At 44.7% G+C, this 978,102-nt stretch overlaps 17 protein-coding genes, 1 long non-coding RNA gene, 1 other non-coding gene and 1 pseudogene across 55 annotated transcripts; 7 read left to right on the top strand and 13 right to left on the bottom strand.

Moving 5' to 3' along the window:
• The first annotated feature begins 3,133 nt into the window (after positions 1 to 3,133).
• Positions 3,134 to 47,882, top strand: LOC115832935 (serine palmitoyltransferase 1-like). Of its 5 annotated transcripts, none has more exons than XM_030804968.1 (8): positions 3,134 to 3,392; positions 7,081 to 7,170; positions 12,495 to 12,602; positions 15,145 to 15,240; positions 15,590 to 15,686; positions 16,810 to 16,864; positions 24,365 to 24,482; positions 39,633 to 40,060. In XM_030804968.1, the coding sequence occupies exons 1-8, from the start codon at positions 3,342 to 3,344 to the stop codon at positions 39,792 to 39,794; spliced, it is 777 nt and encodes a 258-aa protein (XP_030660828.1). In that variant the 5' UTR covers positions 3,134 to 3,341; the 3' UTR covers positions 39,795 to 40,060. The 5 variants fall into 5 exon arrangements, with proteins under 5 accessions (XP_030660828.1, XP_030660937.1, XP_030661016.1 ...); XM_030805077.1 differs by lacking the exon at positions 39,633 to 40,060 and adding an exon at positions 43,011 to 43,722 and having other exon boundaries at positions 3,138 to 3,392; XM_030805156.1 differs by having other exon boundaries at positions 3,138 to 3,392; positions 39,640 to 39,764.
• Positions 15,623 to 47,802, bottom strand: PRSS47 (serine protease 47). Of its 4 annotated transcripts, none has more exons than XM_030804821.1 (7): positions 47,711 to 47,802; positions 45,278 to 45,393; positions 43,735 to 43,761; positions 42,763 to 42,925; positions 41,011 to 41,288; positions 37,810 to 37,976; positions 15,623 to 15,694 (listed from the first exon to the last, which is right to left on the bottom strand). In XM_030804821.1, exons 2-7 carry the CDS (start codon positions 45,390 to 45,392, stop codon positions 15,638 to 15,640), a joined length of 807 nt encoding a protein of 268 aa, XP_030660681.1. In that variant the 5' UTR covers position 45,393; positions 47,711 to 47,802; the 3' UTR covers positions 15,623 to 15,637. The 4 variants fall into 4 exon arrangements, with proteins under 4 accessions (XP_030660681.1, XP_030660747.1, XP_030660612.1 ...); XM_030804887.1 differs by lacking the exon at positions 15,623 to 15,694 and adding an exon at positions 18,505 to 18,716; XM_030804752.1 differs by lacking the exon at positions 15,623 to 15,694 and adding an exon at positions 25,839 to 26,236.
• On the bottom strand, positions 46,824 to 127,739 carry IARS1 (isoleucyl-tRNA synthetase 1). 4 transcript variants are annotated; one of them, XM_030804530.1, is made up of 36 exons: positions 127,610 to 127,739; positions 123,324 to 123,449; positions 121,826 to 121,982; positions 121,494 to 121,613; positions 119,918 to 120,000; positions 119,093 to 119,210; positions 114,100 to 114,247; positions 111,548 to 111,635; positions 111,215 to 111,275; positions 107,719 to 107,814; positions 104,449 to 104,571; positions 103,904 to 103,995; positions 102,805 to 102,903; positions 101,102 to 101,228; positions 97,823 to 97,896; positions 97,273 to 97,467; positions 95,252 to 95,338; positions 92,489 to 92,572; positions 91,207 to 91,351; positions 90,061 to 90,181; positions 86,741 to 86,832; positions 85,204 to 85,281; positions 84,112 to 84,233; positions 83,585 to 83,687; positions 83,257 to 83,340; positions 80,767 to 80,941; positions 78,449 to 78,561; positions 76,691 to 76,786; positions 75,629 to 75,805; positions 74,332 to 74,437; positions 74,118 to 74,156; positions 59,904 to 60,029; positions 55,619 to 55,762; positions 54,853 to 55,005; positions 49,200 to 49,245; positions 46,824 to 47,939 (listed from the first exon to the last, which is right to left on the bottom strand). In XM_030804530.1, the coding sequence occupies exons 2-36, from the start codon at positions 123,440 to 123,442 to the stop codon at positions 47,792 to 47,794; spliced, it is 3,939 nt and encodes a 1,312-aa protein (XP_030660390.1). In that variant the 5' UTR covers positions 123,443 to 123,449; positions 127,610 to 127,739; the 3' UTR covers positions 46,824 to 47,791. The 4 variants fall into 4 exon arrangements, 3 of the variants coding, with proteins under 3 accessions (XP_030660390.1, XP_030660426.1, XP_003260531.2); XM_030804566.1 differs by lacking the exon at positions 74,118 to 74,156; XM_003260483.4 differs by lacking the exons at positions 46,824 to 47,939; positions 74,118 to 74,156 and having other exon boundaries at positions 48,694 to 49,245.
• On the bottom strand, positions 126,470 to 126,602 carry LOC115836091. The gene has a single exon (XR_004031090.1). It is a non-coding gene; the product is annotated as a small nucleolar RNA SNORA84 (small nucleolar RNA).
• A 4,049-nt stretch (positions 127,740 to 131,788) lies between the features above and the next one.
• Positions 131,789 to 160,679, bottom strand: NOL8 (nucleolar protein 8). Of its 4 annotated transcripts, none has more exons than XM_030804409.1 (17): positions 160,495 to 160,679; positions 159,189 to 159,374; positions 158,615 to 158,677; positions 156,851 to 156,929; positions 154,398 to 154,533; positions 153,796 to 153,864; positions 149,465 to 151,339; positions 146,373 to 146,486; positions 145,780 to 145,902; positions 145,398 to 145,488; positions 141,780 to 141,918; positions 140,685 to 140,762; positions 136,484 to 136,755; positions 134,508 to 134,634; positions 133,198 to 133,268; positions 132,569 to 132,648; positions 131,789 to 132,193 (listed from the first exon to the last, which is right to left on the bottom strand). In XM_030804409.1, exons 2-17 carry the CDS (start codon positions 159,325 to 159,327, stop codon positions 132,143 to 132,145), a joined length of 3,507 nt encoding a protein of 1,168 aa, XP_030660269.1. In that variant the 5' UTR covers positions 159,328 to 159,374; positions 160,495 to 160,679; the 3' UTR covers positions 131,789 to 132,142. The 4 variants fall into 4 exon arrangements, with proteins under 4 accessions (XP_030660269.1, XP_030660184.1, XP_030660198.1 ...); XM_030804324.1 differs by having other exon boundaries at positions 131,796 to 132,193; positions 132,569 to 132,651; XM_030804338.1 differs by having other exon boundaries at positions 131,796 to 132,193; positions 132,569 to 132,651; positions 160,507 to 160,679.
• A 162-nt stretch (positions 160,680 to 160,841) lies between these two features.
• Positions 160,842 to 456,510, top strand: CENPP (centromere protein P). Its single transcript, XM_003260490.4, has 8 exons — positions 160,842 to 161,293; positions 167,706 to 167,887; positions 173,591 to 173,679; positions 180,676 to 180,764; positions 224,149 to 224,245; positions 447,319 to 447,398; positions 448,509 to 448,600; positions 449,010 to 456,510. Exons 1-8 carry the CDS (start codon positions 161,187 to 161,189, stop codon positions 449,138 to 449,140), a joined length of 867 nt encoding a protein of 288 aa, XP_003260538.1. The 5' UTR covers positions 160,842 to 161,186; the 3' UTR covers positions 449,141 to 456,510.
• OGN (osteoglycin) lies at positions 228,336 to 248,940 on the bottom strand. Of its 2 annotated transcripts, none has more exons than XM_030804311.1 (7): positions 248,737 to 248,940; positions 247,469 to 248,002; positions 245,313 to 245,406; positions 237,285 to 237,443; positions 234,215 to 234,417; positions 230,583 to 230,678; positions 228,336 to 230,172 (listed from the first exon to the last, which is right to left on the bottom strand). In XM_030804311.1, the coding sequence occupies exons 2-7, from the start codon at positions 247,640 to 247,642 to the stop codon at positions 230,002 to 230,004; spliced, it is 897 nt and encodes a 298-aa protein (XP_030660171.1). In that variant the 5' UTR covers positions 247,643 to 248,002; positions 248,737 to 248,940; the 3' UTR covers positions 228,336 to 230,001. The 2 variants fall into 2 exon arrangements, with proteins under 2 accessions (XP_030660171.1, XP_003260541.1); XM_003260493.2 differs by having other exon boundaries at positions 247,469 to 247,717; positions 248,737 to 248,937.
• On the bottom strand, positions 258,470 to 269,148 carry OMD (osteomodulin). Its single transcript, XM_003260496.3, has 3 exons — positions 268,791 to 269,148; positions 260,559 to 261,517; positions 258,470 to 259,701 (listed from the first exon to the last, which is right to left on the bottom strand). Exons 2-3 carry the CDS (start codon positions 261,496 to 261,498, stop codon positions 259,370 to 259,372), a joined length of 1,272 nt encoding a protein of 423 aa, XP_003260544.1. The 5' UTR covers positions 261,499 to 261,517; positions 268,791 to 269,148; the 3' UTR covers positions 258,470 to 259,369.
• ASPN (asporin) lies at positions 297,514 to 324,399 on the bottom strand. Of its 2 annotated transcripts, XM_003260491.4 has the most exons (8): positions 324,186 to 324,399; positions 316,201 to 316,492; positions 312,237 to 312,349; positions 307,686 to 307,899; positions 306,245 to 306,355; positions 301,837 to 301,930; positions 301,006 to 301,144; positions 297,519 to 298,798 (listed from the first exon to the last, which is right to left on the bottom strand). In XM_003260491.4, exons 2-8 carry the CDS (start codon positions 316,460 to 316,462, stop codon positions 298,601 to 298,603), a joined length of 1,131 nt encoding a protein of 376 aa, XP_003260539.1. In that variant the 5' UTR covers positions 316,463 to 316,492; positions 324,186 to 324,399; the 3' UTR covers positions 297,519 to 298,600. The 2 variants fall into 2 exon arrangements, with proteins under 2 accessions (XP_003260540.1, XP_003260539.1); XM_003260492.4 differs by lacking the exons at positions 301,006 to 301,144; positions 301,837 to 301,930 and having other exon boundaries at positions 297,514 to 298,798.
• On the bottom strand, positions 339,288 to 380,994 carry ECM2 (extracellular matrix protein 2). The gene is made up of 10 exons (XM_003260488.2): positions 380,812 to 380,994; positions 366,616 to 366,934; positions 361,739 to 361,927; positions 358,684 to 359,193; positions 356,115 to 356,230; positions 353,995 to 354,130; positions 349,339 to 349,496; positions 346,319 to 346,458; positions 344,540 to 344,866; positions 339,288 to 340,460 (listed from the first exon to the last, which is right to left on the bottom strand). The coding sequence occupies exons 2-10, from the start codon at positions 366,905 to 366,907 to the stop codon at positions 340,292 to 340,294; spliced, it is 2,037 nt and encodes a 678-aa protein (XP_003260536.1). The 5' UTR covers positions 366,908 to 366,934; positions 380,812 to 380,994; the 3' UTR covers positions 339,288 to 340,291.
• IPPK (inositol-pentakisphosphate 2-kinase) lies at positions 450,450 to 512,882 on the bottom strand. Of its 2 annotated transcripts, none has more exons than XM_003260486.3 (13): positions 512,531 to 512,882; positions 501,237 to 501,284; positions 499,059 to 499,154; positions 495,171 to 495,237; positions 492,058 to 492,179; positions 490,669 to 490,758; positions 485,075 to 485,133; positions 483,051 to 483,123; positions 480,329 to 480,608; positions 477,488 to 477,638; positions 476,711 to 476,813; positions 455,472 to 455,551; positions 450,450 to 452,048 (listed from the first exon to the last, which is right to left on the bottom strand). In XM_003260486.3, the coding sequence occupies exons 1-13, from the start codon at positions 512,870 to 512,872 to the stop codon at positions 451,823 to 451,825; spliced, it is 1,737 nt and encodes a 578-aa protein (XP_003260534.1). In that variant the 5' UTR covers positions 512,873 to 512,882; the 3' UTR covers positions 450,450 to 451,822. The 2 variants fall into 2 exon arrangements, with proteins under 2 accessions (XP_003260534.1, XP_030659819.1); XM_030803959.1 differs by having other exon boundaries at positions 501,237 to 501,287; positions 512,531 to 512,689.
• A 47,581-nt stretch (positions 512,883 to 560,463) lies between these two features.
• BICD2 (BICD cargo adaptor 2) lies at positions 560,464 to 615,530 on the bottom strand. 2 transcript variants are annotated; one of them, XM_030803711.1, is made up of 8 exons: positions 615,201 to 615,530; positions 578,098 to 578,310; positions 571,768 to 571,920; positions 569,402 to 569,857; positions 567,638 to 568,681; positions 566,899 to 567,050; positions 564,353 to 564,563; positions 560,464 to 562,561 (listed from the first exon to the last, which is right to left on the bottom strand). In XM_030803711.1, the coding sequence occupies exons 1-8, from the start codon at positions 615,438 to 615,440 to the stop codon at positions 562,556 to 562,558; spliced, it is 2,475 nt and encodes an 824-aa protein (XP_030659571.1). In that variant the 5' UTR covers positions 615,441 to 615,530; the 3' UTR covers positions 560,464 to 562,555. The 2 variants fall into 2 exon arrangements, with proteins under 2 accessions (XP_030659571.1, XP_030659536.1); XM_030803676.1 differs by having other exon boundaries at positions 560,464 to 564,563.
• Positions 615,531 to 658,787: 43,257 nt separating this feature from the next.
• Positions 658,788 to 662,456, top strand: LOC100594682. The gene has a single exon (XM_030803620.1). The coding sequence runs from the start codon at positions 660,864 to 660,866 to the stop codon at positions 661,395 to 661,397; it is 534 nt and encodes a 177-aa protein (XP_030659480.1). The 5' UTR covers positions 658,788 to 660,863; the 3' UTR covers positions 661,398 to 662,456.
• A 7,282-nt stretch (positions 662,457 to 669,738) lies between these two features.
• On the top strand, positions 669,739 to 702,808 carry ZNF484 (zinc finger protein 484). 3 transcript variants are annotated; one of them, XM_003282332.4, is made up of 5 exons: positions 669,739 to 670,511; positions 673,309 to 673,353; positions 694,231 to 694,357; positions 694,646 to 694,738; positions 700,326 to 702,808. In XM_003282332.4, exons 2-5 carry the CDS (start codon positions 673,339 to 673,341, stop codon positions 702,647 to 702,649), a joined length of 2,559 nt encoding a protein of 852 aa, XP_003282380.2. In that variant the 5' UTR covers positions 669,739 to 670,511; positions 673,309 to 673,338; the 3' UTR covers positions 702,650 to 702,808. The 3 variants fall into 3 exon arrangements, with proteins under 3 accessions (XP_003282380.2, XP_030659401.1, XP_030659301.1); XM_030803541.1 differs by having other exon boundaries at positions 669,739 to 670,384; positions 700,326 to 702,805; XM_030803441.1 differs by lacking the exon at positions 669,739 to 670,511 and having other exon boundaries at positions 672,522 to 673,353; positions 700,326 to 702,805.
• A 29,628-nt stretch (positions 702,809 to 732,436) lies between these two features.
• Positions 732,437 to 853,122, top strand: FGD3 (FYVE, RhoGEF and PH domain containing 3). 9 transcript variants are annotated; one of them, XM_030803090.1, is made up of 22 exons: positions 732,437 to 732,455; positions 742,055 to 742,215; positions 744,223 to 744,359; positions 747,730 to 747,837; positions 764,246 to 764,347; positions 791,755 to 791,922; positions 792,724 to 793,225; positions 819,313 to 819,402; positions 820,390 to 820,526; positions 822,420 to 822,576; positions 826,687 to 826,825; positions 827,580 to 827,638; positions 829,944 to 830,090; positions 831,949 to 832,041; positions 834,616 to 834,695; positions 836,318 to 836,348; positions 836,812 to 836,919; positions 838,823 to 838,885; positions 846,334 to 846,456; positions 849,601 to 849,741; positions 851,427 to 851,567; positions 852,224 to 853,122. In XM_030803090.1, the coding sequence occupies exons 7-22, from the start codon at positions 792,773 to 792,775 to the stop codon at positions 852,473 to 852,475; spliced, it is 2,214 nt and encodes a 737-aa protein (XP_030658950.1). In that variant the 5' UTR covers positions 732,437 to 732,455; positions 742,055 to 742,215; positions 744,223 to 744,359; positions 747,730 to 747,837; positions 764,246 to 764,347; positions 791,755 to 791,922; positions 792,724 to 792,772; the 3' UTR covers positions 852,476 to 853,122. The 9 variants fall into 9 exon arrangements, with proteins under 9 accessions (XP_030658950.1, XP_030658914.1, XP_030658996.1 ...); XM_030803054.1 differs by lacking the exon at positions 764,246 to 764,347; XM_030803284.1 differs by lacking the exons at positions 732,437 to 732,455; positions 742,055 to 742,215; positions 744,223 to 744,359; positions 747,730 to 747,837; positions 764,246 to 764,347 and adding exons at positions 771,804 to 772,255; positions 772,833 to 772,969.
• On the bottom strand, positions 734,444 to 734,540 carry LOC115836087 (annotated as a pseudogene).
• Positions 824,055 to 831,152, bottom strand: LOC115832431. The gene is made up of 3 exons (XR_004027929.1): positions 831,135 to 831,152; positions 829,287 to 830,588; positions 824,055 to 826,878 (listed from the first exon to the last, which is right to left on the bottom strand). It is a non-coding gene; the product is annotated as an uncharacterized LOC115832431 (long non-coding RNA).
• Positions 853,123 to 875,006: 21,884 nt separating the features above from the next.
• Positions 875,007 to 900,798, top strand: SUSD3 (sushi domain containing 3). 4 transcript variants are annotated; one of them, XM_003260501.3, is made up of 5 exons: positions 875,007 to 875,143; positions 892,045 to 892,233; positions 894,089 to 894,236; positions 895,169 to 895,300; positions 900,207 to 900,798. In XM_003260501.3, exons 1-5 carry the CDS (start codon positions 875,056 to 875,058, stop codon positions 900,415 to 900,417), a joined length of 768 nt encoding a protein of 255 aa, XP_003260549.2. In that variant the 5' UTR covers positions 875,007 to 875,055; the 3' UTR covers positions 900,418 to 900,798. The 4 variants fall into 4 exon arrangements, with proteins under 4 accessions (XP_003260549.2, XP_030658808.1, XP_030658760.1 ...); XM_030802948.1 differs by lacking the exon at positions 875,007 to 875,143 and adding an exon at positions 880,824 to 880,859; XM_030802900.1 differs by lacking the exon at positions 875,007 to 875,143 and adding an exon at positions 885,326 to 885,439.
• A 6,675-nt stretch (positions 900,799 to 907,473) lies between these two features.
• Positions 907,474 to 925,263, top strand: CARD19 (caspase recruitment domain family member 19). 6 transcript variants are annotated; one of them, XM_003260503.3, is made up of 6 exons: positions 907,474 to 907,697; positions 919,324 to 919,466; positions 922,367 to 922,520; positions 923,864 to 923,923; positions 924,199 to 924,270; positions 924,972 to 925,263. In XM_003260503.3, the coding sequence occupies exons 1-6, from the start codon at positions 907,691 to 907,693 to the stop codon at positions 925,085 to 925,087; spliced, it is 552 nt and encodes a 183-aa protein (XP_003260551.1). In that variant the 5' UTR covers positions 907,474 to 907,690; the 3' UTR covers positions 925,088 to 925,263. The 6 variants fall into 6 exon arrangements, 2 of the variants coding, with proteins under 2 accessions (XP_003260551.1, XP_012356249.1); XR_001114306.2 differs by having other exon boundaries at positions 907,508 to 907,697; positions 919,324 to 919,477; XR_004027784.1 differs by having other exon boundaries at positions 923,864 to 924,270.
• A 7,724-nt stretch (positions 925,264 to 932,987) lies between these two features.
• Positions 932,988 to 946,328, bottom strand: NINJ1 (ninjurin 1). Of its 2 annotated transcripts, none has more exons than XM_030802482.1 (4): positions 945,873 to 946,328; positions 938,083 to 938,311; positions 936,576 to 936,739; positions 932,988 to 933,754 (listed from the first exon to the last, which is right to left on the bottom strand). In XM_030802482.1, the coding sequence occupies exons 1-3, from the start codon at positions 945,945 to 945,947 to the stop codon at positions 936,585 to 936,587; spliced, it is 459 nt and encodes a 152-aa protein (XP_030658342.1). In that variant the 5' UTR covers positions 945,948 to 946,328; the 3' UTR covers positions 932,988 to 933,754; positions 936,576 to 936,584. The 2 variants fall into 2 exon arrangements, with proteins under 2 accessions (XP_030658342.1, XP_003260552.1); XM_003260504.4 differs by having other exon boundaries at positions 932,988 to 933,723.
• Positions 946,329 to 978,102: the final 31,774 nt, after the last annotated feature.

Below are 978,102 nucleotides of genomic sequence, written 5' to 3'. Positions count from 1 at the left end.
CTGCTGCCGTTTGGTGGAGTGTTCTATAAATGTCAAGTCTTTTTGGTTGATGGTGTTTTCGGGTTCTTCTATCTTGGTGATTTTCTGTCTAGTTCTTCTATCAGTTGTTGAAGGATAGTGAAGCTTCCAACTGTAATTGTGGGTTTGTCTATCTCAGTTTTATCAGCGGTTGCATCTCAAATTTTTTAGCTTTTTTGTTTAGTGCATATTTAAGATTACTGAGTTTTCTTGATGAATTGACCCTTTTGGCATTTCATAATGTTCTTCTCTGTTTCTGGATAATTTCCACTTTTTGTGTATGTGCTGCCAAAGCAAGAACACTTACTGATAATTTTCTTTCTTCCAAGTTTACTTTGTCAGATACCCTTTTTTATTGTTTTTATATTTACATAGTTTATTGGGGTATATATCTGTATTATTTTTTAGCTATCCTATTTTATTATATTTGTAGTGAAGTTTCTTACAGACCAGCAATAATAGTTGGGTTCATGTTATTTAATTTATTCTACCTGCCTGTCTTAAATAATATATTTTGTACATTTACATTTAATGTAATTATTGATATAGCAGAGTTTGAGTCTGTTAAAACAAAGTCTGCCATTTCGCTTTTTGTTTCTTGTTTGTTCACTTCTACTTTGTGTTTCTCTATTTCTCTTTCTGCCTTTCTGTGGGCTAATTGAACATGTTATTAGAATTTACTGTTTCTTTGTATTAGCTTTTTTTAGTCATTTACTCTGAGTGTTACATTACACATACATTATAATAGACTCTGGTGTCATCATTGTACCAATTTCAGGTGTAGAAAACTTTTACCTTCCTTTACATTGCTTATTTGCCTCGTTTACATTACAACTGTTTTTAAATATTTTCCTGTACATACAGTGAGAACCACATCAGTGTTGTAATTTTTGCTTTAACTGTCCAAAATAATTTAGAAAACTCCAGAGGAGAAAAAAGCCTAGTGTATTTGCCCATATTTTTTACTTACTGTGCTCCTTCCTCCTTCCCGATAATTTAACAGTCTTCTTTTATGGCTTTTTTTCCTGTTTAGAGGGCTTCCTTTGGCCATTTCTTTAGGGCAGGTCTGCTAGTGACAAATATTCTTCATTTTTTCTTAACTGAGAATGTCTGATTTCACCTTCATTCCTAAAGGATATTTTTGCTGGTTATAGGATTCTGGGTTGACAGTTATTTTCTTTCAGCATTAGAAACACATTGTGATGGTTTTTTTCTGGTGTCTGGTTTCTGATGAAAAACCTCCCGTCATTCAAATTGTTTTTCTCTACGTATGAGGTGTCATTTTTTCTCTGGCTGCTTTCAAGATTTTTTTTGTCGTTTGTTTTCAGAAGTTATCTGTGATGTGCCTTGGCAACTACTTGTTTGCATTTGCCCGTATAGATTTTGCTCAGCTTCTTTAATCTGTAGATTTAAACCACTTGACAAATTTGGGAAGTTTTTAGCCATTATTTATTTGAATACCTTTTTAGCTCCCCGCCTCTTTCTCTTCTTCTGGAATTCCAATGACACAAATGTTAATGTCTTTTATTATAATCCCATGGGGTCCCTGAGACTCTGTTCATTTCTTTCTAGTCTATTTTCTTTCTGTTGTGCTCAGTGAATAATTTCTTTTTTCTTTTTTCTTCTTTTTTTTTTTTTTTGAGACAGAGTCTCGCTCTGTCACCCAGGCTGGAGTGCAGTGGCGCGATGTTGACTCACTGCAAGCTCCGCCTCTCGGGTTCACACCATTCTCCTGCCTCAGCCCTCAGCCTCCTGAGTAACTGGGACTATAGGCACCCACCACCACGCCCAGCTAATTTTTTTTTTTTTTTTTTTTAGTAGAGATGGGGTTTCACCATGTCAGCCAGGATGGTCTCGATCTCCTGACCTCGTGATCCACCCGCCTCAGCCTCCCAAAGTGCTGGGATTACAGGCGTGGGCCACTGTGCCTGGCTGTCAGTGAATAACTTCTATTGCTTGTCTCAGTTCACTGATCCTTCCTCTGCTCCATTCTACTGCTGAACCCATCCACTAAGCTTCTTATTTTAGTAATTTGGTTTTTCAGTTCTGATATCTCTGTAGGACTCTTGTTTGTATCTTCCATTTCATCACTGAGGCTTTTTATTATTATTTCATTTGCTTCAGGTGTCTTCATGGTGGCTCATGAAAATACTTTTTATCGTGGCTACTCCAAAATTATTGTAAGATAATCTTGATATCTCTGTCATCTCACTGTTGGCATTTGTTGTTTCATTCTACTTGATATCTTCTGGTTCTTGATATAAGGGATATTTGATGGAAACCTAGACACTTTCATATTATGCTGCTGTAGTCCATGTCTAGTTTAAGCCATCTCTTTTATTTGGCTTTCTCTGACATGGTTCCAACAGGGGAAGGGGCTGGGGGACTGCTGCCTCATACTGCCAGGAGGAGGAACAATCAGGGGCCCTACTCGGCCTCCACTGACATCACTGGGGTTTCTTTGTTGCTGCTGGGTGATGTAATAGTCCTGACTCTCCACTCGCCCTCCTATGACACTGCCCAGGAGGAGATGGGGAGGGTGCCCACTACTCCCAAGTGCAGGTGGAAGTTAGGACTCTCCATGTGTTCTTTGCTGACACCACAGTGGGGGTGGAGGGGGTCCACTTGTTACCAACTGATAGGAATAAAAGGCTCAGCTTCCTACTTGGCCTTCCCTGACACCACCTTAGGAGGGGTGTCGCCTCGTTACAGCCTCTCGAGGGTCAAAGTCTAGGTTCCCTGCTCAGCCTTTGCTGGCATGGATGGGGCTGGGTACCCCTCATTTTTTTCTGTGGTGTTTGGCTACAGTAGAATAGTCATTATCTAAAAGTTTTCTGTCTAGCCGGGCTACCAGTATTACTTCTCAGGGCAAAATAATGGCAGAGTAATGTGGCAGTCAAATCAGAGATGCCACTGATGGTGAGGCACACCAGTATTTTATGTTTCTTAGAAAAGTATGTGAATAAACTGATATGTCATCCATAGTAAGACGCATGCTGATTTCAGAGAGATTAATATATAGTGAGAGTGTGCTTCTTGGAATAGATTAAATATGGTAGTTACGTGAAAAGGACTCATGGATGAAGAGCAAACGATGATATTTAAATATTCAAACATGTTTTATTTATTTGCTATGCTCATGTTAACAATCAGTGATTAGTCAGCTTACAAAAACAAGCATTCCTTTTTGAGAATGTTGACAAGACCCTTGAAACCCAATTTGGTGGATCTCTTTTCCTTGCAGAGATAGAGCTGCCTGCTTTGCTATTCAGAAAGGATTACAGGCATCCCGTAGTGACATTAAGTTATTTAAGCATAATGACATGGCTGACCTCGAGCGACTACTAAAAGAACAAGAGATCGAAGATCAAAAGGTATGATTCTTTTGAAGAAAATTACACAGTTCTTTGTACTTTCTAACCAGTTAAATTATATATGAAATGGTAATTTGTCATGAAAACTTGCCTGTGGGTCACATTTGGATATTAAGATGTTCCTGCTTATTAAATGTACTTCGTGTCAGAGAGCCAAGTCTGATTGTAATTGCCTTGTCATTGCTGTAATTACATATAGCAAATTGGAGGGAGGTAATCCAAGCAGCTTTCTAAGAGATCAAGAGAGGCTGTAAAACAGTATGTGCTTAGTGAGGCGGGGAGATGTCTACTCATAGCTGGGCATAAGGACACCAAAACTTACTAGGCCTTTAATGGCATGTACCTAGTGAATTCAGAATAGGCTTATTCATTCCAGAATAAATCATGTATCAATTACATGAGGAAAGAATGGCAGCAAGCTTATTATATTAATATATGAACAAAGGGAAGCCCTTTCTCCCCACCCCACCTGTATCCTGCTCTGAGTAGCAGCTGCTGCCTGTGGGAAATGACTGCCCCTAACGTGGTCTCCATCCAGCTTGCAGCCCTGTTTTCAGCTCTTTCCTCTCAAGAACCTAACATAACCCCAGGTGATGGTGGTTTGGAAGTAGCTCCTTGGTGTTCTGATTAGAGTGAAACAGAGGAAGTGTGTTCAGAGCATCCTCGTTAAAATTATAATTTATTTTCCCCTGATGACATGGGTAAGTAAAGTAGCTCAGGTCTGTGTTCTGAGCAGGGCACCATGATGTGTGTGTCTTCATCTCAGACACAGTTTCAAGTGGACTTTGCCAGTGCAACTCATTCATAACTAGAATAAATGATAAAAATGCTCATCACATTTCTTAATTTTGTGTATTTTGTGTTAATTTTCAGTTTTCCAAATATTTGCATTATTCATTTAGGATTCTGTCATCTTTGTTTAGGTGTCAGCCTAAGTGCATCACTTCATGAATATACATATTCTCATGATGACTCTGCATGATCTTGCCATTTTATACTAAATCTGCTGTAGGCTAACGTTTCACATTTACACAATTTAGAAAAAATCTATAGGCAAAATCTGAAAACAGCCCATTCCACTGGTTAATTTATTTCTACAAAGTATAAAAAGATGTTTCTTATGATGATGCAGTAATAGAAAGCTAGTCTGTATTCAGTAATAGAACTGCAGTCTGCTGCCATTTGTTTTGCCAAGTTAGTGTTGTATAAATTTGGAAAACATCAGATTCATGTTTTGTATGTGCTCTTTTTCTCCAAGGTCTGTAAGCCTTAGAACTTTTTTTTAAATGAGCAACAAGAAGTAAAATTAAATATCTTGAAATTTATTTCCGCTTTATAATTTTTACTTTTTTACTAATTTATATTTTTCTTGCTGAGAGCAGGCTTTCTAAGTAACTGTACATTTTGGTTTTTAGAAATATTCATTTTCAGTTTCATTTTCACATAAATAATCTGGTCGTTAACACTTTGAATGTTTTCTTTGTCCATTTCCCAAGTGCTATGGTTCATGAATTGTTTTTATCCGCTTTCCTACAGGGTTCCCATAATGGTCAGTGGATATGAACAGTAGTTCATAAAAGGAATACACATAACTATGAAGAAGGGAAAAATAGCCTGGCCTCACTAATAATTAAGGAAATTAGGCTAGGAGTTTTGCCTGTTAAATTAGGGCACGTTTTTAATAGTAATAGTCAGTGCCAACACAGGTGTGGTGAGACAAAGAGTGTTCCTGTGACACTGGAAAGAGTTTAAATTGGCACTGCCTTTCTAGAAGGCAAATGGGCAGATACATTCCAGGATCGAAGTAATTCCATGCCCTTTGACCCATTCCTGTGGTGCCGTCTTTAAAAACTTACGAGAAATGATGTCACATATTGAAGGATATTCATATTGTGATACGGAAAAGCAAATGAGGGAAACAACTAAATCCAACATTAGGGAAATAAGTAGTTTATGGTATAGTCACAGGCAGAACGTCTCCGTTAAAATCATGTAATCCGAAATAATTTAGAAATGCTCATAGCATAATGTTTTTAAACTCAGGTCCTAAAACTACAGTAAAATCCTGATCCTGAACAAAATAATTTATATGTTTATACAAGAAAGACAAAAATTATCACCATGTGGTATGATTAGCTAATTTATTTAATTGTTTTTTGTACTTTTCCATTTCCCAAGAATCCTACATTGAATATTTCTAAATCTGAGAAAATGTTTTTCCTTAAAGACAGGCAGAGGTAGCATGCCCTGTGTAGAAATTAGGGTGGCATCTCTTCATCAATCACTTCTAACATATTGCTAGCTCCCCAGCTTTGAGTTGTGAGTTGACAGAGTAAAGATGATTGAGCAACGTCAGTGATGTATACTTTTTATTCCTCAACGAACTTTTTTTTTTTTAGTGCTACTGCTGTGGGTTGTAAAATGCCCCTTAAAGCATTGCTCTGATACTTGCTAATTCTGATCATTTCTAATTGTCCATTGGAGCAGAAGCTTAGAGGCAAGAAACCTCTGAGTAAGAAGGGAATGGCAAACTCTATCTGTGGATCTCAGTATTTTTTGTAGTCCCACACACCTGAACCATGTACAGTTTCATACACGTGAGGGACTTATTAGTGACTTGCTCTGAGCAGAGTGTGTGAAGGTGTGTGTTTTTTGAAAAGAAGATCTCTGCCGGGCGCGGTGGCTGAAACCTATAATCCCAGCAGTTTGAGAGGCCGAGGTCAGTAATCAAGAGGTCAGGAGTTCAAGACCAGCCTGGCCAACATGGTGAAACCCCATCTCTACTAAAAATACAAAAATTAGCTGGGCGTGGTGGCGGGTGCCTGTAATCCCAGCTACTCAGGAGGTGCTTGAACCCTGGAGGCGGAGGTTGCAGTGAGCAGAGATGGCGCCACTGCACTCCCACCTGGGTGACAGTGACACTCTGTCTCAAAAAAAAAAGAAAAGGAGACCTCTCTACCCCACCACCTGGGAACATCATTGGACAAGCTCATAGTCAAATTTTGCTTGATCCGATAATAGATCAGTGGGGAGTGAGGAGAGAACAGGGTTGCCCCTTTTTTTGGGAGGTGAAGGAAAACGGTTTGAGTTTTTTAACTTTTTGTTATGGAAAAATGCCAACATACAAGAAGGAAACACAGTGGTATAGTGAAGCCCCCTGTACCCTTCTCCCAGCTTTGTTATCAGCATTACATCATTCTTGTGCCATCTGTTCCTCACCCCGTCTTCATGATGATGACCTTCATTATAGTTGTTTTGGGTAAAATCGACAGACATTGAACCACATGAATGCAACCATACAATTTTGACCAGTGATTATACCCATGTAACCCAGGAATGTCAGCCCCATTATGATGTAAAACATTCCCATTTCTTTAGAAAGTCCCTTAGGCCCCTTCCCAGTTGGAGGTTTGGAGGGTTTTGTTTGTGTTTTAATATTCTCAGAGTGCCTAATTAGTTCGTGTGTGTGGGGGGTCACCTAGCTAATGCTGTGAGCTGAAAAACATGTCTGAGAGAAGCTAGCACTGTTGTTCATCTCAAAATAACCCATCACAAACACTGAGCTTTCAATTCATTCAGAATATTTTTTAGGAATAAATCTTGAAAGGTGAAAGTGCTGGGGAATATGTAACAGATCTTGTCTTTAGAGTTACTGAAATGTAAGATGTCTGCTTTTTCTCCTTTAAAGAATCCTCGCAAGGCTCGTGTAACTCGGCGTTTCATTGTAGTCGAAGGATTGTATATGAATACTGGAACTATTTGTCCTCTTCCAGAATTGGTAAGCAACCATGTTCAGCCGTAATTTTAATATTTGGACTATTTGACAGATGTGCCTTTTGTTTATGACCGCTTTTAGTGTATAACGTCTGCGTTGCTTTGCACGTTAGGCCTCATAAGCGTATTTTGCTCAGATCAGGGAAAAAGAACAACACTGAATGCCAGTGCTGGGCTTCAAAGAGTAATCAAGACTGCTCTGTCGCCCAGGCTGGAGTGCAGTGGTGTGAACACAGCTCACTGCAGCCTTACCCTCCTGGGCTGAAGTGATCCTTCCACCTTAGCTTTCTGAGTTAGCTGGGACTACAGGCACTTGCCACCACACCTGGCTGATTTTTCCCTTTTTTGTGGAGTAGGGGTCTCACTGCGTTACCCAGGCTGTTCTCAAACTCTTGGGCTCAAGCGATCCTCCTGCCTCAGCCTGCCAAAGTGCTGGTATTACAGGTATGAGCCACCACACCTGGCCAAAACTTAGCTTTAGCTTCCTCCCCGCCCCCCCCCCCCCCCCCCCACCGAGACAGAGTCTTGCCCTGTCGCCAGGCTGGAGTGCAGTGGCGCCATCTTGGCTCACTGCAACCTCCGCCCCCAGGTTCAAGCAGTTCTCCTGCCTCAGCCTCCCCAGTAGCTGGAACTATAGGCGTGTGCAACCACCCCCAGCTAATTTTTGTATTTTTAGTAGAGATGGAGTTTCACCATGTCGGCTAGGATGGTCTCAATCTCTCGACCTCGTGATCCGCCCGCCTGGGCCTCCCAAAATGCTGGGATTACAGGCATGAGCCCCTGCGTCGGCCATACGTAGCTTTTAAGATCCAGCTTTATTTAGGTGAAATCAACGTATAAAATACACCTACTTTAAGGGTAAAGTTTGATAAGTTTTGACAGATGTATACACATCTCTGTCACCACAGCCATCACCACCACAGTCAAGATACATAACGTTTTTATGTAAGACAATGTTTGCCCAGAAAGCAAACTTTATCCAGAAAGCTTCCTGATGCCTCTTGGTAGTGAGTACCCATGTTGGCCCCAGACAGCCATTAATCTACTTTCTATTCCTGTAGATTAGTTTTACCTTTTGTAGAATTGCATATGAATGAAAGCATAGCTTGCTTTTTTGTTTTTTTGTTTTTTGTTTGAGATGGAGTTTCACTTTCGTTGCCCAGGCTGGAGTGCAATGGCACGATCTCGGCTCACCACAACCTCTGGCTCCTGGGTTCAAGCGATTCTCCTGCCTCAGCCTCCCAGGTAGCTGGGATTACAAGCATGTGCCACCACACCCGGCTAATTTTGTATTTTTAGTAGAGACGAGGTTTCTCCATGTTGGTCAGGCTGGTCTTGAACTCCCGACCTCAGGTGATCCGCCCTCCTTGGCCTCCCAAAGTGCTGGGATTCCAGGTGTGAGCCACCACACACGGCCAAAACTTAGCTTTTTAATAGTGAAAGCAACATAACTGTTTTTAGAAACCATGACCATTGAGATTTCCTTTACTGAGGTGAAATTCACATAACACAAAATTAGCCAATTTAAATTGTACAGGACAGTGACATTTGTTACATTTACCATGTGTGCAACCATCAACTCTAGGTCAAAAACCTTTTCATGACTCGCAAAGAAGACCTCAAACCCATTAAACAGTCACTCCCCATTTTCTTCTCCCCCTAGCTCCCAGCAACCACCAATCTGCTTTCTATCTCTATGGATTTACCTTTTCTGGTTATTTCCTATAAATGGCATCATATAATATATGACCTTTTCTTTCTGGCTTCATTCACTTAATGTTTTTAAGGTTCATTAACATTGTATACCATGTATCAGTATTTCATACCTTTTTAATGCTAAGTTATGGTCCATTGCATGGATAATACCACGTTTTGTTTTATATATTCATCCACAGATGGATATTTGGGTTCTTTCTACCTTTTTGCTATTGCGAATAGTGCTGTTGTGAACATTTGTGTACAGGTATTTGTTTGAATTCCTGTTTTCAGTTCTTTTATGTATATATCTAGCAGGGTAATTGCTGGATTATATGGTAATTCTGTGTTTAACTTAATAAGGAACTGACATACTGTTTTCCACAGTGATTGTACCATTTTACATTCCCGTCAGCTATGTACCAGGGTTGCAGTTTCTCTACATCTTTGTCAGCACTTACATTTTCTAGGGTTTTTTGTTGGTTTGTTTAGCCTCCCCAGTGAGCATGCGGTAGTATCTCACTGTCGTTTTGATCTGTGTTTCCCAAATGGCTGATGATGCCTCTTTTCTTGTTTGTTTGTTTGTTTGGCCGTGCGTATATCTTTGGAGACATATCTATTCAGGTGCTTTGCCCATTTTTTAAATTGGGTTGTTTGTCTTTCTGTTTTTAAAAGAATTCCTTGTATATTCTGGATACTAGATGTTTATCAGATACATGATTTACAAATATTTTCTCCTATTTTGTGGGGGTTTGATTCATTTATTTGATACTGTCCTTTGACACACAGTTTTAAAAAATTTTGATGATGTCCAATTTATGTGTTTTGTCATTGCTTGTGCTTTTGTGTTTTATTTTAAAATCTTTGTTTAATCTGGCCGGGCGTGGTGGCTCACGCCTGTAATCCCAGCACTTTGGGAGGCCGAGGCGGGTGAATCATTTGAGGTCAGGAGTTCGAGACCAGCCTGGCCAACATGGTAAAACCCCATCTCTACTAAAAATACAAAAAATTAGCCGGGTGTGGTGGTACACGCCTGTGATCCCAGCTACTCGGGAGGCTGAGGCAGGAGAATTGCTTGAACCCAGGATGTGGAGGTTGCAGTGAGCCGAGATCACGCCAGTGCGCTCCAGCCTGGGCAACAGAGCGAGACTCCATCTCAAAAAAAAAAAAAAAAAAATCTTTGTTTAATCCAGAATTATCAAGATTTACTGCTATGTTTCCCCCTAAGAGTTTATAGTTTTCAATCTTACATTTAGGTCTGTAGTTCATTTCAGTTCATTTTTGCATATGCGATGATGAAGAGGTCCGGTTTTATTCTTTCACAAGTGGTTATCCAGTTTTGCCTGCATCATTTGTTGAATGTTTCCCCCTTGACTGGTCTTGGCACCCTTGTTGAAATTAATTGACCATAGATGTATGGGTTGATTTCTAGACTCTATTCTGTTTCATTCTTCTATATATCTGTCCTTACACCAGTACCACACTGTGTCAATTATTGTAGCTTTGTAGTGAGTTTTGAAATGAGGACATGTGAGTTCAACTTTGTTCTTTTTCAAAATTATTTTAGCTATTTGGGGTCTCTTGAAATTCCATTTGAATTTTAGGATTAGCTTTTCCATTTCCGTAAAAAGTATTGTTGGGATTTTGGTGGGGATTGCATTGAATATGTAGTCACTTTGGGAAGTATTACCATCTTAATGATATTAAGTCTTCCAGTCCATGAACTTGGGATTTTTCCATCTATTTAGATATTTCCTTCAGCAATGTTTTGTGGTTTTTAGTATACACGTCCTGCACCTCTTTGGTTAAATTTATCACTAAGTGTTTGATTTTTTTATTCTACTATAAATGGAATTGTTTCCTTAATTTCCTTTTTAGATTGTTTACTGCTAGTTTATAGAAATACAACAGATACTTGTGTATTGCTTTTGCATAAGGTAACTTCTGCTGAATTTGTTAGCTCAAATAGCTCTTTTGTGGATCTTATTCTATGTATAAGATTACACCATCTGTGAATAGAGATAATTTTACTTGTTTCTTTTCAATTTGGATGCCTTTTATCTTTCTTGCCTGATTGCCCTGGCTAGGACCTCGACTACAGTGTTGACTAGAGGTGGCGAAAATGAGCATCTTTGTCTTGTTCCTGATCTTAAAAGGAAAGCTTTCAGTCTTCTACCATTGCGTGTGATGTTAGCTGTGAGTTTTTTGTAATAACCTTTTATCAGGTTGAGGAGGTTCCTTCCCATTTTTAATTTATTGAGTGTTTTATCGTGAGAGGTTCTTGGATTTTGTCAATTTTTTTCCTGCATTTATTGGGATGGTCATGTGGGGTTTTTCCCCCTACATTCTTCTAATGTGTATGTAATACATATTTGATTTTTCCATGTTGAACCACCCTTGCATTCGGCCATTGAGATTTTAATCTAGGAGTCTATTAATTTAATAAGGATTCAAAATAAGGGTTCCAGATGTTATTTTTAAGTGTTTTCACTATTTCTGAGGAAATCTAAATATATTTTAAGTATCAATAGAAGAGACGTATTTGTTTTCTTCTTTCTGTTTTTGTAAGAGTGTCAGCGGTTGATAGAATAATGGGAGGGAGGTGGTGAACCAGAAGGTACTAGGACGTATATCATAGGGCTACAGTAATGAAGCAGTGCTGATGGACAGATACGAAACTAAAGATGAAGTATAGGAACAGCTCAAGTGTAGATAAGCACTGAAGCTGGGCATGGTGGCTCACACCTTTAATCCCAACACTTTGGGTGGCGGAGGTAGGAGAATCACTGGAGCCCAGGAGGTCAAGGCTGCAGTGAGCCATGATCCTGCCACTGCACTCCAGCCTGGGTGGCAGAGCAAGACTCTGTCTCAAAAAAAAAAAAAAAAAATCAGTATTGTGCTGTCTGTTGTTAAGTTGAATCATCTTAGACCATCTAAAGGACAGTTGATTCTCATCATTCACCCTACTTACATTCTATAAAGTTGCCATGAACCCTGGAATAAGAAATACTAAACTATTGCTGCTAGGGCAAATAATAGGGTTAGGTTCCTCTGAGCCTCTGGTTACAACATTTTCATCAACCAGTTGACACAAAACTTGCTTTATGTGTATTTTTGTTTAAAGGTGTCTTATTTAATGTCTGTTGATTCATTGCACAACAACTCATGCCTGAACAAAGCTTCTCTAACACACAAATTTTCTCCATAAGGGACATCACAGCACTAGGAGTAACAGACGGCACTTTAGCATGACACTTGGGGGCCACTCTAAATAGCAAAATCACCAACAAAAAGCACAGAAGTCCAAAAAAGTGGCAATAAATAGGCCATGAAAAGGGTACTTGTTCACAGGATCAGAGCTGAAACAGTTGCCTGTTCACCCTCACCTGGGAAAACACGTGTCAGGTAATTCAAATTCTTCACTGCTCTGCACATGCACATATCTGTGATGACAGGAAAAAAGTATTGATTTGGAGGTTGCAAATAAATTTTAATAAGTAGATGAATTTGCACATATAGAATTCACAAGTATTGAGAGTCAGCTGTACATACTTTTTAATCTTAATTTTTTTCTTCATAATATGTTCTATATGGTGCTAATCATTAGTATTTTAACCTTTATATAACACTTAGGTTAAGTTAAAATACAAATACAAAGCAAGAATCTTCCTGGAGGAAAGCCTTTCATTTGGAGTCCTAGGAGAGCATGGCCGAGGAGTCACTGAACACTATGGAATCAATGTAAGTTCCCCTTTTTTAAGAACGTTTCCCCTCTTATAGGAGACATGTAGTTCCATTCTGCTAGGCATATATTTTTATAGGCACAAGACAGCGCTCCTTATCAGTTTGAAGGGTCACGAAACTTTGGTGTCTGTCACCTCAGTGAGCCCAGGATGAGTCTAGTCAGCCAGACCAGGGAACCCCATCTTCCTTCTGAACTTATAAACTCGGAGTGGGTAGTCATGGTTTGTGCTCTGTTTGCAAAGTTGCATTTGAATTGGCTTTTAGTGTCTCTTCTCTAGAAATGGTTAAATTTTGCCTTCCAATTATTTCTTAAAATCATTAGGAATTTCCTGAGTAGTCTTTTCAGAAGTATTCATGATGGCAGAGAAAGGATACTGTTTCTAGTATTTAAAAATCTGTATTCTATATAATGTGTTTGTGGGAGGTAGATACAGTTATGCGTGTGTGTGTGTGTGTGTGTGTGTGTGAGTGTGTGTCAGAAACACCACTGGCATGCATTCAGCAAAACCTCTTAAAGTCCCAAACAGACTGAGGTGTCATGCTTCCTTTTCTGAGGGAAAGGGACCCAGACTGCCTGCAGTGCCTAGTGGGTTTTGCTCCTGGAGCCTGAGGGCAGAGGAAGTCAGCCAGTCTTGAACAGCTGTCTTACCAACCACCACGGGAAGAGTTACAGAAAGCTTTTTCTCCAAAACATGTGCATAAGAGCTGTGCAACCTATGTTACAGAGTTGAACTATAAAACGTAAAATTGCCTTACATTATCAACATCCCGCTACCATATAGTCCCAGAGAAAAATGTAGAGCAGAGTGAATATCCCGGGAGGTTGGATGGAAGCACCTCCTCCAAGGCAGACTGACATTCAGCAGTTACATGCACCGAGGAGGTAAATGGAAGGATAAATGGAAGTGTAATTCAAGCAGATTTAGCAGTACACTACAGCCTTTTTTAAGGTATGAAAATTTTTATGGAGGAAAAAACTCGAACTTCACTGTTGTAGTTTTGTGAATGCTTCCAGCAGTTGTCACTGAGGAAATACTCAGAAGCGCCTGAGAGTAGAGAGCAGAATGTACGGGCTTTATTTGGATCCTGATTCAAACAAATGCTGTTAAAAGAAAATTTGGTGAGACAATCAGAGATATTTGAACACCAAATATTTGAATATATTTAACATCAAATTTAAATTTAACATTTAAAAGTTGTTAACGTCTTAAGTGTGATACTAGTTTTGTGATTATGTTTTGAGAGAGTTTTTATCTTTTAGAAATACACAGTGAAATGTTTATAGATGAAACCCCGTGAAGTCTGGGACTCACTACAAAGAAATGATGAGGGTGGTAGGGGATATAGGTGAAGCAACGTTGTCCTTGAGTTGATAGTGTTTGAATCTGGGTGATGGGGATTCTTTGTTCTGTTCTACTTTGTTCAGGCTTGAAATTTTTCGTAATGAAAGGTTTGGCCGGGCGCGGTGGCTCACGCCTGTAATCCCAGCACTTTGGGAGGCTGAGGCGGGCGGATCACGAGGTCAGGAGATGGAGACCATCCTGGCTAACACGGTGAAACCCCGTCTCTACTAAAAAAATACAAAAAAATTAGACGGGCGCGGTGGCGGGCGCCTGTAGTCCCAGCTACTCGGGAGGCTGAGGCAGGAAAATGGCGTGTACCTGGGAGGCGGAGCTTGCAGTGAGCCGAGATAGCGCCACTGCACTCCGGCCTGGGCAAAAGAGCGAGATTCTGTCTCAAACAAAAAAAAAAAAAAGAAAGGTTTAAAAATGCTTTTTAAAAAGAGCAGGAGTGCAGAGTTTCTCAAAACTCCGCTGGATCTATGAAACACTAAGGAAAACACTAGCTGTGTTCTGACAATCCATTAACATGGCCATCAGTAAATAATGATTGAATGCCTACTGTGTGCCCAGAATGGAACTTGGTGCTGAGGGCTGGACCCAAAGATGAGGACCGAAGGAGTTCTGAGTGGTCAGAAAGATGTAGGACTCAAAGCCCATTAGGTCATTAGAGCACATTAGGTTCTTCTGCTGTCCAGTTGGTCAAAGATTCCATCGCCATGACGTTTGGATAAATTGACTTATGAAATGCTGAGAGGCAAACTGAATACAAGAATAAAGTGCTCAAAACTTCGATAGACTCGTTTTTATTTATCTCAGTGCATCCCATGAGGAAGACCAGCTAGACCACTGTTTTAGCGAGGAAATATTCTTATTTTGTACCTGTGACTACTTTTAATATCGAACAGCTCTGGGTTTTATCTTCTTATAATTTATTTGTCTTTGCTGTGAGTTAATTTGTCATGTATAATGAAATGGTAAAACTGTATAAAATGAGGCAGTTTCAGAGATGGGCCATGAAACTCCGGTTCATTCAGCGATAGATGTTATATGGTTTATTTTTTATTTTCATGTAGATAGGTAGTTTGAATCCAGATATTAACAGACAGTTTAATGCTGTTAAATTTTGTCTCTAGGCTTGAAGTTGGCCTTTTTTTCTTTAAACTGTGGAATAACTGTCACTCCTCCTTTTCCGGCAGATTGATGATATTGATCTTATCAGTGCCAACATGGAGAATGCACTTGCTTCTATTGGAGGTTTCTGCTGTGGCAGGTCTTTTGTAATTGACCATCAGGTGGGTTCTTTTTAAAAACAGGAGCTAAAACGGAAACTAATTTCTCCATTGGTCACCTCAAAATATAACTTCGAAATACGACATTTTACTTAGTTTATCACACAATTTTTATTTAAATGTCAATTTTTAAAGAATCACTCAAAATATTTCTATGTAGAAATGATCTCTCATTTAACAAAAAGTCTTGTTTCTGTTACACGTATAATGTTTATTTATGGCTGGGTCTTACCCCCGCCACCACATGTACACACTGTTCAGTAGTTGTTCTAGAGAACCGATGCCTTTCAAATGTTTACCTAGAAAGGACGGAGAATGTGTATATGTCTTCAACTCATTTGTTTCTTCTCAGCGACTTTCCGGCCAGGGATACTGCTTTTCAGCCTCGTTACCTCCCCTGTTAGCTGCTGCAGCAATTGAGGCCCTCAACATCATGGAAGAGAATCCAGGTATAACCCTTTAAAAACCCAAGAAATCAAAGAGATTTTAGGTTACGTTAGTTGTGTTACTGATTTACTTACTGGAGAAATTATTTGCCAGACAAAACTGGTTTGCAGTTACATTATATGGCATTCGTAGGAAGAACGGCAGTGAAGAAGCTATTCCCGCCCCAAGGACTTGGGGTCAGAGCTTTTCTCCTGTGCTTGGAGCCGGAGCCAGAGCCAAAACAAAGCAAGGCTAGCTCAGATAATGGGTGGAGATGCTGGGAGGAGGAGGGGCTCTCAGCCAGTTCTAGGCCTAAACGTTCCATTGGTGTAAATAAGCCAGTCTTTATTTGGTTAATAGTTTTTTGAGAAATCAGCTGAAGCATGCTGCTTTTTTATCTGTGTAATTTTATAAATATTGTGAGTTTTCGCCTTTAGCCTTTGAATCATCAGTTGGTACTGAGGCCAAGCCGGGTTTACCAGCAAAGAACTTACTCGGTGGGAAAAATAAAAAGTCTACTGAGAATTTAAAATGTGGCCTTTGGCTACGGCAGTGCCACCTTTGCCAAGCTTAAAACGGAAAGGGAGCAGCAGGCCCTACCCGGTACAGTATTTCTGAATCTTCATCAGTGATACTGATTCAGAGAACCGGAAAATGTGTGTCTCCGTGCTCATTCATATGCTTGCTTCTCAGATGGCCTGGCACTCCTACCTTCTGATCAGATACTTTAGTTTTGGGATTTTCCTTGAATAAAAAAGGAAAATATCAAGAAAAGATTGTAAAAATTACTTTACTGTAGTTGATTTTTTACCAAATTGTTTAGGATAAAGAAATAAGCAATAAATTTGTACCCTTTGATTCTTAGCCAGATTAGGATCTTGATGAGAACAGGAGGGATTGATTGCTCTTGAAAGCATCATTCCAGGTTTGTTGAAAGTGGGATAGTGAGGTGAGAAGGGGCCGGTTAGCACGCACCAGAGACAAAGCTTGGGCCTTCAGGGGGGTTTGGGTTCCTGGCTCTGTTAGTATGTAGAAGGATTTGTAGCATTTTAAATTGATGAACTTGATCTGGGTCTTCAAAAATATTTTTAGGTTAGTACTATCATACGTTTCAAATAGACTCTCAAATGTATTTTTTTCATCTAGGGATTTTTGCAGTGTTGAAGGAAAAGTGCGGACAAATTCATAAAGCTTTACAAGGGTGAGTTTTCTGTATTTTCAACCAACATAAAGTTTATCTGCCCCACACTTAACAACTAATGGAAAGTTTTAAATTTATAGGCTTGGGTCAGTTTGACCAAATGGCAACTAAGAAACCAAAAACTTAGTTCGCTCACATTGGTTTATTTGTATAAAACCAGATCATCTGTTTTAAAGAATCTTGACTTTGTTTTTCTGAAAATGAAACAAACTCATTAATAAAATATTACAGCAGTACAGAAGATAGAAAGATGAAAATAACAACCCAACATCTTACCACCAGAAATAACCAGGGTAAACACTGAAGCATCTCTCCATGTCTGCACACACAGGGATGCCATTATATATTATGTAATTAGATGACTGGGTTCATACCATCTGTGTTACTTTTTAATAAATTACTAAGTTTTAACACAAGAAAAAGAAACAAGTGAAATTTTATCAGTGTTTCTTTTTTTTTTCTTTTTTTAAACTACACAAGAGTCACTCTTTAAGATTCCTCTGTAGTTTAAAAAAAAAAAAAAAGATCGAGGTTGGTGATATCTCCAGGCACATTTCTGGTCTCATAGAAAGTGATTTCACATTGCCCAGGGTCTTTCTTTTTGCCTTTCCTAAGGTGAAACATGCTTTCTTGATCATGAAAGTCCTATCTCTGTTCCAGATACGGAAACTGGAGACTTAACTGAAAGAAAAGGACAATTGATAAATGAGTACATCAGAGCTGTTCCAGATAAAGAAGGGGCAGAGACAATTAAAGTTCTGGGTGTGTCTGTGTGATAGTAACAGCAGTTCTTGCATGATTTATGGTAGAGAGATATATTTGTATTGGTTCCAGTTCCATTGGTTTGTGAAGGATTAATACGCCAACACAGCCTAGCATATTGGAGTCACTGGAAATTCATCAGCGCTAGCCTTACATGCCCTTCACTCTGTGGTGTTAACCTGCCTTTTTCTAAGCCCAATCTCCACTTACCCCAGCTCTATCACACATTTTCTTTCCAAAATTCCTAATCCTGTCTTCACTCCCCTCACTTTTAGCTAACAGCCTGGCCTTATGCTGTCACTTGGGACTCTGTCATATTTCCTGACAAATCTACACACCTGTGGGTATCTGAACCAGTCTTCCCTCCTGTAGGCCAATAAATGTTGCTCCAACTACCACAGGCCCTTTTTTAAGGACTGAGTGCCTTTGCTTGTCCCTGCTACTTTGTCATCAGCCTGTCCCCTTTCTTGTGTCATTTGATTAGCAGTCACATCCACTTTAAATTCCTCTTGCCTGTCACCCGACGTTTCCCTCTGCAACTCCCCATGTCTTTGCTCCTCTCAGTAGCTATCATCTCCACGTCTTCACTTACACTGGCAGTTCTGAGACCTGGCTTCTGCTACTGCCCTTCGCCTGGACTGTTTTTGTGGAGGTCTCCACTGACTGCTGAATCCAGTGGACCATCTTCAGAGCTCATCTTCTTGATGTCCCCATAGTTTTCAGCACAGGTGACCACTCTTTCCTTCTTTGGACTCTGCTACACTGCACGCCTGGATTTCCTTTTACATCTTTGAATGGCTCCATCTCGGTCTCCTCTGAAGGCTTTCTTTCAACACCTTGCTCTTCAAGGCTTTGTCTGTGCTTCTCTTGTTACCTTCTTGAAGAATTGCCTTCTTCCACACCTGGAGCTCCACACTGTTTCATGACACCTGTATGTAGACAGCTCCCAGCTTCGTATCTCCACCCTGGACCACTGCAGCTGCAGGTCTCACACCCAGTTGCCTACTCAGTATCCACAGTTGGAAGACTCCATGGCACCTCATAGTAAACACGCATTCAGAGGGGTCTCAGGGGCAAACCGTGCTGGTATCTAGATGGTTACAGAAAACAGTAAACAAAATAACAAAGAGGCCAATGTGACAGGAGGGAAGGAGTGGGAAATCTGGTGGAAGATGAGGGCTGGGTCATGGGCCATCCGCACACAGGGACTTGTGAGCCGTGATGAGGGCGTTGGCACACGGAGGAAGCCTTGGCGTGGTTTTGAGCAAAAAAGTGAAACAGCCTATCTGATACCCTAGCAAAATTACTTCTGCATGGTGTGAAAAAATACATCGAACAGCAGTAAGAACAGAAGTAGGGAGACCAGTTAGGAGATTGACGCAGGTGAAGGGTGATGGTGACTCTGACCATGTTGGGAGCCATGACGTGCGAAGTGTCTGGATTCTGGGTATCTTCTGAAGGGAGAGCACACTGGATCTAGCAGAAGTTCATATGCAGGGTGAGTGAGAAAGAGAAGACTCCAGGTAGAGCTTAGGGGGTTTGGTCAGAGTAAATAGGTAGAGTTGCTGATGAGTGAGAGGGACACAACTGTGGAGAAATACTTTCTGGGGAAGGTCAGCAGTGGTTATGTTAAGCCCAAAGTGCCCATCAGACATGGAGTGCAGAGCAGCAGCTGGATATACAAGTGTGAAGTGTGAGGGAGAGTACTGAGCTAGAGATAAATTTTTGAGTCTTGGGGTATGGCTATTATATGAAGCATTTCAGTGTGAAGAGGTCAGAAACTAGCGAAGACTAGTCCGAGAAAGAGTGGCCAGTGAGGAAGAGGCAGGCTAGGAGAGCCTAGAGTCCTGGAAACCAGGGAAGAAATTGCTTATGTAGGAGGTCAGCCTGTGACATGCCACTGCTGACAGGCCAGACCAGATAACAGAACACTGATCCTTTGACTTCGTCATGTAGAGGTATTATGACTTGGTGAGTAGTTTCAGGGGAGTGTGGGGTAAAATGCCTGGCTGAAGGAGGTTCCAGACAGGTGGACACGGCCTAGATGACTGTTTTGAGGAGTTTTTCTCTGAAGAGGAACTGAGAAACAAGATTGTGGCTGGAGAAAGAAATTGGTCAGGAGAAGACTATTTCAGTTTAAGATTACTGAGATCAATTTCTGAATAACATCTGGCTAAGTATAAAACATCCTTTCTCCTACCGGTTGGCCGTACTCTATCCTATACCAGGTTCCCATTTGTACCTAGATGTGTTTCTAAACTCTCTCTTCCATTCCATTGGTATATTTGCTCATTCCTCAGACTCTTGATTTTGTCTGTTTTTGTCACTGTTTTGGAATACAGGTTTATCACTGGTGTCTGTTTTCATCACTGTTTTGGCATACGGGTTTCTCCAAAATTACTGCTAGACTCTTCATTGGAACTGCATTAAATTTTCTGATGAATGTGGAAGGAAATGTCATCCATGAACATGAGCTCTCTATTTAAATCTCCCTTTGTGTCCTTTAATGGAATTCCTATAAAGCCCTTGTACCTTTATGGAACCTTTAAAGGGAATTTTCAGACATCCTATAGATTTTGTTGCCGTTATGAATGGGGTTGTCTTTTCTGTTATATTTTCTACTTGATTATTGCTGATTCATAAGAACATTATTATTTTCTCTAAACTGACCTTATATCCAGGAGTCTTTCTAAACTCTTAGTATTTCCAGTAGTTGTTTCATTCTGTTATGATGATGTGCATGGAAGTCCTGTTGTCTGCAGTAATGGTGTTCTGTCTTTCCTTCCTAATGCTTTTACATCTTAGTTCATTTTCTTATTTTATTGCTTTGGTCTGAGTCCCTAAGCTGTATTGAACAGTGGCAATAATAGCAAACATTCTTTCCTTATTCCCAGTATAGAAGCACTTCTTCATTAAGTATAAAACATCATGCTGTGGGTTTTTGGGGAGTAGCTTTTACGAATTATTCCTAGTTTTGTTTTGTTTTGTGGTTTTTTTAAGAGACAGGATTGTGCTATGTTGCCCAGGCCGGAGTGCAGTGGCTATTCACAGATTTAGTCGACACACTATAGCCTCAAACTCCTGGACTCAAGCAATCCTCCTGCCTTCACCTCCCAACTAGTTGGGACTACAGGCGCGTACCACTGCACCTGGCTACATGATTCCTAAATTTGAAGGCCTTTTTTTAAAATCATAAATAGATGTTGAACTTTATTCATTTTTTTTTTTTTACATCTATTAAGGTAAGTCATAAATTTGTTTTATGGCTGAATTACATTGAAATATTTTGTGATGTTACACCATCCTTGCATTCTTGAGAAAACCGTTACTTCATTATAATATCTTTTTCTACACTGTTAGATTTATTTAGCTAATATTTTAATTTGACTTTTTATATCTATGTTTAAAATTTAAATGGATCTATAACCCTGTACCAACTTTACGTAACATAGGAGTCAGCGTTAGGGTAGCTTCAGTAGATGATGTAGCTATTTTCCACTCTTTCTGCTTCATGGAAGCACTGAGTAAAACAAGGCTTGATCGTTTCTTCAAAAGTTGAGAGTAGGTCTCCCACTTTACGGCCATCTGGGCTTGGGGCCTTTGGTTTGGGAATAGTTGTTGATTCTCTCTCATATATCTATGTTATTTTAACTTTTTATTTATATAAATCTGGTTATGTGTGTTTTCATCATAGTGTGTTTTCTTATCTTTATGCACTGTCTCATTGCACTGTGTTCTTACTCTTCTTGAGCTTCTTACATTTAGCTTTTGGTTTTATTGCTTAGTTTCCAATAAATATATTAAAGATAAATATTTTCAAAGGCAGTATCTTCAATGTTTAGTTCGGAATAATTTTTTTGTTCAATTTTTCTCTAATTTCTCACTTCTCTCATCTCTGAGATTGAGTTTGGGAGAGGAAGGAAACCAACATCGTATGCTGGTTTGCCTCTGTTTTCATCGTAATAGAGATAGTTATTGGTGTCAGGTTCTCCCTGTAGACTGTAAGCACACAGTGGAGACCGTGGCTACCTTGGTGATTGCTCTGTCCCTGGGAGCTAGCCCAGTGCTCCTTTATCCACTGGGATAAGATGATATGTTTGGCAAAGTCTCTTGTTAAAGAGTAGTGTAATAGACTCTGAAACACGGCTTCTCTGAACTCAAGCTACAACTCTGTCCATTTGGTTTTAATTAAACTCATCTGACATTCAGCATCTAGGCAACCAGAGACAGGGCATTTTGTTTAATTCCTTCTCTCACCAGCATGTGAGATGAGACCATTTGATTAAAAAGCACAAGTTAGATTTGGACCTCAGGTGCCCTGTATTTCTTTTCTTTTCTTTTTTTTTTTTCTTTCTCTTTTGAGACAGAGTCTTGCTCTGTCACTCAGGCTGGAGCACAGTGGCACGATCTCAGCTCACTGCAACCTCCACCTCCCAGATTCAAGCGATTTTCCTGTCTCAGCCTCCTGAGTAGCTGGGATTACAGGCACGTGCCACCACACCTGGCTAATTTTTGTATTTTTAGTAGAGACGGGGTTTCACCATGTTGGTCAGGCTGATCTTGAACTCCTGACCTCGTGATCCCCCCAACCTTGGCATCCCAAAGTACTGGGATTATAGGTGTGAGCCATCACGCCTTGTATTTCTTGAGGAAAATTGAGGCCATTCGATTCATATGAAATGCTATTTGGGAGGCAGTTTTTTTGTTGTTTTTGTTTTTTGTTTTTTGTTTTTGTTTTTGAGACAAGAGTCTTGCTTTTGTTGCCCAGGCTGGAGTGCAGTGGCGTGATCTCAGCTCACTGCAACCTCTACCTCCCAGGTTCAAGTGATTATACTACCTGAGCCTCCCGAGTAGCTGGGATTACAGGTGCCCACCACCACACCTGGCTAATTTTTATGTTTTTAGTAGAGACAGGGTTTCACCATGTTCGCCAGGTTGGTCTCGAACTCCTGACCTCAGGTGATCTACCTGCCTTGGCCTCCCAAAGTGCTGGGATTACAGGCGTGAGCCACCACACCTGACTGAAAGCAATTTTTTAATACTGTGAGAATACATGACCTGTAAAAAAAGAAAAGATACTTGATATAGGCGTTTAACATGGTCAGAATTTACACAGGAAATGGGTTTTCAAAGTGTATTGCTTAGTTTCTACATTAGTAAAGAACTAATCTAGAAGGTTCCCCCACATTCCACATGCCCAAGATTCCATGATTCAGACCTGTAGCCTGCTTTATTGACAGATCTAGCATGATGTATTATATTTAAAGAAAGGAGACACTAATTAATAATGTTCCAAGGCCAGGTCAGATGAGTTTCCAGAATTCACATTATTGTACACGCAGTAGTCATTCTGTAAAGGCTTGTTGAGTCCTAAACTGGGAAGATTCAGTTGTGCTACCTAGTACTTTTTATTGTCATTTCATTCTGAGGGAAAAACAAATCGTTTTGGGTGAAACAAACTAAATGAAAGGAATCTAAAATGTTTAGCTCAGTGTCAAATAGACATATATCACATTTGTGTCCTAGGAGGTAGGTCAAAAATCAAATAATATTTGTTGTTATAGGATAAAATAGACTTTAAATGAACCTGACTAGATAGTAGCCGAGATCGTGCCACTGCCCTCCAGCCAGGCTGAGCGACAGAGCGAGATGCCATCTCAAAAATAATGATAATAATAGTAATATGGCATAGCATCTCATGGCAGCTGTAGTAAAAATACAGGATTAAATTTAATTTAATTTAAAAATACAGGATTTGGCCCCTAAAGATCTATCTTTCTCCCTGAGAAGCTACAGATTTTTGTGCTGTTAATCCTAAGTAAAAAGAAAATAATTTTAATCCAAGTAAAATCTAAAACTTAACATGCAAATAAGGACATTTTTCTATCGAAACATACTGCTGTTAGTCAAAATATAATGTATGTTTGGTATTTGTTGGGTTTTTCTTTGAGACAGAGTTTTGCTCTGTCACCCAAGCTGGAGTGTAGTGGCACAATCTCAGCTCACTGCAACCTTGACCTCCTGAGTTCAAGCGATCCTCCCACCTGAGCTTCCCAAGTAGCTGGGACTACAGGCACAAGCCACCACACTCGGCCAGTTTTTTTTGTTTGTTTGTTTTTGTTTTTGCTGTATTTGTAGAGATGGGGTATAATACTGTTAATGTCAGAAATCATCCCTGTAATTTATGAGAGACAAAATAAAAACTAAAGACATAGATAATAAGCAAGGAATCATAATATAAACTGTAGTGAGTAGCTTGTGAAGGATCCAGACAGTATGGAAAAATAGCAAATGGTGGAGCAGAGCCTTCCCTAAAGTGGGTGATGAAGAAGGCCCCAGCAGCAGGCAGTGCTGGAGCTGGGCCCCGGCACGTGCAGCCAGCACAGGGAAGAACAAACATCGGGGGTGAGGGAGCACATGGCAAGGGAATGACAGGCCACGGTGGGGCCCGGAGGGCCTGTAAGGAGGCACAGACTCCCTGGTGGGAGGCTGGGGCCACGAGAGCCGGTCCTGCACTCAGGAAGCCACATCACAGGCAGACTTTTTTAGATGAGGAAGCACTGCCCAGAGTGCCTCGTTTCCCTTTCTTTGTTGGAATTGGAACGATGCTTCCCGTCAGTCGCAAGCTTCTGTACGTTCACTGTGCCTTGACATTGCGGACTTCTAACATTATTTCCCCGTGAGCGATCTTCGAGCCTGGAAGGGACTTACGGCTGTGTGTGTGTTTCCCTTCTTCAGCATTTCTGGATTAAAAGTGGTGGGGGAGTCCCTTTCTCCAGCCTTTCACCTACAACTGGAAGAGAGCACTGGGTCTCGCGAGCAAGATGTCAGACTGCTTCAGGAAATTGTAGATCAAGTAAGTATCCACTGACTTGAGGCAGTCCCCCAACACCACTTCTGCCCTTGCCCCAAGCAGTTTTTTAATGTTAATTTTTAAGAAAAGTCTCTTTGCCCTGAGAGAGAAGAGGGTAGAAAGGAAGATGCTGGTGACCCGCTCTTGACATGGAATCCTAATCTTCCAGGTCCTTCCTAGCTTCTGGCCATGGTAACAGGCAGCAGGCCCTCCCGTTGGGTCAATATGTGGCTCCCTCCAAAGACACTCTTGTTTTGTACCACTTTGCATTTAAGTATACTTGGCCTCTGCTGAAAAATTAGCCTTGCAGAAAACTCACTTGCTCACCATTTTACAAAGCCAGGCTTTCCTCTGTGTAGTTGGGGGAGGCATTGTGTGTGGGCATCGCACACATTCCTGGACGGCTGGCTGTCCCCGCAGCACAGCTCAGGGACAGTCCACTCACAGTCACCCTGAAGTCAGGATGCTCTTGTAAACGGAAAGGAAGACCACTTTTTATAACATGCCTAATTTGGGGAGATTTATTTAAATTTATTTATCTTCCAAAAGTTATTTTACTAATTGTCTAAGAAGCACGTCACCAGGGAAAACCGCTTGCCCCTTTTCATCCAGTAGCACTGCCCCTCCAGAGTGCTTGCTGCCCTGGGCACGCGGGTTTACAGTGGTTCAGAGCCAACAGAAGTTTCTTTAAAAGGGGGAGGAAGGGCCGGGCGCGGTGGCTCACGCCTGTAATCCCAGCACTTTGGGAGGCCGAGGCGGGCGGATCACGAGGTCGGGAGATGGAGACCATCCTGGCTAACACGGTGAAACCCCGTCTCTACTAAAAATACAAAAAATTAGCCGGGCGCGGTGGTGGGCGCCTGTAGTCCCAGCTACTCGGGAGGCTGAGGCAGGAGAATGGCGTGAACCCGGGAGGCGGAGCTTGCAGTGAGCCGAGATCGCGCCACTGCACTCTGGCCTGGGCGAAAGAGCAAGACTCCGTCTCAAAAAAAAAAAACACACACACACACACACACAAAAAGGGGGAGTGGGGAGGAAGAGCAGCGGAGTAACCTGGGCAGGAAGGACTCAGGAGGGGCACTGGGATGCCACCCACCCCGCACCCCTCTTCCAAGTCCTGGGATGCTGGACATCTGCTTTCAGAAGAATCTGGACTTTTATGTGGGCTGCTGCTGCTGCTTTGAGAAAAATCTAACATATACCTAGTATGTATTTGAGAATGAAAATGGGCATGATTCTGCTTCCTTGTCCAGAGGCTGTAGCTATGTACGATGCTACTAGGTTTCTGGGGTCATAATGGCAGCTACCACCCATCACGTGCCTTTCCTAGGCGAAGCCCTGTCCTGAGCCTCGTCTGCCTAGACAGCCTCTCAGTCAGGCTCTTCTAGGCCACATGGCTGTGCAGTATACAGACCGGGTGTGCAGGCAGCCTCTGCTGCCTAGCTGGCTTCAGCTGTCCTATGTCCCAAATGTTTGAGCCACATAATCTGGAATAACAGATTTGTGGAGAACTTCATAAAATTTGTGGCCTTCTAGAGTCAATTACATTAAAAAATAAATAAAAAGCCCCAGGATCTGAGCTTCCTAAGGAAACATGTCAGATTATGAATGATCAGGCTGGAGCTACTTACCTTGTGAGGTGAGGAGATGCAGCTGATGTCCCCTCAGGCACAACTCTGTGGACATGAAGACTCTCTCGACAGGGAAAAACATCCCACTGCCTGCTTTACTGCCTCATTGTTTGTATTGTAACGTTCCTTAAATACAGACAAACACAAATATATAAAATATGATAAGATCCTGATAAAGCATTGCTAGTGGAAAATTAAATGGCATTGAATGCTTACATTTGAAAAAAGAAAGGTCTAAAATCAATAATATACACCTTCACATAATGAAACCTCCCCAAAAAAGAGCAAAATAAAACAATACCATGAAGAAGGAAGAAAATAATAAAACACTATAACCAAGAATTTTTTCCAGAAATGTAATGCTAGTTCAATACTCAAAAATTATCAGTGTAATCCAGTATATTAACAATTTAAAGAAGAAAACAAAAATGGTCACATCAATTAATGCAGAAAAAGCATTTGGCAAAATTCAACATGGCTTATGTTAAAAATTTTTAGCAGACTAAAAATAGAAGTTCACAACTTCAACCTAATAAAGAACACCTACAAAAAACTAAAAGCTAACACCATGCTTAGTGGTGAAAGAATTAATGCTTTTCTTCTAAGTTCCAAAATGAGGCCAGAATGTCCCTTCTCATCTTCTTTTCAATTTAGCACTGTAGGTCCTAACCAGTGCAGTACGAAAAGAAACGGAAATAAAGACATACAGATTAGAAAAGAAGAAATGTTACCATTAATATTCATGGATGACATGATTGCCTATACAGAAAATATCAAGGAATCTGCAAGAAAACTCTTAGTAAATGATGATATATTACTTTATCAAAGTCTAAGGATACAAGAGCAATACACAATCATATTTCCAAATACTAACAATGAAAAACTTGAAACAAAAATTAAAAACAATGTCATACACAATAGTTCCCCCAAATTGAAATATTTTGGATGTAAATTTTTTAATAGAGTGTGATAAAAGCAAGATAATTCTAATGAAAGGAACCAAACAAGACCTAAAGAAGTGGAGAGACATACTACTTTCATAGATTGGAAGACTCAGTATAGTAAAACATCAACTCCCAACAAAATTTGTTTTTTTCAATATTATTCCAAAATGTGTATGAAAAGGTAAAGAAACTAGAATAGCTAAAACAATTTTGGGAAAACAGAATAAAGTTGGAAGATATTAAGACTTTCCACAAAGCTATAGCATAAGACAGTGTGGTACTGGTGGAAGAACAGATAAATGGTTCAATGTGAACAGGGTAAAAGAGTGCAGAAACAGACACATACAAAAACAAAAGTCTGATAATTTACAAGCGTAGAAAAGCACTATAATGGAAAAAGGAATTGTATTTCTAACAAACACGTAAGTTAACTAAAAATGAATCATAGATTTAAATGTACACTTTAGTACACTTTTAGTACCTTTTAGTTCCCTTTTTTTGGTTGAAAGTGAGACAGGATGTACTGGGCGAAAGGAACAGAGGTAAAGAGGTCTTTTGTGTAAGGCTCTGTGTTTATCTGGCTGGTAGTTAGACTGTCTTTACTGTTTGGTGTTGCTGTAGGTGTCAGAGGCAAAGTGTACTTTGGTGTCCTTGTTAGTATCTCCCCTCTTGTCTTTGAGTTTCCCTACAGACTCCTTCTTAAATAAGTGCGGAGACAGTCAATTCCTGCCATTATAATTCCCTTATTACACAAAAGTCCCACTGATGTGGTGGTGAGGCGCTTATGTGGGAGAGGAAATGTTCTATAGTCCTGTAATTAGGTTCCAGGCACAGTGCACAGTGAGCCTATGCTCCTAGGCTGTGATCTGCACATGTGTTTCTCAGTAGCGTGTGTCCCTGGTGGGACAGGAAGACACAGGGAACTGAAGTTTGACACTTCTCTTTCCCCAAGTCAGTCAGGCTCTGATAAAACCTCAATACATTAGGCTCTGGTAAAAATAGTTTCTCTTAAGGATAGGCTTTTGCAAAGTAGAACTAATGTTCTGCTCTTACTTCAAAATGGTTGCTTTTCCCATCGTCCTGCCAAAATCAGGAGGGGATTTTTCTCAGATCTATACCCTGAGAATCTGGTAAGGCTACTGAAGGTAAAACTCCTGAAAGTTGGGGCTCTCCTAAGACTGGACATGGAGTTTTTAACGGTCAAACTCATCCACATTGAACCTTCAGCACTTTGTCAATTACAGTTTAGGTTTTCCTACCCTGGGATTGGCTCCAATGGCCATCTTTTACATCTGAGCTTCCCTTCAGATCAACTGTGATTCTCTGTATCTGCCTGTCTCCAGATTTGAGGATAGTAATCTGCCCTGTGACCTCAATTCTCTGAGAGATCTAAGAAGAGTTGTTGATTTTCAGTTTGTTCGGCTTTTTTTTCTTGTTTTGAGAATGGGAGTGATGACTTCCAAGCTTCTTATACTCTAGACTGGAAACTGGAAGTCTTTAATTAATCTTGGTTCATTTCATTTCACTCCCATAGCTTGTCTGGGGATGACTTTGGCAACAAAAGCAGCAATCCATGCCAGTGCACCATCTGGGAGAACAGGGGGTCCCTGACGATGACTCTAGGGCCCCTCCATGCCCTACTCCAGTTTCTCTCTTCAGGAGTGGATATCTGAGGCTCACTTTGGGGACAGGTCAGAGTAAGCCTCCCTCAGGTGTCTGAGGCTTGGATAAAAGATATCTTGGGTGCAGTCTGTGGATGTGGAAAGAACAGTGTTTGAGCTCTCTCAAGAGAGATCTGAGTTTGCATTTCTGTTCCATTACATACTACCTATGATATCTTTAAAAAGCCACTCAACCCTAGCTGGGTATGGTGGCTCACGCCTGTATTCCCAGCACTTTGGGAGGCTGAGGCGGGCGGATCATGAGGTCAGGAGAGCGAGACCATCCTGGCTAACATGGTGAAACCCCGTCTATACTAAAAATACAAAAAATTAGCCAGGCGTGGTGGCGGGCACCTGTAGTCCCAGCTACTCGGGAGGCTGAGGCAGGAGAATGGTGTGAACCCGGGAGGTGGAGCTTGCAGTGAGCAGAGATCGCGCCACTGCACTCCAGCCTGGGCGACAGAGTGAGACTCCATCTCAAAAAAAAAAAAAAAAAAAAAAAGCAAAAAAAAGCTACTCAACCCTAATAGGCTGCAGTTTATCTTTAAAAATAAACTCAACCAGGATAAGGATACTGAGCACTTACGTTGGTTTCAAGTAACAGGGAAACTAACTGTGCGGGAACTGAGATTTGTTTGATGTGTCATGTGGACTAGGTATGTATCCCCACCCTTTGGTTTAGAGGCCTGAGAGCATCCGGGAGGACAGGAAATCACCTAACCCCTGGCATAAGGTGTATAACAGGCAGGCCCTCAGGACACAGCCAGCCTGTGGCTGCCACAAAAGAGAATAGTGGCTCTGGGGACAGTGGAGTGGCTAATACTCTAAACAGAACTGCCCAAGCTCCCCTGACCTTGTGGAGAACATGCATGGAGCACATGCTGTCTTGGTAACTCACTGACCTCTCAAGAGTCCTGAGCAGCCCTGCTCTGAGACCCCATAACTGAGCTTACCACCAGGGGAGGGAACACTTTCTGTGGAGACCGCTGAGCTCTAAGGCTGGACACTAGTAGTGGACATATTACTAGGCATAGCAGTACCTCAGTGGCGGAGCTCTGGTCAGAGGCAGGGACTGCTGGAAATACCCCTACAGGAGTGGATACTGGGAAGACACTTTCTTCAGGCCTCACAATATTATTTTGGGGTGAGAATTCCTGCATGAGTAGTAGAGGGTTTAAGCCAGTGAGGTCCTGGTGTTGACATGCATGTGAGTGCATCTGTGCCCCTTGCCTGCGAGGGTACAGGAAATGTGGCCAATACCAAGACTGGGGACGATGTGCACTGAACCTTTTGGATGGCGCCTTGTCCATACGGACATGTGCTAAATGGGAGCTCTCCTGTTTTCTCGTGGTCTCTGAAGGCTGGGGGTAGGCTGTGCTGAGAGGCCTTTAGGAGTCCTGCTGGCTGCACAGGGCTGTGTCCAGCAGGCTTGCAGGAAGGATGGCCCAGAACACTATTTTGAGGCTTATTGCTGGGGCGCTAAATCCTGCGTCAGCTAAGTAGATAAGGTCATACCAGGCTCTACCAGCTGGAGGAGTGCAGACTTCTTTGGGCAGGGTTGGCCAAGGGCCTTAGACAGGAGGGAGCATGTTTATGCAGGATTGGGGGCTTTGGGGATGGGCAGTGGGTCAGGTGCCTGCAGACTTGGGGAAAGCAGGGCCTATGGGGACAGGTGAGGAGGGGCAGGAATTGTCCTTAGGCGCAGAGCTCTGATCTGAGCATGGCTGACCTAAACCTCAGGTTTTGGCCTGGCCATCAGGACCCTCCTCCATCTGCTTCTGTCAGTCTTTCCCAGACCCTCATGTTTTGAAAGCACTCTAGCTGCAGGCTGGAACCCTCTTCTCATGGCTGGGATCCTGTTCCCCAATCCTGCTCCATTACTTTGTGCACCAGCCACTTCCCTTTTTCCGTCTCCACTGGGAGTCGAACCTCCTTCCTCCATGCCCCAGGAGCACTGTTCCTCTACTTCAGAGAAGCCCTTGCTCCCTGGCACTGTGGACACCAGGTGTAGTTTCAGCTCCTCTGAAAGCCTGGGTGCTTCCTGTGGCAGGAGCAATGTTGAGTGCAGACTGATCCTGCTCCCTGCCAGCTGGTGGCCTCAGCTCCCTCAGCACCCCTAGTATCCCCCCTACCCCTGCTTTCCTCCTAGGAGCCCACTGTTGAGATTCTCTCTGTGAGGTCCCAGGTTCCTGCCCTGGGAGTCAGACAATGAATCCTATGGAAAGGGCAAGCACTAAGGAGCAGGAGGGGCCTGGGAGGGCCGTGCGGGGTGGAGGAAGAGCAGATGACTCTCTTATTGGGTTTGGTTTTGTGTTGCCCAAGCTTGGTTTGGGGAATGGCAGTTGATAGGCAGAAAAGCCAGGATTAGGAACCATTTAGAGGGACAGTGGGCTAGGGGGAGGGAGGGTCCAGCATGGACACCTAGGCCTGAGCAGAGAGAAGGGGTCGAGGGGCTCTGTGGTCATCACAGGGTCTGCCATGGGGCCCTGAGGGTAAGTGGCAGCAGGAGCCAGGTCTGTGGCAGCACAAGGGCTGCGCAGGGCCCAGGCAGGCCAGCAGCCCTCAGAGGCTTGGGTGGAGAGCCGGTGTGAGGAACCATCGTGGGGTCAAAAAGAGGAGTGAGCCTCATGATTTCGTCGATCCAGTTGGTGAAGTAGGTGACCCTGGTGAAGATGCTGGGGTAGGCAGGATGCCGGCAGTCCAGGCCCCAGCTGGCCAGCCCCACCAGGACCCAGGCACTGGGGAGGTAACAGACTAGAGGCCCCCCGGAATCACCCTGAGGACAAAGAAAGAGGAGTTAGCTTTGGGGGATGAGTGTGTCTGAGACACCAGGTGGCAAGGTCAGACGCTCTGTGCCTCTGCTCTCTGAGTCAGGGTCCTGCTGCAGACCCACCAGATAGAAATCTCCAGGCATCAAGCTCCTCAGCTGACCCTCAGAGTGGACAATCATGGATCTGAATCTATCAACACGTGAACCCACCCTCTGCCCTCTACACCCAGAACAACGCACTGCTTGAAGCCTAGAGGGGACAGCTGTATGTACAGGGCCTGAGAGGGGCTGGGCCTGCTAGCAAAGCACAGCCAGCTGAAACCTCTCTGCAGAGCACAGCTCTTGTGAACCCTAAGCTGCAGCAGAAAATCCCCTCTGGGGGCCCCTTCCTTGTTTGTTCATTTGGGCCTTTGGTTTTCTCTCAACTTTTTGGTAAAGTATCTTTAGAAAGTGCCCATGCCCAGCCCCTGTGGAGACAGCCCACATCACTACGGAAGCAGGCAGGGGTCTCCAGAAAGTTGCTGGGATTTACTGGAGTCCTGAAATGCTGTCAGGGTGGGATCATGCAGTTGAAAGCTCCCTATATCATGGGCCAAAAAGTGAGACCCAAAGAAAGGGTGTCAGCCGGGCACGGTAGCCCACGCCTGTAATCACAGCACTTTGAGAGGCCGAGACAGGTGGATCACAAGGTCCAGAGATGGATACAATCCTGGCCAACATGGTGAAACCCTGTCTCTACTAAAAATAAAAAAATTAGCTGGGTGTGGTGGTGTGTGCCTGTACTCCCAGCTACTCGGGAGGCTGAGGCAGGAGAATCGCTTGAACCCGGGAGGCGGAGGTTCCAGTGAGCCAAGATCATGCCACTATACTCTAGCCTGGCAACAGAGCAAGACTCCATCAAAAAAAAAAAAAAAAAGGGGCAAGAAGGAAGGAAGGGAGGAAGGGAAAAAAGAAATGGTCTCATCTTCAGGGTGGTGGGAGGCAGGGCCCACAGCCGGCTCTTCCACCCACTAGTCCAGGGTGCACCTGGGGCATCCAGTGTAGGCACTGCTCTTGGGAAACACGGGGAAAAGACAAACCTCCTCCCCCATGGTGCTTAGATAAATAAGCCAACTTACCTATGGAAGCGGGGGGACATTTCATATCCATGGATCACAAAAAGCTTTCCTGACCTTACACTCAGAATAGGAAACAGAACCTACCTCTGCGAGGTCCAGAAGAGAGGGCCCAGTTGGTGCAAACCAGGAGAGGACGGGGCAAGCCTTGTGGGAGGGAGCGAGGGGGCAGAGGGAGGTCCCAGAGCCACAGAGGGGCAGCTTGGAGAACTGTATGCTGGAGGGTGGGGGACACGTGACCTGTTTAAACCATCAGTCTGGTGCTGTGTAGAGAAAGAACAGTTGCTGAGCACCAGGCAGGCAGCTACAGGAGGGAAGAAATGGTCAGATTTGGGATGGTATTTTGAAGGGGGAGCCAAAGGACTTGTGGATTCTGGCCTTTTCTCACCAACCAGGGAAAAGGTGTGGAGACAAAAGGAAGAAGGCTGAGAACTCGGCTCCGGGGTCTCCAGCACTGACAGGCTGGAAGGGCCCAGCCCCTCAGGCCCTGTACATACAGCTGTCCCCTCTAGGCTTCAAGCAGTGTGTTGTCCTGGGTGTGGAGGGCAGAGGGTGGGTCCATGTGTGATAGATACAGATCCATAATTGTCCACTTTGAGAGCCAGCTCAGGAGCTTGATACCTGGAGATTTCTATCTGGTGGGTCTGCAGCAGGACCCTGACTCAGACAGTGGAGGCACAGAGCATCCGACCTTGCCACCTGGTGTCTCAGACACACTCATCGCCCAAAGCTAACTCCTCTTTCTTTGTCCTCAGGGTGATTCTGGGGGGCCTCTAGTCTGCTGTCTCCTCAGAGGCAGCTGGTAGCAAAAAGTGGGAGTGGAGCGGCCGGGGCCTGGCACCAGGAGCTGAGTGTGAGATGCTGCTGATGCATCAAAGGAGCAGTGACTCTGGCAAGGCAGAGGCTGTGGACAAAGTGGCTCTGGTGGCATGAGAGGGACAAGCCTGGATTGGGTGATTCAGTGCAGTCAGCCCTGGGAGGAGTCTTCAGGAAAGAAAGGTGGAGAAATGGGGCAGTAGCTGGAGGAGATTGTTGCCATGCCTTGATGTGGGAGGCATGAGAGGGAGAGCAGGGGACACAGGAGCAGGGGAAAGGCCCTAGCGACCCGGTGCTCAAGGATGGGCTGGCCCAGGGTGAGCCATCGGGGCAAGGGGGAGAGACTGGGCAGATCAGGGTGGGCAGATGTGGGGCCAAGAAGAGTGAGCTTCTCATTGCTTCATCTTCTCAGTTTGATGAGAAGCAAGACAGCACACTGAGAGGGAGCGGCCTGGGCTGGGGGAGTGGAGGCCAGAGGAGAGAGAAGGGGTGACATTGTTCGGTCACTAAAGAATGCTCCCAAAGACATCCATATCCTCATCCCTGGAACCTGTGAATGTGTTATCTTACATGGCATAGGGGACTTTGCAGCTGGAGTTGAGTGGAGACTCTTGAGATGGGAGATTACTCTGGAGTATCTCAGAAGGCCCAATGTCATCACAAAGTTCTTTATAAGGGAAGGCAGGATGCAGGAGGGTCAGAGTCAGAGGAGGAGATATGACAACAGACACAGAGGTCACACTGATAGCTTTGAAGATGGAGAAAGAGGCCACGAGCCCAGGAGTGCGGGCGGCCTCTAGAAATTGGAAAAGGAAATTGAATCTCCTCCTCTAGAGCCTCCAGAAAAAACCCAGCCCTGCTGACACATTGATTTTGGACTGTTGCGCTCTAGAACTGCAAGATAATAGACATCTGTGGTCTCAGCAACCCAGTTTGTAGGGATTTACTCCTGCAGCCCTGGCAAATTCATGCTTGGGATCTTCTTGGGAGTGGAAAGTGCTTTCGCTGTCTCAGATCTGCCCCTCAGTGCTTCCCTACTTGGAGTGCCCACCCAGCTTGCTTGAGGGCAAGAGGAGGACTGGCCCTCCGGGCAGTGGTCCCTGACTACTCCAGGCCTCAGTGATCCATGCAGATGAACCACCTGCTTGCTAATGTCACGCTTGATTCTGGGCCAGTCTGGGAGAGACAGGAAGGACTCCAAGGGTCTCTTGGCGCTGACCCTTGGGAGCTCTGAGTAGATAGAGGAAGTCCCAACATTAATGTACCCCATGCAAACTAGGCTGTGGTTTGCACTATGGAGACAGAGGAAGCCACGTATAACTGGTGGGCCTGGTGGTAGATCCCACAGTGAGTGAAAGGGCAGGTCTAAGATAGGCCCAGAAGAATGAGTATAACTCATAGAGGAAAACAGACAAGGCCAGGAACATGGAAGCCAACACTTATTAAGTACCTGCTTAATGCCAGGCTACATTTTCTACAGGAACCTTATGAAGTGGAGGCTGTTAGCAAGCCCACTGCACGGGTGAGAAAACTTAGCTAAGGTCACAGCACATGCAAGTGACAGAGTGAAGACTGCAACCAGCTCTGTCCTGCCCGCAGTCTAAGCACTGAGTCACCCTGCAGCTCTGTCTCTCCTCAAAGCTGTTTTTGCGTGCTCCATGCAGGGAAGAGAAGAGAGCCATGGGGTAGAGGTGGGGACTACAGCAGATGGCTCAGCAGGAGATGAATCCAGATAGAATCTCACAGACAGGCAGTGGTGGCTGAAAGACTCAGGAGATGTCCACCTCAGTGGTGTCCTCGGCCTGGGCAAGGAACTAGAGAGGCAGGGCTGAGGGCACTGTGGGATGTCCAGCAGGCAGGCAAAGTGTGCTAGCCTTGAGGCTCCAGGGGCATGGCCTTCGCAAGAGAGGCTCGTGGAGAACAAGGCTAGAAGGGAGCTGGACTAAGGACTTGTTGGCTGAGCCCCACCAGGGCTGGGCATTGGGCAGGCTCCCTGCTCCCCATGGGATACAGATGACTCTGTGAGGAGAAGGGGCCAGGCCACAGTCAGAAAGGAGGAACAATAAAGTATGTGGACGTGGACAGGAAACCAAGAAGTCTGGAGCTGGCTCCCGCTGGGCAGGCAGATGGGCCGAGCTCCCTCCCACTACTCAGCTAGCTTGCTGGGCAATATTGAAAACAGTGCTGCCAATGAGCCCCTCCCATGGGCCAGGGGGATTCAGGGCTCAGACTAGGGGGCAGGAGAGACCTGGTGCTAGTTTTCAATCTATCATTTTGCTAGCATTGTGGCCTTAGTGAAACATATTCATTTCCAAAGGCTTGCCATAACACATTGACACCATCTTGATGGCTTAGAAGCAACAGAAATGTATTCTCTCAGTTCTGGAGGCCACAAGTCTGAAATCAGCATGCTTCCAGGGACACACTACCTCCAAAGGCTCTAGGGGAGGATCCTACCATGGCTGTTCCAGCTTCTGGCAGGACAGGCATTCCTAGGCTTGTGGTGGCATCCCTCCCCTCTCCACATCTGTCTGCACATGGCCATCTTCTCCATGTGTGTCTCTATGGCCTCTCCCCCTCTTTTAAGGACACCAGTCATTGAATTTAGGACCCACCCTAAATCCAGGATGGGTTCATCTTGAGATTCTTAGCTAATTGCATCCGTAAAGATCCTATTTCCAAGGCCGGGCGCGGTGGCTCACGCTTGTAATCCCAGCACTTTGGGAGGCCGAGGCGGGCGGATCACGAGGTCAGGAGATCGAGACCACGGTGAAACCCCGTCTCTACTAAAAATACAAAAAAAATTAGCCGGGCGTCATGGCAGGCGCCTGTAGTCCCAGCTACTCGGAGAGGCTGAGGCAGGAGAATGGCATGAACCCGGGAGGCGGAGCTTGCAGTGAGCCGAGATTGCGCCACTGCACTCCAGCCTGGGTGACAGAGCAAGACTCCGTCTCAAAAAAAAAAAAAATCCTATTTCCAAATAAGGCCACGCTCTGAGGTTCCAAGTGGACGCCATCCTTTCAACCACCTCATGGAGGCGGCCTTGGAATCCTGACATAGCTGATGAGGACCCAGGCTCAGAAGGCGAAGAGAACATCCCAGGTCACAGGGCAGGCACATGTGGTGAAGCAATGCCTCTCATTCCAGGGTCCCAGCACTTTCCTCTCTGCCCCACAGTGGTGTCTATGCAGAAGCTCAGCCCACAGATGTCAGCTTAAGAGGCTACAACCTGTGGAAGAGGTTGTGGAGGCAGGGTTGGCCTTGGAGTCACAACACCTGGGCCCAGGTTGTACTGCCTCACTTAGGCTAGCCACTTTTCCTCTCTGGGCCTCAATTTCCCCACCTATAAGATGGGACATTACAGAAAGTTGAAAAGGATCTTCACAATCCATGTATCTTACAATGAACTTATGTCCAGAATATATAAAGAGCTCCTAGAAGAAAAAGATAGACAACCCAACAGAAAAATGAGAGGAGAAAAAGAACTTGAAGGGAAACTTCATAGAAGATAATCCAATAATAATAAACATACAAAAAATTTTAAGCCAAAAACCACTACACACTCACCAAAATGGCCAAAATCAGAAAAGTTGAAAAGGAATAAATGTTGGTGAAAAAAGCTCTCATCCTCTGCTAGAGGGGAGGCTGTTTGCTATCCTCTGCCAAAGCTGAACACACAGACACATCTTTTTATCTAGCAATTCTACTCATAGGATTCTATGTAATAAAATATATTCATCTGTGCCCCAAAGACAAATACAAACATGTACATAGCATAGCTACTCACAATACCTCCAACTTGGAAACTACTCAAATACTTATCCAATGTAGAATTCAATTCACACAATAGCACACTGTAGAGCAATGAAGAACACACCATAACAACGTGTAATAGTATGGACGAATCTCAGAAATACACTGTTAGGACACAAGAGAGTGCTGACTGTAAATTCCACTTACAGGAAGTTCAGAATCTAAGGTGTTAAAAGTGAAGGTGCTGGTTACCCTTGGGCATTAGTGATAAGAAGGAGGCACATGGGTGCTTCTCGGGTGCTAGTAACATGTGTCAGTGTAGGAAAGTTCATCAAACTATATACTCATTAATTATGTACTCTTGTGTATATATATAAAATGCTTTAATAAAAAGTTTAAAATATATTTAAAAATGCTGTTTGAAGATCCTTCCAACCGATGTTCCAGCTGGGATGGGCTGGGCAAGGGGCTAGTCTAGGGGAGACTTCTGAAGGATGGAGCCCAGGAGAACACTCAGAGGAGAGGAAACAGGAAGTCCAGGGGACTCCACAGAGAGAGCAGAGGCAACACAGAGACCCATCACAAGGGAAACTGAGGTGAAGAGAATATGCAAAGGAAGAGAGGAAATGACCGTACTCACTTTGCAGATGGACTTTCCTGTCGAGAAGTCCCCCACACACAGCATCTCCTCATGCACAGCGTAGGTCTTGCCTTTGCCAGTTCTTTGCCCATATAAGGTATTACAGAGTGTGTTCTCAATGAGGTCCACCTTGCCCTCCTGGAGATAGAAGGGTGGTGACAGTTGCACTGCAGAGATAAGGGGGAGGTCAGTGACATGCCTTGTAGGTTAACTAAGAAAGCTCAGGCTACTCTGAGCCCCTACTCTGCCTGACTGCTAACCACAACCCCCCAAACATAGGTTTTCTCAGAACTGCCGAGCTTTAAATGCTGCTTCACTCTGCTACCCATCCTTGATAAGCTTCTCTTCATTTTCTCAAACCTTTGCATATAGTCATCCTATTCCCTCTACCTCTCTCATAGCAAAAGATCACACCTCTCTTATTCTACAAGGGGCAAATCCCACCAACACATGACTCATTTATTGGAACTTAGCAACTATTCACTGACCAACTTACTCTTTCATGAACCATCCCATCCATTCCCCCTCCATCTATCACTAACCTTTCTTCTCCACCCATCATCCCATCCACTCACTCACCCATTCCTCCATCTACCTATCTTCCCACATCTGCCCATTCATCCACTCACTTTCCATACATTTGCCCATCCATCCATCCTTGCATCCATCTCGCCATCGAGCCCTCCATCACTCACCCACCTATCCTCCATCTACCTGTCTTCCCACATCTGCCCATTCATCCACTCACTTTCCATACATTTGCCCATCCATCCATCCTTGCATCCATCTCGCCATCGAGCCCTCCATCACTCACCCACCTATCCTCCTCTCCACCTATTGACACAACCACCCACTCCATCCATCCACCCCTCACCAGTCCTCCTATCTACACATCTATCCAAACATCCATCTACCAACTCAAATATCCATCAATCCATCCATCCATCCACTTATCCTTCCATCCATGCAGTCACCCATCCTTCTAGCCATCCATTATCCATCCATTTATCCATCCATCCATCATCCATTTACTAACACAATCACTGACCTATTTGCTCATCTATTCAGCTATCCTGGTGCTTTTACATGCTAATGATATAGATAATTTTTAGTAGAAAGTGACAGATTATATGAAATGATAAATTAAATATTTTAGATTAAGTGATATGAAGAAAAAACAGGAAGATGTGATAGAGGGGGTTGCCTATTTTAGCTCACATGATTAAGTAAAACCGAGAAAAAAAAACTGAATAGTAAATGTAAAGAAGTGACTCATGCAAAGATTAGAATGACAAGCAAGCTAAGGAAAAAAAAAAAAATAGCAGCTAAACGCCCCGAGATAGAAATAGCCTTCAGATGTTCAAGGAGTACCCAGGAGGCCCAAGAAGATGGGGTGGGGTATGTGAAGCCTGCAGTAAAAGATGGGGTATGTAATGGCTGCAGTGAAAAACGAAGAATGGAAAGGGTGCATTGGAAGGTGGGATATGTCATGACTGGAGCAGGAGATGGGGGATGTGAAGGGTGCAGTGGGAGGTGGGGGATGTGAAGGGCGCAGTAGAGGTGGGGGATGTGAAGGGTGCAGTGGGAGGTGGGGGATGTGAAGGGCGCAGTAGAGGTGGGGGATGTGAAGGGTGAGGTGGGAGGTGGGGGATGTGAAGTGGGGGTGGGAGGTGGGGGATGTAAAGGGTGCTGGGATTGCAGGCGTGAGCCACCACGCCTGGCCAGGTGTCTGGATTTCATTCTGCACAAATGAGAAGTTACTGTAGATATTGAACAGGGAAGTGACATGACTAATATTTAAAGTAACACTCATCCACATGGAGCCTACAGTGGGGGCACAGAAGAATGGAAGCTGGGTGACCAGTTCTGAAGCTACAGGCAAGAAATGCTGGTCTATCAGTGTCATGCAGCATGGTGGTACCAGCCCAGGAGCGCCGGTTGGGATATTAAAACAAGTATATGTTGCCTCTACCCTCAAGGCATAACCAGTTGTGTGTGTGAATGCTGGGGGCCAGCCAGCAGATGATCAGGGAGAACCCCCTCCATCTAGTAGTCAAAGGCCATGGATGCTAGCAGAGCCCCACTCACTGAAGACATATTCTGTCAAAAATACGTACAGCACCTCTGCTGAGAAATACTAACCCTACACATAATGAAATATATGTTCTTCCTTTTCCCCTTAACATCATACCATAAGCATTTCCCTAAACTGTAAACACTCCTTTCTTCAATAAACACTCTTGTGTATAAATCTTTGCCTACACTTCTTTTCTATTCATCTAACAATGAAAACACACACAGCTCTCTCCTCTGTTATTCAGTCACATAACAAGACTGAAGTAGGTGAATGACCCAGGTTAGGATAAGAGCAACGTGAAGATCAGAGAGGGTCAACAGTTCTACGTCGCAATCATTCTGACTGGATCATGCAGCCTCAGAATGCAGAGCCACCATTTGTTTCCTCTCCACTCTTTCCAAGCACCTTCCCAAGCAAGGGACGATCCAAGTGTTTAGTGGTGACCTAGAATGGGCCAGCCCCCAAGCATGTCTTTGGAGTTCAGTCGAGTCATCTCAGACCCATGGCTGATTAAAACCCTAAAAGAGTGGCTCACGCTTGTAATCCCAGCACTTTGGGAGGCCAAGGTGGGCAGATCACCTGAGGTCAGGAGTTCAAGACCAGCCTGACCAACATGGAGAAACCCTGTCTCTACTAAAAATACAAAATTAGTCGGGCATGGTAGTGCATGCCTGTAATACCAGCTACTTGAGAGGCTGAGGCGGGAGAATTGTTTGAAACTGGGACGCAGAGGTTGCAGTGAGCTGAGATGATGCCACTGTACTCCAGCCTAGGTGACAGAGTGAGACTGTGTCTCAAAAAATTAATAAGTAAATAAACAAATAAAACCTTAAAATGAAAAGCCATGAAGACTCAAAAGAACCCAGATTCTGGATTCTCAAAAGTTAAAGATTCCCAGACTTTCAGAGCCTGAGACTCAGGGGACTCTAAAGCTATGGGATCACACACTTTCAGAACTAGAAGGGCCCCAGCATGGTGGTCCTCACCTTACCGGTCATGAAAATGAGGCACAGAGGGCCAAGTCCAGTGGCTTCTTTGCCTGGCTAAGCCATCCTTCCTTCTTCCCCTCTGCCTCCCTCTCCTTCCCCTCCCTCATCCTCCCGCCTCTCCCACACCCCTCTCACGGTCTTCGGTGAGCATTCCCCAGCCGGTTATCCAACAGGACACGTTACAGGGCAGGTGCATGTCCCGGGATGGGAGGCAGACAGGGACAATGTAGGAAGTGAACTTCACAGGCAGGTGCAGCTGCAACATGGCAATGTCACTCCCAAAGGGGTGGAGCTTCTCAAAGTCTGGATGGGTGATGATCTGGTGCACAGACATCTTCTGGGTGTGCTGGGTTTGATGATACAGTTGGGTGTTTCCCAACAGAACCTGATAGTTCTCCGGGGCCTGGGATTTGCTGGAGGAGGAAGGGCCCATTTTTACCAACCTCTGGGAGTGCGGGGCAGCACTCTCTTTTTACATTCGCATGTAACTGCCCACACACCTCTGGGTCCTTCTCCCCTGACATGATTCCAGGCAGCTTTGTATCCCCCTTTCTGACAGGAGCTCTTCTTTTTTCTTGAGGCTAATGGATATTCTACTCACAACCTCAGGACATATGGCTTCCCCAGCACACCTTTGAATCAGAGGAACAGAGAATCCTAGTGCCAGGAAAGTCCTTGACAGAGTCATCAAATCGAGCCCTTTTATTTTACACAAGAGGAGCTCTGGCTTAATTCTGGCTCCAGCCTGACCCTTCCGAAGGCTACCTATGACCCGCTTCCTGGCCTAACCACCTTTCCTGCCCTCCCCAAGGGTGTCTTCCCCACTGTTGTAAGCACTCATAAAGGATTTGTTCAATGCCCAGATGAGTGCATGAAACTGATGCTCTCCTTGATCCTGAACACAAGTGATGAAACTTCTGACCTTTGTGCTTTGTTCACATGGGTCAGCCACCAGGAAACCCCTTGCCACACTCCCCATACCAAAGCCTCCCCCCTGGCAAGCACCTGCAGCTCCTCATCCTCCCTCAAGACTGCAGCATCTCTCTGGATGCCCCTGCCTTGGGTCAGCTCTTCTCACTCACTCTGGGCTGTCTCTCCTGCATCCTACTTGTTGGAGCTTGTGCCTCGCCTTCCCATAGAGACACCTTCACTTGGGGTCTTGTCACACTCTGTGCCATAGAAGGTCTTGGGTGGTGTGACACCCAGGAGATGCTCACAGCGCCCAGTTGGAATCTCAAAGCCACTAAGTGCCCAAGCTGACTCCAGACCTGGACTGTGATGCCGTCCTCTCCCTCTGAGTCCCTCCATGACTGTTCAGAAGCTGGGCACTGAGTCAGGTTCAGGAGGGCCAGAGGAGTAGCACCCCTGACTGTCCACGTCATTCTCCAGGGTCAGGGGGCCCCACTCTTCCCACTCATGCATGCAGCCTGGCACAGCTCCTTCCAGGCATAGTTTTACAGAAAAAAAGCATCGCCTGGCTGCTGGCTACCTGCAGAGTCCCCAGTCCCTGCCTGGAGTCTGACTCACAGGAGCGTGGTGGACACTGAAGAGAAGCCCTGCAGGTGGCCAGCACAGACACTGCCAATGCTCTCACACATGTCTGGGTTGAGCAGACATAGGGGCCAGGGAACTCCCTGCCAGAGCTGAGGATGAAGGATGAGGAGGTTCTGGGCAGATGGAGGGGCAGTGGGTGGAGAATGGGGAGGACAGTCCTGGTGGAGGGGACTGCGGGTCAAAGGCAGGCACCACATCAGTTTGGTGGCAGCAGACTTCCCCAGAGCAAAGCCCAGAGAAGAAAGGCATAACCCCCCCAGCCCCCTAACCCTCATCCCTTGCATCTTCCTCCCCATCAGCCCCTCTGCTGGGGCCCAGGGAAGGAGGACTCACTTGAGAAAGCAGTGGGCCGTCGACACCAGCCAGCGGGAGTTGATAAGGACAGCTCCACAGAGGTGCGAGCCCCGGTAGAGCAGGCTGGCCTGCCATGGCCACTGGCCCGCTGCTGCGTCCCGGCCACCATAGATCTTCCCCACCACGTTAGGCTTCCCACACACTGTAGAGACACCCCGGTCGACCTGTTAGAGACACTAGTGGTGCCCATGAATGCCACCCCAGTGAGGCCTCTGCTCTCTTCATAGATGGGAAAACCAAGGCCAAAGAATAGGTGACCTGGCCAAAATGACGGAGGGCTACTCCAGCATCTGCCTTCTATGGCCACTACCAGGACCAGATGACAGAATACAACTGAGCAGGCTCTGTGGGAATGAGGGCCCAGGGGTCTGGCAGGCAGGGCAAGGCTGACCCAGGGTGGCCACAGCAGCTCATCCGGACTTGCCAAGGACTGGTGGACTGGAATCCAGCCCTAGGACTTTATTTCCCTCCATCAGAACACCTGTATGCCTACTTTGCAGGTCAAAGAACTGAAGGTCTCAGGGGTGTCCAAGTGGCTGTGCCACCCCCCCCGCACCTCACCCCATTATCCCAGGGAGAGAGATTCTCAGGCAGGAGTCTGTTGTGCTGTGTGACTTGGGGAAACTTGCTCCCTCTCTCTGATTCCTGATCTCCTATTTTTAGAAGGTGAGGGGGTGGGGCTGATGTGGACATCCTTGGTGCTGAGACTCACAGCTGGGAGGGGGAGCTGCAGGCCTGGACCCCTGAGAGGCAGTGTCCTGATCCCTGGCCTACCCTTCCAGGCCTCAAGAAGGGGACATGAGACCCCAGGGCCCACCCCACTCCCGGGGCCCAGCAGCAGTCCTGGTGCCGTCTCCCTCCACCCAGCCCCAGCACCAGGCCCTGGCGCCCCGTCCAGTTCCGTGGACCCCACACCCAGTCCTGGGACCGAGAGCGGGAAGCCTGACCCACCTTGCTTGATGTCCTCTCTGGAGCCACCTGGTTGGAAGGGGAGGAGAGAGAGACAACGGATTCGGGTGACTTCCGGCCCTGGCACCAGGCCCAGAGCCCCGCCCTTCTCCCCACCCCCTCTAGCCTGCAGTTCCCCCATCTCTCCGTGACGCCTGCCTCTCCCGGACACTCCTTACCCCACCCGGTGCCGAGCCCTCGACCCCGTGCCCCCGTGGCCCAGTGGAGCCCTCAAATGCCCCCTGCCCCCTGCCCTCTGCCTCCGAGGCCGGCTCAGCCCCACACTCTCTGCTTCAAACGGACCTTGGCCCTGCTGCGCGCCCGAGCTCTCTCTGGCCACCCCCGAGCTCTCTCTGGCCTCCCCCGGAGCCTGCGAGGGGCTGGGGACGCGGCACTGTGGGGCAGGGGCGGCCTCCGGGCTCAGGAGCAGCAGCGGCAGCAGAGACCAGAGCAGGGGCCCCGGCTGGGCTCTGGTCCGCGTTGACCCCACACCCATCGCCTGACGGGAGGACAGAAGGAAGGGGAACTGGAGCCGACCCTGACCCCCGAAACGGGCGGTGACTCCCGGCCCGGACTCCTGGGAAACAGGTCCTGACCTCGCCCTCACCCCAGCCCCAGACAGGCGCTGAACCCAGTCCCTAACCCCGTCCCAAGACAGGCCCTGACCCTGACCCCGCCCTGACCCTCCCCATGTCTGACCCCTGAGACCCAGGAAGCAGTTTTTTGCCAAAGAATTCCTTAGGCAGCGGCAGGTTCCAGAACAAAGGAGAGGGTGAAAGCTGCGGGGGAGCCTGTCTATCCTTCTCTCCACTAGGGAGACAATTCATAATCTCCAAAATGCATCTCCTTTCTGGGACCTCTTTATCTCTGCACCTTGAAAGCTGTCATCTCTCCAGGTGTTCTGGGCTCCGGTTGCCCTTTTTTTTTTTTTTTTGAGGCGGAGTCTCGCTGTTGCCCAGGCTGGAGTGCAGTGGCGCGATCTCAGCTCACTGCAAGCTCCGCCTCCCGGGTTTACGCCATTCTCCTGCCTCAGCCTCTCCGAGTAGCTGGGACTACAGGCGCCCACCACCACGCCCGGCTAATTTTTTGTATTTTTAGTAGAGACGGGGTTTCACTGTGGTCTCGATCTCCTGACCTCGTGATCCGCCCGCCTCGGCCTCCCAAAGGGCTGGGATTACAAGCGTGAGCCACCGCCCCCGGCTGCCAGTTGCCTTTTCTAGATAGGTGAGGAAGACGTAGAGAACTCGGGCCAAGACTTGTCAAGAGTTTCCAAGGGCAATTTGGGAAGAAGATGAGAGGAGGACATGAACATCTGTTCCCAGCTGGCTCATTGACTCACCTCTGTAATCTTAGCACTTTGGGAAGACAAGACAGGCAGTTCACCTTGCAGCCAGGAAGGACTTCAGCCTGGGCAACATAGCAAGACCCCCCCTCCCCCACCCCGCCACCCACAATCTCAACAAATAAAATAAAATAAAATAAAAATAAAATAAAATAAAACATCTGTCCCTAGGTGGAAGAGGCTTGGTATTTCTCTTAGGAATACCTGTTTCCATAACTGTGGAGATGACACCAGTCCCCAGGTCTGAGTTGGCAGCACAGCTCCACTGCACAACTGTGCGCGCTGAGAGCAGTTTCAATGTCCACCCTCCTGGAGCCATGCTGCTCAGAAGAAATATTACGTGAGCCACATATGTAACCTTAAATTTTACAGTAACAACATTCAACTACAAAGAAATAGGTGAAATTGATTTTAATAGTACATTTTATTTTACCCAGTATGTCAAAAAATTATTGTTTCAACAATAATGCAGTTAAAAATCATTGAGATAGTTCACATTGTTTTCCATGGTAAATCTCCAAAATCTGGTGTGTCATGTTGTCTAATCACGGCACAACTCAATTCGGCCTCGCCATTTTCAGGTGCACAATCATCGTGTGTGGCCCACGGCTGCTGTCCTGGACAGCACAGGACAAGTGAACACAAACGCCCTCCCTGCCCTTCTCCTCCCACACCTGCTAGCCTGTAAGAGGAGGAAGCAGCCCTTCCTGGGTTCAGTGTGGTGGTTCATGGTGGCTGAGACAGGCCAGAATCCCAGGGCTGCTCTGAGGGAAGGAGCTCAGTCTGGGCTCTGGCCTCCTCTCTTGAAGAAATGGAGATGTGACAAGGCGTGGTGGCTCATGCCTGTAATCCCAGCACTTTGGGAGACTCCATCTCAAAAAAAAAAAAGAAAAAAAATAAATGGAGATGGGCTCAGCACTTTGGGAGGCTGCGGCAGGAGGATCACTTGAGCCCAAGAGTTCAAAACCACTCTGGGGAAGATAGTGAGACTTTGGGTCTACAAAAACAAAAAAGCAAAACAAAACAAAACATTAGTCAGATATGGTGGCACATGCCTGTAGTCCCAGCTGCTAGGAAGGCTGAGGTGGGAAGACTACTTGAGCCCCAGGGGTTGAGACTGCAGTGAGCTGTGATCATGCCACTGTACTCCAGCCTGGGTGACAGAGGAGACGGTGTTTCAAAAATAGAAAAAAGAAAAGAAAAGGGACTGGGGGAGATTGTGAAGACTAATACACATGAGGACTTACAGTAGGACTTGGCCCAGAGTAAAGAGCAAAATACACCAGCCCTTGTGCTCCACACGGCCTTTTTGTTTGTTTTTGAGACAAGGTCTCCTCTGTTGCCCATGCTAGAGTGCAATGGCATGATCTCAGCTCACTGCAACCTCTGCCTTCTGGGTTCAAGCAATTCTCCTGCCTCAGCCTCCCAAGTAGCTGGGACTACAGACACCCACCACCATGCCCGGCTAATTTTTTGTATTTTAATAGAGACGAGGTTTCACCATGTTGCCCGGGGTGGTCTCGAACTCCTGAGCTCAGGCAATCCACCCACCTTGGCCTCCCAAAGTGCTGGGATTACAGGCATGCGCCACTGTACCGGACGGACCTCCACACAGTCTTGTTTTGTCTCACCAAGCCAACGGCTAGAGTTGCCCCCAAAATGGTGGCAGGGGAATTCCCAGAAGGGAGTGCCCCAAACCATCCCAAGATGGGGTCAGTTGGGATTCCAAAGAAAAGCACTAACACCAGGGTGATTAGTCCAAAACATTTATTAGAGGAACCTGTGTACAGAGGCTGCAGCAGTACGTTTGAGGGACAGCAAGAGACAAGGAGCTTCTCCCTAGGTACGTCTGCAGCAAGGGGACTGGAGTTTATGGATGTCAGGGTTGAAGGAATTTATCTCAAGGCCAGAGTCAGTTTCTTTCTGTGTTTTAGGCAAACAACCTAGATATCTCTATCAATGCTGAGGCCCAGCTTTGGGTTCAAACCTGCAGGGAAAAACCTGTAGCTGGCTGCATCATAGAGTGGTCAAGGCGCTCTGTGATCTTTGGTCAAGAATGTTAGGGGGCCAGGCGTAGTGGCTCATGCCTGTAATCCCAGCACTTTCGGAGGCCGAGACAGGCGGATCATTATGCTACATGGGAATGCCTTTGTTTAACCTGGGGATCTTGAATCATACTGAATAGCCTTGATAGTATGATTCATGGCTGGGGTGGGACAAATCTATATAGCCTTATGGTGTGGGGGGGTACAACACATCAGAAATACCAACAATGTGATTTAGGGTGGAGGTTTTGGGTTATGCATGATCAGCTGACCTAGAGACTGCGATTAACCACATGGACAATCAATCATGGATATGTAAAGCAGCCTCAATAAACACTCTGGGTTCCAAGGCTTGGGTGAGCTTCCCTGGCTGGCAATACTCTGTGCGTACTGTCACACACTGATGCCAGTAGAGTAATGCTTTCTGACTTCAGAGAGACAGGACAAGAGCTGTGTTTGGTACTTCTCCCAAGCTCTGCCCTCTTCTCTTCCTTTGGCTGATTTTGATCTTTAACATTTCCCTGTCGTTAACTGTAACCACGAATACAATAGCTTTCATTGAGTTCTGAATCATTCTAGCAAATTATCTAACCTGAGGGTTGGTTTTAGGAATCCTCCAGGCTTACAAGTACTCGTCTTCCATTCACTCCGACTTCTACCAACCAGTCACTTTTTACCTTCCAGATGCCAACTGTGGGGGGAAGAGTTGCTTAGCAACGTGGAAATGGGAGAAGCTATAAGGCTTCCCAGTGTTCATGCGATCGTCCCTATTTCTGTGCCTCTTCCACCTTTCATCCCAGAGGTAACTGGTGCTGTGAATTCTGAAATGTAAGTAAGTTTATTAGTTTCTCCATTGATTTAGAACTGGGGTTTCCTGGGTCTACCAAGTTAGTTAACACCGTCTATCTGCTTTCCAATTCCCCAAGTTCTGTTTGTTTCCTCTATTTTCTCCAACTTGGGGGTTTTTGTGTGAATACATCTGTTGTAGCAGCCATAGGGATGTATCATTCAGATCTCCCTTCAAAAGAATCTGACGTGACGAGTGTAGTTGGTACTTTCAGATCCATCAAGGCATTTGTGCGAAGGCCACGCTCCCCTTGGTCTCCTCCCAGACACTGACTTGAGGAAGTCAGAGAAACAAAGCCAGGCTATTTCTGCCCAATTCTGAACTCTACTAAAAGGAATCCTTGCCTGAGAACTCTCCATTGGCCTGATCAAGACTTCGTCTTACAGAATTGCACTGCAGTCTAAGTTTTTGCTAATCAATCTTCGTTTTCTCTTTTTACAGGTGTCAGACCCACACTGCAGTCTGAAGGCTCTCTCGACCTACGCTTGCTCCATCTCCCATTTATCCTCCATTTATGTTTCCTCTAATAAATTCTTGCACATCTAACTTTGTCGTGTCATCTCCTTCTCGGAGGACTCAAATTATCACCCAGGATTTTGGAAAGAAGTTTTATTAGATGTCTAGCCCACTGTCTTAATACAGAAACCACCATGAAGTTTTTATGTTCTTCAAAGATTACACATTTCAAGTTTCATTTATCTATGGGAGAATGAGTTACTTTCAACACATTTATATCTGAGTTTCTTTATTGTTCTGATTTTACTGAAACTTAAAATACTCCATCAAATTATCCAGGAAAATCCAGGTGGCAGAAATATATAATACATCCATTTAGGAATCAAGAGGTCTCAAATAAATTTTAAAAGGCCAGAAAATGATATATATATACTATGCCATTTAAATCACTTCTACCTTCTGTACTTAAGAACTCAAGTATAGAAGTAAACTGTGGGCTGAGATAACATTGTAACCTGCTCCCAACATGACCGCATAGGTGTCTAAGGTTAAGTGTGAAGATTACTGTGAGGTCTCAAGTTACTTGCCTAATCAATCCCATTTGAATTTCAATCCAAGCAGCATATTTTACACGCACCTGAAGGAAATATCTTGTGTTCACGTGTGTGTCTATGTGCACGTATGTGTAGGGGATGGGTGTAACCAGGGAAAGGCTGACTGAACAACATTGAAAAGTGCATGCTAGGAGTCTGCTGTTGTTGGTAATACAGAAACATACACAGTCTTCATATTCAAAGTCTTCACGGGGATGTCTTCTGTAATTTCTAGAACGGAAAGAAAAAGTTGAAAAAAAATCAGTATTTTACCTATTGGGGGTGAATATTTTAAAAAATGTTAACTGCTTGTGTAGTAAGGAATTTGGCCTTATCCTAAGAGTTCTGCCCTTTGTCCCAGCTCCTGAGGGGAACCTCTAAATCCTTGGAATTTCCTAGTAGGAGTCTTTGTTTCTCATGGTGGGTATGTTCACCAAACCTGATAGTTGTTGCTAATGAGACGATTCAGGGTAGCGCTGGCTACAACAGAAAGACCAAGTATATGATTTAGGATGGGGACTTTGGGTCACATGGTATATCAGCTGAGAAAGACAGCAATCATGCCTACAGAACGAAAACTCAACAGAAACTGGACACCAAGGCTCGAGTGAGCTTCCCTGGTTGGTAATATAGTCTCTGTGTTGTCAGATGTAAGGGATGAGAGGAAGAAACATTATCCATGACTCTAGGGTCTCTCTCTCTAGCTCACTCTCGCTGGTTCTAATGTGTATCCTTTTCCCTACCCTAATTCAAACCATGAGTGTAATACCTTTCAGTGAGTCTGAGTCCTCCTAGCAGGTTACTGAACCTGAGGGTGGTTTAGTAAAATCCCTGGAACTTGCAGTTGGTGCCACCAGTGATAGGGGTCTTGTGTGGATGCTTTCCTGAGTAGAACCCTCACTCCTTGCAGGTGGAGTTAGATTTTGGGCAAACTCCTGGAGCCTTCTGGAGGACTATGCCATCACTTCACAGTTTGGCTAACTCTGGGTACTGCCAAGATGGTTATCTTTTCTCATACACAGATACTTCCTATATCTACAAAAAAAGCCTAGAAACTGTGCCAACTCAGTATCCCAGATATGTGGTTTCAAAATATGATTCTCTATAATCTGAAGAACAGCTATTTTCTAGGTCTGGAGAAGTAAAAGTACATAATAAGCCTAGGACATGTTGCTATGTGAGAAAGCAAGAATTTACCAAAGGATCATGTTAAAGAATACAGGATCCAATATGGCCAATGATGAAAACTCTTTGAGCATCCAAAAATATAACCCAAATGCAATTGATTAAAATATACTGAATATACAACTCAAAAAAAAAAAAAAAAAAAAAAATTTAAAGTTATCTGCCTACTGTGGAGCATTTTGCTTCTAGCCAGATCTGAATTTAAAGCAAACAGATGAGCTTTCTTTAAAAATAGCTCTTGTCCTACCTAGCAGGCAATCCTAGATGTGAGAATACTCTCAAAGCTACTTCCTTAATAGATAATTACAGGACCTGGAGATGATGTTTAGAGTTTAGTGGAGCAAGCAAGAAGACATCTAAGGGTTTCTAAAATGGTCAACATTTTGTGGCTCTTCTAATTTACCAAGTTATTGATACTTTATGCAAGACAATTCTGAGAGAAAAGGCATAATGAAAACAAAGCTATAGATACTAGATTCGAAAGATACTGAATTAGAAAAAGTTCCAACTTTGTGGTAATCTTAGGTAAATCACTAAACATTTAAAAGCTCTCACCTACTAAACTTTTGCCTAGCTAATGTCACAGAGTAAAGAGAATACAGAAAGGCAGCATAGGTTAAGAATGGTTATGTGAATTGCAGGTAGTATTATAAATACATAATTCACACAGACATGATTCTACCCCTGACCAGGTTCAATCATGCCACTGCATTTACTTGCAGGAACAAGTGAGAGATAAATGTCATCTTCAGCAACACTGCACAACAGTACTTGGTGACCAATGGATTTGAGGGACAAGAAAAGAGTTAAGAATTATCTCTAAAGTTTTATATAAGCTTATCAAAATAGAAAGCTACATTATTAGATGATCTTTACTACCATACCACAACGAAAGAGTCAAGTGTGTTCGAGGGAGAGTGAAAAAAGCCTTTGATAGAGTGAAAGACTCATGGACAGAATTAGCAAGACAGGGAAGGCCCAGAGCAGGAAGGATCTTGTGTGGAAGGGAAGATTCTGAAGCATAAGAGAATAGGGAGCTTTGGGGGCTCTAAGCAAGAGAACAAAATCGAGGCAGGAATGTTCATGAAGATAGCTCTGGTGGAAGAGTACAGACTGCAGACTGGTGACTTTGATGGATGATAAGCCCGAAACTATATGAGAGGGAAAACGACAAAGGAGAGTCACTGAAAATAAACCCAAGGAGGGAAGGAGGAACCCAAGAAGAAATACAGCTTTAGTATTTAACATCATGACAGAAAATTTAAAAGTATGATATGCAACTAAATTTAAAAAAATAGCTGCACAGGAAGAAAATGGGAGAATTCCACAGAGGCCAAAAATAATGACTCCCATGGAGTCTGGTGGTTTAATGTTTTTGGTTGGCACTAAAGAGCTAGGAAAGCAGGGAAAGAAAAGCCTCCGGTACATACAAACTGGAAAGTCCAACAAATCTCTGCTGAAGAAACTGGAACTTCAAATAAGAAACCCATAGCAAAAGGGTTAATTTGAGTAAGTTCCTTCGCCACAAGAGAAAAAGTGAAGAGAATGTAATCGGTTAATAATGGCCTTCCAAAGATATGCCCAGGTTCTAAATTCCCAGGAGCTGTGAATGTAACTTTATTTGGAAAAAGAGGAAACAGAAGAGAAGGAGGCAATGTGACCACGGAGTCAGAGACTGAAGTGATGTGGCGGCCACAAGTCAAGGGATGCCTGGCGCCACCAGAAGCTAGTAGTAGTAAATAACGAATTCTCCCACAGAGCCTTCAGAGAGACTGTGGCCTTTCTGACACCCTAATTTCAGTGTCTGGCCTCCAGAGCTGTGAGAGAATAAACCTGCTGACTTGAGCCATCCCATTTGTGGAAATTTGTTGCAGCAGCCACAGAAACCAATACAGAGAGAATCACCTCACTTAGCTTTGTTTTGGGGTAGGGATAGACAGATCCTGTCTCCATCACAACTCCTGGCCTTTGTGTATGACTGGGAATGTCATAGCTTTTTTTTTTTTTTTTTTTTTTTTTTTTTTGAGACAGAGTTTAACTCTTGTTGCCCAGGCTGGAGTGCAGTGGTGCAATCTCAGCTCACTGCAACCTCTGCCTCCCAGGTTCAAGAGATTCTCCTGCCTCTGCCTCCCAAGTAGCTGGGATCACAGGCATGCGCCACCACGTCCAGCTAATTTTAGTAGAGATGGGGTTTCACCATATTGGCCAGGCTGGTCTTGAACTCTGCCCACCTCAGCCTCCCAAAGTGCTGAGATTACAGGAGTGAGCCACCACGCCTACCCAGTCACAGCTTTCTTAACATTCTCCCTATGGTCCAAAATGATCTAGTTTAAAGTGTGTCTGGGTTGACAGTGTCTCCAAGGAACTAGACATATGCTTCTTAAAACTAGGCTTCAAAAGAAACATAACAACAAGCACAGCAGATGGGCAATGTAAACAGAAAGATGGAAACTCTAAGAAAGAATAGAATGGGCTGGGTGTGGTGGCTCACCGCTGTAATCCCAGCACTTTGGGAGGCGCAAGTGGGTGGATCACCTGAGGTTAGGAGTTCGAGACCAGCCTGGCCAACATGGTGAAACCCTGTCTCTACTAAAATTACAAAAATTATCTGCGCATGGTGGCACATGCCTGTAATTCCAGCTACTTGGGAGGCTGAGGCAGGAGAATCGCTTGAACCCAGGAGATGGAAGTTGCAATGAGCTGGGATATTGTGCCACTGCACTCCAGCCTGGGCAACAACAGTGAAACTCTGTCTCAAAAAAAAAAAAAAAAAAAAAAAAAAGAAAGAATAGAATGAAATGGTAGAAATTAGGCAGGGTGTGCTGGTTCACACTTATAATCCCAACGCTTTGGGAGGCCAAGGTGGGAGGATCACTTGAAGGCAGGAATTCAAGACCAGCCTCGACCTTATAGTGAGGCCCTGTCTCTACAAAAAAAATTTAAAATTAGCTGGGCATGGTGGTGCGGGCCTGTAGTCCTAGCTAGGGAGGCTGACGTGGGAGGATCGCTGGAGCCCAGGAATTTGAGGCTGCAGTGAGCTGTGACTGAGCTATTGCACTGCAGCCTGCGTGACAGAACAAGACCAAGTCTCAAAAAAAAAAAAAAAAAAATCAAAACACTGTAATAGAAATAAAGACTGCCTTATACCAAAAAATGTACACCTAGGGAAATCATAAACTGCAGAAAGTAAAAGACAAGGGAAAATCTTCAAGGAAGCAGAGAAAAGAAGAACCTTACCTGCAGAGGAACAAGGGTAAGATAAAAAAGTCAAAATTATCCAGAATGTAGTATATAAGGACAAAAGGAGGGAAAATAGGAAAAGAGAATAAGAGGTAGGATAGAGTGAGAAAGTCCATCTAAAATATGTCTAAACAAGGTGTTAGAAGGAGAGAATACCAGAGAGAATGAATAAGAGGTAAGTTGGACAAGGTAATGTCTGGAAATTTCCAAAAGTGCCGAAAGACACAAATACTGATGCATGCAGAAAGCCCAATAAATCCCAGGCTATCAGGTGTTACAAATAAAAGGATAGGATGGTAAAAGTTTTGAGTTGAGATGTCAAGAATGGGTATAAACAGAAAAAAACAGATCCCACAAAGGGAAGCTGTCTGGGGAAGTGGTTGCAGTGGCAGCAATATTAAAGTGAACATGTCTGATGTGTAGCAGGATTACAGAACAAAACTCAGAGGGTAGGGTGAGGATGTCAACAGAGAAGTTGACAGAGCAGCCACAGAAGCTGAAATCTCAGAAGTGAATAGTGTTAAGTGGGAGAACGGGAGGAGGAGAAAATACACTGCCTGACACCAGCAAGTAAGTGCAAGTCGCCATCCTTAATTTCTATTTTCTAGATAATAGAATGTGGAATATGTCAACTGATGACCTAGCTCTTCACAGTGTTACGTGTCTCAAGGAGAAAATGCAGGTAAGCATGTTTTATAAACTGTAAAGGGAGGTATAATGTCAGCTGTAAGTTTCCTTCAGGTTATTTTACAACCCTGTGACAATTTTGACTTTTGGGGGAAAGAACAATTTTAGGGTCAGCAAATATGCTGATTTACCTAGAAGCATGTATTTTTAATAACACGCCAATGTAGTTTTTAGATTTAGCAAAAAGTAATTATCTTTCTAATTGCTATTTAAAAATTGTATTATTGACCGGGCACCATGGCTCACGCCTGTAATCCCAGCACTTTGGGAGGCCGAGGCGGGCGGATCACCTGAGGTCAGGAGTTTGAGACCAGCCTGGCCAACATGGTGAAACCCTGTCTCTACTAAAAATACAAAAATGAGCCAGGCATGGTGGCAGGCGCCTGTAGTCCCAGCTACCTGGGAGGCTGAGGCAGGAGAATCCTTGTTCCTGGGTTGAAGCCCCGGGCCTGAACCCAGGAGGCGGAGGTTGCAGTAAGCCAAGATCGTGCCACTGCACTCCAGCCTGGGAGACAAAGTGAGACTCAGTCTCAAAAAACAACAACAACAACAAAAAAAAAAAGAAAAGAAAAGAAAAGAAAATTATATTATGGTAAATTTCTGGGGAAAGAATAACAAAACAGGATAACAACAGTACTATCTTACACGTATATGCTACAAATGGTTAATGGCATCAAAATCTACTTTCAACAAAAATAAAAAACTTACGGTCCACAATCTCCTTACCTTGTGTTTGGGTCTCATTCAGAAACAGCTTTAGCTTCCTGCTCCGAAGGCCAAACACCTTGGCTGCTTCATACAGAAGACCTTGGTGGGTGAGTCCATTCTGCCCAAGTGGGTTTTCAAGCAGGAGAGTGCCCACTGTCCCCATTAAACACTCTGTGGAAGGAAGAACAAACTGGATTAAATCTCGAGAGTTCACCCTCTATCTCCAAGAGAGGTGGCCACCGCTGACAGCTCTAACAGGCAGTGCTGAGGCCAGCAGTGGGTCCAGGAGCATGAGTGTGACCGCTGGAGATGTAGTCCATGCAGAAACAGCTCTGAACATTCCATAGAGGTGAAGGGGAAGAGGAAAAAGAAAAAAAAAAAAACTTATATAAAAGCCGAGGAGCTTGGGGAGCAGATACTCAGTATACAGTCAAAAATCACTATCAGTCTAGTCTGTTGATTAAGGCATGGAGGTATACAAGTTTTCACAACATTTTTCCCCAGAAAAGAAAAGTAAAATTCGAGATTAAAATGTTTTGGCACTCAAACAATTTAGTTGTAATTTTTACCTAACCAATTTTTTCATTTCCTAACCATGCCAGATGGATGAGGGTCTCTATAACACACCAAAAGAAAAGCCTGTGGTTGCTCCCCAAAGTAGCGTGAGAGCCCACACTTTAAAGCAATACTTTGAAGCCGACTAGAAATATATACATATTTGAATATTAAAGACAACCTCAATGCCCAGCACCCCACAGTCTGCCTGCTGTGAGGAGGCACATACCTTGTGGCTCTGCATTCAGGAGCTGTAGGTTGATATACTGACAAAGAAGAGTACTAGAACTGTTGATCAGAGGGGGAGCCGATCCCGCAGTCACACAAAGTGTTTTTCCACTAAGACTCAGTAAGTCAGATTGGTTTTGTATTTCTAAAAATAACAACAACAATTCTTTCAGGGTTAACGAACAGTTCAAAACTGAAGTCATTCAATTTTTCCTATTTAACTATCATGTATCTTTTTACGATAATGCTTTCCACTTAATTTCTGTTTATCAAAAGACATTGCCTTTTCTATAAAACCAGGCTTTAATGACATGTAATGGTAGGAAATCTTAATATTGCAAAACAAACATCATAATATTCTTAATCTGAAATATAGGGCAAATTGTTTTCTCTATTTTAGTATTTTCTCTGTATAATACAGCTCCTCTTAAAATTTCCTCCTATATCAGAATCTCAAGCTTCACCATGAAAAACTTGCATTAAAAAATGCTAATTACAGTCAGAAGATGTTATCTGACTCAGGAGCAGATGTGAAAAAAAGCATGATACACAGAACATATGCAGTGTAATTTCATTTAGAGAACATTAAATGTTGCTTGGGGATGCATGCACAGGCAGATGACTGGTAATGGTTGTGATACAGGACAAGCCCACAGGGCAGCCTCCAAATATTGAGTGGAAATGGTAGGTATGAGACTAAGCTGGGGCACTGGCTCAGGGAACAAGGAACCTGCTGCACCAGTGGCTAGATGCTCATGCTCAGCCTAGGCCCACATGGTCTTTTCTGTCAACCACAGGTGTGGCCTTGTAGGAAGTCTTCCAGGACTGGCTGGCAGAGAAAGAAAACATTTTAGGGCTTGCCGTGTAGGGCTTTACTGCACAATACGCTGTGTCATCCAAAGTAGACAATTACAGTCTTAACGGCCCTGTTCTGACTCTGGGTAGCCTTGAAGAATAGTGATGGGTGGAAATCCTCCCAATGGGCACAGCTTCATTCAGTGCAGCCGCCTGGTCATTTTGCTCAGCAGAAATAGCTAGGAGTAGATCTACACTGATTCATGGACACTGGCCAATAGCTGGACTAAACGAGAACAGCCAGGGACTCAAAGAACAGAATTAGAAAACTGGTGACAAGGAAGTTAGGGCAAGAGGTATGTGGACAGATCTCTACAAATGGGCAGACTATGAATGAGGATCTAAAAATGGGTGAGACTGGGCACAGTGGCTCACACCTGTAATCCCATCACTCTGGGAGGCAGAAAGGGGAGGACTGCTTGAGGCCAGGAGATTGAGCCTGGGCAATACAGCAAGACCTCCGCTCTACAAAAAAGAAAAGAATTAGCCAGGCATGGTGGCGTGTGTCTGTACTCCTAGTTACTTTGGAGGCTGAGGCAGGAGGATTGCTTGAGCCCAGAAGTTTGAGGTTACACTGAACTATGATTGAGCCACTGCACTCCAGCCTGAGTGGTAAGAGTGAGACACTGTCTCCAAAGAAAAAAAAAAATCAGTGGACATGATCTGTTCTGCCGCCAGCCACTTCTGCCCTTGCCCAATGGACTGATGAACAAAGGAGCCACCCAGGCTGGGAGGAAGAATAACCACGGGCTCCACAACATTACTTCCACTCCCTAAGGCTGATTTTGCTACAGTTGCTACTGCATGTCCCACCTACCAACAACGGGAACCACTACTTGAGCTTTCAATATAGTGTTATTGCCAGGAAAGACGAGCCAGACTCCCGATGGCAGCTTGGTTGTACTGCACTGTTTCCATTATGGGAAAAGGCAGTGCTTTGGTCTTACTGGAACACACACTCCTTTTGGACATGGATTTGCCACTGTCACCCATAATGCTTCTGGCAAACCCACCATCCATGGAGGTAGAGAATGTCTTATTCACCAACATAGCATTCCACATAGCATTGCCTCTGACCAGAGAACTCATTTTTCAGCAAATGAAGTGTGGCATTATGTATTAATATATATTAGCCAATTCTTATTTTTCCACTCTCTTATTTCCTTACCATATAACATGAAATATTTTAACAGGTTAACCTTGTACCTCAGTGAAGTTAAAGAACAGCAAAAGGGGGAGGTATGGCTCAGCTAGAAGAGAAATCAACATCACCCAAAGAAGTATAAGGTAACTTTCTATCTCGTTTTGGGTAACCAAGTTAGCATCTTTGAAGCAGTACAAGAAAGAGTTAAAAGTGTGATTTTTTTTTTTTTAAATCTATTAGGGTCTTTATTTGGAAGTTAAATATGGTTTAAAGAGCCACGTATAGATGTCAAGATCACAATGGGGTGAACTATGGTGGTTTCATCCTGTGTCAATGCAGCTAAGCTAAAACTATTTCCCAGGTTCTCTGTCTGACCTGGTTCTGGGTAATGGCTTGATCACAGAGAAATCTACACAGGATTTAGAAGGTAGAAGTTTAGTAATAGTCATTATGCTAAACAGGCTAACATGGGGCCTGTGCCCTTGGCTTTCTCAGGTTGCTGTGGATTTGCCGACTTATTGGGTTAAGTGGGACAGTGAGCAGCCCACGCTCCTGCCTCTGCTCTTCCAACTTCCAGGCCAGGAATGTGTGCAACTCTCTGGAAGTGTACCAGCAGTTTCTTCTGCAAGATACCTGACTGTCAGTATCAGATGGGGTCAGAGAGACGTGCACTCCAGCCTGTTTTTGCTTTTTTCCACTTCTCATCCTACCGTGACTTTAGGCAGATATCCAGCTTTCCACTGACTTACCCACCACCTTGGTGGAACCCGGTTAGAGATTTTTCTGAGACCTCTAACTTGCTACCTTCTTATAGACCTTTACTTGGTTTCTCCCACATTGCTTTTGCTTCTCCTATCCAACCTTTAATGGATACAATAGCAAAGAGTTTTCCAGTAGTTCCAACAATTCTTAATCCAGCAGTGAATGAGAGTTCCTATTATGCAATATTCCTGACAACATTTGCGTCTGCCAGATTCTTCTAGTTTTTGCCAATCTGGTGGCAGTTAATAGTACCTCACTGTGGTACTATCTTGCAAGTTCCTGATTACCATTAAGATGCACCAGTTGTTCCTTAGTTGGCCATTTGCATTTCTTTTAAGTTATTTAAAAGTTTCTGAAAATGAGCATTCAGATTCATAAAATGAGTATTAGTTTTCTGGGGCTGCCATAGTAAAGTCCCACAAACTGCAGGGGGCTAGGGAATAAAAATAAAAGAAATTTACTGTCTCAAAGTTCTGGAGGTCAGAAGTCCAAAATTAAAGTGTTGGCAGATGTGCTCCCTCTGAAATCTGTAGGCGAATCCTTTTTTGCCTCTTCCTAGCTTCTGGAGGCTCCTGGCAATCTTGGTTGTTTCTTGGCTTGCAGCTGTGTGTAACTCCAATCTCTGCCTTCGTCACCACATGGCATTTTCTCCATGTGTTTCTATGTCTTCACATGGCCACCTTCTTATAAGGACAACAGTCATACTGGATTAGGGGCCCACACTACTCCAGTATGACCTCATCCTAACTATTTACATCTGCGATAATCCTATTTCCACAGGTCACATTTAGAGATACAAGGGGTTAGGACGTAATCTTTTTTTTCAGAGGTCACAATTCAATACGTAACAGTGGGAGAATGCATCTATAATTCTTTAAAAAATTTTCAGGTTTGCTTTATTGAGAATCCAGACTTAGTGAGATCCAGGCATTGTGTTTAATAAAGTTAAAACTCATGGTTGGGTGTGGTAGCTCACACCTGGAATCTCGGCACTTTGGGAGGCCAAAGCAGGGGGATTGCTTAAGGCCCTGGGTTCAAGACCAGACTGGGCAATATACTGACTTGGTCTCTCCAAAAAAAATTAAATAAAATTAGCCAAGCATGGTGGTGCATGCCTGTAGTCCCAGTTACTTGGGAGGTCAAGGCAGGAGGATTACTTGAGCCCAGGAGGCCGAGGGTGTAGTGAGCCATGACTGCATCACTGTACTCCAGCATGGGTGACGGAGTGAGACCCTGTCTCAAAAACAAAAACAACCTCACAAGAGAGGACTCTGACGCCTGAAGTCCACCAGCTAGCTAACAGGTGAGAGGGAAGGATTAGAACCATTAAGCCCAGGGTTTTCAGTCACATCACACAATGAGGAGGCATGAATAGACACTGCAGGCCGGCACTGCTGAAGAGTTGGGCCCTGACTCAAGAGTTAGGACAAATGCAAAAGTTGTATAGTACAACTGACAGCAAATTAAGACCTTCACCAATCCATCTTGAGTCAAAGGACATAGGTTCCTCTCAGTTTCCACATACCTGTTTCATCATGGAAGACAGCCAGCTCTGTATTTTTCACACCAAAAATGCTAGTGACAACACTCTTCAGCTTTAAAAGGTCCAACCTATTGTCACCTTTTGGATTTTCCAGGAGCAATACTCCACCTAAAAAGCCACAAAAATAACACCTCAATCAGACAAAACTAAAAAGAAAATGTTACATTTGGAGGAAAACGGATACAAAGTGGTTCAAGCCCTATTTTTTTTCCTTTTCCCCCAACTATACACTATATATATGTGTATATATAGCTTATTATATATATATATATATAAAAGCATACCAAGGATGGATATATATATGTGTATATACATATATAGTGTATATGCAATATATACACTACACACACACACATATATATATATCTCCATCCTTGTCATGTGTTTTGGCAATCCTTGGTAGATATGGTCCAGGGCACAGAACTCTACCAGGCAATCTGTTCTTGCCTTTTTCTAGATTTAAACCTTTGTATTCATGATTCTTATTTATGATTCTCATTTTTCATCTTGTGCCGTATGTATATCCCCACAGGTCACGATGGTTAAAAATACTATCTGACCCCTGATGTTGATTTATTCTGCACCTTAGATTCATGTACGGATATTTACTTTATTAATATATTTGAACATTTTGAGTTAATTGTAGAGCCAAATGCACATAGTGAGATACCACGGGCCCTTTACCAAGTTTCCATTAATGGTGACATTTTACAAAACTACAGTATATACCACAACCAGCATACTGACACTGATGCAATCCACTGATCCTATTTAGATTGCCTCAGTTTTACTTCTACTCATTGGGGCATGTGTACATGTGGGTATGTTTAGTTCTATGCAATTTTATCACTCGTGTAAAATCCTGTACCCATCGCCATCATTAAGATAGACAGTAGTTCTGCCACCACGAGAATCCTCGTGTTGCCTTTTAATATCCATACCCAATTCCCTTCCAGGCCCATTCCCTCCTTAACCCTTGGCAAACAACAGTCTCCATTTCTGGCCGGGCGCAGTGGCTCACGCTTGTAATCCCAGCACTTTGGGAGGCCGAGGCGGGTGGATCATGAGGTCAGGAGATCGAGACCACGGTGAAACCCCGTCTCTACTAAAAATACAAAAAAAAAAAAATTAGCCGGGCGTGGTGGCGGGCGCCTGTAGTCCCAGCTACTCAGAGAGGCTGAGGCAGGAGAATGGCGTGAACCCGGGAGGCGGAGCTTGCAGTGAGCCGAGATTGCACCACTGCACTCCAGCCTGGGCGACAGAGTGAGACTCCATCTCAAAAAAACAAACAAACAAACAAAAAAACAGTCTCCATTTCTATAATTTTATCATTTAAAACATGTTATGTAAATGCAAATCATACAGTATGGAACTTTTTGGGACTTTTTTTAGTTGGCAACAATTTCTTTCTTTTTTTTTTTTTTGAGATGGAGTTTAGCTTTGTCGCTCAGGCTAGAATGCAGTAGCGCGATTTCGGCTCACTGCAACCTCCGCCTCCGGGATTCAAGAGATTCTCGTGTTTCAACCTCACAAGTAGCTGGGATTACAAGCACCCAACACCACACCTGGCTAATTTTTGTATTTTTTCAGTAGAGACGGGGTTTCACCATGTTGGCCGGGCTGGTCTCAAACTCCTGACCTCAGGTGATCTGCCTGCCTCGGCCTCCCAAAGTGCTGGGATTACAGGCATGAGCAACTGTGCCTGGCCTCAGTTGGCATAAATTTCTAAGGATTAAAATAAGTTGCTGTGCTAACTGATAGTTGTTCCTTTTTATTACTGTGTAATGTTCTATGATATGGATGTACCACAGTTTGTTTAGCCATTTATCTGCTGAAGAATATCTGGGTTGTCTATAGTTTGGTGCTATTATGAATATAAGTACTATATACATTCATGTGGCAGTGAACATAGTTTTCAGTTCTCCAGGATAAACACCTAGGAGTGCAATGCTGAGTCATTATAGAAAGCACATACTTAGTTTTCTGATACTGCCGAACTATTTTCCAGAGTGGTCATACCATTCTATATTCTCACTAGCAATGTATGAGATGCAGCATTTGGTGCTGTTACTACTTGCAATTTTAGTCATTCTGATAGCTGTGTATTAAGACCTCAATGTGATTTCAACTTGGATTTTCCTAATGGCTAATGATGTTAAATATTGTCATGGACATTTCTGTCATTTGTATATTCCTTTGGTAAATGTCTGTTCATATCTCTACTCTATTTTCTAACTGTATTTTTCTTTACTGTTGAGATTTAAAAGACCTTTATATATTCTAGATATGTCTTTTGTCAAATATGTTGTTTTATAAAGATTTTCTCCCAGTCTGTAGCTTGTCTTTCATCCTTTTATAGGATGTTCAAAGCAAAACCTAAATTTTCATTTAGTTCAATGTATCACTTTTCCCTTTTAAGGACAGTGTTTTGTGTCAAGGCTTTAAAACTCTTTGTTTAATGTTTAAATGAAAAATCTTAAGACTTTTCCAAAAATACTAGTAGAGCACTTTGGCCACCTAAGCAAGTAACCTTAATTTATTCCATCTGCTGGGAACATACTTTTGATCCAGCTATTGTTTCATAAACTAGTGTGTTCTATATTATAGTACCTAGCACATGGCTACAGTTTTCAAATGAAAGCTAAGAAATCTGCTTATCTGTATGTTTATACATGCCTGTGCATGTAGGTATGTTATGTATATGTGTTTTTTTCTTTTTTTTCTTTTTTTCTTTTTTTTGAGACAGAGTTTTGCTCTTGTTGCCCAGGCTGGAGTGCAATGGCATGATCTTGGCTCACCGCAACCTCCACTTCCCAGGTTCAAGCGATTCTCCTGCTTCAGCCTCTCGAGTAGTTGGGATTACAGACATGTGTCACCATGCCCAGCTAATTTTGTATTTTTTTTTTTTTTTTTAGTAGACATGGAGTTTCTCCATGTTAGTCAGGCTGGTCTTGAACTCCTGACCTCAGGAGATCCGCCTGCATTGGCCTCCAAAAGTGCTGAGATTATAGGTGTGAGCCACCGCACCCAGCCATGAATTGTTTTTCTACCTCCAGATGGTATGGCCAAAAATTAATTCATAAAAGATTTCTATTTAACTGATATAAAGAAAAATAAGCATTTCACATAAATTAAGTACTCTCTCAGCAATATAGAAACCAACACAAATGCTTTGCAAGTTCACGTGACTTGGGTAAGAATATATAATGCAGATATACAACTTTTAAATCCTACCAGGATTTACTATCAAATAAGTTTATGTTACCTACACTAGATATTTATAATTATAGAACTATGAGTTCAACCTATGAATAATGTGCAAGTGGGTGCCAGTATCCATTACTTCACGTTTTTCGAGTGCAGCAATAAAACAAAAAACCTCATCTATTAAACTTTTTAGGATTCTTGTTTTTGTGAAGACTGCCGAATATGCACATGCTGTAAAAGTAGCTAACAGAGAAATAACTTGATGATAGCTAGCTTTGTTTGTGTTATGTCTACTCGAAAATAGCTCCCCATTGGTAATGTACACCCTTGGGGTTTTGTTAATTTAAATGATGAATATTCATTGGGTATGTAGATATTTTCCAAATAAAATACTGAAGCATTAATAGCAGAACATAAATTATACTACAAGGAAGCATATGTTTCTACAAATTTGATTCATAGATTTGCCAATCTATAGAATGCTGATGTGACAGTTATAACAAGAATAAGAGAAATGACCCTGTATGTGAGGAAAAGACATGGTTTTGGTAAGGTGAAGCTATGAAGTATGAAGGATGTGTGTTCGTTAAGACAGAAAGACTAACTTTTGCCCCATAGTAGAATGACTTGTTTCACAGTAAGAGGAAGGAAGAATTTAATCCAAAACAGAACGGATATAAGAAAGTTGTAGTATGTTTGTGGAAGAGGAATCTTGGAAAAGGAATTTTATGTGTGGTCAACCTGGCTAAGTTCTGAATGAATTTATTTATGTTATCAAATTAATAAGGCTTAATAATACCAGAACTTTGGGAGGCTGAGGTAGGAGGATTGCTTGAGTCCAGGAGTTCAAGACCAGCCTGGGCAGTGTAGTGAGACACTGTCTCTACAGAAAAGAAAACAGAGAAACAGAGTCCTCTCTATTAAAACTGCTCAGGTCTTTTTATAACTGTGTAACTTTCTATATTTGCCTTTGAATACTTTTAATTATCACTCTGGTTAAACAGGTGACTGTAGTTTCAGTGACCTGCAATCCTATTAATCAAGTGTTTTAAGCCTTTGATATTTTTTACTAGTCTTCCCAAAAGACTAAACTTAAGTCTTTCTGACCTCCAGCTAACTTTGGGAGCTTCCAGAGGCCCCCTGAAATATCTCAAGAGAATTTCCTTTCATTATGAAGAGAAACAGTAAACAAGTTAGACTTATCTGACTATGTTAGATCTGCATGGGAGGCACTGTCAAATAAGAAATGATGTTTAACCTTCTTTAACTTGTACAAATAATGTGTTCCAGAAATTGTGTGAAATTCCTAGAAATCTGACAGACCTGGTCTAATGTTATCAGTCACAATTCTAGTTACCTTAAAATGCTGTATACCACAGAAATAACTAAACTTCCTTGTCAATTGCAACATTATTATAATGAACTCTCATCAGATATTTAACCATGGCCATTTAAAGTCTTGTCATCCAACAATAGTTAACTGTTTTACTCTAGTACTTTCCTGAAAACTATGGTAAGCAACTGTGAATCTAAAGTGTTTCATCTTTGAGGAGATGCAATGGAAAGGACTCTGACAAGTACCGGTTTCTGATGTTAAGATCACACCACTGGACTGGGTAAGAATTCCCATAACTCTTGTGAAGTAATTAACTAATTCATGATGCCGTCACAATGGCAATGACATTTTAACCTGAGTTTTGGAGGACACACTCAAACCACAGCAGGATAGAAGAGACATGTTTATTATATTGAATCTTCTAATCCATACACATGTCTCTCCACTTACTTAGATTTTGTCTGATTTTTTTCATCACTATTTTGGAGTTTTCAGTATACAAGTCCTAACATGTTTTATTAGGTTTACATCTGAATATTTTTTTGGAGACAAGGTCTCACTGTGTAGCCCAGGCTGGAGTATAGTGGCATGATTATGGCTCACTGCAGCCTCCATCTCTTAGGCTCAAGCAACCCTCTGACCTCAGCCTCCCAAGTAGCTGGGACTAAAGGCGAACACCACCACACTTGCCTAGTTTTTTATTTCTTGTAGAGATGGGGGTCTCACTTTGTGGCCCAGGCTGGTCTCAAACTCCCGGGCTAAAGTAATCCTCCCTCCTAAGCCTCCCAAAGTGCTGGGAATACATGCGTGAACCACCACACCTGGCCTAGCATCTTTTTTTAAGTGACTGTAAATGATATCACATTTTTAATTCCATTGCCCACTTGTTCATTGCTAGTATAGACTGCTAGTATGAAATAAAATTCATTATTGTATGTTTATCTTACATCCTGTGACTCAAAAGTTTTTTTCTTTTTTATAAGCAATATGATTTTTATTCAATTACTTTGGAAACCCAATTAATGCTTGAATCCAAACGGTACAGAAAAAGGCCAAACATTTACAAATAACAGATTTAGCGATGATTTATATGGTTTTTTCCCTCATAAAATGAATGCTTTCAGCAGGACAGTAAATTGCAAAACAAATCATATTAAGGCAGACGACCAAGCTGTGGCTGCATTTAAAGCTATTCCTAGGAAAATAATCTTGGAGTTGAGAGCTCTTCTTCCCAGGTGTCTGGTCAACTGACCCAGGAATGGCCAGTCCTGGAGTTGGTAGATGGGAAAATAGGCCCTACCTCTCTTATCACTGCTCATGCTGCTGGCCCTCTGTACAAGAACACTGTTCTTGTTTACATTACTGATGCACACCACTGACCATCAGATTCCTTCTACAGGGTAACCTGAGACAGCTAGGATGTTGGCAGTGATGGACCAGCTCAATGCCATACAACATCACTGAAGCTGCAAAGCAGTTCAGGGAACCATGTACTGTCTGAGGCATCATCATAGGTCTAAATAAACACACAACCATCATGGGAGCAGCTGGCGTGGGAAGATCAGTATGGTGATCCCAGGCCACATCTTAAAATCAGGCAATATGAGCTTTTTTTTTTTTTTTGAGATGGAGTTTCGTTCCTGTTGCCCAAACTAGAGTGCAATGGCGCAATCTTGGCTCACTGCAACCTCCGCTTCCCAGGTTCAAGTGATTCTCCTGCCTCAGCCTCCTGAGTAGCTGGGACTACAGGTGACCACCATCACGCCTAATTCTTTATATTTTTTGACAGGGTTTCACCATGTTGGCCAGGCTGGTCTTGAACTCCGGACCTCAGGTGATCTGCCCACCTCAGCTCCCCAAGTGGGATTACAGGCGTGAGCCACCAAGCCTGGCTTATTTTTTCAGGTGTTTGTATGTAAATTCCTTATGATTTTCTACAAAGTCAGCTTTATTCCTTTCTTTATCTGCATGACTTTTATTTCCTTTTCTTGCCATGGTCCACTGACTAGAACTTCCAGTACAATGTCGAATATGAGTTGTGATTGCCTTGTTTCTGATTTTAGGTAGAAAGAATTCAGGCTTTCCCCATTAGGTGTAATGGTAGCTGTAGGATTTTTGCAAAATGCTCATTATCCAGTCTACGAAGGTCTCATCTCTTCCTATTTTTGTGAGGATTTTCATCATGAATGGGTGTTGAATTTGATCAAATGCTTTTTCTGAATCAACTGCTATAGTCACGTAATCTTTTAGTCTGACAATACGATAATTACATTGATTTTTTTTTTTTTTTTTTTTTTTTTTTTTTTGAGATGGAGTCTCACTCTGCCGCCCAGGCTGGAGTGCAGTGGTGCGATCTCAGCTCACCGCAACCTCTACCTCCCAGGTTCAAGCAATTCTCCTGCCTCAGCCTCCTGAGTAGCTGTGATTACAGGCACGCGCCACCACACCCGGCTAACTTTTGTATTTTTAGTAGAGATGAGGTTTCACCATGTTGGTCAGGCTGGTCTTGAACTCCTGACCTTGTGATCCGCCCGCCTCAGCCTCCCAAAGTGCTGGGATTACAGGCGTGAGCCACCTTGCCCGGCCTACACTGATTTTTAAATATTGAATCAGTCTTGCATCCCTGGAATAAATCCCACTTGGAGATGGTGCGTAACTCTTTGTATATATATAGCTGAATTCTATTTAATAATTTCTTGGGAAGAATTTTACATTTATATTCATGCAGAATATCTGTTTTCTATCTTATTTTTTTTCTTTTTTGAGACAGAGTCTCGCTGTTGTTGGCCTGGGCTGGAGTGCAATGGCACGATCTCAGCTCACTGCAACCTCTGCCTCCCAGGTTACAGCAATTCTCCTGCCTCAGTCTCCAGAGTAGGCTGAGATTACAGGCACCCACCACCAGGCTTGGCTAATTTTTGTATTTTTAGTAGAGATGATGTTTCACCATGTTGGCCAGGCTGGTCTCCAACTCCTGACCTCAGGTGATCCACCCGCCTTGGCCTCCCGAAGTGCTGAGATTACAGGCATAAGCCACCGTGCCTAGCCTATCTTTTTTCTTTTTTTTTTTGAGACGGAGTCTCGCTCTGTCGCCCAGGCTGGAGTGCAGTGGCGCAATCTCGGCTCACTGCAAGCTCCGCCTCCCGGGTTCACGCCATTCTCCTGCCTCAGCCTCTCCGAGTAGCTGGGACTACAGGCGCCCGCCACCACGCCCGGCTAATTTTTTGTATTTTTAGTAGAGACGGGGTTTCACCGTGGTCTCGATCTCCTGACCTCGTGATCCACCCGCCTCGGCCTCCCAAAGTGCTGGGATTACAAGCGTGAGCCACCGCGCCCTGCCGCCTATCTTTTTTCTTAATGTTGTCTTTATCTGGTTTTGGTAGCAGGTTAATAACCACATAAAATGAGTGAAATGTTCCTTCCTCTTCTACTTTCTGAAGAGTCTGTGTAGAACTGGTGTTAATTCTGTAAGAATTCTCCAGTGAAACTGGGCCTGGAGATTAGTTCAGAGATTTTAAATTACAAATTCAGCTCCTTAATAATTATAGGGCCATTAATACTGCCCAAGGTAATTTATAGATTCAATGCCTTCCCCATCAAGCTACCAATGACTTTCTTCACAGAATTGGAAAAAACTACTTTAAAGTTCATATGGAACCAAAAAAGAGCCCGCATCGCCAAGTCAATCCTAAGCCAAAAGAACAAAGCTGGAGGCATCACGCTACCTGACTTCAAACTATACTACAAGGCTACAGTAACCAAAACAGCATGGTACTGGTACCACAACAGAGACATAGATCAATGGAACAGAACAGAGCCCTCAGAAATGATGCCGCATAGCTACAACTATCTGATCTTTGACAAACCTGACAAAAACAAGAAATGGGGAAAGGATTCCCTATTTAATAAATGGTGCTGGGAAAACTGGCTAGCCATATGTAGAAAGCTGCAACTGGATCCCTTCCTTACACCTTATACAAAAATTAATTCAAGATGGATTAAAGACTTATATGTTAGACCTAAAACCATTAAAATCCTACAAGAAAACCTAGGCAATACCATTCAGGACATAGGCGTGGGCAAGGACTTCATGTCTAAAACACCAAAAGCAATGGCAACAAAAGCCAAAATCGACAAATGGGATCTCATTAAACTAAAGAGCTTCTGCACAGCAAAAGAAACTATCATCAGAATGAACAGGCAACCTACAGAATGGGAGAAAATTTTTGCAACCTACTCATCTGACAAAGGGCTAATATCCAGAATCTATAATGAACTCAAACAAATTTACAAGAAAAAAACAAACAACCCCATCAAAAAGTGGGCAGAGGACATGAACAGACACTTCTCAAAAGAAGACATTTATGCAGCCAGAAAACACATGAAGAAATGCTCATCATCACTGGCCATCAGAGAAATGCAAATCAAAACCACAGTGAGATACCATCTCACACCAGTTAGAATGGCCATCATTAAAAAATCAGGAAACAACAGGTGCTGGAAAGGATGTGGAGAAATAGGAACACTTTTACACTGTTGGTGGGACTGTAAACTAGTTCAACCATTGTGGAAGTCAGTGTGGCGATTCCTCAGGGATCTAGAACTAGAAATACCATTTGACCCAGCCATCCCATTACTGGGTATATACCCAAAGGACTATAAATCATGCTGCTATAAAGACACATGCACACGTATGTTTATTGCGGCACTATTCACAATAGCAAAGAGTTGGAACCAACCCAAATGTCCAACAACGATAGACTGGATTAAGAAAATGTGGCACATATACACCATGGAATACTATGCAGCCATAAAAAATGATGAGTTCGTGTCCTTTGTAGGGACATGGATGAAACTGGAAAACATCATTCTCAGTAAACTATCGCAAGGACAAAAAACCAAACACTGCATGTTCTCTCTCATAGGTGGGAATTGAACAATGAGAACTCATGGACACAGGAAGGGGAACATCACACTCTGGGGACTGTTGTGGGGTGGGGGGAGGGGGGAGGGACAGCATTAGGAGATACACCTAATGCTAAATGACGAGTTAATGGGTGCAGGAAATCAACATGGCACATGGATACATATGTAACAAACCTGCACATTGTGCACATGTACCCTAAAACCCTAAAGTATAAAAAAAAAAAAAAAAAAAAAAAAATTAAAAAAAAAAATAATAATAATTATAGGGCCATTAAAATTACCTGTTTCATATTGTGTGAGTTGTAGTAGTTTGTGTTTTTTAGAAACAGGGTTCACTTCAGGCCAGGAACAGTGGCTTATACCTGTAATCCCAGCATTTTGGGAGGCCAAAGAGGGCCAGACCACTTGAGGCCAGGAGTTTGAGACCAGACTGGCCAACAGGGTGAAACCCCATCTCTACAAAAAAATACAAAAATTCATCGGGCGTGGTGTGGCACACCTGTAATCCCAGCTACTCGGGAGGCTGAGGCACGAGAATCGCTTGAACCCAAGAGGTGGAGGTTGCAGTGACCTGAGTTGGCATCACTGCACTCCAGCCTGGGCGACAGGCTTCCAAGCTGTCAAACTTACATATAGAGATTTATTCATAGTATTTGCGTTTTTGATTTTGGCAATCTGTATCGATAATTCTTTTTATTCCTGATATGCAACTGTGTCTTCTTTTTATTAGTCTCACTAGAGTTTTATTAATTTTGCTGAATTTTTTAGTAAGAACCAGATTTTTGTATCATTAATTTTCTCTATCGTTCTTGTTTTCAATTGCACTGATTTCTTCTGTTTTTCCGTCTTCTTACTTTGCATTTATTCTGCTTTTTTTCCTATCTAGTTTCTTGAGTTTAAACCTTAGGTTATGACTTAAAACCATCTTGCTTTCAGTTTTTAGTGCAACAGATTTCCGTCTCAGGACTGCTTTAGCCACATTCCACATATTTTGATGTCGTATGTTCCTTTACACTCAGTCCTATGTTTCTTTTCCTCTTGAGACTTCTTCCTTAATCATGGATAATTTAAAAGCATGTTGTTTATTTTTAAGAGTGTGGAGATTTTCCTTTTATTATTATATTACTAATTAATAGTTTGATTCTACTGTGGTCAAAGAGCACACTCTGGTTTCAACTGTATTAATTGGTTGAGGTTTGTTTTATGACCCAGGTTGTAATGTATCTTAGCAAAGTTCTGTGAGAGCTCAAAAATAATTTATATTCTATTTTTGGGTGAGGTGTTCTAACTGGTCTATTGATTACTGAAAAAGGTACTTTGAAGTCTCCAACTATAGTTGTAGATTTGTCTATTTCTCCTTTAATGTCTGTATCTTTTTATTTCATGTATTTTGTAACTCTCTTGTTTGATGCATATAAATTTAGGATCCCTCTGTTTTCTTTGTGTATTGACACTTCTATCGTTATTTAATGCCCCTGGTAATTTTCTTTGCTCTGAAGTCTGTTTCATCTAATACAAACATGACCATTCCTGCTTCTTTTGATTAATGTTTGCATAGTATATATTTTTCTACCCTTTTACTTTCAACTCACCTGTATCATTGTATTAGAAGTTTCTTATAGACAGCATATACTTGGCTAATGTGTTTTTAACAATATGCCAATCTTTTATTTGTTCTGCTTGTTTTTTTGAGACAGAGTCTCACTCTGTCACCCAGTCTGGAGTACAGGAGCGCGATCTTGGCTCACTGCAACCTCCGCCTCCCGGGTTCAAGCGATTCTCCTGTCTCAGCCTCCTGAGTAGCTGAGACTATAGGCGCCCGCCACCACGCCTGGCTAATTTTTGTATTTTTAGTAGAGGTGGGGTTTCATTATGTTGGCCAGGCTGGTCTCGAACTCTTGAGCTCAGATGATCTGCCTGCCTCGGCCTTCCAGTGTTGGGATTACAGGCGTGAGCCACTGTGCCTGGCATATTTGTTCTGATGTTCTCTCCTAGCTTCTTGTGGGTTACTGATATAGTTTGGATATTTGTCTCCTCCAACTCTCATGTTGAAATGTGATCCTCAATGTGGGAAAGTGGGGCTTAGTGGGAGGTGTTTGGGTCACTGGGGCTGATCCCTCATGAATGGCTTGGTACCCTTGTTGCAGTAATGAGTGAGTTCTCACTCTGTTCGTTCATGCGATAGCTGGTTGTTTAAAAGAGCCTGGCTTCTATCTTGCTCCCTCTCATCATCATGTGATACACTTGCTCCCACTTCATCTTCTGTAAAGCAGAGTAAAAGCTTCTTGAGGCCCTCAACAGAAGCAGATGCTTGTGCCATGCTTCTCATACAGCCTGCAGAGCTGTGAGCCAAATAAACCTTTTTCTTTATAAACTAGCCAGCCTCAGGTATTCCTTTTTTTTTTTTTTTTTTTTTTGAGACGGAGTCTTGCTCTGTCACCCAGGCTGGAGTGCAGTGGCGCAATCTCGGCTCACTGCAAGCTCCGCCTCCCGGGTTCACGCCATTCTCCTGCCTCAGCCTCTCTGAGTAGCTGGGACTACAGGCGCCCGCCACCACGCCCGGCTAATTTTTTTTTTTTTTGTATTTTTAGTAGAGACGGGGTTTCACCGTGGTCTCGATCTCCTGACCTCGTGATCCGCCCGCCTCGGCCTCCCAAAGTGCTGGGATTACAAGCATGAGCCACCACGCCCGGCCAGGTATTCCTTTATAGCAATGAAAAATGGACTAATACAGTTACTTAAAACATATTTTAGAGTTCCATTTTTATTTTTCTAGGGTTTTATATGTATCCTGTGGTATAGTCTTTTCTTAGTGGTAACTCCAAGTAGTACCTAACATAAACATAACTTCCTAAGGTCCACTGGTGTCAGTATTTTACCAGTTTGTGACAAATGTAGAAACCTTGTCTCCTTTGTAATTGTCTTAACTATTATTTCTTGTTGAGTAAGTCCTCAATGTTGCTGGTAGGTTCGTGGAAACTGTGACTTTAAGCAGAATCATGTACTGTATAATAAACCAACTTTACCACAGGAGTTAAGTTCCCATGACACACAGTACATCACTTCACTTAAAGTCACAGGACCCAAGAACTCACTGATGATGTTGAGGCCTTAGTGTATATACACGGAGAACCACATCGAACAATGATATAGTGCTTGCTGGACCCATGAGAGTAATGAAAGTCTATTGAATTACCCTCCATTTTGATTTTCCATTTTTCTTTTTTCCTTCCTGATGTTTCTGGATTCTCTCTTTATTTCCTTTCTGTGGTAAGAACATCCTTCAGCTACTCTTAGGACTGGTCTGCTGGGAAATAATTCTTTTAGTTTTCTTTCATTTGAGAATGTCTTTATTTTCCCATCATCCTGAAGGGTATTTCTGATTGATACAGAATTCTTGGTAGATAATACTTATCTTTCAGCACTTGAAAAATGCTGCCTTTTCATTTTCTGGCCTCTGTAGTTCCTGATGAAAAATCCAGTATCATTTGAATTGTTCTTCCCCTGTAAGTTAGGTGTTATATCTTTTTCACTGCACACAAGGCATTTTTTTGTCTTCGGTTTTCAAAAGTTTTTATGATATATGTAGATGTGGATTCTTTTGGGTTTATCCTGTTTGGGTTTCATGCATACCTTAACTGACAGTGCAGGAGTTGCTCGTGGTGTGTGGCCTCATTGCTGCCATGCATTTGTAAATGGGAGGGATGCCTTGTTATTGCCCAGAAAGGATGGAAATCTAGGCTTTCCCTGTGGCCTCCACTGATGCCACCGGGCAGAGGGGCTCATTACTGCCCCCCACTAGGATGAAAGTCCCAGCTTCCTACTTTGTCTTCTTTGATACCCCTGTGACAGGGGAGGGGTCTTCAGCTTGGCAAGGGTGAAGTCCAGGCTCCCCACTTGGCCTTTGCTGATGTGGGTGGTGGTGGGGCCATAGTTTTTTCTATGGTGTCTGGCTAGAGTAGAGCAGTTACTGTTTCAAAATTTTCTGTCTTGCTAGGTTGCCCATCTCTTGATCCTTTGTCATGGGAGCAGAATTTTTGTTGAGGCTTTCTTTGGTCTGTACTTGACATTTCCAGGTTGCCAGCTTCTTAAGTTCCAAGTTTGGGTATACAAGGCAGAAAAGAAAACCCAGAACTTACTACTTTTAGGTCACTTGGTTACAAGGTCCTTAGGTGGTCTGCTTTCTTCCTTACATCTTTGAGAGTCTTCCTATGCTTGTTTTTATACGTAATATCCAGGGTGTTTAGATGTATTTAGCAGGAGGAATAGGGAAAACTATCTGCTTCATGCTTCCACAAGCATAAGTCCAATCATTTACTTTAGTGGGTTCATTTTTCTTTTCTTTTTTTTTTTTTTTGGTGAGACAGTCTTGCTTTGTCACCCAGGCTGGAGTGCAATGGTGTGATCTCAGCTCACTGTAATCTCCACCTCCTGGGTTCAAGAAATTCTCATGCCTCAGCCTCCTGAGTAGCTGGGATTACAGGTACCTGCCACCATGCCTGGCTAATTTTTGTATTTTTAGTAGAGACGGGGTTTCACCATGTTTATCAGGTCTTGAACTCCTGACCTCAAGTAATCCACCAGCCTCGGCCTTCTAAAGTGCTGGTATTACAGGTGTGAGCTACTGTGCCTGGCCTTTTTTTTTTTTTTTTTTTTTTAATTGAGGCAGGATCTTATTATGTTGGCCAGGTTAGTCTTGAACTCTTGGCCTCAAGCAATCCTCTCACCTTGGCTTCCAAAAGCGGTAGGATTACAGGCATGATCCACTGCATCTCGCCCAGTGAATGCATTTTGATGACAAGAAGAAAAAGTTACCTATTAAATATAATTAAATAATTCTTCCAATTCTTTTAAAAACATCCATAAGTTTTTTTGGTTGTTTTTTCACATCCATAAGTATAACTAAAAAAAAGTCATACAAATCATGGAATTTACTCTTACCTTGTTCACTGCCATTTGCACAAATGTTAAGATTGACATATGCACAAGCAGGACCGGGAAGGGAAGATCCTCTCGTGAGTGTAATTTCCAGTTCAGATCCCTTCAACTGAGCACATGAGAACATATGACTGAGTAACTGTGGCACCTGACTGCAATGTGCCACACCATCGTGTAACACAGTGACTTCTCAGTAACAACAAGAGCTGTATACAATTGATAACATATTTAATCTCATTACTCAAAGTATCAAAAGCTACAATTTATATCCCATTTTTCTTCTCTTCTTATCCTGGTTTCTTAAAAATATATGCTCACTTAGAAAAAGTCAAATAATTACACAATATGCAAAATACAAAATGAAACTACACTGCAACTCGCCTCACTGAAAAAATAAACAGCCACCGTCAGCCCCTCCTTGTCTTGTCCTACTTGTCTCATAGAATGAGACAGGAGAAAACGATTAAATAAGTGACTGAGATATATTTTAAATGATCAACTTCTTTTTTTTTTGAGACAAGGTCTTGCTCTGTCGCCCAGGCTGGAGTGCAGTGATGCCATCTCGGCTCACTGCAACCTCCACCTCCTGTGTTCAAGTGATTCTTCTGCCTCAGCCTCCCGAGTAGCTGGGATTACAGGCATGCACCACCATGCCCAGCTAATTTTCGTATTTTTAGTAGAGATGGGGTTTCACCAGCCCAGGCTGGTCTCGCACTCTTGACCTCAAGCAATCTGCTCGCCTTGGCCTCCCAAAGTGCTGGGATTACAGGTGCGAGCCACTGTGCCCAGTCTAAATGATCTACTTCTAAGTTATAAGCCAATATCTTCCCTACCTTAATATCATACTTTCATAAGTATATCTAAAATTCCTAGATGTAACAACAGAAATGCTACTGTAATCTTTCTTTTTTGGTACTGTACTTTTATGGAGAACCCACTACCAGAAGAGTTAAATGTTTTTCAAGCAAATTGCCATTTGCTTTTAATGATAATTACCAGAATCCACACACTGCCTTTTCTAATTTTAGAAAAAACAGGCCAATTTATTTCCGGGCAAAGCTCATGTACCCTCCTGGCTACCTTCCTCAAGAGAATTGTTGTGAAAACAGTTCCATCTTCCCTCCCTGCTCCATCTTTTCTGGGCTTCCACTCTCTGACTCTACCCACTACTGTCCAGAGCAATACTTCAAGACTGAGTGCTGTGCCAATCTCTACTGTGGGACACAGTATCAACACGTGAGTACACAAAGTCAAACCTAATCTGAAACCCTTTAGCAGTTCAATGGAACTCAGGACTCACCTGTGTTTTTTCTTGAATAAGGATTTTATCTGATGGAGAAACTGGATATGGTTTCAAGGGAGCCTTTATGGTGGCAAATATGAACTCTGTGTGGCTTTCAATAACATTATTCAGATATGTTCCTTCAGACTTCGCTTTATAGTACACTGTGATTTCATCAGTTGGAACCAGACTGCACTGAAAACACACACACAAAAATTTAAAAGGGAAGTACATTCTATTAATCAGAACTGAAGGAAGGTACTGTTGAACAAGGGCTACGGATCCCATGCTGAATCATCACAGAAGGGCAGTCACCCTTCCCTCCCTGCTGGGTGATCTGTAAGACTAACTGCACTCAGTACATGATTAGCCTTGTGTCCTTTTCACCACTCTTTGGGGGATAGGGCATGTTTCTTTTCCTAGAACAATCAGTACCTCATGAATGTTGAAACCAAGAAATTACTTAGAACTCATTTACAAAGCTCTGAACTGATTCAGAGGTCACAAGCACCCACTTATCTGCTGGAACAACCTCCTCAGACCCTAAACTGTCTGGGAAGAAAGATGTATGGTAGCTGTCACTGCCCTCTACAGGGCAAGAAATTCTTGATTCTCTCACTAGCAGGGGCTTTGCAGCCCCTCTGCTCTCCAGGATGAGCTCTGTGCATATTCCTCAGCTCTCTAATAAGGAAAAACTACCCAACTCTGTCCAAATCTGGGAACCTCCCCTAAGCTAGAAGCCTGTCTATGCTGACTGCACCTCTGCCCTTCTGCAAAGATACTATCATCTCTGATTACCTTCTGCCCCAGTCACAGGGGATATTTTGTAGAAGGCCAACGGAGCTAAAAAAAAGGATGGGAAAAGGCACAAGCTGGCTGAAAGCTACAACCTGGGAGTGAACACGTGGGGAGAGGAAGAGGAGTGACTTTCCTGCAGAATACATTCCAAATGGACTATAGATTAGTGATTGTTATGCATTGATCACTATGGTTTATATGACCTGCCTCTCCTATCTTCTCCCAACAACCAAAACAAACAAAAAGCCAAAACAGTAGCTTATTCTTAACTGACAAACTAACCTTTTTGCGAAGTTTCTGTATGCGATTGATGACTTCCCGAGCCATTCCTTCATCTACCATTGACTGGTCAGGAGTGACATCTAAGAGGACCAAAGCCTGTGGGAATGAACAGTGCATACCATGACAATCAAATAAGGAGAAATACTTCTTCCCAACTCAGCAAAATGTTATTTAAATCTGGAGAGTCTATAATGCAGCACTATTTTTTCACACAAATGAGCAAAAGCAATAAAATTAATCTAGTTTACCATTCAGGTACTTCTTCATAATCAGCTAGTCCTCTGTCTCTGGAGAAAGGTGTGCAGGTTTTTGTTTCTTGTTTTTTTTGTAGGGTGCTGCTCACAGGACATGCCCTGGGACCACCTCTTATCAGAGTCCCTCACATGACTTTGCTTTTTGGCCATCTAAGAAATAATATCAACTCTTCTAATAAGTAAGATCAATAATCATGAAGCCCTTGGAGCAGCACAGCTTTTCAGGCCACAACAAGTGGATCAAAGGCCTCAGCACAGTCAACTCCAAGTGACTTTGCTATACCATGACCCCTGTGATCTTCAGGTTTGTCAGAACGACTCAAGACAAATTCTACAATGGACCACAAAACTTTCTGTGACTTAAACTGCCATATTTTTGCTAAGGTTAATGTTTCTTCTATCTCATCTATTCTGAAGGTTGCTGATTATGATGTAGCAATAATGACACTTTCGCTTGTTACACAGCATGTTGCAGAGTAAAATACACTCTACAAAAGACTTGTACGTTAGGCATCATCTCATTTACCTTTGAGTAAACAGAGAAGTTAAGAAATGACTCACTTCACAAAGGCATCAGAGGTAATGAAATGGATGATAAACTCAAAATTCTAGTCAGTGCAGGGCCACTACAACATGTAAGCCATGTCAAGAAACTCAGAAGCATCACATGATGACACTTTTGTAAGTGTGGACAACTTTTCAGGCCCCTAAAATCTGCTGTAATGAGGAAGAACTGCCCACTGTCAGTGTTTAGAAACCTCCTCTCTGCCTTCCACTGCCTTCTTTCCCAGCTACGATACCTCTGACTCCTTGCCACTGTCTTCCCATGTAGAGTTCTGTACACATCTAACTTAAGCGCCTGGGTAAAGGACTGAGGAGGTCGACCTTCCTTTCATGGAGGTGCTGCTCTACCTTCCCCCGCACATGGTATCCTAAGCACAGAGGGACTCCTGCAATATCCCCAAACCCACATGCGAGATCTTACAACTATGCTGACTGGGGATGTCTGGTCAGGACTGCAAAGATATAGTCTCTTCTCCAACATGGCAAAAAATATTGATCCTGGAATCTAAAACAGTTTGTATATTCTCTTAAAGGAGTGTTCCCTGACCACTTTCACCCTATACCCATTTTTGGATAGGAGCCCTCTATGTACCTATTTCTACCAGATAACTTATCAGGTAGAATACTAAGAACTGGCTTAATTTCAGGTGTCCTTGACTGACTCGTTCCTTGAAGGGTTCATTTTTGTGCAACCCCACACTTGGGACAATTACTCACATGTAGAAATCACAAAAATGCTTATTTATGTATTCATTAAACAAATGCATATGTTAAGGGCATAATAATATATTAGTTTAATAAAGCCAATCTAAACCAAGCAACTGGTTTATTTTACCCTGAGACAAGCTGTCAACATTATCAGGAAAGGCATAGGCAAATACTTTCTCCTCTTATGCTCTCATCTCTTGGTAAAGAAATGTTCTAGGAAACAGAAAAATACCTGAGCGTCTGAGTGTGCTTCAAATTGCGCAGTCCCACCTGTGGCCTGATCAAAGGTGTACATGAGGCGGATGTCTTCATCGTGCAATTCATGGCCTTCCACAACAATGGTCCCTGTGGAGAAGCAGCTACACTGTTAATCAGCTTCCCCTCCTCTTCAAGCTGCCCCACTACCCGTGTATTATGCCCCTTCTTGATTAAAATTTCACAACAACAAAGCCACAGAGGCTTCAGGAGATCATCTCCCTCTGACTCATGTCATGGTTGTAGCCAAGACATGACAAACTTTCTTTAGATTACACTATGCTACCTTGAAGACAGTTAAGTCATGACCAGTATCTACTGTTTTATATAAACTCTCAGGTCCAAAGACATGACAAAGCTAAGGGAAGGCACCAAGAGGCAACAAATGCTCACCATAAACACAGAGCAGCAGGATACAATGAAGAAAATACAGTCCTTAGAAAGAAAGTGAACTTAGGTCCACTATTTGCTGGTTGTATGACATGGTGTTCTGCTACCTGCTGAGCAAGGTGTGGTGAGGCTAAAATGAGACGGGCAGTGTGTAATACTGAGCATCATGCCTGTTCAGGGAAGGCAGAAATGTGCACAGCTGCTGATGATAACAACCCCGCTGATAGGGACGCCCACTGTCGTCACTGATGATCACCTTCTTGGGCTCTGAGCACCAGGGTGTCATTTTTATGTTTACTTTGTCTCTTTGTTTTCCATCAGTGCAGAACAATCCACTCAGAAACTAGGCTTTCAATTTCAAACAAGGTTTATCTCAGGAATTTTTTTTTTTTTTTTTAGACAAAGTCTCGCTTTGTCGCCCAGGCTGGAGTGCAGCGGCGCGATCTCGGCTCGCTGCAAGCTCTGCCTCCTGGGTTCACGCCATTCCCCGGCCTCAGTCTCCCGAGTGGCTGGGACTACAGGCATCCGCCACCACACTCGGCTAATTTTGTGCGTGTGTGTGTGTTTTCAGCAGAGACGGGGTTTCACTGAGTTAGCCAGGACAGTCTCGATCTCCTGATTTTGTGATCTGTCCGCCTCGGCCTCCCAAAATGCTGGGATTACAGGCGTGAGCCACCACGCCCGGCCATCTCATGAATTTTTGATGCTTTGGCTATCTGGTGAACAATTTTGATTTGTGGCTTGAAGGCTCGTAACACTTTGTTATTTTAATATTTTGAGTTGATTAGTAATTAGTAATAACTTGAGGTTTAGCTGCTAATGTCTTATGTTTTATTAATTCTATCTAAATATTATGAATCCTCAAATCTCTCTTCTCAAGACATCTCCCAGCTTATGGTTTTCAACTTCAGAGGAAGCCGTAACAATAAACAGCTTGTGCCCCAGGATAGTTACAGGATGTCAGACAGCCACACTCAGACCATGTATGATTCTAATCATGGCAGAGCTGCAAATTTCTGGGCACCCTGAAATGCTCTGTATAGGGGTGGCAAGATAGGGCTGATTCCCCTTTCCTAATCCCATCATTTGGTTAGGTACCCCCACACATTTTTATATTACCCTACACTTTCCCTTTATAACACTTATCAAAACCATAATTATTTTCCCAAATCTTCACTATCAGCAAGCACCATGAAAGTAAGGACAAAATCATCCTAGGCACCAGGGATCCTCCCACCTCAGCCTCCAGAGTAACTGGGATGGCAGGCGCATACCACCACACCTGGCTAAGTGTGGTGGTATGCGCCTATAGTGATCTCAAGTGATCTATCTATCTGGGCCTCCCAAAGTGCTGGGATTACAGATGTGAGCCACTGTGCCCAGGTATTTTCTTTCTAAACTGTAAGAATTATTTACAAGCATTTTTATCAACAGGAAAAAAAGTTTTATTTAAGAAAAGGATGGCCAGGCACGGTGGCGCACACCTGTAATCCCAGCAATTTCGGGGGCCAAAGGCGGGTGGATCACCTGAGGTCAGGAGTTAGAGACCAGCCTGGCCAACATGGTGAAACCCTGTTTCTACTAAAAATACAAAAATTAGCCAGGCGTGGTAGTACGTGCCTGTAATCCCAGCTACTTGGGAGGCTGAGGCAGGAGAATCACTTGAACCTGGGAGGCAGAAGTTGCAGTGAGCCGAGATCATGCCACTGCACTCCAGGCTGGATGACAGAGTGAGACTCTGTCAAGAAGAGAGAAGAGAGAAAAGAGGAGAAAGAAAAAGGGAAGGGGAAGGGGAAGGGAAGGAAAGGAAAGGAAAGGATGTGATATTAAAAGTCAAACAGTAGCCTAAAAAATATCCCTCAGCCTGAGGACATGAATGGTGCCCTCGTCTGTGTAGACACCTACCAGTCTTCTGGAACTGCTCCAGCTCCTCACTGCTCAACTGCTTGATGGACGTCATCACTGCCTTAAAGGCTCCCTTCAGACGCTTCCCCAGGACCATGTGATCTGGTTCTGCCCTTAGCCGAATGCCATACTTGTTTTTATCTGTAGACAATGTAACTTTTCGAACATTCAGTTCCTACAGTTAGTGCACAAGAGGAAACAAAAATAAGAAATGAAAACATATGTTCACACAAAAACGTTATGTCCACAGCAGCATTATTCCTAACTGCCAGAAAGCAAGAACACCTCAAGTGTCCATCAATCATGAATGGATAAACAAAACGCAGCATACACATGCAATAGAGTATTTGGCAATATGAAGGACCGAAGCACTCATACATGCTACAACATAAATTAATGTGAAACATTATGCTAGGTGAAATATGCCAGACATAAAGGTTACAAATAGTATGATTCCACTTATATGAAATGTCCAGAGAAGGCAAATCCTGAGACAGCAAATAGGTTCGTGGATGCCAGGAAATGGTCAGATATTGAGGGGAAAACGGTGTGTGAATACTAATGAATACTGGGTTTCTTTCTGGGATGATGAAAATGTTCTAAAACTATGGTGATGGTTGTACCATTCTATAAATATGCTTAAAAACCAGTGACTTGTATGGTAAGAAGAAAATGTTTGTTATGAAGATCTATCAAGACAGTTGAGCATAACAGAAAAAGGACTCCAGAACCAGAAATATAAACTTCATCCCTCAGAGGTAACTTTTGTGTAAGCAATTGCAGAGCACCACAAGGTTAACTATAAACTAAGCAGAAGATCAGTTAAACAGAACACGTCAGGCTTCAGTCATGCTACTGAGGATTACTGATGCGGCAGGGATGGTGATGGCACAGTAGCGGATGGGAAAATGATAACAGCTTGAAGCAAATAATACAGAATGTTTAGTTTTGCCATTATATTTACCTACATTAATTAATCACATTTTAAGTGAAGTAGTTAACTTCCAAATTTTTCAGCTGGGTGTGGTGGCGCAAACCTGTAATCCTAGCACTTCGGGAGGCAGAAGTGGGAGGATCACTTGAGCTCAGGAGTTAAGAGACCAGCCTGGGCAACATGGCGAAACCCCATCTCTACAAAAGCCCATACTTCTATGCCTAATCTCCGCCACTTGGGAGGCTGAGGTGGGAGGATTGCCCGAGCCCAGGAGATGGAGGCTGTAATGAGCCAAGATCACATCACTGCACTCCAGCCTGGGTGACAGAGCGAGACCCTGTCTCAAAAAAAAAAAAAAAAAAAAAAAATTTTCTATTTTATGCATAGCCACAGGTACTAATTTCAGAATTTACAGTCTAACTTTTGGTTTCTAATATTTCTCTGGAACTTTCAAGCAACTGAAAACCAAATATAGAAATTAACATTTTCTATAATAATGATTTTAAATATCACCTGTGAAAAGAATAAACAATGAAATTTTAAAAAATATTTGTTTTCTATCATCACAAAGATGAGGTAAAACATATTTGTTTTTAAAGCATCATGGAATAAAGATGTTTTAAAATATCATGGAATAAAAATGTTTAGGAAGACAACTGACACTATAAACTTTGACCGCAAAACTCCACTTCTGGAATCTATCCAATATCCATACACTGATATATGCAAATATGTACACACAAAGCTTTTGTTTGTAATCAGAAACCTAAATTTCAAACAATAGGAGAGTAATTCAATAAATCATGAAGCAGCCAGGAAGTGAGACTCCAGGGAGAGATGGGGTGGAGAGAGGCTCGCTATGCTAATGCTTCGACTTTTTACATGCGAGGGTACTTGTCACTTGCATAATTTGGAGGGACAAAGTTTCTTTGGTAGTTATCAAAAAGTACTTCAGAAGGCCAGGCACAGTGGCTCATGCCTGTAATCCCAGCACTTTGGGAGGCCGAGGCGGGCAGATCACTTGAGGTCAGGAGTTTGAGACTAGCCTGGCCAACATGATGAAACCCATTCTCTACTAAAAATACAAAAGTTAGCTGGGCATGGTGGTGGGTGCCTGTAATCCTAGCTACTTGGGAGGCTGAGACAGGAGAGTCGCTTGAACCCAGGAGGTGGAGGTTGTGGTAAGGCACCACTGCACTCCAGCCTGGGTGACAGAGTGAGAGACTGTCGAAAGAAAAGAAACAAAAGTAAAGTAAGGGAAAAGGAAAAGGAAAGGACAGAACAGAAAAGAACAGAACAGAACAGAACTTCAGGGAAGTGAATGAAGACGACAGATGATAGGTAAAGAAATTCATTGATCTTGAAATACTTTTAAAAGAATTACAACAAATTTATGTTGATTCCAAACACAGTGTAAAATATCATGGATTATTAAATTTGTTATGACTATATTAACAAAAATAAATTATACAGTCAATATGTACTTTGAGGATTATTCATCAAAATAATGTTCTAAGTCTATCTGTACCAAAAAACAGACAAATCATCTACCTTACCTCAATGATATACTTCTCCAAAGACTTGATATCTTTAAGAGCTTCTGGATCTTGATGGATAACCACAATTTCTTTCAAAGGATACTAGGAGGAAAAGGGAGGGGAAAGTTCACTCAGCAGCCAGTCCTCTATAACTGCAGAAAAATGGAATATTAAATGTTTATTTGAATCTCAAGCTCTAGTCAGGCTGGACTAGTACTAAGTCATTCACACCCTCACTGCAGAAAAGGAAAAAGGCCATTGGTGGAAGCTCTCTATATTAAGAAAGCATTCCAAAGACTTAATTATTTAGGTCTGTGCCATGTAAAATAGAAGCACAATTTCAAACCTTTATGGGAATAGTTTTTCGGTCTCTGATCACTCTTCCAAGTTCAATCACAGACTGCATCTGAGAGACTGCACTCTCTGTTTTCTTGTCAATCAATTCTTCTCTGAGTGGTAGAGGTAGGAATACGAAAGAGTTTAGATTTAAGAGGAGAAAACTGAAAGCACTAGGCATGCATAAGCAAGGAAGAGGGTCCGGCCAGAGAAGTGTGGCTAGGCCCTCCTGGTGAAGCACCAGGGGAAGGGCAGCACAGTGCCTGCCGCTCAGCACCCGACACCTCCCCAAGGAGCCCCCATGGGGCATGCCCACACCCCACCTGCCGCAGCTCTACAAAGGGGTTCCACACCAAGCATCCTTGCTACCGTGTACCAAAGTGGGCCCCATCCTGCAGCCTGAGGAGTTCATGTCAGCTGGGGTGGGAGGCCAGGCACAGATGGAGCTGGAGCAGGGAAATGCCTCCTCTTCCCCACATGCTTGAGCAACTCTCCCCTCCTTGGCACAGGTGAGGCTTATTTCTATTTGAGTCCTACCGAACACGGGGCAGCATGAGGTAGTGGATGCTGAGTGTGTCCTTGTCCTGAACAGAAACAGGGTCAATCAGCACCTTTAGATTCTGGTACATCAATTCAGTGAGAAAAGGTGTGTAGGGAGCCTGTATGAAGACACAGGACATCATGTCAGTCATATGCAGTCATCAACAACTGATCTCATTTATACTGAGAAACAACTAAACATGTTAGAGAATGACGCAGTAATATGCACCAAAATGGGCATGAGGTTACAAAACATGCCCTGTGAATGAGAAATGGCCTCATATCCCTGAAGCATAGCTGCAGGACTGTAGCTAGAAAAACCCAAAGCGCCTCTAGAATTCTGAAGGATGTCTAAAATAGAAACAGGAGCACCTAATGATGTATCAGCCAAGTCAATATGCACAGAGGACTGACTGTCCCAAACCTCAGAAACCTCATCTGTAAACTGGGGAAAACACCCCCTGCTTCACAGGATGAAGGTGATGAGATCAGGCATGGAGAGCACCAGGCACAGCACCTTGTACAAAGCAGATTTTCCTTCGGTTAAAGAATAAATAGGAGCCTTATAACATATGCAGTAAAGGAAACAGGATAGAAAGAATTAAAGTTGGAGCCGTTCCACTTTTATATTATTTAACTAATATCTGAACTGGTAGGAACCTATATCTAACAATTACTTGCACGTTTTCCTCTCAATGCTAAGTTAAAGTATTTTTTGTGATATATATATTTACTCAGACACGTATTAGCTGAAGAACCTCCCCATTACTCAAAATTATGGCAATCCACATTAAGATGAGGTATGTCTTACTTTGAACTGTAGATCCTCGTTCTAGAGCCAAGGGCTCTGAAATATATTGTACTGCCAGAGATTGTTAGAAAGAATCTAGTATTTCTTAGTCCTTACTTAACATGTATAAGCTAACAAGATTTCTGAAAAGGAACCAGAGCTATAAGGTGTTATAAAACTTCTATTTCTATTTCTGGCAGAATAATACAGAATAGATATAAATGGAGGATGCTGCAGCAAGTAGGTGCCAAAGGCAGCCCATAGGCCAAAGGGTACTAAAAAGAAGCCAATCATCTTACCATAAGTCTGCAAAGAGAAAGCAGAACACTAAACAAGGTTTCCAGGGCCATGACACAATCCTCCATCCCATTTTCACCCTAATGAGTAAAAAGGGAACATAAACATTAAACTGCTAAAATAAGTGTTTACCATTAAAAAAGTAAGTTTATTAAAAAGAGGCAATCTTCAAAGAGCATGCAGCATACAGACAGGACACGAGACAGAGAAAGGAGAAAGGGCCACGACCACAGGCCATCCACAGTCGGTGCCATCAGGGTGGCCCTGCAGGTGAGTGCAGGAGGCCTGGCCAGGATGTGCACCTGCTGTCCCACTGACTATCCCCACCTGAGGCGAGCTGATAGGGAAGTAGAGCCTAACTGCAGGACCCAAAGGCTGAAGGTAGAATTGATCTACCCACAACAGACAGAAACAGTTGCTAACCGAAAACTTTAAAGTACCTTTAAATAAGATTTCTTATGTTAAAAAAGTATATACTGTATATTAAAAAAATGCCAATTCATTGTAGGAAAAACAAAGATAATGAAAAAATTTAAATCATAATTAAGTTATCCAGAGACAACTACTGTAAGCATCTTAGCATATGTCCTTCTAGATATGTGTGTGTGAGATACATCTGCACAAAAATGAAATTACAGTTGTGTTGCAGGCTTTTATTATTAATGCCTTTTAAGACATGACTGGCCAGGCGCGGTGGTTCATACCTGTAATACCAGTGCTTTGAGAGGCTGAGGCCGGTGGATCACCTGAGGTCAGGAGTTTGAGACCAGCCTGGCCAACATGGTGAAACCCTGTCTCTGCTAAAAATATAAAAATTGGCCAGGCGTGGAGGCGCACACTTGTAACCCAGCTACTCGGGAGGTTGAGGCAGGAGAATCGCTTGAACCCCAGAGGCAGAGGTTGTAGTGAGCCGAGATCATGCCACTGCACTCCAGCCTGGGTGATAAGAGTGAAACTCCGTCTCAAAAAAAAAAAGACATGACTAATGGGTAGTGGGAGCCTTCATTGGGCCTGCGGTAAAGAGACTTCCCTCTCTCTATTATGCATCATTGTTATTTATGTACCTGGCTTAAGTCCTGAGACCAGGACCTATGCTCTGCTCATCCTAAACTCCCAACAGCTACAGAGGAGTTCTGTCCACAGTAAATAGTATCTGACTCCCTTGTGGAGGAAGGAAGTATCCCTCTCAATATTAAAGCCATATCTGCCAATATTTTTATAAAATATATGCATGATTTTATTTTGAATTTTAAGAGGTCTGCTCAGTGTAGTCCTGTTTGTGCCTTGACATTCTCCCTCCAATATGACATGTACATAATTGTGTTATGAAAATAATGCAAAATGACTTTGAGAACTTATAAATCCCTATCCCTCAAATGACAAATATAGTTAAAATGCAATGTAAAAGGAAAAGAAAAACAAAGCTTCAAAAACTGAGAGCAATTGAAAACGTTCCTCTCCCTTCTGGCTATTCTCATATTTCTTCTACTTTCAAACTTCATACATTTTTTGCTTTTCCCAACAGCAGTCTGCACTTACCTTTAATCTTCTGCGGTTCATTCTAACATACCAATTGGTCAGAATATCTACAAACTTGACCAGGCGAGGCACCACAGTATAAAGCCTATAAGCTAAAAGTAAGACAAGTCAATCAGGCAGCAAGTGGGTTACCAGGCATCTGGGGTGGGGAGAGGGCTGGATACAACAAAGAAGAGGCAGCTCCTTCCATGCAAGGGCCTCCACTTACTAAGGAGAAAAGAACCAAAATGAAGTAATCACGTAATGACCGTTTGTTGAGGATGTGCTACATGGCAGTCAGAGTGTTTAGGGGTGCACACAAAAAAATCACCATGTGAGCCACGTGCAAATTCCCATTGGTCAGTGAGAAAAGCCAAAAACTCCAGTATGTGTGGATCAAAGTCCAAGGCTGTCCACTACACAACTGTAGGAAGTGCGGTTTACACGGAGTTGTGCAATTTGACAGCATCAACAACGCCCAACTTCTTTCCATTGTATTATACTGTACTTCAACTAAAAGACAAAAAGCACAAATCAGATGCTAAGAGGCACAGCATAGGCCAGTGATTCTCAAACAAAAGCAATTTTGCCCCGTGGGAAACATTTGTCAATGTCTGGAGAAACATTTTGCTTGTCACAACTTGGAGGGTAGCATGGTGCTACTGGAATCTAATGGGTAGACCCAGAGATGCTGCTCAGTTATAATGCACAGCACAGCCCCACCACAGAGGATGATCTGGCCCAAACTGTCCATAGTGCTGCAGTTAAGAAACTCTGGCACAGGCTATGAATAATAGAACTGGCCTTCTAAACATTAAAACAGTCGAGTAAAAACAGCATCAGAGGTAGTGAAGGTCTTGAGGAATTAGGAGGATTTGAAGGGTTCCCTGAGAAACTCAGATCAAGTAGGAAAGAAAGGGTGTTTAGCCAATTGTCTGAGGCAAGGCTTATTTTACGGATTCTCATTCACCTCCCCTTTAATTAATACTCTTTTTTACATAAAAACAAACACCAAAAACAGAAGAATAAGACCAATACTTAGAAACAAATACAATTTATATAATGAAAAGAGTCCAGGGAGTGTTAATGAGGCTTCTGGTCTAAGCTAAGAGATGAGAAGTTGCAATGGGCAGAGCTGCTCTCTGCTGCTTTTCACAAAGACCAGAACTCAGGGGCCAGTGGGCTGAGCCCCAGGCCAGAGTCATTAGCTGGTCACACTTTCTTCGACAGGTGATTTCAGTAACTGAGACCTGTCTAAATGATTTCTAGGGTTCACGGCACTTTTTACCTTCCAGGAAGCTCAGGTTTTCCATGTTCTGGTTTCAACTCTGAGGGAGTAAATGAACCCAAATGAACCCCACATACAATGAATAAACATACAACACACAGGGGCAGCAGCAGCAGCCACCACCCAGGCCACCACCACCCTGTGAGGCAGGTCCTCTCACACCCACAGTGCTGCTGAGGGAGTGGAGGAGATGAAGCTGACAGGCCGGCAGAACCGGGACTTAAACATGACCCACAAAACGTGGCTGCCGATCTCTAGTTTCCAGGCAGACCAGGCTCCAGCCAGGATGCACACTCTCCAGACCCAGCTTCACAGGAGGTCATGGCAGCTGGTGCCTAAATACTGAAGGGGGTCCAGGCAACAATCCCCACGTTTCCCACCCACTCGTATCACTCAGGAGGGAAAAGCGGACACAGGTGTGAGCATGTCTGGGGAGAGTGTGCTGGGCTCCCAGTGCTGCCCTCGCCAAGGCAGCAATCAGCCTCACACTCACTTCCATCTTCATCTATGTCTATCTGAGCAACAGCTGGACTGTCGTGATCCTTCTACATGTTTAACAAGGTGGACAAATCCTGTAGCAGTCCTTCTGTGCTAAGTGGGGCAGCACCGCCTACTCCAGGGAGCAGCACGTGCCCATATCTAGGCTAATGGTGAATCCCAGGTCTGTGGCGGCCGCTGCTCCTGCCCAACAGCAGCAGGAACCACAGAGCCCTGTGAGGGTGGATTTGCCTTGCCCTCTTTTGCCCTCACTGTGACCCAGGGCCTCTGCCCACCCACTTTAGCTGATTGTCTAAGGTGTCCTAGATTTCTCACCTGGACCTACGGTTGTGACTATCTCAAACCTTAAGGAAGCCAACATAATGTACTTTTTGAATCTCTGTAAAATTACCCAACAAACTCACTGTTGTTAGTTAACAGAAATACAGCAAAAGGTCCATTTCATTATTGCTCTTCTGACTTTTCTAATTTTTCTGGAAAAGAGGGGGACTATTTAGTAATGAAAATAGACCTAAGAATAAGTTATAAATGCATTAATAACAAGTATTATTTATTGAGTACCTATCATCTGCCAGCTACTTTATGTAAATCATCTCTACTTAAGCCTTACAAACACTACTGGGTATTCTGCAGATAAAGAAACTGAAGGTCAAGATAGACTGAATAAGAGTGGCATCTGATGGCACAATGGGGTGATTACAGTCAACAATAATTTCTTGTACATTTAAAAACAACTAAAAGGGTATAACTAGGATATCTGCAACACAAAGATATGATAAATGCTTGAGGTGATGGATATCCCATTTACCCTGATATGATTATCACACACTGCATGCCTATATAAAAATATCTCCTGTACCCCATAAATATATACATCTACTATGTACCCATAAAAAAAAAAAAAAGGAAATTGATGGTCAGACTTCAGGCAACTCTCTGGATTGGGAACAAGTGGTAGAGTTGGGCTCTGAACCCACGGCTATCCAGCTCTAAAGCTCTTCTGTGGAGCGTTGAGACCACAAGGACACCCCCTAAAGACAGAATTCCCCAGGGCTGTTCTTTTTTTTTTTTTTTAAGATGGAGTTTCGCTCTTATTTCCCAGGCAGTGGTGCAATCTCGACTCACTGCAGCCTCTGCCTCCCAGGTTCAAGCAATTCTCCTGCCTCAGTCTCCTGAGTAGCTGGGATTACAGGCGCCCGCCTCCATGGCCAGCTAACTTTTTTTTTTTTTCCAAATATATTTTTAGTAGATACAGGGTTTCGCCATGTCGGCCAGGCTGGTCTCGAACTCCCGACCTAAGGTGACCTGCCTGCCTCGGCCTCCCAAAATGCTGGGGATTACAGGCGTGAACCACCATACCAGGCCAGAAGTCCCCACGTCCTTGAAACAAAGATATCACGACAATTAACAAGCCTTAACAAAACTATATGAGAGGTAAAAGGAAACAATTATTTAATTTTCTGTATCTCTCAATATTTCCACTATTAAATATCAAAATGGCAGTTACAAAGAGAATAGTCCTTATTCCTGGGAGGACAGACCAAGAGAGACTCACCTGCCATTTCAGTCTCAAAGAAGCCAATGAGAGACTGCATGAAGGACAGGATCCACCGGTCTGTAATGTTGGGGCTTTCTCTAACTGTGTTCTCATTGTAGAGAAACTCTATTTCTTCCTCCTAGGAATGAACAATTAATGAAACACTTGCACACTTGGGGAGAAAGTTACTACGAGGAAATAAACTTAAACAAAAACAAAAAGAAAAAATCCCAGACCCTACTGGCAATGTGAATTTCTGATTTTCAGCAATATTTTCAAGATAAGCACGAATGTGGGACATTAAGTCCTCAGTTAATTAATTATGTTTTGGGGTAAACTGAAGACATTTTAGGAAAACATTACTTCTCTGCACCAAACAGTAATTATGAATTGAGAGATATTCTAAAATCTTGTCAGAAAGTGTAGGATTTAGTTACTTTAAACCTCAGGAAGGAAGGACAGTAAAACTGTCTAGGATTGAATGATTGTCCACAAACTGAAAATGAGTACTGGGAAATAATTTCCATGCTAAGGCTGTTCATTTTACTCAGAAAGTTCTATCCCACTCTTTCTGCTTTGCAAAATCCTCCTTGATCTTAAGTCCTTGCTCCACAAACAGAACTCATGTCCTGCGTTGTTTCTCTGGCAGCACCACAACCAGGCTAGCAGGGCAGTGATAATGTGACTCTTCCTCTGGGTTTAAGCCCCTGATCATGGAGTCTGTGTCTTGCTGGTATGTTCAGATGGGCCCTGGCTGTGGGGAGCTTTGACCCCGCCTGTATTCCTGAGTCTCGCACCAGTGGAGGCCTGCAGAGTGCACCTGCCCAAGGACTGTTGGCCCTACTTGGCAGAGAACCACATGCAGGACAGGCGGCAGGGCTGCAGAGAGGAGGAATGCTGGGAGCCTGGGGAAGATGACTGCCCTTCTCAATTCCTGGGGAAAGGCTACTCTGAGAGCCTCAGGTGAACATGATGTGTCCTCATTAGCAGAACAACCAGAGCTCAAGGGGAGCAGAAGTAAGTCACCTGCCTGCTGGAGTGGGATAACAAGAGTTCATTTTTCCAACCAGCTTTTTGAACTGCTCAGAGCTCCACCTCACAGCTTGGTGAAGGCAGCGCCGTGGAGACACGGCAGGCACACATGCAGCCCCCTACAGCCCATACCTTCTGGAGCCTCAGAACGTTCTGGATTAAGAAGCGATAGGCATTGTACCATGGGAGCAGTACATCCTTAAGGACGTCCCGCACCCCCTCCTCTTTAAAGCGGAGGTTTTCTGCTCTCACCACAGGGGAGTTAATCAGATATAATCTGGAAGAGGGAGAAAAATTAGACAGAAAAGGTACTTAGTAAACCAATTATTACTACTCGACATATTGAGAGAGCAAGATGAAAATCAGTCCTATTTTCTACAAAAGGGGGAAACTATGAATACTTTTTGAGTGGTCAATTTAAAACTCACAAAACTCACTCTCACTTTCTGTAAGAGATCTAGCAAATTATATAGAATCTGACACCAAAATATGGCACCGTATAGCACAGAAATGCATCTTATGCCACTCTCACTGCAGGACCAATGGGGTACACCAGCACTAAGAGAAAGGCTGGCCTGATCCTCGTCAAGAGCCACTGTGTCCTTCCCATGGACATGACCTGCATCTGCTGCTTGCAGAGAGAGGGACTCACAGGGAAGAGCCTTCACAGAGCAGAGTCTTGACATCCGGCGGGCAGAGGTTAGGGATGCTGCTAAACATCCTATAAAGAACCAGCACCACAAAGAATTGCCCAGCCCAAATCGCCAGCAGTGCCAAGGGTGAGTCTAAGAGACAGTGGAGAGTGGGGGAGAGCCCCACTAATGGCTCCTGGGCAACACAGGTACTATGTGAAGGTGCTGAGTCACAGGCCTGGGCACTGGTCTCATGCCTAGGACATAGAGACGCTGAACAAGATCGCTAGGTACCTTTCAAATTGAACACTGTGTGGTTTCATGATTACAGCTACCTCAAGCAGAGGCTCAAATTTCTCCAAAAACTTTTCAATATGAGTTTTTTTATTACCTCTAGCATAGATATATCTCACATGGCTCTGTAAGTACAAAATTAAAATAAATGATGAAAGAGAATTCTAATACCAACAAGACAGGGAACCTAGAAAGGAAGTAAGGCAGAGGCAATCAGCATCTAGCCTGGAGAGAACTTGGGACAGCTCAACAACATCCAACACAGGTCCTCTTCCTCAAACAGACCTCTAGGTTTAAAAATGCCTATATTATTTAGAAAACTATTTTGGGGGTTTAAAATCAACAACCATACCAATATAACATCCAAATAACAGAGATACGTTGCTAAAAATCTAACTATAAACCAAATCTAAGAATAGTGACTAATTGTATAGGAGATGCTTACATAAAAAAACTAGATACACACAATGCAAAGCACTGGTTTGTACCTGAGGGCATCAGCACCATACTTCTGGATGACAGAAACTGGATCTGGATAATTCTTTTTCCGTTTGCTCATTTTTTGGCCATCACTTGTAAAACAAAAGGGAGATGCCAATTAAGTAAGTCAATACCACAGATGATCTTGTTTTAAGGATACAAATCATTTGCAAACAGGAATACACAAAAGGAAATGGGAAGGAGTAACTTAGACAGAAGTTAGTGCTAATAGGCCGGGCGCGGTGGCTCACGCCTGTCATCCCAGCACTTTGGGAGGCTGAAGCAGGCAGATAACCTGAGGTCAGGAGTTCAAGACCAGCCTGGCCAAAATGGTGAAACCCTGTCTCTACTAAAAATGCAAAAATTAGCTGGGCGTGGTGGCACACACTTGTAATCCCCACTACTGGGGAGGCTGGGGCAGGAGAATTGCCTGAACCTGGGAGGCAGAGATTGAAGTGAGCCAAGATTGTGCCACTGCACTCTAGCCTGGGCAGCAGAGCAAGACTCTGTCTCAAAAAAGAAAAAAACAAACAAACAAACAGTGTTAAGGTACAATGGTAAGATATTTTGTTAATATTTGCAAACTTCTTTTTGAATATCATAGTAAGTCCATGAGGAAGCTTCAGGGTAGACTGAAGAAGAAAGATGTGTCAGAATATATCCCAGAGAAATGAAAACTTACATTATCATAAAAACCTATAACCAATTGTTCACAACAGCTTTATTCACAATTGCCAAACGTTAGAAGCAACCCAGATGTCCTTCAAGAGGTGGATGATCAAACAAACCATGGCATACCCATAATACGGAATGCTATTTATCCATGCAAAGGAATGAACTATTGGTATGTGCAGTCATCTGAAATCTCAATGGAATTATGTGGACTTAAAAAAAGCCAGCTGGGTGCGGTGGCTCATGCCTGTAATACTAGCACTTTGGGAGGCCGAGGCAGGTGGATCGCCTCAGCTGAGGAGCTCGAGACCAGCCTGCCAACATGGTGAAACCCTGTCTCTACCAAAAATACAAAATATTAGCTGGGTGTGGTGGTTCATGCCTGTGGTCCCAGCTACTCAGGAGGCTGAGATGGGAGAATCGCTTGAGCCCAGGAGGTGGAGGCTGCAGTGAGCCAAGATCATGCCACTGCACTCCAGCCTAGGTGACAGAGTGAGACTCTGTCTCAAAAAAAAAAGAAAAAAAAAAGCCAATTCCCCCAAGTTAGTTACTGTATAATTCTATTTATATAACATTCTGGAAACGACAAAATTACAGAGACGGAGAAAAAACCAGTGGTTGCCAGGGATTGGGGATGACAGTGGGAAGGCAGGAGGGGAAGGCAATGCAGGAAGGGAGCCTTTGATGTTGAATTCATTCAGTACTTTGACTGTGCTGCTGGATACAGGATCCTACACATGTGATAGCTGTATACATGTAAATGCATATAAGCAAATAAGTATATGTAAAACTAGGGAAATCTGAATAAGATTGGTGGGCTATATCAATATCCTGGTTGTGATATATACTGTAGTTTTGCAAAATGTGACCACTGGGGGAAACTGGGCAAAGAATTTAAGGGATCTCTATTATTTTTCACGACTGCATGCAAATCTACAATGATCTCAATACACTTTTCCCTTTTTTTTTTTTTTTTTTTTGAGATGGAGCCTCACTCTATCACCCAGGCTGGAGTGCAGTGGCATGATCCTGGCTCACTCCAACCTCTGCCTCCCAGGTTCAAGTGATTCTTGTGCCTCAGCCTCCCAAGTAGCTGGGGTTACAGATGTGTGCCACTGCACCCACTAATTTTGTATTTTTAGTAGAGACGGGGGTTTTATCAAGTTGGCCAGGCTGGTCTCCAACTCCTGACCTCAGGTGATCCGCCCACTATGGCCTCCCAAAGTGCTGGGATTACACGCATGAGCCATGGCACCCAGCCCTCAATACAATTTTCAATTAAAAAAAAAAAAAGAAAAAAAAAAAGTAGCACACATACTACAGAGGCAGACTGCCTGGGTTCAAAATTTGCATTTACCACTCATTTGCTGTGTGTCCTTTGGCAAGTTACTTTTTCCTGTCTCTCAGATTCCTCAAAGGTCACAATGGGATTACAGGACCCATCTCAAATGGTTCTGGGGATTAAATGAGTTCAAATGTGAAAATGCACATAGTGGGGCCTGGCAAAAAATAAGGATGCACAAAATATTAGGTGACATCCTCTTCCTCCTCACACAGCATATAAAGTAGGATTTCTGTGTGGGTAAATATTTCATTTTAAAATTTTCATTTATGTTTATTTTTATTCTTAATGACTAGGGTAATAAAGTAAAGGAAAAATGAGACTTCCTTATAATAGCAAAAAGTGGGAAATAATGTCCATTGGGAGGAAGTTTCAGATGAGGGGAAGAATGGGATCTGGTGGCAGAGTACCTGGGTCAAGCCTAGTGTGGCTATCACTAGCTTTGATCCTGGGCACCTGTGGTCTCTAGAACCCATAGCTTCCTCATGTGTTAAAAAAAGGACAACAAAATCTACATGAAAGGACTGATATACAGATTAAATAAGATCTATAAGCAAAAGTATTTCATAAAATGCTAAGTTTAGTAAATGCTATTTTATTACTAGTAATATCACTAGTAGCATTATGTTACTAGTAGTAGCACAATCTGAAAGCCCTCTCCTTCCTCCTCCTCCATCAGGCTTAAGCTCTCACACACTCCTTCCTGAGAAACAGTGGAGACAAAGCTACACCCGTCACTACAACAAAGTTGACCTACCTTGCCAGGACGAGCCCATTCACAATTACGTTCTTGAAAGGCGGTTGTCCAAAGAGGGCCGTGGCCAGCACCAGCAGGGTATAAAACCTGAAAAAAAAACCCAAACAGTTCAATAAAAATAGAAATGAAGTCCAAGCATAAGAAAGAAACTGTATTTATTCATTGAACTGATTTTCTATTTTTGGTAAGTCACACTTCTTGATAATCACTTAAAGCAATGATTCTTAATCCTGGTTACTGGAGACCAACCAAATTACTGTCTATGATTTGAAAAAAACATCCAAATAAAGGTCTGGAGTGAATTACTGACCATTTCTCTGTTACCAGGTCTCCCAGGAAGTCTGTGTGGAGAGCCACATGGCAGCACTGGGTGGCCTCTCAGGACCACCCAGAAGCACCTAGCTGAAAATGAGGGATGGGTGCTGAATTTGGCACAAGATCATATGGAAAAGACAATTTGATGACAAAAGATGCAAAATGCACTCTCACCCAAAAGTGATAAGGCAGACTAGAAAATGCTTTTATTCTGTAAAATGTTGTGTACTCATTTATGTGCTAACTAGCTTGTTCCCCAAATGAACTCATATCCCTGACCACTGTCCTGGGGGTGATGCTCCCCTGCCTCTCTGACCCAGTCCTGCACTCTGAGAACATCAAGGGACATGAGCTGAGGAGACCAGACCCCATGGTTAACATAAACACTGATCCAGATATCCCTCCCAGTTCTGAAGGAGAGTTGGCAGGAGCCCTGGTGCCCAGGAGAGGCCGCCCAGGCCTCAAGGATGGAGAAGGAGGCAGGCAGCAAGGACATGGGATCCACATGAGGACTGCTACCAGCTAACAGACTTTGCTACTCCTCAAAGGAACGAGCTCATTGGTAAGGCATCTAGCCCTTTCTGAAAACAGAATTTGTTCTGGGTAGATATTCCTATAGATAAAAAGGACTGGAATCTGAAGACAGCACATACCAGAACATGAAGACTTTAATTCAATGATTACCTAAAGCTGTCAAAGAGAGGAAATGACACCAACAATTCCTTAAACACACCCCTGCAGAAATATTACTATGAATGTATAATTAAAACGTGGGCTGGGCGCAATGGCTCACGCCTGTAATCCCAGCACTTTGGGAGGCTGAGACGGGCGGGTCACTTGAGGTCAGGAGTTCGAGACCAGCCTGGCCAACATGGTGAAACCTAGTCTCTACTAAAACTACAAAAATTAGCTGGGCGTGGTGGTGCATGCCTGTAGACCCAGCTACTTGGGAGGGTGAGGCAGAAGAATTGCTTGAACCCAGGAGGCGAAGGATGCAGTGAGCCGAGATCACACCACTGCACTCCAGCCTGGGCAGCAGAGTGCAAGACTCTGTCTCAAAAAATAAAAATAAAAATAAATAAATAAAACCTGGGCCAGCAAAGCCCATCCATGGAAAGAAAGTAATTCACCTTTTTCCAATTAAGGAACTATTTTACATAAGGCACCAGATAAAAATCAATGCCCAAATCCTCTCCTATATGTGTATTTTTAAAAATCTGGATTTTTTTAGAATGTTGATTTATAAGGCTAGCCTCAATATCTGAGCACATTGCCAACTATCTCTCAAATGTCTAGCACCTAACCTACTGTCTTTTATGCCAATACTTTTATGTCAATACAATGAGTATTGGCATAAAATCAAATGTAATCAAATCATTACATTTGAGTAAATGATCTGATGTGAGTAAGCTAAGAACACATAATGGTTTTTATCATTTAAACGTCCAGTATAACATATATATTCCAAAACGCCAGTGAGATAATTCAAATTGTAAAACTACAGCCCTATTGTAGTGGGAGATTCCTACTCAAAAGGCACTTTAATTTCCGTGCTTGGTGGTGGCGGGGAGAGGGCAGGAATGTAGCCTGTCTTATTTGCCACAATCTCTCCATCACCCAGTAGATAAATGGCAGTGACTTAGTAAAATACTCCCTAAATAAAATAAAATCAATAAAACACGTGATGAAAGAACCAGTGGGCATACCATCCTCTGGTTTGGTCGATGCCCTCGGCAATGAAGTCTGCAGGAAAAGCATCCTCAAACTCCCTCTTGTTTTCAAACGGGTAATGAACCTGGGCATAGGGCATGCTGCCACTCTCAAACCAACAGTCAAACACTTCAGAGATGCGGTGCAAGGATCCCTTCCCACAGCGTGAAGGAATGGTCAGGTGGTCAACACTAACAAACAGAAAAGTAGTCATTTTATTAACTGTAAGCATAACAGAACTTGCAGTTTAATTGCTAATAGGAAACACAAAACCCTGAAAAGATACTATACACATTTGCAAACAGAAATATCAGCAATTCTCAAAGGCTTCCAGAGAGCACCACGAATCCTCCATCTGAAAGGTTATGCACCATTCACCTCACATTTCACAGGGACAGAGGCCACAATACTGCAGTATGACATGAGTCATCAACAAAGTAATTCATCAAGCTAGTCACTTCCATGTGTGGCTCTGTAATCCGCTAGAGACCAGCTCTTAATAGGAGAATGATAAAACTGAAGTGAATCGAACATTTAGAAACTGACCTCTCTCTGTGGAGATCTGAGATCTTTGCTCCTGACAGTTCTTCAAGTTCTGCCACTGACCCAACGCATACCACCTGTCAAAAACAAAGTTCAACAGCAGGAGCTCCTTAGAGCCAAACAGAGCATACTGAGTTAATTTATATAGCATGCATGTTTAGTTTGAGAGACTGATAATTTTCTTTTTCCTTTTTTGAGATAGGGTCTCACTCCCACTGCCCAGGCTGGAGTGCAGTGGCGCAATCACAGCTCACTGCACCCTCAGCTTCCTGGGCTCAGGTGATCCTCTCACCTCAGCCTCCCAAGTAGCTGGGGCTACAGGCAGGCGCCACCTCACCCAGCTAATTTTTTGTATTTTTAGTAAACACAGGGTTTTGCCATGCTGCCCAGGCCGGTCTCAAACTCTTGGACTTGAGCTATCAGCCAGCCTCAGCCTCCCAAAGTCCTGCGATTACAGGCGTGAGCCACCCAGCCTGAGACTCATGATTTAAAGGCACATTAACACACCAATCTGGGCCGAAGGATAGTATTCGCTAATGTGGCTTCTCTCATGAAAGACACAGCTCAGTCTTAGTCTCTGAAGAGGCCAGGGTTGACACTGCTCCTGTTTCCACCCCAGTATCAAAGGGAGTCCCTACCTCGAGAGAATCTTAAACATTCATAGGCATACTCTCAATGGGTATTAAGGGTTTATTATGTGCAAATCGTCAAAGTAACCGGCATAAGTGAAACATCTTAGATTATTTCTCTAAGGCATTTTAGTTTCCTCCTGGCACCTGAATCTGGCTCATTAATCTAGAATCTTCCCAAGAAAAAGCTAGAGCTAAATTATAGTCATACAGTGCTTAATGGCAGGAATACATTCGGAGAAATGCATTGTTAGGGTGATTTCCTTAGGCAAACATCACAGTACACTTACATAAACCTAGATGGGCCAGGCGCGGTGGCTCACGCTTGTAATCATGGCACTTTGGGGGGCCGAGGCGGGTGGATCACGAGGTCAGGAAATCGAGACCACGGTGAAACCCTGTCTCTACTAAAAATGCAAAAAATTAGCTGGGAGTGGTGGCGGGCGCCTGTAGTCCCAGCTACTCGGAGACGCTGAGGCAGAATGGTGTGACCCCGGGAGGCGGAGCTTGCAGTGAGCCGAGATCGCGCCATTGCACTCCAGCCTGGGTGACACAGCGAGACTCGTCTCAAAAAAAAAAAAAAAACCTAGATGGGATGGCCTAAAACACACCTAGGCTATATGGTGGAGCCTATTACTTCTAAGCTACAAACCTGTACAGCATGTGGCTGTACCGAATTCTGCAGGCAACTGTAACACAATGGCAAATGCTCTGGTTTTCATATGGTTTGTCCCCAGCAAATCTCATGTTGAAACTTAATCCCCAGTGTGGCAGTATTGACAGATGGAGCCCAGTGGGAGGCATCTGGGTCATAGGATGGATCCCTCGTGAACAAATGCTCTCCTTCTGCAGTGAGTTAGTTCTCACTCTGTTAGCTCCTGTGAGAGCTGACTGTTGAAAAGAGCCTGCCCCCATCCCACCGTCCCTGTTTCTTCTCTTGCCATGTGATCTCTGATTACTCTGGCTCCTGTCCAGCCTTCCATCATAAGTGGATGCAGCCTGAGGTCCTCCCCAGATGCAGATGTCTAGTCTTGAACTTTCCAGTCATCCAGAATCATAAGCCAAATAAACTATTTTTCTTTATAAATTATCCAGCCTCAGGTATTCCTTTGTAGCTAAACAGACTAAAACGGAAGTATTTGAGTTTCTAAACATTAATAAACACAGAAAAGGCACAGTAACCACATGGTATCATAATCTTGTGGGACCACTGTCGTATATGTGGTCTGTCACTGACTGAATGACATTATGGGCGCATGACTATATTGTGCTTGGACCCGATTAAAGCAATCAGACAAAGCCACAGGATGCTAGGATTATATCCAGGTGAAGAGCTGAGAGATGGGGCTGGCTGGGGCACTCATCTGACAAGGGCCACACCAGTAGGAACTGCTGTGGGTTCTCACCCAGGGAGCTTCTGTACCTAGTGAACACTGGTGGTCTCTTTCTCTGCCCTTCCTGTGCAGTCCTGAAAAGTCCTCTGATTCAGCTACTTCACTGTTGCCTTTCAGGTCCCTATGGGAGATTCACCAAGGTCCCCAGGGTGCTGCTGCTCATCACTGCAACAATGCTGTCACCTTTGGACAGAAGGCCAAACACAGAGATCTATCTGTATAGTAAGTCCTCGCCTAATGTCACTGAGAGGTCCCAGTAGCTGGGACTAACTGGCGTGCACCACCATGCCTAGCTAATTTAACAAACGTTTTTGTAGAGATGGCACCTCATTATGTTGCCTAGGCTGGTCTCAAATATCTGGCCTCAAGTGATCTTCCTGCCTTGGCCTCCCTAAGTGCTGCGATTACATGTGGGAGCCATCACACCCGGCCTAAAGTCACAGTTATCAAGAACCTCTGTATGACATTAAGTGAGGACACAGTATATCCACATACATCTATATATCCACACACATCCTCTTCTTCATCTGATCTTAGAAGTTAAAGGTCTATAATGCTTTGGTAAATTTCTTTTCAAGTTTTCTTTTTTCATCATCTATAAAGTCAGTTTAACCATAAGCTAATAGTATACCTTAATGTAGGGGGAAGAAAAGATATCGGGGAAACACACACACACAAAAACATTTCAAGTGTGTATTTCCCTGAGAAAACTGTATCCTTTTATTTTTACAGAGGAAAGTTTTATTTATTTATTTATTTTTTTTTTTTTTTTTGAGACGGAGTCTCGCTCTGTCGCCCAGGCTGGAGTGCAGTGGCGCAATCTCGGCTCACTGCAAGCTCCGCCTCCTGGGTTCATGCCATTCTCCTGCCTCAGCCTCTCCGAGTAGCTGGGACTACAGGTGCCCGCCACCACGCCTGGCTAATTTTTTGTATTTTTAGTAGAGACGGGGTTTCACCGTGGTCTCGATCTCCTGACCTCGTGATCTGCCCGCCTCAGCCTCCCAAGGTGCTGGGATTACAAGCGTGAGCCACTGCGCCCGGCCGGAAAGTTTTATAAATTGTATTTAATTCAAGGAAAAAAGTTAAAAACCCCAGAAACAGATTGTCTTATGTCATGATTCTAGAAAGGAATAAAGAGGAAAAAAAGATGAAATAAGGGGCAAAGGAAAAAAAAACCCTATTCTTTTAAACCACATTCAGATTTCATGAACAAAATGCTTTAGCAAAAATCAACACAAGGAAATACTGCCCCGCCTCACCTCCTCAAAGTCATCGCTGACCCACAGTGGGATGGGGGTGCCCCAGTATCTGTTTCTGGAAATTGTCCAGTCACGTGCATCTTTCAGCCAATTTCCAAATCGTTTTTCTCGTACCAACTCTGGGACCCTGCAATAAACAGATCACATAACCAATCACATAAGAACATTAGCAATTCAAATATGGAAAAATTCAACATGTAAATAATATCCACAGGATATTATTTGTATAACGCTTTGTGGACCAGACACTCTGGAAACGTGGCGCTCACTGCAAAGAGAATGTCTTCTAAATGGACAGCATAGCACACCCAACAGTTTGTGCTGCCATCAATGACCTACATCCAATAGATTACCCCCCACAGTACACAGGCCTCCCATGTCCTCCTCCTCAACTGCAGTATGGCTGCCACATACCTCTAACCAGTCACCTTAACTCTAGCCAGCCTCATCCCATACAACTCTAGTCTTCACATTATCCTCACCATAGCAGTTTTACTGAACTCATTAAGCAAAGGCCAACAGGCCAGGGGATTGGTAGCTACTCTAGCAGCCCTCTCTATAGTCTCCTCTCTGGTCATCCTTGGTCTTGAATTTCAGGCTCTGGCAATGAGGCAAGTTCCCTAGAATCCTTCTCACTTAACTGGCTTTGCCCACGCCTGCCCTCTGCCACGCAGCCTTCCTCCCCTCTGCATCCATCCTCTTGCATCCCTCCCACTCCCAGGACTCTTTATTCCTTGAGGTTCAGCTTTGCAGAAATCCTTTTCAAGCACAAGGCTGAGTCAGGGTAGGCTACCAGACCTCCCCTTCTTCTCTTGGGCACTGCAGTTACTGCCCTATACTTCAAAGATCAGTTTATATGCTTGCACACCCTCGAGACTATCTTACTAATACTCTATATCTAGTATCGTACACATTAGGGGAACTAACTAGCTTACTAGCTCTAAAAATGAAAAGCTGTCTTTTGAGAAATCAAAACCACTCTACTAAGAAATATTAGAAAGCTACAGTTTATAACTATTTCCTTTGCTGCCCTGAGATTCTCCCCATTCTCCTAAACTCAAATACAGTTTTCTAGAGTCTAGTTGGGTCTTTGTGAGAAGTAAGAGTGGTGATTACCTTTCAAACTTGTAGTGAAAAACATTCATCTGAAATACACAGGTTCAAGCCTTGTTTCATTTTGTACCCAGAGGCTGAAATGATACCTCTTGGGCTATCAACTGCAGGACACATATCAGCTACAGAAAGCAAACGCTTCTGTGCTTAGAGCTTATCCATACAGCCAAGCACAGGGTACATCATCCACTGCAGGACTGACAAGAAAGTACAAATGGCTTTTGCAGGTATATCTGAAAATAATGTTTACTCTGAAAATGACTATTATTGAAGGCTAGCAAACTCTGGCAGTACAGCCATATTTTACCAAGGTCATTTCATTCCATAAATCGAATAAATGGTGGTTTATCATTTCCAATGAGTTTAAAAAGAAAAATACTCCCTTACATACTTTATCACAAGAAGGATGTTACTTCTGTTCTGTAACATTATTTGAATTATTTTGTGCTCCTAAACACACAGAAGAAAAGATAGCTATTATAATATACAATAAAAGATGGTTATTAAAATTATAACTTGGGGGAAGTGTAAATGATACTTACTAACCACATGACAAAAGACACTATGAAGAAACACATCTTACTGCTCACCAGTAGCACAGGTCATTGTTCCTTAGGAGCTGGTCCACCATGTTCTCCACTCGCACAAACCAGCTGGGCACTGCTTTGTAAATCAGAGGAGTGTCTGATCTGGGGAAGCAGAAACACACACATAGCTGCTCAGGTTGAGACTAGTAGGCACTAGGGTAAGACTGACTTTTCATGTCTTATTGACAGCGTCATCACTTACTTGGCCTTCTGCTAATATTCATTTTTATTATAGATAAAAACATCTATGACTTCAAAATTGGTCATATCTTTCCACAATAGTAAGAAAGGCAAAAACTAATACAAGAACAAGACTAGAAAAAAATAGTTCTGTTAGTGACAATTATCTAAGAAACAATGTCAACTTCAACTTCAGCACAGAAGAGGCAATGTGGAAACCAAACACGATGCAACTGAGCATTTCATTTTCACCCATAGTTTTATAGCATGCTCTTATATTAAAAGTTAAAATCACATTAAATTTTTCAATAAACTCTATTACAAAATTTTAGAGATGCTTCTCATCCTAAAAAAAATGTGGCCACAATACAAAACAGATTTGTACAGGTCTATTTTTCTCTCACAGTTCCTTAGGAAAGCAACATTTTTAGCCATTCATAAAACTGTCCTAGACCAGGCACTGTGGCTCATGCCTGTAATCTCAGCACTTTGGGACGACAAGGTGGGAGGATTATTTGAACCCAGTAGTTTGAGACCAGCCTGGACAACATGGCAAAACCTCATTTCTATAAGAAATGCAAAAATGAGCCGGGTGTGATGGTGCCACCTATATAGTTCCAGCTACTCCAGAAGCTGAGGTAGGAGGATTGCTTAAGCTGGTGAGGCGGAGGGTGCAGTGAGCTGTGATTGCGCCACTGCATTCCAGCCTGGGCGTCAGAGTGAGACCCTGTCTCAAAACAACAACGAAAACAAACAAAAAACCCAATCTCCTAAAAATGAAATAAGAAGGCGGCTTCCCAAACCAACTCTAAAGGATACAAGTGAGATGAACACCACAAATAAGATGGAATGGGCACATATAGTAAGTGTAAGCCCAGACGATGGAAGCTCTAGCTACAACACAGTCTTTGTTTCTTCTGACCTCCAGCAAAAAGGGTAGCTGTGAGTGAAGGTGGTGGCAACCAGAAGTCGGCCTTGTTCCTTCAAAGTCCTGATGATACTTTTGTCAGCATCCTATTAAAAAAAATTAAAATTTAGCCATTAAAACATACTATAATACTTAGGAACAATATATTACTAGAATCTGATACCTTGTTATGAATAAAAGGCACAAATAACAAATATTATTAATTATTTTTAGTCACTAACTTTAAGTAATTTTCAAGTACATTCCACAACATTTAAGGTCATAAAGTTTTTCGATCTGAAATGATTACCCCAAGGTCACAAAGGTGCTTCATGAGGCATAAACTGGAGTTTTTCTGATCTCTCCCCGTGAAATTTCAGCATGCTTCCTCTAAACATATGAGACCCTCTGAACGTAACTGATAACATCTATATTTATGGATTTTATGTGATGACAAAACTAAATAAAAACTTCCTAGAAGAATTACAATACAATTATAAATGATGATAGAGACTAATCAGAAGTAACAGACACCCTTCTATGCTATATGGATTACAGACCTTTACATACTGTCCTGCAAAATCTGTCACCTCTGCTGTGAAGCAGCCTGAAGCATCCACAGGGCAAACGGGGAGTGAGTCTTTCCGAATAATGTTAAAGTCCATACAGACCCGATAGTCATCCTGAGAAAAGGCAAAAGGGAGGGAAGAATAAAACAGTCTATGTATGGGTGTGAGCATGATATAACAGATTCCCAAGATAATTGTTCTATATTGTAACATATACATGTCATCAACTTTGTCCTGTAAACTGAAGGTAACTCAAGACCATTCGGAGAATCAGACCCACACAGTTGGATAGGAGTTAGATCATCCAGCCCAGTCTTCTCAAATGTTATTTCCCAGACCTCCATATGTAGCAGAGTATCCACTAAATGAGAAGATAGACGACATACATCAATTTTTTTAAGTGAAAGGAATTCAGAAAGTAAATGAATAAAGAATGGCTATTTCATAAGCAGATCAGCCACACAGGAATGTTTTAAAACTAAATCTAACTTGATTTATAACAGCAGCACACACATCTGAAAAACCAAAATACACACAAGTATTAGGCATGGCCTGTTAGTATTACATGATGCTTAATGTACATTTGGATTTGCACCCTCTCAAGGAAGACCCCAAAGGATGGCAACACTGATCCTTTGAAAAGTATTTACTTTTCAAACAAGCAAACTGGGCCTCAATTGGCATTGCTTATACCATGATACTTCAGGAAGATATTCTGAAGACTGTTTACAATAATTAAAGCAAATGCTTAGCAAAGTGCTATGTGAGACAGTATTCTGAGCACTTTACACATGCTCACTTAAACCTCACAATGCTCTTAAACAAAGTGGCATGAAAAACAAACAAACAAAACACCTCGCCATGATCCTGCAAAGAAGGCAGACAGATGTTCTAGGTTTTCACCAGGTGCTCCCCTCACATAAACTAGCAATCATTCCTATTTTACAGGTAGGAAAGTCAAGGTACCAAGAAGTAACTCAGCTATGAAGCAGCAATGCTAGGATTCAAAACCAAACAGCTTGGCTCCAGAGTCTATAGTCTTCATCACTGTTTTATGATGCCTAAATATAAAATTAAAGAGACTGCCTTATGTTGGTAAACCACACTCTGGGTTGACTCCAAGACAAGCTGGAAAGCTGACATGCTTCCACCTGGATCTGTGTTCACCTCTCCCTGTGCTGAGGCTGACTGGTGTGGTGTCATGTGGGTGGACAGGAAAAGCCCCTAAATGCAGCAATTTGAACCACTGAGTGTGGAGCAAGTAACTTTACCCAGTGCATTAAGCTAAGAGCAGCATTCCTGAATGCATCCAGAACCAGTGATGTTCAACATGATGACACACAAGTGTACAGACTCTGCGGAGATCAAACACTACCCTTGCCTGGTGAAGAAAAGTGCAACGGAAGGCCTCTCAGAAAATGTTTACCAAGGCCGGGTACAGTGGCTCACGCCTGTAATCCCAGCACTTCAGGAGGCCGAGGCGGTCAGATCACCTGAGGTCAGAAGTTCGAGACCAGCCTGGCCAACATGGTGAAACCCCGTCTCTACTAAATATACAAAAAATAAGCCAGGCATGGTGGCAGGTACCTATAATCCCAGCTACTTGGCAGGCTGAGGCAGGAGAAACGCTTGTACCTGGGAGGCGGAGGTTGCAGTGAACCAAGATTGCACCATTGCACTACAGCCTGGGCAACAAAGGGAGACTCTGTCTCAAACAAACAAACAAACAAAAAAAGTTTACCAAATGGTGTTAAAGGCTATAGTTTAAAGAATGAATCTTCTATAACATTAACATGCACAGCATTCAGAATAGAGATATAACTCTAGAGTTAATGACAAACACCCACAATTAAAAAAGAAAAAGAAAACCTCAGGAGGCTGAGGCAGGAGAATCGCTTGAACCCAGGAGACAGAGATTGCAGTGAGTGGAGATCCTGCCACTGCACTCCAGCCTGGGTGACAGAGCGAGACTCCATCTCAAACAAACAAATAAAAAACCCTAAGCTACAATTCAAAACCAAGAAGTTACCTTTTTATTATCTACTAACAGTGGGGTAACCATACCAGTTAATTGACCCTAAAATGATAATGAACAATATTTGACTAGTTCCTAAAACTCTTAAGTAGTATTATCAAGAATGCTTCCTTCCATCAAAATGGACCAGGTATTAGGTGATTATTAAGGAATTGCTGACTTTATTGGATACTTATACTGAAAATAAAAGTCCCTATCAGTCAGAGATGCAGCTAGAATTACTTATACACGAAAGACATGAGGTTGAGGGTTTGCTTTTAAATCCTCCAGCCAAAATAAAAAAGTGTGCTACTGTACAGAGGAAGAAAACAAGAGAGATTACCAAAAACTGAGATTTAATGCAGCTGGATGATGTGAAAAAAATAATTATAATATTTTCTTTTGTGTATGTTTCAAGATTTCCATAATAAAAATTCAAGTGATGGTTACACTAAAAGCCCAGATTTTACTAATATACAACATATCAATGTAAAAAAAATTGCACCTGTACCCTCTACATCTATAAAAGTAAAAAAATCCCAGAGATTAAGCATGAAAGCAAAATGGCAGATGAGAGCAGACTACTGTCACTGCCTTTTAGAACAAAGTCACATTTCGAATCCCTCTCACTGACAAAACAATCAAGCCTAGAGGAATGTGTATGTAGGTGCTACACCATGCTACAGAGGAGGCAAAAGAAGTCCAGAAAGGCCAGGAAACTTACCCAGGAACTGCCCGTTAGTGGCAGTGCCATGATTTAAAGTGAGAGGTGGTTTACTGTAAAGCATGTGCCTTTATGTTATTCTGTTTTTATTCATACACAAATTACATGAAAATGAATGTGTTTTTAGAAAACTTATTCTGGTCAAAATATAAAATTAACTGTAGAGTACTGTTTTGAGGGGAGAGGTCAGATTCCCCCTTCTGAACATTTAATTAAGAACACAGCAGAGGTGATGGGAATGGTCTGTATCTTGGTGGCTGAGGCACCTGCACGTCTCTAGATGCCTGTCAAAACTCATAGAACTGAACACCAAAAAGAGTTTACTGGATTTGGCCCACTCTTTCCAGAAATCAGCTTAGGATAAAAGGGAATTACAGATGCAAATTTTACAAGCCATCTTGCAGGCAGTGAGCCAGAAAAGAGGCCAACCTGGTAACCCAACATGATGAGACACATGACTCCGCATCTACGAAAAGTGGCTACCGACATACTCAAATACATTTGCCAGACTTATGCTACTCACAGCACCGAAGTAAGGAGCTTGGTGGACAACCCCTGTGCCTTCCTCTTCCTTCACATAGTCGTCAACAAGCACAGTGAAAGCACCATTCTCTTTACACTGGAAAGAAAGGACAGCAGGCTTCAGGGATGAAACATTACTGTGTTACAATGTTAACTTTCTAACAGTTTTTCCTAAGCACCTGAAAATGCTTTTAATGGGTAATATTATTTTCAGAAATAGAAAAGAAAGAATAATGCAAGCTGGGAAGAAATATGCTAATTCAATACATTTTTCCCATAAATAAAAAGTTACCACTCATAAATGAAATAAATACCTGGAGAATGGCAGATAAAAATTTCTAATTTCCTTGGTTACAAACTGATATTTTTCATTAGTTGTCCCTCCCCAAACTTTTTGCTCCCAGTATGCAGTTTAGGATACAGTCTCAGAAAGCATGCTCCCTAAATTGTTCACTTCCTGGTACATTTTCAATCACTGCATATGTTTTGCTTCTCTTTCTCCTTTTGACTCAGCTCAAGTTATTCAGTCATAAAGGCAAATCTTGAAAGGAACAGGTGGGAGCCACGAGTAGTAAGTTCTACTTACAGGTACTCCACCACCTTAATACTCAGGGGAAATGTGTTCAATTTCATTTCTTTGCAACAGCAATATCATCATGTTAATACATATAATGCTTACAGATCTACTCTTTCTACTTTCATCTTTTTACATTTCTTTCCACAAACCCTTGTTTCTGCCAAACTGGCCCTTTGATGTCCTTCCTTTTTGCATTGGTAAAACGTACTTTCACAAATGATTTTCACATTTAACTCCTATAATTCTGTGAGCAAGCTATTAGTATTCCCATGTTTTAAAAATATTCTGGCTGTATTTGCATTTCACAGATGAGCAAACTCAGAACAAAGATTAAATTTAGTCTTATCCAAATCACACAACTAGCAATGATGAAGCCAGGACATGGAACAGGTCTTCTGGTTGCAAATGCAATGTTATTTTCAATTACATCACAGCACTCGGTTTCTTTGGAACTTAAAACTAAACTTGAAAAATAATCATAAAATTTTAATTGTTGTAACCTAAATCATCTTCAAACATTTTAGAAGTCATGGTATGATAGGTGCTGAAACTTCGATAGTTTAAACAGAAAGACAGAATACATGGGTCCTTAGAATTACGTGTATACTTAGTTACATGTTCTATACTTAGAAGCAGTATAGACAAAGTCACTGCATCTTGTCTCTCAGGGTCTACTTTGGGCCTACCCAGGCCATGGCTGGGCTGCTTTCACCTGGGTCAGTAGATACCAACCACCAGGAGTGGCAGTGCTGCTCCACAGGCAGTGTCCACTGACTCAGCTTCCCTTGATATTTCACAACAGGTATATTTCAGTGAACATCAGATGATTCTGTCCTGGGTCAAATGATTTATAGTACTTGCCAAAAGTCACCAAAGGTTTCAGGTAGTTTAAGAAGCTTATTTAATGAGTAGGTGTTACTCAACTTAATATGTACCAAGTGCATATTCCAGATAGACCTCTACTTAACCTGAAGTTCCTGTCTAGTGTATCCATGTGCATTTTTTCAGGGGGTTGAGTTTTTGGGTTCTCAATAGGTTTTGTGATTCAGAAAGGTGAAGAGTCACTGATCCAGTGGAAGAGATTTTAGATAACAAAAAAAATACAACATAAAGTATGTTAAGCTACATGATAGGAGAATGGAATGAAGTAATGACATTTTTCCAAGAGAGAAACCAAAGATGCATTTCAGAAAACTTTCAGATGACATCTGAGTTCAGACTTGAAGGATGAGTTAACTCAGCAGATATCAACATAAGAAAAAGATAAAGACTTTTAAAATGGTAGGAAAACTTAATTTAAAAAAGGCAGGGAAGCAGGAAAGGGAAGAGCCAGTTTGACTGAATAAAGGATATGACTGAAGTAATGTGGGAGGATGTGGTCAGGAAGCAGGTCTGCCACACACCGACTGGGGAGGGCACATCCCGAATGCTGGGAAGTAACTAACGCCTGTAGGGAGGAATGGGATGAGGGCAGAGCATATGGAAATCCACTGGGCAGCAACGTGGGAGGAGGAAGAAGGCTATTACGTAGGCAACGAGAAATGTGGGAAAACACTCAAGAGGCACAAAAGTGAAGAGGCAGGTAACAGACACACTGTGGATAGGGCCGAAACCACAGAGGTCTCCTGAATCAACCAGACTCTCCCCACATGGAACAGAAACAACAGAGGGTTCAGTGAACATTTTCTTCTGGGATAGGATGTAAGTGATATGTCCAGTTGATTATTATTTCCACATAACCATAAGGCCAGGTCTGCTCATTATCTCATTTCAAGACCTTTAAATAAGGATGGAGGAATTCCTCTTTGACATTATTCTTTCGGTGAGAGAGTGTCGGAGTGGGGACAACAGGGTTTGCAACTGTACCTGTGGATTCTCCATTGTCAGAAAATGAAACCACATAAAACAACTTTATGACTCTGAAGAAACTAAGATGCTAAATGTATGAGCTCTGTCGTGGTGCCTACATTTAAAACACCTCCATGATTAACCTCCTTGAAATAAAATTGTGTTTACCTTCACACACGATGTTTTACTGTGATTACTATTGAAACTTTGTCAAAACAAACAAACAAAAACCTCAATAAATACCCTGGGTGATATGTAGACTACATATAATAAAAATAAACACCTAAAAACCCAATCAAATGTAAAGTGATTCCTCATACAATTTGAGAAAAATACTCAAATAAAAAATCCCAGCTTGGCCGGGCACTGTGGCTCACGCCTGTAATCCCAGCACTTTGAGAGGCCAATGCAGGTGGATCACGAGGTCAGGAGTTTAAGACCAGCCTGGCCAAGATGGTGAAACCCCGTCTCTAATAAAAACTACAAAAATTACAGCATGCCTGTAATCCCAGCTGCTCGGGAGGCTGAGGCAGGAGAATCGCTTGAACCTGGGGGGCAGAGGTTGCAGTCAGCCAAGATCGCACCATTGCACTCCAGCCTGGGCAACAGAGCAAGACTCTATCTCAAAAACAACAACAACAAAAAATCCCAGCCAGGTGCAGTGGCTCATGCTTGTAATCCCAGGAGTTCAAGACCAGCCTGGGCAGCATAGCGAGATTCTGTCTCTACAAAAAATTTAAAACTTAGCCAGGTGTGGTGGTGTGTGCCAATAGTCCCAGCTACTTGGGATGGGGCGGGGGAATCACTTGAGCCCAAGAGGTCGAGGTTGCAGTCAGCCGTGATTGTGCCACTGCACTCCAGCCCAGGGGACAGACGAGACCCTGTTTAAAAAAACAAAAAATCCTCTAAAACAAGAAAGCAACACAAACAATTTAATTTTGTTGGCACTAAAGCAGACTTTCTGGATTCAGGTACACTCATAAAAGTAATGTCAATTCCACTTCTCACAACACTCCAGCTATCAAATAATCAGATTGTGGAGAGTGTCCACAGTAGTGGTCCCTAAGCTTACCTTCACGAAATAGTCAAACAGGGGCCTGTACTTCTTGCCTTTGAGACAGGCACCAGGAAATCTAAAAAAGGAGAAAGGCAAACTCACAATTAGATTAAAATCAAATATGAGGCTGCAGCCACATCAAGCTACCACTCCCCTCTGGTTTACTGGCTTCTTAGCCCTAGCCATTAATGCTGTAATGTGTGATTGCAAAGTACTTAGTATACTATTAGTACTTAAAACTAAATCTGAATAATGCAAGCTTTTGAATAAAGTTTCTTTCTTTTTAAAACTAAAGACACACACACAGACACATGCACACAAACACAGAGCAACTATTTGAATATTCACCTTTCAAGGATCTCGTAGTCACTCTCCAATTTATAGAGGGCTGACAATCTGGCTTCCATTAAAATGAGTAATCTTCCTCTGGCAACATCTATGAGAAAAAGGAAAAACATGGACTTGGGTTATATTCTGAACTTGGCTGATTCTAAAGACATGCATCAAGCATACTTTTTCCCTGAGGAGCTCCTCTACCATGTGCCTCTAGTGTACCCAGTACTCACAGACAAATACTGCAAAGAACACTATATGGTATACTGCTTCCCAAACATGAAAATGACAAAAACATCAAATGCATGTAGGCAGTTGGTAGTTATTATTTATCGCTCAGATATACCCATTTTAAGTAAATCTTTATTTTTTCCTTCATAGGGTAAACGAGTCAATGTTTAAAAATAACATTGACAAAGTAGCTCACAAATTGAGTGCCACATATTATCACCCCCTCTCAGACATTCTCGTTTGGGTGTCTATTGATCCGGATATTTTTCTATGTATATACTAACAAACATATAAGTAAATGTGTAAGTTCTTTTTATTTTTCTAATTGAGGTAATATTCTATCTGGTTTTGTAGCTTTTCACTTCATAAACTGTCAACATCCTTCCAAGTATTAGCACATACAGACTTTTCTCATCCCTTTAAAGAGCTCTATGGGGCTCCATTTTATAGAGGTACGAGTTATTTCTAACGAATTGACAGACACTTAAATTGCTTTCAAATTTTCACTACTATGAACACTGGGATGATAAATGTCCTTGATGTATCTGTGCACCCTTATTGTAAGTGTTTCTGGAGGATACCTGGGGCATCCTAGGAAAAGAAAAGCTGGAGCAAATGTAAGAACAGTTAAAACTTTGATACTGAAAATCTAGGCCAATTTAAACTCTCATCCTAAGTTATGATATTACACATCTGAGATTTACTAGAGCCTATGTCATATATTTAGTTCACTATAAGAAAAATGAGTATCTATGGGTCATTGTAAAAGCCTTTGCAATTTATTGAAAAACTGCTATGAATAAGGCTGCCACTCCCTAGCTCTGACCTCATAGGAACTTCATTGTAAGTGGAGCCCACATTTTCTGATAAAGCTCAGATACAAAGTCTGGAAAGCACAAGAGTTATACACAGGTAGATGGGTGATGTGTTTCGAGATCTCAGTCGGGTGGCTGATGAGATTGTCAAGCTCACCATAGAATGCCCAGTGACCCAACAGTGACACAGGGAAATTGTGCAGATGGGACTGTCCTTGCTCCAGAGAAACAACTGCAGACAGGCCTCTTTGTGGCCAACAGGTCTTTCCAGTAGGTCAACTCTTAGTCCTATTTGCTCCCAGGAAAGAACAATAAAAAACTCCCTCTGTACCTTTTTACTGATACCCAATCTTTCACCATTCCTTTCTCAATATTTTTCCCTTGCCAGCACAAGCTATTGTTCAATCAACTTGACTGTTTTAATACAACTATTTTAAAAAATCATGGTAACCATTCTTACACAGCATTAAATACATCTACAATGTTGTGTAATCATTACAATTATCAATACCCCAACCTTTTCATTTTCCTATACTGAAACTCTGTACTCATTAAACAATAACTCCCCCTTCCCTCCCAGCCTCTGTCAACCACCATTCTACTAGTCTTTGCTCTCTGAATTTCATTTCTCGATACCTCATATAAATAGAATCATGTAGTGTCTTGTCGTTTGGTGACTGGCTCATTTTAATTAGCATAATGTCCTCCAGGTTCATTCAAGGCATAGCCTGTATCAGAATTTCCTTCCTTTTTTAGGCTGAATAATATTCCATTGTATGTAAATACCCTATTTGGTTTATTCATTTATCCAATGATAGACACTTGGGTTGCTTATATCTTTTGACTATTGTGAATAATGCTACTATGAACATGGGTGTACAAATAACTGTTCAAGACTGCTTTCAATTTTTTGGAGAAAACACTCAGAAGTGAAATTGCTGGGCCATAGTGTAATTCCGTTCAGCTTTTTGAAGAAATGTCACTGCCTTCCACAGGAGCTGCGCCATAGCTTTTTTCCTGGCAATGAGTTTTTCTCTTTTTCTTTTACTGCCACAATACTACCAAACCTGAAGGTATATTTGTTCACAAGGTACCAATCTTCTTTTTAAATCTTGGAAAGGCCCTCGTTGAGACTGGTAACTCTCTACCAGGGGACATTTGAAAGGCAAAAAGTTCTCAAGTTCTGGTGCCAATTACTAGTAACGACATGATGCCACATCGCTGAATCTTAGATTCATCATCTGTCACAGGGGCATGGTATGGAAAAACGTACTGAAATTATAACTGGAAATTATAAGAAAATTTTATGTTCTACTTTTTATATCTCTGTGCTATTTTAATTGTTGTGTTACTTTTCAATTAGAAATGAAAACAAATGTTTAAAGTTATTTTTCTACTTAAGTCAGATTCTTTTCAAATAATTATATTCTTCATGCAAAAAAGAAAGGTAAGCTTTCCTATTTTCCAAAATAAAAAATTATCTTATCCATATTAATCATAAGTAACCAGCCTCCCATTTACCTTTAATTTTCACATATTGCATTTCTGGATTAACACAGACAGCAAGGTTACTAGGTAGAGTCCAGGGAGTGGTTGTCCAAGCAACTAAAGATATAGTTTCATCTTCTTCCAAAGGGAAAGTTACAAATACTGAAGGATCTTGAACATCCTGAAATAAGTTGAGGTAAAGTATTGTTTTACAAATCCACAATGACAGACACCTAAGAAAAAGGAACTGATCCTAAAGAGGAATAAAACAAATCGTCAGGTTAAACCTAAGAAACCACTTACCAGACTTACAAAAAGAAAACAGCAAGAAATTACAAGTAAAAAAAATTTTTAAATACTTTAAAAAATGTTTTAATCACCACCTTAGTAGTCACAAAAATAAGTCTTTTGACACCTGGTGACTTTTTTTTTTTTTTTTTAGATGGAGTCTCACTCTGTCACTAGGCTGGAGTACTGTGGTACAATCTTGGCTCACTGCAGCCCCTGCCTCCTGGGTTCAAGTGATTCCCAAGTAGCTGGGATTACAGGTGTATGCCACCACACGTGGCTAATTTTTGTATTTTTAGTAGAGATAGGGTTATTCCATGTTGGTCAGGCTGGTCTCAAACTCCTGACCTCAGGTGATCCTCCCACCTCAGCCTCCCAAAGTTCTGGGATTACAGGCATGAGTCACCGTGCCTGGCCTCTGGTAACCTTTTAAAGTAATGTCTAAGTAGGAACATATGATGGAGGTTTCAGTATTATGATCATCTATTTTGTAAGTCCATGAAGAGTTAGATCAAAAAGATAACTGTTCTGGAATATGGTTATCTTTTTGCCCAAAATACCAAAAAGATCCTACTAAAGCAACACATACTTGAAATTGTAATAGACCCATAAAAATTCAGCTCATTAAATAAGAACAAGATTGTCTCCAACTTTACGGCTATGTTTCAATACAAAAATATCTAGGATTTAAAAATAAATAGCTCTAAGGTAGGAAAAAAAAAATCAATCCCCAACAAAAACCAACTGCAATTTAAATAAAATGACACGAGAGCTGTTAGTCACATGTAAAATATCAGACAAACCTGAAATAAGAAACACTACTATTGGCCTGTACCTCCTCAAATATGTCAGTATAATGAAGCATAAAGAGACTAAAGAGCTCTTTAAGATTAAAGAAGGCTGGAGACATACCACTGCATGAAGCACACAATGTAGGTCTTTTTTCTTTTTCTTTCCTTCTTTTTTTTTGTTAACTATAAAGGACACTGCTGGGACAAGCAGAACCCAATAAGATCTACACATGAGGTAATATAGCATCAATGTTAATTTTCTAACTCCAGTTATTTCAAACAATGTTACTGATCTTAGGAAATACATAGTTTTTAGAGGAAAAGGGCCATAATGCCTGCAACTTACTCTCAAAGGGTACAGTGCCCCACTCCCACAAAAAGACAGAAGGATAAAGCAAATGTGGTAAAAGGTTAACAATTAGGCAATCTAGTTGAAGGATATAAAGAACTCTCTACTTTTCTGTGAGTTTGAAACTACATCAAAATTAATTTTTTCTTTTCTTTTTTTTTTGAGATGGAATCTCACTCTGTCACCCGGGCTGGAGTGCAGTGACGTGATCTCAGCTCACTGCAACCCCCACCTCCTGGGTTCAAGCATTCTCCTGCCTCAGTTTCCTGAATAGCTGGGACTACAGGTGTGCACCACCATGCCCAGCTAATTTTTGTAAAAAATTAAAATTTTTTAGGCAGGGCACGGTGACTCATGCCTATCATCTTGGCACTTTGGGAGGCCAAGGCAGGAGGATCGCACAAGCTCTGGAGTTTGAGACCAGCTGGGGCAATATGGTGAGATCCCATCTCTACAAAGATAAAAAAATTATCTGGGCATGGTGATGCACGTCTGTGGTCCCAGCTGCTCAGGAGGGTGAGGCTGGAGGATCACTTGAACCCAGGAGGTCAAGGCTACAGTGAGCTGTGTTTGCACCATTGCATTCCAGCCTAGGTGACAGACTGAAATCCCTTCTCTAAAAATAAATAAAAGTTTTAAGCCAATACATATATATGTATATACACATATATACATACACATATATATATATACACACATATATACATACACATATATATATATATTTTTTTTTTTGAGACAGAGTCTAACTCTGTCACCCAGGCTGGACTGCAGTAGCACACTTTCGGCTCACTGCAGCCTCAACTTCCTGGGCTCACGTCATTCTCTTACTTCAGCCTGCAGAGTAGTTGGAACTAAAGGTTCACGCCACCATGCCCAGCTAATTTTTGTAATTTTAGCAGACATGGGGTTTTGTCATATTGCCCAGGCTGTTCTCCAACTACTGGACTCAAGCAATCCACCCAACTCGGCCTCCAAAAGTGCGGGGATTTTAGGTGTGAGCCACTGTGCTTGGTCAGGTCAAAAAAAATTTAAAAACCCTTGGTTAACAATCAATACACAGACCGCCTAGAATAGAGGTCAGCAAACTATGGCCCCGGGCCAAATCTGGCTCATCACTTGTTTTCATGCAGTGGGTGAGTTAAGAATGGTGACAAAATTAAGAACACTTTGCCTGAAAAGCCTAAAATATTTAATTTGCAGAAGTTTCCCAACTCCAGTATTAGAACTAAACATTAAGTATACTCTGTGACTCACCTGGGCGTGGTGGCTTACGCCTGTAAAAATACCAGCACTTTGGGAGGCCGAGGCAGGTGGATCAACTGAGGTAAGGAGTTCAAGACCAGCCTGGCCAAGATGGCGAAACCCTGTCTCTACTAAAAATACAAAACTTAGCTGGGCGTGCTGGCGGGCACCTGTAATCCCAGCTACTCGGGAGGCTGAGGCAGGTGAACTGCTTGAACCTGGGAGGAGGTTGCAGTGAGCCGAGGTCACACCACTGTACTTCAGCCTGGGCATCAGAGTGAGACTCTGTCTCAAAAAAATAAAAATTAAAACAAAGTATACTCTGACTCGATAATTCCACTACTTGTTATATAACCAACTGAAACGTGTACAAGACCTAAAAGACAACAGTCACCATGTGTTTAAGTCTTGGTAGATCCTGATTAAAAAAATAAAATAAAATAAAATAAAATGTAACCCCTTGGGAAATGATTAATTAGAAGTATGAACTGATGATGTTTAGGAATTAAATAATTCAAGAATATTAAACTAAAAAGTATTAAAGGTGGCTGGGTGCAGTGGCTAACATCTGTAATCTCAGCACTTTGGGAGGCCAAGGCGGGTGGACTGCTTGAGCCCAAGAGTTCAAGACCAGCCCAGGCAACATGGCGAAACCATCTCTACAGAAACACATAAATTAGCCAGGTATGGTGGTATGTTCCTAGTCCCAGCTACTCAGGGGGCTGAAGGGGGAGATCACTTGAGCCTGGGAGGTCAAGGCTGTGATTAGCCGAGATAGTGCCACTGCACTCTAGCCTGGGTGACATAGTGAGACCCTATCTCAAAACAACAACAACAACAAAAAGGTAACTGCTGATGACTTTTTAAGGTGTGACAACAAATGCTAATATGGCAATGTTTAAAGAAGATAAACATTATTTATGAAAGATCTATACTGGATTATTTCTTGATGAAATAATATGATACCTGGAATTTGTTTCAAAATTGGAAGTAAAGTGGGAAAGAATATGTGTATGAATGAGGCAAGATTAGCCAGTCATTGGTTGCTGGGGGCCTTAATGGGCTTACAGAAATTAATTATACCATTCTGTCTACTTTTGCATGTCCCTGAAACTGTCCACATTCAAGTGTTTTAAAAAACAACCAAACAGGCTGGGCGCAGTGGCTCACACCTGTAATTCCAGCACTTTGGGAGGCCAAGGTGGGTGGATCACAAGGTCAGGAGTTCAAGACCAGCCTGGCCAAGATGGTGAAACCCTGTCTCTACTAAAAATGTGTGGTGGTGGGCACCTGTAATCCCAGCTACTCCAGAGGCTGAGGCAAAGAACTACTTGAATCCGGTAGGTGGAGGCTGCAGTGAGCCAAGATCGCGCCACTGCACTCTAGGCTGGGCGACAGAGCAAGAATCCGTCTCAAACAAACAAACAAACAAAAACCAAATATAGCAATATATTAAGATTTGACAAACGTAAGCCTTGGAAACCTTGTGTTTACTGTATTATTCTCTACATTGTTAAGTGCTTAAAATATTTTACTAAAAAAATACAAACATGAGCACAATCAGAGTTGGTAAGGAGATAATAGAAATCATCATACCTGCCTTACAAGGATTTACAAAGATCAATCAAACAGGATATGTGAAAGCATTCTATAAAGAAAAAGTGCTTTGAAAGGCAAATTTTACTAATGTAATCTTCAAACCTAGGCCATGAAACAAGAATTCCAAACAAGTCAATATCCTTTAAAAACAGACGGTCAGAGAAACTCTCAAAACTGTAAACAACTCAGTACACACACGAGAAGAGATGATTCACATTTCAGAAGACTCACTAATATATAATATCTGTCTAGATATGGTATAGCAGTACACTCTGTAAACATCAAACATGTCTAAACACCTCAATCATAGCAACAACTGATTCTATTTCATCAGAGGAAAAATAGTATCATTTTGCATCTCAAATTAATTTTTTTCCAAATACCGTTAACAAATAAATGGTATCATGAGGTCCCAGATAAGGCATAAAATTACCCAACCCTTAAGAAACGATGACTACAGGAAGTATGTCAAAGCTGGACTTGTGAATCCAACAGAGAGGCACAAAAATATGGTCAAAACAAGCAAAACCTATCACGTCATAAATCCAATGTGGAAAGAAAATCCCCCATCTTAACAGAGCCTTAGTATACTAACTGGCAATATTTCCAGCAGTCAGTAAGAAGTGGTCAAAGTGACTGATGTCGTGGGCAACATTCCACACTGGGTCTACTTGGGAATACCTACTGTGATCATAACTATGCAACTTCCACCTACAGAACTCAATGCTGAATAATGTCTCTACATTTCACATACCTTATAATTCTGGTGTGACTCGAAGTTGGAAAGTGGAGTGTTACATGCGGTAGAGAAGGGCATGACTTTCACACCTCTATAAACAAGGCCTTTATCATAGAGCTGTTTGAAGACCCACCTGGTAAGAGATGGAGTTTTACAATTACAGAACCAAAATTCTACTTCTGAAAATACAAACATTTATGCCATTTTCTTTTTAGAGTTTCTGTCTGCCAAATAAGTGGAAAAACAACGTCTTTCATTGGGAGACTGGCTGGTAAATTATAACAGATCAACATAGTAAGACATCAGGCAGACATTAAAATGCTAATAACTACTGATACTGAATGATGTTTAAGACATAATGTTGATTAAGAGAAGCAACTGGCAGGCTGGGTGCAGTGGCTCACGTCTGTAATCCTAGCACTTTGAGAGACCGAGGTGGATGGATCACCTAGGTCAGAAGTTCGAAACCACCCTGGCCAACAAGGTGAAACCCCATCTCTACTAAAAATACAAAAAGTAGCCAAGCATGGTGGCGGGCACCTGTAATCCCAGCTACTCGGGAGGCTGAAGCAGGAGAATCGCTTGAACCTGAGAGGCGGAGGTTGCAGTGAGCCAAGACTGCACCACTGCCCTCCAGCCTGGGCAACTGAGCGAGACTCAGTCTCAAAAAAATAAAAATAAATGTCCTACATTCAAAAACAAACCTGTTCCCAAAGATTTTCAGAGAAATAACTATGGACTCAAAAATAAACTGATTCATGCTAGTGCATTTTTCCAATAATCAATACAAGAGAATATTTATAGAATATTTATCATATTTACAATTTTAAATAAACCTACCAGACAGATTCCATGAATTCTGGATACAGAGTTTTATAGTCATTGTCAAAGTCAATCCATCGGCCAAGTCTGCTAACAGTAGACTTTAAAATATTAATATTAGAACAGTATTAGACAATGATATTTATAATTGTACATCAACGTGTGTTTATTTCTACTGTCACCACATATAAAATTCTGGGAAAACAGAATAATCAATGGTAGAGGTAAATCTATACTGCCAACAACATACTATGTAAGGTTAAGAACCAGTTTTCTTGGCATTCATCCTACATGCACAGAATGTTATTTACAAGTATAAATATTCATTTATAAAAGTCTACCAAATCCACCACTTGGCAAATATCACAGGTATAATTATTACTGGCAAAAACCATCCACGGATGTTAAAATTAATAAGTGAATGTATGACAAGAAAAAGAATATTTGGAAAGAATCTCCCCACAAAATACTTATTAATTACAAAGGAAAAACTACAACTTTACAAAGCAGAAAGCTGACAGCACTTTAACCAAGTGAATAAAGTTATCACCATCAATGAGACATATAGCAACAGCACAGGCCACCTGATATGATGCACTGAGAAGGGCATAGCATCACTTCTGTGGCATTATCACCAAAAATGCATAATCTAAATTAAATCAGGAAACCTCAGACATTGAGAGACATTCTAGAAAATGGCTGCTCTGCAATCTTCAAAAGTGAGAAGGCCATGAAAGACAAAGGACTAAATAAATGTTCCATACTTAAGAAGACTAAAAAGACATGACAACTAAATGCAATATGTGATTGGTCAGAAATAAAAATTAATGGGGCAACTGCTTTTGAAAATTCTATTAATATTCTAATAATATTATTACTGAAGATGTTAGCAGCTGGGAAAGATGAATGAAGGATATGGGGGAACCCATCATACTACCTTTTCAATTGTTTAATAAGTCAAATTATTTCAAAATGAAAAGTTAAAAAAATTGAAAAAAGTATTTGAGAAAAAAAAGAAAAGGCCGGCCGGGCGCGGTGGCTCACGCTTGTAATCCCAGCACTTTGGGAGGCCGAGGCGGGCGGATCAGGAGGTCAGGAGATCGAGACCACGGTGAAACCCCGTCTCTACTAAAAATACAAAAAATTAGCCGGGCGTGGTGGCGGGCGCCTGTAGTCCCAGCTACTCGGAGAGGCTGAGGCAGGAGAATGGCGTGAACCCGGGAGGCGGAGCTTGCAGTGAGCCGAGATTGCGCCACTGCACTCCAGCCTGGGCGACAGAGCGAGACTCCGTCTTAAAAAAAAAAAAAAAAAAAAAAAAGAAAAGGCCTATATATCCATGTTATACTTATCAGAATTTTTCCCTATTGGTGATCATGCAAGAAAGTTAGACCAATTAAGCACACAGAAGTCAGAAAAGAGATGGTTCAGTTTAAGTTAACAGTTAACAGTTTAAGTAATAGGGTTGAAGGTGGAAGCTAACACTTTTTCTACAAAAAATAAATTAATAAAAAAAGCACAAGGGACCATAAACCATTTCAATGCCCATTTAATAACTACATTTGCTATTCATTCTACTGAAAAAAACCCAACATACCTTCCACTCAGCAGAATATCTCATCACAATTGCTCGGCACTGATTGTTATACTCTGTAATCCCCATTCTGGCCACATCCTCTGGTCCTCTGATTCCCAGTGTCTTATCAATTTCATATTCCTGAAAATTTGTGATAAGATTGTTACCACGCTGCCCTATGAAAACAACTGCAACTATGCAACTCTAGAAAACAAAACAAATCAAACTACAAATATTATAGAAATGAAGTAGGTCTGACAGTCAACATTCATCATACTTGAACGTATCATATGACGAAATCTAATGCTTATAAAAAAAATCAGAAAATTATAAAGCTGGATACTCAAACATACCACAGGTAAGCCATGGCAATCCCATCCAAATCTTCTGTCAACATGAAACCCACTCTGGTGAGCATATCTTGTAACTATATCTTTAATTGTACCCGCAAGTATATGTCCATAGTGAGGCAGTCCAGTTGCAAAAGGAGGACCATCGTAGAAGGTAAATCTAAGAGGTAATAAAAATATATCAAGCCATTTAAAAACAGCCAAAATTTAAATCATTTTTCTATAGATAGCTCTTGTCATAGTGGAGTCTTTAGGAAGGAGAAAAGCAGGAAGATCAGGAAACTGACAGACATAATTGATTTGATATTTACTGGTGGTCCTGCCTTCAGAAAGGCTACAGTTGTGGTAGAGCTGCAGAGACCTCCATTTGATCATCCATTTTTCATTTATTAGTTCCATGACATAAGGCAAGTTATTTATCCTGATCTTGAGTTATCTCATTAGTAAAATAGGGCAATAAACCCCTATCTCATAGTTTTTGACCAGAGGAGACATATAATGAAAACACTGGGCCCGGAGCGGTGGCTCACGCCTGTAATCCCAGCACTTTGGGAGGCCGAGGCGGGCGGATCACGAGGTCAGGAGATCGAGATCTATCCTGGCTAACACGGTGAAACCCCGTCTCTACTAAAAAATATTAAAAAAAAGATTAGCCGGGCGATGTGGCGGGCGCCTGTAGTCCCAGCTACTCGGGAGGCTGAGACAGGAGAATGGCGTGAACCCCAGGGGGCGGAGCCTGCAGTGAGCCGAAATCTCGCCACTGCACTCCAGCCTGGGCGACAGCGAGACTCTGGCTCAAAAAAAAAAAAAAAAAGAAAACACTGGGTAAAGGACTGGTCTTTTAGGTAAATAAGGACTAAAGGCAGGTAGTACTATAGTAGCCTTCTATGGGATACTTAGGTATAAGTGCCTAAACGAGGGTGGTGATGAAGGTAAAGGTGGAAAGAGGGTGACACAGAGGATGACATATAAATTTTACTCAGATGACCTTTTAAAGAAACAAAATTTACCCTAATAATTGAGAACTCATTCATTCAATGTATAACTACTACTGAGTACCCACTATATAGAGAGCTGGGGGATTCTGTGAATAGAAAGATTAATAAAGAGTATCTGCTTTAGGCTGTGCGTGATGGCTCACACTTGTAATCCCAGCACTTTGAGAGGCCAAGGCGGGTGGATCACTTGAGGTCAGGAGTCTGAGACCAGCCTGGGCAACATGGTGAAAGCCCGTCTCTACTGAAACACAAAAATTAGCCGGTGTGATGGCGGGCACCTGTAATCCCAGCTACTCGGGAGGCTGAGGCAGGAGAATCACTTGCATCTGGGAGGCAGAAGTAGCAGTGAGCAGAGATTGCACCACTGCCCTCCAGCCTGGGTGACAGAGCGAGACTCCATCTCAAAAAAAAAAAAAAAAAAAAAGAGTATCTGCTTTAATGGAATTCAGTCTAAGAAATGACTATTCTTAAGGATTTTCCTTTAACCTAAAAAATTCACATACTTTGGTTTATGTTTTGATTGCTTTAAGCATTCCTGAAAACAATTAAATTCAGTCCAAAACTCCAAGATTTTCTCTTCTTCAGCAGGAAAATTTATGTTTTCTGGAACTTGTTGAACCATTTTGTTGCTGCAAAAGAAATCAAATTTATTACTGTCAAAAGAGAAATCTAGGAATAACAGAGTACCATATTATTAGTGTATATGACACTATCCATACTTTTAAAAAATTAGCTTTATTGATGTACAATTTACATAGTGTAATGTAAAAAGTGTACAATTCAGTGGCTTTTTAGTATATTTACAAGGTAGTACAACTAGTAATACCTAATTTCAAAATGTTTTCAACCTCCCCTCCCCACCAAAACACCCTAAAACCATTAGCAGTCACTCCCCATTCTTTCTTCTTCATAGCCAGTGGCAACGATTTATCTTCTTTCTGTCCCTGCAGATTAACCTATTCTGGACATTTCATATAAATGGGAAAATTTATATGAATCATCTATATGTAGCCTATTGCATCTGGTTTCCTTTCTCTAGCATGTTTTCAAGGCTCATCCATGATGTAATATGTATTCATACTTCATTACTTTTGATAGCTGAATAGTATTCCATTTCATGAATATGCCACATTTTGTTTATCCATTCATCATTTCTTGGATACCTGCATTGTTTCCACTTTTTGATTATTGTGAATAACGCTGCTATGAACATTCACGTACAAAATTTTGTGTGGATCTATGATGTTTTCATTTCTCTTGGGTTTGTAGCTAGAAGTAGAATTTCTGGGTCACATGATAATTCTGTATTTAACTTTTTGAGAAAATGCCAAAATTTTTCCAAGGTGACTGTACTATTTTACATTTCCTCAGCAGTGAATGAGGATTCTAATTTCTTCAGATCCTACCCAACACATCTTGTTGTCCATCTTTGAATTACAGTCATTCTAGGAGACGTTAAGTAGTATCTTGTGGTTTTGATTTGCATTTCCCTAAGGACTAATGATGCTGAGCATCTTTCTATGTGCTTATTGGCCATTTGCGTATCCACTTTGGATAGATATTTATTTATCCTTTGCCTATTTTCTAATTGGGCTCTTTTTGTGGTTGGATTTTAAGGGTTATGTTTACATTCTGGATACAAATCCTTTAACAGATATATGATTTATAAAAAATTTCTCCTGTTCTGTGGGCCGTCTTTTTATTTTCTTGATGGCATTTTCTGAAGCACAAAGATTTTTCATTTTAACGATGCCCAATTTGTCTATTTTTGGTTTTGCTACTTGAGCTTTTGGTGTCATCAATAAACCATTACCTAAACAAGGTTACAGATTTTTTGCTTACGTTTAGGCCACAAATAATTTTGAGTTATTTTTGTATATGGTGTGAGGGAGGGGTACATGGCTATTATTTAATATTCAGTAATGGTAGACAATGTTTCCAAAAGTAAGCAAGAAAATCTTGGAAATTCTATCTAGTGGTGCAAAAAAACTCATTAATAATCTGAAGAAAAAGATCTCAAAGTAGCTAAGAATTTTCTTACCTACACTCACATGACACAAATCAGTTCTCTTGAAGCAACTTCATCTTCTCTTTGAGGAAAACTGGTAAAACTTTAAAAATCTTAAAGCTAAAAAGATGAGAATCTCACATTCGAATATAGATTCCAATTTTCCATTTTACCCTTTTTATTGCTTATTCATGATTTTTATGAAGGATGAGCCCTATACCTTTCTGGTTTAGTCCCTAGTGAGAGAAGTCTTAAAGTGTCTTTTTAAATGTTTTGCTACTAACCTCATGCAGAGACACTTGATCAATCTGTGACTTAAGTATCTAGTGAGCCACCCTTGAGACCTTTCCTTCTCAAAGTCTATTTATATTTACTTAACAATTCTAACAAGGTGGGTGATGAGCTTTCCAAGTCAGTATCAGATTAGAAGGGAATAGAACTGCTAATAAGAGAACAGAGAAGACAAAAAATCTTAAGTACTCAAGAACCGCAACAGTCCAGGGTAATCAACTCTACAGGAAAAGACACCTACATACCTCAAACAGTTTTGAAGCATCAAAAGCATCATGGTTTAAGCAAGTTATTGATTCAAGTCATCATAAAAAAAAGTCTGTGACAAGTAGTATCTTTCATTTTCTTTTACCCTCACTAATTTTTCCGATGTGTGAGTGCCTCTGAGTTTCATTTAAGAAAAAACAGGGCAAGAACAGTTGGGCTGTTTAACTAACTGAAATAGCTATTTCTGATCACAGTATGCCATTAAAAGGTATTAAACAGAAGTTTTAAGACATTTTAGATCTTCAACTCTTATTATAACCTCTAGCCTTTCAAGGACCAAAATAAGTGTGCATTTACTGATTTACTTAGGTTCATTGGGTACCTTATCAGAGGCCAACTGAAACTTATGGGATTGTTATCTGAAGACTAACAGACCTTTAGATACCAACACATTCTAATCTCTTCAAGGCTGGTCCTACTATGGCCCGCATCTACGGGAGCTTATTAGAGATGCAGACTTACCAGCCTCACCTTGCACCTAGGAGTCAGAACCTGCATTTTAACAAGATCCCTAGGGGATAAGCATTCACATCAAAGTCTGAACATAACCACTCTTGCACTGTTCTAACAATTATTCAGGAATATCTATCTGAATTTTTGTTTTTGAGAAAATAAGATTTAAGCTTTCTGAGAAGAGGACCATTACTTTTTTTTTTTTTTTTTTTCGAGGCAGTGTCTCACTCTGTCACCTAGGCTGGAGTGCAGTGGCACAATCACGGCTCACCGCAGCCTTGACCTCCCTGGGTTCAGGTGTTCCTCCCAGCTTAGCCCCCCAAGTAGCTAGGACTACAGGTGTGCACCACCACACTCAGCTTTTTTTTTTTGGTGGGGAGGGGGTGGTTTGTAGAGACAGGGTTTTGCCGTGTTGCCCTGGCTGGTCTTCAACTCCTAGGCTAAAGCGATCCTCTTGCCCTGGCCTCCCAAAGGGCTGGGATTACAGGCGTGAGCCACTATGCCTGGCCAGCTCATTCAGCTTTTACTGTGTTTTTTAGGGAGTCTCTACTTTCCCCAAAGATTAAGAATCACTGCACTATTACGTCAAGCATAAAGACTCTGTTAACAGCATTGACTGTTCAGGAAGAATCATGTACCAGTGACCGGGCTATGGCGGCTGCTGAGGAGAAGCAGCCTCCATGCATAAATCACAGGATTGCTATGGCCCATCGAATCCACTGGAGAGCTGTACGTGCACAACAGCATCCATCAACCACAGGGCAGGGGACAGAGCAGGTTAACCTTGCACAACAACCTTGTTGTGCAGAGGGATGCCATCCCCTTTGCTTCCTCTTATTATAATCCAGGCCCTTGACTCTTCTCTGCTCCACAACTTCTTCAGGTCACCTTAACCTCAACTTCCTGTTCAGCAATTTCGAGACCACCCTCCTTGGTATTAACTACATATTATTCACATTACTTCATATTATTTTGCCTCAATATATTTTGGAAACACACACTAAAACCATGTTTTGTTTAAAATTTCATAATTCTTTCCATAATTGCTTCCCTTTTTAACTACCGTATTAGTGGTTCCAATATTCTTCATTACTTAGGCATGACATTTTTGAGTCACCCCTGACACTACTCAGAAGATATACACATCCAATCAATCAAGTCATGTGGATCCTACCTATAAGTCTATTTCTGTTCCCCCTTTTCATTCTCCTCTACATCCATTTCTGTTTCTCCTTTTATTCTCAGGTCTTCATAATCCATTAAGTCAAATGTAACCTGAAAGTGGGACTATCTCAAACGTTTCCTCAATTTAGTTATATATTATTAACACAGACTCCATAGGTATACTCATGCAAATGTACAAAATGTGTATACAATGACATTCACCGAATAATTGTTTCTCCAGGCAAATAACTGAAAACAATTTAAATATTCATGGTGACTGAAGTAAATTACGGTAAATCAATAAGTATCATGTAGCCATTAAAGGTAATAAATTAAGACATATAAAAACAAGTATTGCCTATACATAAAGTCACAGCTATACCAATTTATACTATGTATATCATTCTCAAAAGATTTTACTCATTTCAAACACTACCTCATTCAAAAAGGCGACCATAAATTCCTAAGACTGGAAACGAACGAACGGCAAGCCCTGAGGAAACACGTTCTTCTAAAAATTAAATCTCGTTCTACTGTTTCGGGGTTGTAACGCGTGCGTGACCCTCGTCTTTGAGGGCCGGATCCTGCAGGGAAGAAAGGGCGTACCTGAGGAGCCCCGCGTGCCTCGACAGCCTCGCGGGCCAGCAAGCCTAAAAGCAAGCTGCAATCCGGCGCACGGAGGTGATGCAACGCGCTGAAAATGCGGGATCCAGGGAAGGAGGCAGGCTCCGCACCGGCCAATCAGTGCGCGCTGCTTGATACCTGCCAACAAGCCAGGCGCCGATTGGGTCACGCCGGACATGATTGCGCCCACTGGTCCGGATGGTGCGACAGTGGTGCTTGCTGGTTTTGCGCCTCCATGTGGAAAACGAACCAACGCTGAGCGCGGCGCTGTGCGTGCTGCTGGTATTCGTTCCAGTAGTGTAGACCGAGGTCTCACTCGAATTGTGGGCACCTCGGGTAGGTGACAGCCCACTGGGAAGGGGCGCCGAGGTCGGGGCTCATGTTCTTCGTCTTGTTTGCTTTTGTCAGTATTTATCTGACTGGACACTTCGTACCTAAAATTCCTATCGACAAACAGCAACTTCCGGAGAGGTGGCTTTAATAATTATACTTTTGGGCCCTGAGCCGCCGACCCCAAAGCTGCTTCTCCTCTCATAAATGGCTACGTGAAACGATAATAACAAAAGGGAAGGAAGGGCCTGACAACCAGGTTTAAAAGTTTGATTGTATTTTGCTTAAAATGTTTCCGGTAATGAAAACATTGCATAAACGATTTTTTTTCTTTTTTTGAGAAGCGGTCTCATTCTGTCGCCCAGGCTGGAGTGCAGTGGCACGGTCATGGCTTACTGCAGCTTCAACCTCCCCGGATCAGATGATCCTCGCACCTCATCCCTGGCCAAGTAGCAGGGACTACAGGCTAGCGGCACCACGCCCGGCTAATTTTTGTATTTTCTGTGGCAACGGGGTCTTGCTATGTTGCCTAGGCTGCTCTCAAACTCGTGGGCTCAAGCGATCTGCCTGCCTTAGCCTCCCTAAGTGTTGGGATTACAGGCATGAGTCACTGCACCCGGCCTGCATACTTATTATCATTGCTGTAAGTCGGCTTGGTACCTTACTGATCTTCTGGTTAAAATCTGGAGCCTTGCAAAGGGCAGTAGGCCTCGGGCTTTGGCCCCAGAGCCTCTAAAGGAAATTCTGGATCTTGCCAAATTGGGAGTAGTTCCGTAGCTGCCTGTTGTATCCGTTAGAGGGCTATAAAGAATTTATTTGGCCTAGAATAGGTAGAATGCAGTTTCTTTTTTTTTTTTTTTTTTTTTTTTTCTTTTTTTTTGAGACGGAGTCTCGCGCTCTCACCCAGGCTGGAGTGCAGTGGCGCAATCTCGGCTCGCTGCAAGCTCCGCCTCCTGGGTTCACGCCATTCTCCTGCCTCAGCCTCTCCGAGTAGCTGGGACTACAGGCGCCCGCCACCACGCCCGGCTAATTTTTTGTATTTTTAGTAGAGACGGGGTTTCACCGTGGTCTCGATCTCCTGACCTCGTGATCCACCCGCCTCGGCCTCCCAAAGTGCTGGGATTACAAGCGTGAGCCACCGCGCCCGGCCCTGCAGTTTCTTATTAAGTTTAGGAACATTTTGAGTCTGTTCAGCATATATTTAACTTTACTTACCGTCTTGGCCCTGTGGGAAGGATTAAAGTGATTTCATGTCCTCCATCACGGGTAACTCAGTGTTCTGACTATACTCACATAACGTACATAATTTAATAGCTGCAAATCTTAATTAACTGAAAGTATTTGGAATGTGTTTGAAGTTTTCACATTCCTCATGTTGCCACCTTGTTCAGTTCATTTTTGTCACCTATCCGGAGAGCCCAGATTAGAGCCAGACAGAGGGCTCCTGGACAAAGGTGAGGTAGACCAAGTCTAATTATTTAAAAATTTGATTGAGAAACATTTATATTAACAGTACTGTTGTGTTGGAAATAATGCTCAAAATCCTAAGGAAATTGAACATTCAAACAGGATTTTCAGCAAAGCAATTTTACTTCTGCGCAGAGGGGTGCTTCTCCTTTCCTTGGCCAGTCACCATGAGAGCACACCAGAACAAAGGGGCACGAGAGCCTTCATCCCTGACGCAAACCCTGCCCCTGTACCCTTTCTCCATTGGCCGGAGTTGGGCCTCACAATCTAAACTAACCACGGTTGGCTAAACATTTTAACTTTCTTTAGATAAGGTGGGCACGTAAGAGAGAGGGGAAAGGGGGAAGGGCTGTCTGTAATGAGCTAGAGAGCTAGTCCTCTCTCCGGATAAGGAATACGAGCTGGTACTGATAACGCCTGATACTGTGGCCTGTCTAGGCATGTAACAAAGGCAGAAAGGAAGGAAAGAGGAGAAAAAGGGAAGAGGGGGGTACTGTGAATTAAAGAAGAAAGTATTGATCAGGCTATTTGGAGAGAAACCTCATCATGTCCCACAGTTGGAAGGTATGGGAAGACTAAGTCTAGAAAAAGTTAAGCAAATGAAAAAATTGCAGCAAATAAGTTAACTGTAGTCAAAATATATTACTTGGACTGAAGAGGTGAATAATTTTTTCAGCTTTTCAGAATATGTAGTGTTTGGAAGTGAAAAACCAAGAAATCAGAGCATAAGCATGTTAGGTAGAAACATGGAGATAAATACTAGAGAAATTAAATTGCTGAAGGTGGTTTCATCTGGGGAGCAGGAACTAGGGGGTGGGCAAGGCTACTTGATGTTACTTATTTGTCTGCTTGTGAAGCATGTGCCGGATTTAAATTATGGCCATACATTCTGACACTCCTCCCACTGAGAAGTGAGGATCTGTGTCCCCTCCCTTTCAGTCTGGTTGGGCTGCGTGTCAGTTTAAACCCGTAGAATACAGTGAAGTGACTGAGCCGGTTTCTGGGCCAGGCCTTAAGAGACAGGCAGCATCTGCTTCCTGCCTCTGAGAACACTTGCTCCTAGAGCTTTGTTGCTATGCTGTAAGGAAGCCCATGAACAGGCACTGAGTGGGCCATCTTAGAAGCAGATCCTGTAGCCCTAGCTGAACCACCCCAATGAAAGCACACAGAGCACAGATCAGCAGTCCCTAGTGAGTCTTGACCAAATTTTTGTATTTGTGCATAAAATAAATGATTGTTACTGAGATGATTTGCTATGCAGCAATAGAAAATAAGGTATCAATGTGATCTACATCAAGAGAAGGGAGAAAGTGTGAATTATTTATCCTGCTGGTTAGTTGTCCGCACTCTCCTTGAAGTCTGAAGTTTTGGAAACCTAGGAATCCAGGATGACTCTTCAAGTTATTTAGTTCCTTGGACCGTTACTGAAAAAACATACAGAGCATAAGCCCTAGGGTCATAATGGTTAACACACCAGATGAAATCCCAACAGTTAAGAGTTTATATTCAGCATAGGTAAATCAATAAATACTAATTTTAGGTACACACATCATGGCTCAATGATAGTCCCTTGGAACTATGTAATACTATTTTTTTTTTTTTTTTTTTTTTTTTTAAGATGGAGTCTCACTCTGTCACCCAGGCTGGAGTGCAGTGGCGTGATCTCAGCACTGCAACCTCTGCCTCCTGGGTTCAAGTGATTCTCCTGTCTCAGCCTCCCAAGGAGCTGGGATTACAGGTGTGAGCCACCACACACAGCTAATTTTTCTATTTTTAGTGGAGACGGGGTTTCACCATGTTGGCCAGGCTGGTCTTGAAATCCTGACCTCCTCGTGATCCGCCTGCCTTGGCCTCCCAAAGTACTGAGATTACAGGTGTGAGCCACCATGCCCGGCCTATGTAATACTATTTCATACAGAGCCCATTTTGATAGGAGACATATGTCTTGAAATCTAGGCAGGTTGGTTTATTTAATGTAATGTTAAATCTGTTTCCCTATTTGGGCTCAGGGTCCTGACTCCTAATTGTGACTACCTGTCTTTCAGACACTTGGTATTTTTCATAAGCTTTTAGTCTAACTAGAATTTTGGGATTGGCGTGCATCTGGATGTTGTTCCTTAATTCCTAGAGGCCAATGACAAGGTAACTGTATTTGGCTTCCTCTCCTGGTCTTCACAGAACTCTTATATGATGTTGGTCTGAAATGTCCTATATTTCAGTTAGCTATTCACCAAAACACAAGTATAAAACTCAATGTTGACTTGTAATTAATCAGTTTAAACAAAAATGACAAAATGGAAGGTGTATTTGACATAATCAGAAATAAACATTTCAAATAGCCTATAATTCACACAAAGCCTAGGCTGGAAAATACAAGTGTTTTGACTCATTTATTAAAAAAAGCTTCATGTAAACCTTGCATGAGAAGATGTCCATTAGTTACATAGAGGGCAAAGAGATTATATACAAAAAGTATTTTCAAGGACTATCTTGTTCTTCCTTTATAAGAAGTTTAATTTAATTTTCGAAGTAATTACTTAGGAAGAAATGCAGAGGAGTTCCACAGAAAAAGATGCCAACCAGAATGATATTCCATCAGCCAGATTTTTAAAATTCCTTCACTCTGAAATTTCTTCTTTGTCAGCGAAAACTGTTTTCTGGGTCAGTTTCCTTAGGTGAGCCTTGTTCACATTCAGTATCAAAACCAACTGACATTTATTATTTTGGTTTCATTTTCCTTTTTGCGTCTTTATGTTTCTTTCGACAATCCTAGGGAAAAAAAAAGACTTTGTTAACAATAAACAAATTGTTTTTAAGATGTTCAGTAGATGGAAGTAAAACTTAGGCTATTCTCACTGTCAGGGCTGTGGAAACCTATTTTGAAAGTGCTCTTTTAAAATGAAGAGGGGGTATTGGCATTTTTGGCATTAACTGTTTATAATGGGAACTATAATTCAGTCTTTAAAAATCTGATGCTTTCGTGTTACTTAATAGGCTTGGCTGGACTCTGGGACCAGTCACTCAATTGAGCCAGTCTGCAGTCTCCTCACCTATACCACTCATGAGTTCCCTTCCAGCACCGTAATTCTAGATAGGTAACAACATGTCTATTTTAGGAAATAATATGGAGAAACAATTACTCACCATACGCAGGTTGGTTGTTCTGGCCTCCCAAGAGTTCCTGCTCATATTACTTCCTACTCCTCTCCAGAATAAGTCAGAACCTACTAGGGGAAAAAGAAGAAAGATGAGGCAGCAAACTACTACTAAAATTGTTAATATTTTAAGTGTTGGCATTATCAAGTTCTCCAATACCAGTTAAGATCATTCTTTTCCCTCAGTTTCTACCTATTTTCAAAAATTAGTATTTTTTCTTTCCAAATGAAAAATATATAGTATTGCTTTTACTGTTTATATATATCATTTACTATTATGTAACTTTGTTTATGCTAGGCTTTAAGAAATGAGCTCACCAACAGCCTGAGTTTTCACATGGAATTTATGGCATTAAAACTTAGGGGTTTTATATGCCTAACATCTAAGGAAGCCCTTGGAACAAAACAAGCCTTTGTTGATGAGAATGAGTGGGCAAAGAAAGTGGTGAGTGGGGACATCTCAGACCTTGACAGCTTTACCAGTTAACATTCATCAGTGTGAACAAATGGGGTTAAACCACATGACATTACCAACAGTCAAAATTCCTGGATGTGAATTACTGTAGCTGTACTATTACCTGTTCTATGTATGTAATTTGATGAAAAAAATGGACTGACCTTGAAGTCTTTCATCATTCTTAGAGAAAAAGAAAAATCTAGTGGTCTCTTTCTCAAGTAATGATGCTTCTCTGAAAAGAAAGAGGACAAAGGAGAGAAAAAAATAGGTATTGGTTGGTTTAATTTCCATATTTAAGAAGAAATATTTACATTCAAAACATAAATACACTATTTCTGTTTTTTTTTTTTTTTTTGAGACGGAGTCTCGCTCTGTCGCCCAGGCTGGAGTGCAGTGGCGCAATCTCGGCTCGCTGCAAGCTCCGCCTCCCGGGTTCACGCGATTCTCCTGCCTCAGCCTCTCCGAGTAGCTGGGACTACAGGCGCCCGCCACCACGCCCGGGTAATTTTTTTGTATTTTTAGTAGAGACGGGGTTTCACCGTGGTCTCGATCTCCTGACCTCGGGATCCGTCCGCCTCGGCCTCCCAAAGTGCTGGGATTACAAACGTGAGCCACCGCGCCCGGCCAAATACACTATTTCTTAAATATATCTTTTATTTTTTTCATTTCCCTCTAGAATCCAGGTGAGCGAGACTCTTAAATATATCTTTGTATTTTGCACATTTTGCCCTGAGTTAAAACAACCCTCCCTCTAACATTCTTCTATCAGAAGCTTTGATAATGAAGACTTGTTTAAGTAGAACCTCTATCTTTCCTGTGTTGATTGCTGATACTCTCACTCCCACCATTGCTACCCCATTTGCCAGTGCCTCCCATGGGTAGGCACCCAGTCAACTGCAGCATCCTGTTTCCAGACCAGTGACTTCACTGTCAGGTCACCTTCCCTCTTCTATGCACAAACTATCTTCCCCTTAGTGCTATCCAAGTCTCATGGAAAAGGAAACACACTCTCCATTATAAAAAGGCTAGAGAACACTCTAACGAAACTGAGATGGCCAGGCGCAGTGGCTCACGCCTGTAATCCTAGCACTTTGGGAGGCCAAGGTGGGCGGATTACTTGAGGACAGGAGTTCGAAACCAGCCTGGCCAACATGGTGAAACCTCGTCTCTACTAAAAATACAAAAATTAGCCAGGTGTGGTGGCACATGCCTGTAATCCCAGCTACTTGGGAGGCTGGGACAGGAGAATCGCTTGAATCCGGGAGGCGGAGGTTGCAGTGAGCCGAGATCATGCCATTGCACTACAGCCTGGGCGACAGAGCAACAACACTCCATCTCAAAAAAAAAAAAAAAAAAAAGAAGCTAAGACAATTTAGTTGTCATGTGAAGAGAAGCTAAAATATTTCTAAAGTATGTCTAATTCAGATTTTACAAATTATGAACTATGCCTGCAAAGAAACAAATTGTTTACCCAGGACTGGACTTTCTGTGATCTGTTTCTTCAGTAACATCTTCCTCTTCTGAACTGCTGTCTTGTAAACGAGGGTCTTCCTGCCAGACAATCTTTCCAGGCTTCACTGTTTCAACTCTGTAAGTCTCTACATTGTTACGACAACAAAAGATGATGGGATTGTAACTCCACAGCCAAGTATTTCTGAACACATTCATTTGATTACTTTTACCACGTAGACATATCTAAAGTTCCAATATGTTAGTCATTAATTTAAAATAGTATCAAAAAAATAGGTAGTATCATCTTTTTAGATTTTTCAAATATTTTCAGAAGCCACTATGATAATTTTGGCATTGCTAGAATGATCTGATAAGGACAGCAGTAATATAAAAAAGGTTTAAAAAATAAAGGTTTAGGCCGGGCGCGGTGGCTCACACTTGTAATCCCAGCACTTTGGGAGGCCGAGGCGGGCGGATCACGAGGTCAGGAGATCGAGACCACGGTGAAACCCCGTCTCTACTAAAAATACAAAAAATTAGCCGGGCGTGGTGGCGGGCGCCTGTAGTCCCAGCTACTCGGAGAGGCTGAGGCAGGAGAATGGCGTGAACCCGGGAGGCGGAGCTTGCAGTGAGCCGAGATCGCGCCACTGCACTCCAGCCTGGGCGACAGAGCGAGACTCCGTCTCAAAAAAAAAAAAAAAAAAAAAAGGTTTATAAATGAGCTATATAATTTTTAAAAATGACACCTAAAATAACCATGGCATCTGTGCTTGCATGAGAAGCCTAAAATATAATATGATACAGGGAAATCAGGTTTCCCTCTTGTCTATTTATAAATGAGAAAAGGAATATATCTTTACATTTTCAATACCCAAAACTTTTTGCTAGAACTGCTGAAAAAACTACTGCTATAAGATCAGGACAATCACCTCACAAGTCTTCAAAATTTCCCAAGTACTTAAAAAACATCTTTCAAGTTGCTGGTGTCTTTAGGACTCATTTCAAGGTCAATTTCTCACATTTTGCTCTCAAAGTTAGAAAAATTATAGTTACTATTTACATCATGCCAACTCTACTCAACAGTTGACATAGACAAGAAAATGAAGTCTTATTTGCAATACTTTTTGAACAACTACTAGATTGTTATACTTCCGTTTAAAGTACCATGGAGTTGGTATTATCTGCTAGTGAACCGAGATTGCACCACTGCACTCCAGCCTGGGTGACAGAGACTCTGTCTCCAAAAAAAAAAAATTAATAAAAATTTTAATCTACCAAACACATGTATGCTATTTTAACTGCTGATCTTTAAAGTAGAATCATTGTAGTTAGGTATGTGTGTATTCTTCTGTATAGGTATTACTTGCTGTTACAGTGGGAACTTCCAGAAAGCTTGAACCCTGGGTGAGGAACAGGTCAGGTGTTTTTTAACCTGTGGCCCATGTTGGCCTTTAGAAGTAAACCTCTTGAAATGAAATGCAAAACTGTATGTACTAGTGTTTATACTTCTAAGTTCTGGCAAATCTTCCAGGATAAACTGTGCAATAACTGGCATATTGATGACATGGCATATTGATGACATGACCATGGTAAACCAAAGTTACCTATATCTTCTTTTATCTTATCATATATAGCACTAGTTTTCCCTAAGTCATAGCATCTTCAGCTTCATTTAAGATACAAAGCTCTTTAACTATATGATTTACTATACTTCTTCTTGACTTTTTACTTAACAGAAAAGATGCTGTACGTTATTCTCTGGCTTCCCTTCATATGGCAGCTAGTAGGGGTTTGCTTCCTTAAATGCAAAAATAGTTTCTTTCACAGCTTCAGGAACATCGTGTTTATGCTCCTGTGACACTACATCTCAAATCATCTAGGTAGAACAAAGAGTCCTTTCTTCAGCTAACATGAAATCTGTTACACTTAATGCAGATTCAATCAATTAAGTTGAAACTGAATAAAATCAAAAAGTATGGGAAAAAAGAAAAGTACCTTCCTTTATGTCTTTAGTGTCTGAATCAAAAAAAGAGAACGTGAACCCGCTGGGCTGCTCAGCGCCACTGGTCAGAGCTGCAGAGTCCTGGATTTCCTCAAGTTTCTCTTTACCACAGTCCTCATTCCAGGATGTGCCCTCTTCCTTTTCACTGGTGTATTTTGTAGTTTGGAATATTTCTTTCAAATCCATAGCAATATTATAATACATTTCTTTAGACACCTCAGGTAGTTTCTCAGCTTCCTCCCTTTTCTTTTTTCGTTTTGCTTTACTGAAATGACATATGTAGACATGTGCATCACAAAGAAACAAGTTTTGGAAAATTTCCAGAAATCAAGAAAAGAAAAAATCTTGGACAACTTTAATTCTATCCTTTCAACAACCAGGATATAAAACTCTACTTATAAATAGAGAAATAAAATAAGTAAAACTCTACATATAAAACTCTACTAATAGAAGCAAAATCTTGACCAATAAGCTTTAACACAAATCTCAAACAGCTGCATGAATCATATTCTATCATTCTCTGAACTACATTTCAGAAATTATGCCTAAACTATACACCTAGGTATAAGTAAGGAAATCATTTAGCTTCACTAGGCCTCAGTTTCCTCATAGGCAAAATGAAAACTGTAAGCCACATGACTCCTAAGATACTGGGAATTTTACTAGTAACTGGTAAAATTGTAAATCAGTTGTAGAAATTAATTATAAATATGTAGAGTCTCTTTTGAAATGAAATTTTTATGTTACCATAAATCTGCTCTATATTTAGGAATGAATATGCTTTTCTCTTTGATCTGGGACAAAAAGTTACATGGCAATTTCCAATACTGAATTTTGAGCTAAGAAAATATTAAAATCCTTTTTCCTCGAAGACCAGGCCAAAGTTTGTAATGTACTACCTAAAATAATAAGTGAACAGGATATCCTAAATAACCATTCTTAGTGGTAGAGACCATCTCAAAGAGAGAAACTTAGTATTTTGATAAATAAACCAACCTGATTAGGTTTTAAGACAGATATGCCTCTTAGGAAACCAAGCTCTATAAAAAATGGTAGGCAGTTCCAAGTGATTATCATTTAACCACTACTTGGTGGCTTTAAAATTTGTCCAAAAACTCTTTGTTACTTCTTCCTTCAAGGGGTAGAAGTTAATTCCCTCATCCCTTGAGTGTGAGCTGGACTTAGTGACTCTTTTAATGGACAGAGTAAGCCAAATGGGATGACGTATAACTTCTGGACTAAGATCACAGCAAAAGCCAGAAGGACCTGGAAAAAACTGTTAGTGGAAACCATACGGCCTTTGAGAAGGTTGCAGGTAAGGGCTTAAGAGAAAAATAAGGTAAATCCTATTGGAAACTGGAGAAGAGGGAATCCTTGTTACATGGTGGTAGAAAGTTTAGCAACACTGTCAACTGCATTGTGTGTACTGTCGAAAATGGAAAATATACCTAATTAGCTGGATGATCTAGCTAAGGAGATGTCCAGGGAAGTGTTAAAGGTATATTCTGGTTTCATCTTACTGATCACAGTGAAGTAAGAGAGGAGAGAATGAAACTAAAGGGAGGAATATATTTTTTTTTAAAGGGAGCCAGGAATTCATGGTTTTGAGGACTCCTAATCTCCAGAAGGCAAATGACATGAAATTTAAGAAAGGGCTTCTAAGCAGAGATCAACTCTATGACAGCCTCAGAAAAACATGATCTAACGAAGGGGTTGGCAAACTATGGTCCGTGGGCCAAGTCCAGGCTACTGCCTACTTATGTCTGAACTGCAAGTTAAGAAATTTTTTTTATCATTTGAAATGATAGGGGGAAAAACAAACATCATTTCATTACATGAAAAAATTATATGAAATGAAAATTTCAGTGTCCTTTAATAGTTTTATTGGCACACAGCCTTGCTCATTTGTTTACATATTGTCTATAGCTGCTTTTGTTTTACAAAGGTAGAGTGGACTCATCACAGCAGAGATGGTCTGGCCTGCAAAGCCTTATCTATTTACTATCTCGCCTGTCACAGAAAAAGTTATAGACCTCGGTCTAAAAATAAAAGAAAAAGACCCTAAAAAGAGATAAGAAGCTTCCAACAATGTTACCCAGGAACAGTGGTGCACACCTGTAGTTCCAGCTATGTGGGAGGCTGAGGTGGGAGGATCACTTGAGCCCAGGAGTTCAAGGCTACAGTGAGCTATGATTGTGCCACTGCACTCCAGCCAGGTGACAGAGCAAGACCCTGTCTCTAAGATTATACAAAAAAGAAAATAAACTTCAACTGTTCAAACAATAGGGCTTCTATGGAGGTTAGAGGCATTATCTCTCAGCAGTTTCAGTAGAAGCCCAAGGTTAAAAAAACAACAAAAAAGGCTTATCTCAAAATGATTTGTGTGACTTTCATCTAACAGAGTGAATTCCAAGAAGATTCACAGATAACCAATGAAGATTTTAAGAGAATTATATTATCAGAAATACCACTAGACTGGACTGGTAGGTACAGGAACACTTCAAAATGAACAGACTTTTGGACTCCCAAATTTCTATAAGCAAAAACAGGTTGAGAAAACTACTCAGCTGTAAACCTATGCCAGCACTTATGAAAAGAGAAGGATGATCCAGAAAGCCAAGTCAACGGTCAGGAAGAATTATTCCTAGGCCCTCAGTTCTAATCAAAGACCTTCCAACATTTGTCTGTCTAGATTTCAGAGTTACTATGGACATGTGACTCCTTTGTGCCTGTTTTCTTTCGTTGAACAGTACCTATAGTGGTTATCCAATGCCTGTTCCACCACTCTGTACTGGAGGAAGGGTAGATAACTTGCTTTTTAGTTCATAGGTCTTTTTATCAAACAGAACTGCACTCAAGGTACTGTACTCAAGGAATAACAAAGAAGCCTCATCTGTACCTAGATCTGATCTGAATGATGATATCCTGGAGTTTGAGCTGATGTAAAGGGATGAGACTTCTTAGGGGTATAGGGAGGGGGTAAACATATCCATATTTGTTCAATACAGATTATCTGAAATAACACACAAATATCCTACATTGGAGGGAATATTAATATTACTTCTACTTTAGTCTAAAATGTGATTCTTTTTAAAAGAATCCTTTAATTTTGGAACAATTTTAGGTTTACAGAAAGTTACGAAAATAGAGTTCCTAAATAGCCTTCACTTTGTTTTCCCTAATGTAATTATGTATGTATGTAACTATGTAATTGTATGTAACTAGGATGTAATTGTCAAAATTAGAAGATTAACATTGGTAGATTACCACTAACTAAACTCAGACATTGTTTTGATTTCACCAGTTTCTCCACAAATTGTCCTTTTTGTTTCAAGATTCAGTTCAGGATACCACATTGCCTTTTGTGATTTTCGTGGCTATTAGCAGTTGGAAAATAAAGGATTTAAACCAAGCTGTTACTGGTTGCTCCATATAGTCACCATATTTATCCAACTGACTGCGCATCTATAGGAAACAGAAGCTCCTACCACACTAGATGGTTGAATGGTTGCCCCCCCAAAAGCTATGTCCATGTCCTAATTCCTGAAACATGTGAATGTTAACATTATTTAGATAAGGGGTCTTGCAGAGATACTAAGTTAAGGGTCCTGAGATGAGGAGACCATCCAGGATTATCCAAGCGGGCCCTGAATGCTATCACAAGTGTCCTTACAAGAGGCACAAAGAGGACAGACAGAAAAGAAGGGGCCGTGTGAAGATAGAGGCAGAAATGGGAGTAATGTAGTCTCAAGCAAAGGAACACCAAAGGATTGGTGGCAGTCACTAGAAACTAGGAGAGGCATGAAACGGCTTTGTTTCCCTGAACCTCTAGAAGGAACATAGCCCGTTCACTATCTTAATTTGGGACTTCTAGGTTCCAGAACTGTAAAGAAATAATTTTTGTGATTTTAAGTAAGTTTGTGGTAGCCACAGAAGTCACAAGAAACTAATACAAATAAAAGGCATCATACTAGAGTAGGAGTACATATCATTTATAGATTCCTCTGTCAAAAGGTAAGACCTCCTCCACCACATCAATAATTCCTTTCTAACTCTACCTGCACTACCCCTACCCCACCAATCTTAATACAGTGGGACCAATGAGTACGGTATTAGTTCCTACCTACATTTTTAATTGTCTGAAATGAGATTAATTTACACGATCCTATTGCTAAAAGAAGTAGCTCTATTTACCTTTCTTTTGGTTTATCATCTCTTTTTCTTTCGTAAGTGGCATGGTCTTGCTTCGTTGGATCATAATGTATGATGTCCCTATGTAAAAAAAGGAGGGGAGGTTGGAAGAGATAAAAACAGAACACTAATACAAAAAGTAAGTAGCAAATTATAATTCAGCACTAGGAAGATTCTAATTTTGCAGCAAGAAGAAGCCATATGACATCAAATAAGGTAACTAGGATCTTACTAGAAATCATATATACATATATTTTTCTTGGAGACGGAGTCTCGCTGCGTTGCCCAGGCTGGAGTGCAATGGCATGATCTTGGCTCACTGCAACCTCTGCCTCCCAAGTTCAAGCGATTCTCTTGCCTCAGCCTCCTAAGTAGCTGGGATTACAGGCATGTGCCACCATGCCCGGCTAATTTTTATGTTTTTAGTAGAGACGGGGTTTCACCATGTTGGCTGGGCTGATCTCCAACTCCTGATCTCAGGTGATCCGCCCACCTCGGCCTCCCAAAGTGCTAGGATTACAGGTGTGAGCCACCGCGCCCAGCCGAAAAAATATTTTAAACTACCTTACTTTTGAGATTTCCTGGATTTTTTTTAGCTTTTAAAATGATTTTAAACATACTAAAATACATACAGATAAAATTATATACTATCTGGGATTTGCATAAAACATTTCATTGTGTAAAGTAGGGGTTGGATAAAGGTAGAGAAGAGAACACTGGTCACATGTTGGTGACTGTAAAAGCTAGGTGATGGGGTACAGGGCTTTCATTAGTCTCTCTAAATTGCATGCCTGAAAATTTCCATAACAGTTACATTTATATAAATAGTTTTACAGTTACTATTTAAACTGTTTCCCAATTGTTTCACTAATGAAAGCGATGCTGCTATGACATCTAAGTGTATAAATACAGAAATAATTTAAGATTAGTTCCTTGAAGTGAATCACTGGGTCAAAGGCAAGCATATTTTTAAGGGTCTGATACATATTGCCAGCTGCCTCCCCAGGCCATTAAAAGAGGCCTAGTTTTAAATTGAGTTCAAGAAGACATTTATGGCAAAGGATGATATGGTAGAATGGGATGGAACATAAAACATACTTAAATTTCTTAGCAGCTACTGATCCTTTGTTTGTAGAATTGCTTAAGTTGATTTGCAAAACACTTTGTACAACATTCAGGGCCTTCTTTTTTTCTTCAGCAAGCTCTTCTTCCTCAGCAGTTTTCTTTTCATTTACCTCTTTGAGGGAAAGGGATAATTAATAATCTCTTGGAAAACACAGCCTGAGAAGTCTCAATCATCAAATATTTACCAAGTACCTAAACATGTACAAAATCCATTAAGACAGGAAGAAGAAAAGTTTAACCTCATTTCACTAACCTCCATATCCCAAGACCCTCAGCCATAGCAAACTCAGAAAGTCTGTGTGACCAGACAATGAAAAGTCCTACTTCTGTTCCTAATTATGAAACAGTCTGAATTTAATGGCTTTGAGTACCAAGTCTAAAACTTTTAAGGTAAAGATTGACAAATGTAATAGAGCAAGATACTAATAACTACAGTGATTATAGACTGATTTTTTTAACATTCTAAACATAATCTAAATTATGTAAATCTAAAAATGATAAAAACAGTGAAAAATGGTAATGGTATATCTGACAATATAAGATATTAGTGGATAGTTGTTTCAGTCTTTGATTCAATAACAAGTATTATGGGAAAAAAACCATATGCCCTACACATACTAAGGCATCATGGACTTTTACAAGCTACTATCCTCAACTACTACAGACAGACAAAATATCACAGAATAAAGTTAAACAGCTAGTTTGGATTACAGAAATACAAAAGTAGTCTAAGCCCGTATGACTCTTTCAACTTACTGCAGGATATAAATAACAAACTAACAGAAACTAGAATAAAATGCTGATTTAAGTACTCTACAGGGATGCCCCCAAAGTTTCTAAGGGTTCAAAGGAAGTTGAGATAGTGTTTAACTGAATCAAAAGATGCTTTATAAACTAGGTAGAGTTATGAGGTAGGAAAGATAAAGTTGAATCCCTAGAGGTGGTAGGAAAGCATGCTAGGTGTTGGAAACAAAACAAACACATATATTGAAATAATAAAGTACAAAAAGTTTACACTGCATTAGGTTGAAACATGGAACTGCTAATTTCAACAACTTTTGACTATCAAAAACATCAATTTAATTTTTAATCTAATAACCATTAGGGAAGTAGAATATAATGCTGAAAAAGGCTCAAGGTGATATAGGCTGGCTGTGCTGCTTACTTGAGACAAAACGTTGTGCCTCGAAATTTGGGAAGGGGTCAGGTGCAGTGGCTCCATGCCTATAATCTCAGCACTTTGGGAAGCTGAGGCAGGAGGATCACTTGAGGCCAGGAGTTTGAGACCCGCCTAGGCAACACAGCGAGACCCTGTCTCTATGAAAATACAAAAATTATCTGGACATGGTGGCACGAGCCTGTAGTACTAGCTACTAGAGAGACTGAGTTTGAGGTTACAGTAAGCTATGACTGCGCCACTGCACTCCAGCCTAAGGAACACAGTGAGATCCTGTCTCCAAAAAAATAAAAATAAAATGTTGAGAAGGAAAGAAAAAAACAACAACAGAGATTCTAAGAATGGACACGTCATCAACACAGACAGGTTAAGAAGAGCTGGTTTGGACTTGCTGAGTTTTAACACAAACTTAGGAAAGCCTGTGGAAAATATCCAACAGGCACTGAAGACCAGTTGGGAGCTCACCAGAACAGCAAGGAAGAAAGAAGATCCAAATTTGAAAAATACTCATGTGCACATGAAGGCTAAAGCTATAAGGACTTACAGAACCCTGGGAAGAACCCATATTTGGAGGCAAAAGAAAAATTAGGAATCAAGAGTTAAGAAAACCAGGAAGTTATGATGCAATTGGAAGTAAAGTGAACATTTTAAGAAGGGATGATCAACAGTGACATATGCTCTATGTTAGCTGAAGAGGATGTCATTGGAGACAATGCCACTGCACTTGGTGAACAAGTTGTTTATGGCTTTGAGGGAACACACACCCAAAGAGTTGTAAAGAAACAGACAAAATTGGCAGAAGTTAAGAAAATAACCACTCTATGTACCTTCTAAATGAAGGTTATTCTCCAGGTTCTGTTCATTCTTGTGTTTTCAACATGGAGTTTTGAGTGAGAAAGTCAAGTAGAATACAATGCTGGAAAGGGCTCAAGGTGATGGAGGCTGGCTGTGTTGCTTCTTGCAGGATAGACAAACATTGTGCTTTCAAAACTTGGAAAAGGTCCAGCTACAGTGGCTCATGCCTGTAATCTCACCACTGAAACAGAATTTGGGAGGACCCTAGAGAATTCTTTTTAAACCTCTCTAAACCTTGGTTTCCTGAAACAGTCCAACACTATTAATAATCACCTCAAAGAATTGGGAAGATCAAATCACAGATTGTTTTCAGTAAAAAGCCAACTGCTACTGAATTAGATGTAATTTACTTTTTCACTTCAAATTTAGAACTGAAAGAGAGATGGAGTAGAAACTTGAAAACTGGCATGGTTAGAGGAATGGCTTTTTTGGGACCAAAAGACCTAACTATGTCTGTAGAAAAAGTAAGAAGCTAGAAGGGGAAGAATGAAAATGCAAGTGATGAAAGGGGTAATAGGAAGTAGGAATGGTGAGGATTAAAATGCAGATTAGATTAATTCAGGAAGGAGAAAAAAAAAGAAGGGCAGAGAAGTTCTGAGATTAGGAGAGGGAATTAGGGAGCTCATTCAAGCCAGTAAGGTGTTTTTAAAAGGGTAAGAGGAGAAGGTCCTGTAGAAAAAGACTGGAAGTACTGCTGTGAAAAATGCTACAGTAAGTGAAAAGAAGTAGAATTAGGATGCTTCTGATAGCATCAATACTCTTAGATACATTCAAATAGGGATACATTCAAGTAGAATGGCATTCAGTGATACACAGCTTTAAAAAATAATCTGCACCAGGTATGCACACTGGAGGACGACGAACACTCTTCCTTTTATTTATTTATTATTTATTTATTTATTTATTTTTTTTTTGAGACAGAGTCTCGCTCTGTCACCCAGGCTGGAGTGCAGTGGCGCAATCTCGGCTCACTGTAAGCTCCGCCTCCCGGGTTCACGCCATTCTCCTGCCTCAGCCTCTCCGAGTAGCTGGGACTACAGGCGCCCGCCACCACGCCTGGCTAATTTTTTTTTGTATTTTTAGTAGAGACGGGGTTTCACCGTGGTCTCGATCTCCTGACCTCATGATCCGCCCGCCTTGGCCTCCCAAAGTGCTGGGATTACAAGCGTGAGCCACCGCGCCCGGCCCACTCTTCCTTTTAGAAAGCCAGGAGTGACTTAACCATCTTCCATGGCTTCACCCAGAACCTGCTGATCAACTGACACAGGCTGCCAGGTAGGAAACTCAACTTCTTCTCATGCCAAGGACGGGATAGAGGAAAATGGTACCTTTGGTGGATGTTATTTTTTCCTTTCCTTTCTGCACCGCTAAGTAATTAAATTTTCCTAAATTACTATGTACAAACAAACTTAGTATTAACTGTACATTTGATTATAAACTCCTCAATCCAATGTCTTGGGATGGAGAGTTTCTTCATGTGTTAAACAAAGGAGGTATACTAGGTGATTTCTCAGTGTCCCCAGATATGACATCAGGACTCTGGACAATGAAGCATTTACCTTCCTGTTCCTCTTCACTGTCAGTTTCTAGAAATCGAGAGTCCATACGGAATCTGTCATCAGTGCCAAAGTGCGACTGTAAATCCATGAGCTACACAGACAGAAAACATACATAATTGATAGCCACATTCCCAAGAAATTGCTTCTGACAAAGACTGTCAATGTACACCTCCCCACACACTGAAATTCACTACATTAAGATGTTTGCCTACCTCCATCTACTTATGAACCAATCAGAGAGGATCACAGAAGACTCACTCTCCAAATAAACACCCCGACGCTATAACGTAGGTTAAGGTCTGCCTGCATTTACCCAGATTTAAGGACTATGTCAAAAAATAAGGACATGCTGCAAGTTTAATTATTTTCAGTCTTCACTAACCTTCTGTCCAGCTCTGCCCTCAAACTGAGGTTTAATTTTGAACCTATTACTGTCATCTTCAGAATCAGATTCCTCATCATCACTGCTATCAAACAGCTTCCCTGATGTTTTACCCATAGACTCCTGTGAAGAAACATAACATTTATTAATAGCAGAGGCAAACAAGCAGCATTTCCCTTCATAATGTAATCTTCTCCCTCACATTGAAAGCCAATAACCCAGACTCATCTACCAGGAATGAGTAAATGGCGGGTCAGGTGGAAATTCCTGACTCAGTGAAATCTAACTGGCCTCTGGGATCACTAATCCAGAGGCTCCCCAGTGAAGCCTGGATTTGGGGAGGTAGTTATTACATGCAAGAACAGTTTTTGTAGTGTTTCACTAATATTGATGTCATGCTGCAGATGTTACGGAGAATATAGGTTCATATATAAAAATCTCCAAGACCCCTGTAGTCTCAACATGCAGTGACCTGGCAAGCCCTGGGTCTCACTGGGGCTCTCAGGAGGGTTTTATGTTGAGATTGCCAGTTGTTTGTGGTGTGGATCTGCAGAAGTAGATGAATGTCCACAGAGACATCCTGAACTTCTTACTTTCACCCATTCCTCTCCTGGATGGCTCTGCTCCTGAGTCGTTGTCTCCTCTGTTTCACATTCACTGTCAGAACCGAAGATGATGTGCGTTGGCTTATCCTCTGGATGACCATCCTAGGGAGGCCATCGAAAGCATTGCATCTTAAAAAGATTTATGATGAAGACTCCAAAAGCAATTGCAACAAAATCCAAAATTGACAAGTGGGATCTAATTAAACTAAAGAGCTTCTACACAGCAAAAGAAACTATCAACAAAGTAAACAGACAACGTACAGAATGGGAGAAAATATTTGCAAACTATGCATCTAACAAAGGTCTAATACCCAGAATCTATAAGGAACTTAAACAAATCAACAAGCAAAAAACAAACAACCCTAGTGAAAAATGGGCAAAGGACACAGCAGACACTTCTCAAAAGACAAACACGTGGCCAACAAGCATACAAAAAAAATGCTCAACATCACTGATCGTTAAAGAGGAATGCAAATCAAAACCACAATGAGATACCATCTCACACCAGTCAGAATGGCTATTACTAAAAAGTCAAAATATAACAGATGCTGGCAAGGTTGCAGAGAAAGGGGAATGCTTATATACTGCTGGTGGGAATGTAAATTCATTCACCCACAGTGGAAAGCAGTTTGGCGATTTCTCAAAGAACTTAAAACTATCATTTGACCTACAACCCCATTTGTGGATATTTGCCCAAAGGAATATAAATCATTCTCTCATAAAGACACATGCACGCATGTTTATTGGAGTACTATTCATAATAGCAAAGATACGAAATCAACCTAGATGCCCATCAATGGTGGACTGGATAAAGAAAATGTGGTACACATGCCCCATGGAATACTACGCAGTCATAAAAAAGAATGCAATCATGTCCCTTGCAGCCACATTGATGGTGCTGGAGGCTACTATCCTAAACAAATTAAGACAGGAACAGAAAACCAAATACTGCATGTTCTAACTTATAAGTGGGAGCTAAATGTTGAGTACACATGGGGGAGCAATAGGCCAGGTACACTGGTTGACACCTGAAATCCCAGCACTTTGGGAGGCCACGGCAGGCTGATTGCTTGAGCTTAGGAGTTCGAGACCTGCCTAGGTGACATGGTGAAACCCCATCTCTACAAAAATACAAAAATTAGCTGGGCATGGTGGCACATGACTATAGTCCCAGCTACTCAGCAGGCTGAGGTGGGAGAATTGCTTGAGCCTGGGAGATGGAGGTTGCAGTGAGCTGAGATCATACCACTGCACTCCAGGGTGACAGAGTGAGACCCTGTTAAAAAAAAAAAAAAAGGGAACAATCAACACTGGGGTCTACTTGAGGGCGCAGGGTGGGAGGAGAGTAAGGATTGAAAAGCCACCTATTGGGCCGGGCACAGTGGCTCACGCCTGTAATCCCAACATTTTGGGGGGCCAAGACAGGCAGATCACCTGAGGTCAGGAATTTGAGACCAGCCTGGCCAACATGGTGAAACCCCATCTCTACCACAAATATAAAAATTAGCTGGGCGTGGTGGCAGGTGCCTGTAATCCTAGCTACTCAGGAGGCTGAGGCAGGAGAATTGCTTGAGCCCAGGAGGCAGAGATTGCAGCAAGCCGAGATCACACCATTGTACTCCAGCCTGGGCAACAAGAGCGAAACTACATCTCAAAAAAAAAAAGCAAAGAAAAACCACCTATTGGGTACTATGCTGATTATCTGGGTGACAAAATAATCTGTACACCGAACCTCCAAGACACGCAGCTTACCCGTGTAATAAACCTGCACATATACCCCCAGAACCTAAAATAAATATTGGAAGAAAAAAAAAAGCATTGCATCTTAAAACAACCCAATCTCAAACTGAACATGTCTAAACCTATCACTCCCTTCCCCTGCCAAGTCTACTTCCTGTCCTTTTTCCTTATCTAGTGAATGCCATCACCATCTGTTTATTTGCGCAAGACAGAAACTTACAATTCCTCTTTCTATCGCTATACAGTTATCACCAAGTCCTATCAATTAAACTTCTCGGTATCAATTCAGTCAATCTATTCCCATTGCTGTTATGGTTTTGACTTTCCACCTCCCCAAAGGCTCTCCTTGGTTACAGACGGACCCGTTCGACTGGTTTTCATCATAGTCTGAAGGATCTCTCCCAAACAGAGGTTGACAAACTTTCTCTGTAAAAGGCCAGAGTAAATATGTTAGGCTTTGCAGGCCACATATGGTCTTTGTTCTGTATTCAAAAACTATTTTTAGCTTGAAGGTTGTACATAAATAGGTCATGGGCTGGATGGCCTTTGAGGTGTAGTTTGTCAACTCCTGTTCCAAAATAGACACAATTAATCTTCTCTCCCTTGCTTAAAATTCTTCACTCTCTTTTCATTTTATGAACAAAATCAAACCACTAGCCTCATTTCTTGCCATCTCATGCTGTATAAGTTTTAGTTACACTAATTGAAAACATTCACCCTTGTATAAACTGTTCCTTTTTCCTAGAATGAAAGCCTTTCTGCTCCCTTCCCACCCTTTCACCTGCACCTGACCAATTCCCACAAATCTTTTCCTACCACTCGGCTCAGACTACAGAAGCTCCCAACTGACTTGGTGTGTCTCCTGCGTGCTGCCAGGGCACAGGGGCACAACCCCCTCCTGGCCCTCTGTAACTGAACTGTGACTGTCAGCATGCCACACCATGAGCCAAAAACTGTATGAAAGGCAAGATCACCATCCTCATACTAGAAATCTAGCACTTACCATAAAGGTGTACTTAACAATTGTTAGAAGAATGAACAAAAGCCCATTACAGTAAATCTTGGCAAGACTTGGCAAGGTATAAATCACTTGACAAGTGATTTATATGTAAATTCAGACACATTTGAATACATAACTATAACAGGTATAGCTTCTAAATGAAAGAAAATTATAAAGAAATTTTCAGATAAACCAGATGAAAAAGCTAACTCAAGAACCAAAACATGAAATTGGTGAACACCAAGACGATCAGCTCTATGGAGGCACACCTAACTTCATGGGAAAGAAAAGCTGGACTTTCTGAGTTCTTGTTAAATCCATACATTGAAAATATACTCACCAAATTTGCCAGAGCATTATGCACCAGCTTCTTCTGCACTTCTTTTGCTTTTCGCCTCGCTTCCAAGGCTGCCAAACGCTTCTCATTGTCTTCAGCATGCTTATCTTTAGCACTCAGATCTGACGAATTACTAATAGAAAGTGAGAAATCAGTTTTGATTTCCCGAGTGTCCTTGGATGAGACCTTTGGTGATTTCTCGAGAGATGTGAGGCTGCTTGAATCAGACCTCTCTTCCTCTGAAGCTTCTGTCTTTGTGGTACTATGGCAGCTGTCTTTGTTAAAGCCTATGTTGTGAGTCTTTGCACTAAGACTTAAGGACTTTTTACCTTCTAACAGCCTAGAAATAGGATTCTTACTTCTCTTTTCAGAACTGCTAAGGGACACTGCCTTCCGATCCTGGCTCTCAAAAGTGGTCTGTCTTTTTTGAGGCTGAATATAGTTTGGGCCATTCGCCTTCTTTGCATGTTGGCATGGAGTCACTTCACCTGATGAGCCATTAACATATGGGGACCCATCTTCCATGGATATGACACTGGGACCCTCATGTTTCATGAAATTCTGATCTTTATTAATATTGTTAGAGGCAACACTGTCTTTCAAGGATTTTTTCGTTGACTCCTTTTCATATAGACAGCCTATTCCCTTGAAAGCCTGAAATTTTGGCTTTAAATTGTTTTCCTTTGGTTTCCGTTTGCCACAGGTGTTCTCCTCTCCTTCTAACAGGGAAGCCACAATCTCCTCAGGATGAATACACTGTCGGCCTCTGCGGGGACCAGTGGGAGTCTTGGGGCTCTTGGAGCCTCTGTCAGACTTGCATTGGGTAGTGGTTTCTGGCCCATCACTCTCAGTATCTTCATTTGGAACCTTCAGATCACTGCCAGCCAATTGTTCCAAATCAGCTAAAGTGAGATTCACACGAAGGCAGTTTTTCATCATGGCATTATACTCCTCGCCTCCTTCAGAGTCAGCTAATTCTGATGCAGAATCAGCATCTTCACTGCTACTGGAGTGAGAGGGAAATTTACAACTAAGAGACTTTAATCTATGACCGAGGGCTGACTCTACATTGCTTTTTCTTTTTCGTAGTTTAATACAGTGATCAGAAAGCTCACATTTTTCTCTATTTTTGAAAGAAGTTTTCTTTGTAGATTTTTCCATTTGTGAAAATTCTGTACTGTTTTTGACCTTAGCAACATTTTTTTTCATTGCAATGATTTCATCTGTATCTCCTGAGTCATACTCACAATCATTTCTCATATCATCATCACTATCATGGCAAGAGACATTATTTTTGACACCTAAACCTATTAAAGAATGCAGTTTGTGAACGCCTGATTTGAAATCATCCCTTACAACTTCAAAAGGATCATTTTCAGATTCATTTATTGAGGGTTGTGTAGTTCTCTGTAAGTTTTCCCCTTTCGCAATCATCATTCTCAATTCATCTTCAGAATCAGTATCATCATCAGAAACGCTATTTCTCTTCTTGGCAGTTTCCAAGCCAGAAGTCTTAAAAGGTAGATTTTTAAGCTTCTGAGTATCAGAAACAGGTACAGGAGATGATTTAGAAGGAGTAATGGAATCACAAGTTATTTTTTGTGCAGCCTGTTGCTGTGTTAAGGGTGGTTTCTCTATTACCCTTCTGGGGCTTGTACTCATGGCCAAAGACCCAGCGGAACTCTCATCCTTCTGCACTTTTATTATCTTCTTGGGAGGGCCATGAAAGTCGGAGAACTCTCCTCGCCGTTTCTTACTCATAGGGTCATTCCCTCCTCCTAATTCCCAAGTCAGGCTGGATATAGGAATGGTGTTTGAGAAATCCACCCCTATCTTCTTCAGGTTGTGGCAGTATTTTGAGGGATCATATTTGATGACGTTACGCAAGTCAAGAAACAAAACTAAAGCACTTGGTTTTAGGAAAACTCATCAGTCTTTGACACAAAAAATATTGCTTAATCTCAAATAAGTCATTTTCCCTCCCTTTCAGTTTCCTGTAAAAGAAAATGAGGACTTAACTAGGTTATCATTCAGCGTCTAAGAAATTGAGCTTTCTATGACATTTTCTTAGTTAAAGTCTAGTACCACCACTATTAGTTGGCAGAAATTACTCGGACTGTAGATAGATATTATAGCAAACCTATTCAGATTATATTATAGGTACACAGGTCTCAGGGTTATTTTCTGTAAATCACAGAAATCCAACCATCGAGCTGATACAGTAAAGCAAAGTTCTGGGTTCAGGAGAACCCAGAGGACATGGCCACATGTATGTCCTTTACTCTCAAACTCTTGTGGCTATGTCTGTCTTCTCAGTTCTTACTCATCCTAACTCTGATTCTCCTAGCTCAATAACGTCCACTTCACATGAACTCACTTTCTGCAATATTTTTAGGTCTTTATTAGAAAGCTGGCCTGGGCACAGTGGCTCATGCCTGTAATCCCAGCACTTTGGGAGGCCGAGGTGGGCAGATTACATGAGCCCAGGAGTTCGAGATCAGCCTGGGAAACACGGTGAGAACCCGTCTTAAAAATAAAAATTAAAAATTAAAAAAAAATAATAAATCTTTACCAGGCCTATGTTGACATTATCCAGGAAAGATTCTAGTTAACATCGATGTGTTGTAATGATGGCTGTCATTTGCTGATTCCCTAAAGCATATGAATAGGCAAGTATTAAGGTGCTTTAAGCTATCACTCTTTTTTGTTTTGAGACAGGGTCTCACTGCTACCCAGGCTGGAGTGCCATGGCATGATCATGGCTCAATACAGCTTCAACCTTCCAGGCTCAAGTGATCCTCCCAACTCAGCCTCCCCAGTAGCAGGGACCACAGGCATGTGCCACCAGGCCCAGCCTGATTTTTCTTTTATTAGTATTTTTTGTAGAGTTACAGTCTCACTATGTTGCCTAGACTGGTCTCAAACACCTGGGCTCAAGTGATCCTCCAGTGGCCTCCCAAAGTGCTGGGATTACAGGTGTGAGCCACTGCACCCCACCTTAAGCGATTACTCTTGAAAGTCCCTTTTTTCAATAACTACTTATATGTGCCAGTTATATGTGAGGTATGCCAAAAAGTGTCTATTGTCTCTACTGTCCTTCAATATCTTCCTCTTTGCCATCAGCGGCTGCCATTGGTGGAAAGCTGGAAAGTAGAAAATAAGAAATCAGTACTTTCCTAACTTTGAGCCACTTGCAGGGAGGGCAGAGGTCACAGCTATGTCCGGTGCAACTAGGGCCTGGATTCAGGTAGTAGTTGTTTCAGTGGCACAGTAGCTGTGAGCTCAGAGGACACACGTTTTTGCTTCTCCAGTCCCAGTGGGGTAGTGGTTTACTGCAGTTGTCAATCAGTGGGGAATCTGACCTTTGGCTTTTGCTCCTCCAGCACTTGTTTAACTAACTGCATATATTATATTCCCTCTGTTTCAAATACCTGCTACTGTTTCCCTTACTGACTGACACCAGGGTTACAAGCTAAAGAATACATCAAGACGGTCGGGCGCAGTGGCTCATGCCTGTAATCCTAGCACTTTGGGAGGCCAAGGTGGGCAGATCACAAGGTCAGGGGATCAAGACCATCCTGGCCAACATGGTGAAACCCCGTCTCTAGTAAAAATACAAAAAAATTAGCCAGGCGTGGTGGCACACACCTGTAGTCCCAGCTACTTGGGAGGCTGAGGCAGGGGAATTGCTTGAACGCGGGAGGCAGACGCTGCAGTGAGCCGAGATCGTGCCACTGCACTCTAGCCTGGGGACAGAGCGACTCTGTCTCAAAAAGAGAAAAAAAAAACAATACATCAAGACACACTGCTCAGAATTCCATGATACCAGGTCTTCAAGGTCTTAGACAATGTGACCTCACTGAACAGGCATTAGAATTTGCTCACACTCTGCTCCAAACTATTTCTCAACCCACCATCCTCCTGCTTGTCCACATATTTTTATCTACTATTGGTATTCCCAGGACTACTTCCCATCACTTCTATTAATTCAAAACCTACCTCAATTCTAAAGCCTTCTTTAATGATGGTCTCTGGGTTTCTCACTCCTCTTTAGCTCCTTCAGCAATGGCTTTGAATCCATGTATGACAATATGAATAAATTAATAAACCAACCTGCTTCTTTGGCACTCATCATTTGAATTACTTAATTGTATAAAACCTCAATCCATTTTCTCATGCTCTAATTGTTTCATACATGTAGGTGAGTACCAAGAAACTGGGAACATGCAAACAAACACGTAAAGATTCACTGATAAGAGACAGTGAAATGCTAAAGGTATTTTACAAGTATCCATCACTGTGGTAAATAATTACTTTGAGAGGCCAAAGGATATTTTACGTTTATGTTGATTTTTAAGGTGAAGAACAGGTAAGACTCTTCCAAATTTGCTCACAACCCAATTCTAAAAGAAAAAAAAGAATTTATTTACTATATGTGACACAAATGGAAAAGATTTAATAACAATATTAGGTAAATACAACAAAAAAATCAGTGGGCTATGATTACTGTTGGGTTTAGTTTTCTGACAATGAAGTAAGAGTTACCAAAGAGAAAAATTGTGAGAGGGAAGAAAAAAAAAGGAAGATTTGGAGGAGCTGTCAATCCCAAGTAAACCATGTAGGGTGGTTTACAAAAAACACTGGCTGCTAATTTGAACAGGCAAATTTGGGACCTGCCTATATTCCTGGCTACCTGTGTCCCTTGAAAGTCCACCTCTGCTTGAGTTTTGATTTCTTTCTCTGTAAAATGATGGAGAACTATGCTTACCTAAGAGTTGTAAATGCACCTTGAAAATTATAAAGACCTATCTATGTTAACTGCCTCCAAGAAAGGGGAAAAGAGGAACTGGTTTTAGACATGACACCCACAATCACGTGATCTCAGGCATCAGTTCCCAAGACCATGTAATTGGCTCAGGCTACAGAGGAGACTCACCTTATGCCCTGGCACTTCTGTCCCTGGCACTGCTTTCATATGGAAATCCACTCCTCCTGTCTTTTCTAACAAGTTGGTGTTACCTGTTGTTGATTCTTCTTTCTCAGCTTTTGCTGCTTCTCTCTCTTGGGCCAATCTGAATCAAAAAGAAAATACAAATAAAAGAGTCAAAATAATCAGCCACGTAAAATGATTATTTCACTTTAGGTGTGCCTAAATGAGCACTATAAAGTAAACAGCTTTGTAGTATTAAAAACCAAAATAAAACAAAACTGCTTTGTTAGTAGCATAATAGCTTATCTACTTATCTGAACATACAATATGTTTTTATTATAGAATACTGGAAGACAGAACCGTTAAGAAAACAAAACATATTCCTTGTCCCTCATCTTGTTGTTAATATTTTGCCTCCTTAACTTCATCTTTGTTCTATATGTAAATATACATATTTTATAATGTAATCCAAATATCATAAGCACAGTTGGGTACACTTATTTATCAACTTATACATTCTTTGAAAATATCACTATGATTGCTGTACAACATGCCTTTCCATCAATCTACTGTAGTGTATTGACCAGTCCCTTACCACCAGCAACTAAGCTATAGGGTTGGACAGCAGTGACAAGCTGTGCTGTCAGGGCTGTCCCACCAGAGCATGAGGGTTCTTTTCCTAGCCCACCCACTACACTAGTCAGTCTCCTGAATCCCTGACATGCACACTTACACCTGTGCTCTGCTCCAGTGGTTGTCCCAGTTCCCCTTTAAGGAAGACCAAGACCATGGATTGCAAGTTTTCTCAATTTTCCCCTTTCAATTTATATACGTTTGGCATTTTATGTTATCTTCTCTCCATTCACTCTTCCCCATGACAAAGGTATCTTTCGGAGCCCAATTTGTTAGGTCTTCATTATCTGTATCCTCCTAATGAAGAGAATGCCACCTTTTCTGATTCAAATCACCACCACCTTCTTCAGGCCTGGACAACTGCACAGAAGCAGTCCTCACTGGCCTCTTTGCCTCTAGTCTGTCTCCTTTATGTCCCAGAACAACCATCAGACCCATGCTTCTCAGGCATATCCACGCAGATACTCCAAGCAGCAGCACTGTGTGATCAACCTGCTCAGCATGGGGCTCCAGTGCCTGCACACAGTAGGCTGGCAACTGCTGCTGGAATGAAAGGTATATAACCACCCTGTTCACAGTCTGAGGCTTCAGCTGAAGAACAAAATTAAATTCTCACCTTTTTCATAAGGGCAGTCCCCCAAAACATGCCTCAAAGTAGGTTGCTTGCCACTTGTTTTAGAATATATCTGTTCTTGTTACATTTCATTGGTCTGGAACAAGCTTATCAACTCTCCTGGTCATTCTATCTGTATATTTTTTTTTTTTTTTTGCGGCAAGAGTTTCACTCCTGTTGCCCAGGCTGGAGTGCAATGGCACAATGTAGGCTCACTGCACCCTCCGCCTCCCAGGTTCAAGTGATTCTCCTGCCTCGACCTCCCAAGTAGCTGGGATTACAGGCGCCCACGACCACACCCAGCTAATTTTTGTATTTTTAGTAGAGACAGGGTTTCACCACTTTAGCCAGGCTGCTCTTGAACTCCTGACCTCAGGTGATCCACCCGCCTCAGCCTCCCAAAGTGCTGGGATTACAGGCGTGAGCCACCGTGCCCGGCCTCTATCTGTATATTCTTAAATTGTTTCCTAGTTTGAAAACTCCCCAACTAACAATACCTTTTCTTCCTGAAAATACCTTTAGGATTTTAAAAGCTCTAATAGTTTTCATAATACATTGTCTTGCTCTTAAATCACTTGCATAATCACTCTTATGCCTGTCATACAGTGATCTCCTATTTCCTTTATATTTTTTTATGACACTAGCATTAACAGTCAAAATCAACATATGCAATTTAGTAGTCTACTAAAATTTAAATGCAGACAATGCTAAGATTCAGCAACTCCATTTTCTGACATAAACTGAGAGAAACACCTGCATATACATAGGATACATGCTCCAGGATCATCTATGACCATGAAAAAGTAGAAACAGTCATCAGTGGGAAGGGACCACTACACTGTGGTATAACCATTTTCTGAAATAGTACTAACAACTGTTATAAAGGGAGAAGATCTACATTGCCACAAAAGGGTGTGTTAACAAAGAGAAAATAAGTACATATATGCTTTTATAGCTCATTAACAAAGAGAAAATAAGTACATATATACTTTTATAGCTTATTATATACGTATGTAAATGCACGAAATTATCCTTTTTGTTCGTCTGGGGTGAAGGGGATTCAGAGTTGAAAGGGATTTTAGCTCTACTTATAATGTTTGAATTTGTTAAGAATATAGTACTATATTACTTGATAATTTGAAATAAGTAAATGTATAAAACCACTTACAATATTAAAAAAATAGGGCTTAAATCCATGTGGAGCAAAACTTACCTGTGCAAAAAGCTTTCTTTTGCTAGTTGAATTTGTAATGTTCCACCTTTCCATTTTGTTTTATTTAAAACAGACATACCTATAAAGTAAAGAATTATTACTCAAGTACATGGCAATGCAAAAATATATTTCAGCTTGTGCTTCTTCTAATTATTTAGTATCAAGAAAAGTAGGCTTGTTTATCACAAAGAGACCCCGGGGAAGTGGAAGAAAAGAAATGAGACCTGGAGAGAGGGAGCCTAGGCTCTTGTTTCATCTTGACAACTTACCAAGAGTCTTTACACTCCCTATCTCGCAGTGTTACTAGATTGGAATGAGGCAAAATGTGTAAAAAGTAAAGCAAAACTTACTTGCAATTTGTTTATAAACAAATGTCAGGAACCTCTGAATAACTGATATTTAATGTATATTTTATTGTTATTTCCTATAACTATAAAACATTTATTTCCTGTAACTATAAAACAATCATCTTTTCAGGTGAATCAGACGACACTCTGGAATCCTACAGCACCTTAATTTTATTTATCACCTCATACTAATTATCACTGTAGAACTTGTAGATGAGTGACTGAACTGTTTGAATTACTATGCCCTAGTAATTGATTTCTCTGAGCATCTGCCGTCAGCTGCCTTAATAATACCATTAACAGAATTTTGTAGGTGGTAGATACTATACTAAGTACAAATGTATCTTTTCTTTTTGAGACAGAGTGTCCCTCTGTTGCCCAGGCTGGAGTGCAGTGGCACTATCTTGGCTCACTGCAACCTCTGCCTCCCCTGTGATTCTCCTGCCTCAGCCTCCCAAGTAGCTGGGATTACAGGTGCCTGCCACCACACCCAGCTAACTTTTGTATTTTTAGTAAAGATGGGGTTTTACCGTGTTGGCCAGGCTGGTCTCAAATTCCTGACCTCAAGTGATCCACCTGCCTTAGCCTCCCAAAGTATTGCAAATGTATCATTTAATTTAATTCTCACAGAAATATTATGAGGCAAGCAATATCTTTTGTCATTCATCACATAAGCAAACTTGGGCTGAGAAGTTTAAGTAACTTGCCACAGTTCACAAAGCCTAGTTGATGTATTCTTAACCACAACTTCACATTTGTCACATATATTCCTCAATGTAAAATAGAATAAAGCAATCTTTTTGCAAATGAAATTACAAAAGACTGATTGCCCTCTTCCTCTATTAGCATGTTCCCTTTACTTATTTTCCCTGTCTTTTTTCACTTTTTGGCCTCCAAATAACTAGAATATGTTACTGTGTCAGTGGCAGTATGGATTATCTCCCATCCTTCATTAAAGGCCACTGTTTGCCCTTGACTTTACTAAACTTATCAACAAGAGATTTCACAATTTCAAGGATATGGTCTTACAAGGGTGTATTGTAAAGCCCCCTCAAGAGTGTTTAGTGACAAGGATTAGCTGCCAAAGAAATAATCAGACTGAGGGGGAATGTGGCATGATATTCAGGGGGATGTATGTAACAGGCAGTTTCTATGAAAGTTTGGTCCCTTGTCCAAAATATTTGAGAATAGCAGTTTTAAGTAAACCCACCAGCAAAGTGCTACCATGTCCGCTGATGCCAAATGGAATGGACCTAAACCTGCTGAGTTATATGATACTGGAATTCGCTTGATCACTGCTGTCCCTCTGGATAACGTAAAAAATGGCTGTGGAGGTTTAGATTTAGAACCAAAGTTATTCCAAGTTACAGAGTGATACAAACTGGCAAATAGTATAGAAAATATATGATGATCTTACATTTTTTCAGGTCCGCTTCTGCTACACTGATGTTGATATATGCAAAAACTTTCTGTGGGTTTCCTAAAAAAAAAAAAAAAAAAAATTTATTTAAATTCTTATCCAGAGAGCAATGTAAAAATGGTTGTTTCCAAATTAAAAAAAAAATTAGTTCTTGAAAACTTATTACTTAAAAGATAAACCTTATTTTTTTTTATTGGCTATAAAAATAAGCATAATTATAAAAATATTCCAAAAAACAGGAAGAAAATGTCCAGTACTCAGTTAAGGAAACATTTTGATTGTATGCTAGTGATAGTCTACTTAATGGGACACTTAATCCATGTTAGAAAATTCTAGTTCTCAAAACTGGAAGTTAATATGTTTCTGAAATCAGAAGTTTTAGAATTTAGAATTTTTTCTTATTTCAGAAACAAATTCCGGTCAAGTTCTACATCACACATTATACCTCCAAAACATCACTTAAAACTTTTGGTGTTCAGAGCTAACATTTATCTTGGGGCTGTTTTATTTTCTAGCACTCAACCTCAGTTATGTCTGCCTATAACTACCCAGTGAAGGACCATAAATTTACCTTGGTCATCTTTCCGTGTGATGATCTCCACATCCGAAACTTCTCCAAATCTGCTGAACTGATTTTGTAGGTCTGCCTCAGAAATGTTCTGGCTAAGGCCACCCACATAAAGGCGCTTCGTTTCTCTTTTCACTTTCATGAAGGCTGGGCATATACTTGGTGTGTTTTAGTGGGAAAAGTAATTTTCTGTATACAGAGAAGAGTTCTTTCCCTTAGTTCTTCGAAAATCTAACAAAACAACTACTTCCTCTGAACCTTCTGTATCAAATCCGTCTCCTGGATCTGTATTTCACTTCCTATTGTATTACTTCCAAATTTTAGTCTTGGAGGTTTTGCCCAAGCCCTACATCCACATTTTTCATGAACGCACTTTGGAACAGCAATCCCATACCCATATAGACACAGGTACAGACAGAGTTTTTTTCCTCCAAATGGCCATAATATTACACTCTATCCCTCTTAATTTTATGTATTCACGTTTTTAGATGTTTTTCCTTGATTCATTCATACATTCATTTACTCATTTACTGTCTTTAACAAAGTCTGACAGAAACAGGATGTGGCAGGTAACGCACTAAAAGATAAAAAGAGCTAGCCTACCTCTTCCTAATTGTCTCCGCCCCCAACCTACCCACCCCAGCTTTCTTCCTCCTAGAAGACCCAAACAAGTGAAGAGAGGCTAGGAGCTCCTGGAGCTCCTTATAGTCACAAAAGAATAAAACAAATGGCACAATATTATGTCACAATAAAAATGCTGCAAAGTGGGGTTCAGACACAAAGATCAAGGGATATAGCGAATACAGACTTGTGTTTTTGCTATGTGCCTGCATTGTACAAAGTAGTTTGCAGGTTTCCCATTTTTCAGGAGAGCCGAAGAGGTTAAGTCACTTTCCCAATGCCATACCGAAAATTAGTGAATCCAGGATTACAATGCAGGTCTACCTTCAGAACTTGGAATTCTTAACACTACACTATGAAGATTCCTGGATCACAGCGGACTCAGGAAAACTTTTCCAGAGGTACTAGGGCCCATCATAGTATCTCTCATTTCGTTTAGTACCCGACAGGCGCTCAGCTCTCGCCCTGCCCTTCCCCAAGAGCTGACAGACTCTTTCCAAACGAGACTCCCAACCAGCGTCCACCACATGGCGTGTATTCTGGGTAGAACTTCGGCCTATCTCTTCCTGATAGTCTCCGCCCCCAGCCTACCCACTGCAGCCTTCTTTCTCTGAGAAGACCCAGAGAAGTGAAGAGAGAAGCTAGGAAACGGCCCTGTGACTTCTCATGCCCAAAACCCACTCCTCACCACGTCGTTCACCTAAAGCCAGCGCCGCTGCAGCCCCTAACTTCTGGTCACATGTCCCAACGGAGCATCCTCTCTTCCTTCCTACTCGATTTCCAATCCAGCCTCCTAAGGTTCCGTTACCACAATTCAGTTCCCAAGAGCTTTTAATTTCCTTTCCCGTCCTCCCAGCTTCCCTGATGCCCCCATCACCTCCCCCTCAACGACCGCAAAAGAGCCCAAACCAAAATCCCCTAGTTTCTATTGAACACTATCGCTGTGTGTACCAACTCCTGGACTAGGTCGACCTAAGAGAGGAAGTAGAGGAAAAAAATAAAGAAGCGCTCCCCTCCACGTGATCCCAGCCCTGCCTCTTTAGTGACGCACGAGGCCGGGCGGCTCCAAGGCTGCCGGCTGGGGTGAGCAGCGGAGCGCTTGGGCTTGGAGTAGCAAAGAACGCGCTCTCCCGAGAAAGTATAGCCACGGCTTAGACAGCCAGGGAAACGTATGCGGGGACGCGGAGGACCCAGGCTCTCGTGCAAGCGCGGAGTTGGACGTGCAGTGCTGCTGGGGTCACGCGGGGCTCTCACGCCTCCCCTCCGCGTGAGCTCCAGGATGGTCCGCGCCGGGATCGCGCGCGAGGCTTGAAGCGCCGGTGAAGCGCGCAGGTCGGAGTGACGGCTGCGCTACCGCCTGGCTCCGGTCCGCAACGCGCCATGGACGCAGAGCTGGCAGAGGTGCGCGCCTTGCAAGCTGAGATCGCGGCCCTGCGGCGAGCGTGTGAAGACCCACCGGCGCCCTGGGAAGAGAAGTCCCGAGTCCAGTACGTGACCCCCCAAATCCCCCAGGGCCCGCTGGCCAGGGTTCCCGGGCCAGGCGGGTGAATCTCCACAGACATCCTCGGTCTCCTACTCCCAGCCCTAGAATGTGGGCATGAACTGGCATTGATTCTGTCATGACGATGGCCTAGAGTTGGGAGCAGCGCGTACGGCGCCCTGCTGTAAACGCATTGCAGGATATTTACTCGTTTAATTGCAGTCGTCTGTGTGCATGACTGACAAGGAGGAAGTCTTGACTATATCCCTAGCTAGATAATTCCGCCTCCAGTATGCAGGGGTATCTCTAGTTGGGATTTAATAACTCCGTTTGGTTTCATGGCATTTGTTTTGATGGGTCAGCTAACCATCTCAAGTGATAATGACTTTGTGTTTACGATGACATAAAAATTCCTTTGAAAAATAACTTCGGTAATAAAGTAAGTTGATATAAAGAAAAGTAGTTAATACAGACTGCAGGAGAATTTGACATTCCTCTGAGGTAGGTGCTACTGTTAGCCCTGTTTTATAGTTGAAGAAACTGAGGCTCAGAGAAGTTAGGTAGCTTGTCCAAGATTCCAGAGAAAGAAATTGTCAGAGATGGATTGGGACACAAAAATTTTACTCCAAAGTCTGGGCACTTTTGGTTTATTGAAGGAGAGGGAGAGAAAAGCTCTGCAACCGTAATTATGTATCATCATCTCAAACATAGAAGTCTCTCGAAAACATAAACTATCTTCAATTTTTGAGTCAAGACTAATTTGACATAGGTGCAGAAAGAATGAGATTTTTCCTGAGCTAACTGAAGAATTGGTAGAAAATGGGAAGGAGGAGATCTACAGAAAATGTCTGCGTGCGGTCGTGAAAGTAGAGGAAGCTGTGACTGGTAAAAGGGAGAGGAAAAAGGTGTGCTCCTCCACTAATGAGAGTAAATGTATTAAAGACCCTTGCTATTTTAGGTGTGCTCCACAGATGGGACGCTTTAGCATTACCTGGCGGTTTGTTAGAGCGACGTCCTGACATACTGAATCAGAATCTGCATTTAAAAAAGATACCCTGCCCTAACAGGATTTGTGCGCACACTTGAAAGTTTAAGAACCGGGGAAAAATAGTTTCTTCACTGGCCACAAGATTTCATTAGTCCCCATAGTAGTGTCAACTGAAAAATCATGAGATCTGCGAATTTAGAGAGACTATTTCTTAAAAAGGGTTACAGCCTGCAAACTGGCCATCCTGGCAGGCTGGGAAGCATAGTCTCAGGCAAAGCAGAAAGGCCCACACTTTGGAGGAGGAGGGGTTGGGACAGGGATTTATGCTGGATGAGTGGGCTAGGTATACATACTCAACAAGTTAAAGGAGGGGCTATGAATATTCACGAAGGGAGATGTGCTCACGTGTACTGAATAAAAATGCGTATTACATGCATTCCTTGTTCATTTGCGGAAGCTGACTTAACATTTAAATGCATTACAATTAGGCCCTGTACGTCAAAAGTTGAAGGAGGGGAGCAAAGGTACTTAAGTACCAGGCTTTGTAAACCTGTTAGAACAAGTCCATGGTTGTTGATCTTATCAAAAGAAAATTTTTGAAATCATTCTCTTGTCCTATCAAAGCCTGTGGAACGGGGGAATCAGTTAGCATCTGGTAGTGGATGAACTGCAATTATTTCAATATTGCTTATCTGGAGGCCAGTGCTTGTTTAGCCACTAGTGAAAAAAATATTGTGGCAGTTAGAACATAGTTCATTCTTTTAAATGTAGGGGGTATGTGACTTAACCCGTGCCTAGCATGGCCTTAGGTCTTGTTTATAATTTGGTATCTTATTGCCACAGAGTCTGTTCTGCAACTCTTACGATCTCTATTTTAACATTAATGCTGGTCAGTTGTGTCTACATCCCAAATAGGAAGGGATATAACAAGGTGTGTCTGACCTCCCATCCTGTCATGGTTAAGAACTGAGTTTTTAAGGTTTCTTTGGGGTCCCCTTGACCAAGAGGGAGTCGGTTCAGGTGATTGTGGGGGTGGGGTAGGATTTTATTTTCAGTTCTTAGTAGATTATTTATATAATCTGGGACTTCTCAGTGGTTAAATTGGAAAGTCAGAAGAGTCCAGATTGTGGGAGACATTAAATGTCAGTCCAGGGTGTTTGGATTTAATCGTGAGGTTTCTTTTCACTATAGTGGAGGAGGAGGATTGGGACCTATGTATCAAGCTATTTTTTTTAAGTGATTATAAGTGGTTGGATGGATTGGAGGTAGGAAAATTGGAGCTAAATTATTCAGCTATATCCATATGTCCACACTGTGGAGACAAATTGCCTGCTTTCAAATCCTGTCTCTGCTATTGGCTGAATGATCTTGGTTAAGTGAGCTCTCCCTTTCTGTGCTTCAGTTTCCTCCATGGTAAAATTATACCCAAGTTTTTGGGTTGCTGTGAGGACTAATTGAGTTAATATATGTAGTTCATTTAGAAGAGTACTTGCCTTATAATAGTAACTAACACTCATTAGTAGACCATTGACCTTTAAACTCATGTACAGATTCATTTTAAAGGAAAAAAAATTCTTGCAAGCTCGTAATTCTGACAAAAAATTTTTATGTTATGAAGACAGACTTACAAATAATAAAACCACAAAGTGAATAAATTCAAACAAATCCAAAATAGCTCAAACTAACATCATTAGTTGAAATACACAAATATTTTGCTCAAACTAAATAGCTGCTATGAATAAGAATATGCAGATTTTCTTTCTGTGGCAAAATATACGTAAGATTTACTATTTTAACCATTTTTAAGTGTTCAGCTCAATGGCATTAAACACATGCACATTGTTTTACAGCCATCACCACTGTCCATCTTCAGAACTTTTTCATCCCCCCAAAACTGAAACACCATACCTATTAAACGCGAACTCCCTACTAGCCACTCTGACAACTGCACGTTCTTTTTTGAGTTCTGCATATCCAGCCTTTAATGATGACTTGGTTCTCTTACCACTTTGCTCTATTGGAAATACCTTGAAATTTTCATTCATAGCTTGCTGTGACATTTGGTGTTCACTTGTCAGAAACTCATTTATATTTATGGCTTTTTTTTTTTTTTTTTTTTTTTTTTGAGACGGAGTTTCGCTCTTGTTGCCCAGGCTGGAGTGTGGTGGTGCAACCTCAGCTCACTGCAACCTCCGCCCCCTGGGTTCAAGCGAGTCTCCTGCCTCAGCCTCCCGAGTAACTGGGATTACAGGCACCCGCCACCATGCCCAGCTAATTTTTTGTATTTTTAGTAGAGACGGGGTGTCGCCATGTTGGGCAGGCTGGTCCCAAACTCCTGACCTCAGGTGATCTGCCCACCTCGGCATCCCAAAGTTCTGGGATTACATGAGCCACCGTGCCCGGCCACTCATCATTTATATATGAAGATTGTCTCTGTTCTTTTTTCTTTTTCTTTTTCTTTTTTGTCTTGTTTTTTGAGACAGGGTCTCACTCTGTTGCCCAGGCTGAAGTGCAGTGGCATGATTATGACTCACTGCAACCTTCACCCACCTCCCATGCTCAAGCAATCATCCTGCCTCAGTGACCCTCCACCAGCCAAGTAGTTGGGACTGAAGGCACTATGCCCAGATAATTTTTTTTTGTTTTTTTGTGTGTATTTTTTGGTAGACATGGGGTTTTGCCATGTTGTCCAGACTGGTCTCGAACTCCCGGGCTGCCTTAGCCTCCCAAAGTGCTGGGATTACAGGAGTGAGTTGCTGTGCCCAATCTGTTCTTTTTTCCTTTACTTCTATATTTAATGTAATTTGTAGGGGTATCAGTCTATGATGGCAAATGCAAAAGAGGCTGTGGTAGTTTCATGATACAGAATATACTTACATTAATATTTTAAATTAGCATTAAAACAAAATTTGAAACAAATTTTACAGAATTTATTAAGTCTTGTATTCTCAGTGTGAAGAATATAGAGTTAGATTATTCTGTGTAGAGATGGTATAAGGTCATAAGAGCATTGGTTAATGTAGTAGAATTAGAAATACAAAAGGAAGAATAGTTATGTGAGGGAGCAGAAAGGATGGCAGTAAGTCCAGATGTCAGGCAAGTGAAGGAGCCAAGGATAACTTACAATGTATAGAGCCTGACATACTAAGGGAAATATTTTATTATTAACATATGTAGGGTAATTTAGAGGAAAAGCAGATTCCAAGAGAAACCATTTGGTGAGCTATCAACCTAGATCTACCTTGCAGGAAGAAGAGATATATGGTTAGAGGTATGTTTTTAGAGTTACTGGCATAGAGGAGCTAAGGCTAATCATTTAGTGTTCCTGCAGAATGAAAGAATACATATTTAGGATAGCAGAAGTAAGAGTGTTAGGGTTTTCCTCTAATGTTGGAGACAAGAAGCCGACCCAAGATAGCAAATGAGAATTGGGATAATTATGCCCAAGAATCCAAGGAAGGGATGTTTTAAGCTGACAGGAAAAGTCAACAGTGTAGAATGTAGTAGAGTGTTTAAAGGAAATAATGGATGACAAAAAATAAAAATAAAATAACATCTAATGCAATTATTAGCTAAAATTTCTTTTTTTAAAAAAGTTTAAGTTTTTTCTTTTTTCTTTTTTTTTTTTTTTTTTTTTTTTGTTGTTGTTGTTGTTGAGACAGTCTTACTTTGTTGCCCAGGCTGGAATACAGTGGCATGATCTTGGCTCACTGCAACCTCTGCCTCCCATACTCAAGCAATTCTCCTGCCTCAGCCTCCTGGGTAGCCAGGGTTACAGGCGACCGCCACCACGCCAGGCTAATTTTGTGTATTTTTAGTAGAGAAGGGGTTTCACCATGTTGACCAGGCTGGTCTCGAACTCCTGACCTGAAGTGATCCACCTGCCTTGGCCTCCCAGAGTGCTGGGATTACAGGCGTGAGCCACTGCACCAGGCCAACTAAAATTTCATTCTTTTTCTCAAGGAAAATATATTTATATGTTCTCAATGAAAAATGTCTGGCCATAGTGATGTTTAAAGAGATTTGCTATTTCTTTTTCTGATAAATCTCTTTCTTACTATAAAACGTTCTGTGGTGTTTACTTTTAGAAATTAAAGTTAGCTAATTGATTTTATTTTTTAATTTCTTTTTTTTTTTTTTTTTTGAGACATAGTCTCGCTCTGTGGCCCAGGCTGGAGTACAGTTGCGCAATCTCTGCTCACTGCAAGCTCCGCCTCCCAGGTTCACACCATTCTCCTGCCTCAGCCTTCTGAGTAGCTGGGACTACAGGTGCCTGCCACTACGCCTGGCTAATTTTTTGTATATGTAGTAGACATGGGGTTTCACCGTGTTAGCCAGGATGGTCTTGATCTCCTGACCTCGTGATCCACCTGCCTCAGCCTCCCAAAGTGCTGGGATTACAGTCGTGAGCCACTGCGCCTGGCCTATTTTTTAATTTCAAGACATCTTTTAAAATAATTTGAGAGGTGGCCGGGCGCGGTGGCTCACGCTTGTAATCCCAGCACTTTGGGAGGCCGAGGTGGGCGGATCACGAGGTCAGGAGATCCAGACCATGGTGAAACCCCGTCTCTACTAAAAATACAAAAAAATTAGCCGGGCGTGGTGGCGGGCGCCTGTAGTCCCAGCTACTCGGAGAGGCTGAGGCAGGAGAATGGCGTGAACCCGGGAGGCGGAGCTTGCAGTGAGCCGAGATTGCGCCACTGCACTCCAGCCTGGGCGACAGAGCGAGACTCCGTCTCAAAAAAAAAAAAAATAATAATAATAATAATAATAATAATTTGAGAGTTATATCAGACATTTAGGCTGGAATTTCATGGGTCGGAACTCACATTGTAATTTTGCAAAGTACTCCTGTTACAATTTATTTGAAAGGTGTTTCTAATATGTGGAAATTTGGAAGTATAATTTGGTTACACATGTTTTTTGTTGAAATTAAAGATTGTGGGCTGGGCATGGTGGATCATACCTGTAATCCAATATGCTGGGAGACTGAGGCGGGAGGATTGCTTGAAGTCAGGAGTTTAAGACCAGCCTGGGTAATAAAGCCAGACCTTGTCTCTGTGAAAAGGAAAAAGAAATTAGCTAGGCACAGTGGCACACCTGTGGTCCCAGCTACTCGGGAGGATCCTTTGAGCCTGGGAGTTCAAGGCTGCAGTGCACTATGATTACACCACTGCACTCCAGCCTGGGTGACAGTGTGAGACCCTCATCTCTTAAAAAGAAGAAGAAAAAAAAAAGATGCGGTGTTAGTAACCACACTGGTTTTGAGAAAATTCTTTTTAATTTTTTAATTTTTTTTATTTTAATGGGGGAAGGTGACTTAATAGGAAGAGAGTAAGAGGGACAAAATGGGAATGCTTTGAGGAAAATGGGGGTATTAGATGAAACGTGTTAGTAATTGGAGTGATTATTTTTGATATTTGCCTTTTAGAAAATCTTTTCAAGCCATACACCAATTCAATTTGGAAGGATGGAAGTCTTCAAAAGATCTGAAAAATCAGCTTGGACATTTAGAATCAGAACTTTCATTTCTAAGTACGCTTACTGGCATCAATATAAGAAATCACTCGAAGCAGACAGAAGACCTAACAAGCACTGAGATGACAGAAAAGAGTAAGCATTTTTTTTTAATCTAAACATAGTACTGAAGCTTACCTTATTATGCATAAGAAATTGGTTGTCATAATATTGAATTAAAATTCTACAAGGTAAGTATTTGAAAGTATGGTTGTGGTAAATTTGTTTACTCACATATCTTTTGAACATCATGGTGTTCAAAAAGCTGCCTGGGCCGGGCCCCGTGACCATGCCTATAATCCCAGCTTTTAGGAGGCCGAGGCATGCAGATCACCTGACGTCAGGAGTTTGAGACAAGCCTGGCCAACATGGTGAAACTGTCTCTACTAAAAATACAAAAATTAGTTGGATGTGTTGGTGGGCACTTGTAATCTTAGCTACTTGGGAGGCTGAGCCAGGAGAATCATTTGAACTCGGGAGGTGGAAGTTGCAGTGAGCTGAGATTGCGCCATTGCACTCCACCCCGGGGGACGGAGCAAGACTTCATTAAAAAAAAAAAAAAGCTGCCTGAGGTAAATATTAAAGAACAGACACAGTTTCTTTTCTTTCTTTCTTTTTTTTTTTTTTTTTACCTTCTCCTTCCTGATGGACAAGAACAGACACAGTTTCTATCATTAAGTACCTTAATAGTCAAGTAAATAGTAATAAGTGAATAATGATTATAAGAACAACAGCACAATTAATTTATACATCTTAGGAGTTATTCAGCACTGACATGAAAGCTGCCAAGATAAATGTTTAGCAGCTGGACCTTTTGCTGGAAGGAAGGTTTCTGGTCCCAATGACTAGATCTTATTGCCAAAGATCTGTGATGCACTAAGAGATAAAGGGAAGCTACTGCAGCTGTGCAGCTGGATGTCAAGAACTTTGGTTGGTCAAGAATAACATTCCCAAAAGCAGAAATCATTTTTAGTGTACTTCCTGACTTTTCCACTGAAAATTACCCTCATGACAGGGGAGAGGGTCTTGGGCAGCCACTGCAGGGAGACCGAATTACATATAGAAACAGAGTGATGGAATTTGGAGACTTAAATTGCTTGAAAGGAAGAGATGGAATGCAGAGAGAATAGAGAATGAGGATAGACCAGGTATAAGACTTTTACTAGCTTAAAAGTTGCAGCATGAAGATTAGGCGTAGAGTCTTGACAAAGCTAATGTGGTCTGGGAGATTTCAGACAGGGACATCACAAGAGTTGAAATGCTTTTTTTCTGTGAGTAATATGTGCTCATTTTAGCAAACTTGGAAAAACATAGAAATTATGAAGAAGAAATACCATTTTAAAGCAGAAATCTAAGTAGTTGTAGGAATTTCTTGAAATTAATTCTAAGTAATTTAGCAAGAGTAATGGTACTGGAAGAGAAATATCTTGTTTTTTATTTTTTTGTTCTTTTTCCTTTGTTTTTTGTTTGTTTGTTTTGTTTTTTTTGAGATGGAGTTTTGCACTGTCACCCAGGCTGGAGTGCAGTGGCGTAATCAAAGAGCTTTTTGAAGTCATTATCGTTTTCCATAGCTATTAGTTGGGCAGACACAGTTTCTGTGGTGTGTTAATGAATGTAGCTGAAGCTAGGTAATCAAATGATCTTGATTTCCTTCAAAATAATCATGTGTGAAGAATGTAGACTTTATTGCAGCTATGCTTTTATTTCTCCATACATTTTCAGAACTCTTCTTTTGGGGCCAGGCGTGGTGGCTCACGCTTGTAATCCCAGCACTTTGGGAGGCCGAGGCGGGCGGATCACGAGGTCAGGAGATCGAGACCACGGTGAAACCCTGTCTCTACTAAAAATACAAAAAATTAGCCGGGCGTGGTGGCGGGCGCCTGTAGTCCCAGCTACTCGGAGAGGCTGAGGCAGGAGAATGGCATGAACCCGGGAGGCGGAGCTTGCAGTGAGCCGAGATTGCGCCACTGCACTTCAGCCTGGGCGACAGAGCAAGACTCCGTCTCAAAAAAAAAAAAAAAATACAAAAAATTAGCCAGGCGTGGTGGCAGGCCCCCGTAGTCCCAGCTACTCGGGTGGCTGAGGCAGGAGAATGGCGTGAACCCGGGAGGCGGAGCTTGCAGTGAACCGAGATGGCGACACTGCACTCCACTCCAGCCTAGGGGACAGAGCGAGACTCCATCTCAAAATTAAAAAAAAAAAAAAGAACTCTTCTTTTGGAATTTCCTTTAGTGCCTATGATGATTCTTTTAAATTCTCCATTTTGATTCTGTAAGAGTTGGTTTACAAACTAAGTAATGGAATTTGGAGTCCAAAATTAAGTGTTACTGCAAAGTAATGAGAGTAGGTTTTTTTTAAATTTTTATTTATTTATTTATTTATTTATTTTTTTTTGAGACAGAGTCTTCCTCTGTCGCCCAGGCTGGAGTGCAGTGGTGCAATCTCAGCTCACTGCAGCCTCCATCTTCTGGGTTCAAGCAATTCTCCTGCCTCAGCCTCCCGCGTAGCTGGGACTACAGGCGTGCGCTGCCATGCCCGGCTAATTTTTGTATTTTTAGTAGAGACGGGGTTTCACAACGTTGGCCAGGATGATCTTGATCTCCTGACCTCGTGATCCGCCTGCCCCGGTCTCCCAAAGTGCTGGGATTACAGGTGTGAGCCACTGCGCCTGGCCAAGAGTAGTATTTTAATTTATAATTTTTATTCTTGTCTTTTGATTAGCTTTAAATGTATGTTGTTAAAAATGTGTAGATGGGCTTGATATATATGGATTGATTGTTTTGAAGGACTAATCCTCTTCTGCTGTCTGTGAACTTTGTTAAAAATACACCCTTACTCATTATTTAAAAATAAAAATCAGGCCAGGTGCAGTGGCTCATGCCTGTAATCCCAGCACTTTGGGAGGCCTACGTGGGAGGGTCACTTGAGGTCAGGAGTTTAAGACCAGCCTGGCTAACATGGTAAAACCCCATCTCTACTAAAAATACAAAAATTAGCTAGGTATGGTGGAGCGTTCCTGTAGTCCCAGCTGCTCAGGAGGCTGAGGCAGGACAATGGCTTGAAGCTGGGAGGCGGAGGTTGCAGTGAGCTGAGATTGCACCACTGCGCTTCAGCCTTGGTGACAGTGAGACGCTGTCTCAAAAAAAAACAAAAAACAAAAACAAAAAAAAGGCCAGTTGCGGTGGCTCACGCCTGTAGTCCCAGCACTTTGGGAAGCCGAGGTGGGCAAATCACTTGAGGTCAGGAGTTCGAGACCAGCCCGGCCAACATGGTGAAGCCTGTCTCTACCAAAAACACAAAAATTAGCAGGGTGTGGTGGGACATGCCTATAGTACCAGCTGCTCAGGAGGCAGAGGTTGCAGTGAGTGGAGATGGTGCCGCCGCACTCCAGCCTGGGCGACAGAATGAGACTCCATCTCAAAAATAAAATAAAATAAAATAAAATAAAAATCAGTGTGTTCAAGTTAAAAAGTACCGAACTGAAAATTTATCATGCTATATATTTATATGCAATTTATGTATGCTTAGTGTTCATCCATAAAGAAAAAATAAAGCCTGGACTTAAAGAAAAAATAAAGCCTGGAGAGTGGACAGATTAGTAAGTCTCTCTGGGTCTGATTTCTTATGTGCAAAATAAAGTGGTTGCTGTAGATTATTTCCAGGATTCCATCTGCATTTTTTCTTTACCGCATTTTTGGCACATTTATTTCTATGGACAAAGCCCAAGGTCATCTAGATTTTCTCCTATATTCTAGGAGTTTTATAGTTTTGTATTTTATATTTAGATCTGTGATAAATTTTCAGTTAATTTTTGTGAAAGGTATAAAGTCAGTGTCTAGATTCTTTTTTTTTTTTTGCATGTGGATGTTCATTTGTTCCAGCACCTTTTGTTAAAAAGACTATTCTTTCTCCATTGAACTGCCTTTGCTCCTTTGTCAAAGATCAGTTGACTATATCTGTGTGAGTGTATTTCTAGACTTTCTCTTCTGTTCTATTGACCTATTTGTATACTCTTTCACTAATACCATACTGTCTTGATTACTGTAGCTTTATAGTAAGTCTCTAAATCAAGTCGTTTAAGTTCTCAAACTTTATTTTTCTTGAAGTTTATTCTGGCTCTTCTGAGTTTTTGCCTTTCCATATAAACTTGATAATCATTTTGTTGATATCCAGAAAGTAACTTGCTGGAATTTTGATTGGATTGCATTGAATGTACAGATCAAAGTTGGGAAGAACTGACATCTTAACCATAGTGAGTCTTCCATAGCCATTTGTTTAAACAATTCCACATCTAATCCATGATTAAGCATTGCATCGATCTGTTATGTCTCTTTAGTCTCCTTAATCTGGTCATCCTTCTCTGTCTCTTACGGCATAGACATATTTGAAGACCACTTGTATTATAGATTGTTGTTCAATCTCATTTTTTTCTGATAGTTTCCTCTTGATGACATTCCTGTGGCAATTTTGGCAGGAAAACTATGAAAGCGATGTTTTGTTCTTACCAGTACATCTAATTAGGAGGCAAATTATGTCAATTTGTACCATTCTGTCTTTTTTTTCCTAACTACTTATTGAACAAATCTTTAACCAGTTTTCCTGTTTTAAACCCCAGGTTCACCTCCCATAAAGGTACTTTGTGCTGCTGATTCATAATACCCATCTCGTGTTCTGCTATGTAAATGAACTTGCTTCTGGGTTTTCCTCATTTGCTGGCTTAGGTTTCAGTTTTCCTGGCTCTACCAGGTCACTTTCACTTGTCCATGTGCTATCTAGTGCATCCATCTGATTTCCAGCTTCCCAAATCAGATTGCTCTTATCGTCCCTGTTCCCTTTATCCTTGTAGAATCATGCCCTTCTAAAAGTAACATCATTAGCATTTACTAGATGACTACGTAAAGTCAGGATAGTGCTTACTTACCTCTTGGGGGTGGGGTATAGCCTGGGAAAGGATATGAGGAAACCTTATAAGTTCTATAAAATTCCTGTAGCATGATCTGAGTAGTAGTTACCTGGACAACCACGTGTAAAAAGAAATATTGAGCTGTAGACTTAAGAACAGGGCATTTTATGCATTCAAATGTATGCATGTTATATCTCAAAAATATCATTGTCATTTTAGTGAAGTTTTGAGAGATGGCAGAGGTGAACGCATGGATTCAATTTACTGCCTTTAAGAACTAGATAGTGTTGAAAAAATAAAAACCATTGAACAGTTAACATGATTCAAATTTGTCTAGGGTTATACTAGTACATTTCTACTACTTACCATAACTTTTGGTATAGTTGAAAACTTGGCCGGGCACGGTGGCTTATGCCAGTAATCCCGGCACTTTGGGAGGCCGAGGTGGGTGGATCACCTGAGGTCAGGAGTTTGACACCAGCCTGACCAGTGTGGTGAAACCCTGTCTCTACTAAAAATACAAAAATTAGCCAGGCGTGGTGGCGCACACCTGTAATCCCAGCTACTCGGGAGGTTGAGGCAGGAGAATTGCTTGAACCCAGGAGGTGGAGGTTGCAGCGAGTCGAGATCACACCATTGCACTCCAGCCTGGGCAACAAGAGCGAAACTCCGTCTGGAAAAAAAAAAAGAAAACTAGAACACAAGTTATCATTAATTTTATTTTGCAAAGATAATCAATTTGGCGTACGTTCTTCCAGAGTTTTTCAATGTAATTGCTAATGCACACTTTCACACATATACCCACATGTATTGTAGATATTCACACAAAATTAAATAATACGCATTTGAAGAAAATGGTTATTTGCAAACAAAATATTTGTTTTTCTGGTTTACAGGTATAAGAAAAGTTCTACAGAGACACAGATTATCAGGAAATTGCCACATGGTTACATTTCAACTTGAATTTCAGATTCTGGAAATTCAGGTAAATTAAGAAGCATGTTGTGATAACAGAGATACTTCTGCTATGAGATAAACAATTCCCACACCCCAGCCTTCAACAGTGGTGGAGCTGAAGAGGAGTTCATGAGCCAGGGCCCCCATTCATAGCACATTTGTGCAAAGTGGTACATTTTCAAAATTTCAGGTGTTAACAGCCCAGCAACTGCATATGGTAGGGTTGTTGTGAAAGCCATAGGTGCTTTATTGAAGGACAGGTAGCAAGATGCTCCTAGGCTTCCAGTGCAATTCCATGAGGTTGTGGGAATAGTCCTGGGTGTCATCAGTAGTTAGGTGATATGCCAGCCATCTAATATCTATTAGTTATCTGTTGCTGCTTAACCAATCTCCATAATATTTAGCATCTTAAAACAACCCAAAATAGGCCAAACATGGTGGCTCACACCTGTAGTCTCAGCATTTTGCAGGGCCAAGGCAGGAGGATTGCTTGAGCCCAGGAGTTTGAGACCAGCCTGGGCAATGTGGTGAGACCCTATCTCTACAAAAAAATAAAAAATTAGCCAGGCGTGGTGGTGCGTACCTGTGCTCCCAGCTAGCCCGGAGGCTGAGGTGGAAGGATTGCTTGAGCCTAGGAGGTCGAGGCTACAGTGAGCTGTGATTGTGCCACTGTACTCGAGCCTGGGTAGCAGAGTGAGACTCTGTCACACACACAAAAAAACCACCAAAAATACAATTATCCCTCAGTATCTGTGAGGGATTGGTTCCAGGACTCCCTGTAGTACCAAAATCCACGGATGCTCAAGTCCCTTAAATAAAATGGTATAGTATTTGCCTATAATGTACACACATCCTCCTTTATACTTTAAATCATTTCTAGATTACTTCTAATACCCAATACAATGTAAATGCTATGAAACAGTTACTAAGGTATATTATTTAGGGAATCATGAGAAAAACAACTTGTACATGTTCAGTACAGATGCAACCATCTGCATCTGTAGATTTTTTTTTTTTTTCAAATATTTTTGGTCTGCAGTTGGTCAATCTATGGATGTGGAACCACAGATAGGGAGGGCTGACTATATTTATTAATTATCTCACCTATTTTGTGTGGGTCAGGAATTTTGGAGCCACTCAGTTGGGTGTCCTTGCGCAGGGCCTCTCATGAGGTTGTGGTCATCTGGGACCACAGCCATTTGAATGCTCCTTGGGGCTGGATGATCTTGTACATTGTACTGAACCGCTGAGACACAACAAAGGGAGGAAGATCCCTTTGGCTAAGACCTTCACATAATATCACGAAGCAGGAAAGTGAAAGCAGACAGAATGATACTAAGTAGCCCCACTGGCCAGGGTGCAGCAGAACAGGGCTCAGCCACCTTCAAAGGCTGACTCCAAGAAAAGTTGAAAGCCGGAGAAAGCAGTTGAAAGAGGAGAAAGCAGTTTCAACCAGTTGGTTTTGCCAGTTGGGCCAACAGGGAGTGTGTGCAAAGAGGAGGAACAGAACAGGGAAGGGCTGTCAGGCTGCGTTGGCCTCAGCTCATCAGATAACTAAACTGGTGTAGAGTAGTTGTTGTAACTGAGTTCTATGGACAAGCTGCCTGCTTATATTCAGGGTCATGTGCCAGGATTCCTTATCCTTTTTATCAGTGTCCTTAGCCACAAAAACAGTCCCAAGTTTCCCATTTTGTATGAGACAGGAGTTGGTTATGGAGTCAGGACTTTTCCTTCTTCTGTGTCAGATAGCCACTCCCTAACTAGTCCCAAGGATTTGGTACAGTTACCTGGGTTTGGAAGTTTTGCTTCTCTTTGCAATCCAAGTCTCCATTTGCTATTACTGGCTCTGGCAGGCTGAGGATGGGCTAGGGGTTGTCTAGACCCCCTCATTTGATGGCAAAGCTCCCAGCTTGTACTCAGAGTATCACTCTCACACTGCCAAAGTGACCAAGAAAAGGTGCAGTGTAGCATTGCCAAGGCCATTTGAGCAGGATACAAAACACATTTCAGCATGTTCAGTGTGTCAGGGGCATGGGTGGTAAGTGGCTCTAGGGGACTGACATTGTTCCCATATGGGCACCAGGCCTTGGGGATGTACAAGGTCACCAAGGAGATATCACATGACCACAAAGATCATTTGCTGAAGACTCAAGCGGAGAATGGACCCAAATGGATTGGTATCATTTAGGCTGGACAACCTGTGCCACCATCCCAGGCTTTTCCTTTAGGTGGCTTAGGGACTTCTGGATGTTGTCCCTTTGTAAAAGGTTTCATAGTCTGACTGACTATATTTTCCTTCTTTGTGGCTGATGTGAACTTGACCTGAGAGTGGTAATCTACTGAATGCTCTTCTGTATGCTGGCATCCATTAATGGGCCAGGCCTGCAACCCATGGCAGGATGGTGGAATCATAATCCTGTGGTCCACTTCCATCTCCGAAAACATCTACACTCTTGTATATATGTCCAGGAAACTGCTCAGGGGAATCCTAGCAGCCTTGGGGTCTTGCAGGCTTTTTCTACTGTAAGAGTTTATCTCTTTCACAGTTGCCTCATAGGTTATGTGGAGAGAAGCTCCGTTGTGGGCAGAATTAGTCTTGTCCTTGAGAGGCTTGTCCACAAATCCAAGTGAAAAGGGAAAGATTATCCTCTGACATTGAGGTGAATGAGCTTCTTAGTGGAGCTGTACCTTCCAGGATGGGCTGTACCCTAAGATTGATTGGTATGCTCCTTAGTGGGGCTATGGCCTGAGACATAACATAGGCTATAATATCCAACATAGACTACAATATCTTCACTTTATTTAAGTTGCATACTTCAGTCACCTTAAACCTCTGATGGAAAGTATCAAATAGTAATTTGATGCCTTCCTGAGTCAGAAAAGGATGAGGTCATGGTGTAGAAGACATTTCTGATAATGTGATATGCTCCTGAAGAATGACTGCTGCCTGACCAGAGTCATTCCTAGCATGAACTACCGCATGGTTTGGCCTGCTGGGCCTGGGCAGCCACCCCAGGGCAGCACAGACAGGACAGAAGCCAGACAGTGGATGTCCTGCCACTTAGGTCCTGCAGCCCCTGCTGCTCTGGCCACACTCTGCCTCCTAACAGACAGTGTTGGCACTGACCCAGAACTCAACAGTATTTTAAGCCAATATTCTCATCCTCTTGCCATGAAAGCATGATTGAAAATTTTGTGACCACTTGGTAATGGCCTGACATTATACTGTTAGCTCACATACTGAATGAATTAGAATCAGTTGAGCTGGGCCTGACAGAAAACTTAAAGGTAAAACTTTAAAAAAAGTATTTTTAAGGTACTTAAAAATAAAGGTATAATAGAGTAATTTCACTATTACTTAAGTAAACTTGTAAGTTTTCAAGGGCTAATATGGTAGTTTTATCATAATCAGGTTCTACCATCGGCCACACATGGCTTCAAGTCATGGCGCAATGATCATATTAGCATTCCATATATCAGGAAGAAGTTGGGCAAAGAAAGGCTCACCTATTCTTTTAAAAGACACTTTCTGGAAGTTGTACACTCATCATTTTCACTTATATTCTATTGGCCAACAAGTTCATGCAAAGGATGCCGGGAATTTAGTCTTCCTTATGCTTGGCCATATGGCCAGTGAAAAACTGGGGCAAGAAAAAAGCATAAATAGAGGGGACTACTAGCAGTTTCTGTCCTATATGCTTTAGGGGATGCAGGGGGAAAAAAAAATCTAAGGAGAGGAACTGTTGATATCTTCTTTGAAAGACATAGAACCTAGTAATTGCTGAGTCTCTAAAGAGACGTGAGTTGTCATTGTTTAAGTTTTAAAGTATGTATGTGTTTTGGGACTGATTGGTTTTACTAACAAAGTGCTACAGAAAGAGTGTGTTCTCCCTGGCTGTGTTAAGAACTCTCAGTTCTCTCTGAGCCTTTTAGATTTTATGATTCTTCTTGAAGACCAGGACTGGTAAACAAGGTGTTGGAAGAAATTACAGACAGCTGTGGACTCAACAGGGTTTTTGGAATCAGTTGTGTGCGAGGCACCAAGAGTTCTTACATGGGGAGGGAAAAACAAAGGACTATCTCATTTCTCTTTATTGCTTACAATTCTGATAAAACAACTTGATGAAAAGTTTTCAAAATTTTTATTATTTAATGGTAAATTCTAGCATATTCTATACCAACTTGTGTATGTATGCCTTTAGAAACATATCTAGTAGAATTGCTGGGTCAAAGGAAACTTATAAATTCTGATTGATAGTGGCAAATTGCCTTCTAAAATAGTTTTACCATTTTACGTACTGAGCACATTTTTACTGTGAAGACTGATAGAAAAAGAAATGACACAGCAACTTCGTGTGTTCTAAAACATTTTTTAAAAATAAAATTTCCACTAGAGGGAGAGGTTTAGCTATCCAAAAATTAAAAAGTAATCTAAATAGTAAAACCCTCAATTTACAGAATATTGTTGTAATAAAGTTATATTAATATAATATTTGAACTAAACATGACCTCAAATCACGTTAATAGAATGTTAGAACAAAGTGATGACTTATAGTTTGTCTAGGTCAACCCTATTATTTTATAAGTAAATGGATCCAGAGAGTTTGAATGATTACCCATGTTGGTGCAGCTATTGCTGTCCAAGATGGTTGGAACATAGGGCTCTGTTGGCCAGATTTACTTTCTGGTGTTCTTAGTACTACATTTGTGAAGAGTTGTAAGGCCATCAGAATTAACATTTATCAGCCTTCCATAATCCAAGCAATATAGATTGGTAGGAGTTTGTGGGGAAAGTGGCAGGTTAAGTATGTTTCCATAGCTTCTGTCCCAATGAAATGAACAAAATTATTCAAAAAATAAGCAATTTTTTTAAATGAAAGAGAATACAATTCCATTATCATAGGCTCCAAAGAAAATCTGTTTGATATTAATGACATTTGATTCTAAACACTGAAATCCAATACAGGGTGCTTCATGAGAGGTTTAGAAGTTTTACAAAGTTAGGCTGGCCACATTGGCTCACGCCTATAATCCCAGCACTGAGGGAAGCCAAGGCAGGAGGATAGCTTGAGCCCAGGAATTAAAGGCCAGCCTGGGCAACATAGCGAGACCCTGTCTCTAAAAAAAAATTAGCCAGGCTTGGTTGCTTACGTATATAGTCCTAGCCACTTGGGAGGCTGAGACAGGAGGATTGCTTGAGCCCACAAATTCAAGGTCACAAAGAACTGTGATTGAACCACTGCATTCCAGCCTGGGCAATAGAGCAAAACCCTGTCTCAGAAAAAAAAAAACAAAAGAAAAAAAAAAGGACCAACTTAATGGCACCTTTTTCCTAAAGATCTCTACCCATAATCCTTCAGTTGTAGAGGAGAATGAGAACTGTGGGCTTAAGTGGACCATAGTAGAAAGGAATGTGGTGCTGAGACTCATGTAGGGGCTTTGAGGTCAGATTGTTTATAAGGTCTCTTCCCTTATTTACCAGCTGGGGAGAATTGACCTAGTTAGCAGTACCACAAGCAGGGGAGAGATGGAAAAACAATATTTTGAAGTCAGCTTTTGAGTTGTTAAACAGGATTCTGTAACCCAACAAAAAATTTTTTTTGCCTATCGTAAGGGGTGAAAAAGCTGAAATCTAACATGTATCTACACATACCTGACCAAGAGATCAGATGTGTTCCTGAGATTTTTGCTTTCCTTTTCCTTTCTTTCCTTTTTTTTCTGGTAACAGTTCTATTGAGATATAATTCACATACCATATCACTTACCAGTTTAAAGTGTACAGTTCAATACTTTTTTTAAAGATATAATTTATTTGGAATCCAAGCTTTGTTTCAGGAGTTTATTATTTATTATTATTATTATTATTATTGTTACTCTTTTTGAGACTCTCACTCTGTTGCGCAGGCTGGAGTGCAGTGGCACGATCTTGGCTCACTGCAACCTCTGCCTTCCAGGCTCAAGCGATTCTCCTGCCTCAGCCTCCCGAGTAGCTGGGATTACAGGCGCCCGCCACGACGCCTAGCTAATTTTTTGTATTTTTAGTAGAGACGGGGTTTCACCATGTTGGTCAGGATGGTCTCCAACTCCTGACCTCAGGTGATTCGCCCACCTCTGCCTCCGAAAGTGCTGGGATTACAGGCGTGAGCCACCGCGCCCGGCCAGTCTTTGCTCATTTTATAGGTAAAAAATGGCATCTTATCGGCCAGGCGCGGTGGCTCCTGCCTGTAATCCCAGCACTTCAGGAGGCAGAGACGGGGGGATCACGAGGTCAAGAGATTGAGACAGCCCGGCACGGTGGCTCACGCCTGTAATCCCAGCACTTTGGGAGGCTGAGGCGGGTGGATCACGAGGTCAGGAGATCGAGACCATTCTGGCTAACACGGTGAAACCCTATCTCTACTAAAAAATACAAAAAAAGTAACCAGGCGTGGTGGCGGGCGCCTGTAGTCCCAGCTACTCGGGAGACTGAGGCGGGAGAATGTTGTGAACCCGAGAGGCGGAGTTTGCAGCGAGCCGAGATCGCGCCACCGCACTCCAGCCTGGGCGACAGAGCGAGACTCCGTCTCAAAACAAAAACAAAAAACAAACAACAAAGAGATTGAGACCATCCTGGCCGACGTGGTGAAACCCCGTCTCTACTAAAAATACAAAAATTAGCCGGGCGTGGTGGCGGGCACCTGTAGTCCTAGCTCCCCCGCTTTGGGGAGGCTGAGGCAGAAGAATCGCTTGAATCCAAGAGGCAGAGGTTGCAGTGAGCTGAGATCGCGCCGCTGCACTCCAGCCTGGCGACAGAGCAAGACTCCATCTCCAAAAAAACAAAACAAAAAAAAAGCATCTTATCTTATTGTTTTAATTTACAGTTATTATTAGTGAGATTGAACTTCCTTTTTTGTTTTTGTTTTGTTTTTGTCTTGATTACTCTTTCCTTTTATTTGGTGGCATTTCATTTTGCATATTTCAAAAGTATTTTTGTCTTTTTGAAGTTTACCGTGCTTTGATACAGAAATTTTTATCTTTATTTTAGAATAAGGAGAGATTATCTTCTGCTGTTACTGACCTCAACATAATAATGGAGCCCACAGGATGCTCAGAATTAAGTGAATTTGTGTCTAGGTAAGCTATTTTACAAACTTACTTTTTTAGAGAAAAAAAGTAAATTTACAGTTTACAGTTTTAAGTTTACCTTTTCCTCTTCTTAGTAAGTAAATAGGCCTTCTCTGAAAGTATAACACCACTGTTGTGGCTTATATTTAAGCCCATATTCTCTATATCTATCATTCTTTCATTTAGTTTATATTTATTGCACATTCACTATGTGCTGGGTATTAAAATTAAAATGTGAGCCAAAAAAAGATGCAATCCTCAGTCCTCATGGAATTGACAGTCTAGTGGAGAAGTCAGATATTAATCAAATAATGGCAGAAGTAAATATAAAATTATGGCTATATTAAATGCTACAAAGGAGAGTTACATAGTGCTGTTGAAATATATATCAAGAATTTTTGTTTTTTATTATTTTTGTATTTTGTTTTTAAATTAGAGATGAGGTCTCACTATATTGCCCAGGCTGGTCTCAAACTCCTAGGCTCAAGCAGTCCTCCTGCCTTAGCCCCCCAAAGTGTTTATCAGGAATTTGACTAGCAGAGAGAACATGAAATCATTTCCTGAAACTTGAGCTGACATCTGAAAAATGAGTAAGTGTGAACTAACAAAGAGGGAATAACTTTGCTGAGCACTTTGCCAGCAGGGAGCATGGTGTTTGTGAGTAATTGACACAGGGCCACAGTGACAGGTGGAGGCAAGAGCCTAGGAGAATGGTGTAAGATGAGGTTAGGAAATTAAGTAAGGTCCATACTACTGGGAATTTGGTATAAAGAGTTTTATCACGGTCCCAGGACCAAGTGAAACGATTGAAAAGTTTTGAGCAGGGCCTGAGGAAAGCAAAAGTGTGGCATCCTAGAAAGAATTATTCTGGATGCTATGGGGAAATGGAATGAAGGGGTGCAATCATTGATACAAGCGAGTCAATGACTAGTCTTTTAAAACAGTTCAGGCAAGAGAAGTTTGTAGTTTGGGCTGAAATGATGGTACTTAGCTAGATGTATTTGGGAGATAATTAGGAAGCAAAAATGAGTGGGCATGGGATTGCTTGAGTAAAAGGGATTAGAGGTGATTCACAGGGGATAACTCTTTGATTATGGTGGTCCCTTCTGCTGCTAAGGGAAGGTTGGAAGAGGACAATTGTCAGATGAGATTATGACTTTATTTTGGACATATGGGACTTGAGTGCCTTTGAAAACACCAAAATAAAAATGAGAAAGAGGCAGCACAGAAGAGGTGGGGGTGGGAGATATAGAACACTGGAATTATCTTCTATTGGGTAGGAATTAAAGCCTTGAGCAGGAATGAGATTGCCTATGAAGGAATATAGAGTGGAACTAGAAAAGGCCCTAGAACTGAGCCTTGAGGAATTCTAAAATATACTGGCTGAATAGAAGGGAAGGATCCTGCAAAGGAATTAGAAAAGGAACTGTTTGAGAGGTAGGGAGAATACCAAGAATGTGTTGTGTCATGGCAGAGATCACATATTTCCTTTTCTTCAGACTATGGTTTGGAGGTAGCATCTGCTATTTGGAAATTACAAAAGGGAGAGTAGTGAGCTATCTCTCTTGCTGTAATAATGAGCATATTATAGTTACTTAATAAATATTTAATCTCAGCTTTTTGGGCAATTTTTTAGACTGGGTTCCCATTTTGTGGAGAGTGGTATTTTAGAAAGGGTGCTGAACACAGGTGAGAGGACCTGGATTTTAGTCCAGATTCAATTACCTTGTGTAAGTTACTTCTCTTTTTGGAGTTTCTTTCTTCTTTATCTCTGCTGTTACGCAATTTAAATGCTATATGCCTAACTACGAATTTATTTTTAGTTTTTCATTATAGATCTGTAGTTTTTCAGACAGGATTGGTATCTTTTTTTTTTTTTTTTTTTTGAGACGGAGTCTCACTCTGTTGCCCAGGCTGGAGTGCAGTGTAGCAATCTCGGCTCACTGCAAGCTCCGCCTCCCGGGTTCACGCCATTCTCCTGCCTCAGCCTCTCCAAGTAGCTGGGACTACAGGCACCCGCCACCACGCCCGGCTAATTTTTTGTATTTTTTAGTAGAGACGGGGTTTCACCATGGTCTCGATTTCCTGACCTCGTGATCCGCCCGCCTCGGCCTCCCAAAGTGCTGGGATTACAAGCGTGAGCCACCGCGCCCGGCCAGGATTGGTATCTTCAGGTTTTGAAAAATTTTTAGTCATTATTTTATTGACTCTTGCTTCTACCTTGATCTTCCCTTATCACAGTCTACCTTCACTTTAAATAGTAAGCATTTCACATGTACTATAAGAACAACAGTATACTTTCCTTTTATATTCCCTCAACCATTGTATTATTATTTTCATACAATTGTCATACACTTTTACATGTTCCAAGTGTCTCAGGGAATTGTTACTATTTTTGCCTTAGACTGTCAATTATTTTTTAAAGCAATTAAAAATAAGACAAAACTTGTTTTGTTTTGTTTTTTGAGACGGAGTGTTACTCGGTCATCCACGCTAGAGTGGAATGGCATGATCCTGGCTCACTGCAACCTCCACCTCTCAAGTTCAAGCAATTCTCCTGCCTCAGCTTCCCAAGTAGCTGGGATTACAGGCATCCAGCCACCATGTCCAGCTAATTTTCCTTCTTTTTTTTTTTTTTTTTTGCATTTTTGGTAGAGACAGGGTTTCACCACGTTGGCCAGGCTGGTCTTGAACTCCCGACCTCAAATGATCCACCCACCACGGCCTCCCAAAGTACCAGGATTACAAGCATGAGCCACCGTGCCTGGCTGGCAAAACGTGTTTTTGTATATCTATCTTCATTTTTTCTTTTTTTTTTTTTTTTTATTACTATACTTTAGGTTTTAGGGTACATGTGCACAATGTGCAGCTTTGTTACATATGTATCCATGTGCCATGTTGGTTTGCTGCACCCGTTAACTCGTCATTTAGCATTAGGTATATCTCCTAATGCTGTCCCTCCCCCCTCCCCCCACCCCAGAACAGTCCCCAGAGTGTGATGTTCCCCTTCCTGTGTCCATGAGTTCTCATTGTTCAATTCCCACCTTTGAGTGAGAACATGCGGTGTTTGGTTTTTTGTCCTTGCGATAGTTTACTGAGAATGATGGTTTCCAGTTTCATCCATGTCCCTACAAAGGACATGAACTCATCATTTTTTATGGCTGCATAGTATTCCATGGTGTATAGGTGCCACATTTTCTTAATCCAGTCTATCGTTGTTGGACATTTGGGTTGGTTCCAAGTCTCTGCTATTGTGAATAGTGCCACAATAAACATATGTGTGCATGTGTCTTTACAGCAGCATGATTTATAGTCCTTTGGGTATATACCCAGTAATGGGATGGCTGGGTCAAATGGTATTTCTAGTTCTAGATCCCTGAGGAATCGCCACACTGACTTCCACAATGGTTGAACTAGTTTACAGTCCCACCAACAGTGTAAAAGTGTTCCTATTTCTCCCCATCCTCTCCAGCACCTGTTGTTTCCTGACTTTTTAATGATGGCCATTCTAACTGGTGTGAGATGATATCTCGTTGTGGTTTTGATTTGCATTTCTCTGATGGCCAGTGATGATGAGCATTTTTTCATGTGTTTTTTGGCTGCATAAATGTCTTCTTTTGAGAAGTGTCTGTTCATGTCCTTCGCCCACTTTTTGATGGGGTTGTTTGTTTTTTTCTTGTAAATTTGTTTGAATTCATTGTAGCTTCTGGATATTAGCCCTTTGTCAGATGAGTAGGTTGCAAAAATTTTCTCCCATTTTGTAGGTTGCCTGTTCACTCTGATGGTAGTTTCTTTTGCTGTGCAGAAGCTCTTTAGTTTAATTAGATCCCATTTGTCAATTTTCGCTTTTGTTGCCATTGCTTTTGGTGTTTAAGACATGAAGTCCTTGCCCATGCCTATGTCCTGAATGGTATTGCCTGGTTTTCTTCTAGGGTTTTTATGGTTTTAGGTCTAACATGTAAGTCTTTAATCCATCTTGAATTAATTTTCGTATAAGGCGTAAGGAAGGGATCCAGTTTCAGCTTTCTACATATGGCTAGCCAGTTTTCCCAGCACCATTTATTAAATAGGGAATCATTTCCTCATTTCTTGTTTTTGTCAGGTTTGTCAAAGATTAGATAGTTGTAGATATGTGGCATTATTTCTAAGGGCTCTGTTCTGTTCCATTGATCTATATCTCTGTTTTGGTACCAGTACCATGCTGTTTTGGTTACTGTAGCCTTGTAGTGTAGTTTGAAGTCAGGTAGCATGATGCCTCCAGCTTTGTTCTTTTGGCTTAGGATTGACTTGGCGATGTGGGCTCTTTTTTGGTTCCATATGAACTTTAAAGTAGTTTTTTCCAATTCTGTGAAGAAAGTCATTGGTAGCTTCATGGGGATGGCATTGAATCTATAAATTACCTTGGGCAGTATGGCCATTTTCACCATATTGATTCTTCCAACCCATAATCATGGAATGTTCTTCCATTTGTTTGTATCCTCTTTTATTTCATTGAGCAGTGGTTTGTAGTTCTCCTTGAAGGGGTCCTTCACTACCCTTGTAAGTTGGATTCCTAGGTATTTTATTCTCTTTGAAGCAATTGTGAATGGGAGATCACTCATGATTTGGTGCTCTGTTTGTGATTGGTGTATAAGAATGCTTGTGATTTTTGCACATTGATTTTGTATCCTGAGACTTTGCTGAAGTTGCTTATCAGCTTAAGGAGATTTTGGGCTGAGACAGTGGGGTTTTCTAGATATACAGTCATGTCATCTGCAAACAGGGACAATTTGACTTCCTCTTTTCCTAATTGAATACCCTTTATTTCCTTCTCCTGCCTGATTGCCCTGGCCAGAACTTCCAACACTATGTTGAATAGGAGTGGTGAGAGAGGGCATCCCTGTCTTGTGCCAGTTTTCAAAGGGAATGCTTCCAGTTTTTGCCCATTCAGTATGATATTGGCTGTGGGTTTGTCATAGATAGCTCTTACTGTTTTGAGATACATCCCATCAACACCTAATTTATTGAGAGTTTTTATCATGAAGTGTTGTTGAATTTTGTCAAAGGCCTTTTCTGCATCTATTGAGATAATCATGTGGTTTTTGTCTTTGGTTCTGTTTATATGCTGGATTACATTTATTGATTTGCGTATGTTGAACCAGCCTTGCATCCCAGGGATGAAGCCCACTTGATCATGGTGGATAAGCTTTTTGATATGCTGCTGGATTTGGTTTGCCAGTATTTTATTGAGGATTTTTGCATCAATGTTCATCAAGGATATTGGTCTAAAATTGTCTTTTTTTGGTTGTGTCTCTGCCAGGCTTTGGTATCAGGATGATGCTGGCCTCATAAAATGAGTTAGGGAGGATTCCCTCTTTTTCTATTGATTGGAATAGTTTCAGAAGGAATGGTACTAGTTCCTCCTTGTACCTCTGGTAGAATTCAGCTGTGAATCCATCTGGTCCTGGACTCTTTTTGGTTGGTAAGCTATTGATTATTGCCACAATTTCAGCGCTTGTTATTGGTCTATTCAGAGATTCAACCTCTTCCTGGTTTAGTCTGGGGAGGGTGTATGTGTCCAAGAATTTATCCATTTCTTCTAGATTTTCTAGTTTATTTGCGTAGAGGTGTTTGTAGTATTCTCTGATGGTAGATTGTATTTCTGTGGGATCGGTGGTGATATCCCCTTTTTCATTTTTTATTGCATCTATTTGATTCTTCTCTCTTTTCTTCTTTATTAGTCTTGCTAGCGGTCTATCAATTTTGTTGATCTTTTCCTAAAACCAGCTACTGGATTCATTAATTTTTTTGAAGAGTTTTTTGTGTCTCTAGTTCCTTTAGTTCTGCTCTGATTTTAGTTATTTCTAGCCTTCTGCTAGCTTTTGAATGTGTTTGCTCTTGCTTTTCTAGTTCTTTTAATTGTGATGTTAGGGTGTCAATTTTGGATCTTTCCTGCTTTCTCTTGTGGGCATTTAGTGCTATAAATTTCCCTCTACACACTGCTTTGAATGTGTCCCAGAGATTCTGGTATGTTGTGTCTTTGTTCTCGTTAGTTTCAAAGAACATCTTTATTTCTGCCTTCATTTCATTATGTACCTAGTAGTCATTCAGGAGCAGGTTGTTCAGTTTCCATGTAGTTGAGCGGTTTTGAGTGAGTTTCTTAATCCTGAGTTCTAGTTTGATTGCACTGTGGTCTGAGAGACAGTTTGTTAAATTTCTGTTCTTTTACTTTTGCTGAGAAGAGCTTTACTTCCAACTGTGTGGTCAATTTTGGAATAGGTGTGGTGTGGTGCTGAAAAGAATGTATATTCTGTTGATTTGGGGTGGAGAGTTCTGTAGATGTCTATTAGGTCTACTTTGTGCAGAGCTGAGTTCAATTCCTGGATATCCTTGTTAACTTTCTGTCTCGTTGATCTGTCTAATGTTGACAGTGGGGTGTTAAAATCTCCCATTATTATTGTGTGAGAGTTTAAGTCCCTTTGTAGGTCACTCAGGACTTGCTTTATGAATCTGGGTGCTCCTGTGTTGGGTGCATATATATTTAGGATAGTTAGCTCTTCTTGTTGAATTGATCCCTTTACCATTATGTAATGGCCGCCTTTGTCTCTTTTGATCTTTGTTGGTTTAAAGTCTGTTTTATCAGAGACTAGGATTGCAACCCCTGCCTTTTCTTGTTTTCCATTTGCTTGATAGATCTTCCTCCATCCCTTTATTTTGAGTCTATGTGTGTCTCTGCACGTGAGATGGGTTTCCTGAATACAGCACACTGATGGGTCTTGACTCCTTATCCAATTTACCAGTCTGTGTCTTTTAATTAGAGCATTTAGCCCATTTCCATTTAAAGGTAATATTGTTATGTGTGAATTTGATCCTGTCATTATGATGTTAGTTGGTTATTTTGCTCGTTAGTTGATGCAGTTTCTTCCTAGCCTCGATGGTCTTTACAATTTGGCATGTTTTTGCAGTGACTGGTACCGGTTGTTCCTTTCCATGTTTAGTGCTTCCTTCAGGAGCTCTCTTAGGGTAGGCCTGGTGGTGACAAAATCACTCAGCATTTGCTTGTCTGTAAAGTATTTTATTTCTCCTTCGCTTACGAAGCTTAGTTTGGCTGGATATGAAATTCTGGGTTGAAAATTCTTTTCTTTAAGAATGTTGAATATCGGCCCCCACTCTCTTCTGGCTTGTGGAGTTTCTGCCAAGAGATCAGCTGTTAGTCTGATGGGCTTCCCATTGTGGGTAACCCGACCTTTCTCTCTGGCTGCCCTTAACATTTTTTCCCTCATTTCAACTTTGGTGAATCTGACAATTATGTGTCTTGGAGTTGCTCTTCTCGGGGAGTATCTTTGTGACGTTCTCTGTATTTCCTGAATCTGAATGTTTGCCTGCCTCGCTAGATTGGGGAAGTTCTCCTTGATAATATCTTGCAGAGTGTTTTCCAACTTGGTTCCATTCTCCCCGTCACTTTCAGGTACACCAATCAGACGTAGGTTTGGTCTTTTCACATAGTCCCATATTTCTTGGAGCCTTTGTTCATTTCTTTTTATTCTTTTTTCTCTAAACTTCCCTTGTCGCTTCATTTCATTCATTTCATCTTCCATCACTAATACCGTTTCTTCCAGTTGATCGCGTCGGCTACTGAGGCTTCTGCAATCTTCGCGTAGTTCTCGAAACTTGGCTTTCAGCTCCATCACCTCCTTTAAGCCCTTCTCTGCATTGGTTATTCTAGTTATCCATTTGTCTAATTTTTTTTCAAAGTTTTTAACTTCTTTGCTATTGTTTTGAATTTCCTCCCGTAGCTCAGAGTAGTTTGATCGTCTGAAGCCTTCGTCTCTCAACTCGTCAAAGTCATTCTCCGTCCAGCTTTGTTCCGTTGCTGGTGAGGAACTGCGTTCCTTTGGAGGAGGAGAGGTGCTCTGCTTTTTAGAGTTTCCAGTTTTTCTGCTCTGTTTTTTCCCCATCTTTGTGGTTTTATCTACTTTTGGTCTTTGATGATGGTGATGTACAGATGGGTTTTTGGTGTGGATGTCCTTTCAGTTTGTTAGTTTTCCTTCTACCGGACAGAACCCTCAGCTGCAGGTCTGTTGGAGTTTGCTAGAGGTCCCCTCCAGACCCTGTTTGGCTGGGTGTCAGCAGCAGTAGCTGCAGAACAGCGGATTTTCGTGAGACCGCAAATTCAGCTGTCTGATAGTTCCTCTGGAAGTTTTGTCTCAGAGGAGTACCCGGCCGAGTGAGGTGTCAGTCTGTCCCTACTGGTGGGTGCCTCCCAGTTAGGCTGCTCGGGGGTCAGGGACCCACTTTAGGAGGCAGTCTGCCTGTTCTCAGATCTCCAATTGCGTGCTGGGAGAACCACTACTCTCTTCAAAGCTGTCAGTCAGACAGGGACATTTATGTCTATAGAGGTTCCTGCTGACTTTTTATTTGTCTGTGCCGTGCCCCCAGAGGTGGAGCCTACAGAGGCAGGCAGGCCTCCTTGAGCTGTGGTGGGCTCCACCCAGTTCGAGCTTCCTGGCTGCTTTGTTTACCTAAGCAAGCCTGGGCAATGGCGGGCGCCCCTCCCCCAGCCTCGCTGCATCCTTGCAGTTTGATCATAGACTGCTGTGCTAGCAATCAGCAAGATTCCGTGGGCATAGGACCCTTCGAGCCAGGTGCGGGACACAATCTCCTGGTGTGCCGTTTTCCAAGCCCGTTGGAAAAGCGCAGTATTCGGGTGGGACTGACCCGATTTTCCAGGTGCTGTCTGTTACCCCTTTCTTTGACTAGGAAAGGGAACTCCCTGACCCCTTGTGCTTCCCGAGTGAGGCAATGCCTAGTCCTGCTTCGGCTCGCGCACAGTGCGCTGCACTGACTGTCCTGCACCCACTGTTTGGCACTCCCTAGTGAGATGAACCCAGTACCTCAAATGGAAATGCAGAAATCACCCATCTTCTGTGTTGCTCACGTTGGGAGCTGTAGACCGGAGCTGTTCCTATTCGGCCATCTTCTCATTTTTTCATTTCCAACATTCTTCATTTCTTTATGTTGATTCAGATTTCTAACTGCTATGCTCCTTCTTCCTTAAGAACTTCCTTTAACTTTTTTTTTTTTTTTTTGAGACGGAATTTCACTCTTTTTGCCCAGGTTGGAGTGCAATGGCACGATCTCAGCTCACTGCAACCTCCGCCTCACGGGTTCAAGTGAATTTCCTGCCTCAGCCTCCCAAGTAGCTGGGACTACAGGTGTATACCACCACACCTGACTAATTTTGTATTTTTAGTAGAGACGGGGTTTCACCATGTTGGTCAGGCCCTGGTCTCAAACTCCTGACCTCAGGTGATCCACCCGCCTTGGCCTCCCAAAGTGCTGGGATTACAGGTGTGAGCCACCGCACCCAACCCTTTAGCATTTCTTACTGTGCTGGTCTGTTGTCCGTAATATCTCTCAGCTTTTGTTTCTCTGGAAAGGTCTTAATTTTGTCTTCATTTTTTGAAAGATATTTTTGCTGGCCATAGAATTCTGAGTAGACAGGTTTTTAAAAAATATATATCCTTAAACATACTCTTTCATAATCTAGATTGCATAGGTGTGACAAAAATCTGCGACGATTGTTTTCTTTATTTTTCTGTATTAGTGTGTCTTGTGTGTGTGCTTGGGGCAGCCTTAAATCTTTCTCTAAATTTTGTGTTACTGTAGTTTGTGCTATGTCTAGGGTATATTTGTGTGAAAATTATCAACCATGTCTTTTAAAGTATTTATTTTGCCCTGTGTCACTCTAACGACACATATGTTAGACTATTTGACATATTGTCCCAGCATTTGGATGCTCTGTTCTATTTCTTTCATGCCTTTTTTTCTTTTTGTTTCAGTTTGGATAATTTCTATTAACCTATCTGCAACTTTGCAGAGTCTTTCCTCTGTTGCAGTACTGTCTGCCAGTGGGCCCATTTAAGGAGTTCTTTATCTAGCTTGTAATGCTTTTTATTTCTTGTGTTTTCATATTCCCTTGTATGGATGTACCAGAGTTTCTTTATTCATTTACCCATTGAAGGATGTCTGGGTTATTTTCAGTTTTGGGTGAATATAGCATTTTTTTTTTTTTTTTTTTTTTTGAGATGGAGTCTCGCCCTGTCACCAGGCTGGAGTGCTGTGGTGTGATATCAGCTCACTGCAACCTCTGACTCCCTGGTTCAAGTGATTCTCCTGCCTCAGCCTCCCGAGTAGCTGGGATTATAGGCACGCACCACAACACCCAACTAATTTTTGTATTTTTAGGAGAGACGGGGTTTCACCATATTGGCCAGGATGGTCTCGATCTCCTGACCTAGTGATCCGCCCACCTTAGCCTCCCAAAGTGCTGGGATTACGGGCGTGAGCCACCATGCCGGGCCTATGTATACATTTATGTAGCATATTATAGCGTATAATATAGCATATTATCTTTATATATATGTATATGTATACACACACATACACATGCATTCATGCTGCTACAAACATTCATATGCTATAAATATGTATATTACACACACAAACGTACATGTATATGCTGCTGTGAACATTCACTAGAGGTTTTTGTGTGAATATAAGTTTTCTTTTCTCTAGGGTACATAACCAGAAGTGGAATTGCTGAGTCATATAAGAGTGTGTTTAAATTTATAACAAACTGCCAAACCGTTTTCCAGAATGACCATACTGTTTTGTATTCCCACCAATAATGTGTGAGAAGGTCTGTTAATATTTTTGTGAATTAATTTTGTGATGGTCACCTACTTTTAGATGTAATAGTCCCAGGAATTTATTGTTAGAATAAAATTTTGGAATTTTTATCCTAAATTTCTCTTAATGTTCACTTTATACTTGAGAAGGAGACATTTCGAGTTATTTTTGTTTCCTGACTACTTTAGTTGAAATTGAAATGGGTTACTGCCAACATTTTATGAAAGAAATCCACGACATCTGTTTTACATTTAGTGAAGTTTGGACTTTGCTTAGGAAAAATAGATAAATTACAGTCATTCTTACAGCTGTGAAAGCCAACACCCATACCCACACACAAAATTTCTTTCTATATGGAAAACTCTTATGTGCTGTTGTACAGTATCCTTTATGAAGATGCAAATGGAAGAATGAAGGATTTGTGAATTTTTTAAAGTTCATTGTGAAAGAACAGTCTTTTCTTCTGTGTGTGTGTGTTTAAACTTGAGTCATCATAGCTTTTAAGATTATTTTCATGGCTTACTCCCTCATCACATGATTAAGAGTTTATTTTTTTGCTCACTTGTTTGATGGAGAACGAAATATCATGTCACTGTGGCCTTTAAGCGCGAATGAACTAATTTCTCCTCTTTGTATGCCCATACTCTTTGGAAAACAATTTTTTTCAGATGTTTAAATAATTTTTTAATAGTTATTAGACTGACTTTTAACACATAATCTCCAGTGTTCCCTATCAAGTACATGCTTATGCAGCTTTGTGTTAATTCAGCTATTATTTTATGTTCTTTGTTTTCAGTGAATCTACTTGGTTTTTTTGTTCACTATTGCCCAGGCTGGTCTCAAACTCCTAGGCTCAAGCAGTCCTCCTGCCTTAGCCTCCCAAAGTGTTTATCAGGAATTTGACTAGCAGACAGAACATGAAATCATTTCCTGAAACTTGAGCTGACATCTGAAAAATGAGTAGGTGTAAACTAACACCTACTAACATCCTTTCTTGCCTTCTTTTAGATTATTTAACTTGTTTTCCTATTTTTTTATTGTGTCAAAATACTTACAAAATCTACCAACTCAACCATGTTAAAGAGTACACTTCAATAATAGTAAATACATTCATTATGTTGTACAACCATCACCACTCTCTGTCAACATAACTCTTTCCTCTTTTAAAACAGAAACTTTGGCCGGGCATGGTGGCTCACGCCTATAATCCCAGCACTTTGGGAGGCTGAGGCGGGCAGATCACGAGGTCAGGAGTTCAAATCCAGCATGGTGAAACCCTGTCTCTACTAACAATACAAAAATTAGCTGGGCATGGTGGTGCGTGACTTTAGTCCCAGCTACTTGGGAGGCTGAGGCAGGAGAATTGGTTGAACCTGGGAGGCAGAGGTTGTGGTGAGCCGAGAGCGCCACTGCACTCCAGCCTGGGTGACAGAGTGAGACTGTCTCAAAAAAAAAAAAAAAAAAAAACCCAGAAACTTTGTACCCATAAACAATAACTCCCACTTCTTCCTTCTCCTCATCCACCATTCTACTTTTTGTCTGTGTGATTTTGATTAATACTAGGTATTAATCTAAGTACTTCATATAAGTAGAATCATATAGTATTTGCCTTTTTTCTTTAGATGGAGTCTTGCTCTGTCGTCCAGGCTGGAGTGCAGTGGCATGATCTCGGCTCACTCTAACCTCCACCTCCTCAGCGATTCTCCTGCCTCAGCCTCCCAAGTAGCTGGGATTACAGGCACCTGCCACCACGCCCAGCTAATTTTTATATTTTTAGTAGAATATAAAAGACAGGGTTCTCCATGTTGGCCAGGCTGGTCTTGAATTCCTGACCTCAGGTGATTTAGCCATCTCAGCCTCCCAAAGTGCTGGGATTACAGGCGTGAGCCACTGTGCCTGGCCAGTATTTGCCTTTTTTGACTGGCTTATTAACCTGAGTGTAATGTTGTCAAGGTTCATCCATGTGGCATAAGTCAGAATTTCTTTTTCTTTTTCTTTTCCTTTTTTTTTTTTTTTTTTAAGCACCACACAAGCTTTATTTGCACCATCTATATAAGATAGTCTTGGCCATGCGCGGTGGCTCATACCTGCAATCTCAGCACGTTGTGAGGCCAAGGTGGGTAGATCACCTGAGGTCAGGAGTTGGAGACAAGCCTGGCCAACATGGAGAACCCTGTCTGTACTAAAAATACAAAAATTAGCTGAGTGTGGTGGTGGGCGCCTGTATCCCCAGCCACTCGGGAGGCTGAGGCACAAAAATCACTTGAACCGGGGAGGTGGAGGTTGCAGTGAACCAAGATTGTGCCACTGCACTCCTCTAGGTGACAGAGCAAGCCACCATCTGAAAAAACAAAACCAAAACCAAAAAAACCTAAGATAGTTCTGTGAATCTGTCCCATTGAGAGAATACAGGACCTTTTCTCTCAAGCCTGTTGCTTAAAGCCTGTGTGTGTGTGTGTGTGTGTGTGTGTGTGTGTGTGTGTGTGTGTACATATATATATATATAAAGGGGAGTTTATTAAATATTAACTCACATGATCACAGGGTCCCATAATAGGCCGTCTGCAGGCTGAGGAGCAAGGAGAGCCAGCCTGAGTTCCAAAACTGAAAAACTTGGGAGTCCGGTGTTCAAGGGCAGGAAGCATCCACCACAGGAGAAAAATGTAGGCTGGGAGGCTAGGCCAGTCTAACCTTTTCATGTGTTTCTGTCTGCTTTATATTCACTGGCTGCTGATTAGATAGTGCCCATCCAGATGAAGGGTGAGTCTGCCTTCTCCAGCCCACTGTCTCAAATGTTAATCTCCTTTGGCAATACCCTTACAGACGTACCCAGGATTAATACTTTGTATCCTTCAATCCAATCTAGTTGACACTTAGTATTAAACATGACAAGTCCACCCCTTGTCAACTTGAACCCATACACATCTCCTAAGATCATACATAATCGCCGGGCACGGTGGCTAACGCTTGTAATCCCAGCACTTTGGGAGGCCGAGGCGGGCGGATCATGAGGTCAGCAGATCGAGACCACGGTGAAACCCTGTCTCTACTAAAAATACAAAAAAAAAATTAGCCAGGCGTGGTGGCAGGCGCCTGTAGTCCCAGCTACTCGGAGAGGCTGAGGCAGGAGAATGGTGTGAACCCGGGAGGCGGAGCTTGCAGTGAGCAGAGATCGCGCCACTGCACTCCAGCCTGGGAGACAGAGCAAGACTCCGTCTCAAAAAAAAAAAAAAAGATCATACATAATCTTCAAATAAAGACAATAATAATCATAATTATGCCTAACATAATACAACTATCCTTCATAAAACCAGAAACTCACCAATCCCCAACCCAAATACTATTACATAAAGTTAACAATACTTAAATGCTGATATGAAGTCAATAAATCATATGTCACATGATAAAGGAAAAAGGAAATAATATGAAGATACTTTCTTAGTACAAGTGTATATATGCACAAACATGTTTTTAATGAAAGAAGAAGGAAGTATTCATGACAATTACAGTCCCCGTTTCTGCAGCTGGTCACATGGTCATAGCTGGTATTGATGACTACCTTCTTCTACTACGCATTATGTATTCCCTTTGCGTTCAGCAAGCACTTCAGGGGGTCGTGTTTTTTTCCTGATGGAGTGACCCAAACCTTCATTCCTGAAGGGTCTGGCCATTTGTAGTCCTGTTTGGATTGGGCTGTTGTAGTTTCCCGTTAACCTTACTTACAGGGTTTGGTAATACTAAGAGAAGCCCTAATGGATCGCCGCTATTTCATGCATACTCTTCCTTACCTCCATTGTGAAGTAGTAGAATGATTTTTCTTGATAGTCTGGGTCAGTCACCCCAGCCAACACTGTAACTCCCTTCTTAGCCTGTTGACTTAAATGTAGGAGGAGCCCAAAGTGTCCAGGTGGCAATCTTAACTTCCAGTTTAATGGGATCTTTGTTGTGTCTCCTGGTGGCAGCATTCCTCCCTCTGGAACTAAGACCTCTAGGCCAGCAGAATGTAATGTCGCAGGAACAGGAAGCAAAAATTTTGCCAGTAGATCACTAGGGGTGTTGGTGAGTGGTGCCACTTCAACTTCCACCCCTTGATTCCTGGACCCATGAATCTTGGCTATGGAAGAAACAGTACCATATATTGGATGCTAATTCAGAGCATACACAGCCTTCTGGAGAGCTTTGCCCCAGCCTTGCAAAGTATTGTCACTTATTTGGCATTGTAATTGTGACTTCAAAAGGCCATTCTACTGTTCTGTCAATCCAGCTGCTTCAGGATGACTAGGAACATGGTAAGACCAGTGAATTCCATGAGCATGAGCCCACTGCTGCACTTCTTTAGCCGTAAAGTGAGTGCCTTCACCAGAGGCAATGCTGTATGGCATACTGAGATGGTGGATAAGGCATTCCGTGAGTCCACGATGGTAGTCTTGGCAGAAGCATTGCGTGCAGTATAGGCAAACCCATATCCAGAGTAAGTGTCTATTCCAGTGAGGACAAACCTCTGCCCTTTCCATTATGGAATAGGCCCAATATAATCAACCTGTCACCAGGTAGCTAGCTGATCACCCCAAGGAATGGTGCCATATCGGGGGCTCAGTATTGGTCTCTGCTGCTGGCAAATTGGCCTTGTCAGCCTTGGTGAGTGGAAGTCCTTGTTGCTGAGCCATGTGTATCCTCCATCCCTGCCACCATGGCCACTTTACTTTGTTCATGGGCCCATTGAGCAATGATAGGGGTGGCTGGGGAAAGAGGCTGAGTGATGGATTATCCTGTCCACTTGATTATCCATCCTATCCACTTAAAAATGCTAAAGGAAGGGGTCTCACTGTGTTGCCCAGGCTGGTCTTGAACTCCTGGACTCTTGCTATCCTCCTGCCTTGTCCTCCCAAAGTTCTGGGATTACGGGCATGAGCCACCACACATGTCCTTGCAATTTCATTTTATGCCACTTTAACTTAAAAAAAGTTTAAAAGACCTGTGTTTCTTTAGAGCTCTGTCCCCTATTGGGGGAACCCACCCCCAGTATTTCAACATAGGTTCTTTCTATTTTCCATAAGTGTCAGCTGGCTGAGAAATAAAGAGAAAGAGTAAAAAGAGAGGAATTTTACAGCTGGGCTGCCAGGGGTGACGTCACATATCGGTAGGACTGTAATGCCTGCCTGAGTCTCAGACCAGCAACTTTTTATTAAGGGTTTCAAAAGGGGAGGGGGTATAAGAACAGGGAGTAGTTCCAAGTCTTTGCTATTGTGAATAGTGCTGCAACAAACATATGTGTGCATGTGTCTTTATAACAGCATGATTTATAGTCCTTTGGGTATATACCCAGTAATGGGATGGCTGGGTCAAATGGTAAAAACATCATTCTCAGTAAACTATAGCAAGGACAAAAAACCAAACACTGCATGTTCTCACTCATAGGTGGGAATTGAACAATGAGAACTCATGGACACAGGAAGGGGAACATCACACTCCGGGGACTGTTGTGGGTTGAGGGGAGCGGGGAGGGACAGCATTAGGAGATATACCTAATGCTAAATGACGAGTTAATGGGTGCAGCAAACCAACATGGCACATGGATACATATGTAACAAACCTGCACATTGTGCACGTGTACCCTAAAACCTAAAGTATAGTAAAAAAAAAAAAAAAAAAAAAAAAAAGAACAGGGAGTAGGTACAAAGATCACATGCTTCCAAGGGCAAAAAGCAGAACTACTAATAAGGGTCCAAAAAGATCACAAGGCGAAGGGCAAAAGCAGAACTACTGATAAGCGTCCATGTTCAACGGTGCACATATTGTCTTGATAAACATCTTAAACAACAGAAAACAGGGTTTGAGAGCAGAGCACCGGTCTGGCCACAAATTTACCAGGGCAGAGTTTTTCCCCACCCTAGTAAGCCTGAGGGTACTGCAGGAGACCAGGGCATATCTCAGTCCTTATCTCAACTGCATAAGACAGACATTCCCAGAGCGGCTGTTTATAGACCTCCCCCAAGGAATGCATTCCTTTCCCAGGATATTAACATTAATATTCCTTGCTAGGAAAAGAATTTAGCGATATCTCTCCTACTTGCACGTCTGTTTTTTTTTTCCAAGTAATTCAGTCACTACTTTAATACCACACTCTACATAAAACAAATACATTAAATGCCAAGCTGGCAGAGCCCCCCAGTATGCACTACAACTGCAAAAATAACGACATGGAAGGTTTCTTTTTGAAGGTTGAATTATTTGAGAGAAAATTAAACCATTTCTTTTAGACCAATCTAGCTGAGCAAATAAGACTTCTGTAAAGATTTAGGAGTCTATAGCACAAGAAACGCAGCATATTCATTTGCTATGGCTTCTACTCTTCGAATTTTACACTGGAGACCTAAAAAAAGAATAGCTTAAGTTAACATAGTCCATTATGAGACATTTCATATGCATAAATTCTCAATATTTCATAAATACTGTAACTATGAAAAAATCATTCATGCCTTAGATTTAGCAAATGGACCCTTGTGGAATATTGCCTTTCTCAACCTGAGCAAACATAAGTTAAATATTTATAAAACAAAATATACTGAAACTATTTCAATTCTTGTAGGGGTAGAATAGATTTAAAGGAATCAGCCTGAACTTAGGAGTCTTCTGTGTATTAATAGTGAATATGCATATGTAAAAACTCTCTACAGAAATATTAAAATGGATAGTTTCTAAATTTTCATCTCATCAGAACATATAAACACAGGAGTTAGTCAATGATTTTACTAACTGATATTGTCAGTCAATATTGATTAGTTTGGTATTTAAAAATATATGGAAGTAAACTAAAAATAACTACTGCTTAGAAAACCTCGGCTGATATGTGGAAGGATTAGATAATTGGAACACTACAGAAAGGAGCAAAATGAAGAGTAGAATTCTCTCTCACTCAGCTAACCCCATCTCTTTCTCCAAAGGCAGCCACTACTCAATTTTACACCTGTTTCCTTCTGGAAAGGGTGAGAAAAAGATTTATTAATGTAGCAACAACTTGCATGTCTGTTTATAGGCTCTCTGCAAGAAGAAAAATGTGGCTCTTTTTGCCCGACCCTGCAGGCAGTCAGACCTTATGGTTGTCTTCCCTTGTTCCCTAAAAATTGCTGTTATTCTGTTCTTTTTCAAGGTGAACTGATTTCATATTATTCAAACACACGTTTTACAATCAATTTGTACAGTTAACACAATTGTCACAGTGGTCCTGAGGTGTCATACATCCTCAGCTTATGAAGATAGCAGGATTAAGAGATTGAAGTAAAGACAGGCATAAGAAATTATAAAAGTATTATTTGGGAACTGATAAATGTCCATTTTAAAATGAAATCTTCACAATTTATGTTCCTCTGCCGCAGCTCCAGCCAGTCCCTCCATTCGGGGTCCCTGACTTCCCACAACAGTCCCCAGCCTTTTGAATTATTGATGTTACGAACTTGTATATTTCTATGTTGTGCACCCCAAAATGTCAACTAATAATTCTTTAAAATGCATTGGTTTTTTAAATTACATAGAAAATAATGTGGAATCACAAATGAAAATTACATTAATACTAGCTTTTAGTCTAATTTTTAAAGAATGTATTAGTCTGTAAAATCATATAGGAAACAAAAAGTAGTCACAAACTATTGTTGCAAAAATACTAGCTTTTTATAATTTCACGTGTATTTACCTTTACTGAGTCTTTTTTTTGTTCTTTTTTTAAACTTTTTTTTTCTTTTGCCTTTTTCCATGTGTTCTAAGAGTCTATTTCTTAATATGTCTTCAGGTTACTGTCTAGTGTCCTTTCTTTCACTCTACGGAATTCTCTTGACCATTTCTGACAGAGAAAGTTTAATGATAACCAACTCCCTCAGCTTTTGTTTACCTGAGAATGTCTTAATTTCTCCTGCACTTTTAAAATTTTTTGTTCTATTTTTCTTTTCTCCAGCCACATCCCTTTGATCATCTCCCTCATTATTATTATTATTATTATTATTATTATTATTATTATTATTATTATTTTGAGATGGAATTTCACTCTTGTTGCCCAGGCTGGAGTTCAATGGTGCGATCTCGGCTCACCGCAACCTCTGCCTCCCAGGTTCAAGTGATTCTCCTGCCTCAGCCTCCCAAGTAGCTGGGATTACAGGCATGCGCTACCACTCCTGGCTCATTTTTTTTGTATTTTTATTAGAGATGGTGTTTCTCCATGTTGGTTAGGCTTATCTCCAACTCCTGACCTCAGGTGATCCTGCCTTGGCCTCCCAAAGTACTGGGATTACAGGTGTGAGCCACCGCACCCAGCCACTATCTCCCTCACTTTTTAAGGACAGTTTTGCAGAATAGAAAATTCTTGGTTGACAGATTTTTTTTTTCTTTTAGCACTTTGAATATATCAGTTCACTGACTTCTGGCCTCCATACTTTCTGATGAAAAATCTGCTGATCATTTTATTGAACGTCCTTTGTATGTGACCAGTCGCTTTTCTCTTGCTGCTTTCAAGATATACTCTCTTTGTCTTTGTCTTTTGACAGCTTGATTATAATGTTTCTCTATGTGGATCTCTTAGTTCATCTTGGAGTTCTTTGAGTCTCTTGGATGTTTTATATTCATATCTTTCATCAAATTTGGGACGTTTTAACACTTTATTCTGTCTGCTTCTTCCTCTCTTTTTTTTTTCTGGGACTCCTACAGTGCAGAAGTTGATATTTTGTTCTCTTGACATGTCCCATAGTTTCCTTACATTCTTTTTTTTCTTTTTTTTGAAATGGAGTTTCCCTCTGTTGCCCAGGCTAGAGTACAGTGGCGCAATCTCGGCTCACTGCAACCTCCACCTTGTGGGTTCAAGCAATTCTCCTGCCTCAGCCTCCCGAGTAGCTGGGATTACAGGTGCCTTCCGCCATACTCAGCTAATTTTTTGTATTTTTAGTAGAGATGAGGTTTCACCATGTTGGTGTGGCTGGTCTTGAACTCCTGACCTCAAGTGATCCACCCACCTCGGCCTCCCAAAGTGCTAGGATTATAGGCATGAGCCACCACGCTCAGCTAGTTTCCTTACATTCTGTTCACTTTTCCTCATTCTTTTTTCTTTTTATTTCTCAGACTTGACAATTTCTATTGTCAAGTATTATTTATGTTACAAGTTTGGTGATTTTTGGTGATTTTTCTTTCTGCCTACTCAAATCTGCCTTTGAATTCCTGTAGTGAATTTTTCATTTTAATTATTGTACTTTTCACTTCCAGAATTTCTTTTGGTTTTCTTTTAGGTTTCTTTCTTTGTATTGATATTTCTATTGTGTTCATATATCATTTTCTTAACTTTCTCCAGATCTTTCTTTAGCATTTTTAAGATGGTGGTTGTAAAGTCTGTGTGGTAGATCTACCATCGGTTTTTTTTTCAGGGATGGTGTCTATTCATTTATTTTTTTCATTTTACTAGGCCATTCTTTTGTATTTCTTTTTTCTTTCTTTCTTTTTTTTTTTTTTTTTTGAGACGGAGTTTCACTCTTGTTGCCCAGGCTGAAGTGCAATGGCATGATCTGGGTGCACTGCAACCTCTGCCTCCCGGGTTCAAGCGATTCTCCTGCCTCAGCCTCCCAAGTAGCTGGGATTAAAGGCATGCGCCACCACGCCCAGCTAATTTTGTATTTTTAGTAGAGAGGGGGTTTCTCCATGTTGGTCAGGCTGGTCTTGAACTCCCGACCTCAGGTGATCTGCCTGCCTTGGCCTCCCAAAATGTTGGGATTACAGGCATGAGCCACCGTGCCCAGCCTTCTTTTCTATTTCTTTGTATCCCTTGTGTTTTGTTGTTGTTGTTGTTGAAAAGGGCTCATTTGAACCTAATAATGTGGTAACCCCCAAAGTCAGATTCTCCCTCTTCCCCAGGGTTTACAGGCTTTTTTGTTATTGTTATTATTTATTTTATTTATTTATTTATTCATATTTTCGTAGGCCATCTCTGTGCCAGGGATTAACCCGAGGTATAAACTTAAGGTCTTCTCAGTTTGTTTCTGGGCCTGAAGCTTTCCATGGGTATGTGCAGTCTCTTACAGAATCTCCCCTTATATGCAATTATTTGTCAATGTCCTAGTCTTGATTGTCTGGCTCTTAGAAAGGGGAAATGAAGAAAATGAAGGTGGGAAAAAGGAGCTCTGGCCTTTTAAGTCCCCTGGAAATCACTTCAACTGGAGGAAGCAGGGTTTTCAAAAGTGTGGAGATGTGTAACTACAATGGCTGCCTGACTCTGTCTACACTTCCATGATAAGAAGCAGCAGTGAACAAAACGCAGATCCCTTATGGCTGGAGGACAGGGTTTTTTTTTTTTTTTTTTTTCTTGCTCTGGCCTCTATAAGCTGTGTGTAAGCTGCTCTGGTTATACTCACATGACTGCCTGCCAGGGAGGTGGGGGTGAAGAAATGGGTAGCTGCTGCTATTCTAAGAGCTGAAATTTGCTAAAATTAATCACAATTTACCATCCAAGCCCTTCTCCAAGCATTTGCCTGGATGTTGCCAGCCTTCATTAGACTCAGAGTTTCCAAATGGTTGTATCAAACAGATTCTGCCAGTGAAATTGTTATATAAGTGGAGAGATGGAATTCTGGTACTTCCTATTCTGTCATCTTCTCAAAACCCTCTCCTTTAAATATATTTTAATATCTCTTTTAATTTATTTCATTCACGTTTTGGCTATATTTGTATTATTCTTTATTGGTTGCTGTAGGGATTGTAACATACATAACCTAACTTTTAACAGTCTATTTAGATTTGATACTTTACCACTGCAATTATAGTCTTGTAGTCCTATAACCACATGGATCACTTCCCCGCCCTGCTTCATGTGGTAGTTTTCACGTGAATTATATTCACATGTATGTGCTGAAAAACTCCATTAGTCCAGTCTGGGCAACAAAGGAAGACCCTATCTCTACAAAAACAACAACAAAATTAGCTTATTGTGGTGGGGTGCACTTGTAGTCCCAGCTACTTGGTAGGCTGAGGTAGGAGAATTACTTAAGCCCAGGAGTTCGACAGTGCAGTGAGCCATGATTATGCTATTGCACTTTAGCCTGGGAGACTGAGACCCTCTCTGAAAATATAATAATGATAATAATAAAACTCCATTGGATAACATTATAATGTTTTACTTCAACCTTCGTACATACTTTAAATAACTTAAGAAAAGGCTAATAGTTTGTCATATTTATCCAGATTTTTATTTTTTATTTTATTTTTATTTATTTATTTTATTTTATTTTTTGAGATGGAGTCTTGCTGTCGCCCAGGCTGGAGTGCAGTGGCGTAATCTCAGCTCACTGCAAGCTCCGCCTCCCGGGTTCACGCAGTTCTTCTGCCTCAGCCTCCCGAGTAGCCGGGACTACAGGCGCCCTCCACCACGCCCAGCTAATTTTTTTTGTATTTTTTAGTAGAGACAGGGTTTCACCGTGTTAGCCAGGATGGTCTCGATCTCCTGACCTCGTGATCCGCCTGCCTCGGCCTCCCAGAGTGCTGGGATTACAGGCGTGAGCCCCTGTGCCCGGCCATATTTATCTAGATTTTTAATGTTTCTGCTGCTGTTCTTGTTATGGAGCCTTTTTAGGACATGTTGCATATATCATGGCTCATTTCCCATGAATACTTAAGTGTGTATTTTTATTATTTTACTTTATTTATTTATTTATTTTTTTGAGATGGAGTTGCACTCTGTTGCCCAGGCTGGAGTGCAGTGGCAAGATCTTGGCTCACTGCAACCTCTGCCTCCCAGGCTCAAGTGATCTCCAGCCTCAGCCTCCCTAGTAGCTGGGACTACAGGCACGTGCCACCACACCTGGCTAATTTTTGTATTGTTAGCAGAGACGGGCTTTCGCCATATTGGCCAAGCTGGTCTTGAACCCCTGACCTCAAGTGATCCCTGCACCTCGGCCTCCCAAAGTGATGGGATTACAGGCATGAGCCACCGTACCTGGCCTTATTTTATTTTATTTTATTTTATTTTATTTTTAGATGGAGTCTTGCTCTGTCACCCATGCTGGAGTGCAGTGGCACAATCTCGGCTCATTGCAACCTCCGCTCCCCAGGTTCAAGTGATTCTCCTGCCTCAGCCTCCTGAGTAGCTGGGATTGCAGGCGTGCACCACCACGCACAGCTAATTTTTTGTATTTTTAGTAGAGATGGGGTTTCACCATGCTGGCCAGGCTGGTCTTGAACTCCTGACCTCAAGTGATCCGCCCACCTTGGTCTCCCAAATTGCTAGGATTACAGGCATGAGCCACCGCACCCGGCTCAAGTGTGCAGTTTTAAGTTTAGAGATATTCCCTTATATAATTACAGTGCAGTGATCAACTTCATAAATTGGCATTGATATGATACTTTTATCTAATATGCTTTCCATATGCCAGTTTTCTTAGTTGATCTCGTAATATCTTATATTGCGTTTTCTTTCTCCTTGAACCTGGGGAGTGGAGGTTGCAGTGAGCTGACATTGTGCCACTGCACTCCAGCCTGGGTGACAGAGCAAGACTCCATCGTAAGATAAGATAAGATAAGATAAGATAAATTCGAGTATTGCATTTAGTTGTCATGTCTCTTTAGTTTCCTTTAATCTGGAGTTATTCCCTAGCCTTTCTTTGCCATGTTTCACTTTGTCATCTTTTTAAAAAGCTCTTCCTGCAACCATCCTGAGCAACAGAGCAAGGCTCTATCTCTTCAAAAAGTTTAAAAAAAAAAAAAATTAGCCTGGCATAGTGGTGCATGCCTATAGTTGTAGCTACCTGAGGGGCTGAGGCAAGAGTATCATTTGAGGCTGCAGTGAGCTATGATGAAGCTACTGCATTCCAGCCTGGGCCACAGGGCAAGACTTGTCTCTAAAAAAAAGAAGTTCTTTCCACTTTTTTTGTTTCTTTTTCTTTCTACTTTTTTCCCCCAATAAAATGTTTCTTATTTTGTCTTTGATCATCTATTGTGATCAGTTGATGCTGTGCCTTCTTAGGCAAAATCTGCATAGGTGATATTTTGTCCTTCTCAGCATAGCTGTCCCTCATAGGTGATACTAAGTTTTTCACTCAATGAAACTGTTGTATTTCTCCACTATATGATAACTAATTTTTTCTCCTTTGGCTCCAATATGCAATCTGTGGGGACACACCTGATGACCATGCAATTACTACTCTTTATTAATATTTCTTCCTCAATTTAGCATCTATGATGGTTCTTACCTTATCTACTCTCTACTATGATGTTTGCAAAATGATGATTTTTCAACTCTAGCACTTCCTCTACATTTCTCAGTAGGCATTTGGCATTATGCTTAAGAAATAGATCACCATTCTCTATGTATGTGTATGTATCCATATTTATAATATGTATGGATTCATTCATTTCTTTTTTTTTTCCAACGATTTATAATTTCTTACTCTTCTTTATTTTGGTGCTCAAAGTATCCCGGATTTGATCAGAGGGAATCTCTTTAAGCTGGCTCCTGAATCCATGTGTTAATTCCTTATTATATTTTTGAGTACTTCCTCATATTCTGTCATTAAAAGATTTTCCAGGCTCACCATAGACCTGTCCTGCCCTAGGTGTAGATTCAGCAATTTATCTGAGGAACCAGAGTTTCTTTTTGTGGGAAATGGTATTAGAGACTGAGATCTGACACTAGGTCTGTTCATTGCTATTGGAGTGTCTTTGCTTCTTGGTTCTTTCAACAAACAGTACTAGAAAATATGTATTTATACATATATACACACACACACACACACAAACCTGTAATATAAGAAATCATGATTCATATAATATTCATGTGCACAGTCATGTGCCGCATAACTACTTTTTGATCAGTGACAGACTGCATATACAAAGGTAGTCTCATGATTACATTACTGTATTTTACTGTACCTTTCCTATGTTTAGATATGTTAAATGCACAAATACTTAACATTGTTTTACAATTGCCTACAGTATTTAGTACAGTAATGCTGTATAGGTTTATAGCCTGGGAGCAATAGGCCATACCATATAGCCTAGGTTTGCAGTAGGCTGTACCATTTAGTTTTGTGTAAGTACACTGTATGATGTTCCTATAGTGAAGAAATCATCTGACAATGCATTTATCAGAATGTATCCCTGTTGTTAAGCTACACATGACTGTATTTACAAAATCATGAGTGTACACCAAGGCCTCCAGTTCTACTCTAGCTTATCCCCAGTTTATAGTATTTATGTGTTTATATACATAGTATCATTTCACATTCCTATGTCCTTTCTTCCATATTGAGAAACTTGGCTCCTAGAAATATCAACAAAATTATTCATTTGCTCAATCCTATTGGATTTTTTTTTTTTTTTGGTTTGTTTTTTTTGAGATGAGGTGTCACTCCATCGCCCAGGCTGGAGTGCAGTGGTGCAAACTCGGCTCACTGCAACCTCCGCCTCTCAGGCTTAAGTGATCCTCCCACCTCAGCCTCCTGAATAGCTGGAACCACAGGCATGAACCACCACGCCCAGCTAATTTTTTGTATTTTTGGTAGAGATGGGTTTTTGCCATGTTGCCCAGGCTGGTCTTGAACTCCTGGGTTCAGGCGATCCATCCACTTTGGCATCCCAGAGTGCTGGGATTATAGGCATGAGCCACTGTACTCAGCCAATCTTATTGTTTTTTGTAGTGAAGGCCTGCTTTTTTTTTTTTCAATTAGAAAAAAATTTTTTTTTTTAGAAATGGGGGTCTCACTATGTGACCCAGGCTGGTCTCACACTCCTGGGCTCAAGCAGTCATCTTGCCTTGGCTTCCCAAAGTGCTGGGATGACAAATGTGAGCCACTGTGCCTGGCCTGATATTCTGCTTTTAATGGAATTTTTAGCTTTTTCTATGATTTTGGTCTTAAAAGTCTTTATTTCATTTTTGGTTTTGAAAGACATCATTCTGGGTATAGAATCCTTGGTTGACTGTTTTGGTTCTTTGGGTTTTGTCTCCTGAATACTTTAGAGGCATTTGTCTGTTGTCTTATGGCTTAACAGTAAATTTGCTGTGATTCTTCTTTGGATGGAACTGGTTGTTGTGTTGGATACACAACTCTATTCATTTGGCCAAAATCATAAAATTAAAAAAAGAGTGAATTTGACTGTATGTAAATTTTTAAATAAATAAATACATATATGTTAAAAGCATATTATGTACTTTGCATTGTATTAGTCTCTAAGAATACAATGATGAACAAGATAATTTTCAGTTTTATGAAGTTTACAACCTAGTGTATGCACAAAACCAATGATACATGGTAATTGGTGGTAGAGCACATGCTATAGGAATATAAATGCATACAATGTCTACTCTAAGGGAGAGGGAGGGATAGTATTAGCCCCAGGTAACCTAGGAGAGTGCCTTGTACATGGTTGGTGTTCAAACAGTTCTTGAGTGAATCGTCTAACAAACCACTTGAAAATATAAGACCTGAAGTTAAGCAGAGATTAGACAGACAAGTCACTAGTATTTCTTCATGTATCCAGCAGTTACGTGTTGCCTATTCTGCAGCCAAGCATTGTCGTTGTACTTAATATGTAGCAGTGAACAAAAGAAAAACCCATCTTCATAAACTCAAGAGATTTATTTTCTAGTAGGGGAAACAGGCAATAAACAAAACAGATATGTAAAATAAATAATATATTAGATATTGATAAGTGGTGGGGAGAAAATAAACTAGGATGGGCTGCACAGGAGGAGGGAAGGTATCCATTTTTAAATAGCTTGATTGGGGAAGGCCTTATTGAGAATGTGACATAGGAGTACATGGAGGAGGTTGCCTGGCCTAATCATATCAGTTGGTTATCAACCCTAGGTACTCTCTAAAAATGTATCAAAAATGTATCAAATTATGCCTTGTATTATAACTACTCTTTTTTTTTTTTTTTTTTTGAGACAGAGTCTTGTGCTCTCACTCATGCTGGAGTTCAGGGGCATGATCTTGGCTCACTACAACCTCCACCTCCTGGGTTCAAGCGATTCTCCTGCCTCAGCCTCCTGAGCAGCTGGGATTACAGGCGTCCACCACCACGCCTTGCTAATTTTTGTATTCTTAGTAGAGATGGGGTTTCACCACGTTGGCCAGGTTGGTCTCAAACTCGTGACCTTAGGTGATCCACCCGTCTCGGCCTCACAAAGTGCTGGGATTCTAGGCGTGAGCCACTGTGCCCAGCCTATAACTATTCTTATCCTCATGTAAATTATAAATTTGTGATAATAAGGACAATGTACCTTTATGTATTTCATTTCTTTCTTTTTTTTTCTTAAACTAATGACTAACAGTATTGAATTAGAAAAGGTGTTTAATCTCTGTGGAGTTATCTGCAAAATGAAAGAACTGGAAATAATTATTTCCAGGGTTCACCGGGCGCGGTGGCTCATGCCTGTAATCCCAGCACTTTGGGAGTCCAAGGCGGGCGGATCACGAGGTCAGGAGATTGAGACCATCCTGGCTAACATGGTGAAACCCCGTCTCTACTAAAAATACAAAAAATTAGCCAGGCACAGTGGCGGGCACCTGTAGTCCCAGCTACTCAGTAGTTTGAGGCAGGAGAATGGTGTGAACCTGGGAGGCAGAGCTGGCAGTGAGCCAAGACAGCGCCACTGCAGTCCAGCCTGGGTGACAGAGCGAGACTCCATCTCAAAAAAAAAAAAAAAATTATTTCCAGGGTTCTGTCTCATTCTAAAAACTTATAAATTTATGAATTAAAGAATAAAATATGTCTGAGAAATGATAGAATTTGCTGGAATTGGAATGATAGAGCTGTAGAAGAACATCCACAACTTAGATCTCTTCTTTATAACATGAGATGATTACCAGTACTTGGGGAATCCTTCTCAGCGAAACCAGATATACAAAACACTGTTTCTTTGGGCCACCCTCTAGACATAAAATTACTTCATTTTACAGATTACTTATTGTTTGGTATTACTTGTGGCACAGATTCCTAAACTCCTTTAGTAAGTATATATGCCCACCACTATTTACAGATCACTCAACTGATCTAGTTAAGAGTCCTCAATAATGAATTTTATGTGCCAGATGCTTTCTTCAGTATCCGTGGTCTTTTTCTTTTTAAAAAGGCATTATTTTTAAAATAAAACACAGAAAAGTCTAAAAAATTATACCTGGAAGGGATTTGGGAAGAAATTATTCCTCTGATTAATCATTGTATAGGTAAGCTGAATGATTATTACACACACGTGCTCATTTTTTCAAACATCTGAGGCTGTTTTGAGGACATTGTTTGAGAGGATCACGATTCAGTTAGTTCAGTACTGACTTCCCCAAGAGCTCTCATGGAGTTACTGCAGGTTGGACATCCATAATCTGAAATCCAAACTCCTCTAAAATCTGAAATTTTTTGATTGCTGACGTGATACCTTAAGTGGAAAATTCCACACCTGACTTGCGTTTGCAGTCAAAACGCACGTGTACAATGCAGTTCATTCAACATCCTCAAGGGAAAAAGACCTAGCTCCCTTCAGCTGCGGTAGCAGCATGCCTTCATAACAGAACAAGAAATCATGTCAGATTCTAAAATCAAAGCTAGATTAATAAGACAAAAATTGTTGTTAATGAGGCAGATAACTGTGGAGGAAACGTTTATTTTATTTTCATGTATTCATTTATTTTTTGAGACAGAGTCTCACTCTGTCTCCCAGGCTGGAGTGCGGTGGCACAGTCTCGGCTCACTGCAACCTCCACCTCTCGGGTTCAAGCAATGCTCCTGCCTCAGCCTCCCGAGTAGCTGGAATTACAGGCGCACGCCACCACACCCAGCTTATTTTTGTATTTTTAGTAGAGACAGGGTTTTGCCATGTTGGGCAGGCTGGTCTCGAACTCTTGGTCTCAGGTGATCTGCTCGCCTCAGCCTCCCAGAGTACTGGGATTACAGGCGTGAGCCACCGTGCCTGGCCTTTGGAGGAAACATTTACAAATGGCTCTACAGGAGCCATCCAGCAGAATGCCTCCTTATCCCTAGAGAACCCATTTCTTGGTCCCACAATTGCTTCTTATGTTTCTTCTCACCTGAAAAAAATAAAATACAGTATACAGTAACATTTTATTTTATTTTATTTATTTTTTGAGATGGAGTTTCACTCTTGTTGCTCATGTTGGAGTGCAATGGTGCGATCTTGGCTCACTGCAACCTCCGCCTCCTGGGTTCAAGCGATTCTTCTGCCTCAGCCTCCAGAGTAGCTGGGATTACAGGTGCCCGCCATCACGCCCAGCTAATTTTTGTATTTTTAGTAGAGATGGGGTTTCACCACATTGGACAGTCTGTTCAAACTCCTGACCTCAGGCAATTCACCCGCCTTTGCCTCCCAAAGCACTGGGATTACAGGCGTGAGCCACCGTACCTGGCCTATAGTAACATTTTAATCAAAACACAGCATCATAGGTGGAGACTGAAAGCCTACCATTGTCAGTTGTTGCTTTTTTTTAAAAGCTGGCAAACTGGTATTTTGGTGATACTACACTGCATACATTATTTTTTCACTATTTAATGACATGTCCTGTTTTTCACTGTTAAGTTCTTATGTGTGAATAAGTTAAGAAAATTATTGCTTATTGGTATCATAAATTCTGAATCAGGAATGATGATGATGCTATATAGCCATAGATCATCCACATGGGTGGCTGAGATAGTGACATCTTTGTTTTCTCATGGATCATTGTACACAAACTTTGTTTCACATATAAAATTATTTAAAATATTGTATAAAATTACCTTCAAGACCTGGACACTGTCCCCAAGATATCTCATTATATGCATGCAAATATTTCAAAATCTGAAAAAAATTCAAAATCTGAAACGCTTCTGGTACCAATCATTTTTGGATAAGGGATACTCAGCCTATATTCTAGCTTCTAATAATTTTATCAAAATTAGCTTCAAAGCAGCTTCATGGGGCCATTTATTCAATGACCAAGAGCTGCACCAAATTAATCACCTTCATAAAAATATCACTATAGCTGCTGTGAAGACCAATTTCATGAGGTCTCTCTGGGAAGCAGTCCCAATGAGTTCATCATCTGTTACAGGACCTTTTGAGTGACCAAATATGGAGAAACTAAATCTCACCTCTGGTATTTATATATTGTAGATAGTTTTTTTTGGCTACTGACAGGAATCAGCAGCTTATATTTGACATATATCTGTGTTCATATACACTGCATGGTTAATATTTAAAAGTTAAGAATCAATGGCCCAGATGCAGTGGTTCATGCCTGTAATCCTAATGGTTTGGGAGGCTGAGATGGGAGGATCGCTTGAGCCCAGGAGTTCATGACCAGTGTTGGCAACATAGTGAGACCCTGTCTCTACAAAAAAATAAATTGAAAAACATTTGCCAGGTCTGCCTGCCTGTAGTTGTAGCTGCTCAGGAGGCTGACATGGGAGGGTCACTTGAGCTCAGGAGCTCCAGGTTACAGTGAGTTACGATCATGCCACTGCACTCCAGGCTAGGTGACAGAGCAACACACTATCTCTAAAAATAAATAAATGGGAGCCTATTGTAATAGCTTTTATTATTATTAACTAATAATATAGTGAGGCTAACAGATAAAGAGACAATTGCCATTAAAAATGTAGTTACAGTTCACAAGAGGGAGAGGCCCACCACACCATAGGGGCCACATGAGGAGCACTGGGGTCAGTCAAGAGACAAATAAGAAAGGGGAAATCTATGAGCAAGAGCTTTTATTGTGGTTTCCGTGGGAAGGAATGGTTGAGGCAGCATAAGCCAGCTTAAGCTTGGCTTGTTTGAATAATTTCGGTGAGCTCTGGGTCAGAGGACCTGTCCCTAGTTAACTCTCTTGTATATGGCCCTGGGGTGATTACAGCAGGTGGATAGTGGAGAGAACTGGTAAAGGAGGTGGTTGGAGGTGTGGATTCTGGGTTGGTTGTTTTTGCATTTGAAAAACTCACTCAAGGGCAAATTGTTGATTAGAGATTGGCTAGGATTGCACTGAATTGGTAGATTGCTTTAGACAATATGGTCATTTTAACAGTATTAATTCTTCAAAGCAATGAGCATGGGATGTGAATGAGATGGCACATTTGTTATTGGTGTATAGAAACACTACTGATTTTTGTACATTGATTTTGTCCTGCAACTTAACTAAATTCATTTATCAAATCTAAGAGTTTCTTGGTAGAGTCTAGGTTTCTCTAGATATAAGATCATTTAAGCAAAAAGAGACAATTTCACCTTCTTTTCCAATTGGGATGCCTTTTATTTCTTTCCTTTGCCTGATTGCTGTGGCTAGGACTTCTGGTCATATGTTGAATAGGAGTGGTAGAAGTCTTATTCTAGTTTCTAGAGGAAAGGCTTTCAACTTTCAGTATGATGTTAGCTTGGGTTTTTTGTATGTAGCCTGTATTATTTTGAGATATATGCCCTCCATGCTTAGTTTGTTGAGTGTTTGAATCCTGGGAGGATGTTGAATTTTATCAAATGCTTTTTCTGCATCAATTGAGATTATATGTTTTTTTCCCTATATCTTGTAGATGTGATATATTACATTTATTGATTTGTACATGTTGAATCATCCTTGCATCTTTGGTATAAATTACATCTGATCGTGGTATATTATCTTTCTGATGTGCTTTTGGGTTTGGTTTGCTAGTTACTTTGTTGAAGATTTTGCATCTGTGTTCATCAGGAATATGGGCCTGTAGTTTTCTTCTGTGTGTGTGTGTGTCCTTAACTCGTTTTAGTATCAGGGTAATGCTGGCCTCTCGTAGTGAGTTAGGGAGAATTCCCTCCTCTTCGATGATTTAGGAATAGTTTCAGGAGGATAAATATTAGTTCTTCTATGTATGTTTGATAGAATTCAGCTGTTACTCCTTCTGGTCCTGGTCTTTTCTATGTTAGACTTTTTATTGTTTTTTTGTTTTTTTGAGATGGAATGTCACTCTGTCTCCCAGGCTGCAGTGCAGTAGTGGCGTGATCTTGGCTCACTGCAACCTCCACTTTCCGGGTTCAAGTGATTCTACTGCCTCAGCCTCCCAAGTAGCTGGGAATACAGTGGCGCACCACCATTCCCGGCTAATTTTTGTATTTTTTATAGAGATGTACTTTCACCATGTTGGCCAAGCTGGTCTTGAACTCCTGACCTCAGGTGATCCACCTGCCTCAGCCTCCCAAAGTGCTGGGATCACAGGCGTGAGCCACCACACCCAACCTAGGAGACTTCTTATTGATTCAATCTCATTACTCATTATGTTCAAGTTTTCTATTTATTTCTGATTCAATCTTGGTATGTTGTATGTTTCCATTTCCTCTAGGTTTTACAGCTTGTCATTATAAGTTGTTGATAATAGTCTCTCATCTTTTTTATTTCTGTGGTCTCATTTGTATTGTCTCCATTTTCATTTAAATTGTTTGGGTCTTTTCTTGGTTAGTCTAGTGATTTGTCAATTTTGTTTATCTTTTCAAATAACCAACTTTTTGTTTTGTTGGTCCTTTGCATTATTTATTTATTTATTTTTTCACTCTCTATTTCATTTAGTTCTGCTTTGACCTTTTGTAATTCTTTTCTTCTGCTAATTTTCTGTTTGGTTTGTTGTTGCTGTGTTCCTTGAGGTGCATTGTCAGATTTATAGTTTATAACTTTTTACCTTCTGGATGTCAGCATTTATTGCTATAAATTTCCCTCCTAGCACCATTTTTGCTGTATCTCACTGATTTTCGTATGGTGTTTCCATTTTTACTTATTTCTTTTTTTTTTTTTTTTTTTTTGAGATGGAGTCTTGCTCTGTCGCCCAGGCTGAAGTGCAGTGGCTCGGTCTCGGCTCACTGCAAGCTCCGCCTCCCGGGTTCACGCCATTCTCCTGCCTCAGCCTCCAGAGTAGCTGGGACTACAGGCGCCCGCCACCACGCCCGGCTAACTTTTTTGTGTTTTTAGTAGAGACGGGGTTTCACCGTGTTAGCCAGGATGGTCTCGATCTCCTGACCTCGTGATCCGCCCGCCTCAGCCTCCCAAAGTGCTGCGATTACAGGTGTGAGCCACCGCGCCTGGCCCATTTTTACTTATTTCAAGACATTTTTTTTATTTCTATCTTAATTGTTTTGTTGACCCAGTGATCATTCAGGAACATGTTTTTTAATTTCCGTGTATGTGTATAGCTTCCAGGGTTCCTTTTGGTGTTGATTTCTAGTTGTATTCCAGTGTGTTCTGAGAAGACACATGCTATGATTTTGATTTTTAAAAATGTTGAGACTTGTTTTGTGTCCTAACATGTAGTCTGTCCTGTAGAATGTTCTACGTTCTGATGAAAAGAATGTATATTCTGCAGTTGTTGGATAGAATGTTCTGTAAATGTCTGTTAGGTCCATTTGGTCTTAAGTCCAATTTAAATCCAATGTTTTTTGTTTGTTTGTTTTCTTTCCAGATGATCTGTCTAATGCTGTGAATGGGGTATTGATGTCCCTCATTATTATTGTGTTGCAATCTAGTTCTCTGTTTATATTTGATAATATTTGCTTTATGAATCTGGATGCTCCTATATTGGGTGTATATATGTATTTAGAATTGTTACATATTTTTTCTGAAATGACTCCTTTATCACTATATAATGACCTTTTTTTTTTTTTTTTTTCTTTTTGAGACAGAGTCTCTCTCTGTTGCCCAGGCTGGAGTGCAGTAGCTTGATCCTGGCTCACTGCAAGCTTCATCTCCCAGGTTCAAGTGATGCTCCTGCCTCAGCTTCCCGAGACTCATGCTACTGTACTCCAGCCTGGGCAACAGAGTGAGACTCCATCTAAAAAAAAAAAACAAAAAAAGTGCTGGGATTACAGATGTAAGTCACCGTGCCAGCCATCTTTTTTTTTTTTTAACTGTTCTTGACTTAAAGTTCATTTTAGCTGATATAAGTATAGCCACCACTTGCTTTTGGATTTTGTTTGCATGGAATATCTTTTTCCATCCCTTTAATTGCAGTCTATATTTGTCTTTAGTGTTAAAGTGAGTTTCTTGTAAGCAGTGTCTAGGTGGATAATATGTTTGAATCCATTCAACCTTTCTATATCTTTTAAGAAGAGAATTTAATCTGTTTATGTTCCAGTTTATTATTGATATGTGAGGCTTTGTTCCTGTCATACTGTTGTTTTCTGTTGTTTTATATATTCTTTGTTCCTGTCTTTTTCTCTTACAGTTTGTCATTGTGGTTTGGTAGATTTTTGTAGTGATACTGTTTGAATTATTTTCTTGCTTTGTATGTTTTCTTTACCAGTGAGTTTTACACTTTCATGTGATTTCATGATGGTAAATGTCATCCTTTCGCCTCCAAGTTTAGGACTTCCTTGAGCATTTCTTCTAGGGATGGTCTAGTGGTAATGAATTCTTTTAGCATTTGTGTTGGGATGACTTTATTTCTCTTTCATTTATGCATGAGAATTTAATTGACTACATTTAGTTGCCAGTTATTTTCTTCACACACTGAATATATCATTCCATTCTCTTCTGGCCTGTGAGTTTTCTCCTGAGAAATCCACTGTTAGTCTGATTGAGGTTTTTTCTTTTTCTTTTTTTTTTTTTTTTGATAGGTGACTAGACTCCTTTCTCTTGCTGTTTATAGGATTTGCTCTTTAAATATGACTTTAGACAGTCTGATTGTAATGTGCTGTGAGGAAGATCTTTTTGCATTGCATTTGCTTTGAGGTCGTTGAACATTTTGTTTCTGAATGTCTAAATCTTTTGATAGACTTGGGAAGTTTTCATCTGTTATTTTATTAAATAAGTTTCCTAATCCTTTGTTTCTTTGCCCTTGAGTATGCTGCTAATTTGTAAATTTGGTCACTTCATGTTGTCCCAAATGTCACAAAGCCTTTTTTGTTTTTTAATTTGGCCAGGCACAGTGGCTCATGCCTATAATCCTAACACTTTGGGAGGCTGAGATGGGAGGATCGCTTGAGGCTAGGAGTTTGAGACCAGCCTCTTTAACATCGTGAGACCCCATGTCTTTTTATTTAAAAATATATATATATTTCTGACTGGGCTATACCAACATACCTGTTTTCAGGTTTTGAGATTCTTTCTTCTGCCTGATCTGGTTTATTGTTGAAGCTTTCAAATGTATTTTATATTTCCTTCAGTGATTTCTTCAGTTCCAGAATTTGTTTTGTTCTTTTAAAAATATCGATCTCTTTGATAAATTTATCATTCATATCCTGAATTATTTTCCTGATTTCTTTGTATTGTTTTTCTGAATTCTCTTGTATCTCACTGAGCTTCTTTAAAAATTAATGTTTTGGGCCAGGCGCAGTGGCTCACGCTTGTAATCCCAGCACTTTGGGAGGCCGAGGTGGGTGGATCACGAGGTCAGGAGATCGAAACCACGGTGAAACCCCGTCTCTACTAAAAATACAAAAAAAAAAATTAGCTGGGCGTGGTGGCGGGCGCCTGTAGTCCCAGCTACTCGGGAGGCTGAGGCAGGAGAATGGCGTGAACCTGGGAGGCGGAGCCTGCAGTGAGCCGAGATTGCGCCACTGCACTCCAGACTGGGCAACAGAGCGAGACTCCGTCTCAAAAAAAAAAAAACAAAAAAATTAATGTTTTGAGGCCGGGCATGGTGGCTCACGCCTGTAACCCCAGCACTTTGGGAGCCCGAGGTGGGTGGATCATGAGGTCAAGAGATCAAGACCATCCTGGCCAACATGGTGAAACCCCGTCTCTACTAAAAATACAAAATTTAGCTGGGCATGGTGGTGCGTGCCTGTACTCCCAGCTACTCAGAAGGCTGAGGCAGGAGAACCGCTTGAACCCAGGAGGCAGAGGTTGCAATGAGCTGAGATCATGCCACTGCACTCCAGCCTGGTGACAGAGCGAGACTGCATCTCAAAAAAAAAAAAAAAAAAAAAAAATCAATGTTTTTTTTTATCTGAGATTTCTGAAATTTCTTTTTGACTGTCTATTGCTAAATAATTATTGTGTTTCTTTGTAGGTGTCCTGTTTTCTTGCTTTTCATGTACCTGTTCCCTTATGTTGATATCTGCACATATGCTGTAGCAGGCACTTCTTTTTTGGCATTTGCTTTTATAAGGGAGGACTTCTTTCCTGCAAATGTATCTGTGGTGCTGGCTTGGTCTACCCCCAGTTGCTGGATTGCTACTGGCTTGCTTTCCTGTTCCAGCAGTGACAAAAAAAAAAAAAAAAAATTATTCTGCCAATCTCTGCCATTTGATGGTGAGTTTAATCCGTTTACATTTAAACCAATTCCTGATAAGGAAATATTTACTTCTGCTATTTTGCTATTTGCTCTGTGTGTGTGTCTGTGTGTGTGTGTGTGTGTGTGTGTGTGTGTGTATGTGAACCCCTCCTGGGTTCAAGTGATTCTCCTGCCTCAGCCTCCTGAGCAGCTGGGATTATAGGCATGCGCCACCACACCCAGCTAATTTTTGTATTTTTAGTAGAGACGGGATTTCTCCATGTTGGTCAGGCTGGTCTTGAACTCTCAAACTCAGGTGGTCTGCCCACCTCGGCCTCCCAGTCTTTAGTTATTTTCTTACTGGTTACCTTGAGAATTACAGGTAATACCTTAAACTTATAACAACCTAGTTTAAATTAATATTAAACTAGATTGGTATTAATAATACCTTTAATAATTTGCAAAAACTCTGCTTTTTTAAATTTTTTTTTGCACACAAAACATTTTCTAAAAATACATACAAACAAAAAAATGCATATCAAACATATTAGGAAGGTTGCACATGGGAAGACGGGGAATAGAAATGGGGGGTGGGAATTAAAGAAAATAAATGAGAGAGGGACTTTGTATGGATCAATGATAATAACTCAATCCTCTATGTCTTTGACAAAGAGGAAGGAGAAGGAAGAGGAAGAAAAAGAAAGTGGGATAAAGGATCAGAAAGGGAGGAAAACAGAAAAAATTAGAGTGTGACTCCAGTGTAGACCTGTTTTGTTGTTGCTGGGTTGGTTGGTTGGTTTGTCTGTTGTATTTTTCATATGTTTCGCCATGTTGGCCAGGCTGGTCTCGAACTCCTAGCCTCAAGTGATCAACCCGCCTTGGCCTCCCAGAGTGCTGGGACTACAGGCGTGAGCCACCATGTCCAGCCCCCACATTGCGTCTGGCCTCCGTGGTAGACCTCCTAGATGGGGCGGCCGGGCAGAGGCACTCCTCACATCCCAGATGGGGCGGCCGGGCAGAGGCGCTCCTCACTTCCCAGATGGGGCGGCCGGGCAGAGGCACTCCTCACATCCCAGACAATGGGCGGCTGGGCAGAGGTGCTCCTCACATCCCAGACAGGGCGGCCGGGCAGAGGTGCTCCTCACATCCCAGATGGGGCGGCCGGGCAGAGGCGCTCCTCACTTCCCAGACAATGGGCGGCGGGGCAGAGGCACTCCTCACTTCCCAGACGATGGGCGGCGGGGCAGAGGCACTCCTCACTTCCCAGACAGGGCGGCCGGGCAGAGACACTCCTCACTTCTTCCCAGATGGGGCAGCCAGGCAGAGGCGCTCCTCACTTCCCAGACGGGGCGGCCAGGCAGAGGCGCTCCTCACTTCCTAGACGGGGTGGCGGCCTGGCAGAGGCGCTCCTCACTTCTTCCCAGACGGGGCAGCCGGGCAGAGGCGCTCTTCACTTCCCAGACGGGGCGGCCGGGCAGAGGTGCTCTCACTTCTTCCCAGACGGGGCGGCCGGGCAGAGGCGCCCCTCACTTCCCAGATGGAGTGGCCGGGCAGAGACGCCCCTCACTTCCTAGACGGAGTGGCGGCCGGGCAGAGGCGCTCCTCACTTCCCAGACGGGGCGGCCAGGCAGAGGCGCTCCTCACTTCCCAGATGGGGCGGCCGGGCAGAGACGCTCCTCACTTCCTAGACTGGGCGGCGGCCGGGCAGAGGCGCTCCTCACCTCACAGACGGAGCGGCCGGGCAGAGGCGCACCTCACATCCCAGACAATGGGTGGCCAGGCAGAGACGCTCCTCACCTCCCAGACGGGGCGGCGGCCGGGCAGAGGCTGCAATCCTAGCACCCTGGGAGGCCAAGGCAGGCGGCTGGGAGGCAGAGGCTGCAGCGAGCCAAGACCACGCCACCCACTCCAGCCCCACCCGCACCTGCACCCGGAGGCCAAGGCAGGGCTGCAGCGAGCCAAGACCATGCCACCGCACTCCAGCCCGGGCAACACCCAGCACCGAGTGAGCGAGACTCCGTCTGCAGTCCCAGCACCTCAGGAGGCCCAGGCGGGCAGACCGCTGGAGGTCAGGAGCCGGAGACCAGCCTGGCCAAAATGGCGAAACCCCGCCTCCAGCCAAAGGACACAAACCAGGCAGGGGTGGTGGCGCGTGCCCACAATCCCAGGCAGCCCGCAGGCCGATGCAGGAGAATCTCGGTAGCCGGAGGCAGGGAGTCTGCAGGGAGCCGACTACACTCCAGCCTGGGCAACAGAGGGAAGAAAAGAGAAAGGAAGAAAGAAAGAAAGGGAAAGAAGGAAGGAAGAAGGAAGGAGGGAAAGAAGGAAGGAGGGAGGGAAGGAAGGAGGGAGGGAGGGAAGGAGGGAGGGAGGGAAGGAGGGAAGGAAGGAAGGAAACTGCTTCTTATATGTATGTTTCTCCCCCTTATGTTGTGATTGTCACAGATTACATCTTTCTACATTGTTTGGCCATTAACATAGATTTGTAATTTTTGTTTTATGCATTTGTCTTTAAATCATATGCGAAAAAGAGGGCTTATTAATCAAAATACAGTGATACTTTCTTCATTACTTACCTATGTAACCATTGTTCATTATTTCTGTATATGGTTTTCAGTTACTGTTCAGTGTTTTTTCCTTTTAGCCTGAAGAATTCCCATGAGCATTTTTTTGTAGGTCAAGTCTACAAGTAACAGACCTCAGCTTTCTTTAATCCAGGAATGTCTTAATTTCTATTGCATTTGTGAGAGAGTTTTGCTGGATATCAGTCTCAGGATTCTCTCTCTTTGGAGTTCAACAGATTTACTATAATGTGTCTTGATGTGGATCTCTTTGAGTTTATCCTATTTGCAGTTTATGCACTTCTTGGTTGTGTATATTAACTTTTTCATCCAGAGGGATTTGACTATTATTTCTCAAGATATAATTTCAGCTCCCTTTTCTTTCAGCTTTCCTTCTTTGACTTTCATTATGTATATGTTAGTAATTTTTTGGGTGTCCCACACGTCTCTTAGGCTCCGTTTATTTTTCTTCATTCTTTTTTCTTTCTTAGACTGGATAATTTCACTTGACCTATATTCATTTTTACTGATTTTTTTTTTTTTTTTTTTTTTTTGGAAATGGAGTCTCACTCTGTTGCCCAGGCTGGAGCTCAGTGCCGCGATCTCAGTTCACTGCAACCTCTGCCTCTTGGGTTCAAGGGATTCTCCTGCCTCAGCCTCCCAAGTAGCTGGGATTACAGGCACACACCACCAAACCTGGCTAATTTTTGTGGTTTTTTTAATAGAGACGGGGTTTCACCACATTGGCTAGGCTGGTCTCCTAGCCTTGTGATCCGCCCACCTCGGCCTCCTAAAGTGCTGGGATTACAGGCGTAAGACGCCGCGCCCGGCCGTTTTTACTGATTCTTATGCCCGCTCCAATCTGCTGTTGAGCCCCTTTAGTGAATTTTTAATTTCATTTGTTGTACTTTTCAGTTCTAAAATTTCTATTTCTTTTGTAAAAATTTCTCTCTTTATTGCCATTTCCTGTTTGTTGCATACTTTGTTTTCTTGAGTTCTCTAAACATATTTAAGACAGTTGATTTAAAGTTATAGCCTAGTAATTCCCCTAGTCATTCAACAGGATAAGTTTCTGTTAATTTCTTTTTTTTTTTCCTATGACTGGGCCATATTTTCTTGTTTGTTTGCATGCTTAGTTTTTTGTTATTGTCATTAAATACTGTACATTTTGAATATTGTGATGAGCAAAAAGGAAAAAAATAAGAAAAAAAAGATATCTTCTCCAGGTATATGCATTTTGTTTCTGTATGGGGACACTACTTCAGTGCTTAGCCAGGTCTTTCACAACCCTGCCTTAGTCCTATCCTTAGCCTAGAGATTAGCCAGAGGTTGAAGTTATGCTCCCCTCAGATCTCTTCTAAGCATGCATTCTGCCCTGAGCATTCAAGTGGCTTTCTAGTTCCCTGGTATACTTGAGCACTTTTTCCAAGACTTTATTCCCCAAAGATTCTCATTCCCTACCTTTTCTTTCCTTGGCTTTCAGCATATCTGTTGTTTGTCTCAACTGTTCTTTTGCCCTACACAGCAGCGACTTGTTAATTTGCCTTTTAGTCTTTTTGAAAAACATCCCGTGTAGCTATGTCTTCATGGTGAAGCAGCATTGTTGTCTGGGGTAATACCCAAGGTTCATTGTCCCACAGCCACGGAAAACCAGGACATAAACACACCACTGTGAAGTTAAGAGTGGATGTTTAATAGGTGAAAGAAGGAGAGGAGCTGTCTGCACAGAGAGGGGTCACGGAGAAAATGGGTTGCCGCTTCCGCAGTCAAATGCAGGTTTTACAGATGAGCTTGAGGAGGCAGTGTCTGATTTACATAGGGCCCAAAAAATTGGTCGGACCAGGTGCCACTTGCATAGGATGTGAAGAAGCTGGCTACCCCACCCTGATCTTTTATTATGCAGATGGTTCTCTACCGGGCCAGCGCCATGTTGCCTGCTTTTTTACCGTACACGTGGTGACAAAGAAAAGGGAAGATGGAGACCGGGTGCAGTGGCTCACGCCTGTAATCCCAGCACTTTGGGAGGCCGAGGTGGGCAGATCACCTGAGGTCAGGAGTTCGAGACCAGCCTGGCCAATATGGTGAAACCCTGTCTCTACTAAAAATACACAAAAAAATTAGCCAGGCATCATGGCGCACGCCTGTAATCCCAGCTGCTTGGGAGGCTGAGGCGGGAGAATCACTTGAACCCAGGAAGCGGAGGTTTTGGTGAGCCATGATTGCAGCACTGCACCCCAGAGTGAGACTTTGTCTCAAAAAAAAAAAAAAAAAAAAAAAGAAAAGGGAAGATGCAGCCTCCTTGTTTAACATACTTGGCTTCCAGGTATCCCTTTTCTATTGCAGAGCATTTACCTGTGCAAACTTCTAGCTTGCTTATCTATGTTTGCAGCTCTATTTTTCAGGCTGCTCTTTGTTAGAAAAGAAATTATTTGGGAGCTGCTTTTTATTAAAAGGGAAGCCTTGCTGAGGGCTCCTTAACCCTCACTATCTACCTAATTTCTTTCTAGCTCCGGTACCAATTGCAAGAAAGTTCTGACTTAGCTGAAATGCAGTCAGACCCCTTGAATCAAAACAATTCCTTAGGAATGAGGTCTCTTTTACTTGGGAACCAAGTCAAGACAAACAATTCCTTGAGAACAAGATCCCTTTGACTGTTGTCGGGATTAGGTTCTCAGGCTAGTAAAGTAGCATGCTATCTTTAAGACCGCTACTGTGGCCAGGTAGGGAGTGTGGCAAGGGTGTGTTACAGTACTACAAAACGCTCTTACCCTTTTTCAGTTGCCCTTTTTCTGATTAAGTGTTTTCTCAGTTGTAAGCTTTTTACTCTCTTCCCAAATTCCAGTAAAAGTGATTCTGACAGCTATGCAGTAGTTTTCAATGTTTCTAAGACAGGATGACCCCTAGCACTTCCTATTTTGCCTTTTTTTTTTTGTTCTTATTGATGCATTTCTAATTCAAAAGCACACCCTAGCCCACTTTAGTCTGTAGTTCAATATCCTATTGTGGTCTGTCCCACTTATGTACTATCCCGAGGCCAATGTGAATTCTGGAAATTATTCTACACTATAATTTAGTTTTCAGTATTTTTTTCTGTGTAGATTCTGGTTCGTTTTATGTAGGGGTTATTTAGGACTTCATAAACAGATGTAAAAGATTCTTGTCTGAAGGCTCCTCTTCTCTGATTCTCCCTTATCTCTTCTTGGGATGACTTAAGTGCAGGATGTGGAAAGTTAACAGAGCACCCCACTGTGTGTGCAGCTGCCATGCTGGTCGAGATCAGAAATGACATCCTTTCTTTGCTTATGTTTGCTTGGTGTCAGGTGGGGCTAGCTGACAAAGCTTCCTCTCTCAGTCTTTCCGATAGCAGTACCTGATTGGGAGGTGAGGACTCTGCTTTGCCTGCTTTTCTTATTGTTGGCAGTGATGGTTGACAGGCTTCACACCTCAGCCTCTGTGGCTAAAGTGCCTGATTAGGAGTGAAAGGGGCACAGCTCCTCTTTGGCATTAGGGTTCCCTTCTGCCGGGCCTGTTTCTTCTGATTTTGCATGATCTCCTTTGGTTAGAGGGAATGGTCTTTCCTGGGGCCTTTTGGGTTGTTGTTGTTAATGTACCCTTTGGTAATTCTGGGTTGCAGTTTGCTCCTGTGTACAGACTGGGATATACAGGAGGCAAAAATAAATCCTAAGGAATTCATTTCCAGGTCCTCCCTTGATTCCTGAAGACTCTACCTGTCCTGCTTTCTTCTTTCCACATTTCAGAGTTTCTGATATTTGCTTTATGTACTGTGTTCATGGTTTTAAATTATAGTTAATGGAAGCATTGGGGTGGAATATGCTTACTCTATCATGACTGTTACAGGAACTCAACTCCCGCAATCATTTATCAAATGAATGATTAAATGATACATGGTTCTTGCCTTCCAGTTACTTGTGGTGTATGTGACTTACATTATTAACATAGATGTACTATTAAGAGAATTAAGACTCATTCCTGTGACAGTTCTCATAGGCAAAGAAATGAGATTATTTCTAGCTGTTAGGGAATAGGATATGTGGTGTGGTGGTGTGGTAATTGTGCTGACAGTGGTTCTCTGTCACCAACTGGATGTCCTGCAGCTCAGTTCAGTTCTCACACTAACAGACCCCACAAGTTATAGGCAGAGGTCTCCACAAAGAGTGCCTCCACTTCACACTCCAGCTGCAAGTATCAAGGTCCACCTGCAGTTAGGACCAACTGGCCATAAATTCTGGAGTTCCCACAAATCTCTCAGGTTTAATAATGTGCTAGAACCACTCAGAACCACTCACAGAACATACTGAAAACACTATACTTATAATTAGCATTTTATTATGAAGGATACAACCCAGACACAGCCAAATGGAAGTAATACATAGACGAAGGTCTGGGGGTTGGGGAGACAGAGATTCCTTGTGGAATCCAGGCACATTATCCTCCCAGCACATCAGTGTATTCACCAACCAGGAAGCTCTGCTATGCTCCCGGTTAGCCCTCAAATGATGTGTCTGGTGATGTTTGATGTGTTTTCCTGGTGAACAGCCTCCAGTCTGCAATACGTGGAAGCCACTATGAGACAACTCATTAGCATAACAAAGACACATCTGTTACTCAGGAAGTTCCAAGGGTTTTAAAGCGCTGTGCCAGAAACTGGCACTTACATACTGTCTGTTCTTCATTATTCTTTATTGTATTATAGTCATCAAATAAAATTTCAGAGAATGTGGCATTTGAGTGATTTAAATAATACATAGACTTAAATGTTTGAAAATGGGGAAAGGGGTATTCTAGGCTGAGAAAGTAGCATTAGCAGTCACAGCAGAGGAAAACACACACACAAGTGCAGGAATTGATATGTAGAACTACATCAAGTTTTTGGTTTTAGTGTAGGACACATGAAAAGGAAAAATAAGAAAGCTAGATTGGGTCTATCATTTAATGATATTTATTAATCAGAGAATCATTTATTCCTACAGAGCAGAAGAGAGAAAAGATCTGTTCATGTTTTTCCGAAGCCTGCATTTTTTTGTGGAGTGGTTTGAATATCGTAAGCGCACGTTTAAACATTTCAAGGTAAAGTCCGAAGTCTTTGAATTTAAACATATATGGAAAACAAAGCTGATATTAATTGGGGATTCATCCATAACATCCTTTTCTTAAAAGCTTTCAAGCAGTAGAAAATATTCTCATTGACTTGTGGAATTTGCAATTATTTGGAATAACTGGAGGAGGATTACTTCTGTACAAATCAGTGAACAATTTATATTGTGGAATGTCTTGAAAGAAGTGTGGTTATATTCAAATTTATTTAAAATGCACATTTTGGAAAAACATTCTTTCAAGAGTATTTGAAGTAAAACAACAAATGTTAATAAAGAATATCATCACAGCAGGCTTATCATGTAATGGTATACTGCTAACTTCCTGAGCCAGACTCTGTTTCCAGCTTCTCAATTGTACATTTCAAGTTTAAATACCAAAGCCTGATTCTTGTGAAGTAATGCTTCCTAAAGCCTGATATGGGTACTTTAAAGTACTTCCTTTTATTCCCTTTGTTTTTGGGCATAACTGAAATTAAGTTTGGTTGCATCGTAATACCTCAGGTTCTACTCATTTGGATAGCATCAAATTATTGACAGCATTAATCCACACAGAAACCAGTTCTGAAAGTCAACTTAAATAATATTTCAAGGTTCAGATTCTCTCAAAAGCCTAACCAGGTCATGACTATTGTTTTTAGGACTTGTACTAACTCTCCTTTATTTGGGGTTCTATTGTTTTTTATTATTATTTATTCTATATGGTTGAGCTAATAAGATCTGTCAGGCCTAGGATTTTTTTCCACAAAGAAACATGGGCAGTTCTGTACTATAGTACCTTGAGGCATTCTCATGATTTTGTTATATTTGATCATAGGTAGTCTTATGCCAGAAAAGTTAAATATTTCTGCTTCACAAGTGTTATAATACACTAATGACCGGGGAGTGTGCTGGCAGTTATGGTAATAGATGAATCACTTAATGTTGCTGTTTCGTTATGCATTTGAATGGATGATGGAAAATGGGAGCACTAGTCTCCATTTCCAAAGCTGATTTGACTCTACGTGCTTTCAGGCAGGTATGAAGTATAATTGGTGTATTTTTCCTGTGGAGGGTAAAGAGCTTCTAGGAGCTGGTCTTTGCTAGTTATAACATTACTAGGGTAGAAAAAACCAGTCACATTGTTCTGTAACCATCACCAATATCCACATTGTTTTGTAACTGTCACCACTATCCTTCTCCAGAAGTTTTTCATCATCCCAAACTGAAACATACCCATTAAACATTAACTCCTCATTCCTGCCTTCTCTTAGCGCTTGCTACCACTGTTGTGTTTTCTGTTTCTATGAATTTGACTATTCTAGGTACCTCATATATGTGGAGTGTCTTTTCACTTAGCATAATGTCCTCAAAGTTTCTCCATGTCGTAGCATGTGTCAGATTTCTTTTTTTTTTTTTTTTTTTTTTTTGAGACAGGGTCTCACTCTGTCGCCGAGGCTGGAGTCCAGTGGTGCAGTCACAGCTCATGGCAGCTTTGACTGTCCCTGGCTCAGGTGATCCTCCCACCTCAGCCTCCCAAGTAGCTGAGACTACAGGCGCACGCCACCATGTCAGCTAATTTATGTATTTTTTGTAGAGATGCAGTTTCGCCATGTTGCCCATGCTGGTCTCAAACTACTGGGCTCAAGCAATTGACCTATCTTGGCCTCCCAAGCCCAGTGCCCTCCCCCTGCCTTTTTATTAAGGCTGGATCATATATTCCATTAAATGTATATACATTTTGCTTATCCATTCTTTGGCTGATGGGCACTGGTTGTTTTTACTTTTGGGCTATTGTGAATAATCCTGCTGTGAACATTAGTGTACTGATATCTGTTTGCACCCCTTTCAATTCTTTTAAGTGTAATTATATACCTGGAAATAGAATTGCTGGATCATATGGTAATTCTATGTTTAATTATTTGAAGAACCGCGTACTCTTTTCCACAGCGCTTGTACCATTTTACACCAGCAAAGCACAAGTACTTCAATTTCTCTACAACTACTTTAATACTTGTTATTTTCTGCTTTTTTTTTTTTTTTTTTTTTTGGCTATAGCCAACCTAATGGGTAGGAAGTGATATCTCACTGTGGTTTTGATTTACATCCTCCTAATGGTTAGTGATGTTAAATGTATTTTTATGTGCTGGTTGTCGATTTGTATATCTTTGAGGAAATGTCTGTGCAAGTCCTTAGCCCATTTTTGAATTGGGTTGTTTTTTGTTGTTGAATTGTAGAGTTTATATATTCTAGATATTAATTTCCTCTTAAATATATGATTTCAAAATACTTTCTCTAGGTTGTCTTTTGACTCTTGATAGTGTCCTTTGATGAGCAGAAATTTTTGATTTTTAAAATTTATTTTTATTTAATTTTTAATTGACTAATAGTAATTTTACATATTCGTAGGGTACATAGTGATGTTTCAATACATATAATGTATAGTGATCAGATCAGGGTAATTAGCATTTCCATCAGCTTAAACATTTATCATTTCTTTGTGTTGGGAACCATCAGTATCTTCTAGCTACTTGAAGCTATATATTATCGTTAATTATAGTCATCTTACAATGATATAGAACTTATTCCTCCTATCTAGCTGTAATTTTGTATCCTTCAACAAATCTCTCCCAAAAGTTTTAAATTTTGATGGAGACCAGTTTATCTATTTTTTCTTTTTTACCTGTGTTTTTGGTGACAAATCCAAGTAATTACATGCCAAATTCAATGTCATAAAGGTTTTCCTCTATATTTTCTCTAAGAATTTTATAATTTAACCCTTAAGTTTAGGTCTTTTAGTTCGTTTTTTAATATTACATAAGGTAGGTATCCAACTTCATTCTTTTGTATATGAATATCCAGTTTTCCCAGCACCATTGTTGAAGAGACTGGTGTTCTCCACTGAATGGTCTTTGTACTTTTGTTGAAAAGTATCTGACCCTATTTGGAAGGGTTTATTTCTGGGCTGTTTAGTTTATTCTATTCGTCTATATGTCTGTACTTATGCTAGTACCACACTGTTTTCTTTTTTTGTTTTTAGACAGAGTCTTGCTCTGTCGCCTAGGCTGGAGTGCAGTGGTGCGATCTCGGCTCACTGCAACCTCCGCCTCCTGGTCAAGCGATTCTCCTGCCTCAGCCTCCCAGTAGCTGGGATTACAGGCACCTGCCACCACACCCGGCTAATTTTTTGGAATTTTTAGTAGAGACAGAGTTTAACCATGTTGGCCAGGCTGCTCTCGAACTCCTGACCTCAAGTGATCCACCCGCCTCAGCCTCACAAAGTGCTGGGATTACAGGTGTGAGCCATTGCGCCCAGCCACACACTGTTTTCATTACTGTATCTTTGTTGTAAATGTTGAAGTTAGGAAATGTGAGTCTTCTATCTTTATTCATATTTTCGAGATTCTTCTGTTTATTTGGGGGTCTCTTGAAGTTCCATTTTATTTCGGTGAATGCATCATTGAGATTTTGATGGCAACTGTGTTCAGTCTGCATATCATATTGGATAGTATTGTTGTCTTAAAACGTTAAATCTTACCATCCATAAACACAAGACATCTTTCCATTTATGTATGTCTTTAGTTTTTTTCAGGAATGTTAGTAAGAAGTAAATTATTTAAAAATTTAAAGCCTCTTTAATTATTAGTGTCAAGAATGAAACATTGTGAATATAATGGAGACAGCATATTTTTTACTTTCTCTAATTATTTCGTCTGATATCTTCTGGATCTTGGTGGTATAATTTGTATTGTTTATTTTGTTTTATTTGTGATTTAAGGTTGTGTATATGAAGGTGTAAGGTATGCATGTTCATATCCTCTTATCTAGAAATCCCCAAATTATTTCTTTAATTCTGGAATTCATACCTTTTACCAATGTTCTTTCTCCCTTCTCATTATCTTATCTAAAACTACTGACTTTTGAATTTTTTCTTAATTTGAGAGTTATTTTATGGTGTTTTGCTCCATAAGTTTTATCATAAAAATAATATAGGAATACATTATTTTTCTGAAAACTAGAAAGATGACAGGCATTCAAGATTATGATAGTTTAAAGATTCAATTTTTCCAAATAAAACAGAACCCTTCTATTTAGATGGATTTTATTTTGCAATATTTATTGTATATTCAATTCAAATGTGCTCACTATTGTGCTAGGCAATTGAAAGTATAAAGTATAAAGCTGCATTTTGCGCTCTCAGTGAGGTTTAAGTCAGGGAAATGAGGCATGCACACAAAATAACGAGAAAGTAGTATAATAGTTGTGATCATTAGTTATCAAAATAAGTGAATGAGCTAATAATCATTGTTAGAATAATAATTGTGGTCTTAGATCTCAGATGCTTTAATGAAAAATGTTATCTTGAGGTCAACTTTGACAAATGGGGAGATAATTAAAAAACATCTGACATTCTAGGTAGGGAACAAAACAGAAGCAAATGCTTAAAAATGGGAATAAGTACATATTCTGTACACAGAGACAACTTGATTTCAATACATACTTTATGGTGGAAATAATGTTTGTACTTTTATTTACACAGTCCAGACTCATGTTTCTAAAACACTGATAATTTTGTGTTTAACTTCAATGTAATGTGTAGACTAATACTTTTAGTAGGGTACAAGCGAGAGGAATGTTATTTTAGAAACTTTACTCTGGCAGCACTGAGTCATCATAAACTATTACTCTCAGATAGAAGATTTGATTCTTGCAGTTAGCCATGTCAGTTTATCATGAGTAATCAGAAAGTGTTACTCAGAAGCTTTATTGTGAATATTCAGTTTGTTACAGTGAACATGGATGTGTATGGGTGGGAAGGTAGTGTGCATTAGCACCACAGAATATTCTGTTTTCATCTTATGTTTTAACTAATTTATTGATGAGATTCTCATTTCTATAGTATAAAAGGAAAATATTTTGCAGTTATCTCATATTTGAAAGACTTTGCCCTAGAGAACTTTATGGTTACCCTCTCAGAAATGGATGAACTTTTCATTATTTCTTATAAGCATATTGGTTTTGGCCTGCTTGACTTTAAAACTTTTTTTGGTAGACTTAGAATGTTAATATTTAGATAAAGAAAATATTTTACTGAAGACATTACCAGAAAGTAAAATAACTTGAACATTTCTGTATTAGCTCTTTATCAGAGAATAACATTTATTTTATTTGGAAAGTTTTCCTAAATATGAGACTATCTGCTATTTCTCAGACTAAGTGAAAATTTAATAAAATAGCTGCCTTGATAGGAGGAAAACAAAGTTCTTACTTTATAAGGAATAATGTATGAATCATAAAAGAAGAATGAACGATCATGGGAAACATTTAGCTTTTCAAAGTTTTTGGAACATGTACCTTAAATGCTTTTGGGATCCAGTAAAGGCCAGGAAAGACAAAGAGTTGAAAGTTTCTTGGATTTATCCTCTTACTTACATCATTAGTAATAGGAATAATGCATCTCAAATTTAGGTATTTATATAAAAACATGATTTTTAAATGGTAGTCTAGTATAAACTAGGATTTTGTAATGCTGTTTAAATATTTTCATATCACTTTGTTTCGAACGTAGACATTCAGTCTTACTTTTTACTTATTATATGTAAGATTTTGAACATCCTTGCTTAAAATATCAAATTCTTTCAAAATGGGATACAAAGTTAATATTAAACCAATACTTAAGTTCCTTTACACATTGTTGAGACAGACTATTAGTGTAGGTGTACTTTCATTTATATGTCGTACTGATAGAGGTTAAAAGTATGACCCTATCGGCAATCTTTTTAAGCAAATAAAACTGTTTGGATGCTTTCCCAGGACGATTGGATTGCCCTCCAGGCGTATCTCTTCAATGCGGTCCCGGATGTAACTGGTGTCATTAGCCTTGCAGAATGTGTCATCTGTAATTGAAGCTATGTTGTTAAACTGAAAAAAAAGAGGAAAAAATTGTTCAGAAATCTGAAATCAACCTTACATATGCTATATAATGGGTAGAGGAAACCTAAGTCAGAGGTCTGAGTGCCCCCTCACTTCAAATCCTTGTGTCAAATTAATTAGGAAATACTCAAATGTACACCTGGAGACAAATACAATCAAGAGCAGACTTCACACCTACTGTGCTGGTCTACTTTTTATGCTCTGGATGGAATCTGGACTTCTGGGAAGAAAGTTCATGAGCCTAGTTATTAATCTTTTTGATAGGCAGGCATTTAGTTATCACACTACTACAGTGATCTAACCAAAATTTGTATGTGAATAAGTGAGGTTCCCAATGAGTCACAAGATTTTGACTCATAGGTAATTAGAGTCAGATATTGTGAAAGGAACCATCATACCTGAAGATGAATTACACGTAGACTTTCTGGTAAATTAAGAGGCACGGATTCCAGGGCATTATGGTCCAAGTAGAGGAAGGTGAGGTTATTTAGTTTCTGTAAGGAAAATTTCGTGTGAGTGTTATTGAGGTTTTGTACATTCTTTCACAGGATTCAAGCAATATATATGTGCATATGAGTATATGTCTATACATACCGACTTGCATATTGATATAAATACATCAATTGTATCAATTGTTCATATGATAGTTTCTTGTTTGGGTTTTTTTTCTGACTTCAAGTGTAGTGTATTTTGATCCTTTATGATGGCCAGTGGAGCTCTGCCGCATACCCCACATTTCTGTCCATTCATCTGGTCTCTGAATATCCAGCTGTAATGCCAACTTCTGGTACTCTTTGTGTTTGATAGGAGCTAATGAGGTGAGTCCCTACGTGGGATTGAATTTTGACCCTGGTGCTGCCGTAACCTCTCCTGTACCTCTGGAGTTTCCCATCTCAGTTCCACCAATTTCTAGCTAAGTGGTTACTTCTTAGAAATGTGTGTGCTTGTATTTTTTTAGTAGAGACGGGGTTTCACTGTGTTAGCCAGGATGGTATCAATCTGAACTCGTGATCTGCCCGCCTCAGCCTCCCAAAGTGCTGGGATTACAGGTGTGAGCCACCGTGCTCGGCCTAAAAAAATACAAAAAATTAGACAGGCGTGGTGGTGGGTGCCTGTAGTCCCAGCTCCTCAGGAGGTTGAGGCAGGGGAATGCTGTGAACCCAGGAGGCGGAGCTTGCAGTGAGCTGAGATCGCACCACTGTGCTACAGCCTGGGCGACAGAGCGAGACTCATCTCAAAAAGAAAAAAAAAAAAAAGAAATGTGTGTGCTTGGCTGGGCATGGTGGCTCACACCTGTAATCCCAGTACTTTGAGAGGTCAATGCGGGTGGATCACTTGAGGTCAGGAGTTCGAGACCAGCCTGGCCAACATGGTGAAACCCCCATTTCTACTAAAAATACAAAAATTAACCGGGGTGGTAGTGCATGCCTATAATCCCAGCTACTAGGGAGCCTGAGTGAGGCAGGAGAATTGCTTGAACCCAGGGGGTGGAGGTTGCAGTGAGCCGAGATTGTGCCACTGCACTCCAGCCTGGGCCACAGAACGAGACTCCATCTCAAGAAAAAAAAAAATGTGTGCTTAGCAAGATGTTTCCCAAAGTAGTTCAGTAAACAGTTAGCTTGGTGCAGGTTTTTTCCCTAAGGACTTAATGTTGGATTTTTCTTCATGATCAGTAACCCATTATTGTGTATAATTGTAATTTCCCCTGACATTACTCTTTTACCTTATCTTCAATATGCATCCTGTGCTAGATTTTGCTAATTCTTTTCTGTGTTGCTATTTTAATACTTTCTTAAGCACCCTACCCTTCTACCATATGGGCATCAAGCTCTTGTCTTCCCAGTGAGTCTCATTTACATGAGTTAGAATAACCTAATTCTACTAGTGACTGTAGCGGCTTAGGACATTAAACAAAGCTACAGGGCAGCTGAGTTTATTGTTTTCTTTTCTTTTTTTTTTTAGAGATGGAGTCTCGCTCTGTTGCCCAGGCTGTAGTGCAGTGGCACGATCTTAGCTCACTGCAACCTCTGCCTCCCAGGTTCAAGCAATTCTCCTGCCTCAGCCTCCCGAGTAGCTGGGACTACAGATGCCCACCACCACGCCCAGCTAATTTTTTGTATTTTAGTAGAGACAGGGTTTTACCATGTTGCCTGGCTGGTCTGGAACTCCTGAGCTCAGTCCGCCTGCCTCAGCCTCCCAAATCCCCTAGGATTACAGGCATGAGCCACTGCGTCTGGCCGAGTTTATTATTTTCATACTGACTTGTCATAAATCCCTTCTGTAATTCCTGTCTAAACCCCAGAATATTCAAATGTTCTTTTTGTGAAATGTTGATCAGCTCCTTTTTTTTTTTTTGAAACTGAGTCTTGCTCTGTGGCCCAGGCTGGAGTGCAGTGGTGCAATCTCAGCCACTCACTGCAACCTCTGCCTCCCAGGTTCAAGCAATTCTCGTGCCTCAGCCTCCCGAGCAGCTGGGACTACAGGCGCCCATCACCACGCCTAGCTAATTTTTGTATTTTTAGTAGAGACGGAGTTTCACCATGTTGGCCAGGCTGGTCCTGACCTCCTGACCTCAAGTGATTCGCCTGCCTCAGCCTCCTAAAGTGCTGGGATTATAGGCGTGAGCCACTGAACCTGTCCTGATCAGCTTTTATAGGTCTGTAACATGTCTGTTATTCAAAGAGTGACCAACTCAAATTAATGTTTTCAAATTACAACTTTAAAACAAAAAAAAGGCCAGGCATGGTGGCTCACGCCTGTAATCCTAGCACTTTGGGAGGCCGAGGTGGGCAGATCACCTGAGGTCAGGATTTCGAGACCAGCCTGGCCAACGCCCGTCTCTACTAAAAGTACAGAAATTAGCCAGGTGTGGTGGTGTGTGCCTGTAGTCCCAGCTATTTGGGAGGCTGAGGCAGGAGAATTGCTTGAACCTGGGAGGCAGAGGTTGCAGTAAGCCAAGATTGCGCCACTGCACTCCAGCCTGGGTGACAGAGCAAGACTCCATCTCAAAAAAAAAAAACAAAAAACAGGTGTATCTGCTTTTAAAAAGTCATCTAAGAGTCTCTTAACTTCTGAGTTCCTTATAAGAAACATCAGATGAACTCTGATGTAACTTTAAAATATCCCTTAAAGTTGAAAAAAGATACCTTAATTGTAATGAAAAATGAAAAAATGGACTATTTCTACACTTTCTAACAGATTGTACATTTTTTGACAGAATTTACCTGTGTGTGATTATCATAAACTTTATGATAATGAATATTTGATAGTTTCCAAAGGTACCTTTAGAAGCAAGAAACCTTGCCTTTTGAATGAGATTATGTCTGTTACCAGCAGTGGCATGATCATCATTTTATCTGGGGAATGATTACATCAGAGCTATGGAAATCCTGGGCTAAAGTGATTACTTCTGTAGACCATGCATTTTGAGACAAATTGTCTACCTAAACTGAAGTAGATTACTTTCCCTTTTTCCTACAGAATATTTGCTTGAATTGTTAAGAAATGTATTTAATTCTTACTACATATAAAATTTTATATTACATGCTTTCATGAAATTCAAAGGAAAATCTCCCTATAGAATTTCACAGTCTAATATTTTTAAATATTAAAAGTTAAATTCAGTATTTACTTTTGGATCTTTTTTTTTGTGGTATTTATAATTTGCTAACATTGTAAGGAAAAAGAAACACAGGAAATGTCCCATTTTGAGCTTTCGTAGACTGTAAGTGCCATGAGAGGGCCAACCATGTCTGCCTAAATAAATATTTGCTGTGTGAACAAGTGAAATAATGAGAAACAAAATAGTCCCATGAAATAAAATAAAGGTTATGTATTTTAACTGAGATATGGGCATAAGATAGGCTGAATGAGCCTAATAGGATGGTTATTTATTATGTAAATAATGTCTTCATTTATTAAATCAAAATAGTTTTTAAGTGTAATCAAAATACAATTCTAGACCAAAGTTGCTCTTTTATCTATCATCTTATCACTCATACTATGCTTAGTTTTACTATAAAATACTTACTTTGAATGCGTTTGCTTTGATTCCCCTACTCTTGATTTTGTTGTATTTTGCATTAAATAAAGTGAGCTTGGGAGGAAGAACTGGAAGTTTTAGTAGTTGATTTTCAGCAAGTGAAAGTTCTTCTAACAGAGAAAGTTTTGAAAAAGTACCATCTTCTATATCTTCTATCAAATTTCCTGTAAAATCGAGTCTTCTTAAGTTAGCTAGACGGAAAAAATATAAAAAACAACTACATAAGTAAAATTCTTATTGTATGGACTGAAGAAAAGCATTTGTTTAACAGATCACTCAAGCATCTTTCATTTTTAGTGCCTGATAGACTGTCTACAATTCATAGCCCAGTAAAGTTTTGTGCAATGATCACTGAACACCTCTTTGTGCCTGAAATTGATTCCCTTTCTGACTGGAGTCCTAGAATCTCAGGTTTGAAATTGATCTTAAAATTAATCGAGTCTTTTCATCTTTCTCTGTTCAAATTCCTCAAGATGGTCAGGCAGTTTGAAAGAAATTCTTGTTGCAAATCATGGAAAGGAAGCATTACATTTGATTGGAATCATGTAATATTTTTTGACTTTTTTGCTGGCATGTTGCGTTGTGATTCTGAGTATGTTATCTTAATCTCTCTATGCCTTACCACTTAACAACAACAAAGACAAAGATGTTCCCTGATTTGTTAGAGTGACACAGATTGAGAGAGAAATTCAGTGTGTGTGTGTGTGCGTACTTGTGTGTGCATCACTTATATCTGGGATAATTAGGAAATACAATTGCTTCTTATTCACAGGAATCATGTTCTGTAAAATTACCACAAGTGCTGAATTTGTAAATACTGAACCATTATTCCTAGGAGAAATACAGGGTTATGTTCCTGTGAGCCTCTGGTCACACATTTCCATCAACTATTAGTACATAACTTTATGTGTTTTTGCTTAAGGACACTTGGCTTAATATATATTGTTGAATCATTAATATTGCACTATAACTCATGCCTGAACAAACCTTATCTAACATATTTTCCCTGTAGGCATGTCACAGTCTTTTTGTGCTTGGGGATGTTAGATGTCACTTCAGCACCATGTGTTGGGTCATGTTAAACAGCAAAATCAGGCCAAGTGCGGTGGCTCACACCTGTAATCCCAGCACTTTGGGAGGCCGAGTTGGGCAGATCACAAGGTCAGGAGGTCAAGACCATCCTGGCTAACACGGTGAAACCCCGTCTCTACTAAAAATACAAAAAAAAAAAAAAAATTAGCTGGGCGTGGTGGCGGACGCCTGTAGTCCCAGCTACTCGGGAGGCTGAGGCAGGAGAATGGCATGAACCTGGGAGGCAGAGCTTGCAGTGAGCCAAGATCGCGCCACTGCACTCCAGCCTGGGCGACAGAGTAAGACTCCATCTCAAAAAATAAATAAATTAAATTAAGTTAAATTACAATAAAAAAAAGTAACCAGGTGTGGTAGCACATGCCTGTAGTCTCAGCTACTCGGGAGACTGAGGGACAAGAATCCCTTGAACCCAGGAGGCAGAGGCTGCAGTGAGCCGAGATCATACCACTGCACTTCAGCCTGGGCGACAGAGCGAGACCCTGTCTCAAATAAAACCCAAAAAAACCAAAAATCAATAAACAGCAAAATCATAAACACAAAGCACAAAAATGTGAAAAACATGTCATTAAATAGACTGTGAACAGGGCATTTATTTACAGTATGAGAACTGGAACCAGAAGACAGTGTTACCTTGTTCAACTCAGATGGGAATGTGCATGTCAAGTAATTCAATTTTTTTGCCACTCTGAGCATGTCTGAGAATGACCATGAAAGCACCATGTGTATTAATTTTGGGGTTATAAATAAATTTTAGCAAGTGGGTATTCACAAATATGGAGTCCACAAATAACAAGGATCAACTATACTTCAATCCACATTTGGGAGCTATCAGTGGCAGCATGAATCTGGTTATGGTTAATCTCATAAATGTGTAGTGGGGCCAGTATGCATTTCTTGGTATGATTTTTTTCAGAACTCTTGACAATATTAGGAGTCTACAAAACTGACAAGAAATTAGTGATCTAGGAATGGGATTTGGTACTGCAGAAATGGAGGATTCTGATGTGCTTATGGCAACACTCTAATTGAGTTAAGGTTTGCTAGAAGTTCAAGATTGATAATGACTGGTAAGGAATTAAATACCACTGTTCTCAACACTATTTCCATATTAGAATCATCCAAGGAGTTTGTTTTTAATGATGTTGCTTGGGCCCTACCCCAGATCTGAATTACAACCCCTGGGAGGTAGGACCTAGTATCAGTATTTAAAAAATACTTCCCTGCTGGGTGCGGTGGCTCACGCCTGTAATCCCAGCACTTTGGGAGGCCGAGGCGGGCGGATCACAAGGTCAGGAGTTCGAGACCAGCCTGGCCAACATGGTGAAACCCCGTCTCTACTAAAAATACAAATATTAGCCAGGTGTGGTGGCGCGCACCTCAGCTACTTGAGAGGCTGAGACAGGAGAACCACTTAAACCTGGGAGACAGAGGTTGCAGTGAGCCAAGATCACGCCACTGTACTCCAGCCTGGGCGACAGAGCAAGACTCCATCTCGGGGTGGGGGAGGGGGGGAGAAGAAAAAAACAAAACACTTCCCAAGATATTTTTAATATGCAGCCAGGTTTAAGAGCCATTAGTTAAAGTAAGAAAAAGCAGTTTCTGTGTTTTTATAGTGCAGGTAGAAAATAAAACATTGTGGTTGGAGAAGCATCCCAGTTGTATTGGTGTTGCTCAGTGTCTGAAGCAAGGGATCTTGAAGTATCGGAGTTGAGAAGATACAGTTGCCCATATGTTAGATGGGCTGTCACCATGGACAGTGAAGTCACCAGTAAAGAAAGATCACAGGATCTAAGTGGAAAGATGATTCACCAACAAATGAATGGACTTTCGTGAAACATGTTAGATATTTATGTACTTCAAGTGACAAACCTATATGTGATAGGCAGCAACTGTATAGAAACTTGTGTTTATATGAGTTAAATACTAATACGAGTTAATACTAATATCATATTTCAGCTTAACTTACGTATGTCTGCAAAATCTTTGGCAGTCAGCTTTTTAATTTTGTTGAATCGTGCGTAAAGATAGGCTGATTCCTTTGGCAAGGGTGGTACAGCATCAATGTCAACTTCTTCACAGTATACAGAGCCACTTAAACAAACACAGAGCAGACACGTGGGCATTTCTAAATTGGGAAATAAAATCATAAAAATATGAACAATAGCTCGAAAATATTTCGCCTCTAGTAGTAAAATTATTGCTATTATGAATGCTGTTTCTAATTTGAAGAGATGTTTTACAGAATCATAAGAAAGATAGTCATGGTAACTCGTTACCTATATTGTGCTTGATAATTCACCAGAATGTTGTTTGAGAATCTCTTTTTATTTTGTTTTACTGGTGATTGCTTAATTGTTGAATTGATTGACAGTTACATTTCCTTATTTGAAAACCAAAAAAATTTACGAAGCAGGAGTTAAGGTAAACATGAGCTTGATTTATTAAGTTTGATGTGTGAGAAACATATTTCAGATTGGTGACAGTAGCTAGACTTTAGTAACCACTAGTTAAGTAAGGAAGCCATTAACTTGAAAATTAGAGTAATCGTAGGCACTGTTTGGATCCCTTAGCACCCCAAGTCATTTATTACATTTACTTGTCATACCTCTGGGAACATTCCTTAGTCTTTGTTTTTTATACCTTTTCCTGTTTTTGAAAAGTGTAGAGCTTTTTTTGTTTGTTTAGTTTTATTTTTCAGGGCATTTATTCTGCAGAATGCCTTTCAGTTGGCAGAGGTTTCTCATTTTTGGCAGGAGTACCATGGATCCTCAGTGCTGTGTGTCCAAAAGCACATGATATCTGTTTATGCCATTCCTGATAATATCTTTGGTCACTTGGTTCAAGTAGTATGTGCCATGTTTCTCACTGAGTAAAGTTAATGTTTTTCACTTCATAATTAATAAGTAATTCTGGAGAAGTACTTTGAGAATCTAAATGTCTGATGTGACATTGTACTTTCATATACTAGTTTTAGCATCCATTGATGATTCTTACTTGAATCATTTGTGACTAACCAAATAGTGATTTTCTAATTCCATCATTCCTTCTACAGTTGTTAGTTAGCACTCTTTTCTTATTTTTTATATCAATATGAACTTGTTTTATATATTTTGATATATTTTATTATTTATTTACTTACTTATTTTTGAGACAGAGCCTTGCCCTGTTGCTCAGGCTGGAGTGTGGTGGTGTGATCTTGGCTCATTGCAACCTCCACCTCCCCAGTTCAAGCGATTCTTTTGCCTCAGCCTCCTGAGTAGCTGGGATTACTGGAGTATGCCACCACACATGGCTTTTTTTTTTTTTTTTTTTTTTTTTTTTTAATTTTTAGTATAGACAAGGTTTCACCATGTTGGCCAGGCTGGTCTCGAACATGACCTCAAGTGATCTGCCTGCCTCGGTCTCCCAAAATGCTGGGATTACAGACATGAGCCACCACACCTGACCTATTTTGATATATTTTAAATATATTAAATAAACATGTCAAATTTTATTTTTTTTTCTTTTTTTTGGGATGAAGTCTCGCTTTGTCACCCGGGTTGGAGTGCAGTGGTGCAATCTCGGTTCACTGCAGTCTCCACCTCCCAGGTTCAAGCAATTCTCCTGCCTCAGCCTCCCAAGTATCCAGGATTACAGGCATGTGCCACCATGCCCGGCTAATTTTTTTGTATTTTTAGTAGAGACTGGGTTTCACCATGTTGGCCAGGCTGCTTTTGAACTCCTGACCTCAGGTGATCTGCCCACCTCGGCCTCCCAAAGTGCTAAGATTAGAGGTGTGAGCCACAACGCCCGGCCTATTTTTTGAAATTTTAATTGATATTTTCATATCAATATGAATTGTGTCCCATGAGTCATAATCCGTGTTTATTTTAATAATCAAATTGTCACAGATTAGGCAGTGAGTGCCCTCTCAAGCTTTTTTTTCCTGCTACAGCTTTTTGTGGTTAGTTGACTTACAATTAATTGCACGTATTTAAATCATACAACATATACGATTTTTACATATGTATACCCCCATGAAACGTTCACTTCAAGTGAGTTAATTAACATACCTGTCACTCCAAAAAGTTTTCTCCTGCCCTTTGGTAATCTCTCCCTCCCACTCTTGTCCTCAAGCAATGGCTGACCTGCTTTTGGTCAGTATACATTAGTTTGCATTTAGGAGAATTTTATATTTAAAGAATCATGTAGTATCTACTCCCGTTTCTGGCTTCTTTTACTCAGCATTATTGTTTTGATTTTCAATCTTTATCAGTAGTTCATTCTTCTTTATTACTCAGTAGTATTCAATTGTCTCAATATATACTATTTACATTGTCATTTCATATGGACATTGGGTTGTTTCCAGGTTTTCACTATTTCAAAGAAATTTATGTGTAAGTTTATGTGGACTTAATGCTCTCATTTCTCTTGGGTAAGTACCTAAGGAGTGGAATGGCTGGGTGTTATTATAAATGTATGCTTTATCTTTTGAAGAAAGTGTCAAACTGTTTTCCAAAGGACTGTGCCATTTTACATTCCTACCAGCAGCATGTGAGAGTTCCAGCTGCTCCACATCCTTGCCAACATTTGGTATGGTCAGTCTTTTTAATTTTAGCAATTGAAATGTAGGGCATGTTATAGTATCTCATTGTGTTTTAATTTGCATTCTCTGATAACTAATGATGTTAGCATCTTTTCATGTGCTCGTTTGGCATCCATATATTTTCTTTGATGACTTGTCTTTTTTTTTTCCTCTTACTAGTTTTCCTTTTGGAAGTGAAACATTTTAAATTTTAATGAAGAACAGTTCGTTCCTTGATAATTCATGGTTTCTGTGTTGTATTTAAGAAATGTTTGCTGACCGCCAAGATTCGACACTTTGTTTTCTTCTAGAAGTTGTATAGTTTAAGATCTTAACCTTTAGGTATGGGATATACTTTGGGCTAATTTTTATATGTGGTGCCAGGAAGGGTTAAGATTCTTTTTTGAAAAATTTTCCTACAGTTGTCTGGTTCTTTCAGCACCGTTTTTTAAAAGGATTATTCTTTCCCCATTGAATTGTGTTGTCACATTGTCAAGAACTAGTTGGTTACTTCATGTTAGCCTGTTTCTGGATTTTATTTTGTTCTGTTGACCCACTTTAACATTTTTATGCCAATACTGCAGTGTCTTGATTCCTGTACCTTTATAATAGCCTTGTTAGTGTAAATCCTGCAACTTTGTTCTTCTTCAATGTTGTTTAGACTATTCTAGGTCCTTTATATTTTTATATATATTTTAGAATCAGCTTGTTAATTAAATGAAAAAAACCTATTAGGATTTTGATTGGGATTGTGTTGAATCTCTAAATTTGGGGAAAACTGACATCTTAATGATATTGAGTCTTCTAGACCTTGAACATAATACATTTCTCCTTATATATAGGTCTTCTTCAATTTCTCTTAACAGCATTATTTAGATTTCAGTGTACAGGTCTTACATACCTTTATTTTTTTTTTTTGAGACAAGATCTCACACTGTCACCCAGGGTGGGGTACAGTCACATGATCATGGTTCACTGCAAACCTCGACCTCCCGGGCTCAAGCAATCCTCCTGCCTCAGCCTCTCAAGTAACTGGGACTACAGGTTTGTGCCACCACACCTGGCTTTTTCTTGGTTAAATTTTTTGTAGAGACGTAGTGTCACTATGTTGCCCAAGCTGGTCTCAAACTCCTGAGGTTAAGCAGTCCTCTCGCCTCGGCTTTCCCGTAAACATCTTTTATATCTATTTCTTTCATATATTTTGATGGATTTAAAAACATTTTGTCGGGAGACTGGGTGCAGTGGCTCACGTATGTAATCTCAGCACTTTTAGAGGCTGAGGCGGGTGGATCATTTGAGTCTAGGAGTTTGAGACCAACCTGGGCAACGTGGTGAAACCTCATCTCTACAAAAAAATACAAAAATTAGCCAGGTGTGGTGGCACGTTCATGTAGTCCCAACTACTTGGGAGGCTGAGGCAGGGGGATTGCTGGAGCCCAGGAGGTCAAGATTGCAGTGAGCCATGATCATGCCACTATACTCTAGCGTGGGTAACAGCGAGAACCTGTCAAAAAAAAAAAAATTCCCCCATTATTCTTTGAGAACTTCCTTATTTTCTAACATAGCAAGATGTCCCAAACTAACCTTGCGTTTTTCCTTCCCCAACCCTGAAATCAGCTATCTCTTCAGAAAGCATTGGGGTTTTTTTTGGTTTGTTAATTTGTTTTTGAGACAGAGTCTCACCCTGTCACCCAGGCTAGAGTGCAGTGGTGCCATCTCGTCTCACTGCAGCTCTGCCTCCTGAGTCCAAGTGATGCTCCTGCCTCAGCCTCCCAAGTAGCTGGGATTACAGACGTGTGCCACCATGCCCAGCTATGTTTTTTGTATTTTTAGTAGAGACGGGGTTTCACCATGTTGGCCAGGTTTGTCTCAAATTCGTAATTTCAGGTGGTCCACCCGCCTCGGCCTCCCAAAGTGCTGATATTACAGGCATGAGTCACCATACCTGGCCAGCATTGGTTTATTTTAGTGGAGAATGGTATTAGAAACCAAGATGTAGATGCTGGGTGTGCTCATTGCCATTGAGATCATGTTGCTTCTAGGCTCTTTCAGCAGAGAGAGCTAGGAGATAAATGTGTGTGTTTATTTGTCTCTTTCTCCACAGATAATACACATACACGCAACATATATGGATATAAACATATATACATGCATATGTATACCATATACTCATATGTATACATACACACACAGAGATAAACAGAGATAAACATTTCTATATTTCTGTATCTCTTTATATACACAAACCCTGAGTTAATACTAATATCTTCTATTCCAAACCAACTCCACAGTGTTCTTTCTAGCCTTCTACCTTTCCATATTTGTAATGTTTCTCTGACAGTGAGGAACCTGGCTCTCGTTATTTACAGTATATTTACTTAGTTCTGGCACACATATTAAGTAGTTCCAATATTGCTAAGTCATAACACTGTGCATAACAAACCTACTCACTGGAACTTCGTATTTGTTTGTAGTTCTTTTTTGTCCTTAGCCTGAAGGTATATAGGAAAATGCTGTGTTTAACAGTTACTTAAATTAGAGTTTTTTCTTCCTTTGGTGAGTTATTAATTTGAAGTACAATTAAGTTTATGTTTTTATGTTTGTATTCCAATTTGGATTCTTTTTACCTTATTCTTGTTGATTTCATTTATATACGTATTTGGTTTTTTGACTATACGAAATAGCATTGTTCTAAAAATTAAATCTACATTAAAAAGTGTATACGCAGGAACTGCCATCCCCCTCCCCCAATTTCTTTTTAGCCTGTATTTATTTTCACAGAAATAAGCAGATACATATACATTTTCTTATATCCTTTTCTTTCTTACATGAAAGACAGCATATTATAGATATTCTTTTGCACTTTGGTTTTTTTTCCACATAGTGTATCCTGGAAATCACTCCATGTTAGTTCTTAGAGATCTTCCTCTTTAATTTTTACAACTGCGTAGTATTCTCTTCTGTTGGATTTACCATTGTTTATTCAACTACTCTTCAGTGTTTGGGCAGTTAAATTATTTCTGATATTTTGCAATTGCATGCAATGCTTTAGTGATTTTGCATTTGTATTTTATTTTGGAGTACATCATCAAGGTAAATTTCTCAAAGTTGGCTGGGAGCGGCGGCTCACGCCTGTAATACCAGCACTTTGGGAGGTCGAGGCACTTGAGGTCAGGAGTTCAAGACTAGCCTGACCAACATGGTGAAACCTGTCTCTACTAAAAATACAAAAATTAGCCTGGCGTGGTGGCGTGTGCCTGTAATCCCAGCTACTTGGGAGGCTGAGGCAGGAGAATTGCTTGAGCCCAAATGGCAGAGGTTGCAGTGAGCCAAGATTGTACTGCTGCACCCCAGCCTGAGAGCGAGACTCTGTCTCAAAAAAAAAAGTTCCTCAAAGTTGGTTCTTATGTCAAAAAGTAAATGCATTTTTTATTTTGTTAGATATTGCCAAGTTCCTGTCCAAAAGCATTGTGTTGATTTGCCTTCCTACTGCCGTGTATGAGTGTCTTACCCCATAGCCTTGCTCATGGAATATATTAATGTGTTGTCATACTTCAATGTTTTTCAGTCAGATAGGTTAAAAATGGTATCTCAATGTAATTTTAATTTATGTGTCTCTGTGTGAGATTGAACATTTATTTGGGTCAAATCGTTTAAATCATCTTGTGAACTGTCATTTTTCCAGTGGATTTTTGGTTAATCTCTTTTCCTCGATTTTTAAGAGTGCTTTATAAATTAGAGTTACTAGTTGTTTATTTTTAGTTATATTATCTGTTAGCTCTTTATCTAGTGATATTATTTATCTGTAGTATATGTTACAAATATTTTTCCCAGTTTTTAATTGCCTTTGACTTTGCCACAGGTATTTTTAGGGTCAAATTTTTTGTTCTTTTCTATTGTTGTCTCTGGATTTTGAGGCACCCGGCACCCAGATTCTTTTCTAGTACTTGTATGATTTCATTTTATACATTCAGATTGCTAATCTATTTGGAGTTTATTTTTTGTGTAAGGTATGGACCTAAATGTACCCCTCTTCAAATGGCTATTTCTCCCAGCACCATTTTTTAAAAAGACCATTTTTGCTTCAGTGATTTGGGTTGGTACCTTTAGTATGTACTAAATTTTCATGTGTATTTTTGTCTGTTTCTGGATTTTCTATTCTATTTCATTGATCTTTTTGTCTATTCATATACCAGTATCACACTTTTTAAAGTACAGAGTTTTATAATATATTTTAATGTGTAGTACATCTGATTCCTACATATACTTGTTATTGTTCATTGTTTCCCTTGTTATTTGTTATATGTTGTTCCGTATGAATTCTAGAATCTGTTTTTCCAGCTTTATAAAAAAAATTTATTGGTAATTTTAGTTGGATTGTTTAAAATTTATAAATTTAGAAAGAACTGACATCTTTATGATTTTGAGTCATTCCATCCAAGAACAAGGGATGTCTTTTGTTTTTTGTTTTTTTGTTTTTTTTGTTTTTTTTTTTTTGAGGCAAAGTCTCACTCTGTCGCCCAGGCTGGAGTGCAGTGGCATGACCTCGGCTCACCGCAACCTCCACCTCCCGGGTTCAAGCAATTCTCTGCCTCAGCTTCCCAAGTAGCTGGGATTACAGGCACCTGCCACCACGCCTGGCTAATTTTTTATGTTTTTAGTAGAGACAGGGTTTCACCATCTTGACCAGGCTGGTCTTGAACTCCTGACCTCGTGATCTACCCACCTCAGCCTCCCAAAGTACTGGGATTACAGGCGTGAGCCACCACACCCAGCCTGGGATGTCTTTAAATTTATTCAAATCTATTTTTACTATCATACTTCTTGTTTTTTAAGCTTTATTTTCTGTTATGGTTCATTTTTATTTTATTGTAGAAATATAGAAATTAATATGTGGTTTTTGTCATGTTTTCATGTGAAATAATGTTCTGTGATAAAGTAAGAGTAAACCAAGTACACAGGAATTATTAAGTAGGACTTGTAATTTGTTATTTCATGACAAGTTTTCTGTTTTAATTGAAATGTACGTGATAATTATTGATGTATATGTGTGTTTCTGTTCTGTGAGTTTCTTAAAGGCAATAATTATATTTACCGTATACTGAGGCTGTACATTGTATTTTGCAAATAATACGTGTTTAAGTATTTCTCAAATAGATTTTATATGGACAGAAACCACACTTTGTGGAGGCTAAGCTTGCCTAAGCTTTGGTTGTTCTCATAAGTTCTTGCTCCACATTTCTCACTCATAATGTGGGATGGCAAATGGCATGCACTCCCAGTATACCTGTTTGATTTTATCATTGGAAATAAAATTCCACTGTTTGTATTTACTGTATCTTGAGTCAGTTTTTGATTACCACAAGGAATAAAGTCCATTATAGCTATTTTTAAAAGATCCATTTAAAAAAATATTTAGGTGATACTTACCATCATTTTCTTTCTTGGGAGGTAATGGTGTTATTGCCTCATCTTTTTGTAATTGAAGACTTTTCTCATTGGGTATTATCACAGTTTCTTTTTCCTATTGGAAAAATAAAAGTTTGTTACCTAACTTCATTAAGTCTGTGTTTGACTGTAAAACGGAGGGATCACAGACACCTTCTCGTAGTTACAATTAGTGGCATTTCTTTTTTGCTCCATTAGGCTTTCATACATATTTCCATTTTATCATCTATTAAATTACAATGTAAGTATTTTTTTAGCTTGTTTTTATTCTAGACTATGAGCTCCTTGAGTAAAAGAACTGGGTGTTTTTATTTTTATATCGCCAGTAGCTATACTCAGTGCTTAATAAATGTTGAACATCCTGAAATTCCAAATGAAAGCTAGGTGAGAATTCCCTGAATTGGAATGAAAGTTTTTCTGAGGTGTAACTATTCCTCAGGGGTCTTGTCTGAACTGAGTTTCTCATTCAGATTCTACCATTTTGAGTAAGACTAGAGCTCCAGCCATGTCACAAGTATAAACTACCGATTAAGGTCTTTAGGTCTCTTCTTGGGGTGACCCTTTAATTACCTATATCCCTCCATTAAGCCCTGGCTCTTGGAGCCCTTTTATTCCAGCTTACCTTACCTACCCTGCTCGGGCCACTGGTGTAGGCCATTAATTCTGGGGAAATTGGAGTAGATATAATTTAGATCCTGTCTTTCCTGTTCTTGGAGAGTACGTTTTCTGCCATTAGATTACAGTGTATTGTGTGGTGTCCTATTCTTTCTGTCCTTTGTAAGCATGTTCCATTTTAGTCTCGGTCTTGACTCCTGACTCTGCCCTTCACCTTCATTATCCCATCTGTGTGGTGGTTGAACTTCCTCCCTCTACTCTGTGTTTGCACATCAAGTCCTGTTGAATTCTACTCCACTCCACAAATATCTTAGACCCTGCATTTATATTAAGATAGAGAAGCTTCTAAAGCCCTGTAAAGAGAAAAGCAGAGAGAAAAATCATCTCTAAACTCTTTAGGGATCGGGGAATCTTGAAAGTGTTTTTAATAGATTCAAATCATCCAAGTGAGCCAATAGCCTATGTTATGATGGGACTTTTTTTTTCTTTAACTTGAAGCTATAATTAGTAATACCTATCCTTTGTGTCTTAGTGATGGGCAAAAATAATGCTATCATATTAAAAGCATTAACTGAAAGAAAGAAACTGTTGTGTTAACATTTGTTCATCGTGTACCCCTGCAAAAAAGAAAAAAGAAAGTAGCAATTGTAACTGGTCAATCTTATAAGTCTTTATCCTCCAATTTATAGTGGAGAAGAACTTCTGAAACAATCAGTATTGTTATATATTTGGCTGAATTTCTCATTTTCCAGTATGTATGTGTATGTGTATTATCATACATAGTGCGCAACAGATACTTATGTGCTGTGTTAACTTTTTCCTTACCCAGCATTCATTTCTGTGTGCCAAGAAAACCACAAGTAATTACTTTGCCCATAAAGGTGGGGAATGAATGATGTGGTATAACGTCACCCTTGCAGTGTTAACTCAATGACAGTTACAGTTACTTGGTACCAATTGATAGAGGGTCTAAACTGTTAAAATTGATTTAAAAAGAAAGTCCTATATTGAGTAGGTTTTTGGTACTATATGTAGATGGCGTATATAAATTATTGTGGAATGCTATTGATATCAAAATAACCAGTACTCTTCTATTTATTTTCTTAAAATTGTTTTCTATAATAATAACCTTAAGCTGATAATTCATCTTTATTTCTCCAAATACACATTTCTGCTAATTTATTTTTGAGGCAACACAACATTGCAAGTATAGGGCATTGTGTAATATTACTTAATATATAAATTGCAACTGGTCAGGGATCATCTTAAAGTCTAGTTTTCTTTAAGTTTTATTTTTTGGTTACTATAGATACTGTTTGGTTACCATAGGTACCATTTATTAATTTGAAAAGCATACATATTCTAAAAATATAATCTTAGGGACAATTATTATGAATTCGTTTGAATCATTTAAAGTGATTTTTCCCTTCCCCTTACCTTATCAGACACATTCAGGAAAAACAAAAACATGCATTTAAATGGGCAGTATTTTAGAAGCTAAATTTAAAGTAGAAATAAAGTACCTTAATATTTTTTCCATCCAGGTATTTATCCTCATAATCTTGGCTAAATATGGATTCTTCAAAATTATCTGTTCCATAATCATAGATAATGCGTGAGTCCTGCTGAGTTGGTGGTGCTGGCTTTATCAGAGGCACAAACAGTAACAGGAGAAGTGTAGACTTCAGAGTCTTCATTTTAGCAAAAATCAAGGTGACTGGAAGTTAATAAACTAGTGGTCTGCTGACTGTGGGACAAAACTCTCTTTTTCCCTGGAAATAAAAATTCAGACCATCGAAGCAATATTTAAAAGCTTAGAGGATGTTTTGGCAGGGTGTGCGCAGTAAGGGCCAGAGAACAGTATTTAACCCTTAGTGATCTTTAATTAGATGCTAGCAGTTTTTACGTATCAGTGAACATTCTGAAAAATAGTTTTGGAAAATAGTTTTACTTCTTCTCTATCAGAAATTCAAGAAAGATTGATAATTTTAAGTTTCTTAATAATTAAGTGCCTTCAACAGACATACTAATATTTAATTGAAATATTCTTAGGATACCTGTAGTATAAATAGTTAAAATAAAGTCCCAAGATCCTGTCTCATGTGAGTTAAAAATATCATATTTCCACTGAGCTACTTTATAAGAACTCTTGATTTATATTGGTATGAACAGAAACAGCTTCCAAGAAAAGTTTTAAAACTTAAATTTAACATTATGAAAAATAGTCATTAACACCTTTAAGTGGTACAGAATATAGGAAAAGCCATAAGTTTTTAATTTTCTTAGTTTTGTAATTTTAATAGGTGATCACAATTTTTAGTTAATAGTATTGTATTTTTAATTTAAACTATGAAAACTGAAAGAATAGTATTGCAGGCTGGAGGAAATACCGAACTTTAATCAAAGAACTTTGAGGAATGTAATAGAAAGGATTCCTTTAGGCTCATCAATGGATTTTCTCTGGTGGGTATACATTTCAGACTTTTTCTTAAGTAGCTTCAAACAGAATCACTCAGAGTTGCTGATGCTGCATTATAGATGCCAGTTTGTCAAAAATCCAGAGGTTGAAAATGAAGAATATAATGGATTTGTGACTTTTGCAGCACCCTATTCTTGCCTGCATGGATGTTAAATTTATGCGATGATATACATAAATACTTCTTAAAAATTAATTGTTTGAGGTAACTGAAACTTAAACCAGAGATGGCCTTTACATTTATTAAGACTATTAGATGAGTCAGTCGCACTTTAACAAACAATATTTAAAATAATATATGAAAAGTAAGCCTACCGTTGTAGCTGTTTTGAAGTTTTTTGTGGTTTTCCTCAATAGATGTTCATGTCTGTGCATTAGCCCCAAGTGGAAGGGTGAATGAGAAAAGCTATGGCTTGATTTCAAACTGCTGAGTAAAATTTCAGGGCCCAGCAGCTTTAAGAACAGTTTCCATGTGGTAGAGATCTTTGCCAGCATTCTTTCTCTAGGGTGAAATGCAGTGTGTTGTACTAGAGAACTGTGCTTAAGATATTTGTTGTAACTGCTACGCTCAGTCTGCTTCAACTAATTGACTATAAACTTGTGTCATTTTATTATTGTGTAATAAACATTCATGTTTTGATGAATATTAGTTTATGAAAAACGATACAGTTATAAAGTCATCTTTTTCATTTTGGTGATTTCCCAGGAGATTAAACAATCTGCTTTTTGAATGAAATAGAACACCAAATGAAAACATAGTCCATGTTGTTAATTTTATGAGGATTAAAAATACTGCCCTAATACCATAATTAATATATAGCCAGTATAATATATATTTCCAGTGTAAAAATTAGTTTTAGCATAAATTATTTTATAGTTTTGTCATTTGGGTTTTTTTCTCCCCTTTATTTTAGTTACATATAAGAAAAACTGCTGCATATAAAAGTAAATTTGATTTATAGTTTTTGAGGTTGATAGTGAAAGATACTTTTGTTTGCTGAATGAAGGAAACTTTATAAAATTACTTTAATATTGAAATTGGGTTTTAAAAGTTAAAGTGGTATTGTAGATACCATACAAGCAACTTTGAAGATTTTTTTAAAGAGTCACTTTAAAAAAATTCCTCCTTGGTGCTTTTACCAATCAAATTAACTTTTCTCCTTTAAGCTAAAAATTTAACAAATATGGATATATATTTTATTAAAATAGAAAATGAAAGAATACCAATTTGTTTTCTTTTCCAGTCAATTGTTTTAGAACCTTTCAAATCAAAGCTTAAATAAACTAAGACTTGAATACTGAAGTTTTTATCTGAATGTGAATTATCTTAAATTTAGTTGTGATATTGTCTGGCTTGAGTTGATATAAATTGTTGGTTTTATGGCTTCAAGGATACAATAAAACTTTTTAAAGACTTTAAAATATATAATAATGAAACAACAGACATTGATTTGTTTTGTATTGTGTGGCAAGTTAACAAGATATTGAGAAGTAAGCTGGATAGATATCATATGTCTAAATTTAGAGAATCTTAGAGATTCATAGTTTCATTAATGGTACACTTTGATGCTTTGTACTACAGAAAATTATTTTGTGAAGAACAACTTTCCTTGAAAAGTTATGACCTGTGAATACAATGTTACTAGCATTCACTCATTTAGTAAAAGTTTATTGAGCGCCAGTTCTGTGCCAGGACTTCAGACATGTAAACTCAGATAAGCAAACTTCAGTTTTTTCCCTCAAGGAACATTTATAGCCTCTAAGTCAGCAGGAAAAGCAGCAAACAAGCAACTAGAATACATGGTAGGGCTTGCTACACAGAAATATGCAGAGTTCTGTGATAACCTGGGAGAAGCCACAAACTGACTGGGGGTCACGGAGACTGTACCCAAGCTGACTTCTATAGAGAGGATAGGAGAGGAGGGTAAGTGCAGGTGATGAGGTATTCTAGGCAAGGGGAGCAGATGGGGGTAGATCATTTAGAAAATTTATAATTTGTTTTGCATACTGCTGGAGCTTGGAGGGAGAGAGATAAGAAGTCAAGGGGATGGACCATATTAAGAGATGCGACTAGATGGGGAATAGAGGTTGGATTAAAGAAAGTATTTTATATCCTGCTAAAGTATTTGGGCTTTAGTCTGTAGTCAGTGAGAGACCATGTAGAGATTTTTAAGCCAGTGATGGCTTAAATATGATCCTGCGTTTGCATTTTAGAAACATTCCTCTAATGTTGCATTGCTGAAGAATACCACTGTTCATCTATTGTAGTGGTTATCTATTACTGTGTAAAAAACTACCACAAAGGAATGGCTTAGTTAAAATAACACACATTTATTATCTCACAGTTTCTGTGGGTCAGGAATTTGGCATGTCTTTGCTTGATTGTCTGCTTCAGGATCTGCATTTGAAGTGCATCTGGCACTGCAGCCTCACTTCAGGGGTTGAGTAGGGAAGGATCCAGTTCTAAGCCCATGTGGTTATTGGCAGCATTCAGTTCCTTGCAGAATTTGAAACTGTGGACCTAAGTTTCTTGCTAGCTGTTGACTGATGGCCTCCCTCAGTTCCTTGCCATGTGACTTCCTCAAAAGGGCAGCTCACAACATTGTAGCCTGCTTCTTCACAGCTAGAGAAGGAAATAGTCTTCTGGCAAGATGGGCATTACCCGCACTTCTGATAACAACAGCAATTTCAGGGGATTCCTAGAACCACTCTTATTACGTTTGATAATTCCCTAGAAGAACTCTCAGAACTCACTGAAGACCATTATACTCATGATTATGGTTTATATAGAAAAAGGATACACCCTAAAATCAGCCAAAGGGAGAGATGCACAGGGACAGTGTCTAGAAGGCTCCAAACTTGAAACTTCCATTGTTGTCTGGATGTGTTGCCTTACGTTGATATGTGGCAGTGTATGTGGGGTATTGCCAACCAGGCAAGCTTATTCTCAGCGTTCAGAGTTTTTATTGGGGCTTTATTAATAGGCTTGATTGATTGATTGATTGAATTCAGCCTCCTGGTCCACTGATACTGCATAACCCTAATCCCTTATCCTACATCACATGGTTGGTCTTCCTGGCATAGCCACCTCTAACTTAAGACTATCAGGTGTGGCTGATCTCACCCTAAACAAAAAGACTCCTATCAGAAATGACATAGATCACCTCTCAGAAGCCAAGGTAAAGCCCAGACCTCTCTTTAGGCAAAGCCAAAATCTTTACTACACAGTACTCAATAAAAAATGCTTGAAACTGAGGTGATTTTCTATTCCAGAAAGAAATGAATGCTGATAGAAAGCTATTTAGCTTTTACTCTACAGGAGTAAAAGATGAAAGCTGTCTCATGCTCAAGAGCAGGCGTTGTATCCAAAGATGAAACAGTCTTCTTTGTGGAATTCTTTTTATGCAGGCAAGGTCTTGCTCTTTCACCCAAGCTGGAGTACAGTGGCATGATCATGACTCTCTGCAGCCTCAACTTCGTGGGCCCAAATGATCCTCCCACTTCAACCTTCTGAGTAGCTGGGACTACAGGCATGCACCACCATGCCTGGCTAATTAAAAAAAATTAAAAAAATTGTAGAGATGGGGTCCTCTTATGTTACCCAGGCTGGTCTCAAACTTTTGGCCTAAAGTGACCCACATTGGCCTCTGTGGAGTTCTTTTAGGTGACCCTATTGTATTGTCTTTGGTGCCTTATAGGGGTTTTATTTCCTCAAAAGTGTACCCTTGGTCTGTTGGCAACCAAAAAAATGTGTTGAATGGAATGGAGTTTTGGAAACAAGAGTTTCCAGGGAAAAAGTATTTTTGGGAAGTGGCTTAATTCTGATAGAGACCATATAACCTCCAAGAGGATTAGCTTTCAATGAATGCTACAAACTGGAAGAGTCTTTTCCCCATCTTCATCTTCATTCTCTAACTTTGTAGGAAATAGTTTGGTTTAGGAGTCAGAACACCTGAGTTCTAGTTTTTGTGTGTTTGTTTGTTTGTTTGTTTGTTTTTGAGACGGAGTCTTGCTCTGTCTCCAGGCTGGAGTGCAGTGGCGCGATCTCAGCTCACTGCAACCTCCGCCTCCCGGGTTCAAGCAATTCTCCTGCCTCAGCCTCCTGAGTAGCTGGGACTACAGGCACGCGCCACCACTCCCAGCTAATTTTTATGTTTTCAGTAGAGACAGGGTTTCACCATGTTAGCCAGGATGGTCTCGATCTCTTGATCTCGTGATTTGCCCACCTCGGCCTTCCAAAGTGCTGGGATTACAGGTGTGAGCCACTGCACCCAGATGAGTTCTAGTTTGATTCTTCATGAACCTTGCCCTGATCTTGGCAAGTTCTTTAACGTTTTGGGCCACAGTTTTTTTATCTATTGAACTTTTATCTATTGAATCGGGTTACTACAGAGTTCCTCAGCCTCTGCACTATTGACATTTTGGACCTGATAATTCTCTGTTGTGGGGGCTGTCCTGTGTGCACTGAAGGATGTTTAGCAGCACCTCTGCCTTCTACCCACTAGATGCTAGTAGTTGCACCCCACCCCCACCCCTACTTTGTGATGACCAAAAATGTCTCCAGACATTGCCAGCTGTCCACTGATGGGTGGGGGTCGGGGAAGCAAAATCATTTCTATTGATAACTGCTGAGTTACTAGATACACATAGACCCTTTTTAATCCAGCATTCTGGATTTTGTGGAAAGTCTGTGGTTTGAATCTCTGTCTTAAATCTCATACTTATGCTTGAAGCCTAATTGTTTGTTCCAACAAGAAATATGAGAACCCATGTATTTTACTTCCCAGACTAAAGGGTCAAATTTATATGGAGAGGAATTATGACTCAATGTAAGGAAGAGCTCATGGTAAAATTGTATTTTATTTGTTAATTTAGTTTTTCTCAGTAGTACATAAATCTCTGTATAGTGAATTCATAACCTAAACAAGTAAAGTGATGCAAGATGTGTCCATGATGTTATGATATTTACAACTAGGCAGATTTATAACTTGGAATAGTTATATCTATTTAGGAAATTGGAACATATAAGAAACTTCAGATGTTTAGCCATTATGATTTAATTTTGTTTCCAGCTGCTATTATGCTTTATTTCCAAGATGTAGAAGAAATGGATTTAGAATCAGGAAACCAGGGTTTTAGGTCTAGCCATCCTTGGGGACATATGAATTCTTAAAACAGAAAAATTATATAGAACATACAAGGTTTATTTCTTCTATTTTCTTTTTTACCTCATGGAGCTGGTTAAGTGTGTTATATAATATGCATACATCTGTATTTTAGTTTAGTGCTCCCAAGCTTGAGAAATCGAGTGAAAATGTGTAGTGTTTCAGGTAATACTTAAACACTGGCTAAACATTCTCAGTCAGTATTATCATGAACAAATTTATGAAGTATCCTTCTTAAAATTCCCTTTCTAAAAGTTAAATGTATGTTCATTATGCATTTACATTTGTTAATTAAACTTGGGTTTATGGTGCAACTTGGACTTATTTGTTAATAGTTACAGTTTAGCCTATTAGCTAACATAACTAAATACTTGGTAGTATAATGAGAAAAATAATAAATGAATTTTCACATTTTTATTTCTTGCTATAAATATCAAATTAACTGGTTTAGTCTGTAGCTCTGATAGGTAACTGTGCAGTCTTGATGTACTATTTGAAGAAAATACTTTATTCTTCATTGTCTCCCAGGGAATGCATTGAGGTTTTTCTTTGTTTTGTTTTGTTTTTTGTTTGTTTGCTTGTTTTGAGACGGAGTCTCGCTCAGTCACCCAGGCTGGAGCTCAGTGGTTCAATCTCGGCTCACTGCAACCTCTGCCTCCTGGGTTCAAGCAACTCTCCTGCCTCAGCCTTCCAAGTAGCTGGGACTACAGGTGCGTACCACTGTGCCTGGCTAATTTTTTGTATTTTTGGTAGAGACAGGGTTTCACCATGTTAGCCAGGGTGGTCTCAATCTCCTGACCTCATGATCTACCCACCTCGGCCTCCCAAAGTGCTGGGATTATAGGTGTGAGCCACCGTGCCCAGCCTCATTGTTTTGTTTTTAATGAGAAGTACTTAAGCAGGTTTGAGTTAAGGCATTTTCAAGTACCAAAAAAATGATTGTTAATCTGTCTCCTCGTTGGGCCCTGAGCTAGAGGACGTGGGATGCATTTACTTATGTGCACTTTTAGAGGGAGGAGCCAGAGCAGAGTTGAACTGTTCTTGCTAATAAACAGGAGGAGTTTGACCACACTCTGGGGCAGGGAAGCCAGCAACTGAGTGCCTTGTGAGGGAGTGGAGGGAACCCTGCCATCCTAACCCTGGTGGGCCATCCAGATGGTGCTTTGAAAAGCTGCAGTGTCCAATAGTGGTTGTCAAGTTGTGAGATATATGATTTAAGCACCCTAATGAAACCCTTAGTAGTCTCTCTTGTCCACTATCTTTTGTATGAGTAAAATGTTGGAAGGAATCCAAAGAGATGCTTACTCTGTTTTGTGTGCCAGGAAAAACAGTGTGAGCACCCAGGAGTGTGCAGCATCTGGATCTGTGGGCTGCTGGGCCAGATGTGCTACAGTGAGCCTTACTGTTTACTTGATACCTCCAACTCATGTGCACTTTATATGCTTTATTATATCAATTATTTATCTTTATCCTTATGACAATCATATGGAAACCATCTTTTTTTTAAAACAAAGAAAGAGACACTTAAACTAAATAACTCACTCAAAGTCACCTAGCTTAAAAGTGTCATGTCAGGCTTTATACCCACATAGCTCTTATATCAGATTCCTTTTTTTTTTCTTTTGAGACAGAGTCTCGCTCTGTCTCCCAGGCTGGAGTGCAGTGGTGCAATCTCGGCTCACTGCAAGCTCTGCCTCCCCGGTTCACACCATTCTCCTGCCTCAGCCTCCTGAGTGAGTAGCTGGGACTACAGGTGCCCGCCACCACGCCTATCTAATTTTTTGTATTTTTAGCAGAGACGGGGTTTCACTGTGTTAGCCAGGATGGTCTCAATCTCCTGACCTCATGATCTGCCCTCCTCGGCCACCCAAAGAGCTGGGATTACAGGTGTGAGCCACCACACCCAGCCAGATTCCTTGTTTTGAATTGCTAAATTTGTTTTTGTTTTTGTTTTTTGAAACAGGATCTCACTGTGACACCCAGGCTGGTGTGCAGTGGCATGATATCATTCCACTGCAACGTCTACTTGCTAGGCTCAGATGATCCTCCCACCTCATCCTCCCAAGTAGCTGGGACTACAGGCATGCACCACCATGCCCAGTTAATTTTTCTACTTTTAGTAGAGACAGAGTTTCACCATGTTGCCCAGGCTGGTCTAGAACTCCTGGGCTCAAACGATCAGCCCACCTCAGCCTCCCAAAGTGCTGGTATTACAGGTGTAAGCCACCATGCCAGGCCAGAATTGCTAAATTTGAATTGCAATTTTATTATTTGCTAAGGCTGTTCTTTGAGAATTAAAATGTATTTTCTTTTATTCATTTAGGAGGAGATACAAATTGAAACTCCAGAGCTCTGAAAAAGGAAGGGTTTTCAATCTTTTAAACTGTGCAAGAAGTGAAACAAGTAATTACCGTGTCTTTATATTAACCCCAGTCAGGAGCTTGTTCTCTCTACTTTTGCCAGTCAGTTCCTGCCACACATTAACTTTTTCCTGGGAGCCTTCAACTACTTCTCCAGGTCCTCACCAGATGTGAAAGTTATGGTATCTGTGCTTATACAGTTTTTCATAGTCACTGCCACTTTAGCATTTTATTTCTTCCTTGTGTTAGAGTGAGTTGTTTGATCTTCTCTTTATTAAATTCTTCAAATAACTGTTTTATTAAGTCACATTCAATACAATTTATCCTTTTAAAGTATATAATTTAATTTATTTTTTTATTTTTTTATTTTTTTTTAGAGACGGGGTCTCACTCTATTGCCAGGCTGGAGTGCAGAGGCGTAATCATGGCTCACTGCAACCTTGGTCTCCGGGGCTCAAGCAATCTTTCTGCTTCAGCCTCTCGAATAGCTAAGACTGCAGGCATGTACCACCATGCCTGGCTAATTTTTAATTTTTTTGTAGAGACAGGGTTTCACTGTGTTGCCTCGGCCAGTCTTGAACTTCTGGCCTCAAGCAATTCTCCCACCTCGGTCTCCCAGAGCACTAGGATTACAGATATGAGCCGCTGTACCCAGCCTAAAGTATACAATTTAATAGTACTTAGTGTTTTTGCATTTGTACAACCATCACCACAGTCAATTTTGGAACATTTTCATTACTCCAAAAAAGAAACCATATACCCATTAGCAGTTGCTTCTCACTTTCCCCCATTCCCATGATCCCCAGCTCTAGGCAACCAATAGTCTTTGTCTCCATAGATTTCCCAGTTCTGGAAATTTCATAAAGATGGAATCATACAATTTGTGTCTTTTTATGACTGACTTCTTTCACTGAGCATAATGTTTTCAAGGTTATCCATGTTGTAGTGTATGTCAGTACTTCATTACTTTTTATTGCTGAATAATATTCCACTGTATGGATATATCACATTTTGTGTATCCATTGATGGACATTTGCGTGGTTTCTACCTTTGGATATGGCTGAATAATATTCCACTAAATGGATATACCACATTTTGTTTATCCATTGATGGGCATGTGGGTGGTCTCTACCTTGTGGATAATGCTGCTGTGGACATATATATGCAAATTTTGGTGTGAACATGTGTGTTCAGTTCTATTGGGTGTATAGTTACGAATGGAATCGCTGGGTTATATGTAACCTATTTTTTTTTTTTTTTTAAGATGGACTTTTGCTCTTGTTGCCCAGGCTGGAGTGCAATGGCATGGTCTTGGCTCACCACAACCTCCACCTCCTGGGTTTAGGCACTTCTCCTGCCTCAGCCTCCCAAGTAGCCGGGATTACAGGCATGTGCCACCATGCCTGGCTAATTATTTTGTATTTTTAGTAGAGATGGGGTTTCTCCATGTTGGTCAGGCTAGTCTCAAACTCCCGACCTCAGGTGATCCACCTACCTTGGCCTTCCAAAGTGCTAGGATTACAGGCATGAGCCACCGCGCCCGACCATATGTAACTAACTTTTTAAAGAACTTCCATACTGCTTTCCTAAGCAGCTGCAGTATTTACACTCCTTCCAAAGGTGTATGAAGGCTCCAATTTTCCACATCTTGCCAACACTTGTTATTTGTCTGCCTTTTGATTTCAGCTATCCTAGTGAGCACATAGTAGTATCTCATTTATTTGCATTTCCCTAATGGCTCATAAATTTTAAATTGCTCTAGGTTAGAAATTGTCTTATCTTTGTTTTCTAAAACACCCATAGTATTTTCCACATATTAACTCATAATGTTTGAATTTATATCCTGTATTTAAAAATTACAAGAAAAGGGAGGTGGGCCTTAAGATTTTTTTTTTTTTTTTTTTTTTTACCTCTGTTGAAAATGTGCTTTGCCCATATTGTGGCATCATAGTTGCACATTGTACTTTGTTTATTGATCCCCTATTGCCAAGCCCTATATAAGAAAGGACTGGATGAATGTTGATTAGACGAGTGAATGGAGTTTTCTTCATATTCATCCTGGATTCTTGAGGTTGTCCCTGAGAACAGGTGGGTGTTCTGGTTCTGATAATACTAATAATCTCCTCAAAGATATAAAGAGCATTAAGGACTTCACTTTAAACTGGTATTTCCAGAAAAAAAGACTTGCAAGCTTGAAAACTATTTCTGAAGTATAGTTTGACTTGTCTGTCTGTTGCATATTGTCAGAATTGTTATCATTTGTATAGGCAGCCCTAGATTGGTATTTGTCCCTTATCTGAGAAATTCTATGAAACATTAGCATGGTATATCAAGAGAGTGCATCACAGCAGTTAGATAATCATCATTGTAAGGCACACTTACAATACTTAAAAATAATACATTAACAGAAAAGTGATTTTTAAGGTTTTAAAGAAGATGTTAAAACCTGTCATTCAAATTATAAAGGAAATGTATTCAATGGTAGCTTATGTAGATATTGGCTGATAAGCATAAAGTGTTTAATATTATCATTAGAACTTTATTTTGCCAACACTAATTTAATCTTGTAAACAAAGCAGTTATTTCTTTGCAAATCATTTTGTAGCAAAGAGGCCTTTCTATGGTTGTATTTTTACAAAAACATTTATCCCAGTTAAAATGGAATACAATAACATTGTTTTGGATAGTTGCTGAAATGTGCTAAAATACAAATTGCAATGAGATAGTTTGGTGTTTTTTAGTTGTCCAAATACAGCTTTATAATTTTGTTGTTTTGGTATTCTGAGGCAAAAAGATTAGTTAATTTTGTGAATCTGTATGTCTTGGGTCCTTAGTAACTGGATGGCCTCTTACAAATCAAAAATATCATTCTATGCGCTATGTGGTGAGCTAGGGGGATAGATGTCATAATGATGAGATCACAAATACCAGTGTGAAAGCTTTTCTGAAGAAGAGGTCAGAGAAAATGGTCTATTCCTTAAATGAATGCTTGTTACATTAATATGCCCTCCTGTCATTTAAATATTGTCCTCAGAGTAATCAAAAAGGTCATGGCCTGTGGGTCTTTACTGCTAATGCTACTTCCTTCCTCATTTTTAGAAAAATTACTGTTAATAGAAATGATACACTCACTTTCTTTAACATGATATTTCTGTATTTAAAAAGAGCATAAGAAACCATTAACATTTAATTTATGATTCCCACTTGTCATTCTAATTTATATTTTTAAAGATTTACATTATTTTGAGTAAGTTCTAATCCTATGAAATGATGCAGATGTCACCAACAACTTAAATTCAATTCTGATCTTATACTAATACATAATTCTAAATATATTACTTTGAGTAATACATGTTTACTTAGATTTACTATATTAAGTATAGGTTTTGTGAAGTCGTAAGTGTATACCTATATAGTTTCTTGCTATTCTTGATTTTCATAATAATGAGGGTCAAAGTGCCCTTCTGCTCCTTCTTGTTCTGGGCTCTCATGAGCGTTGTCAGGATCATTGTGATCTTCACTTTCATCATCATCATCATCATCTTGAAATCTCCTGAAAACTTGTGTCTTTAGTTGTATTGTTTGACCATTAGTGCTTCTTTGTTCACCATAATAAATAGTGTGTATATGAGGGAAGCAGAAGAAGATGTATGAGCTTATTGGTTCTTTTAGTTTATTTTGGTCCACACGAATGTATGTTAAATGGTGGTAATGTAGTGGGTCAATAGAAGGACACATCACTGAAAGATTCATCTCTGAAAGAAATAAATTAAAAATTAATCTTGCATTATAGTATAATCCATAGTTATAGCCATAATTCTATGTTAGGTTTTATGTTGTATGGGATATACTTCTGTTAATTAAAATACTTATAAGTTGAATTAGGTTTCTTTTTTTATATTAATCAAATAATAAGAAAATTAAATTATAAATGAGTTTTATATTAACAAAATATATATGGCTTCATTGGCTTTTCTGATTAATAAATTCCTAGTAGAACAATCTCAAAAAAATTATCTACAATTGCACTACTTAGGATACTCATATTTCTTCATATACTTTATGATTTCTCTCATATATATATATATATATAAAATTATTATTTTTTTTTAAGACAGAGTTTTGCTCTGTCACCCAGGCCAGAAAGCAGTGGCATGATCTCAGCTCACTGCAACCTCCGATTCCTGGGTTCAAGCAACTCTCATGCCTCGGTCTCCCAAGTAGCTGGGAGTACAGGCACACGCCACCATGCCTGGCTAATTTTTCTATTTTTGGTAGAGATGGGACTTCACTATATTGACCAGGCTGGTCTCGAACTCCTGGCCTCAAGTGATCCACCCCACCCGCCTTGGCCTCCCAAAGTGCTCTGATTACAGGCATGAGCCAGTGCGCTCAGCCTATTTCTCAATATTTAAGGCAATAAAATTTAATAGAAAGGACTATAAACTGAATAGCACACATTTCTCTGGGGCAGATTTCTGCCATTCCCTTAAGCAACTTCAAAACAACCATTTTCAGCAATGTCTAAAGCATAGCTTATTGAATATTTTTTTCTTTAAAAGATCAGAATTCCATTCTTTCTCTCTTTAAAACACAATAAAAGTCTACATACTTTCTATTTCATTATTTTGTAGGTATAGGTGTTCCAAATTTCTTGGAATATAGAATGTTTGCTTCAATTTGTTGTGTCCAACACTGAGTTCTACAATGTTGGGAAGATTAAAAATATTATATGGGATGTCTTGTAGTTTGTTGTGTGACATTCTTAGAGTATGAAGTTTTGGAAGTTTGTCGAAGTATTTTTCAGGTATAGAAGAAATTGAATTATTTTCTAAAGACAGATACATAAGTGAAGAAGGCAAACCAGGAGGCATTGATTCTAATCTGTTATTGCAGAGGTTGAGCTGCATTAGTTTTTCCATTTTGGCAAAGATTTTGTCTTTTAGCAGAAAATCATGAAGATAATTATAACAGAGATCAAGCATGGTCAAGTTTACTAGCCCATCCATGGCATTTGTCTGCAGTTTGGAGATTTCATTGTAACCAAGAAGGAGTCTTTCCAGAGATTTAGGAAGAGGAAATGGAAATTCTTCTAAATTGTTATGCTCTAGATGAAGTTGTAGTAGATTTGGAAGCTTAGCAAACACACCATAATCAATCTTTTGAGATTTAATTTTGTTGTGGCTGAGGTTAATTTCTTTAAGATCAGTTGCATTGATGAATGAATTTGCAGTCACAGCCTCAATTTCATTGAACTGAAGGTAGAGTTGCTGAATGTGCATCGGAATATTTGGGATAGTCTTGAGTTTGCGATTATCACAGTACATTGATGATGGAAAGTTAGTTGGACAGAAGCATTCACTGACACAGCCTAAAGTATACTGATGAAAAGGAACTCTGTAGTCTACATTTTCACGAAATGGGAATCCTGTTTGGTAATCATCATCTGGCTCTTGGTCGTAGTCTTCATCCCACTGATAAGTTTCATATTGGCAATGTACTTTGACTCCAAAAAAGAAGAAAATAACATATATTGGACTTAAAAAACCCATCTTCTTCTTTTTTTTTTTCCTATTGCAAGGAGAAAAGGAAACATTGTGGAGAAAGTGAGTAAACTCAGAATATGCTTTATATAAATTGTCAGTTATATGAAATGTATTATACCTATGTCTATATATAAAAGAATATCCAGAAAGAATGGGCAGTGCTCAAACCAAAATTTTTTTCTTTCTTTTTTTGTGACAGTGTCTCCTCTGTCACCCAGGCTGGAGTGCAGTGGCACGATCTCGGCTCACTGCAACTTCTGCCTCCCAGGCTCCCAGGTTCAAGCGATTCTCATGCCTCAGCCTCCTGAGTAGCTGGGACTTCAGGTGCATGCCACTATGCCCAGCTTATTTTTGTATTTTTTAGTAGGGGCAAGGTTTCATTGTGTTGCCCAGGCTGGTCTCAAACTCCTGACCTCAAGGGATCCTCTGGCCTCGGCCTCCCAAAGTGCTGGGATTACAGGTGTGAGCCACCACGCCTGGCCTCAAACCAAAATTAATGTTTAAGTACAAATGAAGTGAGATTTTTTTTCTTTTTTCTTTTTCTTTTTCTTTTCTTTTCTTTTTTTTTTTTTTTTTGAGATGGAGTCTTGCCTTGTCACCCAGGGTAGAGTGTAGTGGCACAGTCTTGGCTCACTGCAACCTCCGCCTCCCTGGTTGAAGTGATTGTCCTGCCTCAGCCTCCCGAGTATCTGGGACTACAGGCGTGTGCCACCACGCTTGGCTAATTTTTGTATTGTTAGTAGAGACAGGGTTTCTCCATCTTGGCCAGGCTGGTCTCTAACTCCTGACCTCGGGTGATCCACTCACCTCAGCCTCTCAAAGTGCTGGGATTACAGGCGTGAGCCACTGCGCCTGGCTGAGATTTTTTTTTTTTTTTTTTAAGTCGCATATTACACTGAACTTGAGTCAAAAGTCTGGTATACTAGACTTTCGACTAAGTAACCATCTTTTAAGAGTCCCCGTTTTGGCCGGGCGCGGTGGCTCAAGCCTGTAATCCCAGCACTTTGGGAGGCCGAGGCGCGCGGATCACGAGGTCAGGAGATCGAGACCATCCTGGCTAACACAGTGAAACCCCGTCTCTACTAAAAATACAAAAAATTAGCCGGGCGAGATGGCGGGCGCCTGTAGTCCCAGCTACTCAGGAGGCTGAGGCAGGAGAATGGCGTGAACCCCGGGGGGGCGGAGCCTGCAGTGAGCCGAGATCGCGCCACTGCACTCCAGCCTGGGCGACGGGGAGACTCTGTCTCAAAAAAAAAAAAAAAAAGAGTCCCCGTTTATCTTGCTTACTAGGGTATAGTTCTATGATGATAGCTTGTCATCACTCAACTACAGTCTGATCCCTCCACTATAAATGCTGGGTGTTCTTTGGAATTACCTGATCCTTTAATGTTGGTCACTGCCTGGGGGAGGAAAGACCTTTATTTTAGTTAGAGAGCTTTTGCCTGGAAGATTCTACGACTTCTATTTGCTGATACCTTTTTCTGCCGTTCAGAAGAACATGAAATGCTCCCTTTTATGTGATAACTTCAGATATTTAGAAATAGTATTCATGTTTCCTTTTAATATTTTCTCTCCAAAACTAATAGCACCATCAAATTTTCCTCATGAAGCAGTTTCCAGAATCCAATTATTTAGTCTCCGACTCTGCTTGAATAACTACTTTAAATCCTAAAGACGTACAATGTTTACATTCTACAAAGTTCAAGTGTCTTTACATTTTTCTTCCTAGCTTCCTTTTTCCATTAATATATTTAAGTTTTAGATATAAAAATATTATTAAAAACACACTGTCCCTGTCTACCAGGTGTTTAAAGTCTTGTGGAGAATCAAATACGCATGCACTAGAATGCAGGAGGAGGATATTGTGTGGAGCAGAATTGCAAGGGGGCACACTTCACAATGAACACTCAGTGCTGAAACTTGAAGTTCTAGGGAAGGGTCAATTATGTCCCAGATGAGAAGCCTGAAACCTGTATTTCATTTCTGTCAACATATCTGCCTCTTGCCTCATCAATAAAATAAGAATTGCAATTATAGCTGAATTATATACCTTGGCTGCTTATCCTGTATGTTGCCTTGTGTCTTTTTTTTTTTTTTTTTTTTTTTTTTGAGACGGAGTCTTGCTCTGTTGCCCAGGCTGGGGTGCAGTGGTGCGATCTTGGCTCACTGCAGCCACCACCTCCTGGGTTTAAGCAATTCTCCTGCCTCAGCCTCCCCAGTAGTTGGGATTACAGGCGTACTCCACCACACCCAGCTAATATTTGTATTTTTAGTGGAGATGGAGTTTCACCATGTTGACCAGGTTGCTCTCGAACTCCTGACCTCATGATCCACCCACCTCATGATCCATCCACCTCATGATCCACCCTCCCAAAGTGCTGGGATTATGGGCGTGAGCCACTGCACCCAGCCTCCTTGTGTCATATCTTGCCTGCTTATCCCAACTGGTCATCGTTAGCATTGTATGAGCTATGCATGTACAAGTACTTTGCATGTTGAAAACTGCTATCCAGATGAAATGAATGTATTATTTAGGAAAAAGGTTTTAAAAAATCCTACCTCTTTTATTCTGAGACCTTTCTACTTTTCCCATCCAGGGTTTCATGAGAGAATGAGTTTCCTAACAAATCGTTGCATATAATGAAATGACTTATCTCCTATTCATCTAGAATGGTTCTAGCTATTTTTCATCATTGGTATAATTGAGAGAATAGTTACTTAAGTTATTTTCTTTGACAGAACCCCATTTGAGAAAGGTTAAGAAACATCTCAATTTCTTCTTCTTTTCTTGTCAGAAATTATAAATGTATACTTGTAACTATTGTGTGTATTTGGGATTTGAAGTAGTTATTCAGGTAGAGTCAGAGACCCTCGAGCTCTTTTCCTGCAGTGATACTTCCCTTCATTCTTCCTCACCATTTGCTCCCGTGTACGTGCACCCTGGGTTTTGTCTTTGCTATTACTGGAACCCTTCATACTCTCCATTTTGAGTATTCCACACTCAGACCACTAGCTCTGTAGTAACTCCAGCTGCAATAATTCTTCAATTCAGTGGAACCTCAGCTGTATTGATTCTACTATTTTTCACTGTCCCTCATCCATACCTCCCAACATTGTCAGTTCCTTCTTACCAACTTAGACCCCATAGTTCATCACTATCGTTGCTCTTTTGCACATGCCCTAAACTTTCTGGCTCCTTCAATCTGCCAAACTCCAACTCTGGTTACTCCAATTCTCCACCTACTCACAGCCCATCACAGCTGAATGTAACTAAAGAAAAACAGGAGCATGGTGACTGGTCTCACTCTTAATTCAAGACCACTAACCTCAAGTGCTGTCCTGCTGCATTTCCTTAGACCATCCTCTTTCCCTCTCTTCTACGCTACTGTTTTGTAACTTTCCTCTCTCAAGCCTCTAATACCTCATTCCCCATTATTGTTTTTGGGTGATGACCTTGCTTCTTTTTTTTAAGTCAAGAAAATAGGATCAAGATATCATTTATTTCTATTTTCTTATATGTATCCCTACCTACAAGAAAATGCTGAAATAGCAATGGTTTGGGTTTTGTTTTGTTTTTTAACAATATGTGCTTTTGAAACTCATGATGTTTCTTTGTGCAACTCTATATTACATCCATTTTTCTTTCTTTTCTGTGAGATTCGTGGAAGATGTCGCATTTGACCTAGACTTTGAAGGAGTGTTGAGGTTCTCATAGAGGGAAGTGGGGAAGAAGATCTCTGGCTAGGAAAAGATGAGCAAAAACATAGAAGCAACAGATGGTGATGTGGTTGGTTAACTCTTGAAGGAGCAAAATAAGACTATTAAATCCAGATCTGAAGGGATTAGCCTAACTTTTTTTTTCTGAGACAGAGTCTTGCTCTGTCACCCAGGCTGGAGCGCAGTGGTGCACTCTTGGCTCACCCTCCATCTCCTGGGCTCAAGTGACTCTCTTGCTTCAGCCTCCCGAGTAGCTGGGATTACAGATGCGTGCCACCACACCTGGCTAATTTTTAAATTTTTTGTAGAGACAGGGTTTTGCCATGTTGCTCAGGCTGGTCATGAACTTCGGGGCTCAACCAGTCTGCCCCCCTCAGCCTCCCAGAGTGCTGGGATTACAGGCATGAGCCACCACACATGGCCTTGGAGGGCCTAAATTCTAACCTAAGGAATTTGCACTCTGGGAATGAATGCCTAATTTAATGAATTAACATATTTGGGCTGTGATTTCACCCTACAGTCAGTGTTTGTGGGTGAAAAAGTGGAGAATCTTGGAAGGAGGTAGATTTAAGGAGTTACAGTATCATACCAAAGGGCAGTGTTCAGAGCAGGCTCTCCTTGCTGGGCTGGAAACTAGCAGTGGATCTGCTTGGAAATGCTTATTCACCTACTGTACTCTACTACTTTCCTGTATGTAAACATGCTTAGTGAAGCACTTTACAAATATTAGTAGTTAGTTTGATTGGGTTACATCAGTTTACAGTTGTCTTGAATTATTTCTAGTGGTGAGGCACTATGCTAAGTTGGTGGAGAATACAGAAATGAAGAAGACATGAAGCCATAGTCCCTTCTGTAAAGAGCAAACAGCTTAGTGGAGGAGACAGATAAAACAAAGTGAACCCTAATCTAAGGCAGAGGGTAATATCGTTTATAGCAGAGATAGGCAATGCTGTGGGGCCAGTGGCTTACCTCAGCTTTACAGAGACAGGAAAGTCTTTTGTAGACATCATTTGACCCAGACTTTGGGAGATTAATAGGAATGAATATAGAATATTATATACATTTTATACTCATTTATGATATTTTATGTATAATTTTATAATATTTTATTGTACTCATTATAGTATAACATATTAACTTTTTTTTTTGGAGATAAGAGTCTCGCGCTGTCACCCAGGCTGGAGTGCAGTGGCACAATCTCGGCTCACTGCAACCTCCGCTTCCCAGGCTCAAGTGATTCTTGTGCCTCAGCCTCCTGAGTAGCTGGGATTACAGGCATGCATCACCACGACTGGCTACATTTTTTTGTATTTTTAGTTAAGACGGGATTTTGCCATGTTGGCCAGCCTGGTCTCGAACTCCTGACCTCAGGTGATCCGCCCACCTCAGCCTCCCAAAATGCTGAGATTACAGATGTGAGCCACCGCGCCTGGCTGAAAACTCAGCTTGAATTTTATCCTTTTGTTGAGAACATTAGCTAATCATCAGTTAGCAACCTTACATTTGAGAATTAGAGTCTGTTGTTCAACAACTATGAAAAATTGTTGGGAAAAAAGAAGGCCTTGAATCAAGACATCATGACCGGGGCGTCTCTGAAAATAAAGAGGTTCTTTTTTTTTTTGAGACGGAGTCTTGGTCTGTCGCCCAGGCTGGAGTGCAGTGGCGCAATCTCGGCTCACTGCAAGCTCCACCTCCCGGGTTCACGCCATTCTCCTGCCTCAGCCTCTCCGAGTAGCTGGGACTACAGGCGTCCGCCACCACGCCCGGCTAATTTTTTGTATTTTTAGTAGAGACGGGGTTTCACCGTGGTCTCGATCTCCTGACCTCGTGATCCACCCGCCTCGGCCTCCCAAGTGCTGGGATTACAAGCGTGAGCCACCGCGCCCAGCCAATAAAGAGGTTCTTAATGTTGTCTGCTTTCTGTCTTTGTGAGCACCTAAGAAGAAAGTCTTCCCTTGAGGAACAATTTCTCTTCTAAACCTGAACTTATCTTAAACATCGTTGTCCTCCTCCCTCCACGTTCCTAACCATGTAGTACAATCTTGTCCCACTCCCTTTGATTAAGTGCAGTTTTCTGGCTTGAAATCCATCCTGTTTTCATCTATATGCTCATTATTTTCTATGCCTCTTGCTCTTTACCCAGGATAATTTCCCCTGTTAAAACAATCTCTTATTTTATCCAAATTTTTCATTCCCCAACTAATCTCTTCTCAGTCATTTGCTAAGCATATTTTTGTTACTTCTACTTTTCATACTCTACAATGTATGCCTTGTTCTCTATAGGATAACTCACAGCAATATTATATAATCATTGTTGATCATCTCATTTCCTAATATCTTTTAATAGAATCTAATACAATGCAGTGTTATAAGTGCTTAAAGATGTGTTGAATGAATGATTAAGTTAATAAGTTATAGGTTAAGGCTTGCTAGCAAATGCATCTCTCTACTAATGTTGATTATTCCTAGGCATTTATTTCCCTGTGATAATTTCTTCAAATGAACATATTCATGAGAGCTTGACTATTCCTTTTCCTATTGAATATTTCTTCATCACAATATACTGTATTCCTCACTTTCCTAGTACATTGTGTAGTAGGAAAAGAACAAATGTGAAAAAGAATGTTTGGAGCAAAGTAATATATATATATTACCAGTTTTCAATGTGAATTTTTCATATTATAGCAATAAAACCATCTGTGTCATAACATTTCTCTTACTTGGAGAAAAGCACTCGTGTGTTCATCAAGAAAAGTTTCTACTGAAATTACTAATGAGGTATAATTTACTTGTTCAGGAAAAGTTTAAAGTAAAATCCTCAACATTTTATTATGTTAAAGACAATTGTTTTTATTTGTATGACATAGAAACTAGCATATAAGAAAGCGAATATTAGCATATAATTTAGATTTTTCCAAAAAAATTCTAAATTTTAATTTTATAAAATTATTTTGCTATTAAAAATGCAATTACCTCAATTATTTTTACCCATAATACATTTAAATTGTAATTAACTAAAACCCAAAGTAACTAGATCCTTCAATAGACTAGATAGAGCATCTGTATTTTCCCTTTGAGAAAGAAGTGAATGAAAAGAAAAACATTCTATATCAGGGATTTAGTCAGTAGAGAAATTTGGAGAAAATCTTGAGTGAAATTTGTACAAATGCCCATCAACCCCCCAACCGGAATCACTAGCATTGCTCAGCTGTATGCCTCAAAGGCATTAGCTGGTTCTTTGTTACTTATAATTCATAGAGAAAAAGAGACCTAAGGAAGAGAAAGAGATTGATTCCTTTAACCTGAGAATCTCTCCTTTCATTCAAAGTAAAAAAAAACTAAACAAAGATTTTTTATTGGGTAAATCTTAAATGAGAAAGTTAAACTCATTATACTACTTTATTTGAACATTTTGCCTAATCAAAAGTTTAATGTAACTTTTTTACCAGATTTTGCTTCCAAAAATTGTGCTTTTATAATAAATGCAGTCTATTTTAATATTAAACAAATCCAATATACTTTTTAAATTTTAACAGTAGGAATACATTCTTAAAAAATTGAAAATTATTTTATTATCATACCTGTTCAATTTGCTTTAGTTTTCAGGGGTTGATGAATTTGTAAATCCTTTAAATGAATCAGAAATTCCTAAATTCTTTAACTGAGTCTCTTAAAAATCCACAGTAACTCTGTGTCCAGACAGAGCTGTCTCTTGAATTACTGTAGCAATTTAAGCGAATACAATCTTCTTGGAAAACACTTGGGTTGAATTAAAATTATGTATTTCTTTTCATTACATGAAACTTTGTGGATTCAAATTAAGATGCTTGTGTTCTTGGTCAGATTTATGTGGCTTACTTCTTTCTTTTCCTCTTAATTTTGGTTTGAGGTGTGGCAAGAATTTCCTCTAATGTGAAAGGCAAACAAAACTAAATGAAACAGCATGTACTGATTACTGTTTTTATTTTCATTTTCATGCCAAAGAATTCTTCAAATTAAGGCCCACTGTGACAGGGAACTCCAGCGTCTCAGCAACTTAAGGTGGAACTCAAAATTTATTTTTTAATTTTTTGAGATGGAGTCTTGCTTTGCTGCCCAGGCCAGAGTACAGTGGTGCAACCTCGGCTCACCGCAACCTCCACCTCCCGGGTTCAAGCAATTCTCCTGTCTCAGCCTCCCGAGTAGCTGGGATTACAGGCATGAGCCACCACGCCTGGCTAATTTTTTGTATTTTAGTAGAGATGGGGTTTCACCATGTTGGCCAGGCTGATCTTGAACTCCTGACCTCAGGTGATCCTCCCACCTCCACCTCCCAAATTCCTGGGATTACAGGCATGAGCCACCACGCCTGGCCTGGAACTCAAAATTTCTTGAGTCCCTTGGTTGTTCAACACCTAGGTTCACATCAGTACTTCTATTTGTTAAAACAAGGAATCAGGATTAGAAACATAACATTTCTCATTGTTTATTTTTAAAATGCACTCAATTGTCATTGCTTACACAGATTAAGTATATGACTTTTCTATACAAAGGCTTACATCTTCATTTTTATCAGCTATTTCATTTCTCATCTTTTTGGCAGATGTACCCACTAGAATGACTTCTAATATCCTTTCAGATAAAATTAGTTGGTTGCACTCCAAAGGTGTATCTCCGATTTGCCTGTTTTTAGTATTGCACAAAATAATTTTGTAGTATTGAATAAAATGGAATGAAAAGCTTATGTCTCTCAATAGCTATTGCCTTTATTTTGTAGATTTAGAAAATTTCTTCATTTCATAGAGCTATCCTGAGTAGTAACAGTTAACTGTTTTTAATGTTTAATTTTTACACTGTTTTCATATTCTAAACAGAGAGTTGACTTGTGTCTTTTGGCAGTGGACTCGGAGTTCATTTTTGGGGGGATTTCTTTTAAGCTTTTACAAACTAATAAAGTGAATCCTGGAGTTCATTTTGTTTCCTCAAAAAAGTGCTTTCCATTAGCTTTTTACAAAGAACTCACAAGATTTATTTTGTTAAACTTTGCATTAAGAAAAGTATACAGTGTTTCAAGTGATGCTTTGGCAGTTGTAAAAATCTAGTCTATTATTTGAGACATTGGTATGAAAAACGTGGCAGACCACATTTGAGCCAAGATTCCATCTTGTTACTGATCTTTTCCATATGTTTTCTGTTAGTGTCTTTGTTCTTAAAACTCAGGCTTTCACTAAGGAAAAGAGAGCAAATCTGTGTACTTTTTTCAAAAATTGTTTTATAGGCCTTCACGGTCCTTTTGGAAGATTAAGTGAAAATCAGCAGCCTAATGTTTATATAACTTCTCATTAACTCTGTGATTTGGATTTACGACATTGATTATGTTATTCGTGTTTTTAACAAATGTGAAAAAAATATATCAGTAGATAACTAGAGCAGACAGAATAAAAATGTCTATAAAATTTAAACTGATTGGCAATGTCTAGGAGGTTTAAGGTGGCGAGGGATGGGAATGCGGGGAGGTGGTGGTTAGTTAGAGTCAGGCCTTAAAGGAAAAAATAGGGGATGTGAGTTTGTAATAGTTCACTGTTTTAGTTAAGTGGTTATAATTGTAGCAATTGGGGAGAAAAGGAGTTGAATTGTTGAAAAGTGTAAATTATATGCTATGATTATACTTTGATTGAAATAGATTCAGTATCTCAAAGCTGAGTGACACAGGACTGGCTAGGAAAGGCCCTCCTGAGACCTGCTTAATTAACATAATAAGCATTACAATTTTCTGCTCATTTGTTCCACTTTATTTACTGGGCACCTACTTTGTGCAGATTTTAGGTGCTTGGGACTCAGCAGTGAAAGTCTCTGTTGTTATAGAGAGGGAAAACAGAAAATAAACATAAATAAGCATAAAATGCAGAATATAAACAATGTAGAGTGCGATGGAAGAGAATAATGCAAGGTAAAAGGATAAAAATGAATGAGGCATGAGGGTATGGGTCAACAGTTCAGGCACCACTGTATGTGGGGACTGGAATGGAACAATTAAGTTGTTGTATGGCAGATGGTGAGAGCCAGGTGTCTCACTGTTGGAGTGGAAGTTACAAATAAATAAGAGAGGTGAGGTGGTGACAGTGATTCATGTGATAATAGATTAAAGTTGAAGACATCAGTATGAACTCATATTTAGCTTAATATAGATATAGCTGGTTAAAAGGGAAATGTAATTATGTTATATATACATAGTACACACATAGACCTCCTTGCTCTGTTGGCTGAGAGATCCTACAAGCAGGAGCACTTTAAGCAGCAACAACCACAAAGCCCAGATCTTGGTTTCTAACATCATTTTCCAGTAAAAGGAACCCGGGCTGCTCCTTGGAGAAATAGCTGATTCCAGGAGGACTGGAGCAAGGAAAGTAGGAGATGGGCCTGGAGCATTGTACAGTACCAGAAAAAGGGCACTCAGCAAAGAAAGGGATCTGGGGAGTCTCTGTTCTTCCACTCAGTTTTGCTGTGAACCTAAAACTGCTATAAAAAATAAAGTCTATTAATCTTTTTTGTTGTTGTTGAGACAGAGTCTGGCTCTGTCGCCAAGGCTGGAGCGCAATGGCGCCGTCTCGGCTCACTGCAGCCTCCACCTCCTGGGTTCAAGCGATTCTCCTGCCTCAGCCTCCTGACTAGTTGGGATTACAGGTGTGCACCACCACACCCAGCTAATTTTTGTATTTTTAGTAGAGCCGGGGTTTCACCATGTTGGCCAGCCTGGTCTTGAACTCCTGACTTCAGGTGATCCGCCTGCCTCAGCCTCCCAAAGTGCTGGGATTACAGGCGTGAGCCACCGCAGCTGGCTATTAATCTTTATTTATTATTTATTTATTTATCTATTTATTTTTGAGACGGAGTTCCACTCTTGTTGCCCAGGCTGGAGTGCAATGGTGTGATCTCAGCTCACTGCACCCTCCACCTCCCGGGTTCAAGCAATTCTTCTGCCTCGGCCTCCCAAGTAGCTGGTATTACAGGCATGTGCCGCCACGTCTGGCTAATTTTGTGTTTTCAGTAGAGTCGGGATTTTTCCATATTGGTCAGGCAGGTCTTGAACTCCTGACCTCAGGCAGTACACCCGCCTCAGCCTCCCAAAGTGCTGGGATTACAGGCGTGAGCCACCATGCCCTGACTATTAATTAATCTTTTAAAAAGGGCAGGCAGACACTATTTTAAGTAGTTTAGATATTCAGAACTAAATATGGTGATGGAGTAAGCCAAGTTGGTATCAGAGTGGTGACAGGCCAGCTTGGCTGATGCCTAGTGGTCTAGGAGGAGGGAGTAAGTGGTACTCTCATAGGTAGCCAGTGTCAGCAGGGTCAAGGCAGACATATGCCTGGAAGTAACCACCTCTCAGCTTTCTAAATGGAATCAAGTTCGTAAGGCAGATAATGACACTTAGCTGATGAACTACTTCTATCAGAAAGGCCACTTGGGCAGCCCTATAGAAACAGTCCAAACATTAATTGCAGTCAGTCTCTTGGTCTGTCTGCTCCCCGGGGGCTATGAGGAGCAGAGGCTCCTGAATTCATGGCCCATACTCACAAGCTTTCTTGGCCGTCATCATTCACATTTTCTGTAAATGGTGCCCCCATCCCAACCCTGACCACTCTCTTGTGTAAGCCAGAAGTTTGGGAGTCCTTTAAATTAGTGCCTTCTCAAGTGTGGCAGGAGGTCCATCATCATCAGAATTACCAGAGCTGCTTATTAAAAATTCAGGTTCCAGCATCTTTATACTCAAGATCTACAAAATCAACCTCTGAGCATGGGCCCAGGAACTTCCATTTTAAACAAGTGTCCCAGGTCCCACCAAACCTTGAGAACCACTGATGTAAATACTTCTCCCTGACTTTCAAATTGAATCTGTTGGTGAATCTTCTGTGTTCCACACCCAAATATCTTTTTGATCTGTCTGTGTCTCATACCATGACTGCCATCATCTCAAACCCAGGTGTTCTGGGTAGGGTCTTGACTATGTTCACACATCTCCTTCTCCAAGCAATTTTCTTCTTGTCTGCATAAAAATCAGACTGCACACTGTGTCTACTTAAACTTCCTTGTTTCTACTTGTTACTTGTTTCTACTTGTTACTTCCAGTGATGCTTTATTAAAAAAAAGTAAATTCCAAACCATTGATCTTCAAGATTGGGGATGATCTGACCTTGGCCTACCACTTGCTCATTCTTGGAATGTTCAGTTTGCACCACTGCTGGTTTCTGCTCTGTACCCACACTGGCTTCTTTTTTTTTTTTTTTTTTGAGACGGAGTCTTGCTCTGTCCCCCAGGCTGGAGTGCAGTGGCGCGATCTCGGCTCACTGCAAGCTCCGCCTCCCGGGGTCACGCCATTCTCCTGCCTCAGCCTCCCGAGTAGCTGGGACTACAGGCGCCCGCCAACACGCCCGGCTAATTTTTTTGTATTTTTAGTAGAGACGGGGTTTCACCCTGTCAGCCAGGATGGTCTCGATCTCCTGACCTCGTGATCCGCCCGCCTCGGCCTCCCAAAGTGCTGGGATTACAGGCTTGAGCCACCGCGCCCGGCCCACTGGCTTCTTTTTGAGCCTCACATTGCCATGTTTCTGTCTTATTATGACCTTTGAAGGAGCTTCTCTGTCTCTTGAGGATGCTAGGCCTCTGTACCTCTCAATCTTGTTGTTAGCTAAATCTTATCTTTAAGACATCAACTTATGCCAGTTGCAATTAATTATGAATGTAATTATTTGTCTGCTTTCTCCTTTCTGACAAGACTCTTTTATGAGCTACCATGTCCCCAAACTGTCAATAGTGGGTGCTCAATAAATATTGTTTGAATGAATGAATGAATGCACAGTACCCTCCAATGTGCATCTTCTTCTCCATTTTCTGAATATGTTTCTACTTTCCTGACTGTTGGAGGAAAGATGCCTCCAGACAATGGCCTCTGTACCAATTCAGGGGAATAACCTTACTGTCACCTCCCAGACCTTACCTGGTGAACTCATCAGCAGGCCGCATAATGGCCTGTATGTGAAACAAACTTTTATTAACATAAAAGCATGAATACAGAAACACTGAAAACAGAAGACAATCAGTGAATACTTGGCTAAAGTCTACAGAACATAGAGAAGGTAAAGAACAAATGACTGTTATCCTTAACTCAGCATCTGAATCACCTGAATATAATCTTGTCATTTTCATGCCAAGTGCAGTGGCTCACTCCTGTAATCCCAGCACCTTGGGAGGCTGAGGAGGGCGGATTACCTGAGGTCAGGAGTTCCAGACTAGTCTGGCCAACATGGTGAAACCTTGTCTGTACTAAAAATACAAAAATTAGCTGGGCGTGGTGGTAGGCGCTTATAATCCCAGCTACTCGGGAGGCTGAGGCAGGAGAATTCCTTGAACCCAGGAGGCGGAGGTTGCAGTGAGCCGAGATCGCACCATTGCACTCCAGCCTGGGTGACAAGAAGGAAACTCCGTCTCAAAATAATCATTATCATCATCATCTTGTCATTTTCTTGTGAATCCTTCCAGAGATATTTTGTACATATAGAAGCAAATAGATATATTTAGAAATCATTATTTCTCAAAAAGCATTCTTGCATGAAATTGGAGATGTTTCTAATCTTTTCCTAATGTAAACAATGGTACAGCTAATAAACTTTTATAAGAGACTGCATATGTGTGCTAGTGTGTCTGAGGGGTCAATCCTCAGGCACAGATGTGATTGTCCGCCTCAGAGGCCCTTCCAAGTGGCACTCCCAGCTGTTAAATCCTCCGCATACCATTTTATCAGGTTTTAATCTTTCAGTGATCTGGTGGGTTAAAATGGTATCTTATAGTTGAGTTCTTATTTCTCTTACTATGGATCTGGTTGAATATCTCTTATATTTTACATCCCTGTATGCTGCGTTTTCTGGAACTGCTTGTATCTTTTATTTCTATTGTATTGTAGGTCTTTTGCTTAATGACTTTTAGGGGTTTTTTATGTATAAGGGAAATTATGTGCTATGACTTATAACTATTATTTTCCAATTTGTAATTTGCTTTTGATTGTTTTGCCATGAAGACTTTTTGTTACATCATTGGGTGTATCCGTCTCTTCTCTTTTTTTTTTTTTTTTTTTTTAGGATGAAGTCGTTCAAGTGATTCTTCTGCCTCAGTCGCCCGAGTAGCTGGGATTACAGGCACCCACAACTACACCTGGCTAATTTTTGTATTGTAGTAGAGACAGGGTTTCATCATGTTGGCCACGCTAGTCTCGAACTCCTGACCTCAGGTGATCTGCCCACTTCGGCCTCCCAAAGTTCTGGGATTACAGGTGTGAGCCACCATGCTCGGCCAAGTTTATCCATCTCTTCTTAACAGCCTCCTGGCTTTTGTGTTATAGTTACTTCTGCATTCGCAGAAAAATTCTTCCTGATTTCCACTGTTCATTTTAGGACTATTATGGTTTCTTTTGTTGTTGTTGTTGTTGTTTTATTTTTGTTTATTTTTTGTTGAGATGGAGTCTCGGTCTGTCACCAGGCTGGAGTGCAGTGGCACGATCTCGGCTCACTGCAACCTCCACCTCCTGGGTTCAAGCAATTCTCCTGCCTCAGCCTCCCAAGTAGCTGGGACTACAGGTGCACACCACCACTCCCAGCTAATTTTTGTATTTTTAGTAGAGACAGGGTTTCACCATGTTGGCCAGGATGGTCTCGATCTCTTAACCTCATGATCTGCCCGCTTCAGCCTCCCAAAGTGCTGGGATTACAGGCATGAGCCACTGCGCCTGGTCAGTTTCTTTATTTTTAAATTTAAAAAATTTTTTTGCGTTTGAAAATCTGGTATGTTTGGTGTTTACAGTGCTTGTTAAGTATGATATGTGATCCCACTGAATTTGTTGCTGGCGTTAATTGAATAGTCCACCTTTCCCCTATCAAATTTGAAATGAGACTGTTTCCATACGCTAGATTTCTTTAACTATTGAAGGCATTTCTCAACGTTATATTATTTCCCTTTGACATGCCTGTCGATTGATGCACTGTTGGCATTTGATGTGGATAAGGGTATGTTTGTTTAGATCTCATTAATACTTGATACTTGATATTCTCTACCTTTTTCCAATTTGATAAGTATTCAGTGGCATTACAGTGTGATTTTAACTTCCATTGGCCTGCCTATTAAAGAGATTGAACATCTTTTCAAATGTTTTTCAGCCATTTGGATTTTCTCTTCTGATGTATGCCTGTTGATGTTTTTTACTCGTTTTTCTTTTCTTTTCTTTTTTTTTTTTTTTTTCTGAGACAGAGTCTAGCTCTGTTTCCCAGGCTGGGGTGCAGTGGCATGATGTTGGCTCACTGCAACCTCTGCCTCCCAGGTTCAAGCAATTCGTCTGCCTCAGCCTCCCGAGTAGCTGAGATTACAGGCGCCCGCCACCACGCCCGGCTAATTTTTGTATTTTTAGTAGAGATCGGGTTTCACCACATTGGCCAGGCTGATCTCAAACTCCTGACCTCATGATCTGCCCACCTCAGCCTCCCGAAGTGCTGGGATTGCAGTCGTTAGCCACCACGCCTGGCCTTTACTCATTGTTCTACTATGTAATTTTTTTAAATTGATTTTTACAAGTTCATTATATCTCATAGATACTAACCTCTTGCTAGTTATACCTATGACTCTGTGTTACAGTTTTTCAGTTGATTCTCTTGAATTTTTTAGGCACATGTGGATCACATGAAAATGGTAATTTTGGCCGGGCTCAGTGGCTCACGCCTGTAATCCCATCACTTTGGGAAGCTGAGGCGGTTGGATCACCTGAGGTCAGGAGTTCGAGACCAGCCTGGCCAACATGGCAAAACCTGGTCTCTACTAAAAATATAAAAATTAGCTGGGCGTGGTGATGGGCGCATGTAATCCCAGCTACTCAGGAGGCTGAGGCAGGAGAATCGCTTGAACCTGGGAAGCAGAGGTTGCAGTGAGTCAAGATGGCGCCATTGCACTCCAGCCTCGGCGACAAGAGCGAAACTCCATCTCAAAAAAAAAAGGAAAAAAGAAAATGGTAATTTGACCTTCTCTTTAATTGCTTTTAAGGGACTAGCTCTTTGTTTGAAGGACATTTTGTAAATCTTTAGTATCTAGACAGCTGGACTATTTATTGTTTGGTCTTTCTCCAGTTAGCTCCTATAAACCACATGAGATGAAAGTACGTTTGAAATCAATAAGCCATGTGACAACAAAACTAGCAAATGTCGTAGAATCCTCACCAAATAAGGAAGATTGGGTATAAAAGCCAGCACACAACCAATCACAGGCTACAAAAGAAGCAAGAGAGCACCCATAGGCATGGGGAGCAGCCAGTACTCCTCCCTCACAGAAGCAAAGTCCCAAAATTATATACACGATTAAAAAATGATTTTCTACATAATTAATTCAAAGTTTCTTCTATAATGACTGGTACTAAGTACAAAGTACTTAGTTCTTAGCATTTAGCACTTTTAGAAATCACATTTTCAGGACTAGGAAAGGGTGGAAAGATGCATTTTACTTGGTGAAATCATTGGGAAATATTTTTGTTGTTGAGGAGGTGCATATAGAAGTAGACCCTTTAATTTCGGGAATACATAATCCATCGTATTAGTTAATTGGAGGAAAGGGCACGAAAAAGATAAAAAAAAAATTTGGATTTGAATCTTTCATGGTATTGATTTATTTTTTCTTCTTTGACTAAATAAAAAACATACCCTGAGATACCAGAAAGCAAAAAGGCATTTGGGGAGTGCCTTAGTTCATCTTTTGCTACTATAGCAGAATACCACGCACTGAATAATTAATAATGAACAGGAATTTATTTCCTCACAGTTCTGGTGTTATTGGGAAGTCCAAGATCAAGGCACCCAGCATTTGGCAAGGGACTTCTTGCTGGGTTAAAGAGAGCAAGAGGTAGTGATTCCATTCCTGTAATAACAGCATCAGATAACCTAAATACTTCTTAAAGTTCCCGCCTCTTAATACTGTTATGATGGCAGTTAGTTTTCATCATGATTTTTGGAGGAGACAAACATTAAAACCATAACAAGGAAGGAGGAGTAAATTCCTCCCACAATCAGTTTTCTGTTTGACTGGTACTTGGTACAGACAATGAGTCTCCCTAATTACATTTGATTTTTTGTAAGGCAGCCTCATACCTTTTTTTCTTCTCTAACGTGGGGAAAAGGTACATTAGGCAGAAAGATTACGTTCTACAAGTTAATAAGGGATTATATAATTTGAGATACATTTATAAAACATTATTATTTATAAAACATCTGGAATGTTTTATAAATGGTTGCTATGAGAACAATGAAAATTTAATTACAAAAATGTACCCTAGGCTGGGTGTGGTAGCTCACGGCCTGTAATCCCAGCACTTTGGGAGGCCGAAGCAGGCAGATCACTTGAGGTCAGAAGTTCGAGACCAGCGTGACCAACATGGCAAAACCCCATCTCTACTAAAACTACAAAAAGTAGCTGGGCACAGTGGTGCATGCCTGTAATCCCAGCTACTCGGGAGGCTAAGGCAGGAGAATCGCTTGAACCCGGGAGGCAGAGGTTGTAGTGAGCCAAGATCGCGCCATTGCACTCCAGCCTGGGTGACAGAGCAAGACTTCATCTAAAAAATATATATATATACATTTTTTTAAACATCAACTGTTTAAAATACACTTATACCTTGTGCTTACCTTCCTTTAAATATTATTCCCAAAGCACACTAATTCTAGCTTAGCCAAGATTGAAGTCAGCATACAAAAATCCATTGTATTTCTATATACTAGAATAAATAAATGGAGACCGGGCGTGGTGGCTCACGCCTGTAATCCCAACACTTTGGGAGGCCGAGGTCAGTGGATCACAAGGTCAGGAGTTCCAGACCAGCCTGGCCAATATGGTGAAACCCCATCTCTACTAAAAATACAAAAATTCGCTGGGCGTGGTGGTGCGCACCTGTAGTCCCAGCCACTCGGGAGGCTGAGGCAGAAGAATCACTTGAACCCAGTAGACCAAGGTTGCAGTGAGCTGAGATTGTGCCCCTGCACTTCAGCCTGGGCGACTGGGCGAGACTCTGTCTCAAAAAAAAAAAAAAAAAGAATGAATAATTGGAGATCGACATATTTAGTTAACATCTAATAAGATTTGTGTAAGAATTGCATGCTGAAAACTGCAAACATTGAGGAAGATCTAAATAAATGTAAGTATTGGCAAAAGGATAGACACATGAGCAGTGGAATAGAGAAAGTTCAGATATAAGCTTACAAATTTCTGATTATTTTTGCCAAAGGCAAGTCAATGGAGAAGGGATCATTTTTTTTAACAAATATTGGGAGAAAATCTCATTCAGAAAAGTAAAACTTTAAAAAAAAGAAATTGTTAAATTTGGAGGAAAACATCCAGAGATGCAAGATGATTCAAACTTTAATTTTTAAAAAAGTTTTCTGGGCCAGTTGGGGTGGCTCACACCTGTAATCCCAGCACTCTGGGAGCCTGAAGCGAGCAGATCACCTTAGGTCAGGAGTTCAAGAAGTTCAAGACCAGCCAGGCCGACATGGCAAAACCCTATCTCTATTAAAAATACAAAAATTAGTGGGGTGTGGTGGTGCACGCCTGTAATCCCAACTACTCAGAAGGCTGAGGCAGGAGAATTGCTTGAACCTGGGAGGTGGAGATTGCATTGAGCCAAGATCATGCCACTGCACTCCAGCCTGGACAACAGAGCGAGACTCCATCTCAAAAATAAAATAAAAAGTATACTGTACACTGTGTACAACATTAGATGATTTTTGGCAATGCTTGGTAGACATAGTCCAGGGATGAAACTCTTATCAGGCAATCTATGGTCATCTTTTTCAAGATTCAGATGTTTGTCTTTATCACCCTTATTTTTCATTTTATTTATAAATCCTCAAGGTTCAGAGTGATTAAAAATACTGTCTGACCATTTTATAAAACCATTCTCAAGTGGGCCCTGGTGTTGATTTCTCCTATTACCTTAGATTCTACTGCAATCATTTACTTTTTAATTAAAAATGTTATTTCAATTTCATTATTGAGTCACATGCAGTTATGAGAACTAATACAGAAAGAAACCATGTACCCTTTACCCAGTTTCCCCTAATGATAACATCTTGCAAAACTATGGTACAGTATTACAATGAGGATATTGAGGTTGAGATAGTAGAATTACAGAACATTTTTATCCCTGCAAGAGTTTCACATGTTGCCCTTTTATAGGTACATAAATCTCATGCCCTTCCCCCTTCATCTTCAGCCCCTAGCAAAAACTAATCTTTTCTCAATTTTTACAGTTTTGTTATTTCAGGAATGTTACAGAAATGGAATCATACAGTATATAACCTTTTGGAAATGTGTCACTAAACATAATTATCTGGGGATTTATTTGAGGTGCTGCATGTATCACTGGTTTATTCCTTTTTATTACTGAGTGATATTCCACGAAATGGATGTACCGTAGTTGGTTTAACTGTCCACTGAAAAACCATCTGGGCTGCCTCCAGTATGGGCTAATGCTAATAAAGTTGTTCTAAACATTCATGTACACGTTTTTGTGTCAACATGAGTCTTCATTTCTATGGAGTACATGCCCAGAGTACAATTGCTGGGTCGTATGGTAAGTGCATGTTTAGTTTTTAAAAACCTGCCAAACTATTTTCCAGAACAGCTGTACCATTTTACATTCCCACGAACAGTGTATGAGTGATTCAGTTTCTTGACATCCTCACTAGCATTTGATGTTTTAACACATTTTTATTTTAGCCATTCTAATAGGTATGTAGTGATATATTACTGTGGTTTTAATTTGCATTTCCCAAATAGCTAATGATGTTCAGAATCTTTTCATGTGCTTATTTGCTATCTGTGTATTCTCTTTAGTGAAATGTCTGTTCATGTCCTTTGCCCATTTTCCCATTGAATTGTTTATTTGCTGTTGAGTTTTATGAGTTCTAGATACTAGAACAAGGAGTACCTTCGTAGGATACGTAGTTTGCAAAGATTTTCTCCATTCTATTGCATGCCTTTTCATCTTCTTTTCAGCATCTTTCACAGAGCAAAAGTTTTAAATTTTGGTGAAGTCCAGTTTATTGATTCTTTTTTTCTTTTATAGATCATGCTTTTGGTGTCATATCTAAGAACTCTTTACAAAGTCCTAGCTCTCAAAGATTTTCATCTGTGTTATTTTCTAAAAGTATAGCTTGACATTTTACTTTTATGATTCATTTCGAGTTAATTTTTATATAGGGTTTGAAAGGATTTTTTGCTTATGGATATTCAATTACTCTAGTACCATTTGTTTAAAAGACTGTCTTTCCTTCAGTAATTGCTTTGGTGCCTATGTCAAAAATCAATTGTCTGCACTTAATGCTATTTCTGGCTTTTCTTTTTCAGTTCTATTTATTTATACATCTGACTTCCTGACAACACCGCCTAGTCTTGTTTACTATAGTTATAGCGTAAGTCTTGAAATCAAGTAGAATGATTTTTCTCACTGTATTCTTTTTTCAGAATTGTTTTGGCTATTCTAGTTCCTTTGCCTTTCCACATAAATTTTAGAATGATCTTGTCTATATCTATAAGAAATCTGCTGGGTGCGGTGGCTCACACTTGTAATCCCAGCACTTTGGGAGGCCAAGGCAGGCGGATCACTTGAGGACAGGAGTTCGAGACCAGCCTGGCCAACATGGTGAAACCCCATCTCTACTAAAAATACAAAAAAATTAGCTGGGCATGGTGGCAGGTGCCTGCAATCCCAGCTACTTAGGAGGCTGAGGCAGGAGAATCGCTCAAAGCCAGGGGGCGGAGATTGCAGTGAGCAGAGCTCACACCATTGCAATCCAGCCTGGACAACAAGAGCAAAACTCTGTCTCAAAAATAAATAAATAAATCTTGCTGGGATTTTGGTAGGAATTACATTAAAACTATTTATCAATTTGCCTTTTTTAAATTGGGTTTTTGTCTTATTACACTGTGTAAGGGTTCTTTATATATTCTGGATATAAGTCCTTTATCAAATATATATAGCTTGTAATATTTTTCTTCTAGTGTATGATTAGTCTTTTCTCTTTCTTTTTTCTTTTTTTTTGGACAGAGTCTCGCTATGTTGCCCAGGCTGGAGTGTAGTAGTAGGTTCTTGGTTCACTGAAGCTTCCACCTCCTGGGCTCAAGTAATCCTCCCACCTCAGCCTCCCGAGTAGCTGAGACCACAGGCATATGCCACCACACCCAGCTAATTTTTGTATTGTTTGTAGAGACAGGGTTTCGCCATGTTGCCCAAGCTGATCTCGAATTCCTGGGCTTAAGCAATCCACTCTGCTTCCCAAGGTGTTGGCATTACAGGCATGAGCCATTGTGCCCAGGCTTTTCATCTTCTTAATAGCCTTTTGATACATAAATATTAACTTTGTAAAGTCCAATTTATAAATTATTTTTCAGAGACACTGTCTCACTTTGTTGCCCAGGCTGGAGTGCAGTGGTGCAATCACAACTTACTGCAACTTTAACCTCCCATGCTCAAGTGATCCTCCCACCTCAGCCTCCAGTGATCCTCCCTCCTCAGCATCTCGAGTAGCTGAGACCACAGGCATGTGCCTCCACACCTGGCTAATTTTTTTATTGTTTGTAGAGATGAGGTCTCCCTGTGTTGCCCAGGCTGGTCTTGAACTCCTAGGCTCAAGCAATCTTCCCACCTCAGCTTCCCATAGTGCTGGGATTACAGATGTCAGCCACTGCACTGGGACCAATTTATGAATTTTTATCTTTCATTATTCATGCTTTTGGTGTCAAGTCTAAGAACTCTTTGCCTAAGGTCTTAAATATTTTTTCCTGTTTCTTCCAGAAGTTTTATAAGTTTTGTCTCTTATATTTAGGTCTATGATCTGTTTTGATTTAATTTTTGTGTGTGGTGTGAGGTTAGGATCTAAGCTCATTTTTTTGCATGTGAATATCCAATTGTCTCAGCACGGTTTGTTGAAAGGACAATTATTTCTCCATTGTGTTGTCTTAATATCTTTGTCAAAAATTAGTTAACCATAAATGTGCAGGTTTGTTTCTGATCCTCAGTTCTGTTCTATTGATCTATATATCTGCCTTATATCAGTCTCATGCTCTCCTAATAAGGGTAGTTTTACATTAAGTTCTGCCATTGGGGAGTATACATCCTCTAATTTTGTTGTTCTTTTTCCAAATTGTTTTCGCTGTTGTAAGTCCTTTGCATTTTCAGATAATTTTTGAGATTGGTGTATCTACATCTACCATTATAAGATTTCATAATGATTGAGTGCTTAGTATTTAAACATTGCATTTAAACTGCTTCATTTTTGACTGGGTGTGGTGGTTCTTGCCTGGAATCCTAGCACTTTGGGAGGCCAAGGCAGGTGGATCACCTGAGGTGAGGAGTTCGAGGCCGGCCTGGCCAACATGGTGAAACCCCGTCACTACTAAAAATACAAAAATTAACCGGGCATGGTGGCATGTGCCTGTAATCCCAGCTGCTTGGGAGGCTGAGGCAGGAGAATCTCCTGAACCTGGGAGGCAGAGGTTGCAAAGCTCAGGTTGCATTACTGCACTCCAGCCTGTGTGACAGGGTAAGACTCCATCTCAGTCAGTAAATCATTCAATCAATAAACTGCTTCATTTGTTACTGCTACATGGTATGGCCTTAGTAAATGCTTGGTGCTGTTCTTTTGTTCTTATTAAGATTTTCCAATACGGGGAAGTGACTTAGATTCTTTTGCATATGAAGCACAATTCTGTTTGTCCATTTTCAAGTATTTCATCTTTTTGTTTTCCTAAGTATTTTTATTAGTCAGATTGTGTGTTATTATTTTTGCTTCTAGTTAGAAGTTATTGTCTAAATTTTAAAAATAGAATAATAGTGGTTTAAGACTATTTTAAAGTAGACCTGGCTTTCATGTCTTTATTTTCAGACTTCTATAGCTTATTAGAATAAGACTGCCCTCCCATGGTGAAAATTAGGTAATTTTTTTCAGTAAATTTAATGGGCTTATTTTTGGAAAAAATAATTTAAAAAATATATATATTTTAAATATGTGGGAAATAAGCAATAAGCTATTCTATGTTTCCAAATAAACAGAGATTGTAGAATCCTCCCCAGCCTCTGCTAGCTATAGAGTCACAGTGGCTGACCAGCATGGGAGGCCCTGGCCACAGCTTTTCATGAGTTGGTGGTCTTAAGTCACCTGTCTCTCTGGAGAATCAGTTTTATAATCTTAAAATGAAGAGGTTTCAATGAGGCTGCTCCACATCTAAACTTGTGTGGCTCCTTTGGCTTTCTATGCCACCTTCTTTTTGTCTTCCTATTATTTTATGGGATATCGCTTTATATTTAGTCCTCTTTCTCAATCCCATGTTAAAATTCTTGGAATACCCTTGAGTCTTATTGGTCTGATCCCCTCTATATTTTCTGTAGAATTATGTAATATTACTACAAGTACCATTTGGGTGAAAGGAACTCTTTGATCTTCAAAGTACTGAAATGATTGTAACTATGGATAAGAGTGGTGAATATAGAGACCTAGGAACCAGAATTTCTGTTACTTATGTTTATTCAAGTTAATATTTACAGTGGCCTTCCCTTATCCACAGTTTTGCTTTCCCCCATTTGAGTTACCCATGGTCAACCATGGTCCAAAAATATTAAATGGAAAATTCCAGAAAGAAATAATTCATAATTGCATGCTATTTTGAGTAGCCTGACGAAGTCCTGTGCTGTCCAGCTCTGTCTAGCCCAGGACATGAATCATCCCTTTGTGCAACATATCCACACTATATACACTCACCTCCCGTTAGTCACTTAGGGTTATCAGATCACCTGTCATGGTATCCCAGTGCTTATGTTGTAGTAAACCTTATGTCAAAGAGAATCTATAATGGGGTGCCCAATCTTTTGGCTTCCCTGGGCCACATTGGAAGAATAAGAATTGTCATGGGCCACACATAAAACACACTAACACTAGTGATAGCTGATGTGTTAAAATAAATAAATAAATAAATAAATAAATAAATAAATAAATCACAAAAAAACTCATCATGTTTTAAGAAAGCTTACGAATTTATGTTGGGCCACATTCAAAGCCATCCTGGGCTACAGTGGGCCATGGCTGTGGGCTGGACAAGCTTGATCTATAAAGTGCTTCCCTTAAGTGAAAAGGCAGTGAAAGTTCTCAACTTAATAAGGAAAGAAAAAGAATGGTATGGTGAGAGTGCTAACATCTGTAGTAAGACCAAATCTCCTATCTGTAAAATTGTGAAGAAGGAAAAAGAAACTAGTTTAGTTTCCTGTTGCACCTCAAACTGCGAAAGTTATGACCACAATTAATGCATGATAATTATTTAGTTAAGAGGGAAAAGGCATTAAATCTGTGAGTGGAAGACGTGAACAGAAATGTGTTTTGGCTGACAATAATCAGGTTTTGTACTTGCTGTGGTTTCAGGCATCTACAGGGGATGTCTTGAAACATATCCCCCCATGGTAAAACCGAGACTATTGTTCAGTAAGTCCTCACTTAACATCGTCAGTGGGTTCTTTGAAACTGCGACTTTAAGTGAAATGACATATAATGAAACCAATTTTACCATAGGCTAATTGTTATCAAACAAGTGTTAAGTTCCTATGGCATATTTCTGGTTATAAAATCATCACCAAACTTCCTAATAAAGACCCAAAACACTTCTAATATTAAACATTGAAATAAATGTGAACTATCTGTATGTTTAAGAAAACGTTAATAAAAAACAAGTGCATGAATTTTTATCTTTTATTAGTCATACTTTTGGATGTTACATGGTATGTAACTACAGTGTTAAAATTAATCAAGCTACATATTTATCATCTATGTACTTTTCTATACATATATTAAATGTCAATACAAAGTTTATAAGAAGTTGACAATATGGATTCAACTACTAATTTATAGGAAATGCAGACAGAGGAATATGTTAAAGTACACCACAAGTACGCAATCAGCAAAATCTAGACTGTGGGAAATGCCTGTGAGGGAAACAACTTGGTTTCTCCATCAAATAAAATGTAAGGAATTAAAAAAGGGATGAAGGGGAAATGTATAGGTTAAAAAAGACTTAAAAGGTATATTGGCCGGGTGCGGTGGCTCACACCTGTAATTCCCACACTTTGGGAGGCTGAGGCAGGTGGATCACTTGAGCCCAGGAGTTCAAGACCAGCCTGAGCAACATAACAAGACTCCACCTCTACAGAAAATACAAAAATTTAGCCTGGCATGATAGCGCATGCCTGTAGTCCCAGCTACTCAGGAGGCTGAGGCACGAGAATCACTTGAACCGTGGAGGTGGAGGTTGCAGTGAGCCGAGATCGCGCCACTGCACTCCAGCCTCGGTGCCAGAGTGAGACAATTAGGAAACAAAGCAAAACAAAACAAAGACTTAAAAGATATATCAACTTATGACATCTGTATGGGCCTTATTTGGATACTGACTCAACAGACAAATGAGTTTAAAAATTGTGGAACAGTTGGCAAGTTGAACATTTGCTGGGTTTGATGATAGTAAGGAAATATTGTCAATTATTTTTTGGTATGGTAATTGTATTGTAGTTAACATTTTAAAAAGTAGAGAGAGGTATTCTTTCTAAGGCCAAAATAACCCCTACACCAAAATTTGACAAGGGCATCACAAGAAAATAAAATTGCAGGCCAGTAAACACACAAATAGTAAATAAAACATTGTAAGTTAAAATTTAGATATATATAAAAACAAGGCCGGGCACAGTGGTGCACACCTGTAATCCCAGAACTGTGGGAGGCCAAGGCAGGCAAATCTGCTGAGGTCAGGAGTTCGAGACCAGCCTGACCAACATGGAGAAACCCTGTCTCTACTAAAAATAAAAAAATTAGCCAAGCGTCGTGGCGCATGCCTATAATCCCAGCCACTTGGGAGGCTGATGCAGGAGAATCAGTTGAATCCGGGAGGTGGAGGTTGCAGTGAGCCGAGGTCACGCCGTTGCACTCCAGCCTGGACAACAAGAGTGAAACTCTGTCTCAAAAAAAAAAAAAAAAAGAAAAGAAAAAAATAAAAGATACTCCATTATGATCAAGTGGGATTTGTATCAGGAAATCTAAATTGGTTTGAAAAAGCCCAGTGTGATTCATAATATTAACAGAATAAAGGACAATTATATGAACATCTTAGTAAATAAAAAACATTTGATATGGTCAGGCACAGTGGCTCACGCCTGTAATCCCAGCACTTTGGGAAGCCGAGGCAGGCAGATCACGAGGTCAGGAGATCGAGACCATCCTGGCTAAAACAATGAAACCCCGTCTCTACTAAAAATACAAAAAAAAAAAATTAGCCAGGCATGGTGGCGGGTGCCTATAGTACCAGCTGCTCAGGAGGCTGAGGCAAGAGAATGGCGTGAACCTGGGAGGCGGAGCTTGCGGTGAGCCGACATCGCGCCGCTGCATTCTAGCCTAGGTGACAGTGTGAGACTCCTTCTCAAAAAAAAAAAAAAAAAAAAAAAAAAAAAAAAAAAAAAAAAAAAAAAAAAAACACTTGATACAATTAAATACACCATTATCATGATGAAAATTTTTAGGAAGATGACTTAATTTGATAGCGGGTATCTACAAAAATATCTGCCACTAATATAACATGAGGAAATACTCAACTCTCTTCTCCCCCAAAATTGAGAACAAGGCAAGAATATCTACTTTCATCACTCCTATTCAGGTTTATACTGGAGCTCCTAGCAGTGAGATACAGAAAAGAAGAAATAAAAGGTACAAAAGTAGGGAAAAAAGGAATAAAAACTAACTTTAACTACAGTAGACATAATTGTATTTTTGAAATCCCAAAAGAATATACAAGCAAACTATTAGAATTATTAAGTCTAATTCTAATCAGTCTAATCAGAATTCAGCAAGACTGCTGATTATAATTTCAATATAAAAATATCAATTTTTACCATATATTACCAATACATAATTGGAAAACAGAACTTTAAAAGATCATTTATAATAGCATCTGAGCTATCAGTAACCTGGGGTAACTAAAAAAAATGTGTAAGACTTTTATCAGAATACTACAAAACAATGCCAAGAAGGAAATTGAAGAATAGCTAGCTTGTTAATTGAAAGACTCAGTATTGCTAAGATGCCAGTTCTCTCCAAAATGATCAGAGATTCACTGCAATCTCAATAATAATCTCAGCTTGGTTTTTGTGTGATTTTACGTGCTAATTCTGAAATTAATATGGAAATGCAAAGGACCTAGAATAACCAAGACAATCCTGAGATAAAACAACAAAGAGGACTTAGTGTGTTACAAAGTTTTTTTTATTTGTTTTTTTTGTTTGTTTGTTTGTTTTTTGAGACGGAGTTTTGCTCTGTCCCCCAGGCTGGAGTGCAGTGGCACAATCTGGGCTCACTGAGACCTCCACCTCCCTGGTTCAAGCAATTCCCCTGCCTCAGCCTCCCAAGTAGCTGGAATTACGGGTGCACACCACCACGCCCGGCTAATTTTTTTGTGTTTTTAGTAGAGATGGGGTTTCACCATTTTGGCCAGGCTGGTCTCAAACTCCTGACCACAGGCAGTCCACCCACTTCGGCCTCCCAAAGTGCTGGGATTACAGGCATGAACCACCGTGCCCGGCCACAAAATCTTAAGGTATAGACCTATGGGATAAAAATTCAGGCTTAGAAATAGACATTGAACTCAGAAATAAACTCGACATATATGATTGCTTGATTTATGATACATATACACTGCAAGTCAGTGGGGATAAGATCTTTTCAATAAATAAATTATAAATTTTCCTAGCTAGTCCTATATTACTCAGCTTTGAGATACTGAATTTATTTTAATCAAATTATAATCATAGCATATAATTTACATTTCATACAGTGAGTATGAAATGAGGTGCCTCACTGTGGTGTGATTTTCCATTTCCCTGATGATTAGTGATGCTATCTTTTCATGTGTTTATTTGGCCATTTCTTTGGAGAAATGTCAGTTTAGATCCTTCAGCCATTTTTAACTTGGGGTTTTTAAGTGTTGAGTGGTAGGAATTTTATCCTAGATACAAGTCCCTTATTGATATATATGATTTGCAAAATTCTTCCATTCTATGAGCTTTTTTTTTTTTTCACTTTCTTGATCATGTCTTTTGATGGACAAAACGTTTTAATTTTGGTGATGTCTAATTTATGCCTTTTTTGCTTGTGATTTTGGTGTCACATCTAAGAAATCATTGCATAATCCAAACTCATAAGTATGTATGTCTGTTTTACGAGTTTGATAGTGTTAGCTCTTATGCTTATATCTCTGTCCCATGTTAAGCTCTGCATATGGTGTGTTGTAAATGTATTGTCCCAGCACCATTTGTTCACTATTAAAGTAATGTTGGGGGTGCCTGTGGGCGAGTGCCTGCAGGCAAAGCAGCATGAGGGAGGCTGCAGTGGGGAGAGGGCGTGTGCAAGCTGATGCATGTCAGCAGTGGCCTCTCTGCTGGAGCACTCTGCTAGTTAGGTGAGCTCCGCCACCACAGGAGCTGACACGGGCCCCTAGGAGGTACCTGGCAGCTGTACTGCAAGCAGGTGTGGCCAGGCAGGGGCCCCTGGAGAGACCAACAGACCAAACAGGGTCCAGTCGGACCAGCCCTGTCTCATGGAGTTCAGGTCCAGCAGTTCCCCTAGGGCCAACATCTCCTATGGGAGCAAGTTGAGCCTAGGGGGGTGGGCGTCCCTGTTCATGCTCCACTGCAGATGCTTCTGCACTAAACCCTCTGGGCTCCACACCAGCTGGAGTTCTGTGCCTACCACTTCTCTAAGTAGTTTTCTCTGCCTACTTAAATGTTCAAGGTGGTCACCAGAGGCCTCTAGTGAGAGTGGGTTGCTCCTTGTCTGTTCAGTCACCCCTTCTTCAAGCGTCGTTGGGGTCCAGTAATGAGTCCCCGTGCGCGGTAGCCCCATGCAGGGTTCCCAGCTTCCTTCCCCTTGAGCCTAGCATCTGTGTCTTCCCTCATCCGCTCTTAATGCCTTCCCTCTGAAGATCTGCTGGGAGTGAGCCAGTCTTCCTAATGTCGTGGTCCCTCCATTGGAGATGTTCTCCCTGGCTGCATCTAGTTGTCCATCTTGGAGCCTGACAAGCGTGTTTTAAAATTGACTGTAGTGATGGTTGTACAACCTTGAGTATAAAATTCAATGAATTGTGTACTTTAAAGGATTGAATTGTATGGTATATTAATTGTACCTCAATAAAGCTGTTGTTGGCCGGGCATGGTAGCTCACACCTGTAATCTCAACACTTTGGGAGGCCAACATGGGCCAGTCACCTGAGGTCAGGAGTTCAAGACCAGCCTGGCCAACATGGTGAAACCCTATCTCTACTAAAAATACAAAAATTAGCTGGGCATGGTGGCGGACACCTGTAATCCCAGCTACTTGAGAGGCTGAGCAGGATAATCACTTGAACCTGAGAGGTGGAGGTTGCAGTGAGCCGAGTTACACCACTGCACTCCAGCCTGGACAACAGAGCAAGACAATGTCTCAAAAAAAAAAAAAAAAAAACTGTTATTAAGATAATAATAGGGATGGAAGTATATGTGAAATGATTGGTTATAAATTAATCATTTTTGAAACTGAGTGAGAAGTACACAGAAGTTTATTATATTATTCTTTCTACTTTTGCTTCTGTTGTAAATTCTCCTTGGTAAAAAGGTAAAGAATAAAAGTTGCTAGCACTGTAAATGTAAAGAAAAAAAAGGTCTCCATCACTGGAAGTCTTAATACCAGGACTTTATACAAATGATTGTGCCTTGACTGTAAAGCCAAGGAATGGCATGTGCTTTTGTGCCTTAGCCTGAGTTGTCCCAGTGTTTCTGCCTCTTTAGGCCCTCTATAATTTCATTTTTTTTCTATATTCGGGTTCATTTTAAAGCAGCTCTTTGATTTTTTATTGTTTCTCCAAGAGAGATATAACTGCTTGAAATGTTTTCTTAGTTATAGCACTGGTCAGAGGTGATTGGGAAAATCGGTTTCAGAGCTCCTCAGAGCCTATGATAGAAACTATAATGAATGCCTCCAATAATAAATAATAAAAGTGCATTGGGGAAAAATGCCATTTGCCCCTACCTCTGTGTAATGTAGAATATACCAGTGTATCTCTAAATAGTAACTGTAGTCTGTTGTAGAGCTATAAGGTAAGGTGAGCTACTGGAGTGAAAGAAGATATAGCAGATAAAAACACATTGTGTTCCTAAGGTGTGAATAAATTTTTTTTCTTTTCCTTCACTAATAAGCTTCATTCAGAAAAATATATTGAACCAAGGCAGCATGTTAGCTTTGGGGAGGGGGAGAGAGGATGCAAAGATGACTAACACACAGTCCTTGCAACCAAGATGTCTAAAATCCTCTGGAGAATATGAAAGAACAGACCAAGCTGGGCAACAGAGTGGGACTCTGTCTCTTAAAAAAAAAAAGAAAGAAAAAAGAAAAGAAAAACAGAAAGAGAGAGAGGGAGGGAGAGAAAGAGAAAAAAAGGAATGAAGAGAAGGAAGGAAGAAGGGAGGGCTGGAAGAATAGTCAACTATTTATTCATCTCAGCTCAGTAAATCAGCACTTTACGTAAGATAAAGTAAACAGAGTAGCTACCTGTGGGGACATCTGGCCTTCTAAATGTTTTGAAACAAAGGAATGAGTTTCTTGCATGATTCAGCTTCGAGCTTAGCTTTTCCTCTTTAACATAGTGGAGCGGACCCCAGACTTTTTGGCACCAGGGACCAGTTTTGTGGAATACAATTTTTCCACAGACAGGCATGAGGGAGGAGGGAATGGTTTCAGGGTGATTCAATCGCATTACATTTATTGTGTACTTTGTTTCTATTATTATTACATTGTAATATATAATGAAATAATTATACAGATCACCATAATGTATAATCAGTAGGAACCCTGAGCTTCTTTTCCTGCAACTAGATGATCCCACCTGGGGGTGATGGGAGACAGTGACAGGTCATCAGACAGTAGATTCTCATAAGGAGCATACAACCTAGATCCCTCACATGTGCGGTTCATAATAGAGTTTGCGCTCCTATGAGAATCTAATGTCACTGCTGATTTGACAGGAGATGGAGCTCAGGCAGTAACACAAGCAGTGGGAAGTGGCTGTAAATACAGATGAAGCTTCACTCGTTTGCCCACCTTTCACCTCCTGCTGTGTATTCCAGTTCGTACCAGTTGTGGTCCATGACCCTAGGGTTATAGACCCCTGGCATAGTGAATTTGGGGTCCTGAGACCTTCTTTTCTTTTCACATATTCCAATAAGAATGTGATTGTGATACAGTGACTGAGGATAAAAAGGAAGGAATGGATGTAAGAAGCATGAGAAGGTAGGGCAGGACTTGGCACCTGGTTGTCCGTAGAGAGATGCGGGAAGGTTAGAAATCAGCTGAGCAACTCCTAGAAGTTTAGAACCTGCACAGCTGGGAGGAAGAACAGAGTCAATAGGGACCTTATGAGTTCGAAGGAAATGGTTTATGATGTTCATTTTGATTGAGTTTTATGCTATCAGATGTTTAAATTTGCTTCTGAAAGTTTGCTACTTATGAATGAGGTGAGTGTTTGAGATGTGGATTTTGAAGGACTCACCCTAAAGGTAATGATTACAATGGATTAAATTGTTAGGGAATAAAGAGAAGAGACCAAATGAAGGATATTGGGGAACACTAGCCACTAAAGGACAACCAGAAAAGCATAATGTGTGTTAGCAAAGTTGTAACCGCCCGACGGTTTCTTCCAGCCCGCTGCACAAATGAAGACTACAGCATTGTAGTAAAGAAAGAGTTTAATAGACACAAGGCTGGCCACACCATGTGGGAGATGGAGTTAGTACTCAAATCATCTTGTGGGTTAGGGATTTTTCTTTTTCTTTTTCTTTTTTTTTTTTTTTTTTTTTTTTTTTTTTTGAGACAGAGTCTTGCTCTGTCACCCGGGAGGCTGGTGTGCAGTGGCATGATCTCTGCTCACTGCAGCCTCCGCCTCCCAGGTTCAATCCTATGATTTCATCTCTAGGGGGGTGTAAGCTGTTCTCCTGTGGGCTGAATTGCTTCTGGATGGGGCCACAGGAATGAGATTGGAAGGTCCAGGTGAAGCCGTAGGTGTCAGCCATGCAAAAAAAAACCTGAAAACATATCTCAAAAAGCCAGTCTACAATAGTTATATTATTTGCAGGAATGGCTGACAATCTATGTCTACACCTTAGCAGAATCAGGCTCCTCTCTTCCCCCAGTTCATGGCCTTTCATTAGCTTTACAAAATAAGTTGAGTTTTGGGCAAGGTCTATTATCATTTAAACTATAGCCTAAATGTCTTCCAAAGTTAGCTCAGCCCAATAGCACAGTGATAATTTAAGGAAAGGGAAGATGGAGGGTGGGTTAGCTCAGATCCTTTTTACTGTCATAATTTTCTCATTGATATATTTGGAAAGGCGATTTCAAAGTGAACAGAGATTTTCAAGAAAAATAGTGTATCATCATAGTTAAAAGCATGGAGCTAGACTGCTGTATTCAAATCCCAGATCTGCCATGAGTGATTTAATTTCCTTAGCTCCTACACCTAAAAAAACAGATATAGCCAGGTGTGGTGGCTCACGCCTGTAATCCCAGCACTTTGGGAGGCCAAGGTGGGTGGATCACGAGGTCAGGAGATCAAGACCATCCTGGCTAACACGGTGAAACCCCATCTCTACTAAAAATACAAAAAATTAGCCGGGTGTGGTGGCAGGCGCCTGTAGTCCCAGCTACTCAGGAGGCTGAGGCAGGAGAATGGCGTGAACCCAGGAGGCAGAGCTTGCGGTGAGCCGAGACTGTGCCACTGCACTCTAGCTTGGGTGATGAGCGAGACTCTGTCTCCAAAAAAAAAAAAAAAATACCAGTTATAAGTAAAAGTACCTCATAGGGTTATTGTGAGGATTAAAAGTAAGGCATTTAGAAGAATGTCTGAAAATGTTCTTTAAACACCAGTGATAATGGTTTGGATCTGTGTCCCCACCCAAATCTCATGTCAAATTTTAATCCCCAGTGTTGGAGGTGGGGCCTGGTGGGAGGTGATTGGATCATGGGGGTGGATTTTCCCCTTGGAGCAGTTCTCGTGATAGTGAGTTCTCATGAGATCTGGTCGTTTAAAAGTGTGTGGCACCTCCCTTTTCTCCAGCCAAGTGAAATGCTGCTCCCCCTTTTCCTTCGGCCATCATTGGAAGCTTCCTGAGGCCTCCCCAGAAGCAGACTCCGCCATGCTTCCTATACAGCCTGCAGAACCATGAGCCAATTAAACATTGTTTCTTTATAAATTACCCAGTGTCAGGTATTTCTTTATAGCAGTGCGAGAATGGACTAATAAAATCAGTTATTATTGGCCAGGCGTGGTAGCTCACACTTGTAATCCCAGCACTTTGGGAGGCCGAGGTGGGCGGATCACGAGGTCAGGAGATCGAGACCACGGTGAAACCCCGTCTCTACTAAAAAAAAAAAAAAATACAAAAAATTAGCCAGGCGTGGTGGTAGGTGCCTGTAGTCCCAGCTACTCAGGAGGCTGAGGCAGGAGAATGGCGTGAACCGGGGAGGCGGAGCTTGCAGTGAGCTGAGATTGCGCCACTGCACTCCAGCCTGGGCGACAGTGAGACTCCGTCTCAAAAAAATAATAATAAAATAAAATAAAATCAGTTATTATTGTTTAATATTATTTGTATAAGATAATTTTGGGAAAATAGATTAAGGAGAATTGTTAGGTCAGCCACAACAGATTAAGGTCCATGTGAATAGAAATGTAATACAGACTGAGGTAAGGCAATTCTTTCAAAAAGTGATGGAATTGTGAATGAAAGAGAAATAGTATGGTAGCTTAAGGGAGAACAACATTGAAATTTTTTTTAAAAAGCTTTTGGAATGCTGGATGTGGTGGCTCACGCCTGTAATCCCATCTACTCTGGAGTCTGAGGCAGGAAGATCACTTAAGCTCAAGGGTTTGAGACCAGCCTGGACAGTTTGTGGAGAGCCATCATCTCAGAAAAAAAAAAAAGTTTTTGTTTTAATGACTTCTAAATACCTCATAATACTTAAAGAAAATCACTTCAGTAATTTAGTCCTTCATAAACCCAGTAAATAGTAAGTCACTTGTTTTCAATGTTTAATGGATTTTTCCAGTGGGTAATATTTTGTATTCACCAAAAAATGTGTTTTTGGCAGTAAATGTTAATGCAGTTTTGGTTGTTTATGATTTTTATTAGTGATTTGTTTTTTGCAAACTTAAAACCAAAAATGGCTAACAGCTGGAAGATGGAAAATACAAACATAAACCTCAGTGAATTAATTGCGGGGATTTCAAGAATCATTTTCCAGTATTTTAAAATTTTGGTTTTGTCTTTTCTTTTTATAAAAAGATTAACTTAGCTAATTTAAGCTCCACTATTCAGATCATAGATAAATCTGTTTTTTATTCTAACCTTGGTATTTACCTTATGATTTTAATGATTAATTTCAAGATGTTGGTTTTTTCCAATGTCAATAAACATTTTTTGCTTTTACATATGTTCTTATAAGTGCCATGATATCACAATTTTTTGTTACATTCTAGAAAAATTTATTTTGTTTATTAAAATAATTGAAACTTTAGAATATTTTAATTTTTGAGTGATTATTATAGTATTGTTTTATCTTTAAGGACTTCATGATCTTTTATTTTTCTTTGTAAGTGTTTATGGTTTACAAAGCATTGCATATATATTTTTATCATTTATTCTTCATAGCAACCTTGTTCAGTGTCGTCACCCCTACCCTTTATAGGTGAGGAAGCAGGCTCAAAGAGGTGGTAACTTACCCAAGACTATAAATGGAACTGGATTTCCAAGTCAAAGTTCTGCAACCCTGGGCACTACTGGTTCTAGCACTACTGGTGGTTAACCTTTATTATTAAAATCATACTATCATCCTCCCTCTACTCATACCATGGTCTTCCCTCTTTTTTTGCTCAAAAAAGTAGCAGTTTTGTTCTAGGTTTCCAGATATGTCATTTTAGAAATTGACTAACTTTCCTGTGAAGCCGTTGTTTGCAACCTGCTGAGATTTTGCCCTACCTTCCACCACTCCCCGCAGGGACATTTGTCAGTTTCTGGAGAAATTGTTGATTGTCAAAACCGTAGAGGTAGAGGGGAGGCTGGGCGCAGTGGCTCATGCCTGTAATCCTAACACTTTAGGAGGCTAAGGCTTGGAGGATTACTTGAAGCCAGGAGTTCAATATCAGCCTGGGCAACAAAGTGAGACCTTGTCTCCACAAAAAATTAGCTGAGCACAGTGGTATGCAGCTGTAGTCCCAGCTACTTGGAAGCCTGAAGCAGGAGGATTGCTTGAGCCTAGGAGTTTGTGGCTACAGTAAGCTATGATCACACTGCTGCACTGCAGCCTGGGCAATAGAGCAAGACTCTGTCTCTTAACAAAATAAAAAACAAACAAAAACCTGTGGGGGGCAGGGGATGCAGGTGTTACTGCCATCTAGTGTGTAGAGACCAGGGCGCAACTAAAAGATGTACAGGGCAGCCCCTGCCACAAAGAATGACCTGGCCCAAAATGTCAAGGGAGCCAAAGTTGAGTAACTCCACTGTGAAGAATAAGACTTTATTTACCCATTCTTAACCTCGAAATCCTAAACCCTCCATCTCTTGTGTATCTGTAATGTGGTTCTTTCCCCCTCACCACCAAGTTATTTAAAATCTTGTTTTTGAGGTAGTTTAATATAAAGGTGATTATCTTTCATAGCATAGGAATTACATGGTGTATTGTTATTATTATATGTATTAATAACATGTATTATTGTTATTAAGAATTTACATTAGGCCAGGCTCAGTGGCTCACGCCTGTAATCCCAGCACTTTGGGAGGCAGAGGCAGGCGGATCACGAGGTCAGGAGTTCGAGACTAGCCTGGCCAACATGGTGAAACCCCGTCTCTACTAAAGATACAAAAAATTAGCTGGGCATGGTGGCATGTGCCTGTAATCCCAGCTACTTGGGAGGCTGGAGCAGGAGAATCGCTTGAACCCGGGAGGCGGAGGTTGCAGTGAGCCGAGATCAGGCCACTGCACTCCATCCAGCATGGGCTACAGGGCGAGATTCCATCTCAAAACAAAACAAAAAGTAATAATAATTAACATTAATATTGCTCTAAACATGTTATATATAGATTAGAGTTTTCTGAAGAATAGTTTATGTTGCTGGGTGGGCGAAGAAAAATAAGATCAAATATTTTATTTCAAACCAATATTTTTAATGAAAATTTCCCTGTTTTCTGATTTTACTTACGTTGAATGCCAATAAGAAATACATAAAGAACTCTGAGCATTTATATAGAACTTTCAGTTTCTGTCTGTCTAATTTGCTGCTCTGCTTATTCAATTATACTAGATGTGTTTCTCAGAGTTATCCAGTCCATACGTATTTGAAGAGACAATTTGGTGTAGAATTGTTAGTGTCCAGGCTCTTCCAAGCAAGGTCTTCCAAAGGGATATCTCAAAATTATTCCATAGAGTTGAAGTGGCAATGTTACGTAGCCTAACTATTTTCATGCCATTAAAAGCTTATAATAGCTGATCATTAAAATGCGAGTTACAGATTTTATGTAAACACTACACATTTTTACAGAGATTTTTAAATCAGGTAATAATTAAAAAAAAAAAAAAAGCATATGCTATAGCCCCAAACCAGCTCTTATGAGTAGCATCTATCAAGTGGGTAATGAACATTTACTGAAGGCTTTATTTTAAGAAATTAGTTTTAAACATAAAGACGGGCTCTAAGACATGATAAGGTAATTTCAATAAGATTATATCAAATCATACTTCAAGATGATTAAAAATATTACAGTACTGCCCAAGTTACTAAAGAATAAGAATAGTATAATGTACTCTTCACATTACCATCTTTGTTAATTCTGTTTTTCTAACAGCAAATGAAAGAGCACAAATTTTGCTAAGTCAAGCATTCCATTTACAGTACAGTTCTTTTTAAAATATGCTTGATAACAAAGTGTTAAATACTGAATATCTTACTTTTTTGTTATGAAGAAAGGAATGGTCAAGCATGAGATTTATGTAAGATCATTTGTATGCAAAAAGAAACTGCAATAGATGCCTGTTTCTCTCAACCCTTATGTATCAATAGTTTGGCAAAATTCTGTTGAAATTTCTTGTCATAAAATAAGTCAGTGGACTTACCACTTGAGAATAGATATTTGCTTGTATATATAATACTACCATTATGAATAGAGTTCAAGTATTCCAAATGTAGGGATTTTTGAATCTTATATTAAATGGACATTACCAATTACTAATTATTACATTCCAAAGTTCCCAAGCTGAACACTCATTCTGCTCAAAACACAACGAAATGTTGCAGGTTGCATTTCCCAGTATTTCACCGGGTTGTTGAATAAACTTATTGCACTGTATAAAGATTTCTTCATCTTTGGCACTGTTGGACAGAAGTCATTTACTCCCACTCTTGCAATTGAATTAGAATGAAGGAAGATTATCTGTTGTAGTAGGAAAAAAGAAAGGATTAAAAATACCCAGTAAATGTAAACGGAAGATACTCTGTAGTCACCGTTTGTTTGTGGGTTTATTCATCTGTTTATTTTACATTGGCTTGAATGTATTTTCAGATAAAGTAGATGTACTCACTTATGCATGTTAAATACCTATTATAAAAACTCAAGCTCATGTGTTGTACACAAAAGTGTTGGGGAAGGACTCCTGCCAAGGCCCAGAGCATACTGCCTGGTCACATGGGTCGCTGTCTCTCTCTCTCTCCAGATGGATAGATAGATACATACATATGTACATACATACATATATACATACATACATGCGTAATGTTTACTTTTATATACATACATATTTTTAAGTATACATACTTATGTGTATATATGTGGTTACTTCAGTGCCATATTTACAATAATGCATTTAAAACATTAGAAATGATCAGAAGAATGAAATTTAATGCTCTAAGAATTAGGCTCACAATTTGATTGTGAAGAATTATTAGCTGGCATTTTCCGTGACCAAAGGAGAATTTTTATAAGTTGTTTTATAGAAAGATCTATCAACATCTTAAATGCATAATTGTAATATAGCATCAATAGTTGAAATCACTTGATCTTATGTACACCAGTGGACAAGTCACAATTTTACAGGCTGTGTACATGTCTTTTTAAATTAAATTCTTACTCAAAAAGTATGGTAGATGGAGGAGCTCTCCTTCATTCCCTTTAAACAGCCCTTCTAATTTCTTCTTTGGCCTTTTTGGTAACAGTGAGATTTCTGGGAAACAAAAGCAATCTACTTAACTGACAGCATTTTGGTGTGCTGAAGAGCAGAAGTCTTTTGCTAGGCAAAGTGGGATATCCTCCCTGGCTGTTGTTACCTCTAGATTCTGCCTTTATGCCTTAGTAAGACTGATATGAGACCAATCATGAAAATTCTAGGCATTGCTAAAATATTTAAGTTTGGTGTTCAGTCTCCCAGCTGCTCAATATAAGTGCAAGGTATAATTTACCATAGTACTGATCCCACTGGGAATGAAAACCTGCAACCTGCTGGACATCAGTGTGTTTACTTTGTGGACATTCATTGAAATATATGCTTATGACTTGTGTTCTTCTGTTTGTGTTATAATTCTATTCATTTAATTAATGCTAGCAAGAGTATAGGTAGATTTAAGAGAGACCAGAAGCTGGAAGCAGACTTGTGGAGCAAATTAAGCAGAAATGACATCAGGGATGGGGCAGCTTGAGAGAGGACAGACTCAAGTTGTAGTCACTGGCTAAACAGACATCCAAATGCAGCATTTGGAAAAGTCAAAGCAAAAGCTGTCATCTTGAGATTAGCACCTGCCTATATTACATTCATTTTGATGGTTTGTATCTCAAAGGAGTACGGTGAACGAAACTTGTTTAAAGATACATCGGAAAGAAATAGAGAAGAGGCAAAGTGGCTTGATGCCCAGTTTTGTTCTCAAGCTCCTTGGAAGATGAAAACTTTTGTTCTTGGGAAGATCTAAATCTTTATTAGATTCTCCAAGGAATCTGTGACCCCTTCCAGCCAGTTAAGAGTTGTCAAATAGAAGGAAAAGATTTCTAATAATAAATAACAACAAACGACAAAATGAGAACTCATGATGCTCCAGATGGTGACTTTAAATTTGTTATATACTGTATTCTGGTTGGAATGTTTAAAAAAAACATGTACATGTCTATCCTAGCACCACACTGAAAGCGAAAATACCAGGAGCCTCATCCTCTTGCTCTTCTTTGAGAAATGTTTCCAGATCAAAAGGACACGTGACCCTGCTCCATGTCCTCCTGACTAGTCCTGCCTCTGCATAGCCACCCCTGCCCTAAAATCTGAAATTAACTGTGCCAGCAGCTTTGCCACAATGTCCTCAGCAGTTTCAACAGAAGAAACCAAAAGATGGAAATGGATCCTGAGCTTTCTTGTGAGGTCGATGTAGAAACCATTCTCCTAAAGCTCTCCTACTTCTTAAAACACCTCATGCAACCTGGAGAGTCATTATGTTTGAATCACCCTTGTTGCTTACTTGGTCTTTGCTTGAGGTATGCTAAAGTGTGTTATAAAAACTGAAGAAAAGTACCAATATCTCTTTGCTTGAGGTATGCTAAAGTGTGTTATAAAAACTGAAGAAAAGTACCAATATCTACTGAACACAAGTAGAATGTTTTACCTGGAGGTATTTCAACTCTGGTAATCCTGAAGGGATTTTTTTTAGTTTATTGTTTTCCAAATGTATTTCTCTCACACGTGGTATGTTAGCAAGACTCCCATTTTCGATATCTGTGATTTTGTTGTTTCCCAGGCCCAGCCTAAAAATGATATAAAATGCATCAAGTCTTACACAGATGGTTAGGTGTGATAGAGTTAGCTGAAAACACCACAAACTAGTTAGAATATAAGCCTGTCCTATTTATACATATGTTCAAAGATATTTCATGACTTTATTTAATAACCTATTTCAGTATTTAACAACTATCTCCCAGTTTTGTCAGAAAATTCTTTAACCTAAATTTAACAAAAGGGAAATTTGAAAAGTTATTTTCTTCTTTTCACTTGATTTGCCCCTATCAGCAGAGGGGGTAATAATGGTGGTTCTTTTTTTTTTTTTTTGAGATGGAGTCTCGCTTTGTTGCCCAGGCTGGAGTGCAGTGGCACAGTCTCGGCTCACTGCAACCTCAGCCTCCCAAGTAGCTGGGATTACAGGTGCCCTCCACCATGCCTGGCTAATTTTTGTATTTTTTAGTAGAGATGGGGTTTTACCATGTTGGCCAGGCTGGTCTTGAACTCCTGACCTCGGGATCTGCCCGCCTTGGCCTCCCAAAGTGCTGGGATTACAGGAGTGAGCCACCACACCTGGCCAGTGGTGGTTCTTTCTAGTTTTCTCTTCACACTTTCCATTTGCAACAGCAACTAGCTAAGAACAGACAGTGATCTCTACCAGGGTCCCCGTGCACATTCTCCAGGAGGTATCATTCTAAGTTAAAATTTTGGGAAGGTTTACCTTTGTAGTTCTTTGTATCGTTTAAAATCCTCAAGTTCCACTGTTGAAATTTTATTATAATCTAAGTGAAGCTCCAATAAAGTTGGTGGTAAGCCTAATAAGAAGAGAAAGATATATGTTAAGTCAAGTATAACTAAGCCCCATTGACTATTTGTTTACTTTTCAAGTTTCAGATTATGGATTTAGGCAACTTTTTAGGCAGTTACTCTTTTTTTTTTTTTTTTTTGAGACAGTTTCACTCTTGTTGCCCAGACTGGAGTGCAGTGCCGTGATATCAGCTTACTGCAACCTCCATCTCCTAGGTTCAAGCAGTTCTTCTGCCTCAGCCTCCTGAGTAGCTGAGATTACAGGTACGCACCACCATACCTGGCTAATTTTTTGTACTTTTTAGTAGAGATGGGGTTTCACCATGTTGACCAGGCTGGTTTCAAACTCCTGACCTCAGGTGATCCACCCACCTCGGCCTCCCAAAGTGCTGGGATTACAGGTGTGAGCCACCACACCCAGCCTGGTACCTACTTTTTATTAACTTCTTATTATGGTAAAATTGTAACCATTCATAAAAATAGCAACTAGTATTATGAACCACCATGCTCAGCTTCAACAGTTATCTCCATTTTTCCTATCTTATCTACTCTATTAGTTATTTATTGATTTGTTTATCTGTTTTTATTTTGCCACATTTCTTTTGCTGGAGTATTTAAAGTCAAATCTTACACATAATGTCATTTCATCTGTAAATTCTTTAACTAGATGTCTCTAACTGATAAGGTCATCTTGTTTTTTGTTTTTTAACATAATCACCCTGTTAATATCACATCTAACAAGATTAATAAATTCTTTACTGTCATCTAATATAGTAAAGTTTCTCCAATTGTCTCAAATACATCATTTTACAGTTGATTTGTTCAAGTTAGGATTAAAGGAAGTTTATAGAATGCATTTGGTTCTTATCGCTCTTGAAATCTCTTAATGTACAACATACTCCCTCCTTTGTTCTCCCTCTTCTATTGATTTATTTCCATATTAATTTGTTTGAGACACTCCTTTTGTGGATTTGGCTGACAGCTTCCATGTGATATCATTTATCAGGATCCTTTAACTTCTTCCTATGCCCTGTTAGTCAGATGCAGAGATGCATTCAGATAAAAGTAAATCAGTCTTTCACCTGAGGGTCTTAGCATTCATGCACGATTGTTGCCTAGATCCATTCTGTCATTAGGAATTGGAAAATGGTGACTTCTGATGTCATTCTTGATGGATTTATTAGCTGGAATTCTTCTCTAAAGAATTTTCTTTCATTAATATTTAGTTACTTTGTAAGATTGTTTTTATAGAAAAGGCAGCAAAACTTGATTCTTTCAAGTAATGAATTCATGCAATGCCCAGAGGTGACCAGTTAAGGTTTTTTGTGGTTTTTTTTTAAACACCATTATAAACATGGATTTTTACTCTATTTGATATGTTCAGGTCATTGCAGTATTTATTCTTTCTTTTCTTTTTTTTTTTTGTGGCAGGGTCTCACTCTGTCACCCAGGCTGGAGTGTAGTAGCACAGTCTTGGCTCACTGTAGCCTCCGCCTCCCAGGTTCAACTGATTCTCTTGCCTCAGCCTCCCAAGTAGCTGGGACTACAAGCCTGCACCACCATGCCCAGCTAAGTTTTGCATTTTTGGTAGAGATGAAGTTTCACCATGTTAGCCAGACTGGTCTTGAACTCCTGACCCCAAGCGATCCGCCTACCTTGGCCTCCCAAAATGCTGGGATTACAGGCATGAGCCACTGCTCCTGGCTCTATTCTTTCAATTAGCAGTAGTTTTTATGTAAACTAAGTGTATCTGTAGTACCCCCACACATGGCAGGTGCCCAGTGAATAATCTTTCCTTCTCTTCTCAACGGGGCATATCCTGACCCCCACTCTCCCCAAATGAACTGAAGCTGGAATGAAAGGGACTGACCAGAAGATTCCATCAAACCTCATTTTGTTAGCCCTATATACAAAGTATTTGTCAACCCAAGTATCTGGTTAGCTAGCTGGAAAATGCTTTCCTTTTTTCAACTCTTGATGAAATATTTCCTTTCTGTATTAGCAATAAAGACTGATGAAGATAATTGAAACATCCTTATGAATAGCAATAATAGTTTTCATGACTGAGTTTATTTTGATAACAGAATCTATTTTGAATTTTAAAATAAACTAGGGGGCAAAAAAATAATTCTTGTAAACTGAGAAGGTTCTAATTTCTTGAATTTTGATTAATTGAGCTTAATTGTATTTATGGAATGATTATATGGACCCTCCAGTATGTAAGTTAAAGGTTCTGTCCTCAAAGACATTATTTGCTAATTTAGAGCAGATCCATCATACATACAAAAATCACTAGAAAAATAGCTGGTGCAATGTGCCAGCCTATTCTGGAATAGGTTGTAGAAAATTGGAAGAGAAAAATCTCTGGGAGAGGACTTGTAGAAGTTGAGGGAACTGTTGTGTCCCTTAGGAAATGAGAAAGGTGGGTAACCAGAGAGAAGAGTGAAGTGTAGCCTCTAGGATAAACGAGCAGAGGTGTGAATTTGGCAGAAGCTCAGTAACTGCTGACAAATTAGCACACTTTTGTACCAGAATTTCTGTTTCCACCCTGTCTTCAAACAGGTCTCCCCTCTTCCCCACATAATACTATGCTGTAGAACTTCCTGAACGAATAGGAAAGAAGACATTTTCTTCCCGTCCGCATGATAACTTGTTGGGTCTGGTTCGGACCCTCAGGATATCTGCATCCTTTCATCTTGCCACAGGGGGTAATACTGACTGGATTATGCAGGCAGTCAGCTTTTACAGGTTAGTGAATTCTGAATGTCAAAGGGATTTGAAGGAATAGTTATTTAAGTTGAGAGATTTGATTCCAATTTAAATTTCTAAAGATTCCTTTTGGCTTTGAAAGAATCTTGAAAACTTCATGAGAAGTTAAACCTTTACTTTTAAGATACACTTTGAAATTTAAACAGAATTTTGCAGTGTAGGAAAGACTTTTGGTGTGAACATAAAGAATGGCCATGCCAGGAGATGTGGCCTGGAACAGCAGCTCCCTCCTCCAGCCCTGTAGGCTGCCCTCCTCTCTTCCCTCTACCTTCCTCTTTTCCTTGTTTTCACTCTCCTTTACTGGATGTTAGCTTCCAGCATATGAAAGGGATTTTATATGTTTAACTTATTGGGTAGCATTTGCATTTTTTGTTGTTTTTCTAAAATGGGAAGGTAAATGTAACATTTTTGGTTTCTTATAGAAAAACATCTACCTCCTTTAAAGCTAGACTGAGGTGTTTTTTTGGATTTATATAGTTCTGAATTAAACTGTTGTTTTCCTGGATAGAAAAATTATCTTTCCTCTTTTACTTTAGATGATCTTTGGGTGACCTAAGTGAAAGGTCACCTCTTGATTAATAATAACAGCTTTAAATTATCCGTATATGTTTGTTTTATTGATCTTCTGGATCAGGTGAGTAGATTAGAGGGGGTCATGATGGAGTTGCTGCTTTAACTCATGGATACTGAAAGACGGAGCTGTTGGAAAGTAAAAATATGTTGTTAATCATAGGGGTTATTTTTGGCCCAGTTAGTCATCAAAGCAAAGAGAGCATGTGCCCTTGTTGGGAATAAGGAAAGCAAGACTTTGAGCAAGAGTTCCAAGAAAGGCAATCCTATGCAGCTAATCATCAGACAGGGAGCTTGGAAGTAATGGGTTAGAACACTGGTCATCTGGCAGACTTAAGGAGCATTCTACTTGAGGTGCTAGCCTTGGGTCACACAAAGCCATGATAAAGAGCACAGTGCTCATCTTGGTAATGATTATGTCACAGGTGGTCACTTCTTACGTGCTGGATGTTGTTCCCAAACCCTTCTGTGTATTGGCCCATTAATCTTTACAGTACACCTGGGAAGAAGCTGGGTACAAAATGCCTTGCCTTGAATGGCATGTCCATTCCTGCCAGAGCCAGGGGCTGCTCAGTCTGGGCTCATAGGCTCCACCTCAAACTGTGGCTAAATGCCTGGGGACAGGGTCTCTTGCCCCATCTATCTTTCTCTGCTTTCTTCTGTATAGAGTTCACCACCTCTAACAGGTACTGCACAGAATGACAGGTATAAATGAGTAAATGTCAGGAAAGAGAAGGAAAATTAATAGTTCATTGCTTCTTAATGTTTATTCTTAGTGGAGTAAAAAAATTGTGGCTTAATTCTGTCAGGAAAAAAAGCACTACATATGGCATTTTATCTGTGTGTAGACTACATTGACCAGATTTACTGGTGCAAGGATTTCTAGTTGCAGTGTATACTGCACAGTTTACAATACTAGACTGAATCGTTATTGAAAGGTGACAACTTTAAAATACCATATCTTAGATAAAGTAAATACAAACCTTTAGGAACTGAGGTCAGTTTTGCTTCTGCAATTCTGATATGGAACACCGTCACCCCTTCAAATGCCCCTGGCTCTATCCCATTATTATCAAGAGGGTTTGCACTCATTTCTGTCAGGGGAGAATGACATGACTTAGCACACATAGGTTGTATATAAAGGAAACTCACAGTGCAGAGAGACACATCCCAAGAATGAATATCCCAAGAAGCGTGAGCTTCGTCCTTTAGGCTCATTTTCACTCGGTATATCTGCTTCTGTCTATCTACTGTCCTTTCTGTCAGCATCAGAAAAATACTGCTTTGTATTATGTAAACTGGAATATATGAGAAGTTCACTATTATTCACTTTCAATTACCATATCAGTGACATTTTCACTCTCCTCCAACCATGAGCACAATTAAGGTTTTGTTATTGTAATAGTGCATCAAAAAAGATCATCCTTCATATAATCCAAAATGTTTACGTTTTTCTGTGTACATTTTTGTGTCTTAAACTTTTTTTAAATTGTAAGTCAATTAGAAATTGTTGTTTGGTTAGCAGAAATATAACTTTGAAGAAATGCCAGTAAGTGAGGCCAGGCACTTGGTTGAATTAAATGAATAAATGAATTAGTATCTTGGTTATGAATTTTGAATGGATATTATATGGAGATGGCATGGTTATATGATGGGTGTCAGAAATAAAATCAGGTAGAGTTTTAAATATGAGACAAAAAATTCCTCACATCGATAATCTTAAAGCAGATAAACAAATGTTAGGTGCACATTCCAAATAATATCCGAACTAATTTTATGTATTATATTTGAGTAGCTTATGCAATACATTAAAAATACTACCTTTAAATTAAATAATAAGTTATATTTTATTAGGGTCTGGTCAGAAACAGAAACCATGCTAAGTGTTTCAAAGGAGGTTCTTTTTTTTTATTTTTTGAGATGGAGTTTCACTCTGTCACCCAGGCTGGAGTGCAGTGGCGCAATCTCGGCTCACTGCAACCTCCGTCTCCTGGGTTCAAGCAATTCTCCTGCCTAAGCCTCCCAAGTAGCTGAAATTACAGGCGCCTGTCACCACACCCGGCTAATTTTTGTATTTTTAGTAGAGATGGGGTTTTACCATGTTGGCCAGGCTAGTCTCAAACTCCTGACCTCAGGAGATCCGCCCGCCTTGGCCTCCCAAAGTGCTGGGATTACAAGCGTGAGCCACCAGGCCTGGCCTCAAAGAAGGTTCTTGAGGGAGAGAGAGACAGTATTACAAAGATCATATTTTCTTTAAGTGCTAAAAATTTTGTTGGACATTTTAATTGGTTTATAAATGGCTTATCTAGGCAAAGATTATTCAAAAATTAATTTTGGAAATTATTCTTAATAGTGACGATAAAGTGTTCTACATCTGCTTGTTTGTTATAATTTCAAGATGTCCCATTCATTTGAAAAACTTACCCAAAACGTGTAAAGCATTCATTCCTTTGAATGTGTCCTTTTGTATTTTCTTAACTTTATTTTCATGAATTCTGAGTTCTGCTAATGATTTGGGAAGATTAAGTGGTATTTCAGTTAGTTGATTGTGGGACAGATACAGCCTTCGCAACTTCTTTGTGGTGAGAAAGGCTTTTGGGTGAATCTTTGTTAGCTTGTTGTTGTTCAGGATCAGACCCTTGATCAAGCATAGAAAGTTACACAATATTAGGAAGTGGATTTGATTTACCAGTATTCTACAGTGATTAGCCAATCATGGAAATCAGTACAATTTATATCATTGGTGTACTAGATCACCCATGTAAAAACTTTCCCAGCCCAATCTAAGCTTTAAAAAAAATTTTACTACTGAGTTAGAAAGGTGCAGAGCTATAATAATTAATGTTGTGCCATTGGTTTAGATAGAAGTGCATCTTTTTAATCTTTGAATAGATAATACATTCATATGGTTAAGCCTTCAACCTCTACTCAGCCTCCTATTTCCCTTCAGGGAAGTGACCAACGATATTATCTTTATCTTATCTTAAAATCTATTTACTCTACAAAACTATGTTTAGTGCACACCAAATATACTTTTGCATGATTTTGTCTACTTTGAAAACCTCACTTCTTTCATATTTACTAATGTTTACCATTTCTCCCAGAACAGAGGCCTGTAAGGAAAAAACTCCTACAGTGTGCCCTCAGTATTCTGGCATATTTTAGATATTGGGGATATAGTAATGGATCCTGAGAAATGACTCAATCTCTTATCAGTTTTTTGGATATCTCTCAGGGCAATAAGACAGCATCCTCCAGATGGGGTCTAATAACTCCAGAGAGTAAAAAGAGCTCGTACCAGTGTGAGTGTGCTCTATGCACAAGTCTTTTGCAACATGTCCAAGGGTACATGGCTGCTTGGGTGACCAGCCATCTCAGTCTACCCAGATCATGAGATTATGGGATATGGGGATTTCAGAACCAAAACTGGGAACGTCCTAGGCAAACTGGGACATGTTGGTAACTCTGATAACGATGTTCATTGCAAAATGAACGTAGCTCAGTTCTTTACTTATTGCCAGATTGTTCAAAGAGAATTTTCTGTGTTTACCAAGAATGATGACAGGCCACTAAGCATCTTCAGGACCTTTTTGTCCCTCTTTACCAATCCAGGTCATCTGATTTTCTCAAGGAGCAGCTCTAGATTCATTCATTTTATGATTTTGTTCTCAAATTCATTTCACAAAAATCTCCCTTTGTTTAATATGCCTCACTGGTATTACTCATATTGTTGTTTTTCCATGGCAGAAATACACATTTTGGTTGCTGAGTAAACTCCTTTTATCTGCACGTTTCCTCATCTCACTCTTGGCCCTTTGTGCTTTCCTTTTCTCACCCTCTGGAAATTCCAGATATATCACTATTGCTAAACGTTTCACCAAGAAAGCCTAGGAGAAGAGGTGAAACTACATTTTGTTACCAACTGGTAAAATATCCTCGTTTCTGAGTGTGTGATGCCAACTAAAAGTATCTTCTCTTTTCGTTTGGTTACACTGAAAAATGAGGTGAGGGGAATTTAACAACTTGGTGGATCATCAAGATGGTTTGTGAATCCTCTCTTGATTCCATGAGGTAAATTTAGCAGGAATTATCACTCTCCTTTTAATGATGAGGAAATGCGTAAAGTGAAGAAAGGTGACTTGCCTATGCCACCCAACAAATGAGGGTTAGAGAGGCCCCACCACTGTGCTTCAGTGAGATCCAAGCCTAGTGCATTGGGCTTTTATTAGTTTGTTTTTCCTAATTAAAACATGCAGTTGTTGGAACTGCATAAAAGGAAGGAAGTCATACAAAACTGTGTAAGAGGTTTTGTGCAGCACTAGTAAGAGCTGCGCCACACGGTGGACTGCCTGCCCTGCACGGTGAGCTGGCTGAGTGATCCAGTTAAACTGCACTCTCAGTGCCAGCTTGGTTATCACAGAGCTTCCAATTCATCATTAACAAACAGTGTAAGGACAGAAGATGAGAAGAGCGTAGCCATTCAGTAGTAGGACAGTGATTCATGCCACATGTGTCTAATAATGGCTGGAAGTGAGCTGGGAGGGCTGTGAGTGTGTTCAGTGATTTTGCTCTGACTGTATCATCCTTCGTGTAAGAACCCAAGTGCCAAACAAGCAGCTAAAACATAACACAGAGAATTTGTAGAATGTCTAAAAAATAGTTTGATTCTCTTAAAAGACAGGTACCATATAAGGTGATATTATAATTATATAAATGTTTTGTAATTATGTGGTATACCCACAATTCAAGTATAAAGCATGTACTTTAAAAAGTGATTTACATCAGTACTCCTGGTCAGTCTGCTAATAGTAGCTTGGCAGTAATACTACTTAGCAGCTGGGGGCTTTCCCACCATTGGTCTACACCTGACATGCATTTCTCAAAGAAAATCAAGTAGGTCTAAGAAAGCTCCTGATACCTTTTAGTTTGTCATTTCCCTGTGAATAACAAGAATACATATGGACTAAGTCCCTGGAATGCTCCTAAAATGTAATAAAATAATGATATGACAAATTTAAAACTTTCATAGCCCCAGTATTAAATATGCCATTAGTTATTATTCTTGTGGTTATCTAAGCTGAAAAGGGGTTGAAGAAGTGGTAAACGCATCAACAGGCTATATTTCCAACTTCTGATGGTAGAATAATGGCCTTGCCATTCTCCAAAAGATTCTGTGGCCTAAAGTTAGTGCAGTGGACTGGGTGGATCCTCAGTGGAATCCATTGTGTCATTTCTGACGGTCTTAATGTTTTAGTGAGACCTAACTTATAAATATATGCTCTTCCAGTTGCTCTTTTATATTGATAACAGAGCCTTACCAGATCTGAGCTGCCTGCACACTTTGAAAGTGAAAAGAGCAGACAAGGTGCTGGCTACCTGACCGTGCAGTGTGAGAGCTGGATTTTGTAGGGAGGCTTGATGCAAGGATTGAGCATCCCTCAGTCTCCCTTAAGTATGATCAGCATGCATGTCCTCGATCCCACGGTGACAGGGAGGAAGGGATGGGCCAGCAGGGTCCACTGCACTGACCCAGGGTGACAGGGAGGCATGGTGACCCCACATCTCTCAGACACAGGAACAGGCCAGGCCTGCATGGTAGCAAGGGGCTAGTATGGTTATGGTATTTTCTACCCTGTTCTGTTAGTTTTATGTTACCTAGAGATGACAGACTTTAAATTTGTTTTCTCCAGCACAGCCTGAGAGTGTTGGGAAATGGCCTGGAGGGCCGGGCGCGGTGGCTCACGCTTGTAATCCCAGCACTTTGGGAGGCCGAGGCGGGTGGATCACGAGGTCAGGAGATCGAGACCACGGTGAAACCCCATCTCTACTAAAAATACAAAAAATTAGCCGGGCGTGGTGGCGGGCGCCTGTAGTCCCAGCTACTTGGAGAGGCTGAGGCAGGAGAATGGCGTGAACCCAGGAGGCGGAGCTTGCAGTGAGCCGAGATCGCGCCACTGCACTCCAGCCTGGGTGACAGAGCAAGACTCCATCTCAAAAAAAAAAAAAAAAAACAAGAGAGAAATGGCCTGGAATAGCCAGGCCTGGCTTACCACCTCAGATGATACAGAACCAGACCTCTTCCTCTAACACCACGCTGGAGTCAGCGAGGCAGGAGCTGTGCTGAGGGGAGGCGGTGGCAGGGGGAAATGAGGCGCTCCTCCAAACCCAATTTCAGACTAAATCAGAAATTTTACTTACTAAAATCTAGAGACTTCAAAATGATATTTTTGGTTTGTTTTTGTTTTGAGACAGGGTCTTACTGTGTCACCCACCCTGGCTAAGACCACATGCACCACCACCATGCCAACTAATTTTATATTTTTTATAGAGGTGGAGTCTTGTTATGTTGCCCAGGCTGATCTCGAACTCTTGGGCTCAAGTGATCCGCCCGCCTCAGCCTCCCAAAGGATTATAGGCATGAGCCACCACACCCAGCCCAACATGTTAAACGTGGAAGTAGTAATCTTTTAAATCCTAGAATATTAAAATGATACTAATATAGTAAAGAAAAAATTCTTTTCCTCTTTAAAGATCCAATAAAGAAGCCATACATGTATATATTAATCAATCAGATATATTCTGTGTGCTGCTGTTAGAGATTTGTGGTGTCTTAACACGTTTGGGTAGAGATTTCTTACACTGTTTGCTAATGATTGCTATAAGTAATTGTTTTCTTGTTCATTTTAATGTATAGTGACTGTTACTACCTGAATAGATTGTAAGCTTATTTGAGGACCATTAAACTCGGCCTACTGCGTTTTACATGGCTATTATTTAATAAACATCCATTGAATTAGACTATTAATTGAATGAAATCTGTAATTTTTAATTGACTAGAACTCTGTTGAATGCAGGGATTTTTGTCATTCTTTGCATACAGAAAAGTAAGACTTGTTTATACTAAGTATAATTAATCATTATAGTAAAGATAGAGTTTTCACTTAAATCTTTGAAAGTATGAGGATATATTCTTACATAAAGTGAAGTGAGTCCTTTAAAATCATTTTCTTTGATTTCCTTAATTTTATTGTTTTGAAGATCAAGCATTCGAGTATCAAATGGAATGTTGGTTGGGACTGAGGTCAAACCTTAGAAAGAAACAAACATATTATATAATAGAGAACCATGCTGAAGATGAGATTACTAATATGGTAGAAATATACATTTTTTAAAACCCATGATTATCATCAAGTTACAGATGACTTAACAGTCATAACAGATGACAAAAAAAACATTGCTTTGGGGGAAGACCTCAGGACCTTTTTGAGTAACTTATTAGTTTTTACAAGGTGTCTAGATTGGTATAGCTGTCACTACCCATCCCCTCTAAGGTGGAATAAAAGGAGATAAATTGGAGCGGCCTTGGTGGCTGTGAGAAGGTGACCAACCACTGAGGTGCAGCTTCTGTTGATGTACCTTTGGCTGAGGAATATTAGCTTTCTTTGCAAATTTTCAGGCTGCTACAGTGCTAAATTGGAGCATGTGGGTCTTGATAATTTTTCTTTCTTTTTTTTTTTTTTTTGCGACAGAGTCTCACTCTGTTGCCCAGGCTGGAGTGCAGTGCCATGATCTCAGCTCACTGCAACCTCAGCCTCCTGGGTTCAAGCAGTTCTCCTGCCTCAGCCTCCTGAGTAGCTGGGATTACAGGCGTGTGCCACCACGCCTGGCTAATTTTTGTATTTTTAGTAGAGACGGGGTTTCCCCATGTTGGTCAGGCTGGTCTCAGACTCCTGACCTCGTGATTCACCTGACTGGGCCTCCCAAAGTGCTGGGATTACAATCATGAGCCACCGCACCCAGCCAGGTCTTGATCATTTTAAGAAGCCTTAGATAGTTGTGTTTAGAAAATAGAAAAATTAGATTTTTTTTCATGTATATTACCAAAAACTTTACCACCCATTTCCTTTAAGTAATTAACTTCTCTAATTAGTTGTAAATTCTTTGATTTCCACATACTGATTCATATATTATTATTATTATTTTTATTTTTATTATTTTTATTTTTTTACCTTGAGACAGTCTTGCTCTGTCGCCCTGGCTGGAGTGCACTGGCGCCATCTCGGCTTACTGCAACCTCCACCTCCTGGGTTCTAGTGATTCTTCTGCCTTAGCCTCCCGAGTAGCTAGGATGTGTACCACCATGCCTGGTTAATTGTTGTATTTTTAGTAGACACAGCGTTTTGCCATGTTGGCCAGACTAGTCTCGAACTCCTGGACTCAAGCAATCTGCCTGCCTTGGCCTAGATGTCAGTACACTTTTGATAGAACCGTCCTCACTCCTGAAGTGTAGTCATACATTTAATAGCCAAAAATTGAAGAATTGAAAATCTAGTATTTGAATATCAACATTCTATCCTACAGCTTCATGTACTTTTCCTTTCTATACTTTAAAATTGGCCAGGCATGGTGGCTTATGCCTATAATCCTAGCACTTTGGGAGGCCAAGGTGGGTGGATCACTTAAGGTCAGGAGTTGTTAGACCAGCCTGGTCAACATGGTGAAACCCTGTCTCTACTAAAAATACAAAAATTAGCTGGGCATTGTTAAACGTACCTGTAGTCCCAGCTACTTGGGAGGCTGAGGCAGGAGAATCGCTTGAACCCAGGAGGCAGAGGTTGCAGTGAGCCAAGATAGTGCCACTGCACTCCAGCCTGGGTGACAGAGTGAGACTCTGTCTCAAAAATAAAAATAAAAAATAGGCCAGGCGCGGTGGCTCACGCCTATAATCCCAGCACTTTCGGAGGCCGAGTCGGGTGGATCGTGAGGTCAGGAGATCAAGACCATCCTGGCCAACATGGTGAAACCTCGTCTCTACTAAAAATATAAAAATTAGCCAGGCATGGTTGTGTGCGCCTATAATCCCAGCTACTCAGGAGGCTGAAGCAGGAGAATCGCATGAACCCAGGAGACCGAAGTTGCAGTGAGCCGAGATCGCGCCATTGTACTCCAGCCTGGGTGACAGAGCAAGACTCTGTCTCAACAAAATAATAATAATAAAATAAAATTGACACTTTCTTAAGAAATTTAACCCCATATAGGAAGAAGAAGGGGGGTAACTTGATGAATTAGCAAGGTAGAGGGGTAGTTTTTTTGTTAGAATAGATTAATTTTGCCATTTTTATGAACACAGGATATTAGTTTTAGAAAATGAAGTGGAAGTCTTATAGGAAGCTGGAGGTTCTGCAGAAGGGATCCTCCTGGTAGCACAGATTTTGACAAACCTACTCCTGCCCTGCCCCTGTTAAAACTGAAGTTCTGAAGAGTTTCATCTCCTGAGGGAGGAAGAGTGATAAGTGCCCAGACCCTTTTTATGGTCATGTTTTGGGGGAGGTAGGGTGGGTGCAGCAGCATGCTGATGGCATGTCTGACTGTCACAGATATCCTTAGGTGGATTTTGTTTACTAGAGTTTTTTCAAAGCTAAATGTTTGGGAGACTGTGTGATGGGAACACCAGCTTCCTGCCATGAGGTAGCTTGGGCTTCTCAGGTCTTTGGTGACAAGTGTGTTCTGGAGTAGTTTTATGCAATGTCTCATCCAGGGTCTTCATGTTGGAAGCATATGACTGCTCTGCCATGGCACATATGGAGGCCAGCACGTAGGGGTGGTCTGCACTAAAGATAAATGTGTCCTTATTCACCATCTTACCCAGAACTAACCCAGTTTACATCTGGTGGAGTCATAGCAGATACACATATTTTTATCTGGAATTTTGACTTACAAAGTGCTTTAACATGCACCCACTCTGCAAACTGTTGGTAGGTAACGTTTTTTCTTGTCTGAGATGCAGTTTAGTACAATAGTATGTTCTCATATTCCCTAACTAACCTCTTCTCGCACCCAGCATCTGTCTCAGCTTCTGCATTTCTTGTTCCTGCTGCTGTTTCCACAGTCATTCTACATGAACAAGTTTTCTCAGACAGTACTTGCATCTTAATCTCTTTCTCATGAGAATTCCATAGGTAAAGCTGAAGACCCATTTTTTTCCTAGCCTATTTCATTAGACTTTACTAGTAAGTCTAGCTCGTATTAGTCTCCCCTTTTTCTGAATGCTTTTTGGTTGCCTCTCATTTTGTCATATAATGACAAACTTCATTAAGGTCTCTAGAGTAGATTATTATAAGCTTTAACTCTTGCCGTGAATGCTATGGCAGTAGGAAGCAAGTCTAATGCTTTTCAAGACATCTGCTCATACAGACTCATGAGGTGACCCTGATGGGCCACCAGCCCCTGAGTGGGAGTTGTGTGCCAGACCTTGGCCTCCATAGTGGGCCCAGTCTCAGCTGTTCCCCTCTTGGAAATAGCTGAGGGCAACAACTCTTGATAAGCATTCCCATCACATCCCCTCCCTGAACGGGGCATGGGTGTGCTCTTGAGTTCTCCTTCATTAGAAGTATTAAAGAAATAAAATACTCAGCAAAAAATTATAAATTTTAAAAAGACTTTATCCACTTTTTTCTTAGGCAGTTTTAAACCCAAATTGCTAAAAAGCAAATAAAGCATTATCTTTAAAAGGTCTACATTAGAGATTTCACAAGCTTTCTATAACTCATTTCATTGTTCTAGACACACAGCTTATTTTGTTATCATGGAGTTTTACTGAAAAGTACAGTCTCAACCTGCTAACACCCTGAGATAGACCTGCACGTAATGTCCATTCTCTCTGAAGGGAATTAAAATTAAATGCTTTGATTTAACTGGGGAAGAGAAGGAAATGTTCTATGTACAACATTCCCTTAGTTTTCCTCTGATTTTCTTAATTTTAAAAATAAGTTTGGATGTACTTTGGGGTTTGCTGTACTTTCCACCTAAAAACTTAAATGAAAAAAATCTTGTACACTCAATGAGATTATTTTTGAAATTTCGGTGAGACTTTTTCTATCCTTTAAATTGTCAAAATAGCATTACTGTTCTTCAAAACAAAATTGACTTATATTCTTACCTAAATCTGAGCAATGTACAACTCGTGAATAGCACTGACATCCAAATGGACACATTGGAAACAGATCAAATGGAAAAAAAGAGCTTCTTGGCTCTCTTGTTGGAAAAAGAGAGTTGTCCTCGTCATCATCATCATCATCATCGTCATCATCTGTGTCTTCCATATCCTTCAGCATCATATTCTTCAATGCGATGTGTGAAGGGCTAAAGAAGGGTTTGGCAGAGCACAAAGCCAGGAATAATAGGAGCACATACTCCTTCATGGTGTCTTAGTGTAGAAGACCAGTCTAGGACTAAACAGACATTGGATATTAAGTTTAAATGGATATAATTCCTGCATATATACATTTCTCAGTTCTGGCAAGAATGCAATGAAATGGCATTTTAATCCATTGCTTAGCTAATGTGAGAGTAAATTTATAAAGATTTTGGAAAGCAATTCAGCAGTGTGCATTGGAAACTCTAAAAATATCTCTGTTTTTCAGATAGTAATTCTACTTTTTAGAATCTAGTCTCAGGAAACATTTTTTTTTTTTTTTCTTGAGACGGAGTCTCGCTTTTTCACCCAGGCTGGAGTGCAGTGGCTCAATCTCAGCTCACTGCAAGCTCCGCCTCCTGGGTTCACGCCATTCTCCTGCCTCAGCCTCTCCGGGTAGCTGGGACTACAGGCACCCGCCACCACGCCCGGCTAATTTTTTGTATTTTTAGTAGAGACGGGGTTTCACCGTGGTCTCGATCTCCTGACCTCGTGATCCACCCGCCTCGGCCTCCCAAAGTGTTGGGATTACAAGCATGAGCCATCGCGCCCGGCTCAGGAAACATTTCTAATGCACAAAGATGCACAAAGATGTTCATCACAGAATTATAATAGCAGAAATATTTGAGACAATTATATAATAGTTAAAGGGGAATAGTAAAATAAAAGAGTATAATTATTCCATGAAATATTTTGGAACCCACAAAATGCTTGCAAAGACATTTTAAAATATGGGATATTATCTTTTGTGAAATAAAAAAAAGCAAATATAAAAAATCCATAAACTACATAATTACAAACACTCAGAAACAAACAAAAACAAACCTGGCAGGAATATACCTGATAGATGATAAACTCTGGGCACTAGAACCATAGATGACTTGTGTTTTCCTTTTTCCTTTAACTTTCATAATGAGCAATGAGTATTACCTTTATAATGAAAAAGCTAATAAACATTTTAAAAACAGAGACAGATTATCTTACCTAACTCTGTATTCCCAAAATCTTTCTATTGCCTGAATGTATTCAGTGTCCCTGAAGGAGGAATGTCTTCATTGTCTCCTTAGACAACATCTGGAATTTTTCCTTAACTGATTTCTCTCCACCTTTCCCAACCTCACTCTCATAGTTGGTCACTTTTTCCACAATTGGTATCTTTTTCCTTCTAATCTGTTCCATTGTCTAATATTTGATCCAAACTGTCTGATGTCCAGACTATTCTTTCTTACTCATCTTTCCACTGAGTTCTGTTTGTTTTGGTTTTGGGGGGCCATGTTGTTTTCAGTTGCATTTTTAAAATGCACACAAAACAGAACTATACAAATGAGAACCTTCAGAGCATAGATTTATTGCCATATTTACATATCCTAATTTTTAAATTATTACCTGTGAAATGTGTATATTCTTTGAAAATTTCAAAAATTAAAAACATCAGGAAATTATTAAAAATAGATGCATCCTAGAGATGCTCATTGGTGAAGCTGAGACCTGGCAGGAGGGCATCCACTCACCACCACAGCAGAGGGCTCCTCAGACCCTAATAGTCCACCAGGCTACAGTCACCTAAATAGTCCACCAGGCCTGCCATTGCCCGAGTTCCAGAGAGCAGCTGAGCTGCAAAAGACTTCTCTAGTCAGCCAGGATTGGCCCAGCCTCAGGAAGACCTACCCCTCTAAATCCCAACTGGTTATAATTTCCCAGAACCAAAAAATCAGCTTTAACATCTCTCCATGGGCCTGCTTTTTCCTGGATTTAAAAATCAAGAATGAATTCATTAGCTTAATAAATATCTTCATTTATATATGGTATGTCTTTTTAAATCACCAGACGAGGGCTAGAATGTCCTACTGTCATTAGTTATTAACCTGATAATTATTTAATTTCTCATATGCTCCAAAAATCTAAATGGTTGCAAGAACATTTGCCCACTGGGTAGCTGGATGGCACTGGTCAGGTATGTGTGATATTCCTGTGATAATCCACACTAACTTATGCTAGGAAGGAGGTTACAGGACAGATCTGAGAATGGCAAGAGTTTTTTATATTTTAATAATCCTATCCTGATTCCCATTTCAAAACTAGCCCTAGCCTCCCATCTGTACACTACTTTGTGGAGGTGTTAATTTAGATGTTATTCTAGACTCATCCTTCATAGGAAATGAGGCATAAAGAGCTTAAGTGACTTGCCCAAAGTCACCTACCAAATATAAATGGAGCCAGAGCTAGAGCTCATGTGTCCCAACTCCCTGTTCTGTGCTGCCTTCTGCTCCAGCTCATGTGGGGGGACTCAGTTGTTTTATCCAGAAATCTCGTGGCTTCATGGGCATACTCTGTCATTTCTTCTAATCTAACCAGTATACAAATTCCTGTTCTGTACACATCTGTACATAAAGAAGCACATGTGTAGCTTGGATTGGAAGGTAGAGAATAGAATGATTGTGTGATCAGATTTGTGTAGTACTGGGTGAGAGATCGTGCTGGCAACACAGGGTTCAGTGGCTTCTGTTGGACAGCCCCAGGTAGAAATCACCAACTGTGGCTGACTACTGTTCTGTAGCAGGCATGGGGTGTCCCTGCTGGCAGGCAGGTTGATGTTTCATATTCCAGTCATCCTGGGAATCCTGTATGGGGTCCTGGTAAAGGTTACTAGGGGTTTCCTTTTCAATATCACTTTGTCCCTGGCACATTGTCTCTGTGCCTAGGCTGTCTGTCTTAACTTTGACTCATTATGTGTTTTGACTTAGGGCTGTTGTGTGGCTTCTGACTCCTTAAGGTTTAGTGCCCAGCTTTGCCTCCACCTTCAAAATAGTCATTCCCTAGAAAATTCAGCTCTTGGTCCTTAGCTAAATCAAAGTTGGCTCCTGATTCCAGTTTATTCTGTAACATTCTTGCATTACAGCTCTATCTTCTAGGTGCATAGCTGCCCTTGACCTTGTCTGACCTTGGCAACAAGGAGCTATAGAATTATAATGTCATTTAAGGTCCTGTTTCTGGCTTTCTTCGAGGCTGCTGGAGTTATTCAGTGGGCATTTACCAAGCACCCACTGTAACCCAGGCGGTGTCACTCGTCAGAGTGCTGAATCTCTTAAAGTAGAGCACACCTTCCTCCCCATCCTCTTCTCTCCCACACTTCCCTACTCAAAAATAAAAAACCCACAACTCCTAATCAACTACTGTCAGGTATACAAGATCATAAAGTTAACACTTGAATGTCAGGTACATTAATAGAAAAACTAAAAAATAAAATGCCTAGATTAGTAAATAGACAATGTAAACTGTATATACTGTGACCTATGGGGTAGGAATAGGGGTGTAGGGCTTTAACACTGGATGTGTGGTACCCAGAGCTTTGAAAGTAAAATTCTTCACCGTGTCTGTCTATGCATAATCCTGAACTAAAGACCAATAGAACTAAAGACATTTAGTTTGAGACCAATAGAACTAAAGACATTTATAAAAACATATATTCACATGAAAAAAAGATTGAAGTAGAATATACAAACCTGGTAAGAGGGATAATGGGATTATAAGCAAAGCATTTTTTTTTCTTCCCATGCATAGTTTTTTAATTATGTTGCTTTTAAAATATTTTAAATGGCAGTCCGCCAACAGAATTTTCTTTGCTTTATTTCTGCATATACTGCTGTCTTTTCCTACCACTTTTGGTAGGAATTGGTATAATCAAAGGTTTCCCATACACACTGTTCTCATCTATCTCTACCCAAAAGTCAAACAATAGCACCTACTTGGGAAATTGTTTTGGGGTTCACAATTTCTTGAGGCTTAATCCTATTCGTTCTGGTCAATGGGAAATGAAGATTTTGGTAAGGTTATTTTTTAAGTTGGTTGATTGTGCTTTTTTGTTTGTTTTGTTTGTTTGAGATGGAGTCTCACTTTGTCGCCCAGGCTGGAGTACAGTTGCACCATCTTGGCTCACTGCAACCTCCACATCCCAGGTTCAAGTGATCCTCCCATCTCAGCCTTCCAAGTAGCTGGGATTACAGGCATGTGCCATCATGCCTGGCAATTTTTTATATTTTGTAGAGATGGGGTTTCACCATGTTGGCCAGGCAGGTCTTGAACTCCTGACCTTAAGCGATCCACCCATCTTGGCCTCCCAAAGTGTGCCACTGTGTGAGCCACTGCACCCAGCATGATTGTTTTAGTTTAAGTTTTTTCCCATAGAATCTTTGAACCAAATGGACTTTAGATTCCCAGTCTGGACCGGAAAAACCTATTTAACAGATAATATATCCAAAATGCAGAAACAAAAAAATTATGGAACTTTAAAAAAAAAGTAAAACACCAGGAATGTGTTAGAGATCCAGAGTGGGGTGCCAAGAACACATCGTGGTGTTCCTTGTGGCCTGGCAGCGGGAGCAAGGACTGGCCTCAGCTCCTTTGCACACCACATAATGGTTTCCCAGATGCCTTCAGCCTCGTGCCACCGTCAAGAGAGGCTTCGCCAGTACTGAGTTGAGGTTCAGGGTGAGGAACGGGATCAGGTATGAGGAGCAGAACTGAGAGTTGAGAGGAGAAGGAGAAGGCACACAGGGCAGGGAAGGCAGGGAGCAGAACAGTAGTGGGCCTGCTTTTTTCCACATCCCTGCCTCAGGGCTGCTGACCAGCCAGCCCCCCAGTGGCATCTGGAGAAGCATCAGCCGGGGCCGCTTCCTTTGTTTCTCCTCTTTCTTGGACTGATAAGTTACAGGAGACCTTCCCTGCCTTTAATCAAAACTGAGGTAAAATGAAAATATGAAATGGAGACTTCTGCCTGCAAATTTTAGGCAGTAGCATTATCTGTAGTTGTTGGGAAGCATTCTAGTTGCTGAGCAGTGGAGGCAGCCACTTTTATATAGTAGTTAGGCCCTTTCCTGGAGAATAAGAGATGGAGACCTTTGAAACAGGAGTTCCTCCTGGTGGTGAAGGTTCCAGAACATTCTGGAACAGGGAGCATATCCACCCTGCTTGAATAGCTCCAGGGATAGGATACTACCTCAAGGCAGCATCTTCCACAGTTGTCCATCCATGGCTGTTAGGAAAGTCTTTATATGGAAACTCAAAAATGCCTTCTGGAAAATTCATTTCTCTCTGCTAGTTCTGTCTTCTGTTAGCCTTTTACAGTTAATCTAATCTTTTGCATTTGCGTATCCTGGTTGCTTGCAAAGAAAAAAGTCAGGCCAACCTTGATTCCATGAGGAATTCATTATTTACACTCTTTACCTGAGTCTCTTGCTGGGTCTCTTCCACCACTTTGTTAATAAGTACAATTAAGTATAGGTCCTAAACCTCCCCCAGTTCAGTGTGCAACTGTTTACCAATAGGAAAATAATGGAATGTCTAGGAGGGAACCCTAGATAGCAGTATTTTTTTCTTATTATTCAGAAAGAATGTAGAGAATATTATATGTCATTTAAAATGATATGACTTTTGGCTGTTTTATTTTGAGTTTATTAATGAGGCACAACCTCTGTTTTATTAGTTTTGGCAGTATTCAGGTTATTCTGTTTTTAAACCCTTTAAAAATATTAAATCTTCTTCTCAGGAATACTCAATATTTCCCTGATTTAGACCAGTTTTGCCAGTGTTTTCCACTCATGGAAAGCTTTGGATTTTGGTTTCAAGTCTCTCTTAATCAGAGTACTATTTGGAGTATTCTTCCAGTACTACTGCTATTACTAATAAATCATAGCAGCCTAAAGCTAAGAGAGGCCTTTGAGACTTTCCCCCCATGGCCCTCTTTTACTGAGAAAAAGCTGAGGCAATGAGCGTCCAGAACTGGCTGGAGGTGGTGGAGCTGAGGGCTGGCCTCCTCACCGCTTATTGGTTGTGCTTTGCATTAGACTGCATGTCCTCCTAAATGGATTTTAATCTCATAGTTACTTCCAGACAGTAAACAGACTTTCCTCTGGAAAAGCCTAGGTAAGGAGGTTTGGCCAAGCTCTTAAAAGAGTTCATAACATATGGACTGGAAATATAGCTTAAGAAGCACATAAGCTTTCTTGTTTCCATTTAACTGGTCTACAAACTTAGAATGGAAAATTTATCTAAGTGAAATGGTATTTCCTCTCAGACATTATTATTAGGTAAATAAGTCACTGTGCTTTTAAATCCCATGTTTAAAGGCCTGCTTGGCAACTTTTCCCCTTGGTTTAAACATGCCTATCAGTTCACAGGTACCGGCGTAGCAGATTTCAGCATATAAATGTGATTTAACATACTCCATATATTTCACAGAAGGAATGCAAACCAAATTCATATGTAATCAAGGCACCACCTTGTAAGCTAACAAATGAGTTAAAAGTCCAAGCATGCTTTTGGAAACTTATTCACAGTACCATTTGTTCATGGATACTGAGAAAGATAGCACTTTCCTTAAAAAGTAGTTTATTTTACCTTAGAAGTATAACTAGCATTCTGACGAAGCATTCTGGCTGTTCTTCCTTTTATACTAATTTTGCCCTTCATTAATTTCTCCACATGTCTAGCAACCAAGCTACTGTCTTAATAAACAAAATCTGCTCCCTCTCCATTTTTGTAATGTTTCCCACAGTGCCTCAAGACTTGTGCTTGTAAAGTTAATCGTTTTTGTCTCAAACCTCAGATCAGTTATCAGAGTATTTGTTTTTAATTGAGTAGTTAGTTGTAACAGAAGACTATATATCCTCTGTTCTTTCCACTACTACACTATACTCCTTAATGCCAAAAAACAAACTAAAAACATCAGGATCCTTTTATGTGTGTGGGCTTGTGCTTGATTTTTCTTTCTTTTTTTCTTTCTTTCTTTTAACAACTTGATTCTTGGATTTAAACAACTTTATTTTTAGGGAAATACAACCCACTTAGGTTCTTTATGACTCAGTCCCTACACCATGTGGCCACTGTTTCTTGGGTGCCACACCTCTGAATAGATTAACATGAAAGAATGCTGTGTGCTATTTAGATTACTAAGGAGTAGAATATTGAATACATTGCTTAAATTTTTTAGTCTAAAATTTAATCAGAAATTTACTTTGGGAGTGGACAAAGGAAATCTTTGAAAGTGTTAAATTCTGACTGTATACATGCTGTGAAAATTTCCTAATCTTTCATATTGAATATAGTGCTAGCTAAACTATTGCTGATAAGTATTCTTTCTTGGAATTGTATAGATTTACGTTTGAACTTTTTAGTGCCATTTCATTATAATAAGGAAGACATTTATCAAGGAAAATATGAATATTCAAATGTATAAGTAAAAATGACATTTCAGTAATTCACACATTTTAAATACACATTAGAAAATATTTTAAATACACATTAGAAAATATTTTAAATATTGAAAAATATATTTACTGTTTCATTTAATATAGCTATGATATCCCCAAACTTCATGATCATTATTATAGTAATGTTATTTTCCTAGATAAACATACAAGATATTTATTTAGATGACTTTTAAAATCAATCATGTTAACATTTATGGTAAGGCATGATGACAGGTTTTCACTTAGCTGAAAAAAAAGTCACAAAATTATATTTAAAATAAATTCATTATAGATAAGACATAAAACTAGAATAATTTTAGGTACAGATTTAGGTTTGTATTTAAATGCTGATTTTTAAGAAATTATAGAGATAAACTTTGGACTTTATCATATTATTTATAAGCATTATTAATAACATTAATGTCTCCTTAGTATTGACTGTAAAGTATACATTGATACATGTAAGATAGACATGAAACATACCTGTCAGAAGAGAGTAGTCCTCCTAAAAGTAGAAGTTATCCACCATGTACTACTTATCTATAATGTAAATGTTCTCAGACACTGTGTAGGAAGAAAAGATGAGGAGGTATTACATTTAAAAGAAAAAAAACACCCTTCAACACAGTCCTGGTGTGGCTGCACCCTGGGTGATACTGGAATAAACTGCTCCCACAGATTAGTCCATGTTAGTACTGAGGAGCAAGATTAAAACTTGTTACTGCTCATGTGTTTTCCATCACTGTTTGTATCGTAGCCAAGACTTCTAGCTAAACTCTAGACGTCTACTGGAAGATTCTGAAGAAGAAAAAAAAAGAAAGTTTAATAATGCATGGCAACTGGCCATTGAAAGTGCAGTCGGAGTCATTCAAGAAATACCTAGTTTTAAAAATATAAGATTCTTAAGTGAATGAATATTTGTAAATTACAATTTCAAAAATTACTCAACCTGTATAGACTAATAAAATATTTATCAATCTGAATAAAGGATACCAACGTTACTGAAGTATATACCCAAACTTCAGATGTACCTGAGAAAGAACCATGCCTTTTTTTTCTTCTAATGACTGTAGCTACTGCATTATGCATACTTCTCCAGACTTTTCTTTTTTTTTTTTTTTTTTAAGCTTTTAGCACTGCTATAGGCATGTCAGGGAAACTATGGACGAGGCTCCATGAACTGCTCCCTGGATTCAACATATGTGATATAACACAGGCACACATGCATGTCCAAGTAACACCCTCTTAGGATGCATACAACTTTCCCTTTTCAAGAGAATATTAGCTATGGCTGCACTGACATTTAGGGAGACTTAGAGCAGGGAAGATGCTATTCCCTGAAAAGAAATCATTATTTGTACCCCTTTTTCCACTCATCCCCAAGAGATTGCCCAATTCTACATCAACTAAGACCTTCAAGAGAGGACAGTTTTCTTTTTTTTTTTTTGAGACAGAGTCTCACTCTGTCACCCAGGCTGGAGTGCGGTGGCGCCATCTCAGCTTACTGCAAGCTCTGCCTCCCGGGTTCACGCCATTCTCCTGCTGCAGACTCCTGAGTAGCTGGGACTGCAGGCGCCCGCCACCACGCCCGGCTAATTTTTTGGTTTTTTAGTAGAGATGGTGTTTCATTGTGTTAGCCAGGATGGTCTCGATCTCCTGACCTTGTGATCTGCCCGCCTCAGCCTCCCAAAGTGCTGGGATTACAGGTGTGAGCCACTGCGCCCGGCCTGAGAGGACAGTTTTCTAACCCTAGTGGCCAAGATTCACTGTTGTAAGTGACCCCAATGGCTCTTCCCAACTGTTGTATAGGTTTGCAGGCCAGCAAAGAGCTTTTCCAGTGGGTTAGAAGACTTGTTCTCTCCTGTCATCAAGAATCTGACCATCGTTTGTTCCCTCTCTCCAGAGAAATGGCACACATTGTGTTAAGCAAGGCAGCTACAGTCCTAAAGAATACATATGCCTCAGATGCGCATAGCAGCTGGCTATGTGTTCATCCTCCCCTCACTTAAATAAAGTACTCCTCCTTGGACCTCTAGGCTGACAGTTCCAGGCAGCTCGTTAGTCCCATTAGTGGCCCTCAGTGTAGCTCAGGCTCCATCCTTGCCCTGCAGCACCTTAGGGAACGACGGCCCTCCTGTTTGGTTTAGAATGCTCATATTCTCATTTATTCAAGTATATTTTAGTTGCAAATGTATCTGTTAACTGGATGAATTGGGAACATAATGAAAATATGAATTGGATTTTTAAAATCTTTGTATCCCGAGCATCCAGTGTTTGCCTAAATTCCTTCAGAACACAGTCATAAACAGGAAGCCCTTGGGTCAAATTCAGTTTGTCCTCACAATGTTTTGTTTCTGAACTGTTTATTGAAGTGTATGTTACAAAAAAAAAAATATCATAATGGTACAACTCAATTAATTTTTACAAAATGACCCCAATCAAGAAATCCCAGCCTCATACTCCATTCTCATACATCCAGAATCCTTCCTTATACTCCTCAAGTCACAGCCTGAGTTCAGCACCACAGGTTATTTCCTGAACTTTATATAAATGGAATCATACTGTGCATTCTCTTTTGCATCTGGCTTTTTTCATTCAGTGACATGCTTTTGAGATCCATTCGTGTCATTGTGATACACAGTAGTTCTTTCTTGTCACTGTATAGTATTCTCATATATGAATAAGCCACAAATTGTTTATATATTCAACTAGATTAATTACCTTTTGGAGAGGTACTATGAACGTTCCTCAATCTGTCATTTGGGGGTCATGTGTATGTATTTTTGTTAGGTGAACTTGCTGTATTTAAAAATAAGATTTCAACTTCTCTTTAAAAATTAGGTTTTGCCAGTCCGTGATTTCTGGTTTTGCATGGCAGCTGTTGTCTCTGGGACATGTGTTTTTCTCTTCTGTACTCACAGGATGTTGTCCACGTCACCCACCCAAGCCACTCCTCAGTCGAGTTGCCTGCATGGCCTTTCTGGGTGCAGTTTTGCCACCCATATCTAGAGAGATGGGAGGCAGTTCCTGTAAGATTGTGTTTCTAAAGATATGTTACAGCTACTTTTCCTTCTCCCCACCATGAGACTTAAGCTAGTCTTCCTCTGATATTTTGCTTCGATCTTTGGTCAGAGGGCCTAGGGAAAGAAATAGGCCCTGGAATAAGATGCTGGGGTTAGGGGTAGTATATTTGGCTTATTCACTCTGTTCTGCAGATAATGTGGTAGAGGTGCAGGCCTCGGCACAACCCTCCACCGTCTTGGGGCTGTGGCATGGAAAGCTTTGCCTCACCTTTGCCAGAGATGGTGCAGCAGGCATGAACATGCCATCTGGGAAGAAACTGGAGTTTATCCCCACCCTTTTCCAGGTTATCATTCCAAATGAAACAGTGAAATACTCTCAAGTATTGTGAAGAGAAAAGTCTTCCATTTTTGTTTCCTAAAGGGGTCCTATGGAGGGGACCTAGTTCTTTTCTCCATGCTTGTTTGTTGTTTTTTTTATTGTTTTATTTTTGCCTCATTGAGCCTTGGTCTAAATATTGAAGAACTAGTTGCATTATAACAGTATATTTAGGAATCACAAGTAATTTACATTATGTTGCAAACACAAAGATAAATTACAAAACTGAAAAAGTAATATTCTCAGTACTGACAGTTTATGAATAAAAATATTGATTGCCATAAAAGGAACTTTAATGCAAATTTATTTTCCTTTGGCTTTATATATGCTAACGATTGTGAAAATAAAAATAAATTGCCTAATCTAAGCTCTCATATGATTTCTCACACCCTTTCCAGAACTTCTCCTGGTCTAGACATGGACAGCTGTAGTCAAAGTCCAAACACAAATAAGAACAGGGGAGGACCTTGGAAACTGTCTCATGCAAATAAAAGATTGATTGATTGACAGAGTCTCACTGTGTCACCCATGCTGGAATGCAGTGGTACAATCATACCTCAAACTCCTGGGCTAAAGCAATCCTCCCACCTCGGCCCCCCAAAGTGCTGAGATTACAGGTGGGAACCACCCGCACACAGCCCAAATGAAAAGGTTTGATAGGTGAGGCAGGAGCTATAGGAGCAGCATGTGTCAGGAGTATATTGTGGGGCACACACACCTGCCAAAAAGTAGGCAGTTTGAATTTTCTGATGTTCTTTTGCCAGTCTCTGGTGTCCTTCACATTCTAAATGAATTGGAATAGATTGTACAATGTTCTCTTACAGTAGTAGCTACAAGAAAGGCCGTCCACCAATCCATTCATTCAACAAATAGTGTCAGTGCTATGGAGAGAAGCAGGATAGGGGTGGGGGTGTCAGGGGTGCCCTCCCTGTCAGGTGACAGTCACAAGACCTGAGGGCTGTGAGGGAGTTAGCCGTGCCATGCAAACACCCACTTTAAGAATGTTCTAGGCCACTGAATCCTAGGATGTAAATACGCATAACATAGGGTTTTTTGTATAGTAGATGCTTAAAAAAGCTTCTGTGAAGGGATAAATGATTAAGATTTCATGGGTTTTAATGTTCAAGTGTCCCTCATGGTGGACTAGGCACTTCTGTTTCTAATGAATTTATTTTATACTGTAGGTTGTGACCCAGGGGCAGTATTCAACCTGCAGATTATTTGGAGCATATAGTATTTTTAAAAACCAAGACATTTGATATCGAAGTCCAAATTTACAATGTATTTTGAAAAATATGAGCTGGAAAAACTGACCCTGACGTCCTATGTAGCAGCAATTTGCTGAGCACATAGGCCCTCCATGGTTCTCTGCTGCCCTGACCTCCTCTTACCCTCTCCTCACAGCTCTTCTGTTGCAGGGACTGGCTTCTGCTGTGTCATGTGGCTGAGCTCACTCTGTCATCCTACTTGAAATTTCTAGTTCTGAAAAATGAATTATAATAAATTGTCACTAAATGTTCATTCCATTGAATTTATGAAAAATGAAGGACTTATACAACTTTGTTTATTATATTTTGCATGTGTCAATTTTTTTTTTTTTTTTTTTTTTTTTGAGACGGAGTCTCGCTCTGTCGCCCAGGCTGGAGGGCAGTGGCATAATCTCAGCTCACTGCAACCTCTGCCTCCTGGGTTTAAGCAATTCTCCTGCCTCAGCCTCCTGAGTAGCTGGGATTACAGGTGCAGGCCACCATGCCTGGCTAATTTTTGTATTTTTAGTAGAGACGGGGTTTTGCCGTGTTGGCCGGGCTGGTCTCGAGCTCCTGACCTCAGGTGATCTGCTCGCCTCGGCCTCCCAAAGTGCTAGGATTACAGGCGTGTGCCACCGCACCTAGCTGTGTCAAATATTTTTAATGAATGTCTGAAGTCAGTTCGCTTTGAGGAATCTGTGCAAGTAATGGTTTTGTTTTAAATAAATTTCTTACCTCTTTCCACTGAGCAGACCCGAGAGCAGTGAGCACATCTGATTTCCAGATCTGTGTTTCTAAATACTGTTTCCCACTAAGGGAACCAGGACTCCTTGGAGAAATGGCCCATAACAGGTCTGGGCCAGAGAAGTAAAGGTGTCTGAAAAAGTTTTCTTATACCAAGAAATGTGAAAGTTTGCAGAGTTTACCAAGGACTCAGAAAAGGAACACAGAGGCCACCACGAAGGGACAGTTTGAGCATCTCAAAAAGAATAAAAACAGTGGATTATAACACATATGATACTAAATCCTTTTTATAATAACAGAGAAAAGAGGGTTAAAAGGATCAGAGTTTTTCCTTACAGAAGAATGTCAACTAATGAATGCAGAAGGAATAACAGAAAATCACCACAGTGAAGCCTCCAATATAATAACTGATTTAAGGAAAGATAATCAAGGGAAGCTAAAACAATTAAGTCAGCGTCGGCAACACAGTGAGATCCTGTCTCTACAAAAAATAAAATAGACCAGACATGGTGGCACACACCTATATATGGTGGCACACACCTATAGTCCCAGCTACTGGGGAGGCTGAGGTGGGAGAATCCTTTGAGGCTGGGAGGTCGAAGCTTTAGCAATCATACCACTGCACTCCAGCCTGGGTGACAAAGCCAGACCCTATCTCAAAAAATAAATAAACATATAAAACCATTAAGTGAAAGTTTGCTCGATAGCAAGAAACTGTACTTTGAGTACCCATACAACCATTATGTTTTTCACTTTCAGTACAGCATTCAGTAAATTACTTGAGCTAGTCAGCGCTTTATTATAAAATCGGCTTTGTGTTAGATGATTTTGCCAACTGAAGAATAATATAGTATTCTGAGCACACGTATATAGCTTAGGCCGAGCTATGACATTAGATAAAGTTTAGGTGTATTAAATGCGTTTTGACCTATGATATTTTCAACTTATGGTGGGTTTATCAGAATGTAACCCATCATAAGTCAGGGAGCATCTGTATTATTCATTGGTGAATATAAGTGAAGGGTATGTAGATGCTCATTGTGAACTTAAACTTTTCTGCGGCCTTGAAAATATTACCACATAAAGGGGGAATAAATGCTAAATAATTAGAGCAGATAAGGCAGTTTGCCTTAAATTAACTTTAACTCTTTGATTTATCCTTCACTCTAGTGAAATATTTACTGCCAAATTTATTTTAAGTTAACAGGGATTCTTAACTTGGGTATATGAATACTTAGAGAATTTGTGGAAAGACTTTATGAGTCTTTTGATACATGCCAAGTGTTTTTATATATGTATTTTTCCGCATAGAGGATCCATTATAGCTTTCACCATATTTTCAAAGGGTTAAGAACTGCTGCCCTAGAATAGATTTACAGTTTATAATGTATTCTTTATTCTGAGTGTCACAATACTAGTTAAATTCACTTTCCAAGTGATTCACATATAAATTTGATATTTGTGAATGTAATTCCCAGTTTAGGCAAAACAATGAACCTTCAGCAGATTACAACTTATAAAAAGATTTGCTTATATCAGTTGATAGTTTAATGTAAGTTTATTTGACCACAGAGATTCTGTTACTTAGAAACACACCAGGACATTTTAATAACATGATGTATTCCTTTTCTTTTCCAAACTAATACGTATTTAGTGTAATCACATGTTATTTTTAATACAGTCCTGCTTTCCCTTGCGTGGAGTCACATTCTTCACATTTTATACAAAGGAAAAAATATGCTAGACTAAGTTTTGATTTTATCCATTTTCATATAGAAAAGGGAACATAACTTCACAGAAGAAATGGTCATGCCTTTATGATTTAGTTGTATCACCACTAAAAATTTACTTACTGAGTTTAGAACATTTATTCCTTTGCAAATAACAGTATGTGACAGACTGAATTCCAACCGGGCTTACAGTCTCAAATGCTCATGTTCACCTTGTAATAAAAGACATGTCATAAGCTGAAGCCTTATTTAAGACATGTAGAATCAAACATGGACTAATTCAGGATTACACAGTTTGCAGTAGATTTTCCTCTGAAAACCTTTTACAAATGCCTCTGATTCTGTTGGACTAGTTTCAATTGAGCTGATGGTCATAGGGCCAGAAATGAATAGGACAGGAACAAACTTGCTAGGGAAGCCTCTGCCCAAAGTTTGCTACGTGGGCTACAGATGGAAAGGCCTGGGTTTGCCAGTGCAGACTGTCTTGCTATACCGTTGGTGACTCATTCAGGGTTATTTCTAAGGGAAGAATTCATTTATAGGACAGGCTCATTGATCAGATACTTCTCTAGTTTGGCTGACTGTTTTAAATACAATTTTCCCCCTTTTTAGGTATTATAAGTAATCACAGTGAATCACACAGATCAAACTTAATTTGCTTTCCTATGGTCAGGATTTTTTTTTTTTAAATCTTATGATGACATGTCATTTACACTCTTTGAGTTCCAGTTTCCTCACCCGCTCCCTCAACCTGGAGATCCTGCTCAGATGTTTGTGTATACCGTGGTTCACTCTGTTCCGTGCCATGGATGTGATCATATAGTAACACAGTAGAAAAGCAGTCAAACTCAGATTTTGTTGTTAATTTCCCACCTACTCCTCAGGAAAGCCACGCTGTTGCCAAGGCTGCAGGGTCCCCGCTGGACCCCCACTGGCCCACAGAGTCCAAGGGGTTTACTGCTGGCCCTTTACAGAGCATGTGTGCAGAGCCCTGTCTTAGTGTACTAGACCCACTCCTTTTTCCACTATATTTCATACCAATCTAAGAAATCAGTTATTTTAAATAATTAATATTCACCATACTCAGAGGCCTGGAAGCCTTGAGCAAGTTAAGTAACTTCCTGCTCACCAGTTTCCTGTAGTCTGTCCCTGGAAACATTGACACTCACCTTTATTATGTCTACTCTGTGCCCAGCACCTCCACAGGATATCAACTTGTTTAGTCTTCCCATCAGCCCTGGGAGGCAGATGTTTTTGTGCCCGAAGAAACTAGAACTGTAAGTAACTTGGCCAGGTCCATGGCTAGTACTGATTCTAGTTCAGAGCCAAGATACTCATTATTGTTTTTTTAACTACAAGAGATGAATCTCCATGTTTCACAGACTTTGGGGGCTTAAGGCCCGTAATGGTCATTTGGTGTTAAGTTAGAGCTGGGCAGAAACTTCTTTTCGTGGGCACTTTTAATATTTTTGAATTTTAAGTCTATCAAGGATCTGAATTTACGTTCAACCATGGATAGATAAATAGTTCAGTCATCTGTCAGTCTGTAAATGTTTCTGCCATGAGGACATTTTCTATCCTTTTTCTAAATAAGGGAAAGAGGTGGAATCAATATCATAAAGGGTTTTACTCCGCCCTTTGAAGTTTCACTTCAACAGCAGAATTTGAGTATTTCATTCTTTTAAGTCAGCATCTTAGGAACATAGTAATTTATGGTATGTTTAAATGATGGCTTTGGAAGGCATAGTCAGTGTTGCTATTATGCAGAGCAATCAGATTGATTACTAAGTATTACCAGTTGTCAAAGCATAACTTAATTGTTTAAAAAATATACTTAGCTTTCTGAGGTCCTTGTCAGAAATGTTAATAACATAAATGATTCCCTTTTACTTTTGTAACCCTGTATAAATCTTTTTCTGCTCAGTTTCTAAGTTTTTCTGTGAAAATCCTTAAATTTTGCAGGTTCCTTTCTTTTCTATTTAGAAGTAATGTCAACTTTGGATAATATCAACTCTTTGGGTAATATAACTCCTAAGCTGAACCAGTTTTGACTGGGAGATAAAGGAGATAGAACTCTTTATTCAAGAGCCATTTTAGTACCTACTTTGCACAAAATTCAGGGGTTTAAGAAATGAGTTGTCTCTGTTCTGTTAAATTTTACAGTCTTTTTGGAGAAACGAGTTATACCCCTCAACCCAGCTACTGTACAACACCCATATACACAAAAAAGTAATCAATACCTAACTAATAATTCCAGATAATCATTATATAGGACCTAACTAATAACACTGGAGAGATAATCACTACAGACCTACCTAATAATACCAGATCTGTCCTGGGCAGCGGCACAGGCACTGAATAGTGGGGGTTTTGTGGGGCTGGGGGTCTTGAGGAGCTAGGCTTTTAAGTGCAGTTCATCCTGTGCTTGGAAGCTGGCTCTGTAAGGTGAAAGGCTCAAGTCAGATGGAGACTGCAGTGAACTTGGCTTCTGTGTCCCTCCCTTGAAGTTGAGGGCCGGTGCCCATCAGAGATTGGCCCAACTGCCCTTCTCTTTTAGGCCCCTTCAGGTATATGTCCTTGCCTGTGCATTCAGCTTTGACCCCATACCTTCCTGTCTTTACTGTCCTCTTCTTGTCTTGCCTGACCCCCATGGTGACACTCCAAGTTCAGCATTCTCTCACAGATGGCCCCTGGCTCTCAACTCCTCAGCAGCATTGAGAATCAGAGCAGTTTCTTCTTTAGTCCCTTCTTTTCTGTGTGCCCCTTATCTGACAAGATAACTATTCACTGAATTCCTTTTGGTGTCTCTCGTATCTGTGCTGTGAAGGCTCTCTCTTTCTAGATTTTTGCAGTGAGTAATCCTTTTTTCTTTCTTAAACTACTGCTTTCATGGAACACTTCTTGCTTCAGCATTTTTCAGTGGTATGCTGCATTTCTCATCGCCTTGAATCTGGACTAATTCCTGGCCTGAGGAGCCCTTGTCTTGCCTCTCCTTTCCTGCCATAGTGAGGCTAGACTCCTGACCAATGAGCCCAGACGTGAGTCCCTCCATCTGCTTCCCTCACTGATTCACATTCCTGTTTCAAGGTCCATTGATCTTTCTCCTCTGAACTACGTGTATGTGTTGTATAGTTTAGTGTTAATTATATCCTGTATTATATCATAGTCATCTTTTGTTACTCCCCACCTAAATTAGTCAAATTAGAGAAACCGTTTTTGCCTGAAGCACTATGCTTAACACAAATATGCTGCCAAAAATTTGGGGTTTTATCTTTTAGCTATGTACCTGTAATTTGTGGATTGAATTTTCATATACTTACGCTGAGTCTAAAATAATCTTAAAACAAACATTGTCATAATTTGTTAACATTTCCAAGTCAATTTAAAGATTTATACTACATATTATTAAACAGTTACTGGAATAATTATGTGTGAGTGGGAATAATCATCTTGATGACCGCTGGAGGTGTCCATGACAACTAGAGGACACTGTGCATATTTCAACTGTACAACACTGTGGGTAGTTTTTTTTTTTTGTTTTAATGAAAGCAGTCATCTTAAGGAGTAATTAACTTTGACTTAATGAGAATGGCTTCTAAGGAGATGTACGTGGAGCCATTTGATGATGCCATTTGAAGGAGAGGTGGTTTTGAGTATCTTCCTCCCCTCGTTGGCAACACCTGCCATACCACATGCCCTATACCCTCCGGTTGAGCATCAGCCACCCAGGTTCGGACCTTTTATTAGGCAGCCTGCCACTCTTGGGTCCCCTAGACTTTCTATCCAAATTCTAAGGGAGAGACAGCTTGGTTCAGCAGGAGGAGCACCAGCCTCAGAGTCAGAAGATGCAGGGGAAGTCCAGACTCAGCCACATATTCCCTGTTGTTCTCATGTGCCACCTGCCCTCGCTGAGCCCCAGCGTCATCACCTGCCCTGCAGGGAGGTTGGTGAGCTTGCAGCACTGTGCTCGTTCCTACAGAAGCTTGTTGACTAGCCATTTAAGGCAGTCAGGGGCCCAGCAGTCTGCTCAGGGCTAATCTCACCCCACTGCACTGGTGCTCAGAAGGAAAAACAGGCAGCCTCTTCCTAAGGCCAAGCCTCTTCAGCCTAGATGCTCCAGGAATGTAGGTGGAGCTGGAGAAAGGGAAGAGAAGGCTGCATGTTCTTGATGGATTTTAAAACCTAGTGTGCCGTTTAGATAGTACCTAGTTTGTTGATTGTAAGAAGAAAAGGGGGATGGGAGTCAACACTTTCTGATGAGAGCAAAGCTGCTTTGTTTGAAGAGAGAGGTCTGTTCACTTCCTTATCAGTGACATGAAACCCCTGATGAACCCTGTCTGAAAACCACTGATCTGTCCCAAACATGTTATTTTATAATTGAATCAAATGAATCCCAAAGAAGTAAAATGACTGCATAATTATTGGAGAACAAGATGGGCTCCCAAGTCTCTTGGTTCCTGGTGTAGTTATATCCTTATACCAGGTTCTGTATGTCTTTCACTAAATAATTTCTTTAGTGCTGCTTATAATATTCTTATTGATAATAAGCCAAATCTCAAAATTATGCTGTTCCTTATATATATATGCAAAAACAAGACACACCATTAATATTTTTAGACCATGGCTAGACCAGGACTTCTTTAGTGTATATGTGTGTTAGTAATTATAGTGTAATTTTTGAAGCCAAACAGAACATCTGTTTTTTAGTACATTATATTGTGAAGAGTATTTGCTATAAGGACATTTATCACTTTTTTATGGAATTAAAACTTCCCATCCAGAACATCATGAAATTTCAGGGCTGAACAAGTTCCATGCTAGCCATATTTTTAAAATTATAAAATCAGTAGAAGTAAGTACAACTTCCACTTAAGAAAAAAGCTTCAATCGGTCATTCTGATTTTCATTTTTCTTTGGGATTCTGCTGCCAGAGCAGAGTTGAGAAGAGACATGCACAGCAAGCCCACAGTGTGTCTGCTCCACAGGCACGGGTCTGAATCTGCTGTTACTCCAGGCCGTTGAGGGTGGCTGTAGTCTCCTGGCGGCCCTCAGGCCCCAGTGTGCTCATCGCATTGTCACCCATTTTTCTGACTGCACAGCACTTGCCTGCTTACTTAATTGTCTGCTTGATTTCCTGCTTATTGCCTCTACCAGAGAGGAAAGGCCGCATCTGATCTGTTTGTCACTGTCTCTAGAACAGCATCTGAAACACAGCTGAATAAAGTCAGAGTAAGAAATGAATAAATGAATGGTTCAGTATCTGACTCTGTGTCATCCCAAGATGCTAGTTCTGCTGATTCACCTTATTCAGTTTGAGCCCCCTTTAATACTAATTTTGTTTACAGCTTAGATTGCCTTAAACTATTTATGTCAATGCGTTTATAGTCATACATCAAGAAGTATTGCACAAGGGTTCTTGTTAAATGGATGTGTAACCTTATCTTCTTGTTTTTACCTGTCTCTTAAATTCAACTTGGCCAATTTAAAATTAGTAATGTTCTTTCATTCCTAAACTGATTACGAAGCTCAACTTTTGTTCCATAAAATTCTGTTTTTCTTCCTAACAACCTTCTTTAAGTCACTGACCTTTGAGTCTAACAGTCACCTTCATATTATTATTGTTGTTCATGTTATAATCTCTGAATCCTGTCTATGAAGAAAGTAGGCTTAGAAGTAACATTATGGAATAAGTCTGGCCTGGTGCAGTGACTCATGCCTATAATCCCAGCACTTTGGGAGGCCAAGGCGGTCTTACCACAAGGTCAAGAGATCGAGGCCATCCTGGCCAACATGGTAAAACCCCGTCTCTACTAAAAATACAAAAATTAGCCGGGCGTGGTGGTGCATGCCTATAGTCTCAGCTACTCAGGAGGCTGAAGCAGGAGAATTGCTTGAACCCAGGAGGCAGAGGTTGCAGTGAGCCGAGATTGCACCACTGCACTCCAGCCTGGCGACAGAGCGACACTCTGTCTTAAAAAAAAAAAAAAAAAAAAAGTCAGGTAGCGTGATGCCTCCAGCTTTGTTCTTTTGGCTTAGGATTGACTTGGCGATGCGGGCTCTTTTTTGGTTCCGTATGAACTTTAAAGTAGTTTTTTCCAATTCTGTGAAGAAAGTCATTGGTAACTTGATGAGGATGGCATTGAATCTATAAATTACCTTGGGCGGTGTGGCCATTTTCACGATATTCATTCTTCCTACCCATGAGCATGGAATGTTCTTCCATTTGTTTGTATCCTCTTTTATTTCATTGAGCAGTGGTTTATAGTTCTCCTTGAAGAGGTCCTTCACATCCCTTGTAAGTTGGATTCCTAGGTATTTTATTCTCTTTGAAGCAGTTGTGAATGGGAGTTCACTCATGATTTGGCTCTCTGTTTGTCTGTTATTGGTGTATAAGAATGCTTGTGATTTTTGCACATTGATTTTGTATCAAGTCAATCCTAAGCCAAAAGAACAAAGCTGGAGGCATCATGCTACCTGACTTCAAACTATACTACAAGGCTACAGTAACCAAAACAGCATGGTACTGGTACCAAAACAGAGATATAGATCAATGGAACAGAACAGAGCCCTCAGAAATAATGCCGCATATCTACAACCATCTGATCTTTGACAAACCTGACAAAAACAAGAAATGAGGAAACGATTCCCTATTTAATAAATGGTGCTGGGAAAACTGGCTAGCCATATGTAGAAAGCTGAAACTGGATCCCTTCCTTACACCTTATACAAAAACTAATTCAAGATGGATTAAAGACTTATATGTTAGACCTAAAACCATAAAAACCCTAGAAGAAAACCTAGGCAATACCATTGAGGACATAGGCATGGGCAAGGACTTCATGTCTAAAACACCAAAAGCAATGGCAACAAAAGCCAAAATTGACAAATGGGATCTAATTAATTAAACTAAAGAGCTTCTGCACAGCAAAAGAAACTGCCATCAGCGTGAACAGGCAACCTACAAAATGGGAGAAAATTTTTGCAACCTACTCATCTGACAAAGGGCTAATATCCAGAATCTACAATGAACTCAAACAAATTTACAAGAAAAAAAAACAACCCCATCAAAAAGTGGGTGAAGGATATGAATAGATACTTCTCAAAAGAAGACATTTATGCAGCCAAAAAACACATGAAAAGATGCTCATCATCACTGGCCATCAGAGAAATGCAAATCAAAACCACAGTGAGATACCATCTCACACCAGTTAGAATGACCATCATTAAAAAGTCAGGAAACAACAGGTGCTGGAGAGGATGTGGAGAAATAGGAACACTTTTACACTGTTGGTGGGACTGTAAACTAGTTCAACCATTGTGGAAGTCAGTGTGGTGATTCCTCAGGGATCTAGAACTAGAAATACCGTTTGACCCAGCCATTCCATTACTGGGTATATACCCAAAGGATTATAAATCATGCTGCTATGAAGACATATGCACACGTATGTTTATTGCAGCACTATTCACAATAGCAAAGACTTGGAACCAACCCAAATGTCCAACAATGATAGACTGGATTAAGAAAATGTGGCACATATACACCACGGAATACTATGCAGCCATAAAAAAGGATGAGTTCATGTCCTTTGTAGGGACATGGATGAAACTGGAAACCATCATTCTCAGTAAACTATTGCAAGGACAAAAAACCAAACACCACATGTTCTCACTCATAGGTGGGAATTGAACAATGGAGAACTCATGGACACAGGAAGGGGAACATCACACTCTGGGGACTGTTGTGGGGTGGGGGGAGGGGGGAGGGATAGCATTAGGAGATATACCTAATGCTAAATGACGAGTTAATGGGTGCAACACACCAATATGGCACATGGATACATATGTAACAAACCTGCACATTGTGCACATGTATCCTAAAACTTAAAGTATAATAATAATAAAATTTTAAAAAAAAAAGGCAGAAAAAAAAAAACTTGTCTCTCAAGATTGGTTCAGCCAAGAAAAAAAGAAGGAAGGAAGGAAATAAAGGAATGTTTTAACCATTAATGTTATGAATGTTGTCTTTCATAAAATCTGTAGAAAATAAACAAATTACTAAAAAGTAAAAAAAAAAAAAACCATGGAATAAGTCAAACTTTTCACACTTATGAAACTGAAAGTCACCCATGAAATTGTCAATCGTGGTTGGCTATGCTGGTTCCTCTCAGTTTTATATGAGATAATAACTGCATTCATCATCCATACCATACTTTCCAAAATGCTTTACATTCTTTTCTGGTTCTTATAATAGCTTTGTGAAATGGGGATGGAAGGTTCCTAGAGTGGTGGAAGAACTATTAAATGATTAAATAACTAAAGCTTAAAAAATTAGAGAAACCTATGCAATGAGGCCAACACTGGCACTTAAGTTCCTAGCCAAGACATAAAACTGAGAATAACAAAAGAAGTCAGCATAGTTTCTATATGTGTCTTATAAATTACTTTAGCAATACAAAGATAAAAGATCATTATGTTAAAAAATTTTAATATATGGTTTTGGTAGGGCCAATACATAGTAAAGACATAGCTTTATTTCAATTGAACTGAATAAAGTGATATATTTCAGTAAATTAAGGCAAAGGAGATAGATGCTGTGACCAGTGGTGCAAAATTTTTCAAAAATTTATACATTAGATTTACCTTTACAAGGTTATAGTCAAGAATAATTAATTTGTATTTTAAGCAAACTCTACTGCTTTTCAAAAAAATGTTTTAATCTTGAGTGAAGAATAGTGAGGGTAATCTTAATATGCTGTTTAACTTTAAAAAATAATTTTAGAATTATAGAAAAGTTTCAAAAATATAATAGAACTTATGCACACCCTTCTGCCAGCTTTCCTTAATGTTAACAATGTACATAACCATAATATGATTTTCAAAACCAGGAAATTAACATTACAGTAGTGTTTTAATTTTACCATGTAATTAATGGAAGAAATGAAAGCTACCCCAATACTCAGTTATATTTATACCAGTAATTATAGCACAGGGCCTTACAAGAAATTAACAAATTATTGTTTTAACAGAATAATAACATTTATTCATAAATTCTGCCTGCTTTTTTTGTTGTCATTATGCTTCTTAATCTTGAACCAAAAGATACATAATTTTTAAAGGGACTTACAGAGTTCTCAGCTAACACCAGTACTCAAGTTGATTATAAAGGCTGTGTTTATTTTGTTCCAGACTCTTCTGGTCTAACTCAGTGTGTGTAATATCCTATTCTAGTGAGATGGCCTCTTTCTAGAGGTGGGAAACTGAGAGATTTTACCTTTACTATTAATAAAACTCCTAGAGACTACACCTTTTAGGTATATTTTGGTTGTTCATCTGTGTATTAGTGAATCAGGTGGACTAGCATATAATGATACTGAGTGTAACAGGAGGATTATGTCTCTCTTATTAATGACAAATGCAGCTACTACAAATACATGAATAAAGTTTATAAACAGCAAAGGAAAACTTGGAATTACTTGATGTTTTGTGGTTTAAGAACAATACTTGAATATGATCTTATGCATGAAAATGTGTAAGATGGTATTTCTCTAATTTTAATATAATTGTTTTCAAGATGAAGATGTTCCAGATTTGAGTCATCATCCTCTTCAGCATTGCAAATTTCTTCTGGAAGAATGTTCCTAAGGAAAAATAGACATGCAAGTCATGCATGGTCCAAGTAATAATCTGCCTTCATTTAGGAGTTAAGTTTAACATTTGTTAAAAAAATTTTGCTCTTAAAATAAAGTTGGATCCTTATATTATAGACCAGAATAAATTCCAACTATGTCAAAGATCCAAATGTGAAAGATGAAGCCATAGAAGCACCAGAACAGACTGTGGTCACACCCCCTGACTCGGGAGATTCTTCCTATATGTGATTTGAAAACCAGAAGCACTGAATGAAAAGATTTAAAATTTACTGCCAGTTTTAAAAAGAAAGTGCAAAGTTAAACAACATGACAAAGAAGGAGAAGGTAACTTATATCGCAGATACAAAGGCTTCCTAAGAATCTAGGAGGAAAATGGAAAATGCTCAATTTCATTCATAAGAAAAATGTAAATTGAAACTTTACTGGCATACCACTTTTTATTTATAAGGTTTGCAAAAAAAAAAAAAAAAAAACCCAAAAGCTCATTAACATATTCTAATAGTGAGCCTGGACCCATTAAATACCTCTGAAGGGAATGCAAAATGGTGCACCCTCTCTAGAGAGGAATTTGGTGATATCTAGCAAAATTACATATGCACTTTACCCTTTGCACTCTGCATTCCCACTCCTAGGATTTTATCCCAAAGTTAAACTGGAAAAAAACAAAATGACATTTATACAAACTTATCTTTTGTGGCATTATGTTTAGTAGTAAGAGTGGAAACACATGTCTATCAATATGGAAGCGATTGAATAAAATATAGTATATCCGCATAATATTCAGTTGTGAAAAGGAATGAAGAAATTCTCTACATACTGATGGGGAGTGATATACTGATACTTTTAAAAAGTAAAGGGTAGGCTGGGCATGGTGGCTCACACCTGTCATCCCAGCACTTTGGGAGGCCAAGTGGATCACCTGAGGTCAAGAGTTCAAGACCAGCCTGACCAACATGGAGAAACCCCATCTCTACTGAAAATAAAAAATTAGCTGGGCATGGTGGCATATCCTTATACTCCCAGCTACTTGGGAGACTGAGGCAAGAGAATCGCTTGAACTTGGGAGGTGGAGGTTGCAGTGAGCTGAGATCACGCCATTGCACTCCTGCCTGGGCGACAAGAGCAAAACTCTGTCTCAAAAAAAAAAAAAAGAAAAGAAAAAAGAAAAAAAGCAAAGGGTAAAAAAAATACAAATACCCCATAAGGTTTGGTTTTTTTGACCCATCCAAATCTCATGTTGAAATTTGATCCCCAGTGTTGGAGGTGGTGCTTAATGGGAGGTGTTTGGGTCATGGGGGCAGGTCACTCATGAATAGATTAATATCCTCTCTAGGATCAGGGGAGTGAGTAAGTTCTTCTTCTATTAATTCCCATAAGAGCTGGTTGTTAAAAAAAAAAAAAAAAAAAAGTCTGGCACCTCCCCATTCTTTTTTGCCTCCTCTCTTGCCATGTAATCTCTACACACTCCATCTCCCCTTCCACCATGAGTGGAAGCAGCCTGAAGGCCCTCACCAGATGCAGATGCCAGTGTCGTGCTACTTGCACAGCCTGAAGAACCATGAGCCAAATAAACCTTTTCTCTTTTTAAATTACCCAGCCTTTGGCATGATTTTATAGCATCAGAATTGGACTAAGACATATATAGAGAGAAAACTGCCCTTTTGTGTAATAACTTGTATAATAATTATGGATGAGGATGAGGAAATATGTATATGTATGTAGGCTTTTGTTTGCAAAAATAAATACTGGAAGGATAAACTAGAAATTTAAAAATTTAACCTATGGGAAGGATCATATAGTGTATAAAAGACAATCATAGAAGTAAGACTTCTCTTAATTCAACTTCTTATACAGTTTTGACTTTGGAATTATAAATATTTAATACAGTCAAAAATAATATTAATTCAAAAAGAAAAAAGCAATTTCTAAAAACCAAAAATAAACTAAATAACATGTCTGAATATTAAGTTGTTGACATATTACAGAGGAAACCACTGTATTTCAGCTGTACATCTTTAGTGGAACTTATTCTAAAGACAAATAGAGCTACTAAAAAATAATAAACTTAAAGCTTTTATTATTAGCAGTAATAATGTCATTTTTGAAATAATTGTTTACATATTGTAAGATCATCCAAGTTAATATTGTTGGGAACCTAGATTTTCAGTGTAAGAGAAACAAGTTTTAATAAAAGAAATTAATATTCAATTATGTTAAATTTGATTTGGGAATGTCAGTCTGAACTTACTTTCTTTTCAAAATACGGAATTTCCTGGCAGTCCACTGAAAGGCCCCAAAACAATAGCAACACAATTGAAAGGACCACGTCTGGTTCCCACTTGGGGCTTCTCAATACTATGCCCCAAAGAAAGAGGCCAGGCTCTTTGGAGGAAGGTCTTCAGTAGGGAATGCAGAAAGTAAGCCTGAGGCCCATGTGTGCCCAAAAGCAAGTAAGCAGACACAAGAGCCAGTTTGAATGGCGACCATTGTCCAGATGACTGCAATTGATTGAAACATAACTGCTTACATGAAAGCCTAAGTGTATATTGATTCACCAGAAAAAGAGAGAACCCTAAAACAAAATAAAGCAAAAACATTTAGGCTCCAACTTCTTACTCCCACTGGTGGTTTGAAGGAAAGAACTGAGCTTTTTTCTTGCCTTTCAAAGTGACAAAGCAGCCCTAGTTGATGAGCAAAAAATTTTTTACAGAGGAATTCCAGCTAATAAGCATGAGAAGCATGGCAAAAATAGAAATTCATCATTTTGTTACCCCTGATGAAATAAGAATTCAAACAACATTCATCTGTGAGTGAAACCATTGGTTCAATGATGGAGGAGTAAATTTGTCTTAGGAGATACCAGGCTGTGACCACCTCAATCCACTGATCAATTTTAGAATCACAAAAGGTGGGACAAACATTAGATGCCTTCTGATGCAATGCAGTATGAAGCATATGGCACAACCTGTGAAGTATTTTTGCCAACAAATTTTGAAACTGAATTTTACAAAGCCCTCCCAAACCCCCATCTCTTCCTCCAGTACCTTTAAAAACACGAACTTTTCTGTGTTTTTGTTTTGTTTTTGTAGGCATTTAGTTTATTTGGACTTTTAGAGAAGGGGAAAGGCTAACAGACATAATTCTCAGGGACAGAACAACAAGGTTATTGTCTCCCTCACTGCCAACGATAAAGACCTTACTAACAAAATATTCTGGATTAATTCTCAAGACACATGCCATCTAGGCAGGAGTGATGATTCAGTATATAAGCTGAACACATGCAGAAAAATGTATTCCCAAAAGTAGAGAAAGTGAGTCTCAATAAATGTATTCAGAAATCTGACTTCAGAAAAATCTAGATAGAAGCAGTTTTAATTTTACCATATATTTAGGTTTTATGCTCTATAGATTAGTTTTATTTTTTTACACATGGAGGTGGGAGTAGTAACATAATCTATTGCTTTGAAGACGCATTTGAACCTGTCTCTAAAATTCTAAGTGTTATATATAATAATCGTTAATTTTTCGTTGTTGTTTTTTTTTTGAGATGGAGTCTCACTCTGTCACCCAGGCTGGAGTGCAGTGGCACAATCCTGGCTCACTGCAACCTCTGCCTCCCAGGTTCAAACAATTCTCCCACCTCAGCCTCCCAAGTAGCTGGCATTACAGACACGCACCACCATGCCCTACTAATTTTTGTATTTTTAGTAGAAATGAGGTTTCACCATGTTGTCCAGGCTGGCCTCGAACTCTTGAACTCAGGTGATCTACCCGCCTTGGCGTCCCAAAGTGCTGGAATTACAGGCGTGAGCCACTGCACGTGGCCAAAAGACGTTTTAACTATGGAAATTTATAAACGTGCAAAAGTAGGAAAAACTTGTAATGAATCCTCACATACCTGTCATCCACTTTCAGTAATTACTAACATTTGCCAATCTTGTTTAATCCAGCCCCTTAGCACCATTTTTTTTTCCTTAACGTAAATCCCAGATATCATGTCACAGTTGTTTTATCATACATTTTGCCAACCAAAATTTAAACAGATACTTGAAAAAGCCAAAATTTACCGTATCTTGTTGTTGTTCAGCCTCAGAAAATGTAGTGCTTTCATTTCTTGTATCCCAGGTGGTATAGATTTTAAGTCATTGTGATCCAGAAATAATTCTCTCAGGGAATGATATGCCCCATAGAAAGAGACGCGGTCCATGCCATCATCAGCAAGTTTGTTAAATGACAGGTACAAGTATTCCAGGCCTGGTTCCATGTGGCCAAACACATAGCCAGGGATCCGTTCAATCTGGTTCCCAAGGAGTACGAGGTGCAGCAAGGACTTGGGTAGATAGGAGGGAACGTGATAGAGCTTGTTGTAGGAGAGATCAATGGATTCTAGATTTCTGCAGCAAAGAAAAAAGTACACAGGGTAGGGACATCAGGATGGTGATCATCAGCTCTAAATTTTGATAAAGCCAGTCTTGATACTGGTCCATTTTCCTATAAGCACCCAGTTTGTAGTGATGATTCCAAATAGGAACTTTTCCAGGTACAGCCAGCCCTAGTCTCTTGCACCAAGGTGCATGTCCTTACCGGTGTGCCATACTGCCTCCCAGCTATGTGAGTCCATGCAAGAGGAGCATCAAAGACTAGGAGGGAAAAACTCATATCCCTAGAGGCAATACTGAGGCCCAAAGACTAAAATATTTGTAAGGTTGATGTGTTGAATCCAAAATGAAATCCCATGAATCCCAGCATACATCTAAATGCCTATCTGTAAAGTTGTCTCTGGTTCCAGCAAGGAAGTTTGGTTTGTTTGGCTTGTTTTGGTTCCCCTTCCCCTACATTTTCATTCCACATTTGATTTGGTGACCTGGCACACCTGAGACTTGAGGTGAGCCTGAGGGATCTAGAAAATGCTGTTAATCATCTAGAAGATCTGGGAAGTGTGGTGAACTCACTGGCTTGTTTTAGGAGCCCCACCTGAGTCCCCTGAGGCTTCTGCCCCACACCCTCTTTTCACCTGATGAAGACTCCTCTGCCCACAGTGGACTCAGTGCCACATGCTGCTGAGCCCAGTTGGCCTCTCCATCCTGCTTCTGAATGACACGTGTCCCAGGCTGTGCTACTTAGGCACATAGTTCCAGGACACGCAATCCCAGATCCCAGTTGTCTGCTGGATTTGCTGCAGGGCTTGCTTCTGACTCCCTCCCCCTTCACTGAGAGCTACAGCCAGAGGCTGCTGATTCTTGTCCAGGAAGACAGAGTCTAGTTTTGGCCTCCACTGTTAGGCCAAGCATTCTTCAGTCTATTTTGTAAGAGTTGAGGTGAAGAAATAGTTTGGAGAATAGAAGGCTGTGTAGTGTAGGAGAACAGGCCTGGGCTCTGGAGCCTGGTGCTTCCACCTAATGATGAGGAGAAGGAGTATGGCAGATTTCTTTCTCACTGTGTGCAGGGGATTATCTCATTCAAACCTCCTGACAACCTGTGAAGTAGACAGAGCTAGAAGTGGCATTTGACCACTAGTGGGCAGACCTCGAAGTCAGACAGCTGGGGCTCAGTTCTTGCTAGCTCAGCACTTGGCATATGATATGGTGTCCAGTATGCAGTATGGTGACAACAACAGTAGTTACCACAATAATCCTAACACCAGTCATGCAATGCACAGGTTGGAAACTGCATGAAGTAGCCCACTTTGGGGATAGGGTAAGGGTTCACTAAGAAACAATTCTGTCTCCGAGCCCTTCAGTATCGTCACCTCCCTCACTTAACCCATTCCCAGTTTTCATACTCTGTTTAATAATAGCGAGAGGAAGAAATAGTTCAATAAAATTTAAATTGTAGCATGTACTTACTCTTGATTTATCCAGGCTAAAGGAGCAATCCTATTTTCTTCAATTTTGTTATAACGTAGTACAATGACATTGATCTTTCTGGTATGATTGAAACAAATTTCAGTTATTTCTTCAATTTGGTTATTTTCTAGGTATAATTCCTATAATTAAGAGAAAAGACTATTATTTTTCCTTTGTGTTAGTTGATATGTTCAATTTCATGGAGACTAAAATAGTGACATAGACTATTATGATTAGTATTATCTAAAGAGTCTTTTACTGCTCTTTCAAGTAAGCTCATATTTTTAAGTTGTCTTTTTTTTTTTTGAGACAGGGTCTCACTTTGTCGCACAGGATGGAGTGCAGTGGCACAAACACGGCTCACTGCAGCCTTGACCTCCCAGGCTCAAGTGACCCTACCACCTCAGTCCCACAAGTGACTGAGACTACAGGTATGCACCACCAAGCCTGGCTAATTTTTGTATTTTTTGTAGAGACAGGGTCTCACCATGTTGCTCAGGCTGGTCTCGAACTCCTAAGCTCAAGTGATCTACCCGCCTCGGCCTCCCAAAGTGCTGGAATTACAGGAAAGTTGTCAAATTTTATAACTAATTAGTAAAATAAAACACACTGTCATGGTTATGGAATCAAGTGAATTTTATTTAAAATGTATTAGCCATAATATGTTGCAAGAAATGGCATACCATAATAATTATACAAGGCTGTCTACTGTATAATACTTATTCACATAAATTATCTCATTTGGGCTTAAAAACTCTGAAAAGTAGACAGAAATTATTATCACTACTTACCAGTGGAGTTAAGTTGGGCCTGGAGAGACAGGGAGGCTCACCCGTGGTTACGTGACTAATGCTGAGAGGGGCTTGTCCTAGCTGAGCCTCCAGCTGCCAGGCTGCCTGTTTCCTACTATTTCATGTGGTCTATAATATTTTAGGCTCATGTTTTTAGATTTGCTTTTGTTATAATTAATTTAATTAAAGTTAATTAAGAGCCTTAATTTACAACCAAGGAGAAGTTTTCTAGAACTGTTAATAAGTTTTTAATAGCTAGCTGCCTTCAAGTTAAGTTTAGTTGGCATTAGAGGGAGTTTTTCACTAAAGGATCTGCATTATAAAAATTCTCCTTGTTCTCTTGTTAGAATTCAGAGGTAAAACTGGCATATATCTTTAGTGTCACCTTCTATTCCACCTGTGAGAATTTCCCTCTTTGTTAATTTTGGTATTTGTTAGAAATTAATAAAGCAATTTTCAACTTTTTGCTTTTACCTGCATATGTATTTAGGAGGTGAGCTAGATCAGTAAGAGACTAGTTAAATAAATCCTGGCACACCTGTCCATATGTTGAAAACTCTGCAGCTGTAGGAAAGAATGACATGAGACAGCCTTGAGGCTGCATGGCTAAGTGAGGCAGGTGTACAGCAGTGGCTTTAGAAGGATTTGTAGTGTGTGCCATGCATTTGCGCGCTTGTATGCCCAGTGCTTTCCAGACTGGTAGGAGTGGATCCCTTTGGAGAGAGAGAGAGATGCCAGTATGGGAAGCTCAGGCTCGGAGTGGGGCACATTGCTTTTTTGTATTATCCTCATTGTGTATGTATGTGTTTTAACATGTGTATGCATTATCTATTTAAATTTTAAATTTTTAATTATTAATTTCTGGCCCTGCCCCACAAAGAATCTGACTTAGCATGTCTGGGATAGGTCCAAGAGTCTGTATTTCTTAAGAACCCAGGAGATTCTGATGGAAAGCCAGGTACTGATAAATGTCAGTGTTACATAACTCCGTCGCTTAATCTGGAAATAGGAAGAAGAGGAAGGGTGGTAGCCATGACAGCCACATAAGGTCACAATTGATGACCCTCTTTTCTGGCTTGCTGGGGCTGCAGCCGGAGGATGCTCCATCCCGACTTCTGGCTGGATGATCATGTGGTATAGGAGAAACGGAGCTTAGTGAGGAAACCTGGGTTCCCACAGGGTCTGCCAGTATGTATAGACTCTCTGGACCTCAGTGTTCTTTTTGGCAGGCAGGGTGGGGTGTGGTTTGTAGAGACAGAGTCTCTCTGTGTTGCCCAGGCTGGAGTGTAGTGGTATGATCCTAGCTTACTGCAGCCTCAAACTCCTGGGCTCAAGTGATCCTCCACCTCAGCCTCCTGAGCAGCTACGACTACAGGTGTGCACCATCACGCCTGGCTAATTTTTTTTTAATACATTTTTTAGAGACAGGGTCTCACTATGTTGCCCAGGCTACTCTCAAACTCCTGGCCTCAAGCCATCTTCCTGCCTCAGCCTCCCAGAGTACTGGGATTACTGGCGTGAGCCACTGCACGGTCCACCTCAGTGTTTTTAATGCAGGAAATGAGAGGTGTTGACATTCATCAGCCAAAGACCCCCAGGAGCACATCCTGCAGCAAGGAGACCACACATCTGGGGACCTGTGGGGCATCTCTAGAGGATAATGAAGCAAGGCTGGCGTTTGGGGCCTGGAGTTAGTCACAGGACAGTTTTGGTAGGAATTGGGTCAAAACTTGTAAGCTACAGAGTTGCTGTAACAGTCAGAGACCTTTTTTGTACAACACTTGTATCCATGCAAGTTACTGTTAGGTCAGAGTGTCTGTGGTTTTGCCTGGAATTTGTGAGTGGACACTCTGTTATGGTTAATACCTGTTTGAGCTTCTGTGATAAGCCTCACATTCTGGATTGGGACAGTTTACACTGTCTTGAGAGTCAGAGTACCTCATGGAAGTTGTGGTTTCATTTAAATTCTCAATTCCTTTCTCCTATTTCCCCCAGCAGCTATCAGAAATACCATTTTTCACTTTATCAGGTGTCTCTACTAGTAATTATAATTTCGATTCAGAATTTTGTATTGCTTGAAGAAAAAACAATGCTTAATTTATAGGAAATTATGTATACAGCATGAAACTAGAGTTTAATTTACATCACAATAGTCTTAAAATATATTTTGTTGTAGTATACCATATTTCAAATATAATACATTTAAAACACTAAAAAAAATATTGTTACCTCAATAGAACCAGGAAGACCCTGCGGTATAATTCTAAATTTATTTTTTCCCAGACGCAAGTAGGCTAGGCTCTTCAAAGGTTTGAAAGCTAAAGGATTGACATTGGCTTCACTGAGATTGTTTCCTTCCAATTCTAAGGTGACCAATTGATTTAAGTCTATAAAAAATAAAAGTATTAGAATATTAGGATAATTGAAAAACCATGCAAATTTTTGTAGCCTTTTGAAATGTCATATGAAATGGCCAGTTTATTTGGAGGGCAAATACAGTTTTTTTTAAACCTTTGTATCCTCCTATAAAGCCTTTTCCTAAGTACTTTGTACATCCCAGATACTCAATTCAACCAGGACTAAATGCATGGTCCAGTAGTGAGGCAGATCCGAAAAAAATCATTGAAATGCTAGGTGCTAACAATATGTGTAAGGAACAGAAGCAAGAGAGAACAGAGGGAGGAAGATAGGAAACAGAGGCAGAGGAGTTTCCATAGAAATTGTAGTGGCTGAACAGGGATTTGGAATTCAGGTAGGAAAGGAATAGAAAGTTGTGGACAGTCACTGGAAACATTGCAAAGACATAGATGTATGAAGTGGCAGCATAATAGGCAATGGGGTGGGTGGAAGTTTAATGCAATGAATGATTTCTTTTTTAGGACACAGAAAAGAATACTTTCCCTGGCTCACCCTCAGTCTCTGAACAAGGGAGTGAGAAGTAAACTAGAGCAGTGAATTCCCATCATAGTTACTCACTTCTTGGCACGGACTGCAGCCAAATGGAAGCTTTGAAAGACTGATGATCAAAAATTCTCCACGCATTCAGATTGAACTAGCAAGAAAGGCCTTTATACAAACAAGTTTTTTCTACTTTGTTTCTACTAGTCTCAGGAGTGGTATGATCCAGGTCAAATGGAAGTTCCGTGCTGCAAAACGGACAGCTCAGCAATGATAATACCCAAAGGCATCTGAGTCAGAGGCTCAGGGTGTGGCCCAAATTCCCAGATTAGGGGATGTTTTCTATTCAACCCCCTTCATGGGCATTGCACCGCATGCCATGTGGGACTCAGTTCTGCTCTTAGGCAACAGCAAAGACGGTTGCATCAGGAATAGAAATAATAAATGCTGGAAGATTGAAAGAAGAAAAAGCAGTGTAGATGTGAGTGGTATGAAAGTGCCAGGCTGGCCAGGCATGGTGGCTCAAGCCTGTAATCCCAGCACTTTGGGAGGCCGAGGCAGGCGGATCACGAGGTCAGGAGGTCGAGACCATCCTGGCTAACACGGTGAAACCCCGTCTCTACTAAAAATACAAAAAATTAGCCGGGCGTGGTGGCGGGTGCCTGTAGTCCCAGCTACTCGGGAGGCTGAGGCAGGAGAATGGCGTGAACCTGGGAGGCGGAGCTTGCAGTGAGCTGAGATCGCGCCACTGCACTCCAGCCTGGGGGACAGAGCAAGACTCCGTCTCAAAAAAAAAAAAAAAAAAAAAAAAAAGAAAGTGCCAAGCTCCTACAGACAGAAAGAGATAGAAGTAGGAGGAACTTCCAAGCTGAAATAGCCAGCTGAGCACATGTAGGTGAAAGACCATGTGGGTTTGCTCAGTGGGAGAGGAGACTAGCCCTGGAGTGGCTGTGCACAGTGAAGTGAAGGTTGGTGCTCAGAGAGAAGTACACTGGGAGGGCCTTTTTTTACATTTTTAAATTTTATTTTATTTTATTTTATTTAGAGACAGAGTCTCGCTCTGTCACCCAGGCTGGAGTGCAATAGCATGGTCTTGGCTCACTGCAACCTCTGCCTCCCGGGTTCAAGCAATTCTCCTGCCTCAGCCTCCCAAGTAGCTGGCATTGCAGGCCCCCGCCACCACACTCAGCTAATTCTAGGAGGGCCTTTGCACCCTGGACAACAACGTCTGGCTCTCATTCTCTAGGCAGCAAGATGGGGATGGCAGGACAAGGGCCACATTTTACAAAGGTTAACCTGGTGGTGGTGCTTAGGATTAATGGAAGTGCTGAGCAACAGGAAGTAGCCAAGCCAGCCAGTAAATTGTGATAAGTGGTTATATTTCCTCATATTCTCTTTAATTTCCAAAACTAAAGGTACTGAGAACCTGACATCTTTCTCTAGTACATAGGTGAAGTTCTGAAATGCAGTGGAAGTTTTTCATTGAAAAATAGATAACAGAAATGAACTAATGGCCATTACATGACTAAGAGAAAAAGAGAGAAACAGTGCAAATTCAGGACACTGTGTTTTCTTTTGCAATTATTCTCTGGTATATATAGGAAGTAGGAGGTAACAGGAAATAGGATAGAGCTAGAGAACGTTTCTTGTAGGTGAGACTTGAGGTAGATGTTGAAAGAATTCATGGACAGGAAACAGGAAGTCTTCCATGGTGGGTGGTACCATGACAGGCTGTGGACATGGCAGGTGCCTCGCTGTTCCTGGCAGGCAGCATCATATGATCATCCACTGGAGCAGCCTCCAGGGCCCCTGGTTTGGTTGTTTCAGTCATTAGTGACAACAAAAATGGTTTTAAAGCATGCCTGGGTTTCCTCCGCTGTCCCTCCCTCTACCTTTCACACCTCTCTCTCAATTGTAAGTCCTTCCCTTTCTCCATAACACATGTGCACATCTCAGGTGGACTCTGCTCCTGCTGCAGATGAATTCCCTGCCCTTCAGCAAGGTGTGTGCAGCCCCTTGTGCTGCTCGTTGCCTTTCCTTCACCTTCACCGTGCCTGCTTGCAGCTCCCACAGTATCCCAAATTGTCTCATTTATTTGCACCTTTGTGCTGTTTTCTCTCCCTGGAGTGCCTTCCTTCCCACTCTCTGGAGCTATAATCTGAAAGGTCATGAGTGAGGAGCCGCCCCAAGAGAGATGACGGGAGAGCAGTGGGCCACCTGCTTCCACACAGAAGCAGGGTGGCCTCACAGCACTCCTGGCAGCCAGCCTGACCTCCACAGCATCAGGACTCCCAGCCAGGGGGAGCCCAGCCCCCGAGGGGCCGGTACTGCAGTAGCTCTCTTAGAACTGAGCCCACCTAGGGAGTGCAGCAGGGGTATCTGAGCCGGAGGACAGAAAGCACTGCCGGCATGGGGCCAAGGCTCCTCGGGTGCTCGGACTGTGGAGAAAAGTGGGCTAAGAAAGGCAGGCAGGCAGCCCATTCACCCCGGCTTCCTGTCAACACTCTGGGAATCTAGAAGCATTTGTGAGTGAGGGAGAAGAGTACTCTGGAAGGCAGTTCCAGGGGTGTGTGAAAGCACCTTCACAATCAGGAGTGCATGTTTTATAACGTCTCGTTTTGATAACCCAACTAAAAGTGTGACTGACATATAGTTCATATACAGCCTGTTAGTACAGTTGTTCTAAATTGCTGACACCCTTTGGTCTTCAGCAGTTAGAAACTGAATTTCTAATGTCTTTCCCATTTGGCAGTCTGCATCGAAATTTGTGTTTATTAATGTTTTTCTGTGTGTCCTGAAATCCGTCTGGAAATTGAGTATTTTCATAACTAATCCTCAGATTTGGCAATTCTCATTATTATTGTTCTTTTCTTAATACCAGAAGTGTTTTGTTCCTGTGAAGTTCTTTGGGAGTTACAGGAAATAATTGAACTGTTTTATTCCTTTAAAGGCTTTGTTTAATAAATAACATAATAAATATGTTTCAAAGCAAGTAAACAGACAGTGTTGAGCACTGTACCTCAAGAGCTATACTAGACTATTAGGAAGATAAAAAGAAAAGGTAGGCAGTCCTTGTCTCAAAAAAGTACACAGTATAATCAAAGGCATTAGCTAGAATTCATGAAAAGTAAAATGTGATAAAGCCTCTTCTATACAGAGTCACAATATGACAACTTCAGCTGTCTAACACAGTCCAGAAACAAGCAGAAGAGGGGCCAGTTCCAGCAATGTCGAGTGCACAGAACATGGGGCACGCTCACTAAAGGCTGTCAGAAAGCTAGGTCACGGTGGGAGCCTCGCATCCACATGCTGTGGGGTGTGGAGTTAGCAGGACTTCAGTGACATACAAGTACAGAAGTTCCAGCCCAAGCCCTCTCAGGCAGAAAATTGCCAAAGTCAAAGTTAATACCATGAAGAGCATGTGCTTTCTTTGTAGGACAGCATCTCAGCTGCATATGCAGTGCCTGTTTATTCATATTTCATGCATAATTCCCACTAGGTTCCAGCACATGATAAATTAAAATAGCAAGGTGTATGGAGGCAGCAAGAGTTGTGGGTGGGGTCTGTTGACTATCAGAGTGATAAAGGAGATCCAATCAACAAACCATGGCACTGGTTAGTCGCTACGAAGAACCGACAAAATTGTCGATCCATAACACAAAACACACGGCAGTGCGGGGAATATTTAGTGTAATTCTTCACATATTTTGGATTTGTAGTAAATTTATTGTCTTGTGAATAATAAGAACCTGGAATCATTGAGAAACAATGTTATTCATGGGTAGGGTACAAAGACAATAGGCAGTTTAAAATTCATTTTACATTTTACCAGTCAATAGTTAAAAGAAGTTTTATCAACTCAAATGGTTAAGTGACCTAAAAATATTTACTATTTATTCATTTGGCAATACTGTAAATAAAATTTCTACAAGACTATATAAGAGAGATTATAAGGAAGCATATCATTGAAAAACAAATACTAAATACCTGATAAACTTTCTTCATCAATAGCCTGAAGATTGTTCTCATTGATTTTAAGTTCTTCTAATGTAGATGGCAATTGTGAAGGAATCTGTATCAAATTATTTCCATCCATATTCAAACGCATTAACTTCTTCAGAAGCTTAAAAAGCAAATCTCAAAGTTACTTTTTTATCTAGTCACAGCTGTGCAGTCACATTTCACATAATGGTCGTGACTAAAAGTCTCACAAACCTATCCTTCCTTAGGCTTAGACAGTAATGTCCAGGCCACACAGCAAACCCCATATTCCCCCTGCCCGGTTGATATTGATCCTGGTAATAGCATTGATTCTCAGGGATTTTCAACAGACTACATTTGATTATTTTGTAGCTTACTCACCACGTTTATATTGCAGCTTTAGAAAGTGAGAGAAAGCTGCCATAACTACTGGATTGGTCATTCTTGCTAGATCTTAGGTTTCCACCTTTACAGCAATAGACAGAAATTTTATGAAATCATGCAGTAATCTGAAGCTGTCATGGATGCTAACAATTAAGATAACAATCAATCCTTTAAACATTCTTGTAAACCTCAGTTTTTTATCTACTCCAGAAAGGTCATAAAATAACACTAATTACTGTGGAAATTTTTCAAAACCAAGGACTACAGATATCACAAGCTATTCCAATATGGCATCCAGTTGACTGTCTGGTAAAGTGTCTTTTTCACATTTGTATTGTGTGTTCATTGGTCAAACCTAGCCTGTACCACCACAAGTGGGGAACTGTGGTTGGGTAGGTTTTAGTAAAGTCCCATGGAATGATTCACTTCTCCAGTGATCATATTCAAATTTCAACAGTTTTGGAATGGGACACAGAATTCCAAAGCAAGAAAAGGAGGTAATCTCTTACAGTGTTTTTCTCTTGGTCAAATAGGAAAAGGACCCCCTAATGCTAGCCATTTTCTAGGAGAAGGATGGATAGCATGAAGTACATCTGGGATGGGAGTGTAGAACCCTCTTATCTGCCAGCCTAGACTCCAGAAAAGAAACAGGAACTAAGAATAGAAGAGGCCAGTGATTTGTCTGAAGAGTGGGTGGAAGACCCGGAAGACTGTCCAAGGGAGTAACAGTTTCACTTAGTGGGATATAGTGTGCTTTATTTTTGGCTTTTCAAACACACACATTTATGAGTTTTTGTTTACAAACATAAACCCCTTCTCTCTTGGCTCTGAAATTCCTTGAATTATCTCTTCTTTTCTCCTTTTTGTTTTTTGAGACAGGGTCTTCCTCTGTTGCCCAGGCTGGAGTGCAATGGCACGATCTTGGCTCACTGCAACCTCCGCCTCCCAAATTCAAGCGATTCTCCTGCCTTAGCCTCCCGAGTAGCTGGAACTATAGGCGCGTGCCACCACGCTTAGCTAATTTTTTGTATTTTTAATAGAGACAGGGTTTCACCATGTTGGCCAGGCTGGTCTCAAACTCCTGACCTTGTGATCTGCCCATCTTGGCCTCCCAAAGTGCTGGGATCACAGGCGTGAGCCACTGTGCCCGGCCTGTTTTTTTTTTTTTTTTTTGAATATATAATTAGTCCAATCTGTATCTTTCAAAGCTTTATTCTATGCTGTTTCCTGTTCTCTCTCTTTCCCTCTTCTTTCCCAAGCTATCCCTAATTTTTATCTGAGCCTATTTGTTTTTCCAGAACCCCCTTCTGCCAAAGTATCCTCCATCAGGTTTTGTTCATTGCACACACAAAAAAAGGAAGCAGTGTCTTGCTGGCCTGAAAAATGTTAATAGAGGTTCCAGATAGGCTCAATTTATTTCCAGAAAATACTTCATATGCTAAGAGACCAGATTTTAGCATGTTTTCAGTTACTTGGGGAGAAACTACTCCATAAATTAAAATCATTACTTTTGTCACTGATGCTATTGTTGGTGTCCTTATGGCAAAGCTGAAAGTATGTAAAATAGTAAACTATATTCAAGAGAAAACTTGAATCTAATTTAGGGACATCAGAGAGGAAACTTTCTTAGAAGAAGACTACCAATTAGGAGCATTTTCCTTTTCCTCCCTTCCCCATCTCCAACCAATGCAAGTCATAGTGAAACCATTCGTCCAGATAGACAAATCAGAGCATGTATTTACCTTGAATGCTTTTGGACCTATGCCTGAAGAAGTGATATTATTTTTGCTCAGATCAAGCCTTTCCAAGTTTGGTAATCCATTAAATGCTTCATCTGGGATGGAGGCGATGGAATTGCCTAGGACACACAGCGGTTATGTTTTAGGCATGTGTGCATATACATACATGTACACACATGTATGGGCATGTGTGCATAGATATCAAGAGAGCTTTGTCTGGAGGAGAAAGCAATACTCAGAACAAGGACAGAATATATATTATACAACCAAAGCATGTTCAGAAAAGTAACAGGCTGGAAATAAATGGTTTAACATAGTTGACATTTTCTTCAAGCTGTAAGTATATCATGGTTTAGATGAAGATGCTTAACAGAGCCAGAATGTGGTCTGCTGGAGAGTACTGGTAACATTGTACATTTACAAGAAAGGTGTGGAAGGTTACACAGAAACTGATTTTTATTCTTCATATTTTCCCATAGCCATTTTCTTGGACTAGAAACATGCCTCTGTTTTTGTCCATGAATGCTCATGCAAATCACTCACCTCCTCTGAGCCTGTCTCCATCTCTGCATAAGAAGCTTGGGGAGATCATCTCCCAGACTCTCTCAGATCTAATGTTATGCCTCTATGGCTTCAATCTGCAAAGGTTCCTGTATGCTTTAATTTTATGGGTTTTTGTTTTAACATTTAGTTAAGTTCAGTAGTCGATTTTTAAACCCAGAAAGTGAGCATACCAGTAGTACATACCATAAAAGTCACATGGTGACCTTCTTATAAAACCATAACAGTATAGCTCAGTGTGGGTCATTTATCTTTTCCAAGACTTTAGACTTTCACAAATTTGGTTTTCTTAGGGCAGAGCATACCTGATGTACAGGCCACAGGAGGAAGGGACTTTGCTGAGCATGAGAGGAGTTCCTTAGGTGATGATATGAAAGTAGGATGAAATCCTTTGTCAGAGAGGCCATGGAAGCTTCTATTATGTTTGACACTGGCAGTGCGCTGTCACAGATGGCCATCCCTGCACAAATGTGTTGACCTTTTCAGCTCTCCTCACCCCAGCATCTCCAGGGCCACCCCTGGTATGGGGGCCTCATTACCCAGATGAATGCTCCTGCTGCTCCCAGCACCCAAAGTGTCCCCACCAGCCAGCCTCTCACACCTGGTCCTGCTGTTCTTCCACTCAGAGCCCTCCCTAGTGGTCCTATGGAAACATGGGAAAAAGGTCTAGATGACCACATTCCCACTAGAATGTCAAAAATGAGGGGAAAAAACAACTGACAGTACCAAGTGCTGGCAGGCTGCAGAGAGGCAGGAGCTCCCCAGCACGCAGGTGGGAAAGGAACAGCCACCTTAGAGAGCTGTCGGGCATTTTCTTATAAACTTAAACATGTATTTACCATATCCGCAGTCCCACTCCTGGGCATTGCCCTAGAGAAATGAACACTTAGGTCCACACAAACATCTGTACGTGGTTGTTTGTAGCAACTTTACACATAATCACCCGAAACTGGAAACAACTCAGATGAAACCTTGCCCCATCCACATAATGGAACACTACTTGGCAGAAGAGAGGAATGAACTACTGATACACAAAACAAAATGGGTGGCTTTCAAAAACATTGGAAGCCAGACTGAAAGGGCTATGTATTGTATGATTCCATTTATGTGGCACTCTGGGCTGTAGAGACAGAAAACAGATCAGTGTTCTGTGGTGGCCAGTGACTGGTGGAGGGGGAAACAAGGAATTTTGGGGAGTGATAGAATGTCCTATAGCTCAGTTTTGGTGGTGGTTACATGACTGTGTGTTTGTCAAAACTCAGAACTATATACTAAAAATAAGTTTTACTACATATAAATTATACCTCATTAAAGCTGATTTTTAAGAAACATCAGTAGGAAATCATCATTTGATTTGGAGGAGTTTGCTTTATACCTAACTGCTATTCTGCAGTAAAGAGCTATCTCTTCTGCAAAGTTTATATATTTGAAGATTATGAAATTAGTCTATTCAGGATCAATTTTTAGGATGAAATTAAAATACAATCTTCATAGACCAATGAGAATCGTTCACTTTTTTTTTTTTTTTTTAAGAGACAGGATCTCTCTCTGTTGCCTAGACTGGTCTCAAACTAGGCTGAAGCCATTCCCCCACCTCAGCCTCCCGAGTAGCTGGGACTACAAGTGTATACAACTGCACGTGGCTAAGAGTCATTTACTTTTTTTTTTTCTTTGAGATAGAGTCTCACTCAAGTGCCCCGGCTAGAAAACAGTGGCTTAATCTCAGCTCACTGCAACCTCCGCCTCCTGGATTCAAACGATTCTCCTGCTTCAGCCTTCTGAGTAGCTGGAATTATAGGTGTGCCCCACCACGTCCGCCTAATTTTTGTATTTTTGGTAGAGATGGGGTTTCACCATATTGTCCAGGCTGGTCTCGAACCCCTGACCTCAGGTGATCTGGCCACCTCAGCCTCTCAAAGTGCTGATATTACAGGCGTGAGCCACTGTGCCCAGCTGCTAAGAGTCATTTACTTTTAAAGCACAAAATAAAGCAGAAGTCAACATCTCTTACCAGTGAGCTCCAGACTTGTTATCTGTGGTGCTGTCAGCGGTGGTATCTGGGTAAGCATGGCGTTGATGCAGCTGATGGTCCTGTAGGACAGAGAGCACCCGCTTGGCAGGCGCAGTGTGCCTCTGGGAGGAGCAGGAAGCGGGGATCGAGAGGGCATTCGGAACATATCTCCTCTTACCGGGTCCTCCTCGTCCTCCTCATCCTCCTCACCCTCCTCACCCTCCTCCTCCTCATCCTCATCCTCCTCCTCCCTTCCTTGGCGTTGTTGCTGGTGTGCCAGCCTCCTCTCCTCTCCAGGCCTCTGCTTTCTGTCTCCTCCTCTGCTGTCCCCCTCACTGTAAAGTTGCCCCTGATTTCTAGATTCAGGGGTCTCTCTCTTTTGCTCTGTATCTTCTTCTTTCACTTCTTCATCCTCCTCAGATTGAAGTGCTTCTTTTCTTACTATTTGGTCCATTCCCACCTGAGGAGGTGGCAGTTGCTTATGAAGTAAATTGGTAGGTTCTCTTTGTTCTGAAGAATCACCAGAAAATTCATTTCTATCATTTAATGCTATACCACTGAGTAGAGAATAGGAGACTAATGACCACGCAAGGATGAGGTAGCAGAGATAAGTTGATGATATTAATAAAAGAAAAAATCATAATGAAAATGAGGTTAGTAAATATTATTCCCTCCAAGTATTTGAGTGCAACTTAAAGATGAAATGCACCTTGAAATTTTTGCTTAAAAAGTTTTAATAGACACTTTATTTCTATTTTGTAAGATCTGTTACAGACATTTTATTCACCTGTGGGCCTTAATACTAATTTTTATATTAAATAACTTAATGCTTATTTTTGCTAACATATGCTACCTGGTGACTAAGGAGGGAATAATATTGCCACATGAGGCAAAATGGTAAGCAATCCTGTTGTGAGATTGTGTTATAATCAGATGTGATACCTTTATAATAGATACTGTTCTGTTCACTGGAGCTATTGCTAATGTGAGAATTTGAAGACTGTTTACCAGACATTAAAAAAGTGGAACAGGTGTATATTTTACTTGCTTATAGCAGTGAACCCAACTTTTGTTTATAGATTTGTCATTATTTTTGTCCATGGCATCATAATGTCATCCTCTGAAATTCAGAATTATAGAGAGAAAGTTTTCTGCCTTCTCTCTCCAAGACTCGATACTTAAATCATCTTTACTACCTGAGACTTACAAATGACATTCTGGACTTAAGTGATGTTGCTTTAACTTAGACATATGCACAGGAGTGCTGTTTATACTTCCAGGATGGTGGGAGTAGAATAAATGATAGTAGACAGTTAATCTACATTTATATTTAGCTGTAAAATCTTTGGCAGAAAGTGGGGAAGACAAGACAAAGACTAGATTCAAATTCACTCTCTGGGTAAACAGTTCTAGGAAGAACTGATTTCACAGTGCATAATATCTTTTCCCCCCCGAGACAGAGTCTTGCTCTGTCGCCTAGGCTGGAATGCAGTGGCATGATCTCGGCTCACTGCACCCTCCGCCTCCCTGGTTCAAGCGATTCTTCTGCCTCAGCCTCCCAAGTAGCTGGGATTACAGGCACCCCGCCACCATGCCAGGCTAATTTTTCTATTTTTAGTAGAGATGGGGTTTCACCGTGTTGACCAGGCTGGTCTCGAACACCTGACCTTGTGATCCTCCCGCCTCAGCCTCCCAAAGTGCTGGGATTACAGGTGTGACCTACCGTGTCCAGCCAGAGTGCATACATTTTCTTCCATCAAGATTTAAAAATTTACTTAATCATCTGCCTACCTTTATTTAACACTATATATAAACTACTCCCAAAAAGAACTCAGGAAATATAATTATTTGGAGAAATTACTTGAGATATCAATTCAGTATGTATTATAAAGTCTGTGAATTATTTTTTCACATCTCTAGCAAAACATGCAGAAGAAGAATAGGAAAAAGTTAGTAAAAGGAAACTAAAGCTATCATATTGAAACATTTAAAATCCTTCCTGTATATCCAAGTTTATTTTTCCAAAATAACTACATTTCAAGAATACTCCAAGTCTTCTGAAAAAATTTCTTGAGAATTTGTGACTCTTACTTTGTAAACCTTGTATTTATTTCACTCCAAGGAATCCATTTCATTGAACACTTTTTTCCTAACTCTTTTTAAACATTAGTGAAATATTTGGTAGTATATAGCAAAATACAATTTCTAAATAGTCAAAAGTTTTTCCTGGCAAGGAGACTTTTGTGGACACCTACCCTGTGATCATCTGTGTGTATGGGAGCAATCTACCTTGGTTATAGACAAGTCCCTATCCCTTCCCAGCCAATTATTTAACAAGTATTTATTTGCTTATTTTCATAAGGTGTTGGTTAGGCTTTTCTCAGAGGAGACTGGGCCTCCCTCCCAAGGGTTCTTCATTCAGTCAGGTATAAGCCTCATTGGAGAAGGGGTCCATGAGCAGCCAACAAAACCCGCGCTGTGATCTCCTGCACACAGAAGTGCCACATGAGAAAATCATGCTTCAGGCTACACTTCTGCATTTTCCTGGGATTATCCGAGCAGTGATGTGGGTTCCTGTGCTGCCTTTGAGTGGTTGGGTATGGCCAGAGGGTTGGGGCTTTGTTCTCTTTAGATGCAAATCACTCTTCCTTTGTTTACCCTGGCTTCAAGGTGATAAAGCCACGTTTGCGTTGGATTAAGTGGGATAATGCACATATAGACCAAAGCAGAGCCCTTAACTCAATAAGAATTCAGGATCTGTTAGTTGTAGAAATTCTGTTACCAGATCTCTAAAGCTGAGAGTCAAATGTGGAATGTAATCTCATCCAAGTTTACTGAATCTGATAGAGCTAGAACTACAAAGCCACAGTCTATTATTTATATCCCCTACCATACAGTTTTCCAGATATTTTCTATGTTAATCAGCATTTTGCCAATATTTTAAGTACTCAGATGACTAATGTATTGCAATTTTAATCTAAAATTAGTAACAACAAAAAAATGGAAGTTAAAGATTAATCACACACTGATATTTTGCTTAACTAAATCTCTGTACCAGTAGCTGAGCAGACCGGGCAGCATTCCCCTTCAGGTATAACTGTTTGGGGGCACCTCTGGGGATGGCACATGGTTTTATCACAAAGCACTCTTCCGTCTGAGCAGAGGCAGGTAGTGCAGGGCTCAGGCGACCACACAGCTTTGTTGTACATGGTTATGCCCTTTACCAAACAGTGTCCCTTCTTTCCTAGAAAAAAACAAAAGCACAAATTTAAATTTCTTATGTGATTATCAGCAACTGTGAATGGAAGTAAACACAATGTGAAGTCAAACTGCTCTAACCACACAAGAATAGAATTCTATGTGCATTCATGTATAGGGTAAAAAATGTCGTATAGACATAAGAAATGCTGAAATGCTTTTCACAAGCTCTTCTCTCAGCCCTTTCACGTAGGCTCTAAGAGTGAACTCCTCATGGTAACTTGGGGCCGAACTGTGCTTCCATTTTGTATCCATCAGGATAGATTAAATTATACAACATCAACAAACAATCCCCAAATCTCAATTATTTTTCATTTATACTTTGTGTTTAATGTGGGGACACAGGGGCTCAGCTCATCATATTCACTCAGGATTCATCTATAAGCAGGCTGTCCTGATCACTGCGGTAGTGAGAATGTGAGGTTACAAATCACACATGAGCTCTAAAAGTGTCTAATTATACTGACCAAAGCAAATTGTATGGCCACACCAGACTTCCCAAGCCGCCAGCCAATCCAGTTCCATCATGTGACCAGAGAGCTAAGCTAGCACTAATGATGAGCTCACAGCCCACCCTTGATGTGCATATGGGAACAGGTGAAACCAGACAGCATGCTTCCATGATGCTTCTCAATGAGACACTGAGCTATCTCTTTTATGGTTTATTATGCTATTGAAATATGATTCACATACTGTAATATTCACCCTTTTAAAGTGTATAATACTGTCTGGGCACGGTGGCTTATGCCTGTAATCCCAGCACTTTGGGAGGCTGAGGTAACTTGAGACCAAGAGTTTGAGACCAGCCTGGGCAACATGGTGAAACCCCATCTCCTCTAAAAATACAAAAATTAGCCGAGTGTGGTGGCACATGGCTGAAGTCCCAGCTACTCAGAAAGCTGAGGCATGAGAATCGCTTGAACCCAGGAGGTGGAGGTTGCAGTGAGCCAAGATCGTTCCACTGCACTCCAGCCTGGGCGACAGAGCAAGACTGTCTCTAAATAAATAAATAAATAAACAAAGTGCACGATGCAGTGCATATATTCATTTCCCTACATACAAGATTGTAGATATGTGGATAAGTGTATCAGCTAAGCAGGCCATTAGAAAGCTGAGGAGAATATTAGAGGGGATGTTTTTCTTCCAACCCTGGTGTCATTCCAGATAACTTTCCTCCATCTGAGCCACTGCCCCAAGTTCCACCCCCAAATGAGCCTCTCACATTAGTCCCCTCCTTTCCCTGACCACTAACTCAGCCCAATTCAGGCCCTACCCATCTCTCATTTGGATACTTGCAATAGGCTAATCCCACCTACCCAATTCCTCCTCTGAACAAAAATACACAGATGAGTTTCTTCCAGGTTATCAAAAGCACTACACCCTATGAAGATTTCCATGGCCTTTTTTTTGCAGAAATGGAAAAGCTGATCCTTAAATTCATGTGGAACTATGGGGGATCCCAAATAACCAAAGCAATCTTGAGAAAAAAGAACAAAGTTGGAGATCTCACACTTCCAGATTTCAAAAAGCTCACTATAAAGATTCGATAATCAGCTTTTGGCAGTGTGATAGTAATATAAGGATAGACGTATAGGCCAATGGGACATTGAAAGTCAGACATACATCTATGAACAATTGATCTTCAAGAAGGGCGTCAAGACCATTCAGTGGAGGAAAGAACAATCTTCAACAACTGGTGCTGGGACAACACCAGTAAGAGAATGAAGCTGAATTCCTAACTTTCACCAAATACAAACATTAGCTCAGAATGGATCAAAGACCTAATATATCTTATATTTAGACCTTTGCTCTAAATATAAGAGCTAAGGCTACAACACTCTTAGAAAAATCCATAGGGGAAAATCTTTATGACCTTATATTTGGCAGTGGATTCTTAGATATGACACCTAAAGAAAAAGATTAATTAGACTTTATCAAAATTAAAAATTTGGTGCATCAAAGGACATTGTTAAGAAAGTGAAAGGATGGTGTACACAATGGGAGAGAATATGTGAAATTATATATCTGATAAGGTCCTGATATCCAGAATATTCATAAAGAACTCTTACAACTCAACTACAGAAAGGCAATGCAATTAAAAAATGGGCAAAACTTGCCCAATACAGTGGCTCTCGCCTGTAATTCCAGCACTTTGGGAGGCCAAGGAGGGAAGATTTCTTGGGGCCAGGAATTTGAGACCGGCCTGGACAACATAATGGGATGCTGTCTCTACAAAAAGAGTTAAAAAGTTAGCCAGTGTGATGGTGCATTCTTGTAGTCCCAGCTACTTGGGAGGCTGAGGCAGAGCATCACTGAAGCCCAGAAGTTCAAGACTGCAGTGAGCTATGATTGTACCACTGTATTCCAGCCTGGGCAGCAGAGCAAGACCCCATCTCTTAAAAGAAGAAAGAAATAGGCATAGGGGTTGAATAGATATTTCTCCAAGGAAGATATGCAGATAGACAACATGCACATAAAAATATGCTTAACATCATTAGTTGTTAGGGAAATGCAAATCAAAAGCACAATGAGATACTACTTCATACAAGAACAGCTATAATTAAAAATAAATAACAATTGTTGGCAGGAATGTAGAGAAACTAGAGTCCTCTTCCATTGCTGGTGGGTATATAACAGCATAGCCACTTTGGAAAACATTTGGCAGTTCATCAATAAATTAAATATAGAATTACCAAATGGCCCAACAGTTCCCCTCCTAAGTATATACCCAAAAGAATTGAAAACAGGTGTTGAAAGAAAACTTATATTAATGTTCATAGCTGTGTTATTCATGATAGCCAAAAGCTGGAAATAGCCCAGATGTTCATCAACTGGTAAACAATATGGATAAACAAATATGGTATAGCTGTACAATGGAATATTATTCAGCCATAAAAAGGAATGAAGTTCTGATACAGGCTAATCACAGATGAACTTTAAAAACATTATATTAAGTAAAGATGTCAGATACACAAGGCCACATATTATGTGATTCCATTTACATGAAACTTCCAGAATAGGCAAATTCATAGAGACAGAGAGAACAGATTAGTGGTTGCCAAGGGCTGGGAGTGGGGAGAAATGAGGAGTTTAGTTACAGAGTTTCCTTTTGGTGGGACGAAAATGTGCAGAAACAAGATAGTGGTGATGGTTGCACAATATTGTGAATGTACTAAATGCTATTGAATTGTACACTTTAAAATGGATGAAATGGTAAATTTTGTGTTATGTGTGAGGATACAATTAAAAAGTACTGTAAGATCACTGGAAAATATTTTCGGACAATTTGGAAATAGTATATATCTTCTGTATTTTTATGCATACCACCATTTAGTACATATAAAAACATTTTTTTAAACAAGTTTGCGATCACATTATGAATACTTCTTTTTCGGCCTTTTCGTTTTCCATTATTATAGCTTAGCTATCTTTCCACTTTAAAAAAATTGACCTCATCATTCTTTAGCAGTTATGAGTACATTATTATTACAATTTTTTTAAGTTGATTTCTCTTCCTTTCTTTTCCCAATCATGTTGTAAGTGTGGCCTAAATTGCCTATTTTCAGGATAATTGTATATTATTTCTGTTAAATTCATGGAAATAATTAATGAAGAAGCATTTGGCTGTATTGAGACAATATATGAAATACTGGCCACAGAACATTATATGGTGATATTTTCTGTTATTCTTTTGAAAGTTTTATTTAATGGTAATATGTCTATAATATACTTTTTCCTTCCAAATTTGGAAAAATGTAAACCATTTAATACTAGTTTTTAAAAATGCCTAATTGAAATCTTTGGCAGAATTTTTAGTCTTTTAAATCTTTAAAAAGTCAGTGGTTTAACCTATATAAAATGAATTCAGTGGCTTTAATTCTATTTGTGGTTGAAAATTTTTGGTTGAAAATATGTAATAGCCATATGTTCACAGAATCATCTGAATAATTTATTTCTGTATTCTAGATGATCTATTGTTATAAATGGAAAGGTAGTTTATAAATGTTTATGTATATTATCTATGTTAGGATTACAACTATTTAAAATATATGCATAGTAAACATACTGGAAAGAAACCACAATAACTATGATTTTGTAAATATAGTGGTAGGATAAGTAATTTTTGTCTAATAATTATAAATATGTTCCTTAAGTTGTTTTTGGGTTTTTTGGGTTTTTTTTGTTTTGTTTTGTTTTTAATCTCGAGATGGAGTCTTGCTCTGTCGCCCAGGCTGGAGTGCAGTGGCGTGATCTCTGCTCACTGCAACCTCCACCTCCCAGGTTCGAGCAATTCTCGTGCCTCAGCCTCCCGAGTAGCTGGGATCACAGGCACATGCCACCATACCCGGCTAATATTTTGTATTTTTAGTAGAGACGGGGTTTTTTCAACATGTTGGCCAGGCTGGTCGTAAACTCCTGACCGCATGATCTGCCCACCTCGGCCTCCCAAAGTGCTGGGATTACAGGTGTGAGCCACCGCACATGGCCCTATTTTTTAAATTATTTTAAAATGTATGTTTGTAGATTAAACCAAAAAGTAATATAATAATCTGGGTTTTTCTTTAGAAAATTATCTTCATGGAGATGTTCTCCCTCTCTCCCTTTCTCCTCTTTCCCCATACCATCTCTCACCCTCCTCCCTCTTTCTGTCTCTCTTTCATAGTGTTCTCTTACCTGGTAACACATTATAACTTGATTCTACTCCAGGAAAACTTGAAAAGGATTCAAACTTTTCCTCCATGCTATAATCAAAGTTAACAATAGGGAATCTTGCTACTGGTGTAAAAACTGTTGTTTGTGGAATTCCAAGCTGTCTGTTTGATCTGTGCTTGTGTGAGGTTGAACTTTTCCTCAACCTTCTGTGGTAGATCTTCCTCCTTTGCTTCCTAGGAATTTCTTCATTTTGTCCAAAGTCAGTTTGAAAAATGATAAGCAGAAAAAAACAAAACAAAACTGCAATCTTCATGTTTGATTTTTTTCCACCAGCCAATTTCTAGAATGAAACAATATTTCAAAGTTAGTGGTGACTAAATTTTTACCTCTGAAAATTGGGTTATATATTTGCTTGTATGCCTCAGTAGGCAAGTCTTTGAGAAATTACACTTATGATATATGGACTGTATGCTATAGTATTATTGCCAAATCATAATTTGGAATTCTTCTATCAGAATCAAAAAACTTTTTTTTTTTTTTTTTTTTAAATAGAGACGGGGTCTTGCTCCATCGCCCAGGCTGGAGTGCAGTGGTTCAGTCATGACTCACTGCAGCCTTGAACTCCTGGGCTCAAGCAGTCCTCTTGCATTGGCCTCCCAAAGTGCTGGGGTTACAGCATGAGTCACCATTCCTGGCCAGAACTTTTTTGTATCTTACCTTTATCTTTAGACCAGGAATTAGAAACCTTTTTCTATAAAGGGCCAGATAGTAAATATTTGAGGCATCATAGGCTACACCTTCTCTGTCATAACTATTCAGCTCTGTCATTGTAGCATGAAAGCAGCCACAGACAATATGTTGGGGACCAGCCTCAACACCACCCATAGGGTACCCAAAGCCCAGTGGCGACAAAGGAAGAGAAGAGACAGGTTAAGAGTTCATAAAGATGGGAGCCGGGGGGCCAGTTGCAAAATGGAGGCTGCACAAGGCCCAGAGTTCTGGTCTCCACATGATTTATTGAGTACAATCACGTAGATCTAAGAAGCAGATGTTTAGGGCGAAACAGTGAAAGGGAGGCAGTATGTCATAGGCGTAATCTATAGCAATATCGGTTTAAATGAATCTCCTTTGTGCTTAAACAGCATATCTTTAACTTATTGGAGAGTAGCTAGTAGGAGCGGGCTTAACTAGGAGCCTGTACGTCTGTCCACATTTCAATGTTTCAGAGGAGTGTCTTTCTCCTTGAGCACAGTGTTTATAGATAAGAGAGCAGGTTGCACTCAGAGCATGGGAACATAATGGCGATAAGAAGGCTTTCCTCCTCAGAGGCCTCTTGTGGCTTTCCACAACTTATTGTCCCATATTTTTATGGCCAGTTTATGCAGGCACTCCATAAGCCTTTTTCCCAACAACAATATGTAAACAAATGAGCATGGATATGTTCCAGGGAAACTCTCATTACCAGTAAAGGTGGTGGATCAGACATGGCCCCCTCTCTGGGCCCTACTGTTCTGCAGGTTTTCAAAGATTACTTGGGAGATTTCTCTCCACCTGTTTGCTAAGACTTTCTGTGACTGATGTAATCCACAACCCATTTTCCCAGCCGTTTTCTGTTTTGTGCTTTTATTCTCTAGCTTTATAATTGTCTGGGGGGAAGGGCGTGATGGTACCATATAAAAATAACAGTCAATAGCATCAGTTATAAGGAGGTAAGAGTCAGGAAGAGTAACTCTTTAATTAGCTGGTCTCAGGGTTTTTTTTTTGTTTTGTTTTGTTTTTGTTTTTGTTTTTGAGATGGAGTCTCGCTCTGTCGCCCAGGCTGGAGTGCAGTGGCGCAGTCTTGGCTCACTGCAAGCTCCGCCTCCCGGGTTCCCGCCATTCTCCTGCCTCAGCCTCTCCGCGTAGCTGGGACTACAGGCGCCCGCCATCACGTCCGGCTAATTTTTTGTATTTTTAGTAGAGACGGGGTTTCACCGTGGTCTCGATCTCCTGACCTCGTGATCCGCCCGCCTCGGCCTCCCAAAGTGCTGGGATTACAGGCGTGAGCCACCACGCCCGGCCTTGGTCTCAGGGTTAATATAGGGCTTGCACATGGTAAAGCTGAAAAACATTTAAGAAATGAATATTTAGGCACTCTTGGTACAGTAGTAGCATTATGGTCAGACAGACTGGCGCAATCCCTGTGAAGTCTGGTGGCCAGGGACAAGAGAAACCTCCACCAAGGTGTTGCAGCAGCTGTCATCAAAGGATTCACTCAGCCAATCCCTCTCAGCCTAAAGTTAGTCCTACAAAGGAAGGTTGGCAGTTTTGACTGCCTCTCAGAATTCTACAGCTGAGAAACACATACACACACACACACACACCCCCCTATACCCCTTGCTGCTTTCCTCCTGCTCCCTCCTCAGGTCCACTCACTGTCAGTGTTCCCTGAGATGAAAAGCCTTCTTTACACAGCCAGTATGGAGGAGAAACTAAAACCCCAGGGATCATAAGAACCCAGATCACAACAGATTTGCCACTGTTATCTTTTTAATGGGAATTTAAAGTATTTGGTGATTCTAGAAGGTTTAAGTAACTAACTTGCTCAGTGATGAAATTTATTTCAATTCTCACAGGCATACCTTGGTCTACTTCACCAACCAGAACAAATCTGTGATAGGAAGGAATGGTAAAACATTCAAGGTGATGTTACATACAGAGATTAATACCCTAAACTGCAAAGGAGAGACATTGAAAGATTAAGGGATAAGAAGTGGCCATAGACTGCTAACCCAGTCATCTTGTTGGAACCTTAGAAAATACCTGAGAGGCCAGGCACTGTGGCTCATGCCTGTAATCCCAGCCCTATAGGAGGCCAAAACCAAGGTGGGAGGATTGCTTGAGGCCAGGAGTTTAAGACCAGAGTAAGGAACAAAGCAAGACCTTGTCTCAACTAAAACATAAAACATTAGCTGGGCATGGTGGTGCATGTCTGTAGTCTTAGCTACTCAGGAGGCTGAGGCAGGAGGCTCACTTGAGCCCAGAAGTTCAAGGTTGCAGTGAGCAATGATTGCAGTACTGTACTCCAGCCTGGGTAACAGAGTGAGACTCTGTCTCAAACAAACAAACAAAAAAAACCTGAGAGACCCTGCAAGCATTTGACTCAATCTTTCTGTCTGACCATTTGACCAAAGAAAGTACAGTCATGCACCACATAATGACTTTTTTGTCAGTGACAGATTGCATATACCATGATGGTCCCCTAAGATTATAATGGAGCTGAAAATCTCTTATTGCCTAGAGATGTCACAGCATCATAGCATAACGCATTACTCACATGTTTGTGGTGATGCTGTTATAAACAAACCTACTGCACTGCTAGTCGTATAAAAATACAGCACAGGCTGGGCACGGTGGCTCAAGCCTATAATCCCAGCACTTTGGGAGGCCAAGGTGGGTGGATCACCTGAGGTCAGGAGTTTGAGACCAGCCTGCCCAACATGGTGAAACCCTGTCTCTACTGAAAATATAAAATTAGCTGGGTGTAGTGGTGCACGCCTGTAATCCCAGCAACTCGGGGGACTGAGACAGAAGAATCGCTTAAACCCGGGAGGCAGAGGTTGCACTGAGTAGATAGGACTACAGGCATGCACCACCATGCCCGGAGTGCAGAGATTCCGTCTCCAAAAACAAAAAAAAAAAGCACATACAATTATGTACAGTACATAATACTTTAATATACAACTATATTACTGGTTTACATATTTACTATAGTTTTTATCATTGTTTTAGAGTACATGCCTTCTACCTATTTTAAAAAAAAGCGTTAACTGTGCAATAGCCTGAGGTGGTTCCTTCAGGAGGTATTTCAGAAGAAGGCATTCTTATCATGAGTGTTATTACCCATGAAGACCTTCCAGTGGGACATGATGTGGAGGTGGAAGACAGTAATATTGATGATTCAGACCCGATGCAGGCCTAGACTAATGCATGTTTGTCTCAGTTTTTAACAAAAATGTTTGAAAAGTTATAAAAATAGAAAAAAGGTTATAAAATTATGCTATAAAGAAAGAAAATATTTTTGTACAACTGTACAATGTATTTGTGTTTTAAGCCAAGTGTTATTAAAAAGAATTTTTTTAAATTCTTGAAACAAATGAAGATGAAAACACAGCACACCAAAACCTATGGGATACCAGCACTTTGGGAGGCCGAGGCGGCCGGATCACGAGGTCAGGAGATCGAGACCATCCTGGCTAACACGGTGAAACCCCGTCTCTACTAAAAATACAAAAAATTAGCCGGGCGAGGTGGTGGGCGCCTGTAGTCCCAGCTACGCAGGAGGCTGAGGCAGGAGAATGGCGTGAACCCCAGGGGACGGAGCCTGCAGTGAGCCGAGATCGCGCCACTGCACTCCAGCCTGGGTGAAAGAGCGAGACTCCTTCTCAAAAAAAAAAAAAAAAAAAAAAAAAAAAAAAAAAAAAAAAAAAAACCTATGGGATACAGCAAAAGCAGTACTAAGAGGGAAGTTTACAGCAATAAACACCTACATCAACAAGTAGAAACTAACTTCATATAAACAACCTAATAATGCATTGTAAAGAACTAGAAAAGCAAGAGCAAACCAAACCCAAAATTAGTGGAAAAAAAGAAATGATAAAGATCAGAACAGAAACCAAAAAAACTATAGAAAAGATGAATGAAATGAAAAGTTTTCTGAAACGATTAAAAAAATCAAGAAGCCTTTAAACAAAGAAAAAAAAGAGAGGAATGCTATTACAGAAGAGTCAAAGTTTTTTTTAAAAATAAAAAGCATATAAAGTTAAATTATAATAAGCTAAGGCTAATTTATTATTGAAGAAATAAAACTTTTTTATAAATTTAGTAGAGTCTTAGTGTACAGTGTTTATAAAATCTACAGTAGTGTATAGTAATGTCCTAGGCCTTCATACTCACTCACTGACTCACCAGAGTGACTTCCAGTCCTCCAAGTGCCATTCATGGTAAGTACCCTATATAGTGTACCATTTTTTTAATTCTTTTAGACCATATTCTTACCATACCTTTCCTATATTTAGATATGTTTATTTTTTATTTATTTAGAGACAGGGTCTGGCTCTGCCACCCAGGCTGGAGTGCAGTGGCACCATCGCAGCTCACTGCAACCTCCACTTCCTGGGCTCAAGCCAGTCTCACACCTCAGCCTCCTGAGTAGCTGGAACTACAGGCGCATGCCACCATGCCCAGCTGATTTTTAAATTTTTTTGTAGAGACAGGATTTCACTATGTTGCCCAAGCAGGTCTCAAACTCCTGAGCTCAAGTGATTCACCCACCTCAGCCTCACAAAGTGCTAGGATTACAGGCATGAGCCCCCACACCTGGCTTTAGATATGTTTAGATACACAAATACCATTCTGTTCCAGTTGCCTACAGTTTTCAGTAGTTATGGGCTGTACAGGTTTGTAGCCTAGGAGCAATAGGCTCTACCATATAGCCTAGGCGTATAGTAGGTTGTCCCATCTAGGTTCGTGTAAGTACACTTTATGATGTACGACAACAAAATCATCTAACATCACATTTCTCAGAATGTATCCTTGTCGCTAAGTGACATATGACTGTAATTTGTTGATATCCAGATTCTTAGAAATCTGCTTCAAAACCTAAAACAAGCTATGGGAAATTCCAAGGGTATCTAAACTGAAAACCATGAGCATGAGCTCAGGGTAATGCATGCCTTCCTCAAGCCACAGTGTCTACCACCCAAATGTTTAGGAAATGCAGGGTGATCAGTGCTAAGTCTTGGCAAATATTGTGATTGTTTCTTAGTAGAAACCTGTAATGGTAGTAGCAAACATGGCTGCCATCCTGGGTCCTTGGCCTAGGTACAAATGTCACTAACTGACCTATTTTTGACATTCTGCATACAGTATATCACCTGAAGGCCAAGAAAATGAGCATGGTTTTGTGGAGATCACCTTCCCTGTATTGCCATAACAACATTCCTACTAGTTTGACAACTAGTAACCAGAGTGGCTCCATGAAGTGGAATGATACTCTAGGAAGCGACCATCATGTAACTTCAGACTTTTGGAGAGTCTGTGAAGTTACATCATGGTTGCTTCCTAGAGAATCATTCAGCCATTACACCAGTATTATGACAAAACTTACCAAATCTGACTCCCAGCCAACATGGAGTAATAGGGACCACGTATACCTTCCCACCTAAAACAACTTAAAAATAGAACAATATATATGAAGCATTTTCCAAACATTAAACAAAGAGCAGTCCAGGCCAGTGATCCCTGAAAGGGGATGCAAATCAAATGCCCGGAGAGACCTGTGATTGACCTGCTTACTCCCTTCAGGGAGTTGCAGGGAGGGGAACACAGGCAGAGTCCAGCAGTCTCCATGAGTTGAAAAGATACAGCTGGAAATCTGAGGACACCAAAGAGACTAGTGTTCCTAGGGCAGAGTACAGAGAGGTGAGAGCTAACCCAGAGAAACCCTTCCAGAGATGTGAAGTCTTCCACTGAGTACTGGATAGCACATGTACGTAAGTAAACTATTAATACTTGAGACTGGGAAAATAACCTAAAGGACAAAGGGGGGAAAAAAAAAAACAGGTCTCTGGAGCTTAAAAAAGACCAGGAAGAGTTTGTGTTCCACCAGTCAGAGTGGAAAACCTTACAATTCACAGGGCATCTGGTAGAGTACTCAGAAGAGCATTAGCTCAGTAGAGGAAAATAATTAGCCCTAGGCTAAAGGCTGCTGTGATCCCATTTAATAAAGCTTAAAAGCAAGCCTTTCTGAAAGAATTAAACGGTGTACAATAACTTGACAGTGTCTCAGAGAACCCAACAAATGTTTTAGGATCCAATGTAAATTTACCAGGTACATAAACAGGAAAAGTTGACCCATAATGGGAAAAATCAGTTTATTGAAACCAATTCAGAGATGACAGTGCTGATATACTAATTAAGTAGGTGTTTAAAGATCATTATACCTATATTCTATATGTTCAAGAAGTTAGAGGAAAGATTAACCATGTAATGTAGAAACATAGAAGATATTTTTTAAAAACCCAAAGCAAACTTTTAAAGATGAAAACTACAATGTGAGAGAAAAATACGTGACAAGGGATGAATAGCAGATTAGACATTACCAAAAATAATTGGTGAACTTGTTTTCAAAAACTGCAAAAAGAAATAGACAAATCCACAATTATCTTCCAAAATTTCAACACTTCAATCCCAAATATTAGTTTCAAAAATAGCAGACAGATTACAAATTAAAATGAGATGCCTCTACATACCTATTAAATGTCTAAAACCCAAAACACTGACAACACCCAGTGCTGGTGAGTGTGTGGAGCAACTGTAAGTCTCATTCAGTGCTGGTGGGAATGCAAAATGGTACAGCCACTTTGGAAGACACTTTGGCAGTTCTTATAAAACTTAACATACTCTTGCCATACAACCCAGCAATCGTGCCCCTTGGTATTTACCCAAATAAGATGAAAATCTGTGTCCACACAAAAACCTGCACACAGATATGTATAGCAGCTTTATTCATAATTGCCAAAACTTAGAAGCAACCAACATGTTCTTCAATAGGTGAATGGAAAAAAAACTATGGTATATTCAGACAATGGAATATTATTCAACACCAAAAAGAAATGAGCCATCAAGCCATGAAAAAACATGGAGGAACCTTAAATGCATATAATATATAACTAAATGAAATAAGCCAACCTGAGATGGCATATGTATGATTTCAACTCTATGACATTCTAGAAAGGGCAAAACTATGCAAGCTGTAAAAGAATAGTGGATTTGGGGTGGGGAGGGATGAATAGGTGGAACACAGAGGATTCTTAGGGCAGTGAAACTCTTCTGATACAGTATAGTCAGCCCTTTATATTACAGGTCCTGCATCTGTGGATTCAACCAACCATGAGCGAAAAATGTAGTTTGGCCTATGTAGCATTTGTGCTGAACATATGCAGACTTTTTTATTCTTGTCATTGTCCCCTAAATGATACAGTATAACAACTACTTACATAGCCTATACAGTGTATTAGGTGTAAGTAATCTAGAGATTATTTAAAGTATACAGGAGGATATGTGTGTATTATATGCAAATACTACACCGTTTTATATAAGGAACTTGAGCAGCCCCAGATTTTGGTGTCCTTGAGGGATCCTGGAACCAGTCCCCCAAGGATACCAAGGGACGACAGTACTATAAAGGTGGGTACATGTCATTAAAAATTTGTCAAAACCCAAGAATACAGAGTAACAAGAGTGAACCCTAATGTAAACTATGGACATTGGGTGATAATGATATGTCAGCATAGATTTATCCATGGTGTGAGATTTTTTTTTTTTTTTTTGAGACGGAGTCTCGCTGTGTCACCCAAGTACCCAGGCTGGAGTGCAGTGGCGCGATCTCGGCTCACTGCAAGCTCCACCTCCCGGAGTCACGCCATTCTCCTGCCTCAGCCTCTCCGAGTAGCTGGGACTACAGGCGCCCGCCACCACGCCCGGCTAATTTTTTGTATTTTTAGTAGAGACAGGGTTTCACCGTGGTCTCGATCTCCTGACCTCGTGATCCACCTGCCTTGGCCTCCCAAAGTGCTGGGATTACAAGCGTGAGCCACCGCACCCGGCCATGGTGTGAGATTTTGATAGTGGGGGAAAAACACATATGAGAACTCTGTACTTTCCACTCAGTTTGCTCTGAATCTAAAACTGCTCTGAAAAAAGTCTGTTAAAAAAATTAGTAGTCATTTTATGCCAATAAAAAGTAATTAATATTTTTTAATTAGTAGACAGAGAATATCAATAAGGATTTTAAAGACTTTAATACTATTAACCTATTTGTCCAAATTGTCCTAATAATTTGCCTTGTTTGTCCTAATGATTGTAGATATGTACAAATTTAGTCGTTATATCTTTCTGGTGCATTTATCATTAGGTAGATACTTTCAGTGTCTCTGGGAGTGCTTTTGCTGTAAGATCTACTTTGTCTAATATTAATGTAGCTGCATTTTTTTTTCTTTTTTGACTTTTTAGATTCAGGAGGGTTGTATGCAGGTTTGTTAACTGAGTATATTGTGTGGTACTGAAGTTTGGGATATGAATGATCCCATCACCCAGGTACTGAGCATAGTACCCAACAGTTTTTCAATCCTTGTTCTTCTCCCTGCCTTCCTCCCGTGTCTATTGTTGCCATCTTTATTTCCATGAGTACCCAATGTTTAGCTCCTACTTATAAGGGAGAACATGTGGTCTTTGGTTTTCTGCTCTTGCATGTAGTTGCTTTCTTTTGGTTAATGTCTGCCTTTCTATATTTTTATATTTTCAGTATACTTCATATTAGTGGCATATTGTGGAGTTTTTTAATGCAGTTTAACAAATTTTGTCTTTAAATTGGAACATTTAGGCTGTTTATATTTAATGTAAAATTTAATATATTTGAGTTGAAATATACTTTCTTTTTGCTTTTTATTTGTCCTACATGTTCTATGTTCCTTTTTCTGTTTTCTTTCTTTTTAATTGGTTGCTTGGTTTTTATGATTTTATGATTTCATTAGTAATTATACACTTTTTACCATTCTCTTCTTTGTAGAGATTACCACATACATCCTTGACTTATCAAAGTCTTAATATAAATTAGTACCTTTACCTCTTCCTGGACAATACAAGAACCAGGATGAACTTCAACTCCATTTACCCTATCCCAGTATATATTCTGTTTCAGTTCTGTGTTTTAATTATATATGTATTTTTAAACCCTCAAAAGATTATTTTTATTTTGTCAAAGTTTATTTAAATCAGATTTTTCATCCTCATCACTATTAACGTTTTGCGCCAGATAATTCTTTTTTTGTGGGGAGATGCCCTGTATATTATAGGCTATTTATCAGCAATCCATGGCCTCTACTCACTAGATGCCATTAGTACCTTCCTCCTAGTTGTGACAACCAAAAATGTTTCCAGGCATTACCAAATGTAACCTGCCCCTCAGTTGAGAACCACTTGTTTAGATTTACCTAAACATTTATCATTTTATTTTCCTTCGTTCCTTCCTATATCTCCATTCTTCTATTAGGATTATTTTCTTCTTGACTGAAGAACACCTTCTAGTAATTCCTTTTGTGCAGATGTGTTGATCAGTTCTTTTTGTTTACCTGAAAGGATGTATTTGTTAGATATACATTCTGGGGTTGACAAGTGTTTTCTTTCAGCGTTTTGAAGATACAGTTGATTTTTTCCCCCCACACTTTCATTTGCTTCCTAGCTTCCAGTATTTTATTGTTGCCTTCTTCCCACCTACTTTTTCTTTTTTTATTTAATTTTAATTTTAATTTTTTTTTTTTTTTTTTGAGATGAGGTCTCACTATGTTGCCTGGGCTGGCCTTGAACTCCCTAGGCTAAAGCGATCCACCTGGCTCAACCTTTCAAGTGGCTGGGACTACAGGCGTGAACTACCACACCCGGCTCAAAGATACAATTTCTATGTCTTCTTTTTTCCATTGTTTGTTTTGAGAAATCATCTCTCAATCTAATTTTTTCGTCTTTAAAAGTAATTTTTTTTCTCTCGCTGTTTTTAAGATGTTCTCATTGTCTTTGGTTTTCAGCTGTTTCACTCTGTGTACCAAGATATAATTTTCTTGTTTTTATCCTATTTGGCACTTCTTGAATTTGTGGCCTGATGTTGTTCATCACATTTGGAAACTTCTCAGCCCTTAACTATACAAATAGTACATTCTCTTTTCCCTTTTTTCATTCTTTCTGTAACTACAGGTACTTGCATATTGGCTTTCTCATTGTGTCTTTAATGTCACTTTCCCCTCATTTGTATTTTTTGTTTGTCTATCACTTCAATGATTCATCCTGGTTATTTTCTGAACTGATCTTCCAGTTCATTGATACTCTCTTCATCTGTGATTTATCTGCTATTAAATCTATCCATTGACTTCCTTGTTCTTTTATTGTATTTTCTAGTTTTCAAGTTTTCAGTATGTTCTTTTTGTTTCCAATTCTTTGTTAAAAATTTTAATCTCATCTTTTATTTTTTTAAACATATTAAAAATATTTGTTTTAAAGTCTGTGTCTGAAGACTAGGTTTTCTGGATCCTCTATGTGTCTATTTTGGTTGTCTCTTATTTCTTTAGGTTTTTAGCCATGTTTTGTCTCTTCATATACCTGATGACCTTTGATGGAGTGCCAGATATTGTATATGAAAATACTTGAGGATTTGCGTCTGTTTCAGGCATAAGGTTAAGTACCTTATGAATAGAATATTGAGTGATTTGAAGCTGGGCTTCACCATATCCAATTAATAATTATGCTTTGGGCTGGGTGCGGTGGCTCACGTCTGTAATCACAGCACTTTGGGAGGCCAAGGTGGGCAGATCACAAGGTCAGGAGTTCGAGAACAGCCTGGCCAATATAGTGAAACCCCGTCTCTATTAAAAATACAAAAAAAATTAGCTGGGTGTGGTGGCATGCGCCTGTAGTCCCAGATACTCAGGAGGCTGAAGCAGGAGAATCACTTGAACCCGGGAGGTGGAGGTTGCAGTGAGCCGAGATCACACCACTGCACTCCAGCCTGGGCGATAGAGCGAGACTCTGTCTCAAAAATATATATATATATATGCTTTGGGTCCACTTCACTTCTCCTACCACCCCCCACTGCTTGCTTGCCTCCATTTTGTTTGTTTGTTTGTTTCTCTCTGTCTTCCTGAGGCTGTTTTAAAGCTCTACTAATCTTCTCAACCACCTCTTCTGGAATCCAGATGCTTCTAGAAGAAAAACTGTTCTAAACCTCTCTGGGTTTCAGTCCTATCCCAAATATTGGCCCTGTTGTTTTTCTCACCCTTTCTAGTTATTCTCAGCAGGTCTAATGATCTGACTTGCCTTGTCTGCCATTATCAGAAGGAGAAGCTCCCTCAGATTCCTTTTATTTCTTGCAGAAATATATCCTCTTTTTCTCAGAGAATGTTGTAAGTTGTAAAATTTTGTGCTCTTATTAAAGATCTGAAAATATTGTTGTTTAATTGGAAACAGAATTACGGTTTCAAAATCATTCTAATCATTTTTCTTTAATACCTTATAGATATTTGTCCATTATTTCTTATATTTAGTGTTGCTGATGAGAAATTTGACTTGAATCTGATTCTCATCTCTTTGTAAGAAATTTTTTTTTCTTTCTATAGAAATTTTTTTCAAATTTTCAACATATCTTTGATATTTGGAAGTTTTACCTTGGTAAAAGAATGGAATGTACCTTGGTATAGGTTGTTATTGCTGTTTAATGTATCCTTCTTGGGATCTTTTAAACTAAAAACTTTTCTTTCCTATACAAGCTCTCTTCACTCTGTTTTCTCCCATGACTGTTCAAGGGTACATTTTCCCTCTTTAAATTCATTTCCATCTTCTGTTTGTCTGTGAAGGACTCCTCAGAGTGTCTGTCCCACCAGGAGCTCCCCTTTTTATTTCCTAGTGTAGCTGTATATTTGTGTATTTATTGGTTTTTAATATATCTTGTATTATTTCAAGGGATTTGGTGAGAGGGGAAGAGGGCACAAGGTCAGCTCAGTTTTCCCTCTTGAATCTCAGTACTTCTTTTTATAACTTCATCTGCCAGAATCATCTTCCTCTAGTCAGGTTTCACTTAGTTCATAGTCTGACTTGCCACATCACCTTTGTTCAACAAATGTCAGTCTCTAAAGTATCTTCATGCCAGCATACAAAGCTTTCTTCAGTATATATATACATTAATTGCCACAGTCATTTGAAAACCATTACTGTAGGTCATTGAAATGACCTATATTTCATAGGTCATTTCAACAACCTTTTTAACAACCTTTTGCAATCTACTTTAGTTTTAGAAAAATTAGCATGCAGCATGTAAAGAAGGACCAAATCCATTAGCTGATTGGCACCTGAAATCATAAAAGTCAATTCAGAGAGCAAAGTAGTATGTTGGAAAGGAATAACAACAACAGCAGGGGAAAGCAATATGAAAACCTGAACTGAGAGACAAAGTGAAACTAGAATTTGCTGAGTGGCAGGGCAAGTGGACTCCGATGGATATCATAAGTGCTCTGCAATGCATGAAATGTATACATTGAAATTTTCTTGCTTTAACAATTGTATGTGCAGACCCTCCATCCTGTTGTGAGGGATCAAGGCCTAGACCTCGAGGCTCTAGAGTTAAACTCTCATGAGGGTCTCAGGCATCCTGCTGTCCTGAGCCTCCTGAAAGCACTCACTTATGGGGGCATTGCCTGATTGAGTGCTTAGGAGTGAATGTGCCAGCTGTGGCCAGGCTGAGCACACCCCCTCTCCCAGGATCCTCATTCTGGAAACTACCTCTCTTTCTTTTTTTCCCCCAAATTGACTCACTTTTACTTACCCAGAAATCTAAATATATAGGCACAGAAATAAATTTACAGAGCTATTTTAATTTTGACAAAATCAGTATCTAAACAGTCTCACTACAGTGTTTAAATACATTTTAGGAAATGGTCTCTCAATACTAATTTTACTATTAATGCTTAGGCCTTCATTATTTTCATTGATATGATATACAGAATTTTGCTTTGCACTTAATATTTGCTTTCATAAACAACTTTGTAACTGAGTGTTTGCCTCCTAGAGGTAAATTTTCTGGGATTCCAATCATAGTATCATTTTTATCAAGTAATTTTTTTCCTTCTAGCACTTACTGTGTTTATCCCAACATTAAATATTATATAAACCTTAATTAACTTATTTTTCTTCATTTAAAATTTCTCACCAGTTGTCTTAAGTAAACTTTAAAAATATTAATTTAGAATTTTAAAATTCTACATGAAGTCATGAGATGTCTATTATCTCTTTTCACTTCATTCAACAGATTTAAAATGAAAAATATTTTGAATTATTTATATTCTTTTAGGACTTAAAAATTAAGAATAATATTTTCAAACCAATTTATACTTCTATTGAACACATAATTCCACCTAAACATATAAAAATAATTTAATACTAAGTATACAAGGTCTGAAATACTTGGGAAGTACATCGTGAAAAAAACAAACAGAATAATGCATACTTTGAACTTTAAAAATCTATTAGTAACGAGCTAAGTTACTCAAGAGTTAAACATATTTGCGAAATAAAATACCCAAATATTAAAACCATTCCACATGCTAAGTAGAAACTTAAATTTTAAAACTTTTTTACCTGGATATCTAAACTAAGTAGGCTTTGCTTGGTGTCATTTAAGTCTCCAGCTGAAAATGAAACAAAATCAGAGCTTTCTTTAAAAACAAAGAAAGGACAGAAGGGAATGTTGAAAAGTATTTGCTGAACTTCTTAGTAAAATCTAAAATAACTGCCTCCCTTGGGGATAAATGCCTTTCAGTTCTTTGTGCAGAAAATCAGCCAAGAAAGTAACCAGGGAAAATGGTTACCAAGGGAAATATTTTTTTTAATCATAAGAAAAGTAGAAAACAGCAGTGGGTGTGGGGGAAGAGCATTTTGTTTGTAGGCTGAAAAGGCAGAGTTGGAAACATAAAAATGAGCTTTATTAAGAAATCTGTGGTTTTCATAGACTATTCGCATTAAAAATGTTAAAGTTTATACTAGCCAGCATGATGTCACTTGAGCTTTATCAGATTATAGGGATGGTATTCTCATCAGCTAAAGGCTGTGTATATCTGGAATCTATTTTAAATTGGATTAATAATATTTAACTCATCTGCCCGCCCACCTCGATCTCACACACAATATTAACAAAACAACAACAACAAAAAAAATGGTTACGTATTAATGTCAGTGGAAATTATGTAACTTCTAACCATGAAATAATAGAAAATGTGAAAGGGAGCTGTGTGGCTCCTAATTACCTGTTATGCTGGCAAATTAGTTGTGTACTTTGGCCTCAGTTTCTTTATCTGCAAATGAGAAGTTAGAGACAGATAAGGATTCCAAGCACAACCCTGCTGTTTATGAGGGACCTTGAGTAAGTTACTTAAGGTTTTTGACCAAAGTTTACTCTTCTGTAAAACCAGGGTGATACCTTTCAAATTTTTCTGAAAATAAAAGAAATAACATAAATGAAGGTCCTAACTCAGTGCCTGTCCTAGACTAGGTAATTTTGGAACTATTTTTTAAATTCTTTTTTTTTTTTTTTTTGAGATGGAGTTTTTGCTCTGTTGCCCAGGCTAGAGTGCAATGTCGTGATCTCGGTTCACTGAAACCTCCGCCTCCTAGGTTCAAGGGATTCTCCTGCCTCAGCTTCCCGAGTTGGTGGGATTAAAGGTACCCGCCACCACGCCAGATTAATTTTTGCATTTTTTTTTAGTAGAGATGGGGTTTCACCATGTTGGCCAGGCTGGTCTCGAACTCTTGACCTCATGTGATCCATCCACCTCGGCCTCCCAAAGTGCTGGGATTACAGGCATGAGCCACTGCACCCAGCCTTAAATTCTTATATCGTTATTTCAGGGGTCTAAATCATTTGGCAAATAGGAGCTAAATATTTGTTTAAATGATGTGGTTAGACTGAATCAGGATTTGTAAAATGACCTAGATAGACTGAATCAAGATAAGGGACTAAATACATAAGCCACTCAACTTCCTAAAAATAAGGAAAATGATATTTATTTTTAAAAATGTAAAACTGGCTGAGTGCAGTGGCTCACACCGGTAATCCCAGCACTTTGGGAGGCTGAGACAGGTGGATCACCTGAGGTTAGGAGTTTGAGATCAGCCTGGCCAACATGTGAAACCCCGTCTCTACTAACAGTACAAAAATTAGCCGAGCATGGTGGCACATGCCTGTAGTCCCAGCTACTCAGGAGGCTGAGGTAGGAGAATCACTTGAACCCAGGAGGCGGAGGTTGCAGTGAGCCAAGATTGCGCCATTGCACTCCAGCCTGGGCGACAGAGCGAGACTACATCTCAAAAAAAAAAAAAAGAAAAGAAAAGAAAAGAAAAAGATGAGTATAAATGAGCAAATACCATTAAACAGGCAGTTCATAGAAGAGGAAATGTCAGTGGTCAATAAAACAGAAGAAGAAGATTTCTCAACCTCAGTAACAATCAAGAAAAGTAAATTAAAACAGGAAGGTTATTTTTTCACTACCATAGTGAGATGTTGCTGACAAAACTTTGGGGGTAGAAAAATTACCCAAATAATGTCAATGCTCAATCAAGCTTGAAGACCACTGCTAATCAAAAATCATGGCCTGATTTGAAATACGTACATTGTTTTTTGGGGGAAAAAAATGTTGATGATATGCTGTGTTGGCCAGTGTGTAGGGAAAACAGAAACTCTCCTCTTCCTTGAGGACAGCTGAATAGTCGCTGTACTGTCTGTCCTAGCATTTCACCTCTAGGAAACCATTGTAGAAACACCTCTTTCTGTACAAAAGTGTGCCTTCAAGGAAGTACTCTGAAGTACTGTAACCATGGATTAAAAAAAAAAGTTAACCCGGTTGTGTATAGATAGAGAACAATGTAGGCTTACCATAAAGCTATTTGGAGAAACAGAAGTAACTCCATTAATACCACCATGCATAGTTGTCCAAGCTATACCAGGAATAAAGAGATTTTCAAAACTGTACATGTATTATGATCTTACCTTCTTTTGATGTATGTAATTTAGCATTTTACTAGAGAACAAATTGGAAGGAACAAACAACAAAATATTAACAGTAATTATAGGGAGACTTTTACTATGTTCTTTTATATTTTTGTCATGTTTTGAGCTTTGTATAATCAGAAAAGGATAACTTTTAAAAAGAATACAAACAATCAAAAAAAGAAGTAACTCTTAAAGTAACAGCACTGAGGAATACCAGTAATTACCATGATGAAATTGAGAAAGTTGCAGAAAACCAAATTTTATAATTTCTGAGGTTCCTGCTCTAAAATTTTATGGTTTAATGGACTGTTACATGAGTCCTTTTGCAAAAACTATTTTAACCACACTAGTATATGGAAAATGCTGGTATTATGGTTTCTCCTACCCCCTTTATTATTGCAGACATGATTATGTCCCAAAACGTGGTTCTGACAACACTCTGCAGGAATGTGGTATTGGTCACCAAACAACATGAGCAGAGTGAGCATTACCCGTGCCACAGGGCCATCTGCCTATGAAGATTTAGACTCTAGGACATTTATTTCAGGTGATATTTGTAAGTAAAATCACCTTTTCAGTATTTTCCCTGATGGTCTAGAGTACCAATAAATTGAGGTTTTTTTTAAGGACGAATTGTCTACCATATGACAACGTTGTAGATATTAATACCCAAATAAAGGTAAATTTTGGAAATTTTAAGTAGGGCCATACTCAGAAATTAGTTTTACCTTGTTCAGCCCAAATAAGGAGGCTTAAAGCTGTGCCTACAACCCCTGCCCACGCACCGAATAATAGGTACAATGTTCCAGTATCTTTATGGTTAGTTGAGAATAGTCAACCGTTGGCAAACATAAGTGGAGTAGGGCAAGGTAAAATGGCTGAGTAAAGCATTAGACTGTAAATCTAAGGACAGAAGCTAAACCTCTTTTTACCAGCCCTGAGGTGACTTTCATGTTGAATTGCAAATTCAAAGAAGCAGCCTCATGCCAGCCTTCTCCTGCCACTGCCTGTGGGAGAAGTAGATTGAAGCCAGTTGATTAGGGTATTTAGCTGTTAACTAAATTTTTATGGGTTTGAGTCCCATTTATCTAGTAAGGGCTCAGCTTAATTAAAGTGATTGATTTGCATTCAGTTGATGCAGAGTAGAGTTTTACAGTCCTTGAGTTTGCAGAAATTAAGTATAGCCTGCTTACTAAGGGCTTTGAAGGCTCTTGGTCTTGTTTAACCTAAATTTCTAGAAGATAAGCAGGGTTAGTGGGGAGACTGGTAGGAGGAAGATGGAGAGGATGCTAAGTGAGGGGAGGAGTAGTATGGACTTTGTTCTAGGACTGACCCCTTGGCCCATAGTTCAAATGCCTTTTAAGCTATACTAAAGTGTGACAGTTGCTTCATTTACTTTAGCTGAACTTACTTTCCCAATGGAATATTACATTTAAGTGGAGTAGTGATATATAAGTATCCCACAACTCATTCAACCATTCCCCTATTGATGGACATTTGGGTTGTTTCCCCTTTCCCCCCTCAAATAGAATGGGCTTTTTGAGTTTGGGTATGCATTTCCAGGTTGCTTTCCAAAAAGGTTGTAGTAAATAATGTATACTTTCACCAGAAATATATAAAATGCCCATTTCCCTGCCACTTTATTTTTTAGTTTTCACATTTTTGAATGGGTAATACATATAAGTGGCATAAATTTTTAAAGTGCACAGTTAAAATTTCAGTTTTCTATATCCAGTACTGATAGATTGATACCAACCTTCCCATTGAAGTAAGGAAGAACTGAGATCAGACGGGCGCGGTGCCTCATGCCTGTAATCCCTGTACTTTGGGAGGCCGAAGCTGGCGGATCATTAGGTCAGGAGATTGAGACCATTCTGGCTAACATGGTGAAACCCTGTCTCTACTAAAAATACAAAAAACTTAGGCAAGGTGGCATGCGCCAGTAGTCCCAGCTACTTGGGAGGCTGAGGCAGGAGAATCCCTTGAACCCAGGAGGCAAAGGTTGCAGTGAGCTGAGATCGTGCCACTGCACTCCAGCCTGGGTGACAGAGTGAGACTCTGTCTCAAAAAAAAAAAAAGAAATGAGATCAAATATAAAAACATCTTAAAATCATCAACGAAGGCTGGGGGCAGTGGCTCATGCCTGTAATCCCAGCACTCTGGGAGGCCGAGGCGGGCGGATCACAAGGTCAGGAGTCCAAGACCAGCCTCGCCAACATAGTGAAACCCCGTCTCTACTAAAAATACAAAAATTAGCCGGACATGGTGGCACGCACCTGTAGTCGCAGCTACTCGGGAGGCTGAGGCAGGAGAATCACTTGAACCTGGGAGGCGGAGGTTGTGGGGACCGAGATCACACCACTGCACTCTAGCCTGGAAAACAGAGCAAGACTCTGTCTCAAAAAGAAAAAAAAATCATCAATGAAGTGAGAACATAATGAGGAATCACTGGGCCTAGATCAGGAGATAACTGTGAGCAGGCTTTTGCCTTGCAAGTGTTTGCTAAAAATGTTAAAGAGCAAAAATATCAATAAAGTAAAAAACAAATATGAAGGAGAAAAGATTTAGAAAGCCAAAAGTTGGGGATTTTTTCTTTTTTAAAAAATTTATTGGCTGGGGGTGGTGGCTCATGCCTGTAATCCCAGCACTTTGGGAGGCCGAGGTGGGTGGATCACAAGGTCAGGAGTTCGAGACCAGCCTGGCCAACATGGCGAAACCCCGTCTCTACTAAAAAAACAAAATTAGACAGGTGTGGTGGCGGGTGCCTATAGTCCCAGCTACTCAGAAGGCTGAGGCAGGACAATCACTTGAACCCAGGAGGCGGAGATTGCAGTGAGCCAAGATTGCGCCACTGCACGCCAGCCTGGGTGACAGAGCGAGACTCCATCTCAAAATAAAATAAAATAAAAATTATCAGCCCAAATACTTACCATTTATTCCTCCTGTCTAACTAAAACATTATACCCTTTGACTGATATCTCCCCATTTCCCCGTCACTAGCCTCTGGTAACCACTATTCTACTGCAACCTCCACCGCCACCCCCCTCCCCCCTCACCCACACCCCCATTCCCCCCACCCCCCTGGTTCAAGCGATTCCCCTGCCTCAGCCTCCCGAGTAGCTGGGATTACAGGCGCCTGCCACTGTGCCTGGCTAATTTGAGTTAGATTTTTTTTTAAGATTCCATATATAAGTGAGATCATGCAGTATTTGTCTTTCTGTGCCTTGCTTATTTCACTTAGCATAATGTCCTCCAGGTTCATCCATGTCATACATAACAGAATTTGCTTCCTTTCATATATACATTTTCTTTATTCATTCGCTGATGGACACTTAGGTTGATTTCATATCCTGGCTCGGGTGAATAATGCTGCAGTAAACATGGGAGTTCAGTTGTCTCTTCAACATACTGATTTTATTTCCTTTTTTGTTTTTTTTGAGATGGAGTCTTGCTCTGTCACCCAGGCTAGAGTGCAGTGGTGCAATCTTGGCTCACTGCAACCTCTGCCTCCCAAGTTCAAGTGATTCTCCTGTCTCAGCCTCATGAGTAGCTGGGATTGCAAGCGTCTGCCACCGCACCCAGCTAAATTTTGTATTTTTAGTAGAGATGGGGTTTCATTATCTTGGCCAGGCTGGTCTCAAACTCCTGACCTTGTGATCCACACACCTCAGCCTCCCAAAGTGCTGGGATTATAGGCGTGAGCCACTGCACCCAGCCTGTGATTTTATTTCCTTTGAGATTAGTGGGATTGTTTGATCATCCGGTAGTTCTACTTTTTAAATTTTTGAGGAACCTCCATACAGTATTCTATAATGGCTCCTTTCTTAAAGGGAGATGTATTCTCAAGTCCTTTGCCTATTTTCTTGATTGGATTATTTGTTTTCTTGCTATTGAGTTCCTTATATATTTTGGATTTTATCTCCTTATCAGATATATAGTTTGCAAATATTTTCTCCCATTTTGTAAGTTGTCCCTTAACTCTGTTGATCGTTTCCTTTGCTGTGTAGATATTTCTTAATTTGATGTAATCCCATTTGTCTATTTTTGCTTTTATTGCCTGTGCTTTTGGAATTATATTCAGAAAATCATTGCCTACATCAGTATCATGGAGCATTTCCCCTGTTTTCTTTTCTTTTCTTTTTTTTTTTTTTTTTTTTTTGAGGTGGAGTCTTGCTCCGTCCCCAGGCTATAGTGCAGTGGCACGATCTTGGCTCACTGCAGTCTCCACCTCCCGGGTTCAAGTAATTCCCCTGCCTCAGCCTCCCCAGTAGCTGGGACTACAGGCATGCACCACCACACCCAGCTAATTTTGTGTATTTTAGTAGAGATGGGGTTTCACCATGTTGGCCAGGATTGTCTTGATCTGACCTCATGATCCACCCACCTCGGCCTCCCAAAGCGCTGGGATTACACGCGTGAGCCACTGCGCCTGGCCCTCTATGTTTTCCTCTAGTAGTTTCATCATTTATAGATCTTACATTTAATTCATTAATCTATTTTGAGTTGATTTCTGTTTATGGTGTGAGATAAGGATCTAACTTCATTCTTTTACATGTGGGTATCCAGTTTTCTCAACACCATTTATTTATTGAAGAAACTGTTCTTGCCCCATTTTGTCTCTTGGCACTTTTGTCAAAAACCATTTCACTGTAAATGCATGGATTTATTTCTTGGCTCTCTATTCTGTTCCATTGGTCTCTGTCAGTTTTTATGCCAGTACTATACTGTTTGGATTACTATAGCTTTGTAGTATATTTTGATATCAGGTGGTATAATGCCTCCAACTTTGTTTTCTTTGATCCAGATGGCATTGGTGCCAGCCTGGTGGCTCACACCTGTAATCCAAGCACTTTGGGAGGCCAAGGCAGCTGGATCACTTGAAGTCAGGAATTCAAGACCAGCCTGGCCAACATGGTGAAACCCCATCTCTATCAAAAAATACAAAAATTAGCTGGGCATGGTGGTACGCACCTGTAGTCTCAGCTACTCAGGAGGCTGAGGCAGAAGAGCACTTGAACCTGGGAGGTGGAGGTTGCAGTGAGCAGAGATCTCACCACTGCACTCCAGCCTGGGTGACAGAGTGAAACCCTGTCTCAAAAAAAAAAAAAAAGATTGCATTAGCTATTCAGGGTCTTTTGTGATTCCTTATGAATTTTATGATCGTTTTTCTGTTTCTGTTAGGAATGACATTGAAAAAAATGTTGAAATTTCGATAGGAATTACATAAAATCTGTAGAACACTTTGGGTAGTATAGTCATTCTAACAATATTAATCCTTCTAATCCATGAACAAGAGATATCTTTTCATTTACTTATGTCTTAAGTTTCTTTCGTCAGCGATTTATAGGTTTCAGTGTAGAGATCTTTCTGCTCCTTGGTTTTGTTTATTCTTAAGTATTTTGTTATTATGTAGCTATTGTAAATGTTCTTGATTTCTTTTTCATGTAGGTTTAGTTAGTATATAGAAAAGCTACTGATTTTTGTATGTTGATTTTTTATCTTGCAAACTTTATTGAATTCGTTTATCAATTCTAACAGTTTTTTGGTGCAGTCTTTAGAATTTTCTCTATATAAGATGTCATCTGCAAACAGAGAAAATGTAACTTTATCCTTTCCATTTTAGATATTTTTTATTTCTTTCTCTTATCTAATTGCTCTGGCTAGGACTTCCAGTTTTATGTTGAATAGAAGTTGCACGAGTCAGCACCGTTGTCTTATTCCTGATCTTAGAGGAAATGCTTTCAGCTTTTCATTGTTAAGCATGACATATTAACTGTGCACTTGTCATAAATGACCCTTATTGGGCTGGGCGTGGTGGCTTACGCCTATAATCCTACCACTTTGGGAGGCTGAGGCAGGTGGATCACTTGAGGTCAAGAGTTCAAGACCAGCCTGGCTAATTTGACAAAATCCTGTCTCTACTAAAAATACAAAAATTAGCCAGGTGTGCTGGCACATGCCTGTAAACCCAGCTGTTTGGGAGGCTGAGGCACGAGAATCACTTGAATCTTGGAGGCAGAGGTTGCAGTGAGACACGATTGCACCACTACACTCCAGCCTGGGCAACAGAGCAAGACTCCGTCTCAAAAAAATAAATAAATGGCTTTTATTTATGTTGAGGTACATTCTTTCTATAGCTAATTTGTTGAGGGTTTCTTTTTTTTTTTTATCATGAAAGGGTGTTGAATTTTGTCAAATATTCTACATTCCAAAGTTGTTTTTTAAAAAACAAAACTAGTAAAAGCTGTAGCAAGACTGATGCATGAAAAAAGGGAGAAAGCATGGCTCACCAATGTGAGGACTAGAGAAATTATCACTACAATTTTTTTTTTTTTTTTTTGAGATAGAGTTTCGCTGTTGTTGCCCAGGCTGGTGTGCAGTGGCGCGATCTTGGCTCACTGCAACCTCCGCCTCCCAGGTTCAAGCAATTCTCCTGCCTCAGCCTCCCCAGTAGCTGGGAGTGCAGGCGCATGCCACCACACCCAGCTAAATTTTTTTTTTATTTTTAGTGGAGATGTGGTTTCACCATGTTGGTCAGGCTGGTCTCAAAACTCCTGACCTCAGGTGATCCACCGGCCTCAGCCCCCCAGAGTGCTGGGATTACCGGTGTGAGCCACCACGCCCAGCTTACAAATTCTTAAAAGCATTTAAAAGAAAGTAAGAACTTCTTGAGAGGTGACAGCATGCCTGCAACCCTGGCAGCCCTTGCTCGCTCTTGGCGCCTCCTCGGTCTCAGCGCCCACTCTGGCCTGCTTGAGGAGCCCTTCCTGGGATGGCCCTTCCTGGGATGGCTGCTGCACTGTGGGAGCCCCTTCCTGGGATGGCCGAGGCCGGAGCTGGCTCCCTCAGCTTGCGGGGAAGTGTGGAGGTAGAGGCACGGGCAGGAACCAGGGCTGCACGCGGCGCTTGCGGGCCAGCTAGAGTTCTGGGTGGGCGTGGGCTTGGCGGCCCCGGACTCGAAGCAGCCGGCCGCCCCGCTGGCCCGAGCAGTGAGGGACTTAGCACCTGGGCCAGCAGACGCGGAGGGTGCGCCAGGTCCCCCAGCAGTGCTGGTCCACCGGAGCTGTGCTCGATTTCTCACCAGGCCTTAGCTGCCTCCCTGCGGGGCAGGGCTCCGGACCTGGAGCCCACCATGCCTGAGCCTCCCGCCCCACCGGGGCTCCTGTGCGGCCCAAGCCTCCCTGACGATCTCCGCCCCCTGCTCCATGGCACCTGGTCCCATCTACCGCCCAAGGGCTGAGGAGTGTGGGCGCAGGACACGGGACTGGCAGGCAGCTCCACCTGCAGCCTGGTGCGGGATCCACTGGGTGAAGCCAGCTGGGCTCCTGAGTCTAGTGGGGATTTGGAGAACCTTTATGTCTAGCTAAGGGATTGTAGATACACCAATCAGCACTCTGTGTCTAGCTCAAGGTTTGTAAATGCACCAGTCAGCACCCTGTGTCTAGCTCAAGGTTTAGTAAATGCACCAATCAGTGCTCTGTGTCTAGCTGATCTGGTGGGGACTTGGAGAACCTTTATGTCTAGCTAAGGGATTGTGAATGCACCAATCAGCACTCTGTGTCTAGCTCAGGGTTTGTAAATGCACCAATCAGCACCCTGTGTCTAGCTCAGGGTTTGTGAATGCACCAATCAGTGCTCTGTGTCTAGCTAATCTAGTGGGGACTTGGAGAACTTTTGTGTCTAGCTCAGCGATTGTAAAGGCACCAATCAGCACCCTGTCAAAACGGACCAATCAGCTCTCTGTAAAATGGACCAATCAGCAGGATGTGGGTGGGGCCAGATAAGGCAACAAAGGCAGGCTGCCTAAGCCGGCAGTGGCAACCCACCCAGGTCCCCTTCTGTTGTATGGAAGCTTTGTTTTTTCGCTCTTTGCAATAAATGTTGCTGCTGCTCACTCTTTGGGTCCACCCTGCCTTTACGAGCTGTAAGACTCACGGCGAAGGTCTGCAGCTTCACTCCTGAAGCCAGCGAGACCACCAACCCACTGGGAGGAACAAACAACTCCAGACGTGCCACCTTAAGGGCTGTAATACTCACCGCGAAGGTCTGCAGCTTCACTCCTGAGCCAGTGAGACCACGAACGCACCAGAAGTTAGAAACTCCAAACACATTCGAACATCAGAAGGAACAAACTCCAGACACGACGCCTTTAAGAACTGTAACACTCACCGTGAGGGTCCACGGCTTCATTCTTGAAGTCAGTGAGACCAAGAACCCACCAATTCCGGACACAATATTATGAACAATTTTATGCCAGTAAATTGATATATTTAGATTACATGAATAATTTCTTGAAAAAACACAACAAAATTGTCACAAGAAGAATCAGAAAATCTAAATTGTCTATAACTATTGAGGACACTGAGTCCATAATTTGAAACCTTCCCACAAGAGATACCACAGGTCTCTATATTCTTCACGAGTGAATTCTACCAGTTTTTTAAGACCAGCATAACTATATTACAAACTGACAGGGACATCACAAGAAAGGAAAATTTTGCAGGTCAGTCTCACTAATGAACATAGATTTTAAAATACGTACATATTAGCAGACCAAATCTGACAATATATAAATAAGATATTATGACTATACTGGGTTTATTCAAGAACTAGCAGCTTAATTTAAGTGTAACAGTCCAAACACTTTGTGATCATCTTAATAGATGCCAAAAAATGTTTTGATAAAATTCAACAGCCATTAGTGTTTTAAAAAGAATAAAGAAAGCAAATGTTTACCATAGTAGGAATATAAGGGAACATCTTTAGTCTGACAGATTATCTACAAGAAAACAACATCAACTACTAGCTGTATCCCCAAGAGAAGTGAAAACATACATGTCCACATGAAAACTTGAGCACAATTGTTCATAGCTACACTATTCACAACAGCTAAAATTTAAAAACAACCTAAATGTTTGTCAACTGTTGAATGAATGTACAAAATGCTGCATATCCATACAAGGGAGTATTATTTGGTAATAAAAAGGAATGTCATACTGACACATGCTGAAAGTGTCACCACATGGATGAACCTCAAAAACATATGTGCAGTAAAAGAAGCCAGTCACGAAAGACCACATATTGAATGATTTCATTCGTATGAAATACCCAAAATAGACAAATCCATTGAGAAAGTACATTAGTGGTTGCCTGGAATGAAGGGGGTAAGAAGATAGCGAATGACAGTTAATGGGTACAGAGTTTCTTTATGGAGTGACTAAAATGTTCTAAAAATAGTGATGATGGCCCTAACTAGGGATATACTAAAAACCACAGAATTGTATATTTTGAAGTATGCATTTTATGGTACATAAATTATATCTCAAGATAGCTGTTATTTTTTTAAATGGAATATTGATAGTTTTCTCTTTCTGAGAACAAAACAGTGATGCCCACTGAAGGCCCTGGCCAGTGTGGTAAAGCAAGAAAAAGAAGAGAAACAGTTTTTCCTTCATTTTCTTATGGGAAAACAGATGTAAAGGAAGGAAAAACTGTTACTATTCCCAGATTATGTGGATGTGTATGTAAAAAATCCAAAAGAATTTTCAGATAAATTACTAAAATTATCTTAGAGTTTTCCAGACACACAATTAATATATAAAAATAAATAGTGTTTTGGCATCCCTGAGGTCCAGATTGCTGCTGCCTGTGTGTCACTAGGAAGGCTCATGGTCCTCCCTTGCTCCTGTGTAATCCACCACGCTGATGGTTCTGCTTTGTGAGGTCTTTCACTGCTGTGGCATCGTGAAAGCTCTCTTGCTGGTACTTTCTCTGCTCAATGGAGCTCTACTTCAAAGAAGATCAGACAGTAAATTAATGTGAAAATTGATGCCTGTCAAATTCATTAGGATTAAGACAAAAACCATTATTTCAGCTCAGCAAAGGGAACAAAAGGATACCTGAAATGTGAGAGTCCCAGTTAGGGGGCTGTCCACCCCATACTTGCCAGGATATTAAACATTTTATTACTGCATATCATCACTGATGTTGGGCAAAACCTTTCTACAACACAAATGTAGTACATCAACTATCAGATTGGAAATATATTTCAATAAAAACAAGTTATACTGCCTAGAAATTAAAAACTAATTGTCTTTATACAGTGAGATAATGAAGTTAAGGAAAAGATGTGTAAATATCAAGTATATTTAAAATATATCAAGTAGTTAAGAATAAAAGTAACAAAAAATAGGCAAGATATCCTCAGAGAAAATTATAAAATTTTGAGAGAAGTTAAAGCTTAAATATGGGAATTGGGAGATACCATACTCAGGGAGTGGCACATTCAGTGTTGCAAAGATAACATTTGTTCTTACACTGATCTTCGAGTTGATGAAATTCAAGTCAAAATCCTAGCAGTTCACTTTTGTGTGTGTGTGTGTGTGTGTGTGTGTGTGTGTGTGTGTGTGTTATCTAGAACTTGACAAATTCTAAACTCTATAGGGAAATGTAAAGGCCAAAGAAAAACCAAGACATTCCTGAAGAAGAACAAGGCTATAAGACTTTCTATCCCAAATATCAACACTGATTATAAACAAGCTACAGTAATTAAGGCAGTTTGGTAGTGATAGAAGGATAAACAATAGAAAATTGCATCCATCCTGCTCTTTGTTACCTGGGTACTTTGTGGGTTTTTTTGTTTTTTGCTTTTGCTTTTTAGCTTGTATTTTTGTTTTATAGGTCCTGTGTGATTTACAGTTTAAAGAGGTTCTATTATCATGTATTTCCAGGATTTGTTTCAAGATTTAGAGTTCCTTTTAGCAGTTCTTGTAGTGGTGGCTTAGTAGTGGCGAATTCTCTCAGCATTTGTTTGTCTGAAAACGACTATATCTTTCCTTCACATATGATGCTCAGTTTCGCTGAATACAAAATTATTGGCTGATAATTGTTTTGTTTGAGGAGTAGGGTCCCAATCCCTTCTAGCTTGTAGGGTTTCTGCTGAGAAATCTGATGTTAATCTGATAGGTTTTCCTTTATAGGTTACCTGGTGCTTCTGTCTCACAGCTCTTAAGATTCTTTCCTTCATCTTAACTTTGGATAACCTGATGACAGTGTGCCTAGGCAAAGATCATTTTGCGATGAATTTCCCAGGTGTTCTTTGTGCTTCTTGTATTTGGATGTCTGGCCCTCTAGCTAGGCTGGGGAAGTTTTCCTCGATTATTCCCCCAAATATGTTTTCCAAGCTTTTAGAATTCTCTTCTTCCTCAGGAACACCAATTATTCTTAGGTTTGGTCATTTAACATAATCCCAGACTTCTTGGAGGCTTTGTTCTTATTTTCTTATTCTTTTTTCTTTGTCTTTGTTGGACTGCGTTAATTCAAAGACCTTGTCTTTGAGCTCTGAATTTCTTTCTTCTGCTTGTTCAGTTCTATTGCTGAGACTTTCCAGAGCATTTCGCATTTCTTTTTTTGTTTGTTTGTTTTATGAGACAGAGTCTCGCTCTGTCGCCAGTCTGGAGTGCAGTGGCACGATCTCGTCTCGCTGTAACCTCTGCCTTCCGGGTTCAAGTGATTCTCCTGCCTCAGCCTCCCGAGTAGCTGGGACTACAAGCACGCACCACCACGCCTGACTAATTTTTGTATTTTTTTAGTAGAGACGGGGTTTCAACATGTTGGCCAGGATGGTCTCGATCCCCTGACCTCGTGATCCACCCACCTAGGCCTCCCAAAGTGCTGGGAGTACAGGTGTGAGCCACTGCGCCTGGCCTGCATTTCGCATTTCTAACAGTGTGTCCAAAGTTTCCTGAGTTTTTTATTGTTTTTTCTTTAAGCTATCTATTTCATTGAATATTTCTCCCTTCACTTCTTGTATCCTTTTTTTGGATTCCTTGCTTTGGGCTTCGCCGTTCTCTCGTCCCTCCCTGATTAGCTTAATCACTAACCTCCTGAATTCTTTTTCAGGGAAATCACGGATTTCTTCTTAGTTTGGATCCATTGCTGGTGAACTAGTGTGATTTTTGGGGGGTGTTGAAGAGCCTTGTTTTGTCATATTACCAGGATTTGTTTTCTGGTTCCTTCTTATTTGGGTAGGTTCTATCAGAGGGACCGTCTAGGGCTGAAGGCTGTTATTCAGATTCTTTTGTCCCACGGGGTGTTCCCTTGATGTAGTACTCTCCTCCTTTTCCTACGGATGTGGCTTCCTGTGAGCCAAACTACAGTGATTATTGTCTTTCTTCTGGGTCTAGCCACCCAGCAAGTCTACCCGGCTCTTGGCTGGTACTGAGGGTTGTCTGTATAGAGTCTTGTGATGTGAACCGTCTATGGGTCTCTCAGCCATGGATACCAGCGCCTGTTCTGGTGGAGGTGGCGGAGGGTGTAATGGACTCCATGAGGGTCCTTAGTTTTAGTGGTTTAATGATCTATTTTTGTGCTGGTTGGCCTCCTGTCAAGAGGTGGTGCTTCAGCATCAGCTGTAGTAGTGTGGAAAGGGACCAGCGGTGGGCGGGGTCCTAGAATTCCCAAGATTATAGGCCCTTTGTCTTCAGCTACCAAGGTGGATAGGAAAGGACCATCAGGTGGGGACAGGGCTAGGTGTGTTTGAGCTCTCCTTGGGTGGGTCTTGCTGCAGCTGCTGTGGGGAATGGGGTGAGATTCCCAGGTCACTGGAGTTGTATACCTAGGAGGATTATGGCTGCCTCTGCTGAGTCATACAGGTTGTCAGGGAAGTGGGGGAAAGCTGGCAGTCACAGGCCTCACCCAGTTCCCACGCACACTGAAGGGCAGTTCTCCCACCACCCAGCAGCCCCAAGTCTGTTTCCAAGCAGAGGGCAAGAGGGGCTTGAAAACTTAACCCGAGGCTGTCCACCTCCCAGCTGCCAAAGAAAAGGGCTCTTCTCCCGCCTCTGAAGTCTGCACACCAGATTCGCGCCCTCCCCCAGTTCTGGCCAGGAGGCTTCTTGTCCCATTCAAATTGTTACAAAGTTCGGCTAGAGAATTCCTTTTCCCTGTGGAGTTTTACCCCCTGCTCCTCTGGCCACCCTCCCGATGGATCCCTGTGGTGTCAGGCAGGAATGGGCTGCTTGGGGACCCAACGAGCTCCCAGGGCTTTTCTGCTGCTTCCTCTACCCCTGTATTTCACTGGGCTCTCTAACTTGACTCAGCTCCAGGTAAAGTCGGAAACTTCTCCCACAAACAGACCTTCAGCTTCTCCAGTGGGGGGGTGTGTTTAGGAGAGGAGGGTCTCCCTTTCCCAATTCTGCAGTTGGGGCACTCACAGTAGTTGGGGTGCCTCCCAGGTCCTGCAGGAACAGTCCATTTCCCTCAGAGGGTCTGTGGGTCCTCTTAGGATTGCCAATTTATTCTTGCAGTTGATCTGGAGCTAGAATTCACAATGCAGGCCTCCAGATGTTGGTCTCTCTGGAGCTATAATCTAGTCCTGCCTCCTGTCCGCGATGATCCCCTCCATCTCTTAAATTTTTTTTTTTAATTTTTTTTCTTAGAGATGGGGTCTCACTATGTTGCCAGGGCTGGTCTCGAACTCCTGGGCTCAAGCGATCCTCCTGCCTTAGCCTCCCAAAGTTTTGGGATTACAGGCATGAGCCACCGTGCCTGCTGTCCTATGTTTTTAAATGTATTTTGCTGATGAAATAAGGGAAGCTCTACCTTAAATGTAACACAAATCAAGGAAATCAGTCTGGGCCTGGTGCAATGGCTTATGCCTGTAATCCCAGCGCTTTGGAAGGCCAAAGTACAAGGATCGCTTGAGCAACAAAGCAAGACCCCATCTCTGCAAAACATTTAGAAATTAGCTGGGCAAGGTGGCACATATCTATAGTCCCTGCTACTTAGGAGGCTGAGTTAGGAGGATCGATCACTTGAGCCCAGGAGTTCAAGGCTGCAGTGAGCTATGATTGTACCATTGCACTCCAGTCTGGGTGACACAGCCAGACCCTGTCTCTAAAAGAAATGAAACAAAATGCAACAAAATAGAAAAACATAATCTGTCATAGTCTGATTTGGAAGAAACAAAAAAAAAACTAGATAAACATGTGAGTGGCCAGTAGGTTCTCATATCATGACTGAAGAAAGCATCATCATGAACTTGTCCATTACAGCAAAAGATCATATATCAACATTAAAGGATGAGAAACTTAGTCATGAATCCCTTGGTGTTGCATCATGAAGTTTGCCGTCTAGTCCTGGGTATGAACCCGCACGTCCCCAGTTTCCATCCTTTTGGACATGACCCAAAGCTGATTGCAAAGTCTTAATTAGACTAAACTATCTAGCATTACATTAGAGCCCAAGTGTTCAGTGGTGGACAGCGACTATGTCCAGGTTGGGTCACAGTGGAGCCTGTCTGACAGCACCCTTGAATCAGGAGCATGGCAGTTCGTATAATCTTAATCTGTTCTTAGCCTACTTAAGCATCCATCAGCCAAAAATAATCTTCCTACATCCTGTTTGGCTGTCCTCAAACTGCTTTTATTCCTTCATCCCATTCTCTACTCCATTTCTTTAAAAAGTAATCTACAGAACATGCCTCCATGTATTCACCTTCCATTTATTCCTTATTCTTATTCTACCACAGTTCTGTTTCTGCATTTATGGCTGTCAGAAAACTGCAGTCTCAAAAGTCGCAGTGGCTCCAAACCTATCTATGCAGCCTTCCTTTTTCTTGTCTTTTTTTTTTTTTTTTTTTTTAAATTGGTTACCCAATTCTTGGAAGTCAATCTGCTCTTCTACTTTTCTGACTTTTTTTCTCAGTATCTCATACTGGTTCCCCTCCACCACGACCTTTGTCCATGTCTTAAAGGTTGATACTCCCCAGGTTTCCTCCTGGCCCTCTTCTCTTCCCATTCTTGCTCTCCCTCATGATCTGCTTCATTCATTAAATAAGCATAAATGAGCACCTCCATTAATCACATTGCTTTAATATATGCTAATGAGTTACATACCTGTTTTAAGTTCTGAGCTCTTTCCTGAGCTTCGTACACAGCTTTAATTGCCAGCTTCCATTTGGTCACCTTGGCTTTGATTTCTCCCAAGCAGTGCCTCAGCACATCCATAAGAACAAGACATACTATCATCCCTGTTCCTCCCCCAATCCCCCAAACTTGTTATTCCTTTAATATCCCTTATTGTAGATAATTCATGGAACTGCAGAAATGCAATATTTACCTAACAATTGGTTTTAGGTCTCAGTTTTAACATTTAGCTTTTTATAAGTTTGGGCTTGGATGGATATAGTGAGTTTGTATTATGTCCCTACAGCAGGAAATTGTTTTTGCATATCTAAACCAACCTGTTTTAACACTTGTAATATTCTGGCAAGTGTTCAGGAAGAGTTTAAATTACAAGAGAAACTTTGTACAAAGAAAACCACATTTGGTATTTATAGTTTAATTTTTCTTCATAAAAACTACATTAAGTCATTTTTTACCATAAGGGTGTACATTCAAAGCTAAAAATGTTATTTATGTTATTCAGCATTGGAGTAGTTTTGTAGAGTTTCAAAGTAACCTAAGAGTAGACATTTTTGGTATGCTTATTGGCAGAATCAGGTTCTTACCTGTTCCTGCATACGGTATACCTGACAGATGATAGGGAGAGCCAGATGGGAGAGAAACAAAGAAGCCAGCATGAATGAGCACCTACTGGCTGCCAGATGCCTGGTTCTTTGCTAGGCACTGTACACGTGTAATCTCAAGAAATTCTTCAACCCAATGATGTGTGCTATTATCCTCCAGTTTACAGAGGAGGAAAACTGAAGTGTCACAGAAGCTAAATGACTTTTCACGCTAACTGAAAAGTCACTGGTCAGCACTTCATTCCTCCACAATAGACACTGAAAGACATGTATTCAGAAGCCTTTGAGATGAAAACTAGATGGCTTGAATGCCTGAATTTGGTAACAGATCACTGTGAAGGAGTGAGAACTGGAGTTCAAATCTCAGCTAGGCCACTTGCCTCTCAGTGAGGATTGCATAAGTCACATTTCCCTTCTGGAACTCAGTTTTCTTTTTTTGTTTTTGTTTTGTTTTTTTTTTTGAGATGGAGTTTCGCTCTTGGTGCCCAGGCTGGAGTGCAATGGCGTGATCTCGGCTCACTGCAACCTCCACCTCCCAGGTTCAAGCGATTCTCCTGCCTCAGCCTCCTGAGTAGCTGGGATTATAGGCATCCACCACCACGCCCAGCTAATTTTTTGTATTTTTAGTAGAGACGGGGTTTCACCATATTGGCCAGGCTGATCTTGAACTCCTGACCTCAGGTGATCCACCCGCCTCGGCCTCCCAATGTGCTGGGATTACAGGTATGACCCACCGCGCCCTGCCCCAGTTTTCTTATCTTTAAAGTGAGACCATTAGAGATTTCATAGATTGTTTCTCTTTCATATTGTAGGGTGTGGTGTTCTGGGTTTTGGAAGCAGGCAGCCACAGTCACAGCCTCCAGAACTGTTCTTTTCCCTACAATTTTCCTTCTGCAAACCCTGAAACCCATGCTTAGCGTGAGGTTTGTGAGAAAATTACACATATGGTAGTTTTACCATTTGCTGGGAATGGGGATTCTTTTCCACTGATATACTGTCTGAAGGAGATGGCTGTAAACCAGAGTGACCACAATATTTACAAAAATATTTAATGAAAAAGACGACTTTGGCAACTGATGTAACCCATCACTTATGGGGGGGATAAAGAGAAGTTCACTTGAGGTTTAATAAATCAAAACATAGCATTTGTCCACAGCCTCATTTTTTCCCCATTACTGGATGATGAGATCATCATTTTCATTTCCATTAGAATCTTTTAGTGTCCAGGGGGATGAAAAATTAACATTAGCTGTTTTTATTGTTTTGTTTTTATTTTTAAAGAGAATTTTAGTTTTAATTCTGATAGATATGTGAATGGGGCTTTCAAACTGTACCCAAGGATTCATGGCATTTTTATAAGAATTGTATTGTGGAAATGACTGACTTTTCTTTTATGTGTACAAGGATTATTCTTTTAAAGCCTCAAGCCTCCACTTTTTGGTAGCCTGCTCTTTTCCTCAATCCCTGACTTAAATATCATGCCTTCCAAGAAGCATTGTCCAGCTTCATGGTGCTCCCATAGCACCCCACTTACCCTGCTACACCAGGACTCATTTATCTCTGCTTTACGTTATGAATGACAGTTACCATCTGTTTTCCCCAAACAGTACATAAATTCTTTGAGGACTTACACATATGTGTATCAGTGTATCATTTTTATTGAGTGCATCTTGAGTGTAATAATAAAGCATAGCTCTTACAGTCTCTTAGAGTCAATAGTCTATACGAAGGGATCAAATTACTGTCTCTGTGTAAAACAGTGTGATCATTTCTGTGATTGCAGAAATATGAAGTTATTTTGGAAATCTATAGGAGAGTACACATCTAGAGTTTTTAAAGAATCAGCAAATGGTTTAGCAGCATTCAACACAGATGATCTTCCTTCAAACACTCAATTATTTTGTTTTTTACTGAAAGAATTGGTGAGAGTGAGAGAAACTCCCACTCTCTTGTGTCTCCCTTCTTAATCTCTTTGGCTGTTTCCTCATCCTCCCTCCCCCTTTTCCTCCCCCCTCCCCACCCCTCATCCTCCTCCTCCTCACAAAGTGGGGTGGTGTGAACATGATTTGAGGCTGAAGGGTTGAGTGCAGGAAAGAAGTGGCCAGATCACAACAGGCTTTGGAAATGACAGTGAAGGTTTAGGACTCAAAGGCTACAGGGAGGAACATAATCAGGTCTGCATGGTGAGGGGGGAATTATTTATTTGTGTATTTATTTACTTAGCCAGTTACATAGCAACAGGTCTGCATTTTGGAAAAATCACTGATTGTAATGTGGTGTATGAAGTGAATGTAAGGTTCAAGTCTAGAGGGCCCCATGTAAAGGTTACTGCATTTGCCTGGGCACAGTGGCTCACTCCTATAATCCCAGCACTTTGGGAGGCTGAGGCAGGCAGATCACTTGAAGCCAGGAGTTCAAGACCAGCCTGGCCAACATGGAGATACCCCATCTCTACTAAAAAGTACAAAAATTTAGCAAGGTGTGATGGTGCACAACTGTAATCCCAGCTGCTCAGGAGGCTGAGGCACAAGAATCACTTGAGCCTGAGAGGCAGAGGCTGCAGTGAGCTGAGATCACACCACTGCACTCTAGCCTGGGCAACAGAACAAGACTCTGTCTCAAAAAAATAAAATAAAATAAATAAAGGTTACTGTAGTAACCTAATAGAAAGATATTTCCTTACCAAGGTAGGGGGAATTCAAGATATCATTCAGAGGTAAAATCAACAGGACTTAAGATTTAGTTAGATGTAGGGAAAAGGAAGGAAGAGTAATCAAATATATGAAGCCCAGGTTTTTGGCATGAGCAAATGCATGGTAGGATAGCTATTTCCTGAGGTAAACACAGGTTTATGGAGAAAGATAATATAATCCATTCTGTGGATCAAAAGAGAAACCTGAGCTAGAGATGTAAGATCCCTCAGAATGTGTGAATGGTACTGAAGCCCCAAAACTGAATGAGATCATAGACCATGATATATAACCAGGCCATCTGGCAAGGTTTACAGAAATTACAGGAACTAAAATAAGAGAATTTTAAAACTCTCCAAAATAAGCACTTTCACACATTGTTGATAGAAATGTGAATTGATAGACTCCTTATGTAGGTCATTTTATCAGCCTTTACTAAATGTTAAGCCATTCTGCTTCTGGGAATCTGCCCTATAAAAAGGTTTGTACAAATGTACAAAAATCTCTCACATGGTTATTCATTTGTAGTATATAAAATAGTAAAAAAAAAATTACAAATAACCCAAATGATTATCAATAGAAGATTGGTTAAATCACAATATATTAGAGGATTCTGGGGAGATGGCAGAGTAGGAAACACCAGGAATCTATCTCCCTACCTCAGCAACAATTGCATTGGCAGAATCCATCTGATGTAACTATTTTGGAACTCTGGAGTCTGTTCAAGTCTTGCAACTTCTACAGTAGGGGTGTCCAGTGTTTTGGCTTCCCTGAGTCACATTGGAAGAAGAACTGTCTTGGGCCACACATAAAATACACTAACACTATGATAGCTGATGAGCTAAAAAAAAAAAAAAAAAAAAATCTCATAATGTTTTAAGAAAGTTTACGAATTTTGTGTTGGGCCTCATTCAAAGTCATCCTGGGCTGCATGCAGCCCACAGGCCATGGGTTAGACAAGCTTGTTCTACAGGAAGACTAGGTCAGTAAATTGTGGTTAATTCTGGTCAATTTTAACTCTTAGCAAAGTAGTAGCTACCCAGCCCCAGGGCAGGCAGCTGTGCACCGGTTCCTGGAGTAACCTGCAGACAATTTTTTGGGGCCAGCACTATCCTCCAAACATCAGAGGTTTGTGCTCTGATTGCTGTTTCTGATCACAGAGATACAGACAAAGAGGTAGGTGACTACTGTTGCAACTTCCAGAGGATGTAAAGGGCTAGCACCCGTCTCCACTTTCATTTTTTTGTCTTTCCCCTTTTGGGAGCCACACGTTAAAGACTAGGAGGATTCAAAAGCAACTGCATATACAGGGACAATTAAAAAGTGACCACACATGCTCAGGGAAAGATATTGGTCAGAATACACCTGAGAAAACCTTAAGTTTATACCTCTGGCTGATACTTGGCACAGAGACAACCTACAACAATTAGTAAAACAAAAATAATAAAAATAAAAACAGCAAACCGTAGGGAAGGAGAAGAGTCCGATTCGTAGTGTTACCATAATATTAGATTCAAATGTCCAATTTTCAACAATAAAATTGTAAGACATACAAAGAAACAGCCAAGCGTGGTGGCTCATGCCTGTAATCCCAGCACTTTGGGAGGATGAGGCAGGTGGATCACGAGGTCCGGAGTTCGAGACCAGCCTGGTCAACGTGGTGAAACCCCGTCTCTACTAAAAATACAAAAATTAGCCAGGTGTGATGGCGGGTGCCTATAATCCCAGCTACTCGGGAGGCTGAGGCAGGGTATTGCTTGAACCCAAGAGTCAGAGCTTGCAGTGAACCAAGATTGCGCCACTGCACTCCAGCGTGGGCAACAGAGCGAGTCTCCGTCTCAAAAAAAAACAAAAACAAAAAAAGACATACAAAGTAACATAAAAGTATAGCCTTTCAAAGGAAAAAAATAAACAGAAACCGTCCATAAAGAAGAACTAATGGCAGATCTACTAGTTAAAGAGTTTTAAAAACTGTCTAAAGATGCTCAAAGAACTAAAGAAAGATCTGGAGAAAGTCAAGAAAATGATGTATGAACAAAATGGAAACAGCAACAAAGAGATATTAAATCTAAAACCAAAAAGAAATTTTGGAGCTGAGAACTACAATAACTGAAATGAAAAATTCACTAAAGGGATTCAAAGGCAGATTTGAGCAAATAGAAGAAATAATCAGCAAATTTGGAGATAGAGCAATGGAAATGATCCATTCTTAGAAGCAGAAAGAAGAAAGACTGCAGAAGAATGAACAGAGCATAAAAGACTTGTGGGACACCATGAAGAGGATTAATTTACGCACTGTGGGAGTCTCAGAAGAAGACGAGAAAGAAAAAGGAACACAAAGAATATCTGAAGAATTAATGACTGAAAACTTACCAAATTTGTTGAACAACGTGAATATAAACATCCAAGTTCAACAAACTCCAAGTAAGAATAATTCAAAGATACACCCATGCAAAACAGAGAAACTTGAAAGCAGCAAGAGAGAAAGCAGCACACATAGATTTCTCAGAAACTTTGGAAGGCAGAAGGCACTGGGCTGACATTTTCAAAGTGCTAAAAGAAAACAAAGGAATACAGTATCCAGCAAAAAACTCTTTCAAAAGTGAGGGAGAAATTAAAACATTCTCAGATGAACAAAAGCTGAGGGAGTTTGTTACCACTACATCTGTCCTGCAAGAAATATTTAAGGGAGTCCTGCAGGGTGAAATGAAAGGACCATAGACAGCACCTCAAAACAACGTGAAGAAATAAAGATCTCAATAAGGCAAATATATGAGCAATTATAAAAGCTTGTATTGTAACAACTGTTTGTGATTTCACTTTTTGTTTTCAACATGATTATAAGAGACTAATACTTTTGTATTTTTTAAATTGATAATTATGCATTTATGGGGTATACAGTTATGTAAGATATATATAAAGTGGTTAGTGATTAGATTAATTAGCATATCCATGATCTCAAACATTTATCATTTCTTTGTGTTAGTAACATTCAATATCCTTCTAGCTATTTGAAACTAAATATATTAACTATAATCATCCTACAGTAGTATAGAACACTACAACTTATTACACTTCAAAAATATTATTAGTCTAAAAGCTAATATTATAATTTTGGTTTGAAACTTCAAACACTGCTTTCTACATAATTTAAGAAACTAATGTATTTCAAAGAATTTGTAGCCTGTGTTTTGGGACTCACTATGTATAAAGATGTAATTTTGTGACAGAGCTGTTAAAGTCACAGAGATTAGGTGTGTTATTGAAGTTAAAGTGGTATAAATTCCATTTAGACTATTATAACTTTGGGATCTTAAATGTAGTTTCCAAGGTAACCACAAAGCAAATAGCTACAGAACATGTACAAAAGGAAACAAGAAAGGAGCTTAAATACCTCACTACAAAAAGCCAAAAAACAAAAAGGAAAAGGTAATACAGGAAATGGACAAAATAGATATAAGGAATATATAAAATAAATTGCAAAATGACAAAAGTAAATCCTTCCCTTATCAGTAATTACTTTAAATGTAACTAGATTAAGCTCTCCAATCAAAAGACAAGATTAGCAGAATGTATTTTTTTTCTTTTTTTATTATACTTTAAGTTCTAGGGTACATGTGCATAACATGCAGGCTTGTTACATATGTATACATGTGCCATATTGGTGTGTTGTACTCATTAACTTGTTATTTACATTAGGTATATCTCCTAATGCTATCCCTCCCCCCTCCCCCAACCCCATGACAGGCCCGGGTGTGTGATGTTCCCCACCCTGTGTCCAAGCGTTCTCATTGTTCAGTTCCCACCTATGAGTGAGAACATGCGGTGTTTGGTTTTCTGTCCTTGCAATAGTTTGCTCAGAATGATGGTTTCCAGCTTCATCCATGTCCCCACAAAGGACATGAACTCATCCTTTTTTATGGCTGCATGGTATTCCATGGTGTATGTGTGCCACATTTTCTTAATCCAGTCTGTCATTGATGGACATTTGGGTTGGTTCCAAGTCTTTGCTATTGTGAATAGTGCCGCAATAAACATACGAGTGCATGTCTCTTTATAGCAGCATGATTTATAATCCTTTGGGTATATACCCAGTAATGGGATGGCTGGGTCAAATGGTATTTCTAGTTCTAGATCCCCGAGGAATCGCCACACTGTCTTCCACAATGGTTGAACTAGTTTACAGTCCAACCAACAGTATAAAAGTGTTCCTATTTCTCCACATCCTCTCCAGCACCTGTTGTTTCCTAACTTTTTAATGATTGCCATTCTAACTGGTGTGAGATAGTATCTCACTGTGGTTTTGATTTGCATTTCTCTGATGGCCAGTGATGATGAGCATTTTTTCCTGTGTCTGTTGGCTGCATAAATGGCTTCTTTTGAGAAGTGTCTGTTCATATGCTTTGCCCACTTTTTGATGGGGTTGTTTGATTTTTTCTTGTAAATTTGTTTAAGTACTTTGTAGATTGTAGATATTAGCCCTTTGTCAGATGGGTGGATTGTAAAGATTTTCTCCCATTCTGTAGGTTGCCTGTTCACTCTGATGGTAGTTTCTTTTTCTGTGCAGAAGCTCTTTAGTTTAATTAGATCCCATTTGTCAATTTTGGTTTTTGTTGCAATTGCTTTTGGTATTTTAGTCATGAAGTCCTTGCCCATGCCTATGTCCTGAATGGTATTGCCTAGGTTTTCTTCTAGGGTTTGTATGGTTTTAGGTCTAACATTTAAGTCTTTAATTCATCTCGAATTAATTTTTGTATAAGGCGTAAAGAAGGGATCCAGTTTCAGCTTTCTACATATGGCTAGCCAGTTTTCCCAGCACCATTTATTAAATAGGGAATCCTTTCCCCATTGCTTGTTTTTGTCAGCTTTGTCAAAGCTCAGATGACTGTAGATGTGTGGTATTATTTCTGAGGGCTCTGTTCTGTTCCATTGGTCTAGATCTCTGTTTTGGTACCAGTACCATGCTGTTTTGGTTACTGTAGCCTTGTAGTATAGTTTGAAGTCAGGTAGCATGATGCCTCCAGCTTTGTTCTTTTGGCTTAGGATTGTCTTGGCGATGTGGGCTTATTTTGGTTCCATGTGAACTTTAAAGTAGTTTTTTCCAATTCTGTGAAGAAAGTCATTGGTAACTTGATGGGGATGGCATTGAATCTATAAATTACCTTGGGCAGTATGGCCTTCTTCACGATATTGATTATTCCTATCCATGAGCATGGAATGTTCTTCCATTTGTTTGTGTCCTCTTTTATTTCATTGAGCAGTGTTTTGTAGTTCTCCTTGAAGAGGTCCTTCACATCCCTTGTAAGTTGGATTCCTAGGTATTTTATTCTCTTTGAAGCAATTGTGAATGGGAGTTCACTCATGATTTGGCTCTCTGTTTGTCTGTTATTGGTGTATAGGAAGGCCTGTGATTTTTGCACATTGATTTTGTATCCTGAGACTTTGCTGAAGTTGCTTGTCAGCTTAAGGAGATTTTGGGCTGAGATGATGGGGTTTTCTAGATATACAATCATGTCATCTGCAAACAGGGACAATTTGACTTCCTCATTTCCTAATTGAATACCCTTTATTTCTTTCTCCTGCCTGACTGCCCTGGCCAGAGCTTCTGACACTATGTTGAATAGGAGTGGTGAGAGAGGGCATCTCTGTCTTGTGCCAGTTTTCAAAGGGAACACTTCCAGTTTTTGCCCATTCAGTATGATACTGGCTGTGGATTTGTCATAAATAGCTCTTATTATTTTGAGATAGGTCCCATCAATACCTAGTTTATTGAGAGTTTTTAGCATGAAGGGCTGTTGAATTTTGTTGAAGGCCTTTTCTGCATGTTAAGATAATCATGTGGTTTTTGTCTTTAGTTCTGTTTATATGCTGGATTACCTTTATTGATTTGCATATGTTGAACCAGCCTTGCATCCCAGGGATGAAGCCAACTTGATTGTGGTGGATAAGCTTTTTGATGTGCTGCTGGATTCGGTTTGCCAGTATTTTATTGAGGATTTTTGCATCGATGTTCATCGGGGATATTGGTCTACAATTCTCTTTTTTTGTTGTGTCTCTGCCAGGCTTTGGCATCAGGATGATACTGGCCTCATAAAATGAGTTAGGGAGGATTCCCTGTTTTTCTATTGTTTGGAATAGTTTCAGAAGGAATGGTACCAGCTCCTCCTTGTACCTCTGGTAGAATTCGGCTGTGAATCCATCTGGTCCTGGACCTTTTTTGGTTGGTAGGCTATTAATTATTGCCTCAATTTCAGAGTCTGTTATTGGTCTATTAAGAGATTCAACTTCTTTCTGGTTTAGTCTTGGGAGGGTGTATGTGTCCAGGAATTTATCCATTTCTTCTAAATTTTCTAGTTTATTTGCATAGAGGTGTTTATAGTATTCTCTGATGGTAGTTTGTATTTCTGTGGGATCGGTGGTGATATCCCCTTTATCATTTTTTATTGCATCTATTTGGTTCTTCTCTCTTTTCTTCTTTATTAGTCTTGCTAGCAATCTGTCAATTATGTTGATCTTTTCAAAAAACCAGCTCCTGGATTCATTGATTTTTTGAAGGGTTTTTTGTGTGTCTATCTCCTTCAGTTCTGCTCTGATCTTAGTTATTTCTTGCCTTCTGCTAGCTTTTGAATGTGTTTGCTCTTGCTTCTCTAGTTCTTTTAATTGTGATGTTAGGGTGTTGATTTTAGATCTTTCCTGCTTTTTCTTGTGGGCATTTAGTGCTATAAATTTCCCTCTACACACTGCTTTAAGTGTGTCCCAGAGATTCTGGTATGTTGTGTCTTTGTTCTCAGTGGTTTCAAAGAACATCTTTATTTCTGCCTTCATTTCGTTATGTACCCATTAGTCACTCAGGAGCAGGTTGTTCAGTTTCCATGTAGTTGAGCAGTTTTGAGTGAGTTTGTTAATTCTGTGTTCTAGTTTGATTGCACTGTGGTCTGAGAGACAGTTTGTTATAATTTCTGTTCTTTTACATTTGCTGAGGAGTGCTTTACTTCCAACTATGTGGTCAATTTTGGAATAAATGCAATGTGGTGCTGAGAAGAATGTACATTCTGTTGATTTGGAGTGGAGAGTTCTGTAGATATCTTTTAGGTCTGCTTGGTGCAGAGCTGAGTTCAATTCCTGGATATCCTTGTTAACTTTCTGTCTCATTGATCTGTCTAATGTTGACAGTAGGGTGTTGAAGTCTCCCATTATTATTGTGTGGGAGTCTAAGTCTCTTTGTAGGTCTCTAAGGGCTTGCTCTGTGAATCTGGGTGCTCTTGTATTGGGTGCATATATATTTAGGATAGTTAGCTCTTCTTGTTGAATTGATCCATTTACTATTATGTAATCACCTTCTTTGTCTCTTTTGACCTTTGTTGGTTTAAAGTCTGTTTTATCAGTGACTGGAATTGCAACCCCTTTTTTTTCTTTTCCACTTGTTTGGTAGATCTTTCTCCATCCCTTTATTTTGAGCCTATGTGTGTCTCTGCACGTGAGATGGGTCTCCTGAATACAGCACACTGATGGGTCTTGACTCTTTATCCAATTTGCCAGTCTGTGTCTTTTAATTGGAGTATTTAGCCCATTTACATTTAAGGTTAATACTGTTATGTGTTAATTTGATACTGTCATTATGATGTTAGCTGGTTATTTTGCTCGTTAGTTGATGCAGTTTTTTCCTAGCATTGATGGTCTTTACAATTTGGCACATTTTTGCAGTGGCTGGTACCGGTTGTTCCTTTCCATGTTTAGTGCTTCCTTAAGGATCTCTTGTAAGGCAGGCCTGATGGTGACAGAATCTCTCAGCATTTGTTTGTCTGTAAAGGATTTTATTTCTCCTTCACTTATGAAGCTTCGTTTGGCTGGATATGAAATTCTGGGTTGAAAATTCTTTTCTTTCAGAATGTTGAATATTGGCCTCCACTCTCTTCTGGCTTTTAGAGTTTCTGCCGAGAGATCCACTGTTTAGTCTGATGGGCTTCCCTTTGTGGGTAACCCAACCTTTCTCTCTGGTTGCCCTTAACATTTTTTCCTTCATTTCAACTTTGGTGAATCTGACAATTATGTGTCTTGGAGTTGCTCTTCTAGAAGAGTATCTTTGTGGCATTCTCTGTATTTCCTGAATTTGAATGTTGGCCTACCTCGCTACATTGGGGAAGTTCTCCTGGATAATATCCTGCAGAGTGTTTTCCAACTTGGTTCCATTCTCCCCGTCACTTTCAGGTATACCAGTCAGACGTAGATTTGGTCTTTTCACATAGTGCCATATTTCTTGGAGGCTTTGTTCATTTTATTCGTTTTTCTCTCAACTCCTCGCTCCATTTCATTCATTTGATCTGCGGTCACTGATACCCTTTCTTCCAGTTGATCGAATTGGCTACTGAAGCTTGTGCATGTGTCACATAGTTCTCATGCCGTGGTTTTCAGCTCCATCAGGTCATTTAAGTTCTTCTCTACACTGGTTATTCTAGTTAGCCATTCGTCTAATCTTTTTTTCAAGGTTTTTAGCTTCTTTGCGATGGGTTCCAACATCCTCCTTTAGCTCGGAGAAGTTTGTTATTACCAATCGTCTGAAGCCTTCTTCTCTCAAGTCATTCTCCGTCCAGCTTTGTTCCCTTGCTGGTGAGGAGCTGCGTTCCTTTGGAGGAGAAGAGGTGCTCTGATTTTTAGAATTTTCAGCTTTTCTGCTCTGGTTTCTCCCCATCTTTGTGGTTTTATCCACCTTTGGTCTTTGATGATGGTGACGTACAGATGGGGTTTTGGTGTGGATGTCCTGTTTGTTAGTTTTCCTTCTAACAGTCAGGACCCTCAGCTGCAGGTCTGTTGGAGTTTGCTGGAGGTCCACTCCAGACCCTGTTTGCCTGGGTATCACCAGCGGAGGCTGCTGAACAGCAAATATTGCAGAACGGCAAATGTTGCTGCCTGATCCTTCCTCTGGAAGCTTCATCTCAGAGGGGCACCGGGCTGTATGAGGTGTCAGTTGGCCCCTACTGGGAGGTGTCTCCCAGTTAGACTACTTGGGGGTCAGGGATCCACTTGAGAAGGCAGTCTGTCTGTTCTCAGATCTCAAACTCCATGCTGGGAGAACCACTACTCTCTTCAAAGCTGTCAGACAGGGATGTTTAAGTCTGCAGAAGTTTCTGCTGCCTTTTGTTCAGCTATGCCCTGCCCCCAGAGGTGGAGTCTACAGAGGCAGGCAGGCCTCCTTGAGCTGCAGTGGGCTCCATCCAGTTCGAGCTTCCCGGCTGCTTTGTTTACCTACTCAAGCCTCAGCAATGGCGGATGCCCCTCTACCAGCCTCGCGGCCACCTTGCAGTTGGATCTTAGACTACTGTGCTAGCAGTGAGTGAGCGAGGCTTCGTGGGCATGGGACCTTCCGAGCCAGGTGCGGGATGTAATCTCCTGGTGTGCCGTTTGCTAAGACCATTGGAAAAGTGCAGTATTAGTGTGGGAGTGTTCCGATTTTCCAGGTACCATCTGTCACAGCTTCCATTGGCTAGGAAAGGGAATTCCTCGACCCCTTGCACTTCCCAGGTGGGGCGATGCCCCACCCTGCTCCGTGGACTGCACCCACTGTCCGACAAGCCTCAGTGAGATGAACCTGGTACCTCAGTTGGAAATGCAGAAATCACCCATCTTCTGCGTCGCTCATGCTGGGAGCTGTAGACTGGAGCTGTTCCTGTTCAGCCATCTTGGAACCTCCCCCCAGAATGTGTTTCTTTTAATGATATAACTATAGGCTGTCTACAAGAGGAAATAGTTAAATTATGTTTACAGATTATGTGATCTATATGTAAAAAACTAAGGATTCTACCCCCAAAAGCCTGTGAAAACAAATAAATTCAGCAAAGTAGCAGAATACAAAGTGAACACACTAAAATTGGTTAGAAAAACGAAAACAAAAATGGGTTGGATTTCTATACATTAAGAATGAATAATCTGGAAAGGAAATTACAAAAACAATTTTGTTACAATAGCATAAAAAAGAATGAAATACCTAGGAATTAACCAAGAAGATGAAAGATTTGTACAATGAAAACTTCAAAACATTGCTGAAAGAAAATAAAGAAGACATAAATCAGTGGAAACACATCCCAAATTCATGGATTGGAAGACTCTGTGTTAAGATGTCAGTACTACTCAAAGCGATCTACAGATTCAATGAAATCTCTATCAAAATCCCAGTGATGTTTTACGCAGAAATAGAAAAACTCATTCTAGAATTCACATGGAATCTCAAGGGACCCTGAATAGCCAAAACAGTCTTCAAAAAGAACAAAGCTGGAGGACTCACAGTTCTTGATTTCAAAACTTACTACAAAGCTACAATAATCAAAACAATGTAGGACTGATTTAAAGACAGACATTGGCTTTAAATAGAATACAGAGCCCAAAATGAACCCTCCCATACTTAGTCAAATGAATTTTGGCTAATGTGCCAAGACCATTCAATGGGGAAATGACATTCATTTAACACGTGGTGCCTGGAAATCTGGATATCCACATGCAAAAGTATGAAGTTGGAACCTTACCTAACACCATATACAAAAATTAACTCAAAATGGATCAAAGACCTACATGTAAAACCTGAAAGTATAATAGTCTTAGAAAACAGGAAAAGCTTCACTACATTGGATTTGGCAAGTGATTTCTTAGATATGACAGCAAAGGTATAGTCAACATAAGGAAAAAAGACAGATTGGACTTAGTGAAAATGTAAAAGTTTTTTGTATTAACAGACACTATGAACAGTGAAAAGGCAACTCACAAATAGGACAAAATTTTGCAAATCATGTATCTGATAAGGGATTATAATGCAGAATATAAAGAGAACTCCCAAAACTCAACACCAAAACAACTCAGTTCAAAAATGGGCAAAGGACTTGAACAGACATTTCTCCAAGAACATATACACAAATGGCCATTAAGTACATGAAAAGATGCTCAACATCACTAATGATTAGGGAGCTACAAATTAAAATACAATGAGATACCACCTCACACCCATTAGAATGTCTCCTATCCAGGCTGGGCACGGTGGCTCACACCTGTAATCTCAGCACTTTGGGAGGCCAAGGCAGGCAGATCACGAGGTCAGGAATTCAAGACCAGCCTGGCCAACGTGGTGAAACCCCGTGTCTACTGAAAGTACAAAAATTAGCTGAGCATGGTGGCGCGCACCTGTAATCCCAGCTACTTGGGGGGCTGAGACAGGAGAATCGCGTGAACCTGGGAGGTAGAGGTTGCAGTGAGCCGTGATTGCGCCACTGCTCTCCAGCCTGGGTAACAGAGTGAGACTCCGTTTCAAAAAAAAAAAAAAAGAATATCTCCTATCCAAAACACAAAATAACAAGCACTGGCAAGAAAGTAGAAAAATTAGAACCGTTGCGCACTGTTATAGTAGGGATATAAAATGGTACAGCTGCTATAGAAAACAGCATAGCAGTTCCTAAGACAATTAAAAATAGAATTACCATATGATCCAGTGATTTCAGTTGAGGTACATACCAGAATAATTGAAAGCAGAGTCTTCAGATATTTCTATCCCTATGTTCACAGTAGCATTATTCACCGTAGCTATAACATTGGAAGCAATCCAAGTGTTCATCAAAGGATAAATAAACAAATGCAGTCTGTCCATATAATGGAATACTATTAGCTTAAAAAGGAAGGAAATTCTGATATGTGCTACAAAATGGATGAAGTTTGTGGACATTATGCTAAGTGATATAGCCAGTCACAAAAAGACAAATACTGTATGATTTCACTTACATGAGGTACTTAGAGTAGTCTAAATAGGAGAGATTTAGGGTGGTTGCTAAAGGCAAAAGGAGGAAGGAATGGGGAGTCAGTGTTTAATAGGTGTCAAGTTTCAATTTTACAAGAGGAAAAGAGTTATGAAAATGGATGGTGGTGATGGTTGCACATTATGAATATATTTAATACCACTAAACTGTACACTTTAAAGTGGTTAAGATGATAAATTTTATGTTATCTGTATTTTAGAACAATAATTTTTAAAAATCATAATGCATTGTGTGCCTGTTTGTTGATGTGGGATATTTATTATGGGATACGTATATCTATTGATATCCCATATCAATAAATAGGCATACAATGCATCAAGATTTAAATAATAATTGTTATATATAATAATTGTTTATTATTTAAATCATAATGCATTACATGTCTATACATAATGGTTTAAATATGATTTAAATCATATTTTGGCAGTGTCTCAGCCTCTCCCAAAGTGTAGGGATTATTACAGGCATGAGCCACCGTGCCAGGCCAGAATATATCTTGGAAACAGTAAATAAGTAGTATGTATGGCAGGTAAAGACAGACAACTCAGTATGAAAATAGGTAAGCAATTTGATCAGACCATTCGCACCAAAAAAACTCACAAAATTCAAATGGTGAGTAAACAAATGTAAATGTTAAATCCATTAATAAAAGAAAAGCAATTTTTAAATCATTATGAGATTCCATAGCATACCTACCAGAATGGTGGGTATTAAAAAGAATATTAAAAATACTAACCCTGCCAATTATTAGGGTATGGAACAATAGATATTCTGATATACTGCTGATGGAACTGTAAACTGACAAAAATACTTTGATATTATCTGTAAAATTTGAAGATTCACATATCCCTAGGGGTGTGTGTGTGTGTGTGTGTGTGTGTGTGTGTGTGTATACATGCATATATATATATATATATATATATATATATATATATATATATCTCCAAAGAAACATGTGCACACGTATATCAAGAAACATGCACAGGGGCTGGGTGCAGTGGCTCACAGCTGTAATCCCAGCACTTTGGGAGGCTGAGGCAGGCGGATCACTTGAGGCCAGGAGTTCAAGACCAGCCTGGCCAACATGGCAAAACCCTGTCTCTACTAAAAATACAAAATATTAGCTGGGCATGGTGGCGGGCACCTGTAGTCCTCACTACTCAGGAGGCTGTGATGTATTCTTATTATGAAATACCATTTAGAATTGAGAAGAACAACAGCATGGAGTGACATACAACATCATAAATGAATCTCCCGAACAAAATACTGAGCAATACAAGTCAAAATATGTGTTTTATGATTCTATATACATAAAGTTTAGAAACAGGCAAAAAAAATAAGCTTTCTTGTTTAGGGTTGCATACTTAAGTAAGGAAAAAAATCTAAGGAAAAAACAAAGCAAGGAAGGTATTTGTAGAAAAGTCAAGATAGCTGGGCATAGTGTTATGCCTCTATAGTCCCAGCTACTCGGAAGCTGAGGTGGGAAGATTGAGCCCAGGAGTTCAAGTCTGGCCCGGGCAACACAGGGAGACCCCATCTTTTAAAAATAAATACATAAATAAATATCAAGATACTTACTACTTTAGCTGAAAGTGAGAGGTATATGATGGGGAAGAGGAATGCCAGGGGACTTCTGGGGTGTTGGCAAGATTCTGTTAAGCCACATTACATTTTATGTTTTTTTCTGCATTCTATGAGACATACATTATATTTTATGCATTATAAAAATCTGTGTCAAGAAACCACATAAGATCCAAAATATATATATATAAAGAAACTCACACCTAAATATAATTTAATGGAACTGCAGTTACCAAATATGAAACGAAGATCTTTGAAGCATCCAAAGGAATGGATTGGCTATATTGGCAAACTCTGATCCTTCAACAGCAGCAATGGAAACCAGGAAGGAGTAGACTGGTAGCTTCGTTACTCTCAGAGAAAATAATAGCATACTTCCTACACCCAGAAAATACTCTTTTTCAGAATAAAAGTGAAATAAAGAGAATGTTAGATTAAAATAGAAACTGAGAGAATTTACCTCCAATAGACACACATTTTAGAATGAAAGAATCATCTTCAAGTAGAAGGAAAATGATCCAAGAAGGAAGGTTTGAGATGCAAGAAGGAATAAAAAGCAAAGAATATGGTAAATATGTCAGTGACTGTATAACATAATGATGTCATATGAGAGGCTTTTTAAGCTAGAATTCAAAAATACACGGTAATACAAGGTTGCTTGAAATTAAAATGTTCTGAATTCTTGTGTTCAAGAGGAGGACTGAGACATGGATTTGTTTAGACTTTGATGAGTATAGATGATAAAATGTCTAAGGTAACCACTTAACAAAAATAAAGTTTGTGACTTTTCAACTAACACAGGGGCAAAACACTTGGTGATGTTTTTTTGTTTGTCTGTTTGTTTTGTTTTGTTTTGTTTTTTGAGACAGTATCTCCCTCTGTCACCCAGGCTGGAGTGCAGTGACATGATCTTGGCTCACTGAAGCCTCAACCTCGTGGGCTTAAGTAATCCTCCCACCTCAGCCTCCCAAATAGCTGAGACTACAGGCACATGCCACCATGCCCTGCTAATTTTTTTGTGTTTTTTTTTGTAGAGTCAGAGTTTTGCTATGTTGCCCAGGCTGGTCTCGAACTCCTGAGCTCAGGTGACCTGCCTGCCTTGGCCTGCCAAAGTGCTGGGATTACAGGCGTGAACTACCACACCTGGCCCAAAGACACATTTTTAAAAAGCTAATAAAGCAAAAAGGAAAAAAATAATTTTAAAACAATTTAAAAAGTCAATTGTGGGACTTCCAGATAGAACAGAATGAAGAGGTCAGTGATCCTCTTCCCAAGATAACAAGTGTAAAACTGAAAAATTCACTAAAATAATTGCTTAGGGCCCTGGAGATTGACCAAAGGTAAAGAAAAAACAATGTGGAGCCTGATTCTGCCCTCTCTTTTATTATCTGTGTTCAATAACAGTGTCCTAGACAGTCTTTCTGGAAAAAAAAAAAAGACACCCATCCCCATTCCATATTCCTCATTGTCACTATGTAATGGAATAGAAATGACTGTTGTATTGTTAAGATTCTTTATGGTGGCAAGTAATAGAAACAACACTTCAAATAAGCCCTAGTACGCAAGGGGATGTATTGGAAGGGCACTGAAGAATATCCTGCTCTCAAAGGGCAGGAAGAGTAGAGCGACTCCCTAGGGCCTGGGAAGAGGAATGGGGATACTCTTGTGCCCCACCCAGTCTTCAGATTCTCTATCTTGCTTTCTTTTTCTGAGGTCTTGTGTTCTCTTAGCCCCACCACTTTCTGTAAGTCTACTTCACTCTCCTCTCCCAAAAGGTGTTGTCTTCTGCAGAACAGCTTTCACTGTGTTTGACAGGCACATGGCAAAATGATGCATCTATATGTCTTCAGTTTAAGCAACTTCCCAGACTGGTGGTCAGATTCTCAATGTGAAGTTTCTCCAAGACAGTTTGATTGGGTCACCTTGGGTCATGTGTCCATCCTTGGTCTCATCAATTATTATCTGTGGGGTCAAGATCAAATTGTACAAGCATGGCTGGGTGGCAGTGATACATACTAATATAGAGTTAAACATATTCAGCAGAAGAATATTCATGTAGACTACCCTATAAAAAGCCTTCGTAACAAACAGAAAAGTTAGCGTTTAATATAATTTTATTCAATCAACATGCATTTATCTTTACTTCCTGAATAGAACATCCTTTGTATTGTTGGACTGCTTTGCTGTGTAACCTAGTGCAAGCTTTGTACCTATTAATCTGTCAGTATGTATTGGTTTATTTTCTGTTTCATTCACTTATAGCATATTTGTAAATGCTTACAGGAATCTTGTAGTTTTTAGCTCTATCTCACAAATATCACTCTTAATATATGAGGTTCAAAGATTATGGGTGCTTTATTTCATTCTTAGCATTTTTTTCTAAATATATGCTTAAATTACAGAGAAGTGGGGGGTTTTTTTCTTCTTTTTTTGGAGGGTAGATTAAAACTATTAGTTATACTTAGGCAAAGTCCTCAGTGGATAAGAGTTGTTTTGCTTTCAAATTTTTCAAGCAGGCTTTAGTGAAACAAACAATATTTTCACTATGAAATCACCAGCATACTAGCTGGAAGAGCTGTGCCATCATCTGTTTATGATGGTATGCCATTTGGTATCTATAATTCAGAACAGCAAAGGTAAAATTTAAATGTTTGCATACTGAAAATTGCTTCTCTATGTCTTTGGAAAAGACTATTAGCAATGGTCGGGCATGTCGCAATAACTAAGCTTTCTGTCTATGAATTGATGGCTCTCCTTAGTTCAGTTTCTTGAACCATTACCAGCCCCATGCAAGCATTATGCTGTCTGTCAAATATAACCAAAGGCCGAATGAAAACACTGGGATTAGTTCCACTTCCTCAGAATGTGTCAGGGACCTGGCCACACCTCACCCCAACCATCCCCCAGTCCCAGCCTGGCCCATTTCATGAGGTACCATTCAAATGACTCCCATCTGCAGCAATACAAATTACTTTCCAAACAAGGCTCTGGCGGCAGTGACTCCCAGCATGCATTGGCTTTGTCCATTTACTCTTTGCTTCCCAAAATCAGATGAGGGTCTTGCCTAAGTATGTGTTTCACATAGTATTGGCACAGATAGGTGTTTTTGTTTGATTGTTTGTTTCTATGTTTGTTTGTTTGTTTGAGACAGGGTCTTACTCTATCACCCAGGCTAGAGTGTAGTGACACCATCACGGCTCACTGCAGCCTTGACTTCCCAGGCTCAAACAGTCCTCCCACCTTAGGCTTCAGAGTAGCTAGGACTACAGGTATGCATCACCATGCCTAGCTAATTTTTACATTTTTTTAAGAGACAGGGTCTCTCTATGGCTGGTCTCGAACTCTTGGGCTCAAGCCACCCTCCCACCTCAGCCTCCCAAAGTGCTGAGATATGCCTGGCTGTAAGTTCGTTTTAACCAATTAGTCATATTGTTCATTCAACAGGCTCTTATGTGTGAGGAACTGCAGTAGTTGCTTCTGTCTTGGGCCAAGTGTCTTCCCTAAAGCTCTAGAGTCTTTAAATTAAAACATCTATATAAAATTTTCCCTATTTTTCCTTTCTTGTTTAAATTTATTTGTCAATTATTCTTCCATAATTCCCAGTTTCACTAATTCCTTTTACATTTTGTTTAGCTTTTTCATTTGTAGGTCATGTACATTGGTACATTCATGAATTCAGCAAATGTTTGTCAAGCGCCTATTATGCACCCAGGTATTATGCTAGCAGTAACAAATTGCATGTTGTATAGTTGTTTCAGTGCTTCAGTATTTAGTTGAAGCAACAAATATACACACCTAATTGTAACCACAAGTGATTGCTATACTATACAGATTATATGGGAATATAGTAGAGGAAGCAGGGAGATTTCCTGAAGAGATGGCATTTGAGTAGAATGACAAGAATGTTTACAGGTGATGCCTGAAGGAAGACTGCTCACTAGGACTGGGCTGTAATTATGAGAAGCAAAGGCTAGAAAGTAAGTTTGGAGAAATGTTACAGAGGGCCTTGAGTACCACATTTTAGAAATATAGTCTTCATTCTAGGCTCTTAAAAAATCACCTTATATTTTTGAGGGGGGATAGTGACATGAAATCACTCATGTTTAAGGAGGATAATTTTGGAGATTTGTAAATGATAGAGAATCAAAAGTCTGGCTCCATTTTTGATAGCTGACTATCCATTTACCAGTTGATGAGAATTTGAGTGGTTAGCATTTGTCTGTACCAAATAAAGCTGCTGTGAAAGTTCATGTGCAAGTCTTTGTATGGACTTGGTTTTATTTCCCGTGGTTAGATTTCTAGGAGTGCAATTACTGGTTGTATGGCAAGCTTATGTTTACAGTTTAAGAAACTGCCAAACCAAAGAAAATGGGAGAGTAGGGCTCTCAAAGAATCAGTATCTCCTCTGAAACCACCATAAACTGCCAAAAATTGACAGTATAAACTTTCAGAACTCTGGAATCTAAAATTGACAGAATAAACTTTCAGAGCTTTCAGAGCACTTGCAACAACTGGGCAAGTGCTTGGTGAAGAAAAGGCGTATGAATTCCAGTGAAAGTATTAATATTATGGTGTTTTCACTAGGCTATCATCTATCCTTCCCTAGCATAGAAGGGGCAGCTGTGATAATAGCAGCCCATGTTCTTGGTGTAGCTTGCTTGGTACCAAGGGATGAATATCGACCTTCTTAAAAAACTTTGGTTGTTCATTCTGACCTGTCTGCTGGTTCCTGAAGGGACTGGTCTGGTGCAGAGGCTGACCTTTGTCCCACCACCCCCTCATGAGTAGCTTTCTGGGAAGTGGTAGCATCTGTAGAAATTCTTTTTTTTTTTTTTTTTTTTTTTGAGACAGCGTTTTGCTCTTGTCGCCCAGGCTGGAGTGCAGTGGCGCCATCTCGGCTCACTACAACCTCCGCCTCCCAGGTTCAGACGATTCTCCTGCCCCAGCCACCCAAGTAGCTGGGACTACAGGCATGTACCACCATGCCTGGCTAATTTTGTACTTTTAGTAGAGACAGGGTTTTGCCATGTTGGCTAGGCTGTTCTCAAACTCCTGACCTAAGGTGATCTGCCAGTCTTGACCTCCCAAAGTGCTGGGATTACAGGCATGAGCCACCACGCCCAGCCTGTAGAAAGATTTAAAGTCAGGTACTACCCATGCCTGCCTAGGGCAAGGGATGGTGGACAGAGCAAGCAGCAGACAAATCCAAAAACCCTCGAAGGAGGAGGATGGGGGAAGTTTCTTGGGGGATAGAGGGCTTGGAAGGTCCATGCATATACCAGGGGAAAAAGAGTACAACATACATGCCCGGTACTGGATGCATACTCAGAAAAGACCTAAGAGGAGGCTAGCTTTGCACCTCTGCTGGAGCAAGTAAGGGGTGAGGGCTAAGGCAGAGTTGTAGGCAGACTGCCATAGCTTTGACGGAATGCCCCTCTCACAGCCAAACTAGAAAGACTGGGAGAATCAAATTTTTTTTTATTTTCTTTGATCTCCAGACATCTAAGAAAATCTCCATCAGGTCACTGGCTTACCAATGAGATATTGTAACAAAGACTTCACTGACCACACACAAGCAGGAATACGGTCTGTGCAAATGGTTTGGAAAAGTTGTTAAGCAGACAACTGCAGCCCTCAGCAATCAACAACAGCAAACCTTGAGGACGGGAGAATTTGGTTCCTAGAGTCACTGCATTCTGGTATTCAAAATAAGTGGTGTTCAACAACAAGAAAAAGACAGGGCATAGAAAGAAACAGGAAAGAATGTCCCATTTGGCAGGGGCAGGGGGCAGGCATGGGGATGACAGAAATCATCTCTGAGGAAACCCAGAATTGGACTTACTAGACAAGCACTTTTAATGAACAACTGCCCTAAATATGCTCAGAGAAAAAAGAAACAAACAGGAAAACAAAGTATGAACAAAATGAGATATCAGTAAGGAGACAGAAATTATAAAAAGGGAGCCCAGCCGGACGGTGGCTCACGCCTGTAATCCCAGCACTTTGGGAGGCCGAGGCAGGCAAATCACCTGAGATCAGGAGTTCAAGACCAGCCTGAGGAACATGGAGAAACCCCGTCTCTACTAAAAATACAAAATTAGCCAGGCATGGTGGCGTATGCCTGTAATCCCAGCTACTTGGGAGGCTGAGACAGGAGAGTCGCTTGAACCTGGGAGGTGGAGGTTGTGGTGAGCCACGATCATGCCATTGCACTCCAGCCTGGGCAACAAGAGCGAAACTCCGTCTCAAAAAAAAAAAAGGGAGGGTGGGGGACCAATCAAATTGTGGTATTTGCATACAATGGAATATTATTCAGGCATAAAAAGGAATGAAATACTGATGAACCTTGAAAATTGTATGCTGAATAAGCCAGACACAAGTGGTCACATATTATATGATTCCATTTATATGAAGTATCCACAACAGATAAATCCATAGAAACAGAGAAATTAGATTGGTGGGTGGTGGTTGTTGGGGCCAAGGGAGGCAGGAATTGGGATTAACTGCTTAGTGGGAACCCCTTTTATTTTGGAATGATCAGAATGTTTTGGAAATAGAGGTGGTGGTTGCGCAACACTGAGAATGTAGTAAATGTCACCTAACTGATCACTTTAAAATGGTTACTTTTGAGCCAGGCACGATGGTTCACGCCTATAATCCTAGCACTTTGGGAAGCCAAGGTGGGCAGATCGCTTGAGGTCAGGAGTTCAAGACCAGACTGGCCAACATGGCAAAACCCGTCTCTACTAAAAATACAAAAATTAGCTGGGCATGTTGGAGCCAGGCATGGTGGTAGGCACCTGTGATCCCAGCTAGTCGGGAGGCTGAGGCAGGAGAATCACTTGAACCCAGGAGGCGGAGGTTGCAGTGAGCCAAGATTGTGCCACTGCACTCCAGCCTGGGTGACAGAGCAAGACTCTGTCTCAAAAAATAAAATAGTTACTTTTATGTCATTGAATTTCACCAAAGTATAAAAATAAAAATTTAAAGAGAGAAAGAGCGGTTGTGAGTTGTTTGTTTGTTTGTTTTTTTGAGACAGAGCCTCGCTTTGTCACCCAGGCTGGAGTGCAGTGGCGCGATCTCGACTCACTGCCAGCTCTGCCTCCGGGTTCACGCCATTGTCCTGCCTCAGCCTCCCGAGCAGCTGGGACTACAGGCGCCTGGCACCACACCCAGCTAATTTTTTGTATTTTTTTTTTTTTTTTTTTTTAGTAGAGACAAGGTTTCACCATGTTAGTCAGGATGGTCTAGATCTCCTGACCTCGTGATTGGCCCACCTCGGCCTCCCAAAGTGCTGGGATTACAGGCGTGAGCCACCGCGCCCGGCCAGCTGTGAGTTTTAAAAGATTTTTCTCTGTTGTAACATCTCCCTTCCCATCACCTAACCCCCAGAATATGGGCTCAGGGAAAAGTGTTTTTGAAGAGAGAATAGAGCTGTATAATGCTTAGTTGAAATCTTCCATAAACCCATAAGAGAATCACTTCACACCCATTAAAATAGCTGTAATCAAGAAAACAGACAATATTAAGCGCAGATGAGAATGTAAAGAAGGTGGAACCTTGGCTGGGCGCTTTCCTGGAAGAAGCTCCAATATTGGGCCCCAGAGTTAGGGATGTAGGAAGATGAGAGATAAAGGCATTCTCCTTGCAAGAGTTAGTAAATCCCTAGTCTGAGACGCCCATGAAAGATGAATATATGTGGGGTTATGAATAAATAAAATCCCTGCATTACTACGAAGTTTAAGAGGACAAATATAGCTCTGCTTAATATGCAAATGTATCATTTCAGAATTTATAAAGGACATTAAGAAATTGAAAGGTGCCAGGTGCAATGGCCCACACCTGTAATCCCAACACTTTGGGAGGATGAGGCGGGCAGATCACCTGAGCCCACGAGTTCAAGACCAGCCTGAGCAATATGGTGAAACCCTGTATCTACCAAAAATAAAAAAAAAAAAAAAAAATTAGCTGGGCATGGTGGCGCACGCCTGTAGTCCCAGTGCACCATCAGTAGGGAAGCTGAGGTGAGAGAATTGCTTGAACCCCGGAGGCGGAGGTTGCAGTGAGCCAAGATTGTGCCACTGCACTCCAGCCTGGGAGACAGCAAGACCCTGTCTCAAAAAAAAAAAAATTTTTTTTAAGAAAAAAAGGAAACTACCAAATGGTTTTATAAAATGACTGTACCATTTTATAATGTACCAAAAAAATGTGTGTAAGATAAGACCTGCAGGGAAAAAAAAAATCCAAACCGTGCTTATTGGAAGAGATGCCCTTGTCTGTCAACCTTAACCCAAGAAAAGACATACTGACTTCCCAGAACAGCATTCCCACATTCTTGAAATTACACAGACATTCTCATACATGTTGGCTGTACCAACAGTATGTGAAGTTCCACCTTCTTTACATTTTTACCTGCACTTGATATTGTCTGTTTTGTTGATTACAGCTATTTTAATGGGTGTGAAGTGATTCTCTTATGCATTTACAGAAGATTTCAACTAAGCATTATACAGACCTATTTTTTATTTAGAGCTATTTTGAGCTTTTAATGATAGTTCAAATTGTTGTTGAATGCCTTTTTAAACTACTTTATCTTACAAAGTCTAGTTGTAATTTAAATTGAAGATAATCATATGTTCATATTTCCTGAATCAGTTTTTATTCACCCTTTAATTATGATGTTTTTATTATGTTTAAAATATTGTATTCATCTGAAAAACTCAAACTACACAGTATCATCCCTGCTGCCCCACACCCACCTCCCAAAAAGAGGCCTCATTGTTTCTTCACCCCCCTTTATAACAACATCATTATCACATTCACATACAAAGGATGTGGAACAGAAAAGACCCAAAGAGCTTTGCAAATGCTCCTGGAGGGCACTGGCAGGCACTGGTTGAGCAAGTTCTCTAATGGTGTGTCAGTAGTGAGGCACAGTTCAACAAAGGGCTTTCAGAGGCTTTAATTATATTAACACAACAAATTGTTAACTACTTGTTCTAAGGTTTTTTTCAAACTTTAGTTTCTTCTCAATGCATTCTCTTGCTTTATAAGACACTATAAAACACATCTGGTTAGCATTCAGCACTTACAGCACTTGTAAATAAAGAATCCTCTTTCTATTACAAATTTGTGAATAAATGCTATGCTTAAAGATGTTTGATTTTAAAAACAGTGTAGAATTCATATTTGTCTGAGGCCGAAGTATGACTTTTAGGAAATTGGAATCTGTCCTTTGGCTATTTTGTCTCTAAGAAAGAAGCTGACAGCTTGACTGTCTTGGCCCACACTCTCTGTTTCCATTTCCTCCTGCAGGCCAGGGCTGCATAATCAAAGTTAGACAGTTGTTATGTAAGCCTCCTGGTCTCAGGGGCCCTTATCCCTGTCCAGCCCTTAAACACATCTCTCTGCTTCCAAATAAATCCAAGAACTGTACAATCCCTTTCCATGTCTTTGGTCAGCCTTGGCTTCTGGAAATTAGTATGTTTCTTCAACTGTTATTTAAATGTGCAAGTTAGCTGAATTCTTAATAGAAGGAGATTTTGAAAGATAAATAGAAAGCTCACAAAGGTCAAAACAAATGTATATAACTAATATCTGCATGTATCAAAGATTTCTAATCTGCAGCTTTTGACCCGTTTATTCAAACATGATGCAACGAATTCTAGTGGAACAAAATCATGTGGACCATAGTTTCAGGATAGAGAAGTATTAAGCAATTGAAGTTTTGCATAAATGAGCCAAAAGGGAGTCAACATTAAAGTCTTTATACTTTCAGATAAGTTTAAACTTTTCCACTCATTGAAATACCAAGAGAATGGGAATGCACTGAAAACATTATTCAGAGCACACCAAAAAATAATAAAAAATTGTGCATAAAATAAGACCTTCGGGGGGCCGGGCACGGCAGCTCACGCCTGTAATCCCAGCACTTTGGGAGGCCGAGGCGGGTGGATCACGAGGTCAGGAGATCGAGACCATCCTGGCTAACATGGTGAAACCCCGTCTCTACTAAAAATACCAAAAAATTAGCCGGGGGTGGTGGCGGGCGCCTGTAGTCCCAGCTACTCAGGAGGCTGAGGCAGGAGAATGGCGTAAACCCGGGAGGCGGAGCTTGCAGTGAGCCGAGATCGCGCCACTGCACTCCAGACTGGGCGACTGAGCAAGACTCTGACTCTAAATAAATAAATAAATAAATAAATAAATAAGACCTGCAGGGAAAAAAATCCAGACCATACTTATTGGAAGATATGCCCTTGTCTGTTAACCCTAACTCAAGAAAAGACATACTGACTTCCCAAAACAGCATTCCAGATACCACAGTATTAACAAAGGCTTGCAGATTGCCCATCTTAATCCAGGAAAATCACAGGAAATAAAATAGATGATATGTTCTTTGTAACAACTCCTGGAGAATCTGTCTGCAGTGTTTCATTTATGGTCACTGTTCTTTAGGATAAATGTGACAGAGCTAGAAAAGATCCAGAGAGAGGAAGTAAAGTCACCAAGATGGCTACAGAGCTTCCAGATGAGAAAAAGAAAAAGCATTTTCCAAAGTGGAAGGGTAACAGCAGAGAGGAGGCATCTTGGCACTCATCACAATTTTTAAATTATAAATTTAATTTATTTCATCATTTATTATCTGTCTTTCCACCAAATTTTATGCTTCATAGGGTCAGGAATACTCTTATTTTTTAACTTTTTGTCGAAATATAGACATATAGGAAAGAGCATATATAGACACATATACATGTATAAATGTATACACTTATACATTTATCATGGATATATTTATACATGATAAATATACAGTTTGATAGTTTTTCACAAAATGAACTTGTATGACCACCACTCCAATCAGGAAACAGGGCATGAGCAGCCCCAGAGCATGAAGCCCCTTCACTCCTTTCCATTCATTCTCCAGCCCAGGGTGAGCACTGCTGGCTTCTGACAGCAGGGATCCACTAGCCTGCTCTAGAACCTGATGTGGATGAAATCGGGCCGTGCCTCGTATTCTGTGCTGGCCTTCTTTTGCTCCCTGTTGTTTTTGGTGAGATTCATCCACATTGTAATTTTTGACCACATTGTAATTTTCAATCATTCATCTCATTGCTGTATAGTATTCCATTGTGTGGATATACAACAAAGTCTTTATCCATCATACTGTTCCTGGGTATTTCTCAGTTCTGGCACTATGAACAGTAGTGCCATGAGCATTGGGAACACGTGTGCAGATTTCTGTTGGGTGGAATTGCTGAATCATGTGATATACATATGCTCAGTTTTGCTACCTGTTTCCAAATAGTTTTCCACGGCAGCTGTACCAGTTCACACTCTCACCATCAGTGTATGAGGGTTCCATTTGCTCACCTGTTTCAACACTGGTTTTGTTGTTTTTAGCCAGTTGGGTGTGTATGTCATGGTATACCATTGTGGTATTAGTTTGTATTCCTCTGATGATGCACAGTACTTATTTTGTTCAGCAGTATATACCCAGCATTTAACATCATATCTGTGCTTTTTATTAAGGCTCTTTCTCTACAAGTGAGAGAGGATGGGACAGAAACCCAACTTAAGTTGGCTTAAACAAAAAGGAACATTAGTGGCTCCTGTAGCTAGTAGAGAGACTGGAGTAGCTCAGACAACCAGAGCTGGTGGCCCCGGGGCTGGAGGCTTCTCTCCCACTGTGTGAGCCTCCCAGCAGCCCTGGCATCATCTGCCCTAAGCATCCACTTCTCAATCCCAGGTGGCAGGAGAGCTGCCCCCGGGGAGCCACATTCTGTGTGTAAGATGCTGAGAGTGCTGTGATGAGGTGAGCTGGCTTCCTGGGCAAAGGTGAGAAGGATTTGTCACCAGAAGAAGGGAGATGAAAAGGCTCACTGGACAAAGAAAAACAGACTTCTGACAGACTACCGTGGCATCACACACAGGAGATACTCCATAATATCATTTTGAATGAATGAATGAGTCAGCCGAAGCTTATGTTGTGCAGGCCACGGACAGGGTGAACCAGAAATATTTTTACTGAGATTACTCTAGGAAAGCAAAGCCGTTTTAGGACAGCAAAGGATTTTCTTTCCTTCTGCCCTCATTTCCCCTAATTCAAGAGCTATTCTGTGTTGAAATATGAATAGCTATAAGATGTTTGGCCAATTCATGGATGATCCGTACAGAAATGAATAAATGAAAAAGTGGTGTTTGCTACTCTCCTGTTATCTGTTTTGAGTTTTAAGTCAAGCCCATAATAAGCTGGTTCCTTCCTCCTGCCTGGGCCAACAATGAAAGCGAACAGTGATTAGAGTTTGGCAGAGCTGGTTTATGTGGTCTGTGGCCAGACTACAAGGCGAGTGTTATTTTGGGACCCAAATAAAAACTATAAATTTTTTTCTTTAAATTCTTTTGTTAAAAAATGGGAGCCACTTATTAAAATAACCAAGCATAATACTTAAACTGGTAGCAGTAGATAAAGGGAACCTGGTAGAGAAGCCAAGAATATAGGTACACTTTGCTACCTTTCTCACGAATCTCAGAGGTAATATGATATCCTGGATGGGAATCCTGGAACAGAAGGACATTAAGGCAAAACTGAGGAAATCTGAATGAAATTTGGACTTTAGTTATAGTAGTGATGCAGCAATCTTGGTTCATTAATTATAACAAACATCCCACACTAATGGAAGATGCTAATAACAGAGGAATAACGGGAAACTGGGTGTGGGATATGTAAGGACTCTGTATTGTCTTTGCAATTTTCCTGTCAATGTAAACTGTTTTAAAAAGTAGTTTAAGAAAAAACCAGGTGAGGGTCTTGGAGGAGCCTGTGTAGGGAGGCTCCTGGAGCCTCAGCTTTATTAGTTTCAGGGTCAGCCCACCTCTGGTCTCCCTCCATTCTAATCAGCAGGATCACAGGGAACCTAAAATTTTCTTGAGAAAGGCACCTTGTACAGGTAGCCCCATGAGCAGGTGGCCTGGCTGCTGCTTCCACTTCTGGCTCTGGGCCACTGGTACAGAATGGCATGTCTGAGCCTTGTTTTTCTTATTTTAAAAGATGGGTGTAATTTTATATCTCTGCCTCATAAAGGTGTTATGTGATTCAACATTTAAAAGATCTTTCCACACTAGAACTACTATGCAAACGGAACAAATTATCGTTGTCCTTTGGACTACTTTGCTGAGACTTTTCATTGCCCCTCAAGTTTTAAATCTCTGCCTAGTATTCATTTTGTTTTATTTTTCCTTAACCGTCAGCTCTTGATGTAATACAAAATTTCTTTTTTTTTTTTTTTTTTTTTTTGAGACGGAGTCTCACTGTTGCCTAGGCTGGAGTGCAGTGGCACGATCTCAGCTCACTGCAGGCTCCGCCCCCAGGGGTTCACGCCATTCTCCTGCCTCAGCCTCCCACGTAGCTGGGATTACAAGCGCCCGCCACCTCGCCTGGTTAATTTTTTGTATTTTTAGTAGAGACAGGGTTTCACCGTGTTAGCCAGGATGGTCTCGATCTCCTGACCTCGTGATCCACCCGCCTCAGCCTCCCAAAGTGCTGGGATTACAGGCATGAGCCACCGCCCCCGGCCCAAAATTTCAACTTAAAATTTCTTTGTGGCCAGGCACAGTAGCTCACACCTGTAATCCCAGCACTTTGGGAGGCCAGGGGTGGAGGGCTCACTTGAGGCCGAGAGTTTGCCTGGATAACACAGCAAGACCCTATCTCTACAAACATTTTTTTAAACTTTTAAAAATTAAAAAAAGTTTTCATTTATGTAAGTTATTTGTGCCCTATTTTTCTATGTCTTGGATGTGAGAGGTTACTCTTTTATTCTTTTTGAGATGGAGTTTCGCTCTTGTTGCCCAGGCTGGAGTGCAGTGATGCGATCTCGGCTCACTGCAACCTCTGCCTCCCAGGTTCAAGCGATTCTCCTGCCTCAGCCTCCCGAGTAGCTGGGATTATAGGCGCAAGCCACCAGGCCCAGCTAATTTTTTGTATTCTTAGTAGAGATGGGGTTTCACTGTGCTGGCCAGGCTGGTCTCAAACTCCTGACCTCAGGTGATCCACCTACCTTGGCCTCCCAAAGTGCTGGGATTACAGGCATGAGCCACCATGCCCAGCCACGTTGCTCTTTTTCTAAGGACATGTGTTGACTTCCTGGTTTGTTTATTGATTTTTTGGAGATAAGATCTTACTCTCTCATCCAGGCTAGAGTGCATTGGCACAAACATGGCTCACTGCAGCCTCCACCACCTGGGATCAACTGATCCTCCTACCTCAGCCTCCCATGTAGCTGGGACCACAAGCATGCACCACCACACCCAGCTAATTTTTTGATTTTTTTGTAGAGATGGGTATCTTACTTTGTTGCCCAAGCTGGTCCTGAACTCCTGACCTCAAGCAATCCTCCTGCCTCACACTCCCAAGGTGCTGAGATGACAGGCATGAATTCCCAAGTCTGCTCGGTTTTTTGTTTTTGTTTTGTTGTTTGTTTTTTTTCATGGAGGCCCACTGTCGCCCTGGCTGGAGTGCAGCGGCACCATCTCAGCTCATTGCAACCTCCGTCTCCTGGGTTCAAGCGATTCTCCTGCCTCAGCCTCCCAAGTAGCTGGGATGACAGGTGTGCACCACCATGCCTGGGTAATTTATTTTTAGTAGAGACAGGGTTTCACCATGTTGGCCAGGCTGGTCTCAAACTCCTGACCTCAGGCAATCTGCCCACCTCGGCCTCCCAAAGTGCTGGGATTACAGGCGTGAGCCACCGCACCCAGCCTATTTCCCCCCATTTTTAAAAAAAACTGAAAGCATTTAACATAAGACTCTGAAGTACAAGTTTGAACATACATCATTAGCTTTATTTATAAAATATAGTATAAATATTATTTAAACTTTAAATTCTATACCCAAACTGTTCATCAAGTATGAAGGAAAAATAAACACATTGTTAAATGAAAGTCCTCAAAAAATGCCAGATTGAAACATACAGCATTTATCAGGCACCCTGCCAAAACCTTTCTAAAATGGAGAAAAAGGTGTTTTGTTTATTTGTTTTGAGACAGAGTCTTGCTCTGTTGCCCAGGCTGGAATGCAGTGGTGTGATCCTAGCTCACTGTAGCCCAGAATTCCTGGGTTCAAGTGATCCTCTTGCCTAAGCCTTCCAAGTAGCTAGGGCTACAGGCACATGTCTAATTTTTAAAATTTTTTGTAGAGATGGGTTCTCACTATGTCGCCCAGACCGGTTAGTTTTTAAAAGACATAAATGCACAGATAAATAGGTAGGGCCAAGCCAAGCCCTGGAGTTCAAGGCCAGCCTAGGAAACATAGTGAGACCCTGTGTCAAAAAAAAAAAAGAGAGAAAGAAAGAAGAAAAGAAAAGAAAAATAGGTGGGAAGAAGGCAGCCATACAGTATTGGAAGCTAGAAACTGTGGTATTTGATTAAAACAAGAGAAAGCCTTGAGGAAGGCTGATGTGTTTTATAGAATTCCGATTTGCTCAGAAATGGGAGGCATCAAGTACATTGGAAAGTAGGGACAGGATGGAGAAGAATTAGTCGGAAGTCCATACGGGAGGCAGAAAGGCTCTCCTACACCCCGACTTCCGTCCCTGCCATGACAGCAGCCATCTATTAATAAAAAAACGATGGTAAGAGCCAGAGAGGTTCTGGACTCTGGGCCCCACTGTGGCTTTTTTTTTTTATAACCTTCCTCTATAATACTTCCTCTAAATATTTTTAATAAAAAATGAGGCATAGGAAGTTTCCTTTACTAGACTGGGCTCTTCAAGGTTGAGACTTGGCTGTATTCATGTCTGGCACTAGATTGGGAAAAAGTGAGCAAATTTTTAGGGGCAATTATGTTTCCCAACAAAAATGTTTTTTTCTGCTACCATCGAAGTCAATTGCCAGCACTGAATTATGCTGCTACAAACTGATTGTGATAAAACTTACCTGTACACTACAACTATATTTGAGCTTAGAGATGTTATCTAGTAGAATGTTTATGAGTTCAGGTTTTTGGAATCTGTTTCCCTTAGGTTTTAATCAATTTCCTAGTTGTGTAATCTTTTTTTTTTTTTTCTTTTTTGAGACGGAGTCTCGCTCTGTCGCCCAGGCTGGAGTGCAGTGGCACGATCTCGGCTCACTGCAAGCTCCACCTCCCGGGTTCATGCCATTCTCCTGCCTCAGCCTCTCCAAGTAGCTGGGACTACAGGCGCCCGCCACCACGCCCGGCTAATTTTTTGTATTTTTAGTAGAGATGGGGTTTCACCGTGGTCTCGATCTCCTGACCTCGTGATCCGCCTGCCTCGGCCTCCCAAAGTGCTGGGATTACAAGCGTGAGCCACCGCGCCCAGCCTAGTTGTGTAATCTTAAGCAAGTTATGTTAATTATTCTGAGCCTTACTTTCATTAAAATGAGCATTATACTGAAGATTTCATATGACCACTGTGAGGATTGAATGAGCTATAGTGCAAGTCGACTGCACAGGGCCTGCAACAATGAAGGGCTCCAAATGGGGTGGGGACAGGAGTGGGAGTGATTTGTCTTGTGAAAAAGAACCTGAAGACCTCAAGAACGCCCACCCATCTCAGAATCTCCCTTATTCCGTGAAAAAGTTTAAGTGGGATCATAACTTTAAATTATAATTAGTTTCATTGTTTTTAGACAGCATTACTTTGAGATTTATGAAATAATGAGAGTTTAAACCTTAATGATAAAATTTTCTGTGTATATCTGGACTATTACTTTCATTATCTGTTATAATTACATATAAATAATTACATAAAGAGAAAATTGTGGAATTATCTCTAAAGAGTTTCTAGTATCTACTGTTACATTTATATGTGTGTGTATATTTAGCTTCTTCATTATCATTTCTGACTATTTTAAACCAACTTGGCTCACATTTTCACATTAGTGGTCTAGGAGGGAAGTGAATTCCTTTTCAAAGCATAAAATTACTACATGATTAACTTTCAATGATAATCTTAAAAAAGAACTACTGCTAGGACTTACATTCCAATCTGAAGCGTTCTCTAGTAATCTTAATGGGAAGTCGGATTTTTATGGGTACGTTTACCTTTAGAGTGATTGCAGGGTGCATGTTTCTAAGGTGTATAAATTACCAACTTTGCATGAGTAATTTCCCCCTTTCCATTCTAAATTGGGAAAGTATAGAAGAATCATATTTGTAACTTTTATTCATTTTTAGGATTCCCACATCCCTTTGTTCCTTTAGTTCCATTTTCTAGACAAATTGTTTATGGCCAAACGTTCACATTGTGATCTCTCCTGGCACCAATTCTGATTTCCCAGAAAGTGCTAAGGTTTGTTTTCAAACTGGTTTGAGGTGGAGTTCGTTGGGGGTGTGGGTTTTGTGAGTCACAGGGCTTCTCTCTCTCTGGGCTGGCCAAGGGCAGGGGCCAGCTCTCACCAACCACTGCCATGGGTCCCTCTGAGAAGGAGTGAAGGAGGAGAGAAGGTGGGCATGTGAGGGCGAGTTGGCCTCATCCCCACAACCCCAGCACAGTAGTCCTTGCTCCTCTGAGCTTTCTATAATCACCCTAGCAAAGGGACAGTGATTTCTAGTTAGAAAACCCTCCACAGAGTATCTGGAGTAGTGGGAATCTAGAGGATGTGTCAGGAGGGAGAAATTACATGGGGAAATAACTTGTCTTCATTTTTTGTGGGGGCGTGATGTGACATCACATGGGCAGAGGCAGCACTGGGTCCCACCCTGCACTGTGTACAAGGTTTCAGTTGGAACAAGGTCAGGAGGCAGGGCGTCCCACTGGCCTGTCCACATGGCCAGCTCGGAACACACTGTCTCCTGTCTCCTGAGACAGAAATTAGTATGAGAAGCAAAGATTACAAAGATTGCAGATAAATGAAATTTAAATATTCAATTATAAAACAAATAACTGAAGGGTTTTTTTTTTTTTGAGGAATTTTTCTAGCTTAACAGAATTAAAATGAACTATGATAAAACGTGGCAAAAACTACAAGGAGGGCAGGCACAGTGGCTCACACCTGTAATCCCAGCACTTTGGTAGGCCGAGGCAGGTGCATCACTTGAGCTCAGGAGTTCGAGATCAGCCTGGCCAAGACGGTGAAACCCCATCTCTACTAAAAATTAGCTGGGCATTGTGGTAGGCACCTGTAATCCCAGCTACTAGGGAGGCTGAGGCAGGAGAATCGCTTGAACCCCGGAGGCGGAGGTTGCAGTGAGCTGAGATCGCACCACTGCACTCCAGCCTGGGATGGAGTGAATTCCACACCCAGAGTAAGACTCTGTGTCCAAAAAAAAAAAAAAGAAAAAAGACAGGGAAATGGAAATATGGTTGAGAATAAAGGGATTTCTGTTGGAATTTCATCCCTAGGGATTTGAAAACCATTTTACTATTCAGAAGCACAGAAATGGCACCCAAACCAGGCCCTGAAAGGAGTCCAGGAAACAAAAAGGGTGAAAAGAAAAAGGAAAAAGTCCATCTTAGGCTTAGGGGCTAAGGTCACACAGGACAGACCTTCCCCTCCAACGCTAGCCCCTGGCTAGACTATCACTGTGCCATACAAGAGTGATTGTGTGGTCAGTAGTTGTTTTTTTTTGTTTTGTTTTGTTTGTTTTTGTTTTTGTTTTTATTTGAGATGGAGTATCCCTCTGTCACCCAGGCTGGAATGCAGTGGAGTGATCTCAGCTCACTGCAACCTCTGCCTTCCAGGTTCAAGTGATTCTCCTACTTCAACCTCCTGAGTAGCTGGGACTACAGGCTCCCACCACCATGCCTGGCTAATTTTTGTATTTTTAGTAGAGACGGGGTTTCACCATGTTGGCCAGGCTGGTCTTGAACTCCTGACCTGAGGTGATCCACCCGCCTCAGCTTCCCAGAGTGCTGGGATTACAGGCGTGAGCCACTGCACCCGGCCAGTGTTTTTTTTTTTTTTTTTTTTTTGAAATTTTTTTTTTTTACATGGGGCCCAGATGAAACAGGCTCCTGTTATTTTTATGTTAACTTTGATGAAGAGTGGAGATTCATGGAGAAATATGATTGGAGGACAAAAGGATATCTGTGAAATTCTTTCAGTAATAAGTGGGAGTTGGGGGAACTTAGGAAGACCTGTTTGTTCAGATTCTTTTCTTCAGGGATAGGAACATTCCTCTATTCCAGGTATACAGAAGATACCTCTCTGAAGAGGGTCTTGGACCTACTTTAGGGGAAAGTTAGAGAATTACTTTATGGACTGTTTCAGAGGGAAAGGGCAGAGAAGGGGAGAGTGGCCTTCCTGATTCTGCTGTTTTCTCAAATGCCAAGGTGTACTATATTTTGGGGCAGCATGTCCTGAACCCCATCAGGGGCTTAATGATAATATTATACATATATTATCTTTTTTTTTTTTTTTTTTTTTTTTTTTTTTTTTTTTTTATTATACTTTAGGGTTTTAGGGTACATGTGCACAATGTGCAGGTTTGTTACATATGTATCCATGTGCCATGTTGATTTCCTGCACCCATTAACTCGTCATTTAGCATTAGGTGTATCTCCTAATGCTGTCCCTCCCCCCTCCCCCCACCCCACAACAGTCCCCGGAGTGTGATGTTCCCCTTCCTGTGTCCATGAGTTCTCATTGTTCAATTCCCACCTATGAGTGAGAACATGCGGTGTTTGGTTTTTTGTCCTTGCGATAGTTTACTGAGAATGATGTTTTCCAGTTTCATCCATGTCCCTACAAAGGACACGAACTCATCATTTTTTATGGCTGCATAGTATTCCATGGTGTATATGTGCCACATTTTCTTAATCCAGTCTATCGTTGTTGGACATTTGGGTTGGTTCCAACTCTTTGCTATTGTGAATAGTGCCGCAATAAACATACGTGTGCATGTGTCTTTATAGCAGCATGATTTATAGTCCTTTGGGTATATACCCAGTAATGGGATGGCTGGGTCAAATGGTATTTCTAGTTCCAGATCCCTGAGGAATCGCCACACTGACTGCCACAATGGTTGAACTAGTTTACAATCCCACCAACAGTGTAAAAGTGTTCCTATTTCTCCACATCCTCTCCAGCACCTGTTGTTTCCTGATTTTTTAATGATGGCCATTCTAACTGGTATGAGATGGTATCTCACTGTGGTTTTGATTTGCATTTCTCTGATGGCCAGTGATGATGAGCATTTCTTCATGTGTTTTCTGGCTGCATAAATGTCTTCTTTTGAGAAGTGTCTGTTCATGTCCTCTGCCCACTTTTTGATGGGGTTGTTTGTTTTTTTCTTGAAAATTTGTTTGAGTTCGTTATAGATTCTGGATATTAGCCCTTTGTCAGATGAGTAGGTTGCAAAAATTTTCTCCCATTCTGTAGGTTGCCTGTTCATTCTGATGATAGTTTATTTAATAAATGGTGCTGGGAAAACTGGCTAGCCATATGTAGAAAGCTGCAACTGGATCCCTTCCTTACACCTTATACAAAAATTAATTCAAGATGGATTAAAGACTTATATGTTAGATTTAATCTGCTTTCCTCATTTTTTTTTTTTTTTTTGTTTTTTTAATCTGCTTTCCTCATGTTTCTCAGAGTCACTTCCCAAGAGAAAGCACTATTAAAAGTATGGTGTAGCTCCCACTAGATGTTTCTCCATTTACGAGACATGGTCAGATTACTTTCCCCCTAGGCTGTGGCCTCCTCCAACCTCTCTTTTGGTTTATCTGTGTCTCATGAACATCCAAACTGCCTGGAGCTCCACAGGCTTCCCTGGGGGACCAGTGGGACCCACCTCCCCTGGTTTTTCAAGGTCCGTGTCTTCTGCAAAGGGCCAAGGAGTAACTGTTTTAAGCTTTGCAGCCATGTAGTCTGCTCAGTCACTAAGTTCAGCACAAAAGCAGCCACAGACTGTATATACCTAAGTGAGGGTGGCTGTGTGCCAATCAAACTTTATGACAGACATTGAAGTTTGAAGTTTGCATTTCATGTAATCTTCACATGTCACAAAATCTTTGGAGTTCTTTTCAACCACATTTAGCTTGAGGTTCCGTACAAGAACAGAAGGGCGTGAGATCTGGCTTCTGGCCTGTCATTTGCTGTCTCCTGCCCTGGCTCTCTTTCTGTCCATACAGGCCCATTATTCATGCTCGCATTTGCTGTTTGTTTATTAAAATTCCCCAGCTCTTCGTTTTAAAAATGCCACTGGGATATATTTCCAATAGAGGGTCTCTTTCAACTCTGGGTTTCCCTGGTTCTTCCCAAGTCTGTACAAACAAGAAAAGTTGGGTGAAGGGAGGATGGGGGCTCCTGGCTGGTCTGTTCTGCAAAGGTCCAGAGATGAGGTAAGTGCTGAGGGCTGGGCCGCCCCACTGTGGCTGGGGCACATGGAGAATGTCTGGCACAAGCCCTTGAGAGGGTTCCGGGGCATCAGTCACTACCAGAAAGACAGCACAAGTCATGCCCTGACTGGGCCGGGTCAGCCATCCCTTCTGGTGGGGGTTGTGTTTTTGTTCCTGTGGCAAAGTGCTGCAATGACATTCCAACTCTCCCAGGTTTATGCCCCACCATGGGTTTGGAATAGAGAGGCTTTTCTGGTTGTTTGTTTTACTAAGCAACATTTAGGACACATTTTTTAACTCCCTGTGGACAAGCAATCCTTCTAACAGAGCTCCTCAGCTGTTCCCAGTTATTTTTGTGGATAGTTTTGTGGACGGTGCAGGTCCCCTGAGGGTCCTTCCTGGACACCCATGTTCATCCACTGAGGGCGACTGATCTCTAACTTCCATCCCCACACCGGGTCAGACAAGTGGGTCTGATGCCTCCTGAGCCAGCAAGCTGCTGTGCTCCCTTGTTTTTTACCAACCACACGACTCTTGGGGGCAGACGTTTGTGTCGCTAGGTCTGTGTTTGCATGTCTGAGCCTCAGGACCACGTCCAGGAAAGTTAGGCTAATATGGTTTACAGGAGGCAATTCAGCAGCATAGCCGCTGCATTCCGTTCTGCTTGTATCACTACATGGACGTATTTACTTCAAAAACACAAATAGAGTCTAGAAAAACTGGTTAAAAATCCACACAATTAGACTTGGAGATACAGTCTTTCCATCCTGTATGTAATCAAAAGATTTAAAAGTCAGGCACCTTTTGTCCAGCCTTGTAGCCTGGGGATTTCTGTTAACATTTCAGTCGTACGCTGTGTCAGTGAGGGACTCTCTTCTGCTAGGTGTGCCAGTCAGGAAATTTCCAAAGGGAGCTTCTGGTGCTGCCGGCGGTTAGTTGTTACTTCAAATGATTGTGATGATACAAAGCGCTCGAATAGCCAGTCCTTTCCGTGTTAGAGCTCTTGAAAATCTGAAAACCCCATCTCGCCTCCCCCATGGGGGTACCAGCCCTCATTTAAACGCCACGCTGTGACCAAAAGGACAGAGGTGCCTGGCCTGGTATTAGGCCCGGGAAAGTCTCGGTGTCAGATAAACGACTGCGTTGTGTCAGCTGCATGTCACGCTCCATGTGCCCACAGAGGAGTGGGCTGGGAGGGGAAAGCAGGCACTCTTGGGAGACTGTAAGTTGGCTGATCAAACAAGGGGATACACTGAGGGTGAAGGGATGCAGTCTCTCCCCAACACAAAGCGACTGACAGATGTCAAAAGAGCTAGACTGAGGTGTCTGGGAGAGCTTGTGCCTGCGTGTTTTGAATATGGGTGTGCACAGACAGGGGTGGAAGTGGCTGCAAGTGGCTCATGCACCTGCACACACCAGTGCATCCTTCCTAGCTCTTTCCACTGACAGGCCCTAGAAGTAATGAAGCTCCAGGAGCAACGAGCCCAGGTCCTGGTTTGTAGATACTGTCAGCTCCTTTGATTCCAGAGCTGGGCAGGGAAGTACAAAATGAGCCCAAAACAGCTGATGATGCCGGAGAGTAGGAAGACCTTAAAGAATGGTGGGGCTGTGTCAGAAGAACCAGGAGCAGTTTACAGGAGCTCATACTGGCCAGACCTGGGGGCTTGAGCATCACGACCAATAGTGATCTTAAACAGGTTACAGCCTGTGGAATACACAAGTGACTGTGAGTGGATACTGATACAAATGAATAAGGGAGAAGGAGAAGCTCTTTGCTGGTAGAAAGCCAACAGATGCGGGAGGAATGATGGAAACGGAAAGCCATCTTTTGGGACCCTCACTGTCGTTGGTGTTGCCATGTCTCATCATAGGGTCTTAGACTCGGGAGTGGACAGTGGTCTCAGGAGTACAGTGGTGGGGCTGCGTCTGAGGCGCACAGGCAGCATTTCCGTGGGGCTCCAAACCTGGCATCACCTCAGCATGGATATGCAGCATTAGGCCCAGATTCAGCCATCTGTGGTGCCAGCAGCTGCACCCAGGCTGTCAAGACCAGCCATGCTGGGGCCTGAGGGGACAAGGAAGGAGAGATGCAGTTGGGACAGCTGGGGACATCTGAAGGGGCATGTTCTGGTTTGGAGAGGTATGTTTTGGTCACACAGGAGATGTGCTCAATTGGGGAAAAACCTTGTGTGTGTCCAGGGGTGAGGGGTACCATGTCAGCATGGCGCAACACAGAGGGAGGTGACAGGCAGTGTGAACAGGTGGCAGCTTCACATTCTCCTTGTGTACTGTTTCTGTAAATTCAAAATTACATTCAAATTAAACTTTTTTTTTTGGAGACAGAGTCTTGCTCTGTCGCCAGGCTGGAGTGCAATGGCGCAATCTCGGCTCACTGCAACCTCTGACTCCCTGGTTCAAGCGATTCTCCTGCCTCAACCTCCCGAGTAGCTGGGATTACAGACGCGCGCCACCACACCCAGCTAATTTTTATATTTTTAGTAGAGAAGGGGTTTCACCATGTTGGCCAGGGTGGTCTCGATCTCCTGACCTCATGATCCGCTCGCCTTGACCTCCCAAAGTGCTGAGATTACAGGCATGAGCCACCATACCTGGCCTCAAATTAAACTTTAAAAACACAACTGAGGCTCAGAGAGTTTAAAAGGGATTTCTCAGTCATATAGCCAATCAACAGCTAAGTGGGCTGAGGTGGGACCAAGGCCCCTTGTCCCGGGCAGAGCAGCTGCGCTGGCCCCAAGGCCCCGGCAGTACCTGTTCACTCGGTAATGTTTGATTGTCTAACACAGGTAAGATCATATGCATAGTAACATGTGAAGAACCTAGACCAGTGTCTGGCACAGAGGTGCCTTTGTATTTGTCAGTTTTCTTTCTGAAATGAGGACATATCATTATTCTTCCCAGTGCTCCTGCTGTAGGCATTTCTAAACCTTTCTGAAGTTTGTCATACTTCTCTCAGAAGTCTTGTGCGTGGAGAGCAAGGGTATGCTGGTCCACTCACCCAGACACCCACAGTGCCAAGTTCAACAGACGTATCTCTGCTGGTTTCACCAGACGCTGCAGGAGCTGTTGCCTACTCCCGCCTCAGTGATCCCTGCGCACTTCCCCACTTTCCTGCCTACACTCAGCTCTGATCACCCCCGACACACCTCTCCTGCCTTACCCCACAAAAAGTACCTCATCTGCACCCCTGTCCTGGAGGTCAGAAACTCTCCATGCCCCACATCCAGCAAGCCCTGATGCCACACCCCCAGAGCACATCCACGTCACTCCAGTGTCACTCAGCCATGGTCCCCCTGCTTTCTCCCACATCTTGCCCACCTCCCCAGTCCACTCTCCATGCAGCAATCAGTGTGATCCCTTCCAAATGACATCAGGTGGGGGTCTGGGGACCGGTCTGTGTGTTCTGGCCCTGCCCTGCTCCGAACTTCATCCTTGCCCTTCTCCCCACCACCAGCAGGTGGTAGTGGGACTGACGTGCATTCTTAAAGAATCACTTGCTGCTCCCAGTTTTGGTGCTCTTATTAATGATCATTTGCGTGCAGTTTTTTTTTGTATGGACATGTTTTCCTTTCTCTTGGGTAAATATTTAGGAGTGGGATTGCTGGATCACATAGTAAGTGTATGTTTAATGTGGTAAGAAGCTGCCAAACCTATCCAATTCCTAGCAGCAGTGTATGTTAGTTCCAGTTGTTCCACATCTTCACCAGAACTTGGTATTGTTCTCTTTTTTATTTTAGCCATTCTGATGGGTATGTTGTGGGATTACCTTGTGGTTTTAATTTGCAATTCCCTAATGACTAATGATGTATCTTTTGCACATTTAACCAAATAAGAGATGTCCAAAAGATACGTCACTAGTTTGGTTTAAATCCTTTGCCCATTATTTAAAATTGGGTTATTTATCTTCTTTTTACTGAGTTGTGTCCTTCATATATTCTGGATATAAGTTTTTGCCAATATTTTCACTCAGTCTGAGGTTGGCCTTTTTCTTTTTCTTCTTCTTTACAATGGCTTTTAAGAATAGCAGTTTCTAATTATGATGAAGCCAGTCTGTCAGTTAGCTAATTTATTTTTCTCTTATGGTCACTGCTTTTTTATTTAGTTAGTTTTATTTATTTATTTTTTGAGATGGAGTTTTGCTCTTGTTGCCCAGGCTGGAGTACAATAGCGTGATCTTGGCTCACTGCAACCTTTGCCTGCCAGGTTCAAGCAATTCTCCTGCCTCAGCTTTTGGAGTAGCTGGGATTACAGGCGTGTGACACCATGCCCAGCTTGTTTTTGTATTATTAGTCAAGACGGGTTTTACCATGTTGGCCAGGCTGGTCTGGTCTCAAACTCCTGACCTCAGGTGATCCACCCACCTCAGCCTACCAAAGTGCTGGGATTACAAGCATGAGCCACCACGCCCGGCCTGCTTTTTTATTTAAGAAATCTTTGGCTAACCCAGAATTGCACAGATTTACTCCTATGTTTTCTCTCAGAAGTTTTACAGTTTTAGCCCTTACATGTACTTTTCTTGAGACAACAGAGTCTCAGTCGCCCAGGCTGGAGTGCAGTGTGCATTCCTGGCTCACAGCAACCTCCACCTCCCAGGTTCAAGCAATTCTCATGCCTCAGTCCCTCAAGTAGCTGTAATTATAGGCACACACCACCACACCTGGCTAATTTTTATATTTTCAGTAGAGAAGGGGTTACACCATGAGACCACGTTGGCAAGGCTGGTCTCGAAATCCTGGCCTCAAGTGATCCACCTGCCTTGGCCGCCCAAAGTGCCGTAATTACAGGTGTGAACCACTGTGCCCAGCCCCTTACATTTCTATGTATGATTCATTAGAGTAAATTTTCATATATGGTGTACAGTAAGCATTGAAGTTCATTTTTTTTTTTACATGTGGATATCCAATTGGCCCAGTGCCAGTTACTGAGGAGTCTAGGGTAAATTTTGCCAGCATCTTATGCCATGGTGTGACCTCACGGATGTCATCTCTCTATAAACCAGAGTATCTTTCAAAACAGAAAATGTTACTAAAATACAAATGAAACCAAGATGATTGAATGGGGGAAGGAAGAGTCTTTTCAACAATTGGTTCTCAGACAACTGGATATTCACAGACAAAAGAATGGAGCTGGACCCCTACCTCACACCATATATAAAAATTAACTCAAAATGGATCAAAGACCTAACTTTAAGAGCTAAAAATGTAAAACTCGTAGAATTAAACATAAATGTAAATCTCTGTGACTGTGAATTAGGTCATGGTTTCTTAGCTATGACACCAAAAGCACAAGCAGAAAGCAAAAAGAAAAAACTTAAATTGGTTTTCATCAAAATGAAAACTTTGTACTTGAAGTGACACCATTAAAGAAGTAAAAAGACAACTCACAGAATGAGAGAATATTTTTGATCATATATCAGGTAAGTGACTTGTTCTAGAATATATAAAGAGCTATTACAATTCGATAACTAAAAGCTAACCCAATTTAAAAATAGGCAAAGGGGCCAGGCGTAGTGGCTCACACCTGTAATCCCAGCACTATGAAGGCTGAGGCAGGCAGATCCCTTGAGCCCAGGAGTTCAAGACCAGCCTGGGCAACACGGCAAAACCCCGTCCCTATAAAAAAATACAAAAATTAGCCAGGTGTGGTGGCATGTGCCTGTAGTCCCAGCTACTTGGGAGGCTGAGGTGGGAGAATTGCTTGAGCCCGGGAGGTGGAGATTGCAGTGAGCCAAGAATGCACCACCACACACCAGCCTGGGAGAGAGAGTAAGATTCTGTCTAAAAAAAAAATAAAAATTGGCGAAACATCTGAATAAACATTTCTCCAAAGAAGGTATACAAATGGCCAGTAAGCACATAAAAGAAAAGCAAATCAAAATCACAGTGAGATACCAACTCGTGGCCAAAGTGTTGATGGGGCTATGGAGAAATCAGAACTCTCATACACTGCTGATGGAATTATAAAAATAGTGCAGCCACTGTGGGAAACAGTTTGGCAACTCCCCAGTGGTTGGAGAGTTATTATATGACCCAGAAATCCTACTCCTAGATATATAACCAAGGGAAATGAATATATGTATGTGCAAAACTTATACACAAATGTTATGAACAGTAATGCTGTGAGCATTATTTCAAAAAGCCAAAAAGGGCAAGGCACAGTGGCTCATGCCTATAATCCCAACACTTTGGGAGGCCAAGGCGGGCAGATCATGAGGTCAGGAGATCAAGACCATCCTGGCCATCATGGTGAAACCCCATCTCTACTAAAAATACAAAAATTAGTCGGGTATGGTGGCACACGTCTGTAGTCCCAGCTACTGAGGAGACTGAGGCAGGAGAATCGCTTGAACCCAGGAGGTGCCTGTAGTCCCAGCTACTCAGGAAGCTAAGGCAGGAGAATTGCTTGAATCCAGGAGGCGGAGGCTACAGTGAGCCAAGATCGCACCACTGCACTCCAGCCTGGGCGACAGAGCAAGACTGTCTCAAAATAATAATAATAATAATAATAATAATAATAATATTTTTTTAAAAAATAAAATAGCCAAAAAGTAAAAACCACCCAAAAGTCTGTTGATCATTGGATAAACAAAATGTGGTACATAAAAGACCATATATAATTCCATTTGTATGAAATGTCTTGAATAGAGAAGTTTTATAGTTTTAGCACTTACATTTCTTTTTTTTTTTTTTTTTTTTTTTTTTTTTTTTTTTGTGAGACAGAGTCTCGCTCTGTCACCCCGGCTGGAGTGCAGTGGCGCGATCTCGGCTCACTGCAAGCTCCGCCTCCCGGGTTCACGCCATTCTCCTGCCTCAGTCTCTCCGAGTAGCTGGGACTACAGGCGCCCGCCACCACGCCCGGCTAATTTTTTTTTGTATTTTTAGTAGAGATGGGGTTTCACCATGTTAGCCAGGATGGTCTCGATCTCCTGACCTCGTGATCCACCCGCCTCGGCCTCCCAAAGTGCTGGGATTACAAGCGTGAGCCACCGCGCCCGGCAGCACTTACATTTCTATGATTCATTAGAGTATTTTTGTATTTGGTGTGCAGTAAGCATTGAAGTTTGTTTTTTTATCACGTGAATATCCAGTTGGCCCAGTGCCAGTTACTGAGGAGTCCAGGGTGAGTTTTGCCAGCATTTTATGCCATGGTGTAACCTCACTGATGTCATCTCTCAATAGACCAGAGTATCTTTCAAAACAGAAAATGTTACTAAAATACAAATGAAAGCAACACAGAAAGTAGCCTGGTGGTTGCTTATGGCTGTACTGGGAGGGTGGGTGTTAAGGGGACTAGGGGCAATAGCTAAAGGGTACATTTAGCGGGTGATGAAATATTGTGGAATTAGAAAGTGGTGATGGTTGCATCACCTTGTGAATATACTAGTACCCATTGAATTATACACTTTAAAGGAATTATGTCTCATATAATTTATATGAATTTATCTCAATTCTTTAAAAGTCACTGAATCGGCCAGACATAATTTTTGGGAAAATATTAAAGTCTAGATCAGTTAACATATCTGTGGACACCCAAGGGTAGATTTAAACTCAGGATTCAAGGTTTCCCATTTGTTTAAGTGGGAGACATAGCATTCCTCTTTGGTATTGCGCTGAAATATAATACAAGGTTGGTTTTCTGTAAAGCTCTGCTAAAAATTCTATTCCCTTTGGACTAGCATCCAGCAGCTATTACAACAGCACAGTGAGTCTCAGGTGTAAAACTGGGGCTGGATATCAAATTGCCAACATTCTCATAGCCATCTTTCTATCATAAACACCAGGACAGCTCTCAAATGCAAACTCCCCACATGTGGCAACCAGCTGAACAAACACCCACTTGAATCGCTGCCTCAGCATTTCTAGCTTAAGACGAGCTTTCCTGTGGAAGGTTGGGGGCTCCAGAGGGGAAGCGCCAATGCCTGCCAACCAGTTAGTGTGCTCAACGAGGTCCCCTCCCAACAGCCACCCCTATATCACCACCTTCCTGACAATATCCACGGAAGCACAGGCATCTCACTCACTTTCCTTAAGCCAGAACTCTCAGGGGTGTGCAGGTCCCTAAGGTGCACTAGGAAGAGCCACGGGTTCAAGACTGTCCCACGGGGGCTCAGTCAGGTGCCTTCCTTCTCTTGGCCTCGGTTTTAAATATGACACATCTAAGGAGCTTTCCAGATAAGGCTTGTGATTTTCCAATTCCATTTTTTTTGTGTGTAACTATTTGTCATGGAAAGCATTTGAAAATATATGGTACATACTTCTTCCTCATCAGAGCATGTTTGTCTTAACTCTTTCTTGCCAATTTGGTCATCTTTTATCCACGTCAAATACAGTCATTTATAAAACTTGACTGCTGTTGAGATGTGCTGACCTTAGGCCTAATGACCTCAAGCCCACTCTGTCTTGAGTTGTATTGTATATAACTAATGTACCCCTGTTCACAGCTTTTCCATCTTCTCTCTCCACCTGTACACATCTGCCAGTGGGACCCATCCTTTCTATTTCAAGTTATCAGTGACCGTGACCTTGGCTAAATGAATGGAGCATTATTAACTTCCACAAAAGAACCTTTGCACACACTCCCACAAAAGTCCTCCAGAAACATGCACTGAATGCCTGACCTCTTCCTAATGTCAGCGTTTCTACCTTTGACTTTATTTTACAAACTAAAGGGTGTAAGGTACACTTAAATTTTTTAGCCAAAGCATCTAATTTAAACCCCTTTTTGCTCACAAGGAGAGGTGAGGAGAGGCCTAGGGAGGCAGAGAGCTGCTCCATCTGCTCCCTTGTGCTTGGAGGCTGAGCCTCGGGCCCCAAGTTGGAGCTGGCCCAGGCCCCAGCCGTCCCAATGAGTCCCAAGTGCTGCCGCTGAGCCAGCCTGGAAGCTGAGCTGCCACGTTCACAGGCTCTCCCTTACGGTCCTCATGCAGTTGTGATTAATTTGGAAGAGCCTGCGGCTTAAAAATCAACCAACACTTTCCACTTAAATCACTTAGGTATACATTTTCTTATGGAAACTGTTGTGCTGAAGTTAGTAATTGTAAGCTTCCGCCAGACCCCTCTCAGCCTCTGGCGAGTGCAGCTGGTGCTGCGATGCGCCCTTGCCATGCTGGGCCCACATGCACAGGGTGAGGGCCTCCCACACTGGCAAGAGCTCAGCGATGCAGGGGCTGCTTCCTTTAAAAGCTTTGTCATGCCATTGTCCCCACACAACCTCATTCAGCAGAACTGATCTGGTTCAATCCGGCAAGTCTCTGGAGCAGCAGGAAGGCCCTGTCACTGCAGTTCCAGCCTGCTCCCTTGCCTTGTGTCCTCTGACTAGCTGTCAGGCCAGATGCTTCTCAGGGGAAACCTCCCCTCACTATCCTTCCCTAAGGCCTGGGGAGGCCACAGTGCTTTTTAATCATGGCAGGGCTTGCATGGGACTTAAGCAGCACCCCCAGGCTTCCACATCAGTCGCTGTGAGAGGACAGGAAGGGAAAGCACGTCTGTCAGAGACTGGCCCTAGGAATTTGACATCTCAGGTGGAGCCTACTGTGAAAGTCTCCTGTCACCCCGACCCTGCAATCTGTTCTCACAAGAGCAGACAAAAAGACAAGTTTTCTGTGTGTGTGTGTTTTTGTTTTTGTTTTTGAGATGGAGTTCTGCTCTGGTCGCCCAGGCTGGATGGAGTGCAGTGGCATGATCTTGGCTCACTGCAGCCTCCACCTCCTGGGTTCAAGAGATTCTCCTGCCTCAGCCTCCCAAGTAGCTGAGATTACAGGCACCCACCACCACGCCCAGCTAATTTTTTTATTTTTAGTAGAGACAGGCTTTCACCATGTCGGCCAGGCTGGTCTCAAACTCCTGACCTCAGGTGGTCTGCCCTCCTTGGCCTACCCTAAGTGCTGGGATTACAGGCGTGAGCCACCCATCGCACCTAGCCAAAAAGACAAGTGTGTGTTTGTTTTGAGACGGAGTCTTGCTCTGTTGCCCAGGCTGGAGTGTGGTAGTGCAATCTCAGCTCACTGCAACCTCCACCTCCCAGGTTCAAGGGATTCTCCTGCCTCAGCCTCCTGAGTAGCTGGGACTACTGGCGCGTGCCACCAGGCCCGGCTAATTTTTGTATTTTTACTAGAGACAGGGTTTCACTGTGTTGGCCAAGACGGTCTCAATCTCTTGACCTGGTGATCCGCCCACCTTCGCCTCCTAAAGTGCTGGGATTACAGGCGTTAGCCACTGCACCCAGCCCAAAAAGACAAGTTTTTAAGAACTGAGAGGATAGGGCCACCATTACTCTTATCAATTTTGAGTATGTATCATCTGTTCAGGTTCCAGTAAGCAAACTGTGTTGTGGTTTGATGATCTAAATTTGCGAGTCAGTTGTGGGATAGTTAGAGGCTACCGGGTCCTGCTGTGAGTAACAGAAACAAGCAGACGTGTCCAGAATTTTCATAGTGCATGGGGGAAACCAGAATCTCCCAGAATTGCAAGCCTAGAAATCTGTGAGATTCCACTTGATTTCCCTGCTTTCGGGAGGAGGCTTTTGACTATATAATGCCATCTCATCATTTAGCTGACTTTCACCAAGGTAGGCCCTTTCCCTTACTACAGTGGGAGCCACGCCACCACTGGGCACAGTGAGGGTACCAGGGTGGGCTCCTGCCCGTGCCCAGGACGGTGTGTGGGCTGGACACCACTGGGGGGAGTCCTGAGGACGGACAGGTGAGGGGTGTCCAGGCTCGGCCACAGGCCTCACGGAGCCTCAGCTCAAAGGGCTTTTCAGGTCAGATGCTAAAACCCTGAGAAAACAGCTGCTTTCCAGCAAGGAGCCTGACGCATCCGCTTGGGGAATCCTCTGACCAGTCCTCCCCAGACCGTCCAGGTTGTGACAGACAAGGGCAGACCAAGGAGCCATCCCAGATGGAAGGGGTGTGGGGAAACCTGTGAAACGAGAATACAGCTGTAGGGAGGTTATGTACAATGTTCATGATGGGGAAGCAGCAGTCATGGGAGCCTGGAGGCTGTGGAGAGACCTACAGTGGGGCGGACGTGTGTGACAGCAAGGGCAGGAGGGGCAGTCGGCACCCATGGATGCTGCACGAACACTCGGACCCTGATTTTCGCCAGACACCTGGAATGGTGCCCCGTGCCCCTCCCGCGGCCCCTTTCTCCTCACCAGTGGATCTGTCTAACCGTGTCTTCTCCCCATGCAGGAAAAGTACCCAGATGCTGTGTACCTCTCGGAGGGGCCCTCCTCCTGCTCCATGGGGATCCGCAGCGCCAGCTGGCCAGGGTGAGTCTGCACAGGCCACGGGGCCTCCCATTTCCTGTTCAAACGAGAATTCTAAGTAGGAGACCACCTAAGTAGGATTCTAAGTAGTAAACCACCTAACCAAGAACTAAAGGTCGTCGGTTGGAGGAATCAGTAGTCCCAGCAGATATGCCCAGCGTGGGGATGCGGGGAGCTGGAGCCCTGGAGGATGTGCTGGGCCGCAGGGGGAAAACTTCCTTATGGGGTCAAGGAAGGGAGGCTGGGAGAAAGTGGAGACGCTTGTGGATCTGCTGTTACTTCTGAAATCGAAGGGAGGAAACCAGGGGTGAGTGGAAAACTCCAAAGCAATGAGAAGAAACAGGACAGGCTCAGTGCCCTGACAGCACAGCCGATCCCTCCACCAGCCCCAGTGCCACCCTGGCCCGTGCCGTGTTCTCCATCCTCTTCCCTTGGCTATGCATGTGTAGACATGTATCCATCTGGGTGTGCTTTTATGACCCGTGTGTGAATGCCTCAACTCAACTGGTTTCCAAGCTTTAAAATCGTGTGCTCCTTATGTAGGCTTCTGGGACTTGCCTTTGTCACCCTTCACCTCCTGCAGGGTCATGAGCAGCTGCGGTGCAGTTTCGCTGCTCATCCTCCCGGAGGGGATCATACACAGCGTCTTGCTGCGCTCTTCAGCTCTGGAGCATGTGGCTTCTTTGTTCTGGCTCACACCTCCTGGCACACAGTACACAAGCTTCTCCTGGGCTCAACTGCCTAGAAATGAAGTTCCTGTGTCATACATGGATGCATGTTCAGCTTACTATCAATGCCAGATTATTTCCAAAGTGGCTTGTCCATGTCTGCTCCCACCAGTAATTTTGAAGTTTCTGTTGCTCCATGTTCTGTACTTCGCTGGTATTGGCCTACTAATGTTTGCCAATGCAGTGGGGACAGAGCAGTACCTTCCTGTGGTCCTGGTTCCATTTGCCTGTGCTACTGACCGTGCCTCTTCTTCACTGTGGGTCGGGGTTTCTAGGAGCAGGGAAGCCCAGCATGGGGAAATGGAGACCAGGTGCGACTCATGGTTGCTCATCTTTTCGCCAGATTTCAAAAAGCACATAACAACATGCTTTACCGCTTTTTCAGGTTTGAATTAGTCATTGTTTGGAGGATACAAATAGATGAAGATGGGAAGGTTTTTCCAAAGCTGGATCTTCTCACCAAAGTCCCACAGCGAGGTAGGGCCCTGGGTGTGGTTGCTCTAGATGACTTCTCAACATGCCCAGCAAAGCCACCTGCCTGTTTCTTCTGGGTTTCAAAGGGCAAAAATCAAAAATTGGAAATCTCATTAATGTACTTTGTCTATCAATTTTTAAATTTTTTTTTATCAATAATCAATCAAAAGGAACATGAAAAGGGATTGCTGCCCCAAGGCCCTCCCAGGCTGAATGCACAGGGAATATGCCTGGAGCCGTAGGTGAGGCCTCCACTTGCGCTGTCTCCTCGCCCGCCGCCACTAGCACGTTCCATCCCATGCAGCCAGTCGGGAGGAGGGCGGGGTCTTGGTGAGGTCCATGCCAGCAGAAAACAAAAAACCAAAATCTGCCACCTTGAAGTTTCTTACCCGGTTTAATGTTTTCTTTATAGCCCTGGAGCTGGACAAGAACAGAGCCATAGAAACCGCTCCTCTCAGCTTCCGAACCCTGCTAGGACTGCTTGGAATCGAAGCTGCTCTGGAAAGCCTGATAAAATCGCTTTGTGCAGAGGAGAACAACTAGTTCCAAAACAGTGAACGTGGAGGATTAAGATGCTGCGTGGAGGAGCATGCAATTTTATTCAATATAAACATTTGCTATTTTCCACTTAGAAACCACACTCTGAAGACATGCTGTCTATGCAGTTATGGCACATTATATGGAAACTCTCATGACATGAAAAATAAATACAACTAGTTAAGTATAAAAGTGACACGTACAATGTGGTTTGCAAAAATAAGCTTAACATCTGAGAAAATGTACCGAGTGGTTGTGTGTCCTCAGATGTGTGGGGAGGACCCATCCCCCCACCCACCGCAGCCTTACACGGAGTCCACCTTGGACATGGCGGCCACATTGCTCAGCTGGGAGAAGCCACCCTTATCCTGGTTCCTGCCTCCTGGGGGCTCTGGAGATGGATGCCTATGGCGCCTCATCTTTAACCTGTCCTTAGTAGCCCAGGGGAGCCACGCCCACGCTCCCTGCCTCCCCCTGGTCCGCACAGTGGCGCTGTGAGGCAGTCTCAGCAAGTCCTCACGCTGTTCTTGGTCTTCCACAAGAAAGTGGAGCTGTCAGCTTAATAACAAGAATAGCCTAAGACAGCAAAGACAGCACTGTTCCTGGGCCAGGATGCGAGGAATGAGGTCCTTTATGAAAGACGCCCCCTGCACAGCCTAAGTGTTACATCGATCGTCCCAGACGTGCCGTTAAGAACCGTGACCTCATCAGTCGCCCATTTAGCATTGTTAGGATCTGTGAACGTGTGTTGTCTCAAACCAATCAGGGCCGTCATGACTACGCAGCAGCAGCAGCAGTTTCCAGGACGGGCCAGAAACGCATCCACAGCAGTGGCACCTGCGGCTCAGGGGCTCCTCACAGCCCGGACTGGTGGGACCCAAGACCAGAATGGGGGTGTCCGTCTTTTTCTCTTCTCCCTCAAATACAGGCTGTTTTCATCGTGTCTAGTCTAGCCCTGTCTGGGCCCTGTGCTAGGCAATAACTCTTGCAGCCCTGAAGGACCTAGGGAGCCCAGCCCACCTTCCCGTGGACTGGGGTCCCCTCACATGTGCACTTGAACCCAGGACTCAGCATCCTCCACACACCGTGACAGTGGGCAAAATCATCCCAAAGGAGGCTGCCCCAGCCCCAGCCCAGCAACAGTGAACTCCCTTGGGTCAAGACAGTACTCAACAGCCACTCCCTCCACACTTCCCAGAGCCTGCGGCTCGTCCGTGAGCTCCGTGCACTTTACCAAAGCCCCCATCCCAGCACACAGGAGCTGTGTGTATGAGACAGTGTCATTCGAAGTGAGAAGAAAACAACAGTAAAAGTGTCCAGTTGTATAAGTATCTATCTTTTTGCACCTCTGAGTGTAGAATTAGAAGTAAATATGACAGAATTGAACAATAAATTCTAGAAGAGTTGCCTTGATTCAAACAAGTATAATTCTCAAGTTATCACAAAATTTCCCACAAAAATTTACAATCAGCAAAATAGTTTCCTTATTTCTCATGTATCATTTTCATATAATTCCGTGGTTTCACTAATATATGTTACAATAAGCCTCCATTAGTCCCTCAAAACGATGATATAAATAAGTCTGTACAACCTAGCATAGAATAAAAAACTGAAACCAAGATTCCCAATGTTTTTCATAGCAGCCGGGCACACTTTGGTGACCCCAACGAGAACCCTCTCGGCAGCAGCCAGGAGCTGTTCACCTTCCGGAAGCAGGGCCTGTGGCAGCCTGGCAGGGAGAGGCCACGGGGCCCAAAAACGCAACACATCTCAAGGCAAACCCGAGGGAGGAACTCGGTCCGGGAGGAAGAGAGAACTCGCTCCTCAACCACCCTAGACACTGGAGTGTCAGGAAAGCACTGAGCTGTTGGGGCACACTGCCCAGCCCGGCCATAGCAGCTCAGCCAGTCACAGCTCCACCTCCAACTTCTACAGCAGCAATTTTTAGTGGGAAAGAACCGCTCATCTCCCCCTCATGTGAAAGATTAAATTGTAAAGCAAAAAAAAAAGGTCAATGCTCGTCAATGCTCGCATGAGTGGTGTCCATCCTGACCTGAGTCTTGCGCTCCCTGCTGCCCTGTGTGGAACTGTGGGCTTCAGCACCTCCACAGGGACCCTGAGTCTACACTGCTCAGAACCGGCGTCTGCATGACCACGAGGTCACGCTCTGCAGCAGGAAACCACCTAAAAACCTGTGTTGATATGTGGTTTGCACTGAAAAAGTGACCATGTAACTCAGCTGGGGAAAGTTCCAGTAGTATCCATGTTTTCTTAAAAGTCCAAACTGTAAAATGTATGTGACAATTCAAGTTTTCTATGTTAGGAGTCTGATGGTAGCAGATCCAAACCTTGGGTCTTAGAATAAGGCTTTTCGCATTAGAGAATCAGACATGAGCCCTGGTTGGGAAGGAAGAACTATCCAGAAGGTCTTCCCAGGGCTTAACGGACACTTCCATTTTAAGAGTGTGAGCAGCTTCCTGGGACACAGCACTCACGTCCTACATTCCTTGTCCAGGAAGATGTTTCTAGTGCTCTTCAATTCCATGTCTCCAAGAGGCAATCCCACCTCAAAAGGGGTTAAAAGCAAAAACATTCACAACCAAAGGTCACCCAACACAACAGAAAATAGCTCTATCATTCAACCTTCACATTCTATGTTCAAGTTTCAAAGACACTGCAGGGAAAGAGTTAGACCTTGTGGAGAACTAATGTGCAATCTTCGCTTTCCTTGAACCGAGTCGACATCACGGCGTTGTCTTTGGCACGTACAGTCTTTGAATAATAGTTGACGATCTTGCCGTCCAGTTTATACTGATGGGGAATGCTCTCGTAGGGCTTGAGGTCAAGGTCCAGCACAGACACGGAGAAGGCAAACCTGGACCTCGATGAAGGGATGACAGGCCTTTGATCAGAGCTGCAAGTAAAAAATACCATTTCAGGATACACAAGCCTCCCATTCATTTCCCTCCCTCCCGTTCTCTCTCCCTTCCTTCTTTCAACTAGTATGTTTTTATTATATTTTTTCTGTGACTTCTGCAAAGTTAGATGAATCAATCTCTTTTAAAAGAGAAGTGAATGGCCTCACACCCCAGCTCAGAAAGAGCACTCATTCTGTGCATCTGTGATCTGTGCGTGTGACAGCTGTCTGTGCCAGCTGTGTGCACCAGCATGCAAAGCTTCCTCGGGCCAGTGCACCCCACCATACCAGGTGAGAGAGGGTTAAAGGACTGAAAGATGGAAAAGTAATTATGTGGAACATGTGAGCGATGTTCCCCCAGCCCAGTGGTATAAATGAACGCTGAAAAATCACTTTATCATGAGCCAAGTATTACAAAACCCAAGAAAAAATAAAAAGTAGATCTGGCCATTCCAGCGCCAAATGGATGAAATGTCGGCAAGCCTTCTCCTTCTGTGCCTCTCCTGTCTGCTGAGAAACGCAAGCTCCTTTGGTTCACATTTGAAGAGGTCTGGTGCAAATTTTATCTTCAGTCCTTTGTATTTTGCCTCTCAGGGCTTAGTTTTGTGGTTTTAACATCAGAAGTCATGTGCTTATAACAAGATGTGATTATTTGCCCTGAAAAACACATTTAGGATTACTCTGAGTCCTGAGCTCTGACTGCTGTGTGTCCCGCTTTTCGTCTCAGGGCACTCAGCACGCAGCACTCAAGTCACTGGCTAAACAAGTGACCTAAGCTCGGTTCAGTCCAAGAGAAGTATCCTGGGTTCTGGTGTCCCAATGTTTACTACTCTTCGAGATTTAGAAATCAACAAGCCAAACCCCAACTTCAAAAGCTCCTGCCGAGGAGAGGAAATACTGATGAGCACGTCCCTGCTCTGACGCTGCTCACCACGGCCTTGGCGCTCACTGCTGCCCTGCCCCAGAATCCTGTTTGTAGGAAAAACGAATCCGACTCAGCTGCTGGGGTCAGTAACTATTCTCACCTGAAGAGTAAACAGCAAATAACTCATTTACAAATTAAGGTCATAAGCCTCGCTCCAGAAGCTGGAATGTGCCTGCAGCTCGTCCCAAGGGGCCACATTTTATTGAGAGAACCGCAGAAGCCCAAGGTACCGCTCAGTTCTGAGGCCTGAGACCCAAGCTTGGTGCACCCGGGCTGGAACAGGCACATCCCCAGCCCATGACTAGGGCTACGTATTTTAAAGGACACCCCAATTTCTCAGAAGCAGCACCTGACAAAACCATGGGTGTAAAGACAGGAAGGATGTTCCAGGCAGCTCCCGGGGAGGGTCTGACTACCTGAGTCAACCATGAGCTAGCTCCATGGGAACCAATGGCGGTGACCAGCGGGCACCAGCTCCTGACACAGAAACGCTCTTCTTCCCCTCAGCACCCCGGAGGCCAAGACTGGGCAAGAGGCCCCAGGGACACACCTGTCCCTTGTGCCAAAAGTGTGCCCTCTAGCAGCCTTGGAGAATGAGGCTCAGGTGGCCTTCTGGCTGCAGGGGGGCTGCCCTTGCCTGGAAGGCTGTTCTCCAGGACACTGACCCACTGGGGGTTACTGGGGGACCAGCAGCCTCCAAGGGTGCTGGGGATCGAGGTGGAGAAGCCAAGGCCGCACGCTGTGTTTCAAATGGGAGGTCGAGAGGAGCAGCAGGGTTTAGGCACGGGAAGCCATGGCAGCTCTCTCCACAGTTCCAAATTCCCAAAGAGGCAAAGCTCTGCAGTGACAGGAAGGCAGATCCAACTTGAGACATTTTCCTTTATGACAGGGCAGGAACAGTAGTGCAGAGCTGGAGAAGCCTTTATTTTAGGGGGTGTAAGAAGTTTAAATGTGGTCAGTCTACCTGTGAGCGGCAAATTAAAGTCTAGGGATCTAAATTTAGTCTCAGGTCTACCAGGCATCTCAAGATGCCAAGATGACTCATGATAAATCCCAGCCTTAGTTTGTCCCTAGGCCTCTAGAGCACTACAGTTACTGGAACTTGACAGGTGCGGCCACTGCACGCACCTTCCTGGAAGCAGGCCCAGCCCCACATGCCATGTTCTCATGTTCTCAGAGGAGAAGCCTTCTCTGAGATCCTCTCCTTTTGTTGAGAAAGGCCTGGCTAGAGTGCTTTGTGCAGGATGGTTCCCGTGCCTGCACCCTAGGTCTGAGAAGCCACGTGGCTCAGCACCTTGGGGACACGCCCTCCCCTCCCCTCCCAGTGTCATTTCTGCTGAGCAGTTGGTCGTAAGGACCCGGGCCCCTCAGCTTTCCCTGCATGCTGGGTTTCCATTTTGACATCACTGACCAGGCGCTAAGAGATTCCCAGGTGCTAGACGAGGTGAGTAACACGTCTGTCCTTCAGCGGCCTTTCACAGCCCACCTGAGCACCCTGCATCCAAGCACATTTCCATTGCCCAGCTGTATCCTTGGTCCGGGGGCTGCTGAACAGTGGTATCTTCATGGGTTTTCTCTCATCAAACACCACCAGTTTAATCCAGCTAAGGAATTCCTCATAACTTAGCCCTTGTAGGTATTTCCTTAGGGGATAACAGGAGTTTTCGACTAAATAGAACAACCTTTTTTCTACTTCAGTTACGCCCTATAATGTTCCTCAGTATTTCATATTGGAAAGTAAACAACTCTGTGCCTGCCAGGGAACAGGAATCCTGGGAACTGTTTAGTTCAAAAGCACCAGGAAAATGAGTGGCTGGCAGCCAGCAACCAAGGTCATCTTGACCCAGGAACACATGTTAGAAGAATGCGGAACATTCCGCAAATACTGGGTGCAGGGTTTGGCACCCCTGAAGATCAGTGATGGAGATGCTAACGACTATGAGATTATCAGTTTCATCCCGAATTCCCAGAAACGGAGGGGACTGGATAAAACTAGTGACATTCGGGAGAGGGGCTGCAAAAAGGCTGGTTATTCAGAAGAGGAAGCAGAAAAATGAATGCGCGCCTTGCAGGCTTTCAAATAACTGTGGTGGTAAAAAGGCAGGTGTGCCATGCTGGCACCGTGGGAGACTGAGGAACAAGGGCCACAGGCACCCACACATCTCAGGGGCTGGCTTTCTTTGAGGGAATGGAATGGGCAGCTCACTGTCCACATTGTTTCTGAGCTCTTGGAGTATTTTCTTAGAAAACAGTAACTTTCAATGTAATAACAATCCTTCTAAGTTATTCTCCATAAATCTGTCTTTAGACTGAATTACAAGCTTCTAGAGGGCGAGAGTTAGTAAGCCCCATGATGTCACATAGGCCAAGGAAGTTATGTCACTCCATCAAGGAGTCTCTAAATATGGGGAAACCAACTATCCTATTAACAATTAACCAACTGTCCATAAAACCCCGTTAGATCCAAGCTGCATGCCTTGCAGTGGGGGCCTCACCTGGCATCCTGCAGACAGGGGGACAGCGCAATCATGATGGAGCAGTCCTTGGCAGTCATGGCGACACGGTACTGCTGCACCTGCAGGGGCGGGAAAGATCAGCTCCAGGTCACACAGGAAGCCTCTGCCCCCAACACAACCTTCCTTCTCAGTAGCTAAGTGCGGGAACTGCTTCCTGCCTCAGAACGTGAGGGTGGGATTAGGAGCGAGGGCCACAGTGAGCAGGGGCGTCAGGAGGTCGCCCTGTGAGAGCACCTGGGCCAGCCCTCCACCCCACGGGGCTGCTCAGAGGCCAGCAGCGCCCCCTGACCTCTCAAGGCAAGCAGTGTGGGACCCCAACTCCAGACCCTGAACCGGATGATCCGTCTTCAGCAAGGTCACCACAGTCAGCCTTTGGAAGGAAAAGCAGTAAGCCACCTGAGCCCTGCATGTTGGCCACACTCAGAGTATCAAGTGAGCATCACTCGACACCTGCAAGAAGGGTGCAGGGGGTGTTCAGCAAGGCATCGCTTAGAACGCCATTCCCTCCGGAACATCATACAGCCACCAGAGACAAGTGCAGACGGCCACCCTTCTACAGGCTGTGCGTGTGTGTTAACTTGCTCCACCCTCACAGCAGCCCAACAGGGCAGCACGACCGGCGTCCCACTTTACAGACAAGCAACAGACACAGAGATCACTTGTCTGTCGTGCCCTGCTCGTCAATGGCAAGGCAGGGACTCAAACCCGGTATGCTGGCTCTGACATTTGCACTCTTCAACACATGCTCCAAGCTATGTGGGTCTGTCCATACTGACCAGGGACAGCTCAGCACACATCACACTGTCAGAGTCGACATACGTAAAGCCGTACATGTGCTCATGTGTGTGATGCAGGCAGGGAGAAAGGTGAAGGACAGCCACCACAATGCTCACAACTGTCTCCTCTACAGAGCAGAATGTGAGGCACTCTCTCCCCTTCCTCCTTTGAACTTTCATATATGGTTTGGATTGTTTTAGATGGCATAGCTCTCGCTTTCACAAAAATAAACAGTTGTAAAAAAAAAAGGAATTGGGCCTCACACATCACTGGCCTCAATATTTGTACTGATGACAGACCATCATCTCCTGTCTCCCTTTTAACCGCTCCCCTCAATTGCATATAACCCGGAGGATCTGGCCTTCGAAAACATCCAAGCTGCACTTTCCAAAAGACAGGACTGGGTGGTAGGGAGTGGGGAGAACCTCAAAGCACGAATTTAGCTCAGGCCTGCACACTATTCTTCGGGCGTGAGAAAACCTTTCACAGCAGATGGAAATGAGCAGCTCCTATCCTTACACTCTATTCAGTTAGCTAGGAAATTAGCTATTTCCCAGAGTACAAAAACATCCCAGTCCAAAAGAATTACTAAACATAAGAAAGAAGTGTAAAACATGTACCACATCCTTAGTGTACTGCAAAAGCCTTTCTAAGAGGCAAAACCCAGAAGCCATTAAGGACTCTCAGATTTGAAAACATAAAATTACCAGGCACAGTGGCTCACTCCTGTAATCCCAGCACTTTGGGAGGCTGAGGTGGGTGGATCACCTGAGGTCGGGACTTTGAGACCAGTCTGACCAACATGGAGAAACCCCGTCTCTACTAAAAATATAAAACTAGCCGGGTGTGGTGGCGCATGCCTGTAATCCCAGCTACTTGGGAGGCTGAGGCAGGAGAATTGCTTGAACCCGGGAGGTGGAGGTTGCGGTGAGCCAAGATCGCACCATTGCACTCCAGCCTGAGTAACAAGAGCAAAACTCTGTCTCAAAAAAAAAAGAAAGAAAGAAAACATAAAATTAAAAAGCCTTAGCAGGGCCAAGTGTAGTGGTTCACACCTGTAATCCCAGCACTTTGGGAGACCGAGGAGGGAGGACCATTGGAGCCCAGGAGTTCAAGACCTGCCTGAGCAACATAGCAAGACCCCATCTCAGATAAATAAGGACATGAATGAATGAAAAGCTTTTATATAATACAGTCATAATTCAAAGGCAAAAGATAAATAAATAAAAGACTGGGAGAAAATATTTACAACATGTAACAGACTATCAATGTTAAGAATATATATAGTGTTAGAAATCAATATGAAAAAAGAAAACTACCCCCAAAAGTGGACCACATAAATTGACAAAAGGAATATATATATATACATATATGTGTATATATATGTATTATATATGTATATATGTATTTTATATATATATATATATGAAAAGATGTTCAATCTTACTAAAGTCAAGGAAATGCAAATTATAACAATGAAGTATTTTCCAGTCATCAGATGGGGAGAATTACACACACACACACACATACACACACACACACACAGTCGGCCCTCCAGATGCAGAATCTGCAGATATGGAGGACTTAACTGCGAGACTTGAGCATCCTCAGATTTTGGTATCAGATTTTGGTGTGTGTGTCATAAAATGAAGAGGTTAGACTTCCACTTCATGTAATGCCAGACTAGGTAGTTGAGGCCAACCCAACTGCTGAGGCCAACTAAAAAAGCTAGACAAAGTATCTGCTTGAAGGCAGAGCTAACAAGCCAGGGAAGAACTGCTAGAATAGGGAAGGACAAAGGTATCTGGGTCTGCTTTTTCAAGAGAGCGTAGTGATAATTCCACAGTTGGCTGAGGGGAACTTTTAACCAAACTTCAGGGCTATGGGGACAGTAACCATCATGACCCCCCTTCTTTGGGTTAGTACCCAAAATACTGCCCTTTTAAGAGTAAAAGTGAGACCAGGTACAGTGGCTCACGCCTGTAATCCCAATACTTTGGGAGGCCAAGGCAGGCTGATGGCTTGAGCTCAGGAGTATGAGACCAGTCTGGGCAACATAGCAAAACCCTATTTCTACAAAAAATAAATCAGCCAGGTGTAGTGGTGCACACCTGTAGTCCCAGCTACTCAGGAGGCTGAGGTGGAAGGATCACTTGAGCCCAAGAGGTGAAGATTGCAGGGAGGTGAAGATTGCAGTGAGCTGAGATTGCACCACTGCACTCCAGCCTGGGAGACAGAAGGAGACCCTGTCTCAAAAAAAAAAAAAAAAATGGCCGGGTGTGGTGGCTCACGCCTGTAATCCCAGCACTTTGGGAGGCCGAGGCAGGCGGATCATGAGGTCAGGAGATCGAGACCATCCTGGCTAATATGGTGAAACCCTGTCTCTACTAAAAATACAAAAAAAAAAATTAGGCATGGTGGCAGGTGCCTGTAGTCCCAGCTACTTGGGAGGCTGAGGCAGGAGAGTGGTGTGAACCCGGGAGGCGGAGCTTGCAGTGAGTCACGATCGTGCCACTGCACTCCAGCCTGGGCGACAGAGCAAGACTCCATCTCAAAAAAAAAAAAAAAAAAAAAAAAGGGTAGAAGTGAGCCAAAGTCAACAGGCCCTACCAGGAATTACAGTTTTACTTCAAACAGACCAAACCATCAAAACTGGATTAAAATGACTCCAGCTGCTAGTGTTTCCCAGGCCTCTGATAGAAGCAAACCTAAAATTCTCTCTGGAAGAAGGTATGATTCTAGGCCTCAAGTTAATTCTAAAATAATTGTTCGAATACAATTTCTAGCACACAAGCAAAACTGTGCACACACAAGAAGACAAGATGACATGAATGGAAACCAGCAAAAACAAACAAAACCACAATAGGGGAGAAGGTCTATGGGAAGCTACACATTCCACTTGATTTTGCTGAGAACCTAAAACTGCTCTTAAAAAAAAAAAGTCGATTAAAAGAAAAAGAAAAAGATGCCACTGAAAAAAGAAAAACCCACAATAGTAGAAAGAAACACATATGCATGGATTCCAACTATTAGAGGTGCCAGACACACATACTGTATCAAAGAATATAAGACAAAACTGAGAACTTCAGGGAGAACTGGAAATGATAAAAATGAATCATTCAGAGATTCTAGAACTAAAAAGATGAAGAAATAGACATTAAGAATTCAACGGATTAAACAGCAGATGAGAAAAAACTGAAGACATGTAGGTTGGATGGGGATAATTTCAATCAATGTAACAATGATTGACAGAAGACCAACTAGCATTTCTCTTAATTGTGGTTCCCCTTGTGGTGATCTAGCTAGGGTTACAAGGAGGGAACAGTTATCCTTGCTGTAGCTCTAGGTGGAGAACTGGCAAAACCAACCTTTGGCATAAGCTGAGGAGGCAGCTGACTACTATGGTCTGAAGAGTTTGAAGTCTCTTCCACTGTTTCTTCCAAAACACCTGCAATTCCCACATTATTCACTCTTTTTAAAATGCAAATGTTATTTAGGAAGCATAACACTACCACATTAACTAGTTTTCTAAACGGAGTTAACCTGAAGATACGGGTTGGACAAAGAGAGGTAATAACTCGGGGTCAAGGAACAAGGCAGAGGTAAGAAAATGGGAAAGCTAAAGAGAATTGCTAAACTGGAAGACAGACCACAAGAACATATTCAGAATGAAGCATGGAAAGGATACAATCTAGAAAATATAGAGCAAAGGCTACAAGAAATAGAAAATTAAGAGAATGTGTCCAACATACTTGTAACTAGAATCCAAAAGAAAAGGAGAAAAAGGACACGCACAGTGGCTCACGCCTGTCCCAGCACTTTGGGAGGCCAAGGCAGGAGGCTTTGAGTTTGAGAACAGCCTGGGCAACATAGCAAGACTTCATCTCTTAAAAAATAAAATAACATTTTTAAAAGCTGGGCATGCTGGCATGCTTCTGTAGTCCCAGCTACTCAGGAGGCTAAGGCAGGAGGATCCCCTGAGCCCAGGAGTTTGAGGCTATGATGAACTATGATCATGCCATTGCACTCCAGTCTGGGTGACAGAGACCCCATCTCTTACAAAAATTAAAATAAAGATAAATACAAATTAAAGATAAATAAAACAGGAAATGGACAAAAACAAGAAAAAATTAAGGCTAATATTTTCCTAAAATGAAAAAAAGACATCAAGCCACAGATTCTAGAAAGCCTCCAAAAATATCATTTATACATATCATGAAACAAAAATTAAGAACCCATCACCAGCAGACCTACACTAAAGGAAACATTAAAGAGTGCTCTTCAAACAAGAACAAAATGATCCCATATATATATATATATACTCAGAAATACAGGACAGAATGAAGGGCAATGCAGGAAATAAATACATGGGTTAATGAATGCCTGTAATAAAAAAAAATAAGAATGTCTCCTTGAGTTTAAAATAATAGAATACACAACAACAACAACAACAATGTAAGTCAGGAGCAGCAGTAAAACGTACTCTAAGAACTTTGCGTTGTCCAAGAAGAGGGTAAAAGTACAAAATAATATTAGACTCTAATAAGTCAACTGCTTGCTGGCAATAACTAAAATAACCACTAGAAAAAAAGTAAAGGCCTCTACAGCTTCCACACAGAGCAGGGACATGGAATGATAAATAAAAAATAAGCCAAAAGTCCTTGCTACTCGGGAGGCTGAGGCAGGAGAATGGCATGAACCCAGGAGGCGGAGCTTGTAGTGAGCCAAGATCATGCCACTGCACTCCAGCCTGGGCGACAGAGCAAGACTCCATCTCAAAAAAATAAATAAATAAGCCAAAAGACTGTGAGAGAAGAGAAATAGAAACCTAAAATAGAGCCAGGCGCAGTGGCTGTCGCCTATAATCCTAGCACATTGGGAGGCTGAGGCGGGCAGATCACCAGGTCAAGAAATCGAGACCATCCTGGCCAAAATGGTGAAACCCCATCTCTACTAAAAATACAAAAATTAGCTGGGTGTGTTGGCAGGCGCCTGTAGTCTCAGCTACTCGGGAGGCTGAGGCAGGAGGATCACTTGAACTCAGGAGGCAGAGGTTGCAGTGAACCAAGATCGTGTCACTGCACTGCAGCGTGACAACAGTGAGATTCCGTCTCAGAAAAAAAAGAAACCTAAAATAGGTAAGAAAAATTTTTTAAAGTTTAAGCTTTAGTGTAAGTCTAATAAAACCATACAGACAATGTCAGAATGAATAAAAAGTCAAACCCAATCATATGCCACATTTTAAATACAAAAAAAGAAGGTTAAAAATGAAAGGATGGAAAAAGATACATAGTGCAAATACGAAACCAAAGAACCTAGAGAAGTTCCATTACACTCAGTCAAAGGAAACAAAAAGTATAACCAGAGATAAGGGACACTTAAAAATGATAAATGATTACATGGACATTACATGTGATGGTAAAAAGAAAAAATAAAAAAAAATTTAAAGGAAAAGGTAAATGACACCAAAATGAAAATTTGAATTCACCAGGAAGATGTAACAGTTCTAACTCTGAGGCACCTAACAGTATAGCCTAAAGATAAATAAGAATAGGCAAATTCAAAATTATCATGGAAAGTTTCTGGCCATCCTTCTTACGGAACAAGCAGACAGTAAAATCATTAAGATTGCAGATCTGAACAAAACAATTTAGCCTAATAGGGAGATTAAAATGCCACACCCAACATTTGAGAAGACACTACCTTTTCTTTCTTTTTTTTTTTTTTTGAGATGGAGTTTTGCTCTTGTTGCCCAGTCTAGAGTGCAATGGTGTGATCTCGGCTCACTGCAACCTCCACCTCCCAGGTTCAAGCGATTCTCCTGCCTCAGCCTCCCGAGTAGCTGGGATTTGGGTGCCCACCACCACACCTGGCTAATTTTTGTATTTTTAGTAGAGATGGCATGTCACCATGTTGACCAGGCTGGTCTCGAACTCCTGACCTCAGGTGATCCACCCACCTCAGCCTCCCAAAGTGCTGGGATTACAGGCGTGAGCTACCATGCCCAGCCAAGAAGACGCTACCTTTTCAAGCACACATAGAAGCATTATTTTTAAAAATTAATAAAGCCACAAAAAATTTCAAAGGATCAAATGGCAATCTCAACAAATGCCACAGGATCACTTGGACTCTATTCTCACTCCAGTGCAATTTTGCTAGTAATCAATACAAAAAAGATAACAAGAACCCTCACATGCTTACTAATTAATTCCCTTCTAAATATTTCCATGGGTCATAGAAGAAATGTTCATCATTATCAAAGTATATTTTAATTGAATATTGAAAGTACAGCTTGTGGAATGTGGCCAAAGCCATTTTTAGAGGAATATATAGCTTTAAATGCACATTTTAGAACAAAGAAGGTGCTGAAACTTGGATAAGCATGCATATCAGGAAGAAGTTACAAAAAGAACAAATTAGCCTAACGGAAAAAAGGAAATAATCAAGAATTAATCAAACAGAAAACAATCATACAGTACAAATGGATCAAAAGTTGATTTTTAGGAAACTAAACTCTTGGTGGGAATAATTAAGAGAGTGTCCTAGCCCTCAGGAAGGGGAACATCACACACCGGGGACTGTTGTGGGGTGGGGGGAGGGGGGAGGGATAGCATTAGGAGATACACCTAATGCTAAATGACGAGTTAATGGGTGCAGCACACCAACATGGCACATGTATACATACGTAACAAACCTGCATGTTGTGCACATGTACCCTAAAACTTAAAGTATAATAATAAAATTAAAAAAAAAAAAAAAAAGACAGTGTCCTAGCCCCTTCAGGCTGCTATCATGAAATGCCCAAAACTGGTAGCTTATAAACAACAGAAACTTATTTCTCACAGTTCTAGAGGCTGGGATGTCCAAGACCAAGGCGCCAGCAGATCTGCTATCTGGCGAGAGCCAACTTCCTTATTCACAGCCCTCTTTTCACTGTCACTTCACATGGTGAAAGGGGCTGGCTTGCACTCTGGGGTTTCTTGTATAAGGGCCTGAATTCAAATCATGAGGGCTCCACCCTCATGACCTAATCACCTCCCAGAGGCCCCACCTCCTAACATCATCACCTTGGGAGTTAGGATTTCAACATATAAATTTGGCGGGGTGGGAGGGTAAAACATTCAGATAGTAGCAGAGAGGGAGAGAAATCAAATATCAGACATCTGGATTAAAAGAGCATACTTCAGATCCTATAAAACATGAAAAGATAATAAAAGAACATTACCCAACAAATCATATGCCAAAATTCTGAAAACATAGACAAAACAGAAAAAATTTCTAGAAAAATACAACTTACTAAAATTTGAAACTTTCCTACAAAGACAACTATGGGGGCCTAGCTGGTTTCACAGGTGATTCTACGAAGCATTTAAGTCAGAAATAATACCATTCCATTTTTTTTTTTTTTTTTTTTTTTGACACAGTCTCGTTCTGTTGCCCAGGCTGGATCACAGTGGTACCATCACAGCTCACTTACAGCCTCGACCTGCAGGGCTTAAGTGATCCTTCCATCGCAGCCTCTCAAGCAGGTAAGACTACAGGTATGCACCACCATACTCGGCTGATTTTTTATTATTTTTAGTAGAGACGAGGTCTCGCTATGTGCCCAGGCTGGTCTTGAACTCCTGAGCTCAAGTGATCCTCCCACCTTGGCCTCCCAAAGTGTTCGGATTACAGGCGTGAGCCACTGAACCCGGCCGTTGTTAATCCACCTCTTCCAGGGAACAGAGAAAGAGTAAACAGACGAACTTTTAAGTGTTTTATGGGCAGGTCTAGGCCTCGATACCAAGGCTGAACACAGACATTACAGAAAGAGAAAGCACAGTTCTTATCACTCATAAGCATCTGCCAAAATCCCTAAACAAAATATTAGCAAACCCAATATCATCATACAGAAAAAGAACACATCACAAATTGCGCAATTAACCACGTTAACAGAAAATATTTTGATCGTATGATCATCTCAATAGGAATAGAAAAGGCATTGATAAAGTTCAACATCTGCTCCTGATTTTAAAAAATCCTCTTAATAAATCAGGAAAAGAAGGGAACAGACTTCTTTAATCTGATGTCAGACACTTAAGGAAAAAAAACCTACATTAAACAATTTACTTGATGGTAAAATGTTTTTGAGATTTGGAACAAGAGTAAAATTCATACTATCACAAATTAGCTACATAAAGTAAAACAAAGAAGTGAAAGGTATAAGGATTGGGAAGGAAAGGGAAAACATCAAATTCACAGACTATGATTACATATAAAGAAAATCCAAAAGAAACTATAATCGTTAGGATTAATATAAGTGAGCAAAGTTGATGTATGCAAAGTCAAAATAGAAAAACCAATCACATTACTGCATAATCAAAACAAACACTTTTAAAGTAAGATCTTTTTAAAGATGCCATTTACATCTAAAACCATCAAATATCATGAAATTAATATAAGACCTCTGAAGAGAACCATAAAACATTTTTATCAGAATTATATATATATATATATAAAAGTTTTAATGTCCATGTTGGAAGACTCAGTATTGTATAGATTTCAACACTCATCATTATTTTAATGCTACGCCATTAAAATCCCAGCGGCTTTTTTTTTTTAGTTTTTAATTTTTGTGGGACAGCAGTTTTGTTTGTGCTTTTCCTGCAGAACTGAGTGAGGTGATTCTCAAATTCATGTAGATATGCAAAAGGTCGAGAACAGCCAAGATATGCTTGAAGAAGACAGAAGGATTTGTCAGATATCAAAGCTTGTTATGACTATAGTGTTCACAATTTCTATGATGCCAGGACAATTCCATTTGAAAAGAAAATAAAACCCCACCTTCTGCCATTTCAAAAATCAGTTTCAGACAGTCACCCAACAAAATGTGAAAGACAAAACAATAAATTTTCTAAAGATATGGTAGGAAAATATCTTTAGAACCTTAAGGCAAAGAAGGACTTCTTAAATGGGAAAAAGACTGGTAAATTAGGCTACCTTAACATTATGAACCGTTCTCATAAGGACTCCATTAAGAATCAAAAGACGGCCGGGCACTGTGGCTCACGCCTGTAATCCCAGCACTTTGGGAGGCCGAGGCAAGCGGATCACAAGGTCAGGAGATCAAGACCATCCTGGCTAACATGGTGAAACCCTGTCTCTACTAAAAATACAAAAAATTAGCTGGGCATGGTGGCAGGCGCCTGTAATCCCAGCTACTCGGGAGGCTGAGGCAGGAGAATGGCGTGAACCCGGAAGGCGGAGCTTGCAGTGAGCCGAGATCATGCCACTGCACTCCAGCCTGGGCGACAGAGTGAGACTCCATCAAAAAAAAAAAAAAAAAGTCAAAAGACAAGCTACATAGTGGGAAAAGATACCTACTGGACACAAAATTGACAAAGGGCTTCTATCCAGAATATACAAAGAATGCCTTCAAGTCAATAAGAAAAAGACAACTCTACCAAAAAAATGAGCAAGAGACTTAAATTGTGACTTAAATAGATCACAAAAGGAAAAATCCAGTAAACATATGAGAAGGTACTTAATCTCATCACAAGATACCACTACACACACACCAGAATGGCTGAAATTCAGAAGACCCACAACTAAGTGTAAGAGACAGTGTGGAGCACAGGTGACTCCTAACCAGCTGCAGGGAACATAATCAGGTAAAACTGTTTTACAGTAGCTACTCAAACTAAGTATACTCATCCCTGTGGCCCAGAAATCCCACTCCTAGGGATATATCCAAGAGAAATGTGTGCACATGTACACAAAATCTGTACAAGAATATTCATAACAGCCAAAAACTAGGAACAACCCAAATGTTCATAAAACAGCAGAACAGATAAATTGTAGTACACTAAGTCCTCACTTAATGTCGTCACTAGGTTCTTGGGAAACTGTGACTTGAAGCCAAACAATGTATAACAAAACTAGGCCAGGCACAGTGGCTCACGCCTGTAATCCCAACACTTTGGGACACCAGGTGGGAGGACCGCTTGAGCCCAGGAGATCGAGACCAGCCTGAGCAACATAATAAGATGCATCTCTACAAAACATTTAAGAAATTAGCCAGGTGTGCCGGACACAGTGGCTCACACCTGTAATCCCAGTACTTTGGGAGGCTGAGGCAGGTGGATCATGAGGTCAGGAGTTCCAGAACAGCCTGGCCAACATGGTGAAACCCCATCTCTACTTAAAAATACAAAAATTAGCAGGTGCCTGTAATCCTAGCTACTCAGGAGGCTGAGTATTACTTGAACCCGGGAGGCGGAGGTTGCAGTGAGCCAAGATCGCACCACTGCACTCCATCCTGGGTGACAGAGCAAGACTCCATCTCCAAAAAAAGAAAGAAATTAGCCAGGCATGGTGACACACGCCTGTGCTTCCCAGCTACCTGTGAGGCTGAGGTGAGAGGATCACCTACCTGAGCTCAGGAGGTCAAGGCTGCAGTGAGCCATGATCATGCCAGTGCACTCCAGCCTGGACGATGGAATGAAACTCTGTCTCAAAAAAAAAACAAAAATAAAAACAAAGCCATTTCTTTTCTCATCACTATAATAAAACAACATTGAACAAAATGATGTTATTTGAGGACCTGCTGTATATAGGTCACTTCACTCAAAGTCACAGTTTCCATGAACCTGTCAAGGATGTTGAGAAAGGACTTACTATATATCCATTCATGGATCACTCTAAAGTAAATAGAAATGTGGCAATAAAGTAAATAGAAATGTGGCAATGGGTGCACTAGCAAAGATGAATCTCATAAATGTTACACAGAGCTAAAAAAACAAACAGGAGACATGAATATATACAGCATGATCTCATAAGTCAAGTTTAAAAACAGAACAGACTAAACTACAGGGATATAAGTCAGTACAATAGTTAACCCTGGGAGGAAGGAGACAGGTCTGGTTGGATGGGACAACAGGAATTCTGATCGCTGCCAGTGTTCCATGTCCAAATATAAGTGGTGGTTCCATAAGAATTTTTACTTTGTGACAAGTCAGTGGGTTGTATATTTTTTTGTGTACTTTTCTGTATTTGCTATTATTTCACAATGATTAATGAAGCAAAAGTTTAGAAAATTAAAATAAAAAATTTAAATATTAGTAATATCTAGTGTTCGCAAGGGCATGGGGAAACTGTCTTCAACTGTTGCAAGAAGAAATATAATTAGTAAAATCTTTTGGGGAGGACAATGTGACAGGACCTATCAAAAATAAACCCTGCAATTTTACATCTAAAAATCTGTCTTACAGAAATGCTATGTTAAGTGCACAACAGTAGATGTACAAAAATGTGAATGTTAACATTATTTTTAATACCAACAAATTAATATCAACACCCAAGTAACTAACAATGGTGTGAACACACTAAAGAGACAGGATTATGGAGGACATCCAACAGCCCTTCTACAAAACAACTAGATCCCTGAAACTGCTCCTTTTAACGTATTGTTGGGCTTGCGTAAGGTAAGGAAAATCCCTAACCCAAGCCCCTCTTCTCACCACCCACCCACAAAGAGCTGCAACTAGAGTTCTGAGCATGAAGCAACTAGGAAGGCTGAGCTGTCCTATAGTCCAGTGCCACTATCAGCACTGATTCTAGGAATAAGCCACAGGGTAGAGGATCTATCTAAACCAGAGACTCTTCCCTTTTGCCAAAGATCCCTATCCTCTCTGGAAGAAGGCATCCCCTATTTGGGTCTCCAGGATTCCTATAAGTTAAGATCAAACAAATCGACAAGGCAAACAAAATCAAGCAAGACAACATGGATGAGTCAGTCAAAATAAGAGATTTTTTTTTTTACCACCAAGGTTTTATTGTATCTGATACAAGAATATAAAATAACTTCATAAATTGCTTAAAGAAATAAAAGATAGAATTTTGAAATAGACAAGCCACAAGGAACTAGAAAAAAATACCAAGCAGATGTGAAAACAAACCAAATGGAACTTTCAGAAATTAAAGATAGAACTACTGAAATGGGGCTGGGCACGGTAGCTCACGCCTGTAATCCCAGCCCTTTGGGAGGCCAAGGTGGCCGGATCACAAGGTCAGGAGATCGAGACCATCCTGGCTAACACAGTGAAACCCCGTCTCTACTAAAAATACAAAAAATTAGCCGGGCGTGGTGGCGGGCGCCTGTAGTCCCAGCTACTCAGGAGGCTGAGGCAGGAGAATGGTGTGTACCTGGGAGGCAGAGCTTGCAGTGAGCCAAGATTGCGCCACTGCACTCCAGCCTGGGCGACAGAGAGAGACTCCATCTCAAAAACAAAAAAAGAACTACTGAAATGGAAAACTCAATAAACAAGTGAAATGGCAGATTAGACACAGCTGAAGAATAAATCAATGAACTGGAAGATAGAGCTGAAAAAAGAAAAGCACCTGGAATGTAGCACAAGGAGACAAAGAGATGAAAAATATGAAAGAGCAGTTAAGATGTGTGGGAGATAAAATAAGGTTTGACACAAGTCAAATTAGAGTCCCAGAAGAAGTGAATATGATAATGGAGAAGAGAAAATATTTTAGAAAATGAGAATTTTCCAGAACTAATAAAAGACATAAATCCACAAATAGAGAAAGCATAACATACACCAAACAGGAAAAATAAAAAGCACAGCACACCTAAATCACATTGCACTAAAATGTCAAAAGGACAAGAAAGAGGGAGAGAAGACCTTAAAAGCAGCCAGAAAGAAAAGACAGATCACCTACTAAGCAAGGACAGACTAACACGAGACATCTTAACAGCAAAAACCAGATGTTGTATGAAATGTTTAAATGCTATTAAGAAAAAAAAACAGAAATCAACCCCTTCTGTGCACCCAGAAAAAAAATTATTTTCAAAACTGTAGACAAAATATAAATATATTCAGATACAGAGGGAATTTACCAAAAACCCTTCACTAATATAGCTTCTAAAGAATATTCTTCAAGAAGAGGAGGAAAACTATAAATATCTGTAGGCCAATAAATTAGAAAACTTAGGTAAACTGAACACTTCTCTAAAAAGACACAAACTACCAAAACTGACTTAAAAGCAGAAAATATGATTAGACCTATAACAATTAAAGAGAATGAATTAAAAATCAAAAAACTATCCACAAAGAAAAGCCCAGACTCAGATGGCTTCACTAGTGAATTCTGTCAAATATTTCAAGAATAATTAATACCAATCCTTCTCAACTTCTTCCAAAAAATAAAAGAGGCTGGAACACTAACTCATTCTATGAGGCCAGTGTTATACCCTGATCCCAAAAACAAAGATATCACAAGAAAACAAAAATACACACTAACTTAAGAATATGGATATAAGAATCCTCAATAAAATAATCAAAAACCGAATCCAGCAAGATATAAGAAGGACAAGACGCCATGACCAAGTGGGATTTAACCCAGAAATACAAAGTTGGTTTTAACACCCAAAAATAAATTTATGTAATACACCACATTAACAGAATAAAGGACAAAAACTACATGATAATCTCAAATGATATACAAAAGGCATCTAACAGAATCCAACACCCTTTCAGAATAAAAACACTCAACAAATCAGGAAGAGAAGGGAACTTCTTCAATCTGATAAAGGAATCTACAAAAAACAGCTAACATCATACATGATGATGAAAGACTGAACACTGTCCGCATAAGACCAAGAACAAATCAGGTATATCTACTCCTACCATTTTTATTCAACATTGTACTGAAGGCTCTAGTCAGGAAATTATACAAGAAAAATAAATCAAAGGCATCCAAATTGGAAACGAAGAAGCAAAACTATTTCTATTCACACATGATCTTAAATAGAGAGAATCCTAAAAAAATCCACTAAAAATCTATTAGAACATACAAACTCGGCAACGATGCAGGCTACAAGATCAATATAGAAAATCAAATTGTATTTCTACACCTGATTACACTTGTAATGAGCAATCTGAAAATGGAACTCAGAAAACAATTCCATTTACAGCAACATTAAAAAGAAAATATTTTAGAAATAAGTTTAACAAAGAAGCGTAAAACCTTAGTTTACACTCTGAAAACTAAATAACAATGTCAAAAGAAAACCAAGATCTAAATAAATGGAAAAACATCCCATGTTCATAGACAAAAGACTTACTACCCAAGGTCACTTACAGATTCCCCAAGTCCCTATGAGAATCCCTGCTGGCTTCTTTGTAGAAGAAGCTGATTCTAAACTTCATATGGAATTACAAGAGGCTCCAAATAGTCAAAACAATCTTGAAAACAAAGACCAAAGTTAAAGAACTCACACTTCTCCATTTCAAAACCTACTAAAAAGCAGTAGTACTCAAGACAGGGTACTGGCATAAGTGCAGACATATAGATCAATGAACCACAACTGAGCATCCAGAAATAAACCCATACATCTATGGTCAATTGATTTTCAAGAGGGATGTTAAGATCATTCAATGGGGAAAGAATAGTCTCTTCAACAAATGGTGCTGACGGGGTGTGGTGGCTCACAACTGTAATCCCAATACTTTGGGAGGCTAAGGCAGGCAGATCACTTGAGGCCAGGAGTTCAAGACCAGCTTGGCCAACATGGCAAAACCCTGTCTCTAGTAAAAATACAAAAAATTAGCCAGGCGTGGTGGCACATGCCTGTAGTCCCAGCTACTCAGGAGGCTGAGGCAGGAGAATCGCTTGAACCCGGGAGGCAGAGGTTGTTGCAGTGAGCCAAGGTCGCGCCACTGCACTCTAGCCTGGGTGACAGAGGGAGACTCTGTCTCAAAAAAAAAAAAAAAAAAAAATGGTGCTGGGACAACTGTATATCTACATGCAAAAGAATGATGTTGGAGCTGGGCGTTACGGTGCACACCTGTAGTCCCAGCTACAGGGGAGGTTGAGGCAGGAGGATTACTTGAGCCCAGGAGTTTGAAGCTGCAGTGAGCTACGAACACACCACTGCACTTCAGCCTGTGTGACAGAGCAAGACCCGACCCTGTCTCTGAAAAAAAAAAGAATGATGTTGGACCTCTACCTGAGATCACATACAAAATTCACTCAGAATGGATCAAACACCTAACTATAACAGCTAAAACTATAAAACTCTTAAAAGGGAACATGGGAAATCTTCATGATCTTAGATTTATTTAGCAATGAATTATTAGATACAACACCAAAAGTATGAACAACCTAAGAAAAACTAAACTGTACTTCAACAAAATTAAAAATGTTTACGGCCGGGCGCGGTGGCTCACGCTTGTAATCCCAGCACTTTGGGAGGCCGAGGCAGGCGGATCACGAGGTCAGGAGATCGAGACCACGGTGAAACCCCGTCTCTACTAAAAAAAAATACAAAAAAAAAAAAAAAAAAAAAAAAAAATTAAAAATGTTTGTGCATCTAAGATATTACCAAGAAAGTAAAAAGACAACTAACAGGAGAAAATATTTGCCAATCATGTATCTGATAAGGGTCTAGTAGCCAGAATATACAAAGAATTCTCAAGATAAATGACACTATTAAAAAGTGGGCAAAGGGGGCTGGGCACGGTGGCTCACACCTGTAATCCCAGCATTTTGGGAGGCCGAGGTGGCTGGATCGCTTGAGCTCGGGAGTTCAAGACCAGCCTGGGCAACATGGTGAAACCTTGTCTCTAATAAAATACAAAAAATTAGCCAGGGATGGTGGTGTGCACTTATAGTTAGTCCCAGCTACGCAGGAGGCTGAGATTGCACTACTGCACTTCAGCCTGAGTGACAGAGACTCCATTTCAAAAAAAAAAAAAAAAGTGGGCAAAGGATCTGAATAGACATTTCATTTCTCTGAAAAAGATATATAAGTGGGCAACAAGCACATGAAAAGATGCTCTTAGTCTTCAGGGAAATGCAAATCAAAACTACAAGATACCACTGCACACTCTCAACGACAGCTAAAATCAAAAGGCCAAGTAATAACAAGTGTTGCTGAAGATGTGAAAAAAATAAAGACACCTTCATACACTGCTGGTGGGAAGATCGAACCATACAGCAATTTTGGAAAAGTCTGCCCAGGTCCTCAAAAATTTAAACATAAAAGTGCCACTGGACCTAGCAATTCCACTCCTAGGCATATTACCCCAGAAAAGTGAAAACGCACGTCCACGCAAGAAAACCTGTACCCAAATATTGATAGCAGCACTGAGCATAACAGCCAAACAACCCAATAGCAGAAACCCATAATAGCGGAAATAACCCAAATGTCCATTGATGAATGAAGGGATATGTCCACCCCATGGACTATTACTGAGCCATGTAAAGGAATGAAGTACTGATGCATACTACAACATAGATGAACCTTGAAGACATCAGGCTAAATGAAAGAAGCCAGCCACAAATGACCACACATTCAATGACTCTGTTTATATGCAATATTCGGAAGAGACAAGTCTACAGCGATAGAAAGTAGACAGGTAGTTGCCTAGGGCTGGGGGTCATGGGGAGACAATAGGATGATAGCTAAAGGGTACAGGGTTTTTACTGAAGTGATGAAAATCTAAAATCGACTGTGCTGATGATTGCACGTATCTTTCAATACAGTCAAAACCACTGCACTGAACACTTTAAGTGGGTAAATTGTATGGTATATAAATTACATCTCAAAAAAGTTGTTACAGAAAAAAAGGAAAATGGAGAAAGATCTAAGCTACAAGAATGTTAGGCAGTGATATGGAAAAACACATGGATAAATCTAAACAAACATCTGTGTAAAATAATACTCTAAATTATGACTAAAAAAAAAATACCAAGACAAACAGAATACAAAACAATATGTATTGCACATAAGTTTGAAGAGACAACTGGAATTAAGTATCCCAAGTCCTTATATTGTGTGGGGACTGGGAGTATGAAATAACTGATTAGACTTTAAATATGCAGGATCAAATTGGACAAGACACCACAAAAGGGAGAGAAACAAGAGTAACTTCCAAACACATAGAGCAAAAAATGACATAAAAAAACTAATAAGCAAAAGTACACAGAGGTCAAAAAACTATGGGCTGGGGGCCAAATGCAGCCCACCACCTCCTGTTTTTGTTTTCCTGGAACTTAGCCCCACTCATGTTTTCTCCATGGCTCTTTTTGAGCTACAGTGTCCAGGCTGGGTACCCGCAACAGGGACCAGACATTACAAATGTCTGCTGTCCCTCCTATCAGATACTACACAACAGACAAAAGCAAGAGTTATTGGGGGCTTCAGTCTCCTGAGCATTGAAACGAAGACAATATTTCCTCTTTTCTTCAGAGGTACACAGTTCAATTTTTTTTTTTTTTTTTTTTTTTTTTGAGATGGACTCTCTCGTTCTGTCGCCCAGGCTGGAGTGCAGTGGTGCCATCTTGGCTCACTGCAGCCTCCGCCTCCTGGGTTCAAGCGATTCTCCTGCCTCAGCCTCCCGAGTAGCTGGAACTACAGGCATGCACCACCATGCCTGGCTAATTTTTGTATTTTTAGTAGAGACAGAGTTTTGCCATGTTGGCCAGGCTGGTCTCAACTGATCCACCTGCCTCAGCCTCCCACAGTGTTGGCATTACAGGCATAAGCTGCCGCGCCTGGCCTACAGGGTTCAATTAGATAAACAATATGAGTGCAAGAACTTTTGTGTAGGAAGGAATGTCCTCAGCCTACTCCACAGCTTCAGCTTCACAACTACCCCCTTCAGGTTCAATTACCAGAAGCTAACTTCCTACAAGAGAAAAAGGGCAGGCCCTTCTATGACAGCATGGAAAGACCTCAAGCCACGTTTCTCCCACCAGTAACATCTTGCAAAACTACAGTATCACAGCAAGGTGACTGATGCTGATACAATCCACAGTCTTATTCAGATATCTCAGGTTTTACATATATGTGAGTGTGCATGTGTGAGAGTGTGTGTGAGCACACATAGGTTCATGCATCCACCACCACAGTCAAGATACAGAACAGTTTGATCACCACAGGGAACCCCTGGTTTGACCTTTTATAACCACATCTACCTCCCTTGTTCCTCCTTGCCAACCCCTGGCAACCACTTATCTTTGTCATTCAAGGATGTTATACACACAGAATCATTCAGTGTGACCTCTGGGGACCCCCTGGAGGTCCACCTGGGCTGTTTAGCAAGAGTCTGTTCCTTTTTGGTGCTGAGCAGAGTTCTGTGGTATGAATGCACAGTCTGTCTGACCCGCTGGAGGTCACCGTGGAAAGACATGTGGGTGGTTTCCAGTTTTTAGCTGTTACAAAGAGGGCTGCTGTGAACATTTCTGTACAGGTTTTTTGGTGAGTGTCAGTCTTCATTTCTCTGGGATAAATGCCCAGGAGCGCAAGTACAGGGTAATTGCGTGTTTAGTGCGTAGGAACCTTCCAAACTGTTTTCCAGAGTGACTGTGTCATTTTCCATCCCTATCAGCAACAGATGAGAGATCCAGTTTCTCTGCACCTGCATTTGGTGTTGTTTCAGTGTCTTTATTTTAGCCCTTCTGCTAGTTAAGTGATGCCTGCTTTAACTGCTTACAAGACTACATTTACATATAAGGTTAAAAGATTAAAGTAAAATTAAAAAGTAATCCATACTTATTTTGTAGAAAACTGAAAAATACAGAAATACATAAAAAGAAAATAAAGTCCTGTTTCTTCTCTTGGGAAAAAACCCGCCATGCTGCTGTTTATACCTAAATCAACGTACCCAAGTGGCAGACAGCACAAGGCAGGTGCCACTGCTTTCTTCTCACCCTAGAGCTCCACTTGGAACTCCCCTCACCAGGATGACAACTCTGCCCTGGGCCTCTACTAACATCCCTGTGGCCCTTTGCATCAGAGGCTCACCTGAGGCTCTACCAGACATCCTCAGTCCTCCTCAAAACACTGACAGCTGTGGCCCCAACTAAAGAAAGCACTGAGGGCTCTTTCCCAAGTGTGAGCCACAGACACGTCAACGAGACAAGGCAAGTGGGTCCCAGGGCTGCAGGCAGCGGTGCATACACATGTGGGGAGGAGCACCAGCTCGCTCCAGAACAGGTTTCCTCACTGCTTATTGTCCTGTAAAGGCTTTGGCAGCCTAGTAAAGCCTATGGGCCTCTCTCAGAATAACTTCTTTTTTTTTTTTTTTGAGATAGAGTCTCACTCTGTCGCACAGGCTAGAATGCACTGGTGCAATCTCGGCTCACTGCAATCTCTGCCTCCCAGGTTCAAGTGATTCTCCTGCCTCAGCCTCCCAAGTAGTTGGGACTACAGGCACCCGCCACCACGCCTGCTTAATTTTTTTGTATTTTCAGTAGAGATGGGGTTTGACCATGTTAGCCAGGATGGTTTCAATCTCCTGACCTCATGATCCGCCCGCTTCGGCCTCCCAAAGTGCTGGGTTTACAGGCGTGAGCCACCACACCCGGCCCAGGATAACATCTTTAAATGTGTAATATAAAATATGGGTGGCAAAAATGTAAAATACCAAAAAAAAAAAAAAAAATTTTTTTTTTTGAGACGGGACTTGCTCTGTCACCCAGGCTGGAGCACAGTGGGATGATCACAGTTCCCCGCAGCCTTGACTGCATCCTCCTACCTCAGCTTCCCAAGTAGCTGGGACTCTAGGCACACGCCACTATGTCCAGCTAATTTTTTTATTTTTCTTTTGTAAAGATGGGCGTCTCACTATGTTGACCAGGCTGGCTTCCAACTTTTGGTTTTAAGTAATTCTCCCACCTCAGCCTCCCAAAGTGCTGAGCCAAAATATTTTTAAAAACAAATGTATTCCATAGTAATATGTAACATTTCATGCAGTGATGAATAAACCACAACTGGAAGTGTCTGCAGCTACAGTGTGAGACGGAAAGTCTGTTTTTTTATTCTCTTAGTGGCAAACTCCTCAGTCCTGATGAACCCACAGGCTCATTGCCACATTCGTAATGGAAAGAAATGCTAAATTCCAGGTACAGCTTAGTGAAAATGAAGATGCCATTTTTTTCCTATCCAAGCTCACAGAGCCCTGAATTTCAAAGACCCAGGAAGTGCAGGGCCGGTCCTCTTCCCTAAGAGACTCCTGTAGGCTGTACCTTGGCCTAATTCCTAAGGGCAGGAAGCTGCCCGCATACAGCCAGTGGCAGGGCAGAGACACAGGTGGGGTCCCAGGGCCCTGGCGAGGGCCTTGCAGCAAACGACGGTTGGCAGAGAGCCTGTTGTGGGCTGCTGAGAAGGCATGCAGATGGGTTGCAGATCGGCCACCCCTGAGGCCTGATCTCACCAGGAACGGGCCAGGGCAGAACTCAACCAAGGGAAATTCCCCTTAAAACCTCAATGCACCACCACCTGCCCCAGTTCATCTGGGAGAAACTTCAGCCACTTCTTTTAGATCCCAAGTTTTTTGCTTTAAACCTCAGGGGTAGGTAATGGAAAAAAAAAAAAACAAAAAAACAGATTCGTGCTAAGAATCTAAGGATCACACAGCAAGTTTTTGGATGGGTTTGCCAACCTTCGTTAACGCAAAGGCCACTGTCCCGTCATCCTCAGTGGAAAGGTCAAGCAGCTTCTGGTAAAATGCTTCATCATAAGGCCCATCTATTTGTAAGGTTTTTCTGAAGAAGAAAGCACAATAAAAACAGGATGACAAAGCCGCACAGAGGCTGTTTCTTAAACTGCTAACACAGTCTACAAAGCCCAGCACCACTAAACATCACACATTTTGTTTTGAAAAAACACATAACAGATCTATCTCCCTCATGTTAAACATCAAGGTTTTTAAACAGAACTTAGAAAGACCAGAACCACGGAGCCTTGAAGCTGAGCCTTCTCCTGTTCATGACAAGTAGGATCCTGTGTCAGAAACACAAGTGAAGACCAGTGAGGAAGGAAGAGGATCCTGGCCCCGACTGGACACCGCAGGTGTGGACCCCAGTGACCCACACTGAAAGCCCAGGACAGAGGCTCGGCTGACACAGAAGGGCCTGCAGGAGCGCTGCTCAGCTGTGGAGCAACACTGCCCTCTGCAGGCTCGGCCCCAACTTGGGGTTTCGAATTAGCAGGGTCACAGATGTGCTTTCTTTTCTAGAAACAAGTGACCCTGTTCCTCCTTCACAAGGCACTACATTCCAGAGCAGGCCTGGGCGTCTGGGAGCGGAGGACTGGGGTGGGAAGCGGCCGGCGTGCTTCATCCTCCTGGGAAGCTGTGCCTTGGGAGGCGCGTTCTTACCCTGCCCGCCCCCACAGTCTCCTCTCAGGGCCGCCCAAGACGGGGACTGCCCAACCTCACCTCTCCTCGGGAAACTCTTCCAGGTATCGCTCAACCCGGTTGTACAGAGGGTAGAGGCCTTCGATGTCCAGCAGGTCCAACATCTGCACCTGGAGGGTTTTGTACAGAAGACAGCCCTTCGGTAACCCCGAGCGCTCTGGGGTGTTTTTTCCTACCGAGAACATCAGGGGAAAACGAGAGCATGTTGATTATCAAAGAACGTGGAGGGAGACACAGGCTGGCGCAGAGCGCAGGGCTCATCCTGGGCTCCGCCATACGGGCACCGCCACAGGCAAGGACTGGACCCTGGACTGGCACTAAGGACAGACGAGATGACACTCCCGCCTCACAGAGCTGCTGGAGCTGGAGCGAGCCTGGACCACACTGGATGCACCAGGCCAAGCACAAAGGAGGGAGCAAAAAACACACATGTCCTGCCTCGTGCCTCTCCTCTCCCAACACAACTCTCAGAATGTCCTTTAGATTCCACCACAAGAGCCCTGGAAGTCACTTTATGATCTTAGTTTAGACATAATCCTCATTTTAAGTCAGGACACAAAATTTCTTTTTTTTTTTTTGAGACAGAGTCTTGCTCTCTGTGGCCCAGCCTGGAGTGCAGTGGTGCGATCTTGACTCGCTGCAACTGCAAGGCAAGGAATTTCTAAGATCCTGCTGACATCTTAAATCTCCAAGACCACTAAAGGAGGACAACCCTGGGACACTGTCTGCAGAGTCCAGGGCCACGAGCCCACACTGAGAGGCAGGTAAGACCTGGGCTGGCGACAGGCACGAGCTCAGAACCAGCCACACAGAGCCACAGACAGGGGTCAAAGCCACCGACAAGGACCTGTTATATCATAGGGACAGAGGCAGAAACAAAACTCCACTTGCCACTCACAGTTGTTTGGCACCTGTGCTGTACAGGGTGCCAACTGAGCTTGGGAGGTACCAAGTCCCAGATCATCTCCTCCCACTGAAGGGAGCAACCATCTCCCACAAAGAACCAAACTACAGGCAAAGACACAGTAAGAAAGGTGTCCATGCAGGGGGAAAACTGTAGTCACCTGCAGATTTCACTAGGACCCGGCACGAAAATGCTAACGTGCAGGGAAACGGGAGTAAAAGCTCAAATGCCCAACTAGAGGGGATTTGTTAAAATTACAGCAGATCCATGCATGGTCAATAAAGAATAAAATGCATGTGATCGCCAGGCGCCGTGGCTTACGCCTGCGATCCTAACTCTCTGGAAGGCCAACGCTGGCAGACTGCTTGAGCCCAGGAGTTCAAGACCAGCCTGGGAAACATGGAGAAACCCCATCTCTACAAAAAAATACAAAAATTAGCTAGGCGTGGTAGTGTGTGTCTGTAGTCCCAGCTACTCAGGAGGCTGAGGCAGGAGGATCACTTGAGCCCAGGAGGTGGAGGTTGCAGTGAGCCAAGTTCACACCACTGCACTCCAGCCTGGGCAACAGAACCAGACCTTGTCTTTAAAAATAATTAATTAAAAAAAAAAAAATATATATATATATATATATGTGATGATATAGATACAGATTTATGCTAGTTAAGTAAAGAAAGTCAAGTTACAAAATGACATGTAGAGTATGATCTCATTGTTTTAAACTGCACATCCCAGCAGCCAGGGCCTAGCTCCACTCCCTCCTGTCTGTGTCCATGTCAAAAAAGGTCTGCAGGAGCCCCAGGGTGCTGTGGCGCCTCCTGTTGGTGCCCCCAGACCACCTCAGCAACTGGTGCCATCTGTCGTTCCAGACACAGTCGGCTTCCTTAAAAGCAATTACGTGCCCAGATTATAGGCATAATTTTAACAAAATTTTCTGAAATGATCAGGAATCACTTTCATAACAAGAAAAAAATAACCCACAAAGGTCATTTGTAGTAAGAAAACATGGTGGCTCATGCCTGTAATCCTAGCATTTTGGGAGTCCAAGGCAGGCAGATTGCTTGAGGTCAGGAGTTCGAGACCAGCCTGGCCAATATGGTGAAACCCTGTCTTTACTAAAAGTACAAAAATTAGGTGTGACGGTGCACACCTGTACTCGGGAGGCTGAGGCAGGAAAATCGCCTGAACCTAGGAGGCGGAGGTTGCAGTGAGCCGAGATCACACAACTGCACTCTGGCCTGGGTAATAGAGTAAGATCCTGTCTTGAAAAAACAAAAGAAAAAATTGGCACAGATAAGAAGGCAGGGCTTAGGGTGTGGGTGGGTTTCTGGTTGCACACAAGCAGAACTGCTGTCTTCAAACCATCTCAGGCTCCCAGACACCATGGGGTCTCTATGGGCTGCCAAGAAGCAGGGGCAGTGTCAGCTCATGAGATGTCAGGACACGTGGCAGTGGCCAGGGCCCGGCTCTTGTCTGCAAGGAAGGCGTCCTGCAGTCCAAAGGCCCCATGGGTCTGTGTCTTCACCCCAGACTTGTGAAGACACCCCACTGTGCTAGGACCCAGCCCTGCAGGATTTCTGTGCCTCAATTCTCCCCGTCTAAGGAACAAGCCAAGGAAAACCTGTCCCCAGGGTTGCAATGAGGATCCAACAGGATAGCTAACATGGTTGAAAACATTCAACAAACCAGAGAGGACCACAACATATGGATGATATTCTGGGGGAAACTCTTACAGCCCAAATGTGTCCTGCAATTTACAGATGCAGATAAAAGGCAAGAAAGGGAGTCTGCATCTGGGGGTGAGAGGCGGCGAGTCCCCGTGCTGGGAGCCCTGGCATAACCAGCTGGCATCCCCCAGATCCCCCAGGAGGCTTTGCTGACCGCCTGGCCACCCATGGGGACTGCAGAGTCCCAAGGCCCCTGCGGCCCCCACCGCCTACCTGGGGAAGGCTGGGCCCTACCTTGGCAGCGAAGGCTCCTGCTGAAAGGGCTGGCTTCGCAGACTCGTGGGCCCTGAGGCCCGAGCCCCGGACTCAGGGTGCCTGCCCGGCCCTTGTCGGAGCCACTCAGCAGCACCCGTGTGATCACGTGCACCAGCTCCCTGATCACAGCCCTTGTGCAGTGGGGCCCACTGGCCAGGCCATTGGAAGGGAAGAAGAACGGCTTCAGGTGGTGTGCAAGCTCGCTCCAGTCAGCCACGGGGCTCCGGGCATCTTTGCAGCCGTAAATCAGCTCACCATTCTTCAGGCAGGGAAAAGAGAGAGGGAAACGTCAAACCACCAAGCTTGTAGGAAAAGAACTCAGTCCCCACCACCAGCATTCCAGGCAGTGGGTGAAAGCCAAGGGCCCTGACGCTGTCGACCCAATCTGGGGCCGCTGCATACTCCGGCTCCTCTGGGGAAATCCACCCTCACGAGCCGTGCTATCAACCAAGCACCAAACCTCAAGACATGAAAAGGAAGGAAAGTTTCAAAAACTAAACAGCAGTGCCCTGGCCTGACCAGCGCCCCCAGACAATGATCCACAGTACATTCAGAAGCCAAGAGCAAATGCTCACCAAAAGTGACAAACTCCCAAAGCTACCAGCCCAGTTACTCAAGAACCTGAGGGCCTTGGCTCTGGCCCCGAGCAGACAAACGTGAGGACACCAGTCAGCACGAGCACCGCAAACGAGTGTGTCCTGGGGTTCAGGCCATGCCCAGGGTGACCCCAGTGCTGGGTGGTACAGCTGAGCCAGATGGTGGGAGAAGCTGCTGGCATCACCAATATGGTCCATGCTCAAGACCATTCTGCCTTCTTAAATCAAGCCCAGCAAAGAAACTCCTTACAACATCAACATTCAGATTCACACATTCCCAGGGCACAGGCAGGGACATCTGCTGCCATGCCTAGGGGGAGTCAACACCATGACTCATGGGGGTCTGGGTGGTGCGCAGGGGAAAGGCCCCTGACAGCGGCCAACCCAGGAGAGTAGCAACTCTTTAAACCTTATTTATTTATTTTTTAAAAAAAATTTTAATGTTTTTGAGACAAGGTCTCATCCTGTTGCCCAGGCTAGAGTGCAGTGGAGCAATCAAAGCTCACTACAGCCTTCAACTCCCAGACTCAAGCAATCCTCCCACCTCAGGCTCCCAAGTAGCTGAGAACACAGGTGCACACCACCACGCCCAGCTAATTTTTTTATTTTTTCGTAGAGACAGCGTTTTGCTATGTTGCCCAGGCTGGTCTTGAACTTCTGGCCTCAAGCAATCCATCTACCTCAGCCTCCCAAAGTGCTGGGATTACAGGTGTGGGCCACTGCACCTGGCCCACACCTGGAACTTCAGAGCTTTCAGGGTTTTCTGCCTTGCTGGCTTTCAATACTGAACCGGACCAGATCAGCGGGAGAGCTGATGGAACGCACAGTAGGTAACATGCCTTGGTGGTGCCCTATTATCTTAAAATCATTCTGCATCCCTTCTCTTAATCCATTCCCTTTTCAACTCTTTTGAAACAATCCTAATCCTCAGGACTTTTCCATGCTGACTTTAACAGAAGCAGCAGACAGCCAGAGTTCCAGAGACATTAGGTGCAGGCCAGATGGGGGTCAGAAAAGGGTCCACCTGGGATAACATGCCAGCCTTATGACAGGATTCAAACAAATCCCTGATGAAACAGAATGTATCTTCAGGGCTTAAATATCGAGTTTATAAAAATAAATTATATAAATATGAAATAAAAACTGCCTGTGAAATATGTCATCCTTTCCTGGATTTGGGAAGGTAGAGGCAGACAGGGAATGAAGCCGATTCACTGCCCAGCAGCCAACATCATGGGTTTCTAACCAAGACCTGGGGAGACAGGTCAAGAGCAGGCCCCATATGCCCACTGCTGAGAGGCAGCCAGCCGGGCAGCAGGACGCCAGCCACGTGCAGCAGCGAGGAGAGGGGCCAGGGCTTTCAGTTCACCAGTCACCTCATCCAGACCACGGCACATAGGAAGCTAAGAGGCCCACGCTCAACAGCCCTGCCTCCTCTGAAGAATCCACCTACGATGGCTGTCAGCTCCTGCAGGGAGCCTAGGACTCTGTCCCCAGGTGTCACTTATGTGTGATCATGAGGCTACAACTGGGACTGAGGTGATGACAAGGGGGACCCCAGAGGGGACCCCAGAGGATACATGTCCAACAGGGGCCCGGCACCCTGACTGCTCCCCAGGCCTGCCCTTCCCTACATCTCATCCCCTCTCTCCCCAACAGCCTCTCCTCCGCAGATGCCCCAACCCTGCCTCGCCCCACCCCCACCTCCTCTCCCTTGGACACCACTGCCAGCAGCAGGCCAGGTGACACCAGCCCAGATAGTGCCAGAGCCATCCTCACCCACAGTTCACCCATCTGCTTATCAGGGGAGACCAAGGCCCACCCAGCAACTGGTGGGGCTTTGGTCGAGCACCCCAGGGTCATGGACAACCCAGGGTCACTCAGATGCTGTGCTTGTGGAATCGTGCTCAGAAAAAGGTCAGGGAAAGACAGGTCTGGAACTGGAAGGTCCAAGGTGATGAGTGAACCAGTCGAGGCATGAGGACCCCAAAGGGGATGTCAGACACACATGATGTGCAGCCCAGCCCAACACCCTCATCTGTGAGGTCACTTGAACCTTCGCCAGCCCCACCCTGAAACCACCGTAGAATCAAAGCAGCTCTTACCTTAAATATCTTCAAGTTGTTCTGTGCCTCCTGCAGCAAACTCTTCAAGGCAAAGTGCATTCTCTGTTTGTTTCTAAAAGGGAAAAGTGTTAACATGCTTTAAAAGCAGCTGGAACTGACCTGTCCCTGCACACACACCTGCTCGTGGCTCAGAGGACATGCTGGGTACTCCCAGGGGCCGCTGGGAAACCCAGAGTCCAACTGGGTCCAAACGGTGACATTCTCCCCTCACCACAGCCCCACCATGAGCTCCCTCCCCGAAGGGTCACAGACGCAGCTCCACAGCCTGACACGCACTCACCAGAGATGTGGGGGTTGGCCCTGACCCCAGACTTTCGGGAGATGTGAGGGACCCAACTGAGGCAGGGGAGTGGGAACCCCACCAGCCGCATCACAGCCCAACCCAAGAGGGGTTAAGGGCTGCTATGCCTCCTTTGTTCCTCCTGCCGCAACTTCCAAAGGCTTAGGGGCAGCAGGAGACCTGTGACGGGCCACGAAGGGAGTGCCAGGAGCCAAGGAGAGGCTAGAGCCCCAGGGAGCCCTCGCCCTCCAAGCGAGGAGCTGCAAGGATGGCCTCCTCCTCCCCCACCCCCGACGGGGGAACCTCTGGAGGCCAAGCTGCCCATGCAAGCACGCGAGCCTGACCCTGCCAGTAGGGACAGCCCACAAGCACACATTCAGAAAGGCGTCCAATAACCACGCACTCTAGCTGACTCCCAAAAGCCGGCATTCTACAACATTCCAGGGAGGGTTCCCTACTTATGTTCTGACACATTAGTAAGTTCTCAACAATGAATCTTTATTACTGAATGCTTCACAATTCACAGCCTTTAGGTGCACAGGGAAATCCACATGGGACCCACAGGTGAGGGCACCGCCAACCTCGCTGAAGCCATGGAGCGAGCAGTGTTGGTGCCACCTTCTGTACGAGCATTCCCAATGTTTGTGAACTTTTTAACTTCCAAAGACAACTCTGTGTTCGATCTTTGTTCCCGGAAGTTTGCAAGAGCATCTAACCAAAAGCACTGACATGATGATCAGGCGCGCACTCAGAGGCAGTGCTGAGCACTGACAAAGGCAGGGGCACGAAATGAATGGCTGGAGGGCAGCGGGGGAGGAAAGAGGAAAGAAACTCACACAGTGGAGTGAGAAAAACTGGACTCACCAGAACAGCTCTGCAGTAACAGGGGTCCCAGGGAGGGAAAGGAGATTGGAAAGAGGAGCTGTGCTGATCAAAAAGGACAGCAAAGGCTCACAAATCTACATCGCTCTGTGGCCAAGGACTCTCTCCTGGGGGTGTGAGGGGGGGGTGCCTGAGTCGGGGCAGGGCACTGCCATGAGTCCCAGGTCCCACCTCCCTCCACCTGCTACCACCCTCAGCCCTCAGCTCTGCTGCCCCTTCAGCCCCAGGGCCTGCTCGCTGGGCCCCCAGGCCCCACTGCAGACTGACCCTCCCCAGGGAGCCGCCTTCCTGACCACAAAGGCTCTGGCCAGGACCGGACCCTGCGCTGCCCCAGGAGAGTAGTGTGCAGGATGCACAGCAAAGCTCTGAAGGCCGGGGAGGCAGCGCCAAAGTGGGGAGCGGAGCCCAGGCACCTGGCACCTGATCGGAGGCTGCAAGTAGACCTTGCCGGGGCAGAAATGGCCACTGTAGCAGCAGACTTTTTAATATCCACAGAGGAGGGAGAGATCAAAAGGACAAACAACCAAACTATGAGGGCCCAGACGGATGGAGGTCAAGGCTGAGCACCAGTTGATTTCTGACATAAGTAGAAGACAAATCTGGTCACAATTCGGATAAGGGAACAACCAAAAGTGAGCAAGCACCTCAAACTGTGAGCACAGAGACAAGGCAAGGAGCACAAAGCCCCAAGTGTCTACAGCGCTGAAGGCAAAAGAGAGCCCTGAAGACAGAACAGGGCCCTCCCCGCCTTCCTACCTCATGAAATGCCCCCCACTGGCCCCCGCCCCACCCATCTCCAGGAAACGTGACACAAGGGGGCAAAGGAGAAGTGTTCTCTTACCCTGAGTAGAGATCAAGGGGACAGTATCTGCTGATCTGCTTCCACTTCCCAGTTGCTACCTGTGAAAACACCAACAGGAGGGCATGAGGTGACTGACGCTGGTGACTGCACTGTGCCAACTGAACACACAGAACAGCATCAGTGATGACAATGAAGACAAGCTGCAGCCTTGCCCCGGAAAAGGTGCCACCACCTTTGCAGGTGCACATCACTAAGTGGGGGAGAGAGCCACTTGACTTCCATTCAAGGAAACCTTGGCCCCATCTGTAAGACGTGATGTGGTGTGGCCCCCAGGCCAGCCCTTCACAGGAGCAGGGAAGAAAGTGGCAAACACCTTCAAATTACGTGGCTAAATTTTGGTAATGGGAGTAACCTTTAGAAATTACAATATCCAGTAACAGGGAAAGTGTCCTTAACAAGAAATTTCATGTTGCCAGTGGGAAGATACGTTGGCATAACATTTTGAAAGGCAACTTGCTGGTATCCACCAAACTTTAAAATGTTTATGTCCCCTGACTCAGCAAATCTACAAGGAACCTAGAAGAACTAGCACAGGGCAAAAAGGTACAGAGACAAGAATGTCCACTGCGGCCTTACTGCTAATAGCAAACCCTGAAACCAAGAGACACACTCATCAGTAGGGAAATGACTAAATAAATCACAGCCCATCCACTAGTGGGGCCAGCACACGCCAACAATTTAGTGAATGAAGAAATGCATAAATGATATGCAGCCACTACCAGAAAGAGGTAGAGTTAAAAGTCACCAAAATTTATTCAAGGAAAAAAGCAACTGGCAGAACAATGGATACAGTGTAATGTCAATTTTGCTTAAAAAAAAAAAAAAAAAAGCTTATGTGCAAATATCCATGCATATATCCAAATATGCACTGAAAAAGCCCTAAAGAATATATCACAAACAATCCTCAAGGATTAAGTGAAAAAAGCAATTAGACAAAGTACATATGGCATGATCCCATTTTTGCTTTGTAAGGGTGTGTGTGTGCACGTACAGGCATGTAAACATTAGAACATGTGGACAGAGATCACTTCATTTCCACCTGAATTACATGCATATTTTTGTGGGCACAGGAAGAAGTCTGGGAAGATATGCAAATATATCTGACAATATGAGTTACCTGGGAAGGCAGGTAATCCAATTCATGCCACGTCACATGTTACCAGTTATATGAGCAGGTAGTGCTTTATAGTAAAATGTATTTCTTAAACATCTGTCACATATGCTGAAAGTGAACGGTGACCATGAAAATTGCATCCTAAGGGGCATGGCTCACATACCATCTTTCCCCCAAGAGCTTAGATAGAAATCACACCACAAAGAAAAGACGGGGTGATGTTGGTGAAATAGTGGAGCAATGACCTCCAGAAATTCTCTCCTCTGTAAAGGCAATCAGAAAACTGGTTAAAAAAAATGTCAGAATCAAAAAGTTTTGAACTCTGGAAATTGATCATAGACTTGCAACAATCCAGGAAGCATTTATTCAAGAAAAACAGCTAAATCTAAGCAAGATCAGTGAGCTCGTTGGCACTTTAAATGCCCTATTCCCATCCCTGTATCTCTAGTTCCAAGGTTCGGAACCTTGAAGACCAACAGCTGCAATCACAGTGAAAACCAGCTGCCCAGCAGCCACAGAGGACGCAGATGAGGGCAGGACATCTCCAAAGCCTCGTTCTCTGACAATCACTTATTTGACCTGTCTCTGGGTTCCCAGAAAGATCACATTTGCAAGGCTGTCTTCAATGACCTGGCTCAGAACTCACCCATGCAGGAGGCCTTTTCCCCATGGGCATTTGTCAAAAACGTTTAGAGGCAATTGTTTAACTTCATGGTTTCCTTGGAAGGTGAATAAAAGGGCAAACAATAGGCTAACCAAAGCTAAAAAGAAAAAGCTGAGTAACAAGATGTACACAGAGACTCTGAAAGCTCCAACTTATACCTAGGAATTTAGAAAGTCATGGAAAGACTCAGAATAGACCTGAGAAGGCCCTAAGCTCTCACCTGAGCTGATCTGAGGCTCCATGGAAGTGAAGGCTAAGGCAAAGTTATCAACTACCCTAGTGAGTATTGAGTGGGCCCCAACACACAAACAGAGCCCCTCAGCAAAGACTAGGAGACTTATTCATTCTGGAATGCCTGCCATTTACAAAAATATCTATCGACCCACTAGCTGCCCACTAAGCTAACTGAGCAGACTTTATTGGCCACATATGACAAAGAATACAGACTTCACAAAATTAGTGCAGAAAAGTCCCTAAACAAACAGTAACAACTACAAGAAGCAGCAATAAAAAATCCTGGAGAGGGAGTAGAATCTAATTCCAGAGGGGCCACATTATATTATTTCAAATGCCCACTTTCAACCTATCATCACAAAACATGCAAAGAAACAAGAAAGTATTGCCCATATACAAGAAAAAAAGCAATCACTAGACTGCCCTGAGGAAGCCCAGACACTGGACTTACTAGACAAAGACTTCAATCAACTATTTTAAATATGCTTAGAGCTAAAGGAAACTAGGGACAAAGAACTAAAAGGAACAAGGAGAATAATGTCTCAACAAATAGAGAGTATCAATAGAGAGACAGAAATTATAAAAAGGAACCAAAAAGAAATTCTGGCCAGGCATGGTGGCTCAACGCATATAATCCCAGCATTTTGGGAGGCTGAGGTAGGCAGACTGCCCGAGCTGAGGCATTCGAGACCAGCCTGGGCAACATGGTGAAACCCTGTCCTACAAAAAATTCAAAAACTAGCTGGGCATGGTGGGGTGCACCTGTAGTCCCAGGTACTTGGTGGGGGCTGAGGCAGGAAGATGGCTTGAGTTCAGGGGGTCAAGGCTGCAGTGAATCATGTTCACACCACTGCAGTCCACTCTGGGTGACAGAGCAAGACCCTGTCTAAAAAGAAAAAAAAGAAAGAAATTCTTTAGTTGAAAAGTACAGTAACTAAAATGAAAAAGTAACTAGAGGGGCTCAAGAAGTAACTAGAGGGGCTCAAGAACAGACTTGAGAGGCAGAAGAGAAAATGGTTGAATTTTAGGATAAAGACCAAGAGATCTACACCTAGACACACCATAATCAAATTGTCACAGGACAAAGACAAGGAGAGAATCTTAAAAAGCAAAAAGAGAGAAGTGGCTCATCCCATACAAAGCACCTTCCCTAAGATTAACAGCTGATTCCTCATTAGAAACTATGGAGGCCAGGAGGAGGCAGGATCATGACATATCCTCAGTGCTAAAAGAAAGATTGCCATCCAAGAATTCTAGATCTACCAAGACTATCCTTTGAAAATGAAGGAGAAATTAAGACATTGCCAAATAAACCGTAACTAAAAGAATTTGTTGCTAGAAAACCTACCCTACAAGAATTACTAAAGGGAGTCCTTTAGGCTGAAATAAAGGATACTAGATAGTAACTCAAATCCACAGGAAGAAATAAAGAGCATCGGTAAAGTTAACTACATAGGCAAATATAAAAGAAGGTATAAACACATTTTGTAATTCTTGTTCTTCTATATAATTTAAGAGACAACTGCATAAGGTAGTAATTACAAATCTGTATCACCCAGAACATGATGTAGAAACATCTAATTTGCATCCCAATAACAGCACAAAGGTTGGGGGAGGGAGCAAAGCTTTAGAGGAGCAAAATTTTATGATTGAAATGGAGTTGGTATTAACCTGAACTAGACTGTTTAGGTTATTATGTTAAATTAACACTCAGAGCAACGAGACAGAAAGTCAACAAGAATGAAAGCTTGAACAACACTATGAACCAACTAGACCGAACACATCTATAGAAAATCCACCCAGCAACAGCAGGTTACACATTCTGCCCAAGCAAACATGGAACAGTCTTGAGGAAGAACCTTATGTTAAACCACAAAACAAGTCTCAATACATTTTAAGAGTGAAATCATGCAATCAATGTTCTCCAAACACAGTGGAATGAAACTAGAAATCAGTCACAAAAAAAAATTTGACTCACAAATATGTAAAAAGTAAACACTCCTAATTATCAGTTGGTCAAAGAAGAAAGCAAAAGAGAAATCAGAGAATGAATTAAGATAAAATGAAAACACAACATACCAAAATGTATGGGATGAAGAGAAAGCAGTTACTTAAAGGTTTATTAAAAGAACGATCTTAAATGAATAACCTAACTTTCTACAATAAAAAGCTAGAGGCCAGGCGCGGTGGCTCACGCCTGTAATCCCAGCACTTTGGGAGGCCGAGGGGGGTGGATCATGAGGTCAGGAGATTGAAACCATCCTGGCTAACACGGTGAAACCCCATCTCTACTAAAAATACAAAAAATTAGCCGGGTATGGTGGCGGGCGCCTGTAGTCCCAGCTACTCACTGCACTGTAGCCTGGGTGACAGAGCGAGACTCTGTCTCAAAAAAAATAAAAAAATAAAATTAGAAAAAGAATAACACACTAAGCCCAATCCAAGCACAGTGAAGGAAACAGTAAAGATTAAAGTGAAGACAAATGAAATAGAAAATGGGGGAGAGGGGAGCAGAAAACTGAATAAAACCTAAAGTTGTTTCTTTGAAAAGATCAACAAATATGACACAATCCTTTGGCTAGACCAAGGAAAAAGAGACAGAAACCAAATTACTAAAGTCAGATATGAAAGAAGGGGACCCTACTACTGACCTGTATGCCATCAAATTACATGAAAATGGACAAATTCCTAGTAACACACAACTACCAAAAAAACCCACTCAGGAAACAGAGAATCTCAACAGATTGGTAACAAGAGACTGAATCAGTTATCAAAAATCTTCTAACAAAGAAAATCCCAGGACCAAATGCCTTCACTAGTGAATTCTACCAAACATTTCAAGAAGAATCAATACCAATACTGAAACTCTTTCAAAAAATTGGAGAGTGAAAAGAAAATAATTCCTAACTCATTCCATGAAGCCAGTTATTACAGCAGTACCAAAGCCAGACATCACTAGAAAACTACACACCAACATCCCTTATGATTCAAAAACCCTCAACAAAAAACTAGCAAACTGAATTCAGCAGCATATAAAAGTATTATACACCATGAGCAACTGGGATTTATCCCAGAAATGCAAGGTTGGTCCAACATGCAAGAATCAATGTAATATACCATATTCATAGAAAGAGGAAGACACCTTGCTTTGAAGTGATAAAAATGTCAGCAACTAGATAGAAGTGGTGATTGTACAACCTTGTGAAGAGACTAAAACTGAATTATATATTTAAAAGAGTGAATCTGGTGAACACGGGCCGGGCGCAGTGGCTCACACCAGCACTTTGGGAAGCCAAGGCAGGTGGACTGCTTGAGTCCAGGAGGTGGAGGCTGCAGTGAGTATAGATTGCAGCACTGCACTCCAGCCTGACAGGGTGACAGAGACCCTGTCTCTAAATTTAAAAAATAAAAAAGGTGAACACAAATCACTTTGTGAAATAAAATGTCAACTAAAAATATCCATATTTTCTTTTACTCTTCTGAAAACTATGTGTGCCCATGCCTCAGCCCAGATCCCCAGCGTGCAGCTAAAGTAGCCCACAGCTGGGCATTGGCTCTCACCTTGAGGTGCTGGTGCATGCAGTATCGACAGACCTTATGCTTCATCTCATGCGTGACATCACTCGAGAAAGGAATAAACCCACATTTTGGCTGTAAAATAAATAAATGAGGAAAAATATTTAGGAAGAAATCACATACCTCTAAACAGACATATCACTGACTATAAGATAATGAGTGCAGCAAGATAATTAGGCATAAATGGCCCCAGAAGCTGTTTTCATTTGCACCTCCCAGCGGGAACAACATTTCCTCCATCAGATCACACAAACATCTCTGCTAGAGGACCCACGGCCAGAACTCTCACTGGGGAGGGTCAGTGGTGCCTCTACACTAGCTCAACACAAGCACAACACATAGTAGCTTCATGCTTTCATTCAAGAATGTGACTGCAAGACTCTAGGAGTAGAGATGGACCCAGGACTCCCAGCTCCAAGAAGCAGAACCACTGTTCCCGCTGACACTAGCATATGGCCCGACAGGGGCCCATCCGATAGTTGCTAGGCTACCAGAAGGTCAAGGAAGCCCACTGCCCTCTAAAAGCTGCAGCCTCTGAGCATACATGACACACAGGCCTGTGCTGAGCCTCGAGCACTGGAGATGGTGGCTGGGGAAGCAGAACATCCACCTACAAGTGAGGAGGATCAGGAGGCATGAGCTCAGGTCAGGAGTGTGACCCAGAAATTGCTGCCTTAGAGTTGGAGGAGGGGAACAAAGGCCAGGACGTGTGAGGCAGCTTCCTGAGGGACCCTGGCAGCCACCCCCGACATGGGAAGCAGAGAGCTGAAGCAAGGGGGCCCCTGGCCCATCCAGCTCCCACTGCCTGGCACCAGAGAAATTCAGGACTCCTGGCCATGACACACCAGTGCCTCTGAGGGTCACACTGGCCTTTGTGCCTCCAGGAAAATCCGTCCTGAGTAGGACAAAGAGAGCTCCCCAGTCTAAGGGCAACCTGCAGATGGGGCTCCTGCAGCACAGCAAACAGCAGCCAAGCACGAAGCAGGCATGGCCAGCAGGGAAGGGCACAGAGGAAGAACCCAGGGGACCCTGACAAGCTGTGCCCTCTGAGGAAAACGGGGCAGGGGGACCCAACACGCTTCCCTCTGGTGACCCTCAACCAGGGCTTGTTTTAGCTCAGGCATGCAGGGTGGGTGGGGTCTTCTATCATGAGCTACCAGGAATGAGCCTAAACCTGGGATCTGGGAGCCGTGGCAAGAACCAGAACACAGGTGGAGGCTGTGGAAGGAGAGAAGCAAGTGGAGTTTCCAGGAGCCAAGGGTGCCTACCACTCACTTCAGTGGGAACTAGAACCCAAGGCACATGACTCTCGGACTCACTACCCAGGACTGACCTTTCCCCTTTACCCACACCATCCGCCCCTCGACAGGTCACCTTAATCTCTACACACAGAATCGGCCGGTGCTCTGCAAAGCGGTAGGTTTGGAGTCTGGTTAAATTAGGAAGGCACATAGCGTAACCACTGAGAGTATCCAGGTCCTTGTCACAGCGAGACTCTGGAAAACAGAGCAAGGGTCACACAGAGCAAGGTCAGTGAGAGAGATGAGATGATCCCTGCCCAAAACAGGCCCCACCTTGTCCCTGGTTCCAGGGGGCATCTCTGTACTTGATGAAAACCTCATGTTTCCCTGGGGATTGTGGGACACACACAGTAACGACGTGGTTTAGGCCAGGCACGGTGGGTCACACCTGTTATCCCAGCACTTTTGGAGGCCAAGGCAGGTGGATCATGAGGTCAGGAGTTCGAGACTAGCCTGGCCAACATAGTGAAACCCCATCTCTACTAAAAATACAAAAATTAGTCAGGCACATTGCCACGTGCCTATAGTCCCAGCTACTCGGGAGGCTGAAGCAGGAGAATTGCTTGAACCCTAGAGACGGAGGTTGTGGTGAGCCCAGATCATGCTGCTGCACTCCAGCCTGGGCAACAGAGCGAGACTCTGTCTCAAAAAAAAAAAAAAAAAAAAAAAAGGCGGGCACGGTGGCTCACACCTGTAATCCCAGCACTTTGGGAGGCCAAAGTGGGCAGATCATGAGGTCAAGAGATCGAGACCATCCTGGCCAACATGGTGAAACCCCGTCTCTACTAAAAATACAAAAAATTAGCTGGGCGTGGTGGCGTGCACCTGTAATCCCAGCTACTCGGGAGGCGTAGGCAGGAGAATCGCTTGAACCAGAGAGGCAGAAGGGGTTGCAGTGAGCCCAGATCGTGCGCCACTGCACTCCCACCTGGCGAAGGAGCGAGACTCCATCTCAAAAAAACAAAACAAAACAAAACAAAACAAAAAAACTTGGTTTATGTAGGGGGTAGCTTCAGGCCTTATGGTATCGGCTCAAACTCTGGAGAGGCTGGAGACCGCAGTCAGCCACACCGATGGTCAGCTATGTCGACGTGCCTGAGCCCCAGTGAAAACTCTGGAGAATAATGCCTGGTGAGCTTCCTGGTGGGCACACTCCATATGGGAGAGTGAATACTGCCCACACCACCCCTGAGGAGAGGACCCAGAAGCTCATGCCAGGTCTCTCCCGGACCCCACCCCTGCACCTCTCCCCTTGGCTGTTCCCATCTTTATCCTTTTCCTGCAATAAACCATAACCATGAGTAAAACAGTGAGTTCTGTTCGTCCTTCTAGCGTATTATCAATCCTGAGGGTGGTCTTGGGGATGGTCCCTTAATTCCACAACACCCTTAGCCCAGGAACCTGAAGAGGAGGGGGCTGCAGGCTCTACCTTCTCTCACATCTAGGCCCTTCCCAGTCCCTAGTGCACCAATATTTCCCCAGCACCAGATCTGCTGGAAGCCGTGGTGTGGACAGAACTAAACAAGCCTGGATTCCAGGCACCCCAGGTACAGGCTTTCCTCCTTTAACATAATAAGCCTTACTCCAAGTCTGGTTCTTATCACTGTGGCGTGATAAACCTCCCACGGTTGTTATGAAATGGCAGGCTGAGCAGCAGAGCAGTTGTGGACAGCACCCTGGAGCCGGGCTCAGACTGCATTCACCGAGAGGAAGAATTGGAGCCTAGCCACTGTCCAGTGGCGTTCCCACCTCCCCAGCCTTTCCTGCAGTGTGAAGCCCATTCCTCCCTGTCCCAGCCAGAGACTGCAGACCCAGAGAATGGTTTGCTTTCATTTTCCAAGTCAAATCAGGAAAAAATTTTATACTGGCCAATTCTACACCCTCATTGCCTGGCTGTGCTCCCGGCAGAGGCATTTCCACCCTCAACTCATGAAATTTATCTCTTTGATCACTGACTGAAAAAAAAGCTTTGACCTGGTTCCTGTCATAAGGCCACCAGCAAGTGCAGAAAAGGGAGTGGGTGGGGATGGAGGAGAAAGGGAGAGGTGAAGGGATGGAAGGGGATTGGAGAAGGACGGCATGAGGATGGTGGTGATGCCACAGAAGGCCCCTGGATTCCCTGTTCCTCAGAAGGACATAGACCTAGCCTAGACTCCGGTTGGGGGCAGCTCCCAGGGCTGCAGATCCTCCTGGGCCAGGCCCTCCCTCCTGAAGCTGAGGTCACCTCCGTTTCCTTTTGCCTCTCCCAGGCCTCTGGGAACCCTTCCCGTTCCTAAGTCGGCCCCAGACCCTCCACCTCCAGCTCCTCCCTCATGCTGTTTTCTGTGGTATTAATTTGTTCTTTTTTTGTTTGTTTGAGATGGAGTCTCACTCTGTCACCTAGGGTTGGAGTACAGTGGTGTGATCTCAGCTAACTGAAATCTCTGTCTCCCGGGTTCCAGCGATTCTCCTGCCTCAACTTCCCGAGTAGCTGGGATTACAGGTGCCCACCACTACACCCAGCTAATTTTTGTACATATATATATATTTTGTTTGTTTTAGTAGAGAAGGTGTTTCACCATGTTGGTCAGGCTGGTCTCGAACTCCTGACCTCAGGTGATCTGCCTGCCTCAGCCTCCCAAAGTGCTGGGATTACAGGCGAGAGCCACTGCACCTGCCTTTACTGGTTCTTCATCACATATTCTGTGCAGTGCTCTGGTTTTCTCATACAGAGAATTGTATCCATGAGCTCCCAGGATTTCTATCCCTGATAATGAAGTTTCTGGCAAAAGAATTACTGAAAACTGGTTGGCCCAGTGGCTTACGCCTGTAATCCCAGCACTTTGGGAGGCTGAGGCGGGTGGATCACGAGGTCAGGAGATCAAGACCATCATGGCTAACACGGTGAAACCCCGTCTCTACTAAAAATACAAAAAATTAGCCAAGCATGGTGGTAGGCGCCTATAGTCCCAGCTACTCGGGAGGCTGAGGCAGAAGAATGGTGTGAACCTGGGAGGTGGAGCTTGCAGTGAGCCGAGATCGCACCACTGCACTCCTGCCTGGGCGACAGAGTGAGACTCTGTCTCAAAAAAAAAAAAAAAAGGATTACTGAAAACTGCATATACCTAACATGGGTAATCATTTCAAATACTTTTCAAATGGAATATTTTAAATTACAAACAATATTTGTAAGTTAAACACCCTTACCTGGTCTTTCAGATTGTATCTTTAAACAAAGCTGTTTCACAAACTCTAAAGGTAGCTGAACGACTTCCTGTAAGAAAACACATGAAATTATCAGTGTGAATTGCACAATGACATGAACACAATGCCACAGAACTGCATGCCTAAAAACAGTTGAGCTGTAGGTTTTTATGTTATGTGTAATTTATAATATTTTTTTAAAGTTTACTGCTTAAAAAAAAAATCAGTGTGTGGATTTTGGGAATAAACGCTACTCTATTATTTTCAGGACGTGTCCAGGTTAAATACAGACACCAACGTTTCACTGCAATCAGGGTGGCCAGCTCTCAGAATGGCTGGGTCCACGGTGGTGACCAGCCTCAAGGCCAGCTTCTCTCACCACAAAGTACCCCTTCCGAGCCCCCTTCCGGTCTTTACAGCATTTATGGACCCAGAGCAGTTCTTAGACCACATGGAAGACCGTTACTGACCACTCAGACAACCTGAGGACCTCACGCTTCCACCTGAGGAGCAGCTCAGCATCTGAAGAATCACTTATCTCAGGAAGATGGCCTGTGCCTCCTCAGCCCTGGAGGACACGGTATAACCAATGCCCAGCATTGCCCTCCACATGGCTCTTCTGCGCAGTTTCCCAAATGAAAGGTTTTTATTTAGCCACATTGCTTACCATCTTCCCCGTCCTCTCGTGTTTCCAGGGTGACAGAACTGTGACTTCTGAAAAAGTCCCAAAGGGACACAGGAGATCTGCTAGGCTAAGAATGCTGGGATCCTGCCCACACAGACCACGCCTTCCCCACCCTGCGCCATCACACCCATGCCCCTCCACCACCACCCCTGTCCGCTCCCAGTCGGATATGCCACTTTCACTTGTGATTTGTCATTTACCTAAACATGCTATAAATTAACAAAATATGACTTACTATAAACTTAGTAAAGAATTAGGTAAGGTGACACAATGGACAAGAGTGGGGAATGTAAACATTCGAAAATTTGTAAATTGAGGCCAAGCGCGCTGGCTCACGCCTGTAATCCCAGCACTTTAGGAGGCCGAGGTGGGTGGATCACAAGGTCAGGATTTCAAGACCAGCCTGACCAACATGATGAAACCCCGTCTCTACTAAAAATACAAAATTAGCCAGGTGTGGTGGCGCACGCCTGTAGTCCCAGCTACTCAGCAGGCTGAGGCAGGAGAATTGCTTGAACCCAGGAGGCGGAGGTTGCAGTGAGCTGAGATCACGCCACTCCAGCCTGGGCGACAGAGCGAGAATCTGTCTCAAAAACAAAAACAACAAAAAAAGAAAATTCATAAATTGGATCATCTCAAGGAAGTCCAAGTTCTGGCTCCACTTCAAAGAAAGCAAAAGCACAAAAGGCATGGATGCCGACTCTGGATGCCTCGTGTGTGAGAACCATTGCCCAGAACCACACAAGGCCCTCACTCTGCCCTGGCCCCCACCCCACAGCACATATGGCTGAGAGACACAGCAGCCACGCAGGTCTCAGGTCCACATACAGGGCAACGACCCTCCACACCGCTGTCTGTCCACGCACGGCCTGAACTCACAGTCACCCAGGTGAAAAGCAGACCTGGGTGGTTTATTTCCAACAGCTGTAAATCATTGATTTTATAATACCCATATCTGTGTTTAAAGTCAAAATAAAACACTGGCCTGGCCTGGTGCAGTGGCTCACACCTATAATCCCAGCACTTTGGGAGGACAAGGCAGGCTGATCACTTGAGCCCAAGAGTTCAAGACCAGCCTGCCCAACATGGTGAAACCCCGTTTCCACAAAAAAACATAAAATTAGCTGGGTGCAGTGGGGCACACCAGTAGTCCCAGCTACTCGGGAGTGGGTGTGAGGCAGGAGGATCACTTGAGTCTGGGAGGTTGAGGCTGCAGTGAGCCATGATCACACCACTGCACTCCAGCCTGGGTGACGGAGTGAGATAAAAAACAAAAACAAACAAATACTGACAGCAAGCATCCTCTTAAAAGTCCAACTACATTGGCGAGTGTGGACCATGCCACCATCCAACCATGTGAGGATGCACCAACCAGCTCCTGCACAAGGTATTCACCTAAGCGGACCAGAGGGAAAGCCCACAGAAATCCCCTCCTGGAGCTGATCCCTAGAATCCCACAGAGCTCCCTGTAACCTGGGACCTGAGATGTGGGAGGACCTCCAGGCATCACCCTCTAAATGGCAAAGGGACAACTGCTCAGAAGGACAAAGAGCCGCCAGCCTGGCTGTCCCTTCACTCATGTCCCCATGGCACAGAACTGTCAGCATGTGAGGTTCCAACGGAGCTGAGGCTGGCGCCAGACAGCGTCCAACCTCATCAGGATTTGGCCCACAGCAGCGAAGTGGAACTCCTGAGCCTTCAGGTTCCTCCAGTATGTAAGGAGCAACAGTGGAAGAACAAGGCAAGCAGCTTCTGCCCCTTCCCCATTTCCTAAACTCTCCAGCTCCCAGACCCAGCACTGGAGACAGGCCCAGACCAGCGCCACACCCACCGGGCAGGGCTGGGAGCCAGGGTGTGGCTGTCCCCGTCTCTGTCTCACGGTCTCATCACAGGGCTGGTTGTATCTTGCCCCACAACAAACAGGAGGGAAACTCTACGCTTTGCCTAACTCACCGACACATCTGTTCTTCCCTCACGTGGCCCTGTGTGGCCCTGCAGATGCAGCGACCTTGAAGGGTGCATCGTCAGCCTAGAACGGGCTCTGCACCTACTCTCCCACTGCGCCAGAGCCCAGCGGCATCCTACCGGGGCACGCTCACCTGCAGCGCAAGCAAGCTCTGCTTCACTTTGTCAGTATCTTAAGGCGGAGGAAATGCGCTCACAGGCGGCCTTGTGGGTTGAGCCCTGTTTGCTGTGGGTTCATTACTGTGACCCTTCCCACTGAGGACAAACCCGGAGCCAGACTGCTCATTGCTGGAAATGCTCCCCATCCTGTCCCCTCAGAGCAGTCCCCAACGCTCACCCCACCAGGTCGCCAATGGGACCTCGAGTCTAATCCCATGCCCCTGGCCAACAAGGGCCATCACCACACGAGTCCTCCTGCCACAGAGGATTCTGGTGGATCTTGCCTCCAAGAATGTTCCTTCCTCGAGGAGAAAACTAGTTACAGCACAGAACCGTCCAAGGAATATGCCCTGGGGAGAAAACTGCATGAATCTTCCTAACAGGGGAACTGTGACCCCCAAACGCTCCCAACACCACAACAGTGCAGTGAACAGGCTGGAGGCAAGTCAACACCCGCAGCAGCTGCAGAAGGGTGGGACCCAGGGGCCTGTCCAGGTCTCAAAACTGCAGATCTGCTCAGAGGACAGCCCCAGGCAAGAGGTGAGCCAGGGCTGGCAACCTTGGTCCCACTCCCACAGACCCCAGCACAGGCGGCAACACCCAGGGGCTCCCACGGATTTTCTCTAAACCCCAGCTTTTAACATTCATTGAGCAGCTGAGGCCCTTCCTGGGTGTGATGAGCCGCCCCCAGGACAGCCCTAGCAGGCGCCACCACCCTCCCACATAGGGCCTCCTGTGTTCAAAGGTGCCCAGGGGCAGAGAGCAATGCCATTCCTTGAGGCTCAGTGGCACTGGATGCTGCTCAAGAGCCCTCACCCAGCAGGAGCCTCCAGGAGGGCCGGCAGAGACAGGCCCTGGAGAGCAGGGGCTCACGTGGGCCCTCTGAACCCCATGCTTCTCAGCTAGGAAAGAGAAACTGCAGTATCCGCTCTGCTGCCACCCAGCACAGCAAATGAGAAACACTTGGAGACTAGCTGGATCCGGGTTATCATTAAGCACAAAGTTCCAAAAGATCACCGGGAAGTTGGCAGTGTTGATGCAAAACACGCCCAAGAATTCAGACATGAATAAAAAGCACTTACCCCACAATGAACATAGTTCTCCCCCAAAAACTCCTTCATGACATTTTTGCCAAAGTCCACTATGTTCTGCAGGTGCTGAAATATCTCTTCCGAGGTCTGTAAGAGACAACCACAGGACAGCCTTCGTGATGGGACCTCCCGACACAGCCTTGCTTGAGGGGAGAGGCAAAAACCACCACGGACCCCACCACAAGCAGGGGGGACGTCCCAGCCACAGACAGAACCCGGGTGACGGCCCTCAGACCCAGGGGAAGGTCCCCAGTGCCCCTCACCAGCGTGCCTCCCCAGCCATGCCACCCACCTCAGCCCAGAGACTTGGGAAGGCAGTAGTCTGAGGACCGCACTGCTGCCACCTCTCGTCTGCCCTTCTCCCAAAGCGGCCCCTACACATGCCTTCCAAGGAATGTGACTTTGAAAACCTCCAACATCTCACATCTCAATCTCTAAAGAGATTTTACTCTTTAGCCTCTAAATGTAGAATATTCTTTCCCCAGTCAGAGGTTCTTAAAGAGTCAGTAAGGTGATGAAACTGGTTGAGACAGAAATCATCCCTATGTCCCCTCAATGGCCCCATACTGCTGTGGTCACAGCTTCTGACAAAAAAAACCCTGGCCAGGCGCAGTGGCTCACGCCTGTAATCCCAGCACTTTGGGAGGCCGAGCCAGGCGGATCACCTGAGGTCAGGAGTTCAAGACCAGCCTGGTCAATATGCTGAAACCCCATTTCTACTAAAAATACAAAAATTAGCCAGGCATGGTGGTGGGCACCTGTAATCCCAGCTACTCAGGAGACTGAGGTGGGAGAATCACTTGAACCTAGAAGACAGAGGTTGCAGTGAGCCGAGACCGTGCCCCTGCACCCCAGCCTGGACGACAGGGTGAGACTCTGTCTCAAAAAAAAAAAAAGCCCCCTGGTCAACAGAAAAGTGACCACTCAAGTCTCCACTGATCACACAGTGTGCCACATTATGTCATTTACAGAGGAAATGTAGCCAACTGCTGCCTGGCAGACACTGCCCCGGCCACTCCACACAGGAAGATCTGACAGGGGTCACAGATGCCAGGCCTTGGGGGGAGTCAAGGTTAGGGTGGTTTGGGCTCTGCAGTCACTGAATGCGGCAAAGAAGGGGACAGAGAAGGCTGGAGGCATGGACTTTGTTTCCATGGGATGCATTCCACAAACCAAAACCACCTAGGCCTGTTTCTCTTCAGCAGCTGAGGCAGAAACCGCAAGACAGTGGGGCTTTCCTATCCTCCTCTGCCTGCCCACCCCGACCCCACACCCACTGTGGCCCCACCAACAGCAGCTTTCTCCCATGGCTCTCTCCCCTCTTTCTATTGTGCCCACGTGGCAGCTGTCACCTCCACCCACCACCACCCCCCAGCCTCCCTTCCTATGACCTCTACCTCAGATGCTCCAACCTGCTGTCTCCCAGGAGCCCTCAAGGGGCAGTGACTCATCAACCCCATACCATTGCCCAAGCCAGCCTCCGCCTGCCCCGACAGTGGAACAGCCACCGTCCAGGAGCTCACCCCCAGCTCAGCTGCATGTGTCTCCTCACAGGACCCACATGCATCAGATGGGGAGCAGAGAAGGGCATTGAATGCAGGAAGCCTCCGCGACTCAGTATACACCCCAGGACCAATAGAGATTTCCACAGAAAGCTGCAACTCAGTGGTCAAAACCGAGAGGGCAATGCTTTTTCACGGGTAGTCCATGGCATTTTGCTTGGATGACTCAGAGAAGAGAAACCTAACGACCCCCTCCCACCGCAATGTTTAACACAGACTGTCTACCACCACACTGGAGACTCTATTTTCATAGACACAATTCCACGGATGGGGAAACTGAGGCAGCAGGTGCTAAGGAACTCGGCAAGACAAAGCTTGGCTGATCCTGGGGTCCTCGCAACAAGCAGGGCCCTCTGAGCAGGACCTACATGCCAGGCTAGGGCAGCTCCTGGCTGAGCGCCACACAGACTACCACAGTGACACACGGGTCAATGTGCTGGACCCAGTCAGTTTTATATCAGGAATGATGGACACACCACTTTCTGCACTGAATGCTTGTATCATCTTTGAATGCTACAACTAGCATCAATATTTCTACACCGGAAAAAAAATAAGAGTTTTCTTAAATAATTGTTGTAATGTCTGGGTACAAACCCACCCATCTTACCTTCTTCCTATTTGGAGGAAACTTCAGAAACCGCAGCACAACGCAGCGCTGCTGGAAAATAAAACAAATCTGATTAGTATCTGCTCAAAGCCAAGGCACAAGGTGTCGGTCAGTTTGGGGGTCCCATCCTCAGTGGACAAAGCCCACAGTGAAGCTCCACAGCAAGGAGGCTGGGAAGCCCCCAGGGCAGGGAGGCCACGGCTGGGACCCAGCAAGGGCACACTGGGCAGCGGGACAACCAGGAACCTTCAGCCTCTGACCCACCAGCCCCTCCCAGGACTTTATCTTAAGGAAAGAAATAAAATGCAAATAACCTAAATGCCCAACAATAATGAGATGGTTTAAACACAGTGGCACACATTTCAAACCATGTAATACCAGTCAGTGATTTATAAGAAAGATCAGTACTTACAGACACAGATTTGTGGTTATCACATACTGTTAAATGAAAAAAGTTACCGAATGGGGCTTACGGAATGAGCCTATTTTCATAAAAAGAGAAACACACGTGCGCACACACACGTATGGGTGTAATTCTATTTATATAAAGTTAAAAAAACACTGACCCCTTGTGCCCACCCCTTGGGCATGCATGAATAGTTGCTGAGGAAGGTTCTAGAAGGGACTGGTCAGAGGATTATGGGTCCGCTTACTTTGTGATAATTAAGCTATACCCATGATCTGAGTACTTGTCTGTAGGTATGTTACACTTCAAGTTTTTAAAATAAAAATGTTTAAATAAAATAAGTATGATGTGTCTACATCAAAAGGTCTGAAAGGACATTCGGCACAAGTTTAACATATCCAAGTAGCAATGATTACGATAACTTCTTTTTAATTTATCTTTATTTTGAATATTTCAATTTTTTAAATGTTCAAAAAAATACATTCTAAGAACGTACATTATATGTAGGAAGGAGAACGCGCCTGGGAGGGGCTCTAGCTGCAGTGCAAAGGTGGGGGGGTCCAATGCCCTGGGAAGCGCCCCTGCTGAGGCCACAGGGCAAAGCCTAAGCAGGAGGGAGGAAGCAGGCTGCACTGAAGACGGCTTAGAAAGGGCCGTTTTCTAGATCAAAAGATGCCTAAGGAGCAACAAAGGCCCTATGGAGACCAAGCCAGACTGCCCTGCCCGCTCCCCACAGCCCTACTTAGACAATGTACGTTGTTACTCTTAAATCCTAGGCACCGGGCCCCCTGGGCCCCTCTGACTGAGCTCCAGTTCCCAGCCAATGCCATGCTCCTGGCTCGCTGTGCTGCAGATAGCTGTCCCCTCCTTGAGCCCCAAGCTGAGACCTGGGGAAGCCAAGATCAATGGCATGCATGCTACCGCTGTCCCCTCCCAAGCTGAAGGCAGGCATCAACAATCAATCATGGGAATCGACTGGCTAAGGATCATTTTAATGGAACTATAATTCCACCAAAATTTAAGGAAAGGCAGAAGTTGATCAACAGAAGTCCTAACTCTAGACAGCTCTCCAGAAGTTCGTTCCCCTAAAAGTGCATTTGCTCCTCACGTACACATGATGGTGTGTGCTATTCGAGTGTGCCTGACCCGCCCTCCAACAATTAGGCACCAAACACAGTACAGCTCTCCACCAATGGCAGGCATTCAGTGACGCCCTGCTAGCAATGTGTAAGTGTGATTGAGGGTCATGCTTAATAAACAACACAATAAGAAAATACATTACATGAAATCCCTGATCAGTGTAAACTGACCCAGGCTGCCACGGTGCAAGCTCTCACCCTGTCCCTCACACAGGGCAAACCCCGACACCCACAGAGGCCAAGCTTACTCACCTGCCAGACTGCATGCACAGAGCTCTGCAGCATCTACAGGAAAGCAAGGCCTGTCTCGGTTTATCACAGAACTAACTCATAAGCTGTACAATGGACTTTTGTAGCAAAGCAGTCCTGAGCAGGGTGATGCCAGGCCAAGACACACGAACTTTCTCTTTGCAGAAATTCCCCACTGTAGCCTCAAAGGAAGGAGTTCAGTGGGCCCATGAACAGAAATACCAACTACAAGAACACAGGATCCCCTCCCCTGGCAGCATTCACCTGCTAATACAGACTCAGCTTTCTGAAGTTCCCTGCCACTCTGTTGCCAGGAAAGGCGGGAACAACTGGTCTTTTCTGTTTATTTATAAATGGAAATTATACATTTCCTATGCATTATTATTACACACAAAACTACTCACATAAAGTATAAGTTAATTCAGAAAGCCATTATCTGGCTTATGAAGAAAAATTTTTTAAAAATAAGTTGCACAGGGCACTACACAAAGAAAAACCATACACAGGTCCCAGGAGAAAAAGATGTCAGAGCCTAAATCATTGAGGACTTAGTCCTCAGTCCTTGTGGATAATAAAATAACATCATTCTTCCCGCTAGCACTTATTAATAATTATTATTGCAATAGCCAGCAGGTGCTAGTACCAGTGCTTCAGGGCCCACGCTACACTCCTAAACTCCACCATCTCCAGCCATCTCTCCCTCCAAGGTGGGCAACTGAGTCCCAGTTTACAGAATGAAGGAAGTGAGACTGCACAAGGGCAGATCAGGTCTCAGAGAACCCAGGTCCAGCCTCGCCTGCTGGCCCAGCCTCAGCCTAGAGAGAAGCCTTGATCAAGATCAAGGCCTTGACCCCAAAGGTCAAGGTCGCGTGGGGTGACACCAAGTTTAGAGAAGGGCCTGGACCCTGGGAGGTTCTCAGCGTCTTTCTGGTGGCCAGGCTCCTCGCTGCTACTGAGTCGCCAGCAGGCGCTGGGGGCACTGGGTACTGTGCTGTCCCCCAGGAGAGGATATGGACACAGGCCTTCCAAGCCTGGGCAGAGAAGCCCAAAGCGGCCCTCCCGCTTGGCCCTCCCAGCTCCTTCCTCACATTTCCTCCACCACCACATCCAAAAGCAGTGGCTTGGCCTCCCTGCTGTCACTCACAGGAAATCTCCTGCTATCTCTTCCCATTATGGAGCCCAAGAGCCACAACCAACCAGGGAAACCTGAATACAGTGATTTGTCCATTTCAAGGGAAACTGCTTTCTCCACCCACCCATTTATCATCCAAAACCTACCCACCCACACACCCCCAGAGGAACTGTAGTATCAGCCAGTTTTCATCAATACCAAAACTCAGACACACTCAGCTCACCTATCCTCTACAGCCCATGCCAACTGCCCCATGTGAGGGGCCTGATCAGGCTGGGCTGGCTGAGGTGGGTAGTCCCCAAGATGTGCCAGGCTGAGGGCTTCAGTAATGCGTAGGCCACAGGGCCCCACTACCCTCATGCAGGCAGCTTGCAGGAAACAGGTGAAAAAACACTGTAGCAGCTCTCATTAGCAGAAAGACACAATGAGTCCAAGGGGCACCCATGGCTGGGGAAGGGAGGGTCAACACAGCCACCTGGGGGACTTCCCATGAAGGAGTGGGCAAGAACCAACACCCCAGCAGGCTCCGAGCTCCTGCCAGCTCACCAGGTCTTAACCAGCTATGGAGATAATGACACTATTCCTCTTTAAAAAGGTATCTGAAACCAGATATTTGAAACTTACCTTCTTCTTAACATCTAGAATAAAATGTTAAAAGTGAAGAAAAAGGGCCAAGCGTGGTGGCTCACGCCTGTAATCCCAGCACTTTGGGAGGCCCAGGCGGGCAGATCAGCTGAGGTTGGGAGTTCGAGACCAGCCCGACCAACATGGAGAAACCTCGTCTCTACTAAAAAATACAAAATTAGCCAGGCATGGTGGCACATGCCTGTAATCCCAGCTACTCGGGAGGCTAAGGCAGAATCGCTTGAACCCAGGAGGCAGAGATTGCAGTGAGCCAAGATTGCATCATTGCACTCCAGCCTGAGCAACAAGAGTGAAACTCCATCTCAAAAAAAAAAAAAAAGTGAAGAAAAAGGGTTAAGATTGGAAGGGAAGAACTTGATACTTCTGCAGTCTGAGGGCTGGGGTGTTTCTTAACAAGAGCAACACTAAACCAAAGCCCAAGCCGCACCTTTATGTCTTGGTAACAGGGAAGCTTCCCCCTTGGAAAATTAGATGAAAACCAAGGATTCTAACAAGCCGAAAACACCAAACAACAGGAAGAACAAGAGGAGTGATGCATTTATACACACACACTAAATAACCCCAAGATTTAAAAAGTTAAAGGACAAAACTCATCACTTACAAAAGTGGCAAAAAGCATTTCAATAAAAATCCCTTCCTGGGCTGCAGCAGGAGGGCAGGTGGCACAGCCATGTGGAAAGCAATTTGCAACGTGTGCCAAGGGGCCTGATTCACCTAAGAACCCAGCCTGAGCATCAGAAGTCCAAAGACGTGTGTAAGAAGACTTTCGGCTAAAGCCCACCCACAAGGATGTCCAACGCAACACTGGGAACCCATGAGCACCCTTCAAGACATGCATGAGGATTTTCTACATATTTGTGCTATAAAATTAAGTGAAAAAAAATCCCAAAACAGAAACAGATACGTAGTATTCTTAACTACCCAATAAAGACAAAATACAGTCATACATCACATAACAACACTTGGGTCAGCGATGGACTGCATGAAACAATGGTGTGTCCCATAGGATTATAATACCACAGTTTCTATGTTTAGATAACAAACACTTCTCATTGTGTCCCAATGGCCTGCAGTACTTAGTCCAGAACTATGCTGCATGGGTCTGAGGACTAGGAGCCATAGGCTGCCCCATACAGCCTGGGCGTGAGGCAGGCTCTACCATCTAGGTGTGTTCACGTGGCAACAACATCACCTAACAATGCAGCTCTCAAAATGCATCCCTGGTGTTAAGCAATGCTTGACAGTAAGTAGAAAAAGACTAGAAGAAAGTGCACCAAAGTGTTAACAAAAGCTGTTCTCTTCATGGAGAAATATTGGATGTTTTTCACTTCCTTCTGATATTCTATATTTTCAGAGAGAATAAGCAACAATTGGTGTTAAATAAAAATAGAAGGCCACAAAAACCCCAATATATTAAAAGGGACACCTGCTAATGGGAAACCTGAGGGGGCACCTTATGGGTGGAATTAAAGCTACTAACTAGAAGAGCCTTTCAGGACAGATGAGGAGAGACTTTCCTGCCACCCACGGAGGACTCACTCTGGAGGGGTATCACCCACAAAATCAGCTGTTCCAGAGATCTGTCAAAGGACAAGGACCAAGGTCAAGTCTTCCATCAGGCTGAGGAGATAACCTGAAGCTGAGATCAGACAACTTTCATAGGAAGGGAAGACAGAAAAAGACAACAGCAGCAGGGGTCACCCCTCAGGATGCTGCCCCAGCCTTCTAGGAGCAACGCTCAGCTCCGGCTTCTCCCGAATTTTGAAGATGACTCCCAGGCAGGGGCCATGGGGGTTCCCAAATGTCCAGTCTCAAGAGGCTGCCCACCCTGTAGACCCTCCTTACCTTATACCCGCAGCTCCAGCTCCAGCTCTGTCCCAGCCAGAGAAGAAGGCTGCCCAGGGTCTGTCAGTCACCAGGGGAGGAGGTGCCGAAGTCCACCTCTGCAACCCAGAAAGGGATGTCCAGGATGCGTAGGACCGTGGAGGGAACAAGAAGCAGGGCTTATGGTACTGGGCTCCAACAGGAGGCGCTCCCAAGGGTGAGCTTGGCTTCACTGGGAATGTATGGCCTCAGATAGAAATACAAAGCCCATTTGACACGGGATGAAGAAGTGACATCGCCAAGATGCCTGTGGAGGATGGGAGCCCAGTACTCTGCAGGCAAGAGCAAGGAGGCCAGACTGGAGACAGCCTGGGGTCAGGGCGCAGTAGGTGCTGGCCCCTTGTCTAACCCGTATGGGGCATGTCCTTCTCAAGCCTCAGCAATTCCGTCCTGACCTCATGGTGCCCTCTGCAGGACTGAAGCAGGCGCAGGTGTGGGCCATGGGAGAGGTCACACACCCACACAACTCTCAGAACATGGGGAGGCCTGTGGGGATAGGCACACCTCGTGCATGGGGCAGACCCCTATAGGCACGGCAAGCCTCACTGCCTGTAAAGGGGAAGAAGGGCTGCCTAGAGGCCCACAGTGAGGGCCACAGGGAAGTGTGAGCAAGTCCGGGCCCTCAGATCTCCCAACTGCTTGGCAACAAGGCAGGAGTGGCCGGGCCCTAGGCACAGCCTTGCTCTCTGCAGACATAGCAATGATGCTTTTCTCACCCTCCTGGATCGCAGTTCTCAGAAGACAGAGGAAGTCACTGGGGAGCTTTGCTCTGACTGAATTCTGATGGAGAAGGAGGCTCAGTCAGGCAGAAGGAAAGTGGTTGCGTCACCTCAGAAGGTGTAAAAGTAGGAGGTGAGCCAAGGCCAAACCAACAAACCCCCATGCACAAGAGGCACCGTCACAGGCAGACAGTCACCAAACAGCAGACCTCATCACGCAACTGCAGATACAAAGAAAGGAATAAACAAAGAGCGAGCCACAAGCACAGCTCTCCAATGAGCTCAGATGAGACAAAAAGGAACCTTACCAGGAAAGAAGCCACATCAGCTGCGTCAGCCTAGAACGCCATTAAAAATCCCAAATGCAGAATACATCACTGGTTTAAACAAAATGCTAGCAGTAACAGAAAGCTAAGACTATTTCAACTAGGTCCAGCTAAAAATTGTAAAAGGGAGCGGCCAAGGGCTTGGGCATATGTTGTTATATGGTCAGAAAAAAACAGAGAACATAAACGTATGCGCTTCCAGCATCCACAGTAGGAAGTATGGCCCAGTTAACAGTCCTGCAGGACTGCACAATGGCTTTCCACTTAACCTGTTCTAAGTGATTCTGTAATGGATATCTTTGTGTATAAGATCTTTATTTACATTTCTAATTATCTCCTTAGAACGGACTACTAGAACAGAAATTAGTAAACCAATGAGTATAAACTTTTTAAAAATTAATCTTTTTTCCTGAGTATCATACATATCCATTGTAGGAAATTTAGAAAATATTTAAAAAACAAAAACAAGTAAAAGTGATTGGTGATACTATCAGTCATAGCCACTTAGAACATTTTCATGTATTTTCTTCCAATCATTTTGTAATTATAACCACATTATGCATCTTCTTTTGTAACCTGCTTTTTCTACGTAACAGTGTAAACATGTCCTCATATAAAGGACTTAATTCATCCACTACAAAATAATCATCTAAATTATTAAAATATACAAAATCATGCTGTATGGCAAAAAAAATACATATACATATATGATCTATGAACCAGAAATCTTAAAACACAAGATGAGAAAAGAAACAGTAAGAGGGCACCTGACTGCTTGAACTTCACACCTTCAATGCCCAGACAAATATCCCAGACACCAAACAGGTACCAAAGGGACACCAAAACTCCCCAGGCAACAAAACAATTTGCAGAAATGATCTGAAGCTCTCAGACTCTCAGAAAGGTCACGAAACTGGAACAACTGGAAGTGAGCAGCTTTGTCCACACATGTGATCAATGTTCTTTGCTGGTAAGCCAACTAAATGGCAAAGTTTTTCATGTCACCTCTGTCAGTAAGAAGGAAAACATCATGACAGCTTAGTGTCATGACAGGAGTGGGCCATCTTCTGCCCCTGCTCCCCAAGGCTGAGGTGGTCCGGAAGGGGCTTAGTGCCCCAGACAAGTGCATAATCCAGATCTGAAGACACCTAGGAGATGGAATGACAAACCAAACCTAAAGTCACCTTCACAGGACAGGACACTGAGCCAAAACCAACAAGCTGAAGGTGACGGAGGCAGGTGCAGGCATCACACAGGAGAGAAATCCTGCGGTAGTGCATAAAGGGGCAACCTGTGGACTTCACTAACCTGAGATGTGGCCACTGGCCCAAGTACTGCACCTTCAGGCTGCAGCGAGGAAACTGTGCCCAGATGGGAAGTTCCCCCACCAAGGAGCCCCCATAGGGTCAGTGTCTGGAGCTCCAGACACACATCAGGGAACATGCCAGGCTGCTGAGAGCCTCTCAAGCATGCCACAGGGTCCGCACCACACGAGGCAGAGAACACTGTGGTTACCTGTGCCTGGGAAAGTTCAGGTGCACAACCATCCCAAACAGAGGCAGAATGCAAACTGACAGGCAAAATGAGAATCATCCTGGGCCGTCTCTGAGTGGAAGGGCCTTGGGGAAGCTGACCGCCTTCCGTCAGGAACACCTTTAAATGCCTCTCTATGGCTGGCCTGCTATTTACCTTCCTGCCCACCCTGAGAACACCCTCCCACCCTCCTGTAGCCCACACCTAGTTCCTCCATCCCCAGGCCTCATTTCCTACAAGTCCTGTGCTGCACAGAAGGCTCTCTCTCATCCCATGTTTGCATACTGCAGGAAGAACATCACTGTGCTCCTTCTAGTGCTGACAACCAATGACCATGCAGATCTCCTTACCTAGGCCCTCGGCTCCTGCAGGACGGGCTCAGACTGGCTGAAGGCGCATCATGTTCTCACGGTGAAGGGGATGGGGGTCAGCACAGGACTCATTAGGGACCTTTCAATTCTGAGAGGAGCTGATGTCCTCTCAGAGAAAGCAACCCTCTCCTTACCTGGAAAAACTTGGCAAAGGCCTCCCTCTCTCTTGGACTGAATGAGGTAGATCTAAGGAGTTGAGTAGAGTAGCAGGGTCCGCCTGCTCCCACACCCGGCTCAAGGGAGGCTGGGCGCACACTCAGCATCCACAGGACCACGGACTCCTCCTGTTCTCCCTCATCCATCTCTTATCCCACTGACACACACCCTCTGCTCGAACTCAACAGGTCCTAAAAAGCTGTCTTCCAGGAATTGCTCTCTCTCCTCCTCGGTCCACAGCCTGAGCAAATAGGCCACAGGGCAGAGCTGGTGGGCTAGGCTTGGTTCAGGTTACCATATCAGGCACAGGCTCCATCTGACCTTAACTTGATGGGAAACATTTTCTCATGAGACTATGTGCAGTGATAATCTTCAATTTCAAATGATAAGCTAAAAACGACAACCAAGCAGGAATGAGCACAGTAAAGCAAATTTAGATTTAAAATAAAGAATGAGGCTGGGTGCAGTGGCTCACGCCTGTAATCCCAGCACTCTGGGAAGCTGAGGCGGGCGGGTCATTTGAGGCCAGGAGTTTGAAACCAGTCTGGCTAACGTGGTGAAACCCCACCTCTAATAAAATACAAAAAAATTAGCCAGGCATGGTGGCAGGAGCCTGTAATTCCAGCTACTTGGGAGGCTGAGGCAGGAGAATTGCTTGAACCCAGGAGGCAGAGGTTGCAGTGAACCAAGATTGCACTACTGCACTCCAGCCTGGGAGACAGAGCAAAACTCCATCTCAAAAAAAAGAATGAATAGCATAGGTCTAGAACAGGTAAAAAAATAAACAATCGATCTGGCATGGTGGCTCACGCCTGTAATCTCAGCACTTTGGGAGGCTCAGGTGAGTGGATCACTTGAGGTTAGGAGTTGGAGACCAGCCTGGCCAACATGGTGAAACCTCATCTCTACTAAAAATACAAAAATTAGCTGGGCACAGTGGCGCATGCCTGTGATCCCAGATAGTCGGGAGGCTGAGGCAGGAAAATCGCTTGAACCCGGGAGGCAGAGGTTGCAGTGAGCCAAGATCGTGCCACTGCAATCCAGCCTGGGCAACAGAGTGAGACTCCCTTTCTAAATAAATAAATAAATAAATAAAAATAAACAATCATTACAATCAGAGCTGTGCAACAGGGTAGGGCCAGGCTGACCTGGAGATGCCTACTCGGGGAAGAGGGTGGACACATACTTGTCGGGAATGTGCAGAGGGATCCAAGTGCCAGAGGCAACTGCGTCAAAGCCTCTGCTCTTTCAACATGGGTGTCCTTTTGCTCCAAGCCTGAAACTTGCTGCTTCATCTGCCACTACTTTTGAAATTTAATATATCAACCCTCACTAAAGAAAGCCCTAGGTTTACCTAAAATGCAGAGATACATCTAATCTTACCAAGGAACTGGAAGATTAGTATTTGTTTTGGGAAAGGATTCAGGGATTGGCACAGTAACCCAACAACAAAAGGACTCACCCGGAAACATCCCTCACTTTGCCCAGTAGTGGACTACACAAGAGAAGGACAGTTTTAGGTTAGCCTGGTCCATTATTAATTCACCTAAAGATCTTGAGCAAAGCTTATAGTCTCTCTTCTTTAGTTCCCTGTGCTAATGAGCAACAAAATCCAAAGGCACAACCTAGGGGCTACCTGGGTGTTTGCAGCTTACACTACAGCTGACCAATGCACCCAGCATAGGAAAACAGAAGCAAGGCAGGACTCCACTGCCTACATCATCCCTGACAAGCTGTTGGACTGGGGCAGTGCCCTTAACCTCTCTGATTTTCACTTTATCTATCTGTCCGAGGGATAATTATCACTTGCTAAGCATAACTTGATGGGTTCTTGCGTAACTGATCTTTCCAACAATCCCACAAAGTGAATTCTATTACTAGTTCCACTTCACAAATGTAGACACTGAGCCTCCACCAGGCACTGGTAGAACTGAGATTCCTGTGCCTTTAACACCCATGCTCTAACTCCTCCCTACATGACACCTATCCTCGCCTCCCTCGCCCGCCTCTCCCCTTCCAGCGGGCCACATTCCTGCGTGGTTGTACCAGACAGCAAAAGGTCAGAGAGATCTGGGCCCTCACACAAACCCACACCCTTCACTCTTGGATTCACCTTTGCGAGATCTTACTGCAGTTACTAAAACTTTCACCCTCATTGAATTCAGGTGAAACCCTTCAAATTCTAAAAGGTTGAGAAGGGCACCTGTGGACAACATCCCCCTTACTATTAACAGCACAGCAATTCCGTAGTCTCACGAGGCTGAACTCTTTTGGTGCTGAGAGTAACAGCACTGTGGGCACTTTGCTTCTTCCTCCAGTGCTGGCCGGGCCCTCTATCCCAGCTAAGCCTCCGCCCCACTGCGGCCTGGCAGTCCGGCGGGCATCCAGGCGGGAAGCGGCACCGCGTGAGGCTGAGCGCGGCACCGACGGGGCGGGGAGGGGGACGTGGAACTGACTCTGACGGGGAACGGGAATACTGAGCGGACGATAGACCGGCCAGAAGGATCTAGGGGAATGGGAGACTGACCCAGTAAAGAGGAGATACTGGGGTAATGAGGAACCCATGGGGTAGGGGGGGATGCTGGAGGGTGGGGGAATTCCGGAGACCGGCCGGGAGGAGGAAGGTACTGGGGGGACGTGGAACCGACCCTGCTGGGGAAACGGATAATGGGGGCGGGGTGATACCGGCTGTCGGAGTGAGGTCCCGGACCTGCGCCGCACGTCCGTCGCTCACCTGCGCGTGGGCCACCACCAGGCTCTTATTGCCCTCTCCGTGGTACCCCCATTCATTCTCGTCCATCTTCCCCTCTTCCATGCCCAGGCGCAGCCCTAGCGCCTCGCAGGCTAGGACGCGGGGACGCGAGCTGGGGGCCGCCCGCCTCGCTGGGCACCAGCCGCGGCCGTCGGGGGAGGAGCGCCTGTCAGCTGCCGCCCCCGCTCGACCCCGCCGCGGAGACTCGCAAACTGTGGCCGCCGGAAGCCACGCCCCCGGCGCCTGCCATGACGGAGTCGGGCGATTCCGGGTTCGCGACACTTTCCTCACATTGATCGCGACGGTGGATGGGCCGGCGGCCATCTTAGGTACTGGTAGAGTGACTCATTTCCGGAACGCGGTCTTGGGAACCGGAAGAGAAGCTTCCGGCCTCGGCGCCGGATGTGTAGCTGGCGGGAGCAGCCGGCGGCTTTTCGGCGCCGGGTAGTGACCGGCCGTCCCCGGGTGGCCAGGGTATCTGGGTCTCGGGACCGCTTAGTCGCGAGACCCCAGCAAAGCTCTTGGCGTCTCTGAGCCTCAGTTTTTGCTTCTGTAGAATAGGGTGTACTCATCGTACGTTTCATGGGGATACCTAACGCAGTCATTTCCATGGTCCTGTGAGGTAGAAAACATTGTCCAACATTCCACGCGAAGAAACGTGGCTGGGCCACAGGACTGGACTCCCCAGCCCCGCTTTTGCCTGAAGACTTCAAGGGACGCAGTTGGAGCGCGAGGCTCCTGCTTGGCGGTGAGGCAGAGGGCTGCCGACTTTCCTTCTCCTAAATTCACTGATGGGGCGGCAAGAATGGCACCGCCTCGTAGAGCTACCGCATTTCCCAAACTCGTGATCTCAGGACCACTTTATACTCATAAAAATGAGGGCCCCAAGCTTTTGCTAATGTGGGTTACTGATGTGGTATCGATGTTACCACATTGTAAGTTAAAATGCTTTAAAGTTTTTTGTTTGTTTTGTTTAAAAGTAAACAGCCGGGCGCGGTAGCTCACGCCTGTAATCCCAGCACTTTGGGAGGCCGAGGCGGGCTTATTACCTGAGGTCAGGAGTTTGAGACCAGCCTGGCCAACATGGTGAAACCGTGTCTCTACTAAAAATACAAAAATTAGCCAGGTATGGTGGCGCACGCCTGTAATCCCTCCGGAGGCTGAGGCAAGAGAATCATTTGAACCCGGGAGGCAGAGGTTGCAGTAAGCCAAAATCGCGCCATTGCACTCCAGCCTGGGCGACAGTGAGACTCCGTCTCAAAAAAAAAAAAAAGGGAAACATTACATTCCCCGCCCACCACCAAAATAAAGGAATGGTATTGTTTTACACTTCTGCAAATCTTTTTAAAATCTGACCTAATAGATTCTCACATGTGCTTCGGCATTCGGTCTGCTGCAATATATTGCGTTGGTTGACATATACATTGTGAAGAACATCTGCAGTTATGTAGTTCACAAAGAGAGGACCTGCAGACCCAACTTTGAGAATGGCTGGGCACCTTGCCAGGCCTTGGGAATTGTAGTGAAATCAGGCCAGTGACTCAGGAAAATGAGCTGAAGGCTTTGAGCATCTCTTTCCCCCATCTTAGGCCTCAAAAGGGAGGCTGGGGCCGGGCATGGTGACTCATGCCTGTAATCCCAGCATTCTGGGAGGCCGAGGTGGGCGGATCGCTTGAGCTGACGAATTCCAAACCAGCCTGGCAACATGGCGAAACCCTGTCTCTACAAAAAATTAGCTGGGCTTGGTATCTGTGCCTGTAGCCCCAGCTACTTGTGGGGCTAAGGGACTGAGGCGGGAGGATCGCTTGCGCCCGGGAGGTTGAGGCTGCAGTGAGCCGCGATCAAGCCACTGCACTCTAGCCTCAGTGACAAAGCAAGATCCTGTCTCAAAAAAAAAAGTGGGGGAGGTTGGGCGCGGTGTCTCACGCCTGTAATCCCAGCACTTTGGGAGGCCAAGCCGGGCGGATCACGAGGTCAGGAGTTTGAGACCAGCCTGGCCAATATGGTGAAACCCCATCTCTACTAAAAATACAAAAATTAGCTGGGTGTGTGGTACACGCCTGTAATCCCAGCTACTCGGGAGGCTGAGGCAGGAGAATTACTTGAACCCGGGAGGTAGAGGTTGCAGTGAGCCCAGATCGTGCCACTGCATTCGAGCCTGGGCAACAGAGCAAGACTCCGTCTAAAAAAGAAAAAAGGAGGGGGTGGGGGGAGAAGCTGGATGGGAGGTGGCTCAGGACCCTCCACAGGGATGGTTGAGAAATGGGGGCAGAAGCAGCCACTCCTGGAGGTAAGTAGCCCCCAACAGAGAGAGAGAGGACCTTAGGGCTCACAAAATTCAGTCCTTCCCACGCCCCCCAAGGCCAGGGAAGCTTAAACATGACTGCAGTTGAGTTCCTCAGCACCCTGCAAAAGGAGAGTTGGGGTGAGATTAAATAATATATTAAGCATTAAAATATTTCCTTGAAACCTCTAAGGTGCTGGAAATGTTCTGTATCTTGATTTTTTCCCCCCATGGAGATGTATTATATCCCTGATACTTTAAAATTGCCATTATATGGTGATGATAAAAAGCAGATTCATGCTGGGGATGGTGGCTCATGCCTGTAATCACAACACTTTGGGAGGCCCAGGTGAGTGGATCACTTTGAGTTCAGGAGTCCAAGACCAGCCTGGCCAACATGGCAAAACCCATCTCTACAAAAAATAACAAAAAAATTAGCTGGGCATGGTGGTACACACCTGTAGTTCCAGCTACTCAGGAGACTGAGGTTGGAGGATCATTTGAGCCCAGGAAGTGGAGGTTGCAGTGAGCTGAGAGCACACCACTGCACTCCAGCATGGGTGACAGAGCCAGACGTTGTCTCAAAAAAAGGTCTTTTAAATCCAAATTTGGTTTTATAATTCTTTTTAAATTCACAGGCAACAGCACCTGGGCAGACCATGCCATTTCTCCTCCTGAACTCGGGTGCTTTGAAAGAAATATAGGGGGCCGGGCGCGGTGGCTCCTGCCTGTAATCCCAGCACTTTGGGAGGCCGAGGTGGCCGGATCACCTGAGGCTAGGAGTTCAAGATCAGCCTGGCCAACATGGTGAAACCCCGTCTCTACTAAAAATACAAAAATTAGTTGGATGTGGTGGCATGGGCCTGTAATCCCAGCTACTCGGGAGGCTGAAGCGGGAGAATTGCATCAGTCCGGGAGGTGGGGCTGCAGTGAGCTGAGATCCTGCCACTGCACTCCAGCCTGGGTGACAGCAAGACACCGTCTCAAAAAAAAAAGAAACAAATATGGGGACGAACAGTGGGAATGCAAAGGAGAGGGTTCCCATCTGAGGAGGCTGGAAAAAAAGAAGGTTGGAAAAGAACCGTGAAAAACAAATATCTGTGGTTTAAGCTACACAGCCTATGGTATTCTGTCATGGCAGTCTGAGCCAAGAGAGGGAGCAATTTAATTAGATGTGTTATGCTCTTCCATCTAGGTCCCATATAGATTGCCAACACTGTTAGTGCCTTCTCCTTTTGTGTTAAAAAGGAAAGATAGAGGAAGGGAGGGAAGAAGGAAGGATGGAGAAGAGAACAGAAAAGTAAAATGAAAATGTCTTCTAACCATATTGAAAAGCTATCCAGGGCCGGGCACAGTGGCTTACGCCTGTAATCCCAGCACTTTGGGAGGCGGAGGTGGGTGGATCACAAGTTCAGGAGATCGAGACCATCCTGGCCAATATGGTGAAACCCTGTCTGTACTAAAAATACAAAAATTAGCCAGGCGTAGTGGCAGGCACCTGTAGTCCCAGCTACTTGGGAGGTTGAGGCAGGAGAATAGCTTGAACCCAGGAGGCGGAGGTCACCGTGAGCCGAGATCACGCCACTGCACTCCAGCCTGGGCGATAGAGTGAGACTCCGTCTGAAAAAAAAAATGGAAAAAAAAAGAAAAGAAAAGTATCCAGAAACAGGGTGGAAAAGCATTGGTAATTGTGGAGTACCAAGTAATGAGTTCTTACTCTACTCTTGCTATTTTTATGTGTGTTCGGAGTTTTCCTTACTAAGAAAGTATGTGATACCATGTGTTGCCACGATATGGCATGGCATGATGAGAAGGCACTTCAGCTCTGTGGCATTTCCCCCCAACCCATAAGCCCTTTCTAATCATTAGAGAACATTAAACAAACCCGAATTGAGGGACAATTCACACAGTTCACACAGTTCATAGGGAGGGGATGAGAGACCAACCAGGAGAAGGAAGGATCTGGGGGAACGGGAGACTGACCCAGTCTAACCGGGACTTCAAAACTGCCATGGTCATGGAAGACAAGCATAAACTGAGGAAGTGTCACAGATGAGGGAACCCTAAGGAGACATGACGACTCAATGCAATGTGGGATCCTGGATTGGATCCTGGAACAGAAACAGACATCGATGGGAAAACAGGTAAAATCCAGATAAAACCTAAAGTTTAGTTAATAGTAGTGTACTAATGTAAGTTGTTTTGTTTGGGCTTATGTGCCAGTTATGTGTGTTCACTTCGGGGGAGGCTGGTGAAGAGCACATAGGAACTCGGTACTACCTTTACAACATTTCTGTAAATCTAATCCCAAAATAAAAAGTTCATTTACAGAAGAAGAAGACACTCATTGTTCAGCTCCTTTCATAATTAATTGAAATTCAAATAATGAAGTGTCGGCCAGGCACAGTGGCTCACGCCTGTAATCCCAACACTTTGGGAGGCCCAGGTGAGTGGATCACTTGAAGTCAGGAGTTCAAGAGCAGCCTAGCCAACATGGTGAAACTCCAACTGTACTAAAAATACAAAAACTAGTCAGGCATGGTGGCGGGCGCCTGTAATCCCAGCTACTCAGGAGGCTGAGGCAGGAGAATTGCTTGAACCCAGGAGGCGGAGGTTGCAGTGAGCCAAGATCGCACCACTGCACTCCAGCCTGGGTGATAGCAAGACTCTGTCTCAAAAACAAACAAACAAACAAAAAAAACAAATAATGAAGTGTCTCATATATCAGTGTGGTGAAACAGTCTTAGGCAGTGTTTGCCATGGGTGATGGGGAGGGGACAGACAGCACACGTATGCACTGCTGGTGAGGGTGGGGAAGCATTGCAATGTTAAAGTTCAGTTTGGCCATATTATTAAAATTAATGCCACTAATCTCACTTGACTCATCTCCACAGCTAGAAATTTAATCCTATGGAACTCTCCCTTAAATACTCAGAGATAGGTACAGGGTGTTCATACAGACAGGAGGAGTGATGACAGGACTTAATTTTCAGCTTGGGACACTTCAGGATGGCCTCCGCAACCCATGTTCTAACAAGTTCCCAGATGAGTCTCAGAATCGCTGAATGGTGACATACTCAGAAAAACCATACAGCTAGTAAAAATATATGTTAGGCCTCTTTTGTACTGACCTGAAAGATGTTCAAAGCCTATGGTTAAGTAAAACAAATGTATGAGAATGTGTATAAATGAAATGAAAAAGGAAAAGAGATTATTAGTCCCACTGGAAAGAGGAAAATGGGAAGAACTAGGGGGGGAAATTCACTTTCTTCCTTTTTTTTTTTTTTTTTTTTTTTTTGAGTCAGAGTCTCACACCGTTGCCTAGGCTGAAGCGCAATGGTGCAATCTCGGCTCACTGCAACCTCCACCTCCCGAGTTCAAGCAATTCTCCTGCCTCAGCCTCCCAAGCAGCCGGGACTGCAGGCATGCGCCACCACACCTGGCTAATTTTTTGTATTTTTAGTAGAGACGGGGTTTCACTATGTTAGCCAGGCTGGTCTCGAACTCCTCACTTAGTGATCCGCCTGCCTTGGCCTCCCAAAGTGCTGGGATTACAGGCGTGAGCCACCGCACCCAGCCAACTTTCCTCTTACATTTCTATATTGTTGACTCTTTCACAGAGAACATATTCATGTACCACTTCTCTAAAATTTCACAAAATGAATAAATCCTCACACATTTCTTTTTTCTTTTTTTTTTTTTTTTTGAGACAGAGTCTCACTCTGTCGCCCAGGCTGGAGTGCAGTGGGGCAATCTCAGCTCACTGCAAGCTCCACCTCCCGGGTTCACACCATTCTGCCTCAGCGTCCTGAGTAGCTGGGACTACAGGCGCCCGCCACTATACCCGGCTAATTTTTTGTATTTTTAGTAGAGACGGGGTTTCACTGCGTTAGCCAGGGTGGTTTTGATCTCCTGACCTCATGATCCGCCCACCTCAGCCTCCCAAAGTGCTGGGATTACAGGCGTGAGCCACCATGCCTGGCAAGTCCTCACACATTTCTTAAATAGGTAGACCTAGCTCTATGTTTTGATATGCAAGATGGCCACGATACATTGTTAAACACAGGAACAAATGTGTTTGAATAGAAAAGAAAAGGAATATGTGTCTTATTGTTAACTGAGCTTTTCTTTGGCGATGTGCACTGATGATGCTACATGATTCTGTAACATTTGAATTTTGCATAAAAGCTGTGACTTACCTCTCTAATCAGAAACAAGAACAGAACCCTGATGCAGCAGCCTCAGGATGCCCAGCCAGATGGAACTGGGGCAGCTTTCCTGAGGGCGGACACAGATATTTGGGTCACCTGAACCTGCCATGGGATAAGACCCTGCTGTCCTGAGGCAACTCCACAGATTCTGAGGGGTACTCCCAGTATAGTGAGTCAGGGGCCTCAGCACACAGCTCCTTCCCACACAGGAATACAAAGATGGGAATGCTGTTACCTGGATTAGCAGTCACTTTCCTGGGGTCTTGTCAGAGTGTCAGCTCTCCATCCTGTGCTGCTATGACAGAATACCACAGACTGGCTAATTTATAATGACCAGGAACTAATTGCTCACAGTTCTGGAGGACGGGAAGTCCAATATCAAGATGTCAGCATCTGGCAAGGGCCTTGCTGTGTCATCACATGGGAGGCATCACATGGCAGAAGGGTAAAGAGAGAGTAAGAAAGGACAGAACTTGCCCTTTGATTTTTTTATATCATTTTATTTTTTTGTAGTCCAGAGGTCTTTTATTTTTGTAATACCTATTGTGCCGTAAATTCAGAGGGAATGGGTACCAGCTCAGGCTCCTTTCCACTGGCTCTCACAAAGTGTGCTTCTCTAGGTGGAGCAGGCTGGCGCTTCAGTTGAACCCAAGTACCTTTCTCTTTGGCTTCCTTCTTTTTCTGATCATTTCCCTTCACTGTCTCGGCTATCTTGGCTCTTAGAGAGCTTAATGTGCTCAATACGCACATTAATTCTCTTGGCAAGAATCTTGCCCTTGTTTACAACAATGCCAACAGCATGCTGAGTAACACTGTAGACTGCCCCAGTTTTGCCACGGTAACACTTGTGAACATTCCTTTTCGAACAGTACCTATTCTTTTGATGTCTATGATACCACCTTTCTTATAGATTTGCATGTATGTGGACAAAGGAATAACTCCTCGTTTTCTAAAAGGCTTAGATAACATATACTGGGTCCCTCTTCTCTTCCCTTTGTGTTCATCATTTTGGCAAATTACTGGAAGATGGTGCTTCCAGCCAAAAGGCAGAACTTTTCCATTTATGATGGCATTAATCCCACCCATGAGGACAGAGCCCTTATGGCCTAATTACCTTTTTTTTTTTTTTTTTGAGATGGAGTCTTGTTCTGTCGCCCAGGCTGGAATGCAGAGGCATGATCTCGGCTCACTGCAACCTCTGCCTTGCAGGTTCAAGTGATTCTCCTGCCTCAGCCTTCTGAGTAGCTGGGACTACAGGTGCGCGCCACCACACCCAGCTAATTTTTGTATTTTTAATAGAGACAGGGTTTCACCATGTTGGCCAGGCTGGTCTCAAACTTCTGGGCTCAAGTGACGTGCCCACCTCAGCCTCCCAAAGTGCTGGGATTACAGGCATGAACCACCGCACCCGGCCCCTAATTACCTCTTAAATATCCCACCTCTTAATACTGTTACAATGACAGATAAATTTCTACATGAGTTTTAGAGGGGACAAACATTCAAATCACAGCACCCACCCTCCACCTACCTCTCTTTTACACTCCAGGAAAATGCTCTCCAGGGTGGCAGTCCAATGTTAGAGTTCAGTTTGGCCATATTATTAAAATTAATGCAGCTAATCTCACTTGACTCATCATTTCCACAGCTAGAAATCTAATCCAATGAAACTCGGTGCTGCAGCATAATCAGGGATGCCCCAACTCCACCCCAGTGAGGGCATCCCACAGCATTAGCATCATCTTTGACTTAGACAAGACAAAAAAAAAAAAAAAAGTACAGTCCATCAGAGAAAAGATTGACATCTTTGTCTATATTTAAAGTTTTAACCTTAGGCCCAGTGGCTCATGCCCATAATAATCCCAGCACTTTGTGAGGCTGAGTCAAGAGGATCACTTTAGGCCAGGAGTTCAAGACCAGCCTGGACAACATAACGAGACCTTATCACTCCAAAAAAAATTTTTTTAATTGACTAGGCATGATGGCACACCTGTAGTCGCAACTACTGAGGAGGCTAAGGCAAGAGGATCACTTGAGCCCACGAGTTCAAGGATACAGTAATCTGATTGCACTATTGCACTCCAGCCTGGGCAACAGAGTGAGACCTTGTCACAAAACAAAAGGTAAAATTTCAAGGTAGCAGAATAGTCAAATTCAGAGAGACAGGAAGTAGAATGATGGCTGCCAGAGGCTGGGGGAGGGAGGAATGGGGAGCCAGTTTTTAATGGATTCAGAGTTTTGGTTTTACAAGATGAGGAAAGTTGTAGAGATTAATGGTGGTGATGGTTGCACAATATTATGAACGTACTTAATGCCACCAAACTGTATACTTAAAAGTGGTTAAGGCCAGGCGCGGTAGCTCACGCCTGTAATCCCAGCACTTTGGGAGGCCGAGGCAGGCGGATCACCTGAGGCCAGGTGTTTGAGACCAGCCTGGCCAACATGGCAAAACCCCATCTCTACTAAAAATACAAAAATTAGCCAGGCATGGTGGCAGGCACCTGTAATCCCAGCTACTTGGGAGGCTGAGGCAGGAGAATCACTTGAACCTGGGAGGCGGAGGCCACAGTGAGCCAAGATCGCACCATTGCACTCCAGCCTGGGCAACAAGAGTGAAACTCCATTTCAAAGAAAAAAAAAAGTGGTTAAAATGGTAAATTTTATGTTATGAATATTTTATCGCAATAAAAAATTAAAATCTCTGCACAACAGAATCTACATAACCACAATGTACATAACTGTTGAAAAAAGATAGCAAGTAGATACCTAAATTATCCATCAAAGATAGAGTATGCAGTCATCGCGAAGAATAGTGATCTTCAAGATACAGCAAGTGAAAAAGATAAAGCTGTGAATATTGTTACCATTTGTATAAAAATATACAACATACACACATATTTTGACGGGCATGCATAGAATATCTCTGGAAAGATACATAAAAAAATTGGTAACAGTTACATACCAGGAGTAGAATGGGTGGAGGCCAAAAAAAAAAAAAAAAGCTCAGCTGTACTCATAACCTTTTTTCCTTTTTGAATTTTATACACACATATGTACATATTTTACCTATTAAAAATAAATATAAGAGGACTCCTGGTTTCCAGTCCAGCCTCAAAAAATAGCAAGTGTCAGAGACGTGTGAGGAGGGAGAGTTAATGAGGTAGGGGCACTATCAGCAAGACAAAGGCTAGGAGCATCTGTTCCAGGCAGGACTTTGAAGGTCAGAGACGGACACCATGCTTTCGGGGACAGAGTAGCTCTGTAGGCTGGGGTGGGGTGTTAGGCCTGGAGAGAGCCCTTGGGCCTTGTGACATATTTCCCTGGCTTGGCTAAGGTGGAGGAGAGAAGGGCCACAGCCATCCCCTACTGTGCTCAGCAGGACACCCTCCTCTTCATGTTCCCTGGACAGAGCCTCTATAGGCAGGCAACTCTAGCTGAGAGAAGGATCAAGAAACATTATAGCAAGCCTGGAGTTCAACAGGCTTGAAATTGGCCTCAGGGTACCACTGATGAGGCTGGACTGGGAGTCACTGAAGCAATAAAGATGCATTCCCACCCCAGGCTTCAGAGAGTAACAGGCAGAGGCTTCGTAGAACACAGGACCACAGACCTGGGGTGCAGACGGCGGGGTGCAGGAAGGGTTAGTATAGAGTGAAGCTCTGAATGGTTGGAAGAGAGGAGGCCAAGAGAGGCCACACGGAGGCACCAGGGAGTTTGCATGGGCACCCCACTGAAGAAGCAGGCACAGGCCAGCCACCTGCTGGGATGGAGGAGGGAGGAGCCCTTGGGAACCTTCCAGAGGACTGATGGGAACAGTGATGGCAGGTCCCAGGCAGACAGAAACTTCTTGAGTCACAGGGTTATGCAAGTGCTGTAGGCAGCAGTGACAAAGAGCTGGATTATGGCGTAGGCAGGCTTGGCCAGCAGGACTCATGGCCCTCTCTGTGCCCGAGAGAGAGACTGTAAAGGAATGTGTCACCATCCATGCATATGAAGCCAATGCCTGCACCCCAAGGCCTCCGGCACCCTGATGTGGTTTCCAGGTACCGGGTGGGTTGGAAGGGGACCTGCCAGGAAAGGGCTGGGAGACGCCCAAGGGTGGAGAATGGGGCAAGGGCCAGCCCACACCAGGTGCCAAAAACTACAGGATGCTTCCGGGGCAGGGACCATGGGGGCCCATGAGCAAGCAGGGCTGTGGGGAACTAGAACTGACCAGACCTCCCTTGGGGCCCCACTTGGCTCCAGGAAGATGCTCCTGCTTGCAGGACCAAGGAGAAGCAGAGTCCCCCAGGGATGGAAGTTAGAGGAGGTGACAGGCAGGGCTGGGCAGTGGGAAGGAAGGGGGTGCCTGGCTTAGGGCTGCTCCCTGGGGAGGCCTCTGCCCAGGGCATCCTCCGTGAGATGCCTGGGACCCAGCCCCTTGCTGAGCCTTGCTTCTCGTCTCTCTCGTAAGTTCCCACTCCAGGGGAAGTATGTCTTTCCCCAGCCCAGCAGACAACCCCAATGAGTTCTGTCGTTGGCCTCTTTCAAGGGGAACCACCTCAAGTTAGCAGTGTACAGACCCAGCCAAGCTGCTTACAATCAGCCCCAACACGCAGAAATGACTCTCAGCCCTCAGCTCACCACATTAGCAGCCAGTGAATTGTATTATCAAAATAATTAGAAAACAGCTAAAACTAGTAGGCTACAGAGTCCCTGGATTTGCTGGTCAAAGGCTTAGTTCTACAGCTCTCTGATGAGAAAAAAATGTTCCAAGCATAAACATTTGACAATAACCACTGCTGGAGAGGCCACGAGATAACAAACATCCTTCTTGTACACTGTAGAGTGTAGTCTTACCTAGCGCAATCCTTCCAGGGACAGTTTGGCAATATCTATTAAAATATAAAGTGTGCAAACGCCCTTTCATAGAAATTTATCCTAGATACGCCTTTGTATCAAGATAAATGCAGCTCCTTCCTCTACGCCAGGGTTTCTCAATCTCCGCACTACTGACATTTAGACCAAAGAATTATGAGTTGTGGAAGGCATTGTTCTGCACATTGTAGGATGCTGTGATGGTGAATTTCATGTGTTAACCTGACTGGGTGTGTCTGTGAGGGTGTTTCTGGATGGGATTAATATTTGAATTGGCAAACTGGTTGTTTTAGTCCATTTGGGCTGCTATAATAAAATACTAGACTGAGTGGTTTATAAACTACAGAAATGTGTTTTCATAGTCCTGGAGGCTGGAGAGTCCAAGATCAAGGAGCCGGTGGATTTGGCATGCGGAGAGGGCCCCTACCTCATAGAGAGCACCTTCTCACTGTGTCCCCACGTGGTGGAAGGGGCAGGTGGTGGAGGGGGCAAGGGGGCTCTCTGAGGCCTCCTTTATTAGGACACTGATCCCATTCCTGAGGCTCCTCCCCCATGACCTAATCATCTCCCTAATGCCCCCGTCTCCTAATACCATCACCTTGGGATTGGCTTCAACATTGAATTTTGGGGGGACACAGACATTCAGACCACAGCACTGAGTGAAGCCGACAGTCCTCTACCAGGTGGACAGGCCTCATCTCTCAGTTCAAAGGCCTGAATGGAACAAAAATGCTGCTCCTCCCCTGAGTAAGATGAAACTCCTCCTCCCTGAGGCCTTCAAACTGGGACATCAGCTTTTTCCTGTCTTTGGACTCAAACTGAAACATCTCCTCCTCCTAGGTCTCGAGCCTGCCAGCCTCTGGCCTGGAACACACATCAGTGTCCCTGGGTCTTGCCTGCAGATCTTGGGACTCACCAGCCTCCATAAGTCCTTACAATAGATCTCTTTCTCTGTATATATCCGTAGTACTGGTTCTGTTTCTCTGGACAATCCCAACTAACACAGATGGTGAGCAGTATTCCTGGTATTCACTCACTAGATGCCAATAGCCACCCCCAGCCCCCAGTTGCAACAACCAAAAATGTCTCCATACTGTCCTAGATGGCACTTGGGGGAAAATTTCCTGGGTGAGAGCCACCACTGTACACATGTTCCCAGGAGGGAAGATACAACTCCCTTGTCCAGGACCTGCATAGGGAGATCCTGCATCTTACCCTGAGTGAGGAAGATTGGGAGCTCCAATGGGTGTGGGGGCCAGATGGACAGAAGGCAGATGAGAAGTGACACAGAGAAAAGGCCGGGCCAGGCGTGGTGGCTCACGCCTGTAATCCCAGCACTTTGGGAGGCCGAGGCGGGCGGATCACAGGGTCAGGAGATTGAGACCATCCTGGCTGATATGGTGAAACCCCGTCTCTACTAAAAATACAAAAAATTAGCCGGGAGTGGTGGCGGGCACCTGTAGTCCCAGCAACTCAGGAGGCTGAGGCAGGAGAATGGCGTGAACCCGGGAGGCGGAGCTTGCAGTGAGCCGAGATCACACCACTGCACTCCGGCCTGGGCAACACAGCGAGACTCCATCTCAACAAAAAAAAAAGAAAGAAAGAAAGAAAAAGAAAAGGCCAGCCACAGCAAAGCATGACTAGAACATTTCTGACACCCAGAGTTGTGGGGCTAATGCGATACCCACTGCACCTACAGAGAGCTATGCCAAGGCAGCCATAAAAAGGCACCCACTGTAGAACTTCCTATGAGCAAAACTGGAAACCACCTCTGTGGCTGTCAGCAGGGACTGACTGGTCACCCTGCAGCGCAAGTGTGTGTCGGGGGAACACTCTGCAGCCATTCATAGAAAAGAGGGAGACCCTCCAAAGCAGTGAGCAAAACCTCCAGGTGCAAGACAACATGTAGAGTATGGTGCCTTCTGGGTCAGGAGCGGTGGTTCACTCCTGTAATCCCAACACTTTGGGAGGCCGAGGTGGGTGGATGACTTGAGGTCAGGAGTTTGAGGCCAGCCTGGACAACATGGTGAAATCCCATCTCTACTAAAAATACAAAATTAGCTGGGCGTGGTGGTGCACACCTGTAATCCCAGTTACTCGGGAGGCTGAAGCAGGAGAATCACTTGAACCTGGGAGGCAGAGGTTGCAGTGAGCTGAGATCGCACCACTGCACAGCCTGGGTGACAGAGTGAGACTCCGTCTCAAAAAACAATAAATAAATAAATAAAAGTATGGTGCCTTCTGGTTGCATTTTTAGGAAAGGATGTGTAGAAAAAAATATTGCAAAGGTAACCCATGAAACTGTCAACACAGGGTTTTTTCAGAGAGGAGATGGACAATGTATTGTAACATGTTTAACCATTCTCTTGCATTCCTTTTTCACTTTTTGAGGTTAAGGATGTGATCTTAGCAGTGGTATTATGCACTATTTCTTCCTTATGCTTTTCTGTGCTAAAACCCAACAAACAAAACTTACAGTCCCAGCATTTTTAAAAATTAATTTATTTTTTTGAGACAGAATCTTGATCTGTCACCCAGGCTGGAGTGCAGTGCCATGATCTCAGCTCACTGCAACCTCTGCCTCCCAGGTTGAAATGATTCTCTTGCCTCAGCCTCCTGCGTAGCTGGGATTACAGGCGCCTACTACCTCGCCCAGCTAATTTTTTTTTCTATTTTTAGTAGAAACGGGGTTTCACCATGTTAGCCAGGCTGGTCTCAAACTCCTGGCCTCAAGTGATCCACTCACCTTGGCCTCCCAAAGTGCTGGGATTTCAGGCATAAGCCACCATGCCTGGTCTAGCAAGCTGACTTTATACAATGATGCAAAGGATAAGGCATGGGAGACACACTTGCAGAACAAACCTGGAGACATGCATGGCCTGATTTCAAAACTCACCACAAAACTTCAGTAATTAATATAGTATCATTTTTGGGCCAGGTGCAGTGACTTTTGCCTGTAATTCCATCACTTTGAGAGTCTGAGGCAGGAGGGTCACTTGAGCTCAGGAGTTCAAGACCAGCCTGAGCAATAAATATAGTGAGACCCTATCTCAAAATAAAAAAGTTAGTCAGGCTGTGGTCCCAGCTACTCAGGAGGCTGAGGTGTGAGGATCACTTGAGCCCAAGAGTTAGAGGCTGCAGTGAGCTATGATCATGCCACTGTCCTCCAGTCTGGGTGACAGAGCCAGACTGTGCCTCAAAAAAAAAAAAAAAAAAAATTCTCTTCAACAAAACATACCATTAAGAAAAGAGGCTGGTCGTGGTGGCTCATGCCTGTGATCCCAGCACTTTGGGAGGCTGAGGCGAGCGGATCACGAGGTCAGGAGATCGAGGTCAGCCTGCCCAATATGGTGAAACCCTGTCTCTACTAAAAATACAAAAATTAGCCGGGCGTGGTGGCAGGTGCCTGTAGTCCCAGCTACTCATGTGGCTGAGGCAGGAGAATAGCTTGAACCTGGGAAGCAGAGGTTGCAGTGAGCCAAGATCGTGCCACTGCTCTCTAGCCTAGGCAACAGAGCGAGACTCCGTTTCAAAAGAAAAAGAAAAAGAAATGAAGGCTGGGTGCGGTGGCTCACGCCTCTAATCCCAGCACTTTGGGAAGCCGAGGAGGGCAGATCATGAGGTCAGGAGTTCGAGACAAGCCTGGAGTGAGCCGAGATCGTGCCACTGCACCCCAGCCTGGGCGACAGAGCAAGACTCTGTCTCAAAAAAAAAGAAAAAGTAAAAGAAATGAAAAGACAAGCTACAGACTGGGAGAAAATACCCTATGTATCTCTCGCACAACAGGAACTCAAATCCAGAGAAAAACAAACTCTTAGAATAATAAGACAAGCAACACACACACAAATTTTCCCACTGAAGGCAAAAGGCCTGCCACTTCACAACTATAAATCACAAATGTCAGATAACAGTTAAAATGTGCTGCACCTTCAGTTAGCAGAGAAATGCAAATCAAAACCACAAGACAGACTACTACACACCCACCAGAGGAGCCAAAATTAAGAAGACCAATGGTCGGGCCTGGTAGCTCATGCCTGTAATCCCAGCACCGTGGGAGGCCAAAGCGGGCGGATCACCTGAGGTCAGGCGTTTGAGATCAGGCTGGCCAACATGGCGAAACCCCGTCTCTACTAAAAATACAAAAATTATCAGGGCATGGTGGCGCATGCCTGTAATCCCAGCTACTTGGGAGGCTGAAGCAAGAGAACTGCTTGAACCCAGGAGGTTGCAGTGACCCAAGATTGTGCCATTGCACTCCAGCCTGGGTGCAGAGCAAGACCCCATTTCAAAAAAAAAAAGGACCAATGCCACCAATGGCTGGAGAAGATACAAGCCACCAGAGGCCTGCACAGCCATGGGTAGAGAATCACTGGGAAGTTTCAAAGCACGATGTACACTACTTAACCCACAACTCTGCAGTTCACTTCCACTCCTAGGTATCTACCCAAGGGAAATGAAACCTATGTCCCAACAAATATCTATAACTGAATGTTCACAATGTTTTTATTTTTGATAGTCCCCAACTGGAAACTATCTAAATGTCCATCAGTGGATGAGTGGGTAAAGTATGCAAAACCCTGCTCTGCAATCATGAGGCACAGACCACTGGTGTGTACAACACCCATGAATCTCAGAAACACGCTGAGCAAAAGAAACACCGAAAGTCATCCCCAACAGAAGGCAGATCAGTGGTTGCCTGAGACCAGGGGTAGGGACTGACCTCAAAGGGCACCGGTGGGCTTTGTGGAGTTATGGACATGTTCTATATCTTTACTGAGGTGCTGGTTACACTTATTAAAAGAGAGCAAACTGAACTTACATGGGTGCATTTTCTCGTATGTATATCTCAATAAAATTATTTAAAAAAAATCCAGGTTCAGCTGGGTGTGGTGGCTCATGCCTGTATAATCCTAGCACTTTTCGAGGCCAAGGCAGGAGGATCACTTGAGGCCAGGAATTTGAGACTGACCTAGGCAATATAGCAAGACCCCATCTCTAAAAAAAAAAATTTTTGTTTTTGAGACAGGATCTCACTGTCTTGCCCAGGCTGGAGTGCAGTGCCGTGATCTTGGCTCACTGCAGCCTCAGCCTCTTGGGCTCAAGTGATCCTCCCACTTCAGCTTCCCTAGTAGCTGGGACTACAGGCATGTGCCAGCACATCCAGCTGATTTTTGTACTTTTTTGTAGAGACAGGGTTTTACTGTGTTGCCCAGGCTGGTCTTGAACTCCTGGCCTCCAGCAATCCGCCCTCCTTGGCCTCCCAAAATGCTGGGATTACAGGCGTGAGCCACTGCACCCAGGCACAATTTTTTTTTTTTTTTTTTTTGAGACGGAGTCTCGCTTTGTCGCCCAGGCTGGAGTGCAGTGGCATGATCTCGGCTCACTGAAGCTCTGTCTCCCGGGTTCATGCCATTCTCCTGCCTCAGCCTCCTGAGTAGCTGGGACTACAGGCGCCCACCACTACGCCCGGCTAATTTTTTTTATTTTTATTTTTGTATTTTTTTTTAGTAGAGACGGGGTTTCACCGTGTTAGCCAGGATGGTCTCGATCTCCTGACCTCATGATCCGCCCGCCTCAGCCTCCCAAGTGCTGGGATTACAGGCGTGAGCCACCACGCCCAGCCTTTTCTTCTTCTTCTTTTTTTTTTTTTTAAATTAGCCAGGTGCAGTAGCATAAGCCTATAGTCCCAGCTACTCGGGAGGCTGAGGCAGGAGGATCACTTGGGCCCAGGAGGTCAAGGCTGCAGTAAGCTATGATGGCACCACTGCACTCCAGCCTGGGCAACAGAGCAAGACTGCATCAAGCAAACAAACAAACAAAACAAAACAAGACAAAACCACGTTGGTAAGTACTTAAAAATCTGAAAAGACCAGTGTTAGTTGGGGATGATGTGGAGCAAAGGGGACTCCCCCTCTGGTGGCAGTGGGAAGCGGTACAGCCACTGTGAGAGGACATATCCTCCATAAAGGGGACCTGCCCACTCCTACTCCTGGAGCACCTGCTGCACGTGGATGCCTAGGGCCAGTGCACGGTGCTTGTAGCAGCCTTGTTCATGACAGCGAAGTCCAGAAATGACCCAGACAATCATTAACAGGGACACACTCAAGCAAAGGAATACTATACAGCTGTAAACACAGACAACAGCTTCAGATGCCCACATGAAACAAACTCACCAATATAATGCTGAATTTAAAAATCAAATCGCAATAGAGTACAGGAGATTGATATCATTTATACAAAGTTCAGGCCAGGTACAGTGGCTCACGCCTGTAATCCCGTCACTTTGGGGGCTGAGGTGGGCAGATCCCGAGGTCAGGAGATCGAGACCATCCTAGCTAACACAATGAAACCCCGTCTCTACTAAAAATACAAAAAAATTAGCTGGGCATGGTGGCGGGTGCCTGTAGTCCCAGCTACTGGGGAGGTTGAGGCAAGAGAATGGTGTGAACCCAGGAGGCAGAGGTTGCAGTGAGCCAAGATCGAGCCACTGCACCCCAGCCTGGGTGACAGAGCAGGACTCCATCTCAAAAAAAAAAAAAGTTCAAAACCTGTAAAACTAAACAAGATTGTTTGGGGACTACACATTGGTAGTAATCAACCCAGAGTGAGGGAAGGGGCATGCACAGTGCACACAGGAGAAGCTGGGAGGTGGTAGGGAGGTAGGGCTACTCCTTCTTAAGCTGGATGGCAGGTGTTTGCTTCACTATGTCATAGCCATTATCTGTGTTATTGTGTATTTATGAACAAAGGGAGAAGTAAAGGTCTCAGATGACCCCCCCTTTTTTTTGAGACAGAGTCTCACTCTGTCACCCAGGCTGGAGTGCAGTGGCATGATCTCAGCTCACTGCAACCTCCCACTCCCGGGTTCAAGAGATTCTCCTGCCCCAGCCTCCTGAGTAGCTGGGATTACAGGTGTTCACCACCACGCCTGGCAAATTTTTGTATTTTTAGTAGAGACAGGGTTTCACCATGTTGGCCAGGCTGGTCTCAAACTCCTGACCTCAGGTGATCCACCTGCCTCAGCTCCCTGAGTGCTGGGATTACAGACATGAACCACTGCGCCCAGCCTTCAGATGACCCCTTAAACCCACGATGCTGGCAATGCCCTGAGCCATGGCACACACAGGAAGCAGCAGATGCTTACAGTAGCTCTCTGCACCCCAAGGATGCTTCTCAGGGATCTGGTTTGCGTCTGGACCTCAGCTGTCTCTTATTACCTTCAGGATGTCTTGAAATGAGCTCAGAAGTCCCATTGCAAAATTCATTTTAATTCACTTCATTTCGGCTCTGTTGTAGGAGGCTTCCCTGAAAGCAAACAGCCAATGCCCTCCCAACAAATGCACACATGGATGCACCCCCGAAAGTGGGAAGTGGGAGTCCAGTGTTCAAATGAGCTGCAAGTGCCAGCTACCAGATCAAATAACCAGGGGCGACCCAAACAGCCACCAGAGAAACTCCCACTGAAGTGCAAGGGGAGCTGGAAATCATACGGTCATGTGTGCTCAGGCTATGGATCCGCAGCCTGGGCCTCGGAAGGGCTCCTGAGCGGGAAACTGGGGATGGACATGCCTGGTGGAGGAGGGAGGGAAGTTAGGGCGCACGGCTCCTCCTTTCACAGTGCTGGGGTTAAGTCAATGGAAATGCATTTCTGGACCTCAGCTTATGCCTCAATAAAAGTTTAATTTATTGTTAGTCAGGCACGGTGGCTCACGCCTGTAATCCCAGCACTTTGGGAGGCCGAGGCGGGCAGATCATGAGGTCAGGAGATCGAGACCATCCTGGCTAACATGGTGAAACCCCGTCTCTACTAAAAATAAAAAAAATTAGCCAGGCGTGGTGGCGGGTGCCTGTAGTCCCAGCTACTGGGGAGGCTGAGGCAGGAGAATGGCATGAACCCGGGAGGTGGAGCTTGCAGTGAGCCAAGATCACACCACTGCACTCCAGCCTGGGCGACAGAGCGAGGCTCCATCTCAAAAAAAAAAAAAAGTTTAATTTATTGCCTAGTGATTTTTTTTTACAAGCCAACCTGGGCCTTGGGGAGCTGCCCACTTGGCCAGGGCACCAGCCAGTTTCCCTCCTGAGCAACTGCCTTTGGACAAGGCTGAGTCAAGGACCAAGGCATACTCCTCCCCAACTCCAGGCTGGGAGACCAGAGGGTCCTCTGGTGCAGATGCAGCCCCTCACAGCTCACCCAGCCCCTGCAAATGCACCTGCTGTCCTGGCATGGATGCTGCGAGAGTCTAGCAGCCCTGCTGACAAGGCAGCTCAGAGCCCAGGGACCCAATAGGCACAGGAGGTGGTCTGTAGTAAAAATGGTGGTCTTTGGAGTTGGGCGGTGGTCTGTGGTGAGGGTGAGATGGTCTCTGGTGAAGGTGATGGTCTGTGGTAAGGATGGTGGTCTGTGGTGAGGGTGATGGTCTGTGGTGAGGGTGGTGGTCTGTGGTGTGGGTAGTAGTCTTCTGGGAATGGGTGATGGTCTGTGGTGAAGGGGCATGTGACTTGGGCCAGGGCAACCAGAGAATCCTCTTTTACAGTCGCCAGTTTAAGGATGGACATGTGCCTTCAGTCAGGCTGACTGGCATTTCCACTGCCTCTCAATTCTGGGCCTTTCATTTGAACTACCCAGAAACTGAGAAAAACTGTGCCCTCAAGCAGTAGTGGGCTCTTCCATGAGGACTCTTCCAAGTTGTGCTGGGACATTGTGATTCTTTATTTTTAAATTTTTTGTAGAGACGGAACCTTGCTATGTTGCCCAGGCTGGTCTTGAACTCCTGGTCTCCAAGTATCCTCCCCTGCCTTGGCCCCCAAAGTGCTGGGATTGTAGGCATGAGCCACTGCACCCAGCTGACACAGTGATTGTTGAACTGTTGCCCGTGATACACTGGGACATAGTCCACATGCCTGTCAGCAGCAGGATTAGGGTACCTGGAGAAAACTGTGCAGGGGGAGTGTGAGCTCTTCCAGGGGGGCTGCAGAATGGCCTTAAGGAAAGCAGTGCCCTCCTGCTGCAGCTTGCCTGTCTCAAAGTGGACAGGAAGTGAGTCCTTCTGCCCTTGGCCTGTGAGTCCAGGTGGCAGAGGATCCCCTCATCTGGAGGCTTGCAGAGGCAACACAGTGCTTACATCCCCGGCATCTCTTCCCCCTGAACCCACCGCAGAGTAGTCACAGAATCTGAGTGGAATGATCCCACCCCAATTGCTGGGGGACCATCATTAGCCTCAGCCAAATCAGGCTCCTCCCTCCTCCCACCGTGGGTCGCTTTGCACACGGCATTCCTCTTCCTGGTAGACAGGAGACCCAAGAAGGTTCATGAGTGAGGCCCAGATTTTATGGGCATAGAGAAAGGAGTGTCTGTCTTCCTGGATGGTGTGATATGGCAGTGGGAGGCCTGGAGCCCATCTGCAACTCACCCACCCTCGGGGATAAAGCTACGAGTGGAGGAGGGTGGAGAGCTGTGGCACAACAGGGCCAGAGCCCTGAACAAGCTGCACCTGGAGCCTGATTTCTGAATGTCCAGATACATGCACCCATGCATTTCGCCATCATTTAGGCTGGTTGTCAGTTACTTGCAACCAAGAGCATCCTCATGGACAGAGTTGGAAAAGTTGATGTCTCAACCTCAAGGTGAAGTTAGTGATATCTGACGCAGGGCGGGAGGAACCGGTACTGCTGTTAGAATTGGAGCAAGAGGGAAGCCTGATGCCCCAGTCTCCTCCTAGAGCATCTCCTTGTTGAGGAAAACAACAATAACCCTGATGGTGAGGAGCATGACAATGCCGCTTGGGAGCAAGATGCTGACTAGCGGCGTCTCCCTTTGCACTGTTTCAGAGGCCAAGAGGGAGGCTATAAACTGAGGGCTGGGGTTAGAGTCTGAGTATAAGGGCCTGTTGCTGGGAGGTGCAGGCGATTCTCAGGCCTGGTCCTACAAGCAAGCTTCTTGGCTTTGGTTATCAGTTCTTAGAATTCAACAAATTCAGATAGTTTACATGCCTTACTTCTGAGGTTCATACATGTTGTATCATAAAAAAACCAAATGGTATTTCATCACATGGACATACCACATTGTTTTTATGCACCTATCTGTGGACCAACCACTGGGTTTTTTCATTTTTTGGCTATTATGAATAATGATGGTTATTTTATGGCTATTATAAACATCCATGTACAAGCCTTTTAAAAAGTTTTTTTTTCCATTTTTAATTTTATGGGTACATAGTAGGTGCATATATTTATGGGGTACATAAGATAATTTGATACAGGAATGCAATGTGTAATAATCACATCAGGGTAAATAGGGTATCCACCACCTCAAGCATTTATCATTTCTTTGTGTTACAAACATTCTAATTATACTTAGGTTTTTTGTGTTTTGTGTGTGTTTTGTTTTTTGTTTGTTTTGTTTTTTGGGACTGAGTCTCACTCTTGTCACCCAGGCTAGAGTGCAATGGCACGATCTCGGCTCACTGCAACCTCTGCCTCCAGGCTTCAAGCGATTCTCCTGCCTCAGCCTCCCAAGTACCTGGGATTACAGGATCTGCCATGTCTGGCTAATTTTTTTTGTATTTTTGGTAGAGACGGGGTTTCACCATGTTGACCAGGCTGGTCTCGAACTCCTGACCTCAGGTGATCTACCCACCTCAGCCTCCCAAAGTGCTGGGATTACAGGCATGAGCCACTGCGCCTAACTCTATGCTTATTTTAAAATGTGTAATAAACTATTGTTGACTGTAGTCACCCTGTTTTGCCATCAAATACTATGTCTTTTCCTCCTATTTTTTTGTTCCCATTAATTATCCCCACCCTCCAACCCCCACAACCCTTCCATGACTCTGGTAACCATCCTTCTATTCTCTATCTCCAAGAGTTCCAGTTCAATTGTTTTGATTTTTAGATCTCACAAATAAGTGAGAACAAGCAACGTTTGTCTTCTGTGTCTGTCTTATTTCACTTAACCAGTTCCATCCATGTTGTTGCAAATGACAGGATCTCCTTCTTTTCTATAGCTGAATAGCATTCTATTGTGTATAAGAACCACATTTTCTTTTTTCTTTTTTTCTTTTTTTGAGACGGAGTCTTGCTCTGTTACCCAGGCTGGAGTGCAGTGGCGCGATCTCGGCTCACTGCAACCTCCGCCTCCCAGGTTCAAGCAATTCTCCTGCCTCAGCCTCCCGAGTAGCTGGGACTACAGGTGCCCGCCACCGCACCTGGCTCATTTTTTGTATTTTTTTTTAGTAGAGACGGGGTTTCACCATGTTAGCCAGGATGGTCTCGATCTCCTGACCTCGTGATCTGCCTGCCTCGGTCTCCCAAAGTGCTGGGATTACAGGTGTGAGCCACCGTTCTTGGCCAGTTTTAGCTCTTATAATACATTTAATTTAATTCCATTGTGTTATGAGAGCATATTTTGTATGATCTCTGTTCTTTTAAGTGTGGGAGGGTGACCTCAAAATGTAGTCTGTCTTGATGAATGTTTGATACAGCTTGAGATGAATGTGTATTTTGCTATTGTTAGATGAAGTATTCTATAAATGTTAAATTAGATCCAGTTGACTGTTGGTGCTATTCAGTCCAACTGTAACCATGATGGTAATTTTATGTGTCAACTTAGCTGGGTCACAGTGCCCAGATATGTGATCAAACATTACTCTGGATATTTCTGTGACAGTGTTTTGGATGAGATTAATGGTTTTTGTTTTGTTTTTTGAGACAAAGTCTTGTTCTGTTGCCCAGGCTGGAGTGCAGTGGTGTGATCTCAGCTCACTGCAACCTCTGCCTCCTGGGTTCAAGAGATTCTCCTGTCTCAGCCTCCCGAGTAGCTGGGACAACAGGCACATACCACCATGAATGGGTAATGTTTGTATTTTTAGTAGAGATGGAGTTTTACCATGTTGGCCAGACTGGTCTCGAACTCCTGACCTGAAGTGATCTGGCCGTCTTGGCCTCCCAAAGTGCTGGGATTACAGGTGTAAGCCAGCATGCCTGGCCAGATTAATGTTTCAATCGGTGGACTTTAAATAAAGATTGCCCTCCAAGGAGTGGGTGGGCCTCATCCAATCAGTTGAAGGCATGAGTAGAACCAAAAAGACTAACCTCCCCAGAATAAGAGTGAATTCTATAGCAGACTGCCTTTAGACTTGAACTGTAACACTGCATCCATCATCCACTGGTCTCCAGCCTGCTGACTCACTGTGCAGATTTTGGATTTTGGAGTTGCCAGACTCTCTCGCCCCCTCTCTCTCCCTCCCTCTCTCTCATATATATATATATTTATATATATATATGTGTGTGTGTCTCATATATATATGTGTGTATATTATATATACACACACATACACATATTTGTACACACACACACACACACACACAGAGTCTGTTTCTCGGGAGAACCCTGATTAATACAATGTCCTTACTGACTCTGGCCTGCTAGATCATCAAATGCTTTTAATTACAATTAGAGGAGTGGTGAAGTCTCCAACCATAATAGTTGATTCATCTATTTTTCCTTGCAGTTTTGTCAGTTTTTGGCCCACGTTGTTTGGTGCTCTGTTGATAAACACATACACATTAAGGATTGCTATGTTTTCCTGGAGAATTGACCACTTTATCGTTAATGCCCCTCTTTTTTCCTGACAACTTTCCTTGCTCTGAAGTCTACTGTATCTGAAGTTAATATAGCTACTCCTGCTTTCCCTTGACTAGTGTTAGCATGGTCATGGTATATTTTTCTCCATCCCCTTTATTCTTTTTCCCTTTCACTTTACTATATGTGCTAAAATATACATAACAGAAAATTACTTTTTATTTTTTGAGACAGTCTCGCTGTGTTGCCAGGCTGGCGTGCAGTGGTGCAATCTCGGCTCAATGCAACCTCTGCCTCCCAGGTTCAAGCGATTCTTCTGCCTCAGCCTCCCGAGTAGCTGGGACTACAGGCACACGCCACCATGCCCAGCTAATTTTTGTATCTTTAGTAGAGACGGAGTTTCACCATGTTGGCCAGGATGATCTCATCTCTTGACCTTGTGATCCGCCCTCCTTGGCCTCCTAAAGTGCTGGGGTTACAGGCATGAGCCACCGTGCCCAGCCTAGAAAATTACCATTTTAACCATTTTACATGTACAATTCAGTGGCCTTAAGCACATGCACAATGTTGTGCAACCATCACATCAATTTTCACAACTTCATCATCCCTAACAGAAACCATCAAACAAACTCCCCATTTCTTCCCTCTACCCAGGGCCCTAGTAACCTCTATTATACTTTGTTTTTCTAAGAATGTCCCTATTCTATTTTCACATATAAGTGGAATCATACAATGTCATTTTGTGTCTGGCTTGTTTCACTTAGCCAGTGTTTTCAAGGTTCATCCATGTTGTAGCTTGTATCAGAATTTCATTCCTTTTTATGATTGAATAATATTTGGTTGTATGTATACCCATGTTTTAAAAATTTATTCATCTGTTGATGGACATTTGGATATTCATCTGTCTATGAACATTAGTATACAGGTATCTGTTTGAGTCCTTGCTTTCAATGTTTTTGTGTATTTAGCTAGAAGTTGATTTGCTGGGTCATATAGTAAATCTATTTATAACTTTTTGAGGAATTACCAAACTGTTCCCAAAGTGGCTGTACCATTTTATATTCCCACCAGCAATATTCAAGGATTTCAATTTCTCCACACATTCTTGCTCCCTGCTGACACTTATTTTCTGTTTTTATTTTTAAATAATAGTCATCTGCCAGCCTGGGCAATATGGTGAAACCTCGTCTCTACTAAAATACAAAAAATTGGCTGGGCGTGGCAGTGTGCGCCTGTAAGTCTCAGCTACTCGGAAGCCGGGGTAGGAGAATTGCTTGAACCCGGGAGACACAGGTTGCAGTGAGCCAAGATCGCGCCACTGCACTCCAGCTTGGGCGACACGGTGAGACTCCGTCTCCATTAAAAAAAAAAAAAAAAAAAAAAAGGCCGGGCGCAGTGGCTCACACCTGTAATCCCAGCACTTTGGGATGCCGAGGTGGGTGGATCACGAGGTCAGGAGATCGAGACCATCCTGGCTAACACGGTGAAACCCCGTCTCTACTAAAAACACAAAAAATTAGCTTGGCATGGTGGCAGGCACCTGTAGTCCCAGCTACTCGGGAGGCTAAGGCAGGAGAATGGCGTGAACCCAGGAGGCGGAGCTTGCAGTGAGTCAAGATAGTGCCACTGCACTCCAGCCTGGGAGAAAGAGCGAGACTCCATCTCAAAAAAAAAAAAAAAAGCCATCCCAATGAGTGTGACACACATCCTTTTACTTTTAATCTATTTGTGTCTATAAGAAACCACTTTATCTTTTTTTTTTTTTTTTTTTTTTTGAGACGGAGTCTTGCTCTGTCGCCCAGGCTGGAGTGCAGTGGCGCAATCTCAGCTCACTGCAAGCTCCGCCTCCCAGGTTCACGCCATTCTCCTGCCTCAGCCTCCAGAGTAGCTGGGACTACAGGCGCCCACCACCACGCTCGGCTAATTTTTTGTATTTTTTTTAGTAGAGTTGGGGTTTCACCGTGGTCTTGATCTCCTGACCTCGTTATCCGCCCACCTCGGCCTCCCAAAGTGCAGAAACCACTTTAAATATAAAGACACAAATAGATTAAAAGTAAAGGAATGCACTTCACATCCATTAGGATGGCTATCATTAAAATAAAATTCATGGGTAGGGCAAGTACTATGTAATAAAACATTCCCTATTTCTCACTCCCATCCCTTAAAACATTGCTGACATTCACGTTACTTATCCATAAGCTATAATCACCAAATACATTTTTACTATTATTATTTTGAGCAAACTTAGATCCATTAAGAGTAAAAATTTTTTATCTTATCTTCATTTTTCCCTTTTTTTTTTTTTTTTTGAGACGGAGTCTCACTCTGTTGCCCAGGCTGGAGCGCAGTGGCGTGATCTCAGCTCGCTGCAATCTCTGCCTCCCGGTTCATGCCATTTTCCTGTCTCAGCCTCCCAAGTAGCTGGGACTACAGGCGCCTGCCACCACACCTGGCTAATTTTTGTACTTTTAGTAGAGACGGGGTTTCACCGTGTTAGCCAGGATGGTCTCAATCTCCTGACCTTGTGATCCACCCACCTCAGCCTCCCAAAGTGCTAGGATTACAGGTGTGAGCCACTGTGCCCGGCCCATTTTTTCCTTTTCTAATGCTATCGTTTCCTTATGTAGATCCAAGTTTTAGACCTGTATCATTTTCCTTCTCTCTGAAGAACTTTAAACATTCTTTGCAAGGCAGGTCTACTGGTGATAAATTCCCTAAGTTTTTGTTTATGTGAGAAAGTATTTATCCTCCACTTTTGAAGGATAGTTTCACTGGATGCAAAAGTCTAGGTTTGTAGTTTTGTTTGTTTTCCTTTGAAAACTTTCTATCACTCTAATCTCTTCTTGTTTGCAAGGTTTTTGAAGAGAAGTCTGAGGTAATTCTTACCTCTGTTCCTCTGTAGGTAAGGTGTTTTTTCCCTCTGGCTTCTTTCAATATTTTCTCTTTGTCTTTTGTTTTCTGCTATGTCTACGTGTAGATTTTTTGGCACATATCCTGCTTGGTATTCTTTTGAGCTTTCTAGATCTGTGGTTAGGAATCTGTCATTAATTTTTTAAAATTCTCAATTATTCTTTCAAATACTTCCTCTGTTCCCTTTTCTCTTTCTTCTCCTTCTGGTATTCTCATTACATGTATGCTACACTTTTTGTAATTGTACCAAAGTTCTTGGATATTGGATTCCATTTGTTCATTCCTTTTTCTCTTTGCTTTTCAGTTTGGAAAATTTCTATTGACATATCTTGAAGCTCACTGATTCTTTCCTTGACAATGTCTAGTCTACTAATAAGCCCATCAAAAGCTTTCTTTACTTCTGTTATAGTGGTTTTTATGTCTACTATCCCCTTTTGATTCTTTGGGTTTCCATTCCTTTGCTTACATTACCCATCTGTTCTTGCATATTGTTCACTTTTGCCATTAGAGCCCTTAACATGTTATTCATACTTAAATTCCCAGTCTAATAATTCCAAAATCTCTGCCATATCTGAGTCTAGTTCTGCTGCTTGCTTTGTCTCTTGAGACTGTGTTTTTTACCTTTTAGCATGCCTTGTAATTTTTTGTCGAAAGCCAGACATAATATATTGGGTAAAATAAACTGAGGCAAATAGGCCTCTAGTGTGAGGTTTTATGTTTATTTGGCTAGAAGTTAGGCTGTGTTTACTGTTTGGCATAGCTGTAGGTGTCAGAGGCTAAATTTCCTCTCTATCTCTTTTTTTTTTGTCTCCCCTGGAGACTTCTTAATAGGGTCTGAGCCTTGCAGTTCCTTTCACTGTAATCCCTAATCCCCTGTGTTTTGTTTGTTTTGTTTTGTTTTTTTTGTGAGACAGAGTCTCATTCTGTCACCCAGGCTAGAGTGCAGTGGCGCGATCTTGGCTCACTGCAACCTCCGCCTCCCAGTTTCAAGTGATTCTCCTGCCTCAGCCTTCCAAGTGGCTGGGGCTACAGGCGCATGCCACCACGCCCAGCTAATTTTTGTATTTTTGGTAGAGACGGGGTTTTGCCATGTTGGCCAGGCTGGTCTCAAACACCTGACCTTGTGAACTGCCAACCTCGGCCTCCCAAAGTGCTGGGATTACAGGTGTGAGCCACTGTGCCTGGCCATCCCTTGTTATTATTAAACAGGAGCCCAACTGATGTAGTGGTAAAGTGTCAGGGAATGATAAATGATCTATAACCCCATGGTTATCTCAGTCTTTTGGTGGGTCTGGGCTCCCTGGGATGTTACAGTCACAGGTGCTTTTGGCTTTTTTCCCTCCTTAGATGAGACAGGAGGGCTACATAGAGCTGATGTTAGGAATTTCCATCTTTCCAAGTTAGTGAGGCTCTGGTGAAACAGTTTCCCTTGAGGGCAGGCCTTTGTTAGAGAGAACAGAGAGCTCTGCGCATATTTCCTCTTGCCTGCCAGTAGCAGGACACTTTTCTTTGCTCTAAGTCTAAGAACTTGGAGGGGCTCCTGAAGGTAAAGCTTACAAAGCACCGATTAATGCAAGTATCCTTGTTTTATCTCCTAGGGAGATAGGCAGTCAGTCTTTCACCATTGAGTATAATGTTAGGTGTGGGTTTTTCATAAATGCCCTTTATCACACTGAGGAAATTCCCTTCCATTCTTGGTTTTCTGAGTTTTTTTTTTTTTTAAATCATGAAAGAGTTAGATTTTGTCAAATACTTTTCTTATATCAACTGAAATAATCATGTGGTTTTCTTTCTCTTCATTCTGTTAATGCAGTGTATTACATTGATTTTCTTATGTTGAACTACCCTTGCATTCCTCTAATAAATCTTGCTTTGTCATACTGTATAATACTTTTAATATTCTGTTATATTGAGTTTGCCATTATTTTATTGAGAATTGTTTTACATTTAGTCATATGGAAATATTATTGTTTTTTTTTTCTTGTGGTGTCTTTAGGTAGCTTTGGTATACATGTAATAATTGCTCCACAGAATGAGTTAAAAAGTGTTCCTTTTTAGGGAAGAAAACTTTTTTAAAAAGGAGGATTGGTGTTGATTATTCTTTTCTTTTTTTTTTTTTTTAGACAGAGTTTTGCTCTTGTTGCCCAGCCTGGAGTGCAATGGCGCGATCTCAGCTCACTGCAACCTCCGCCTCCTGGATTCAAGCGATTCTCCTGCCTTAGCCTCCCAGGAGCTGGGATTACAAGCATGCACCACCACACCTGGCTAGTTTTTTTTGTATTTTTAGTAGAGATAGGGTTTCTCCATGTTGGTCAGGCTGATCTCAAACTCTCAACCTCAGGTGATCCGCCTGCCTTCGCCTCCCAAAGTGCTGGGATTATAGGTATAAGCCACCGCGCCTGGCCAGTGTTCATTATTCTTTAAGTGTTTTGTAGACTTCAATAAGAAAGTCCTATAGTTTGAGATTTTTTTTGCTGGGAGGTTTTAAATTACTGATTTAATCTATTTACATATTATAGGTTTGTTCGTATTTTCTATTTCATCTTGAGTCAGTTTTGATAATTTGTGTGTTTCTAGGAAGTTGTCTTTCATCTAGGTTATCTAATTTGTTGGTGTTCATCGTTTTTTCTCTTACATTTCATTTCTTCTCTATTTCATTTCTGTAAGGTTGATAGTAATGTCTCCACTTCTATTGCTGATTCTAGTTATTCACATTTCTTCTTTTTTTCTTTGTCAGTCAAGCTAAAGGTTTGTAGATTTGTTATTTTTATTTATTTTTATTTTTTATGGAGACGGAGTCTCACTCTGTTGCCCAAGCTGGAGTGCAGTGGTGTGATGTCAGGTCAACCTCCACCTCCCAGGTTCAAGCGATTCTTGTGCCTCAGCCTCCCAAGTAGCTGGAATTACAGGCACCCACCACCACATCCGGGTAATTTTTTGTATTTTAAGTAGAGACAGGGTTTCACCATGTTGGCCAGGCTGGTCTCAAACTCCTGACCTCAGGTGATGTACCTGCCTTGACCTCTCAAAGTGTTGGGATTACAGGTATGAGCCACCATGCCCGGCCTTATTTATTGACTTTTTAATTGTAGTCATTCTGACTGGTGTGAGACAGTATTTCATTGTGGTTTTGATTTGCATTTCTCTAATGATTAGTGATGTTGAGCACTTTTTCATATACTTGTTGGCAAAGTGTATGTCTTCTTTTGAGAAGTGTCTGTTCATGTCCTTTGCCCATTTTTTAATGGGGTTGTTTGTTGCTTGTTGAGCTGTTTGAGTTCCTTATAGATTCTGGATATTAGATCTTTGTCAGATACGTAGTTTCTGAATATTTTCACTCATTCTGTAGGCTGTCTGCTTATACTGTTGATTGCTTCTTTTGCTATGCAGAGGCTCTTTAATTTAATTAGATCCCACTTGTCAATTTTTGTTTTTATTGCAACTGCTTTTGGAGTCTGTGTCAGGAAATCTTTGCCAAGGCCTATGTCCAGAATAGTATTTCCTAGGTTTTCTTCTAGGGTTTTTATAAAAAGTTTTACGTTATTATATTTAAGTCCTTAATTCATGGAGTTTTCTTAATATGGTGAAAGGAAAGGGCCTAGTTTCAATCTTCTACATATGGCTAGCCAGTTATCCTAGCACCATTTACTGAATAGGAAGTCCTTTCCCTATTGCTTGTTATTGTCAATTTTTCAAAGATCAGATGGTTGTAGGCGTGTGGGGTTCTCTAACCTGTTCCACCGGTTTATGTGGTCTGTTTTTGTACCAGTACTATGTTGTTTTGGTTACTGTAATCTTGTAGTATAGTTTGAAGTAGGTAGTGTGAAGCCTTGGGCTTTGTTCTTTTTGCTTAGGATTGCTTTGGCTATTCAAGCTCTTTTTTGGTTCCATATGAATTTTAGAATAGTTTTTTCAATTCTGTGAAAAATGGTGTTGGTAGTTTGATAAGAATAGCATTGAATCTATAAATTGCTTTGGGAAATATGGCCATTTTAACAATACCAACTCTTCCTAACCATCCATGAGCATGGAATGTTTTTCCATTTGTTTATGTCATCTCTGATTTCTTTCAGCAGTTTTATAATTCTTGTTGTAGAGATCTCTTACCCCTCAGTTAGCTGTATTCCTAGGTATTTTATTCTTTTTTTTTTTTTTTTTGAGACGGAGTCCCGCTCTGCTGCCCAGTCTAGAGTGCAATGGCACCATCTTGGCTCACTGCAACCTCCGCCTCCCAGGTTCCAGCAATTCTCCTGCCTCAGCCTCCCAAGTAGCTGGGATTACAGGCGCCCACCACCATACCCAGCTAATTTTTTTATTTTTACTAGAGACGGGGTTTCACCATGTTGGCCAGGCTGGTCTTGAACTCCTGACCTCAGATGACCCACCCACCTCGGCCTCCCAAAGTGCTGAGATTACAGGCATAAGCCACTGTGCCCGGCTGGCATTTTATTCCTTTTGTGCCAATTATGAATGGGATTGTGTTCTTGATTTAGCTCTCAGGTTGGATGTTATTGGTGTATAGAAATGCTACTGGGTTCTGTACATTGATTTTTGTAGCTTGAAACTTTACTGAAGTTGTTTATCAGTTCTAGGGGCCTTTGAGCACAGACATTAGGGTTTTCTAGGAATCATATCATCTGTGAAGACAGATAGTTTGACTTCCTCTCTTCCTATTCAGATGCCTTCTATTTCTTTCTCTTGCCCGATTGCTCTGGCTAGGTCTTCCAATACTATGTTGAATAGGGGTGGTGAGAGTGGGCATCTTTGTCTTGTTCTGGTTCTCAAGGGGAATTATTCCAGCTTTTGCCTGTTCAGTATGATGTTGGTTGTGTGTTTGTGATAGATGGCTCTTATTAATTTGAGGTATGTTCCTTCAATACCTAGTGTGTGGAGGGCTTTTAACATGAAAGGGTGTTGAATTTTGTCAAAAGCCTTTTCTGCATCTATTGAGATGATAATGTGGTTTTTGTTTTCAGTTCTGTCTCTGTGAGAAATCACATTTATTTAATCGTATAGGTTGAACCAACCTTGCATCCCAGGAATAAAGCTTACTTGATCATAGTGGATTAGCTCTTAAATGTGCTGCTGGATTCAATTTGCTAGTGTTCTGCTGAGGATTTTTGCGTCTAATTTTATCAGGGATGTTAGCTTTAAGTTTTATTTTTTTCACTGTCTCATCCAGGTTTTGGTATCAGAATGATTCCGGCCTCATAGAACAAATTAGGGAGGAGGCCTGTCTCCTCAATTTTTTAGAATTGTTTCAGTAGGATTTGTACCAGCTATTCTTTACATGTCTGGTAGAATTCAGCTGTGAATCCATCTGGTCCAGAGCTTTTTCTGGTTGGTAGGTTTTTTTTTGTTCTTGTTGCTACTATTGATTCAATTTTGGAATTTGTTATTGGTCTGTTCAAGTATTAAATTTCTTCCTGGTTCAATATTGGTAGGTTGAATGTTTACAGCAATTTATCCATTTCTTCTAGCTTTTCTAGTTTGTGTGCATAGAGATGTTCATAATAGTTTCTGAGGGTTTCTTGTATTTCAGTGAGGCCAGTGGTAATGTCACTGTTGTCATTTCTGATTGTGTTTCTTTGGATCTTCTCTCTCTTTTTTCTTTATTAGTCTAGCTAGAGGTCTATCAGTCTCATTTATTCTTTTTTTCCACCATAAACATATATCAATTTTATTTGACAATTAAAATAAGTTAATTAATTGATAATAATAATAAAATTGAGTACAGTAGCTCAGTCATTCACTCCTTGTACTTTTTGACTCTATCTCCTTCAGGGAGGACAAGTTCTGCACTGTTCTTGGCTGTGAGATCAATAGCGCTCCACTGCAGGGAAGACCTATGGGTGTACATGTCTGTCCACACCTGGGGTTTACTCTTTTTTTTTATTATACTTTAAGTTTTAGGGTACATGTGCACAACGTGCAAGTTAGTTACATATGTATACATGTGCCATGTTGGTGTGCTGCACCCATTAACTCGTTATTTAACATTAGTTGTATCTCCTAATGTTATCCCTCCCCCCTCCCCCCACCCCACAACAGGCCCTGGTGTGTGATGTTCCCCTTCCTGTGTCCATGTGTTCTCATTGTTCAATTCCCACCTATGAGTGAGAACATGAGGTGTTTGGTTTTTTGTCCTTGCAATAGTATTTCAAAGAACCAACTTTTGGTTTCATTGATCTTTTGTATGGATTTTCGCATGTCAACTTTGTTCAGTTCAGCTCTGATTTTAGTTATTTTTCTTCTGCTGGCTTTAGGGTTGGTTTGCTCGTTTTTCTAGATCCTCTAAGTGTGATGTTAGGTTGTTAATTTGAGATCTTTCTGACTTTTTGATGTGGGTGCTCACAGGTATAAACTTACCTCTTACCACTGCTTTAGCTATGTCCCAGATACTCTGGTATGTTGCATCCTTGTTTTCAATAGTTTCAAAGAGTTTCTTGATTTCTGCCTTAATTTCATTCTTTACCCAAAGTCATTCAAGAGCCAGTGGTTTAATTTCCATATATGGTATTGAGAGATCTTCTTGTTTTTAATTTTTATTTTTTATTGCACCGTGGTTGAGAGTGTGGTTAGTATGATTTTTTTTTAACTTGTTGAGAATTGCTTTATGGCTGAGTGTGCAGTCAGTCTTAGAGTATGTGCCATGTGTACATAAGAACAGAAAAATGTATATTCTGTTGTTGGGTGGAGCATTCTGTAGATGTCTGTTAGGTCCATTTGGTGAAGTGTTGGGTTTAGGTCCCAAATATCTTTATTAGTTTTCTGTCTCAATGTTCTGTCCAACACTGTCAGTAGGGTGTTGAAGTCTCCTACTATTATTGTGTGGTTATTTAAGTCTCTTTGTAGGTCTCTAATAACTTGTTTTATGAATCTGGGTGCTCCAGTTTGGGGTGCATATATATTTAGGATAGCTTTATCACTATGGAATGTCCTTCTTTGTCCTTTTTGAGCATTGTTGGTTTATATTTTGCCTGAAGTAAGAATAGTAACTCTTGTTCTTTTTGGTTTTCTCTTTGCTTGATAAGATCTTTCTCCATTGCTTTACTTTGAGCTTATGGGTGTCATGCATATAAGATGGGTCTCTCTCGTTTTAAATTCTTTCACTATGTTGCCTAGGCTGGTCTTCAACTCTTGGGCTCAAGTGATCCTCCTGCTTTGTCCTCCTAAAGTGCTGGGATTAGAGATGTGAGCCACCACTCCTAGCCAAGAGATGCGTCTCTTGAAGACAGCATACAGTTGGGTCTTGCTTCTTTATCCAACTTGCCACTCCGTGCCTTTTAAGTGGGACGTTTTCCTCATTTACATTCAAGGTTAATATTGATATGTGAGGATTTGATCCAGTCATGTTGTCAGCTGGTTGTTACATAGACTTGATTGTATAGTTGCTTTATAGTGTCAGTGGGCTATGTGTTTTTATGGTGGCAGGCAACAGTCTTTTGTTTTGTATTCCATATTTAGCACTCCCTTAAGGACCTCCTGTAAGGCAGTCTGGTAATAATGAATTTCCTTAGTGTTTGCTTGTGTAAAAAGGATTTTATTTATCCTTTGCTTATGAAGCTTAATTTAGCTGGATATGACATTCTGGTTGGAATTTTGTTTCTTTAAGAATGCTGAATATATTTCCCCAATCTCTTCTTGTTTGTAAGGCTTCTGCTGAAAAGTCTACTATTAGCCTGATGGGTTTCCCCTTGTATGTGACCTGCCCCTTCTCTCTAGTTGCCTTTAGCATTTCTCCTTTTGTGTTGACCTCAGAGAATCTACTAAGTATGTGTCTTGGGTATGGTTGTCTGATATAGTATCTTTCTAGGGTGCTCCAAATTTCCTGAATTTGCATGCCAATCTCTCTACTGAGGTTGAGGAAATTTTGGGGCCAATATCCTCAAATATGTTTTCCAAGTTGCTTGCTCTTTCTGGCCAATAGATTATAGGTTTGGTCTCTTTACATAATCCCATATTTCTCAGAGGCTTTGCTCATTAAAATTTTTTCTTCATTTTTGTCTGAGTTGATTTGAAGAACTGATCTGTGAGCTCTAAGATTCTTTCCTCAGGTTGGTCTATTCTGCTGTTAATACTTCTGATTGTATTATGAACTTATAGCAAGTTTTTCAGCTCTAGATCAGTTTGATTCTTTCTAAAATGGCTGTTTCATCTTTCAGCTCTTGTATGATTTTGTTGGATTCCTTAGATTCCTTGGATTGGCTTTCAACTTCCTCCTGAATCTCGATGATCTTTGTTGCCATCCAGATTCTGAATTCTATGTCATTTCAGCTATTTCAGTCTGATTAAGGACCATTGCTGGGGATCTAATATGGTTGTTTGGAGTTAAGAAGACATTCTGGCTGTTAGAGTTGCCAGAGTTCTTCCACTGGTTCTTTCTCATCTGTGTGGGGTGATGTTCACTTAATGTTTGAAGTTGCTGTCCTTTGAATGGGGCTTTTTGCTTTTATATTCTTTGATGCTCTTGAGGGTTTAACGATGGTATAAGTTGGGTTTAGTCAATTGGCTTTGTTTCTGGATGATTTCATGGGGCCAAGACTCAGCTCTGCACTCCCAGGCTGAGTGCTCTAAACCTGGGGGTGCTGGGACCAGACCTGCAGCCTTTTTCTCTGGCCCCACTAGGTTAAGAATCTGCTGCACTGGTAGGGCTGAGGTTTTCCTAGTCTCCTGGCAAAAACACCCTTATGGAGGGAGGGCTGGCAAAAGTGATTCCATGGGGCACTGATGGGGTGATAGGGGTTCCCATATGTGCACACTAGAGGCAGAGCAGTGGTGGGTCTCACAAACATGCACCAGTAGCAGGTCCTACTTGCAGCACGCAATTTTCAGGATTTTCCATGTACAGCTGACCCTTGAACAATGCAGAAGTTAGGGATGCCAACCCCTGCCCCTGCAATCAAGTTAAAAATCCAGATACAACTTTTGACTCCTCGAAATCTTAACTGGAAGCCTTAATAATAATATAAACAGTTGAGTAACACATTTTCTGTTATATGTGTCATATGCTGTATTCTTACAATAATGTAGAGAAAAGAAAATGTTATTAAGGTTATAAAGAAGAGAAAATACACTTATAGTAATGTATAATATTTATCAATACCATAAGTTTACAATGTCTGTTTGCAAAATGAAGCATTATGGTGGGCAACTGCAATTGCAGACCTCAATCTATAGTACACATTAAGCAATTCAACTTTTTCTTGTAATGTCATGACTTTTCTCTGCTTCTTGGGACAACTTTCAGCATCATTGGTGGCATTTCATATGGGTCTCAAGGTGTTATTCAAGGTTTATGGTATTGGACCAAACATGATGAAAAACATGTGAAAACTGAAAGACCACTTTTTTCTCTGATACTTTACTGGAGAGATGAACTGCTCACATAGAGGTGATTAGCATCAGATGGCATTTTAAGCAGACAATCAAAACACATAAGTTCACTGCAATAGAAAGGGAGGTGGCTATGAAATTATTACAATAGTACAGTATGCACTACAGTTAATCTTATGCCATTATGATTTAATACTGCATCTGTAAGTTTGTTTATATTTCTCTTGACTGTGAATGACACCATCTACGGTCTATGTGTGCATACGTTTTGGTAAAGTTTATGTTTGTGTATATTTTATGGTAGTCAATTATAAAATAAACTAACATCAGCATATATTTTAGGCATTCATGACATATCTTTTACTTAAGTTTTTCAATATTTCCAAACTACATGGTCTGCCTGTGAGATTTTGCAAATTGTCACAAATCACCAAAAAAAATTTCCAATATATTTATTGAAAAACATCCATGTATTGTGGCCAGGCTCAGTGGCTCATGTTGGTAATCCCAGCACTTTGGGAGGCTGAGGCAGGTGGATCGCTTAAGCTCGGGAGTTCAAGACCAGCCTGGGCAACATGGTGAAACCCCATCTCTTCAAAAAAATACAAAAATTAGCTGGGCATGGTGGTGTGGGCCTGTAGAGACTCACGAGGCTGAGGCAGGAGGATGGCTTGAGCCCAGGAGATGGAGGCTGCAGTAAGCTCTTAGCCGAGATTGTGCAACTCTACCATAGCCTAGGTGAAAGGGCCAACCCTGTCTCAAAAGAGTCTGAGGCAGGTGGATCACTTGAGGCCAGGAGTTTGAGGCAAGCTTGGGCAATGTGGTGAAACCCTGCCTTTACAAAAAATACAAAAATTAGCCAGGCATGGTGGCATACACCTGTGGTCCCAACTACTCAGGAGGCTGAGGTGTAAGAATCACTTGAGCCTGGGAGGCAGAGGTTGCAGCGAGCTATGATTATGCCACTGTACTACAGCCTGTGTGACAAAATGAGACCCTGTCTCAAAAAAAAAAAAAAAAAAAAAAAAAGTCACTGCCATTCCCCAGGTCATTTAGATTTTCTATATTTTCTAAGAGTTGTACAGTTCTGCATTTTGCATTTAGGTCTGTAATCCACGTTGAGTAATTTTTTTATGAAGAATATGAGGTCTTTGCCTAAAATCATTTTTTGCATGTGGAAGACCAGTTGTTCCAGCACCATTTGTTAAAAAGATTGTCTTTTCTCTTCTATACTTCCTTTGTTCCTTTCTCAAAGATCAGTTGACTATAGTTGTGTGGGTCTATTTCTAGGATCTCTATTCTGTTTGTCTATGCTTTTGCCAATACCACACTGACCATACTATCTTGATTACTGTAGTTTTATAGTCTTTAAGACACGTAGTATCAGGCCTTTAGCTTTGCTCCTCTCCTTCAATATTGAGTTGGCTATTCTCTCCATATGAACTTTAGAATTAGTGCATCAATATCCACAAAATAACTTGCTCTGATTTTGATTGGGATTATACTGATTGTATAAATCAAGTTAAAGATTGACACTGTGACAATATTGAGTATTCCTACTGAGGAATACAAAAGATCTGTATTTTTTTCTGATTTCTTTAATCAGTTTTCTAGTTTTCCTCATATAGATCTTTCCTCATATAGATCTAACATATTTTGTTAGATTTATACCTAATTATTTCATTTGGGGGGATAGTAATGTAAATGGTGTTATGTTTTTAATTGCAAATTCCACTTGTCCATTGCTGGTATATAAGAAAGCAATTGATTTTTGTATATTAACCTTGTATCCTACCGTTGGCCTATAATTGCTTATTAGTTCCAGGAGGTTTTTGTTGTTGTTTATTCTTTCAGATTTTCTATATAAACAATTATGTCATCTGCATATGACAGTTTTATTTCTTCCTTCTCAATCTGGATACCATTTATTTACTTATTGTTTATTTATTTGTTGAGACAGGGTCACACAGGCTGAAGCGCAATGGTGGGACTACAGGTGCATATCACCATGCCCAGATAATTTTTGTATCTTTTGTAGAGACAGAGTTTCACTATGTTGCCTAGGCTGGTCTCGAACTCCTGGGATGAAGCGATCTGCCCAAACTACTGTGATTACAGGCATGAGCCACTGTCCCCAGCCCCTCTCCCCCTTTTTTGGGTCTTACCGCATTAGCTAGGATTTCCAGTACAATACTGAAAAGAACTGGTGAGAGGGGACATCCTTGCCTTTGTTCCTTGTCTTAGTGGTAAAACTTGAGGTCTCTCACCATTAATTATGATGTTAGTTGTATTTTGCTGAATGTTCTTTTTATGAAATTGAAGAAGTTCCCCTCTATTCCTAGTTTGCTGAGAGTTTTTCTTTTTAATCATAAATGGGGTTGGATTTTGTCAAATGCCTTTTCTGCATTTATTGATAGGATAGGGTGATTTTTCTTCTTTACCCTGTTTATGTGATGGATTACATGAATTGATTTTCCAATTTTGATATAGCTTTGCATACCTGAGATAAATTCCCCTTGGTCATAGAGCATAATTCTTTTTATACATTTTTGGATTTGATTTGCTAATATTTTGTTGAGGACTTTTGCATCTTTGTTCATTAGAAATACTGGTTTGTCCTTTTCTTTTCTGTTGATGTCTTTGTCTGGTTTTGGTAACAGGACAATGCTGGCTTCATAGAAAGTGTTAGGAAGTTTCCCCTCTGTTTCTATCTTCTGGAACAGACTGTAGAGGATTGGTATAATTTTTTCTTTAAATGCGTGGTAGAGGCCAGGCGTGGTGGCTCATGCCTGTAATCCCAACACTTTGAGAGGCCGAGACGGGCAGATCAGTTGAGGTCAGGCATTTGAGACCAGCCTGGCCCACCATGGTGAAACTCCGTCTCTACTAAAAATACAAAAATTAGCCAGGCTTGGTGGTGTGCACCTGTAATCCCATCTACTCGGGAGGCTGAGGCAGGAGAATTACTTGAACCCAGGAGGTGGAGGTTCTAGTGAGCCAAGATTGCGCCACTGCACTCCAGCCCGGGTATAAAGAGCGAAACTCCATCTCAAAAAAAAAAAAAAAAAAAGTGTGGTAGAATTCACTAGTAAACCCATGTGGGCCTTGCACTTATGTTCTGAAAGTTACTGATTACTGATTTAATTTTTTTAAATAGATATAGGCCCATTTATCTATTTCTTCTTGTGTTCTGGCAGATTCAGTCTTTCAAAAAATGGGTCTATTTCATGTAGGTTATTGAATTTGTGGGCACAGACTTGTTGATAGTATTCCTTTATTATTCTTTTGATGTCCATGTGATCTGCAGGGATGTTCCTTTGTTCATTTCTGACATTTGTAGTTTGTCTTTTTTCTCAATTAGCTTCCATAGAAGTTTTCCATTTAAAAACAAATCTTTTTACCAGCCAGGCGCGGTGGCTCACGCCTGTAATTCCAGCACTCTGGGAGGCCGAGGCGGGTGGATCACAAGGTCAGGAGATTGAGACCATCCTGGCTGATATGGTGAAACCCCATCTCTACTAAAAAAAACAAAAAAACAAAAAAAAAATTAGCCAGGCATGGTGGCGGGCGCCTTTAGTCCCAGCTACTGGGGAGGCTGAGGCAGGAAAATGGCGTGAACCCAGGAGGCGGAGCTCGCTGTGAGTCAAGATCGCACCACTGCACTCCAGCCTGGTTGACAGAGCGAGACTGTCTCAAAAAAAAAAAAAAAAAAAAAAAAAAAAATCTTTTCAAAGAGCTAACTTTGGTTCTCATTGATTTTCTTTTTTTTCCTGTTTCCAATTTCATTGATTTCTGCTCTACTTTTTCTTTTCTTCTGCTTACCATAGATCTAAAATTGTTCTTCTTTTCCTACCTTCCTAAAGTAGGTGCGTATTCATTTTACATCTTTTTTCTTTTCTTTTTTTTTTTTGAGATGGAGTCTTGCTCTGTTACCCAGGCTGGAGTGCAGTGGCGCGATCTCGGCTCACTGCAAGCTCCGCCTCCTGGGTTCACACCATTCTTTTGCCTCAGCCTCCCGAGTAGCTGGGACTACAGGTGCCCGCCACCACACCCGGCTAACTTTTTTGTATTTTTAGTAGAGACAGGGTTTCACCGTGTTAGCCAGGACGGTCTCGATCTCTTGACCTCGTGATCCACCCGCCTGAGCCTCCCAAAGTGCTGGGATTACAGGCGTGAGCCACCACGCCCGGCCATCTTTTTTCTTTTCTAATATGTGCAACCCAATAGAATACATTTTCCCTCAATGCACTGCTTTAGCCGTATTCTAAACCTTTAAGTTGTACTTTCATCTTCATTTAGTTCAAAGTATTTTAAAATTTGAGATTTCTTCTGTGATCATGTACTATTCAGAGTTATGTTGTTTCACCTCCAAGTATTGGGGGACTTTCCAGCTATCTTTCTGTTGATTTCTAGTTTAATTCTCCTGTGATTCTGGGAGCATACATTTCATGATTTCTTTCCTTTTCAATTTATGAAGGTGTGTCTTATGGCCCAGATATGGTATATCTTAGTGAATGTCCCATGTGAGCTTGACAAGAAAGTGTATTCGGCTTCTATTGGATCAAGCAGTCTAAGTCAATTATATCAAGTTGATTGACAGTGTTGAGCTCAACGATGTCCTTACTGATTTTTTTGCTTGCCAGATCTGTTCATTTCTGATAGAGCAGTGCTGAAGATTCCAACTATAACAGTTAATTTGTCTGTTTTTCCTTGCAGTTCTAAGAGTTTTTACCTTATGTATTTTGGCACTGTACAGTTAGGTGCGTCCACATAAAGGACTGTTGCCTACTTGAGGAACTGATCCTGTTCTCATTATGTAATGCCTCTCTTTATTGCTGATAACTTTCCTTGCTCTAAGTCTGCTCTAAAATAATATAGCTACTCCCACTTTCTTTGATTAGCATTAGTATGGTATACCTCTCCCCATCCCTTACCTTTTAATTGATACGTATCTTTATATTTAAAGTAGGTTTCTTGTAGACAACTGCTGTGGTCTGTTCCTGCCAAAACTCGTGTTGAAATTTGATCCTCAGTGTGACACTGTTGGGATGTGGGGACTAGTGGGAGGTAGGTATTTGGGTCATAGGAGTAGATCCATCATAAACAGATTAATGCCCCTCTCTGGGGGTGTGTTCTTGCTTGTGTGGGAATAGATTAGTTTCCTTGAGAGTGGGTTGCTGAAGTCTGGCTTCCTTAGTTTCTCTCTCTTGCTTCTCCTCTTGATGTGTGATCCCTTTGTACATGCCAACTTTCTACCATGAGCTGAAGCAGCCTAAGGCCCCCAACAGATGTGGCTGCCCAATCTTGAACCTTCCAGCCATCAGAATCGTGGGCCAAATACCTGAATACCAGAATACTGAGGCCTAGCCTCAGGCATTCATTGTTATAACAACACAAAATGGACTGAGATAACAACATATAGTCTTGCTTTTTCATCCACTTTGAATTTTTTTTTTTTTTTTTTTTTTTGAGATGGAGACTCACTCTGTTGCCTAGGCTGAAGTGCAGTGGTGCAATCTCAGCTCACTGCAACCTCCACCTCCCAGGTTCAAGTGATTCTCTTGCCTCACCCTCCTGAGTAGCCGGGATTACAGGCACGCACCACCACACCCAGCTGATTTTTGTATTTTTAATAGAGATGGGTTTCACCATGTTGCCAGGCTGGTCATGAACTCCTGACTTCAGGTGATCCACTCCCCTTGGCCTCCCAAAGTGCTGGGATTATAGATGTGAGCCACCACGACCGGCCGACAATCTTTTTATTATCCTTTTTCTTTCTGTAAGGTCATTATTAATGACCCTACTCTCATTCTTGATTTTAGCATTTACACCATTGATGTTTAAAGTGATAACTGATATGGCTGGATTAATTTCTACCATTTGTTACTGTCTTCTATTGTTGTCCTTATTCTTTGTCTCTACTTTTATTTTCCACCTTTTCTTTTTTGCCTTTTGTGGTTTTAATTGGGCATTTCATACGTGTCTTAGTCCATTAAAGCATAAAAACAACATAGACTGGCTTACAAACATCAGAAGCTTATTTCTTTCTTTTTTTTTTTTTTTGAGATGGAGTCTCGCTCTGTTGCCCAGACTGGACTGCAGTGGTGCAATCTCTGCCTCCCGGGTTCATGCCATTCTCCTGCCTCAGCCTCCCGAGTAGCTGGGACTACAGGCGCCCACCACCATGCCTGGCTAATTTTTATATTTTTAGTAGAGACGGGGTTTCACCGTGTTAGCCAGGATGGTCTTGATCTCCTGACCTCGTGATCCACCCACCTCGGCCTCCCAAACTGCTGGGATTACAGGTGTGAGCCACCATACCTGGCCCAGAAGTTTACTTCTAGCATTTCTGGAGGATGGGAAATCCAAAATCAAGGTGCCAGCAGACCTGGCTCACTTCTTGGGGCATAGAAAGTCATCTTTTCACTGTAACTTAAGATGGTGGAAGGGAAGAGCAACCTCTCTAGGTTTTGTTTTGTTTTTGTTGTTGCTGTTGTTTTTAAATAGACACTTTTCTCATCATGACAGCTCTGACCTCATGACCTAATCACCACCTAAAGGCTCCACTTTGTAATCCCAGCACTTTTGGGGTTAGAATTTCAACATATGAATTTTGAGGGAACACATTTAGACCCCTAGCATTCCACTCATGCTCCCTTCAAATTCATGTCTATGTCACAAGCAAAATACATTAATTCCATCCCAATAGCCCCCAAACTCTTAAAACATTCCAGCACCAACTCCAAAATCTCAAGTTCAGAGTTTCATCTAAATCAGATATAGGTGAGACTGGAAGTATGATTCATTCTGAGGTAAACTGCTCTCTAGCAGTGAAACAAATACGTTCTGTGCTTCCAAAATACAATGGTGGGATGGGCATAGGATAGGTATTTCCATTTTAAAAGGGAGAAATAGGAAAGAAGAAAACAGTGACTGGTCCCAAGTAAGTCTGAAACCCAACAGAGGAAACAACATGAAATGTTAAGGCTTGAGAATAATCATTGGCTCAATGTTCTGCCCTCCAGGCCCACTAAGGTGATAGTGCCACCTTCAGGACACAATGTGGTAGCAGCCCTGCCCCGTGGCTTTGGGTGGCCTTGCCCCTGAGGCAGCCATGTGCTTGTGCCTTGCTCCTGCCTCCACAGTAGTTCTGTGCCTGGGTCATGCATCTGAGGCTCTCCTGGAAACCACCACTGGTGGCTCTACTGGTCTGGACTCATGGGCCTAGTGGGGGCCCTCTGTAGTGGCCCTTCCCCCACAGTGATTCTCCATCTCAGCCTCATGGCTCTCTTGGGGCATCCTTTTAATTCTGGGGGAAGGCAGCCATGCCCCTACATCTTTGTACTAAGGGCCCGTGATGGGATGGGTAGCTCTGATGATCTCAGAAATGCCTTTGGGGTCATTCTTCCATTGCCTTGAAAATTAGGTCTTCGCTTCTGTTTATAGATGGCAGACCAATCTTTCTCTTAACACCTGGCTTTCACTGAGATGGTCAATCCATACTAATCATCTCATCAAAGAGTTACTTGGCCAGACCCTTTCCTCCTGAACAAGGTTTTTCATTTTTTCCAATATGGATTGGCTGAGTTTTCCAAATTTTTGAGTTCTGCTTCTCTTTTGATCGACAATTCTAAATTATCTTTCTTCTCTCATTTTACTATAAACAATTCAAAGGAACCAGGCTGTCCCTTCAACACTTTGCTCAGAAATAGCTCCAGCTAAAGATCTAAGCTTGCAGTGAGCCGAGATCGTACCACTGCACTCCAGCCTGGGCGACAGAGCGAGACTCCATCTAAAAACAAAACAAACAAACAAACAAACAAAAGACCTAATCACTCACAGGGCTACCTGCCACAAAACACTAGAACACAAACACAATTCAGCCAATTTCTTTGCCGCTTCATAACAAAGATGGCCTTTCTTACTGCTTCCAGTAATAGGTTCTTCACAGAGTTCTCTGTATCTGTCTTCTCAATTTTTGGTACAGTGATTTGGCCTGTGAGCTCACTTCTCTGATGGATCTTTAAAAAGTTGCTTTTTCTGTTTAGCTTTTCCCTTGTTAGGATGGAGTAATGAATTCTAAGCACCTTACATACCAGGAAAGAAACTGAAATTCCTGTTGGAAGATTTTTGATTACTGAGTCAGTCTTTTGTTATATGTCTATTATTTATTTCCTTTAGAGTCAGTTTTGGGAATTTGTGTGATTCTAGTGATGTGGCATTTCATCAAGTGTACCTATGTTTTTTAGCATTGTTATATTTTCTCATAATCCATTTTCTTTCTGTAAGGTCATTATTAATGTCCCCACTCTCATTCTTGATTTAGTAATTTGATCATCTGTTTTTCTTGAACAGTCTAGATAAAGGTTTGCCATTGGCTGTTTATCTTTTTAAGGAAACAACTTTTGGGTTTGTTGGTTTTCTCTCCTGATTTTCTATTTCATTTATATCCACTCTAATCTTGACTAGTTCCTCCCCTCTGCTTGCTTTGGGTTTAGATGATCCGATATTGTTGCTACGTAATTGTTCATTGTATGCTTGTACTCCTTAATATTTCTGTAAAATCAGTAGTAATGTTACAATTTCATTTTTTATTTTAGTAACTCTTTTTCTTGTTCTACCTAAAGGTTTGTCAGTTTTGTTTATCTTTTGCCATTTTCCCCCATTCCCTATTTCATTTATCGCTGTTGTAATCTTTATTATTTCCTTCTTACTGCTTGCTTTGGGCTGTTTCTCTTTTTCTAGTTTTTTAAGGTTGGGAGGTTAGGTTATTATTTCAGATCTCTCTACCTTTTGTATGATACCTTCTTTGACTCATTGTTTATTAGGAAGTATGTTGTTTTATTTCCACATATTTGTAAATTTCCCAAATTTCATTATTATTTCTAACTTTATTCCACTGTCACTGGAGAATAACTTGTGTAATTCCAATCTTCTTACATTTATTGAGACTTGTTTTGTTGCTTAAAACGGGTTCTAGACTGGAGAATGTTACATATGCATTTAATATGTATTCTGTCTGGAGTGTTCTATAGATGTCTGTCAGCTCTAGCTGTCTTATAGCCCTGTTCAAGTATTGTATTTCTTTTCTGATCTTGTTTTTCTAGCCATTATTAAAAGTGGGGTATTGAAACTCCCACCCACTATTGTTGAACTATTTTTCCCTTTAATATGGCCGAGTTTTGCTTCATATATTTTGGGGTTCCTGTTTGGTGCATATATGTTTATGGCTGTTGTATCTTCCTGGCGAATTGACTCTTATCATTACATGATGTCCTCCTTTGCCTTGCATAATAATGTTTGCTTAAAGTCAATTTGGTCCAACATTAGCATAGCCACTACCTGTGCTCTTCTTTGGTTACTGTTGTATGGGGTATCTTTTCCCATCCTTTTACTCTTGTGACTTTGAATCTAAAACGAGACACCTCTAAACACACAGTTGGATCATGGTGTGCTAAATCAATGCAGCTTTTGTTAAGAAAATCTATCAAAGCTCCATGTATCTATTGTATGCTTCCACTTACAAGTACAGAAATAGGCAAAAGTGGCCTGCATTGACACAGACAGGGAGTTAGCCCTGGGAGAAGCGGGTGCAGAAAACATCAGGACTTCTGGGGGATACCCTCACTTGCCTTTCCTCTGAGTGCTGGCTACACAGTGTGACAGTATTTAGTTTGCAAAAATCCAGTCGGCCAGTGGACACTTTTATTTGCACTTTAATGTATGTGTGCTAAATTTCACAAAAACTTTAACGAAGCAAACCTGATGTGGCTTGTCTGTTCTCCTGGGAGGCTTTGTGGGAAGAAGGCAGCCCAGTGACTCACCAGGACTAGCAGACACCCTATTAATTTGTGCTGGTGAAGGATAAATACTCCCCAAAAAGCATACCTGAGGGTAGGGGTGGGGTGGAGAACTTTGGGATTACTAGTTACATAGCTGTGTTCACTGTGTGCAAATCTGGCCTGTATACTAGGATGTGCACGCTTTCCTGGATGCAAATTACACTCTGTTAATAAGGTGACTTAAAATTATATTCCCCATAGGACAAAGACCTAGATCCATGGCCTTGTGTCCAAAGCACTGGTGATGATGATGACAGTAAGAACCATATTAGCACCAAGCATCAATTGAGTACCTGCTGCATGCTAGTACCAAGGGCTTGATGAAGCTTCACAACCACCTACACAAGAGGCACTATTTTGTCCCCACCTAACAGATAGGGAAGTTGAGGCTCAGAGAGCTAAGGCAGCCAGCTACCAAATGGTAGTGATTCAATCATCAGTCCGGCTCTCAAGCCCATGCTGTTGTTTCCAGCTCTAGTAATCTGCCGGGAAGTAGGGGTGAAAACACTGCAGGGAGATGGAAGACGCAGAGGAAATAGAGACCACCCTCTCCCAGAGGGAAGGCTGAGCAGAAGGCCTTTCAGCATGGACTGTCCCCCTCTGCAAGCTCCTGAGATCCCACCCACTCAAGAGGCTGCCGCTCCATCCTTGAAACTGAAGACTGTGTTCAAGAACCCAGAAGATGAGGATGCGGAAAGGCAGACTCAGTGTATGGATGCCTGTGCCAATCAAATACACCACCAGGCAGAAGTGAGCCAGGCCACACTGGGCCATGCACAAGTGTGGGAGTGGAAGGCACAGACACTGTCCCTGGAAAGAAGCCTGCCCCACAGGGCCCTGACACTTTACACCTCCCTTCTCCTTGAGGGTCTTCTAGATCAGTTCAGGACTTTCTTTTCAACCTTTTCCAGGAGTTGGACAACTGCCTCTTTTACTCCATCAGAAAGAATGGTTTAAACAGAAAACAAGTCCCAACAGCTGCTACTAAAGCAGAATAGTATCATCAAAGGCTGGAGGTTCTGCAGTGACAGTGAAACTAGGAAAGGTGGTATGGCAGTGAGACTCCAGTCAGATGGAGGGGTCCTGGGGAAGGGGCATGGCAGCGAGACCCTAGCCTGAGATGGCTTTCCAGAGGGAAGCCCTACATGAGTGAAGCCACACAGGCCTGAGGCTGTCGGATGAGGAGGTGGCAGGAGTGTGTCCTGGTATTTACTGTCCCCTTGACTAGACACTGTCCCCTTTTCTCACATCCACAAGCAATCATATGAACATGCCCACTGTATATCTGTACATATTCCTACAGACAAATGTGATTCCTGGGTTCAGAGAGTGAGAGTTTAGACAGCAAAGGATTCTACATCATCTGAATCCCTGCCTCCTCATCAGGATAGCATGGGCTACTCCTAGTTTTAGTCTATGTATACACAATGTGTTCTTACCAACATGCTGCTGTGGCTTCAAACCTGATGCTGCACCTCAGAAGACCCTTGAGGACAGAGTTATAAGGCGTCAGGGCCCTGGGGGGCAGGCATCTTTCCGGGGGGGCGGGGGGGGGCATTGTCTGTGCCCTCCACTCCCACTCATGTGCGTGGCCCAGTGTGGCCTGGCTCATTTCTGCCTGTTGGTGTATTTGATTGGCACAGGCACCCAGACACCAACTCTACCCTTTTCCTACCCTCATCTTCTGGGTCCATGAACACATTCTTGTTTCAGGGATGGAGTGACAGCCTCCCCACTCTCCTGAAGGTGGACCCCAGGCTGCTTCCAGCTCCCACTACCAGGGTTACCTGACAGGCTGGCTTTGTTGCTCTTGTTGTTTGAGGCAGTGGATTTATTGTGCCTTGCTTAAACCACAGTTATCTGGAGCATGGAGTCAGAACAACCACAGAGAACAAACATGTGCTTTGTCTTTTTATTATTCTTTATTGGTCCTACCAATGTGACTCTTTACCCAGGCCCACTGTTCCTATGCGCACTGGCTTTGTGGGCATTCACATCATATGTCTGTGTCCTGAAAATCTCAATTAATTTCTCCTTCCTATTCCTTTTCCATGCTCTGCCTCATTTTCTCAGAAATTGAAGGCATTTGATTATTATTTTTTTGTTTGGGTCTGTGTAAAGGTTCCTTGGCAGGAGAACATGCATATGACTTTAAAATAAAGACCAACATTCTGACACTAAGGTAATGCACAGAAAAAATACAGTACTCAGACATCATTGCAAATAAATACCCCATACAGATGAAGTTATCTCAAATGTAACAATATTTCTTATGAATCAACACTGTAACGGAAGGTAAAAATAGGAGTCCCTACAACTAGGAATAAGAAATGCTTATTCCAGGAAACAGAATTCTTTTATTTTTGTCATTTATATTATTATAATTTTTCCTTTTTTGAAGAAGGAAGGACAGTTTTTCTTCCTCCAAGAGTACCAATTTGACCACTCCCACAAACCTCACTCAGCAAACAAAACAGGATGTAGACCTGGTTTGCTAAGGAGTTTTAACGAGTTCTGTTTCCTGAAATTAACAGTGATTAGTTACACCAAGCAAGAGAAGATATAATGTCTCGCTTTCACATTTGCAAAGAATACTATGGCTAACCCTCGTCCCCTACTGCGCATGCCAACACAGCGTCAGCCCTCCTGATACCCTCAGCTCTTCACAAACGTGGCGTTCATACAGCTTGCTCAGCTTGTCCCAGAAGGTCCATTTGGTTCCCAAAGCACACTCAAGGTTTTGTGTTTGCTTTCATTTTCTAAGCCCCTGAATTTGCAAGTAAAGAATCACTGACTAACAGAATTTTGCACAATGACTGTTTTCTTTCCCTCAATGAAGATGCCCAGGTCCGGGTGTGAGGAGCGCCTGCCTCACCTGCTGTCCACGCTGGCCTTCAGCATGCCCACTAGCTCTTCCCTGCTCGCTTTCGAGAATGATCTGCGCTGGGACACCTCCCTTAACTGATGAAGGCACTACTGGCAATGATTACTAACAAAAAGGTGTTGAAAGAGAACACCCTAAAAATCGACGACTGTAGAATTTTCTAAGTGTACCACAATTTGGCACAACAACCAGAATAACAAAACAATTCCAATTTGGAATTTTATTGGTACAGTTGTATAAAATTCTGTTAATCAGTCATGCTTCACAACGTCCTAAAACCCAGAAAATTCTGGAATTTGTAGGTAATACTACTCATTCAATAATTTATCTTTTTTTTCAAGTGCCTATTACTGTTTTAACCAGAGCAAAGGTCAAGTTTTCTTCTTGTTACATTGAACTATTCCTAAGAATAATAATAATACAATATGAAAAACCCCAGAATCTGAATACCCTGGATTTCTTAATGAACATGGCATTTAAAATCTGTAATTTCAAACATGAACCACAATGCCGTATGATCTAAAGGCTGCTGAACCACAGCGTGGATACGTTTAGCTGAGCTCCTCGCTGGGTCAAAGCACTCATCTCCAAGTCTAAAGCTACACGCTATGGAGCACACAGCTCTGCCTCGTGCTGACACCAGACAAACACGGTGGGAGCTGAGGCGGACAGCTATAGGACCACGAGCATAGACCACGGCACCTGAGACCGTCTCTACACGAGGAATTAAGGAAGCAAATATAATATCAAAATATCAAAAGTGCACAGGTTGATCGGATAAAAAAAGAACATGTGTAACAAGGAGCCCCCATGGTGGGCGTTTCCAGCGGGCTCCTGGCGAGCCTGGCAGCCAGGGAAGAATGGTCTTCGGCCTGTACAGTGGCCTTTCCACGCAGCAGCTCACAGCATGCTCAACATTAAAGCTTTTTTTCCTCCCATTAAAAACCTGGGGAATGCTATTTTGAAAAGAATTGCAGTGGCATATCCAAAAAGTTTCTAAGTGGGCTTTTAGGTTGCCCTTCCTTCCTCCTTGTGGGCCACGAGAGGGAAGGAGAGGGGGCTGCAGTGTGACAGGGCCGGGTGGCCAAGTCCTCCTGGCAGCTACTCTACAGCTGAAAACGGGAGAAAAGAGAGCGTTAGAAAGCGGTCATCTGTCGCTTCCTGTTTATCTGACAATTGAAGCTCTCCATGTGCTGGGAGGGCACGAGCACGTTAGTTGGCAGAAGAGAAGACCTGCATGTGTTAGGGGGGGTCCCAGTGGCTTGAGTGTCTGCAAAGCCCGTTAGGAGTATGGAGAGAAGCTGTGTGCCAGGCTTGCAAGGAGAGGGCAAAGCGCGTGCAGGGTGGGCATGCCAGCAGCCATCCCACTGCGAGTCTTGCTGGGGCAGGGGGATCTGGGCACAGGATGAACACGCAGGGGACATACATGGGCCTGTCCTGGAGTCTGGAGGGGACCGAAACATACTCGGCACCAAAGGGAAGAGCACGCAGGGCAGAGAGCTGTGGGAGGGGGCAACACGGTCTCTCACCAGGTAACTCGAATGCCTCTTCCGCATGAGAGACAAGGCAAGCAGCCTGCAGGAGAGAAGACTGCAGCCTCAGGTCCAGCTGGTCCCATGGGGTGATCGGGAGAAACGTACTGAGAAAAGTTCTGCTCAGAATGTGGGAAAGCAGGCGTGGATGGAGCCTCTAGAAACGGGAGAGCCTACAGCTACCTTTCATCTTTCTCTGTTGCCATCCCCCAAATTGCACTAAATAAAGAGACCTAAACATCTCCTACCTGTGAATCCTGACAAGTGGCCCTGGCCCCATGCAAAGCTTTCCCAGCACCAGGCTGGGCTCTGGCTACACCTGTGGGTGTCCAACCCAGCCAAGCCCCTGGTGGCTCAGACTTCAGGCTAGGGTTTTCAAAGCCCCATGTCTTTGGGACTGAACCCCCTATGGAAGGCCGGATAATTGGCTGCTGGGGTCACCCCAAGTACAAAAGGACGGGCTCTGCACTGAGGACCAAGGTCTGGCCAGGCACTTGGAAAGCTTTTCTCATAAAAAATGAAAACCTGGGGCCTTGGGCCCTGCCAATTTGTCACCTCACAGGCCACTAGACAAGCATCCTGATCTCAGAAATGAGAAACCGAGCTCTGGATTCCTGGGTTATGGTCAGTTGTGTCTGTGCCATGTGTGTCTGGCCAGCAGAATACAGGGACTCAGGGCTGCTCTTCTCTGGGCTTGGGGAAGAAATTCTGCACTTCTTTCCTGAATATGATTTGCAGAGAGATACTGCATACACTACAACGTAATCCTTTCCATGAAACTATGCCAAGTACAGAGCCACCCTCTGAGGCCGTACCTATGCTGCAGGCTGGAACCTCCTAAAACTGCTTTCTAGTGCTGACATTAGACACATGCGAGGAACATGCAAGTTTCAACTCAGGTTCTGCCCCTTTTCGGTGCTGAGGGAGCAGGACCAGGACTCCTTCCCTTGGGTTTCCCCACGGGTGCCCAGGGCTTAGAAGATGCTTTCATCACACATCTGCTGCAAGAATGTGCAGCTCTATCCCCACCTCTGACCCCCACCTAAGAGAGCAGCTGAGGACTGGGTGCTCCTGAGGGGGCTTTGAGGAGTGAGAAGTGAAACAAAGCTCTCACAAGTGTCCTGCTGATGTAACACCCCATGGCGCCTCGGCTAGACTCCTACCCTCTGTGCATTAGTCACATTAAGATTGACCTAGCGCCGCCGTCCCGCTGCTGCTGGGTTAGTTGAGGTGAAGCAGATGTTAGCTGCAGCGTGCGGCGCCCCACAGCCCCTAATCACAGTAAATGCTGTGCTTCTCGCTGCAGAACACCTGGTTGGCCAGCCCGGTGCCCTCGGCCCTGTCGCTGGCACAGGCACAGGTGTGACTTACGCTCGGGGTGGCTGGCTTGGTCTTCGGGGCGGCTTTGGCGCGGCCACGCCGGGTCTGCTCATGGTCCAGCTCGAGCAGCTCCAGCCGCTGGGTCAGTGCCAGCTTCTGCTGGATGGCCATGCGCAGCAGCGAGTTCAGAGTCTTCTTCTCGTCCTCAGCGGCCGCCAGCTGCCGCTGCATCTCATCCAGCTGTGTTATGTACTCGTCACACCTGTGGGTACCAAAAACAAGACTGAGGGGCGGGCAGAGCCGAGCAGAGGAGGGCAGGGCAGGGTAGGGCTAAGCTGCGCGGCCCTCTGACAGCCCTGCACCAGAGCCATCCTTCAGTGTGGCCTCTGGACTGGAGGGTGTGGCTGGGGAAGAATTATTCTGGCTTATTTTAGCACAGGCTTTGCTCGGACAAATCCCTGATAAGAGTGAGAGGGAGGCTTGGGCCCAGGCAGGGCAGCCCTGTGAGGCTGGCTTGAGTTTTATGGTTTTGTGGGGGAGGGGCTGCTTTGCTCTTACAGCTGCATGCAGTGCTTACAAACAGGCTATGCCCCTCAGCGACTGGGCTTCTTCTAGGAGGCGCTCTCTCTGCTTAAAGGCCTCGAGATGGCCTGGGGCATCGAGACATGGAGAAGCCATGGCTTCTAGGGTGTGGATGTAAACCTAAGCAGGACTGGGCTTGTTCCCAAGGTCGATGCTTCGTCAGTCTGTGCTGAGCACTGACCGGAGCCAAGGAACCATGTGTGTGGACGCCATCAACAGCTTCATCCCGAAACCCGGGTGCAGAGCTGTGGGAGGGTGTGGTCTGTCCCTGGATGCCCTTCTTCCACATGTCCCATACGGGTGGGGCTTGGTAGAGACATAGGGCGGGTTAAATCCCAGGGCTCCCAGGGTGGTGAGGCTGTGCAGGCACTCAGCACAGCCCCACCCTGCCCACACGCACCCCGCTCTGCCTGTCCCCACCTGCCAGGAGCCAGCCCTTGGATAGCACCCTCTCCAAGGACTCTGCTGCCCACCCTTTTGAGGACACACAGAGCTGTGATCCCTGCAGGTTCAAAATCTTGGCTCCATCTGAAAAGTTAAGTTTTTAAATAAAACAAATTTTAAAAGGTCGGGTTTACATGCCAGATGCTGAGAAACTGTGGGATTTTTCCCCAAGCCCCAGGAAGACAGGACGCTTCCAGAGAAATCCTGGGACTCTTCCTTGTCTGTACCCCGCTCTGGCAGGTCCTGCAGGGATACTGAGAAACTGGGAGTGCCCGGCACCAGGCTTGAGAGAAGCAGGCCCTACGTGCAGTTCCCATCCTGTCCAGCTCAGATCTTCAGCTTGCTCACCCATAAAAAGGAAACATCTAGGTTATCTGCTGGGCCCATGGTGGGCCTGGCTGTCCCCCATGCAGGGCTGACCCCATGGTGCTATCCCAACATGACCCAGCAGGTGGCGCTACCCATCTTTGGAAGGTAAAAGACAGAGGTACCTGTCAGGGGGCACCTGGGAAGATGCTGAAACCAGGACCTGCCCCACAGAGGCCTGTGAACACTTAGGGAGCCTCGATTCCCAGCCTTGGAGTCTGACTCCCAGCCAGGGAGGGGTGTGCACCCACCAGGGGCAGCCCACCCCAGAGCCCATTACTAAGAGCCCGCTACAGAGGAGGAAAGAAAGCTGGTCTCCTCCAAGCCCCAAGGCCCTCTCCTCACCCTCCCCAGATTGGCAAAGTGGAGGATGGGTGGTGAGTACCCAGCGGTCACAATGATGCAGAGGTACAGGGCTATGCACAGAGGTGGGACCCGAACTGTGGACCCCAGCAGTGACCTGCTCCAGCCAGGAGGATAATCGTCCTTCTGAATCTACAAACATAAATGCACACTTGTGCCGTATGGCCAAGTTCTTGTGGGCAAATACCTCATGAGAGAAAAGGCCAGGACTCCTCTGTCACCTGTTGGCCCCAAGTTAAGTCCCTGTAAATGCTGGATCCAAGGGGTGGGAGCCCAAGCACCCCCTGAAGCTCTGCAACTCTGGCCCATCCACTCCAGGATCTGGTCTCCTCAGCCCTTCTGCCCTCAGTCTCCATATATGCACAGCAGAGACAAGCCTGGGCCTGCTGCGGTTTCATTCACAGCAAAATGGAACTGGCGCCACAGAACGAGGCTCCTGGGGGCTGGGCTAGGTGCGAAAGGAACATTAAAAGGATCACACACGCTCTGCTATCCCCAGCCGCATATGGGCACCTGTCAGGCATGCCCTACGCTCCAGCACCTGCTTGCGTGACCTCGGAGGAAGCTGAGGTGCAGCAGCTGGGGGCCCCCAACCCCATGTGGCCCCCATATCGCCTCACTCTTTCTTGTCACCAACTTGAGCACCAGTGTGCCAGAGATGTGCCAGGGGCCATGCTTCCCCAACCTCGTACCATGCTGGCCCTGATGGAGCTGGGCACAGCCACTGACTAGGCAGGGCTGCAGGCCTCAGCATGAGGCAGTGAGAGGCTAAGGGTTCCAGAAGCAAGTGCTGAGGACAGCTGGCCTCGTGGAAAGGGAGGGCCCGACAGCAGCACGGTTACCTGGTGGCAAACATAGCACGCAGCGAGGAGAAGGTGGCTGCGTCCTCCTTGAGGGCCTTGAGCTCATTGCGCAGCTTCATCATGGTCTCGGTAACCATGGCCTTCTCATTTTCATACTTGCTCTTCAGGTTGGCAAGGGCCACCTCGGCCGTCTGGGGGACAGACGTGTAGGGTGGAAAAGTGAAAAGCATGAAGTCAGCCTAGAGGTGCTCTGGGAGCAGGATCAGGAGCCCCGGTCTGAAGTGGTGGTGGTGCCTGGGAAGAAAGCTCCTGGGAGGCCCCTCCCTGTGACAAACCCTGGGGATGGACTCCAGCAGCTACGCCATGGGGAGTCCCACCTGCTGATTCTGACTGGCAGAAGAGGGACTGCCCCCAAACCTGCCAACAGGACCTCCACGAAGCCCCATAATCGCTCTCCACGGCTCAGACTATGGCTCTCACACGTTTTCCCTCCAGTATCAGGAGGCACTATAAGGCAGTCACAGTGAGTGAATGGCAGTGGCATTTCTCACTGGCTGAGCAGCTCTGCTGAAGGGCCCTCACACCCACCTGCCTGCTCCACCCTCCCAGCTGGGGGCCCTGAGCAGGGGAGGGCAGGCAGTCGAGCTACTATGGGGCTGGCTCTGTCTGGTGGTGACACAGGCCTGGGGGCCCCATGGCAGGGGGAGGAAGGAGGCCAAGGGGAAACACCCTTAGGCCAGTAGTAGGTGACATGTGCCCCTGCCGCCTGGCGCCTCACCTGCTTGTTGGCCTTGAGCACAGTGCGCAGCGTGGTGATCTGCTCCCGCTTGGTGCTGAGCAGTGACTTCAGCTTGAGGATCTCCTCCATAAGCGCCTCCTTGTCCTTGTCCACGGCGGGACCCAGCTCCTGCGAGGCGATGCGCTGGCGTGACAGCTCCGTGGTGCGGTCCACGGCTGCCTGCAGGTGCTTGATCTGGTCACGGATGATAGCAATCAGGTTGTAGATGTTCATGGGCTCCCGGCGTGGGTCACTCAGGGGTGATGGCAGTGAGGAACCAGGCGAGGGGCTGCTGTCCCCAGTCCCGCCATCTGCTCGGCCCGCCTCAGGAGCCAGCAGCCCCTTGGGTAGGAGGATGGGTGAGCGGCGGCCGCGCCCCTCGGGGCTGGTGCGGCCCCCGGGGCTGGTGCGGCCGGCCCCGCCCTGGCCCTCGCGGTAGTAGTCCAGCATGACACGGTTGGGCGTTTCATTGTTGCACATGCACACGTGGTGGTAGAGATTGGCCAGCTCCTCACTGAAGGTCACCAGCTCATCCTGGGCCACACTCAGGCTGCCCTGTGTCTCGCCGGCGACGTCGCTCACCTTCTTCAGCTCCTTCTCCAGCCGGGCCAGCAGCTCGCGGTCCTGGCGGCTGGCCTTCTCCAGCAGGGAGACCTTCTCCGTGAGCGCCTGGCCCTCAGCCTCGTAGCGGCCCTTCTCCTCGGCGTGCTGGGCCTCACGAGCCTCGTGCGTGCTGCGCAGTGCCTTGAGCTGCTCGCGGAGCTCGCCAGCCTCAGCCACAGCCACATGGTACTTGCAGGCCAAGATCTCGGGCCCATTGATGTCCACCTCATAGTAGTCCCCGTCCTCATGGCTGTCACGATCCTTCTCGTTGTCCAGGGCCGTCTGCCGCTCCTTGCTGGCCTGCAGGCGCCGCAGGGCACTCAGATTCTCTGTGAGGCGGGTCACCTTCTCCTGCTGTTCTGACAGGGAGCCCCGCGTGTGCTCCAGCTGCTTCTGTGTGTCCTGCAGCGTCACCAGCAGGCCCGCCTTTTCCCGCTCCATCTGCAAAGGCACAGGCAGCAGGACACCATGTCAGTTGCTACGGACCCCGAGAGCTTGGAGGACCCCCAAGATGGCCCAGTGACATCCCACCCCGTGTCAGGGCAGGCTGTGAGCCCCAGGTTCCTTGGCCATGCTGTCAGTGAGGTGGACAAAGACACACAGGGTGTGGAAAGAATGGAATTCATGCTGGGCCCTCAGAACACTACCCGTCACCAGTAATGGTGGTCACCCTCAACGCAGGCTCTTTTCCCAACCACGCTACAGGGGATCTGGGCTAAGAAAGTGGAGCTCTAGGCTGGCTGGGTGTGTAGTCGGGAATATTATCGCCCTAGCCCTCTGCTTCGGAGGACAGGACTCTGTTGCCTTGGATCAACAGGGATCCATGTCCCAGGGGATGAGCCCAAGCATGACCCTGGTGGGCCCCTCTGACACCTGGCCTGCGTGCAGGGATCACATGTGGGGCCAGTGTCTCATCACTTCACCCTGATACCACGTAGGTAACAGGGGAGCAATGTGGGTGCTGTAGTGCCAGGAAACCACTTCTCTGGGACTCTTCTATGTGTGCTCCTGGAGTTCCATTTACGGTAATGATGCAGGAGATAAAATCAACGTAAGGAAAAGGGAAAGTTAACATCAGCAGAGTGTCAGGTAAGCACTGCTCGGGGAGCCCTGCAGAGCTGGAGTGGGGACAGCGTGCCGAAGGCCCCACTGCCTGCTCACCTGCATCAGCTGCTGCTTCAGCTTCTGGATCTCGGAGATGTTGAGCTCACTGAGTAGGTCGGAGACGAGGCTAGGGGAGGGCGGCGCGAGGCCCTCCTTCTTGGGCGTGGAGGTCTTGTTGTCCAGTGGCAGCTTGGCCAGGCCGCCGTGCTCAAAGCCATTGACCAGGGCCTCGGCATCGTTGTTGGGCTCAGCAGCATCGTCACTGAACTTGAGGCCATCCAGTGAGACATGCAGGTGGCTGGTGTAGAAGGAGTCGTTAATGCTCATGTAGTGTGACAGCTCCTTGCGCAGGCTGTTCTTCTGCTCGCGCTCCGTCTTCAGCGTCTCCAGTGCCTCCTCCAGCTGCCGCTCAGAGATCTCCTTGAGGCGGATGGCATCCTCCAGCTGGCTGTTGAGGTACTCGGTCTCCTCCTCCAGACGCTTGATCTCATGCTTGAGGCCCTCAAACTCCACCTGGGAAGAGAAGTCAACGCTCTTGCATCAATGCAATGTGGAAGCTCCTTTTAGGCCCCATAAATGAAGAAAACACACCAGCACACCAACTCCGGCCACCATGAAGCACAAGGTGAAGCACCAGGTGAGGTGCCATCCTGGGAAGGGTGGCAGCCCGTCCAGGCCAAGACTGCTTCCTCTGCTCAGAGATGTGGATGCTAAGAAGGTTCCAGGGCATAAGATGAGAATGCAATGAAATGCTCAGCCCAGCCCACCCACCGTTGGGACCAGCAGACACAGGGACGGGAACACAAATGTCTCAGGTAGCCCCAAGCCAGGACTGTACGTGTGGAGAAGCACCAAGAACAACACACATCCACCCATAGAAGGCTGCCAACCTTGTATTAAGTCATTCACAAATATTACCAAGTGCATGCTGATTTAAAATTCTATAAAGTTATTTAATTAACATTAACAGTTAACTAAATATCTTAAGATACATAAAAATACATTTCAATGTGTGCTGTGATCATGACTTCTAATCATATTTCAAACTGAAGGAACAGAAACTCCCAAGGCAGAACGTCTCAACCACTAAATCTCCACATGCACATGACACCCAGACCTGGAGGAGCTCGAAGGTAGGTGGGAAAAGCAACATCAAAGTCTTGTCTACATGAAAATTGTATTCGCAGGTGGACAAGGAAAAAGCAGATAGAAACTGATGCCTGATGTGGAGGCTCAGAATTTGTGGGCAATTGCTAAAACTATTTCTTATTTTTCTGTAATATTTGGCCAAAAAAATAAGAAACAAACCAGTAACAGGAAGTGCTGAGCACATCTCTGTGGGTCTTGGGTCGGAAGGAACACCCATTACCACATCCAAGGTGTGCTCACAGGAGGTGGGCATGGAGCCCTCAGTCCCAGCACCACAAATGCAGAGGTGAGGAATCTCAGAGAGGGAGAGAGAGTCAGACTCCACTGAGCGCCAACCTGAGGACAGGGTCGCCTCAAGCCTCAGTTTCCCTTCTCCTAAGGCCACTGTGCGCTGGGCTCTGCCAACAGCAGCACCAATGACCAAATGGTACTTACAATGTAGACAGTGGATAAGACTGTTAATGAGCTCGAGCTGTCACAGAGGGACCAGGCTAGGAGCTCTGCATAAACACATGAGCTTCCTCCTCCGGGCATAAATACCACGTTCCCTGACGGTGAGACTCAGAGGATTTTGGTGGTAGAGGATTTGAGGAAAGCAAGGAAGACATCCATGGCATTCTAGGGGAAGTTTTGGGGTTTCCTGAGAGAAAAGACTCCCATTCCCCACCATGCAGGAGTGTGGCTCTTGGAGAGAGAAGAGCAAGTTCAGGCCTTGAGTGGCAGAACAGCAGAGCACATGATAATTTAGTCACATCACAAAGAGAAGGGACCCTCCTCATTTATCTCTGTCACAGGCAGAGACCCTGCTCGTCCCTGTCAGAGTGGGGTCCCTCTGAGACCCCATTAGAGACTGAGGGGTTCCTGTTCATCCCCATCACAGACAGAGAGGACCTCCCTCGTCCCTGTCACAGGCAGAGACAAAGGAATATTGCAGGCCTCATGGTCAGCACCTGATGGGGGAGTCTCAAAGTCGAATCTGGGGTTTTCTGGTATAACCTCTTCATCACCTCTCAGATTTCTGTTTTCATTTTTGTTGGCTGGGACACCTCAGTCTGGCCAATGTCAGCAAACACTGCAGCCAGAGTTTCATCTTTTGGAGGGTCTGGGTCCCACCAAGTGTACCCTCTGCCTCCACAGTGGTAAAGCTGGCCCTGGGCCTCTGGTGTGTGGAATAAGACAGGAACCCCTTCTCAACAGGGAGAGGGGCTGAGCAAGAGGGCCTCGAGGCCCAGTTAACCCACGTGCCACCTCCACCCCACAGGCCCAAGACTCGCCTGGTTCTGTCTGAGCACAGACACTTGCTTCTGCAGGCTGATGTTCTCCTCTTCCAGTTCTGAGTAGTCCTGCAACAGGCGAGCTTCCCGGAATTTGTACTCCTTGATGTCATCCCGCAGGCGGCCACGCTGGATCTCCACATTCTGGTTGATCTGTTGGGGAAGAGGGAAAGGCAGGTATGAGCAGCCTCCACAGGGCACAAGAGGGGCTCAGTGCAGCCAGGCATGCCATGGCCAGCCACACAGCCAGAACTCAAGAGCCCCGGCCTGCAGGTGCCAGTGTGACTGCCTGGAGACGAGAGGGAGCCCAGAGCAGTGTGCCAGAGTGCACGGCGGACTGCAGAGGTTCCAGAGTAAATCCCCTCAGCCTTTCTCACCTGGGAACGCCTGACAAGTGACTGCCTGCTCCAACCCTTGGTTTCTTCACCTTTAAATTAAAATGGGGTTAAAAGTAGTTCCTGCCTTCTATTATTGGGCATGTACACAGTAGTGCGCAGGTGGGCATATAAATGGTATAGTGCTCTGGCAAACAGCCTGCAGATGCTGAAACCGTTAAACACAGAGGGTCTACCCCAGAGAAATGCACACATGCCCACACAGAAACCGGTCCACACATGTTCACAGCAGCAGCGTTCATTTTGCCAAAAGGTGGAAGCAGCCCAAGTATCCATCGACTGATGAATGAATAAACAAAATGTGGTCTCTCCACACAATGGAATGTTGTTCAGCCACAATAAGGAGTGACGTACTGACACATGCTACAACATGAATGACCCGTGAACACATCCTGCTGAGTGAAAGAAGGCCTGTCACGAGAGGCCATGCATTGTATGATTCCATTTCCATGAAATGTCCAGAATAGGCAAATTCATAGAGACAGAAAGTAGGTTAGTGGCTGCCAGGAGCTGGGGAGGGGGATGGGGAGTGACTGAAATGGGTTTTCTTTTTGGAGCAATGAACTGTTCTAAGATTGTGGAACGGGGCACATATATGTGACTATAATAAAATACACTGAGTTGTACACCTTATGTGGGTGAACTATATGAGATGTAAATTACCTCAATAAAGCTGTTAAAAATTAGTTCGGGCTATAAGTTACCCATAAGGAGCCAAGAGATGTCATGGGAGAGGCTAGTGTAGGGTTGGGGTGAACAGGATGCAATCAAGACAGAATTCCCAACTTGCTGCCATGTGCCAGGGACCTGGGCCCCTCAGCCGCAGCCCTAGCAACATTCAGGGATGCTTCTTCTTTGTGGTAGGAGCTGGCCTGTACATCATATGTCTAGCAGCTCCCTGACCCCTGCCCACCAGACACGGCTGCCTCCTCCACTGTGACAACTGAAAAATCTCTCCAGACATTGCCAATGTCCCCCAGGGGCAAAATCATCCCCTTGACAAACTCTCCATCCCCTCCCTGTACTCTGCTGACCCAGCTGCCTCCCTGTGTATCTGCAAAGGCCTGGCTCCCCAGACCACCACCACCTCTGCTCCAAAGCCCTCTTGGACTCTCGGCCAGAAGCCCTGTCCATCTTGCTGGCCCAATGGCTTCGTCCACCTCTTGCACTGTTCTCTTGGCTTATGCTATGGTTTCTCCTGGTCACATGTGTGCGCTCATCTGAATGGAACATGTTTTATAGACAAGATTCCAAGATCCCATGCAAGTACACACAAAACAGTCATACTGGAAAATGAAATAGGACATCCCTCCCAAAACAAAGGAAAAAAGGAATGCAACAGAGAGGGGAGGAGAGTCAACGATATACAGCAAGTACTACTGACAAATGCTTACTATTTACAATGAAGATTACATTTAAAACCTACAGCAACTGGACGCAGATATGGCCCTCTCATTTTAAGTGACCCAAGGAAGTGACAGAAAGCTGACACCAAAAGAAACAGAGATACCATACAGGGAGGAAGAGAAGGCCTGGCAAAGCCTCGTACCAGAGGAGAAAGCGAGCGAGGTGCATGCTAGGACGAAGAGGGAGAAAGCAGCACCAGCACAGCCATCACCAGGGCCAGGCCCCACAGTGGCTACACAAGGGGTGGATAGGGAGTGGGCAGGCTCTCCAGCCTCTCTCCTGCTAGTGAGAGTGCAGCACCCCCCCGAGTGTGCTTAGGGGAGGTGCACAAGCCAAGTCACATCCAGGATCTCCACACCCCAGCTGGAGACTTGGGTACCTCTCTGCCAGAAAGGTTTGCCCAATTCCTGCTTATTCCTTACTAACTGGCAAGCAAGTGGTCTGCAGCAGGTGTGCAAACATGTGCCACTTGATTCAATACGGCCACCCAGCCGGCTCCTCAGGCAGAGTGGAAGCTGAGGGGAAGGTCTGAGTCCCACCAACTCTCCCAGGCCTGCCAGTCAAGATCAACAAACCTAGAAGGTGCTCCAGGCAGTGGGAAGCGAGGGCCCAGAAGCTTCCATGTGCCTGGGCAGAGAGATAGTGACATGCTCAACTAAAGACTGAAGCAGAGAGCCTGGCTGGATGCCTCATAGCATTAGGGTCCCCCAGAGGCATACACGAGACTGCTGTTCCCTTGGCAGTGCTCATGTGAGTCCTCAGGGTCCTTCATCACCTGGCCCAGGCAAGGTATACTAGGAGTTCTGTCCTTGCACCATTGCCAAACCCAGAACACAGAGGCACACCCAGGTCAAATGCTGGCCTGGCCATACCATGCCATGGGTGATGATGGCACCATCTCTGCTGATGCTGTAGGACACAAACACTGTGCTTCCATGCCCACACTACTGGGCGTAGGCAGCCAGGCTCATGTGGCCTGCCACCTAGCACCTTCATCCAGCACACACCCAATTGCCAAGGGCTCAAACAGGCTGACTGGTCGCCATGGGGTTTAGTTTTCTCTCAAGTAAGCACCTTCTCCCAGTGAGCCTGTCTGATGTCAGCCCAAAGAAGTACAGGGGACAAGCTCTGCTGCATGTGACCGGGCAGCCCAGATGAAGGGGGTGGGAGCACAGGCCTGTAGCTGACCACCAGGGTCCCATCTCAGCTCTCTTTCTGTGGGATCCCCATGCCTCAGACTGCCCATCAGCAAGCAGGGTGTGACAATTGCCTGTTTCAAGGAGCCATTGTGCAGGGGGTCGGCCGCCCTCTCTCCTGTCCCCACCAGACAATCTCAACCCCAGGAAACTCTCTTCTCTGCCTTGATGGCCTAGGCCAGCCCCTTCACCCTACTCCTTCTTGTGGATAAATATGAAGAAAGATCTTGGTGTGCGTATGAGACGCAGCTCTGACCCCAGGCCTCCTGTGGCTCTCTGGGCCTCTGATTCCCCATCTGGGAAATGGAGCCACATCACCACCAAGGCGCAATCCAGGCCAGTCCTCAGAAGCTCACCCACCTGCCAGGGGCCCGGGCAGGAAAGATGCTCTCACTAGCAGGAGAGAAGCTGGAGGGGCTGCCCACATGTAGGGCCCACACATACGCAGCGGTTAGAGTCAGGATCTGAGAAGCACCTCACCCCCTACCAGCCGGGACACCTTAGGCACATGATGGAACCTTGCAAACCTCTGTTTCTTCACATCTGACAAGATACCAGTAGGGTCACTAGAAGGACCAGGTCTGAGGCAATCAGAATTGTCCAACACATGCCAAGTATGTTTGTTACTGTAAAGCTTCACAGGTCCTCATGGTGTGCTGGGGTGTGGAGGGGGACAGACAACCAGTTGACACAAGGGAGGAAAAAAGGGAAGGGGCTGTTGTGGGTAGCAGGGTGGTGGGTCAAAGGATACAATGAAGGCTGTTTTATCGTCAAATGTACCCTTTCTGACCCATGGGGTGTGAGCCTTGGGCAGTGACTGGGGAAAGCCATGCTGGGGGTGGGCAGGGAGGAGCTTGGCACAGTGGCTCAGACCAGCAGAACAGCAGGCAGCAGAAGACAAGAGCTATGCATGGCTGGGACTGGTGGTGGTGAGACAAGGTCAGTCCTAGAGATGCTCCACCCGAACCAGGTACCCAAGGCGAAGACCTGGGATGGTTCCTACAGCTCTGCAGCAACCCAGGGCAGGGATACAGGCATGGGGGACACAGCAGGCCCAGGGACCAAGGTGGGGACCCTCAGGAGAAAGAGGGAAGGCTGAGGGGTGTGCAGGGGTGTCAAGATTTCCTCCTGAAGCACAAACAGGAACCACAGAAAGCCTCTCTTCCCTACAAGACCTGCAGCATCTTTAACTTGCTGTGCTCACTTCCAGTCTTACCTGAAGCCAGCAGGGTCACCCAGCCCTCTTTGGCCTCTGCCACCAGAGATAGGCCTCTTGGAAGAGAGAAGGGGCAGAATGTGCTGGGCTGGGGAGAGAGCACCTGCACACGCTTTTCAGGAATAGACAGGCCAGACAGATGGCAGCTGGGGCAGCCAAGGATACATCTCTCCATACATACAGCCCCTCCTCCCACTGACCAGAGGGCTCCTTGTGGGAGGAAATGAGATCGTGTACTGCCGCTTCAGGATCTGAGACTCCCCACCCTGAGTCTAAGCCAAGCTCCTCCCTGGGCCCCTAGGGCCTCAGCGATCTCTGACCCCTCACTCCCACCGCTGCTGGCCCCGAGGGCAGCATCCTTCAGTACCGGCATGCTAAGCCAACAGCAGCAGCCCTAATCACTGCATACCCTCAGGGCCTATGCCCTGCTGACCTCCCATAAGATTATCTGCTGCAGAGGGTGGGGCTCCTGTGGCACAAACAAGGGTTCACAAGTGCTCCGACAATGTGGGGTGAAAGAGCTGTGGGGCATCCTCTACAAGGGGCTTCAGAGACTGCTGGTTTACAGATAGGGAAACTGAGGCCAGGACTAAAGATAAGGACTTGCCCAGGCCCCAAGGCTCAGTGAAAGGCAAAGCCAGTATCAGCCCATTCCCAGCCGACCCATGCTCCACTCCTCCAGCCATTCCCAATGAGAACCTAGGGCTGACCCTCAAAGGCCATGGCCAGGAGGACTGCAGCTCACATTCCAACTTCCAGCTCCACTTGCAGTCCCCAGGGACCATCCCACCTCCATCTTGGTGATGGGGCCTCATCCTTCCTCAGAGGGCACTGGCCCTCTTGCCCCCAAGACAGTCGTGTCAGCCCCACTTTTGTCCCCACAGCCCACTCCCTGTGTAGCCACCAAACCCAAGCTGGACCCTGCCTCCTTCAGGGCCCCACCCAGGCCTGCAGGACTCTCCCGACACTCCTTCTGCCCTTGGCTTAGCCCCACAGTGAACATGCCCCTGCCCCAGGGACAGGCACGGGGTACTGCTCTCCCCTGTTATCTGCCACATGCCTTCTAGGAGAATGAGGCTTTGCTCATGTTGTGTCCTCAGGTTCCACAGACACCGAGGTCCTGGCAGGGCTCAATTAAAATATGTGCCAGTCAGTGAGAAAAGACACTCAGGTGCTCACTCAACCTTCCCTGAGCCTCCTGTTCAAGCCAGCGAGACTCTCCTCCCACCTGCCCCAGTGGATGGACACTCCTGGCTCTCCTCCTCCTGCTGGGCTTAAACTACACAGGCTCCACGCACCACAGCAACCTTCCCAAATCCTGCTTTGGCCACATCGTTCCCCTGGGCTCCCCAGTCCTCCACGACTCCAGGGCCTTAGTGTCAGGGCCATCAGCAGCTGGTCCTGTGGCCTTTGCCCCTGTCAGGGCCCAAGAGCCAAGTTGGTTCCTCTGACTTCACGTTCACAAGCTCATGGACGGACACCACAGTCCCATTTCCAGATGTAGAGCCTGTGCCATGTACCAATGGCTGTCCATGGGTATCCATGACTCCAACAGGCTCTAGTGCCAGGGACCACCCACCCAGACCCTCCCTGTGGGCACTCTGCTGTGAACAAGGCAGGGGTGTGGCAGCTGGGGCTACTGGCGGTGGTCTCCACCCCTAATTCTCAGACACGCACATCCTATGTCAAGTCTCCATGGAACATTTGGGGTTTGTGTTATTACAGCTGGGCACAGTGCAGGCCCTGAGTGACACAAAACATTCCCAGGGCAGGGGGGAGTCTAATGACGAGGAGTGCCCCATGGGCATCAGCCCTTAGCCTCCACGAGGGGCTAACCGCACCCCTCCCTGACTGACCACTCCTCTGCTCTGGACTTGCTCATGGGACTCACTTCATGACTGAGACAGAAGCAAGCCAGAGGCAGCGGAACTTGTGGGTCCATCTCTCTCCCTTCTGCCACGTGGGCAGTGGAGGAGGAGACCAGGAAAGAAGACAGACCAGCCAGCTGCAGCGTCCCCAGAGGCCAGCCCAGCTCAGCCACCAACCAGGCACACCTACTACGTGACACTGGTGGCACTGGTGCAGCCACAGACTAGGCCCCTCCTCACCCCCTCACCTCCTTCAGCTCCTGGGCCACAGAGGCCAGGCGCTCATTCTCCGACTGCGTGTTGGTGAGGACGTTGCGCAACTGCTTCAGCTCCGTCTGCAGCTCTAGCACCTTCCGCACATAGTACTGCTCCTTGGAGGCCGACTCCTGGATCAGGCTCTCCTCCCGGCTCTCTCCATCAGCAGCCACCTTCTTGTGGTTTGTGTGTGCTTGTCCAAAGGCCTGCATCAGAAGACAAGACACTCGTGAGGTGGGCCTCCCAGGGGTGCCGAAGGATAGAGACCCAGCTCACAGGTGACATTCATGCTGCAGAACAACAGCAACAACAACGGGGACTGTGGGCCTGAAGGGAGGGCCCCTGACCTGGGAGGTGCATCTGTGGTGTGCACATACGCAAATGCAACAAGCTGCACCCAAGGTTCATCTGCTTCACCAAAATAAGAGAAAGCCTGGTCTCTGAGGAACAGTGTCTGCACTGGCAAGACAAGTGCTGGAGTCAGGGAGCCACAGTGGGCATGTGTGACAGCAGTTGGGGGCCGGCGGAGGGAGCTCCCACACAGCCCCCACCTCCTCCCCACTCCAGATGGCACGCCGGCCACCACATATGAAACGCAGAGGGAGTCTGTCCATCCTGCTGCCTGATGCTGGCTCATCCTTCACTCCTGGGAGAGACCTGGGCTGAGCAGTCAAGCCCCAGGCCCGAGGACAGCAGTGATGGTAAGAACTAGACAGAGGCCAGCACAGTGTGCCACCCACTCTGCCCAGTTCCTGGCTCAGAGGCCAACATACCAGCATGTTCCACAGGGGTGAGGAACAAGGGGGGCGGGGGCTGCATATGGCAAAGAAGTGCAAGGCCTTGGGGCTCAGGGAGGAGACCTTATGGGTGAGATCGACCAGAAAGGGGTGCTCACCTAGCCCAGGACGCCCACCTGCCCACACACCCGAGAGTCGACAGCTGTGTCATGTCCATGCCCCAAAATCCACGCCAGCCAGCCTCCCATCGTGTACACCCCAGGTGAGTGGCCCAGACTCCAAGCAGGTGCCATCCCTCCCTCCACTGCTCACTACCCCCACATAGCTGGCATGGCAGGACAGGGCTTCCATGGGTAGAAGGCAGAGGGGCCACAGTGTGTCACCCCCAGCAGCCCCTGTCTCACTGGCCACTCCACCACAGAGCTCTTACAGAAGACCCTATCTTTTTACAGTAATCCTGGCTCATGGCAGAAAACAAGATCAAGAGACAGGCGACTGAAAGTGGATGACTTTGTTTTCCTAAAAGAGAAAAAGGAGCATTTTTTACTCATTTACTATTTAATATTAAATCTAAGAATTCAGTCCAAGAAAATAGGGAAAATGTAGAAAACCATGAATAACGATGTTACTGAGCAGGACAGTTTCTAATTTCAAGAAATCAAAACAAACAGTAACTCATTTCCTCCCAACAGGAGACTGGCAAAAGAAACCAGGGTCTAGTCTGAGTATAGAGTCTCATGGGACCAACAGGGGAATCAAGGGGAAGACAGACTGATCTTACAGCACTGTGAGGATCACAGGATCCTGCCTGGGAGAGCACATATGTGCTGTGGCAGGTGTGGTGACATGTGCTGTGATGTATGTGTTGTGTGTCTCGTGGTGTTGCGGGGGACACCCCTAAACAAGGCTAACAGGACAACACGGCCCAGCAGGAAGACTGGTGCTGGCACTGGGACTGCATGTGGGGACTCAGGATTGACATGGACACTCCTGCTGTGGGTGCACAGACGTCCATGGACCCACACTCCTGAGGAGGCTGGGTCTTGCTCACCTGCCCCCACCCATCAACACAACACCCACTACGTGGAAGATGTCAGTTTTTCTTCAAGGCAATCGGGTCAGCTCTGTGATTTCTGCTCTGTTCTTCCTTATCCTAGTCCCAAGGAAGGACCAAATCATAATGTCTACACAGCACCTGATCCACCCTGGCCAGCCACCCCAGGCCACAAGAAGAGAAACCAGACATGGAACTGGCCCCAACCGCGGGCTCCCCACCCAAGTGGCAGCCAGGCCCCAAGTCCCTCACTGGGTGAAGGGCTCGCTGGCTGCAGGTGGCATGGGCAGCGCCAGACCATCTGGGCCTCCTGACAAGCAGGCGGGACCCAACTGAACACACCCACGAGCCTGGAGCTGGGGATGCAGACATCACCTCAGAAGCTTTCTCCAGGTATGACAGCTAAATGCCATGACACAACATTCAAGTCCTAGCCTCCTGGCCTGAGCCCTGGATCTTTTCCTCTGCTTAAGCTCCCAGCCCGGGGCCCACGAACACTCCTGGGCAGTTTTTCAAACACACTGAGATACAGACTTCCGCCTACAGCCAAAATGAGATTGTTGCAGAAATTAGAACTACCTTCTGTGTGAAAACTTAAAAAAAAAAAAAAAGAAAGAAAAAGAAAAAACCAGACAATGATAGAATATAAATAAATAATAAGCAGTGGTTTTCACATCATGGGCACTAGATACTGAGAGACAGGATGAGGGGAGTTCCAGGAACCCCCTCCACCAAAAGAACTTCCCAGCCACGGTAAAATGGGAGACTGAGGCAAGGCGTGGCAGACCCTGTCAAGGAGGGACTGGAAGATGGCGGAAGATGGCAGCAGGGCAGCCAAGCTAGGCAGACCTGCACACAGAGGGCCAGAATCTCCACTGAGGACCAGGCAGCACAGAGCTGAGGAAGTCACTGAAGGACCACTGAGAGGGGCAGAGAAAGCAATCCCCACCATTTACACCAGCCCAAAACAGTACCTGCTCCCAACAGCAGAGGAGAGCCCTCCTGATGCACAGGCAGCGGGGGAGCATTCCCAGGGCCTGACAAAATTAGTCTGGATTAAATCTGCTCTGATACCACAGAGCAAAGCATAAAGACAAAACCTGAAAGGATCAATCTGATTCCAAGTCACTTAACTACATCCCAGAAAAAAGCTCAAGAACACATGAAGGAATACAAAAACATCCATCTCCCAACAACAGGTGAGGTCCACTGCCCGGCATCTCGTCACTAACCACTGAGCAGGCAAAGGCGCACAAATGAGGAAGACAGAAAAAGATCCAGACAGAACTTCTAGAAACGAAAAGTACAGTGGATGGGATTCACAGCAGATAAAACGATGCAGAAGAAAAGATTAGTCAACTTGAAAAACCACAGCAAACTATCCAAAATGAAACACAGAGAAAAAAAGGCTAAAAGACAAAAGCAAAACTCGAACAGAGCATTGGTGAAGTATGAAGTATGACACAATTTCAAGAAGCCTTATGTAAGGAGTAATTGGAGTACCCAAAGGAGAAAAAGGGGAAAATAGAAAAAATAATTGAAGAAATCATAGCTGAAAATTTTCCTAATTTGATGAAAATTATAAACTCACAGATATCAGCAGTTTGTCAACCCCAAGCACAAGAAATATGAAGAAAACTACACCGAGGCATAATATAAAATTGTTTAAAACCAATTATACAATAAAAATATTAAAATCAGCCAGAAGAAAAAGGATACATGACTTAAGAGGAGCAAAGATAAATGACAGCTGATTTCTCTAACAAGCCAGGAGACAGTGGAACAACATCTTTTAAACAACAAAACAAAAAAACTTAACTAGAATGCTATACTCACTGAAAACTGTTCACAAATAGAGGTGAAATACTTTAGAGATACAAAAGCTGAAAGAATTTATCAACAGCAGATCTGCATTGGTATTTAAAGATATGCTAAATAAAATCCTTCAGGCAGAAGAAAAATAATACCATATGGAAATCTATATCTACATGGAAGAAATGATAATTAAATAGGCAAATATAAAGTACTTATTTTTCTTATTTAAATCTCTTTAAAAGATAATTAACTTGAAATTCAATGCAATCCCTACCAAAATTCCAAAGCCTTTTTAGCAGAAATGGAAAAGCTGATTTTCAAATTCATATGGAATTGCAAAAGGCCTAGAAGAGCTAAAACAATATTGAAAGGGAATAACAAAGGGAGAGAACTCACAATTTTAAAACTTAATACAAAGCTACAGTGATCAAAACAATGTGGTACTAGTGTAAAGATAGATATAGAGACCACTGGGATAGAATAGAGTCCAGAAATAAAACCTCATATATATGGTCAATTGATTTTTGGCAAGGGTACAAAAATAATTTGATGTTAAAGAATAGTTTTTCGGCCAGGCACGGTGGCTCATGCTTGTAATCCTAGCACTTTGGAAGGCCGAGGTGGGCAGATCACGAGGTCAGGAGTTCGATACCAGCCTGGCCAACACAGTGAAATCTCATATCTACTAAAAATAAAAAAATTAGCTGGGCGTGGTGGCGGCTGCCTGTAATCCCAGCTTCTTGGCAGGCTGAGGCAGGAGAATGGTTTGAACCCAGGAGGCAGAGGTTGCAGTGAACCGAGATCACGCCACTGTATTCCAACCTGGGCAACAGACAGAAAAAAAAGTTTTTCAACAAATGATGCTGGGGCAAGTAGATATATATATGCAAAATAATGAAGCGGAACCCAGATCTCACATTATACACAAAAATTAACTCAAAATGAATCAAATACCTAAATATAAGAACTAAAACTATTAAACTTTCAGAAGATAGGCTGGGCGCGGTGGCTTACACTTGTAATCCCAGCACTTTGGGAGGCCGAAGCGGGCGGATCACGAGGTCAGGAGATTGAGACCATCCTGGCTAACACAGTGAAATGCCGTCTCTACTAAAAATACAAAAAATTGTGGCGGGCGCCTGTAGTCCCAGCTACTGGGGAGGCTGAGGCAGGAGAATGGTGTGAACCAGGGAGGCAGAGCTTGCAGTGAGCCGAGATCGCACCACTGCCCTCTAGCCCGGGTGACAGAGCGAGACTCCGTCTCAAAAAACAAAAAAACCCACAACTTTCAGAAGATAATGTAGGGATTAATCTTCATGACCTGGGATTTGGCCATGAATTCTCAGATATGACACCAAAAACGTAACTAACAACAGCAAAAATAAGTCACTTGAACTTCATCAAAATTAAAAACCTCATATGTCAAAAGACATAATCAAGTGAAAAGACAACCTACACCATAAAAGAAATGTTTTCAGATTACATATCTGATAAGGATATAGTATCCAGACCATATAAAAAACTCTTACAACTCAATAAAAAGATAAACAACTGGCTGGGCACGGTGGCTCACGCCTATAATCCCCGTACTTTGTGAGGCTAAGGCAGGTAGATCACCTGAGTTCAGGAGTTCGAGACCAGTCTGGCCAACATGATAAAACCCCATCTCTACTAAAAATACAAAAAAATCAGTTGGGTGTGGTGGTGCGCGCCTGTAATCCCAGCTACTCAGGAGGCTGAGGCAGGACAATCACTTGAACCTAGGAGGTAGAGACTGCAGTGAGCCAAGATCATGCCACTGCACTCCAGCCTGGGCAACAACAGCGAAACTCCATCTCAAAAAAAAAAAAAAGAAGATACACGACCTAATTAAAAAATCAACAGGCTGGGCGCAGTGGCTCACTCCTGTAATCCCAGCACTTTGGAAGGCCGAGGCGGGCAGATCACAAGGTCAGGAGATCGAGACCATCCTGGCTAACACGGTGGAACCCCGTCTCTACTAAAAAATACAAAAAATTAGCCGGGCATGGTGGTGAGTGCCTGTAGTCCCAGCTACTCGGGAGGCTAAGGCAGGAGAATGGCATGAACCCGGGAAGCAGAGCTTGCAGTGAGCTGAGATCGCGCCACTGCACTCCAGCCTGGGCAACAGAGCGAGACTCCGTCTAAAAAAAAATAAAAGCTCAAACCAGAGTTCCCAAGTATCTGTCATCAGGAGAAAGATAAACAGTGACTACGTAACTATTTACATAATACTATATAGAAATGAAAAATGAATAAACTACTGCTATACAGATAACAGAGACGAATCTAACATAATGTTGAGTGAAAAAAGCCACACACAAAAGAGTATATGTTGTGCGATTCTGTTTATATATAAAGTTCCATGAATAAGTGAAGTTAATCTATGCTGTTAGAAGTTAGCTTAGTTGGCAGCTAGGCACAGTGGCTCACGCCTGTAATCCCAGCAACGTGGGAGACCAAGGCAAGCAGATCACTTGAGGCCAGGAGTTCGAGACCATCCTGGCCAACATGGTGAAAACCCGTCTCTACTAAAAATACAAAAATTAGCCAGGTGTGGTGGCATGCACCTGTAATTCCCAAGCTACTTGGGAGACTGATGTACAAGAATCCTTTGAACCTGGGAAGCGGAGGTTGCAGTGAGTCATGATCGCACCACTGTACTCCAGCCTGGGTGATAGAGCTAGACCCTGTCTCAAAAAAAAAAAGAGAGAGAAGACAAAATCCACCTCCCCCACTCCCAACCCAGGACACCTGGAGTCACTCCCTCCTCCCCCTCCCACAGGCTGTTTGCCCCCTCTTGTCCCCTCAGGTGGAAGCACTGGTCCAGGAGTGCAATTAAGCACTATGAAGAGCACTGGAGTTCACCACCTGATTAAGGGGTCGCCAGCTGTGGGCTTGTCCTTGCAGCTTCCTTCCCCTGCCTCACTGTGGGCCTCCCAGGCTGGTGCCCTGCAGGGTATGATCCCCTGCCCACCCACAGGAGGGCTCTCTGCCCAACCTACCATCAGGATCCAGCCTGGGAAGGGGATCCCAGATGTGCCCTCCATCCCACCCGTGACCACAAACTTCAGCTGCTCTGGGGAACAAAAGGGACACATAGGTGGAAGGCCCAAGCTCCTACCCTCCTGGACCGTAAGACTAGGCTCATCTGGGCTTTGAGGAGGAAGCAGCACCTTGGTGATAACCCCCAAGGGGCTGCCCTGGCTACGGGCAAACACTGTGCTTGACACAGGCTCCCGGCTCACTCTTTACCCACTGCTCTGAAGCTGCCTAGGCCCAGCAAGATCTAACACACTGGGTGAGCCCAGGCGTGAGGTCATGACCAGCCAGGCGCCTTGGGGAGAATCCTTGCTTTTGGCCAACACATGACCCCCAAGAATGCTGGCTTCAGGTTTGTCCACACCAATGTGACTATAGCACAATCATCTGTGCCTAAGGGGAGCCAGGACCAGACATCATTAGGGAGGCCGGGTCCTGCGGCAGTGGCATGGCCTCGGGACAGGCTGCAGGACAGAGGCTGGGTCTATCAAAAGTGGGGATGGGTGGGGTAAGCTCTAGCAAGGAGGGAGAAATCACTCGGGCTCAGGGAAAGGATTTCAAAAACCACATGGGGTGGGAAGGCCGGCCTCATCTGAGGGAACAGCACGAGCAATGACATGGGGGCAGGAGGTCCCAGGGACTCTCTGTGAAGCATTAGGAGCCACCCTGAGGGCAGCGGGGAGTTTGAAGACAATGGAGAGGGCTTGGGGAGGAAGGGCAGCTGCAACCAGACCCCAGGGCTTTGTCAAGCAGAGGACGAAATGGGGAGTTGAGGGCAAGTCGGGGCCGGGGCCGGGAGGGGAAGGCCTGGGGGCCTGTGAAGCAAACAGCACCTGACCTCTGCGAGTGCCTCATCTCTGTTACCTCTCTGCCCTCATCCACGAGCATGGCAGAAATAGTAATGGCCTGCTGTTCACGGGCACACAGCACACTGGGTCTGGAGTCACTGGGACCTTGCTCACTCAGGCCCTAAGTCTCACTCTAAGGGTCCCATGGGGACAAGAGGCTGCCGGTCCCTGTCCGGGCAGTGCAGGCTCTGGGTGGCCCCTCTTCATTCACCCTAAGGGCTCAGGTGAACTGCCCACATCCAGACTCCATCCTTAAAGGACAGCAGCACCCATTACCTGGAACTGATCATGTGACTTTGTCAGAGGCGTTTCAACCAGAAAAACTCTATCTTGAATAGGGGCTGGGTAAAATGAGGCTGAGATCTACTGGGCTGCATTCCAGGAAGACAGGCATTCTTAGTCACAGGATGTGATAGGAGGTTGGCACAAGATACAGGTCATAAAGATATAAAACAGGCTGCAGTAATTACTGATAAAACACTAACTGCTGATAAAACAGGTTGCAGTAATTACTAGAAACCGGCCAAAACCCACCAAAACCAAGATGGGGAGGAGAGTGATCTCCGGTTGTCCTCATTGCTCATTACATGCTAATTATAATACATTAGCATGTTAAAAGACACTCCCATCAGGACCATGACAGTTTACAGATGCCATGGCCCTGTGATGGCCCAACAGTTTACAGATGCCACAGCCCGAGGTACCCACTGTGCAATGTCTGGAAGTTATCTATATGGTCTAAAAAATGGGAGGGACCCTCAGCTCTGGGAACTGTGCACCCCTTTCCCAGAAAACTCGTGAATAAGGTCAGGAGATCGAGACCACGGTGAAACCCCGTCTCTACTAAAAATACAAAAAAATTAGCCGGGCGTGGTGGCGGGCGCCTGTAGTCCCAGCTACTCAGAGAGGCTGAGGCAGGAGAATGGCGTGAACCCGGGAGGCAGAGCTTGCAGTGAGCCAAGATTGCGCCACCGCACTCCAGCCTGGACGACAGAGCAAGACTCCGTCTCAAAAAAAAAAAAAAAAAAAAAAAAAAAGAAAACTCGTGAATAATCCATCCCTTGTTTAGCATATAATCAAGAAATAACTATAAGTATCCTTAGGCCAGCAGCTCAAGTCACTGTTCTGCCTATGAAGTAGCAATTCTTTATTCCTTTACTTTCTTAATAAACTTGCTTTCGCTTTACTCTATGCACTCGCCTTGAATTCTTTCTTGCGCGAGATTCAAGAACCCTCTCTTGGGATCTGGATCAGCACCACTTTCCATTAATATCTTCAGCTGCCTCGAACTGAGCACACCCTGTTAGATTGTTTTAGCAGCTCCATGACCAGAGCCCTAAACATGTTCCCCCTTTACATACACACACACAGAAACTGAGGCACAACAGAGCTCAATGCTTGCCAAGGGTGCACAGTCTGGCTGTAGCGTGGGATGGTGCAGGGCTGGAGACAGAAGGCTGGCAGAACAGGCCTCAGGATGGAAAACGGCAGTAAGGATCCTGTCCAACAGATGAGCCCAGTGCCCCACCCCACCCTAGCCCCTAGGAGATAAAAGAAGGCAGGCCAGGTCCCAGGGGTACCCGTGAGCACGGGCCCATCTATGCCTACCACCCCCATCTCAGGGAAGCACAGTCAACATCCCCTGCTAGCACCTCTGAAATAAGCTGCAGGGGCAGGGCTATGTGACTGTGGTGGGCGCCAATCACAATGTGCCTCGATTTCCTCATATGAAACCTGGGTTAATAATGTCACCAATCTGAGCTTAGTGCTGTGGGGATTTAGTCAGTTAACATAATTCACTTACCAGAGCCTATGTGGCCTCCTACTCCACCCATCCCCTGACGATAGGAACTTTAAAATACAGGTTCAAGGAGTTACTCCTTGTTCGCCTCTCCAGGGCTCCCACTGCCTTTCGGATGCCCAAGAAGGAGGCAGCTCCTCCAGAGTCAGCATATCTCTGACTCAGAATGTGGCTGAGGCTATTGTCAATGGACCAGTGTTAACATGCTGAGATCCTGACAACACCAGTGTGGGGGCAGCGCGTGGGAGGCTGGGTGGCTTTAGAATGAGCCCATACCAGACGCTTAGGCCCCCATCACCCCAAACAGAGGCTGAGATCCAGAGACAGAAGCTGGACGATGAAGGAAGAGTAAAAGATTACAACCAACAACAGGTTACAGTTACCTTTGCAGTTTTCATTCTTTCCTGACGCCAGTACCAGCAAAGCTCCTGGTTATCACCTGGGCACCCCCACCACCTTAGAACAACTCTTCAAGTGTTACTTTCTGTGAAAGTAAAACTATACATACATGCTGGAAGGGCTGAAACCCTGACCTGTGCCTAGTGCAGAGGAGGAAACAGTGGCAGGTGATCAGAGCCTGGGAGGACGAGTAAGTGTGCCAGGTGGAAGGAACAGCAAAGCAAAAGGTAGGACAAGGTGGGGTCAGAAGGACAACTAGGTCCTCACACCAGGGCCTCTGAACCCCTGGACAAGAATCTCTTTCCCTCCCTCCTCAGCTACATAGGCCTCCAGCTTTGCCGAGGTGCCCCACTGTGCAAGAGGCACCCACTGCCCTGCCCACTTCCCAGCGGCACAGCAGGAGAGCCAACGGGTATGTGCACACCTGAAGCCAGGCTGCCTGGGCCCACGTCCTGGCTCTGCCACTGGTCAGCTATGACTTGGTAAGCTCCTCTCTCACTGTGCCTGTTTGTCAATGGGGCTACGGGGCCAAGTTCCCATGGTTGGGCATGTGTAAGCCCACCCTGATGCCAAGGCAGCATGGGCACCAGGTCAGGGTCATCCACAAACAGCCCATTTATGAGAAGTGGCAGGGCTTGAAGAGCAGCCCCAGGCCAGTGCCTGCCCCCTCCCACCTGCCACAAGATTGGTCCCTGATGGTCCCCCCAAGGCTAGGTGCTGGTTCCAAAGTGGCCTCACTGTCCTTCTGCATGTGAAAGATGTCCTTACTTTGTAGTCAGCCAGTGGGGCTGCCTGGCTCTGTGGCAACTACCTAATTACAGTTTCCGCAGCTACAAAGGAAAGTCACCCCACTCCCTCCCCACTCTCAAGAGAGAATGTGGATATCTCCACAATAAGAGCTGGCCATCAGCCCTAGCTAGTAGAGGTTGCCCCTTCAGTCTCCGGACAAACCTGTACAGGGTGTGGAAACAGGTCTGCACAGAAGACTGAGAACCAACCCCACTTGCTGACCTTCCACTGGGGTCTGACTCCCTGGAGAAGGCCTGCACCACCAGGGCAGGGGAACCAGGCCTCCAGGCAGGGCTGTCCCAGGGAATTCTCTTTCATCCTAAACCAGTTTGGTCATCTGATACAACAGGAACAACACTTGCCAAGCCAGGAGAGCCAGCCTCAGCATTCCAATGAGGCAGGACTTGTTCCAGGATACAGTTTCCATAACAAAACTGGGAGCCTCAATTCCTTCGTCTGCTAGGCTGATCCAGCACCACCCACTCGTAGCCAGCTGGTCCCACACTTGTCCCTGAAGGGCCATGATGCCTGCCCCAGGGTGGGCCCAGCCTCCTGGGAATGGCCGGGCCTGGGCATCCCAGGAATCCCACTAGTCCTAGCCTGGCTGCCTCAGTTGGGCCCTCCCACCACCTGCTAAGGTGGAGACACTGCTGGGCTCCTTGTCAGGGGTGGTCCAAGCAGAGGGAAGGTCTGATCCTCATCCGCTCGACAGGCTGTGAATACCCTCTGCTCAGCACCCATCTTTCCACCCAGGCTTGCTGAAAAATCCCAGGGACTGGCTTCACCATCCCCTCAATGTTTACTAATAGCACTTATTAGCACTTATTGCATGCCTTGTGTCTGGTAGGTACCAATGATACCAGGAAAACAGACTATCAGGCCTCCCAAGACCCAAGTCCGAGGGCCTGTAGCCCAGACAGTCAGCTGAGACCACAAATCCTCCCATCCTGGGGAATCACAGGATGATAAAACTCACTTGATTATGGATTGTCAGTATCCCAGGCTCTCTATTCCCCCCAACCACAGTGAGGAGCCCCTGAAGGCTTGGTCGACTCTTTACTGTTTTGAAGCAGTATTCCTATCAGGAGTTCGCACTTGGCAGACAGGGAGGCATAGCCTTTGGAGCAAGACTCGACCCCTGACCACGACAGGCAAAGAAATCTGCATAGCCAGGAAACAGCAGTTCAAGTCCAGCACCCACCTCCTTCACAATCATGCGGTCAGTAAACACTGATCGAATGGCGGACTTGCCCCCCAAAAACTGCCACAAGCCACAGGGCTTCAACACTTGATGGAGTCAAAGGGAAATCAGGTGTTTCCGAGGTCTTAAAAGGAGCTGGGGTGGTCTGCAGGACAGGAGAGGACCTGGAGGCCTCAGACACCTTGCTCCACTCCGGGCAGCTCTGCATGTGCTGTTCAGAGTCCTGCCCTGCACAGCCAGGACTCCACAGGAGACCAAGTGGCATCAAGCCTTATTACAGTCACCAAGGTGCTCAGGCCTATTAAGCTGACATAAATACAAGCTCAACAATATTATTATGAGATAAAGAATTTATAGCATTATGACATTAAACTCACTCATAGGTTAATCAAACCTATCGTGACCCAAACAGCCTAGTACAAAATACATCAAAGTGTCAACCACGCAGAACTGGCACAAGGAAATGATATCACAAGAGGATGCAGAATGACATCAGAGCAATCTAAAAAAGGAAGAAATTCCATTTATGTGTTGGTGTACCACAGGAGAACAAAGTAAAAGACAGTATTTTACATAAGTTTTCTGTAAATCTGAAACTGTTCTAAAAAATATATGCTGTAAAAATGTTAGCATACACTCAAACATGTGAAAATTGAAAAATGATCTCTTAAATATATCTGTATTAGAGAAGGTATACAGAACAAAACAACGGGAAACCAAATAAACAAAAAATAGAAACAAATCATATCAAAACTTCAGGATCATGGCCAAAGCAGTACTGTGCTGGGGGTTGTGGCGGATTGCACTAAAAATAAATAATGATAAAAAGAAACAGTCTCTCTAGACTGGGATTGCAAAAACTGAATAAAGTAACAAGCAAAAGTCTCACAAAGGGGAAGTGATACAACAAAAACCCACAAACAAAAGAAAAAACAAAGCAACCATGTTCGTGTATTTTTTTAACCCGCTAATGACTGTAATTCAGGTTGGCAAGTCTGTGCAAAGTACATACCCCAAAACCAGGGAACTGAACACTTACCAACCTGTCCAGTCCCCACAGGCAATGTGAGGACTGAGCTACCGCATTGCTGGTTCCACCCAACAGCCATTGGCAAGATGGGCATCGGCACCAGCAGGCCTGCCTCACAGGAGAACTGACCCAGGGAGTGCATGCCTAGGAGGGAGTCTGGGTGCTGTGTAGCACAGCAGGTCTTGAGCTCAGGTCTCGGCCTAAAGTGTCCCTGTCCACAACCATATCCACTCAAACAAATAATGAGAAAGGAAAACAGAAAGACATGCCCTGTCAGTTCCTGATGTATCTGTTGAACACTCCCGTTGAGTTTGCTGAGTTTGTAATGTCCTCTCTAAGGGAGAAGAGACATTACAAACTCAATGGGAATGTTCAACAGGTATGTCATGAACTTATCTGCTGGTTTCAACAGATCTTCCCTTCCAAAGGGCAGGGACTCATGGACCAACTCCAAGCCAAACATGGATGCAAAAACCTGACAAAATCTCAGCAAACAGAAGTAACAACTTACCTTAAGAGTTATTCACTGTGATCAGAAGATCTTGCCCAGGAACATAAAACCAGGGTAAACCAATTCAATTTTAAAAATCTATATTCAGCATCTGCTATGAAACAAGATAGGCCAACAAGTAAGTTAACCATATAGATTGCCTGAAGGCAAACTACCAATATTTCTGCCACAAAATAATATTTTAAAAGGAATTTAAAATGTTATCTATGCTAAGATGCTTTTACCATAATTCAGCCTGAACTCTTCTCAACTGAAGCACTTGAAAACTGAATGTGGTAATTTTCTTTTTTTTTCTTTCTAAATGTCATAAAAAGAGCATCAATAGAGTAAATCTTACCTGGATAGATCAACAAAAGCAAACATAACAAATAATGGAATGCATTAATAAATAATGGAGAAGCATTGGTAAATGAAGATGCATTTGAGTTACCCACACTCCCCTTAAAAGGAGAAGGCAGGACTACACTCTCACCATACTTAAAAGACATCAGAAGAGAAAAAAGTGTACCGCTAAATTCCTATTTTTTGCAGGTGATGATTTTGTCTAGAAAATGCACTAAGAAACATCCTCAAAAAGGTCAGAGGTTTCAAATACACCAAGATACTCATAAAATCCTCCCAAATTAAACTGTTGAGTTACGAACACAAAAAAGAGCAATTACATTTATAATCTTGACCTAAAAAATTAACCCCCAGATATTAACTTAACTAGAAACAGAAGATTTATCCAAAGAAAATTATAAAAATACTAATGAGAAAGACAGAATGTAAGTTGGAAGGTAAGATTCCTCAAGTTGTCAAGTAGATTCATGTGATATGGGTATCACAGCTACCGACCTGGAAGGAAGCTGCCTCAAGTCTTCTGGGGATTACTTCAGAATAATAGTGAAATTTATCTCAAAGATTTAGCAAGCAAAAGGACTCTCCTGCTTACCTCCATTAAAAAATGTTAATAAGACATAATCCACGTCATAATATCCACCCTTTTAAAGTGTACCATTCAGTGGTTTTTAGTACATTCACAGAGTTGGGTGAACATCACCATTAATTCCACATTTCTTTTTTTTTTTTTTTCTCTTTTTTTGAGATGGAGTCTCGCTCTGTCGCCCAGACTGGAGTGCAGTGGCACAATCTCAGCTCACTGCAAGCTCCGCCTCCCGGGTTCACGATATACTCCTGCCTCGGCCTCCTGAGTAGCTGGGACTACAGGCGCCTGCCACCACGCCTGGCTAAGTTTTTGTATGTTTAGTAGAGATGGGGTTTCACCATGTTGGCCAGGATGGTCTCGATCTCCTGACCTCGTGATCCGCCTGCCTCGGCCTCCCAACGTGCTGGGATTACAGGCATGAGCCACTGCGCCCGGCCTAATTCCACATTTCTATCACCCCCCAAAGAAACTCTGTCTCCATTAGCAGTCACTCTTCAGCTCTCCCCACTGCCATCCTGAAAACCAATCTATTTTCCATCTCTATGAATGTGTCTATTCTGGACATTTCAGTCTTTTGTGACTGGCCTCTTCACTTAGCATAATGTTTTCAAGGTTCGCCCATGTTGTAGTATGTATAAGAATTCCCTTCCCTTTCATGGTCAAATAATATTCCATTGTATGAACAGATCACATTTGTTTATCCATTCATCATTTGATGGACACTTGGGTTGTTTCCACTTTTAGGCTATTATGAGTGGAACTGCTAGGTCATATGGTATCTCTAACTTTTTTTGAGGAACTGCCAAATTTTCCGCAAGGGCTATCCCATTTTATATGTTCCTACTTGCAACATAGGAGGATTCCAATTTTGCCACTCCTCTCCAGGACTTCTTGTTGTCTATTTTTTGGTTACAGCCATCCCAGCGGATATGAGATCTCTTCCCACTTTCTTTCTTTTTTTGGAAGACAGGGTCTCACTCTGTCACCCAGACTGGAGTGTAGTGGTGAGATCATGGCTCCCTTCAGCCTTGACCTCCTGGGCCCAATCTATCCTCCTGTCTCAGCCTCCTGAGTGGCTGGGACTATAGGCACGTGCCACCATGCCAGCTTTTTTTTTTTTTTTTTTAAGAGATGGGGGTCTCACTATGTTGCCCATGCTAGTCTTGAACTCCTGGGCTCAAGTATGCCTCCCACTGTGGCCTCCAAAAGTGCTGGGATTATACACACAAGATACCGTGCTCAGCCTCTTTCCATTTTATTCAAAAAGTATTAGTAACAACAATAGCCACCACTCTATAAGTCTCCTTAAGTATAGTATTTCACTTAACGCCTATCTCAAAGTTCTCAGAACCCATGTTCCCATTTTATGAAGGAAGAAACTAAGGCTCCAAGAGGCCAAAATTGTGACAGGGCAGAGGCACAGATGGAAGACAGCCATCTCTGCCTGCTCCATGCTGGGTCCTTCTGCTGCATCACTGGGTCAGAACTACTGCCTGATGGCAAAGGGCTCCATATTCTGAATATGTAAAGATCTCCTATACATACATGAGAAAAAGGCAGACACCCAATAAGAACACTAGAAGAAGGTCTTGAAAAGGCTCTTTACAAAAGAGGCTCTCCAAATGGCCAGTAAACACAGGAAAAGGTCCATGGGGAATATAACTTACACAAGAAAGAGCTACTGTGACACATTGATCAGAATGGCTAGTATGTAAACCGGTAACACAACAAGTGCCCGTGATGAGGATGGAGAGGACAGGAGCTCGCCACACACTGCTGTGCTCCTCTAGAAGAAAGCCTGCCCTATGTCACCCTAGCCAGTCCATCCAACAGACACAGGCATCGGCCACCCCATGAGCGTTCTAACAGCCCCAAGCTGAAAACAACCCTACTAAGGTCGGTCTACCTGACAGTGGGTGAGGAAGGCGTGGTATATCCACACAAATGAATCCCATGTGGCAATGAGTGCCAATAACCTACAAATACAAGCAGCAATGAGGATCAGTCTCACGATGCTGAGTGAACACACAAAAAAGTACGGTGCAACTCCATCTATAAGAAGTCAAAACCAGGCAAGATATAATCTTTGGTGTCAAAAGCCAGAATGATCACACCTTGACAGGTCTCAGAGAGCAGCTCTGGGAAGCTGACAACATGCAACTTCTTGATCTGTTGGTAGTTACATGGGTGCACTTACTTTGATAATTTGCCAAACTATACAATTATGATTTTTATAGTTTCCATATTTACCTTACACTCCAGTAAAAGCTGATTTTTATTAAAAACTAGTGAAATATGAAAACTATTGGGCCGGGCGTGGTGGCTCAAGCCTGTAATCCCAGCACTTTGGGAGGCCGAGACAGGCAGATCACAAGGTCAGGAGATCGAGACCATCCTAGCTAACATGGTAAAACCCCGTCTCTACTAAAAATACAAAAAATTAGCCAGGTGTGGTGGCGGGCACCTGTGGTCCCAGCTACTCAGGAGGCTGAGGCAGGAAAATGGCGTGAACCCGGGAGGCGGAGCTTGCAGTGAGCCGAGATTGCGCCACTGCACTCCAGCCTGGGCAATATAGCAAGACTCCGTCTCAAAAAAAAAGAAAAAGAAATATGAAAACTATCAAAAGCATTATGAATGGGGTTTAAAAATAAGGTAAATTATATCTTGATTAAAAAAAGGAGAAACAAAATGATCTCTGAAATTCAATACTGAAATAGAATCAACCTATTTAAAAAAATCCTGAAGTAATCCAGCAATAAGGACACAGTATCTGAAATGTTATCTGAATGCATAGCACTAGAGAGATGAGCTCAGGGCCTTAGCTACTATTACTACTGCGCATTAAAAAGAAAAGCTGTGGCCCGGCGAGGTGGCTCACATCTGTAATCCCAGCACTTCGGGAGGCCGAGGCGGGCGGATCATGAAGTCAAGAGATGAAGACCATCCTGGCTAACATGGTGAAACCCCATCTCTACTAAAAATACAAAAAATTAGCCGGGTATGGTGGCACGCGCCTGTAGTCCCAGCTACTCAGGAGGCTGAGGCAGAAGAATCGCTTGAACCCAGGAGGTGGAGGTAGCAGTGAGCCAAGATTGCATCACTACACTCCAGCCTGGATGACAGAGCGAGACTCCGTCTCAAAAAAAAAAGGGAAAACGAAAAGCTGCAGAATAGCAGATGATGTACCCAAGGGATGACATATTTGCCAACATACACACATGCACTTAAAATCTACACATTTTACTATATGTAATTCTAGTTTAAAAGATTAATAAACCAAACATATCATCGGGAGTTAAATTACTTGTTATTCATAAAATGGATAGTATCAGAAACAAGATGAAAGATCAAATTTTCATCAATGAACTTCAGCAAAAACTTGATATAGGAACACAGTGTCAGGTCAGGAAATGGTGGCAAGAAATGGACTTCAGATTTACACAGGGCCAGACGCTTCAGATCACCCCACAAACAGATGTACAGCCTTGTTAGCAATTCAGGAAAACAACTTACAGTAGCTACAAACACCAGCAGAAACAGAGTCACAGGGCACACTGGGATGGGGGATGGGAGGGCTCCAGGGCCAGGAGGGAGGTATAAGTTGGGAGATGGATGTGAGATGAGCTGGAACCTCTGCCTGTTGTTCAGCCCAGTAATGACCCAGATCCAAGATGGTATAAAGGCAGTGCGGCGAGGGGAGAAGGGGATCCACCTAACTAAGGGCGGGGACAGGGGAGGGGGGTCCCCTGTCCTGAGGCATCTTCACTGGGCCTGCTCTGTCCAGATGATCCCTCTCCACCCCCAGGTCTTCCCAGCCTTGGGCGGCCTTCAGCACCCTCCCAGCTTTGATGTGGGCCCAGAGGGAGGAAGACAGAGGACAACACAACTGTTAACAGATAAGCAAGAGGACTCTGGGTGCCCAGGGGAGGGAGCGCAATTATCCCAAGGCATCACTGCACTTCCCAGTTTGCACCAATGTAAGCTCATTAGCTTCTCTCACAGGAGGTATTAGCTCCTCTCCCAGGTGAGAAACTGAACTCCAAGAACACACATCTCCATAAACGTTTCCCCAAGAGGGTCTGAAGAGAAACCAAGAAAGAGGAGGCTGATGATCTAGAAGTGGCTGGGCCTGGGCCTGGGCCTGGACCCCGGCCCACAGTGCTCAATTGTCTGACCAGTGCCCCAACCACACCTGCGCCTCAGAATCACCTGGAGAACTGCAAACTCCCATTCCCAGGTGCATGAACATCTAGGACTCAGCCCTTCCTGGTCTTGGCCTGGAACCTAGAAAGCTTGGACTCACTGTGGGGACGGCCTAACAACTGAGATCTGGCTAAAGCCAGTCATGGTGGTCCCTGGGCCCCACTTCCCACAATTTATGGAGATCATTTCCCTCCTGACACATGGTCCCTCCCTCCCTAGAAGCAGGTTACCTGAGGTGGCAAAGCGCGAGTGAAAGGACTGGCCTTCCTGCTCGGACATGTTGATATGTGAATACAGTAGGGAGAGGGGCTTGCTGAAGGCACCACCCAAGAAAGATGGAAGCATTGGCCGGGCACGCTGGCTCACACCTGTAATCCCAGCACTTTGGGAGGCCGAGGCAGGCAGATCACCTGAGGTCAGGAGTTCAAGACCAGTCTGGCCAACATGGCGAAACCCTGTCTCTACTAAACAATACAAAAATTAGCTGGGCATGGTGGCGGGCACCTGTAATCCCAACTACTCGGGAGGCTGAGGCAAGAAGAATTGCTTGAACCCGGAAGCAAAGGTTGCAGTGAGCCAAGATCGCGCCACTGCACTCCAGCCTGGGCGACAGAGTGAGACTCCATCTCCAAAAAAAACAAAAAAACAAACACAAAAAAATAAAGAAACATGGAAGCACATGCCACATGTCCACACCAAGTATGGTACATTCACAATGCCCAGCACCCAACAACAGGTGGACGGCAGTAACTCTAGTATGATGACACAGTAGATGATGCTCAGCAGCAAGAGAACTCACTCCTCATATAAGTAACCGTCATGATGGCTCTTAGAGAAGCCAGACCCAGAAGACCATACACCAAGTATGAAGAAACCTAATCGCTGTAGAAGGCAGGCAGTGCGCTGCTGGGTGGACAGAAGAGTCTGAGCACTTCAGGGTAACCTTCACCATGGAGCAGCCACACGAGAGCACACAACTGCACAACTGCGTGTGGTCTTACAGGCAAATCATACCTCAATTTAAAAATGAGAGCTGCACAAAACAATCATCTAGTCAGCAGCCAGAGCTGCTCCGGAAATGTCTGCCTGTTGAGGTCAAAGGTCGCCCTAAAAAATGCAGCCTGGACCGAAATGAGGCTCAGCTCTGTCTCACAGTGAACCACACCAATGTGGAAGGTGGGTGGAAGAGGTCTCCCAGCAGCTTCTAGGGAAAGGCCACCAAACTGGTGGCCCATCAAGCTCCCACACAGACCTTCCAGATGACTTCCCTGGTGGGTTCCCAGTAGGCCAAATCTCAGAGCCAGTATGTCGCTGGGGGCCAAGAGGGTAAATGGACCTGTCCACCATCTGCCCCACCAACAACAGCAGCCACAGGCCTGACCCCCTCTTAGGTGCTAACCCTTGGCATCTCGGCCTAGTGTGAGAGGCTGGGCAGCTCTGTGGAGAAGCACTTTGCCCAGGCCCCTGGCTACACTGGGAAGCAGGTCTGCATGCTGGTATGCTTTCTTCCAAAGTCCCCACCAGGCTCCTGGGTGAGGTCCTGACCTGCATCTCTTTCATGGCCACATGTGTAGGCAACAGCTCCAGGGGTATGGCTCAGGACAGGGGGGTCACCAGGAAGTGAGGAGGGCCAGACCCACTGGGCAGGATGGAAAAGTCCAGCAGCTGACCCAGGACAGCAGAATTCCCTCCAGCCCAACATTACCCTCACTTCAGCCAGCACCCCCATCGCTTTAGCTCACTGATACTGAGAAATAGCTCTGGCAGAAGGCAGGGCTGACCATCCAGATATACACACAGTGTGGGTGGGGCAAGGCCTCTTACACGGGAAGGGTTCGGGCCTGTCTTTGTGGGCAGATGGACGCCCACGTCCACCACACATCTGCACCTCCTTGGTGAGTGCAGGAACAGAGTGAGGAGCCCAAGCCCAGCAAGTGGCAAGGCCCAGGAAGCATCTGTGGCATGAATGGAGGAAAGACAGGGGGAACCTATGGAAACAGCTGGGAGGTGGCAGGCCCCACACCTAAAGTGGGTAGACAGCATGGCAGGTCAAGGGAATAGCCAGATGCTAGGGTGCTGAGAGTGCAGAATATGAATATGGCTGCATATGTATGAATATGTATGCCATATGTATGAATATGGCTGAGTGAGGCTAGGACTGCAGGGAACTCCAGGGGTACAGGGTGGGCAGGCCTTGCAGGTTCTTTTGGGGCATCTCCTCTTTTATCATTCTCTCTCCAGCCAGTGGAGGGGACACACCCCCATGACTCAGCAGCAGGAATGGCTCCCAGGCTTGCCCCTGTCCTGGGTCTTCCTTAGCTCATGCACATTCCAGAGAGGGACAGAGAGGCATCCCAGGTTCTCCACTTGGGGAGTTGTACCCCCCTCCAGGGCTGAATCACACAAGATGTGTAGAGCAGGGAGGACTCAGACCCCTGGGTGTAAACTGCAATGACAGGATGGTGTTCCCACACTCATCTTTCCCCTCGGATCATTCTTGAAGTGTAAACACTCTTGAGACTGATTTAATAGGTCTGAGTGTGGCCACCGAGCTTCAGAATTTTTGAAAGTCCCCCAGTGACCCTGGGGTACAAGCAGACTAGCCAGCTCCACATGCTTCTACTGGAACCCAAGTCAGCTAAGAAGCCAGAAATAGACCTGTTGACTACCTGGGCCCCTCACAGACCCAATGACCCACCCAGTGGGATCCCATGAATGTTATGTGGGAGACTCTACCTCACCAACCCCTCAGCCAGCTCTTCCCATCCATCCCCAGCTGGGTGGGGATGCTCCAGCATCACTAAACCAACTCCCTCCTCTCTTTATTCAAAAGGTACTTCCTAAGCAGATACAGGCAACAAAGGATGTGGGGTCCAGGGCCCCCAGGAGCGGACAGAGGTGGGTGTGAATCACGTGTCTTCACACAAGCCTTGCAAAGTAAAAACTTTTATTGCTCCCTTTCATGGGTGAACAAACTGAGGATCAACAAGGTGAGAGGATTCATCTGAGTGGGACCATAAGCCTTCTCATTCCAAAATCCATTTTTCTTCTTTGCAGCAGGGTGGTTCCCAGAGGAGGTGGTACAGGGAGGGGCAAGGGGGTAACAGGAGAGGGGGCAGGAGGTGGAGGTGGTCCCTGAGGAACTCAGACAGCCTCACCTGGCAGGTAGACAGGGAGGAGGGAGGAGGCCCAGGAGCACTCAAGCAGGAGCCTGGGAAGGCTGCAGGAGTCCCTGCAAGACAGGGTGGGGCCTCTTGAGGACTGGGGTCCAGGCCAGGAAGAGAGGGTGGGGCCTCCTGGGAACTGGGGTCCAGGCCAGGAGGCAGCGCCCGCCCACCTCTGCCAGCCTATATCTATCAAGCTGTACGCTGCAGGACCAGCCCAGCCCCAAGCCCCTCTGCAGGCCCATCTGTCCGTCACACCACAGGAGGCTGAGGGGTGCTGGCTCACCCTTCCTACTGTGTGGCTTTGGAACTGCATTTCCCCAAGGAGGATTTACACTTGTGGATGTGGGGATTGCTAGGACTCAGGGCTGAGAGGCACCCACACGGGGAACACTGTAGGGCTGTGGTGCTTGTCACCAGCCTCTGCCCACCCATGGCCCCTCCTCTGTGAGGCTCACATCAATCAGAAGCAGCCATCCCATGGCCAACCGCGAACCCCAGCTGCCCTGGGCAACGTCCAAATGCTAAGCTGCTTTTAGAAAACTGGGAATTCATCCCTGGGCAGGAGGGATTTAGCCAGAATTGGGTGCCATTTAGAGAAGATTACACCCTAATTGCCCCAGTGTCAGCAGACAGGCTTCTGGCCAGCTGCGCCCAGGGCTGGCAAAGATCCCCACAGACCCTAGCTACCCCACCCAAGGACACAGAAGCCAGTCCTGGGGCCTGGGGACCAGCCCTCATCTTCCATGGCAGCTGGCTGCCCTGACACAAATCTCCATTCAACAGCTTGTAGTCAGGGAAGGAGGGGACAGCTTGGGGGCCCTGCCAAGCAGCTGTCCAGACTGCATCTGTTCCAAGCGAGGGGAGGATGGCACAGTGGGCACAGCAGCCTGGGCCAGGCTGGGCTGAAAGCCACAGGAGAGCGTGGCTGCAGCCCGGGTTTTCTCCTCACTTCATCTCTAACCCTCATCACACTTCTTCACCTTAATAGCACTGTTTTAGAAAGAGACGCCGGTAAGGTTCACAGTCAGCAAGTGGCAGGAGAATCTTATGCCATCTCCTTGCAATACCCAGAGTTCTTCCCACCACAGGACGAACTATGAGGGTGGAGCCTGAGGAGAGGGAACTCTCGTTCAATGCTGGCAGAAATACAAAATAGTATTCGCATTTGGAAGAGTCCGGCAGTTTCTCACAAAGCTAAATACAGTCTTATCATACAATCCAGCAATCAGACTTTTCAGGTATTTACCCAAATGGTTTGAAAACTTAGGTCTGCACTAGAACTTGTACGTGAATGTTTAAAGCAGCTTTATTCATATTTGCCAAAAAGTAGAAGCAACTAAGATGTCTTTCAATAGGTGAACAGATAAATTGTGGTTCACCCATATAATATTATTGTGATTTAAGAAAAAAAAAAAAGGAGCAATCAAGCCACGAAAAAACATGGATAAATCTTAAGTGCATAATGCTAAGTGAAAGAAGCCAGTCTGAAAAGGGCTATATACTGTATGATTCCAATTATGTGACATTCTGGAAGAGGCAAAACCGTAATGATGGTAAAAAGATCAGTGGTTGCCAGAGGTTGACAGGGGGTGGATTTAAACAGGTGAAGCATAGGGTTTTTTTTTAAGGCAGTGAAACTATTCTGTATGATCCTGTAATGGCAGATAAATGCCACTGCATTTATAAAAACAAAAAGTGAACCTTAATATTAGTATGTGAATTGTTTTAAAAAATCATTTGAGAGATCAAGGGATCCTGGGCTGGAATGGAGAATGTGACAAAATAATCTAATTGTATTACAAATGTATCAAACAACCTCACTGAAGGGAATGGGGGAATAAAGTACTAAAGTAACTTTTTTTTTTAATTTATTTGTTTTTTTGAGACAGAGTCTGGCTCTGTTGCCCAGGCTGGAGTGCAGTGGCGAGATCTCAGCTCACTGCAACCTCTGCCTCTTGGGTTCAAGCAATTCTCCTGCCTCAGCCTCCCAAGTAGGTGGGACTACAGGCACACACCACCAAGCCTGGCTAATTTTTGTATTTTTAGTAGAGATGGGGTTTCACCATGTTGGCCAGGGTGGTTGGTTTTGTTGTTGTTGTTGTTGTTGTTGTTGTTGTTGTTGTTGTTTTTGAGACAGAGTCTCACTCTGTCCCCCAGGTTGGAATGCAGTGGTACAATCTCGGCTCACTGCAACCTCGGCTTCCTGGGTTCAAGTGATTCTCCTGCCTCAGCCTTCCAAGTAGCTGGGACTGCAGACACCCAGGACCATACCCGGCTAATTTTTGCATTTTTAGTAGAGACGGGTTTTTGTCATCTTGGCCAGGCTGGTCTGGAACTCCTGACCTCAGGTGATCCAACCTCCTTGGCCTCCCAAAGTGCTGGGATTACAGGTGTGAGCCACTGAGCCCAGCCCTAACTTAAGTAACTTTGGAAATAAGTAGAGTCTATAAGACTAAAGGCAAAAGAATTACACAAAAGCACTGTAACTCTAGTTGATAAAATTGTTTCCCATGGGGACCCAGGTTAACAATTCTGTTACTGCTGTACATGTGAACTGGAATGAAACAATTAAGTTACTGGATGGTGGATGGTGGAAGCCAGGTGTCTCACTGTTGGAGTGGGAGGTTACAGATAAGCAAGGGAAGGTGGTAAGAACGATCCATGTGGTAATGGATTAGAGTTCTTACATCAGTATGAACTCATGGTTAACTAAATATACATACAGGTATATTTATTGACATGTGTATATACATGGGTTAGTGTACACTAACTGCATTTTTTTTCTTTTTTTTTTTTTTTTTTTGAGATGGAGTTTTGCTCCTGTCGTCTAGGCTGGAGTGTAATGATGCAATCTTGGCTCACTGCAACCTCCGCCTCCTGGGTTCAAGTGATTCTCCTGCCTCAGCCTCCTGGGTAGCTGGGATTACAGGCGCCCACCACCACGAACAGCTAATTTTTGTATTTTTAGTAGAGACGAGGTTTCCCCATGTTGGCCAGGCTGGTCTTGAACTCCTGACCTCAGGTGATCCACCCGCCTCGGCCTCCCAAAGTGCTGGGATTACAGGCATGAGCCACTGCGCCCAGCCACTAACTGCATGTTCAAAACAATCTCCTTGTTCTGTAGCCGACAGGCCTTAAATCAAAGACACCCTAATAGCACTGAGCACACATAGCAACCAGATCTTGGTTTCTAACATCTCTCTCAACTAAAGAAACCAGGGCCTCTTGGGGTAAATAGCTGATTCTAGGACTCAGGCAGGAAACAGATAAGCCTGCAACGTCTTGTAGTGCCAGAAAGGAAGGAAGCACTTTAAAAAAAAAAGAGGCACCACGATGTGGTATGTTAAAGGGGGTATAAGAGCCATCTGAAAGAGCTCTCAAGAGCCAAAGCTGGAGCAATTTGAGCAACAAAATGAGGTAATGTTGGATTATAACCCAAAGTATAAAATAAACTTTTATGGGCTGGGCACAGTGGTTCATGCCTGCAATCCCAGCACTTTGGAAGGCCAAGATAGGAGAAGTATGTAAGCCAAGGAATTAAAGACGAGCCTGGGCAACATAGTGAGACCATGTACCTACTAAAAAAATAAAAAAATTAGCTGGGGGTGGTGGCACATGCCTATAGCCTTGGCTACTGGGGAGACTGAGGTGGAAAGATCACTTGAGCCCAGGAGGTCAAAGTTGCAGTGAGTCACGATCACACCACTACACTCCAGCCTGAGCGACAGAGTAAGACTCCGTCCCAAATAAAATAAATAAAACGAACTTTCATGAGTCTACATTGATATAATTAACAAGAGTGGGAGGGAGGGAAAAGTCTGCCATGCAGAAAAATTGCAAATAATTTATGTAGATACCACCCTGCCCTCAAAGAGGTGGAGCAAACTCCCTACTCAAGTATGGGCTATGCACAGTAATTTCCTTCCCGAGAATACAGTATGGACAGGAGGAGAAAGAACAACTTTAGAGTGGCGGTCAGGTGATCAAGGTCAACAGCAGCAGTGACAGGTCATGCTGACAATACACACTCTTGATATGTGATGAGAAGGGCATTTACTTCTGTGATCTTCCTCCCCCAAACCCATAATCCCAATCTAACCACGAGAAAAAACATCAGACAAATTCCAAGTGGAAAACATTCTACTAAACACCTGACCAATCTTCTTGAAAACTGTCAAGGTCATCAAAAACAGGGAAGGTCTGAGAAACTGTCACAGTCAACTGGAGCCTAAGGAGACACAACAACTAAATGTAATGTGATATCCTAGACAATACTTGGGACAGAAAAAGGACATCGGGTAAAAACTAAGGCAATCTGAATAAAGTATTCATAATAATGCCATGATATTGGTTCATCCATTGTAACAAATATATCACACTAATGTACAATGTTATAATAAGGGGGCAGCTGGGTGTGGGGAATACAGCAACTCTACTATTTTTCAAATTTTTCTATAAATCTAAGTTTTTTACAGTAGTTCATTTTTTAAAATTAATGATAAAAAGGCAGCACAGTTTTTTTTTTTTTGTTTTTTTTTTTTTTTTGAGACGGAGTCTTGCTCTGTCACCCAGGCTGGAGTGCAGTGGCGCAATCTCGGCTCACCACAGGCCTTCCGGGTTCACATCATTCTCCTGCCTCAGCCTCCTGAGTAGCTGGGACTACAGGCACCTGCCACCACACCCAGCTAATTTTTTTGTATTTTTAGTGGAGATGGGGTTTCACCGTTTTAGCCAGGATGGTCTCGATCTCCTGATCTCATAATCCGCCTGCCTCATCCTTCTGAAGTGCTGGGATTACAGGCGTGAGCCACCACGCCCAGCTGGTAGCACAGTTGTATACATGTTCAATGGCTTAAAGACACATAAGTCTGTAATCCCAGCACTTTGGGAGGCTGAGATGGGCAGATCACGAGGTCAGGAGATCGAGACCATCCTGGCTAACACAGTGAAACCCCATCTCTACTAAATACAAAGTATTAGCCAGGCGTGGTGGCAGGTGCGTGTAGTCCCAGATATTCGGGAGGCTGAGGCAGGAGAATGGCGTGAACCTGGGAGGCGGAGCTTGCAGTAAGCCGAGATCGCGCCACTGTACTCTAGCCTGGGCGAGAGAGCGAGACTACATCTCAAAAAAACAAAAAAAAAAGACACATAAATGCTACAATACACATGACACTTTATCTTAAGAAGCCCTGAGGTTTGCTAGTGGGTGTGGTGTCACGGCTGGCAACTCATGAGCTACCTACCTGAGGCGGTAGGTGGGTGTTCTGAAATGGAATGGGAAGCTGTAGGTGTGTGTATCCTGTGTATCCTCACATGGCTCAGGTAGGCTGGGTGCAGGGCTGTGTACACTAGTGTTTTTTGAGGAGAAAACTGTACGTAGGCAAATACAAAATTCTCATCATGTTCAAACTGTTCCCTCATATATCAAAATTCTCATCATGTTCAAACTGTTCCCTCATACATCAATCAGTCTGGAACAAATTTACATTTTCAAAAGATGTGTTATAGCAGAACCGTGCTTCACAGAAGTAATAAAATTGGCCCGATCCAATCAGTGAACAGGGAAGTGCAACTTAAACCACAATGAGATGCCATTATCTGTTTCGGGAAGTCAGGGACCCCAAACGGAGGCACCGGCTGAAGCCATGGCAGAAGAACCTGGATTGTGAAGATTTCATGGACATTTATTAGTTCCCCAAATTAATATTTTATAATTTCTTATGCCTGTCTTTACTGCAATCTCTAAACATAAATTGTAAAGATTTCATGGACACTTATCACTTCCCCAATCAATACCCTTGTGATTTCCTATGCCTGTCTTTAATCTCTTAATCCTGTGAGCTGAGGAGGATGTATATCGCCTCAGGACCCTGTAATAATTGCATTAACTGCATAAATTGTACAGCATGTGTGTTTGAGCAATATGAAATGTGGGCACCTTGAAAAAAGAACAGGATAACAGCAATTGTTCAGGGAATAAGAGCGATAACCTTAAACTCTGACCGCCGTGAGCCGGGTGGAACAGAGCCATATTTCTCTTCTTTCAAAAGCAAATGGAAGAAATATCGCTGAATTGTTTTTCTCAGCATGGAACCTCCCTGAGAAAGAGAATGTGCACCTGGGGGTAGGTCTCTGAATTGGCCCCCCGGGCATGGTCGTCTCTTACGGTGGAGACTGCGGAGGTGAAATAGACTCCAGTCTCCCATAGCGCTCCCAGGCTTATTAGGAAGAGGAAATTCCCACCTGATAAATTTTGGTCAGACCGGTTGATCTCAAAACCCTGTCTCCTGATAAGATGTTATCAATGACAATGGTGCCCGAAACTTCATTAGCAATTTTAATTTCGCCTCGGTCCTGTGGTCCTGTGATCTTGCCCTGCCTCCACTTGCCTTGTGATATTCTATTACCATGTAAAGTACTTGATGTCTGTGACCCACACCTATTCGCACACTCCCTCCCCTTTTGAAACTCCCTAATAAAAACTTGCTGGTTTTTGCGGCTTGTGGGGTATCACAGAACCTACCGACATGTGATGTCTCCCCCGGACGCCCAAATTTAAAATTTCTCTCTTTTGTACTCTGTCCCTTTATCTCTGAAGCTGGCCGATGCTTAAGGAAAATAGAAAAGAACCTACATGAATATCGGGGCAGGTTCCCCGACAATTATCTTAGGTCACATTTTAGGACACCCAAGGAATCTCCTGGGCTCATGGACATGCTTGTCATCAACCAGCCCTACACCCCTGCATGTTGTGAGGGTGGTACTGAGGGAACATGGGTGTGAGGAGGAAGGGCAGAGCAAAGCAGTTGGGGAGCCCAGGTAGCAGGCAACACATGCCTGCAAAGCAGCTGCGTCCTGGGCCCGAGCCCGCCATGATGCTGTCACTAGAGGGAGAAGCTGATCCACCTCTAAGGGCATCAGGAACGCACTGGCCTAAAACAAGGAAACTGAGGCCAAGAGAAGGGAGAGACTGGCTCCAGGTCACAGAAGTCAAGCCAAGAATGTCTGAGTCCACTGCCATGCTAGTAAGAGTATGAGTGGTCCTCACTATGACCTCAGCGCCCCCAGTGGTAGGACAGTGACAATACTAGTTCCTCCCTTCTGGTTTAGAAGTGCTTGGCATCTACACTCACTAGATGACAACATCACCTCAGGTGGGCAGAGCTCCACAGTAAAGGCTGGGGCAACAGATGAACCAAAATAGGTGATGACAATGCAGCAATGCAAGAGCCAAGCCATGATGCATCAGCTGAAGGAGGCACCCTGGCTACTATTTTTTTTTTTTTTTTGAGACGGAGTCTTACTCTGTTGCCCAGGCTGGAGTGCAGTGGCACGATCTCGGCTCACTGCAAGCTCTGCCTCCCAGGTTCATGCCATTCTCCTGCCTCAGCCTCCCAAGTAGCTGGGACTACAGGCGCCCGCCACCACGCCCGGCTAATTTTTTTGTATGTTTAGTAGAGACAGGGTTTCACCGTGTTAGCCAGAATGATCTCAATCTCCTGACCTCGTGATCTGCCTGCCTCAGCCTCCCAAAGTGCTGGGATTACAGGCGTAAGCCACCGCGCCCAGCCCCTGGCTAATATTTTAAAAAAGAGAGGCCAGGCACAGTGGCTCACGCCTGTAATCCCAGCACTTTGGGAGGCCGAGGCAGGCAGATCATGAGATCAGGAGTTCAAGACCTGCCTGACCAACAGGATGAAACCCTGTCTCTACTAAAAATACAAAAGTTAGCCAGACATGGTGGTGCACGCCTGTAATCCCAGCTACTCAGGAGGCTCAGGCAGGAGAATCCCTTGAACCCGGGAGGCAGAGGTTGCAGTGAGCAGAAATCGCGCCACTGCACTCCAGCCTGGGCAACAGAGTGAGATTCTGTCTCAAAAAAAAAAAAAAAAAGGAAATAAAAGAGAACGACAAAAGTAAGGTGTCTGGCAGGGGCAGATAAAGTGGGAATCTCCGCCTACCGGCACGCTCCACAGCATAAAATAGAGTAGCCAGGGCTAATGCCAGCGCAGTATGAAAGGGGACAGGACAGGTCACACATGGCGCTGTCTTTAAAATGACAAGGTCTGGGGCCGGGCGCGGTGGCTCACGCTTGTAATCCCAGCACTTTGGGAGGCCAAGGCGGGCGGACCACGAGGTCAGGAGATCGAGACCACGGTGAAACCCCATCTCTACTAAAAATACAAAAAAATTGGCCAGGTGTGGTGGTGGGCACCTGTAGTCCCAGCTACTCGGAGAGGCTGAGGCAGGAGAATGGCGTGAACCTGGGAGGCGGAGCTTGCAGTGAGCCAAGATTGCGCCACTGCACTCCAGCCTGGGCGACAGAGCGAGACTCCGTCTCAAAAAAAATAAATAAATAAATAAATAAATAAATAAATAAAAAATAAAAAAATAAAATGACAAGGTCTGTAATCCTAGCACCTTGCTGGGCCAAGGAGGACTGATTGCCTGAACTCAGGAGTTCAAGACCAGCCTGGGCAACATGGTGAAACCCCACCTCTACTAAAATACAAAAAATTGGCCGGGTGTGGCGGTGTGCACCTATAGTCCCAGCTACTCGGGAGGCTGAGGTAGGAGAATTGCTTGAACACAGGAGGCAGAGATTGCAGTGAGCCAAGATCAGGCCACTGCACTCCAGCCTGGGTGACAGAGCGAGACTGTCTCTAAAAAAAAAAAAAAAAAAAAAAAAAAAAAAAATTGACAAGGCCTTCAACCAAATGCAACCTGCAGATCCTGCTTGGCTTCTGAAGCAAACAAAGTAACTATAAAATGAAATTTATGAGCCAAACTGGGGAAATCCAAACACTGACTGGACAACCGATGACACTAAAGAATTTTTGTTAGTTTCTTAGGTGTGAAAATTCAACAATGGTTAAATTTTGTAAAAAAAAAGATTCTATTTTCTATTAGCTGGGCATGGTGGCAGGTGCCTATAGTCCCAGCTACTCGGGGGGCTGAGGCAGGAGAATGGCGTGAACTTGGGAGGCACAACTTGCAGAAAGCCGAGATTGTGCCATTGCGTTTTAGCCTGGGTGACAGAGTGAGACTCCGTCTCAAAACAAAAGGTTCTATTTTCTCAGCAAAACAACTGGTGTACTTACAGACACAGCTACACAGGATGAACTGCGCTAAAGAAACAAGACTGGCCACAGCTGCAAACTGCAGGTGCAGGGCAGGAGCATACATGGACTCACCCTATTATTCTCTCCACCTTTGGTTATGTCGAAATGTCCAACAAAGAAGGTGGCTTTAAAAAATTAGTAAAGGCCGGGCGTGGTGGCTCATGCCTGTAACCCCAGCACTTTGGGAGGCCGAGGCGAGTGGATCATCTGAGGTCAGCAGTTTAAGATCAGCCTGACCAACATGGTGAAACCTCGTCTCTATTAAAAACACAAAAATTAGCTGGGCGTGGTGGTGGGCTCCTGTAATCCCAGTTACTCGGGAGGCTGAGGCAGGAGAATTACTTGAACCTAGGAGGCAGGGTTTGCAGTGAGTCGAGACCGTGCCACTACAGTCCATGCTGGGCAACAGAGCTAGACTCTGTCTCAAATAATAATAATAATAATAATAATAATATGAATAAATAAATAAGTAAATAATGAGTAAAGCAGCCAGGCACGGTGGCTCACGCCTGTAATCCCAGCACTTTGGAGGCTGAGGCAGGCAGATCACCGGAGGTCAGGAGTTCGAGACCAGCCTGGCTAACATGGAGAAACTTCGCCTCTACTAAAAATACAAAAATTAGCCAGGCGTGGTGGCGCGCACCTGTAATCCCAGCTACTCAGGAGGCTGAGGCATGAGAATCACTTGAACTCGGGAAGCAGAGGTTACAGTGAGCTGAGATCGAGCTACTGTACTCCAGCTTGGGCAACAGAGCAAGACTCCATCCCAAAAAGAAAAAAAAAAGCAAACTATAGATCAGGTGTGGTAGCTCACATCTCTAATCCCAACACTTTGCGAGGCCAAGGTGGGAGGATCGCTCAAGCCCAGGAGTTCAAGACCAGCCTGGGCAACATAGTGAGACCCTGACTCTACCAAAATAAATAAATAATAATAATAAATTAAAAAGCCAACTATAAAAAGCAAACCATGACAATTATTTCATATAATAACACAACAGTATAAGTCAGAAGTGCCACAGAACCTCTGCATCCACAGAAACCTTCCTGTCTTTATCCACTTGAATTAAACCTGCTTTTCTGTATCTCAGAGTAGCAACAAACTAACTTTAATAAAAAACAACCATTACAGATGCACAAAGCCTTTCCCCTGTTTGATGGTGTCTTGTACACATCACACACTCACAAGGGAAGAAGAGCTGGCAGGGAGAAACACCCAGTGCTCCCCACATTTGTCCTGCGTGGTCTACACAGGTCCTATTGACACTGTTCTCTCCACTTTCTGCTGTTCTTGAAGTGAATGTATGATTTTTTAAAACACAGTAGCTTCTAAAAAAGAAGCTGGGCCCCCAGTGGCATCCTCCTAACCCTAACCCTGGCCTGCAATGCTCTGAGGGTGGCAAGGGGCGCCTGCCTGCCACTCAGTCCCCATCTCTCCATCCACCTCCCACAGCAGAGCAGAGCCCAGCTTGGGACAGCAGGGTTTGAGCCCAAGGAGGCAGCTAGGCAGCCACATTGGGCCCTCTCCTGCTCCAGAGTTCGGCTTCAGAGGTCACATTCTGAACATTGGACAACACAGGGTCTAAGGCCAATGCTTTACCTGTCAAAGCCTGCATAGTCCTGGCCAGCTCTGGCCACCAGCCACCACCACCTCAAACAGCTGGTGTACTGTCTGAGAAGAAACCAAATCTTTCTTACCCCCGATGTGTGTAACAGTTCCATCCGGTCCACCTATGTGGTGAAGCAGGTCTGACTGACTGGGGGATGCCCAAAACTGACAAAGAAGAAACTGATCTCCTCCCTCAAAGGAAGGGACTGTGGTCCCTAAGTGACAAGGGAGACCTAGCAAGAATCCTATATGGACCTGGGCCGGATGCTCAGACACAAGGGCACAGGGACACCCCTCCCTGACTTTGGGGGCTCACAGAGCACTGGGCCAAGGTAACAGGCATCATTATTAACCCATCATGGCCCAGACAGGCAGTGGCTCATCCAGGGCCGCAAGCTCCTGGGAGACCAGGCAGGGCCCAGACTCCCCCTGTGGAGTCAGTATGGAGTCCACAGGGACAGACATCATATACAGTTGATCCTGCTCAGGTGGTGCCAGGCACCCCCAGGGGTCCAGAGGCTCCCAGCACTGGGCCTGGCCTTCCTCCGGATCCACCTGCTAAGCCACAAAGCATGCTCGCCTGGCGTCCCCAAAGACGAGCTGCTCCGTCACAGCTGTGCCTGCCTTGAATCCCGTGGAGGGTGGCCAGGTCCACGCCTCCACATGCTGGCAGGGCTGGCCTGGAGCACACCATCCGCATGGCTAGGGCTGGGCAGATTCCCTGGCCAGGTCCCAGGATGACTGAGATATACAAGCACCCAGTCGCCAGGCCCTACAGGAAGAAACAGCACCAGGGCTCGACATGGGAGTTTCAGACATTTTTAAAAGTGTAAAGGTCCCTAAAGATTCCTTCATGACCCCCCGCCCCATATTCTAAAAATGGGGAAAGAGAGGCGTGGTGGGGAGAGAGTTGCCCAACAATTAGTGACAACAGTGTGGCCACATGGTCATCATTTTTGGATGCCTATAGCTGCCTCTCCCCAACTGTCAGACCCATCTGTGCTTCAGGTATTCACAGGGCCCCAGTTCCCACCCAAGCCAGGCTTCTTCATACAACAGCAGACCACTGCCACCACCCAGCCCCCTGAAAGGCCCTTGGGTCTCCCAGAGCCTCCCTGCTCTCAACAGCCTTCTGTTCAGAAATGGACACAAGAGTGTTCTCAGGGGTTATCAGACGAATGGGAGAATCCCATACTTGCTTTAACCAAGACCACAACTTTCCCTGCTCTGGAAGCAAACAATCAAAAAGGCTGGGCCTCACCCCCGGTAACTCTGCAGAGGAACCTCCTGGAGGGTCCTCTGCCAATCCCCCTATTGCCCCCACTTCCTGTAGCTGCCCAGGTGCTGGGAACAGGGCTCGGCAAGTCCAGAAGGCAGCAGGCAGGGGAACTTTAGAGGCACCCAAGCTTGAAGGGCAGGTGGGACTTCTAAGACGAAGGGTGAATGTGGGCACCGGAGAGGTAGGGCAGTCCCAAGCCAGGCTGTAGGGGCCTGAGACAATACTTAGGGCAGTCCTTGGGAGGTGGCAATGGGAGCCACTTGAGACTGAGCAGAGACAAGGACAAGAACGGGGAGAAGCTGCAGGTGCGGCAGCAAGGAGACAGACCTGAGTGAGGCACAAGATTCAGTCCGAAGACCTACGAAGCACTTGCTGCGTGTTGGGTGCTGTGCCCAGTCCAACATCCAATTCCACCCACGTGCACCTCTCAGACAAGGACAATGATGCTCCAGAGCTTGGCACTTTGGCCCCGAGGTGGCACACCAAGGCAGTGAGGGTGTCCAGACCTCCTCTCTGAGCCTGAGCTCAGGTGGAGTCAAGACTGTTCTCAGACCTCCCCCATTACCCTCCCCTGACCATGAGGACCACATGGGCACTTAGCCTCAGCCCACCTAGCTACAGTCCCTGCCTGTGCCCTGAAGGCAGGAGCTGCCACCTCAGCACACCTGTCTTCTTAAAGCTGCAGCTGAGAACACAGAGCAAAGTGTCTCACGGCCACGCAGGACCAGGAACACCAGGTTGCTGACCAAAGCCCATCTAATTCTCTTCCCCACCATTCCAGGGAGAGGAAGAGAAAAGGCACACTGGGAACTGGGACAGATATGGCCCTTATTGAGTCAGGCTCAAGAAATCACTAGCAGAATGATTAGGCAAAAACAACCAGGGGGCACCCACCTCACTTGCGGCCTCAGCCAGCACCGTGCTATGATGTCAGCAGGACACAGACACTTCCCCCATCCCATGAGAAAGGCAACAGGACTGGCACTGTCTCCCATTCATCACCACAAGACCCTCCTCAGCTCTGATCAGAAACCCACACACTGGGATCAGCAGGCCAGCATCCCTCCTTCAACGATCCTATTATCTACAAATGCAGGGCAGGAGTACAAGCAACTCCATTTGGAGCACAATTTATTAGTAACTAAATGCACTTTAGTTCAAGAAATAAAGTTTTTTAAAGAATTAAGGCAGTACACCGCTCTACAGGAGAAAAAAAACCCCACAATTATTGTCTCCTTAAATCTTGTGTTGTTTTTTTTTTAAATAAAGAGTTAATATTTTCAACTATAATACTGGCCATAATTAAATAGGTTAGCAACAGCCTGTGTTGGCATGGGTGTGAGGAACAGGCATGCTGTTGATGGGGGTGAACTGGTAGAAACTTTCTGGCAACATCTACTGAAACTGAAACGCTGATGCACATTCCTCTAGGCTCTGCTAGAGACTGAGCAGAAACATTCTTATCCCACCTTACAAAGGAGAACTAGATTCTGAACAGAGCAGTAATTTGTCCAAGGCCATGTGGCCAGTACATGGGGAAACTTGGTGGTAACAAAAAACAAGCAAGCAGATGCCTAAAGAGTACCCACAGAAACAGATATACCCTCTTCCTGATTCCGCTAGGGACTCACCCTCCAGATACATGCCATGAAAATGCCAAGATTCTTCACTGTGCCAAAACGTTTGTGTCAGAATAGCAAAGTCCTGACAAATGAAGGGCACCAAAGTGGGGACAAGTTAGGTCAGCGACAATTCCTTCTCACAGAGGACACTGCCAAACCCAAGCTGTGGACAGAGACAGGGACTGTAGAGGCTGCCCAGGAGCGGCTCACGATGCACCTGGTAGGAGGAAGAGGGCTGCTTCTGTGTGTGCAGAGGGAAAAGCGCTCCAACTGATAGTGCTGCCTGCTGGAGAGGGTGAGCCCCACTACAGGAGACCAGAAACTGGCTGAGTCCACTCCCACTCCATATTCTCAGAGCCCCCAGCCTCCCTATCGATAACACGCCCCACCCTAAGATGGGGACTCCAAGAGCAGCTGCATCTCACCCCTCTTATAGCTCCAGCACCACTGGAGCATGGATTGCAGAAGGTGCCAACACCTGTTGACAGACAACAGAATCGAGTCCTGAGGGCGATGGGGGAGGACCCAGCTCCTGCTGGCCCAGGGTCAGCCACTGACTGGTACTAACTGAGCACTTGCTCTGCCCAGACATCCAAGCATCTGGTTGGATTCATTCTCTGCTCTCCACAGACGGGTCTCCTCAGACAAGCGGGAGGCAAGGAAGGCTGCAAATGGTTTAGGCACCTGTCTGGGCTGACTTGGAGCAGAGGTGCCAGGGGATAAGCCTGGAAACCAAGAGCCAAGGGCTCACCAGGACACACTCAAGTGGGGGAAGGGAGCACACCACCAGGCTATACTCCTGACCCCACACCAGTCCTTTCCAAATACATGACCCTCACAACAATCATTTCTGGGCACGCAGTACTGCACTCACATTTTGCAGAGGGGGAAGCTAAGACTCACGGAGGGCCTCTACCCAAAGCCACATCACTAGCAAGGGGCACAGCCTGGATTCAAACCCTGGTGTATCCTCCCAGAAAGCAATTCCTGCAAACAACGCTATGGAGTCAGGGAAGGGGAGAAGAGAAGCTGGGGAAGGACTGTCCAAGACTCCCGCTGCCCTGCCGCCTGGAGACCCTCGACCAGCCTGGTGGTCTAACCTCCTCTCCCCACAGTGGGAATGGCACAGACCACTGAGGTCTCCGTCCAAGAGGAACACAGCCAGCCACAGCGAGGGGACGGGCCCGAAAGTGGGGGCTGGACAGGAAGTCGGCCAGGGAAGTCATGCTAACTGGTGGGACCGCAATCCCGGCAATGAGGACAGAGCGCTGGGCCTGGGGCAAGGGTACTGGGGGACCCATGCCAGGGGCAACCTCCACATGCAACCCCAAGCCGCTACTCACTTAGGCCGCTGTCCATGACCCTTCCCCCCCTCGGAGGCACTCATGAAAGAAGCAGAAACGCTCCGAAAGTAGCTGCGCCCAGAGAGGGGAAGTGATTTCTCTGAAGGTGACAGAGCCGCAGCCACCCAGACCCAGGCCCACCCTCGGCCTCTCCCAGCGGGTCACCAGCATCCGTGGCCTCAGCTCTCGGCTCAGCCACTGCCCTCCCAACCCCACCCCACACTCAGACACACCCGGAACAGCGACCACCGCAGAGCATCAGCCGTTACGAAGCCCCGCCCCGCCCGGGCCGCCCAGGTCCGCACAGAAGCAGGCGGGCAGCTGCAGGAGGCGACAAGGCGCCCGGACTCCTGCATTAGCGGCGTCTGCAACGGTCGCGGCACCGGCCTGCTAGCCAAGGCCGGGCCCACTCCCACATACTGCCCAGGTCCCCGGCTCTGGGCCCGTGCCCCCTCCGCCCCCGCAGCCCACCCCTGCCGGCCCCCGCTTGGCAAGCTGACCTTGGCCGCCCTGGTGCCAGGGACGACGCCCACAGGCCCCGGCGCCGGGTGGGGGTCGCGGGGCAGGGCGGCTCGGCTCACCTCCTTGAGCTGCTCCATCTCGCTGCGGATAGCCTCATAGTCCACCTCCAGCTCCTCGAACTGCAGCTTGAGCTGGTGCTTCTCCTCGAGCACCGCCAGCCCGTACTCGGCCGCCTGGATCTTCTCACGCGTGGTCTCGGCCAGCTCGTGGGACAGCCGCTTCACCTCGGCGCGCAGCCACTCGGGCTGCGCCTCCATCACCAGCCGCGCGTACTCCTCCTCCTCCGACGGCGCCGACATGGTGGCCGAGGGCTGAGCCGGCTCCCACCGAGGATCTCGCAGGCCGGGCCCTCCTCAGCCGCCGCCGCCGCTGCCGCCGCCCTGCCCCGACGGCCGCCCGCCCGCGCCGCCGCACGGCTCCTCCCCTCCGGCGCGCGGGGCCCGCTGGGGGCTGGAGTCCTGCCCGCGCTCCGACCACAAGGTCCATCATGCCCGGCGCCCGCCCGGCCCCCGGCTATGATTGGCCCATGCTCTGTGAGGGGCGGGGCCTCGGGCGCAGCCACTGACGCCAATGTCGCCCAGGGGACTGTGGAGACAGTAGTCCCGCTAGCGCACCGACTACAAAACCCGTCCAGCCCCGCGCCCACCCGTCCCCTGCCGTGATTGGCCTGCGCCGCCAGCGTCGAGCCGGATGTAGCGGCGCCTTGCAGTCCCCTGGACGGCGGTCGAGTGGGCGCGGCCCCGCGGCCTTCCCCACGCTCAGAGCCGGGGACACCGTTCGGTCAGCGGCTCGCGCTCCCTTGTGCGTCTGGCAGCCGGCGGCCACGCGGGGTGGCAAGACGGCTGCCGGGAGAACCCCCAGGGGGAGACGGGTGCGGGGCGGCGGAACTGGGCTCCCGACCGTGGGACGAACAACGCGGACAAAGCCCGGGAGGCCACGAGCGAGAAGCGCATCCGAGAGCGCGGGTGAACGGCTGCCGCTGGAAACCCAGGGACGGTGTGACGCATGCTCTGTACAGACGTCTAGGGGCGGGAGGAGGACGGGCCAGCAGGGGGCGCCCAGGGGCCAGCGGGAACCTCAGCGCTGCCCCTCAGTCTTTCAAGGTCTTTTTCTTGGGAATAAAGACATTTCCATTAATACAGGGTCATAAACGTGGTAAATATAATTGTTGTCTCCGCATCTGTTTTTAGGCCTGACTTGTTTGAAAGTCAGTCGTACCCTTCGCCTTGGCGTAGGTAACACTTCTCCGTATATGGTAGTGTGTGAGATAACTCGTTTATTCTTTATCTCATTGACCTAAAGCGCAACACACCCCACAGCCGCTGACCGCCATAGCACCTAATGGCCAGTATCAGAGTAGTGCAAATGAGTTAACCCTTCCCTCGTATTTTCTTTAGCCAGTCCACAGGCCCCAAGGGAAATCCTAAAGGATGATTCCCATGGACCCTAGCACAGGCATAGTCCCTTCCTTCCCACCGTCTCTCACTGCCCCTCCCCATCTGCTTGTCCGCCTCCCTTAGGCATCCCTAACCTCTCTGGGACCTAAGAATAATAAATTTCTTCTGTTTTGTACCTTTTAATTTTACTTTCTCATTGTATCTCACCTGGCCCCCACCCAAAGAACCCATTCGGTTCTCCTAGAGAGTGGTTATCTTGGCTTATGGTCACTGTCCCTCAAGACCAAATTAGAAAGAAGCCATGACAGCAGAAATCACAGCACACAGGGTACTGACACTATCTAATGCACAGTCCACTCTCTAATTGCACGAGGGCCCAACACCGTACTGGAGAGCTTCAGTATTGTTCTTGTGGTCCAGGATCCAGTTGCATTCAGTCGTCAGGTTTCCTGAGTCTCCTTTGATTGACCTTTCTGAGGAGTGCAGTGCACACTGGTATATGCTCATGGGGAGATGAGGTGATGCGTTTCTGGCAGGACTGTCACTGAGGTGATGCTGAGTTTTCAGAGCACCAGCCGGGAGGCACATGATGTCGATTTGCATTTCTCTGATCGATGCTGGGTTTTTCTTTGGTAATTAATGTCATGAATGAAGACTTTGCAACCATAGATATAGCCTATCACTCCTCAAACCTTGACCCACTAGTTTTGGCATTCATGACTACTTCTTGCCTGAAATAATTATTACCATACTGGCTGCTTTTTTTTTTTTTTTTTTTTTTTTTTTTTTTTTTATAGCCGGAGTCTGGCTCTGTCCCCAGGCTGGAGTGCAGTGATGCAATTTCGGCTCACTGCAACCTCTGCTTCCCGGGTTCAAGTGATTCTGCCTCAGCCTCCCGAGTACCTGGGACTACAGGCGCATGCCACCATGGCACAGCTAATTTTTTTTTTTTTTTTTTTTTTTTTTAGTAGAGACGGGGTTTCACCATGTTGGCCAGGATGGTCTCGATCTCTTGACCTCGTGATCTGCCTGCCTCGGCCTCCCAAAGTGTTGAGATTACAGGCATGAGCAAGCGCAACCGGCCATACTGGCTGCTTTTCTATTTCCATTAGTCCTTCTCCATTTATGAGTTGCCTTTGTACTGTGAGGCAGCTATACTTTCTCATTTATTCCCTTCTCTCTCATTCATTAGCAGTATGGATCCATGGATTCTTATTTTACTCCGCGGGTTACAATCCATTACTTCCTTTACTCGCTTTGATGCTCAAATGGTAGCAGATTTAGCCCGTGGGCGCTCCTCCAAGCTGGCTCCGTGTCTTCAAAACATCGTAATTTGTTATTATTGTTATTACTTCCTTGATGTCTGATGCAAATTGTTCCAAGATCATCTTGTGCTCTCCATGTCCCAGACCTGAAATCAGTCATTTCCCCAAGGAGCCCTGATTCTTTTTAGTGTTTTGTTTGTCTGAGGAGAATGTGTCATAGTTTGGCTTGTGAAATTAACTAATTTTAAGGAGTTCAGTTGTAGTAGGAATAGGAAGACCAACCGGCCTGGCTTGCCTGGGACTGTCTTGGGCTGGGCAAATTGTTAACTGTAAGTGGTAGAGCTCCCAGTGTAAAGAAGGAACAAGCCTTGTTTGAGTGTGTACTTAGCAAGGGAGGGACTGATGCCCCACAGTGACTTGCCCAAGGTCACACAGCCTCAGGGCAACACCTGCACCTGATCCAGGCTGATCTGACTCGAACCTCCCCAGCCCCACCCATACCTTGCCGTGGGGCAGGTCTGAGGAGGGAGGGAGAAAGACCATGGGAGTCCCAGGCAGGGACTGACCATGGCGCATTGAACTTGGAGACAGGTGGTGGTGGAAGGGAGGCCAGGGAAGGCCTCAGGAACATTATGTTACAGGTAGGGACTCTCCTAGGTGCTGGGGGCAGAGGGTCTGTCACTACCCTTGTGGGCTTCCTTCTGGCACGAGGGACAGCTCTGGGTGAGAGTCGCAATGTGTGACGGGGTGGGGTGGATCGGGAAAGGCTTCCCTGAGAAGACACGTGAGGGAGACCCAGAGGATGCACAGGAATTGGCCAGCCCAAGGCTGCAGGAATATGGGGCTTGCAAAGATAAGAGAAGTGGGGTGATCCTGGCAGCAGATAATGAGCCACCTCTTACTGAGCTCTGCATGTGTCCCCAACATTGCCAGGTACCTGACATACATCTTCTCATTCAATCTTCACAATACCCTGAGGGGTAGAAATGATGCCACCTTCTTCTCCTCAAGTCTCTCTGTCTCTGGCCAGACTCTTCTCCAAAGTTACACCATCAAGCTGTCACTCTGAAGTCAAGCCGCTTCTCTCCAACATTCAGCCATAGTGCCTGACATCCAGCTGCTTCTCCTCTCTGCTGGCTGAGCCTGCGGTCCTTATAGGCACAGGATGGGGCAGGGCAGGGCCATGGGTGGTTTAGGAAACGGCGACATTTGAGTGGGAAACAGGGATATCAGTTCTCATTTTGGGCTGCGGTTTCAGGCCTTTCAGCTTGACGCTGAGGCTCCACCAGGGACCTGCCCTTTTCTACCTGGAATTTCTCTGCCCCAGTCCCTATCACCTGGACCATTACCGTCACCACCTCACTGCCTCCTTGCCTCCTCCTTCCCCTAGGATTCTCTCACAGCAGGGCAGCCAAGAGTTTCCTTAGACCCAAGTCAGGTCCCATTCCCACTCTGCTCAAAACCCAACGAGAGTCAAAGCCACATCATCACAGCTACCTCCAAGGCCCTGCACGCTCAAGTGTGGCCCTTCTTCAACCTCTTCCTTCCCCTCTCCTCTTGTGTAGCTCTTGTAAACCAAAAAGTATCTGAGACAAGTCTTAATCAACTCAGAAAGTTTATTTTGCCAAGGTTAAGGATGCATCCATGACACAGTCTTAGGAGGTCCTAATGACATGTGCCCAAGGTGGTCAAGGTACCGCTTGCTTTTATACATTTTTGGGAGACATAATGTCAGAGACATTTGAACCAGAGCAACTCCATCTCAAATAGGGGCTGAGTAAAATAAGGCTGAGACCTACTGGGCAGCATTCCCAGGAAGTTAGGCATTCTAAGTCACAGGATGAGATAGGAGGTCGGCACAAGATACAGGTCACAAAGACCTTGCTGATAAAACAGGTTGCAGTAAAGAAGCCAGACAAGGCCGGGCGTCGTGGCTCAACGCCTTTAATCCCAGCACTTTGGGAGGCTGAGGCAGGCAGATGACCTGAAGTTAGGAGTGCGAGACCAACCTGGCCACTATGGTGAAACCCCGTCTCTACTAAAAAAATACAAATATTAGCCGGGAGTGGTGGCGGGTGCCTGTAAGCCCAGCTACTCAGGAGGCTGAGGCAGGAGAATTGCTTGAACCCAAGAGGCAGAGTTTGCAGTGAGCCGAGATCACGCCACCACACTCCAGCCTGGGTGACAGAACGAGACTCTATCTCAAAAAAAAAAAAAAAAAAAAAAAGAGAAGGCAGACAAAACCCACCAAAACCAAGATGGCAATAAAAGTGACCTCTAGTCATCCTCACTGCTCATTTTGTGCTAGTTATAATGCATTAGCATGCTAAAAGACACTCCCACCAGCGCCATGACAATTTACAAATGCCATGGCAATGTCAGGAAGTTACCCTATATGGTCTAACAAGGGGATGAACCCTCAGTTCTGCAAAGTGCCTACTGCTTCCCCAGAAAACTCATGAATAATCCACGCTTCTTTAGCATATCATCAAGAAATGACTATAAGTATCCTCAGTCAAGCAGCCCATGACTCTGCTCTGCCTATGGAGTAGCCACTCTTTATTCCTTTACTTTCCTAATAAACTTGCTTTCACTTTACTCTATGGACTCACCCAGAATTCTTTTTTGCACGAAGTCCAGGAACCCTCTTTTGGGGTCTGGATCAGAACCCCTTTCCAGTAACAGTGATACATCAATCAATACATGTAAGATTTACACTGGTTCCATCTAGAAGGGCGGGACAACTTGAAGTGTACAAGGGGTGGGGGGTCTTCCAGGTCTTAGGTAGATTTAAACATACTCTGACTGCAATTTGTTGAAAGAGTTATTTATTATCAGTAGAAAGGAATATCTGGTTTATCATCAGGGGTTGTAAAGGCTGAGGTTTTATCATGCATATGAAACCTTTAAATAGCCGGCTGTAGAGATAATAGACTGTAAATGTTTCTTATCAGACTTAAAGTTTGTGTTGATGTAAACCCTGAACACGTCCAACCCCCACTTCCCGTCATGGCCTGAACAGGTTAGTCTTTCAGGTTAAATTTTAGAATGCCCTGGCTGAGGAGGAAGTTCATTCGGATGGTTGGGCGGGCCTTCAAATTTTATTTTTGGTTACACCCTCATGGCTGTAGGCTGTAGACTCCCTTCCCCGGTTCTATTTTCCTCTCTCTGTTGCATACTGTATGTTGTGCATATTCACCTTTGTGCACTTATGTCCCCCTAGAATGTCAGCTCTAGGAGGGCAGGAGATTTGACGATGCCTAGTGAGTCTTGGGGCCCATATCAGGGACACCAACCAAGGTCCCTTAGGGGTCAGGGGTCAGTGGATACAGATGAGGCTGGGCTCACCATGCACCACTTCCTGGACACAAAAACCCTCCACCAGGAAGGCAGGATACATAAGATAAGAGAGGCAGCCTCGGCAGAGGTGGGAGGGAGAGGGGCTTGAGGGGTGTCAGGGAACAGCCCGGTGGCTCCCTCCAGGAGAACTGGACCGCTTAGCCGGGCCCTGGCAACAAAACAGGAAGTGATGTTCTCCCAACCAAGCTGCTCTGCCTTTGTGCATAAACAAAGACTCCCCAGGGGCCCAGGCAAAGGCTGGCAGTGTCCTCACACACAGACATGCCCAGGCTCAAACCTAACCTGGTGTGCGGTCACTCTGGCAGCTCAGCCTCCCCTCCTTCCTCACTGTTCCCTGGAGAGCTCTGCCTACCCACGTAAGCCCCTTCCCCTGTCTCCCCTCTGCCCCTCACTGGCTGAGGAGTAAAGCCATCTCCCCAACAGGTGATGGCCTGCCAGATGTATGTGGCTTGGGCCACCCGCATGGTGAGTCACACAGCAGCCCCCACACTTTCATGCTGTATGACGTCAAAGGATCTTTGGCCCAGGTTGGGCATGGTGGCTTATGCCTGTAATCCCAGCACTTTGAGACGCCAAGGTGGGTGAATCACCTGAGGTCAGGGTTTCAAGGCCAGCCTGGCCAACATGGTGAAGCCCTGTCTATACTAAAATACAAAAATGAGCTGGGCGTGGTGGCGGGCACCTGTAGTCCCAGCTACTCTGGGACTATTCCCCGCTAGGCTGAGGCAGGAGAATCACTTGAACCTGGGAGGCGGAGATTGCAGTGAGCTGAGATCGCGCCACTGGACTCCAGCCTGGTCGACAGAGTGAGACTCTGTCTCAAAGAAAAAAAAAAAAAGATCTTTGGCCCAGATGTCATGCATTTGATAAACTCCTCTGTGCTAGGAGTTTAGACAGTAATGATGATGTGGCAGGCCAGGTCTCACTAACAGTTGAACAGGTAGGCCTCCATAACAACTGCTTCAGCACTGACTGAATGGTTAGATATTAAAGGCTGAAAGAGCCAGTGCTCATGCACAATGGCTAGAATGTAACAGACGCCCTCCAAGAGTCTTGCCTGGGCCTCTCCTGGGCCTTGAAACATGTCAAGACAATGAAGGAATTCTTACATTCCTCATACCAGGACCCGTTTAGGATTAAGCAAGTTTTATTGGGGGTCTAAAGAAACTCCCCAGACCTCCATACCTTAGCTAGAGACAAGATAAGGGTAATGACCCCCTGGGTGCCAGCACCTATCTAGATCAAGTAGATGAGGCTCTGGAGAAAGGTCTCCAGGACCCACACCTTTTGTTTGTTTCTTTGTTTGTTTGTTTGTTTGTTTGAGACAAAGTCTCACTCTGTCGCCCAGGCTGGAGTGTAGCGGCGTGATCTCAGCTCACGGTAACTTCCGCCTCCCGGGTTCAAGCAATTCTTCTTTCTCAGCCTCCAGAGTAGCTGGGACTACAGGCGCACGCCACCACGTCTAGCTAATTTTTGTATTTTTAGTAGAGGCGGGGTTTCACCATATTGGTCAGGCTGATCTCGAACTCCTGACCTCAGGTGATCCACCCACCTCAGCCTCCCAAAGTGCTGGGATTATAGGCGTAAGCCACCGTGCCCGGCTGACCCACACCTTAGTTATAGATTACATGGAATCCATCACTTGGGTCTTTAGATGAATACTAGCACACTAGCAAGTAGACATATAGCTTAGAAGGTGTATAAGCACTGGAAAAGCTTTGTAACTTTGGGTTGGTCTGGTGAATTGCCCCTGCCCTTCTCCCTGTACCTGTTTACAGAAATAAACTCTTATTTCCCATGTCATCTGCATCTCATTACTGGACCATGAGAACAAGCAGCCTGACCCTCGGTTCAGTCCGGGAACAATGACAGTGGTGAGGACCCTAACATATGTGCTGAGCATTTACCCTGCTCCAAGTCCTATGTCTAGCACAATGCAAATATTCACTATCTTTCTTAAGCCTCACAAACAAGTTACAAGGCAGGTACCACTGTTTTCATTTTATAGACCAGGAAACTGAAGCACAATAAGGTGGATGACTTGTCCAAGATATCACAGGGTATAACTGGAGAAGCCCAAGATCTGAACCCTGGTCCATGTGACTCCAGATCCCAGCTCCCTGCCTGCCAGCCTTCCCTGGGTGCAGCAGGACACAGCCCAACCCTCAGGGGTTCATGTTGCAGATAGAACAGACTTCAGTGGCTGACTCTGCTGCACTTGGGAGCCTGGGAGAGGCAACACTCCATCTGCAGGACTCAGAAGATGGCATAGAATGGGTGACAGTGGGTTGCATCTCGAGAGAGCAGGTTTTTGCCAGTCATGGAAAATATGCTCCAGAGAGAAGGCCCCAGAGACACAAAGATGTGGAATCATGGATGAGTGTGGCCCGGGGGTAAATTCAGGGAAGAGGAGCAAGACAGAGTGTGTGTGTGAGTGTGTGTGTCCACACACACACACATGCACACTTGCATGGAGAGGTGAGAAAGAGCTGCTGGTGTCTCACAGCCCTGCAGGGAGCTCCATGCTGTGTGGGGCTGCAGTTGGCTCAGCGCAGATAGGTTCAGGAGAAGCGATTGTTACATCTTAGCACAGTGTTTTCAAGGCTCAGCCATGTCGTATCAGAAATTCATTCCATTGTGGCTGAATATTGTTCCATTTGTATGAATGTAGCACATTTTCTTAATCCATTTGTCTGTTAGTATAGGCTGGTTGTTTCTACCCCTTCGACTTTTTTTTTTTTTTTTGAGACAGAGTCTCACTCTGTCACCCAGGATGGAGTGCAGTGGCCTGATCTCCGCTCACTGCAAGCTCTGCCTCCTGGGTTCACACCATTCTCCTGCCTCAGCCTCCTGAGTAGCTGGGACTACAGGCACCCGCCACCACGCCCGGCTAATATTTTGTATTTTTAGTGGAGACGGGGTTTCACCATGTTAGCCAGGATGGTCTCAATCCCAGCATTTGGGAGGCAGAGGCAGGTGGATCATGAGGTCAGGAGATCAAGACTATCCTGGCTACCATGGTGAAACTCTGTCTCTACTAAAAATACAAAAAATTAGCCAGGTGTGGTGGCGCATGCCTGCAGTCCCAGCTACTCGGGAGGCTGAGGCAGGAGAATGGCGTGGACCTGGGAGGTGGAGCTTGCAGTAAGCCAAGATAGTGCCATTGCACTCCAGCCTGAGCAATAGAACGAGACTCCATCTCAAAAAAACAAACAAACAAACAAACAAAATAAAAACTGTCCCAGTGAGTGAGAAGTGGTATCTCATTATGGTTTTGATTTGTATGGTTTGGAATCATTACATTTCCCTAATGATCAACTGATATTGAGCATCTTTTCAGGTGCTCATTTGCCATTTGTGTTTCTTCTTTGAAGAAAATATGTGGGAAACTGGATGAAGGGTACTTTTCATAACCTCTGTCTTTACTGGGGTTTTCTATTTGTTGATTCATTGCCATAATCCATTCTTTTGCTTATTTAAATAGGGGTTTCTTTAGCTTTTTGAACTTATTTGTAACAGCTGCTTTGCTTTGAAGCCTCTGTCTGCTAAATCTAATATCTGAGGACAATCAGACACAATTTCTATTGAATTATCTTTTTTCTGAGGATGGGTTTTTGTATGTCTTATAATGTTTTATTGAATACTTAACATTTGAGATAATGTATTGAAGCAACTCTGGATTCCAGTTCGCCCTCTTGTGCACTATTGTTTTTTGTTTTGTTTGTGAACTCTGTCTCCTCAGCAATATGTGGCTGCTTTCTTCTTATTTTACGTTTAAGCCCTGCTTCCTAGGTTTTGCCACTGTGACTTCATATATTAGCATTCAGCTGGAGGTTAGTCAGACTATGCTCACAGCCAATTAGGCTCCCACACTGTGCTGCTGGATCTGCAATTTTGCAGAGGAGCACCTTCTAACCACAGGCCACATTCAAGTCTACTCTAGCTGTTAGATTCCACTAGGATCTCTTGCATCTTCTCTGCATATATAGTCATATTCAGTTGGCCAGAGATGCATGAGTGGCTTCAGCTCAATCCAATCTTTGTTACAGATGTGCTCATCCTCTGCTCAATGTGGCATATGTGAGAGTTTATCAAGCCCCCTATTGCTGTCTCACCACCTGGGTCTCCTTAGCAAAACCTTATCTATCATTTTGTTCCATGTCTTGTTCCAAAAAGGTCTGAGTTTAGGCCAGGTACAGTGGCTCATGCCTGTAATCCCAGCACTTTGGGATGCTGAGGTGGGCAGGTTACTTCAAGTCAAGAGATCGTGACCAGCCTGGCCAATATGGCGAAACCCTGTCTCCACTAAAAATACAAAAATTAACTGGGTGTGGTGGTGCATGCCTGTAATCCCAGCTACTGGAGAGGCTGAGACAGAATTGCTTGAACCTGGGAGGTGGAGGTTGCAGTGAGTAGAGATGGCACCACTGCGTTCCAGCCTGGGCAACAGAGTGAGACTGTGTCTCAAGCAAACAAACAAACAAAAAGGGTCAGACTTCAGGTTAGCAGAGCTGCTGGACATCCCTGATCACTTGTCAGTGAGATCCAATTTAGCTGACAGTATTTAAATCAAGTTGGGCGCCTGTAGTCCCAGCTACTCAGGAGGCTGAGGCAGGAGCATGGCGGGTGAACCCAGGAGGCAGAGCTTGCAGTGAGCCAGTGGGCCAGTGAGCCAAGATTGCGCCACTGCACTCCAGCCTGGGCGAGAGAGGAAGACTCCGTCTATTAAAAAAAAAAAAAAAAAAAAATCAACTGACATCCTTCTGGTAGTGTAATCAAAGGTAATTGTTTCTTAATCTGCCCCCACATTCATCAAATTAAACAGTGTTGGGAAGTTATGACAGTTTCCCCAGGTAGGAACATCACAGACTTCTGCTATTTGCACCCACATTTAAGCAATTCTTCCTTCCTTCCTCCCTCCCTCCCTTCCTTCCTTTTTTCTTGCTTTGCTTTGCGACAGAGTTTCACTCTTTTGCCCAGGCTGGAGTGCAGTGGCATGATATTGGCTCACTGTAACCTCCACCTCCTGGGCTCAAGTGATTCTCTAGCCTCAGTCTCCCAAGTAGCTGGAACTACAGGTGCGCACCACCAGACCCGGCTAATTTATGTATTTTTTGTAGAGACAGGGTTTCACCATGCTGCCCCAGCTGGTCTCCAACTCCTAGCTCAAGCAATCTGCCCACCTAGCCCTCCCAAAGTATTGAGATTACATGCATGAGCCACTGCATCCAGCCTAAGAAATTTTCATGAATGAACACTTCTCAGTTTTATATACACATTTGGCAAATTTCCAGAGCACTGAAACTTTTTTTTAGCTGCCTTGATGCTTTTCTTTTTTTTTTCCTTTTTTTTTTTTGAGATGGAGTCTCGCTGTGTTGCCCAGGCTGGAGTGCAGTGGCGCGATCTCGGCTCACTGCAAGCTCCGCCTCCCGGGTTCAAGCCATTCTCCTGCCTCAGCCTCCCGAGTAGCTGGGACTACAGGCGCCCACCATGACGCCCAGCTAATTTTTTGTATTTTTAGTAGAGACGGGATTTCACCATGTTAGCCAGGATGGTCTTGATCTCCTGACCTCGTGATCCACCCACCTCGGCCTCCCAAAGTGCTGGGATTACAGGCATGAGCCACCGCGCCTGGCTGCCTTGATGGTTTTCTACAGATCATAGGTACTTTGTGGGGAGATTTGTGGATCTGCTAACTTCATCATGTCAAAACTCCAAATAGTATTTTTATTGCAATAATTCTCTTCTACAATTGCAGTGCTAGACATTGTCTATTTTCTTTTCTTTTTTTCTTTTGAGATGGAGTCTTGCTCTGTTGCCCAGGCTGGAGTGCAGTGGAGCGATCTTGGCTCACTGCAACCTCCGCCTCCTTGGTTCAAGCCATTCTCCTTCCTCAGCCTCCCTAGTAGCTGGGATTACAGGTGCGCACCACCACACCCAGCTAATTTTTCTATTTTTAGTAGAGACAGTGTTTCACCATGTTGGTCAGGCTGATCTTGAACTCCTGACTGACCACAGGTGATCCGCCCACCTTGGCCTCCCAAAGTGCTGGGATTACAGGTGCGAGCCACTGCACCCGGCCGGATATTGTCTGTTTTCATTCACAATCCATTTCTACATTTATTTCCTTACTCCCTGTGTTCCAAGGGCTTGATTGAAAGCTACATTTCCCAGGCCATGCAATCTGGGCTTACAGCAACCTCCCAGGCTTAAGTGATCCTCCCACCTCAGCCTCCTGAGTAGCTGGGACTATAGGGGCACACCACCATGCCTGGCTAATTTTTGTATTTTTTTGTACAGACAGGGTTTCACCATGTTGCCCAGACTCCTGGGCTCAAGGGATCCCCTCACCTTGGTCTTCCAAAGTGCTGGGACTACAGGGGAGAACTCCACGCTCCCCACCAGCCCAGCCAATTAAACATCATTCGATGGCCGGACGCGGTGGCTCACGCCTGTAATCCCATCACTTTGGGAGGCTGAGGCGGGCGGATCACAAAGTCAGGAGATCAAGACCATCCTGGCTAACACAGTGAAACCCCGTCTCTACTAAAAATACAAAAAAATTAGCTGGGCATGGTAGCGGGTGCCTGTAGTCCCAGTTACTTGGGAGGCTGAGGCAGGAGAATGGCGTGAACCCAGGAGGCAGAGCTTGCAGTGAGCCGAGATCGCGCCACTGCCCTCCAGCCTGAGCGAGAGCGAGACTCTATCTCAAAAAAATAAAAATAAAAATAAACTTCATTTGATTAATAAAAAAAAAAAAACACCTTTTGTGTTTCAAAAGAAACCTTAAAGAGTGAGGCCCTATAGCTCAGGGGTTAGAGCACTGGTTTTGTAAACCTAGGGGTTGCAAGTTCAAATCTCCCTGGGGCCTTACAAGCTTACTTTCTGGCTGGGCGCGGTGGCTCACGCCTGTAATCCCAGCACTTTGGGGGGCCTGGTGGCTCACGCCTGTAATCCCAGCACTTTGGGAGGCCGAGGCGGGCAGATCACGAGGTCAGGAGATCGAGACCATCCTGGCTAACACGGTGAAACTCCGTCTCTACTAAAAATACAAAAAATTAGCTGGCCGCGGTGGCAGGCGCCTGTAGTCGTCCCAGATACTTGGGAGGCTGAGCCAGGAGAATGGCGTGAACCCGGGAGGCGGAGCTTGCAGTGAGCTGAGATAGCGCCACTGCACTCTGGCATGGGCGAAAGAGCAAGACTCCGTCTCAAAAAAAAAAACCTTGAAGAAAACAAAAAGACAAAGAGTAAATTGGGAGAAAATATTTGCAGATCTTATATTTGATATAGAACTTTTATACAAAATATACAAAGAAGAGCTCAATAATAAGAGGACAACCCAATTTAAAATTGGGCAAGAGACCTGAATAGACATTTCAACGAAGAAAACATACAAATGGCTCGTAATCACATGAAAAAGTGCTCAACATCATAAGTAATTAGGAAAAGCAAATTAAAGCCACCATGCAATACCAATACACACCAATCAGAATGGTTAAAATTAACACCGATAATTCTAAATGCTGATAAACATGCTTAGCAAGTGGAACCTTCATAAATTGCTGATTGGAGTATAAAAAGGTACATTCTCTTTATTTATTTTGAGAGAAATCCTTGTGATACATTGCTGATTGGAGTATAAAAAGGTACATTCTCTTTACATATCAGTTTGACAGTTTCTCAAAGGGCTAAATATAAACTTAGCATAAGACTCAGCAATTTTACCTCTATGATTCTACCCAAGAGATATGAAAACACATGTCCATATAAAGATTGGTATGAGAATGTTCATAACAGCATTATTCAAAATAGCCCAAATGTGAACAAATCCAAAGGCTTATTAACTACAGAATGGATAAACAAAATGTGGTATGTATGTTCCTATATAGGAGTGCTTTGGCAAAAAAAGAAAAAAAGAAAAGAAATTAAATACTGATCATTCCACAATATGTAAAAAACCTAAAAAACATTATGATATGGAAGAAGAAAAGACCATCTCTTTCATAATTCTATTTATATGAAATTCCCAGAAAAGTAAAAATTTTATTTTATTTTATTTTATTTTATTTTTTGAGACAGAGTCTCTGTCACCCAGGCTGGAGTGCAGTGGCACAATCTCGGCTCACTGCAAGCTCCGCCTCCCGGGTTCACGCCATTCTCCTGCCTCAGCCTCCTGAGTAGCTGGGACTACAAACGCCCGCCACCAAGCCCGGCTAATTTTTTGTATTTTAAGTAGAGACGGGGTTTCACCTTGTTAGCCAGGATGGTCTTGATCTCCTGACCTTGTGATCCGCCCGCCTCCACCTCCCAAAGTGCTGGGATTACAGGCATGAGCCACTGCTCCTGGACATGGAAATGTTTTAAAACAGGGAATTGCTGGCCAGGCCCGGTGGCTTATGCCTGTAATCCCAGCACTTTGGGGGGCTGAGGTGGGCAGACCACGAGGTCAGGAGTTCGAGACCAGCCTGGCCAATACGGTGAAACCCCATCTCTACTAAAAATACAAAAATTAGGCCAGGTGCAGTGGCTCATGACTGTAATCCCAACACTTTGGGAGGCCAAGCCAAGTGGATCACAAGGTCAGGAGTTCGAGACCAGCCTGGCCAACATGGCAAAACCCCCTCTCACGAAAAATACAAAAATTAGCTGGGCACGGTGGTGTGTACCTGTAATCCCAGCTGCTCTAGAGGCTGAGGCAGGAGAATCGCTCAAACCCAGGAGACGGAGGTTGCAGTGAGCTAAGATCATGCCGCTGTACTCCAGACTGGGCGATAGGGCGAGACTCCATCTCAAAAAAAAAAAAAAAGGCTTACCGAGTCTTAGCTTATGAAGCTAGGAACCTAAGAATCTCCTCTATCCTAGCAAGATATTCTGACTTTAGCTGTTGCTTTAATAGCCTTTGTTTAGTATATCTCTTAAACAGTGGTCCTGCAAAGGAGGCACCAACTAGTCAGCATTGCTCCCAAACTGCATCCTCATGCTCCTCACAATCAAGGTTACTGTCCTCTTTCTCAACAAGTAGGTACTTTAGGAGATTGGAGGATGAGGCTTCCTTCTTGTCCCAATTTTAAACTGCGGTACTGGTTTCTACCACACTGCCTTAGACATCACTATCACCTTGAGGTGGAGACATCAACTTTTTCAACTATACCAATTAGGGTGCTTCTAGCTCAGTGCTAAATGACTCTCCCAGTGGCAGCATTTGTGCAATATTTCAACATCACGGCTGCCTGAGCTGATAAATAATAGTTGGAGTAAACAATAGACTAACCATCAAGGTTAAAAGGAAAAGTTGAGGAATGAGGTGTCCATGGGAACTTGAAAAGCACCAACATTGGCCGGGTGTGGTGGCTCATGCCTGTAATCCCAGCACTTTTGGGAGGCTGAGGCGGGAGGATCACCTGAGGTCAGGAGTTCAAGACCAGCCTGACCAACATGGTGAAACCCCATCTCTACTAAAAATACAAAAAGTAGCCAGGCATGGTGGTGGACACCTGTAATTCCAGCTACTTGGGAGGCTGAGGCAGGAGAATGGCTTGAACTCAGGGAGTGGAGGTTGCAGTGAGCTGAGATTGCACCATTGCACTCCAGCCTGGGAGACAGAGTGAAACTCTGTCAAAAAAAAAAAAAAAAAGAAAAGAAAAGCACATACATAATTCCTGAAGATCTAGGAGGCCATGTGCATGCCCAGGGCTGTATGCCGCAGTGTGCATGCTCAGGAAAGACATGAGAAGGTCTCACCTCTTACTGACCGTGAGGATATGCACAAGCAGGAAGTGAAGGCTAAGGCAGAGCTTATGCCGCCTGGCTGAGTGGTGAAGGCATTCCCTAGTGCACATATAAAGCCTCCTGGCAAAGACTTGGAGACTTAGTGGTTCCAGGCATTTACAGAACGATCTGTCAAGTCACTACTTGACCACTGTGATGGTTAGTTTTGTGTGTCAACTTGGCGAGGTTATAGTACCCAGTTATTCAATCAAACACTAATTTAGGTGTTGCTGTGATGGTACTTTGTAGATATGGTTAATACCTACAACCAATTGACATTAAGTAAAGGAGATTATCCTGCATACTGTGGGTGAGTGTCATCTAACCAACTGAAAGGCCTTAAAAGCAAAATTTATTTCCTTGAAGAAGAAATTCTGCTATAAGACCACAGCATCAACTCTTGCCCAAGATTTTCCAGGCTGCCCTACACAATTCAGCATAAGTCAGTAGCAAAAGCCAATTCTATGAAGTAAATATCTTTATCTATCTTTTTATCTATCTGTCTATCTATCTGTCTATCTGTCTACCATCTACTCATTTACCTATCTTATCTATCCTGCTGGTTCTCTTTCTCTGGAGAATTCTGACTGATGTAGATTTTGGTACCAAGAGTGTATCTAGAGATATCTAGAGGAACAGAATATCAAGGATGAGCTTGCTTTCTTTCTTTCCTTTTTTTTCTTTTTTTTTTTAGATAGAGTCTCACTCTGTCACCCAGGCTGGACTGCAGTGACACAATCTTGGCTCACTGCAACCTCCACCTCCCAGGTTCAAGTGATTCTCCTGTCTCAGGCTCCCGAGTAGCTGGGACTATAGGTGCATGCTACCATGCCTGGCTAATTTTTGTATTTTTAGCAGAGACAGGGGTTTCATGATGTTGGCCAGGCTGGTCTCAAACTCCTGACGTTCAGTGATCCACCTGCCTTGGCCTCCCAAAGTGCTGGGATTACAGGCACCAGCCACTGTGCCCGGCCTTAAGGATGAGCTTTCTTAATTAGCTCTAGGGTTTCTGGAATTGGTTCTCAATTTGATTATATTTGAAGACATTGATGACTCTATTTCTGGCAGTAAAGACAACACTGATAATCCATGGCGTGCTATGGCAATACATATATAACAAATATCACACTTTGATACTCCTAATCAAATATTTATAGGAGGTAAGTTTCTGGGTGACCATTTATTTGATATCTTGGAACATTTTAGTCAAACTAACTGCTGTGATTTGATGTGTCCCCTATTGTTCATGATTGGACACTTGATCCCCAATCTGGCAGTGTCAGGAGGTGGGGTCTAATGAGAGGTGATTAGGCCATGAGGGCAAAGTGAATGAATTAATGCTATTATCCCAGGGGAGGATTTGTTATAAAAGAGGGAGTTCAGCTGCTATTTATTCTCTCTCTTCCTCTTCTGCTTTCTGCCATGAGAAGATGATGCAGCAAGAAGGTCCTTGTCATATGCCAGCCACTAGATCTGGAACTTCCCAGCTCAGAACCACGAGCCAATACATTTCTGTTATTATAAATTACTCAGTCTCAAGTATTACATTATAGCAGTACAAAATGGACAAAAACACTAGCAAATATAGTGACATTGGCTGGTTGCTCCTAATTGCATGGGAAAAGTGGGGAAAGAGAAAAAGGACCCTAGGGATCTGAATTCCCAACTCAAGCTCTGTATAAATGACCTGAAAGCTTCAATGTCTGCTCTGGCAAAAACCCTTATCTTAGGTAGCCACAGAGATGAGATTGCTAAGAGTCAAACCCAGAGTCTTATCCTACAATCAGCTGAGTTACAAAGCAAACTGATTTTCCAATCCTCCATGATATCTGATGCTAAAGTGAAAACATTGATTGGGAAGGAATGGGATCCTGAAAATTGAGATGGTGCTATGGTTTGGATGTTTGTTCCTCCCAAATCTCATGATAAAATTTGACCAAAATGTTGGAAGTGAGGCCTAATGGGAGGTGTTTGGGTCATGGGGGTGAATGCCTCATGAATAGAGTAATGCCATCCCTTGTGGGTGAGTGAGTTCTCTATTAGTTCCTGCAACAACTGGTTGTTAAAAAGAGACTGAAACCTCTTTCTCCTCTCTTTCCGCTTCTTTTGCCATGTGGTCTCTGCACTCATGGGCTGCTTCCCTTTGCCTTCTGCTATGAGTGGAAGCAGCCTGAGCAGCCTGAGACCCATCGGCAGAAGATGATGCCAAATCTTGAACTTTCCAACCATCAGAACTATGAGCGAAATAAACCTTTTTTCTTTATAAATTACCTAGCTTCAGGTATTCCTTTATAGCAACACTAACTGTTCTAAAACAGATGGAGACATATGGGGAGATCTGGATGAAGCTGGGGACATTAAATTTCTAAATTCGGATGTGTTTTCTTAGCCAGTAGAAGCTGTTCCACCCACATCTGAGGAGATTAATTCTGCTTTGTTTGAGGAAACTGTAATGGCTCCCTGAGAAAACTGCCTTACAAAACATTGCTAATTTTCTTCAGGACACACTCATCCACCCATTACCACCTGTCTTTGCATCTATACCTACAACTAGAATCACTCTAAGCAGGCCTTGAAAGATGAGGCACAAAGTATGACCCACAAGGAGATGCGTTACACTTCAAATGAACTGCATGATTTTTCCAGTTTATATAGACAGAAATATAGAGAATATGTATTGTCACAAAACAGAGATTCTACACTCAGTGTTGTGGCTCAGATGGATGGAAAGAACTCTGTTTGGTTGGTTAGTGGGCTGAAACATGAACCAAAAGGTGGCCTGCACTAAATGAAGTGTCAGAACTGCCTTGGTGTATTCTAGTAGAAGGTATCCAGAGGCTTAGGGAGACTGGAATGGTAGAGTGGATTTGTTATGCAAGACTGGCTTCTCTGCCCCTGGTGGGTTCAGAGAACATACCTTTCACCATGATTGTGAGAAATAAATTTGTGAGGGAGTCCCAGCATCTTTGAAAACCTATGTGGTTGCTTTTATCTGTAGGTAAAAATTACAGTGAGAACTGCTGCCACTGAGTTGGGAAACCTAAATCCACTTAGGTAATTGGATCCCAAGGTGGCAGGAGCCAAGGGGAGGCACTTAATTGCCAAAGGCAAGGTGGGTGGGGTTGCAATAATGAACAGCAGAATCAAAGCAGCAATCAGAATAGTTTGACTCACTCAGACCTATGATGTTGACTAGTTGATGATGGTGTTGCTAGAGGTGAAACAGACAGGAAGCCTACTACATTCTTATTTGATCTGTGTAAGCAAAAGAGTTCCAGGTCAGGTAAACGGAAGTCTAACTTGAATTACCAGAGCAGAGAGTCATGGTCCTTCAACTAATGCCCAGACTCTGAACCCTCCGAATGGAGAATCCAGGTCACCTTGAAGAAGGACTCTGCTACATTGTCAAAAATTTAAAATGGTTTATCTTTCTTCCAGCCTTCCCTAAAGGAACCCATAGCTTTTCATCAGAATGATTGCATTATGGGAAGGGAAATAATCAGACTTTTTGGGGATTGCTGGGCACTAGCTCTGAAGTGACATGAATTCCAGGAGAACTAAAATGTCACTGTCACCCATTAGTCTGAGCACAGTTTTATGGAGGTTAGGTGATCAATGGAGTTTTGGCTCAGGTCCTTCTCATAGTGGGTCCAGCGGGCCACTGAACTCATCCTGTGGTTATTTCTCCAGTTCTAGAATGCATAACATTGGAATAGACATGCACAGCAACTGCAGATTTCCCATATTGATTCTCTCACCTGTGGAGTGAGGGCCACTATGGTGGGAAAGGCCAGGTGGAAGCCACTAGAATTATCTCTAACTAGGAAAATAGTAAGCCAAAAGTGTACTGTATCCCTGGAGGGATTGCAGCGATTAATGCCACCACTAAGGACTTGAAAGATGCAGGGTTAGTGATTCCCCTATCATCCCCCATTCAAATCACTTCTTTGGCCAGTGTAGAAGACAGATGGGGCTTGAAGAATGACAGTGGATTATCTTAATTTTAACTGGTTATTAACTCTAATTGCAGCTGTTGTTCCGATGTGTTTTTGTTGCTTGAGCAAATTAACACATCCCCTGGTACTTGGTAGGCAGCTATTGATCTGTCAAATGTGTGTTTTTTCCCTCAATAGCTGCTCACAAAGACCACCAGAAGCAGTTTGTTTTCAGTTGGCAAGGCCAGAAATACACCTTCACTATGCTACCTCAGGGCATATTACCTCTCCAGCTCTATGTCTCTCTCTGCTTCTGATGACACCTGCCTAGGTCTAAGGGGTCTTGTGCAGAAAGTCTGTAATGGACATCACTGGGACAGCTTTTCCATACTCTCCTGTCCATCATGTGACCTTGTCTTCCACCCTAAGGGATCTTGGTACATTGTGGGCAGGGCTCTGCTGACAGTAATGTTTTGATAACAAAATGGTACGTATGACTTAGGTCAATTGCTGTTGTTACAGAAACACCAGGGGTTCAGTCTAGGTCCTGTTGCTCACCACACAGGAGGCCAAACACTGAGACAAGTATTGCCAAGGAAGAAGGCTTTAATTGGGTGCTGCAGCAGAGTAGATGGGTGCTCAGTCTCAAATCCATCTTCCTGACTGACTAAAACCAGGAGTTTATATAGCAGGCAAGAAATGTAACAATGTGTAAGAAAACAGAAACTTGGGAAGGGCCAGGAACTGATCATGGTGAATGAGGCCTCCCTCATCTGGCGTCCCTCACACTCCCAGGCTGGAGTACAGTGGCACGACCCCGGCTCACTGTGACCTCTACCTCCCAGGCTCAAGCAATTGTCCTGCCTCAGCTTCTGAGTAGCTGGGACTATGGGCGCACACAACCACACCTGGCTAATTTTTTTATGTTTTTATTTTTAGTAGAGACAGGGTTTCACCATGTTGGTCAGGCTGGTTTTGAACTCCTAATCTCAAGTGATCCGCCTGCCTCAGCCTCTTAAAGTGTTGGGATTATAGGCGTGAGCCACAGTGCCCGGCCTATGACCATTTAACAAGCACAAACTATAACAGCAAGCCTGGGATGGCATGCCAGGGGGCTTTCTAATTTTATGTAATTCCATGGTGATTAGAGAATACATTTTGTATGATTTAAATGATTTTAAATTTATTAAAACTTGTTTTATGGCTCAGAATATGGTCTATCTTGGTAAATGTTCCATGGTCACTTAAAAATAATGCATTCTGACCTAGTGTGGTGGCTCACATCTGTAATCCCAGCACTTTGGGAGGCCGAAGCTGGCAGATCATTTGAGGTCAGGAGTTCAAGACCAGCCTGGCCAACATGATGAAACCCTGTGTCTACTAAAAAGTACAAAAATTAGCTGGGCGTGGTGGTGCACACTTGTAGTCCCAGCTACTTGAGAGGCTGAGGCAGGAGAATTGCTTGAACCCGGGAAGCAGAGGTTGCAGTAAGCCGAGATCGTGCCATTGCGCTCCAGTCCAGCCTGGGCGACAAGAGCATAACTCCATCTCAAAAAAAAAAAAAAAAAGGGCCGGGCATGGTGGCTCACGCCTGTAATTCCAGCACTTTGGGAGGCCAAGGCGGGCGGATCACGAGGTCAGATCGAGACCATCCTGGCTAAAACGGTGAAACCCCGTCTCTACTAAAATTAGCCGGGCGTGGTGGCAGGCGCCTGTAGTCCCAGCTACTTGGGAGGCTGAGGCAGGAAAATAGCGGAACCTGGGAGGCGGAGCTTGCAGCGAGCCGAGATCGTGCCACTGCACTCCAGCCTGGGCGACAGAGTGAGACTCCCTCTCAAAAAAAAAAAAAAAAAAAGGATTCCTACTGCTGTTGGGTGGAGTATTTCATTAATGTTAATTAGATCAAGTTGATTGATAATATTATTCAAGTCTTCTATGTCCTTGCTGATTTTTTTTCTGTCTACTCATTCTTTTAATTGTTGAGAGAGGGGTGTTGGAATCTCTGATTATTATTGTGGATTTTTCTATTTCTCCTTGCAGATTTCAAATATCATTTTCATCCGCCTGAAGGACTTTTTAAAAAAATTTCTGGTTGGGCGCAGTGGCTCACACCTGTAATCCCAGCACTTTGGGAGGCTGAGGTGGGTGGATCACGAGGTCAGGAGATAAAGACCATCCTGGCTAACACCGTAACACGGTGAAACCCCGTCTCTACTAAAAATACAAAAAATTAGCTGGGCATGGTGGCGGGTGCCTGTAGTCCCAGCTACTCGGAGAGGCTGAGGCAGGAGAATGGAGTGAACACGGGAGGCGGAGCTTGCAGCAAGCGGAGATCGCACCACTGCACTCCAGCCTGGGCGACAGAGCGAGACTCTGTCTCAAAAAAAAAAAAATTCCTATACTACAAGTTTGCTGGTGATGAATTTCTTGACTTTCACCATGTCTGAAAAAGTCTTCATTTTGCCTTTTCTTTTTCTTTTTAGGGTCTCCCTCTGTAGCCCAGGCTAGAGTGTAGTGGCTCCATTTTGGCTCACTGCAGCTTCAACCTCCCCAGGTTCAGGTGATCCTCCTACCTCAGTCTCCCAAGTAGCCAGGACCACAAGTGTGTGGCACCATGCCCGACAAACTTTTTGTATTTTTTGTAGAAATAGGGTTTTGCCTTGTTTTCCACACTGGTCTGGAACTTCTGGGCTCAAGTGATCTGCCTGCCTTGGCCTCCCAAAGTGCTAGGATTACAGACGTGAGCCACCGCGCCCATACCATTTTACCTTATTTTAAAGAATATTTTAGTTGCTTATTGAAGGTTGATTGAAGGTTGATAACCCCACCCTTAGCCCCCAGTACATCAAAGATGTTGCTGCACTGTCTCCTGTCTTGCATTGTTTCTGAAGAAAAATTTGCTGTTTTTCTTATTTTTGTTGTTCTGTACATACTATATCTTTTTCCTCCGGCTGCTCTTTTTTTTTTTTTTTTTTTTTTTTTGAGACAGAGTCTTGTTCTGTTGCCCACGCTGGAGTGCAGTGGTGTGATCTCAGCTCACTACAACCTCCATCTCCCAGGTTCAAGCGATTCTCCTGCCTCAGCCTCCTGAGTAGCTGAGATTACAGGCACTTGCCACCACGCCCGGCTAATTTTTTGTATTTTTAGTAGATACTGGGTTTTGCCATGTTGGCCAGGCTGGTCTCGAACTCCTGACCTCAGGTGATACACCTGCCTTGGCTTCCCAAAGTGCTGGGATTACAGGCATGAGCCACCGGGCCTGGCCTCCTCTGGCTGCTCTTCAGATTTTTCTCGGGGTGGCTCACGCTTGTAATCCCAGCACTTTGGGAGGCCGAGGCGGGCGGATCATGAGGTCAGGAGATCCAGACCACGGTGAAACCCCGTCTCTACTAAAAATACAAAAAATTAGCCGGGCGTGGTGGCGGGCACCTGTAGTCCCAGCTACTCCGGAGGCTGAGGCAGAAGAATGGCGTGAACCCGGCAAGCGGAACTTGCAGTGAGCCAAGATTGCACCACTGCACTCCAGCCCGGGCGACAGAGCAAGACTCCGTCTCAAAAAAAAAAAAAAAAAAAAAAAAGTTACGTGGAAACAGCTTGATCTTCCCAACTGTTATGCTCTTAAGCTATGTAATGTGAGACCACAGCAACCTTTGTTCAGGGACTAATTTCACCACTTCTGAGTACCCTATCTGATGCCCTATCTGATGAAGTAAGAGGTTTTCTTCTCTGGCTGGTGGGAGCAGCAGGAACTATTCCCGTCCTGTGGATTTCTGACGTTTGTTCTCTCTGCTCCTTTTTTTTTTTTTTTTTTTTTTTTTGAGACAGAGTCTCTCTCTGTCACCCAGGCTGGAGTGCCATGCTGCGATCTTGGCTCACTGCAACCTGCACCTTCCAGGCTCAAGCCATCTTCCCACCTCAGCCTCCCGGGTAGCTGGGATTACAGGCGCCCACCACCACAGCCGCTACTTTTTTTGTATTTTTAGCAGAGATTGGGTTTCGCGATGTTGGCCAGGTTGGTCTCGAACTCCTGACCTCAGGTGATCCGCCCACCTTGGCCTCCCAAAGTGCTGGAATTATTGGCGTGAGCCACTGCGCGCGGCCTCTCTGCTTCTTTCTGGCGGTTCTTTCCCCAGCCTCAGGTGGTTTCCGCATGCTAAGTACACTGCTTAGCACTCAGCTGAGGACTCAAAAGGGACCCTCTGAAATCGTTTAGCTTCACAGCTTTCTCCTTTTAGGTACCCTGCCCTGCGAACGAACTCTCCTTGGCCTCCCCAGGCTTCCAACTCCCTGTTCTCAATGCCAGCAGACCACCAGCTCCCCCTAGAGTCTCTTCCTGGACCTGCACCCTGGATGCCGTCTCTAGGCCATGAGTGGGGGCAGTTGTAGGTCTCCGCTCCCAGGACACTGTTCACCACCCTACAAGGGCCAATGTCGGAAAAGAATTGTTTCGTAGGCTTCATCTGTTTCTGTTTATTTGTTACAGGTTGGAAGGCAAATCTGATCCCTTTTATTCCATACTGAAAGCATAAATCATTCTTTAAATGCTTGATTTTCATGTTAACTTTAATTTTTATATCTTTTTTAAAAAGTGTTTTCTGTTTCTGTTTTAAAAGTGTCTATAGAGGGCTAGGCGCGGTAGCTCACGCCTGTAATCCCAGCACTTTGGGAGGCCGAGGCGGGTGGATCACGAGGTCAGAGATCGAGACCATCCTGGCTGACGTGGTGAAACCCCATCTCCACTAAAAATACAAAAAAAAAAAAAAAAAAGATTAGCCGGGCATGGTGGCGGGTGCCTGTAGTCCCAGCTACTTGGGAGGCTGAGGCAGGAGAATGGCATGAACCCAGGAGGCAGAGCTTGCAGTGAGCCGAGATCACACCACTGCACTCCAGGCTGGGCAACATGGTGAGACTCCATCTGAAAAAAAAAAAAAGAAAAAAAAAGTCTATTGAGATCTAACTCTGAGCAGTTTAAAAATTATTTACAGTTTATAAAATCTGGCAGCTTTAACATTTTTGTTTAAATGCTTAGAAACAGCAAGAAGGGAGTATCTAATTAGGATTTGATGTACCTTAATATAGGAAGTAAATTGTGGGTATTCTTAGGTTGTACAGTTATCTTTCTACAGATTAATATGTCCATTTTCAACACATAATGTTTATAAAAGAATTATAGGCCAGGCGTGGTGGCTCACGCCTGTAATCCCAGCATTTTGGGAGGCTAAGACGGGTGGATCACGAGGTCAAGAGATCAAGAACATCCTGGCCAACATGGTGAAACCCTGTCTCTACTAAACATACAAAAATTAGCCAGCGCGGTGTCGCATGCCTGTAATCCCAGCTAGTGGGGAGGCTGAGGCAGGAGAATCGCTTGAACCCAGGAGGCAGAGGTTGCAGTGAGCTGAAATCATGCCACTGCACTCCAGCCTGGAGACAGAGCAAGACTCTGTCTCAAGAAAAATAAAATAAAATAAAAAAGAATTACAAATACATTCTGTAAGAGTGTGCACCTGCTTCCTGAGATGCCCACTTTTAACTGATTTCTAATTTTTAATATTTCCATAAACATGTTTCATGTAATGCACATATGGCTGACCTCACAGAAGTGGCTGACACATTACAGATGGCTTTAAAGTGGATCATGGTGGGGAAAAGTAAGACTTCATGCTGTATTATTTTAAAAGTCCATACAGTATGCTTGCTTTTAAGCTAAAATAAAATGTAATGTTTTTGTGTGGGTTTTAATATGTGTAGCTGAAATATGATCTACTTTTGAAGACCACAGACACTTACAAAGAAAAACTAAAAGGAGCAGTCTTTGTACCATTTTAGGATGGTAGGTAGTGCTCTCTCTCTCTCTCTTCCAGTGACAAGATTTTAAAATCATTTTTTTTTTTTTTTTTGAGACGGAGTCTCGCTCTGTCACCCAGGCTGGAGTGCAGTGGCGCGATCTCTGCTTGCTGCAAGCTCCGCCTCCCGGGTTCACGCCATTCTCCTGCCTCAGCCTCCCGAGTAGCTGGGACTACAGGTGCCCGCCACCACGCCCAGCTAATTTTTTTGTATTTTTAGTAGAGATGGGGTTTCACTGTGGTAGCCAGGATGGTCTCGATCTCCTGACCTCGTGATCCGCCCGCCTCGGCCTCCCAAAGTGCTGGGATTATAGGCGTGAGCCACCGCGCCCGGCCCCCTTTGGCCAGTATTAATTGGACATGCTAAATGGGAACCCATGGGCCTGAGCCCAGACAGGTTGTTAATTTGAAAAAGTATAAAATACTTGGTGGGCAAAGAGACTTTCACTTTAATGACCTGTTGGAGGCTGGAATCCTGGTACTATGGTCTCTGTGCAATAGTATTGTGCATGAGTGCCACCCAGTGGTGACCACTGGGATTTTGGACCAGGAAATCCCCAGACCTGGTAGGTCTTGCGATTGGGCATTAATTGCTTGGGCATTAATTGGGCATTAATTGAAACTGCCCCTAAGACTGAAGGACATACTCTAATCTTAAAGCCTGAAATACACATGTTGTCTTGAGGGATGGCAGAGATACACTTCAATAGGGAAGGCACTGCCCAGAAGAGTTCCATAATAAAATGGAAATGGTTTCTACAGGAGCATGATATTGAGGAATGCAAGGAGGGCTTTTGCGGCCGGTTTTGGAACCAGCTGAGGATCTGCCAGGTCTATGGCATCATGGATGGTGCCCCATGAACAGCTCTCAATGGACAACAAAGAGCTATTTGGTTTGCGGTTGGCAGTTTCAAGGTGAATGGACAACATCCAGATCCGAAGGCCACCACATCATGAGCAATAATGGGAAAACTCATATTGAAAAAGGCAAGAAGAAATCAGCCCAGCTAGGTGAACTGCACGCTGCGTTTCTTGCTGCGACAAAAGAATGGAACAATCATAAGAGCCCATATTTGGGTTTTCACTGACTTGTGGGCCGTGGCCAATGGCCTGGCCACGTGACCAGGCAGAGGGGCAATGGCAAACTGGGCTGTGAAAGGGATGCCGACATGGAGCACAGCACTGCAGGAATTTAAGGGGCACATTAAAGTAGGTCATGTCAATGCCCACCAGAAGAATCCCTCCCAGGATCTGTGATCAGATCCGGTAGGTGGATATCCTCGTGAACAAACTTGAGGTGGCCACCTAGGTTCAACAAAGGAGTGGGCAACAGTGCAGGGATGGGCTGCTCAGAAACATGTCCCTCCTGCACCCTCAGAGACACAAATGCCCACAAGAATTGTCTTGACAACAAGAAGAGGGAGACCGCAGGTGGCTAAGGGGCAGATTCCCCAGAGGGAGAAGACCCCACATGCAGCTGGCAGGTGGACTGTACGGGACCCCTGCTGGTAGCCCTGGAGGGAGTTTATAAATGGGTTCTGGCAGGAATAGACACTTACTCTGGACTGAGCTTTACCTACCCAGTGGCAGATGCAATTGCTCAAGATACTATAAAAGTACTGAGCAGAAGACACTATCAATGTGTATCACTAAGTTACATACCTTGGGACCAAGGAACAAACTTTACAACCTACACAAGGCAAGGAGACATCCCATCAAATGGGTATATCATGCTGCACATTATCCTCAGAGTAGTTTGTGAGAGAATTGAAATGGGCAATGGAAATGTTTGTTATCTTACATGGGGAGAGATAAAAGCGTGAAGGCTTACACACCTCCATGCATGTGTGCTCACACTTAACATGTGGTGGTCAAGGAGGATCCCCACTAGATAGATCCCTCCACTCTTGGGGTAATCTGGGGAAGATGGCCGGGAAGGATGCTGCTACAACTATGCAGTTCTTCACAACAGCACCTCAACTTTCTTGTCTCCTACCTGCTGAAAAGAGCCTGAGATCAGGCCCACAGCTGCAAGTGCTGGCAGCATCGGCCACTGGGTGGGTAAAGCTCATACTACCACACCCGGCTAATTTTTGTATTTTTAGTAGAGACGGGGTTTCACCATGTTGGCCAGACTGGTCTCGAACTCCTGACCTTGTGATCCACCGGCCTTGGCCTCCCAAAGTGCTGGGATTACAGGTGTGAGCCACCACGCCCGGCCAGAAGCAGGAATGATTCTTAAGTGAGAAACAGTTGTTATATCTTTTAACATTTGTGTCAGAAATCCTAAAGGTCTGATAGGATGGCTGTGCCTCCACTGCATCTGGCAAATCAGAGGTGGACAGTGAGTGCAGCTGTATCTCCTGGTGGTCAGGGCAGCCTCCCAGTTCGTCTCTATGCAGCCCTAACTTACATGACTGGAAATGGCCCTGTGGGAGGCATTTGCTGGAGTGATATTGCTGCTGGCCGTCTGGGCCTATGCAGTGGATGAACCTAACATCCCTTCATCCTTTCTAAAGGTGTAAAAGTTTGGGTGAAAATCAATGACAAACGGAGAGAAGGAGAAATAGTAGCTGAGGGCAAAGGAATGAATAAATGGGTTATGCAATGAGAGAAACCCAACAATATATTGGTGCCTCGAGGTAAGCTCAGAGCAAGGGAATTACATTGTCTCTTAGCACAGTTATACCAGATGCCTGAAAGGGTAAACTTGTGTGTTTGTCAAAACCATCCCTGCTTTAGGAATCTGACAAGGTCGAATAGCAACCTGCAAACCCAGTGACATCACTGTCAGAGACACTGTGATCACACGACGATGACCAAGTGGAACTCTAGCATCTTTCAACTCTGACTTTTCAGGGTACATCTACGACAAAGGATATCTTTTGGGAAGGGTTTTTTTGGGAACTACTCCCTATTGGGGCATCAGACTGTGTGGTGTATGATTGCTGGTTGACTAACTCCTGTGTAACTATAAACCCTGGTGATCAGAGGCTTACAAAGTTCTCCCTGGTTACCTTAGACGACATAGAATGGTGGCCTGTCCAACATGCCACAGTGTGCTGTGCACAGACACAGACCACCCTCTTCTGTGAATGGAAAGCTCTTACACAAACCAGGAAAAACCACTGGGATGCTGATGGAACTAAAGCAGTAGGCATCACCTGGTGGGTCCAAATTCCCCAGGGGAGCAGCCCCTCCATGCACAAGGAAGACAATGGAAACCTCTATGACATATTCAGACTAAATGACAATGAGGTGTGACCACCACTTACAAAATGCAAGTATGGGGAAACCCAATACTTTTGGGTAATGAAACCTGTATCCTAACTGCACTTGGTCACGAGGACACAGTGGCAACAGCATGCATGGTGGCCTGAACACTGGCCCAGCAGACAGAAAAGGGCCTTAGGGGAGATGGGTTCCGGCCTCGGCTTCATGGCATGAGCTGAATTTGCTTTTTTTTTTTTTTTTTTTTGAGGGGAGTCTCACTCTTGTTGCCCAGGCTGGAGTGCAGTGGCGCGATCTTGGCTGTCTGCAACCTCTGCCTCCTGGGTTCAAGCGATTCTCCTTCCTCAGCCTCCCCAGTAGCTGGGATTACAGGCACCCACCACCACGCCCAGCTAATTTTTGTATTTAGTAGCGATGGGTTTCACCATGTTGGTCAGGCTGGTCTCAAACTCCTGACCTCAAATGATCTGCCCACCTTGGCCTCCCAAAGTGCTGGGATTCCAGGTATGAGCCACCGTGCCAGGCCTGAATTTGCTTTTGATGAAGAGCAGCACTCAGTGGGGAAAAATTTATTGAAAAAAGTAAGCAGACTAAAGGGAGCAAGGGGTGGGAGTCAGCCTGGGAAGACGATGAGGCTTCTGTGAAGTGGGTTGGGTAATGTTGGGTAAAGCTAGCACCTGGTGTTGGGAAAGGGCTTCTCCCTAGATCCAACAGGGTTACTTGACTGTTTTGTTACAGATGGAGGCCAAAGTGGCCGTGGGGCAGTGGCCCTCTGTCGTGGTTGCTGAGGCTCAAGGGGCCCACCTATGGGAATCGTATGGGTCTCTAAACCTATGGAAACTCTCTGAGAGCTCTTGCAACTTGGACCAATGCACTCTGCTCTGGATAACCCACATCCTGTAGAATAATCAGCAGGAAAAGGAACTAGTCTGAATACCACCCACACCCCTGTAGGAGAGAGGATGTGAGCCCTGCTATATAACAGAAGCCAGTCTTACAGTACAAGCCTGTGAACTAAGACAAGGCGACTGGCTTTGAAACCCAGGAATTACCAAGTCATGGTCAATCATTTTTTTTTTTTTTGAGACGGAGTCTTGCCCTGTCTCCCAGGCTGGAGTGCAATAGCACGATCTCCGCTCACTGCAGCCTCCACCTCCCAGGTCCAAGAGATTCTTCTGCCTCAGACTCCCGAGTAGCTGGGACTACAGGCGCGCACTACCATGCCTGGCTAATTTTTGTATTTTTTAGTACAGATGGGGTTTCACCATATTGGCCAGGCTGGTCTTGAACTCCTGACCTCATGATCCGCCCGCCTTGGCCTCCCAAAATGCTGGGATTACAGGCGTAAGCCACCGTGCCTGGCCTGTCATAGCCATTTGTAATGATGCCTGGTCATAATAATATCTAGCATGTGAACATGGGCGGATTCTGTTGGAAAGGCATAGCAAATGGCACTTAAATTATGACTGATTTATTCTGTGATGAAGCTAAATTGTGCCATGACCATACTGCAGTGTGATGCAACACTGGCATTGTTAGTAAGATAAGAATGACACATTCCATGTCTCATAGTATAGTATAGGAAAAAGGGAACACGTCAGCTTTTGCCATCTTCCTGACAAGCCAGGAGTTAAAAATAAGTAAATTAAATAATAATGAAATATAATCCTGTAATTTCTAAGCAAACATTACTTTGACTTTAATCAATAAGATTATTTAAAGTTCATTGAAAAATCCATATTCCTGCGTTTATACTCATGAGGCTTAACTAATTACAGAAGAATATAATACAAATAGTTTCTAAATGGACATAGAATTTAAATTCAGATTTTAATGAACTAACTTCTGGCACTGTAGAGTACATAATGTAGTCAGCATTTTGCAAATGTTGGAGTGTATACTTAGTAATGGAGTTGGTTAATAAATGTCAATGCAGTGAGACTGAGAATGGGATAGATTAAAACTTTCTTTTATTCTTCTTGCCAGCTCTGTGGCTACATGGGTGTGAACTGGAATGAGGCAGAAGGGATCTATTTTTCTATTGAGTGCCAATGAGCCCCCGTGGATCTACGCACGGTGCTTTATGTAGATGAAGATAAAATCCCTCCCTGAGAGCAGCTCTGTGCTCACGGGTGTCATTGGCTTCTCCATTCACAAGCGTCAGGTGGAGCTTGGGTGGAAACCACCTTGATTCTTCAGGGCAGCTGCTCTGGTTTGTTCCATTTTTAGAGTTAGATTGTTTCCTTTAAGAGCCCTCTACCTCACAGTAACAGACTCTGATTTGGAATTTGCATTCGTTGTTTATTTTATTTTGTTTTTGCCCAAATAAGAAATTGCACATTTTTCTTTCACTCTAAAGTCAAAAAGCCAAAGTGGGAATCATTATAAATGCAACATTTGAGTTCCTGTTATAGCTCCTTGTTCTTGGAAATGTTTCATTTGCATCAGGGTCATGCCAGACATGGTAATGAAGGCCCTGAACAGAGGGAGAACCATCAGGGACGGCTGTGTGAGGAAAGCGTGGACTTTCATCTTGAAAAATGAGTGTATCCATAACAACATCCTCAAACATAGACAGCTCTGATTAGTGCTCCACGAGCCCTCTCTCTAAAAACATCCGAAAATGCATCAGTCTTCCCGGGGCTCATATGAATGGGGTAAATCCTTATGAAGGAGGGGCCTTGGTGCTCAGGAGGTGAAGCGCATGCCATTCTCCAGGTGTGCACGAGTCCAAGGAATCAGGAGGTCAGGCTGCACAGCCCTGCTGCTGCTGATCACTGCTCACAGTCCCTGAGCCCTGCTCAGAGGCAGCAGGATTTCCTACTAGGGGCAAAGTGCAGCAGTCACCAGGACACCCTGGCTCTTATTTGCAACTGCTGCTGCATTACCTGATAGCCACCCATGGCTTCATGAGGAGGGATGCTCACAGCCCCCTGCAGAGCAGCCTCCAGGTTCCAGCCCCACAGGGAAGCCTCTGCCGTGACTTCCACCCACACAGCATCTCCTTCCACACAATCACCCTGCTGAATGGCAAAGGCTAAACACTTTGTTAATCCAAAACAGTAAACCCCAATTGTGCTACTCATAGTCCAATTTCTAAAATTTTACACTACAGCTGTTGAAAAATTCTAATGTTTATTTCACTGCCAGAATCAGCAGGGTAGCGGACGTTTCAGCAATAAACATCATAAGCAACACATGAAATCTAATTAGCATTATTCCAATTTGCAACAGTTAAATAAGTTATTACTCTGGGCTTTCTCCCCCCTAGATACCAATGCTTAGATTCTGAACCAACCCAAATGTCCAACAACGATAGACTGGATTAAGAAAATGTGGCACATATACACCATGGAATACTATGCAGCCATAAAAAATGATGAGTTCATGTCCTTTGTAGGGACATGGATGAAACTGGAAAACATCATTCTCAGTAACTATCGCAAGGACAAAAAAGCAAACACCGCATGTTCTCTCTCATAGGTGGGAATTGAACAATGAGAACTCATGGACACAGGAAGGGGAACATCACCCTCCAGGGACTGTTGTGGGGTGGGGGGAGGGGGAGGGGGGAGGGACAGCATTAGGAGATATACCTAATGCTAAATGACGAGTTAATGGGTGCAGCAAAACAACATGGCACATGGATACATATGTAACAAACCTGCACATTGTGCACATGTACTCTAAAACCTAAAGTATAATAATAAAAAATTAAAAAAAAGTCAACTCTAGAAAAATCCTCTTTCCACTTCCAATTTTTCCTAATTCAATCTGTTTTCTAGTATTTCTTTAGAAACAAACTAATGAAATTCTCTATCATCCAGCTGTATGTACAACAGAGTGAGCTTTGTGATGCCGTCTACATGGAGTTTGCACAGGAGCAGTATCCGTGGGACAAAAGAGTGGGACTCTGTCACCATGATCACAGATAAAGGATGCCGGGACACTCTGTCAAAGGAAACTCAGAACTCCACATAGGACGCTTGACTAAGGTCCCAAGTACTGTCACCATGACTGTCACCCACAATTTTCCCAGGAAGGAGACACGAGTAGGAAACAGAACAGCCCCTGTGATGTCAGGGCCAACCTGTCTCCAGCCTCCGTTCTGCTAAGTAACTCTAGAAGTTCCTCTCCTGTCTCTGGCCCCACTGACCATGTGTCAGATGCCTGGGAAAAAGGAACACACACTTGATGATGATTCCCGGTTCTGAGCTCATGTCACTGTGCTCCCAGGCTGTTGACACAGGCAGGACCCCTGGGCTTCTTAGATTCAAGCACACAGTTAATAACACAAACCCTGACAGCCTAGGCTTGAGCTGGGGTTCATTGGGGGTAGGTGGCAGTGGTAGGGGAATAACTTGGGAAAGTTATTTAAGCTGCCTGGGTCTGAATTTCCTTGTCGTAAAATAGGCAAAATCTGGCCGGGCGCGGTGGCTCACGCTTGTAATCCCAGCACTTTGGGAGGCCGAGGCGGGCGGATCACGAGGTCAGGAGATCGAGACCATGGTGAAACCCCGTCTCTACTAAAAATACAAAAAATTAGCCGGGCGTGGTGGCGGGCGCCTGTAGTCCCAGCTGCTCGGAGAGGCTGAGGCAGGAGAATGGCGTGAACCCGGGAGGCAGAGCTTGCAGTGAGCCGAGATTGCGCCACTGCACTCCAGCCTGGGCGACAGAGTGAGACTCCGCCTCAAAAAAAAAAAAAAAAAAAAAAAAAATAGGCAAAATCGTTGTACTTACATGGCACATCTGTGATGTGAATTAAATATCTGGCACCTAGAACAGTGCCTGGCCCCCAGGATTTGGTGGGTGAAGGGTCCAGGTATTGGTACGAGTCCATGTCCACTGTCTTCCCGGATCCCCAAACCCAGCTGCACGCATTAGTAACTAAAATGAGGCAGGCAAAGGGGATGAGTGATGAGCAGCAGTGGTTGCCAGAGGTAGGTCCAGGGACTACATTTCTTAAGACATTCTGGGTCAGGAATAATTATATAGAATGGAGCCAATAATTCCAAATCCATGTATTTACTTAATAAGCTTTTATTTGGGGCATGAAGGTGCCAAATTTTGTCTCAGGCACTTTACATATATTTAATCATTTAGTGTCCTCACAACCCATGAGAAATAAACATACTGTACTATCATTGTCTACAAAGAAACATGGAATAAGACCCTAGAGAGAGCCTCCAGCAAAAGGATGTCTGTGATCATTGTACATTTTTCAAAAAATGTTCAATGACAAAAAAACCAGCTTTATAAAGTGTATGTTGAACTGTGATATAACTAGCAGTGCATCTAAGAGTGAAACAATGAACATTAAAAATGAAAAGATTCTTCGAAAACAATCCAGCCCACCTTTTGTCTCTGTTTTGGTACAATTGTGTTTTTTGTAAGGCATGTTTTTGTTCCTTCACAATGTACTATTTACAGCAAACAGCAATATTTTTTTTTTTTTTTTTTTTTTTTTTTTGAGACGGAGTCTCGCTGTCGCCCAGGCTGGAGTGCAGTGGCGCAATCTCGGCTCACTGCAAGCTCCGCCTCCCGGGTTCGCGCCATTCTCCTGCCTCAGCCTCTCCGAGTAGCTGGGACTACAGGCGCCCGCCACCGCGCCCGGCTAATTTTTTTTGTATTTTTAGTAGAGACGGGGTTTCACCGTGGTCTCGATCTCCTGACCTCGTGATCCACCCGCCTCGGCCTCCCAAAGTGCTGGGATTACAAGCGTGAGCCACCACGCCCGGCCTCAAACAGCAATATTTTAACCTTTCCATCCTTCTGTCCTCCCTGAAAGCTAACGCTCTAGAGGGAGAGAAGACAATATGGGGTTTGATGCAAGGCGGTGCCCCAGCACCAGGGCAGAGGGATGCACAGACCTTATAGGAGCCCTTAGGGGCAGCAGGCAGGGCAGTTGCACAGACGCAGACTTGGCGCTGTTCAGAAGGAGGGACATTCCAGGTGCTGGGTGAAGCAAAGGAGGTGTAGCCCTGGGGCAGGCACAGTGAAGCTGGGCATGCGGCAGGCCATGGGCACCTTCCTGCTCGGGAGCTTCTGAGCCTCCACTTGTTGAAAAACAGAAAAAAGCCAAGGCTCAAGCCAGTAGGGGAAGGAACCGCAAAGGTGTTTTTGCATGGTTAAAACAAAGAGATGATCGAAATATGATTTCATGGATCTGTGGTTTATCCCCATGCAAAGAGAATTTTTTTCTTAGGTTCAGAACGCTTAAAGAAGGTAACATTGTGAACAAATCTCCCAGGGAATCCACTTGAGAGATGAGGCATACTGACCACAGATGAGTGACGTCCTCAATTATTTTTTATTTTTATTTAATTATTTTTTTTTTTGAGATGGAGTCTCTGTTGCCCAGGCTGGAGGGCAGTGGCACGATCTTGGCTCACTGCAAGCTCCGCCTCCCGGATTCACGCCATTCTCCTGCCTCAGCCTCTCCGAGCAGCTGGGACTACAGGCGCCCGCCACCATGCCCAGCTAATTTTTTGTATTTTTATTAGAGACGGGGTTTCACCGTGGTCTCGATCTCCTGACCTCGTGATCCGCCCCCCTCGGCCTCCCAAAGTGCTGGGATTACAAGCGTGAGCCACCGCGCCCGGCCGGTCCTCAATTATTAAAGTCTAGTTGCTCCATTAGGATGAAAGTCTCTGTGGGAAGTAACTTCTAATTAAAGCTTGAGGTGTTCCTTTATACTAACAGCTCTTGAGGGAAACTGGCTTGGCCATCACAGTGGAGACTGGAGAAGGCCGGGGTGGTCCCTGGATACTAGAGGGAAGTCGGGGAGAAGTGGTGGACAGTGCAGCCCTCTCACAGCACAAGCTCCTGGTCATCGGAGAATGGCTGACAGAGTAAACCCTGCCATGACCTAAGCTCTTAAAGTGTCTGTCAAACTCTTAGGTTTATTGGACTTGGGAGTCCAGTAGTCGAGCTCAGTAACTCATACGGGGTCTGATAAGCTGTGACGTCACATTCCCGATGGGAGGAGGAGTAGCTCCAAGTTCTCATGTATGGGGACTTGTTCTCCACGGTAGGGGGAAATACACTTCCAGTCCTTACTACAGCAAGGCATATGTTGTCCAAAGGACCACCAGAATGGCTAGAGAGTAGAAAACAGAGTTTTATTGGCAATATCAGTTTGCAAACCAGGGAGAGATCATCTCTGGTAAGAACCGAAAGTGCTCTCTTTGAAGAACAAAGAGATTAGAGATTTTATAACAAGGAGAAATGTTATGTATTCCTCTTTGAGTAAGTTCATTGGCACTAGGAAGGGTTTGGGGAGCTGGCAAGCTCTGAATGATGAGCAGAGGTGGTGGGAAAAATTAGTTACAGAGTTGTAGCAAATTATCTCAGAAGCTACAGATAAAACTGGTCTCAGGTGGCAACAAGCAGTTCCAGCAGTCAGGCTTGCAGAGAATTACACTCTTGGGGGAATGTTTTGTACCATGAGTGCTTTATTCCCTGGCTTCTCAACTCTGTTTTAGTTGGATGTGATAAGAATCACATGCACATTTACATTTTTACAGTACTATGTATGATAGCAAAGACTTGGGACCAACCCAAATACCCACCAATGATAGACTGGATAAAGAAAATGTGGCACATATACACCATGGAATACTATGCAGCCATAAAAAATATGGGTTCATGTCCTTTGCAGGGACATGGATGCAGCTGGAAACCATCATTCTCAGCAGACTAACACAGGAACAGAAAACCAAACACCACATGTTCTCACCCATAAGCGGGAATTGAATAATGAGAACACATGGACACAGGGAGGGGAACGTCACACACTGGGGCCTGTCAGGTGGTGGGGGGCAAGGGAAGGGAGAGCATTAGGACAAATACTTAATGTATGTGGGGCTTAAAACCTAGATGATGGGTTGATAGGTGCAGCAAACCACCATGGCACATGTAACAAACCTGCATGTTCTGCACATTTATCCCAGAACTTAAAGTAAAATTAAAAAAAGAAAAACCTAGTAACTGGTCTCAGGGCATCTAGAAACAAACAAACAAACAAACAAACAAAAAAAGAATAACCCAATCTGTGTGATCAACCTTCACAAATGTATCATTCAGGTAGCAAACTATGTAAATGTTTGGAGTAATTTCAAAGCTGCATAACCAAAGGACAGCAGGGTGGCCCAGAAGGGCAGAAGACAGGAGCAGGCAGGGAATGCCCAGGCAAAGCCCTGTGGCAGCTTAACAAGTGTTGAGGAACTGAATCCATGTGTGATACACCTGAAAGAGAAAAACACTTTCTTTTTTCTTTTTTTTTTGTGACAGAGTCTCACTCTACCGCCCAGGATGGAGTACAGTGGCGCGATCTTGGCTCACTGCAACCTCCACCTCCCGGGTTCAAGTGATTCTCCTGCCTCAGCCTCCCAAGTGGCTGGGATTGCAGGTGCACGCCACCACGCCTGGCTAATTTTTTGTATTTTAGTAGAGACAGGGTTTCACCATGTTGGCCAGGATGGTTTTGATCTCCTGACCTTGTGATCCCCCAACCTCGGCCTCCCAATGTGCTAGGATTACAGGCGTTGAGCCGCTGCGCCCGGCTGAGAAACACACTTTCTGAGGCTGCTTAGGTGCTGCTTCATGCACAAGCCCAGGGCACTAGGCTGGAGAAGTTGTTCGAAAGTGATTTGTGGGTCCTCTTGTTTATTCACACTCCAGTGACAAAGGCACAGTGGAAAATCTTCTTTATTAAAGTAGCTGTGTTTGTCTGTTGGGCCGCCTTAACAAAGTACCAGAGACTGAGTGACCTAAACATCAGGAATTTATTCTCACATGATTCTGGAGGCCAGAAGTCTGAGACCATGATGTCAGCAAGGATGGTTTCTCCTGAGGCCTCTCCTTGGCTGGCAGGTGCCTTCTTCCCCCAGTGTCTTCACACGGGCTTCCCTCTCAGCATGTCTGTATCCTAATCTTTTCTTAGTAGGACACCAGTCCATTTGGATTAAGGCTCACCACATGACCTCATTTTAACTTAATTACCCCTTCAAAGACCTTATCACCAAATACAATCTTGGTCTAGGGTACTGCAGGTAAGGGTTTCAACAAATGAATTTTGGGGTAGGACACGATTCATCCCATAATAGTGAGATAATTTTATTTATAAAAAGGTAGTTATAGGTCAAGAAATGCACCTGGAAGTTAAACTTTTCTTTGGAAATAAGAACCCATTAAGAACCCAATTAGGCCCATACAGGCTAATTGCCTGAAAAAGATCCACAAAATCTTGCCTAAATAAATGCCTTCACACTTCTCCAATGCTTTGCTGCCAAAAGCCAACATTTTGTGAATTTGGAGTGATTGGGTTCAGAACAAACTTTCCAGCTATATGTGAATTTTTTTTGTTACTGATGCCTTATTTAGTAGATCAACCCAGCAGAACTTAATTATTGTTTAAAATGCTTTTTAAAGAAATGATCAAAATGTATGTCGTGGTGTTATAGGGGTAGAGGGGGAATTTCATCATTATCCTGTTCCCAAGCTTGCATCTTTTTAAAATTATTATTATTTCAGAGCTTTACGGGTACAAGTAGGTTTTGGCTACATGGATGAATGGTATAGTGGTGAAGTCTAAGATTTTAGTGCACGAGTCACCTGAATAGTGTTAATTGTACCCAATATGTAGTTTTTTTAATCCTACATCCCTCTCCCACCCTTCCTGCTTCTGAGTCTCCAATGTCCATCATAACCCTTCATGTCTTTGCCCACCCATAGCCAAGCCTGCAAATTAAAGGAGTTTCCATGAGATAGGAAAACAGCCTGTTCTGATTATTTCTTCAAGTCCAAGACAGAGGTACAGTTGTGGTAACCTGGATCTGGAGAAAAAAATTCCATTAGTTTTGTTCCAGTGATTTCTGTCCTCTATGTCAGTTAAAATCTAAGAAAAAGCAATTATTCCATCCTAATGAGTTAAGAATGCTTATTAGAAAATGTATTAGTGAGCATGGAATTTAGTAAGTATTTGGAGTCTAGAAATGATCTTATATATAAAATGACATTTAAAATACTTTACTACTGCCGGGCGCGGTGGCTCACGCTTGTAATCCCAGCACTTTGGGAGGCCAAGGCGGGCGGATCACGAGGTCAGGAGATCGAGACCACGGTGAAACCCCGTCTCTACTAAAAATACAAAAAATTAGCCGGGCGTGGTGGCGGGTGCCTGTAGTCCCAGCTACTCGGAGAGGCTGAGGCAGGAGAATGGCGTGAACCCAGGAAGCGGAGCTTGCAGCGAGCCGAGATCGCGCCACTGCACTCCAGCCTGGGTGACAGAGCGAGACTCCGTCTCAAAAAAATAAATAAATAAAATAAAATACTTTACTACCAAAAATAAATCACATGGATTTACTAAATAATATAGAACGAAAGGTAGTAACATATTTTTTTTCATTTCAACAGATTTGGGTTAACATTTTGGTCACATTTTTCTCTAATTAGCATTTGAGTGTTAATGTGAGCTTTCCATAAATAGGTGCAAGTTACTTTAACTTTTCCATTGGTTCCCCATGAGACATCATTGTTGTTCTTACATACACATGAATCTATTGAGCCCTATTCTGTATGTGATGCTAAATAATCCTCCTAGCCCTGGGTCTCAGACTTCCTGCTTACGTTAAATATTTACTCCTCTTAGTAAGAGGAGTAAACAAAATCACAGATGAAAAGCACTTTGAAGAACTCAGAAGATGTTAGAGCAAACTTTCTTTCCCTGTCCTCCTGTTTTCCATGTGGACGCTTCCCTAGTGTAATCCTGGCCATCCCTTTCCCTCCGATAGGAGTGAATTCTCCGATTAATCAATAGCAAGGATCTGGCATCCATCTGTTCACATACCTTGATTCGGTGCAGTTAATGATTTATTTTATTTTTATTTTTGAGAATAATCAATAGCAAGGATCTGGCATCCATCTGTTCACATACCTTGACTCGTTGCAGTTAAGGATTTATTTTATTTTTATTTATTTTTTTTTTGTTTTGAGACAGAGTCTCGCTCTGTCGCCCAGGCTGGAGTGCAGTGGCGCGATCTCGGCTCACTGCAAGCTCCGCCTCCCGGGTTCATGCCATTCTCCTGCCTCAGCCTCCCGAGTAGCTGGGACTACAGGCGCCCGTCACCGCACCGGGCTAATTTTTTGTATTTTTAGTAGAGACGGGGTTCAACCGTGTTAGCCAGGATGGTCTCGATTTCCGGACCTCGTGATCCGCCCGCTTCGGCCTCCCAAAGTGCTGGGATCACAGTCGTGAGCCACCGCACCCGGCCATCTTTGTCCATCTTAATGAAAACATAATTTGCAGCAATAATATTGAGATTCACCTGGTGTATTAATATTTTAACAGAAATTTAATGAACTGAATTACAAGCTATCAGATAAATCAAGTAGGCCACAGGTTCAGTAAAAAGGAAAGCACCTTCTGAACGTTGATCCTAATACCTGTGAGCATTCATGCTCTGAAATTTTAGCTGAGTGCACACTGTGTGCCAGATGCGGTCCTACGTGCAGGGATGTACAATGCCCAAGGAACTGCCGGTGCCAGGATCTGGGCTTGTCAAAAGGTGCCTTCAGTGTATGAGGAGACCTATCATGGCAGACACACTGGAAAAACCACCAAGATGGTACAGCGCAATCAGTGAGGCAAATGCATGGGGAGGTGGGGAGCGAGAGCTGCAGAAGGAACAGAGGCTCCATAGGGAGCCCAGAGTGGAGAGAAGCCCCTGGAGGGAGGGGCTATGGAGGTCCTAGTGGCAGAAAGCCCGGGGAGCCTGGTGGGTGTGGATTAGGGTCAGGAAGGGATCAGTGAGTGAAGAGAAGCGTTTCAAGGAGTGAGTGTGTGTGTGAGTGTGGATGTGGGGGTGTGTGTGAGAGTGTGTTTGTGTGTGTGAGAGTGTGAGAGACTGTGGTGTGTGTGACTGTGAGTGGTTTGTGTTTATGTGGCGTACGTGAGTATATATGGAGTGTAGTGGGCTTGGTGTGGGTGTGGTATGAGTGTATATATGGGGTATCCATGATGTGATGTGTGTGTGGTATGTGGGTGTATGGGGGATGTTTGTGGTGTGTGTGTGTGAAATGTTTGTGAGTAGATGGTGAGTGCAATGTGTGGTGTAAGTGTGTGATGTGGTGTATGTGAGTGGTACATGTGATGAGTATGGTATGAGGATGTGTGGTGTGTGTGTGTGTGGAAGGTGTGTGTGGTGTGTTTGTGGTATGTGAGTGTGAGTGTATGAGGCATGGCGGTGGTGTGTGTGGTGTCTGTGTATGTGGTGTATGTGGGGGAGTGGTGTGTGAGAGTTTGTGTGATGTGTGTGGTGTGTGTGATGAGTGTGTGTTCACAATGTGTATGTGTGTAATGTGTGTGTGTTCTATGTGTGGTATGTGAGTGTGAGTGTATGGGGAGTGTTTTTGGTGTGTGTTTTATGCATGTGGTGTGTATGGTTTGTGTGTATGTGGTATGTGTGTGACTGGAGGTGGTGAGTGTTGTATTTGTGAGAGTGTGTGTGATGTGCATGTGGTGTGTGTGGGGGTGGTATGTGTGATATATGTGGCATGAGTATGTGTCTATTGGCATGTCTATGGTGTGTGTGTGGAATGCGTCACTGCATGATATTGTGTGATACGTGAGTGTGAGTGTATGCGGGAGTGTTTGTGGTGTGTGTGATGCATGTGGTGTGTGTGGATGTGGTGTGTGTGGATGTAGGAAGTGAGTGTTTGCAGTGTGTATGAGTTTGTGTAATGTGTGTGGTGTGCGTGTGGTATGAGTGTGTGGGTATTGGGGTGTTCATAGTGTGTGTGGAATGTGTGGTGTGTGTGGTATGTATGTTAGTGTAGGTGGTGGGTGTGATGTGTGTGTGTTGTGTGTGTGGTATTTGTGGTACGAATGTGTACTGGGGTGTTCATGTGTGTGATGTGTGTGGAATGTGTGAGTTTTTGGTGTATGGTGTGTGAGTGTATGGGGGGTGTTTATGGTGTGTGTGTGTGTGTGTGTGATGTGTTGTGAGGGAAAGTATGAAATGTTTTGCTGGGAAAAGGAAGATCATCAGGTAAGAGAACTATAGCAAGGTTACGGTAGCAGCAGGACAGCAAATAGATCATGAGGTGCGTTAGAGACAGGGAGATCAAAGCAGTTATTACTGGCAAGTTGACCCAAGTAACTGAAATCTGCAAAGCTTATGATTGACAGAGGAATTACACAAAGTCAAAACACACACATGCACAGTAAGACTTTCTGATTCTGTACCATAGGCTCCTTTTTGATATTTTTATTTTGTAACATTATCTTAATAGCACATTATTAATAATATTTTGAATAATGAAAATACCCGTTACAAACATTTTTCCCTAAGCTATTGCTTATCTGGTGATTCCACCCAAGGTCAAGGACCAGGGTCACATTTCTGTTTTTATACTTCAGGTCAATAGGAGCAATAACAATGGCTAACATTTACAGAAAATCTATGCTCCAAGTCTTATTTACATATATAAATTAATTTAATCTTCATAACAGTCTATAAGGTAGGTCACTATTATTATCTGTTTTTAGAGAATAGGAAACTGTGACATAGAGAGGGAAAGTAAGTTACTCACTGTCACACAGCATGAAGCTGTGGAATGAGAATTCCAACCCAGACACTCCGCTTGCAGCCACCCCACCCCAATGTCTATCAGAAAGTGTGGTTCAGTATTTTGCAAGAATGCTGATGGATTCATCTTCATTTATATACCTCCACTGTGCCTCTTGTGTGTAATTCTGAACATAAAATTAGAAACAACCTTCACCTGAAAATAGAGATATTCCCTCAGCAATAGCATAGGCATGTCATCATGCCCTTCCGCCAGCTAGTCATAAAAATTCTTACAGATCACACAGCAGGTTTTGTAGACAATAATGACCAGCCACGGGCACAGAACTCCCCAGCCCAGACTAGTAGGGTCAAGTCTGCAAGCACAACGGAAGCTCCTTCTTGCTGGGACAGGTGACTGGAAACAAGATCACAGTTCCCACGCCCAGAGGCAGTTGCGACTCAAGTGTGTTTAGTCTCCTGGGCCCGGAGGAGAGTAATAGGCAGCCCGCTGGGCTGTAATGGCCATCTGGCCGCCTGCAGTCTCTGCCCTGGTGCGCGTGGTCCCTTCCTTCCTAGCCAGACTGTGTTCCAATCACCTAGTTCTAATCAGCCTTGCCCCAGGTGCATCAGATGCTGCTTCAAGTTTCAATTACACTGTATAAACCAGGTTTCTGAATTCCATTCACACAGTGATCCGAGGCACTCACCCCGGACCCTGCATATGGAACCTGACTCAGATCTATGTTGGATTCACAGCACCTGCCTAGTGATGGCAATTTTGTCCAACAGCACCTGCCTCCCTTCTCCGGCTCTTTGCTCTTGGGTAGTCTCCCTGACACCTGGCCTTTGTGTCTACCTCACGAGCTCCCAGCAGCGCTGGTAACAAGCATCAAGCTTCTGAGTAAAGCCTTGGGCCATAAGTCATGTCATTCATTTTACTGCTGGCGGAAGATAAAACACCAAAAATCAGCCAAAGAACTGTTCCTTGGAGAAGTGGCTCAACATTTGGAGGGGTGAGGTATACTCACAGGAAATTTTATTTTTATTAGGCTTCCCACAAAATATTAATGAAATACTCATAGTGATTCTCCATCTTCCATTTATATTAAAAACAGTATATTTTAAATGTATCAATTTTGGCTGGGTGCAGTGGCTCACATCTGTAATCCCAGCTCGCATCTACAATCCCAGGCTGAGGCAGGAAGATCACTTGAGTCCAGGAGTTTAAGACCAGCATAGGTAACAAAGTAAGACCCTTCTCTCAAAAAAAAAAAAATTAAAAAACCAAATAACTAGCCAGGCATAGTGGCACATGCCTGTGTTCTCAGTGAGGTGGGAGAGTTCCTAAATCCTAGGACATTGAAGCTACAGTGAGCTATGTTCATACCACTGCACTCGAGCCTCAGTGACATAAATTAAACGCTTTCTTTTAAAAAAAGGAAATGCTAGAAATCAAAACACTGCAACAGAAATGAAGAATGTCCTCAATAGGTTTATCAGTGAACTGAACACGGTCAAGAACAACATCAGTCATCTTGACAATATGTCAATAGTGACTTCCCAAACTGACATGCAAAGAGAAAAAAATGGGAAGAAAGAATAGAATATTCAATAATTGTTGTAGCACGTAGCACATGCACAATGGGAATGCTAGAAAGAGAAGAAAGAGGAAAAAATGCAGATAAGTATTTGACTGAGAATTTTCCAACATTAAGTGTTGAAATCACAAATACAAGAAGTCCAGAAAAATACCAAAAATATATACATATGCAAATTATATTTCAACTTCAGAAAATCAGAGAGACAAATTGTTGAAAATGAATGGAATAATATACTTGGTTTATAAAGAAGCAAGAATAGGATTTATATAGGACTTCTTGTCAAAAACCATCCAATCAAAAGAGAGTAAGGTGAAATATTTAGAGTGTTGAAAGAATATAATCAACTGATATTTTTGTATCTAGTAATATTATCCTTCAAAAGTGAAGGAGAAAAATTATAAGAAATTTGGATCTACATCCTCTTTCCACCTCTTCTTCATCCCCTTCTCCTCGTCCTTCTATTCCTCCTTCTCCTCCTCCTTCTTCTTCATTGTCTTCTTATCCATTAGATTATATAAAAGTAAGCAAAATAGAGATTTTATTTTACCTTCATATATTTCTTCTCTAAGGTCTCCCTTCTTTATGTAGATCCAAATTTCTTATAATTTTTCTTCTTCCTGAAACTCTTCTTTGAAATTTTTTAAAAAGCAGGACTATTCTTGACACATTTCCTCAGTTTTTGTTTGTAGGAGCAAGTATTTTTCTCCTTCACTTTTGAAGGATAATTTTACTAGATACAAAAATATCAGTTGATTATATTGTTCTTTCAACACTAAATATTTCACCTTACTCTCTTTTGATTGGATGGTTTCTGACAAGAAGTCCTATATAAATCCTATTCTGAGCGTGCACGCAGTGTCGAAATCAAGGACGCGTGGATGCTTTTCGTGGCAGAGTGACAAAGGTTTAACAACAGGAAGAGGATCAGGGGCCAAGACAAGAAGCTGAAGTTCGGCCTGCCAGGACCCCCGGGCCCCAGCATCCCACCCAAGGCGCTGCTGCAGGAGTTCCAGCTGCTGCTGAAAGGTGCGGTGCCGCAGGGCCAGAGTGCGGGATCCTGAGCCCTGCATGCCCGTCCTCGCGGGGCCGATCGCTGCGAGCCTCGCTCAGGTCCAGCCGCCTCCAGGGAGGACAATGTCGACAAGATGCGGGGCGTGAGGGCGGTGCTGGCCGCACCCCTGGTCCTGGGGCCGCGGGAGCTGCGCGAGGAGGCCGCCTTCCACTGACGCCTGCACCGGGACCGGTTGCTGCAGCGGTGCCAGCTGCAGGAGCTCAGCGTCTGCTGCTTCTCCGACGCCAGGGCGCCGCCAGGATGACAGGTGCACGAGGCTGCGGCTGTGGGCAGATGTGGTTTCCAGCCCCAAGTCCCCGCGTCCCCTGGCTGCCCAGCCCGCTGTCCTGTGAGCAAGAAGGTGAAAAAAGCCACCCGATCAACAGGTCAGCTGCCCCGCCTGGCAGCCCAGCCAGACAAGGCAACCGAAGTTCATCCTCTCTGAGTTGATTTCGTGCGGGCAGCGGGCCGGCGCCCAGGATGCTGGGGAGCCCTGCGCGCCGGAGGCCGACAAGCCGTGGGGCCCAGAGGCGCCACAGGGCAAGAAGGCACCCGCCAACCAGCGCTTTCACCCCCTGGCCTGCCCGGCCCGCGAGGTGTCCCAGTGGCTGCGGCCACGCCAGGCATTCTGCCCGGCGGCGGCTGCACAGGGACGAGAACTCTGCTCAACCCCATCAGGGGTGACTGCCAAGTGCCCATGCCAGCGGCCCCGATCTCCCTCTGGTGGAGGAGTGGGGCGGGAGACAAGGCCTGGGGGCCTCAGGCTGGGCGCGCTGGCGATCCCGAGGCCGACCAGACCATGCACCTCCAGCCCGCCTGGGCACCCAAGCTGCAGCCGCCTTCTGTGTGCAGGCAGCAGCCTCCAGGCAACCCCCGAGCCCGCCCGCACTCCCCACATCTCAGAACCGGGGCCAGATGTCCCTGTGGCTGCCGCCAAGCCAGGCGGTCTGCCCTGCGGCGGCTGCACAGGGGCGGGAAGCGGCCCTCAGCCCCATCCCCGGTGGCTGCAGAGGGTCACTGGCTAGACGTCCCCAGCTCCAGCAGAGGAGGAGCCCGGCCGGGGCAGGGCCTGGCGGGCTCTCAGGCCAGGTGCACTCACGATCCAGAGGCGGCCCAGGCCATTCTCCACCACCTGGGCGCCCAAGCTGCAGGCGCCCTCTACCTGCTGGCAACAGCTGTCTGGCTACTCCCAAGCCGGCTGGCGCTCCCAGCCTCGCAGAACCGGGGCTAGATGTCGCCGTGGCTGCGGCCAAGCCAGGCGGTCTGCCCGGCGGCGGCTGCACCGGGGCGGGAACCGACCCCCCAGTCCCATCCCCCGTGGCTGCGGAGGGCCCCTGTCAGCGGCCCAGATCTCTCTTCAGAGGAGGAGCGGGGCGGGAGTCACGGCCAGACGGGCCCTCAGGCCGGAAGGGATGCACGCCTGCGATTCCGGGACGTCTCGCGCGAGCCCAGGAGAACCCGCAAGCCAGCAGCGCCTGCGCCCGAGTTGCAGCAGCCCCCTGCAGGCCGCACGGGCTCGGGAGCGGCTTCCGGAGTCCGAGCTGGCGCTGAGCTGCAGGCGCCGAGCCTAATGGCTTAGCCGGGGCTCACGCGGTCTGAGAGATCGGAGCGCTGAGCTACAGGCGCGCGCCTAACGGCTTCGTGGAGCTCACTCGGTCTGAGAGGTCGGAGGCTGCTAGTGTCGCTGCTGAAGGCTGTGGTGGACCGGGCTGGATCGGGATTCTGAGCTACATCGCGGGTTTGGGGGTGGATCTTGGATTTGGGGGTGGATCTTGGATTTGGGGGTGGATCGCGGATTTGGGGGTGGATCGCGGGTTGTGGGGGTGGATCGCGGATTGGGGCTGGGTGGGGATGGAAAGGCCACGAGGAGCCGCGGCGGCTCAGGAGCGGGTGGTGGGCGTCTGAAAAGTCGCCACCGTGAGGAAGCTCTTCAGCTTCGGGAAACGCCTGGGCCAGGCGCTCCTGGGCTCCGTGGACAAAGAGTACGCTGGTCGGGGGTACTACATCGCGGACTGGGAACTGCGGAAGATCCACAGGGCTGCCATCAAGGGCGACGCCGCGGAGGTGGAGCTCTGCCTGACGGGCAGGTTCCGGGACTTGGACGCCCGCGACAGAAAGGACAGGTAGCGGGGGCTCAGCCCGCGGTGGGAGGGGGCTCCAGGCCCGGCTTCCCTGCAGCCCCGCAGCCCCTGGGGCGGGGACCTTGGAGGGCGCCGGGCACCCTCGGAGCCGCAGGGCCAAGTGGAGCCTCAGCTGCTTTCCATCGCTGGCAATTCCCCGTCTGTAGCACTTGGTGGAGAACTTGATTTAACTCACAAAGTTAAGCATATACACGTTTAAAAGATATGTCTCATATACATGATAGGGAGGTGCCTAATGAGAACTCATTCCCATGTCAAAAATACCATGAGCCATTTTCAGTAGGCGAAGAGTTCTCAGATTAAACCCTGTGTCAGTTTTACATCCGAATCCACCTAGGTAGATAGGTTCTTTACTGGGGCTTCTTAGAGGGACACTTGGAAATGGGACGTGGGTTCCTTGAATGAGAAGACTCATTTTTCTCAAAATGTGAGCTATTTCTATGTTTATCAGTTTTACATAAACCGAATAAAAATATCAAGGTTTATCATTTTTGCATGACACTGTCTACCTTACTATTGTGATGACATTTAAAAATGTTCATAATGGAGTGAAAAAAGACTTGCTCCTCTAGATATCAAAATATGCTATTATTTCCCACAATTAATTATTTACTAACAGCTAAAAACACAGATAAATAAATGCAACAGAATAGGAAATCCAAAAAAACTGAAATATATGTAAGATATATACATAGGGATTGATAATGGTAACATTTCAGATGAGTAGGAAAGGATGAGTTATTAATAAAATGCCTGCTGTGTGAAGAAAACTAATGGAATTTTATGTCGCAAAAATGAGTTCCTGATGGAATTTAGACTGAAATTTTTACATACGCCAAATGAGAAAAGTACCAGAAGAAAACACAAAGACTTATTTATACAGGTACATTTTATGTTAATAAAGGCCTTCCTAAGAATGACCTCGCAAGCAGGCATTCTGAAGATTGATTTAGCAAACTAAAAATTAAAATCCCCTGTGTACCAGAAAAAAATTAACAAAAGGTAACACACTTGAAAAATATTTACTATACATATTTTTACTAATATATAAAAATATATATTCAGATGAAAAGTGTATCTTCATCCTACAGGGAAGTTATTCTTTATCATATATAATATGATATATATTTCTGATTATATGTATAACAAATTGTATATGTTACTAATATAATATGTTATATATATATCAGTTATATATATACAGATAAAAAGCACATCTTTATTTTACAGGGCATTCTTTCCAATCAAATCCACAAGAAAAGAACTCTAAAAGTGAGCAAAGTACTTTTTTGCAGATCCACAAGTTACTTATGTACATAGGAAAAAATCCTTAGTGTTTCTCACAAGAGAATTTAAGTTAAAAGAGGAATGAGACTGTGTTCTATCCACAGTGTTTGTGAGAATGAAGAGCAGTGGTACTTACACTGCTGCTTGAAGTTTAAGTTGCTGATGACTTTTCAAGTAGATAATTTGGAGATAATTACCACATTTTAAAAATGTATATGCCCTTTACCCATCAATTCCATTGTATTAAAATGCCTTCAGAAAATAGAGATACATGGCCGGGCGCGGTGGCTCAAGCCTGTAATCCTAGCACTTTGGGAGGCCGAGGTGGGCGGATTACGAAGTCAGGAGTTCGAGACCATCCTGGCCAACATAGTGAAACCCTGTCTCTACTAAAAATCAAAAAAATTAGCAGGGCGTGGTAGCGGGCGCCTGTAGTCCCAGCTACTCGGGAGGCTGACGCAGGAGAATGGCGTGAATCCGGGAGGCGGAGCTTGCAGTGAGCCGAGATGGTGCCACTGCACTCCAGCCTGGGGGACAGAGCCAGACTCTGTCTCCAAAAAAAAAAAAAAAAAAAAAAAAGAAAATAGAGATACATGCACTTTGTTTTTCTCAGCATTTATGTTAACAAGAACCCATAGAATGGATATGTGGCCATTGAAGGTGGCAATAGGTGGAGAAGTATGTTGATGTGTGAAGATGTATTTTGTTATAGCCAGTGAGGAAAAAAAAATCAATTTGCTTGCACATACACACAAACATACTGTGGTCTTATGTTAGCCAAAACTATGTACAAAATAGGATAAAATTTGTAACTTCTGAGCATTTTGTTCTTTTTTCTTACCTTTGATTTCTGAAGTAAGCATTTGTAAAACTTCTAGTAAAAATTTATTATTAATGGAATAATTTTTGGGAAGAGAGAAATATGAATCTTGTACAGATAAAAATAATTTCTCACTATTTTTTATCATTATTATTGAGGGTTGTTATCTTGTTTGAACTTTTAGCTTCTTCAGAAGTAAAAAGGGAATCTTTTTACCTGTGCTTGCAGATTTTATTATGTACATATTATGTATATATGTTTTTCTTATGTATAGATTCATTACATATATGCAAACAATGATAGATTAATCATTTCATTACAGTTGTAGTCTTATAAAAATAACAAATAGCAAATAATATTACTATCACGAAAATACTGGTTTATAAAAGTTGTATTTAAAAATATTGAGCTCCCCAACTGTATTCTATCAATCCATTTATTCATCAAACATAACCTGAATACCTGTTATGTAGCAAACATTTTACCTGTTATGTAGCAAACATTTTGCACTATCTCTCAGGACCCTTCCATATTTAAAAACTTTGTTTACCTGTTCTGCCTGAGCAAGATGAGAGATTTAAAATGGGAATAGTAGGACTTAATCTCATTGAAGCTTTTCCTCCCACCTTTCAAGCAAAAGCATTTCTGAAGGTAGAAAACAGTAAGAGATAACCTTTAACTGCCCTTTTGAAAAATTTATCAGTCTTAAATACTAATATGAATAATTGGAAAGTCTGATTTGCATATATTCTGTAAATCTAAGTGTAATCTAAAATGAGCCATACCTGTTCATCTCAATCATTAGTTTCCTTTAGCTTCACATTTAAAAAAATCAAGGTAAGAAGTAATTTGTTTTAAAACTATGTTGTTATTTCAGTGCTCTTTCCCCACGGTACTTTTAGGAATTAAAATGTATTTAAGTGTCAATTAGATGCCTAGAACTGCCCTAGACCTGCTGTGTATACCTTATTCTACTTAATGTAAGACCTCATGGATTGTGTGATACCCTACTATTTTCTATATTAATAAGATGATTTTTAAAATGCTACCAATTATGAATTATAAATGCTGTTCCAATATCGGATATGCAAAATGCGACCTAATCTTTAAATCATCCTGCAAAATAGCAATAATTGTATCATTTTACTTAATTAAAATGTTTTTGTTTAAGTAGTAGTAATAGTAATAATTATAACATCTGGCTGGGTGCGTGGCTCACACCTGGGCAGAGGCGCTCCTCACTTCCCAGACGGGGCGGCCAGGCAGAGGCGCTCCTCACTTCCTAGACGGGGTGGCGGCCGGGCAGAGGGGCTCCTCACATCCCAGACGGGGCGGCCAGGCAGAGGCGCACCTCACTTCGCAGATGATGGGCGGCCGGGCAGAGGCGCTTCTCACATCCCAGACGGGGCAGCCAGGCAGAGGCGCCCCTCACTTCCCAGACGGGGCGGCCGGGCAGAGGCGTTCCTCACTTCCCAGACGGGGCGGGGCGGCCGGGCAGAGACGTTTCCTAGACGGGGCGGCGGCCGGGCAGAGGCGCTCCTCACATCCCAGACAATGGGTGGCCAGGCAGAGACGCTCCTCACCTCCCAGACGGGGCGGCGGCCGGGCAGAGGCTGCAATCCTAGCACCCTGGGAGGCCAAGGCAGGCGGCTGGGAGGCGGAGGCTGCAGCGAGCCAAGACCACGCCACCGCACTCCAGCCCGGGCAACACCGAGCACCGAGTGAGCGAGACTCCGTCTGCAGTCCCAGCACCTCGGGAGGCCGAGGCGGGCAGACCACTCGAGGTCAGGAGCTGGAGACCAGCCTGGCCAACATGGCGAAACCCCGCCTCCAGCCAAAGGACAAAAACCAGGCAGGGGTGGTGACGCGCGCCCGCAATCCCAGGCAGCCCGCAGGCCGATGCAGGAGAATCAGGGGAGCCGGAGGCAGGGAGTCTGCAGGGAGCAGACTACCCTCCAGCCTGGGCAACAGAGGGAAGAAAAGAGAAAAGGAAGGAAGGAAGGAAAGAAGGAAGGAAGGACGGAAGGAAGCCTAATTTCTTTTTGTATTTTTAGTAGAGACCGGGTTTCACCGTGTTAGCCAGGATGGTCTCGATCTCCTGACCTCGTGATCCGCCCGCCTCTGCCTCCCAAAGTGCTGGGATTACAGGTGTGAGCCACTGCGCCCGGCCTTCTATCTCACTTTCAATCAAAGGGACCTACCCACATACAATTAAGATTTTTTTTAAAATTCTATTTATGTACTTATGTATTTATTTTAAGTTCCGGGGTACATGTGCAGGACATGCAGTTTTCCTTTTTTTTTTTTTTTTTTGAGACAGAGTCTCACTCTGTCGCCCAGGCTGGAGTGCAGTGGCGCACTCTTGGCTCACTGCAAGCTCTGCCTCCTGGGTTCACGCCATTCTCCTGCCTCAGCCTCCGGAGTAGCTGGGACTACAGGCGCCTGCCACTGTGCCCGGCTAATTTTTTGTATTTTTAGTAGAGACGGGGTTTCACCGTGTTAGCCAGGACGGTGTCGATCTCCTGACCTCGTGATCCGCCCTCCTTGGCCTGCCAAAGTGCTGGGATTACCGGCGTGAGCCACCGCGCGGGGCCTGCTGTCTTATTTTAATGTCTCTCTGGGCTTGATAATTTAAAAGGACTGGCATTCCTCTGATAAAAGTTATTTTATTTTCTCATTTTCCATCAATATATCCTGTTCAGTGAAATATCTGTTAATGCCTTTAGCCCATTTTCTAATTGGATTTTTTGTTGTTGTTGTTGTTGTTGTTGTTGACTTTTGAAAACTTTAAACAATATTCTAGATATGAGCTCCTTGTCAGATATGGTTTATCAGGTGTGGTTTGCAGTTTTCTCCCAGTTTTTACCTTGTCTTTTTATTAACAGGCTCTTATGCAGGGCAAAAGTTTTAAATTTTGATAACATCCAATTAATAAATTCTTATAATTGATTGTGCTTTTCTGGTGTCATGTCTAGTAATTATTCATCAAGTCCTAGGACCTGAAGAATTTATCATTAAATTTCATATTTTTACATTGAGATCTATGATCTTTTTTTTTTTTTGAGAGGGAGTCTCGCTCTGTCGCCCAGGCTGGAGTGCAGTGGCGCCATCTCGGCTCACTGCAAGCTCCGCCTCCCGGGTTCACGCCATTCTCCTGCCTCAGCCTCCCCAGTAGCTGGGACTACAGGACCTGCCACCATGCCCGGTTAATTTTTTTGTATTTTTAGTAGAGACGGAGTTACACCTTGTTAGCCAGGATGGTGTCAATCTCCTGACCTCGTGATCCTCCCGCCTCAGCCCTCCAAAGTGCTGGGATTACAGGCGTGAGCCACCGCACCCGGCTGATCCTTTTTTTTTTAATAAAGACATGAGGTTAGATTGAGGTTCATTGTTTTGTCTATGGTATCTAACTGCTCCAGAACCACTCTACCATTGAATTCATATTGCACCTTTTTCAAAAGTCAGTTGGTTGTACTTGTATGGAAATATTTCTGAGTTCTCAATTCTGTTTGATTGAACTGTCTATACCCCTGCCAATACCACACTGTCTTGATTTCTGTAGCTATGTAAAAAGTTAAAAAATTGGGTAGAATAATTCCTCCCACTTTATTCTTCTATTTCAGACTTGTTTTGTTGAGCTGTATTAGAGAAAAAACTTTTTGTGACACCTGTTAAAAAAATAGTAAGACAAACTTTATTTAGAAGGATTATTGCAATAGATATAGAGATTACTGCAATAGGGTCTTGCAGTAATCTCTAGTTTCCATATATTCAGGTTTCCCTCTGAATAGAAATTTTATAGCCATAGAGCAGGGTGGAGGGGTGGTAGTGTATGGAAAATTACTAATAGGAGGGAATCTGGCTAAACTGACCTCACAGAATTCTTGCTGAAGCCAGGCCAGAGTGATCAGGTATCACCTGGGGATGGTAGATAATAAGAAAACCAATTAGATATCAATAGTGATCAGTTATCACCTGGGGATGGTAGATATTAAGAAAACCAATTAGATATCAATGGTGATCAGATATGAAGATGGAGGATTCTGACTAAATTGCCTTGCTAGGATTCTTACTAATATTGGGCAATTCATAGACAACACAAAAGCCCAAAAGCCAGGGTTTAGTTGGCAAGAGAGTTCAAAGGAGCATGGTTAGAGTCTGGTTATGGAGAGAATTTTTGTCAGCTGGCTGGGTCTTCCAGAGCTATGTAGAATAAAAATGATGAGCACGGACATATTTTCCTCCTTCCCAAACTGAACGGGAAAGCATTCAGTCTCTTTCATCTTTTAGTTTGATGTTAGCTGTAGATTTTTTTCTAACTTAAAAGTTAGAAATTTTACCTCTGTTCCTAATTCCTGGAAGTTTTTTTTCATTATAAATGAGTGTTGAATTTTTTCATGTGCTTTTCCTGCATTGACATAATCATGTAATATGCTTATCTTTAGCTTGCTAATGTGGTGGGTTACACGAATTGATTTTTGAATACCAAAACAGCTTTTTATTCCTGGAATAAATATCACTTGTTCATGGTTTGAAATTATTTTTATATATTGTTGAATTATTTTTGCTATTATTTGGTTGAGAATTTTTTCCATCTATATTCATGAAGAATACTGATTTCTTTTCTTCTTCTGTCGTTAGCTCTGATATCAGAGTAACACTGGCCTCATGAGTTGGAATATCTTTCTGTTGTCTTCTTTCTATCCTTTATTCTGGAAGAGACTGGATATAATTTGTGTTAACCTTTAAATGTTTGTTAGAATTCTCTGATCTAGCTATCCAAATCTCTAATCCTGAAGATTTCTTTTTCAGATATTTCAAATTATGACTTCAGTTCTAGGGCTATTCAACATAACTATTTCATGTTGTAAGAGAGAATTTGTGCTTTTTCAAGAATTAATGCAGTTCATCTATGTTGTGAAATTTATGTTTGTAGAGTTGTTTGTAGTATTCTCTTTATTCTTTTGATTTCATCATGGTCTACAGTGGTATCTCCTGTTTCATCCTGGATATTGATATTTTGTGTCTCCTCTACAGGCTTGTCAATTTTATTAACATTTATAGAACCAGCTTTTGTTTAATCGGTTTTTCTCTATTTTTCTTTTTACATTTTATCGAGTTATCTTCTTATCCTTATTATTTCCTTTCTTTCACTTGCATTCGGTTTATTTTGCTCTTCTTTTTTTAGTATGTGGGGGAGCTTGGTTATTGCTTTGAAATTTTTTTCTTTTCTAATGTAAGCCCTTAGTGGTATACATTTTTCTTTCACCACTGATTTAGCCACATCCCACAAATTTTGATATGTTGTGTTTCACTTTCATTCATTTCAATGTATTTTAAAAATTCATTCACTTTCACTTTCATTCATTTCAATGTATTTTAAAAATTTGAGACTTTCTCTTTGAACAATGGATTATTTAGCATGTGTTTTCACGTGTTTGGAGATTTTCCTTTTATCTTCCTGTTACTGATTTCTAGTTTAATTCTATTGTGTTCAGAGAACAAACTGTATGATTTCAGTTGTTTTAAATTTGCTGAGATTTGTTTTATGGCCCAGGTTACTTCATATCTTGCTAAGTGCCCCATCGACACGAATAAAATGTGTATTCGGCTGCGTTTGCGGTGTTATATAAATGCTGATTAGTTCCTGTTGGTTAACAGTGTTGTTGTGTCCACAGAAGCACTGGAGAAAGACTGTAACCTGAGGTGACAGGCTTTAATTGTGTCCTGGCTTAGTATGATGGGACACACCTCTGCTTTGTTTCCTTTCCTTTGGACAACCCTCAGCCCCTCAGTCTCTACATCACCTCAACATGGCCGCCCACAGGTCAGAGTGTCTACATGGGCGCCGCCATACTGGCGCCCAGCCTAAGCCGCTGAAACGGGAGCGTGTTTGGCAAAGCGCCATGTTGACTACTGGCAACTTTCGACCACGAAGACTGCTGAGCATGCGCACACCCAGGCAGCGCTGTAAGAAGTACCTCTGGGCCTGGGAGGCATTGACAAAAAGGAAGTGGGTCCTGTTCTGGTTCTTGCGACTATAGTCACCGCCCGAGGCAAATGACCACTGTCCTGATAGGACGTGGGTGAGGGGCAGGTGAGTAGAGGGATGGCAGCATCTGTGAACTGAGCTAGAAGAATCTCTGATGTCTGTCGTGAGCCCTCCGGTCAGTGATGGGGACGATTAGTGGATGGAATAGTGGAAGTCGGAGCGATCTCTGATGGTGGATCTGAGGGAGGAGTGAGGGGGCACTGAGGGGTCTCTGGTGGTGGATCTGCAGGCGGCGTGAGGAGGGACTGGGGGTCTCCGTCTGGTGGTGGATCTGAGGGCGGAGTGAGGGCGGACTGTGGGGTTGTGGGGGAGGATGACTGTGGGGACTAAGGAGGGATCTGAGGAGTGTGAATGATGCACATCTTAGTTTCCTCTCTTTCATACGTACCGGTCTGTTTATATTTTCGTTTCTGTTTCATTATCATGATATATTTTGCTAAAGATTTAAAGAATATATTACATAGAACTGCATGTTTCCATTTCCATTCTGTTCTCTTTCATATCCAGACTAGTAGCTCCTTTATCATTACGGTTATTATATTTATATATCATTCATTCTTTCTCTCTCTATTTAAAAAGAATCAAGCGTCTGAAAGGTTTATTTATTTTACTGGACATTTTGAAATGTCCAATAAAATACTCCCTACTCTTTTAATATTAATTTTTCTCTTTTTCTTTTTAGGTATTTTCTCTTTTTCCCACTTTTTGATGTAATTTGTTGTTCTTTCCCTTATTTTCTTAAGTTTTATGCTGGATACATTTAGGGTTGTAAAGTTTCTTTAAGTACATCTTTATGTATGAAATGCATAAGTTCATCTTGATGTTTCCCTTTGATTCTTAGTTATTTAGGAGAGTTTCTTCATTCCCAAATTATTAAAGTGTGTTTTAGCTGTTTTTTATTTTACTGTATTGTCAGAAAATGCAGACTATCAAGTCTCAACTTTTAACAATTTATCAAGATTTTCCTTGAAGCAAAGTTACTCAATGAACTTTGTTCAACAGATATAAGAGAAAAATTATATTTTGTTGTATGGGCCAAAATTCTCTCTAATTAAATCTTGCTTGTTGGTATTTTTCAAATCTTTATCTTTCCTAATTTTGGTCTACTTGTTTCATATTCTGGAAGAGATACAATAAAAATCACTTTTAATAGTTCACTTTGCAGTTATATGTGCTTTTTTGCTAATTTTATTTGTGTATCTGAGGGATGGACATACATACACTTAATGGTTAGTGCATTTTTTATCCTTTTTCATATATTAAGTGATATTATTATAGGATCCCTTTTTTCGACCAAAAAGAAAAAACACTTTTTAACATCGAATTCCACTTTGATACTCACATTGCCACCCTTGTTTTTACTTTTATTGCATTTGGATGATGTGTCTTTGCCCAGAGCTTTATTTTATATCCATATTTGTCTCTGTGTCAGATTACCTGTTTGTTTACAATAGATACTTTTATTTTTTTCAAATCCAATTTACAGTCTCTATTGATAGAATTTTACATCTCAGTTTAGTGTTATAATGATTTATCTGATTTTATGCCTTCCATTTGATGTTTACTATTTAGCTCTTTTTATTTTCTGCTTTTTCTTTACATAATATTTTCATTGGATTGATGAAATTTCTGCTCATTGTTTCCATTCTGCACCCCATTTTTTCCGTTTTTTTCCTGAGATTATTAGGAATGTATTATCGTAGGGTATTATTTTCTCTTTAGTGGCCTCTTTATCACATTGTCACATTGTCCTTTTTTATAATTATATATCTTTTGCAAGAATTATTGCTAAAAAATATTTTCCTATTCAAGATTTATTGTGTGATTCATTTTACATTTATTTGAACTACTTCTTTCAGTATTTCTCTCAAAGACAGAGATACTCTGCAAGTGTTTTTATTTCTGAAAATGTCTCTCTGGCCCTGACAGAGGAGTGGTCTTTTAGATGCTCTTTCCAACATCATTTAGCTTTCAGTACTGCAGATGAAGAGTTTTCTTATTTCCTTCATTCTTCCTCTGTAAATAGTCTGGTTTTTCACAATTAGATTTAGAAGTGTTTTCTATTTATAAATTTATTCTATACATTCAAGAATTTCCCCTGATTTGTTCATTGATTGAGTTCTTGTTTGTGTATGTGGAGGAGTTTATAGCCTAGTTGTGTCAGTGATGGGAGATGTGTTTGTGTGATAAGGCCCCAGTGCAGGTACAGGTGTGCCTAGGATTGGGACTCTTGGGATGGCTAATGGAGATGCATGATGGGTAGTCATATAGGCATAGAGGCCAGTCATGGGGACGTGGGATTGATTGGTAAAGAGCGAGGACCATTAGGGTAGAGGAATTGAAGACTCTGTGATCATGTATTGTAGGATGAGGGATGCAGGGCTCATGGGCAGCAAGGCATGGAAATCAGTGAATCTGAGGTTTCAGTAATGGCTTCTGGGAGTAGAGTCTCTGGGCACCAGTTGACAATTACAGCAGATTGAAGAGTGATAGTGAGGAGTCAGGTACCACAGTTGATGATAACTTGAAGGGCCTGTGAAATCAGATAGTATAATAATGTAATAGAACAGTATATCCTTTGGATATTTTATAAAGTATTTAAGCAATCCACAATTATTGAGTATCTAAATATTTCTAACCTTTCTTTTTTATTAACCATGTTATGGTAAAACTTTTGTACTTAAATCTTTGTACAATATGGGATGGGATGATATTTTAATGTGGTAGTTCCAGAAATAAATTTTTGAGTAAGGTGCAAGGGCACTAAATGATGTATGTGTCCATGTGTGACATTGGCACAGTTCCTTCTCTCATGGGTACCTCTACCCATCTGTTTTCTCAGATCTCTGCCCCTTTGTCCGAAGAGCCAAAAATGACCAAGTCCCTGGTGAGTTCTTATTTGTTCATCTGTTTATTTGTTGCTTTCTTTTACTTTTAGTGGATTTTAGGAGACATCTAACAATTCCTATAGTAAGATGACAAGACTAAATAAATAAAAACCAAGATCAGATAAAATGAAGAAGAGACTGTTAACCCCAAGTCAAGTTTAGAATATATGGTCTTACACAGTCATGAACTTTGAACTGTTAAATTGTCTCTGATCTTCCTGAAAGACATGGCAATAATGGAAATTGGATACATGGTTTATATTAATAAAATTAACAAGTAATTTATTTCATCTGTGGTAAAGATTTCATGGTTCTTGATGTTTGAGAAATTTTTTGATAGATCTTCAGATGGTTAATGACAGAACAGTCTTCAACAGCAACCCTACTGAAAGTGCACTAACAGGCCAGGCGCGGTGGCTCACACCTGTAGTCCCAGCACTTTGGGAGGTTGAGGCAGGTGGATCACGTTGGATCACGTGAGGTCAGGAGTTCCAGACCAACCTGGCCAACAAGGTGAAACCCCGTCTCCACTAAAAATACAAAAATTAGCCAGGTGTGGTGGCAGGCGCCTGTAATCCCAGCTACCCAGGAGGCTGAGGCAGGAGAATTGCTTTAACCCAGGAGGCGGAGGTTGCAGTAAGCCGAGATTGCGCCATTGCACTCCAGCCTGGGTGACAAGAGTGAAACTCTGTCTCAAAAAAAGAAAGAAAGAACGTGCACTAACAGTTTTTCTTTTGCTGTCTTATAGAACAGTGCTTCTGACACTTTACTTGCATTTGAATTCAGATTCTGATTTAGTAGCTATGGGATGGGATATGAGAATTTTTATTTCTCACAAATTTCCATAGAACATTAATGCTCCTTGTCCAAGGACCACCTTCTGAAACAACCTTGAGGTTTTATCATGAATGGGAGTTGAATTTTGTTAAATGCTATTTCTGTACCAATTGACATGATCATGTGATTTTACTTCTTGAGTCTGTTGGTATGGTAGATTACATTGATTGATTTTTTTAATATTGAACCAGCATTGCATCCATGGAATAAACTCCACTTGGTTGTGGTATATACTTTTTAAATTATTTGCATTTGCTAATATTTTGTTAAGGGTTTTTGTATCATATTTGTGAAGGATATCGCTTTTTTTTTCTCTCTCTTTTTTTTCTTTTGGTACTATTTCTGGTTTAGGTATCACGATAACCCTGGCCTCATAAAATAAGTTGGAATGTGTTCCTTTATATTGATTATTCTGCCAGAGATTGTGTATAGTTTGTGTTTTCTTTTTCTATACTGTGTCCAGTTTTTGTGTCAGGGAAATCATAGCCTCACACAATAAACTGGGAAGTATTCCCTTCTCTTCTGTTTTCTGGAAAAAACTGTGTAGAATTGATGTTAATTATGTTAGTTCTTCAAATATTTGGTAGAATTCTCCAGAGAAACTGTCTGGGCCTGGAGATTTCTTTTTTGGAAGTTTTAAGATTACAAAGTCAGTTTCTTTAAGAGATACAGGCTATTCACATTGTCTATTTCATATCGAGAGGGTTTGTGTGTTTTCAGGAATGGGCCCCTTCCATCTAAGTGGTCAAATTTATGTGTGCAGAGTTGTTAGTAGTTGTCTTAGTCAGCTCAGGCTGCCATAACAAAGTACCATAGACTGGGTGGACTAAACAACAAAAATTTATTTTCTCACAGTTCTGGGAGGCTGGAACTGAGAGATCAGGGTGCAAGCATGGTCAGGTTCTGATGAGGGCTCTCTTCCTGGCTTGTAGACGAAAACCAGATTCTCACTATGTGCTCACAGGCCATTCCCTAGTGACCGCCTGCCTGCCTATGGAGAGAGAATCTCTCTCTGTAAGGCCATCTGTCTTATCAGATTAGGACCCCTACCTTGTTTAACCGTAATTACCTCTTAAAAGCCCTATATCCAAATACAGTTACATTAGGGGTTACAGCCTAAACATAGGAATTTTTGGAGGACTCAGAATGTCTTGATTTCCACTTTCTCCTGAAGGATATTTTTGCCTGATCCAAAATTCTAAGTTGATAGTTCTTTTTTTTTTTTTTTTTTTTTTTAGCACTTGAAAAATGTGCTACTTCCTTCTGGCCTCCAAAGTTTCTGATGAGATATTAGTTAAAACTGCATGTTAATTTTCTATTGCTGCTGAAGTAAATTATCAAAAATTTAGTTGCTTAAAAATAACACTTTTTTGGGCCGGGCGCGTTGGCTCACGCCTGTAATCCCAGCACTTTGGGAGGCCGAGGCGGGTGGATCACAAGGTCAGGAGATCGAGACCATCCTGGCTAAAACGGTGAAACCCCGTCTCTACTAAAAATACAAAAAATTAGCCGGGCGTGGTGGCGGGCGGCTGTAGTCCCAGCTACTCGGGAGGCTGAGGCAGGAGAATGGCGTGAACCCGGGAGGCGGAGCTTGCAGTGAGCCGAGATTGCGCCACTGCACTCCACCCTGGGCGACAGAGCGAGACTCCGTCTCAAAAAAAAAAAAACCACTTTTTTTTTTTTTTACAGTTCTGTATTTTAGAAGGCCAACATGGGTCTCACTGAACTAAAATCAAGGTGTCAAGAGGGCAGTATTCCTTTCTACAGGCTGTAAGACAGAATCTGTTTCTATTTTCTATGACTTTTCTAGCTTCTAGTGGGTGCCCACATTTCACAGTTTGTGGCCCTTTCCTCCAACTTCAAAGCCACCAACATTGTATCTCTCTGACCACTCTTTTGTAGTCGCATCTTTCTCTGACTCTCTTTTATTGCGTCTGCTTTAACTTTTTTTTTTTTTTTTTTTTTTGAAGCAGAGATTTGCTCTTGTTGCCCAGGCTGGAGTGCAATGGCGCGATTTCGGCCCACCGCAACCTCCGCCTTCCGGGTTCCAGCGATTCTCCTGCCTCACCTTTCCGAGTAGCTGGTATCACAGGCATGCGCCACCACGCCCTGCTAATTTTGTATGTTTTAGTAGAGACAGGGTTTCTCCATGTTGGTCAGGCTGATCTCAAACTCCCAACCTCAGGTGATCCGCCTGCCTTGGCCCTCCCAAAGTGTTGGGATTACAGGCATGAGCCACCGCGCCTGGCCCTCCTGCTTTAACTTTTAAGCAAATTTGTGATTATATTCAGCCCACCCAGATAATCCAAGATAATTAATCTTCCTATTTTAAGGACAGCCGATTTAGTCACCTAGATTTGATCTGAAACCTGAATTCCCTTTTGCCATGCAACCTAACATATTCACAATTTCTGGGAATTAGGATGTGAACATCTTTGGGGAGCCATGGTTCTTAGTATCTCACATTGTCATTCAAATTGTTTTTCTCCTATGGGTAATGTGTAGTTTCTCTCCGAATGCTTTCAGCATTCTTTCTTTGTCTGTAGTTTTCAGAAGTTTGACTATAATTCTTTCTTAGTGTGAATTTCTTTGGTTTTATCCTTTTTGGGATTTGCTCAGCTTCTATCTGTAAGTGTATATCTTTTGGGAAGTTTCAGAAATTTTCATTCATTATTTCTTCAAATACTTGTTCAACCCCCATTCCTTTCTCTTTCTTTTTCTGGAACTCCAAGGACACAAATGTTAGATTTTTTGTTACTGTCCCACATGTCACTGAGGTTCTGTTCCTTTTTTTCTCAGTCTGTTTTCTCTCCATTCTTTAGATTAGATCATTTCTATTTTATTTTCAGGTACTCAGAATATTTCTTCTGTTGTCTGCATTCTTTTGAGCCCATCTATTGAGTTCTTAATATTGGTTATTTTTTAATTCTAAAATTTTCATTTGTTTTTTTCATCTCTTCTCTATTTCTTTGTTGAATTTTTTTTGTTTCAAGTGTGTTCATATGCTTGTTAAAACATTTTTATGAGGACTACTTTAAAATCCTTATGAAATAATTCTGATACATGCATCACTTCAGTTTTAGTATCGGTTGATTGGTCGTTTCCTTATTCAAGTTGAGATTTTCCTGGTTCTTGGTTTTACAAATGATTTTGTAATGTATTGTGGAAACCTTGGGCATTATGAGACTCTAGATCTTATTTTAGTCCTCTTTTTTAGCAGGCGTGCCCTGGGCCAGTGTGGGAACTGGGGGGCCTTGCTGTACTACTGCCAGGTGGATGTGAATTTGCATGTTCCCTGCTTGAACTTTGTTGACAGTCTGTGGGGAGAGAGACACCTCATTACTGCTAGTTGGGGTTGGCAGTTCAGGCTCCCCAGTAGACCTCTGGTGACATCACCTTGTCTAAAGGAGAGGGTACCTTGTTTCTGCTCTTCATGCTGTCTTCTCTGATATTGTTAGGTTGGATAGGGCCTCATTACCTCTCAGAGTGGTGAAGGTCTTGGATTTTCATTTTGCATCCTCTCACACCATACCTGTCGTAATGGGAAGAGTGTCGCATTACTGCTAGGTAGGAATGGAAGTCCAGCCCTGAGGTGGCTCCCACTGGCATGGCAGGAAAGCTACCCATTACCACTGTGCAGAGATGAAAGTCCCAGCTCCCCAGTTGGCTTTTTCTCATACTACCCTATTGCAGTGAAGGGGCATCCCCAGACAGCCAGGCAAATACAGGAGTCTAGGCTGCCCACTGAGTCTTTGCTGATGAGAGATGAATCAAGCCCACAGTTTTTTGTTTTTTTTTTTTTTTTTTTTTTTTTTTTTTTTATAGAGGGTTTCACGTGTCTGATCTCCTACCTGATCCCTGCCTCGGCCTCCAAGTGCTGGATTACAGCTGACCACGCCCCCAGTTTTTTGTTGTTTTATAATCTGTGGTATTTGGTTGGAGTAGGTTTTGTCTAAAAGTTTTTCATTTTTCTCTGTTGCCCCTTTCCTGGTCTTTTAGCTAGAGAAAGCACTTTTTTCCAGGCCTTTTTGTATGCACTTGTTGATGTTTCTGGATTGTAGGTTTTTCGAACACCTGGTCAGAGCTATCTATATGAGGCCGAAAGACACAGAGAGCTCATTACTGTTTAGTTCCCTGATTCCTGAGGCCCCTAGCCAGGGTGCCTATTTTTCTTTACCTTTCAGAGTCTCTGTATGTTGGTTTGATGGATAATGTCTATGGTTTGTAGATGAACTTAACAGGATGAGTAAAGACAAGTGCATCTACTGTATCTTTCCAGGAGTGGAATACAGTTTATTGAGTTTGAACGGAGGACTTCATATATTAAGCATAGTCTTTTATGTTTTGTTCAGTTATAACTGCCTCTTTGTCCTTTGCATTTGAACTTTTAAAAATAAGTATTTCATTTTGAATGCCATGAAAATTTTACCTATATTTACTTAGTCAAATTGCTCTTTGTGGTTTCTTAGAGTAAAACAGTTGTAATCTGCTCTCTTCTTCCTCAAATTTCAGCTTCTCAAAGGTAATCACGTTGAACGCAGTTTAGTATCTTTTGCTGTTTACTTTCATATGTCTAAATAACATGTTTGTATTGGTATTTCTAGGCTTTCAGTTTTAAGCAGTTATCTACAGACAACACAATGGAAAGAAGGAATTAGCTCTCTTTCAGACACTCAGGCCCTTGATACTCACGTACACATTTCTCATGTACCCTCCGTCTAATATGGGTATTTTATTTATTTATTTAGTAGAGATGGGGTTTTACCATGTTGCCCAGGCTGGTCTTTGAACTCCTGGGCTCAAGCGATCTGCCCACCTTAGCCTCCCAAAGTGCTGGAATTATAGGCGTGAGCCACCGTGCCCAGCCTAATATGGGTATATCATAATTTGGGGTAAATCAATAGGCTGCATTTTATTATGATGATTATTTTAACAATATTCACAAGTGAGCCATTTACTTTTTATGCAGTGCTTTTTGTTTTACCTGAAATTATAAGTGTCTGGCTTAATCATTTGTTTTGTTTTCCATACATACATGTACAATATATATTATACATATCAGTAATTCATCTCTAGTCTTCCCAGGTATATAAATACCTTCTCAATATATTAAAATATATTAAATAATAACAGTAATATAATATAAACATTAATATAGTGCTTACTATATACCAGGCACTATAAGCATTCTGTATTAACTAATTCAGTCACAACCCCTACGAGTTATTGCTATAGTTTGGATATTTATCCTCTCCAAATCTCATGCCGAAATTTGATCCCCCAAGCCAGGCACGGTGGCTTGTGTGTAATCCCAGCTATTCAGGAAGCCAAGGTAGGAGGATCAATTGAGGCCAGGAGTTTGAGATCAGCCTAGGTAATATGGCGAGACCCTGTCTCTTACAAAAATAAATAAATGAAAAGAAAATAAAAGAGAAGTTTGATCCCAGTGTAGGAGGTAGGGCATAATGGGAAGTGTTTGGGTCATGGGGACAGATCCCTCATGAATAGATTAATGCCCTCTCTGGGGAGGTGGTGAGTTCTCAATCTTATGAGTTCCGTGAGAGTTGGTTGTTGAGAAGAGCTTGCTACCTCCCATTCTCTCTCTCCTTCTTCCTCTTTTGCCATATGATCTCTACACACACTGGCTTCTCTTCCCCTTCTGCCATGAATGGAAGCAGCTTGAAGGCCCTCCCCACATGCAGATGCTGATGCCATGCTTCTTGCACAGCCTGCAGAACCATGGGCCAAATAAACATCTTTTCTTTATAAATTACCCAGGCTCAGGTATTCCTTTGTAGTAACAGTAAACGAAGACAGCTATCTATAATCATTATTCTCATTTTACAGAGGAGGAAAACTGTTACACAGAGAAGAAATTTGCCCAAGATTATACAGCTCCTGAATGATGAAGCCAGGAAAATAAGACCCAGGCCGTTGGCTCTAGATTACATGCTATTCATTTCAGCTTTTTAAAGAAACTCCTCTTGGAGTTGTCGACCTGCTCATAGTTACTCTATCTGATACTCAGCTACTGGCATGGGCTGCCCCTTCCATGTGATACTAGGAATTCTCCTCATGTTTCTCAAATGTTAGATCTCTTGAGTCTCAAGAAGCTGGATAAGACATAGAAATGGATTGTCCTGTAGAGTCTCCAGAAGGAATGCAGCCAAGCAGGACCTATTTTGGTGACCTCCAGAACAGTGACAAATTTGTGTTGTTTTAAGGCCAAAGAATACAGGTGGCCTCTAGAAGCTAGAAAAATCAAGGAAATTGATATTCCCTTAGAACCTCCAGAAGGAATACAGCCCTATTGACACTCAGATACAAGCCCCAGTAAAATTATTTAGGCGTCTCTAAGACTACCCTCACTTATGACAGAAACTGCAAGCTCAGGAGTCTCCAAGACCACCCTCAGTTTCAATAATTCACGAGAAGGACTTACACAGCTCAGGAAAGCCATTATACTCATGCTTATAGTTCATTACAGGAAGAGGATGTGGATTAAAATCAGCCAGAGAAGATGTGCTCAGTGCAGTATCATGGAAAGTTTCAGGTTACTGAGTTTCTCATTAATATTGTATTTTTAATTTCAAGGACTCTTTTCTTCAGTTCTGAATGATCTTTCTAATATTCATGGGTGCAATATTTTCTTTTTTTTTAAATTTTACTTTAAGTTCCAGGATACATGTGCAGAACGTGCAGGTTTGTTTACATAGGTATACGCATGCCATGGTGGTTTGCTGCGCCTATCAACCCGTCATTTAGGTTTGTTTTTTTGTTGTTGCTGTTTTGTTTTGCTTTGTTTTTTGAGATGGAGTTTCGCTCTTGTTGCCCAGGCTGGAGTGCAATGGCGTGATCTCAGCTCACCACAAGCTCCGCCTCCCGGGTTCAAGGGATTCTCCTGCCTCAGCCTCCCGAGTAGCTGGGACTACAGGCGCCTGCCACCAGGCCTGGCTAATTTTGTTTAAATTTTTTTAGTAGAGACGGGTTTCACCATGTTAGCCAGGAAGGTCTCGATCTCCTGACCTTGTGATCCACCTGCCTCAGCCTCCCAAAGTGATGGGATTACAGGCTTGAGCCACCATGCCTGGCTGATTTTGTATTTCTAGTAGAGACAGGGTTTCTCCATGTTGGTCAGGCTGTTCTCGAACTCCCAACCTCAGGTGATCCACCCACCTTGGCCTCCCAAAGTGCTGGGATTACAGGTGTGAGCCACTATGCCTGGCCCCCATCATCTAGGTTTTAAGCCTGCATGCATTTGCTATTTGTCCTAATGCTCTCTCTCCCCTTATCCCCCCACCCCTCGATAGGCCCTGGTGTGGCTTGTTCCCTGCCCTGTGTCTGTGTGTTCTCATTGTTCAACTCCCACTTATGAGTGAGAACATGCAGTGTTCGGATTTCTGTTCCTGTGTTAGTTTGCTGAGAATGATAGTTTCCAGCTTCATCCATGTCACTGCAAAGGATGTGATCTGATTCCTTTTTATGGCTGCATAGTATTCCATGTTGTATATGTACATTTTCTTTATCCAGTATATCATTGATGGGCATTTGGGTTGGTTCTGTGTCTTTGCTATTGTAAATAGTGCTGCAATAAACATACATGTGAATGTGTCTTTATAGTAGAATGCTTTATATTCCTTTGGGTATATACCCAGTAATGGGGTGGCTGGGTCAACTGGTATTTCTGGTTCTAGATCCTTGAGGAATTGCCACACTGTCTTCCACAATGGTTGAACTAATTTACATTCCCACCAACAGTGTAAAAGTGTTCCTATTTCTCCACAGCCTTGGCAGCATCTATTGTTTCTTGACTTTTTAGTAATAGCCATTCTGACTGGCATGAGATGGTATCTCATTGTGGTTTTGATTTATATCTCTCTAATGATCAGTGATGTTGAGCTTTTTTTATATGATTGTTGGCCACATAAATGTCTTCTTTTGAGAAGTGTCTGTTCATATCCTTTGCCCACTTTTGATGGGGTTGTTTTTTTATTGTAAATGTGTTTTTAAGTTCCCTGTAGAATCTGGATATTAGACCTTTGTCAGATGAGTATTTTGAATAGGTAATACATGCATATGATTTAAAAGTAAGAAAATAAGTACATAGTGAAAAATCTCCCTCTTTCTTTTCCTATCAGCCCATGTCCTCAATCTGGATAACTAATTTTTTTAGTGTGTGTTCAAAGTGTCATCATATAGACAAAAACAAATAGGAAAAGTATTATGTTCTTTCCACAGAAGATGGTATACCATATGCATTTCTGTACCATTATAATTTTATTTTCATTTATTTTTAAGCCTTTACTATGGAGAAATATAAAATGCATTATGAAATATGCTCTTGTGAACATTTCTTTGAGAAGTTATTTCTATCCAAAGGCAAGGTCTTGCTCTGTCACCCAAGCTGAGTAGAGTGCAATGCTGTGATCCCAGCTCACTACAGCCTCAACTTTCAGGGCTCAAGTGATCTTGCTACCCCTGCCTCCCAAGTAGCTGGGACTATAGACGCATGCCACCATGCCTGGCTAATTTTTTTTTTCTTTTTGTAGAGACGGCATCTTGCTATGTTGCGCAGGCTGGTCTTGAACTCCTGGTCTCAAGCAATCCTCCTGCCTCGGCCTCCTAAAGTGCTAGGATTACAGGCCTGAGCCACTGCACCTGGCTCCTCTCCAACTTTAGTATATGATGTCATACAGCTTTGCAACGTTGTTATGCCAATTTGTATTCGTACCAGTAGTGTGCAGATATGTTTACTACTTTGTATCTTTACCAGTACTTGGTGTTTTCAATCTTTACAACTTTAGCCATCTTGGGGAGTTTGCAGAGATATCTCATTTTGGATTTAATTAGCATTTCCCTGGTTACTAATGTGATTGAACAGTTTTTCAGAATTTTATTGTCATGTACACTTCATTTGAAAATTGCTTGATTCATCCCCCCCACCCTTTTTTTTTAACTGAGTTGTCTGTAGTTTGTATTGCTTTTTGTTGTTGTTGTTTTGATTTTTCATAGAGACAAGGTCTCACTATGTTGCCCAGGCTGGTCTCAAACTCGTGGACTCAAGCAATCCTCCTGCCTTGGCCTCCCAAAGTACTGGGATTACAGGCATGTGCCACTGCACCCAGCCTGTTTTTAAATTTATGTTCTTTATACATTTTGTGTACTATCACACTGTCATTCATGTATGGTCCCCTAATATAATGATGAATATACTCTTTCTCTCTCTCTCGTTGTCTCTCCCTCTCTTTCTCTGTGTGTGTGTGTGATTTCTATCTGCATCACAGAAAGCTTATTTGTGTTGTTCAGATCTTCTGTATAATCCTTATTTTTTGACTGTTGCCTATTTGTTTTATGTATGAGATCTCATGTCCTTTGTAACTGGCTTGTCAATTTTCTTGCAGAAATTTTCCTATATGTGCCAAATTTTTGTTGCTATATCTAGTGATTAATGAATGTAATCTTGTTAAAATCTCTCAGAGTAGGGAGGGGGAGTCGGGAAGTCTCCCATGCGTGTGTAGATTTGTCAATTTCTCCATGTAATTTTGTCAGCTTTTGTTTTATGTATTTTAGATTGTCATTCAAAATATGAATTATATTTTCCTGGAGTACTGGTCTTTTTGCTATTACATGGTACTGAATTTTTTGCTTAAAAGCTTAAGAGTCTGTAATTGCAACCCAGTTTCTGTCTATTTTATTAGAATTGTCTGGCAAAATGCATTTTAGTATAACAGAAATCTAAAAATTACGGGCTTAAACACATCAGTTTATCCTTTCAAGCAAAAGAAGTCTGAAAGTATTCATTCAGGGCCTGGTGTCTTCACAAATTCATACACTATTTTTTTTGTTGTTCTGTATGTCATTCTTATTTTATTTTTTTTTTTTTTTTTTTTTGAGACGGAGTCTCGCTCTGTCCCCGAGGCTGGAGTGCAGTGGCGTGATCTCGGCTCACTGCAAGCTCCGCCTCCCGGGTTCACGCCATTCTCCTGCCTCAGCCTCCCGAGTAGCTGGGACTACAGGCGCCTGCCAACACGCCCGGCTAATTTTTTTTTTTTTTAATTTTTTAAATTTTTTATTATTATACTTTAGGTTTTAGGGTACATGTGCACAATGTGCAGGTTTGTTACATATGTATCCATGTGCCATGTTGTTTTGCTGCACCCATTAACTCGTCATTTAGCATTAGGTATATCTCCTAATGCTGTCCCTCCCCCTACCCCCACCCCACAACAGTCCCTGGAGGGTGATGTTCCCCTTCCTGTGTCCATGAGTTCTCATTGTTCAATTCCCACCTATGAGTGAGAACATGCAGTGTTTGCTTTTTTGTCCTTGCGATAGTTACTGAGAATGATGTTTTACAGTTTCATCCATGTCCCTACAAAGGACATGAACTCATCATTTTTTATGGCTGCATAGTATTCCATGGTGTATATGTGCCACATTTTCTTAATCCAGTCTATCGTTGTTGGACATTTGGGTTGGTTCCAACTCTTTGCTATTGTGAATAGTGCCGCAATAAACATACATGTGCATGTGTCTTTATAGCAGCATGATTTATAGTCCTTTGGGTATATACCCAGTAATGGGATGGCTGGGTCAAATGGTATTTCTAGTTCTAGATCCCTGAGGAATCGCCACACTGACTTCCACAATGGTTGAACTAGTTTACAGTCCCACCAACAGTGTAAAAGTGTTCCTGTTTCTCCACATCCTCTCCAGCACCTGTTGTTTCCTGACTTTTTAATGATGGCCATTCTAACTGGTGTGAGATGGTATCTCACTGTGGTTTTGATTTGCATTTCTCTGATGGCCAGTGATGATGAGCATTTTTTCATGTGTTTTTTGGCTGCATAAATGTCTTCTTTTGAGAAGTGTCTGCTCATGTCCTTCGCCCACTTTTTGATGGGGTTGTTTGTTTTTTCTTGTAAATTTGTTTGAGTTCATTGTAGATTCTGGATATTAGCCCTTTGTCAGATGAGTAGGTTGCAAAAATTTTCTCCCATTCTGTAGGTTGCCTGTTCACTCTGATGGTAGTTTCTTTTGCTGTGCAGAAGCTCTTTAGTTTAATTAGATCCCATTTGTCAATTTTGGCTTTTGTTGCCATTGCTTTTGGTGTTTTAGACATGAAGTCCTTGCCCACGCCTATATCTAGGAATTGAACTCAGCTCTGCACAAAGTGGACCTAATAGACGTCTACAGAACTCTCCACCCCAAATCAACAGAATGTACATTTTTTTCAGCACCACACCACACCTATTCCAAAATTGACCACATAGTTGGAAGTAAAGCTCTCCTCAGCAAATGTAAAAGAACAGAAATTATAACAAACTGTCTCTCAGACCACAGTGCAATCAAACTAGAACTCAGGATTAAGAAACTCATTCAAAACCACTCAACTACATGGAAACTGAACAACCTGCTCCTGAATGACTATTGGGTACACAATGAAATGAAGGCAGAAATAAAGATGTTCTTTGAAACCAACGAGAACAAAGACACAACATACCAGAATCTCTGGGACACATTCAAAGCAGTGTGTAGAGGGAAATTTATAGCACTAAATGCCCACAAGAGAAAGCAGGAAAGATCCAAAATTGACACCCTAACATCACAATTAAAAGAATTAGAAAAGCAAGAGCAAACACATTCAAAAGCTAGCGGAAGGCTAGAAATAACTAAAATCAGAGCAGAACTGAAGGAAATAGAGACACAAAAAACCCTTCAAAAAATCAATGAATCCAGGAGCTGGTTTTTTGAAAAGATCAACAAAATTGATAGACCGCTAGCAAGACTAATAAAGAAGAAAAGAGAGAAGAATCAAAAAGATGCAATAAAAAATGAAAAAGGGGATATCACCACCGATCCCACAGAAATACAATCTACCATCAGAGAATACTACAAACACCTCTATGCAAATAAACTAGAAAATCTAGAAGAAATGGATAAATTCCTTGACGCCCGGCTAACATTTTGTATTTTTAGTAGAGACGGGGTTTCACCGTATTAGCCAGGATGGGCTCGATCTTCTGACCTCGTGATCCGCCCGCCTCGGCCTCCCAAAGTGCTGGGATTACAGGCTTGAGCCACCGCGCCCGGCCTTATTTTGTGATTTTCAACCTCAAGTCACTTGATGGTTCCTGAGATTTGCATTAACTGAGTCAGCGTTCCAGGCCAGCAGCATGAGGATGTTGGGGAGGAAAGGGGCACTCACACCTCCTTTAAAAAATGCCATCTCAGAAGTATCACCTGTATCTGTGTGGCCAAAGTATAGTTTCCTGGTTACATTTAAGGTGGGCTGGGAAAAGGGAGTCTTACTCAGAGTATCCACCTAAGAATTCATGTTCTGTTATTAGGGAAGAAAGGATGAGTGAATGTCGGAAGACAACTAGCTATCACTGTCACATCTCCTAAATACAAAAGCCAAAATTTATCTGCCTTTTGCTTTTCTCATCCATCTTGGCATTCAACCCCATCAACTAATCCCCACATACATTCTAAGACGTTACTCTCTCCTGGCTCTGTCTGATTTCTCAGTTTTTATTGCTGACACCTCTTCTTCCATGCTTTTAATTTTTTCAGATTCTTTCCTTTACATTCTCCTTTATCAGGTGTCCTCTCAAGCAGTCTCATTTACTCAGATGATTTTAGTTATTAATTATCTACTGGTGACTCCCAAATCTTTATCTCCACTCTAGGCCTCTGTCTAACATCCTATAATATGCCTGCCTACATGTTTAACCCCTGTAATCTCAATATGTGCAAAACATAAGTGATTTTATCTGGTTCCTTTTCTCCAACCTTTTCCCATTCATCAATCTCTACTTCAGTATATGACACTATAATCTCAGAGTATACAAAATGAATAATTGAGAATTTCACTTTAGTTCCTCCTTTTTCTTACTCCATCTATCAATTCTAATTACCTACTATCTACACCAATTTCTTTTTCTATATTCCTGTTAAATAATATTTTCCCCCCAACTTAGGTGTTTTAATTCTTTCACATGAAATATTGCCTGGACTTCCACTCTTGCTCATTCAGATGTATTCTCCCTGCTGTTTCTTGACAGTCTTTTTTTATTTTTTATTTTAAGTTCTAGGGTACATGTGCAGGATGTGCAGGTTTGTTACATAGGTAAATGTGTGTCATGATGGTTTGCTGCACCTATCAACCCATCACCTAGGTATTAAGCCCAGCATGCATTAGCTTTTTTCCCTAATGCTCTCCCACCCCCCACCCTTCCCCGACAGGCCCCAGTGAGTGTTGTTCCCCTCCCTATGTCCATATGTTCACATTGTTCAGCTCCCACTTGTAAGTGAGAACATGTAGTGGTTGGTTTTCTGTTCCTGCATTAGTTTGCTGAGGATAATAGCTTCCAGGTCCCTGCATGTCCCTGCAAAGGATATGATCTCATTCCTTTTTATGGCTGCATAGTATTCCATGATGTATATGTGCACATTTTCTTTATCCAGTCTATCACTGATGGGCATTTGGGTTGATTCCATGTCTTTGCTATTGTGAATAGTGCTGCAATGAACATATGCATGCATGTATCTTTATAATAGAATGATTTATATTCCTTTGAGTATATAACCAGTAATGGGATTGCTGGGTCAAATGGTATTTCCGCTTCTAAATCTTCTAAATCTTTGAGGAATCACCACAATGGTTGAACTAATTTACATTCCCACTAACAGTATAAAAGCGTTCCTATTTCTCCACAACCTCGCCAGCATCTTCTTGGCAGTTGTAAACACAAATCTAATCATCTTTTCTCTATATATAAATTACTTTAATGGCAGTCCATTATCCATTGGAGGAAAAATAGATAGTTGCATGATCTCATGCCAGCATACTTCTACTGAAATTTCCTCATAAACACCTTTCCTTCACTGCATACAGACTTGTCATTATGCAGACTAATTTGTAGTTCCCTGAATTTATCATGTATTTTCCTGTCTTTATACCTTTGCTCATGCTGCTCCCTTCTAAAAATCACTTTGCCCTACTCTGCTTGCATTAAACCTGTCATCCCCAAGATTAAGCTTAAGTTTCATCAACTCTACAGAACTTAGTCTTACACTCCATGTAGAATTTTCTTCTCTCTATTTGGGGTCATGCTATGCTTTGCACATCTCTTATGCCCTTTATAATATCTTAGAAAATTGTTGTAAGTTCACAACATAAAGTTCTGAACATCTTGCTTAGTAAATATATGGCAGGTAATTCCTAAGAATTACCTAAGTAATTATGCTTAATAAATGTATGGCAGTTAATTCCTTTTTTATTTTTTTTTTTTTAGACTTCTTTCTCAACTACCAATGGCAGGCAATTCCTCAGAATTAAGTTTAAGGAATTTAAACAGAGCCTATTTTATTTTCACTGGATATTGAATTCAATATTGACAGTTCTTTCCCTTCAGCACTTGAAAAATATGGTCCCACTTCCTTTTGACATCTGTGGTTTTTAATGAGAAAGTCATTCTTGTTCAAATTGCCCTTTCCCTACAGGTAATGTGTCATTTCTGACTGTTTTCAGGTTCTATTCTTAAATTTGGATTTTATAAATCTTACAATGTATCTAGACATGGATTTATTTGAGGTTTTCCTTTTGGAGATTTGGTCAGCTACTTGAATCTGTACATTTATGCCTTTTACCAAATTTGGGAGGTTTTCAGCTATTATTTCTTCAAATCTTTTCCCAGTCTCCCATCCTACTTTTTCATTCCTTCTAGAACTGCTGAAATGATTGTTGGCTGTTCTGTTATTGTCCCACTGGGTCCCTTAGGCTGAATATAGCCTGAGGGAATTGATGAAACAATCATTTCATCAATTATTTTTTCTATTGTTCAGATTGGATAATTTCTATTTATCTATCTTACAGGTAACTGAGGTAACTGATTCTTTTCTTTGGATCTCCATTCTGCTGTTGAGATCATCCAGTGAGGTTTTTAATTTCACTTATTTTATTTTTTGGTTCTAAAATTTTCATTTTGTTCTTCCTCATACCTTCTGTTTCTTTGCTGAGAATTTATATATTTCCACTTGATTCAACACTATTTACAGCTGCTTGTTGCAACACTTTTAGTTAGCTACTTTAAATCCTTGTCAAATAATTCCAACATCTGATTCATCTGAGTGTTGCTATCTGTTGATGCTCTTTTCTCATTTGATTTCAGATTTTCTTGGTTCTTAAGATGATGAATAATTTTGGCTTTATTCAGGACATTCTGAATATCATGTGATGAGATTCTGTTTTCTCGTTAAATCCTATATTTTAGCAGTTGTCAACACATTTAGGTTTAGAGTGCATGTCTTAGTCTATTTTTATGGGCTGTATTTCAAATTCAACTTAGTTTTGAAAGTCTTTGCAGTTCTATTTTGGTCTCCCTCATTTTTTGCTACCCAGAAGCCAATTTGAAACCTGGACAGTATCCCACACCCTAGTTCAGCCCTGAAAGCTTTTTCAATGTTGATTCTGATTCATTTTATACATGGGCTGCTCGTAGGTGTGCCCAGGCCATCATACACATATTTAAAGAACCCCTTTGTATAACTTTCTCCATAAGCCATCCTCCACTCTCTATTAGAAGGAGAAGGTAGCTACTTCTTTGCTGTCATTCACTTAATTTGGGGTAGGGTTAGCCAATACAGTCTATATAATGCCTGCTGGAGAGGCAAGAGGGGTGCTACCTCTCTTTGAGCTAATGCAGTTGGGATGGTTGAGAGAGCTCCACCCCACCATCTTTGGAGTCACATTGTGAAGAAGGCAAAGGATGCATCTTTTGTAGTTTTCACCTCAAGTATACTGTTGTGCAGTAAAGGATTAACTTTGCCCAAAGAGAGGTTTGGCTTTTGCACTCAGCTCCTGGGAGGTAACCTCTAAATCTTTGGAATGTCCTGCAGGCCTTGCTTGGGCCATGCAAGATAGTATATAATGACAGTGTGATTTATGGTGGGAGCTTTGGGCCACACTGAATATTCTATGCCAACATGTGGTTTATAGTGGGGTAACTTTGGCCATGCAATGTCAGCTCTGGAGGGGCTGGAGACTAAGATCAGCCACAGTGGGAGTCATTCATGTCCACATGATCAAGTCTCAGTAAAAACTCTGGACATCAAGGCTCAAGTGAACTTCCCCAGTTGGCAATACTCCATGCGTATTATCATCACACATCATTGCTGGGAGAAGTAAGTGCTGTCCATATGACTCCACGGGGAGAAAACCACTGGAAGCTCACACCTGGAACTCTTCTTGACCCTGCGCTAAGCACATCTTCCCTTGGCTGATTTTGATCTGCATCCTTTCATTGTAAAGCCACTATATAATACCATAGCCACAAGTATCATGGCTTTTCTAATTTCTGTGAGTTCTTCCGCGAATTACGGAACCTGAGGGTGGTCTTGGGGACCCCTGACTTGGAATTGGTGTCAGAAGTACAGGTGATCCTGGGAAATCCCTCTGCTTGCAATAGGTGTCAGAAGTGAGGGTGTTCTTGGGTACTTCTGAACTTTGTAGGTATGTGTAGTCAAAAGGTCCCATCCTGCAGTGCTGCCCTATTTCAAATTATTTGGCTGGAAAATGCATGCTTTGGGAGGCCTCTTTTGTCTGTGCTCATTGGTTCTTCCAGGTTGTAAGCTCCTCTAGTGCTCATTTTGCAATATGTAGGAGCTCCCTCGCTCCCTCTAAGTTCCCTCTAGGGAGCTCACTACTGTGTTGTTTTTTAAGTCCTTAGGTTCTACTTTCTTTTGTCCACCAGTGAGTCTTCTGATAGATGCTTTATGTATTTTTCTAGATTTTTAGGTAATTAGCAGGAGGAATTGGGTGGAATGCACTCTTTTTTTGTTTTGTTTTGTTTTTTAGAACCAGAAGTCTCAGGCCAGGCGAGGTGGCTCACGCCTGTAATCCCAGAACTTTGGGAGGCCGAGGTGGGCGGATCACGAGGTCAGGAGATCGAGACCATCCTGGCTAACACAGTGAAACCCCGTCTCTACTAAAAATACAAAAAATTAGCCGGGTGTGGTGACGGACGCCTGTAGTCCCAGCTACTTGGGAGGCTGAGGCAGGAGAATGGTGTGAACCCGGGAGGCAGAGCTTGCAGTGAGCCGAGATCGTGCCACTGCACTCCAGCCTGGGCGACAAAGCGAGAGTCCGTCTCAAAAAAAAAAAAAAAAAAATAGAACCAGAAGTCCAATCCTTGCTTTTAACTTGAATGTTTAATGCATTTATACTTAATGTAATTACTAATATACATGAATTTATATATACCACCTTACTATTAGTTTTTATTTTATTTTTGAGATGCAGTTTTGCTCTGTCACCCAGGCTGGAGTGCAGTGGTGCAGTCTTGGCTCACTGCAACTTCCACCTCCCAGGTTCACGCCATTCTCCTGCCTCAGCCTCCTGAGTAGCTGGGACTACAGGTGCCCGCCACCACACCCCGCTAATTTTTTTGTATTTTTAGTAGAGATGGGGTTTCACTGTGTTAGCCAGGATGGTCTCGATCTCCTGACCTCATGATCTGCCTGCCTCAGCCTCCCAAAGTGCTGGGATTACAGGTGTGAGCCACCATGCCCGACCTAGTTTTTATTTGAACTATCTATTTTTTCATTCCTTTCTTGACTTTTTATATTACAAAATTTTTTTACTCTTTAATTTTTTCCTTTGTTTACTTGTTATAATTCTTTTACTGTTTGTTACCCCAGATATTAAAACATCCATCTTGAACTTACTATTTTATCTCCTTAATAATGCTAGGATACTAAAACACTTTAATTCTATTTACTGCCTCCCATTTTTGCATTATTATTTCCATTAATTTAAATTTTGCATATATTTTAAACCTCCCAGAATAGTACTGTTACTGTTTTGCATAGTCAATACTTGCAGTTTTGTAAAGAGATATTTGAAGAGCTTCTTGAATCCTAAGGGTTGATGTCATTCACAGCCATTACTTCTTCAAATATTGCTTCTTCCCTGCACTCTCCTCTTTAACTTCTCAGACTCTGATAGGTTATACCTTTTTACTATGTCACACGTTCCTAATGCTCCTATGTTTTTTTCTTTAAAAGAAAAATCTCTGCTTCAGTTTGGATATTTTCTATTTACTTGTCTTCCATTTCAGAAATTCTGTATTTTGCTGTTAAACCTGTATAAGGACTTCTTAATTTTATATTTTAGATTTTTCAATTTTTGAACTTTCATCTGATTCTTTATTATAAAAACCAACTCTCTAAAGATAGTCATCTTTTCATCTAACTCCAATTCTCTGTGTGACTGTTTCTATTGAATTTTTTCCTTCTCTGATTTTGGATATGTGATCCTATATTTTTGGATGTGTAGGATTTTTTTGTTTGTTTTAAACACTGTGTATAATAAGTTGTAGGCAGGGCTTACACCTGGGAGGCTGAGGAGGGCAGATCACTTGAGCTCAGGAGTCCCAGACCAGCTGGGCAACATGGCAAAACCCATCTCTACAAAAGATAGACAAATTAGCTGGGCATGGTAGCACGTGCCTGTAGTCCCAGCTACTTGGGGGGCTGAGACAGGAGGATTGCTTGAGCCCAGGTCGAGGGTGCAGTGAGTCGTGTTTGTGCCACTGCGCTCCAGCCTGGATGACAGAGGAAGACCCTGTCTCAGAAGAAAGAAAAAAATCTTTCTCCACAGAGGATTCATCTTTCCTTATGTCAGCAAATGGAGGGAAGGGAGAACACATACATCCAGTCAGGCACTGTTGATGTTGAATCAAGGCCGGGTTGAAGCTCTGCTAAGACTCAGTTTACCTCTGGATCACCCTGGCTACTGAGAATTTTCAGCTGAGAACCCTGTCCTCTAAAGACCCTCTTCCTGATAGATGCCCAACTATTTTCTTAAGAGATACTAGACTTTTGCTCTGCTCTTCAAAGGCTGTTTGCTTACATTTTTAGTCTTCTGTCCTATATACCCTAGAATTCAGCAAATATCCTGAGGGGAAAATAGCCATGTGTTTGAGTTATGTTGGTTTCTCTGTCACCCAGCTGCAGCCTTCTACTGCATTCTCCAGTAAATGAGAATCCAGGACAAAAGGTGGATTCTCAGCTTTTGTCCACACCCAGAATTGGTAAATGCTCCCACTATCAAAGTGACTGAATAAGTCAGCTTCAATCTTTAATATTCTCTCCTCTCCAGTCTTAGCCCCTATATTTCTTGTTACCTTAGCAGCTTTCCAGTGCTTTGAAACAGATGATTTCAAATATTGCATCTGGCATTTACAGTTCATTTTTGAAGGAAGCACTGGACTGCCAAGCTACTGCATCTCATCTGGAAATGGCAGTGCCGAAAAAGAGCCCTCTCTTTCATATACCACACAGTTTACCATTTAAAGTGTACCATGTAGGTTGGGTGTGGTGGCTCATGCCTGTAATCCCAGCACTTTGGGAGGCTGAGGCGGGCAGATCACGAGGTCAGGAGATCGAGACCATCCTGGCTAACACGGTGAAACCCTGTCTCTACTAAAAAAATTTTTTTAAATTAGCTGGGCGTGGTGGTGGGCGCCTGTAGTCCCAGCTACTCAGGAGGCTGAGGCAGGAGAATGGCGTGAACCCAGGAGGTGGAGCTTGCGGTGAGCGGAGATTGAGCCACTGCACTCCAGCCTGGGTGACTGAGCGAGACTCTGTCTCAAAAAAAAAAAAAGTGTACCATGTATTGATTTTTAGTATATTCACTCAGTTGTATAGCCATCATTATAATCAATTTTAGACATTTTCTTTATCATCCAGATGGGTGTGAGGTAATATCTTGTAGTTTTAATTTGCATTTCCCTAGTGATTAATGATGTTGAGCATCTTTACATGTGCTTGTTAAATATTTGTATATCTTCCTTGCAGAAATGTCTATTTAAGCTTTTTACCCATTTTCAAAATTATTTTGTTCATTGTTGTTGAGTTGTAGAAGTTCTTTATAGTATATTATATCACATTAAAAATAAGGTCCTGTCTTGTTTCCATTCTGTAATCTCGATCCTTCACATTGAAAGGTTTTTTTTTGTTTTTTTTTTTAACAGGAATCAGTGTCATTCAAGGACATAACTGTAGACTTCAGTAGGGATGAGTGGCAACAATTAGACCTTGCTCAGAAAAGCCTATACAGAGAAGTGATGCTGGAAAACTATTTCAACTTGATCTCAGTGGGTAAGCACAGCTCTGCTGGGTATACAGTAGGCTGCACCTAATTGAGTATATTTTTCTTCTCAGTAGAATTGCTGAAGTCTGTGTTTTCTGAGGTATGTGGGACTTCTAAAGACTGCAGGACATCTAAAGTGTGTAATGGTTTTGTCCTTATTTCGTCCCATGTTCTTAATAATCTCTTTCGGGTAGTGTGAATATTCCTCTGTTCCCAGTGAACTTTTTTGGAAAAAAAAAGGAATGCTTCATTGTATGGCCTCTGAAATCAAATCTTCTATCATCCCCTGTTAACAGGATGTCAAGTTCCCAAACCAGAAGTCATCTTCAGCTTGGAACAAGAAGAGCCATGTATGTTGGATGGTGAGATCCCCAGTCAGAGCCGTCTAGGTGAGAAGGGAACCAAGAGCATGGTAGACAGTATGACTCAGCTGCATTTGTACTGGGAGAAGCTGTGCACAACTTTGCCCGACTTTGATGTGTCATTAATAATGACTTTTAGAACTGCTTGGAAGAGCAGTTATTAGACAAGGACCCTTGGATAGCTAAATGCTAACTCCACTTAAGATCTCTTCTCGTATCAATGCCTTCTTCTTTGCTTGGCTTTTTAGGAGGGAATATACTACAATTACTGGTTCTTTGGATCATGTCACACCCTACTTTCTAGGGTCCTGTTTTCTTGCTTTTTTCTCTCTTTCCCTAGAAAAGTTTTATTCTTTCTACCTCCATCAGGGTCTTAGATCATTTCCTTATGCATTCAAATACTCATAGATCTACCTTCTTAAAACATTACTGTGCATTACAACTTCAGTTCCTGCTGTTTCTTCTTACTTTGTCTCTTTCCCCTTAGTGCCTTACAACTGTCAGCTAGAAATGGGCTTATCTGAAGTCCCCCCATGCCTCTTCTCTGATTGTTGACTTTGAGGGTACCATTGACATTTTCTTCCTACTTGGCTAGTGCAACGCAACACTGACTTGATCTTTCTAATTTATTTATTTTCATATCTTACAAAAAGTTTTTTTTATCTCGTGTACAGGTATATCCTGTACAGAAGATTGAGTTAATAATTATAGCCTTAGTTTTTAGTCAATATCATCATCAATGTGTTTAAGGCTCCCCTCTTATTTATTCTTTTCAATCCTCAGTCTCCATATTCATTTTTATCCTTCCAAGAGGCAACTGTTCTAATATATTTGACATGTTATGCCATTTATCCTTGAATTTGTGGGATATTTGTAAAATCTGAGTTGTTGGCATTGCTAATTTGTAGAAATGGTACTGTATTATATATCCTACTCAAGTTTTTTTTTCTCAAATTTGTCCATGTTGCAATGCATTATTCTAATTTCTACATATCATTCTGTAGTGCACATATATACCCCATTTTACTTGTCCAGTTTTTCAGCTACTACAAACAGTACTGCAATACATTTCTTCATGAATTATTCTTATTGGAAATGATAATTTCTTTTTTTTTTTGAGATGGAGTTTTGCTCTGTCCCCCAGGCTGGAGTGCAGTGGCGTGATCTCAGCTCACTGCAAGCTCCGCTTCCCAGGTTCACGCCATTCTCCTGCCTCAGCCTCCCCAGTAGCTGGGACTACAGGCGCCCACCACTGCACCCAGCTAATTTTTTGTATTTTTAGTAGAGACGGGGTTTCACCATGTTAGCCAGGATGGTCTCGATCTCCTGACCTCGTGACCCACCCGCCTTGGACTCCTAAAGTGCTGGGATTACAGGCGTGAGCCACAGCACCCAGCTGGAAATGAGAATTTCTTAAGAAAGAGGAGTGGGATTGCTTTATCATTGGGCATACTAATATTCAATATGATGAGGTATAAGCACATTATTTTCCAGATTGGCTGTGTCACTCTACAGTCCCTGGAACTTTGTACAAGGGTATTAGTTCCCCACATCCCTACCCATACCTGGTGTTATCCAAATTTTTAATATTTTGGCTAATCTGATGGGTTTTAATTTCTAATTATTATTTAATTTGTATTTCCCTAATAAAATACTTTGAACATCTCATTCTGTATCCTTTATTTTTGATGTTCAACTGCTGACGTTTTCTAAGCCTCACCCCTCTTTTTTTCCTGGACAAACTGAGAAAAAAGCCAATGGGTTCCCTCCACTGGTGCTGGGAAATTCCAACTACATAAGGGAATAGTTAGCCCAGCCCCACCCGCCCCTGCCAGAAACCCCCAAGACAGTTCTTTCCTTGCTCACTCTAGCCCCATCTGGACCTGCTTGGAGCTGTCCCCAGAAAGCCTCATTATGTGAGTAATGAATCTTTTTACACTCTCTTATTGTGTGTGTCTCATCATCACTCTTGACATCTGAACCAAGTTTGGGGTAGGGTCCATTTCTCCTTGCAGGTCATTTACAGCTGGGGCAATGAGCAGGATGTCGAGGCAATGATCACACCCACAGGGGTCTTTCTTCTCTTGCCAACTGGATATACTGCCTGCTGGCAAGTATGCACTTTGCCTCTGTCCTATACATAACTAACCTAAGTTAGAAGTTATCGTGGACATTTAGAGGCAGGTGTAAGGGCTTTGGGCCCTGCTTAAAGTTGCCCAGGGCCATGTGTCTCAGCCCAGCATAATCTGTGTCTCAGATTATGTGTCTCAGCTGCAATGCAGCATAAGCTCTGAGTGATAATTGGCTCATGGGAACAACTTTTTCTCTGTGATTGTTATTTGTGTGTCTCAGTCAGGCATTGACCCTGTTGTATACAGCACTCAGGGGAAAGACCAATACTGTCTGCATTTAAGGGTCTGGCTGTTTGTGTGAAGGAAGACAAGATACAATGTAGCATGTAAAAGCAGGTGGCTTGCCTTTCAAAATGTTGTCATCTTCTCTTGGAGTTTTTTTACTTTTCCCTCTAATCCATCTTCTCAGATAATTCATTCTGCTTTTCTACTTATTTTTCTCATTTACAAAAGCGTCTTTCTTACCTCCCAGTCATATCACCTACGACCATGTCTATATTTTCTCATGCCTAGATTATTCTAATCCTATTTGTATGTGATAATCCCATTTTTTCTTTTTCACTATTTCATCTCAGATGCTGCTGATAGATTTCACTACTTAAAACATTGTGTGCTGTGTTTATCTTGTCATAGCTACATGGAACAAAACTAAAGTTACTACTTAATATCTAACATGTGACAGATTCTCAGTAGGTTTGTAAGGTAGAGAAAGAATATGGCCTCATATTTGCAATTCACATTTGTCCCTGTTTTCCATAACCATTTCTACCCTATTTTAAGATTTTCTTTAATTCTCCCTTTTCATCGAGCCCTTTGATTATTATGTTATCTATCTGCGTATTCAAATAATACACGTATTTTGGCCAGGCACAGTGGCTCGCGCCTGTAATCCCAGCACTTTGGGAGGCTGAAGTGGGTGGATTACTTGAGGTCAGGAGTTTGAGACTAGCTTGGCCAACATGGCGAAACCCCATCTCTACTAAAAGTATGAAAATTAGCCAGGCGAGGTGGCAGGCGCCTGTAATCCCACCTACTCAGGAGGCTGAGGCAGGAGAATCACTTGATCCCAGGAGGTGGAGGTTGCAGTGAGCCGAGACCGTGCCACTGTACTCCAGCCTGGGTGACAAGAACGACACTCCATCTCAAAAAAAAAAAAAAAAAAAAAAGGCTGGGCGCGGTGGCTCACGCCTGTAATCCCAGCACTTTGGGAGGCTGAGGCAGGCAGATCACTTGAGGTCAGGAGTTTGAGACCAGCTTGGCCAACATGGTGAAACCCCATCTCTACTAAAAATACAAAAATTTGTATTTTTACAAATACATGTATGGCGGCACATGTCTGTAGTCCCACCTACTCATGTGGCTAAGGCAGGAGAATTGCTTAAACCCGGGAGGCAGAGGTTGCAGTGAGCCGAGATCGTGCCATTGCACTCTAGCCACTCCAGCCTGGGTGACAGAGTGAGGCTCCATGGCAAAAGAAAATAGACCAATTGTTACATAGAGTTGATTCAAGGCGAACACAGAGAAATGAGAGAGGCTATATAAATATAACAAATGTATATAAATTTTACTGTTTGGCCAAGTTAGGATGACTAAGATACTGTAATTTTACTGTAAACATAAATACATTGGTATTTAGGGCACAGTGGATCATAGGGAAAAGAGAAAACAGGAAGATTGTGAGGATTTACAGATTAAGGAAAAGAATCTAGACTCAGAAATACTTCTTTTCACAGAGTTTATCACTTTGTTCTTCTGACACCTCACTCACCATGTAGTTCTACTACATTTGCACTGAATTGCAATCTCTTCTTCCCCAATTACTAAACATTTGATTTGGGCAAATTACTAAACTCTTCTGTGGCTCAGTTTCCTCATCTGTAAACTAGAAACAATAATAATACCAACAGCAAAGGGTTGCAATAAAGTGCTTTTTGTTTTTGTTTTTAAGAGACAGGGTCTCAGCTGGGCCTGCTGGCTCACGCCTGTAATCCCAACACTTTGGGAGACCGAGGTGGACAGATACTTGAGGTCAGGAGTTTGAGACCAGCCTGGCCAACATGGTGAATCCCCATCTCTACTAAAAATACAAAAATTAGCCAGGTATGGTGGCATTTGCCTGTAGTTCCAGCCACTCATGAGGCTGAGGCACAAGAATCCCTTGAACTCAGGAGGTGGAGGTTGCAGTGAGCTCTGATCATGCCATTACGCTCTAGCCTGAGCAACAGAGTGAGACCCTGTCTTAAAAAAGAAAAAAAAAAGAGAGAGAGAGACAGAGTCTCACTCTGTCACCCAGGCTGGAGTGTAATGGTGCGATCAGAGCTCACTGCAGCTTCAAACACCTGGGCTCAAGTGATCCTCCTGCTTCAGCCTCCTGAGTAGCTGGGACTATAGGCATGTGCCACTAGGCCCAGCTAATTGTTTTTTTATGTTTTTCTGTAGAGATGGGGGTCTCACTTGTTTTCCAGGCTGGTCTCAAACTCCTGGGCTCAAGCAATCCTCTCATCTCAGCCTCCCACAGTGCTGGGATTACAGGCATGAACCACCACACCTGGCTGTGATAAAGTTTAAGTGAATTAATATAGAACTTAGAACAGCACATCTAAATGATATTGTTTATCATGTTATAAGTGTAATGTAAGTATCTACATCATTGTATTACATATTATATATAAATGAGTTATTATACCTATATATTTATGTATATTTAAAATACGTACATTTGTTATATTTATATAGCCTCTCTCATATCTCTGTGTTTGCCTTGAATTAACTCTTTTTTTTTGGAGATAGAGTTTCGCTCTTGTTGCCCAGGCTGGAGTGTAATGGCAAGATCTCGGCTCACCGCGACCTCTGCCTCCTGGGTTCAAGTGATTCTCCTGTCTCAGCCTCCCGAGTAGCTGGGATTACAGGCATGCACCACCATGCCCGGCTAATTTTGTATTTTTAGTAGAGATGAGATTTCTCCATGTTGGCCAGGCTGGTCTTCAGCTCCCGACCTCAGGTGATCCGCCTGCCTCAGCCTCCCAAAGTGCTGGGCTTCCAGGCGTGAGCCACCACACCCGGCCTGAATCAAAGGTCTATTGTATTTTTATTTATTCATTTATTTATTTTGGAGACAGAGTCTTGCTCTGTCACCCAGACTAGAGTGCAGTGGCGCAATTTCAGCTCACTGCAACCTCTGCCTTCAAGCCATTCTCTTGCCTCAGCCACTTGAATTACAGGCATGTGCCACTCAGCTGGAATTACAGGCATGTGCCACCACGCCTGGTTAATTTTTAGTAGAGACAATATTTTTAGTGTTTTTTTTTAGCAGAGACAGAGTTTTGCTATGCTGGCCAGGCTGGTCTCAAACTCCTGGCCTCAAGTGATCTGCCCGCCTCAGCCTCCCAAAGTGTTAGGATTACAGGCATGAGCCACCGCACCTGGCCTTATTTTCTGTTAATTGTTCTTTTTGTCAGTCTTATCTTTTCTTTCTTTTTTAGATGGGGACATTGGTTTTGGACCTTTGCAACAGAGGATGTCTGAAGAAGTTTCTTTCCAGTCTGAGATTAATATTAATCTCTTCACAAGAGATGACCCATATTCCATTTTAGAAGAATTGTGGAAAGACGATGAACACACAAGAAAATGTGGAGAAAACCAGAACAAACCTTTAAGTCATACTGCCTTCATTAACAAGAAAACACTAGCTAATGACAACATCTTTGAATATAAGGACATTGGGGAAATAGTTCATGTAAACACACACCTGGTTTCCTCAAGAAAAAGACCCTATAACTGTAACTCATGTGGAAAGAATTTGGAGCCTATCGTAACCTTATATAATAGAAACAATGCAACAGAAAATTCTGATAAGACTATTGGAGATGGTGATATTTTCACTCATATGAATTCTCATACAGAAGTGACTGCTTGTGAATGTAACCAACGTGGGAAACCTCTGCATCATAAGCAAGCTCTCATTCAACATCAGAAAATTCATACTAGAGAGTGCCTCTATTTGTTTTCTGACTATGTAAATGTTTTCTCCCCGAAGTCACATGCCTTTGCACATGAGAGTATTTCTGCTGAAGAAAAGCAGCATGAATGCCATGAACGTGAGGCAGCCTTCACTCAGAAGTCCCAGCTTGATGGCCGTCAGAGGGTTTATGCAGGAATATGCACTGAATATGAGAAGGATTTTTCCCTCAAGTCAAACCGTCAGAAAACTCCTTATGAGGGGAATTACTATAAATGCAGTGACTTTGGAAGAGCCTTTATCCAGAAGTCTAATCTGTTCAGATGCCAGAGAATTCATTCTGGAGAAAAACCTTATGAATACAGTGAATGTGAGAAAAACCTCCCTCAGAATTCAAACCTTAATATACATAAAAAAATTCATACTGTAGGGAAACACTTTGAATGTAGTGAATGTGGAAAAGCTTTCACAAGGAAATCAACACTAAGTATGCATCAGAAAATCCATACAGGAGAAAAACCCTATGTATGTACTGAATGTGGGAAGGCCTTTATCCGGAAGTCACATTTTATCACACATGAAAGAATTCATACTGGAGAAAAACCCTATGAATGCAGTGACTGTGGGAAATCCTTTATTAAAAAATCACAACTCCATGTGCATCAGCGAATTCACACAGGAGAGAATCCCTTTATATGTTCAGAATGTGGGAAGGTCTTCACTCACAAGACAAATCTCATTATACACCAGAAAATTCATACAGGAGAAAGACCCTATATATGTACTGTATGTGGTAAGGCTTTTACTGACAGGTCAAATCTCATTAAGCACCAAAAAATTCATACTGGGGAGAAACCATATAAATGCAGTGACTGTGGAAAATCATTCACCTGGAAGTCACGGCTCAGGATACACCAGAAGTGTCATACTGGAGAGAGACATTATGAATGCAGTGAATGTGGGAAAGCATTCATTCAGAAGTCAACACTAAGTATGCACCAGAGAATTCATAGAGGGGAAAAACCATATGTTTGCACTGAATGTGGTAAGGCCTTCTTCCACAAATCCCATTTTATTACACATGGGAGAATTCATACTGGAGAGAAACCCTATGAATGCAGTATTTGTGGGAAATCCTTCACTAAGAAATCACAGCTCCACGTACATCAGCAGATTCACACAGGAGAGAAACCCTATAGATGTGCTGAATGTGGAAAGGCTTTTACTGACAGATCAAATCTCTTTACACACCAGAAAATTCACACTGGAGAGAAACCTTATAAATGTAGTGACTGTGGGAAAGCCTTCACTAGGAAGTCAGGTCTCCATATACATCAGCAATCCCATACTGGAGAAAGGCATTATGAGTGCAGTGAATGTGGGAAAGCCTTTGCAAGAAAATCAACACTAATTATGCATCAGAGAATTCATACAGGAGAGAAACCCTATATTTGTACTGAATGTGGGAAATCCTTCATCCAGAAGTCACACTTAAATAGACACAGGAGAATTCATACTGGAGAGAAACCCTATGAATGCAGTGACTGTGGGAAGTCTTTCATTAAGAAATCACAACTCCATGAGCATCATCGAATTCACACAGGAGAGAAACCATATATATGTGCTGAGTGTGGAAAGGCCTTCACCATCAGATCAAATCTTATTAAACACCAGAAAATTCATACTAAACAGAAACCCTATAAGTGCAGTGACTTGGGGAAAGCCTTAAACTGGAAGCCACAACTCAGTATGCCTCAGAAATCTGACACTGGGGAAGTAGAGTGCTCCATGCCACAATTGTGGTGTGGGGACTCAGAAGGTGACCAAGGCCAACTTTCTTCTATCTAGTTAGAATTATGAACATCTGGATCATATAGCTGATGTGTAGTTACGCATATGGGGAGACACTTTTGAGAGTGTTTAAGCACTGTATAGTGGCCATCTTTGGTTACTTGATGTTGGTGTTGTCAAGCTCCTGCAAATAATAGTAAATGTGCAAGGAGATGATTTGCAGTCTTTCTTGTTTCACTTTTTGGGCAAACAGTTTATAAATTCAGGGCTGTTAAGTTTTTCATGTTCTGGGTACCACAACTATTCAGTATTGACCCAAAAAAATTCATAATAAGTAGTGTGATGAGATAATTTTACATTGTCTAAGCAGCCTAAGGACACTGAGATCAAGGCAAAGGGAGGGCAATTTAGGTCTATAATGAAAGTGAATCCGCAGTTTTTGTGAAAACACTAAGGACAGAAAGAAAGGACTCTACTTTTTTTTTAAATTTTCTTTGGGAAGTCACCATTATTTATTGTTATATCTGTTGGCGTATGTTGGGGCAGCAGTTAGCCAAGAGGTCTGAAATTGCTCTTTGCCTGTTTCTCAAAAGTCTATTTCCCCAGTGATGTAAGCAACAGTCCCCTAACTACTTATTACCTTAGAACTGACCCTAAGATATGGAACTTAGATACAGGGACCCAGATCTAGATAGCAGCACTTTAGACCCTCAGCTTTGACCACAGAAACCTGCACTTTTTTAATGTTGTTGTTACCAACTCCTGTTTGAAAAATAGGACAAATTAAGAAAATGGATATCAAATCCTAAAATTTTTTCCCACTAATTTTGTTAGTACATTCTCTACATGTTCATTACTTGCTAGATTACCATGAGACACAAGCATCTTTAATTTTAGTTTGTTTCCTTAGAAGATAAAATGTAGTTGAACATTTGGAAGACTTCTCCTTTTATCTCCTCACAATCTCTACAAACTGAATTAATTTTGTTTTTCAAATTCTCTGTATTTGAATAGACTTTTTGGCTTTTCTTCTACCAAATACTGAAAGAAGTGTGTTGTAATTTTACAAATAATTGCTGGGCGCGGTGGCTCACGCCTGTAATCCCAGCACTTTGGGAGGCCGAGGCGGGTGGATCATGAGGTCAGGAGATCGAGACCAGCCTGGCTAAAACGGTGAAACCCCGTCTCTACTAAAAATACAAAAAATTAGCCAGGCGTGGTGGTGGGCGCCTGTAGTCCCAGCTACTCGGGAGGCTGAGGCAGGAGAATGGCGCGAACCTGGGAGGTGGAGCTTGCAGTGAGCTGAGATCGTGCCACTGCACTCCAGCCTGGGTGACAGAGCGAGACTCTGTCTCAAAAAAAAAAAAAAAATTTTACAAATAATTGTGAATTTGTCTCCTTTAGAGCTACTAATTTTTGCTTTATATATTTTGTCTTTGATTTTACATACAGTTTAGAATTGTTGTAATCTTCCTGGTTAATTGACACATTATCATTATTAGATGTTTCTTTTTATCTCTAGTAATTTTTTGCCATAAATATACTATGTCAGATACTAATATACATATGGATTAAAAGCTAATGTAAATTAGTACTAACAACATTTCTGGACAAGGGGAGAAGTTATAACATTAATTTCATTTATTTGTCTCATATGGTATTAATTTTGTATATTTGGATTCTGTATATGGTGAACATAGCCAATCATTATTTGAGTCAATATCCATTTAAATTAACCCACGTATTTATCATTTTAGTTACTTTTTTATTCCTTCCTGTCCTTTAAGTTTTCCTCTAGAATTATTTTGCTTCTTACTGAAGAACACCCTTTAGTATTTCTTTTACTGTGAGTTTGCTGGTGACAAATTGTTCTTCGTTTGTTGGCAGTGTTTTATTTTGCCTTCATTTTTGAAGGATACTTTTACTGAATATAGAATTCTAAATTGAAAGTTGTTTTCTATTAGTATTTTGATGATATTTTATTTTGGTTTGTCTTTTATTGTTTTATTGAGAAGCTTTATATAATTACCTTTGCAGGCAATCTGCTTTTCTGTCTCCTTTGAAATTTATCTATTTGTCTTTGTTTTTTAACAGTTGCACATTGATATGTCTAGGTGTAATTTTTCCATGTATTTATCCTCCTTGGAGTTTATAATGTTTTTTAAATCTGTGGCTTAGTGGTTTTGGGGTGTGTGTGTGTGTGCACATGTGCATGCATGTGTGTGCACACGTGCATTTGGGGAAATTCCTAGCTATTATCTATTCAAATTATGCATCTGCCTCATTCTCCTTCTCTGTTTCTTTTAGGGATAGCCTTATTACCCAGTTCTGTTGGCCTGTTTTCTAATGGTTATTTTTCTTGAGTTTTGCTGATGTCCTGTCTCCTCATATGGTGATTTTTATATCACTTGCCAGACAATATATATTAAAATTGTAGAGGTAATAAGATGGTCTGGATAATATCTTCTTCCAGAGAGTATTGCCATAGCTTCCAATGTAGCTTCTTAGGCTAGGATCACTGGTAATCTCTGATTGCCTTTATCCAGTCATGTATTAAGATTATTTGAAACTGGGCTTGAGTCTCTGGAAGACTCATCTTATTTTATTATATGTTCAGAATGTGAACATCTAAACCTTATTTCTAGAATACTTTTAGGACTTAGGAGTTTGGGATGTACATCAGGCTCCTCCTCTTTGGAAAGACTTGAATTCTAGTATTTCTCCTTCGGTCACTTGAATTTGTCAAAAATTCTCTCCAGCCTCTCTTGCCCAGTATTTGCCGTCAGAATTAGCAAATACCTCTTAGTAATAAACAGTTTCAGACATTATGTCCCAAATATGAGACTTTATGTCTTGTCTCCAATTTTATTCCTGCAGTTTCTCACTGCCGTGGTAGCTTTCTTATGCCTTCAAAAAATTAAATGTGTTTAATATTTTCATCCACCTTTTTTAGTTCTCAAAGGAAGTACTAGTCTGTACCACCTACTCTGCCACTGGCAGATGTTTTCAATTTGTTGAGATAGCTACTTGTATTTAAGAAGTATCAAGCCAAAAATATATTTTCTTAATTTCCAAAATTACTGACTTGTAAATGAAAATGCTTAGATTTGCAGCATTACTTTATTCCAATCTTTTGTTGCTAAAAGTCTTAAGGCATTCACCCATTTGTTAAAACCTTTACAGCCAGGCGTGGTGGCTCACGCCTGTAATCCCAGCACTTTGGGAGGCCGAGGCGGGTGGATCACGAGGTCAGGAGATCGAGACCATCCTGGCTAACGCAGTGAAAACCCGTCTCTACTAAAAATACAAAAAATTAGCTGGGCATGATGGTGGGCACCTGTAGTCCCAGCTACTCGGGAGGCTGGGGCAGGAGAATGGCATGAATCCAGGAGGCGGAGCTTGCAGTAAGCTGAAATCGCACTACTGCACTCCAGCCTGGGGGACACAGCGAGACTCCATCTCAAAAAAAAAAAAAAAAAAAAAAAACTTTACAAACTTTGATATGTAAATTACCTCTGATGGCTTCAAATTTTATTGTGGTAGCTGCCAAATTTAGCAAATGGAAGAGATTCACTAAAAGCTTCTCAGATATCTTTTTTAATACTATGGTTTTTCCTTTGTACAATTAACAGAAAATAGGGTTAATGAAGACTGGTATAGAGTCCCAGGGTTTGAAAAATTAACTTAGTAGGATTACTGAGATAGTGATTCTCAACCTTTATTCTGAGGCACATTTAAAAAAATAGAATGTCATACTCCCAAGTAAAAGAAGAAACTATAAAAGAGCTACTTGACCTTTTGTCAACACAGTATTAATCTCAAGAAGAAAGAAAGACTTTCTTCCATGAGATTTCTTGCATCTTAAGGGGCACTTGTGAACTGATTGAGGAATAAATGGTGGAAAACTATAAGTGAATGGGGAGAGCTAAATGTTAAGTAGAACTCAAAGGTCAGTATAGATTGGAAGCATGTGGAATATAGACTTTACTAGGGAAAACACTGTAGGTTAGCCATATCTCTTTTATTTATTTATTTTGAGACAGAGTCTTGCTCTGTCACCCAGGCTGGAGTGCAATGGCAGGCAATCTTGGCTCACTGCAACCTCCAATTCCTGGGTTCAAGCAATTCTCATGCCTCAGCCTCCCAAGTAACTGGGATTACAGGCATGCACCACCACGCCCAGCGAATTTTTGTATTTTTAGGAGAGACAGGGTTTTGCTATGTTGGCCAGGCTGGTCTCGAACTCTTGGCCTCAAATGATCCACCCACCTCATCCTCGCAAAGTTCTGGGATTACAGGTATGGCCCAGCCAGCCATATCTTTTTATGCTAGCACTCTATTATAGTTCATCTGTATTTACAGCAAACTATTGTAAGACAGTTTTACAGTTTAAATATTTTAATAAAAATGCGTTTTATTCTATTTAATTTTATTTATTTATTTTTTTTTAGTGACAGGGTCTCACTCGGTCACCCCGGGTGGAGTTCAGTGGTATGATCATAGTTCACTGTAGCCTTGAGCTCCTTGGCTCAAGCAACCCTCCTGCCTTATCCTTCCAAGTAGCTTGGACCACAGGCGTGTGCCACTACAACTGGCTTTTTTTTTTTTTTTTTCCTTGAGACAGAGTTTCCGCTCTTGTTGCCCAGGCTGGAGTGCAATGGTGCAACCTTGGCTCACTGCACCCTCTGCCTCCTGGGTTCAGGCGATTCTCCTGCCTCAGCCTCCCAAGTAGCGAGGACTACAGGCATACACCACTATGCCCTGCTAATTTTTTTTGTATTTTTAGTAGAGACAGGGTTTCACCATGTTGGTCAGGCTGGTCTCGAACTCCTGACCTCAGGTGATCCACCCGCCTCAGCCTCCCAAAGTGCTAGGATTACAGGCGTGAGCCACTGTGCCCAGCCCTTTTTGTTTTGTTTTTTTGGTAGAGATGAGGCCTCACTTTGTTCCCCAGGCTGGTCTCAAACTCCTGGTTTCAAGCAGTCCTCCCACCTTGGCCTCCCAAAGTGCTGGGATTACAGATGTGAGCCACTGCACCTAGCCAAAAATGCATTTTAAATTAATTTTTAAAAATGAATCATACTGTGTATTCAGAAAATATAAAACGTACACTCAAACATTTACGTATGCATCAGATAATTCATAAGGGAGAGTAATTTTCTGTTTGTACTGAATGTGGGTAGGGTTTTCTTTACAAGTCATACCTATTATATATCAGAAAATTCATGCTGGAGAGAAACTTTTTGAATATGATGACTAGGAAATCTTCCACTGAAAAGTTAATGACCTGAACATAGTAAATTCACACATGAGCAAAAATAATTCAAATCCCATTATACACTAAAAACACAGTTTGGAGAACAAAGCCTATAAGAACAGTGACTGGAAAACACTTCACCTGGAATATATCAGAAAGTTTCTACCAGAAGGAGACAGTGTTAAGAGCAAATGTGGCAGTAGCTTCACACAGAAATCAGGTTTTAGTATTCTTCAGTATTTACACATGAGTGAAATTGTATTTCTTGAAAGTGAGAAAGTCTTTTCACAGAAGTCAGAACCAGTTTTAAATTACTCATACTACAGAGAAGCCCTGTGATTACTGTACATTATATATTGTATATGGAAAAATCTTTGTCCATGAGTCACACCTTACTGTATACCAGACAAGTAATTGTTAAGAATAAGTTTTGTAAGAATATATCATTTTATTAAATGCCATAAAATTCAAATAGAGAAGAAGCTCTATTTGATACATTGGAAAAGGTGTTCCTATAGAAGCAGATTTCATAATAAATATAATTCATTTTGTTTACTGATTTAACTTCAAGCCCATGTCTCAAACCAGTGGAGAAAAACAGACCATCCAACACTTTCCTTTCTTTTTATTAAAATAAATGTTTACATACACACACACGTGCATACATATATAACTTGGCATAAATGTGACTTTATTTACTTTAGAGACAGGATTTCAATCTGTCACCCAGGCACCCAGATGGGAGTCCAGTGGCATAATCCTGCCTCACTGCAGCCTCGACCTGTGGCCTCAAGTGATCCTCCTGCCTTAGCCTATCGAGTAGCTGGGACTACAGGCACACGCCACCACACCTGCTAATTTTTTTAGTCTTTTAGAGATGGGGTCTTGCTATTTTTCCCAGGTCGGTCTCAAACTCCTCGTCTCAAGCAGTCCTCCTGCCTCAGCCTCCCAAATTGCTGAGATTACAGGCATGAGCCACCACACCTGGCCTAACTGCAACTTTTATAATATATTTTATGTCTTCTTGATTTTTGAACTTCCATTCACAGCAATTCCAACCACTCCAACAGTCTGTCAACAGATAATCACTTGGACAAGGACAATCATGCCCTTACGTACTGGAGATTTTTTTTTCTGTAGCATATGCTTGTAGGAGTGGGACTGATCAAATGGTATGTGTTATTTTATTTTAACAGATGTTGCCAGATTTCTTTGTCCTAAGACTGTAGCTTTTTATGTTTCCAATATTAGTGTATAAATATACCTCTTTCCCCCTACTAAAAGTAGCTGTTACTCTTTTTTTTTTTTTCTGAGACTGAGTCTTGCTCTATTGCCCAGACTGGAGTGCAGAGGCACAATTTTGGCTCACTGCAACCTCTGCCTCCCGGGTTCAAGCGATTCTCGTGCCTCAGCTTCCCAAGTGGCTGGGATTACAGGCACCTGCCACCATGCCTGGCTAATTTTTGTATTTTTAGTAGAGACGGGGATTCATTACGTTGACCAGGATGGTCTCAAACTCCTGACCTCAAATGATTCACCTGCCTCGGCCTCCCAAAGTGCAGGGATTACAGGCGTGAGCCACCGTGCCCAGCTGCTGTTACTCTTTAACTTTGAGAAATTTTACAATTCCAAGTGATAACTAATTATAATTTGTAAATTAATATGTCTCTAATGTGTCTTGGCCATTTGAATTTGCTATTCTGTAAATTGCCTTTATAAAGCATTTATTTATACATTTCTCTTTTTGGATTGTTTATCTTATTAATTTAAAACAGCTTTTTATGTTAAAGGGAGTAACTCGTTTTTTAAAAAAACATGTATTCCTTGTCTCGGCTTTGCATGTGATATCCCATTCACATAATTTTATTTTCTACATGTTTAAATGTGTATTCTTTTACAGTTTCTGAATTTTTAATCTTAAGACCTAAGCTTCACATATAATATTTTAAAGTGGTCTTCTGTATAGTTTGTGTATCTTTTGGGAAAATGTTGCTTTGCTGAACCAGCATGCAATCCCCAAACTCCTCTCTCACTGCTTAATCTTTTTTTTTTTTTTTTTTGAGACGGAGTCTCACTCTGTCGCCAGGCTGGAGTGCAGTGGTGCAATCTCGGCTCACTGCAACCTCCGCCTCCCAGGTTCAAGTGATTCTCCTGCCTCAGCCTCCTGAGTAGCTGGGACTACAGGCGCCCGCCACCACGCCCGGCTAATTTTTTGTATTTTTAGTAGAGACGGGGTTTCACCATGTTGGCCAGGATGGTCTCAATCTCTTGACCTTGTGATCCACCCGTCTTGGCCTCCCAAAGTGCTGGGATTACAGGCATGAGCCACCGTGCCTGGCCTACTTTATCTTTTTTTAAATTTAACTTTTATTTTAAGTTCAGTAGTACCTGTGCAGGTTTGTTACACATGTAAACCCATGTCGTGGGCTTGTTGTACCGATTATTTCATCACCCAGAACCCATTAGTTATTTTTCCTGATCCTCTCCTTCTTCCCATTCTTCACCCTCCAATAGGCCCCTGTGTGTGTTGTTTCCCTATATGTGTCCACGTGTTCTCATCACTTAGCTCCCATATATAAGTGAGAACATGTGGTGTTTGGTTATAAGTGAGAATATGTGATGTTTGGTTTTCTGTTCCTGCGTTAGTTTGCTAAGGATAATGGCTTTCAGCTCCATCCATATCCCTGCAAAGGACATGATCTCATTCTTTTTAATGGCTGCATAGTATTCCATGATATATATGTACCACGTTTTCTTTATACAGTCTACTATTGATGAGCATTTAGGTTGATTCCATGTCTTTGCTACTGTGAATAGTGCTGTAACATCATCATCTTCTGAAACTGGCAGTGGCCAAATGACCTGCTTCAGCCCAGGAGAAGCAAAACACTTAGATGTATCCTAGGAAAACCTTTATTTCCTAAGAAAAGAGACAGACTTAGCTGTTACCATCAATTCCATCCCCTTTCCTGCCTTGTACATTATGCTTCCAGCAGTGGTGATCTTTCAAGCATTTGGGGAAAGGCCAAAAGATTCACCAACACTGGTCTTGATGTTATTGACTCAAAAGTAGCAGCAACTTAACTACAGACTTTAGCTGTGTGATAAAAATAAATATGTTTGGCATAAACCATTCCATTTTATGTCTTTTCTTATTGTACCCGAAACCATACCTAAACTTATTCAGGCAATGACATTTATAAAATAATCCATCCTTTTCCTACTAAAATGAATATGAAAATATTTTAAAACCTTAGTAAACTAAATACCTCACATAAACCCGAGTAAGGTAAAGAGATAAGAGATAGCAAAATTATGTAAGATTTGTAATTAGTAAAAGGAGACATGGATATTGAATCATTTCATAGGATTGGAAGAGAATACTATCTACAGTAAATGGGTGATTTCCTAGTAAGATACAATTGATCAAAATTAATGAAAAACTAAAAAAAAAAAAACAGAAAATAAGTTATAAATATCATTTACAGAGCTATCATTTAAAATTTACCAGGACTATAGGAAAAGATTTTTAAGGTAGTACCCTTTCCTCAGGTGTCCCGCGTCCGCCAACCCTAGCCAAGCAGGCTGCCTCTCTTCCCTCTCTTTCCTTGCGTTAGGTGTTTACTGTTACTTCGCTGTTGAATTCCAGCATTCTTTTTTAGATTATCTATTAGAAGTGTGATTACTCACTATTTTGGTTCTTCTTTGTGGAGGAGGCAAGTGCTAGATGCCTCTAGTCAGACATCTTGAAGCCCTTCCTCACAAGAGCACATATTTTACATGGAAATAATGAAGATAATTAAGATCACTAATTAGGAGCCAGGTGCAGTGACTCATGCCTGTAATCCCAATGCTGTGAGAGGCCAACATGGCAGGATTGCTTGAGGACAGGAGTTCAAGACCAGCCTGGGCAACATAGGGAGACCCTGTCATCACAAAAACATTTTTTTAAAGAATTAGGCAGGTGTGGTGGCACACATTTGTAGTCCCAGCTACTCAGGAGGCTGAGGTGGGAGGAGTGCTTGAGCCAAGGAGTTCAAGGTTGTGGTGAGCTGTAATCACACCACTGCATTCTAGCCTGGGTGACAGAGTGAGATCCTGTTTTTAATTTTTTTTAAATCAGTAATTAGAGTATCCCACTGGAACTATAACTATTTAACTCAATATTGGAAAATATGGTATATAAAGTACTATGAAAAGTACAAGTATTAATATAAATATTGAGAGTAAATAATTAAAAGTAGACTATGTTAACAGGAGGTTTTAAAATAGGCATTAAATTTTGTGAAAAGTTTGGTTCATCTTTTATTGATAATATATATGCTTGATTAAAATATTTAAAGCATTACAAAGAAATATGCAGTAAATGCTATCTTTCTATCACCACTTTCTGACAGTTCCCACATTCCTCTGTCAATTATAAGCTTTCAAAAATAAGCAGAAAATAGGCATGGGAAGTTGTGTAGATATAGATTTACACACATACATCTTTGTTTTTTCACCTAGCATACCTTGGTGACTAGTCTATATTAGTACACATATATCTGTGTCACTTATTTTGTAAGTGTTATTTGTAGATATACTATATGAATTAATAATGGATGTGCCATCATTTACCCAAGCCCCTACTGATGGCCATTTATTTTTAGCTAGTATTCTTACATTTCAAAGTGCATAGTATTTATAACTGGGATTTTTGCATTGGAAAAAGTTTAATTTTATACATCAAAGACATTAAAGGGCTATTATTTTTCTGGCAGCTGGATAACTGAAAAGACTAATTATATATACATATATTTAACTATATTCTAATATGCTTGTGGTAGAGTTTTCTGCGTGAGTGCTTTAGAAGCCATTTTTGTTTATGGTAAATTGTCTGCTTGTTTTCTTTTCCTGTTGTTTTACTGTTCTATCTTTTCTTTGTTGATTTCATGTATTTATGAAATAATCCCTTTGTCGTGTGCCTTACACATATATCTTATGAGTCTGTCATTTAGCTATTGATTTTTGTTGTGATATACTTAACTGTGCGTTTTTTTCCTTTAAATTTGTATTCTGACATAATTTCAGTCTTAAATTTACAAGAACATTACAAAATTCCCAAATATCCTTCACACAGATTCCCCAAATGTTAACATTTTTACTACATTTGCTTCAACTCTCTGCCCATTAACATAAGTGCATTTACACACACTCAAACACACATTACTTTTTTCTGAGACTTTGAGGGTGAGTTGCAAACATTATTCTCCTTGACCTCAGATTCTTCCTTTTGTATTTTCTAATAACAAAGACATTCTCCTATATAACCATGTAAAATTATGAAAACAGGGATTAACATTGGTTTAGTGCTATTACCTAATTGACAGACCTTAATCAAATTTTGTCACTGATTCAAATAACACCCTTTATTACTAAAAAAAAATTCCAGATCATGTATTACATTCAGTTAAGATCATCAAAAAACATGTAAAATATGAGAAACTATCACAGTCAAGAGAAGCTTAAGGAGATGGGATGACTAAATATAATATAATATCCTGGATGGGATCCTGGGACACACAGAAAAGGATATTAGATTTTAAAAGTAAAGAAATATGAATAAAGTATGAACTTTAATTAGTAACAATGTATCAATATTGGTTCATTAATTGTGACAAACACAGCATACTAGTGTGAGATGTAAATAACAGGGGAAATGAGATGTGTGGTATACAGGAATACTCTGTACTATTTTTAGAATATTTTGATAATCAAAAACTATTCTAAAATAAAGCTTATTTTGAAAACTGCGTGAGGAGATGGGCTATGGGTCTGGAGAGGTCAAAATGGCTAGAATTTCAGAGCACAGTAAGAGACAGAAAGCTACGCACACACATTGCACAGGGCTGAAAATGGTTGCTATTCTGGCCAGCGAGAGTAGACAGTTTCATATTTTGTGCAGTGTTAAAGAAAGCACTCAGACAGATTTTGCCTCAGGAGTGGGGGAAATTTAGCCTATGCCAAATGCTGCTCTGTTTTTATCTGACAAACTTCAGAAGAAAGACCCTAAACGATCAAAATGTTTTCAAGTAACTGAACTGCATTCCCGAACAAACCTCAAAAATATTAATGAGACTAGGCATGGTGGCTCATGCCCATAATCCCAGAACTTTTGGAAGCTGAGGCAGGAGGACTATTTGAGGCCAGGACGTTGAGACCAGCCTGGGCAACACAGCAAGACTCCATCTCTCAAAATATATATCTTTTAAATTAGCTGGGCATGGTGGCATGCACCTGTGGCCCTAGCTACTCGGTAGGCTGAGGCAGGAGGATCACTTGAGCCCAGGAGTTTGAGGATGTAGTGAGCTATGATCATGCCACTGCACTCCAGCCTGGGCGACAGAGATCCTGTCTCAAAATATATATATAATAATGGAAGCACAAACATATTCAGCATCAAGGTAACATTTACAATGTCTGCCATCCAATTATAAGTTATTACAAAAGAATAAATGGGCAATTTGAATATATATCTATTAAAGAAACTGAATCAGTAACTAATAACTTTCCAAAATCAGAAAGCACCAGGCCCAGGTGAGCACACTGTTGAATTCTACCACACATTTAGGGAAGAAATTTTACCAATTCTCCACAATCTCTTCCAGAAGATAGAAGCATGAGTTAGAATACTTCTAACTCATTATATGAGGCCAGCATTACTCTAATACCAAAACCAGATAAAGACTGCAAGAAAAGTACAGATTAATACCACTCATACATGCAAAAATCCTCAACAAAATATTAGCATGTCAAATCCAACAATGTATAAAAAGAATTATGCTCCATGACCAAGTGGGATTTATCCCAGGTATGCAAATTTGATTCAATGACTGAAAATTTATTAAATAAAATTTAACAGGCTAAAGAAGAATAATCACATAAATGTATCAATAGAAAATGCACTTGATGAAATCCAATATCCACTTATGATTTTTTAAACTCAGCAAACTAGGAATAGAGGGAAATGTTCTTAATTTGATAAAAAAAAAATCTACAATAAAACTTAAGGATATACCCTCTCACCACTCCTTTTTTAACATCATACCAGAAGTTCTAACTAATGCAAAACACTAGAAATGGAAATAAAAGGTATACGGATTGAAAAGGAAGAAATAAAACTGTCTTTGTTCACACATGACATGGTTGTCTATGTGGAAAATCTGAAATAACTGACCAAAAAAGCTTCTTTTGGAACTAATAATTATAGCAGGTTGCAAGATACAAGGTTAATCTACAAATACCCATTTCTTTCTTTCTTTCTTTTTTTTTTTTGAGATGGAGTCTCGCTTTGTCACCCAGGCTGGAGTGCAGTGGCGCAATCTCAGCTCACTGCAAGCTCCTGCCTCCTGGGTTCACGCCATTCTCCTGCCTCAGCCTCCCAAGTAGCTGGGACTACAGGCGCCCACCACCATGCCCAGCTAATTTTTTTTGTATTTTTAGTAGAGGCGGAGTTTCACTGTGTTAGCCAGGATGGTCTTGATCTACTGACCTCGTGATCTGGCCACCTCGGCCTCCCAAAGTTCTGGGATTACAGGCATGAGCCACCACGCCCGGCCCCATTTCTTTCTTATATACCTGCTATGAACATGTGGAATTAGAAATTTAAAACACAATAGCATTTACATTAGCATCAAAAAATGAAATACTTATGTATAAATATAGCAATATATGGACACAGTCTATATGAGGAAAACTATAAAACCTTGATGAAATATATCAAAGAAGAAATAAATATGGAAAGATATTCCATGTTTGTAAATAGGAAGACTAAATAATGTCATAAGGTCAGTTCTTCCCAACTTGATCTATATACTCAATGCAATCACAATGAAAATCCCATCAAGTTATTTTGTGGATATCAACAACTATTTCTTTATATGGAGAGGCAAAAGACCCAAAATAGCCCACACAATATTGAAGAAGAACAAAGTCAGAAGACTGACATTACTTGACTTCAAGACTTACTGTAAAGCTATAGTAATGAAGACATTGTGGTGTTGGCAAAAGAACAGACAGACAGATGGAACAAAATAGAGAACCCAGAAGTAGACCCACATATAATAAAGGTAGACAACTAATCTTTTAAAAAGGAGCAAAGGGACTACAATGGAGAAAAGATAATCTTTTCAAATGTGATAGTTTTCTGTGTCAACTTGAGTGGGTCATGGAGTGCCCAGATTAAACACTGTTTCTGGGTGTGTTTGTGAGGTTACTTTCAGATGAAGTTAGCATTTGAACCAATGGCTCAAGAAGGTAGATTTTTCTCCTGAGTGTAGTTGGTCATCATTCAATCTGTTGAAGACATGAAGAAAACAAAAGGTGGAGAAGGAAGAATTTGTCCCCCTTTTCCTGCCTCACAGCTTGAGCTGAGACATCAAATCTGCCCTGATTGGGATTTACATCACTGGCTCAACTGGTTAACTGGCCTTCGGGCCTTCAGGCCTTCAGGCCTTCAGACTATGTTGAGTCAATCGAGTCAGTCTCTCTCTATTTCTCCCCACTCCACCTTTCTCTCCTGTTGATCTACTTCTCTGGAGAACGCTAAGACATAAATAATTTCTGCTAGAAATTCACATGCAAAAAAAAAAAAAGAATCTGGATACAAACCTTACATTTTTCAAAAAAGTAACTCAAAATGAATCATAGACCTAAATGTAAAACACGTAACTATAAAACTCCTAAAAGATAATATAGCAGAAAACCTAGGTGGTCTTGGCATATGTATGGTGATGACTTTTTAGATACCACATCAAAGACATGACAATAATTGGTGGGCTGAACTTCATTAAAATTAAAAACTTTGGCTCTGCAAAAGAAACTGTCAAGAGAATAAAGACACAAGCCGCTGGGTGCGGTGGCTCACGCTTGTAATCCCAGCACTTTGGGAGGCCGAGGCGGGCGGATCACGAGGTCAGGAGATCGAGACCACGGTGAAACCCCGTCTCTACTAAACATACAAAAAATTAGCCAGACGTGGTGGCATGCGCTGTAGTCCCAGCTACTTGGGAGGCTGAGGCAGGAGAATGGCGGTGAACCCGGGAGGCGGAGCTTGCAGTGAGCCGAGATTGCGCCACTGCACTCCAGCCTGGGCGACAGGGCGAGACTCCGTCTCAAAAAAAAAAAAAAAAAAGACACAAGCCACACACTGGGATAAAATATTTGCAAAAGACTTGTAAAAGACTCCTTTTTTTTTTTCTTTTGAGACGGAGTCTCGCGCTGTCGCCCAGGCTGGAGTGCAGTGGCACAATCTCTGCTCGCTGCAAGCTCTGCCTCCTGGGTTCATGCCATTTTCCTGCCTCAGCCTTCCGAGTAGCTGGGACTACAGGCACCTGCCACCACGCCTGGCTAATTTTTTGTATTTGTAGTAGAGACGGGGTTTCACCGTGTTAGCCTTTATGTAGCTTTAGCATTCACCACTGGGACCTTGTCCACACTGTCAATGGCCGATGACAGGGTCATAGCAGGGTAGAGTAGACTGGCCTCTCCTTCCTCCACCTTGGTGAGGTGCTGATACTTGCGCTCTGGAATCACTGGCTTCCAGGTTACGCTGCCCATGTCCGATGGAGGAGGAGTCATGGGCACAGGGTCCTCAAGGGCATCATCATAGCTGAATGCCTGGTGGTATATCCCTATGGGCAGGGACGTCTTGTCTAGAGGCCCACTAGCCTTAAAAGCACAGTGAAATGATGTGATGACTAAGCTGACAGACAGATGTTAATGAGGAACATGGTCCAGCTGCTGCAAATTGGCAAAGCTTCCCAGGAAGAGTGCATCCAGAGCTTGTTATCCTGCTGCCACAAGGCTGCCTGCGGCCCAGAGTCTGGCACTAAAGAGGTTCCAAGGGCCCACGTCTTCCAAGAGGCTGTGGTACAGTCTGGACCCAAGCAATGGTGAGAGCAGCAGCAACAGTGAAGGTCTCCAGGAAACACTGCCCCCTCCCTCAGTTTTTAAAGACAATTTTGCCATACAAAGGATTCTCAAGTGACAGTTTTTTTTTTTTCCTATTTAAATATATCATCTCACCTTGGAGGCCAGAAGCCTCCAAGGTTTCTGCTGAAATTTCACTGATAATCCTATTGTGAATCGCTTGTACTACAAGCCACTTTTCTCTTGCTGCTTTCAAGAGTCTTTGTCATTCCCTTTTGACAGTTTGATTATAATGTGCTTCTGTGTAGGTCTCTTTTGTTTTATCCTACTTGGTGTTCTTTGATTTATAGATCCATGTCTTTCCTCAATTTGGGAAGATTGGGGTAATTATTTTTTCAAATAATCTTTCTCTCTCTCTTCTCCCTCTGGAACTCCCAAAAAGTGGACCACATGGTCCACTTGATGGTGTCCCATAAGTCCTTTAAACTCTGTTCACTTTTCTTATTCTTTCTCCTTAGATGATAATTTCAAATGTCATGCTTAGAGTTCACTGATTCTTTCCTCTGCCTGTTGGAATCTACTGCTGAATTCCTCTGGTAAATTTTTCAATTAAGTTTTTGTATTTTTTCAGCTCCAAAATATTTTCGGTTCCTTTTTACAATTTGTTTTTGTTGATATTCTCATTTCATTCACATAACATTTTCTTCACTTCCTTTAGTTCTTTGTCTGTGTTTTCCCTTAGCTCTTTGAGCTTAAGACAGTTTTTAAAAATTTTTTGTCTACTATTTTTTATACTACTATACTCGAAGACTGTGTTTCTTCAGAGATTATTTATGCCATTTTATTTTCTTCCTTTGTGTCATGTTTTCTTTGTATGCCTTATGATTTTTGGGTGAAAACTGGGCATCTGAAAAAACGTCCACCTGTTCCAGTTTTGCAGACTGGCTCTGTGCCAGTGAAGACCTTCAGTAACTAGCAGGGCCTATTCTGAGTGTTTTGATCAGCCCAGGATAAAGGGTTATGGCCGCCTCAGGTTTTCTCCAAGCATGCATCTTGCAAGTGTGTGTGTGTGTGTGTTGCCCTGTATATGTGGCTACATTTAAATGTCTTAATTTCCTGCAGTGTCACCCCAATTTCACTTCAGGGCTTTAGATGTTCTATTATAATCCTTCACCTGTAATCTCTTCCCAAGGCAGCTCTGGGTCTGTAATCCCACTGTAGCTTTCCTGAGTAGTGCCTGCTGCTTCCACGGCTTTTCCCAGGCTGAGAACCTGAGAAAACATGACAGTTTTCTCCACCTGAGTTCCAAGTCAAACAAAACAGAGGCCAGTCCCTCAGGTAGCCCAAGACAGGTTAAAAAGTTGCAAGTAAGTTATCTTCTGCTCCCTCTATTTTGATGGAGCAAATTGGGCAGTGGCTGCTACTTCCTTCAGACTGTGATGTACCATGCAACAGAAGAGAGGTTCTGGGCCAGGAGTAAGTAAAAAACACAAGATTTTCTACCATTTTAAATGTGGCTTTCAAAAAAATAGGCATTGTGCTTGATTGCTATAGAGCTTTGTCTTCCAGAGCTCCCATAAAGTTATTTTAGTCTGTATCTGGTTTGGTTTGGTTTTTGATGTTTCCACAGAGCAAAGAGAGCCTAAAATTTCCTAGTCTGCCATCTTGCTAATATCACTCCACCATAGCCACCATCTGTCATCTTGCTAATATCACTCCACCATAGCCCCATTTATCCTAATGCTCACTGATGGTTTCAAATCACTGTGAACGCAAACTTCAGGCCTCCATCATGGTTTGTCAGTAGGAGTCAAAATGAGATGTGTCAAAATGAGATTCATGCACAATATTACAATCAATGTACATCCACTTGTAACTATGTCCACATGAAAGGACCTATATTCATGTAATTAAAAACTGTATAAAACATTATTAGGCTTTTCTTTTGCAGAGGCACAGATCAGCAATTCTGAAACTACTCCCTGTGAATTCTATGACTGATGAAATAATAAATATAGTGTAGATAATGAGAGCCAGGAGTCTGTCAAGAGGAAAAAGCTACAAATATTGGAAAGTGAGAGCAAATGACAGAATGAAACCTAGGGTATTAGACTGAAATTAGATGTTTCATTGGGAACTTGTGGGTTTTAATATACATAGATAGCTATAGAAATGGATATAGATGCGTTTGCAGGTATATGTAAGTGCATTTATGAATACACATGTATGCATGTCTGCATATGCATACATCTATTTTCTAGCTCTATCCACTGAAAAGACCTAGAATCAATGACACTTCCAGGGTCAATGATTAAACGTTGGTTTCTCAATACAATTCTCCATTAGAGAAAAGACTCCTTAGAGAAACAGCTAATTCCATGGTTGGAACAGGGAAAACATAATGTGAGCCTGGAACTTCTTACTGTGTCAAAAAGTGGGGAAGTTTTCAAAGAATGATGGGACATGACAAAAAGACAGGAGAAACAACCTTAAGGGACCCCTACAGGACAATATCTGGAACAAATTGATCATCCTCCCCACTCCCCCAAAAAAGATGGTTAAAGGATTATAATCTATTGAATAAAGAACCTATGAATTCACAGTGATATAAGAAAGGAAATGAATAAATATGGGGTGGAGGAGGGAAAACTCCTCATTTCAGTATAACTCCAACTAATAAATGAAGAAGGAATGAGGGAATTATTCTCTAATGATAGAATTAGAAATATCACCGTTGAAAAACCATCATAATAATAGATTCAAGCAAGAAGCAACATGGATACTAAACTAGTGTGTAAAAATTTAAAGAGTAACAGGATACTTACATCATCTCAAAGTATCTCCCTACCCAGGACTTACTAATTACAAAGGGTAAGACAGTAATTGTAGAGTGGAGAAATCTGAGAAGCACTAACCTTGATTAAGCAGTCGAAGTTGACAGAGCCAGAATGGGACTAATGAACACGAACAGTCTCCTGATAGGATACACTGACAAGAATTCTGCATCACTTTTGTGGTACTCCTGCTAAAGCATAAATAACCTAAACTTAACCACAAGGAAACATCAGTCAAATCCAAACATTAGTCAGATACAAATAGTCAGTGTTAAGAAATACAAAGAAAGGATCTGGGAGAACACTAAGACTCTGGCTTCTTCTTTAAAGTTAGATTTGTCAGTGTGGTTGTATTGTTTCAGCCACATTCGGCTGGACTGCAGGGGTACTGGTGCAGAGTAGGCAGAGGTTTTTATTTAACCAGGATTGTATTTAACCAAAGCCAGAGAACAACAATAAAGTTAAAGGTATATACAAGTTAGTATAAAGATATGTGTGTATATGTATACATACACATAAATCTATGTATATATACACAGACACACACAAATGGGTTATAAAAGTGTGTATACAAGTGAGTGAGTATAAAGACCAACTATGAAGTTTAAGAAGGAAGGAGAGGAAGGCCTAGCTAAGGAATTAGGGAAAGGTGGTAGGATCAGTGCATTGGAGATGCAGGGGAGGAGTAGAAAGACTTCTAAAATCTGGGTAGGAATGAATGAAACTAAAAAATAATAGATAAAAATAGGCACATAAAAAGTTAAGCCTATAACTTTTTTTTTTTTTTTTTTGAGACGGAGTCTCGCTCTGTCACCCAGGCTAGAGTGTGCAGTGGTGGGATCTAGGCTCACTGCCAGGTCCACCTGCCAGGTTCACGCCATTCTCCTGTCTCAGCCTCCCGAGTAGCTGGGACTACAGGTGCCCGCCACCACGCCCGGCTAATTTTTGGTATTTTTAGTAGAGACCGGGTTTCTCCGTGTTAGCCAGGATGGTCTTGAACTCCTGACCTCGTGATCCACCTGCCTCAGCCTCCCGAAGTGCTGGGATTACAGGCATGAGCCACCGCGCCCCGCCTAAGCCTATAACCTCTAATAGTGGTTAAAGTCAGTGAGGTTATGAATGATGAGTGGTGCCTATCTTCTTCTTTTCCTTTAAATGCAGTTTCTAATTTTTCAATTGGCATATATTCCTCTAAGAACTTGAAACAAAAGCTTATTAAAAGTTTTCAATAGAAATAAATGAAAGGCCAGGCACGGCAGCTCACGCCTGTAATCCCAGCACTTTGGGAGATCAAGGCGGGAGGATCACTTGAGTCCAGGAGTTCGAGACCAGCCTAGGTAACAGAGAGAAACCCTCGTCTCTACAAAAATAATAAGAAAAAGATAAAATAAGATAAATAAATGAGGAAGGAGGTATTTTCAGAGTTTTGTGCTAGGCTGACAGCAGACTCTCATTCGGTAATAGTTGCCTCTTCCGGTAAACTTACTGAACAAGGCAGTGAACAGAACATGGGGAGACAGCAGGTCGGCTGGGAACGTTGCCTCAAATTCCCTGACTTCTCTGGGCCAACGTTCGCCCATGCAGAATTCAGAACGTGCGGTTTCCTCAAGGGTAGGGCCCTGGGCCGAGGTACACTGCGTTGCTAAGGTGAAAGCCACCTTGAACGCCGATGCCACTCCTCCCGGGTGGGGAAAGCACTCATGGCAGGGCCAGAATTCTCTGCGACCCTGCGGCTTTCTTGGCTCCGAATTTGGTTTCCAAAGGGGCTGCGGCGTTCATCGCCAGTCCCAGCCTCAAATTGCCCACCTCTGGAGAGTGCACTGGCCCCTCGGGGACGCGCGGGTTGGAATAAACTTATAAGCGTCGGACACGCGTTGTAATTCCTGGAACGGGTTGGGCTCAGCCCCGCTGACACTTTCCGTGGTCCGCCCCGGGCACCCAGAACTACATCTCCCTGCGGCCCGCGCGCCAGAAGCTGCTTCCTTCCCGACCGGATTTACCTGCCGTGGATTGGCTGGGGCTGCGCCGGCTCCGAGCAGTCGCTCCCGGTACCAGAGGAGGCGCCTGGCCCGCGTGTTAGGAAACTGGAGCTTGCTGTGCAGGTTTGGCCTAAAGAGGGTAACGGTGACTGCACGTGTGTCCGAGAGTGGATGTGTGCGTGCGCTGCGGCCATGGTGTAGCGTGACTCTGTGTGAGAAGGTGGCACAAGAAAGGGGCCGGCAGCCGTGCCGAGGTCCAGGGGCGCGGCCTGTCACCAAGAGCGGGCGGGCCCTATTAGGGAGGGGCCTGGCATGCTGAGAAGGAGGGGCGAAGAGGCTGTCACCTGTGGTTTGGGACTTGCAGATGTGACTTGTGCCATGACTACTCACCTCCATCGTGAAGAGCGCCAGTCCTTTGGTTCTGTGCTGCTGAGGGTTGATGTTGGGACCTTATCCCTCTGTGGAATACACGTTGGGATCTGTATGTCTTCTTTTTTAAAACGTTCTAAGTGTCTTTAACACCTTTAGATAATGCTCAGGTGTTCTCAGAGGATTTTTTTTTTTTTTAATATTGCTGATTTGCTATGCTTGCATTTTATTTTTAAATACTTAAGTATATGCATACTGTAGAAAACTGTACATATTCAACCCGGTGAATTTTTACAAAGCTAATACACCCAGGTAATCAGCACTGAGACTGAGGTGGAAGAGGTCATTGCCAGCATTCCTGTTTTCCTGCACACCTGCCGAGTCACTTTACTGCCGAGAGTGACCACTATCCTGGATTCCAGCATCATGGACTTCCCTTATTTTTGACTTTATCCAAATGGAATCACACTGTAGGTACTCTTTTCTGTCTGGCTTCTTTTTGTTCAGTTTTATGTTTGTGACATTCATATTATCGCTTGTTATAGTTCATCCATTCTTATTGCTATGTAGTATTCAGTTGTGCGACTGTAACAATTCCACTGTAATATGCATTTGCACAGTTTTCAGTTGTCATTAATGCTACTTCTATGAACATTTCAGTAGGTGCCTTTTGGGACAGATAAATATGGATTTCTCTTGGGTTTATACATCGGAGTTAAGTTGCTGGCCCTTAGGGAGTAAATGCTGCACTTAGTACATGTTGCTAAACGGTTTCTCAGAGTAGTTGCACTGATGCACTCCCACCATAAGTGTATGAGTTCTAGTTCCTTCACATCCTCCCCAATACTTGGTACTCATCATATTTTCATTTTAGCTCTTCTGGTGGGTGTACATTTCCCTGATGTCTAATAAAGTTGAGTACATTTTCTTATGTTTATTGATCACTTGGGTATTCTCTTTTGTGAAGTGTCTGTTCAAATTTTGCCCATTTTTTCTGTTGGGTATATTTTTGTGGTTGATTTCAGGAGATTTACGAATATATGTCTTAGAGATGACTGTTTTGTTGGATATGTTTATTGTAATAAATATCTCCTTCCAGTCTGTGGATTGCCTTAGTGGTGTCTTGTGATGAACAGAAGTTCTTTTTTTTTTGAGACAGAGTCTTGCTCTGTCACCCAGGCTGGAGTGCAGTGGCACGATCTCAGTTCACTGCAAGCTGTGCCTTCCGGGTTCACGCCATTCTCCTGCCTCAGCCTCCCGAGTAGCTGGGACTACAGGTGCCCGCCACCACGCCTGGCTAATTTTTTATATTTTTTAATAGAGACGGGGTTTCACCGTGTTAGCTGGGATGGTCTCGATCTCCTGACCTCGTAATCCGCCCTCCTCGGCCTCCCAAAGTGCTGGGATTACAGGCGTGAGTCACCATGCCCGGCCTGACTGATTTCTTTAAATACACAATAGACTATTTATATTTTCTACTTCTTATGTCAGCTTTGGTAAGTTGTGTTTATTGAGAAACTTGTACATTTTACCTAATTTTTACATTTATCATGTTAAAGTTCATAATATTCTCTTATTTTCTTTTTCATACTTGCAGGATCTATAGGCACACCTTTCTAATTCCTACCATTTTCTATGTTTTTTTTGTTGTTGTTACTGGTTGGCTTTATTATTAGTTTATCAATGTTATTAATATGTAAAAGGAGCAGCTTTTGCTTTTATTGATTTTTTTTTCTCTAAGGATACACCTTGCTTTCTGTTTGAATAATATCTTCCTTTATCTTTTTTTTTTCATTTGGCTTGATTTGCTGTTCTATTCTAGCTTTTTGAGATGGGAGCTTGAACACTTAATTTTCAGCCTTTCTTTTCTATAAGAAAGCTATGAATTTTCTTTAGGCTGCTTTTCTTTAAGGGTATAGGTTGTTCTCTGTGCAGTGCTTTCAGCACACCCAGGAGTTTTAATGTCATACATTATTATTTTTCAATTCATAATATATTCTAATTTCTTTTTTGATTTCTTCTTTGATGCATGGATATTTTCTATCTATACTGTTTAATTTCCAGGCAACTGAGGACTTTCTGGTGTCTTTTTGCTAATGACTTTTAGCTTAGTTCCATATGGTCTGTAATATATTCTGAATGATTTTCTCATTGAAACTTTAAAGCCTTCATAGCCCAGGAGATGGCAAATTTAGGTAAATACTTCAAGTGCACTTGAAAACATTGTGAATTCTGTCATTTGATTGTAGTGTTCTTTATATGTCTGACTTTTAATCTCTTTTTTTTTTTTTTTGAGATGGAGTCTCGCTCTGTCGCCCAGGCTGGAGTGCAGTGGCGCGATCTCGGCTCACTGCAACCTCTGCCTCCCAGGTTCACCGCCATTCTCCTGCCTCAGCCTCCCAAGTAGCTGGGACTACAGCGCATGCCACCACGTCTGGCTAATTTTTTTGTATTTTTCGTAGAGACAGAGTTTCACCGTGTTAGCTAGGATGGTCTTGATCTCCTGATCTCGTGATCTGCCCACCTTGTCCTGCCAAAGTGCTGGGATTACAGGCATGAGCCACTGTGCCAGGCCCTGACCTTTAATCTTTACTGATTTTTTTTTTACTCATATTTGCTATAGCAAGAGTTGTGCTAAATTTCTGTTTTTGCATTTTGTCTATTTTTTTCTTGCACTTGTGCCAAATTTTATATTATATATATATATATATATTGAAGTTATATTATTGAATACATGCAGATTTGTGGTATTCCTGTTGAGTTGACATTCTTCTTCTTCTTCTTATTATTATTATTATTTTTTTTGAGACGGAGTCTTGCTCTGTCGCCCAGGCCGGAGTGCAGTGGCGCAATCTCGGCTCACTGCAAGCTCCGCCTCCCGGGTTCACGCCATTCTCCTGCCTCAGCCTCTCCGAGTAGCTGGGACTACAGGCGCCCGCCACCACGCCCGGCTAATTTTTTTGTATTTTTAGTAGAGAGGGGTTTCACCGTGGTCTCGATCTCCGACCTCGTGATCCGCCCGCCTTGGCCTCCCAAAGTGCTGGGATTACAAGCGTGAGCCACCGCGCCCGGCCGGAAATAATTTTTTAATGATAATTTCTCATCACCATTTATTTGACTATCCCATCCTCTTCCTCCGTCATTTGGAAGTCCAGTTCTCTATTATACCAAGATCCCATAAAAACTTGGGTCTCCTCGACTCTTTTCTATTTCACTGGGCAACTTTACCTCCTATGTCACTTCTTCACTAAGTTGATCAAGGAAATGTACAATAAAATTGCAGGTCAGTGCTGAGGCCAAGATTAAGATTCGTATACTTCATGGACACAAACATGGGAACAGTAAACACTGGGGAGTCCAAAACAGGAAGAGGAAAGGAGGGGAGAAAGGCTGAAACCTTAATCTGTTGGGTACTATTGGGTAATGGGATCATTAGAAGCCCAAACCTTAACATCATGCAATATACCCATGTAACAAACCTGTATGTGTACTCCCTTGAATGTAAATCTTTTGTTAAAAGTTCAACTTGGGAAAGGTGATTGGAAAAAAAGTAAATTACATATACATACCTGTGTGTGTGTGTGTGTGTGTGTGTGTGTGTGTCTGTGTGTTATTGAAAATTGGACTTTAAATATTCATGATATGTGTTGCTTTAGCTATTTTTAGTCACGCACATGCAGGCACAGAATAAGCAGAGTGTTGGGCTGAACCAGAGTTAGGGAGTGATTTAAGAACTATAGTGCTAGATCAAGGAATGAAAGCTGAATAAGCAAAAATGAGAACAAGACAGCTAATGGACTGTGAAAAAGTTATAATATCAATAGACTGGGGACAAGAACAGTAGAATAGTAAAATGACTTACATTTAACTGGCTGGTTTTCCTCCCTGGGGAGTCTATTTTAGTGTTCTTAATCCATATTCCTTCAATATTTTCCACAATTATGCTGTAATAAGAAGATCAATAACTACCACTTATTGAGCAGTAATGTGAAAGACGGGTTTAAGTAATATTCATTGTGTAATTCTCATAGTTGCCAAAGTCTTCCATAGTTCTAATAGTTAATAATAGATACTACTTATTAAAGCATTTTTGTTGTGCCAAAGACCTTGAGTCTTAATCCTCACAATTCCATGAGAATATTCTTAACTTCATTTATCTTATTGGATTTTGAGGGCTCAAGTTAGTTAAGTAATTTGCCTGAGACATGAAGGTAATGTGGGACCTGAAAATGTGGCTGATCTTAATTGTGTTCTGGTCATTTTCCATGTGGAACTCATTAGTGATGTATCCCTTTCTCTAAACCAACCCATTCTAATTTGTCAGAGCTGGAACTCTCTGAGTTCCTCGTCTCTTTTCTCAAAGTATAGTATAAGCATTTAGTAGTTTAAAAGTTTCTGTAAATACACTATATAGTATTTGTGGAATACTGTTTATCCTCTACTCAATGTTGACCTATTCATTGCATCAAATTTTTTACTAGTCCCTTTCTGGGTACCTGTCCTTAATATCTGAGAATGTTTTCATCCATTTATTTATAGTGAGCATTATTTACACTTATCTCATTTCTGCCATAGAAGTTTTATTTTTCAAGGAACAGGAAATTATCATTTTTTCGTTTTTCAGATTTGCAGTGCATGTGTGACACTAAGGAATTATTTCTCAAAAGCATTTTTGAAAAATGGTTATTTCTGTGATATATAATGGAAATATTTAAAAACCATGCTTTTGGTGGATCAAGATTCAGAAGCCTATTTGAAAGACAACAGATAACTGAAGATGAGTATTTCAGGAGAGAGAAAATCACCTATGAAGAGATGCCTGCTTTTAATCAGCATCCAGCAACAGCACACATTCACAGGCCTCTACCTAAGAATTCTCAAGAGGTGCATCAGAAAATTCATACTAACAAAAGACTTTATGAATGTAAAGAATGTAGGAAGGCTTTAACTGTGGATCACAGCTTACTCCACATCAGAGAATTCATATGGGAGAAAAGCCTTATGAATGTAAACAATGTGGGAAGACTTTCAGAGCAAGCTTCACAGCTTGCTCGACATCAGAAAATCCATTCTGGTGAGAGACCGTATAAATGAAGGGAATGTGGGAAGGCTTTTATTCAGCTATCACACCTTATTTGACATCTAAGAATTCATACTGGTGAGAAACCTTATAACTGTAAGAATTGTGAGAAGGCCTTCAGTTGCGGCTCAGAACTTACTCAGCATCAGAGAACTCATACTGGTGAGAAACCCTATGAGTGTAAGGACTGTGGGAAGACCTTTAGTCATGGTTCACACCTTGTTCAACATCACAGAATTCATAGTGGTGAAAAACCCTATAAATGTAAGGAATGTGGGGAAGCCTTTATTCAACAATGACATCTTACCCGACATCAGAAAATTCATGCTGATGAGAAACCCTTTGTATGTAAGGAATGAGGGAAGCCCTTCATTTGGAGCGCCAAGCTCACTCAACATAAGAGAATTCACATTGGAAGAAAAAAACTATGAATGTAAACAAGGTACTGGCGAATCCCAACTTCAAAACAGATAACTCACACTTTGAGTAATCTTTGACTATAAATACTAGATGTTTCCCAGCTTACAGTGTGTGAAAGCAATACTCATTCAGTGTGCTCCTCAACCTACAGGGTTTATCAGGACATAATCCTGATAAACATAAACATTGTAAGTCAACAAGCATCTGTAATTTAGAAAAGCCTTTATTCAGAGCTCACCTTACTCAACATTAGAAAATGCATGCTGGCCGGGCGCAGTGCCTCACACCTGTAATCCCAGCACTTTGGGAGGCCGAGGCGGGCAGATCACAAGGTCAGGAGATCGAGACCATCCTGGCTAACACGGTGAAACCCCTTCTCTACTAAAAATGCAAAAAATTAGCTGGGCATGGCAGCATGCGCCTGTAGTCCCAGCTGCTGGGGAGGCTGAGGCAGGAGAATGTTGTGAACCTGGGAGGCAGAACTTGCAGTGAGCCAAGATTGCACCACTGCACTGCAGCCTGGGTGACAGAGCAAGACTCCATCTCAAAAAAAAAAAAAAAAAAAAAAAAAAAAGAAAATGCATGCTTGGGGGAAATAGTATGAATGTAAGAAAGGTTATTCATCTTACCTCAAAATTTAAACATCATATGTTACGTATCTCGGTTCTACCATTCCCTTATTACTGGAACATTGAGTAGGTAACTTACCTGCCCTTTTCCTATTTATTCATTTGTGAACTGGAAGAAATTAAATACTTTAACCCATATGTTGTCTGGTACATGTTCCCAATAAATGTTAAAATATCACCATCACTAGTAGTAGTAGTAGGCATTGGAGATGAGTGGAGAATCCTTTCCGTCTAATTGATATAGAAAAGCGTTTTGTTTCTTATTGCTTGCAAGAAAACTCTAAAGTGTAATGAATATGGATAGTCCTTTATTCAGATCCTTTTTGCTTTTTCAGAGAGGGTTTGCGGTTTTTTTCTACCATTCCCTGAAGATATTAGCAATGAGTTCATTTTAAGTTAAAATTCATGCCTTGTAGTTTTTCAGACCTTGCAAATACTGTGTATTCAGTTCCTAAACCCATGTGAGGGCTTACCTGTGACCACCAATTCTCCAGGGAGACTTTTTCCCTCCACTTAGAACTGGTGCGAAAGCAAATATTGTTCACTTCTCTCTTACTCTGTGGGATGGTTTTTTTTTTTCTGCTTCCTTCTTTCCCTAAGGATAACCATTTTTTAGCTTTTTAGTTTTTTATTTTTATTATCTAAAAACTTGCCATAAGTAGGCCTCAGGGCTTTTCTCTTTTTCTGTGCTGATATGTAGTTCTCGTGACAAACAAAAACTTGAGGAAACCAAGGACTAGTAGATACCCCTTGGGGCTTCCAACAGCTATAGTATGCTTTCATGTCATTTCCTCCTTCAAAAGATTTTCCTTAATTCTCTTATGAAGCCATGATATGTTTTGAAGGGCTTTTTCTATAGATGGTACATCTGTAGGAATCTTTTGCAAGGAGTCTTTCAGTCTACATAGTACATCATATTGTCAAAAGCTACCTCCACACTTAATCCTATTTCTGTGGGGCTTTTTTAAATAGTGCTTGTCACTGTTGTGTGTCTGTACATGTGTATGTCTTATGTTTCTTAGTTCTTATTAAGAATGTAAGCAGGGCCAGGTGCGGTGGCTCCTGCCTGTAATCCTAGCACTTTGGGAGGCCGAGGTGGGCAAATCACTTGAGGCCAGGAGTTCAAGACCAGCCTGATCAACATGGCAAAACTCCATCTTTACTAAAAACACAAAAATTAGTGGGGAATGGTGGTCCATTATCTGTAGTCCCAGCTACTGAGGAGGCTGAGGCCTGAGAATCACTTGAACCTGGGAGGTGGAGGTTGCAGTGAGCCGAGATTGCACCACTGCACTCCAGCCTGGGCAACTGAATGAGACTCTGTCTCAAAAAAAAGAAATGTAAGCAGAGGGCAGTACCTTGACAGCCTTGTATATGACTATTTCTGAAACTGTAGTAAAGCCCCCGACCTATAGTATAATTCAGATTTATCTAGATAGAGATAAGAAATGGTGCCAAAAAAAAAAAACAAAAACAGGATGAATCAGTGGGAGAAAAGAAGTCTATCTCCCAAATACAGGTGTAAATAGAGTGTTTGTTGCAGCACTCTGACAGCAGTAGTTGTGGTCATTGGGTCGGTCTGCTTGGAAGCAATGGAGGGAATAATCACTCATGTATCATTAAAAACCTTAGCAGATAAGAAAACACTAATAAATTAGGAAACACTGAAATATTTGTCATGATGCTCTATTAGTTTGCTGAAAATGAGAAAATGAAAAATAAGCCAGACCCAAGATTCTTAGATTCTCTGAACATCTGTTGGGGTGGTAAAAGTTCCAATGGCCAGAGAGTGCAAGAAACTAAGGCAGTGTCATTTATTCCTCCATCAGTCTCTTTGGATTCATTTCCCGTATATACAGCTCAGGGTCTGACATAATAGTTGGTTAATCTAATAACTTAGTATGAATGAATATAATCAGAGAGCTCCTAATTTCTTATTTCAAGCAAGACTTCTATCTAAAGAATATAATTAACTTTTGGCTTCAGAGGAACTGCACCTTTCCAGCCCACACCAGAGTAGCACAGTAGGAAAGTAAGAAATCCTTAGAGAATAGAAGGAGCAAGGAACCCTCAGAGCTTGGTGACTGCAAATCAGGTTCTGGAAAGTGGGGTTCCCACTCTGCCTAAGTGTCTGAGGGAAGAGCTTTATGAGGAAGCTAGAGATGAGGCAACAAAGGAGAGTTAACTTTCTTCCTTCAATGCTAATGGGAAATTTAAGTACAAGACTGCAAAACAATCATTTTCAAAGACAAAAATCAACTTTGGAGATGGACAAAATGACTTTTATTGTCACCTCCTTTCTGGGCAATTAAATGTATTTTCACTTCTGGGAAGGAAGATTTATTGCCTTGTCGGAGACCCAGCCTGGTCAGATAGAGGAAACAATCAAGGAACAAGAAGAGTGTAATAATAGTTTAGCTCAATAATGTTATCATGGTCAATGAGTCTCAACTGTAGTATGATTACTGATGACTAAATCTTTACCAACATCCTTCAGCAACAATTGCTAAGTAATTGATGTTTGCATTTTTGATAGTCTACCTAGAGACTTAATGAGTTCAGTGTAACTTACTCTTCTCAGTGATGATCCAGAAGTAGAAAGAAAGAGGTCTGCCTCTATTTCAAGGATATTCTGGTGTAATGTCAATCAACGTGAACAATTTTAGTGATAAATTTCAAATGTTTAAGTTGGAAGTGTTTTATTCATGAAATATTGATCTAGTAGTATCAGTATCATGGCTCAGTGTGTCACTGTCAATGTGTAGAGATAATGTTAAAATCTAATGTTAACTTGTCACATCAATAAGAGTCTTGTTTTATGGTCGGGTACGGTGGCTCACGCCTGTAATCTCAGCACTTTGGGAGGCCAAGGTGGGTGGATCACCTAAGGTCTGGAGTTCAAGACCCACCTGGCCAACATGATGAAACCCTATCTCTACTAAAAGTACAAAAATTAGCCAGGCGTGGTGGTGGGTGCCTGTAATCCCAGCTACTTGGGAGGCTGAGGTGGGAGAATCTCTTGAACCTGGGGGGCAGAGATTGCAGTGAGCTGAGATCACTCCATTGCCCACCAGCCTGGGCAACAAGAGTGAAACTCCGTCTCAAAAAAAAAACAACGAAAAACAAAAAACTTGTTTTTTAATAAAAAATGAAGCTGATGAATTTTTATTAAGAAATGAGTTCATAAGAGCAAATACAATAAAATGACTTGATATCTCCTAAAGAAGCTACATAATATTGAATCTCCATCTTTTGTTCTGTCTTCACTATTATTTATTTGCTACTTCTCTTTTCAACATTTTTAGCACTTTATTCAAAGCCAATGCAGATTCACAAGTGGAAATGTTAATCTCACCTCTTGAAAGAAGCTGCCCAGTTCCAGAAGTGTGAGTACAGAGAAGAAGGAAGAATTGCAGCTGTTTCTGCAGTCATTTTATCCCAATATTCTTTTGTATGTTTGCAAGTTGGGACATGTTAGTGTAGTACGTATTCAAAAAATGTTTTAATTATGTATAAAACTGAGGACAAGAGGTTTAATTAAATTGATCATAGCCCACAAATGATTAGATTCAGTGCTGGAATTTTTTGTTTTTTTTGAGACAGAGTCTCTGTCAGCTGGGATTGCAGTGGCACAATCATGGCTCACTGCAGCCTCTAACTCTTGGGTTCAAGCATTCCTCCCCACCTCAGCTTCCCAAGTAGCTGGAACTACAGTTGTGTACTACCACACTCAGCTAATTTTTTTTTTTTTTTTTTTTTAGTTTCTGCAGAGACAGAGTCTCAGTATGTTGCCTAGGCTGGTCTCAGACACCTGGGCTCAAGTGATCTTCCTGCCTTGGCCTCCCAAAGTGAGTGCTGGGATATTTAAGAGCACTATTTAGAAAAAGGAAACCTTATCTGTTGTCCCATCATCCAAACATAATCAGTACTTACATTTTGACTTGATCTCTCCCACTCTGTATTTTTGCCTGTGGGTTGTTTTGTTTTGTTTTTGAGACGAAGTTTCACTCTTGTTGTCCAGGCTGGAGTGCAATGGTGCGATCTTGGCTCACTGCAACCTCTGCTTCCCGGGTTCAAGTGATTCTCCTGCCTCAGCCTCCTGAGTAGCTGGGATTACAGACACCCGCCACCATGCCCAGCTAATTTTTTTTTTTTGAGACGGAGTCTCACACTGTTGCCCAGGCTGGAGTGCAGTGGCACGATCTCAGCTCACTGCAACCTCCGCCTCCCAGGTGCACGCCGTTCTCCCTCCTCAGCCTCCTGAGTAGCTGGGACTGCAGGCGCCCACCATCACGCGCAGCTAATTTTTTGTATTTTTAGTAGAGACAAGGTCCGTGTTAGCCAGGATGGTCTCGATCTCCTGACCTTGTGATCTGCCCGCCTCGGCCTCCCAAAGTGCTGGGATTACAGGCGTGAGCCACTGTGCCTGGCCGCCCAGCTAATTTTTTGTATTTTTTTTTTAGTAGAGACGAGATTTCACCATGTTGGTCAAGCTGGTCTTGAACTCCTGACCTCAGGTGATCCACCCACCTCGGCCTCCCAAAGTGCTGGGATTACAGGTGTGAGCCACTGCACCTGGCCCATTTATTTTTTAAATTATATTTAAATACATTTTGTGCTATAAATGTTTATGTTCTAACTCACTGAATGGTAAAATTGTGAAGGGAGAAAAGGTGGTTTTATATCCTCCTGAAGCATGTGGCACAGGGTCATATGATACAGGCAATGCTTACTTAAATATATGATTTAATGTAACTTTTCATTTTAAAACAAAAGTTACATTTTGATAGCTAGGATTCTCCAAAAATGTTTTGGCTGCAAAAGCACTGAGTCAAGGATCCAGGAGATGAATTCTGGCTCCTCGTCATTAATACACTTGGAAGGCTGGTATACACAGAGATTTCCCCAGCATTTTATAGTAATAATTTGTCAGGTCATAACAACAAGAGCTACTTGATACCACCAGAAATTTGTCAGGTAAACATCCAAGGAGAGCCAATAAAGAAAAAAATACATTTTAGCCACCTAGAAATACAAGCGATTCTAAAGGTTGTACTTATAAAAAAAGGAAAAATTGACAGATTACCTTGTGGTGGGACCATCCTAGAAACAGCCTATTGCCTAAGGCATGACACCCCTTTCCTTCTCCCACTTTTCCTCTTATCAACCAAAGACAGAAACTGAGAACCTTGGATTCAGGTGGCTAAAAGCCTGAAGTAAAACAAAACAAAAAATTTTAACTTTAAGTATTGAGGAAATGCCAGGTCTAGCAAATATAATGCTAGCCGTAGATTACTTACTGGTTAGTGAACAAACTTCTAGATACAGTGGGAAAATAGAAGGTAATTAAATAAATTTTACATTCAATTTTTTTTGTCAGTTGGGTAATGTGCCAATATAGCAAGGTTTGAGGGAAGCATATCTCACACAAGTGTGAAGACAGTCATCGTACTTATGACCTACAAAAGAATCTATATATGTTAATATAAATATATGATAAATAGATAAATTGTGTATATATTTTTCATAATTTGGTCCAATTGGGAATTCACATTTTATATGCTAATTTATGTTCTAAAGAATTTATCTACAAAAAGACTTAAAGGGCACTAATTGGCTTCTGTGCCTCTTGATAATATCAGTTTTAATTCAACTTTAACATTTGTTAAAATGCACTAATTTACAAAACTTTATGGACTTGATCAATACTGAGACTTAAGTTATACCTGGGGATCTCACTAAATTTAAACAGTTTTTTCCTATGATCTTGAGAAGGTATCCAAATATAAATTTTAAAAAATGAGTATGCTTCACTTTAACTGTAGCCTGTCCTAGATTTCCCTTAGTGATATACCCATTTACGTAAAACAGTCTGTGTTGAATATAGGTGCTCTGACACAATAAATAAATTAATGCCTTTGGTGCTTACAATTTGGCTTGATAAAATGGCACCCCATGAGCTCCTAGCTGAACCAGGGCCTTCAATGATTAAAACTAATTATATAAAACCTAATTATTAAAGGGATGGTTATTGCCACTGCTTATCCATCTAATAGCCCAATTTTCTTGTTGTTTCCAAATCTGAAAAAAAAAATATGAAGGGTATCTTATGATGAGTTGCTGCAAGCCTAATGCTGTGTTCCCATCCATCAGGGCCCCCATACTCAACACCTAATATTAAAATTACTGACTTCATCTGATTAACAGTTGGAAAATCTTTTGCTCTTATAGAATTGGCTGAGTTGCTGTTTAGTGCCTATTTCAACAGCCTCTCAGCTGCAAACTGCTTCCACCTCTGAAGGGACACAGTATACCTTCCCAGGCTACCCATGGGGGGATCACAACTACTTTGTCATCACACACAGTGTTTGCAGACAAGATCTAAAGACATTCACCTTCTCCAGGAACACAGGTGTGACACTACATTGACATTCTTCTCCAAGGATTTTCACTTGATACATGCATTAAGGACACTTAAGACCAATATTTCTTTGTACTTTGGGGTTCTGGTGGCAACATTTACGAATCTTACTTCTTAATTTACACCAAGCACTTCTGTGTGTGCCCTTAAAAACAAAAACAAACAAAAAACCCCTTCATTGTAGAGATTGGCAGCATTTTGTAATGCCTCCTGGAGTCTCTCAACACTTATTTTGGCCATTAGTTGCCCCAGGACTTCCGATGAGAGATAGTTCCCCTTTTGGCCTCATGCTTTATGTTTTATATTTGTTATAAACAACAAATAACTGGATACCTACTGAGCTGTCTTGGATAGAGGCTTTCATAGACCTTGAACCTGTGACCCTCACACTCAGCTGCCCATTATGCTTTGGGCCATGGTAACAGCACCCCACAAGCTTGACATAGCCACCAAGGCCTACCTAAGACAGGATGGAACCAAACCTGGGCCCTCTGGTATACTTCACCTGCAGGAGGGGGTAGCATCCCCGGTCCTCAGTTTCTTGCCAGATGTCAGGGTGCTGGAGGAGGTCACTCCTCTCCCAGACACCTTCACTACCTGGGAAGCTGCTTGGGATTAACTGAGTAAACAGTAATGGGAGTTTGTCTATGTGAATGGCACTGCAACCATCATACATGATGGAGCTTAATAGAATGTTGCTGCTTTCCATCCCTTAGCCAACATGTCCCAAATAAAGGATGGGGCTCAAGGAACAACCCCCTTGGCCAAAACTTCAGACAGTCATCTTAGCAATGATGCCTTGGTCAACAAACACCATCTTCTCATTTATTATAAACTATTAGGCCATTACCAAAAATGCTCATAAACTGACTGCCTCTCCTAAGGCGTGAAATTGACACATTTTTTTCACTCTTCTTCCTAAACTCACTGTCTCGTTAGCCTATAATCCTGGTATTATTTCTTGCTCTCTGCTCAAAGATACAAGTCCACACTAAAGGGAACTCTGATTCGGGTTACTAAAATTAGTGAAGATTATTGCTTTCCCCAGGAGGCATCAGCCCCATATCAGTCAACTGGTGACCTCTAGGGGAGAGAACCACCCACTCCTTAGTGTCTTTTTCTGCTACCACCCTCCAGACATCACAATCTCCCACCCTGCATCTCTAAACATAACCACCACAACCAGCCTTTCCCCTTACAGTCAATAGCTCTCCACAACTCAACTCTGATTGTCTTGCCTTACTTTTAAATATGATGCTGAGACATCAAGGGCTGAATTATAGTGAGTGCTTCTTATTTTATGTTGCCTTAACATCTATTTTTAAATATAAATTTAACTTTCTCATGCAAGAAGCAAGGCTCAGTCATCCTTCACATGGTTTCCGATTCTACAACACACTCAAATGACTCAAGCTGGTAGCCAGAGATAAAAGTTAGAGGCGTGTCTCCTGGCTAGCAGACTGGGCTCCCTGCTTTTCCATCACTTTCTTTAAATGGATCATTCAAACATTTGCCTGTGAACTTAAAGTGACCCACACCCTATTTCCCAATATATACTGCTCATTGTCATGTGCTCTCTCTCTCTCTCTCTCTCTCTCTCTCTCTCTCTCTCTCTCTCCCCCTGTCTCTCCTCTCTCTCTCTCTCTGTCTGTCTGCCTACACTCTCTGAGCTCCATGTGTGTGGCTTCATGGCAAATACTAAAAAAAACCCTCAAACTTTCCCATTGTGTTGTGTCATTGAAGCCTAAAATCCAACCCCTGATTGGCTACCCCAAGGAGACTCATGCAGGTGGATCCTCTGCTGGTGCTCTTCTGTCTGGGACTCTGGTGGCTTCTGGGTACAGAAGGTACCAGTGGAGTTGAAAAAAATTCTGTGAGTTTCATCCAGACTCAGAGTAACATTTAAAAAAATGAGTTACTTAGGGCTGGTGCAGTGGCTCACGCCTGTAATCCCAGCACTTTGGGAGTCCAAGGGGGGCCGGATCACGAGGTCAGGAGATCAAGACCATCCTGGCTAACACAGTGAAATGCCGTCTCTACTAAAAAAATACAAAAAATTAGCCGAACGTTGTAGTGGGCACCTGTAGTCCCAGTTGCTCAGGAGGCTGAGGCAGGAGAATGGTGTGAACCTGGGAGGTGGAGCTTGCAGTGAGCCGAGATGGCGCTACTGCACTCCAGCCTGGGCAACAGAGCAAGACCCCATCTAAAAAAAAATGAGTTACTTTTAATAGCCAAATTCGTAGAGACAGAAAGTAGAATAGGTCATCAGGAGCTGGGGAAGGGGTAATGGAGAGTTATTGTTCAATGGATCCAAAGTTTCTGGTTGAGATAATGAAAAAGTACAAGAAATGGATAGTGGTGATGGTTACACAACACTGTGAACGTGGTAATGCTACTGAACTGTACACTAACAAATGGATTAAATTGTAACTTTTGTGTTATGCATATTTTACCACCAAAATTAAAAGAATAATTTGAAAAAAACATGTACACAGTTGTTCATAATAGCACAATTTACAGTAGCCAAATGATGGAAACAAGACAAACGTCTACAAATGGAAAAATCGGTAAACAATAATTCTGAATCAAATCAAGGGAACGTATCTAGGAGTTCCTGGGTCTGGACTGCAACTTTTAAAAATGTTTGTCCTTAGAGCCTTAGCTATACCTCTGTAAATATCATTAATCCAAAATAGGTCACATTCTCTAATGTTGTATTGGCTTATTCTTTGAATATAACAATTTATATGACTAACATATTTAGGATACCTGAACATATTTTTATAAGTGAAATAGGTCAGATTTTCCTTTTTTAAAAAAATCAGGTTAAGTTTTAACATCACAGCTAGATTTATCATGGGAGATGGCAAGCTTTTCACATATTTAAATGTCCTAGAATAGTTTCTTAACTAGTGTACATTTTTAACTTTCTATTTCCACATGTTTGGTTTAGTAACTTGGAGGTAGGTATTAAACTTTAATTTACATTATGGAGGATTATTGGCCTAATAAGATTTTCTGCTTTTTTTAGATCAATACTAGTAATTTCATTTACTAGAAAGTTACAATTTTGTCTAGCTATTTACATATATTAGAATAAGTAATAGTGGTAATTTTAAAACTATTAAAATCTTATACATTTGTCATGGCCATTGCTCTCATTTATTAAATTGTAGACTTGTAACTTTTTATTTGACAATTAAAAATTGTGTCTAAGGAGTACAATTTAGTGATTTGATATATACTTACATTGTGAAATAATCACCAAAATGATGCTAATTAATATCCATTATATCATATAGTTACCATTTTCTTTCTTTTTTTCATGAGAACACTTAAGATATACCCTCTTAGAAAATTTTAAGTATATAATGTAAAGCATTGTTAACTATATTGACAGTGTTGTTTACGGAGAATATATTAGCTATCCAGAACACATTAATCTGTATAATTGAAATTTTACTGTCTTTGCAAATTTTAAATATATAATATATAGTATTGTTAACTACATTGACAGTATTGTATATCCAGAATATATTAGCTATCTAGAACCTACTCATCTTATATAGTTGAAAGTTCATACCATTTGACCAACATCTTCCTACTTCCCCCTCCCTCCAGCCACTGTTAACCACCATTCTACTCTCTATTTCTATTAGTTCAAAAAATCTTCCATACTTTCTTTATGCATTCATCTGTTGACAGATACTTAGATTGTTTCTATATCTTGGCTATTGTGGACAGGGCTGAATAAAGATGGGAGTGCATATATGTCTTTGGGATACTAATAGATGCAGAAGGCAGATAAGGGGGAGGGTCCCCACAGAAATCTCTAACCTGCCTGTGCACAGGGAGAATGGGGTGGGAGCCACAGGAATTTGGTACTGTGTGCAGGAGGGAGGATTCTGACCTCTTTGGTTCCTGTGTGGTGGCCCTGGAATCAGTCTGTGAGATGAGGGCCTATTAGCAGCAACTCCTTTCTCTTTCCTCAGTTTTTTTTTTCTTTTTTCCTTTTTGTCCAATAAATTCCATTCCCCTCACCCTTTGATGTGTCTGTGTGCCTAACTTTTACTGGTCGTGTGACAAGAACCAGGTTTTAGCTGAACTAAGGAGCAAAGTTCTGCAACATTTTGGTGCCCAATGTGGGGCATGAGAGAAAGGGTGAGTAACATGCAAACCAAAAGATCATTTTCCCTTTTGCTTCTAAGACATTTTGTCCTCAGACTTGTGAGGGTAAAATAAATTATTCCTCCCTCCCCACCATCACTCAGAAATGTCAGCCTTTTCCTTGTTTTTTGGGTAGGAATAAGAGGTTCTTCTCCCAGGCATCTTTCCAACCCTGCATTTTAAACCTTTTTTTTTCCCTTCTGTAAGGTTGGTCTTAAGCTGTAGCCAATCTAGTGTTCTTTGCGTATCTTTCTGTATGGTCAGTAGCAAACTTTGCTGCGTGCCTCCATCTTTTTTTATATCCTTGGAAACATGACTTGTAACCACGTGGCAATGCTTTGTTTAGCCTCTGCCATTTTAAAATGGCAGCCCAGGTTCAGTCCTGACTTAGGAAATGAGTCCTTTCTGGTTTAATATCTGGGTGACCTTTGCCACTTGTTGATTCTCTTCCCCTCCACAAACCGCCTTGGATTTTCCTTTCTCTGAAACTTTAGGATAAAGTCTGAAAGCCAGAAGCATTGGTCACTTGGCATGGCTAAAGTCAGATACCAAGGGATTTAAAAGGATTTTCTTAAAGAGCACTCAGTGTAATTAAAAGTGAATATCCAAATTATAGATATATTTAAAAGGCCTATATGTTTTCCTCTGATTGGATCTTGCTTTACTGGAAAAGGGTTTTTTCTCAGTCAACTGAATTCTTATTCTCCATTTTGTCTTGCCATGCTTAATCCATGCATGAGAGGCCCTAGGATAACTCCTAGGGGCATGAGACTCCTTGGGAAAAACAGAGAAGGCACCACTGACCCCATTTGAGGAAGAAACCTGTTTTCCTCATGGAACCCCAGGAATTAAAAATAGATAGATCCCTCTCAAAATCTGTTTTTGCCTCCCAGTTATGCCTGTTTATTAGGCCTTAGAAGCTACATGTCTCTTAAAGGGTTCCATCTGGAGGCCAATAATCCAATAAAGAGACTGGCAAATGAAAAATCTTATGGCTACTGGGTTTTCTTCTGCCTGTTCGTTGTAGTTACGTATGTGTTGTGTGTGTGATGTCTATAAAAAAGGAGCTCTAATTAATTGACTTAAAAAAGATAAGCACTTGGATCAAATATTTTTTAAAGGGAAAATAACAGTTGTGGTACCTTTCAGTTCACATGACTTCAATCTTTGGGAAATAAAAACAGCCTTAAAGATTATTGGTAAAATGCAGATGCTGAGAAAATGTAAAATTTTCCTAGGGTTAAAGGATTGTTTTGAATTAGATAAGATAAAGCTAAAAGTTCAAAAACGTTGTGAAAGGAGTGTAAAAATTAATCTCGCAAAAGACATTTTGTGTATGAACATATTAACTAAATTCAAAAGGGTATTATATGGTTTTTGTGTATGTTGAGCATTGAAATAAAAGCACAACAAGGTACTCTTAAGGCCCTAATCTGCTCTTTAGAAAAACTTTGTAAAGGATTATAAAAGGTTTTTGCTTTTTAAACATTTCTGAGTCATCATTTTGGCAAAATAAATAATTTATGGTAATCTGGAGTTCTATTTCATAATATCAAGTGTTTTAAACCTCTAACATATTCAAGAGGCTTCGAAAATCAAACTCCAGTTTCAAAATTGTCTTTCCTGACACCTGACTTTTTGGATGCTACAGAGGGCTCCTGGAGCATCCAGAAGAGAGGTAAACAGAATTATTTGACATGTTTAGGTACGTGAGATTGCCAAAGTGATGTTTAATCTTCTTCAGGTTTTATTTTAGGGAATAATATTAGTTATGTTCCAAAACTGTATGGGACGTCTAAAATTCTAACATCTGAGTATATGCTGTCAATCATAATTAAGGTTGTTACGTTATTGTAAACCACAGAGATAACCAAATTTATTTGTCAGTCATGTTTCCGAGTGTAACTACCCTGGACATCTTGTTGCTCATAGACAATTGTTGTCTTGTTTTGATCCTCTTGAAAAGATGGTTTATAATCAGTTATAGAACTTTGACAGGTGCTCTCAAATGCAGGCTTCTGGTAAGTTTGGAGATTGTGACATTGGAATAAAGGAAAAATGTACAGGACTCATGAAGAGCTGAAATGTCACAAATATCAAGCAAAACAAGAGTTAACTGAATGGACTGAACTAATAGAAAGCTGAAGCAATCTTTTCTGACTTTTGTTTGGAACATTGCTGATCCTTGTTTTGTTTTTCAGAGTCAAGGAAATTTATTTTTAACTATTTATGGCCTTTAATAATTCAGTTAGCTCTACTCCTGTGAACAAATTTGGAGCATACTTCTCTCTCTGCCTGGCTTCTCCAGAATTTAGAAACTACTTTTGAGTATTCTTAACTTATGGCAATATAGTTGTTTGCATCAGTGCAGTAAGAATCCATTTTCTTTTGCAACAGGATGCAATTGGAGAAACTGGTTGTTTCACCAAGGCTTCGACTGGAAGGGCATGCTTCCCTTTAAGGAGTTAAGCTCAACTTGCAAAGCCAATACAGGCCCCTTGGGAAAACTTGACTCATATCTTGTCTACACAGTCCCTGTACAGGGTTCTTGACCTATGGTAAGTGAAGAATGTCACTTTCTTTTTTTTAATTTATTTATTACACTTAAAGCTCTGAGACACATGTGCAGAACATGCAGGTTTGTTACATAGGTATACATGTGCCATGGTGCTTTGCTGCACCATCAGCCCGTCATCCAGATTTTAAGCCCCACATGCATTAGGTATTTGTCCTAATGCTCTCCTTCCCCTTGCCCCCCACCCCACAACAGGCCCAGGTGTGTGATGTTCCCCTCCCTGTGTCCATGTGTTCTCATTGTTCAACTCCCACTTACAAGTGAGAACATGCAGTGTTTGGTTTTCTTTTCCTGTCATAGTTTGCTGAGAATGATGGTTTCAGCTTCATCTATGTCCCTGCAAAGGGCATGAACTCAAGAACATCACTTTCTGATAGGCCCAGAAACCAAATCCTTTTGGGACCTCAAGAAGAGGGGAGTTTACCCAACCCAAAGGTATTTGAGGGTACAAACCCATGGCTGAGGTTGGCTTCAGAAAGTCCTATCTGAGATTCCTTGTGGAACAGAGTTCCATCAAAGCCAATGTCAAAGAAATAATTATTCTTGCTGTACTTTATGCAAATAATTGGGTGAATTATAAGACTAAAGTCTATTTTGCAAACAACTCAGTTCTATCATGATTTGTTTTTAACAAAAATAAGGACTGGAGAGAAATTATATTTCAAAACTTGTCATACATTTGTAATTAAATTCTAGACTCATTAGTGTTTTTAAGTTTTGCCTGCATTTTAGACTAACCCTACTTATTCCTGTGAACCAACCAGCAATCTCCAGCTGCAGCTCAGAAGGAACAAAAGGGATGGGTGATGTAAAAATCTGGATCAGTATTCTAGTTCTGAGCAATTATCCTGCAAATCCTGGCAGTTGATGGGAATAAATAGGATGCCCATCACCTGGAGGTTTTCCCTTTTGGGAAACAAGACCAAGGGAGCTAACCAAAGCCAAGCCCCATGCACCTAAATCTTAGCAAGCGTAACTATAGCCACCAGTGATGTGACTGTGTCACTGGACTTCCTTTTCTCTCCCTTGTTGGAGGCGTACTCAATCTCACAGCTTCCCTTAGCATTCAGCTTATGGTAAGGAGTCTATACAACCCCCTAAGACACATTTTTGGTTTCAAACTCAATCCCAAGCTTCAGATCAAAGCCCTAGGAGAGAAAATTGGATCTGAGGGATCCAGAGGCAGATGATAATGGAAGTTAAAAGACACAGTGCAAATGAGCATGACTAATTCCTGCCAATTAAGCCAAGCATCCTGTTTCATGGATAAAGGTCATTCTAGTATCCATGGCATAAACGAGGTCTAGGGAATTCAAAGGCTACTGACAGGAGGGGAGATAAGGCATATGGGTGAGTAAGAGTGGGTGCTCCCACTCCCTATTCACCCTGTTAACATAGGTGAAAGCTGGTTTGACACCCATGGGCAGCACCCTGTCATGATTGCTAGGACTCAGAGATATATGGATGAAAGAGAGAAAGAGCAATGCCACAGTTTCTCTCCCTCACATACTAGGAAGAGTATGGAATCTGCTAGGAAGAGAAGGGAACCTGGGTTGACTCACTCCCCTCTTTCTAGATGGGTAGCCATTCATCTTCAGTATGTACCCCATTCAAATGCATCCTGAACCTCTAAGACTTCTTTGAAAAAAATGCCTTCTTCTTCCTCCCCTGTCCTTTCTTCACAGGGATAATTGGTAATTGTGTCTCGATACTATGAGACACTACCCTCGGATGTATCCTCCAAACTGGGAAAAGTTAATTTCCAAAATCTTAAGCTCATTGGCTTAGGATTGGGCTTAGGGGGAAGGGAACCCAGAAACCTGACATGCCAGCAAGGGAGTAAAAGTATTTTTATGAGTCGGGCTTTTGGCCTCCCTCTCCCTGTGCAAACTGGCAAAATGCCTCTGGATTTTTGAACTGTGCCTCCCTCATCTTACTGCATTTTGGTACATGTTTTCAAATAATCCGGCTTGTCTCTTCTCACCTTCAGGCCATCAAACTCCAATTGGTCATGCAACCCAAGATGATCTCAGACGATGACCCCTTCTGCCAGGGACCCTTAAATAGACCTCTGAGGGAGATCTGATGGTGTTTTCCCAAAACAGTGCTCCCTGTCATCAGGAAGCAGTTAAGATTGATCTTTATCCTTATCCTTATCCTTGTCCTTGTCCTTGTCCTCGTCCTCGTCCTCGTCCTTGTCCTTGTCCTTGTCCTTATCCTTATCCTTATTCTAATGGCAGTTAGATGGGGGGAATGATAGATGCAGGAGGCAGGTAAGGGGGAGAGTCCCCAGAGAACCTCTGACCTGCCTGCACACTGGGAGAATGGGGTGGGGCCATGGGTAATTCATGCCATTTGCAGGGGGGAGGAGCCTGGTCTCTTCAGTTCCTGTATGTGTGTGTGGTCTGGAATCAATCTATGAGGTGGGAGACCCGTTAGCAGGACTTCTTCTCACTTAGCTGGGAGTTTTTTACTTCTTTTCCTTTTTGCCCAATAATTCCATTCCACTCACCCTTCAAAGTGTCTGTGTGCCTAACTTTTCCTGGTTGTGTGACCAGAACCCTGCTTTAGCTGAACTAAGGAGAAAAGTTCTACATCAATAGCCCTCTGTGGAGTGTTTACAGGGGCTTATGGCAAAAGCCTGTGGGCACCTCCCAATAAGTCCTGGGACTTTGGACTGGAGAATTTCCACTTGATGGGCATTTACTGCCTTCCTATGGGATGTTAACTGAAGCTACCCCTATGCTAATGGAAATAACAGTGCCCAAAAGAGTTCCATGATGAGATAGAAATGATTTATATAGGATATGGCTACCTGGAGAGTGCAAGAAGGAGATACTCATGAGCAGGGAGCATATTTTTAACCTAGGACTGCCTCTGGAACTATGTGATGAACTGCTAGATTCTACAATGCCCAATAAATAGCTCTCATTTCTTTAGAAGAAGTGAACAAACAACATCCTGTTTGGAAGGTTGCTATTCTCATTAAAGAAAAATCAAGAAAATCTTATTCTTTTGAATTACTTATAGCTTACAAGGATTGAGTAAACTATTTTGTGAGCAAAATTTACTCTTCTCTCTACCTGAGTTCTCCAAAATTTGGAAGCTATTTGTGGGTATTCATATTTTATGGAAACAGAATTATTTGCATAAGTTCAGTAAGGATCTGTTTTGTTTTGTAACAGGACACAGTCAGACACTGGTTATTTTACCATGGCTTTGATTGGACCAGCGTAGTTTTAGAGGGACCAGACTGAGGAATGGAGGTCATGAGCCAACAAGAAGCCCGTTGGAAAGATTGGCCTAGTACCTTGACTAAAATGTTCCTTTACAAGGTTTCTGAACTGTGGCAAATAAAGAATGACACTTTCTAATAGGCCCAGGAACCTCAAGATACTTTGGGAACTTGAAAAGAGAAGAATTGGTACAGATAGTAAGAGCACAGTCTAATAGGAAATCCTTGGCTTGGCTTCTGGCCCCAAGGCTTTTAAAAGTTGACTTTAGAATTCCTTATAACAGTTCTAGCAAAGCCAACTTAAAAGGAGTCCATGTGGATAATTATTATTCTTCCTATACTTTATGCAAATAATCAGGCCAAGTATAATGAGACTACCATTTGTTTTTGACTTACATATGGGGCACTCCTGGGCAGCAGGAGGACGTCTCCAGAAAGCCACCCTGCCACCTGTCTGTAAGCTGCTTTTAAGCTGATTTTCTGGCTCTTTGCCTACTGCATGCAATGAGACCGGTTTTTCTTGGTATGTTTTCAGATATGGTCTAGGATGTTTGGGTTCTTAGGGACACCTGCTTGTCATTTGGGCACCATGGCCTTGGCTTATGGCCTGGCCTTCAGGGTTCAAGCACTGGACATGTACTCTTAAGTAACTGGATGGGGAACCCGTTGTCCTACACAAGAATTAACTAGATTTTAATGAAAAATTCTTTAGAGAAATGGGTCTTTAAAATTGTGGAAAACTTCAGGTTTACATGTTTGGAGAAAGGTCAAAAGAGAGTCAATAAAATATATTAATCCTCATTCAGTTTCTTCTACATTCAAAAACTTCAATTTGGAATAATATTTTTATTTATACACAATAGCCTCTGTTGGAGAAGAATATTTCTAAAAATTTTTTAAGGAAAAAAAAAAAAGAGCTTAAACTCATTTTGATTGTAGGAAGAACCCAAAGTCAGATTCCGTATATTTCCTGCTTGGTTAGTAAGCCATTAAAATAATATTCAAATTCTTAGAGATAAATGAGCCTCTTCTATTATATCTGCTGTTATTCTTAGATAATATAATACATTTCAATAATGTATTGCCCTTTCAGCTGTTCCACATTCCTTTTATTATTTCTCTGTTTCTATTTGGAATCTTCTTTTCTACCTGAAAAACTCTCTTTAGTATTTGTTTTTGAGCAGAGATGAAAGTGTCGAATTCTATTTTTTTGTTTGTCTCAAAATATCTTGACTTCGTCTTTATTTTTGAAGGATATTTTCACTGGGCATAGGCTTAGAGGTTGGGAGTTATTTTCTTTTAGCACTTTAAAAACATCATTCTGTTATCTTCTGGCTTCCACTAGTTATGTTCAGAAGTTAGTTCAACTTTAGTTCCTTTAGTTAATTCGTCTTTTTTTCTCTGCCTCCTTCTATAGTTTTCTCTTTGTCTTTGTTTTTCAGCATTTTTGCTGTTATGTGCATTAGAGTGGTTTTCTTTGCACTTACACTGCTTGGGGCTCATAGAGATCCTTGAATCTGTGGGTTAATATTTTTCATCAGTTTGGAGAAACTATTGTCCATTACCTCTTCAAATTGCTATTCCGTATTTTTTCCCCTCTAGAGTTTCACGTTAGATTTTTATACTGTGTTCAACCTACATTAGTTTTGATTTTCAAAATCATTTCTTCTTTCTCTACTTCTAAGTGAATATTTTCTATTAACCTGACTTCTAGCTTATTAATCCAACTTTATTCTGAGCTTATTCTGCTATAATTCTGCTTATTAAAATCTCAATTTCAACTATTGCATTGTTTAGTTTTAGAGCTGCAATTAGATTTATTTTTATTGATTATAGTTCTATGGTGACATTTTAAAAATCATTTCATTAATTGTCATCTGTTCTTCTATTTTTGTGAACACATTCATCTATTATTTTAAAGTCTTTGTTTTGATAACTTCAATATCTCTATCACCTATCATTTTCTTTAACTTTTTTCTCTGTATTTTGTCTATAGTCCTGTCTCTTGGCTTGAGTAGTAATTTTTTATTAAATGCAAGATAATGTGTATGAAAGTTGTAGAGACTCCAGATGTGTTCTTCTAGGGAAGGTTTAACTGTGTTTTACTAGGCAGATGGTTTCAAATTGTATTAGAAAATATTTGATAATTATGCAATTTGAGCTTTTTCAGTAGCTCTTTGAGGGTATCTGTAAGAATTAACAATGTAGGTGTAATTTTTTGAAAAGTCTCTTTATGATTTTTCATTGCCCCTTTATATTTAGTGAAGCTTCAAAAATGAAAAACATGTCACTACTGAATTAGAAGTCAAAGGAAAGAAGGTGTGGATGGAAATAAAGAAGATAATAATGCTGACTGAGAAGTCACCTCAAGTAAGATATATCTTTGTTGGAAAGGAATGTCATGACACACTGAAAGGTCTTATTACTTTATTTCACTAAGTGTGATACACTGAGATTTTATATTATTTTATTTTATGAGAGTTTAATTTAGCAAAGCAATTATTCTTTTACTTAGGGTATGATTTAGTGGTCTGTCTTTGAGATATAAGGGGTAACTTACTAGTAATTTTACTTTCTCTCTCTTTAAATTCTAAAAGTAGAAAATATTAATTTATAAACTCAATATTAACTATTTGAGTCCACAAGTATTAGAGTGGAAAGGTAATTACACCTCATTTAACAGATAAGGTGACAGAGCCAGTAAGTACCTTGTCTAAGACCGATCATGACAGAGCTGGGACCATATATAGATCAGAGATCAGCAGAAGAAGTGCCAATGGTTATATTAATTGTGCCTTTTTATTTTCTATGCCTATATATCATGGGGCCTTGCTAACACTGGAGGGCAGCGTCTCCCGGGATTAATTAGCTCCTAGAGATAGCAAACGATTTTCCCAAGAGCACACCTTTTATATGCAAACCAACCAAATGAAAGCCTGCACCCCCAACCACCTCCTTTATTCAGCTCACACAGGGCCCTAACACTTTGGGCACTATCCCTTGCCCTAATTACCCCAGAACCAGGTGCCAGACACTAGACACAGCCCAGATACCCCAGAGCCCACCAACGTTATTCAAACTAGCCCATCCTAAACATGCTTACCTCACCTTGTTTTTCCTGTGGATATCACAATAAAGATTTTTGCCCATGTTTTCCTCTCACTCCCTCTGCCTCCTGACCATCCCTGGTGCTTCCCTATGTGGCTCCCTGTGGTGTGGCATGCCCCCTCCTCTTGGGAACTGTGAGTAACAAATTATCTGTTCAATATCAGTCGTCTCCTGGTCTTTTGGCCTCACCGTACCTGAATAATAAGAAAACTAACATTTTGAAACAGTAGTGTCAAAGGAGATGATTGATGTGTCATTGAGCACCCCAGTGTACACTTGAGCTATGAGGTTCCCCATTGCAGTATTACTCAGATAACATCCTTCTGGGAAGAGTCACTGCAACTTCAGGCCTGAAATTAATTACAGATAATACAGTTCCAAATTGTTGCCAAAGCAAAGGTAAGTGACATTTTTTCAGGCATGTTTCATCTCTACTTTCATGTTACCTTTTCTCTTTTAGGAATTCTACCTCTTCAGGTGCTTATCTTATGTCTCCTTTTCCTCATCTGGCCAATTAATTAGTTAATTAATCCTAACTGAGGTATAAATGTTAGTTCATGAGGGCAGGGGCATGGCTTTTGTTCATTCCTGTGGTTCTAGCCCTTAAAACAGTGAAAACTCCATAATATTGTGCTCAGAAAACACCTGTTGAATGAAGGATAATTAATTGAGGTGGGATTACTCTCAGGTCCTGGGTGGACTCATTGTCTTTAGTTATTACTGATCATGGCTTGACATTTTGTCAATAAGAATAAGAAATGGCATAAAAGAAAACGATCATGTCAGATATATATGCAGGGTCTAAGTCTCCAAGCTTTTTAAAAGAATCGCACTAGGCCAGCTGTGGTGGCTCACACCTACAATGCTAGAACTTTGGGAGGCTGAGGCAGCCAGATTGCTTGAGCTTAGGAGTTTGAGACCAGCCTGGGCAGCACAGTGAAAACTTGCCTTTACAAAAAAATACAAAAATCAGCTGGGCATGGTGGCACACACCTGTAGTCCCAGCTGCTTGGGAGACTGAGGCAGAAAGATCACATGAGCCCGGGAGTTTGAGGCTGCAGTGAGCAATGATTATACGACTGCACTTCAGCCTGGGCAACAGAGCTAGACCCTGTCCCCCCAAAAAAGAAAAAAAGAACCCCATTGCATTCATACTTTTTGTGAGACAATGTAGAAAAGCAGTTAAGAATATAGGCCTTGGAATTTAATTGCTTTAATTTAAATCCTTGTTTCTCCTACTTACTTACTACTAGTGTGACCTTGCACAGCTTACTTAACCTCTCTCTGCTTCAATTTCTCATCTGTCAAATAGGGATGATAATAATATTATCTATCACAAAAGAGTTGTTAATTTACTCAGAGTTGCTAAATTAATTTTCCTGTGAAGCACACAGAGTCTTACACATAGTAAGCACCACAAAGATACTAAGCTATTATTATAGTTTCCCAAACACAGCTGGAACTAGAAGCCATCATCACATCAGCCCCCTAAAGGACCAGCTGGACTTGACTTAGTCACCACTGCTTTTCATAGACACCAGCATCATCCAATCGTGTGCTTAGGTTGCAAATTGTATACTGTGTAGGTTTTTCCCAGTGTAAGCTGACATGTGACCTCAATTATCTTCAAGCTCATTGTCAGACCACAATGCCATACTGATCCTATAAAATCTTAGGAGCATAGTCATCTATACACAGTGTTTCCCACATGGCTGTTTATGTTCCTTTTATCATCCTTGCCGCACTGTATATAATGTGTCTTGTTTCTCTGGCTGCCTTCAGTATTTTCTCTTTCTCTTTGGTTTTTAACAGTTTGCCTATGATGTACCTAGGTATGGTTTACTTTACATTTACCCTTCTTGGGGTTTGATAAATGTCTTGGATCTGTAGTCAGTGTTTTTTCATAATACTTGAGAAGTTTTAGGCCATTATGTTTTTTATTTTTTTCTGACCTCATTCCTCTCTTTTCTTTTTCTGGAACTCCAATTACACATATGTTAAACTTTTCAAATATTAATAGGCCTTTGAGATGTTGTTCCCTCCCTTTCTCCTTCCCTCCCTCCCTCCCTCCCTCCTCCCATCCATCCCTCCCTCCCTCCCTCTCTCCCTTCCTTCCCTTCCTTCCCTCCCTCTCTCTCTCTCCCTTCTTTCCCTTCCCTCCCTCCCTCCCCCTCCCTTCCTTCCTTCCTTCCTTCCTTTCTTCTTTCCTTTCTTTTTTCTCTTTTTCTTTCTTCTTCTTTCTTTCTTTTTTCTTTCTTTCTTCTTTTTTGAGACAGGGTCTTGCTCTGTTGCCTAGGCTGGAGTACAGTGGTGCACTCATGTCCCACTGCAGCCTCAACCTCCCAGCCTCAGGCGATCCTCCTACCTGAGTCCCCCAGGTAGCTGGGACTACAGGCTACAGGTGTACACAACTGTGCCTGGCTAATTTTTGTATTTTTTGTATAATGGGATTTCTCCATGTTGCCCAGGCTGGTCTTGATCTCCTGGGCTCAACTGATCCACCTGTCTTGGCCTACCAAAGTGTTGGGATTACAGACGTGATCCACTGTGCCCAGCTCAGTTCAATATTTTTCAAGTTGGATTTTCTCTTTCTGTTCTTCAGAAAAATTTCTATTTATCTGTCTCCAGATTCATGAGCTCTTTCTTCTGCTATCTCCAATCTATTGTTAGGCTCATCCAGTGAATTTTAAATTATATTATACTTTTTAGTTCTAGAGTCTTTATTTTGTTCTTTTTCTTGTAGTTTCCCTTTCTTTAACTTTCCTGTCTGTTCACTCAGAAAGATGATATTTTTAATTACAATCCTGAACACAAAATAGCTGCTTTAAAGTATTTTTTAAACTAAATTCAAAATCTGAGCCATCTCAGGGTCAGTTTCTATACACTGCTCTTTTTTTTTCTAGACGATAGACCACGGGTCCCCAACCCTAGGGCCACTAACCAGTACTTGTCCGTGGTCTGTTAGGAGCTGGCTGCACAATAGGAGGTGAGCTGTGGATGAATGAGCATGACCACCTGAGTCCTGCCTCCTGTCAGACCAGCAGCAGCATTAGAGTCTCATAGAAGCACAAGCCCTATTGTGAAAACTGTGCATGTGAGGATTCCAGTTTGAGTGCTCCTTATGAGACTCTAATGCCTGATGACCTGAGGTGGAACAGTTTCATCCCTAAACCATCCTCCTTCCTGTCCATGGAAAAATAAGTGTTCATGAGTTTTAAATGTGATTACTTTTAAGACAAAGCATCCAGGCGCAGTGGCTCACGCCTGTAATCCCAGCACTTTGGGAGGCAGAGGCGGGCAGATCATGAGGTCAGGAGATCGAGACCATCCTTGCTAACACAGTGAAACCCCGTCTCTACTAAAAATACAAAAAATTAGCTGGGCGTGGTGGCGGGTGCCTGTAGTCCCAGCTACTCAGGAGGCTGAGGCAGGAGAATGGTGTGAACCTGGGAGACGGAGCTTGCAGTGAGCCGAGATCGCACCACTGCACTCCAGCCTGGGCAACAGAGCAAGACTCTGTCTCAAAAAAAAAAAAAAAAAAAAAAAAGACAAAGCATGGGAGGAAAATCCAAGAAGGTTTCACAATCCTGAGACATTTGGAAACTACCATTTTAGATTGGGGTTGCATGTAAGTTCCCCATTTGTGAACTCCAATTTCGTGTTGCCTTCTACCATGATATGGAGGATTTCACATCTTTTTTTCTTTTTCCCAAGAGAACCATTTCATGGAGCTGCTCATAAGAGTCTTCTGTTTTTCCAGAGAGATTCCTTAGATAGATGGATTATGTTAAAACATTAAGTCTGATCAAATTGGCCTGTGTGTTTCCCTGAAGTGAACATTTTACCACAGCCACGATAGGTTATAGCTATTCCGACAGTTGATGGGTATTTTTCAAGGCAAGTAAGAGCCTATAAGCACTTTCTGAATATGACACAGCACATGCTGGTTAGAGGAGACCATAAAGGCCAGGTGTTTGGGGAACAGTTTGTTAAGGCCAGTGAATTTTGCAAATGTGCTAGATAATGAAAGTTCTCAGCTTTCCCAGTTGCAGTGATCAGGACTCTGTAACTGGAGACCAATGTGAGAGAAGATTTTATTCTCTGGCATTATGACTGGGTCTATATGACTCCAGACAATTGGATAGAAGACTAGAAATGCTGAATCAGTTGGTCAGTTTGGGGTGGGAAATCTTACCAATCCAGCAGAACCAACTCTGGTTATTTGATTATGCCTGTGGACATGGCCTACTTGATTTATTTTCCTCCCTCTTTTAGCTATGCTTTTAGAGCCTTTGATCTCTTATCTCTTAGTGTTTGGACTTGCTTTGACACCAAACAGCCCTTATAGTCTCTTGAAAGATCACACTATAAAGCCCTAGGTTGGCCATGGTGGCTCACACCTGTAATCCCAGCACTGTGGGAGGCCGAGGATTGCTTGAGCTCAGGGGTTTGAGACCAGCCTGGGCAGCATAGTGAGACTCATCTCCACATAAAATTTAAAAATTACCTGGGTGTGGGGGCATGTGCCTGTAGTCCCGGCAGCACATCAAAAAGCTTATTCAGTACAATCAAGTCAGCTTCATCCCTGGAATGCAAGGCTGTTTCAACATACACGAATCAATAAACATAATTCCTCGCATAAACAGAAGACAAAAAACACATGATTATCTCTATAGACACAGAAAAGGCGTTCAATAAAATTAAACATCACTTCATGTTAAAAACTCTCAATACACTAGGTCTTGATGGAAAATACCTAAAATAATAAGAGCCATTTATGACAAACCCTCAGCCAATATTATACTGAATGGGCAAAAGCTGGAAGCATTCCCCTTGGAAACAAGCACAAGACAAGGATTCCCTCTCTCACCACTCCTATTCAGCATAGCATTGGAAGTTCTGGCCAGGGCAATCAGGCAAGAGAAAGAAAGAAAATATACTCAAATATGAAGAGAGGAAGTCAAACTGTCTCTGTTTGCAGATGACGTGATCCTATATCTAGAAAACCCCATCATCTCAGCCCAAAGCTTCTTAAGCTGATAAGCAACTTCAGCAAAGTCTCAGGATACAAAATCGATATGCAAAAATCACTAGCATTCCTAGACACCAACAACAGGCAAGCCGAGAGCTGAATCATGAATGAACTCCCATTCACAAATGCTACAGAGAGAATAAAATACCTAGGAATACAGCTAACGAAGTGAAGGACCTCTTCAAAGAGAACTACAAACCACTGCTCAAGGAAATCAGAGAGGACACAAGCAAATGGAAAAACATTCCATGCTCATGGATAGGAAGAATTAATATTGTGAAAATGGCCATACTGCCCAAAGCAATTTATAGATTCAATGTTATTCCCATTAAACTACCATTGACATTCTTCACAGACCTAGAAAAAGCTACTTTAAAATTCATATGGAGGCAGGTGGAGCCAAGATGGCCGAATAGGAACAGCTCCGGTCTACAGCTCCCAGCCTGAGCGACACAGAAGATGGGTGATTTCTGCATTTGTGTTTGAGGTACCGGTTTCATCTCACTAGGGAGTGCCAAACAGTGGGTGCAGGACAGTCGGTGAAGTGCACTGTGCATGAGCCGAAGCAGGGTGAGGCATTGCCTCACTCGGGAAGCACAAGGGGTCAGGGAGTTCCCTTTCCTAGTCAAAGAAAGGGGTAACAGACAGCACCTGGAATATCGGGTCAGTCCCACCCTAATACTGCGCTTTTCCAATGGGCCTGGAAAACGGCACACTAGGAGATTGTGTCCCGCACCTGGCTCGTAGGGTCCTATGCCCACGGAGTCTCGCTGATTGCTAGCACAGCAGTCCGAGATCAAGCTGCAAGGTGGCAGCGAGGCTGGGGGAGAGGCGCCCGCCATTGCCCAGGCTTGCTTAGGTAAGCAAAGCAGCCAGGAAGCTCGAACTGGGTGGAGCCCACCACAGCTAAAGGAGGCCTGCCTGCCTCTGTAGGCTCCACCTCTGCGGGCAGGGCACAGACAAACAAAATGTCAGCAGGAACCTCCACAGACATAAATGTCCCTGTCTGACTGACAGCTTTGAAGAGAGTAGTGGTTCTCCCAGCACGCAGCTGGAGATCTGAGAACGGACAGACTGCCTCCTAAAGTGGGTCCCTCACCCCTGAGCAGCCTAACTGGGAGGCACCCCCCAGTAGGGACAGACTGACACCTCACTCGGCCGGGTACTCCTCTGAGACAAAACTTCCAGAGGAACTATCAGACAGCTGAATTTGTGATCTCACGAAAATCCGCTGTTCTGCAGCCACCGCTGCTGACACCCAGCCAAACAGGGTCTGGAGTGCACCTCTAGTAAACTCCAACAGACCTGCAGCTGAGGGTCCTGTCTGGTAGAAGGAAAACTAACAAACAGAAAGGACATCCACACCAAAAACCCATCTGTACATCACCATCATCAAAGACCAAAAGTAGATAAAACCACAAAGATGGGGAAAAAACAGAGCAGAAAAACTGGAAACTCTAAAAAGCAGAGCACCTCTCCTCCTCCAAAGGAACGCAGTTCCTCACCAGCAACGGAACAAAGCTGGATGGAGGATGACTTTGACGAGTTGAGAGAAGAAGGCTTCAGACGATCAAACTACTCTGAGCTATGGGAGGAAATTCAAAACAATAGCAAAGAAGTTAAAAACTTTGAAAAAAAATTAGAAGAATGGATAACTAGAATAACCAATGGAGAGAAGGGCTTAATTTTGATTTAGATTATGGTCCCTAAACAATTAAGAAATTTAGAAAGTGCCCCATGTTAATACCATAGAACACAATCACTATTGAAAATAAGCACTGATTGTGACACTGCACTCCAGTGTGGGCAACAGAGCGAAACTGTCTCAAAACAAAAAACAAAACAAAACAAACAAACAAACAAAAAGAAAGAAAAAGAGAAAATAAGCATTTGCCAGAAAAATATGGCATCTTGAAACTTTTTATCTTAACTCTGTAGATACACATATTTTTCCATTTTATCTGATACTTATAAGAACCAGTTTATAAAGCAAATTTAGGAAGTTACGTTTACTTTGCCATTTAAAAAAATCTATATTCTTGCATGAGCTAAAATATCATTTTGCATTTTTATTTCTCAATGGGGAAAATCTCCAGATTTTCACACCACAAAGAGCCATCTGTACACTTTGATGAAATTTCTCCACTTTATAGTTACCATCTTTCTTGTTGTAGTTCAGTATCTTGGGAGAGACTATGTACATTCTATTCCCCTCAAACTTTCACCCACTAATTTTTGCCTCTACTGTGGGATTGTGTCTGCAGTCTTTATTCCTGGTGTTTGCCTGTCGGCAATGTTTCTATCTTCATTTCTTCATTGGAATTCTGTGAAGAAGCATCATCTCTTCTCCATTTGTTTATTGATTTTTGCCATTACTAATATCAGCATGATGGATATTCTATTCTGTGGGTTAAAATCTAATATCATCCTTTATTTTGTTGCTCAAATTATTCCATCCTTGGCAATTAGGAGCTCCTTCAGGTTGGGTCCTGTTTGGACAAATTCATTCCTTCCTTCCTTCCTTCCTTCCTTCCTTCCTTCCTTCCTTCCTTCCTTCCTTTTCTCCTCCCTCCCTTCCTTCTTTCCTTCCTTCTTTTCTCCTTCCTTCCTTCCTTCCTTCCTTCCTTCCTCCTCCCTCCCTCCCTCCCTCCCTCCCTCTCTCCTTTGCTTCCTCCCTCCCTTCCTCCCTCCCTTCCCTCCTTTCCTTCTTTCTCTTAGTACCTCTTCACTTTCTGGAATACAAGTTGCTCCAGGCTCGTCTTCTATGTTCTCTGCCCCAGCCCTGGAGTGAGTCACTTCCCCTGAAAACCCTGATTTCCATTACTGGAAATTGGTGCTTAGGGACCAAGCCCTGAGCACAAGACATGCTCACTGTTATAGAGTGTCATTGTTTGGCTGCTCTGATGAGCAGAGCCCATTTAAATTTTGTCAGTTGTCTGAGCTCTCCTGTGTGCAGGGTCCTGTGTGGCCCTGGTGCAGCAATGATATGTCTACCTGGTGTCTTGCTAATGGAAGCTGCTGGGTTGCAGAAGAAGGAAGCCCCAACCAAGCCCCAACCAGGCTGGTTGGTTGAAGGAAGCCCACTAAGCAAGAGTAGCAGTGGCACCCCCTCAGTGAGGGTGGCAGAGGGACCTGGACCTGACCCACCACACAGTGTGGGGAACCTGGAGGTTTTTCTGGGCCCCAATTCCCTCTTGGATGGAACTTGAGCTTTTGCTAGATGAATGTGCAGGGCAGGACACTTGAGGTCTTCCAGGCCCAAGACGTAGCACATAGCCAGATCCAGTGGTCCAGTGCGCTGTCACCACCATCACCCTCCACTGGGTCCTTGGCCAAGCCTGGGGTCTCCCTAAGGTGCAGGGGCAATGGCAGCAGCCCCTCGAAGAGCTACTGTAGGGTTGACGCCAGCATGCACGCCAGACTCTTGGGAGAGGGTTGGAGCGTGGAGTTCGCACAGCACAGGGAACTGTGGTGGGGACCTTCACTCTGGCCAGTACCTGAAGGTGAACATCAGAGCATCCCCCAAGACAAGGAGGGGTGAGGTCCAGGTTGTCCCCAGGGTCAAAGAGGGGGTGGTTGTGGAGATCCACTCTGGGTTAAGGCAGTGTTGGGCTGCAGAGGTGGAGGAGACAGCTGGAGGATGTTGGGATCAGCTGTGTTAAAGAAAAAATATTCCTGGTGCTTGTTAAAACCCCATAAGGCCAACTTTATTCAGGCCCATTGAGATAGGTACAGGGTCTTGTAGTGGGAGAGAGGTATTTGGCTCAGTTCCAAACACAGCAGAGACAACACACAGCACAGACAACTGGGGATTGACAGCCAAGAGCAGGTTGGGGGCTGCCGGATGGAGAATGACGGAGGGAAAACAGCAGGGGGAAGGGCGATTCTGGCTCAAGCCACCTAACAGGATTGTTGCTGAAAGCTGGCCACCGCGACCAGACAGCACCCAGGGTGTGGCAGGGGATGGGGAGTCTGGCCAGTTAGTGAAGGTGACCTGATGACTGAGGATGGGGTATTCTAGCTAATTGACTTAGTAGGATCCTTGCTAAAATTGGACAATGGAGGCCAGGTGCGGTGGCTCACGCCTGTAATCCCAGCACTTTGGGAGGCTGAGGCGGGCGGATCACCTGAGATCAGGAGTTCGAGACCAGCCTGGCCAACATGGTGAAACCCCCTCTCTACTAAAAATACAAAAATTAGCCGGGCATGGTGGCAGGTGCCTGTAATCCCAGCTACTTGGGAGGCTGAGGCAGGAGAATTGCAGGAACCCTGGAGGTGGAGGTTGCAGTGAGCCGAGATCGCACCACTGCGTTCCAGTCTGGGCGACAGAGGGAAACTCCATCTCAAAAAAAAAAAAAAAAAAAAAAAAAATTGGACAATGCAGAGACAAACATAGAAACCCCCAAATCAGGGCTTGGTTGAAAGAGAGTTCAGTGGAGCCTGAGTAGAGTCTGGTTAAGGAGAGAACCTTGTCAGCTGCTCTCATGGCTTGGGGCCTGGTGTCTTCTCTCCCACAAAGTCCAGATGTCAAAGCTAAGAGGACACCAGGCCGGGGACTTGACTGGGCTTCTGGGTCCCCTGATGCCAAGTGGAAAAAGTGTCTAAGTTGAGGTTTTATAACATGCCGTTTACCAAGGCTGAGTTGGCACTGGTCTTAAACACCATATTCCCAGAATGTTGACAGGCCGATGCTGCCCTTACCATCATTCTGCCATGGGCCTGTACACAGACCAGCAGCTGTGGGCAGGCAGCCTGCCTCAGCCGGGTGGAAACACTGTGTGTTTCCCTGTGTTTAGGTCCCGTGGGTTTGCACAGCTGGTAATGATAGGATTGGGGATCTGGGATGCATCATCCCGGAGTGCTGGAGCCTTGGGTGGAGCTGGAAAGTGGAGCTGCAAGGACGGAGTAGGGAGGCAGTGAGGCCCTGACAGGGAGGGCCCTGGTGGCAAGGAGACATCATTTCATCATTTTGCAAGTGAGGTCCCCCTGAGGGAGTTTCTGGAGCAACGCAGGTGTTAGTAAAGCATCTTTCCCACATTCTGGATGCCTGGCAGGTCTATCCTCCCTGGTGTCCCTTTACCCGGCTGTGGCGGCCACCAGCACTCCGTCCTGCCAGCATCCTCAGGTCTGAGTGCTGTGTTCCAAGAGCCATCACCACTGAAAATTAAAACTGCCATCCCCTCCAGATGCAGTCCAGAGGGCAGGAGGGGCAACCTGGACTAGGTATCGGGGTGCTTCTTGAGGCCACCTGGGGAAGAGCATTCTCTTTCAGGGACCCTGGTGTCCCCAGGGGCTGACAGGGCTCCACCGATTCAGCTCCAGAGCCTACCAGGGCTGGCACTGAGGTCAGAGAGCCCAGGAGTCCAGGAAGGAGAATCTTGGAGCTCCCGTGTCCAGGGACACTCACTGCCCACCCTCACCCAGAACTGCTGTTCCCAAAGAATTTTACACATGCTGACGGAGGTGAGCCAAGTGGGACAAGCAGTCTCCATGACCGGAATAGAGGGGCTGCCGTGGGGTGCTCCCGATGGCCAGCTGTGGGACCTTGGCTGAGCCATGCCCTCCTCTGAGTCTCAGTTTCCTCATCTGTGGAACAGAATTAATGATGGACCACCCAGGAGCAAATGATATCCTTGTGTGAGGGCCTGGCACGTACAAAGTATTTAGAACCATGTATTCATCATATATTCCATATACAGATGGATATGCAGTTATTTCGTAAAGACTTCTTATTTAATTCCAATTTAATATGTAATACTTCACTCCTTCCTTTTGACCAGTTGCTACAGAAAGCAAATTCTGTTTTGTGGTGGGCTTTCACCTCAGGCCACTGATTGGTGTGTTATATGTCATATAACATATAACATGGCACAGTGTGTTATATGTCTGGGTAGGCTCTCGGAGGGATGCTGCCATTCCTAGGCTGCTGGGCCCTGGCAGGTCTGACACAGACAGTGCCCTGTGGCCGCGTGCCCAGATGCTGAAGCTTGTTCCTGGCTCAGCAGTTTGGAAAGAGTTGGTGCCACCACCTGTTCCTTCTCCTCCAGAATCAGACCGGAGGGTGGAGGCTAGCAGGAGCGGGTGTGAGACCGTCCGCTGGGGCGACAGGAAGCTGCAGTTGATGCTTCTCCTGTGAAATGTCACAAGCTTATGGCTGAAAGCGGCAAAGAAAGGAGAGCGTGTCCAGCCCTCTGGGATGAGGCACTGGCACCTTTGTGCTCCTAGGTAGCAAAGGAGGACTATCTTATTGGCGTGGGCAGCCACTTGGATATTTAAAAACCCAACAAATAAAGCTTGGAATTGAAGTGTTTCTGTATTTTTCTGGGGGAAATCTACATTGCTCAAACCTCAAGTGAAGACACGTTTTCTTTGCTGAGGCTTTTTTTTTTTTTTTTGAGATGGAGTTTCACTCTGTTGCCCAGGCTGGAGTGCAATGGCGCGATCTCAGCCCACTGCAACCTCTGTCTCCTAGGTTCAAGTGATTATCCTGCCTCAGCCTCCCCAGTAGCTGGGATTACAGGTGTGAGCCACCACACCGGGTTAATTTTTGCATTTTTAGTAGAGACAGAGTTTCACCATGTTGGCCAGGCTGGGCTTGAGCTCCTGACCTCAAGTGATTTGCCCGCCTCGGCCTCCCAAAGTGCTGGGATTACAGTCGTAAACCACCACGCCTGGCCTTGCTGAGGCTTTTGAACACAAAAGTTGCCATGGGCTCAGGCCATTTAGGGCTGAGTTCCATGGTAACACGTGGCCGACACTCTCCGGGGCAGGCCGGGGACCACCTTGTGGGGCAGGACTTGGGGCTGACCCTGGACACGTTGCAGCTCTCACTCTCTTTCGTGTTTTAGGAGTCATGAAACAGCCGTTCTCTGAGAGGTGTGTAAGTTTTGGGTGAAAAGACCTGGATTTGGATAATTAAATGAAACTGCCTAGGGAAAGTACCTGGAACATAATGGATACTTAGAAAACAAAGGAAATCCCTTTTTTTTTTTTTCCTGGTTTTAGTTTATTATATAGTACTTTATTTATTTATTTTGAGACAGAGTCTTGCTCTGCCGCCCAGGCTGGAGTGCAGTGGCGCAATCTCGGCTCACTGCCAGCTCTGCCTCCCGGGATCGCGCCATTCTCCTGCCTCAGCCTCCTGAGTAGCCAAGACTACAGGTGCCTGCCACCACGCCCAGCTAATTTTTTGTATTTTAGTAGAGACGGGGTTTCACCGTGTTAGTCAGGATGGTCTCGATTTCCTGACCACGTGATCTGCCTGCCTCGGCCTCCCAAAGTGTTGGGATTACAGGCGTGAGCCACTGCACCCAGCCTATTATACATTTCTCATCACAACAAAAGAAAACAAGAAGAATATTTACACAGAGTCCCACCACGCACTCTGTCCCCTCCACACGTGCAGAAATAGTTTTGACCAGGTGGTAATTGCAGCTTTCATGATTCTGTTTTCATTGTTTGCAGTGTTCTCCCATGTTGCCACATAACACTCCTGATTATTTTAACAGCCACATGGTATTTTGTGCATCAGCTCTTCAGGAGCAAAAAACCATTTAGTGAGACTATGGCATTTTTCCTAGACCACGAGTCTATGTTTCTATTTGTGGGATTTTTCCCGGCACAGCGAAGGCCAGATCAGGACAGCTAGACTGAGGAACCCAAAGCTGTCTCCACGGGAAGGGATGAGAAGCACAGGATTACCTGGGTCCCGAGAGCTATCCCCGGGCATTGCCTTTTGGTCCAGACACCGCGTGGGAAGTCACCTACCATGTGGGCACGTAGTGACCAATTGGCAGTCCTGAGAGGCTGACCCTGTGGGACTGGGGTGCAGGCTGCCTGCCACACTGCTGGTTCTTGCCCAACACAAGTCCCAAGAACAAACCAGAAATGCAGACCCACAGGAGGTCCTCAGACCTGTGCTCCCCTTGTAAGAACAAGGGGTCTAGGCCGGGTGTGGTGGCTTACGCCTATAATCCCAACTACTCTGGAGGCTGAGGCAGGAGAATCATTTGAACCCAGGAGGCAGAGATGGCAGTGAGCCAAGATCGTGCCACTGCACTCCAGCCTGGGTGTCAGAGTGAGACTCCATCTCAAGAATAATAATAATAATAAAAAAGAACAAGGGGTCTGGAGGGTCTTGGGTCCACATGCTCTGGGTGGTATGTGGTGTCCTGGGTTTGCGGGAATTTCTCCATCCCTCTGTAAGACAGGCATATGGGAGTGTAAAAATGAGCCATTGTTCATGGTGCCTTGAGACTATCTGGGCAGAGTGGGGTCTGTGGCTCAGGGCTCAGTGAGAGAGAGGTGCCCGTCGGAGAAGGGAAAAAGCGCTTGATTGCTGATTTCCACCCATGTCTACCTCCTGTCAGGGACTGCAAGGGCAGAGAGTAGAGAAGCACCAGCAAAGAACTGGCTGGGACCTAGGAAGGACTGGGTGGGAAGAATCCCATGGCCATAGGAGAACATTTATTAAAAGCAAAAATGTTGCAATATGTTGCAGGGTGAGAAAAACACACCTAAAATAACAGGCCTGGTAGAGTCTGATTAAAAAATAAAAAGCACATGTAAATACTGGAGTAGTAGAATGGTACCAGCTGGCATGAACAGAGCAATGAGCGGGAGCTGGGCCATGTGTGCATTTGTGTCCTGTGGAATTCTCTGGCAATGCCGAAGGAGGCCCGGCTAGATGTAAAATATGTCCACTTTACAGCTGAGGGTAACAAGGCCCCTCACTTGAGGTGTGGGCCGAGGCTCGGACCTCGGTTTTGGCACTTAGGGACGTCCTTTTCCTTCAAAATGTTTTCTCTTCATTGCTTTTTTTTTTTTTTTAGGCAGAATCTCTCTGTCACCCAGGCTGGATGGAGTGCAGTGGTGCAATCTCGGCTCACTGCAACCTCTGCCTCCTGGGTTCAAGTGATTTGAATGTCATACACATACTGCTGAGACCAGCTCTGTCCATGAGACCCTAACCCAGCAGCGCTAGAGGAATTAAAGACACACACACAGAAATATAAAGTGTGGAGTGGGAAATCAGGGGTCTCACAGCCTTCAGAGCTGAAAGCCTTGAACAGAGATTTACCCACATGTTTACTGACAGCAAGCCAGTGATAAGCATTGTTTCTATAGATTATAGATTAACTAAAAGTATTCCTTATAGGAAATAAAGGAATGGATAGTTATCTGCAGCAGGAGCATGTCCTTAAGGCACAGATCGCTCATGCTGTTGTTTGTGGTTTAAGAATGCCTTTAAGCGGTTTTCTGCCCCAGGTGGGCCAGGTGTTCCTTGCCCTCATTCCGGTAAACCCACAACCTTCAGCATGGGCATCATGGCCATCATGAACATCACAGTGTGGCAGAGATTTTGTTTATGGCCAGTCTTGGGGCCAGTTTATAGCCTGATTTGGGGGCCTATTCCCAACACATACCACAACACAACACGCACCACATAAACCATACACTCACCATGCATACAACACACACTACGCATTGCACACACACCCCCATATCACACACACAACACACATGCTACATACACAACACAACACATACCACACCACACAAAAACCACAAAACAAGCCATACACACATCACATCCCACATACAACACATACACACAACACAACACACACCACAAAGCGCATTACACATACCATACATCAGATACACCATACACAGCCTGCCACACCCACACACACCACATATACATGCCACACCCTGCACACACACCACACACAAAGTATGCACAGCACACACACACGCACATGCACGCACAGCCTCTGCACCAAGACCTCTTTAAGCAAGTGCCTATTTCCCACCCTACCCTCTCTAAGCCTCGAAGAAAGTGCTCACACCTGAAAAGGGGTTTCCTTGTGGTGAAGGAGCAAAGAAAGTTCCTGCTGCCCCAGGACCCTCTAGAAAATCTGGCAGAGGTGATAGCTCCGGGCAGAAGTGTCAGGAAAAATAAACAGTATTTCCCCCTTGGCCTGAGGGACCCGCTCCGCCCGCAGCTCCCAGCCCTTGTTGTCATGGAGAGCGGCCTGTGCACCCGGGCCGGCGCCCCTAGCCCTCCCACTGGCTCTCCGCAGGCGGCTTTGTCAGGGCTCAGAGCGTCCCTGCAGCTGCGGGGAGAGGAGGAGACGGGGCGGCTGCCTGTGGGTGCCGCGGACCTTCGGGGCGGGCCGGGGAGGCGGGACCGCTCCTCAGAACCCCAGGGGCTTCAGTCCTGGGCTGATTGGCGCGGGAAGCACAGCCCGGCCCTCCAGGTCCCCAAGGAGACGCCAGCCTCCTGCTGCCCACTGTGAGCGACCTCCCTGGGGCTCCTCTGGAAGCGGCTCCCGCAAGCGTCGAGTTTGCCTGTGCGGAGCTGGGGGAGCCTCCGGCTTTCCTGTTTGCTTTGTAAATGATTTTCGTCCCCAGAGGAAGGCGGTGAGTAGGTTACATTGGAAAAGGTGGAGATTTTCGCTTGTTTCAGGTGGCTTTGAGATCCTGTGTGGGCTCATTTTTCTGAGTGTCCGGGGCTGAGCAGGGCTTCTGCAGGGGGTCAGCTGGCGGGACCCTTCTGCAGAATGAGGAGGTGACTGCCTGGTGTATAGTTTGAAGAGGGGTTTTAATCAGCTTTCTGCCCGCTCCTGAGCACAGCCCAGTGGAGACTGAGCTAAAGAAGACCACCTTGGCAGTCCTCGCGGTGGGTCTTGGGGCCCCCGGCTCTGGAACAGGATTCTCCAGGATACCTACTGAATGGTAAGTGCTGGGCTGGACTGTGATGAGACCTGTTTTGTTTCTGGACTTCTCCACCCTTCCCCATTCTTCCCATTTCTTTTCAAATGGATGGGAAAGGAAAATAGCCTGCTTGAAAAAAAGAACACATGTCATTGCCTGGGCGATTGCCATGGCAACGGAGACCCCATGTCGGATGCTGGGATTGTCTTTTCTTTTTGTTACTTTACTCTTGCCACTCAGCATTTCCCCTAAGTGTCACCTCTTGTAAGGGAGAATATAAAACCAGGGTGAAAGCGGGTGCTTTGGCACTGCTAGGCAGAAGTTTGAGGTTCATTAAGACCTCCAGTTCTTCAGATAGACATGGGCGGAAAGAGGCCGCAAGGCTGGCCGTGCCCCTTTTTGTAGTTCGTGCCTCTGGTCCTTGGGGATCCAGGTTGTCCCAGCTCTTTGACTGCGTGTTTCCTATGCTCTGTGTCTGTGAATTAGGGCAGTTAGAATGTTGTCATTTTCTGGGATGGCTGGGAAATACAGGTATCATTGCCTAAAATCAGTTTGAGGTGTAAACAATGAGTGCTTGTGTTTGTGTTGCATCTTTGTATGTGTGTGCACAGGATTTAATGTTGTGAACTATTAGGATGACAGCAAACTCCAGCCCCAGTGAGGTTGACCCTCTTTTTCATATTGTGCAGAAAGGTTAAACATTTCTCAGCAGCAGGGAAACCTGGCTGCTTTCTGGTCGCTGCCCATGGCTCTTCTTCCCAGGCCCTTGTGTTGGGGCAGGGGGTGGTCAGCTGAAGGCCAGCTGGCTTTGGACACAACGCCTTCTCTGTGTTGTGCCCAGGGTCCCAGCTCATTCACTGAGAGTTAGCGGCTCACATCATCTGTTCTGGGATTGGGCTGTGTCCCAAGTGCCCCTCCTCATCCTCAAACCTCAGGACTCACTGGGCAGAGGTTGGGCTGGGACTGGAGGCCTCAGTTTCCTTATCTGCAAAATGAGGGTTATGACAGCTCATCCCTTGGGCCTTTAGTTGGGCTCCTAGGGGACTGCGGGCTTCTCCAAGCCCATCGTGGTACTGGATTTTCTCTGGACACTCCAGAGAGGGAGTCACACATGATCTGGGGGAGGTCAGAGCAGGATACATCCTCCTGTCACCATGGAGCACATGTGCTGAGGGACTGGTGCCTGGAAAGGGGAGCAGTGTGGAAGGAAATCTGGCCTCATCCCGTGGACCAGTGCCTCAGTTTCTCCATTATTAATGGTGTTATGTGTCACCCACTGGTGGCTCGCTGTTGGGTGAAAGAGCTGAGGACTGCATTTTTGCTGTGTGTGACCTGTACGGAAGCCTGTCATCCATGACAGTGTCTGACAAGCGCCTGCCAGTCTGCAGCAGGGCATCCATCCACTCTGGCTATGGGGAGATGTGGGCCCATTTCCCCATCATCCCTGCGTGTCCCTTCCCAAGCTCATGAGCAACAGTGCTGACTCAGTCCTGCAGCGTCAGTTCAGTCTTGGGGTGTCCTCATTCTCCAGGACATCCCAACAAGGGATATCCAGCATCCCTGCTTGAGGGTCCCACCCTCAGGGACAGGATGGGTTTGGGTGGTAGCCATAGCTCCGCAGTCTCAGGTTGCCCAGGGCCACCAGGCAGCGGCTCTTGGCCCTGAGTGTATCTGTGTGGTCCAAGAAGAGGCGAGGTGCTCGTGTGTGCAGAAATGTGCCAGGAAGGACAGGGGAGACTCAGGCTTCCTCCACAGCACCCCTGTTCGAGTGTGCCAGTGAGGGGCGGGGCTCCCTTCTCCCACCACAACCCTCTGAGGAGCTCTCCCTGTCCTGCTGGCCAAGAAGCCCTGTGCCCACCAGCAGAGGCTCAACTAACCAACCAACCAACCAACCGACCAACAGCTGACCAACTAACCAACCAGCTAATTCATCAACTCCCTTTCTCTTCTCTGTTTTCTCCTTTTCCTCCTACCCCCTTCTTTTCCTCCCTTCCTTCCTCCCTCCCTTCTTTCCTTCCTCTTTTTTTTTTCTTTTTCTCCTCCCTTCATCTGTTCACCGTTATTCCAGGAAGGATCTGGTTCAGCATAGAGTGCAAAGGATAAAAAGAAGCAGATGGGGCCGGGCACAGTGGCTCATGCCTGTAATCCCAGCACTTTGGGAGGCCGAGGCGGGTGGATCACCTGAGGTCAAGAGATGGAGACCATCCTGGCTAACACGGTGAAACCCCGCCTCTACTAAAAATACAAAAAATTAGCCAGGCGTGGTGGCGGGTGCTTGTAGTCCCAGCTACTTGGGAGGCTGAGGCAGGAGAATGGCTTGAACCCAGGAGGCAGAGGTTGCAGTGAGCCGAGATCGGGCCACTACACATTCCAGCCTGGGTGACAGAGCAAGATTCCATCTCAAAAAAAAAAAAAAAAAAAAGCATATGGGTAAAAAATACGAGCAGGAAGAGCAGGTTGGATTTGCCAGACAGAACTTGTCATGGGGATGACGAAGTCTGAGGACACTGCAGAGGTTCTAGCCCCATGCGGCTTGGCAGTCCCTGCTCACAGAGGCCAGGACTGTTCCGTGTGGATTCTGGACTTGGACCAAAACTCCTGGGTCCCTGACTGATGATGGGGAAAGAAGGGGGAAGGAGGGGTTCATTCAAGGTTGGCAAATGTAGCCCGAGTCCCTTCTGACCCCTGGTAGGGCCCTCATGAACTGTGGAGGCTGTGGTAGTCTGTGGCTAGGGCGCCTGGTGACATTTCGTCTAAGGAATTAAATCCAGATGCAGATGAGTCCACCCAGGAGGGATCTGTGGATGACAGCCCCTAAGTGACCTGGGGACAGCTCAGGGACAGTGCTGCCCTTTCTGCCTAGGCAGATGGAAATGGAACCAGGGTCCATGTTGTGCCACATCCCCTGCGTCCAGCACTGGAGCTTGGCTTCTCCCCGAGATCTGGCTGCCCCTGGCCTGCTCGGGCCCTGAGGAGAAAGAGGAGAGGCAAGGGTGCCTAGGAGAAAGGTGGTAGAGGTGGAGGGAGCCCTGCAGGCTGAGGGTTGTGGCCAGGGGCTGCTGAGACACCAGGTTGCTCTGGGGGTCCCACTCTAGGTCTAGTGTGTTCATGAGGGAATTCCAACAGGCCTTTTAGGAATGTGGGGCTTTTAGAAGGAAAATGGTATATAGCATACTAATATGTGCTTGCTGAATGAATACATGAAGAAGGCCTTTTATTTTTCTAGTTACTGATACCCAGTAATTCTAAGTATTCCTAGCTTGTCTTCTCTGGGTAAATTATTTTGCTTCTCAGAATATGCCAGCTAGACACAACCCATAAGTAGAATTTTTCATTGAAATGTGTCTTACATGGAACTTGTAACTTCCTAAAATAAAGTTGTATAGCCGAACAGGATGGCTCACGCCTATAATCCCAACACTTTGAGAGGCCGAGGTGCGTGGATGGCTTGAGCCCAGGAGTTCAAGACCAGGCTGGGCAACATGGTGAAACCCTTCTCTGCAAAAAATACACAAATAAGCCAGGTGTGGTGGCATGTGCCTGTAGTCCCAGCTACTCGGGAGACTGAGGTGGGAGGATTGCTTGAACCCAGAGGTTGAGGCTGCAGTGAGCTGTGATTGTGCCACTGCACTCTAGCATGGGTGACAGAGCGAGACCCTGTCTCAAAAAAATTAATTAATTAATGAAAGTTGTATAGATTTTGCCAGATGTAGGGTTGTATCTGAGCACGCTCATGTTCTTGGTCCTTGAAACACTGGTGCCTGAAGGATTCATGTAGCTGTGGAGGTGGTAAACTGAACGAATAAAACTGCTGGTCTTTGACCATGCAAAGTAGGTGCAAAGTAGGCTTGGGGGATCCCAGTCAGAAGACCCTGACTTTACGGTTGCAGAGAGGATGCCCCTGTCCCCCAGTTCCAGGGCAGACAAAATCTGAGGGTCTAAGATCTTCAGTGGCAAAAGGGGCATCTGGTTCTTTGACCCTTTCCCTGATCTTGCTTTTAAACACGTTCCAAAATATTTTGTCTGCAAAACAAACTATGCTGCATAAGGAATAATTCGTGGCCCTAATTCATCCATTAGAGACCACACTTGACTCCCCAAGGGCTTCTTAATATCCCTGGTTTCCAGCTCATGTGAGTCAATGCAGGGGGTGACCAGAGCACATCTCTGTTTATTTTCAAGTATGCAAAGGATATACACACATATCATTGTTGAAAATCAAAATTTTTTTTTTTTTGGAGATGGAGTCTTGCTCTGTCGCCCGGGCTGGAGTGCAATGGCACGATCTTAGCTCACTGCAAGCTCTGCCTCCTGGCTCCACCCCATTCTCCTGCCTCAACCTCCCAAGTAACTGGGACTACAGAAACCCACCACCACGCCCGGCTAATTTTTTGTATTTTTTAGTAGAGACAGGGTTTCACTGTGTTAGCCAGGATGGTCTTGAGCTCCTGACCTCATGATCCACCTGCCTCGGCCTCCCAAAGTGCTGGGATTACAGGCGTGAGCCACCGCGCCCAGCCCGAAAATCAAACTGTTTTAAAGCTGAAGGCCCCCCCACCCCATCCTCTACCCTCCAGTCCTAAGGCCCTCCTTAACATTATGAAGGTTGAGCAAGTGTGGCTCAAATCTCTCCCTCCTTCCCCCTCTTTCTCCTTCTCTTCCTTCCTCACTCCCTCCCTTCTTTCTCTCTTTCCTTCTTTCTCTCCTTCCTTCCTTTTCTCTTTCCTTCTCTTTTTTCCTCCTTCCTTCCTTCTTTCCTTTTTTTCTTTTTTAGGATAGGGCTGCCGTGATCACCCTTAGGTGCCTCCAATTCTAAGGTTTCTGATTACTTCCTTCCCCCAGGTCCCCCAGCTCAGCATCTGCCCTTAAAGGAAACATAAATAAACATGTGCTGTTGCATTCTGAATAGCCTCTGGTTGATCAGGAGCTTAGACTAAGGACTGAATAGTAAAGGGTGGATCCAAGAGATGGTGAGAATACCGCTTGGCAGCATGTGATGTCTGGATTGGACATGGAGTGCATAGGAAGGGACCCGCACCTCCCTGGGCATATGAGTGTTTCTGGTTGATGCTGTGCAGCTGCCCCATAACAATGCTGGAATTATCCTTTATTCAGGGCCTGATTGAGTGGGGGTGTGGCCACCCCTTTATTGCCTTATTTTTTAATGTATATCATTCTCTATTTACACATTGATAATTTTTTCCTACAGGGTAAAAAAAAAATGCACCAGACGCAGCACTTTTATGTAAGTATAGACACATCAGGGCTCTTTGTTAAGGATAAGAAACAATCGCTTCCACTTCAGGCTCTAATGTTATCATAGCCAACTGCCAGAGCCACTCTGTAATTACGTCTCCTGAATGGAAAGCTCTCAAAATGCCACTTGGTCTCAAGAGTTTGAAGCTGGGATTGCCTCTCCACTTTGGCCAAGATGACTAAAGCATTACATATTTTTAAAGCAACTTTTAAGAAATGAGATATAGTGAGTGATGACTAGCCAGCTCCTCGCTGCTCACACTGTAGCATTTTACACGCATTTTCTCAGGGAGCCCCCAGGAACTCGGTGTCCAGGGTTATTTTCCCTGTGTTGGGGTGAAGGGGCTCACGCAATGTCACCTGCACACGGGTCTCACAGTTTCAGATCTGGGCTTGTCCACTCTCCCAGCTGCCTGCCTGGGAGGAAGGCAGGTAAAGTTAAGGGCAGTGCCAAGGTTTAGGAAATATTGTCTGCCTTTGGACCAAATGTAATTTCAGTTTAAAGTAACCTAGAAAATGTTTTGCAAAAAATGTGTTTTCAGAAAGCAGAATTACACTCAGTATCCCTTCTTTTTTTGGTTTCTCAACCACATCTTTCATTAGAGAGATTTAGGACAGCTAAGTAGAAATTAAATTTTCCATATGTAAACAGACATGGAGACAGCTGGCTTTCACTGTGCAATAGTTCCCTTCTGGGACTCTCCAATGAGCAATGAGCAGCTTCGATTCTCGTATTTTTAAACAGATTGGCTTTCCTCCCAACTGCAAATATAGTGTTCTATGTGGAAATTTATATGTTACTGAGAAGCATCAAGAAGCAAATGAAAATTCCCAGAAGCTCACCACCCAGAAACGGTCATTCTCAGGTTTTCACACAGCCTCTCTGGGGGAGCTTTCATTTCCTTGGGTCTTGTCTATTGTTAGGTCACATGTTGAGTAGGATTTGTCTTGGAGCCTGAACACTGACAAAGGTGCACCAACCCCAGACCCCATCCAAAGCCACACAGGAGTGACTACTCTGGTCCCACCCACTTCCTGCCCTGGCTAGTGTGGTATTTTTGTGGCTTTCCCCTGTCTTGTCAAAAGAATGAGAGTAACTCAACATGGGCACTTTGTCCAATCCTTGGGTCTCAAGGGTTCTGGGAAGGATCCAAGACCTGTGGTTCTCGGTTCCCAAAAGCAGGCAGGTGATTGGAGAAGCAGCCGGGCTCTGAGTCCTGTGCCCGTGTGGCCCAAGTGACTGGCTGTGACCCTAATAAGCAGAAGGGCAGGGGCCGGGGTCACCTTGCACAGGAGGAGTGGCAGCCATGAGGGTCTCTGCAGGGTCCTTCCTCAGGGGCCATCTCCTGAGCCTGCCGAGTATTCTTGTGTCCTAGGAGCCGCTCAGCAAATGGTTGTTGACTGACTGATGGCACTTTGGCCTCTCTGAACCTCAGTGTCCTGGTCATTGAATGGAACTCTTACTTCCAAGCTCTTTATTCCCCTGAGCCCCGGCCCCCTGGTTCCCCTTTGTCCTGAACCTTGGGCTGTGTCCTAGAGACCAGCCACCTCAGCTGCATCTTGTTAGGCTCTGAGTGTCGTGGCCTTGACATTTCCTCCACCTCTCTGAACCACAGCTTTGTCTTCTGGAAAAGGAGACATGAGAGGATGCTTGGAGCATCGTTGCCTGCATTCATGGAACTCACAGTCTGCCTAGAGAATGATGACAATATGGTGTCTATGTGTCCGAGAGCCAGCTGCACCCAGAAGGAAGCTCTAAAGCTGGTGTGGCCAGGTGGCCAAGGAGCAGAGGGAACAGACGTGAGAGGCAGGGCCCGTGAGGGAAGGGAGAGGTGCTCTCAATCATTGTAGAGGCGGGGAATGAGGCTGGGAGGCTGCAAGGGCCAGGTTCCAGCCGGGCCAACTCTGAGATGATGCTGAGGATTCCAGCTTTACTGTGAGTCACTTGTCGGCTCACTGTTTCTCTTAAGAGGCAAGGGATGGCCAGGCACGGTGGCTCACGCCTGTAATCCCAGCAGTTTGGGAGGCTGAGGTGGGCGGATCACCTGAGGTCAGGAGTTCGAGACCAGCCTGACCAACATGGAGAAACCCCATCTCTACTAAAAAAAATACAAAATTAACCAGGCATGGTTAATTACAGGTGCATGCCTGTAATCCCAGCTACCCGGGAGGCTGAGGCAGCCTGGGCAACGAGAGCAAAGCTCCCTCTAAAAAAAAGAAATTAAAAAAATAAAAATAAAAAAAAGTAGAGCCAAGAGATGCCACTAGCTGGTTGTTTAATTAAACTTTTTAGTTTGAAATGACTGTATAGACACATAAGAGATAATGCAGAGATACCATGGGCCTTTACCCAGGATTCCCCAGTGGTAACAGCTTGCAAAATGATATAGGACCATATCATAGCTCGGACCTTGACACTGGTACAGTCAAGACACAGAGCAGCACCAGCACAGGGAGCCTCCTGTGGCCCTTTGATGTCCACCTGCTCCCTGCCTGCCCCTGACAACAGCCAATCTGTTCTCTGTTTCTACAGTTTTGTCATTTTGAGAATGTTACATAAATGGAGTCATATAGCATGTAACCTTTTGAAATTATCTTTATTCCACCAGCATAATCCCTTGGGATTCATCTAAGGGAATTCATGCAGGGGAGTCATCACACATCTAGGCTGCTGTGTGTGTCAATAGTGTTTCCTTGTTATTGCTGAGTGCTGTTGTGTGGCATGGATGTACCACAGTTAATGTGTAAATGGCAACATAGTTTTCATTTCCGTGTCTGCATGTTCATTGCCAGTATATACAAATTAAAGTGATTTTTGTGACTTGATTTTGTATCCCTGACCTTGCTAAATTCACATACTAGTTCTGGGAGTTTTGTTTGTTTGTTTGTTTGTTTGTTTTCGCTTCTTGGCATTTTCTTTGTAGACAATCATGTCATCTGCAAACATGGACAATTTTATTTCTTCCTTTCTGCTCAGCATGCATTTTCGTTTCTGTTCTTGTTTTATTGCACTGGCTAGAACCTTCTCCACTATGTTGAATAAGAGTGGTGACAGCAGGCATCCTTGCCTTGTTCTCACTTTGAGGGACTATTATGGGCCTGACTATGTCCCTGCAAAACACATGTTAAAGCCCTAATCCCCAGTACCTCCGAATGTAACTGGGTTGGAGACAGGGCCTTTAAAGAGGTAACGAAGTTAAAATGAGGTGCTGAGAGTGGGTGCTGATCTGTCATGACTGGTGTCCAATAGGAAGAGCTGAGGACTCACAGAGGGACAACCACGTGAGGACACAGGGAGATGATGGCTGCCTACAAGCCAGGGAGAGAGGCCTCAGGAGAAGCCAACCCTGCCAACACCTTGATCTCAGAGTTCCAGCCTCCTGGAATGTAAGAAAGTAAATTTTTGACTTTTCAGCCACCTAGCCAGTGGGACTTTGTTATAGCAACCATGATAAACTAAGACACTGCCCTCCAGAGTGCCACAGGGCACCTCTGTTCTGACTTCAGAAACTAGTTCTGCCTGTCTTTGAACTTCATCTAACAGTCTTTTTTGTGTCTGGCTTTGAGATCCATCCATATAAGTGCTTTTTTTTTTTCCAAGATAGAGCCTTGCTCTGTCTCCCAGTCTGGAGTGCAGTGGTGCAATGATAGCTCACTGCAACCTTGACCTCCGGGGCTCAAGCAATCTCCTGCCTCAGCCTGTGAGTAGTTGGGACTACAGGCACATGCCACCATACCCAGCTCTACATCATTGTTATATCAGTGGCTTACTCCTTTTTATTGCTGAATCCTGTTCCATCCATATAATGGCTGCACCACACTTTGCTTATTACACATGCTCCAGTTGTTAGACACTTGAGGTTGTTTCCAGCTTTGAGTTATGAATATAGCTGCTCTGCACATTTGTGTACAGGTCTTTGTGTGGACAGATGTTTTCTTTTCTCTTGGGTAGATACCTAGAAGTGCAATTGCTGTGTCATAGAGAAGTGTATATTTAACTTTGTGAGGAAATGCCAAACAGTTTTCCAAAGTGGTTGTACAATTTTCTGCTTCCACCAGCATGAGAGTTTCGCAGAGTTACGTTTGCTCCACATCCTTGCCAGCAGGTGGCATTGTCAGTCTTTTTCACTGTAGCCATTCAGCTGGGGCTGTAATCATTCCTGTGGTTTTTAATTTCCCTGGTGGCAGGCAGTGTTGCCCACCAGCTCATATACTTATTGTCTGTTTAGGTAACTTAAGTCAAATATATGTTCCAGTTTTTTTTCTTATTTTAAAAATGGAATCGTTTGTCTTTTTTTTTTTTCATTGATTTGCAGGAATCTTTATGTATTCTGGACACAAATATTTTATCAGATATATGTATTGCAAATGTTTTCTCTCCCAATCTGTGATTTGTCTTTGAAATTTTTTTTCTTTTCTTTTTTCTTTTTTCTTTTTTTATTTTTTTTTGAGACAGAGTCTCGCTCTGTTGCCCAGGCTGGAGTGCAGCAGTAGCATGATCTCTGCTCACTGCAGCCTCCACTTCCCAGGTTCAAGTGATTCTCCTGCCTCAGCCTCCAGAGTAGTTGGGAGTACAGGCTTGAACCACTATGCCCGGCTAATTTTTGTATTTTTGTAGAGATGAAGTTTCACTATGTGGGCCAGCCTGGTCTTGAACTTCTGACCTCAGGTGATCTGCCCACCTCAGCCTCCCAAAGTAGTGGGATTACAGGCATGAGCCACTGCACCCTGCTGCCTTTGAAATTTTTTTAAAAGATTTAATTTTTTTTTTTTTTTTTTGAGACAGGGTCTCATTCTGTCACCCAGGCTGGAGTGCAGTGGCATGATCTCGGCTCACTGCAACCTCCACCTCCTGGGTTCAAGTGATTCTCCTGCCTCAGCCTCTTGAGTACCTGGGATTACAGGTGCACACCACCATGCCCAGGTAATTTTTGTATTTTTAGTAGAGACAGGGTTTCTCTATGTTGGCCAGGCTGGTCTCCAACTCCTGACTTCAGGTGACCCACCCTCCTTGGCCTTCCAAAGTACTGAGATTACAGGCATGAGCCACCATGCCCTGCCTTAAAGACTTAATTTTTTTATAGCAGTTTTACATTCACAGTAAAATTGAGAGGAAGGTACAGAGATTTCCCATATATTCCCTGACCCCACACATTCAGAGACACTGCCTTTATCAACATCCTCCCCAGAGGAGACATTTGTTACAATTGATGAGCCTGCATTGACACATCATCACTCAGAGTCCATATGTGGCCGGCCTTTTTATGTTCCTAATGGTGCCTTTCGATAAGCAGAAGTTTTCTATGTTGATGAAACATATCTTCAGGTTGAAGAAGTTGTTTACCAAGTTTTTTGTGTGTGTGGCTTAGTGCGTTTTATACCCTAAGAAATCATTACCAACCTCAAATTCATGAATATTTTCACCTATGTGTTTTTAGAAGCTTTACAGTTTTAGCATTCACAATTAAGGTTTGGATTCATTTCTAGCTATTTTCCGTGTATAGTATGAGTAAGCAGTCAAGGTTCATTTTTTGGTACGGCTATCTAAATGTTCCATTACTATTTGTTGAAAGGACGTATCTTTCCCTATTGATGTGTACTGGCACCTTCATTGAAAATCAATTGAACAAATGAATGAAAATCTATTAGTTCATTGATTTCCATTGATTTATCCTTATGTTGATACCACATTGTCTTGCTTTTGAAATTTATTTTATTTTATTATTTGTTTAGTTTTGAGATGGAGTCTCGCTCTGTCGCCCAGGCTGTAGTGCAATGGCGCGATCTTGGCTCACTGCAACCTCCGCCTCCCGGGTTCAAGCAATTCTTCTGCCTTAGCCTCTCGAGTAGCTGGGACTACAAGAGCCCGCTGCCATGCCCGGCTAATTTTTTGTATTTTTAGTAGAGACGGGGTTTCACCGTGTTGCCCAGGCTGGTCGCAAACTCCTGACCTCAGGCAATCTGCCCACCTCGGCCTCCCAAAGTGCTGGGATTACATGTGTGAGCCACTGTGCCCAGCCAAAATTTATTGAATTATAGTAATTATTTTATTAATGAAAATAATTACTATAATAAAATTATTTTAGGTAATAAAATATAACTACTATAGTAAGTCTTGAAATAGGGTAATTTGTTGAACTAGTTCTCTGTTGTTGGACCTTCAGCACATCTCTGACATTGGGCAAGGCTCGGTGGCTCATGCCTGTAAATCCCAGCACTTTGCAGGGCTGAGGTAGGAGGATCGCTTGAGCCCAGGAGTTCAAGGTCAGCCTGGGAAACATAGCCAGAGTCCGTCTCTGCAAATAATAAAAACTTAGCCAGGCATAGTGGCACACACCTGTGGTCCCAGATATTCAGGAGGCTGAGATGGGAGGATGCCTCGAGCACAGGAGGTCGAGGCTACAGTGAGTCATGATCGGTCCAGTGCATTTCAGCCTGGGCAACACAGGGAAACTCTGTCTCAAAAAAAAAAAAAATCAGCCCTAATAAGACTGTATTAAATGTCCTTGGTCATTTGTGTGGTTGTTTTGGAAGGTCAATGGCTGAAGCGAGTGTCCCTTATGTCTGCATGTCCTATGTCCTTGTGTCCCCATTCCCCCATGTTTCCAAGACCACACGTCCCCACGTCCCCTGTACCCCCATGCCCTCACTTCTCTATGTCCATGTGGCTCCACATTCCTCATGTGTGCGTGTTCTCATTCCTCATGTCCCCATAACCTCCACATCTCCATATTCTTCATGTCCCCATATCCCTCACGTCCCCGAGTCCCTGTGTTCCCATGTCTCCATATCCCCATGTCTCCATGTCCTCATGCCCCATGTCTCCATATTCTTCATGTCTCCATGTCCCTTTCCCCATTTTCTCATGTCATGTCCCCGTGTCCTCATGTCCTCATGTCCCTATGTCTTCAGGTTCCCACGTCCACTTATCCTCACGTCCCCATGTCTCCATGACCTCCACTTCCCATGCTCTCGTGTCCCAAAATGCCCATATCCTCATGTCCTCTACATCCTGTCATCATGTCCCCATGTCTGCATGTCTCCATATCCCTCGTGTCCCCAAGTCCCCCATCCCCATGTCCTCATTCCCCCATGAGGACTCTTCCTATCCCCACGTCCTCATGTCACCCATAAACCAGCCCAGAGCAGGGTTTGCCTTATGCTGTGTGCTTGGTAAATATGAGCTGCCTTCCTCCTTAAACCTTCCATTCAAAGGCTGCAGAATCACCATGGGTAAGATGGCTTCCCTGAAAAAATGCACCCCAAGTGTCACTACTAGATGTCAGGTGGACACTTTCCCCCACAGCAGATAAACTGGTAGCAACCCTGGGAAGGAATGGGGTGTAACAGCCAGGGCCAGCTGGCTGCCGTAACAGTCCCAGGCTTAGTCATAGTCCAGTGCTGGCAATGGGAGAGTTGTGGAGGCTCTGTTCCTTGCAGTCAGATGGGGAGCACTCACCCACCAGGACAGAGGCCCAGGGAGAGCACTCACCCACCAGGGAAGAGCCCCTAGGCCAGCTGAGAGAAATTAGGCCAGGGGATGCTGAACAGGGTAGAGACCCTGGGCTTCCCTCCTGGTGAGTGGGTGTTCCCCCTTGGCCTCTTTCCTAGTGGGTGATCCCCCTGGGCCTCTCTCCTGGTGGGTGGGCCCTCCACCCAGGCCTCTCTCCTGGTGAGTGGGTGCTCCCCATGGGGCTCTCTCCTGGTGAGTGGGTGCTCCTCCAGGCCTCTCTCCTAGTGGGGTGCTCCCCCTGGGCCTCTCTCCTGGTGGGCGGGCACTCCCCCTAGTTGACAGTTCTCTGCCCATAAACTTTCTCCATCCTGGCCTCTGTGGTCCCACACAGACCCTCTGGGTCCTGGACTTCAGAGCTCCTCTGCCCGGCCATGGCCAGCTTTCCTGGAAGACAGGGCTGGGGGTCCCTGGGACAAAGCAGAAGTCCTGGGGAAACCCCCTTTCTCATCAGAGGCGCCCACCCCTCATGAAGTGAGCCACCTGGGGGAGGATGAACAGCACCCCTGAGGGACAGGCTAAGGGACACTGGAGGCACAGGGCCTTCTCTGCAGAGCCTCTGACTCCACAAAGTTATTCAAGGGCTTTGAGATTGAATAGCACCAATGGATTGTCACTGTGGCCCCCAGCAGCCCTCCGTGGTCACCAGGAGCCCTCCAGGGTAGAGGACTCATTTGAGCCATTGGAACATGAGTGAAATAATTGGTCAGAGAAATTGGAATATGTGTTGATACTTCCTGGTGGTCGCTTCTCCACTGTGGGCTGATCCCACCATTCCCCAACTTCAGGTCATCCCTTGCCCTTTTTCCTGATGAAAATACTACATCACTTTAAAACAACAGGAAACAACTCTTTAGTTTTGATGGGTCAGTATTGGGGTGTGGCTTGGCTATGGCTTGGGGATCTCTCATGAGGCTACAGATAGTGGCTGGGGCTGCAGTGTCATCTGAAGGCCTGACTGAAACTGAGGATCATTTTCAAGGTGACTCATTCACACATCACAAGTTGTTGCTGGCTATTGGCTGGGGGCCTCAGTTCCTCTCTGCATGGGCCTCTCTGCAGGGCTGCTTGAGCATCCTCACAACATGGCAGCGAGCTCCCCCAGAGTGAGTGATTCAGGAAGGAAAGGCAAAAGCTGCAGTGTTATGTATGGCCTGGCCTTGGAAGTCACCTTCATCATTTCTGTAATGTCCTATTGTACAGTAGTGTCCACAGGTCAGCTCTATTCACAGTGGGAGAGGCAGATAACCAGCAGTTGATAATCACTGGGCCACTGGGGGGCTGGCTGCCACAAACATGTTTCTTTTTGAATGATGTCACTCCCAGGTGGAGGCACTACTTCCTCCCACTCACCCCCACCAGGGACGACAGGACACTTGGCCTCAGTTCTACTTTCCAGCCACAAACCCCTCCCCATCCTCTTTTTGTTCCTCAACCCCTCACCTTTCAGGTCATCACAGCCAGCCTGCTGCTGTGCTGCCAGAATTTATCTTGACCTTCTTAGGACAACAGTTGTGTATTCCTAGTGGACCTGGGTTTGTGTCCCTGGTCCTAATGGGACCCTACTGCTGGCCTTCTGGCACAGGGGACATCTGTAGAGGAGAAGGCTGAACCAGGTGGTGGTGGCAGGCACCACTGTCCTTCCTGGCCTGGGCTGGAAGCATCTGGATGGTCCCGGGCTGCCTCCTCAGGGGGCAGGAGCCAAGACTCCAGGGCCCGGGCATTGACAGCACAGCAACGGTGATTCAAATGTCGGTGGCTGGGATCCCTTGAGTACCTACCATGGGCAAAGCCCTCATTTCTCACAAAAACTCCACCACATGCATCCACATTTTCTCCATTTCATGGAGGAAGAATGGAGGCTTCAAGAAGTTCGTCAATGGCTGGGCGTGGTGGCTCATGCCTGTAATCTCAGCACTTTAGGAGGCTGAGGCAGACAGGTCACCTGAGGTCAGGAGTTGAGACCAGCCTGGCTAACATGGTGAAACCCAGTCTCTATTAAAAATACAAAAAATTAGCTGGGCATTGTGGTGGGCACTTATAATCCCAGCTACTCGGAAAGATGAGGCAGTAGAATCTTTGAAACCAGAAGGTGGAGGTTGAAATGAGCTGACTTTGCGCCACTGCACTCCAGCCTGGGCCACAGAGTGAGGCTCCATCTCAAAAAAAAAAAGAAGAAGAAGAAGTTCAGGGATGTGGCTGAGGCCGTAGCACCCATGTGTCTGAGCTCAGGTGACACTGTCCACCCCATCCTTGTCACGGCTGGGTGTAGTTCTGCATCCTTACACAGGGAACTTGGGGACAAAATCCACATCACCTTGGCCTTTAGCTTTTGGGGGGGCGGGCACACCACTGTGTCCCGAGCCTCAGTTTCCCTGTTGTCAGACAGGGATAACCATACGCCACAGGGGCATGAAGGGGCCCGATGAGCAACCATCCACAGGGCACCTGCGGCAGTACCTGGCACAGGGAAACTGAGGCCCAGAGAAATTGCTTTTATTTATTTATTTATTCTTTTATTTTTATTGAGACAGAGTCTCTTTCTGTCCCCCAGGCTGGAGTGCAGTGGTGCAATCTCAGTTCACTGCAACCTCTACCTCTGGGGTTCGAGTGGTCCTCCCGCCTCAGCCTCCCTAGTAGCTGGGATTACAAGCATGCGTCACAACGCCCAGCTGATTTTTTGTATTTTTAGTAGAGACAGGGTTTCACCAAGTTGGCCGGACTGGTCTCAAACTCCTGACCTCAAGTGATCCTCCCTCCTCGGCCTCCCAAAGTGCTGGGATTTCAGGCATGAGCCACCATGCCCAGGTGAGAAATTGCTTTAAAAAAAATGAATTTAAGGCTGGATTAACAAGCATTATTAAAATTGAGTCAGACTTTGCACGCCAAGCCCTTCAGGACCTGGTGTTATTATTTATTGATTCTCTCCCTAAAACAATGAGGGTGCCCTCCTGGTGAGGCTGCTCAGCGGGGCAGGTGCTGGGCCTGTTGGAGCAGCCCTCGTGGGTCAGGTCTCCCAGGAAGCATCTTGAAATATCTGTTTGTGAGGGGCCTCTTCACCTTCTAACTTGTGGCCATTTCATTGTTCCCCACCAAGAGGGTCTGAGGAAGCCTCTGATGGTGTGTTTCTGGGCTCACTCTGGGCTTGTCTGGTCTAGGGCCGGCCCCCTCACTCCCTGCTGGGCCCCTCCTCCCTGAAGATCTACACAGCAGATCTACTCACAAAAGTCCACCCAGCAGAAGCAGGAGGATGGTGGTTGTGGGTCCTCTGTGCGCAGCCCTTTAAACCAGCACGGCTGCCACAGCTGTGAGCCAAGCACCTGGTCAGTGGAGAGCTGTGGATTGCATATTTGTTTGCCAGTGCCCCCGCCACCCTGCAAGTTGCACCTTCTAGAACCAGCGAGCCAAGCTCCTCTCACCCAGCGTAATGATGCGGAAATGCAAATGCACCATCATGTTGTGACCCATATTGCGAAAATTAGAAAAAAGGAAGTTGTGTTTCGCTATTGCACGAAGTTCAGCCCGGAGGAGAAACTCGCTCGCCTTTAGAAGACAGGTGAGTGGGGTTGGTCCTGAGGTGTTGGCCGAGCCCCAAGATCCTAACTGCTTTTGTGGAACTTTGGGGTGGTAGGAACATTCAGGGCAGGAGCCGTTTGAGGGAGACGGATGTTTTCAAGGCAGGAAGTGGCTGTGGTGGCACGGAATGGTGTCTTGTTTTTGTTCTGTTGTCTTTCTCTGGGTTCCTGTAGCATGATGTGTAAGAATTCAGAGTTATTGTGGGCCTTGAATGGCAAGTGTGAAAAGCCTTTGTAAACTGCCGAGTGCTGGGACAGTGTTGCCTATCGTCTAGGGGCGGCTTAGGCTCTCACAAGATGAACGGTGCCTGCCTGTGTCCCCATCGAAGTCTGGCAGGGGCCCGGGTCCAAGGCTGACCAGATGCAGGGAGCCTTTTCCCATCGGCTGGCAGCACACCAGCCAGGGCATCGAGACCACGGCCAGCTCCTCTCATGTCACCCAGGCCTGGGGGTCAGGGGGTAGTGCGAGCCTTCCTCTGCCTGAACAGAGGAGGGTGGTCCCAGACGTGTCCTGGGGGCTAGGCTTTCCCACACAGTGTGGCTCCAGAAGCTTCCTCTGCACTCTGCAGTTTAGATATTAGCAGATGCGGGCCTGCGTAGCATGGGGCTATGAGGAAGGAGTGCTGCGCCCATCAAAGCCTCCTCAGCACCCTGTGCTGTGCCTGGCAGTGTGGGACAGTGGCGGGGCCACCTCAAGAGGTGCATGGACTGATGGAAGGGTCCTAGCGGCAGTGGCAGCACAACCCGATGTCACCGTGATTGTGCCCACTGTGCAGAGGGGGCCCGAGGGGCAGGGGCATGTTCGGGTCACACAGCATGGCCACACTCATCTGTAGAGTGGTGACTGAGTCGTGCCAGGCTCAGTGTAGTTCGGGGCTGGACGTGCTCAGCAGGTGCCGCTGCCATTCAGATCAGTGCTTGCCAATGCCCAGGGCGGGCGCTGGTCAGCCATTCTTGCAGGGGAGGAAACCAAGGCACACAGCTGACTTGCCCTAGGCCCCCCAGCCTGCAAAGTGTCTGACTGAGCCTAGTACAAATCTTCACAACCTGCTCAGTGGCCCCAGAGCTGGGTGGGGCTGGCCGGCTGGATGTGAAAGGGAGGAAGTGGTTTGTCCCCAGCTGGGCTGTTACAGGAGGCCGGAGGAGGCCCCAGTTCCACTCCTCAGGGGGCGGAGGTCTATGTCTACACAAAACCAGCACCACGAAGTGTGCAAGACCCCTTGAAGTGACATCAGGCCGAGTGCCCTGCACACAGAGGCCTGCAGCTGTGTTGTACAGAGGTTAGAGCTGAAATGACCTTTTCTTGAGAAGCCTCACCACTGTCCGAGGACGGGCCTGACCTTCCTGGCCTGTGGCCCTTGAGGACTCCCAGGTTAGTCCCTGGGCTGGAAGAGTGACCTGGGAGTCACTGGTGCATAAGCTGGGAGCTCCCGATGCATCCTCCCCACCTGCCCCGATGGGTCTATCAGGAGCCTGGTTTACAGATAAGGAAACTGAGGCCCCTCAGTAAGGGCAGTGCTGGGCAGGTGTGAAACCTAGACAAGGATGAGACTGGGCTTGTGGAACAAGGAGGCTTGGAGGCAAGCATGTGCCGAAAACAATGAACAAGGACAGGAGGAAGAGCAGCGCCAGGCACTGTGGTGCCTGTCTGTCCCTGGCCCAGGACGACCGTCAGCCTTGGGGACTGAGCCAGTCGGGAAGGAAACAGGTTACGAGGACCTTCATTCATCCCTTACATTTCTCCCCATGTGCTGCCTTCTCTTCTACAGATATTGTGGGTCCTGGTAGGTGACAAGGGGCCCATTGTCTGAGGAGGGAGACAGGGACATGAGCCTACCGAGGTTGGATCTGGCTGGCTGCAAGGACAGTGCAGGGCAGGCTCTGTGTGAAATGGGTGTAGCCACGTCTGGGTCTGGAGACAAGCTGCCTGCTGCCTAGTGACACGAACCTGTGCCCATGGTGCCTCTGTCCCCACACATGAGCTTCCCCACTCCCTCCTTCTGAGCTTGCCGCCTCCCGGTGAGTGTCCCTAGTCTCAGGAAAGTAGTCCAAAGGCAAATGGTTGCTGCATTTCCCCGAAAGCAAGTATTGAACTCCTAACAATAATCCCAGCCCTCCAGAACAGGGCCCCCTGCTCTGTGCCACAAGGTGTGCTGTCCCCCAGCCCCACCCTCCAGGTGGGGCACCACAGACTCAGGCCTGGAGGCTGCACCCGTGGGCCCTGCCCGGGGCCCACCCCACCTGGGAGTCTGTATGAGGCCTCTGCCCAGGGTGCCAGTCTTCTGAGGAGCAGTGGTGGCTGTGCATGTGGACCAAGGAAGGAGGGCAAGAGTGCGTGAATGGGGGCTGAGCTCTGCAGTCTCAGAAAGGGATACTAACGATCCCGCCTCCCCTGGACATCCCCAGCTGGGCAGGGAGGTTGACAAGGAGGCTGGCCTGGTGCAGGGCCTTGCCCTTCACACCTTGTCATTTTGGTGCAAATTCAAAAAACTTCTCATAAGAATCTTCTGCATACCTTTAAAAAAGTTTTCTTTTTAAAAATGGCAGTAAAATACACATAACCTAAAACACAGCACCTTCATCTTTTTTTTTTTTGGGATGGAGTCTCACTCTGTCTCCCAGGCTGGGGTGCAATGGAGCCATCTCGGCTCAGTGCAACCTCCGTCTCCCGGGTTCAAGTGATTCTTCTGCTTCAGCCTCCCAAGTAGCTGGGATTACAGGCGCCCGCCACCAGGCCCAGCTAATTTCTTGTATTTTTAGTAGAGAGGGGGTTTTACCATATTGGTCAGGCTGGTCTTGAACTCCTGACCTCAGGTGATCCATCCGCCTTGGCCTCCCAAAATGCTGGGATTACAGGCATGAACCACCGTGCCCAGCCTCCTTCATCGTTTTTAAGTGAACAGTACAGTGCCCTCAGCACATTCACATTGCTGTGCAACCATCACCGCCATCCATCTCCAGAGCGTCTTCACCTTCCCAATCTGAAACTCTGTCCCTGTTAAACCCTCTCCATTCCCTCCCCTGGCCCTGGCAGCCACCATTCTGGTTTCTGTCTCTGTGAATTTGACTCCTCTAGGACCTCACGTAGGTGGAATCACACAGGATTTGTCCCTTTGTGCCTGGCTTATTTCACTTAGCATAATGTCCTCAGGGTCCACCCCTGTTGTGGCATGGGTCAGAATTTCCTTCTGGTTTATTTATTTATTTATGAGATGGAGTCTCACTCTGTCACCAGGCTGGAGTGCAGTGGCGCGATCTTGGCTCACTGCTACCCCTGCCTCCCAGGTTCAAGTTGTTCTCCTGCCCCCGCTTCCCGAGTAGCTGAAACTACAGGCATGCACCACCATGCCCAGCTAATTTTTGTATTTTTAGTAGAGACAGGGTTTCACCATGTTGACCAGGATGGTCTCGATCTCTTGACCTCGTGATCGGCCCACCTCGGCCTCCCAAGGTGCTGGGATTACAGGCGTGAGCCACTGCGCCCAGCCTCCTTCTGTTTAAGGCTGAACATGATTCTGTTCTATGGAGAGGCCACCTTTTCTTTATCCAGGTATCTAGGGATGGACACTTGAGGGGCTTCCACCCTTTGGCTATTGTAGGGAATGCTGCTATGTATGTGGGTGTACAAGTACCTGTTTAAGACCCTGCTTTCAAACCTTTTGGGGGAAACATTCTTGACTAGATGGACTCACATGGGAAACTGGTGTTGGAGTAAATGTGGTTGCCCTAAGAAAAGCTGCTGCATCCTTGGGGGAGGTAGACATTCCCCACCCACCAGCCCCCGATCCCAGGCTGTCCAGCCTGTTCTCCCAGTCCACAGTCACAGCGTCATGCCAGGGCTATGGGTCATGAAGACTTATACAGTCTTAAACGGTAGAAGTAACTTATAAAGGTGGCAGTGTGAGCCATATTTGTGAGTGTCTGCTCATGGCATGACTGCAAACGGGGAGCTGCTGCGTTGATCCGCCTCCTCTTCTCCCTGCTCAGCTTGCCCTCACCTCCTGCCCTCTCCGAGGTCCCTCTGACCACCACCCCAATTCAGGAGCATGTGGCACCTCACTGAGTTCTCAGCAGAGATGATGGAGACCCCCCCTCCATCCACGCCCACAGCAGACAGGGCATTTCCCAGGCTGAGACCCCAAGGTAATTACTCTGGGCTTCCAGGCACCTCTAGGTCACAAGGTGGCTTTAATTTTTGTTTTCTTTTCTTTTTTCTTTCTTTTTTTTTTTTTTTTTTGACACGGAGTTCTGCTCTGTTGCCCAGGCTGGAGTACAGTGGTGTGATCTCCTCACTGCAACCTCCGCCTCATGGGTACAAGCAATTCTCCTGTCTCAGCCTCCAGAATAGCTGGGACTACAGATGCAAGCCATCACACCCAGCTAATTTTTGTATTTTTAGTAGAGATGGCGTTTCACCATATTTGTCAGGCTGGTCTCGAACTCCTGACCTCAGGTGGAGGTCTCCCAAAGTGCCTCGGCCTCCCAAAGTGCTGCGATTGCAGGCGTGAGCCATTGCGCCCAGCCTGGTGGCTTTAATTGACTGCCACCGGCCATTACACCTGGGCATGGCCAGGGTGCCCTGGGTCTTGCTCAGTGTGGGTGGCCTCAGTGGGTTTGGGACCTCAAGGCACCAAAGTTAAGCCAGGGAGAAGCCATATGGGGACCAGCAGATATAGGCAGTTCACATGGTTTATTGTATCACATAGAGGCACTTACAGTATTGCCTGGATTCTCTATCGCAGGGTAACCCACAAGGGAGATCTTGTCGTCATCATCCCTCATGATTCTGGGCCACCCGGGTGCAGCGGGCGGCTCTCGCCCACAGGGCTGGGACCCATTGCAAAGGCTTCCCCCAAAGGCTTCAGGCCTGGCTGCCACCTGCTGTCGGCAGGGATGCCCCCGCATGCCTCTCTGTGTGGCCAAGGCTCCCTCACAGTGAGGTGCTGGCTTCCAAGGGTGAGGGCCCGGAGCTGTCTTCCCTCCTGACCTGGCCTCCCGCATGCTGCCCTCTCTAGTTACAGCGAGTCTCTTACGGGCTCTGTATTTAGGGGAGGGATGTCAGAGTCCGCTTTTAGATTGAAGGGGCATCGAAGAATATACGGGCAGTTTAAAAACCACCGCTAATGCGTTTGTTGCTCCCCCACATAACATGCTGTTGTTATGGAGCCTCCTGTGTGCCAGGGGCCACTGGGCCACTGGGCCACTCCAGCGACAGGACAGGGGAGGTCCCTGCCTGCTAGGTTCCAGGCAGCACAGTGGACAGGTGCCGTGGTGGGTTTCTTTCAGATGGGGGGGGACTCCCGCACGGCCCCCGGGAAGGGACATCTGGTGGCAGGTAGAGCTGGGTGGTAGGCAGACTGGTGGCCCATCTGTGGGAACAGCCCTGCCTATCTGGGGGGCCGCTGCACTGTGGAAGGACACAGGGCGGGGGCCAGAGCACTTCATCCCCCTGCTCACTGGCTGCGATGGAGACACATGAACAGTTCTAGGACGCCCTGGATTCTGGGGCATTCTAAATTTCTTCAGGTTTGTGGATTTCCTCGTGCTACGTGGTGGCAGCCCTGAGTGTCTGGGACCCGTTCCCTGGCTGAGTCCACAGTGGACACGGCTCACCTGGGTCAGCAGCTCCAGCCTTGCTCACCTCAGGCAGCTCAGGGCTTCCTAAAGGGAGAGCTGGGGTGGCTGGATACACAGAACTGACCTCGGCTCCCCCAATGCCACTGTGGAAACGTAGGCATAGCCCTGGGCAGACCAGAGTGACCCAAGCCCAGGGGCTTCCAGCACCTGTGTGCCAGGGCCAGCCTCTCGGAGCCTCAGTGTCCTCATATGAAGGACAGAAACGTCCCCTGCGAATGTGAGAAAGTGCTCAGCACTGACCCTGTGCATGGGTGTGCATGGGTGTACTTGTGTTATATGTGTGTATGCATTGTCAACCTAAAATAATCAAGAGAATCAGAATATAGTCTAAAGAGAGTTTATTCAAGCACAAGGTTGAGGACTGCAGCCAGGGAGACACTTCCAAGTTGCCTCAAGGAATGTCTGGAGAACAAAAGAGAGGTTCAAGTGTTTAAAGAAAAGAGAGGGGGTGGTGACCGTTGTTCATCAGGAACTCTCATTGGTTCACAGAAATAACACTGGTTAGTGATTGGCCAGCCACTGTTGAACTACAGGGAATGTGGCATTTTAGGGCTACTTGGCATCTGTTAGTCTCAAGCCTGCACAGCAAGTGGTTTCAGGAGGGACCTATTTTGCTCGATGGGGAGTGACACATGACTGTGTTGCATTCCAGCGCCTCTGAATGCCTGATTATATAAAGGGGCTGGCATTCCTCAGATAAAGGTCTTTTTGTTTTTCAGCATACGTGTGCACACATGTGTATGTATGTGCACATGTGCGTTTGTTTATGCATGTGTGTGTGCACCTGTGCCTTGAAGTCCAGGCAGTGGCCACACCAGCCCAGGAAGGTTGCTGCTGGCAAAGCCTTTGGCCGCAGAGGGGCTCTGCCCAGCTACACTTCCCAAAGTAGCTCATCCCTCTCCTGCCCCTCTATCCAGCTCCCCTTGTTTTCTGTTCTCATTACCTCTTTTATTTTAAAACAATGCATACTCTGTAAAAAGTCCCTGCAACAGAATAGAAGGAAATGAAGTGACAATTAGGGGCTCCTCAACCCAGGTTGCCCCCACCAAGGGCACCCTAAAAACCTCGCTTTTAATTTGATTACCTTTGTAAAGACCCTGTCTCCAAACATGCCTTCATTTTGAGGTACTGGGGGCTAGGACTTCAGTGTGTGAGTTGGGGGGTACTGACAGGATCCATAACACAGGTGTTTGCAATACAGAGTTGCAAACGCAAAGCTGGAAGTGAGTGTCCTTCATTTGTTTTGGTTCATCTGCTCTTGGACAAAAGCCCTTCCAAGATGGGAGTGATTTAAGGGCCTCTGATGAGCACAGTGCACCCCTCTCCTCTGGACAGGATGTCCAGGGATCCGGGCTGCTTGAGCCTCCCAGGCGCAACCACACACCTCCTCACCTCTCCTCATGATCCATTATGATCCATCCTCCCTTCTGTGGTAAGGAAAACGATGCTCAGGAATGTCTGAAACTCACCAAGTTTGTACAGTTCAAAGGCAATAAGGGTTGGGATTTTTCTTTTCTTTTTTTTTTTTTTTTTTTTTTTTTTTTCTGAGATGGAGTCTCGCTCTGTCGCCCAGGCTGGAGTGCAGTGGCGCAATCTCGGCTCACTGCAAGCTCCGCCTCCCGGGTTCATGCCATTCTCCTGCCTCAGCCTCTCCGAGTAGCTGGGACTACAGGTGCCCGCCACCACGCCCGGCTAATGTTTTGTATTTTTAGTAGAGACGGGGTTTCACCGTGGTCTCGATCTCCTGACCTCGTGATCTGCCCGCCTCGGCCTCCCAAAGTGCCAGGATTACAAGCGTGAGCCACCGCGCCCGGCTTTGTTTTTTTTTTTTTTTTTTTGAGACAGAATCTGGCTCTTTCCCCCAGGCCGGAGTGCAGTGGCCAGATCTCTGCTCACTGCAACCTCCGCCTCCGGCGTTCAAGCGATTCTCCTACCTCAGCCTTTCCAGTAGCTGGGATTACAGGAGCCCACCACCACACCTGGCTAGGGTAGGATTTTTCTTGATCAGCCCTTTGAGGTATACTTGGCGTACCATTGATGCATATGTTTAAAGTGTACAGTTGGATAAACTTTGACATAGGGGTATGCTCGTGAAATTATCACCACAATCAAGGTAATGAGTATGTGTGCAACATTCCGCAAAGCTCTTGTGCTCCTTTGTAAGCACTCCCCACCTCCCCAGCCCCCTCCACCCACCGACCCCCTCCCCTCACCAACCCCACAGCCCCTCCCTTTCCTTCCAGGCACCCAACTGATCTGCTTCCTAGCACCATAGGCTACTTTGCACTTCCTAGAATTCTGTACTAATGAGAAAACACGGTAGGTCTTCTGTGGCTCCTTTCGTTCAGCATAATTATTTCTAGATTCATCTGTATTCTATTCCCTTTTTAAAAATGTTCTGAAAGATCTGGCTGGACGTGGTGGCTCATGCCTGTAATCCCAGCACTTTGGGAGGCTGAGGTGGGAGGATCACTTGAGGTCAGGAGTTCAAGACCAGCCTGGCCAACATGGTGAAAACCCATCTCTACTAAAAAAAAACACACAAAAATTAGCCAGGCGTGGTGGTGAGTGCCTGTAATCCCAGCTACTCAGGAGACTGAGGTGGGAGAATCACTTGAACCCAGGAGGCAGAGGTTACAGTGAACCTAGATTGTGGCCACTGAACTCCAGCCTGGGTGACAGAGCGAGACTCCATCTCAAAAAAAAAAAAAAAAAAAAAAGTCTGAAAGATCATTAGATGTAAGTGTAGAATTAGCATCATTATTTTCCTGAAATGTTTGTAGAATTCACCAGTAAAGATCTCTTTGCCTGAAGTTCTCTATGTGGGAAAAGTTTTAACTACAAGGATTTCTTGTGCTTGTTTTACACTGAGCTTCTTAGATGTGTAGATTTATAGTTTCCATCAAATCTAGAAAACTTGTCATTATTTCCTCAAATATTTTTTCTGTCCACCCCTTTTTGAGACTCTGATCACACATGTATTACACTACTTGAAGTTTTTCCACGTTTCACTGTTGCTCAGTTTCTCTGTGTGTATGTGTGTTTCATTTTGGGTAGTTTCTGTTCCTGTCTCTTCAAATTCACTAGTTTTTCTTCTACAATGTCTAATTGGTTTTTAATTCCTTCCAGTGTGTTTTTGGTCTCAGATTTTGTAGTTTTCATCTCTGGAAGTTTAATGTGGGCCTTCTTACATCCTCCATGTCTCTACTGGATTTTAGAACATAGTAGGACACAGACATGATAGCAGTTTTTAATGTCCCTTTTTGCTAATTCCAACATCTGTGTTAGTTATGAGTCAGTTTATATTGAATTTTTTCTCTTCGTTATGTATAGTCCCTTTTATGCCTGGTAATTTTTTTTTTTTGAGACAGAGTCTTGCTCTGTCGCCCAGGCTGGAGTGCAGTTGCGCAATTTCAGCTCCTGGCAACATCCGCTTCCTGAGTTCAAGCAATTCTCCTGCCTCAGCCTCCTGAGCAGCTGGGATTACAGGTGCGCACCACCATGCTTGGCTAATTTTTGTATTTTTAGTAGAGATAGGGTTTCTCCATGTTGGCCAGGCTGGTCTCAAACTCCTGACCTCAAGTGATCCATCTGCCTTGGCCTCCTAAAGTGCTGGGATCACAGGCGCGAGCCACTGCGCCCGGCCTCTGCCTGGTGATTTTTGATTGGATGCCAGACTATGGGAATTTTACCTTGCCATGCACTAGATATTTTTGTAGTTCTATAAATATTTTTTAGCTTTGTTCAGGGATGCAGTTGGGTAAACATGTGGACTTCCTGTTAAGGTTTGTTAATATTTGCTAGGTGGGACCAGAGCAGTGATCACTGCAGGGCTAATTATCCATCATTCCTGAAGCAAGACCCTCTGAGTATTCAACGCAATGCCCTGTGACCTGTGGGGCTTTTCAGGCTGGCTGGTGGGCACAGGCATGTCCCTGCCCTGTGAAAGCTCCCTGTGGTCCTCGCAGGCAGTTCTTTCTCTGGCCTCATGTGCTCTCCCCACCGCACACATGCTGAACGGTCCTCGAGGGGCCCCTCTGAGATCTCCGGGTTCTCTCTCTCTGTGCAGCTCTCTTGTCTTCAGGGCTCCATGCTGTGGACTCTGGCCACCTTAGTCTTCTGGGCCTCCCAGTTTTGTCTTCTCAACTCAGAGAGTCCAGTGGGCCCCACAGGGCTCCCCTTCCCTGATCCATGGCCCAGAAATGGTCTCCGGGCAGTGAGCTGGGGCAATAGGAGGGCTCGCCTCATTCATTCCCGTCTCTCAGGGACCACGGTGTTTTACTGCTTGGTGTAGAGCCTTGCAAAGTTGTTTCGTAGGTTTTGTCCATTTTTGTTGTTGTTGTTCCAGGTGATAGTAAATCTGGTTTCTATTACTCCATCCTGACCAGAAGCATAATTCCCCTGAGATGGGGCTCTGTCTTACCAGACAGCTACCTTTGAACACACCGAGGCTTAGCACAGCTCACATTCCATCCGGTGTATTTTTATTGCTGTGCCATGTTTGACCTCTGGAAACTTGAGTTTATCTCTTGTGCTATGAGAAGAATGCAGCAAAACATGTATTTTCTGTTTAGAAATCTTAATATTGCCGCCCATTGAACTCGTTAGGAATGTGGCAGTAGCCAATCATAAATGCCCACCTGAGCGATTCTGGAGTCATTTAAAGAAACATCCACTCAAAAGGGGTTTTGCCCCAAGACAGCAAGCACTCAGGAGCCTGTGCGGGGTGGGGGTGCTCCACCGTGGAGCTGGTCAGCATCCACAGCCACAGGGACGCTGCCGGAGCCCAGGCCTGCGCCACGCCCTGCCCAGAGGCACACCTGCCGGCTCAAGGCAGCCAGGGCCAGCTCACTGTGTGCCTGTCACAGTGTGAAGCCTGTTTCTTCACTGCTTCTTCTTTATTCCGCTTAGCAAGTGAGGCAGGAGCATGTAAAGCTGCTGGCAGAGGAATATCTAAGTGTGAGTGTGAGAGTGCGTGTGACTGTGAGTGTGAGCCAGCCCATCAGTGTGAGTGTTTGAGGGAGCCTCTCTGTATGTGCCTGGGGGAGGGTGTGAGGTGTGGGCTGGGGAGGCGCCTGGCGATGCTCACTGGCTCGTCTCACACTGGACAGTACCTGCATGTTCAAGGTGACCCTTCCCCTGGGCCGCAGGATGCTGCATGGCAAGGGACAAGCTCAGCCCTGGCCCCAGAGTTTCCAGCCGAGCAAGACACTGCCCACCCGACAGTGCATGGCTGCTGGTGCAGGCCCCACCCTTTTGGAGGCGTTGTGTGCCAGCCTGGGGGCTGAGCATATGACTGTGCAGATGGCCATGCCCCAATCCTGGGGTCCACCATGCTGGGCGGTGGCATGGAGCTTCCCTGCTCCACACCCCTGCAGAGCCGGGGCCTCTGGCTGCTCCAAATGCTAGTTGGAGAAGGTGGTTTTCTTTCTCTTCTAATGTCTTTTCAGTACCTCCTAAATGGCTCTACTTTGAACCTGCTGGGCCAGGAAGAGATTTTCAAGGAAACCATCTACCGTGTGTGAGCCCCTGCCGGCCAACTCCAGACCCCAGCACGGAGCCAGGCGCCTGTGCCCGCCGACCCTCAGCACCCTCCTCGGAAAGGCTGGTGGCATCAGGTATGGGGATAAGTGACCGCCACTTGCAGCCCCTAGGCTCCTCAGCACCTGCGTCTTAGGTTCAAGAGGATGATTTTGAGGGATGACAGTCTCCCTCTAGGCCCGTCTCACCTTTGCTCCTCCTCAGAGGCGCCCGGTGAATTCTCTGTGCACTTAGAATTGACACCTGAATTTGGTCCATGAGAGGTGTGGTGGGCCAGTGTGAGGTGGCTCCAGTGCACGGGAGGGAGGAGGAGCTTTGGGGCAAAGACCTTGGTCCACATCCTCTGGCAAGACGCACCTCCTGCCCCAGCCCTCCCCTGAGGGAGATAGTGGAGACAGCTGGGACCCTGGACCCCTGGGGGCTGTTTTCTGACCTGTCCAGAAGGCAGTGGTGGGGAAGAGGAGGAGGAGGACACTGGCCTCATGTCCTGGGAGTATCAGAGGATTGAAAAGCACCACGGATGCGCTATAAACAGAAGCCACTGTGTTCCTTTTGGTTATGGTCACTACCTTGAGCATCTATTTTGAATTTATTGAATAGCAGATAGCTTCACACCACAGGGTTGATTTTTTTTATGCAGAAGAAACAATTTTAAAACAAAACATTTTCCATTTTCTGTTCTCTAAAAGCCTGTCTGTACAAGACCCAACTGAAGCTGACCAGGGCATTCACACTTCACACACAGCCCCCAGCCCACGTGCTCCAGGCTTTGGGTGGGGGGCGGAGGGTACTGCCTGGAGGCTGCATTTGGGGGTTGCACCTGAAGGGGCTGGTCCATGCCTGGCTAGCACTGACTCCGGCTTGTTTCTCCCCTACAGGAAGCCCCTTGCCAGCCTCCACCTGAGCCCAGTGAGCTCAGCTTTAAGGATGGAGTCAAGCGGGGGGTCCTCAACCCCTCCAGGACCCATTGCTGCCCTACGGATGCCAGACACTGGGCCTGGCAGTTCCTCCCTAGGGAAGCTTCAGGCGCTCCCTGTCGGGCCCAGAGCCCACTGTGGGGACCCTGGCAGCCCGGCTGCAGCAGGAGACCGCTCTCTAGACACAGGCCCCACAGGAGAGCTGAGTGGTAGCTTAAAGATCCCCAACCGGGACAGCGGGATTGACAGTCCATCCTCCAGTGTGGCTGGAGAGAACTTTCCCTGCGAGGAGGGCTTGGAGGCTGGCCCAAGCCCCACTGTACTGGGGGCACACACAGAGATGGCCCTGGACAGCCAGGTCCCGAAGGTCACCCCCCACGAGGAGGCCGACAGCGACGTGGGTGAGGAACCTGACCCTGAGAACACCCCCCAGAAGACTGATGAGGATGCTGGCCTGGCCCAGGTAGGTTTCCCCTTCTCTGTCCCTGCTGCAGGCTGCAGGCCTTTCCTTGGGAGGGGTTTGAGATTTTCAGTGGGCGTCATCCCACACCTTGTTTCCAGGAATGTGGCACACAGGCTCGTGCTGTGTGCAACGGGAGGTCCTGGGATGCAGTCTGCCTGAGAAAAGCCTGTGGGAAAGATCCAGGCAGGCCAGGCACCTGACACCTTGAGCAGTGACCTCAGTCCTGAGTCTCAGTTTCTACAACTGTGCAGTGGGCACCTCCCGACCCTGGGAATGTATGATGGTCAGTCCTACTGGTGGTGCTGCCAAAGCCACCCTTTGCACAGAGCTCACTGCCGACTTTATAAAACTCCTGGGAGGAGACAGTGTGAGTGGGGAATCTGTTTTCCTCAATGGGAAACTGAGGCACAGAGGGCATGGTACCTGGCCAGGGTCACCCATGGGGTATGGCACAGGCTGAGTGCCCTGTGCTCTTCAGGACATGGTGGGGCAGGACCTGTGAGGCCCACAGTGCAGTGTGGAGACCAGAGCAGACAGTTCCCACAACACGATGGGGCTGCATGGAGGGAGTTTGTTTGCATTCTCATTAGCATTTATGGGGCTCTTGGCTCGGTGCTGGGATCTTGGGGAGATGGAGAGGCAGCAGATGGCCTCAGGCTCAGAGAAACTGTGGGTATGGGGGGCACAGCTTGGGTAAGTTGCCAAGTGACCAGGTCCTGGGAGCATCTTGCAGGTCAGGCTTGCGGGCTCCTGGGTGGGGATGTTGCCGGCTGACACGGGGACCACTGGGAGATGGGCTGGGCAGGTGAAGGGCAGTCCGGTGCCTGGACCACTGTGAGCCAGCTTCACAGAGATGAGGCCAGGGCTGTGTTCAATGGAGGCTTTATTATCACTCAGGTGTAGGAAGGATCAGGAGACCACTGCCATTGACAAGATGGTTTGTCATCCTCAGTTTCCAAGAGAAAGGGGCATGTCACACCACACCATGGGGCCACAGGGAAGCCCAGGGTCAGTCAGGAGGCAGAGGGTTCGAGGGGGAACTGTGGGCCTGAGACGGTAATGTGGTTTCTGCAGGAAGGAACGGGCAAGGCAGGGTAAGCGGGCTGAGGATAGGTTGGTGTGAATCATTTCATTGGTTTCTGGGGCACAGGGGCTGTCCCTGGCTGTCTGGTACCCGCCCTGGGGTGAGGAGGGCAGGGGGATGTGGCTCGGAGTGTGAGGGCCCCATAGAGGGATGGTGGGTGTGAGCTCTGTGGCAGTTGGTCTGCATTGGAAAGGTGAGTTTGCAGGGCAGCCTGGTCCTTTACTCTCTCTAGGAATTAGCTACCCTGGGAGGGGCAGTCCTGCCAGGGTCAGAAAGGCCCAAATGTCAGCACATCAGAACACAGACAACAAAAGGCCTGGTGAGTCCTGGCCACACCACCCACAGCTCCAGGGGTGTCCCAAGCAGGCTATCCAGCCTCCTGAGTGCTGGGGACAGTGCAGACCCCAGGCCCGGCCCCTCAGGTTCTGGGGTATGCACAGGGCCAGGCTTGTGTAGGGAAGGCCCAGGTCCTGGTGTCTGCAATAGTAAGTTTCCAATGCTTACTCCGGTGCTTCCGTCACTGATGGGAATGAGTTTGTCTCCTCCCTCGCGGGGTGCCTTGAGAGAGTGCAGTCTGTCATACACCGGCCTGTCCTCAGGGCGAGGCACCACACAGGATCCTTGGGACCCGGAGCCTCCTCTACCCGACCCTGAGGAAGAACAGGGGTCCGATGTTGTGGGTGATGCAGGGGAACACACGTGAAGCCAGTGAGCCAGGCTCTGTGCTGTGAGGAATTAGCGAGGAATTAGCCAGAAGCAAGCTGGAACATAATACAGGAAAGGCGTTGGGGAAAGGTTAAGGACGCTTCAGCAGCATGCTTCTTGGCCCCGAAATCACCCAGCTCTCAGGGGGACGTGGGGTTGCCTGGGTCAGGCATGAACCTGCCACTCACATGGAGACAGCAGGAGCACTGGGCCTGGAGCCACACAGCGGGGCAGGCAGGGCTGGGCTGGCATACCTAAACCAACAGGGGTTTGGCCCCTTCCAACTCTCTCAGGAACACTCTCTCAGGAGGACTCTCCACCCAGCCCACCCTGGCCTTCATTTTTTGTTTTGTTTTTTTGAGATGGGGTCTCACTCTGTCACCCAGGCTGGAGTGCGGTGGCATGGTCTCGGCTCACTGCAAGCTCTGCCTCCCGGCTTCAAGCGATTCTCCTGCCTCAGCCTCCTGAGTAGCTGGGACTACAGGTGCCCGCCACCATGCCCGGCTAATTTTTGTATTTTTAGTAGAGACGGGGTTTCACCATGTTAGCCAGGATGGTCTCGATCTCCTGACCTCGTGATCCACCCGTCTCGGCCTCCCAAAGTGCTGGGATTACAGGCTTGAGCCACCACGCCCGGCCTGCCTTCATGTTTTTAAAAGGAGTTTCTTTCAAGGTTAGGTAAAATAATGGAGGCTCAATTAGACTTAAACGTTTAGCATCTTGCATTCCTGTCCTTGGTACATGGTGGGGTGAGGCCTCGAGTGTTGGGGACACCACTAGCTTGTGTGTCCTTTCAGCGTTGTTCATGGGGAAACTGGAGAGTGGGGGCTTTTTTTGTTTTTTTTACAAATACAGAAATCGAGGCACAGAGGGGTTGAGTTATGAGCATGGGATCAAGATGTTCCAGGCTAAGCCCTCATCTCTCCTTGGTTTCCCCCAGGCCTGTCCCTGTGAAGGCGCCCCCTGGGCACCCTACTTTGCTCACCAGAACCTAGGAGGTCTCCATGCCCTGCTGCAGCGTCCCCCCACCCCCACCCCTCCCGCTCTGAGGCTGGATCCCTCAGTCCCTCAGGAATTGTGCTCTCCTCTCTATTCCCGTGGCCCCATCCCATCTGGCAGCCCCCCCGGCAGCATCCCTTAACCCCCACGCAGCTATCAGAAACCTCCTCTCTTCTTCGCATTGCCTGGGCTCTGAGGCCTGATCTGAAGGCCCCAGGCTGGAGCAGACTCCTCCCCAGCCTCATCCCACCACCAGCCGCGGAAAGGGCCTCTTTCTTTGCTAGGGACTCAGATCTGTGCCACCTGCCCAGGGGCCTGCAGGAAATCTGCCTGTGGGATTCTGGGTCGCCCTGCCCGTGGGTGCTACCCTGGCTAGTTGCCTTGTGCAATTTCCCCACTAACCTGCAGCTGCCGAAAGGGACTCACATGGCCTCTGCCCCAAGGTGTAGGTCACAAGGACTCAGGATCCAGTCTGTAAATGAACAGATTGTCGAATAAGGTGAAAAACGCAAATCCAAGACGAAAGCATTTTTTTCACAAATAGGTTTGAGCAGAGTTCATTACTGGAGGTCTGGCCCCAGGTGTAGGGGAATGTGGCTCCATCTGGTGACCAGCGGCTGCCTCAGGATGCGAGCTTTTTGCGCCTTCTCTGTGGAAGACATTTGATAGACCAAGGACGAGGAGGCCACACAGCGACCAAGGGCAAGGGGCAGGATCACCCAGAGGCCAGACTGCAGAGGGGTCGCAGCCAGCAGTCAGCAGGGCCCTTGGCCGCCCACCCTGGGATACTCCACTTCTCTTTCTTTTTCTTTCCTTTCCCCTTTCCCCATGCTTTAGCTTAAGCGGCCTGATCTGCTAAAACTATAACACAGGAGGCTGTAGCGGAGGCTGAGGCTCCCTGATAGATTGTTATTTAACCCTGTAAACTAAAAATAAAATCCTAAGCCCTCTACCAACTGAACAAACCCCCTCATGGCCAAGGGGACCCCAGAAAAATCTTAAAAACTTGAGTTCCCAGCCCTGATGGGATGCAAGGTCAGACATGCCTGGTTATCTACTCCCTCACTTTTGTAGTTTACACGCAACTGACCAGCATTAAACTTAAAATAGAGATCAGAAGACTGACAGAATAGACTGTGTGGCAATAAGATACCAAATTATAAACAGGACCAGGCAAGTGTACACACCATACACTTAAAGAATAAACTATATTCTGGCCGGGTGCGGTGGCTTACGCCTGTAATCCTAGCACTTTGGGAGGCCAAGGTGGGTGGATCACCTGAGGTCGGGAGTTTAAGACCAGCCTGACCAACATGGAGAAAACCCGCCTCTACTAAAAATACAAAATTAGCCAGGCGTGGTGGCGCATGCCTATAATCCCAGCTAACTGGGAGGCCGAGGCAGGAGAATCGCTTGAACCCGGGAGGCGGAGGTTGTGGTGAGCTGATATTGCACCATTGCACTCCAGCCTGGGCAATAAGAACAAAACTCCATCTCAAAAAAAAAAAAAAAAAAGAATAAACTATATTCTAATAGCCACGAGGTATTTTCTTTTTCTTTAGCAGCTAAACAAGCAATAAGCAATATTAAAACAATTGTAGCTCCACCAGATGCTGACTGACACTCCCACTGCCCACCCCCACCACACCCCCATTCCACCAGCCATAACTGCAGCCTTGATTGGACAAGAGACTGATTTAGTAACTTTCTTTCAGTAAGAAGATCACTGACTCTGTATGGACTGGCTCTGGCCAGTTTGCAGAGGCTGCACACTTGCGTGCATTTGTGTCCTGAAAAGACCTTTTGGCATATAGAGCCTGACTGTAATACATTTAAATGTTAAGGCTCCACGCCAAGGTGAACATGAATTGCATGTTACACGAACCCTCCCCTCCCCTCCCCCTTCTTCCTTCCTCTCCCCTCCCCCATTCCCCCTCTCCTCCCTTCCCCCATTCCCCTCCCCAACCCCTCCCCATCCCCCCTCCACTCCTCTCCCCCCTCCCTTCCCCTCTCCTTCCCTTCCCTTTCCTTGAGACGGAATCTCACCCTTCCTTTCCTTGAGACAGAATCTCATTATATTGCCCAGGCTCATCTCAAACTTCTGGCCTCAAGTGATCCTCCTGCCTTGGCTTCCCAAGGTGTCAGGATTATAGCTGTGAGCCACCATGCCCAGCACCAACTGATTTTTTTGTGTTCATTTTGTATCCTGTAACCTTACTGAACTGGTTCGTTAGTCCTAACAGTTTTTAATGGAATCTTAAGGATTTTCTACTATAAAATCATGTCATCTGTGAACAGAACTAATTTTACTTTTTCCTTTCCAATTTGGATGACTTTTCTTCCTTTTTCTCTCCTAATTGCTCTGGCTAGGACTTCCCATACTATGTTGAATAGAAGTGGTAAGAGTGGGCATCCTTGTCTTATTTCTAATCTTGGAGGAAAAGCTTTTAGTCTTTCACCATTGAATATGATGTTAGCTGTGGGCTTCTCATATATGGGCTTTATTATATTGAGGTAGTTTCATTCTGTTCCTAGTTTGTTGAGTGTTTTTATCATGAAAGGATGTTGAATCCTTTCAGATGCTTTTTCTGCATCAATTGAGATGATCGTGTGGCTTTGTCCTTCATTCTGTTAATGTGGTGTATTACGTTAATTGATTTTTGTTATGTTGAACCAGAGTTGCATTCCAGGAATAACCTTGGTCATGGTGATTAATCCTTTCAATGTACTGTTGAATTTCATTTCCTAGTATTTTGTTGAGGACTTTTGCATCAATATTCATCAGGGATATTGGCCCGTAGTTTTATTTTCCTGTATTGTCTTTGTATGGCCTTGGTATCAAGATAATGCTGGCCTTATTGAATTGAGCTTGAAAGTATGCCCTCCTCTTCAATTTTTTTGGAAGAATTTCAGGAGGATTGGTTTTATTTCTTTTTAAAATGTTTATAGAATCCATCAGTGAAGCCATCTGGTCCTGGACATTGTTTGTTTGGAAGTTCTTTATTACTAATTCAATCTGCATACTCATTATTGCTCTTTCAGATTTTCTATTTCTTCATGATTTAGTCTTCCTAGGTTGTGTGTTTCTAGGAATTTACCCATTACTGTTCATAGTATTCTCTTATAGTCTTTTTATTTCTGTGGCATCTCTTGTTTTTTTTTTTTTTTTTTTTTTTTTTTTTTGAGACGGAGTCTCGCTCTGTCCCCCAGGCTGGAGGGCAGTGGCGTAATCTCGGCTCACTGCAAGCTCCGCCTCCCAGGTTTCCGCCATTCTCCTGCCTCAGCCTCTCCGAGTAGCTGGGACTACAGGCGCCCGCCACCACGCCCGGCTAATTTTTTTTTTGTATTTTTAGTAGAGACGGGGTTTCACTGTGGTCTCGATCTCCTGACCTCGTGATCTGCCCGCCTCGGCCTCCCAAAGTGCTGGGATTACAAGTGTGAGCCACCGCGCCCGGCCGTGGCATCTCTTGTAATGTCCCCTCTTTCATTTTAGTTGAGCCTTCTCTCTTTTTTTTTTTTTTGAGGCAGTCTATTTAAAAATCACAACGTTTAGAAAAAAATCTATACATTTAGACAATAGAATAGATTTTTTTTTTTCTTTGAGATGGAGTCTCACTCACTCTGCTGCCCAGGGTGGAGTATAGTGGTGCGATCTCAGCTAACTGCAACCTCCACCTCCTGGGTTCAAGCAATTCTCCTGCCCCAGCCTCCTGAGTAGCTGAGTTTACAGGCATGTGCCACCACGCCCAGCTAATTTTTGTATTTTTAGTAGGGATGAAGTTTCACCGTTTTGGCCAGGGTGATCTCAAATTCCTGGCCTCAAGTGATCGACCTGCCTCAGCCTCCCAAGTGCTGGGATTACAGGTGTGAGCCACCATTCCCAGCCTCCTTTTTCTTAGTTAACCTAGCTAAATGTTTGTCAATTTTTTTGCTCTTTTCAAAAAACCGACTTTTCGTGCTGTTGGTTTTCCTGTTGTCTTTCTATTCTCTATTGCAGATACCTGTATGTATATAGAGATCTCTACATGTCTGATCTTTATTACTTCCTTCCTCCTGCTAGCTTCAGTTTCAGTTTACTCTTTTGAGTTTCTTGACATGTAGAGTTAGGTTGTTGATTCAAGATGTTTCTTTTTTAAAAAATGTACGTATTTATAGCTGTAAAATTCACTCTTAGCACTGCTTTTACTGCATTCCATAAGTATGTTATGATTTCATTGTTTTTTATTATCCATTGGTTGTTTAAGAATGTGTTGTTTAAGCCAGGTGCGGTGGCTCACTCCTGTGATTCCAGCACTTTGGGAGGCTGAGGCAGGTGGATCGCCTGAGGTCAGGAGTTTGAGACCAGCCTGGCCAACATGGTGAAACCCTGTCTCTACTAAAAATACAAAAATTAGCCGGGTTTGGTGATGGGAACCTGTAATCTCAGCTACTTGGGAGGCTGAGGCAGGAGAATCGCTTGAACTGGGGAAGTGGAGGTTGCAGTGAGCCTAGATCCCGCCACTGTACTCTAGCCTGAGCAACAGAGCAAGACTCCATCTCACAAAAAAGGGGGAAAAAAAAAGAAAAAAAAGTATTGTTTAATTTGCACATATCTGTGGATTTTCATTATGTTATTGAATTGTAGTTTCATTCCACTGTGATTGAAAAAGATAGTTTGGGCCGGGCACGGTGGCTCACGCCTGTAATCCCAGCACTTGGGAAGGCTGAGGCGAGTGGATCACGAGGTCAGGAGATCAAGACCATCCTGGCTAATCTGGTGAAACCCCGTCTTTACTAAAAATACAAAAAATTAGCCGGGCGTGGTGGCGGGTGCCTGTAGTCCCAGCTACTTGGGAGGCTGAAGCAGAAGAATGGCATGAACCTGGGAGGCAGAGCTTGCAGTGAGCCGAGATCAGGCCACTGCACTCCAGCCTGGGTGACAAAGTGAGACTCCATCTCAAAAAAAAAAAAAAAAAAAAAAAAGGAAAGAAAGAAAAAGATAGTTTGTATAATTTCAGCCTTTGTGTGTTTGTTGAGACTTGTTTTATGGCTAATATATGGTCTATCCTGGAGAATGTTTCATGTACACTTGAGAAGAATGTATATTGTGCTGTTTTGGGGCAGCGTGTTCTGTAATTGTTTGTTTGGTTCAACTGTCTGTAGAGTTGTTCAAGTTCTCTATTTCCTTATTGATTTTTCTGTCTGTTTATTCTATTGGTTTATTGAAAGTGGGATGTTAAAGTCTCCTAATATTATTTTGCTGCTCTCTGTTTCTTCCTTCAATTCTGCCAAAGTTTCCTTCATATATTTAGGAGCTCTGAGGTTTGGTGCATAAATATTTATAACTGTTACATCTTTTTGCTGACTTGACGTTTTTATCACTATATAATGTCATTCTTTGCTTCTTGTAACAGTTTTTTTTTTTTGCACTCGGCAGCAGTGATTCTTTTTTTTTAAAGTGACAGATACTAGCTGTACATATACCTGAGTTACATAGTGATGTTTTGATACATATAATAGGTAGTGATTAGATCATGGCAATTGACATAGCCATCATTTCAAACATTTATCATTTCTTTGTGTTGGGAACATTCAATACCCTCCTTCTAGCTATTGAAACTATATACTATATGATTGTTAACAATAGTCTTCCTACAGTGTCATAGAACACTGGAAATTATTCCTTTTATCTATCTGCAATTTTATATCCTTTAACAAATCTCTCCCTATCCCTTTCTTCCTCCTACCCTTCCTAGTCTCTAGTCTTCTCTGCTGTACTTTTTACTTCTGTGAGATCGACTTTTTTTTTTTTTTTGAGATGGAGTCTTGCGCTGTCACCCAGGCTGGAGTGCAGTGGCACGATCTCGGCTCACTGCAAGCTCTGCCTCCCAGGTTCACGCCATTCTCCTGCCTCAGCCTCCCGAGTAGCTGGGACTACAGGTGCCCGCCACCACGCTCGGCTAATTTTTTCTATTTTTAGTAGAGGCGGGGTTTCACCATGTTAGCTAGGATGGTCTCGATCTGCTGACCTCGTGATCCACCGCCTTGGCCTCCCAAAGTGCTGGGATTACAGGCGTGAGCCACCGCGCCCGGCCAAGATCAACTTTTTTAACTTCCACGTATGAGTGAGAATATGTGCTGTTTAACTTTCTGTTCTTGGCTTATTTTGCTTAACTAAATGTCATCTAGTTCCATCCATGTTGCCACAAATGACAGGATTTCATATTTTTATGACTCAGTAATATGACATTGTCTATATATACCACGTTTTCCTTATCCACTCATCTGTTGTTGGACACCCAGGTTGATTCCATATCTTGGCTGCTGTGAATAGTGCTGCAATAAACATGGAGGTGCAGCTGTCCCTTCAATATACTGAGTTCCTTTCCTTTGGATAAATGTCCAGTAGTGCGATTGCTGGATCATATGGTAGTTCTGTTTTTTCTTTTTAAAAATTTTAGTTTTTTAATGTACTCATTCTTTTTTTTTTTTTTTTTTTTTGAGATAGAGTCTTGCTCTGTCACCCAGGCTAGAGTGCAGCCGCAAGATCACTGTTCATGCAGTTAGCTCCTGTTCTGCTTGATATTCATGAACATTTCAGCTCTCCATAAGAGTCCTGAAAGTTTTTCCTCTATTCTAATATCACAATCTCCAAAGTTATAAGAAACCTGCATTTAGGAGCACCTGTTAGAGTCCTATAGCTGACTATAAAAACCACCTTTTGGCCAGGCATGGTGGCTCATGCCTGTAATCCCAGCACTTTGGGAGGCTGAGGCAAATGGATCACCTGAGGTCAGGAGTTCAAGACCAGCCTGGCCAACATGGCCAAACCCTGTCTCTACTAAAAATACAAAAATTAGCTGGGCATGGTGGTGCTTGCCTGTAATCCCAGCTACTTGGGAGGCTGAGGCAGGAGAATTGCTTGAACCTGGGAGGCAGAGGTTGCAGTGAGCTGAGATCATGCCACTGCACCCCAACCTGGGCAACAGAGTGAGACTCTGTCTAAAAAAAAAAAAAACCTCACCTTTTAAAGATGATTAAAACAAGTCAACAATTGTCTGTGGATGACAAAAAGTCTTATGGTGCCACAGTCAAAGACACAATTGAAAAAGAAATTTGTTATCTCTGTGGCACACTAGTTTAACATAACAATTATTATTAGTGATAATATACTAAGTTATGTCATAATTATAGAAGTTTTGCATAATTTTGGAAGATGTACCAATAACACATTTATAAGGAGCAGAATAATGCTTTAATAAAACTCTGTTGTGCTTTTATTCCAATGTTCAGTTTATGGAAAAACTGAATACTCCTTTAACTCTAGCCAATATAGTCACATACAGAATTTCTTTTACAAGACTAATTTTAACAAACCTTCCACAACTTGCTTTACCCTTTATCTTTATCATATATAATTTAAAACAATCCTTTAACCCTCTAAACTAGGCAAAAATATCCACATTTCCATGCCTTCTTATAATCTTTTACCAAAAACACATTCTGCTTTCCCTACATACCTTGCATATAAACTGTTTTTCTAGTAGTGTCAAGTACACATTACACTGTTAACTCTTAGCAACTTTTACTTTTGGTGAAAAACCTGGTAAGTAAGCAATTCTAATTATGCACTAGGTTTGGAGCCTAGGACATCCAACATACATGCAGATAAGGTTTGACTCTTTCCAGCATAGATGAGGGGATACGGCTAGCTCTGTATGTCCCCAGGCCTTACCTACCTGTAAAACAGGCAAGTTGTACAGTTAAGAGTCATGATCGCAGTTTATAAAGCATTTTACAACTTGCACGGACCATCTACAGCATGCTTGGACTTTCTGACTTGACCTAAACATCCCTCTTTTAAACAACCAGTTATTTTACTTTGGGACAAGAATTTACCATACAAAATCTTTTTCATGCAAAATCACTTTTCTTTATAACCTTCCTTACCAACAATACCTTTACCTTTATAACTTTTGAATTAGACAAATTAATTTTCCTTCTGTTAGGAAGTTATGGTTTGTACTACATGTTGCTGTATGGGTCCTGTGAAGGGGAAGCAGACAAAGAGGTTATCAACATACTATAGAAGTTATCCCCCCTTGAGAGATGCCTTGGTTAGATTTTTGCTAGGGTTTGTCCAAATAAGTGTGGGCTATTTCTAAATCCCTGAGGTTGGACTGTCCAGGTTAAAGTTATTGGTTAAAGATTTAGGTAGCTTTTAGGAGAAATACAGCTATTACAGAGAAAGATGAATTCAGAGGTCAGGTAAATATTAAGCAAGCACCCATCTAGGAAAGTATATTTTTGCCCCAAAGAGGTGTAGGGTATTTAGACACTACCAGGGACTGGTGGGAAAGTGGTAATTGGTCTCTTAAATAATATAAAGGGGTGTGAATCTTTTTTTTTTTTTTTGGAGGGAGGGAGTGCTATTTGCCCATATTACCTGACTGCATTTGGAGAAGAATTGCTCAGAGGAGATTAGCACAGATTAGGCAGCTCTTGAACCCAAAATGGAAATTTCTAATTTTATTTGCTGCCTCCAGAGTCACCTTTGGCTTTGTCCTGTTAGTGCTAATGTCTGATTTGGAAGCCAGCTAGAGCAGAGCGCTCTCCAGCTCAAGGCCATCAGGGGTTGAGATTCTGTCCTGGGGGCCCTTCAGCCTTCAAAGCAGTCCCATTTCCAGTGGCCAAGCTCTTGGCAGAGGGGGCAAACCATGTGAGCTTTCCTCCCATTTGTCCCACTGGGGCAGTTTGCCTTCCAGTGGCCTGGCTTCCCGTGCCAATGGCAGTTACCTGGAGGAGTCTCCTTAGGGCAACCTGGAGGAGGCTGGTGGGCTTGCAGAGCAGCCAGTAGTTAAGTCTGCCTCTGGTCCCTGCATTTCTCCTTTTCCTTAGCCCTGTCCTCCTTATTCTACTCCCAGTTATAAAGGACTGAGGAGGTGACTTTGAGGATTTCCTGCATAGGGGCACTGGGTTCTGAGGCTGACTTTTGTAATTTCTTCCCAGTTAATTTTGAGGAAAAACAGTATTACAAAGAAAACCTAGTTTTTCTATTTTTGTTTGTTTGTTTGTTTATTTGTTTGTTTTTTGACAGAGTTTTGCTCTTGTTGCCCAGGCTGGAGTGCAGTGGCACAATCTCAGCTCACTGTAACCTCTGCCTCCTGAGTTCAAGTGATTCTCCTGCCTCAGCCTCCCAAGTATCTGGGATTACGGGTGTCTGCCACCATGCCTGGCTAATTTTTTGTATTTAGTAGAGATGGGGTTTCACCATGTTGGTCAGGCTGGTCTCAAACTCCTCACCTCAGGTGATCCACCCACCTTGGCCTCCCAAAGTGCTGGGATTACAGGCATGAGCCACCACACCTGGCCCATTTTTCTGTTTTAAGGTTTGGGGGATCAGACTTTTCCCACTTTTTGGGAAGGTGGGAAGGGGTGTGTCCTGTGGTATGGAGATGTGATTACCCATCTGTGAAGAGAAAACAGTGGAGGAAAAAAGGAAAAAGTTAAAATGTGTCCCTTCTTACTTTCCTATTGTCTTGAATAGGGCATCCCCCCATTCATCCTTAGGGTTCCAGAATGAACTTGTCTTACTGTGTACCCTTAACCTTGGTCCCATTTCATCACAATTACCCACTTGAGAACAGAGGAGATACCAGAGTGAACAGTGGGCCCCCTGCTCATCCTGGGGGTTCTGGAATGAACCAGTCTTACCATGTACCCCTAACCTTGCCTTCATCTCTGTTTTAATGATAATCTATCAGCCTTTATCTCTGTCCTATGGGTCTCTTGTGCCTGTGGGCTTCAGCCAGCCTATATCTTTATCTCCATGACCTTATAGTGACTTGCTCAGAGCATTCTGGCAACAAAATGATGATCTCTTTTCTCGGAGTCCCATTTCTCATGTTCTTTAAGTAGATGAGAAGCCTGTTTTTCAGCTAACTGCCACAAGGGGGCTGACTCCCTTCCCATCGAATATGACCTTGAAGGTCTTGATGCATGTTGAGAAGGGTGTGGAAGTGACTAGAGAAATGGATGCTACAGGAGGAAGTGGGAGGAGGTGAGAGGAATACTCATGGAAAGGCTTTATATGCTTACAAAAATAGCAGCCCTTCCATTTGAGAGGGCAATGTTTATTTTCCCTCTTGAAATAAAGGAAGAACCTCTGGAGGACTTGGGGTTTGGGGTAAGAACTTGCAATGGCAAAGGAAGAATGTTCCCTCATCCCAAAAAGGTGCTAACTCAAAAAAGCAAGTAGGCAGGGTCCTTAAAGGGCAGCAGAGTGAGGCCCTGTGCCCGCAGACAAACTGCTTCAAAAGCCACTGGAAAACTTGGCCTTGGGGCATAACAGGAATGAAAAGCACATGGTAAGTCATAAGGGGCTGGCAGAGCCAGGGTTCCAATTAGTGTCTGTCCTAGCCATGTGCTAGTAGTCAGGGGAAGGATTAGAGGTCACCTGAGCTGGTAGGGTAAAAACAAGTATAAATCTCAGGGCGTATCCCCAAGGGAGCCTGTGTCTTTGCTGCCACATAAATTCAGCAAGAGCCATGGATGCATGAATAACAAGGAGTGTGTGTTTAAGAAGTCAAGCGACATACAAAGTGAAAACAAAGAGGCAGACTTGCCTCTGAGGCAGACAGTCCAGTGAATGCAAAAGCCATTTCAGAATACACACAGAGAAAACAGGAGAATAGGCAGTATGGGTTTTTGAAAAAGAACCAATTTTAGTTGAAAAAGTAGAGGAGGCTGGATGCAGTGGCTCACGCCTGTAATCCCAGCACTTTGGGAGGCAGAGGCGGGCGGATCATGAGGTCAGGAGATCGAGACCATCCTAGCTAACACGGTAAAACCCCGTCTCTACTAAAAATACAAAACATTAGCTGAGCGTGATGGTGGGTGCCTGTAATCCCAGCTTCTTGGGAGGCTGAGGCAGAAGAACGGTGTGAACCCAGGAGGCGGAGCTTGCAGTGAGCCGAGATAGTGCCACTGCACTCCAGCCTGGACGACAGAGTGAGACTCCGTCTCAAAAAAAAAAAAAAAAAAAAAAAGAAAGAAAGAACAAAAAAGAAAAAGCAGAGGAAACAACAGACATTGCATGATGTTAGGCTTTAGGCTTTAGCCCTACCACTCTCATGAGCCTCCTGTCTACGAGGGCCATGCGTGCCTCAGTTCTCAGTACTCAGTGCAGACTCCAAGGTCCCTCCTCTCTGACTTGAGAGATTCAAGTGCTCCATTTAACCTTTGACTTGGGGTATTCTGCACTGGCATGCTTCCAGGGGGTTACATCCCTTCTCTCCTGATTATTTTTGTGGTGGGCTGTCTGCATGCCCAGTGGCCTACCAGCACTTGGGAGGGGCCGTATGTGTAGTGAGTTTACTGGAGTTGTGAGCATGCTCACTTGAGGCATTCTTCCTGTACCTGTCAAGTGTTCCTAGAGGTCATATACCAATTACACTCCACCATTTCACCCCTTAGTGCTCATGCATGAGCCCATTTATCCAATTCCTGAGATCTTATCAGGAAGCTGATTATCTGTTTCAGATTTTTCTATGGGGAGACTGCCTTTCCCTGGTGCTGGCTGTGACCAATTATTATTTTAGAGAGGCTGTTTAGTAACCACCTGACCAATGCAGGATTTTTTGCTCCTTAGTTCAGCTAAAATCTGGGTTCTTGTCTCATTACCAGGAAAAATTAGGCACGAGGACACATTGAAGGGTGAGAAAGGTGGATTTATTAGGCAAAAAGAAAGCTCTCAGAAAAGAAAGAGGGGGTCCTGCCAACAGGCTCCCACCTCACAGATTGAATACCAGGCTACCACACACTAGTTGAAGAGGCCAGGCTCCTCCCCTGCATAAGGCACGAATTCCTGGTAGCTCCACCCCATTTCCCCAGTGCCTGTGGGCCTCCAGTCCATTGCAGGCATGCCCAGGCAAGACCCTGCACAGTTTCCCTTACCTACAAAAAAACATCTGGTATAAACGCTTGTGGGGCAGGTTGGAGATTCTCCAGGGACCCTTTCTTATCTGCCCCCTGCATCTATCAAGACCATCGCCTGATGATGGTCACCTGATATTCCTGGTGTGGCGGGGCCCCTGCTCCCCTGCTTCCCTGCTCATGTCTGCCTGGCTACCTACCTTACACTAATCTGCCATGTTGACTTCTGATTAATCATAGTTCCAGGAATGCCTGTAAGATTTCTATCTTATTACTGTTCCTTATATAAGAGCAAGTACTTACTGTAAATCTTAACCTTAGGTCATGACACATACTTAACATAAATCCTAAACACATACTTACCATAAATCCTGCCCTTAGGCTATGATAAATACAACATTCTTGCCTTTCCCTGAGGGGTTGATTTCAATGTCCTACACACTCCTTCTGAAGCACTGTATACCCTTTCCCTATGGCATATAAGTCCTGGGTTTGGGGGTTGACAGCGTGAAGATCTATCTGTTTTGTGGCCACCCAAGACCATGCTCCTGTCTGTAAGTTCCCCAATAAATCACCCTCTGCTGAGAAACTACATTAGTCTGCCTGATTCTTTGGTTCCTCAAAACTCTTTCAGCATTTAGGGGTCTCTGCATGCACAGCCCTTTCATGAAACATTATCCACTTCAATTTCTTTCATCAGTGTTTTTTTGTTTTGTTTTGTTTTGTTTTTGAGATGGAGTCTTGCTCTGTCACCTAGGCTGGAGTGCAATGGCGCAGTCTAGGCTCACTGCAACCTCTGCCTCCCAGGTTCAAGTGATTCTCCTGCCTCAGCCTCCCGAGTAGCTGGGACTACAGATGCGTGCCACCACACCTGGATAATTTTTGTGTTTTTAGTAGAGATGGGGTTTCACCGTGTTAGCCAGGATGGTCTTGATCTCCTGACCTCGTGATCCACCCGCCTCAGCCTCCCAAAGTGCTGGGATTACAGGCGTGATCCACTAAACCCGGCCTCATGAGTGTTTTTTAGTTTTCTTTTGTAAACCAAAAAGTATCTGAGACTGGTTTCAATCAATTTAGAAGTTTATTTTGCCAAGGTTGAGGTCATGCTTGGAAGAAATAAACATGGAATCATAGAAAAACAGTCTGTGGCCTGTGCCTTTCTCCAAAGAGGACTTTGAAGGCTTCAGTATTTAAAGGGGAAAAATGGGCTGGAGGGGAGAAAGGGAAGCTATGTTAATCCACATGTTGCAAGAGAAAAGGAGCCTGTAGGCAAATAGTCAATTATGTATTCATCTGGTTCTCAGTAAATCAGCACTTTACATAAGATGAGGTAAACATAGGGCAGCCAGCTGTGGAGATATTTAACCTTTCATCTATAGCTGTCTGCTTAGGAACAAAAGGAAAGACAGTTTCTTGCATGACTCAGCTTTCAGCTTAATTTTTTTCTTTTGGCATCATGAATTGGGGTCCTGAGTTTTTTGGTTTTTTTTTTTTTCACAACTTGTGGTGGTTTTTTTTTTTTTTTTTTTTTTTTTTTTTTTTTTTTTTTACCTCCTTCATTAAATGTATTCCTAGGTATTTATTTTGCAGTTATTGTATATGAGATTGCCTTCTTGATTTCTTTTTCAGCTAGTTTGTTGTTTGCGTATAGAAACACTACTGTTGTTCGTATATTGATTTTGTGCCCTTCAACTTTATGAAATTTGTTTATCAGTTCTAAGAGTTTTGTGATACAATATAGGTTTTCCTATATATAAGATCACATCAGCTAGGTTTAGTGGCTCACACCTGTAATCCCAGAACTTTGGGAGGCGGACGTGGGAGGATTGCTTGAACCAAGGAATTCAAGACCAGCTTGAGCAACATAGTGAGACCTCGTTTATACAAAAAAATTAAAAAGTTAGCTGGGCATGGTGGTGCGGGCAACAAGTGAGATCCTGTATCAAAAAAACAAAAAAGATTATATAATCTGCAAACAGGGACAATTTGACTTCCTCTATTCCCATTTGGATGCCTTTTATTTATTTCTCTTGCCTAACTCTTCTGGCTAAAACTTCCAGTACGATGTTGAATAATAGTGGGGAAAGTGGGCATCCTTGTCTTGTCCCAATTCTTAGAGGAGAAGCTTTCAGCTTTTCTGTATTCAGTAAGATGTTAGCTGTGGGTTTCTCACATATGGGCTTTATTATTTTGAGGTATATTCCTTCTATACCTAGTTTGTTGAGGGCTTTTATAATAAAGGGATGCTGAATTTTATCAAATGCTGTCTCAGCATATATTAAAATGATCATATGGTTTTTGTTCTTAGTTCTGTGAATGTGATGTATCACATTTATTGATTTGTATATATGGAACCATCCTTGCGTCCTGGGATAAATCCCACTTGATTGTGGTTTGTTATCTTTTTCATGTGCTGTTACATTTGGTTTGCAGGTATTTTGTTGAGGATATTTTCATCTGTGTTCATCAGGGATATCGGCCTGTAGTTTTCTTTTTTTGTTGTGTCTTTTCCTGGTTTGGGTATCAAGGTTATGATGACCTTGTAAAATGAGTTAAGAAGAATTTCCTCTGATTCAATTTTTTTGGAATAGTTTGATATTTGGGATCAATTGTTCTCTATAGGTTCAGTAGAATTCAGTGGTGAACCCATTGGGTCCTGGACTTTTTTTGTTTGGAGATTTGTTTGTTTGTTTGTTTGTTTTTGAGACAGAGTCTCACCCTGTCACCCAGGCTGGAGTGCAGTGGCGCAATCTTGGCTCACTGCAACCTCTGCCTCCCTAGCTCAAGCTATTCTCCTGCCTCAGCCTCCTGAGGAGCTGGGATTACAGTCACCCATCACCACATCCAGCTATTTTTTATATTTTTTTGTAGAGATGGGGTTTCACCATGTTGCCCAGGCTGGTCTCAAACTCCTAGGCTCAAGCAGTATGCCAGCCTTGGCCTCCCAAAGTGCTGGGATTACAGGTGTGAGCCATTGCACCCGGCCCTTAAATTTCATTCTTAATTTCTTCCTTCATCCATTCATCATTCAGGAGCATGTTATTTAATTTCCGTATATTGATATAGCTTTGAATGTTTCTCTTGTTATTGATGTCTAGTTTTATTCCATTGTGGTAAGATAAGATACCTAATATAATTTTGATTTAAAACAAAATTTGAGGCTTGTTTTGTGTCCTAACATATTGTCAGTCCTGGAGAATATTCCATGTGTACATGAGAAGAATGTGTATTCTGCAGCTGTTGGGTGAAATGTTCTGTAAATGTCTGTTAGGTCCATTTGTTCTATGGTGTAGTATAAATCTGATGTGTCTTTGATTTTCTGTCTAGATGATCTATCTAATACTGAGAGTGGGGTGTTGAAGTTTCCAACCACTATTGTGTTGGAGGTCTATCTTTCCCTTTATATTTAATAATATTTGCTTTCTATATCTAGGTGCTCTAGTATTTGGTGCATATATATTTACAACTATATTCTCCTCCTGAATTAATCCCTTTATTATTATATAATGTCTGTCTTTGTTTCTTTTTATAGTTTTTGACTTGAAGTCTTCTTCGTCTGATATAAGTATAGCTAGCTACTCCTGCTTGTTTTGGATTTCTGTTTACATGGACTATCTTTTTTCATCCTCAACTTTCAGTTTATGTGTGTCTTTACAGGTAAGGGGAGTTTCTTGTGGACAGCATATAGTTGGGTCTTGGTTTTTTAATCCATTCAGCTAGTTTATCTTTTAAACAGGGGAATTTAATCTATTTACATTCAAGATTATTATTGATTGGTAAGAACTTACTCCTATCATTTTATTGATTGCATTCTGGTTGTTTTGTATATCCTTTTTTTCTTCTCATTTTTTATTTTTGTAGTTGGGTGGTTTTCTGCAGTGATAAGTTTGATTCATTTCTTTTATCCTTTGTGTATCAGCTTTACCAGTGAGTTTTATAGTTTTACATGTTTTCAAGATGGTGTTTATTGTCTTTTCACTTCCAGATATAAGACTGTCTTAAGCATTTCTTATAAGACTGGTCTAGTGGTGATGAATTCCCTTAGATTTTGCTTGTTGGTTAAAGATTTTATTCCTCCTTCCTTTCTGAAGAATAGCTGGGAGGATTGCTTGAGCTCCTCCTGGGTTGGAGTGGCAGACTGTTCTTTTAGCTGAAAGTGTGGCAGTGAGGGTTGGTTTCCCTGCTGTGCAGGAACAGTCACAGCTCATCCTGGGCCCAAGCTCTATGCATCTGCAGTTGTGGCATTCAACCACTCATGTGGTCTTGGTGGAATGGAGATGGAGCCCCAGTGCTGGAGAGGTACAGTAGCTACTGCCTGGAGCATTCTAGAGGTGGCTCTGGTCTCAGGATAGTGCCATGCCACAGCAGCCTGGTTCACAGTGGGTGGTTGGGGGGTGGGGTGTGTACACTTTGTGATTCTAATATGGGTGATGTAGCTGTGCGAATTCTCACAACTCTCCAAACTAGGCTTGGGACTTGCGAGGACTGTGGGATTCTCTTGCATTATACTTTTTCCCTGCAAAACGAAGTCCCTCCTGACTCTGGATAGATGCTATCTGGTTGGAGGCAGATGGGACCACTAGAGGCTGGGTGCCTCCACACTGCTCTCCCAATCATCACAGGTGCATCTCTACTCCACCACTCGCTCCAGCGCCAGCCAAATCTTAGTTGTTTGTGCCTTAGTCTTTTCTTGGGATGAGGGGAGGAATGTCAGATGTTTCTAGTCATCCATCTTACTGATATCACTCTCCTTTTTTTTTGGTACAAGGTCTCACTATGTTGCCCAGGATAGCCTTGAACTCCTGAGCTTAAGTGACCCACCTCAACCTCCTGAGTAGGTGGGACTATAGGTATACACCATTGCATCCAGCCTTGTAACAGTTTTTGCTATAAAGTCTATTTTATCTAACTATGGCCACTCCTGCTCTCTTCTGGTTACCATTTGCATGAAATATCTTTTTCCATCCTGTCACTTTCACCCTATATGTGTCCTTATATCTAAAGTGAGTCTCTTCTCAACAGCATATAGTTGGATGCTGTTATTTTTAATCCATTCAGCCAATATGTCTTTTTCTTTTTTTATTATTATTATACTTCAAGTTCTAAGGTACATGTCCACAACGTGTAGGTTTGTTACATATGTATACATGTGCCATGTTGGTGTGCTGCACCCGTTAACTCATCATTTACATTAGGTATATCTCCTAATGCTATCCCTCCTCCCTCCCCTGACCCCATGACAGGCCCCAGTGTGTGATATTCCCCACTCTGTGTCCAAGTATTCTCATTGTTCAATTCCCATCTATGAGTGAGAACACGCAGTGTTTGGTTTTCTGTCCTTGCAATAGTTTGCTCAGAATGATGGTTTCCAGCTTCATCCATGTCCCTACAAAGGACATGAACTCATCCTTTTTTATGGCTGCATAGTATTCCATGGTGTATATGTGCCACATTTTCTTAATCCAGTCTATTATTGATGGACATTTGGGTTAGTTCCAAGTCTTTGCTATTGTGAATAGTGCTGCAATAAACATACGTATGCATGTGTCTTTATAGCAGCATGATTTATAATCCTGTGGATATATGCCCAGTAATGGGATGGCTGGGTCAAATGATATTTCTAGTTCTAGATCCTTGAAGAATCACCACACTGTCTTCCACAATGGCTGAACTAGTTTACAGTCCCACCAACAGTGTAAAAGTGTTCCTATTTCTCCACGTCCTCTCCAGCACCTGTTGTTTCCTGACTTTTTAATGATTGCCATTCTAACTGGTGTGAGATGGTATCTCATTGTGGTTTTGATTTGCATTTCTCTGATAGCCAGTGATGATGAGCATTTTTTCATGTGTCTGTTGGCTGCATAAATGGCTTCTTTTGAGAAGTGTCTGTTCATATCTTTTGCCCACTTTTTAATGGGGTTGTTTGATTTTTTTCTTTTAAATTTGTTTAAGTTCTTTGTGGATTCTGGATATTAGCCCTTTGTCAGATGGGTAGATTGCAAAACTTTTCTCCCATTCTGTAAGTTGCCTGTTGACTCTGATGGTAGTTTCTTTTGCTGTGCAGAAGCTCTTTAGTTTAATTAGATCCCATTTGTCAATTTTGGCTTTTGTTGCCATTGCAGTTGCTTTTGGTATTTTAGTCATGAAGTCCTTGCCCATGCTTATGGCCTAAATGGTATTGCCTAGGTTTTCTTCCAGGGTTTGTATGGTTTTAGGTCTAACATTTAAGTCTTTAATCTATCTTGAATTAATTTTTGTATAAGATGTAAGGAAGGGGTCCAGTTTCAGCTTTCTACATATGGCTAGCCAGTTTTCCCAGTACCATTTATTAAATAGGGAATCCTTTCCCCATTTCTTGTTTTTGTCAGGTTTGTCAAAGATCAGATTGTTGTAGATGTGTGGTATTATTTCCGGGGGCTCTATTCTGTTCCGTTGGTCTATATCTCTGTTTTGGTACCAGTACCATGCTGTTTAGGTTACTGTAGCCTTGTAATATAGTTTGAAGTCGGGTAGCATAATGCCTCCAGCTTTGTTCTTTTGGCTTAGGATTGTCTTGGCAATGCGGGCTCTTTTTTGGTTCCATATGAACTTTAAAGTAGTTTTTTCCAATTCTGTGAAGAAAGTCATTGGTAGCTTGATGGGGATGACATTGAATCTATAAATTACCTTGGGCAGTATGGCCATTTTCACAATATTGATTTTTCCTATCCATGAGCATGGAATGTTCTTCCATTTGTTTGTGTCCTCTTTTATTTCATTGAGCAGTGGTTTGTCGTTCTCCTTGAAGAGGTCCTTCACATCCCTTGTAAGTTGGATTCCTAGGTATTTTATTCTCTTTGAAGCAGTTGTGAATGGGAGTTCACTCATGATTTGGCTCTCTGTTTGTCTGTTATTGGTGTAGAGGAATGCTTGTGATTTTTGCAAATTGTTTTTGTGTCCTGAGACTTTGCTGAAGTTGCTTATCAGCTTAAGGAGATTTTGGGCTGAGATGATGGGGTTTTCTAAATGTACAATCATGTCATCTGCAAACAGGGACAATTTAACTTCCTCTTTTCCTAATTGAATACGCTTTATTTCTTTCTCTTGCCTGATTGCCCTGGCCAGAACTTCCAACACTACGTTGAATAGGAGTGGTGAGAGAGGGCATCCCTGTCTTGTGCCAGTTTTCAAAGGGAATGCTTCCAGTTTTTGCCCATTCAGTATGATATTGGCTCTAGGTTTTTCATAAATAGCTCTTATTATTTTGAGATATGTCCCATCAATATCTAGTTTATCAAGCATTTGTAGCATGAAGGGCTGTTGTATTTTGTTGAAGGCCTTTTCTGCATCTATTGAGATAATCATGTGGTTTTTGTCTTTGGTTCTGTTTATATGCTGGATTACATTTATTGATTTGTGTATGTTGAACCAGCCTTGCATCCCAGGGATGAGGCCAACTTGATGGTGATGGATAAGCCTTTTGATGTGCTGCTGGGTTCAGTTTGCCAGTATTTTATTGAGGATTTTTGTATCGATGTTCATCAGGAATATTGGTCTAAAATTCTCTTTTTTTGTGGTGTCACTGCCAGGCTTTGTTATCAGGATGTTGTTGGCCTCATAAAATGAAATAGGGAGGATAACCTCTTTTTCTATTGATTGGAATAGTTTCAGAAAGAATGGTACCAGCTCCTCTTTGTACCTTTGGTAGAATTCGGCTGTGAATCCGTCTAGTCCTGGACTTTTTTTCGTTGGTAGGCTATTAATTATTGCCTCAATTTCAGAACCTGTTATTGGTCTATTCAGGGATTCAACTTCTTCCTGGTTTAGTCTTGGGAGGGTGTATGTGTCCAGGAATTTATCCATTTCTTCTAGATTTTCTAGTTTATTTGCATAGAGGTGTTTATAGTATTCGCTGATAGTAGTTTGTATTTCTGTGGGATCAGTGGTGATATCCTCTTTATCATTTTTTATTGCGTCTATTTGATTTTTCTCTCTTTTCTTCTTTATTAGTCTTGCTAATGGTCTATCCATTTTGTTGATCTTTTCAAAACACCAGCTCCTGGATTCATTGATTTTTTTTTTTTTTTTTTTTTTTTTTTTTTGAGACAGAGTCTCGCTGTCGCCCAGGCTGGAGTGCAGTGGCACAATCTCAGCTCGCTGTAACTTCCACCTCCTGGGTTCAAGCGATTCTCCTGCCTGAGCCTCCTAACTAGCTGGGATTACAGGTGCCCACCACCACGCCCAGCTAATTTTTGTATTTTTAGTAGAGATGGGGTTTTACCATGTTGGTCAGGCTTGTTTCAAACTCCTGACTTCATGATCCCCCGCCTTGGCCTCTCAAAGTGCTGGGATTACAGGTGTGAGCCACCACGCCTGGCTGCCAATATGTCTTTTGATTGGGAAGTTTAATCCATTTACATTTAAAGTAGTTACTGATAGGAAAGGACCTACTACTGCCATTTGGTTGTTTTCTGGATGTCTTACAGGTTTTTTGTGTCCCTCCTTTACTCTCTTACTATCTTTCTTTGTGTTTCATTGATTTTTTTTTTGTAGTGATATGCTTTTATTTCTTTTTCATTTCCTTTTTTATCTATAGATATTTTATTTGTGCTTACCATTGCAATTACATAAAACATTTTAAAGTTATAGCATTCTATTTTAAACTAATAACAACTTCAATCACATGCAAAAACTCTACTCTTTTACAATTCCACTTCCCTCTCCCTGCTCTGATTGATGTCCTGAATTCATCTTTATTTATTCATATAGATTTAAATGTTTAAATGTTTTTGCGATTTAAATTCTATGCACCAAAAGGATAATAGTACAAATTATTGTATTATCCATGTGTTCACCTTTACTGAAGAACCTTATATTATCCTGTGGTTTCATGTTGCTTTTTACCATCCTTTTGTTTCATCATAAAGTACTCCTTAATCTTTTTTATTTTAGAGCACATTTAATGGCAAAGAACTCCCTCAGCTTTTGTTTAACTGGAAAAGTGTTTATTCCTCCATTTTTAAAGAACAGTTTTGTCAAATACAATATTCTTTGCTGACAGTTTTTTTTCTTTCAGCACTTTGAATGTATCCTCCCTCTGCCTTCTGGTTTGCAAAGTTACCACTGACAAATCCTCTCATAATCTTATGGAAGACCCCTTACATGAGACAAATTATTTTTCTCTTGCTGTTTTCAAGATTTTCTTTGTGTTTGACTTTAGACAGTTATATAATTATAATGTGTCTTGGTATCGTTCTCTGTTGATTTACCCCAGTTGGAGGTCTTTGAGATTCTTGAACTTTTAAGTCCATTGCTTTCCTCAAATTTGGGAAATTTTCAGCCATTATTTCTGTAAATAAACTATTTGCCCCATTCTCTGTCTTCTCCTTTGGAACTTACATGTGCATATATTGATCTACTTGATAGTGGCCCATACATCCCTTAGGCTCTCCTTGCTCTTTTTTTTTTTTTTCTTATCTGACTCTATGATTTCAAATGACCTCTTTTCAAGTTTGCCGACTTTTTCTTCCGCCTGATCAAGGCTGCTGTCAAACCCCTCTTAAAAATTTCTCGGTTCAATTAAAGTGTATTTCATCTCCAGAATGTCTGGTTTGTCCTTTTTAATAGTTTCTATCTCTTTGTTGATATTCTCACTTTGTTCATGCATCATTCCTGATTTTTTAAAGTCATCTATCTGTTCTTTTTTTATCTCATTGAGCATCTTTATGACAACTATTTCGATTGTTTTTTTCAAGCAGCTCATAGATCTGTGTTTCCTTAGGATCAGTTTTGGAGTTTTTTATTTTTTTTCCTTTGATTGGGCTACATTTTTCTGTTTCTTTGTAGCTAATTTTGTTTCAACTAGAAGGTCAGAGGCAAAAAATGCTTGCTAAGTCTGATTAAAAGAGCCGCAGTACCTTCAAGGTCTGTCTACTGTGGTACTGGAGTGATTATTTCTATCTTATCTCCTTTACAGCTTGGTCTGGAGAGCTGCCTTAGACTCTCCAATGAATCTATTCAAACAGCTGCCTCTGTTACCTTGACTTGTCTCAGATTCCGTTGACCCAAGATGGGGTCCTGGCACTAGGAATATAAAACTGCCTCCATTATTTTGACTTGCTCCAGGTTAGGGAGAAGCTTACACAAGGCTCCTACTGACCGTGTTTCATTTCTAGCTTTAATGTCTGGGCACTGATTTCCCTAGGTTTAACTACTTGCTCCATGTTAAGGCCATGCTGTGGAAATCTGTCTGTGTGACTGTCACACAGGCCTGTCTGTGTGATTGTCAGGGAGAATTGGCCTGCCACAATAGGGCCTTCAGGAGGTGATTAAGTCATGAGGTCAGAGCCATCATGAATAGCATTAGGGCCTTTATAAAAGAGAAAGTTCATGGGTTTGCTCTCTGCTCTTCCACCATGTGAGGACACAGCCTTCATCTCCTTTTTTCTCTTCTACTGCTTCCACTATGTGAGGGGATAGTGTTCAGGCCACCATCTTGGAAGCAGAGATCAACCCTCAGAACTTTGAGAAATAAACTTCTTTTGTTTAGAAATTACCCAGTCTCAGGCATTTTCAGTGAAAACTTCCATAGTGATGATTTCCAGCTTTGATTAGCTCATACTCTGTGCCCTGTCCCGCATGAAGTGTTTCATGTGTGTTGTTCCACTCCATCCTCATAACATCCCTGTGATGTAGGTACTAGGTGGTGACACTGCTGTTTTGCATTTGGGGTCACTGAAAGTTACAGAGGTTTGTTAGCCTGCCCAATGTCAAAAACAGGAGGAGGCCAGGGACGGTGGCTCACACCTGTAATCTCAGCACTTTGGGAGGCTGAGGCGGGCAGATAGGTTGAGTCCAGGAGTTCAAGACCAGCCTGGGCAACATGGCAAAACCTCATCTCTACAAAACGAAAATAGAAAAAAACTAGCTGGACACGGTGGTACGCATGTAGAGCGGGTAAAATGGACTAAGACAAGCCTGCCAAACATCACCAATTTCCCTACACCTTTTACTGAAATCTTTTCTTGGCTTTATAATGGCTTGGGTGCTGTAGCTTCTCAGCTGGTCTCTGGAATTCTCAGACAGGTGTTCTGGCCCATATATTGATGTTAACCTTATGTCTGTGAGCAGAAGGAGGGCCGAGAGCTGTTTAGTCCATCATCTTGCTGACATCACCGTACAATATATTTTGATGTGGTTGCTGCAACTGCTCTGTAGTCAAAGGCCCATCTATGAGAACTGAGCACCACATTGCCATCACAGTGGCCCCTCCTGCCCCTCCTCCCGCCCCAGTGGCCTCCTGCTGCCCCCGTGGCCCCTGGTTCTCCTGCACACAGTGGCAGCCCGTTAGGTGCTGATTCCCCAAGGCTCATCTTCCCCAGGTGAGCTGCATCTCTTCTCTCCGCAGCACTCTGGCCCCCAGAAGCTTCTCCACATTGCCCAGGAGCTCCTGCACACCGAGGAGACCTATGTGAAGCGGCTGCACCTGCTGGACCAGGTAGCCCACGTGGCTTAGGGGCAGTTTCAGTATCTCTTAGCATTGGCTGGGCATTATAGGTGCAGTATGAATGACTTAAATACTAAAACTCAGACAAATTTAAGTCTGGTCTACAAACTTCTTTTTTTTTTTTGAGGCAGAGTCTCACTCTGTCACCCAGGCTGGAGTGCAGTGGCGTGATCTTGGCTCACTGCAACCTCTGCCTCTTGGGTTCAAGCAATTCTTCTGTCTCAGCCTCCTGAGCAGCTGGGACTACAGGCACACGCCACCACACCCAGCTAATTTTTGTATTTATAGTAGAGATGGGGTTTCACCATATTTGTCAGGCTGGTCTTGAACTCCTGACCTCAGGTGATCCACCAGCCTCGGCCTCTCAAAGTCCTGGGATTACAGGCGTGAGCCACCGCGCCCGTCCTACAAACTTATTTTTTGTTTTCAGTGCTTGTAGCTCTGAGGAAAAGGCTTTGCCAAGTCACCTGTGGGACATTTCTTTTTGGCAGCTGCATGATCTGAGCATGTAAATGGCTTCTGGATGTTTTTCTGCATAAGTACTTGGGACAGAGTTTGCCACTCATCTCTATCCACATGACAACGTGGGGTTTATGAGCACAGGAAATAAAGCACCCATGGAAGCCGGGGTTTTGACAGACGGTGCTGCTGCTGTTTTTATCTCACGAGAAAGAAAAGGAAGTCTGAACCTTCCATTTCGCATGAGAGGTGGCTGAGGAAAGATGTCGTTCCCTGCCCTCAGGGGACTGTCCCTGCCTCACCCACATTCGTAAGTCATAAGTGAGCTTGCATTAAGACCATGAGGTTGTCTGAACCAGTTCGATGAAAAGGGAGGACAATAATTCTGAAATTCATTAAGAAAACACAAGGTGGCAGCAGCGGCCCCTCCCAAGCGCCCTCACCTGTGGCCGAAGCAGGGTGGCAACTGTGCTCAGTGGAAGGGGCTCACTGGCCACACGTGGGCTTCTCTATGCTCAGGTTTTCTGCACCGGGCTGACGGATGCTGGGATTCCTCCAGAAGTCATCATGGGCATATTCTCTAACATCTCCTCCATCCACCGCTTCCACGGGCAGTTCCTGCTGCCGGAGCTAAAGACGCGGATCACGGAGGAGTGGTGAGTACCATCTGTGGATGCCGTGGGGCCCCTCAAGTGGTTTCTAGACCTGGGTTCATGTGCCTGAGAGCCAGGCAAGTGCTGGGGGACTGTCTCATGGTGGCTGGGCGCCTCCCTTCTCTGCATGGCCCTGGGTCCGATCCAGACTCCACCCCTTCCTGGTTGGTGACCTTGGCCAGCCACTTACGGTCTCCACGGCTTAGTTCCTGAGAAAGCGGATGATGCGGAATGAAGGGCTTTTAACGCCCCACTTGGGGCTCTGAAACTAAAATGAGGTTTGACATCTGGAAACACCACACAGTGGATAGTGCTAGTTGGTTTTCTTGTCCCTCCTAGTTTATACTCCACCTTTGTTTTAAAAATGCTGTTTTTCCCTCTCAACAGTGGACCTCAGATCCTCCTGCTATCCCTGTGGCCTGTCCCTCTGTCCCACTGCTGCTTCTGTTCATTAGCAGAGGGACAGCTCAGTGCAAGTCACAATTCATGAAACATCCCAGGCTGGCCCCCAGACTCATCAGTTCCCCACGTTGGGTGTTGTGTTTCCCCTCATTGTGGGTGCCGCTGCTGTTTGACTTAGGGTCTCTGCTGCCTGGGCCCTTCGCAGGCTCGGTTTCCCTCTGCATGAGGAGCCTGGTCCTTCTGTGTCCCACAAGCCCGTTCTCCAGGCTGCAGCCCAGGAGACCACAGAGGCTTGACTGGAATGGGAGGCCAGGGGGAGTCCTTTCACCTGTTGCTCAGGGAGAGGCTGTGTCAATTTATAAATCTGTACAAGGACATGGTCCAGCTGCTGAACAGGTTACATTGTGTCCCCGAGGCAGTCAGGACTGGATGCAGCCTTCTGGCTGACAAAAATCCATGCTTGGTAGAGACAGGTTTTCTCCTGCAAGGCCCTGGAGACTGCTAACTCATGAGTGCATGTGTGACCTCCTCTGCAACTTTTATCACAGCACAGGGGTCTAATGACTTAGCCACCCTGCCCTTTGGACTTTTTTTTTTGAGACAGAGTCTCACTCTGTTGCCCAGGCTGGAGTGCAGTGGCGCGATCTCGGCTCACTGCAAGCTCCACCTCCTGGGTTCACGCCATTCCCCTGCCTCGGCCTCCCAAGTAGCTGGGACTACAGGCACCCGCTACCACGCCCGGCTAATTTTTTGTATTTTTTTTTTTTTTTTTTTTTTAGTAGAGACGGGGTTTCACTGTGTTGGCCAGGATGGTCTCGATCTCCTGACCTCGTGATCCGCCCACCTCGGCCTCCCAAAGTGCTGGATTACAGGCATGAGCCACCGCACCCGGCCTGGACATTTAAGTTAAATGTATGAGTGCAGTTCATAGTCACGCCTTAGTGATGGCTTTGTGCCTGTGGCTTTTTTCTTTCTTTTTGAAACAGTCCTAAGGTCAAAGACGATTAGTATATTCTTCTGTTTCTTGAAAATTATTTGCAAATCCCTGTCCAAAGCAGCTTTTTTCATTATCAGTACTACAAAGAGCTACTTTCCACAGGACTTCGCCAGCATTGGATAGAACCATTGTTTCTAATCTTTGCCCATTTAAAAGGAGCATAATGGTATTTTGTTGGTTCTCTTTGATAACTGTGGTTCATCATTCAAGCGATTCTGCTACTACTGCTGTCTCCTGTGTCTGGGTCACTGGTTCTAAGCTTGCAGCTTGCACTTTTAACTGTTTTACAAGCATCTTTCATTTAATTGCCCAGTTAACTATTTTCTACTCTACAAGACATAGGGGAGGAAGCTAAGGCTCAGAGAGGGTGACCAATTTGCTCACCATCACACAGAGCTGGCCTCCACCCCACACTCCCCTGGTGGAGTTCATGTTCACTAACCTCAGAGTCCCCATTGCACCCAGCTATTTCTCTGATGATCCATTTCTCCATGAAGGGACACAAACCCACGGCTCGGGGACATCCTGCAGAAGCTGGCCCCATTCCTGAAGATGTACGGCGAGTACGTCAAGAACTTTGACCGAGCCGTGGGGCTGGTGAGCACGTGGACCCAGCGCTCCCCACTGTTTAAAGACGTCATCCACAGCATCCAGGTAAGGTGGGCAGTGGTAGTGTGGACACGGATGTTCTCAAGATGCACAGAGCCTGGTGTTTTATTTTTTAAAAACATATATATATACACACACATATACATATATATATATAATTTTTTTTTACTCCAAAAAGTAACATATGACATTACTGAAATTTTGGAACATAGAGAAAGTTAGGAAAATTATGGGATGTGTCCAGATGCTCTGTTGATGCTTTGAGCCTTACAAGAACTCCCAGAGATGAATCAGCATTCCCACTGGAAAATCGCGGCTCAAGAGGCTGTGCAAGCTACAGCATCACGAGCTATTATCTGATGGAACCTGAATTCAGAGGACAGTCTCTGATTGCACAGTGTCCCTCCATATCTAGTGCAGGCATTTTTGTTTAAATGTTACATTGCTTTTTTGTTTTTAGCTTTCTGCTAACAGCCTCCTCACAGCCCTGGCTGCTCTTGTCTCCTGTAGGGCTGGTCTCTTTTTTCTTGATTCACAAGGCTTTTATATGCTAAGAACATCAACTGCTTTCTGTCATGCATGTCACAGATTATTTTCCCCCATTCGTCTTTTTTTTTTTATTTTATTATTTTTTTTGAGACAGAGTCTCACTCTGTCGCCCAGGCTGGAGTGTGGTGGCACGATCTCGGCTCACTGCAACCTCCGCCTCCTGGGTTCATGCCATTCTCCTATCTCAGCCTCCCGAGTAGCTGGGACTACAGGCGCCCACCACCACGCCCAGCTAATTTTTTTGTATTTTTAGGAGAGATGGGGTTTCACTGTGTTAGCCAGGATGGTCTTGATCTCCTGACCTCATGATCCGCCCTCCGTGGCCTCTCAAAGTGCTGGGATTACAGGCGTGAGCCACCGCACCCAGCCTGATCTTTTAACTTTGTGGTGGTGTTTGCCATAAAGAATTTTTTATTTTTTATTTTTATTTATTAATTTTTTAATTTTTTTTGAGATAGTCTCGCTCTGTCGCCCAGGCTGGAGTGCAGTGGCGTGATCTCAGTTCACTGCAAGCTCCGCCTCCCAGGTTCACGCCATTCTCCTGCCTCAGCCTCCCGAGTAGCTGGGACTACAGGCGCCCGCCACCATGCCTGGCTAATTTTTTTGTATTTTTTAGTAGAGACGGGGTTTCACTGTGTTAGGCAGGATGTCTCAATCTCCTGACCTTGTGATCCACCTGCCTCAGCCTCCCAAAGTGCTAGGATTACAGGCGTGAGCCACCACACCTGGCCCAGAATTTTTTATTTTTAAGTACGTCCACTCACCACTTCTTAAAATGTAAAGCTTATTTTTAAATGCATTTCCCACGACCCAAGACTATATAACCCCATCTCCACTAAAAATACAAAAATTAGCTGGGCATGGCATGCCTATAGTCCCACCTACTCTGAAGGCTGATTCAGGAGAATTGCTTGAACCGAGAGGCAGAGGTTGCAGTGAGCTGAGATCGCGCCTGCCATGTCCTGGATGACGTCTGCCTGGGGACACTCGAAGCAGACATGGCCCCGGTTGCAGGCCAGCCACTGGTCTGTGCATCCCCTCATCCTAGGAAGATTGGGCACAGGGCCAGGCAGGCTGTGGGGAGGGCTCTCCACCTGGACTCAGTACCGTCCAGCCATTCCCTGAAGGTGACTTTGCCCCCCAGGGATCCCAGGCCATATCTGCAGACATTGGGTGCACCCAGCATCTGGTGGGTGGGGTCCAGGGATGCTGCAAAACACGTTGCAGCAGACAAGATGACCCACCGCAGAGAATTCTCTAACCCGAATGTCCATAGTGCCCAGGCTGAGAAGCCCTGGTGTGGACAAAACAGGATTGCGTGACAGTCAAGTTGCCTGTGGCGTTTGCAGGTTTCCTTCTTTTAATCCAAAGCATATTGTAAACGTTAAACTTTTATTTTGAAATAACTTTAAACCTTTACAGGAAAGTTGCAAAAATGACAAATTGTTATGCATTATTAACATTTTGTCTGGCTTACTTTATTATTCTCTCTAAACTCATACAGATGATGATGACTTTTGAGCGTTTTGAAACTAAGTTGCAGACACCGTAACCCTTTATCACTAAATATGTGAACAAGGATATTCTCTTGCGTACTCCCAGCACAGTGATCAAAATCGGGGATTTTATACCGACGTCCTGGTGCTGTCTACTCCACAGCCCACACTCAGATGTCACCGATTGTCCCAATAACATTCTTGTTTTCTGATCCATAACCCAACCCAGGGCCACACATTGCGCTCATTATTGTATTTGTCCTCTTGGGTCTGGAACAGGCCTCTGTCCTTGTCTTTTTGAGGGGTGCAGCCTAGTTACTTGTAGACTGCCTGCTTGGGTTTTTTTGCTGTTTCTCCACAGTTTGATTGAGGCTGTGCCTTTTCCTGGAGTGAGGCTGTGCTCTTCTCCCTGCGTCCTGCCTGGTGACGCAGTCTCTGCGTCCCAATCCTGGAGATACTCACTTGATAAAGGGCGTGTCTGTCAGGACTCCTCAGGTGAAGCTGGGTTTTTTCCCCATTAATAAGTTTCTTGGCCGGGCGCGGTAGCTCATGCCTGTAATCCCAGCACTTTGGGAGGCCAAGGTGGGCGGATCACCTGAGGTCAGAAGTTTGAGACCAGCCTGGGCAACATAGTGAAACCCTATCTCTACTAAAAATACAAAAATTAGCTGGGTGTGGTGGCATACTCATGCCTGTAATCCCAGCTACTTGAGAGGCTGAGACAGAATTGCTTGAGCTGGGGAGGCGGAGGCTGTAGCGAGCCAAGATCACTCCACTACACTCCAGCCTGGGGGACAGAGCAAGACTCCATCAAAAAAAAAAAAAAAAAAAAAAAGGTTCGGCCAGGCGCAATGGCTCACGCCTGTAATCCCAGCACTTTGGAAGGCCGAGGTAAGCAGATCACAAGGTCAGGAGTTCGAGACCAGCCTGACCAACATAGTGAAACCCCATCTCTACAAAAAATACAAAAATTAGCCAGGTGTGGTAGTGCGCGCCTGTAATCCCAGTTACTTAGGAGGCTGAGGCAGGAGAATCACTTGAACCTGGGAGGCGGAGGTTGCAGTGAGCCGAGATCACACCATTGCACTCCAGCCCCGGCAACAGAGCGAGACTCCATCTCAAAAAAAAAAAAAAAAAGTTTCTTATAGGGAGGTACTTGGAGATTATGTGAATATCTTGACAGAAACAGTTGTTTTTATGAAGATTGTCGACTTGGGTTTCTCTCACCCTGTTGTATCTCAGGCATTTTTGAGCTCATCTGAGCTGGAAGCCGTTCTGTTCTGGGCCCTGAGCCGGGTGAGGGTGGTTGAGGCCCTCAAGTTGCTGGCAGGTGGGTGGGGAAGCTGGTGGACAGGACGACAGAGGCAGCAGGCCCTCACAGGCTGCCCAGTGGGCATCATCAGGGGAGGCAGAGGCAAAGTGGTCTGGGCAGGAGGACCCGAGTGGGGAGCACAGAGTTGACAGAGTGGCAGCATTCAGCACACGTGTCTGGGGTTCGGATGCCAGATGGAGACACGGCAGTGAGGAGGTGCTGCAGGGTGTGAGAGGAGGCACAGGGAGCCAGTGAGCAGAGCTGGGCACGGGTGGAATGCGAAGATCTCAGCACCTGATGGAACACTGGTGTGTTTACATCGAGAGCGATCTGCAGAAGGACTCCCCGAGTGGCTTCTAGGCATGAGGACAGGCCCTGGCCCGATTCCCAGTGGGGACGGTTGGGTGAAGCTCTGCCTGATTTCTCAGGAGAGGAGTCAAGGGAGCCCTGCTTAGGCCCACGGGTGGGTGAGAGTGGGGAGAACCCACTGTTGATGGGAGGAGACAGTCCTGTCCAGGCATTTATTTTCTCCACCAAGGATGCGTATAAGACAGCCAGCTCTGGGCCAAGGGCCAGCCTGCCTGGGGTTCCAGTCCTTGCTCCATTGGTCAGTCTCTCTGAGCCTCAGTTTCCCCCGTTGTAAAGTGTAGTCTGTGCCAGCCATGTCTTGACAGACAGTCAGTTCTGGGCAGCCAGTTCCAGGCAGCTTCCTGGGGCTGTGGTGGCCAGAAGCCGGGGTCGGGGCCAGTGTCCACACACATGTCCTTGGGGTGCCCCATCCTCCCTCTGTCCCCACAGAAGCAAGAGGTATGCGGGAACCTGACGCTGCAGCACCACATGCTGGAGCCTGTGCAGAGGGTCCCCCGGTACGAGCTGCTGCTCAAGGACTATCTGAAGAGGCTCCCGCAGGACGCCCCAGACCGGAAGGATGCAGAGAGTGAGCTGGGGCCAAGGGCTCCCAGGAGGGTGCAGGGGCATCTGCCAAGAACTCTGGGGTTGGGGAGAGAGGGGGAGAGAGAGTCGTGGGGTCACGGGGGTAGGGGAGAGAGAAAGAGAGACCAGAGGGAAAGAGACAGAGACAGGGGAGGGAGAGAGATGGAGACAGAGAGAGAGATAGGGAGACGTTGGGGAAAGAGAGGGAGAGGGAGGGAGAAACAGACAGAGGGGAGGAGAGAGAGACACACAGAGACAGAGAAAGGAGGGGGAGAGAGAGAGAAAGAGAGAGAACGAGTGAGCCCCGTAGCAGCCCAGGAAGGGACTTAGTGTCTTTGACGGCAGAGAAAAATCTCCCCTGCTTGAAGTATGCGGGTGGACATTGGTCTGGGGAAGGTGCTGCTAAATGCTGGCCCTGTTCAGAGCTTAGGCCCCAGGAATGGGCCTCATGGGGCTGGTGGGGGCTGCTCCTAGTCCAAGGGCAGTGACTGGTGTGGCTGGCAGGCAGCCCGGACAGGCGTCTGTGCAGGATCGTGGGAGCCCCCTGCCTGGTATTGGCCCCAGAAGGGATGTGTCTGCAGGGTCGGGGGCAGGGTCACCCCCTTCCTCTGGGCCAGTCTTCTAGAGTAGCCCAGGCACCCTGGGAAAGGCCGAGAGCAGAGACAGATCCTCTTTGGAGGCAGCTGCCCTGGAGTCCCTCAAGCAAGCAAAAATGGAGCCACCGTGGCCCCAGGCTGAACCCAGTCTTCCTCCCGCAGGGTCCTTGGAGCTCATCTCCACAGCCGCCAACCACTCCAATGCCGCCATTCGGAAAGTGGTGAGTGTGGGGCTCCAGCGGTGACCTGCAGGGTGGTGCAGCAAGAGTGAGGGCCAGGGACCTTTGTGGGCCAGCCCCTTCGCCCCCATCCTTTGGGGGGCTCCACGAGTGACTCTTTTACACCTCCTTCTACCCCCATCCCCAGGGGGGTCAGCCGGACAGCCCCGCCCCTTGCTATAATAGATCTGTGTCCTTGGTGAGTTATTTAGCGCTCTATGCCTTAGTTTCCCCATCTATAAAATGGGAGCCCCGACAGAGCCTGTCTCACTGGGCGTCTGTGGAGAGTAAAAGAATCACTCTACAGCCAGGCGCGGTGGCTCACGCCTGTAATCCCAGCACTTTGGGAGGCCGAGGCGGGCGGATCATGAGGTCAGGAGATCGAGACCATCCTGGCTAACACGGTGAAACCCCGTCTCTACTAAAAATACAAAAAATTGGGCATGGTGGCGGGCGGCTGTAGTCCCAGCTACTCAGGAGGCTGAGGCAGGAGAATGGCGTGAACCCGGGAGGCGGAGCTTGCAGTGAGCCGAGATCGCGCCACTGCACTCCAGCCTGGGCATCAGAGCAAGACTCTGTCTCAAAAAAAAAAAAAGTGTATAATAAACAAAAACCAGGAAAAAAAAAAGGAATTTCCTTTGTTTTCTAAGTATCCATTACCTAGGCAGTTTCATTTAATTATCCAAATCCGGGTCTTTTCACCCAAAACTCACACACCTCTCAGAGAACGGCTGTTTTATGACTCCTAAAACACTAAGGAGAGTGAGAGCTGCAACATGTCCAGGGTCAGCCCCAAGTCCTGCCCCACAAGGTGGTCCCCGGCCTGCCCCAGAAAGTGTCGGCCACGTGTTACCATGGAACTCAGCCCTAAATGGCCTGAGCCCATGGCAATTTTTGTGTTCAAAAGCCTCAGCAAGGCCAGGCGTGGTGGCTCATGGCTGTAATCCCAGCACTTTGGGAGGCCGAGGCGGGCGAATCACTTGAGGTCAGGAGTTCAAGACCAGCATGGCCAACATGGTGAAACCCCGTCTCTACTAAAAATACAAAAGTTAGCCAGGCGTGGTGGCTCACACCTGTGAGCCACCAGGTGTGGGGGGAGAAAAAAAGAATCAGTCTACGTAGAATGCTCACAACAGGACCTGCCTGGTGCAGGAAGTGTCAATGCTCAGTGTTATTGTCATTCATTCACTCACTAAAGCTGCATTAGTCCCTTCATGGACTGGCTCTGTGCTCACTCAGCCCTCCGGGACATGACAGGTACATACCCAGTCCTCTTAGTGCACACCAGGTGCTTGCCCAGCCCTCCCAGTACATGCCAGGTGCATGCATTTCTCCACTATTAGACACCAGCTGCACACGCAGCTCCCCAGTACATACCAGATTCACACCCAGCCCCCCCAGTACACACCAGCTGCACACCCAGCTCCCCGGTACATACCAGGTTCACACCCAGCCCCCCGGTACACACCAACTGCACACCCAGCCCCCAGTAGTGGGCAGGTACACACCCCGCTCCCCTGTGTATATACCAGGTACCCGCCCATTCCCCCAGTTCTCAAAAGACCCTCACCCCTACCCTAGTCTGCTCCTCTAAGCTCTCTGCTGCTGGCTCCTCTAGTGCCCCCTACACCCTGTGCCCACTTGCACCTACCTGCATTGGTGCCAGAAACGGGTCAGCCAAACACAGCCGCCTCCAGGGTGTACAGGCAGAGATCACTCAGGTCCAAGGACGGGGCTTCCGAGGCACGGCAGGTTCAGACTCAGACATGTGGCTGTTGTCGAGGTTGCCGCAGGCTCAGCTCTGCGTTCTGCTACACTGGCGTCCGGCTCAGAGCTGGACCATGAGCTTTGACCCTGTCCCATCGCACTTCTGGGTGCTGGTTACCCATGTGACTACCCCACCAGTCACCATGGCCAGGGGAAGGTGACATATGGATTGTCCGAGTCTGGGTCTCAGATACTCAACTGACCTCTCTGTGCCTCAGTTTCCTTGTCTGTAAAATGAAGATAACAATGGCACTCACCTCACTAGGTGAGTTAAAACATGTGTCATGTAGAACAGCACATGGCTTACAGCAATGGTTAGCTCTGTTGCTGTTTATCATTGTTATTATGCTCTGCATGGTGAACTCCTATTCATCCTTCAATACCCAACTCAAACATCACTCTGTTTTCCCTCCCACCCTTGTCAGTAGCTCATTGCCTTCTCTGGATTCTGGGCCACGGTTGCAGGGAAGGACTCCGTGCATCTCTAGGTCACCAGCCACTCTCACAGACCTTTGGTGCCTGAGTCCCATGTCTCTTGCAGGAGAAAATGCACAAGCTCTTGGAGGTGTACGAGCAGCTGGGTGGGGAAGAAGACATTGTCAACCCAGCCAATGAGCTGATCAAGGAGGGCCAAATCCAGAAGTTGTCAGCCAAGAACGGCACCGCCCAGGACCGCCACCTCTTCCTGGTGAGCCTGGCCCCTGCCAGCCCAGCCACAGAGCCTCCCTTGCCATTTGCCTCAAGCCCAGGGCAGTGCCAGGAGGGCTCTGGCTGCCCAAGGACATGGGCTCTTCTGTGGCCTCTCCTACTGGGCCTCTGGCTCCCTCTGAGACCCTCAGCATCCCTCCCCCAGCCACAGGGAGCCTCCCTCCTCCACATCCAGACACCAAACTTTTGCCAACAGCTCTTCCCCATTTGCTGCAAATATCTCATTTTTCAATCCCTCACAGCCAATACCTCTTTCCTCCCCAGAACTGAGCAGACTCCAGCTTGTAGCAACCAGGAGAGCACAGAGAACTGTAGCAGCGAATCACAGTTTCAACTATTCCTGAGCCAAACCCTGGCCGGGAGGGAGGGGGAAGGTGGGATGGAAGTGTAATTCGAGACCCACCCTGGGTGCCATGGCACAGTAGAAACAGATGTGGTTCTTCTTTCCTCCTCCATTTTCCTCTAGCTTCTAATTCTCCTTGAATAAACAATTATTTCTTTGAAAGGTTTTTTTTTAAGTTTTTAAAAATTATGTTAACTAAAACTCATTTTTGCTTTACAATTCCGAGTTTTGAATAATGCAGTTGTGACCACAATCAAGTTACAGAAAAAGTTTTTTTTTGTTTGTTTTTGTTTTTGTTTTAAGACAGAGTCTCGCTCCGCCCCCCCCCCCCCCCCCCCCCCCCCCCCCCCCCCCCCCCCCCCCCCCCCCCCCCCCCCCCCCCCCCCCCCCCCCCCTTTTTGTTTTTTTTTTTTTAAGACAGAGTCTCGCTCTGTCGCCCAGGCTGGAGTACAATGGCTCAATCTCAGCTCACTGTAACCTCCACCTCCCAGGTTCAAGCAATTGTCCTGCCTCAGCCTCCTGAGTAGCTGGGATTACAGGCGTGCTCCACCACGCCCGGCTAATTTTTGTATTTTTAGTAGAGATGGGTTTTCACCATGTTGACCAGTCTGGTCTCGAACTCCTGACCTCAGGTGATCTGCCCACGCAAAGCGCTGGGATTACAGGTGTGAGCCACCTCACCTGGCCAAGTTACAATTTGATCACTGCCCCCGCCCACCGCCCCAGTTCCCTTGTCCCACCCCTTTGTGGGCAAGCACTTGCCTGCCCTGGCAACCATGGATCTCTTCTCTGTTTCTAGAATTTTGCCTTTCCCAAATGTCATATCAATGCCATGAGATGAGTCTGTCTCCTTTAGCTCACCATGTGGGTTTGAGAGATTCATCCATGTTGGTGAATGTATCAGTAGCTCATTCAAAAGATTTGGTTTGGCTGGACGTGATGGCTCACACGTGTAATCCCAGCACTTTGGGAGGCTGAGGTGGGCAGATCACCTGAGGTCAGGAGTTTGAGACCAGCCTGGCCAACATGCTGAAACCCCGTCTCTACTAAAAATGCAAAAATTAGCCGGGCATGGTGGCACCCGCCTGTAATTCCAGCTACTTGGGAGGCTGAGGCAGGAGAAGCTCTTAAACATGGGAGAAGGAGTTTGCAGTGAGCCAAGATAGCGCCATTGCACTTCAGCCTGGGCAACAAGAGCAAGACTCCATCTCAAAAAAATTTAAAAAAAGTTTTTTTTTTTTTAATTATACAATTAGCTCATGTTCATGGTTTAAAAATTTAAAAATAGAAATGAACAAAAATAAAGCTAGTGGCTACAGTCTCCTCACTCAAAGATGTAACCGTAGTTAAAATTACTGCCCATATCTTTTAAAAATATTTTTCACTTTATAACATTAAAAAAAAATGAAAAGGATCCCATGTGAGAAGCTCACTGAGGCCCCTGGGGTGGCCTGCGGGCAGCTCTCATTCCTCACTTGTGCCATCCCTCTTGCAGTTCAACAGCATGATCCTTTACTGCGTGCCCAAGCTGCGGCTCATGGGCCAGAAGTTCAGCGTCCGGGAGAAGATGGACATCTCAGGCCTCCAGGTGGGTGAGCTCCTCCATCTCAAACCTGTCCCCCTGGAAGGGGCACTGAGCAGGGCTGGGGACACCGGGCTCTGGCCGCTGAGGCACTCACCTCTGTGCAGCCTGGCACCCCTACCTGCTTTTCCAAGCCATAGACCCTATCTGTGACCAAGGCATTGTCTCAGTCCTGGTGCCCCAGGCTGGAAGGGCAGGATTCCACCCCTCTCTGCTTGGCCCACCTGCCACGTTGCTGCCAACTCCCCTTTCTGCAGAGCCTTGGAGGATGCAGGGGGCAGTAGGGATGGCACCAGGACCTGGACTGAACCCTGTCACCTGTGAGACTGGGACTCGGGGCCCTATTTACAAACCCAAACATGAAGCCCAGGGTTGCAGGGAGAAATCCTGGCTGGGGCGGGGGCCTACTTCCCTTGCCTGGTTCCTGGGTCCCAAGCTCTTTCCTGTCCTCCTGCACCGGAGCCGGGGGAGAGTTCCAGGCAGATCTGTAGCATGGTCCAGAATGACATTTTTTTTTTTGAGACAGAGTCTCGCTCTGTCACCCATGCTGGAGTGCAATGGCATGATCTTGGCTCACTGCAACCTCCACCTCCTGGGTTCAAGGGATTCTCCTGCCTCACCCTGCCATGTAGCTGCGATTACAGGTGCGTGCCACCACGCCCAGCTAATTTTTGTATTTTTAGTAGAGACGGGGTTTTGCCATGTTTGCCAGGCTGGTCTCAAACTCCTGACCTCGTGATCCACCCGCCTCGGCCTCCCAAAGTGCTGGGATTACAGGCGTGAGCCACCGCACCCAGCCTAGTTAGTCATTATTTTTAATGGTATTTCTTAACCTGGAGTGCAATGGCGTGATTTTGGCTCACTGCAACCTCCACCTCCTAGGTTCAAGGGATTCTCCTGCCTCACCCTCTGGAATAGCTGTGATTACAGGTGCGCGCCACCATGCCCAGCTAATTTTTGTATTTTTAGTAGAGATGGGGTTTCAGCATGTTGGTCAGGCTGGTCTCAAACTCCTGACCTCATGATCCACCTGCCTCGGCCTCCCAAAGTGCTGGGATTACAGGCATCAGCCACCGTGCCCAGCCATGACCGATTTTTTATAGAGAAACAAAAGAAAAGTATAGAAATACTATAAAAAGCCAGGCACGTAGTTTTGGTGGCTCATGCCTACAATCCTAGAACCTTGGGAGGCTCAGGTAGGATCCCTTGAACCCAGGAGTTCGGGACCAGCCTGGGCAGTGTAGTGAAACCGTGTCTCTATGAAAAACAAAAAATTAGCCATGGCGGGGCGCGGTGGCTCACGCTTGTAATCCCAGCACTTTGGGAGGCCGAGGCAGGCGGATCACGAGGTCAGGAGATCAAGACCACGGTGAAACCCCGTCTCTACTAAAACTACAAAAAAATTAGCCGGGTGTGGTGGCAGGCGCCTGTAGTCCCAGCTGCTTGGAGAGGCTGAGGCGGGAGAATGGCGTGAACCCAGGAGGCGGAGCTTGCAGTGAGCCGAGATTGTGCAGCTGCACTCCAGCCTGGGTGACAGAGCGAGACTCCGTCTCAAAAAAAAAAAAAAAAATTAGCCAGGCATGGTGGTGCACATCTCTATTCCCAGGTACTTGGGAGGCTGAGGTGGGAGAATTGCTTGAGCCCAGGAGGTCAAGGCTGCAGTGAGTTATGATTGTGCCACTCACAGCGCTCCAGCTTGGCTGACAGGGCAAGACCCTGTCTCAAAAATAATTTAAAAAACAATAATAAAATAACCTTAAAAAAAGATACTTTATCTAGTCTTTTTTTTCTTAACCTGAATTCAGAGAATTTCAAGGTAAGAAGGGATTTTTGGTGGCATTAAGCAAATGATTACATATTTTGATTTAGCAAATATTTTTGGAGCACCCATTAATTCAGAGCCCTCCCTACAGGGGACAGGGACCCATTCCAGTCCCCCAGCAACCACTGCAATGAGACATGGAACAGGCGTGAGCTACCGCGCCCGGCCATGGTCTCTGTGGTCTCATCCTGATGGAGGAGGATGGAATCTGTGGCTGCGGTTCTATGAAGAAGTGACCCCATTTTCATTAGTTCTGGGCACACGTTGTTCTCTTTACATCTCTAATCTCAGGGCGCACCTGCTCAGGGGCTCAGACTCTGCAGGGTGGCTAAGGCCATCCTCCCTCTTCTCATGAGATCCCTTTCCATCCTAAGGGGACATGGCTGCTGTGGGGGGCAGTGCCCAGTAGTGCCTGTGGGGAATGGCTTGTCTTCAAGGAGGATGGATGGGGCGACATGGGGAGGAGGCCTGACGGGCTGGGTGTCTGGGGGCAGGTTTGGTCAGCAGAGTTCCAAGCACAGAAGACGAGCGGTCCTAGCTGTGTCTGAGCAGGATGGGAGGCCCGCTGTCCCTGATGGACCAGCTCGTGCAGCAGCCACGGTGACCTGAGCCTCTGCACCCCTCTCCCTGCAGTACTGTGGGGCCGCAGGCTCACCTCTGTTACCTCCTTGGGGAAACACTTCTAAGTCAGAAAACATGAGGCTGGAGCTAAAATGACCAGCCTGGGTTTGCTTTGTTCTTTGTTCTTGCCCCTTCAGGTGCAGGATATCGTCAAGCCAAACACAGCACATACATTCATCATAATGGGAAGAAAAAGGTCCCTGGAGTTGCAGACACGGTACGGAACGGGCTGTTTCTAGTGAACGTCTTTGACCTCATGTCTTCTTTTTCTAAACTGGATGACCTTGCAATATGTTTTTATTTATACATGGCTTAAAATTTAACAGTACTGTTACCGAAACACCAGGGTTCTGTCTAGGTCCTGCGCTTGCTGCACAGAAAGCCAATCACTGAGATGATTATTGCCAAGGAAGAAGCTTTAATTGGCTGAGGAGATGGGAAGTCAGTCTCAAATCCATCTCCCTTACCAACTAAAACTAGGGGCATTATACAGCAGGGAATAAATGTAACAATGTATAAGAAACAGGAACTAGGGAGGGGCAAGGAAGCAATCATGATGAATAAAGGGTCTGGGCATCTCATTGCCTGGATGTGGTGACCTGGTGAGTTTCAGTCCCTTGATGGTTTTTTTGAGAGGGCTGAAGGTGTTTTCTGAGGAAGGAACTCAGATAAAACAAATGTTAACTTTCAATCTCTAAGACCAGAAGCGTCAATTTGTATGTTTATCAGATAAACTATCTATGGGACTCAGGGCGGTTTCAGTACCTCGGGAAGTTGATGAAAATTAAGCCTCTGCCCACCGCCTGTTCAGCAGGCCCAGCACATTCTTAGTCCTCTCTTGAGTATCCTTCTAGGATTTTCTTTTTTTTGAGACAGTTTCGCTCTTGTTGCCCAGGCTGGAGTGCAGTGGCACAATCTCGGCTCACTGCAACCTCCACCTCCCAGGTTCAAGTGATTCTCCTGCCTCAGCCTCCTGGGTAGTTGGGATCACAGGCACCAACCACCATGCCAGGCTAATTTTTTGTTTGAGTGAAAATCCAACGGGGTTTCACCATGTTGGCCAGGCTGGTCTCGAACTCTTGACCTCAGGTGATCCACACCCCCTTGGCCTCCCAAAGTGCTGGGATTACAGGTGTGAGCCACCGCGCCCGGCCCCTTCTAGGATTTTCTATGCACATGCACATATATCTACATTTTAAATCACAGATGGCTGTTTACTGTATAACCTGTCCTGCATCTTGCTTTTTCACTTAATTTGTCAAGAACCATCCCATATCTGCACACCATTCCTAAAGCAACATAATCTTCCATTATGTTCATTAGCCAGTTCCCACTGACGAGGACCTGGGCTCCTCCCGAACCTGGCCATCACAAATGCTGCTGCAAGCAGTGTCCTTGTTTTTAGGTGTTTCTGCATATGTGTAATTGTAGCCGTCAGATAGATTGCTGACATAGAATTGCTGGTCACAGGGTAGTGCATCTGTTTGAAATTTTGGTGGCTGTTATCACACTACGCTTTAAGGTGATGTCAGGCTGTGCTCTAACTAGCCATACGTGGGAGTTCTGTTCTCCCACACCCCACGAACAGTGGGGTCTTTGTAATGACCCATTATGGTCCAAAGAGGCATTGAATTACAGCCACTGCAGAGGGCTCCACATGGCTCACCTGGCCCCACCAGGCCACGAGTGTTTTGAGGCCCTTGGGGCCAATCTTCCAATCCTTGAGCTGCATTGACAAGCCAGTGTGTGGCTCGGGTGTGCTGCAGGGCTGAGAGAGGGCTGGTCATTTAGAGTCAGTATCCAAGACTGGATTAATACAAGACTGTTTTGGTTTTATAGGACAGAGGAAGAGAAGAAAGAATGGATTCAGGTGAAGCTTCTCAAGTTGTAAAGTAACCAAATGCTTGAGTGATTGAGTGATTGAGCAGTAAGGCCATTCATGTTGGGGCAGAGGGTGGGGGCCCTGGCCTCCAGGACTGCTGGCCCTGTGCTGCACCCTGCAGGGATGCGGTGACCACACTGTGCCTTCATGAGCACCTTCAGATGCCACAAGCCTTTCAACCTATTCATTTCTTTGAGGGCCCCCAAATAAACATGAACGGGCCTGGTGGAGTCACAGGCCAGGTTCCCCGCTCAGGGTGGATCTCCTCAATCTGGACAGCTCCGTGGGGAGACCACATCATTGGTAGGGGGGAAGGGAGATGGCCAGTGGCCTGGGCATCGTTCTGGGAATGCCAAGGCCTGTCCTCAGGACAAAGGCAGGCACGTCCCTCCTGTGGGTAGCATCCTCCCATGCCCCTTGATAGTCCTCCTTGTTGTGTTGCTGTGTCCAGATCATCCAGGCCACCATCGAGAAGCACAAACAGAACAGCGAGACCTTCAAGGCTTTCGGTGGCGCCTTCAGCCAGGATGAGGACCCCAGCCTCTCTCCAGACGTGCCTGTGAGTCAGTGGCCTGGGGCGCAGAGGGACCTCCAGGGGATGGGCTGCCTGTGGAGAGCAGAAGGCACTGGCATCTGGGTGGGCAGCTTGACCTCCAGGCTTCCCTCCTGCTACACTAGGGACCAGGACAGCGGGCACTCCCTTGTGTTAAAAGAAAAACTTAAGACAAATTAAATTTAACAATTTAATTGAGCAAACAACTATTTGTGGATGGGATAGCACCCGCCCCCTACAACCCCTGAGACCACAATAGGTCCAGAGAGCCTCATGAGCTGCTGTGTGGTCAGAGAGGATTTATGGACAGAAAAAGGAAAGTGAGGCACAGAAACAGCTGGGTTGGTTACAGCTCCGCGTTTGCCGTATTTGAACGTGGTTTGAACAGTCGGCCACCTTCCCATGGCAGCTTTAGGCTGAACTTAATTTCACCCCTACCCACCCTCCACTAAGTGCCACTGCAGCCTGCTGGGCCCCAGGCCTGTGGTCAGCGCCCAGGTGGGCGGGAAAGCAGGATGTGGGCGTGGAGGAAGTGCTCCTGCGTGACCTGTTTGGTTGTCTGGTGCCTTCTGCACAGCATCCTACACACCAAGGCATGTTACATCATCCCTATAGAAACTGAGTCTGAGGAGCTCTGTGACGTCCCCAGGCCATGGGTGGTGGAACTGGCATCACAGGGCTGTGGTGCACTGCCCGCATACCACTCTATCTGGCCCAGCACAGCCCATGACTGCAGACACCTTTCTGTGATTGTATTTCCCCCCGAGTGCCCCCGTGTCCTGGGAGATGGTGGCTCAGAGCCCCTTGAGGGAAGCAGTAGGAGCGTCTCACTCCCCATCCTCATGTGGAGCTGCCCCAAGGGCCCAGGGGGATTTCATTTGGAGACTTAGGCTGGGAAAGAGGCAGAGCTACAGGGTCCTTGCCTCAAAGCCTGGCCAGGGAGTCAGGGCTGCAGCCTCAGGGCCAAGTCTCAGCCATTTCTCCCCCCGGGGCTTCCCTGGAGTCAGGGAGAGAGGATTGGGTGAGGAGGCCGATCTCTGCCCGCTGCGAGGAAGGCCCTGGAGCCACTGGCCCTGGACAAGGCATAGGGGTTGGAACTGTAGCAAGGACATATCCGGGGAGGCACCCAGGAGAGACGGTGCCCTGAACCCTATGCCAGGCCCTCAGCTCCAGCCTTCACGGGGGCACCAGGCATGACTCAGAGTGAGGGTGCCCAACTCTCGCCTCCTGGTCCAGACCCCGAAGGCCTGAATCCCAACTCCAGGCTGGTTCTGCCCACCCTACCACCTCTAGGGGTCTGCCTGGCACAGCCCACCTCCCCCATATCCACTTCATATTTGTATCAAGTCCACTAGGTTTTTTCTGCTTTCTGCATTTACTTTGCAAGGATTTTGCACCATCCAGAAAGAAAGAGTCCTGGGACTGCCTTGAGTGGAGGTGACCTGGGAATGTGAGACATTGAGCCTGGCTGTCCTTAAATCTGGCCAAGCCCTTTCTGTCCAGAGGCTGAGCCCAGAGCCTCACTGTGCTGAGAAAGTCAGGGGGCTGCAGAGACTCTCCACAAGGAACCCTGGAGAATGAGAGAGAACCCAAAGGGACCCTCCTCACTCACTGGGTGACTTGGTATAAATTAGAGCCCCTGAACAGGGTGGGCCAGAGGGAGGCGTCACCCACCAGCCACCCACCTCACTGGAAGATGCTCCTTCTAGGAGAGGCCTCCAGCTCAGGCCAGGCCCAGGGAGGGAGCAGCTTCCCCAGAGGCACAGCAAATCCTAGGCCTGAGAATTCCTGCTCCTGAGCCTGCCCTCAATGCACAGAGGTGCTGGGGGCTTCAGGAACTGCCCCCTCGCTGCACAGGGGCTGCGTGGCCCTGGAATCTCCTCTCACTCAGCCTCTGTGTCCCTTCCAGATCACAAGCACCAGCCCTGTGGAGCCTGTGGTGACCACTGAAGGTGGTTCGGGTGCAGCAGGGGTAAGTGCCCCATGCTCAGTGGTCAGCAGGGGTGAAAGGCGGAGCAGGGGGTCAGACCAGGATGACCTATAGGGAAGATGGAGAGGGAGGGTCAGACCAGGGCCTCCTGGAGGCTGAGGGCTGAGGGGCCAGCGTGCCCTGCTCACTGTGACTGGGGGCCTGGGTGTGCGGAGGTGAAGCTATGTCTGAGTCCAGGCACTGATGACTTGTGTGGTCACTGCAGGGGACTCTGTAAGGCAGGCACGCAGAGGCCTGTCAGTGTGGGGGTGTCCATTACCTGCTTGGAGGTGGTCACACAGCTGGGCACACATGTGAGAATCCGCTGAGCTCCAAGTGAACATTTATGCTCTTAACGTGTGTGAATTGTCCCATAAAGCATGTATTAACAGTGCAAGGTCCTTAGGAGGCTCAGTAATGCAGAGGACTGCTTAGTCCTTCACCCCAAGCCGCGGCCAGGGAGGCCTGAGCCTCCCTGCCTCTCCCCGTCTGTGTTCTCGTGTGCCTTATGGCAGCCAGCCCACAAGGGTGCTGCTCCAGCCAGGCAGACTGTGTCCACGCGCCCGCCTGCCAGGGGATGTGCTGTCGGAACTGGGATAAGGCCTGCCTCCCTCCATTTAATCTGGGAAGTTAAAGAGGATGAGGGCCGAGAGCATCTGTACCTGGAGCCATCATCATTGGCGCCCAGGCCTGGCACTCCCCAGCGCTGACAGCAACATCACCGTGGAGCATCCCGATGGGGCTGCTGCACCCAGATGCAGGAGGGTGATTCTCCAGGCGCCTCGCCTCACCCCATGCTGTGCAGGCTCAGGAATGACGTGGCCCCAGGTGGCTGCCCTAGCCCCATCCAAGACAGGGGTCTGTCCAGGTGGGCTGGCCGCTGGCTGCCCCCTCCCATGACCTGAGCTTTACCAGGCTCCACCCATCATGATCTGGGCTGGCCGGGCGTTGGGAAACCATGAAGAAACTCAGGAGGCCTCGGGAAGGATGTAGTGTTTCAGGGGCACGACAGAGTGTGGAGGCGTGGGCGGACTTGCAAATACATCCCAACGGGCAAGAGGAGAGACCCCAGATTCACAAAGCACAGCCACCTGGCCTCTGCAGAGCAGACAGGCACCCTACAGGGACATCTTATTAACACTGAAATGAGGAAGTCTGACACAGGGTGGGCAGCCTGGGGGAAAGTGGTCCCCTGGCCTCCTAGGAGAGAATCTTCTCTCACTTGTCTCTTCTTCTTGTGTCTGGCCTCACCGGGCTTCCTGGCCACCCTCCCCTGAGATGCCCCGGATTCCCCTTGCCCTGCCAGGCCCCAGGGCCTTGACACCTGCTGTTTGCTCTGTCCAAGTCTATGAAGACCTGTAGCCTGCCCCGGGGGCCCCTGATAAAAATGTCTTAATGACAGGAACCCGCCCATCAGCAACTTTTTTTTTTTTTTTGAGATGGAGTCTCTCTCTGTTTCCCAGGCTGGAGTGCAGTGGCACAATCTCAGCTCACTGCAACCTCCACTTCCCAGGTTCAAGTGATCCTCCTGCCTCAGCCTCCCAAGTAGCTGGGACTACAGGCACGTGCAACCACGCCCAGCTAATTTTTTGTATTTTTAGTAGAGACGGGGTTTCACCATGTTGGCCAGGATGGTCTCAATCTCTTGACCTTGTGATCCACCCGCCTCAGCTGGGATTACAGGCGTGAGCCACCATGCCCAGCCTATGATGGGAATCCACCCATCAGCAACTTTTTGTATTGCCAAACAGTAAGTGTGAGGCTGGCTGTGCCCCAGACTCACAGAGCTCTCTAGTCCCTTTTCTGGAGCATTTAGGAAAGTTATGAAAAGCAATGTGTACTCATAGTGTGAGTGCAGCCACAGAAGCGTGAGCTGCCCACAGTGGACACACAATCACAGGGTCACAGTGGAGACGTGACAGCCCACACCCATGCGTATGAGGCACTGCCTAATCAGCCCCAATGCTGGCATCCCACAGCCAGGGCAGACATCCCTGACAGTTTCCATGGTGACGCCCTGGCACAGAGCACTGCCTCCCACACACACAGCTCACATAAGGAATGAACTGGGCTGGCCTCTGCCCGATGATCCTCCATGTCCAGCCCTGGGCCCTGGGCCAGGCTTATGGAGACATCCGTGGTCACAGTCCTGCCGCAGAGGCATCAAGGCTCAGTGAGAACCACCTGTCCTTTGTGAATGCGTCTGTCCTGGGTGTGAGCCCACAGGACATGGAGAGGCACCTTCAGTGTCTTGGGGAGACAAGGAAGCAGAAGTGGGTGGAGGCCACGTGCTGAGGGAGGCCCTGGGTGGGCAGGACCTGGGTGGGTTGTAGGAACAGCAGGAGCCCAGGCCTGGCTGAGGGGATCCACACAGGGCGTCTGAGTGTGGGACAGGGTCCTGGGGAGTCTAACCCTGGGTTGGTGCCCGGACAGGAGAATGTTCTAGCTGGAAGAACTTGCAAGGCCATGGTTTAAAATGTTTTAACTTGTGGGAAGACACAGCTTGGAGATGGCCTTGGAGCAGGGCTTTGAGCAAATGCCACCTCTTGAGCCTCACTTGGCTCTGGGCAGAGAGATCAGAGAAGCTGTCAGGCACTGCTGGCCACACAGGCAATGCCCATATTGGCCACCTGCCTCCGTCACAGGCGAGAAGGTAACTGGGGCTCAGGGCCTCAGTCAGTGTCCGGGCATCTGCTGGAGCAGGCTGTGGCCAGCAGACCTGCTGTGCCTCGATGGGTGCGCCCAGCTGGGTGGACAGCGCTGCCTGCCCCACTCCTTTACTTCCCCTGGCCCAGGGCTCAGCTGCCTCAGGTTCTGCAGCAGCCCAGGGAGCCAGGTACTCAGGGTCACAATTCCAGTTCCGGTCTCTTGTCTCTGTCCCTTACCCACACCAAGCCAGAGCTGGGCCCACGACAGACCACCAAACAACAACAGACCTCAGCTCCAGCCCAGGGCCTCCCTACACCCAGTGGATGTGGCCTGACCTGGCCCTGTGTTCCTCACTGGTGTCTTCATGTGAGCAAAAACAGCAGAGTTGAGACTAGGTTGGGAGCTGGGACAGCTCAGTGTCTGTGTCAAGCTGCACAGGGTGAATGTGGTGTGATGGAGGTGAGCTCAGTGTGCGTTTTACGAAGCACTCAAAAGCAAGTTCATTCTCTCATCAACAACAGTGATTTTTGCTATACTATACCAAACTTCAGCTTACTTCCTGAGCCCAGTTTCTTCAGTGGTATAGTCCCTGTAAGCCCCTTTCCTAAGAGAAGCTACACCCAAGCCAGGAAGTTTTGCAAGGGGCCTTGCAGAATTCAAAGCCTTCCCTGATGGGCAAGCATCGAGTTGCTCTTAACAGAAACACAAAATGTCAGAATCCAAAAGGTCTCTCAGGGCCTCAGACCAACCATGGGTGACACACGAACCCCTCCAAGGTGCCAGCGAGGCATCTAAGGGCACCCTTGACAGGCCAGTGCCAGAGCCTCTTCTCAGGCACTGCCCCTCCTGGGACGAGGCCACGCCCTGTGTCCACCCTCGGGGCTCCAGGGCAGGGCTGGAGCAGAGGCATCAGGCCTCAGCCTGGCCACCCTCCTGTTGGAATAGCCCCAGGCAGTGCCTGCGCCCCACAGCCTGTGTCCCCCGCTGGGTCATTTCCAGCATCTGATGAAACTGACTCAGTTTCATCAGGGCCACTTACTGGGCTCCAATTCTGTGTAACTCAGCTGTGCCCCCCGTTCCTGGATGTGCAGCTCAATTTGCTCAAGAAAAAATGCTGGAGGGGGCAGCCCCGTTGGCCCTTGGTGGAGACCACTTTCTGGGTCAACGCTGGTGTGTTTTGGGCGCTTTCGGGGTGAAGTCACTCGGTCAGATACTGAGGAAGCCACAGTTCTCCATCTTCCTGGAGAGACTTGGGCCCAGCTTTTCTGATATCCCGACATCCACAACGAAAACCTGAGCTCCCTTCTTTGGGTCAACCTGCGTGGTAACTTCATCCACAAAGGGGCGTGTGCATGGCCGAGAGACCATCCCTGGCTAGTCAGGTGGGCCTCTTGCCTCTCAGCTACTGGGTCATACCTACAAATTCAGCCACACCTTGATGATGGGAGCTGGAGGGTTGGCCTCGGTGGGCTGTGGGCCTCAGCTCCATGGGAGCTGGTGCAGGGCCAGGACCCACCCCGAGTGCTCAGCTCAGCTCCATAGCTGGGAAGATTTGCCAGATAAAGGAAGCCAGTGGGACTCCTGGCACTGCCTCAGCCCTGAGCCACACTCGCTGCTTCCAGAATTGTCCTCTGTCCCTTCACTGGGACCCGGTCCCTGCTGGTCCTCAGAGGCCAAGCTCTTGCTGTTCACCCAGCCCCGCAGGTACCTGTCCTCCCACATGGCTGTTCTTCGCTCCTTCTGCCCCTGCTGCCCCCTGCCCCATGAGCACGCCCTGTGCTGTTCTCAGCTGCCATGCAGTGCTGCCCCTGGGTGCCGTGGCAGGGGTCCCCCTTCCGGGGTCCTCGAGAGCAGGCAGTTCTAGGCTGAGGTGCACACTGGGGCCGCCCTTCCACTAATCACTCCCACTTCCCAGCCTCTCTGGGTGCCCACCTGGAGAACAGGTTTTTGCCGCCAGGTCAGTGATGTCCATTCCCCGCCTAGTGTGCTTGGAGCCCCCACTGTGAGTGTGAGAGAAACTGCAGAGGGAGTCCAGGCCGCCTCACCCGTGTCTTTGGAGCAAGGCCCATTCAGCAGAGGTGCCGGGGGCTGTGGCACAGCAAGTGAGCATCCCTGTCACCCTCAAAGGAGCCAGCCCTGCCCTTGGGCTTCTGTGCCAAGCAGGCTGGGCACTGGGGGGACCTGCAGGTGGGCCAATGAAGGGGGACCACAGACCAGGCCACACAGCTGGAAGTGCCTGGCCAGAATTTACACAGAGGCACTGGTGTCAGTTTGTTGGGGCTGCCAGAACAAAATACTACCTGGAGGCTGAAGTCTGAGATCAAGGTGTGGGCAGGGTTAGTTTCTCCTGAGACCTCTCCTTGGCTTGGAGATGCCAGTTTCCTCCCTGTTTCCACACACGGTCTTCCCTCTGTGTCTCTGTGTCCTCATCTCTTCTTATAAAGACACCAGTGAGATTGAATCAGGGCCCAACCTAAGACCTCATTTTAACTTAATGTCCCTTTAAAGGCCCTGTCTCCAAATATAGTCACATTCAGAGATACTGGGAATTATATTTTCAACATATGAACTTGGGGGGACACAGTTCAGCCCACCACAGCCTCCAGTGCTTATGCCCAATCTGAGCCACCCACCCCTTTCTTGCTTCTTCAACCCCAACCAGTTCAGTTCATCTTTTTCTTTCTTTTTTTTATTTTTTGAGTTGGGATCTTGCTGTGTCCTCCAGGCTGGAGTGCAGTGGTGTGATCACAACTCACTATAGCCTCGACCTCCCGGGCTCAAGCGATCCTCCTACCTAAGCCCCCTAAATATCTGGGACTACAGGCACGTGCCCCCACATCAGCTAATTTTTTGAATTTTTATTGAGACGGGGGTCTCACTATGTTGCCCAGATTGGTCTCGAACTTCTGGCCTCAAGCAACCCTCCCGCCTCAGCCTCCCAAAGTGCTGGAATTACATGCGCGAGCCACTGCGCCTGGCCCTCTTTCTCCTTAAACCTGAAGAGTTTATGTTAAACTTTTTTTAAGTGTACGTTGTTTAGCATTTTCCTATGGCAATTTTGGACCCACACAAGTGGGGATAACCCCGGTGAGCGTCCCTCCCCAGGTCCAGAAACCTCAGCCTGGTGCTGTTCTTATGGCCCCTCGGCCCCCAGCCCCGACACACACACACACACACACACACTTCTGTTTTCTGTAATATTTTAAAGCATATCCCAGACCTGTTTTTATTCTGCTCAGCTACACTAATGGTAAGCTTATTTTAGGCAGTTTTCTTTTAAACAGAAAAAAAGAAAGAAAAAGAAAACACCTGCAGGCTTCAGTTTCCCTGACTGGAGAGGTTGAGATAAACATTTCTAGTGGCAGCTCCAGCTCTGACATTCTGGGGAACTCGATACATATCTTTGCCTTTTCCTAAAGTCTTCTTAACGGTGTTTTCTGCACCCATAACAAAGTGTCTCAAGGGAGGCGCCTCCTCCCCAGAGAGGAAATGCTGGGTGTGGACCAAGCTTCAAAAGCCTAGGAAGTCATTTCATCAAATGATGGGGCCTTTCCAGGGGTTGCAGGCTATTATAACAGGAAAGGGTAATTAGCAACTTGCCAGACGTAGTCGGGGTTTTATGTACTGTGATGAGGCTTAGGGCCCAGGGACCAGTCACCCATCCCATTTACAGGTGAGGAAACTGAGGCTCAGAAAGGAAAGGTGAGTCATCCAGGGTCTCATAGCTGACAGGAGGCAGGAGCCTGGGGTCTCTCCACCTTTCACTGTTCATAATCAGACAGGGAAATCAAGGCTGGACTGGGCAGCCCCAGGCTACATCTGCTCCAGCCTCCACACCACCCTCCTCTGTAGGCAGTTCAGGCACAGGAGACAGAGGAGGGTACAGCCCCTGACCCTGGCCTCAGCTCTTCATGGCTTCCTCACATGTCCTCCCAGATTTTTTTTTTTTTTTTTTTTTGAGACACAGTCTCACTCTATCGCCCAGGCTGGAGTGCAATGGCGCAATCTCGGCTCACTGCATCACTGCAACCAACCTCTGCCTCCTGGGTTGAAGCGATTCTCCTGCCTCAGCCTCCCGAGTAGCTAGGATTACAGACACCCGCTACCACTACCACGCCCAGCTATTTTTTGTATTTTTTTTTTTTTTTTAGTAGAGATGGGGTTTCACCATGTTGGCCAGGCTGGTCTCAAACTCCTGACCTCAAGTGATCTACCTGCCTCAGCCTCCCAAAGTGCTGGGATTACAGGCATGAGCCACTGCGTCCAGCCTCCCCCTAAAATGTTGCCATGCTTGTCTGCACACTCAGGCATGTGGGTGCACACCTATATTCATCCATGTGGCGTGCCTGGAGGGTGTGGCCCCCTGGTGCCCAGCATAGAGCAGGCACATGGCCACATGGCTCGGGTTGCAGGCAGGGATGCCCCCGTCCCCAGGGCTGCAGGCCATAGCTGTGCTGCCCACTGCCTGCCCTAGCAATCAATGTGTTCCTTCAGCTGTGGCTCCTTTCAGTAGTTTCTCAGATGCACCAGATGAAGTCATTGGCCAAGTTGTTCCAAACTGAAGATCTTGATCCACTTACAATCTTTACTTGGGGCAATGGGCACAGGCAGCTGCTGGGGGGTGAGGGAGGGAAGAGAGACATGGCTGACTTGGCTCTTCACTTCATTCCCTTCTGCATGTTCCACTTTTTGCCTTGAGCCTGCGTGGCTTTTACAGTCACGAGAGCTGCCACTCCACTGCCGTGTGGGGTAGGGTGCACACGTGACTCGGAAGCTGATGGCATCTATTTGCCTCCTTGTAGCTCGAGCCCAGAAAACTATCCTCTAAGACCAGACGTGACAAGGAGAAGCAGAGCTGTAAGAGCTGTGGTGAGACCTTCAATTCCATCACCAAGAGGAGGCATCACTGCAAGCTATGCGGGGCGGTGAGTCCCGGGAGAGTGGGACAGGGACAGGAGGCCACCCCGCTCTGACAGAGCAGCTGAGTCCTCACCAGCACCACACCAGCCATGCACACCAGCCCTGCACAGAAGGGCTTCCTGATCCTGGCTCATGGATATAGATGCCCTTGGGTGCAAAACTGTCCTGTCCGAAGTAGGATCGAATCACTTTTCTCTGGTCAGCTCTGGTGCTCAACAAACACTCCTTGTGGTTGAAAAAGTGCTGGATTTGGAACCACAGAACCCCTAGCTGGCTGACCTTGAGAACAAGGAGATGATAGTCCTCATTCCTTGCAAGGTGTATTGGAGACAGGTGAAGGGTGTGGCTGTGCTGGAAGGTCCTACTGCTGGCCTTTGCCCCAGCGCTCCAGTGGTGCTGAAGGCCTGGTGGGCCCATGTGATGAGGCAATGCCTCCGGCTGGTGCCCCAGCTGCACACTATCTCCATTCCCCTCACTCCAAAGCCCTTTCTCCTGAGAATGGAGAAAATTCAATGCTTAATAGTGAATGTAAAAGTATCCCTGAGGAAGGAACTGATCATTTAAGTATCTTTAGGTTAAGAGATTAAAGTTGAATCTATGTTAGCAACTGGATCTCAGCACAGAATGCTTTGGAGGTGTTTTTCCAAAGGGTGCCAGCAACCTGTGCCTGAAGCGGTTGATGTTACTTGTCATAACTTTGCCACATGACCAGGGGCAGCAGGGGGAGGGGAATAAGTAGATGAGTCCTTGGAAGGATGGATGATGGATGGATGGGTGGGTAGAAGGATGGATGAATGGATGAGTGGATGGAGAGGTGAGTGAATGGATAGGTAGATGGATGCACGGATGGATGGATGGATGGATGGATGGATGGATGGATGGATGGATGGGGGGATGGATGGATGGATGGATGGATGGGGAGATGGATGGATGGATGGATAGGTGGGTAGTTAGATAAATGGCATATGGAAGTATGAATGGAAGTGGATATATAGGAAGTATAAATGGATGACTGGAGAATTGATGGATGGATGGATGGATGGATGAATAGACGAATAGTTGGATGGCATACAGAAGTATGGATGGATGGGTGGATGAAGGATAGATAGTGGAGGATGGATAGATGAATGGTTGGATGGATGAATGGATGAGTGGATAATGAATTGGTGGACAGGTGGATGGGTAGATGATGGATGGATGAATGGATGGTAGAGGATGGATGGGCAGGCAAGTGGGAAATGTGATCTGTACCTCTTAAAGAACTCTCAGTTTGGGGTGCAGTTTTTGCTCCAGAATTGGGGGATTTAACTCAAACCTGGTTTCCCCATCAGACCTGAGGGGAATCTGTTGCTTTAAGAGCCATCCTCAGAATACGTGCCCAGTTCCCTGCTCAACTCCAGGCTTCAGGCTTTGTGACTACTCAGGATCAGAAGCTGCGGCCTCCATTAATCTTCCTTGGAGTGAGCGTCCTCATGGCCAACCTGGACTTCCCCACACAGCAGAGGTGGCTCGGTGCCCTCAGTGACATCACTCCATCTCCACGTCAGTCTGCTAGGGCTTAGCTTGGCTTTCATTGCCTTGGTTTGCCCCGTATTCCTGCTTCCTCACACAAGAAGTGATAGAGAAAAGAGAAATTCCAAAAATAAAATCCCCATAAAAGTAGGACTCCAGAAGAGGGGTCCTTCCATCCACTTAAAAAGAGCAATCTGCCCTCTGCTGTGGCTCCTGAGACCTGCAATATGAGCTCAGTGAGTGCTGTTGTCCCTTAGCAGCCTGTGCCCGCAGGTTTAGGTTGAAACTAGAATTTCCTAAGGTTTGAACAAGGACCCCAAGTCATCTGCAACATTCAGTACACAGGGCAGGATGGAACAGGAGACGCAGATGCAGAAGTGGGTGTGGGTGGCCCTCAGACAGCAGGAGCCTCTGTGTGCTGGGAAAAGGATCCAGCAGGCCGGGCACGGTGGCTCACGCTTGTAATCCCAGCACTTTGGGAGGCCGAGGCGGGCGGATCACAAGGTCAGGAGATCGAGACCATGGTGAAACCCCGTTTCTACTAAAAATACAAAAAAAAATTAGCCAGGCGTGGTGGCGGGCGCCTGTAGTCCCAGCTACTCGGAGAGGCTGAGGCAGGAGAATGGTGTGAACCTGGGAGGCGGAGCTTGCAGTGAGCTGGGATTGCGCCACTGCACTCCAGCCTGGGCGACAGAGCGAGACTGTCTCAAAAAAAAAAAAAAAAAGGATCCAGCAGAGGGAGGGAGACTGAGGCAGACAGAGACAGGACCACCGATGGGACGCAGCTGGAGGGGCCAGAGGAGGGGGCACAAAGGGGCCTGCTGGGAGTGTTCAGAGTAGGAAAGGCTCTGGAAAAGCCACTGAGGAGCACTCCTTGGCTAAATTCCCATGTTCCACCCATGCATCTGAATCACATTCCACTGTACAGACAGACCATGACGATTTCATCCATTCATCTGCCGATGGACACGGGTTGCTTCCAGCTTTTGGCTATCATGAATAACACTGCTATGGACATGAATATACAAACATCCCTTCAGATCCTCCTTTCAGTTCTTGTGGGCACATACCCCAAGTGGAACTGTTGCATCATATGGTAACTCTGTGTTTAACATTTTGAGGAACCACCCTACTGCTTCCCACAGAGGCTGCACCAGTTTACTTCCCAACAACAGTGCAAGGATTCCAATTTCTCCACATCTGTGCCAACACTATTTTCTTTTTGTCGCTGTTGTCATTGTTTGTCTGGAAAATAGCCATGCTGAGGGGTGAGAGGTGGTTTCTGGTTATGAATTTGATTTGCATTTCCCTGATGGCCAGTGATGGGGCGTCTTCCCGTGTGCTTGGTGGCTCTTCCCACTCTTCCACCCATGCACACAAGACTCCTGGACTCTGGTCCCTCCAGGACAGGAGGGTGGGTACCAGACACCCAGCAGGGCCAGCCTTGCTCTCTGCCCTCAGACAGGGCTCCCCTCAAGGAGAAGCTCTTACCCCTCCCCACACTGTGTTAAGTCTCCTCCCGCCCACTCTACCTCCCGCCCACTCCACCTCCAGCCCACTCCACCTCTCCTCTGGCCTCTTCCTGGATAATCCTCTGTCCCAGGGTGCTGGGGTCACAGGTGCCCTCTGTTTGGCAGGTCATCTGTGGGAAGTGCTCCGAGTTCAAGGCCGAGAACAGCCGGCAGAGCCGTGTCTGCAGAGAGTGTTTCCTGACACAGCCAGTGGCGCCCGAGAGCCCCAGCCCTGAGGCTCCAGCTGAGCCCAGGCAGAGCACAGAGGTGGGTGCTCCCAGCTCCTGCTCCCAGCTCCTGCTCCCCTCCTGGTGGCGCAGCAGAGCCTCTAGACACCTGCTCCTGTGCCCTAGCAGCTCCAGCTGCCTCTGCTTTCGGAGTGTCCCTGGGACCAGGACAGATGTGGGTGTGTCTCAGTGGAACCCCAGGCTGGGAACACACTCAGAAGATCCCGTGTGTGCACGCTGGCTTCTCGGGACCAGCCAGGGCCAAGGCTTGGGAACCATTTGCATCCAGGAGTTAGAAGGGAACAAGTATCACTCCTGGTCACCTGGTTGGAGGGCATACATTGAAGCTGCCCTCAAGTCCAGGCCTTGAGGCCCACCTGAGGGGAGATACTGCCCTTCTCTCTGCCTGCCTCACCTCCAGCTGTCAGAGGGTGAGCAGGGCCCTGGAAGCAGGCGCCCCCTCCTCCTCCTCCCCGTATCCTTCTCCTCCTCCTCCCCGTATCCTTCTCCTCCTCCTCCCCGTCCCCTTCTCCTCCTCCTCCCCCTCCTTCCTCTCCCTCCACCTCCCTGTCTTTCTCCTTCTCCTCTCCCTCCTCCTCCTGCTCCCTCTCCTCCCTGTACACTTTTTCTACCCTTCCCTCTCCTTCTCCTCCTTTCTCTCCCTCCTCCTCCCCCTCCCCTTCTCCTCCTCCCCATCTTCTTTTCCCCGGCACTCCTCCTTCTCTTCCTCTTTTCCTCCTCCACTCCTCTTTCTGAGAGTAGCTGCTGCTTTCCCTGCCTTCCTTCCTCAAGAATAGTCTATTCTGGGGGGTTTCAGGAAAGCTGAAAAAGAAAACGTGAGTTTCCAGAAAAGCTCATCGCCTTTTTTCTCCACTCGACACAGCCTGTGGTTTGCAGCACCAGCTGCACATTGGGGTCTCCTGGGAAGCTTCTAGTGTTGATCTGCCTCCTAGAGGCTCAGTGAGGTGATCGGGGGGTGTGTTTTCAGGGTCCCAGCTGCTCTGACTTAACAGCTGTGGTTGGAGCCCTGACCTAGGTCCTTGGTCTAAGAAGTCAAGGATGTAAGTCTATTAGGATTGAGCGTTGAATGGTCTTGATGGTGAAGAAGGACCTTGCACTGCCCACTGAGCTCCCTCAGGCCTGCAATTTAAATACCAAAGTGTGTTCTGAGAGCCCCAGGTCCTTGGGGCATGGGCCTCCAGGGCCCTGTAAGGTGGACTCTGGCCTCAAAGGGGGGCCCAGGTCTGAGGGGTCCAGCTCTGGCAGGGGGTGTCTAAGCCATGTCCAAATGGTGGACAGTAGCTCCAACAGTGACATGACAGAGGGAGGGCCTGTGTGTGTGGCATGTGTGTGTGCTGTATGTGCATGTATATGGTGTGTGTAGAACTGACACGCTTGAAGTCCCTGTCCCGTGACCCACCCTCAGGTACTTGCTGTTGGGTTTTCCTGTGATTTTGATGTGTCCTGACCCAGCATATGGACGCCCTCCCCTTGGAGGGCCCAGCCTGCAAACCCCTTCTGATACCACACACGTCTATGTCCTGCAGGCTTCTAGTGACCCTTGCAAGCTGGGTGAGGCTGGTCCCAGTCTCTGTGTAGGCCTTGGCCATGTCTCCACAGCCAGCTCTTCCCAAGCAGTGGCCCTGGCCCTACTCCAGCCTCCTCAGAACAGGGCGTGACCACTGCAGGCAAGACTGCCCCTAACCTGTGTCTTTGTGTCCCCAGAAGACACCCACTGCAGACCCCCAGCCCAGCCTGCTCTGCAGCCCCTTGCGGCTGTCAGACAGCGGTGAGACCTGGAGCGAGGTGTGGGCCGCCATCCCCATGTCAGATCCCCAGGTGCTGCACCTGCAGGGAGGTAGCCAGGTACGTGTCCCCACCCCACCTAGCCCTCAGGCCAGCAGCCCAGAGCCTCAGGCCTGAGGCACCCACAGCAGGCCTGTGCCACCAGCTGGGGCCCACCTGCTTGAGCAGTGTTACCCGGGGCCTCAGTTTCCCCAGCAGTGCAGGATTCCTTCTGCTCGCCAGTCACAGGAGACAGAACCTACTGGCACCTGGGTGGACCCCAGAGCCAGCCAGGGTGCAAGGAGGGGTGGGCCAAGGGGGCACAAAGGGTGGCCAGGAGCCACAGAACCTGTCAGGTAAGACTCAGGAACCAACACAGCCCTGGCCTGGCCCCTTGGAGCCCCAGTTGCTACTCTGTCACAGGGGCTGGCCTGTCCTGCCTCGCCTCCCCAGGGGCCAGACAGCCCAAAGAAGGCCATGGAGTCTGGGGGTCTGGTGAGGTGGGCAGGGCATCCCCTTCCCTATATCTCCCTCAGGGAGAACCAGTGGGTCCCCCCACCAACTGTCCTCCTGTTGACAAAAGGCAGTGCAGGCACAGCCACCAGACCCCTCGGGCTCAGCACCTGCCTTGCGTTGCAAGGGTCTGGGAGTGGCTTCCTGGGAGAGGCCCGCGTCACTGAGGTGAGCCCGAGGCTGGGAAGCTGAGGCCCCGCTGACCATCTGCTCCTCTGCTGCAGGATGGCCGGCTGCCGCGCACCATCCCTCTCCCCAGCTGCAAACTGAGTGTGCCGGACCCTGAGGAGAGGCTGGACTCGGGGCATGTGTGGAAGCTGCAGTGGGCCAAGCAATCCTGGTACCTGAGCGCCTCCTCCGCAGAGCTGCAGCAGCGGTGGCTGGAAACCCTAAGCACCGCTGCCCGTGGGGACACAGCCCAGGACAGCCTGGGGGCCCTGCAGCCTCAGGTCCCTATGGGCACAGCTGCTCCGTGAGCTGAGTCTCCCACTGCCCTGCACACCACCACATTGGACCTGTGCTGTCCTGGGAGGTGGCATTGGAGGCCACATGAAGAGCGCCCTGGACTGCTGAGGGTGAGCCGACAGCCCAGGGCTTAGGACACTTGGCTTTGGAGGGAAGGAAACTGAGGCCCGGAGAGGGGCAGCCACTGGCCAAGGGTCACCCAGCAAGTCTTGGCTAAGAGCCTGGCCTCCAGCACCAGCAGTGTGGCCCAGAGCAGGGGCCGACTGCCAAAGTAACCATCATCCATATGGGCCGTGTGGTGATGCTGGCCCGGAAGGCAGAAGGAGGCAGCATGGGCGCTGCCAGGGACAGCCACATCCTGCTGGTCTGCAGTGTGGTCCACCCCACCTCTGCCCAGCCTGTCTACACCATGTGAGCTGAATCGTGACTCGCTTCCCACCTCCTTTCTCTGTCCTCTCCTGAGGTTCTGCCTGCAGCCCCCAGGAGGTGGGCCTGCCCTATCCTAGTTGGACTCATGGTTCCTAAATAACTGCGCTCGGAAGCTCTGCTAGGACTTACCCCAGCCACTGAGTGGCAGGCGCATGAGATTTGTGGCTGTTCCTGATGCTAGCGGCACACAGTGCTTATCTGCATAAATAAACACTGGCCACCAGCAGTGGGCACAGCCTCGGTGCTCTCTCCCCAGCCCCTCAGCGGGGTCCTGCTGCAAGGTGGGCCGGCTGATAAAGGGTTGAGGGACAAGGGTGATGGAATCACACCGGCCACACACACCACCTGGAAAGCAGTTCTGCATCTGTTATCCTGCCAGGGGGTGGGCAGGTGGCAGATGAAGATGGCCAGGCTCAGAGATGGGGAGGGAGGGGTGCAGGGCACTCAAGATGGTGCCAGTGGGGACCTTGCAAAGGCCACTGTGGTGGGGGTACTGTTTGCGCCAGAGCCCTGAGGGCCTCTGGGAGACAGTGGGGGAATTTAGGGACCAGTGATGGGGGGTGCTCACTGGTCAGGACCCCCGCCCCTCTAATATCCATATAGCACCATGTGGAGACACCTTGGAAGACATGCAGGGCACCTACCTAGGGGGCTGAGAGGACAGGAGGAAGAGCCAGAAATGGGAGACTGGTCACAGGTGATGGGGGGGACAGGTGAGATGTGAACACAGGTGAGGCAGGGACAGATGAGATGGGGCACAGGTGAGTGGGGGGCAGCTGAGATGGGGGCACAGGTGAGGGCACAGGTGAACTCCCGCGAGCTCTAGCTGGGCCGTGCTTGGGATGCTGCTGCAGCCACTGCACACGGAGCCCCTGCTGGTTACCTGGGCCTCTGCCACAGCTTCCCACGCTGTGCTGGATATTCTGGTCCCACTTCACACTGAGGAAACTGAGGCTCAGGGATGCTAAACAACCTGCATGCTTCCACACTGGACAGTGCCCACCAGGGGGAGGCGGAATCAGACCTTACAGCTGCACAGAGGCGCCTCGACCAGCTCCAGCTGCTGCCCAAGGAAGCAGCAAAGCCCCTCACCCAGCTTGGGCTGAGGCAGGGACAGCGGGTGGAGGAGGCCTCGAGGGGACCCCAGCCTGTTGGCCCTGCCTTCTCCCCTGCAGAGCTGAGCTCTGACCCACACTCATCCCCTACAGAGCAGTGCCGGAGCCGCTCCCTCGCACACATCTACTGAGCATCCGCTGCAGCCCTAATGAGACCCTTCTTTGAAGGGTCAGGACTCAGTCCTCTGCCTGCTCCAGTAGTTCCATTTCTGCCATCTCACCACAACCCCAGGAAATCCCCACTTGACAGCTGAGGAAACTGAGTCATAGGACACCCCCAGAGCCCCACAGCTCCGGAACCGAGCAGGCACCTGGAATTGGCCTGCCGGACATGGTGAATCCAGCAGGGCAGGGGTCTGCTGGGGCCAAAGACCATGCTGTGGGGTCACCATGGCGAGTCCCTTAGCCTCAAGCCCTCTCTCTTGCACCCACCAGCCTGGTTAGTCTGCTGGGAGGCAGAGACAAGGTCCGTCACCGCAGGCCTGGGGTAAGGCATGCCCCCAGACTGCCGCCTGCTGCGAGGCCAGTCCTGATGGGAGCTTGTTTGCTGTCATACTGGTGGCTATAGTCTGTCGTTCCCACTTTTTCCAAAAGAGGAAGCTGAGGCTCAGACAGGAGCAGTGAGAGGCCTCCAGCATGCAGAGCCTGCGTGCTGCGCCCTTACAGAGCCAGCCTTCCTAGGGTCTGTCCCCAGAGACCCCTCCTGCAGGACACCCCAGCAAGGATGCTGCTGGGGAGCTGGCTGCCTGGGCCTGGCCTCTCGCCACACACTGCCCCACCCCCTGCTCCAGCCCTCCCACCCCACAGTCCAGGGCCTGGGCACGCTCCACTGCTCATCCATGGAGTGGCAGAGCCTGGACACACGCTGGTCGCATGCTGGCTTTTGGCCTCTTTTCCATCCTCCCTCCCCTTTCTCCCCAAGGCCACCCCTCTCCAGAGGCATAGGAGACCACCCCCTGGATGGGGGGAAGGGATGCCTGTGGCTGAGTGGGAGGTGGCTCCTGGGGTCTCAGGCCTGAAGAACGTCGAATGGGGCAGCACAGAGTCTGGGGAGTCCATCAGCACAGGAGTCAGGGAGGGACTAGGCTGGGGGCCCTTCCGAGGCTCCCCCGCACCCTAGCCTGCAGGATGGGGACTCCTGTACCAGCCCAGGGGCTGAGGTTGGAGCACACTGGACACCAGAGCAGAAAAGGCTTTCACAGGTGCAAGAGCAGGCGGAGGGGGTGGGGAAGAGCAAACCAGGGCGGAGGGGAGGGAGTGCGCTTCTGCCATGGGCAGGTTCCCCACCCAGCACACCCCACCTCAGTAGGCCCAGAGCAGGGTGCTGGCTGCGGCCTGGCAGACCTGGAGAAGATGAATGAGCCTCCAGGAGGGCCTGCTGCAAGCCCAGTGCTCCCCAGCTGCCTGAGAGGAGAATTATGACCAAGAAGGCATCTTGGCAGTAGTGAAACTGAGACCCAGAGAGGGAAGTGCACTTTCCCAAGGTCAGACAATGAGTTAGGGGCTGCCCCGGATTCCCTCATTCACTTTTTTGTTTTTGAGACGGAGTCTCGCTCTGTCACCCAGCCTTGGAGTGTAGTGGTGTGATCTCAGCTCACTGCACCCTCCACCTCAGCCTCCTGAGTAATTGGGATTACAGGTGCGCACCACCACACCACACCTAGCTAATTTTTGTATTTTTAGTAGAGACGGGGTTTCACCATGTTGGCCAGGCTGGTCCGGGACTCCTGACCTCAGGTGATCTACCCACTTCAGCCTCCCAAAGTGCTGGGATTACAGGCATGAGCCACCGCGTCTGGCCCCGAATTTACTTTTCTTCCATTTGCTCATGCACCAGGTACTGCTAGCAGACTCTCTGGGGGCTCAGCCTGGGCCACCACATAGGGGAAGCGGGCCTCCCAAGTGCCTGTCCCGTAGGGAAGCAAGTGCACTGAGCATCATTTGGATTTCTGGGACGGGACAAAACACCACCTGTAGCCCCAACCAGAGTCACACTTCAGCCCCATCACCAGGCTGCAGCTACCTGGCCTTCAGAACCATCAGCCTCCTTTCCCCCTGGGGCCTTGGCACATGCTGTTCCCTGGGCCTGGGGGCTCTTCCTGCAGGGCTTTGTGGGCCACCTCCTCAACGCTTACTGTGCTCAGACGCTACCTCTGCAGACAGCCCTCCAGCCTTTCCACTTTTTTGTTTAGCCATTTGCTCTCTTGTTTAACCTCTCTTTTCCCACATAGAATAGAAGCTCCGAGAGGGCAGGAAGCAGCCTCTTTAGTAGTGCCTGGCCCACAGTAGGTGCTCCGTGAATACCTGTCCATAGCCTTGGAAAGGCTCAGTGACTCCTGCCTTGCCATAGGGGCCCTGAACACTTTGGGTCTGGAATCCTCATTTTATAGACAGGAAAGTAGAGGCTGCCTGAGGTCATAAAGGCTCAGTGCTCCCCTGCCTCACTCACCGTCCTGGGTCTCCGGGACATCAGAGTCAGCTCCTTCTCAGATGGTTGGTCCTGTTGTAAAGATGGCCACAGTAAGACCCAGACAAGCTTCCATGCCCCCAGGACATGGGCAGAGGGATACTGGGATGCAGGTCAGTCCAATTCCCGCTGTGCCTGCATCCCACTGTCCCACGGAGGCAGCAGGATCTGCAGTAGGACAGGGCCTCTGAAAAGCCACTGGCCCCCACAAGCCCCAGCCTAAGAGGGTGGCTTACCCCAGAGGCCAGAGCCCAGGCCTTCGGGTGGTCCCAGCCCTGCCCTCCCTGCAGCCATGGGGGCCTCCTGAACTCTATCTTATCACCAGCTGCCCCAGGAGCATCTCCCACTTCCCAGAATCCAAGCCCCTCTGAGCAGCCAGTTCTGGCACTGAGCGTGCAGGAAGAAGGGTGGGCTCACCTCCCCTTGGGGTTGCTTGCTGTGTTTCTGCCAACAAACTCCCTCTGGACGATCCCTCCAGGGACATCCAGGGAGAGCTTTGGGCCCAGCCGGTGCCTGGGGACAGCTGCATCATGACCCCACAGCCCATTCCTTCAGGCACCCACCCCAAGACACCGTACTTTCTGGGCCCCAGTAGGCAGGGCCAGTGGCGGTTGGCTCTGAAGCTGAAACACTATGTCCATGCAGGCAGCACCTGGCACTGGGCAGGTATGGTCCAGGCCCCTCCACCCTTCCCCTCAGGACCTCCCTCTCACCCCAGATTGAAGCAGTCATGGTTCCCCAGGGGCACCTGGTGGTCCCTGCAGCAGCTGGCTGCGACAAGAGGCCAGGCTGCTCCCTGCCCGCAGCATCATTCACATCATTACCCTGGGTGAAGGATTCCTCTCCATTTACTGGGGAGAAAACTGAGGTTGGGGAAAGGGACCCACTGGAAGCCACGGGCTCCGTCTACCTCCAGGGTTCCTCCCTCAGTTCCAGGGTTGTTAGATAAACCTGGAGGTCTAGGTGGGCCAAAAAGGGAGGCAGGGCAGGCCGTCGGGGAGCAGCCAGGCCCGCACCCCACATTCTGCACATTCTATCCTCTAAAGCAGCCGCCTGGGCCGCCCGACCCCAGGGCCTACCCCGCTCTCCTCACACTGCCTTAGTGGATTTCTGGGCTTGGTGCCCTGCTCCTAGGTGGGAAGCTCTGACAGAGGCTCCCGCAAGCCTCCAGAAGGCTGCAGCTTAGCCAGGATGACAACTGTGTGGTCGGACAGCAGCTACATGCCATCTCCCAGTTGTCAGGCTCCATGGCCCCTGAACCCCTTGTGCACTAAGGCCCCTTCCAGCTTGGCCACACGAGGTGCAGGCCTTAGTGCTGCCTTCCACATGAGTGTTCCCGGGGTCCCTGACGGCAGCAGCCTGCCCACTTCCACGCTTCTGTCCTTGCTCCCTTGGGGCCTTCCCCACCCTGGTTGACGGATGCCCAGTACTGGCCCCAAGCTGGACTCAACCCTCCAGGGCGGAGCAAACACAAGGCTGTGCCCTGGAGGCTTGGGGACAGTAATGGGTATCATCACCTAAGAAAGAAAGAGCTGGACGCTGGGTGTGTGTCAGCTGGGCCTCGAATTTCTGGAAAGTGAAGGTGTTTCAGGAAGCAGACTCCACCTCTTGAGGTCCTGTGACTTGACCCGAGCCAATCAGCATCCTGATTCCCTTGGCCACAGTGATTGCTTTGCATGGTCACATGGCCCAAAATGGCCTCCCACTCCTTGATGGCAGGAGGGAGCCTGGCTGCTGAGCTTGGGTGGCCATCTTGGAACCAGAAGAGCCTCCCAGTGAGGCCCAAACAGAGGTAGGAGGAAGTCAGATGTCTGGTTTCATCTAGAGTAGTTACATGAGTCAATAAATTTCAGGTAGAGTCAGGTTTTCTGCTAACTGCTGTCCTTGTCCACCCAGCAGCCCTTGTTTTTCAGGGATCAGCCTCTGCTCTCCAAAATGTCCTGCCTTGGCCATATTTCCCCCACCCAGCATCCAGGCTCATAGCATCTCTTCCTCTTTTCTGCCAGGGCCAGGCCTGGCCCCCTTGGAAAGCTCAGTCTTCAGTGCCCCAGTGTTGCCCACTATAAATTCTACACGCAACTTCCTCGTGAATCTCCATCTCAGAAAGGAAACTTGGCTTTCCCTTTACCTTATCAAAACTCATGTAAATTATCCACCCCTGGCCAGGCATGGTGGCTCATGTGTGTAATCTCAGCACTTTGGGAAGCCAAGGCAGGTAGATCACCTGAGGTCAGGAGTTTTGAGACCAGCCTGGCCAACGTGGTAAAATCCCATCTCTACTAAAAATACAAAAACATCATCCAGGCGTGGTGGTGGATGCCTGTAATCCCAGCTACTCAGGAGGCCGAGGCAGGAGAATCGCTTGAACACAGGAGGCGGAGGTTGCAGTGAGCCGAGATTGCACCACTACACTCCAGTCTGGGCAACAAAGCAAGACTGCATCTCAAAAAAAAAAAAAAAAAAAAATCCACCCCTTCCAACAACATCTGTCCCAAAGAGACACTGAAAAACTGCTGACACCTGAACAGCCCATTCACATTTAAGAAAAATCATGGCCGGGCACGGTGGCTCACGCCTGTAAAGCACTTTGGGAGGCCAAGGCAGGCGGATCACAAGGTCAAGAAATCGAGACCATCCTGGCCAACATGGTGAAACAACCTCATCTCTACTAAAAATACAAAAATTAGCTGGGCATGGTGGCATGCGCCTGTAGTCCCAGCTACTCGAGAGGCTGAGGCTTGGAGAATCGCTTGAACCTGGGAGGCAGAGGTTACAGTGAGCCGAGATCACACCACTGCACGCCAGCCTGGCGACAGAGTGAGACTCCGTCTCAAAAAAAAAAAAACAACAAAAGAAAAATTATATTGGGGTATAGTCTCAAAGCACCCCTCTTCCCAGAGTCATGAAGTGAATATGCCTTAGGTGTGTTCTCCTAGTAGCAGACCCTGCTATGTAGATTTCAATGCAAGGAGTTTATTTGGGAAGTGATCTAGGAAACCGAGTAGGGGAGTGGAGATTGAGGCAGAGAAAGGCTGAGAGCCTTTCAAGGTATAGTGTGTTGAATAATGTCACCTCTAAATTCATGTCCATTTAGAACCTCAGCACATGGCCTGATTTGGAAATAAGATACAATTCGTTACATTAAGATGAGGTCACTGTTTGTGACTTAAGTGAGGCATTTAGGTTAGTTTCGGTTTAGTCAGTGGGGGACCTCAGATCAAAATGGCAAAAGGATTGAGTTTCTAATTCACAAAGCCCAGGGAGCAGAGGGCAGCATGGTTCACAAGGCCCACGGGAAGGGGAGGGGACGTCTGGGACACATGTGCTCAGCAGCAGGTAAGGAGAAAAAGAGGGGGATCTGGGGGCCAAAGTCTTTACTGGGGTCCAGGGTGTTACCTACGTGGGTTTCCCGAGTCAGGGGCTCATTGGTTGATTTAAAGGGAGCATGAGGGTAAGCACTGGAACTTGGCTACATTGTCAAGTTCACCAGACTTAAAGCAGAAGTAAGGTGATCCTGCAGTACACAGTATGAGACCTTATCTATCCAAAATGCAAAAACAGGAACTGCATGGAGACTCTGTCAAAATATGTAGGTCAGTGTGACAAGCCAGGGACAGGACAAGATGGATGTTGAGGCAGCATTAACGTGAATGAGAGTTATAACAGCCATATTGGATTAGGAAAGGCCCTAAATCCAGTGATTTTTGCCCCTATAAGAAGAGGAGAGGGCCGGGTGCAGTGGCTCACACCTGTAATCCCAACACTTTGGGAGGCCAAGGCAGGTGGATCACGAGGTCAGGAGATCAAGACCAGCTTGCCCAACATGGTGAAACCCCGTCTCTACTAAAAATACAAAAATTAGCCAGTGTGGTGGTGCACGGCTGTAGTCCCAGCTACTCAGGAGGCTGAGGTAAGAGAATCGTTTGAACCCAGGAAGTGGAGGTTGCAATGAGCCAAGATCGCACCACTGCACTCCAGCCTGGGCAACAGGGCAAGACTCTGTCTCAAAAAAAAAAAAAAAAGGAAGAGGAGAGATACACTCAGGGAAGAAGGCCATGGGACAGCAGAGGCAGAGAGTGGAGTGATGCCTCTACAAGCCAAAGAATATCAAGGATTTCTGGGAATCACCAGAAACTAGGAAGAGGCAAGGAAGGATCCTCCTCCCCTAGAGCTTTCAAAGGGGTCTTGGCCCTGCCAACACCTTGATTTTAGACTCCTGGCCTCCAGAACTGTGAGAGAATTAATTTGTACAGTAGTCCTAGAAAACTAATACAGATTTTGTACCAGGAAGTGAGATGCTGTTGTGACAAATTTTTGAAAATACAAAAGTAGCTTTGGAGTTGAATAATGGGTAGAACCTGGAAGAGTTTTGAGGTACTTGATAGAAAAAGCCTAGATGGCCTTCAAGTGCTTGTTGGTAGAAAAGTGGACATTTATTTAAGGTGCTCCTCATGAGGCTTAGAAATGAAAGAAAAACATAGAGAAATCTATCGTCTTTTTTTTTTTTTCTTTTTGAGACAGAGCCTCATTCTTGTTGCCTGGGGTGGAGTGCAAATGACGTGATCTCGGCTTACTGCAACCTTTGCCTCCTGGGTTCAAGCAATTCTCCTGCCTAAGCCTCCCGAGTAGCTGGGATTACAGATGTCCGCCACCATGCCTGGCTAATTTTTTGTATTTTTAGTAGAGATGGGGTTTCACCATGTTGGCCAGGCTGGTCTCGAACTTCTGACCTCAGGTGATCCACCTGCCTTGGCCTCCCAAAGTGCTGGGATTAGAGGCATAAGCCACCATGCCTGACCGAAATCTAGCATCTTAAAGAATATATATATATCATTAAGAACAGGCCGGGCGCGGTGGCTCACACCTGTAATCCCAGCACTTTGGGAGGCCAAGGCGGGCGGATCATGAGGTCAGGAGATCGAGACCATCCTGGCTAACATGGTGAAACTCCGTCTCTACTAAAAATACAAAAAATTAGCCAGGCATGGTGGCACGCGCATGTAATCTCAGCTACTTGGGAGGCTGAGGCAGGAGAATGGTGTGAACCCAGGAGGCAGAGCTTGCAGTGAGGTGAGATTGCGCCACTGCACTCCAGCCTGGGCGACAGAGCGAGACTCCAGCTCAAAAAAATAATAATAAAAAATTAAAAAAAAAAAAGACTAGCCTGACCAACATGGTAAAACCCTGTCTCTACTAAAAATACAAAAATTAGTCAGGTGTGGTGGCACATGCCTGTAGTCCCAGCTACTGGGGAGGCTGAGGCAGGAGAATCACTTAAACCCAGGAGGCGGAGGTTGCAGTGAGCTGAGATCGTGCCACTGCACTCTAGCCTGGGCGACAGAACGAGACTTTATCTCAAAAAAGAAAAAAAAGGAAGTAGGAGATTTCCAAACTGTGTGGAAGGTATGGCCTGGTTTGTCTTTGCTGCTTGTAGCAATTTATCTCTTTTAAGAGAAAAGAGATACATTGAGGAAGGAACTGTTAAGCAAAAAGGAACTGTACTTGGTAATCTGGGAAGCCCTTAGCCTGTCCAGATTGCTAAAATTAGCAAATTCACTATTGAGAAAGTGTGGAAAGTGTGAAGAGAACACCAAGGGTGTTGCTGGACATTTTGTTGAAGACATTATGAATGTGATTTGTGGATCCAATCAACCATCTCAGTGGAATTGAGGAATAGAGATGAGGTTATCCAGGAATGATCTGTGGATAGAGCCTCTTGTCTGATGGCATGGGTCTCTATAAACTACACAGGAGACCAATAAGATTTCTGAGAATGTTATACCAGCAGAAATGCTGCCAGCCTGGATTGAAAGCCCTGGGGGCGCTGGGCATGGTGGCTCACGCTTGTAATCTCAGCATTTTGGGAGGCTGAGGTGGGTGGATCACAAGGTCAGGAGATCGAGACCATCCTGGCTAACATGGTGAAAACCCTGTCTCTACTAAAAAAATACAAAAAAATTAGCTGGGTGTGGTGGGGTGCACCTGTAGTCCCAGCTACTTGGGAGGCTGAGGCAGGAGAATGGCATGAACCCGGGAGGCGGAGCTTGCAGTGAACCGAGATCGTGCAACTGCACTCCAGCCTGGGCAACAGAGCGAGACTCCGTCTCAAAAAAAAAAAAAGGCATGGGGATGGATTGAAATGAAAGAAGAATGTCTTGGAAAACAGCAGACATGGAAGCAGAGACAGGCTAGGGGTGGGGTGGGGGGATGTGGCAGGAGGGTGGCTACTGCCGCTGGCAAGGCCCCAGAGTGCAGGGCCAAACAACACGGGCCCAGAGGACAGAACACTGAGCCACTGAGGATTATTTTCAGACCACAAAACCTAATGGAACTTGCCTGCTGGGCCTCACACTTGCTTACAACCAAGTGACCCTTTCGTTTCTTCCCTTTTCTCCCTTTTGTTTTTTTGTTGTTGTTGTTTGTTTTTTGAGATGGAGTCTCGTTCTGTTGCCCAGGCTGGAGTGCAGTGGTGCCATCTCCGCTCACTGCAAACTCCGGCTCCCGGGTTCACGCCATTCTCTTGCCTCAGCCTCCTGAGTAGCTGGGACTATAGGTGCCCGCCACCATGCCCGGCTAATTTTTTGTATTTTTAGTAAAGATAGGGTTCGTGATCCACCCACCTCGGCCTCCCAAAGTGCTGGGATTACAGGCGTGCCTGGCCCCTTTTCTCCTTTTTGGAAGGTGCTCAGACTTTGGAGGATATCGGGATGAGGTGAAAGTATTTTGAACAAGGGACCACAGTGACCTTTGGGAGTTCCAACTGTAGTGGGTTGAATAGTGTACCCACAAATTTATGTCTGCCTGGAATGTCAGAATGTGATCTTATTTGGAAATAAGATCTTTGCAGATATAGTAAGATATAGAAGTCATACTGGATTAGGATGGGCCATAAATCCAATAACTAGTGTCCCAATAAGAAGAGAAGACACAGAGATGTGGTGGTGGAGGTAGAGATTGGAGTGGTGCAGCTACAAGCCAAGGAGTACCAAGAATGCCTTTGTTTTGAGGCCCCGATTTATGGTACTTTGTTGCAGTGACCATAGGACACTAATACACAGGGTGGGTAATTAAGCTATTAGGTCTGGAGGCAACTGGAACTTAGTCTGCTGGGGAGTCTGGTAGCTACTACTCCATCCCTCCAGTTAAGAGACCCAGAACACATCTACTGATGAACAAAGTTGGGTTTGCAGACTTGCTGCAATGAGCAGGAGCACATGCGTTGGGAAAGCCTAGGGTGTTGCAGTGGGATGCTGTTAGGGAGGACGTAGAGTAGGATTTGGGCTGTGTTAGGTGGTTTTGAGGGGGGTTCAAAAGCCAGTCTGCACTGGATACTATTGGGAGCAATTCTATGCTTGGGTATTTTAATACATTCCATCAGAAAGCAGAGGAATGAAATGAGGCTCAAGCTGCAATTGGTATGAAACAGCAGCCACTCGTATCACCCAGGATATTGGTATTGTCTTTCCAGGGACGTTTTCCTTTTTTTTTTTTTTTTTTTTTTTTTTTGAGACTGAATCTTGCTCTGTCACCCAGGTGGAGTGCAATGGCATGATCTCGGCTCACTGCAACCTCTGCCTCCCGGGTTCAAATGATTCTCCTGCCTCAGCCTCTCAGGTAGCTGGGATTACAGGTGCCTACCACCATGCCCAGCTAATTTTTGTATTTTTTAGTAGAGATGGGGTTTCGCCATGTTAGCCAGGCTGGTCTTGAACTCCTGGGCTCAAGGTTATCCATCTGCGTCAGCCTCCCAAAGTGGTGGGATTACAGGCGTGAGCCACCACACTTGGCCTGTGACTTTGTTTTTTCTGTGCCAAGACGAGATGTTGAAGTGGTCTTGTCTGATATTGATGCCCTGTGAGATTGTTTATGTTGAACAGGAGCTGTGAAGGCCAGCTCAGTTCTGGCTTCTCACAGGGTAGACAGTCACCCCAGTACCATCCAGCTGAGCATTTACCCTCCAACACCTGGGAGACACTTGGAGACACCGGTTGAGGGCTGCTCTTGGGACCATTCATTCATTCCCCCCCCCATTTCTGGCCTGCCCTGCATGAGCAGAGGGGCTTTGGACCTGTTTTTTTTTTTTTTTTTTTTTTTTTGAGACAGAGTCTGGCTGTCACCCAGGCTGGAGTGCAGTGGCGCAATCTCAGCTCACTGCAGGCTCCGCCCCCCGGGTTCATGCCATTCTCCTGCCTCAGCCTCCCAAGTAGCTGGGACTACAGGCACCCGCCACCTCACCCGGCTAATTTTTTGTATTTTTAGTAAAGACAGGGTTTCACCGTGTTAGCCAGGATGGTCTTGATCTCCTGACCTCGTGATCCGCCCGCCTCGGCCTCCCAAAGTGCTGGGATCACAGACGTGAGCCACTGCGCCCAGCCTGGACCCGTTTGAAAATGATTCCGGCTTGATTATTATTCAGGTATGGTGAGGCCAGGAGATCAATAGACAACTACCATTGAGAAGATAGCTTGCTATCACAGATCCCAAGTGGAAGAGGCCTCCACCCTCGCAGGGCCATACAGGGAAGCACCAGGGTTGGTCAGGAGGCAGAGGGAATGGGGGAAGTGTGGGCCGGAGCCTTTACTGTGGTTTTGAAGGAAGGCATGGGCAAGGCAGGGTAAGCAGGCTGAGTACTGGCTGGTGGGAATCATTTCAGTGGGCTCTGGGGCACAGAGGCTCTTGCTGAGTGTCTGGTACCTGCCTCGGGGTGAGGAGCGCAGGGGGATGGTGGCCTAGAGTATGGTAGCCCTGGAGAGGAGGTGTAGGATGTGGGCTCTGGGCTGGTTGGTTTGCACTTGAGAGGCATGATCACAGGCAAGTCCTTTACTCTCTAGGGACTGGCTATCCCTGGGAGGGGCTGTCACTCCAGGTCAGCAAGTCCCCAAGATGTCAAAGCATCAGAATACAGAAAATAAAAAATATTATTAATACGGGCCCCCAGAGGGAGTTTCTAGCCGCTGGAAGTTGGGCTGAGGGACCCCGAGTGGGCATGGCTGAGGAGACATGGCAGGCACAGACGGCATCTGCTACAGGTGACCAGCCCAAAGTCAGCTGGCTCAGGACCAGGTTTTGAGCTCAGGGTGGCCTGATGCCAAGTTCCACATTCTGAACTATAGGTCGATTTGGTGAGAGGAGAGAAAAGAACAACAGCTGTTTTCCAGTGTCATTGACCACATTACCTATTTGGACTGTGTCTCACTTGCATGTTCCGCAGACCGTCACCAGTGCCTGCTCTGTGCCTGGCCCCGTGCTGGGTTCTGGGGCCACAGAGATGAGTCAGGCATGGTTCCTGCCCTTGAGGTATGATTTGTCTGCGGGGGGTTTGAGGAGGGAGCAAACCTGTGGTCTAGCCCAACCCAGCCTGGATGGCTAGAGAATCCTTGCTGGAGAAGGTGGTGCCCGAGCTGAGTGCTGAAGCACTAGTAGGGCCACAGAGCTGAGCAGAGCGGGCAGGAAAGTCACTGCAGCTGGAACACAGTGGGGACAGGGCTGGGGCAGGGAAGTCACTGTAGCTGGAACACTGTAGGGACAGGCTGGGGGAGGAAAGTCACTGCAGCTGGAACACTGTAGGGACAGACTGGGGGAGGGTGTCTCCTGCTTCACCGGGGAGTGAGGACTTTGCTCCTGGGCCCTGTGGATTTGGGAGATCTCCAGGGCCAGCAGCATGGAGCACAGAGACCGGCAGAGCCTGTCAGTATTAATGAGTGGGTGGAATAAAATTGGGAAGCAGCTGGGCGCAGTGGCTTATGGCTGTAATCCCAGCACTTTAGGATGCCAAGACAGGTGGATTACGAGGTCAAGAGATCCAGACCATCCTCGCCAACATGGTGAGGTATCTACTAAAAATGCCAACATGGTGAAGTCTCTACTAAAAATATGAAAATTAGCTGGGCAGTCCCACCTACTCGGGAGGCTGAGGCAGGAGAATTGCTTGAACCCAGGAGGCAGCGGTTGCAGTGAGCCGAGATCACGCCACTGCACTTGAGCCTGGCGACAGAGTGAGACTCCATCTCAAAAAAAAAAAAAAAAAATTGGGAAGCAAGGGGAAGGACTTTTGACTCCATGGAAGAGCCGGGCAGGGGCTTGTTCACATAACCATTTCTTGAAGTCTGGCTTCCAGAGGCAGTGGCCATTTGCACTACAGAAGGTGGTCTGTAGTGCAGGACCAGTGAGCTCTTAGCCCCCTGAAGGCTGCAGTGACATGATCCCCACCAAGGATCGCCATGTTCAGTTGAGCAGGTCATCCACTGCACAGAGGCACTGATGAATATGTACATACACTGAGATCCAGCCCATGTACCACCCTCAGGGATGTGGCCTTCTCCAAATTTGTACAAAGTCACCAAATGGGCTACCTTTGGCCCTCTCCTTGCCCTCTGTAATTCTCTCTGAGGAGCTGAGAATGAGGTGGTTTCCAGGAGGGCTCAGGACCATGGGGGTTCAAGGAGACAAGAAAGAAAAGAGCGCAGGGGGCTGGGGGCGGTGGCTCACGCCTGTAATCTCAGCACTTTGGGAAGCTGAGGTAGGTGGATCACTTGAGGTCAGGAGTTTGAGACCAGCCTGGCCAACATGGTGAAAGCCCGTCTCTACTAAAATACAAAAATTAGCTGGGTGTGGTGGTACATGCCTGTAATCCTGGCTACCAGGGAGGGTGAGCCAGGAGAATCGCTTGAACCTGGGAGGCAGAGATTGCAGTGAGCTGAGATCGTGCCTCTGCACTCCAGCCTGGGCAACAGAGTAAGACTCTGTCTCAAAAAAATAAAAAAGAAAAGAGCGAAGGGAGACCCTGGATGGCCCCGTGAGCTTGGACCCACCCTGGGTTAAGCCAGGCCTAAGGGAAAAAACAAACCGCACACCATCATCAGATTCATATGTGCTCATAACTGGCTACGGAAGATGGTCTTGTCTCTGGTAATGGGCTGCACCCACCTGCCTCCTAAGGCAGCATCCTTATAGCTCAGAAATACAGACCAATGAAATGGGACATTCCGCTAAAGAGTTTAGCAAATACGGATAGGCACTAAGAACAAGCACCTCACCTGTATCTCCACCCAGTAATAACGTCACACACTTAGCACCCTCCAGCCACTCCCTGTGTTTGGATCTGTCTGTATAGGTGTGTGTCTGTGTTTTATCAAAAAACAATGGGGGCTGGGCGCGGTGGCTCATGCCTGTAATCCCAGCACTTTGGGAGGCTGAAGCAGGCGGATCATGAGGTCAGGAGATCAAGACCGTCCTGACTAACACGGTGAAACCCCGTGTTACTAAAAATACAAAAAAAATAGCCAGGCGTGGTGGTGGGCGCCTGTAGTCCCAGCTACTCGGGAGGCTGAGGCAGGAGAATGGTGTGAACCCGGGAGGCGGAGCTTGCAGTGAGCCAAGATCGTGCCACTGCCCTCCAGCCTGGGCAACAGAGCGAGACTCCATCTCAAAAAAAAAAAAAAAAAGGGAAAAAAAGAAAGTAAAAGTCATGGGATCATGCGTACATTTTGGGTCTCAGCTTGATCTTGGTGTTCTAATGTGGAGCAGGCTTCTGGAGCTCAGGTGCACAGCAGATACTCAAGAAGTGGTTGAGAACAACCTGGCCTGGTGCTCGTATCCAAAGCACAGTGGCCCTTCAATTTGTTGACACTCCCATTGAAAGTGAGGTCTTTGACTCTGAGCTCTATGTTTGGTGAAAATAATATAACAGCAGTGTCGTTTCTGGGCTGAGGCCTTGAGAAACTGGCAGCTTCTACTTCCTGTCCTCTGGAATGCTTGCTCCTGGAAAGCCAGCCAGCATGCTGTGAGAAAGCTCAAGCCGCCCTAGGGAGAGTTGTCAACAGCCTGCACCAACGTGTCGGCCTGTGATGAGCCGGCCTGGGAATGGATCTCTGCTCCAGTTGAACCTCCCCGTGGAGCAGAGACCAGATGCTGGGTCCTGCCTAAATTGTAGGTTCGTGAGCAAAGGAAAGGATTATTGCCATTCTAAGAATGTGGTTATCCAGTGACAGGTGCAGAGATACTGGAACCCTTGCCCAGCCAAGTGCCTCTGCCTGGCCACAGTGATGAGGGTGATCCATCCTGGGATGAGATGTTAGGATCCTGGGAGAGAGCCTTGCCCTGCCTCTAGGACTGTGAGCTGCGAGGTCTTTGCTCAGAACCCCAAAGCTGCAGCGTCCATGGTGGGGTGGAATGAGGCCGATAGAGAAACGTGTGCTGAGTGATGGAGAGACAGATGGAGCCCTGCAAACACCTTTCCCCATCACCCACAACCTGCCTCCTTATTCATCCATGAGTTTAACTTTGGTTTTTGTCCCTTGCAACTAAGGCAGCCACTTAGCAAATATGTGACTCAGAAGCTTAAGCCTCAGTTTCCCGTCTGTAAAATGGGAATGGTGAAGCCCTCATCAACATAACTAGGTGATTATTAGAAAACTGGAGCTGCCAGCACAGGCAGAGGGAGAGGCAAGTGGAGACAGGGAGCCGCCAGCAGCCCTTCCTGCTCTCCACTTTCCTCCAGAGATGCAGCAAAGCTCCATCTATCACGGGCTCCACCCTTGGCCCTGGGACAGGAGTCCTAGCATGCCCATTTTGTGTGGGGAGTCGGAGTAAACTGAGGCAAGGAGAGCCCAAGTCACATGCCCAGGTCCCACAGGCTGACCCCAGACAGGCTCCAAAGCCTGGTTTGTAGGGAGACTCTCCCCTCGCCACAGGCCTCAGTCTCCCCATCTGTAAAACAGGAGACTTCCAAGGAGCTTCCTAAGGCTGAGTCTCTCTGATGTCTCTGTATGGATGAGCCTCAGCCAGCCTTAACAGGCCACTGAGAGGCCACAGGGGGCCATATCCAGATGTAACCCCTCCCCCTCCTTGGGGGGCAGGCAGGAATGCCTCCTCCAAAGGTATAAGCCAGGTGGTAGGCCAGGGAACCTCAGCAGCCCAAGACTCTGAGCTTCAGCAGCATGGCTGCCAGACACACTGCACCTGCCCCAGGCTGTCAGGACCCTCTGATTCAGCCCTTTTTAAGAGGAGGTGGGGAAACTGGAGCCCAGGGGGTGTGGGCTTACCTGAGGCCACCAGAGGGCTGTTGAAGAGGCAGGACTGAAACACTGCTGAGCCTGGGGGCTGGTGAGGGCTGAGCAGCCACTGCTCTGTCGGGGGCAGGGTGGGAGCTGGCAGGAAGCCTGTGGGGAGGGAGGAGGCGAGGCTCTCACGCTTCTCCAGTGACCAGGCACTTGGGGGCCCACGCTGCTCGCTGCACAGGTGCCGGGCATCGAAGAAGCTTAACTGGCTCTTGAGCATTAAGCCTTGGGCTGCCCTTGACCCACCTGTGCACCCTCTGACCTGATAGCTTAGCTGGGAACAGCTCCAGGCCAATGAAAGCACAACCCTCCACCTGAAATCCTATGCTTGGTTGTAACTCCTTAGACCATGGTAATGCCGTGTAATCCTAGCAGCCGAGGACCCAGGTCAGTCCACATCTTTCCCGACAAGTGAACATCAGAAGGGTCGTGGGAAAGTTTGCAATAGTTTACATTTACAAAGCATTTAAAATCCTTGTTTCTTATCAGAGAATAGATACATGCTCATTGTGGAAAATTCAGAAAGTACAAAAAGAGTTGAGGGGTGGGAAAAAAGATGACCTGCTATCTGCCAGCCCAGTGGTGGCCAGGTAAAGGCCTTGGTGTGCAGGATGAGGATCGGGGGAGCAGCCCCTGGCCAGAGTTTGTCCCTCCTAGGCCCAGCTGTATCCCAGCTTCTAAACTGGCCTGGCATGCAGTAGGTGCTTGGTAGTAGCTGTTACATGAACCTGTCATTCCTTCTGCCCTCTGGGCACCTTGCTTTGTGTCTCTGCATCACCATTTCTGAACCTGAGGGCGGCAGCTCGATGTCATGTCATCCGGGCTGACTGATCTGCTTGTGCAGACTGCGGCCAGGTAGGACAGTCTGATGGTCAGAGCTCAGGCCCCAGCAGGGGAGTACCCCCGGGGAGGGGCCTTTGTCGCTCTGCACAGTGGGGACAGGGCTCTTGCCTTGCTTTAGGAGGATAAGTGGTGTGTGTTGAGGGCTCCAGATGGCCCAGCAGAAAACATTTTTGGGAAAATTGTTTTCTCTGCAAACATCTGGCCTGCTAGAGCTTCAAGCTCAGGATACTTTTTTTTTTCTTTCTTTGCTTTTGGTTTTTAAAAGGTAATACAGTTTTTAAAAAGAGAGGACACCCATGAGGCCACCAGTGCTTCCCTGACTCTTATCATTCTGCAAAAGAACTTTCTGGACGTGGTCTATTGTGAGAGGTTTTCAGAACAAAAATCTCATTTTTCTATTGAATAAAAACTAAAATCAAGAATAAAGCAAAACAGGCCGGGCGCGGTGGCTCACACTTGTAATCCCAGCGCTTTGAGAGGCCAGGGAGGGTGCATCACCTGAGGCCAGGAGTTCAAGACCACCCTGACCAACATGGTGAAACCCTGTTTCTACTAAAAATACAAAAATTAACTGAGCGTGGTGGTGCATGCCTGTAATCCCAGCTACTTGGAAGGCTGAGGCAGGAGAATTGCATGAACCCAGGAGGTGGAGGTTGCAGTGAGCCGAACTCATGCCACTGCAATCCAGCTTGGGTGACAGAGCAAAACTGTCAAAAAAAAAAAAGGCAAAACAAACTGTTTTAGATTTCCACAATTATTATCTAATTTGAGAAAAACTCGCCAAGCCAAGAACTCTGACACCACCAGACTTCTGCATGGGTCCCCTCCCAGGCCACCATGGCCCATGGGTGCTGAGTCAGGCAAATCAAGGGTTGAGGAAGGCTTCCTGGGGGTGGTAACACCTCAGCTAAGGTCTGAGGAAAAAGGAAACTCTCAAGCCAGACCCTCACCTTCCCCTGGAAACCTCTGGCAGCGCACGAGACCCCCATGTTACAGAGTGGAACACTGAGCCCTAGGGCTGGCAGGCCTCCCCCACCTCCCAGGTTCTATCCAACAAGCGTCCACTGACAGTGCACTGTGTGCTCCCAGTTGCACACGGAGCTGGGAAGAGGCTGCGGCTTTGGTCAGTTCCTCAGGCTGTGCCTGACTCTGCTTCCTTCTCCCGGCCTGCCTCACCAGCAGCCAGCAGCCCATCTGTTCCTCCTAGCCTCCTCCCCTGCCTCCTCCAACAGGGAAGCCCATATGTTTTGCTTTTTTTTTTTTTTTTTTGAGACACAGTTTCCCTTTGTCACCCAGGCTGAAGTGCAGTGGTGCAATCTCAGATCACTGCAACCTCCGCCTCCTAGGTTCAAGCAATTCTCGTGCCTTGGCCTCCCAAGTAGCTGGGATTACAGGTGTGTCTGACCTCAGGTGATCCTCTCGGCCACATCTGGCCGCATGTCCATAGCTCCACGCCTGGCCACATGTCCTCTTCATTTCAGAGACGTGACACAGGCTGAGCAGGCCTTAAGGACAGGCAGCACGAAATGGCTCTAACAGGGGGTGCCATCAGGGAGGGCTCCATGGAGAAGGAGGGTGAGGAAGGCAAGGAGACACACCCAGGCAGGCAAAGCCCAAGCACTGCTCCCAATTTGTGCCTAGACTTGGAGAGTCTGGGAAACCAGGCAACTAGGACAGTTGGGTGGGTGGGCCAAGCTCAAAAGCTGACGGGCCTTGGCAGTCCAGCTTAGAGGCCACCACTCCATCCTGAGCACATCACAGTCTCTCACTTGCCTTGAGAGGGTGGCAGGACCATGTCCACCCCTCAGATGAGAACATGAAGACTCAGTGCAAGGGTGCCCACCCCTGCCCCAGGGATCAGGGAAGCCTGTCATAGAGCCATGGTTCCCACCATGGAAGGGGGCACCTCAGGCGGTTGTCCCTAGTAGGCCAGTGCTGTTCCTTCCACATGCCTCAGTTTCGCCCGTGCGCATGGCTAGAATTGCTGGGCTTTCTAGGAGCAAACCATTCCAAGGGCCTGGGAAAAGGTGGACAAGATGGCCCTGATCAGGGTTCAAATAGGTGACAGGCCCACCTCCAGAACCAGCCTCAGATCCCTCCCATAGCTCCTGAAGATGGCCTTTTGGCAGCAAATGGGTGTTCTGAGCCGCAGCAAATGGGTGTTCTGAGCCACAGCAAGGCATACGGTTCCCTGTGGAAACGACATGACAGAGGTCCTTAGGCCACCTCCAGGTCGCCTAACAGTACAAATGGAGGCCCAGCGCCACAAGCCTGAATGTCCACAACCCAACCGAGTGACAGACTGCTCAGAAAAACATGCTCTGTCCTCCTTGATCCCACCTGTCAGGGGCTGAACTGTGTCCCCCAAAAATCTGTATGTTTAAGTCCTAACCCTCAGTACCTCCAAATATGACCTTATTTGGAGACAAGGTCTTTACAGACTCTTTTTTTCTTTTTTTTGAGACGGAGTCTTGCTCTGTTGCCCAGGCTGGAGTGCAGTGCCACGATCTCAGCTCACCATGACCTCTGCCTCCCGGGTTCAAGTGATTCTCCTGCCCCAGCTTCCCAAGTAACTGGGACTACAGGCACATGCCACCACGCCCAGCTAATTTTTGTATTTTTAGTAGAGATGGGGTTTCACCATGTTGGCCAGGCTGGTCGCGAACTCCTGACCTTATGATCCACCTGCCTCTGCCTCCCAATGTGCTGGGATTACAGGCGTGAGCCACCGCGCCCGGCCGGTATTTACAGACTCTTTATAGGGTTTTAAGATGAGGACATTACGGTGGGCTCTAATCTAATATGACTGGTGTCCTTAGAAGAGAGATTTGAACACAGAGAGACACAGGGAGAGCACCATGTGTAGACAGGAGTTAAGCTGCCACCGGCCAAGGAACTGCCAGAAGCTGAATGATACAAGGAAGGCTGTTCTAGAGTTTCTGGAGGGACTGCAGGCCTGCCGACACCCTGATCTCAGACTTCTGGCCTCCTGAGCCATAAGACAATAAATTTCTGTTGTTCTCAGGCACCCAGTCTGGGGTACTATGTTACACAGCTCTAGGAAACACACGTCCTAAATGGCCAGGTGTTTAGCATTTGAGGACTCCTGAAGGCCTGGGCCACAGCATGGTGGCTTAGGGAGCTGCAGGCAGCCTGGTGTTTTCCATCCCCACCTAGTTCCATCCAGCTATTGGAGGGCTGCCCCAGACCTCCCTCCCAGCCCTGTCTATGCACCTACAGGCAGTGGCCCTCTGCCCGGTGGTGCATGGTGGGCAAAACCAGGGAAGGGACCACACAGGCCTGAGAGGTGGGCTAGGGGCCACTTGGCAAGACATTCTGGGGTCCCAGAGTGTGGTCTGGAGTGGGCACTGCTGATGGCCCTGCCCTTCCTGACATGGCGGAAAGAATACACATGCTTGATTTTGAATAAAGGAGATTGAAGTAAGAGATCGTGTGTGACCCACAAGTCCAAGTGGGAAGAACATATCGGGGTGACGCCAACCCTGATGTCGAAAGGCGGAGGGCCCCTCACGTTTCACACTGAACCTCAGCTTTGGAGGGCTCGGAAAGCAGAGGCGGGGCGGGGCTGCCCTGCTGGAACCCTGCTTCATGGTCCACCTGAACATCCACACTCTTCACAGTCACCTGCCAGGCACTCTGGAGCCAGCCTGGCCCACCTGGGCCACCTTCTGCGCTCCTGGAGGCATGACTCAGCCAGCTGCACTGGGCTTCTGCTGCCACACATTGCTAAACCAGGGCCTTTGCACCTGCTGTTCCCTCTGCCAGGATTGCCTTTGCCAGCTCCACAGGAATAGGCACGGCTCAGGTGGCCTCCCACAAGCAGCCCAAGATCCAGGATGTCTGAGGCCTGACGCCACACCCCACCCTTTGGTGGCTGCCTGGGCAGGGGGCTAAGCCTGGGTTGGGTGGGGTCAGAGGGAGAGAAAGAGCCCAGATCACAGCTCTGGGCCTGCTGCGGGTGGAGCTGGGTGGGAAGGGGAAGCCAGGAGAAGGGAGGCCTCCAGGTGTGTGTGGTTCCCGCAGCCAGACCCCAGGGCTTTCAATCCTGTTTCCCCCAGCCGGGGACCTCTCAGAACCGAAGACAACAAGGGCACCCAGACCTCAGGGTGCCTCAGAAGGCCTGGCCCAGTGAGAGACAGGGAAAGAAGGCTGGGTCCACACAGGACTCTAGGGGTGAGTGGGGTGTGGGAGGGGCGGGCCGGGGAGGGGTTTTGCTGTTTGCCCTTTGGTACCGGCCGAATCCGGCACCCTGAGAAGGCAAAATCCTGCTCAAAAAATAAAAACACAGAAGCACATGGAAAAACCACACTAGGAGTGGAGGTGAGAACAGGGCGGGATGGGGGAAGGGTGTTGGGCAGAGGTAGCCACGCGTGCAACGCCCGGGAGTAGCAACACTTTCCGCTTAGCCGGCCGGCTTGGCCCGCTGGGTATTTGGTCTCCCCAGGGGCCCCCGCCCCCGCCCCCGCCCCCGCCCCCGCCCGGACCTCGGCCCCAGTCCAAAGTGTGGGCGTGGTCTGTAAGTTGCATGGCACCGCCCCTGGGCGGGCATGGAGGGCGGGGCCTGTTGCATCCCGCCCCTCACCCAGGCCCAGGCCCCGCCCCCACAAGCCGGGCTCACTGCCCTGGCAGACCCCGCCAAGCGCGTCGGAGCGCGCAGGATGCGCGGGGCGGCCGCCACCCTCCGTGGCAAGGCGAGGCCCCGGGGGCGGGCCGGGGTCACCACGCCTGCCCCAGGGAACCGCACAGGTGAGGGCTGGGGCCTATGGCCGCGTGCGGGGCTCTGTGCCCATTTCACAGACGGGAAAGCCGAGGGGAGGGGGTCGCGGGGCCGCACAGCCGTGGGTGGGGGCCACAGCCACGATCTGCCCCGAGGATGAACCTCCTCGACCCTCCGCCGGCCCAGCAGGCGCCCTAGCGGAGCCGAAGCCTGGCAGCGAGCAGTTCGAAACCAGACGGCTGCACTCAGCAGCCCGCGCGCCCGTTCCCAAGTGGCCGCCGCGCCTTGGTCCCGGGCGTCTGCGGATAGCGCGGCCGGCCAAGCCTCTCCACGCCGCAGACTCCGGGCCCCTCCGCGCCCCTCCGCGGGAAGTCGAAACTGGCCTCACCTGGCGGGCGGGCGGCGCGGGGGCGGGAGCGGGGAGCCGGGAGCCCTCTCTGCGCCTGAGGGAGGTGTCATCTTCACGATTCCTTGGTGACCACCGCAGCTCCACTTTACAGATGGAGAAACTGAGCCTGCGAGAGGGGAGTGGCTGTCCGAGGTCACCCTGTAGCCAGGCTTGGGATCGCCTCGGCTGTCTCGGAGGAGGCTCAGAGGCCTTTGGAAAGAAGAGAGGCTGCTTTTTATTTTACTTTTAAGTGTTTGAATTCAAGAATGTGTTTAAAGAGCTTTCTGCTCCCATGCCCAAGGCTCCGGGGTTCGAATGCTGGCCTTGCTCCTTGAATGATTCTAAAGTCTAACCCTTTTAGAAACGGAACCAAACCGGAACTCTGGGTCTCAGATATCCCAAAAGCTTACTTCCGTGGCCACTGCCCACGAGCGTTAGGCCTGAGGGTCCTGGGCGTCTCAGGCGTTGCGGGGCTAAGGCTCTGCGCAGGAGGAAGCTGAGGCCTGGAGTGGGGTGGGCTGGACCAGGTCACACTGTCAGCCTGCAGCCCCAGGGAACCGGCAGGAAGGTGGCAGGAGAATGGCTTCCTCTCACAAATGGGGAAACTGCGGCTCAGGGAGCTAATTCACCGAGCAGAGGTCCGCAGCTCGGCAAAGTGGGCGCTGAGACTTGTTCCTGGCGCTGGTGGATTTGGTTTATTTAGTATGACTCTAGCAGTCTAATGTCCAGCGTCCCTAATTTGGTGTTGGGGTGATGAGCACTTTTGCTCCTGTGTTTGAGCAAGGCCTGCCGAGGGCCTGGTACTGCCTGAGGAGCCCCTTATACTGGCACAGCAGCCTGGGGGAGTGGGTGCCAGTGCCCTTTTGATAGCCTTGACTTGCCCAAGGTCAGCCCAAGGCCAGGGAGTATCTGGAGGCTCTGGCATATTTGCGTACAAAAGGCTGTTTGCCTTGGAAGTTGTGCTGGGAATGGAGCTTAGTCTGGCACCCTGTGCTCTTGTTCATCCTCCCTGGCCCTGGCTCTGCCTCTGACCACCATGACCACTTCCCAGGCACTGGTCTCCTTGTTGGAGTTTTGGGTTAGGATCCCCCCCGTGACCTGGGGTGAGTCGCTGCACCTCTGTGCCTCAGTTTCCCCATGTATACCTGCCCCCAAGCTTATGGACAAGCCCAGTGGAGCCCCAGGAGGGTACTTGTTCTGGTGCAGGGATGATGCCATCATCTGGACTCCATCACTCCCCTGCCATGTGACCTCAGTTTCTTGCTCTGTGAAATGTGCTGTGAAGTTAGAGGCTGGGGGATTGGGAGCCTTTGGAGGGGATTTGACACTAAAACACCACTGGCCAGGAATGGTGGCTCTTGCCTCCAATCCCACACTTTGGGAGGCTGAGGCGGGCGGATTGCTTGAGTCCAGGAGCTCGAAACCAACCTGGGTAACATAGCGAGACCCCATATCTACAAAAAATGCAAAAAAAAAATTAGCTGAGCATGGTGGCATGTGCCTGTAGTCCCAGCTATTCGGGAGGCTGAAAGGTGGAAGGTTTGCTTTAGTCCAGAGTTCGAGGCTACGGTGAGCTGTGATCACCTCACTGCACTCCACCCTGGGCAACAGAGTGAGATTCTGTCTCAAAACAAAACAAAAACCAAAAACATAGCACGGGGGTGTGTGTTTTTCCTACCATCTTTAAAATGGGGCCATTACCACTGGTTTTCCTAGAGTAGATACGAAGAGCACAGTAGTGCAGACAGACTTGTCTTCCTGAGAGGCAGGAAGTGGTCTTCCCTCATCTCCCATGAGCGCCCTGGGAGAAGAGCAGGGCACGGGGGAAACTAGCTCAGAGTAGGAGTTTATCGTGTTTGTTGTATGACTGGCCCCTGGCCCTGCTCCCAGGTCAGCCCCAGCACTCCCTGATCTGGGAGATTGTCCAGGAAAGCAGGGTTCCAGTGGCTGTAGGTAACCCCCCGGGCATCCGTGGAAGGGCCTTGGAGGAAGGCCCTGGAGAGGGGGTAGCAGGAGGCACGCTCTGCTGGTGCCTTCTTGGCTTCACCCCTGAGCTCCTGCCCCAGAACTGGACTGTGTACGTTTTACAGAGGAGAAACTGAGACCCCGTGAATGCCTATGTAAATCAAAGCAAGGCAGACACGGCCCGTGATGCCTGGCTATGGCCTCCTGCCACCCATTGGCATCGACAGAGCTGCTAGTAGAAGGCATAGGTTCCCGGACCCTCGGTTTTCCACCAGGGATGTGGGGGTACACGTTCCTCATTTGGAATTAGCCCAGCTCTTTCTAGACGATTGTGTGCTTTCCACATCCTGAGGCCACCCTGCTGCTCAGCCTGGAGATGGAAGGCTGCAGTGGCTCTGAAGCCTGTGCCCACCCTCCATGTGGAGATGGGCTCAAAGAGGGCAAGTGACTTACCTGAAGACACACAGCCAGGGCTGTGGGACACCCACATGTAGTGTTGGAGCCAGGCCCTGTCCCCACTGCCAGGGTCTTGGGGGTCCTGTTCTCAAAGCACCTCTGTGTGCACAAATCACCCCCTTTAAACTCTGAGAAATTCCTCCTGAAGATTCCTGTGTCACATTTGGGGGAACTGAGACCCAGATTGAGGTCACACAGGGACTCGCAGGTGGGGATCGAGTCTAGGTGAGACTGGGTTCAGCAGCCTGCCTCTGTCACTCTCTCCCACAGCCTCAGCCAGCATAAAAGGGAACATAGTTACTTGGTCCCACAGCAGGCGACGTCAGGGTATAGGGGCTGTGTGGCGAATTCCAGGACGGAGGACGGAAGGGCCGACCTGGTGTCCAAGGTTCCAGATAAAAGATTAACAAGTACGGATTGTTCTCAGACGCCCGGCTGGCCTCACAGGCTGGGAGGATGAGAACCCACCCGGTCAGGCCTGCCTCCCTCCATACATAAGGCCTGGGAGGGAGGAAGCGCAGCTGCAGTAGGTGGCCTGGCAGAGGCGCAGGCGCGGCATGTGGGCTGAGGGCCACTCAGGCATCACACAGGTGTGACCCTGAGGTACCCATTGGTCCTCTCCACCTGCCCCTGAGCCGTGGGAAGGCCAGGCAGGGCCTCGTGTGTTTTTATTTTGTATCTTGTTTGCATCAAATCCGTTTTCTGTTGTTTTTCCCTCTCCTTTAAGATTTACATGGAAAGGGATCTAAAGGGTGCCGGTGAGAAATGCCCCAGCACTGGGCCGGCAGACCAAGGGCAGCCACAACCACGGGCTGGAGAACAGCAGGCGGGTAGGATGGGGCTGGAGGGCAGGACAGATCTAGAGAGGCAAGGCCTCTGCCTCCAGCTTTAGGGAACAGACATCCTCAAAGACAGCTAGGGTGTGGGGTCCTCTGCAGGGGTCAGGCACAGGAGGGCTATCTGTGGGCAGCTGGAAGTTCATGAATATTTGAAGCAGGGGAGGGGACAGGGGACAGGTGGGATCTGCCTCTCATGTATCAGGCATGGGGAGGGGCTCAGGAGGTCAGTGAGGGGGGTGGCCCTGGGTCCCCTGGGAGCCCGGGAATCTCTGTGTGAGCAGGACTTGGCTGTGCGGTGGTTAGAGACAAGGGTGATCCACCAGCTCCATCCTCGTGCCTTGGTGATTTCTTGGAATGTCCCTGGGAGTTGGGTGCAGGTAGAGACTTCGTAGACCACAGCTCCTGGCACTGTGCTGCCTGCCTGCCCACCCCATCCTGGCTGTGAGTTCACTGTGAATCCTATGGAAAGGGCTACCCCAAGGGGACAGGAGTCCAGCCTCCTACCCTTGGCACTGCCATTGTGCAGCCAGGGGCCTTGGGCAGGTTTGTGGGCCTCAGTTTCTTCATCTGGAAAATGGAGCCAGCCCAGAGAAAGTGTCTCCTGGCCTCCCAGGCTCAGGAAAGGAGTACAGGAGACCCCACTGGGGCCTGGAGGGTTGAAGGTCCCCTGTATGCTGCAGACCTTGGGGATCAAGAGCTAAGGGCTGAAGTTTCCCTGGGTTCCATGGACCTTGGGGATTGAGGCGCAGGGCCCCAGTAGGGCTCATGTCCTGGGCTGCTCAAGCCCTGACCTAGGGAGTGATCCTGTGCACCAGATTCTGCTCCAAGATCTCCACAGTGCAGTCCTGCTCCTCCCAGACCCCAGGCAGGCAAGTCACTAGTTTCGCAGACAGGGCAGTTGAGGCTGAGCCAGGTGAGAAATTCAGGTCCAGGACCTGCTGCTGGGAAGGGTCTTGTCAGGATCAGACCCCAGGAACCTACTGCTTAGCCCTCCAGGAAGCCTGCCCACCCAACTGGGGGCTAAGAGGGGGCATTGCCAGTCAGTGGCTTCTCTTTCTCTGGCCCCTGCAGCAGGAGAGGCCACAGGAACATGACTTTGCCTCCCTGTGCCCTCTTGCCTAAGGGCTTAAAGGAGGTGGACCTCTTGGCCACCCTGAGGAGGCAGGTCAGGGCTGTGAGCTTTGAGCAAGGACTCACCCTACCCTCCCTCCTCCAGGTAACTTCCCCCAGACCCTGTGCTTGACTTGTAAAGGAAAGCCATTCCAGCAGTGCACTTACATTAGGGCCTGGGCATGAGACCCTCCTGGTCAGCTGGCTAGAAATGCAGGGTCTGATGCCAAGACTGCATTTAAGGCCCCCCAGCCCGACCAGGCACCATCCTTCTCTGCTCATGGACAGTTAGGGGGCTGGCATCAATTTTACTGGGCTTGTACTCCAAATCGTTTTATACTTTTGTTTGAGTTTTTAATTTGACGGCGCATCCCAGACTTCTTGTAGGTCTGTGTTACCTTGTTGGCCGGTCCCCTTTCTTTGGTTGTGGGTGGTGACTTCACCTTTTTTTTTTGAGACAGAGTCTCACTCTGTCAACCAGGCTGGAGTGCAGTGGCGTGATCTTGGCTCACTGCAGCTTCTACCTCCCGGTTCAAGCGATTCTCCTGCCTAGCCTCCCAAGTAGCTGAGACTACAGGCGGAACCGCCACGCCCAGCTACTTTTTGTATTTTTAGTAGAGACGGGGTTTCACCATGTTGGCCAGGATGGTCTTGATCTCCTGACCTTGTGATCTGCCCACCTTGGCCTCCCAAAGTGCTGGGATTACAGGCATGAGCCACTGCACCCAGCCGACTTCACCCTTTATCCCCCACATCTGTGAGGCTCAATGATGCAGGCAGGACAGGCTCTGGGGTTGCTGGGAAGGGGCCATGCTTGCCTGCTGTTGATGCCTTTCACTGTGACATGTAATCTACCACCTGCAGTTGCTGTCTGAGGACAAGAGCCCTCACTATAGCAGAACCTGGTGGCTGAGAACACAGGATGTGGCTTTTGACAGATGAAGTGTGAACCAAGACAAGACCTTGGTCGACCTCAGACATGGCTAGGTGAGAGCCGACTGGTCAACCTCAGACATGGCTAGTCATGAGCTCCCCACCTGGCTCAGCATAACACACGGGTGGGCAGGGGGAGGGGCTGCTTCTTCTAAAACACACTTAGAGGAAGTCAGCTGTGGAGGTGGCCTTGCTGGGATGATCATCATTTCATCAAGTCCTTGCCCCACCCTGCCTGTTGTGGTATTTGTAGGTGGAGACACAGGCCCAGGGTGGAGAAGTGACCAGGGTCTTCTGGAAAGGCCGGGCCTACCCTCAAACCCAGGTCCTCTGGCTCCAGAGCTGGGCCTGGCTGCCTCGGGTACATGGGAGGCCCTGGCGGTCACATCCGTCTTGTTTGAGAGAAAGCTGTGTTCCCGCAGTGACACACAGTCTCGGTAGAATAAGTCCTAGGGACCAGCCCAGTGCCCAGATGGCTCAGCAGTGGTTAAATGTCTGGGTCCTGGATGTGGAGTGGTATGGCCACCCCTTCCCTGGGACCCCGGTGGGTGGGAAGGGGATGTGCCCAGGGGATCAGTTACATGTCAACAGTGGGGATGCTCAAGGTCTTCCCCCAGCATTTTTCTTTTGAACGTGCAGCAGAGTTGAAAGAATTTTATGCCTGGACATGCACCAGCTCAATTCCACCCTTCCTATTTCCCTGTGCCTGCTTTCTCACATCTGTCTCCATCCCTTGGTCCACTCCTCCAGGCATCTCATTATTCTAATGAAGTTCTAGTTTTATTTTTACATAATGAATTCACGTTCATCCATTCATCCTCTCACTGGGCAGACACTCAACCAGGTGCTGTTGTGGGTGCTGGGCACACTCACCCTCACCAACCTCCCCTCCCATCCGCCAATGGCTACTCCCAAACCTCTGGCTGGTGGGGCCTCCTCTCTGCAAGGGCCACAGTGGGCTGGGAAGCCACAGAGGAATGCAGAAGTCGCAGCTCTAAATTAAGGACTGAGAAGTGTTGGCTGCCTGGCGGCCCTGGGGAAGGGGCCACGTGGCCAGCCCGTGGCTGCCCTGCTGTGTCTGCCAGGGCTCCAGAATCCCATAGCCACCTCCTTGGCCAGAAGGACAGTGCATATCCAGATCCCAAGATCCTGAAAAAGCAAAGTGGTCCCTGGCCCTTGGGGAGTGCTGATCACGACTCTTGCCTGTGAGGTCAGGCTGCCAGTCCTCCATTCATTTGTTCTTGCATTCATTCATTCACTCATTCCTGCACTGATATCTGTGGATATGGAGCATGGTAGTTGATGAAGAGCCCAACCCTGGAGACAGAATTCAAGTCCTAGCTGTGCCACTGGGAGCTAGGTGACCCAAGGCCAGCGAGAGTCAGCCCAGGGTTATAGGAAATAGCCCAGGCCAGGGGTTAGAGCCGTACCTGGCACACAGTTATGCTCAGTGTCAGCTGTCATCGGCCCAGCATCCCTGGGAGGTTCTGCCTTCTGCTGATCTCAGTCCTGCCCACCATCTCCCGGAAGGGCAGGGCAGCTCCTCAGGCCCTCCCCGCTGTGTGTACCGCCCCTAGAAATTGTGCACCCCTCCCCTGCGGCCTCTCCAATCTGAAGTGCTGATCTTTTTAACCCTGACAGAGATAAGAAGCAAAAAAAAGTATCTTCAGTTGCTTTTTCTTTTTTTGGAGATGGAGTCTCCCTCTGTCGCCCATGTTGGAGTGCAGTGGCATGATCTCGGCTCACTGCAACCTCCATCTCCCAGGTTCAAGGGATTCTTCTATCTCAGCCTCTTGAGTAGCTGGGACTACAAGGCGCACGCCGCCATGCCCAGCTAATTTTTGTATTTTTAGTAGAGACAGGTTTTCACCATATTGGTCAGGCGGGTCTCAAACTCCTGACCTCATGATCCGCCTGCTTCAGCCTCCCAAAGTGCTGGGATTACAGGTGTGAGCCACCGCGCCCGGCCAAGTATCTTCGGTTTTAAATGTGCGTTTCTTTAATTGACATATTTTCCCCCTGATTTTTTAAGCAGCTGTACCGGGCTATAATTCGCATACCATACAATTTACCTATTTAAATCATAGAACTCAGTAGCTTTTGTACATTCAGAGATATGTGCTACCATCACTACGTCAACTTTTTATTTTATTTTATTTTATTTTATTTTATTTTATTTTATTTTTTGAGACGGAGTCACTCTATTGCCCTGGCTGGAGTGCAGTGGCACAATCTTGGCTCACTGCAACCTCCACCTCCCGGGTTCAAGCAATTCCCCTGCCTCAGCCTCCCGAATAGCTGGATTACAGGCGTGCACCACCACGCCCAGCTAATTTTTGTATTTTTAGTAGAGATGGGGTTTCAACGTGTTGGCCAGGCTGGTCTGGAACTCCTGACCTCAGGTGATCTGACCGCCTTGGCCTCCCAAAGTGCTGGGATTACAGGTGTGAGCCACCATACCTAGCCACTCCAGTCAATTTTAGAATATTTTTAATCACCCCATAAGAAGATCCCACACCCCTTAGCAGCCATCTGTCAGTTTTCCCTTTCCCCCAGCTTCTGACAGCCACTAATCTGCTTTCTGTCTCTGGATTTGCCTATTCTGGACATTTCATATGAGTGTCATCATACGACATGTGACCTTTTGTGTCTGACTTCTTTCACTTAACACAGTGTTTTCAAGGTTTATCCATATTGTAACATGGATCAGCACTTCATGCCTTTTGATGATTTAATAGTACTCTGTAGTGTGGATAAACCACATTTTGTTTATTCACTTATTGGTTGACAGACATTTAGGTGTTTCAGCTTTCTGGCCATTACAAATAATGCTGCTGTGAACATTTGTGTACCCATTTTTGTGTAGACAGGTATTTTCATTTCTCTTGGCTGATTACCTAGCCATGGAATTACTGGATCATGTGGTAATTCTGTGCTTAACTGTTTGAAAAACCACCAGACAGTTTTCCAAAGCTGTTGCACCATTTTGTTCCCAAACCAGTAGCATCTGAGGTGCCAGTTTCTCCACATTCTTCCTAATGCTTCGTATTGTCTTTTATTTATTTATTTATTTTTTGAGACGAAGTCTTGCTCTGTCCCAGGCTGGAGTGTAGTAACGTGATCTTGGCTCACTGCAACCTCCGCCTCCCAAGATCAAGTGATTCTCCTGCCTCAGCCTCCCAAGTAGCTGGGATTACAGGGGCCCACCACCACGCCTGCCTAATTTTTGTATTTTTAGTAGAGATACAGTTTCATCCTGTTGGCCAGGGTGGTCTCAAACTCCTAACCTCAAGTGATCCACCGACCTCAGCCTCCCAAAGTCTTGGGATTACAGGCGTGAGCCACTGCGCCCAGCCAGCCCTTGGTATTGCCTGTCTTTTTGACAGACTTCTTTGTGGTTTTGATTTGTATTTCCCTGAAGGTTAATAATTTTGAGAATCTCTTGTGCTTATTGGCTGCTAACTTATCTTTTTCAGAGAAATGTCTGTTCAGATCCTTTGGCCATTTTTAAAATTTGTTGTCTTATTATAATTGAGTTGTAATAATTCTTTATATGTTCTAGACACATGCCTCTTATCAGATACATGATTTGCAAGTATTTTCTCCCTATTGGTAAGTTGTCTTTTCATTTTATTGAATGTCCTTTAAAGCACAAACATTTTTCAGTTTGATGAAGTCCTGTTTTTATTTTTCTTTTGGTGTTTGTCTTTGGTGTTAGATCTAAGAAACCATTGCCTAAGTTCACAAAGATTTTCCCCTATGTTTTCTTCTAAGAGTTTCATAGTTTTAGCTCTTACTTTTAGGTCTTTGATTCATGTTAAGTTAATTTTAGTATATGGTATGAGCTAAGGGGTCCAGCTTCAGTTGTCCCAGCATCAATTTGTTGAAAAACTATTCCTTTCCCATTGAATTGTCTTGGTACCCTTGTTGAAAATCATTTGACTATAAATGTAAGGGTTTGCTTCTGCACTTTCAGTTCTATTCTGTTGGGCTTTATGTCTGTCCTTATGATAGTACCACACTGTTTTGATTACTCTAGCTTTGTAATAAGTTTTGAAATTGGCAAGTGTGAACCCTCCAACTTTGTTCTTTTTCAAGAGTGTTTTGGCTGTTCTAGGTCTTTTACATTTCCATATGAGCTTTAGGATCAGCTTGTTGATTTCTGGAAAGAAAGCAGCTGGATTCTGATAGAGATTTTGTTGAATCTGTGTATCAGTTTGGGGAATACAGTAGATTTAATGAATACAGTAGATTCAATGAATATAGTAGATACAGTGAATATCATAGACACAATGTATCCAAGGGGGATACATTCTAGGACCCCTCAGTGCATGCCTGAAACTTCAGATACTATATATGTTGTTTTTTTCCTAAACACATGTACCTATGATAAGTTTAATTTATAAATTAAACACAGTAAAAGATTAATGATAACTAGTAATAAGTTATACCAATTATAACAATCTGTTATAATGAGAGTAATGTGAATGTGGTCTCTCTCTCTCTAAATATCTTAATAGACGGTACTCACCCTTCTTGCGATGATGTGAGATGATAAAATGCCTACATGATGAGATGAAGTGAGATGAAAAACATAGGCCTTATGATGGAATGGGAAATTCCAGAAATAATTTGTAAGTTTTACACTGTGAGCCACTCTTGAGTATTGTGATGAAATCTCACCCATCCCACTCCACCCCGCCTGGGATTGCTGTCAGTCACTTAGAAGCCCTTTGGATTATCAGATCCCCTGATACTGCAGTGCCTGTGTTCAGGCAACTCTCATATTACTTAATAATGGCCCCAAAGCACAACTGTTGTCAGGTACTACTTTCTGATTGTGGAACCACCAGTAACTGAAACCATGGAAAGTGAAAACAAGGATAAGGAGGGACTACCATAATATGTTGCCATCGTAACAATATTAAGTCTTCTGATCCATGAGCATGGGATGTTTTCCCATTTATTTAGGTCTTTGATTTCTTTCAACAAAGTTTTGTAGTTTTCAGAGTATATGTTTTGTACTTCTGTTATTAAATTTGTAACTAATTTATTCTTTTTGATGCTATTGTATAAAATGTTTTTCTTAATTTTCAATTTACTCACTGCTACTGTACAGAAATACAACTGACTTCTGTATGTTGACCTGGTATTCTACAACCTTGCTGAACTCATTTCTATTTATAATAGCTTTTAGTGGATTTCTGAGGCTTTTCTACATATATACAAAATCATGTCATCTAATGGAGATTGTTTTACTTCCCCCTTTTTTTTTCTTTTTTATTGAGATGGAGTCTCACTTTGTTGCCCAGGCTGGAGTGCTGTGGTACAATTTTGGCTCACTGCAACGTCTGCTTCCTGGGATCAGGCGATTCTCCTGCCTCAGCCTCCCAAGTAGCTGGGATTACAGGCATGTGCCACCCACACCCAGTTAATTTTTGATTTTAGTAAAGATGGGGTTTCACCATGTTGGCCAGGCTGGTCTTGAACTCCTCACCTCAAGTGATCCACCTGCCTCGGCCTCCCAAAGTGCTGGGATTACAGGCATGAGCCACTGTGCCTGGCCAAGCCATTTGTTTTTCTTTTCTAACTTACCCATTTTGTTGTGATTTTTGTCATTGGCTTATTAATATATAAGTGCTGTTTATGTAGAGAAGATACAAATCTCCTATTACATATATGTTACAAATATAAGAATCTTAGACACCGCATCTAGTGTGGCTCCCTCCCTGCTGTCAGTGGGCATTTGGGCAGGTGAGTCCACCTCTCTGAGCCTTATCTGTAATAATACAGATGAGGAATGCAGGGTGCTCTTGAACAGAATATTCCATCCATACATGCATTGTTATTGTTAGTAGCTGTGCGAATGCTGAGGATCCATAGACAGGGAGCAGTCAGAATGGTCCTGCCCAGGCCAGAGGCTGGCCTTCCCCAGATACTGAAGGGGCAGAAAGGATGGGGGCAGCCTGGGGATGAAGAGCCAGGTGGCTGCGGTTGACCCTGGCAGAACTACAAACTGGCTATGTGACCTCAGTGTTCCTGAGCCATGGTTTCTGGGGCTGCAGAATGGGGGAGGCAGTTCTTCCAAGGACACCATGGCTCCTGTCCTCGTGTGTACCAGGCACAACCACCTTCCAGATGCCTTGGCATTACACCTCATTTCCTCCGCACCCCAGTCCAAGGTGGGTACAACAGCTGTGCTGACTTTGAGGCTGGGGAAGGCTCCCTTGCCTGGGCCCCGAAATGTGTGTGGTGGAGGTGGACTAGGAGCCCCACAGGCTGGAACCCGTGTGTTCGTTTCTGTACTGTCACCCAACAGCTGCTGAAGCGCTCAGCACAGAGTAGAGCCTGAGCATTATTCTTCCTTCTATTATTATTGTTGCTGATACTCCGACTTTTGTTATTGTCACCTTGGGGCCCCAAGTGGGCCAGGCAGAATCCCAAGCGCTACATAGGGCACTGGGCTGAGACGTGTTGCTGAAGCTTTGTATCAGATTTGAACCAGTCCACTTAACAAATCCACAAAAAAACAGTGGCCTAACTCCAGCTGGAGTTTATTTCTGTCTCTTCTTAGGATCCGAGAGGTTGGTCTGCCCTTTCGCACGTCTACCATCTTTGCTCCCTGTATTAGTCAGGGTTCTCTAGAGGGACAGGACTAATAGCATAGATGTATATATAAAGGGGAGTTTAATTAAGGAGTATTGACTCACACGATAACGAGGTGAAGTCCCACAATAGGCTGCCTGCAAGGTGAGAAGCAAGGAAGCCAGTCCGAGTCCTAAAACCTCAAAAGTAGGGAAGACAGTGCAACCTTCAGTCTGTGGCTGAAGGCCCGACAGCCCTTGGCAAGCCACTGGTGTAAGTCCAAGAATCCAAAAGCTGAAGAACTTTGAGTCTGATGTTCAAAGGCAGAAAGCATCCAGCATGGGAGAAAGATGAAGGCCAGAAGATTCAGCCAGTCTAGTCCTTCCATGTTCCTCTGCCTGCTTTTATTCTAGCCTCACTGGCAGCTGATTAGATGGTGCCCACCAGGTTAAGGGTGGGTCTGCTTCTCCCAGTCCACCGACTCAAATGTTAATCTCCTTTGGCAACACCCTCACAGACACACCCAGGGACAATACATTGCATCCTTCAATTCAATCAAGTTGACACTCAATATTAACCATCACACTCCCCAATGCAGAAGTGGCACAGCATCTATGCTCACACCTCATTGGCCAGGTTCAGTCACGTGACTGCTCCCTGGAGGGCAGGTTGGGAAATGTAGTTTTCAGTGGTGATCACATTTCCAGCTGCAACTCTGGGATGGGGAGAAGGGATACTAGAGGCAACGGCAGCCAGGGGTGGGAACTAGAGTTGAAACCGCCCAGGATGAGGTGAGATGGGGCAGATTCTACCCACTGGGCTTGGCCATCAGGTGGGGCTCCCGAAACAGTGTGCTGGGTCCCAGTTCCATCCCTACCACCTTCCTGCTGAGTGACCTTGGACATGCCACTGAGCTTTGCTGTGCCTCAGTTTCCCCATCTGTAAGGTGGGGGTAGACCACCCTCCTCATAGGGCTATAACGCAGTACAGCACCCATTAGGCCCCCAGTGTTGTTTGTGTTAGATCAGTCCCTTCCCCATCCCTCCCAGAAAAGTACACAAACCATAAGCCCCTCCCGCACTTCTTCCTCCCTTGCTAGCAAGTATCCTCAGGGCAGAAGCAGTGTAGCCTGACCCTCCCAAAGCGGTGGGGCATGTCTGCCTCAGCCCCTCCTGAGGGCCACCCCTGCCTCCGCACTCTCCCCCTCAGCATCTCAGCTTGTTAAGGCCCTGGGGTCCTTGGTCACGCAGAGGCCAGGGGCAGGGGGACCACTGGGTGCTGCTGGGGAGTGGGTCAATGTGACCTGGCCAGCTGCAGCCAAATGGCATCCTTCACTGTCACTACCATGGCACGGAGCCTCTGGTAGCCTCCACTTTTGCCAGATCGCAGACCAGACTTCGGGGCCTGGCCTGAAGCCCAGCTCTGCTGATGCCCATTAATAGCCGTGGCACATATGGCTGGGGCAAGGGGTGGTGTGACCTCTCTGAGCCTCAGTTTCCCCCCAGATGGGCTTGTGAATTTAGATGTGGGGTAAGAAATGGAGTGATACGTCTCGCAGATAAAGACCTTGCCTGGGCACACAGCCAGCCCACATGACTGCTCCTGGGCGGATGTGAGTAAATCTGGGGGATGGTATGCAGCCTACCGCAGGTGTCTTTGGTAAACATTTTAAAATTAGAGTCCACAGAGTTTGCTGGCCAATTGGTTGTGGATTGAGAAAGTAGGTTTCAAGGTTTGGGGCCCAAGCAACTGAAGGATGGAGGGACTGCTGATTTAAATTAAAGTTACAAGAGGAGAAGCCACATGGTGAGCAGGTTTGGGGAGCTCAGAAGCTTGGCTAGGTCTCATCTCAGACTCGGTGAGCAGTAGGACTTCCATTCCTGGCACCCAGGGCATGGTCCTGGCTGAAGATGCAGCACAGAGGGCAAAGGAAGGTCGTAGCAGGTCAGTGTGGAATAATGGGGTCCCTCAGACTCTGCATGCCCCAGTTTTTGTCCCCGCCATCACCCCCATCTCTGGGTGTCAGTCCCTGCCTGTGCAGAGGGAGACAGGCACAGAGATGCTCAGGTGGCCCTTTACCACTGCTGCCTCCGGTCAGTCTCTGCCTCTGCACACACCATGCATCAGCACAGCTTGCTGTCCCTGTTCTTTTTTTTTTTTTTGAGGCGCAGTCTCGCTCTGTCGCCCAGGCTGGAGTGCAGTGGCGCGATCTCGGCTCACTGCAAGCTCCGCCTCCCGGGTTCACGCCATTCTCCTGCCTCAGCCTCCCGAGTAGCTGGGACTACAGGCGCCCACCACTACACCCGGCAAATTATTTTTCTATTTTTAGTAGAGATGGGGTTTCACCGTGTCAGCCAGGATGGTCTCGATCTCCTGACCTCGTGATCCGCCCGCCTCGGCCTCCCAAAGTGCTGGGATTACAGGCATGAGCCACCAGGCCCGGCCTGTCCCTGTTCTTTACCTGTGATGTGCCAGCGGTCCACTGTCAATGCCCAAAAATCAGGAAATACCAGATAAGCAGGAGAAGGAGCCTCTTGCATTTGGACACCAGGAGACCTGCTTGGGGATGTCCTTAGCAGTTTCACTGAACGTCCTTGAACCCCAGAGACAACTCAGATGCAGGGAACAGGGACACACACTGAGGCCCATCTGCACAATGGAACACTTCACTGCTGTGAAAAGTAACCAGCTGCTGATACATGCATAGCACGACGACTCAGGTGCATTGCGTGTGTGTGTCTGTGTGTGTATGAATGTGTGTGAAGTTAGACCAGAGCCTCCTTGTCTGGTTCTAAGTCTTCCCTGCATCATAAGAGCTGTGTGACTGCAAAAAGTGTCGTAAGACCCTCTGCCCAGTTTGCTTCTCTGTCGATGGGGATAATGATGGTTCTCCCTGGGTAGGCTGCTGTGCTGATAGATGATGGCACATGTAAGGCAGGTGCAATGGCATCCAGCCACAGTAATCTTCTCAGTCCCAGCTGTTGTCGTTATAATTTTATAAAAATTCTCGACTGCTGTTGCATCCAGAGCATCTCTGTGTTCTTATTTAAGAACATCACTGGCCAGGTGTGGTGGCTCACGTCTATAATCCCAGCACTTTGGGAGGCCAAGGCGGGCGGATCACAAGGTCATCATGGCCAACATGGTGAAACCCCGTCTCTACTAAAAATACAAAAAATTAGCCAGGTGTGGTCGCGCACACCTGTAATCCCACCTACTTGGGAGGGTGAGGCAGGAGAATTGCTTGAACCCAGGAGGCGGAGGTTGCTGTGAGCTGAGATGGCGCCATTGCACACTCCAGCCTGGGTGACAGGGTGAGACTCTGACTCAAAAAAAAAAAAAAAAAAAGAACATCACCCTAAGTGCTCTCTGGTATTTTAATGTCTGGATGGACCCAGGTGAGGGAATCATTCCCTCCTGCTGGAGACGTGGGTTGTTTCAGCCTTTCACTATTATGTGTGGTTCTGAGGTGGGCTTCCCCATAGAGAAATCTTGGCAGCAGATTTTTTTTTTTGACATGGAGTCTCGCTCTGTCGCCAGGCTGGAGTGCAGTGATCTTGGCTCACTGCAACCTCCAACTCCCTGGTTCAATCGATTCTCCTGCCTCAGCCTCCTGAGTAGCTGGAATTACAGGCACGTGCCACCATGCCCAGCTAATTTTTGTATTTTTAGTAGAGACGGGGTTTCACCATGTTGGCCAGGATGGTCTCAATACCCCAACCTCATGATCCACCCGCCTCGGCCTCCCAGAGTGCTGGGATTACAAGCATGAGCCACCGTGCCTGGCCAGCAGATTCTTATTTCCTGTGGCTAAAGGTGCATATGCAACATAGGGTGCTTATTGCATTTACCAAATGCTCTGCAGCAAGGTTGGATCTGTACCCCAGCCCGGGTACAGGGCTTCCCAGGCCCTGCCAACTTGCACATTGTTTTCTTTTTGCCTTTACCTCACCGATGCAGGAAAAATGAGCTCTCCCTTGAATCAACATTTCCTCAATTGCCTGTGGGTCTGCATTTTTCATGACTGTGGGCCATTGGTGTCCTTGCGAATTGCTTGTTCACACACTAGAACTTGTTGGTTTTTTTTTAAAACTGAATATTCAGTTTTCATTGATGTGTAAGACCTCTTCATAGATTAAGACTATCGAACCAACCTTTAACCTATGCTTTCCAAATATGCTTTCCCGAATTTTTCACCGGAGTTGGTTGTTTTCCATTATTAGGGAGCCTCAGAAGCTTTTGCTTTCTGCTTTGTATGCAGTCAAATCTGTTGATCTTTCTCTGTCCCTCTTTTTTTTTTTTTTTTTTTTTGTTCTGATTTCTGCCTTTGGAGCTGTGTTTAGGTCGTAATCAAAGGCCATGCCTCAGTGTCTCAGGGAAGGTATATTTGCTTTTATTGTCTTCTAACACTTGCTTGTTTTTTTAACGCTCCAATCCTCAGCATCTAGAGTGTACTTCATGGAGGGATCCAGCTCTGCGTTGTCCCCGGGTCTGGATGACCCCATGTGACCTCTAGAGCATCCAATGGCCTTTGGAGCTGCACCCCACCCCTGTGCTCCCCAATGCTGTGCCAGCTCCTCCCTCCAGGGTCCTGCCCAGCCCTGCCCTGCGTGCCCACCCCCCCCCCATGCCTCACACCTGCCTCTCTCCCCAGGCACCTGTGCTAAGCTGCGGCTACCCCTGCAAGCAACCTTCCAAGTCCTTCGTGGCGATGGTGCTTCCGTGGGGACCGTGCTCATGTTCCGCTGCCCCTCCAACCACCAGATGGTGGGGTCTGGGCTCCTCACCTGCACCTGGAAGGGGAGCATCGCTGAGTGGTCTTCAGGGTCCCCAGTGTGCAAACGTAAGGACACCTCTCTCAGCTCGGTGGCTCTGGGGGTGGGGGATGGCCCCGAATCCTGTCATGGGGATGGTGTGGGTGGGGATGGCGTGGGTGTCTACTCACAAGCAGCTAGGCCAGTGTGTAGGGTCCCATTCCCAACATGGACAGCTTGCTTACATGTCAGCAGCCGACTGTAGGCCCTCAGCCCTCCCAGTGCCATGTTGGCAGCGCAGACCCGAAGCCTAGTAGCGGGCCTCCAATCCTGGCTCTGCTACTGACTTAGCCCCTCACTGCCAAGAGGCTGCGCATGCTCTCTGAGCCAGCATGTTTTCATCTGTTAAGCAGGAAACTATGTTTGTTCATTCATTCATTCATGTACACGTGCACATGGCCAACTTCAATAGGATATTTCACGTATCAGGAATCTGAAGTACTGGTAACATGGAAGGTCATGAGGTGTCTGGCCCTGGAGCTCCCAGTCTGTGGGAGGAGATGGTTTTCTGGTTGTATTTCTTGTACAGGTGTTGAAAGGTCCACAGGATAGTCCCTTTTCAGTGCCCAGCATGACATTTCCAAAATGAAGCTATGTGTGTTATGTTCATGTGTTTTGTGCGTAAAAAGGGCTCAGAGTCAAAATAGTTTGGCAGATTCTGGGTTTTTATGCTGCAGGACTTCTCAGGGTCTTTAAAATGTTCACGTGCTAGGTGATTCTCTGAGGATGCAAGTCTTAGGATTAGATTCTGAGAGGCAGAAAACCCAAAATACTAGGATTAACTATGATGGAGCTCAACCTTCAGGGTAGGCAGGCAGATCTGTATGGGCTCCATGGCAGTGGGAGCCAGGCCCCTTCCCTGGCATGGCTCTGCTGGGCATGGCCTCAGCCTCATGATTCAAGGTGGCAGCAGCTGTGTTCCAGGCAGCTGTTATGGGGTGAGGGGCCCTGGGGCCAAAGGGCAGGCCCCAGTGTCTCAGGGAAGGTTCTTAGAAGTTGCCCCACATCACTTCTTATCCTCCACTGGCCAGAACATGGTCCTGTGACCACTGGGAAATGTAGTCTCCATTCTGGGTGGCCAGGATCCACTAGGGAGCATGGGAAATGGGGACCAGGGCACAGGGCCATGTTCCCTATGTGGGGGAGTAAACGGTGTTGCTCAAATTAGGATTCTGAGGCCTTTTTTAGCCAGAACATCCAGTAGAATCTGGTGGAACTAGTTTTTGGAGCATAGCTGAGGTCACACAGCAGATACATAGTATTTTGGGCCTTCCTGGAAAGTGACCTGAGAAGGCATGTAGGCTCCCTGAAGAATGTTGCCACCTTGGGGCATTGTGAAAACCCAGACCATGGGCTGGGCAAGGCCTCCTCAGCACTGTCTATTGTCACCTCCTCTCTGTGGCCCGCCCTTCCTTCATTCCTCAGGCAGGACTCCAGTGGGTAGGAGCCAGGGAGGCCATCACTCTGAACTCCCTGCCAGAACTTCTGTAATTGGCCACTCTGCAGACTTCTACATACCCTACAAAACCCTGCTCAAATACCCCCTTCAATTAGCCACTCTGCATACTCCTACATACCCTGCAAAACCCTGTTTAAATAACCCCTTCAAATAGCCACTCTGCATACTCCTACCCACCCTGCACAAATACCTGCTTCTTGGGGAGAGTCTTCTCTGATAGTCCAACCTCCAAATATAGTTTGCACAGATCTTTGCCTCAGCCCCCGGCACCTCACTGCCCCCTTACCATGCAACAGGGCTCACTGAGGGCTGCCCAGGCCCTGTCCACACCCAGGCCCTACCCTTACCACCTGAGACCCCCAACCCCTGGGCCAGGCAGATCTGGGCAAACTTCGCCCAGGAGCTGGTGGTTGTCTCCCACACAGTGGTGCCACCACACGAGACCTTTGGCTTCAAGGTGGCCGTGATCGCCTCCATTGTGAGCTGTGCCATCATCCTGCTCATGTCCATGGCCTTCCTCACCTGCTGCCTCCTCAAGTGCGTGAAGAAGAGTGAGCAGCGGCACTCCAACAGGTACAGTGGCCTCATGATCTCAGGGTCCTCCCGGGAGGCGCCTCTTGGCACCATGGGAGGAGCAAAGAGCAGAGTATTTCATGGGAACCCCGGCACTGCCCTCAGGGCACCCGTTCCTACCACTGCTGCTCTGGGCCTGCGTCTCACCAAGTACTGCTCCCGGCCCACACAGCAGCCAGGAGCAGCATCACAGCTGGGGGGCATGTGGGTCCCCGAGGCCCTGCTCTTAGGCCAGGCTATGGGTTCACGGGGTATTGTTTTATTTATTTATTTTTTGAGACAGAGTCTTGCTCTGTCGCCCAGGCGACAGAGTACAGTAGCGCAATCTCAGCTCACTGCAACCTCCGCCTCCTGGGTTCAAGCAATTTTCCTGCCTCAGCCTTCCTAGAAGCTGGGATTATAGGTATGCACCACCACACTCAGCTAATTTTTTGTATTTTTAGTGGAGATGGGGTTTCACCATGTTGGCCAGGCTGGTCTCGAACTCCTGACCTCCGGTGATCCGCCCAGTGATCTGCCTCCCAAAGTGCTGGGATTACAGGCGTGAGCCACCGCGCCCGGCCCAAAACTTACCTTTTTAACGTCTACAGTTCAGTGGCATTAAGTGTGTTCACGATGTAGTGCAGCCATTAGCACTGTCCAGCCCTAGAACTTTCCACCACCTGTGTTTGTAAGTAAAGTTTTATTGGAACACAGCCATGTTCATCGTCTACTGGTGTGTGGCTACTTTTGGGCTGCAATGGCAGAGTTTAGCTGTGGGAGAAATCATGTGTCTCACCGCACCAAAAGCATCCACTGCCCAGCTCTTTGAGAGGTTTGCCAGCCTGCGCTGGTCCTGCAGACGGTGCCCTGGGCCTACATGGAGCCCGTTTCCACCACTGTCAGGGACACACCTGCATGCTCAGAGTCCTTCCTCCCAAACTCTCCTCCAGGTCAGCCCAGCTGTGGTCCCAGCTGAAAGATGAGGACTTGGAGACGGTGCAGGCCGCATATCTTGGCCTCAAGCACTTCAACAAACCCGTGAGCGGGCCCAGCCAGGCGCACGACAACCACAGCTTCACCACGTGAGCCGGGGTCTGGGTTGGGGACATGCTGGGGGACAAGGAGTCCAGCTTGGTCAGGCCCCGGGCCACCTGCTGCTCCCACATGCTGAGAGCCTGCTGCTCCCACATGCCCGGCCCAGCCAGAACCTTAACTCCCATCTCTAAAACAAGAGGGTGGTGGTCCTTGTAGCACGCTGTCCTGACTGTGACATTATAGGACTCAGAACTGCCCCCAGCAGTGTTTTCATCTGGAGGGTCCACCCTCCAGGGAAGCTGAAGCTTCTACACACCTGTGTTCCCTCCACCCACACCCAGCAGGGCTCTGCACTGACCTGCAGTCACTTGCTCTCCCTCCTGTGCTCTCTCCCTCTCCTTTCTCTCTCTCTTAATACACGCATACGTATTTTTGCCCTGAACCAATATGAGGACATTCTTTTTCTGAGTCCAGAAATCTAATACTAATTGGCCAGGCATGGTGGCTCACACCTGTAATCCCAGCAGTTTGGGAGGCTGAGGTGGGAGGATCACCTGAGGTCAGGAGTTCAAGGCCAACATGGTGAAATCCCGTCTCTACTAAAAACACAAACATTACCTGGGTGTGGTGGCGTGTGCCTTTAATCCCAGCTACTTGGGAGGGAGAGACAGGAGAATCACTTGAACCCAGGAGGCGGAGGCTGCAGTGAGCCAAGGTTGCACCACTGCACTCCAGCCTGGGTGACAGAGCGAGACTCCGTCTCAAAAAAAAAAAAAAAAAAAAAAAAAAAACCCAACAGAAATTAATATTGATTGCACGTGGCCTGTCGAGTGGAGAACATCCATAATCACATCCATAATCACACACAGTGCTCAGCCACCAGGTCTCTGGGCTCCTTAAACTGGTATGGGCCTTCAGTTTTTCATGGCATAGTCTTCTGAGAGCTCCAGGCCAGTGGTGGCATGCAGAGGCTCCTGTCTGCATCTGTCTGGTGTTTCTGTGTGACCAGGCCCGGCTCTGCATTTCTGGTGCAGGGCTGGGTGTGCAGATCAGACACAGGCCAGGCTTCCCCCACGGGCCACATGGAATGGGGTCTCTTGGCTGAGGTGAAGCCCCCCAGGTCCCTCCACTGTCAGAGCCTGAGGCAGGGACTCCGCAAGCGTCCCTCTGCTGTCTCAGCAGCCTCCGACTCGTGGTCTCAGCGTGCAAGGCTGATCCTGCCAGATCCGCTCTTGCCTTGGGCATTACAGAATGGTGACTTTGTTAATTCTGTTGCACTTCTGACATTCCTTCTATCAGGGATGAGGATGAGCTGTTTTTTTCTTTCCTTTCTTTCTTTTGATTTTGTTTTGTTGTTTTAGCATCACATGAACTCATGAATATTCTTTTCTGAAACTTTTATTTTGGGAAAAGTTCACAAATACACAAAAGTAGAATATTGTCACGGATCTCCTGTCCCTGCCTCCCATTCTCATGGTCACCAGCTAAGCCAGACAACCTCATTCATGCCCCTTCCACCGCATTATTTTCAGGCACACTTTTTGTGGGCTCCAGTTCTTGGCAGTAGGAGCTCTGCCAAGCCATGGCCTGTGTCCTTCTGATCCATCCCCATCAGTCTGTGAGTGCTTCCTGCCTTGCACAAGATGTTCCAGGCCCATCTTGTGCTTTCTGTGCCCATCTCTGCGGTTGGCCACTGCTCTGGGAGCCCTGTTTCTCTGGGTGGAGAACAGCGCTTAGACACCAGGGTCCGGGCGGGCATGCAGATGACATCATTGAGCTTGTGTTCCCTTCCTTCAGGCCCTCCCGCTGGAGTCTTTCGAGGCTGCAGTGCACTTGGTCCCAGCCCTTGTGGCCTCACTGTATGACTGTAACAGCTCCATGCCTCGGTTTCCTCACCTGTAAAGTGAGGATTGCAGTAGCGCTCACCTTTCAAGTTGTTGAGGTTACCTGAGTCCAGGTGTGTGCCTCTCTCACCAGGCCCAGGGTGAGAGCTCAGTGAATACTGGCTGTTACTGTCGTTGCCACTCTTACGACCTTATGCAGATGGGGAAACTGAGGCACAGGAAGTGGTGATCTGTGTGGCCCTGGGTTGCACACACCGTGCTGGGTCTGGCCAACACCTGCAGGGAAGGAATTCACCTATCTCCTTTCCTGGTGCTTCAGGTGTCTATTAAGATGTAGCTGAAATGCTGCCATTGATACTTCTGCACTTAGCAACACGTTTCAGGTCACCATGGTGGTCTGAGGCCTCCAGGCTATCATTCCTTACAGCAGCCTATTGTTTCAAAGCTTCCAACATCTGCTAGACCCTCCCCTATTGAGTGGTCAGTGTCTTTTTGCTTAGTGCTGTTTTTCTTTTTCAAGACCACAGCTCTTGGGGGTGATCCTAGGAATCGATTGTTTAGGCCCAACAGTCTGAATATTTTATGACCACATTCTTTCCCTGGGAACTCTGGTACAGTGAGTGTGGCCATATTTTTCTGGTAACTGCATCATCACTGAGTGCTGATCATTTGTTTATCATTTGTTTCTCACAGTAGCTACAAGTTGTGTGGGTAGTTTCCGTCAGCATTTCTTTGATGAATGTCAACGAAGAATGTTTTCTCCAGCCTTGGCTCACCAGTGCCGTTGCTGGCATGAATCATTTTCTGTTTCCTCCTAATGTTTTGCTCCGTGTGTTGTGGGAGGGCACCTGACCCATCAGTTGGCTGTACATTTATTAGGCCTCTTCCCTTTTTTTTTTTTTTTTGAGGCGGAGTCTCGCTCTGTCGCCCAGGCTGGAGTGCAGTGGCGCAATCTTGGCTCATTGCAAGCTCCTCCTCCCAGGTTCATGCCATTCTCTTGCCTCAGCCTCCCGAGTAGCTGGGACCACAGGTGCCCGCCACCATGCCCAGCTAATTTTTTGTATTTTTAGTAAAGATGGGGTTTCACTGTGTTAGCCAGGATGGTCTTGATCTCCTGACCTCGTGATCCACCCACCTCGGCCTCCCAAAGTGCTGGGATTACAGGCGTGAGCCACCGTGCCTGGCCCCCTTTCCTTTTTATTTTAGTTTTGTTGGGGCTATGGTGGCTAATGCCTTTCCATTTGGGTAGTGAGATATCCAAAGCCACTTTCAGAGCTCCTCCATTGCCCCGCCCGTGATCCCCGCTCCCCATTACAGCACTGGGACCAGATCATCCTGTGTCATAACTGGGAAAGTGCCCATGGAATGGGGGAAGGAACAATTGTCTCTCAAGGCAACATGGTGTCCAGGATGATGGCAGCTACAGCTGCTACAGCTGCTGCCGCTGCCGCAGGGGCTTTGCTGGCCAGAGCATGACGCCAAGGAGCTCCCAGGGGTGCTGTTTCGGGCCACACTTCTGCCTGGTCCCAGCGCCACAGACATCGCCTCTTACACTGCGGGAACTTGCGCAGTGTGTGGTCGGACGTGTGCATCCCGTCCAAGAGTGGCCACAGATCTGTGTACAGAGCTGTGTTCACCTCCCCCAGGGAGTGAGAGAGCCAGGGCGGGAGGGAGGCACCCTGACAGGGCCGTGAGAGGCTGGAGGAGGCCGGCTTGGGGGCCACTCTTGTAGTCAGCTCAAGAGGCAGGAAGTGGTGGTGAGGCTGAGGGGGATTGGGAGGGGGACCCTTAGGGCAGAGCCCCTTCCCGGAGCTCTCTCACACATGGGGACCTCGAGCACTCAGCCCAGCTTCGTGGGGACTCAGAGAAGGTGGGTCCTGCCCAGGGCTACAAAGCTGATGGAGGCAGAGTTCCCTGAGTCCCCAGCCCTGGGCCCCAGGCTCCCAGGCAGGATCCTCGGGATATGCCTGTGCTGGGGCTGCCCACCCCTCAGGCAGGGCCCAGGCTGCCTCCATAGGTGATAAATTGCCTTTAGCAAGGTGAGATTTGCCTCTTGACCTTGTTTTTATTTCATAACTACTTCTCAGCACTTGCAATGTGCCAGGCACTGTTGTGAACTCTTCCAAATATTAACTCTTTTCACCTAGGGGTGGGTACTACTTTTATCCCGTTTTCCAGGTGAAGAACCAGGCAGGTTAAGAAACTTGTGTAAACTCCCACACAACCAGTAAGTGAGGCTGAGTGAAGTCAGTCTGGTTCCTGCCTCCCCGAAGCTGCCTTTCGTCTCCACCAGTTATTGATGCTTTCACTTACTCATTGCATAAGCAGATCATTTCTTAATTCCTACTACTTACTAGAGTTTTTCTGAGAATTAGTTGTGGGTGGGAGCCGTGATCTAGGAAGGCTTCCTGGAAGAGGTGATGCCGGAAGTGAAAGGACTAAGAGAGCCTGCTTTGGGAGGGGAGAGAGACAGCCTCTGAGGGGAGGAGAGGACACGCAAAGGGCTGGAGGTGGGAGCTGCCAGGCAGCCCACATGGAGCAGAGGCCAGTGTGTGTGGAGGCTGGAGATGGGGCAGGGCCAGGGTCTGGTCAGACTGGGGAATGGCTTGGTTTGTATCTGGGGGAGTGGAGAGCCACAAAAGTACTGAGGGTGGAGCAGGTGGGTGATCCAGCTCCTGGCCACCAAAGAGGCAGGCCTGGCAGGAGGGAAGATGTCCTCCCCTTGACCTCCTGCTCCCCAGCGTCCCTTCTCTGGCTGGGACATCCCAGGCCCTGGCCAGATAGCTGGGTTCCTGGTGGTTTCTGCACACTCTGAATGAGCTCCAGGAAGTCCCCACACCTTAGGGGGGCAAGTGTCTGACTCCTGGGCCACGCCCTGGTTGTGTAGATGAAGGACTCACTTGCCGACAGGGCCCAGCAGGGAGATGGAGTGACCTCTGTGCACCTTAGGGTGCAGGGCAGCTCCTGGCAGGAGGAAACGGGCTCCCCAGTGCTCAGGGCAGCAGTTGTCCCAGGCCCACCGCAGGGCCTGGGTACCTGGGAAGGTATGGAGTTGGGGGTTAAACCCTATCCACACTCTTTTGCCAACTCATGCCTCCTCTCTCCACAGAGACCATGGTGAGAGCACCAGCAAGCTGGCCAGTGTGACCCTCAGCGTGGACAAGGACCCTGGGATCCCCAGAGCTCTGAGTCTCAGTGGCTCCTCCAGCTCACCCCAAGCCCAGGTGATGGTGCACATGGTGAACCCCAGACAGCCCCTGCTTGCCTCTGGGCTGGCCACAGGAATGCCACAACAGCCCGCAGCATATGCCCTAGGGTGACCACGCAGTGAGGCTTGTGCCCATGCTTCACACTGGGAGGCCAGGCTGACCCCACCAGCCCCTCAGCTGCAACTCCACATCAATTCCACATGCGCCCAGCTCGAGACTGATGAGTGGAATCAGCTTCCAGGTGTAGGGACCCCTTGGGGGGCCAAGCTGACATCCAAGGCTGAGGACCCCAGTGGGGAGTGTTCTGTTCCGACATACCCTGGCCGTAACGATTTTTATAGTTATGGACTACTTGAAACCACTACTGAGGGTAATTTACCAGCTGTAGCCTCCCACTAACTAGCATTCCTTTAAAGAGACTGGGAAATGTTTTAAGCAAATCTAGTTTTGTATAATAAAATAAGAAAATAGCAATAAACTTTTCAGCAACTATAGATGGCTACCTCAGCATCTTCCTCCACAGGATGTACTGCTTCCAAGCAAGGACCCATGGAGGGTTCTGCATCTGTTGGCTGTGAAAGTGCAGTTGAGGGGTATGAAGTAAAACTAAATAATTATTTCTTTCTTTCTTTTTTTTTTTTTTTGAGACAGAGTCTCACTCTGTCGCCCAGGCTGGAGGGCAGTGGCGCAATCTCCGCTCACTGCAAGCTCCGCTTCCCATGTTGAAGCGATCCTCCTGCCTCAGCCTCCTGAGTAGCTGGGACTATAGGCACCCCCCACCACGCCCGGCTAATTTTTTGTATTTTTAGTAGAGATGGGGTTTCACCGAGTTAGCCAGGATGTCTTGATCTCCTGACCTCGTGATCCCTCCGCTTTGGCCTCCCAAAGTGCTGGGATTACAGGCATGAGCCACCGCGCCTGGCTAAATAATTATTTCTAATACTGAAAAACACAAAGGTAACAGTGGTTGGTTGATGTTAGAGTCAGCAGAGGAGACTTCCCTTTTTTTGTTTGTTTGTTTGTTTTCAGGGCTAGTTTCTGTTTAACTCTGAAGGAAAAAATCTGGTATTGGTTAGCGAGGAAGGAGTGTACTGAGGCGTGACTGACCTGTCTTAGTCATGGTCAGGTCTCCTTGGCCAAGACAGGTCCATTCAGTCAGTCTGTGGGGCTTAAGATTTTATTTCACAGCCATAGCACCCCCACGTGGCAGCCTCATGTGACCTGGGCTTCCTCACAACATGGCAGCTGGTGTTCAAGGTGGAGTTGCAATGTGAGCACCAGGTGGAGGCCATTTTGCCTTTCAGGTCCCAGGCCTCGGAAGTCATGCTGTGTCTGTTCACTGGGAGTCAAGGCTGCCTTCTAATCAAGGGGTAGAGAGTTGGACTCCACTGCTAGGTAGGAAGAGTGCTGACTGGTGAGAAGAGAATTGGCAGACACACTTTACGACCATCACAGTCACCTTTTTTTTTTTCTGGGACAAGGTCTTACTCTATCACCCAGGCTGGAGTGCAGTGGCGCGATCTTGGCTCACTGCAACCTCCGCCTCCCGGGTTCAAGCATCACAGTCACCTTTAACCCAATCACTTGTCAAAGCAATTTTATAAAAGGTGACTAATTTTGGTCGGGCACAGTGGCTCACGCCTGTAATCCCAGCACTTTGGGAGGCCAAGGCGGGCTGATCACCTGAGGTAAGGAGTGCGAAACCAGCCTGACCAATATGATGAAACCACGTCTCTACTAAAAGTACAAAGATTAGCTGGGCATGGAAGCATGCACCTGTAATCCCAGCTTTTTGGGAGGCTGAAACAGGAGAATCGCTTGAACCCGAGAGGCGGAGGTTGCAGTGAGCTGAGATGGCGCCATTGCGCTCCAGCCTGGGCAACAAGAGTGAAACTCTGTCTCAAAAAAAAAAAAAAAAGTGACTAATTTCTTACTCTCCCAGCTTCACTCCCAGAGACGTTATTTGTACTGCAGGCCTGTGTGTACATAGCCATGCCTACTGCAGGCATGGTTTTAGACATTTCTGCCTGCTACTGTACCTCTTGTTTGCTTCTACTTAAAATGAACTCAGAGCTCATTCTGTAGTTCTCCGCCCTACCCTCTCTCTCACCTCTGAGCCCCACATTTGTCCTGGACCAGTTAAAACTACACCCTTCAGCCTCCCATAATTTGGGGTGTGACCTGTCTCTGGCCATTGAGAAAAGCCACTGGGTTTGCCCTTTGACCTCCCCTGCTTCCTGCCTGGAGCCCAGCAGCCATGTTGGGGCCATGAGGAAGAGGAGCCGAAGGTCAGGAGGAAGAAGCCCTTACTCTACATGGCTACTTGTGGACTGAAGCCACACTTGTCATGTCCCTTAGAACCAGATACTTTCCTGATTCACGCTACCCAGAGTCGTCCATCTGACAGGTGTCCCATGATTTATGTGACACATCCCCAGCCAAGGGATGCTTGGGTGGTTTCACATTTCTGGCCTTCACATTTCTAGACATCTTGATACTGGGATGCCATTTTCTTTGGGTGGATTCCTGGAGTGGGACTGTGAGGCCAGAGAGTGTGCCTGGTGGTTTCCTGTCAAGTGCTGGAGTATCTCAGGGCTTCTGTGGGCACACAGGGACACTGAGGCAGGGGAAGTGCAGATCCAGCCCTCACCAGGCCAGCGCAGCTTTCCTCTGCTGGGGCTCCTGACAGGCTCAGGAGAGCTGTCCTTGGCTGTTTTGTTTTGTTTTTTGAGATGGAGTCGCTCTGTCACCCAGGCTGGAGTGCAGTGGTGTGATCTCAGCTCACTACAAGCTTCACCTCCCAGGTTCACGCCATTCTCCTGCCTCAGCCTCCCGAGTAGCTGGGACTACAGGTGCCTGCCACCACGCCCGGCTAATTTTTTTTGTATTTTTAGTAGAGACGGGGTTTCACCATGTTAGCCAGGATGGTCTCGATCTCTTGACCTCGTGATCTGCCTGCCTCGGCCTCCCAACGTGCTGGGATTACAGGCGTGAGCCACCCCGCTCGGCCTCTCCTTGGCTTTTATGGGAGTGGGACATGGTGTCCCTTGGCTGCATGCCTCAGGGGACCTGTAGGCTAAGCAGCAGGTCAGGGTCAGGGCCTGATGGTGGCATGCTGGCCCACAGGCCCAGCGTGTCACCGCTGATCTGGATACCAGGGATATTGAATCACTTCTAGCTCCTTATAGGACTTGAGCAGCACCAAGGTTTGGTGCTGTTGACAAAAGGCTCCGGGAGCTCCTGTTCTAAGTTCTAGTCCCCATTCAGCCCTTTCTACCACTAACCCCCATTGTGAGGTGGGACCAGGTAGGTGAAGGCTGTAGATCACCACCATGCAGGACAGGACAGGCCAGGTGGCTGGAGCTAAGGGGAACCCAGAGGCCTCCCTTGAAATTTGAAGGGCCTGCAAAGGAAGATGGGTGTTTTGTGCCCAGGTGGCTGACCCTGGGCTACTGGAACAGAACAGGAGAACTGGGGTGAAGGGCTCCAGCTCCCAGTAGCTGACAGTTACAGAAATGGGTGTCCGGGTGGCAATGGAGGGGCTGCACTGGGCAGGGGGGCCAGAGGGGAGGAAATGACATGGGGCGTGGCAGGGCAGACTCCAAGGGGGGCGGCGAGGATGCTAGGCATGGAGCTGGGAAGAGCATTCTGGGTGGTCACAGCACACATGAAGATTTGTAAATGGCAGAGGTGGCTGCTGGAGGAACAGGAAGGCTATGAGCCCGGGGTGAGGGAGGAGGACGGTCAGACTCAGTGTTATGACCCCCGTGGCCACTATGTGGGTACTGGGCCGTGGGGACAAGGATGGGGCAGGGAACCAGTGAGACGTGAGAAGGCAGCTGCCACCTTCCAAGCAAGAGATAACAGGGATGGTGGTCACTGAGGTGGGAGCAGGGCTGGGCTTGGAAGGCAGAGCCCACAGGGGCAGGGTGCAGGTGAGCAGAGGCCTGAGGAACGGCTGGCCCTATGAAAACCAGGGGGAAGTGCCCCCACCCAACCCAGTGCAAAGAACCCCTGTGGAAATTAGCTTTGCCTGTATAATTTTAAAATTGTGCCTGCTTTCTAATGAGATCAAGCATGTGATGGCAAGAAAATCTGAAAGAAGCAAATAGGTGGAGGCCGTTCAGAGGAGTGGGTGTGTGTGTGTGTCAGAGCCCTGGCTTCTGTGATGTTGACAAAGATTCTCTGCTTGACAAACTTCAGTCAGGCTCCTGAACTTTCTCCTTGGCCCATCTGTGAACTTCCTTGTAAAATCCAGTTTCAACAAAGAATCCTCCTAATGAGTTTGGCAAGAACTCCCCACCCTGGATACTTGATCACCCTTGATACCCAATCAGGGTCCTCACCCCCACCATCCCCTGGGTGAGGTCTTGTCAGCCCAGGCTGTCTTTGCAAGAATTCTGTCAGCCAGAATCCCCTTCACCCCGATGTTTCCTCTTCCTAATTTTCCATCCTCAAAGCCCCCTCCTGTCCCAAGTGTCCTTGCTGTATTTGGAATTGAGCCCAGTTCTCTGCTGATGTCTCTCTTCCCCTATCACAAGAGTCCTAAATAAAAATCTGTTTCTACATCTGTAACCGCAGTCCAGCTCTGGTTTTTCTTTGACAGTGTCCAAGGGCGGGGCTTCCTGTCACACCTCAGTTCATTCCTTCTAAGGAGCTCCCCCACCTTCCCAGGAACTCACTTTCCATTTGGGGTCCAGGCAGCCACAGCTGGCAAGAGCTAGCCAGGAGGGAGGATGCGTGTGCTATGCCTGGGGCAGGGGGAATGCCCAGGACCTGCCCTTTGACCATGGGGGTGCCCGTGCCTGCTTGCAGCCCCCGTGGTGGGCATCCAGGCTGTACACCCCTGGCTGCACCAGCAGCTGTCCTGCTTTCTGCCGTGGCCTTCCATCCCATAGGGTTGGAGGGCACATCCCAGAGGGCACAGGACTTTCAGTCCCTGCAGGCAGGCTTGGGTTCCTTTAAATAAATCCTTTTCAAACCCTCAGGCGGCTGAGGAGCAGCGACCTGTGCTTGGGAGGCCACATCTGGCTGCTAGACTTTGGGCAAGAGGCTTCATGCTCCAAACCTCAGTTTCCCTGTTCATCACATGGCCAGGGGCAGTCCTGAGGGTGCAGGAGTGGATATGAAAGTGGGATGCTAGCTTCCCCAAAAGGGGCTGGGGTCAGGGTTCCCTGAAGGTGGGCAGTGCCTGGAGCCCCTGGAGTCCCCACTGTGTCCCCCTTCCACTCCGTCGCCACCCTTATGGCTCTGACATCACTCAGGGGCAGGAGTGTGTGCAAAATAAACCCAGAGAGGTAAGTACAAGACGCCATAACAGTGTGATGGATGCAAAAGAACTAGGGTCAGGCTGCATCCTACTGGGGCAAAAAAGGCCCTCTGGGGGAAGCCCCCTCTGGGTCCTCCAGGGGAGCACCTGGAGCCCAGAGCCAGCCTGGACTCACCCAGGCACACAAGCAGATGAGAGGCCTGGGGGGACCCACAATCTGGGCCACGACCCTCCTGCCTTGGGACTGGCCCTGTACATGGGCCTGGGGCAGGCTGGGTCTGATGGCAGCCTGGCCTCCTGGGGAGCATAGACGGGGCTCACCTTCAGTGTTTGGGGACAGGGGTGGCCGCTGTGTAGTGGCCATGACTGGGCCCCAAGAATTTTGAGGTTTCCAGGTGACAACTGCACCCATTCTCCTGATGCCCCGTATGCCGGCCCTGATGGGAGGTCACGGTACAGGGGAGAACTGAGGCACAGAGAGAGACGGCACATGGACTGCAGGGACCACTGTGCTGTCCGAGAAGGGGACACTGCGTTGGGCCCCCATTCCAGGTCAGGCACTGGCATCTCAAATTAGAGCTGCTATGGGGGAACGGCCAACACAGGCAGGGAAGGAAACGGGAAGGGAAACTGCTGCTGCTGGCTGGGAGAGTGCTGCTATTCCTCCCTTCATGGGTCTCCACTTCCTGGCTGGGGCCCAATGCATTCATATCATGTGGGGCTGGGGGCTTCTTGTGGTGGGCTCCGGAGCTGGAAAGGCCAGGCCTACCAGAGAGGGAAAGCGGGAGGGAAGGTGGAGTTGGCCCGAGGTCACTCATTTTACAGTCCAGGAAACTGAGGCTCAGGCAGGTTAAGTGACCTCTCTAGTTCAGGTCACACTGCCAAGCTAGTGTCTTCTTTTGAAGGTGGGGGGCTGGGGTCCCCCAAGAAGGCGTTCCCCCCCCCGCCCACCGAGCGAGGTCACACCGTTGAGTCCTTCTCCCCTGGATTTGGGAAAGCATCACTGGGCATTGCCTCCTTTGGCTGGTCCCTGTGGCGTACTGGACGCCCACCGGCCTTTTGCCCCAGGCCTGGCCCTGTACTCCCCAGGGCCTGACTTTCTGTATGACCTTGGATCAGTCACGTCCCCTCTCAGAGTCTCAGTTTTCTCATCCAAGGGGTGGGGCGCGAGGCCAGGGGCGGGGCGGTGGACTGAGCCGGCCGCCGGGCCACCTGGATCCCGACTCCGCCACTCAACGCGGTAGGGCGGGCCCAAGACGGGCGGGGCTCCGGGCAGGAGCGGGCGCGTCCAGGGAGGCGCGCGGCCGCCGTAGCTGACACCGCCTTGAAGGCGGGACTTGGACGCGGGCAGGGCTCGAGTGAGAGGCAAGGTTTAAGGCCGCTGCAACGGCGTTGTAGACGCCGGCGGGACAGGAGCCCAGAGAAGAGAGGGACTCTGGGCCCCTCGCGGCGTCTTAACTGACGCTGGGAGGGGCGGGAGTCTGCTGACGCCCGCCTACGCCCGCAGTGGCAGGGTAGAGCAGGAAGGGGCGGGGCTCAGGTCCGTGGAGGCCGGAGGCCGACGCCGGAGAGGGGCGGGGCTCGAGTAAGGGGCGGGGCCCAGGGCTCCTGGAGGCTCGGAAGCCGACGCCGGAGGAGGCAGGGCCCGAGTGAGGGGCGGGGCCCAGGGGAGTTCTTGAGGCTCGGAAGCTGTCGTCGGAGGGGGCGGGGTTCAGGTGCAGGGCGGGGCTCAGGACTCCGGAGGTGCGGAAGCCGACGGCGGAGGGGGCGGGGCTCGAGTGAGGGGCAAGGCTCAAGGATTCTCGCAGCGGCCTATCCCAGGACGGCAAGGGGGCGGGACTCGAGTAAGGAGCGGAGTTTAGAGCCCTGGCGGAGCCGTAGTGGGCGGGGCCGGGGCGGGGCCTAGCGGTAAGGCGCGGGGCTCGTCGAAGGGCGGGGTTTAGAGCCCCCCAGGCTACACAGCCAAAGCCAGGGGGCTGGCCTAGCCAAAAGGGGCGGGCGAGCACGGCCCGCGGGCGGTGTTTACTGGAGCTGGTGGACGGGGCGGCTGACCGAGAGGCTGACGCGCGGCGGGGCAGACAGCTGGGGACTGCGGGCGGCGCTGTGTCCGTCGCCATGACAGGTGGGCACGGGGCCGGCTGGGCGGCAGGGATGCGGGCGCCCTGGATGGGTGGCCTGGCCCGAGGGTCCGGCTGCCTTGCGAGTCGCCTGCAGGCCGCGCCTGGGCTGCGGGGCCGAGTGACCTTGGCCCGTCAGCTGCCGGTGGTGCGCGAGTGCACCCCCGCGAGGTGGTGGGTGTCCCGGGGCTTCTGCCCGGCGGGGCCGTGCCAGCCGAGGCGGTGCGGGGCACGATGGGTGGTGGCCAGGTGCGGGGCCCGAAGAGGGCGGGGGCTACAAGGCAGCTCCAGGGTGGGGCTGCACAGCCGCGGTCTGGGCTCGGCCACTGCCAATGTGTGTGTTGGGAGGTGTCGCGTGGTGGGGAATTTGGTCTGAAAGAGTAGGAGGTGGTAGAAATGACACCGGAGAGAATTCACAGCGGTCCTGCTGTGATTGTGGCCACGGAAACAACGGTCCATCCTTGCAACCACCCCAACGAGGTCGCGGGACAGGCGATGCGTTCCTCGGCGGCAGGTGATTCCTGTGGGACTCTTGGAGTCTCTAGACTCCTTCGGTGGTCCACGACGCTTTTGCCCCTGTTTAGTTCTAAGGGAATCAGGGACAGCGACTGGACCCCCGAGGGTTGTTGTGCTCCACGCTTGTGGCCCCAGCCCAGCCTTCCTCCCCAGGGCCTGTCTGGTCTGGGAACCTGCTCACCATCCTCCTGATCCCAAACAGGGTGACTCCGTGGACCTTCCCCTGTTGGAGAAGCCCCATGAGGGTGATGGGCTGGTAAAGGACCCCATGGCAGCCCAGTCAGGGAGTATGGGGGTTCCCAGAAGCTACATTTCATTCTCACTGTTCTGTTTCATGGAGCAGAATTGGCTCAGGGGCTCAGGGTGGCCCCAGAAGTCCCTAGTCCTCTCTCAGTGCCCGTTCACTTGAGTCTCAGCCTAGATCCTGCCCCCAAATAGGATCTCATGGCCTGGAAACGTGACTTCCAGGACACCAGGCCAGAAGAGACTTCCAGCCTAGGCCACAAGAGACCCCAGCTGCCCCTGCTCCCCTTTGTCCTCCCTTCTAACTCTTCTTATTTGTGGCTCTCATTTCTGAGCACTTACTGTGTATTGGACCCTGTGTTGGGTGATTCCTGTCTGAAAATGATCAGATGGGGACACGTGGAATATCTCGTCTGTGTACAGATGGGGAAACAAAGACTTAAATTGTGCCCTGCCCAGGCTGGGATTCCCTAATTCCCTTAGTGAGTTCATCAGAATGCGTGGGACACAACTCAGAGCTGTGTTGGTCTCCAGGGAGCCCTGTCCCAGGGACTGGGTGTTGGCAGAGCCTGAGGCCTTGCTGTCCATTAAGGAGCCTTCCTGCACAAAAGGACCTTGTCCCTTGCTGCCTGTCAGGGAAGCTTCCTTGCATAAGGGGACCCTGGAGTTGGGAGACCACATCAGGCAGGGGTCCCTGAAGGCTCTGACTGTAGGCCTCACCTTGTCCAGTGTATGCTTCCGGCCTGCTGTGTCTACTCACTGGGCCTGGAGACATTCCCTCACAACCCCTTAGTTTTTGGGATGGGGAACCAAGGCCCATGGAGCACAGCTCTGGGAGGGTCATATGGAGAGGCCTGCGAGGCTGCAGACCCGTAGTCCCAGGCTCACTGCCTCCTTGCGCCAGCCCTAGCTGTGAGCAGCACATGTGAGCCAGTGCCTGCAGAACGCTGAGGAGGTGTCTGAGTGCGGCAGGTGCTTGACAAATTACCCCCCTGGGCTGTGCTGGGGAGTGAGCAGTTTTAGTTGGGCTGAGCACTGAGAGAAGGGGTTTCCTGGAAGAAATTCGGGAGGGGAGGTTGATGCCCAAGTGTCTGGACTCCAATTGGTTGGGGATGACAGGAACTCAGGAAGGCCTTTTGCACGTAGGACAGCAAGGTGAACATGAATTAACCAGGTGGAAACCAAGGAACAGGTATTCTCAGCCTGGGGCAAAGGTCCCAGACAGGATGGTGCTGTTGGGGACTGCCAGGCAGGAAGTCTCATGGGCCTAGAGGGTTGGGTGAGAGTGGGTGGGGCCAGCTCCCACGGGGCCTTGAATGCCAGGCTGGGCATCAGTCTGGGCTGATAAGAAGGTTCATATTGGGGTGGTAGAGTGGGGGTCCATAGTCCTGGTGCCAGCCTGGCAAGAAGGAAGGGGATGTAGGGCATGGTGAAGGCCTGCTGGGTCTGTGCCAGAGCGAGCCATCTTCCTTTGTCCTGTAAAAACAGTTTGGGGACTTGTTTATCGGGAGCTGGCACTGAGATGGTTTCCCCTCTTGTGCCTTTTCTGGCTTCCAAGTGCTGCCTGTTTGTGTGCACAACTTGCAACCACAGGAAGCACAGGGCCCCCAAGCCGTGGAGCCTGGCTTCAGCCCCCGGACCGTGCGGCCTGTGCCAGCTGACTCACAGCTCACGGTGACTCATGGCTCTGCAGCAGCGGAGGCTCCGACTGGTTAGCGGCTTGCAGGGCAGGAGGAGGCCGCTACAGGATGCTGGCCACGGTCCACCTACAGTGCTTGCCCCTGGGCCTTGGACCATACATTGCAGAACTCTTTTTTTTTTTTTTTTTTTGAGAGAGTCTCACTCTGTCACCCAGCCTGGAGTGCAGTGGCGCAATCTCGACTCACTGCAACCTCTGCCTCCCAGGTTCAAGGAATTCTCCTGCCTCAGCCTCCTGAGTAGCTGGCTCAGCCTTCTGAGTAGCTGGAACTACAGGTGTGCGCCACCACGACCAGCTAATTTTTTTTGTATTTTTAGTAGAGATGGGGTTTCACCATGTTGGCCAGGCTGGTCTTGAACTCCTGACCTCATGATCCACCTGCCTCAGCCTCCCAAAGTGCTGGGATTATAGGCGTGAGCCACCGCGTCCGGCCTGCAAAACTCTTTAGTGAGCACCTACTGGGCGCTCAGCCAAGTGGGCAGTGCTGGAGAGGACAGCCTTGGGCCTGCTCTTGGTCTGGCAGGGAGTAGACTGCTGTAGCTGATTACAGTGAATTTGCATGTTAATTAGAGAGGCAGAACGTCTGAGTGTCAAGAGGTGGTCCTCAACACAGCTGTGCCTGGGCCCCTATCTTGATCTGTCACTTCATATGTGGTTGCAGTCTTGGGCAGGTACCTTATCTTCTCACTGTGCCTTAGTTTCCCTCTCTGAAAATGGGGCTGGCTGGTGGTTGTCCTTATGTTGCAGAGCTGTTGAAAGGATGAAGGTTGTAGGTAGACGTAGGGCTCACAGAGTGCCAGACATATGGGATTGCTGTGTGAATTTTGGCTAATTCATCTTAGTTCTTTAACGAGAGGGCTGCAGGCGCTGGACCCAGACTGCCCAGCTGGGCCTGTCTGTGAGACCTTGGCAAGTCACTTGACGTCCCTGTGCTCAGCTTCCTCACCATGATGGGGCTGCTGGCGAGTCCACATAGGCTGCTGGGGGACTCAGTGCAGGTGAGGTCTGAGCCAGCCTTTCCAGCCCCCAGCCATCTGCCTCGCTGCGTGGCCCATGGCGAGTGGCTTCAGCCAGATGATGGAGTGGCTGATGGCCTCAATGTGGGCATCATCAGGGGCCCTGTGAACCAGGATGGCCGCCCTGTTGTTCTCTGGAGGACAGGTATCTGTGGGGTTAAGGATACGTTTGTGGGGTTGCTTGGTGAATGCCAGCCCGTACCCCTACACTGTGAGCCCCTGGAGGATGGATCTGCCCATCACCGTGGTCCCCAGCCTGGCACAGGGCGAGCGTACTGAGACGGGCTGTTCTCACCTGGGCCTCAGTCTGTAGGGTCTGCACAGGGCCCCACGGAGCATGGCTGCTTTTGGGGCGGGTCCACATTCTGGGGTACAGAAAGACCAGCCAGGAGGAAGTGGCAACTGGAAAGAGACATGACAAAGTAAAACAATCTGTTGAGTCTGTGCCTCAAGGAGGAAACCCAAGAGGGGGCCCCACTGTATTCAACATGATGACACTGTTTTTGTTTTTGGTTTTTCCTTTGAGACAGAGTCTCACTGTTGCCCAGGCTGGAGTGCAGTGGCGCACTCTCGGCTCACTGCAACCTCCGCCTCCCAGGTTAAACGATTCACCTGCCTTGGCCTCCCAAAGTGCTGGGATGACAGGCATAAGCCACCGCGCCCAGCCTTCATTTCTTTTTAGCACTGAATAATATTCGTTGTATGGATAAACCAGAGTTTATTTATCCATTTACATTTTTTTGTGAGAAAATACACAGAAACATAACATTTACCTTCTTACCCATTTTTCAGTGTACACTTCAGTGATACTAAATACACTCACAGTGTTGTGCAGTCGTCACCACTGGCCATTTCCAGAACTTCTTTATCATCCCAAACAGAAATTTTGTACCCGTTAAACAATAACTCCCCTTTCTCCTTCTGCCCACACCTCCTGGTAATCTGTATTCTATTTTCTGTCTCTATGAATTTGACCCCTCTAAGTACTTCATATAATTGGAATCATATAATATTTGTCCGTTTGTGCCTTGTTTATTGCACTTAGCATAATGTTTTCAAGGTTTGTCCATGTTGTAACATCCGTGTATCATAATTTCCTTCCTTTTTAGGGCTGAGTAATATTCCATTGTACATAGGTATATACCACATTTTGATGATTCATTCATCTTTTGGTGAACATTTGCACTATTTCCATCTTTTGGCTATTTTGAATAGTGCTGCTATGAAAACCAGTGTGCAAGTATCCATTTGAGTTCCTGCACTTATTTATTTATTTATTTATTTATTCATTTATTTATTTATTTGAGACAGAGTCTCACTTTGTTGCCCAGGCTGGAGTACGGTGGTGTGATCTTGGCTTAGTGCAACCTCTGCCTCCTGGGTTCAAGTGATTCTCATGCCTCAGCCCCCTGAGTAGCTGGCACTACAGGCAAGTGCCACCACGCCTGGCTAGGTTTTTGTATTTTTAGTAGAGACGGGCTTCGCCATGTTGGCCATGCTGGTCTTGAGCTTCTGACCCCAAGCGATCTGCCCACCTTGGCCTCCCAAAGTGCTGGGATGACAGGTGTGAGCCACCACCCCCGACTGAGTTCCTGCTTTTTGTTGTCTAGGGTATATACCTAGAAGTAGAATTTCTGGATCACACGATAATTCTTTTTTTGTTGTTGTTTTGAGACGGAGTCTCACTGTCGCCCAGGCTGGAGTGCAGTGGCATGATCTCGGCTCACTGCAACCTCTACCGCCCGGGTTGAAGCGATTCTCCTGCCTCAGCCTCCCAAGTAGCTGGGATTACAGGCACCCGCCATCATGCCCGGCTAATTTTTGTATTTTTAGTAGAGACCAGGTTTCACCATGTTAGCCAGGATGGTCTCAATCTCCTGATCGCATGATCTGCCAGCCTCTGCCTCCCAAAGTGCTGGGATTACAGGTGTGAGCCACCGTGCCCGGCCATCACACGATAATTCTATGTTTAGATTTTTGAGGACCTGCCATACTGTTTTTTTCCTCAGTGGCTGCACTATTTTACATTTTCACCACTAATGCCCAAGAGTTTGAATTTCTCTATATCCTCACCAACATTTGTTATATTAATATATAGCTATCCTAATGAGTATGAAGTGATATCTCATTGTGGTTTTTATTTGAATTTCCTTAATGACTAATGATGAGCATTTTTTCTTTTTCTTTCTTTTTTTTTTATTTGAGACCAAGTCTCACTCTGTTTCCCAGACTGGAGTGCAGTGGCGCGATCTCAGCTAACTGCAACTTCCACCTCCTGGGTTCAAGAGCTTCTCCTGCCTCAGCCTCCCAAGTAGTTGGGATTACAGGCACGCACCACCATGCCCGACTAATTTTTGTATTTTTAGTAGAGACAGGGTTTCTCCATGTTGGCCAGGCTGGTCTCGAACTCCTGACCTTAGGTGACCTCAGGTGATCTGCCCGCCTTGGCCTCCCAAAGTGCTGGGATTACAGGTGTGAGCCACTGTGCCTGGCCTGATGAGCATTTTTTTGTGTGCTTGATGGCTAGTTGTATAGTTTCTTTAGAGAAATGTCTATGCAAGTTCTTTGCCTATTTTTGAATTGGGTTTTCTGTGTCTTTTGCTGTTCAGTTGTAGGAGTTCTTTATGGAGTATGGATACTAATCCCTTATGAGATACATGCATTGCAAATATTTCTTCCATTTATGTGAACTGTTTTTTCGCTCTCTTTTTTCCACTTTTTTAATTAAAAATAGGGTTTAATTCTAGACTCTCTTATTCTATGCCAGTGACCTTTATGTCTGTCTTTATGATAGTACCACATTGTTTTCATTATTGTATATTTTTACACTAAGTTTGGAAAGCAGGAAATATGAGTCCTCCAACCCTGTTTTTTTTTTTTTTTTTTTTTTTAAGATTTTTGTTGTTAGCTATACAGGTATCTTGAAATTCTATATGAATTTTAGGGTGGGTTTTTCTATTTCTGCAAAAAACACTTAAGATTTTGATAGGGATTGCATTGAATCTGTAGATTGCTTTGGGTAGTGCTTGCAGCAATGTTTTGTGGCTTTCAGTGTACAAGATTTTTGTCTTCTTGATTAAATTTTTTCCTAAGTATTTTATTCTTTTCAATGCTATTATAAATTGAGTCGTTTTCTTAATTTTTGGATTGTTCATTGTTAGTATGGAGAGATGAAATATTTTTATTTGTTGATTTTATATCTTGCAACCTTGCTGCATGCTTTTAATTAGCTCTAACTTTAAAGAAAAAGATTTTAGGGTTTTCTATATATAAAATCATGTCATCTGTGAACAGAGAGAATTTTACTTCTTCCTTTACAATTTGGATGCCTTTTATTCCCTTTTCCTTTTCTTGCCTAATTGCTCTGGTTAGAACTGCTAGTACTATGTTGTATAGAAGTGGTAAGAGCAGACATCGTTATCTTGTTCCTGATCTTAAAGAAGAAGCTTTTGGTCTTTCACTGTTAAGGTATGATGTTAGCTGTGAGCTTTTCATATAAAAATGTCCTTCAATATATAAGGTGGTATGGTTCCAGGAATCCCCTAAAAATAATCTGAGGATGTTCAAATCCCTTATATAAAGTGCTATCATATTTGCACCTATACGCATCCTTCCATATATTTTAAATTATCTCTAGGTTACTTATAATACCTAACACAATGTAAATGCTATGTAAATCATTGTTGTACTGTATTTTTAAAACTTGTATTTTTTTGGTTGTATTGTTATTTTGTATTGCTTTTCCCCAAATATTTTATCTGCTGTTGATTTAATCCCTGGATATGGAAACTGCAGAGACAGAGTGCCAACTCTATGGCCTTTATCATGCTGATGAAGTTTCCTTCTGTATTAGTCCATTTTGTGCTGCTATAACAGAACACTTGAAACTGGGGAATTTATAATGAGCAGAAATTTACAGGCTCATGCTTCTAGAGGTTTGGAAGTCCAAGATCAGAGAGCCAGCATCTGGTGAGGGTCTTCTTGCTGTGTTATCCCGTGGTGGAATTCAGAAGGGCTAGAGAGAATGAGAGGGAGCAAGAGAGGAAGAAAACAAATTTGAAACTTCAAGCCCTTTTATAATTGGCATTAATCCCTTCATGACGGGAGAGCCCTCATGACCTACACACCTCCCATTAGGTTCTCTCAGTACTGTTACTTTGGGGATTAGGTTTCCAATACATGTTTGTTGACACATTCAAACCATAGCATCTTCTAGACCTAATTAATTGAATATTTATATCAAGAAAGGATGTTGACATTTATCAAATGCTTTTTCTATGTCAACTGAAATGGCCATGTATTTTTTCCTTCATTCTACTAATGTGGTATATTTCATTGATTGATTTTGGATTTGTACATGTTGAACTATCCTTGTATTCCAGGAGTAAATCAATGTATACTTCTTTTAATATGCTGCTGAATTTGATTTGCTGGATTTTATTGATTTTTCCATCAATATTCTTAAGGAGTATTGGTCTGTAGTGTTCTTTTCCATTTTTCTTTTTTCACAGAGACAAGGTCTTGCTGTGTTGCCCAAGTGTGGTCTTGAATTCCTGGCATCAAGTGACTCTTCTGCCTCTGTCTCCCAAAGTGGTTTTCTTTTCTTGAAGTGACTTTGTCTGATTTTGGTATCAGGGTAAAGCTGACCTCATAGAATTAGTAATGAAGTGTTCTCTCCTTTTCAGTTTTTTTTTGTAAGTTTGAGTAGGATTGGTATTAGTTCTTCTTTAAATGTATGGTAGAATTAACCAGCAAAGCTATGTTAGTTCTTCTTTAAATGTGTGGTAGAATTAACCAGCAAAGCTATCTGGTCCTGAGCTTTTCTTTCTTGGGACATTTTTGATTACTGATTTAATCTTACTAGCTATTGGTCAGATTTTCTATTTCTTCACGGTTTAGTTTTGGTAGATTGTGTTTTTAGGAATGTTTTCATTTTATTTAGGTTATCCAATTTGTTAGTATACAAATGTTCGTAGTATTCTCTTATATTCCTTTTTATTTCTGTAAAGTTCATGGTAATGTCCTCACTTTTATTCCTGATACTAGTAATTTGAGTCTTCTCGTTTTTCTTTGTCAGTCTAGCTAGTTTTGTCATTTTTATTGATGTTATCAAATAATCAGCTTTGGTTTTCCTTATTTTTCTCCACTGTTTTTCAATTCTTTATTTCATTTGTCTTCACTCTAATCTTGATTATATCCTTCCTTCTGTGAGCTTTGGGTTTAGTTTGCTCTTGAAGCTCTCTGGTCTTTATTTTTTCCTTTTCTCATTCCTTAAGGTGTAGTGTTAGGTTACTGATTTAAGATTTTTTAATATATGCATTTACAACTATAATTTTCCCTCTCAGCATTGTTTTTGCTGCATCCCTTAGGTTTTAGCGTGGTGTAGGGGGTGTGTGTGTGTGTGTGTGTGTTTCCGCCTTTCTCATGTTACTTCCTAATTTACCTCATGATTTCTCTTTTGACCCATCGGTTTTTTGTTTGTTTGTTTGTTTGAGACAGAGTCTTGCTCTGTCACCCAGGCTGGAGTGCAGTGGCACAAATTCAGCTCACTACAACCTCCACCTCCCAGATTCGAGGAATTCTCGTGCCTCAGCCTCCCAGGTAGCTGGGATTACAAGCGTGCGCCAACATGCCCGGCTAAGTTTTGTATTTTTAGTAGAGATGGGGTTTTGCCATGTTGGCCAGGCTGGTCTCAAACTCCTGGCCTCAAGTGATCTGCCTGCCTCAGCTTCCCAAAGTGCTGTGATTACAGGTGTGAGCCACCATGCCTGGCCCCATTGGCTGTTTAATTTTCACATATTTGTGAGTTTTTTTAGTTTTCTATTATTGATTTCAGGCTTCATTCTATGTGATCAGAAAATATTTTTTATGTGATTTCAACCTTTTTGAATATATTAAAGCTTATTTTGTGGCCACAAACTTGTTTTGCAGCCTATCTTGGGGAATGTTTCATGTGCACTTGAAAAAAATATCTCTTCTCTGTTGTTGGATGGAGTGTTCTGTGTATGTCTGCCAGGTATAATTGGCTTATGGTGTTGTTGAAGTCCTCTGTTTCCTCATTTGTCTTCTGTCTGGTGGTTCTTTTTTTTTTTTTTGAGACGGAGTCTTGCTTTTTCACCCAGGCTGGAGTGCAGTGGCTCAATCTCGGCTCACTGCAAGCTCTGCCTCCCGGGTTCACGCCATTCTCCTGCCTCAGCCTCTCCGAGTAGCTGGGACTACAGGCGCCTGCCACCACGCCCGGCTAATTTTTTGTATTTTTAGTAGACACGGGGTTTCACCGTGGTCTCGATCTCCTGACCTCGTGATCCACCCGCCTCGGCCTCCCAAAGTGCTGGGATTACAAGCGTGAGCCACCGCGCCCGGCCCTGTCCGGTGGTTCTATACTGAAAGTGGTGTTTTGAAGTCTCCAAATATTATTATAGAGATATCTATTTCTCCCTTCAATTCTGCCAGTGTTTGCTTCATATATTTTGAAGCTCTGATATTTGGTGCATATATGTTTATAACTGTTACATATTCTTGATGAATTTATCCTTTTATTAATACATAATATACTTTTTAATCTCATAATAGTTTTTGACTTATAGTCTGTTTTGTCTGATATTAGTATAGTTACCTCATCTCTCTTTTGTTTACTATTTGTATGGGTTTTTTTACGTCCTTTCATTTTCAACTTCTTTGTGTCTTTAGATGTAAAGTGAGTCTTTTGTACACAGCACTTAGTTGTATCATATTTTAAAAATCCATTCTGCCAATCTATGCCTTTTGATAGGAAAATTTGGCTAGGCGCAGTGGCTTACACCTGTATTCCTAGCACTTTGGGAGGCTGAGGCAGGCAGATCACCTGAGGTCAGGAGTTTGACACCAGCCTGGCCAATATGGTGAAACCGCGTCTCTACTAAAAAAAAAAAAAAAAAAAAAAAATACAAAAACCAGCTGGGTGTCGTGGCACATGCCTGTAATCCCAGGGAGAATTGCTTGAACCCAGGAGGCGGAGGTTGCAGTGAGCCAAGATTGGGCCACTGCACTCCAGCTTGGGCAACAGAGCAAGATTCTATCTCAAAAAAAAAAAAGAAAGTTTAACCTATTTACATTTGAAGTAATTGCTGATAAGGAATGTATTACTACTGCCATTTTGCTATTTATTTCCTGTATGTCTTGTAGCTTTTTTGACCCTCATTTATTCTATTACTGCCTTCTTTTGTGTTTTGTTGATTTTTTATAGTAACACATTTAGATTCCCTTCTCAGTTTCTTTTGTGTTATATTTTATAAATATTTTCTTTGTGAACGTGGGGAAACAGGACAAGCTGCCACAAGTATGTAAGGTGATGCACTTGTTCAGTTCCTGTGGGGGTCCTGTGCCCCATCCTCTCCATGCCCTTCCATCATCACTCCACCACTCAGCCTTAAATATCTGCCATCCTAAGAAACATTCTTAATGGAAAAGGTGGTACAATGATATTTTAATGGTGATTCTGGAAAAAAAAAAAGGCAAATGAAAAGCATTTCTAGCCCTCTGGGAGAACTCACTGGTTTACTGTTGGTAGAAGCTTCTTAAGGCCTTGCAGACACACTGTGTCCCATGGTGATCCCAGCACGGGCCACGCTGAGCCCTGTGTCCCTGTATCTGTGCCACTGTGAAGATCTGCAGAGCCCACATCTGGGCATTCTCAATCTCGAACTCCTGAGCTCAAGTGATCCACCCACCTCGGCCTCCCAAAATGTTGGTATTACAGGTGTGAGCCATCGCACCTGGTCTGAGCCACCGTGCCTGGCCCTGGGCATTCTGAGCCACCTGTGCCACCTGTACCTTCCCCAGACCCCAGCTATTTCCTGATGGCCCTGCAGGTGGCCCATGAAAAGTAGATTCTTCGCCCCTCTGAGTTTGTTTTCTGTGATAAGCTCTGTGAAAGTGGGTTTGCACCACAACCCCTCACTTCCATCTTCTGGCGAGGCAGGTTGGCAGGCCAGGGGCAGCTCTCAGCTGTGCAACGCGCACCACACAGGCTGGGATGGCTGTGATTCTGCGGGCGCACCCTCCTGGTGGGCACCCACCTCAGGGGTGATGCCTTCCTGTGGTGAGTGTCAGTACGAGGCTGTCGTCTCTGGTCCCCTTGGGCTGGGCTGGCTCATGCTCCTGTACTATCTGTTTTAGATCAGACCTATTGTGACCGCCTGGTGCAGGACACGCCTTTCCTGACAGGCCACGGGCGCTTGAGTGAGCAGCAGGTGGACAGGATCATCCTCCAGCTGAACCGTTACTACCCACAGATCCTTACCAACAAGGAGGCGGAAAAGGTGCTGAGGAGGTGAGGGGGGTGCCCGAGACACTCAGTTTCCCTTCCTTTCTGGGCTGGGAGAAGCTGGTGACCAGCCCTGGGTCATTCTCTCACGGGATGACACACTAGGTATGTCAGGATTCAGAGGTGACACATCTGGACCTGGCTACTAAGGCTGCCTGAGCTACAAACTGGCTCTTTGGGGTAAGCCCAAACAGGCCCAGAACATCAGCTCTCTGTGCCTCGGTTTCTTCATATGTCATTGGGTCTGCTGTCCCCTTCCCGAGTTGCTGGGAGGTTACAGGAGATAACACGTGACAATACATGAAGCACACGACAGTATAAGACATGGAGGGAGGTGAGAAAGAGGGCAGGAGGGAGGGCTGAGGAGGGAGGAGGCAGAGGGAGAGCCGAAGTGGGATGGGGAACAGAGTTTGGGCCTGGCCCACCCCAGTGCCACAGGGCTTTGCACTCTGCATCTTCCGAAGGTTCAAAGCGGGCAAACAATTGCCTCCTTTTTTCTAATTTCTACATTACTGTACGAGGCTGGAAAGCCCAGCATGTCACAGGTAGGCAGCCAAGCTTCTAGGAAGGCAGATGCTGACCCACCCCACAGCCACACCCCAGTCTGCCCCTCTCAGCAGTGCTGAGCGGGCTGGTCCCCTAGGAACCCCAGCCTCCCCATGTGTGGAGTGGACATCGAGAGCCCTGCCTGGCAGGTGTGGTGAGGACTGACTGAGCTGAGCCGGGTAAACGCCTGCCCGAGAGCCCTTGTCGCCAGATGGCCTTGCAACCCTGTGGGCAGCCACGCTCATCACCCCATCTCACAGAGGTGGTCCCAAGGCTCAAGAGGCAGCCACTTGCCCAGGGCCACTCATTTCAGGAGTGTCAGGCCACATCTTGAGTTCATCCTATTATTTGGGAAAGTGCCCAGGGCCAGTGGCTGTCGCTCTGTCACATGGCCCTGGCCTCTCAGAGCTGCACAGCTGGGCACACCAGGGTGGCTCTGCCGGAGATGGCATTTAAGATGCAATTCCTGGGTTCTGTCTTGGGAGGTCTGTTCTGCTCCATCACCCCAGTGTCAGGTGGCCCTGAGGGGACACTGGATGAGAGAGTTAGCCACACCCTGCCGACCCCACCCACATCTGTGGCTCTGGCGCCCCCACTGAGCCACCTGTTCCTTGACAGCCATCACCAAGACCTAAGGGATGGACAGTGAGTGCCGGAGACTGCTAGGCCTTCGGGGTACAGGTCCTGCCAGCCTCCTTCCCCTCTGGATGACCCCAATTGAGTCCCTTCTCCTCTTGGAGCTATCGTTTCCTCACTTGGCAGGGGGTCATGATGCCACGTGCAGGGCTATCCTGAGGGTTGGGGCATCTCCTGGAACAATAAGGTTGGCCCACAACAGAACAGGAGTCAACACGGGCCCTGCTACTGGCTCAGGTGCTGCTTCCGTTTTGAAGGTGGTACAGTAATTTTAAAAGTTAGGAGCTCAAATCCATCTCTTATTATTGCAATTGAAGTCTAATGCATGTTCACTTTTAAAAAGTTTAGAAAGTTTCAGACGTTTATACAAGAAAAAGCACATATTCCTTCCTCACAGACACCATAGCTCCTGCCACCCATCTTCCTGCCATTTTCACACTGCCATGGTTTAACTCCAGTTCCCTGTGGCCGTGTAGAATGGTATGCTGCCACCAGGTGGCAGCACCAGGCCACAGACTCCAGGTCCTGGAGGTCAAGGCCCAGTGGCCTGTCCACTGACCTTGAGAACCACACATTTCTCTGTCATACACATCAAAAGAGCCAATACTTTTGTCAACCTTTTTTTTTTTTTTTTTGAGATGAAGTCTCTGTCGCCCAGGCTGGAGTGCAGTGGTGTGATCTTGGCTCAGTGCAACCTCTGCCTCCCAGTTTCAAGCGATCCTCTGGCCTCGGCCTCCCAAGAAGCTGGGATTAAACATGCACCATCATGCCCAGTTAATTTTTTGTACTTTTAGTAGAGATGGGGTTTCACCATGTTGGCCAGGCTGGTGTCAAACTCCTGACCTCGAACTCCTGATCCGCCTGCCTCGGCCTCCCAAAGTGCTAGGATTATAGGCATGAGCCATCGCGCCCGGCTTCAACTTACTTTTTAAAAACTTGAATCACATTCTGTAGACTGCAAAATAACAGAAGTTAGCACTTATACCATCACTTCATTAATTCCCTATCACAGCCTACCATGAGGGTTCGTTATCCCTTTTTTACAAATGAAGAAACCAAGTCTCCGAGGGGTGGAGTAGCTGGCTAAGGTCACACAGGAAGCCACACTATGTCCCAACACTTGGAATGATGTCACCAGCCCTGTGCTTTCTTTTTTTTGAGACGGAGTCTTGCTCTGTCTCTCAGGCTGGAGTGCAGTGGCACGATCTCAGCTCACTGCAAGCTCCACCTCCCAGGTTCACACCATTCTCCTGGCTCAGCCTCCTGAGTAGCTGGGACTACAGGTGCCCACCACCACACCTGGCTAATTTTTTTGTATTTTTTGTAGAGACAGGGTTTCACTGTGTTTGCCAGGATGGTCTCGATCTCCTGACCTTGTGATCTGCCTGCCTCGACCTCCCAAAGTGCTGGGATTACAGGCGTGAGCCACCGCACCCGGCCAGCCCTGTGCTTTCTTTGTGACCGCTCCCAGCCTGTTTCCCAACACCCCACCCCACAGGGAGTATGGGGAGTAGCAGTGATGCCTGTGACAGAGGCAATGCCAGGCACTATGTGATGTGGGTGAGGGGCAGGTTGTCACAGGAGCTGCCATCCAGCAGGTGTCCTGACACCCAATGGGGAAGCTGAGGCTGGGGGCCTGACCTTGGTGCCCTGCCCTGACCCACAGCCAGCCCCCCTGGCCTGATCTTCCCTGACACCCCCTTGTACCCTCAGTTCCGGAACCCCAAGGCATCCTTGCGTGTGAGGCTCTGTGACCTCCTGAGCCACCTGCAGCGGAGCAGTGAGCGGGACTGCCAGGAGTTCTACCGAGCCCTGTATATCCATGCCCAGCCCCTGCACAGCCGCCTGCCCAGCCGCCACGCTCTGCGTAAGTTCCACGTCCCCAACCATGCATGCTTGGTGCTGGGCCAGGGAGGGCACCCCAGCCTGCTGTTGATGGCATGGATGTCCTCCATGACCACCCAAGTCTGCTGCAGCCCAGGCCTGGCATCCCCTCTCGCCTCAGCCCCTCCCCAGAGGCCACCCTCTGGCCCCGAGGGGAGAGTGTGGCAGGCACAGGCAGTGCAGATGTTGGTCTTTGTCTTACACTTTCTCCCCCTTCCTCCGTCTCTCTCTTTCATGGCAGTTTTCACACAGCATGGGGCATCTCGTACGTCCGCTCTTGCCCTTCCTTTTCTAACCTCATTCCACGGGGATCCCTTCATGTCTGTGTGGACAGCAGCCTTGTTCCCACAGCTGCATGGCGCTCCTAGGCAGTCCCAGCTGGAATTACCCAACCCCATGACGGACCCTTTCATTGCAGCGATCTGCACACGTGTGGGTGTTTCCATAGGGCATTGTCAGGCACAGATGGCTGGTCCGAAGCACGTGCATTTCAGTTTTGAGGCTCCTGTCCTCAGGCAGTGTGCACTCAGGCCCTGGGAGTCATGTGGATGCCAGTAGCCTGGGCCCACAGAGCTGCCGGGACATGGGGGGCACATCAAGGTGAAGATGGCAACTCTGATCTGACGCCTCTGTGCTCAGGGTCCCTGGAGGAGGGGCTACTGCCCCTTGGCGCTTAGACAACAGGACAGAGACCAGAGGGACTGGGTGGCTCGCCCCAGGCTACTGGGCTGGGGTCTCTGACCCCCCCGGAGGCCTCCCAGGACACAGTGTAGACGGTGGGCAGGGAGAGCTTGAGGGGAGGCCCAGCCCTGCAGGTGGGACTGGCTCTCCCTCCCCAGCCACGAGTATGCCACAGGGGGCTTTCAAAACCAGGCAGGGCCAAGCCTCAGCCCCACTGGAGGTAGAGCACCTTCTGTGGCTCCTGGGTGCCTTTAGGCCCTTCCAGGTCACAGGCTGGAGAGCCTCCCGGGGAGGCCTGGGCAGAAAGCTCCTGGCCCAGCTGCACCCAGTGAGGCACCCACCATGCCGACAGCAGCCATGCTGTCCACAGCGACGTTCATGCTGCGTTTGGTGCCTGTGGCCACCAGGGTACAATGGCTTTCCCCATGCCTGTGGCACTTGAAGTCACGAAGTCACAGGAGCTGGACCAGAGGAGAAGACCCAGACTGCGCATAGTTCCCTGAGGAGGGCTGGCCTCAGGTGCCACAGCCTGGTTTGGCCTGGCGGCCCCAGGAGGCAGCAGCAGCCTTGGGCTTCCTGTGGGGTGACTACCTTGCTCTCCGGCCCTGCCCGTTGACTAACCATGCTCTGTGGTTTTGTTTCCAGAGAACTCAGATTGCACAGAGCTAGACTCGGGCAGCCAGAGCGGCGAGCTGAGTGACAGGGGTAACACCTCCCTGCTGCCCCTCCCTCTCTCTCCCTCTCTTTCCCTCTGTCTTTACCCTCCCCAGGGCTCCATCTCCGCCTCAGGGGCTTCTCCACCCCAAGTCTGGCTCCATTCTTGGCCTTCTGTTGGTGACAGACCCCCTAAGGTGCTCGCTTGGGGGCTCTTCAGGCAGCACCTCAGCCTGGCACCCCCACTCCCCTGCGCAGCCCCCGGGCCTCAGGACCCCACCCCTCTGAGGCCCAGGGGAGCCCTGTTCATGCTGATTTCTCCCCAGGACCCATGAGCTTCCTGGCTGGCCTGGGCCTTGCTGTGGGACTGGCCCTGCTCCTGTACTGCTATCCACCAGGTGGGTGCAAGCGGATCCTCATGGGGCCGGGCCTGCTTCCCCTCTGCCACCAAGCCAGGGCCCCAGACCCTGCCCAATTTGGGACCTCTTGGCCTCTCCATACCTCGGTGTCCAGCTTGTGCAGTGGGATGGTGTCACCTTGCAGGGCTTCTGAGAAAGGGGATGTGAGGAGGCTCCCAGCATCCACTGGCCCCTGCCACCCTTGGGAACCAGAGAATGATGACCTCTAGCGGGAGGAGGGGTGCAGCCAGGACTCTGGGTGTTACAAAGCCCTGCCACACCTGTGACCTTGAACCATGTGGGGCCGTTGAGCAGGTCACGTGCCCCAGGGCCTTGGGTCTCTCTACCAGCCACAGGCCTGATGCACAGGAGCCTTCCAGGGCCCCTCTACTGGCACCCAGCCTGGCCCTCCCCGTCTCCCTTTTCTGTGATGCCTGAGTTTGTCGTGCTGGGAGGCTTACTGGGTGCAGGGACACAGGCACACATGGCAGGACTCAAAGGCCCGTGGGTCACTCGGGTGGGAGCTGGGGGCTCTGGAATCTGCCCTAATTCTTGTCTTTTCAACTCAAGCCGAGACCATGACCGGGAGGGAGCACCCTGTCCCAGTGCCCGCTCTCACCCACCCCCGCAGGAGGGATGGAAACACAGAATTCACCTCTGGGACTGGTTCTTGAGCTTTTGCCTCCCCTTTTGTCTTCTAGACCCCAAGGGCCTGCCAGGGACCCGGCGCGTCCTCGGTTTCTCACCTGTCATCATCGACAGACATGTCAGCCGCTACCTGCTGGCCTTCCTGGCAGATGACCTAGGGGGGCTCTGACAGACCCCTGACCCAGGGCCTCACCTGCCACTCAACCAAAGAGTCCTCCAGCCGGCCCGCCAAGGGGACTGCTGCTTCTTTTTCTAAATGCGTATTTTTCATTATTTATAATTTGTGTAAAAAACACACCTTCACCTTACAAGGTGCTGACCATATTAAATGTTCAGGTTCTCTCAGCCCCCCTTGCTCCTCAGTCTCAGGGGGTTTCAGAGATGACTGCAGCTATGGCTGCTCCAGCTGGGGTTGGCCCTGGTGTTCCCGGCATCCCCACATCCAGCTGCTGGCACAGACCCCCAGACAGGACGCCCTCCACATGGACTCACCTGCCTCGGATAAGCCCCCAGGCACTGCCTCCCCACCTCAGATGTCCCCCACATTGCCCCCTCCTCACACCTCATGTGCCTCTCTCTCTCTCTCACCCTCTCACACACACACACACACACACACACACACTCCGGCTGCTGAGCCTGTGCCGGAGACCTGATTCCCTCCCCTTGTCAGCCCCTCCCCCAAGCCTTTTTGTGGGGAAACGAGAATATTTGTCAACCCACAGAATCATCATGAGTTTGCATTTTCCAGGGGGCTTCTGGAGGCACCCAGGCTTTGCCCCAGAAGGTGCTGGGAACCCCTAACGCTGGGGCGATGCCACTGGCAGGGCGAGGCTATGGGCACGGCTCCTGGAGGGACCCTGCTCAGTTGCAGGGAACTGAGGGCCAGGGGCAAGGAAAGCCAGTGCCTCAGAGCCCTCCCATCTGCCAGGCTGCCACACACCCACTGAGTGGGGTGGCCGGGGGATAGCCCTAGCTGCCCTCTCCCTCCTCCACCCTGAGCCACGGGGCCAGGGCCTGTGCTCCAGTCGGAGCCCCTTTGCCCACCTGTGAAGTGGGATTCCTCCCTTGGGACTCCTCCTTGAGCCTGGGCTCTGTCACAGCACCCCCTCCCCCTCAGAAATCCTTTTAGGAATTTACCACCTTGCTCCAGATGCCCCTAATGTCTGGGTAAAGGAGACACACACTTAGTGAAGGTGACAGGTGTCTGGGTGAAGGGTGTAGACAGGTGTGACTTGCCCTTGGAGGGTGAAGGAGGGGTCTCCAGGGACAGTGACATTCTATGACTGCGTCAGCTGAAGGCAGGAAACCTCCGAGGCAGGCAGGGCACAGGCCAGTGTGTGGCCTGGGCAAGTCCTAGGTGGCCCCGCCTGAGGCTGTGGAGGACACACGCACCTCCTCAGGGCTGCCTGACACGACCTGAGGCCCTGACTCCCCAGGCCGCGTGGGCAGGGTGTCATTCTTCAGTGAGGGGCTGCCTGACTCCAGGACTGCTGACTCCCCTGTCCATCTGTGTGCACCCACTGCCCTGCCCCGAGGCCCACATCAGCCACGTCCTGAGCCCCACTGTCCTTGGACTGCCCTCCCAGTGCCCAGCTACCCCCAGCTCCATCCCTGACCAACTGGACTCAAGCCTGGGGCTGAGTCTGTGACATTCTCAACCACCAGCCAGGCCCACTCTTGCATCGGCCGCCTCCCGCCTGGTGGTTGCCTCACCCTTTGAGGCTAGAACCTGGAGGAGGGAGGATGATAGGTTCCCATGTCTGGGCCTCAGCCGCCCATCCGTCCCAGCTCTGCTAACCACCGGGCCAACCAGTTCCTGTGACCAGCAGTGACCTAGGTCCCCAAGGGAGGGGAGGGCACCCTTGGGCACGTGAGGCCCTCCTGGCTGCCCTGAGTCCCTGCTTCCACACTATACCCACAGATGGCCGTGTCCTGCATCTCCACACCTGTGCTGCAGGTGTTCAGGCAAAAACTGTGCTGCTCCCTCGGCTTGGGACTCCTTACCAGCCCCTCCCATCAACTCATCCTTCAGGAGTGCCACTTCCTCCAGGAAGCCCTCACGATACCCCAGTAAGAAGAGCAGTTTCCTCCAAGCTACCTCACCTGAACATGGGATGTTGTTCTCACATCCAGAACTGTGCAGGAGCTGGTAGGAGATGCTGGGGTCGAAGGAACTCCCATTACCAAAGCTTTGGTGTGAGGGAGGGGTTGTGGGAGAGCTGGAGGTGAAATGCAGAGGGTTGTGAGGGAGAGTGAGTGAAGGAAAGAGGGGTAGTGAGGGAGGGGGTGTGGATGAGGGAGGGAGATGAAGGAAGGGGAATGAGGGGGTGTGTGAGGTAGGTGAGGAAGGAGATAAGGGTGGGGGTGAGGGAGGGGTGAGGGAGGGGGTGAGGGGGTGAGGGAGGGGTGGAGGGAGGTGGAAGTGGGTGAGGGAGAGGTGGGGGAAGGAGTTGAGGGAGGAGAGAGAGTGAAGGAGAGGGTGAGGGAGGGTGAAGGAGGGCATGGGGGAGGGGGTGAGGGAGGGGTGAAGGAGGGAGGTGAAAGGGGGTGAGGGAGAGGTGAGGGAAGGAATTGAGGGGGGAGGGAGGGAGTGAGGGAGGGGTGAGGGTGGGGGTGAGGAAGGGGTGAGGGAGGGGTGTTGGGGGGCCTAGTATGGAACCCAGGAGTATATTTGTCACAGGTCAGCAAGGACACAGGGCACTTGATCTCAGAGCCCGGAAGTATAGCTGGTCTTGCACAATCCACAGTACTGGTCTGGGAGAAATGACCCTGCTGACTACAAACACAGGCTGGGTTTTGGGGGTGCTGACGCAGATTTGTTGTGCTGCTGCTTCCAGTTCTGCCTGCTCAGTGCCTTGTGACTGGGGCCAGTGGCTCCTCCATAGAGGGCTCACAGGGGTCCTGCCCACTCAGTGCCTCTCACACCTCTGCACGAACCCTGGGTCTCAACAGCCACAGGGTTCTGGCCTTCCTTGGGTGAGCCCTGGACACCCACCCTCATGCAGACAGGTTCAGAATCTGGGAGGGGGTCCAGCCTCTTGTGCGCCCTACTGTCCCCCACACCTCAGGGGCACTTGGGAGATGGAGTACTGGGGGCATGCTGTTGTCACCACGGCCTGCTGGGGTCAAGTCACAGCTCAGAGCCTTGGTCCCCCCAGCTGTAACGTTAGCATGAGAATGGGGACTCTGGCAGGCGAGGAACACCCACCCTCCTGCAGCCTGGCTGGGCAAGTGCTGGATGGGGGTTGCAGTGGGACCTCAAATCTTGATCAGATCTGGGGAGGGGAGCCTAGCACTACCTTGCAGAGGGGTGAGGGACCGGGGGTGGGTCTCCACAGACCAGACTGCAGCCACAGGTGTGGAGGGAGTGGGCTACACTGGCCTAAAACTGGCCTGAAGACAGCTTGTGGGAGAACTCGGCTGTCCACTGGCTGGAAGGACGAGGACATGCTGGGCTGGGGGCCACAGAGGCTGCAGCTGGTGGGGCAGCTTCCTGGGGTCACAACAGGTCAACAGCACCTGGAGTTAGTGTTTCCTCTAAAGTAAAGTATTTGAGAGAAAGAAAAGCAAAATATGAAAGCATTCGGACCTCTAATTTATTAATATTATTTTTTGAGACGGAGTCTGGCTCTTGTCACCCAGGCTGGAGTGCAGTGGCGTGATATTGGCTCATGCAAGCTCCGCCTCCCGGGTTCATGCCATTCTCCTGCCTCAGCCTCCCAAGTAGCTGGGACTACAGGCACCTGCCACCACGCCCAGCTAATTTTGTGTGTGTGTGTGTATTTTTAATAAAGAAGGGGTTTCACCATGTTAGTCAGGATGGTCTCGATCTCCTGACCTAGTGATCTGCCCATCTCGGCCTCCCAAAATGCTGGGATTACAGGCATGAGCCAACACGCCCGGCCTTTTTTTTTTGAATCTCGCCCTGTCGCCCAGGCTGGAGTGCAGTGGTGCGATCTTGACTTACTGCAACCTCCGCTTCCCAGGTTCAAATGATTCTCCTGCCTCAGCTTCCTGAGTAGCTGGGATTACAGGCGCCCATCACCACACCTGGCTTATTTTTGTATTTTAATAGAGACGGGGTTTCACCATGTTGGCCAGGCTGGTCTTGAACTCCTGACCTCGTGATCCACCCACCTTGGTGCCTCCCAAAGTGCTGGGATTACAGGCGTGAGCCACCGTGCCTGACCTTTTTGTTTTTTTTTTTTTTTTGATACAGAAATCTCTCACTCTGTTGCCAAGGCTGCAGTGCAGTGGTGCGATCTCAGCTTGCTGCAACCTGCACCTCCTGGGTTCAAGCAATTCTCGTGCCTCAGCCTCCTGAGTAGCTGGGATTACAGGCATGTGCCACCATGCCAAGCTAATTTTTTTGTATTTTTAGTAGAGACACGGTTTTGCCATGTTGTCCAGGCTGGTCATGAACTCCTGAGCTCAGGTGATCCACCTGTCTCGGCATCCCGAAGTGCTAGGATTACAGGCGTCAGCCACCACGCTGGGCCCAGTCCTCTGATTGTTAAGAATAATGCAGTGCCAAAAAAAAAAAAAAGAAAAAAGAATAATGCCGTGAAGAAACAGGCACTCCACTCTGATTGAACACAGCTGGAAAAGGAGGCCCTAGGAAATGGAGGGGAGGGCTGGGCGTAGGGTGTGGCGTGGGTTCTGTCACAAATGGCCAATACACCCAGAATCAGGTGCTCCTCCCTTCCTGGCCCTACCAGGCCTGGGCCCAGCACCTTGCATGGAGGCCCAGTTGCCTCCCAACTCATCTGACATGAGCTGCCCTGGTCATTCCTCTGCGCATGTGGAATGAATGGGCCAGGTCCTTCAAGGTTGAACCAGACAGAAAGCACTGCCCTGGGAGAGGGAGTCTGTAGATCCAACAAGACTTAGAAGACACTTCCAGTGCTTTTAGGTGGGCAGGAATAAGCAGTGTCAAGGACACGCACAGGGCACCTAAGCCATGAAGAGACCTGAGCAAGGGATCCCTGTAAGGGAGTGAAGGGCTGAGACTGGGCTTCGGGCTGGCACAGTGGTACCTCTTCACCTTGGAACAACCCACTGAGATCTATGCCTGCCTACAAATCTATCTTCTATCCATCATCTATCAAGCTATCCATATGTCATCTGTTTCTCATCTGTCACCCGTCTATCAGTCAATCTTTTCATCTTTTACTCTTTTCCATCAAATTAATACAACAGCTTCTATCAATCATCTCTAATCACCTATCTAATCTATCTGACCATCCATCATCTATCTATCATATCTATCTATCTATCTATCTAATCATCTAATCTATCTGACCATCCATCCATCTTCCATCCATCCGTCCGTCCATCCATCCGTCCATCATCCATCCATCCATCCATCCATCCATCCATCCATCCACGTATCTACCATCTATCAATCTATCTAATAATCTATTATAGGGAAGAGGTTAGGAAACCCTCCCATCGCACTCTGCCCAGTTGGTCATCTCCAGCTCTATGCGACTGCCCCTACCTGCCCCCGCACCTCACTGCTTCCCCAACACCAGCCCAGCTCACAGGACTTGTGCACAGGCTTCCTTGCCCTCAAACCTTCTTCCCAGACTTCCACATGGCCCCTCACCATCATCCCAGGTCACCTACTGACCTCCCTGCCCATCCCTCCTGAGCTCCCTGTGTGTCCCTCCATGTCCCCCCCACCACCCAACTTCGTGGGTGCATCTTGTTCACTTTCCAGGTCTCCTGTGAGAACAGAGCTGAATCCACGGGCAGGATTGGCTGGAGTGGATACATCAGGTCCCAGGACCCCATAGGTGCTGTCTTGGCTCTGAGCAGCTCCTGGGCCTGTTTTTTGTCTGTCCCTTGGCTGCTGTGACACGTGCACAGGGCCTAGCACATGCAGGCAGGTGAGTGGGTTCTGCCCCAGATATTTACTGAGCACCTACTATATGCTGGACAGTGCTGAGGACACAGGCTACAGATAGGTGGTGGCATCTGGTAGGAGAGCCAGATCAGACAAAGGATCCTTAAGTAGGAGAAGCACAGACAGGGATGCAGGTGCCAAGCCCCGCCCCCAGCTCCAGCAGAGCCCCTTGGCCCTCAGGAGACCCAGCGGGCAGAACACTCATTCTCGGAGTGCCCGCCCTGGACTTGGGCTGGACTCAGACTCCAGTTCCAGGGGAGAGTCCACCTGGCCGCACTGTTTCTGGCAACATGGACAGTGACTCTATCCCAAGGCACCAAAGCATAAATTGCAATGGGGCCAAGACAGTGATCAGGGAGGGGTGGCATCAGACTGCTCAGGACAGTCTCTGGAGTAACTTTAGAGCTAAGCCCCGGCCAGCTGACGGGGGCCTGGAAGGATGCTCTTCAGGGGGCAGCAGCACAGGCTGAGTACTGAGATGGGAACCCCAGAAGTCAGGGTCAGAGCTGGTGGAGTGGTTGGTGAATAAGCCTGGGAGTTGGTGGGCGGGGAGGTTGGAGGTGGCCAGCATGGGCGTCTGAGTAGGGGAAGCCACCTGGGCATGGGGACCACAGGGGGTCAGGGTGCACACATCCAATTGGGGATTGCCCAGGGCCCAGCACAGTCATCTGGGTTCATGGTCCCAGTGAACTTCCTCTCCTGGCCAAAGGAAGAGCTAAGATGTGTTGGCCAACATCCGGCTGCTGGTGTGTGAGGCCAGGCACACAGGGGGCCCTCCCTCCTGCCTGGCTGCCAGCCAGTGCACACTGCAGGCCACAGCCAAATCAGGGACCAAGCGCTGGGCGGCATGCATCTGAGTCAGCCCTGGCCACGCAACCTGTGGCCAATGCTACATCACCTCCTCTCAGGAGCATACTTCCCACCCACCATATACCTTCGCAGCTTCCTTTTCAACTCAGCACATCTTGTAACTCATTCCCGTGTCAACTACTTTTCAAACCCTCTATGGGACAAACACAAAAGTGGAGAGAGCAGTGCCACGAGCTCAGCTTCTCGGCATCCACGCGGTCACCTACTCAGTAGTTGCCGTTGTTTTCCCCCGGGAGTGCTTTAGAGCAGAGCCCAGTTAGACCCCTTCACTCAGGAGTGCTTCTGCTTTCCATCACTTCAGCAATGGGGCTGTGCAGACCTGATGTCAGCCCAGACACAGGATTGCAGGGTGGGGGCCACTCATCCACCCGAGGAACCAGGAGCTGCAGCCACCCCAAGTCACGGGGCTCAGCCCAGATGGGGACAGAAGAAAAGTGATGAGGAAGTAAGTGGGGGCTTCAGTAGTGCTGGAGGCCTTGCCCCCTCCCCTGTGCCCCTGGAAGGCTGCTTGGAGGAGGAAAGGGCAGAGGCTGGCAGGAGATGCTCAGGTACCTCACCTGGAGGGGCCAGGTCGGGGGACCCACAGGGGGGATGCAGAGGCAGCTCGGGATGGAGGACAGGGCAAGCTGGCCCCACTCCCACCTAAGGCCACCAGATGTTCCGCATCCAGGGAGATGAGGGGCTGCGGCTGGGAAGGGCGGTGGGGAGAACAGAATGGGTAGTGGGGGGTTGGGGAAGGATGGGGGAACCAAGGAGAAGAGAGTGAAGTGCCAGACACTGGCGGCCTGGGAGCCAGATTTCCACTGGGTGAGGGGTCCTGTGGGGCAGGTGGGCCCTGAGAGTCCAGGGCCTGGTCCCGGCATGGCTCCCAGCTCCCCTCTGCCCAGAGAATGTCCCCACTGACCACAGGCATCACTGGACACCACTGCGGGGAAGCAGCAACTTCAAACTTGGTAGGGGAGCGACCCAGGGGTAGCACCTCAAGGCCTGTCCGCAGGCGGGCAGGAAACAGTGCTGGAAACATGCGAGGGGGAAAATGACACTGTTCCCCACCTGACCCTGCCCAGGTCAGAGGTCACTAGGGGCTGCTGATGTCAATGACCTCAGACTTCCACCTCTGTGCCTCCAAACCTCACCCCAGGAGATGTCGGAGCCAAAGAGCTCCCCAAGCCAAGATTCTGGAGAAGGCGGCCCTGGCCAGAACCGTGTGCTTCTGACGCCCTGCAGGGCAGCTGGAAAGGGGACAGGGAGGCCAAGGCTGGTCCAGCCCCGGGAACAGGGAGATGGCACATGGAGCCCGACAAAGAGCATGGGCTTTATTGGTCATTCATGATTAGAAAAGTGGGTGCTGGGACCCCCGTGGAGGGGGCTGGGCTCTGCCCGGTCACTGCTGGTGCAGGGCATATACAAGGTCTACGGCCCTCACAGGCCTGACTGGCTCCGTCTTGATGGCCACCAAACCCAGGCACTTAAGACCAGAGCCAGTGGCCATCAGCAGGGCCAAAGGCAGTTCTGGCTGTGCAGGGTCCCTGGGTTAGGAAGTGGATAGCGGCTGGGGTCACCAGGGCAACCCAGAGAGGGCCCACGGGAAGGGGGGGACGCTGGTGCTTTGGGAGAGAGAGAGATATCTCCTTGTCCTTCTGGAATGTCCTGAGACAGAGGCTGGCCCTGGTCCCTCATCCAGCCCATCCACGGACCTGCTGTGTGTCCTTGAGTGGGTTGAGACCCTTCTCTGAGCACAGGTCTCTGCGGCTGTCCAGTTCTGACCCTCTGGGCTATTGTGGCCAGCCCCCATGTGCCAGGAGGGAGCTGCCTCCTGGGAACAGGTGCTGAGAGACAAGAGTGGCCTCCTGCATGGTGCTTGGCCACAGTCAGAGCAAGGGCTGGTCCGGGGACATGGTGCAGATGAGGCCAGCCTGGGCTCTGGCAGTCTGGGGAGTGCCATGTGCAGGGAGGTGGACACCTCACAGGTATGGCGACTCCTGGGGTCGGGCGGCTGAGTTGCAAGGCAGGCAGCATCCAGGGTCCTGGAAAGGAGACAGAGGAGAGGCTCTGAGCCTGGAAGGAGGGAGAGGAGAGGCTCTGAGCCTGGAAGGAGGGAGAGGAGAGGGTCTGAGCTTGGAAGGAGGGAGAGGAGAGGGTCTGAGCCTGGAAGGAGGGAGAGGAGAGGGTCTGAGCCTGGAAGGAGGGAGAGGAGAGGGTCTGAGCCTGGAAGGAGGGAGAGGAGAAGCTCTGGGCCTGGAAGGAGGGAGAGGAGAGGCTCTGAGCCTGGAAGGAGGGGGAGAGGAGAGGGTCTGAGCCGGAAGGAGGGAGAGGAGAGGGTCTGAGCCTGGGAGGAGGGGGAGGAGAGGGTCTGAGCCCGGAAGGAGGGGGAGGAGAGGGTCTGAGCCCGGAAGGAGGGAGAGGAGAGGGTCTGAGCCCGGAAGGAGGGGGAGGAGAGGGTCTGAGCCCGGAAGGAGGGAGAGGAGAGGGTCTGAGCCAGGCTGTGACAAGCCCCGAGTGTCGGGGTCATTTGCACACCTGGACTCAGGAAGGAGAAGAGCCTGATTCTGACATGAGAGGTGTCAAAGTACTCCATGCCTCAGTTTCCCCTCTGAAAATGGAATGAATATGGCTGGGTTACTGCCAGGATTTAAAGGCCTGGCCCAGCATGGGGGGCTTGGGTTGGGTAGCTGCGACCACAGCCACCCACGAAACCTGACACCTCTCTGGCTGCTCCAAGCAGGACACACAGCAGCTTTGGCCTCCCAGCCTCTGAGGTCAGCCTTAAGGTCCACTGCTGGGTCCCCACGTGGCCCACAGGCCCAGCACCCTCTTCCTGGCAGGCAGATAACCTATGCTTGGGAGAGTTAGGGACTGCATTCAGCACACACAGCAGGTGATTAATAAATGGCCTGGACACATGCCCAAGCCAGGGAGCAGCTGACATCTAGGTGTTCTGGAAGAGGACAACTTAACTACAAACTGGAGGCAGCATCTGGACAGTGACTCGGACCCCACGTGGGGGCGCCCAGATCCGGGCCCTTTCAGAAGGGTGACTTCAGGCTCCATGGCCAGGACATTGGGGGCTGGCGTGATCCCACTGGGGGAATGGCCATGGGTGTGGTAGGGGAGCTTGAGAGGCCATGGGCCACTACGAGCAGCGGTCATTCCTAGTTGGCCCCTGTGTGGGGAGGGGCAAGGCCGGGTGGATGCAGGGTGCTCCCAACCCAGCTGCTGGCCCCAGTGCCCCACCTCATCCTCACTATGCCCTCTTGGGGAATTTTTTTTTTTTTTTTTCCCGAGACGGAGTCTCACACTGTTGCCCAGGCTGGAGTGCAATGGCGTGATCTCAGTTCACTGCAACCTCCACCTCCCAGGTTCAAGCAATTCTCTTGCCTCACCCTCCTGAGTAGCTGGGATTACAGGCATGCGCCATCACGCCTGGCTAATTTTGTATTTTTAACAGAGACGGGGTTTCTCCATGTTGGTCAGGCTGGTCTCAAGCTCCCGACCTCGGGTGATCCGCTTGCCTCAGCCTCCCAAAGTGCTGGGATTACAGGCGTGAGCCACCGCGCCTGGCCTGGGGAAATTTTTATATATCCTTGATACACAGGCACTCTGCCCCAAGAGCACTGCTCCTGTCTACTCTGCCGTGGGCCACCACTGGTGGAGAGATGGCCACCTGCCAGGAGTGCCCACCACTCCCTTAGCAACTCACCTCCACCTCTGCTACAAACCGGAGGGGTGACCCCTAGGCCCGAGGTCGCGGGGACTGGGGTGTGTGGCCCTGGCCTGGCTGCATGGACTGTAGTGTATGTACCATGTGGCCCTGGCCATGGCTGCATCCCAGGCCTTCCTGTGGATCCTGCTCCCAGGCTGTGTCACTGGGCAGACGCTCACCCTCTCCGAGCAAGGACACAGGGAGAGGCTGTGTGTGGTGTGGGAAGTCTTCCTACACTGGGTGCCTCGTCCTGTGGGGACCGCCTCAGTCTGCATCCTGCACACAGCCAGGGTCCAGCCTAAGGCAGGCAGCTAACAGACTCTGCGAGGCCCGGCAAGGGGCAGACTTGAAGAGTCACAGGGGCTCCACGTGACAAGATCCTGAATCCCACTGTCCTGGTCAGAGTGGCACAGTGAGGTGGGCATGTCAGGCAGGCAGTCATACCAAGGTCCCTTTTTCTCAGATGAGGGCTGGGAGGAAGCTTCACCTGCTAAGTGGAGCTGATAAGGGGTGCAGAGCCCCTGACTTATCAAGAGAAGCCAGAAACCTTTGGGTTTTGGGTGTTTTTTGAGACAGAGTCTCACTCTGTCACTCAGGCTGGAGTGCAGCAGTACGATCTTAGCTCACTGCAACCTCTGCCTCCGGGGTTCAAGCGATTCTCCTGCCTCAGCCTCCTGAGTAGCTGGGACTACAGGGATGTGGCACCATGCCTGGCTACTTTTTGTATTTTTAGTAGAGACGGGGTTTCACCCTGTTGGCGAGGCTGGTCTCAAACTCCTGACCTCAAGTGATCTGCCCGCCTCAGCCTCCCAAAGTGCTGGGATTACAGGCATGAGCCACTGCGCCTGACCCAGAAATCTTTTTTTTTTTTTTCGGACAGACATTCTGAATGTATAGAAATCTTATGTTTAAGTGAGTTCTCCAGGATGTTCAAATGGTGGCTCCTACACACATTCCGTCTAAACACTGTGACCACAGGACCCCAGGTGGCCAGCACCAGTGGCGGGGCTGGCCTCAAGGCAGTGGCCAGGCATTGGCCTTGTAGGTGTGGACGAGGATGCCCATGGCCTAGGAAGGTGTCCAAGGCTGGCCGGCCAGGGACTCGCCACACTGCAAGAGCCTCCGACAGCGAGCAACCCCAGGACTGCAGGCCTCGCGCCCCATCTCCCGGCTCACCTGGGTGCCCTACTGCTGGGGTGCCATGTCCATCAAGGGCTTCTGGACCCCGAAGGCCGTGATGAAGATGTTGACTACCACGATGATGAACACCAGGCCTGTGGCCAGGTTGTTGAGGAAGTCCAGCTTGGCGTGCTTGGCCGGGTTGTTAAGGTCGTACTTGACTGTGGGCGAGAGAGGAGTGGATGGTGCCAAGCGCAGCCCAGGCGCAGCGCCCCAGCCTGGGACAGTGGAAGGGGACCCACCCCAGTGGTCAAGCTGTCCTGGGACATTACAGGGCTCTCAGTTGCATTTAGGATGAGTTTTGTCGCCCAGAGAAAAATACATCTGTTTTGCTGAAACACTGACAACAGCGCCCCTGGCTTGGGCAACCCCACAGTCTATGACCCCACCTTCTGTAGCCCCCACACTTTCCTTATAGGAATTGAAGCTATAGACGTCAACCAAAGGCCAGGTTTGGGCAAATCCACTGAGCCCTTTGCGTGCCTTAATCTAGTGATTCCTGCCACAAACTGCAGTTCTATTATGATGCCTGTTTTATAAGTGAGGCCCGGGAGGTTCAGCCACTTGCCCAAGGTTACGCAGCCATGAGGAGGACCCTGGGCCCAGGAGGTGAGGACTGGCACGGCTGAGGCCATCTCATGGCATGGGTCAACAATAACCCAGTGAAATGCCTGCCCTAATGCCCACAGGCCAGGCCCTGACCCCACTCTGTGCTCTTTCAAAGTGCAGGGTGGGGCCAGGCACGGTGGTTCATACCCGTAATCCCAGCACTTTGGGAGGCCAAGACAGGAGGATTACGTGAGCCCAGGAGTTTGAGACCAGCCTGGGCAGCATAGCAAGACCCTGTGTCTACCAAAAATAAAAAAATTAGCCGGCATGATGGCATATAGCTGTGGTCCAGGCTACCTGGGAGGCTGAGGCAGAAGGCTCACTTGAGTCTGGGAAGTTGAGAATGCAGTGAGCTGTGATCAAGACACAGCAAGACCCAGTTTCAAAAACAAAACAAAACAAGGCCGAGTGCAGTGTCTCACGCCTGTAATCCCAGTATTTTGGGAGACTGAGGCCGTTGGATCACTTGAGCTCAAAAATTCGACCCGGCAACATGGCGTAACCTCATCTCTAAAAAAAAATACAAAAATTAGCCTGGCATGGTGGTGAACGCCTGTAATCCCAGTTACTTTGGGGGCTGAGGTGGGAGGATTGCTTGAGCCCAGGAGATGGAGTTTGCAGTGAGCTGAGACTGCGCCACTGCATTCCAGCCTGGGTGACAGAGGGGGACCTTGTTTCAAAAAACAAAACAAAATAAAACAAAAACCAAAGTGCAGGGCGAGGGGCGGGGGGGTGGGTGCCACTTCCTGGACTGCATGTCTGGGTGATGAGGGCCAGGAACTCGGCAGCTCCTTGAGGGCCAAGTGTGCAAGGTGGTGGGCACCTGTCCCAGGGCATGCGAACAGATGCCAGCAAGGTGAGCAGGTGGCCCGGCTGACCCCACCCGGGGACCTACCGAGGAAGATAAGCAGCACCCCCACGCCGATCTGCAGCGCAAGGGAGATGGAGATGAGGACCACCAGGGGCACATAGAAGGCGAAGCTGGGGCCCTGTTCCACAACGGCCTTCAGCTGGGACGCGTTGGCCATCAGCAGTGCGATGTCCAGCATGCTCTCAGCTGCGCTCTTCTTGTTGGCGTAATGGTTCACGTTGATGGGCCCGTGCCTCCAGCCCCAGCGGGCCGGCTGCAGGGAAGGGGATGGTTAGCAAGGCGGGTGGGGGAGGGGGCAAGGGCTGTGCCCGAGTTGGGCTCTGGGGGTCACCGGGCCCTGCAGGTGAAGGCTTCCCTTGCCCCCACCCCGGTAAGTGCTCAGACAGAAGTGCTTATTACCCTAAGCAGAGGCTGAGAGAATGTGCTCAGCCTTTATAAAACCTCCCCTAGGAATACAGTCCCGGAGAGAAAGGAAACGACATAGCAACCTCAGCACACGCACTCTGATTTTCCACTGGAAAGCATTGCACGATCCTCCCCCTCCTGCCATAGGCGGGGCTGCTCCTCCCTGCCTGCCCCTACCCGTCTGTGCCTCCCGGCCTCCTCTCCCCCTCCCCTCAGAGTCTGAGCTCCTGATGCCAGGAAAGGAAGTGACGTCTGGGCGGACAGATCTGTGCACACTGGCCCAGGCAAGAAACAAATCTTCCTGGGCTGGACCTAAGAGCTGAGATCGCCCCTGCCACCTCCCAACCTCCCAGCCTTGGGGCCCGACAGGCCACTCAGCCTCCAGGCCTCAGCACAGGCCTTGCAGAACTATCCGGCCATTAGCAGCAAGCCTTCACTGAGGTGGGCCACCCAGAACCCAGCCCCCACATAGCAGACACTCAATAGATGCCTCAGCATACGACATACAGTGGAGCTTAGCTTCCGCATTACTTCTCAGAGTAATAAAATGGGAATGCGAGTTCTGATGGAATCCTCTTTGCCTTAGGGGCCCATCTGGTCAGGGCCCCGTGCAGTTCTCTCAAAGCCCCCAATGCCTTTCCCTGGTACCAGACACTCTCAAGCTCCAAGGCCCCACACAGAGGCCACTGCTTCCAGGAAGCCTCCCAGGACTTCCCCTGGCAGGACATGGCCCTCTCTCCTGCCACAGGAAGGTCCTCTCTAGGGCTGGCCCTTCATTCCAAGGCAGCCCTAAGTACCAAACTTCCTCTTTCTCTGGAGCAAGAGTCTGCCCCTCTCAAGCTGCCCTGGTGGGGCCCCTCTTCAGCCACTCAGGACAAACCTGCCAGCCCCTTGGCCCGGCCCTTTGTCCACAGGCGCCCCTGAGCTGCCAGGCCCTAGACCACAGCCTCCCAGGACTGGTCACCTGTTTGGAGGCAGCTGTGAGAACCCACTGCTGGCAGCAAACCTCCTGGGGCCCTCTCTGGGAGATCCTGTTTCCAGACTCATGAAAGATGCAGGCCGGGAGGCCGGGGTGCCGCAGGGCCACAGGGAGGGGCGGACACTGGTATCCATCCAGGCCTCGACTTTCTGCAGGCTGGAAACATGCACAGTGAAAAATACACAAGGCAGCCAATACAGAACCAGCAGAGGGCAGGGGCCTTGCTTTCATGCTGCGTGTTTTTCAGTGTCATCTAAAATTATGTGCCCAGGAGGAAGAGAGAGTGGGCGTCAGGGGACACCGGCGGGCTCCGCTGCTTACACCTGGGCCTGGGAATTCCAACAATCTGCCTTCAGCATCAGCTGCTCTGTAAGTAGCAAGTTCACGTGGACACGTGTGCGCGCAGGGACAGCCGCCTTTACCTGGGCCACCCAGCAGCCCTGTCCCTGGGGCCCTGGTGTGCTCTCGGGTCACTCCATGCATACCCCGAAGCCACTATGGGGTGTCTACTTTGCCTCTCCCACCCTGGGCCTGACGCTGCACTCCCTGGGATTCCCCCAGGCCCCAGCACAGCCAGGGCACTCACCAAGTGAGAAGCTGTGTTCCTCTCCCATTCTACAGATCAGCAGATTGCAGCTCAGAGGAGGTTTGCCCAGAGCCACCTCCCAGGACTATGTGTCCCTGTCCCACCATTGTCTACTTAGGGGCTTCCTCCCAGGCTGCCCAAGGTCTGGGTGAGGCCAGCCCGGATGTAAGGGCCTGTGCCTGGCACTGAGGTCGTCTCCAGCTCTGCTCTTGCAAAGCAGCCCAGTGGGCCACACCCCATCACATGTGTGCTCCACGAGGTGCAGTGTCTCAGGGGCTGCTGGCCACAGTGGGCATGTACTCCTCAGTTTCACAAACCTCAAGTGCCAAAGTGCCTTCCTTCAAGGCCACCCTTATGCTCATCCGGGTCTCCATCCCAGGACTTGGTGCTGGGAGAAGAAGGCCAAGTGCAGACCCTGTGAGGATTTCCACCTTCCGGGGGCATCTACACATGTATGTGCATGTTCCTAGTCACAAAGACACAGAAACACACATCCCCCAGAAAGACACACATAGACATGTGAGACACACGTGCACACAATACAGCACACACAAATACACATGCACATACATACACAAACTACACGCACACGTACATAAACAGACACACATGCCCAGGCTAACTGTGTTGGCCTCTGGGCAGGAGGAAGAATTCCCTTTTTTTCTGAGCTCTGCAGAACCGTTTAAATATTTCACAGCCATGCGGTCACGAGGAACACTCGGATCCATTAAAAAGCACCATCCGCACAGAGCCTCCAGCTCCCCAAGCCTTAGCTCTCAGCACCCCCAGCCACGAGGAGCCTGTGCCCCTGCTGTCCTCATGCCCACTTAAGGTGGGTAAACTGAGGCCCAGCAAAGGCGGTTCCTTACCCAAAGCCACATAGCAAGTGAGGGCTTCGCTAGGATTTGAACCCAGGACCTGGGGCTCAGAAGCTCTGGTAGCTGATGCCATTGTCCCCTTAGGGGCTGAACTCTCAGTGGCTCCCTGCTTCAGGCTCCAGCTGTGTAACTTTAGGACAACTAGCCCCACTTTGTGCCTCAGTCTCCCATGTGTACCATGAGGCTGTGGAGCAGATGCCCCAGGATGGCCTCTGAGCCCCGAGTGGCCAGCAAATGCCCTGACCATGCACCCCTGCTGGTGAAGGGCACTTCCAGCCCATCTGGCCATCTGCTTCCTGTTCAACCTGCAGCTAGGGAAGCTTCTGCATGCAGGTCAAGCCCTGGCTCACCACAGCCCAGCCCGTGGCCCTGACGCAAAGCTCCCCCTCCGTTGGCCTCAGTCTCCCCCTCCGTATATCTAGGGTTGCACCTGGGAAACTCCCGCTCACCAAGGGAGAGGCTGTGTTCCTCTCCCATTCTACAGACCAACAGATTGCAACTTGGAGGAGGTTTTCCCAGAGCCACCTCCAAGGACTGTGTGTCCCAAAGCATAGGGCTGCCCCAGGATACAGCATAGCTGGCAACCACCCCAGGCAGCAGGCCACATTGGGAGTGTCATGTGGAGGGGAGGGCAGCAGGGTCGGTCTGCTTCCCTGTCCCTAACCTCGGTGCTCCGGGCCTTGGAGCCCTGGAGCTGGCCACCGCACAGGAGGGTCCCAGGGAGGACGATCCCACTCTCCCCCAGTCCTGGGCACTTGCCTCTATCTTGGGATGGGCCTTAGGGTGGCCGGGGGACCCAGCTACCACAGGTGAGGGAGCCCTGTGGTCCTGACCAGCCAGCAGGAGCTGCCAGGAGCTAAGCCCTGCCGAGACCAGTGCCCATGGCTTGGGCAGGGCAGTGAATAAACACCCTGGTTAATATATTCCCAGGGCCAATGGGACTTCCGCAGAACCTCAGCAGCACCCGGGGCCTGGGGCCAGGCCAGATATTTTTCCTCTGAAAGCTAGGAAGGAGGCTTGGTGAGGAGGTCAGCTCTGTGTAGGGGCGTGGCTGGCTCCTCATGCAACCTTCTGTGGACGGTCGGCCTCCCCACTGCAGGCTGCACGTGTTGGGGCTGGGCCACACGGTTGGTCCTAGGGCCACTTCAGTGAGCATCCTCAGCTCAGGCAGGAGGGGCTGGCACAGAAGTGGGATATGAACCAGGCTTGCTGCATCCACGGGCCTGGCTCTGGCCATGGCATAATGGGTGCTCCGGCTCACCCAGAGCTTAGATGGGTGGAGACAGGGTCGGGGGCTGTGGGCCCACAAATGTGGTGATGCATATCAGCTGCCCTTTCCAAGGGCCTGTGACGAACAGGGCTGGAAGCTGCCATAGCACCTCCTTTACCTCCCCAGTCCTGCCTCAACACTGACCACTCTATGCCTCAGTTTCCTCATCTGTAAAATGGGTAGACAAGGATGTGGAAGGGACTGAATGGGGTGGTCTCAGATGCCCCATGGCTGGTGGAGTGCATGGCAGTGGGTGGCAGGGCTGTTCTTCCTTGATGCCTGGCTCTCACTGATTTGAAAGACTCTGCCTCCCCGACCAACTCCACTGAACTCAAAAGCAGCTGAACAGGCTCACAAAACAGTCACATGGCAAAGAAAGGACAGCCTGGGGCACAGGTTCTCCTGTGCTGAGCAGGACCCAGGGGGACAACAGGGACGAGGTGCCTGCCCTGGGTGCCTGGGGGGGTCCCAGTCTAGACCTTGGCTGCTCGCAGTCTGTCCTGCTCACTGGCCCTAACCCTTGGACTCAGCAGGCATTGGCAGATGGTGGGGCAACCTGAAAATCAGGCACCCCTCTTCTCCCCCACCATGTGCTTGGACCTGCCTGGGGCCTCCGGCATCCCTTGTCTAACCCACCAGTGTGGGCATGAGCTGCTGTGCCCATTCCCCAGATGCCACACAGACAGGCAGGGCCTGGCACTGGAGCCCTGCACCGTCTCCTACCGGCCAGCCCAGGAAGCAGGCCCTGAGAGGGTCTCCCAGCTCCATGTCTGTGTTCCTGGCAGGAAACCCCAGCAAGACAGCAGGAAATGCTGGGAGGCGGGGTTCCCACCGCAGCTGGGCCAGGCAGACCCACTTCCCGCAGACTCAGCACTGGCCAGGAGTGGCCCTGAGACCATGTTAGGGTTGCCTTTTAGAACTTGGCCCAGACCCTGCCGGCCTCAGGATCTGCCAGGAAAGCAGAAATGAGGAAATGAGCAAACCTCCTCCTGGGCAGCTGAGGCCATGCACAGCCCAGACGGCAGGTGTACAGGGCACAGCTACCTACCTCCAAGGACCATGCCTCTCGGCCCAGATGTGGCCCCAGGAACCTTCAACCTGCAGGCTGTGAGGGGCAGGAGGGTGTGGCTGGCACCAGATGGCCGTGTCCCAACCCCATCCCCACTACCTCCCTGCCTTGAGACACCCTGGGGATAACAGATTCAGGCCATTTTCACATTAAAATTGTTGTTTACTATTCCTTCAGCTGACAGCCACAAGTGAGCTGACTCAATCCCTGGTCACTGATGGAGGCCCTCACATGAAGGGCCCCAGGGGCGCAGGGCACACGGAGTGGGGGAGACCTGAGAGCTTCCCACAGCCGTGGCCCAACAGAGCCCACGCAGGTCGGAGTTCCACGTGTGGCTCCTCCCTGAGCCTCAGCCACCCTGGGAGGTGAGCAGTTGTGCCCCATTTTACAGAAAAGGAAACTGAGACTCTCCTTGGGCCCCACGCTGGGCAAAGTGCTGCCCTCTCCAAACCACTGCCAGGGGTCACCAGTGGGAGAGGGTCTCCAAGGCAGGCAGAAGGATGAGGGCGCTGAGTGCTGGCCTGGCTCTAAGCACTTCATATACATCAGCCACTGAGTCCTCACCACCCTCTGCGGCAGGCACGGCGAACACACCCATTTCACAGATGAGAAACTGAGGCACAGAGTGCTGACATGATGTGCCCAAGAAACAGAGAAGCAAGATCTTGAGGGTGGAAAGAGGAACAGGTGTGTTGGGTGGTCCTGGGCCCCCAGGCTGGGTGAGTAGAGCGGCCCTCGAAGTTTTCTACCCCTCAAGGGGAAATGTGCTCATCCTCACACTGGCTCATAGACTTTCCACAGCTCCCTGGACACCAGACCATGATCAGGCCTGCAAGGCCCCTCCCATCGGCCTGGCTTCCTATCCCCCCACCTCCTACCCAGCCCTCATGTGCTCTGTGGTCCAGCCTCTGAGCCTTTGCTCCCCCTGTTCCCTCTGCCTAGATGCCCTTCTACACATCTCAGAGAGCCAGATCTGCCCACCCGCCTTCCCCGCCCTCGAGGGCTCAGCGCCAATGTCCCCACGTCCACAGAAAGCCTTCCCTGACCACCATGCCCCGCCCCCCACAATGGGCTCCCAGCTCCTAGGGAACCCCATGCTTTGCCCTCGCCTCTCCTGCCCTGTCTGGGCCGGGCTGCTCTCCAACCACGGCTTGGTGGGGCGGGGCTGTGTCTCCCTCCCTCTGGTGCCCAGAGCCAAGACAGTGATCCGGGAACAAATCCAACCCAATCTCCTCTGGGCCTGAGATGCACCCATCTCAGGAGGCACAGCCTATCCTGCCGCCCGCAGAGGTGAGCAGAGACTGCTCTGAGTGGAGGGCATTGCCCAGGCAAGGTCAAGGGTGGAGGAGGAGCAGTATCCCTCCCTTTCCAAGGCGCTTCCTAGCCACTGCCCTGTTTATTAGCTGACTTGCTTTCCCCACTTCCCTGAAGGCAGGAGGGACCCTCTGTTCTCGCTTTATAAGACCATGTCTAAAAGGCCCAGCGAGGTGTGGTAGCTTCCCAAGGACACACAGAGGAGGAGCCCCCTGCCTATTGCGCCAAAGTACTCACACACTGGGGCAGGGCCAGGTCGCTGGGGTCCCGCACACCGGCACTGCAGTGCAACAGCTCCTCTCTAACCTAGGGACAAGTGTCCATGCAGCCCCAGGGCCATCCTATCCCGTGGCTCATGGGGCCCCATCTCCCCGAACATGGCCTGTCCCCCACAGCACCGGCCTAGGACTGTTCACCAGCGAGTGGGCTGAGTGTCTTTGCCCCAGTCTGGTCCACGCCATGGAGAGGCCTGGAAAAACCCAACAGGCTGCTGTTCCCTGCCCCCCATCCCTGAGGGGGTTAGAAAAGGAAAGAATGTTCAAAGTAAACAAGTCACCAGAGGGCCATGCCAGGACTTTGCAACAAACACAAGGTGCTCAGTAAGTGCTGAGTCCTGGGATGAAGAATTCTGAAGCGGGACCACTACCAGGGCCTGCCCCCTGCCCACAGCTCTCCCAGGCCGGGCAGGGCAAGCTCTGGAGGGCCTGTGGGGGCATACACTGAAGGCTATGTGACGTTTCTATTTCTCAAGGCAGGTGAGTGGAATAGGGACCACCGCGGGCCCCAAGTTCCCTCATCAAGGCACGCATCAGATTGTGTGGTCAGCGTGGGGTGACGTAACTGTCTGCATGCGCTGGTCTGGAGCCCGGAGGCTGTGACTCCCCTCCGTCCGCCCCCGGGCAAAGTGCGCGGAGGAGCCGGCACGGCGAAGCTGAAGTTAGACGCGCGCGAGAGTTGGGGAGGTCGGGAAAGCCGGGCGCCGGCAGTCCTTAAACCGAGGAGCTGCGCCCAGGCCCCCTCCGCCGCGCAGCCAAGCGCGGGCGCTGCTTAGTGGGGCTGGGGACGCCAGCCCGCCCTGCGCCCCCACGCCCCCACGCTCCGCCCACTTCCCGGGGGTGGCTGGAGCTCCCAGGAGCATCGTTCTGACCCTGATGGGGCGGGAGGGACTTGACCTGGAACGGGACGTCCCCCACCACTGTGCAGTGCGGACGCGGCGCGCACTCCGCCGGGCGCCCACTGGTGCCCGGGGAGCCGCGGCGCCCCGAAAGGACAGGGCCTGGCAAGATCACGTAGCGGTGAGTGGAAGGTCTTACCAAGGCGTCCGGGGAGCCGGGTGTGCCCGGCGGCAGGCCGCCGTTGAGCTCGTACTCCTCGGTCCCCGAGTCCATGGTGCGGCCGCGCAGGCCGCCAGAATCCGGGCTTGAGCGCGCCCGAGCCTCCGCCGCAGGCTCCAGCTGCGCGCCCGCCCCCGCCCCGGCCCGCCCCCGGCCCGCCCCGCGGGGAGCGGCTGCCCCAGACTCCGCCTCCACCCGGGGCGGGCCCGGGGCCTGGAGGCCGTACGCTGAGAGCGCGCAGTTTGGGGCGACCTCAGCCTCTCGGGCCTGAGACGCTCCCGCGGGGCCCCACAAGGGAGGGGGCGCGACGCCGATGGCCCCAGAGGACCCTGCGCTGCGTCTTGCTCTGAACCTCCGTCGCGGACACTTTTAATCCACAAAATGAGGCCAAGAACAGACCTTTCCCTGGCCACCAGGCAAACTGCATGAAAGCGAGCGGGCGTTGCCGCCGGCGCCCACGTTGGGTTTTTCCCAGGCAGTGTTCGCCCTGGGAACCGCAGATCGCTCCAGCACAGCGCCTGCTGCGCCACTAGTAACAGCGTCAGAGAGTCCGGGGTTCCCCTGACTGCGGGCCACGCTAGCACGGGGCTTCCCACTCCCTGACCTTAGGTTTTCCTGCCTGGGAAATGAGGGTTATGAGGGCACAGACTCCTGGAGGGGCGGCGGGAGGCACAAAGGGGATGGACGCGCACTGACTCATGGGCCCATCTGTGCCACCTGTGGCAGGGGGTGGGCTGGGGACAGCACAGTGCCCAGAGCCCTGGCCAGATGCTAGGCGGGCCCCCACCTGTTGTATGATTGAAGTGGTTGTTTGGCCTCTGTTTCTCCATCTGTGCATTCCTTAGCACTTTGCCCACCTGGGGGCCTGGGGGTCGAGAGCATGTGGCGGCCACCCTGGGAGGCCAGGGGAGTTCATCCTGACCACAGCATAGTCAGCTTGCGGCAGTGTGGCCACTCTATTTCCAGAAGGGCAGTGGAAGGAAGGCCAGCTCAGACCCCAGGCTCTGTCCGGCCAGACCGCCACCGGGACAGGAGGTAGGAGTGTGTGGGCATGGGCAGGGCAGCAGGATTGCGCTTGCCCGGCTTCTCCTAACGGGGTCATCCCATGAAGGAGGAGCTGTCATTGGCTCACTTCACAGCAGAGAAACTGAGGCTCGGGCTGTCACTGCCCCAGCTCTGCCTCAGAGGGGATCTGCAGGACAGGGTCTGGCACGGTAGCCCACGGCGGGGATGGTTGCTGTTGTCCTCGCATAATCAGGGCACTGTTGGCACACCTGAGTGTTCACCAGCAGCTGGAAATCCAGCACCACCCACACAAAAAACTCTCACAGTATGGGACAAATTCCTATTCTGGGGGATAGTACCGGCTCACGAGGGCTCAATTCCTGGAGAGGCAGGAGTTGGGGGACCACAGAGAAAATACGTCACACCCAGAAAGGGCCCTGGGAGCTGCAGGGGAGCCCTGAGACCTCGGAAGGCCAAGGGCGCATAGAGAGGCCCCGAGGTGGGAGGGGTTGGCAGGTGGAGACCCCATCCTGAGAGTATTCTTTCTTTTGTGCCATGCGGCAGCTCCTGCAGTGTGGTTCATCATTCCCATCCTTTTTTTTTTTTTTTTTTTTTGAGACGGAGTCTTGCTCTGTCGCCCAGGCTGGAGTGCAGTGGTGCGATTTTGGCTCACTGCAAGCTCCACCTTCTGGGTTCACACCGTTCTCCTGCCTCAGCCTCCCAAGCATCTGGGACTACAGGCGCCCGCCACCACGTCCAGCCAATTTTTTGTATTTTTAGTAGAGACGGGGTTTCACCGTGTTAGCCAGGATGGTCTCAGTCTCCTGACCTCGTGATCCGCCTGCCTCAGCCTCCCAAAGTGCTGGGATTACAGGCATGAGCCACCGCACCCAGCCTTTTTTTTTTTTTAAATATATATGGAGTCTTGCTCTGTCGCCAGGCTAGAGTGCAGTGGCACAATCTCGGCTCACTGCAGCATCCACCTACCAGGTTCAAGCCATCCTCCTGCCTCAGCCTCCCGAGTAGCTGGGACTACAGGTGTGTGCCACCACGCCCGGCTAATTTTTTGTATTTTTAGTAGAGACGGAATTTCACCATGTTGGCCAGGCTGATCTCAAACTCCTGACCTCAGGTGATCTGCCCGCCTCAGCCTCCTAAAGTGCTGGGATTACAGGCGTGAGCCACTGCGCCCGGCCCCATTCCCACCTTCTAAGAGGAAGCTGAGAGGGTCGCAGCACCAGTGATAGTTGGGAAATCAGCCTCGGGTTTATAAACCTGCTCTGTGCTGGTCGTCTGAGACCCTCTCCCAGCCTCAGTTTCCTCAGCTCCTGGGACTGCTGGAAGGACGTGTGGGTGTCAGGGCTCAGGCAGGCTGCAGCGCTGGAGTTCTCTCGTCTGCTCCGTCATCCTCATTTGAGTATGTAGTGTCTGTTTTCCCCACTGTGCTCAATGCTGTTTACCCAACTGTTCTCTGCTGGATCCAACCCAGGACAAGTCTTAAAGGCACAGTGTCCCCCGTGTCCCTTCCATCTACCTTTTTTTTTTTTCTTTTTTTTGAGATGGAGTCTCTTTCTATCGCTCATGCTGGAGTGCAGTGGCGCGATCTTGGCTCACTGCAAGCTCCACCTCCCAGGTTCAAGCGATTCTTGTGCCTCAGCCTCCCAAGTAGCTGGGACTACAGGTGCCTGCCACCACACCCGGCTAATTTTTTGTATTTTTAGTAGAGATGGGGTTTCACCGTGTTAGCCAGGATGGTCTCGATCTCCTGACCTTGTGATCTGCCTGCCTCAGCCTCCCAAAGTGCTAAGATTACAGGCGTGAGCCACCGCACCGGGCCCAACCACCTACTTTCAAGTTCTCCAGGAGACCATGAGTGCATGAACTGTCCAAGACCAGTTTCTAGATGCTGACCCTGAGCTGAGGGACATGTCCGCAGGAGAGACACAGAGGAGGGGTGTGGCTAGGAGGAACGGGCTGGCAGGTGCCCCAGCAGAGCAGCCCTATGTGTGGGTGGGCGTGCACACACAAACACTGTATATGTATGGAGGCCCCAGGCCTCTGTGGAGGAGCCCACAGGGTATCTCAGCATGCCTCTCTGGTGCCTGGGGAGGCTTGGTGCATCCCTCTCCCCCATCAAAGACTCTAGTGGATTCTTCTGGGGCTGGCGTTGTGTTGAGTTCAGATCTGCCCCTTCTGGCTTGGGATACACTTCCTCATATGTAAAGTGGGTATATGGCAAGATGGCATGTGAGGACCATGGAGGCGTCACCCCAGCCTGCTCCTCACAGTGCCACCTCAAGCAGGTGACTCCATCCCTCTGACCAAGAATGAGACCGCAGTGGGGCAGAGGACAGGCACACCGGAGGCCTGGACCTCCCACTCACCCACTGTCCTAGGAGCTGGGACTGAGCACGGTCTAAGCGACCCCCACCGCGTACTATGGGGAGTACAGTTGTGTCTCTTGGACCTGGGGGAACATGCGGTGAAAGCACCAAGCTGTTGAAAGGTCCGTGGGTCAGATGGACCATTATTTCACCCACAGAAAGCCTTCAGAAGCAGCCAGTCCCTGGCCTCCTCCACCTCGGAGAGGCTTGCAGGCAGGGATGCCATTTCCACATCACCAAGGGAGAAAGCGAGTTTGGCAAAGTGGTGCAGCATGCCCGAGGCGACCCAGCTCTGCATGCCCACCTGCCCGCCTGCACATGCTCTTGCTAACGTGAGCAGGAGGAAGACGGGGCTGGCAGTCCGCCCAGGGCAATGGCAACTCCCTGGAAGCCTGTGGTATTGCCAGCACCAGCCGTGGCCTATCCACTCCCCACCCACCTGAAGGAGCTGTTACCTGGCATCAGGGTGGGCCCGGGGGTCTGCATTTCTATCAGGCGGTCCCCAGGGACCACAGCTCCCACCAGGTCAGTGTACAGAGCGGGGAGATAAGGGAGGTGGGTGTGTAGCGTGGCCACCCCATTTCCAGAAGGACAGAGGAAGGAAGCCCAGGCCTGTGAGGAGGTGCCATGCCATCATCCCCACACTAAAGATGGGATGGCAGAGGCTCAGAGAGCCGAGGGACTCGCCAAGGTCACCAGGCAGGGCTCAATGGGAGGGGAGGCACAGCCAGGTCAAGGATGATAAGGGGCCAGGTGATGGGAGATGAGCACCACGCAGGTATGAGAGCCTCTCATGCTGTCCACCACAGAGGAGCAATGTGTCCAGGCTGCACAGCGAGGCACAGCTGGCCCTAGAAGGCCACAACAACAGAAACAAAGTGGACGTCCACCACAAGGGAATCGCTAAGTGGATAATGGCCATCTGCATTCGGGAGTGGGATGCTATCGTCTACAGAGCAAGCGAGGCCAGGCCAGCAGATGTGGAGGGGTCCAGCTGCACTGCGGGCAGAGAACAGGCAGGAGCAGGAGGCTGGCCCCTGCTTCCTCTGCTGCACCCAGACACACTGCTCTGTTCCTGCCCATTTGTGCATCCGTCTCTCCCACTGGGGCTCCCAGTTGCCAGGCTGGGGCTGATGCCACTTTGCATTTATGGACATCTGTGCCCAGCAAAGCTCTTGTCCCCAGTTGCCACAAAAAGTGGCAGGGAGAGTAGTCATCCTCCACTATCTGTTCTCTTCTTCCCCCTCAGTCACAGGCTGCTGACTTTCAGCCGCACCAGTGGCTTCCCAGAATCAGAGCTGCATTTCTGTCTCCCTGCTGCTAGAGGTACCCTTATGGCTACATTCTGGCAATGAAAGTATTGTGTGCAACATCAGGGAAGGAACCCTAAACAGAAGGGATGTGCCATTCTTTATTACTTCCTCTATCCTGCTGGCTGGAAAGTGGATGTAATGGCTGGAGCTCCAACAGCCATGTTGGACCTTGAGGAGACCTTGGCCATAGGAGCCTCAATAGTGGAGCTGAAGACAGAACCAACCTGCATCCACAATGCCTGCAGCACAGGCCTCCCTGGGCTGCCCACCTCCAGACTTCTTAGGTGTGAGTAGGGAAAAACAAACAAACAAAAAAACAACTATCCTGTTCAGAGCCTGCTATAATTCAGTTTTTTACTTTTTTTTTTTTTTTGAGACGGAGTCTCACTCTGTCACCCAGGCTGGAGTGCAGTGGCATGATCTCGGCTCGCTGCAAGCTCCGCCTCCCGGGTTCACACCATTCTCCTGCCCTCAGCCTCCCAAGTAGCTGGGACTACAGGCGCCCGCCACCTTGCCCAGCTAACTTTTTGTGTTTTTAGTAGAGATGGGGCTTCACCGTGTTAGCCAGGATGGTCTTGATCTCCTGACCTTGTGATCTGCCCGCCTCGGCCTCCCAAAGTGCTAGGATTACAGGCATGAGCCACCGCACCCAGCCAATTTAGTTTTTTTCTAATAGAGCTGATGTCAATTCTACTTTGGAAAAGTGAGTTAGATTATGTCACCGAACAGCTTAAATCTCCCTGAAGGCTCCCCGTGACCATCCTCACTCCTGGCCCCTGCATACCTGAGCCCCCACATCACCCCACTCCTTGCCCTCCCCTCACCCACTCCACGCTGGCCATCCCCTTCTTTTGTTCTGTCGACTTTTCTCTACCTCAGGGTCTTTGTCCTCCCCATTTCCTCCACCTGAATATCCTGCACCAGATAGCCACATGACTGGCTCCTTCCCATCATCACCTGAGTGTAGACCATGTGTCTGCACCTGGGTCAGTGCCAGTGTTTGTGTGAGTGTTGTCCGCCCTTCTCCCCGAAAGGCCAGCATCTCAGTGGCAGTGGACCCAGAGGAAGGGAAATCTACTTCAAAGCCCCCAGGTGCTGCCGACTGTTTGCCCACCACCCAGGTGGTTGCCCGGGGCATGGCCTGGCCACGTTCTCTTTGTCCAGCCTCCAGAGGCAGTTCCCAGGCGTCCCTCTGTCCAGCCTGCTCGGCCCAGCCCATGCCCAGCAAACCACTAATGACAGGGGCCGCCCGGGCTTCTTATTCTTGGTCCTGACATCAACCGCTGACTCAGGCCACAAAGCCATGGGTCCAGAGAGGGTGGGAGCAAGGATGGGCCTCTGGCGGGGCAGGTGGTCTGTGGTTTGGCGAACAGATGTCCACCTGCGAGTCAGATTCAGCCTGGGTACCTCCCCCTTCCTCTCCCAAGAGCCCAGGCCGAGCTCCGAGCTCAGCCTCATCTGCTGGCCTTGGCCCATTCAGGGAGCCAGCTGGGCTGAAGGCCCAACCCTGGGGCTACAATTAGGTAACATCTCCTTAGTCAGCTGGGTCTCAAAGCACAGTACCTGGCCCAGGGATCAGTGCACAGCCATTAACGGGCCAGTGTGAGCTCGCATCAGATGTTGGTGGGGCTTGTGTACCCAGCCAGCAGGGCCCGTCTCTTCTGCCTCCTCTGCCTGGGACCAAAGTCCTCCTTCTCCAAGTCTGGGGCACCTCCTCCAAGAAACTCCCAGATGCCCCTGAAGGCATCCTTTCTGCACACACATGCCTCATCACCAGGTCCACTGGGGCCCACAGGCTTCCCCTTCCCACCCTCAGCCCCCTCGACGGACACCCCGTGCCCCAGGAGGTTCAGAGGGCTGAACAGGAGCTGTTTCCCTCTGTTAGCACCTGACAGCCTCCAAGACATTTTCCCACCCGTCCCAGGCTGTTGGGGTGTCCAGAGCTATGAGTTATGGCTGTTTTCCTAAAAAACTTGAGGGCCGGGCACAGTGGCTCATGCCTGCAATCCCAGCACTTTGGGAGGCCGAGGTAGGCGAATCACTTGAGGTCAGGAGTTGGAGACTAGCCTGGCCAACATGACGAAACCCTGTCTCTACTAAAAATACAAAAACTAGCTAGGCATAGTGGCTAGTGCCTGTAATTCCAGCTACTTGGGAGGCTGAGGAAGGATAATCGCCTGAACCCGGGAGGCAGAGGTTGCAGTGAGGCAAGATCGCGCCACTGCACTCCAGCCTGGGCAACAGAGCGAGACTCCATCTCAAAAAAAAAAAAAAATTTTTTTTGAAAAAGTGGTGACACCACCCCCACTGAGAGGCGGAGTATGGAAGTGTTACCAAAACACCAGGGTTCTGTCTAGGTCCTGCTTCTCACCACACAAAGCTAGTCACTGAGACAAGCATTGCCAAGGAAGAAGCTTTAATCAGGTGCTGCAACTGAGGAGACGGGAGCTCAGTCTCAAGTCTATCTCCCTGACTGACTAGAACTAGGGGTTTATAGAGCAGGGAAAAAATCATAACAATGTGTAAGAAAACAGGAACTAGAGAAGGGCAAGAAAGGGTCATGGTGAATCAGGGGTCAGCCATCTCATTGTCTGGGTGCGGTGATTTATTCAAAAAAATAAAAAGGTGGGAGCAGTGGCTCACACCTGTAATCCCAGCACTTTGGGAGGCTGAGGCAGGTGGATCACTTGAGGTCAGGAGTTCAAGACCAGCCTGGACAACATGGCGAAACCCCGTCTCTACTAAAAAATTTGAAATGGGTCCGGGCATGGTGGCTCATGCCTGTAATCTCAGCACTTTAGGAGGCCAAGGTGGGCAGATTACCTGAGGTCAGGAGTTTGAGACCAGCCTGACCAACATGGAGAAACCCCGTCTCTACTAAAAATACAAAATTAGCCGGGTGTGTTGGTGCATGCCTGTAATCCCAGCTACTTGGGAGGCTGAGGCAGGAGAATCGCTTGAACCCGGAGGTAGAGGTTGCAGTGAACTGAGATCGCGCCATTGCACTCCAGCCTGGGCAACAAGAGTGAAACTCCATAAAAAAAAAAAAAAAAAAAAATTAGCTGGGCGTGGTGGTGGGTGCCTGTAATCCCAGCTACTTGGGAGGTTGAGGCAGTAAAATCGTTTGAATCTGGGAGGCAGAGGTTGCAGTGGGCCAAGAACTCACCATTGCACTCCAGCCTCAACGACAGAGGGAAACTCCATCTCAAGAAAAAAATACATATATGTATAAAAAAGAAAAGAAAGCCTGTCTATGGGACTATTGGGTGGGTTTCAACAGCAGTCACTGCTGAGCACGCTGTAGCCCAGGTGTGGTGTGCGTGATCTCATTATGGGGTTGTTGTGTCCTTTCTACAGATGGGGAAACTGGGGCTCTGAGAGCTGAGATTCAAATCCAGATTGCCTGAGTCCATGCTGCAACCTCTGCCTACTGTGGCTAGGTGCCAGGAGCTACCTCGCAGCCAAGGCAAAGCCCTTTCCTGTCCTGCCTAGGGAATCTCAGCCCACCTCAGGCCCAAGGCTGCCCCTAGCTTCCTTGGGGGAGACCTCTGTGAATGTCAGCAGAGCCTGCGGTGGGGCGGGGACTTCAGGCTCAGGCTGTGGAAGCCTCCTGTCCCCACTCCCTCCCTGTGCTGTGGCAGGGAGGGGACAGGGGTCAGCCTGCGACTTCTGAGCATGAGCTCACACCAGTAGAACACCATCACTCCCGGCCTAGAGGGAGTTGTCTGGTCCTGTTTCTGGTTGGGCCTGTGGTTTTCAAACTTGGACATGTATCAGAACCCTGGGAGAGCACAGCTCACTGGGACCAGTCCAGAGGGGCTGATGCTGCTGGCCCAGGAACCCTACTCCAAGCCACTGGGCACAGCTGTCCCTGCAAGTCCTGAGGCGGGGACGTGGGCCAAGCTGAGGATTGACGCAGGGCCACAGGTAGGGGAGGGCCTGCTTCTGAGCAGCTGCCCCCTGCAAGTCCGGGGCCCAGTGCCTCCCACAAACCCTCCCACTGTCCCTCAGCATGAGGCAGGTGTCCCTCCACTGTGGAAAAGTCAGGAGTCATCAGTGTAGCATGTTGGAAACAAACATACTGTAAACACACCATTTTTAGTTGTTTTCCTTGCATAAATCCGTGAAGGGATGAGGCCTAAAGAGGACTCTGTCCCACACCCGAGAGAGTCAGCCCACATGTTTTCATGCTGGTTGGGATAATTGTGTTCAGGCTGGGGACGTCCTCACTGGGTCAAGTAGAGGGTTGGTGAGCACATTCAGGCCAGCAGGTAAACGAGTGTCGCCTTCATTTTGGTCAAGGATATGTCATCAGGGGCCAGGCGTGGTGGCTCACACCTGTAATCCCAGCACTTTGGGAGGCCGAAGCAGGCGGATCACTTGAGGTCAGGAGTTCGAGACCAGCCTGGCCAACATGACAACACCCCATCTCTACGGAAAATACAAAAATTAGCTGGCGTGATGGCGCATGCCTGTAATCCCAGCTACTTGGGAGGCTGAGGCACGAGAATTGCCTAAACTAGGGGTCGGAGGTTGCAGTGGGTGGAAATTTCGCCACTGCACTCCAGCCTGGGTGACAGAGTGAGACCCTATCTCAAAGAAAAAAAAAAAAAGATGCATCATCTGGGACAATAACCTTGAAAAGCAGGGGTCCCAGACGACCTTATTTGCAGAGAATGCGACTGCAGACGGCAAGCAGGGGGGATGCCCTTCGCTCTCTGTCCTCTGCCCTCTGCCCCGGCCACTGTCGGCCTCATCTGAAGGCCATCTGTGCCTCATGGTCTGAAAACTCTGGTTTCCACAGCTGTGCTTCTCCTTCCAAATTTCCCTGGAATCTTGCTTTGGCGGCGAACCTCTGGTTCCATTCCTTTCTTTTAACTGAAGCCTATAGGAAAAATTTGGAAGTTGAAATATGCTAGTCCAAGGAAGGTGGACGTGGAGTTCTGGGGGTTGTGGGGGGGGGGGCTGCCAGGGAAGTGGCACTGTGCAGGGGACAGCCCCTGGGACCCCCTGGTTCCTGTCAAGAGCAGGTAGGGGCCGGGCGCGGTGGCTCACGCCTATAATCCTAGCATTTTGGGAGGTCAAGGAGGGTGGATCACCTAAGGTCAGGAGTTCAAGACCAGCTGGCCAACATGGTGAAACCCCGTCTCTACTAAAAATACAAAAATTAGCTGGGCATGGTGGCAGGCGCCTATAATCCCAGGTATTCGGGAGACTGAGGCAGGAGAACAGCTTGAACCCAGGAGGCAGAGGTTGAAGTGAGCTGAGATCGCACCACTGCACTCCAGCCTGGGCAACAGAGTGAGACTCAGTCTACACATACACACACACACAAACACATACACACACACAGATCAGGTAGGATGTGAGGTGTGTCCTCATGGCCGGGCATGGGGTGGGTGGGGCCAAATGACCACAGGGACTCGTCCTGTGGCCACTGCTGCTCAGGAAGTGGATCCCAAGGAGCAGAGTTGCCAGACCCCTCAGTTCCCAGCTCCACATTTAAGGTAGGTCTGGCCATGAGCCAGGCCTCTGCATGTGACCTGGGGCCTCACTATGGCATGGCTGCCTGTCCCACCTGTGGATGTTGCCTGTGCTGTGCAGAAGCCACACAACCTCCAGGGCGGCTCCCCAGAATGCCACATTTCCTGTCTCTGGCTCTGATGGCATCTAGGCTGGCAGGGGTCCCGGCCCCAGCAGTCCTGTTGCTGGGCAGAGCCCAGGGCCACGTGCAGTTGGGTCTGGCTGAGAGCATCTCATGGGTTGATGAGAACCCTTCCAGCACAAAGGGGCATTTATCAGGCAAGGATGGCATGTCTTGGTCTGAACACAGGAAACACAGAAATAGCCTTTCACAGAGAGCCAGCAGGGCTGGGCTCGCCTGCTGTGGGGGGTGTCGGCTTTCCAGCTCCTTCTCCAAGCTATGCGACCCATCCATGTTCCCCAGCGAGTTGTTCTGTCCCGGACAGGGCACTCTGTGAGAACGCTCCTGCTGCAACTGGAGGGAGAGAGGCAGGGAGGGGAGAGGGGAAGACTTGAGGGGAGAAGGAAGAAGGGAAACAGATGGAGACAGACAGAGGGAGGGATGGAAGAAACGAGAGAGAGAGAGGGAGGGAGATGGAAACATAGGTTGTCTCCACTGCGACACCCTGCCTCCATGGTTCTCCATGAAGGGAATGGAATTCATGTGTCACCTGGCAGCAAGGGTCTCCACAATATGACTTCACCTTCTTTCTCTTAGTAAGGCGAGAGCAGACAGGCAGACACTCCAGGAAGTAACTGATGTGTCCCTGAAAATGCCTGTCTTTCCCAGCTTGTACAACTTTGCTTGTGTTATTTCTTCTGCCTATAATGACTCTCAAAATATCCAGATTGCAAAAGAATTAAGCCCCTTTTGACACCTATAAATAATTTCTATCATTGTAATATGCTAAAAAACCAATGATAGTAAGGTTTTGGAGAGGTTAAAAAGCAGTCCCGTTGCCAGTACAGAGATTGAAGATTCAAAGGCTTCACTAATTAGGATGTGTTTTTCTCTCACATGAAAAAAGCCTGGAGATAGGCAATCTAAGGCCAGCATGGTACCCCCATAATTTTTTTTTTTTGAGATGGAGTTTCGCTCAGGCTGGAGTGCAATGGCACAATCTCGGCTCACTGCAACCTCTGCCCCCCCGGGTTCAAGTGATTCTCCTTCCTCAGCCTCCCAGGTAGTTGGGATTACAGGTTCCTGCTGCCCCACCCAGCTATTTTTTTTTTTTTTTTTTTTTTTGTATTTTTAGTAGAGACAGGTTTTCATCATGTTGGCCAGAGTGGTCTCAACCTGTGACCTCAGGTGATCTAGCCACCTTGGCCTCCCATAGTGCTGGGATTACAGGCCTGAGCCACCGTGCCTGGCCTGTTTCTTTCTTTTCTTTTTTTTTTTTTTTGAGACACAGCCTTGCTCTGTGTTCCAGGCTAGAGTGCAGTGGTGCGATCCCGGCTCACTGTAAGCTCCGCCTCCCGGGTTCACGCCATTCTCCTGCCTCAGCCTCCTGAGTAGCTGGGACTACAGGCGCCTGCCACCACGCCCGGCTATTTTTTTGTATTTTTTAGTAGAGAACGGGGTTTCACCATATTAGCCAGGATGGTCTCGATCTCCTGACCTCGTGATCCACCCGCCTCAACCTCCCAAAGTGCTGGGATTACAGGCATGAGCCACCCTGCCCAGCCATGTGGCCTGTTTCTTTTGTTTCTGTTTTTGTTTTTTGAGACAGAGTCTCGCTCTGTCTCCCAGGCTGGAGTGCAGTGGGGCAATCTTGGCTCACTGCAACCTCTGCCTCCTGGGTTCAAGCAATTCTCTTGCTTCAGCCTCCTGAGTAGCTGGGATTACAGGTGGCCACTACCATGCCTGGCAAATTTTTGTATTTTTAGTAGACAGGGGGGTTTCACCCTGTGGGTGAGGCTGGTCTCGAACTCCTGACCTCAAGTGATTTGCCCTCCTTGGCCACCCAAAGTGCTGGGATTACAGGCATGAGCCACCATGCCTGGCCCCCAGAATGTTACTGGGGATCTTTCTTTTCTGCTTTGCAAAGTGTATAACTTCCATCCTCAAAGTAGCCTCATGGTCCATGAAGGCTGCTGGATAGCCAACCATCACAGCAGGAAGCAGATGTTGGGAGCACAGCGGGGCTCATTTCCAGTTGTCTGTCCCCTCTTATGGAGCTTTCCAGATGACCCACTCAATTAATTCTTCTTACATTTCATTGCTCCCACTATTTACAAGGTAGGCTAGGTACAGTGTCCCTCAGAATAAAATCAGAGCTCATTTCCTGTGGAACACAGATGGGTTATCTGCATTGTCTGCCTCAGGCTGGCACCTGTAAATACAGCTGGTGGAGAGGGGCAGTGGCTGATTCTTCTGGATGGCAAATTTTAAAATATATGCCAAGAGTGATTCAAATATTCATTTCCTCTCATGTAGTCTCAAGTGTGTGACTTTATGTTTGGGAAACCCAAAGAAAGGTGGAGAAGCACATGCATGAAGATATCCATTGCCCCCTGATTGTTAAGCATGACAAATCAGAAACAACTGAAATTTCCAACAGTGGGAAAAACACAAGCATGCTATGTTCTGAAATTCACTTGGTGGAATGTTCTGTCAGTCACTGTGATATGGTTTGGCTGTGTCCCCACCCAAATTTCATCTTGAATTGTAGCTCCCATAATTCCCTTGTGTTGTGGGAGGGACCCAGTGGGAGATAATTGAATCATGGGGGCGGTTTCCCCCATACCGTTCTCGTGGTAGTGAATAAGGATCATGAGATCTGCTGGTTTAATAAGGGGAAACTCCTTTCTCTTGGCTCTCATTCTTCTCATGTCTGCCACCATGTGAGATGTGCCTTTCACCTTCCATCATGATTGTGAGGCCTTCCCAGCCACGTGGAACTGTGAGGCAGTTAAATCTCTTTCTTTTGTAAATTGCCCAGTCTCCAGTATGTCTTTATCAGCAGCATGAAAACTGACTAATACACACTACACACTGTAAATGTTAGTCATGGAGGATGTGTAGCAACATAGAAGAGTGTTTAAAATATATCTTTAGAGAAAAGATAGGCTATCCAAGTATGCATACTGGTATTATCACTAGATTACCACACATCTGGGTGAGGAGCAGAATAGAGACATAGGGTGAGTTTGTGGGCAAGGTTTTCTTTTTAAACTTCCCAAAAGCTTGCTTTACATGCATGTAGGCTTAAATTTTTTTTTTTTTTTTATTTTGAGAGAGAGTTTCACTCTTGTTGCCTAGGCTGGAGTGCAGTGGCACAATCTCAGCTCACTGCAACCTCTGCCTCCCGGGTTCAAGTGATTCTCCTACCTCAGCCTCCTGAATAGCTGGGATTACAGGCACCCGCCACCAAGCCCAGCTAACTTTTTGTATTTTTAATAGAGATGGGGTTTCATCATGTTGGCCAGGCTGGTCTCGAACATCTGACCTCAAGTGAATCCACCTGCTTCAGCCTCCCAAAGTGCTGGGATTACAGACATGAGCCACCATGTCCAACCAAATAATATTTTTCTTATTTTAAAAAGTAAGTTCATTGTAAAAAGTTTAGAAAACAAAGGTAAGAAAAAAAATAATTCCATTGCCCAGAAATAAAAACTGTCCATGTTTTGATATTGTATCATCAGTAACAGCAACCGTAACCTCAGAGGCAGCCAAGGGTGAGTATTTATGTCTTGCTCTTGCACCTGTGGGTTGGTTGGCATTTGGCTGATCTTGGTGGACTTCGTCCCAAGCTGTGGCCTTGCTCTGTGTGTCTCTCATTCTCTTGGGCCCACCTGGTTCTCAGGAAATGTTCCTCCCACATGGAAAGTCAGAAGCTGCCAGAGAGGCAAGCAGAGCATGCAAGTCTTCTGATGGTATAGTCTCTCAAAACTGACCATGGATACTGCTCTCCACTTTCCATTGACCAAAGCAAGTCCAATGTTGTGGGAAAGGGTCCCTCACCCACAATGGGAGGTGAGGGGTGTGGACACTTGCTGATTGATGACCAAAATATCCCAGGTGTATACCCTTTCACACTTTTCCTATGCTTTTTTTTAAATAAAGACACTCTTTACCAATCAGAATCACTCTACATATTGTTTTGCCACTCAGTTATATGTATGACTACATCTTTTTATGTCATAAAAATTCTTCTGCAACATGTGACTGCTTGCAGTTCTATTTTGTGGTCATATCATGATTTATTCAACCTGATGGACATTTATCTTTTCCTTTATTTATTTATTTATTTACTAAGATGGATTTTCCCTCTTGTCACCCAGGCTGGAGTGCAATGGCACGATCCTGGCTCACTGCAACCTCCACCTCCTGGGTTCAAGCTACTCTCCTGCCTCAGCCTCCCGAGTAGCTGGGATTACAGGTGCCCACCACCACGCCCAGCTAATTTGTGTATTTTTAGTAGAGACAGGTTTCACCATACTGGCCTCGAACTCCTGAATTCAGGTGATCCACCTGCCTCGGCCTCCCAAAGTGCTGGGATTACAGGCGTGAGCCACTGTGCCTGGCATCCTTCTTTTTTTTTTCTGAAAACAACACTATAATGGCCATCCTCTCCTGGTATATAAATTTCCGCACACGTACTTGAGTGATTTAAGAATTAATTGCCAGCCTCAAGATGGCCCCCAATGATCCTTGCTTCTGTATTCATAACCAGCATAGTCTCCCTTCCCAGTAAATCAGGGAGACTGCATGTGGCCAATAAATTCCAGCAGAAGTAGATGGTGTGTGATGTCTAAGGCTGGGTCATAAGGCACATTGTGGCTTCAGACTCTCCCTTCTGGACTGCTCATTTTAGGGGAAGCCAGCCGTCATGTCATAAGGACAAAGCAGCCCTGAGGAGAACCAATCCCTTGGGGAGGAAATCGGCCCCTAGTCAGCAGCAGATACCAACTTGCCATGTGTGGGTGAGTCACCTTGAAAGTGGATCTGCTGTCCCAGCCAAGCCTTGAGATGAGACCACAGCTCTGGCAAACACCTGACTGCAGCCTTATGAGAGACCCAGAGAACCATCCCGTTGAGTCTCTCTTGAATTCTTGGCCCATAGAAATTGGTAGTGATAGTAAATTATTCTTGTGTTTTAAACCACTAAGTTTTAGGTTAATTTACTACACAGCAGGAATGATAACTTAAATGGTGACTATTTTGGTCAAAAGAGGCCAGGCTCTGCTACAGTATCAAATAAACCACATCTTGATGGCTAATACAATAAGGTTTATTTCATACTCATTTACACCTGATGTGGGTAGGAGGGCTCTCCTGCTTGGCACTCAAGTCCCAGGGATGCAGAGTATTTTCACCTAGAAGCAGGTCACTTCTTCTCATATTCAGGTGGTGAGAAAGCCATGTTACCACACCCAGGAGCATGGGGACAAGAAACATAGTTTAGTTGTATGCCCCAGAATATAACTAGATAAACTTTTAGTATTGCCTCTGCCACAGTGAATCAAGGGAAATGAAAGTGACTACTACGTATTTGAAAAGTAAAAATTCCAAGAAGTACAGAAATGCATATTGAAACTGATTCATGATTTTTCACTTCCTATGGAATAAACAAAACTCCCTTTTTGAAATCTGAGAATATCCAAACTTCCCCAATTGCTACAGGATAAACACTTTCATACACAGCTGGTAGGAATAAGAATAGGCTTGACTTTTCCAGATAACAAAGTTGCAAGATGTATCAACAGCCTTTAAAATATTTATATTCCTTGACCCAAATAATTTTGCTTCTGGGAATCTATTCTAGGCAGATATATATATATATATATATATATATATATATATATATATATAAATTTTTTTTTTTTTTTTTTTTGAGACGGAGTCTTGCACGTCACCCAGGCTGGAGTGCGGTGGCGCAATCTCGGCTCACTGCAAGCTCCGCCTCCCGGGTTCACACCATTCTCCTGCCTCAGCCTCCCGAGTAGCTGGGACTACAGTCACCCGCCACCATGCCCGGCTAATTTTTTGTATTTTTAGTAGAGACGGGGTTTCACTGTGTTAGCCAGGATGGTCTCTATCTCCTGACCTAGTGATCCTCCTGCCTCGGCCTCCCAAAGTGTTGGGATTACAGGTGTGAGCCACTGCGCCCAGCCAGGGAGATATTTTTTAATAAGATAAAAGCTTTATGCATAATTCACCATGGCATTATATGAAATAAGGAAAAGTTGTAGGCAACTTAGATGTATGCCAGAGAAAAGATAAATTATGGTATCTCTATATGATAGAATATGTGCAAGCATTACAGAAAGTACAGTGGAGCCCGTCAAAGCTGACGCTACAGCCTTACTTGGAAAAGACTGCAGAGTTGAATAATCAGCAATGACGTAAACGCAGATACATAGGAAATAAGCATTGAAATGTTACCAGTTGTGTCCTCTGGGTGATGGGATGAGGTTTACTTCCTCTGTGCCCTTGCTGTCCTTTCCCAGTTCCCCCAGGGGGCACATGGCACATTTGTAGCCCTGCTGGTCTTTCCCTGTCCATCTGTTTATTTGTTAGATAACAAAAATGCCCTTCTTCAGAGGACTTGCCTCTGGTGCAGTGCCGTGTGTACTTCCTACATTATTATCATTATTATTATTTTGAGATGGAGTCTCACTCTGTCGCCCAGGATGGAGTGCAGTGGTGCGATCTCAGGTCACTGCAACCTCCACCTCCCCGGCTCAAGCGATTCTCCTGCCTCAGCCTCCCAAGTAGCTGGGACTACAAGCACCCACCACCATGCCCGGCTAATTTTGTAGAGACGGGGGTTTCACCATGTTGGCGAGGCTGGTCTTGAACTCCTGACTTCAGGTGATCCACCTGCCTCAGCCTCCCAAAGTGCTGGGATTACAGGCATGAGCCACTGCACCCGGCACAGAGGTTCCTTTTGACTCAGTGTCCTGGATCGCAAATGCAGGCAGGTGAGGCAGTAATAGTGGGGCCTCACAGTTGTGCCAGGATGGGTCAGGACCGTGGGGTCTGGGTACGGAAAAGATTGAAGAGCCTAGAGTTCTTGGATAGCTTCACAGAGGAGGACAAAAACAAGAGAGAGTGTGGAGAGAGAAGAAAGGAGTAGGGAGAGGGAGGGAGGAAAAGGAGCGATGGGGGCTGAGCCTCTCCCATTGCTACCCGACCCCAGCACACCTGCATGGTCTGGTGGTCCCCTGAGGCCGCTGCCCACCTTCTTGCTGACTTTGCTAGGGCTACAGTGACCATGAGCTCCCTCTAGCAAGTAGAGCTGTCCACTACCAGTGCGCCCCCGTCTGCAGTGATTGGCTTGGGCCCTTGTGACATGAGGGCTTGCTTCCGGCAGCCTTGCAACAGGTATCCTTGGCCAGGATTCGCCCCTTTCCTCTCTTCTGGTGGCCGTTGGACATGAGTGTCCAGCTCCCCAACTAGGGTGGCAGTTCTGGCTTTGGTACAGGACACATCATCACCAAAGGCCAGTAACCACAACCATCACCCATCCCTGCACTCACAGTTTGAGATGGGGGCCACCCCTGGGGTGAGACACCAGCTCGCAGAGGCCTTGGGGTCAGGTGGCAATGCTAGCTCCAGCGGGTTTTAACAGCTGCCCTCACTCCCTGGGACTCACTGCTGTCCTTGGGATGTGGTGAAAGACAGGGAGCAATTACTGTCACTAGGATCTGCCTACAGTGTCTGCCCTTAACCCTGGTGTCTACAAGACTGTAGCACAGAGGAGTCAGAAGCTCTTTTCTCTGTTAAAAATTCTAACCATATTAGAAAATAGCAGCATTTATTTCCCTCCTTTTTTTCCCCCTTGTTTCTGTGAATTTGCTTTAAACATAAATGTCAATTAAAGTGGATTCCGATTATCATTTTTCTTCCTTCTTTCCATACTGGGCTCATGTGCTGGCCCACTTGGGAATGAGGGAGGCACCCATTCTGCCCAAGATGGGTTCCAGAAGCAACATGAGGCCTCTGGTCGTGGAGATACAGAGGTAGGTGAAATGCTTGTGCTTCACCTCCAGGTCAGGTGAGAGTGAATGTTTTAAAGGCAGCATCACAACTTATCACCAAATGTGTGTCCTCCCCTCTGGTGTCCAGCCTGACCTTGGAAGATGGTGGCCAGAGAATTCATCCTTGGGCATGCTGCCAGAGTTGGGCCTCATCTCTGGGATGCTGTTGGCCTTCTCCTCAGGGTTGCTGCCTCCTGGTCACAATAGGGCTGCTTGAGGTCCAGACAGCATGTCTGTGTGCAGTCCAGGGAGAAACAGGGAGGAGATCACAAGCCACATGGGCCCCCTTTTCTCTTAAAAGCAAAAGCCCTAAATTTCCCCAGTAGACTGCACCTTAGGTTTTAGGGCCACCCTTATCTTCGAGGAAGGCTGGGAAATATGGAACTGAATTGGCCACGTCTTGACCTGTCACCTGGACTGAATATGCTGTCCCCTGGGGCAGAGAATGGATATATCCAGTATCCATTCTTTCATTCTTTTTTTTTTTTTTTTTTTTGAGATGGAGTTTTGCTCTTGTTGCCCAGGCTGGAGTGCGATAGCACGATCTCAGCTCACCGCAACCTCTGCATCCCAGGTTCAAGTGATTCTTCTGCCTCAGCCTCCTGAGTAGCTGGGATTACAGGTACCCACCACCATGCCTAGCTAATTTTTGTATTTTTAGTAGAGACTGGGTTTCACCATGTTGGCCAGGCTGGTCTCGAACTCCTGACTGCAGGTAGGAGTGCTACCTGCAGTCCTACCCAGAGTGCTGGGATTACAGGCATGAGCCACCTTGCCCCGCCACAAAATGTTTTTGAGGCTCATCCATATTGCTACCTGGATCAGTGGTTCTGAAGTCCTTCTCCCTGCTAACCAGCACGCCACTGTTGGGATGCACCCCAGTGTGTTTTTCCATGTACCTGGGGAATAGACGTTTGGGTTGTTCAGCTTTAGTTGTTACAAAAAAATCTATTCCTTAAGACACTGGTGTGTAAGTACTTGTTTGAGTAAACAAGTACTTCTCCTGAGTAAACAGAATTAAATTTCTGGATTATATAGTAAATGTATGTTTAGTTTTACAAGAAACTGACAGACCATTTTCCGAAGTGGCTGTGTGTTCCATTTGCTCCATGTCCTAACGGTTGATATTTTCCGGGTTTTGAGATTTTAGCCATTATAATGTGTTTGAAGTAGTAACTCATTGAGGTTTTAGTTATCCGTTCCCTGGTGACTAATGGTATTGCATACAAAGTCATGTTCATTAGCTCTTCATATATTTTCTCTTCTTTTCTTTTCTTTTCTTTTCTTTTCTTTCCTTTTCTTTCCTTTTCTTTTCTTTTGAGATGGAGTCTCGCTCTGTCGCCCAGGCTGGAGTGCAGTGGCGCAATCTCGCCTCGCTGCAAGCTCCGCCTCCCAGGTTCACGCCATTCTCCTGCCTCAGCCTCCAGAGTAGCTGGGACTACAGGCGCCTGCCACCACACCCGGCTAACTTTTTGTGTTTTTAGTAGAGATGGGGTTTCACCGTGTTAGCCAAGATGGTCTCGATCTCCTGACCTCGTGATCTGCCTGCCTCGGTCTCCCAAAGTGCTGGGATTACAGGCGTGAGCCACTGCCCCCAGCCAGCTCTTCATATATTTTCTTTTGTGAAGGGTCTGTTCAGGTCTTTAGCTCATTTTAAAATTCAGGTCCATCTAAAAGAATTTTTGTTTTAATTAGCTGGGCATGGCGATGCATGTCTATAGTCCCAGGTACTCAGGAGGCTGAGATGGGAGGATTCCTTGAGCCCAGGAGGTCAAGGCTGCATGCAGTGAGCTGTGATCGTACCTCTGCACTCTAGCCTGGGCAACAGAGAAAGACTGCATCTCTAAAAAATAATAATAAAATTAAGGTTATTCATTTTTTTAGCATTGACTTTTAAAAGGAGTTCTTTATATATTATGGATACGTGGTTTTTTTTTTTTTTTTTTTTTGAGATGGAGTCTCACTCTGTCACCCAGGCTGGAGTGCGATGATCTGACCTTGGCTCACTGTAACCTCTGTCTCCCGGGTTCAAGCGATTCTCCTGCCTCAGCCTCCCGAGTAGCTGGGACTACAGATGTGCGCCACCACGCCCAGCTAATTTTTGTATTTTTAGTAGAGATGGTTTCACCATGTTGGCCAGGCTGGTCTCGAACTCCTGACTTCAGGTGATCCACCCGCCTCAGCCTCCCAAAGTGCTGGGATTACAGGCATGAGCCACCGCGCTGGAGCTGGATACATGTTCTTTTTCAGATATGGTTGTAAGTATTTTTTCCAGTTCTATGTCTTGTCTATTATTTTCTTAATGGTGTCTTTTGATAAGCAGAAGGTTTAAATTTTTGAAGTCCAACTCACCAAATTTTACGATTATTTCTTGCATCCTGTCCAAGAGGTCTCTTTTTTCCCCTAGGGTCACTGCATCAGTTCACTACCTCTGAGCTCCAAGTCACCCTTCAGTTCCTGCTCTGGGATAACATTTCTCCCTCCCAGTGAGTGCAGTGCAGCCTTTTGGCAATAGAGGGCGCTGGGGGCACTGTAGGAGGAGGAACTGGCTCTTCTCGGACTCCCACAGCTGCAGGGCGGGTCCGTGGTGTGGAGTGCTGGCCATGTACTCCAAATGCGCGTCCCCTTTCGACCCTGGCTGGTGACTACCTTTCCATGCCCTCTTGATCTGCAATTCCACATGCTCCAGGCCTGCCTGCACCCAGACTCGCTGCATACCTGGCCGGCGGGGCCCCAGTTCCACAGTGCCTGCACCCCACCAGCAGCAGCTGCAGACTAGCCCGGGCCAGGCAAACCCGCGGACTTAGCAGCAGACGAAAGCACATCTAGTGGGCCTCAAATACACCTTCTCTGTGGAGGCCTCACTCCTTCCACATGGGCCTTGCTGGTGCCTCCCTTGGCCCTCGAGCGCCTGAGTTTTCTTACATCTTCTCAGTGTGTTTCCTATCCCTGATGACGCAGACACAGAGATACTCCTCTATGTCTTCCTCTGGAAGCTTTTGGTCTGTGATCAATGTGACATGATTTTTCTTTTGCCATCTTAACTATGTTTTTTTGTTTTGTTTTGTTTTGTTTTGTTTTTTTGAGACAGAGTCTCTCTCTGTCGCCCAGGCTAGGGTGCAATGACGAGATCTTGGCTCACTGCAACCTCTGCCTCCCGGGTTAAAGCGATTCTCCTGCCTGAGTAGCTACTACTCCTGAGTAGCTGGGTCTACAGGCACGTGCCACCACGCCGAGATAATTTTTGTATTTTTAGTAGAGATGAGGTTTCGCCATGTTGGCCAGGCTGGCCTCGAACTCCTGACCTCAGGTGATCCACCCGCCTTGGCCTCCCAAAGTGCTGGGATTACAGGCATGAGCCACCATGCCTGGCCTTAACCATGTTAAGTGTATAGTTCAGTAGGGTAAATATATCCAGATTTATGAAACAGATCTCTAGAGCTTTTTCATTATCCCAAACTGAAACTCTGTCCCCATTCAACACTGACTCCCCATTCCTCCCTCCCCCAGGCCCTAGCAGCCACCATCCGACTTTCTGTTTCTATGAATGCAACTCTTCTGGGTATCACATATACATGGAATCATGTAGTATGTGTCCTTTTGTGATCAAGTTATTTCATTTAGCATAGTGGTCTCAAGGTTCATCCGTGTGTAGCATGTGCCAGAATGTCCTTCTTGTTGAGACTGAATAACATTCCATCATATGGAGACACCACATTTTGTTTATCCGCTCATCTGTTGCTGGACGTTTGTGTTGCTTCCGTATCCTGGCTCTGTGGATAATGCTGCTGTGAACCTGGGTGTGCAGATAGAAGAAAATGTGTCAGTGAATGCGGCAGGTAGCAATAAGAAGATGACTTCTCAGAGCCTGCTGAGTGCTAACACAGGGCAGTGAGGCTCAGGGAGGTGATGGGGGAAGGGTGCCAATGGAGCTGTCCAAAGCCTGCACATGGTGTTTAGGATTTAGAAGACAAGCAAACAAGTGCAGCTACAGCCTGAGGCTGTGCTTTTTCTGTGCTGGTCATGCTGGGACCCAAGAGGCATTAGTACTGTGCTATCTGCCTCCCTGCCTCCCCTCCACACTGTCTCTCACACGCCCCTCCCCTCTTAGTTGACTATACACCTATTTTCACAAGTGTTCAGTGTGAGAAGGGCTCTTGACTAAGTTAAGGCTCAGGCACTGGGCTTGGAAGCGGCTGAGCGCCCAACCCTGTGTGTGGGACTGCCGCCTGCGCAGAAGGGGCAGCCCAGCATGGGGCCTCCGCAGAACGTCACTTCAGCCTCTTTGTTCACTGGCATCTGTGGAGCCTTTTCCATTCTGGGCTGCCATCCCTTTGGCACCCAGAGGGCTTTCCTGCCACCCAAACAGCAGATGGTCAGGAAATGAAGACTCACACTAACATCAACCAGAGGAAAATCTAATTCAATTGGCAGAATCTGCAGTCAGGGAAGCATGTGGCTGGACACATGTCATCTTCTTAGGGCAATGCCCTCTGCCAGTGGGACAGTAAGTGCTAGAAACCGTGGGTGGTGTGGCCTTTGAAGGCCAATGACCCACAACCAACAGCTGGGCAGGCTGGGGCTGGTGGGAGTGTGCGTCCTCCTCTGGGTCAGCTTCTCTCCCAGGCTCACGGGAGTCCCTAGGCTTCAGGCCTGGGTTCCCTTCTCCCTGCTGCAGGTATGGGGTTACTGGGGGATGCTCAGCTGGAGCACTTGCTGTGAGCCAGGCCCTGTGCCAGGGACTCTATGCTTTGTCACTCAGGGCTAAGTGTCACCATGAGTGACACAAACCGCAAAGTACCAGTTGCTTAAACAAGACAGACATTTCTTTACTACACAAATGATGTCTGGAGGCATGCTGTACACGGCTGGGGTGGCAGCTCCACATTCTCAGGCACCCGTTTCCTCCCAGCTTCCTGCCCTGGCTTTCTCCATGTGTAGCCTCCACCTCATGACCTAAGATAGCTGCTTGAGTTCCAGTCATCAAGCTTGCATCCCAGCCAGCAGGAAGGAGGAAGGGAGGAAGAAAGGTCCGCTCTGACCCTCCAAGACACTTCTCAGAGCTTTCTGGACACTTTCACTCATGTGTTGTGGCCAGAACTTCACCACGTGGCCATACCTAGCTACAAGGGAAGCTGGGAGATGTAGTTTCTACTCCAGGCAACCATGTTCTCAACTAAAGTTCAGGATTTCTATGCCTAAGGAAGAAAAAGAGAATGAATAGTGGAGGACACTTAGCCATCTCAGCTACACACACCTAATTTCTATAAGTTCTAGTAATATTTAAAAGTTTAAACCTTATTTATATATTTTTGTTATAGACTAATCACACAGTATGAAATTCAAAATGGTGAATGGTTAACCTTTCCTTCCCTCTGCTATCTCCAAGGTGCCTAGTGCTACCAAAGGCCATCTAGACCAGCAGTCCTCAAAGAGGATCCCAGGACCACAGTGCCAGCATCCTTGGAAACGTGTTGGAAATGCAGATTCTCAGGCCCTGGCCTCCTCCACCCCACTGATTTAGAAGGTCTGAGGGTGAGGCCAGGAATCTGTATTTTAGCAAGCCTGCTGGGGGCTCTGATGCCTGCCGAAGTCTGAGTGCCCCTGGGCTGTGTGAAATCAGGCTGATACATCTATCTGTAGGTCTCCCTGGCCCCCATCTGCACCACTCTCACATTTCAGTGAACAACATTCAGCACTGTTAGTTTTCCCCTTTCTATTTGTTTATTTATTTATTTTTATTTTATTTTATTTTTTGAGATGGAGTTTCACTCTGCTGCCCAGGCTGTAGTGCAGTGGCAGGATCTCAGCTCACTGCAATCTCCACCTCCTGGGTTCAAGGGATTCTCATGCCTCAGCCTTCTGAGTAGCTGGGACTACAGGCGCCCACCACCACGCCTGGCTAATTTTGTATTTTTAGTACATACTGGGTTTCACCGTGTTGGTCAGGCTGGTCTCGAACTCCTGACCTCAGGTGATCCACCCCCCTCTTGGCCTCCCAAAGTGCTGGGATTACAGGCCTGAGCCACCACACCCGGCCTTCCCCTTCCTATTTATTTATTTATTTATTTATATTTTTTGAGACAGGGTCTCACTTTTTTCACCCAGGCTGGAGTGCAGTGGTGTGATTATGGCTTACTGCAGCCTCAACCTCTTGGGCTCAAGGGATCCTCCTAGCTCAGCCTCCCAAGTAGCTGGGACTATAGGCACATGTCACCACACCTGGCTAATTTTTGTATGTTTAGTAGATACGGGGTTTCCCCATGTTGGCCAGGCTGGTCTCAAACTCCTGGCTCAAGTGATCTGCCTGCCTCGGCCTCCCAAAGTGCTGGGATTACAAACATGAGCCACTGCAGCTGGCCCCCACTTCTTATTTAAACAGCTTTAGTAAGATGTAATTCACATACCATACAATGCACCCGTTTAAAGTGTATAATTCAGTGCTTTCTAGTATATTCAGTTATACATCTATCACCACAATTTTAGAACATTTTCATCATTCCTATTTATTTATTTATTTATTTATTTTGAGACAGAGTCTCGCTGTGTCGCCCAGGCTGGAGTGCAGTGGTGTGACCTTGGCTCACGGCAGCCTCCGCCTCCCGGGTTCAAGCGATTCTTCTGCCTCAGCCTCCCGAGTAGCTGGGACTAGAGGTGTGTGCCACCATGCCTGGCTAATTTTTGTATTTGTAGTAGAGATGGGGTTTCACCATGTTGCCCAGGCTGGTCTCGAACTGCTGACCTCAGGTGATCTGCCCTCCTTGGCCTCCCAAAGTGCTGGGATTACAGGTGTGAGCCACCGAACCTGGCCGCTTTCTATTTTTAAATTTTGAATACTGATGTTTAACTATTTACATTTTCTTTTTTTTTTTTTTTTTGAGACGGAGTCTCTCTCTGTCGCCCAGGCTGGAGTGCAGTGGCGCCATCTCGGCTCACTGCAAGCTCCGCCTCCCGGGTTCACGCCATTCTCCTGCCTCAGCCTCTCCGAGTAGCTGGGACTACAGGCGCCCGCCACCACGCCCAGCTAATTTTTTTGTATTTTTAGTAGAGACGGGGTTTCACCGTGGTCTCGATCTCCTGACCTCGTGATCCGCCCGCCTTGGCCTCCCAAAGTGCTGGGATTACAAGCGTGAGCCACCGCGCCCGGCCCAACTATTTACATTTTCAAAAGGCCTCCCAGCCACGCCTGTCCCCACCGCCCCACCCAGGTAGCCATGGTTATTTATGTATTTAGGTCTTCTGTTTCCTTCCAGAATGTCTTTTTGTAGATGTGTAAAGCAAATACAAACATAGGCTGTCTATCCACACAGATGGACAAGGGTAGGGGCCCTCCTGTCAGTCCCACACTTTGCTTCTTTTTGTGACTCTTCTGTTTGGTAACAGAGCTGCTAGGCAAGCCTCTGGAGGGTCGGGGGGCACCTTGGGCAATAGGTTCTGCTTGCAGCAGGAGCAGGACCACGAAGCTTCCAGTCCCTACAGTCAGACGTCAGCACGGGTCTGTGGGCTCCAGGAGACTGACATCCCTTCTCCCATACTCCCCACACAGACCCCCAACTCTAAACTCCAGAACCTGGCTCCTGGCTCCTGGGGGTCCTGCCTGGACTTCCCTATGGCTATTTTATTTTATTTTATTTTATTGAGATAGGGTCTCACTCTGTGACCCAGGGCTAGAGTACAGTGGCGCCATCTCGGCTCACTGCAACCTCCACCTCCCAGGTTCAAGCGATTCTCCTGCCTCAGCCTCCCAAGTAGCTGGGATTACAGGCGTGCACCACTACAACTGGCTAATTTTTGTATTTTTAGTAGAGATGGGGTTTCACCCTGTTGCCCAGGCTGGTCTCGAACTCCTGACCTCAAGTGATCCACCCGTCTCGGCCTCCCAAAGTGCTGGGATTACAGGCATGAGCCACCGCGCCCAGACTTCCCCTATGGCTTTTATTTGCTGTCTGTCTCCCAAGACTGTGAGCTCGCCAGGACATGGTCTCTGTTTCTATTTACTGCCACGTGCCTGGGCTCAGCAGGGGGTCTGTATGAGGTACATCCTCACAAATGTTTGTTGAATGAATGAATGAGTGAGTCAGTCAGTCCCTGTTCTAGAGTTTAGTGACTCTAGAACTTTGAGCACTCACTTCATTTCCCTGAGCCTTGGTTTTCTCTGTTGAATGGGGATGAGAATCTTGACCTCACAGGGTGGGGGTAGCATGAAATGAGGAATGGCTGTGGGCTAGTGCTGGACCTGGACCTGGGAAGGGGAAATGTTTTCCTTTCCTTCCCTTCGTGGGAAAATGACAGTAGCCTTGAGCACAGATGCTGGTCTGTCAAGTTGATCATTTCTAACTCCTATGTTCTCAGAGCCCCTCATTAAGCCAGTCGGCCTTGATACCAGGGAGGGAGGGCAGTAGGTGCGTCCCAGGACTGGGACGGCAGGGTTGGAGATGCCTACAGCCGCCAGCAGGGGCCGCAGCGCACCTGGGCTCTGACAGCAGGCCTGGTATGGGAGGGGAAAGGAGGTGACCAGGGGCCCAGAGGGGAGGGGCAGGGACTCAGCCAGAGTGTGACGGATCTAGCCAAAAGATTGATGGCACAAGCAGCCAAAGAAAAAAAAAATAGATCAACTGGATTTCATCAAAATTAAAAACTTTCGAAAAGACAACCCACAGAATGGGAAAAAATATTTGCAAGGATCTTATATCTGATAGGTGACCAGTATCCAGAATATAAAGAACTCTTCTTTTTTGAGACAGAGTTTCGCTCTTGTTGCCCAGGCTGGAGTGCAGTGGCGCGATCTTGGCTCACTGCAACCTCCATCTCCTGGGTTCAAGCCATTATCCTGCCTCAGCCTCCCAAGTAGCTGGGATTACAGGCGCCTGCCACCATGCCTGGCCAATTTTTTCGTATTTTTAGTGGAGATGGGGTTTCACCATGTTGGCCAGGCTGGTCTCGAACTTCTGACCTCAGGTGATCCACCCACCTCGGCCTCCCAAAGTGCTGGGATTACAGGCGTGAATCACTGTGCCCAGCCCATAAAGAACTCTTAAAATTCAACAACAGAAAGACAAACAACCCAACTCACAACTGGGCAAAGAATCTGAATAGACATTTCTCCAAAGAAGAGATACAAATGGAGAACGAATACGGGAAAGCTGCTTGACATCGTCAGTCACCTGAGAAAAGCATGCCAAAGCCACAGCACGATTCTGCCCACATTTAATGCCGGCATTAAAACCAACAAGCAGGCCGGGTGCATTGGTCCATGCCTGTAATCCCAGCACGTTGGGAGGCCAAGGTGGGCAGATCACAAGGTCAGGAGTTCAATACCAACCTGGCCAATATGGTGAAACCCCCATCTCTACTAAAAATACAAAAATTAGCCGAGTGCAGTGGCAGGTGCCTGTAGTCCCAGCTACTCAGGAGGCTGAGGTGGGAGAATCGCTTGAACCTGGGAGGCAGAGGCTGCAGTGAGCTGAGATCATGACACTGTACTGCAGCCTGGACAACAGAGCGAGACTGTGTCTAAAATAAAACAAAACAAAAAAACAGGCATAGGGCAGGTGACACCCTCCAGTATGCCAGCATTAAAACCAAAACCAACAAGCAGAGGGCAAGTGTTGGCAAGGACCTGCAGAAGATGAAACCTCACACATTGCTGGTGGGAATGTAAAATGGTGCTGCCACAGTGGAACACCGTTTTGGAGGTTTCTCAAAAGGTTAAACATAGAATGCTCTTTTGACAGCTGGGCACGGTGGCTCACACCTATAATCTCAGCACTTTGGGAGACCGAGGTGGGTAGAACACCTGAGGTCAGGAGTTCGAGACCAGCCTAGGCAACGTGGTGAAACCCATCTCTACTAAAAATACAAAAATTAGCCAGGTGTGGTGGTGGCGCACACCTGTAATCCCAGCTACCCGGGAGGCTGAGGCAGGAGAATTGCTTGAAGCCGGGAGGTGGAGGTTGCAGTGAGCCGAGATCACACCACTGCACACTCCAGCCTGGGTGACAGAGTGAAACTCCATCTCAAAAAAAACAAAAAACAAAAACAAAAAAAAACAATTACCTTTTGACCCAGTAATTCCACTTAGATATGTACAAAAACACAGTAGATGAGTGTTTACTGCAGCACTGTTCACAATCACCAAAAAGTGGAGACAACTGAAATGTCTACCAGCTGGTGAATGGATGAACAAAATGTGATTTATCCATTCAGTGGAATATTATTCAGCTACAAGAAGCAATGAAGTACTGATGCAGGCTAAACACAGATGACTTGGAAGCAGCTCAGACAAAAGAAGCCAGACACTGAAGGCCACATACTGTATGATTCCATTTATATGAGATATGCCAAATTGGCAAGTCTATAGACAGGCAGTAGATTAGTGGTTGCCAGGGGCTGGTGAGGGGATGATGGGAAGTGACTGCTAATGAGTACAGGGTTTTTAGAGGTGATGAAAATCTTATGGACTTAGTGGTGATGGTTGCACAACTTTGTGAGTATACTAAATCACACTGAATTATATACTTTAAAAGATGAAACTTATGCTATGTGAATTATATCTCGGTAAACTGTGTTGTTCAGCTTGAGAATTTTGTAGCGGGTGGTTGGGCATTTCCCTGCAACGCTGGCCTCTTGGCAACCTCCAGGATGTTGTTACGCATTTCTGCCCAATTTCCAGACCTTTTGACCTTTCTAATTCATGTTCTCATTCATTCACCCCATGATTCTTTCTCTGGGCTTGAATGTAATGGCCGATCTGGTGGTCAGCAGTGTGTCCAGGGAGGCACAGCTGAGCGGCCGGGCGGTGCAGGCGGAGGCAGGACTATTCACTGTCCCAGGGCAGTGACATGACAGATGTGAATGCAGTAAGGCACCTCTGGGCAGACACCTGTCAGGGACTTGGGAGGGGCTTCCTGCATGCACTGGAGGTTGGACCTGATCATCCTGACTTTTCGTGTCATGTACAACTTACGCACATTTTCAAAACAATTCCAAAGTTACAAACAATATCTCTGAGTAAATTAACATATTCAACAGAATGACAAATTAATCTTGTGTTACAAGTGGCCCTGCTGCAGAACCACCCAAAGCTGTGTCCCTTTCAGTGAGCTCCTGGCAGGCCTGAGCGCCATGAGGAGGGGCATGGGCAGGCCTGGGGGTTTCTGCTGATCTCTGCCTGGAGTTGGGCCTCTTGGGAGGTTGCCTGGTGACCTGTGAGATGGGGTTGTGACTGGCAGGAACTCAGGCATGAACTAAGTGCCAAGTCATTCCAGCAGCCTCCCCTCATGCGGCACAGTGAGGACAGGGACCTTGGGCAGTGATAAGATGCCAACCCGGTCCCAGCATCCCTCACTGTCCAGGGTTTAGGAAGGGTGGACTCAGGGGTTTGGGATCTTGGGTGCATAGAACTACAGTAGCTGATCCTCCTATGATGCAGCCTGGGCCACCAGCTCCAAGCCCTGCAGATGTCCACTCTGCCCCTCAGTGGCCTTGTGGGGCCAGCAGTGCCATGACACCATTTATAGACAGGAAACTGAGGCCCAGGAGGCAAGGTTGTGGCAGTGCCCCCAGACTAGAGCATTTCTTCCTCAGGCAGGTGTGGCCTGGGGTGGCCTTGGGCAGGACTTGAATGGAGGCCATCAGGCCTCCGGGGTCACACTTCAGTGGCCACAGCCCCAGCACTCGTCTTGGGCTCAGGGGTTGCCTTCAAAGCCTAGCGGAGGCCTTGCTCATTGAGATCCCATCATGATTCACCTCCAGCGGCTCAGGCCTTGCTGAGGACTGGGGAGGCACCCAGGGTCAGCTGGACACAGTTCTCATGCTAAGACCTGTTGGCAAGGGACATGGTGACACTTTAATTGACACTTTAATTGACCATTACAGGCGTGGTGGCTCACACCTGTAATCCCAACACTTTGGGAGGCTGAGGTGGGCAGATCACGAGGTCAGGAGATCGAGACCATCCTGGCTAACACGGTGAAACCCCGTCCTTACTAAAAATACAAAAAACTAGCTGGGCGCGGTGGTGGGCGCCTGTAGTCCCAGCTACTTGGGAGGCAGAGGAAGGAGAATGGCTTGAACCCGGGAGACGGAGCTTGCAGTGAGCTGAGATCGCACCACTGCACTCCAGCCTGGTGACAGAGTGAGACTCTGTGTCAAATAAATAAATAAATAAATAAAAATAAAAATAAAATAAAATTGGAGGGTGATTCAGGCAGGGCTGCAAGCACAGATGAAGGTCACCAGAGAGCCCTGCAGGAACCTCTTCTCTCTGCAGAGGTGACTTTTTAGTTGGGATCTGATTGAGGAGGCAGAACCCACAATTGAGTACTGAGGACAAGGATGTCGGGAGCAGGGAGGGAGATAGATCCAGAGTCCATGGCTGGGCTCCTGGGGTCCTCAGTGTCCTGCCCTGCCGTCTAGCTTCTCCCTGGACACTCTGGTGATAGGGCAGTGGAGACAGGGAAATGGGCCCAATTGAGTTGTGGAATGGCCAGGGCTGGGACAAGCCTTTTACACCGCAGAGCCTCACCTTCCCCTTGGTAAGCCGCGATGATGGGACAAATTTCCGCCGCCGGGTGCCACTGGACACTGACTCTTCCCTACATCCACAGGAGGAGGTGCCGGTGTTGTTCCTCCTTTCCAGTTACGGAGATGGCGGAGCCCAGGTTTGAGCCCAGTGGTGGGCAGGGAGCCTAGCTGTCTTGGCTATGGGAAGGTGCCATGTCCACACCATGCCACACATGAGCTAAGAGCAGGCTCGTGTTGTGGCTGAGGCTCTCCCCTTCCCACGGCCAGACACTCGGAGGCTGGGAGGCCTTGTCCTGACAGCCATGCCATCATTCAGGTGTCCCCACACTCAGGACTCATGTTGGAGCCCTGGGCCCTTGTGGTGGGGCAGGAAGATGCCAGCCCCCGTGTGGGCAGTTGGCAGAAAAGCGATAAGAATGACCCCTGACCCGGCCAGGTGCGGTGGCTCACTCCTGTAATCCCAGCACTTTGAGAATCTGAGGCGGGTGGATCACCTGAGGTCAGGAGTTCGAGACCAGCCTGACCAACATGGTGAAACCCTGTCTCTACTAAAAATACAGAAAATTAGCCAGGCTTGGGGGTGGTCGCCTGTAATCCCAGCTACTTGGGAGGCTGGGGCAGTAGCATCACTTGAACCCAGGAGGCAGAGGTTGCAGTGAGCCGAGATAGCACCACTGCACTCCAGCCTGGATGACAAGAGTGAGACTCCATCTCAAAAAAATATATAATAAAATAAAAAAAAAGAATAGCCTCTGACTCGTGGGAAGACTGCTGAGCCTCCCTTGTAACAAGAGACATGGAAATTACTGCTCTTCTCCTAATCTCGAAGTCAATTAACACTCTCCATAGGACAGGCTGCGGAACAGACATTCCCCTGCCTCAGCTGCAGGGAGTGTGAATTGGTACAATCTCTCTTGAGTGCAATCTGACAAAAGCTATCAAAACTACAAATGCATAAACTTTTTGACCCAGTAACTTCACTTCTAGGAATTCATCCTACAGAGGGGCATGACACGAGCAAGTCACAGGCTCATTGCAGCCTTATTTGCAAAAGCAGAATGGGCTGGTTACATAAACCATGATCCCTCTGGCCGGGGGAATGCTACACAGCTGTCAAAAAGAACAAGGACCCCTCATGTAGACCGTGTAGAAGATCTCTGAAGCATAGTGTTAGGCTGAGAAGGAAGTACTGAGCGGCGGCTTCTGCACACTCTTCCGGCGTGAACAAATGAGGATAATTAAGCACCTGCACGCTTGTTTGTGTGTAAACTCCAGAAATGAGAGATGGGGTTGTCTGTAAGTGGATGTGTGGTGGGGAATCAGGTAAGGGGTGTGAGAGAGGCTTTATCTTTTATACCTGTTTATACTTTTTTTTTTTTTTTGAGACAGAGTCTCACTCTGTCTCTCAGGCTGGAGTGCAGTGGCATAGTTTTGGCTCACTGCAGCCTCTGCCTCCCAGATTTAAGTGATTCT

This window comes from Nomascus leucogenys, chromosome 1a (genome assembly GCF_006542625.1).
Source record: "Nomascus leucogenys isolate Asia chromosome 1a, Asia_NLE_v1, whole genome shotgun sequence".
In the NCBI taxonomy this organism is placed as follows: Eukaryota; Metazoa; Chordata; class Mammalia; order Primates; family Hylobatidae; genus Nomascus; species Nomascus leucogenys.
This window is presented reverse-complemented; position numbering and strand designations above follow the sequence as displayed.

What these genes read in the sequence shown, in the direction of transcription:
- LOC115832935 (XM_030804968.1), top strand. Translation starts at nt 3,342, where the DNA reads ATGGCTGACCTCGAGCGACTACTAAAAGAACAAGAGATCGAAGATCAA. An exon ending in TTTGTCCTCTTCCAGAATTG is followed by an intron (nt 7,171 to 12,494) that starts GTAAGCAACCAT and finishes TATAACACTTAG; the next exon opens with GTTAAGTTAAAATACAAATA. An exon ending in ATTCATAAAGCTTTACAAGG is followed by an intron (nt 16,865 to 24,364) that starts GTGAGTTTTCTG and finishes TCCCTTCTTCAG; the next exon opens with CATTTCTGGATTAAAAGTGG.
- PRSS47 (XM_030804700.1), bottom strand. Translation starts at nt 45,392, where the DNA reads ATGGCTCCAGGAGGGTGGACATTGAAACTGCTCTCAGCGCGCACAGTT. An exon ending in CTCCACAGTTATGGAAACAG is followed by an intron (nt 43,762 to 45,277) that starts GTATTCCTAAGA and finishes CCTTCCAACCAG; the next exon opens with GTGGCTCCAGAGAGGACATC. An exon ending in CAGAGAGGACATCAAGCAAG is followed by an intron (nt 42,926 to 43,734) that starts GTGGGTCAGGCT and finishes GTGTCTCTACAG; the next exon opens with TGTGTGGGAAGCCTAACGTG.
- IARS1 (XM_030804530.1), bottom strand. Translation starts at nt 123,442, where the DNA reads ATGGTTCAACAAGTTCCAGAAAACATAAATTTTCCTGCTGAAGAAGAG. An exon ending in TGGAGAAGTATATCATTGAG is followed by an intron (nt 80,942 to 83,256) that starts GTAAGGTAGATG and finishes CACTAACTGTAG; the next exon opens with GAACTGAATGTTCGAAAAGT. An exon ending in TACAGAAACTTCGCAAAAAG is followed by an intron (nt 75,806 to 76,690) that starts GTTAGTTTGTCA and finishes GTGTGTTTTCAG; the next exon opens with TGCAGTCTGGTTCCAACTGA.
- NOL8 (XM_030804324.1), bottom strand. Translation starts at nt 159,327, where the DNA reads ATGAAAGTGAAAAGAGAAACGAAGCGCCTTTATGTGGGTGGCCTTAGC. An exon ending in AGAAGCGGACCTGAAAAAAT is followed by an intron (nt 156,930 to 158,614) that starts GTAAGATCATCA and finishes TTTACTTTATAG; the next exon opens with GTATGTCTGTTTTAAATAAA. An exon ending in ATAATGCTCTGGCAAATTTG is followed by an intron (nt 146,487 to 149,464) that starts GTGAGTATATTT and finishes TGGCCTCCCTAG; the next exon opens with GATGGTCATCCAGAGGATAA.
- CENPP (XM_003260490.4), top strand. Translation starts at nt 161,187, where the DNA reads ATGGACGCAGAGCTGGCAGAGGTGCGCGCCTTGCAAGCTGAGATCGCG. An exon ending in TTCAGATTCTGGAAATTCAG is followed by an intron (nt 173,680 to 180,675) that starts GTAAATTAAGAA and finishes TCTTTATTTTAG; the next exon opens with AATAAGGAGAGATTATCTTC. An exon ending in TTAAGTGAATTTGTGTCTAG is followed by an intron (nt 180,765 to 224,148) that starts GTAAGCTATTTT and finishes TTATTCCTACAG; the next exon opens with AGCAGAAGAGAGAAAAGATC.
- OGN (XM_030804311.1), bottom strand. Translation starts at nt 247,642, where the DNA reads ATGAAGACTCTGAAGTCTACACTTCTCCTGTTACTGTTTGTGCCTCTG. An exon ending in TCCCAAGAAAGAAAATGATG is followed by an intron (nt 237,444 to 245,312) that starts GTAAGTATCACC and finishes TTCCCAATTTAG; the next exon opens with AAATGCCCACGTGTCTGCTC. An exon ending in TCAAAGCAAACGCATTCAAA is followed by an intron (nt 230,679 to 234,214) that starts GTAAGTATTTTA and finishes TTTTCCTTACAG; the next exon opens with AAACTAAATAACCTCACCTT.
- OMD (XM_003260496.3), bottom strand. Translation starts at nt 261,498, where the DNA reads ATGGGTTTTTTAAGTCCAATATATGTTATTTTCTTCTTTTTTGGAGTC. An exon ending in ACAAAATAATGAAATAGAAA is followed by an intron (nt 259,702 to 260,558) that starts GTATGTAGACTT and finishes TATTTCTTTCAG; the next exon opens with AGATGAATCTTTCAGTGATG.
- ASPN (XM_003260491.4), bottom strand. Translation starts at nt 316,462, where the DNA reads ATGAAGGAGTATGTGCTCCTATTATTCCTGGCTTTGTGCTCTGCCAAA. An exon ending in GAATGCTTTACACGTTTTGG is followed by an intron (nt 306,356 to 307,685) that starts GTAAGTTTTTCA and finishes CTCCCCTGACAG; the next exon opens with AAATGAGTGCAAACCCTCTT. An exon ending in CGATACAAAGAACTACAAAG is followed by an intron (nt 301,145 to 301,836) that starts GTAAACCTTCCC and finishes TATCATTTTTAG; the next exon opens with GCTGGGCCTGGGAAACAACA.
- ECM2 (XM_003260488.2), bottom strand. Translation starts at nt 366,907, where the DNA reads ATGAAGATTGCAGTTTTGTTTTGTTTTTTTCTGCTTATCATTTTTCAA. An exon ending in TAGGTCCAAAAGCATTCAAG is followed by an intron (nt 354,131 to 356,114) that starts GTAAATACATGC and finishes TTGCTTTTTAAG; the next exon opens with CTTCTGAAGAAGTTAATGCG. An exon ending in GTCTTCCTGGTTCTATTGAG is followed by an intron (nt 346,459 to 349,338) that starts GTAACAATATTT and finishes TCTTAATTATAG; the next exon opens with GAATTATACCTAGAAAATAA.
- IPPK (XM_003260486.3), bottom strand. Translation starts at nt 512,872, where the DNA reads ATGGCCGCCGGCCCATCCACCGTCGCGATCAATGTGAGGAAAGTGTCG. An exon ending in TGGCCTTTGCGTTAACGAAG is followed by an intron (nt 455,552 to 476,710) that starts GTTGGCAAACCC and finishes CCGCCCCTGCAG; the next exon opens with GTGCAGCAGTACCGTGTCGC. An exon ending in CCCTGTCTGCAGGATGCCAG is followed by an intron (nt 452,049 to 455,471) that starts GTGAGGCCCCCA and finishes TTTTACTTGCAG; the next exon opens with CTCTGATCAAAGGCCTGTCA.
- BICD2 (XM_030803676.1), bottom strand. Translation starts at nt 615,440, where the DNA reads ATGTCGGCGCCGTCGGAGGAGGAGGAGTACGCGCGGCTGGTGATGGAG. An exon ending in CTGTGCTCAGACAGAACCAG is followed by an intron (nt 569,858 to 571,767) that starts GCGAGTCTTGGG and finishes TTCTCTTCCCAG; the next exon opens with GTGGAGTTTGAGGGCCTCAA. An exon ending in CGTGCTATGTTTGCCACCAG is followed by an intron (nt 564,564 to 566,898) that starts GTAACCGTGCTG and finishes TGGTACCCACAG; the next exon opens with GTGTGACGAGTACATAACAC.
- LOC100594682 (XM_030803620.1), top strand. Translation starts at nt 660,864, where the DNA reads ATGCCAGCGGCCCCGATCTCCCTCTGGTGGAGGAGTGGGGCGGGAGAC.
- ZNF484 (XM_030803441.1), top strand. Translation starts at nt 673,234, where the DNA reads ATGATGTATGTGTCCATGTGTGACATTGGCACAGTTCCTTCTCTCATG. An exon ending in CAAAAATGACCAAGTCCCTG is followed by an intron (nt 673,354 to 694,230) that starts GTGAGTTCTTAT and finishes TTTTTTTAACAG; the next exon opens with GAATCAGTGTCATTCAAGGA. An exon ending in CCCCAGTCAGAGCCGTCTAG is followed by an intron (nt 694,739 to 700,325) that starts GTGAGAAGGGAA and finishes TTTCTTTTTTAG; the next exon opens with ATGGGGACATTGGTTTTGGA.
- FGD3 (XM_030803054.1), top strand. Translation starts at nt 792,773, where the DNA reads ATGGAGTCAAGCGGGGGGTCCTCAACCCCTCCAGGACCCATTGCTGCC. An exon ending in AGGATGCTGGCCTGGCCCAG is followed by an intron (nt 793,226 to 819,312) that starts GTAGGTTTCCCC and finishes TTCTCTCCGCAG; the next exon opens with CACTCTGGCCCCCAGAAGCT. An exon ending in GGCTGCACCTGCTGGACCAG is followed by an intron (nt 819,403 to 820,389) that starts GTAGCCCACGTG and finishes CTCTATGCTCAG; the next exon opens with GTTTTCTGCACCGGGCTGAC.
- SUSD3 (XM_030802790.1), top strand. Translation starts at nt 891,915, where the DNA reads ATGGCCTTTGGAGCTGCACCCCACCCCTGTGCTCCCCAATGCTGTGCC. An exon ending in GAGCAGCGGCACTCCAACAG is followed by an intron (nt 894,237 to 895,168) that starts GTACAGTGGCCT and finishes ACTCTCCTCCAG; the next exon opens with GTCAGCCCAGCTGTGGTCCC. An exon ending in GACAACCACAGCTTCACCAC is followed by an intron (nt 895,301 to 900,206) that starts GTGAGCCGGGGT and finishes CTCTCTCCACAG; the next exon opens with AGACCATGGTGAGAGCACCA.
- CARD19 (XM_003260503.3), top strand. An exon ending in GCCCAGCCGCCACGCTCTGC is followed by an intron (nt 922,521 to 923,863) that starts GTAAGTTCCACG and finishes TTTTGTTTCCAG; the next exon opens with AGAACTCAGATTGCACAGAG. An exon ending in CGGCGAGCTGAGTGACAGGG is followed by an intron (nt 923,924 to 924,198) that starts GTAACACCTCCC and finishes ATTTCTCCCCAG; the next exon opens with GACCCATGAGCTTCCTGGCT.
- NINJ1 (XM_030802482.1), bottom strand. Translation starts at nt 945,947, where the DNA reads ATGGACTCGGGGACCGAGGAGTACGAGCTCAACGGCGGCCTGCCGCCG. An exon ending in CCGGCTCCCCGGACGCCTTG is followed by an intron (nt 938,312 to 945,872) that starts GTAAGACCTTCC and finishes CCTTCCCTGCAG; the next exon opens with CCGGCCCGCTGGGGCTGGAG. An exon ending in GGTGCTGCTTATCTTCCTCG is followed by an intron (nt 936,740 to 938,082) that starts GTAGGTCCCCGG and finishes TCTCGCCCACAG; the next exon opens with TCAAGTACGACCTTAACAAC.